At 40.9% G+C, this 1,153,433-nt stretch overlaps 13 protein-coding genes, 2 non-coding genes and 5 pseudogenes across 28 annotated transcripts; 10 read left to right on the top strand and 10 right to left on the bottom strand.

Annotated features, from left to right (window-relative positions):
* Positions 1–15,853: 15,853 nt before the first annotated feature.
* On the bottom strand, positions 15,854–16,362 carry LOC115836412 (annotated as a pseudogene).
* A 12,429-nt stretch (positions 16,363–28,791) lies between these two features.
* On the top strand, positions 28,792–87,390 carry LOC100581695 (cytidine monophosphate-N-acetylneuraminic acid hydroxylase). 2 transcript variants are annotated; one of them, XM_012509131.2, is made up of 15 exons: positions 28,792–28,868; positions 29,126–29,329; positions 40,685–40,776; positions 53,579–53,688; positions 54,915–55,105; positions 58,576–58,723; positions 59,099–59,180; positions 59,961–60,098; positions 62,173–62,308; positions 70,890–71,030; positions 74,394–74,568; positions 76,066–76,182; positions 81,574–81,689; positions 83,892–83,988; positions 86,581–87,390. In XM_012509131.2, exons 1-15 carry the CDS (start codon positions 28,792–28,794, stop codon positions 86,596–86,598), a joined length of 1,842 nt encoding a protein of 613 aa, XP_012364585.1. In that variant the 3' UTR covers positions 86,599–87,390. The 2 variants fall into 2 exon arrangements, with proteins under 2 accessions (XP_012364585.1, XP_030673250.1); XM_030817390.1 differs by lacking the exons at positions 28,792–28,868; positions 40,685–40,776 and having other exon boundaries at positions 29,148–29,329; positions 86,801–87,390.
* Positions 87,391–127,280: 39,890 nt separating this feature from the next.
* Positions 127,281–146,240, top strand: LOC100582361 (annotated as a pseudogene).
* A 110,020-nt stretch (positions 146,241–256,260) lies between these two features.
* RIPOR2 (RHO family interacting cell polarization regulator 2) lies at positions 256,261–358,954 on the top strand. 3 transcript variants are annotated; one of them, XM_030817387.1, is made up of 23 exons: positions 256,261–256,571; positions 291,371–291,497; positions 293,398–293,553; positions 294,239–294,317; positions 296,274–296,297; positions 298,022–298,075; positions 301,742–301,891; positions 306,154–306,217; positions 314,956–314,999; positions 316,833–316,958; positions 317,612–317,760; positions 319,375–319,504; positions 319,838–319,987; positions 324,085–324,777; positions 328,349–328,530; positions 331,740–331,908; positions 335,183–335,318; positions 336,896–337,057; positions 339,274–339,432; positions 342,146–342,348; positions 350,653–350,736; positions 353,417–353,507; positions 356,752–358,954. In XM_030817387.1, exons 2-23 carry the CDS (start codon positions 291,397–291,399, stop codon positions 356,850–356,852), a joined length of 3,207 nt encoding a protein of 1,068 aa, XP_030673247.1. In that variant the 5' UTR covers positions 256,261–256,571; positions 291,371–291,396; the 3' UTR covers positions 356,853–358,954. The 3 variants fall into 3 exon arrangements, with proteins under 3 accessions (XP_030673247.1, XP_030673248.1, XP_030673249.1); XM_030817388.1 differs by lacking the exon at positions 319,838–319,987; XM_030817389.1 differs by lacking the exons at positions 319,838–319,987; positions 328,349–328,530; positions 331,740–331,908; ... (5 more) ...; positions 353,417–353,507; positions 356,752–358,954 and adding an exon at positions 326,860–328,262.
* Positions 358,955–364,333: 5,379 nt separating this feature from the next.
* On the top strand, positions 364,334–365,944 carry ARMH2 (armadillo like helical domain containing 2). Its single transcript, XM_012508860.2, has 2 exons — positions 364,334–364,658; positions 365,422–365,944. The coding sequence occupies exons 1-2, from the start codon at positions 364,394–364,396 to the stop codon at positions 365,847–365,849; spliced, it is 693 nt and encodes a 230-aa protein (XP_012364314.1). The 5' UTR covers positions 364,334–364,393; the 3' UTR covers positions 365,850–365,944.
* A 13,033-nt stretch (positions 365,945–378,977) lies between these two features.
* Positions 378,978–390,447, bottom strand: GMNN (geminin DNA replication inhibitor). Of its 4 annotated transcripts, none has more exons than XM_004088746.3 (7): positions 390,272–390,447; positions 388,068–388,143; positions 384,601–384,678; positions 383,429–383,573; positions 380,879–380,961; positions 380,499–380,609; positions 378,978–379,439 (listed from the first exon to the last, which is right to left on the bottom strand). In XM_004088746.3, the coding sequence occupies exons 2-7, from the start codon at positions 388,116–388,118 to the stop codon at positions 379,278–379,280; spliced, it is 630 nt and encodes a 209-aa protein (XP_004088794.1). In that variant the 5' UTR covers positions 388,119–388,143; positions 390,272–390,447; the 3' UTR covers positions 378,978–379,277. The 4 variants fall into 4 exon arrangements, with proteins under 4 accessions (XP_004088794.1, XP_003263618.1, XP_030673245.1 ...); XM_003263570.4 differs by having other exon boundaries at positions 390,140–390,445; XM_030817385.1 differs by lacking the exon at positions 390,272–390,447 and adding an exon at positions 389,763–389,840.
* Positions 390,448–408,747: 18,300 nt separating this feature from the next.
* Positions 408,748–417,185, top strand: LOC105740193 (annotated as a pseudogene).
* A 30,588-nt stretch (positions 417,186–447,773) lies between these two features.
* C8H6orf62 (chromosome 8 C6orf62 homolog) lies at positions 447,774–463,212 on the top strand. 2 transcript variants are annotated; one of them, XM_030817383.1, is made up of 5 exons: positions 447,774–448,054; positions 451,613–451,789; positions 453,490–453,612; positions 459,145–459,279; positions 461,818–463,145. In XM_030817383.1, the coding sequence occupies exons 1-5, from the start codon at positions 448,013–448,015 to the stop codon at positions 461,941–461,943; spliced, it is 603 nt and encodes a 200-aa protein (XP_030673243.1). In that variant the 5' UTR covers positions 447,774–448,012; the 3' UTR covers positions 461,944–463,145. The 2 variants fall into 2 exon arrangements, with proteins under 2 accessions (XP_030673243.1, XP_012364494.1); XM_012509040.2 differs by lacking the exon at positions 447,774–448,054 and adding an exon at positions 448,580–449,390 and having other exon boundaries at positions 461,818–463,212.
* A 525-nt stretch (positions 463,213–463,737) lies between these two features.
* Positions 463,738–501,510, bottom strand: ACOT13 (acyl-CoA thioesterase 13). Its single transcript, XM_003263568.4, has 3 exons — positions 501,215–501,510; positions 469,928–470,112; positions 463,738–466,603 (listed from the first exon to the last, which is right to left on the bottom strand). The coding sequence occupies exons 1-3, from the start codon at positions 501,293–501,295 to the stop codon at positions 466,447–466,449; spliced, it is 423 nt and encodes a 140-aa protein (XP_003263616.1). The 5' UTR covers positions 501,296–501,510; the 3' UTR covers positions 463,738–466,446.
* Positions 501,393–519,284, top strand: TDP2 (tyrosyl-DNA phosphodiesterase 2). The gene is made up of 7 exons (XM_003263566.4): positions 501,393–501,849; positions 501,936–502,021; positions 510,155–510,328; positions 510,986–511,077; positions 514,730–514,848; positions 516,100–516,270; positions 518,192–519,284. The coding sequence occupies exons 1-7, from the start codon at positions 501,595–501,597 to the stop codon at positions 518,471–518,473; spliced, it is 1,179 nt and encodes a 392-aa protein (XP_003263614.1). The 5' UTR covers positions 501,393–501,594; the 3' UTR covers positions 518,474–519,284.
* A 3,728-nt stretch (positions 519,285–523,012) lies between these two features.
* KIAA0319 (KIAA0319 ortholog) lies at positions 523,013–626,091 on the top strand. The gene is made up of 21 exons (XM_012509038.2): positions 523,013–523,437; positions 569,169–569,328; positions 573,781–574,526; positions 581,575–581,767; positions 586,610–586,708; positions 587,964–588,061; positions 589,299–589,386; positions 590,373–590,465; positions 591,964–592,096; positions 593,606–593,834; positions 597,504–597,627; positions 600,227–600,359; positions 601,334–601,482; positions 603,487–603,638; positions 605,901–606,039; positions 606,725–606,884; positions 611,084–611,226; positions 613,486–613,608; positions 615,563–615,653; positions 618,643–618,734; positions 622,841–626,091. Exons 2-21 carry the CDS (start codon positions 569,274–569,276, stop codon positions 623,017–623,019), a joined length of 3,219 nt encoding a protein of 1,072 aa, XP_012364492.2. The 5' UTR covers positions 523,013–523,437; positions 569,169–569,273; the 3' UTR covers positions 623,020–626,091.
* LOC100599231 lies at positions 570,611–572,393 on the bottom strand (annotated as a pseudogene).
* A 7,186-nt stretch (positions 626,092–633,277) lies between the features above and the next one.
* On the bottom strand, positions 633,278–676,609 carry ALDH5A1 (aldehyde dehydrogenase 5 family member A1). 2 transcript variants are annotated; one of them, XM_003263564.4, is made up of 10 exons: positions 676,031–676,609; positions 668,554–668,637; positions 667,727–667,897; positions 666,180–666,296; positions 654,855–654,998; positions 649,632–649,775; positions 647,235–647,393; positions 641,843–642,012; positions 638,322–638,380; positions 633,278–636,991 (listed from the first exon to the last, which is right to left on the bottom strand). In XM_003263564.4, exons 1-10 carry the CDS (start codon positions 676,382–676,384, stop codon positions 636,786–636,788), a joined length of 1,608 nt encoding a protein of 535 aa, XP_003263612.2. In that variant the 5' UTR covers positions 676,385–676,609; the 3' UTR covers positions 633,278–636,785. The 2 variants fall into 2 exon arrangements, with proteins under 2 accessions (XP_003263612.2, XP_030673239.1); XM_030817379.1 differs by lacking the exon at positions 666,180–666,296.
* Positions 676,610–679,734: 3,125 nt separating this feature from the next.
* Positions 679,735–772,483, top strand: GPLD1 (glycosylphosphatidylinositol specific phospholipase D1). 4 transcript variants are annotated; one of them, XM_030817376.1, is made up of 26 exons: positions 679,735–679,756; positions 682,067–682,271; positions 685,541–685,596; positions 699,220–699,298; positions 702,862–702,959; positions 703,914–704,024; positions 705,455–705,503; positions 706,471–706,525; positions 711,420–711,527; positions 711,755–711,782; positions 711,875–712,014; positions 715,911–715,976; positions 719,353–719,473; positions 723,125–723,264; positions 725,581–725,767; positions 729,859–729,969; positions 731,548–731,622; positions 731,723–731,879; positions 732,730–732,871; positions 733,892–733,997; positions 734,084–734,177; positions 742,390–742,566; positions 742,946–743,106; positions 746,280–746,306; positions 746,432–746,482; positions 750,647–753,931. In XM_030817376.1, the coding sequence occupies exons 2-26, from the start codon at positions 682,175–682,177 to the stop codon at positions 750,731–750,733; spliced, it is 2,523 nt and encodes an 840-aa protein (XP_030673236.1). In that variant the 5' UTR covers positions 679,735–679,756; positions 682,067–682,174; the 3' UTR covers positions 750,734–753,931. The 4 variants fall into 4 exon arrangements, 3 of the variants coding, with proteins under 3 accessions (XP_030673236.1, XP_003263611.2, XP_030673238.1); XR_004031376.1 differs by lacking the exon at positions 679,735–679,756 and adding an exon at positions 771,634–772,483 and having other exon boundaries at positions 682,028–682,271; positions 750,647–750,791; XM_003263563.4 differs by lacking the exon at positions 679,735–679,756 and having other exon boundaries at positions 682,028–682,271.
* Positions 686,175–686,272, bottom strand: LOC115836475 (annotated as a pseudogene).
* Positions 754,173–776,689, bottom strand: MRS2 (magnesium transporter MRS2). 2 transcript variants are annotated; one of them, XM_030817381.1, is made up of 12 exons: positions 776,361–776,689; positions 774,352–774,425; positions 771,163–771,199; positions 769,715–769,827; positions 768,497–768,569; positions 766,942–767,051; positions 764,825–764,955; positions 763,585–763,701; positions 761,883–762,035; positions 761,518–761,635; positions 756,689–756,802; positions 754,175–756,152 (listed from the first exon to the last, which is right to left on the bottom strand). In XM_030817381.1, exons 1-12 carry the CDS (start codon positions 776,548–776,550, stop codon positions 756,042–756,044), a joined length of 1,341 nt encoding a protein of 446 aa, XP_030673241.1. In that variant the 5' UTR covers positions 776,551–776,689; the 3' UTR covers positions 754,175–756,041. The 2 variants fall into 2 exon arrangements, with proteins under 2 accessions (XP_030673240.1, XP_030673241.1); XM_030817380.1 differs by lacking the exon at positions 768,497–768,569 and having other exon boundaries at positions 754,173–756,152; positions 766,942–767,115.
* Positions 776,690–796,149: 19,460 nt separating this feature from the next.
* On the top strand, positions 796,150–1,007,474 carry DCDC2 (doublecortin domain containing 2). Of its 2 annotated transcripts, XM_004088743.3 has the most exons (11): positions 796,150–796,261; positions 821,469–821,858; positions 825,887–825,941; positions 878,538–878,614; positions 878,735–878,866; positions 888,363–888,509; positions 890,199–890,253; positions 900,822–900,984; positions 977,741–977,841; positions 1,003,072–1,003,374; positions 1,006,931–1,007,474. In XM_004088743.3, exons 2-11 carry the CDS (start codon positions 821,566–821,568, stop codon positions 1,007,033–1,007,035), a joined length of 1,431 nt encoding a protein of 476 aa, XP_004088791.2. In that variant the 5' UTR covers positions 796,150–796,261; positions 821,469–821,565; the 3' UTR covers positions 1,007,036–1,007,474. The 2 variants fall into 2 exon arrangements, with proteins under 2 accessions (XP_004088791.2, XP_030672317.1); XM_030816457.1 differs by lacking the exon at positions 796,150–796,261 and having other exon boundaries at positions 821,260–821,858.
* LOC115836441 lies at positions 814,667–814,770 on the bottom strand. The gene has a single exon (XR_004031525.1). It is a non-coding gene; the product is annotated as a U6 spliceosomal RNA (small nuclear RNA).
* A 7,944-nt stretch (positions 1,007,475–1,015,418) lies between the features above and the next one.
* Positions 1,015,419–1,015,520, bottom strand: LOC115836499. Its single transcript, XR_004031573.1, has one exon. It is a non-coding gene; the product is annotated as a small nucleolar RNA SNORD46 (small nucleolar RNA).
* Positions 1,015,521–1,036,088: 20,568 nt separating this feature from the next.
* On the bottom strand, positions 1,036,089–1,057,084 carry NRSN1 (neurensin 1). The gene is made up of 4 exons (XM_003263560.3): positions 1,056,854–1,057,084; positions 1,055,005–1,055,077; positions 1,048,743–1,048,940; positions 1,036,089–1,037,958 (listed from the first exon to the last, which is right to left on the bottom strand). The coding sequence occupies exons 3-4, from the start codon at positions 1,048,929–1,048,931 to the stop codon at positions 1,037,560–1,037,562; spliced, it is 588 nt and encodes a 195-aa protein (XP_003263608.1). The 5' UTR covers positions 1,048,932–1,048,940; positions 1,055,005–1,055,077; positions 1,056,854–1,057,084; the 3' UTR covers positions 1,036,089–1,037,559.
* Positions 1,057,085–1,153,433: the final 96,349 nt, after the last annotated feature.

Here is a 1,153,433-nt window from a genome sequence, read left to right as displayed (position 1 = left end):
CCTCGATTTCCTAATTGTACCTCCCCTTAGAGTCTGTTCTTATAGCCTGTCCTGGTGCAGACATGGAACACATCTTTTCCCTTTGTGTTCCCCAAAGGACATTCTTTCATTCCATTCACCTTGTGTGGACACACTTTGCTGAAGGTCTGAGGTGGTGAAAAGGGTGGCGTCACAGCTCTCCAGAGAACATTCATGTGTTTTAAAAAGTCCTCCATCTGCCCCATTACCAGGGATTTGTTACCTACCACCTTACTAACAAGGCTCCTCTTCTGTCCTGTTGAAAGGAAGAATCACTAATGGATGCTAGCAGGGCTTAGTACCTAGGTGATGGGATGGTTTGTGCAGCAACGTGCCATGGCACATGTTTACCTATGTAACAAACCCGCACATCCTGAACATGTACCCCTGAACTTAAAAGTTGGAAATCAAAAAGGAGAAAGGGCCTCTGTTCTCTGCCTTTCTTATCTTCCTGTTTTCAGACAGAACTCCCTTTACCTGAATTCTAAAGTCCTCTTTGTTTCTATCTGATATTTAAGTCAAAAAGATGTTGCCACACATGTTCTCTCCTTCAGAGAAATCCCTTTTTATGCCTTGATGCACTAAATTTCTTTTTCTGAAAATTCTTCCTTGTTTTCTTTACTAAATCTATCTTGCAGAAAGATATCTTTGCCCTGATTGTTCAGCTTATTTCTGGCAGCTAATTTTTCCCATGTGTCTAATGTTTCTTGTATAAGAGAAAATAGATGGCTTTTATTTCTAATCAGAGGTCAATTTTTCTCAACATTGGCAACTCCTGTGGGTTCCCTAAGCAATTGTGCATCTCAGGGTTCAGTTCCTTCTGATGGTTTCCTGCTTTCTTTTCCTATGTGAGGCTTATGTAGAATTTATTTAACATGCAATAAATATGCAACCTCCAGCAATAAAATATGCACATAACATGAAATATGTTTACAATATGGATAAATCCCACAATCATAATGGTAGGAGAAAGACGCCAGATACAAAACAGCATATGATTCCATTTATACAAAATGTAAGAGTAGGCATAACTAGTCTATGGTGATACAGATTAGAGGAGTGGCTATCATTTGAGTGGATGTTGACTGGGAAGGAGTTAGCTGGAGTCCTAGAAATGTTCTATATCTTGATGTGGGAGGTAGTTACATGAATGTATACCTGTGTAAAAAAGTCATAGAGCTATACATTCAAGATTAGTGCACATTACTATATGTAAGTCATACCTCACTTTAAAAAATGTCATGTGATGTCGTCTAGAACTAGGGAAGGAAGAATTTGAGAGACCTTTCTTGATTTGGAGAGGAAAAGAATACTTTTGAGGGCAGGTGATACTTAAAAGAATTGCTTTACATAGCAGTCTTTTCTTCCTTTATCCTACTACCAGACATTTCTCCAACTAGAATAAGATGTGGTTACAGCTGTCCTCTTGCTGTTTCCCGAGAATTGCTTAGTTGTTTCCTACACAGAATTTTAAACGTTGTGGTACATACAAGTTCAAAGTCACATTGCCAGTGCTTCGGAAACTTATAATCCAGTTGGAGAGACAAGACTAACATAAAAGAGAATTTAGTGTTGCTGTCTTTTTTTTTTTTTTTTTTTTAAGTGCAAATTTCGAGGCATAGAATTCTCCAGGGATTCAGGAGAAAGGGCACTCAGTGGGAAAAGGAGGAATTGATTTTAATGAAGCAGGGAGGACTTAAGGTGAGTTTTTGAAAATACATGGGCAGGCACAATGCCAGCTAGTTCTTCACTGTATTGTGTTTGTTTAAAGAACCATAGAACACCTGCTTGCTAGAGCTGAAACAGTGACTGGGCAAGACAGGATATTTATCAAACTGGGGAAAATAAACCAAGTGGCATACAGATGTCTCAAGACATTTAGACTTGGATTCTGAATTCCCACTAGTCTGAGCCCTCAGGGTTGAGAGGACAGGACAGAAGTACAGTCAGGGGAGGGGGTAGGGATCGAGAAGGAACAGAAGCCAGGCCTAAACTGTACACCCCAGTGGGAAATACTATACAGAGGTCTTTTCTTTTACAATAAAGCAATTCTTATTATATTACAAAGAAAACCAAAATCTGTGTTTGTGACAGGATGACTTACAGAAGGATACAACAAATTAGGGAGTGATATATTAAGTTCTCCTTAATATTTTCTCCTCTTACACTGCATTTATGTGTCTGCAAAAACATACACGTGCTTTCAGACACACATATGTATGAACACACATACACACACTTCATACTCCTGTGCTGGTGGGGAATTCAGAGTTTATCTAAAGTGCATACTTCATACTCCTGTGCTGGTGGGGAATTCGGAGTTTATCTGAAGTGCACTTTGCTAGGCTCTATGGGTGGAGCTGGGAGGGTAATAGAAAGGTTGGCAGATATATGAAGACAACTGAAATTCTTATCAGCAGGCTGAGTGTTCACGTCACCAGAAGTCTGACTCGCCTGCTGTGCTCTTGCCTGCTGTGCTCTCGTAATTACTTTTGGAAAGGTTTTCTGGCTACAATAAAATCTGATTAAATTTGTTACCAAGCAAATTGAATTGTTCAGGCTGCAGCCTTTCTAGAAGTTTTAAACATTATTTAAAAGAAGATTTCAACCTCACTCCATTTCAGCTTTCTCTGAGGAGCTGCTCTTGTGCTGTTTGGCCCCTGCCTACTCGGAATGGAACAAAGGTATGGTGTGCATTGTTTTTCTACTGAATTTAGTATATTTATTTTTGATGGTTTGTCTTCACGTCTTCTGTAACTAGGTGTAAGAATTGAGAGTTCTTGCTGGGGAATGGGGAGGGATTTATGATGTTAAAACAATTTTCAAATATATAGTATTTGCCATCTTCAGAACACCTGATTTACAATTCACTCAGTTACTTGGGTATAGAACTTGCTTGTATCACACTCTGCTTACCCTTGATATTCTATCTGCTTGAGCCCTCTCTGCAACCCTGTCCACTTTACCCAACTCCCTTATCAGCAACAGTGCCTTTTCTGTATACTTCCCTAATTTTTTCTGTGGCTGCTAGCAGATCTTGTATTTGGAGCTTTCCTTCTATCGAGACATTACTTACTGCTTTGCTTAGGTCTCAGAAAGCTTTAGGATCCAGAGAGATACTAAAGGATTGGGGCTGAAAGGGCATGGAAGACCCAGGGTTTGGACTTGAGGGGTGCTCTGGACTAAATGGTACACTGAATTCATGGATCAAAAGCACAGTTAGTCTTAAAACTCTAATCAATACAATGTTGACTACTTCATGGGGTAAGTAAGATTTTTGTGGACTGGTTAGAACTTACTTGCCATTTGCAACTTGTTTTTATGGGAAAAGATCAAGTGCAGCATAAAATAAACATTTAGACCACTACCTAGTCATAAATGGAGGGTGCTTTCTGTAGTATATTTAACACATATTATTATAACATTTTGCTAAGTTCTAGTTCTCAAGTAAATATAAAGCTGTTCTAAAGATATTTTAGGAGTGGTGACATGTTTAAATCTCAGGTTTATAAAAAGGGTTGTAAGAATGACTGTTGTGGGCCATTAGTTTCAATGTTGGTTTATTCTCTCAACAAATATTTGTTGAAATCCTCATGTGCTCTAGGCTGTGGGGGTGCAATGGAAACCTAACACAAACATGGTTCCTTCCCTTGCATAGCTTACAGTTTTCTAGGGGACACAGATATTAATAAACCAACCTCATAATTAAAAGTGAAATTATTGGCTGAGTGTGGTGGCTCACGCCTGTAATCCCAGCACTTTGGGAGGCCAAGGAGGGCAGATCACGAGGTCAGGAGATCGAGACCATCCTGGCTAACACGGTGAAACCCCGTCTCTACTACAAATACAAAAAAAAAAAAAAAAAAAAAAGATTAGCCAGGCATGGTGGCGTGTGCCTGTAGTCCCAGTTACTCAGGAAGCTGAGGCAGGAGAATGGTGTGAACCCAGGAAGCGGAGGTTGCAGTGAGCTGAGACCGCGCCACTGCACTCCAGCCTGGGGGACAGAGCGAGACTCCGTCTCAAAAAAAAAAACCCAGAAATTATCAGTTTGAAAAGTGATGTGAAAGAAAAAGACATAGTGCTGTGAGGCTGTGTCACAGTGGGATTTGACCTTATATGGAGAGTCAGGGAATTCCCAGTGGGGCTACTGATTGAACTGAGACCTAAAGTATAAGGTATTGGGGGAAACTGCCCCCAGTATTTCAATGTAGTTTCTTTCTATTTTCCATAAGTGCCGGCCGGCTGAGAAATAAAGGGAAACAAACAGTACAAAGAGAGGAATTTTACAGCTGGGCCACCAGGGGTGACATCACATATCAGTAGGACCGTGATGCCCGCCTGAGTCTCAGACCAGCAAGTTTTTATTAAGGGTTTCAAAAGGGGATGTGGTGTAAGAACAGAGAGTAGGTACACAGATTACATGCTTCAAAGAGCAAAAAGCAGAACCACTGATAAGGGTCCAACAAAGAGCACATGCTTCTGAGGGGACAGGGCAAAGAGCAAAAAGCAGAACCACTGATAAGGGTCCAACAAAGATCACATGCTTCCGAGGTGACAGGGCAAAGGGCAAAAGCAGAACCACTGATAAGCGTCTATGTTCAGCAGTGCACTGCACGTATTGTCTTTTTTTATTATTATACTTTAAGTTCTAGGGTACATGTGCACAACGTGCAGGTTTGCTACACATGTATACATGTGCCATGTTGGTGTGCTGCACTCATTAACTCATCATTTACATTAGGTATATCTCCTAATGCTTTCCCTCCCCACTTCCCCCACCGCGCGACAGGCTCCGGTGTGTGATGTTCCCCTTCCTGTGTCCAAGTGTTCTCATTGTTCAATTCCCACCTACAAGTGAGAACATGCGGTGTTTGATTTCTTTGTCCTTGCGATAGTTTGCTGAGAATGGTGGTTTCCAGCTTCATCTATGTCCCTACGAAGGACGTGAACTCATCATTTTTTGTGGCTGCACAGTATTCCATGATGTATATGTGCTACATTTTCTTAATCCAGTCTGTCATTGACGGACATTTGGGTTGGTTCCAAGTCTTTGCTATTGTGAATAGTGCCGCAACAAACATACTTGTGCATGTGTCTTTAAAGCAGCATGATTTATAATCCTTTGTGTATATACCCAGTAATGGGATGGCTGGGTCAAATGGTATTTCTAGTTCTAGATCATTGAGGAATCGCCACACTGTCTTCCACAATGGTTGAACTAGTTTACAGTCCCACCAACAGTGTAAAAGTGTTCCTATTTCTCCACATCCTCTCCAGCACCTGTTTCCTGACATTTTAATGATCACCATTCTAACTGGTGTGAGATGGTATCTCACTGTGGTTTTGATTTGCATTTCTCTGATGGCCAGTGATGATGAGCATTTTTTCATATGTCCGTTGGCTGCATAAATGTCGTCTTTTGAGAAGTGTCTGTTCATATCCTTTGCCCACTTTTTGATGGGGTTGTTTGTTTTTTTCTTGTAAATTTGTTTGAGTTCTTTGTAGATTCTGGATATTAGCCCTTTGTCAGATGAGTAGATTGCAAAAATTTTCTCCCATTCTGTAGGTTGCCTGTTCACTCTGATGATAGTTTCTTTTGCTGTGAAGAAGCTCTTTAGTTTAATGAGATCCCATTTGTCAATTTTGGCTTTTGTTGTCATTGCTTTTGGTGTTTTAGACATGAAGTCCTGCCCATGCCTATGTCCTGAATGGTATTGCCTAGGTTTTCTTCTAGGGTTTTTATGGTTTTAGGTCTAACATTTAAGTCTTTAATCCATCTTGAATTAATTTTTGTATAAGGTGTAAGGAAGGGATCCAATTTCAGCTTTCTACATATGGCTAGCCAGTTTTCCCAGCACTATTTATTAAATAGGGAATCCTTTCCCCATTTCTTGTTTTTGTCAGGTTTGTCAAAGATCAGATGGTTGTAGACGTGTGGTATTATTTCTGAGGGCTCTGTTCTGTTCCATTGGTCTATATCTCTGTTTTGGTACCAGTACCATGCTGTTTTGGTTACTGTAGCCTTGTAGTATAGTTTGAAATCAGGTAGCGTGATGCCTCCAGCTTTATTCTTTTGGCTTAGGATTGACTTGGCGATGCGGGCTCTTTTTTGGTTCCATATGAACTTTAAAGTAGTTTTTTCCAATTCTGTGAAGAAAGTCATTGGTAGCTTGATGGGGTTGGCATTGAATCTATAAATTACCTTGGGCATTATGCCCGTTTTCATGATATTGATACTTCCTATCCATGAGCATGGAATGTTCTTCCATTTGTGTCCTCTTATTTCATTGAGCAGTGGTTTGTAGTTCTCCTTGAAGAGGTCCTTCACATCCCTTTTAAGTTGGATTCCTAGGTATTTTATTCTCTTTGAAGCAATTGTGAATGGGAGTTCAGTCATGATGTGGCTCTCTGTTTGTCTGTTATTGGTGTATAAGAATGCTTGTGATTTTTGCACATTGATTTTGTATCCTGAGACTTTGCTGAAGTTGCTTATCAGCCTAAGGAGATTTTGGGCTGAGATGATGGGGTTTTCTAAATACACAATCATGTCATCTGCAAACAGGGACAATTTAACTTCCTCTTTTCCTAATTGAATACCCTTTATTTCTTTCTCCTGCCTGATTGCCCTGGCCAGAACTTCCAACACTATGTTGAATAGGAGTGGTGATAGAGGGCATCCCTGTCTTGTGCCAGTTTTCAAAGGGAATGCTTCCAGTTTTTGCCCATTCAATGTGATATTGGCTGTGGGTTTGTCATAAATAGCTCTTATTATTTTGAGATACATCCCATCAATACCTAATTTATTCAGTGTTTTTAGCATGAAGCGATGTTGAATTTTGTCAAAGGCCTTTTCTGTATCTATTGAGATAATCATGTGGTTTTTGTCTTTGGTTCTGTTTATATGCTGGATTACGTTTATTGATTTGCATATGTTGAACCAGTCTTGCATCCCAGGGATGAAGCCCACGTGATCATGGTGGATAAGCTTTTTGATGTGCTGCTGGATTCAGTTTGCCAGTATTTTATTGAGGATTTTTGCATTAATGTTCATCAGGGATATTGGTCTAAAATTCTTTGTTGTGATACCAGGCTTTGGTATCAGGATGATGCTGGCCTCATAAAATGAGTTAGGGAGGATTCCCTCTTTTTCTATTGATTGGAATAGTTTCAGAAGGAATGGTACCAGCTCCTCTTTGTACCTCTGGTAGAATTCAGCTGTGAATCCATCTGGTCCTGGACTTTTTTTGGTTGGTAGGCTATTAATTATTGCCTCAATTTCAGAGCCTGTTATTGGTCTATTCAGGGATTCACCTTCTTCCTGGTTTAGTCTTGGGAGGGTGTATGTGCCCAGGAATTTATCCATTTCTTCTAGATTTTCTAGTTTATTTGTGTAGAGGTGTTTGTAATTCTGTGGGATCGGTGGTGATATCCCCTTTATCATTTTTTATTGTGTCTATTTGATTCTTCTCTCTTTTCTTCTTTATTAGTCTTGCTAGCGGTTTATCCATTTCGTTGATCTTTTCAAAAAACCAGTTCCTGGATTCATTGATTTTTTTGAAGGTTTTTTTGTGTCTCTATCTCCTTCAGTTCTGCTCTGATCTTAGTTATTTCTTGTCTTCTGCTAGCTTTTGAATGTGTTTGTTCTTGCTTCTCTAGTTCTTTTAATTGTGATGTTAGGGTGTCAGTTTTAGATCTTTCCTGCTTTCTCTTGTGGGCATTAGTGCTATAAATATCCCTCTACACACTGCTTTAAATGTGTCCCAGAGATTCTGGTATGTTGTGTCTTTGTTCTCATTGGTTTCAAAGAACATCTTTATTTCTGCCTTCATTTTGTTATGTACCCAGTAGTCATTCAGGAGCAGGTTGTTCAGTTTCCATGTAGTTGAGTGGTTTTCACTGAGTTTCTTAATCCTGAGTTCTAGTTTGATTGCACTGTGGGCTGAGAGACAGTTTGTTATAATTTCTGTTCTTTTACATTTGCTGAGGAGAGCTTTACTTCCAACTATGTGGTCAATTTTGGAATAAGTGTGATGTGGTGCTGAGAAGAATGTATATTCTGTTGACTTGGGGTGGAGAGTTCTGTAGATGTCTATTAGGTCCGCTTGGTGCAGAGCTGAGTTCAATTCCTGGATATCCTTGTTAACTTCCCGTCTCGTTGATCTGTCTAATGTGGACAGTGGAGTGTTAAATTCTCCCATTATTATTGTGTGGGAGTCTAAGTCTCTTTGTAGATCTCTAAGGACTTGCTTTATGAATCTGGGTGCTCCTGTATTGGGTGCATATATATTTAGGATAGTTAACTCTTCTTGTTGAATTGATCTCTTTACCATTATGTAATGCCCTTCTTTGTCTCTTTTGATCTTTGTTGGTTTAAAGTCTGTTTTATCAGAGACTAGGATTGCAACCCCTGCCTTTTTATGTTTTCCATTTGCTTGGTAGATCTTCCTCCATCCCTTTATTTTGAGCCTATGTGTGTCTCTGCATGTGAGATGGATCTCCTGAATACAGCACACTGATGGGTCTTGACTCTTTATCCAATTTGACAGTCTGTGTCTTTTAATTGGAGGATTTAGCCCATTTACATTTAACATTAATATTGTTATGTGTGAATTTGATCTTGTCATTATGATGTTAGCTGGTTATTTTGCTCGTTAGTTGATGTAGTTTCTTCCTAGCTTTGATGGTCTTTACCATTTGGCATGTTTTTGTAGTGGCTGGTACCGGTTGTTCCTTTCCATGTTTAGTGCTTCCTTCAGGAGCTCTTTTAGGGCAGGCCTGGTGGTGACAGAATCTCTCAGCATTTGCTTGTCTATAAAGGATTTTATTTCTCCTTCACTTATGAAGCTTAGTTTGGCTGGATATGAAATTCTGTGTTGAAAATTATTTTCCTTAATTAAGTTGAATATGGGCCCCCACTCTCTTCTGGCTTCCAGAGTTTCTGCCAACAGATCTGCTGTTAGTCTGATGGGCTTCCCTTTGTAGGTAACCGGACCTTTCTCTCTGGCTGCCCTTAACATTTTTTCCTTCATTTCAACTTTGGTGAATCTGACAATTATGTATCTTGGAGTTGCTCTTCTCAAGGAGTATCTTTGTGGCATTCTCTGTATTTCCTGAATTTGAATGTTGGCCTACCTTGCTAGATTGGGGAAGTTCTCCTGGATAATATCCTGAAGAATGTTTTCCAGCTTGGTTCCATTCTTCCTGTGACTTTCAGGTACACCAATCAGATGTAGATTTGGTCTTTTCACATAGTCCCATATTTCTTGGAGGCTTTGTTCATTTCTTTTTATTCTTTTTTCTCTAAACTTCTCTTCTCACTTCATTTCATTCATTTGATCTTCCATCACTGATACCCTTTCTTCCAGTTGATTGAATCGGCTACTGAAGCTGGTGCATTTGTCATGTAGGTTTTGTGCCGTGGTTTTCAGCTCCATCAAGTCATTTAAGGACTTCTCTACACTGGTTATTCTAGTTAGCCATTCGTCTAATCCTTTTTCAAGGTTTTTAGCTTCTTTGCGATGGGTTCGAACTTCCTCCTTTAGCTCAGAGAAGTTTTATCATCTGAAGACGACTTCTCTCAACTCGTCAAAGTCTTTCTCCGTTCAGCTTTGTTCCATTCCTGGTGAGGAGCTGCGTTCCTTTGGAGGGGGAGAGGTGCTCTGATTTTTAGAATTTTCAGCTTTTCTGCTCTGTTTTTTCCCCATCTTTGTGGTTTTATCTACCTTTGGTCTTTGATGGTGACATACAGATGGGGTTTTGGTGTGGATGTCTTTTCTTTTGGTTAGTTTTCCTTCTAGCAGTCAGGACCCTCAACTGCAGGTCTGTTGGAGTTTGCTGTGGGTCCAGTCCAGACCCTGTTTGCCTGGGTGTCAGCAACGGAGGCTGCAAAACAGCGAATATTGCCGAACAGCAAATGTTACTGCCTGATCATTCCTCTGGAAGCTTCGTCTCAGAGGGGTACCCAGCAGTGTGAGGTGTCAGTCTGCCCCTACTGGGGGGTGCCTGCCAGTTAGGCTACTCGGGGGTCAGGGACCCACTTGAGGCAGTCTGTCCGTTCTCAGATCTCAAACTCCATGCTGGGAGAACCACTATTCTCTTCAAAGCTGTCAGGCAGGGACATTTAAGTCTGCAGAGGTTTCTGCTGCCTTTTGTTTGGCTATGCCCTGCCCCCAGAGGTGGAGTCTATAGAGGCAGGCAGGCCTTGAGCTGTGGTGGGCTCCACCCAGTTCGAGCTTCCTGGCTGCTTTGTTTACCTACTCAAGCCTCAGCTATGGCGGGTGCCCCTCCCCCAGCCTCGCTGCCACCTTGCAGTTTGATCTCAGACTGCTGTGCTAGTAATGAGCAAGACTCCATGGGCGTGGGACCCTCCGAGTCAGGCACGGGATATAATCTCCTGGTGTGCCATTTGCTAAGACTGTTGGAAAAGCACAGTATTAGGGTGGGAGTGACACGATTTTCCAGGTGCCATCTGTCACCCCTTCTGTTGGCTAGGAAAGGGAATTCCCTGACCCCTTGTGCTTCCCAGGTGAGGCGATGCCTCACCCTGCTTCAGCTCACACTTGGTGGGCTGCACCAGTTGTCCTGCCCCCACTGTCTGATGAGCCCCAGTGAGATGAACCCGGTACCTCAGTTGGAAATTCAGAAATCACCCGTCTTCTGTGTCACTCACGCTTGGAGCTGTAGACTGGAGCTGTTCCTGTTCCGCCATCTTGGAACCCCCTGACACGTTTTTGTCTTGATAAACATCTTAAACAACAGAAAACAGGGTTCGAGAGCAAAGAACCAGTCTGACCACAAATTTACCAGGGTGGAATTTTCCCAACTCTAGTAAGCCTGAGGGTTCTGCAGGAGACCAGGGCATATTTCAATCCTTATCTCAACTGCACAAGAGAGTCCCAGAGCGGCCGTTTATAGACCTCCCCCAAGGAACGCAATATTTTCCCAGGGTATTAATATTAATATTCCTTGCTAGGAAAAGAATTTAGCAATATCTTTCCTACTTGCATGTCCATTTATAGGCTCTCTGCAAGACGAAAAATATGGCTGTTTTTGCCTGACCCCGCAGGCAGTCAGACGTTACGGTTGTCTTCCTTTGTTCCATAAAAATTGCTATTATTCTGTTCTTTTTCAAGGTGCACTGATTTCATATTGTTCAAACACATGTTTTACAATCAATGTGTACAGTTAACACAATCATCACAGTGGTCCTGAGGTGACATACATCCTCAGCTTATGAAGATAACAGGATTAAGAGATTAAAGTAAAGACAGGCATATGAAATTATAAAAGTATTATTTGGGAACTGATAAATGTCCATATTAAGATGAAATCTTCACAAATTATGGTCCTCTGACACCATTCCAGCTGGTCCCTCCGTTTGGGGTCCCTGACTTCCCATAACAATAAGGAGAGTTAAATCTGTGAAGAAGGGATCAAAAGAGAATATTCTGGGTATAGGGTTGTACATTGAGGAAACGAAAGAAGACCAGATGTCATTAGGAGGAAGAACATAGTACAAAATAAGCTGGAGGAAGTGCGTAGGGGTCATTATATATGCTTCATCTCCTAGGCTATGTTAGGAATTTTGCTGTTTCTCCTAGGAACAATGACAGAAGACTGAAGTCAAAAAAAAGGTTGGTAGGGTGGAATTATTTTAAATTTCCATTTAATTTATGTTATTCTGCCTCATTCTCCATGGCATTATTATGCATTGTGTGCCTGTATCAAAACATCTCATATACCCCACAATTATATACTCACAAAAATTTAAAATTAAATAACTATGTTATTCTGATCATCATGGAAAGAACAAATTAGAGAAAGAGTGAATGTAGGGTGACCAGTTAGGGGTCCATGGCAGTGGCCCAGAGGGCCATGGCGATGGCTTAGATTAGGGTGACAAGGAAGATGGTTGTGAGAGAGACTTAAGAGGTAAGATTAATGGATTTGACTTAGCTACAGGGTGGTAGGGAGAGAAAGGGAGTTGTTGACGATAACAAGTTGTCATGAAGGACATTTGAAGGATGAGAATGACTGAGATGCACTGAGCTGAATTTTGGATATGCTAAGTTTCAGGTGTCTTTAAGACATCCAAATAGATATGTATGAAAGGCAGTTAGCTATACAGATACAACTTAGTGGCTCAAGGTCTGCCCATATATGTGTTTGAGAGTCATTTTTGTTCAGGAGATAATTGAAGCCAAGAGTATGGAGGAGGCTCTCTAGGGAAAAAGTGTCAAATGAAGAGGATACAGAACTGAGCCTTGGGGAGCTACAACATGGAATGACCAGATAGAGGAAGGATCCATCTACAAAGCCAACAAAAAAGGACTGAAAATGTAGGAAGAAAACTAGTAAGCTGTTAGGTGTGCAGAAACAACAACCACAAGAAGTATACCTGGCTATAAAGGAAGGGAAAAAGAGAACTAGCTGGAGGGTCTTTGGGGCTGAAATGCTTAAAAAAAAAAGGTTTGGAAGGTTTAAAAAAGCAATGTAATGTAGATTCCTTCTACATACCATTCTTGAAATGACAATATTATAAGGATAGCTGGCAAATCAGTGATTGCCAGAGGATATGAACAGTGGGGATGTGACTGTAAAGGGTAGTCCTTGGGAGCTTCACTGAGGAAGTTCCTTGGTGGTGATAGAAGAGTTATATGTCATTTTGTTTGTTTGTTTTTTTGAGATGGGGGTCTCGCTTTGTCAGCCAGGCTGGAGTGCAGTGGTGCAATCACAGTTCACTGTAACTTTGAAATCTGGGGCTTAAATGATCCTCCTCCCTAAGCCACCCAAGCTGTAGCTGGTACTACAGGTGTGCACCAGCACATCCCACAAGAATTATATGTATTTTGTTCTTCACATTCCTGTCAGACACTTTATAAAACAAATGGATCCAGTAGGGAACAAACACAATCATTATGCTGACTGTTGGGAATATAGAGGGAAAGAAAAAGGGTTAGCCTTAAAGTATTGAAAACCACTGACTCTATGAAAATGCTACTTCCAGGCACCTGGGCTGTGGCTCAGATGCTGATATTAACACATCAGAAAGGTCTCAATTTAGTGACTGTCCCACATGCTCCAGCCTTCCTGATTTTATCTCTCTGTATTTTTTAAATGACAGAGCCTGAATACCGTGGACAATAATTGAGGAGGAGGATCAGAGAGCCCAGCCAGGCAAAGTTAGAACAGACTTGGGTCTTGCAGGCTATACCTGGTGAGATCTGAGTTCTTGAGAAATGTGTCACATTCAGGAACCTGCCTTCACTTTTTCTGCTACTTATTCTGTAATGGAAGAAACAGACCACCACTGTGTGAGAGGGGTCCTTCCTGGCTTCCCTCCTCACAGCTGTGTTTCAAAGGGGAAGAGATCTGTGAAGGGCAAGCACAGGCACATCCAGAGCCCACAGAGTCCACTGGGACCAGCATGGGGACAATCAGAGTCTGTGGTCCTCCTGCCTACTGCATGCCCTACACTATCCTGTGGGGGTTGGGGTGAGATAACTGCCATACGGGAGGAGCACCGCATGGAGACTGAAGGAAACGTCTTTTTTCAGCTGTGGGTGTGCCTAACCTCTGTCTCAAATCCACCTCTGCCTTTACCTTGGAGTGTCCAGAAAAGACAGCACGGGCCAAATGACAAGCCAAAGTTATTGTGACATTTTCATGGAGTAGGGGTTGCAAAATTCCCATTGGAAAGAGGAGAAATAAAGGCCATGGAAAGAAACTCCAGGGAAATGATAGGTCTCATTCACAAGCTATGTCCAAAATAAAGGAGCCCCAGGGTCAAGGATCACCAGTAGGCCTATTGGAAACTAGGGTCCCATTGGAGTCTGGAAATAAAAAATTCAAGTCATTCATAATAGTCTTGAAAGGCATGACAATTTCTAATAGTTGCTAGAAATGGTACCAACTCTGGGTTCTTGGGCTGTTAATGCACAGAAATTGGCATGAGGCTGAAAGAGTTTCCCCAGGCAAGGCTTTATTAGAGCTTATACCTGGACATAAGAGAGGCAGCACAAGAGAGAGAGAATTCCCCGACTGAAGCCAGTAGGACTTTAAAAAAAAAAAGTTAGGCAAAGCATGGGAATTGACTTCAGGGGTAGGGTATGCAGGATGGGCTGGGCAAGTGTGAAGGGTAGGGTATGCCAGTCAGCATATCTGGTTACAGTGGCTATCTTCAGTAATGGGCAACCTGGTGATCTGGCTGGCTACAACAGTGTAAATCAATGGCTCAGCATTCCTTACCTATGTGGGACACTCAACAACCTTGGTTATCTCCTAAGGCCAGTTTCTGGAATTATTTAAGTAAAAGGCATGGTTCAAACATTATGGTCTGAGCAAGGTAGTAGTGTGGGTTTGTGTTGAGTGGGGATGCATGAAAGAATGCTCTAGTTGATATAGGCTGAAGCCAAGCCCCGTTTCTACTTGGCCTCAGAAAAAGGCAATGTTTTCTTTAGTATACACTGGCCAAGAACTCAAACTTTTATAAACTTGCTTGACCAGTTGTCACTGCTTCATTGTGATCTCTTCTGCCACTGGGAATGGATTTATTAACTACAGGGTTTTGCGTTGTGGGAGAAGATTTAGTGATTCTAAGAAAGGAATTCACTTTTATTGAAATAGGTTAATAATTAAAACTTCAAAGTGCTACCCAGCCATAGAAGTTTCCTAAAGAAAGAAAACAGAGAGTCATTGGCCATATGAGGTGGAGATGGTTTCATCTGAAGCGTAGGAAAAAACAGATAGGCTTGTGCTCTTTCCTGTGGCAGGTGTGGGTACATGTGTCCCCCCGCAGGGGCCTGCCCTTGCCCATAGCCCTACAGTGTCCTGCAATGTAAACATTTTCTTTTCCAAGGATCTGGTAGGGTGGACATAAAGTCCAAGGCTCATAAAGTAGGAAGAAAAGGGGGTGGCCTGGGGGTTCCTAGCAGGCAGATCCTCCTCGTACTCATTGTATTTCCAGGGTGGGGCAGTGCTTCACACATAGTAGGAGCTCCAGGAATACTTATCAAACAAAAGAACAAAGGTAAAGAGAAGAAAGGGAGGGAGGTCAAACGGAAAAAAGCACAAGACTAATTCAAAAACTAGACCCCCTATGAAGATGCCTGCAGTGATCAATTTTACCATGAGCTGGCAGCACAGAGAAACGTTCTGGCCAGGGCAACCTGGAGGTTCCTGAACCTCTGCCTCTTTTCTCAGCCTGGGGCTGAACTCCCTGTTTTGGAGATCTCTAAACCAAGCATACACCTCATTGTTCCAAAAACAAAACAAAAGTGCAGTCCTTCGGCATTTATAAAATGTGAGTTCCAGTGTAGCTTAAAACTGCCCACCCCTCAGCCTTGCTTAATGTTTTGATTTTAAAAATTTAAATAAATTTTGTTCCTTCATTTTTTATACTTTGGATTTTGGTGCCTGGCAGAAGGACTAGTCCATCAAGAGAGAAAGACCATGATACAGGTGGCGATTTGGCCACTGTCCTCTTTGGACTTGAGGTCCACAATGATGTGGTCGTTGGTGTTGGGGATGAACTTGAAGGATGAACTTGAACGTGCGCGGGGCCCACCTCCCCCATGTGGCTGACGGAAATGTAACCGAAGTCCTGGGTGGCGCTCAGGAGTCCTCGCTGCACCGCTGGGGGCAGGACCGGCGCTGCAGCGCTCTCCAGCAGGCGGACTAGGGGTGAGGCAGCCTGGCGGTCGGATTTCCATGGCGGCCCTGGGAGCACTGCAGCTGCACACCCAGTTCTTGTGGTCCACGCTGCCCTTGTGGCCTGCCAGTCTCACCCATTCCACGTTCTCAGTCACTATGTCCCCTCCTTGCCCAGGCTGCCCCCCTACAGACGCTGGCCTTCCACTGCCATGAACCCCTTCTCCACTGCCCCATCGCCTTCAGAGAGAATTACCTGAGACACGTCCTTGCTGCCTTCCATCTGATAGGTTACCCCTCTCCCATGGTCCACAGAGTAGTTTCCCACCAGAGACGTTCAGATCCGAGAGCTCCACGCCCCTCTCCACTTTCCGCCAGGTGGGACTCTAGGATGCAGTGGTCTTTGTTTCATTTCACCACCACCCTGTCGCTGCTGTCTGATAGGGTTGGGTATCCGCTTTTCAGGTAACTGAACCAGGTGTTTTCCTCTTGGGCCCTTGACCCTGTGTCCAGGTCGGCAATGACTGCGACTGGGTATTGAATCCTACCTGGCGTCCTCTGGAAGACAATCAGGGGTTAAGTGTCATTGTCCATGGCCTTGGTCATGGGCGCCAGCACAGGAAGGCCCCGCACACTTATCTGGAGGGAGCGCACAGACTCATTCCATTCCAGGTGGTCAGAGGCCTGGGCAGGCATTAGACTGAAGGGCAGGTGGGACCAGCTGGGTCTGGGGCAGGCAGGGCCCAGTGGAGCAGGGAGGCCGACTTCCACCCTTAGCAAGCTCGCCTGGCCTGAGTTATGTGAGAGTAGTGATGGCTACACAAATTAAAGCATAGAATAAAATTTCATAGAACTGTATACACACACACACACACAAATAGATGCCTGTGAAAACTGGTGACATGAGAATAAAGTCTGTGCTCTAGTTAACAGTATTGTACCAATGTCAATTTCCTGGTTTTGATAATGTAGTACAGTAATACAGTTACATAAGAGATCACTATTGGGGAAGCTAACTGAAGGGTACAGGGGACTCTGGACTATTTTTGCAAATTTCTGTGAGTCTATGATTATTTCCAAATAAGACGTTTTAAAAAGTGAATGAGAGAATGAAAAATACGAAATTTACAATGACTTTTTCTTTAGTATTTTGCCCTTTAAGTGTAATCTAATTATTACAATCATCATTATTACTCATGCATAGTGTACAGGAAGCACTTCTCTTATTAAAATATAACTCAAAACTTCCAGAACTTGTCACTGGAAGACACTCCATAGAGGCACTTTGGCTGACTTGAAAGCCAAACCTGTTTGCAGTAGGACCTTCCTTAATTATAGCAGATTATAGCTTGATTATAGTTGATTATAGCTGGTTGCAGGAGTGGGCTGCTCTCTCTTGAGAGGTCAAACTTTACTCACAATTGTACATCAGAATAAGTGAGGAGTGAATATACTTTGAAAAGGCATATTTGAATCACCAGTTTCCTCATTATTTTTATTTGTGGAATATAACATACAGAACAGCTCAAAAACCATAAATGAAGAACACTTAGGAAATGAACACCAGTTAACCTAGGTTAGAAAAAAAGAAAAGAAAACGTAATATTACCTGTAAGCACCCCAGAAATCTCTCATATGCTGCTTGCTTTCTTTCTTTTTAAAATAGCTTTATAGATAATATGATTTAAATACCATAAAATTCACCTGATTTAAGTGTACCATTCAATGGTCTTTAGTATATTTATGGAGTTGTGCAACCATCTTCACAATCTAATTTTAGAATTTTTCCATCACCCCATGAAGAAACCATATGCCCTTAATCAGTCAGTCTCCATTTTCTGTCTACACCCCTACCATTGTCTCTGATAACCACTAATCTACTGTCTCTGTGAATTTGCCTATTCTGGACATCTCATACAAATGGAATTATATAATATGTGGTCTTTGGGTCTGACTTCTTTCATTTAGCAGAATTTTTTGAGACGCATCTATGTTGTAGCATATATCAGTAATTTATGCCTTTTTATTGCCAAATAGTATTTCATTATATGGATGTATACATTTTATTTATCCACTAATTGATAGACATTTAGGTTGTTTGCACTTTAGGGCTGCTATGAGTAGAAGCAAAGTGAACATTTATATACAGCTTTTGTGGGTGTGTGTGTGGACATATGCTTTCAGTTCTTTGGGTAGAGACCAAGGAGTAGAATTGCTGGATCAACAGAAACTCTAACATGTTGAGAATCTGCCAAATCTTTCAAAAGTTTATCAACAACAGTGTTTGTTGGTTCCTGTTTCTCTGCATCCTCAGCAACACTTGATATTATGTACATTTTTTCTTATAGCCATCCTAATGGATGTGAAGTGCCATCTCGTTGTAGTTTGGTTTGAGTTTCTATCATGACTAAGGATGGTTAACTTCTATTCACGTGCATTACTGACCATTTATATATATTCTTTGGAGAAATGTCTATTCAAATCGTTTGATTATTTTATTTATTTAAAGATGGGAGTCTTGCTATGTTGCCCAGGCTGCTCTCAAACTCCTGGGCTCAAGTGATCCTCCTCCCTCAGCCTCCTGAGTAGCTCGGGCTACAGATGTGCACAACCATGCCTGGCTCCCCTTTGATTATTTTTAGTTGGGTTGTTTTCTTATTGTTGAGTTTTAAAGTTTTTTGTATATTCTTGATACAAGGTTCTTACAGATATATAATTCACAAATATTTTATCGCAGCTTGTGGGTTATTTTCATTTTCTTGATGGTGTCATTTGAAATGCAAATGTTTTTAATTTTGATAAAGTCAAATTTCTCATTTCTTTTCTTCTTTTGCCTGTGCTTTTGGTGTTGTATCTACGAAATCATTGCCTGACCCAAAGTCACACAGATATATTCCCATATTTCTAAAGTATAGGTTGGTGCAAAAGTAATCATGGTTTTTATCTTGAAAAGTAATGGCAAAAACTGCGATTACTTTTGCACCAACCTCACAAATGACTCAGAGATGTTCTCTATGTGTTGGCTCTTAGGTTGTTTATTTCTTCACAGCAGACTGAGATCCATTAGCTCAAAGGCTGCCAGCACCAGACTTAAAATTGTACACATAACAATTGTTTTAAACATAGCCCAAATAAGCAGATTTTTAGCCATTTAGGGCCTGATCTGCATACTCTATGAAATTGGCAATATTTACTATCCATAGATAAGATAAGCCCCAGTGTTATAAAGATGCCAGGCTGCTGTTGTCCTTTGAGTTCACTGACCCTGAGACTCCCTGCTGTGCCTCTTATCCCCTTTCCTAGAAGTTTCCTTGCTCTCCTCCCTTTCTGAATGGTGGTCCCTCCAAGACTCTGGATAGTTTCAAGATGTGAAGGACTCATTCCTCCTGCTTACTTGCTAACGCAGCACCCTACTAAAGCTTGTGCATGTTGCTGCCAGCTCATCATATCTTTTTCTTCGATCAGTCCAGAAATCCTTGAACTCACTCCCTACAGTTTTCCTCTAAAAGTGTTATAGTTTTAGCTATTACATTTACGTCTCTGATTCATTTTGACTTAATTTTTGTATGTGGTGTGGGGTAGGGGTACAATTTATGCTTTTGCATGTGGCTATTCAGTTGTCCCAGCACCATTTGTTGAATACAGGATTATTCTTCACCCCATTGAATGGTCTTGACACTTTCTTGAAAATCAATTGACCACACACACGAGCTTATTTCTGGACTCTCAATTCTATGTTTATCTTCATGCCAGTACTATACTATCTTGATTAGTGTAATATTGTTGTAAGTTTTGAAATGGAGAAGTATGAGTTCTCCAACTTTGTTCAAGATTACTTTAATCTGAGTCCTTTGTGTGTTCTTACGAATTTTTGGATCAGCTCGTGAGTTTCTGGGATTTAGAAAGGAATTGCATTAACTGTAGAAAAATCTGGGGAGTATTGCCATCTAACCTTCTGATTTATGAACATGGAGTATCTTCCTCTTTATTTAGATGTTTAATTTTTAAAATATTCTGTAGTTTGCAGTGTACAAGTTCTGTACTTCTTTTGTTATACTTATTCCCGAGTGTTTATTGTTTTTAATTACATTCTGAGTGAATTTTTTTCTTAATCTCTTTTTTGAATTGTTCATTGCTAACATGTAGAAATGCAGTTGATTTTTGTATATTCATCTTGTATCTGACATTTTGCCTAACTTGTCTATTAGCTCTGGAAATTTTTTAGTAAATGTTTTAGGATTTTATATATACAAGATCATGTTGTCTGCAAATAGCCTTACTCTTCCTTTCCAACTTGATGACTTTATTTTGCCTAATTTTCCTGTCTAGAACCTTCAGTAAAATGTTGAATAGAGGTGGTGAGAGCAAGATATCCTTATCTTCTTCTTGATTTTAGGGAAAACGTATCCAGTCTTTTGCTATTGAGTATAATGTTAGTTTTGGGTTTTTCATAGGTTCCCTTAATTAGACTGAGAAAACTACTTTCTACTATTAGTTTGTAAAGTGTGTCTTTGTGAGGGGGTGGGGGTTAGTCATGAAAGGGTATTAAATTTTTTTGAAAATTTTTTCCTGCATTATAATTTCTTTTGAGACTATTGTGTGGTTTTTACCTTTTATTCTCTTAATATGGTATATTACATTAATTGATTTTCATGTATTAAATCAATCCTGCATTCCTAGGATAAATCCCACTTCATCTGGACAAGTTTATGGACTATCAATACTAATTTTTCTCTAAATGTTTGATAGAATTCACCAGTGAAGCCTCTGGGTTCTATGTTTTTCTTTGAAAATACTTTAAATTACTGATTCAATCTCTTTTCCTGTCATAGGTTTGTTCATGTTTTCTATTCCTTTATGAGTCCATTTTGGCAATTTGTGTTGCTCTAGGAATTTGCCCACATTACCTAAATTATCTAATTTGTTGGCATATATTTATTCATAGTGTTTACTTATAGTCCTTTTAATATTTTTAAGATTAATGGTAATATCTCCTCTTTCATTCTGGATTTTTTTATAATCTGTGCTTTTTCTCTTTATCTTGGTCAATCTACCTGAAGGTTTGCCAATTTTGCTGATCTTTTCAAAGAACCATTTTTTGATTTTATTGATTTTCTATTTTTTTGTTTTTTCTACTTCTTTTATTTTTACCCTGTTATTATTTTCTTATTCTACTTGTTTTGGGTTTTGTTTGCTTTTCCTTTTCTAGATCTGAAGTTGAAGTCTTAAGATTATTAAGATTGTTCTTCTTTTCTATTATAGCCATTTAAAGCTATAAATTTTCCCCATGTCTTGCTTTAATTGCATCCTACATATGCGCTCCTTTCTGATTAAAACTCTCTCATTAAAGATATATACTACCCTGACTCTTGTAATATTTTCTCATTTTCTGAAACAATACACTTTAGTTTCCTTGTTAGGGAACTTTATTTAAATGGAGTCACATTGCCTCTGTGTGTGTGTGTTTTGTTCTTTTTATCCAATATTATGTCTGGGCATTGGTGCATGTTGTTACAAGTAGTCTTAATTGGTTTATTTATATTTTTGTATTCCACAGAATGCACTTTACTGTTATAGTGTATAATTTATATAACATATAAATATATAATTTATCATTTCATTGTTGATGAACATTTGCATTGTTTCCAATTTGGGGCTAATATGAGTAATGCTGTGATGTACATTCTTATACATGTATCTTGAAGAACATGTGCACACATTTCTCCAGTGTTGAGACTTAGCTAAGAGTAGGATTGTTAGGTCACAGTATATGTGTATTCTCTGTTTTAGTGTAGAATGCCACACTATTTTTCAATGAGATTGAACTTCACTACATTGTCATTAGTAACATATGAGAGTTTCCATACTCCTATTATCAACATTTGGTACTTGCAGTTGTTTTAATTTTAGTTGTTCTGGTAAGTATAGTGGTACCTCATTGTGGTTTTTATTTTCACTTCCCCATTGCTAGTAAGGCTGAGCTCTCTTTATACAGTTATTCACAATTTGGATATTCTATTTTGTGAAGTACCTGTTCAAACCTTTTTGCCCATTTTTCTTGTAGATTGTCTTTTTATTATTGATTTGTAGACATTCTTCTATATTCTGCATAGAAATCCTTTGTCATATTTATGTTGCAAATTTTCATTATGTGTCTTACCTTTTTACTCTTTTATTGTGTTTTGGGGTGTATATGTTCTTTTGGTGTAATCTAAAATTGCAATAATTTTCCTTTTGGGTAGAGCTTTTTGTATTTTGTTGAAAAAAATCCACCCTGTCCCAAGATTATAAAAATTTTCTCCTAGATACCTTCCAAAAGCTTGATTGCTTATCTTTTAAATGTAAGTCTTTTAATTTGTCTGAAATTGATTTTTGTCTATGGAATAAGGAAGGAGTCCAATCTATTTTTCCAATATGGGTTCCCAATTACCCCAGCAAGTTTAGTGGAAACATTTATCCTTTCCCTAGTGATCTACAGTGTCACTTATCAAGTGTTGGCGTATATGTGGATTTGTTTCCAGGCCTCTATCCTGTTCTCTTGATTATTTTATCTACCACTGAGCCAACAGTATACAATCTTAATTATTATAGCTTACAATAAGTCTTGATATTTGCTAGGACAAATCCTCTTTCATCTACCACCTTGTTCTTCTTGAAGAATGTTTTATCTCTTTTTGGCCCTTTGCATATCTTAATAAATTTTAGAGTAAGTTTTTAAGCTGTAAAAAAAAAAAAAACATTCTGGGGATTTTATTGAGACTATAGTAAATCTACAGATAAATTTGGAGTAAATCGATTATCTTCATAATATTGAGCTTCCTATCTATAAACATAATATAACTCTTCATTTATAGATACACTTAATATCTCTCAATAGAGTTTTACAATTTTCTCCATAGAGATCATCTTTTGTTAAATGTATTTCTTGATATTTCATTTTTTATGCTATCTTTTAATTTTTATTTATTTATTTTTTGAGATGGAGTTTCTCTCTTGTTGCCCAGGCTGGAGTGCAATGGCACGATCTCGGCTCGCTGCAATCTCTGCCTCCCGGGTTCAAGCAATTCTCCTGCCTCAGCCTCCTGAGCAGCTGGGATTACAGGCATGTGCCACCACACCCGGCTAATCTTGTATTTTTTGTAGAGACAGGGTTTCTCCATGTTGGCCAGGCTGGTCTCAAACTCCTGACCTCAGGTGATCCGCCCACCTTGGCCTTTCCTGCTATCTTAAATGATGTATGTTTAAATTCAATTTTTGTATTTTTTATTGCTGATGTGAGAATAAATTGATTTCTTAAACTATTGATTATATATCTAACAGCTGTACTAAACTCTCAGAGTCTTATAATTTATATGTGGGTTCTTCTGAATGTTTATATATACAGTCTAACTATCTTCAAAAATGATTTTTTTTCTTTCCACTTCTTATGTGTTTGACATTTTTTTTCTTGCCTTAACACACTGAGTAGCTTATTCAGATCTCTTTACTTTTACCTAACGTCTTTTTCTGTTTCAGGGTTACATCTAAGATACCACATCACATTTAGCTATTATGTCTCCTTAGGCTTCTCTTGGCTGTAATATTTACTCAGATTTTTCTTGTTTTGGATGACCTTGAGTTTCAAGGAGTACTGACCATGTATTTTATAGGTTACCTCTCTATTGGAATTTATCTGATTTTTTTTCTCATGATTAGACTGGGATTATGGGTTTGCGGGAGGAAGACCACATCATATTAAAGTTACATTCTAACATAATTTATCACTGTTGATATTGACAGATTGTCACATTTCCTTACGGTTAAAGTTGCTCTTTTTTTCATCATTTCCATACTGTACTCTTTGAAAGGAAGTCTCTATGTGCAGCCCACATTTAAGAATTGATTATTTCAGATTTTCTATATAGGCAATCATGTTATCTGTGAACAAAAACAGTTTTATTTCTTTCTTCCCAATTTGTGTACTACTTATTTATTTATTTGCCCCATTTTATCATCTAGAACTTCCAATGCAATGTAGAAAAGTAGTGGTGAGAGACAACATCCTTGCCTTGTCCTTATCTTAGTAAGAAAGCTTCTACTTTCTCAACATTAAGTATATGTTAACTGTATGTTTTTTGTAGATGTCTTTATTTAAAATTTTTTCTTTTTGTCTTTTTTTTTTTTTTTAAGAGACAGGGTCTTGCTCTGTCTCCCAGGCTGGAGTGCAGTGGTGTGATCATAGGTCACCCTAGCCTTGAACTGTGGGATCAAGTGATACTTACATATTGGCCTACCGAGTAGCTAGGGCTATAGATGCATACTTCCATGCCTGGCTAATTTTTTTTTTTTTTTTTTTTTTTTGAGATGGAGTCTCACTCTGTCACCAAGGCTGAAGTACAGTGCAATGAGCTCAGCTCACTGCAACCTCCGCCTCCTGGGTTCAAGCAATTCTCCTACTTCAGCCTTCCAAGTAGCTAGGATTACAGGCGTAAGCCACCATGCCTGGCTAATTTTTGTATTTTTAGTAGAGACAGGGTTTCACCATGTTGGCCAGGCTGGTCTCGAATTCCTGACGTCAGGCGATCCACCTGCCTCAGCCTCCCAAAGTGCTGGGATTACAGGCATGAGCCACCGCACCTGGTTTTTTGTTTGTTTGTTTGTTTGTTTGTTTGTTTGTTTGTTTGTTTTTAGCAATGGGGTTTTGCTATGTTGACCAGACTGGTCTTAAGCTCCTGGCCTCAAGTAATCCTTCTGTGTTGACCCCCAAAAACACTTAGATTAATAGGTATGGGCCACTGTGCCCGGCTGTAAATGTTCTCTATCAAGCTGAAGAAGTTTCCCTGTATTTCTAGTGTGCTGAGAGTTTTTATCATGAATGAGTGTTGGATTTTATCAAATGCATGGGATCATGTGACTTTTCTTTTTTAGCCTATTGATGTGACACATTATATTAAGTGACTTTTGAATGTTGAACCAGCCTTACATGCCTGGAATAAATCCCGTTTGGTCATAGCATATAATTCTTTTTATCCATTGCCATATCTGATAATATTTTGTTGAGTATTTTTGCATCTATGTTCATGAAAGAAATTAGCCTGTAGTTTTTTTTTCTTGTTATAACTTTGTCTGATTTTGGTATTAGGGTGATGGGCTCATAGAATGAGTCAGGAAATGTTCCCTTTGTTTCTGTCTTCTGGAACAGATTTTTGAAAATTGGTATAAATTCTTCTTTAAAATTATAGTAGAATTCACCAGTACACCCATCTGGGCCTGATGCTTTCTGTTTTAGAAGGTTCTTAGTTACTGATTCAATTTATTTAATATATATAGTTCTACTCAGATAGTCTATTTCTTTTTGTACAAGTTCTGGCAGATTGTGTCTTTCAATGGATTGGTCTGTTTCACCTAGGTTATCAAATTTGTGAGCATAGAGTTTTTCATAGCATTCCTTTATTATCTTTTTAATGTCCATAAGGTCCGTAGTGTTGTCCCTCCTTTCATTTCTGATATTGTATTTTTTGTTTTTGTAGACACAGGGCCTGCCTTTTTTTTTTCTTTGAGAGAGGGACTCACTCCGTCACCCAGGCTAGAGTGCAGTGGCACGATCTCAGCTCACTGCAACCTCCACTTTCTGGGCTCAAGTGATTCTCCAGTCTCAGCCTTCCAAGTAGCTGGGACTACAAGTACAAGCCACCAATGCCTGGCTAATTGTTTTACACTTTTTGTAGAGATAGGGTTTCATTGTATTGTATTGTATTGCCCAGGCTGGTCTTGAACTCCTGAGCTCAAAGCAATCCACCCACCTCAGCCTCCCAAAGTGCTGGTATTACAGATGTGAGCCACCACACCTGCCTTAGACACAGGGTCTCACTATGTTGCCCAGACTGGTCTTGAACTCCTTGGCCTCCCAAAGTGCTGGGATTATAGGCATAAGCCACTGTGCCCAGCCTGATATTAATATTTTTGCATCCTCCCTCTCTCTCTCTCTTTTTTAAAATATTAGTTAGCCTAGCTGTGGGCTTATCACTTTTTTGATCTTTTCAAAGAACCAGCATTTGGTTTTGTTGTATTTCTCTATTAGTTTTCTGTTTTCAATTCCATTGATTTCTGCTCTAATTTTTATTTCTTTTTTTCTGCTTACTTTGAATTTAATTTACTTTCCTTTTTCTAGTTTCCTAAAGTGGAAGCTTATGTGATTGATTTTAGATATTGAGTATCACAGGGTACAGTAGGTAAATTTTTCTTCTTTTAACCATGGAGTACACATTTTGTTCTTGTGAAGATATTCTTTCATTCACTAGATATTTACTGAGCACCTACCATGGGACAGGCACTGTAGTCTTGGCCTTCATAGAGTTTATCTTTTCTTGAACAGAATACTGAACATCTTCCCATTGAAAACAAAATACCTAAGATGGGGAGCAAAATGTACATACAGACTGAAAATTCTGAATGAGTTCCCTTTTCTTCCTCCACCCTTTTTCTCAGATTATAACCCTCTGGAGGATTTCTAGTTTAATAAGTAGTCTTTATTTGGGCTTCTTGCCCTGCTTGGACTGCAAGTATAGTTGACATTTATATCATTCCTATCCTTGCCTCTCCCTCAGCTCTAAGCTTAGAAGCCCCAGCCACTGATCTTTGAAGAGATCCTCGGGGTGTGAGGTGGCATCAGAGCATGAATGAATGACATTTTTACCTCATAAAACTCTACTCCCCTCTGTATTTTTTTGAGGTCTAGATTTTGAATTTTCAAAATAAGTTTTAAAAGCGTCACTGTTTATTCCATAGGCCCTTGAAATATTAAACCAATGACATTTTTATTAATATAGGTATTTTCTGCTCTAGTGAGGTAAATTTTAAAAATTCATTTGTTACACACTTATATCTGGTTCCTACTAATCTTCAGAAAAAGAACAGGATGGAGATAATTCAGGTGAGATACATTCATTGACTATGAAGCTGACTTCTAACTAGTTCCTAGTTTAGATCATAATTAAGCATCAGAAAATAACAGAGCCCAGGATTAGGGTGAGACAAATGAGACCACTTTTAAGTTGTAGAAAATTTAAGGAATGTAAAAACAATCTTGATTAAAACAAATTATTTTAACACAATATTTTTTCATTTTTTTTCTTTTGAGATGGAGTCTCACTCTGTCACCCACGCTGGAGTGCAGTGGGGCAATCTCAGCTCACTGCAACCTCCACCTCCTGGGTTCAAGCAACTTTCCTGCTTCAGCCTCCCACGTAGCTGGGACTACAGGTACCCGCCACCACACCTGGGTAATTTTTGTATTTCTAGTAGGGACAGGGTTTCACCATGTAGGCCAGGTTGGTCTCGAACTCCTGGCCTCAGGTGATCCGCTTGCCTTGGCCTCCCAAAGTGCTGGGATTACAGGTGTGAGCCACCACACCTGGCCAACACAATATTTTTTAAGGCCAAAATGAATGCACAAATAATATGACAAACTAAATATCCAAAACTTAAAGACAGGATGTTATACTGCCACACTCCCATTACTTCTGAGGCAAAAAGGAAAAAGTGTGCCCCTGTATAAATGTATTTTAATGGCTATTTTTCAAGAATATTAATGTATTTGAAAAAATATTGAAATGTTAAAAAGTAGGTGTATTAAAATTCATTTTAGTTTTAATGTTTTATTTATAGCAAAACAAGGATTTGCTACAGTTTTATTTTTCTGATTTTGATAGAAGCAAATTCATTGATATCTTTAAAAATACTTTGGGGAAAAACTAATCATTTAAACAATATACAGAAAAGCACGTATATAGGTGCACACATTTTTTTCTTTTGCCTTCTGCTCCAATGTGACTTTCATATGGAACTGAGAACAAAAATGTGGTTAAATGAACCTGTTCTACATGGTTGTGATATAAGTTGAAATCTAACACAGAACTTTGGCTATATGAATTCATTCAATGGAACAACAAAAATCTAGAGAGGTTTGCCTTTTATACTCTTAGACTAATTATTCCAGGAATTGGCTCAGTGCTTATGTTAGCCTGGTGTCAGATATCTGTACTCGTAAGAACAAAGTCAAAAAAGAAGTCATGAAATTTAGAATGGATTCTTCCTATCAAATACATTTAGAACATATTTTTGGAATAATTTCAAGTCCATTGGGAACACAATTACTAGGAATTTGGGACAGAAGTGACAATGAGAATCTGCTTTGAGAAAGTAGATCATATCACAGAGCTATGCCTTCATCAATTTAAAATTGGAAGTGGTTTCTCTGTTATTTTCTACCCTGGAGTGTTCTTAAAATTATTTTTATCCCGTTTAAGAAATTTGCAGTGCTTCTAAAAATGAAAGTGAAAGTACCACAAATATGCTTGTGCTCCAAATCAGTTTTAAGTTAACATGCAAAGAGAATTTTGGCTACTTTTTGTTTGGAGTCAAATATAAAACTAAACAACATGTGCCCAGATTTCCTACCATGGATTTGCAAAAGATATTTTGAAACCTTTCTTGGCAAAAATCATATTCCATTATGGTTCAGTGTTGCACTGTAAACAGTGTTTAGAAATTGGGGTTTGAGAAGTATAACGGCTAGTTTCCTTAAAAAAAAAAAAAAAAAAGAAAGATTCAAATGCTTCGTTTGCTGCTGGAGCTTTTTGTAAATTAATCAAATTGAGTGCAGTGGGAAGGCTGATTAAGTAGAGAGCTAGTGAAGACATATCCTGTGAAAGGCAGTGGGCTAAGTGGTAGGGGCAGAAGGAAGATATAGAGTGCTTTCAAAAGTGCCTATATGTAAGTAAACAAGGCAGTGTGCCAGTTACAATGTTATAATGTTCTACAGAAGAGGGATGTACACCAAGAATGCCAGCCTGGACCTGGGGTGTGTCTTGGAAGGCTTAACCAGGAAGGGGACGATTCATTTCTATTTGAACCAAGACTGATGCTGCGTGGTGAAGGAGAGAAACTGCGTTCTAGGCAGAGAAGTCCAGATGAGAAAGAGCAGAGATGGGAGGGACAGCACAGTGGCTTCTCAGGATTGAGTATGGTGTTAGACTTCTAAAAGAGCTGTGGTAGAGGGAGAAAACTGTCAAAGGAAACCAGTAACTGTTAAGGGAAATACCTTAAACGTCCTCTTTCAGGCTGACTAGTGCCTTAGGGGAGCAAATGAGCAACAGAAACGAAACGAGCAACTGCTGTTCTTTCAAAATACCCAGGGAGAGGAACCGGCAGACGATGGGCAGGCAAGTAAGAGGGCTATTAGTTCTCTAGAAAACTGGAGAGGCATATTTAACAAGTAAGATGTATATTTACATTCATATCAAGGTGGGGAGAAATGCATCCTCAGGTAGCCACCAAACCTGGGTACTTGGAATGCAAGGGGCTTAGAAAGTATTTTAGGGAAAAGGGGTTTTGAGCTTTGAGCTGTCAGTTTGAAATGATTATCTCTTAAAACCTAACATTATTAACCTTCCCCCTCAAAATGTTTGCCTTTTCACAGCATTGAACAAACAACTGAGATCCTGTTGTGCTTATCACCTGTTGAAGTTGCCAATCTTAAGGAAGGAATCAATTTCTTTCGCAATAAGAGCACTGGCAAAGACTACATCTTGTACAAGAATAAGAGCCGACTGAGGGCATGCAAGAATATGTGCAAGCACCAAGGAGGCCTGTTCATAAAAGATATCGAGGATTTAGCCGGAAGGTACGAAGAGTCCTTTGCTTTCTCACTGGTGACCTTTCTTGCAATTAGATTTGGCAGGAAATGTGTTCATCTAGAAATTTTAAATGAACCAATAAGCAAATTACTTCCCCTAGAAAATTTTACTCTTGGGTGTTTAGGCCATTTCTCTGATCTAAAAGTTATATGTTCTATTTAATTTTCCTCTCTAAGAACTCTAATTTAAAATTTATTCCCGGCTTGATAAATAGTAAAACCTCTCTGGGGTATGTGTGTATGTGTGTGTGTGTTTTGGGTGTGCATAGGGAAAGCACACATTTACCTGGTTTGGTATTCAAAGACCCAAGCCTCCTATGGGTCTCCTTCGCCTCTCTCCCAGAAGTGTGTGTGTGTGTGTGTGTGTGCGCGCGCGCATGCTTATGTGTGTGTGCATGTGTGTATAGGGGGGCTCTTTTCCAAAGCCTGCTGGAGAGCAGATAGAATTTTCCTGGGAGGCTAGTTGTGATTACTAAACAAAAATAGCAGGGCCCCGACTGTTCCTGCCCTGAACAGTGACTCTTCTGATCATTTCTTAGAAGAACTGATGCTGTTGCCAACTTCCATCCCATCCCCTCCCCTCCTCTACTCTCCCTTCCCCTCCTCTCCTCTACTGTCCCTTCCCCTTCTCTCCCCTCTGTATAGATCACCTCTCCCCAGCGCAGCAGCAATACCGGGACAGGATTGTTTTGTTAGTTTTTTTTCTCAATGACTGCCAAAGAAATAGCAGCATTGCCTGGCAGAGCCGGATAGGGCTGTTGGGCATGTGCTTTGTCAGTCTAATTCTCAACACCAGTAACTCTGTGAGTGTTTACCCCCACCTTTCAAGCTTTGCTTTAGCCTAATTTGCCCTATGTGTCTTTAGTCACTTGGTACTAGGCTTTTTTCTTCCACTGTGTTGTCAATCTTGTTTCTCAGGCCATTTAGGGGTAGTTTAGTGCTGGTGTATTCAGAGTGAGAGCTGAGTAGTTGTCCACGAGTTACGTGTTACCCAAATCTAGAATGTTCTCTAACGTTCACACAGATTTACTTTGCTCTGTACCTCGTATCAGGGCCCAGCCCCTCATGTTATTTGATTTTTAAATGCTAACTAACCACTGTGAATCCTGAAGACCTGACACAGGTCTCAGTTAATTTAGAAAGTTTATTTTGCCAAGGTTGAAGACGTGCACCCATGACATAGCTTCAGGAGGTCCTGACAACATGTGCCCAAGGTGATCAGAGCACAGTTTGGTTTTATACATTTTAGGGAGATATAAGACATCAATCAACACATGTAAGATGAACATTAGTTCGGTCTGGAAAGGTGCAGGGAGGGGGCTTCCAGGTCATAGGTAGATAAGAGACAAATGGTTGCATTTTTTTTTTTGAGTTTCTAATTAGCCTCTCCAAAGAAGGCAATGATATATGCATTTATCTTGGTGAGCAGAGGGATAACTTTGAACAGAATGGGAGGCAGGTTTACCCTAAGCAGTTCCCTGCTTGACGTTTTCCTTTAGTTTAGTGATTTGAGGGGCCCAAAATACTTTCCTTTCACATTTCCCCCCTTTTCTTTTTAAAAATCTGTTGGAGAAAGCATTTTAGAAGAAAATGAGTCTCTGGCCTCAGGTTTCATCTGATCTCTCATAGCTAGGATGGTTTATTCCTAGATAGGTAGGTCCCGAGTTATTAGGAAAGCTCCTTTTTAGAAGGTTGTGAAGTCTCATGTCCTGTGAAGAGAAAATAGGGGGAGCACAACAATAAACAAAAGAACAATTCTGGAAAATAGATATATGCCACATTACTCTGAAGTCCATACATCAGTAGGCAGGTATGAAAGTGGCTTATGTATGTAAATAGGTCGCTGTTATTTTCTTCTGAAGCTCAAGTTGTCTAGCTTCATTTCACAGGGCTTTATGAAAGCACATCTTACTTTCCAGTGACTCCAAATTTAGAAAAATGGAGGCAAAAAAGAAGGAAAAAAATTGAAAACGTTATTTTGAAGACATGTAGCCAAGAAAAATTAGAATTCAGTCCAAACTGTAGAAAATAATAAAAATTGAAAAACATTACACAAGACTAGAACCTAACAACACATGTACTATAGTTTTTGAAACATAATTTTTCTCTCTCCCCTTTCCCATTTTTATTAAAGACAAATCATGGCAGGACTGGTTTTCTTTATTAGACTTGGCCTAATTTTTTGTATACAATGCAGCAAGAATAATTATTTTTTACATAAGCTTTTAAATTGGCTTTGATGGAACTTTTTCCACAGAAGGAATCTCAGAGAAGACTTTTTTAAAGCCCAGCCCAGCCATGGATTTGTACCATGAAATACCTATGAGTTGGGTGAATTCCTCTCCTTTCGAGCTCCTAAGAAAAACTTGGGGCTCCTGGGCCTGTCAGAAAGTGACATTCTTTACTTACCACAGGTCAGGAACCCTGTACAGGGACTGTGGAGACAAAGGTATGAGGCTGGTTTTTCCAAGGGACTTTTTATTGGCTCCATAAGTCAAGTTTAATTCAAAGCCTTGGTAAAATAACCAGTTTCTTCAAATGTGTCCTGTTACAAATGAAAACAGATTATTGCACTTATGCAAATAACTGTATTGTCGTAAGTAAAGAATACTCACAAATAGGTTCCAAATTCTGTAGAAATCAAGTAGTTTTAAAAACAAATATGCTCCAAATTTTGTTCAAAGGAGTATACTCAATTGTTAAAAAGCTGTAAATAACTTAAAATTTCTTGATTCTGAAAAACAAATTATCAGCAACATTTTAAGCAAAAAGTTAAAAAAGATTACTTCAAACTTCTATTAGTTTAGTCCATGCAGTTAATTCTTGTTCTGCTTGATGTTCATGAATATTTCAGCTCTCCATGAGTCCTCAAAGTTTTTTCTCTATTTTGATGTCACAGTCTCCAGAGCTATCAGAAACACACATTCAAGAGCACCTGTTAAGAGTTTTATAGCTGATTATAAAACCATCTCTGAAAAGGACCAAAAAAAGATGACAATCATCTGTGAATAATGAAAAGTTTTAGGGCAGCCATAGTCAAAGACATTTTGTTACCTCTGTGGCACACAATAATTTAACATAAAAATTATAATTATTACTGATAACATACACTGTGTCGTATCAGAATAATAGGAGTTTCCCATAATTTTGGAATGTATACCAATAACATATTTATACAAATACAGCCCAAAGAAAACCAAACACTATTTCATATTGGACAATGCTTCCTGTGTAATTTTCATACCAAAAAGCCAAATATGTCATTTTTGGACTTTAGGGAACCCATTAATAACATCTTAAAGGACTAATTAGGTCAGAAAAAGACATAATGTATAATTTGAGTTTGGAAAGTTTGTCAAATATCAAAGGTTTTAAACACTTTATATCACAAAATAGGATTACAGGTCATTGTAAAATAAGTCATTCATTCAGCCAAAATGATAAGGATTTCAAAAAAAAAGGGAGAAAACCTTAATTCTTTGAGAGAGAAGACTTAATTTTCTTAACAGTAAGCCCTAATAAAAAAACAGCATGAAGCCAATTTGTTTTTCAAAATTTTATAAACAATCTGTAAAGGTTTAATCTTGATCATAAGATATATCTTCCATGAGCCTTTTATATCTTTGTAACCTTTATTAAGGAGTTGGTTAATGTTTCAAGAAAACCTTGTTAATTTGACACAGGGGTTGATATGCTGATCTTGCATCAGTGTGCCTTTGACATTAATGGTTAATTTATAGAGAAACTGAACTCATTTTATCTCTAAAAATTAACCCTTGTGATCTCACAAGCCCACCTCTTCTGCAATGGCCCCTGGGCCTTGAGGAGTTGAATGCCTTTAATTTCTGGCCCTGTGTCTCAGGAATGCAGTTTATTTTGATTGGCATCTTCTAGGGGGCCTGGAGATGAGGTTTTAATTGCTGTCAGTGTTTAAGATTTAGCAGGACTTGGTGTTCTTTTTAGACCCAGGAGTCAAAGCCCTGTAACTCAATGTCACGAGGACTTTAAAAGCACATACAGGAAGATACAAGAATGTAATAACCTTAATTAAAAAAAGATTTTAAATCTCAGTTTTTCCTAAGCAAACCAAACTTAATAATAATGGCATGAGAGTTATTTTGATAAATGTAAAATCTGTTAGGCCAGTTACCAAAAGGCAAAAGAAAATACCTTCTGCAGTGCACAGAATATTATGTTGGAAGAAAACAATCCCTTTAGACCTTTAAGGAAATGTTGTTAGCATCAGGCCACCAAAAAAGGAAACTGAGCAGGGAAAAAAACTTATATGAGCTAAAAATGAGTTGAAGGAGGGTGTTACTATTTCACACTTTTTAAAAGAGGAGAGAAAAGCAAAACCAGCGCAATGTAATATAAGTGTAAAAGTGGCATTTTTTTTTTTTTTTAACATCAAACCCAACCTCTAGAAAGACCATTATTATTTCCCTTTAAGCATAGGCAACTTGATCATATAAAAGTTTTTGTTTTGTTTTGTTTTTTATAAATCCTCTTATTGTGACTTATACAGATTCATGACATGCTTGGGCTTACTGGTTTGTCTTGAACTAACTTCCTTCCTTCCTTTCTCTCTCTCTCTCTTTTTCTTTTTCTTTCTTTCTTTCCTTTTTTTGAGATGGAGTCTCACTTTGTTGCCCAGACTGGAGTGCAATGGCACAATCTCAGCTCACTGCAACCTCCGCCTCCCGGGTTCAAGTGATTCTCCTACCTCAGCCTCCTGAGTAGCTGGGATTATAGGTGCACACCACCATGCCCGGCTAACTTTACTTTTAGTAGACGCAGGGTTTCGCCATGTTGGCCATACTAGTCTCGAACTCCTGACCTCAGGTGATCCACCCGCCTCGGCCTCCCAAAGTGCTGGGATTACAGGCTTGAGCCACTGCACCCGGCTGAACATCCTTCTTTCTTAAACAGTCATTTTACTCTAGGACTAAATTTACCATACAAGATCCTTTCTCATATGAAATTATTTCTCTTTAAGCTTTCTTACCAAAAAAAGCTCTTTATTTTTATAACTTTCTTTACATATCTTTTATTTCTTGGTTCCTTTTACCTTGTTTTATACATGCCCTTTAAATAAGCTTTGAATTAGACAAAAATTGTTCACCTTTTTTAAAAGGACATACTGTTGTTTTTTTTTTAGAAAGAATGTTTTTCTACAAATATTTTTATTAGAAAATGCCCAAATAATGAAATATCTATTATTTAATATAACTTCAGATTCTAAATTATAATGAGTTTGTCTACAAGTATTTATCCTATTACATTTACCTAATTATTTTAATCATTTACCTAGATCACTTGTAAAAACTGCGACTGTCATTATTTGAAGTTATGGAATTGCCACTGCAAAATTATAACTGAGACAGTGAAAAAGATTTGACCTAACTGACTCCATCCTGCTCTTGCTTCTAACCTCCAAGCTGTTCTTGTTCATTTCTCGTTGTAGGTAGGCCAAACTAATTTTGGGAAGAACTTAGTTTGTAGTTTAGCTTTGAAACAAAGTCGGTAACAGTCCTTTCCCAAAACAAACCTTACTGCTTGTGAACTAGACTGCCTAAAGCTACAAGATTAGAAGTTATGGTAATCTTACTAAATTCAAGATGTTGCTATTTTAATTAAACTAATATCAATGTCTTATTTATGAATTTACTTATTTACTTATTTACTTATTACACAAGTAAAGATCATTCTGTCTCGGGCTGGATTTATAGTTTTGTAACCCCTATACCAAAGTTTGACACCTTATAGTATTTGGCAGGGATAACTATTAAACTGCTTGATTAATAAATGTAAACAAAAAATGTATGCTGGCAATTCTTAAGACATTTCTAATATTACTTTACCAATAATTTTTAAAGCTAGCTTATTTATTAAAAATTTTACTTAAGTTATGTAAAGTTGAAAAAGCATTTTACTAGTCTTTTCTTCTCTCCTGATAATGTATTTATTTATGTATTTATGTATTATTTATTTATTTATTTTTTAGTTAGAGTTTTGCTCTTGTTGCCCAGGCTGGAGTGCAATGGTGTGATCTCAGCTCACTGCAACCTCTGCCTCCTGGGTTCAAGCAATTCTCCTGTCTCAGCCTCCCAAGTAGCTGGGATTACAGGTGCACATCACCATGCCTGGCTAATTTTTTTGTATTTTTAATAGAGAAGAGGTTTCACCATGTTGGCCAGGCTGGTCTCAAGCTCCTGACCTCAGGTGATCTACCCGCCTGGGCCTCCCAAAGTGCTGGGATTACAGGTGTGGGCCACTGCGCCCAGCCAACACTTTTACTTTCTTAAGCCAATTAATTAGAGCTCTTTTACGTATTTTCAGTAGTGAAACACTGTGTACACAACACGTAAATACATAGATATATTGGGCATGCTGATAGAAGTACATCTTATAGATTTATAGAAACCTTTTTTTCCCCTTAGACTTTTCAGATTCCTGACAAACTGTTTCACAACCCTAGGCAGTTGTCAGCTAAATAGCCTTAAATTTGCATACTAAAGGAAACAACTCGGGTGAAAATCATATAGCAAAATTTACATCATAAGGTACAGAGAGGAAAAAGTCTGGTGGTGTTAGAGGGAGATTAAAAATGGATGCCAAATTAAACATAAAATTTTAGAAGTCTAGCATAGGATTCTATAAGGAGACTAATTTTATTTAGGTAGGGAATGACTACCTATCTTTTAACTGGATCTCTGAGCTCTGGGCAGAGCCCATACTGAATCCTGGATCTCCAAAAAGGGAGAATTAATATGAGATTAGACCACGTGGTGCTTTTACAGTGCACTCAGAAAAAAAAAAAAATTAAAAACATTTCTAAGTGTCTAAACCACAGTCTTCTTTAAAAACCCAGGCCGGGCGCGGTAGCTCACGCTTGTAATCCCAGCACTTTGGGAGGCCGAGGCGGGCAGATCACGAGGTCAGGAGATCGAGACCACGGTGAAACCCCGTCTCTACTAAAAATACAAAAAAAAAATTAGCCGGGCGTGTTGGTGGGCGCCTGTAGTCCCAGCTACTCGGAGAGGCTGAGGCAGGAGAATAGCGTGAACCCAGGAGGCGGAGCTTACAGTGAGCCGAGACTGCGCCACTGCACTCCAGCCTGGGCGACAGAGCGAGACTCTGTCTCAAAAAAAAAAAAAAAACCCAAGAGTTACCTCTGTTGCAATAACTATTTTAGTAAAAAAAAAAAAAAGTAACACAATACAAAAGTAAGCTGTTCAAGAACTGAGACAAACTTGTCTGTTTACATTCTTGAAAAAAATTGTTTTCCCTGGAAAGGGAGTCTGGTGCCTTCTCCATTTTCTTTAAGGAACCTCAGGCTATTATAAACTATTTTAGGTCCTCCATGCAGCAGAGGGTGCAAGAGAAAGGAGAGATAGTAGAAGTAAATGAAGAAAACAGAATTCTGCCAACTGAGAAGAAAAAAAACTTTTGCTAAAAAAAAAAAAAAAAAAAAAGACAAGGTCCCAGGAGAAAAACAAAAACACGAAGGCCTTTTAAATACAAACACACACATATGCGTGTACACACACACACACACATATCTTGGATGTTAGGTTTTAATTAAGCTGACTTTTAACCATTGAGCTCCTTTAAAAAAAACTTTTAAAATCTCATTACCATATTTCAGCTAGGACAAATTGCTGCTATTTCAGAAGTACAGCTATTGCTCTTTCAGTTTGGCCTGGCTAACAAAAAGGTGGCCTTGTTATGTAAATGAAGCCCCTTAGAATACAAAATTTTTCGTCTTTTTTTTTTTTTTTTTCCTTTTTCTGGCCATTTTATCCCCTCCACCCCATACCACGTGTGTGTGTGTGTGTGTGTGTGTGTGTGTGTGTGTGTGTGTATGAATTTAGCCACTTCAGAGGCCTTGTTCCCCATAATTTGGAATTTCCTTTGGATTTGATCAAGTTGGGTAGAGTTGATCAAACCCAATGGGAAAAAGTCCGAAACAACAATGAAAACAGGAATGAACAACAACAACAAAAACAGTTAAGCAAAACAATCACACAACTTATATCATTACTGAATACTCTAAGGAGAAATTAAGACCAGCTGGTTGTTAATCTTAACTTTAGCCAAGACAAACCCCAATTCAGTTACTTACCTAGGGATGGGTCTCAGGGTGTAGACTGCTCTCTACCATCCTAGAAGCAGAGAAAAAAAAACTCATCTTCCCTGTTGGAAGCGAGCTCAAACTCCATAAAGGAGTTACCTGTCTTCCATAGCCATGGAAACAGGAAATCTTGCCTTCCTTTTTGGAAGCAAGTAAAACTTTTTTTGGAGTTTTACTTGTTTTTTTTTTTTTCCAGCAAAATAAACTTTAGATCTCTACCACATTTGGGGAGATCAGGGATTCTCTGGAGGGGGTGCTCTCAGGCCTCAGCAAATTGTCCTATTGGTTTAAGCCATAAAGTTAGCTCATGCTGGTACCAAGCATAGATTTGTCAAAGGTCAGGGGCATCTCCACTCAGAATCCCTTTATGGTTACCAAAATGTGAACCCTGAAAATCTGAGACGGGTCTCAGTTAATTTAGAAAGTTTATTTTGCCAAGATTGAGGACATTTGGCCATAACACAACCTCAGGAGGCCCTGACAATATATGCCCAAGGTGGTGAGAGCGCAGTTTGGTTTTATACATTTTAGGGAGACATGAGACATCAATTAACATATGTAAGATGAAAGTTCGGTTTGGAAAGGCGGGACAACTTGAAGCAGGGAGGGGGCTTCCAGGTCATAGGTAGATAAGAGATAAATGATTGCATTCTTTTGAGTTTCTAATTAGCCTTTCCAAGGGAGGCAATCAGATATGCATTTATCTCGGTGTGAGCAGAGGGGTGACTTTGAATAGAATGTGGGGCAGGTTTACCCTAAGCAGTTCCCAGCTTGACTTTCCCTTTTAGCTTAGTGATTTGGGGGGCCCAGGATATTTTCCTTTCATACCAGTATTGCACCTGTAGCTTGCTTGGCTCCTCAGATAGGGCTGCCAGCTTGACCAATAAAAATACAGGATGCCCAGTTAAATGTGCATTTCAGATTTTAAAAACTAATGTATTTTTAGTATAAATATGTCCAAAGTAGTTAATGGGACACCCTTTTAGCTGGCAACTCTGCTCTAGGAGAACCTCTGGGTAATTCCCTGATGGCCCATTTTGATGTTCTTCCATCTTCTGGGTGGATTCAAGTCAGTGAAGCCTCAGACCAAGCTCTGTCACTGGTAAACTTCCACCAGCACTTCAAGGTGTTGGGGTTTTCTCTTCCAACGGTTACAGCTTTGAGACTCTGGGTTTCCTCTCCTAGTTTTTTAACTTAGTGTGCCATTTCACAGAGCGCCACTTAGCCAGCCATTTAAGGAGGCCTTAAAGTTTACTGATTAAGAGCATCATCTCTCCTTATAGACTACCTGGTTTAGAAGCCTGATTCCACCACTTACTAGCTAGGTCATAACGCTGGACAGGTTTCTTAGCCTTTCTGGACCTCGGTCTTCTCATTTCTAAAATGAGGATGAAAATATTACCTACTTTGTCAGGTTGCTGAGAGGATTAAGTGATGCCAAATACATTAAAAAAAAAAAAAAACTTAAAAGAATGCCATATGGTTGTATATGGCAAGCACCTCAAAAAAGTGAATTATAGTTACTATTTTATTTCTCTGCAATGAGCTTCTTGTGTAGCTTATATAGAGGGACTTATTTACAGGAACTCAGATTGTTTTTGTATCTAATATGCTCATCTAAGTATAGTGATTGCTTTGCCACAGACTAGCTTTTCTCTTCTTCATTCAAAGCCTTGCAGGTGATTGACCTATTCTGTCGACACATTAGTCCTCTCCTCTTAGCTCCCCTGCCCATGAGGAAGCAGGTTCTGCCAGCTTTATTCCCAGATGCAGCTCACCAAGCATTTGTATGTTGAAACTGCATTTCTATGTTAACTTACGCTCTATATTCTCCCATCCATTTCTCTGAGTTCAGTAAATTATAGCTGGATTCTCTTTGTAGCTATTTATCTGAAGAAACTGTCTTTTCTAGCTTCTAGGTTACAGCCAAGAACAGAGACCTACGTGTTCTACCCACCATTATTCAGCCATTTTTCTTCTCAACACAACCAAGATCAACAAATCTTATAAGCCATGATTCTCATTTTTAAAGCCTATCAATTTTTCACAACCTCTTCTAAGTGGAAAGCTGTTGTCTCCCTGTCATCTATGAGCACATGGTTCTGCCAATTTTCCCTTTCATGGCCTGGCATGCTGAATAGCTGCAGTTGGAATGTTCCATCAGAATTAATTGAAAGGTTGTTGGCTACTCATCAATGAGAAAGGAGTCATAAAATAATCCTTCATAAATTGAAGCGTGAAATATGCTTTTTGCTTCATAACTTGCAGAACATGAAATAATTCTGGATATAATGAAGTTCAGAAATGTCAGCATGATTCACTTATGTTAAAGTAGATGTTTTTAGTTTTAAAAAATTTGGTGTTTCTGGTTTGCGACAGATTTCTTTATTTAAAAAAATTCTTTAACTCTTAAAACCAACAAAACATCACCAGAAACACCACCAAAATAGAAAAAATGGAACTATTTATATCCCACCTCTAGCCACTCCGTCCCCCTCAAAGTTGTGGGAAGATGGGAAAAAGATACTGAGCAACCTGTTTTGTTACAGTCTGGTTCTCATGCTAAAACAGGGTTGCTAGTGTTAAATAAAAATACAAGACCCTTGGTTAAATTGAAATTACAGATTTATCAACTAATTTTCTGAATAAATATGTCTTAAATATTATAGAAAGCATATTTAAAAATTCATTATCTGAAATCCATATCTAACTGAGCATCTTGTATTTCATCTCACATATATGCTCTAAAATCTTAAACTATATAAGATCTTTTCTCTTTGAAATATGTAACCTTTGGTTGACTATTCTAGGGGTCAAGGATTTTAGAGTGATATAAATTACAGATATATATTTACTACTATAGTTTTTCCTTGTATTGGCCCCAGTTGGATCTTATCCAGCTTGGCTTTTATAAAAGAGGTGTTTCTGAAGACTTCTTTATTCTGCTGTCTCTGTTCTCAAAAATGTGTCATTTTGTGACATGGAGTTTATCTTCAATTTATTAATTTTATTTCTAAAATTACCTATTGATGATTAGGCTTTTTTTGAACATTTAAGTATTAGCTATCGATAGTTGTTGTTTTATGTATTTTGTGTTCAACCAACTAATTCCATTATAATTTAATATTATGAAAGAATACATTTAAGCCTAATAAAGATTAATTTTTATTTTTACCATTTCATAAACTTAAGTACAATTTTTCATGCAGGTCTGTTAGGTGCACAAAGCACAACTGGAAATTAGATGTGAGCACCATGAAGTATATCAACCCTCCGGAAAGCTTCTGTCAAGATGAGCTGGGTAAATACCATCAATATCGATAAATGTATTCTGCTATTATTGTTATTGTGGTTCTTGTCAACTTATTTCTAATCTCACTTGAAGCTTAGGATACGTTCTGATTTTAAACTGTTAGATCTCTTTTTAAGTACAAGGAGACTTTAAAAATTTTGTGGAAAAATGGAATTAAGAGATAAAAAATGTAAGCTTTATTTCTCAACATAAGCTCCATCAAGGCCAAGACGCATTTGTAGGTGATAATATCAGCAATTTTGTCTGTCCCTAAAGAATTGAGGGTCCTGGGAGTTTAACCATATAAATGCAGTCTTTTTAAAATTATTAGCCAAAGAAAGATGGGTGCCCTTTAAAGTTTTTTTGTTTTGTTTTGTTTTGTTTTTAGATGGAGACTTGTTCTTGTCGCCCAGGCTGGAGTGCAATGGTGTGATCTTGGCTCACTGAAACCTCCACCTGCTAGGTTCAAGCAAGTCTCCTGCCTCAGCCTCCCAAGTAGCTGGGATTACAGGTGCCCACCACCACGCCCAGCTTTGTATTTTTAGTAGAGACAGGGTTTCACCATGTTGGCCAGGCTGGTCTAGAACTCCTGACCTCAGGTGACCCACCTGCCTTAGCCTCCCAAAGTACTGGAATTACCGACATGAACCACCGCACCCAACATAAATATTTTTTTTTAAGATTAGGAAAGAAAAAGAAGTCAGAAGAAGCCAAATTGGGACCATAACCAGGTGGATGCCTAATGATTTCCCACAGAAACTCTCACAACATTGCCCTTGTTTGATGAGAGAAATGAGCAAGAGGCATTTTTGTGGTGTGATTCTGGTGAAGCTTTCCTGGGCATTTTTCTGCTAAACCTTTGGCTAACTTTCTCAAAACACTCTCATAATAAGTAGATGTTACCACTCTTTGTCCTTGCAAAAATTCAACAAACAAAATGCCTTGAGCATCTCAACAAACTGTTGCCATGACCTTTGCTCTTGAGCGGTCTGGCTTTGCTGTGACTGAACCACTTCCACCTCTTGGTAGCCATTGCTTTAATTGTGCATTGTCTTCAGGATCATACTGGTAAAGTCATGTTTAATCTTCTGTTACAATGCTTCGAAGAAATGCTTCAAGATCTTGATCCCACTCATTTAAAATTTCCACTGAGAGCTCTGCTCTTGTCTGCAGTTGATCTGGATAGTTTTGGCAGCCATCAAGTGCAAAGTTTGCTCAACTACAATTTTTCAGTCAGAATTGTGTAAGCTGAATCAATTAAGATGCCTATGGTGTTGGCTATTGTTCGTGCTGTTAGTTGTTAGTCCTCTTCATTTAGGGCATAAACAAGATTAATTTTTTCTTTGCAAATGGATACGGATGGTCTGGCATTGCAGGCTTCAACTTGAACGTTGTCTTCTCTCTTCTTAAAATGAGTTATCTATTTGCAAGCTGCTAATTTCTTTGGGGTATACATGCACATGTACAATTTTCAAAAAGTACAAAATTAAATACAGCAAAAACTAAATTTTCTCTCCTTCTCTGATCCCCAGTCACCATGTTCCCACTCTAGAAGCAACTATCATTATTATTTAGTTTCTTGTGGGTCCTCCTAGAGGTATCTTTTCATTTATAAACTAGTGCATATTTATAATATCCCCTTCCTTAGTAGCAGACTGTATACATTGTCCTCCACTTTGCTTTTTTTTCTGAATAGCTCTTGAACTTAGAAAGTAAAAGAAAGATAATATTGAATATCCCTAACAAGCAAAGTTTTGACCCAGAAGCTGCTAGTGAGACTTCAACTTCTCTTTCCCTCCCATCCATTAATAAACACAGAGATTTCTATTTTGTACCTGGGCATGAGGGAGAAAAAGGAAGGGAAATTGGGTGGTGGAGTCTGTGGTTTGTGGGGAGCTAAAAATGGGAATTATTCTGGCCCGTAGACCAGGTTGGACTGCCCAAGCTCAGGAAAGTGGCAATCAGAAAAATAATGGCACTATTTTTAGGAGAGAGTTGGAGGATTCATGGGAAGTAGGAGATGGCCAGAACTCGTTATCTGACAAAGAAGAGCCATTTCACGTCCTGGTGACCACATGTGGCACACAATTGGAGGCTATTCTTCTACCTACCCTTGGAACCTAGCAATGATCTGACATTCCTCAAACTCCTAGGCAGACAAAGTGGAAGATTATAAGCCAGAGTAGGAAAAGAGGGAAAAGCAGACACCAAGCAGTTACAGATCGGGTTGTGGGCATGTGTGTAGCATGCTTTTGGGGAAGTCCCCAAAATACATTCGGGACACTTGAAAATGTGCTAATTTCTAGTCAGCAAAACAGTTGGGGCTCTTGCCATCATCATTTGTGCATAAAGATAGACTGCGACTTTATTTTATATTCTCGATCTGGTGAGGCCTGGGAAAATTGGGTTATATGTAAAAATGGAAAATGCTAAATATACAACATATGCAATACCTTGTAATAGGATGGCGAAATGGAAGTCGAGGTTGCAAAACAACAGATGCCTATTCCAAATTGAAGTTCTGAGTAAGGATTTACAAAGAGGCTGAGAACCAGTAGATCATTCTTAAATCCCTCACCCTTACAAAGAATACTAAAGCATAGAAGAGGAGTTTGAAATATAACTTCTTAGGAAGAGTTACTTGGAAAGCTGTACTGAGAGTCCATGCCCCTTGCAGGGCAGGGGCAACTTCTGAGAGATGCCTGCCCGTCTCCTTAGGCCAGACTTTAGCTGGACCCCACCTGGAGAGTCTGATATGTGTTCAAGGTTAAGGGACACAGTGGGCTGGTGTCTGATTCTCCCCTGAGAAATCTCAAGGGTGAAAGATTGGTCGTGTAGCTGTGACAGACAAGCTGAAGGAGAAGAGGTTGTGTTAGGCACACTGGCACTCCCAGAATTCAGTGGGGCTAGAACAGTTGAGTGTTTCCTATGGATGTGATGTGGACCATGAATGGGAGGCATAAACCTAGAGTCATTCTAGGTCCAAAAGGCCTGCAGAGAAAAGTTGGATGTATTGCTACATTGCTAGGGGCTAAGGAAAGCATAAGTAACCAGGTAGCATAGAGATACCCAGGTGCAGAGAACTTCAGGTGGGTGTTTCCAAGCAATTGGGTGGATTCTCGCAATAACCCACTGAGGTATCCCTTAGAATCAGCTTTAAGCAAAAGCCAAGCTCAGATAGTGCTACTGCTCTGTGACCAAAGGACCCTTGCTCTCTTTCTTTAACTCTCCTTTTTCCTCCAGCTCCATGTCTGGAAGGGTCAGGAACCTTGGATGAAGGCATGAGGGGAGGGGAGGAATAGAAGCACTGGGTGAGGCCAGGCATGGTGGCTCACACCTGTAATCCCAACATTTTGGGAGGCCGAGGTGGGTGGATCACCTGAGGTCAGGAGTTTGAGACCAGCCTGGAGAACATGGTGAAACACTGTCTCTACTAAAAAGTACAAAAAGTAGCTGAGCATGGTGGTAGGCACCTGTAATCCCAGCTACTTGGGAGGCTGAGACAGGAGAATCACTTGAACCCAGTAGGCGCAGAGGTTGCAGTGAGCTGAGATCACACCATTGCACTCAAGCCTGTTTTTGATACACAAAGCAAAAAAAGCATGTTATAAACATTTTAAATAGAATGACTCAATTATTTAAAAAATACATGCATAAGCACATGTGGGTGATATAAGGGCAGTCTTAGATTACCTGTGAAGGGACCTGAGCTGGAATCTTACTGGGCTATTCCTCCAGGCTGTGGGCTTTGAATATAATACATTTTTTAGGCTCAAATTATAGGCATGCTATATAAGTGTGACCACTCTCACCCATGTGTCCCTGTGAGACCAACACCAAATGCCTTTTTAAACAAGAGTGCGTGCCAGCATTCTCCCAGTTCTACAAACAGAGGTGTTACTTATTGAGGTATGTGTCCTTTGTCATTCACTACAAGGAAACAGAATGCTATTTTTGGGAGAATTGCTAAGTGTTGTGACTACAAATTCATCCTCCCTCATCTCAAATAGGACACCTGGACCACTAGCTGTTTTCTCCAGTGAACTCCACCCTGAATCTGTTGACTTAGCCCAGAAAGCTTGCCAGCTGCCTTATTACTAGGAGCTGGTTCTGTGTGCTATACAAATACTGTTAAATTTATTTGACATAAAACTGATAATAAACATAGGTTTGGATATAAACACTGTTAGTTTGTGGAAGTGAAAGGACAAGAGACTATCAACTTTATGAATATATAACCAAGTAATCTACAACTGCTTAGGGCTTTTATGAAAATCTCTAAATCTTTTGATCAAGACCTTTACAGAGACACTGTAGCAAAGTGTTAAGAGCGAAGGCAATGGGGCCTTCTCGCCTGGGTGCGGATCCAGGCTCCAATACACAGTGTGGGGACACTGGGCAATTTAGTCGATCCCTTTGGGCTTTAATTTCTTCAAATGTGAAATAGAAATAATAGTTTTAGTAGCCATCTTACAAAAAACGGGTTGTTGTAAAAAAAATTTTAATTTAATGCCTGTTAAATTCATGGTAGTTATTACACAGAGCATAATTTATTTGTATACATATGTCTCAAATAATCTGCATATATATCCTTGAGACTGGGACCACAGGAGCAGAAATGAGGGATTTCTCTCCCAGCAGGAAGTTGGATGCACTGGAAAATTAGATTGAGGCTACCGTTAACCACCATGCAGGCAAAAGTCAGGGCCAGAGCTGGCAGCAGGGTCAGTGGGAGGACAGGAAATAACAAACTCCGGGAGTTTCAGCCTTAGCTGGAGTGAAGACACTGCCACGAAGGGAACATTTGTTAACAGAGCTCACTTTTTAGTCCAGTGCTACCAACGCTGTAGGGATTTCATACCACATTCTGAGAAAGATAAGGGCTTGATCCACCTGGGGACATGTTATCAGTGATGAGCATCTGATTTTATTATTTTTATAAAAAATAATATATGTTCACAATTAAAAAGTTGGAATTCAGAAGAGTAGAAGGAAGAATCTCATCTACACTTGCATCACCCAAAACATTTTAGAATGTTTTGTTCTGGTGGTTGCTGTCCTCCCTCTCCCCATCTCCCTCCTCCTTCCTTTTCTCTTTCTCCTCTTCTTCCTCTTGGTGAGAAATAATCTGTGTACCACAAAATTTACCCTTTTAAACTGCACACATTAATCCTTTTTTAAAAAATATTCACACGTTGTGCAACCACCACCACTATCTCATTCCAAAACATTTTCTGCCACTCCCAAAAAAACCCTGTAATGATTGTCAGTCCTCATTCCCCTTTTCTCCAAGCCCCTGGCAACCACCTATCTTCTTTCTGTCGCTATGGATTTTCCTATTCTGAACATTTCATATATTGGAATAATACAGTATGTGGCCTTTTGTGTGTGGCTTCTTTCACTTAGCATCACGTTTGCAAGATTCATCCATGTCATAGCATATATTAGTACTTCATTTACTTCACTTTTATGGCTGAATAACATTCCTTGTGTGGATATACCCCATTTTGGCTATGATGAATACTTTTCCTGTGAATATTTATCTAATTTTTATGTGGGCATGTGTTTTTTGTTCTCTTGGTTATAAACCTAGGAATGGAATTGCTGGGCTATATGGTAACTCTATGTTTAACTTTGAGGAACTGTAAAACTATTTTCAAAAGCACTGCATCATTTTATATTCTCATTAGCAATGTATGACCCTCTTTCTCCTCACCCTCACCAAGACTTGTTATTGTCTGTCTTTCTTGTTGACATCTTTTGAAGCACAAAAGTTTTAAATTTTGATGACATCTAATTTTTTTTTCTTTGAATCTTGTGCTTCTGGTATCTAAAAAAGTACATGGTTAGAATAACTAAGTCTTTTATTCTAATGTACTTATTACACTAACATACAAACACATAGATAATAGTCTAAGAAAGAGAGAGTCTAAGAAATATATACATTTCTCTCACTGTCACCCAGATTGGAGTGCAGTGGCATGATTACGGTTCACCCCAGCCTCTGCCTCCTGGGTTCAAGCAATCCTCCCATCTTGGCCTCCCAAATAGCTGGGACTACAGGCACACACACCATGTCTGGCTAATTTTTGTATCTTTTTGTAGAGAGAGGGTCAGACTATGTTGACCAGGCTGGTCTCAAACTCCTGGGCTCAAGAGATCTCCCCACCTCAGCCTCCTAAAATTCTGGGATTATAGATGTGAGCTACCATGTGTGGCCAGTCTAAGAAATATTATTTAAATTGCCTAATCCAAGGTCATGAAAATGTATTCCTATTGTTTTAAGAGTTTTATAGTTCTAGCTCTTATATTTAGGTTTTTGATCCATTTTGCGTTAATTTTTGTACATTGTGTGATGTAGGGGCCCAAATTCATTCTTTTGCATGTGGATGAATTGCAGCACCATTTTCTGACAGACTGTTCTTTCCCCTATTGAATTGTTTTGGCATCTTTGTTGAAAAAGCAATTGATCATAAATATAAGGGTTTATTTTTAGACTCTCTATTCCATTGATTTATATGTCTATCCTTCTGCCAGTTCCACACTGTTTTGATTACTGTAGCTTTGTATTAAGTTTTTCAAATTGGGAATTGTGAGTCCTCCAATTTTATTTTCTTTTTAAAGATTGGTTAGTTATTCTAGGCCAGCTTGTCTTGAGTCTTTAGGGTCAGCTTGTCAATTCCCAGGGGGTGAGGGATGGGGGGGGGGAAAGCAGCTAGAATTGTGATTAAAATTGTGTTGACTTTGTGGATCAATTTAGGGAGTATTACCATCTTATAAATACTCAGTCTTGATCCATGAACATGGAATGTCTATTAATTTATTAAGTCTTCTTTAATTTCTTTCAACCATATTTTGTAGTTCTCAGAGTATAAGTTTTACACTACTTTGATTAAAGATTTATTCCTAAGTATTTTATTCTTTTTGATGCTATTATAAATGGAATTGTTCATAAATTTTATTTAAAAATTAACAGCTAGAGTATAGAATATCGCTGATTTTCAAAATATCTTGTATCCTTTGAAGGTTTTAATAGCTTCATTTGTAGATACCTTAGGATGTCCTATATACAAGATTGTGTCATCTGTGAATAGGGACAGTTTTACTTTTTCCTTTACAAACTGGATGCCTTTTATGTCATTTTCCCATTCAGTTGCCTTGGCTAAAACCTCCAGGTAGAAATGGAGGTTTTAGCCAAGGAAACTGTTTGTCTGGTTCCTGCTTTTAGGGGGAAAACAGCTGTCAGGTTTTCTTAGATGCCTTTTTTTTTTTTTTTTTTGACGGACTCTGGCTCTGTTGCCCAGGCAGAAGTGCAGTGGCACAATATCTGCTCACTGCAACCTCCACCTCCCAGGTTCAAGAGATTCTCCTGCGCAGCCTCCCAAGTAGCTGGGATTACAGGCACGTGCAACCACACCCAGCTAATTTTTGTATTTTTAGTAGAGACGGCGTTTCACCATGTTGGCCAGGCTGGTTTCGAACTCCTGACCTCAAGTGATCCACCCACCTTGGCCTCCCAAAGTGCTGGGATTACAGGCATGAGCCACTACGCCCGGCCTATTCTTAGTTTTCTGAGTGTGTTTTATGATAACAGGATGTTGGATTTTTGTTGAATGCCCTTTCTGTGTCAATTGAGATGATCATGTGGTTTCCCTATTTGTTCTGTTAATGCAGTGTGTTACATTGAATGATTTTCAAATGTTGAATCAGCCTTGCATCTTTCAAATATTGAACCAGTGTAGCATAAAGTCCACTTAGTCATGGTATATATAGCTCTTGTTATTAATGTCATTAAATTATATTTGCTGACATTTTATTAAGATATTTTACATCTATATTGATAAGGAATATTAGTCTGTAGTTTTCTTGTGATGTCTTTGATTTTGATATCAGGGTAATACTGACCATATAAAATGAGTTGGCAAAGGGCCCATATGCTTCTGTTTACTGAAAGAATTTGTGAAGGACTGGTGCTAATCCTACTTTAAACCTTTGGTCAAATTCACTAGTGAAACCATCTGGGCCTAGAGTTATCTTTGTGGGAAGCTCTTTGATTACTAGTTTAATCTCTTTACTTATTATAGGTCTGCTGATATTTTCTATTTCTTCTTAGGTCATTTTTGTTAATTTATATCTTCACAGGAATTTTCCTATCTCGGTAATCTAATTTATTGGAGTACAATTGTTGATAGTATTCTCTTATAAACCTTTTAATTTCTGTAACATCAGTAGTAATGTCTACTCTTTCATTCTTAATTTTGGTAATTTAGTAATCTCTCTTTTCTTGGTCAGTCTAGCTAAAGATTTGTCAACGTGTTGATCTTTTTGAAAAACTAACTTCTGTTTTTCTTGATTTTTCTCTCTTTTTTTATTTTTGATTTCATTTCTAGTCTAATTTTTATTTCCTTTTGCTTACTTTGAGTTTGCTCTTATTTTTCTAGTTAAGGTGGAAGATTAGTATTTTTATTTGAGATATTTCTTCTTTTTTAAAATAGGTGTCCACAGGTATAAACTTTTATGCATGCATTGTTTTAGCTGTATTACATAAGTTTTGGCATATTGTGTTTTAGTTTTCATTTGTTTCAAAGTGTTCTCTAATTTTTTTTATTTCTTAACCAATTTGTTATTTAGAAGTGTGTTGTTTGATTTACACATTTGTGAATTTCACAACTTTCTTCTCTTATTAATATATAATTTCGTTTCAATGTGTTCAGAGAAGATATTTAATCTGGATACTTTTAATTTATTGAAACTTGTTTTATGGCCCAAGATGAAGTGTTCTCTGTATGTCTATTAGGTACAGTCGGTTTATGGTGTTGTTCAAGTCTTCTATTCCCGGTTAATCTTCTCCCCTAGCTGTTCCATTCTCTAGTCTTCTTGTTAGGCTTAATTTTTCAAACAGTTATTTTGTGTAAACCATTTTTGCATCTTGTCAATATTATGATATTAGACATAATGTCAGATTCTATGCACATATAATTTTATGTTCACATTATATATTAACTAATATATTTAGCCATTTTTCTGTTAGAGTTTAAGATCTTCATAGTTTTATTTAAAATTAAAACTGGTATTTTTGTGTTTAAGAGCTTCTCTGTATTTGGAGTTGTTTCATAAGGTAGTTGAATTACTGGTAAAAGAGTATGGAAATTAAAGTATTCACCACCAACACTTCATATACTTCAGCCTAAAGGTGGGCTTCACATGGCCCAATAGCCTCAATGTGAAAGTAATAGAAGAAATATAGGAGTATATTTTTGCAATCTAGAGATAGGATGGCACTTCTTCACTCTTCAGATAACACTTCAAAAGTACAGCTCATAGGGCAAATAAAAATTTTAAATATGGATGAATATGATTTTATTAACGTAAGATTTCTGCTTAATGAAGGAGACCATGGACAAAATTAAAAGACGTAATGACAATTTGAGAGTTTTTTGCAATGTTTATAATCAACAAGGGATTAACATCAAGCATAGAGTAGGAAGTAATGCAAATTGACAAGAAAAAGACAGAAAAATAAAAAGGGAGGAAAGAGTATGAACTAGCATTTTACAGAATAAACCCCAATGGCTATTAAACATATGAAGATACTTACTAAACTTAGTAATCAGAAAACTGCGAGTGAAGCAAGCAGGTTTCACTTTACATCATTTAAAGTTGTAAAAAGCTAGAAGCTAAGATGATGCCAAACGTTGTCAGAGACGTAGAAGTCCTCATCCATGTGATGGGAGTGTGGCTGTTGCAGCCATTCTGAAGAGTAATCTGGCAGTAACTAGCCAGATGAGTTTTTTGTTTGTTGTTTTTGTTTCTTTTTGTTTCGTTTTGTTGTTTTTAAGGCCACGGACTTGCTACGTTGCCCAGGTTGGACTTGAACTCTTGGGCTCAAGTGATCCTCCTATCTCAGCCTCTCTAGAAGCTGGGAGTACAGGCATGTGCCACTGTGCCTGGCTCCTGATGAGGTTTATGAACATACTAGGATCCATAAATCCTGCTCTTGTTTATACCTCAAAGAAATTCTGCTGTGGCAGAATCTAGGAGTCTACCCCTGGGAGAGTGAATGTGTAAAATGTGGTGGACATGAACCATGGAATACTCAACCGCAGTTAGATGTGGGCTAGATGTACACATGGCAACATCATGGGTGTCAAAATCATAGTGTTGAGTGAAAAAGAGTAAGAAACAGACTGGAGACCTAATGCCATTTATATAAATAAAAAATGCACACACACACAATACATATTTTGCACAAACATTCAGAATGGTACCTTGGAGGGGAGGAAAATGAGAATGGGAACTAGAGATAAAGGGAATAAATAAATAAGATTAAAAAGAAAAGAGCTTTGCATGGATCAAATACATGTCGTGAACTGGAAAGTATGACTAACACAACCCTTTCCACTTGATGTCCTAAACGAATGAATGAATGAATGAATAAGTTCATCATATGTTCCTTCTTTCATATGTATAGCATTACCATCCATTCTTTGACACTGACAAATTTTTGCTCCCACTGACTGGTATATGAGCATGTCTTTTCTCCCCATACCTTACCAGCTCAGAACATTCTTAGTCTTTCAGACTGTTCTCATTTGAGGCAAAAATTGCATCTCATTGTTTTTACTTGCATTTTTCTATCAAACATGATGCTAATATTTCACTAAATATAGTCTGGCAAATTGTGTTTGCTAAATTGTTTTGGTGTTAGAACTTTTTCATTTTACATTTGTATCTATTCAGATTTTCCACTGGAATTATTTCCATTGCTGTTAAATTTAAAAGTCCTCTCATATTTGATATTCTATTTTATACATTTTCATGGCTTGGTCGTTTTGTGTCCTTAATCAACTAGAATACTTAGAGAACTAATTGCCACAGCACCATGTTAGATGCTCCACATATTTATGATGCCTTCTTTAGAATAAACAGTTAACGTAATTAGGATCCACTTTTTGGCTGACCTAATGTCAATAATCAGTGATTTCATTATTATAGTTTTATGATATGTTTTTGTTCCATTTCACCTTCATTATTCTTCCTTAAAAAAGATTTTAGGGACTACCATTTGTTTTTTTCTGGATAAAATTATAACCCAAATGACCTAGATTTTATCAGCTTGTAAGGTCAAATTAATAATACTATATTCTCATGAATTTATTTATAATAGTTGGCAGATGTCACATTCTTCTTTGTTGCATCTATGCAATTTATCTTTGTGCAAGGGGCATAGAGATCTTTATGGTAATTGCTTCAGAACAATGATTAAGAGTTACAATTGCTTCTTGGCCTTTTGGCTAAGATCAAGTGAAGAATTACAGACTTATTTTTTTCTGCGTCTCTTGAAAAATTATGAAGAAGGGGTGGGTATCAGTGCAAGAGTTTCCTGAGGGTCTTCCATAATACAATTGTATTTTTCTAACGAGTTTGCTAGTATATAGGTTTGTTTGTCCTACAATGAACTTTTAAAGTTCTATATATTCCTTTAACTATAAAATAATTACCATAATAATACTATTATTAAATGCCTGTTCTGTTCCAAGCATGGTGCTAGACACTTTAGGATCAATTATTTCATCTAATCTCCATGGCAACTCTATGAAGTATGTATCATAATTTTATAGATCAGAAAACTGAGGCTCAGGATGCTGCTAATAAGCAGCAGAAATAGGATTCCCACCCAGATGTTCCCAAAGCCAGCATTTTTTCTAGTTCATGACTAATTTCCAGCAATCATATGACCTTGAAATAATAATATGTGCCTTTATTATACCAATTGCATTTTCAGGAACATAGTTCAATAATAATGGCATTCTTTATGTATTCATGATTTTATTAAGAAAGCCATTTGTGTTTCACCATTAAATAAGCTGATAGTTATGACTAAGAAAAATATTTTTATTACATGTCTTAAGCAGTGTTTAAAAGGTATTAAAAATTAAGTGAACACCCATGTACCCAGCACCCAGCTTAAGACATAAAACATTAACAACAGAATATCTTTATATATCTTTCCTTGATTATATCACATATCCCCCCACCAATGCCCTGAGAGTAATCACTTTTTTGAATGTGGGGCTTCAGGATAGCTATTCTCTATTCCCTCAGCTTTACTGAGGTATAATTAATTAACAGAATTGTATACAAATGCTCCTCAACTTACACATGGTGTTAAGTCCTGATAAACTCATCATAAGTTGAAAGTACTGTAAGTCAAAATGTAGTTAATACACCTAGCTTACCAAGCATCGTAGCTTAGCCTAACCTACCGTATGCATGCTCAGAACACATACGTTAGCCTGCAGTTGGGCACAATCACCTGGCAACATGGTCCACTGTAGAGTATCTGGTGTTTACCCTCGTGATTGCACATGGCTGACTGGGACCTGCACCCGCTGCCGCTGCTCAGCATCTTACTGTGTATCACTAGCCCAGAAAAGATCAAAATTCAGAGTATGATTTCTACTGAATGTGTGTCATTTTTGCAGATCAGATGTCCCTCCCTGTGCATTCCCATAGCGCCTCGAAGTCATCTCTATCAATCATTTATTTAGTCGTAAGGAAGTCTTGTATGTATACGTGTATCCCTGACATGACTGAGACCTCATAAGTTCTGTAAGTGCCATATGAATAAAGAAATAAATTGGTGTTCATCTTAAGTTGTACTCTCTGCAGATATTGCTTGATCTAAGGGACCGGCACCCTTTGTTTTGATTTTCCTTTGATTTTTGGAAGACCATGCATTTCTATTTCGGTGATGCTTTTAAAAAGCCATTTTTGTCATTAATCCAGATTTGTTCTCATTTGATTCTAGTTGTTGAAATGGATGAAAACAACGGACTTTTACTTTTAGAACTGAATCCTCCTAACCCTTGGGACTCACAGCCCAGATCTCCTGAAGAGTTGGCTTTTGGAGAAGTCCAGGTAAGGAAATATTAAAAAATTTTTAATATTATTAAAAACAAAAATGTGACCAAGATGTCCATTTCACATCTATATCTATAAACATCCTATATTACCTTGAATACTCTTTGAGATGGGTATTTAGGACATATGGTAAAAAGTCATATGATAAAACAAATTCTTTAAGGAACCCCCAGAACTTGGCAGGGATTACAAGGAAAAAAACAATACAAAACTTCGGGAAAAATCCCTAAGGAAACTCATGCAAAACTATTTGACATTACCCTTGATGCCAGATCGCTACTGGATAGAATGGCTAGTTGTATTTTCCAGCTTTAGAAGAGAATTTCCTTCAGAGGAAACACTTTAATAGTTTGGGAGAGGCACACAACCAAAAATTTATTTTTCCGTGTATTTAGGAAGTTTGTGTATATTTGGGCAGCTACTTTTTTAAGGAAACAAATGAGAACCTGCCCGGAATAGACATAATAAAAACTAATCTATGCTTTGACCTTTCCTCACCCACTTTGTTGGCTTTTCACATGACGTTCCTGCTACCTTATCTCTGCTTCTCAATACATTCCTTTTCTATGGAGGTGCCAGGCTGTGGCAAGAGAATGAGGAATGGATTTGGAATCCCCATGGTGCCAGTCTCTAAGTCATTGTTTGTATCCATTCTTAGAGGACCTTGGCATCCAGAAGAAGTAATTATTTAACAGGTAATTTAGAAGAGAAAGTCTTGCAAGCCTGTTTAGCCAGTTGTCAGTTGAGTCTGCATGGCTGTGTCAACCCACCAAACTCACGAGAATCATCCATTCATATTGCTATTCACAGCCACTCTGGCATTTAAATCCCCAAATGTTTGTGATAACATCTCTAACTGCCTTTCCTTGTAAAGTTTGCTTTAAAGGACTGGTCACAAAATATATTCTTCAGTGTGGACTGTAAATAACTGTTTAGGAACTAATTTAAATAAACTAAAACTAGGTAAACCAATTGGTTTGTCATCTAAAACTAACCATGAGAATTTATATTTGAATAAAGTCATGACCTGTGCTGGGAACTGTGTTCTACGAAACACAATCTTTTTGGATTGTATTTGAGTCCAAGATTTTGCCTGATCATGCTTAAAAGCAAAGTACTCCAACCTGTGTACTACGTCAGCCACCCAAACCAAACATTTCAGTTCATTGTTGCTGACCAGTAATGAACGATTCAGTAATAGGGATCTCACTCTCTTTTAACAGATAACATATCTCACTCATGCCTGCATGGACCTCAAGTTAGGAGACAAGAGAATGGTGTTTGACCCTTGGTTAATCGGTCCTGCTTTTGCCCGAGGATGGTGGTTGCTCCATGAGCCTCCATCTGATTGGCTGGAGAGGCTGTGCCAGGCAGACCTCATTTACATCAGTCATCTGCACTCAGACCACCTGAGGTAATGAAGTCCTGAGCACACAACTCCGAAGCTCATGCTGCAGGAAAGGCATTAAATGTTCTCCGATTCTTTTGCAATCACTGCTCACTTTGAAGTAGGTTCAGTTGGGATGATGAAAAAAGGACTAATTAAGATAAATATTTACATTTGCATAGAAAGTTTATACTTTTAAAACTGTTTCTAGAAAGACAAATATGGCATGTTCTAACTTATAAGTGGGAGCTAAATAATATGCACAAATAGGCGTAAAGAGTAGAATGACAGACACTGGAGGTTTAGAAAGGTGAGGGGGTAGGAAGTAGGTGAATGATGAGAAATTATTTAATGGATAAAATGTACATGATTAGGATTAATAATGCTCTGATTTCACCACCGTGCAATCTCTGGTTGTAACAAAATTGCATTTGTACCCCATAAAATTATACAAATAGAAAAGCATTTCTACACTTTACACCATTGGGAGTGAGGAAGGAGCTATTGTAAGGAAGCAGGGGAGGATGAATAACCATCTCACTTCCCACCCTAAGGCAGCACACATTTTCTATAAAGGGCCACAGCGTAAATATTTCAGGCTTTGCAAGCCATACGGTGAGAGTTGCAACCACTCAACCCTGCTGTTGTAACCCAAAAGCAGCCATAGATGGTCCTGAATGAGACTGACTGTGTTCCAATCAAATTTTATTTATGGATAATGACGTGAATATCATATAATTTTCATGTATTACAAAATATCATTGTCCTTTTCATTTTCTTTACAACCATTTAAAAAGGTAAAAACCATCCCCTCAGGTGTGGGCAAGCTTCAAAAGAAAAAAGAAGCCACCCTTAGCTTGCAAGGTTGTACATAAACAAGCAGCAGCAGGTTGGATTCGGCCCACACATGGTTTGCCAAGCCCTGATTTTATAGTATCCTAACACTAAACAGCCAACGTAGTAATCCTGACTCAACCTCACTCAACGTTTCATTGGAACCAGAGTAATATGATACTAATAATAGCAACTGAACTTTTCCCTGACCCAGACAATTAAAAAGGAGGGAGAAAGGAGGACTTTAAGTTAAGAAACCACACGTATTTGCAAATGTACTGAGCTATTCGAAGAGGGAAGCTTATATTCGCAATTCCTTTGCTTAACTATAGGCTCATATTTCTTCACCATTATTGTGAAATTTGTATCACTTCTGGTGGATTGCCAGTATAAACACATAGCAATGCCCATAATGTGCTACTCAAGCAATTCAACTTTGTTTTTCTGTGACCCTACATGACAAAATGGTTAGGGATAACATGTTGGTTGCTGGTTGAGTGGCCCCTTGATTTTTTATTCTAAAGCATTTGGGAACTCTAAAGTGTGGATATGCTCTGATTTATTTTTCAGGGAAGTGTTTTTTTTTTTTTTTGAATTAACTGATTTAGTAACAAATTGCCTGCAACACACTTCTTAACTGATCACAACCCCCTAGGATACTGTGGTACTACAACTAAAATTCTACTTTATACGATACCTTTGTCCCACACTACCTCCTGGAAGTATACTTGCATAATTTCATGATTATAAGAGCTCTGAGTTCATTTGTTGTACATTAACAGTAATGTGTGGCAGTAATTTTGTATAGCTTGTGTAGGGGCAACAGCACATAAATGATACGATTGCTTTATAGTGTCTAAGATGCAATTACCTAAAGTCTTAATGAGAGACATTCTATGGGAATACACTAAATTTAGGAAGGGTAAGAACTTTTAGGGAGGGTAAGAACTCATTTAGTTGAGTTATTCTGTAACTACTGTCCTGAAAACCAATTTAGTTTCATTTCAGGGTCTTGTGTGGACAGTTGTCATGCATTAAAACAACAGCTTTCAACTATAGTATCACAACACATTGGTTGTGCAGCGTGTTGCACATAGTTTATTATTGAAAAGGGGCCAAAGCCTGTGATTTTTACTCCGTTGGGTCTATTTCCTTGATAGACCCTTACATTTCGACTCTTGCCTAATCAACTAATAAACATCAAGATTGCTTGCCCCCGACCCTTCTGTCTGACCTTTATTTACTGAATAAAGCCTCCCTGATTTACAAAAAACAAGGGAAAAGGCCAGTGTACTTTGGTGGATTGCCAGTAAGAATTATTAGCAATTGAAAAATCCAAAGCAATAAACATCCATTCTAGAATAACTTATCATAACTCCCAAAGTCCTTTAAAATGCAAGATTTCATTGCTGAACCCAGAGATTGAAGGTACATTCAAAGAATCATTGATTTTTTGAATCTTTTGTCTTTTGGGGAGAAAGCTTATTGCTTCCCTCACTTCCTTCCAGATTCTACTTATTTGGATAGCTTTTAACGCAGTGCTGGAACTTAAATATTAGTACAGCTAACTGCTGATATGCAGATTTTTAAAATACTTCTCCTATGATTATATATCTTATTTTGCCTGATCTTATACTCTGTGTATAAGTCTGATTCTTAAACCAGATAGTATGTTCATTAAAGTTAGAAACTTTCTTCTTATAGAAGAAGCACTAGGTTTAAAATCAGAAAACCCAAATTTGAATACCAATTTACTGTGTGTTGTATATTTCTGAATGTTTCCTCAGCTACAAAAACAAAAAAATTCACAGCTTTTTTGTAAGAATTGAATAACATAGTATGTAAAACTGCTCCAGCACCAAGTTTGAAATATAATAGATGTGTTGTAATCATTTGTTTATTCAACTTTCTACCACACCCTACAGTGGTATAATAACTGTTATATAATGAATGCTCAATAAATAAAAGCTGAATTAATATGTCTAGATAGTCAAAAATACTTGGATGATTGATTGTGCACTGAGTTGGGATTACTACAAATGTTGGATGTAGTTCCTCAACACTAAATTTTACTGTCTTGCCTAGCTGGTAATTCTGTCCCTCCTTAAGGATAAATAATATAGTCTGTTAAAGTGTGGCTTAGATATACAAAATATATTATTTATCCTTAAAAAGGGACAGAATCTCTGAAAGTTGAAAAACTGACCCCCAAAGTGGTCCTGAGACACGGGCTTTTGTCCTGTAGTATGTCCCAGTCCTCTCTCTTACTGAGAGCTACTGCTTGAGGAATGCAAAGAAATGAGGATCTCCATGATCTTCATCTCTTTCCTCTACAGCATGACCTTTTCTCGTCTGTGCCTACTGTTAGAACTATCCCTCCTTCAAGCAGCATCACTGTGGAAAATGGAACTTGCCTACCTGGTTGATGTCCACACCATGAGCATAATATGATATGTTCTAACAACAAAGATGAATTCCCTCAGAATCTCCCGTCACTTTCACACTCAGCCTTGAACAGAAAGTTTTCTCTGGACTCTGGTGAGAGTCCAGTTTTTCAATTCCTCACATCTCTGTCAATATGTTGGTATAAGGAACAAACTGTCTCTCATACTAGATGACACTATTTTTTTCTCTTTTCAACCTTTCCATCTGTCTTATCCTAGTTACCCCACACTGAAAAAGCTTGCTGGGAGAAGACCAGATATTCCCATTTATGTTGGAAACACAGAAAGGCCTGTATTTTGGAATCTGAATCAGAGCGGTGTCCAGTTGACTAATATCAATGTCGTGCCATTTGGAATATGGCAGCAGGTCAGAAATCTGTTTTCTTTCCATGCTTTCCAGTTATGCTTTCTGGGACGAATGTTAGGTGAGATAGTCACCATCAGATTAAGGAAAAAAATGGGTCAATATGGTATGTCCCTGATACTGCATAAACACAACCTCTATTTGAGCTTCAAATGTTAGGCAGACTGTCCTGGGCAAAGATAATTTTCTTTCCATTAACCCATACTATTATAGTATAACTCTACAGAACAGGTAATAAATTTAGTTCTGAATAAGGAAATTTCTTGAAATGTGAGGTTCAATTGACCAGTCTTTCCAGAACAGGTGATTACCTTCTCAAATATTGAATTAAAAACAAAACTGAAATTCACAGTTGTTGGTTTTATTGTTAAAATCCAGGTGGACAAAAATCTTCGATTTATGATCTTGATGGATGGTGTTCATCCTGAGATGGACACTTGCATTATTGTGGAGTACAAAGGTACGTTTTTATTCCCATTGACAATGAAATATGAAAAACATTCTTAATAGGAAGGATAGTAATATCTATATGGAATTTCATCACATGTTCATCTTTTAGCTCCATTTTGAAAGAATATAGCATGTTATATCCTTGTCCTAGAAATATGGAGCTATCTTTCAAATAATTTTTCCAGAAAACAAATTACAAATAATGTCATCTAGATAGTGACAGGAGCAAAGCGTTCTTTCATAAGGCAGTAGATATTTTACATTCCACCTATAGTGATTTCTTCAAAACTACCTTTATTAAATAAATGTCTTTTATTACTTTCACCTAGAAATATTGTGTAATATAATCATGCACTGCTTTTCATATGAAAAGATGGCCTTACTGCCCCAACAATCATTTGAATATGAGCTTTGCATGTAATTTGCAAAAGGTACAGGGAAGTATGTTAATCCACTCTTTTCTGATCCTTTGGGCTCAACACCTGGAAAAAGGTGACTGAAGAAAGCAGTCTATGAGCTAGAGTGGAATTAAGGTAAATGTCTTCATGAGACACCTAGAATCTACCAAGTCAAATGGGATGAATTTAGTCACTTGAAAATTCAGAATATATTATTGAAAGCTTTAAGTTTTAAAATCTTACTGTTTGTTTTTCCTTTGATATAATCAATTCTTCTATAATCAAATAAGTTCAATTATACAGACTGTACACAAAAGACTTTGTCTTGGAATTCAAACCATGGGTGTTCAGGATTTCACCTTGAATACCTATACCTCTTTGTTTCTCCACAGGTCATAAAATACTCAATACAGTGGACTGCACCAGACCCAATGGGGGAAGGCTGCCTATGAAGGTTGCTCTAATGATGAGTGATTTTGCTGGAGGAGCATCAGGCTTTCCAATGACTTTCAGTGGTGGAAAATTTACGGGTAATATTTTGTATGAAAGTGATACCAAGTATGAGGCATGGCACATTGCTAAATGCTATAAGAGTAAATACAAATGTAATTGAGACATGATCCCTCCCCACAAGAAGCATGCAATCTTATTGGGAAACCAGACCTGTAAGTTGCAGATTACAAACTAAGGTTTCTAGCTCAAAACATGATGGAGCATGAAGGAAACACTGAGATCTGAGAGCACCTCAGGAGGAGCCAAGAAAAATAATCATTTGGATTCACCATGTAGACCATAGAGCAGAACAGGAAAGGCCTGAAATGGGTCATCCAGGCTTAGGTGCTCTTGGAATATGGTTCCTAATGGGGTATGTGCAACCTTAACGTAGACACATCCCCTTGGCCCTGTGGATGCTCATATCAGGAAGCAGTGTGCCCAGAGAAGGGTCCTCCGGTTGGGGGTCTTAGGCAGGAGCCCTTCTGCTCTGGGTCCAAGAGTGGGGTTGGGGTTGACATGGGGGAAGTGTGTATCCTCAACACTAGTTTTCTAAGTGCTCAATACATGTCCACTTAATAAATTAATATATCTGCTAAGTGATCCCTGTCTAACAGTGTGGCAGAAAATGCCCTGCTTTGCAATATGAAGATAACCTTTGTCCCGTTCTTTGCTTTCTTCTCTAAGTCTATATTCATTGCCTCCCAGAGTGTGTAACCACATGAGAAATAGAGGGAAGGTTCTGTCCTTAAGAAGTTAAAAGTGTGACTGGGAAGGTAAAACATACTTATTAAAGGTTAACTAGCATCATCCCATTCTGTGTGATGGTGAGTTTGTGTGTGTGTGCACATGTGCGTGAGTACACACATATACATTTAAAAAGGTCTTGAATATACCAAAATGTTATGTCTAGATGATGGGTAGCTTGTATATTTTTTCCGTATCCTTGTCTGTGTTTGTCAAATTTCATAGAAACAATAACAGTAACAGTTCCCTGACCTTGTACCCTATATGCTCTGCATCCTGTCTCATTCTGCAAGTTCCTTCACTGCCTGTCACTCTGATGCTTGCTATATATCAGCCCATCCTGCTTTCCATTTCTTAGACCCAAAGTGTCAAGTGCACACCTGCCCTGGGTCTTTGCGTTTGCTGTTTCCATTGCCTGGAGTGCAGCTGGCCTTGATTTGCATGTGACCAGCAACTTTTCATCTGTGTCTCAACTCAAATGTCATCTCTTCACTGACCATCCTGTCTAATGATTCCCTCCATCTCATCCCACTCACCCCAGCCACTCTCTGTTCCATTGCCCTGTTTTATTTTCTTCATGGTGCATCACTCTTTGCAATGACTTTATTTACTTGTTCATTATTTGCTTCTCTCACTAGAATGAACACTCCATGAGAGCAGGGACCTGCTTTGCCTTGTTCACCACTTTATTCCCAGTGGCTAGAACCACATCTGACACAGAGTAGGTGCACAATAAATATTGGTTATGTGAATGAATAAGCAAATGAACAGCGCTGTGAGAGGGGCATCATGACTCCATTTACAGAGAAGATACAGACATGAAGAAGTTGTACAGAGAAGATACAGACATGAAGAAGTTAGGTAGTTTGCCCAAGGCTGCCCAACCAGTAAGTGGTGGGTCAGGATTTTCATCCTAACTGACTCCAACGTCATGCTCTTAATCACTGTGTATTGTCAGATTATGTTGAACACACCTGTTATAATCTACAAATATAATGAAGCCATTTCCATGTTAGTAAAGAGTTAACAATTTCAAGAATTACAATGCCCTTAAAATGTGCATGCACACCAACTACGATTATGCATCCTACCCTGTGTATTCAGCTAGGGTCCGAATGAATTGCCGTATACAAGGAGAAAGCTCAGTGCCTTTGGCTGGCTTGGTAACCTTTTCCTAGTAACCAATTGAAATTTCCAAGATAAAAACTCCGGGGAAATCCTGCACTAATGACATGGAGCCTTGTTCTATTTCTGCCTTAGTTACCTATCAATTTTATCTCCTGAAAGAGTTCCAATCTGCTAGAACATGTGTTTTTCTGTGAGTTTCCAGCAGAGGAGACTCTAATCGAAATCCTGTCATTTCAGAGGAATGGAAAGCCCAATTCATTAAAACAGAAAGGAAGAAGCTCCTGAACTACAAGGCTCGGCTGGTGAAGAACCTGCAACCCCGAATTTATTGTCCCTTTGCTGGGTATTTTGTGGAATCTCACCCATCAGACAAGTACGGCTAGACACTTTGTACATTTTTACATACAACTTAACGTGTGGTGGAATGAACGACTTTGCTGTGAAAGCAATGTGACATGAGAAGGAAAGTGATTAGTAGGTGTCTGGAACTTTTTAACAAGCTGCTGGAGAACACAGAGCATGAATAAAAGTTACACTTGGCAGCCAGGAACTCTTTCAGGAGATAAAATAACAGATAGATATTCTCCGAAAGGATCCCAGGAAAGAGGATGGCAACTGCCATTTATTATGTGCCAGGAAGTGAACTGGGGACTTTTAACTAAGCCATCTAAGTTAATCTCCCAATAGCACTATGCATAGGAAGGGGGTATTCTTTGTTTTTTGCAGACAGGGAATCTGAAACTCAGAAAGGCCAAGGGACGTGCCCAAAGTCACCCTGTTGGAAACATGAGTTGAGAATGGAACCCTGGTATGCTTAGTTCCAAAGCTCTTTCCTCTATACCATACTGCATTCCAGAATAGAATTATGTCATTATCAGATTGAAGCTGTCTTCTCATGTTGTTAGGTATCTAATGTGATTTTTCTTGCAGCAATATAACTTCTGCAAATGCTATGAATCATCACCAATATATGGAATTGTTGAAAGAAATAAAAGACCATGAATTTGATCTTGTCCCCTTTGCCAATGCTCGTTTAAGTCAAGAAAACCTACATGATTAATTTCAAGATTTTCTTGAAACAAAAGAATTGCTTGCCAGTATGCAGGAATCAAAGATAAAATCTGGCAGTGTGGTTTGTTTTTTAATCTGATATCACAATGCCTATGGAAAAACTCATTTTGAATCTCATCCTAAGTCTGACTCCAGTGTCATGCTCTTAATCACTGTGTACTGTCAGATTATGTTGAACACACCTTGTGTTTGAACACAATGAAAGGAAAAGCTTAATTGTGACTTAGTTATACGAGAAGAAATATTTTATTAGGTTCCTAGAGCTGTTGTAACAAAAGAAACTGGGTCATGTAACAAAAATTTCTTACAACAGCCCTAGGAACCTATTACAATTTTTGTTAACAAACATTTGTTAAGTTCTAGGGGCCAGAAGTTTGAAATAAGGTGTGGGCTGAGCCATGGTCCGTTTAAAGCCGCTGGGGAAGGATTGGTTCCTGGCCCTCTCCCAGCCTCTGGTTGCCTCAGACACTCCTTGGCTTGTAGATGACCATCTTTACTCTTTCTCTTCACATGGCATTTTCCCTGTGTGCCTATCTGTGTCCAAATTTTCCTTTTTTTATAAAGACATCAGTCAGATTGTTTTAGAGCCCACCTACATGACCTCATTTTCACTTGATTACCTCTATAAGGACCCTATCTCCAAATAAGATCACATTCTGAGGTACTAGGACTTAGGACTTTAACATTTCATTTTTGAGGGGAAAACAACCCATCACACGTATTTATGTTAAAATGGAAACTTTTCATGGCAGCACTTAATAATTTGATACATTTTTAAAAAACCAATATGTAGATTTTTTGACAGCATTAAAATTCACTGCAAAGTTGAGTAAAATTTGAAGAATGCTTCATTAGTATTGATAATTTATAGTTGAGTTTTGATTTATGTAATATCCCTTTGAATTCAGTGTTAATATTAACGAGTTGACACAAAAGTTAGTGAATTTACTAAACTTGGACAGGCATAGTTTTGGAACTGTTATGTTTTTGCTTCAAAGCCAAATCAGTTCTTCTAAAAAAAATATGAACCAGTTGTGTCAATGTGGATTTGAATGTTACGTGAAAGTACATTTTTAGTACTTGCTTCTTTTTATTGGGAAACTTTTTGGGTATGTGTGGAACAACTTGAGCACGAGAAGCTACTTTTTGAACTATACATTTTATAAAATCTATAGATCAAGTCTTTCTGATGAAAATGTAGGATCTAAATTGAGATGTACTCGGTTTAAAATATACATTGGATTCCAAAGACTTGATATGCAGAAAAGAATGCACAATATCTCAATTTTTAAAAATTGATTTCATATTAACATATTTGGATTAAGTAAAATCTATTAATTTTACCTGTTTGTACTTTTTTAATGTTGCTACTAGAAAATTTAAAATTACACATGCTTGCATTGTATTTCTATTGAACAGAGTTTAATAATTTTTGGCATCATAGACCTTTTAATATAGTAAAATCTCAGCTGTATAGAACTTCTGGGAACTTGGGCATTCTAAATAGTGAAATCATGCTAGGTAGCAAAGTTTTCTGGATAGGTATAGTTTATCTCTCTAGATGTGAAAATTTTATGATTTAGGTATAATTGTCTTCTCAGAAAGAGTATTAGAACATAATTGATCTTTTCTTGATATCATGGATTCATCATTTCAAAGTTTTAGAATGTAATATAACAGCTTGATGTTCCTACAGTTCACTGGAGGATGTTATAATAGGATACGTTCTAGTCCATTGAGCTGTTTGCCCCTGCACTAAATGGCCCCAGGCAGTAAAGCATTATATCTGTTTGTTTCAGTTTTGCTAAGAGGCTGTTAGTGATCATTCTTCACTGCTGTAACAAATCTTTACCAGCAGTCTCAATCCTTCTCTTTGATTTGCTGCTTCTAGCCACCTAAGTAATTAAGTCAAAAATTACTTACTTTAACTTTTTGTACATATGCTTATGAGAGAGGCCCTGAGCAACTCTCCTGGTGTGAAGGACTGCTAAAAGCCTCACTCATAGATTACACTCCAAGGAAAAAGAATCATTTTCTCAAATCAAAGCAATTTCGGTTCAAATAATGCGAAGAGAATCCTTGTTGCAGTTTTTTCTCTCACTAACCTCTCACCACTGCCCCACAAGCGTATGCAGTTTCCAGAACATGCACAGCAGAACAGGGAAATTGAAGCCCTGGCTTTTCAACCAGAAGATGAAGGGGACACCTGGGAGGCAGAAAATAATGGAGAGATTTCAGATAGGAGGCGTCTTAGGAAAGGGAGCCCACAAAATTATGGATAAACTCCTGGGTTAACTCCAAAGCTGTACTGTGCATGTGGATCTGACCCTAAACAGGATATCAAACAGAGTACATATGCTAAAAACTACAAAACAGATGAAAGAAATCAAAGACTCTAATTAGATAAATGGAAAAGCATACCATATTCATGAATTGGATGTTCAATATAGTTCATATTTTAATTATCCCCAAATTTATAGATTCAGTACAATGCCCATCAAAATCCCAGTGGATATTTTGTGGATCTAGATAATGTCCAAAATTTATAGGAAAGGCAAAGGAATTAGACGAATCAAAATAATTCTGTAATAGAATAAAATTAGAGGAACATATTCTCTAATTTTAAGATTAGCTATAAAGCTACAGTAATCAAGAGAGTGTGATACTGGTGAAGGAATAGACACAGACATCAATGGAACAGAATAGAGAGTCCAGAAATAGATCCACACAAATATGGCCAATTGATTTTTGGCAAAGATGCAATTTGGGGAACTGTGAATGAAAAAAGGCTTCTTTTTTTTTTTTGGGAAGGAGTCTCACTGTGTCGCCCACCCTGGAGTGTGGTGGCATGATCTCGGCTCACTGCAGCCTCTGCCTCCACCTCCTGGGTGCAAGCGATTCTCCTCCCTCAGCCTCCCGAGTAGCTGGGACTACAGGCACACACCACCACGCCCAGCTGATTTGTTGCATTTTTAGTAGAGACGGGGTTTCACCATGCTAGTCAGGATGGTCTCAATCTCCTGACCTCACATTCCACCTGCCTTGGCCTCCCAAAGTGCTGGGATTACAGGCATGAGCTGCAAGCCACTGCGCCCGGCCCAAAAAAAGGCAATTTAATGGAGAAAGGGTAGTCTTTTCAACAAATGTTACTGGGGCAATTGCACACCCATACACACACAAAAAAACTACCTCGATCTGAACCTTATGTCATATGCAAAAAGTAAGTAAAAATGGATTATAGATATGTTAATATAAAACTATAAAATTTTTAAAAGAAAATACAGGGGAAATATTCCTGACCATGGGTTAGGCAAAGACTTCTTAGATGTTGCCCTAATTAAATTAAAACTTTTATTCACACAAAAAATCTATATGCAAATATTAATAGTAGCTCTATTCATAATCACCAAATCAGCCCAAATAGCCTTCAACAGGTGAATGGATAAACAAGCTCTGGTATAGTCATACAACAGACTACTACTCAACAATAAGAACTGCTGCATACAACAGTGTGGATGAATCTCAAAGGCACTGTGTTGAGTGACAGAAGCCAGTCTCACAAAGGTTACATACTAAAAGATTCTATGTATATTACATTCTGGAAAAGGCAAAATTATAGGGATAGAGAGTAGATCTGCGATTGTGAGGAGGTAGGGGTTAAAGAACGATTTTACTACAAAGGTGCAATGCAAGGAAGTTTTGGGGGTGATGAACTGTCCTGTATCCCGACTGTGGTGGCAGTTACGTGAATCTATATTTGTGTTAAAATCTATAGATCTGTACTCCCTCAAAAAGTTAAAAAAAAAAAAAAAAAAAAGGATCTCAGTAAATTTGAAAAATTAAAGATCAAAAAAGGCAAACATGGTGATTCTTAAAGAGCACCTTAAGGCTTGGTAGTTAAGGCAAGCATATTGGGTTTTTTGTTTGTTTGTGGGGTTTTTGTTTTTGTTTTTTTGTTTTGGTTTTGGTAGAAACAGTCTAGCTCTATCACCCAGGCTGGAGCGCAATCTCAGCTCACTGCCACCTCCACCTCCCAGGTTCAAGGGATTCTCCTGCCTCAGCCGCCTGAATACCTGGGACTACAGGCATGCACCACCATGTACCACCATGCCCAGCTATTTTTTTTTTTTTTTTAATTTTTAGTAGAGATAGGGTTTCACCATGTTGGCCAGACTGGTCTCCAACTCCTGACCTCAAATGATCCTCCCACCTTGACCTCCCAAAGTGTTGGGATTACAGGTGTGAGCCACTGCGCCCAGCAAGCATATTTAAGTCATATTTGTGATACAATCAAGTTATATTACATGCACATTTTATGGACTTCATAATCTCTTGCAAAAGCAATACATATAATAAATCTACCCATATTGTGTTATATGGAGTACAATTTTCAGATGCTAAAGGAAAGTTTATAGATGTTTAAACTTTGCTAAGATTTCCTTGATTGTGTATAGAATTTATTTGATCCTGAGCTTATGCAGTGACTCATCCCCTAGCTATAATGTTTTCATGAGCAATCATCTGCTTCACAAAAAATTTATTTTATCATACAGTTACTGATATTTTGTGAACAAAGGGCAGGGACTGTTTGTGCAGGCAGGAAATGCATGTGTCATTTTACCAAGAAAGTACACTTACCTGTATTTGTCTGAATTTATTGGATAATAAGTCAGTCCTCGAGGCGAGTTTTCGTGACAATAATCGTGTTAGGACTGCCCATGTCTTCTCATCAACTGGAAGCAGCAGTACAGTAGAAGGAGCGGTGTACATGGGATTGTGGTTTTGGTTCTACCACCATCTATCTGACTTCTCTGCACTTCATTTGTCTCATTGTTAAAAACTTGTCATCATTTTGACATGCTATGTTCTCTTGCAATGTAGCTACATGTGTATAATTGCTTAATGTGGTCTCTTGCTGATGTGTTCCTTTTTAAACTCCTTGTTGACATTATTTAGCTCCCTTGTATCTTCCAAATTTTTTCAGAAAAGATTGGTCTAAGGTTAAAACATAATTTCTCTGGATCACTGTTCTTCGTTACTCGTAAATTCATTTGTCATTCACTGAGCGGCACTGTGCTAAGTACTGGAGAACTAGAGATAAAATGATTGTCTGTTCTCAGAGTGATAGTCTGTTAGAAGACAACAACAATTGTAATACAGAATGATCAATGTAGGCAAGGGATACAGATAGGGGAGAAGAGATGAACACTGGATGAGTCTATGAATGCTGCATTTTAAAGAAGGAGTAGGAACTGACCAGCAAAGATAAAAAGATGCTGCGATGAGAAATTGCAGTTTATCCATAATTTTATGGGCTCCCTTTCCTAAGCCGCCTCCTATCTGACGGGTTGTATAAGCACTTTAGGACATGCTACGTGATTTGGATTTTTTCCTGGAAGGATAGGGAGCCTGATAGTCAGGTGAGGAACAGGGATGTAATCAGATGTGCACTGGAGGGGTTAGTTTGTATGCCTGTGTGATGGCAAAGGGAAAGGAAGACCAGTTTGGAAACTGTTGCAATAACCCAGGAAGGAATAGTGAATGGCAGTGGGGAGTGAGAATGCAGATTCAAGAAATATTAAGTAGGTTGAGTTGCAAGGATGTGGAGAAGAATTGGAGGTGGTGGGCACTTGACCACTTACTGTGATGCTGTCATTTAAAGCAATTAAAAGCTGCACTGTTGCATGTAAGTAGTTGGCAAATACTTTCACTTCCCGTAATACTCCATCTAGATATTGATTTTATTTTTATTTTATAGAGAGACAAAGACACATCAAGAAGTTACAGAATTTTGTGACCACCACACATTATGTTTTAGGAAGAGTAATGAATAGTAACATGGTTGGAGAGGGGGAAGTTGGAGGCAGAGAAACCTGTTAGTGGACCACGTAGAGACTAAAGGCCGGAAGAAGATGAGACAAGGTGGTGCCTGTAAGAGTGGGAGGATATTAATGTGTGTAAAAAGGGAAAAGCTACTGACGTCTTTGGTGCAGTGACAGCGTTCTCACTTGTGTCTACAAAATTGATTCCAAGACCATAAATGTGTCACCTTAGTGCTATAGAAATACAAATGATTATGTACTTTTTGCTTATCTCACTAAAAATATCTATCAAGTCTGTGTAACCAATTTGTAGCTCAAGAAAGTAAAATTCCCTTTAACAGAAATGTCTGTCTATAAAACCCATGTTAGGTGAATCACAGTGACAAATCCAGAGATCTTTCTCTTTCTGCTCCAACACAACCACGATCACCTTCTTGTATCACATTGAAATTGAAGAGTTAAGGCTTTTCAAAAAAGATTGTGGTATGGAATTAGATTTAGGAGACACCACGCTTTTATCAATGCCACAGTTAGAAATTAGATCTCAGCCAGACGCAGTGGCTCATGCCTGTAATCCCAGCACTTTGGGAGGCGGAGGCGGGCAGATCACCTGAGGTCAGGAGTTTAAGACCAGCCTGGCCAACATGGCGAAACCCCGTCTCTACTAAAAATACAAAAATTAGCCGGGCATGGTGGTGGGCACCTGTAATCCTAGCTACTTGGGAGGCTGAGGCAGGGAGAACTGATTGAACCCGGGAGGCGGAGGTTGCAGTGAGCCAAGTCATGCCATTGCACTCCAGCCTGGGCGACAGAGCAAGACTCCGTCTCAAAAAATAAGAAATTAGATCTCAGAGCCCAGGAGTAGTCGAGACCAGCCTCAGCAACAAAGTGAGACCCCATCTCTACAAAACATCAAAAAAGTAGTCTGGCATAGTGGTGCATGCCTGTAGGCCCAGTTACTTGGGAGGCTGAGGCAGGAGAATTGCTTGAGCCCAGGAGGTCGAACCTTCAGCGAGCCATGTTCATGCCACTGTACCCTACCTGGATGAAAGAGTGAGACCCCATTTCAAAAAGAAAGAAAAAAAGTTAGATCTCAAGATGGGTTGCAACTGAGGATGTGTGTGTGTAACAAGTAGATTTTTTTTTTTGTTTTTTTCTTTTTTGTTTTTTGAGACAGTTTCGCTCTTGTCGCCCAGGTTAGAGTGCAATGGCACGATCTCGGCTCACTGCAACCTCCGCCTCCCGGGTTCAAGCGATTCTCCTGCCTCAGCCTCCCGAGTAGCTGGGATTACAGGCACCCACCACCATGCCCGGCTAATTTTTGTATTTTTAGTAGAGACAGGAGATGGGGTTTTACCACGTTGGCCAAGCTGGTCTCAAACGCCTGACCTCAGGTGATCCGCCCGCCTCGGCCTCCCAAAGTGCTGGGATTACAGGCGTGAGCCACCGGGCATGGCCAACAAGTAGATTTTTAATGGTTTTGAATGTAAAAGCTTTTCAGATTTTACACCCAAAGTTTTGTGGTGTCCTGTGAGGGCTGAGCCTTCACTGGCTGCATAGCCTGTGCAGCTGGGTGGAGAGCTGGGGCTGGGCTGACTGCTAATGGTATGGCCTCAAACAAGTCATGTCTTCTCTAAGGCTTAGTTTCTCTGTCTATAAAATAAGCATCATAATAGTACCTCATGAGGCATTGTGAAGGTAATCAATTAGTTCATAATGCCTGCCAAATAATAGTTAATCCATATATTAACATTAAATATAGGAGTGTACAATTCCCACCTATTTTGAGTAGTCGGTCTTGCTACATCTAACTTCAACTCCAATCACCATGCGATTATACTTAAAAATAAAATATAAGTACACCCTTCTTTGACAAACACTTCTTCTCTAATTAGGGACATTAGCCCAAATATAGTCTTTATTTTTCCATGGAATAAGTGGAGGAGCATTGAAAAGTGAAAATGTGGAGAAAATAAAACGAAACAAAAATCTGTCATTGTACTCATCAGACCATGCACCTGAGAATACACTTTCTTACATGGGAATGCTTTTATTTCTCAGGTACATCAAGGAAACAAACACCAAAAATGACCCAAATGAACTCAACAATCTTATCAAGAAAAACTCTGATGTGATAACATGGACCCCTCGACCTGGAGCCACCCTTGATCTGGGAAGAATGCTGAAGGATCCAACAGACAGGTTTGGCTTAAATATTTTTAGAGGATAAAAATGTTTTATAATTTTTTTTCAATACTATGAGAAAAGAAATGGCTCACCTCTGGCCTCTTGACAGGTTCCTATTTTGTTTGTTATACAGTAAAATCCACACATCACTTTTTTTTTTTTTTGAGACAGAGTCTCACTCTATCGCCTAGGGTGGAGCGCAGTAGAGCGATCTCGGCTTACTGCAACCTCCACCTCCCAGGTTCAAGCGATTCTCCTGCCTCAGCCTCCTGACTAACTGGGATTATAGGCACATGCCACCATGTCCGGCTAATTTTTGTATTTTTAGTAGAGACAGAGTTTCACCATGTTGGTTAGGCTGGTCTTGAACTCCTGACCTTCGTGATCTGCCCACCTCCACCTCCCAAAGTGCTGGGATTACAGGCGTGAGCCACTGCACCCAGCCTACATCACTTTTTAAAAATGGAAGTCTTACCATTTAAAGAAAATGGCCTATCCAATAAGTATCTCACAAATCTAGGGGAAAAGAAGACTGAACTTTTTCCTTATCTTTTCATCCTATATAACAATGACTCAAATGTTTTCATCATCTCAGAACCTTACTAAACAGTGAAGAATCTTTTATCTTACTAAGGTCCATTGATACAGCTCAAAAATAAATTATTTTATGAAAGTAAAAAGCAATAAGAAAATTAGTTTTCATGTCAGTGCAAATATTAGCCAATTTCCCATTCCACAGATAGTACATTTGAACAAGTAACAATAACACACTGGAAATGCAATCCAAGAAAAGTTAACATGATATCACAAAGCTATATTTTTTTGAATACTACTCTTAAGCTAAATGAAACCATCATGGGCTATTTGGAAATGGACTAACATTTTGGAGAGTGGTACATGCAATTACCAAAAGCTCACCGTCTCCCAGCCTTACCTCTGCAAAGTCAGTATGAATGGTAAATCAGCTCATTCTGTCTTTTGCTAACTTCCCATATTAAACAAGTTATCAAATCTGGTCAATTCTCCTTCATAAAGCACTCACAAATCCATCACTCATCTCCAGCCTCTTCTGCCCTGGCCTTAATTCTGCCTCTCAAAATTTCTCACCTAGACTCCTGCAGTGCCCCCCAACTTGTATCTGTGCCTCCCCGACAAGTTCCCTTGATCCATCTTCCATGCCACTGTCTTCAATCTGCTGGTCACAATCCATTGGCGAGTCCCAAAATGAATGCCATTGCTCACAGCCAATGTTTTAAAAATGAAATAGAATAGAATAAAATGGAATAGAATAGAAAATACCTGAGTACATTGCATGTAACAAGGGTATTATTTCATGAAACTTTTGTTTCATAGGTACCCTTGGTAGGGGGGCTCCAGGGTCCTAATGTAAAATGTAGTCTTTACTGGGATGATAGGCAAAATGTTTGAAAGCCCCTGCTCTTCATTGCTGACAAAGTAACCTTTCTAAAATGCAAACATTCCTGTTTAAAATTCTGTAGGATATCCTTAGTGCCTCCAGGATAAAAGTGTTTTTAATTTTATTTTCCAGGTCTAAAGGTTTTTAATTATTCCAGTTCTTAGCAAGGTATTCAAGAGTCTTTGTCATTTTACATTTGCCTAGCTCTCCAAAAATCTCTTTCGATTGCCCCAGCAGTAGTTTTCAAGATTTAATGAACATCAGAATAATTGAAGAGACTCACAAAAATCCAGATCCCTGGACTCCCTTCCCCGACAGATCCTGATTCAGTAGATCTGAGGTAGAGCCCAGGAATCTGCATTTGTATTCTTGTGCCTCACCAAAGCATTCTGGGTGACTAGAAAGTCAACACTGTTGGGTCTTAGAGCTAAGACAAAGTATAGAGGACACACAGAGACCAAGTGCTCTAACTGCCTTGCAAGGGGAAGAGGAAAAAATTGTGACTAAGGAAAGCTTAATCTGGGTCTTTGGCATTTAGAGATGAGGAGGATGTCACGAGTAAGTAGGGAGGAGAAAGAGATTCTAGTCAGAAGCAATGGCATGTGCTGGAGAAGGCAAGTGTATAATGGGTTTGGTGAATGCGGATACCTTGAATGAGGGCATAAATATATGTAATTCATTCAGAAATGATTTATTGAACTCCTGTGTACAAGTCATCATCCCAGGTATAGAGGATACAGCTGTGAAGAGGCTCTTGCCCTCACGAAGCCATCTGTCTTCCTGAGTAGAGGGCTGGTGAGTGAAAAGCAGAGGAAAAGGGTGAGATAGGCGGCGGCCAGGCTTGGAGAAAGGCCCCAGAAGCCAGTGCAGGGAATTTGTCCCGTGAGTGAGGGGAGCTGCAGAAAGTTATAAAGCAAAGAAGGGACGTTACTGAGTTGTGTTTTAGAAAAGCCATTTCAGTTTTGCCGAGAATGGACTGGGGAACAGGTAGAACCACTGGAGTAAGGGAGGGTGGTTGGGAGGGTGTGGCTTTCTATAGAAAGAGATTAGTGAAGCTCCAGACTGAGGCAAGGCAAGGAGTTGCAGAAGAAGATTTGAGATACATTTAGAAATGAGAAGCTTTAGGATTAGGTACTTTTTTTTTTTTTTTTTACAGAAACCAGTACATCTGTAGCTTTGGGCATATAAAAGTATAGTTTTGAGAAGAGGGTCAGCTACCACCACCTGCCATGTCTTTACGAGATGGGCACCTATTTCCCTCCTTATATTTTCTTTATCCAGATCATATCCTATTCCATTCTTGGGATTTAAAATTCCATGTTTTATGCAAGGATACATCTTCATATGGGATGGACAGAACTCTAGGATTGTCAGAGAACTCTACCACATTACTGGCTGGGTTTAAGGATAAAAACTTGCATCTGTCTATTGGCTGTGCTTTGATTAGGACAGCAAGAGCACCATATATTAGAGACACAAAGTTCTGGGAATTTCTTAAAGATAGGCTAAAGTCATCCATATATCCAACGAATATTTATTGAGCACCTGCTGTGGGTTCAGTCATGGTTGCTACTTTCACCAAACCTATATGCTAATTGGAGTGGGGAGGCATGAGTGTGCAGGCATCCACAAAATCATATGGCCAGATTATAAGCAATATTTCCGTAATTTACTTGTTTGAAACAAAGAGACCCAAATTAGTGGTTTTCACACTTTTTTTCTAGACATAGACTTCTTTCTTCAAATGAAATCTGACTTAGAAACCTATCACACTAGACAATAGGAGCTGCTCTGATTTAGGCAATGGTGGGACCACTGAGGCACTTTTGTGGGACCTCTTGTGAATTATCTGAGTGGTCTCAAAGCTGCTAGTCTGGTTGACTTTTGCTACTTAAGTACTAACTTTTGCCTTCATTACTTGTTACTTTCTTTCACTGTTCTCACACCTTTGTGTCTTTAAGCAAGGGCATCATAGAGCCTCCAGAAGGGACCAAAATTTACAAGGATTCCTGGGATTTTGAACCTTATTTGGAAATCTTGAATGCTGCTGTAGGAGATGAAATATTTCTTCACTCATCCTGGATAAAAGAATACTTCACTTGGGCTGGATTTAAAGATTACAACCTTGTGGTCAGGGTATGCTATTGTTCGTCTTTGCTTTCTTGTATAGTGGAAATGCATGAACACCCGTTTGTTTTCCAATAAGCATTTATCAAGTCCTATCAACTGCCTAACAGAGAACAGATTTCACAATTGATCAGCAATCTCTTGTTGAATATTTAGAGAATGTTCTTAAGTCCCTAAGTATTTCTTTTGGAACATCTTTTATCTCCTATCACCATGTGTTTTTTGTTGTTTGTGAGTGTTTTTGGCATGGCAGGAACAGCTATTTAAACTGTGGGGCTAGAAGGTAGGATCCACCCAAAGAGGTGATGGCCTGGAGCAAGGTGAGGTAGAAGCAGGTAACCCTTATCTGCAGCTATGCTGAGGCTGAATTGCACAAATTAAGAAATAGGCCTAGGTCTACAGCTTAAACTAGCCCTAACACATACATACAGAGCCACAAGCTAAGAAAGAGTTCATGTTATAACCTAGTCACCAAAACTGGACATATCTCCAAAAGCAAACTAAATACTAGCAGACAGAGGGTGCAAGACAAAGAGGAGGTCTGAAATGGGACAGGAGTAACTGCAAAGTCAGTGAGTAACCAGCCATCTGTGGCTTATAGGAGATGCCTGAGGTTGTGCAGGGGAGCAAAGTTTAGGGATGTCATCAGGAAATGGACAACACTCACACTCTTAAGACACAAGTATTCGTTACCCTCAGGGTAAGAACTACTCCCAAGTTTATCTTTCAATTCCTGATCATTAATGCCAGATAATACTTGCTATTTTCAAAAGCAATGATCCCCAAAAACCTAGCTGGGGCCCATGGCCAGTCTGTGACAAAGTTTTTGCTGGCAAATAGTGAAATAAGTAAGAGAGCAGGTATGTATGTCAACTCTCTTTTCTGGGATGAATTGTTATTATTCCATGACTGAGTCCTTTCTATTTGGGGGGTATTAAAACATTCTTTCTTCAATGAAATAAAAGGGTAGCAGAGGCAAGGTTTTTTTCAGTCCTCAGCCAAATAAATGGTTAATATCTATATTAGTTCCCAGATAATTTCTAGAAAATTGTCTTTGAAATCTAATGACCTAGGAAGCATTGGTAAATGATATTTTCATTAGGACAATTGGTACAAAAAAGAGAAAAACTTTTGACAGTTTTTTATAAAATATTTTCAGTGAAACCATTTCTATTTAGCTGCTATATGATAATGAGAAACATCCCACATTTATTTCCTCACCTGCAAATTTATGGTGGGATTTGATGTCTCATTACTAATAGTACTTCAGATAGCGATAACCAGCTCTATACATTTGATGTTAGTGACATGAAGCGATTTTGCTAACATAGACTAGGATTTGAATGTCACAGTTCAGGTGAGAGAAGAGACTCTTAATATTAATTTCCAGTTCATTCCTATCATCTATCATTTAAGAGCATTTGAGTCTTACACACTCTTAGAATTTTTAAAGACCTTGACCACTTGATTGATATTCTTCTCTTTACCATGTTGTCATTTGCACAGATGATTGAGACAGATGAGGACTTCAATCCTTTTCCTGGAGGATATGACTATTTGGTTGACTTTTTAGATTTATCCTTCCCAAAAGAAAGACCACAACGAGAACATCCCTATGAGGAAGTAAGCAGCAACACTGGTGGAAGTCTGCTTTTCTTCCTTCTTTCTTTCCTTCCTTCCTTTCTTTCCTTCCTTCCTTTCTTCCTTCCTCCCTCCCTTTCCTCCTAAATAAACTTTTAATTTTAGAATAACTTTAGATTTACAGAAAAGTTACAAGGATATTATAATTAATACAATATTAATTATAATACAATATTAATTATAATTAATATAATTATTAATACAATATTATAATACAATATTAATTATAATTAATATAATTATAATAATACAAAGTATTATTAACAACTCACTTTACTATGGTACGTTTGTCACAACTAACAAACCAATATTAAAACATTGTTATTTATCAAAGTTCACACTTACTTCTTTATGAGCCATTCCCAAAGATTGACTTATCTGCTTACTTCCAAACACCTGCTCGACCTAAGCTGTTATTAGACCTGTGAGCATTGATCTCTGCCTTCCTTTTCCTCTGCCCCTCCCAATGGGTGTCTCTAGAAAGGAGTTAGATCAACATGAAGCAACACATTTTATTGAATTCAAATTCTGAACAAATCCCTCGCCAGTGGCAGCATTATGTAAAAAGCTGTGGCATTGGAGACAGTGTCAAGATGGGGACTGATGCCCCTTTCTGCTGATCATGATTCCTGATTAGGAGGCTTTGAGCAGTTATTTAAGCTGTCTGAGCTTTAGGGGTTTTTGTTTGCTTCCACAGGGCTTGCTCCCACCTTACCAGTTTGTCGTGATAGTCAAATGACATAATATATGTGAGCATGCATTGTAATTTAAAATTGTCTATGAATGTGAGAATCATTAGTTATGAGGCTATACGGTCTGCCCTTAAACTTATTATATGTGCCATTTAAATGTGTGATGTCCTAAATGTAGAGGTTTAAATATACCTTCACTTAATAGATGTAATAAATGTGCTCTTGAACTACATTTTAATAAATTGACTAGTACTTGCTATTGAAGAAATCCTATATTGAAACTTCAGTAAAACTAATAATCTGCTACCTGATTTATAGGTTTTAAAACAAAAAAACTGGCACTGGGCACGGTGGCTCACACCTGTAATCCCAGCACTTTGGGAGGCCAAGGCAGGTGGATCCCCTGAGGTCAGGAGTTTGAGACCAGCCTGGCCAACATGGTGAAACCCCATCTCTACTAAAAATACAAAAATTAGCTGGGCATGGTTGTGGGCACCTGTTGGTGCTACTTGGGAGGCTGAGGCAGGAGAATCTCTTGAACCCAGGAGACGGCAGTTTCAGTGAGCCGAGATCATGCCATTGCATTCCAACCTGGGTGACAGAGCAAAACTCGGTCTCAAAAAACAAACACACAAAAAAACTGGATTTTTGCATGTAAGAAAATCCTGTGTGAGGCACCGTCTAGATGATAAATAGGCTTACACCTTTTTAGATAAAATGAATCTTTGCATTTATTGCTTTATATATCAAACACTTACCAAGCTTGCTTTATGCCAAGCACAGTGTTAAACACTTTGGAAATATTAAGACATTTAATCCAACAACAACCCTGTGAACAGATATTACTATCTGCCCCCATTTTTGGGGGGAAGAAACTGGGGTTATAAGAGTTAGAATAACTTGCCCATGGTTGTACAGCTAATGAATGGTGGTGCGGGGCTTTAACTCAAGCAGTCTAACTCAGAGCCTATGCTCTTAGCCACTGTGTAGCCTCTCAAATCTGAATTTACAAAACCTCTAAATTGAGGTGTCTGTTAGCCTCAGAGATTCACCTTTGAAAATTTTAAAATAACTTCATTTAAAATATTTAATTTGGGAAAAAATACCACTTTTTCACAGCTTTCCATAATGCATCTGCTGGATAAAGCAAGCTGCAGCTCTGTTGCAGATTTAAATACACCATGAGGCAAATCATGATGCCTGCTCTGCACATGGTACTGTTATACTGTGGCTTGAGGGCTTTTATCTCCCAGGATTTTAGGGAGAGTTCTATATGCTGAGGTTTGGTTAAAGAGGTTATGCCTATATGTGGAAGAGCTCCTTTTCTTGCTACCCGGAGCTTTCTCATATTGCCTCCCTCCTGCCACCTTTTTGGAGGTATTAATTGCCTTTCAAACTCATCATTTCTATCACACTGACTCTCCATTCTTAAATGCATGGCTCCTGTAGCTTACCATCCTCCTCCTCCAACCTGGAAGGGCTCCCCTCTAGCTCTGCTGCAAATCTGCTACCTTTCACTGCCTCCAGACCCCACCCATGCCTTTCCCTTCCTTGCTTCACTTCTATGTGGGACTTTCTGCTTAACTGTCTCCTGCCTCGTGGTGTGTAAGTTTCAGCATGTAATTCTGGGTGACTAATCATTTTCCATAGACACCCAAAGGCATTGCTCCTTTGGCTTCCAGTTATAGACAAGGTTGCTCTAAAGAAAACTTATACTAGGTTGAGCCTCCTTTCTTTGTGGGTGACTTTTAAGAATTACAGGATTAGTCCATATTTACTGATAAAAAGACTTTTTTCAGCTGATTTGGGGCTCTTACGTATAGGTGTAGGATCTGTCATCCGGTAGGCTCTACTTATAGAGGGCTTGCACACTGGTGCAAGGCACATCTCATAAACTGGTGAAGCTGGGTGCAGACTGCATCAAGTAGAATGCAGGATGAGAAGGGGGCAGGCCTGCTGAGCTCCAGCTGATCTGAAATTTCCAGAGAACTTGGAAATCCGGATTTTCATGTGAAATACCCAAATTTATAAATGTAGAAGGCTGAGTCAATGTTCTTAACGAGTTATAGACTACATGAAATGAGAGCTAGGCTGTATTTGGCCAAAGGATCATCAGTATGCTTTAAGCTGTGAAGGTGAGGAGAGGAGGCAGCTAGTAGGCTAGGGGACCCCTGAGTGCCAAAATGTGGAGGCTCTTGCTTTCAGCATCACAAACACACTACCTGCCCTTGTTCTCCCGCCACCCCAAAATTGATTCTACGTATTGAGAGAACTGTCGTAAATATATTTGACCTGGGAGCCATACATAGGGTAGGGAAGGGGCCAGCTATCTCATGGACATACTTTTGGGCTTGCCCTGCTGTCATCCACAGTACCTACTTCTCTTCCCTCCACATCCGAACACCCCTCCATGTACTGTCTGGGATTCTATAGCCTCTGCCCTGCATCTCCGGTTTCCACTTGTCTGCATGCTTTCTAGATTCACCTAATTAGTTGAATTCTCCTGTCAATGAATCACTTCCTTTTCTTTTCACTGTGGCAGTTTATTCTTGTATAATTGCTTTGCAACATTTTAGTTGGATCTGGAAATGCAGAGGAGATAGGTTATGCATGCAATTTGTCCATCATTGTGAACCAATAGTCTTCTCCTTAGCCCAGTGACAGTACCTCCTCGTTTTCCTGAATATTCTTCTTTTGCATTCTTTTGGAGTTCCTCTTTCCCCAGCCACTGCTTAAGTCTCTTGTTTCCTTCCTGGACTCTGTGTTCATTCCACTGTTCTTCCCAAGTCTCTTCCTGGGTAAACTCACCTGCTAACATCACTTCTCTGTTAATGACTCCAAAAATAATCCCTCTGTCCGGCCCAGAGCTCTCTCTGGCTACCTCCAGTGCTGTCAAGCTTTGGGTTCTTAATAGTCAACTGCCTGCTAGATATAATTGTCCGGATACCTGAATGCTTAATACATAATTTTCAACTTGTTCAAAGTTCAACTCCTCATCTTCCTTCTTTAAAATGTTCTTTTTCCTTTTTCTATCTGATCATTGGTAATATCATTCCCCAAGTCAGTCAAGCTAGAAACAAAGGAGTAATCTTTGGTTCTTCCCTTTTCCTACATCCCCAAATCTAATCAGTCATCTAGACCTTTCCATTTTACACCCCAAATGTTTCTTAAACCTACTTCCAATTCTCCTGTGTGCTCCTCTCCCAGCTAAAAGGCCAAGAAAGGCCATTTACTCCGCACTGGGAGGAACCAGGTCCTGGCACTGCATCTTAGCCAGGCCGACCTTAACCTGATCAAACTGTAGAATCATGTTTCTAAACCTCTATTAGCAAAACTCTGACCTATGTTTGTAACCTCAGTTTCATGAGGGATATAATTGTTTCATACAAATCGTGCAAAAAAGAGAAATAGATCTAAAAATGCCAAACTTGCAATCATTCTGTGTCATTTAATAGCCTGTCACTTATGAAAAGTTTGCCTCTACTGATATTGGCATGATATTTACTGGGGGAAAAATGTGATGCAGACACTGAAAGGCCTCCTGTAAACTCTAACATTGGTGCCGATGGATTGTTAAAACTATGTCCAACCAAGGATAACTTCTCTTTATTTTGTTTATATAAATTATCTCATTTTTTTCTCTCAACAGTCTCATAATAGAGAAATGGAGGCTTAGCAAGCTTAAGGTCACGTAATTAGTAAGTGCAGGGCTGAGACTCAAGACCACCTCTGCTTGTCTCCTAATCCTGTGCTGCTTTGGCTCTTCAACAGTTTAAAAGTTGGGATTCCTTAAGGATAAGGATCTTGACCACTTGATTTAAAGTAATCCTCTTCTGTGACAGGCCAGAAACTATAGACTGTTGTGAGCTTCCAGGCTCTGCTTTAAAGCCTTTGAATGTTCAGGTGGATACTTGAACACTCGGCGTTTAGAATGACGATGACAGCAAAGATTTCTTGAGTGCTTACTATGTGCCAGGCTTTTCTTTTTCTTTTCTTTTTTTTTTTTTTGAGGCGGAGTCTCGCTCTGTCGCCCAGGCTGGAGTGCAGTGGCGCGATATCCGCTCACTGCAAGCTCCGCCTCCCAGGTTCACGCCATTCTCCCGCTTCAGCCTCCCGAGTGGTAGCTGGGACTACAGGCGCCTGCCACCGCGTCCAGCTACTTTTTTGTATTTTTAGTAGAGACGGGGTTTCACCGTGCTAGCCAGGATGGTCTCGATCTCCTGACCCCGTGATCCACCCGCCTCGGCCTCCCAAAGTGCTGGGATTACAGGCATGAGCCACCACGCCTGGCCTGTTTTAAGTATTTTGTATACATCCTCACAACAATCCTATGAGGAATGTTCTATTATTGTCTTCGTTTTATAGATGAGAAAGCCAAGGCACAGAACGGTGACCAAGATCATACAGCTAGAGTCTGGATTTGAACCCAGCAATCTGCAGTCTGTGCTCTAAGCCAGATGATCCCCCTGCTCTTAATCCATTTCCTGTTTTCCTTCTTTTGAGTCCTGCTGCACCTAGCATCTTTCCTTTTCTCCTCAGCCTGTGATATCTGCTCCCAGAGACTCTTCTCCTTGGCTCTCGGTGCCTCTGCCATCATGGGCAGCTGCTCCTCCCAGGGACAGGAGGGATCCATACTCTGCTTCCTGGGTTGCCCCTGCTAGTGGTTCCATGTCTATTTCAGATCCATAGCCGGGTGGATGTCATCAGACACGTGGTGAAGAATGGTCTACTCTGGGACGAGTTGTATATAGGATTCCAAACACGGATCCAGCGGGATCCTGACATATACCATCACCTGTAAGTCTGGAAGCACCTAGCGCCACCAGTCCATTGCTGAGGACGCTGTGGATATGCATAAGCAGTCAGTGACTGCCTAAGCCCCCAGATTCTGACTAATATGTGAGATTCCACCTTTAGAGCTTCATTCCTTTGTTAGTTTGTTAAAAAGCAAATCTGGTTAGGAAGGTATAACATTAAAGAGTCATGTACGCATTCATGTGAATGTGTTATTGCACCCTTCTGGAAGTGGGTTTTGGTATAAGAAAGAGAAATACATTATAAGAGGGAAAGGGCATGTTGGCCAAGACAAGAATGAGTATTTGTGTGGCAAAGACATGGTCATTGAATTAGTGAATTCCTGCATCACATTTTTGTCTGTGCTCAACTCTGAGCATGAATTTGGTGGGCTAGTTGGTGTAAGGGAATGGCCCACTGAGTTTCCGTCTGCCTGCACTTCAAAACGGTTTAAGTTTTTAGGATCCTATTTAGAATATTTGCACTGAAATTCAGAAAGGGCAATTTGCCATTTTTATATTTGCAAAATAATCACCAAAGAGTACTTTTTCTCATTACTACAGATCCTCTGAAAAAAATGCAGAAATTTTAAAATTCTAATTATTTAAAATATATAAGCAAAAGTTTGTACTCTGAGCTTGCAAGCAGAGGCATTTATTAAAATTTCTTTTTTACTTACTTCCTTTTGAATGTTTTTAAATGATATGAAAAAGTTTAAAAATGTGAAGCTATATAAAATAAAAAGGAAGTAACCCCACCAAGCACCTCTCCGGAAACCCTGTCTCCTGCCCTTCCCTCCACCCACTCTTATGGTAAGCTTTGATAATAGCTCAGTGTTTATCCTCCCAGGCCTGTTTCTGGACATAGCAACATTTCTCTAAATATATTTGTTTTCGATAAGATGTCCCACATAGTTGGTAGTGAGGGAGTGTTACTGTTGCCGTTGTTTTTATTTTTTTTTTAATTTTGGCAAAGCACACGCCACCTTTGGGATGTTGCTATTGTTTTTAAATGAAATCCTAGTACAGATGTTCTGCAACTTGCATTTTTTACTCATCAATATATTTTAGATAGCCTTCCATATTGGGACATCCAGGTCAACCTCAAATCTTTTAACAGCTGTAAGACATTCCAAGTTTTTTTCATTTTCAACGGATCATATACCTAACTCTTGTTCTAGAAAGAAAGGAATCTGGCAACTTTTGAGGGGATCTTGGGGATTTTTTTTCTTAAGAAAATAATTCCATCTTGGAAATCGCTAAACTCTATCTTGTTCTATTGTGTTTTGGTAACAAGGGTCACAAATATAAGATGTCATCATGAATATTGGGAAGCAGTCACAGTCCACTTTATCTTGTTCCTCTGAAAATGGGATTTGTGAATTTACTAAACATTCTTCTGGTTATAAAAATAATACATATCCACTGTCAAAAATTTGAAAAAATATTTTAAAATGAAAAATTAAAACTACAAATAATACCACTACCCAGAAATAGTAATCGATATTTTGGTGTCTAGCTAATCTTTCTTTTTTTGCTTCCAAGCACATATACCATACGTACTTTTCTACCTGTGTGTTTATCAAAGCGATTTTCCACAGTATTATATTTTCCTACATCATTTTTAGTGCCTGCTTACCTGATACCACATACCTATATTAGCACTTTATTTAACCTCTTTGACCTTTAAGTCATTTCTAACTTTTCACTATTTGAAACAATGGCAAATAATCATGTGGATGTGTCTTGCACACATTCATAGTGACTTCTGTAAGTTAAATTCTTAGGAGCGGGGCTGCTGGATTCCATGAATACAGTGTCTAGGCTTTTAGTGCCCTCTGCCAAATCGTTCTTCGGGAAGCCAGTTCACCTTTCCAAAAGTAATGTATGAGAGAATACCTTTACCTGTACCTTCACTAATAACTAGATTCTATTGCTTTTGTGTACAAGATATAGATGTAGATTTTCATATATAAGGATTCCTTAAAGCAAGGAACATCACAGTACAATAAAAATGAGACAAAATCTCGTTCGAGGGACTATCTGTATTCAACATCCTGAAAGTTCTGAGCTACATCAACAGCTGGAACAGTACAGAAACACTATATCTTAGGGAGGACAGAGTGCCAGGTACCAAATAGATCCTGGCAAATGAACAGGCATGGAAGTTTCCAGAGCACATTCCCATGCTTTATCTCTCTTACAGGTTTTGGAATCATTTTCAAATAAAACTCCCCCTCACGCCACCCAACTGGAAGTCATTCCTGACGTGCTGTGAGCAGAATGGGCCTGGGATTTTGCAAGTAAGGAATATCCTGTAGGTTTGGGAGCCATCGTACCGTGTATCCCGTGACACTCTCTTTGACACCTAAATTAAGCAGAAACCTTGCCTGACAGAAACCCTGACTTTTGGGGGACTGAGAACAGCTAACATTCCAAGAACATTCAAGCGTTTTTAAAAGTAAATAAACAGGCTAGGCGCGGGGGCTCATGCCTGTAATCCCAGCACTTCGGGAGGCCGAGGCGGGTGGATCACCTGAGGTCAGAAGTTCAAGACCCACCTGGCCAACATGGTGAAACCACGTCTCTACTAAAAATACAAAAATTAGCCAGGCATGGTGGTGCTTGCTTACAATCACAGCTACTCAAGAGGCTGAGGCAGGAGAATTGCTTGAACAAGGGAGGCGGAGGTTGTAGTGAGCCGAGATTATGCCATTGCACTCCAGCCTGGGAGACAAGAGCAAAAGTCCATCCCCCCACCCCCACCAAAAAAACTAAATCAATAGTGCATCCAGTCCAGAGTCCATAGAACCTTTGGCCTGGTTGAGGTAAACATACAGCCAATAAGTAAAACCAAAATTGTCCAGGTTGTGAGTGTTTAAAACATAATCCTGAGCACACGAGGGAAAGCAGCAACAAAAGCTGAAGAGAGACAAACTAAAAACCGAGGGTGAAATGGAAAGCAGCACCTCCTCATTTCCAACAGACTTCTCTCCTCTTTTGGACTAATGACGATGAACTTGCCTGGCACAAATCAGATTTGACATTCCTTTCCTGCAGCCTGAGATATGATTTTATTAAGTGAATTATAAAACCTGTCTCAGCTGTGCGCAGTGGCTCATGCCTGTAATCCCAGCACTTGGGAGGCTAAGGTGGGCAGATCACTTGAGGTCAGGAGTTCGAGACCAGCCTGGCCAACATGGTGAAACCCCGTCTCTACTAAAAATACAAAAATTAGCCAGGTATGGTGGTGGGTGCCTATAGTCCAAGGTACTTCGGAAGCTGAGGCATGAGAATCACTTGAGCCGGGGAGGCGGAGGTTGCAGTGAGCCAAGATTGTGCCACTGCACTCCAGCCTGGGCCACAGAGGGAAACTCTTGTCTAAAAAAAAAAAAAAAAAACCTGTCTCCTCATGCTTCTGATTGAAGGGAGCATATGACTGCAAAGATAGTAAACTCGTTGACTCATGCATTTATTTATTCCACAAACAGCTATCCCATCCCATTGTGTTATAATAATCTATTAATTGTTTTTCCCAGTAGATACTGAGATTCTTAAAAGTAGGAACTGTCACCTGGGTAGCCCTAGTGCCTAGCACAGTGCTGAGCACACGTATGGTTTTATTCCTAATATGAATTCAAGGAAGGAAGGTACAAGTGAATTTCTCTTTCCCATTGTCAGCATGACTTGCCTCTTAAAATAGGCTTCAATGTCTTTAGCAGTAAAATTAAGGTTTGAATTAGAATATCTTTTACATCCTTTCCAGTTGTAAAGTTATTTGTTCCATACTCTAATCTAGCATAAAGCACTGGGCTAGAACTTCTAAGTTATAAGCTAGAAGGGATGCTAAGGAAATCCACATGCAACTTTATTACAAGGTAGACTCTCATGAGCACTGTATTTGTTGTACAAACTGAGTGTCAGGAATACTGAGGAAAGAAGGATTGCATGTGAGGTTTTGAGATGACCAAGAAGAACATTGTAGAGAGATAGCATTTGAGGAGTAAGGGGTAGGGGATTGGCTTAAAGATTGGGAAAAGTTTTAAACAAGCTAAAACAGAGAGAGAGGAAGAATATTCCAGACAGAGTGGGGGAGGTTAAAAGGTGGAAAAATACAAGGTGAATTCATGCAATGGCAAGTCTTCCTCATATGGCAACGAAGTAAGGGAAACCAGGAAAGGGGCTTGAGTGGGAACTGGGAGAATAAGGAGAATTAAGAGGGCTCAATGCAGATGCTGAGCAGGTTTAGCCGTTGTGAAAAAGCAACAGGAATAAAAGATAAGGAGGCAGCAGATAGAGCAACAAGTCCAAGGTCTTAGAGATGGAGCAGTTTTGAAAGAAGACAAGTTAAAGGTGTTTCTGTATAAGTGGGTGAATGAAGCGGAGCAGAGATGAAGGCAATAGAAATCAAGAGATCACTGTGTGCATTTGGACATTGCTGTCTCAAGGAGACTTGGAGTCTGACCTTCTGAGTTAAAATTCCAGCTCTGTCACCTACCATATGACCTTGGGCAAATTATTGGATCTCTTTGTGTTCCAGATTTCCATCTGTAAAATGAGTAATAATAGCACTTACCTCACAGGGTTATGTCATAGTATAAGGCATGTCTAGAAAAGTGACATGCCATGGTAAGTGAACAATAGATGTTGACCATATCAGCCCCATGAAATAAACAGGAATACCATGTGGCCCACAGTCAGTTGGTAAATCCTTAAGACTTGGGAGGAGGGTCATATTCCAGTTCACATTCCAGTTTTAGATTCTCGCTTATCTTGAAGCATTATAGACCTTGAACTAAATAAGAATAAAAATTTGCCCCAGTGCAGTAAGAAAATGAAAAGGCATTGAAATGAGACTCATACTGTTGTTCGTTAATAATATCTTCATTTCACAGGAATGCAAAACCACATGAAAATTTCAAGAATTCACTGATCTGATGCAAAATGAAAATTTATCATTACATCTTGAACCCAGGAAGCTTACAGCAAAGAGACTATGCTTTATGACGTCAGCAGTGGATAATTCCACGTTGCCTTTGTGATTTGCGCATATAGCTTACATTTGTGGATCACTACATAGCCAGATCAAAAACATTTTACTTGTTCCATCCACAGTTCTCTACAAAAAGAACCAATGAACCCAATAGGAACAAATTCTCTGTGGAAAATAAAGCATAACTGTAGTAGATAGGAATCAGTCACAGAGGAAACAGGAAGAGAAAAACATCCAAGACTACAGTGAAAACAGGAAATGGTCTGTTTTCATGATAGTCATATGATTAAGACACAAATTTTTTCTTAGGAAAATGTGATTGTTAACTAGAATTCTGTTTTACATGTTGACATTTCCAACACACACACACACCACTGATTTGAACTTCAAAATCTATTTTCTGATTATATATGCTAGGTCTGATTCTGAAGATACAAGAATTCAATGGTGGAATTTGTCTCCTGAAATTTCTAGATTCATAATTAGAAGTGTTTATTACCAACTTCTCACTTAGATTAACATCAATGATGTTTGATTATTCTGGTTAACCGCTCACATGCATAACAATAATGCTAGAAATTCAGGAATTACATTTTGTGATTTATACTGTGTGGTAAATTATTCAGTTTTCACTGAAAATATAATGTATATCAATGTAATGTAGGTCAGAATGTCTATGGTGAGCAAATAAAAGATTATTTTAAAATATGAATTTTTCTCATACTAAGTCTATCTTTATTCTCCTGCTATCTTTCCAGTTCTCTCCTTCTGATCTCCTGATACCACAAGTTCCTTGACATCACCAGGACCACCAATTCACTGATCTGATATCAGCTCCTATGTCCTCACTTCCCTTTGCACTCCTCTCGCATATACCCCACATCTCCTGCTCTCTCCCCATCTCCAGTATCTCATGTCTCACTTCCATTACTTAAATAAAAAACCATGAAATCATCTTTCTACTTGGCTCTCACATCCACTCTGTCAACAAATTGTCACCTTCATCTTCAGAATATACCCAGGGTCTGACCAATTTCTACCACTTCCACTACTACCAAGATCAGAAGAGGAAGGAAACTCAAAGGTACGATAATCTTGGCATTAGGGACTGATTTTCCTCCACAGACACCCGCCAATTCCAGAAAAGGCCAAGAAACTGCCTCAAAATTTGCTCAAAGCCATTTACTGGGAGATGTCTCATGGTTGACACACTCCTAGTGTGAAGTCACCCTAAAGAGTGCCAGGGAAGCTGCTAGCTCTTGGGTGCTGCCACAACACCTGGCCCCCTGACTTGTTTTTTGAAGCAAAAATATTGACACCAACATGTGACAAGAGCATGCGGGGAAACAAAAATTTCAGGACAATTTCAGAAATGATCATAGATGCAAAATTCCAAACAAAGTATCAACAAATCCAACCTAGCAATTTATAAAAAGGATAATTTATTACAATTCAGTTGGCTTTAATCTCAATGCAAAGTTAGTTTCACATGTGAAAATCAACCACATTAACCGAATAAAGGAGAAATTTTAGTCTGGGCATGGTGGCTCATGCCTGTAATCCCAGCACTTTGGGAGGATGAGGTGGGAGGATCACTTGAGTGCAGGAGTTTGAGACCAGCAACTTCAGACCAGCCTGGGCAACATAGTAAGACTCTACAAAAAAAATTTTTTTTAATTAGCTGTTCATCATGGCATGCACCTGTAATCTCAGCTACTCAGAAGGCTGAGGCAGGAAGATCATTTGAGCCCAGGAGGTGGAGGCTTCAGTGAGTCACGTTCGTGCCACTGCACTCAGCCTGGGCAACAGAGTAAGACCCTGATTATAAATAAATAGAAGAAACTGTATAGGATTATGTCAATTTATGTACAAAAAAATTTGATAAATGCTTTAATAGCCATTCGTGAACTTAAGTGAATAAAGAAATTCATAGTAACCAGGAATAGAAAAGATCTTTCTCTGAAAGAAACACTACAGCAAATATTTTAGAAGTGAGATGTTTAAACCTGCCCAGATTGGCAGTATTTCAAGGAGACCAGCCATCAACACTTCTTTGCAATATAATGAAAATTCTAGTCAGTGCAATAAGGCAAGAAATACGAAGTGTAATTATTAGAAGAAATAGCACTTTGGGAGGCCGAGGCGGGGGATCACAAGGTCAAGAGATCGAGACCATCCTGGCTAACATGGTGAAACCCCGTCTCTACTAAAAATACAAAAAATTAGCTGGGTGTGGTGGCGGGCACCTGTAGTCCCAGCTACTCGGGAGGCTGAGGCAGGAGAATTGCTTGAACCCGGGAGGCGGAGCTTGCAGTGAGCCGAGATCACGCCACTGCACTCCAGCCTGGGTGACAGAGCAAGACTCTGTCTCAAAAAAAAAAAAAAAAAAAAAAAAAAATAGATTAGTTGCAGACAACATTCTTGTGAACACAGAAAATTCAAAACATTCTACAGATAAGTAGAAATAATGTTTAGCAAGGTTTCTGATATAAGGTCAATATACAGAAAACTAATATCAGTGATCAACAGAAAATAAAATTTTAAAGATACCTTTTATAACAGCATCATAATATCAAATACCTAGGAAGAAATCTAATAAAGTATGTGCACTATCTCTAAACAAAAGCTACAAAACAATATTGAGATAAAACCTAAATATCAAAGACATAATAGAGGGACATGTCATGCTAATGAACTAGAAGATTCACTTTTTTTTTTTTTTTTTTGAGACAGAGTCTTGCTCTGCCACCCAGGCTGGAGTACAGTGGCCCGATCTCAGCTCTCTGCAACCTCCACCTCCAGGCTTCAAGCAATTCTCCTACCTCAGCCTCCTGAGTAGCTGGGATTACAGGTGCCCGCCACCACACCCAGATAATTTTTGTATATTTAATAGAGACGGGGGGTTTCACCATGTTGGCAAAGCTGGTCTCGAACTCTTGACCTCAGGTGATCTGCCCACCTCGGCCTCCCAAAGTGCTGGGATTACAGGTGTGGGCCACCATGCCCTGCCAAGACTCAATATTTTTTAAATGTCAAATTTACCCAACAAGTTTTAAGCCTTTCAACAGGTATTTGTTTTATGGAAATTGAGAGGCAGTTTCTAAAATTTACATAGCAATAGAAAATTTCAAGAGTCACCAAGGCACTCTTTAAAGAAGATGAGGAATAAGGAGGATAGGAAGAAGGAGAGAAGGAGGTGGAGAGGGAGGAATAGAAAAAGATGGTATATGTTCTACAGGATAACAAAACATAGTAATTTGACAGTAGGGTAGTGGCTCAAGGATGACAAATAGATCAATATAACATAATGGAAAGCACAAAAACTCAGGCAAACATGGAGACTTCCTTTAAGACAAAGATGGTACTGCAGATCACTGGAGAAGGTGCAGTCTTTTAAATAAATGTGCTAGTTGAATTGGATATCATATGCTGGGAGCCTTGACCCCTATGTTATAACAGAAACAAGGAATCAGTGTGAGGTGAATTACAGATCTAAATGTGAAAAGCAAAACAATAAAACTTCCAGATGATGATATATGGAAATATCTTTGTGACCTTGCTGACAAGATTTCTTAAACAGAACACAAAGAAGCACTAACCATCAAGAGAAAAAAATTGAACAATTAGACTACAGTAAATACAAACTCTATTCTTGGCTCATTCTCAGCTGTTTACCCAAGAGAAATGGAAATATGTTCACAAAAAAACTTAATGTTTGCAGCAGCTTGATTCAGAATTACTCCTAAACTGGAAACAATTCAAATACCTGTCAACTGGCACATGGCTAAACAAAAGGTAGTGCATCTATACAATGGCATACTATTTCATAATTAAAAGGAATAAACTGTTGACACAGGCAACGTGAATCTTGAATGCGTTACACCACATGAAAGAAGCCAGACTCAAAATACAAATATATAGATGGAGAACAAATCAGTGGCTGCCAGAGTTTAGTGGGAGGGAGAGGCAGTTACTATGAATGAGCAGCATGAGTAAAATTTTGCGGGGGATGGAACCGTTCTATATCTCAATGGTGGTGGAGGATACACAACTCTATGCATTTGACAAAACTCATAGCACCGTACATCTAAAAGGGTAAATTTTATGATATGTAAATTTCAAAATAACCTATTAAGCTCTTAATAACCTATTCATAAGCTACTATTAACCTATTAACCTATTCACTAAGAATGATATTAAGAGAATAAAAAGGTAAGCCACAGAGTGGCTCTTACGAATTTAAAAGACCAAAGATATAGTAATAGAAAATTTTGAAGCACTCACAAAAGAAGCTTTGAAAAGATGCTAAAATTAATTATTCATTGGGGAAAGGCAAATTAAAACTCCGCTGAGACACCACTACCCATCTACCAGAATGGCTAACACGAAAAAGGCAACTTCAAGTGTCGCCGAGGATGTGGAGCCACAGGAAGTCTCATACTCTGCTGGTGGGAGTATAAATTAGTACAATCCCTTTGGTTAATCATCAGGCACCCCTAAAGTGAACATACATGAAATCTGTGACTCCATAATCCCCTTCGTCAGTATATACCCAACAAAAATGTACACATGTATTCACAAAAACACACGTTATCTGTAAGAATGTTCACAGCATCCCTTTTTCTAATAGAAACCTGGAAGCACCCCCAAATACCCGTCAGGAGAAGATTAAATTGTGGTATATTCATACCACGGAATTCTCCACTGAAGCAATTCTTTTTTTTTTTTTTTTTTTTTTTTTGAGATGGAGTCTCACGCTGTTGCCCAGGCTGGAGTGCAGTGGCCTAATCTTGGCTCACTGCAAGCTCCACCTCCCAGACTCAAGTGATTCTCCTGCCTCAGCCTCCTGAGTAGCTGGGATTATAAGCACCCGCCACCATGCCCGGCTTTTGTATTTTTAGTAGACACAGGGTGTCACCATGTTGGTCAGGCTAGTCTCAAACTCCTGACCTTGTGATCCACCCGCCTCGGCCCCTCAAAGTGCTGGGATTACAGGCATAAGCCACCGCGCCCAGCCTGAAGCAATTCTTTAAAGTGATGATCACAGACCCATGGAGGTCCCAAGACCCTTTTACAAAGTCCTTGAGGTCAGAACTATTTTCAAAATAATACTAATTTTTTTTGCCATTTCCTCCACTTGTTGACTCTTACATTGTAGTGTGTATAAGTGCTGACACCTTTTTCTGGACGGAGGTAGAGGCATCAAACCATGCTAACAGTCATTGTATTAGGTGCTTACAGTTAAAAAAAAAAAAAGTTTGTTTTATTTAACATCCATGATGATGCAAGAAAAAGCACTGATTTTGCCGGGCGCGGTGGCTCACGCCTGTAATCCCAGCACTTTGGGAGGCCGAGGTGGGTGGATCACGAGGTCAGGAGAGCGAGGCCATCCTGGCTAACACGGTGAAACCCCGTCTCTACTAAAAATACAAAAAAATTAGCTGGGCGTGGTGGTCGGCGCCTGTAGTCCCAGCTACTCACGAGGCTGAGGAGGAGAATGGCCTGAACCCAGGAGGCGGAGCTTGCAGTGAGCCAAGACCGCGCCACTGCACTCCAGCCTGGGCTACAGAGCGAGACTCCGTCTAAAAAAAAAAAAAAAGAGAGAGAGAGAAAGCACTGATTTTATTAAATGTATAAATTTAGTAAGGATCTTGAGTACATGTTTTATAGGAAGAGTGAGCACAGCACTTCTGCTCCGTACTCAAGTGTGACAGCTGTCCTGAGGGAAGGAGCCTACGTTATTGAGCCATGAACTACACTGGCCATCTTTTTTCATGGAACGCAATTTTGCTTTGAAAGAAAAACTGACAAAAAAAAAAAAACTAACCAAGCATGGTGGTGCAGGACTGTAATCCTAGCTACTAGGGAGGCTGAGATGGCAGGATCACTTGAACCCAGGAGTTAAGAGAAAATTAAGGAAATACAAATGACCTATGAATAAATGAAAAGAAGCTTAATTTACTAATATGATGCACTGAGATAAATGTACAAGAGAGGGCACTGGCAAAATTATGTATCATTTTAGAGCTTAGAAGAAATAAGCATCAATTAAGAAATAAATATATTAGAGTAAATCACATTATATTAATATGTAGTGGTTAAAAACAATGAGGTAGCTCTATGTTTATTGATCCAGAAAGACATACAACGCACATTTAAAAAGAACCCAAGTTATAAAAATATCACTTATGTTTAAATAGCACTTACAGGCACAACTTGTTTTATCATGCTTTATTGTACTTCACAGATAGTACATTTTGTGTGTGTGTGTGTGAATTGAAGGTTTGTGGCAACTATGCACTGAGCAAGTTTATCAAGCCATTTTCCCAGCACCAGGGGCTCACTTCATGTCTCTGTGTTACATTTTGATAATTCTCATATATCAAATGTTTTCATTATTATTATATCTGCTATTGTGATCTGTGATCAGTGATCTTTCATGTTACTATTCTAATTGTTTTGGGGCACCACAAACCCTTATAAGACAGAAAACTTAATAAATATTGTGTGTGTTCTGAATTCTCCACCCATATGCTGTTCCTCCATCTTCCTCTCTTCCCTCTGGCCTCTTTATTCCCTGAGATGTGAGACTATTGAAATTAGGCCAGTTAAGATCCCTACAATGGCCTGTAAGTATTCAAGTGAAAGGAAGAGAAGAGTCACACATCTCTCACTTTAAATCCACAGCTAGAAATGATTAAGTTTAGTGAGGAAGGCATGTTGAAAGCCAAGATAAGCCAAAAGTTAGGCCTCTTGCACCAAAGAGTTAGGCAAGTTATGAATGCAAAAGAAAAGTTCTTGAAGGAAATTAAAAGTGCTACTCCAGTGAACACACAAATAAGAAAACAGAACAGCCTTACTGCTGATACAGAGAAAGTTCTAGTGGTCTGGGCAGAAGATTGACCCAGCCACAACATTCCCTTAAGCCAAAGCCTAATCTAGAGCAAAGTCCTAACTTTATTAAATCTATGAAGGTTGAGAGAGGCGAGAAAGTTGCAGAAGAAAAGTTTGAAGCTAGCAGAAGTTGGTTCACGAGGTTTAAGGAAAGAAGCAGTCTCCATAACATAAAAGTGCAAGGTGGACCCTTCCTTACCCTTATATAAAAATTAACTCAAGATGGATTAAAGACTTAAAACATAGGACCTAAAACCATAAAAACCCTAGAAGAAAACCTAGGCAATATCATTCAGGATGCAGGCAGGGGCAAAGACTTCATGACTAAAACACCAAAAGCAATGGCAACAAAAGCCAAATTTGAAAAATGGGATCTAATTAAGCTAAAGAGCTTCTGCACAGCAAAAGAAACTATCATCAGAGTGAACATGCAACCTACAGAATGGGAGAAAATTTTGCAATCTATCCATCTGACAAACGGCTAATATCCAGAATCTACAAAGAACTTAAACAAATTTACAAGAAAAAAACAACCCCATCAAAAAGTGGGTGAAGGATATGAACAGACACTTCTCAAAAGAAGACATTAACGTGGCCCACGAACATGAAAAAAAGCTCATTATCACTGGTCATTAGAGAAATGCACATCAAAACCACAATGAGATACTATCTCATGCCAGTTAGAATGGTGATCATTAAAATGTCAGGAAACAACAGATGCTGGAGAGGATGTAGGGAAATAGGAATGCTTTTACACTGTTGGTGGGAGTGTAAATTAGTTCAACCTTTGTGGTTGAGGATCTAGAACTAGAAATACCATTTGACCCAGCAATCCTATTACTGGGTATATACCCAAAGGATTATAAATGATTCTACTATAAAGACACATGCACACATATGTTTACTGTAGCACTGTTCACAATAGCAAAGGCTTGGAACCAACCCAAATCCCCATCAATGATAGACTGGATAAAGAAAATGTGGCACATATACACCATGGAATACTATGCAGCCATAAAAAATGATGAGTTCATGTCCTTTGTAGTGACATGGATGAAGCTAGAAACCATCATTTTCAGCAAACTAACACAAGAACAGAAAACCAAACACTACATGTTCTCACTCATAAGTGGGAGTAGAACAATGAGAACATATGGACACAGGGAAGGGAACATCACACACTAGGGCCTGTTGTGGGATGGTTGGCTAGGGGAGGGATAGCATTAGGAGAAATACCTAATGTAGATGATGGGTTGATGGGTGCAGCAAACCACTATGGCATGACCTGCACATTCTGCACATGTACCGCAGAACTTAAAGTATAATAAAAAAATAAATAAAAAGAAATGAAATAGTGGCATTCACAGCAACCTGGATGAAATTGGAGACCATTATTCTAAGTGAAGCAACTCGAGAATGGAAAACCAAACATCGTATGCTCTCGCTTATAAGTGGGAGCTAAGCTATGAGAATGCAAAGGCATAAGAATGATAAAATGGACCTTGGAGACTCGGGGAAAGGGTGGGAGGAGGGTGAGGGACAAAACACTACACATTGGATACAGTGTACACTGCTCGAGTGAATGGGTGCACCAAAATCTCAGAAACCACTAAAGAACTTATTCATGTAATCAAACACCACCTGTTCCCCAAAAACCTATTGAAATTAAAAAAATTAAACAAAATTGTGCTGAAAAAAAAAAGTGCAAGGCGAAGCAGTAAGTGCTGGTGTAGAAACTGTAGCAAGTTATCCTGAAGATCTAGTTAGGATCATTGATGAAAGTCGCTATGCTAAACAATAGATTTTCAATATAGATGAAACAGCCTTCTATTGGAAGAAGATGCCAACTAGGACTTTGATAGCTAGAGAGGAGAAGTCAATGCCTGGCTTCGAAGTACAACGTGAATCTTTTGCTCAGGGCTAATGCAGCTGGTGATTTTAAGTTGGTACCAATGCTCATTTACCATTCTAAGAACCTAGAGCCCTTAAGAATTATGTCATATTATTCTGCCTGTCCTCTATCAATGGAACAATAAAGCCTGTTTTCAGGTAACACACTTGTTTTCAGTATACGTTACTAAACATTTTAAGCCCACTGTTGAGACCTACTACTCAGAAAAAAATTATTTCTTTCTAAATATTATTGTTCATTGACAATGTGCCAAGTCACTCTGGTGCTGTGATGGAGATATAGAAGGAGATTAAGATTTCATGCCTGCAAACACAACATCCATTCTGCAGCCCATGGATCAAGAAGTAATTTTAACTTTTAAGCCTGATTATTTAACAAATACATTTCATAAGGCCATAACTGCCATTGATAGTAATTCCTCTCATGGACCTGGGCAAAGTAAATTTAAAACCTTCTGAAAGGATTCACCTTTCTAGATGCTACCAAGAACATCTCTGATTCATGGGGAGGAGGTAAGAAATATCAACATTAACAGGAGTTTGGAAGAAGTTGATTCCAGCTCTCTTGGATGACTTTGAGGGGTTCAAGACTTCAGTGTATGAAGTAACTGAAGTGTATGAAATACACACCACAGTGTATTTCAACTGCGGTGTGGTTGAAATAGCAAAAGAACTAGAATTAGTAGTAAATCCTGAAGATGTGACTGACTTGCTGCAATCTCATGATAAAACTTTAACAGATGAGGAGTTGTTTCTTATGGATGAGCAAGGAAAATGGTTTCTTGAGCTGGAATCTACTCCTGGTAAAGAGGCTGTAAACATTGTCCAATGACAACAAAGGATTTAGAATATAACGTAAACTTAGTTAAAAAAACAGTGGCAGGATTTGAAAGGATTGACTCCAATTTTGAAAGAAATTCTGTGATTAAAAGGCTATCAAAGAGTATCACATGCTACAGAGAAATCCTCTGTGAAAACAAGAGTCAATTGATGTGGCAAACTTCACTGCTGTCTTATTGTAAGAAATTGCACCAGCCACCCTAGCCTTCAGCAACTACCACCATTGAGGCAAGGCCCTGAACAAGCAAGAAGATTACAACTCGCTGAAGCTTCAGATGATCATTAGCATGTTTTTTAGCAATGAACCATTTTTTAAATTAATATATATAATTGGTTTTTAGACATAATGCTCTTGCACATATAATGGACTATAGTATAGTATAAACATAACTTTTGTATGCACTGAGAAACCAAAAAATTTGTGTGACTCATTTTATTGAGATACTTGTTTTCTTGTGGGGGTCTGGAATCAAACCCACAATAACTCTGAGGTATGCCTGTAAATAATATATAATGTATATGTGCATGTGTGGGTGTAAGTGTGCATGCATGTGCATGTGTGTGTGTGTGTGTGTGTAACTCCAAGGACAAAGATGTGAAGCACTTACACCAATCTATTAACAGGGAGAAGAAAGACAGGAAGGTAATGGGATCTTCTACCTCCTACTCTATATGCTTCTGTATCATTTAAATGTGTTACTATCAGGCATTCTTATATTTGTTGTGGAATTAGAAAAACAAAAACATTAGTATATATAACATTGTAAACCCTTAACTCCACCACTGTAACTCAGTTATAATATTTTTAGTGTTCTTTTCCAGCTTTATTAAATATTTCTATTTTTACTTAGATATTTTATATCTTCTTTGGCATCATGTTTTCATATTACTACATGTTAAAATAATTATAATATTCCATATTCTGAATGAGCCATAGCTTCAACTTTTCTTTAATTGCTATTAAACAATCTTATGAAGAATATCATCCATATCACATTTTTCATGTTTTTAAATTCTTTTCTTGCAAGAAAATTCTTGAAATTGGATTATGGAATCAAAGGATATGAACAATTGTTCTGATGCATCTCAGTCTTCCAGTGAATGGGCAGGCCCATGTAACATGGACAATGTTCTGTGCTCTACCTAAACATATATTTCCCATGGTGCTCCACAATGTTAATTCTGCAGAAACTACCACTCTGCTATTTGCAAATGTTATTCGCGCACTCTTTCTTTTCCAGAAATGCCTTCCACACCTTTAAGGTGATAATGTTTTCTGAGAAACAACGAAAACCTTATTCAGTGCCTCCATATATTCTAAAGCATTAACCAAACGTAAGAAAAAAGATATCAGAACTTTGCCTTCTTGTCATGGCCATGTTATTATTTTAACAGCTAAAAATCAAGGTTAGTTGAACCAAAAAAATAGTTAAACTAGATTTGTAAGAATAAGTATTTTCCCTGTGGACTCAATTTTAATTTGAATGGAGAAAATGCGACTTTGAACAGTTGCAAGTAGGTACATTAGGAAACTGCAATGAGCCTATGTTGTCGACAGGTGGCGGAAGAGGACCACATCAAAGCCCTGCGGCCGGCGCACTAGTTCCTTTTTGCCCCTTTGAAAGCTGTAACTGTGGCCTCCATGAGGACTTCAAAGTAACCAAAGCGGCTCCCTGAATTTCACCTTTTCAAGAGTCTGTTTCATTTGATTATCTAGGAAGAGAGGGGCTTCCTCTGGGGTCCCAGTGGTCCCTTGGAAGCTCTCCCTTAGGTCTTCACACAGATACCCCCTCCACCCTGTATGTAGCCTCCTGTTCACCCCACTGCCTTGCAGGCTGATGTGTGGCACGCTTCACCGAAGCTTTGGGGTAATTAAGGACACTACAGAGCAGAAGGTTAAAAATTGAAGTTTTATGCTAAGTATGACTTCCTCTTAGTTTGGTGAAAAACCCCCTACCCTCTCCCCTCTCCCCTCTCCCCTCTCCCCTCTCCCCTCTCCCCTCCCGAAATGGAAGATCTCACTATGTCTCCCAGGCTGGCCTCAAACTGCTGGGCTCTATCAATGTTCCCACCTCACCGTCCCTAGTAGCTGGGACCACAAGTATACCCCACCACACCCATCTCTAAGGCTCCCTTCACAGGAGGGTGCCTTGGGATGCACACAACTCCTAATCATTCTTTCCTGCTCTCAAATCCAGGCCACTTTATAGGAAGAGGGAAAAAAAATTTCTCTCTCCTTCCTATCTCACCCAGGCATTCTTCACCCAAGATTTAGGAGACCCCTTCCACTCACAGGAACGCATCCTAGGACCATGCCTGTTCCCAGGCAGTGCATTTCCAAATGAAATATTTACACTAATAATTCCTCAATGGCTTCATAGATGCAATCAGCCACCACCTTTATCACTGCAAGACCCCGGGGTCCATGGCTGAGAGGGAGGGAGCCCTGCTGGCTTTGGACTTCAAGGCCTCCTGGCATCCAGGGCAGGCAGGTACACTCTTAGTATGGCTGTCTTAGAGATCTCCCCATGGCTAAACATGCAGGTGAAGGCGGACTTAAACCCACAGACATTTGAGCAATAAATGTTTATTTTCCCAGAAAGTTGTCTCCATTTTTAGGAAGGAAGGGGTATTTTCCTAACTTGCCAAGCAGAGGAGTTCAAACTTCACTTTATTAGGCAAAGCAATGTTACTTCTTGGGTTTTGAAGTCACTTCTCCCCAGCCACCCCCCCGAGCCCTGCTTTTTTTTTTTTTTTTTTTTTTCCAAATTATGCATCTTTAGGCCAACCAGGAATAGGAAAGGGGCCTATGTCTAAGACATTTATTTCTTAATGAACATTCCCTTCAGTACACAAAAGCTAGACTCCCTTAACTTTGAAGTGCCATCTTGTAGGGGGTAGGTTCTTAGGGTCCTCCTCAGCCTCAGCCTGTGGGCAGATGGGAGTTGGATAGTTTTGTTCTTTCATTTACATAATTAAAAAACCAAGATGGGAGGACTGGACTGCTCTGTGTAACCACAGATATCACGCCACTGAAGGGTGCGGTCCGAATGAGAGAGCCTCATGCGTTAATAATTATCTGCTACTCACAAAATGGTAGCCCTGCCCAGTAATCCAGCTAAGGAGCTAAAAAGAGAATTTTTCATTTTCGAGGCATGGACCTACCCAATCTGGACCTGTGGAGAGGCCGTTTCCATTAAAACAGCATTTACCAACCTGGTCATTTCAGTAGCTGTGATTGGCTCAGGTGAGTGAGACTCAGCAGTAAAAATTTTCATTTATCCCTTTTGCATGAAAAACCTCTGAGACCAGGGTAAATGTGCTTTCACAAAATAGGTCAAGTAAATTCTTATAAGGCCAAGCAATGAAGCAATGTTTCCAGGGGCCTCAGGCCAATAGTTCTGTGGAAAAAAAAATGAAAATATCAGTGGCCTCGCAAGCCAGGAACAAACATTTTGTTGCCCTCTGGGTAGATAGATGTTATTAAGCATTAAGTTCAACTAGACATTTGGGACTCAATGATTAGGGCATTTGTGACCATTGCAACAGTGAGTCCCAGCTGCCCAAACCCCACCAGCTAAAGTGTCCACAGCTCTGGTGCATCTCTTTGGAACTTACAGTGAATTCTGAAAATGGTACGTGCCTAATAATTATGTTATCACTGTACACTTTTTTTTTTTTTTTAACAAAGTGTTTATGAAGCCAGACATGCTTCAATAACATTACCTAGGAATGTTAGGAAATTTCCACAAATGCTAGGAAATGTAGCATTTGTGTTCCTGCCCAGAAGAGAACTATTTTGAGCTTGGTTGGGTCACATCTGGAATTGACTTTTCCCATTAAGAGGACAAAATACCAAACTTCACTCTTATTTCTCACTAGTAACTTGGGGCAGAAAAGAGGCAACTGGAGAAAAAGCATCCAGATTAAGGAGAAAGAGCAGTACTACAAAATTGGGCAAATAAAGGGAGAAATCCTTCCTGGGATAATAATTCATCCTGGGCTTATATTTTGTAAAGCTTATTACAGAAAGTAAAAACTCCGTAGGGATATAATTGCAAAAACACTCTGAACTTATAGTGCTACACCAAAATGAATTTTCTTTGATGCATGATTAGTTTTAGCATTTATTCGAGTTTAGTCCCCTGTAGAATAAGAATAACTTTGGACATAGAGGAGGTATGAACTGGATAGCCAGAGATAAATAGAAACACAAATCAGAACAGAGTTCGTTCTTATTGCCATACTCAGCTAAGGGTTTTCATCAATTTATACGGGAAATGAACAATTCATACTAAAAACTCATGGTATCATTTACAGTTTATCATGTATAATGTTCAAAGTAACTGTAAGGAAACCTGCAACTGATTCTCATTCCAGAGTGTGGATTTGATTTCAACTCCTGTGCTTGTGTTTATAGGCTCAGGATTTGAAGAACCCTTGGGTGGTGGTTGATGAGATGACTCCTTTAGGGGGCTCTGCCTCGCCACTGAGACAAGATCCTGGGTCTCTATCCTGGCTAACACAGTGAAACCCCGTCTCTACTAAAAATACAAAAAATTAGCCGGGCGTGGTGGCGGGCGCCTGTAGTCCCAGCTACTCGGGAGGCTGAGGAAGGAAAATGCCGTGAACCCAGGAGGCGGAGATTGCAGTGAGCCGAGATTGCGCCACTACACTCCAGCCTGGGCAACAGAGCGAGACTCCATCTCGAAAAAAAAAAAAAAAAAAAAAAAAAAGATTGTGGGTCTCAGACAGAGTAGATCAGGTGAGGTGAGCAGCAGCTCCTGTTCCTTCTGGAGTGTCACACACCCCATTTCCACAGCACTCCTTTCCTCTGAGCCAGTTATAGCTCCCATTAAGTTTCTTCTTTCTTTGCATCTGTCAAGACCTCCACTATCCTCAATGCTTACCTCCATGGCTTCCCCAGCCTGCACCTCTCCTTCTCCAAACCCCCATCACACCACACAACTGAGCCTCCAGTTGATGGCTGGCCATTTAAGGTGAGTTAGTGTTGACTCCTCTGCAAGTGCTGGAAGTCAGGAACTACATCTTATATTCTGCGGTCATACTGCCTAACACAGTGACATTTTCAGTTAATCCTTAGAAATAACAGCTAGCATTTATCAACTTTTATGATGTATCAGGTGCTTTGTTAAGCATACAACATACATTGTTTCTTTTAAGATACAAAGATTTTGTTATCTCTATGTTGTCAAGGAAAAAACTAAGGCTCAAAGAGCTGGTTAACTAGCCTGCCCAGTGTCACATTATCCATATGAATCCACTCGTGTCTTCCTCTACATGAGGCAGGTTTCTCCTGTGCCCTCTGCCTGGGTGTAGGGGAAGGTGGTTCCGGTGATTTCATCTGGCCCCAGGACCTTTGCAAGTTCGTAGTGTACTCCCAGTGTGCCCATAAAACCTGTGCTTTGCAATGCTGAAGGCATTTCTGGAGACGTGAGAGTGGCTAGGTGGGAGGGGACGGACTCAGGAGGCCTGGAGATAAGTTCCCAAAACACAAGCATTGGTTTAGGAGGAATTGGGACAGATGATTGAACAACGATTCTCTCCCTCCCCATCCTGTATCTGCTGCTTTTTCTCCACTTAGGACACTTAAAAAAAAAATTAAATAACTGTCTGGGTTTAAGTATACATGTGGACATTTTATTTTCCCAGCTGCAGCAAGAACAGCCTGGATGTTTCAGATTCTTGGGGCTTTCAGAGATGGGTCATGTCAACAATGCTGTCCTCTCTTAGGATATTAAAGAGTATTAAAGGATTTCACTCAGAGGGGTTCTCCTGACATGTGGTGGGTTGGAAATATGATCCAAAGTATCCAAATTACAAATGTAAGAAAACAGTAATACTGAATGTTAAATTAGTATTAAGGACTTACATTTGGGCTTTCTACTGGCTTTCAGTGAATATGCTATGCTTTTTTTTTTTTTTTTTTTTGAGATGGAGTCTCACTCTTGTCACCCAGGCTGGAGTGCAATGGCATGATCTCGACTCCCTGCAACCTCCGCCTCCCAGGTTCAAGCAATTCTCCTGCCTCAGCCTCCTGAGTAGTTGGGCTTACAGACGCCTGCCACCATGCCCAGCTAATTTTTGTATTTTTTAGTGGAGATGGGGTTTCATCATGTTGGCCAGGCTGGTCTCAAACTCCTGACCTCTAGTGATCCACCCGCCTCAGCCTCCCAAAGTGCTGGGATTACAGGCGTGAGCCACCGCACCCGGCCATGCTAAGCTTTTTAACAGTCATAATGACTAGTGTTTATTGAGTGTTCATTATGTGACTGTTTTGCATATATTATCTCTAATCCTCATAGCAACTCTGAAAGATATGTATTATTCAACCCATTTTACAGACGAAGGCTCAAGGAGGCTCAGTAACATGCCCAGAGCCACAACAGTGGGGAGCCCAGAATTCAGATCTGAAGTAATTTGATTTCAAATATTAAGTATTTGGCCATTTTCTCCCCACCCGCCATTGTGGCTGCTAGCCATCCTTTATATGAAACATTCATCTCAATTACTAAAAGTGGCTTAAACCTATTTTCTCATGCTAACATGAATATATACATCTCTGTTCTCAGCAGAAGACACAAGAGTACAGGGATCAGAAAAATCCTTGAATGTTGCAGGCTGCCCCAGTGCAATCAGACTTCAGATGTGTGACTCATTATATTTTTGGACAATATGCGTAAGTCACAATAATATATCCTCTTTTTCCAAGGAAGGATGTTTAATAAGAATAAAGATGGCCGGGCATGGTGGCCCACGCCTGTAATCCCAGCACTTTGAGAGGCCAAGGAGGGTGGATTACCTGAGGTCAGGAGTTCGAGACCAGCCTAACATGGTGAAACCCCCTCTCTACTAATAATACAAAAATTAGCCGAGCGTAGTGGTGCATGCCTGTAATCCTAGCTACTCCAGAGGCTGAGGCAGGAGAATCACTTGAACCAGGGAGGTGGAGGTTGCAGTGAGCTGAGATTGTGCCATCACCCCAGCCTAGGCAACAGAGTGAGACTCCATCTCAAAAAAAAAAAAAAAAAAACAAAAGGAGGCCGGGCGCAGTGGCTCACACCTCTAATCCCAGCACTTTGGGAGGCCGAGGTGGGCAGATCCCAAGGTCAGGAGATCGAGATCATCCTGGCTAACACAGTAAAACCCCGTCTCTACTAAAAATACAAAAATTAGCCTGGCATGGCGGCGTGTGCCTATAGTCCCAGCTATTGGGGAGGCTGAGGCGGGAGAATGGCATGAACCTGGGAGGCAGAGCTTGCAGTGAGCCGAGATCATGCCACCGCACTCCAGCCTGGGCGACAGAGCGAGACTCCATCTCAAAAAAAAAAAGAAAAAAGAAAAAAAGAAAAAAAAAAGGAAGAAAGAAAGGGTCTAATATTGAACTTCGCAAAAAAGGGGCCACAATTAACCAATTTGATCAGGTGGAATATGCTAAGCTTTTAATAAGCATTGTCTCATTTAATCACCAAAACCAGCCCCTGTAGAATTGGTATTTACTGATGGTCTGACCTCAAGCAAGTTACTCTGTCCCACTGAGCTCCAGTTCCCTGGTCTGCAAAATGGAGATGATAGTTCCTGCTTCATAAGGTTATGATGATATTAAATAATCCACATAAAGTGCTTAGCCCAGCACCCAAAACAAAGTAAAAGCTCAGATAGTGTTTGCTCTTGTCCCTATTTTACAGATCAGAAGCTTGAGACTCACAGAAATTAAGTATCCTGCCCAGAGTCACATCACTGAGATCTAAACCTCAAAGTGAAATTCGCTAACCACTTGGCTATACTGCCTTGCTTAGCTAATGGTTGGTTTAATTAAATAAGTTAATTAATTATTGAAATTGTATTTTTTGTCCCCTGACTCTACTGTGTCTGGAGATAAATTCTGTTGGTTAGAGCACAGGCTAGTTAATACATTCCTCACCAGCCATCCTGCAATCCCAAAAGGATGATGGATGGAGGGGCTGTGGATGAATCCATGCATAGCCATCACCACTATCAGAAAACAATCCCAGCCCTACTGTTAGTAGCCCTACTAGTTAGAGTGACCCTGTGTTCTGGTATGCCCAAACCAGTCTTGGTTTATTGCAGTCTTCCCGGTACAATTATTAACAGTGTCCTCTCGCTCTCAAAAGGTCTTGGTTTTGGCCAACAATTATATGCCCACTCTACCCGTAGTGGTATCATCTTTAGCAGACAAAGAGCAGCATGTTCTCATCATCCGCTGCCTCCTTGGTCCTGTTCACAGACTGTCAACAGCCATGTTTTGTACACTGGGACTTTTCCCCTACCCCTCATGGCTGACTGCTTTAAACCTCAACCTTTTCTCTTTGAAATTCTCCCCTCCATACTTTCTCAATTCTTCCTGGCTTCAGATGCTTGGCTATGTTATGGGGTTTAAAGATGTTGGCTGGAACCCTATGACTGGAGTCAGTAGCCTGGCCCCACCACTGACAGGCTGGCAAATCACTTCATCTTTCCCAAAGTCTGAGTGTCCGTATCTGTAGAGCAGAATAGGCTGGCTCTCAGGGGATTCTAATAATATGGTGCTTGGAAAATGTCAGCTGCCCATTAGTCATACTATTACCTGTTTTTGAAAACAACAAAAAAGAGATCATGGAATAGTCCAGCAAAATTGTGCCTGCTGGGCACCAATTCACACAAGCATGACTAAGGATCCTTGGGGGATGATACGGAAAAGCATGAATACACTGTTTTGCTCCTGTTAAAGAAGGATGAAGGCTGAGCCCACCACGTAAATTGGGAGAAGCCTGTGGGTATGAATTGTGAGTGGCATTGCTGGCCTCCTGCCTGACACATGTCAAGCTACCTAGGATTCTCCTGCTACTTTCCACAACCTCTGCCTCCTGGGTTCAAGCGATTCTCCTGCCTCAGCCTCCCAAGTAGGTGGGAATACAGGCATGTGCCACCATGCCCAGCTAGTTTTGTACCTCTGCCTCCTGGGTTCAAGCGATTCTCCTGCCTCAGCCTCCCAAGTAGCTGGCAATACAGGCATGTGCCACCATGCCCAGCTAGTTTTGTATTTTTAGTAGAGATGGGGTTTCTCCATGTTGATCAGGCTGGTCTTGAACTCCTGACCTCAGGATCTGCCCGCCTCGGCCTCCCAAAGTGCTGGGATTACAGGTGTGAGCCACCACACCTGGCCTGGTCTGAGAGTTTTTCTTAACTTCTAAGAATGTACTGTTCAATCTCAGAGCCCTTGAGTTCCCCTTAGCTCTTCAAGGAGCCCTAATGCAGTATCCTCCAACCTTCCCGCTGTCCTAGTAAGGTGCCCCAAGCTCTGGACTTGTTACCATCTCTACTATGTCTCATCTTGTAGGGAGCTGCTCTTTGCTAGCTATTACCTTGGTGGTATGAAAACTGCTAAGTGTGGTGGACAGGTGTTGATATTGCCTCCCCAATATCCAGTTTCTCCACTAACGGTAAGAGCACCTGAAGTTTTCCTTACTGATCAGCCCCCTCCCACTCTATTATATGTGGCTTGGGTGGGGCTGACCCTTCTTTCCCACCCCAGCCATTGGCACAGGACTGTGACCCCAACCATTAGTGTCACAGTGGTTAGTTTATAGAAGACCACATGGCTCCATTTGAGTCAAAAGGACATAGTCTTGAGATTCGGGTTGGAATTACAGGGAAAGGGCCACTCCTTCCTTTGGGTTGTTAAGTGAGCAAGAAGTTACCAGAGGCCATCATTGTCCCCGGAGAATGAAGCCAACCGAGTAAAACAGAGTTGGCAAATGAAAAAAAGATTTCTGATGACATTGTTTTGACACCTGATCCGCCTGAGCTTCAAGCCATCTACCATAATGATTGAGACAATTAAATTCTGTTTATGCTTATACCATTTTAAGTTTATGTCACTTACAACCAAAAGAGTCTGGTTAATGCAACAAGAAAATGTGTGATCCCTCTCAGAAGGTTTACATTTTAGCAATAGGTCTTCAATCCAAAGAGATGAATTCGTGTGGTAGAATGTTAGTCACTCATGTCAAGCTAAGGTGGCCAGAATATTTTGAAGTGGGCTTAAGAACTAGGGACACTCATACCCTGCCCTATCTACCAGTGACTGGCTCATCTGCCTGGCACCAAGTCTTGCCCAGCTCAAAGGACAGACCCTGTTGGCCCAAAGGAGCTTCTTGGTTGGCTTCAGGCCTGAAAAGGCAGCCAGCCCTGTGTGTTCCCTCCATGAGAAAACATTTCTCACTGAGATCCATTCAAAGCACTTCTTATCACCAGCAGGAGTAAGCTCTGCGATAGGAGTGAAGAGTGTCACTAAGTGAGAATCAGCTACGGTGGCAGCTCGTCCTAGAAATGTCACATCTCATCCTGCCTCCGTGTGCTGCCCTATCCAAGTTCAGGTTTCAGGCAGGCAGCTGGACTCAGCAGGAAGAGTCTCTTTTTCTGAGAGCTAAAATGACTCTTCGGCTGTAAGTTAAATAAGCCTAGAGGATCTAATGTACAGCAGGGGGACTCTAGTTAACAATACTGCCTTGTATACTTCAGTTTTGCTAAGAGAGTAGATTCTAAATGTTCTCACCACACAGACACACACACACACACAGGCACACACACACAGACACACACAAATGGGAACCATGTGAGGTGATGAATGGGTTAGCTAACTTGATTGTGATCATTTCACAACATATAGGTACGTTAAATGCTACATTGCATACCTTATATTTATACAGTGTTGTCAACTACACCTCAATAAAGCTGAAGGCAAAAAAGAAATAAGTACATTGTTTTTTGTGTGGTTAAAATAAAAAGCAGCTTGCAGAGTAACATATGCAGAATTATTACATCTGTTTAAACATATAAATCTATATTCTATCTGTACATTAATAGATAAAGTCTGGGAATAAACATATCAATATAAAAAAGAAAAGGCTCGCCCGGCTGACAAGGGGAAGTGGGATTGGGGGCTTGGTGGTGGGTGGGGAAGCAGCAAAGAAAATCAAGTCTCATACCAGACTAACCTCTATTTTTTTGTTTGTTAAGTGAGAGCGGCTGTCCTCCTTGTTTTCTTTGAAAGAAGATCATTTTCTGAAGGCCGAGAGATCCAGGCTCTCCAAAAGCCTCTCTCCGTGGGTGAGACCCGCCAAAGAATGCAAGGATGAGAAACAAAACCAAATCTCAGAGGAATGAAAGAATCCTTTTCACATGGACATTAGTTACATTCATTAATGGCTTACACATGAGTTCAGGCCCATGTTTTTGATCTGTAGGATTGTTTTCAATTGAGCTCTAGAAACAGACCCTGAGATCAGGATTCCGGTGTAAGTGATTTACTTAGAAAATACTTGCAGGGGAAGCCAGATAGAGAGGGGGAAGAACGCAAGTGGAATGCCACCCCAGGCAAAGTGCCAGCCTCAGCCTGATCCCACAGGGGAGCTCTGGAGGGCAAATTATGCCTCTGAGTTGTCCCCACTCAAGGCAGGGGAGCTGGGCTTTCAGATGCCTGCACTGGCGGTTAGCAGTCTCAGGTGAAGGGCTGCCCTGGAGGAAGGGAACACATAAACCTAAACCCCCAGGCCCTTCTGGCTCTCCACACTTCTGAGCAAAGTGACTCGAGAGACTGAGGGCAGAGTAAAAGTGCACAGACGGGGTGAGCGGGGAGCAACACACAGATAGGGCATTGGAAGGATGGAAGGTGCCTAGGATGAACACCCGGAGGGCTGTATCCATCAAGGTTCTCTAGAGAAACAGAAGCAATAGGATGGGTGGATAGATAGGTGATAGATAGATAGGTGATAGATAGATAGGTAGATAGATGACAGATAGATAGTTATATATTATGAAGAACTGGCTCATGCTATTAGAGAGTCCCATTATTGGCCATCTGCAAGTAGAGGCACAGGAAAGCCAGTGATATAGTCCAGTTTGAGCCTGAAGGCCTAAGAACCAGGAGCTTTAATGTCTCAGAGCTGAAGTTTGATGTCCCCAGTCAAGCAGAGGGAGTAAATTCACCCTTCCTCTACCTGTTTGTTTCATTCAGGCCTTAATGGATTAGATGATGTCCAGCAACATTGTTGAGGGTGATCTTCTTTACTCAGTCTATTGACTTAAATGCTAATCTCTTCTGAAAACATCCTCACAGACACACCCAGAAATGATGTTTTCCCAGCTTTCTGGGCATCCCTGAGTCCAGTCAAGTTAGGCTTAAAATTTACCATCACAAGTGCTTATCAAAGACATATCACAGAAGACTACAAAATGCAGGGTTGCTGGGCTTACCTATTTTGGGATAATTAACCAGCCCATAAATATATACTTTCTTTCTTTGAGGACTACAACTATTGCCTCCACCTGCTACCCCTCGCTACCACCCCCCTCCCCATTCCACACACACACAATTCAACCCTCCACAGCTGAGTTCATTTGCCTCCATGACCACAGTTGAGCCAAGGAGATTCTTCCTCCTAAGAATTTGGTTTGGAGACCAAGAAAATCACATTCCATCTGGCTATTGGCTTGGACTGGGGTGGTGTGGACTTAGAAACTGAGGTCACCATTGTAAGGTGGCCAGGCTTGGACATCCAGTGAAACAGAGCAAACCAAGCCCCAGAGAGCAAAAAGAGTGTATAACCAAATCAGTAGCTAATGATTATTCAGTGCTGGCTATGCAGAAGGCCCTGTTTTCACACAGAAGATCTCATTTGATTCTCATCACAATCCTATGTGATATGAACTACAGTTCCTCTTATCCAAGGTCCAGGACACTCAGGCCTAAAGTGGTTTAGCAAATTATCTAAGGTCACATAGTTTTAAAGGGTATGCTCAGGAGTTAGTCCTCTGGTTTAACTCCAGAGCTGTGTGCTGCCCACAAGGCCAGGAAGACAGCTGAGTGCTCAGAAGCCCAGATTAGACTTCATGGCTCCTGAGAGCAGGAGAAGGCCTGGCAAAGTTTGACAGATTGCTGCCTGGGCTCCCAGTGGCCATCCTCATCCTCAGATAGCCGTCTAAACGTTTGCCTTGTTGTAATATACCTACCTTTTTTTGGGGGTGGGGGGAATGATAATGTGGGGGGTTTTTGGTTTTTTGTTTGTTTGATTTTAGAGACAGAGTCTGACTCTGTTGCCCAGGCTGGAGTGCAGTAGCATGATCATAGCTCACTGCAGCCTTGAACTCCTGGGCTCAAGCAATGCTTCTACCTCAGCTTCCCAAGTATCCGAGACTACAGGCGTATGCCACCATGCCTGGCTATTTTTGTTTTTTTTTTGAGAATGAGTCTCGCTCTGTTGCCCAGGCTGGAGTGCAGTGGCGCAATCTCGGCTCACTGCAACCTCCGCCTCCTGGGTTCACGCCATTCTCCTGCCTCAGCCTCCCAAGTGGCTGGGACTACAGGCGCCTGCCACCACGCCTGGCTAATTTTTTTGTATTTTTAGTAGAGACAGGGTTTCACCATGTTAGCCAGGATGGTCTTGATCTCCTGACCTCATGATCCACCTGCCTCGGCCTCCCAAAGTGCTGGGATCACAGGCGTGAGCCACCGCACCCCGCCCTGGCTATTATTTTTAAATTTTTTGTAGAGATGGGGTCTCACTATGTTGCCTAGGCTGGCCTTGAACTCCTGGCCTCAAGTGATCCTCCTGCTTCAGCCTCTCAAAGTGTTGGGATTACAGGCGTGAGCCATTGTGCCCTGCTGATGTTTTTTTTTAATGTCAGTTTCTACTTGGTCATTTCTGGTATATAAGGAAGTGATTGACTTTTGTGTAATAATCTTGTATCTTGTGTCCCTGCTGTAACTGCTTATTAGTTCCAGGAGTTTTCTTGGTTAATTCTTTTGGATTTTCTACATAGACAATCACATTATGTGCAAATAAAGGCAATGTTATTTCTTTCTTCCTAATCTGTTTACCTTTTGTTTCCTTTTCATCCCCCGACCTAAAAAAATCAGTTTATAGTTGTAGTGGATTTGTCTTGCTTGCAACTAAAAGACCCTTAGTGAGGACACCACTCTTGATGAAATGAGAAAGAAATGGAAATTTGTTTTCAGTTCTTTCCAACTTCATAAGTTTCCTTTTCCACTCCCACGTCCCAGGTTTGATGCACAGGGGTTTCACCCAGGTTAGGCTCTAGGGTCAGAACAAGTAATGCCTGGGCCTTGTGACATCAGCAGCCTGTCGCGTCTCTGCTACAGCCTCACCCTTTCGCCCTGTGAAGGTGAAAGTCAATATCCCTCCAAGAGAGAAAATTCCCTCAAGAGAGACAAGCCTTTTTAGTGTGGGTGGTACAATGAGGAACCACAAATTCTAAGAATTGTTCAAGAAATCATACTTTGTGTTGTATTTAAATTTTGTCATGGTGGCTTTATTTTCTTTCTACAACTTTAAGAAAGTCCAACCAAAGTGTTCTCTAACAAGAGAACGTGAACAATGTGTAGAGTAGAAAATACCAAAAGGCTGAACGCAAACTCATCTGGAGTTTAAGTGAGAAGATTTAGTTTCCTATAATACTCATATTCTACAGCCAATTGAACAAACATACTTTCCTATTACAAACACATATTACAATATTTATAGAGGACTAAGCAAAAATTCATTCTCAAACTATTGAATATTAAAGGGAAGTTGTAATCATGATTATAAGAAATAGGAGATATAGATTTAAACTTGAGTAAGATCTTCATTCCTTCTGCCTAGTCACTTTGTTTATAATACTCTTTGAATATAATACACACATGCTGTAATGTGTAGATACGTAATAGTGAATATGTAACACTCACTAGAATGTAAAATATCTTTTAATCTTCTTTATTTTTACTAAGCAAGAAATTTTCAACAGAGCATTTAGATTCTTCAAGAATTTACATCAACAATTATTCAGTTCTTCATATCAAAGACAATCGTAGCTTATATTTCTAAAATTAAGGTTAAAGAAGTATGTCTAAAATTTCTAATTTCCAGAATTATCAACACCTTAGCAGACAGCATCTTAAAATGACAGTATGGTTGTAAAACAAAAGAAAAAATACATGATTTTGTCAATAGTCTCAACCACAGATGGCAAAAGTCTGATGCAAATGCAATTCTTCTCTCTCTGGGACCATAAAAGAGGTCCTAACGCATCAGAGCAGTCTTTCTCACTGAGCCTGAATGAGGTCTCAGGATTCGTTTCAATGCAGCATTCCAGGAAGCCATTATTAGGCTGTTGATGATGGCGTCCTATATACCATCTGTGTGAGGCTGTGCTTTTTTTGTTGTAAATTACAGAATCCTCTGGCTAGTTTATGCAAAAGGAGAGTTATAAATGGCTACTAATAGCTCCATAAAATCACTGGGAGGGCTGAAGGTACACAATCTAGACTGAACCTCTCAAAAGAACTGGTCTACTAAGGGAGCTGTTGCCAGCAGGGCCCCAGAAGCACCAGGCCTCTGCCATGATCAGGAAGCTGCTGGGTCCGTAGCTGCCCTGCCCCTGCTGGCTGTTGCCACTATGCTTGCCAGAAGGTCCCCTCTCCCTGCACAAAGCCAACAGCTGATTTTTCTCACTCGCTCCTTCCAAGACTCACATCACTGCATGTGCTTGGCAGAGGCTAAGTCACATGAGGAGCTTGAGCTGCAAGTGAGTCTGGAGAATGAGTTTCCCCTACTACAGTGCAGGAAGACGCACGAGAAGAGGAAATGGAATTGGGCGAGCCAGTCTGTAGTTCCGCTTCACCATCTTGAGATGAATCTATGGCATTAGATATAGGAAAGAAGCATGGGAAAATTGGAAAGGACAGTAAGATATAAACATGGGAATTTGGCAATGTTCATCCAATGCTATCCAGGAGAGATGCCCCAGTGAGACAAATGTGCAGTCCCCTCCACAAGTAAGCCCTAAAAAGAGGAGAAGGAAACTTTGGGCCATTATAACTTGATGTAGAGTGATCAACTGTGCCAGTTTGCCTAGGACTGAGGGGTTTCCTGGAATGACTAGGAAAGTCTTGGGCAGACCAGGACAAGCTGGTTACCCTAACTCAATGACAAGAACTATCAGCATCCAACAACTAGCTCACTTGGTTCAGATTCCACTCTCACTAAGCACATTTTGGACTGTGATTTGGCCTTCCAGGTGTGTGGGAGATAATGCCTTAAAAACCTTTAGCACAAAGTCTGGTGTATAGCAAGCACTCAATAAATGCTTATATTTTTGTATTTTTAAAAGTTTGTTTCATTTTAAAATATGTTGGCCAGTTAACTGAAATGTTTAATTTTTCTTGGTAGTTTTTCTTCCTTTTTTACACGCCAGCATATTTTCTTTCGGATGTGGGTGTACATTGTTCTGTTGAGATTTTGCTTAGCTCGCGAGGTAGTTCCCGGTGATAGGTCTTGTCTTGGTGCCTTGGGTCGTAGGCACACTCTGGACCATATCTTGGAGGGTGAAGGCTCCATTAAGGCTTTCTCCCCTCTCTGAGGCTGTAAGTGGCAGCTACTGTTCTCTCCAGATATCACCTTACTTTGATCCATTTCCATGGCAACACCCTGTGGTATGAATGACTATCTACCATACTTCCTGCTCAAGCCGGCTGTGGTGAAGGGAGGAAGCCTGAGAACTGTGGTCTCCTGAAGAGGAAGGGCACCCAAGTGGTGAAGGAGGCCCACAACGCTAAGGCTAGCTTCTCTTTCTTTACTGCAACTAGAAAGGCTGTGCTTCCTCCGGCAGTGGCCTCCCCTCAGGCCTGCCTTTGGGTTGGGAACAGGCTGCACCCTCTGTTCCCAACCTTCCCTCCTTCTTTCATCCCATTCATAATGGTACATCATCTTCCCTCACAGCCTTTGCTCTTGTGAGTCTTCGGCCAAGAATGCCTTTCTCTTCACTCCTGTCCACTCCTGGATTCATTCCCCATCTTTCAAAGTATCGCTCAAATGCCACCTCCTCCCCAAACCTGCCTTGAGTTTCCTCCTCCTGTCAGAATTGGTTCTCCATCTTCTGGGTGCCTAAATGACTTACTGCTGCTGCTCTGACACCAATCACACTGTATCTGGTAGTATAGTGACAAGTCGTCTCTCCGTATCTGTGGGGAATCAGTTCTAGACCCCTGAGGACACCAAAATCTTCAGATGCTCAAGTCCCTGATATAAACTAGTGTAGTATTTGCATATAACCTGCACACAACCTACCATATACTTTAAATATCTCTTGATTGCTAATAATACCTAATACATATAAATGCTGTGTCCTTATACTGTATTTTTTTATTTGTATTATTTTTCTTGTGCTCTTATTATTGTTTATGTTTTCAAACTTTTTTTTTTTTTTTTTTTTTTTTTGAGACAGAGTCTCACTCTTTCGCCCAGACTGGACTGCAGTGGTGCGATCTTGGCTCACTGCAAGCTCCGCCTCCCGGGTTCACGCCATTCTCCTGCCTCAGCCTCCCGAGTAGCTGGGACTACAGGCGCCTGCCACCACGCTCGGCTAATTTTTTGTATTTTTAGTAGAGACAGGGTTTCACCATATTAGCCAGGATGGTCTCGATCTCCTGACCTTGTTATCTGCCCACCTTGGCCTCCCAAAGTGCTGGGATTACAGGCGTGAGCCACCACGCCAGGCCTTTTCAAACATTTTTAACTGAGGTTGGTTGAATCCTAGCATGCAGAAGTCGCAGATATGGAGGGCCACCTGTATTGTGTATCTTCTACATTCTCCACTGGATTTTAAGCTCCCAGGATAAAGGGTATCATTTATCTTTGTATGCCCAGTGCCTACTACATTTTTAAAAGTGAATCGAATTAACCTCATAAGGAAGAAACCTTTAGACTTCTTGGACAATTTTCCTCAAGTAGGCTGGACACTCTCATGAGTCAAGGAGCCTTGGCAGAGATGTCAAGGAGAAAAGACCCCTTATTGTTCCTTTCTTTATCTCCCTTCAATTGCTTCCTCCTCCATCCTAAAAATGTATAAGAATAGATGTTACTCTAATCAGATGTCCCTTTGGGAACAAGCTGCATGAAACTTTTGAGAATCTCTGGTTTCATAGCATAAGTTTTAAAGGAAGGTCTTTGTTATGCTGGTTGCTCACACATAAAATACAATGTTTAAAACATTGGTGAAAAACACATATATTTTGTAACTGGGAAGTCTGGTTTGCAATGGTTTGTGAGTATGGAAAGAGCCCTGAGCTATGAGTCAGAACAACTATTAATAATGCCTTAGGAATTAACTAGCTTTGTGGCTGTTGACAAGACATTTCTCCTCCCGAGGCTCTGTTCCCTCTACCATGAAATGAAGGTATGGGGCAGTGATGTCTGAGGTCTCACTGGCTCTGAAGTTCTGGGAGATTCTCATTTCATGGTTTACTATAGGTAAAAAGAAGAGAAGCTGCCTTCAGATGGTGGAGTCTTTAACCCCCTTCTCTTCTGCCAAGGCTGAAAAGGATCCAAATCTCATGGCATTAAGGTCAAAGAAAAGGTGACTTTTTAAAACTAAGTATAATAAGGAAATATTTCTCCTCTACATCTGGATATTTCTCCAGAGGGAGCTCACCACAAAAGTTAAACAGATCACTACTTTAAAAATGTTTTTCTGTTTAAATCAGGGCTGTTCCATTGGGGCTGATTTAATCAAGAGAGAAAACAGACCTCTCTCTTGTCTCTACTCTGACTCATAAAGGCAACTCTGCTCCACTGATGTCAATTGGTCACTATTTGCATAACAAGTTATTCTAAAAGTTAAAATATCAGGCCCTTAATCACAGAAGAAAGGAAGACTTTTCAGTGAGGCCTTCCAGTGACTGTAGATTTAGAGGGCTCTTGGGACAGCCACTGGGTGGCTAAATTAATAAGTTGACACCTAGTTACTATTGATAGGAACAGGAAGCAGGGAAATTCTGGGCAGGAGAGGGCAGGTCCCTGGGTAGGTCCCCACCCTCAAGCTGAAACTCTTGATACTGCAGCCCAAAGTGAGAACTTACATCCCTGCTTTCCTGCTCAAATGTTGCCCTTTGCAAAACCACCCATAGCCCATCCTGCCCCTCATCCTGTGCCCATAAAAACCCCAGGCTTGTCCAGCAGAGAGAGGAGAAGCAGCTGGACAACGAGGACTATGGTTGGAAGTTGGAGAGAAGCAGCTTGACTTCAGAGGGACAGCTTGATGGCATAGCTTCAGAGAGGAGTCTGACTGGGGATAGCCAGACTTCGGGGGAAGATTACCTTCCTGCTCCATCCCCTTTTTGGCTCCTCTTCCTGCTGAGAGCCACTTTCTTTGGCAATAAAGTCCCCTGCATTTACCATCTTCAACTTGTTTGTGCAACCTCATTCCTCCTGGATGCCAGACAAGAACTTGGGTGCCATGAGGGTGGCTGCAAAAGGCTATCATGCTGATGCTCCACTGAGCTATTAACACTTAAGCTGTCTGCACAGGCAAAGCTAAAAGGGCACTGTAACACTCCTTCTGGGGCTTCAGAGGTCACAGGTGCCAGATGCTGCCTCAGGACCTGCACAGAGTTTTGCTCCTGCTAGTGCCTAAAAGCAATTGCCCCACCTCCTGCACCTGCTCACCTGTGTGCTCCCAATCCCATGAGTGAGTGGAATTCACCCCTGCCGGTGCTGAAGTGTCTGGCTAGTTCCAGCACCCCTGCACTCCAGTTTCTGCCCATTAAGGGGTCAGGGAAATATCATAGTTATTTCTGTATCTGTTTCTCTGGGCAGTGTCTAGATTTCTATCTTCTGAAGCTTAAACTCAATGCATAGGAACCTTCTTTTATGCCTAGGTGATGAGCCACTCAAACTAGACTCCTGAGTGTTGTAAAGCAAAAATAAAATTCTAAGCCCCCAACCATCTGAACAGACCCCTTCTCTTAGCCAAAGGCATTCCAAAGTTAACCTGAAAAACTAGTTCAGGCCATGATGGGAAGGGTGGTGTCAGACCTGCCTCATTAAACTCTCCTCCCTTTTGGAATTCAGGAAAAGCTGACCAGCATTAACATCAACATAGACCTTAAAGCTGATAAGAAACATTTACAATCTATTCTCTGCTACCTAGAGGCTTCATCTGTATGATAAAACTATGGTCTCCACAACCTTTTATCACAACCCAGACATTTCTTTTCTATTGATCCCAGGTCTTTAGATAAACTCAATAGTCAACCAAAAAAATTTTAAATCTACCTGTAACCTGGAAGCTCCACCCTTCCTCCCCTCAACCCCAACTTTGAGTTGTCCTGCCTTTCTGGACTGAACCAATGTATAGCTTCAATGTATTAGACTGATGTCTCATGTCTCCCTAAAATGTATAAAACCAAGCTGTGCCTCGACCACCTGGGGCACATGTTCTCAGGATCTCCTGAGGGCTGTGTCATAGGACATGGTCACTCATATTTGGCTCAGAACAAATATCTTCGAATATTTTACAGAGTTTGATTCTTTTCATCAACAAGTAGGGGGCAGAATCAGGTGGGTCAGTTGTTAGTTTGAATGTGGGACATAAGGGCTAGGAAGCAAGGAGTAGCACCTAGGGCACTGTCTTGAGCAACTGGGTAGAAGGTCACCAAGACAGGACATGCTGGTGAAGCCAGTTTGGGAGGGAGAAAGAGAAGGAAGGAGAGAGGGCAGTAATGGGCTGTGTCTGACTAGAAGAGAACAGATAAGATGCAGACACTGTCCTCTCTCTAGCCTCACAGCTTCTTCTTTCATGCTCCAAAATTATCTGCCTTGATTCCACAAAAACTGTCTCCCAACAGTTTTCTAAGCCTTAAAAATCCCTTGAAATCTTATCGGAGCAGCAGTGGAAAGCACATTGTATTGAGGTTTGGGTAGAAGGTGGGGTACAACTTGGTCCTGATCTACCAACCTGCTGTGCCAACTTGGAGGTGTCTCCTAATCTTAGTGTCAGTTTCATTTTCTGTAAAATGAGACATTTGGATATGAGGTTGTCTAGGGTAATTCTCTAATAGTTGTCCAATTTTCTATTTCCTTATTATTCAATAATTGCCTTTGTCAAAGCTACATGGTACATGTTTTAAAAATAGAATGTTATGAATGAATGGTTACACTGCAATGTTTATTTACTTAATTTGAAGAGTTAGTATAGGTTGTGGTTAAACATTTGGGCTCTAGAGCCAGACTACCTCAATTCAAATCTCATCTCAGCCACTTGCTGGGTGTGTGACCATCGCAAGTTACTAAACTTCTCTGTGCCTCAGTTTCCCTATCTGCAAAATGGTCATGGGATTATTATATGATAATCATATGAATTAACACATGTGAAGTACTCGATGTGTTGGATTATTATTTAGAGTATTCTTTAACCTTCAATTTTTTATATGTAAAATAGGATTGCTAATAACTCCTCATGAATAAGAATGTAGGGGAAATAAAATGAAACCACATGTCTATTAAAAGCATGCAACATGCAGCCTATCTCTCCATAAGTGCTCAATAAATGTGTGTAGATAGACAGCCAGATAGCCACAGCTAGAACCTGACCCCCACTTCCATTTCAATTTCCAAAGAGCAAACTGAGACCTCATGTTCTTTTTGTATGTATTTGCCACAGAAGAGAAATAAATCAGGTGCTGTGCTATCGTTTTCCTCCTGGTGCTTGATAAGCTTTTATTTTAAAATAATGCCAAGTTTTCCTTGTTGATTTTCCATAAAAGTCACACAACGTACTTTGGCTCAGCAGTAGCCATTCTCCACTGAGTAATTGAAGGTCTGTTTCTCCCCAGGATGGTTTTAAAGTAGAAACAGACATGCTGATGCTTTTTCTCCTGAGTCTAACATCTAGCTTCCATTTATTAAAAATGAGTTGAAGGAAAAATGAAGAAAGGATCACATAATTATGTCTTTTTCCCCATATTCTCTTAAACACATTGCTCCTTGCAGACTGTACATGCTTCCACCGTGAAATTCTGCGATTTATGAAAATTTAATAGCAACGCGAGCCCAAGAAAGAGTAAAAATCGATACTGTACACTTAACACAAATGAAAATGTTCCTTGGGAGAATAACACCCCACAAGGCTATTTATTCCAGGCATTTATGAATGTGTACTTGATAAAAGAAAATATAAAGCATGAAGAGTCAGAAAACGGAGCCCTATGTAGGAGCCATGGATCTTCAGCATTGTCAACCTGACCGGAAAGAACAAAAGATGGTGGCAAGTCCTCCACTTCTTGTTCCATACGCCCACCCCCTAGTCTTTCTATGATTATAATGAGGAAACTGGCAAGATCTGTATTTAAATTCACAAGAGCAGAGAAAATGCAAACTTTTCAACTGCCTCTCATTTTAGACCTAACTGTACTTTCCGCCCCCTCTGGCCTGCTGTTCTCTCTCATCTGCTATTGTAAATTATATACATCAGAAACGTTGGTGACTCATGCAGCAGAGGCTTTAGGAAATGTGTGGCTTAATGAGGAAAGAAGGTCTGATGCTGATTGCAAAAAAAAAAAAAAAAAAAGCACTTGATTTTTTTGTATCACATTCTCCACATTCAAGTTCATTGCTTGCACAGAATTTCAAGAGCCACATAATAAAAGAAGGTGATAGAGGGAACGTAGTCACAGTACTGTGACAGCTTCTGTAAGATTTCTCTTGTCTCAAATTTGCCTACTTGGCAGCTATCTGATTTATGTTAAATGCCGTATAGAACAGAAAAGTGTTGCAATTAACAATTGTAAAAACCAAGAAGAGAGGAGACTCTTAGAACAATATCCATTTCTAGGTCTCCCAAATATAGTTTTCTTTTCTTTTCCAAGTTTTATTTTAGATTCAGGGGGTACGTGTGCAGGATTGTTACCTAGGTATATTGTGTGATGCTGATGTTTGGGGTATGATGATCCTGCCACCCAGGTACTGAGTGTAGTACCAACGGTTAGTTTTTCAAACCTTGCCCTCATCCCTCCCTCCCTTCTCTAGTAGTCCCCAGTGTCTATTGTTCCCATCATTATGTCCACAAGTACCTAATGTTTAGCTCCCACTTATAAGTGAGAACACACAGTGTTTGGTTTTCTGTTCCTGCATTAATTTGCTTAGGATAATGGCCTCCAGTGGCATCCATGTTGCTGCAAAGGATATGATTTCACTCTTTTTTATGTCTATGCAGTATTTCGTGGTGTATATGTACCACATTTTCTTTATTCAAGCCACAATTGATAGGCATCTAGGTGGCTCCATATATCTTTGCCATTGTGAATAGTGCTGTGATGAACATGTGACTGTAGGTGTCTTTTGGGTGGAACAAGTTGTTTTCTTTTCAGCATATGCAGAGTAATGGGATTGCCAGGTGGAATGGCAGCTCTGTGTTAAGTTTTTGAGAAATCTCCAGACTGCTTTCTACAGTAGCTGAACTAATTTACATTTCCACCAACCCCACCGTGTATAAGTGTTCCCCTTTCTCTGCAGCCTCACCAACATCTGTTGTTTTTTGACTTTTTAATAGGAGCCATGCTGACTGGTGTGAGATGGTTTCTCATTGTGGCTTGTATTTGCATTTCTCTAATAATTAATGATGTGGAGCATTTTTTAATGTTTGTTGGCCACTTGTATGCTTTCTTTCGAGAAGTGTCTGTTCATGTCTTTTGCCCATTTTTAAAGGGGTTAATTTTTAATGGGTTATTATTATTTGCATGTTCAATTGTTTAAGTTCCTTATAGATTCTGGATATTAGACCTTTGTTGGATACATAGTTGCAAATATTTTCTCCTATTTTGTAGGTTGTCTGTTTACTCTGTTGATAGTTTCTTCTGCTGTGCAGAAGCTCTTAAATTTAATTAGGTCCCACTTGTCATTTTTTGTTTTTATTGTGCTTGCTTTTGAGGACTTAGTTATTAATTCTTTTCCAAAGTCGATATCCAGAATGCGCTTCCTAGGTTTTCTTCTAGGATTCTCATAGTTTGAGGTTTTTCATTTAAATCTTTAATCCATCTTAATTTTTGTATACGGTGAAATGGAGGGGTCCAAGTTCATTATTCTGCATATGGCTAGCCAGCTATCCCCACACGATGTATTGAATTTTCTCCATTGCTTATTATTGTTGACTTTGTTGAAGATTAGATGGCTGTAGTTATGCAGCTTTATTTCTGGGTTCTCTATTCTGTTCCATTGGTCTATGTGTCTGTTTTTGTACCAGTACCAAGCTATTTTGGTTACTGCAGCCTTATAGTATAGTTTGAAGTCAGATAATGTGATGCCTCTGGCTTCTTTTTGCTTAGGATTGCTTTGGCTATCTAGGCTCTTTTTTGGTTCCATATGAATTTTAGCATAGTTTTTCTCCAATTCTGTAAAAAATGACGTTGGTAGTTTGATAGGAATTGTGTTGTATCTGCAGATTGCTTTGGGCAATACGGCCATTTTAATGATACTGATTCTTCCAATCCACGGACATGGAATGTTTTCCATTTGTTTGTGTCATCTGTGATTCCTTTTGGCACTGTTTTGTAGTTCTCCCTGTAGAGATCTTTCACCTCCTTGGTTACATGTATTCCTAGGCATTTTATTTTTGTGTGTGTAACTATTGTAAATGGGATTGCATTCTTGATTTGGCTCTCAGCTTGAACATTATTGGTGTATAGAAATGCTACCAATTTTTGTACATTGATTTGGTATCCTTAAACCTTGCTAAAATCATTTATCTGTTCTAATAGCCTTTTGGCAGAGTCCTTGGGGTTTTCTAAGTATAGAATCACATCACCAGCAAAGAGACAGGCTTGACCTCTTTTCCTATTTAGATGCCTTTTTTTCCTCTTGCCTGATTGCTCTGCTTAGCCCTTCCAGTACTATGCTGAACAGGAGTGATGAGAGTGGGCATCCTTGTCTTATTCTAGTTCTCAAGCAGAATGATTCCAGGTTTTGCCTGTTCAGTATGATGTTGTCTGTGAGTTTGTCAGAGATGGCTCTTATTATTTTAAGGTATGTTCCTAAGGTATGTTCCAGTGCCTAGTTTCTTGAGGGTTTTTTAAAATCATGAAGAGATGTTGTATTTTATCAAAAGCTTTTTCTGTATCTATTGAGATGATCAAATGGTTTTTGTTTTTAATTCTGTTTATGTGGTGTTATATATAGATTCGCATACGTTGACTTTGCATCCCAGGAATGAAGCCTGCTTGATCATGGTGAATTAACTCTGATGTGCTGTTGAATTTGGTTTGCTAGGTTGTTTTTTTTTTTTTTTTTTTTTTGAGACAGGGCTTCACTCTGTTGCCCAGGCAGGATTGTACTAATGCAATCATGGCTCACTACGGCCTTGAACTCCTGGGCTCAAGTGATCCTCCCACCTCAGCCTCCTGAGTAGCTGGGACTACAGGCATATGCCACTATGCCTGGCTAATTTTTGTTTTTGTGTTTTTTTGTGGAGCTGTGGTTTCGCCATGTTGCCCAGGCTAGTCTTGAACTCGTGAGCTCATGCAACCCACCTGCCTCGGCCTCCCAGAGTTCTGGGATTATACGTATTAGCCGCTGTGCCCAGGCAGTTTGCTAGTAGTATTTTATTAAGGATTTTTGCATCTATGTTCATTAAGGATATTGGCCAATAGTGTTCTTTCTTCATTGTGTCTTGGCCAGGTTTTTGTACCAAGTTGATGCTGACTTCACAGAATGAGCTGGTGATATGGTTTGGCTGTGTCCTCATTTGTCAAGGATGAGGCCAAGTGGAGATCATTGAATCAGGGGACAGTTTCTCCCATACTGTTCTCATGGTAGTGAATAAGTCTCATGAGATCTGATGGTTTTATAAATGGGAGTTCCCCTGCACAACCCCTCTTGCCTCCCATCATGTAAAATGTGCCTTTGCTTCTCCTTTGCTTTCCGCAGTGATTGTGAGGCATCCCTAGCTATGTGGAACTGTGAGCCCATTACATCTCTTTTTCTTTACATATTACCCAGTCTCGGGTATGTCTTTATTAGCAGCATGAGAACTGACAAATACAGCTAGGGAGGAGTCCCTTCTCCCCAGTTTTTTGGAATAGTTTCGGTAGAATAGGTACCAGATCTTCTTTGCACTTCTGGTAGAATTCAGCTGTGAATCCATCTAGTCTGGAGTTTTCTTGGTTGATAGTTTTTTTTAATACAGATTCAATTTCAGAAGTTAATATTGGTCTGTTTAGTGTTTCAATTTCTTCCTGATTCAATCTTAAGAGATTGTGTGTCTCTAGGAATTTTTCCATTTCTTCTGGATTTTCTAGTTTGTGTGCATAGATGTAGTCATAATAGTTTCTGAGGATCTTTTGTATTTCTGTGGGATTAGTTGTAATGTCACCTTTGTTGTTTCTGATTGTGCTTATTTGGATCTTCTCTCTTTTTTTTGTCAGTCTAGCTAGTGGTCTATCAATCTTGTTTATCCTTTCAAAAATCCAACTTTTGCTTTTGCTGATTCTTTTTTTTGGGTCTCAATTTCATTCAGTTCTGCTCTGATTTTAGTTCTTTCTTTTCTTCTACTAGCTTTGGAATTAGTTTGGTCTTGTTTCTCTAGTTCCTTTAGGTGTGATATTAGATTGTTAACTTAAGATCTTTCTAACTTTTTGAGTTAGGCATCTAGTGCTATAAGCTTTCCTCTTAAAATTGCTTTTGCTGCACCCCGAAGATTTTGGTATGTTGTGTCTCTGTTTTCATTTTTTTTCAAGTAATTTTTTTATTTCTTCCTTGATTTTGTTGTTTGCCCAAAAGTCATTCAGGAGCAAGCTGTATAATTTCCATGTAATTATGTGTTTTTGAGAGATCTTTTTGGTATTCATTTCTATTTTTATTCCACTATGATCTGAGAGTATGGTGGGTATACTTTTGATTTTTAAAAAATTTATTGAGACTTGCTTTATGGCCAAGCATATGGTCGATTTTGAAATATGTTCTGTGTGCAGATGAGAAGAATGTGTATTCTGTCATTGATCAGTGGAGGATTCTGTAGATATCTATTAGGGCCAATTGGTCAAGTATCAAGTTTAAATCCAGAATTTCTTTATTAGCTTTCTGCCTCAATGATCTGTCTAATGCTGTCAGTGTGTTATTGAAGTCCCCGACTATTATTGTGTGGTTGTATGAGTCTTTTCATAGGTCTAGAAGTACATTTTTATGAATCTAGGTGCTCTGATGTTGGGTGTGTATATATTTAGTATAGTTAAGTCTTCTTGTTGTATTAAATTCTTTATCATTGTGTAGTGCCCTTCTTTGTCTTTTTTATTGTTGTTGGTTTAAAATTTGTTTTATCTGATATAAGAAGAGTGATTGCTGCTTTTTCTAGTTTTCCATTTGTGTAGATCTTTCTCCAACCCTTTACTTTGCACCTGTGGGTGTCACGATGTGTGAAATGGGTCTCTTGAAGACAGCAGACAGATAGGGTTTTTTTTTTAAATCCAATTTGCTGCTCTGTGCCTTTTAAGTGGGGTGTTTAGGCCATTTACATTCAAGGTTAATATTGATATGTGAGGTTTTGACCCTACTGTGAAGTTGATACCTGATTGCTTTGTAGCTTCTATTGTGCGATTGCTTTATCGAGTCTGTTGGTTACGTACTTAACTCTGTTTTTGTGGTAGCAGGTATTGCTCTTTTGTTTCCATGTTTAGAAGTCCCTTAAGGATTTCTTGTAAGCTGTTCTAGTGGGAAAAAAAATTCCCTTAGCCCTTGCTTGTCTGGAAAAGATTATATTTCCCTTTTCTTATGAAGCTTAGTTTGATAAGATATTAAATTCTTGGTTGGAATTTCTTTTCAGAATACTGAATACAGGCCCCCAATCTCTCTTGGCTTATAAGGTTTCTTCTAAGAAATCTATTGTTAGCCTGATGGGGTTCCTTTAGTATGTAATTTGCCCTTTTTCTCTAACTATCTTTGAGATTTTTTCTTTAGCATTGACCTTGGACAGCCTGGTAACTGTATTCCTTAGTGATGTTCATTTTGTATAGTATCTCACAGGTGTTCTCTGGATTTTTTTGTATCTGGATGTCTATCTCTCTAGCAAGACTAGGGAAATTTTCTTGAATTATTCCACCAAATATATTTTCCAGGTTGTTTATTTTTTCTCCTTCTCTCCCAGGAATGCCAATAATTCATAAGTTTGGTTGCTTTACATAATCGCATATTTTTTGAAGACTTTGTTCCTTTTTTAAAATTCTTTTTTCTTAATTTTTGTCTGACTGTGTTAGTTCAAAAGACCAGTCTTTAAGCTCTGAAATTCTTTCTTCTGCTTGGTCCAGTCTACCAAATATAGTTTTCTTATGCTGCATTTGCCATTCTAGGGAATTGTGTTCAGTGGCAATAGTCAAGAAAACTTCATTGGCTATCTTACATAGATTTTGTCTTAATTTTGGTCTCTACCTTTCCCCCCTAATTCAGAAAATGAGTCTTGGTGAGCTGGCACATCATAAGGGATCAGGATCCACAAGCAATTGTCTAGACCAGGAATGTTCCACATGACCTGCAATTGCCAGTTAATGTAATGACTCAGAGTGGTGGTCCCTCAGGTGAACAAAGAACACTCTGCAAATAGATTTATAGAATACAAAGGGCCTTTACAAGCTGGAAAAGGCAAGGAACAGATCCTCCTCCAGAAGGAATGCAGCTCTGCCTATACCTCAATTTTCACCCTATAAGACCCATTTCAGACTTTGACCTCCAGAACTGAAAGATGATAGATCTGTGTCGTTTTAAGCCTTTAAATTTGTGGTAATTTGTTATAGCAGCAGTAGGAAACTAATACACAGAACTTGTGATATAAAGTATCCCAGACCCCCTCATATTGCAGATAAGGAGACAGAGGCCTAGGGAATTTGCCAACTTTCATGAAGTCACATGGCTGGTTAATAATAGCTGCTGACAACATTGAGAAATTCCTCGATGCTAAACACAATGCTTAGTCCTTAGCATGTATTTACTCATGAAGTCATCAGCATAACCCTAAGGCAGCAGCCCTCATCCTTATCCTCACATTTTATAGATTAAAAGACTGAGGCATAAGGATGTTAATGTCATGAAGATACTAAATAGGGTGCTAAGAGTTTGCACCCAGGCATTTCTGCTCTGGAACGCACTCTCTTTACCACCAGACATAGTGACAGAAGGGGAGCCTGCACTCTTGGGTGCCAGTCCAGTATCCTACCAACTTCGAAAGCGTTACTTGATCTCATTTCCTCTTGACAACTCTGAAATCTGTAGGTCACTCCCATTTTAAGTGAAGAAAACAAGACACCAAGACTAAGAGATGTGCCTAAAGCACTCATCTGGTCAGTTGCAATTACAAGCCTCTTGACTCCCATCTCTTGGTAGTTTCCCCCAGTCCCTCTGCTTCTGGCACCACGAGAGACACAAAAGATAAATGACAGAGTTTCTGCCGTCAGCAAGTTTATGGGTTATCTTGGGCTAAATTTGGTAACTTGGGTGTCACTTTTTTCAGTTCCATCCTCAGGGCAAGGCTACTCCTGAGGCCTTGATCAATAACTGTTTGTTCTCTGGAGCAATCTGACATTGCACAGAGGAAAAGCTTGGAACAAAGTAAGCAATCAACGTACTGAGCTTCCCCTGCCAGGGGCAGCTTTAGAATGTCTATGTAAGAGAGGCTTCAGCCACATATTTGGAAGAGGCTGCAGCACCTAAGTGTGGTATTATAGCCAACATAATGTATTCAGTTAGAGTGTATTTTTACTTGGGGAATTTTGAGGAGGAGCTGATGGAGATTTAGGGGGCTGACTAAAACTGCCCCAAACCACCTCTTGATGTACCACTTCCCCATGTAAACCCCTGTATGTTGCAGCTCAGAAAGAGGAATATACAGTTCTCACCACCAAGAAGCTTACTCACTATTTGAATGTAGGCAATTTTTTTTTCTTTTCTCTTTTTTCTTCAGACAGGGTCTTTCTCTGTTGCCCAGGCTGGAGAGCAATGGCGCAATCATAGCTCACTGCAACCTTGAACTCTTCCCTCAGGCAATCCTCCTGCCTCAGCCTCTGGAGTAGCTGGGACTACAGGCACGCACCACCAAGACCAACTAATTTTAAAATTTTTTGTAGAGATAGGGTCCTGCTGTGTTGCCCTGGCCTCAAGCGATCCTCTCACCTCAGCCTCCCAAAGCGCTGAGATTACAGGTGTGAGCTACCTCATCCAACCTGGATGTGTGCTTTAAAAGAAATCAGAGAACAAACAAAAGGCCTAACAAATTTGGGCAGTGCAGACATGGGCCACCTGCAGGTGAGAGCAATAGGTGCGTGGAGGACAGTTCCATGTCTATGGCTTCAGGAAAGCCTCATGGAAAAATGAGGCTTTGAAGTATGAATGAGTAGGTGAGGGGTAAGTGTGATCGTAGGTGGAGAAAAAGAATGGGTGAGAAAATTCAAATAGACATATTTGAAGACAGTGCACTGGGCAGATTAACTGGTGAAAAAGAAAGTATGAAATCACTTATGTTGGTTATCACCGAATCATTCTTTCAGTTAACAAATACTTATTGCTCACCTACCAAGGGCCAGGCACTATATTAGATACCAGGGACCCAGCAGTAAATAAATCATGCGCCCTAAAAGGTAAGGGGTGTTGCTCTGATTCAGCTCCAGCAGCAAAGCTCTGCTCTTCATTTCTGCCTACAGAGAGGGATTCCCATTTCAGGCCATTCCTGCATGCAGTCAGACACACCTGCCCTGCCCCTGCCATTGCACGGCTCCTCTGACGCGAAGGCAGACACAGGAGCCCGGTGATCATCTCTGCTTGAATAAATTACCGCCCCATCATCTTCATGCATAAAACATGGCACAGGAGGCTAGGGCAGCCCAGCACAGCAGCTGCCTTCGGGCCAGTCGGGAGTTAAGGGAAGGAAAGGCAAGGCAAGTTACAAGATAAAAGAAGTCAACGGAAGCCTCAAATACTTTTTTTTTTTTTTTTAAGGAAAGAACAAAAAAGGGGGGTTTTATGTTTTCTTTTTCATTTTTATACGTCTGGACTTAACTTCCGGGATCGCTGCAAGACCCTTTTGTTCCTTTGCCATGAGCAGGTTTTAGGCCGCTCTCTTGGGACCATGGTGTTACCTTCGCGATTACACTGGATCAGAAACAGGCCATGGAGGGACAGGATCCGGAGGCGCCAGCTCAACCGTGAGTGTCCCGACGGGTGTTACCTACTCTCTGCCTTTGTTTTCCACACTTTCCCGCAACACACTCATTTCTTGCCCTCTGCACATCTTCTCCAATCTCTCCCCCTTCCTCCTCTCTTCCACTTTCCTGTGCTCTGTTTTCCAATGGACTTTGGTATTTTTTACCGACTCTCTCTCTTCCTATTTCCTTCCCAGCCCTATCCTGATTAGAGGTAACTAGATACATTTTGTTTCAAGTGGTGAGCAAGACAGGGCCACAGGGCCTCTTTTCTTTATTTCTCCAACCAGATGGAAAATACAAATAAATATTTACATCGGTCAAGGAGTCATGTGAATTGGAATTTTTGTTTATTACAGTGGGGAAAAAAAATGGAACATCTGAATCAAACAGGTTATCAGCAGTGTAGCTAGATGAGGTGAAATTCAAGGATCAGTGAGTCATATTTCCTTTAAAGGGCCCAATTGTACGCTTCTTAAATTATCAAACTCACAACTGAGTAGACAGGAACTCTAACCAAAAGGGAGTTTTTAGTGTTGGAGTAATCTGAGAATGAAAAAGCATTTCATATGTATGCCAAGACCATTTCTCATGAACAAGTAACAAATTCGTGTGTGTCTGTTTTTAGAGATGTTTATTTATCTCAGATGTCAGCAAATTCAAATGGTTGGAGGGGCTGGGCTGCTAAGAAGAATGAGTGAAAGGGGTCTGTTTTCACAGGGGTAAGGAATAGTTCACTTTCTTCCTGTCTCCGTTGTGAGAAAAATGATAGTGAAAGCAAGATGATAAATGACAACTGACATTTGGCCTCAATATGAGGTAGCAATAGGGAGTGGTAGAGGGTGCAGCAAATGGGGAAATACGTGTCCCATCATACTGGGGTACCCACCATTCAACGCCATCCGATTGTTTCCATGAGGAATGGGGTAGAGGTTGGTAGATTTTCCAATTTTTCAAAAAAAGCAGGTGGATGCGGTAGCTCATGCCTGTAATCCCAGCACTTTGGGAGGCTGAGGTGGGAGGATCACGAGGTCAAGAGATCGAGACCATCCTGTCCAACATGGTGAAACCCTGTCTCTACTAAAAATACAAAAATTAGCCGGGCATGGTGGTGGACGCCTGTAATCTCAGCTACTCAGGAGACTGAGGCAGGAGAATCACTTGAACCCAGGAGGTGGAGGTTTGCGGTGAGCTGAGATCGTGCCATTGCACTCCAGCCTGGGCAACAAGAGTGAAACTCTGTCTCGAAAAAGAAAAAAAAAGCAAGAAACACTAATTTCTGTGTGAAAGCTCTCAAGTTTAAATGTTGGCAGTTTATTTCTTTGAATTTTAAATATGTAATACCAATGTTCTGAGGCAACGTGTGACAACTGTGGGCCACCAGTAGCCAAGCCCTGGTTTAAGTGCTAGGTGTTGTTCTCATTAGAAGTCCATCGGCCGGGCACGGTGGCTCACGCTTGTAATCCCAGCACTTTGGGAGGCCGAGGCGGGCGGATCACGAGGTCAGGAGATCGAGACCACGGTGAAACCCCGTCTCTACTAAAAATACAAAAAAAATTAGCCGGGTGTGGTGGCGGGCGCCTGTAGTCCCAGCTACTCGGAGAGGCTGAGGCAGGAGAATGGCGTGAACCCGGGAGGCGGAGCTTGCAGTGAGCCGAGATTGCGCCACTGCACTCCAGCCTGGGCGACAGAGCGAGACTCCGTCTCAAAAAAAAAAAAAAAAAAGAAAAAAAAAAGAAAGAAAAGAAGTCCATCACACAGGCGGGGCGCGGTGGCTCACGCCTGTAATTCCAACACTTTGGGAGGCCGAGGTGGGCAGATCACCTGAGGCAAGGAGTTGAAGAGCAGCCTGGCCAACATGGTAAAACCCCATCTCTACTAAAAATACAAAAATTAGCCAGGCGTGGTGGTGGGCACCTGTAATCCCAGCTACTCGAGAGGCTGAGACTGGAGAATCACTTGAACCCAAGAGGTGGAGATTGCAGTGAGCGGAGATTGTACCATTGTACTCCAGCCTGGGCAATGAGCGAAACTCCATCTAAAAAAAAAATAAAAAATAAAAAAATTAAAAAAAAAATAGAAGTCTATCAAACAGTGTTCTTTATGCCTAGATGCCTAGTTATACGTTGGCAACTCTTCCTTGTGTGTTAAAAGCCCCTGGTATAGACAATTAAATTAAGATGAATGAGTGGCTTAGGAACATGTATCCAAAATAGTCACAGTCTACTAGTTTCGGAGGTAAGCTGGGCTGGTTGGATTCCAAATGACAATTCAAAGACAAGCAAACAATTTGCATCAAGCAAAATACTTCTTTTTCTTTGATATAATTGAAGAAGCCATCAGTTTTCTCTGGGCCTTTACGTTCTTGATCATGTTTCTTTTACTTGCACATACCTTAAATTTAAACTCCAGTTTTTATGAAACTTCATTGTATATCTGTAGGAAAATAGTTGTGATCCTAGTTTTAATCCAATACCTCTGTTATGGAATCCGTCACTGAGAAAAGCTGGATTATGGATCTGCATGGTTTCACTAGTATGGATGGGAAGTCAGCCTATACTCTTAAAATAAGAGTTATGAGAAAAGCCTGCTTTACTACAGAAATTTCACTTAAATTTGAGACTAACATCTGAATACTGTGCTGATTTCTGCATGGTTTTAATATGAAATGATATATTAATAGATGTTGAATGTAAGCTCAACATTAAGCAGGCTGGTCCTGACCTCTGTGGCATAATGTCTAAGGAGGGAATTCTGATATTCTTCCAGGATGGTCAAGAGCCCTGCTGCATGAGAGTCAGTGTGAGTTAGAAATAGGAACAGGATCAAGTGACATTTTTGGAGGGTTGCATTTTCCAACTCACAAAAGACCTGTGCGTGTTTGCAGGCAGCGAATTAGAGAAAGTGGGAAGGGAGAAAGAGTGAAGACACCTGTGAGGGAAGGACGCTTATCACTGCAAATGTCAGCCTGCAAGGGTGGCCCTCAACAATATTTTGCGGCTGCTAAAATCTGCTTTGATAATGTTTCCTGTCTTCTTTCTCTGAAGTTTTTCTCATAGGTCAGCGTTTCCTCCAACCTGGGGACTCAAGTTATATAATCCTTTGGGGTTATTTTGTCATTAAGAAAAATAAGTTAGTAAACCCCTTTCCTTTAAATACACAGAGGGACCTTGAATAGCGATAGGAGGGACATGTGCTACCACTCTCCATTTCCATGCCCATGCAGACATTGCTAATCAACCACAGCTCTCTCTTTTTCCCCCACAGGGACTAGGCCCTGGCTTGGAATCCTTTCTAATATAGTGCCTTAAGCTGCCATGTCTAATCAATTAGAATTGCCTCACTGGTTGAAATTTATATTTGTTTTCTAGTGCTTTGTAACAAATTACCATAAGTTTATTGCCTTAAAACAACATACATTTTTTATCTCACAGCTTCCACGGCCATGAATTAGCTGGATTCTCTTTTCAGGGTCTCCCAAGGCTGAAATAAAGGTGTTCTCTGGGGCTGCAATCTCATCTGAGGCTCAGGGTCTCCTTCCAAGCTCAATGGTTGTGGGCAGAATTTAGTTCCTTGCAGTTGTAGGCCTGAGGCCTTCAGCAACTAAAGGCCACCCATTGTTCTCTGCCACATGACCCTCTCCACAAGATGGTAGTTTGCTTCCTCAAAGCCAAGAAGGGTCTTTTGCTGCTTATAGACTCTTCTTTAAAGGGCTCACCTGATTAGGTCAGGCCCACCCAGGATAATCTCTCTTTTGATTAGTTAAAAATTGACTGATCAAGGACTTTAATTACATTTGAAAAATCCCTCATTTTTGCCATATAACATAATCTAATCACAGAAGTAAAATCTCATCATATTTATACCCAAGGTGCGAGAATTATACAGGGCCTGTATGCCAGAGGGCAAGAATCTGTGGGGCCATCTTCAAATTCTGCTTACTACAAAACCTAATTGTCATCTTTGCAATAGAACTTCGATTTTGAGCTACTGGAAAGCTTTAGGTTTTTTTGTTTGCTCATTTGTTTTTGTTTTACTTTTTATTATGAAAATTTTCAAACATTCAGTAAAGTTGAGAAAATAGTATAATGAATCTTATATATCTATCACCTAAATTTAACAATTATTAACATTTTGCCATATTTGCTTCATCTAATTTCCTGTTGAAACATTTAAAAATAAATCAGACATTATGACATCTCCGCACTAAATATTTTAGTAAGAGCATCTCTAAAAAATAAGTACATTTTTCTACATAACTGCGTAATAAAATTAACAATGATCCCCACATATTATTAAATACCCGGACCATATTCGAATCTCCCCAGGTAAGAGCAAATCCTTAATAAGCTCTGCACGCCTATAACCCTTAGCAAAATACCTGGCACCTCATCTACTCAATAACCGTTTGGGTTCCATCAAAATTAAACTCATCGTAAAGCAATGGATCCCAAAGTTCATCTTCCCTAAGCCTTCCTCACTTCTTCCTTTCACCTCCAGAATCTGTAACGAAATATTTAGATTATTTTCTTTTCTAGTCCATAGCAGTGTAGTAAAAAAAACTAATAATCAAACCAAGGTATGAGAACAGTAATATGTTACCCTTCTTAGGGATATTTGAATTTTAAAAGAGGCCAAAGGTCACTACAAAGACACACGTGTGTGATACTGAGCAGACATTCGGGAGAAGGACCTATCTGGTGTCCTGTAAACCCTGTCAAGCTGCTTACCTGTGACCTGCCCAGGTAGAGAGGAGTATAGACAGAGCAACAGCTCCGTGGGTGCCTGGGCCTTCTACATGATGACAGCAGGGTCAGGGCAGGGCATGGGAATGAGGGGTGGACACAGATAACTGAATGCCCCGAGAGCCTTTCTTTCCTTTAGTCTGCCACAGTTGGGGTGGGGGATTAAAGGAAAGAAACCCTGAAGAGTATATAAGCTTTGACAACCGGGAGATTTGGCTTCAAATCCTACTTCTACAACTTCTTAGCTGTTGGCCTGTGGGCAATTTATTCCACCTCCCTGAATGCCTACTTCCTCAGTCTTAAAATGGTTATTACAATAATACCAACCTCCCAGTGTTATTGGGGGGGATTAAAAGACATAAAATATGTCGAGTGCCTAGCACAGTTCCTGGCAATGTAGCTATTGGGAGCTGAGGGCCTAAAAATGGTAATAGTGGCATTTGAAGCAGTATGAAGGGCTTACCATTGTCACCTCCACATTTTTTCCCAAAATAATGGGAGACATGTCATACTGGAGAAGGCATCCCCATCTTCCTCAGCCAGGCACCCCACCCTCACATTCAGCTGGCTTACACCACACCACACAGGAGGCAACACAGATACACTAGGGAAAAACCGATCTTGGCCCCTAGGGGTGTGACTCCTGTTCTTCTGGGAAAATGGAGTGTTTGCCCCCACAGAGGATCTCCAGGCTGTTTTCAGTACAAGTAAATGCAACCAGATGACAGAGCCCACTTGGAACTTGTTTCACCTCTTTAAAAAGTTGAACTCTGGCCTAGTGTGGTGGCTTACACCTGTAATTCCAATGCTTTGGGAGGCTGAGGTGGGAGGATCACTTGAGGCCAGGAATTAGAGACCAGCCTGGCAACATAGCAAGATCTTGTCTCTATAAACTTTTTTTTTTTTTAGTGGGCATGGTGGTGTGTGCCTGTAATCCCAGCTACTCAGGAGGCTGAGGCAGGAGGACTGATTGAACTTAGGAGTTGGAGGTTACACTGAGCTATGATCATGCCACTGCACACCAGCCTAGGTGACAGAGCAAATGCTATCTCAAAAAAACAAAACAAAACAAAACAAAAAACAGTTGAACTCTGTTAGGTAGAGCTTTGATGGAGGCAGCCGCTGGTTAGCACTTTTTGTGGACTCCAATCAAAGGAATGGAAATGAGTTTTCTCTGTCCCACTGAAAAGACAACAGTGACAAAGCTGATATGCACTTGAGATTAGGGAATCTGCTGTCTCAGAGATAACCACTGGCGACTTCCTCCCAGTGTCAATGTGACTTAATTGTCTTGTTCTGCTTCGCCCGCCATTCTCCTGACTCAGTGTGATGGCATTCTTAATTGTGACTGGGCAAGGGGACCAGGTCAGGCAGCAGTCTGAATCCCACAGACCATGCCCTGGACTGTGATTGGGGCTGTGGGACTTCAAAGGAGGGCTCTCCTGTCTGCCACCATCCTGGGTTGACAATTCTACACAAGGAGGTAAGAACCCAGCTGGCTATTCCTCACTGCACGTGCAGCTCTGGAAGGCACTCTGATTCATAGAGTCTTAGATTTTCTTCTAAATACCACTGTCTTCAGATGAGAACCTGAAGCCAAGATCTCAGGGAGACAGAGGGGCCTGGGATAGGAAGAATATGTGGGCACCTTTCCCAGAGTCCTCCATCTGCACAAGGCTACCCACTCTGCAGATGGCCCCTGCTTGCAGAGAGATCCAGCGTCAATTTACAGAGCAGCCCAGCTTCCTATCAGCTTTCTGTCCTGGCTTACCTGTTATCTGGCAAGGGTCAGGCCTTGACAACACTCATGTTTCTCCCCTGGTCTCCTCCACTCTGGGATTTTGTACCAGTGTAGGGAGGCACTATGGTTGCAGATTTAGCTTTTCAACGTGGATACAAACACCCAAGTGTCCCAGACCACAGCAGAAACCATGTTGCTGCCTTTTCCAACCTGCTGATTTGGTCTCTTGCTGCTGTTCTGACCATCAGAATTGCTACTGACTGACAAATCCCTTGTGCTGCGATTTTAGGCTTCAGGCTGGGCTTCCCTGCTCTGAAGCGGAGAAGGATATACCAGGAAAATTCCTCTCTTGGTTTCTGTTTCCTTTAAGCTACAAGCTTAAAGATTTGAGAGGAGGTCAGTGAGGGGTTTACCCCAAGTATAAAAAAAGAAAGAAACCTTTTAGAACATTCTGTATAATTCATAGGTCACATATTTTCCTGGGTTTCAGTCTAGACACCTGCTAAATTTATCCATTAACAGCCTCATCCCAGACAACAGGCAGCTGGGCCCCACAAAGCCTGGGTTTCTCCCCAGTTCTGAATCTTGTTTACCAACAGCTCTGCCAATTACAGAGAATCCTACTGCATTTTGTTTTAGGGACCCTAGTGTTTATACTGGCATAAAAATTATTTATATGCCTTCAAACATGTTGTTACCTATTTTCTCATCATTCAGAAGAATACTTGCTTCTGTAGAAGGCTTACCCTCCTCCTTCCTGCCTGAATGATTAAATCCATGGGTACAATTGCCAAATGTCCAATTCCAGTTTATACTGTCAAGGAAGAAAAATGATGGGAAACTGGAGAATGGAAGGTACTTTGAGTAATTCAAGGAGGTCCGTTGGTTGAGAAAGTGCTCTCTTTGTATGTACATGATCTGGACAGATATTTTAGCTGTCTCCAGCCGAGGATGGACAAAAGAGAGGATATGGAGGGAAAAGGAAAGGAGAGGAAGAAGCAGCAAATACAAATACAGCTAACAAACATAAAAAAGAAAATGAAACCAGCAGAGGGATTAGAGAGCTCAGAGCCTCGGTGGATTCTGAAGTCTGTAATTCTCAGGTTGTTTGTTTGATGAAGGATCTAAAGAGCCCAAAAGTTAATCACTAGAATGATCACTTGGTCTCTGGTTGGTAGCAGAAAATTACCAGAATAGCAAATTTTCTCAGAAGCATTAAGCTAGTGTATCAAGTAGGGGGTAAGGAGGATCTTAGGGAATGGAAAGCATCTTGAAATATGTTAGCCTAGATTCAACCCACTATGTGAGTACCAGTTTTTCCTCTGAAATAGCAAGATCCAAGAAATTGTTTCACTGTGTAAGAACATGTTAATTATATACACATACCTTATCCCCTTCTGCCCTCCCCCCACAGTTGTCAAAACTGTAAACTTGGGCAGTAGCACTGAAAAATATGTATTGATTTTGTCTTCATCTGATACAAAGCTAATATGCCCATGTTGTATAAAAATCAAACAATACAGAAACATACAACAGAGAGAAAGTCATCTAGAATTCCCAGACCTCACCCCGTACAGCATAGCACTCCCATTTCTTTTGTAAAATATACTAAATATATATATATATATAACCTTTTTGTATAGTTTTTGTTTTAAAACGTTATCAATTCTCTATACATTCACAAATAAAATTAAATAAACAAGTATGAGAAAAAATACAAATTGAATGCAAACAGAAACCAATGAACTATATTTCAAATGAATAGCACAACTACATGGAAGAAAAAGAAAAGAATTAATCCAAGTAACATTTGAACACAATACTTTGGCTAAATATCCTCAGTCAAAAATCAAAAAAAAAATAATAAAGTAATAAAAATAATCTTAAACTCTGTTTAGCAGATTTGTTTTTTGTAGACCACAGTTATAACAATTCTAAAACTATTTTGTGTATTGTAGAACTAAGCAAACAAGTACCTACAGGATGTGTTGGGAGCCAGAGTTCTCATTGCACAAGAAGGCAGATACAAATATAAAATGAGTGAAGACAAAAAAGCATCCTATTTGTTGCCCTGGAATTAGAATAATCTAGACAGACAGACAGACACAGATATCTCCTAGCTCTGTCCACTAAAAGGATCTAGAAGCAGTAATACCCAATAGCAATGAGCAACCTAGTACCCAGATGTTGGTTTTTAAATATCACTCACACCAAAAGGAATGAGGGCTCTTTGGAAAAATGCTGATCCCAGGGCTGCAGCAGTTAAATTACAAGATGTGGCTGAAACACCCTTGTGCCAGAATATAAAGAAGTACTCAAAAAATTAAAGGAATCTGTCAAAAGCACCGGGGAGCTGCCTTGGAGGGGCTTCTACTGGCAAAACTGGGACACTGTGAGCATCAAATAAACAATGATGTTAATAGATTATAGCCCATTAAGTTAGAAATCCATTTTTAAACATTAAAAATAAGAGCTAAAACCATAAAACCTTTTTTTTTTTTTTTTTTTTTGAGATGGGGTCTCATTGTGTCACCCAGGCATGTGGCACCATCGCGGCTCACTGGAGCCTCACTGCAGCCTCGAACCCCTGGGCTCAAGCCATCTTCCCACCTCAGCCTCCCAAGTAGCTGGGACCACAGGAATGTGCCACCATGCCCAGCTAATTTTTAACTTTTTGTAGAGACAGAATCTTGCTCTGTTGCCCAGGCTGGTCTTGAACTTGTGGGCTCAAGCAATTTTCCCATCTTGGCCTCCCCAAGTGCTGAGCTAAATATATTTTTAAGTGGGATCAGAATAATACCATGTTCTACAACTTACTGTTTCATTTCACAACATAACTTGGGTACCTTTTTATGTCAATAAATAGCAGTACATTTCTTCAGACAGGATCCATATACCCAAATCCAAATGAAAGCTTGTAGAGTTTGAGACACTTTAAGTGTATCTAATCTGATCCACTTAAATATTGAAAAATGATTATAATTGTAAAGCGGATTGTATTGGTTGGGAATTGAACCGTCCACGTACTTACTTATGGAGGCCTGATGTCTGTGACTCTCCAGCCATGCTGTGCTGCTCTTTCTGTTTCCAACTGGAAACCGGGCTATTTTAAAGGTCAGGGTAATCGGGAGAAGGTATGCATATCTATTTTCAAAAAACTATGCCTCACATATTCTTTGAAGGGGAGATCTTTTCATCCTCCACCAAACAGATGGCGATTTGGAAAAAAGACCATTTCCAATCCCATCAAGGGTTGGCTCCAGGGGTGCCTGGTTTCTGAGGCACCAGAGAGGTCCTTGTTCTTGGGAGCAGGTGGCTTAGTTCTTATCTCCATTACAGGGTGGGATGGAAAGAGGCACGCAAAACCTGAGCCTGCAGAAAGAACCAGGCAATATCAAGAAAAACGGAGTCTGAGATACTTGCCAACACTTTGAATTGCTGCTGCCCAAAGCTTGTTCCCTGAGGTTTGTTACAAATTGTGTGAAATTAATCCAATCCTTCAATTTTCAAGCAAGTCAAAAAAAAAAACACCATAAAGGATTCGCTTGCTGATACTGCATCAAAGGGAGGACAGTAAATTCATGTAAGTGAGTCAGCAAAGAACCCCAAGAGCTCTTCCCCTCTGGACCAAGGGAAACTTTACTCCTATTAGGATGGTTCGAAGGGGAGAGGGAGAGTACTCTTGAACTCATCAGAGAGTATGAAAGCAAGTGTATGGGTCTACAAGCAACCCTCTAAATGGCATAGGTGGTGAAGAAAATGCATTAGATGTATTTTCAAATGTTTTCCAACATTTTATTATTAATACGTTTCACATATAGAAAAGTTGAAATAATTATACAGTGAATATACTAAATATATATATAACCTTTTTGTATTATATGTATAATATATATTCTATGGATATTCATAGAATATATATATATTGTATGGATATTTTATATATATATATATCTCTACCACCTACATCACATACCTAACCATATACCTATCTATCAATCTTTTAATCTTATTTTTAATGCTTTAAAATAAATTGCAGACATCCATATTCTTTATTCTAAACCCTCATATATGTATTATATATATATATATCAGTCAATCTTTGTTCATAGTTTAAAAAAATTTTTAGTCATGTTTATTGAGGTGTAATCACATATAGAGTACAGCATACTTTTTAGTGTGCAGTCCTATGAGTCTTGACAAACACCTATAGTCGTGTAACCACCACAACAATGAAGATATAGAAGAGTTCCATCACCCCAGACATTCCTTCATGCCCCTTTGGAGTCAGTCCCTTTCCCCAGCTCTTGTCAACCAGTGATCTGTTTTCCATCCTTATCGTTTTGGCTTTTCCAGAATATCTCATAAGCCGGGTACAGTGGCATAGGCCTGTAGTCCCAGCTACTCGGGAGGATGGCTTGAGCCCAGGAGTTCTGGGGTACAGTATGCTCTCCTGACTTGGTGTGTGCACTAAGTTTAACATCAATTTGGTGACCTCCTGGGAGCGAGGGACCACCAGGTTGCCTAAGGAGAGGTGAACTGGCCCAGGTCGAAAACAGAGCAGGTAAAAACTCCTGTGATGATCAGTAGTGGGATCGTGCTTGTGAATAGCCACTGCACTCCAGCCTGGGCAAGTGCAATTGCAAGACCCCAGTGCTAGGTGTGGTGGCTCACGTCTGTAATGCCAGCACTTTGGGAGGCAGAGGCGGGTGGATCACCTGAGGTCAGGAGTTTGAGACCAGCCTGAAAACACGGAGAAACCCCGCCTCTACTAAAAATACAAAATTAGCCGGGCATGGTGGTATATGCCTGTAATCCTAGCTACTTGGGAGGCTGAGGCATGAGAATCACTTGAACACAAGGGGCAGAGGTTGCAGTGAGCCGAGATCACGCCATTGCACTACAGCCTGGGCAACAAGAGCCAAACTCCGTCTCAAAGAAAACAAACAAACAAACAAACAACAACAACAACAACAAAACAGTAAGACCCTATCTCTTTTTTAAAAAAAAAAAAAGCCAGAATATCTCATAAGCAGAATCATACAGTATGTAGCCTTTTGAGTCTTGCTTCTTTCACTTAGCATGATCCATGATGTTGCATGCACATTTGTTCCTCTTCATTGCTGAATAGTATCCCATTATTGGATGTATTCTTATAAAGTATAGTTATTTGCAAGTGGTAAGATCTCTAATCACCAAAAAGCATGAGTAAACATGATCATCAGAGGGGACAACCCCCGAGTTCTGGGGCACCCCAATTCTATCCATAGCTCTGGTCCTCTCTCAGGGGAAGCTCTAAGCAAACGAGGGACTCTGAACCCTCTGAATCCCACTCCACCTCATTTGTACCCTGGGAATATCATCGGTGGCAACTACGAAGGGACAGTTTATTCAATCAGCAGTAAATGATTATGATTCAGAATGTATTAGGCCAGTCGTCAACCCTACATTTTTTTCTTTGACATTGTATGTGATTATACAACCTGTACACAAAACAGAGATCTTTTCCCCCCATTTAAGACTTGGAGCCAGGCTGACACAGACAATCAGAGGCAGGAGGATACAGAAGAACAAGGATGGGAGAAAGGGGAGAGACACTATAGTGGAGGCTGTAACGGTCCTGTCATGCTAAGACCCAGTTGTGGAGGAACAAGGAATCCCATTAGGTTTGAAGAGCTTTCTGACTGTCTGGTTCTCCCACTCCATTTTCTTTCCCTACCTTGAGTTAGAAGTCTGTGTTTTCAATCTAAAACAATAACATCCTGCACACAGAAGGAAAAGAGTGAAAGAATATCTTGATCTCTTAAGAAAAGCATATAGTTTAACTTCATGTTTTTAACCCAGCTTTTAACTGAGTAGCCCAGACATTGTTATAATTCCCTCAAAGGACCAAAAAAGTCAATTTTCTTCTATTTCCCTACAGCAGTTAAAAAATGAAGATATCTGGTTTTTTGAGATAAGAAGCATAATCTTCAGGGTAAGGTTACATATTTTTTTTCCTTCGCCCTCACTCCCAATGCTGTCTCTATTTCTGTGTCATCCGAGAAGGTGATGTGGGGCACAGAGGGTCCCAGCTCAGGGTATGGGACTTGTTTCCTGGTCTTGCCCCTGTTCATCTGTGAGGCATCAGTCAGACCACTCACTCTCTCAGTACAGTCAATACATGAACATTCCTTTGTGTCCAGGCCGGAGTTTGTTCTTGGTTTCCTATCCACCCCTTTTCTCGTTACTACTTCTTTTTTTTTTTTTTTTTTTTGAGATGGAGTCTCGCTCTGTCATCCAGGTTGGAGCGCAGTGGTGCGATCTTGGCTCACTGCAGCAAGCTCCACCTCTCGGGTTCACACCATTCTCCAGCTTCAGCCTCCCAAGTAGCTGGGACGGAGTCTTGCTCTGTCGCCAGGCTGGAGTGCAGTGTAGCGATCTCAGCTCACTGCAACCTCCGCCTCCTGAGTTCAAGCCATTCTCTTGCCTCAGCCTCCTGAGTACTTGGGACTACAGGTGCGCACCACCATGCCCGGCTAATTTTTTGTGTTTTTAGTAGAGACGGGGTTTCACCATGTTGGCCAGGATGGTCTCGATCTCTTGACTTCATGATCCACCCGCCTCGGCCTCCCAAATTGCTAGGATTACAGGCGTGAGCCACCGTACCCGGCCCTCGTTATTTGAGGGCACCCTCTCCCAGCACTCTGCTGCCTCCATTTGTACTGATCAATGGTGTCCTCTCTCAGTCCTAGACAGAGCTCCATTCTCAGGGCCTTTCCTTACCTCATCCCACATCAAATCAGATCCACTCTTCCCCATACTTTCCCACCCTACTGTGGACCAGATGAAGGGCCCTAATGTGTCAACCTGATAAAATTGATTAAAACTTCACATTCTTAGGGGTGGAAGTGATTTCACATGCATTATCTCATTGGAGACTCACAACTACCCTGTGGAGCTAGAAGGATCTGTACTATCCCTGCTCCCCAATTTTTTTCTTGTGTGGAAACTGAAGCTCAGAGAGAAAGGAGTAAGATAGTACGTCTGTCATCTATTGGGGGCAGTATTAGTATCAGGCATTGTGCCAGCTCCCCTGTTGGGCATTATTTCACTTAATCCTCAGTCCAGCCCTATGAGGTTGGTAATTGTATCCATTTTGCAAGTGAGGAGACTGAGGCTCAGAGAAGTTAAAGGACTTATTAAAAATCACAGGCCACAGTGTGGCAGAACAGAGCCAACGTTCAGACACATGTGTACAAGTCCAGAGCGGGTTTTCACTGCTGGAACTAGGACTCAAGCTCAAATCAATCAACTCCTAATTTTATGGTTCTTCCAGTAGCCACGCTCTCTATTCAGAAAATGCACCCCACCACCTCTCCCCAAATCTCAAAACATGGGCCCGGTTGAAATGCACACAGCTCTGGGAGTCTCCTAGAGGCAGAACAAGGGCTGGCGATGTCTGAGGGCAGCTAAGGAGATATTTGGAAATCTACAGGAAACTGCATCTTCCTGCGCTGTGCTGAATGTCCAGGTATCTGAGAATACGGTGAAGGAAAATCAACCGAATGTTCAAAGCTCTACAGAATGCCTACCTTGAGTCCCTGAATTCTTTTTTATGCAGGATGAGGGTGGTAGGGGCCACTCAGAAAGAAATGTGAACATGCAGAACCCTCAGGCTTAGAGCTGGTAGGGGTCGTAGGCAGCCAGCTCATTTCCAGCGGACAGTGCCCACTCTCCTTTCTTCTTAGAGCCCAGCCAAAAAGGATGGCTCAGCGGCCCGACTGGAGCACCTCTGCCCTCCTCGGCTCCTGGGCGTGTCTCCAGGGATTCCTGTTCGGTGATGCCCTGACCCACGGAACTTGCCTTTTCCCTCTTGTTCAGTCGGTTTCCCAACCTGGGGGCGTCTGCGGATCACGGTGTTTGAGAGGCTGGGCTGAGGTGGAGAAGAGGGTGGGGCAGGAGCACCTAAGTCGCTCAGGGATTTGGTGACTCACACCCGGGGAGGGGGGCCTTCTTTCTCTCCAGCACTGGGGGCGCCCAAGGCTGTTCCCACGCTTAGCAGAAGATGCCCCTGTCATCCCCCAAGGGGCCTGCTCGGAGTGTGCCACCTGCAGCATGGCCACCACAAGGCCGGTTATGTATTTATTTCCTGGCAGAGCTGAACCCCAAACGCTTTTCATTCTGCGCTGTGTGTGAAAGAAGCAGAAACCGCTGCACAGCATGTCTATATTTAGACCCTGGGCCCTGACCCTCCCCCAGAGGTCAGCTCGTAGACTTTTCTTTCGGAGCCTGGGGATGGGTTTGTACTTCACCCTCGAGCGCCTCCCCCTGGGAACCCGCAGAGGGCTGGGTGGCTCTGCAGTCCTGTGTGCTAAGTGCTTTTCTTCGCTTCTTGGTGCTTCGGCGTCTTGTAAGCAAAACTAGGTGAATCGAATCCACCCGTACGCGATTGTCGTTTGCATTAAGTAAGATAATGCACGTGGAAATATTTTGTGAGCTGTGCAGTATCACCCAAATTATTTTTTATTATTATTTTAAAAATAGAATGCATCAGCAAGTTCTTAATGAGCTTACTTTTTTGTTTTAATATTTGGAAATTGGAACAGCTACTTATAGGAGACTTGCAGATCCCAGGATGTGCCGTTTGCCTGAGTGGTTTCTTTTGGCCTTGCTGTGTCAGGACTTGTGAGGCTTGTGAGGTGGTGTCAGCAAATCAGCAAACAGACTCACACCTGAGCAGCCCGGGAGTGGTCTGGGGCCTGTGGAGCATGACAGAGTGGCCTCTTCTCAGCCTCCTCTCCACTGGAGAGCACTTGAGTTAGTATTTATTTCCTCCAGGCCCTCAGCCTCTTATCTCCTGCCAACTTCCTTTCAGAGGCATTCCTGCTGTATGCCCCAAGATTTTCCTCTGTTTACCTTCTTTGAAGTTGTCATGGTCTTGAATTTTAGACCACCGTAATCTCCATTTGACAATGAATGGTCATAAATTCAAAGAAATTGCAGGATTCATATTCTGAAATTTATATAAATGATTTCTTTATAAGTACACATAAAACTCTTTTCTCTTAAAATATACAGAAAAAGAAAAATGTACAGCTGCTCAGGGTAACAAAGTATTGCCTTCTAGAAATTCTCAGGCTTCTTGTCTTTAAGGATAAACAGGAAGCATTTCTAATTAGTGTCTCAGTTGTTTGCATATTGAGCTTCCAAAATGCTTTAGAAGGTTCGTCTTTTCAATCCGCCCGTCACAGTCCTTTATTTTTCATTTGCTAAGCAGAGGTAAACTTGAAACCATCTCTATGTGACTTATCATAAATCCCAATTAGTGAGACCTCAAATAATGAACTTGGCTCTCATTTATACACGTGACAAAATGTATACCTATATAAATATCTAATAAAAGTTCCCTAACAGCTAAATACAACGAAGAGAAGCAATTTTCCTCTCTTTTTCACACAATGGCTCTAATTAGTCATACAGTACAGAAAAATAAGGAACCTTTTATGTAGCTTTTAGTGGTTTTGTTCATTCTATAGTTTCCACCTGTGAGTAGCATTCATTTATAAACCTGTCTTGCTGAGCACAATGCTTTCAAAAATCACTTGCTTGTGACTCAAAAACAAAAAAAAAACAATTTTGTAACTTTTAATCTCATGCAATTTCTTCAGTTTCTTTTGTTGGTGAATACATGTACAATTTGGTTTTGAAATACCATGTATCAAAGCACAAACATATCATCCCTTGGAATCGTGAAGAAGCTCATCAATGTATCACAGTCTTCCGGTCAAGCCCATAATTCAGTCTCCTACAGCTCTGATTCTTGAACTCTAAGAAAACCCACCCTCTTACTCTTCCTGAACAATTGCTCACTAGAGCACTAAGTGAAGGCAAAGATTGCTCCTTAAAGTCAAAAAACAATGTTTTCCAAAGCCATGTTGAATATGCATATTCATCATTTCCCAGGAAGTTTTTCTTTTAAACCTCATGTGCATTTTCTTTAATTTGTATGGTTTTCTCAAGTTCAACATTCAGTTTTCATTTTAATCAGTTATATTCAAAAAACAATTTAATTGTTTTTCTCCTTAGAAATTCACTTTAAATTGAAAAGAACTTTTGTTTTTTCTCTTCTTTTAAGGCACAAAGAGTGCTGGGAGGGGGTGAGGGTAAACTTCTTTATCTGTCCCTGTCATTTTTTTAAAGGTCCTATTGCTTTTACACTTCTAACCCTTAAAAAGCCTCATCATGCACCCAGCATTCCCCTAGCTCTGGGCTTCCAGGGCACTGTTATTCAACAGAGAGTTTCTATAGAAATCCAAAGTATTATCTCCAAATAGCAGAAACCTTAACACCACAGGCACTTACTGGAATTTGTCTGGAGGAATCCTAAAGCTAAATAAATAGAAGCCTCTAAATTACCTTTTCCCCCCTTGACTATATCTTAGATCAAATTCTTAGAACTCCCACCACCCACATGTACACCAGGACCTGTGGGTGGGAGCAGGCGTGAGGCAGAGAGGGCTTCCTGTTACCACTAAATGAATAAAGAGACCGCTACATATCAACTCTGTCCTCTTTTTCTTGACTTTTCTTCCCTCCATTTAGTGTGAATATTTGAAGGTTAAACTGGGCATGGCCCCACATGTCTGATTACTCACCCATCGACATCCAGCCTGAAGTCACAAATTTGGCTTCAGAGAATGTTGTGGAGCTGAAAGGATGGCAACTTCAATTTTCAATAAATAACTAGAAACAGATTAAATAGCTTTCCAAGTCATCAAAGAAAACCCATGGTGAGAAGGATATTAAAGGATTAAAACAAGCATAAAGAGGAAACTGAAGGCAAAGCATTGACAAAATCTATAAACGATTATCAGCTTCAGCTAAGTCCAATACTCACCAGCTCCGTGGACAGAGTAGGGAAGCATCAGTTACAAGTTACGAGAAACAGCACGGCAGTATTGTCGGGGAGCAAGGTGAGGGCCTTCCGTCCTCTTTGAGGGTCAATTGTCAGTCTGGGCCCACACTGCTTCCAGAAGGGCACAGAACTGGAAAACTTTAACGATGGTTAAAAAATCTGACAGCTCCTGCTCTGTTGCCTGCCAATGCTGCCTGAGCCCGAGTGGTTCATTGCAACCTGAAGACAGATTCTAGACGCTGGAAACTCGTGCCTCCAATCCCAGATGCTAGGTCCAGCAAAGACTCCATGGTTCTGGCCTATGGTGGTGGCCTGGACACCTCCTGCATCCTCGTGTGGGTGAAGGAACAAGGCTATGATGTCATTGCCTACCTGGCCAACACTGGCCAGAAGGAAGACTTCGAGGAAGCCAGGAAGAAGGCACTGAAACTTGGGGCCAAAAAGGTGTTCATTGAGGATGTCATCAGGGAGTTTGTGGAGGAGTTCATCTGGCCGGCCATCCAGTCCAGCACACTGTATGAGGACCGCTACCTCCTGGGCACCTCTCTCGCCAGGCCCTGCATTGCCAGCAAACAAGTGGAAATCGCCCAGCAGGAGGGGGTGTCCCGCGGCGCCACGGGTAAGGGGAGCGATGAGGTCCTGTTTGAGCTCACAAGGTACTCGCTGGTCCCCCAGATAAAGTCATTGCTCCCTGGAGGATGCCCGAGTTCTACAACCGGTTCAAGGGCCGTAATGACCTGATGGAATATGCAAAGCAACACGGGATTCCTAACCTGGTCACTCCCAAGAACCCGTGGAGCATGGATGAGAACCTCATGCACATCAGCTACGAGGCTGGAAACTTGGAGAACCCCAAGAACCAAGTGCCTCCAGGTCTCTACACGAAGACCTAGGAACCGGCCAAAGCCCCCAACACCCCTGATGTCCTCGAGATCGAGTTAAAAAAGGGGTCCCCATGAAAGTGACCAACGTCAAGGATGGCTCCACCCATCAGACCTCCTTGGAGTTCTTCATGTACCTGAGCGAAGTCGCGGACAAACACGGTGTGGGCTGTACCGACATCGTGGAGAACTGCTTCACTGGAATGAAGTCCCGAGGTATCTATGAGACCCTAGCAGGCACCATCCTTTACCACACTCATTTAGACATCGAGGCCTTCACCATGGACTGGGAGGTGTGCAAAATCAAACAAAGTCTGGGCTTGAAATTTGCTGAGCTGGTGTACACCGGTTTCTGGCACTGCCCTGAGTGTGAATTTGTCCGCCACTGCATCGCCAAGTCCTAGAAGCAAGTGGAAGGGAAAGCGCAAGTGTCCGTCCTCAAGGGCCAGGTGTACATCCTTGACTGGGAGTCCTCACTGTCTCCCTACAATGAGGAGCCGGTGAGCATGAACGTGCAGGATGATTATGAGCCAATTGATGCCACCGGGTTCATCAACATCAATTCCCTCAGGCTGAAGGAATAGGAATATCATTGTCTCCAGAGCAAGGTCACTGTCAGATAGACCCCCGTACAACGAGGAGCTGGGGCCTCCTCAATTTGCAGATCCCCCAAGTACAGGCGCTAATTGTTGTGATAATTTGTAATTGTGACTTGTTCTTCCCGGCTGGCAGAGTAGTGGGGCTACCAGGCCCCAGCTTTGTTCCCTGGTTCCCGGAAGCTTGCAAACGTGGTCATTGAAGGGAAGGGTGGGAGGCAGCTGTGGTGGGTAGCTATAAAATGACAATTAAAAGATACATTAGTAAAAAAAACAAATTGCTCTGAAAATGAGTCTACTGGGCAGTAACATTCACATTTCTGAAATTAACGCATACTCTATTTGCATTTTCTCTTTTTCCTGTCTCCACGTGTCTTTGACAATTAGTAAATAAATCCCTAAACCTTATAAATATTATTTTGGGTTAGCCATGGTTGCACCATCATGCCTGTAATCCCAAAACTTTGGGAGATGGTGGGGAGAGGACTGCTTGAGCCCATGAGTTCAAGACCAGCCTGGACAACATAGTGGGACTCTATCTCTACAAAAAAATCAAAAAATTAGCTGGGTGTGGTGGCACAAACCTGTAGTCTAGCTACTCAGGAGGCTGAGGTGGGAGGATGGTTTGAGCCCAGGAGTTTGAGGCTGCAGTGAGCCATGAACACACCCCACTCCAGCCTGGGTAACAGAACAAGACTCTGTCTAAAAAAAAAAAAGGAAGGTACCACATTAGTTATATGTGTTATGTTAAAAAGAAATATTTGTGCTTTACTTATGAATTAATGATTAAGCAAACTGTAGGTATATCCATACAATGAGATATGACTCCGCAATAAAAACGAATGAACTGATGCATTCAACCACATGGATTATTCTCAAATGCATTATCCTAAGTGAAAGAAGCCAGACTCAAAAGCCTACACACTGTATGATACCACTCATAAGACAGTCTGGAAAAGACAAAACTATTAGGACAGAAAGTGAATCATTGGTTGCCAAGGGCTGGTTAGAGAGGTTGACTACAGAGGCATGAGGAAACTTTTTTCATATGGATGTAACTCTTCTGTATCTTGATTGTGGTGGTGGTTACACTACTGTATACATTTGTTAAAACTGGTAGAATGCACTAAAAAGGGCGAATTTTACTCCATGTAAATTATACCTAAAAACAAATGTATCTAATCCCATCAAATTCATGGGTTCATTTCTACATAGTTACAGACCATTTTTTAAGTTTAATGTTTATCTTTCCCCTGCACCAACGTTCTCTTATAAACCAATTACTTGATCTGAAGCATTAAGGAATTTAGGATTGTTTCGTGTAATAGGGTGGATTTCAATCTCGTCTCTCACTGTCTCAGACTATAGACAAACTCCCCAGCTAAATGTTGGGACCCTCCACAGTCTTGTCACATTTGCCACAACTTTAATTTCCTTTTTTAAAAATCTTTAAAAAATTTTTTTTAATTCTATAGGTTTTTTGGGAACAGGTGGGATTTGGTTACATAAGTAAGTTCTTTAGTGGTGATTTGTGAGATTTTGACCCATCAGTCGAGCAGTATACACTGAACCCAGTTTGTAGTCTTTTATCCCTCACCCCCTTCCCACCCTTTCCCTCTGAATCTCCAAAGTTCTTTGTGTCTTTCTTATGCCTTTGCATCCTCATAGCTTAGCTCCTACTTATGAGCGAGAACATACAATGTTTGGTTTTCCATTCTTGAGTTACTTCACTTAGAATAATAGTCTCCAATCTCACCCAGGTCACTGTGAATGCCATTAAGTCATTCCTTTTTATAGCTGAGTAGTATTCCATCGTGTATGTATACCACAATTTCTTTATCCACTCATTGATCGATGGGCATTTGGGTGCCACAACCTTAATTTCTATAATCCCCTTGCATCATCCTTCTTCTTAGACAGAGCTGGTCTCCTCACTGCCTCTAGCACTCATACTTTTTTCATATAGTCACCCTGTCCAGAAATGCATTCCTTCTCCCTTTCTTCTTCCTCCTCCTCATCTCACTTCTATCACCAATAAATACTCACGAAATGAGCACTGTCCTATATGCAAAGGAAACAAAGATTAAACTAGCTGGATGCAGTGGCTCATGCCTGTAATCCCAGCACTTTGGGAGGCTGAGGTGGGTGGATCACCTGAGGTCAGGAGTTCGAGACCAGCCTGGCCAACATAGTGAAACCCCCGTCTCTACTAAAAAATACAAAAAAAATTAGCCAGGCATGGTAGAGGGCACCTGTAGTCCCAGCTACTTGGGAGGCTGAGGCAGGAGAATCACTTGAACCCAGAAGGCGGAGGTTGCCGTGAGCCAAGATCACGCCACTGCACTCCAGCCTGTGCAACAGAGAGAGATTCCGTTTAAAAAAAAAAGAAAGAAAAGAAAAGAAAAGAAAAAAATTAAACTAGACATGAACCTTGTCCCCAAAGAGCTTCCAGGAAATAGGACTTATAACAGCATGTTAAAAGTTGTTTTGACAATATTATTTTGACAATATTATTTGTGAATTTTATTTTCTTTTATCTCATTGGGGCTATCTAATTTTGGACATTGAATACCTGTTTGGTAATAAGAGGGGAAGGCAGAGATTAAGGATTAATAAATGGTTTGGACTAGAGGTTGTCAGACTTTTGGAAGTGACAACTAGACATTAGGATATCAAAAATCAGAAATTGCCAGTATCAGAAAGGAACTGGTGGGTGGAGATACCTTGTGGAATCTCATTACAAATGGCAGATACATCCATCTTAATCTATGTTGATGCTCTCATTCACAGTAAGAATCAGGATGAATATCACATTGACTTATTGGATAGCACAGGGAAATTTTACTCTTGGAGAAGCCTAATTAATTGCAATGAGCAGATTCTGGGAGGAAAAATACAACCTATCTCAGGAAGGCTCCTGTGTGTTTTATTTCAAATCCTGCTTAGTTCTGTTTTCATTCTCTGACTAAGTCAGAAGGATCTTTTGGCTAAGGGAAAAGTGTTCTTTTTTTTTCTTGCACAATTTTCACTAACACGTAAGGAGACATTCTACTTGTTTATTACAAACGACTTACTTGGTTTATTATTCCAACAATAGCAAATTAACATTGTCCAGAAAAACCTTTAATACTAGCTGATTTTTAATAAGACATATTGTGATACATAATACTGGAAATAATTTTTAAAGTAAAGAACAATACAAATGAGACATAAAAATATCCTGTAATCCCACTATCCAGACATAACTATTAATATTTTGAAGTATGACTTCCTAGTCTTTTGTTTATCTACATATTATATATAATAGCTGGGATCATACCATATATTCAGTTTTGGTATTCTTCTTTCAATTAATGTAATATAAAAATATCCCCATGATATCAAGAATTCTTCAAAAAACTGGATTTTTAATATGGTAGCTATAGTATATCATCATACTTATTGACATCTTTTTCTTTTTTCTTTTTCTTTCTTTCTTTCTTTATTATTATTATTTTTTTTTGAGACAGAGTCTTGCTCTGTTGCCCAGGCTGGAATGCAGTGGCGCGATCTTGGCTCACTACAACCTCCGCCTCCCGGGTCCAAGTGATTCTCCTGCCTCAGCCTCCCGAGTAGCCGGGACTACAGGCACGTGCCACCGCGCCCGGCTAATTTTTTGTATTTTTAGTAGAGAGGGGTTTTTTTACCGTGTTAGCCAGGATGGTCTCGATCTCCTGACCTCGTGATCCACCCGCCTCAGCCTCCCAGAGTGCTGGGATTACAGGCGTGAGCCACCGCACCCGGCCAACATCTCTTTCTAACTTTTCACTAGAATTAATATCTTTATACAATTATTAGCTATGTTCCTGATTATTTTCGTAGAAAAGACTGCTTTATGTTTGATCCTAGAGTATAAATCAAAGGGCGTACATTTTTTAAGGCTCCTAATACATATTGCTAAATCGCCTTCCTTGAGAGTGGTAATTATTTCTCCTGAGAACATTATAGTATGCCTGCTTTCTTAACAACTATGCCACATATTAGAGTATTTGTGTTAAAAACATATGCATTTGTCAAATGTGGGACCATCTGGGCATCAACAGGAATAATGCTTGCAATGGATTAAAATACATCAAATATAAAAATCTATGAATTCCTAATGAAACACAAAACATCACTGCTCACCTTTGAAGGTTGCCAGGACACTAATTTGTTATTCTAAATATATATTTTAAAGAGATTGATCACATATTTGTTCTTTCTTTCCTGTTTGAACTGTATTTCAAGCTAACTAAATAGATGATGAGAAAATCCCAGCTAATAGGTATATGAGTAACAATAAAACTTATACCATCACTATTTTGCAGTCCTCATGAAACAATGGATGGAGACAATGATCATCAATAGATGTCCAAACTCTCAATGAAAGGTTGTTGGGGAACTTTATAATAGGGGATTCCAACTGACATTACCTGTACCCACAAATCAATCTTAATATCATGATAAGTAGGACAGCTAGGCACGTGCTTCAGGATTTGATTAATATAGCATCATAGAGTATCACTTATTATATTGCCAAAAATAGAACTGGGATTTAATCAAATCAAATCTAATCTAGATCTTACTACTAGTTTATAGGAAATGCAAGGAATAGCAACAAGTTAGACAGTACTGGAGGAAGCAATTAGCGCAAACCAAAATGGGAAATTCTACAGGCCAAGTGATAATTTTTTTAAATAAATAAATACATTGTGTTTGTTGGAAGGGGTGAGGGGTATAATCAAACAATTGGTTAAGGAGAGTTCTATATAGAAAAAACATCTGCTTTTAAAAAATGGAGAAAGAAAAACTGGATAATAAAATCTTATTTATTACCTATTTGAAATCTAATAGTATTCAACGAATATCATATACAAACTCTTTTTTGGTGGTAGATTATTCTGTATATGAGCGGGTTTGCTTCTGTCAAAATTTAAAACATTTTCTTTATGTTTCTGATTTTCCAAGAGGAACATATTTCAGTTTGCTCTTTTCATGTAAAGCATTAGGAAGAAGTCTTCTGAGCTAGCCAAGATACTACGTTTGAAATTGCAAGGTCAATTCAGGCACTCTGGGTAGTAACCATCAGGTGGCGCTGCTTTACAGCTTTTCTAAACCCAACATGAAACACTTCAGACTTTGAAATAAGCAAGGAGGTAAGAGCAGCCACAGGAAACTGATACAGTCACCAAATACTTAAGCTCAATGCTATGGCTTTCCTAGGTGATATTACAAAATTACTTGTATTTCTATGTTCATCCTACCTGTTGTCATCCCTCAGTACTTAGAGATTTTAAGCAGAAACGTGTTTTAACTATTCTACTAAGAACCAAAATATCAATTTTGAACTTTCAAGAGAATATTTCTGTCATAGGGGTCCTAAAGACTTTACAGAACTTTCCGTTTTCCTTTTGAAACCAATGCAAGCCCACTGGGCTGTGCCAGGGTCCACACTCCCTCACTTTGCTGATTCCTGCATTCCCATCTGTCGAAAAACCGTTGTGAGCTAACCTGAGCTCCCATACCTCAGCTACCACTCTCCTGGGTTAAAACGCAAGAACAGTGAATCACAACCTGGCCCTCTGGGCGTTTACCACTTGGTTACTCCTGAACAAATTAGAGAACAAGTAAGAACTAAAACTGAAGGGCACTGCATAGGGGTGATAGGCATGGCCAGGTGAGACCAGAGGGCCGGAAGGACTTTGTGGAAGAGAGGACACCTGAATTAAGTCTTAAAGAAATGGGTTGATTTGAATACATACCAAAAGTAAGAAAATCTGGGGAACATCAGCAAATGTGTGCATAAACTGCGAACTCAAAGCCTGTAAGCAGACAACAGAAAAAAGCAGGCAATCTAGATGTAAGACAGTAAAGAATGGGGAGGACTGTGGCAAACAACCGAGCTTTTGCTTGGCCTAAACGGCATTTATGCCATTTTTCTTTTGAGACAGAGTCTGTCACCCAGGCTGGAGTGCAGTGGCGCAATCTCAGTTCAGTGCAACCTCCGCCTCCTGGGTTCAAGTGATTTTTGTGCCTCATCCTCCAAAGTAACAGGGATTAGCTGGCTAATTTTTGTATTTTTAGTAGAGATGGGGTTTCACCATGTTGGCCAGGCTGGTCTTGAACTCCTGACCTCAGGTGATCCACCCGTCTCAGCCTCCCAAAGTGTTGGGATTACAGGCGTGAGCCACTGCGCCAGTGCCATTTCTTTTAACACTGTTCCAGTCCCTACCTCCCCACAAAGTGCCTGCCAGCTGGCTGCATGCTGGTTTGCAATCTCTGGAAGAGGCTGGCTACTTTCTTTAGATTTTTTGTTTCCCTTTGTTATCAATTTACCATGTCTAAGTGAAGCACCCAGAACGTGAATCCCCAAGAAGATAAATACAATGAGAGGATCTTTCTCCCTAGGTTTTATTCCTGGAATTTTTTAGAAACCCAGAACTAAAATTGGAATTAATAAATTTTTCTAATTATGAGATAGAAAAGCAGAAGTAACAAGAGTTTGAAATTTTAATGTCAGAGCTTTTTTGATGAATGTTCATAATTATAGCAAGGGAAAAAGTGATGAGTCAGTTGAGGGAACTTTATTATCATCAGACACAAGACTTTTGTCGTGTGTTGCTTGTGACGCTAACTCCATCTCTAGTTACTTAATGTTCCCAGATTCGTGACTATTTAGTCATTCAAAGATCAAACACTTCATTTTCCTTCCTTCTCTTTCCTCTTAGGTGTTTCAGCAGCAATTAAGTCATGCTGTGGAATGCTTAAGTGCAGTAACAAATGTCATGAAAACGGAACATACAGCTAATTTTACTTCTCATGAATAGAGTTCCTGTGGTTTCACTTCAAGACTAATGGAGGGGATGCATTCCATCCTTATTCTCTACTTTAAATCACTGAGATTAGCTTCAGGGATCCAACTTCCATTCAGCCTAAAGTTTTCAACATTGTGGGCTTATTCCATATAGTTCTGATCTATTGTTGATGCCCTAGGCCTCAGGAACTACTGGAATGAATTGTTATTTTTTATTCATTTTTAGAATTGCATTTTTAGGTCTGGGAGCAGTGGCTTACGCCTTAATCCCAGCACTTTGGGAGCCCGAGGCGGGTGGATCACCTAAGGTCAGGAGTTTGAGACCAGCCTGGCCAACATAGTAAAACCCCTGTGTCGACTAAAAATACAAAAAAATTAGTTAGGCATGATGGCGCATGCCTGTAGTCCCAGCTACTCGGGAAGCTGAGGCAGGAGAATGGCTTGGACCTGGGAGGTGGAGGTTGCAGTGAGCCGAGATCACACCATTGCACTCCAGCCTGGGTGACAGAGCGAGACTCTGTCAAAAAACAAACAAACAAACAAACAAACAAACAAAAAACCCTGCATTTTTAAGGGAAGGCTTTCCAACCATGATTAACTTCATTTTCTGTAGGTCCATGAAAGACCTCCTCCTCCTTCTCTACCTCCCTCTACAATATATGAGTATCCTCTCCACTTCCCTCTACAGTATGTGAGTATCCTACAAAACCTCCATGAAAAGCTAAAGAAATATACTTTGGGAGGAATAAGCAGGAGAGGGACTTCCTTTATTTCCCAATTACTATAATACTATTTGGCATCAGTTAGTAAACAGGGTTTGAAAAGGAAATGAGGATTTGGTAAAAGTGACTGAATTGTCCTACAGTTTATACAGAATCAGGAGGATCCTACGAATTTCCCACTGGGTTAAAAATATGACACAATCCAAGGAGACAGCATACCCAGGAGAGCTGTGTAGACGGTCATAAACACGGTTTCATCAGGCTGCACAGATGATGCCGCTCTTCCCTTCACTTCCCATCCTGTCGAAAAGGTTTTGTTATTTTGTGCTCATTTCAGAAGCTGATGTGTAAATGGTGTGTACGTCTGTTGCCATGACAGCCCAGCAGCAATTGGCCTGGGCTTCTTACCAGAGTACAAATGTGCTCTTGACACGATGCTTATCAGACTTTGCCAGACAATTTTCCCTCCTGGATTCACACAAAAGGTTTCGAAGACTCCTAACTGCATTTAGAGGAGAGACAGGCTGAAATTTCGCACTTGGCTCACATGAATGATGAAGCTCTAAAGCTCTGATCCCCTGCTGAAGTCATCGTGTTCTAGTCTATCATTTCAGTACACTGGGGGCAACTCTGTATAATTAAAGAGGACCAAGTATAAACGCAGCAAAAAAATCTTGCTGGTTAACGGAACTGGGCTTTTGTTGATATTTCATGTGACACATAACTATCTCTGCATTTAATAAAAGGTCACTGTGACTGCTTGTGTTCTTATTCCTATTTTGGCTTGTCAAATTTGTGTGTAGGTGCCGTACCAAGAGAAAAACAAAACCCAACAATGCGAACAAACTGGATGATCCCTCCGGCCCTTCTCACACACTCGTGGGCTCTGTTTTGTCCTTGTCCCTAGATGACCAAAAAATTTCAACTCATAATAATTTGTGGCATGTTACACACAACTTTCGATCATTTAGGGATGGACTGTCTCAATTTTGGAGCTCTTTGGTGCCTTCACTTCTCCTCCTTGTCCTTCCCACTACTGCTGTATCTGCCATTTTGCCAGCATCTCTTTCAGAGGGCAAATAGAGGAAGTGAAACACACATTGGTTAATTTGACACTTACTAGCACCCCTCCAAAGGCTTTTATTAGGACAATGGGAACTAGTGAAATGACTTGTGGGGATTATCTGTGGTTCATGCCAACCCTGTTTCCAGAATCATGTGCAATCTGTAGTTGGCTCTATTTCGAAATAACTTCTATTAGTTATCTCATTATTCCAATAAGGTAGCTCATGAAGTCAAATAAATACCAGCTGCTTCTTTAAAAAGAAATCTTTGTGTCTCTCAAAAAGTGAGAGCTGTTGAGATGTGAGGTAGAAAAGGCTACAGGATATTTCAAGGTGATTGTAGTTTTGTTTGGATCCTACTTACCAGTTGCAAGTTGACCCGTTGAAAGGAAAATTAACTACATTAGGATTCAGCCACAAATGTCAGCCGTGTCTTCAAGCAAGCGGTTTAAAGCTCACGGATTTCAGTTCCCTCATCTGTAAAATAAGAAAATTGGACAACATTAATTCTAAGGTCTGCTCCAGGCCTAAAATTCTGTTTCCTTCCGGGAATTCTGGAAAACCTAAGCCCCAACCTTGCTGATGCATTTTGATAAATTAGGGTTAAAAAATATTAGGGGTAGCCATAAGAGAGAATCATCCAAAAACCCAAAATCAACAGTGAAGCCCCTTCCAGTCCTAAATTTTTGGCCTGCTTCCCAAAACTTCCCTCTGCCTCCATCTCTTTACCTAACTCCTCACTCCATATTCTTTTAAAATAAAAAGGCAACGAAGAAACTGCAAGTGTCTGGCTTGAATTACTAGCTTCCTTAAATTCAGCGTGTCTATTGTAGAAAGGACTTTAACATGGGGTGGGAGACTGAACTACAGGAACTCCAAGCACCATTTCAACCCTCGCTTTCTGATTTGAAAATTTGATATTAATTATACAAAAGAGCCAGTGCAGGGAACCCCTATAGGCCCAGGTCACAAACTTGTTGTATATCAGCCCACAGATGTTTTGTTTGGCCCACACAAATGATTTACATTTCCTTTAAGTTTGGTTGTCAGCATTTAAAACATAAAGATTTTGCATAAAAAAAAATTCAGGTGTTCAGTGTCTATTTGTAAAACTGGCAGAGCTGATGAAGGTGGGCTTACCTCCCTACGGTGCCCTGATGCTCAAGGGGCTGCCCCTTCAGGAAAAGCAGGTGCTCCCCCTTCAGGCAGAGTAGGTGCTGCCCTCCCAGTATACCACAGTCCACACCCCACTATAGCCTCATTCATCCCCCGCACCCTACACTGTGCACAGGGGAGTTGCAGATGCTTGACTTACTGGCTACTCAAGGAACACCCACGGTCTTCAGACCACCACTGAAGAATCACTGTTCTGGGAAAAAAAAAAAAAATCACTGACCTTTCAGAAAATACATCCTGAGAATTATCCAATCAAAAGTTAGAGCTTCTTTTGGGAGATCCATGCTTATTTAATGTTGTTTTAAAAACAAAGAAAAGAAAAAAGCAAAACAGCAATCTGAACATCAATGTCAGCTGTTCGGTAGGTGGGATGCTATTTTTGCTTATTCTAATGAACACTCTGTGCCAGACAGCATTCTGCAGATGCTCACCTCTCTGGAAGAAAAAGGAAAAAAGACCCCAGAGATGGAGTGCTATTTAATCAGACCACTCTCTGATAAGAGAATAACTAGTGATCCTGGCCCCCCATCCCCTCCGTATGGATGCAGGGATTGTGCAATCTGTTTTTTTTTTTAAAACAACTTTGTTGAGATGTGATTCATATACCATAAAATTTGACCTTTCAAAACACACAGTGGTTTTTAGCATATTTGCCAAGTTGAGCAGCCATCATCACTATCTAATTGCAAAATGTTTTCACCACTGCAAAAGGAAACCCTGTCCCCATTAGCAGGCACTCCTCATTCCAATCTCCCCTTCCCCCAGCCATAGGCGAGCACTAATCTACTCTCTATCTCTATGGATTTGTATATTTTGGGTATTTTATATAAATGGGATCATCTGATCATAAGTAGCATTTTGTGTCTGATTTGTTTCAATTAGCGTAATGTTTTTAAAGTTAATTTATTTTGTAGCATGCATCAGTACTTTCATCCTTTTTATAGGCAAATTATATTCCATTGTATGGATAAACCACATCATGTTTATCCACTTTATTGGTGGACATTTAGGTTGTTTCTTTTTGGCTATTATAAAAAATGGCACTGTGAACATTTGTGGACAGGTCATTATGTGTATATATGTTTTCATTTTTCTTGGGTTTATACCTAGAACTGAAATTGCTGGATCATATGGTAATTCCATATTTAACTTCTGGAAGAACTGCCAAATTATTTTCCTCAGTGGCTGAATCTTTATATTCTCGTCAGCAGTATATGAGAGCTTCAATTTCTCCACATTCTCAAGAACATATGTTATTATATTATCTATCTTTTTTAGTTTAACCATCTTACCAGGATCTCATTATGGTTTTAATTTCTATTTCCTTGCTGACATATGAATCTGAGTATCTTTTCATGTGATTATTATCCATTTGCATATCTCCTTTGGAGAAATGTCTATTCAAACTGTTTGCCCATTAAAAAAATTTGGTTATTTGTCTTTTTATTGTTAGTTTTAAGAGTTCTCTATATATTCTGGACACAAGTCCCTTATCGGATACATGATTTGCAGATATTTTCTTCCGTTCTGTGGATTTTCTCCTCATTTTCTTAATAGTGTCTTTTGAAATACAAAAGTTTTTATTTTGATGATGTCCAATATTATCTATTTTGTATTTTGTCACTTATGCTTTTACTGTCATGTCTAAGAAATCATTACATAACGCCAGGTCACAAAGAATTACTCCTGCAGATTCCTCTAAGAGTTTTATAGTTTTAGTTTTGACATTTGGGTCTACAGTCCATGTTTAGCTAGTATTTATCTACGGTGTGAGACAGGGCCATGCAGTCCATTTTTAGTAGCTAAGAACTTGCTTCCTTTCACTTATGCTCCAGCCTGTGCTTTATTAAAGAACATAAAAATATAAGAATGTAATCCCAAGAAACAATAAGCTTTGCTTGGATTCCTGACGTAATACCATCCAATTCCCCTCACACATTATAGTGTAACACAGGCCAATTAGATAAAGTTTTCTTTTGTGGAAGAGCAGACTAAACTGTGGTTTGATGACTATGTGACATATTCTAGAGTTCAGATATCAGATCCAAAGTAATGTGGCAGTGATAACTGGAGCCCTGGCAATCCCCATGTCATCCCCAGTGTCTCACCAGAAGACTGGATCCTGGGAAACTGCTCCTCCCGGAGGCTTCCTTTAGATTACAATGCACACACATACATGCACACATTATAGACATGCGCACACATATATACCTACATGTACATATACATATGTGTATGTATATATAAACCCAATTCCTAATTTATAAAATTTATAAAATGTTAAAACTAGTAACCACCATTTCTGTTGGCATTCCTAGCCTCCCTCCACTGCCTCATTGCCAAATTCTTCTTTTCCAATGAGTCATTGTAAAAAAAAATTTTTTTTCATAGATTCTGTAGATGAAAAAGTGAAGAACAGGATGAAGTAACATGGGAAGATATCTGAAGGCAGAAGATAGAAGAGACAGACTCAAGCAGGGTCCCGACTAGAGAGAAAAACCTTTCCCAACCGCCCAGGCAGAGAAGCCATTCTTTATCTGTGTCACTATGCTACTTGCACACACTTCTACTGTAGCATGCATGGGGATCGTTTGTTGGCAGTGGTGTCTTGCCCTATAACCTATATGCTCCTCAAAGGCAAGAAGTCTATCTTATTTATTTTTGTATCTCATCCTGTCTAGGGTCCCTTATAGCACCAGAGACCTAGCAAGCACTAAAAAAAAATGCTGGCTTAATAAACGTTTACGGAGTGGAAGTGGAAGGAAATCTTCTTTTCTTTCCTGCTTGCCCGAATAATATAGGATCTATAGCACAGACTCCTACTTACAAAGCCCATATAAATCCTGGTGCTCCCAGAGCCCAATCCTAGTATAGAGTTCTAGTCAAAAAATGCCATCTAGCAAGAAAAAGTAATTTTAAAATAGTTCTAATTTCCACTTGAATCTCTTGAAGGACACTGTCTTAGTTCATTTTGTTTTGCTCTAAAGGAAAAACTGTATAATCTGTCAAGTAAAGAGGCTTATTTGGCTCGTGGTTCTGCAGGCTGTACACGAAGCCTCGCACCAGCATCTGCATCTGAAGGCATCAGACTGCTTCCACTCAAGGTGGGAGGTGAAGGGGAGCCAGCTCTGTAGAGCTCACAGGGTGAGAGAGGAGGAAAGGGGGAGGAAGGAGGGCCAGGCTCTTTCTAACAACCAGCCCTGGTGGGAAGAGGGGACTAATAGAGTGATGATTCAATCATCCCCAGGGAGGACATGAAACTGTTCATGAGGGATCTGTCCCTGTGGCCAAACACCCCCATTAGGTCCCACCTCCAACACTGGGATTAAATTTTAACCTGAGGTTAATGGGGGACAAACATTCAAACTATAGCAAACATTAAAAAGAATTAAACTCATAACCCTCTATAACATCTGTAAACATTTTCCATTTGCTTCCTCTCTAGTTTTCTCTTATCTTGAAGCTCTTCTTGATCCTCTCTCTCTCTGAACTACTTCCTCCTAACTCTCTCCTGGAAGTTCTTCTGGGCACTCCGTTTTCCCATGCTCTCCTGCCTCATGCCTCACCACAGGGCCTTTCCTGCTGGCCACAAAACCCTCTTGGCCCAGGGCAGTAGAAGCCTGTGTGGCCTCTTTGCTTGGAGACAGTTGAGTCCCCACCTCCACCCACAGGAAGTATAGTTCTTTCCTTATCCTGCTTTTCTCCCAAAAAATAATCATAAAGAATTTCTGGAATTCTATTATCTGTTAATATTACTTGTTATCTCATGAGTTAGATAGACTTTATGGGAGAGCTTGAAACTTGACCACCATTTAAAACACGGTTTCTCTGGGAAAGGCCACCATACATACTGAACTACTGATTTACAAGCCAACGTTTGGAATACAACTTATTCATAAGCTGGGAGCCATCTGGGTGGTAACGAGTTTTGTGGTTTCTTCTTTTGGTTTCATGGTTTTGAATGAAGTTTGATCAAAGTTAAAATGGAGGAAACATTTCCTACTAATTCATTGGTATTTATCTGGCAGAAGTAAGTATTTCTGGAGGAATATGGACTACAGAATCATAAGATGATTTCTAAGGGATTTCTCTTGTTTAATCGATGAAATTAACAACTCAGGCTGCAGTATTTAGGACTGAGTTACCAGAAAGAGGAAAGTGAATTCAGAGAAACTGCAAATCAAGATAAAGTTTGAAAGGCAGAGAAGCAAGGGATAAAGAACACTGTATTCTTTCTGACCTGCTTACAGAAGCAGGCCTTTTCTTGTTTTTGACACTGGTCTTAGTAAGGTCCTCTTCCCTTTGTGCTCCCTACTGTGAGGGGCTTGCCTTTCCCCATGAGACCAACATCATTCGCCCATGCTTTTGAAGCCAAGAGCAGCGGGATGCCACCAGCAAGACCCTGCATCAATTAGAGCTCTAGTCTCTGCTATTGTTGCCTTCTCTGAGGTGAGGCAGCAGTCAGCATGGACCAGAGCCATCCTGCATCAGTGTCCTGGCTCCATCCCTAACAAGCTGCATGAGCTCAAGCAGCTATTGACCTCTCCCTGCTTAGTTTCCCAATATACCAAGTGGAAAGTAGCACCTGCTGAACTGCCAAGAACAGTGCTTCTCAACCCTGGCACTTCCCTAGAGGGAATGGAAGGAGACCCACAAATGCCAACGGCTCCTCCAGAGCCATCATCTTGCCTATCTCCTCATCAAATTTCCTTGGCACCCTGACCAATTTCTACCACTTTTATTCTTGGAGCAGATGTCAGAGAGGCCACTTTATTTGGAAATTGTCTCCTGCTCCTTTTCATATCTGAAATCTCTTATTGTATTGGTGTCCTATTGCTACTGTAACAAATTACCCAAAATATAGTGGCTTAAAACAGTGTAATTTTATTATGTTTTATAGGCCAGAAGTCCAAGTCTTATAGGTCAGAAGTCCAAAATGGATCTTACAAGGCTTAACTCAAAGGCTGCATTCCCCTGAAGGCTTAGAGCCTCTTTCCTTGCCTTTTCCAGCTTCTAGAGCCACCTTCACTTGTGGCCACAGCATTTCAGCCTTTGCCACTGTCCTCACATCTCTTTCTCTGACTGACCCCTCTTATGGGGACCCTTTTGAGTACATCAAGCCCTCCTGCATGATCCAGGGCCATCTCCCTATCTCAAGACACTTAACTTGGCTGGGCACGGTGGCTCACACCTGTAATCCTAGCACTTTGGGAGGCCGAGGTGGGCGTTTCATGAGGTCAGGAGTTCGAGACCAGCCTGACCAACATGGTTGAAAAAAAAAAAACCCTTAATTACATCTGCAAAGTCCCTTTTACCATGCAGTTCTAGAGACTAGCATGTGGATGTGTCTGGGGGACCATCATTCAGCTACCATGCTTGTCTTGGCATCACAGTAAAAAAATGAGGCAGATTCTTACTACTGAGTTTAACAAAAATAATTTAAAAATATTTTTAAAAAATAAAAATAAGGCAGGAACAGTTCCATTTGACATTTTCCCTGGAGGTATTTCCAGTGTTTCCAGCATTGGTTGTCTGGGATGATGCCACTAAACATGATAGGAAATAGAGGTCGGGAGCAAACTAGGGGTGGGGGCAGGTGGGGCTACAGCATGCTTATTTGTTGGTATGTTGTATTTGAGGTCCCTCCAGGAGATCAATGTGGAAATGTCTACAGCAGTTGGAAGAATAGGTCTGTGGCTGGGGAGAAAAGCCTGGGCATGGATGTAGATGTGGAGTCATTGACAGAGATGGTACAGTTGAAGCTGTAGGGGTGCCTAAGATCACCGAGAAGGAAGATGGGGAGAGCAGGGAGGAAGGGCCAGGAGTGCAAGGTGTCTGGGGAAGAAGAATAAGGTCAGAGAGCATAGGACTTTTAGAGAGGCCAAAGGAAAATGAAGTAACAATTACAAAAATAATAATTGCCTGCATATTGGTTAAGTGAAACTTCATTTGATCATATCTTGCTTATTATGTACATAGGGGAAACCCACTCATTTTATTTATAGTAACATTTTTCAGTATGTCACATTCACAAAATTGACCAAGTAAGGATTTGTCATAGTATTGAGCGCCCATGGTGGAGCAGGCAGTGTCAGTGATGAGAATGTGAAAATGAATCAGCAGCTCCTTTGTACTCACTTCTTCAACCCGCAGGATAAGACCAACAGTATCAGAGAAGTTACCTCCTCTGAGAAGCAGACCACTACTCAGGTGGACTAGAAGATCCAGCTTACCGTGTAGACACAGAATATCCTCTGTTCATGGTATTTTGCCTTTAATAGGCTTTTCTTTATCTATTGAAGATATTAAGATACTGGCCATTCTCTCCAGCAGTATTAAGAAGACTAATAATAATAATAATAAAAGTCCATGTCACCATAGCCAAAACAGAAAACAGAGCAGAAACTTGGTGAAGTTTATCAAATAATTGCTGCAGGCCCTTGGTTATGGAGAACTCTCCCTGCTTTTGGTTGAGCAAGAGACCTTCTCAGAGCCTGGCACTGGGATTCACACAGCGTTCCATTCCAGGGCCACAGGGTCCCAGCAGCCACACCACACAGCATTTGAGTTCCAGCTCCTCTAGGCTTTCAGCCATGGCACAGTTTGTTTGTTTTTCCCTAAAGCAAAGTGCTGCCTGGCAGCTGAAAAGAGTGCATGTTTCCTTTTTCTCAACCTGGCTTCTTATATAGCTGTGCTATATTTGGCAGTTCGATCTTACTTCCCATTCCAAATGCTTCCTCTTCCTGTGGGTAGAATTCTCAGAACTCTCGTGGCTCTGGTAGGTGTTATCAAAAACTTGTGCAAGGCCACTTGGTGGTACAGTCCGTGCTCCACAGTGCCACCTCCCAGCTCAGTGACTCACCTGTGCCTGGAGGACACAGGGGGTGAACTCTTCAAGAAGGAACAGAGAGTTCCAGAACACCTCTCACTTGAATTGTGATGAAGGTTTAATAATGAACAAAAAGCAGAGGGAGATTGGAATTTGTGGGGGTGAGGTGGTGAGAGAGGTTTGAAAAGGCAGATGAGACTTTAAGGCCCGAAGACAAATACGATTTATTCCTCAAAGAAAAAGTAGTAATTATTTGTTTAAGATCTATCTTCCCCTGTAGATTATAAGAATCATGAGAACCATGAGAGGCCATGCCATTTTTTGTGCATTGTTTTAACTCTAGTAAAGTGCTGGCTGGTATTATAGTAGGTGCTCAATTAATGTTTATTGAACAAATGAATAAATGAATGAATGAAGGCAGAAAGAGGCATGAGCATTGAAAAGTAATCCTTTAAAAACATATGTTGGTATATGGAAAGAGAAAGAAACACTGTATACATGTTAACAGTATTTATTTCTGAGTGGAGGGATTAGAGAGTATTCTAATTGTTTTCCTTTCAGGATTTTCTGTTATAGTCCTATTTTCCTATGATGACTTCTCTTGCTTGTTTAATAGAAATATTTTAAAGTAAGGATTCAAAATTTAAAAAGCCTGGAAGGAAATATATAAACCTTAGAGCAGCTTTTGTGCCGGGCATAGAATTGTAGAGTTTTATTTTATTTTCTGAATGTTCTATTACTTTCATCATCTGAGAACACTTTTGAAATGAACAAGTTAGTGAGTCACCATGGCAGGAGAGCACTATTGTAGGAGGGCTGGGATCTCAGAGCTCAGTGATCATGAAGAAAGTGTCAAGTTAAAGAGGAGAAGAAGGTGATGTATATAACAGCGTATCTTTTGATTGGTAAATATATATGTATCTCCATAGGGATTTTATTTTTGAAATGCCCCTTGGAAATACCTGTCACATTCACCAGAAGCTAAATAGGTCCTGCATAATTTCTTCATTCCCACTTGTGAGAGGCCATGTCTCTGACTTTGTTCACAGTTAAGGATAATTTTTTTTCATTGACTAAGATGAGACATAGATTTCTTATGCTTCTTTCAAATGAAAACTTATAAATACCGGCTATTTAGGGATATTTTACAATTGCACAGGTAGGAAAATCAGAGCACAAAATATCATTGTTGTATAGATGTTCTGCAGACCTGCGCAGGTGGCTCTATGACACTTATGGATTAATGGGGAGTTTTGTCTAGTAAATTGATTTGTAACCTGATGGAGAAACATTTTGAGCTGTATTTGGTTTGATTAAGGTGGAACCTAGTCTAAATCTACGGATGACCCAGTCAGAATCAGCCTTGTAGAAGAAAACCCCAGGGTCTCCTTCAACCTCTGGTGACCAGAACAGTGTGAAGTGTTACTGCAGGAGTAGCCGCTCCAATCCTATTAGCTCTACCAAATAGGGAAATAGGCAGAGAAATTCTCCTGGTGCAAAGCTATCAGCTGTAGCTTAAGGATGGAAGAATTCACTAATTAATACCGTGATGTTGGGGGTAATAGAATGGATGACACAGCAGAGTGTGTGTGTGTGTGTGTGTGTGTGTGTGTGTGTGTGTGTGTCTGTGTGTAGGCTATTTGAATACATGTGGGGTACTAGCTTTTGATTCAGATCATAACATATTTGGATGGTTGGAATTAAACACTGGGGAATTAAAATGTGAGCATACTATATTACCTTAAGGAAGGAACTGGAAAAATGTTTGTCTCCCTTCAAAGACAGCAGATTTACATGCACACACGTGCGCATGCACACACACACACAAACACACACACACAAACTAGGTGCAACTAGGTGCCAGTAAAAAACAAAAAAAAAAATGGCATGGCTTCTCTCCAAAAACAGCCCATACAAACTCTAAAAGGGCATCCTTCAGTTTTCTGCCTCCGCTCCAGGACAAATAGTCCCTCAGCAGCCCCTTGCATAATGGGATCTCTATGATTGGCCTGCTGAGCAGGGATACCTGGCTTCTTGAGTCCTGATGCTGGCTACTGTCAAATCAGTGCCGTTTGCAGGCACTCATCTCCCTTCTTGGTGGGAGAAAACCTGGAGAGGAGGCGACAAGGTGGAGAAAAATCCAGTACAGGGGGTGAATGGTGAACATAAAGGAGAAGCTGTTACCCTCTCCAGGCCTAGGAGAACTGCTGTGGAAATGCTACACTGTGACCAAGCAGCAGGGATTATGAGGTATACAGAGACTTTTTTTAACTTGAATCTGGTTGTGTGATATTTAGTTACATGACTTTGGTGGTCTAAAGCCTGTCTGTGCTTTGTTCTTTTTTTCCGTATCCATCATTCAACAACAAGATCCTACGAGTTATTCCATTTTAATTGCCATCTTTCACTGAGTTTCAGTATCATTGTCGTTTTTAGGTATTTTAGCCAGATTTAGTGCCTTTCTGAGGTATTCAGAAACTGTCTATAAGTCTCAGGAAGTTGAGACAATGAACACATCACAACCATAATATCCCTTGGTTTGTTTCTACTCAGTTACTCCTTTTCACTGTGTGCTGCTCACATCCCCTCCAGATTCACTATTGTGTGTTTAGGACGTATAAAATACCATTAGAGCTGCTTCCATTTGTACTTTATTCACACAGTGACATGACAAATGAAAGAAGAGTGGTAAATGGTCATAACTGAACTGGGGTCAGATTTATTAGACCATTTTTAACATATGAATTCAAAAATACTATTTGAACAAGTAAGTATCTAAAGTTTGCACTTACCTGTTGGAAAAGCTAAGACTGGAACACATTCTACTGAAAATATAAAAAAAGTTAGGCTTGGAATAAGAGGTAATGCTACCTTTAAAGGAGATTATAGGCCAGGCATGGTGGCTCATGCCTGTAATGCCAGCACTTTGGGAGGCCGAGGTGGGCAGATCGCTTGAGCCCAGAAGGTAGAGACCAGCCTGGGCAACATAGTAAGACCCTGTCTCCACCAAAAAATAGAAAAATTAGCTGGGTGTGGTGGTGCACACATGTAGTCCCAGCTACTCGGGAGGCTGAGGTGCAAGGATCACTTGAGCCCAGGGAGGTTGAGGCTACACTGAGCCATGACTGTGCCACTGCACTCCAGTCTGGGCAACAGAATGAGATCCTGTCTCAAAATGAAGAAAAAGGAGATGATAATAATTATAATAATAATGTGTTAATTCTGAAAAACTGATAATTTATGTAGACCTCTTTCAAAGAGGAAAGAGTTAAATAAAAATAAATCTTGAGATACCTCTTACCCAATGATACTCTCAAAGGCTGAAGTCAAAATACGTTTTCTGCATTTTCTTCCATGATTGCTGAATGGTTTTGTGTTTTAGAAATGCATGTTCTGAGAAAGGTTATTTAGAAAGTTTTAAAGATTCAACCCTATGTGAATGGTCAAGAAGTGACTCACCAATCTTTTCTCTCTACAATCTAATCTGCTTGGTAAAAATAAAAGTAAATCGTAAACATGTTTTATAAAACCTGTTCCATGTTTTAACCATAAAATGTTCCATGGAATATAAAACATAAAAATGTTCCATGTTTTAACTGTAGAAAAATTCACAGGAGCTGCAACCCTTATGAACTTGTCTTAAATCACTTCTGTACTTGGATCTTTTGCAAATTGCAAAAGGCACATTGCTGGCTGCAACTTCGGATAAACCACACATTCCATTTCAAGATGGCTGTTTAATCTTTCTCAGACTTGACAGTGCTCAGGCAATTGTCACCATGACTTTCATTCACCTCGGGCTGCCACTTTCCTGTGGCTGCCATCACTTCTACGTGTGGTATTTTTGATTGACACCATGCCAGGTGGAGCTGAGTCCCTGCTTTCATTCTTGTCCAGGGATTTTGTGACAAAAAGCTGAATGTGATTCAGAAAGAAATAACATGTTGTATATCTAAAACATTTGGTTGTCTTTAAAGGGCACTGTTGCTTCTGCAGATTCCTTCAGTATTTGTAAGGAGAAAACATGAAATACAGGTTTTGCTTTCTATGGAAATGTGCAGGAAGTAAAAAAGCTTCCACTTCTTGAGCGTTCACTGAATAGGTAAGGAAATGTGAATGATTCACAGTGGACCTTATTTCCTAAAGCATTTTGAACATATTTAAAAAACAAAAAGATGAACATTGAAGAAATACATACCATTTGGATAAGTCCTTCTGTAACAGGTGGTTACAGAAAAAAAAAAAAAAGAAAGAAAAAGAAAAAGAAAGTAAGGCCCACAAAGCCTAAAATATTTACTCCGTGATTTTTTTTTTTTTTTTTTTTTTTTGAGACAAAGTCTCGCTCTGTTGCCCAGGCTGAAGTGCAGTGGCGCGATCTTGGCTCAGTGCAACCTCTGCCTCCTGGGTTCAAGCAATTCTCCTGCCTCTGCCTCCCAAGTAGCTAGGATTACAGGTGCCCGCCACCACGCCTAGCTAATTTTTTTGTATTTTTAGTACAGATGGGGTTACACCATGTTGGCCAGGCTGGTCTCGAACTCCTGACCTCGTGATCCGCTCGCCTCAGCCTCCCAAAGTGCTGGGATTACAGGTGTGAGCCACTGCACCCAACTACTCTCTGATCTTTTACAGAAAAAGTTTGCTAACCCCTGACCTAAGTTATTAAAATTTTAGGACTGAAAATATGTATATTGTCTCTGTATTTGTATGATTACATAAATGCATATGTGTATACCTACATGTAGCTACATATGCATATATACATATGTATGGTATACACATATGTAAATATATAAATATGTGTATAAGCATATAGATACACAAGTATACGTGTGTTTACATGTATATATGTGCATGTATATGTACATGTGCATATGTGTGTGCACATGCACAAGATTAATTGAATTCTAAGCAAGACATCGCTAGGGAATGGTATCTTTAATTACACCTGAAAAAAAATCGAGGGCTGCAGCCCATTTCCTGAACATACTGACTGGCTGTCCTCCATTTAAGTGGTAAATGATGCCTGGTCAATATACAGAAATTATGTTCTTTGCCTCCTTCACTTATGGGTCCATCTCTGGAGAAAGCATTTCTCCAAGGATGTTTATAGCCAAGAACTTGAGTCAGTAGTTCCTTGCTGCTGGTCCAGCATGCTGGGGAACAACAAAAGCAGCAATGCTAGGGAACTTCGGGGCAGCAGGCTCAGTGCTGGATTCCTTGATAAGGACCTTCTACTTTTCCACAGAGTTACTCAAGTCCCCACCAAGAGCAGAAAGAAAAGCCAGCATGGGAAGAAAAAAAAGGAAAAAACAGTACAGAAAGAAAATAGGGGCTGGCTGTATGTAAAACACGAACAGTATAGCCTAACATTGTTAACTAATTTTAGTTTGGGAAAAAGAAGCGCTGCATTAATTGTAGATGAAAATACAGATATAAAACCCCTCAAGCCAGGTATTCATGAGTTCACTTATGCATTTAATAAATGACTAATTAAGCACTTACTATGTGTCAGGGACAGGGCTGGGCTCAGGAGATACAACAGTGCACAGGATACAATCCCTGCCCTTACAGACCTGACAGTACAGTCGGGGAGGAAGATGGGTGAACTCTTACATTGGAGTGTGTTGTGTGAGTTTTCGCGAGTGGTCAGCATAGAGTGCTACAGAGCTAACATGAAGGATGCCTAACCTTCCTGACACCTTCATTGGTCAGGAAAGGGTTCCTGGAGGAAGCAACCTCTAATGGAGAGTGAAGTGAAAGTAAGAGTTGTCCAGGTGAAAAGACACCAGTAAGAACCTTCTAGGCAAGAGTGTCAGTGTGTGCATAGGACTAGACTTGAGAGAGACCATCGTATTGGGGATATGCAAATGGCTGTGGGTGGCTGGGGCCAAGAAGGCAAAAGATGAAGGGTGGCAAGGAATTGGGCAAGGCATACTTGAAGCTAAAAATCTCAGTCAGCTGGCTGACCTTCTCTCACCACCACCTGATACTGCTGGGCTCGGAGAGGTCCCCATACACGGGTGAGACCTCGATTCCAGCTGGTGTCCAGGCTCTTGACGCTGTTGCAAGAAGGAATTCAAGGATGAGTCAGGGCGGGGTGTGGTGGCTCATGCCTGTAATTCCAGCACTTTGGGAGGTCGAGGCAGGCAGATCACGAGGTCAGGAGATCGAGACCATCCTGGCTAACACGGTGAAACCCTATCTCTACTAAAAATACAAAAAAATTAGCTAGGCGTGGTGGCGGGCACCTGTAGTCCCAGCTACTTGGGAGGCTGAGGCAGGAGAATGGTGTGAACCCGGGAGGTGGAACTTGCCGTGAGCCGAGATCACGCCACTGTGCTCCAACCTGGGGGACAGAGCAAGACTCTGTCTCAAAAAAAAAAAAAGGATGAGTCAGAAAATAGTGAAAGTATAGAGATTTGTTGCAGAAGGAAAATTACACACTCAAGAGAAGGGAATGTGGTTGTAGTCAAGAGTCATGCACAAGGGGGTTTGGGGTTGCTACCTTCATGGGTTTCTTTAACCAAAGCAAGGGGTGGAATATTCATGAAAATTCCTGGGAAAAGGTGGAGATTTCTCAGAATTGTCATGCCGCCCATCTTTCCAGCAAATACAGATGTTCTTGGAACTGTCATGGCACTGGCAGGTGTGTGATTTGTATGTTAATGAGCATATAATAAGGTCCTAGGTGAAACCTAAGTAGGATCCAGCGCCATGTTGGGTCCAGTCAGTCTCAGTCAGCTTGGTCCACACCTGGTTTTTCAGGGTCTTGTCAGCCCATAGCATCTAGTTATGTGAAACTGCTGCCTGGAATTTTTATTCTCCTGTAACCACCCTATATGTTTCCTGTCTCACATCCAAATCAACCTCCCCAAGGTTCCCTATCAGCCTTCATTTGATCTCCCAGATCAATTAGGAGGAAGGAACATGCTGATTCAGTGCTATGTGGAGTCACACTGGAGCCTGAGGCAAAAGGAATATGCATCCCTATAGAGTTCATTTACCCAAAAACGCTCCTATAGTTTGTGGAAGAAGTCAATACAAGCTCTACAATAAAAACAAAAACAAAACAAAACAAAAAACATGACTGCTTATGTAGTTCCACATTACCCAATCTGTTCCCGTGCCATTGTTAACTCTCATTGACAAGGTCTGGCCTGGTCAACCTTGGGCTGATTGGAATTCCTGTTGCACAATAACCCAGGCTCATAAAACAAATAACAGCAGCCTGTCTTCACCTAATTTTTTGATATTTTGTTTTTTGTAGATTTTTTTTTGCCCGTAGTCTATAGATGAGAAATATGTAGGATCCAGGTGGTGAAAAATCATGTGAAAAATGGTAAGCAGTTTGCATTTTGTATAGGGGCAATGGAGAGGCGTTGAAAGGCTTTGAACATGGAAATAAAGGAATCAGATTTTCTGGGTTAGAAATATCACTCTAGTTGCAGATTTGAGGGTAGATTTGGGATGCTAGATTTTTTGATAGAAACATCTGTATTTATAGTCACCAAAAATATCCCTTGGGGGATTGCTATTAACTTTATAAAAATGGTTTGCAATATAAAATCCTTGTAAATGAGAAATACGTTTGTAAATATGTACTGATTTGTACATATGTCTGATGGTAAATTTGATTATTCACAACTTTTCAAAAACACACTCCTGTGTTTTTGCAAGTGATCGTTTTGTTGAAATTCTCAAAGAATTACTTGAGCAAGCTGATGAACACATCATGGAGTATAAATTGCAGAGGAGACCGTTTTCTATCCAAAACACAAGAAAACAAACAGATTGAGGAAGTTAAGGGGAAAAGAAGGAGAAAAAGAGGGGCTTGGCAGTTTAAGAGTGTGGGCTAATTTACATCTGAAAATCCTCTCTCATGCTGTTCTCTGCACCTGGAATACCCTCCCCACCGCCTATTCAATTTCAAGGCCCAAATCAAGCTCTATTCCTAAGACTTTTTTGATTGCTCCAGTGCATCCAATCTCCTTTTTCCCTTTAGTTAGTGGCCCTGAAACCTAAGTGTGAGAATCACTCAGAGGACTTACTAAAGCAAAGTTTTGGTTTCAGTAGGTCTGGGGTGGGGACTGAGAATATATTTCCAACAAGTTCCCAGATGATGCTGATGCTGCTCACGGGCCACACTTCGGGAATCACTGCTTTAAACCAGCGTGTGTTTCTCAGACTTTAATATGCATACAGATCACCTGGGGGTCTTGCAAAGGCTGCCACACTGAGATCTATATCAGTGGTTTTCAACAAAGGATGACTTTACTCCCAGGGAACATTTGGACATGTTGGACATTTTTGGTTGTTATACACTGTGGCAGTAGGAAGTGAGGAGTGCTTCTGCTTGTTACTGGCATCTAGTGGGTAGAGGCCAGAGATGCTTCAAAACATCCTACAATGCAAAGGACAGCCTCCCACAATCAAGAATTATCTAACCCAAAATGCCACTGTTGGGAAACCTTGATTTAAACCATACAATTTAGATACCATCACCATTTGCTGTTGCTCATGGAGGCTGTAAGGACTGCAGTTTCCTAAAAGCAAGCACTATGTCTAATATGCAAATTCTGAGGCTCTTCCTCTCTCTGGGCCAAACACTATCTTCCCACCCCACCTCCCCTCCAAATGCCTAACACAGTTGCTTACTACATAGTGAGCATACAGGAAAAGGTTTTTTAAATTAACTACCTAGGAACACTTAAACTAGTGGTTCTCAGGCTTAACTGTATATTAGAATCACCTGGGGAGTTTTTTAAAACACAAATGCCTGTGTCCCACCAACAGAGATTCTGATTTAATTGTTGTGTGCTGTGGCCTGCATGTTGGGAGTTTTAAAAATTCTGCAGGTGAGCCCAATGAGCAGACAAGGTTGAAAATCATTGGACTCCATCCTTGCTAGTTAGTAATTCACATTTGAAACTGTGAGAGTGAGAAGGAACACTTGTAGCTGCTTGAGCGTATGTATGATTGCCGCTAAGGAAAACCCATTCCAAAACAAGTTAGACCCATAAAATGTCATTAATTTCCAAGTAGTTGTTCTGTACCGCCTGTGAGTTGTCCATTATGCTATGTGCTAGGAATGCAAAATTGAAAAGTTTAAGGGCTCTGCCTTCTAGGGACCTCGTAGTGCAATGGAGAAGTTAACTATGAACAATACAGTAAGTGCTGTAATAGAAGCTTGTACAAAGTGCCTGAGTCACGCAGAGGAAGTATCATACTAAAGGAAGTGGCTTACTTTTCCCAGGGGCTCAGGAGGATTGGGGAAGGGGTTCTTAGAGAAGCCTCTCACCTGGGTGTTGAAAGTAAACAGTGTTGATTGGAAATGTCAAGTACGTCAGCGTGGTTGGACACAGTTGGACTGGCTGGTGTTAAAGGAAGCAGAAACAGTGGTGGGAGAGAAGGGAAAGGGGCAGCACAGGGCTTGAGGGCATAAGGCCATTCATGAAGAGCCGCATGCTCAGGAGTCAGGACTGTATAGATGAGAGGCAGCCAGCGATGGTTAAACAGAGAAGTGATATGAGGAGGTGAGCTCACTGTGATCCCCACCTCCTTTGCACACTTGAGGGCTGTAATTGAAAGATGCATTCGTCAATTCCTGTTGTGCAATAACCCAAGGTCATAAATCAAATAACAGCAGGCTGTCTTTATCTAATTTTTTTGATATTTTGTTTGCCCATAGTCTATAGATGAGACCTGAAAAATATGTAGGATCCAGGTGGTGAAAGACCACATGAAAAATGATAAGCAGTTTGCACTTTGTCTAGGGGCAATGAGGAAACATTGAAAGACTTTAAGCATGGAAATAAAGAAATTCGATTTTGTAGGTTAAAAATATCACTCTAGGCTGGGCGCGGTGGCTCACACCTGTAATCCCAGCACTTTGGGAGGCTGACGCAAGTGGATCACGAGGTCAGGATATTGAGACCATCCTGGCTAACACAGTGAAACCCCATCTCTACTAAAAATACAAAAAATTAGCTGGGCATGGTGGCGGGCGCCTGTAGTCCCAGCTACTCGGAGAGGCTGAGGCAGGAGAATGGCGTGAACCCAGGAGGTGGAGCTTGCAGTGAGCCGAGATCGCGCCACTGCACTCCAGCCTGGGTGACAGAGTGAGACTCCGTCTCAAAAAAAAAAAAAAAAAATCACTCTAGTTGCATATTTGAGAGTAGATTTGGGTTGTTAGATCTTCATAGAAACATCTGTAATTATAGTCACCAAGAATCAAAAATATCCCTTGGGGAATTGCTATGAACTTTATTAAAATGGTTCACAATATAAAGAATTACTGAGAACATATAAGAGGTGCCTTGTATATTGTATTCTCTGTAAGCAGAGCTTTGTGGAGTTGTGCAAGACTGCAGCCCTGCCACCTTCATCCCAAGTTCACTTCCCTGATGCTCCTTTGGCACAGAATCTAGAGGATGACAAACTGTGTACAAGGGGTGGATTGAGTTACTGGGATTGGCAGTTTCCCAGGCAAGGCCTGGCTGTCCAGAGTCCTCTCTCCCCATGGCCACTTGCCCCTACTCCCTTCCCCCAGTGATGCCGCCCAGGAATAGCACACTTGATCCAACCAAATGGCTTCCCTCTGGGACCATTTCTCTTCTATCCTGATGGACCCTTTGAGACAATTCACTGCCCCTTCAGCAGCTCCTACTGCTGGAGCCTCACACTCCTCTGCAGCCACATCCACCCCAGGAAAAGTCTCGTCTCTGTGCACTCCTAGGCTTAGGACCCCTTGAGAGGGAAAGCAAATGGCAGAGCCAGGGAGCCTATTAAGGCTGGGGTTCTGCTCTCTAGCACAAAACCCTCATAATAAGAAGAGAAGATGATGCAGAGAGGAAAGGAAAAGTCCCCACACTGGTAGCTCAGGCCTAGTTCCCAGCCCTTCTTCCTCAGAACCAGATGGCTCCCTGGATTTAGAGTATCCCCTAGTGGCCTCAGCAACCAAATTCTGCATGGCAGAGAAGATGGTTGGCCACAGACACTGGGGCCATATATATCACAGTATAATGTCTAAACAAAATGTGAGCTCCATTGGCTGTCAGAGTTCACTGTGAATCAATACATCCAAGAAATGGGAAGAGAGAGACAGAGATAATCCTCATTTTAAGATAAAGATTTAAGCTCAAGTAGAGATGGGGCAAGTGTAGACCAGGTTAGGATCCTTGGAGCATGTTTCTGATATGCAAGGTGTCATGGTGCTATTGGTCATTAGCACTGGCCCAGGGAGCCAGGGAACATTGTTCCACCTCAGGTTTCAGAACCCAAAACTTTGCCTTATGGTGGCCACAGACACCCCAAACCATGTCCCATCGCTCTCATGAGTACCTCAACGTCTTCTCCCACATCCTTCAAGTCCCTTGTTCTTTGCTCTTCTACAGGTGAGAATAAAGGTAGAAAAATCGAAAGTGGGCTAGCAAGCAGCAATGGTGATCAGAGCCATTACAACAGATCAGAAATGGTTTCAGCACCACTTTACCTGCAAATGGCTTTCAACATCCCAGTTTTCTCAAGGCTTATCACATGGTGTTTTTGATGGAAATAAGGTGCTGTATTGTGATGCACTCTAAGATGCTTGAAAGAAACGTGATCAGACCTTCAAATGGTATTACCTGACCTGTACTTTCTTTGATTTGTGTTGGGCCAGACCTTCACTAATTTACAAAATAGAAGTTTAGTCTTCTCTCTCCTTAACATCCCCTTTATATCCGTTTAACCTCTTTGCTTGATGTATCTTCCTCAGTCTCAAAGAGTCCAGTTCCTCATATCCTCTTATTCCTATCACCTTAAAAAACCAACTCTTTGGAAATTATCTGTTTCCCAATTACTATAACTCAGAAATTACTGTGTGTCATACCTTTGTCTGGGAGCTTACATTTTGACAAAGAACAATACATTTAGCCAAAGGAATGGCACTCTGAGTGAAGTGTTAGGTACCAGTTAACTCAAGAATCAACTCTTATCTTGGGCTTAACTACAAGTTAATTGATTAAATAGTCTGTTAAAAATTTAATGAAATTTTTAAAATGATACCAAATCAAAATTTTAAGCAAGCATTAGCTGAATTGCTCTCAAAGAGTCAGATAGTAAATATTGTCATTGGGGGATATGCAATTTGTGAGACTGTTCAACTCTGCCTTGTAATGTGAATGCAGCCATAGACAATACATTAACAAATGGACATGACTGTTTAATATAACTTTATTTACAACAAGCAAACAATTGGCAGACTGAATTTGGCCTTGCCCTCAGGTCACTGTTTGAAGACCTCTGATTTAGGATACTTCTTTGAATTACTGAAAGTGAGCATGTGCACAGGCACATGTGTGCACGCACACACACACACCATTAACCTCTTTCATGAAAATCAAGTTATTGGGCTAAATACCCCACTTAAAAGGCATAGAGTGGCAAGCTGGATAAAAAAGCAAGACCCAATGGTATGCTGTCTTTAAGAGAGCCACCTCACACATAATGACACTCACGGGCTAAAAATAAAAGGATGGAGGAAAATCTACCAAGCAAATGGAAAACAGAAAAAGAAGCATGGATTGCAACCCTGATTTCAGACAAAACATATTTCAAACCAAGAAAGTGGAGAAAAAGACAAAGAAGGGCATTACATAATGGTAAAGGCTTCAATTCAACAAGAAGGTCTAACTAGCCTAAATATATCTGCACCCAACACAGGAGCACCCAGATTCATAAAGCAAGTTCTTAGAGGCCTACAAAGAGAAAACCATTCAAAAGATCAGTGAATCTAGGAGGTGGTTTTTTGGAAAAATTAATAAAATAGGCCACTAGCTAGGCTAATAAAGAGAGAAGACCAAATAAAAACAATTAGAAATGCTGAACAAAATGTCACTATTGACCTGACAGAAATACAAACAACAAAATGTTACTATTGACCTGACAGAAATACAAACAACAAACAAATTTGTCTTCCATTCAAAGATATCCTTATTGCAGGTGTTTTACAATAAAGGCCATTCCTTGGTGGCACTTTGTTTGCTTGGCTCATAGGATATTTAAGTTTGAATTGCTGTCATTGTTTTAAAGGATTTTACATGTAAATCCAGATTTGTACCAGTACCATGCTGTTTTGGTTACTATAGCCTTGTAGTATATTTTGAAGTCTAGTAATGTGATGCCTCCACTCTTAAGAAAAAAACATTATCAAATGCTTTCCTAACTCAGTGCACTGATTCTTAGCAAAAACCTGTTAATACAACACTCTGACCACCAGGTGGAGTGTCAGGCTCCCTGTCTTGCCCCCTAGGGCTTTGGTGTCAAGAGCCAAAGCTTTTAAAATATCATAGTGGATGCAAAATGAATTGAAACTCTTGAGTCCACGTGGTGAATTCTCTCTATGGAGCTCTCTTATCTCAGAAATCAGGTACAAGAAGAGGGATGTGGGGCTGCTTCCTGCCTGGATGGGGTTAGCTTCCCTCGGAAGGTCTGGAGTAACCAGATTAGACCAACTCATCTAACTCTTACCTTGACCAGCTGTCTCTAGGATGCTATTTTTTTTTTCCTTTGAGGGTTTCATTAAAACCCTTTAAGCTGAGGTTTGGATATGGGTCTGGGAGATACAGAGGCCACTTAGCCAGTTTTGGTGGCCACCTAATCTAAGAAGAGGACTTCTTAGGGCTCCAAGCGGCCCAGCACACTGAGGGCCCACAGTGAGGTTTGGTTGTGAATTCCATAAACCTAAACCCATAGGTGGGATTTCATGGATGGCATTCAGCCACTGTGCATAGATGTCCCTTGGTTACCTAGCAGGGGGACATAATCATAGCAGTTAGCTGGTTGAGGTTTCCAGCATTCTGGATCCTGTCTGCCTTGTGGGAAATTACCTTGTTGCAATGTACCTCCTAGTATACCACCAGACAAGCTACCCAAGAAGTCACACAACAGAATGGTTCACAGACTAAATTAAAATTCTCAAATTATATAGGTTATTAAAACAATTTAAAATAAATAGCAAGAAGAGATCTGGTAAGGTAAGGTAAAATAGAGAGCAAGTAGGGTGAAAGGATATTATCTGAATCCTACGGTGTGCAAAGTTTTTACGTCCTCTCAGCTGCATCAGTCTTCAGCACTGAAGCTGTGATTATGAAGACCAGATCTACCTGAGGTTTGAGCAAGGGCTCTACAAGCAGAAGGTTCCCAGGGCTAATGACACATGCTTGTTAGAAAGACACAGGAACAGGGCCATGTATGCCTGGCTGCAATTGTAGCTCATCGATTAGACTATTGAACAGCCATGGGTTTTATTTGTGCCTTGGACAGAGAACATGTGGGTCATGATAGGTACCACCGATGGCTGGCCAAATTAAAGTGTTATGAACATTGAGTGCGCATGCATATTTTATGTATCCTGAGCATTTGGATTTTATTGTGTATTTAGCGCTTCATATGTCTGATGTACATTTAGTGCCCAAGTGCCTCGTGTATATTTATGATCTCATAAAATACTAGGATTCTCCTGGCCCATCCATTCTTTTCTATCTATATTTAACATACACGTGCTCTACTAAGTACTTTACTTAACACATCTTATGAACTTATGACATATCCCATTTCTTTTTTTCCTTCTACAGCATAGCTGAATGTTCTCAAACAATGCAACAAATGTACACTATGAGTCACCCTTAGAGTATTTAGTCCTCTCATTCTAATACATCATACAGATAAGTTTAAACTATAAACTATCATTGTCATAGTAAACAATATTGAAACAGCGGCTTTTAAACTATTCACTCATATCAACATAAGTCCAATCAGTCCACTTTTTTCAGAAGCCCCAGGGTACGACTCACGATTGTGGCTTCTTGAGACCATGAGGCCATATGAAGCTCCGAGCATCCAGGTATCACATCTTTGTCATCAGCTCTAATTGTCTGCAATGTCAGAGTTCCTCTTTTGGTATTGACTTATTTGCTGATTTATCTTTTCTACATCATTAGAAGCATTATCAGTGATGTTTTTGCAAATATCCACCTATTAAAGTTGATTTGGTCTTGCCCTTTGACACGTCCAGAAACTAAAACCTTTATCTTTTCAGCACATTGAGACATTATTGCCTAAAAGCACATGTTACAATATGACTACAAACATCATTTTGGATAAGCCAACTCTTTCATTTGAGAATATGTCCAGGAACCAAGAGTGAGGATTTTATTTTTGATATAGTATGTTTTGTTGCATTTGGCCTGTTTTATTTATATTGACAGAACAAAAGGTACTTTTTTTTTTTTTTTGAGACAGAGTCTCATGCTGTAGCCCAGGTGAAATGCAATGGCACGATCTTGGCTCACTGCAACCTCTGTCTCCCAGGTTCAAGCAATTCTCCCTGCCTCAGCCTCCCAAGTAGCTAGGATTACAGGCGCCCACCACCACTCCCGGCTAATTTTTGAATTTTTAGTAGAGATGCGGTTTCACCATCTTGGCCAGGCTGATCTTGAACTCCTGACCTCATGATCCACCTGCCTCGGCCTCCCAAAGTGCTGGGATCACCGCGCCCAGCCAGGGTATTGAATATTAAACCTATGCAAATAACTACACACACAACAAAAAGTAAAGAAACTTAGTAAATGCACTTTGCATAGTGTTTAACTGCTATTCTAAGGAGTAAAATCAATCAATATGTGATATCTTTTTTATTTTATAAATCTTATAATTTTAAGAAAAGTACAAGGCTGGGTGTAGTGGCTTACACCTGTAATCCCAGCACTTTGGGAGGCTGAGGTGGGCAAATCACCAGGTCAGGAGTTCAAGATCACCTTGGACAACATGGTGAAACCCTATCTCTACTAAAAATACAAAAAAATAGCCAGGCATGGTGGCGCTTGCCTGTAATCCCAGCTACTCAGGAGGCTGAGGCAGGAAAATCGCTCAAACCCAGGAGGTGGAGGTTGCAGTGAGCTGAGATCACGCCATTGCACTCCAGCCTGGGCGACAGAGCAAGACTCTGCCTCAAAAAAAAAAAAAAAAAGAAAAAGAAAAGTACAATTAGTATAAGTAAAATATATACTTGTAAGTATTATAAATATAACAATTTTCCTCAAATTTGTTTAAGATATTACATCCATGAAAATGAAACAATGATCCTAGAAATTAAATAACATGATTTTTGATATTAAAAACTCAGCAGATATATATCACCAATAGAATCTTTTTGAAAGAATGACAATAGCATAAACTTCAACAAAATAAATAATGAATCCAAGAAAGATGAAGATGTAGGGTTCAAGAATCAGTGTAGAGGAAAGAAACTAGTTGACTTGTCTAAATATGGTATATATTTAAAATTAATAACACAAATTAAAATCTAGATTAGATATTGGCAAACATTTTCTGTAAAAGGGCAGATAGTAAATATTTTCAATGTTTGATCCATACAGTCTCTGTTCCAACCACCCAGTTCTGCTGCTGTAGTGTGAAAGCAGCCATAGATAATATGTAAATGAATGGGCAATAAAACTTTATTTACTAAAGGAAGAAGCAGGCTAACCAACCCCTGTTCTGGATGATTGTAACATAAACATGGTAAGGACAAGGCATGATGGAGAGATAGGAGGGAAGTTCTAAAAGCATGATAAACACACACACACAACCAGATGTTGGGAAAAAAGTCAAGCCAATATATGATGTCTTTTCTACACAATCATTATTCTTTTAGTTTTCTTGACAGTTTATCAGATCTTTTATAAGATATTTATTTGAAATCCAATGGATCCCAGTTGAAACAAGATACCGATTGGAAGTGTGCTCAACTGAAAGATAAAGATAGATTAAGAAGCTATTCAATTCACAATAGCTGGGCTTGGTGGCTCACGCCTGTAATCCCAGCACTTTGGGAGGCTGAGGAGGGCGGATTACCTGGGGTCAGGAGTTTGAGACCAGCCTGGCCAACATGGCAAAATCCTGTCTCTACTAAAAATACAAAAACTAGCTGGGCACCTGTAATCCCAGCTACTTGGGAGGCTGAGGCAAGAGAATCACTTGAACCCGGGAGGCGGAGCTTGCAGTCAAGATTGTGCCACTGCACACTAGCCTGGGTGACAGAGAGAGACTCTGTCTCAAAAAATAAAATAAAATAAAAGAAGCTATATACAATAGAACATTAACCATAGTGTGGTCAGTTATTTTAGTCCTAGGTTAATTAGTTCTTATTTTGTTGATCTTTGGTTAAGCTCTACCTTCATGAAGTCTACTTCTGAACTGAAAGAGTCTTGAAAATCCCAATTCAGTCTTTGAATAGAGTCTGGCAGGGGTTAAGTATCATCTGTTACTGAGATTCTTTGATGCTTCTTCTAAAACAATTTTAGAGCTGCAGTTTGTAGCAAGGCCCCGTAGATAAGTATGAGGGAAAAACAGGAACCATCTGTTGATGACGAAACAGTATAGGCCTGGTTTATTTATTATTATCAGCATTATCAGTTTGGAGTTTAGAATCTTCTATTTAGAGATAATATTATGAACACTGAATACACTGACAAATCTCTGAGGGCTTCTGATTTATCCCATGTGGTATATGCCATATGTAAATGACTAAAGGGCAAGGACATTTATACATTGGGACACAATCAGATTTTTAGCAGTTTAGTGTCAGTCTTTGTTTTGTGAACATTGCACACCCCCGCTTTTACGTAGTGTGGACCTTCCACCTCACTTATAACCCTGTTATAAGCATCTTAATGGACTGCATCTTATTCCCTTTCATCTTCTTATGTGTTTCAAAATAATTTAATCGAATATGTGATTTGAGCCTTTTAATTTGGCCTGTGAGCCTCTATGTCCCATGACCTCTGGGATAGCTTGTCTTGCAGCATATACTTGGAGGCTTCTGTTGCATCAAGGTAATTTTCTACATGGCACCACCCATGAGTCATATGTCATTAAACCTCTTTCTACTCTAGACTCAATTTATAGAACCCTATGCAATGTGTGTCATTACCTCTATCTGACTGCTGAGGAAACAGACTTGCTGGCATGTAAGTCACATAGCTGGTAAGGGGCAGTGCCAGAACTTGACTGTGGTCTTTGGACCATACTCTTTCCACCAAGCCACACTTGTCTGCCTGGCTGTGCCAGCCAGCCATGATTCTTGCTCAGTCAGCTGAGAGTTGGGCATTCAAGACTTCACTATCAGCCAGTTATATTCTAGAAAATTCTCCTTTATCATGAGCTGAAATTTGCTTCTTTGTAACTTTTACCTGTTGATTCTACTTCTATCCTCTAAAGCAAGCCTGCCCAGCCCATAGCCTTCAGGCCAATATGGCGCAGGATGGTTTTGAAGGTGGCACAACGCAAATTTGTAAACTTTTTAAAAACATTGTGAGATTTTTTGCAATTTTTTTTTTTAGCTCATCAGCTACCGTTAGTGTTTGTGTATTTTATGTGTGGCCCAAGACAATTCTTCTTCTTCCAGTGTGGCCCAGGGAAGCCAAAAGATTGGACATGCCTGCTCTAACGGAAGACAAGGAAGTCCTTCAAATATTTGAACAATTTAATCTTCTCAACTCCTCTCCAGACTACACATCTCCAGCAACATCAGCTATTCTTCACATGGTAGTTGTGTTTAGATTTTTCATTGTCTTTGGTTTGTGACATGCTCTCCAGCTCCGAGCAGAGCATTTCAGGTGAGGTCGGGCAAGGATAGAGTACACAGCAGGACAACTACATTTCCTGAACAGAATGCTTCTCCTGTTGCGAAACAGCAATATTTCAGTTTCTTTTTTTTTTCTGGCAACTACATTATTTGGTTGGTCTTTATTAGAGGCAAATAACCTGTTTTTCACTAGTTCCTAAATTATTGTTTCAAGAAACACTGGTCTACCAGATATAATTGCCTTTTTAAAAAGTTTTCAGTGTTAAAACAACGTCTAATCCTAATTCAAAGTTCAACAAGTTTCTTTACTTATGAGTCCTCCAAAAGGCATCAAGACACAGTGGTTAAGAGCATGGACAGCGATTTAAATCCCAGTTCTGCCAACTGTGTGACCTTGGGCAAGTTACTTAGCCACTCTGTGCTTCTACTTCCCTGTAAGTAGACTGGAATTATAATAATAATACCTATCACAGAGGGTTGTTATAAAGATTAAATGAGTACGCATACATGAAAGCCTTAAAACAGGGCCCAGTATGTAGTAAACACTCAGGAAAATATCAACTAATATCACTCAGCACACAGTATGAATCTCCTGAAAGAGAATTCTGTGGAAGAAGTTTGAACAGTGCTTCCCTAGGTCTTTATCACACTGAACCATTATCAAGACTTTTCCCATTCTCTGTTCATGCAACTGATACCTGGAACCCAAATGCAAGATGTTGTCATCTGTACTATTATATTTCACCCTGTTTTCAGTACCTTATTCCAGCCTTTCTATACCCCTGGAATGCTGATTCTGTCATTCATTCTATTAACTACCACTCCAAATCATATAAAATAAACTGTAAGTTTCCCTGAGTGACTTACTGCTATCAGTAAATCTAGTTTGCAGTTGGCTACATGCAAGTACCCTGTACATCAGCTCAAGTGTTTCTTCACCTAGGACCCATGGATAGTTATAGGATTTACATCAACCAGGGGTCTAGGGGGTCCCAGAATTCCCTACTGCTCATTCTCAAGTTGCCGTAATGGGAAGTGTGAAGGGAGCGGGGGATACAAATTCATCCTGTCAATGTCCCTGTCATCACCTCATGAAGAACATATCAGGGCAAGCCAGCTTGGATGTCCTGAGTAACTGCTTTCCATTCTCAGGTTTATGATCCACTTGGGTTAGGGTTTCCAGAAACAATGTACTCCTGCTGAGACATTCAGGGCCAGTCAGCAACTTGTTGTTGTCAAGAGATTTTGATCACTTGCAGCCTTCTCTTTTATTTTAGTGGTTAAAAAAAAAAAAATCACTTCATCTATGGAGCCCCTGGTCCCACCTCTTGCCTTTCAGAATCCAGTTTACCTCAACTGCTGTCCCTCATTATTTTCTGGCAGTGTTAGAAGAGAAGAAGCTTTTAAATTCCAAGCAGTAACTGGCCCCTTTTCTCCCACCAAAATTGCCTTTCTATCCTAGTTGATAATGGTTTAAGTAGTGCTGTTTCTTCATGGTTGTTGATCAGTTCTCTGTTACCAACTGGAAAAAATTAAGATCTCTCCAGTTTGGAATTGTTTACAACAAAAAAGTCTATTGCCAGTCACAAAAGTTGTGCATAGGGCACATTTCCTGAGGAGGGGGCCCAAGTCCAGTGCTCTTTTATTTCATTTGGAGTTGCATCCATTAACTTGATTTGGCAGGTGGCAGAGGGGCTTGCAGGGCTTCTCAGGGCCCCAGTGCCAGCCTCAGCAGCAATGATGGGATACACAGAGCACCAAGAGGAACCTCAACCAGGCTACCTTGTTGGGACATGAGGGTACCAAGGAAAAGGGGAGGACCATGAGGCCCTCTTTTCCTCTATCACTACAATATGTCCTGTCAGTTCTTGGGCTGATGATATTTCCTAAATCATGAGTGAATTCATGTAAATAATAATGATAATTGAAGCTTACATTTTACTGAGCATTTATTGTGGGGTCAGATACAATGCCAAGTGCTTTATTTATCTTTTAGGTTTTTTTTAAGAGATGAGTTCTCACTGTGTTGTCCAGGCTGGTCTCCAACTCCTGGGCTCAAACCTCCCAAGTAGCTAGGACTACTGGCATGCACCACCGGGCCCAGCTCCAAGTGCTTTAAATGCATTATCTCATTTAGTCCTCACAGCTCTTTAAGATAATAATTATTATTCCAATTTTACAGATTAGAAAATTGTGAGTAATTTGTCTAATGTATCCGGTAGGATTAGCCCTAGATATGTGTGTTAGAAGGTTCTTTATAATTCTCCCCACCCTTGAGAATGTACTTTGTGAGATCCACCTCCTGCCCGCAAAACATTGCTCCTAACTCCACCGCCTATCCCAAAACCTGTAAGAACTAATGATAATCCACCACCCTTTGCTGACTCTCTTTTCGGACTCAGCCCGCCTGCACCCAGGTGAAATAAACAGCCTTGTTGCTCACACAAAGCCTGTTTGGTGGTCTCTTCACACGGACGCGTGAGACAACAAACAGAATGTAGAAGTTTATTTCTTTTTCTGTCTCATGTATAAAAAGGCTGGAAGTAAATAGTGCAGGGCTGACCTGGTGCTCCAAGGTGTCAAGGTCTATAGCTCCTTCCATGTTGTCACCCACTATTGTCCACATGTAGCTTCTTCCTTATGGTCCATGAGGACCACTCAGGTTGGAGCTAGCATGTCCTTATTCTAGCAGCAGAAAAGAAACCAAAAAAAGGGGTGCTCCACCTTATAGGGGTGCTTCTCTCAAGTCCCACATATTATTTCTCTTTCTATACCATTGGATAGAACTTAACCATGGCCACACCTAGCTGCAGAGGCTCCGAAAAGGCTGGTCTCTATTCCAGGCAGCCAAGTGCTCAGCTGCTCCACTAATACTCAGGGCTTTTTTTCTGAGACACAGTCTCGCTCTGTCGCCCAGGCTGGAGTGTAGTGGCACGGTCTCGACTCACTGCAACCTCCGCCTCCTGGGTTCAAGCAATTCTCTTGTCTCAGCCTCCTGAGTAGCTGGGACTACAGGCACCTGCCACCACGCCCAGCTAATTTTTGTATTTTTAGTAGAGACAGGGTTTCACTTTGTTAGTCAGGCTGGTCTCGAACTCCTGACCTCAGGTGATCCACCCACCTAGGCCTCCCAAAGTGCTGGGATTACAGGATGAGTCACCGCGCCTGGCCTCAGGGTTTTAATATTAAGGGATAAGTGGAGAATGGGTACTGGGGGACAATTAGCTGTCTTTGCTATAATTAGAACCCAGATCAGATTCCAAAGCTTGTATGGTAATTGCCTTATGTATACATATATATTACAATTAATCATTTTGTTTAAAAAGATGAAGTTCTGGAAATACAGCCTCAGTAGTGAGGCCATATGTACATATATATGTATGCGTGTATATATATGTGTGTGCCTGTGTGTATGTGTGTGTGTATATATATGTGTGTGTGTGTGTGTGTGTGTACGTGTTCAACCTAAAGGAAAAGACCTGAGGCAAAATTAATATAAGTAGAGAGTTTATTTAGGCCAAGTTTGCGGACTGCAACAACCCAGGAGCATAGATTCTAGTCCCCTGAGTAAATCCTCCAATTAGCAGCAGTTACAAGCAGGTTTTTAAAGGAAAAAAGAAGAGGTAGTTCCTAAATTGTTTACCAAGAATTCACATTAAAACAACCTAAGCTACTGATTGGCTGTACATTGTTCTTTGTATCACAAATTCCAGAAACATGAAGACAATGAGTGAGGCAGGGAAGAAAAGAAATAACATAATGTCTTTAAACAATTGCTCCCCAGGCATAAGGGGGCCCAGTGTAACTGAAATCCCATACTCCTGTCTCTCTGGGCCTGGTAAATTTTGCATACCTTACATAATGCAGCCTGCTCTGAGCTATTTTTCTTTTCTTAATATTAGCTTGTTTTTAGTGAAGGTATTTCACATTTATTAGGACCTTATTATGACTATCTGACAAATGAATATATTGTACCCATTTTATATGTAGAGAAGCACAGGCATGTCAGCCAACTACTTTTATTTGATTCTTAGGAAGCCACAAAGTAAGCAAGTCATTGGGCTCAAATGTAAGGAAAAAAATGTTCTTTGGCTTAATAAATATTTGGTGCCTGAATAAGTGATAAGCTCACTTGTCCTCAGAAATATGTAATTAGCAAAATGCAACAACAGCAGAGAATGAATCTTACTAGGGCAATAGTTACAAGGCAAGCTGAGTCACCTAGAAACTAAAAAAGAAATCTACACTAAATTAATTTCATTCACATTCAGTCACACAAACTACTGAATAATTCATTTTGTTTGAACAGACAGGCAGAACTAAAAGAATGTGGATCCTAGAAGTAGAACAACCAAACAAAACTATTATTCCTTTATTTTCCTTTGTACAAAGCCAATGATTGTTAACGCCTTTGGAAAATGGAATTTTGAGAAATGCTTTTGGTTTTCATTTTCTATACTTTATAGACAAAATATATGGATTTTTACCACAAATATGTTTTCTTTCATTACTTAAAAAAGAGATCTCTTAGAAATTAGAGATTGTTAAAACATTATTAATCTTTAAAAGTTGCTACTGAGACAAGTACCTTGGATTAGGGTCATTTTTCATCAGTCCATTCCACATAAGGCAAAAAGTTGAAGGGAGGCCCAGCTCAGGGTCTGTGAAAGGTCTGCCAAACTCTGCTTTTGCAGTGCCAAGGGACAAAGTGAGCCCCCTTCCTCTCTGTGCTGTGTTAGGAGTAAATAAAAATAATTAGCGTTTATTGAATTTTTTGTCAGAAACCCTTCTAAATCTCTTTCAAGTAGTACCTCATTGAATCCCTTCAGCAAGGCTGTGAGGTAGCTGTTACTATAGTCTCTATTTCATAGATGACAACACTGTGGAACAGAGAGGTTATGTGACTTGCTCAGGCTTGCACAATTAGCAAGTGGCAGAGGTAGGAATTCCACCCTAGATGATATGGCTCCAGAGTCTATAGCGTTACCCATTAAGGCGAAACATACCAGAGTGCGGGTGACTCAAGGCTTAATCAGTTGAAGGGCTGGCCAGGAGACCCTGGGCCCATTGAGTACAGATTTATACTCCCAGTTCCGGAACCAGAGCAAGCTCAGGAAAGGCCTAGCTGGCTAGCATAATCAGGTGCAGGGCAGTGGGGGCTGCAGGGATCAGGAGGTGGGCAGCAGATGCCAAAGGTAACGAAATGTTCCCTAGAGGTGGAGAGAGAAAGCCTTTCCCTCCATTAGGCTTCAGTCTTTGTCATTCAAACTTATCTCTTTCCTCCCCTACATTCAGAATTCCTCCTGCTGTACAGAAGAAAAAGTGTGCAGGGTAAGGAAGAATTAATGCTGACTGTTTTCATTTTAGTATCCACTATGGCTCTATGGGGAAGGGAACCTGGGAAAATATTTGTTTGGGTTGATAAGTGCCTTCCACTTACCCACGAGGCAACTCTAGGCTCACAGGACATAGAAAGCAGCCATTGAAAGCCTTATCCAAAGATAAAATTCTTTATAACCCTGTTGGTTTTCATCCAAACTCTACACCCTTTTGTTCAAATGAAGGAGAGCAAAGGCAGTGGCAACATAGAAAAGAATTTCAACTATTTGAGACCCACCCTTGTTTTTGTATCTCCTACAGAAGTGGAGAAAGTTATCCCACAGAGAAGTAAAGCAGAGGAATTTGAGATAGAAGACTGGTACAATGAATGAATGTGTTCATTCAGAGAGCCAGAGAAAGCATGTGTGCCCCAATCTCCATTCCCCTGTTTCTGTCCAGCTTCACTCACCTTCTCTGCTCCCATCCCGGGTAAGCTCTCTTACCTTCCCAGAGCCCAGCTGCATCAGGCCAGAGGAAGCCTCTGATGATTTGGCGGCAGGGAGACGGGAGTGGAGCAAAGAACCAATGCCCAAAGCCCCCTGTGACTCCACAACACACTTGCCTTTATACCCACTTGCACCTGGGGATGTGGCAGGTGCTTCTGTGCACCTGGAGAGTTACAGAGCTCTGTGTACACATGACTCCTCATTCACACTTTACCATATAGGTATGAGGGGCCAACTGCCTTCTTAATTCACAAACCATAGTTGCACCTGTGGCTCTGACAAGAGCAAGGAGAGAGAGGGAAACCACAGGCTTACTCATGAACTCATCTTCACATCAGGGAATACACAGTACTGTTTTAAAAATCCGTTTATATAAAAATGCATGTATTTGTAAAAGAGTATGTTGGGTCACATTTTAGATGACCAGGTGTCCTGATTTCACTCCCTGTTGGTGATATGGGAAAATATAGATGTCCAAGGAAACGTCCCACTATAACAGGTGCAACTCATATCACTTCAGTAGATAAATCGGGAAGCACATTATTGCTTTGTAAATTTCTGAATCTGGACAAAGCTGAAAGGAGAGTAATTTAAAGTCATTCATGGTGTTTATTGAGATTCTTAGCAGCTTCTCAATGGCTCTAGAAGCAACAGTGCTGAGTTTATGGAATGGCAGAGAACTTGGATTGCATTAAATATTCAAGGCTGAGGAGCCTAAGATGAGATTCTCTAATGCATCCTAGCAGAGGGCTTTAACCTGGGCTTCTGTAAGTATGGGCTGTCCCTTTTCCACTTGCTTCCTTTCCTACAGTGTTATATTTAGTGGTCAAAAACGTGGTCACTAGCCAACCTACAGCAGTATAATTTATTAAGTTCCTACTATATGCTTGATGCTTTACTTACATAACTTCATTTAATGTATATGAAGGATGTATCTCTATTTGTATCATGCAGAGCTAAGAGACTGGTTACTTACAAAGCCAGTAAGTAGTTAAATGGAGATTTGAACCCGGATTTGTCAGTTTTAAAACCTGTGCTTTTAATTATCATGCTATACCACCAAGTTGCTTCCAATAACTCAAACTAGCCTTGAATTTTCCAAATTAAAACTCATCATATGGATGACAGATGGACCATTTATTTGGCTCTGGGTCCCAACATGGTGTGGAGGAAGTTGTGAGAGCTGGCCTTTCCTTCCGCAGCAAAGCAGAACTGGAGGCTTCCCATTAACATGCATTAATAATTCTTGCCCAGAATTCTGCAAAAGTCTTTTTTAACACCAGATAGTTGGTTACAATAAAAAGAATGAGATCCAATTCATATTAATTCTATCAGGACCGTTTCAAAATGGGAAGACACATTTCTGCCTGGTAGTGTGGGCTCATTAATGTGGACTGGGATGACTTGGAAGTGGGTGTGGCCTCTCCCATAGGACGGTTAATGCGCAGTGTGTCTTTTAAAAACAGAAAAGGAATGTCATGTCAGGGCTAAGAAACCAGCAGAAAAAATAAAAATAAAAAAATAAAAAATAAATAAAATAAATAAAAATTTCCCTATCATTTCAAGCAACTATTGCGTGTTCCTTCTTTGGTTTTCGGTTTTCCCAGGAATAGACCAGTGGGAGTGGAGCAGAGAGGGGATCTTTGCAACCTATAGATAGGATGCACAACAGCTGAGAGAGGAAAATTAAGACCATTGTTTCTCATTATCTCGTAAGGAGTGATAGAGAATGTTGAGAGGCCAATTATAAAAGGAAGTTGGGGATGAGAAGGAACTCGTTCATGAAATAGAGAAAATAACGTTAAACCTTTCTCCAAAAATATGTAAGTCTCAGTAGTGTGCACCTTAGGCCTAAGCTAATATATGCAGTAGGTGAGGTTTATATCACTTGCATTCTGTCACGACTTCCATTCTGGGACCTTTTCACATCTTGGCCTGAGGTGTTCACTTGGCTTTGAAATTCTCCTACCAGATGAAGTAGGAATGAATGTTTACTGAGAATTTACATGTTTCATCTATTTAATTCTTATAACAGCCCTGATGACAGCAGAACAAAAATTATTTCCATTTTATGAATGAGGACACTAAAGGATAGGTTGATTAAATATCTTGCCAAAGGCCTCACAACTAAGTAGAATTTAGGATTCAAACCTAGGCAGTCTTATCTCAGAGCAGTATTCCCAACCTCCATTTACCATGAAGCATTAGTGACGAAAAAAAAAAAAAGGAACAAACTTAACCGTAAATAATAACCCTCTGAAGATGGAATTTCAGAGACTGTACCATCTGGTATGAGAAGATACATGGAGGTTGGGGAGAGAAGGGGACATTTTTTCTTGGCCATTTGGTTGAGCCAACTGGCTTTTACATGCAAAGACCTTTGGTATAAATAAGACCCTGATTCTAAAGTAGTCACTTAAAGTGATATATATTTATATACTTATGTGAGGAGTATGGTGGCACAGAGAGGAGTGAATCAACGTGCTTGTTTCAGTGAATTCTATAATTTTAAGCCTTGAAAGCACTCTCACATTGGAAATGGGGACATTCAGGCTCAGTGAAGTGAAGGGATATGCCTAAAACCATGCCACTGGCGACCTTCAGCTTAACAAAAATATTTCTGCAACTCCAATAAGCTGGCCTGAAAAACAAAGCCCGTAGAATGAAAAAGACTCACTCACACTAGATTCATATTTGAGCAATACAGTAGTTTTTAAAGCAGTTCTCACTTTAAAAGGTTTTCTTACTTATTCTTACTTACTCTAATGAGAGATTGAAATCCCACTCTGGCAGTTGCTGGAAAGCTTCAATTCACACAGCTTAACAGACTGAATGCTGCTTTTCCTACCTGGGCTAATTTCAAAATAAACACCTGGCCCTGACTGCCCTTGTGTTATCCCTATATCCATGGAGTTTTGATTGACATTCAGGCTGCCCACCCAAAATCCTTTGCTGATATCACAGCTTTAGATGAATACATGGAGGTAGGGAGGGAAGCTTCCTCTGCCCTTCAATAAACACTTACAACTTTTTTGGAAATTCTGATGACTATAATTCTCAAAACTTTTACATCCTGAATAATTAGGATTTCAAGAGCAAGATGTTTACAGAAACCAACAAAACATCAGGGCAGCCTTTCAACAGGACCATAGCTACCCTCCCATCACTGATACGCCAGTGACGGGACCTGGCTCTTTCCCTTCCATCGAGATTATTAGCAAAACTAGAAAACGTTTATTACATGATTCTCCTGAGTTTTCTTATATTTGAACAATAAAATATGGAACTACTATGCTTTATTTCAATATTGGAGATAAATATTTGGTCTCCATTTCCTGTTATGTATCTGATAAAATAGGCTCTTAGATGAAGTTGAAAGTGGCTTGTGTTCTGAATTTCTCTGTTTTAAATTAAGCATGTACCTTTATTATGATTTAAAAGGCATACCAAAAAAAGGGAAGGGGGGACACATAGTCACTGTAGACCTTTTAGAAAATTCAGAGAAGTTTCAAGCAAAAAAAATTGAAAACGTTTGTAATCCTACCACGATTTTTGGTATTTTTTTCTATATGTATGGCTTATTTGCAACAAAATTGGTGTCATTCTATATATATGAAGTGGGTTTTTTTCTTGTTTCTTAACACCATATTTTCTAGAATAATTCATCATTTTTAAAAACATAATTTAAGTGGTTGCACAACGTTTCAAGGCATATATGTGTTCTAACATATGTAACTATTTCCTTATTGTCATACATTTGGCTGTCGGCAATTTTTTGTCATTATAAATAATGCCATAGTGAGTATGTTTGCACATTTTCTCTTTTGTTGTTATTTTCTAGATATAAAATTATTCCACCAAAAGGATGAATTTTAAAAATTATTTTAACATATTACTAATACAACATCCAAAAAGGCTGAACCAGTTAGCCTTTCCACTAGCATTTCTTTAGCTGTTAATAAATTTTTTTTTTTTTTTGAGACAGAGTCTCGCTCTGTCACCCAGGCTGGAGTGCAGTGGCGCGATCTCGGCTCACTGCAAGCTCCGTCTCCTGGGTTCACGCCATTCTCCTGCCTCAGCCTCTCCGAGTAGCTGGGACTACAGGCGCCCGCCACCACGCCTGGCTAATTTTTTTGTATTTTTAGTAGAGACGGGGTTTCACCGTGGTCTCGATCTCCTGACCTCGTGATCTGCCCGCCTCGGCCTCCCAAAGTGCTGGGATTACAAGCGTGAGCCACCGCGCCCGGCCAGCTGTTAATAAATTTGACACTTTTCTCTTTTCAAAAATTTTTAACTCTGGCAAAATACACATAAATTTAGCATGTTCATCATCGTTAAGTGTATGTAGTTCAATAGTGCTAAAGTATATTCACATTGTTGTACAACCAACCAATCTCTAGAAGTTTGTTTTTTCCCAGCTTTACTGAGGTATGATTGATAAATAAAAATTATATATATTTATATATTTAGGGTGTACAAAGTGATGTTTCAATATACATACACATTGTGAAATGATTAGTACAATCAAGTTAATTTACATATCTATCACCTCACATAGTTACTTTTTTTGTATGCTGAGAACAATTGAGATTTACTCTCATCAAATTTCAAGTATACTATGCATTATTATTACCATTATTTTATAGATGGAGTCTCACTATGTTGCCCAGGCTGGACTTAAACTCCTGGGTTGAAGCGATCCTCCTGCCTCAGACTCCCGAGTAGCTGGGACTACAGGTGTGCACCACTGGGCCTGGCTAACAATACATTATTATTAACTATAGTCACAATGCTGAACATTAGGTCTGATAACTGAATATTTGTACCCTTTAATCAATATCTCCCCTTTTCACCACCCCATGCTTTTCTGAATTTTCTGTTCATCTGTACTTCTCTTGCATATGGTGTCCTTTGCCTAGTTTTTTACTGTGCTGTACATCCTTTTCTTATTTCTTTATATTTGTTTATTTTATTTGGAAGAGTTCCTTATTAAAGTATATTTCCCATTCTCTGTTATACATGCTGTAAATATCTCTAAATTCTTTGTGTTTAAACTTCTACAATTAAAAGTTAGTAGTTTGGTGAAATTTACAAATGAAGATAAGTAGAGATTCATAATTTATTTTAGCTGTATTGAGATTTAATTCACATACTGTACAATTCACCAATTTAAAGGGAATAATTCAATGGTTTTTAGTATAGTAACAGAGTTGTACTACTATCACCATGATCAATTTTAGAATATTTTTATTACCCAGAAAAGAAACCCCATACCCATGAGCAGTCACTTCCCATTCCTCCTTTCACCCCAGCTCCTGGCAACCACCAATCTACTTTCTGTCTCTGTAGATTTGCTTATTCTTTACATTTTATTTCAATAAACTTATACAATATGTAGTTTTTTGTGACTGGCTTCTTTCACTTAGCATAATGTTTTAATGGTTTATCTATGCTGTAGCATGTATCAATACCTCTTACTTTTTGTTGCCAAATAATCTTGCACTGTAGGACTATACCACACTTTATCTATTAATCAGTTGATGGACAGTTGAGTTGTTTCCATTTTTGGCTATGATGAATAATGCTGCCATGAACATTTTGCATACATGTTTTTGTGTGGACAGATATCTTCATTTCTCTTGGGTATATAACTGGGAATGGAATTGCTGAGTGCTATGGTACCTTTTGAGGAACTGCAAAGCTCCTTTCCAAAGCTACTGCACCATTTTACATTCCCACCAGCAATGTATAGGGGCTCCACTTTCTCCACATCTTCCTCAATGCTTGTGATTATCAGAGTGTTGTAGCCATCCTGCTGGGTGTGAAATACTCTCTTGTGGTTTTGATTTCCATTTTCCCTGATGACTAATGATGTTGAACGTATTTTATAATTTCAACTGGGTTTTTTGTTTTTTCTTTTTTGTTTTTGAGACAGGATGCTGCTCTGTCACTCAGGGCTGGAGTGCAGAAGCACAATCATTGCTCACTGCAGCCTGGAACTCCTGGGCTCAAGTGATCCTCAATAACTAGGACCACAGGTGCTCACCACCGCATCCAGCTAATTTTATTTTTTTCCTTGCAGAGAGGAGGTCTCACTATGTTACCCAGGCTGATCTCTAACTCCTGGGCTCAGTCCTCCCACCTCTGCCTCCCAAAGTGCTGGGATTACAGGTATGAGCCACCACCCAGCACAACTTCTATTTTAGACTCAACAAGCATATGTGCAGGATTGTTACATGAATCTATGGTGTAATGGTGAGTTTTGGGGTACAACTGACCCAGGTCACCCAGGTAGTGAACATAGTACCCAGTAGTTAATTTTTCAACCCTTATCCCTCTCCTTCTCTCCCTCCTCTAGTCATCCCAAGTGTCTATCGTTCCCATCTTTATGTCCATATGTACCCAAGGTTTAGCTCCCACTTATAAGTAAGAATATGTGGTATTTGGTTTTCTGTTCCTACATTAATTCACTTAGGATAATGACCTCCAGCTGTGTCCATGTTGCTGCTAAGGACATGATTTAATTCTTTTTTTGTGGCTGCATTGTATTCCATGGTGTATATATACCATATTTTCTTTATTCAGTCCACCATTGATGGGCACCTAGATTGATTCCATGTCTTTGCTATTGTGAATGGTGCTGTGATGAACATGTGAGTGCATATGTCTTTTTGGTAGAAGGATGACTTTTTTTTGTTGTTTTTTATGAGATGCAGTCTCGCTCTGTCACTAGGCTAGAGTGCAGTGGCGTGATCTCAGCTCACTGCAATCTCTGCCTCCCAGGTTCAAGCCATTCTCCTGTCTCAGCCTCCCGAGTAGTAGGCACACGCCACCACACCCAGCTTTTTTTTTTTATTTTTAGTAGAAACAAGGGTTTCACCATGTTAGCCAGGATGGTCTCGATCTCCTGACCTCGTCATCTGCCCACCTAGGCCTCCCAAAGTGCTGGGATTACAGGCATAAGCCACCACGCCCAGCCTAGAAGGGATGTTCTTTTGGATATATACCCAGTAATGAGATTGCTGGGTCGAATGTAGTCCTACGTTCTTTGAGAATCTTCAGATTGCTTTCTATAGTGGCAAAACTAATTTACATTCCCACCAACAGTGTATAAGCATTCCCTATTCTCTGCAGCTAATTGGCTATGTAAATATCTTTTTTGGAGAAATGTTTATTCAGATCAAATGAATATATGTTAATATATGCTTTCTTTTTCCCTTTCCTTCCTTCCTCTCCTTTCATTACTTTATTCTCAAATTTGTGCCGTAGATAATTAAAAGAGCTGGGATGCACATATGTCCCTCAGCAGTGGAGCATGCCCATCTCCAGCATGGCTACAAATCCAGGATTCACATTAACAGATGTTTTCTATAAAGAAATTCTACCCCTGTCTCCACCCAGAAAATAAAGTCATTACTCAGCATTTCATAATTTATTAGTAAAATAGATTTTTCAAGGGTGAAAGAGCTTTTAAAATTTGTCCAGACTTAACCACCTGTGAGTTCCTTCCGTAACATATGCTGCCAAATTATTCACACATCCAGTGACAGGGAATTTATTATCTCCCAAGGCAGTCATTGTAATGCCGGACAAATAACTTTATTCCTAGAGAGTTCTTTGTTACATAGAGCTTAAATCTACCTCTCTGAAGCTTCCACCTCCTAGTTTCACTCCATGAGGCATTATAATATCCCTTTGAGACATTATAAAACCCCTGAAGCCTACCCACATGTCTGAAAACCTCTGTTGTATTACCCTCCTCTGAGACCTCTCTTCTTCAGGGTAAATGTCATAATGCCTCCAACAGTTCTTCTAACATAATGGTTTCTGTCTGGGCCTTCACCAGCCTCCTCTGAATGGTCCAACCTCTCAGTTCCCTGTGAGTTTGACTCCTGAGATGAGGGGTGTGAACTGACCAGGAGCAGGAAAAATGGAAATGTCCTAAGTTATGCAGGTTAAGATTGCATTTAGCCCTGTTTTGTTGTTGTTGCTGACTACATATAGTTGACTTTTACATTGAGTTTCACTGTTACCTAAAATGCCTGCATTTTTTTTCCACATAGACTGCTAACAAATTCCATATCTGTATTTCTGCGTATCTTTGTAAGTTTCAAATATAAATTTTTTTCTTTACCCTGTTATATGCCATCTTGCTGAATTTGGTTCGATCAAGTAAAGACAATTAAAGGATAGAAACTTTTTGGTTCTATCGAGTAAAGATAATTGTGTAGTTGTCCTACCACTACACAGTGGCAACATAAACTCCATGGAAATCTCACTTTTTTGCCCCTTATTGATGATAATAATAATAATATGTCGAAAGCTCTATGTTCATTATTCCATTTTGATTTGCACAAATACTCTATGAAGTACGTACAATTATTCTCTTCATTTTATATTTGAAGAACTTGAGACTTGGCAAGACTCATTAACTTGCTCAAAGTCATAACTATATTTGCTGATTTTCAAAGCCAAGTTCTCAAGTGATCGACCTCATTTCCTCCTGGGCTTTGGAGTTCAGTGCTCAAGGCTCAACGAGTCACTGCCTGCCGGCATTGGGATCTGCCTTCATGGTTCCATCTAGCTCCAAAGTTTTCAAGCCATAGAGTCCTAAATGTTCATAGCTGCTTCAGGAAATGAGGGGAACCCTCCTTAATGCTATCAAATCCTTTAGTCAGAACAGATCTGCTTTCATCTGTTTTGTATCCTGGGCTTTCTATTAGCCACGCATAGGAAGAAAGAAAAATATTGGTGCCAAAAATAAATTTGCAAAGCACCCATCCTGAACTATCAGTCAACATTTTGAAAGGACCACTGATAGAAAAGAGCCATAACAGGCTGCCAGAGGGCTCCTGCCAGATCGGCATTCATCTAGTTAATCATAACCTGCTCAAGTCATTCCTGTATTCCTATATCCAGCACGTGTGTCTCCATGTCTATGGGATATCCTAAAAGTGCTTGTCAATGACTTGCTAAATCCAGAGACAACATGTCACCCTGATCTCCCTGATTGAAGTCTTCTTGGCAGTAAGGCAACGATGGCAGGCTGCATTGTTGCCCATAAACCCATCTGTTCTATGGCCAGTGTCCATTCTGAATGGAAGGAGTCAGCCACAATGGCTATTAATTATGGTGACTGCCACTCTCGCTGGTAGTTTTTTGCTTCCTCTTCTAAGTCCCTATGAAGCATCCCTGTAGTAGTCCACTTTTAATATCTTGTTCAACCACCACAATAATAAAAATACTCTCATAACTAGGCTTGACCATGTTCCAGGCACAATTTCGATGCTTTGCATGATGATTATCTCATTTATTTCTGTCACTAGCACAAAGAGGTGCGTACTGTTGTCCTCCCCACTTTCAGATGGGGAAACTGGAGCTTAGAGATGTTAAAAAATTTGCACAATATCTCATAGCCGCTTGCTAGTGACTCCAGAATTCAAAGCCAGGCCATCTGACTACAGAGTGCAGACTCCTACCACACTACACAATGGCAACATAAACTCCATGGAAATCTCACTTTTTTTGTTTTGCCCTTTGTTGAAAATCAGCATATTTCCCTGGTTTCAGAATCTCCGCCCATTTCCCCACCCCATAGTTCTTTAAATACACACCCACGAGGGCTCAACACTCTCTCTTCTCCCTACTCTTAATACATTAGGATGTCATTCATGTGAATCCAGAGGCTATAAACTGATTGACCCAGGGTTCCCCACAGATTACCAAGACAGTTTTTAGTTCACCGTATTCTGGGGTTCCTCCGGAGGAGGGTCCAGCTCAGTAGGCCTAGAGTGGGAGAAGGTGCAGGAATTTGAATTCGAAAAGTCCCCTAGCTATCCACCCTCCCCTGTTCTTGCTCTTGCCTTGTAAAACCTGTCTCTTCTATTTTCAGCCCTGTGCCAACCTGTATGCAGAATTCAAGACCTCTTTGAGTTTCCCTAAATAATCCTCTACTGCCTTGGCTCACCTCGCAAAAATTATCATTGGGTGGTATAGAGGCTTATTGAAGACTTTGTAGGCGAGAAGGAATAAGGGATTCATAACACCACATACCTCACATGGTGAACATCTGAACCAGATGTCTCTGTTTGTCATGGTCCCACATGCTCTGACAATTGGTCCTTTTTTTTTTTTTTGTCCCCTTTCTTTCGCCCTCCAACTTCCATGAGGCACCCAGCCCCGAAGCTCTCTTTCCTTCCCTTTCCCAGGCTTCCCATCCAGGAACTTCAGAGTCCTCTTGCCTCTTCTATAAAGAACATTTTAATTCCACTCCCCCTTAGCTATCCCCAGACTCATTTATTTTGTTTATTCAACAAATATTTATTGAACAGCTACCATGTGCAGCACAGCTCTAGGCACTGGGGAGACAGCAGGGAACAGACAAGGTCTCTGTTGGCTCTGGGAAGTTCTTTAGGAGGCGGCATGTAGTAGAGACTGAAATGTCAAACAGGGCACCAGCCAGGTTAGGATCAGGAAAGGTGAGCATGAAGCATAAAGGACCTGAGGCTTGTGAGCTCAGCAGGTTGGGGGCACAGTAAGGGGCAGAGCATGGCTGTATGGCTGGCCCCACAAGTGAAGGGGAGAGTGGAGGGAAGTGAAGTTGGAGAGGGAGCAGGGCCAATCAAAAGGAGCCTTATCAGCAAAACCCATTCTGCTACTGGTCACTAGGGCTCATCGACCTTAAATGGCAGCCTAGTGGCTTAGAGGGCCCTTCAACAATTCAAGTTTGCACACTGGGGTCTCACACCCCACTCCAACAAGTGACCCATACTGTGAAAATAAGTGAGTAAAAAGTTATTCAACTCAGTACATCAAAGAGCTTCCTCGGGTTATTCACTAGAATATGCAACCAGAATGGAGAACTACTGTTTTAGATCCCAGCTCCCTAAAATTTAACCTGCACATGAATCACCCCAGGATCTTGTTAAATGGCGAATTCTGATTCTCACCCACAGTGGCTCAACAGGAATGGGTCTGAGAGTCTGCATTTCTAAGTTTACCAGGTGATCAGATATTACTGGTCCTTGGACCACTCTTTGAATAGCGAGGGCCAAATCGGTGGTTCTCACCTGGAATAACAGTAACAGCATCACCCCAGAGCACATGCAAAATGGAAATTCCCAGGCCTCCTCCCAGGGCTACTGGGTGGGGTGCAAACATCTGTGGTTTAACAAGCCCTTGAGGTGATTCTGATGCAAGTTAAACTTTAAGAACCACTGCCCTAGATTACCTAAGGGCTTTCTCACGAGCACTTTATATCACTTGTCTAATGATGGGAAGTTAGTTGAAAGTCATGAAAAAAGGGAAAAACAAATGAGGTGATTAAACAGGCTGCCTACAGAGGCAGCCAGGAGTCAAAGGCACTGCTCTGAAAGATGTAGCCAGTTCAGTATAGGTCAGGCAACCAGCATCATCATGTCATGAAGGGTTTCTATTGACAGTTTGGGCTGCGTAATTCTTTGGTGCTGAAAACTGTACTGTGCATTGTAGGACATTTAGCAGCAGCAGACCAGGGACTGAAGTGAGGCCAGGAAGATGCTAGGGCATATAATTTAAGGAATGACTCACTCTCAGGGTACTGCAAGTGTAGGCTTGGCATGTGCATGATTCTGAATGTGCCCTCCTAAAATCCCTCACCCTAGTCCAGACACTGCTTAGCAGCATCCTTGGCCTCTACCTATTAGATGCCAGTGGCAACCTCTCATCATCCCCCTCCACAATTTTTGACAATTGCCTCCAGACATTGCCAAATATCCCCTGGAGAGCAAAGTTGTCCCAGCTAAGAATCGCTGGTTAGTGGAAAGTACAGGATTAGTTGCAGACTCAAGTTCTAATCCACAGGTCGTCCAACTGGAGACTGGGTATACACGGTGCGTCCACTCAGCAGGGAGTGACATCAGCAGGAGTGGATGTAGAAAATACCCCAAAGATGCTTCCTGAAGTGGAGGGGTCCTCTCTGCCCTCTTAGTGGCAGCAATATCTCAAATCATTGTCAGATAGAGGAAAGGCAGTCAAGGCCCTCATTTGAAAGATGGTATCGAGAGGTCAAAGTGCAACATACAAAAGTTAACTGCATATAAGATTGGTGTCTTGGCTGGGTGCAGTGGCTCATGTCTGTAATCTCAGCACTTTCGGAGGCTGAGGCAGGTGGATCACCTGAGGTCAGGAGTTCGAGACCAGCCTGGCCAACATGGGGAAACCCCATCTCTATTAAAAATAGAGCCAAGTGTGGTGACACGTGCCTGTAATCCCAGCTACTTGGGAGGCTGAGGCAGAAGAATCGCTCAAATCTGGGAGACGGAGGTTGCAGTGAGCTGAGATCATGCCACTGCACTCCAGCCTGGGTGACAAAGCAAGATTCCATCTAAAAAAAAAAAAAAAAAGATTGGGATCTTGCAGCCAAGACAGGTGGTCCATGTTGTCAAGTCTGAAGACCTGGGCTCTGATCACAACTCAAGTCCCAGATATTTAGTCTGTAAGTCACATAACTTTTCTTACACCTCAGTTTCCTCATCCACAAAAGAAAATAATGAGAATGCCTACCTTTCAAGGCTATTTTGAGGATTAAATTAGATCATGTATTATTACACAGGAAAACAACTAATATATTCTTTAATTCATCCTGTAACTTCTGCCCTAATGGAAGATTTATGCCGGTTAGGAGAGGGACCAATTATATGTTATAAACAGATCCTTGGATTTCTCAGGTACAATCATACGGGAAATGCACCCAGGGCATGTCAGAAGGCCTGAGTTGCAGGGGCCACTTGGCTTCTCACCAGCTGTGTGATCTTGATCACCCTTGCCAGCTCTCAATTTCCTCATCAGTGAAATGAAGAGATTGGAACAGATGGTACCAAGGCCCTGCTTCCTTCTACCATACTGTCATTCTGTGCATGGTGGCAGTAGATAACACATCTTTATCCTTTATACTGTACTTGGACAATATCTTGGACCAAACTTCCCCCAACATGCTTCTTCTTATTCCCCATTTCCACACATCCACATAGTCTCCTTCAAATTCGCATGCCCAGAGCCCTGTGAAAATGAGCTCACATGATTTCTCAAGCCATGACGTGCTCCTTCCCAAGACAGAGTTCTGAGGTTCCGTAATGATAAGAATGGTTTAGGCTCTGTTAGCTTTCTTCAAAGCCTTCTTCAAAGATTGACTCACTAGCCCTTCTAATTATGAACCAGTTCCCAATGGGGAGACACTCCTTTGGTCAGTAACTCAAATAAATCTGTAGAACCAAGTGGGGGGAAGACATTCTGTCCGTGTCTGCACTGCCTCCAGGATATTGAAGGAAAGTGATTGATTTGAAGTAGCTTCACCTCTGTACAGCTCCTGAGACCACCTTGAAGGACTTGTCATAAAGAAAGAAACTAATACCTATGGAGTTCTTATCATATAGCAGATACTCTGCCTTTTAATCCTCTTCGAAGGATAATGGCATAAATATATATTTAATTAGATACAAATTCTTTGCATGGTCAAGTACAGCACAGAGACTTCATTAAGTTCATCACCTGTCCTTATTCTCCCCCTGGCTGCTAATGTCGGATCACATGGCAGTGCTGTACCTTGGATCATGCCTCACTCTCCATTGTCCTTCCCATTTAGACAGAAATAAACACAGGGATGAGCCTTCCACATAACATGACTTCATCATGCATAATTGTTGGAATGAAAACCTCCTGGTTGCATATCTGCACAATGCCAATGATTACAGTGATTAAATCAATCAAGCCCAATTTCATAATCCTCAAGTGTATAATTTCCCGACTCGGCAGGGACCCAACACGTGGCATCTCAGCTGTCTGATACAGGAATCAAAAACGCAGTATTAAAGAAAACACTTTGGGGAGGGAGGCTAGGTAATTTTGTAAACTTAATATCATATTAATAAGAATGATGAAACACAATACTATTCCACAAAAATTTTGTATTATGATAGTGAAATATCTAGTGATAGCCATAGTTATCTAAGGAGCTTTATGAGATGCATGCTGTGGTTCCGCAGAGAGATTGATGGTAATCTGTCCATCTGATGTATGTGCTGGTTGATGCTTCTGGGGTTACAGGTTGAGATCTGTAAGCTTCATAAAGTGAGGACAGGCTCAAATGGGAAGCATGGTCCACAGCTTCTGTTCCTTCTCTGTAGCTAAAGAGAAGAAATTGTACCAGAGCCAAAGGAGGAAAAAGAGAGATTATATAGCCTCTTTCATGCTTTTCACCCAATCTCATTCTGTTTTTCTAATAAAGCAATCATTTAATTCCCTGCTGCAGTTGGTTTTTTACGTGTTTCAGAGTCCTCATTTCATTGTGTTGTGATCTTCTGAGATCCCCCAAATTAGAGTTTGAAACTCTTGCAATATAGAGGAAACGAATTTGTCCATAGTTGTATCTACCATGTGATGAGTACGTTTGAAAGTTACTGAGATGGAGCACATGGAAGGGCCTATACAATGGCTCTTGAAATTCAATTTCTAGCCTTAGGTGTAAATAAAAATAGTGTTTTCATTATAATAATTCATTAGCTACACATTTGTGTATAGCTTTTCTTTATCTAGGTTTTATTTCCAATAAAATGTTTTTTAAAAAAATCATTGATCTGCAAACAATTGAAAAAGAAGCTATGTATAGTAGGGAAAGAACCACAAAGACTTCAGACATCATGTAATTAAATTATCAGACACAGACTATAAGATGCCCATGTTTAATATGTTCAAAGAAATACACAAGTTTGAAAATATGTGCAGGAAACCAAGAACTACATAAAACAAACAAGCAAACTTCAAAAAGAATGAAATAGTACTTCTGGAAATGAAAAATAAAGTAACAGAATTAAAACTTTGCCAGGTATGGTGGCTCATGCCTGTAATCCCAGCACTTTGGGAGGCAGAGGTGAGAGGATTGCTTGAGGCCAGTAGATCAAAACCAGCCTGGGCAACATGGTGAAACCCTGTTTCTATAAAAAGTACAAAAGTTAGTTGAGTTTAGTGGTGTGCACCTGTAGTCCCAGCTACTCACGAAGCTGTGGTGGGAGGATCTCTTGAGCTTGGGAGGTGCAGGCTGCAGTAATTGTACCACTGTGCTCCAGCCTGGGCAACAGAGCAAGACCCTGTCTCCAAAAAAATAAAAAATAAAAAATAAAGGCCAGGCACGGTGGCTCAAGCCTGTAATCCCAGCACTTTGGGAGGCCGAGGCAGGCGGATCACAAGGTCAGGAGATCAAGACCATCCTGGCTAACACAGTGAAACCCCGTCTCTACTAAAAATACAAAAAATTAGCTGGGCACGGTGGCAGGTGCCTGTAGTCCCAGCTACTCGGGAGGCTGAGGCAGGAGAATAGTGTGAACTCAGGAGGCGGAGCTTGCAGTGAGCCGAGATCGTGCCACTGCACTCTAGCCTGGGCGACAGAGCAAGACTCCTTCTCATAAAAAATAAAAAAAAAAAAAATAAAAAATAAAAAATAAAAAGGTGTAGTTCAGAGAGACAAAGAAATGGAAAATTGAAAGAAAAGTTAAAAGTTGTAGAAGATAGAGTAAAAAATAAAAGATGATAGAGCAAAGACAATATCCAAAATATATAAAGAACTCTCAAATCTTAGAAATAAGAAAATAAAAACCCAATTCAAAAATGAGCAAAAATTTAAACAGATACTTCACCAAAAAGAAACACAGATGGCAAATAAGTACATAAAAAGATGTTCAATATCACTAGTTATTAGGAAAATGCAAATTAAGACCAAGATGAAATATCAATACACATCTACTAGAACAAGTAAAATAAAAAATATTGACAATACCAAATGCAGGTGAGTATGTGAAGAAACTGGATATTTCATACATTGCTGGTGGGGGTATAAAATGGTATAGCCACTTGGGAAATTAGTTTGGCATTTCCTCAAAAAACTAAACATTCACTTACCGTATGGTACATCAGCACTTCTCAGCCTTATGATACAGAAATTAACATTTACATCCACACAAAAACTTGTACACAAATGTCCATGTAGTATTATTTCCAATAGTCAAGAAATGGAAACAACCAAAATGTTTCCCAGTAGGGGAATTGCTAAACAAACTACGGTATATATCCAGCCATACAATATACTCAGCAATAAAAAGGAGGGAACTATTGATACACACAGCAACTTGAATGGACCTCGAGGTCAACATGCTGAGGGAAAAAAGCCAATCTCAAAAGGACACAGGTTTTATGGGTTTAATTATACATTTGCAAACATTGTAAAACGTCTTATAACAGGTTAGGAGTTGCCAAGGATTAAGGACAGTGATGGGAGGGTAGTATGTGTGACTATACAGGGGTAGCATGAGGGAGAGCTCTGTAGTGATGGAATAATTCTCCATCTTGATTGTGATGGTAGTCACAGGGACCTACACATCTGGTGAAATGGCAAAGAAACACACACACACACACACAGAGAGAGCCAATGTCAATTTCCTGGTTTTGATACTGCACCAATGTCAATTTCCTGGTTTTGATACTGCACTAAAGTTATGTAAAAAGTAACCATTAGAGCCAGGTGGTGGTGAGCACCTATAGTCCTAGCTACATGGAAGGCAGAGGCAGGAGGAGGGGAGGCTCGCTTTAGTCCAGGAATTCAAGACCAGCCTGGGAGAACCTGTCTCAAAAAATAGAGTGAAGGGTACGTGGGACCTTTTTGTACTATTTTTGCACATCCTGTGAATCTATAATTATTTCCAAAGAAAAGTTAGTAAAAGAAAACATAAGGTATGAGAATTTTCCACAACAAGATCAAAGACACATATTTTTACCCAAAGGCTAAATAAATGCCCAGGAGGATAAATACACATACACACATTCACATGCATGCACAAACATACATACACCTTTTTTAAAAACTGAAATAGAATTGTGCTATACATAAGTTTTCTGCAGCTTGTTTTTTCTCTTAACAATGCAAATTCCATGAGAGATCTTTTTTTATCCTTGTCTTCCCAGAAAAATGCCTTACATATTAATATGTACATATAGGTGTATATGTATATATGTGTTCTTATGTACATATATGTGTCTATTTCATGAACAGCTACATATATTCCATATGTTCTATTCTAAAATTTTACACTTGTTCTTAGGTATCATCTAGAGATTTAAGACTATATCAACATTTTTATAAAAAGAGTGAGCACTAGCTTTTCCTCTAACTGCTAGGTGTGGATTATTTGCCAAGTGCAAACCTCTCTGTAGGGGTTCAAAAAGTGGGGTAAACACACACGGCCAGGCGTGGTGGCTCACATCTGTAATCCCAGCACTTTGGGAGGCCGAGGCAGGTGGATCACTGAAGATCAGGAGTTTGAAACCAGCCTGGCCAACACGGTGAAACCCCATCTCTACTAAATTACAAAAAATTAGCTGGTTGTGGTGGTGGGCGCCTGTGACCCCAGCTACTCCAGAGGCTGAGGCTGGAGAATCGCTTGAACCCAGGAGACGAAGGTTGCCCGTGAGCCAAGATCGCGCCATTGTATTCCAGCCTGGGAGACAATAGCGAAATTCTGTCTCAAAAAAACAAAAACAAAAACAAAAAAAATATGCATTCTCTGCTGTGGTTTGCATAGCCAATCAAAGAAAGGGGTAGACACAGGAGAACTAGAAAACCCTGCTCCGGTGGGATTTGCAGTTTTGATTCTCCCCAGCCTGGCCTCCATCAACAAAGATACCTTGAGTCATTCATTTTTCCACTTCCAATCACTGAATCCCAAGTGGAGACCTCAAGCAAATTCACTCTCCAATAATACTTCTAGAGAATTTGAACAAATGTATGCTATTCTTCAAAGAGAGTTTCACAAGACTAAGGAAGCCAGGATGAATTATATCATTTTTTTATGTATATCAGTGTACAATCTTCTTTTTGCTGTAATGTACCTCCTTTTCAAATGCTATCAAGTGGCTAATAGCTCAAACCCTACTATACTAAAAAAAAAAAAAAAAACCATGAAGTTTCTTTTATCCCACCTCTCCTAGACAATACATGTTACTATGAAAACCAAATAAAAAGATGATATATCCATGGCATTAAATACAAGGATAGACTAGTAGATTAAACATTCTTTAATGGAGTGAATATTCTTCTCATAGTAGTGTCTTTCAAACCCATCTCTCCCTTTACATTCCCAATGTACCTGCCCTAGCTGCAAGCTTTATTATTGCCTTCTAATTATTCTCCCCTACCTCCAAACTCTTTCCTCCCCAAACCATAATTTATGTCACAGGAAGAATAATCTTCCTAAAATAGCTTTTCACTTATCTCTTCTGTAAGGCATTGCATGGCCACCCAAAACCTATAATTTTAAGTCCAAACAACTTGTTCAAGCAGCAAAGCAGTAAATCGAAAAGAATCTCAGTTGCCAGATATTCTTACTTTTCTTACTCTGGTGGTCAAGGTCATCCCTACCCTATGCAATCATATCTCCCACTGCAACATCCCTCCACAAACCCACCACCTTACGGCTAGTTAGCATAATGGTTGAAAGCATGGGTTCTGGTGCTAGACTGCCTGAGTATGCATTTGGCTGCTGCTTCTTGCTAGCTGGGAGACTTAGAGTGAGGTGCTTAGCTTCTCTGGACCATACTTTCTTCACATGTGTAATGAGGGCAATAAAAGTACCTGCCTCAGGCTAGCATTTAAAAAATGCTTAGAATAGGCGAGGTGCAGTGCCTCATGCCTATAATCGCAGCACTTTGGGAGGCCAAGACGGGCGGATTACCTGAGGTCAGGAGCTCAAGACCAGCCTGACCAACATGGAGAAACCCCGTCTCTACTAAAAATACAAAAAATTAGCCAGGCATGGTGGCAGGTGCCTGTAATCCCAGCTACTCGGGGAGGCTGAGGCAGGAGAATCACTTGAACCCGGGAGGCGGAGGTTGTGAGCTTAGATCATGCCACTGCACTCCAGCCTGGGCGACAGAGCAAGACTGTCTCAAAAAAAAAAAAAAAAAAAAATGCTTAGAATAACAACTGTACTCCAAAGTAAGCACAAAATAAATAGGGATTTTCTTACTTATTGCTTTATCCTTACTGCCTATGATAGCAGCCTCCCCATAGACAAGGAAGGTGAGGCTTGGAGAGGTTAAGTGACTTGCGCCAGAGCACAGAATTCCAGGCTACATGTTTGACTTCAGAGCCACCCAATGAGCACCACATTACACTGTATGCATCAACCCCTGGCTTTTCACAAGCTAGGGACTTCTTAAGTGTTGCTCAAATTGTTTACTAAAATATCTTGAACATGCTAGCACCAGTCCCTTTTCACACAATGTTTCCCCAGCCTGGAATACTCCCTTCTCCAACAAGTATCCCCCCAATGTCTTATCAGTTCAAAATGTTCCATAGTGTTCTCTTCCTCTTCTGAATATTTATGGCACTTTAACTGCCTATAAAACTCATTGGCACTGGTCATATCCTGTCTTGTATCGTAACTTGTCTTTTTTATGTGGCTTGTTTTGCCAACAAGACTAAATTTACTGAGGATGGGTGGTGTTTGCCTTATGGTTCTTTGTGTTCTCGGGGGGGTCCAGCATGGCACCTTGCCCAGAGCCAACTCTCCTTAAATGGTTGCTGACCGATAAACAGGAGCAAAATGCAGCTAGAAATGGACAAAGTATCCCCTGATTTCCACCAACACCCCTTTTTTTGGTGCAGCACATTCCACCCCTCACTCATATGACTGGGGAGAGTCTTGGGGGCTGGAGGCTAATAACATGTGCTGTGGTTGGAATGTTTGTGTACCCTCCAAAATTCGTGTTGAGGCCAGGCACGGTGGCTCATGCCTGTAAATCCAGCACTTTGGGAGGCCAAAGCAGGTGGATCACTTGAGCCTGGGAGTTTGAGATGAGCCTGGGCAACATGGAGAAACGCCATCTCTACAAAAAATGGAAAAATTAGCCAGGAGTGGTGATGCACGCCTGTAGTCTCAGCTACTGGGGAGGCTGCGGTGGGAGGATCAACTGCACCAGGGGAGGTCAAGGCCGCAGTGAGCTGAGATTGCACCACTGCTCTCCAGCCTGGGTGACAGAGTGAGACCTGGTCTCAAAAAAACAAACAAACAAAAAATTTAAAACTTATGTTGAAGCTTAATTCCCAGTGCAGCAGTGTTAGGAAGTGGGGCCTTTAGGTAGTGATTAGGTGATTAGACCATGAGGGCTGGACACTCATGGATGGGATTAGTGCCTTATAAAAGGGCTGGAGAGAATTAGCTAGGCCCTTCTATCCCTTCTCCATGTGAGGACACAGCATTGAAGGTGCCATCTTGGAAGCAGAGACCAAGCCCTCAGCAGACACCTAAACTGCTGGTGCCTTGACCTTGGACTTCCCAGCCTCCAGAACTGTGAGAAGTACATTTCTATAATTTATAAATTACCCAGTCTCAGGATTTTGTTGTAGCAATACAAACAGACGACAACATGCATCCTCCATACCCTTTTTGGTGTCTGTTCCATACCTGGTTCTTACAGTGTAGAGGAAGTAACTAAAATGAACTAATGTATCCTCTTCTGGAGGTTCAAGAATGCCTAGAGGGACAACCTTTTTTCTCCCTGAACTTGTAACACATTTAGACTTAGAGAAGGAGGTAGATATAAGAAAATTAAAACGTCACCTATATTGTAGGAAATTTAGACACATTCTTAATGTAGATAAAAGCCAGGTTGGAGAGTGTGGCTTAGGGCTGTTGGCCAAAAGATGGCATAACGTTGACCCCCCACAGAATTAGTGTTTGTTTCCCACCAAGTCATAAGCAGCACAAGACAGCCACAGACCTTCCCTGTGGAGTTTTGCCCCAACACAGTTTAGTGTGTGGAGAAACAGAGTACATGCTGGCAGCTGGCTACAAAGAGGAGAGAAAAAGGCTAATTGGGGTATGCTCATGGCCTTCTTCCAAAATTTACCAAGCAGCTAGTTTGCTTTTAGCTGAGGAGGATGAATGAGGGAGTGATGAGGACAGAAGCATTTATCTAATGTGTGTTCCTCCATGTGGAAATATAAAATCAAGGAGAGAGAGAGTCCCCACAAGAGCCTGCAGCTGTCTTTACCCATTGGGTTTAAGCACTACATCCGTGGTTAACCAGAAGTGAGGCCATCCTCCTGGGGAGAAAGGTCAGCAGTCTATTAAAGCAATCTTGTCCTACTTTCATGAGACCATTTCTCCATTACCAGCCCCTTTTCCTGTGTGGATCCTCCTAGGGCCTGTCATGGACATCACAGATTTTGCTCTGAGGAATTCTGAAATGAAGCAGTGCATTAATTACATTAACTCCAAGGCTACCAGCTATGAGTTGAATTTTGTCCCCATAAAAGGATACGTTGAAGTCCTAACCTTCAGTACCTCAGAATGTGACTTCGTTTGTAAACAGGATCATTGCAGATGTAATTAGTTAAAATGAAATTATACAGGAATAGGGTGGGCCCCTAAGAAGACACAGAGATGCAGGGAGAATGCCATGTGAAGATGGAGGTGGAAGGGCCAGGTGCTGTGGCTCATGACTGTAATCCCAGTAGTTTGTAAGGTCAAAGCTGGAGGATGGCTTGAGCTCAGGAGTTCAAAGCTGCAGTGGGCTATGATTGGCCACTCCACTCCAGCCTGGGCAACAGGGTGAGACCCTGCCTCAAAAAAAAAAAAAGGTAGAGCTTGGAGTGGTGCATCTACAAACCGAGGAACACCAAAGATTGATGGCCATTTCCGGAAGCTAAGACAGAGGAGGCATGGAAGGGATTTTCTCTCAGAGTCCTTGGATGACCCCCACCCTCCTGCCACCTTGATTCCAGACCTCCAGCCTCCAGAACTGTGAGAGAATAAATTTCTGTTGTTTTCAGCCACCCAGTTTGTGCTACTTTGTTACAACAGTCCTAGAAAATGAATAAACCATCCTATACCCAAGAGCGAAAGTTCACTCTGTTTCTCACCCCGAATTATATGCAGACATGTTTCCAATGCAGCTCATCAAACATCAAAGAGATAACACATCATTGGGTGTTGATTATACATCTCAGGAATAATAATTTATTTTAATAGCAAAATTCTAAGAAATCTTTCATTTCTTCTAAGTGTTTATTCTCCCCCTCTCATGCTAAAATAAGGAGTTAATGCACTGGGAAGTAACTAAGTAAAAAATGCGTTGAAGAAATAGAAAGGTGTTTATTTTGATTTTCAGAGAGGTTTATCTTAACTTCCATTTTAAATTTAGGTTGCCTTTGTGAGAAGGCTAAAAATAGATCTAATGGATATTAATATTGTGCTAAACTAATTTTGAGTATCAGAATCCATACGTCCTTAGATCATTTTCAATTAAGGTGCATATGCAAATTCTGCTTTGCACATGTCAACATTATTTAGTAGATGCATTTGTACATAAGACCATACTACACTATAATAACCGTAGTTATTATTTAGTGTTCTTATAGTGTTTCATTGAAAAACATAGTTTTTTTAAATTCATTCTTGATTTTTAGGCGTTCGGATATTTTTCCATTTTTGCCTAAATAACACATCTTTGTGTATATTTTTTGTTCTCTCAGATTATGTCCTTATTTTTCAAAAGACATTACTAGATCAAACAATTAAGAGTATGTTACGTGTCACCATCATACACTCAAGAAAGACTGATTCAGTTTACAATACCACCAACAGTGTTATCAGAAGGATTTGTAATTTTTTAAGTGTAATTGTCTATCTGTTTTTGTTTTTTTGTTTTTTGAGACAGAGTCTTCGTTCTGTCACCCAGGCTGGAGTGCAGTGGCATGATCTCGGCTCACCGCAAGCTCTGCCTCCTAGGTTCACGCCATTTTCCTGCCTCAGCCTCTCAAGTAGCTGGGCCTACAGGCGCCTGCCACCACGCCCGGCTAATTTTTTGGTATTTTCCAGTAGAGACAGGGTTTCACCGTGTTAGCCAGGATGGTCTCGATCTCCTGACCTCGTGATCCACCCGCCTCAGCCTCCCAAAGTGCTGGGATTACAGGCGTGAGCCACCGCGCCCGGCCCTCCTTCTCATTCTTTAGGAATCATTTGGCCATCACTCCCTCCAAAAGTCTTTCCTGACTCCCATGGCTCTATCAAATGCCCTTGCTAAGAGCCCACAGAACCCTATATTTCCCCTATGATAATGACACTCATTGCATAACACTGGAATTGCCAGTCAACTTTTCCCAGCCGCCCATTTACCCACTATGTAACTTTGGACAAGTTACTTAACCTCTCGATGCTTTATTGCCTCATATGAAAAGTGGGGATATAAATAGTACCTACATCATAGTCTTGCTATGAGGATTAAATAAGACAATATTTGTAAATCACCAAGAACAGTGCCTGGCACATTGTAAATGCAACTTAAGTGTTTCTTAAAAAGAGTCGTATACGTCTTTAGACAGTGAATTCCAAGAGAGATTTTTAAAAATCTTCCTGTTGCATCCTTTATAAATGCTACTTAATAAATAATACATCAATCAATTAATTAAGCAAATGTACCAATAATTCAAAGCTACCTCATATTTTCAAGATCCCGGAGAAATGGTGGATAATAAATGAAATAAGTTTTCAAAGAAGTCAAGAGAAGACAGAAGCAGAAACAAAGATAGCAGTTTAAGTTGGTGGAGAAACGATAGGTTGTTCAATAAATAAAACTTGGATCATTTGTTAACCATTTGGAAAAAAACCTGAAGTGAGAATCCACCCACAGCAAAAACAAAAGTAATTCTACATGCAACTGGTAATCAAAAGAGAAAATCTTAAAAGAACTACAAGAAAATAAAACAATGTTTATCTTATTCTGAGCTAGAGTAGATATTTGCAAGCAAGGCACAGAGAGGAAGATTTATTGATGTGAAAAGATGTTCTCTACAAATTGAGAGCTGTACAGATGAGTTATTAAAACTCCAGCCTCTGGAGGCAGACTGCCTAGGTCCATAGCCCACCTCTACCACTTAAAAACTTCAAACAGATTACTTAAATTCTTTAGGCCTCAGTTTCCTCATCTAGAAAATGGGGACTATCATAATAATTACAACTACCTAGCGTGTCATGAGGATTAAATGAAATATTTGTATATCACAAATGATGTAGAATGATATGTGACTGAACTTATTTTTATTAAATAAATTTATATAAAAATTATGTCAGCTCATCATATCTCAGAGGTAAGATGATAAGTATTTAACTTTTTCTCCCTTTTAACAAAAGTCTAATGGTTACACAATAAGCATACACTGCTTTTAAAATAAGGAAAAAGTTATTTTTAACCTAAAAAATCATCTTAAAATCTCAGTGTAGAATATCTGTAGTCATGCAAAAATATTTATGTTCTATTGTAAGAGGGAAAAAGAGATTTATGAGATAGCATGTGCAGAATAATTTCAATTGTGTAAAAATACTTATTTAATGTGCAGAGACACACAATCATGTGTGGAAAAAACAAAGAATCTGTAATGCCAGCAGTAATTGTCTCTTAATGTTTGAGTTACATGTGATTTTTATTTTCTTCTTTGTGTCTTTTATATTTCCTAACATTTTCAATATGGATATGATTAATTATAAAACCAGAGAAAAGTTGCAATTTTTTTTTTTTTTTTAGACAGAGTTTTGCTCTGTCGCCCAGGCTGGAGTGTGGTGGTTGCAATCTCAGCTCACTGCAACCTCCGCCTCCCAGCTTCAAGCAATTCTCCTGCCTCAGCCTCCCAAGTAGCTGGGATTACAGACACCTGCCACCACACCTGGCTAATTTTTTTTTTTTTTTTTTTGTATTTTTAGTAGAGACAGGGTTTCATCATGTTGGCCAGGCTGGTTTCGAACTCCTGACCTCAAGTGATCCACCCACCTCAGCCTCTCAAAGTGCTGGGATTACAGCCGTGAGCCACTGCATCAGACCTGTAGTTTTTTTTTTTTTCTTTTTGAAGGAGCAGCATGGACCTTGGTGTAAGAGATAGGTTTTCAACTACAACAGAGGGGAAGAAAAGAAAGTGCAGATTTAAAAGCAGAAGAGAAGAAAGTAAGAGAGTCATGCTTGATGGTCTATATTTTCTCTGAAATAGGAGGTGAGATAGGGAGAATGGTTTAAGCCTTGAAATAGTGGGGGGCGCGGGGAATGAAAAAAGGGCTAATTAGAGATCGTTTTTTAAAAATTGTGAGCAGGGGTGAAGGGCCTACTGTGTTTTAAAACTAACTTAATATTGTGTGAGCTGTGAGCCTTCTGTCCCCCAGGGCTCAGAAGCCCCGGTCTAGGAAATGGAGACAGATTAATCCAAGGCTGATGAGAGGTTACAAAGAAAATACGCCATGCATAGCAGAAGATCTGGAAGGTTCTAAGCCAAAATATTAACAGTGCTTATTTCTGGCTCTTAGGACTATGGTTGGATTTGAAACTTCCTTTTTAAATCTTACTTGCTTTATTTACAATGGACAGGTATTATAAATTGATAAATTTTTTGACAAAAAATTAAAACACAAACAATACAAGCAAACATCATATAGAAGTAAACTCTCCTCCCAAAATATCTAATCCAGAGATAATATCCTTGTTCACATTTTGGCCAACATCCTTTCCTCTAAGCACATCTACACATACTCAGTATATATGTCATTACCTGTTCTACAAATCAGGATATAAACGGCCGCAACTCTTAATTCTTTTACTATTTGCTCATGTCCATATATACCACATTAGGAAGAATGCCGTAAGTGCTGCATAGCCACCAAAGTGTCTAAGAATCTCAAAGACTTTCTCATTCTAGAAGGCATACATTTTATTATCAATGCTAGGACTCTTGGGAATGAGAATATGTTATTAATCCAATGTGTGCTGTTAATTTCTTTGCCATGAGAAGCCACTATTAAAGACGGGGGCCTAAGGCTGAGTGCAGTGGTTCACACCTGTAATCTCAGCATTTTGGGAGGCTGAGGCAGAAGGATCACTTGAGCTCAGGAGTTTGAGACCAGCCTGGGCAATATAGTGAGATCTTGTCTCTACAAAAAATTAGCCAGGCATGGTGACACATGCCTGTAGTCCCAGCTACTTGGGAGGCTGAGACAGGAGAAACACTTAAGCCTGGGAGGTTGAGGCTGCACTGAGCCATGATAACACCACTGCATTCCAAGCTGGGCCACAGAGTGAGACCCTGTCTCGAAAAAAATAAAAAGAGAGAGACTGGGCCTGCACAGTTCACCAGGTGTGATTCCTGTGTTGCAGCGGCAGTCACTAGTCACCAATCCTCACCTGCCCTGCTGTGTTTCTCAGCTTGGGCTCCAAAGTTGGAGTTCTCCCTTCCCCAGTCAACATTCTGCCAAGGATCTTAATTGTGCCAGGGTGTCTGTATCTGAAGACACTGACTAGCGATAAGAGAAAATATTCATGAATAGGGAGGGCCACTTGCTAAATGCAAACCAGCCTGCTTCTGAGCATCCTCAGGTGCTTCTGTTGAGTCCAAGTTACCAACCTGCTCTCGAGGTAATTTTATTTAGGGCTCTGTATTAGTGTGCTTGGGCTGCTATAACAAAATAGCCCCGGTGGCTTCAACAACAGAAATGTATTTCATCACAATTCTTGGGGCTAGAAGTCCAAGATCATCAATGTTCCAGCTGTAGGGAGAAAGCATATCTTTCTCCCATCACTAGGTTCATGACTGAGGCTCCAATAACAAAGGACCAATTAACAAGAGAAAAGCAGACAAATTTAATGAACTAAGTTTTACATGACAGGGGAGCCTTTAGAAATGAAGACTCAAAGAAACAAAGAAGCTTGTGTATTTTTATGCTTAGGTTTGATGACGAGGAGACAGTCATGCAGATGTATGAGTGGACAAAGGGATCATCTAATGGTCATAAACTGGGGGAATGTTTTGAGGACTGTTCAGATTCTTCTTTGTGTCTTTGTGTCTTAAGAAATAAGGGCCTACCATTCCTCCAGGTATAGGGAAGGTACTTCTCAAATGAAAGCCTTGTGACCCACTTCAGCAGAGAAGGATGAGGGAAAGGTGAGAGCGAACTTCTTGCTTCTGCTCTTTTCTCAAATGCCAAGGTACCATATTTTGAAGTAGCATGGCCTGAGCCCCATCTCAGCTGATTCGGTTTCTGGTGAGAGCTCTCTTCCTGGCTTGCAGGAAGCTGCCTTCTTATTACGTCCTCACATGGTCCTTTTCTGGGCCATATACCTGGAGAGAGAGAGGGCTCTCCAGTGTCTCTTCTATAAGGACACTAATCTTATCAGATCAGGGCCCCACACTTATGATTTCATTTAACCTTAATTTTTTTGGGGGGGACAGAGTTTTGCTCTTGTTACCCAGGCTGGAGTGCAATGGCACAATCTCGGCTCACTGCAACCTCTGACTCCCAGGTTCAAGAGATTCTCCTGTCTCAGCCTCACAAGTAGCTGGGATTACAGGCATGCGCCACCACGCCTGGCTAATTTTGTATTTTTAGTAGAGACGGGGTTTCTCCATGTTGGTCAGGCTGGTCTTGAACTCCTGACCTCAGGTGATCCGCCTGCTTTGGCCTCCCAAAGTGCTGGGATTACAGGCGTGAGCCACCACACCCAGCCATAACCTTAATTATTAATACTTCCTTACTCCAAATACAGCCACACTGGGGATTGGGACTTCTATATATGAATTTCAGGGAGACACATACATTCAGTGCATAACAGGTTCTCAATGTGCTTCCCACTAATTCTATGCCCAGCACTTTCCCCTACTGCATTATCACATTAACTATACGGCTACTACTTATTTACATATGTATGTTTTTCTTTCTAGATTTAAAAAAGACTTTTGTAAAGCAGACAGCATACATTGTTTCTCTCTGTCTACTGGTGTGCTGGAGTCAGCACATACCTGCTTATGAAAGCCAGTTAGTTTCAGAAATGTTGTGAGCTGTTTGTTAAAACAGCCATGATTTAAAATTAAATTATATAAGTGTGCAATTAAACAAATTACATTTAAAACAATGTTAATAAATACTAAATACTCATCAGCTCCTCATTACTACATTTTATTATTATCTGTGCACTGGAGGTTATTTACATTGATTGTATCTGGTTGGTGGAAATGGTGTGCTACTCTGCATCTCTTCCCAACTTTGCTTCAATGATGTTGCATTAGTAGCTTGAAATTAGTCATGGTGGGAGTATTAGCACTATGAAAATCCATAAGCACTGCAAATCAGCTCCCTTACCTCAGAGCTAGTTATTTTGTTTTTACCAGCATACTACTCACAGTCTACATCCCCAGCAGCCAACATGACAGGATGCCCAGAAAATGCTGTCTGACTGGCTGGATGAATGGATGGATGACAGGAAAGGATAATAGAGAGAGAGCAGTAGAGATTAGGTGACAGGAATAACAGCTGGCAGAGGATGTTGGCTAGGTGGGGCATTTACTATTCTGTGCTTTACCTTGCAGCCTGCCCAGCCAACAACCTCAGTTGTTCTATTTCCTTCTTTGTGGGTTTCTCATGTTGTGTTCTTACACATTGTGCAAAAGAGTGCAATATAGTACAGAAAAAATGGGGTCATCCTATGTTGCTCCATCGCATTTCAAAAGAGGTAAAAATTTTACATTCTGGTTCATTCCACTGGAGACGGTGGTGTGGCAATGTCCACTGCAGAATACAGGAAGCCCCGTATTTACCATTCACTACATATTTACGACTACTGTGGGTCCAGCGGAAGGTAAGCAGGGTGGGGTCCTGCTGTGGCAAGGTAGTCTTTACCACAAGTTCCGTTCTCATATGCCCTCATCCCAGTGTGTAGAAAGAAAGGGGAACTAAATATTGCTGCCAATGCTGATTATTCTGTGAATTAGGGACCGGTGAAAAAATCCTACCCAGAAAATGCCAGAAGCAAGGTCTGGATTTCTTTTTCTCACCAAACCTTTATAAACTCCGCCCCACCAACCATGACATTTCCTTTTTACCAGTTTTTAATGTTCCCGTGAAGTGCCTTACACAGTTTTCTTTTAGCGCATGAAAATAGGAGAGAAACTGAGAAAAAGAACTAGAGTAGCAGAAGCCTGAGGCAAAGGAACTGGAAAGAAAGTGATGGAGAAACACTTATTGTTATAAGCACAGTTGCTTCGGAATTCTCTTTAAGCTGCTTTCAAACAGATCCTTTTACGGAAGTCTTATCTTTGTCAATAAAAGTTGAAGACGCCCTATTCCATTAGTTGGCAGACAACACCATGCAAAGACAGCGATTCGACTGCAAAACTCGTGAATGAGCTCATTAATATACGTGAGAAAATGTCTATTTGCCCCTCTCTTACCAAAACCTGGGGGCTGCAGCACTTAGAAGACAACACAAGTTCTCCTGAGCGTGAAAACCATAATCAGGCTCTGTGTAATGGTGGTTCCTCTGCCTAATATTGGGAGGTAGAACAAAGGTCACTGTAGGGCAAAGGAGTGTTCCAATCACCCTGACACCTGTGACCTGGTGACCACCCACTACTCTCTCAGGTGTCATTCTACCACTTCCATGTTGATATGAACTTCTAAAGTCTCTGATCGCTCTTGCCTAGAGAACTACTGGAAATCGATGAAGTCATTCATTTTTAAAATGTCTGTGGAACATTGATTTCTATTAGGCGTCATGCAAAGATCTTGGTTGACCTTTGTCTTCTAGGATGTCGCAGTCTAGCAGGTCATGCTGCCTTCAAAACTGACACACAAGACCTAGATCCTGTGGCTGCAAGTCTAATGCCTGGACTGTGTTCTATGAGACTGCAGAGGTCAGCACAGAAAATAAAAGATTTGAGAAATCAGCACTAACACAGCAAACCCTATGCACCCAACCCCATCCACCTCACCTGTTAGGTAGCTACGCCTTAGGGCTTGTTTAAATGAATATATTTTCTTTTTGTTTAGATGGAACAGTTCAGTCATCCCCGTAAGAACTTTCTGGCATAGGTTTCCACAGGTTTGACTCGCTGGCTCTTCGAAAGTGTTTTGGCCTACTCCGGTGACCTTGCCACGTTTCATGTCCCCTACTGCCCATTCGCCTAGATTCCTTGTCCTTAATCTCTGCATCAGTAAAGTGAGGACAGTCACACTGAGCTCCCTTTTACTTCGTAAGGAAAACAGAAGGATAAGCCACACATACTCCCAAGTGTCTTAGGGAAAATGTGCCTTTATTGACATTAATATTGTCATCATAAAGTAAACCATGAGATTCCAGGATTGTGTAAGAGCGAATGCAGAGCCCAAATTTTTCCAAGGTTGAAGAAAGGATTGTTGAATAGGAGGGAGGGAGGAAGGAGGAAAAGAGAAAGAATCTTGCATTTAAGACAAGTATTGCCAACTTTCTGACTTCACAGAGTGATCTGGCCCAAACAAGTACTTGACAGGATTATTATTATCAGATAATACCTATAATCAGCAATACCATATTACTTTTGCATAAAGTTTTTATTAGATGCCATCCAGTGAAAGAAACACTACTAGATGCTCTTCCAGGAACATATGATACTCAGCACCCTGGTTCATAGTAGCACCAGGCATTTATACTACCCTGTAAATAGCAACAACTGAACTACATGGATGCAACAGGCAGCTGGTTGCATTTGCAACGTTTTTGACATTAGGTCATCTCTTGGATGAGCAGTGAATATAGTGAGAGAGTGGAGCCACCCCTTCCCCGCTCTGCTTCCTCCACCTCACTCACTCATAACACTTAACAGCTCTCCTATTTGGTACTTTGTTAAAACTTTGGATGAAATTTCATAAGAAAATAATTCACCCAGAATTCTAACATTTCTCCAGGGGCTGCCCCTTCCAGGGGGTGGGCTGTAGCACCCAGGGGCTTTCCCTGAGGGACAAGGAGCTAGGCCCTGGTGAACTCTTGCTAACCAGCTTCAGATCTCTGAGGGGCTGCTTCTTCACCTCAGGGTGGCTAGTGAGCTCTGTGCCCCATCGCCACCATGGGTTTCCATGATATTAGAAGATGGGAATATAATACTTATACTGTTTTTGGCATTTGCCAAGTCCCCACTGGAAAAAGCACACTGGCATAACTTTATTTACTCCTGCCCATTTTCTCCAAGGTTGCTTAGAGCCCCCAGAAAGCTGACCCAACCTACCTATTTCACAAAACCTGACCCTAAGGATGTCCTGAAAAGCCCTGAGACCCTTCACATGCAGAGGCTGAGAGAGCAATCTAATGACTCTACTGCTGAATTTGCAAGGATTCGGGTTTATAACCACTGGTAAGGTGAGAAGTCTCTAAAATCTGCTGTAAAAACACCTTTTAAATGCTTCAACCTCTTGATACTTTCATGAGGTTTGAGTTCTGGGTTTTGCTTCTTGTTTTTTGTAGAGCTGGCGGCTTTCTGCTCCCCTCCCTCTTGAAACTATGGTGTTTCTATCTTCTTGCTTTCTCCTCCTCTGGCCCCCGGCATGTTCTTTGGTCTACACCCTTGTTTGTAAGTCTTGGTTCACTGCCTTCAGCGCTGTTTGTGGTCTCAGAGAGGATGGGTGGCGCTTTTCAAGTTGTTGTCACACCAGATATGGTTCTAAGAAAAGGAAAAAAAAAAAAAAGATACTATTTTGAAGAGTTAAGGAGGAGAGAGTGACATGGATGTACAGAGATGAAATGAGCCCTGGATTGTTTTTGACACCTCTCCACTGAAGAGAAGTCAGGGAACAGGGACAAGAGGGAGAGGGATGGAGAGAGTAGGAAAAGGGGCCAGCGCCAGTGCCTCAGAAGCTTGACCCATTGGTCATAACAAAGTTTCCCTGTGGTCAACCTGAACTGACATTTAAAAGGCAAAAAAATGTTTGAAATAGCGGAGTGGCTGGGCATGGTGGCTCATGCCTGTAATGCCAGCACTTTGGGAGGCCAAGGTGGGCGGATCACCTGAGGTCGGGAGTTTGAGACCAGCCTGACCAACATGGAGAAACCCCGTCTCTACTAAAAATACAAAATTAGCTGGATGTGGTGGCTCATGCCTGTAATCTCAGCTACTCAGAAGGCTGAGGCAAGAGAATCTCTTGAATCCGGGAGGCGGAGGTTGCGGTGAGCCGAGATTGTGCCATTGCACTCCAGCCTGGGCAACAAGAGCAAAACTCCATCTCAAAAAAAAAAAGAAAAAGAAAAAGAAAGAAATAGCAGAGTGATTAATAACTAACTCCCATGAGCAATCATCTGAGACAGACACAGAGCAGTGAAGGAGGGGAATCTGGGCTCATCATCCTAATGCTCAGAGGTTCTCTTCATAGTCAGGTATTCTGGGGATTGCATCTGTTTTGAGGCCCAGTGAGGGGATAGTTCATGAGTGCAGGACATCTTCGGATGAGATTAATATACGGATGGGGATCTCTATTGGGAGAATTGTTCAGTTATCAACATCGAGGAGTCGAAGTTCTCCTGGCTTTAAGTCTGCTCTTGGGACTATATAAGAATCGAAGCCTAATTCTTCATAGCCTGTATATTCATAGCTTCAATATCATTGGTGGCCAATTGCTTTGACAGTGAGAGAAGGGTTGTTAACCTCATCTGTTATGTACAGAACACGTAAGGATAGGAGGGCAATTAAAATTAAGATAATGGCAGGTAAAATTGTTCAGACAGTCTCAATTTTTTGGGCATCTATAATGCTAGTATGAGTTAATTTTTTTGTGAGTATTAGGAAAATAATGTATAGGACCAGGGAACTAATTAGGAAAATAATTATAAGAGCGTGGTCATGGAAAGTGAGTTCTATAATAGGGGATGTTGCATTTGAAGGCCGAATTGAACTAGATGAGCCATTAAAACATGTGAGATTTAACTTATAAATTAAAAGTTGAGGCAATATCTCTTTTTTTTTCTTTTTTCTTTCTCTCCTTCCTTTCCTTCACTGCTCCTTTCCTTCCCCTTCCCCTGCGCTTTTCCTTCCCCTCCCCTTCCCCCTACTTTTTCCTTCTCCTCCCCCTCCTTTGTTTGAAAGAGAAGAAAAGGTAGAGCCCGTTTTTGAAGATCAAGGCTGCTAATTAAACTGTAAGGAATCAGAGGAGAATTGCACCATCTTCTTTCTCCACCGGTCCCAGGTCAGAAAAACATGGGACTTTATTCCCTCCTGAGCAGGACTGTTCCATAATTCGGTCCACAGGACACGTTTTCTTTTCTTTTATTCTGGGGTTTTGTTTTCACTGTTTCATTCTTTATTGTAATTTATTAATACATTTCAGACATTAAAGTAGGAAGGTGCATTCAGGGTTGAGCCTGCCAGTACACAAAAGAGGAATGGTGATTTCTTACTCGATAATTCTTCATTTCCTCCATCCAAATTGACCCAAATGCATGTAGTTCTTCCTGGATGCCTGACAGAGCAGAGTTAGAGCGCATCTAAGGTGAGCCCAAAACACGAGACGGAGAGTTTAGGTGTGTTTCAGCCTTATCTGGGCCTACGTCTGTCCTGTAGCATTGATAGGCACCCAGAGCCGAATTTGCGGGAGGGAAGGCTGAAGTTTTAAATCAAGGAGTGTCTCTGGATATCCTCCCACGGAATCTAAAAAAACAGACACAATCTGGAAGTATTTTCCTTCCGAAAGAAGAATATTCTGCTCCTCCTTCACGTTTTCTCTTTCTTCCTCCTTTTTTCTTTCTTCTTTCTTTCTGTCACATAGTCGTCAAAAGATCTCTTTCTCCAAATTGTTTTTCTGTCTTCTGTATAGTCAGAGGTCACTGAAACACATATACTGAAGAGAAGCCACACCAGGAAGAACCTTCAAAAACACTTGGCCAAAATCAACTTAACAAGTCCTGAATTCTAAATCCTTGGTTTATTCCTTCTTTGAGGACAAGAAATTTGGAGGCCAAAAAGGAATACATCAGGAGAGACTGGGTCACAGCCCACAAAGCCAGTAGGTGCAAAGGGATGGCACTGCGAGGCCTACCTCCTGCAGGGCCCAGACCCCTTGGGCCCCTATTTCTTTTGACTCCCCCAGGAACCCCCTGATCCCAGTCCCTGCCCTACAGGTCCTGCTGTAGTCCTACTCTGCTCAGTGTGAGATCTGCACCAGTAGTCTTTAACCATCTTATTTTATTTATTTATTTATTTTTTGAGATGGAGTCTTGCTCTGTTGCCCAGGCTGGAGTGCAGTGGCGTGATCTTAGCTCACTGCAACCTCCACCTCCCAGGTTCAAGCAACTCTCCTGACTCAGCCTCCTGGGTAGCTGGGATCACAGGATAAAAGGTTTCCAATGTGTGAGGGTATGTAATTTTTCAGAATCTACTTTGGGCTTTAAAAATGAGACCGTTGGCAGGGTGCAATGGCTCACACCTGTAATCCCAGCACTTTGGGAGGCTGAGGCAGGTGGATGGCCTGAGGTCAAGAGTTTGAGACCAGCCTGGCCAACATGGCAAAACCTCGTCTCTACTAAAAATATAAAAATTAGCCGGGCATGGTGGTGTAATCCCAGCTACTTGGGAGGCTGAGACAAGAGAACTGCTTGAATCCAGGAGGTGGAGGTTGCAGTGAGCTGAGATCATGCCACTGCACTCCAGCCTGGGCAACAGAGTGAGACTCTGTCTCAAAAAAAAAAATTAATTAAAAATAAATAAATAAATAAGTAAATAATTATCATCTTCCAGCATGAAATCAAAATTTTATTAGAAATGTATCTCTTAATGAGATGAATGAGATTGACTTTCTTTCAATGAGTTCATTTATCCGTGGATGAGTATTACTTTTGCTACAGTGAGACAGGAATTTGTGAAAATACTTCTTATATTTTATTTATATAGGTGTAAGCCCTAAGAAGCCAAGTTCACATAAGAAAGTAAATGAGAATAAAAGAAATTTTTTATAGAGGTATCACTGAATTATTTGTGTTAAATTGATATTTTTCTAGTTTATAATTTGAATTTTTCTATTGGTTCTTTTACTATAATTTTTATTTATTTTCTTAGTGATTGCCTTGGGGATTACAATTAACATCTTAATTTATAGCAATCTAGTTTAGATTAATACCACCTTAATTTCAAGAGAATATAAAAACTTTTATCCTCTATCACTCCACTCATTCCCCTCTTCTTTGTGCTGTTATTGTCATACAAATTACACCTTTATATATTATATGCCCATCAACACAGATGTATAATTATTGTTTTACACAATTGTCTTTTAAATCAGATGAGGGAAAAGAGTTACAAACAAGAAATACATTTGTACTGTCTTTTATGTTTACTTATGCAGTTACTTCTACCAGTGCTCTCTATTTTTTCTGATGGCTGAGTTACTGTCCAGTGTCTTTTATGTCAACCTAAAGGACTGTCTTTAGCATTTCTTGCAAGGCAAATCTACTAGTAATACACTTCCTCAGCTTTTGTATATCTGGAAATATATTTATTTCTCCTTCATTCTCAAAGGATAGTTTTGCTGGATATTGACAGTTTTTTTGTTTTTGTTTTTTACTTTCAGGACTTTATATATGCTGTCCACTTTCTTCTGCCTTCTATGGTTTCTTTCTTTTTTTTAATTGATATATGGTAACTGTACATATGTTGGGGGTACATGTGATATTTTGATACACGTATGGAATATATACAAATCAGAGTAATTGGGGTATCCATCACTTCAAACACGTATCTTTTCTTTGTGCTGGGAACATTACAATTCTTCTTTTCAGCTATTTTGAAATATATAATAAATTACCGTCAACTATAATTTCCCTACTGCACTGTCAAACACTAGAACATATTCCTTCTATATAGCCATTTTTGTGCCCATTAACCAACTTTTTTTCATCCCTTTGCCCTTTATTGCTTCTAATGAGAAATCGCTTTTTAGTATCATTGAAGATCCGTTGTATGTGGTAAGTCACTTTTGTTTGGATGAGATTCTCTTTGTTTTTGACTTTCTACTGTTTGATTATGATGTGTCTAGTTGTGGATTTCTTTGAGTTTTTCCTACTTGAAATCCACTGAGCTTCTTAGATTTATAGATTAATCTTGTTCATCAAATCTGGGAAGTTTGCAGCCAACATCTTCTGGGCTTCTTTAGGGAGTTCCTATTGATTGTTTATTTTTCCTGTGTATAGACCATACTTTCTTGCTTCTTTGCATGTTTCATAATTTTTTGCTGAAAACTGGACGTTTAAAATTATATGGAAACTCTGGAAATCAGATTATTCCTACTCCCATAAGGTTTTTGTTGCTGTTCTTGTTTTTTAGTGACTTTTCTGTGATAGTTCTGTAAAGTCTATATTGTTTGTCACGTGTGGCCACTGAAATCTCTGCTTGATTAGCTTAGTGGTACACTCATGATTGAACAGAAATTTCTTTAGATGCCTGGGACCAATAAATCTTTCAGTCTTTGCCAAGGGGTTCTATGCACGCACTAGGACACTTTCAATGCTCAGTTAAGCACTTTACAACTCTGCCTTAGCCTTTACTTCCTGCCTCTGCCGAGCCTTAAGGTTAGCCAGTGGTCAGACCTTAGGGCCTTCTCAAGTATTTTCTGAGCATATACACAGCTGTGGGCATGCACATAGCCCTATATAGGCTTTGCCTTCTAGATTCCCAGGAATATGTGGGAACTTTTCAAAGTCTCCTATGGGCATCTCATTCCCCAGCTTTTTCTTTTAAGCTTTTTGGTTAGCCTATTGTTTGCCCCCAACTCTTATCCACTGCCTCAGGCGGCTGCAGTATTGACTAACTGCCTGTGATTCTTTTCAACACCCCCAAGGAAAAGACTGTTCACACTTGGCAACTCTAAATCAAATTAAATAAAAACAGCCTTGTGAATGAGGTCTTCCAGAGAACCACCAGACACGTCAAATAGTGACAATTTTGGGGGAATGGGACTTTGAAGAAGCTTTATCTCCATTCTGCAACGATTCCAGTAGCTGCCAGACTGTTGATTTTCACTGTGATTGCAGGCTGCTGATTTTTAGGGCTACCACAGAGATAAGGTGAAGTGTGTGGAAGTAGGTAAATTAACAATAAAACTCATTGTTCTATTGAAATTCAGCCATTTTTCTTGAATAAATGCTCCCTGGATTGCTGTAAGCCTTTGGTTAATTTCCAGCCTTCTGAAAAAGTCGATACTGACCATTTTCCCAGTTTCTTATTGCTTTTATGGAAGAAAGGCTTTTTTCAAATTATACTTTAAGTTTTAGGGTACATGTGCATAATGTGCAGGTTTGTTACATATGTATACATGTGCCATGTTGGTGTGCTGCACCCATTAACTCGTCATTTAACATTAGGTATATCTTCTAATGCTATCCCTCCCCCCTTCCCCCACCCCACAACAGGCCCCGGTGTGTGCTGTTCCCCTTCCTGTGTCCATGTGTTCTCATTGTTCAATTCCCACCTATGAGTGAGAACATGCAGTGTTTGGTTTTTTGTCCTTGTGATAGTTTGTTGAGAATGATGGTTTCCAGCTTCATCCATGTCCCTACAAAGGACATGAACTCATCATTTTTTATGGCTGCATAGTATTCCATGGTGTATATGTGCCACATTTTCTTAATCCAGTCTATCATTGTTGGACATTTGGCTTGGTTCCAAGTCTTTGCTATTGTGAATAGTGCCGCAATAAACATACGTGTGCATGTGTCTTTATAGCAGCACGATTTATATCATTCAGGACATAGGCATGGGCAAGGACTTCATGTCTAAAACACCCAAAGCAACGGCAACAAAAGCCAAAATTGACAAATGGGATCTAGTTAAACTAAAGAGCTTCTGCACAGCAAAAGAAACTACCATCAAAGTGAACAGGCAACCTACAGAATGGGAGAAAATTTTTGCAATCTACTCATCTGACAAAGGGCTAATATCCAGAATCTACAATGAACTCAAACAAATTTACAAGAAAAAAACAAACAACCCCATCAAAAAGTGGGCAAAGGATATGAACAGACACTTCTCAAAAGAAGACATTTATGCAGCCAAAAGACACATGAAAAAATGCTCATCATCACTGGCCATCAGAGAAATGCAAATCAAAACCACAATGAGATACCATCTCACACCATTTAGAATGGCGATCATTAAAAAGTCAGGAAACAACAGGTGCTGGAGAGGATGTGGAGAAATAGGAACACTTTTACACTGTTGGTAGGACTGTAAACTAGTTCAACCACTGTGGAAGTCAGTGGGGCGATTCCTCAGGGATCTAGAACTAGAAATACAATTTGACCCAGCAATCGCATTACTGGGTATATACCCAAAGAAAGGCTTTTTAAAGGTCTTTATGTCACCATTTTCTCTAATATCCAATCTCTTTTAATTTTTTGTCAATCGTATGTCACATATCATGTAATAAATTATTATTTAAAAATATGTTTCTTGATCTCATAGTATCAATTCGGTAAGATCTTCCTTCAGTTCCTTGAAAACAAATAATTAGAAAGTTTGTGATTTACCGAAGGATCAAGTACTAGTCATTAAATAAAATTCATTTTTTCAACAACAATATTTTATATTGTCTCTTATTTTGCCACCCAGTGACTTACGTGCTATCAAGCAATCTTTCATCATAAGATTTAGGGTGCACGAAATGCATGCCTTTCTTTAAAAGTTGAGAAAATTATACCTTCTCATCTGGCCTTCTTTGGCTGTCCTGGGTCTGGGGTCACATTCTGGGAGGGAGGATTATAATTCTCCTCAAACTCTCCCCACATCTCTCACAGACATGGAAGACTGTTTCTTTCTGCCTTCTTAAAGTTTATTTTCCTGTGTATCTTTTCTCCACCCCTTCTGTCACTTTCTGTGGCTCCCACACCAAGAAATTTGTCTTGAGGTTAAAAAAAGGGGAAGAGGGGCAGACTGTACAGTGATCCCTGAAAATGCTTTTAAAGTCAATGGTAGGGCCACAAGAAAGGATTCCCATCTCAGTTAATGTTGCCAAACCCTGAGAGGTAAATTTTATTATCAGTAGCAGCTACAGGATTTCTTTATTGGAGAGGCTTTGTGATTACATTCTGGTTGAGACAGTGGGTAAGGCCAGGGACTAGGGACTGGGTCTTGAAGTTGTGTTTGCATTGATAGCACAATGTATTAATATAGATTGTATTTTAATTTGGGACAATTGGTGGGAAAGGGCTGAACTGTCCCTTAACTCAGTAATTGATTATTATTATTCCATTTTACTGATTCAAAGTGAAATTATTAACTCTAGTCAAAGAGCTAGATAGTAACGAAGCCAAGATTGTAACTCAGCCCTGTCAAATCCCAGAACCAGTGCCTTTATATGCTTTTTTTTTCTGTTTCTAGTTGCAAGCTAACCACTCCCAGCAATCATACCCTTAACCCATGGTTATGACCTTGCCAACCATACCCAATGTGAGTCTTGCCATAGAACTCTTGTTTGCTGGGTTCTTATCCTTCTTTCGTAAGTGGAAGGAATGGATTCCCTTGGTGGGCAATTACCCTCATTGTCTTTAGTCCCATTGAAGGAAGCTGTCCTGGACTTTGGTCAGGCTTCCCCAGCACCTTCAGTAAGTGACTCTAAGTGTGGTTCCTGCAGCCTAATGATGCGCCTGAAACTGGGGGAGGCAGGCAGGAAGACTTCCAAAGGCTCTGGGAGGGTTTTCCCCATGAGACAACCCTCATGAGATTGTACCCATGAGATTGGTACCCCCTCTTTGCAACATGAAGACAAGAATACTATTAAAAATCATGTACCGGCGAGGCACAGTGGCTCACGCCTGTAATCCCAGCACTTTGGGAGGCCAAGGCGGGCAGATTACTTGAGGTCAGGAGTTCAAAATCAGCCTGACCAACATGGTGAAATCTTGTCTCTACCAAAAATACACAAACAATTAGCTGGGCATGGTGGCGCACACCTGTAGTCCCAGCTACTCTACTGAGGAAGCTGAGGCAGGAGAATCACTTGAACCCGGGAGGCAGAGGTTGCAGTGAGCCGAGGTCAAGCCACTGCACGCCAGCCTGGGCGACAGAGACAGACTGTTTCAAAAAAAAAAAAAAAAATCATGTTCCTTTTGTCCCAGCTCTTTAGACGTGGCATTTTACAGTTAGACAAATTAGACAAATTTTTAGTGGCATCTTTACTGGCAAAGTTACCCAAAGATAAGATTATTTCTGACTCTGTGGTTTTTTTCACCTTTTTCTTTCCTGATTCCTACCACTCCTCACAGTTTCAATTCCTCTCTCCTACTTTGTTCTCCTTTCTGTTTTGAACATTTTGCTCCTAATTACTTCAGATTTTTCTCCCTGTTCAGAAGTTTGTATATCTGAAAATTAAGTATTTTAAAACACTTTCTGAAAGGAATGGGAAATTCTCCAGAAGCACAGATAGAAGACTGTGAGGCTCTTCTGTTGGAATAAAAGCCCACGTTGGATGATGAAATTTTTCCACTAGTATGGCTTCCTCCTGTACACGCTTCACAGGTGGTATTTTTTTTTTCAAAACAGCAAACTATGCTGAAATATTTTAAATTAATAAATCGTTGATTATTGTAGCCTCAATTCTCATAACTCAAAATAATAATACTGTGTTGATATTCATATGTTCGACACAACACATGCCTTGTCACTTATATATTTACTTAAATATTTCACACCGTACCTGAAATATAGTAGGTATTCATTACTATTCTCCAAATGAATGCAGTGAGTAAAGTTTCACAAAGCAAGAACCAGACCTTTCATATTATTGTAATTCACAGACCTAGTATGGCATAAAGTGAGCACCAGCTGTTTGGAGAATGAAAGCTTTGCTATGTTCCTGTGCTTATGACCTTGAAATCCTGTTGTTAAATTTAGCACAGGTTGTCACAAATCAGCATTTGATCAAAGTAGTCGCCTTATACTGGTTCATCTGTACTTTTGTTCTCTTCCCCAAATCCAATTATTGGAGCTGTTTGCCTCAATCACTGAAAAGCAAGATTCTTTCATTGTTGTTCCAGACTTACTCTTCATTTCTTAGTGAAAACTACTCTCTGTGACCTGCATCTCCCTTAACTAAGCACTGAATTTCCCTCTCTTTAGTCTTTCTTTTCTAATATGGATTTGAAGGGGATCAGAATGTGTCCCCCAAAATATGCTTCTCTAGCATAAGCACTATTTTGAGCTATTTTTGAGAAAGAATCTTCTGCCCTTCTCCTTTCTGCTTTAAGTGCCATAAATTTCCACTTGTAAAGGTGTTTTATTTCCCATCTTGGGCGACTAAGCCTCATGGTCCTCTTGATATGAGAGATGAGTCTGCATAACAATCCTTAGCTATCATACATTCCTAGTTACCTTCCCACAACTTACCACTCTCAGGAGCCCACTCCCCTACTCTGCCTCCTTTGTCTAGTCACTTCTTCACAGTTTATTGCACTTTGTTAAAATTGTATATAAGCTCAGCATTCTTTTAGACTTTACATAGATAAGAGATCGTGTAGTCTGGTGTTTAAGAGTGTGGACTCTGGGATCAAATCTCAGTACCTCTACCACTTACCAAATGTATGACCTCAGGTGGATCACTTCACCTCTTGGTACTTAAACTAAAATGGAGATAATAAATATATCTATATCTTAGGGTTGATATAGGAATTAAGTGAATCAAGGCACTTAGAACTGTTGCTGGTACTCTATAAGTGTTAGCAATTACTTTTTTTATTTGCCCATTTTGGACACTCATAAATATAATTATACCATTTATAATTTTCTGAGGCCTTTCAAAGTCAATATTATGTTTTTGAAACTCATCCATATTGATGCATGCATCTGTAATTTATTAATTTTTCTTTTTAGTTAACACATCATGCATGTATGTCATACCCCTCTAAGGTAATTGTAAACTTTGGAGAGCAAGAACCATGTTTTCTATGCTCTGTGCTTTCAAGGAGTTCATGGTGGCATTTGTGATTTGTTCTTTGAGATGATTAGCTATGTTTCTGAGATATCTAAATTGGAGAAGAGGAGACTGAGGGAAACTTCCTAAGGGTTATTGAGTTTTTATGTGGAGCATGGTGACTTCTCATTCTCTATCCCCATTGAGGCTTCAATTAGGGAAATATCCTAAGCTTCCCTGTGAGAGACTTAGGTGTATAATTATAACTGGGTATTTACTGTGTACCATGTACTGTGTCAGCTTCTTTACATAAATTATCCTACTTAATCCTCAAAACAAGCCAAATGAGAAAGTGTATTGTTTTCTAGGACTGCTGTAATGAAGTACCACAAACTGGGTGGCTTAAGCAACAGAAACTTACTGCATCACAGTTGTGGAGGCTAGAAGTCCAAGGTCAAGGTGTCAGCAGAATTGGTTCTTCTGAGGGATGTGAGGGAGAATCTCATGTAGGCCTCTTCTCATGTAGGCCTCTCCCCTAGGTCCTGGTGGTTTACTGGCAATCTTTTGTGTTCCTTGGCTTGTGGATCTCTGCCTTCATCTTCACATACTATCCTCCCTATGTCTATGTCTTTGTCTAAATCCCTCCTTTTTATGAGGAAATTAATCATATTGGATTAAGGACCCATCCTCCTCCAATACGATATGAGTTCATCTTAACTAATTATATCTTCAATGGCCCTATTTCTAAATAAGGTCACATTCTGAGGTACTGGGGGTTAGGACTTCAACATATGACTTCAATAGTGGAGACACATTTCCACCCACTTAAAATAATAAAATAGGCCTAGAGGGGTTATGCTAACTTTTTGAAGTGGAATGGCTGGGGCCCCCAGGTTCACATGGTAACCAGGTAGTTCTGAGGTGGGAGGTGAGGGAGGTAGTGCAGGTCCCCAAGAGCCACGGGGATGCTGCAGTGACCCAGACTGTGTGAAGTCACTCCCATAAAGTTGTCCAGACAAGAGGTAACAGAGTGAGCTCTGGAGTTAGTTAAATCTGCCACTCACTAGCTGCCTGATCTTAGGAAAGTTTTTCAAGCTTTCAGAGCCCCCATTGCTTCATCTGTAAAATGGGATAATAGCACCCACCTCATGAAGTTGTGGAGATTAAAGGACATAGGACAGTAGTTGAGAAATGTAGTGATTATCAAAATGGACACCCATCCTCTTATCCCAACCACACAAAAGAGAGCTCTAGTCCACATCCAAATTTCCTACACCTAGGCCCATTTTAATTAATTTAATTTATGTAACTAAGTGCAACCCTTGGCCAGAAACATCATTCAAGTGGGGATCATGGTAGGGGGTGGTAGAAGGGTCAGAAAGGGAAGATGCAAAGGAGAGCTAGAGAAAAGGATAACTCCAGCTCTCTGCCTCTCAGTGTGTCTCAAGGTGGGCATTATTGGTATTTGGAGCTGGACAGTTCTTCCTGTTGAGCTACTGTTCCATGCATTACAGTAAGGTTGACATCCCTGGGCCCCTGAGTGCTACAACATTAAATACCAGCAATAACCCTCAGTCATTGTGCCACCCAAAACACCCCAGACATTTCCAAGCTCTCCTTTAAGGGTGGTTCCAGCCCTGATTGACAACAATTGGTGATCCCAGCAGGACCCAAGCTGTACACTGTCTTTGGGAACTGCTGCAGCCACCAATGCAGGGATGAACTGACTGTTGCTGCTCAGTTACCCCTCAGTGTCTGATTCCTGAATTCCTCTGGGGTGATCCCTTCTCACTGCTGGATTTCTCCAACACTGTTGTCCATAGTCTCTTCTGGGAGAAAATGGTGCAATTTCAAGGTTGCAGTTACAGGAGGAGGGGACAGTTTCTCAAGAGTAACACTGGGAGTATCTTCAAAACCATGCAGTAAATAAAGTGCCAAAAATAAACACCTTGGGTCAACAGCTCCTCAGTGTCATCTCCATTTGCATTTTCTAAGCTTCTGGTCACCTAAGAGATCTTACAACACAGGGGAGTGGTCTGGGAAACCCCGAAATGAAGTGTCAGTATTACTCAGAGAGATGTGTGTTTGTTTGTGCAGCCATACAGAATTTGGCACACGTTGGGTAGCTCAATATGGCGATGCCAGCCAATGGTGCTCGCGTAGAAGCTCAGTGGTTACTCATTCCTTTGGGAGGACTGCTTTTTGAGTTACATTTGCTTCTTTCTCCTTTAGTGATACAGTCTGAAGTATCAAACTGAGTAAATATTGTGAAATGTAAGATGTTTGACCAAAACCAGTTACCTATTCATTGACTATAGATTTAATCGAGCCACAGAAAGCCTAGGTATGGTTCAGTTTGGTTTAAATGCTGTAAAGTTTCCAATCCTTAAATGCAAGAGGTTTGAAAAAAAAAAGAAAAGAAAAGTAAAGAAAAGAAAAATGCAACTATTAGCAAAATAAAAGCTCTGTCCTCTAAATGCCTGCTTTGGTTTAACATAGTGGCTTGCTTTACTTTCAGATAAATTGTCATTGAAGCAAAACCAAGATATGAGAAATGTGAACTCCCTCTTTCAACACAACCCATTGTGTTCAAATTCATAAGCAAGAAAGTTAAGCGCCCACCTTCCTCTTTAAGGAAATATGAAAGTTGTTGCTTTGAAATAGAATTCATTGCATTCAGACTTTGAGTGATATCTGTATTCACATCCAAACGGATCTGCAGCCCCCTTCAAAAAATTATTTCTCCTCAGTGGTGAGAATTACCCCACCTGGGATTCACTCTTCAAAAGGCTCAAGAAGCCTATTCATATGAATGAAACTGCTTTCTTCAGGACAGATGCGGAAGCTGCCCTCCAGAGGGCTTGGGCAACCCGAGGAAAGGAAATCACTTCAGTCAGCAGTGTGACTGCTGAGACTGCCTGGGCTGCTGCCTGCAGCCTCTCGCGCCTGTCCTCTGCAAGATGCAGTTTTTTGATGCTGAGGAGCTCCTGGTCGATGAAGAGGATGATGTTTTTGGTGAAGGTAAATGCATCTTTCTGGCAGGAGGCTCTCCGGTCTGCTTTGCTTTGTTTTGACACCACTGGACACTTTTGCCCAGCTTAGGCAAGGACTTGAGTATTTTGAAATGATAAAAACAAAGCATCCTGAGTGAGATAGTGGCTGCAGATATCAACTTAGGCACTGAAGGAATACACAAGGCAAGGGGTGGAACAAGGGGTTGAGTCATTCCTGCAAATACATTTTTTAAAGTCATGACTAAAATAAAGGATTAGTTTAGGCTGGAAAATAGTACTAAATTTTTTGCCTTGTCTCTCTTCTGTGCTATCTCTTGTCTAACACCTTAAGGAAAGCCTGTCACAGTGGTTTGAGCACAGCAGGGCTGCTAGGGTAGAAGTTAAACAAATGGACCAGGAGTGGTTTTTCATGGTACCATGTTGCTTTGATTTGCACTTCTCTCTTTCTCTCTCTGTCTCTCTCTCTCTCGGTTCTTCTCTTTTTTGTGTGTTTTTTTTTGTTTGTTTGTTTTGTTTGTTTTTTTGAGACAGAGTCTTGCTCTGTTACTCAGGCTGGAGCGCAGTGGTGCAATCTCAGCTCACTGCAACCTCCGTCTCCTGGGTTCAAGTTATTCTCCTGCCTCAGCCTCCCAAGTACCTGGGACTACAGGCGCCCACCACCATGCCCAGCTAATTTTTGTATTTTTAGTAGAGATGGGATTTTTGCCGTGTTGGCCAGGCTGGTCTTGAACTCCTGACTTCAGGTGATCCACCCTCCTTGGCCCCCCAAAGTGCTGGGATTACAGGCGTGAGCTACCACGCCCGGCCTGGGTCCTTCTCTCTTACTCTTCCTCACACATACTTGGCACTCCAACCCTCCATTCCCTTTTTGCATTTTCTTTTTTCCCAAGTCGGGATACTGGAGCCCTGGTAGCTTCCAATCCCCACCGGCACGGCTGTTTTGTGTTCTCATCTTGCTGCTCTTTCATGACTTGACCTATCCACTGGAATTTAACTGTAAAGGTTGTGATTTTAAAGGGATGATCCAGTCATGGATGGATGTTTTGTTCAAATGCTGCCTATGAGATTTGGCTATAGGCAAAAGCTTTTTTAGAATTTGGAGCTGCCTAAATAAAGGAAATTTGGACTCAAGAATCTCGTGAATTTGGTTATTTTCCTCAAGAAATTATGTCTAGCAAATTTTAAAAAAACTCTATTCAGTAATTTTTTAAAAGGAGCAGTAATAAGGTTTTTGTGTATGTGTAATTACCCAAGCAATACAAGTTCGTTGAAGAAAAATTAGAGTGTCGCAAAGAATCCCTTGTAATCTAGTCATGTAGAATGTAATCATTGTTAATATTTTGATGTTGTCTTTCTGCTATGTTGTTCTAGCTACAGAAATATTTAAAATCATAAGTTGGGTTTTTATCACAACTTAAATCAATTTGAAGAATATCTATTGAGCTTCACTGCTGTTTACCAAATTATCATTCTGTTGTGTTACTTTGATGGCAGGCATTTAGAGCCACCAATACCTTAAAGTTTGATCTTAGGCCCCATTCTTCAGCTTTCACTTCTTGAAGGTGTTTCCTCTTTAAGCAAACACCTTAAAGAGAAAATTTATACTTAGATACTAACTCCTTTTAAGATCTGAAAAATGCTCACAACTATGAAGATAAGCTTAGAACGGAAAAATTGGCAATCATTCACCCACACCTCCCTCCAGGAATGGCATTCCAAAACGCCCAGCCCACGTTTCTTTGCCTACAAGAATTTTGCTCTTTTACATCTGGCTATGATACTTAAGAGCGCCCTCTATAGGCTGATGCGCTGCACTCTGGATTACGGGTGGCCCCATCCTGAAGGGAAGCGTCAAGAAAAAGCAGGGCTAGATGAACCTGTGTGTTCTCTCTCCTGAGCATTCATCATTTCCAAGGTGATTATTGTAACCTCAATAACCATGTTGTAGTGGAATGGCTGAGGTCCCCAGGTTCCAGGTAGCTAAGTAACCAGCTAGCTCTGAGGTGGGAAATGAGGGAGGTAGTGCAGGTTGATAAGTTGGGAGCCAAACGAGATTCAGACTCAAATTCTGGTTCTGCTTCGTGGTACCCATACAAGCTAACTTTGGTCTCCTCAATGGTGAAGTGGGACAGTAATACCTATCGGTTGTACAGATTGTCTTCATAGTAGATTCACAATGTTTGCGTTGCACTTCAATGTGGTATGCTTTATCCTTTCCAAACTGATTATCTCATTTAACTTAATCCCTAAAGATTAAAGAGAAAATCCTTGCAAGGCCAACATCCAGTGTATTTTTATTCAGTTTTCAGAGCCGTAGCTCATGTTTGGCAATTTCTGTGAAAACATGTCCAGCTGGTGCCTCATTTGAAGCAAGCTCTGTGTGGGGTAACAGTCAAAAGCTTCAGCTCTGGAATTGCACGGTCTGGGCTTTGCTAACCAAGTCACTTGTGACCTTAAGCAGGTTACCTAATCGCTCTGTGCCTCAGTTTACTCACTTATAAAATGGAGTCCAACCTCATATGGCTGTGTGTGGCTTAAGTGCTATGATAGGGAAAGCTTTTAGAATAGTGGTCAGTACTCAATACATATTAATCCCTATTATCTACTTACAAAAATGGGTTTATAGAATAGTGACCATTTTTTCACATGTCTGGTTAACCTCAGATTCAAAATAGGACTTATTTACAGAACTTCAGTTTATAAATAACTTTTCAGAGGTTTTTATGTGGCAGATACAGCACTGAACAAGTTGTTAGGAGTCTGAGTTGTAGCCTTGCCCCTGCTGTGGTATAGCTGGAGGATCTTGGGCAAGTCATTTATCCTCTTTGAGCCTCATTCTTCTTCTGAAACAAGGAGACTGATTACACATTCTCTGAGCATTCTACTACCCAGTCTTTACTTCAAAATGATGTATCTACCTATAAAAGTTCATGCTTGTTCTAGGATTCACGCATGCTTTCAGCTCACTTAACATGCCTAAGCAGAAAGCTTTTGGTACAATGAGTTTTCTGTAACATAAAAAAAGGAAAATGCCCAGAAGCTTGTGATTAGGGCAACCATATTTCCTTGCAATTGACACATTTTTAAGATCCCTTTCCCCTAGAGGTTACACAGATTTAGAATTTATGTTCATTTGCTTAAAAGTATATATAAATCCATTTAGATATACGGACACTGTAAAGATCTGGGAAGAAAAAAATGAGTCAATGAGTCATGCTCACAATGTATTTTTTAAACTACCTTTCTGAGATCCGGTTTGCTTCAGCAATTGTTTTTTGTGGTTAAAGGAAATGTTAAGGTTCACAGAACTTCAGAGCAGTGGTGTGTAACTGCTCTTGTTCTAAAACAGGGTTGCATATAGTGAGAGAGAAAGAGAGACAAAGAGAAAGAAAAGGCATTCACCTACACACTACAAATCTCAATGTCTATTATCTCTCTGTCTCTTCCTGTCTGTTTCTTCTCTCTCTCATACACACACACACACACACACACAGTCTTACGTTTGCTTTCCTAACAACATCATCATGTCATTTAGAAAATGGTTACTATCAAGTAGGCTTAATCTTTCCTGGAGAAATGCTTCATTTGATTATCAGGGTACTGAAAAACCAGTAGTTAGCATTACAGACTCTTTTCCCATTGTTGTTTCAAACTTATCAAATTAAAGGGCTTTCATCTGTTTTGTCACTGTGTGATCTTGACAGCCAGTCTGGTCAGTGTTAGTGGAAATAACTGGATGGGTAATAATGGTAGTGACTACAACAATGCTGCTGCTGCTGATGATGATGATGACAATGATGATGACAATTGCAAAAAGGAAAAAAGAAGGGCCATGCACAGTGTGGGTTCCTATCCTGCTTTCAAGAACAGAACAGAATTCATCTGTGGGAGCAAACGGCTCACCAGGTGGTGGTCAGTGAGTATTTTAGCAGCCAAAATTACTCCGTGGCACAAGTTAAAGTGGCAATTGCTTCTTTCCTTAGAAATGCAACCTGTCCCTGCCTCCATTTTCAGCACTGCTCAGTTATCTGTTGTCAGGTGTAATGATTAGAATAATAAAACAGCCCAAGTTCACAGTAAGTGTGCGAAGTATTTCTCAGGTTCTTGTATTTCCTGGACACTTACATGCCTTTTAAGATTATGCTTGAAGATCACAAGAAACTACAAAGCATTTGTCAGATTTTCAAATGTCCCCCAGAGCTGGTAGAGTGCAGCTGAGCATGAGAATACTTCTCTTGTCCTGGATAACTGTGTCTGAGAAAGTTGTTTCAACCTCCACAAAGGAGGGGAACTCTCCCAGATGGAGATGAACTGGCAAAAGGAAGTCCACTCAACCGTTAGCTGCCTGTTGCTCTTAAAGAGACTAACAGCTGGGTGGAAAAAAATTGCCAGTCACTTTTGAACCAAGCCTCTCTCCTTTCTCCACCCAAGTAACTTAGCACTTTTTCCTTTTCAAAGGGAACTTCAGGTCAGAGGGAGCAAGAAGACTACAAAACACTTACCAAAAAAAAAAAAAAAAAAGAATTGTAATTAGGATAAATACCTATTTTTTTTGTCTTTCCATGTAGGCTGTTTACAAAACAAACCAAGGTAGTATTTTTCTTTTAATAGGTAAATAATTATGCAATCTGGTATAATCTGGAATATTTTGATATTGTTTCCTGAATTGTATTTGCCCCTTCCAAAATTAACAGAAAGAAGAAAGGGGAAAAAAGCAATTAAATTCATATTATGTACAAAACTAGTAAATGTTGAAAGTTCAGACTGGTTAAGTCATACCCTCCATGGAAAAAGTAAGAGAAATCAAATGTAAAAGTATATGAGCCTTGGCTAGAGAGGATTGGAGATTTTTGTGTGATTATGCCACATTTTATAACATATAAATAAATACAAGCATTGCTATTTAACTATGCTGAATCTTTCTCAAAAAATATCTGGGTTTCTCAAGTGGACCCAATAATGGGATTGGAAAAGGGGCAGAAAGAAGCTGCCCTAGTTTCCTGGGTTGAAAAGAATTGGTCACTCTTTGCTTTCAAGATTTGCCAAGATTGCTTGGATCAATTTCCACCCCCAAATTCCTGGATAAATGCTTTAGTTGGAAGTCACTTTCCCCACTTTATTTGTCCCAGGGTCTGGAGCAGACAAAGACCTCCCCACAGTAATTCATGCTTGTGTGACCTCTGCCTTGGATTAATGCAAAACATTCTCTGCCCATAGATGTCTAGGAAGCTTTCTTTGGCTGGTGCCAAAGAGATGGTGTCATTGCAGGGGCATAAACTAAAATAGCACATTGAACTAAAGCTATGCAGGCTGTCTTAGCCACCAGTCCACCCCCCTGATTTATGGCCCCCAGTGACCTCAGAGTAACCTGTTTAGATCAGACCAATGCCAAAAGGGGCCCAATATTACAAGTAAAACATTTTAGATGTTTATTTTAATATCTCTATGAGCAGCCAGCCAAGTCTTAACTTTTTAGGAATGGTGTGTGTAAGATATACTAGAGTATGTCTTCTATCAGGCTTGAGTTTAAAACTAAAAGTACATGCATACTCATTGTAGCTGTGACAATTTAAAAAAAGAAAAAGAAATGTGTAGTTGTTGCGACCAAAATATTAAAATAAATTTGGAGGATTACCCTCCCACCTCTCTTTTTGATAGAAGCCACTTCACTTACACAAGCCAACATATTTATTAAAAAGATGTGATTTATCTAGTAAACTATGCTTCCTGTATTTTTTCAAGAGACAGGGTCTCGCTCTGTCACCCAGGCTGAAATGCAGTGGTGTGATTGTAGCTCACTGCAGCCTCAACTTCCTGGGCTCAAGGGATCCTCCTGCCTCAGCCTCCAAGTAGCTGGGACTACAGGTGTGCACCACCATATCCAGCTAATTTTTTTATTCTTTTGTAAAGCCAGGTTCTCACTATGTTGCCCAGGTTGGTTTCAAGCTCCTTGCCTTAAGTGATCCTCCCGCCTAGGCCTCTCCAAGTGCTGGGATTACAAGCGTGAGCCACCATGCTCGGCCTGCCTTCTATATTTTATTGTGCTAAGCAAATGTCAGTTTATTCAACTTCTCATTTATTTTCGGATGACAAAATTTTGTCTACTAATTATTTGCCAAAAGCTGTGATGTTCAACTAAAATGTTTAAAATTCAGTTGATTTTGGACGATATTTTAAAGGAGAAAAGGTATTAGTTGGGACAAATTAAAGTGACTCTTTCAAGTACCAGAAGGACAGAGAAAAGTTGGAGAGGAAAAAAAGAACTAGTAAATGGTCCTAGCAAGTGAAAATGGAAAGAAGAAAATGAAACTAGAAATGCAGGTGCTAATGAGACAGTAAACACTCTTGTACTTCCTCATCATTCAGTATGGTCCAGGCTGTGTCAGGTGCTAGTTTCTGGGACCCTGAAATGTGGATGTGCTTGGCTGACTATGAGGGTGATGATTCCATAGCATCTGCACACTCTAGATTGAAGAGGCACGTGTCGAGAACCTGAACTGTTCGATTCTTGTTGATAGACAAATCAGATCATGTAAGCTAAAAACCCACTTTACTTTGTGCTGTGTAGCCAGAGCATATCTTATCATTTAGAATATTCCTTCCAAAAAAAAAAAAAAGAACAATTTACTTTATCCTTTTCAGATATTTTTAAGAGAAAGATTTTGACCTATGCTGTGACAGCAATCAAAAGCCAGATATAATGGGTAGTGTTTCTCCAGAAGGCAAATTAATAATAATTTATATCATCATTCTTTCACATGTTGGTTTCTCTATCTTCAATTTTTTCATGTCTCAGTTTGCTTAAAAAATGCTTCAGGCAGAAGATACTTAAGGACACAGTGATGGATACAAAGTAAAACTCTTGAAACTTAAAATATAAATGTGAGAAATATGTGAACTTTTTGGGGTGGGTAAGATGTCTCTTTTCCAAACTGAGGAAGAGAGAAAACACACGGATCTAGCTTTGTAAAGATTTTCATTAATAGGAACAGAGAAGAGATCCTGGGGTTATTTCGTCTGCAGCTATATTACAAGTTTAGCCTTAGACAGCAATTATTTCTAAATAAAATAAAGAGAAGAAAGACGTTGCTGCCTTCTGGAAAGTGATGAGGTTATGGTGCTACTTTTCTCCACAGATTTTTCTTTCTTTGCCTTTGAATTATTGGGAGTTAAAGGTTTAAATATTTATACTATATCACTCACACAGCAACAGCATAAGAGCAGCTGGTCCCTTCTCCCTTTTGAATTCATTCTAAACTGTTCATTCAGTGTAAGAAGTAACAAAAAGATAACTTGCCTTTCAGATCACAAGATGAGTCAGCTGGCTGAGCCTTTGAGTATAATTCTTTTATTCTCTATAAATTGAACTTCAGAAATCTCTAAGAGAGAATAAATATGAAAACATTTTCCATGGTGGGAATTTTCTTTCTATTTTTAACAGCAAAATACACTAGTAGAATGGTATTTAAAGAAAAATATACCAAAGACTCAAATAAGCAGATATTATTTGTGGAAGGCACTCTTAACTCTCTTAACTGCCTTCAGATAAATTACATGACTAAAATGTTAGGAAAAACAAACTCTTCTCCTTCAACTTGTGGTTCATATGCTGAGGGGTACCAAGAATGTCTTTGAGGTAGGACATGACACACCCCTATTAATCTCCACAAGCATCTCTAAAAACTGAAAAATCAATTAAAATTTTAAATCTTAACAGAAAGCATAATAAAAAGCTCTTTTAAAGAAAACATTGCAATTTTGAGTGGTCTGCATTCTACAATCTGAGTAAAAAAATCACGTGTTGCTCTGCAAACAGCTTCTAGAGAAGGCCCAGACCCCTTTTCTAACCATATTGCTATATTGGGTACTTTGCATACAGAAATTCTGAAGCCACTGTTGTTTTTAAATCTTTGATTTTTAGCTTCCAGATTTCCAAATTGAGGGAAAGTAGCATATATGCTGTGGAATGAGCAAAATATTTGAACTCATAAAACCTAGTTCAACTTACTAGTTGTTTGGCTTTAGGCAAATTACCTAACCCCTGAGAAGATTAAATTTCCTTTTTCCAGTGAAAATGATGATAATAAAGGTGATGGTAATGGTGATTGTAGTGGTGGTAATGGTGATGATTATGATGATATTGATGATGATGGAGGCGGTGGTGGTCGTGGTTGGACTGGTGGCAGTGACAATGGTGGTGGTAGTGGTTATAGAGATAATAATAATGGTGGTGGTGGTAAGGTGATGATAATGATAATAATCATGATGATGGTGGTGGTAGTCGTATTGGTTACGATGGTGATGGTGGTGATGGTTGTAGTGGTTATGGTGATGATGATTATGATGATAATGTTGATGATGGTGGTGGTGATGATAATGGTGGTGGTGGTAAGGTGATGATAATGATAATAATCATGATGATGGTGGTGGTAGTCGTATTGGTTACGATGGTGATGGTGGTGATGGTTGTAGTGGTTATGGTGATGATGATTATGATGATAATGTTGATGATGGTGGTGGTGATGATAATGGTGGTGGTGATTGTAGTTGTAGTGGTGGTGGTGGTGACGGTAGTGGTGGTGAGGTGATGATGATAATCATGACGGTGGTGGTGGTGGTGGTGGTGGTGGTGATGGTGGTGGTGATTGTATTTGTGGTGGTGGTGGTGGTGATAGTGGTAGTGAGATGATGATTGTAATAATTGTGATGGTGATGGTGGTAATGATGATGATGGTGGTGGTGGTGATGATGGTGGTGGTGATTGTAGTTGTGGTGGTGGTGGTGGTGGTGATAGTGGTGGTAGTGAGATGATGATGATTATAATAATCGTGATGATGGTGGTGGTAATGATGATGATGGTGGTGGTGATGATGGTAATGGTGGAGATGATGATGCTGGTGATGCTGCTGATGATGATGATGTTGGTGGTGATGGTGATGATGATGATGATTAACCACTCAAAAAACTGCTGCGTTTAAAGGGAGATAATGTGATACACTTGAAAACCATAAGGGCTTACTACATAAATATCAGTTATTATTTAACAGCTATTTTCTCAGCTGTCTCAGCCCCCCAAATTTATACAATTCCCCTCTTCTATTCCTGGCCTTTGTTACGAAGAGCTGGCTTAATAAAAGACACAGTGGATTAGAGCACAGCTATTGCGACTGCTCACCTCAAATGCTTTCCTGAGAATATAGAGGTACCTCTGGCTCATGAATTAGCAAACCTGGTTGCTATCTGATCTCCACCATGTGACCAAGGCAGGGCTGAGAATAACCCCATTGCTTGGCACAGAATACATACATGATTACTTACCCATGTGCTATTGCTTTAATCAATCTGGTCTCCACCTGAAAATTCTCTGGGTATCTAAGGGAGAAACACATACTATGGCAGTTTTATTGTATAGAGGGGCCCCTTGCCTCCTCCAGCAATGCTAGAGGTGAAAATCATATCTTTAACCGTATCTTTAACAGTATGCAGGACCTATTTCCTGAGTAAATATTTACTTGTGGTAAACACATCAGAGGCACTGCCTCCCCCATCACCACTTTACAGAGTTCTTTTAAAAATGTAATCTGAGAAAAGCTGAACTTTCTGTATTTGTTAAAACATTTCTAATTTAAAGATAACACCCACTGAAAACTTTAATGTTTTATATATTACAGTATTTTAGGACAGCAATTAAGATTTTAAATGAAGCCTCTACAATGTTCCCTCTAGTGGTGTTTTGTTTTTGTTTCAGATTCCATTGTTTTAAAAATATTTTCAGTGATAAAACTTCCTGAAAAAAATGATAAGCTGTTTATGTGTATTTGTGTGTAAACATTAATTTTATACAAATGTACAGGACAAAAATTAGCTCAGTTGCTTCATAATAATACCACATGTACATGGGACAGAGAAAGAGTGAATAGAATCAATCCTCTGTGAGCTCATTAACAAATATTTATTGAGTACCACTCATAAAAGTTATGAGAGGGCACATAATTAGTTAGGTAGGTTGAAAACAGTATCAGCTGCAGCAGAATAGACCAAGAATGGATGAACCTAACTTTTTTTTTTTTTGAGACAGAGTCTCACTCTGTCACCAGGCTGGAGTACAGTGGTGCAATCTTGGTTCACTGCGACCAATCGCCTCCTGGGTTCAAGTGATTCTCCTGCCTCAGCCTCCTGAGTATTTGGGATTACAGGCACGCGCCACCATGCCCAGCTAATTTTTGTATTTTTAATAGAGACGGGGTTTCATCATGTTGGCCAGGATGGTCTCGATCTCTTGACCTCCTGATCCACCCACCTCGGCTTCCCAAAGTGCTGGGATTACAGGCATGACCCACTGCACCCAGCCTGAACCTAAATTCTCTACACTTCTGGAAAGGCAACTGATGGTGGGTCAGAAGCATCATCTGCCCTATGCAAAAAGACAACACAGTTTGTCCTTCACAACAAGGACTACAATGCAGAAGACAGAGATAGCCCCGTGAGTCTTCCTAATATTGAGAACACACCCAGAAAGATAGGTGTTTATGCCTTTATGACCCACCAGGTAACACTGAGAACTGCACACAGTGAGTCAGTGGCTTTCTGCACTGTTCTTGGTCTAGGCAGAGACGGATAAGTCATGGCCTCAGGCCAGATCCAGCCAACTACCTGCAAGATAAGAATGGTTTTTTACAGATGAACATTTGCAATTAATTTGGTGATAGGGATCACTAACCTAGAATCTCAATTAAGCAAAACATTATCCCAAAGGAAAAGAATCCCATTCTTCTCCTTACTAGACCATTTTTTAGAGTACTCAATTATATTTTGAATTTTGTCAGTAACAATATGTGAAATTTTATTTGCTTTCTTGTTATATATATTTATAAAATGTCCTCACTTTTATCACTTGGCCCACAAAGCCTGAAATATTTATCTAGCTTTTTACAGAAAAAGCCTGCCAACTTCTAGCCTATGTCATCAACTTCCAAATCTTAAGGTCTTTGAGAGTTTTGTAATCCTCTCTTCCTCTTCCCCTTTTGTATCATCTTTCCTCCTTTTCATGTCTGCTGGGAGGGTCTTATCATTATTAAAGCCCCATGTAGGAAGGGACTTATCCCTTCTTATGGTTATTTTAATACTCTTTTAAAGAGAATATCTGTCATTATATTACATTGCTCTGTAATACCAATTGGAAGGATGATGAAAAATTGGTGGCTAAGACAGTATGCCTTGGGTTGGGGAGGGAACAGAAGGCAATATCCTATAAAAGGAGAAACACCGTAAGACTAAGGACCTTTTCTCTCAGCCCAACAGTAAATCAGGTGAAAGAAGGTAGCACACAGCAAGTGTCCAAGGGGTCTTTTCTATTTACACCTCTGCAACATTTCAAGGGACTTCTTTCCGCCATGTGATGCTTCAAGTTCACACATCTCCGAGATCTGAAGCCCTTAGACCTAACCATAATGAATGATAATGAATGATAGGCAAGCATGACTCAAAGCTGTCTTTTTGGCTTTTACACACACGCAAGTCCCAGTTTACCAAGGAGTGATGGTGCCAGGCCTCAGGGAGCATATCCCGAAGAAACCACAAATTGGAAATGCATTACCTTACGTTAGGAGATTACATGGGATTAGCAGAGCTTTGATCATCCCAAAACAGTGCTGGCTCTTGCCCACTGCCCCATGTCTGTAAAGCAGACCAGCATGTGTCTGCTCAGCCTGCATGTTAATTCAAGAACAAGGAAGGCTTTTCAAAACAGACACAACAGGAGAGCGCTAAAAGCACTGCCACACACACCCATGCACATTTGGAGGGGCCACATGGGTCCTGGGGAACTGAATTTCCACAAAAGATAGAAGTGGTTCTAGGGAGCTGACGCTGACCAAGGCTAAGCATATCTGATACAATCTTAGAAAGACTGTTTTCTTTATAACAGCATATGTGAGAGTTACGTATGGGATTCTTGCTACTTAATTTCTTCCTAGCTGGGCATCAGTTTTAGGAACTCTGCAAAAATACTTTGAGATTAGCACTTACTGAGGCTCCTCTAGAGATGAATAGCATAATTAGAAGATGTGTCTCCCTTGGGAGCTTATGAGCTATTTAGGGATATAAATAAGGTTTTTTTTATTATTATTCATTTAAAGAATATCGGCCAGGCATGGTGGCTCATGCCTGTAATCCCAGCACTTTGGGAGGCTGAGGAGGACAGATAACTTGAGGTCAGGAGTTTGAGACCAGCCTGGCCAACATGGTGAAACTCCATCTCTACTAAAAAATACAAAACTTAGCTGGGCATGGTGGCACACATCTGTAATCCCAGCTACTCGGGAGGCTGAGGCAGGAGAATTGCTTGAACCCGGGAGGTGGAGGTTGCAGTGAGCCGAGATTGCACCATTGCACTCCAGCCTGGGCAACAGAGCGAGACTCTGTCTCAAATTTAAAAAAAAAAAAAAAAGAAAGAAAGAATATCAATTGAAAGTCTTCCATATGCTTGGTTCAGTTCTGTTCTGGCTCCCGGGATACAGCAGTGAATATAGCAAAGTCCCAGCCTTGTGAAGTTATATTGCAGAGAAGGGAGACAGACAATAGGCAAGCCTATAAAAATACAGTACATCGGGGTGGGGGGAGGGGTGGGCGATAAGTGTTATGGGAAAAAATTAAGTGCAGGGTGGGCAGAATAGGACATGGTGGTCAGGGAAGACTTTACTGACAAATGCCCAGAGGTTTGAAGTCAAGGTCTGAACATATGGAGGTCTGGGGAGAGTGTTCCAGGAATAGTAAGGAAACCAATGTGAGTAAGGCAGAGAATGGTAGAAGATCTAAGGCCGGGCGTGGTGGCTCACGCCTGTAATCCTAGCACTTTGGAAGGCCAAGGTTGGAAAATCACTTGAGATCAGGTATTTGAGACCAGCCTGGCCAACATGGCGAAACAGCGTCTCTACTAAAAAAAAAAAAAAAAAATTAGCTAGGTGTGGTGGCACGTGCCTATAGTCCCAGCTTCTCGGGAGGCTGAGACAGGAGAACTGCTTGTTCTCGGGAGGTAGAGGCTGCAGTGAGCCGAGATCATGCCACTGCACTCCAGCCTGGGTGAGAGCAAGACTGTCTCCTCAAAAAAAAAGAGAGAGAGAGATCTAAGAGGTTTTGGGGAGTTCAGCTCCTGTAAAGCCTTATAGGTTACTGTAAGGATTTGAGTTTTTACTCTATGAGATGGGGAGCCGTCGGCCAGTGTTGAGCAAAGTGATGCAATGTGATTTACCTTACAAAAGGATCGTTCTGACTGTTGTCTTGGAAAGAAAGATGGGGGAATAGGGGCAAAGACAGGTTAGAAGACTACTGACATATTCCAGAAGAGCTCATGGGATCCTTACCTGGCCTGATAGTGGCTGAATACTGGGGGTATGGGAAAAAGTGGTCAAGGATGATTCCAGGGCTTTGGCCTAAGCCTCTGGAAGGATAACATTGCTCTTTACTGAAACGAAGACGGCTGCTGGAGGCGTAGATTTAAGGTGAGGAAGGGTATTGCTGTGATGTGGAATCAGGAGTCCAGTTTTGGACAGTTAATAGTATACATATAAATTGTGGATGACTTCATAAAGTCCCATTCTAAGTACTCAAATAGTGAACATCCGGGAAATAGTTGTTGAAATATTGCCTATAAAGCAGCATATACATAATTGAAAATTATTTACAGGTTTATCTCTAGCTTATAGGGATTGGGCTATATAACCTATATGGTGTGTTCCATAAGACCATGAGTTCAGTAATACGATGCAAACTGTTCAGAACACTAAAGGGCAATGTAGGGAAAGATCAGAGGCAAAGGGCTGGAATAATCTGAGCAGGCTTCTTGGGGTGAATGTTTGAAGTTGAGAGCTTAACATCCTTGGAAGCAGTGTTCTGATAAACACGATAATTGTGGGAATGCATCAGGGAATGCTTTATCTTCACATGCTCGCCTGCATTTGGCGCTATGCATACCAAGTTCACATGCTTGCATTTCTTGTCCTTTTGCTCCAAGGCCTTACATTCATAGATCTCAGCTGGAAGAGACCTAAAGAGGTGTTTGGTCTATGTTCCTAACAGAAGGCTGGCAAGCAATCAGCCCCAGTGCTCAGCTCCCTCCCTTTTTCCCTCCAAAGGAGATTTATCTGTCTCCATCAGTCACACATCCATTTAACAGTCAATAGCTAGTAGGCACCACATTTGCTTTTATTTTAACTCAAATCCCACAGATTATATCTTCAATCACTTCTCTTTATTCTAATTCTGGGGAATAATTGTTCTTCCTTCTGTAAGACAGTCCTCAAAAACAATTAAAATAACATAGTAACAACACCAATAACTCTCCAAACACTGAAATCACCAGTCCAATATTTGTATTCCACCAGGCACTTGAGTCGAATAGTATCTACTGCCGACAAGAGGGCGAGTGTATTCTCAGTGGTGAAGAGGCTTGAATGTCTGTGAATTAGGATATGAAATGCAGGGGCACACGGCCTACAGCTGTTGAACTTGAATTCCTCTGTGAATGCAAACCCCACAGCTGAGAGGCACTTCTCAGAGAGGCCTGCGTACGTTTGCTCTTCTAAATGTCCAGGGCTTATCCTCATTGTGACTTAGCCATCGTCCTGTGTGCAGAGAACAAACGAGAGCAGGTGTTCACATTTATCTTCCTCAAGCAGCCCCTTGAGGCTCTTTGGGGGAGGGTCAGGAAAGGAAGAGGCTGAAATATAGCCTTCCATCCCCCAACTCTCACTCCTGCCAGCAGACAGCTGTTTCAGTCTCTTCTTGCTGCTGCTAATGAAAACATAGCCAGGATTCAATAAAAGATATTTAATATGGGATTGCTTGGAGAAGCCACTTTCTTTGGAGATTTGCTTAAACCAAAGCTCTTGGATTTGTTACCATTGCTGTGAAATTTTCACCTCCAGCAGCCTTAGCGTGAATGACCTATTTTGAACGTGACAGCGATTACACTTCGGTGGCGTGAATAATTTATTAGGTGCAAGAGCACTGTCAACGTAGTGATATTACAGCAGTCTTGCTAGCCTGGCTAATTATGGAGGATGACAGCACTCTATCCTGTTGTCACAGCTCCTCTCCAAAGCCGCCAGGGATGTGGATTCTATGTGAGCAAAAAAGGAAAGAGGGGCAGTGGGGCCAGGTTCCTGCTACCAAAGAAGGCTTTGTGGGTTGAGCAAGCTGTGCTGCAGGAGTTGGATTTCCACTTTCACCTCTGCGAAGTGAAACTGTGCTGGGCCCATGGGGATGAATCTTGTATCCAGTATCCTGATTTTGCATAAAATGTGTGTTAGCTGGGGGAGGTGCAGGCTGTGAAAGAGTGACTTAGGAAGGAAAGAGGCATTAGACCCTGGAGGTAGCTAGGGTATCTAATGGTTTCCAGGCTTACAGAGGAGGCACAGGCCTTTTTAGCGTGCAGCTGGATTCACAGCCTGGGAGCAGGAGTATGAGAGAAAGGAATAGAGCACAGCCAGGAGGAGTCTCAGTTAGAGCTTCAGAGTGTGTTCCCTTGTGTTTTAAGTTACCTTGAGACTCTCTAGAGCTTCCTCTGACTTTGCCTGAGTAGTAGTGACAGCTCATTTAACCTTACTGAGACCTCAGTTCCAGATATAAATTAGGCTCCAAAGTAATGTCCATGAAGATTTTGAAGATTAACAGTCAGTGACAAAGTTTTAAGCAATAGGGCTTCTGGGCCTGTAATTCCTCCTAAAATTACCTCCTGAAGTTAATGGTCCCAACTTTAAGCATTAAGGAGGAACTAGAGGAACTAACCTTTGGGAAGATCTTTGCATAGGTAGGGGCAGGGAGATGGAAAATAATTAAACAGGATTATATGCAATAACATCACTGGCCTACAGTGGAAAGAGAAATGAATTAAATTAAATTAAAGGAGCTACCTGAAGAAGAAATATTTTTAAAATATGAATGACTGGATAAAAGCAGATAACTTTAAAATTTTCAATAATAGGTAATGATTAATGATTATCAATCAAGCCAATGTCAGGAAGTTGACGGCTCCCTCAAGTTAGAATAATTCAAGGAAGCTTATTTACAATGAGACAAGTTACAAGGGGGATGGGGATGCAGGAGATACTGGGGTCCAAGGTGACCTCATAGGGAGGAGCCAGGGAATGCATATTCTCACCTCACTTTCATCTCCTGTTGGGGATCCCCATTGGCCAGACCCACCTGGACATCACAGGGCAGCCACTGACATGGTCCCTACAGGTGAGCCCTCCAGGAGAGAGAAGATGGAGATGGACAGAAAGGGGCAACATGGGATAACCTGCAAACCAGGGACTGCATCAGGCCCAGGGACACAGAATAAATAAATCACCTTGGAGGACCTTTACAGATACATCTCTTCTTTTAATGTTTCCCCTGATCATGAGAGAAAAAGGAAAGATATTGTGAAGTGAAAGTCAACTTAGAACCTTTAAAAAAGCCTACTACAGCTGGGCGCGGTGGCTCACGCCTGAATCCCAGCACTTTGGGAGGCTGAGGCGGGCAGAACACAAGGTCAGGGGTTCAAGACCAGCCCGGCCAACATGGTGAAACCTCGTCTCTACTAAAAATACAAAACATTAGCCAGGCTTGGTGGCATGCGCCTGTAATCCCAGCTACTCGGGAGGCAGAGGCAGGAGAATCACTTGAACCCGGGAGGCAGAGGTTGCAGTGAGGCAAGATCGCGCCATTGCACTCCAGCCTGGGTGACAGAGCAAGACTCCGTCTCAAGAAAAAAAGAAAAAAAAAAGCCTATTACGTATCAAGTACTTAGCATTGTGCTTACACATAGATATTGATACTTTCCAATCACTTCTACAACTGCGTTGAATCATGTTATACTGATTTTAATATCTTCACGCAATAATACATATTGATTAAATGTATGCCGTTTACTTTCAGCCTATGGGGTTTAGAACTATACAAATTTGTAAAGTTAACATTTTGCCAACATTTTTGTCAGTCTAGATCACTGATTCTCAAAATATGAACTAAAGACTCATGAGGTTTCCCAGGACCCTTTCAAGGGGTCCCCAAAGTCCTCAATATTTTTTAAAAGCATAAAATGGTCTTGGGACCAAAAATTCAAAAAGGCTATTCTAGATTATGGTATTGTATCAATGGGTCTTGAAACAAAGAAAAGGGTCGGGGGAACTGCTGGCCTAGATTATATTATTGCAGAAAATGATCTCTATATATAATATAATAATAATATATGAGAAATCCAATCTCAAGTTTCTGGAGAGAAGGAGACTACTATATTTAGAGAATATTTTATTTCCTATCAACTTTGAACATTTCACTGATTGTTGTCTACCCATGCAGCCTTACAGGTCACTTGGTGTGGAAGCTAGAAGTGGGGGTGGAGAGGAGGTTTAGGCTCAGGATAATTTGCCCAAGAACAGGGGACTGATTTCTGAACCTCCGGGACATTCATTCTTGGGACATACTAAAATGCTAAGGGTGTTGGCCAAACAAGTTTCTCATTGTGCAAGCAGATATGTGTGACAATGGCAAGGAAACAGCCTGAGATGTCCACTCCCTTGAGAACCTTATCATGGGTGCCAGACACGGGCAAAGGATAACAGAGTCTTTCTCTCAGCAGTTCAGAAAGCGGTGAGCAAGACCCAGCTGTCACTTGTCAGGTTGAAATATGCTTTATAGTACAGTTCAGACACCAACAAATGCAGGCTTGTTATGTTCTTTTTCCAGGGGAAAAGGTGGCAGAAACCAGCAGGGATAGTGTATGCTCTCATTCCTCGTTTAGTCAATATTTATTGGCTATCCACTACACTCATTAATATAGAGGTTACTATCCTATATGCAGCACAAAACGTAGTTCCTGACATCGCAGAGCTTATAAACCAATGAGGAGAAGTGTATCAAATAGCTACAACAAAAGGAAGATGTGTGATTGAGTCTGCACTCAGGGGACAGATGACTTACAAGAGGACTCAGGTAGAGCACAGATGGCCAAGGAAAGTGTCATGAAGGAGGTAATATTTGAACAGGGCTTCATAGGCCAGGCAGGATTTTTAGAGCCAAACATTAAAGGTAGGAGGAAAAGTGATAGGCAAGGGCTCAGCAGAGAATTTTCAGGCAGTAGGAACGGCCTGAGGAAAAAGGTGGAAGCAGGAATTGTCAAATGTTAGAGCCAAAAGAAGCTTGGTGATCAGGTTGTCCAACCCTTCATTTGATAGATGAGGACATAGGTCCATAAAGGCCACTGAGTTCTCTATTGGCAACACTAAAATAGAACCCAGGCATCAACTCTGAGTCCAGGACTTTTTCCAGGACTCTTCCCTGGATGCAGGGTGAGAAGAGCCAGAGCTGAGAGCCTGCATGGCAGAGTGGCGGGGATGCAGCTGGGAAGGCTTCTGGAACCAACTGCAGTGCCAAGGGAGCTGGATGCCTATTTGGACTTGGTTCAGACCAGTGTTTCCTGAAGTGCATTCTGAGATGACTGTGCCAGAATCATCAGTGTGCTTGTTAAAACAACACTGGGGAAGGAGGGGGACCTAAAAATCTGCATGTTAAATTCCTTCCCAGGGTGATTCTTATGCACTTCATAAGCTAGAAAATCAAAAATACAGAGAGATGAGGGCCGGGCGCGGTGGTTCACACCTGTAATCCTAGCACTTTGGGAGGCCGAGGCAGGTGGATCACGAGGTCAGGAGTTTGAGACCAGCCTGGCCAACCTGGTGAAACCCCATCTCTACTAAAAATACAAAAATTAGTTGGGAGTGGTGGCGGGTGCCTGTAATCCCAGCTACTAGGGAGGGTGAGGCAGGAGAATCACTTGAACCCAGGAGGTGGAGGTTGCAGTGAGCTGAGATCCCACCATTGCACTCCAGCCTGGGTGGCAGAGCAAGACTCCGTCTCAAAAAAAAAAAAAAGGTACAGAGAGAGGGAGAAAGATTGGTCAGAGCAGCAAATGAAGAATTCAGTAGACATGAGTAATGTGGAGGCCAAAAGATTATACTATTAGAAAGGAGTGCAAAAATCTTAGAACTCGCAGCATTCTAAGCCATATTTTGGCCTTGGATCTGGGTGGCCAAGTGCCTATAGAGAAAGGTCATAAGAGTAAAGACCTTCAAGGCTGTTAGATCTGCTGTTCATATGGATAAGAAGCATCACAGTTATAAAGAGAAATTAGACCTCTGTTGCATCTGCTTACTTCTCTCTAAGACTACTCAGCTGTAAGAGTAGAAGCCAAAATTCACCAGAACAATAGACACAGGTAGTACAGAAATATGGTTTTTTATTTTTGCAGGGAATGCAGAAAAAATTGTGTGGTAGACAGACAGATAGATGATAGATAGATAGATAGATAGATAGATAGATAGATAGATAGATAGATGAGGGTTGGTAGGTACAACCAAATCTCTAAGTGACCTTCTGATTAGACCTAGAGCACCGATTTACTTCATAACAGCAGTGGTTCTTCAGGCATGGTCTAAATTGTTTGTTACATATGTGAAGCTGTAAGTTGGGGAATTAAATTGGTTGCATTTTGGCTGCTGTTCTGCTTTCTTCTGATGAACTGTGTGTTTACTAGGATTGATTGATGACAGTAAGAACAATAAGACTTGTTTGGCTGAGTCTATTCTTCAACCACACACTGGCTTAAAAAGTGCTCATGAGAGGAGAATGGGATACAGTTCAGTTATTAAAAGAGGCCATTTTCAGTGCTGCTGAAGTTCAAACACCTTATTTTATGGTATAAAAAATCACAGTTCCTATAGCACCCATAGTGCTGCTTCCTTAGTAATACACCATCCCACTTAGTTACAACTGTCCTCATCGCCAGACTCTATAAGGCAGGTTTCACGACTACTGGGCTTACCTCTGTCTCCAGCCCTTAGCAGAATGCCTGGCACCTGGTTTGCACTCAATTATGTCTTGAAATAATAGCTATTATTACTACTTAGGTTTTGTTTTGTTTTGTTTTGTTGTTTTTTGACACGAAGTCTTGCTCTGTCACCCAGGCTGGAGGTGCAGTGACGTGATCTCGGCTCACTGCAACCTCTGCCTCTTGGGTTGACTCAGGTAGAGCCCTCCCACCTTAGCCTCTGAGTAGCTGGGATTACAGGCACCTGCCACCATGCCCGGCTAATTTCTTGCATTTTTAATAGAGACAGGGTTTCGCCATTTTGGCCAGGCTGGTCTCAAGCTCCTGGCCTCAAGTGATCCACTCACCTCGGCCTCCGAAGGTGCTGGGATTACAGGCGTGAGCCACTATGCCCGGCCATTAGGGGTGTTTTCAATTTAAAATTTATATATGAGGGGGGAAAATACCCTGACTTGTATTAAAGGATTTCTTCTTTGGAAACAACCATTCCTTTTCATTGGCCTGAAAGAGCAATGCAAGTGTCTCATGGGTGGGGGTGGGGATACCCACCCCCAATGCCTGTCAAGCTCTAGGCTTCACTGTTTCCCTGGATGAGGTTAAAAGGACCCGGTCAAGATACCTGAGTGCTCTGCTCAGTGAAGTTTTGGAGATAAAGCATCCTGCCTAAGGGATAGTAGGAACCTAGAAGGAAGTGAACAGCATTACAAGAGAGAGAATGGGCACAAGCAGAAATTAACTACCCAAGAATGAAGACTTTGGTGACCACAGCAGGAGCAGTGATTGGAGAGGCGGTGTGAAGACCTTTAGACTAAGCTCTAGGAGACCTGGTGTGGGCTTTTTATTGGGTTATATGATCTTAATCTCTGGGATTTGGACCAGGCAATCCAATACACAATGTGTTGTGGTTGTTTAGATCTGTGCTGCCTGGTCCCTCAGTCACACATGTACCTGCTCTCTAGAGGTACTCTGTGGGAGGAACTGTGGGGTCTATGAAGTCTCCGAGGACAGATCCCAATTCCCAGAGCTTCCAGTCTAATGCAGTCAGTTCAGGCCTGCATTGGCCCTTCATCTTCCTTACTCCACACGTTCTGCTCCCTTCCTAAGGAAGCTCGCTCAAGGGGAGATGCAGCTCACTATGCCCTCTTCATTCCTGTTTAGAGCTTCAGTCCTAAATCCACAGCACTGAGTGGGGCAACCTCATGGAATCTCTAAAGGCAGCAGCTTGGGGAGCCACTCCATGCTTCTTTCTGGTCTCTGCTCTGTATGTGCGTGCACACACACACACACACACACTCATGTCATGCCCATAGTCACGCCCAAACCTCAGCAAAATACCCCTCAGCCCAATAGGGGAAGTTGGGGGTGGGAGTGGAATGTGCTATAGTAAAAAGAGCACTTGATTTGGAATCACATCTGACTTTCAACACTAGCTTCATCTTTGTGATCATCAGGAAGTTACTTGTTCATCTTCTCAGAGTATCAGTAGTCTTATCTTTTAAGTAGAGGCAGCTATGGGAAAGAGATGACAGGCTTCAGTGGGATAATGTCTGTAAAGTACTTAACATCGTCTGCCTCATCTCTCTTTTCGTCCTCTTCCCCTCCCTCTCATAAAATATTATATATCACTTACAACAGTGCCATTCCTGAGTCAGGAAGGTGATGGGAGTGGGAAGGGGGGGAAATAGAGTTGGCTTCTCTCCATGGTGGGTGTCAGGCCTTTCTCCCTCCAGATTCATCCTATGAGACCATTAGTACTGTGCTAATCTGCAGTAGTGCTTTACCTAGTTCTCCCCAAACTTCTACTGCGTATTTGTACTTCTTTCCAGGTCTCTTTCTCCAGACTCCAGTAAATAGAGAAATGTTTGGAACCATCCATCTCTACACAAATAGGCATGATACAAGGTGGAAGGCGCTAGGCATCTGGAGAGTAAACTAAGGTGCTATAAAAGCTCTGAAATGAAAGGGCAAAAAAAGCGGGGGGAGGCAAGTGATCTTGGAAAAATGGATGCAGATTAAGGTATTTAAACTGGATCTTAATGAATAGATGTGGCTATTTGGAAATGGGCAAAAGCTACGTGGTTGCAGATAAGTTGCAGGGTGGGGTTGGCAAGGGAAATAAAAGGATCAATGTAAGAGTGAAGGGGTGCTTCCGAATGACTGGGTGATCCATCTTTCATTCAGTATGTAGCTATGGAGTTCCTGCTCTATGCTGGGAGCACTGTATATCAGACAGAGATGGGCCCTGCCCTATGAGCTCACAGTCTAGTAAGACAAGAAATAAGCAAAGAGGCAAGTAAAGTCTTTACAATTTACAGTTGGTGCTATAAAAAAAACACAGGGCATTAAGAAAGAGAATAACTGTTGGGGGCAGGATGTACTTAAAGATGTGGCCAGGGAAGACCTCTCTGAGAAGTGGCCTGGAGTGTATAAGGAACTGAGAGGAGAGAGAAGAGAGAGGCATGAGTGAGGCTGGAGGGACTGGAAGGGGCTTGGTAAGCCTTGGTGTGGAGTTTGGCTTTTGCTCTATACTCCAAATGGGGACCCAATGCAGTTTCAAGCAGCAGAGTGACCACAGTACAGGTCATTTTTTTAAAGATGATTCTTTCTGTGGTGTAGATATTTTCATTATCTCTTGTTGCATAACCCCTTGTCACAAACAGTCATTTAAAGCAACACATGTTTATGATCTCACAGTTTCTGCAGCTCAGGAGTCCAGGCACAGCTTAGTTGTGTCCTCTGAAGGGTGAGGATCTGGGACAGGATAGTATCACCATAGCCCATGTTTGTGGGTGTCCAAACCCAGGTTTCGCATGTGTATCTAAAGTTGGTTAACCTGTGTCATCTTGGACAAGCCATATGAAGTCTCTTGAATCTTGGTTTCCCCATCTATAAAATGGGCATGATAACACCTGCTGGAGGATTATAATCAGGAATAAAGGATACAATGCTTGTAAAATATCTGCTCTGGAGCCTACAATATAAGATAGTTGATAAACAGTAGTGTTCAGCAGTGTAAGGACAGACTCAAGTCAACGAAACTCTCCGGAGACTCATGTATTGACCAGAATCCCAATATTAAAAACATATGAAAAATAACTTGCCAGGCTGCCTGACATATCCATGCCATGTGGTCAACACATTTTCTCCTCCAAAGGAATGCCTACATGAGGAGACTAAGTGCTGTCAGAAACTACTTTATAGGTTGGAAGAAGGGTAGAAGCTGTAATGAGGGCTCAGGCCAAGGAACTGCTCAGGCTACTCTTCATGGTCTAAGGCAAAGACATGGTGACCAAGGCATGCTCTTGGGCGTTCTTTCTGGGGATCAAGCCGACTTTGCCGTTTCTGTTGTATTCCTAGGTGAATTATGACACAGTTTATCAGGTGATGGTTCTGGCTGCTTGTATTCCAGCCCGAGGATGCAGTGCCCAGACCACCACTGGATGTGGGTGTTTCCCATGTCGACACATCTCCTAGGATGTTCCCTTTCAGCTAACGTCTCAGCTCACTGATTCTTACCGATCCTTTCACAAGGTGACTGAATCTCAAGTGGTGTGTGAGGGAGAGGATGTGGCTTGTGGTACTATTCTAGTTAACATATTCTAAATACACAATTTATTCATTATGATCACTTAACAGATGAGGAAACTGAGGCATAGCAGGGAATCCCTATGTAAGGATGGAGACTGAGTCAGGACCTTTTCCCTGGGTCCTTGTCGACTCCCAGTCCCATACAGTTTCCACTCCAAAAGCCCCTTTTTTGGGAATGTCTGTCTATCAGGCAGACCCATGCTTTTCCCAAAGGAAACCTTTATCATTCAAATCCACCAGAACAAAATAAAAAACAATTATCTTTCTGCCATCTTTATGAGAACTGTGTCCAAAGCAGCCCCGGTAGAGAGAGTGCCCTACAAAGCAGCCCTCCCCAGCGGGGCTTTCCAGCACAACCCTTGCGGTGGACAACCAACCTCACCCCCACACCGCCCCCACCCCATACACCACCGCCTCATTTTTTTCAATGCACAGCCCAGCCTGTATGAAAGATCCCAAAAGGTTAGCTGAAAGGGCCTTTCCTTGCCTCGGCTCCTTTCCTCTGCCCTCTCCCTCCAGCGCGCTGGATCCACCGGGCTTGCTCCCCGGCGCGATTCCACGGATCACTCCAAAGCTGCCGCGCCAGCTCTTGCAAAGGAGCCTGGCGTGCCGGCGATCAGCTGGAAGCAGGCACCGAAGCGCAGCCTCCTGGAGTTGGGCTGAAGTAGCTGTCAAGCAGCTGTCTCCACCCGCCCTCCCCTCCCAGCACAAGTGACGCCGCCGGCCCCCGCGCCGCGCCTCCCCCTCCTCACGGCTCCCGCCCCTCCGCCCGCTCCGCCGCTCTCGCTCCGCGCTCCGCCACCCTCGCGCCCGCCAGCCCCGCAACTTCACCCCGCGCGCCGCAGCTGCTGCGAGCGGACGCAGCAGGGCAGCGGGCGCTGGGGACAGCTCGCGTCCACCCGACTGCCTCCCGGGGTCCCCTTCACCCAAGTGAGCGAGCTCAGGCTGTGTGCAAAGCCGGAGGTGCGGGCAGCTCCGGGCATTGCATTGGTGCGGAGGCTTTTATATGCCAGAGAACCCTGAGTGTGCCCCTGACATGACCAGGAGCCGTCGTCGTTAGGTAGGTTCACCTTTTCATTTCTCCTTTTTTGCTTCTGATTTTGCGTACAACGCGGTGAGGTCTGTGTGGGGAGGGGTGTCCTCGACTTGAATGAGCGTTGCATGCTAAGCAGCCGTTGAAACCGGAGCGTCCTCAGCTTCCACCACACTGGTGGGTTCGGGCATCTGAAGCCCACAGGGTACGGTCGGGAAGTTGCTGAGCGAAAGGGGCACGCGCACTTTTTGCAAGCAGAACTGAAGGATGCCCTGGGGAGTGGAGGAACGGGCCAAGGTTAGAGGGGCCCACAGCATTGCCCGCGGTTGGGACATTTCTGGGGCGAGGAAGCGCCGGGCCCCGGGAGTCAGGGAGGGGTGTGTGTGCGAGCGCCCCCAGATGGGAGTCCTGGGTGGCCCCCTGGCACGGAACGACTTCGGCACTCGCAGAGCCTATGGGGAATCCAGCTCAGGGATGGGATGGCAGTCTCAAGGGTCTTCATTTGCCCCCGGGCTGCCCGATTGAGCTGGACTATGAACCGGCTCGTTCCTTACCGTGTCTGAATTCCAAATCGGCCGGGTGGAATGGGAGGATGAGAATTGGGAAGAGGGACAAGAAAGGAAAAAATGTGTTGCTTTGATGCCGACCTGTGTCTGGAAAGATGGGGGGAGGGGATGCACCTGAGGACAGGAGCACCCTAGCAGGTGTCCGTGGCATGGGAGGGGGCTGGCCAAGCGGAGCATGTGCAGCTCTCTTGCCCCAGACGATAACCTTCTAGCTCCCTCTCGCAGGGCAGTGGGCAGCAGATAGAGATCCCTCACGTTCGAAGGGAGTAGGTGCATTTTGAAATTGGATAAGCAGAAGTCATCAGGTGCTAAGGTGGCAGAGGCGCTGTGAGAAGTGACAGCTCCCTGGAGAGCGAGAGAGCAAGTGGAAAAGCAGGAGAACCAGGCTAATTCCGCTGGGATGGGGGTGGCGCTGAGCAAGATTGGTAGGCTCGTAGGTCCTTGTCTTGGAGATACCTACATGTTGCTTGAGTGACTGAGGAAAAATGTTCAAGCTTTTGATCTGGGAAAACAGTTGTGACTGTCTTAAAATATATGTTGGGGCTGTTTCCTCCCTACTCCCCACTTCCTACCCTCTTATGTCCACACGCTTGGTAGAAGGTCTAGGATTGTGACTAATCACTGCCCCCATTCTGAAAAAATTGTACTTGGCCATCTCTACGGGACTGGGCATCCTGTGTGAGCGTCTGCCCGGTTGTTACCTGACCCACAATCATTTCTTCCCTTTTGTTTTCTATCGGGTCTGTCTTGCTCTGAGAGTGTACCCACCTCCTTCCCTCCTCTACCGGATATTCCCACTCACTCAATTCCCCTCTTCCCTTTGCTCCTCCAGCCATTTTGGACCAGCCTCTGAGCTTGCCCACTCACACCATCTACCTTCATCAAATTGTATTTTAGCTGCTGTCACAAGCAGGGGATGTCAGCCATGAACTCTCCGAGAACCAGCACCATCATGGCTATTCTCCAGTGGTTAATTAGGAAGCATCAGTAGTTATCTTTCTGTAGGAACAAACTGCAGGGATGTGCCAACTTAGGGTAACAGCAGCTTGAGGAACTCCCCTATCTGAAGCCCCCATCTCCCAGCACTCAGGATTAGCTTTCTGTGCTAGCTTCCCCTTCAGTTGCAATCGTGTCAAATTGTGTCTTTTCCCCCGGGGGAAGGTAATGCATCTGCCTGTCCAAAAATTTACTGCATCCAAACATCTGAAAACTTGAACATTGGAGAAACTGTTTAGCAAAAACATACTGCATATGTTGCTTTTCCAAAGGACCCCCCAATTGCTGTTGTTCTTCTCTTCCTCTGACACTCTAATGTGAGATTTCGCTTTAAATATTTTATCCTCAGTATAAATATAAAGAAATACCAAGCTAGAGAGAAGGAAAACCGAAAGCATGCACTAGGGAGTTGCATAGAATTCTGATTACACAAACACAATTCCAGAAATGGCTCTCCTTCCTTTTGTTAACTGCAAAGTGAAGTTATTTCCAGGAGAGAAGGGACGCAACCAAGGTTGACCTGGAGAAGCCAAGGAGGCTAGGGGCGGGTGGAGGGAGATATTTATATCTGCGGATCTTGTTAGCTAAACTCACATAAAAATTCTTCTCTTTAGTATTCATACCCACTGACCTGGGGCCCTGCTAATGACTGCCAAGAGTCCTTCCCTAAATCTGAGGTCACTAAAGTGGAAACACCCCTACTACAACCCCACAGCCCAACTGTAATACCAACCACATGCCCACTTCTAAGTATAACCAAGACACTTCTCTGTTACATTTTGTGTTAATTCACAGATTATTGGTTCATCCCTCTGTCAAGAGACTAAAATATAGACAAAGGCAACTGTGCAGGGTGAATAGCACAGATTTCAGATTTTATATTAAATGGCCGAATTGTACATACAACAGTCCCTTGGGTTGAAGGGTTTGCAAACCAGAGTTTTATTTAATCATTTATTGCATTCAATGGATTATCTGTTTTCATTCCGAAAAGAAGTCAGAAGTCTAAAAACAGTTCCTTGCTTTTCTTGGGAGGAAGTGGTGATAGAAGTGAAAGTCCATTTTATTTACACAATGGGTGCTCCTCAGGGCAATGGCAGATTTGACTTTCTACTTGGGCTTCCTGCTCCAGTGGTCCTGTGAGCAGGGCCTCGTGCTTGTGTACGGCTCCTTTACCAGGGTTACATTCATCTGCCAAGCTGAGCTCCATGAGCTGGGGGAGATAGACAGCTTGTGTTTGTGGCCATTCAACCAGAAAAGAATACCAGCTGAAAACAGACAATGGAGCAAGGGAATTGGGGTGGGGTGGGGGTGGGAAGAGGAGGTACAGATAGCCCAGTCGCTCATAATTGGCTCCCCAAAGGCAAACCTAGGTGCAGAATGGTGTCATAAAGCAGTTGTCATGTAAACACCCCGCAATGTGATTATTATAAAGATCTGTTCAGAAAAGGAGAATGATCATGAGTATATGCCTTTTCATCTGGAAGGAGCCCTTCTTTCAGCTTCGTTTCTTCATTTCATTTACTTATAGGCAGTTTCTTGAAACAACATTTTCCCCCTGAAAACGAGAACCTCACTGTTATGCATATGGAAGCCTTCAAGTTGATTCAACTGAACAAAATCACTCAATGCATCATGTATCTCCAGTGAATTAAGCATGAAACCCTCACATGTCCTCTTCCCTCTTCTGTGTCTCCTCTCTGCAGCCACCAACTTCTTCTCTAGGTTCATGGTCCACGTTTTTGTCTTGTTTTGTTTTGTTTTTTGGTCACAGTAAACTCATCTCACTTAGGTTGGAAACATTCCCTAAAAATAATACATGTTTTCCTGAGTGCAGCAGGCTATCTAGAAAAAAGATCATTTACACATGGCCCTGTGCTGGATTTAATTCCCTCTAAGGAAACCCGGAACATTATGAAGAAAAGAAGCTGCTCCAATTTATTTTATTGTGCATTGTTTACATGACACTGATGAGTGCTGTGTGGAGGAGATGAATGTTTTCACAAGTTCATTACATTAATTAAATAGGAAATTAGATTTTTTTCAACAGTGAAAGCAAATGAGGTGCAATATTTCTATGTTGTGTTCCATTAGATCAAAATGAGTTCTCTACCAGACCAAGGAGAGAGGAGTCTCAAAGGAAGTATTTTTTACACCGTTTAGCATTCTAAAACTGATTCGCAATCATTTTTAATTCTGAGGTGGATTTTAAGTTCAAGTCTATGATGTTATATAATTTAGGAGAATCCCACTTTTGTTTCAATTTAAGCATGTGTTTACTGGGCAATTATTCTAAGGTCTGGACAAAGTTAGACATCTCATTCAATATAAAAGTATAACATATTGGCTGGGCACAATGGCTCATGCCTGTAATCCTAGCACTTTAGAAGGCTAAAGTGGGAAGATCGCTTGAACCCAGGAGTTTGAGACCAGCCTGGGCAACATGGTGAAACCCCATCTCTACAAAAAAAAAAAAAAAAAAAAAAAAAAAGAAAAGAAAATTTAGCCAGACATGGTGATGCATGCTTATAGTCTTAGCTACTCCGGAAGCTGAGATGGGAGGATTGCTTGAGCCTGGAAGGTCAAGGCTGCAGTGAGCAGAGATAATGCCACTGTACTCCAGCCTAGGTGACAGAGTGAGACCCTCAAGAAAAAGAAAAAGTGTAAGATATTGATTATACCTTCTAGGGAGCACAGTCTGGTGGAGAAGTAGGAGGAGCACAATTGAGTTGGATAGTGTGCTATCAGTGACTGGATGTCCTGGTTTGCCCCATAGACACCTGTTGCTGCAGCATAATTATTAATAGCACCACCTTCCACTCAGAAGTGTTGCAATCATACAGTCACCCTAGAGAAAAGGACTATAAGAGGTCAAAGGAAGAAGGCTGTGATTGGAGTAGTCAGTGAAGATTTCATTCATGTGCCTATTCTAAGATTACAGGTAAATGGAAAGGAAAAGGGAATATTTACCAGACAAAAAGACTAGGAAGACTGTGAGCCCCCTGAAGGCACAGAGGGTCTGTTTTGTTTGTTCCTATATCCTTGGGACTTGCATGCTGCCTACCCAATGGTAGGTATCAACTATTAACTAACTGCCTGTGAACCTAGATTTAAGATCAAGACTGAAGGTAGGAAAATTAGGGACAGTCAAAAGGCATGTCTTGCAAGGAAGGTCAGATAAGAACAATTGTGAAACAAGGCTACTATTAATGATGATGCTACTAGAACAAGGTTGGCCAATGACCACACCGAAAACCAACCTTATGTACAGAAAAACAACAGTGTCTTTTAATTCTTTCTTGTATTTGCCTCTTCACTTTTGGGTTTAATGTTATTGGCCTTTACCTCTACCCCTGGAAGTGATCTCTTCCTTCTCAAACAAATTGTTTTGGATGTTAAATGAAGAAACAATGACTCCATTCTCTTCAAGCTTGTCTCCTTCTGACCTTGGCTTCCAGGAGAGCTCTTGGAAGGAAGGCAAGGGCAGGAAAGTGGGGAGAGTACCTGAGAAATACAAAAGCAAGGCAGAGAAACGCTAAAAGCACACGTGATTTTCCTCCTCCTACTAGGAGAAATAAATTCAAAGTGACAGTTTCCTGGAGCTCCTGGAGCTAGTGCAACTCCCAAGAGGTCAATTCCAGTATGACGCTTGATTTCTCTACTTTTTGCTACATATGAAGTCCTGGAATGACTTGGCTTTGGCCTTAGCTGTGACAATCTACCTTCCAATTAATGAATACTCACACTAGTTGCCCTGCTGATATGCAGAGGTTCAAGGTTAACCTATGCTACATGAAGATTCCATGATAACCACCGGCTGTAACCCTTGAATTGCAGTGCCATATTTTTAGTTTATAAGGTTATTGGCAGCATTTTAGCCATTTTGATCTGTATCCTCCCAAGTTCTCATCTAATTTAGAGTTGTCTCGGTGATGCTTCATCCTCAGAAATAAGTGGAGCTTAGAAAAAAAGAGAGATGAAGCTGAGGTGATGGACACCCACAGGTGATCCAACATTCATCAGGGCTCAGTTGCAGAGAATAGAATCTACTCAGCAGAAAAGATATAAAATAAAATGGGTTACAGGATTGTTGGGTCAGGAAGGCCAACCAAACACTCTCTAAGTTGAAGGATAAGGAAACACACTCTAGGTTGAGCTTTTTGGAACACCTAAGAAAAGTACATTGTAAAACTGGGCTACTGGAGCCACTGCCTAACCTGTACTCAAGAAGCTATACACTGGCCGGGCGCGGTGGCTCACACCTGTAATCTCAGCACTTGGGGAGGCCGAGGCAGGTGGATCATTGGAGGTCAGGGGTTTGAGACCAGCCTGGCCAACATGGTGAAGCCTCATCTCTACTAAAAATACAAAAATTAGCTGGGCACGGTGGTATACGCCTGTAATCCCAGCTACTCGGTAGGCTGAAGTAGGAGAATCATTTGAACCTGGGAGGCGGAGGTTGCAGTAAGCAGGGATCACACCACTGCACTCCAGCCTGGGCAACAAAGCAAAACTCCATCTCCAAAAACAAAAGAAGCTGTGCACTGATTTGAGAAGCTACTGGCTCCAGAATGAGACTACCACTAGCATGGTCAGGAAAAAGCCAGCCAGGAAGCCACTACATGAAGGTGGCTGCCAGCAGTGACAATAGAAGAAGCAGAAGTCTGCTATGGTAGGCAAAATAATGCACATCCACCCCCGCAAAGATGTCCATGTCCTAATGCCAGGAACCTGTGACTATGTCACCCTACATGGCAAAAGGGACTTTGCAGATGTGATTAAGTCAAGGACTTGACAGTATCCTGGATTACCCAGTTGGGCCCAATCTATTTGTCCTTAAAAACAGAGAACCTTCCCCTGCTGTGTCAGAGGGAATGTGACTGTGGAAGAAAGATCAGGGAGATGGAACATTGCTGACTTTGAAGATGGAGGAAGGACCCACAAGGGAAGGAACGCAGGTGACCTCTAGTACCTAGAAAGGGCAAGGAAACAGATTTTCTCCTCGAGCCTCCAGAAGGTAACACAGCCCTGCCAACACCTTGATTTTAGTCCAGTGAAACCCATTTTAGACTTCTGTCCTCCAGAACTGTAAATATGTGTCATTTTCACTTTCAGCCAGTAAAATTGTGGCAATTTGTTACAACAGCCATCTGAAACTCATACACACAGCCTTGCTGTGTAAGTGCACACCTTCAATCTTGTGCATGTGCATTTGATGGAGGCCCCAACTCACACATGGAATCCTAGCTGCAGGGGATTCTGGGCAGTGCAGTTTTCAGCTTCCCAGCTCCAGTAAGGAAGGCAGCAAGAAGGGATTGGGACGATGCTGAGTGCCGCTCACTGTATCTGGTGCAGCTGCCACTGAAAGTCATGAGGAACTCGGGGAGCTGCAGGTGTATATGCATGGCACAATCCTTCTCTGAGGGACAGTAGCATGTGGCAGAACACAAGTGGATGTCTGAGATTTTTAGGAAGTTTAACAAGTGTTAAGTCATTAAGATACAAAGGGGAGGTAGGGGAGAGGCGTCACAATAGTTGCCTGTTTTACCACATTAGAAGTTACTCTCTGGAGGATACCCCCATTTACCTTGATGTAATTATTATTTATTGTGTGCCTGTATCAAAATATCTCATGTATCCCCTAAATATACACAACTACTATGTATCCATAAAAATTAAAAAAATAAATAAGTTAAAAAAAAACAAAAAAGAAGTTGCTATCTGGAGATTAAGGAGAGATTTTATGTAAGTATCTGTATCAGGGATAAATATTGACTTTCTGCAATTTAACCTTTAACTACTTGCAGTCTATCCATATGGCAGATTGGCAGATTATATTTTCCAAAGATGCCCTCAGTAATAACTCCCACCCCACATGATCCTTCAATAAAGTGACTCTGATACTCTGATACATGGAGAGATGGGGGTTTATGTTCTCTCCCCTCAAAACTGTGGCTTTCTCAATCAATAGAGAATGTGATTTCTAAGGCTAGATCATAAAAGATCATTCAACTTCTACCTTATTGGCTGGAATACTAACTCTTGAAGCTATCAGCAGCCATGCAAGCAGTCTGACTATCCTGAGACTACCATGCTAGGAGGAAGCCCAAGCTACCTGATCACGTAGAGAGACCTGAGATGATAAGAAAGAGAAAGATGCCTGGCCAGCCCCCAGCTCCTCCAAACCCTGCTGTTCCATGTCCAGCCACCATCTGACTGAGGAAAGACCCTGAGCCAGAACTGTCTGGCAGAGGCCTTCCCAATTCCTGACTCACTGCTGTTGTTTCAGGCCACTACATTTTGGAACGATTTGTCACACAGCAATAAATAACTAGATTGGTTTATACGGTCAGACACAGAAAAAGGTCAAATATGACCACAGTCTTGTGTTATTCCTATCAAATTTCTTCCCTGTAAGGTAAATAACATGAGAGCAGCAGTCACAGAACAGCCAAATCTAAAGCTCACCTTCTCCTCCTGCAGAATATTGGTCTGAGAAACCCATTCTTAAATTGTATATTAGAAGCAAACTGTTGCACATTTTGGTTTGTCGGGGGAGGATTTGGGAAAGTGGAGTTGGTACCATTGAGAAGGAGTTTAGTTTCAAACTGGCTAATCTAGCATGTGAACAAACAGGAATCCAAATAACTTCTTTTCAAAGCAGAGCCGTCTCAATGTAGCAAGCATAGGTAGTGCAAACCTTACTTCAGGAAGTGTCCTCAAATTAGGGTCCCACTTACGAGATGGAGAAAAAGAGAACAAGTGCCAGTAAGAAAAAGTGCCAGTCGCGGTGGCTTGCGCCTGTAATCCCTGCATTTTGGGAGGCTGAGGCAAGTGCATCGCCTGAGGTCAGGAGTTTGAGACCAGCCTGGCCAACATGGTAAAACTCCAGCTTTACTAAAAATACAAGCAAATTAGCCGGGTGTGGTGGCAGGTGCCTGTAATCCCAGCTACTCAGGAGGCTGAGGCAGGAGAATCACTTGAACCCGGGAGGCGGAGGCTGCAGTGAGCCAAGATCGCACCACTGTACTCCAGCCTGGGCAACAAGAGTGAAACTCTGTCTCAAAAAAAAAAAAAAAAGAAAGAAAGAAAAAGTAATTGGATTGACCACTGTGCTCTGACACCTGCAATACATTCTGCCACAACTGGTGATCCCTTACTTCCTCCAGCCATTGACTGCTGGTCTTCCCTTTTCTACCACTTCTCTTCTGCACACGCCTCCTTCTTTGATACCTAAAGTCTGCTGTTCCTCAAGTTTAAGTTCAAGGTCCAGTTGAGAATAGTCATCACGATACTTTAGTCCAAGTGATAGTGCCTTATATCTCTGTGGATTTTTGCAGTTTTCAACAACTTTTACAACCGTGGTCTCATTTAAACCACAGAACAACTCTGTGATGTAACATCAATGTCTCTAATTTCACAAATTAAGAAACCAAACGAATGGATTAGCTGGTTAGTGCTGAGATGTTCTGACTCCTCAATGGGGGCTCTCCACCCCGGGAGGTCCACTCAGCCAGCCTGGAGGCAGCAAAAACAGTGTTTCTCTGGAGGGAGGAGGAGTGATTTGTTCTTCCTGCCCTCCCCCTTCAATCACCAAACTATGGCCTATTTGAAGTATGACCATTTTCTCTTACAACACGACTAATGTCCTCAGTTGGACACTTGGTTTTGCAAATGGAAACCTGCCCCTGTAATGACATAAAGGTCAGGAATTGCTCCCTTTTCAGGCTCCCATGACATTCCAAAAAAAGTTTGCCCTTTGAATTTTGTCATAATGGTCTTTGGCCTAAAATAGGATAGAAATGGCACGTGGTATTTCTTTTTTAAGGGTCATTTTTTTTTCCAGATCCTCAATGTGTATTTCTTCACATTAGGATGTTTTCCAGATGTAGTTTTTGTTTTGGTTTGGTTTTGTTCTTTGGTTGTCACAAAATGGCTCTATCCCCCACTAATGGAAGAAAATAGCCAAAGCAAGAAGGGACTAAGGGGCTGCATTAACTCAAGATGTTTTCATAAATGTGAATATACAGTAATCAGGCTAAAGGTACTGAAAAAAGCCCTATTGAAAGGATGCATAGTTTTTCGTGTAGGGGACTAGTTTTACTCCTTTATAATCCAGCTGGGAGTATAAGCCTGGCCAAGCCTTGCACATAAGATTCTGCATATGGTAAAAATGACCTTCCCTCTATCATCTCCCTTTAGGTGAATCATAGGATCTTGAGTGTAGGTACACAGGCAAGGCCTTCCTGGGCACAAGAGGAGTTTGAAGCCATCGAAATTTTCAAAAAATCAATATGAAGTCTAAGGCAGGTGTGGTGGTCTGTGCCTGTAGTCCCAGCTACTCCAGAGGCTGAGGTGGGAAGATGATTTGAGACTAGGAGTTCAAGTCCAGCTTTGACAACCCCGTCTCTTAAAACAACAACAACAACAACAAAAAGCAAGACAAAACAACAACAACAACAAATAAATGCAAATTCTGAATTACAGATATGTGTACACATATCTCATATTGCATATTGACAGAAAACTACGGAGTCTCACTCTGTCACCCAGACTGGAGTGCGACGGCCAGATCACAGCTCAGTGCAGCCTCAATCTCCTGGGCTCAGGCGATCCTCCCATTTCAGCCTCCTGAGTAGCTGGGACCACAGGCTCATGCCACCACACCCGGCTAATTTTTGTATTTTTTGTAGAGATGGGGTTTCACCATGTTGGCCAGGCTGGTCTCGAACTCCTGGGCTCAAGCATCTCCCTGCATCGGTCTCCCAAAGTGCTGGGATTACAGGTGGGAGCCACCACGCCTGGCCAAGCTTCTCATACAATGAAACATCCAATCTAAATAAACATGTTTTATATTATTATAAAAGTAATAGCTATCACTAAATAGCTTTCTAATGTACCAGGCACATGTACTAATTCATTGAGTGCTCACAACACCCTGAGTCAATTACTCCATTTTATAGATGAGAGAATGGAGTCTCTGAAAAATTACTAAGAGGCAGAGCTTGGTTTTAAACCTAGGCCGTCTGGCATCAGAGTCTGGGCTGTGCTGCGGCTGTGGATGTAAATACACAGACTCCAAATTCAGAGCCACAGTTCCCACAGCAACTGCCAGTTTGTAGCATGTTCAAAAAGCCCGAGTTCTCCCACATAACTTAGCTGAGTTGTGGCTGCCAGATCTTTTGGCTTAGCACCTCGAAACAGAGACTGTCCACGTAGGCTGGGGTTCTCAGTTGATATCAAGGCGTTAATGAGACTCTTCAGGCTTCTATTATAATCAAGAAGAAGATTTTTCACATCCTCCATCTGAAAGGTTCATTATTCCAGCTGGGTAAGCAGTGTGTCTGCAAAGATGCCCTATCATCAGGAAATGAAATGGGCACTTTTTCTCCAAATAAGCAATGCATCCTGATAAATAATGCCACATCAGTGGCGTGCCTTCTCCTTCCTCTTACAAACGATTGACGCCTCAGAGATCTGAACAACACCACAAAAGGGGAGAGAAATGGAGAAAAAAACAAACTTGAGAGAAAAAAGGAATCATTCCTTTCCTTTTGTGAGGACTTTTGTCTGATCTGTGCCCACATGTAAAGTATCCCTTGATCAATTTTGTCTTAATTACTGAATGTAGGAAAACAAGCTCATTGTTAATTCATGCAGTTTTAATTTATGCATAGGAGAATTATGCAGGATAATTACCTGCAGTTGAAGGAAAATGAATAGCATCAGATGTGGTTAATTCACGCATGGTTTACCCTTCTATCTCTCTATCAGAAAAGATTTAAAGTGGTAACCAATCTGAATGATATGCAAAATTGTATTGGTTTGCTAAGTAGAAGTATTTTTTTTTGATTTGCATCACAAATAGAGTTCTCGGATTTGGACTGACTAGATTTGAATATAATTTCCAGAACAATAGCTGTGATTCACTGACTTAACTCATATTTTATCTCTTCCAGAAGTGCCCATTTTTCAAATCAGTGCAAAAGAAGTTATCTTCATGGGCCCCATGTTAGCCTGAGTATAGTTTCCTTTATGGGAATAATTCAATGGGAATGATGATTATTTCTTTTATCGAGATTTACGGGAGATTTACAGTAATGATCACACTACTTGTTCCCACATTGTCCCTGAACCTCCATGATCCAGTGGCTTCCAAAAACTGAAACAAACAGCTGGAACAAATTATGGGGCAATGAATGGACATCAATGGAAATTTCCTTGTGACTTCTGTCAAGCAATAGATAGCTGCTAAGGCCCCTTTGAACTCACACCTGGTAATTGAGAGAAGACTAAGAGGTGGTTCAAGTTTACTGAAAAAAAAAACAAAACAAAACAAAAAACTACTCCCTGATGCTGAGTTGAGACAGGTTACAATAATGAACAATTTTAAAAGAAGAATACCAGTATCAAGAGGAGCCAGAGAAAGTAAATATGTTCTTGTTATGAGGGAGCAATAAATTTTACTCTGAGCTTCCTTGTAACCAGGCAGAAAGGGGCACATAGGAAGTTATCACCTAAGTTCCTGCTAGCAGAAAGATGGGTATACAAAATACAGCAATTCCTTAAAGGACACATTCCCTTAGTGATGAATTGTAAAAGTAATGTCTTATATGGGAACATATACATGGGAGGTTAAATTGAGCTAGTTCATTGCAGTGAAGTTCAAGAGGCAACACCTTGCATATTGATCTTCATTTTTATTTTCTTATCCCTCCATCAAGCTCTCTAAAGATCCAAAAAAGGGCAACCAAAGGAAATTTCAACAAGAGAAAAAGGGAGATCTCTATTTGGCTCTCAATTGCCCTTTTTTGAGAAAAAGTGATACAGCTTATCTAAGGCAACTTTACTTGCCATAAGCAGATTTTGTCTGCAGAAAATATTAGCAAGGTGAGTTGAAGATGACTTACCCCCTTGCCCCACACCCCCTCACAGAGGAGCCCAGCTTAGACAATGGAGTTACAACTTCATAATAATTGTATTACTGTACCAGAACTTATCGCTTCAGATTATAGGTTCTAGTAAGACCAACTTAATTAGGAAAACACAGCAAAGTATAAAAACACAAAGCTTTGTTTAGGTAAGGCCATTTGTCTTTTTACCTTTGACCTTAGTGATGACGATGATAATAATAGGATGATAGGTGTCATTTAACTGAGTGCATATTTTGTGCCTAGCATTACACTTTGGCTTGAGGTTTCCTTCCTTCCTTCCTTCCTTCCTTCCTTCCTTCCTTCCTTCCTTCCTTCCTTCTTTCTTTCTTCAGGGTCTCGCTCTGTCACCCAGGCTGGAGTGCAATGGCTTGATCTCTGCTCACTGCAACCTCCACCTCCTGGGTTCAAGCAATTCTCCTGCCTCAGCTAGGCATGGTGGTGCGTGCCTATAGTCCCAGCTACTTGGGAGGCTGTGAATCCCTTGAGCCTTGGAGGTGGAGGTTGCAGTGAGCCGAGATCCTGCCGCTGCACTCCAGCCTGGGCAATAGAGCCAGACATCATCTCAAAAAATAAACAAGTAAATAAAAATAAAAACACTAACTGTGACCATCTTTAAGATTCTCTGTAACTTAAGGCCCTCTGGTAATGAGAGGTATGACGGCATGAAATTGCCTCGGAGCCAACTCTCAGGAAATAGGTAATACATACACATGTAAAGTTTAGACGAACTTTCATTTACTAAGACAAATGCCCTTATTAAACAATTTTCCTTGACTCTGGAAGTGCTAACAGAAACATAACTGGTAAATTTGATACTTGCCATTTCCCGCTGCGAATATTAATTGTGGCACACAGTGTAATCCGGAATCCAAATCTGGAGGATGGCGGAGGGGGAGGGGTGCTATGACTGGCTGTGTGCAGCCACCTGTCCATGCTGTGGACCCCTTCTCTCTTCACCCTGAATACCCCAGTCTGAACAGTTGGAGGGCATCTGCTCCTGGGGCTGGAACACCCGCACTGCTGACTCAAACAATAGACTCATCTTGCCAAATGATGTATTTTTGGTACAGAAAAAAATTCTGGCCCTCCTAGGAATCTAAATACACTCTTAAGCGAATGCATGTCATTTGTGAAAGACATTGCCTGGTTCACATTCTAAACTCTGCTCATCCCATTTGATTAGACTCAACACCCGCATTCATTGCTCCCTGTGTTTTCACTTCCAATGTCTTGGGATGAGGTTTGAGAAATATACAGTGTGAATGGCGTTCTTCAAAAAGAAAACGTTCAGAGCAGCTGATTGTCTGGAGGGTTTCACTGAAAAGCTCACAATCATATCATAGAAAATTGCTCTTAAAAATCATTCCTTCTGGTGGTAAAATACCCTGGGATCCTGTGCCACGTTTAATACCAATTTATTTATTTACTTATTTATTTATTTATCTATTTATTTTGAGATGGAGTCTTGCTCTGTCACCAAGCTAGAGTGCAGTGGTACAATCTCAGCTCACTGCAACCTCCACCTCCCGGGTTCAAGCGATTCTTGTGCCTCAGCCTCCCGAGTAGCTGGGATTACAGGCATGTGCCACCACACCCAGCTAATTTTTGTGTTTTTAGTAGAGATGGGGTTTCACCATGTTTGACAGGATGGTCTCGATCTCCTGACCTCTTGATTCACCCACCTTGGCCTCCCAAAGTGCTCAGATTGCAGGCGTGAGCCACCGCGCCCAGCCTATTTTTTAATAGGAAGAGCCAACTATTTTTGACATCCTGATATTATGTAGTCTCTATAATTGAATCTCACCTTATTAATTCAACTTTCAAGAGAGTTGAGAATGCACAGTAGTTAAAAATGACAGCCCAGGTACATGATAAAATTCATGAAATCAACCTCCTTTGAAGCTTTTTTTCCTCTAGGAGATGTACAGGAAGTCTCAAACTAGACTTTAGTAAACTGGAATTGACTTGATAATATATCCTCATCACTGTAACAAGAACAGCAATGAACCCTTTCACTGTTTAAGCACTTTCCATTAATTGACCTGTATAATTTTCATAGCGACCTATGAGTTTGGTTCTTTTATTATCCCTGTTATACGGATAGGTCTGGAAAGCTTAAGCAATCCGTGAAAGCCACACAGTATAAAGTGGTGCTGCCGTGCCGCAAACCCAGGCAGGCTGGATTCTTTGGTCTCAGCACTGCTGAAGTAGAAGGCATTTGTTTTGTTAGTGAAACTATTGGAAAACACAGGAACAGATGACAACAAGTTCCAATCCTGACACGAGGCTCCTTTTAAGTCTTCACAACAATGCAATGAAGTTCTTTTTTTTTTCTTTTTTTTTCTTTTTTTTTGAGACGGAGTCTTGCTCTGTCACCCAGGCTGGAGTGCAGTGGCGCAATCTCTGCTCACTGCAAGCTCCGCCTCCCGGTTTCACGCCATTCTCCCGCCTCAGCCTCCTGAGTAGCTGGGACTGCAGGCACTGGGCACCACGCCCAGCTAATTTTTTGTATTTTTTACTAGAGACGGAGTTTCACCGTGTTAGCCAGGATGGTCTCGATCTCCTGACCTCGTGATCAGCCCGCCTCGGCCTCTCAAGGTTCTGGGATTACAAGCGTGAGCCACCGCGCCCGGCCGAAGAAGTTCTTTTAAATCCTAAGATTCCCAGAACCATTCCTTGTATGCGACTGAACGAGTGACACAATTTTATCCTGTTTTTCTGGTAAATATTTGTAATGCCTTTTTCAAATATTTTGTGCAGTGAAGTTGAAGCCAAGCGACTAAAGAACATGAATGACTCCTTTTTTTTTTCTTTACATGTTAAAAGAATGAGAGGCAAATGTGACATGATCACTGCATGCTGTGTGTATGGAGAAAAATTAAACCCTAGGAAGATTTTTTTTTTTTAAGTACTTATGCCCAGGCCCCACCCCAGACTAAGTCAGAATCTCTGGGAATGAGGCTTGGGCAATGACATTTTTAAAAAGCTCCCCAGGTGCTGGGCGCGGTGGCTCACGCCTATAATCCCAGCACTTTGGGAGGCCAAGGTGGGCGGATCATGAGGTCAGGAGTTTGAGACCAGCCTGACAACATAGTGAAACCCCGTCTCTACTGAAAATACAAAAATTAGCCGGGCGTGGTGGTGTGCACCTGTAATCCCAGCTACTTGGGAGGCTGAGGCAGGAGAATAGCTTGAACCCGAGATGGCACCACTGCACACCAGCCTGGGAGACAGAGTGAGACTCTGTCTAAAAAAAAAAAAAAAAAAAAAATGCTCCCCAGGTAATTCTAAGATGTGGCCTGGTTTGAGAACCTCTAAATTAGACAGTGCATTATATTAGGCTCTTTCTAGAGGTTATTGATAGTTATATCAATAGGAGGATGCAGAGGTTGGGACAAGGGTAAATATTTTAATGCAGCAGATGTCTTCAAATAAACCCATTAAATCCATCTCTAACAGTCGACATGACTGTGGATTTAACCCTAAGAGTATAGGTGCAGGATGTTACTCTCTGAATAGCAAAGATGACCCATTTATCCATTTATTTTTGTTGAAACTGAAATGCTGTTATTATTGTTATACTGTGTTGTTGACCCTCAATGAGCACCTAAGTGGTGGGGAACGGTTATGGGATATGAAAGTAAAACGCCTGGGGACCGGGAACAGGAGGTCATAGTGAGACACCAGTTACTGTTCTTAAACCATGTGAGCACTGAATTGGATTTGTACTGATTGATGATGTTTGTGGGGCCACAGGGCATTCTGAGAACTGATGATCCTCCCCTCCCGGTTGACAGAAAATTAAGAAACGGGGAAAGGAAATTGTTAATAGTAAGGGAATTCTGCATTCTTAGCTAAAGGAGAATGGAGATAAGTAGTAACAAGACCCCATCTGGGTGGTAAAACCCACATTCCAGTTCCAGTTCTGCTAACAATCTTGTTGGAACAGTTGCCTACAGGTCAGTTTCAGAATACAGATGAATTTCCCTTCTATACAACCTCTTCTTAATCCTGTAAAACAGGAATAATAATCGCGGTCCTACCTAACTCACGGGTTGCTGTTAGCATGTAGAGTAGGTGCCAAAGCATTTGGAAAAGTGCAATCTGCAAACATGCAATATTGTCCTGAATCACCCTCTTCAATCAAGGTGTTTCTTTGAAGTTCCAAGTAATATTTGAGATACAAACAGCTGTGTAGCCACCAGAAGATGAACCTTTCTTTCTGTTGATTTTGACCTCTAATGGGTCACCTGCTCCTCATAGCACCCGGACTACTAAATTCTTTGGTAGCTCACTATGGTGGAGAAGGCCTCTGGCAGTTGGTTTCAACACCTAACTTCCCTACATGGAGATTATTTAATCTTTTCGTTTTTGCATGGCTGATGTGATCCAGTTCAATGCTTCCAGTTGGCTCAAATTGTGCATTTGTTTCTTTGGATCCTGACAGCCTAGGACCTCTCTGTTCTCTTGTTTATGGTGAAAGTCCCAGAATATTCCCACAAGCTTCTCCCTATAAACCAGATGATAGAGGCAAAATCTAAGGTTCCCTGACAACACGATTCTCTTCCCCTGTTGATTTGGGTCACATCCAAGAAGGATGCTCCCCAGTTTGGTTGGGGCTTCTGTATTTACACAGATGTTGGCCTGAGTGGAGTGGAAAATTAGGTAGATCTGGAATTTATTGAAGCCAGTTAATTTGAGCACCAGTGTGGTCAGATTATAGCCTTCTTGTTTGCTTTGAAGTGGGATAGGGTAAATGCACCAGGCTAAAAGGCCAAACCAAATCATCTTCTAGAGGAAATAGACACATTCCCCTTCTCGTGGCCTCATCTTTATCTGCACAGAGACCTGAGGAGGACAAGGGTTTTCATATATTGCCTACAGTCTATGTCCCCCATTCTTACATTCACTGTGTCCTAAAGCGCTCCATAAAGGGGGTAAAGGTTAAGAATTACTGTCTCTGAGACTACCCTCACCTACTTTATGCTGGATGAGTGCCTTGAAACTCTTAAGCTATTTGGAATTGTCTTTTTGTATCAGCAGTGGGCTGGTAAACACCCAATAAATAAACTTTTCAAACATACACAGGAATAGAGTAAATGAGGTAACAAATTCCTGAATATCCATCTCCCAGTTACAAAAATCGGCAAGATTTTTCCACGCTCGATCGATCCCTTTGGTGATTGTTGCTGCTGAAGTATCTTAAAGCAAATTCAGACCTCTGGATTTCACTTCTACCTGCTTCCACTGCATCTCAAGAGTATGCACACTTTTGTTTTGGTTTGGTTTTTTAGAGACAAGGTCTCACTCTGTTGCCCATGCTGGAGTCAGTGGCAAGATCATAACTCACTGTAGCCTCAAACTAAGTATGGACACTTTCTTGCATAACCCTAGGGCCATTTTACACCTGACAAAATTAGTAAATTATCATCTAATATCTAGTACATATTAAAACATCCCAAGCATCTCAAAATGACTTTTCAGTTGGTTTATAGTCCAAACAGAATCCACACATTGCCTCTGTTGCTATGTCTCCTGCGTCTCTTCTTGTCCTTCTCCCACCATTTTTTCCCATGAATAAATTCTTTAATCATTAACAAGTCTGAGGCCCTGTGAGAATCTTTCCAGAGAAGATCTGTTCCCTGCTTTATTTCTCCCAGGCTGTCCAAAGAATCAGCACCTCTTACTCCATTGTTTGTAACTTCACCCAGGCTGATGAGATGAGGACACAAGAAAATGAATGAAAACTACTTTCTCCCCAGTGAACTAGAAAAAATATGGAAAAGACAAGGGCCAAAAGAAGCCAGGCAATAGAGTGAGATTTGAGTCCCAGAAAATGAAAAGTGGCCTTCAAACAATTCTTGTGTGACCCAGAGAATAGAGTACATCCTGGAAGTGAGCATACGGAATGATGCAGGAGAAACAAGATTTAAAACTGGTGAGCGTGAGGTGATGGAGGGTGCATTAGGGGAGACAGGAGTCTTGGGAAAAGTCTCCAACCCCCTTTTTCTTGCTCTGTAAGAATGGATGTGGCTCACGCCTGTAATCCCAGCACTTTGTGAGGCTGAGGCAGGTGGATCACTTGAGGTCAAGAGTTCGAGACCAGCCTGGCCAACATAGTGAAACCCTGTCTCTACTGAAAATACAAAAATTAGCCGGGGGTGGTGGCACGCACCTATAGTCCCAGCTATTTGGGAGGCTGAGGCATGAGAATCACTTGAACCTGGGAGGTGGATGTTGCAGTGAGGCGAGATCACATCACTACACTTCAGCCTGGACAACAGAGCAAAACCCTGTCTCAAAAAAATAAAATAAAATAAAATAAATAAGAATGGATGTAACTCCACTCTAGGTAAATTGGCTAAGGACCATAAATAGGCAAGAGGATTGTGGAAGCTAACTTACTAACCTAAGTGAGAGTTTGGTGTGATTACAGGAGTTACGTGGGCCTCTGAGAGGGGAAACAATGGGATAGTGCCTTTTGGGCTCAGAATGCAAGTAATACAGCATTTCACACATGTACAAATATGCCTCTAATGTATTCTTTTGTGTTTGGTGTTGGGAATTTGCCATATGTTGATGGATCCAGTCTCGGATACATAAGCATTTGTTCTTTCTTTATACTATATTGTACTTAAAGATAAGAATTAGATGGCCTTTTTTTTCTATCTCGTTACTGTCATTACAGCTTCAAATCCTTTAGACAAAGAATAGTAAGAAATTGTTAAACACTCTTGATATACAATAAAAAGGAACATAATTCTGTTTTGTTAATAATCTAGATATTTGCATGTAGCTATACCTAACTGCTTTGCATTCTAATGACAAATTATTTGTCTTTGGCAACCAAAAATAACTCAGCAGATGTTATACATGTGGCTACCTTTTGGTATGCAGCAGCTAGAACCAGCAATGAAACCACTATTCCTTTTATGGCAGTTTAATTTGCTAAAATTACCATGCAGAGGACATGTGTACAGGCCTCTGGGAAGCCACTCAACTTTGCAACTGCTGGCATATGACAGCATACACGTACATAGCACTCCCTTACTTTGTTAAGATCCTGGAATGACTCTTTGACACTGGGTTGTTCTGCAGTGAGTCAGTTTGTTATAGTTTTCTCCCTCTACTTTTTTTCATCAGCTATACTTTGTTCAGTAATAATTCACATGACTTTATACAAAACAGCACAGATTTAGAAAGACCAAGGTAATTTTTTTTTTTATATAAATTTATGGGAGCCAGGTACAGTGGCCCACCCCACTAATCCTAGGCTGAGGCAGTAGGGTCTCTTGAGCCCAGGAGTTTGAGACCAGCCAGGGCAAAATAGCAAGACCCTATTTCTACAAACAATTTTAAAAATTAGCTGGGAGTGGTGGCATGTGCCTGTAGTCCTAGCTACTCAGGAGGCTAAGGGGAGAGAATCACTTGTGCCCAGGAGTTCCAGGCTTTAGTGAGCTATGATTGCATCACTATACTCCAGCCTGGGCAACACAGTAAGACCTTGTCTCTTAAAAAAAAAGAAAAAAATCTATTGGGTACAAAGGTCCAAGTGTAATTTTGTTACATGCATAGATTGCATAGTGGTGAAGTCCAGGCTTTTAGTGTATACATCACCCAAATAACATACATGGTATCCATGAAGTAATTTCTTATCCACTCCCCTCCCCTCTCCCCACTGTCCCAAGTCTCCATGGTCTATCGTTCCACACTCTATGTCCATTTGTACACATTATTTAGTTTCCACTCCTGAGTGAGAACATGCAGTATTTGTCTTTCTGTGTCTGAGTTGTTTCACTTAAGATAATGGCCTCCAGTTCCACCCATGTTGCTGCAAAAGACATGATTTTATTTTTTACGGTTGAATAGTGTTGTATTGTGTATATATACCACATTTTCTTTGTCAAATCAACCCCTGATAGAACTTAGATTGATCCCATAGTTTGCTATTGTGAATAGTGCTACATTAAACATACAGGTGCAGGCCGGGCACAGTGGCTCACGCCTATAATCCCAGCACTTTGGGAGGCTGAGGCGGGCAGATCACCTGAGGTCAGGAGTTCGAGACCAGCCTGTCTAACATGGTGAAACCCTGTCTCTAATAAAAATACAAAAAATTAGCCAGGCGTCTTGGCACTTACCTGTAATCCCCCAGCTACTCAGGAGGTTGAGGCAGGAGAATCGCTTGAACCTGGGAGGCAGAGGTTGCAGTGAGCCAAGATCCCGCCATTGCACTTCAGCTTGGGTAATGGAGTGAAACTCTGTCTCAAAAAAAAAAATAAAAAAAATAAAAAAATAAACATACAGGTGCAGGTATCTTTTTGATGCAATTATTTCTTTTCTACCAAGGTAAAATTATTGGAGAAATTTATTTCAAGGCAGAGAGAATTAAACATGACAGATAATTTTTAATCTACTAATACATAATAACTGGAAAGTGCCAACATTCAGCTAGCTTGTTTCCTTAATAAAAACATCTCCCTATGTATAGGGACATACATTGTTTTAAAGCAACATAGTTGCTTTAAAATATATGTATTTTAAATTTAACAAGCATTTCTATGCTTTTATCAGATGATAGTACAAACACAATAGGTCACTGATCCATGTAAGAGGTTCACTCCAACACATTATCCCTTTATCAATAATTAATTTTCATAATAATTGTGTGTTATGAATTTCCTTCTATAAAGTTATATTCACATAAACAGGTCTTTCCAATAGCTAACAATAAGCAACTAAAATCAATCAGAACACATCATCACTTACAGCCTTTTAAAAACTGCATGACACAGGCTATAATCAAGAAAATAAAATACTTAAGGTCACGGGTGAATTTCTTATTCACAAATGCAACCACAGAATAGAGGCTGTGAATAATAATTTGTATCTCCCCACATAAATTCTTTAAGCTTCCCTGCCTTAGATGAGCTCTCACTGCCTTGAGGGTAGAAAAAAAGCAAAGTTACTGAGCTCTAGAGGCCACAGCAGAGAAAGGAGTCCAGGTGTTCCAACTGCATCTCTTGATGATCACCAGGCTCCCTTTTAAGCCCCTAGGAACAGCACTTTATACCTCATGTATTATTTTCCAGTCTATAATAAGATGCCTAAATGTTAAGCATTTAAAGTGCTGCTTTTTAAAGTGTTGTCATAACAACAGGAATAAAGTGACGAATGTAGCTGGAGTTTGAAAGGGCTGAATTAGTTTTAAGTCCGTTGCTTTACCTTCATGTTGCAAGGGTTTAACCTAGCTCAAACAAAGGCCGTGATCATAGAACATTACCATATTTGAGTAATGTTGTCAGCTATTTTTACCATCACATAATTGCCAGTCAATTCTCCATCAATTCAATTTACTTGTTAGGATGGACAGAAAGAAATTAATTGGCCATATGAAAAATCTATTAGTGTGATTATGTAGGCCATATCTGAAAAGCTTTCATTTAAGATAATTTCTTATCCTTTCTCTGAGATGAAATACAGCATGTAGCTTTATTTATAAGGCTCAATTCAATTTCCTACTGGACCCTCATGCCCATTAATAAACACCAGCATTAATTGCACATGTTGGGCAAAGGAAACAAGCACATGGTGTGTAATTATACTTCCCAGTGCACTGTTGGGTACATTCTCCTAGAACCTAGTGGCTTTTTCTGTTTAGGATTTCCAAAGATGTAACTTGGTTGTAATAAGAACAATAAAAAATATTAGCTTATAAAAATGGTAATTTCAGTAAAGTCAAATACCAGTAGAAGTGAGGATGTCAGTATCATTTTGATGCTGTTCTGAAATAAAGAAGCAATAATCGCTATTAGCTAGAAATGAATTGCCAAGTTCTAGGGAAAACAGGCTGCATGCAAATATGCCTGAAGGAGCTGATAATACCAGGAATGGGGCCATTTTCTTCTATATGGCAGTGTTTTTTTTTAACCTGGTGATCAAAAAATGAGGATCCCTGGTAGGTGTATTTTTCTCTCAGCAGGATCAGCCAAGCTGTCTCTGAAGATCATAGTCCCAAGAGATGTTCCTTTTTTGATATACATGGGTTTTGCTGGTTTGTTTTTAAATAGGTAAATGTACTTATTATTACAAACAGCCTCAGGCTTCATTTAAGTGCAAAATGCTTTTTCCTTCTAATAAGGAAACAGTTGGTCCTGCTTTGACGTGTAGTGTACACCAAATGAGGGTCTACAAGTATTCTAGACTTTGCATTTTAAAATGAGTTATGACAACATTAGTCAAAATCAACCCAAATCCTCATTAGACTTAAGCGAGGTTTATGCCCTGAATCATTTCTCTTCTAATTATCGTGAGGCCAGCTGCTGCTCCCTGCATTTATTTAATCCACCAGAAAAGGAGAAGAAATAGTTTTCATTTTTCCCCAGGGCTAAAATGGTGTCAATTATCTAGAAGTTCCTACAATTGACTGTCCCAATGAATAGAAATGCTATTAACATTTCTTCTTTACTCTTCAAATGATTCAGCCAGACCCTTAAAATAGCTTCGACGTACTCTGCTGTCATTGCTTTGAAGAGGAATAAAAGAGAGGGAAAAGGGAGAGCAGTAACGTCAAATTACTTCATCTCTATGTATTTCTTCACCTGTAAAATGTGTATGGGTTTATTATTAGCACATTCCATTTGATAAAAGTCAGATATCTCTCAAATTGCAAGTCCTAGTTAGTAGGAAAGGCCATTATTCCACGTGAAGTCTTTTACATCTGTTATCTCATTTTCTCTTCAAAACACCCTTGGTGACTTACGTGTGATCATCATTTTATTCATAAGAAAAATTAGGGCTTAGAGAGAGCAGGTGACTTGGGTGAAGCCTGGATCACTCTGGCTGCAGAGCCAATGCTTTTGGTATCTTACCCTGTACTGAGCATCAGAGAAGTTTCAAAAGACAGCTGGTACCCCCTCTCAAGATGGGTGTAGCTTGATTAAAGAGATAAGACATTTGGGAAAATAACTAAAATACAAGCAAGGCCCTGAAGATGTTAATACCCCATCAGTAATTCAAAGTTTTGAGGTTCACAGTGTGAGATCCCTCTGGCTCAGAAATGCTTATAGAAAACAGTTGGCTTTTGCATCAAATTATAATAACGGATTATAACCCATTGAGTAAAACAAGAATCTGTGAGTCCATAAAGTGACAATAAAGAAATAAATGAATGAATGAAAGGATTAGAAAAAGCTCTTTCTTTACAGTAGAAGAAATGATAGAGTTTAAAGAGTACCATTTTGCCATCATTATAGGAATAATTGATTTGGGCAGGAGTCATCAATGGATGCTAAAACTCCTGGGTTAAAGAAGCAAGATATTTGCATAGCCTCAAGGTACCGCCTTACCAACTGTGTATCAACTAGAAAGGCAAAGATAGTAACTTTCCATAGGAGAAACTGGCCAACAATATTTTAACCAACTTAACATCACCGGTAATGGCACCAAGCAACTCCTTGAGCCTCTGATGCAATGCCTTGAGAAGGACAATATCACTTACATGGTATCATTACTAAAAATGCATAGTCTGACTCTTTATCACAAGAATACAGCAAACAAACCCAAAGTAAGGGCCAGTGTACAAAACAACTGGCCTGAATTCCATTAAAATGTCAATGTCAAAGACAAAGAATTGCCAAGAAACTATCCCAGATTAAAGGACAGACTCATGACAAAACAGGGAGCATCTGATCCTGGTTTGGCTCTTGGAATGCGGGGAGGAGGGACAATACATGGAACATTATTGGGACAATTGGTGAAATTGGAATAAGGTCTGTACATTAGATAATAGTATTGTATTGATGTTACATTTCCTGATACTGATAATTAGACCATGATAGTGAATGTCAGCAAACGTCTGCAAATGTCCGTGATTTTAGGAAATACACATTGAAGTATTTAAGAGTAAATTTGCATCACATCTGCAAATTACTCAGCGTGGGGGAGGAAATGTATATAAATACATACGTGCAAATTAGTCTCATAGGATTTGGGAAAAAATAATGTGTGTGTGTGTGTGTGTGTATTTTGAGGAGGAATGACAAAGTAAAATGTGGCAGGTGTCGACAAATGAATCTGGGTGAAGGGTAGACGAGAACTTTCTGTACTTTTCCTGCAACTTTTCTGTAAGCTTCAAATTATTTCAAAATCAAAATCTTTTTTGTAAAATTGACTTTTGAACTGCACATCCCAGGTACCCATATTTATAGTCCTTATCAATCCATGCTTTTTAATTACCTAAAAATTGCTATCTTCAAAAAGACGCTAGTTTCTAGCTTCCTTAGCATTACCTAAACTTGCCTGGCTATTCCTGTCTTACATATCTCCCTCTTTTTTGAGAAAACTCCTTATTATTTAAATTATTATTAACAGCTAGGCTTATTAAACACCTACTACACACCAGGTCTTGTGTATATTACCTCATTTGCACCTCACAAAAATCCTCTGAAATGTTAATCCTTTTATACAAATGAGAAAACTGGGATTCAGAGAAGTTAAATAATGTGCAAAAGTTCAAACAGCTGCAGCTATAGAACCCAAACTGAGTGCAGATTTGTCTGACTCTGGATTCCACATTCTTATTGTCTCTGCTGTGTTGCTTTCCTTGGAAGATTAAGAAATAGGTACCACTTTGGCCGGACACGGTGGCTCACACCTGTAATTCCAGCACTTTGGGAGGCCGAGGCAGGAGAATCACTTGAGCCCAGGAGTTTAAGACCAGCCTGGCCAGCATAGCAACATCTCATCTTTACTAAAAATCAAAAAGATTAGCTGGGTGTGGAGGCACATGCCAGTAGTCCCAGCTACTCAGGAGGCTGAGGCAGGAGGATCCCTTGAGCCCAGGAGATTGAGGCTGCAGTGAGCTATGATTGAGTCATTGCACTCCAGCCCTCCAGCCTAGGCAACAGAGCAAGACTGTGTCTCAAAAAAACAAAAAAACCCAGAAATAGGTACCACTTAAAATTTTACGCTGTTATTTCTTACATGAAAAACTGTCTCCAATCTGCTTTATGTATAGTCATGTTATCTTCAATTAAATGGTTAAAATTTTTAAAAGCAGAGCTCAGTCTTAGGTTGTCTTTGGATCTTGGACAACACAGAGCATCCTGCCAGTGCTGAGCATATACTATATACTTAATAACTATGTTGATTGATGGAGTCTTAGAAAACACGGAAAGAAAATTATCATATCACTTTCCAGAGATTCTGAAAATTAAGTTTCTTTTTTTCAAGTGAGTTAAAACTAAGTATTCATTATAGTAATCTGTGGTTTCTCAAGCACTTTGCCTTTTGTAAAGCACTTCGTCGTTTTCTCTGTGTTTTAAAGCAGAAATCCAGCCATCTACAGAGATGGTGGAAAGTCAGTCTGCACGTCCAAGTAGTCTCATGATTGTTAGATTGGATGAAGCTTTGATCTCAATTGAACCTTACAATGCTTGCCTGTTAAAATGGGGAGGAATTACTTCCTTTACTCTACAGATACAGTCTGAGGTTCACTGAGTTTAGGACTTGCCCAAAAGGCCAGTTAGAACATTTGACCTTGGTTCTTCCATCCCCTTGCTGAGGAGTGAGGCTCTGTTGAGTTGTTCTACATTTTTTTTCATCCATTCACGTCAGTTGTCTTAGTCAAGCAGTGTATCACACATGCACTCATCACTGGGTTAGCAAACAATGTTGACAACTGAGAAGCAAATATTAGCATTGCTTTGATTTCTTTATTTTTTTTATTTTTATTTTATTTTATTTTTGAGACGGAATCTCACTCTGTCGCCCAGGCTGGAATGCAGTGGCGTGATCTCGGCTCACTGCAACCCCCGCCTCCCAGATTCACGCCATTCTCCTGCCTCAGCCTCCCCAGTAGCTGGGACTACAGGCGCCCGCCACCACGCCTGGCTAATTTTTTGTGTTTTTAGTAGAGAGGGGGTTTCACCATGTTAGCCAGGATGGTCTGGATCTCCTGACCTCATGATCCACCCGCCTTGGCCTCCCAAAGTGCTGGGATTACAGGTGTGAGCCACCACGCCCGGCCTGCTTTGATTCACTTTAAAGCAGCCATATTTTTTAAAGGCCAATGACATAAATATATTTACTTTTTAAAAAAGATTAGTCAACTGCTCTGTAATAGGTACCTTGTAACCATATAATAAGCAGACAGGTATTTTTAGTTTTCATCTTAAATAATCATTTTGCATAGCAGGCTATTTACATCTGGCCCACATGCCTCTTTCAGACAACTCAATTATACATCTGCTTTTGACCAAGATGTGAGGGAGCATAAACAGGATGACATTGTTAGGGGAAAGAGAAAGGAAGAACCCAAATCGGGCATGAAGAAATGACTCAGAAAGTGCAGTGAGGGCAGGTGTTACATCTTATGAAGCCTTGCTGGGAGACAGGGTCAAATCACGAAAGCGACTCTCAGCTGGTTGCTTACTGATTCAGCTTTTCCAAGTCCTGATTTCTTGGCACTTCCTCTTGCAGAAGGAATGATGACTTTTTCTAGAACTTGGTAGTGATTTTTTTTTTAAACAGCTTTATTGATGTACAATTCGCATACCATAAAATTTACTCATCTTAAGTGGACAGTTTGAGTTTTAGTAAATTTATACATTTGTGCTACCATCACCATGATTCGGTTTTAGAACACTTCCACCACCCTCAAAACTTCTCCCTGCTTCCTTGCCTGCTCCCGTCCCTGGCCTCAGGCAAACACTTGAATTGATTGTGGAACTTTTTTACTTTTGCCAGCATGTCACCCCAGCTACAGTCAACTGATCTATGGGTCAATTGTCTTGTCCCAGAGGGGTTGGTCTCAGTCTAGCTTATGGAGATGGCATAGCTTTGTAACTGTGACAACTATTGGTTTCCAAGTTGACGTTTGGCCCCCATGAGAAATGCCTTGGCGAGAACTGAGATATCCTTACTCATGTCATTCAGAAATCACAGATGTCTCTCATATTTTCTATCAGTAAGGCTCTCTCAGAATTGCCTGTTTATATTCTTAATGTGATAGAAGATGTGGTTAAATTTTTGAAAAGGGAAAACACCATAAGAGTTAAGACAGTAGCATCTAGCTATTGTATTTTCGTTTTAATTTCATGATGTTTGATGTCCTGCAACTCAGGCATGCACAAATGATCACGTGGTCTCTTGTTTCCCATAGAAAAGCCCTGGTCTCATCCTTGCAGGGGTTTTCTTTAGCCTCTGGCCAAACTGCCATATCTGAAAAATCAGAAATAAAAGGCACATATAATGCGGACTCGTTGGTTTTCCTCTTATTATTCAAAGGAGCACATGGAATATGGGGTAGACTTGAGTATCCTTTTAAAGATAGCTTTGTTAAAAAGCTAATTTATAGCCCCCTCGGCATAGCTCTAAAAAAAGAATCCGATAGAAAAAGCAGGATACAAAATTTTGCATGCAATATGCTCAAATTATTATGCTTTATACGAGAAGGGAAGAGCTGGAGAAAATTTAACAGAACAAAATTCCCCCGGTGGTTGTCTTTGGATGATACAAACAGTGTGGTTCTTCTCTCCTTCTCCCTACCCTGCCTTCTTTCTACTTTTCTGTGTTTTCCTAATACAGGAGAGTGCTTTTGTGCTTGTAAAAACTAAAAATAACCTACTGAATCATATTTCCTTTAATGAGTCTCAGTATTCTTAACTCTAACAATTAATATTAGCATTCCTTCTAGCTGACTAGTCAATTTGCCCAGTTGCCTTACAGGTTAATCAATGCCTCCAGCACTTCTACTCTGAACAAGTGAGTTTGAAGATTCACACCTGGCAGATGTTGAAAGGAGGTCGGCCACTGGCCTGACAATCAGGACTCTTACTTTAGTATATATACCTAGCCTTACCTGTCTCGTAGTGAAATTGCTGAAATTTGAAGAGAGGCTTGCTAACTCAAGCTAATCAAACACACATGAAAACATAAGCCAGAATGCCAGTTCATAAAAATATAGGGAGAAGTAGAACCATCACCTAGACTGGACGTTCCAAACATTTCCCCGCCACTTTTACTACTTCTACTGGTGGAACTACCATGAGCTGCACTGTAGGGCCTGCTGCATAGGCCTGCTACATGACAGATGTCCTTCATCACCCATCCTCCAAGCAGCCCTCCAAGTTTGATTCCTGTCCTTTATTCTTAAGAGACAGGTTATCTCCTAGTTCTCCAAGGAGGTGCAAATTCTTCCCCTGAACTGCAATCATATTCTACCCTTTATTTCTGGTCCAATCAGAGCCTGAGACCTGATGGGTGAGGGGAAATTCCTTGTTCTCTTTTTATCTGCTTCAGCCCCCTTCTATCTTCAGATTCAGTGTTCTTGTCCAAAAACCGCCTGCTGATTTGATGAGCTACCTTCTAATTTAAACAGACACAAGGTGTTTGGGTCAGGCGGTCACTCATAGCATCCACCAAAGCCCAGTGTACCTGTATCACAGCATTCATACAAGAACATGTAAAATCTTATACTTATTATAATTTCAAAAGACCCTGATATGTATTTAATTGGGACTTAACACTGCATAGTCAGAGAGAAGGCAGTGATTTTCATTGTATGAAGAAATTGGGACAAGAAACAGCTGTGGCTTTCAGGGTTCCGTGCCTAGAGGCTCAGCTCAGAATGGTAGGATTTGTTCAACTCTTAGTCAAGGTGCTTGGGATTCCTTCCAGAAAGACCCTGTTGTGTTGTTCCCATTGGTTATAGGAGTGGCAGGGCACGGGTGGCAACCTGGTATGACAGCCAGGGCCTCCTGCAACAAAGCCAAGTGAAGAGCAAACCATAGCAGCCACACTGTTTGCCTAGGATTTGAGTCCTTTCTTGGATTTAACACACAAAAATGAATGTCAGTTATGCTGGAATTGTCCAAAAGACCAGGTGAGACGTCAATAACTTAGAGACTGGAAACATTTTTCAAAGCCCCAGCCGCCCAGGCTGGAGTACAATGGCGTGATCTCGGCTCACTGCAACCTCTGCCTCCCGGGTTCAAGCAATTCTCCTGCCTCAGCCTCCCAAGTAGCTGGGATTACAGGCACCCACCACCACGCCCAGCTAATTTTTTTGTATTTTTAGTAGAGACAGGGTTTCACTATGAGGCCAAGCTGGTCTCAAACTCCTGACCTTGTGATCCACCTGCCTCGGCCTCCCAAAGTGCTGGGATTACAGGCGTGAGCCACTGCACCTGGCCTAAGTTTGTTGTTTTATGTGGGATTTCTTGCTTAATAGATATGGCATCTGGTGAACCGGTGAACCTAGAGTATATATCGGGTATATATCAGTATATATCAGGTATAGTGCATGTTACCAGGAGTACAATCCCAGCTCTAAATGTTTTGCAGACAAAAATAATGAACTTGTTACATAGCTCAGAACTCATAATAAGGACTTCATCCGGAAATCTAAATAGTTCTGATGTAATCAGAATTTATAAAGCCTAATACAATATGTCTTGGCAATCATATTTCTCCTCTGCAAGGCTGATAAATATAAACAATTTTATAAATACAATTGTTACTCAACAGAGTTATCTTATATGATCTTGTTTATGAGCTCTGTCTCCTCTTCACTTCCATTTCTAGGCAACTCCAAATGTCTGCAATTTCAAAACAGAATTTTACATATATGAATAATACACAAATACATTTTCTGTATAAAAATACAATACGGAAAAAATTAAAATGTTTCTGACTACCACTCAATCCTTCCTCTCCATAGACTGTGTATAGTTTCAGAACTTTACTATTTGTGTTCATGGTTTTATATAGTTTTGTTTTTAGCATTTCTACTATAATATTCTGTTTCATTCTGTAGTTTATCCTGGGGATCTTTCTATGTGGCCATGTTGTTTTTAACTGCTACATAATGTTATTATCCCATAATTTTGAGTGTTAACCATTCCTGTAATGACTAACTTATCATTTCCTATTTTTCCATTACTATTAACATTGCCTGTGATGAATATCTCTGTATATGCCTCTTCATGCGTTTGGGTATTTCTCTAGAGGAGCTATCAAAGAAGTGCCCTTTTAAAGGATTAGTATGTTTTGCAGCTTAAACAGATACTGCCAAATTGTTCTCCAAAATTTTAATTCCACTTTACATCCCTACCAGCAGTAATACTGCAATTCTACTGTTGTCATTTCTTTAGGTTAAGGCTTTTGATTCAGTGGAGCACCTGCTATTAAAATGCAGATTACTCTGGCAGAGGCAATTAAGTCTTTAAAACCTGAAAATTTTAGAGGTAGTTTTGCTGAAAGCTGGGGACAGACCAGGTCTTTGGGAAGGGAACAACCTAAAGATATAAGGCACTAAGAGGTAGGAGTGGAGTGGTCAATAGAGTGACAGTTGATAACGAAGAGGTGCAAGATAAGTTACAACTGGAGAAGAGCTGGGGAAGCTGGAAGAATAGTAGCGAAGAACTACCACTCTTCCATCAGACTTGGGAGCTATGGGGAAGGGAGTGTTTTGTATAGTTTTGTCCCTAATACCTCTACACTACCCTGCCCCAACCTCCTCCTTTTATTTCTTCCAGAGCCAGACTTCGTGTGTGTGCGTGCTTGTTTTATGACTCTCCTTAGGCCATGTGTCACCTTTTAGCGGAAATGATGGCAAGATAGAGAGATCCCAGCCTAAACCAGCTTTGGCCAAATTCTTTCTTGATAGATAATGATCATTTCTAAGACTACAAAAGCAAAACAAAACAAAACTGCTCACTCCAGTCACATTCCTAGTGGCCATCAGTTCCATATGTAAATTTAGTGAAAAGTTTCTCAATTTTTTTTTTTTTTGAGACAGAGTCTCCCACTCTCCCCAGGCTGGAGTACAGTGGCGTGATCTCCTCTCACAGCAGCCGCCACCTCCCAGGTTCAAGCGATTCTGCTGCCTCAGCCTCTGTAATCCCAGTAGCTGGGATTACAGGTGCCAGCCACCACGCCTGGCTAATTTTTGTATTTTCAGTAGAGACGGGGTTTCACCATGTTGGCCAGGCTGGTCTCAAACTCCTGATCTCAGGTGATCCACACGCCTCGGCCTCCCAAAGTGCTGGGATTACAGTCATGAGCCACTGTGCCCAACTATAAATTTAATGAAAAGTTTCTGAGCATTATTCCCCCTCCCAAAGTATTTACAATCTTAGGATCCTGGACAGACATTTGTTCTGATTTTGAGAACCTTATTTACCTGTTACAGAAAATGAGGAAGAAGGAAAATTATTTTACAATCTGGTACATATATTTTACTCTCCAGCATTTAATTCATTTAATGAAAGAGTTGGAGTTGATTAATTGTAGCGATTATTTTAACAGACGTCTTAAATTTGCAATGAACTTGGTATCTTTTTTTCTTTTCTTTTTTCTGCCTATCACTAGTGCAACTGATTGTTCAATCAAAACTCCTAAGTCAGTGGCTCTCAAACATTGGTGAACATCAGAATCACCTGGGGACTTTACAAACCTCCCCATACCCAGGTGATATCCCATATTAATTAAACAGTGCCTGGGAATAGGAGCCAGGCATCAGTAGTTTAAACTACCATGGTCCAATGGATAAGGGGGGAAAGTTGGCTTGAAAAATATAATTTCTAGGAGGTATGAGATAATGATACAGTTAAATATTTCAAATACTCTAAGTTTTTTCCTTTGATCAAAGAGTGTCTGTGATACAATAGATATAATGAACAATAATTTACAAAATAAGATAGACTACTAAAATTTGCTAAATTGAGATGTTAAGGTGGGTGCTTGGTTGTCAAATTGAGTACAGAAAGAACAGAAATATCATGAAAGCATGATAGTTTATTAGAAGTTTGCATGGCATACAGTGATACCACAGGCATGCTTTATGAACCTAAGAAAGGTCCCCTTAAAGAAATGTAGACAGGTTTCTCAGTAACCAGCAGAGAGCACAGAGGAGAACCTCATTAAGGATTTAAAGGAATTGTTAAATATAGTGAACCCCAAGTTTCTCTTCAAAGAATCAGTATGTCAGTACGTTCAGCTCTCTTATTCTTTGATTCTCCATTTTAAAGTTTAACTTTCTGGTTCTCTTCTTCTCCTTGCTCCTAGTTTCAGTAAACAGCATTCCCACCAGTCCTAATCAGTAGTTCACATTTGTTCCCCTGGTCACCTGCTCCATCCTGACTCATCCCGGTCACCTGTTGGACCTGAGTCACCCCTGGTCACCTGCTCTGACCTGAGTCACCTTTAGTTGCCTGTTCCTAACCGTCCTTCCTGCCAAACTACCCACCCCACCACTGTGGCTCATACCCCTACTCTCTTTAAAATAGCCAATCAGAATTAGCTTAGACTGTGCAGTCCAACCCTAGCCAACAGGGGAATGACACAGCAGTAGGGCCCTGCTTCAGGAATAAGAACTCCTGCCCCTTCCCCGTCCAAGTGTGCTCTCACCATTACTCCATTCACAAGTTGCACCCTTCTATAGAAGTAAAAATTGCCTTGCTGAGAAAATTAAATTTATGTTCGAGTGCTATTTCCTTGTGGCATCAAAAATTTATTTATAACAGATTTAGGAGTTTTTTGAGCCTTGAGGCTGGGGAGAAGTAACCAGAAAGAACCTTATCTGCACCTGCATTTTGTCTAACCATTTGTGCCCTACATATTACTTTTACTGCTCATACATAATTCTTCATTACTTCTAAAATTCTGGAGAATGCCCTAAAATGTAAGCTGCTCCTCCCCAGCTAGTGTGGGATTTGCATCTCACCCAGATGAAAGAGCAAGCCGATTGCCAGACCTGTAGCCAAGTGAGTCAGCACCTGTACCTCGCAAGAATGCATACAAACTCCAGGGCTGCTCTCTCCTGGAGAGGGAGGGAGGGAGGGGATTTAAAAACCTGCAGCAGCATGGGGGAGGAGGCTGTTTGTCCTTCCCTCTCTGGGGAAGTAACTCGCTCAAACTGCCTTCCTTGCTGAGCTGCTTCGCGTAGCTTTGAGGAAGGTCTAGTGAAATTGGTCTTTCCATTACATCTGGATGTACTACCAGAGAGTTCTGCTGCTGTTGTTTTTTTAGCTTTTCTTTCTTTTTCATTGAGTCTTTAAAGGGCAATTGTCGACACTCTGCAAACATACCGATTTGGTGTCTGCCTACTTCGGAGTCTTCAATCTGGGCAGTAACTATTTACCCTTTTTCCTGCTAGCCTGTCCCCCTCTCTGGATTGAAGTCACCTGCTAAGACAATGGTATGGGCTTTGACTCCTCCTGATCTAAAAGGAATAGAATTACCTAACAGTTCCAGGGTCATCCTTTGGGGGAACTAGCCCTGGGCTTCTGTTCAGCTGAAGTTGTGTTTTGACAATGCTTCTTGGTCTGTTGTGGTAAGTCCTTACAAAAGCCAAGCAAAAGACTGAAATACAGGTTGTGGCTTTCTGCCGTATTTTCCTCTTACCTTCCCCCCGAATGCCCTTGTGTTCTTATCTAACCTAGATTATCACATCTTTTGTGAGCACTCCCTTTACCCTTCTTACTTTGCACTGTCACAGTAGTGGCACAATCTTAGCTTTCAGAATATTCTTAAAGATAGAAAGGGAGAACTAGTTTAAGTAAGTTCATCTCTAAAGAAACCTAGTGTTTTAGCTTTATGACCCCTAGGTGTAGAATTCCGCCTTAAGACTTGACTGTGTTTTCAGTTCGATGCATGACTTATCTGAAGCTTTGACTTGGCCTATTTGTGTGTTTTTATTGTTGTTGAATGGAGATAAATGTTGCAACAGTTTTCATGTTTTTGAGGGTGTGATTGAACCTTGTTTTAAAAAAAAAAATTCTTGAAGGAAACCTAAAGTGATGGACAATTTTGTGTAATTTATATTTATTTTATTTTCTTTCTTTTTTTTTTTTTAGACAGAGTTTTGCTCTTATTGCCCAGGCTAGAGTGTAGTGGGGTAATCTCAGCTCACTGCAACCTTCGCCTTCTGGGTTCAAGCAATTCTCCTACCTTAGCCTCCCGAGTAGTTAGGATTACAGACATGCGCCACCACGCCCAGCTAATTTTGTATTTTTAGTAAAGATGGGGTTTCACCAGGTTAGCCAGGCTGGTCTTGAACTCCCGACCTCAGGTGATCCACCCGCCTCGGCCTCCCAAAGTGCTGGGATTACAGGTGTGAGCCACCGTGCCCGGCCGTAGATGGGTATCTTTTTTATTCTTTTGAGAGTTGGACCCTTTGTCTTCAGGACACTCCATAATAAAGAACCTCACAAGCACTTAACAGTCTCATGGCTTACTTTACAGCTTTTATCATTGCTGATAGGCTTAGTGCATCTTCTGTCTGAACCTGCCTATAAATTGTCATGATCTTTCCACTGTCTTCTAGGACTACCAACCAGACTCCCGGAAATCATGTTAGTAGGATCCCAGTCTTTTTCACCTGGAGGGCCCAATGGGATCATTAGAAGCCAGTCCTTCGCGGGTTTCAGCGGCCTCCAGGAAAGGCGATCCAGGCAAGTACTGTGTGGTTCTCTCCCGGGATGCTGCGTGCCAAGGAAGTGAACTTTGATGTTGTGGAGAGGGTCTGTGTGCATTCAGCCTCGTCAACCCCCCCACACACACACCCCCAACACACACTTTTTTAATCTTTTTCATGGAAAGGATGTACTAAAAATTAAGTACTATAGTTTATTTTCTATCATTTAGAATTCCTCCTGCAAGGACGATGGCTGAGGATTTAGGAGAAGCTAGTGATATATGCATAGACCTCTCACTACCCCTCCTTCCACCCCTTTCTGAAGCACATTTTCCATTGCATTCAGACTTTGGAGACTATGTTTGCTATGAAGTCATGTAGTGGATAATGATTCTGCCTCTGCAGATTGACTCTGGGGAGCAGATGTCATTCTGACAGAGGTTGCCAAAGTTAGTTTTTCTAGTTTCCTGAATCTCCTCTCATCTGAAACAGGACTTAGGGGAACTTAAGAAAGAAAGAACAGATAGTGAATAAGCAACATGTAACCAAGTTTATCTTCAGTTTTTCTGTTATCATAAAGATCTTTGCCCTCTGAGGGGCCCTATGTGCTTTGACCTGTATTGTCCCATTTGTGCACACGGTGATGGCAGAGAGTATAACGAATAACTAACCTGGGAGGGGTGCAGTAGGCACCTTCCGGCCTTGGAGGTCTCGGCTTTCCTACTCATAGCTGGGTCAGTGAGTGGCCCAGCCTCTGCATCTCCTAATTAGATCAGTACTCTGGTTTTAAGTTATCAGATATCCATCTTACCACTGCACGCTGTATCCCTGGCACTACTAGGGATGTTGAAATTTTATAAGTTATACCTAATCGGTAATTTACTTCCTAAAAATAAAGCTTTAAAAAAAGCTACATGTATTTTAATGTCATACAGAGTTAGCTATTTGTCATGCTTATGGTCCCGTATCGAAAAGGATTTATTCGCATCCTCGTTGAATTTCATAGACACTTGTACCTAAAATTGCATAGTGCATGTATATTTTTTAGTTGGATTATATCCTTCTGCCTATTTATTATGTCCACCTGGAAGTCTTTGCCCTTAGCTTCCTATGACGTTTTAGAAAAGCAATACATTTTCACTCAGAATACACATTCCCTGAAGCCAGACTTTGACTCTAGGTAGCCTCTGCCCAACAAAGCTTTCAGGTTTCAGCAGTTAATAAATCTAATACTAAGAAACTAAATGCAGGATGGCTCAGATCTAGGAACATTACCTTCTGCAAAGGACACTAATGTGAACACAAGATGATTACAAAGACATGTCTTGGTCAGGCGCAGTGGCTCATGCCTGTAATCCCAGTACTTTGAGAGTCTAAGGCTGGAGGATTGCTTGAAGCCAAGAGATCGAGACCAGCCTGGGCAACATAGCAAGACCCCATCTCTACAAAAAAAGTTTAAAAAAATTATCCCAGCACTTTGAGAGGCCACGGCAGGAGGATTGCCTGAAGCTAGACCCTATCTCTAAAAAAAAAAAAAAAATTAGCCAGGCATGGTGGTGCATACCTGTGGTCCCAGTTCCTTGGGAGGCTGAGGCAGGAGGACCACTTGAGCCCAGGAGTTCAAAGCTGCAGTGAGCTGTGATCAGACCACTGCACTTTACCCTGGGCACAAAAGTGAGACCCCCCTCTCTTTAAACAACAACAAACTATTTAGCTGGGTGTGGTGGCACATACTACTTGGAAGGCTGAGGATCACTTGAGCTCATGAGCCCAGGAGTTCAAGGCTGCAGTGAGCTATGATCACACCACCACACTCCAGCCTGGATGACAGAGGAACACTTTGTCTCTAAAACAAATAAGTAAATAATAGAAGACATTTTTCTTTTGTCAAATCCTTTTGGATGCCCAATCCTCACAATTTCTTGTTCTTTCCATAGGTGTAACTCCTTCATTGAAAATTCCTCCGCTCTCAAGAAGCCTCAGACCAAACTGAAGAAAATGCACAATTTAGGCCACAAAAACAACAATCCCCCCAAAGAGCCTCAGCCTAAAAGGGTGGAAGAAGTCTACAGGGCCTTGAAAAATGGACTTGAGTAAGAACTTGAACCTGATAATGTACTTTAAGGAAAGACCCAAGGGGTCAGAGAAAAGCTGGTCTTATGAGATCATTTTTTAGATGTCTATTTCTGTAGGAGGTATTTTATTCTTGCACCACAATTAGGGAAGCCTGACATAAGTCCCAGAGATGGGAAATAAGTTGGTATTCCACATCATATTCATAACATTGATGGAGACCTGGAACCCTGTGCAGTATTGAGTTTCACTTAAACATTGATGGACAGACATATCCATTCTAGAGATTGCTGAAGGAGGGTTCTGAAACCTCCCCGATATCTTACAGGGATTGTGAACCCAGAATAAGACTTTCCTAGTGTGCAATGGGACGTTCACTATTTGTTCTATTTGACTAGATAGAATTCTGTGAGGCCAGAGCCAGGGCTGACTCAACAGACATCTTGCCCCTTGTCTCCCCATTGGTTTTTCTTTTCTAGACTTTCAGCCTTTTTTCTCCTTTTCTACTTTCCCAGCTGGATAGTATCCAGTGCCACTGCTAGAGCTTTCAAAATGTTGAAAGATTGGGAAAATACAAAGCCTCCTCCCCAACTACAGAGCAAGGTTCAATTCTTAATCCCCTTTGAGAAGGAAAAGTCAGCAACAGCACCAGATTCCACTTAACAGGCACAGAGATTACGATTACATCTTGTCTTATCTTTGCAGTGAATATCTGGAGGTTCACCAGACGGAGCTGGACAAGTTGACAGCTCAGTTAAAAGATATGAAAAGAAACTCTCGCCTGGTAGGTACTATCCAGTCATTATGAGGTTAACACTGTTCTTTTTAGCCAAATAGCTTCTTTTACTGGATGGGGCTGGGGAGGAATGTTTAAGAAAAGCAGATCCAAGGGGCAGAGTACTATCTGCGTCCCCCAGTATGTCTTAGAAGGAAAAAGAAGGGTATGTTTTCTTCTTAATGCGTTCTAGTTAATACTTTTCAATATTTTCCAAGCATGTTTATGAGATCATTTTTTAAATGTATGTCTTCATGAAACTTTATAATCAGGAAAAAAATTTTTAATGTCCTTTACCACCCTCCCAAATAATATAAGGAAATGAAAAGTTGAAGTTTTCCTAGCATATTGTTAGTACATACAGAATTTGGGTCCAGGCACGGTAGCTCATGCCTGTTATCCCAACACTTTGGGAAGCCAAGGTGGGAGGAACGCTTGAGGCCAGGAGTTCGAGACCAGCCTGAGCAACAAAGTGAGACCCCCGTCTTTGTTTTTAAAAAATATAAAAAATTAATATAAATAACTTGGAATCTAGAACTTTTACTATGTCTCCAATTTTTAAAAAATATAATCAGTAAAATCAGGGAGGGAAAACAGGCTGAAAGGTGTAACCACCATGAGAAGTTAGAGTTCTTAGACCAGATCGAGTACATGTTATGTTGCAAATTTCTTCTATTCTCATGAATCTGTGAGGACTTGTGTGATTGAAGAGGTGGTTCTAATGTCTACACTATTTTAAATGATTTTGTTCAACTCTACATATTATACCTCACTGTTTCAAGAAATCAGCCCGAGAAAACTCAACATATTCCTAGGAGGTGCAGCTAGATATTCATAGCTGCTGTCTTTTTCTTTTGTAGGAAATGTGCTCAAATGTATACTGTTGTCCTTTTCAAAGGCTTAGATATTCAAGGCTTTATCAATATTAAAAATGTTTATGTTCTACTGATGTTAGGATATAAATTGCCTGCATCTATGTGGAACCCCTGTGTCAGGGCTTTCAGAGCTGGTGAATGCCCTTGACCATCCTCACTGGCTGCAAATGTCCCTCCTGGAAAACAACGGTGAATGAATGCAGGGTCTTCTGCCAAGACCTCATGTTCCGTAAAAATCCTTCAATTGGGGGATACGAGGATAGCGCACTGATTATACTATGATACTGTGAGCACACAGGAAATGAGCTGGCTTTAAAAACAATTTGAGAAAAGCTTATCACAGCCTCAAGAACTCTTCTTAAGGCCGGGCATGGTGGCTCACGCCTGTAATCCCCAGCACTTTGAGAGGCCGAGGCGGGTGGATCACCCGAGGTCAGGAGTTCAAGACCAGCCTGGCCAACATGGCGAGACACTGTCTCTACTAAAAATACAAAAATTAGCTGGGCGTGGTGGCGGGTGCCTGTAATCCCAGCTACTTGGGAGGCTGAGACAGGAGAATCGCTTGGACCAGGGAGGCGGAGGTTGCGGTAAGCCGAGATCACGCCATTGCACTCCAGCCTGGGCAACAAGAGCGAAACTCCGTCTCAAAAAAAAAAAAAAACCTCTTCTTAAATATCAATTTTATTTGTTTAGACAGCGAGGCAAGTATGTTTTAACGTATGCCACTGCTATGTTTTATATTCATACCATTTATTTAAAATTTTTTTAATGACCATGAATTTACATGCCCCTTAATAGGTACGATGGGAGAGCTCAAAGCAAGTGAAAACTTTAAAGATCCCAAGGGGCAGAGAGGACTGCATGCAATGCTAGAAACAGTGTAAATAAATGTCAGCTCTTACATGTACTCTTACTGGTATTTAAAATAACCCAAGTTTTTATTCTTTAAAGTAAAATATCCAGTGGAATTTTGTAGGGCTGATTATTATTTCCACAGATAATGGGGAAATGTGGGCTAAATCATTCTGTTAAGATGGGTAACCTTTTAGAGGATGATGTTTAAATGCAGATATTCCTTTTTTTATTGTAGGGTGTGCTGTATGACCTAGACAAGGTAAGTTGCCATTCTGTGTTGGGGTGCTAATAAGAAAAAAATTCTGCATCCTTGCTGGGCGCAGTGGCTCACGCCTGTAATCCAAGCACTTTGGGAGGCTGAGGTGGGTGGATCGCTTGAGCCTAGGAGTTTGAGACCTGCCTGGGCAATGTGGCAAAATCCCATCTCTACCAAAAAAAAGAAATATAAAACATTATCCAGGCATGGTGGTGTGTGCCTGTGGTCCCAGCTACCCAGGAGGCTGAGGTGGGAGGATCACCTGAAGCTGGGAAGTCGAGGCAGCAGTGAGCCGTGATTGCACCCACTGTACTCCAGCCTGGGTGAGAGAGCAAAACCCTGTCTCAAAAAATAAAATAAAACTCTGCATCCTTGAGAAGTCAATGGGAGACCCTCTTAGAGACAGTAAAATCCTAGAGAACTGAGTTTTTCGAATCCTGGAAAAATGCATGCTTTTGTCTAATGAGGATAATGAACAAGTACTGTGATATATAGATTAAATAAAGTGTTTAAGGTCACTTCCATAAAAATGCCACTGGGTTGTAGTGTTTTTATAAGTTTAAGAACTTTCCAAGCGTTTGGAGGCCTTTACCTGTGTTGTCTCTGAATATAAATTACTATACTTCATCAAATCTAAGTCATTGTTGATTAGAAAATGCACCATTATTTTGAGTGCCATAAAGAGAAAAAAAGGATTCCAGTTAAAATCTGACAGTTGTTTCATTTCACCTAAAATTTGCATTTTATAGTTATCAAGAAAACTGTTAGGTCTATTTAGACACAGATTTTTTTCTCTTTCTTTTTAAAAAAATTTATATACAATGCTGCTCCATGCCTTTCTGTGTGCACAATAATTTTATTTCAATGCTGAATCATAGTGTGTTCTTTTTGAAGACATTTTAAAAGGCAATTAAATGCATATAATAATAATTACAACTCAAAGAGATGACACATGAACAATTATGATTATCTTTGAGCTTGTACAGGCAGCTGTCTTCCAGTAGCAATTGTAAAATGCACCCCAATTTCAGAGACACTAAAATGTGAATGGGGAAAAAAATCAATCTTAGAAGATAAAATATATTATTATGAAGAAATTTAAATATACTCCAATGTGATACTGTTCTGTCAGAATCTAATGACTTCCATTGGATTGGCCTTTCTTCATGTTAAACACAAGGATTCTGATAACTAATTCAAGTTCACATCTCAGAATATTTATTCAATATTAAAAAACTAAATTTCCAGGGCCAGGCATGGTGGCTAATGTCTATAATCCCAGCACTTTGGGAGGCCAAGGCAGGTGGATCACCTGAGGTCAGAAGTTCAAGACCAGCCTGGTCAAGATGGAGAAACCCCATCTCTACTAAATACACAAAAATTAGCCAGGCATGGTGGCGGGTGCCTGTAATCCCAGCTACTCAGGAGGCTGAGGCAGGAGAATCGCTTGAACCGGGAGGCAAAGGTTGCAGTGAGCCGAGATCGTGCCATTGTGCTCTAGCCTGGGCAACAAGAGCAAAACTTCGTCTCAAAAAAAAAAAAAAAAATCCAAATTGGTATTAGAGAATCTCTAAAATAGCATCAAAGATAGGAGGAAAGGGGAAGGAAAGGGAAAATATATTGGATTTTCTAGTACTTTTGAGTATGATGTAATCAAGATATTCTCACAAGCCTAAGTCAATTGAACTATAAATGACTGTACTTTTTCAAACTTCTTTTAATTCCAGCAAATTAAAACAATTGAAAGATACATGAGACGCCTGGAGTTTCACATAAGTAAGGTAACTGAAATTCCTGTTCTCGTTGCCTGTTTTTCAGTTCTGTTGCTAATCAAATACACCTTTGGCCTGAGCGTAATATCTAGTTCGTGGAGAACTTCCTATCCAATTGACTCCTAAGCTGACTAGCAATCAAGTCCTCAAGTGGGCACTAAAGATGGAAGAACGATAAGAATGGAAGGCCTGATGGCCCAGCACAGTTTTGGCTCTACCTCAGTTCCACAAACATTTATTAAGTGCTAAGTAACAGGCACAGTGCCCGGTGGAGGACTTCCAGCCTCAGTGTAGGGTGCTCAGAGATAAACTATCAATCAAACTAGCCCTACAAAAGACTTCATGTTTGCCTAACTTTACACTCTGGTTCCACGTAACACTTGGTGCCCCATAAACTTCATGAAGGCCTTATAACTATTAAAAGACCGCTGTCTCAGCGCCTCCCTCAATCTCTCTCAAGCCCTTGGCTCTTTCCACTCTCCCTCATATGGCATGGTTTTCAGGTGCCATTTTTTCCCCTCTCCCCTAGATGTGCACTAGTTTGTCAGTGTCCCTGACACCCAGCCCTGAACCCTATAGTTCACTGGTGGTCCAATGTGGCTGACTATCACCCCCTTGTTCTGGGCACTATCAGGAGTTATTGGTGCCAGCTAGAAAATATTTACCTTTAGAGGCAGCTAAATCACACCATTATCAATTCCTGTTTGTCTATATCCATCAGCCTGTCTTCCAAGTGGGGAGCCTGGGAGTTTTAGCAGATCTCTCTAAGAGTCAGAAGCCCTGGGTTCTATTCCCAGCTCTGCCACCTACTCACTTGCTATGTCATCTGTGTGAATCTTGGCTTTCCACTCTGTGAAGTGGAGCTGGGGAGGTGCACAGATTTGATCTACATGATCCTAAGAATCCTTTCCGGTTTAAAATTCTAGGATGATTTGTAGGTATGGATACACATGTATATGCTACTGCCTTCATACATTCTTGCTTTGAAAGATATTTACTACCTAGGCAAATCTGAAATTGCTCCTATTTCTGCTAAACTCAATAAATAAAACAATGACATCCATCAGAAGGTATTTACGTGGCAGGCAAGCTTTGACGTATTATTGTTTAATTCAAAAAACAGCAAGAAAACAATCAGTATTAGGTAAGGGTATATTTATCAATCTTGCATCCATGGTTGTTAGATACAACGATCCCAATGGTTTTCAAAGGTCAGTGGTACTCTTTCTGTTTGCAACATCTTATATTCAGATGCCTAACAAATTATATGGAATTGAATGATTCAATTAATCAGTTTATTTAATGAGCCACTGCTGACTGATAGGTAAGATAAATGCTTGCCTACAAATGGCTTTCTGCTAAGGTTACTACATAGGTATACTTTATCCAAAAGTTTAATTCCATTTGGCTAGGATAGGTTGATATTTAAGCAAAAACAAAAAATAAACTTTCTCGATACACAAAGTAATAGATTAAGTCATTATGGCTATACCGGTGGTCCTGTGAGCACTGTCTCCTTATTGAAAGGATAACAAGCTCAGAAAATTTGGCGTACCCGATAGCAGGGGAAAAGGTTGCAGGGGCAGTTCCCCAGAAGACCACATGGGTGACATAGCCTGACCTGCATTGGAAGAGATATTAGCACTTGGGTTTCTAAAAGTTTTGTGGGGATCTCCCACATCAGAACAATTTGCAATGTTTATTTAAAATTTCAGATTCCTGGCCCAGCCCTAACCTACTACTGAATCAGCATCGCAGAGTGGGGCCTGGGCATCAGCATTTTAACAAGCTCACCAGATGAGGCTTAGCTTTAAAGCATGGAAACCACACTCTATGCCAACCATCAACCAAAAGATGTCATCAGCAGATAGGACACTCCTTGAGTCTTATATCTCCCTCTTAATCAGAGATAAATCCATTGACTCTGAATATTAAAGATGATTCTTTTCAATTTGGGCATTCTTCTCAGCAGCGTTGAGTGCATTGTTGAAGTAAATAGCAACAAAGAATCCTTTAATCAAGAGAATAATTTTTAGTCTCTTCATGTTTGCATTCTAAACTAAGTGTCATTGATATCTGTGTAGAGAAAGCAATTATGGAAAATTGCACTCCTCAAACAGGTTATAGTAACTCTTTTTAGTGAGCAGCCAAAAGTTTGCCTTCAGAACAAAAGGGGACTCTTAAACTCTGAAATCTAGTATGTGCATCTCCACCGTCTTCTGGATCTATAGTTAAGCTTCCTTTTTGAAGAAACAAAGTTCATACTGAAATGAAAATTCAAATAGTGCTAGGTAAGTATGCCTCCCCAAAGCGATAGGTTTTATCTGCTTTTGACAATGCCTGATGGTATTGTTGTTATCCGCCTGAAAATTCTTGTAGTTAACTGCAGTCAGTTAAAGATAGTACCAGACTTATAGAGATAAATATCATTAAGAATAACTTTAGAACAGGTTTTTTTTCAGCTAAGCACGATGATGTGCACCTGTAGTCTCAACTACTTGGGAGGTTAAGAGGATCACTTGAGCCCAGCAGTTAGAGACCAGCCTGAGCAACATAGCAAGACCTCATCTCAAAAAAAAAAAAAAAAAAAAAAAAAAAAAATTTCAACCCTAGCACTACTGGCATTTGGGGATAATTCTCTATTGCAGGAAGCTGTCCTCCGCATTATAGGATGTTCAGCAGTATGCCTGACCTCTACCCACTAGATGCCAGTAGACCCCTGGGGGTCAAAATTGCCTTGGGTTGATTGAGAATCACTGCCTTAGAAGAATTAGCTGATTATCAGGCTTATATGAGTATAAAATCAATAGTCATTTGAAAAGGGTATATTATTATTATTTAGAAGCATAAGTGTATATATGTAGCAAAAGAAAAGTTCATTTATATTGCTTCAATTTTTTTCTGTAATTGTCATATAATTTACATGAAAAAGAGTTCAGTTCTTAAGTGTTCAGTTTGATATATTTTGACAATTGTGTTTTACCCTAATTTCAAGAATAACTTTTTCTCTTTACAGTTGAGCTAAGACTTTACAAAAATTATCTTCAATATATATCTCCAAGTTACTTTACGAAATACTAAATCTGGATATGTAAATATCAGGATTACAAATCCTAATATTGTGACACTACCTCTTAAAGTGATATTAGCCTAGGATACGACAAAGTTTTCACCTTGGTATAAAATTGTACAAACCCTTTCAGTGTTTGTTCTATACACAGAAGGCTCTCATCTTCCTTATTTAATACTTACAGTCTTATTTAATATTTACTTCATTATTTTTATTATTTAATACTTAATTAATTATTTAATACTTATTTAATACTTACAGAAGGCTCTCATCTTTCTTATTTAATACTTACAGTCTGCCCATGGACCCACAAAGTCACCTAGGGGTCATTTTAAACAATTCCAATGATAACCTCAAACAATGCAAGAGAGGAACTTCCCTTTTGCATAATTTGAAAACAGGATTAGAGCAAAATCTGTTCTGAGACAAAATGTATCACAGTGGCTACAATAAAAACGATTGGTCCCTATCTAAAAGGATAATACTTCTACAGGATTCTCTTTGTAGAGGTCAGAAATATAAAGTAAATTAAGCATGTAACAATGATCTATGTATTTTCTTTCAAGCCTGACATTTATTTCTGTTTCCTGTTTTGATTCTGGCAGGTAGATGAACTCTATGAAGCTTATTGTATCCAGCGACGCCTCCAGGATGGTGCCAGCAAAATGAAGCAAGCCTTCGCAACATCCCCTGCCAGCAAAGCTGCCCGGGAGAGTCTGACAGAGATCAATCGGAGCTACAAGGAGTACACGGAGGTATAACTCACCAACCTGCTTAAGTTGCCGAATCCCTTCTGGCCTGGTGTGAATTGTTGGTAATTGCCAAGAACAAGGCAAACGGCAACCCACAACCTCATTCCACCCTCTAGAAAGATAGGTTTTACTGTTAGCCTAAAAAGTATGCAAGAAAGGCAATCGGTGGAATTGCTTAAAATGAATGAATAAGCTGGGAGTGGTGGCACGTGCCTGTAGTCCTAGTTACTCAAGAGGCTGAGGCAAGAGCATTGCTTGAGCCCAGGAGTTCAAGGCTGCAGTGAGCTACGATCGCGCCACTGCACTCCAGCCTGGGTGACAGAGTGAGGCCACATCTCTAAAATAAAATAAAATGAATACGTAAGCCACACTGCCCTGATTTGTGTCATTTAAACACACTTCTAAATATTCTAGTGTAAATCGAGCCTAGTTTTATCCCTGGAAGTGGAGCAGACCCTATGGTTCAGATAGCTACACTGGATGTCAGTGTTGGATCAGTAACCCTCTGCCTACAATGATTTTTTTAATTGTGAGAAATTTTTATCATAAAGGAGCCAAGATTAAGAACCGTGAACAGAAGTGTGCTTTCCTGGTTTCCAACTCTCTGGGGCCCAAGCATCTGACATAGAGAGGTCTTCACTCCTCCTGGGGTCATCTAATACCAATGTCTTTGATGAAATGACTAAATTATTAAAGCAGCACTCCTCACTATCCCATGAGTCTTTGTTCAGAGATCAGATTTCATGAATGAAGTCATCAGCCTGTAGAGGGTCTGTTGGACAATTCCCAGAGTTGAGCATCTGTCTCAGCCCTGGGATCAGAGGGACAGCTTGGATGACTGTCAGTAGGATCCCTTTGTGTGTACACTCCCACGTTGCCTCTTGTCTAAACCAAGTTTCTCTCTTTATTTGACTTAAAGCAGGGCTTCTTTACCTAAGTTCCTCCTTTAGAATAATTTTTTTATTATTTTTTGAGAGATGGAGTCTTGCTTGATCGGCTGGAGTGCAGTGGCGCGATCTTGGCTCACCGCAACCTCTGCCTCCTGGGTTCAAGTGATTCTCCTGCCTCAGCTTCCCAAGTACCTCTTCTGCCTCAGCTTCCCAAGTAGCTGGGACTACAGGTGTATGCCACCATACCTGGCTAATTTTTGTATTTTTAGTAGAGACGGAGTTTTACTATATGTTAGCCAGGCTGGCCTCGAACTCCTGATCTCAGGTGATCCGCCTGCCTCTGCCTCCCAAAGTGCTGGGATTACAGGCATGAGCCACCAAGCCTGGCCTAGAATAATGTTTTTTAAATGCATAAAATAAAATACATAGGAATTGAAAAGAAGAAAATATACTGAAATACAGTTATTTCAATATCATCAGTACAGTTTTCAAAATATTTCAAAAGTCAAATGTGTGACATAATTCTATGCTGCTGCTTTATTAACACATCAAATTATAAGATCTAGTAGTGGCTCTAATAACTACTGAAACACCAAAGTAATGAAAAGTATAAATGATTTTTTAAAAAGTTATCTGCAATAAATGATGTGACATGAACATATATGTGATTTCTATCAGTGTCAAAATCACAGGTATGGCTAATACTTCTGTGGCTTGTTTTCTACCTTCATCATACCCAAACATGTTTAATTTCAGTTAAATGTTAGTGAAAATAAAGATCTGACTCTTCCTACCCTCCCCCATCCTACTTTATAGAGCTGCAGATTGAAAATTCCTGGCCTAGAAGCAATTCTAGTGCACGAGACCTCATTTCTACAGATCTCTGAAATCAGGAGAGCCGTTTCCAATTATAAAGGATGTTTATAGGACAAATGCAGATAACTGACCAGCAGAATGCAGGGGCTGCCTTTGTTGGCATATTTGCAGGTCATTTAAGACACAGCCACCCTTGATCAGGTGCCAGGGCATGGCATCATGACCTTGCTCACAAATTCAAAGACATAGAGTGCAATTTAAACTGCCTTGGAGAAGAAAGAAGTCCAGGGCTTCTGTAGCCACATACCTCATTTGGTATCAGGTGGTTTTATATCCTTATGGCCGGGTGCAGTGGCTTATACCTGTAATCCCAGCACTTTGGGAGGCCAAGGTGGGAGGTTCACTTGAGGTCAGGAGTTCAAGACTAGACCGGCCAACATAGCGAAACCCCATCTCTACTAAAAATACAAAAATTAGCCGGGCGTGGTGGCGGGCACCTGTAATCCCATCTACCCAGGAGGCTGAGGCAGGAGAATCGCTTGAAACTGGGAGGCGGAGGTTGCAGTGAGCTGAGATGGCGCCGCTACACTCCAGCCTGGGTGACAGACAGAGACTCTATCTCAAAAAAACAAAAAAGCAAGAAAGAAATACATCCTCATATAACCACAAAAGCCAGCATTTTATTATGATGATGGTTTAAAATGAGGATTTAACAATGAGGTCAAGGTGGCTCAGGTGCTTTTGCGTGTGCAGCAATGTTCATCAGTGGCTGTGGGTGGTGGGGGGGTGCCAGGGGGTGGGGGGAGGAAAATTTTGACCATGGATGTCCTCAAGTCTTAACCTCGCTGCCCTCACGTTTTTCAGAGATACTGGTAGCAATCCTAACATGCATGATAGCATAGTTGATATTTCTGGAAACTGTGTTTCTTCACAGAAGTGCCCAATACTCTGAGGAAATAAATTGGTTTATAATACTGAGGCTTTGTTTTCAAGGCTTTCAAGCTACACAGAGCTCAGACTTCAGGAAGTTTTCCCCAGCCTTGCTAGCTAGTTCAGGTAGTGAGAACTTGTAAGGGAAAAAGCAGTGCCATTCTCTTTGCATCCCATCAGAGTGATCATCTGGAGCAGAACAAAGAAACATAGAAGAATCAGAACCTCTAGGCTGAGGTCCTCAGCATACAGAATTCAAATGGCAGCAATACCAGCCTGCACTAATCAAGCTGGCCATGCTGTTGTCAGTGAGGCCACCCTCGAACCCCTAGCCTTGTGGGAGGCTGGCAACTGAGGGAGAAGCCTGCAGACGTCACCCTGCATCAAGCTTCAGTGGAGACTGCTGCTTAGCATAGCAGAGGCAGCATCCAGATTGTAAGCTGGTCAAGCAGCAGAAGGGCCTCCCTGGGGATGGCCCGTGGCTGCAGCATTTTCCCTTTTCATTTCTAACTGCAATTGTTCTATTTAGGTCCTCAGGTATTGAGGAAGTAGGGTGAGGGTAGTTATGTATCTAACCACATGCACAGATGGTGTTACTCCTTCTCTCTATCCTGTTCCTTCAACATCAAAGAGAAGACCCTTGTCAGACCCAAAAATAATTTCGGGGGCGCTGTGGCTTTGCAGTAAGAAGTCCGCCTTACTTGGGCAGAATTCAGCCCTTGTGCTCTTTTGGCCCCAAATTTTTATTAAGTAAAACTTCAAACCTGTAGAAAAATTGAAAGACTAGTACATTGAACACCATATGCCTTTATCTAGATTTACTAATCGGTAATATTTGGCCATATTTGCTTTCCCTCTCTCTCATATGATCAAATCCCCCTCAAGTCATTTGACAGTAAGTGATAGACATCATGACATTTCACCCCATATGTATTTTAACCTGGGTCTCTTTTTAAAATTTATTTGTAATTAGCAAGTAAAAACTGTACATATTTATGGTGTACAACATGATGTTTTAAAGTATATATACACTAAAATATGTAATAAAATGGCTAAATCAAGCCAGGGATCTCTTAATAGTAACCTATGGAATATCTACATTTCCTACATAACCACATACCATTACCACAACCAAGAAAACTGACAATCATCTTATAGAATTATATAACATATTGTCCATTTTCAAGTTTTCCCTATTTGGATCAGTAATGTCTTTTATAACTGTTTTGATTTATTTACTTTCAAATCAGGATGTTATCAAGGTTAAGATGTTGCATTTGGTGATTATGTTTGTCTAGTCTCTTTATCTAGAAAATTTTTCCCCTATGATACTGCCTTTTTGTAGAATGCATGCTAATTCCTATACACTACCCCACATTCTGAATTTATCTATTTTTGATATAATCTGACTTGCTCATCTATGCCCTAAATTTCCTGTACACTAAAAGGTGGGCTTAGACTCAGATCAAACATTTTGTCAAGAATGTTTCTTAGGCTGTGCTGTGTGGAGCAAACAGGTAAATGCTTCTTGTTGTTCATGCAGTGGTTGTGCTGCTGTTCAAATGTCATGTGCTTTGAGCTGTTGGGTGAAAGGCTAGCTCTCATGCTCATCTCCTGTCCTCTTTGCAGAATATGTGCACCATTGAAGCGGAGCTAGAGAATCTGCTGGGAGAATTCTCCATCAAGATGAAAGGTATTCTTTTCCTTGTTTAGAGAGAGTAAGGAGCCATCTCTGCAGAGTGCAGAGCTCCTTGAAGTTTGAGAGCCCATGCTATTTTTATTTTTCTTGCAAAGACGCAGCGCCACCCACTCTCAACCCATCCCACTTTTGATAGTTTACTGATGCTTCTCATCCTGAGGCTTACCTACACACACAAAAATATTATGACAGAATCTCAAACATACACAGAAGTGGAGAGAACATTATAATGAACCTCCATAAACCCATCACCTAGATGTAATAATTAGTAAGATTTTGCCACATTTGCTCCATCTCTTTGCTTTTGTTTTTCCTTTGATAAAAGAGAAGTCCTTTGATGAAATAAAACCCAGATATGTCAGTCTGCTGCTATACACTTCAGTATGCATCTCTTAAAGCATGGGGCTGTCATCTTACATAACCACGATGCCAAGTACTGTCACGTTTTCACAGCTAACAAAAATAATAAACCCTGGTTATTAACACATTCCATTATCAGATTTCCCCTGTTGTCTCAAAAATGCCTTGTCCATTTGATTAGTTCAAATTAGGATCCAAACAAGGTCCATGCATTACAACTGGTTGTTAGGTATATCTTTTAGATTTCCTTTAATCTAAAACAAACCTCTCCCCACCTTTTTTTCTACCCTTGACTTGCTGTAGAAACCATTGTACAGAATGTCCCACATTCTAGCTTGTCTGTTTGTTTCTTTGTGGTGATCTTTAAATTCTTCCTTTAGCTCCTCATGTTTCTAGCAAACTAACTATGAAATTTTATAAATCTTGGTGTTAAACCCACAGAGAATTTTTCCCCTTTCAGTACCTTTCTGGTATTTATCCCAGAAAGTTCCAAACTAGACACATTATTGAGTTATACCACCACATCTTCAGAACCAAAACGAAGTCTGGTTTTAGAAAATAGAGCATTGCTCAGGTGTTGTCAGATTTACGGCTCAGTGGCCAGGCATGGCTGTCAAATGAGCGGCCATCACAGCAAGTCAATTTCTCTTCCAAGTTTTGGCCTATTTGACTGCAGCGAAGAGGGCTGGTGCTTATGCAATTCTAAGGTTTCTTAGCAGCTTGATCCCTGGGTTGCTAATGGGGATTTAATCACCCTCTTTCTACTTTCTGCAATTAAGGGAGTAAAGAAAGGAGACTTTTTTTTGAAAGGGCTCGACAGGAGGGCTTCATTTTGCAATGAATCATCTAACTCAGGAGGGAAATTATTCTGTCAAGCACTAGGCACTGACATGTGAGAGCCTGTCTGAGAATACCTGGAATATAAATGACCTTGACCCTCAGCTTCCCAAATGGCTGCATGCTTCTCTTCCGGCAGATCTGGCAGGGAATCAGTTTAGTATTCAGTGTTAAATTTCAACACTTGCTTTACTACTGAGTCTGGCATCTGTGCTTTTTTCCATTTTTTAGGTCCATTCTCTACATTTTTGGGTCCTCACTTGAGTCAATGGTTCCAAAATCACTCAGGTCCATAGTCCCACGGTGGGCCCTGGAATTTTTATTTTAACTTTGAGGACGATTCTATCAGCAGCCTGATCAATTCTGGAAAATAACTGCCTTGAATCAGTGTTTAGCAGAAAACCTTCCCTCTACTTCCCCCAACACTCAGACGCCACCCACACAGACTAGCACAGTCGCAGTCTCACAGCCTAACGGTAATTCAAATCATGCACATGGCCTATCACTGCTAATATAAAAAAGTATTATATTTCTCCTATTTCTGATGCTCAGTATTATCAAATGCATCTACTTTTGGTGGGATGGTAATTTCCTGATTTTACAGATGGGAAATAGGGGCCTAGAGAGGCTAAATGACTTGTCCCAGGAGTCACACATAAATTGGAGTCAGATAAGAAACTGAATTCCAGGGTTCTTTGTCCCTAATGCATTCCCACCTCTAACTCCATGTTATGAGGGAAGTTCAGAGCTGAGCAGACAATATAAACCATTGCTCAAAGAGTGGTCTCCCTTGTGGGCAGATCCTCTCCAGCCTAGCACAGAGGCACCCTGGGAGTGGGATGGGAGGAAAGGGACCACCCTCGGACCAGATCTGGAGCTTCAGGCTTGGTGGTCAGTGAGGAGATGATGCTGGAGTCCCTGCCACCTACTGGGGGACCTGGCCACCCCGCTACATCACAGCCCTGATGGACTGACGAACTTGCTGTCGCTCCTGCTCCTCCATCTCCCCCTCTCTCTGTTGTTCTTGCTCTCCTGCCTGATCTTCCTGAGAGCCTCCCTGAATGCTTGGTTTCTTCCATGGGGTTTCTCAGGCCTGAAACTGAATCTCCTTCCTCATTGATAGACTCCCATCTCCTCCACTTTCCTCATCTAACATGCAAACTCAGAAACTACATCCGTGAAGGCTTTCAATGGTAAACGCCCCCATGGAAATCTTTCTCTTCCTCCATAAAGAGAAAGGGAAACCTCATGCTGCCAAGAAATCCTATTGTCTTTGCAATTAGCTGCTTTCTCATCTGTTACTCATTCTGGTAAAAACTACTTCCAACATACATATTGACAAACTGAGACTATTTCATAATACTCTCAGACCCGGCAACCCCTAACTTCCTCGTGCCACACCCTTCCCCACTTCCCTTTTTGCCCCACCCCCAACACTAGACAACAACCTTTTGGGGTAGTGACGTTAAAGAGAATAGAGCAAGTACTTACCAAGTGCCTGCTATTGGCCAGGCACTAGACTGCATTCTGATGACTGGTCCCTGGCTTTGAGCTCCACATGGTCTACCAGAGAAAATGGACATATGAGGCTATGCATTCTCATTCAATGGAATGAATGACCACCTGAACAACAGTGTGACCCAGTTTGCTGCAGAAGCAGGAGGGGAGAGGAGGAAAAGGTTGCCACTCACCTCTCTAGGTGGGGAGGGGAGCAGGAAAGAGGAAGGCATCCCAGTGTAATGTATGGTGAACAGCACCAGAATAGCATTCACCAAACAGAGGAAAGCCTGTGCAGAAGTGACAGGTAGACGGCTGTGGCTGACATGCTTGTCAGGAGAAGAGCTGTGGAGAATTAGTTGGGTCCTGATTATAAAAATCCATGAGTGCCAGGCTAAACAGAGAGCACTTAATCTGCAAACTGTCAAACAGGATGGAGGTAAAGAGATGTAGTTCCTTAGAGCAAACTTGTTCTCCAAATTATTACTTTGTTCAAATTAGGTTCCAGGCAGTGTATATATCCTGGTCCTTACGGTTTCCAGGGCAGGTCAACCTTCCTCAGAAGGGAGAACCACCACTGAGCTAGTAAACTCGCATTATTTATGCCTGGTCAGTAAATCAGTAAGGCCTGTAATACGAGTTCCTGACTGTATAGCTACTTAGTTGTTTGTCTTAAAGTAGGAAGTGTGACTCTTGGAAGGGAAGATCATCATAGAACTGGAAAAAATGATGGAGAGCGTTCTTTTGGCAGAATGGTGTCTGCACAAAGGAAGGCAGGCAAGAGTAGGCAGCTTCTGTAACACCCTCCAAACGAGGCTGTGGAGGAGGTGTTAGATCAGTAATATGTGTGCACCACGAAACATCCAAAGGTATGACCCCTGCAAGCCCCCAGTGTGCATCCTCAGAGGTAACCTCCATGATGGTTTTTTGAGTGAAAGCTAGAAAGCTTTCATTAAGCTTTCTAGATCATGCACTAGTCATCACAAACTGTTGAGAAAACTTGCAGCTTTCTTCAACTGTGAAAATGCCAGCAGGCCCCCAGACAAGAGCCTGTAAGAAACCTGGCCAGGCCTCAAAGACAGACTGTAACTGTCATTGCCCCACTGTTAGTGCTAATTCCGTGGCCAGTACCACCAGTGGCTTACACAGCAGATAGAACTTTAAGAAGCACAGCACAAAAGCTCTTTGTGCCCGGATAGTGCCCTTGTGCTACATTATTGCTACAATCAGAGGATCAGTGATGCCACTACAGCAGTTCCAATAAATTTTGCTTAGTAACATGGGCTGAGAAGTGAAAAAAACATCACTACCAATTACCTTTCTCACATTCAGTTTTCTTCAGATATAAAATTTCTGGTAATTTTAAAGGGGGGGAAAAAAACACCTTCAAAGGATTTCCCCTTTATTCACCTTCATCTGGTAACAATGTCAGATCAGTTTCTTTTCAACCAGTCTTCCATTGTAATTACATAGATAAACAGGCAATGGATTAATCCTGAACTAATTTGCAGAGGTTTTGTTTTATTTTTGAGACAGAGTCTTGCTGTGTTACCCAGGCTGCAGTGCAGTGGCACTATCTCTGTTCACTGCAACCTCCGCCTCCTGGGTTTAAGCGATTCTCATGCCTCAACCTCCGGAGTAGCTGGGATTACAGATGCCCACCATCACACCTGGCTAATTTTTGTATTTTTAGTAGAGACAGGGTCTCTCCATGTTGGCCAGGCTGGTCACAAACTCCTGACCTCAGGTGATCCGCCCACCTCGGCCTCCCAAAGTTCCGGGGTTACAGGGTGAGCCACCGTGCCCGACCAATTTGCAGAGGTTTTTAAAGGGCACTTTGGATTTTATTAGAATTAGCATGTCCAGTTTAGGATTTACAAAAGCCAGTCGATTATACTTTCTTTCAGAAGTATTTTTTTAAAAAACTAAATGCTCCAGAAAATTACTAGTGGAATACAGGCTTCTTTAATTCTGCTCTAATTTCAGTAAGTCCTTTTAAGTGGGTTGTTGTGTTCTTATTATTAGTGAAAGCTGTTCTTAAATGTACTAGCTCCACGGGCAGGAAGGCACGGACGAGTTGGTGAGTTGCTGCCACCTACTGACAAGTGATGGTAACAGCACGTGCTTTTTTTTAAGCATCCGGGGACCTTTTTTGCTGTCGGCTTACCCACGCAACGTCTATCAGTCAGGTGAAAGTAGAAGCGTTCATTTAAGACCCTCAACTTACTGGGTGTTTTGCTTTGTTTTGTTTTTTGAGTCGAGGGTCTCGCTCTGTCACACAGGCTGGAGTTCAATGGCTCACTGCCGCCTCAAACTCCTAATCTCTAGCAATCCTCCTGCCTCAACCTCCTGAGTAATTGGGACCACGGGCGCACGCCACCATGACTGGCTAATTTTTAAATTTTTTGTAGAGATAGGGTCTCACTATGTTGCCCAGGTTGGTCTCAAACTCCTGGGCTCAAGTGATCCTACTGCCTTGGCCTCCCAGAGCGCTGGGTCACAGGTGTGAGCCACCATGCCTGGCCAGGAGTCTCCAGCGTACTAACAGGGCTATTCATAGAAGGCAAAACATATTGTGTGATACTATCCACAGCATCTTTATATGGGTAAAATCACGTTTAAATAAATATAAAAACAACCCAGAACACAAAGGTTATAAATAGCAACTCAAGGAGGCTGAGGTACCAAGGGACCCATTTGTCATATGGATGTCTTTGTGTGGGAACAGCCTAGGACTAACAGCTGTTTCTGGACCAGCTCATCAAAATTATTTCCTCGGACTGCCTCTAAGAAATCACTGGGTAAGCAGGGAGGAATTGTTCGTGTCTTCTTCAATCTCTATTTAAATACTTTGAAAGTAGTACCTTCTTTTTTAAAAACATTGAGAAATATAACAAAAAAATAAATAAAATTATATATAATCGTTCCACCCAGTGCTAAGCTTTGTTAAAATTATTAAAATATCCAACCAACTTTTCTGTGTATACACGCTGTCTGCCAGGGTGTGTGATGCTTTTTACATCTTTTTTCTGTATTACAAAATAAGTATATGATCTTTTTAGAAAGCAAAGATTACCACTTAATGACAAAAATTTAACTTTCTCCTTAATTCTACCCTACCAGAGATAATTATTTCTAACAGATTGGTATGGTCTTCTAGACTTTTTTCCCTGGGGATCCATTTATATATAGCTGAGGTTATACTCTATGTAAGGTTTTGTGTCCTTCCTTTTTTTTTTTTTTTTTTTTTTTTTGAGATGGAGTCATGCTCTGTTGCCAGGCTGGAGTGCAGTGGCATGATCTCGGCTCACTGCAACCCCCGCCACCCACGTTCAGGCGATTCTCCTGCCTCAGCCTCCCGAGTAGCTGGGATTACAGGTACCCGCTGCCACCACCCCTGGCTAGTTTCATGTTTTTAGTAGAGACAGGGTTTCACCATGTTGGCCAGGATAGTCTCAATCTCTTGACCTTGTGATCCACCCGCCTCGGCCTCCCAAAGTGTTGAGATTACAGGCGTCAGCCACCACACCCAGCTGCCTTTTTTCTTTTTATACTTAATATTACATTATAAATATTGCCTTTAATTAAAAGTTCACTCCAAATATTTGTACTGAATTCTTTTGTTTTTTTGGGGGGATTTTTTCAGAGATGGAGTCTCGCTCTGTCACACAGAGCGAGTGGCGTTATCTCTGCTCACTGCAACCTCTGCCTCTAGGGTTCAAGCGATACTCCTGCCTCAGCCCCCGAAAAGCTAGGATTACAGGCAAGCACCACCCCGCCAGGCTAGTTTTTGTACTTTTAGTAGAGACAGGGTTTCTCCATGTTGGCCAGGCTGGCCTGGAACTCCTGACCTCAGGTGATCTGCCCTCCTCAGCCTTCTAAAGTGCTGGGATTACAGGCGTGAGCTACCACGTCCAGCCTATACTGAATTCTTAACTGGAAATCTTATAAAACTTTATTTTTTTCCTTCAAAAAATTTTTAAAGGATGAAGATTTTTACCCATTTTTATTAAACGTTTTTGGTTCCTTGAATAAAACTTTTAGTCTTTAGGCCCCTATGAATGTAAAGAGCTTTGCTTTGTGATTGGCAGGAAAACAAATTAACAGCTGACTAAAGCCAGAAACAACTGATTAAAGTAAAGCTGGGTCACTGACAAGCCTCTGTTGATGAGATTAGTTTCCTCATTTGCTATGCACATGTGACTAGCACGCCTTCCTCCCCACACCTTTACTCATGCTTGACACAGTAGACGTTCAAGAAACATTGTCGAATGCACACATGCCATTCACTCAGCCTGGAAGTATCTGTACACCCATGTCCTCATTTTACTGTGGTGAAACTCTGTTATTCAAATGCTACTTTCCTCCTTGAAACTATTCTACATTAAATAAGATAGTCTCTCTTTTTTCATTTTAATTATATAGTAATACATTCTCATAAAAATACAGAAAAAAGCAAAGATCTTCTGTCTCTCCACTGCTGTTTCCCTCCCTGATGCATATCAATTTACTGTGTCTTTTCTTTTCTTTTTTTTTTTTTAAGACATAGTCTCACTCTGTTACCCAGGCTGGAGTGCAGTGGCGTAATCACAGCTCACTATAGCCTCGACCTCCTGGGCTCAAGCGATCCTCCCATCTCAGCCTCTGAGCAGCTGGGACTACAGGCATGCAGCACCACACCTGGCTAATTTTTGCTTTCTTTTCAGTAGAGATGAGGTCTCACTATGTTGCCCAGGCTTGTCTTGAACTCCTGAGCTCAAGTCATCCTCCTTTCTTGGCCTCCCAAAGTGCTAGGATTATAGGCGTGAGCCAGCCTTATGTCTTTTCATATAGATTATGTCTTTCATTAAATAGTAGATGGCATGTACTCAATAAATAGTATTATCCCACTCTTGGATATATCATCATTACCATGTATTAATGACCTACTATGTGTTAGATGCCATATATTGTCCTTACAAACAATTCTATAAAGTAGACACTGTTACCCTATTTTAAAGGTGAAGAAACTTGGGTTAAGTAAATTTTCTAGAGTAGGATAGCTGGTAGACAAACAAATTAACCTCAGGTGTAACTCCATCTTACTGCCTGCAAGTCCTTGTCTGTTTCATTTCTGTGGGCTTTAACTGTATTTTGTTCTATCTATATCATGGGTATCCATAAAATCTTTAATTTCCAAATTATTACCCTAATTCCTAGCACAGACCATTACATACAGCAGGCTCTCAGTAAATATCTACAAAAAGAAAGAAAAAGACTGGACAAACCCAGAGTTCCTGAGATGGCCTCAGATGGTGGCCATCTAGTCTGATAAGATTTGTTTTTGCTGCTGCACCCGAGAGAGATCTCAAATGGAGCAGATCCAGTTAGACGTGACTTGCTGGATGGCACAGTAGAAGAAAAGTCCCAGTTTTTTCTGGGGGGGGGTGTATCATTTGGTTGGTTAGATTGACTTTGTTTTCTTAATCACTAGCTTTGTATAAGTAATCATCCATTTTCAGGGATTTCATAACAGTAAATTGTATCATTACACCAGATAAAAAGGAAAAAGAAAACATCAGAATGAGTAAATTGGGGGGCAGCAAGGGAAATAACTGCATGGAATCTTAACTCAAATGGGAGGCACTTAAAAATCACACATTTTAGGACAGAAAGAAAAATAGGAGACCAGATTATCTTCATGGGAATATGTTGGATAAATAAATAAATTTATCTTTCTGGCCCTAATACCCTAACCCTTGAATCTGCTTGGATCTTAAATCAGCCCAAGATATTCTGAGCTCTAGCTCCCCACCTTGCCCAGCCTCCCCTGCCTTGGAGACCACCTCTTCCATCACTTCATCTAGGAATGTCTTCTTTACCTGTGATGGAAGGAACTCCCCTAAAAACAGCTGTTCCCCAGGAATGGCCCCAAAAAGTGTTATGTGAGTTTGCACAAAGTTCTGACACTTCACTTGAATTCTTTTTAATGTGCCAGTATGTGTCTATAGAGAGGGGAAATATGTTCCACACCTCACTTTCCAATTGCTTGGTTACAGGTCTGGCTGGCTTTGCACGCCTCTGTCCTGGAGATCAATATGAAGTAAGTATTGTCTTGGTCTAGGTGCTGGAATTACGGACCTGAAGGGTAGGGGCCAGTTGTCATGTCATTATTTTGCTTCTCAAATTTTCTTTTTTTTTTTTAATTTTTAATTTTGAAAAACATTTTAAGCCAATGAGAAAGTCTCGAAACTGGTACAGGACTTCCCATAAACCTTTCATCTAGATTCACCACTTTGTAACATTATGCCACATTTGCTCTGTCATCATCATCATTATTGCGTCATTGTTACTATTATTTTGCCGAACTATTTTATTTATTTATTTATTATTTTGAGATGGAGTCTCGCTCTGTTGCCCAGGCTGGAGTGCAGTGGCGTGGTCTCAGCTCACTGCAACCTCTGCCTCCTGGATTCAAGTGATTCTCCTGCCTCAGCCTCCGGAGTAGCTGGAACTACAGGTGTGCACCACCACACCCGGCTAATTTTTTTATATTTTTAGTAGAGACGGGGTTTCACCAGGTTGGCCAGGCTGGTCTTGAACTCCTGACCTCAAGTGATCACCCCCGCCTCGGCCTCCCAAAGTGCTGGGATTACAGGTGTGAGCCACCACATCCAGCCCCTGCACCATTTTAGAGCAAGATGCAAACACCAAGACTCTTCATCCCTAAATTCTTCTAAGAATGAAAAGACATTCTCTTACATAGGCATTACTAAGCCCTCAACACCAGTGAGTTTAACATTGGCTCTTCAGCTAACGTCACCTGAAATTAGTCTATGTTCATATTTTGCCAGGTGTCCCAATATTGTACTAGGTAAGCAGGTTTTTTTTTTTTTTCCTGATCCAAGAGCCAATCCAGGATCATGGCTGATCATTAAGTACCATGTCTGAAGAAGAATAACATCTAGATCTTTCTTTGTAAAAATGTGCTCCAAAAAGTAAAAATAGCCTTTTTTCTTTTCCCTTTTCAAAAGGAAACTTATATAACCATTTCATCTAACATCTCCTCCAAAACCCTCTATACACATACCTCTTAGCAGGGGTGAGGGTGTATCTTCTCTTAAACATTAAAGCAGTCTGACTAAGGAGATATTACACACCTTCCTCCAAGAGTATGTTGGATTTCAAAGTCCTTGCCAGCTCCATCTCCCTATCCAGAGTAAGGATGTCTTTATTTCTTGCTTCTGACTGCTAAGGGGGTTTTAGCTGATACTTCCTAGTCTCGCTAAAGGAGCTGGGTTGTGTGGAGAATTAATCCCAATGGCTGCTCTACTGAAGTAGAACTAACAGAGAGAACTGCTTGGCATAAGTGAGCAGAAGGGCACAGTGCAATGACCTTTTACTACAGAAAACCTGTACCCTCTCTGTCTCAGACAGGCAGAACTTACTGTGCTTTAAAAGTTTCGGGCAAGGCACGGTGGCTTAAGTCTGTAATCCTAGCACTTTGGGAGGCCGAGGTGGACAGATCACCTGAGGTCAGGAGTTCAAGACCAGCCTAGCCAACATGGTGAAACCCCGTCTCTACTAAAAATACAAAAATTAGCCTGACATGGTGGCACATGCCTGTAGTCCCAGCTACTTGGGAGGCTGAGGCAGGAGAATCGCTTGAACCCTAGAGGCGGAGGTTGCAGTGAGCCAAGATCGTGCCACTGCACTCCAGCCTGGGTGACAGAGCGAGACTCCATCTCAAAAAAAAAAAAGGCTCCTGCCCACTCATTCCCAGCTCCATCCACACCCAAGGGTAAGGGGGTAGAGGGAGAGTAAGGGAGAAGGGGAGGGCGGCAGTGGCTTTAGGTCTTTCTCCTTTTGATCTTGGTGTTCTGGTGGAGAAGGGAGGGTGGCAAGACATGAAGGCCCTTGGATGTCTCCTCTCCAGATTTTCATGAAGTATGGCCGGCAGCGGTGGAAACTGAAAGGGAAAATAGAAGTAAATGGCAAGCAGAGCTGGGATGGAGAAGAAACAGTTTTTCTGCCCCTGATAGTTGGGTTCATCTCCATCAAGGTACAGTATTGTCATTGCCTGTTGTCTTTCCTGGTGCCACGGCTGGATGATCCATTGGTGGGGCCTTTACCCGTGACCCCTGCCAGTCGCCCCTCCATCCCACAGACTTCTCTGCACTACAAGTCTGTTACAAAGACAGCTGCTCTCTCATCAGAGTAAGTAAAGTCAATCTAAGATAGACTTTTGAAATATCCACCTCTGGCCCGGTGTAGTGTAGTGGCTCACGCCTGTAATCCCAGCACTTTGGGAGGCTGAGGTGGGTAGATCACTTGAGCCCAGGAGGTCGAGACCAGCCTGGCCAACATGGCAAAACCCCGTCTCTACAAAAGTAAAAAAATTAGCCAGACGTGGTCCATGTGCCTGTAGTTACAGCTACTTGGGACTCTGAGGTGGGAGGATCACTTGAGCCCAGGAGGTCAAGGCTGCAATGAGCCATGATCACACTACTGCACTATAGCCTGGGTGACAGAGAGAGACCCTGTCTCCAAAAAAAAAAAAAAAAAGAAAAGAAAGTAAAAAGAAAATCCACTTCCGATTTCAGATATGATTCTGAAAGAAATGACCAACCTAGCTCAGTAAAAAAAATGACACATTATTCTACCTTTCTCCTCTGCTGTGATGTAAGGCCTATCCCCTCCCACTCTCTCTGCTAGGTCACGGAGCTCAAAGGGCTAGCAACTCACATCCTGGTAGGTAGCGTGACCTGTGAGACCAAAGAGCTGTTTGCAGCCCGACCTCAGGTAGTGGCTGTCGACATCAATGATCTTGGCACCATCAAACTGAACCTGGAAATCACCTGGTAGTAAGTGCCTCTTCCTTTATTTCATCATATAGAAATATCTGATACTGGCTAGTGCTATTCAAAGCTGGTGCATGGACCATCGGCATCACCAGGGAGCTTGTTAAAAAAGCAGAATCTCGGGCCCCACCCCAGAACTACTGTGTCAGAATTGCTCAGGCCCCAGAATCTGTTTAACAAACTCCCCGGGTGAGGTGCACACGTGTTAAAGTTTAAAATATTTTAAAATATTTTTTCTGTCACCTTCCTTCCCTCTCTACCTTTAAACATGTAAGGGCATATGTCCTCTCAAGTAAACTAATTTGAAAGAAAATATCTGTCCAATAGGAGGTACTTTGACCTCATAAAAATCCTGATTCTCACGGATGCTTTAAATGCTTATTCCTCTTTATCACATAACTTCACACTGCTCTGGAAAATTATGAGTATCCTTAGTTCCTCTGCACTGTATTTACTGAAATAGAATATCCCCAAAGGGCAAGAGATACCTTTTTTCAAAGCAATGAACTTAGAAATGGTTTTCCAAAGTCACCCGGTGAGAAAGGTCATGATAAGTTATTAACACTAGCAGCGCCAGGCACAGTGGCTCACAAGTGTAATCCTAGCACTTTGGGAGGCTGAGGCAGGTGGATCACCTGAGGTCAGGAGTTTGAGACCAGCCTGGCCAACATGGTGAAACTCCGTCTCTACCAAAAATACAAAAATTAGCTGGGCATTGTGGCAGGCACCTGTAATGCTAGCTACTCGGGAGGCTGAGGCAAGAGAATCACTTGAACCCGGGAGGCAGAGGTTGCAGTGAGCTGAGATCGTGCCATTGCACTCCAGCCTGGGCAACAAGAGCAAAACTCCATCTCCAAAAAAAAACCACTAGTAGTTCACAACGTTTAATGTAATGCCCCTGGTATATTGCCGAGTAAATATGACATGTTGAGTATTCATGCTCAGGGTCTCATTTACAATATAGAAAGCCAGGTGTGGAAGCAGCAAAGACACTCTTGCCTTGTCATCATCAGCACTCTTTGCCCAGCCCTCCCCTCCCCACAATCTGCAGTCATTGACGTCTCACATGCAAGATCATTCTTCTTGCTGGATGAATCGGGTGCCATGATGTTAAGTGGCATCATAGTGAACAGCCTGTTATTCTCTTCCCACACAAGAGGCTCTGTGTCAACTGAAATGAATGGGATTCTATTTTTGAGTGTTTTCTTTAGAATGGAACAATAGTCTGTCGATGTCTTATACCATTAAGGTATCTAGCCCCGCAAAGTTCAGATAATTTTTATAGACTTTTCAACATCTTGTTTTGTCGAAGCAAGCATTCATAAATTTGTGTTTCTAATGTTAATGAGGAACAGGTGTATCTAAGTGTATATATAAATTGTGCTTAGAGCTGTGATAATATTCTGGGGTCCCTTGGGTGAGTCTAGACTCAGTTTTCTGCTCCACTTTTCTTTTATCCAGGTTTATTTTCTGCAAACCAGTTTAGCTAAAACCAGCCCAGTTCCGAACCACTGGTTGAGTTTACCTTTATATAATGAGATACTCTCTTAGCCTGTGGTCTGTTGATGATAGGTGATTTTACCAAATGCGCATACATGGGGACCTGTTGTTTTGCAGTCCATTCGACGTGGAGGACATGACCACATCCTCAGGCGCTGGGAACAAGGCGGCAGCCCTTCAGAGGAGAATGTCCATGTACAGCCAGGGTACCCCGGAAACACCCACCTTCAAAGACCACTCCTTCTTTGTAAGTTCAGTGTAATTTCCCGAGTAGAATCAGTGCACCTGAGCCAGTGCTTGCACCCAGCATTTGAAATGCTTAAGAGACAGTGCTGGGAGTTAGTAATTCTATCAGAAGTGGTGAGCCTCCTCTGTTTTTCCTCTCTCCTTGCCCACCTTACCTATTGCTGTGATGGTAACATGTAGATTTTTCTGAACATTCTCTAAGATCAGCCTTGTAAAGAAGTGCATATAAATAATAGCCTCCTTGTTTTAATCAAAAATGCTTGCTAAAAAGCTAACAAAACGTAGTAACCTGATTCTTCCCACTAACTCCCCCATCTTGCTTTCACTTCTGAAGAGGTGGCTGCATCCTTCCCCAGACAAGCCCAGGTGGCTGTCTGTCTTGAGTGCCTTGCAAGACACTTTCTTTGCCAAGCTGCACCGCAGCCGCTCCTTCAGTGACCTGCCTTCCCTCAGGCCGAGTCCCAAGGCCGTGCTAGAGCTCTATGTGAGTGTGGCCTGCCCGGGTATGGAGTGCTTGACTTCGGGGGCTTGTGGCATGTGTGACTCAGCATGTCTCTTGTTTTATCTTCTCTGTCTTGCTCACTGGGTAATGGTTACAGCTGTACTGTCCTTGGGGCGGGAAACTTGGTCGTGCATGTAACTTTGATAGAGACGCAGTTTGTCCTTCTCTTCTAATGATCCCTGTTTTTGTGCTGTGATTTTTCTCCATTGTGGCAAATATATCCATGGTAACGAGATTTTAAACAAGTTTAAGCCTTTCAAAAACTGGCATTCGGCCCAGCATGGTGGCTTACACCTGTAATCCCAGCACTTTGGGAGGCTGAGGTGGGCGGATCACTTGAGCTCAGGCGTTCAAGACCAGCCTGGCCAACATGGTCAAACCTTGCCCCTACTAAAAATACAAAAATTAGCCGGGAGTGGAGGCATGTGCCTGTAGTCCCAGTTACTTGGGAGGCTGAGGTGAGAGGATCGCTTGAACCCAGGAGGCAGAGGTTGCAGTGAGCCGAGATGGTGCCATTGCACTCCAGCCTGGGCAACAGCAAACTCCATCTCAAAAAAAAAAAAAAAAAAAATTGGCATTCAAGGAACTCAAAAGGATTTCAATGAATTTTACTAGAGCTACTTCTATTTGAAAGGTTCCCAGTCTTAGTTTATTATAATGTTTGTTAATTCTATAACACTTTGATAAAAAGGTATCTTTAATTCAGTCAGGAATACAATTTAAGTATTATATATTATACATTATGTCACCAGAGGATACACACACACTTGCATGCACACACACATGCATGGAACATCCTGCTCTTCACAGATGTATAAAAGGAAGCTTTGAGTGTCAACAGAGGAAAGGATTAAAAGTCTTCAGGTTAATAATAATAATAATTGGATTGTTTTCACTGAATTAAAAAATGCAGGTGAAGGCTGAACATGGTGGCTCACACCTCTAATCCCAGCACCTTGTGAGGCCAAGGCAGATGGATTGCTTGAGCCCAGGAGTTCAAGACCAGCCTGGCCAACAAAGTGAGACCCCGTCTCTAAAAAAAAATTTAAAAATTACCCTGTTGTGGTAGTGCACACTTGTGGTCCCAACTACCCAGGAGACTGAAGCAGGAGGATCACTGAAGCCCAAGAGGTTGAGGCTGCAGTAAGTTATGATTGCACCACTGCAGTCCAGACTGGACAACAGAGCAAGACCTTGTCTCAAAAAAAAAAAAAAAAAAAAAAAAGGCAGGTGAAAAGAACCAGGCTAAACTCTGGTGGAGTTTTAAAGGAAAATGGGAAGAATGTATGAGAGAAATACACATGAAAACATGAACCAAAACACAAAGAGCTAACACAGCTGTACACGCAACCATTAACATAACATATATATTCATGCTCATATGCTCATGTGCTACAGGTTGAGGGTTGTGGGCGAGAGTTGGTAGAGGTTTCGTGTCATAATTTAAATAAGAACAAGATTAGAAAACAACTGGATGGCTTTCCTGATAAAGCCTTTTAGATAAATGCAAAGGTCCTCAGAGCGGCTGTTCCCATCTGGCCACAGCCCACCACAAGCCCATCCCACTTTTCCACTCTCTATCCTCTGCTGGGGCCCCTCGGAGCTTCTCAGTGTCCTCCAAATGCACCACCTCCTTTCAGAAGCTCATGTCTTTGCATGTTGTTCCTTCTAGAATGCACTTCCTTTGGTGCCTGCCCTCTACCTCACCATCTTCCACACTGAGCTCCAGGACTGACTCTTTCTCAGGCAGCAGCCACCCCCTCTTTGGGGCCCTTCCCTCGTGATGTCATCCCTCAGTTATAGCGTGCACACCATTGTACCGTTGTGTGCTTGTTGTTAGACTTGTCCCCTTGGTAGACTGCAAGTCCCCTTGGGCAGGGCATCCTGATTTATTCTCACTCAATATTTGCCACTTAAGTAGGTGGAAATTGAGCTTGAGTCTTGGAGTCTCAAGAGAAATGGCTGAGAAGGACTTTGGAATTTGAATAAGAATCCTGACTACCCAATCTCCCTGCCACACCCAGTGTCTCCCACCTCCCTCGGTGCTGCCATGAGATGTGTGCACAGATCAGACAAGGCTGAGTGGGACCACATGGAGGGCCCATGGGTTCTAGAAGCCTAAGGGACCCCCATGGATGAGGTCTAGGGAGATGGCTCCAGGCATCCCTCATCCCTCCCCTAAAAGATTCCTTTTGTCTTTCCTAGAGACATAAGTTGTATATGAGGTGGGGGGTGCAAATACGAGAGGGAAGAAACTGAAATACCCAAGCTGGGAGGGGAGGAAGAGGAGCACCAGAGCCCACCACCCCAACAACATTGTGGACCACAGTTCAATAATCACTAATAGAGTAAAACATCCCTAGTTTTGGAGGTAGAGAGACAGAGCTTGTAGAGGTTACTCAAGTGTCCAGTGACACATCACTTCACTCGTCCTGTGGTTAAAGTAAATCACCTTCCAACCATGCTACAATGGACAGTTTGGGTGCAATGAACTGCTTGTGTCGGGATCTAGTGGCCTCAGATACAGCAGCAATGGGACCAGGGAGCCGGCTGGAGGAGGACAGGGAGCCTTTGTCTTCCCTTCTGCTCTTCACTGCATTTGCTGTAACGTTTTTATTTGCCAGGCTTATTCCCAGCAAATTTTGAGAATTTGTCATTTTCTATATAATTAAAACAATTACTAGCATGATACTTACCATTTATTTACTTTAAAAACCAAATCTGGGATCTAAGAAAAATTAACCATTTTGGGCCGGGCATGGTAGCTCACGCCTGTAATCCCAGCACTTTGGGAGGCTGAGACAGGCGGATCACCTGAGGTCAGGGGTTTGAGACCACCCTGACCAACATGGCGAAACCCTGTCTCTACTAAAAAGAAAATACAAAAATTAGCTGGGGGCGTGGTGGTGCATGCCTGTAATCCTAGCTACTTGGGAGGCTGAGGCAGGAGAATCACTTGAACCCAGGAGGCCGAGGTTGCAGTGAGCTGAGATCGCACCATTGCCCTCCAGCCTGGGCAACAAGAGTGAAACTCTGTCTCAAAAAAAAAAAAAAGAAGGAAAGAAAGAGAGAGAGAGAGAGAGGGAGAGAGAGAGAGAGAGAGAAAGAAAGGAAAGAGAAAGAAAGAAAGAAAGAAAGAAAGAAAGAAAGAGAAAGAAAGAAAGAAAGATTAACCATTTTGAAGGGGTTAATCTCAGTAACTCAAAAGCCCTTTCCACAGAGCAGTATTTGGCATTTAGGCATTATACACAGACCACAGCACAAGGAGAGCTGACTTAGAAATAGAAATGCCTGAATAAATGAATGATCTTGGTTACCTGGATATTTCTGGCCTCTCTCTTCAGAGTTCTGCTTCATGAAGCATAGGGCGTACCTGTGACACCACCCGGGTCTGCTTGACAGATGACTTGGTGTTTCTAGGCAGCCTGAGAGCCCTGGGGTTTGCCTCCTGCAATATTGATGTTCCATTTATTAGTCTTTTCCTCTTATTTCTAGAGAAGCTATGCAAATGTATGGCTGACCTTGAATTATTTATGGCATGGTTGCTAAATTAATAAAACATTTTCCAGAGCTTGGGATTTGTGGGCAGAGATTTTCAAAAAAATAATTTTTGAGAATTGAAGCAGAACAAAACATCACATCTTTGGAACTAAATTGCATGGATGTTGGAAAGTTTTTTAAGATAGATGCCTAAATAGAAAAAGAAATTGGTAATGTTATTCATAACTATGGCTGCCAAATATTATGAGCTCTTGGAATTCAGAAAACAAGCCCCCTCCCCCCATGCAACCTTTTCTTTTGAAAAATGTCAAACCTTAAAACTATTGCCATGAACTTTCACCTAGATTCAACAATAGAAACAGTCCTTAATGGTCTGTTTTCTTTTGCCAGACACACACACACACACACACACACACACACACACACACACACACGGCATCAACAAATAAAATGCTAACATTCTGAAAGTTCTGGGTTTTTTCATTGTAATTGCCTTATATTCTGTCTGGAAATAAACCATGCCAAGCCAAATGCATCATTTGTATTGAAAATAATAATAAGGTATCTTTTATCTATAGTCGAATCTACCTGATGACATCTTTCAAAATGGAAAGGCAGCCGAGGCGAAAATGCCACTGTCACTCAGCTTCAGTGACCTGCCCAACGGGGACTGCGCCCTCACCTCCCACTCAACAGGCTCCCCTTCCAACTCAACAAATCCAGAAATTACCATCACCCCTGCGGAGTTTAACCACAGCAGCTTGGCCTCCCAGAATGAGGGTATGGATGACACCAGCTCAGCATCTTCCAGGAACTCCTTGGGAGAAGGCCAAGAGCCAAAGTCACACCTGAAGGAGGAAGACCCAGAGGAGCCCAGAAAACCTGCCTCGGCCCCGTCTGAGGCTTGCCGCCGACAGTCCTCAGGTGCTGGGGCTGAGCACCTGTTCCTTGAGAATGATGTTGCAGAGGCACTTCTGCAAGAGTCCGAGGAGGCCTCTGAGCTCAAGCCTGTGGAACTGGACACTATGGAAGGAAACATCACGAAGCAGCTGGTCAAGAGGCTCACATCCACAGAGGTGCCAGTGGCCACAGACAGGCTGCTCTCTGAGGGCTCTGTTGGTGGAGAATCCGAAGGCTGCAGATCGTTTCTAGATGGAAGCTTAGAGGATGCTTTTAATGGGCTTTTCCTTGCATTAGAACCACATAAAGAGCAGTATAAAGAGTTTCAGGATCTGAACCAAGAAGTCATGCATTTGGATGATATTCTAAAAGTAAGTACATTTTTAGAGAAATTGGATTAGGTTTGGAGAGAGGTGTCCTAAGCCAACATTCTATTTAAGATGAGGTATCATTTAAAAAAAAAAAATCCTGTCCAATCACAGGATTAATAGCTCATCATCATTTTAAAGGCACTAATATGCCAGTAGTGCATATTTTTATTTTCCTAACAACAGATCAACTTATCTAAATTGATTAGGACTTAAACAAAGAGCTCTAGAGAATGCTGAAATTCCCCCAGTCCCCAAGTTAATCATTCTAATCCCATATGTGAAATAGTGGCACTTTGATGATTACAGTCTCACAGGCGTTACTGGATAGGATCCCTCTCAGGGTGTCGGGAAAGCAGGGAGCCCTTTCCCTGGTTGGAGTCAGAGTTATCCAGTCCCATTGTGAGAGCCGTGAGCCACTGCCTCCGGGAGGAGACTGCCTGCTCTCACAATTGGTCCAAATAACCAAGTCAGAATCTCAGATTAATCATCAGCAAAATAATCATCCACTCTACTCTACAGACTCTCCAGAGATACCCTCAATCCATAGGGATCAGACAGCCCAGGATGGAGGTGGGAGGGTAAGATGAGAAGGATTATTTCCTCACGGGCGAGAGGTCCTGATAATGAGATCATTGTTGCTGCTTCAGAATGTATCTGTCTCCACCTGCATACAGATTAATTTTTTAAAAAACACTGCACAAGAAGACAGATTTGAATTGTTGTCCCAAATCTCACTGCCACTTCTTGTATTCTTTGCTGTTCTGATTTATATTGTCATATAAAATAGAACTCGGATCCTTTTTCTTAAAAGAGCAGTTCTTTGGGTACCTGGTCTGTAAAAAGGCTTGAAAGTAAGGTTGCAGGGGCAAGCCGAGAACCAACCCACAGAAGGCTGTTGCATCCCTTTCTAAAACTGTTTTCATGGCTGGGCATGGTGGTTCACACCTGTAATCCCAGCATGTTGGAAGGCCAAGGCGGGCAGATGACTTGAGCCCAGGAGTTAGAGACCAGCCCGGGCAACATGACGAAATCCCATCTCTACAAAAAATACAATTAGCCAGGCATGGTGGCACACACCTGTAGTCCCAACTACTTGGGAGGCTGAGGTGGAAGAATCACTTGAGCCAAGGAGGCAGATGTTGTAATGAGCTGAGATCACGTCACTGCGCTCCAGCCTGGGCGAAAAAGTGAGACCCTGTCTCAAAAAAAAAAAATAAAAATAAAAAAATATATATATATATATGATGATTGTTTTTATATGTAGCCTGCCCAGTGGCATCTGAAACTACATTTCCAAGGCTTTTTGACCATCTTATCCTTCTCTACTCAGTCTTGCTGACCTAACTCTGGAGGAGATTTGTGCCCAAGGCAGCTGATAATTCAGGTTCTGACTCTCCAGGTCCTCAAATGCTCATGACAGATAGCTCAGTTGATGGCATAGCCTCCGAGAAACAGAAGGGCACTCTGAATCTACTTTCTGTAAAATATCAGTTCAAAACCATCAGCTCAGGGCTTGTATATGCAGGCTGCTTGTCTGGTATTCTACCAAGCACCTATCTTTTCTGCAAAGTTGACCAACTTTGCTTTGTGGGCAAAAAGTATTCATTTCAAAGAGCTAAGACACGGATTGATGCCATCTAAAGTGAATTCCTTAGAGAAATCCAGTAGTGATAGCAGCTCCCATTCCAGGCATCTAGGGTGCTGGTAAGTAGCTCAATCCACAGGAAACACTAAACATTATTAAAAACTGATGATCAGAGACTTCTTTCCAGAGTATTATTTCAGTCTGCTGTTGTTCCAAAATTGTCCTGCTACTAAAATCCTCAACTGCCCCTTTCTTTGTCATGACCAATATTTAAACACATCCATACTGCACAAGATCAAATTGTGCAGACACCTTGCTTAGGAAAAAAGACCCTAGAAGTAGGTAAAGTCCAGACCGACTCCCCCTCTCCCCCTGAGATTGCTGAAACCGTCACTAGTAAGTGTGTTTAGGTCTGGGGCAAATGGCTTTATATCCAGCCAGAATTAAAGCATCAGCTGGACAAAGCTTTCTCTTTTCTCCCTCCTTCACATTCCTAGGATGCTAAACATCTTGACGATCAGAAACTAAATGGTGCCGCCTGTTGGACGGAGATCACTGAGGGTGAATGAGACAACTGTGATTTAAAAGACCGAAAGGCGTTTTCCCATGTGCTTTTGTGCCATCTTGAGTGTCAGAGACAGATCCCTGCAAGGCCCTTCCTACCTTGCACTAAGAAATCAGCAAGGAGTGTCACCTAACTGGATGGAGGACATTTAGTGCTTCTAACTTGCAGAATTTGTCCCATTCGACCCACCCCAGCATCCTCTTGAATATTTGGAAATACTTCTCTCCAACTCTGTGCCCATAGCAACTGGCATTGTTTTGCTTGTAATGTTTCTGCATGTGGCCAGCATTATAGAATGCTCTGGGCCAGAGAATGGGATTGCTCCCATGATGCCAGGGCCTGGTCAGGGAAGTGGTGGGACTTGTTCCCTTTGAGGCAGAGCTCCAGAGGAAGCAGGGCTGCTTCTTGTTGTGCCCAAGGCATTCATTCTTTCCTCAATCCTCAGAGGAAAAGTTATGTGCTATAAGCAGGTGCGGTAGCTCATGCCTGTAATCCCAACACCTTGGGAAGCCAAGGATTGCTGGAGCCCAAGAGTTCAAGACCAGTATGGTCAATACAGGGAGACCCTGTCTCTACAAAAAAAGAAAAAAATTAGCCTGGTGTGGTGGCACATGCCCGTGGTCTCAGCTACCTGGGAGGCTAATGTGAGAGGATTGCTTAAGCCCGGGAGGTTGAGGCTGCAGTGAGGTGTGATCACACCACTGCACTCCAGCCTGAGTGACAGAGCAAGACCTTATCTCAAAAAAAAAAAAAAAAAAAAAAAAAGATGCAGGGCTTCTTACCTAGGAAACATGGGCTAGGTGAATTTGAACCACTTCCTGTTTCTGGGATTTGTTTTGTTAGTCCTTTAGAGCAGATGCCTTAGATAGCTAGCGCCTTTTGTAGAACACTGAAGACATTGCCACTTGGAATTAGAGATTGGTCAGTATTCAGCATTGACTCACTGACTTAAAATTTGTCTGCTTGTGGTATTTTATTTTGGGGTGAGCCCTAGGCAGAGGGATATAGCAGTTCTGTTTCCCAAGGCTTTGTGGTTGACATGGTTTTGTTTTGTTTTGTTTTTTCAACTTTTTGTTTTAAAAATTTCAAACAGAAGTAGAGAAGTTCCTCTAATGGATCCCAGTGTGCCCATCCCTCAACCTCCCCAGTGATCAACTCATGGCCAATCTTGTTTCCTATTCTTCAACCTGCTGACTTCCCTCTGGATTCTTCTGCAACCAGTCCCAGATATTGTGCCATTTTATCCATGGTTGTACTTCTTTTTTGGATATAAAGATTTTTAAATGCATTTTTTAAATGCTAACAAAAAATAAAAACTTGAAACAAAAAAAAAAAGTGTGGCATCTCCAATTGAGCATCGTGTGTCTTGTTTCTCTTTCCGGATATGTTGATATTCTCCCTGGTGCCTTCTGCCTTTACAGTGCAAGCCAGCAGTAAGCCGCAGCAGGTCTTCCAGTTTAAGTCTTACAGTTGAAAGTGCTTTAGAAAGCTTTGATTTCCTGAACACCTCTGATTTTGACGAGGAGGAGGATGGTGACGAGGTTTGTAATGTTGGCGGAGGTGCTGACTCAGTATTTTCAGACACCGAGACTGAGAAACACAGGTAAGTCTGAAGTTAGTGTCTCCTTATATTTCTCCTGTCACAGCTAATACAGTAGTTCTTTGTTACTGTCAGAGGGGACCTGGTACACATTTCCAGGAAGATAAAACTCTCCACATGAGTGACGAATTGGCTTATAGTTCCTTTTTATTGTCAAGTGCAATAAAACAGTCAACATTATTCACCTCTTTTGGGTTAAGGGAAAATAAATATCTTTATATTTCCTCTTTATAAGTAAAGAGGAAAATTGTGTATGAGAGTGTTTTATACACGTACATGTGTACACATTTTTTTTTTTTTAAGACAGAGTCTCACTCTGTCACCCAGGCTGGAGTGCAGTGGTGCGATCTCAGCTCACCACAACCTCCACCTCCCAGGTTCAAGTGATTCTCCTGCCTCAGCTTCCCGAGTAGCTGGGACTACAGGCACTTGCCACCACACCCGGCTAATTTTTGTATTTTTTTAGTAGAGACGGGTTTCATCATGTTGGCCAGGCTGGTCTTGAACTCCTGACCTCAGGTGATCCACCCGCCTCAGCCTCCCAAAGTGCTGGGATTGCAGGTGTGAGCCACCATGCCCAGCCCTCACATGTGTCTTATACAGTTCACTGTCTACAACTTGACCCCGTGTAACTAATTCCAAATTAACTAGGTATACACATTTCTGAAGAACTCTTACTGGATGACAGATTTGGGCCTGGTTCTCCCTGGCTTGCACTTTACTTCCGCTGCCTTTGTTTTGTTGTGCTTCCCTTTCCCAACCCTTCATGCTTCCTTCAACCCAGTGAGTCTTAGCATGAGATTGAGTTCATCAAGGCACACATCAAAGCCAAGTTTAAGTCCCATGGTGCATATTTCTCTTAGAATGTAAGAGGAGATGACCGATGACTGCCACTGGTACTGCACCTCTCTAGATGGAGAATGTGACCTTCTTTGGAAGCAGTGGATGAAGGTGAAAGTTGTCACCTTCACCGTCAGGTGTCCTTGTGCAGCCAAATCACGTTTTCAGAACTAGAGCCTGGGGTCCAATTTTATAACTACAGATAAAGCAAAATAAGCACAATGGAACATACCCACCTCCATCAATTGCTGTGAAAGAAAACACACTTTCCCAAAATGGGAGTGGATTGCCCACTCATCTTTACCTTGGCACAATATGACGTAAACGGGTTTTCAAGTTACAGCAAGCTATGACTTCAACCTTCACAAATCTCCCTGAAAGATGTTAGTTTTTGTTTTTTGTTGTCCCTGAAGGGTTTCCTTTTTCAAAATAAAACCAGGAAAAAAACCAGGAGAACTTGAATTTACCCCTTAAGCAAACTGGGGACATGGCAAAGAAAATTTATTAAATGAATGTAATGTTTAAATTATCCTACATTTGGCCAGGCATGGTGGCTCATGCCTATAATCCCAGCACTTTGGGAAGCCAAGGCCAGAGGGTTACTTGAATTCAGTAGCTCAAGACCAGCCTGGGAAACATGGCAAAATGCCATCTCTACTAAAAATACAAAAGTTAGTTGGGTGTGGTGGTGTGCACCTGTAGTCCCAGCTACACGGGAGGCTGAGGTGGGAGGATGGCTTGAACCCAGGAGGTCAAGGTGAGCTGAGATTGTACCACAGCACTCCAGCCTGGGCAACAGAGCAAGACCTTCTCTCAAATAAATACATAAGGCTGGGCGTGGTGGCTCACTCCTGTAAACCCAGCACTTTGGGAAGCTGAAGAGGGTGAATCACTTGAGGTCAGGAGTTCGAGACCAGCCTGATCAACATGGTGAAACCCCATCTCTACTAAAAATACAAAAATTAGCCGGGCATGGTGGCATTACGCCTGTAGTCCCAGCTACTCAGGAGGCTGAGGCAGGAGAATGGCTTGAACCTGGGAGATGGAGGTTGCAGTGAGCTGAAATCGAGCCGCTGCACTCCAACCTGGGTGGCAGTGCGAGACTCCGTCTCACAAAAATAATAAAAATAAATTGTTCTGCCTTAATATTTTTTAGCTTGATAGAATTTGCGAAATACTTCTTTCCAAAAATTTTTCTGCATACTTGTTACCTTAAGCTGTTACAGGATGTATGTAGCAAAGTCAGGCATCAATCTAAACTTTTTTTCTTCTTGCTATAAGAAACATTTTGACAACAAAAAATCACAGGTTTTTATAAATGTTATACATCATTGATATTAAATATGTCTAATTTGATTAATCTTATTGTATGTCATCAGAAGTATTGGGAAAGAGCGTGTGTGTGTGTGTGTGTGTGTGTGTGTGTGTGTGTATTTTAAATATGTATTGGCTGCTATGTGTGGACTGCCCAGACAGAAACTGAGTGTGTTCCCCTTGGAGGCAAATGTGAATCAGAATCAGAATAAAGCATTCAAAGCCTCTAAGCTCTGGTGCTAATCTTTTTAAATTGTGGACACCAGAGAGTGTGAGGCTAGAAGCCCTAATCTGCCCTGTCCCGTCTAGCTGTGTGAACCAGGACACTCTTAACATCTCTGCTAATCATGTGAAACAAGACCACTATTCCCACCCTCCCTAGTACACAGGTTTATTTTATGAATCAAATTAGATAATCAATGCAAGAGATTTTTTAAAATGTAGGTGCCTATCATGATATAACTTCATACAGTTCAGCAAGGGGGTTTAAACAAAGCGTGAGAGGCAGAACTAAGCGATTCCTCTAAATATTCAAACACCCTTTTTAAGTTTTGTCCAGAGTAGAACATCATGTCTCTCTTCTTGGCAGCTTTCCTTTTTCCTTTTATTCAAGTAGCAATTGATCTGAGGCCAGGAGAAAACCTTGGCAGAGTATTTCTTAATGGTATTGCCTTTGGGAAACCACAAATATAGAGGACAATTTAATTCCAGAAAATTTGGCAGATCACCCTGTCAACAGAGCAGGAAAGTGCAACACATTCAAAATGAGGGCATGTTTCAAAGACTTCTGGGTGAAACTACTTCATAAGTGGTTCATTAGGCTTAAAAAGCAGAGAAAGAACTTTGAAAGCAATTTGTTTGCATGTCCTTTTAACACCAGGCAAGTTGGTGACCAGGCTGAATTAAGTAATTTTTGAAAGGTGTCTCTATTTTTCAAGATAGGCAAGCGAAAGACTGTTTTCAGTGGGTGCTGTTGGGGCCTGATGCAAACCATGTTGACTTGACCTGTGGTTTGTGCACAGAAAAAGAATAGCTAATGTTTTGCCCACCTTCAATAGTTACAGGTCGGTTCACCCAGAAGCCAGGGGGCATCTCAGTGAAGCGCTCACTGAAGACACAGGAGTTGGGACCAGTGTGGCAGGAAGTCCTCTCCCACTGACCACAGGCAACGAGAGCCTGGACATCACCATCGTCAGGCACCTCCAGTACTGCACCCAACTCGTGCAGGTAGGATCAGCGATGAATTTGTGTTTGAGATGCCAGTTGATTTACATACCAGGAAGTGTGCTTTCATTTTTTAGTGTTGCCAGGCAAATGAGAATTCAGGAATAAGAAAACAGTCTTGCTGTGGTTTGAGCCAAGTCAAAAACTCTGATGGGCCTGCCCATCCCTCTACAACCTTGGGTTTTTCATCTTCGAACCTAACTCTCCAGACCTTCACAGTAGTAGGTGGAATATGGTTAGCTCTCACTTTTGACTCATTTGATAGTACCTGAAAATAATGTGATTAAGGGGGTGGGGGGAAGGCATTTGTATTCCACCATCTGCAATGGAGCTTGAAAGCCAGTAGTACTGAATATATATTAATGTGAATGTCAAATGAATTAGTTTTTCACCACCTGGATAGCTAAAAGAAAGTGTTAAAGAATCTAACCACAGTCTCCTGGACCTTGAATAAGTAATTCTTAATTAGCAATGCTAAGAGATATTTCCCTAGGCCATAATCATCACCATTTAGCTCTCATTCTGGGACACCACAGAGCTGATTTTTCTTCTCATCTCAAGCTGTTTGCCACTTAAGGTTTTTCAACAGTGGAGCAAATGTTCTGAAATTCTTTTGTTGCAGGAAGGGCTTCAGCTGTCTTGAACAAAGCATCTACTTAAGAGCTTTCTCCTTGCCTGGTTGCTTTTCTTCTCCTAATATCATTCTTCTCCCAGCTTGCTTGGATGTATGTGGAACAGGAAGAGAATGCAGAAGCTAATAAAATGGTTCCAGACCAGGCGCAGTGGCTCACGCCCATAGTCCCAGCACTTTGGGAGGCCAAAGCAGGAAGATTGTTTGAGCCCAGGAGTTTGAGACCAGCCTGATCAACAGAGTGAAACCTCATCTCTACAAAAGATACAAAAATCAGTCAGGCGTAGTGGCACACGCCTTTGGTCCCAGCTACTCAGGAGGCTGAGGTGGGAGGATTGCTTGAGCCTGGGAGGCAGAGATTGCAGTGAGCTGTGATGGTACCACTGCGCTTCAGCCTGGGTAACAATGGTTCTACTCCCTTCTGTGTCTCTCAGAGACCTGTCTCGATCACCTGGTAGGCATAGATGCAGAGCGCAGACCTGTACTACCATGCTGAATTGTCTAAAGTATTTGGACTCTAAAATAAATAGGATTTTCAAACCCAGCACTTTGGGAGGCCGAGGCCTCATTTAAAAAAAAGAAAAAAGAAAAAAAAAAGTGTCTGGGGAACAGCCAAGCAGGAAGGGTGCCGAAAGAGGAGGAATTGTAACCCAAGAGCACAGAACTGTTGGAAGACAAGAGTCAGGGTGAGGAGCCAGGGGTCCCTCGGGAGCCCAGCAGAGGGGCAGTGTTGCCTCCTTGGTAACAGACATGTGATGAGATGTAGGAGAATATGCTTCTCCACCATAGATGAAGAGCATCAGAGAAGCCTCAGACAACTGTGTGCTGTGGGAGACTGTTTGGCAATTATAACTCCTGCCACTTGGTTAGCCAACACTTACTTGAACTCTTCTGTTGAGTTTCGAGGTCAAAAACCACAAAGGTCTCACATACCATGAGACTGATAACCAATCTGGTAGAATGTGCAATTTTTTTTTTTTTCTGATCAAAACAGACAGGGATTTTTACTTATGTGTAACTGTTTTCTACTCACCAACCATTTGAATGAGACAGCTCTTTGTCCTTGCTGAGCCTGATACTATGCCAAGCAAACCACTTGTTTCTCTTTTAGAGAAAAATAGCTATTTTGTGAGACATAAGAGAATTCTTATCTATGAGGGAGTGACTGTTTTCTTGCAAAGACTAACTGGCATGCTTTTGGTGCAAGCAGTCAATGCAGTGTTTCTCTCAGTAATAAGGTCATTATTATAACAATTCAGCCTTTCTGTGGGGATGAGCAATGGTACAAAAACAGAAGAGGTGGATATAAAGATGTAGATTGAAGGAGTGAGGATTAGAAACTTATCTTCTCGCATTGATTCATGTGTGAGCATACTTGTTAGTTATATAATCATAGAGAGATAAAGATGTGCATTTTCTAAGAATCATAATCATTACAATTATTTTCAAAATAAAGCAGTTCATTGCTATTGTATTTACTCACAGGAAAGGTGTTAGTACATAAGTGCTGCACTAGACTTTTTTTCTTTTTTTTTGTTTTGAGACAGAGTCTCACTCTGTCACCCAGGCTGGAGTGCGGTGGCATAATCTTGGCTCACTGCAGCCTCCGCCTCCAGGGCTCAAGTGACTCTCCTGCCTCAGCCTCCTGAGTAGCTTGGACTACAGGCCTGCACCACCACGCCGGGCTGATTTTTGTATATTTAGTAGAGATGGGCTTTCGCCATGTTGGCCAAGATGGTCTCAATCTCCTGACCTCGTGATCTGCCTGCCTCAGCCTCCCAAAGTGCTGGGTTTGAAAATCCTATTTGTTTTAGAGTCCCAATACTTTAAACAATTCAGCATAGTAGTACAGGTCTGTGTTCTGCATCTGTGCCTACCAGGTGATCGAGACAGGTCTCTGAGAGACACAGAAAGGAGTAGAACCATTGGGCAGCAAGTGATTTATATTCTTTCCTCTCTTAGGCCTTCTCATTCTTGTGAACTGCACACAAATGAACCCACTTACAACTTATGTGACCTTGGGCGGGTTACTTCTCTGTGCCTCAATTTTCTCATCAGTAAAATTGGGATATCAATAAGACTCGCCTCATTGGGTTGTTAGGAGAAATAACATAAGCTAACACTTACACAGAACTCAGACCAGTGCCTCGCACGTAGTAAGCACTCATTTGTTATCAAGAGACAGCTCTGATTGTCATTATCGTTGTTATTTAACCTGCTCTTAACTTTCAGCTTGAACACATACACAAAAATAAAATCATGCTGTGAAAAATTACTGCATTTGTAAGACAAATCTATTTCTGCTTACACACCAAGACACAGCCTAAACTGCCCCTCACATTTCAAAGGGGAAGATCAGATTCACAGTACATAAAAGGGAAGGCAGCTTTATAATAACCTTGTAGACCTACTACTGAGAAAGTTCCAGAATTTATGCACACATGAAGAAATGCAAAGCAACAAAAACATGGCTGATTTCATCAGATGTTGTAACTGGCATGGAATGAGGATCATTTTCAAGCTGGAAGAAAAACATCGCATGAGTTTATTTAGTATCATCACCACATTCAGGAAGGATGAGGCTGGGTAGAGAAAGCTCTACTGAAAACAACATAATTGAAACAGTGGTTTTGTTTGTTTTACCAGCAAATTGTTTTCTCAAGCAAAACCCCATTTGTGGCAAGAAGTCTCTTAGAGAAGCTTTCTAGGCAGATCCAAGTGATGGAGAAACTCGCAGCTGTCAGTGATGAGAACATAGGAAATATCAGTTCTGTTGTGGAAGGTAAGTATCTGCCAGTTACACCGCTATTCATGTAAATGATGACACCACTAGCCCAGTCCACTCCCTATGCATGTTCATTGCTTTGTTGGAAAAACAGAAAAGCATTCTTAGGTCACGGGATTGAGAAAGGTCTCCAAACAAATTGGGCTCATTAATGTCACATTTCGGCTTTCTGAGTCAAAGCAGCAGACACACAGTTTTTTCCAGAGGGCCTCCACCGCCAGAAGTCAGACACAGAAACAAAAACAGCATCCACTGCACAGGCAGAGTTTCACAGACTTTCTGCTGGTGCAGTTCCCTTTAGGGACAGATGACTATAGGATGCTTTTGCACCCTGGAGGTGGCTAAGACAACTCCTATAGCGACTGTCAATTGGAAGATCCTGCCAGACCCTGCTGGGGAAAGGTACAAATACATGGATGCAAATGCCTCCAGGAGAGTTCCTGATTCTAAGAGTTTTAGATGAAGAATTTGACATGGGAAAGATGCCTTTGAATTTGTGTGATCTGGCTATGGGGCACTTTTGTAGAAACCAAAATTTATGTCTTTTTTCATATCAGATATTCAGCAGAAACAGGGTCTTCCAGGTAATCTCTGATTAAGCCTAAAACTTCCTCAATCTTCTCCCTGTACATTTGTGCCTCCCACATCCATTCCCACTAGAAGTAGGTGACCTTGGCCGGTCTCTGAGGGGCATGAAGAGGGGCAGGACATTCAGGCTGTGAGTGACTTGTGTCCTCTCCTCTTCCAGCCCCCTCCTCATGATCATGACACATTCAAGTGAAACATTGTTCCTGTGCCACCTGGTACCATGCTGTTTAGTCATTTCAGTCAGGGAACCACCTGGGCAGGGTAAAAATTTCCTCCAGCCACCTACTGCTACCTCCCATCCCCTTCAGGAAACCCTCCTCAAGTGTGAGTCCTTGATCCTGTGTGATTTCTGCTGTGGAGTTATAGGAAATCACGTGTTTGGAATGCCTCCCAAGGGTAGAGCTCTTGTGTTTCCTATCACTCACAGCAAACAGCCTTGTTTTTGCTCGATTTTGCTTCCCAGGCAGGATGAGTTCCTCATCATAACTTCTTTACCCTTCGGGCCATCTGCCAACCACACAGGAATCTGCTAGTTCCATCTGAAAACTAACCACAGTCTTATGGGGAGAAAAAAGGTCCCTAAAGACCCCCCACACACACACCCTTTCCCCAACACGTCTTCATCTGCTTCATTTAAAATATGTTATGGCAAGGCGCGGTGGCTCACGCCTATAATCCCAGCACTGTGGGAGGCCGAAGTGGGTGGTTTGCTTGAGGACAGGAGTTCGAGACCAGCCTGACCAACATGGTAATACTCTATCTCTACTAAAAATACAAAAATTAGCCAGGTGTGGTGGTGCATGCTTATAATCCCAGCTACTTGGGAAACTCAGGCAAGAGAATCACTTGAACCCAAGAGGCGGAAGTTGCAGTGAGCTGAGATCATGCTAATGCACTCCAGCCTGGGTAACAAAGCAAGACTCTGTCTCAAAAAAATAAAATAAAATAAAATGTGTTACGAGAGGGGGGTTGCTCTTCTTTTCCAGCCATACCAGAATTTCACAAAAAGCTGTCTTTGCTGTCATTCTGGACCAAGTGCTGCAGCCCAGTTGGTGTCTACCACAGCCCAGCGGACAGAGTGATTAAGCAGCTGGAGGCCAGCTTTGCCAGAACTGTCAACAAAGAATATCCAGGACTTGCAGACCCAGGTACAAGGCAGCAGTAGAGAGAGAATTTCTGTCCTTCAGTGTGAGAGTGGGCATTGGGGTGGGGGTCGGGGGTGGGGTCCTCCTACCACTTGCCTGCAGGTGGGAAACACACAAAAGGCCAGCCCTGAAAAAAGAAGTGTACTGTCCAGGGAAAATATCATCTACTCAGATTTAAGAAAAGAAAGATGTTGAACTGTTTTAATTCAGAATATCAGCAGTGACATTTAAAGCTACTACATTGGCCAGGCGCGGTGGCTCACGTCAGTAATCCCAGCACTTTGGGAGACTGAGACAGGTGGATCACCTGAGGTCAGGAGTTCGAGACCAGCCTGGCCAACATGACAAAACTCCATCTCTACTAAAAATACAAAAATTAGCCGGGCATGGTAGCCCACACCTGTAATCCCAGCTACCTGGGAGACTGAGGCAGGAGAATCGCTTGAATCCGGGAGGCAGAGGTTGCAGTGAGCTGAGATCACGCCACTGCATTCCAGACTAGGTGACAGAGTGAGACTCCATCTCAATAATAATAAAGCTACTACATTCTTATGCATTGTTATTTCTATGTGTATACTTCTTTCATTACAATTTCACCAATATGAGAGTGTCAAATGGTATGATCACTTTGGAAAAACTGTTTGGCAGTTTCTACTACAGCTCAATATACCCCCTACCCTTGGATCCAGCACATTCACTCCTAAATATGTAAAGACAAATAAGTGCTATGTTCACAAGAAAGGACATTTATGTGAAGGTTCCTACCAGCTTTACTCACAAAAGCCAAAAATTGGAAACAACCTAAATGCCCACAAGAGAATGGATAAATTGTAATATACTCATTGCATAGAGTATTACACAGCAATTTTTAAAAACAAAATACAGACAAGGTCTCACCCTGTCACCCAGGGGGAATGCAGTGGTGTTTTAACAGCTCACTGCAGCCCCAATCTCCTGGGCTCAGGAGATTCTCCTGCCTCTTCCCCTTTTGTACTGGGACTATAGGTAGATGCCAACACGCCTGGCCAATTTTTGTACTTTTAGTAGAGACAGGGTTTCACTCTCTTGCCCATGCTGGTCTTGAACTCCTGGGCTCAAGCGATCATCCCTTGGCCTCCCAAAGTGCTGGAATTACAGTTGTGAGCCACTACACTGGGCCAGCAAATTTTTTTTATTTTATTTATTTATTTATTTATTCATTTTTTGAGATGGAGTCTCACTCTGTTGCCCAGGCTGGAGTGCAATGGCGTGATCTCAGCTCACTGCAACCTTCGCCTCCCAGGTTCAAGCGATCCTCCTGCCTCAGCCCCCACTAGTAGCTGTGATTACAGGCACACGCCACCATGACTGGCTAATTTTTATATTTTTAGTAGAAACAGCATTTCACCATGTTGGCCAGGCTGGTCTTGAACTCCTGACCTCAGGTGATTCACCTGCCTCAGCCTCCCAAAGTGCTGGGATTACAGGTGTGAGCCACCGTGTCTGGCCCGGGGCCAGCAATTTTTAAAAAGAATACATTGTTGCTATAATCAATAATTTGAATGAATCTCACGGATACTTTGTTGTGTAAAAGGAACAAGACACCAAAAGTACGTACTATATAATTCTATTTACATGAAGTTCAAGAACAGGTGAAACTAATTTATGTTGATAGAAGTCAGATTGTTAGTTGCCTCTTTGTGCCCTTCCCTTCCTTTCTCTTCCCTTCATTTTTCCTTCCCTCTTTCCTTCCTTCCTTCTCTTTTCCTCTCTCACTTGTCTCTTCCTCCTCCTTTTTATCTCTCTCCTGCACACACATATATAATATTTATTCATTATATATGTTATATATAAGGGAAGGGAAGGGTAGCTATAGACTGGGAAGGGGCACAAGAAAACCTTATGGAATGCGGGCCATCTTCCATATCTTGATCTAAATGGCAGTTATACAGGTGTGCACATGTGCAAAAACCATCCAGCTGCTTACTTTACTACTTCACTCTATCTTCAACCACAATAAAAGATAAACAACTTATTGAGCCAGGTGTGATGGCTCATGCCTGCAATTCCATCTACTTGGGAAGCTGAAGCAGGAGGACTGCGTGAGCCCAGGAGTTTGAGACCAACCTGGGCAACAAAGTGAGACCATGTCTCTAAAATAAAAATAAAAATTATTGAATGAATGAATGAATGAATGGTCATATATCTAAAGCTGCTTTGTGTCTTTCCCTTCCAAATAGTGTTTCGAACCCTGGTGTCCCAAATTCTGGACCGGGCTGAGCCTCTGCTTTCCTCCAGCCTGTCCTCAGAAGTCATCACTGTTTTCCAGTATTACAGTTACTTCACCAGCCACGGCGTCAGTGACCTGGAGAGTTACCTGAGCCAGCTGGCCAAGCAAGGTGGGACATGTTCTTGTCACATTGTAGTGGTGGCTCAATTTGGCATTATCTCTGGTCTTTTAAATCATGGCTTTTGGCAATGATGGCCTTTTATTTTTCAACTCCACAGTAGAGGTGCAATTTGCCTTTTAAATGACTTTTGGACTTTTAACATTAGTGAGCCCCTTGTTAATGAACCAGGGATTCACTAGGAGCAACTCAATCATCTGGCAGAGAGGTACCATTTACAGGAAGCTGGTAAATGATTTAAGCTTTCACTGTAATTTATTTCCTTCAGTAATGTATTTGCCATTAGTCAGATCAATCCTACAGGCAATACTATTTTATATTGCCCTTTTTGGTGAGGCTTTCATTAATAATAGGAAGAAATGGGGTTTCAAAGAAGGCAGGTAGGTAACATGGTGGGAAGGGAAAGGAGGAAAAGGTGGAAAACTAACTCCAGGGCTACATGTCCAGAGAACAAGGAGAACAGCTGCCAGTGCAGGTGTGCAGCAATGAAGCTGGTTCTTGCCATTCCACATGGCCCTTCAGAGACTGGAAATAAAATAACGATCTAAATCAAGTGAAAACTCCACTTTGGGAGTGGAGCCAGGCAGTGAGGGGCTGGTTTCTGGTTCCCAGGTTTGTGTTTTATAAATCCACAGAGGCTTGACAATGCAGGTTAAAAGGGATAGGAGGAATGACGTGTGTTCTTTGGAGCTAGGTGAGTGTGGCACGGCACCAGGCAGCAACAACATGTCTGGCACAAGCCCAGGCTTACCCCTTCTTTCTCCAGAACATCAAATCCTGCAACAACACAGTCAGCACATTGGGTGGCATCATAGTGAAGGAAGAAAAATCTTCCTTCACCCAGCACTGTACCAGCACGGAGCATGGGAGAGAGTCTGTGCATAACCCCTTGCAAGGCAGACGCCAGCACAGAGGACCAGGAAGAGAAAGCATGAGCAGAAAGACCTTGTTTTAGGACCACAAAGTCTTATTTTATAATATTATAATCTTCATTTATTGATGCTAAATTTGTCCCAATCTAAATCCATTTGCTAAGAAAATGTTTATATTACTCAGTTTGCATCAGTGGCAATTTACATCTCTAGGCTCTTATTACATGATCCCCAAGAAGGCCCACTCATTTACTAACAGAAATGAGGAATGACAACGAAAAAAAACCTTCAACTTTTTAAGTGTCTTTTTTCTTTCATTATAAAAGGGAAAAGACTTCATTATTTAAAAAAAAAAAAAAAGTAAACAGAGAAGTGTAAAAAAAGAAATTCCACTCTCTCTTCCTACTTTTTAAATTGAATGTATTTTTCAGTTGAATGTACGTGGGTTTTAGATTCCAAATTGTAATTATGCCTGATAGAGTATTGATCCTGTTTTTTATTTGATATTATGTTCTGTGTTATTCTTTGAAAGCATTTGTATTAGATTGTATTAGTTATTAGATTAATAGTTCTGCATTTGAATGTATACTAATGTATTTGATTATATTGTTGGGCATTTAGGCTATTTTCTGTGATTTGTTAATTTAGACATTATAATCCATAATGCTTACTTCAGGCTTTTTACTAGGGTGTTTATTTACAAAGCAGTGAAATTGATAGAGCATTCACAGCAAGGAAAATAGAAAATTAAGCAAAAAAAATCTAAATAAATCGCAAATTTGTCTACTGTGTAGAGAATGTTGCTTTATTCATGGAGCATGAATTTTGGCTTTTATTTTTCCATCTGTACTAACCAGACACATTCTCATCCTAGTGTTTTTGCGACTAATGGTTGATCATGCTGGATTTCTGGTTAGGGAGTAGAGTATACTCTTTATTCATGGAACATGGTTAATTTATCCAAATGGGACTCAAAACCTTATTTTTAAATATATTGTCTTCCTATTCCAACCAACCAAATGGGTTGCTCTGGCCAGACAAGGTGGCTCACACCTGTAATCCTAGCACTTTGGGAGGCCAGGGTGGGTGGATCACCTGAGGTCAGGAGTTTGAGACCCGCCTGGCCAACATGGTGAAACCCCATCTCTACTAAAAATACAATAATTAGCTGGGCGTGGTGGCATGTGCCTATAATCCCAGCTACTTGGGAGGCTGAGGCAGGAGAATGACTTGAACCTAGGAGGCGGAGGTTGCAGTGAACCGAGATGACACCATTTGCACTCCAGCCTGGACAATAAGAATGAGACTCTGTCTCAAAAAAAAAAAAAAAAAAGAAAAGAAAAAAATTAAATAAATAAATAGATAGATAGATAGGTTGCTCCATCAGGGCCCAGTTGCCTCAGTGCAGACTTGGTTTCTGCACCGGGTTCACCTAGGATTGGGGTTTTGCCAGACAGGTTTGACTAAAAGAGGAGAAACTGAGTCTGCCATGCATATATTAGGAAGATTGTAAAAAATGTCTACTTATATTTTCTGCTGTATATTTTTACATTGGGCTAATTCATCTGTAAGTTATTTTTGTAGCCATTATGAGATAGAAACCCACCTTCACTTTTTCCCATGTGTTTTGCCCATCACTGTAAGGTAGTTATTTGAATAGTCTGTCCTTTTCTCACCAATCTGAAATACCACCTTTATCAGATGCTAATTTTTCATATGTATTGGGTTACTATACTATACTTTCTTATGTACTTGAGTTCTATTTATGTTTGTAATGAGCTGATTACTTTAGCATGTCAGAACATGAAATCTCCTTCCTTCTTACCCTCCAGTTTCCATGGTTCAGACTCTGCAATCACTAAGAGATGAAAAACTGCTACAAACCATGAGTGACCTTGCTCCCAGTAACCTCCTGGCCCAGCAGGAAGTACTCAGGACTCTGGCTCTGCTATTAACCAGAGAGGACAATGAAGTTAGTGAGGCTGTGACGCTTTACTTGGCAGCAGCCTCCAAAAATCAGCATTTCAGGGAAAAGGTAAGGCACTAAACCATGGCCGTCAAGCCAGAAGCTGGTTTAATTTCCTATCATTTACTACTAATATTTTAGCATTTATTCTTTTATAAAAATAATTTTTTCTGCTTATTAATAATATGTGCTCCATAAAGCAATCAAAACTAAAGAAATATAGATAAGTACCCCTTAAGTCCAGCCCCCAGAGAAAACTATTAATAACATACTGCCTCTTCTTTCAGATTGTATCTATATATACGCTAACATACATAATTTTTTTTTTTTTTTTGAGACGGAGTCTCGCTCTGTCACCCAGGCTGGAGTGCAGTGGCGTGATCTCGGCTCACTGCAAGCTCCGCCTCCCGGGTTCACACCATTCTCCTGCCTCAGCCTCTCCGAGTAGCTGGGACTACAGGCGCCCGCCACCACGCCCGGCTAATTTTTTGTATTTTTAGTAGAGACGGGGTTTCACCATGGTCTCGATCTCCTGACCTCGTGATCCGCCCGCCTCGGCCTCCCAAAGTGCTGGGATTACAAGCGTGAGCCACCGCACCCGGCCAACATACATAATTTTTAAAATGAGATCACGCTATCCTGTTTCGTAATGGATTTTTAAATGTAATATATGACGGTTATTTTCTTTCCTTGATAGAACATATTGATCTACTTCATTATATTTATGGATGAATGGCATGTCCGTGTATGAATATCCTAGAATTTATTTTCCTACTCTATATTGGTGGGCATTTGTGTAGTGTCCAACTCTAAAAATATTATGGTGAACATATGTGTGTGTATATGTGTGTGCATATAGGCATGTCTTATGAGCAGTTCGGGGTCAAGTAATCTAACTATTGGCTGAAAGAGCTGGAATAGTTTTAATTTTAAAAGCCATCACTCTTATTTACAGGGAAGAGGTAATTTATCTCTCTCTCAGCTTTAATTCAATAGCCATCCACATGGAACAGGAATCTGTAATTTAAGTACATTGGCTCTTACAAGTGGAATTGGTCCCCTGGGATCCCTTTACAATTTATACTCTCATTCTAAAAACTAACTCTCCTCAAAATCCAGATCAGCTCAAGAAAGTTAAACATGGCCTCTCCTTGTCCTTGAAAAGGTCCCATGTTGAACTCCGTTTGTTTAACTTATCTAAGGCACTGCCTAAACTAATATGTAGTGGAACGTTTGTGTACTCACAAGAGAATAATCCATTCTAATGCCATTTTGGTCCAAAAGGGTGAACTCTATGTAGTTCTTTGCTACATAGTTAGGATCTTTCAGTGGAATTAGCTCAAAAAGCTGATCTGTGGGCTGACCACTCTCACCTCCTACCAAAAAGAGAGAAGGAAAATTAAAGAATCGTGAACATGCTAGTAGCAGGATATATACGCATCTGAGTGTGCAGTTTATGGGGAGCAGGACTGCGATACTCTTTAGTCACAGTGAGGGGCCAGTGTTCTAAATGTGCCCTTAGAAATAGCAACAGGGGGCCGGGTGCAGTGGCTCACACCTGTAATCCCAACACTTTGGGAGGCCGAGGTGGGTGGATCACCTGAGATCAGGAGTTTGAGACCAGCCTGGCCAACATGGGGAAACTCCGTCTCTACTAAAAATACAAAAATTAGCCAGGCCTGGTGGCACATGCTTGTAATCCCAGCTACTCAGGAGGCTGAGGCAGGAGAATCACTTGAACCCAGGAGGTGGAGGCTGCAGTGAGCCGAGATTGCGCCACTGGACTCCAGCTGGGTGACAGAGCGAGACTCCATCTCAAAAAATAAAAAAATAAAAAAGAAATAACAACAGGTAAGACATAGCCTTCCTTTGGCTATTCTATATGCATTTTTTACTTTTAGGGCATTAGCCACAGGCTTAATGTTCTCTTGTTATTCCGATTCAGCTCTCATGTTTATTCTCTCAAATTCATATTTCATGACTAAACCTTCATTATGTGACTACTGTGTCCCTGGTATTATATGGAGGGTTTTGTGGACACTGTAGAAATAAAGGAAAAGTAGTCCTTACCCTTGAAGAGTTTCCAGTAGTCAGAAAAACAAGAAATAATACTTGTCAAGTACTGTGTGCTTCCTAAACACCAGGCACCGTGCGGCATCACTTAGCTGTCTTATCTCTAACAAGGTGGATGCTATGATCCCACTTTATGGATTAGGAAAGTGAGCCTCCAAGGAGTTAAACTTGGCTAAGACTAGTTAAGTAACAGAATTTGGATTACTACCTAGAAATGTTTGACTCCCAAAGCCTGAACCATATTTTCTTATATGGAATCCTTTCCATATTTTCTTATATGGAATAGCAAAATTATTACATTAAGTTCTTAAAACTAGATGCAAAGCACTAAAGCAACACAAAAATGCCTCTGTGAGAGCTGGTGTCACTGTAAACCCGGAACCTTGCTTCAAGGATCATAGCTATCGAAACAAAATAAAAGTTGTGTGTGTTGGTTCATTATTTTATGCTTTTCCCCACACCTAGACAAGTAGGAAATATCCACTGTCCTCCAACTGTACTGTTGCATTCAGATGTGGTTGCTTCTTTAATTATCCAGGACTGGTCAGAGGAGATGCTGATGGCCTCTGCATGGTGACAGGGGCTTCTTGCTTTATAATGTGCCTTCTGTTTGCTTCCTGGAATTGTTATGAATCTGAGCAGCCACCAATTCTTAGGCAACCACTCAAACTAAAGTGAGCAACCTTATGACTCAACAGGCATTTAACAATAAATAAATAGGCCAAGTGTGGTGGCTCACGCCTGTAATTCCAACACTTTGGGAAGCCGAGGCGAGTGGATCACCTGAGGCCAGGACTTCGAGACCAGCCTGGCCAATATGGTGAAACCCCGTCTCTACTAAAAATACAAAAATTTAGCTGGGCATGGTGGTGGTCACCTGTAGTCCCAGCTACTCGGGAGGCTGAGGCAGGAGAATTGCTTGAACTCAGGAGGCGGAGGTTGCAGTGAGCTGAGATCGCGCCATTGCACTCCAGCCTGGGTGACAAGAGCAAGAACTCCGTCTCAAAAAATAAATAAATAAATAAAAATAAATAAATACATAAATAAAGTGAGCAACCTATTCAGTAACTCCAAAATTAACAGGGTCAGGTTATCATCTCCGAAGTTAACATAGACAGGTTTTCCCTATCACCTAGCATGTTAGCTTGGCATCTAACAAGTAGCTAGTCATCTGTTCATGGGACAAGTGAATTGATATTTTCAGATATATTTACACACATGGTTACAATATTTGTATTCCTGAAATGAGGGAGACAAACATTTCCACCAACATAATCAAAACTAAAGGAATTATGACTCAGCATTTTGCATAGACACCATCGATTGGTTTCTGACCTCCAGGGCCAGCCCTTGTTAAAATTATAAAGTAGATGAACTTCAGCACAAGACTCCTCTCTATTTTCGCCTGCCCATTTCCCTCTCTCTCAGGTTTGTTTTGGATTTTAATGATGGGATCCTACTTTGTTACCCAGGCTGGACATGCACCACCTAGGTGGTGCAATCATAGCTCACTACAGCCTTCAACTCCTGCCATTTCCCTCTTTTACTCGTATCAAGGGCCTTGAAGGTTAACTATCAAACCATAGGTTTACCCCTTACCAAAACCACATATTCCAAGACTTAAATGGGTGATCACAACTTAAATTGTCCTTCCTGTCAGGCATGTTTGCATTATAACAATGCTTCCATAGGGATGAAATGCTAAAGATGACCTTGGTGTATATCCACCTCTGGAAATGGGAGCTTTGGAGGGGGTTGATGGCAAGTGGCACTTCAGGGACATTCAACTTGTTCCTTTTGTACTGGAGGCTAGTCCCTGTGTGTGTAGCTGCCAGTTGTGGATTGAGGCTTATTTCCTCCCCTTTTGGCTGCTAACCCTCAAGTGAGTAGAGGCCAAAAGGCAAGCCAGAGAGAGGTTTTCAAAAGCCAAAGCCCAGGCTCTAACTATTTAGGTCTAGTATAGTTAAGAGCTAGTTACTGTTACAGCTTTTGTTCTTGCTGTAATAACCTATACTGCATATCTTTGTTTCCTTTAAGAGTATTAAACCGGCCGGGCACGGTGGCTCACGCCTGTAATCCCAGCACTTTGGGAGGCCAAGGCGGGCGAATCACCTGAGGTCGGGAGTTTGAGACCAGCCTGACCAACATGGAGAAACCCCGTCTCTACTAAAAATACAAAAAATTAGCTGGGCGTGGTGGAGCATGCCTGTAATCCCAGCTACTTGGGTGGCTGAGGCAGGAGAATCGCTTGAACCTGGCAGGCAGAGGTTGCAGTGAGCCGAGATTGCACCATTGCACTCCAGCCTGGGCAACAAGAGCAAAACTCCATCTCAAAAAAAAAAAAAAAAGAGTGTTAAACCGGCCGGGCACGGTGGCTCACGCCTGTAATCCCAGAACTTTGGGAGGCTGAGGAGGGCACATCATCTGAGGTCAGGAGTTCAAGACCAGCCTGGCCAACATAGTGAAACCCCATCTGTACTAAAAATACAAAAATTAGCCAGGTGTGGTGGCAGCGCCTATAATCCCAGCTACTCAGGAGGCTGAGGCGGGCGTATGGCTTGAACCCAGGAGGCGGAGGTTGCAGTGAGCTGAGATGGTGCCACTGTACTCCAGCCTGGGCTACCAAGAGAGACTCTCTCCAAAAAAAAAAAAAAGAAAAGAAAAAAGAGTGTTAAACCACATGTCCACACAAAAAAACCTTGTACACAGATGTTCATAGCAGCATTATACATAATAACCAAAAAGTAGAAACAATCTGAAGGTTCATCAACTGGTGAATAAATAAAATGTGGTCTAGCCATATAATGGAATATTTTTTGGCCATAAAAAGAAATGCAATCCTAATACATTCTTCAACCTAGATGAACCTTGAAGATATTATGCCAAATGAAAGAGCAAGACATAGAAGGCCACATATTGTGTGAATTCATTTATATGAAATGTCCAAAGTAGGCAAATCCATAGAGATGGAGAGTAGATTAGTGGTTGCCAGGGACTAGAGAGAAAGGGTCTTGGGAATGACTACTAATGGGTACAGGATTTCTTTTTGGGGTAATGAAAATGTTCTGAAATCAGATGATGGGGATGATTTGTGAATATACTAAAAACCACTGAATTATACATGCTGTAGTCTAAATATTATGGTATATAAATTATATTTTCAATTTTTTTTAAATAGAGTTGTCCTATAAAACTGAGAAAACAGGGGCCGTGTGCAGTGGCTCACGCCTGTAATCCCAGCACTTTGGGAGGCCAAGGCGGACGGATCACGAGGTCAGGAGTTTGTGACCAGCCTGGCCAACATGGTGAAACCCTGTCTCTACTAAAAATACAAAAATTAGCGGGGCATTGTGGTGGGTACCTGTAATCCCAGCTACTGGGGAGGCTGAGGCAGAAGAATGGCTTGAACCCAGGAGGAAGAAGTTGCAGTGAGCCGAGATCATGCCACTGCACTCCAGCCTAGGTGACAGAGCAAGACTCTGTCTCAAAAAAAAAAAAAAAAAAACTGAGAAGACAAGATGTGTTTAATCCCAACTATCAGTGACTATAGCAGAACAATGTGGCATTTTATGAGTAGTCATGTCATTAAGTGGTTGATGACACTTTCAAGCTGGTTCATCTAGGGTCTCACTAGGACAGATTATCATTCCAGATGCTAAAGGAGTTAAATAAGAAAAAAAAAAAACAAGGTCTTCATCCTAAGGAGCTTCAATATAAATGGTGGCACTATGGTATTTTTCTCTTATAAACAAATATATGAATACACAGATATATGTGAGAATAAAAATAATATTATAGCTATACTAATTGAGGGCTTACTTTGTGCCAGGCCTTGTTTTCTGTTCTTTACGTGTGTTATAGCGTTGAAGGTTCACAAATCCCTGTAAGTGGGTCTTATTATTACAACCATTTTGCAGATTGGCAGACTGAAGCATGTGAAGTTAAGTAACCTGCCCAAAATCACATGTTAGGTAGCTGAAGTACATACTAGAAATATAAATACTTATAAATTTAGACACATATAAATAATGACAGTTAATTTAAGAAACAAGGAAAACGTAAGTTATAGGAAATCAGAGGAAAAAAACAGAGAATTGGTCACATAATGGTTGGTGAAATGGGTCCTGGGCCTCGGGCAAATTTGAAAGGTCATCAAAAATGAGGTCTGTCAGAGAGGAGAGGAGAGCATGTGGAATTCTCTGGGGGGCTGCGGGGGGGCGGGTCACAGCCTCTGGGTACATTGAGTATGGCAAGAAAAGAGGGCAGTTAGGGAGAGAGTGGGGAGCCACCTGGCTTAGGGTCTTGAAAAGCCCAGAGTGAGGAGTTCTAGTTTGATGCTAGGCAAAGAAAAGGGAGTCACTCTACTATTCCAAGAGAGGGGACGGGGGCTGCTCATGATTGACGTAATGCATGCTGGAGGAAGGGGATCCCTCATCCTTAGGCATGGGGAGCAGAATGCTGTGGTGATGGCCCAGTAGGAAATTGAGACCTCCAACAAGACCTGAGGCCATGGAAAAGGGATAAATCTAAGAAATATCATCATATAGCCCAGGCACGGTGGCTCATGCCTGTAATCCCAGCAGTTTGGAAGGCTGAGGCAGGAGGATGGTTTGGGCTCAGGAGTTCAAGACCAGTCTAGGCAACATTGCAAAACCCCGTTTCTACAAAAAACATAAAAAACAAGCCGGGCATGGTGGCACATGTCTGTAGTACCAGCTACTTGGGAGGCTGAGGTGGGAGGATCACCTGAGCCCAGGAGGTTGAGGCTGTAGTGAGCTGTGATCATGCCACTGCACTCCAGACTGGGTGACAGAGCAAGACCCTGTCCCAAAAAAATAAAACAAATGGCAGAGTAACACCATTTATTGATTCAACAGATACACATTAGTATGGTGATCTGACTTGAGTTATGCCTTTAAAAATAAAAATAAGCCAGGCGTGGTGGCTCACGTCTGTAATCCCAGCACTTTGGGAGGCCCAGGTGGGTGGATCACCTGAGGTCAGGAGTTCAAAACCAGCCTTGACCAACATGGTGAAACCCTGTCTCTACTAAAAATACAAAAATTAGCTGGGCATCATGGCATCCACCTGTAATCCCAGCTACAAGGGAGGCTGAAGCAGGAGAATTGCTTGAACCCGGGAGGCGGAGGTTGCAGTGAGCCAAGTTTGCGCCATTGCACTCCAGCCTGGGCAACAAGAGTGAAACTCCATCTCAATAAATAAATAAATAAATAGAAAATAGAAAATAAAAGTAATTCAGACAAATAGCAAGAAATGCACAATGTAGCCCAACAAAATCAAAAGTTAGTCCTCTCTTTCCACCCTCAATTCTCTTCAAGAGTAATTAAGTTTCCTATGAACCAATATGACATATAGTGATTCTTATTAATTTGAATTAATGTTAAGTACTACACATTTTATCAACCATTTAGGAAGAAATTAGCTTGGTAAAAATAAGACAATTGGCCAGGCGCGGTGGCTTACGCCTGTAATCTCAGCACTTTGAGAGGCTGAGGAGGGCGGATCACTAGGTCAGGAGACCGAGACCATCCTGGCTAACATGGTGAAACCCTGTCTCTACTAAAAAAATACAAAAAATTAGTCGGGCGTGGTGGCGGACGCCTGTAGTCCCAGCTACGTGGGAGGCTGAGGCAGGAGAATGGCGTGAACCTGGGAGGCAGAGCTTGCAGTGAGCCGAGATCATGCCACTGCACTCCAGCCTGGGCGACAGAGCGAGACTCTGTCTCAAAAAAAATGAAAAGCCAGAACCATAACTCTCTATCTCCCACTTTTATTTAATAAATTGATCCCTTATATTCTCCTAGAGTCATGGACTCTAGGAGAATATTTCAAATCTTGGAATGACACATGAGACAAGGGGCAGGAGCTTGCAGGCCTTTATGATGGGACATAAAGAAAGGGATTAACACCTTAAAAGAAAAAGTTAATGATCTGGGATCAAAAACAGCTCTGAGAAATTTTGCCTTCCTCATTACTTGGTTTAAAAAATTACCTTTAGGTGGCCAATAAAAGCCCACAGTCATTATGTTACTCAGTAAATTGATCCCTTATGTTCTCCTAGAGTCTTAGTAGATCTAGGAGAACATAAGGGATCAATTTATTGAATAAACAGCTCTTTTAATTAATATGAATTTCAATGGCTTTTTTTTCTTGCTCTGAATGTAGTACAAAATGTGTAGGTTATATGCTATAGTTTATCTCAGAGAGTAAGAATGAGGTATACCTCTTAAACTACGAACAAACCAAAATGTCTTCACGAGGTCCCTCCTTCTCTTTCAGGCCTTGCTCTATTACTGTGAAGCACTAACAAAGACAAACCTCCAGCTCCAGAAAGCAGCTTGCCTGGCCCTGAAAATCCTTGAGGTAAAGCCCAGCCTTGGAGCTCCCCTGACAGCTCAGCTTGAAGCCAGGCTAAGCCAAGTGTACATAACAGCTTTTCTTTCATGTTTGAAAGTACTTTTTTAGCAGTATTTCCTGTCTTCTTTGCACCGTATATTAGTTTTAGTATTTTTCTCCCTTAAACAGTAATTACATGTGACTTTGTTTTGTTAGAGTCAATAAGTGGCAGAAAGCAATCATGTTTTGCACTAGCCCAAGGGAACCAGTTTGCCTTTAGGTCAGTATTAGAAAAGTATATCTTATTGGCCGGCACAGTGGCTCATGCCTGTAATCCCAGCATTTTGGGAGGCTGAGGCTGGTGGATCACTTGAGGTCAGGAGTTTGAGACCAACCTGGCCAACATGGTGAAACCTAATCTCTACAAAAATACAAAAATTAGCTGGGCATGATGGCAGGTGCCTGTAATCCCAGCTACTCAGGAGGCTGAAGAGGGAGAATTGCTTGAACCCAGGAGGTTGCAGTGAGCCAAGATTGTGCCATTGCACTCCAGCCTGGGTGGCAGAGCCAGACTCTGTCTCAAAAAAAAAAAAAAGAGAGAAAGAAAAAGGAAAGTATATCTTATCTTAAAAGGGAGATGAGATGTACGGTGATTTCACTCATTTTTATTGTGAACAACAAAAAGCAAGGACAAATAAGATTTGAAAAAAAGTACTAAAATTCAGTATGCCACTGAATTCCCAGATCCCTCCCGCAACCTCTCTTTATTAAGCAGAGAATCAGTTTTGATTGTCATAAGGAGGTGTCATGAGCAGGGAGAGAGCTAGAATGTAAACAAGTACAAAAAGAATGGGAACTCCTGACATGGAAGTTTCCCTTTCAATAGGCAAGATGTAATGTTTGACCTACTTTCATCACACACAAAAAAAGACAAATCAGTCTTGAGAAAAGAATGAGAGAAGGCCAGGCGCAGTGGTTCATGCCTGTAATCCCAGCACTTTGGGAGGCTGAGGCAGGCGGATCACTTGAGGTCAGGAGATCGAGACCAGCCTGGCCAACATGATGAAACCCCGTCTGTACTAAAAATACAAAAAAATTAGCCAGGCACGGTGGCACACACCTGTAATCCCAGCTACTGGGGAAGCTGAGGCAGGAGAATCGCTTGAATCCAGGAGACAGAGGTTGCAGTGAGCCGAGATTGCACCACTGCACTCCAACCTGGGTGACAGAGACTCCATCTCAAAAAAAAAAAAAAAAAGAATGAGAGAAGGCTACACCTTAGAACCTGCCAAAATCTTGGAAAAGAGGCAGGGACCTGCAGGCCTGGTGAAGAAAGGGATTAATACCTCAAAAGAAAAAGTTAATGGCCTGTGATCAAAAACAGCTCTAGGGCCAGGCACGGTGGCTCACGCCTGTAATCCCAGCACTTTGGGAGGCTGAGGCCAGTGGATCACCTGAGGTCAGGAGTTTGAGACCAGCCTGGCCAACATGGAGAAACCTCATCCTTATGAAAACACAAAAATTAGCCAGGCGTGGTGGTGCACACCTGTAATTCCAGCTACTTAGGAGGCTGAGGCAGGAGAATCACTTGAACCCAGGAGACAGAAGTTGCAGTGAGCCAAGATCACGCCACTGTACTCCAGCCTGGGTGACTGAATGAGACTCTGTCTCAAAAAAAAAAAAAAAAAAAAAGAAACAGCTGTAGGAAATTTTGCCTTCCCTGTTACTTGGTTAAAAAAAAAATTACCTTCAGGTGCTCAAATAGAAAGCCCACAGTGGTTGGTATTTGGGTGCTCTCCTGATATCCAGTGACATATCAGTGACGGATGGCTGTGATACAGACAAAGTAAATAAAGACATAAGGATACAGTGATCTGTATGGGTTTTCATACTCTGAATCCACTAGACTGTAAATTCTTGAGGACCAGAACCATGTCTGGTTCACTGTGGAATCTCTCATGCCTTATGAATAGTCTGGTTCATGGAGTGCTCAATAAATATTTGTGGAACAAATAAATAGAAAAATTGTCATTAATGGCCTTTACCTCCTCCTCTATTTTAGCATATAAACTAAATAGTAAGAATTTTAAAATTAGAGCCATTTTGGAATCAGTGAGATTCAGTGGAAAGAACCAGGGAAAATGGATTCTATTCTGGAAAAGCAAGCTAGTCACTTCACTCCTCTAGACCAGGAGTCTGCTGTGGAATGAGGAATTTCGCTGATCATCAGAATTCCTGAAAGTAAGAACTCTGGGCCCCATCCCAGGAAATTCTGATATAGTGCATCCGGAGTGGCACCTAGGAATATTTACTTTTAAGGAATTCAGACACTCAGCTAGGTTTGACCCCATAGGTAAGATGGTTTTTAGCGTTCCTACCAGCTGGCCAGGCACAGTGGCTTACACCTGTAATCCCACCACGTTAGGAGGCCAAGGCAGAAGAATTCAACTAGCCTGGGCAACTTAGTGAGACTTCATCTGTACCAAAGGTTAAAAATTAAAAATCAGTCCTGGCTACTCAGGAGGCTGAGGCAGGAGAATTGCTTGAGCCCAGGAGGTCAAGGCTGCAGTGAGCTATGATCGCTCCATTGCATTCCAGCCTGGGCAACAAAGTGAGACTAAAGTTCCCACCAGTTGTGAAATGCCAAGTCTCGTGGAACTCTAGACCTAAATGTCAAAACACGATTTAACCTATTTTTCCCCCATAGGCTACTGAAAGCATTAAAATGCTGGTGACATTGTGTCAATCTGATACTGAAGAAATCAGAAATGTGGCCTCAGAAACCCTCTTGTCTCTGGGTGAGTTTTATTGTTGTTGTTTACATGATTGTTTGTTTCTGGCACTCTCAAAGGGATGTTCCCTTTTAGATGTTCCCTTCTCCAGTAAGGAGAAGTTTCATGTACCCTGTTTTAGCAGTTTTCCCACTATAGGCTGTCTTCTCACACACAGAGTACGAAGAACTGATCAGTGTCCATCTCACCCCAACTCCTTGTTCTGTCTGGATGCTGAGAGTGAAGTATGTTGTCTGGAGCCTTTCTATATGGATTGATCAGTCTGTGTACTATTTAGAATCAAGAACACAGAAGTCAAACCATAAAGCAAAGGCAATAGGAATCCAGGCTGTGTTGCCAGGGTGGGGTTGACACTCCCTGGAGGACAGAAATTAGGTGAGGTACCAGAGATACATCCCAGGGAATGCTGTAAAGCCCCAGGTATCTCAGCCTCACCCTGACTCCCAGGTTAACTTCTGACTGCCCTGTGGCCTCTGCCCATCTGAGCCCTGACACCTAAGAAAAGAATTGGAGTACTTATTTTATTCTGAAATATCCAGATAATCCTTCCTCTTCACTTTATTTTATGAAGGTTCATGCCTAGCAGGCATTATACATTTATTCTTTTTGGGGGACTTGGGAGGGTGGGGAAAGCCTTTCTTAACTCTGTATTAAAAAGTATAAGTAGCTGGGTTTGGTGGCTCACCCCTGTAACCCCAGCACTTTGGGAGGCCAAGGTGAGTGGATCACTTGAGGTCAAGAGTTCGAGACCAGCCTGGCCAACATGGTGAAACCATGGGTCTACTAAAAATACAAAAATTAGCCAGGTGGGGTGGGGTGCACCTGTGGTCCCAGCTACTTGGGAGGCTGAGGTAGGAGAATCACTTGAACCCAGGAAACAGAGGTTGCAGTGAGCTGAGATCATGCCACTGTACTCCAGCCTGGGTGACAGAGCAAAACTCTGTCTCAAAAAAAAAAAGTATAAATAATTATTATAAATAATTTCACTTCAACAACACAGTCTTAAAGTATAAAAACTATGCTCCTAGAAATCCTCAGACATAATCCAATCAATACTGCAGCTTAGAAAAAAGCCACCCTTGTTTAACTGATAGTAACTTAACAACATGAAGAAGAATCTCATGGCATTTGTAATCACTGTGAAAATCCCATTTATTGTTAGGCCGTCTTTCTTACAATTATGGGTTTAACAAGGCTTCATTCTGCTATTGAATATATGATTTCTTCCACAGAAATCTTAGCCAGTATATATTTGTTTAAAGGATAAAAGTTATTCATTATGGCTGTATTAGGCATAGAAATTATTTAATTCTCTAAAAATGTACCCAGGTATTATTAGTTTAAACTCCTTTATCCCTTTGTATTCTAAAATAACCATGAAGGTAAGCCAGGCGCTTATAAAGCATAGCCAACAAAGCTTCTATTTCCAGTGTAACCTAAGGAAGATGATCCCTACAGAATGTGCCCCGGGCCTCATTGGAGCTGTGCAAACAGCAGCATCTCCAGAAGCCATCACCATACCTGCTTCACCTTAGTTCTTCATGCAGGCTGTTCACATCAGCCCTGGGCCCTCTCACACCACCAGTGTGCAGTGCTCAACACTGGCTGCACATTCACCAGGGAAGCTGAAACAATCTACTCCCAAAGATTCTGCTTTCATTGGTCCAAGTGTGCCTTGGCATCAGGATTTTTTAAGGATTTTTTGAAGCCTCCCAGGTGATTCTAATATAAAGTTTGAGAACCCCTGAAGTCAATATTATGAATCTTCCTTGACCCTAATACACAAATACTGGCACATTTTTCTCTCACACAAATGACTGAATTAATATAGTGAGAATAGTATTTTCAATAGGAATTGATAAAATGCCCTATGACAAAGGGCAGAAGGTCATTGCAGGCACTTAAAGGACTCAGGGCTGCAACTATTTACCAATCAGTATGGAATGATTTCAATATTTTAACCTAGAGCTGTCCAATAGATCTCTCCATGGTGATGGGATTGTTCTATGTGCACTGTCCAGTATGACAGCAGTCATCCTAAATGGCTGTTGGGCTGTTCATCTTTGCCACCATGATTGAGGAACTGAAGTTTTAAGTTTACTCAATTTTGAGGACAGCTGCTCCTTGACTTACAATGCGGTTACATCCCAATAAACCCATTGTAAGTTGAAAATACTGTTAAGTCAAAAAAGCACTTAATACATCTTACCTGCAGAACATCATGGCTTAGCCTAGCCTACCTTAAACATGGAGTCTCGCTCTATCACCCAGGCTTGAGTGCAATGATGCAATCTCGTCTCATTGCAACCTCTGCCCCCGAGTTCAAGCAATTCTCCTGCCTCAGCCTCCCAAGTAGCTGGGACTACAGGCGGATTCCACCACACCCAGCTAACTTTTTTTTTGTATTTTTTGGTAGAGATGGGGTTTCACTATGTTGATCAGGCTGGTCTCAAACTCGTGACCTCAAGTGATCCACCACCTTGGCTTCCCAAAGTTCTGGGATTACAGGTGTGAGCCACCACACCCAGCTGAACTTCTGGTTAGGCACAACTATTTCCATCTTTGTCTCACTTACATGTATGAAAGCCTGCTTCTTATCACTTGTCTTTGCACTTTATTTTCTCATTTTCTAATCATTTTTTAAAGTAGAAAAATAGAACAAAACATTAAAATTATTTGCAAATGCATCCTAACTGTTCAAGGTGGTGCTACAGACAAAACTGAACTAGCTGGTGGCTGGTAGAAGGCATCTCTGTATGTTTACATAGTAAAGAGTAATTTTTAGCTGAAGTTTGAAAGCCTAAGATTGATTTTACCACATATCATTTAGATGTATCAATATATAATGTATACAAGTAAAAGTTATGTAAAAGTTCAATGCATTAAAGTCAAGGATCAGCCATATTGAAATCCCTAATGTACTTAAAATATAATCCATACAATTGCTCTGAAATAAATCTATTATATGAAATCATCAACATCAAATGGCCATAAGACTTCTACTCTGTTTCATACCCTGGCATTCTTTTGGTCTCTGGCATTAATTAGCTCAAAAGTTCTTGGTTGTTCTAAGCATTACCTGGAAAACAATGACATAATTAGGAATAACAAAAGATAACTTTTCCTTACCAAAAGTTAACATAGCATATTATAGCAACCCATCCCTAAACAATTGGCACTATGTTACTTTGAGTAATGAATAAAAACGTTAAGTTTGAATTGGTATTCATGTTTAATGTTCTATATTTAGGAGAAGATGGGCGGCTGGCATATGAACAATTGGACAAATTTCCTCGAGACTGTGTTAAAGTTGGAGGTCGTCATGGAACTGAAGTTGCCACAGCCTTTTAATTACAGGTTAACTGCCTAACAGCTGTCTTAATGTCTGGCCCTTTTCATCAAGATGGTGCTGTGGTTGGGGCTGGAAATTGTTTAGAGCCTGAGAGACACAACAACTAAAATAAAAATGTAGGCCGGGTGCAGTGGCTCATGCCTGTAATCCCAGTACTTTGGGAGGCCAACGCAGGAGAATTGCTTAAGCCCAGGAGGTTCGAGACCAACCTGGGCAACATAGCAAGGCCCTGTCTCTACAAAAAAAATAGTTTAATTAGTCAGGCGTGGTGGCATGCACCTGTAGTCCCAGCTACTTGGGAGGCTAAGGTGGGAGGATTGCTTGAGCCCAGAAGATTCAGGCTGCAGTGAGCCGTAATTGCACCACTGCACTCCAGACTGGGTGACAGAGCAAAACCCTGTCTCAAAAAACAAAACAAAACAACAAAAACATGTTATAGAAAGAATTCAGAGTCTCGTTTCACAGTACCTATCTACTTTTCCTTTGGCCAATATAGAATAGGGCTATGGTATAATTCAATAGATTACGTCGTCGATTGTGTCTGATAATACTCAGTGAAAGAGTCCATCTTATCTTAATATGTATGAAATTTAAAAATAGCCATCTTTGTACTTTTTTGCAAGTTTCTCTATAAGCTTGAAATAGTCATGTGATACTTCGACAAACATCATATGCCTTGCAGTTTTTCTCTGTCGTGTTCTCAGGGTTGAGTAGTCCCCTTAGCTACCTAACTTTACTTTCAATACAAAGCACAAAAAAGAATATCTTCAAATAAAAGTTTGCCTGCAGAACCTGGCAAAATGACCCATTGTGAGAGTTTAGATGTTTTAATTTTATGTGCTCCCAGCTACTCCGGAGTCTGAGGTGGGAGGATCACTTGAGGCAGAGGTTGCAGTAAGCTGAGATTGCACCACTGCACTCCAGCCCATGTGACAGAGGAATGAGAGCCAGTCTCAAAAAAAAAAAAAAAAAAAAAAAAAAACTCCCACAGTTTATTTCGTTTCTTTTCCTCATCCTGAAAATTCCAAAATCATGTTTCCATTATGGAAAAGAAGATAAGTAAATGACTAAGAACTACCTTAAGATTATGCCTATACACTTAAAAAGAAACAAAAAACTCAAAGCTTAATGTTTTTTTTTTTTAATTAATGAGAGCTATTTTTTATGATATTCTTACCGTAGGGGTGTTTTGCTGCTAAGACAAATCAAAACCAAAAGCTGTAGATTCACAAAGCTGTGATGCCCTTTGAGGTGGAGGAACCTAGAAGTCGGAGAAATCCTAATGGAGTAGGAGTGGAGGGACATTTAAAGTGGTGCCTCCTTCTGTAAAAATGACTGTGGGATTAGAAAGAAGGACATCCTGAGGGTGGTTACTGCCCCCAGAGAAATCACTCACTGGTAGGATTCCCTGGCCAAATAGTTCAAACATCAGGTCCCATTATTGCTTCAGTATCAGAGATGCAAGTTCATTAAGCAAAGTACAAGACCATTCAGTAGCTCTTATGAAATTATCTTTTCTTCCTCTGAAGAGTATACAAGGTCGGGTATGCCAAGGTATCAAAACAATATGTGTGAGTGTAATTTAAACTGTGGAATATCAACTGTACTATGGACGTGTTTGTATCATTTAGATGTCATTTTAAATATTTACATTTTAGCAAGACTTTTAAAAAGGACTAATTTCATTTCAAAGTGCAAATTGTTTGCCAGGCTTCTGGCAAATAGTTCTTTCAACTGTGAAGTTATAATGTACATATCTGTATATTTATAAATATTATATATATTCATATATCCTTGACTTTAAAGGTACATTGTACAGTCTGTAGTTAGTAGGTATAGCCTATAGCTTATGTTAAATGGTTGAAATGCTTCTTTTTATAGAAAGTCAAACACAGATGTTACAGGATTTTGTGTTGGTTTGTCTTTTTTTTGTTTTTTATTTTTTTGACTATTGCATGAGTAATTAATTCCAGATCTTTTGTATTCACTTCTGTATTTTATGTTTGGTTGAGGGGGTGCTTTTAGTTTTGTGGCATTTGTATTCATTGATCTTTCGGTCATGTAAGTTAAAATAAAAATTATTTTTGAATTACTAGCTTCATGTGCAGTCTGATGTTATTTTTTTTCACATGCCCTTTCTGAGTTGGTATTTACAGAACACACTGCACCTCATTTTCACCTTGATTTTATTTTATTTATTTATTTTGAGACGGAGTTTTGCTCTTGTTGCCCCAGCTGGAGTGCAATGGTGCGATCTCGGCTCACCGCAACCTCCGCCTCCCACCTCAAGCGATTCTCCCACCTCAGCCTCGAGTAGCTGGGATTCTCCCACCTCACCCTCTCGAGTAGCTGGGATTCTCCCACCTCAGCCTCTCGAGTAGCTGGGATTGCAGGCATGCGCCACCACGCCCGGCTAATTTTGTATTTTTAGTAGAGATGGGGTTTCTCCACATTGATCAGCTGGTCTCGAACTCCCAACCTCAGGTGATCTGCCCACCTCGACCTCCCAAAGTGCTGGGATTACAGGTGTGAGCCACCACAGCTGGCGATTTCATTTTCAATTTGAAATTCCTTTATCTCTAAATAGAGATAATAAATCTCAGTTTGTTGTAAAGCTAATTGGAGAGAAAACAGCTAAGTTTCACTGTTGTGGTATCTATGAGCAGAGACTGTGAGCTCCTTGAGGGCAAATAGTCATGGTGGCTCACGCCAAGATCGTGCCACTGCACTCCAGCCTGGGCAACAGAGTGAGATTCTGTCTCAGAAAAAAAAAAAAAAAAAAAAAAAGTGCCTTCACTGATTTGTTTATGTTCTTCCCACTCAGACCCCACCAGCATCATCACAAAGGAACCCCTGACTTTCAACTCTGACAGTATTTACCAAGCGACTCATTAAATACCAGTGATTGCTTTTACTGAGTCAGTGGTAAAAACATTTTCCTCTATAAGGTTTGCTACTATACTGTTTAACTAAATTGCCTTAGTTACTTTACAAAATTATAAAGTAAAATTGTAAACCTCAGTTCACTGAAAAATGCCAGTACTTGTTGCTGTATCAGAAAAACTCAAATAAAATACTTTTATCCCTGACTTTTCCTGGAGACAGTGCCTCTTAGTAAACAAATATTATCTTTTGGTTTTGAGACAGTCCTAAGTACACCTTGTTCAAGGAATAATAATTGTTTGCTAAAAATTAGAACTCTAACTTCTCATGCATTCAAGAAGTATTTGCTGCTTACTTACTATGAACAAGGAGTATGCCAAGGACTATTCTTGGCACTGGAAATAGAGTAGTAGAGAAAAATAAAAGACATAACAATCCCTGCCCTCCCAGACCTTACATCCTGGCAAAGGGAAGACAGCGAAGCAGAGAAGGGGAAAAATGATTGCACAAGGTGGGGTGAAGAGAGGCACAGGGAGAAAGCAAAGATCACAAGTTTAAAAGGAGTGGTCAGGGGCCGGGCACAGTGGCTCACACCTGTAATTCCAGCACTTTGGGAGGCCAAGGCTGAGGATCCCTTGAAGCCAGGAAATCAAGACCAGCCTGCACGGCATACTGAAATTCCCATCTCTACAAAAATTTTAAAAACCAGCTGGACGTGGTGGCGTGCACCGGTGGTCCCAATTACTTGGGAGGCTGAAGCAGAAGGATTGCTTGAGCCCAGGAGTTTGAGGCTACAGTGAGCTATGATCGTGCCACTGCACTCTAGCCTGGGTGACACAGCAAGACCCTGTATCAAAAAAAAAGGAGTGCAAAGGCCTCACAGAAAATTACATTTGTGGAATGACCCGAGGAGCTATTGGGATGAGTCACGTCGATTATCTCTGGGAAGGACATTCCAGGCAGAGGCAACTGGAGGCAACTAAAATATTCCTCTCTAAAATGCTGGAGATTATAGTGAAAAGGTTAAAACAGGGACATATTCTGCCACTCCTTTCTGCCTTGGTCAGCTCGTAACCAGAGCTCAGAGATAGCACTGCCAGAGGATCCAGGAACAGACTTTACTCTTCCCATCAGCTTACCTTCCCGCATTTTCTCACCTTTTGGAAGCCTGAAGATGGTCTTTTGTCTTGTCACTAGATAGGATTTGTGGCTGTTAGTTAAAATACTATTTAAGCAAAGCCCCTAAGCCACTGCCTAGAGACAGAAATATTTTTGAACTGAAGTCTCTCCTGTGCATTGGGTACAACACACATTAATAAACTTCCATTTATTTTTGTTTTGTTAATCTGACTTTTATTTTCAGGACAGTGTCTCAACTAAAAACCTAAAAAGGAGAAAAAAAGAAATTATGTTTTCTCCCCTGCACAGCAATAAGTACAAAAGCCTTGAAAAGAAGCCACGCTTGGTGTTTTGGATTTGCTAGTACCCACAATTAAGACAAAGAAAAAAGAACAGGGGATATTAATTGTAATAATATATTTTATTTAACCTAATATAAAATATTTCAAGATATGATCAAAATAAAAATTATTGAAATATTTTACATGTTTTCCAAGTCTTCAAAGTCCAGGGTGCATGTTGCACTTACAGCACATCTCAACTGAGACTAATCACATTTCAAATACTCAGCCATGTGTGGCTACCTTATCAGACAAGGAAGGTCTGTTTTTCCCAATTGTCCCAGTAATACCCTTTACAGCACACACAAACACACACACACACACACACAGAGACACATACACACGTGTTTATGTACAGAATCCAAGCAGGGATTACATTTTTATTTTTATTTATTTATTTATTTTTCAAGATGGAGTTTTCACTCTTGTCGCCCAGGCTGGAGTGCAATGGCACGATCTCGGCTCACCACAACCTCTGCCTCCTGGGTTCAAGCAATTCTCCTGCCTCAGCTTCCCAAGTAGCTGGGATTACAGGCATGCGCCACCACGCCCGGCTAATTGTGTATTTTTAGTAGAGACGGGGTTTCGCCTTGTTGGTCAGGCTGGTCTTGAACTCCTGACCTCAGATGGCATTACAGCCATGAGCCACCACGCCTGGCCATTTATTTTTTTATTTTTTATTTTTTGGGGTTGGAGCTTCACTCTTGTCACCCAGGTTGGAGTGCAATGGCATGATCTTAGCTCACTGCAACCTCTGCCTCCCAGGTTCAAGTGATTCTCCTGCCTCAGCCTCCTGAATAGCTGGGATTACAGGCGTGCACCACCACGCCTGGCTAATTTTTGTATTTTTAGTAGAAAAGGGGTTTCACTATATTGACCAGGCTAGTCTTGAACTCATGACCTCAGATGATCCACATGCTTTGGCCTCCCAAAGTGCTGGGATTACAGGTGAGAGCCACTGCACCCAGCCTACATTTTTATTTCAGTTGTCATGTCTCTCAGGCTCTTTTAATCTAGCAGAGTAACCCCAATTTTTTTAAGCCTTCACACATTAATATATTTGAAGAGCATATGCAGGTATATTCTGTAGAATGTCTCAAATTTGGGATATGTTTTAAAGTAAAGCCAATACATTCGTTGATAAGTTGAAAATGAGATGTGAGATAGATAGAAGCCAGGGATGAATCTAGAATTTTTTACCTGAACAACTAGAAGGATGTAATACCAACTTCCAAGATACAGAAACTGAGAAGCAGCAGGTCTAGCGAGGAAGACCTGGAACTCTGTGTTGGACATGTTAAAACTGAAAAGCGTCTTGGACATTCAAATGGGGATATCAAGCTTATGACTGAATGTGAGTCTGGAGTTCAGGTGAGAAATCCAGTTAAAGATATAAAATTGGAGCAGGCGTAGTGGCTCATGCCTATAATCACAGCACTTTGGGAGGCCAAGGTGGGAGGACTGCTTGAAGCTAGGAGTTCAAAACAGCCTGGACAACATAGTGAGACCCCAATTTCTTAAAAAAAAAAATTAAAAATTTGCTAGGTGTGGTGGCCTATAGTCCCTGCTACTCAGGAAGTTGAGGCAGGAGGATCACTTGAGCCCAGGAGATCAAGGCTGCAATGAGCTATGATTGGGCCACTGCACTCCAGCCTAGGCGACAGGGCAACATATCTCAAGAAAAAATTATATATACATATAATTAATATATATATATGTAAAATACATATAACTGGGAGTCTTCAGCATATGGGTAATAGTTAAAGCCATAAACTGGTTTATCTTATCTAGGAAGTATAGATAAAGAAAAAAGGGCCGGGCATGGTGGCTTACGCCTGTAATCCCAGCATTTAGGAAGCCTAGGTGGGTGGATTGTTTGAGCCTAGGAGTTCAAGACCAGCCTGGTCAAGATGGCAAAACCCCATCTCTACAAAAAAAATTAGCTGGGCATGGTGGTGTGCACCTGTGGTCCCAGATACTCAGAAGGCTGAGGTGGGGGGATCACCTGAGCCCAGGAGGTCGAGGCTACGGTGGGCCAAGATCATGCCACTGAACTCCAGCCTGGGGGACACAGAGAGACCTTGTCTCAAAAAAAAAAAAAAAGAAAGAAAAAGAAAAAAGAAAAAAAAATAAGAACACATACAAAGATTGATGAGCCTTGGGCCCTCCAATATTTAGAGGTCATAAAGAAGAAGAGGAACCAGTAAAGGAAAATGATGAGTGGCCAGGAGGAGAAAAATTAGGAGTGTGGTATCTTAGAAGCTGGGTGAAAAGTGTTTCAGAGAGAAAGGAGTGTCAAATGTCAAAGACTGACAATTCAATGACCCTGACAGGCAATGTCAGTGGAGTCATGGGGTTGAAATCTTGTTTGGAATTCATCCAAGAAAGAATGAGAAAGACTGGAGATGGCGAGTATAGCAGCTCTTTAAAGAGCTGTACTGTAAAGGGGAGCGGGGAAGTGAATGTGCAGTCACTGCAGGAAGAAAGCATATGAAGTCAAGAGAGTTTTCTTTCTTTAATGAGAAAAAAAGTATAGCGTGTTTGTTGATAATGCAAAGAGTCCCGTTGAGATGGAAAAATTACCAAGATAAGAGAAGAACCATAGAGCAACATCCTTGAGTGAGGTGAGAGGAGCTGATTGACATCTACTGCACAGAGAGGGTATCCATAGTAATACAGGAGGAAAGACAGAGTCTATGGGTACCATAAACGCAGTTAGGTAGGTGGATGCACTGGTAAGAGTTATGCAAGTTCTCTTTTCATGGCTTCTATTTTCTCAGCAAAATAAGATAAATCTATGATGTAGAGAACTCTCTTTGGGTAGCAAACAGGCAAAAGAGGTAACAATAGTATGAAAGATCTATGGAAAGAAGCAAAGTACATGTTGGAATAATCAGACTAGAATGGGCAAGTTCCAAATATTCCCTGCCTGAGCAAAGGTTCAAAGACAGTAGTGAGATTCATGTGCATTACGGGAAACAAGTTTAAGTTGAGGTTTTGTACACCAGAGAAATGAAAGTAAAATTGTTTAGTCCAAATAGTAGAAGGCCCTCAATGACAAGCTGAAGAATTTAGGCATATATTGCTTTGCATATTCCATTCCACAGTGTTGCTAAGTGATGCATTCCAGAGTTCTTGACTGTGAACTCCTGTGACTGCCAGTGGTGTACCTGAAGGACCATTGGCCTTTTTACACAATGGCTCACAGCCGATTTTCTTGTACGCAAATTTGGGTTAAGATGTATGGGTATTTTGCGTGGCTGGGTCGGCGTCTCCAGAAATTCTGGCGTGTCACTGTTAAGGGCTTTTTTGTTAAGAAGAAGGAAAAAAAAATCCCTTCAGCTGAGACTTATTTTCATGAGGAAAAAATTGCTGTACTTGGCCAAGTGTTGATGAATGAATCTCTACCCATTGAGAAGAGAGCTCAAGCTGCCCAGAAAATTGGACTGCTGGCCTTCACAGGTACTGATCTAACCAGCTGTGCTAAAATGAGCGTTTCACGACACTCATTTTATAACACCGTAGTTTAGTAATTTTTCTTAGCTGTAATCTTAAAATTCTGGTAACATTTCATTGGATGAGAGGGATATTTGCTAAGCGAACGCAGCCAGGTTTTATTCACCTTGAAATACTCACTCTTGGCCGGGCACGGTGGCTCACGCCTGCAATCCCAGCAATTTGTGAGGCCAAGGTGGGTGAATCACCTGAGGTCTGGAGTTCAAGACCAGCTGATCAACATGGTGAAACACTGTCTCTACTAAAAATACAAAAAATTAGCTGGGTGTGGTGGTGCATGCCTGTAATACCAGCTACTTGAGAGGCTGATGTAGGAGAATCGCTTGAACCCGGGAGGCGGAGGTTGCAGTGAGCTGAGATCGTGCCATTGCACTCCAGCCTGGGCAAAAAGAGCAAAACTCCATCTCAAAAAAAAAAAAGGAAAGAAAGAAAGAAATACTCACTCCTGGGTGCTTGCTTAAAGGAACCAGGGAGGAGACCAGCAAGCAGAGACCTTCCCAGGCTTTTCATATCACTGCTTGCTTATCAACACACACTTTCTGGTCTTCATGGCAGCAGCATGGGAGGTGGGGGAAAAAGACAGGAAAATTCAAAGTATCCAAAGTATCCTCTACAGGGCAACAAGAATATGAACATATAAGCATTCCAAAGTGTTACTAGCTACTAGATACACCAAATACTTCTGGAAATGCAAATGCTTGTTTTACAGGAGGACCACCTGCTGGGAAATTTGCAGCTGAGTACATGGAAGAAGTGGCTCACTTGTTGCGAGATGAGGAGCTGGCACCAAAAATAAAGATCCTGCTGCTCCAGGGTGTGGCATGTTGGTGTTACTTAAACCCTGTCAGCCAAAAAAGAGCCAAAAGTCTGCAATTTATTCCTATTCTCATTAGTTTTTTTGAAGGCAGATTCGAGTCTACTATCAAAAGTGAAATAAACAGCTACCTCCTCCTTAAATTTTGGACTTGTTACGTTCTCTCTGTCATGACATGCAATAACTTGTCTTACGTCAAGGAGCTTAAAAACCACAGTGCTCTAAAATATCATTTGCAAATGTTGGCTGCTGAGAATTGGTCTGGATGGACAGAGAATTTTGCAGAGGTGCTGTATTTCCTAATTGGTTTTCACAGGAATTAGTTTCTCTAAATCCAGTTACATGTTGCAGCTCTCTGTGCCATTGTATTACCCTGGAAAACTGAAATAAACAATAAAAGTCAATGTTTTCCTTTGTAGTTGAAGAGTTCTGTATAGATTTTCATACAGTTAACTGCAATAATCAAACTACAGAAAAGCAATGTTGTTTAAAATTACCTCGTAGAGAGAGCCCATTGAGCTTGCTCATGAGTGTATTCTTTCCCATTAGGAAATAAAGATGTTAAAGCGTGCAGTTAGATACAATGGGGAATATGAATGAAACCACCTTTGCAAAAATGATGACAGTGAGAAAAATCTGACAGCGAAAGAAAGCTGACCTCACTGATGCCATCTTTCTTCTAACCTCTAAGCTGCCCTTGTTCATTCGTGGGCATAGGCCAAACTAACTTTGGGAAGAATTTAGTTCATAGTTTAACTATGAAACAAAGATGATTACCTAGACTCTTCCCTGAAACAAACTCCCTCCTTACTTGGGGACCAGATTGCTTTTATAAAACTAACACATTAGCTACAGATTGGAAATTATGGCTCAGGAGTCATGCAGCCAGAGGCCACAAGATTCTAACCTCCCCAGTTGCACCTACAGTATTGAAAAACCTAAGATTGGTATTTGAGGTATTTTTCAGACCCTGCATTCTGATGGGTCAGCTGGCACCACCCAGACTGCCAAGCTGGGTCTTCTGATCTTATGGTCACCAACCAGCAACTGACTCAGCACAAGAGGACAAGTTCCAGCCTCCTATGATTTCATCTCCAATGGAACCAAATGGCATTCCCCATTCCCTAGCCCCCTGCCCACGAAACTATCCTTAAAAAACCCTAACCTCCAAATTTTCAGAGAGGCTGATTTGAGTAATAATAAAACTCTGGTCTCCCGTTTAGCCAGCTCTATGTGTATTAAAATCTTTCTCTATTGCAGTTCCCTTGTCTTGATAAATCTGCTCTGTCTGCGCAAAGAGCAGGAAGAACTCATGGGGCAGTTACATGAATACTTGTAAAATTACAGAACTGGAATATTATTTTTGCCACCTATTATACAAAGGCTAGAGAGAATGACCATCCCCAATGTTTACCATTAAATCATGAAACTCTTATTTTCTAATATATCTTTTTATGAAGTTGATTAAAAATATGTATTTTACAATTGATTTCCGATTGGGAAAAAAATCTATGCTGGTAATTTTTTTTAACCATATGCTTCTGTGCGGAAAAAAAAATTATTAAAAGTAAAAAAAAAGACCTCAAAAAAATTAAGTTCATAAAATGGAAATTCATCAGAAGATACGTCATGTATATATATTAGGAGCAATGGTGCGCTTTGGGAGTTATTAGATGACATTAAACCAAGGCACCCAGAAAGGCCAAATCCTAGCTCCACCCACAGCTACCTCCTTCAGCAGGCACTATTGACCCACCTGAATCCTTTCAGCCCTATTTCAGTACAGAACCTCCGGTGGCGGTGCTTTTGAGATGGTTCTCTGGCTATCAGAGCATGATCTGGTTGCACATAGGGCCGACTGGGAATTAGCACTAGAATTAGCACTCCTCCTGCCTACCTCCACCTGCAGCAGCCCGCAACTCCACTGGCACAAACGTCTGGATGGAGATGGAGCGCACGTGTTCCGACGCCTAAAGTTAGGTAGGCTCTTTGATTTTCATAAAAAGATGTTATTCTCTCTGTTTTGTCTACTAGATAATCTGCAACAGAGTACCTGCACTCTGTGTGTGTTAACCAATCTCATCAAAAGTTTTATTCGAAAAAGTAATATTGGCAGAAAAGTGCCTAAGGGATATGTACCTGATTCTCTAACTACAGTAACACCTGCCTCTAGCTTCAGTTGCAACCATAACATTGAATTATGTACTTTCATCTTTCACAGACTTGCTTTGACTGAGTGTGCTTTAGTGTTAGGCACAGAGGGGGCTATTAAAAAAAAATGTCGTGTAGATTCGTGATCCTCACTTGTATTTGGGATAGGAATGTTGTGGAGGATGCTAATCACATCATCAGATGGGGTTTCCTTAAGAAGGATCTGGAGGGGAATTTTCTCAGATCTTAGACCAGAAAAAGCTGTGTTCTGCTGAGCAACCGTATATTTCCATTCTTTGTGGTTTTGTGAAGTATGGAATGCAGAGTTTCTCGACTAAAATCTAGTTGATAGGAATACATTAAGGATTGGAAATTGGAAGTTCCATTTAGATACTGAATTACTGCCAGGAATTACTTTTTTTCTTTTTTCTTTCTTTCTGTCTTTTTTTGAGATAGCCTCCTACTCTTTCACCCGGGCTGGAGTGCAGTGGTGCAATCATAGCTCACACCACTGAGCTATGAATATTATCAAGACAGGGGAATTGCAATAGAGAAAGAGTTTAATACACGTAGAGCTGGCTAAATGGGAGACCAGAGTTTTGTTATTACTCAAATTAGCCTCTCTGAAAATTTGGAGGCATAGATCATACATAACCGTGAACTCCTGGGCTCAAGCAATCCTCCTGCCTCAGCCTCTCATGGAGCTAGAGTTACAGGTGCAAGCCACTATGCCCTGCTAATTTCTTTTTCATATATATATACACATATATGTTTACACACACGTTTTTAAAGTAGAGATGGAGTCTCGCTATTTTGCCCAGGCTGATCTCAAACTCCCAGGCTGAAGCATTCCCTCCTGCCTTGGCCTCCCAAAATTTTGGGATTACAGGTGTCAGCCACCACATTCAGCCTTTTAATGCTTTTAAAATTAAGTTTTTATTTCAAAGTAATGCACGTACACAGTTTAAAAAGTCAAATAATGTAAGGCCTCTAGTGAGAAACAGCAGGCTCTGAGTCCCTTCCTCATTTACACTCCCAGAGGGAACCATCTGAATTCTTTCAGTTGTTTCTTCTGGTATTTATTTACCTCCATATTTCTAAATAATTTATATACATTGTTAATTCTTGTCTTTTTTTTTTTTTCAATTTTGGGGATTTTTGTTCTTCCTTCTGAATAGGACAGATGGAATTTGGCATTCTAACACTCATCTTGCCTACCTCCACCTGCCCTACTCTTCCTCTCTCGATGTAATTATGTCACAATTGTTGATTTAAAAAATATGATAGCTGGGCACAGTGGCTCACACCTGTAATCCCAGCACTTCAGGAAGCTGAGGTGGGAGGACTGCTTGAGGCCAAGAGTTTGAGACTAGCCTGGGTAACATAGCAAGACCCATCTCTGTTATAAATAAATACATTAAAACCCAATAAGATTAATTCAGTATTTTCAAGGCTAAGTCATACAGGATATTATGATTACACTTCCTTCTTTCCACAACTCTGTTTTCTCTGGAGTTTTTGTTTTGTTTTGTTTTTGAGATGGAGTCTCGCTCTGTCGCCCAGGCTGGAGTGCAGTGACACGACTTCGGCTCGCTGCAACCTCCGCCTCCCAGGTTCAAGTGATTCTCCTATCTCAGCCTCCCAAGCAGCTGGGACTACAGGCACGTGCCACCATGCCTGGCTAATTTTTTCGTATTTTTAATAGAGACGGGGTTTCATCACATTGGCCAGGCCGATCTCAAACTCCTGACCTCGTGATCCACCCACCTCCGCCTCCCAAAGTGCTGGGATTACAAGCGTGAGCCACCGCGCCAGGCTGGAGTTTGTTTTTCACTTAGTTTTCTGAATACCTATCACTTTTATTTATTTTTTTATTTTATTATTGTTATACTTTAAGTTTTAGGGTACATGTGCACAATGTGCAGGTTACATATGTATACATGTGCCATGTTGGTGTGCTGCACCCATTAACTCGTCATTTAGCATTAAGTATATCTCCTAATGCTATCCCTCCCCCCTCCCTCCACCCCACAACAGTCCCTGGAGTGTGATGTTCCCCTTCCTTTGTCCATGTGTTCTCATTGTTCAATTCCCACCTATGAATGAGAACATGTGGTGTTTGGTTTTTTGTCCTTGCAATAGTTTGCTGAGAATGATGGTTTTCAGTTTCATCCATGTCCCTACAAAGGACATGAACTCATCATTTTTTATGGCTGCATAGTATTCCATGGTGCCACATTTTCTTAATCCAGTCTATCGTTGTTGGACATTTGGGTTGGTTCCAAGTCTTTGCTGTTGTGAATAGTGCCGCAATAAACATACATGTGCATGTGTCTTTATAGCAGCATGATTTATAATCCTTTGGGTATATACCCAGTAATGGGATGGCTGGGTCAAATGGTATTTCTAGTTCTAGATCCCTGAGGAATCGCCACACTGACTTCCACAATGGTTGAACTAGTTTACAGTCCCACCAACAGTGTAAAAGTGTTCCTATTTCTCCACATCCTGTCCAGCACCTGTTGTTTCCTGAATTTTTAATGATCGCCATTCTAACTGGTGCCTATCACTACTTTATTCCCACACTTTCCTCTATATGTCTAATATCTCTCAATACAATCATGCACTGAGTAACTCTCAGCTCCAGCTCCATCATCCTTTTGCTCCAATCTGGGCCTGCCCTATAGCTAACGAATACAGTATTTTAGGGGTTCCCTTCAACATCCAGGACCCCCCATTACCCGTCTCATCTTGAAGCCTCTGTTTCCTGTATACTATCTCTTCCCTTTTCCTGGTTCATTCCAACATTTTAATTTGAAAATTTTTCAGTAGTTTCCAGATAAAGAATGAAGGGGAGGTAAATGTTTTGAGCATTTGCATATCCAATGATGTCTTTATTCTTCACTTGATTAATAATTTGACTTCAGCCTGTCCTTGAACCAAGAGAAGCAGCTGAGAACATCAGTGTTCTGTGCAAGCCCTCACTCCCCAGAGGAAGAAGGGAAGAGCTGAGGCAAGCACATGAGGGTTATTCTTCCCAAAGTCATTAATCAGGCAAGTCCCTCATCTCCACTAAAACCAGGAGTGTTGCAGCTATTGGAGATTCCTACTCCAGGAAGAAAACATTAGATATGGAAAAGAAGCATATATGCAACGAATTAAAATGTATAAATTCATGTAAGGATAAAAAGAAAAGAAGTAGCTGCTTCTGTATCTTTCCAGAAGTATTCTATCTATATACAAGAAAATATACATCTATCCCTTTCGTCATCCTTGTTTTAACACATAGTAGCATTCTATACATACATAATTTATTTCACAGTTGGTTCTACATCTTAAAGAGTTTGATTCTTTTCTACTGCTTCAGAGTATTTCATTGTATGACTGTACTATACAGTTGATCCTCGAACAAAATGGGTTTGAACTGCTCAGGTCCACTTATATAAAGATTGTCTTCTGCCTCAGCCACCCGAGACAGCAAGTCTGCCACCGAGACTCCTCTTCAGCCTACTCAGTGTGAAGACGATGAGGATGAATACCCTTATGATGAACCACTTCTGCTTAATGAATAGTAAAAAATATTTTCTCTTTTTTATGATCTGCTTAATTCTTTTCTCTACCTTACTTTATTGTAAGAACACAGGATATAGGCCGGGTGCGGTGGCTCACGCCTGTAATCCCAGCACTTTGGGAGGCTGAGGAGTGTGGATCACCTGAACTCCGGAATTCGAGCCCAGCCTGGCCAACCTAGTGAAACCCCATCTCTACTAAAAATACAAAAATTATCTGGGCATGGTGGCATGTGCCTGTAGTCCCAGCTACTCAGGAGGCTGAGGCAGGAGAATCGCTTGAACCCAGGAGGCGGAGGTTGCGGATTGCACCACTGCACTCCAGCCTGGGAAACAGAGTGAGACTCCGTCTCAAAAAAAAAATAAAAAAACACAGGATATAATACATGTAACATACAAAATATGTGTTAATCAACTGTTTATATTATCAGCAAGGCTTCCAGTCAACATTAGCCTAATAATTAAGTTTTGAGAGAGTCAAAAATTATATGCAAGGCTGAGCATAGTGGCATGCCTGTAATCCCAGCTACCTGTAAGACTGAAGCAGGTGGATCACTTGAGCCCAGCCTAAAAAACATAAGACCTTGCCTCAAATAAAAAACTAATTTCAGCCGGGTGGGGTGGGGCTCATGCCTGTAATCCTAACACTTTGGGAGGCCTAGATGGGAGGATTGCTTGAATTCAGGAATTCAAGACCAGTCTGGGCAACATAGTGAGACATCTCTACAAAAAAAATCAGCCAGGTGTGGTGGTGTGTGCCTGTAGTCCCAGCTACTTGGGAGGCTGAGGCAGGAGGACCGCTTGAGCCCAGGAGGCAGAGGTTGTAGAGAGCCAAAATTGTGCCACTGCACTCCAGGTGACAGAGTGAGACCCAGTCTCAAATAACAACTTCAAAACAGAAAATTTATCTTGGTCGGGTGTGGTGGCTCGTGCCTGTAATCCTGGCACTTTGGGAGGCTGAGGTGGGCAGATCACCTGAGTCCAGGAGTTCGAGACCAGCCTGGCCAAAATGGCGAAACCCCGGTCTCTACTAAAAATACAAAAATTAGCCAAACATGGTGGTGTGTGCCTGTAATCCCAGCTACTCGGGAGGCTGAGGCAGGAGAATCACTTGAACCCAGAGGCGGAGGTTGCAGTAAGCCAAGATCATGCCACTGCACTCAAGCCTGGGTGATTGAGCCAGACTCCATTTCAAAAAAAACAAAAAAAAAGAAAAAAGAAAAATTATCTAAATTTTAAAAGCAGAAAATTGCCAAAGAAAATTTGTATTAGCCAGGCGTGGTGGCACGCGCCTGTAGTCACAGGTACTCTGGAGGCTGAGGCAGGAGAATCTCTTGAACCCAGGAGGCAAAGGTTGCAGTGAGCCGAGATGGGGCCACTGCACTCCAGCCTGGGCAACAGAGCTGAGACTCCGTCTCAAAAAAAAAAAAGAAAAAGAAAAATTTATATGCAGATTTTCAACTGTACAGGTGTTGGCTTCCCTAATGGCTACCTTGTTCGAGGGTGAACTGTAATTTATATAACCAGTCCTATACTGATGAACATTTAAGTTATGTCCAATATTTTTATAGTTCAAAGTTGTAATGAATAACCTTAAATATGTGTAATTTCACGTGTGAGCATATCTGTTGAATATGTTTCTAGAAATGGAATTGCTTAGCCATACTTACATCTTTTGCTTTTGATTTATTCTGCTCCCTGCATTGTGACTTTTGCCTCACCTTCTGTTGACTCTGCTTTGTCAGTGCGGGATTATGTCCTTTACAGCTTACTGTCATTTTAATAAGGTTTGGGAAAGAGATAAATTAAATGGCTCTGTTTAATTAATATGTTTAACCAGAAACTGCTGAAGACCTCTTTGTGACAATGTTTAGAGAAATTTTGGTTAACGTTTTATCTACAGAAGATTAGCTTATAAGGTAGTCTAATAATATGTTCTATTCAAATTCCTTTTTGGTCTCTGGAACCCCTGTAAATTGAAGGAGGTAAGATACAAGGTTCAGATTCGAGCTGAGGCATTTTTACTCTAAACCTTGAATTTTAAACTGGCTTACCAAAGCTTTAACAACAGTGATTTTGTTTTCCTTTGCTTTCCCTTCTAAGTTCATCTCTCCCAACATTTGAGTTTTCCTAGAAGCAAATCAGAGGATTTGCTTAAGGATTTGAGTGAAAAATATTATTTGGGAGGTGATCTCGGGAACTAGCAATAGGGAAGGGAAGAAAGCCAATAAAAGATGTATTATGAAGAAAGCTGCCACTGTAGGTAAACGGAAGCTTAATTCCGCTGGGGAACCATCTGGTAAACACACAACACATACGCCTTAAGAGTTATTTCATCCAGAGGTCCCAAGGAGCTCAGATATGTATACACCAATTCTTATCCTTCTTGGTTGACCTAACAACCTAGTTACAACCTAAAAGTCAACTGAAATATCTTGAAGGGTGTGGGATAGGCAAGGAAGTTTTCTAAACAAACCAAAAGTACAAGGGCCCTAAGGCAGTGTGGTGGACGTTTGTTGCTTTTTGGGTCACTAGAATTTATTCTTTCTTCTAATGACACTTCAGTTTATTTAGGGGAGGTATCTTATCCATGGTGTAGTCTTAAAATTTATTTCTAGCTGCTCTTGGATTAGCTTTTCTCTTCCCTTCCTATAATTATCCTTTATTTGGTCTTATTGCATCCACCTCCAAAAGAATTGGAAATAATTGTGGTCCATCCTTTTCTAGCTCTTGACCTTGAAACTAATTCCAAAGCTTCACCATTAAGCATTATGTTAAGCATGGGTAGCATAGTTTATTTCAGGTTAAAATTTTTTTCTTTTCCTAGCTTACCAAGGGTTTTTACCAGAAAGGTTGTTGAATTTTATCAATGCTATTTTACCATGTATTAAGATGATATGCTTTTTCCCCTTTAATATAAGGAGCTTCATGTTTACTAATATTGTAGCAGTCTTGCATTCCTGAGATAAACCCTAACTTGGTCATTTTATCTTTTAGTAGATTAGACTTGCCATTTTATTTATGATTTTTCAATCTGTATTAATAGGGCTCTAGATTCCCCCACTCCAACCTTACGGTCCATCCTCATTATCTTCTCTTTTCTTTTCTTTTTTTTTTTTTTTTTTTGAGATGAGGTTTCACTCTTGTTGCCCAGGCCGGAGTGCAAAGACGCGACCTTGGCTCACTGCATCCTCCACCTCCTGGGTTCAAGCAATTCTCCTGCCTCAGCCTCCCAAATAGCTGGGACTACAGGCATGCACCACCACACCTGGCTAATTCTGTATTTTTAGTAGACGGGTTTTGACCATGTTTGCAGGCTGGTCTCGAATTCCTGACCTCAGGTGATCCGCCCACCTGGGCTTCCCAAAGTGCTGGGATTAAAGGCGTGAGCCACCACACCCAGCTGGTCCATCCTCAAATCTTGATATCAGTTATGCTAGCCTTGTAAAACATATTGACAAATTAGTTCAGCCTAATCCAGGCTTCATGCATACTGTTTTTCCAACTGATTCTTATCCATTTGCCATTTCCTTAAGGAAGCTCGATTGCATTTTATTAAACCAACTTCAAAGAACTTGTTCTAACTGGCCAGGCTTGATTGACTCCCTGACTCCTTCTCTAAGGTATTTTCATTGACTTGTTTTTTGTTTTGTTGAGACACAGCCTCACTCTGTTGCCCAGGCTGGAGTGCAGTGGCGCAATCTAGGCTCACTGCAACCTCTGCCTCCCAGGTTCAAGCAATTGTGTGCCTCGGCCTCCTGAAGAGCTATGACTACAGGTGTGTGCCACCATGCCCAACTAATCTTTTGTATTTTTAGTAGACACAGCATTTTGCCATGTTAGCCAGGCTGGTCTCGAACTCCTGTCCTCAAGTGATCTGCCTGCCTCAGCCTCCCAAAGTGTAGGGATTACAGGTGTAAGCCATCACACCTGGCTGATATGTTATACTAACATTCGATACCTAAAAATCAGACTCACCTTCCACAGGAAATTCCTACAAATTCTCTTATCACTAGGGTCAGTTCCCAGGGACTAGAAGCTTAAAATATGCCCCCCAAATCAGCCCCTACATGACCCCTAGGCAACTACTAATCTGCTTTCTCATTATACTTTGTAGTTTTGTGATTTTAAATAAATGGAAGCATACAGTATTTATTTACCTGGCTTCTTTCACACAACATTGAGATTCATCCATGTGGTGTGTACCAATTTTTGTCCCCTTCTTATCGCTAAATAGTATTCCACTGTATGGTTATACCATAATTTATCCACTCAGTTACCAATGGATATTTTGGCTATTACAAATAAAGCTATGAAAATGTGTGAACTAGTCTTCATGTGGACATATACTTTCGTTTCTCTAGGGTAAATACCCAGGGGTGGAATGGCTGAGTCATATAAAATGTGTATATATAACTTTTAAGGAATTGTTCAGCTCTTCCACAGCAGTTGTAGCATTTAGCACTGCCACCACCACTGCAAGAGGGTTTCAGATGCTTCACATCCTTAACACTTGATAGGGTTGTTTTTATTTTTCAAACTTAAAACAATTCTGAAAGGTATGTAGCAGTTTCTGGTTGTCACTTAATTTGCACTTCCTTAATGACTAATGTTGAGCATCTTTTCATGCACTTATGTTCCATCTCATACATATCCTAGTTCTTTACAGATACAAATCCTTTGTTGGCTATGTTCTGAAAATATGTCCCCCCAGTCTGTTCTTGCCTTTTCATTTGCTTGTCTTTCAAAAAGTTTTTAAAATTTACAAATTTTAATTTGAAGTTGGTGCTTTTTTGTGTCCTATTTGAGAACTCTCTGCCAAACCCAAAGTCACTAAGAACTTTTCTATATAATCTTCTAGAAGTTATATGGTTTAAGCTACTACCTTAGTTTTTTAATCCCCTTCAATTCCCTCTCCTTTTGCTCCCCACCATCAAATCCTGGCATTTTACAAAAATACTTTCTATTTGCCAAGTCCCTATTCTACTTACCTATTTTCTTTCTTAAGCATGCTAAAGGCCTCTCAACTGATTCTCCTCGTGCTCTAATCCAGAATATTCTTCAATTCCTTTTTAAATTTACCTATTCTTTAATTCTATCTTTAGGCTAGTGACCCACACCTGAAACATACAGGGCCACACTAATGTAATTGCCACTAGCTTCTTGTTATCGGGGAACCTGCCCCAATAGTTACGTAGGTTCTTTTCTATTTTCCCTAAGCGTCGGCTGGTTTGAGAAATAAAGGGACAGAGTACAAAAGAGAGGTTTTAAAGCTGGGCGTCCAGGGGAGACATCACATGTCGGTAGGTTCCATGATGCCCCCCAAGCCGCAAAACCAGCAAGTTTTTATTAGGGACTTTCAAAAGGAGACGGAGTGTGCGAATAGGTATGGGTCACAGAGATCACGTTCCTCACAAGGTAATAGAATATCACAAGGCAAACGGAGGCAGGGCGAGATCACAGGAACACAGGACCACAGGACCGGGGCGAAACTAAAATTGCTAATGAAGTTTCGGGCACCATTGTCATTGATAACATCTTATCAGGAGACAGGGTTTTGAGAGCAACCGGTCTGACCAAAATTTATTAGGCGGCAATCTCCTCTTCCTAATAAGCCTGGGAGCGCTATGGGAGACTGGGGTCTATTTCACCCCTGCAGTCTACAGACCATAGAAGATGGCCACACCCGGGGGGCCATCTATAGACCCACCCCCAGGCACGTATTCTCTTTCCCAGGGATGTTCCTTGCTGAGAAAAAGAATTCAGTGATGTTTCTCCCATTTGCTTTTGAAAGAAGAGAAATATGGCTCTGTTCCGCCTGGCTCACCGGCGGTCACAGTTTAAGGTTATCTCTCGTTTCCTAAACATTGCTGTTATCCTGTTCTTTTTTCAAAGTGCCCAGATTTCATATTGTTCAAACACACATGCTCTACAATTTGTGCAGTTAATGCAATTATCACAGGGTACTGAGGCAACATACATCCTCCTCGGCTTAAGAGATGACAGAATTAAGAGATTAAAGACAGGCATAGGAAATCACAAGGGTATTGATTGGAGAAGTGATAAGTGTCCATGAAATCTTCACAATTTATGTTTAGAGATTGCAGTAAAGACAGGCATGAGAAATTATAAAAGTATTAATTTGGGTAACTAATAAATGTCCATGAAATCTTCACAATTCACATTCTTCTGCCATGGCTTCAGCCGGTCCCTCCTTTTGGGGTCCCTGACTTCCCGTAAACACTTGTAGTGACTTAAATTAAAATGTCCATACCTCAGTCACACTAGCCACACAGAAATGGCTACCATACTATACAGCAGATATTCTCATCATCCCAATAAGTTCCACCGGACAATGTTGTTATAGATTAATAATAGCTTCCATTTTTAAGGAACTTATTCTAGACACTAAAGGTTTTAATCTTCATGATAACACTATGAGGTAGGCTTTATCTCAGTATTAAAGAAAATTAAGGCCAGGCGCAGTGGCTCACGCCTGTAATCCCAACACTTTGGAGGGCGAAGCAGGTGGATCGCCTGATGCCAGGAATTCGAGACCAGTCTGGGCAACATGGCAAAACTCCATCTATACAAAAAATTAGCTGGGTGTGGTGGCACGCACCTGTAGTCTCAGCTACTTGGGAGGCTGAAGTGGGAAGATCACTTGTGCCCAGCAGGTGGAGGCTGAAGTGAGCTGAGATTGCACCCCTGCACTCCCGCCTGGGTGACAGAGTGAGATCCTGTCTCAAAAAAAAAAAAAAAAAAAAAAAAAGAGAGAGAGAAAATTAAGGTTCTGTAAGGATACTTACCTAAAACAATCCTTTCAAAAGCTTGAGGCCAGGCGTGGTGCCTCACACCTGTCATCCCAGCACTTTGGGAGGTCGAGGTGGGCGGATCACTTGAGGTCAGGAGTTCGAGACCAGCCTGGCCAACATGGTGAAACTCCGTCTCTACTAAAAATACAAAAATTAGCCAGGTGTGGTGGCAGGCACCCGTAACCGCAGCTACCCAGGAGGCTGAGGCAGAATCATTTGAACCAGGGAGGCAGAGGTTGCAGTGAGATCGTGCCATTGCACTCCAGCCTGGGTAACAAGAGCAAGACTCTGTCTCAAAGGGGGAAAAAAAAAAAAAAAGCATAAAGCATGACATGACATTGCTCTTTATTGCCAATTTATACAAAACTACTTGTATGCCTCTCACAGAACTGTTTCAATTCCAATGCTGCATACTCCTAGTTTGTACTTTTCCTCCTTCAAAACTTAGTATATATGGGAAATCCCTAATGAATCTGACCCCACTCTTATTCTTCAATATTTACATACTTTGCACTATACCAATATGTGAAATAGAAAAGCTCCATATTTTCAGCTATTCCTGTTTTTTCCATCGAACTTTTACCCACTTCTCACTTTGTTTCTCTAGGATTATCACCATCATCCACCATTTTAAGCTTCCAAGAAGAGTCTGATCCTGCTAGCCAGTTGAGCGTCTCGCTGGCTAATCACATTCACTCGAAAAGCTTTTGGAAAATAGATTCTCATGCTCCATTCCAAAAACTACTTGTTAATATCAATAGCGTCACTGTAAGTGAGCTTGAGGTACAACAAAGTTTGGGAGTTAAAACCTCAGCTATCTCAGTCTAAATACTTTGTTCGTTTTATCCTTGTTTCCTCCAAGGTAGTTAGCAAAAGAATGGAAAGAGAACAACATAAAAGCATAGAAACAGACAAATTTTCTACACATACTCCTTATACTTCATTATTCTAAGTTATACACAATGTTCAACAGGAGTTTGAAGTTTATTTAGTAATATACATAAGTCATGGCTGACAACTGAGAAAATCCTATTCACATAAACCATCATAGATTAAAAATACATACTATTTGTACTTTAATACAATAGGGTCCCAGGATTCAAACAAGGAAGCTTGATTCCAGAGTTGGCATTATGTAGTTACGTACTCTGCTACAAAGAACTAGTGGAGGTAAACTTCGGCAGTAAAATTCTCAACAGTCAAATATTAATGCATTTCATATACACGGCTTTGCATCCGTAGAGGAAGATACAATTCCTTCAGCACATGTGCCAATTTCTGAGTCTTCCACTACAGAATCCTCAACAGTTTCTTCTTCCGAATCAAATTCCTGATTATCCAGTGATTCAAAGTTATCCAGAGGTTCACCATTCAGTCTCTTTTAAAGAATAAATCAATAATTTATTGTAAAAATGTTAAAACCTAAGTTGATCAGCATACTGATATAGCTATGAGGTTTTTTTCATCTTGCCCCTCAATAAATTCATTTATAAACAGTGTTATATCAAAGTCTCTACCATGCTAGATCATAGTCAGCAAAGTCAAAGTGTTTAATAATTTGCCTTTTTTTTAAAAGCACTGAAATTATTTCAGAGTATAAACAGGTACTTCCCCAATCAGTTGCAGGGACAACTAGGTGTTCTACGTTTCCAATCAGCTATGAACTAATACTTTTAAGGCAGTTAACAGAGCTACCACAGTATCTCCAAATGAAAACTTCAAACATTAATTATATCATGGATCTCAAAGGTAAGGTCACAATTCAGTTACATGAAGTTTTGATTTGAAACACTTTCTTCCTATCAGCAAGAAAAATTTTTTGCAAACATGAATAAATAAATCTTAAAATATTTTTAAGGTCAAGTCTGATAAAGCAACACTTACCAGGCTAATTCTTACAAACATATTAGCTACTTACAAAATGTTTTAAATTCCTATAAAACCACAAAACTTTAATTTAGTGTACAAATTATCAATTTTATATATGACAGTAATGTCAAGCTGGTATTAAAATTAAAACTACCTAAAAATGTGTCAACTATGAAATAATTTTCTATACATATTTTCCAGGGATAATTCCTTTTAATAACTCTACCAAAAAAGATGGTCTTTTGCTTCATAATAATAATTAAGTTACTGAACTTTTACTCTGTGCAAGTACTCCTTGCAATTGTCCATCTATTATAACTCATTTAATTCTCATAACAAGTCTATAAGGTAAGCAACATTACTCTCATTTTATGGATGAGGAAGATGAAGCCCTGACCAGATAAACCCACTCTACCCAGCAAACTTAATGGTGTTAGGAAGGAAGTTAAGTCTTAAATCCAGGAAATCTGATTCCAGAGCCCAAACACTTCAAAGTGATCACACTATACTACTTCAACTTTATAGAAAAATACATACATTTGAACCAGGTAACTATTAAATTACCTACCTCTAGTAGCTCTGCCATATACTGTACATGTTCTGCTACTTCCGCCAATTCTTTATTCTCCTTTTTCAGGCGGGCAATTTCATTGTCCTTTTGTTCAATTTCTTTATGAAGCTGTATTACATAAATAAAGCTCAGTATTCTATAGATTTGCTATGCTATAAATCAAATTACATGCCTCCAGGTATATAATAACATGGAGGACATGTAGCATAGAATTGACTCTCAACACAACAGGATTCATTTTGTCAAGAGCTGCCTTTTTACTTAAACTTTTCTTAAGCCAATATTAAAGCTAGCTCATATTGCTCTAATGAACTATGCTAAGCAGCAAAACAATCCTGGAATTTTAAAAAATGGTACAAATCATACTCAATACATACTTTCTCATTTTCCTTAAGTGCTTCATACAGCGCCTTTCTCCGTTTTTCTGCCACTTCTTTCCAATATTGAGAGGATGGATTTTCTAAAATAATATTTTACATATAACTTTAAAAATCATTACTGTCAAAACCCAGTAATTTCTGTTTCAAAAAAATTTCCAATCTTAGTACCCCCATATTGTTTAGTAATACTCATTTTTAAAAGATTAAAGTTAAAAAATAAAATCAACATTATTCTATTTTCCCCAACATTTCAAAGATTTCAATCCTTCAGAAGAATTACAACAAAAGTACAACACGTATGTATTTATCTTCCACCTAGATTACTAAAGATTTTTGCAACACATTTGTTTTGTGAGGTCGTGTCTTTTTATGTAACACTGATATTTTTACAAAGTCCAGCTCAATTATTTTGTACACTGTCCTTAATTTTTTATTTCTGTCTCCATGATTAGATTCAAACTAAACATTTTTGGCAGGAATACTATATAAGTATAGTATAAGAATACTATATAAGTATGTGTCCTCAGTATATCATCAAGAAGCACATATCAATCTGTCATGATACTGGAGATGTTAAATTTGATCATTTGATTAAGATGCTATCTATCAGATTTCTGCCTTGTAAAGATAACTTTTTCCCTTAGTAATTAACTAGTGATCTGTAGAGTAAAATATTTGAGACTGTGTCAATACCCTGTCGTCCAACAACTTTTTACCTAAGTTTAATTCCATTGATGATTGATGTTTCTGGCTTATATATATTACTTGTATGGTGGATGGAAAACCGATTTTTTTTCACTTACGTAATTCCTTCTACATGTAGTAGTTACCATTATTCTATAAATAAAAACTTTTCCTACCTATCCCAATTTAAAAGAAAATCTATTAGTATGGACTCATATGTCCTTTTTTATTCAACGTATTATAATCCATTCTTGTCGTTATTAATTTTGATGCTCAAATTTTCCCAACTGTAGTCTGTGAGAATCCTTTCAAGATGACATGTGTTCTTTCAACATGTCCACCCGTTTTTGAGTACTTTCTTATTTTCTGTCACAAGATAATCCACGATCACCTAAAGTTTCCCTGCCCCTGACCTGGAATCAGCAATTTCTCCAAGGAACTTTAGTGAAGATAGTGTTTACAAACCAAGAACTGGATACACGGTGTGCTTCTTTGTACAGAGGTGTAGTTTGTTTCTACCTGTTTAGGGGCAGTGCTAGGAAATGTAATACTTCAACATGTTATTCATTTGCTCAATCCTAAAATATACACAATTGTTTTTTCAAAATTACATTAATACCACTGTCAACAAATATAATAAAGTTCAAACAACAAATGTAATAAAGTTTGGGATTTCTTTGCAGTTATTTTAATGTTTACCATATATCCCAGAGGGTTACATGGATAATGTTTTCCACCTGTGGTTATATTACCAATATGACACATAGTTATTTGTCTTGATATTTAACTTTAGCAGTTTAACTAATCCTTGATTTAATTTTTAACCTAATCAGATACGAGTATCACAAATCCTGCTCTTTAATCTACAATACTTTTAAAGAGCTTCTTTATTTCTGTCCAGTCAACCTTTCCTAATTTTACCTAATAAAAATCCTACTGTCTACTTCTCTTCTTCCTGTCTTCAAGGCAATTCAAAATGAGTCCAAATGTTACCGCGACCTTCAGCAAGTCAATTAACTTCTCTAGGCCTCAATTTTACCATCACTAATTAACATCCAATGACCTATAATTCATACAGAAATAATAATCTTCCATAATGCTTATAAAACATCAGTTGCTTCTTCTTCTGATGTATACTGCCATTCTATTAAAAACTAGTATTTATTACAGGCATAATTCTTCTCATTCATCTTTACTCTCTTCATCCATATTTTTATTGGTTTCCTTATGCCATAGTCTCCTGGAATATTCAAATTCCTTTCATACCTCAAACTCATTATCTAAACATTTTTCTTCTAAAAAGCCTATTTCCAAGTCTTGTAAACCCTTACAAGGCAATCCAATTATCAGAGCTGTCATGTTAGTAACTATCCTTTCCCCCTACCCTTTTTTTTCCTTCAGAGACCGGGTCTTGCCCTGTCTCCCAGGCTGGAGTGCAGTGGTGCTATCACAGCTCATTGCGGCCACAAACTCCTAGGCTCAAGTGATCCTCCTGACTCAGCCTCCTGAGTAGCTGGAAATACAGGCACAAGCCACCATGCTCAGCTAATTTTTTCATAGAGAGAGAGAGCCTCACTGTGTTGTCCAGGCTAGTCTCAAACTCCTAGACTCAAGCCATCCTCCTGTCTCAACCTCCTAAATTACTGGGATTACAGGTGTGAGCCACTGCACTGGGCCTCCTTTTCCTAATATTTCATCCACACATGGATCTTGTCAAACAAATGGTCACATATAAAAACATTTATAGTGCTGTTATACTATCCCCAGATTACGGTAATTGGCAGAATTCATAATAGTATTAACAAATTTTTCCTTATATCATAATTTAAAATTTTAAGACAAAAGTTATCTATTTTTTCATACCTTTAATCATAAGATCAAACGACTCCTGGGTGACTCCACCAAGATTTTTATTTTCACTAGATTCTGGGACAATAACCCCAGGGCTGGAAGTTGTAGATGTTAACTGGTCATTCCGATGTTTCCTTTTGGACAAGCCTGTGGACAGCTATAATGAAAACACTTGTCAACTGTATTTACTTTGATTTAATTAATGAGAAATTAGGTGGTTTTTCATTTATGTATTAAAAAAAGAGAACACATATCTATCTTTTTTTTACATCTCTGGATCTTTAAAAAAGTTACACAATTAAAAATTCTAACAAAATGTATAGTAACATTTTAGGAATTTTATTTGCAACAATTATTTTGGATTAGACTGGGGTCTAGAGCTTAGCTGAAATTATTATTTTTTAAAAATTTTCATTTTTATTTTTATTTTAGACAGAGTCTCACTCTGTCACCCAAGTTGGAGTGCAGTGGTGTGACCTTGGCTCACTGCAACCTCCACCTCCTGGGTTTAAGTGATTCTCCTGCCTCAAGCCTCCCGAGCAGCTGAGATTACAGGTGTGTGCCACCATGCCTGTCTAATTTTTTTGTACTTTTAGTAGAGACGGGGTTTCACCACGTTGGCCAGGCTTGTCTCAAGCTTCTGACCTCAGGCGATCCACCCACCTTGGCCTCCCAAAGTGCTGGGATAACAGGCGTGAGCCACCGCACCCGGCGAACTTTTTTTTTTTTTTTTTTTTTTTTTAGACGGAGTCTCGCTCTATCGCCCAGGCTGGAGTGCAGTGGCGCAATCTCGGCTCACTGCAAGCTCCGCCTCCTGGGTTCACGCCATTCTCCTGCCTCAGCCTCTCTGAGTAGCTGGGACTACAGGCGCCCGCCACCACACCACGCCCGGCTAATTTTTTGTATTTTTAGTAGAGACGGGGTTTCACCGTGGTCTCGATCTCCTGACCTCGTGATCCGCCCGCTTCGGCCTCCCAAAGTGCTGGGATTACAAGCGTGAGCCACCGCGCCCGGCCAAACTTCTTAAATTGAACAATTAAAACCAAAATCACTTATTTGGGAAATATATAACTGTTATTCCCAAATTTCAAAAATTTATGTGTTTCTGACCAAGAAAATAGTAGAAATGTTTTTAATGTAGACATTGTATCACCAGTACCCCATTTTATCCATACAGTGGATACCTCATTTTCTCTTCCAACAAGAGATCCAGATGCGGAAGGCTGAATCATCTTCAGAGTTCTTCTTGGGACAGAACTATTCTAAAAAGTCAACATAATTCATTATCTTGTTACTGAGTTGCAATATGGTTATTTAGTTACTGAACTGCTATGTGGTTATTTAGTTACTGAGTTTCTGTATGGAGTGTTACTCTTAGTCCTTCTATAATTTAGTGGGGGAAAAGAAACACTAACACAAACATTTGGTCTGCTATATAATTGTATAAGGTTACCTATGAACAAGACACTGGTTTAATCAACTGACAAACTTGTTATTTCCAAAAATTATAATAAAGTTTGAAGAATTCTTAAGAATGAATCATATTATCCAAACTAGACACAAACACACGTAACTTCTCTCATTTCAATGCATGCTCTTGCTATGGTCATTTTGTTAATCATATCTAGTTAAAACAAACGTAACAAAATTTCTCAGCTCCAATGAACAGTTTCAAACCAGGTATGACAAAATTCTAATACAAGAAGGCTATCTGTATTCTCTCTGAAAAATTTTCCACACAGAAACTAAAAACTTACAGGTACTCTTTTATAAAACCAAACGTCGTAACATTTATGGTATGAACTCACCAAACAGGTAAACTGGAAGAAAAGGTTAATCATTTACACTGCAAAGTATTTCTTTCCCTAATCAAAAAGATTCATTTCAGGCCTCCTTAAATCATGAATATCCCCCAAATACTCATATGTACTCACCAAAAGAAAGTAACTTTCCAGAACATACTTTACACAAAACAAAGTACATGTGTAATAGACATCCCCCCTCAACCATTACCTGATAGTAGAAGCAGTTCTGCTTCAAGCCCATTCATTGGAAAGTGGCTAAAATATCAGTGCCTGAGGCATACTAAAATACTCTAAAATGCCCAAGCTATTGTTTTGGTGAAAATATTGCCTTCCTTGTAATATGTAAACAACTTCCTGTATATTTCATGATCTGAAAGTTCTCTCTTATTTTTGCAAAATATCATTAGTTATACTGCCACCATGGGATAGCAAACAATGGTGAATACTCAAACAAGGTTAGCAAGAACATGATACCATACCAGCGTGAGAAAGTTACTGATTCCAAACTGTACTTCACATGACAAGAGTTCACCTTTCCCACGGTAAAGTTTCTACTGCTGATTATTATCTCACCATTTAACTGAAGAACAAATGCCAGCTACTGTGAGAACAAATATTACACCAACATTTCAGATATAATTTAGATTATAGATTAGTCAACAGTCTCCAGACAAATAAAAGAAAATGTAACGTTGGAACCTTACTAACAAGAGGTGTTATTTAAATGCTTTCTGTTAATAATGGTCAAAGAAGCCAGCTAAGTAACTGTCACCAAAAAAAAAAAAAAAAGACCATTTCCAAGATGTAACTTTTATTTATATAAGCTATTTAGACTTTTGCCTAAAACAATGTAATATTACTATTATTATTTTCTGTATATAGAGTACGCATTGGGATAACAGACTCTTAAAGCCAGAAAGTTTCTTGTATATTAATGGGTCTTAACCTTTTTGGAAAACTATTTAATATTCTGCGAATCCTCTCCCAAAAAAAATTCACATAAAAGCACATTCACACAGAATTTTGCATGCAACTCACAAGGATCTAGTTCTAGTCCAGTTCTCTCAATTTACAGATGAGTAAACTGAGGCTGAAATGCTAACTAACCCACCCAAGGTCTCACTTTTGGAGGTAGAACCAAAACCAAACAGAACCTAGTACACTTTATATCCAAGATAGTTTTACCGTAGCTAGTAAACACAAGACTTTCTTTAAAATGTAATCTGCTGGAAATATATAAATTATTTGGCTGTGACTTGCTTCAAATTAATCCATTGAAGGAAAAGTAGAGTAAATAAGGACATAGATGAAACCAGATTGGCCATATAGTGGTAATTGCTGAAGTTGGAAAAGTAAATTATTAAAATACTCTACTTTTTAATATTTCAAAAATTTCAAAACAAAAATTTTAAATAATCACACGCAAAGCACAGTGGGAAGATGCCATCATCCTAAATGGAAGCTAATGGAGTCAAATTCACAAATTGTCAATGCAAACTATTATTCAAGAAAAATAATGTAAGAATCCTAAGAAAAGCAAGGCAAACAAAAAACCCATCAAAAGGTACTTGCTTATACTTATCAATGGCTTTTAGGTACTCGATTTAGTTTACTTAATATTAAAAAAAATTTTTTTTAGGTACAGGGTCTTACTCTGTCACCCAGGCTGGAGTGCAGTGGAGCAATCATAACTCACCGAAGCCCAAACTCCTAGGCTCAAGCAATTCCTCCCACATCCAGCCTCCCAGTAGCTGGGATTACCAGTGGGTGCCACCACATCCAGCTAATTATGGTTTTTTAGAAACAGGGTCTCCCTTTGTTGCCCAGGCTGTTCTCAAACTCCTGAGCTCAATTAATCCTCCTACTTCAGCCTCCCGAGTAGCTAGGATCACAGGCATGAGCCACCATGGGCACCTGGCTCTTTATTTAATTTAAACCCACAAATTGATAGCTTTCCTGAAGATGTGGTCCAATTCCCAAGGTATTCATACAATTTAAGTTGTGTGGAAGGACCTAGCTAAATTGTAAATTCACTTAGAACCATAAATATGAATCTAGTCAAAATTATAAACTCAAAACTAAACAAACTCTGTCCTGTTGTCATAAGAATAAATACTTGGAATAAGATTTCCAGTGAAAGTATCATATAGGGATTCAAAAAATATCGCAAATCAAATAGGTTAGATGGTAATGAATATGGTATACTCTAGAAAAATGTGTAATATAATGCAAAACATATCTGTGGTCAAAGACCCTTAATTCTGAAGATATACACAAGGGATTTTAATAACATCATTTCATGAAATATAAGAGTAGAAACAAAGCAGTAATAATCTTATACATAGAAAATCCTAAAGATACTTCTGGAATCTTCACAGAGAAAATACAAAAAGAAAAGAAAATCCTGAAGAACCTACTAAAAAACAATTAGAAGTAATAAACAAGTTCAGCAAGGTTTCAGGACAGAATCAAGATACAAAAGTCAATTATTTTCCTATACAGTAGCAATGACCAAATGAGAATGAAATTAAGGAAACAATTCCATTCACAATAACCTCAAAAAGAATACTTAGGAAAAAATTTAACATAATAGTGTAAAATTCATGCTCTGAAAACTACAAAATACTGTTGAAAGACCAAAATAAGAGACAACCCATATTCTTGGGTCAGACTTAATATTCAACCGTAATTAGTTTTTTTAAAACGTTCTGTATTGTTACTCATCGTCTGACTAACTCAAGGCTTACAGAAATTATGGCCAGGCTAAATTTGGCTAAATTATGTCAAAATACTTTTAGCCCCATGCTTTCTATAAAAAAAAAAATTAAAGTTATTAAATCACATACCTTTATATTCTCTTTGATTTCTTCTTGTTTCTGCTTCATACTGGGATTCATTATGTAGATGGTGAAGCACAGAAGACTAGTAATTAAAAAACAATATGGTTTGCACCCCTGAAGGTGGAGTCTAAGTTTAAAATACTTACAATCATAAAAATTATACTATTGTACAGTAGAACTATTATTTTTTCTCTCTTAATCTAAACTCAGCCCTGTCAATGATTAAGGTGACTAAAGTTAATGACTCTTGATATCTATACTTTATATATATACACACATAAGAATTATGGCTGAAAAAATGAAATTAACGTATTTTAAACCAACTTCTAAAACTGGTTTAAAATTTCTAAACATATTGTCCTGGATTAGTCACCAGAAAAAGCAAAATAAACAGATATTAGGGTATGCCCAGGTCCATCCTAAAGAACAGCATCTTAACTTTCCTGATTCAAAGACAGATTTAAGGTATAATAAACTGGGCTCTGACAATAACTTAATATGGACTTAATATCTGGTCAAATTAGATCATGCATTTACATTTGTAGGAAAAGTTTAACCAGTAACATGAACTGAAGGACTAACAAGCAAGAAAGAGGGAAAAGGTAGAAAGGGATCTACGTAATGTGGTTAACTAGACCACTGGGCCAAACTCAGCATCTGAACTGCTCCTCCACTGCCCACTGCCCACTACCCACTGGTCCCTGCCGTGTCTGCGCCTGTGCCTCGTTGATAGATGTCCCTAATTTTTGTGGCCATGCCTTTACTCAGTGCAGTGGCTTTTCTAACAATACATTTTACCTTGTGTCCTGGTGCGCACACACACATGTGCAAACAAAAAAGCTTAGGAAAGGCCGGGCGTGATGGCTCACATCTGTAATCCCAGCACTTTGGGAGGTCGAGGCAGGCGGATCACCTGCATGATCACCAAAGTGCTGGGAGGTCGAGGCAAGCGGATCACCTGAGGTCAGGAGTTTGAAACCAACCTGGCCAATATGGTGAAACTCCGACTCTACCAAAAAAATACAAAAATTAGCCGGACGTGGTGGTGCTCGTCTGTAGTCCCAGCTACTCGGAAGGCTGAGGCAGGAGTATCGCTTGAACCCGACAGGTGGAGGTGGCAGTGAGCCGAGATCCTGCCACTGCACTCCAGCCCGGGCAACACAGCGAGACTCCGTCTCAAAAAAAAAAAAAAAAAAAAAAAAAAGAAAAGAAAAGAAAAAAAAGCTTAGAAAACAAAACAATCTAATTTGTGCGGGCATCCTGCTATTTTCTACTCTATTTAACGTTAAGAAAATGGTGTTTGGGCCCCAGTAAACAGACCCCAGGCAATGTTCTTCAAACTGCGGGTCGCGGGCCGTGATCTCGAAATTATTTAGTGAGTCATGAGCAACACTGCTTAGAAAAATGCAGCTGAACAGAATGGAATTGAAGAGACGAGAAACACTGCTTCCATCAACGTCTCATATGGTTAGATAGCTGTGTCCTAGGTTGCGATGTAAAACGTACCTTAGTGTGAAAAAAGCTGAAAGCCACTTAGCATTGTTTCCCACGCCTGTCAGCGACCTTGCAACCCCTACTTGCTTGTTATTCTCCAGTTCCTTTAATAGCTAGATTAAAAACCCTGGCATAGGACAGGGTCCATGCGAAACCCGTATCAACAACGCCAGTATCCGTTTAATGGGAGACGCAGGATTCAGCCACCTCTTTCCATGAACCAAATTTGCAGATCCCTCAGATGAGGACCAGCCATTTAACTGCCAAGAGGATGGATGCTTCTCCTCATCCCCACAGCTAAGCACGCCCAGGCTGAGTCCCTCACCCGCGTTGCACTCCCCAAGCCCGGACCCAGCCAACTAGTCCCTGAGGCCCAGCGCCAGGCTAGGGGGCGGGCAGTGTGGCCCCGCGCGTCCGAGCCTACCAACAGCGGCGCGCGCCTCTGGGAACTGCGCCAGCCAGCCAATAGGAAGCGCGGAAGTGAGAGCGCGCCAAAACCGACCCAGCCAATGGGGCAGTCCCTCGACTCACCTCCCAACCCCGCCCCGGCTCCCGCGACCGTTCAACAACTCCTTCGCCCTTACCCCGGCCGCGGCCCCGCAGCTGTCAAAGTAGGACGCGGCTTCAGAGGTTGGCCGAAGCGAAAGCGAGTCGTCTAGAGGCTGTGCGCCTTACGCCCCTGCGCACCCACTTCCTGCCGCCTCTTGCACACTTACTGGGTGGAGACGCTCAATCCTCGCAGCGAACGCAGGTAGCTATGGCTGCAGCACCTCGCAAAAGGCCACAGCTCACCTACGGTGATCCCCACGGTCGCTGGAGTGTCCGGCGCGCTCTGCAGTAAAGCCCTACTAACTCTGCTCGCCCGCTCCGAACAACCACGTGACCAACTGGCGCAGACGAGGGGCGGGGCCTCTGGAATCCCGCGAATCGCCTCTTCCCTCGGCCCCGCCCCTGCCTGCGCCTGCGCCGTCAACGGTAGGGAGTACTGAAGGACGGTGGGGGTTTTCTGCTGGCTGGGAGGCCTGTACGCTTTGACCCTCCTCTCCGACCCTGGTCTTGGAACTTCCTTAAAATGCAGTTTTAGCCCTTTACGAAAGGGAGAAAGATTTGCCTCCATTAGTCTTTAGCACCGGAAGAACAAAATATTGTATGTGCATATATATTAATATGTAGTACACGACATATATTTGTGTAAAGCCCTGGCTCCACGGACTCGTAGTTGTATCAGGGGCTTTTATATTTTGACTTTTTGTGTTTTGACTATGTTGTGGTGCAGTACGAATTGTTCAGGAGACAACCGATTATCAGTTAATCCTGCAGCTATTCATTGAGCGCCTTATACGTGCCAATTACTACTGTTCTAGGCACTGAAATTACAATTACTGTTGCAATTTGAAGGAGCAGAAACACCTTGGTAATAATTACGTCTAGCCTTTTCTTTCTTTCTTTCTTTCTTTTTTTTTTTTTTTAATTGAAACGGAGTCTCGCTCTGTCACCCAGGCTGGAGTGCAGTGGCGCGATCTCCGCTCACTGCAAGCTCCGCCTCCCGGGTTCAAGCGATTCTCCTGCCTCAGCCTCCCGAGTAGCTGGGACTACAGACAAAGGGAGACCCTGTCTCAAAAAAAATTTAATTTTAAAATATTTTAAAAATAAAAGAAGGAAGGCGTTATCGAGTACAAATAAGGGACATATTACCAAATGCAATGTATGGATCTCGTCTGAACTAAACACTGTATTTAAAAAAATACCCAAGGGAAATTTGAACACTGACTGAATGTTTTGGGATGGTAAGATATGAGTTGTTTAAGGTTACCTGATTAGCAATGGGTTAAAAAAAGAGATTAGTCGTAATGACAATATTGTGGGTTTTATTTTAATAGCTTCTACCTATAAATGGTACAGATGAAATTTTATACCATATATTTTCTTTGAAATAATTATTGAGAGAAGCAAGGGAAAAGGTATAAATCAAGCTTTCTTAGTATGGGCACTATTGACATTTTAGACTGGGCAAATTGTTCGTTGTGGGAGGCTGTCCTGGGCATTGTATGCTGTTTAGCAGCATCCCTGGCTTCTACCCTCTAGCTACCAGGAGTACATCCCAATTGTGAAGACCAAAAATGTCTGCAGACCTTGTCAGATAACCTTCCGCAGGGCAAAATCATCCCCAGTTGAAAACCACTGGTATGAATAAAACAGTATTGGCCTTGTGTTGATAACTGCTGAGGCTAGTATGGATGAGTACATGAAGATTTTTTATTCACTCCCTCTACTTTTATATATGTTTGGAATTTTCAATAATAATTTTTTTTTTTTTTGAGACGGAGTCTTGCGCTGTCGCCCGGGCTGGAGTGCAATGGTGCAACCTCAATTCACTGCAACCTCTGCCCCCCAGGTTCAAGCGATTCTCCTGCCTCAGCCTCCCAAGTAGCTGGGATTACAGGTGCCCACCACCACACCCAGCTAATTTTTTGTAGTTTTAGTAGAGACAGGGTTCCACTATGTTGGCCGGGCTGGTCTTGAACTCCTGATCTCGTGATCCGCCCACCTTGGCCTCCCAAAGTGCTGGGATTACAGGCGTGAACCACCGTACCTGGCCAATAATAAAATTTTTAAAATATTAATTTAAAAAGGATTAAATGATGGGAAAAGGAGGTAGAAATACGGAAAATGTTTAGCCATAAAAACTTGAGCAACCACTGGGTGCCATGGCTCATGCCTGTAATCCCAGCACTTTGGGAGGCTGAGGCCGGCGGATCACCCTGAGGTCAGGGGTTCAAGGCCAACCTGGGCAACATGGTGAAAACCTGTCTCTACTAAAAATACAAAAGTTATCCAGGCATGGTGGCATGCATCTGTAATCCCAGCTACTCAGGAGGCAGAGGCAGGAGAATAGCTTGAACCCAGGTGGTGGAGGTTGCAGTAAGCCAAGATCACACTACTGCAATCTAGCCCGGGTGACAGAGTGAGACTCTATCTCAAAAACAAAACAAAACAAAACTTTAGCAACCACAAATATTTGCACCAATTTTTTTAATTTTTATTTTACTTCAGAGTGATAAATAATAATTACATTGCACCAATTTATTTTTTGACAAACCATTTCTTTGATGAGTATAAGCACAACTAAGAGAAGTGAACTGATGAAACACATTACAAATGAAGGTTTTGGGACTTGAGACTCAGATGATGTTAAGAATAATATACTCAGGATCGGTTGGGTGCGGTGGCTCACACCTGTAATCCCAGCACTTTGGGAGGCCGAGGCGGGTGGATCACAAGGTCAGGAGATCGAGACCATCCTGGCTAACATGGTGAAACCCCATCTCTACTAAAAATACAAAAAAAAATTAGCCGGGCATGGTGGCAGGCGCCTGTAGTCCCAGCTACTCGGGAAGCTGAGGCAGGAGAATGGTGTGAACCCAGGAGGCAGAGCTTGCAGTGAGCGGAGATCGCGCCACTGCACTCCAGCCTGGGCGACAGAGCAAGATCACATCTCAAACAAAAAGAAAAAAAAAAGAATAATATACTCAGGATCTTCAGGGGATTATTTTAGTGCAGAATTATTTAAAGGATTGAAGATGGTCTAGAAGGTGGCCCCTGGGCATTAAATATGTTTTGTTTCACATATGCAGTGGTGGCCTACACATTGTCTTAAAATGGAAATTGTATTTTAAAAATGGGATGATTTCTATAAGCAAAGACAAATGATAAAGTAAGAGAAAATATAGGGAATTTCTTTTACAAATAAAAGACTACATTCCCTAATTTTTAAAGAGCTATAAAACATTGAGAGGGAGAAGCCAACAGCCCAATAGATAAATGGGCAAAAGACAGGAATGGACAGTTCACAGAAAACAATAGAGAAATGTTCCTTAAACATACAAAACCATGCTCAACTTTACTGAGAATAAGAGACATGCAAATAAAAACTCTGAGAAACTATTTCGACTATCAGACTAGCAGCTGTAGAACAGCTTGACAACATACTTACAGTAGATAGAATTCTAAAATGCCACCCATTATCTCTGACCTCTGATTATGCCTATGATTAGGTTATTCAATAAGGCAAAGGTGGTGGGATTTTATAATTGCAATTAAGGCCCTAAATCGGTATACTTTAAATTATCGAAAGTGAGATTATCCTGTTGGCCTTGATTTAATCATTAGGATGTCCTTCAACAGAGGGCTTAGACTTTTTTTGATGTATCTCTTACTGGCCTTGAAGAAGCAAGCGGCCATGAGTGTTATGTCTCCAAAGAAATGAATTCCGCCAACAATTGGAATGAGTTTAGAAGCAGATCCTTCTCCAATGAAGCCTCTAGATGACAATGCACTGGCCAGCACTTTGTTTACAGCCCTGTAAGACCCTGAGCCCAGGGCCCAACTGAAATTTGTTTAGATTCCTGTGGCGCAGAAAGTATGAGATAATGCATGTTTTGTTTTAAGCTGCTAAGATTGTGGAAATTTCTACAGAGCCACAGAAAACTAATAAAATACTCTACTGGTGAGGCTGGGAGAAAACAAGCACTCATATACATGGCTAATGGGAGTGTCAAATGTTAAAAGCCCTATAGAAGGGAATTTGTCTGTATCTGACAAGGCGTTTCTTTTTTTTTTTTTTTTTTTTGAGATGGAGTTTCCCTCTTGTTGCCCAGGCTGGAGTGCAATGGCATGATCTCAGCTCACTGCAACCTCTGCCTTCCAGGTTCAACAGATTCTCCTGCCTCGGCCTCCCGAGTAGCTGGAATTACAGGTGCCTGCCACCACACCCAGCTAATTTTTTGTATTTTTAGTAGAGATGGGTTTTCACCATGTTGGCCAGGCTGTTCTCGAACTCCTGACCTCAAGTGATTAGCCCGCCTCGGCCTCCCAAAGTGCTGGGATTACAGGCATGAGCCACCACACCTGGCCCTGACAAGGCATTTCTACAATAACATGCACATTGACTTTGGATGTAGCAAATCCACTAATAGGAATTTAGTCTAGACTTTCTCACTGTAGCATTATTTATAATACCTAAATACTGGAAATAACCTAATCACACATCTATAGGCAATGAGTTGAATAAATTATGGTATATCTGCACAAGGTAGTACTGTAGAGTCATGAAAAAAATTTAAGATCTCTGAGATGAACAAATTTCTGGGATACATCCTTAAATGAAAAAAGCAGAGTGCCCAGCACTTTGGGAGGTCGAGGCTGGCAGATCACCAGGTCAGGAGATCGAGACCACCCTGGCTAACACGGTGAAACAGTCTGTACAAAAATACAAAAAACAAAATTAGCCAATTAGCCAGGCGTGGTGGAGGGCGCCTTTAGTCCCAGCTACCACTGCACTCCAGCCTGGGTGACAGAGCGAGACTCCGCCTCACAAAAATAAAAGCAGAGCGGAAGAGCATACATACTATTCTGCTTCCTTTTTTTTTTTTTTTTTTTAATTTGAGATGGAGTCTCACTCTGTCACCCAGGCTGGAGCGCAGTGGCACCATCTCGGCTCACAGCAAACTCTGCCTCCTGGGTTCATGCCATTCTCTTGCCTCAGCCTCCCGAGTAGCTGGGACTACAGGTGCCTGCCACCACGCCCGGCTAATTTTTTGTATTTTTAGTAGAGACGGAGTTTCACCGTGTTAGGCAGGATGGTCTCGATCTCCTGACCTCGTGATCCGCCACCTTGGCCTCCCAAAGTGCTGGGATTACAGGCGTGTGCCACCGCACCTGGCCTCTACTTCTTATATAAGAAAGAAATAAGACACCAAGCACAGTGGCTCACATCTGTAATCTCAGCAATTTGGGAGGCGAAGGCAGAAGTATCACTTGAGGCCAGGAGTTTGAGACCAGTCTGGGCAACATAGGAAGACCCTGTCTCTACAAAATAATAATAATAATAATAAAGTAAATAAGTAAGTAAAATTAGCCAAGTGCAGTGGCATGTGCCTGTAGTCCCAGCTACTCAGGAGGTTGAGGCAGGAGGATCACCTGAGCCCAAAAGTCTGAGGTTACGGTGAGCTATGATTGTGCCAATGCACCCCAGTCTGCATGGCACAGAGAGACCCTATTTCTAAAAAAAAGTTTTTAAATGAAGGAAAGAAAGAAAGAAGAATATGTATATGTATTTGCTTATTTAAAAAAAAAAAAAAAAAAAGGCCAGGCACAGTGGCTCACGCCTGTAATCCCAGCACCTTGGGAGGCCGAAGCGGGCAGATCACCTGAGGTCTGGGGTTCGAGACCAGCCTGGCCAACATGGTGAAACCCCATCTCTACTAAAAATTTTTTAAAAATTAGCTGGGTGTGGTGGTGGGCATCTGTAATCCCAGCTACTTGGGAGGCTGAGGCAGGAGAATCTCTTTAACCCAGGGGGCAGAGGTTGCAGTGAGCCGAGATTGCACCATTGCACTCCAGCCTGAGCAGCAAGAGCGAAACTCTGTCTCAAAAGAAAAAAAAAAAAAATGCCGGGCACAGTGGCTCAGGCCTGTAATCTCAGCACTTTGGGAGGCTGAGGTGGGCAGATCACTTGAGGTCAGGAGTTTGACACCAGGCTTGTGAACATGGCAAAAACCCGTCTCTACTAAAAATACAAAAATTAGCCAGGCATGGTGGTTGACGCCTATAATCCCAGCACTTTGAGAGGCCTAGGCAGGCAGATCACGAGGTCAAGAGATTGAGACCATCCTGGCCAACATGGTGAAACCCTGTCTCTACTAAAAATACAAAAATTAGCCGGGCATGGTGGTAGACGCCTGTAATCCCAGCTACTTGGGAGGCTGAGGCAGAAGAATCGCTTGAACCCAGGAAGCAGAGGTTGCAGTGAGCCAATATCGTGCCATTGCACTCCAGCCTGGGTGACAGAGTGAGACTCCGTCTTGGAAAACAAAAATCAAAAAACACATGGCCAGGCATGGTGGCTCATGCCTGTAATCCCAACACTTCGGGAGGCCGATGTGGGCAGCTCACTTGAGGTCAGGAGTTCAAGTCCAGCCTGGTCAACATGGCGAAACCCTGTCTCTACTAAAAATACAAAAAATTAGCCAGGCGTGGTGGTGTACACCTTTAGTCCCAGGTACTCGGGAGGCTGAGACAGGAGAATTGCTTGAATCCGGGAGGCTGAGGTTACAGTGAGCTGAGATGGTGCCACTGCACTCCAGCCTGGGCACAGAGCCAGACTCCGTCTAACCACCATCACCACCACCACCACCAACAACAACAAAAACCCACAGAGAAAGGCTACATCTGAAACTAATGAAAAATAGAAAATGTTTGTGGTTGCTTAAGAGAGTGTGGAATAGGATGGGAGAATAGTGCTGGGATTGTAGGCATGAGCCACTGTGCCCGACCCAATTTTTCACTTTTGAACTATTAAATGTTTTGTAAAATGCAGGGTTTTTTTTTTATGTTTTGTTTTTTGAGACAGAGTCTTACTCTGTCACCCAGGCTAACAGAAATGGCACGATCTCGGCCACTTCTGCCAACTTCCATCGATTCTCCTGCCTCAGTCTTCTGAGTAGCTGGAATTACAGTCACTCACCACCACACCCTGCTAATTTTTGTATTTACAGTAGAGATGAGGGTTCCCCATGTTGGCCAGGCTGGTCTCGAACTCCTGACCTCAGGTGATCTGCCCACCTCGGCCTTCCAAGTTGCTGGGATTACAGGCATGAGCCACCACACCCGGCCCAAAATGGTTAATTTTTCTTAGATTCCAGATTCGGTTTTTAAAGTAAATGGCTACTGCCCCTGGCCAAAATGCAGTTTATTTTGAAATGTTTATTTAAAAATAAGATGGGCCCAGCACTTTGGGAAGCTGAGGTGGGTGGATCACTCACTTGAAGTCAGGAGTTTGAGACCAGCCTGGCTTATATGGGGAAACCCCATCTCTACTAAGAATACAAAAATTAGCTGGGTTTGTTGGCAGGTGCTTGTAATCGCAGCTACTCGGGAGGCTGAGGCATGAGAAGTGCTTGAACCCAGGAGGCACAGATTGCAGTGAGCCGAGATCACGCCACTACACTCCAGCCTGGGTGACAGAGCGTGACAATGTCTCAAAAATAAATAAATAAATAAAATAAAAATAAGATGGATGGATGGATAGAGACAGGAATGTATAGATAGATGCAATAAAGAAGATATATTAAAATGTTGACGGTAGAATCTAGGCAGTGGGTATACAGGTGTTTAGTGTAAAAAACATTTAGTTTTTCTCCATGCTTGAAATATTTATTTTTAAATGTTGGAAACCATTAAATGCGAATGGATGAAACAGCAAACCCTAAAACAATCCTAACTGTGTAGCAAATTGATAATGTAACCACACAGAGAAAGTAATTTCAAGGGCCGGGCGCAATGCCTCACGCCTGTAATCCCGGCACTTTGGGAGGCCGAGGCAGGAGGATAGCTTAAGCCCAGGAGTTCAAGACCAACCTGGGCAACGTAGTGATACCTTGTCTTTATAGAAAATACAAAAATTAGCCAGGTGCGGTGGCACACACCTTTATCCCAGCTACTCTGGAGGCTGAGGCAGGAGGGCAGGGCTTCAGTGATCTGCACTCCAGCCTGGACAACAGAGTGAGACCCTGTCTCAAAAAAAAAAAAAAGAATTTATTCAAGTATATTTTGAACACATAATTCTGTAACCCCCTTAGTGGGATATATTATAAGCAAAGTTTCAGAGAAATTTTGAACTTTTCTTGTCTGAAATTTCTGCTGACTTCATGATAAGAAGTTAGCTGGAACTCCTGCGTACAGTAAATAGCAGGCCAACAGAATTCTTCCTGAACTAGCCTGTTTAGATTCAGTTTCAGAATGTTAATAACCTTATTCACAATAATTTACCAAGAAATAGTCATGGCATGTAGTTCCGTGAAGAATTTTGTACCACCCACTAGGTGGCAATGCTATCTAATGTAATTAAAGCAGATCTTTAATTTGAAAGACTCATTCATCTAACAACCTATAATGATCTTTCTTACCTACTGAGCAAACTAGACTTTCATTAAACATTAAACATTACATTTCATTAAACATTTCATTTCATTAAACATCACGAAGAACGTTATGTTCTTCGGAATTTTAATAAAAAAGAAAAAAAGATACTATTTCCCCACACAAGGAATATATTAAATCAAACTCAGAATCATTGGATTGGTAGGGACCTCCAGAAATCAGCTAGTCCCTTTGTCCACCTCCAAACAGAATAACTCTCCTACTCTATAATTTTTTATTTGCCTGGGAAAGATGACATTTCTCAAAGTTCTATTCCAACATTTAGCATAAAGTCATGTGGTTCATTCAGTCATTCTTCATAAAGCAGACAATTTCTGAGCAATTACCATTTGCCAGGTAGGGGGCTAGGTATTGGGGGTATGATGGTGCCACAGACACAGTCCTGCTGCCCTCAAAAAGCTTATTGTCGATTGCCCTGGCCATTGGCCCTCTTGGGAAAATGGAAGCATTGGTGTGGGTCCTAGTGGCATGGTTTGTTCTACTCTTCTCAGCTGAACCAGAGGAGAAATCCTATAAGAAAGGGAGGCCCAGTGGGGAAGAACAGAAAAGTATGTTTAATTGTTATTAGAAGACAATGTGAGAAATGCAAGAGAGTAGGTAAAAGGTATGAAGGACCCGAGAGAAGGAAGTCTTAGAAGTAGGTAGAAAACTTTCCCAGACGAAGCAACATCCAAACTGACATGTGAAGGATAAGTAGGCGCTAGACAGGCAGGGGCCAGATGAAATGGGAGGAGAGAGGGAGGGCTATGCAAGTTGCAAAAGTTGGAGGGAGAAGAATAGCATCCTATTTGCCTCTGTATCCCCAATGCTCAGCACCACGTCTAGCACACAACAGACTTACGTTAAAGAGAATGAACTAATTCTGACCCTTACTCTGGTGCTATCACAATGTGACCCTGGAAAGATCACTCCACTTCTTGAATCCTTGCTGTCCTCACTCTGAAGGTGAAGGAGATCACTCTGGGAGACTGTGGAGAAGGAGGTAAGAGGTCTCAGGACAATCATGAGGACCACTGATACTTAAAAGACAGGCAGAGAAAGAAGAGGTAGCAAGAGAGGCTGCAAAGCAGCTCTCAAGATCCATGCAACTGGATCGTGAGAGGTGATAGAAACCAGGAGAGTGTGGCATCTTGCATGTGAGGATTTTAAGAAATAAGCAGGCCAGGCACAGTGGCTAAGGCCTGTAATCCCAGCACTTTGGGAGGTGGAAGCGGGCAGATAACTTGAGGCCAGGAGTTCAAGACCAGCCTGGCCAACATGGCAAAACCCTGTCTCTACTAAAAATACAAAAATTAGCTGGGCGTGGTGACACACACCTGTAGTCCCAGCTACTCAGGGGGCTGAGGCACACTAATCACTTGAACCAGGGAGGCAGAGGTTGCAGTGAGCCAAGATCATACCACTGCATTCCAGCTTGGGCAACAGAGCAAGACTCTGTCTCAAAAAAAAAAAAAAAAAATCAACTGTTAGAAGTCAAGAAACAGTAAATATGGAAAAAAGTCAATTATTAATAAGAAGTTGCTGTTGGACTTTGTAAGAGAAGGTCAGCGATATGGGTACAAGGATCACACTGCAGTGGATTGCAGATACAGTAGCGAGTGAACCTATGGAGTCAGCAAATATGAAACCCCTTTAAAGAAATCTGGCAGTGAAGCAAAAGTCAAGAGATGAAAACATTTAAACATGCTTGAGCATGTTCAGTTGCTGCTGGAAAGGAGCCACGAGATAGGGAAAGGTTGAAGGTGGTGAGGGAGAGGCAGATAAGGCTGTGGAACAAGTGTGGCATTTGAAAAGGCAGGAGAGCACAGGAGTAAAAAGAGGTGGACTGGCGGAAGGATATCCAGAGGTATGCTGAGCTTATTAGACACCCACCCAGGGGATAATTTTAACACAAAAACCTCCACTCTATGACAAAATTATCTTCAGAAACAATCATGAAGAAAATAATAAAATTCCAGAAAGTAAATGCAGAAAGTGACATTTTTCTGTTTTTGAACTCTATACATATGTGAGTAAAAAAAATGTTTAATAGAAAATCACAAGCTGGGCATGGTGGTATGTGCCTGTAGTCTCAGCTACTCAGAAGGCTGAGACAGTAGGATCCCTTGAGCCCAGGAGTTTGAGGCTGTAGTGAACTATGATCATGCCACTACACTCCAGTGTGACAGAGGAAGACCCTATTTCTTTAAAAAAAAAAAAAAAATTGCAATAAAAAAGAAAATAATAATGCATTAATACTTTTGTGTTACAGGAAAAAGATAAAGTTTAGGGAATAATACTGAATCATACTACTGATAAGAACATGTTCATGAGTCATTAGTTTGTTTTTTTGATTTTTTGTTTTGTTTTCTTTTTGAGATAGAGTTTTGCTCTTGTTGCCAATGGTGTGATCTTGGCTCACTGCAACCTCCGCCTCCCAGGTTCAAGCAATTCTGCCTCAGCCTCCCAAGTAGCTGGGATTACAGGCATGCACCACCACGCCTGGCTAATTTTGTATTTTTAGTAGAGATGGGGTTTCTCCATGTTGGTCAGGCTGGTCTCGAACCCCAGACCTCAGGTGATCCACCCGCTTCGGCCTCCCAAAGTGCTGGGATTACAGGTGTGAGCCGACGATCCTGGCCTGAGTCATTAGTTTTAAACAACAATGACAAATGTTACTATTAACAACTTTATTCAAACTCAGTAAAATATTTCAAGTATGAACTAAAATTTTTACTTTCCAAACAAAATATCACAACTCTCAGTTCACACTCTTTGTTTTAAATTTTAAGCACTATATATATCCCAAGTGGTCACATACAAAATGACAGAATTGAAATAACTCAAGTTCTCTTTCTCCACCTTTACAGTCTCTGTGCTTTCATTGTTTATTTTGCATCTAGTGCATGAAAGCAGAAATAGGCCAGGCGCGGTGGCTCACGACCGTAATGCCAGAATTTTGGGAGGCCAGGTTGGGTGAATCACCTGATGTAAGGAGTTCGACAGCATCCTGGCCAACATGGTGAAACCCCATCTCTACTAAAAACACAAAAATTAGCCAGGCATGGTGGCAGGTGCCTGTAATCCCAGCTACTCAGAAGGCTGAGGCAGGAGAATCAATCACTTGAACCTGGGAGATGGGGTTGCAGTGAGCAGAGATGCGCCACTTCACTCCAGCCTGGGTGACAGAGCGAGACTCCATCTCAAAAAAAAAGAATACCTGAGGCCGGGTAATTTACAAAGAAAAGAGGTTTATTTGGCTAACAGTTCTGCAGGCTGCACAGGAAGCATGGTGCCAGCATCTGCTTCTGGTGAGGGCCTCGGGCTGCTTCCATTCATGGGAAAGGTGGAGGTGAAGCTGAGATCTGCTGTGTGGAGATCACGTGGTGAGAGAGGAAGTGAGAAACAGAAAGGTAGGGGAGAGGAGAAGGTGCTGGGCTCTTTTTCACAGCCAGCTCTTGATGGAACTATAGAGTGAGAACTCACTCACCCACCACCCCACCCAATTAATCTATTCATGAGAGGTCTGTTCTAATGATCCAAGCATCTCCCGGTAGGCCCCACCTCCAACACTGGGGACCAGATTTCCACATGAGATTTGAAGGAGTCAAACATCCAAACAATGGCACACATATATGAAGACAGTAACCACTGCAATTGTGCAGAATTGACCAGCAAAAGACGTTTTCAGGCAGTAGTAATGGCAGTAGCTGCTGTTGCTGGCTGCAGCAGGGAGGCGAGGCGGGGGCTGCAGACACCATGCAACTGGTGGGAGCCCCACCCTCCTGGGCGGGGCTACAGCTTCCCAACTGTGGCTGTGGATGGAAGCCTCCCTGTGCTCTTGGAGGGGGCCAGGAGGAGGCAGGATCTGCCCTCTTGGGTGCAGCTGCAACCGCCCAACCTGTGGCTGCAGACCTGGGCCTCCCACTTCACGGAGCAAGCAGGAGCCGGGGAAAAGCAGGAACCCCGACCCTTCCGAGTTGGTGGGGTAGGAGCTTTGCCTGTGCAGCTGTGGCTGCCCTCCCAGGCTCAGGACCTGGGCATCTCTGCAGCCTGCACCCTCGGGAGCCTGGGATGTTCCCTCCCACGAACCACGCTCCCCTTGGGGGCGTGGGATACCCCCCTTGGCCCAGCCCAATCCCTGCAGGCTCGGGGGTGTCTGCTCTCGCTGCCTGGCCTGTCTGCTCCTGGTGCCAGCTCTGATCTCCTAGCGGGGTTGGGGCCCAGCCCCAGGGCCATGAACAGCAGCAGCAGCCAGATTAATTCCTGGACGAAAGTGGGGCGGGTCCCCAGTAAGGCCCCACCTTCAGGCCAGGGAGGGCCTGAAGGCTGGGAGCCAGGCTGCTAGTCCCGCGGACCAGAATGGGGACTTGTGGTGCCTTTTTCGGGGCTGCCCATGGTTGCCTATGAGCCAATCGGCATGCACTTCCTCCCCTCTGAGGTCCGTAAAAGCCCTGGGCTTAGCGGGAGCAAAGCAGAGGACGGCCAGAGAAAGAAGAGGACAGAGAGAGGAGGAGACAACCCGCTGTGCAGATGAGTACTCTGCTGTTAGCTGGAGACGACCGGACAACCAGCTCCCGAGAGGGTGACTCACTTTTCTGAGAGCTGCAGAGACTGCCGGCAGAGAGGAGCACTGTCTCTGCTGAGAGCTTCGTGGAACTGCAGAAATGTCCAAGCCATCTGTCGGCAGAGAAGAGCTATTCTCTCCAGGGCCTCCTCCCTGCAGACAGCTGAACACCACACGGGACGACCTGCCTACAGAGAGGAGCTACCCACTCCCACTCCTCTGAGCTGCTCTAACACTAAATCAAAAACTCTTATTCACTCTTCATTTGTCTGCGTACCTCATTCTGGACGCACCATGGCCACAGATGTTTCTGGCCAGAAAAATCAACTTCCCAGAGATCCTGTAACAGTATCTTATCCGCCATGCTTTATATGGCAACCAATGGTTTTTATGATGGTTTTATTATGGCTATAGTTAAGAGCAGATAAATCAGTTTTGTTTTAAAATCTCAACGGACATCACATATCTAATTGCCTGCACCTGCAGCAGAGTGCTCCAACCCCTCTTCCCCACGGTAGGCCACTCAAGCTTCAGTTGTGGCAGAAGGAAAAGCCTAAAGGAAGATAGCAGGGGCAAACTTGGCCTGGTGGTAGGAGCAAGGTCAACCATCAAGAATGAGAGGAAATTCGTACTAGGTCACGACTGCAGCTGAGCGTGCATTTCTTTAGGGCCCCCACAGACTGCAAGAAAGATGCATGTGGGATTATATTGCAAGGATGCACAGGGCCCAGAAATAGGATAGACTCCCTCAGCAGCTGACCAGTCACTCTGTACCCTTGTACTTCTAAAATTGAGGTTAACGAGAGACCTCAGAAAATTGAATAACCCTAGTTTTGGAGAGCTCCCTTTAGGAGATCCCACGAACATTTGTACTCACTAAAAGAAAGTCTGATGGGAGGAGTCAGCCGATATTCACTGCAACAAGCATCCCTATTGGGTACAGTTCCCCATGGACCTCTCTGAGTGGGAGGAACTCACTTTGAGCTGGGCTGCCTTGACTCCTGACTGGGGCAGCCAGGTTGGCTTATAGCAAGCAGCGCAAACCACAGGCGTTTCACCTAGAAAGCTTAGTAGTTAGGACTACAGGCTTGCCAAGAATGGAGAGTGCAATGGAGTGCTCTTAAACTTGGTAGAAATGGCTGCTGTGGAGAAAGGGAGAAAGAACCAGAAACTATGGGATTAAGGGCCCAGTGAGTGTTGAAGACCATAACAAAAGAAAAACTTTAGACAAAACAAATGTAACAGTTTACTTGAGCAAAGATCAATCTGCACATTGGGCAGCCCTTAGAACCAAAAGTTCAGAGAATACAGTTCTGCAACCTGGGTATTATTTATAGAAAAAGGCTGAAGAGGTGGGGAGCGATGGTTCACACCTATAATCCTAGCAATCTGAGAGGCTGAGGTGGGCAGATCACTTCAGGTCAGGAGATGGAGACCAGCCTGGCCAACATGGTGAAACCCCATCTCTACTAAAAATACAAAAATTAGCCAGATGTGGTGGCACACACCTGTAATCCTAGCTACTACTCAGGAGGCTGAGGCGGGAGAACCCTTGAACCTGGGAAGCCGAGGTTGCAGTGAGCCAAGATTGTGCCACTGCACTCCAGCCTGGGCAACAGAGTGAGACTGTCAAATAAATAAATAGCCAAAGATAGCAGAAACAAAGAACAGAGACTGGTTGTTTCACAGTTACTTTCCTTGTAAAGGTTAAAGCAGAGGGGACTTCCTTGTCATGCCGGCTAAAACTGGTCTATTTGGGAATTTGGATTTCCTGATTTCTTGGAAGATCAAGCAAACAACTTGATTTTGTCTTGGTGGCGTGGAATTATTTTTAATTTTTATTTTTGAGACAGTCTCACTCTGTCACTCAGGCTGGAGGGCAGTGGCGTGATCTCCACTCACTGCAGCCTTGGCTTCCAGAACTCAAGGGGTCCTCCCATCTCAGCCTCCCGAGTAGCTGGGACAACACGTGTGCACCATCATGGCTGGGTAATTTTTTAATTTTTTGTAGAGATGGAGTCTCCCTATGTAGCCCTCGCTGTTCTCAAACTCCTGGGCTCAAGCGATCCTCCCACCTTTGCCTCCCAAAATGCTGGGATTACAGGCCTGAGCTACAGCACCTGGCCAAGGTGGCCTGGAATTTTAGCATAAGTGACTCCATTTTGGTTTGATCTACTGAGGCCTAGTGAAGGAGCTCAGTCTAAATCAATGGGCTCCTATAAATTTAATTTAACAACCACAAGTTTCTTTAACTATAGCTTAGAGTAATTTTTTTCTACTATGACTTCAGTGGGGAGGGAAGGCAAATTGTAACTGCTCTCTAAATCAGGAGGTGGCAAACTTCTTTTTGTAAAAATTCAGATTGTAAATATTTCAGACTTTCTGAATCGCATACTGTTTGTTCATTCATTTGTTATAAGCCTTAAAAATACATAAAAAGCATTCCTAGCTCCCAGGCAGTACAAAAACAGGCCTTGGCTGGATTTGGGCTGAAGACTCTATTTTGCTAAACTTTACTCTAGATAATACATCCATTAGAGATAGTAAAGTTTCTTTTCTTTCTTTTTCTTTTTTTTTTTTTGAGATGGAGTCTTACTCACTCCAGCCCAGGCTGGAGTGCTGTGGCTGGATCTCGGCTCACTGCAACCTCCACCTCCAGGGTTCAAGTGATTCTCCTACCTCAGCCTCCTAAGCAGCTGGGATTATAGGCATGCGCCATGACACCAGGCTAATTTTTGTATTTTAATAGAGACAGGGTTTTGCCATATTGGCCAGGCTGGTCTCAAATTCGTGACCTCAAGTGATCTGCCACCTCAGCCTCCCAAGGTACTGGGATTGCAGGTGTGAGCCACGGCATCTGGCCGAGTAAAGTTACTTTCTACCATTCCAAGAAAGTCTATTTTCTTGAGAAAAACTGGATAAATAATTTAGAAATTGGTTTGTGAATCATTTTCCTCCTACCTGAATGAAGAGGGAGTTCTAGTGGCAAGCAAGATGTAGCTACATAGACTTATGAAAATAACTAAGACCTTCAGATGAAGGGAGAGTTAGGGGAAGTTACATGATTTCTTATTTGTGTTATACATTTGCTCAATGCATTTTTCTTTTGGGAATTTATGAGTTAGATATGAAGTACACCTTTGGTAAACAGATTTTAAAAATTCAACGAAAAGAAGTAAAATCTAACCCATGACTTAAGACTCCAAAAGTGTTTAAGAAAATTAGAAAAGCAAGCTCTAGTTTAAATTTTGAAAAATCTCAGTGTGAGTACAAAGTTTTCTTAGGAGCTCAGAAATGTAAAAGGTTTATACAAAAGATGAAAGAAAGAGTATCTTTCCCAAAACCTACATGAACAGTGTTTGAAAACCTAAAACCAAGAACAAGCTGAAACTTAAATCTTCCTCCATAAAAGGAAGTTTTTTGGGAAGTAATGATGGGATTGAGTGCAGTTAATTATTAGGATTAGGTTAGGACTGGCTGCATAATTTTTGGAACCCAGTGCAAAATGAAAATTTGAGTCCCCTTGTTAAGCAAAAAGTGTTGATAACTTCAAGATGGCAACAGCAGAGCATTGTATGGGGCCTTCTGAGCGAGAGCTCAGTTCACATGCTCATGAAGGAGGTGTAAACCAAAAATAAATTCCAAGGCCCCCCTGAAAGGGGCCGGGCGGAGACCAAACTACACCGGTCGCGGTCAAGAGATCTTTATTGGAGGTATCGAGCAGAGAAGGAAGAGAAGAGAGAGAGGGCTGCTGGCGTGCTAGGTTTTATATCCCTTGGGCCTACGTGGATTGGGCTAGGGGCGGGCCCAAGGGAAGGCGGGAGATGCTTCTTTCTGATTGGCCCTTCTTTGGCGGGTTCAGACAGTGCCCAGTCAAGGAGGGGAGAAGAACCTGGAACCGGCCCCATCTTAAGGTACGGCGCCATTTAAGGTACCCCATGTTACCTAACATTCCTCCCTTTTTGTTTTCTTAAATGGGGGAAAATGGGTGTCGTGGTTCATCTGGCTGCTTCCTGCTGAGTGGGGGCGCTGTGGGGAGGGGGCACAGGGAGAACTGTCAGGGTTGTGCATGGGGTACAGTATGAGTATGAGGCAAAGCAATAGGGCGCTATACATGAAGACTTCGTTAGACGTGAAGTCCATGAATGTTCCTTGTCCTCCAGTGCCGTGAGCCAGTTGAGGGGCAGGGATGGGTTGGCGATGAGCCAGCTGTCTGAGCGAAGGGTGTTTAAGCTTGCTGTAGCCATCTGGGGTACTAGGGGTAGAGTTTGGTCTGCCTGAAGAGAAAAGAAGATGGTAGTTAATTTAGGCTGTGAGGGCAGGCCTACCCCCTCCCCCGCCAATCCTGGGTATCTGTTGCTGGTCGTTGGCCGTTTAAGAGGTCAGCAGGGTGTGAGACTGTCTCTGGAGTCTGCCGTGTCTTCACAAGTCGCTAGGAGCTGGTAGTTTCTGAGGAGAAGCTGGTTAAAGGTTTGGTTAGAGATGGACTGAGTTTTGAGGGAGTGGGAAATAGTTATGGTTTGAGTTGGATATGCCCAGGCATTGCTGGGATATATGCCTCCTGTAACTGACTGGGCCCAGACCGGGTCGGCGGGGTTGTCGATATGTATGGCTCGGGAAGAGGCATTGTTTTTAGTGGTATAATATAGGAAGGGGGTGTGTTTGTTGATGTGGGAGCCAGACGGCGAAGTGGAACATGTGGAAAAGAGGGTCCCAGCTGTTTTCTATCATAGTGAGAATAGGGCTGGGAAGAGGGCCCGCCGGCGGAGGAAAGTGTAAAGATGTGAGAGGCGGAAAGCCAGAGAAGAGGACTTAGGAGATGCATGAGAGCGGGGCGTAAGCAGTTTGGTTCTTCGTGTGGTCCGGGTTGGTAGCTGGTTTCAACCGGTTGAGCAGCGACCGGAAGATGAGGTGGAGGGTAGTGGTATGGGGGGGTTCGTCAGCCGGATCAAAGTCGGGAGCGGAAGGAGAGGTTGGTAGCTTGAGAGCAGCGATAAGATGTTGCGGCTTGCAAGGGAGGCAGAGGTTGGGTTTATCCCGTAGAAGAAAGAAGCCATGAACGTAGGGGATCTCTGCCCATTTTCCTGTTTGCTCACAGTAGTTGTAGAGATCCCGGAGAAGGTTGGGATCAAAGGACCCATAAGTGAGCCATCTGTTTTGGTTGTCTAGGGCGTAGGTGGGCCAGTTTTGAGTGCACAATTTAATGAGGTGTGTAGGTTTGAGATCAGCAGCCAAACCCAGGGCTGATAAGTTATTTAAAAGGCATTGTAAGGGAGAGTAGGCTGGCAGGGATGCAGAGGCTCCCATTACGGGAAGATGGGGGTTTACGGAAATATATGGCAAAGGGCTGGGCAGGGTGTCCCCTACCAGCCGATGACCATGCTGTGAGTCAGACCCTTCGAGTCGGTCGTCACCGAAATGAAAGGACTGAGGGCCTCTAGGAGGCCGAGGGCCATGGGCCACCTGGTACCAGGATTTTCGGAGCGAGAAAGGGGAAGGGGCCCAGGCCTGGCGAGTGAGGAGGAAAAGGAGGGAACCCTGCTCCCTGGAGGCCAAGTCTAAAACAGGATTTATGGCAGCCGTGTGGGCGGCCGAGGCGGGAGCCGGTCGACTGGTCTCAGACACTGGAAGGGGAGACTTACCGAGATGAGGCTGGTGTTGGGCGTAGAGGTTGGCGAACAGGAAAATGAGCGAAGGCCGGCCGGGGTCTGGACTGAGCCCGAAAAGGATTGGGGTCCCACCGAGGGGGGTGGGGAGTCCCGATCCGAGTCACGGCACCAATGAAAGGGGCCGGGCGGAGACCAAACTATACCGGTTGCGATCAAGAGATCTTTATTGGAGGTATTGTGCAGAGAAGGAAGAGAAGAGAGAGAGGGCTGCAGGTGTGCTGGGTTTTATATCCCTTGGGCCTACGTGGATTGGGCTAGGGGCGGGCCCAAGGGAAGGCAGGAGATGCTTCTTTCTGATTGGCCCTCCTTTGGCGGGTTCAGACAGTGCCTGGTCAAGGAGGGGAGAAGAACCCGGAACCGGCCCCATCTTAAGGTACGGCGCCATTTAAGGTACCCCATGTTGCCTAACACCCCCAACCATCTGAATGGACTTCCTCCTAGGCCAGGGCACTCTAAAATTCAACCTGAAGGACTGGTTCAGGCCATGACAGGAAGTGAGGGTTAGACGTGCCTCATTACACCTCTCTGTCATTAATATCAACACAGACCTTAAGTCTGATGAGAAACATTTATAATCTATTCTCTCTGAAGCCTGCTACCTGGAGGCTTCATCTGCCTGATAAAACTTTTGGTCTCCACCACTGCCTTTGAGATGTACCATCTTTCTGGACAGAACCAATGTATAGCTTAAATGTATTTGATTGATGTCTCACACCTCCCTGAAATGTATAAAACCAAGCTGTGCCCCGACCACCTTGGGCACATGTTCTCAGGATCTCCTGAGGAAGGATTGTGTCACAGGACATGGTCACTCATATTTAGCTCAGAATAAATCTCCTCAAATATTTTACAGAATTTGACTCTTTTAGTCGACAGAGGCCCTCGGCCAGGGACTCAAGAATGCCCAAATCCTGCCTCAGCCCTGCCATCTCCACTTCCTTTGAGGTTCTAGAAGGAGGTTTGCAAGATACAACAGCATGTAAGATACCACAGCAGGTACCCCTTTATTTTCAAGTGGATTCCTGTAACTGCCTCTTTAGGGATCTTGGTTAAGCTATGCTGCAGCACAAAATTTAGGCTCAGAACATAAGTAGAGTCTTTCTGCGCAGCAGAATTGAGGATTCCTGAAGGTTTAGAGAAATAGAGGAGAGAAAAAAGAGCAAATGTCTCTGCCTAGAAGGCACCTGCTGTCCCAGGAGAAGTAAAAGGGAAAAGTGTACTTTAGTGACCTCTCCCTGTAGCAGAAGTGTGCCATTCACTATTTTAGAATCTAATCAGATTAGCAGCGCCTCTTCTAGGACGGGAGCAAAGATGGAGATTGGAAAAGAAAGACTTTCTCCTGTTTCTTCTTCACCCTACTGTGAGGGAAAGGGCTTTTAAAACTACATTTGAATTTTAAAAAATAAACAGGATGAGCAGTATTCTCTGCTGTTTTGATGCAGTTAGCATAAATGCTAAGAGATAACAATGAGCAAGGAAAATAACCATTTATTTTCCTTCATCTTTTTTGTAAAGCAATATTTAGTAATCTGCAGTTTTAGCAAAGAAAAAAATTGAAATTCAATTAATGAGTATATAAGAATAGGCCAGGTGTGGTGGCTCACACCTGTAATCCCAGCACTTTGGGAGGCCAAGGCAGGCAGATCACTTGAGGTCAGGAGTTCAAGACCAGCCTGGCCAACATGGAGAAACTCCATCTCTACTAAAAATACAAAATACAAAAATTAGCTGGGCATGGTGGCAGGAGCTTGTAATCCAAGCTACTCAGAAGGCTGAGGCAGGAGAATCGCTTAAACTCAGGAGGCGGAAGTTGCAGTGAGCTGATATGGAGCCACTGCACTCCAGCCTGGGTGACAGAGCAAGACTCCCATCGTCTCAAAAAAAAAAAAAAAAAAAGAGTATATAAGAATACCAAATAACAATGCAGATGTTTGAAAAGTGAATTTAAGTGTCTAGAACTAGACAAAACACAGCCCTACACCAGAGGCATTTGAACCAGAGCAACTCCATCTTGAATAGGGCCTGGGTAAAGTAAAGCTGAATCCTACTGGACTTCATTCCAGGAGGTTAGGCACTCTAAGTCATAGGATGAGATAGGAGGCCAGCACAAGATATAGGTCACAAAGACATTGCTGATAAAAACAACATGTGATAAAGAAGCGGGCTAAAACCCACCAAAACCAAGATGCCGATGACAGTGACCTCTGGTGGTCCTCATTGCTCATTATATGCTAATTATAATGCATTAGCATGCTAAAATACACGCCCACCAGTGCCATAACAGTTTACAAATGTCATGGCAATGTGAAGAAGTTACCCCATATGGTCTAAAAAGGGGAGGAGCCCTCAGCTCTGGGAATTGCCCACCCCTTTCCTGGAAAACTCATGAATAATCCACCCCTTGTTTAGCATATAATCAAGAAATACTAAAAGTATAATTAGTCAAGCAGCCCTCGCTGTTGCTCTGTCTATGGAGTAGCCATTCTTTTATTCCTTTACTTAACAAACTTGCTTTCACTATACTGTGTTGACTCGCCCCAAATTCTTTCTCACATGAGGTCTAAGAACCCTCTCTTGGGGTCTGGATCAGGGGCCCCTTTCTGGTAACACCTAGAATACTAAAGAAATAGGTATATGTGCTCTGGGTTGCCATAATTATTCTGAGAAATTATAGGACACATAAAGAGAAACCAAAAGACTGAGGGGGAAAAAACTCAACATTTTTTTTTTTGAGACTGAGTCTTGCTGTGTGGCCCAGGCTGGAGTACAGTGGCACGATCTCGGCTCACTATGACCTCCGCCTCCCGGGTTCAAGTTATTATCCTGCCTCAGCCTCCCAAGTAGCTGGGATTACAGGCACATGTCACCACGCCCAGCTAATTTTTGTATTTTTAATAGAGATGGGTTTTCACTATGCTGGCCAGGATGGTCTCGATCTCTTGACCTTGTGATCTGCCCACCTCGGCCTCCCAAAGTGCTGGGGTTATGGGCATGAGCCACCACTTCCAGCCCTCAAAAAAAATTTTTTTTTTTTTTTTTGAGACAGAATCTCGCACTTTTGCCCAGGCTGGAGTGCAGTGGCGCTATCTTGGCTCACTGCAAGCTCCACCTCCTGGGTTCACACCATTTTCCTGCCTCAGCCTCCTGAGAAGCTGGGACTACAGGCACCCGTCACTGCTCCCAGCTAATTTTTTTGTATTTTTTTAGTAGAGACGGGGTTTCACCGTGTTAGCCAGGATGGTCTCGATCTCCTGACCTCGTGATCTGCCCGCCTCGGCCTCCCAAAGTGCTGGGATTACAGGCGTGAGCCGCTGCGCGCGGCCAAAAATTTTTAAAAAGAGGAGAACGTTTAATCAAAATTGGAATTAGTAAACTTGGAATTGGCTGTTGGTAAATTGTGAACAAACACCACTGTACAAGCACTTTGCAAGGACTTATGTGAGATGAGGTGATAATAGAAGCACCCTGTATGTTCTGTGAGCAAACCCTTTCAATTGAGACTCTCAAAAAAAAAAATGAGGGGGGTGGGGAGGCACAGTTATGGTGGTAAATCAATGAATAACAGAAATAATTCCAGCAAAATGATTAGCAAAACTCATCATGTCCTTGGAGACAAGATGAAGAAACGTGATAGGTGACTCAGCAGTTTGGACAATCCAAATAGAGTTAATGAATTGATACATCAGGGACAACTTAACCAAGAGTCTCTGTGACATCTCACAAAGCTCTGCCCGATCACTGTCCTGTTTGACAACATTATCAGTAATTTTTATGCTGGCACAGAGGCGTGCTTATCAGGTTTAAAGATTACCCAAAACTAGGAGGGATAGCTAACATAATGGCTTCACTAAAGATTCACAATTACCTCCACAGGCTGGAATCTCAATCTCAAATGTCAACACGTTGACATTTTGACTAGAATAAATGTAAAGGATATTTTTAGATTAAAACACGTTTTTTTGGTTTGTTTGTTTGTTTTTTTTCAAAAACCAGAAGGGTAGTGACCAGGCTTGGTTGCAACTCATAAAACAAACAAAAAACTTGAAGTTTCTTTTGAAATGAAGATGAAGTATAGGATGGAAAAAATTAAAGTTTTGATTGATTATGCGTTAAAAGGAACCAGCTCTATAATGCAGCTGTTGAAAAAGTTAATACTGCTTTGGACAAATCATTAAAAACAATAGTAGTCATTTATTGAGGGAATTATGAACACTGGCTCTGGAGCTAGACTGGCTGGGTCACACTGGACAAATTCTTTCATCTCTTTGTGACCACATTCTTCCATTTTTAAAATCAGGGTGATATGGTTTGGCTGTGTCCCCACCCAAATCTCATCTTGAATTCCCACGTCTCATGGGAGGGACCCAGTGGGAGGTGATTGAATCATGGGGGCAGATCTTTCCTGTGCTGTTCTCGTGATAGTGAATGGGTCTCATGAGATCTGATGGTATTATAAGGGGGTGTTTCCCTGTACAAGCTCTCTTCTCTTGTCTGCCACCATGTGAGATGTGCCTTTCACATTCCACCATGATTATGAGGCCTCCCCAGTCATGTAGAACTGTAAGTCCAATAAACCTCTTTCTTTTATAAATTCCTCAGTCTCAGGTATGTCTTTATCAGCAGCATGAAAACAGACCAATACAAGGTGGTAAGAATAATACCTACTTAATAGAGCTCTTTTGAATAACTCAACAAGATAATACATATAAAAATTTAGAACAGTGCTCAATAAATGTTAGCTGTTATTGTTCTGTTCCAGACACTTTACACACATTTGTATGTGTATGTATGTGGTTTTTTATTTAATTACATGTATTAATTGCAAAGTAATACACATATTAAAACAATACCAAAAGGTATACACTGAAAAATTGTCCCTTAATTATCAGTCCTTCTACTGAGAGATTAAATTAAAATGCACCTTTCATTTTTATGTACTAATGGGTGCATAGACTGCACAATGCTCTGCACCTTTTCCTCCCCACATGTTGTGTATCTTGGAGACATTTCCCTGTCAGTATATGTAGATCTATTCCATTCTTTGGTTTTGTTTTGTTTCCCTCTAGAGATACGGGGTTTCACTATGTTGCCCAGACTGGTGTCCAGTTCCTGGGCACAGGTGATCCTCCTGCCTCAGCCTTCCAAGTAGCTGGGACTACAGGTGTGCACCACCACACCTGGCCTATTCCATTTTTTTTAAGCTGCATAGTATTCCACTGTGTAGATGTGCCATAATTTATTTACCAGATCCCCAAACCACAGTTATTTAAGTTCGTATTCAGTCCGTTTTTTTCCACAGACAATGCTGCTATGAACTTCCTTGTAGCTCAGATACTGGAGTCAGATTGGGTTTAAATACCTGTGCTGTCACTTATTAACTGTAAGCATGGGTAAATGTCTGAGCTTTACCAACCTTGACTTCATAAAGTGTAAAATAGGGGTAATAATAGTGCCAAACTCATAGGGTTCTTGTAAGGATTAAATGGAGAGTACCTTGCTTGATGCTCCTACATAGTAAGCTCTCAATGAACATAAAATACTTCCCTTTTTAACTTTCCAACTTTACATACATTTGAGTTTGTAGAGTGAATTCTTAGAAGTAGAATTACAGATTCAAGGGTGTTCATTCAAAACTCTGGCAGATGTTATCAAATTGTCTTCTGTGTTGGATCATGTTTTCCTCTCTAGATACACACTCTACCTGTCCTGACCCTGCTCTGTACTCCAGGAGGCTATAAATCTCTAGCATCCAGTGTCCGTTCAGGACCTCTGTGAGAGATGGGAAGGCAGAAGGAAAGAGCCCCAGGCCTCTGTTTCGCAATGGCTACATTCCCTTACCAGAAGCCAGCTTCCATTAAGCAGCTCCTCCCCAGTGGCTACTAAGTCCACCATGTTCCTTTTTTAAAAACAGATTTTTATTTTTGTAATAAGACAGGGTCTCTCTCAGTTGCCCAGGCTGGAGTGCAGTGGTGCAATCACAGCTCACTGTAGCCTTGACCTCCTGGGCTCAGGTGATCCTCCTGCCTCAGCCTCCAGAGTATTTGGGACCACAGGCATCTGCCACTACATCCAGCTAAGTTTTTAAAAAATTATTTGTAGAGACAGAGTCTCCCTGTTTCCCAGGCTGGTCTCAAACTCCTGGACTCAAGCAATCCTCTTCCTTGGCCTGCCAAAGTGTTGGGATTACAGGCATGAGCCACCGAACCTAGTCCCCACCATGTTTCAAGAAAAGCTCTCTCCCTTTGCCCAGTCAGTCAGATCGGGTAGAAACTGTTTCCTGCAGTTGCTTGTCCCTGGATCTTTCACCAGCCCTTGCAGGTTCCCCTAACCCTGAGCGTATCTCCATAAATAATCCTTTTGTTAAACTTCCCTCAGTTACCCTTTCAACATGTCGTCTGACTGGCACACTATCCAATTCACACTCTCACTGCTTCACTATGAGAATATTTGTTTTCCCACACTCTTGCTGATATTGGCATGTCAAATATTTTAAAGGTTTTATATAAAAGACTCTTTTAATTTTTTATTTTTTCTGGGCACCAGTGCCATTATTTATCTTTTATCACAGGTAGTGTTTCCTTTTAAACTTCAGTTTCTTAAAGGCCTTTGCATAAGTATAGATACTTATTATTTCCTCAATATTGTATTAGTTCAATTAAAAATATCAGAAAATTCAGCCAAAATAATATGAAGAACTATTGAAGACATTAAAAACTTTATCCCAGGCCGGGCTCGGTGGCTCACCCCTGTAATCCCAGCACTTTGGGAGGCCGAGGCAGGCAGATCATGAGGTCAGGAGATCGGGACCATCCTGGCTAACACGGTGAAACCCTGTCTCTACTAAAAATACAAAAAATTAGCCGAGCACAGTGGTGGGCACCTGTAGTCCCAGCTACTCAGGAGGCTGAGGCAGGAGAATGGCGTGAACCTGGGAGGCGGAAGTTGCAGTGAGCCGAGATCGCGCCACTGCACTCCAGCCTGGGCGACAGAGCAAGACTCCATCTCAAAAAAAAAAAACTTTACCCCAGTAAAATTTTTTAGGTGTGATGATGACTTGTGGCTGTGTTTTTTAAATGAGAAAAACCCTTATCTTTAGAGATATCCTCTAAAATAATTACAAGTAAAATGGTATGATATATTAGATTTACTTCAAAATTCTCCAGAAAAATAGACAATGAGTGTGGGAAATACATGGAAGAAGACTGGGAAAATGTAGGTAATTGTTGAAAGCAGGTGATGGGTATGTGGTGTATCATTATATCCACTGTTTGCCATTCTGTTCCCATTCATTATCTCCACCTTTATGTGCTAAAAGTCCCAAAATAAGAAATAAACCAACAAACAAAGCCAATAGCAACAATAAACAAAGAAATAAAAAGACAACTAAACATCCAAGTTGAGGAGAAGAATAGCCAGTGAGATCCTCAGGTGGGGCAGCTGCTCCAGCACTGCCCAGCCACGATCAAGGTGACCGTCACCTTCAACAACCACAGGAGGCCACAGCTCTCTAGGTTCCACCAGCTCTACAGTGAAGACACACAACAGCAAATCAGGGAGACTTTCCACTTGGTATTTAAGAGAGATGAAAATGTTTGTAAGTTTCTAGAAGGAGGATTATTAATTGAAGGATACGACAACAAACTGATTTCTAGACCTCACATAATAACATATTTTGTCTTCTGTGTGGGTTCTTCAGAAAATGAACTTGGTGTTTTAGATCTAATTTGAGTATTTGTGGAAAGATTAGGCAAGTGTTGTTGAAAATGTCTGTGAACTGGATTTCATCTTCCATGTGGCTCACATTATTCTTGTAGAAATGATATTGGGGGAATGGTATTAGAGACTGTATTAGTTTGTTTTCACACTGCTATAAAGACATACCCAAGACTGGGTAATTTATAAAGAAAAGACATTGAATTGACTCACTGTTTCATGTGGCTGAGGAGGCCATGGGAAACTTACAATCATGATGGAAGGGGAAGCAGGCACGTCTTACATGGTGGCAGGAGGGAGCTGAGAGCGAAGAGGGAAGAGATCCTTATAAAACCATCAGATCTCATGAGAACTCACTCACTATCATGAGAACAGCATGGGGGAACCTCCCCCATGATCCAATTACTTCCTTCCCTTGACATGTGGGGATTACGGGTCCCTCCCTTGATCTGTGGGGATTACAATTTGAGATGAAATTTGGGTGGGGACACAGAGTCAAACCAGATCAGAGACCAACAAGAATGAGCTTGTTACACAAATTAATGTCCAAAATAAGCTGAAAAAAACAAAGGTTGGCTTTACAGGAACCTAGCAGCCCATGCTGTATCAGCTGTATAGAATATAAACCTTCCCAAGAGTCCAAGAAACATTAACACTGGTGACATCAGTATAAAAGTGCCAAACCTGCGCTCTTTTAGATAAAAAATTTAAAAGACTATTTTCAGTAAAATCCAGGGGAAAAGGTCATCCAAGTTTACCTTGTAGTCGTTTACCAAAAATAAAGGAGAGTCTTAACTTTTGCTCTTGGATTTAAGTCAAGGTACTGTACAGAAGTTATATAAAATCGGTATGTGAAGTTCAATGTACCTTTTCTTGTTCAGTGATTTTTAAAGAAATCAAATAGTTCCAGTGTGATTTGTTTTCTTTTCTAAACTGTCTTTCTATGCCCACCAAAGCCATTCCTTATATATTGGCTACTATGATATTTTGAAAAGTGTTTGTGATATTTCGTTATGTATCACCCAAAACATTGGTATTTTGTATGGATTACAAGTGCAGCATTCCTTAGGTCTTTCTGCTATTTGTCACGATTGTCACTTAAAGAACCAAGTGTATATTGTGTGAAAATATTATGACTTTTTCCCTTTTTTCTTTTTCTTTTTTTCTTTTTTGAGACAAAGTCTCACTCTGTCACCCAGGCTGGAGTGCCATGGCATGATCTCAGCTCACTGCAACCACCACCCACTAGGTTCAAGAGATTCTCATGCCTCAGCCTCCCAAATAGCTGGGATTACAGGCATGAACCATCATGCCCAGCTAATTTTTGTATTTTTAGTAGAGACAGGGTTGGCTAGGCTGATCTCGAACTCCTGACCTCAAGTGATCTGCCTACCTGGACCTCCTAAACTGCTAGGATTACAGGCATGAACCACCACACCTGGCCATGACCTTTTCTCTTAGTTTAAATAAACTCCAATATAAAAATTCAAGTGAAACAATTTTTATAGGTCTATAACACAATATTATCTGCAGTCCATTAGATTAGGTATGGCTGTGAACATTTAATCATAACTTTCAGTTGCAATTTTATGTTCACATTATATTTAGATATCTCTCAATATTTTTAAAAGAAAATTTTCAACCATATATGGCTGGTCCACAGATTTGCCACATCCTCTTTGTTTTGAAAATTTTCAAATATATATGAAAATGGATAGAATATTATTATGAAAGCCTGTATACTCTCTCCCTAGATTCAACAACTGTCATCATCTTGATGCATTTATTTAACGCTCTGTATATCGTTTTTAAAAACTGAACCATTTGAAAGTCATTATGACACTTTTGCTTCTTCTAGTTCCTCTCCCTCCTCCTGAGTTTTTAGTTTTGTTTTCCGACTTCCTATATGTGGGTTCCTTTTTCTAACAACCTTACATAGCCTTCTTAAAAAGGAGAAAAGTCCTCTTAACTTTATATTCATCTCCAGCTACCACCATCTGTCTCTTTCTTTCTCACAGCCCACTTTCTCAAAGGAGAGTCCACACTGCTGTTTCTACTTCCTCCCTCTCAGTGGGTCTCACTGGACTGCGGTGTGCCATCCACACAACTTCACCTTGGCACCATCTGGAGCCTCACGACTGGGAAATTCAACAGAGACCAGGCTCCTCTTTTTGGCATATTTCATACTGTTGAGCTCCATCTTGAAATCTGTTCCTCCTGCCAGGGCATCGTTCACTTCTGACTCACCTGCTTTTCTAGCTGTCCCTGCTCAGGTACCTTCGTCAGCTCTCGTTTCTGCTTGCCTCTTGAATCTGGGCGTTCTAAATGGCCCCATCTCCATCCTTAGTCTCAAATCAAGAGCTTAACCATTTTGTCCCTTATTACCGGAATTTCACGTATCTGTAAGAAGATGGAGAGAAACTCTTTATGTGAGAGAACCCATGAGGACGTCTGCTTCGTGAACTGCTTCATTTTGATCCTCCAGTTATAGGTCCTCCAGCTTTTGCAGTTTTAATAAAACCATACCCAGAGGCTATTCAGAAGAAGGAATGTAGGTAAAAGGCAAAAATGATCTTGCTTGTTAGTGACCTAGAGATAAGATTTGACAGAGAAAGAAGCAGAATGTTGCCTTTTTTTTTTTTTGAGATGGAGTCTCGTTCTGTCGCCAGGCTAGAGTGCAGTGGCGCGATCTCGGCTCACTGCAACCTCCACCTCCTGGGTTCAAGCAATTCTCCTGCCTCAGCCTCCCGAGTAGCTGGGATTACAGGCACGTGCCACCACGCCCAGCTAACTTTTGTATTTTCAGTAGAGACGGGGTTTCACCATGTTGGCCAGGGTGGTCTCAATCTCTTGACCTCATGATTCGCCCACCTTGGCCTCCCAAAGTGCTGAGATTACAGGCATGAGCCACTACACCCAGCCTGTTGTCTTTCTTTATTACTGAAGTTGTAGGATGTTATTTATCCGTGATAAAGTCCTATCTCCGCCATTTCTACAGCTAATTTAGTTAACTATTAGAAACCCTATTCACAGGTCAAATACAGACAACAAACATTGATTTCTAGCCATAATGCTTCACAGAGCTAATTAGTCTGTTTTGCTTGCTTGAAAGATCTGTATTTAATTTTTTTAAGCATCAAAAGAGAAAAGCATATTCAACTCCTTGTAATACCCAAATGGCAGGTGAATGTTCCCTTCAGGGAACATGTTGCTACTGAGAAAACAACATCTGTATTAAGAATTAAGCCTAGGATGAAGAGCAGTGGACTTTGAGACTAAGAGAGAAGAATCAGTAGGCAATGGCTTTTGTTGTTGCTTCTTCTTTTTTTTTTTTTTTAGAAAGAGTCTTGCTCTGTTGCCCAGGCTGGAGTGCAGTGGTACGATCTTGGCTCACTGCAACCTCTGCCTCCATGGTTCAAGCAATTCTCCTACCTCAGCCTCCCGAGTAGCTGGGATTACAGGCACACACCACCATGCTCAGCTAATTTTGTATTTTTAGTAGAGACGGGGTTTCACTATGTTCGTCAGGCTGGTCTCGAACTCCTGACCTCAGGTGATTCACCTGTCTTGGCCTCCCAAAGAGCTGGGATTACAGGTGTGAGCCAACACACCTGGCCTATTGTTGTTGTCTCTAAATGGAGTAAGAAAATTGGATACTTAAATCAATAAAATGCAGAAAATTAGCTTGTCAGATGAGCATTCATAAGCTTTTTCTTTCTTTTCTTTCCTACCTTCCTTCCTTCCTTCTTCCCTCCCTCCTTCCCTCCCTTCTTTCTTTCTCTTTTCTTTTCTTTCTTTCTTTCTTTTTTTGAGACAGGATCTCACTCTGTCACCCAGGCTGGAGTGTTGTATTGACACAATCATGGAGTCTTGAACTCCCGGCCTTTAACTGCAGCCTTGAACTCCCAGGCTCAAGAAATCCTCCCACCTCAGCCTCTGGAGTAGCTGGGACTACAGATGTGTGCTTCCATACATGGCTAATTTTTAAAAACATTTATTGTAGAGATGGGTGTCTTGCTATGTTGCCCAGGCTACTTTTGAACTTCTGGCCTCAGGTGATCCTCACGCCTCAGCCTCCCAAAGTGCTAGTATTATAGATGTGAGCCACTGCACCTGGCCATATAACCTAGTCTTAATCTAATTTAGTTTAGAGACTAAGCTAATTACTGATCTTTTATGCCTGCTTTATTATAAAATGGCAGCCCAGTTGTAACAGCTTACGCTGATTTTATTATCAAAAGTCTAGTACAGGTGAAATACAAAAGAAGTCTAGAGTTTAGTTAATAGTATCGTGTCAATGTTGGTTTCCTATTTTGGCAGCTGTACCATAGAATGTAAAAATGTTAACATTGGGGGAAACTGAGCAAGGGTTATATGGAAACTCTATAATATTTTTGCAACTTTTCTGTAAATGTAAAATTGTTCTAAAATAAAAAGTTTACTTTAAAAAAACAAGCCTAGCATGTGGCAATGATTATAACAATGGATGTCTGGATAATGACCTGCTCAGTGTTCTCCAGATGGTTACTATAGTCATTAAAGTTATCTATAATAAAAAGCATAATGATAGTTTTGGCACATTCCAAATAAAATGGGTGTTTTAAAAATCAGCTCAGGTTATCCATTTAAACTAACAAAACTGATAAAGCACAATCAGACCAAGAACAGTTCTCTAATATTTTGTAGAATATATGGAAGTCCTGTCTTTCTTGAGGCTAAAATACATTGGATGAGACCAGTTGACTAAAAGAAAACAATCTTCTGCCAGTTTCTTTTGCATTTGTGGCTTATTTGGAAAGAAAGACAAAGAAGCTGAGTGGATCAGATGCTCATGTGTTCCTTCTTTTTTCATTCTGGTACCTGGATATGCCTGAGTTGGGGTAAATGGTAAGATCCCCAAATCCATGAGACAGGGCTCATTTAACAAATAATTTGGGGTCAGGCTTGGTGGTTCATGCCTGTAATCCCAACACTTTGGGAGGCTGAGGCAGGTGGATCACTTGAGGCCAGGAATGAGTTTGAAACCAGCCTGGTCAATATAGCGAGACCCCCATCTCTACAAAAGAAAAAAATTAGCCAGGCATAGTGGTGCATGCCATGCCTGTGGTACTAGCTACTTGGGACTTGAGCAATCCTCGAGTAGCTAGGACTTGGAAGAGGATTGCCTGAGCCCAGGAGGTCGAGGCTGCAGTGAGCTTGGATCATGCTACTACACTTCAGCCTGGGCAACAGAACGAGCCCTGTCTCAAACAAACAAACAAAAAACACCCAAATATTTTTGTAGAGCTCATTAAGGATCTTATATCTTCTCTGTAAACAAACAAACAAACTAAAGAATCTCTGTCCATTATGATTCTCATTAATCTTACCTCAGCTTTTAACATTTAGTTTTATAGACCAGTCACTGGCAAACAATGACCCACAGGCCAAATCTGCCTCATCTTCTTTTTCATTACGGCCTGGGAGTTAAGAATGGTTTTTGGGCCGGGCACTGTGGCTCATGCCTGTAGTCCCAGCAGTTTGGGAGGCTGAGGCAGGCAGATTACTTGAGGTCAGGAGTTCAAGACCAGCCTGGCCAACATGGTGAAACCCTGTCTCTACTACTAAAAATACAAAAATTAGCTGGGCGTGGTTGTGAGTGCCTGTAGTCCCAGCTACTTCAGAGGCTGAGGCAGGAGAATTGTTTGAACCTAGGAGGCGGAGGTTGCAGAGAGCTGAGATGGAGCCACTGCACTCCAGCCTGGGTGACAGAGCAAGACACAACCAAGCTCACTTGCTCACGTGTTGTCTGACTGCTTTCCTCATACAATGGCAGAACTGAGTAGTGGTGACAGAGACTAGAGGGCCTGCAAAGTCTAATGTAATTACTATCTGACCCTTTACTGAAAAAGTTGGCCAATCCTATAACGGACAACTTCCTACACACACACAGATATCCCTCTAGGTTTTCAAAGCAACATTCTCATCTGGCTTTCTACTTTCTCAACTGGCACTCTGGGATTTAAGCGGTGATATGACAGGGGTGGTCTGGTGAGGACTAGACTAGGAGTGTGGCTAATCAGGAGGCTGGTGGACACTAATAGAAAAGACATCGAGTACCAGAAGAGCTAATTAATATACAATTAAAGAGGTGAGGCAGGTCCTATAAGACGGGGGAGAAGGGAAGTTCCATTTTAAGAAGTGAGCTGAGGAATAGGAGACACGAGGCCTGTGCGGTCTAGGCAGACAGTCTGGAAGGTCAACGTTTGTGGGAACTGCATGAACAAGCAGGGTGAAACCAAAGCTGCAGTCTAATCTTAGGGCAAAAGTGATTTCCCCATTTTATACTGCTCTCTGGAATTGGACAGCCTTAGGTCCAAATCTACTTATGACATTCAGAAGGAAATAAAAAACCTGAGGTAACCCCACCTTCTCCACAGATTTAAATCCTGTGTTGGATGCTGAAGAAAAGCTACATATCTCTCCCCTACTAGACTTTCCTCAAAATTCAGTTCCACATAGTACTGATTACTTTATTTATTGATTTATTTAGAGGTCGGTCTTGCTATGTTGCCCAAGCTGGACTCAAACTCCTGGGCTCAAATGATCCTCTTGCCCCAGCCTCCTGAGTAGCTGGGACTCTGTGCCAGCACACCTGGAGCTGATATTTTTACTTTCATACCTCATGAAAATAAACTTGGGTTAGAAGCTTGTCCTTCCTTCATGACCAGGCCATATGTTTGGTTCCATTATCAAAGTGAAAGCCATCTCCTTTCCAACCTCCTAAGCAAGAAAATCTCCCTTATATGTCAGTAAAAGTACCAAGCACCTACATTCTTTCTAATTCTCGCCTGCTATCAAGAAAGTATAAAATGAACAATAGTGGGGAGAGAAAAGGTGATGAAGAGACGGAGGTAGTTTAAGTTGTGCTAATTTAATCATCTTAATAGCCAGGGGTGAAAATAGACCATATAAAAATGATAAATCAAGTACTTGGCAAAAACCTCAATTACTTTTGCACCAGCCTAATAGAATAATTATATTTAAAAATGCAAAGATAAAGGCCAGGCGCGGTGGTTCACGCCTATAATCCTAGCACTTTGGGTGGCCTAAGTGGGTGGATCACTTGAGGCCAGGAGTTCAAGACCAGCCTGGCCAACATGGTGAAACCCTGTCTCTACTAAAAAAAAAAAAAAAAAAAAAAAAAAAAGCGAAGATAAATACTCAGAAGAGCAGAAAAAGGGAAATGATAGTGTGCTAATTTCATCAGTGTTCATAGTATGGAGTCAACTGGTTCTGTTTGAAGAAAGAGGATTAGGCATATTATATAAACTTGTAGTTATAAGGTAACCACTAGAACAAAAATTTATTTCCCTATAAACTATTAGGAAACACACACACACAAATACAAAGAAAATACAGTCCAGTAGAGAAATGTTCAAAAAGTAACAACAACAACAAAAAACCCCAGAAAACATCATACAAAATTTGATACAGAATTAAGACGAAACTTATATGTATATGGGCTAAATTCATGGTGACAGACACTGTTGCTTACTCAGTAGCCATTTCCCTGTTCCTTCTTCACTGCCTTATTTTGTCTAGGGAATGTACCCAACCCTAGCAGATGAGTCATTATTGGCAAAGCCAGTCATAGCCATTCTGTGTCCTTTTGTCAGCCTTCCTTATATCTAAGAGTAGCCAGTTATATGGCAGAGATTTGAGGGGAAGTCTACTACAGGGCTACTGGGAAAGGTAATCTTTCCCCTGATAAGAGTAGCCCCAGGAGGATAAAGACTTTTACCCTGACTACCCTGTTTTCTGCCTTTGAACTGTGATGTTGGGAGCTGTGGCAGCCATTTTGAATTTATGAGTTAACAAGAATAAGGACTGGCAGAGCAGAAGGAAGGAGCCTAAGATCTGCTGACATTGTTGAGCTCCTGAATGAATGCCAGCTACCAAGTTGCAGCATGACTCATATCTTTACTTCCAACTTTCATTTCTTTCTTCAGCCTTATATTACAAAGAGATGATGACTAATCTCACTTAACAAAGTATTCCTGTCAAAGCTTTTAGCCATTTGCCTTTGCAGACAGTTTAGATATTTTACTTGGAGCAGAGAATAGTTGATTTTGTGCTAAAAGTTTTCCTAGCAGAGACTCTTCCTGGCTTCAGATGATATCAATGACCTTAATGTTCAGCTTGTGGCACAGAATTCCAGAACTCTGGAAACAGCAATGCAATAACAGAAAATGATTCAGGAAAGAGCTTCTTTAAACGGCCCAGATTGTCTTTAGTTCTTTGTTATTTCTTCTGTTTTACAGATGCTTGAGCTTTTATTAGTGATTAGGTATTACTATTGCTTGGTATCTTTTACTGAATTCTTATGAAATTCTTATGAATTTTTACTTGTATGAAATTCTTACGAATTTTTACTTGTATGAAATTCATAATCTTACCAGTGGGTTTTCTTTCTCTCCTCAGGCTTTCCTTCCACTCCCTTCCTTCACATTCAGTGAATTTCTTGTGTATGCCACTACCAAGTCTCAAGCTCCTACAATTATTCTAATTTCTACTTCTGTGTATTGCTACGCCATCTCTCCACCTTGCCTCCTCCCTCTCTGGGAGTCTTATCCCCCTCCTTTCTAAAATAAATTCATCTAAGGTGTTCCCAACCATCCTAGGCAAACCTTTAGAGGACTTCACTTCTACTTGGTCTTCCTTCATTCTCCCACTTCATTGGTTCCTTCCCCATTTACCTTCAACACTACAACAGGTCTCTGTGGATAGTCATGCCCAGCCCCCAGCACACTTTCTGTGGGCTACCTAAGCTCTTAAATGATGGCAAATGCCTTGGGGTTGCATTTATTCTCTGTCCATAATCTCATCTACTGCATACTTGGCAATGTGGTTTCCATCCTCCCAGCAACACTGAAACTGTTTTCTAAAAGGTCAACAAAGACCTCTTTTTAGTTAAATCCATTATTCTTTTCTGGTTTTTCTTTCTCTGTACCTCTCTACAGCATTAAAAAGAAAAAAAAAAAGATTTCTCCTACCTCAAATGTTCAGCTTCCTTGGCTTCTGTCCTATTTGCTACCGGTTCCTTCCCTTTTTATTGCTTTTTATTTCTCTTGCCATTCCTTTGCTACATATTCCCTTGCTCCCAATTCTCTCTATCCCTTCACTCCAAAGTCACATTATCTTCCCTATAGCCATTACCTCTGCGGTTAAAAAGGCCTGTTCTGTTTTGTTTTTCTTTTCTTTTCTTTTTCTTTTTTTTTTTTTTTTTTTTGAGATGGAGTCTTGCTCTGTCACCCAGGCTGGAGTGCAGTGGCTCTGTCTCAGCTCACTGCAATCTCTGCCTCCCAGGTTCAAGCAATTCTCCTGCCTCAGCCTCCTGAGTAGCTGGGATTACAGGCATGTGCCACCACTCCTGGCTAATTTTCATATTTTTAGTAGAGATGGGGTTTCACCATGTTGGCCAGGTGGTCTCGAACTCCTGACTGCAGGTGATCTGCCCTCCTTGGCCTTCCAAAGTGCTGGGATTACAGGCATGAGCCACCATATTTCACTGGTGCTACAATTTTAAATTTTATTTTATGTATATATGTATTTATTTATCTTAATTTTTTATTTTTTGAGACAGAGTCTCACGCTGTAGCCCAGACTGGAGGGCAGTGGTCAGATCTCAGCTCACTGCAACCTCTGCCTCCCAGGCTCAAATGGTTCTCCCACCTAGCCTCCTGAGTGGCTGGGATTACAGGCGTGCACCACCACACCAAGCTATTTTTTTTGTATTTTTAATAGAGATGGGGTTTTGCCATGTTGGCCAAGCTAGTCTCGAACTCCTGACCTAAAATGATCTGCCTGCCTTGGCCTGCCAAAGTGCTGGGATAACAGGCATGAGCCACCACGCCTGGCCTTATTTACGTGTTTATTTTTGAGATGAGATCTCACTCTGTCACCCAGACTGGAGTGCAGTGGTACTATGATAGCTAACTGTAGCCTGAAGCTCCTGAGCTCAAGCAATCCTCCTGCCTCAGCCTCCCAAGTAGCTGGGACTACAGACACAAGCCACCATGCCCAGATAATCTATAAGTTTTTTGTAGATATGGCATCTCACTATATTGCCCAGGCTGGTCTCCAACTCCTGGGCTCAGGCAAAACTCCCAAGGCTGGGCTCAAGGCTCAGCTTTCCAAAGTGCTGGGGTTATAGGCGTGAACCACTATGCCTGGCTGGTGCTGCAATTCAAAATCACCTCCCTTCTCAAACTAGCTCCCCTTCCCACTTTCCTGCCTGTGGTCATGGCATGGTCACTTTCTTAGTCACTGTCTTAGTCTGCGCAGGCTGCCATAACAAAACACCACAGACTGGATAGCTAAAACAACAGAAATTGGTTTTCTCACAGTTCTCTGGGTCAGAAGTCCAAGATCAAGGTTCTGGCAGGTTTCGTTTCTCCCGAACTCTCTCTCCTTGGCTTGCAGATGGCCATCTTCTTGGTGGGTCCTCACATGGCTTTTATTTTATTTTTTCGCACCAGAGGCAGGGTCTCATTCTGCTGCCTCAGACTCCTGAGCTCAAGCAATGCCCCTACTTTAGCTTCTCAAGTTGTTGGGATTACAGGCATGCACCACTGTACCCAGCAATGGCCTTTCTTTTGTGCATGTATTTCTGGTTTCTCTGCCTTTTCTTATAAGGACATTAATCACATTGGATTAGAGACCACTCTAATAACTTTTTCACTATTCTAATAATTTTTTAATCTTAATCATCTCTTTAAAGGTCTTATCTCTAAATACAGGCACATTCTGAAGAACACTAGGGGTTAGGATTTCAATATATGAATTTTGGGGAGGCACAATTCAGTCCATAACAGTTACTCACACCAAAACTTGGGTGTCCTCTTCACTTACCTCTATCATTTTCTATCCAGATATTTTCCTTTCTAGATTTTTATTATTAGGTGTTTAAATTCATCCTTTTATAACCATTGCCAGTGCCATTTTCAGGCCTTAATCAACTCTAAATTTCCATGCCTGGTCTTTTATAAGGCCCTCTGTAATCTGAAACATCTTGTCTTTTCTTTTAGTATTTTTATCATGTACATTGTAGAAAATATAACACTAAATTTTTGTGTCTGGCTACTTTCACTCAAAAAAAAGCAATAGTCCTCTTCCCTACCCCAGACCCGTTTCCCAGATGCAGCCTTCATATAGTTGAAAATTCAAAAGGTACCAAAGTCTACACCGTGAAAAATCTCCCTCCCACAGGCAACCAATGTTATTAGTTTATTGTATATCCTGATCTTATAGATAGCTTGTACCCATGGGTATGTCTACTCATTTTCCCACAAATGGCAGTATTAGCCTGTTCTCACACTGTTATGATGAAATACTCACAATTGGGTAATTTATAAAGAAAAAGAGGTTTAATGGACTCACAGTTCCATTTGGCTGGGGAGGCCCCACAATCATGGCAGAAGGTGAAGGAGGAGCAAAGGCACATCTTAAATGGTGGCAGGCAAGGGCACGTATGCAGGGGAACTGCCCTTTATAAAACCATCAGATCTTGTGAGATTTATTCACTGTCATGAGAACAACATGGGAAAAACTCACCCCTATAATTCAATTACTGCCCACCGGGTCCCTCCCACGACACATGGGGATTATGGGAGCTACAATTTGAGATGAGATTTGGGTGGGGACACAGCCAAACCATATAAGACAACATACTGTAGACACTGTTTTACCTATACAAATTGCAATTTTCATTTAATGTAACAAAAATAGCAAGCAGTTCTTGAGCACTTTCTATTTTTCTATTAGTATTCTGAATACTTTGCATGTTTTAATCATTTAATCCTTGAGATAACCTCCTGGGGTAAGAGCTATTATAATCCCCATTTTACAAATGAGAAAATTGAGACACAAAGCCTAGGATTGGCAGAACTAGATTTGAACCCAGCAGGCCAGCCCCCAGAGCTCAGTACTTAACCATGATAGCATGTTACTACGTCTTAGGGATTGTTCTACATCTGGACATAAAGAGTTTTTGCATCGTTTTTAAACTTTTCTTTTATTGGAGTGAAACATATGCTCAGGAGGGTGCACAAATCATATGTACAGCTGAAGGAATCATTAGAGAGTGAAGATACCTGTATAATCACCACCTAGCTCAAGGAACCAGAACCCCAGAAGCACCCTCTCCTCTCATGTGTTCCTAATTAAAGCTTACAGCGATTATGAAATGTAGTCCCCAAATACTACTTTGACACCATTCCTCACATCACGAAATAATGTCTATCTCCTGCCCTTGAATCTTGACTCAATTGACAGCTTAACCCATAGAGTACTACAGAAGTGATACTGTGCCAGTTTTCAGGCCAGGCCTTAAGAAACTGGCAGCTTTCTCTTCCTGTTTCTTGGGATGTTTGCTCTTGGAATCCAGCCACCGTGATAAAGAAAAACCATGCAGCTACATGAGAGGACACGTGTAGGTATTCTGGCCAACAGTCCCCGAGGTCCCAGCAAACAGTCGGCATTAACTGCCAGACATGTAAGTGGGTAAGACTCCCAATGATTTCACCTCCAACTCTCGAGTCCTCCACAACACCCACCCTCACTGCCCCCAGCCTTTGAACTGTCTAGGCTTATGCTGTTGAGGCAGAGATGAGCTGTCCCCTCCAAGCCCTGCCCAAATTGCAGACTTGTTGGCAAAGCACATTGTGGTTGTCGTTTTAAGTTGCTAAGTTCAGGGTGGTTTTTTACGTACCAGTAGATAACTAGGGCACTATTTTCTTTTCTCCTCCCAAGGGTAATCACTATCTTGACTTCTGCTACTATAGATTAGTTTTGTTTATTCTTCAACCTACATAAATATAGTCTTATATGGTTATATAGTTTGTATTATACAAACTTATATAGTTAGCATTATTTTGTGTCTGGCTACTTTCACTCAATATAATGTTTGTGGGATTCATTCATGTTGTTGCACGTAGCTATCATTTATTATTGTAAAACATTTCTTTGTATGCCTATATTATATCACAATTTATTTATCCATTCTACTGTTGATGGACATTTAGGTTAGATTGTGTTTTATTTGGAGCTACTATGAATAATGATGTTTTAAATATTCTTTTTTTTTTTTTCGAGATGGAGTTTCGCTCTTGTTGCCCTGGCTAGAGTACAATGGCGTAATCTCGGCTCACCGCAACCTCCACCTCCTGGATTCAAGTGATTCTCCTGCCTCAGCCTTCCGAGTAGCTGGGATTACAGGCATGGGCCACCACACCCGGCTAATTTTGTATTTTTAGTAGAGGTAGAGTTTCTCCATGTTGGTCAGGCTGGTCTCGAACTCCCGACCTCAGGTGATTCACCCGCCTTGGCCTCCCAAAGTGCTGGGAAGACAGGCGTGAGCCACCGCACCCAGCCTCTTTTTTTTTTTTAATATATAAAAATGCTTTATTTTACTCTTTCCATCCTGAATAAAAGTTTAGCCAGTTATAGAATTGTGCTTGATATTTGTTAACCTTAGTACTTTGAAGAAATACACACTTTGTCATTCATTGCCTTTTTTCTTCAAACATTTTTCTATTCTCTGGTGGCATTGATTTCTTTTAATTTGTTAGTTTTTAATTTTTATGTATACATAATAATTGTGCTGCCATGAATATTCTTAATTCCTTACAAAGTAAATGAGATCATTTGTCTCCTTACTCTCCCTCTCATGTATCTTTCCCCTTCCACATTCCAACTTCTGTCAGCTATGTCTTTAGTTTCACATTGTCAAGAGGGATAGTATTTATATTCTGTGCATGACAATATTCAAGGAGTGTATGTTATTTCTAAAGATTTGTTCTAAGAGTGTAATGCCAATATATAGGGTTGCATTATTATGGCTATGTAAATACTGTTCACTGTAGAACAAAATATTGTGCCAGGAATAATGCCCTCCCCACAAGTTCCATTTCACAATGCCTGGGCCATTCACAAGAAAGTGTTCTTTTTGTTTGTTTGTTTGTTTGTTTTATTTTTGAGACAGGGTCTCACTCTGTTGCCCAGGCTGGAGGGCAGTGGCATGATCTCAGCTCACTGCAACCTCTGCCTCCTGGGTTCATGGAATCCTCCCACCTCAGCCTCCCAAGTAGCTGAGACTACACGCACATGCCACCATGCCCAGCTAATTTTTGTATTTTTTGGTAGAAACAGAATTTTACCATGTTAGCCAGGCTGGTCTCAAACTCCTGATCTCAAGTGATCCACCCGCCTCAGCCGCCCAAAGTGCTGGGATTACAGGCATGAGCCACTGCGCCCCGCCCACAATAAAGTGTTCTTAACATCCATCCAAATAGAGTGTCTTTTCATTCAGTTGCTCAAAAATCATGCCACATTTTTAGGTTGCTTAATATTTGGACATTTTTTCTCAGCATTTTTAATTTTTTTTTCTTTTTTTTGAGACAGGGTCTCACTCTGTCACCCAGACTGGAGTGCAGTGGTGTGATCATGGCTCATTGCAGCCTGGACCTCCTGGGCTCAAGCAATTCTCCCGCCTCAGCCTCCGGAGTACCTGGGACTACAGGCATGTGCCACCACGCCCTGGCTAATTTTTGTAATATTTGTAAACACAAGGTCTCACTGTGCTGCCCAGGCTGGTCTCAAACTCCTGGGCTCAAGAGACCCACCCACCTGGGCCTCCCAAAATGCTGGGCTTATACGCAGCCTGTGTTTCTAATTGTTATCTTTCTTTATTTAGAGGTATATTAGTTTCTTAGGGCTGCCATAACAAATCACCGGAAAGTAGGTGGCTTAAAACAACAGAAATTTATTCTCTCATAGTCCTGGAAGCTGGAAGTCAGCAGAGCCATGCTCTCTTGGAGTTCTAAGGAGGAATCCTTCTTTTCTTTTATTTTCTCTCTTTCTTTCTTTCTTTTTCTTTTATTTCTCTCTTTCTTCTTTCTCTCTTTCTTTTCTCTTTTATTTCCCTTTTCAGGAATGAAGGGAAGAAGGCTCTTCCTAGCTTCTGGTGGCTCCCAGCAGTCTTTGGCATTTTTTGGCTTGTAGCTTCAGCACTCCAATCTCTACCTCCGTCTTCACATGACCTTCTTCTCTGTGTATCTCTGTGTCTTCTCCTCTTCTTATATGTAACCCAGTCATTGGATTTAGGGACCACCCTAAATCCAGGATGATTACATCTTGAGATCCTTAATTAAGTACATCTGCAAAGACCCTATCTCTGAATCATATCACATTCTGAGGTTTCAGGTAGACATGAGTTTTGAGTATATACTATTCATCCCACTACAAGAAGAAAAATATGACTTGCTCACTATGTGCTTAATATCTTCCTTACTCTAAGTAATGCGAAGCAAAAGGGAATTTATAGGGCAGGTGACTAAAAAGTCCGAAGATTAATCCAGGAGCTCCAACAATGTAATCACTGCAATGTTTCTTTCTCTCCATGTTCTGGTTTTGTTTTCCTTTGTATTGGCTCTATTCTCAAGCAAGGTCACTTCATGTACTGGTGAATAGAGGTATCAGCATTCTTCTAGGCTCATCTCTTCTTCATAGATTGTGATCCTAGCAAAAATAAAAACAACTGTCCTGACAGTTCCAGCAAAACACCCGTGGACTGCCTGATAGAACTTGCTTGACTCATTTCTGAACCAACCACTGGGTTGCCTATAAGCCCAGGGCCATGAAATAACTTACTTGGCCAAACCTGAGCCATAAGCCCACCCATAATGTTGAGAGGTGGGAATATCCCACCTGAAGCACAGGAACTAAGCATGGGGTAGGGATGGAGCCCTAAGAGATTCTTGGGAGGCAAAAAACACATGTTCGTTATTCCTTGAAAAACTAGAAAATAGCTTTATGTTGCTCTAACACTTGGTTGATAGTTTAGCTGAACGTAAAATCTAGGTTTATGATAATTCTCTTTTAAAATGGTGAAAGCAATATTTCATTGTTTTATTTCTTCTTAAAATTTTATCATGAAAAATTTCAAAGTAAAAGTTTAAAGAATTTATAGTGAACACCTATATACATACAACCTAGGTTTACAAATAACATTATAATATGTTTGTTTTACCAAACATCCATCCATCTAGCCCTCTATTCATCTGTTGACCCATCTTTTTTGTGCACTTCAAAATAAATTGCAGTCATCACTATACTTTACTCTCAAACACTTCAGCATGCACATCATTACTTAGAGTTCAATATTTGTTTATAATTGTTTTCATTTGAGGTAAAATCTGTACACAAAATACACAAATATTAAGTGTACCATTCAATGAGTTCTGACACTGAAACCCAAATCCATATCAAGATACAGAACATTAGATGTTCCCTTATGTTTCTTTCCAGTAAATCCCTCCACAGTGTGACATCATGAGGATGTGTGACTTCATGAGGATGAATTTGTATAGCATTTTCTTTTCTTTTCTTTTCTTTTTTCTTTTCTTTTCTTTTCTTTCTTTCCTTCCTTCCTTCCTTCCTTCCTTCCTTCCTTCCTTCCTTCCATCCTTTCTTCCTTTCTCTCTTTCTTTTTTTCTGAGACAGGGTCTCGCTCTATCACCCAGGCTAGAGTGCAGTGGCATGATCTTGGCTCACTGCAACCTCCATCTCCTGGGTTCAAGCGATTCCTGTGCCTCAGCCTCCTGAGTAGCTGGGATTACAGGCACCTGCCACCACACTCAGCTAATTTTTGTAATTTTGGTAGAGATGGGGTTTCACCATGTTGGCCAGGCTGGTCTCGAACTCCTGACCTCAAGTGATCCTCTTGCCTTGGCCTCCCAAGCATTCAATCTTTTCTATATCTTTCTTTTATTCAGCACGCTTTTGAGATTCATCCATGTTGTAGTCTTCATCTATTTCACTGTATGACTATACCACAGGTTATTTATCCATTCTCGCACTGACATGCGCTGTTTCCAATTTTCAGCTATTATGAGTAAAGCTGCTATAAACATTCTTGTACACATCTTTTTGTAGACACAGTTTTCATTTCTCTTGAATAAATACCTAGGCGTGAAGTTCCTGAGTCTACAGGGTAGGCGTAGATATCATTTCATAAGGAACTTCCAAATCTTTTTCCATGTGGCCGTACCATTTTATTTATTTTTTTTGAGAAAGAGTCTTGCTTCATCACCAAGGCTGGAGTGCAGTGGTGTGATCATGACTCACTGCAGCCTCAACTCAGGCAACTCTCCCACCTCAGCCTCCTGAGTAGCAGGGACTACAGGCGCACACCACCATGCCTGGCTAATTTTTTTTTTAAGTTTTAGTAGAGATGACATCTCACTGTGTTGCCTAGGCTGGTCTCAAACTCCTGGGATCAAGCAATCCTCTTCTCTTGGCCTCCAAAAGTGTTGGGATTATAGCCGTGAGCTTTTCCACTTGGCCTGTAATTTTAAATAGTAAGTTCTCGTTTATCTAGTTTCTCTCTGGGGTTGAGAAAAGTTCTTCCAGAAGGAATTTATAATTGTCTCTGCTAAGCACCTGTGGCACTGACAACTCAGGACAACTTTAAGTTAATTTCTTCCCCTGGGGTTTATTAAGCCAAACTAGTAATGAAAAGCCAAGCCCAAACTTATGTGAAGCAAACCTATAGTTGCCAATTCTTGAAGGAGAAGTTTATCTGCATTTAGAGCCCAGTGGCCAAATATTTTTTCTGGTCTACCCTTCACGAACTAGGTTCTACTTCTTTTACTTCTTTTTATTATTTTTATTTTCATTTTCCTTTGAAATAGAGTCTCACTCTGTCACCCAGGCTGGAGTGCAATGGCGCGATCTCAGCTCACTGCAACCTCCGCCTCCTGGGTTCAAGCGATTCTCCTGCCTCAGCCACCCAAGTAGCTGGGATTATAGGCATGCACCACCACATCTGGCTAATTTTTGTATTTTTAGTAGAGACAGGGTTTCAGCATGTTGGCCAGGCTGGTCTCGAACTCGTGACCTCAGGTGATCCACCTGCCTTGGCCTCCCAAAGTGCTGGGATTACAGGCTGAGCCACCACGCCCTACCAAGGTTCTACTTCTTTAGGGTTCCTGGCTTTATGAAGCACTTTTGCTCCTATTCCCCACCTTGAATGAGCTCAAGGCTCTGGCTTCTGTCCTCTGTGCATCCATGAAACTCACATCTGTCTGTTATACAAATCAGTGCTGTGTCTGGCAGCTGCAGCTTCGCCATCAGCTTTCCGCTCTGCTTTCTAGCTCCCTCTTTGTTTTGGGCCTTTGGGGATATCCTTTATTCTCTTGTGAGCACAGCTAGGTATTTAAAAGCATATTTATTATATTTTCCCCAGCAATCTCAAGATTTTGCCACATTGCTCTTTTACTATATACAGAAATCCAGAATTTTTCCACTCATGGATAATACTGTTTTCTGTTTATAAGCTGTATTTTTCATACAATACTGTATCATAGACATTGTATCATACCATTAAGTGCTGTGCTCCTAGATCATTGAAATGCCTTCATTATAATTCATTGTAGGGATATACAATAATATTTAATCATATCTTAATATTGGACATTTGAGGTTCCATTTTATTAGTAGTAGTTTTTTTTTAGTTATTATGAGATGTATTAAATGTAAATGGTTGTTCCTTATTATGAGACTATATCTTTCCTAATTTTATGATATTAAATATCAGCTTTTAAATGAAATATTGGTAATAAGGTTTTAAATTTGCTTAAATATCTTTACTTGACCATCCCTTTAACATCCCCCAATTTTTAAAGTCCTTTTTGAATTCAGCATTTTATTATTAATTTAATTCAACATCATTATTTCTTTATAATATGAGTGATGAGTTTGGCCCCTCCCAAATCTCATGTCCTCACATTTCAAAACCAATCCTGCCTTCCTAACAGTCCCCCAAAGTCTTAACTCATTTCGGCATCAACTCTAAAGTCCACAGTCCAAAATCCCATCTGAGACAAGGCAAGTCCCTTCTGCCTATGAGCTGATAAAATCAAAAGCAAGTTAGTTACTTCCAAGATACAATGGGGGGACAGGCATTGGGTAAATACACCCATTCCAAATGGGAGAAATTGGTCAAAATGAAGGGGCTAAACAACCCATGCATGTCTGAAATTCAGTGGGGCAGTCAAAACTTAAACCTCCAAAATGATCTCCTTTGACTCCATGTCTCATATCACATCGGGTCATGCTGATGCAAGAGGCCTTGGGCAGCTTTGCCCCTGTGGCTTTACAGGGTATAGCTCCCCACCCAGCTGCTTTCACAGGTTGGCAATGAGTTTCTGTGGCTTTTCCAGGTGTACAGTGCAAGCTGTAAGTGAATATCATTCTGGGGTCTGGAGGATGGTGCCCCTCTTCCCACAGCTCCACTAGGCAGTGCCCCAGTAGGGACTCTGTGCGGGCTCTGACCCCACATTTCCCTTCCACACTGCCCTAGCATAGGTTCTTTATGAGGTTGCCCCTGCAGCAAACTTCTGCCTGGACATCTAAGTGTTTCCATACATCCTCTGAAATTTAGGCAGAAGTTCCCAAACCTCAATTCTTGACTTCCATACACCTGCAGGCTCAACATCATGTGGAAGCTGGCAAGGCTTGGGGCTTGCAACCTCTGAAGCAACAGCCTGAGCTATATCTTGGCCCCTTTTAGCCATGGCTGGGGTGGCTGGGACACAGGGCACCAAGTTGCTAGGCTGCACAGAGCAGGGGGGCCTTGGACCCAGCCCACAGAACCATTTTTTCCTCCTAGGCCTACAGGCCTGTGATGGATGGGGCTGCCATGAAGATCTCTGACATGCCCTGGAGACATATTCCCCATTGTCTTGGCAATTAACATTTGGCTCCTTGTTACTTATGCAAATTCCGGCAGCCACCTTGAATTTCTCCTCAGAAAATGGGATTTTCTTTTCTAACGCATCATCAGGCTGCCAATTTTCTGAACTTTTATGCTCTGTTTCCCTTTTAAAACTGAATGCTTTTAACAGCACCCGAGTCACCTCTTGAATGCTTTGCTGCTTAGAAATGTATTCTACCAGATACCCTAAATCATCTCCCTCAAGTTAAAAGTTCCACAAGTCTCTAGGGCAGGGGAAAAATGCCACCAGTCTCTTTGCTAAAACTTAGCAAGAGTCACCTTTACTTCAGTTCCCAACAAGTTCCTCATCTCCATCTGAGACCATCTTAGCCTGGATTTCATTGTCCATATCATTATCAGCATTTTGGTCAAAGCTATTCAACAAGTCTCTAGGAAGTTCCAAACTTTCCCACATTTTCTTGTCTTCTTCTGAGCCCTCCAAACTGTTCCAACCTCTGCCTGTTACCCATTTCCAAAGTCACTTCCATTATTTTGGGTATCTTTACAGCAGCACCCCACTCTACTGGTACCAATTTATTGTATTAGTCAATTTTCATGCTGCTAATAAAGACATAACTGAGACTGATTAATTTATAACAGAAAGAGGTTTAATGGACTCATCGTTCCAAATGGCTGGGGAGGCTTCAGAATCATGGCGAAGGCAAGGAGGAGCAAGTCATGTCTTACATGGATGGCAGCAGGCAAAGAGAGAGAACTTGTGCAGGGGAACTCCTTTTTATAAAACCATTGGATCTCTTCAGACTTATTCACTATAATGAGAAGAGCGTGGGAAAGACCTGGCCCCATGGTTCAATTACCTCTGAATGGGTCCCTCCCACGATGCATGGGAATTGTGGGAGCTACAATTCAAAATGAGATTTGGGTGGAGACACAGGCAAACCATATCAGGGGGTGTCTGATTCAATCTTTAACTCATGTTTAAAAATTGATTATCTTTTTATTAGTAAGTTGTAGGGATTCTTTATACATTCTGAATTCTAATCCTTTGTCAAATATATGTTTTGCAGAATTTTTTTCCCAAGTTGTGACATGTCTATTTATTTTCTTAACAATGTTTTTGATAAACAAATGCTTTAAAAGTTGGTGATTTTGATTTGTCAATTCTTACCAAGATTTTGCTTTTAGTGTCTTATCTAAAAAACTTTGCCTACCCTCAAGTCATGAAAATATTTTCCTGTGTTTTCTATATTTTTGCTTTAGCTACTATGTTTAGGTCCAAGAGCCATCACAGTCTTTGTGCATGGTTTGATGTAGTGGTTAAGACCCTCCCCCCGCTAATATGTATACCCAGTTGTTCTAGCACTATTTGTTGAAAAGATACTATTGTTTTCTGATATCTGATAATTCTAGATATTTAGTCTGTTGTCAGTCTGATTTTCATTCCCATGTAGGTGACCTATTTGTCTCTGTTCTGGGTGCCTTTTGAATCTTATCTTTTTCCTTATTTCATCCACTATTATCTTGCTTGTCTTTCAGTATGCCCTTTCAATCTGAAGATTCATGGGTATCTCAGCTTTGGCATATTTTCTGCAGTAACTTCTATTCTTGCATTTTCCTTAGGTTTTCTTTCTGGAATTCCTATTGGTTGGAGCTTGAACTGGGATTATACCTCAAGGAGTTTTATATTTTCCAGTTTTTTTCTTTCTCCTTTTTTCTAATGTCATATTTTGACCAATTTTGAAGTGTGACAAGCTTATTATTAACTTCCAAGTGCTTTTTCGTGTTCTCTAATTGTGCTTTATTTGTAGCATCTCATTGTGATTTCATGTATTAATTTTCTAAACTGCCTCTGAGAATACTAACTAGAGCCTTAAAAAGTTCTTTTTCTGTTCCCCAAATTGTTTCTTGTGTAGTCAGCCTTTATTTTTGCTTCTTCCAGTTTTCGAATTGCTTGTAGCTGATTTTCTTTATGTGTCCAGTGATTTGGGGATACTTTTTTATGTTAAAAAGAAGTGGAAATTAGCTGATTTTCCTGTGTGTCTCCTCTATTATTTTATACAGAGCTATTTTCCTGGTAGTTAATTGTCCAGAAAACAGAAGAGGCTGACAGGAAGTTCATTTTTTTTTTTTTTTTTGAGATGGAGTCTTGCTCTACTGCCCAGGCTGGAATGCAGTGGTGCAATCTCAGCTCACTGCAACCTCCACCTGCTGGGTTCAAGTGATTCTTCTGCCTCAGCCTCCTGAGTAGCTGGGATTACAGGTGCCCACCACCATGCCCGGCTAATTTTTGTATTTTTAGTTGAGATGAGGTTTTGCCAGTTTGGCCAGGCTGGTCTTGAACTCCTGACCTCAGGTGATCCACCTGCCTCAGCCTCCCAAAGTGCTGGGATTGCAAGCATGAGCCACCAAGCCTGGCATGACAGGAAGTTCTAATCAGTCAAGTAGAGAGTGCTAAACAGAAAGGCCTCCCTTTGGGAAAAAGTGGCAGGGAGCCAAGAAAGAGGGCTTTAACTGGGGTGTCAACACCAGCATCAGTTTATGAGCATTTAGTTAAAAATTATTGTCTACTAATTGTCCTCCTTCCATTCTCTTAGGTATTCTGGCTTTGTTCACTTGAAAATTATTTATTACTCTTTTTAATTGTGTATTGTGAGAGAGAGAGACCAAAGAGTGTGTGTTCAGGCTGCCATCTTGAACCAGAGCTTCATTCTGTCTTCTCTCAAGCATTTTCTGCTCTTTCTAAATGTGCATCTTCCATTGTATTTAGATTGATATCTTCACTGTCTCATGGATATACCAGGCTAATATCCACCTTCATGCCCTCAATTATTATGTTTCCTTTTCAGAAATTTCATTCTTCTCTTCCCTCTCTTCTTCCACTTAAATCTACCAAAATTCTTACCAACTTTCAAAACTTGAGTACCCTTCCTTTGTGAATCTCGTTTAACTCAGCTTTCATTGACCTCCTACTTATCTTACTGTTATCCTGCTCAATGCCTGTCATTCACAGTTCAGTTCTTAATTATATAGTCTAGTATTACTCACTCTTTTTAGATGTTTATTATTATTTTGGTAACTACTTAAAACTCTTTGGGAACAAGTGCTTATTTTTCTGTAGCCTTCAAAACACACAGCACAGTGTGATTATGTAGTAGGTATTCAACAAATACTTGTAATTGATTAACTTCTCTATTGTTGTAGAAAACGAGGTAGATAACTACCTGCTTATATTTCTTTTTTCTGGAAACATTAGGAAGCCTGTCTTTGAATTGGAAGCTGAATAGTGAAGCTCCATTTCAGGCAGAAAAAAAAAATTGCTAATTATTCTACATTAAGCAAAAACTTAAGTTTTATAGCATAAACATTGTCTGTTGAAAGCAATGACAATAGATACATTTAGAAGAGTTGAAGCAAGTAGGACAAGAGTGGTTTGGGGAAAAGCAAAAGCAAACTGTGACTAAAAATAGACTTTATAGTCTAGCATTTCCACAGTGAGTGAGTTCTCCTAAAGTTGCTAACAGTGTCAGCTTCAACTAAATGTTTAGATGTAAAACAAGAGCAAAAGAATTGTAAATAGTATGCTTCTAGTATTCATATCACCAAATATATCTGCTTCACCACCTCTTTGGGCACTTGGTAGGTTTGTATTTGTATTTCCTTGATCTCATGAAGTTAGGGGTAGTCATGTAACTTGCTTTGGCCAAAGAAATTAGAGTGAGATTGATATCACTTCCAGGTGGAAGCTTTAAAAGCCAGTGTGGGATTTGTCTTGTCTCTGTTTTCTGCCTCAGGGATGGTGGAAACATGTGATTCTCCATAATTCTGAATTCCTGAAAGCCTATAACTCACTCATCGGGAGTGAATAACAAAGCTTTGTAGTTTAAGCCACTGAGATTTCAGGGGTTTTATTTCAGTATAATCTAGTCCAGGGCAACCTGCAACCTGTAGGCAGGCTGCCTGTTTTTGTAGTTTTGTTGGAACACAGGCACTTGTATTTGTTTATGTATTATCTATGGGTACTTCCATGCTACAACACAGGTGAGTAGTTGAAACAGTGATTGTATGGGCTGCAAACCTAAACTATTTACTTTTACCATTTAAGAAAGTTTGCTGACCTCTAACCTGATCTGTGCTGACTATGATAGACCTAGAGGTCTCTGGTAAATGCCTGTAGATGGCTACTTTTTATTTTGTACATAACATAAAAGATGTTTATAGTAGCCAGTGTCTAAGATGGCTCTAGTGATCCCTGCCTCTTGATATTCACACTCTTGTGCAGTCTCTTCCTACACTGAGTAGGGCTGACTTGTATAACCAATATGGAAATGATGGAGTATTGCTTCTTTGCCCAGGTCATCAAAGATATTATGGCTTCTATCTCCCTCTCTCCAAGATCACTTACTTTAAGGGAAGCCAGCTACCATGTTGTGAAGCCCACATGGTGAGAAACTGAGGCCTCCTGCCCACAGTCATATGAGTCAAGCCTTCAGATGACTGGTGCCTTGGCCAAAATCCTGACTGCAACCTCATGAAAAACTCTGACGACAAATTGCCCAGTAAAGCTGCTCCCAAATTCCTGATCCACAATTAATATGAGATAATAAATGTCTGTTATTTTAACTTGCAAAATTTTAGGGCAATTTGTTACAAATAGATAACATGCAGTGTTCAAATGAAAAAGTGTACTGGTACTGTGTATGCTTATATATGTATATATTTGCACATAGGCTTATATATATACTAACATGTGTTATTACTGGACAAAGAATTAATGGACATCCATAATTACAGTATACTTATATGATTTTAGATAAGTAGAATTACCTTACCTGTGGAAAAAATTATTATACGTGTATATATCTTTCCCATTCCTTTTCAACACCTAATCTTTGTGGAATAGAGAATGGAATGTGTTCTGGGAAGGGAGGAAAAAATTTCTAAAACATTTAAATTTTCCCTGATATGTTAATTGCTCAAATTTGCCTTCTTTGTATGTGGGAACAGGATAAGAAGAGTGGCACGAACTCTGTAATATTTTAACATTTTCTTTCTAAGGATGATGATGGATTTCTAACAAAAGTGTCAGAAGGTCGCTTTTTCAATTTATCTACTATAACCTTCCTAGACACGTTAAATGGAATAGTAAGAGCATTTTGAATTGTGGGAGTGACATCTGGAATCTAGAAAAATATTTGAAATGAAATTAGGAAGTAGTCAAGAAGCAAAGTCAGTGAGAGCCCGGGGTCAAGGAAAACTAAATAAAAGTGTGTTTGATAACAAATTGAGACTAACAGGCAAAGATGCGGGAGAAAAAAAGGAACAGGGGAAAGAAGAAGTTAAAAAATAAAGAAAATACATGGTGGGATAGATGTACTCACTTGAAAATGCCTCTGGTTCTTAACCCTTTCCCAAGCTCCAGGACGATGGCTCCTACCTGGCCAAATCTCATTTTTCTTTTTTCTGTTTTCTTTTTCTTTCTTTCTTTTTTTTCTGAGATGGAGTTTTGCTCTTGTTGCCCAGGCTGGAGTGCAATGGCACGATCTTGGCTCACTGCAACCTCCGCCTCCCGGGTTCAAGCGATTCTCCTGCCTCAGGCCCCCGAGTAGCTGGGATTACAAGAGTCCACAATCACACCTGGCTAATTTTGTATTTTTAATAGAAGCGGGGTTTCACCATGTTGTCCAGGATGGTCTCGAATGCCTGACCTCAGGTAATCCACCCGCCTCGGTCTCCCAAAGTGCTGGGATTACAGGCTAGAGCCACTGCAACCGGCCCAAATCTCATTTTTCAAGCCTACAACTTGTTTCAGGCCTTCAGTAAATATTCAACAATCAGCCTGCAAATAAGCACTGACCTCTATAGTTTGGGCTAACATGAAATAAGGGTAAGACTAAAGAAGAAACTACCAAGCTATCCCCTGATGCTCCTAAAAAGGGTAAGAGTAGCTCTCAAAACAAACACAGTTTCTCCTTTTAATACCCTTTTTGTTTCATAACCATGCAGCTCTGCTGTGGATGGGAGGTCTGTATGTGCTAGAGTATGTGCTGTGAAAATCCCCATTGGATTATGAAATTTTATTAACACATAATATCATAATTATCTTAGATGGTAAATCTGTAGAGTTGAAATCTGGAGACAAGATCCTTGGTGTGGCTGCTTTCAGGATCAAACTGTAGAGCAATAGAACTTGTTCTCCAGGCCTGTAGAATCTAACCATAAACTTGTTCTGTTGTAGACATTTAACATGCTTATTGAACTGTTAATCATAAATATGGCCAAAATTCAAGGCCCATATCTGACAAATTTCATAGCAGTAATGAAGGGACAAGATGTTTGAGAATCCGGAGAAGCCTAATATGCTTGAGCATGTTGAGAAAACTAGATTACTGTAAAAGAAGAGCATGTGTGTACAGACAATGTATGTTTTCAATGTAAAAGCCTGGCTGTTTTTAGAAAAGTGAAGACCAATTGTTAAATACTTCATTGTCTATCTTATTGTCATTTATTTAGGCTACATAAGCACAGGTTTCAGAAATCATTTCCTAACTTGCTATAAATGTCAGAGACTGGGATTATCCGAGGTTGTCCTTCTTTAAGATTGGAAGTTAACACAGGAGCCCTCCCAAGCTGGCCTGCATTGTGTTTCTTCAGAAAGGAGGCTGGCACAGAATCTCTGTAAGGTGTTATTTCATTAACATGTAACCTTTGCAGTGGTATCTGCATTTCAACCAGGGAAATTTCAATGTATCTAGTGGTATAATTTAAAACTCCAAAAGGGAAGTTAAGCAGATATTTTTAGCCAAGGTGCCACCATCATCAGTCCACAAATCCTATTGTGTTTGAAGCAGCCTAACCCTAAGTAAGCCATCTCTAACACAATGAAATGCATTTTTCCACAGTTACAGAAGCTAAATCTTAAGTGAGTGCTCTCTGACTTATATCTGAATTTCATTGAGAAACGTTTGGTCACGGCTTTTAAAAATTTTAGTTCCTTTGAATACCTTCTTATTTTATAGCCCTTTCAAGTTACAGAGAAAATTGAGCTAGCAGTGTTTTCTTCCTCCAGGGGACATTGCTGCTATTTCTTGGCTCATCTCATTAAGACCTAGCACAGTCCCATAACACAGTGTCATAGGATTTGCTCAGCTGTGACCAGGTGTCTCCAATTCTGTTTCACAGTAGCTGAAACTAAAAACTTCATTTTTTCCTCAACGTCTGCTCCATACTGTTTTTTTCACGATTATTATAGTAGTGAAAAAATTCTTCAATGGTGTATTAGATAAAACAAGAAAAGCACAAGGGACAAATGAAAAACATAGATAAGTTGGGCTTTATTAAAATTAAAAACTTCTGTGCTGCAAAGGATACCACCAAGAAAGTGAAAGGACAGCCCACAAAATAGGGGACCATATTTGTAAAGTATGTATTTGACAGAGAACTTGTATCTAGAATAAAATCTTCTACTCCTCAATAATTTAAAAAACAATTTTTTAGGCTGGGCGCGGTGGCTCACGCCTGTTAATCCTAGCACTTTGGGAGGTCGAGGCGAGCGGATCACGAGGTCAGGAGATCGAGACCACGGTGAAACCCCGTCTCTACTAAAAATACAAAAAATTAGCCAGGCGCAGTGGTGGGCGCCTGTAGTCCCAGCTACTCGGGAGGCTGAGGCAGGAGAATGGCGTGAACCCAGGAGGCGGAGCTTGCAGTGAGCCGAGATCGCGCCACTGCACTCCAGCCTGGGTGACAGATCGAGACTTCGTCTCTAAAAAAAAACAAACAAACAATTTTTTAAATTAAAAATGGGCAAAAGGCCAAGCTTGGTGGCTCACGCCTGTAATCCCCACACTTTGGGAGGCCGAGGTGGGTGGATCACTTGAGGTCATGAGTTTGAGATGAGCCTGGCCAACATGGTGAAACCCCTTCTCTACTAAAAATACAAAAATCATCCGGGCATGGTGGCGGGGGCCTGTGGTCCCAGCTACTCAGGGGGCTGAGGCAGAAGAATTGAACCCAGGAGGCGGAGGTTGCAGTGAGCTGAGATCATGCCACTGCACTTCAGCCTGGGCAACATAGTGAGACTCTGTCTCAATAAATAAATAAATAAATAAACAAGTAAATAAATAAAAATGGGCAAAAGTTCTGAATAGACATTTCTCCCAATAAGATATTAGAATGGCCAATAAGCACATGAAAAGATGCTCAACATCATTAATCGTTGGGGAAAGGAAAATCAAAACCATCATGACATACTTCATACCCACTAGGATGGTTATACTAAAAAAGACATAATAACAAGAATGTGGAGAAATTGGAATACACTGCTGGTGGAAATGTAAAATGATGCAATGGACTGGGAAAACATCTGGCAGTTTCTCACATGGTTAAAGATAGAGTTAACATATATCCCAGTAATTCCACTCTTACGTATATGCCCAAGAGAATTAAAAACATATGTCTACACAAAAGCTTTTAAGTAAATGTTCATAGCAGCATTATTTATAACAGCCAAAAGGCAGAAACAACTCAAATGTCCATCAACTGATGAATGAATATAGAATATTCATACAATGCAATATTATTCCACAATAAAAAGGAATTAAGTACTGATACATGCTACGACATGGATGAACCTTGAAAACATTATGCTAAGTGAAGAAGCCAGTCATAAAAGACCACATATTAAATGATTTCATTTATATGAAATTTCAGAAACGGCAAATCTATAGACAGAACATAAACTAGAAAGAAGTGACTCCTAATGGGTACAGGGTTTCTTTTTGGGGTAATGTGATGGCTGCACAACACTGAATATATTAAAAACCATTGTATTGTACACTTCAAGTCGGTAAATATGGTATGTGAATTATGTTTCAATAAAGCTGTTATTTTAAAAATTCTTCCATGAAGTTGATCATGGATACAAGTCAGGGCTAGGTCACGAACATATAAGCCGGCTGGGAATTGTGGCTCATGCCTGTAATCCCAACACTTTGGGAGGCTGAGGCAGGCGGATCACCTGAAGATCATACTGTCTCCTGTGTCTCATATGTTTTTTTTGTTTTGTTTTGTTTTTTTCCGACGGAGTCTCGCTCTGTTGCCCGGGCTGGACTGCAATGGTGCAATCTCGCCTCACTGCAACCTCCGCCTCCCGAGTTCAAGCAATTCTCCTGCCTCAGCCTCCCGAGTAGCTGGGACTGCAGGCGCCTGCCACCACGCCCGGCTGATCTTGGTATTTTCAGTAGAGACGAGGTTTCACCATGTTGGCCAGGCTGGTCTCGAACTCCTGACCTTAGGTGATCCACCTGCCTTGGTCTCCCAAAGTGCTGGGATTACAGGCGTGAGCCACCGTGCTCGGCTTACTTTTAAAAATCTTTCTTTTTTAAACCAATGCCCTGAACTACGTGACATTTTCAGTTTTATCCCTGTGAGCTTTCCATAGTTTACATGATTTTGAAAACAAATCAGCGAAGCACTAGAAAAATGCAAGCTTTATCTTCCGAGATTAGAAGTTATTTGGAAACCTCAGGACTCTCATCCTTTGGTTCTGGACAATTTATATTGAAGGGTGGGTACCAGTTATTCTTTTGGCTCATGGCTGAAATAATGTTATTACAGCTGATCTGTTTTGACTTCACGAAGTGAAAAGCAGTAATTGGGGTCCCAACGGACTTCTAAAATCTCAGCAGAGTAGCCAATGAGCATATAAGCATTGCTTATGTGGAGTATTGACCTTTGCTAAGTACTTACATAACTGTGTCTTAAGGAGCACATTAGAGCTTTGAAAAATGGACTCAACGCTCTTTGGTGCCAAGGACGTGCGATTCGGCGGCAAACGTTTCGATGAAGACAATGAACCATCTAAGGGGCAGGCTGTAGGTCTGAGGTCTTGGGGGATCCTAACAGAAAGTGTGTTCTGACAGCAGTGGGTAAAAATCCACGAGTCAGATTGGGCTACTCCTCTCCTAAGCCACAGCAGCAACGTCTGAACAGCGTCTTTGACCTTGTTCGAAGCTTGAGGACCGCCCTCCCTGCCTGCGCACGTGGCGGGGTGGGGACAGAGGCAAGTGGCACTAACATGAGACATCTGCTCCCGCACGCCGTTTAAATTCCAGGAGTCGAATTGAGTTCTAGGTTTGCTGCCGCAGGATACCGCGGGGCCGACCCCCAGAAGGACTAAATAATAAGAATCGAAATAAGAATCTTCCAACACACACTTTCCTTTTCCCTCTTTGCTCCGCCCCTACCCTCGCCCACTCTCCGCCCACTTCCCCAGTTTTGGCCCGCCCAGGTCGCTGGTTCGGCTCTGTCCCGCCCCCAATCTGACTCTGAGAGGCTGACGAGACTCGGGAAGTGCGACTCCATCCGGGTGTTTTGTTGAGGATGGCTGAGGGCGTGGTTTTATGACGTCATCGGGGCGGGGCGAAGAGCCAACTCAGGAGACTGGGACTTCCTGAAGAAGGGGGGCGGAAGGAGTGGCGGGGAGTCCCTTTCCACGCCCCTTGGACACTCCATACTGGAGGAGAGCGGAGTCTCAACTCTCAAACTCCCCTTTTGAGGCGAGATTACTGAAATGGAAAGGTTAAATTCAAAGACTCCACTTTAAAAAACCTGTTCCTATTCTGTAGTCTTGATCTATTTTCCTCTTTTTCGGTAACCCTGAAAACTTTCCCACCTCCAATCCTTTCTCCCCCTTTGATTCTGCGCAAATGGTGGGGTCCCGCAGGACGCGCAGTCGCAGTCATACCGGGGCGGTGCCGGTGAGAGGCGGGTGACGCAGTGGCCGTCGCTGCCATTTTAAGTTGTTTGTTCTCGCTTCTTTTCTCAAACGCGACTCTGCCCCGGACCCGCGAGGCGCCCGAGGCCGTCGCCGCTTCTGCAGCCACCGGCGGGGGGGGGAACGAGGCAGTACCGCCGCGGACGCTCACCAACCGCTTCGGCTTTTCCCCCCTCCGGGTCTCCTCGACCTTTCCTGAGAGCCGGAATCCGACTGTAGGGGGAAGAAAGACTCAAGAGCAGATGCTTGAACTGAAATAACTTTATTTTGGGGGGTTACTTTGCTGACGCTTAGCACAGGGCTTCCTTTCCCTTCCCCTTCCGCCGCCAGTACCAGTCCAACTCCCCATCTTTCTCCTCGTTTTTCCTTTTTCTTTTTCTCTCTCTGTCGCCGCTGTCTCCGCGTCCTTCCCCTACGTCGCCGCCCAGGGCGCCGAGCCAGACTATGGGTCCCAGGTGGGGGCTGAGCGGCGGCAGCAGCGCGGGCGGTCCAGTCACAGTGCGCACTGCAGCGGGGATGGAGGGGCTCAGTTGGCTGGTGGTTTTCTCTTGACATGGCTCCTGCCCGTGCTACCAGCAGCGCCCCCGCCGCCGCCGCCTCTTCCGCCGCCGCCACCGCTCCGCCCGCAGGCTGCGGCTAGAGGGCCCAAACCCCGCCCGAGAGTCGGTCCGTGAGTCCCGGGCTCCGCGGGGACAGGGAGGGGATTTCCCCGTCACCCACCCCGCCCTAGCTGCCTCAGTTCCACCCCCTGCCCTTCGGGAAACTAACGACCCCACCCTAAACAGTCCAAACTCTGGAGACATGGTCTGTTCAACGTGAGAGAGAGCTAATTCGGGAACTTAATTTTTTGGGGGGAGGGTGGGTGGGCTTACTTTAGAAGTAATATTAACACAATTATTTTCTTTTTTTCCCTACTGAACCTTCCCATTTACCCTCTCCCGCCTACTCCACCCGGGCGGGAATTGTTTCCACGGTGAAATGAGTGAAAACCTGAGTGATCCTGTGTCTCCCGTGGTGCGAGTGAGTCGCTGCCGCTGAAGGCAAGGGGTGGGGGTGGGACCTGGGGGGGTGGAAGGCAGGTGGTCTCCGGGCACCGCCTGGGATTTGGGAGAAGAACCCGCCACCTTTGCCTCGGCAATGCTCACAAGAAGATAAATCGCACTCCCCACCATCTTGAACGGGGGCAGATCCACAGGGAAGTCTCCCTCGGGGAATGTAGGACTAGTTGCAGGCTGGGGGTGTTGGGAACCCGGGCATTAATCAGGTCTAACCACAGAGCCGGAATAATTAATACCGTATTATATACCCCTTTTCCTTTTGCCGTCATGATTCTCCTTGGTAGCAGCGTTAGCAGCCGCCTGAGGATGAAAATGTGGGTGATGGGGAAGTTGGTAATGACTCCGCTGTTTTTTCTCATGGCTCCTTTGGGCCACAGCTGCCCGCCCCCGGTATACACTGTAGTTGATTGCAGGGAAACCCTGTACCTCTCCCTTTCCTTCTCTACCGATTTTGCACTTTTCTCTATGCTCACCACCAAGTGTAATCAATAACAAGCACTGACAATACATAGCAATAGTGAAATCTGAAATAACTAAGAATTAGGTACTACAGCCATGGAGCTGGCTGGGTAAAATCTAATTGGATATTTCAGTTTCATTCGCCCACCCTGTTTTGGTGTTTTGTTTTGGTTTTTGTTTTGGTTTTGGTGAGTTTTTTTTTTTTTTTTTTTTTTTAGAAAGCAAGGATCACACTTTCCCCTCCCTGTTCGTTTTCTTAATCCCTTTTCTAAAAAGGGGGGAAAATCCGGATGGATTTTAGGGATTGGTCTGGTGTCAGCTGTGTTTTATTGCACACCTAAATCCTGTTTATAGGCTTTTCATTTCTCCGCAAAGCCTTTATTTTGGCACTTAAGCCAAATGTGTTTTCCAGAAAGTTAAAGTATTTTCTCCTCTTTCTTTCCTTTCTTTCCTCCCTTTTTCCCGTCTGACCCCAAACGTTATTGTCCAAACATGACTGGACAGCAGCTTTTGTTTCTTGACCCTGTAATATGACAGTCTGCTAATATTGACAGAAGGTGCAGTTTTTGGGTTACAGTCGTGATTTTCGCTAATCAATCATATTAGCAGGAAAAAAAAATGACTTGTTTCTGTTGTACTTGAGTCTTAAGAAAAAGTGCCCATAGTTTAGTGACAATTTCCAAAGGCTTTAGTACCACCTGTATTTCAAAATGGGGGACCCAAACTCCCGGAAGAAACAAGCTCTGAACAGACTACGTGCTCAGCTTAGAAAGAAAAAAGAATCTCTAGCTGACCAGTTTGACTTCAAGATGTATATTGCCTTTGTATTCAAGGAGAAGGTAATTTAAAGTTCTTAATGGTGAATTAGCACAAGTGATTTTTGTAAGTGTATATTATTTGTTACTCTTAAATTATTATGAATATTAGGTTAAAGAGTGGTTGAAAAAAGTCTGCTTTGTATGCCCTGTTTTTTCACCCTTAGGGGTGATTCTGTGAATTGAGCAGTTGCAGCCTACGAAAAGACCCTTGAGCGTTCTTTGGTTTGGAAATAAATTTGAGTCTGAAGCTTAGTAGTAGTATACACTGAGTTGACATGGGGTGGGCAACATTACAAAATTTTATGTGGAGTTAACATAGGAAACCTTATGATGGAATTTAAAGATTATCTAATGTAGAGTATAAATAAGATGCTTGAAAGTGTGAAATTGTAATCAGACTGTTTATATGCTAAAGTTAGCCTGTTTCTTAAACTCCGTAATGTAGGTAACCTTTTCTCGTACATTTAATGAAGTAGAATACACCTTTTAGGAGCAATTAAATACTGAAATGGTTAATTTGTGTTTAGAAGTGTGATTTTCTTTTTTCTTTTTTACTTAGAGTTCATTTTGCCTTGTATAGAAGTACAGTTTTTAAAAATTCAAAATGACCTAGAGAAGTTTCATTTTTAGGGGCGGTGGAGGTCTTAATAAGAATTAGTTCCACAGTTAAATAGCAAACAGTGAGTTGTGAGTAGTCAAGGATGGGATGATAAAAGCAATATTTTTTGCAACTTAAAATGAACATTTTCTTAAATTACCAGCAAGGCTTATTTGACCAAAGATGAGGTTATGAATATAAGGAAGTGCTGCTTGGATTTTGGTGCTTAAATTGTTAGCTAATTTCAGATCAGAAATACAGTCTTAGTATTTGTATGGTATCTATTAAGTATCTGGAAGTTTTCCAGGTTTTCCCCTACTGTTTAACTCTTTTATTATTTTTGTTGCTGAGACAGGCCTCACTGTATTGCCCAGGCTAGTCTTGAACTCCTGGGCTGAAGTGATCCTCCTGTCATGGCGTTTTAAAGTGCTGGGATTACAGGCAGGAGCTGCCATGCATAGCCCCAACTCTTAACTCCTAAAAGGTTAGTTGTATTTAAGAACATTCTTAGCTGCTGAAGTATAGCATTGTAAAGTGATTTTTAAGTAATTTTTGAAGTGACTGTCCCAAGATTGGGTGGTATCAAGGACTTACATCTCCACTTTTGTTTTGTTGACAAGCTGACTCAGAATTGATGAGATTGGATTTCAGTTGAAGATGATATAATGTATGCTCTTTAAATAAATCCAAGATAATAAGTAGTGAGACCAGATCTTTGTATTTAATCTATACATTGCCCCAAATTGCACCATCTTAATTCTTTAACACCAACGATAATCTGGTTTTATTCTGTGAATGGACAGTGTCTATGCAGTTGCCCTGAATAATTCATGATATATACTTAATAGTACAGAATTTTAAAAAGTAGTTTTGTAATGCGTACTTGGTCTTTAGTATTAAAAGAGAACTTGGTGTACTTCTTTTTAGTCTTCCAAATATTGATGGTTTTGGCTGGGTGCAGTGGCTCACGCCTGTAATCCCAGCACTTTGGGAGGCTGAGGCAGGCGGATCACTTGAGGTCAGGAGTTCAAGGCCAGCTTGGCCAAATGGTGAAACCCCGTCTCTACTGAAAATACAAAAATTAGCCAGGCGTGGTGGCACAGGCCTGTAATCCCAGCTACTCGAGAGGCTGAGGCAGGAGACTCCCTCGAACCCAGGAGGCAGAGATTGCAGTGAGCCAAGATCGTGCCACTGCACTCTAGCCTGGGCAACACAGCGAGACTCCATCTCAAAAAAAAAAAAAAAACCCACAAATGTTGATGGTTTTGATTATGTAATATTGAGAAAGTAATGGAAATTGGCCCATATAAGGAATGAAACTATTCATTTGTCTGAATAGTGTTGTTTTAAAACTTGTGAGATTTTTAATTTTAAGAAGTATTGTCCAAAATAATGCTATGGATACCATTATGCTATAAAACTCAAGCCTTAAACATTCTAATGATAGCTTGTACATGTATGGTTGGGGGGGGCGGTAGGGGAAGAACAGAAGGAATTACCTATCTGAAAATGTGTTTTCAGTGTATAACTTACTGCAGACAGTTAAGAATTTTGTGGAGTTAATGTTACATGACATTGTAATATGAACTGGGTGTTAAAAGGCTGTGCTCCCTGTGGGTTAATACACGATTTTCTTTTCTTTTAGAAGAAAAAGTCAGCACTTTTTGAAGTGTCTGAGGTTATACCAGTCATGACAAATAATTATGAAGAAAATATCCTGAAAGGTGTGCGAGATTCCAGCTATTCCTTGGAAAGTTCCCTAGAGCTTTTACAGAAGGATGTGGTACAGCTCCATGCTCCTCGATATCAGTCTATGAGAAGGGTAAGTTCTGCCTTAAGTCTTGACTTGACAAAGTTTCTGTGGATTAACCTTGCATTCCCCCCCCAACCCCCCCTTAAAGTGGGTAGTTATGATAGTGACCAGTCTCTTCAGGTAAATTTGTCTTTGTGCCATGTTGATAACTGGGATCGTGACTTTAAAGCATTGTGTTTATAGGATTAGAAAAATACGTTTTTTATGCCAGACCATTCTTATGTGGATAAAGTATATAAAGGGATTTCTTTAATCTGTGTTAGGTGTTGATGATCTCGGCCTTTTTTTTTTTTTTTTTGAGACAAAGTCTTGCTGTTTCGCCGAGGCTAGAGTGCAGTGGCATGATCTTGGCTCACTGCAATCTCTGCCCCCGCGCATTGAAATGATTCTCCTGCCTTAGCCTCCCAAGTAGCTGGGACTACAGTTGTGAGCCACCATGCCCGGCTAATTTTTTGTATTTTTAGTAGAGATGGGGTTTTGCCATGTTGGCTAGGCTGGTCGGGAACTCCTGACCTCAAGTGATCCTCCTGCCTTGGCTTCCCAAAGTGCTGAGATTACAGATGTGAGCCACTGCACCCTGCCAGTAGCCAACTTTTTAATAATTTAAGTGTTATGCATAAAGTTTTAAAATTTTTAAAGTAGGTTTGTTTTTGAAAATTTGACCTTGAGTAAAACATGGACAACTTTGTTGTATTAGGCTCATAATATTGGGTATTATTGTGGATAAATGTCTTATGTCTCCGTTTATTGTATTTCCTTTTTTGGGGGGAATATGAATATACGGAAGTGCTTCCAGCTTTGTAAACTTCTGCAACATATTAAAAGTTAATCTGGGCATAACTGAACCAAGAGATCCCCACAGTTACTTGGGGAGAATGCTGGAGATAACCAGATACTGGTCTGGAAGAGATTTATGGACCTTCAAAAATTAATATGCTGGCTACGATAATGAAGCAGAAGTCAGGAATGGAGAAAAGTAGTTTTTTATCAACATAAAAATAGCATTTCAGCTATAGTAAGAGGATAGTGATTCATATTAGGAGTTCTGAGACATCTTTGTTAAATAGATTGATTTTTAAAGGTGGAAATAAAGGTTCAGGGTCTGACAATACAACAGATATCAGAGATTTTGTTGTTTTCACCATGCACTGATAAATCTAGGTCTTGGTGTTAGGAGCATTGGACTGAGTGTATGTGACTTTCTGCAAGATAAAAATTAAAATTAGGGCCGGGCACAGTGACTTAAATGCCTGTAATCCCAGCACTTCGGGAGGCTGAGGTGGGTGGATCACCTGAGGTCAGGAGTTCGAGACCAGCCTGGCCAATGTGGTGAAACCCCGTCTCTATTAAAAATACAAAAAATATTAGCCAGGCATGGTGGCACACACTTGTAATCCCAGCCATTTGGGAGGCTAAGTCACGAGAATCACTTGAACCTGGTAGGCGGAATTTGCAGTAAGCAGAGATTGCACCAATTGCACTCCAGCCTGGGCCACAGAGAGGGACTCTGTTTCCAAAAATAAAAAATTACATCATGAGCTATTCAGATTATAAACTATTACATTTACTTCCTAAGATATAAAATGATATATGGTAGGTCTTTTGTACTTATAAAATGTTTTCGTAGGGGAACCCTATAATTTGTGACATTGCTTGACGTAGCTGTTTCCTTAAAAGTAAACTTTTTTTTTTTTTTAATCATTTTATAGGATGTAATTGGCTGTACTCAGGAGATGGATTTCATTCTTTGGCCTCGGAATGATATTGAAAAAATCGTCTGTCTCCTGTTTTCTAGGTGGAAAGAATCTGATGAGCCTTTTAGGCCTGTTCAGGTATTTTGGTCTAAAATAAGTGTGATGAGTATTTCAATATGTGAAAACTACTAGAATATAATAGGATCTAACTTGAGAAATTCTTTGGGAAAATGGTTTCTGATAGTTTTATTTCACGAGTCTCCCCTATTAAGAATATTGTGATGCAAGAGAAGAAAGCGTTTGGATTATAGAATCTCTTGACAGTGTGGTGGTTGCACCTGCCCAGTGTGGCTTTGAAATTATGGCTAGAGAAAATCTTTTAAAGTGGACATTTACTGATTTATAGAGGGGCCCACAGATGAGCTCCTGAGATCTGTAACTCTTGAACCCTTCACCGCACATCCTTCTAAAACCATATATTTAACTGCTGCTTCCCAAAGGAGTGTGATCTGAAATGGGTGAAGAAACCATTTCGTAGAAGTTGATTTGTATATAAAATTATAGAGGAAAGAAGTAAATTTAGTAGTCATTCTTAACCTTAAAATCTTGCTGACTTTGGACTTTTGTCATGGTATACTAGACATTGCTCAGGTGAGTCCCCCCTCTAGTGTTAAGGGCATTTACTCATGTTGAACCTAATTTTATTTATAGTATATTTGTATGCATAGAAGATGGAGGTTCACCAAAGTGTTAATTATTCTTAGTTGTAGGTCAAGTGTAGCTAACTTTCCTTTTTTATTATATATATTTACATACGTGTTTCCTTTATAATTTATGGCATATATTGCCATGATTTTCTTAAGTATACTTTTATAATCAGAAAAAGAAATGACATTAAGGACTCACTTTAAGTACACTAAATCAAATATTAGAAGGCTTCTTTATTTTAAGCTGATCATGAGGATTATTTGTCATTTAAAACTTTTGCTTCTACTTTTACCCTGAAGTATCTTTGTGGTGCTTATGTTTCTCACAGACTGTATAAGTTGATATCCTCTCCCACCCCATGGTAATGTTGCTACACATAAGCTCTAATAATTATCATTTTTAATGTTTTAAGATTAATTCAACTAAGTTTTAAAGATAATCCATTGGTTACATACATAAGAAAGTACTGTATACAGATTCCCCTGACTTATAATGGTTCGACTTAAGATTTTTCAACTTTACCATGATGTGAAAGCCATATGAATTCATTGTGCTCCTCGATTTATGATGGGACTACATCCAGGTAAAGTCACCGTAAATTGAAATTGTTGTAAGTTAAAAAGTCACTTTTTGATTTAAAATACGTGTAACTTACACTGGGTTTATCAGGATGTAACATCGCAAGTTGTGGAGCATCTGTATTTTGTCATTTAATGGATGATATCTGACTGAAGGGAGAAAATGAATATAAAAGGCATGAAAACAGCAATAGAAAAGGCATGTTTAAAGTTCTCAGATAACTCTAGCTGCTCTCTGGAGGTGGTGTTAGGATTTTATTGTTTTTTAGTTAAGGATTTCCCATTGGAAAAATGTAGGTCTGCTTATTACAGTATGTTTTCAAGTTTCTAATACCCTGCCTTTCCCACTGGGACCTTATTTGAAATAGTTGAGTTAACTTTAGTCTTGTGTCAAGTACTCTTTGAAGTCATGGCTGATGTTTATTGAGAGTTGACTGTACTAGGCTTCTGCTTTTTCTTTTTTTTCTTTTTTTTCTTTTTTTTTTTTTTTTTTTGAGACAGTCTCACTCTGTTGCCAGATTGGAGTGCAGTAGCGTGATCTTGGCTCACTGCAACCTCCTCTTTCCTGCAACCTCCTCCTTCCTGCAACCTCCTCCTTCCTGCAACCTCCTCCTCTTTGCAGCCTCCACCTCCCTGCAGCTTCCGCCTCCCTGGTTCAAGTGATTCTCCTGCCTCAGCCTCCCGAGTAGCTGGGTCTACAGGGACATGCCACCACGCCCAGCTAATTTTTGTATTTTTAGTAGAGATGGGTTTTCACCGTGTTGGCCAGGACGGTCTCAATCTCTTGACCTCGTGATTCACCCACCTCGGCCTCCCAAAGTGCTAGGATTACAGGTATGAGCCACCATGCCCGTCCTTTTTTTGAGACAGGGTCTTGTTCTGTCGCCCAAGCTGGAGTGTGGTGGCGTGATCTTGGCTCACTGCAACCTCTGCCTCCCAGGTTTGAGCCATTCTTGTGCCTCAGCCTCCTGAGTAGCTGGGATTATAGGCGCGCGCTATGACACCCAGCTAATTTTTGTATTTTTTTTTTTGTAGAGACGGGGTTTTGCCATGTTGGCCAGGGTGGTCTCCTTGACCTCAAGTTATCTGCCTGGCTTGGCCTCCCAAAGTGGCGGGATTATGGGTATGAGCCACCACACCCAGCCTTAGACTTTCTCTTACTTTATATATATTTAATCTCAGTCCTTAAAATAACTGGGTAGATAGGAGGAAACTGAAACAGAAATTAGGTAAATAAGGCCCAAGGCAGTTAAATAGGATAAAAGCCTGGACTGACTGTGCTTTTAACTCACTACCCTGTACTGTGAAAAGTTGCCTATATTAACTATAGAATCTTAAAATTCTGGACTTAATGTAAGCAGTATGATGTAGGTAATAACTTTAGAATTCAACTGCAGTAAGTAGGTTAATATTGTAAGAACTAATTTGCTTTTCTGAAGTAATTTAAAATTTATGAATATCCTATATGAGGAGCCTTAAATATAACTCACTCAGTTCTTTCTCAAAGAAAATGAGAAAAGGAGTGGTAAGTTTTAACTTGCAGGCCTCTTTTTGTTTTTTGTTTTTTGACTCTTAAAGCACTGTACTTATTTTTAAAATTTAATTAACTTTTTATAGAGATGGGGTCTCGCTTTGTTGCCCAGGCTGGTTTTGAACTCCTAGGTTCAAGTGATCCTCTTGCCTCAGCCTCCCAAAGTGCTAAGATGACAGGTGTGAGTCACCATGCCTGGCCTTTTGAAGCACTTTAAAATCTGAATACATGGGTAGTGAGGATATAATCGGAACCAGAATAAGGATTGTTTTTAAATACTGAGTTCTTCAGTGTACTGTGAAGTTCTGGGAGGTACTGCTAAAATGTATCTCTTCTTTTCTCTTCGTTATTAACGCTACTGCCAAGGTTAGCTCCTCCCCCGACTGTTAGAATATTTCGTTACTTCTGTGGGAATTACTTCTTTCATGCTGCTTATGAGAAGTTTTTTGTGTGTGTGTGTGTGTGTGTGTGTGTGTGTACCATTTCTTTTCAGATAAGTGGATATTCAATATGATAGAATTGAAATGCCAAAGAATTATAAGGAAGGCCTTTTTCAGTCTCACTCAAACCTTTTTTCAGTGTGATTACTGGTTCTTGCACCCACCCTGGTTGCTTACCATATTGCAGCTTTGTTACTTGAATAGTATTTCAGTTTTTAACACATTTGTTTTTGTGTTGGTTCTGTTTCCTAGTATGGCTGTTTTTTTGTTTGTTTGTTTGTTTTTTGTTTTTTTTTGAGATGGTGAGATGGGGTCTTACTCTGTCACCCAGGCTGGAGTGCAGTGGCATAGTCATGGCTCACTGCAGCCTTGACCTCCCAGGCCCAAGTGATCCTTCCACCTCAACCTCATGAGTAGCTGGGACCACAGGTGTGCACCACCATGCCCAACTAATTATTTTTGTAGAGATAGGATCTCACTTTGTTGCCCAGGCTGCTCTCAAACTCCTGGCCTCTAGTGATCCTCCCGCTTTGGCCTCCCAAAGTGCTGGGATTATAGATCTGAGCCACCATGCCCAGTCAGCATTTATCAGATTACTTACCATCACTACTTCGTCCTGGGGAAATTCTCTTAATCTTTAAAGGCGCAATCCAAAATCATAATGTTCCTGTGTTACTTACTGTTACTTATTTATTTTCTCCTATAGCGGTTTGATGATAAGAACTCAATTTGGGCCGGGCGCAGTGGCTCACGCCTGTAATCCCAACACTTTGGGAGGCTAAGCCGGACAGATCACCTGAGGTCGGGAGTTTGAGACCATCCTGACCAACATAAAGAAGTCCTGTCTCTACTAAAAATAAAAAATTAGCCAGGCGTGGTGGTGCATGCCTGTATCCCAGCTACTTGGAAGGCTGAGGCAGGAGAATCGCTTGAACCCAGGAGGTGGAGGTTGCAGTGAGCTGAGATCACGCCATCGCACTCCAGCCTGGGCAACAAGAGTGAAATTCCATCTCAAAAAAAAAAAAAAAAAAAGATTAGAGTTTTACAGATAACCACATCTTATTCTGGGAAAGGATTTGAAGCAAGTGGGTTTTATATTTGGATGTGCTTGTCCTCTTCAGCAGTATAATAAGCCCCTTAAGGCTGACGTAGCCTTATTTCTATTTTTTAGTAGCTAATAGCATGCTTTTGATATGCTTATGATCATACTAATGATTTAATATTTGAATTGTATGGAAGTACAATTCAGTATCATTTTACATATAGTATATTGTGATGCTATATCGTATTTTATATTCTGGTTTATAAGATAAGCTCCTAGGTATAAAATCCTGCATAGCAGGAACTTGGTTTTTCAGTGTTATTATTTCCTACTGTTTTTGACGTAACGACAATAAAATTTGTTTGAACCAAATGGACTAACAATTATTTGTACAACTCAGTATTATCTAAATATCATATTGTTAAATCTAGGTTTCTTGAATGTTAAATCTGGGTTTCTTGAATTCTCCATCAAGCCTGGTCATGTCATATAGCATTTGGTGTCTCCCCATGCCCAACAGATATTTTGTGGGAGGATGGAGTTGATCTTCCTCATGTTAAAAGATTGAAGGGAGTGTTCTGACTTAATTGATAACAGTCTTTTATAACTTCACGAATTTTTGAGAACCACCCAAGGCTAGCTGTGGGAAAAATTCACATAAAAACATAGCCTATCTGTGAGGAGCAAAACTCTATTTCAGTTGTGGGCTTTACATTTCATTTAATCCTCTTAACTGTCCTGTGAAATGGGTTACAGCCTTATTTTATAGATGAGGAAGCTGAAGTTTAGGTAAGTTAAGGGATTTGCATAAGGTCACGTAACTAGTGAGTTGTGCAGCTAGGGTTAGAATAAACATTTATTTTTTTTCTTAGAAACAGCAGTTAACAATGTGCCTCCTAATCAAAAGAAAAGAGATGTCCTTGGGGCTTAAGGTACTATGGTGGGAGTGTTGGACTGAGTAGGTTTGAAAATATAATTTTATGATCATGGAGTACTAGGATTTAGTCATTTTGATGCAGAGCATTTCCTGATCAACTGTCTCTGGAGTGTACTGTCCAATAGAATTCTCTACAATTAAGGACATATTCTGTATCTCAAGAGATTGTTCTTAATTGTGGCCAGTAATGTGACCATTGAGCATTTGAAATGTGGCTAATGTTACTGAAGAATGGAATTGTAAATTGCTTTTAATCTAAATTTTGCCTGTGATATTGGTTGTGGGTTTGCCAAAATTTGTTTTTTTAAAGAGGAAAAGATAATGTGACTGTTGGCTGCTTTATTGGACAGCACAGCTATATGCATAGAGATGCAGATGTTTCAGGTAGTATAATTTGTTTGTAGTTAAATATAAATGTTGTATTTTGTAATTAGGCCAAATTTGAGTTTCATCACGGTGACTATGAAAAACAGTTTCTGCATGTACTGAGCCGCAAGGACAAGACTGGAATTGTTGTCAACAATCCTAACCAGTCAGTGTTTCTCTTCATTGACAGACAGCACTTGCAGGTAAGCAGCTTTTTTGAAAACCACTTACAGGCTCATTCAAAAAGCTTATTGGTTAGTAAACGTTTTTTATACAAGTTACTTGATTGTTTTGTCCCCCCAACACTGCATTATTTTTGAAGTTATTTAAAAAGCAAAAAATAGGCTGGGCATGGTGGCTCATGCCTATAATCCCAGCACTTTGGAAAGCCGAGGCGGGCTTATTGCTTGAGTTCAGGAATTCCAGACCAGCCTGGGCAACATGACGAAACCCCATCTCTACAGAAAATATAAAAACTAGCCAGGCATGGTGGCGTGTGCCTGTAGTCCCAGCTACTGGGGAGGCTGAAGGGGGAGGATTGCTTGAGCTTAGGAGGCTACAGTGAGATCTTGTCACTGCACTCCAGCTTGAGTGACAGAACGAGACCCTGTCTCAAAAAATGAAATGAATTTTTAAAAAAGTGTTTCCTAGGCCTCACCATAGAACAGTGGTTCGCAAATTTTGCCGCACGTTACAGCAACCCGGCAAGCTTTATTTATTTATTTATTTATTTAAACAAAAGGGAAAAAACCCACCTCCTTCGAAGCTTTTAAAAGTCACGATTCTAGTGAACAGTAGTGAGAACCATTGCCCTAAAGCATGTCTACCGGATGTGTGGGCAATGGATAAACATCACTTGAGAACTTGTTAAAAATATAGATTCTCAGGCTCTACTAATCAGAATCTGCACTTTAAACAGAATCTCAGGTGATTTGAAACACATTGTGTTTGCAGAAGCACTGACCAGGACTTTTTTTTTTTTTTTTTTTTTGAGAGGGAGTCTCTGTCACCCAGGCCGGAGTGCCATGGCGCGATCTCAGTTCACTGCAAGCTCCACCTCCTGGGTTCACGCCATTCTCCTGCCTCAGCCTCCCGAGTAGCTGGGAATACAGGTGCCCACCACCACACCCGGCTAATTTTTTTCTTTTTTTTTTTGTATTTTAGTAGACGGGGTTTCACCGTGTTAGCCAGGATGGTCTCAATCTCCTGACCTCATGATCTGCCTGCCTTGGCCTCCCAAAGTGCTGGGATTAGAGGCGTGAGCCACCGCGCCCGGCCAACTTTTTAAATCTAAAAGGTTGAGGGACATACATTTAAAAGATCCACATTTATTTCAAATAAGCACTTCCATTTGGGCACAGTGTCTCACGCTTGTAATCCTAGCATTTTGGGAGGCCAATGGGAGGATTGCTTGAGTCCAAGACCAGCCTGGGCAACAGAGTGAGACCTCATCTCTACAAAAAATCAAAGAAATTAGCTGGACATTGTGGCATGTTCCTGTGGTCCTAGCTACTCTGGAGGCTGAGGCAGGGGAGGATCGTTTGAGCCCAGGAGTTTAGAGTTGCAGCAAGCCATGATGGCACCAACACACTCGTGCCTGAGTAATGCAGCGAGACCCCATCTCGAAAAAAAAAAAAAAAAAAAACCGCCAACAACAAATAACCACTTCCCATTTAAGCAGCAATCCAAGTATTGCAATTTAGTTTTTAGATGCAGCCACTTGCTGGCTGTATGATCTTGGACAGGTAACTGCTGTGAGCATGTTGCTTCTGTGAAATTGAACAAATGATAATCCTAATAAGGTTGTTAAATTTAACGTAAGGTTGTTACATTTAAAATTAACTATTACAAGTAAAGTATATGTACATATGTATAGGTTCATTTACATTTGTAGACTACAGACATCTTCAAAGTCAGAGTCCTTATTTTGCCTTTTAGAGGTGCTAGATAGTGAACAAAAGATGAACTTTGTAGTTAAGTTGGATGTTCAAATGGTAACTAGTTTTTAAAAATAAGGGTTTTGATTTAGCTGGTGATACTTTGGCTTTCTTCTAGTCCCTTACCCCAGGATATGCTTAAATCTTTTATTTATTTTTTGAGACAGGGTTTCACTCTGTCACCAGGCTGGAGTACACTGGCATGTGGATCATGGCTCACCGCAGCCTTGACCTCCTGGGCGCAGGTTATCCACCTCAGCTTCCCGAGTGGCTGGACTACAGGCGTGTGCCACCATATCCAGCTAATTTTTATATTTTTTGTAGAGACGGGTTTTTGTCATGTTGCCCAGAATGGTCTTGAACTCCTGGGCTCAAGCAATCCTTCTGACTCAGTCTCCCAAAGTGCTGGGATTACAGGTCTGAGCCACCACACCCAGCCTCAAATTTTTACCTATTCCTTCATCCTCTCACTAGCTTCTATTCTTACCACATCTGCTTTATCTTCCTTTTTTTAAAAATGACTTCAGACTTCTCAAATCTGTCCCCATGAAATGCCTTTAGCTTTAATTTCTTCTAGCAAGTAGTCTCTGGTTTACTTCCCTAACTTTTTATCTTCTAATTCTGCATAAATTTTTCCTTTATCTTATATGGCAAGATTTTGTCTGTCTAGAATATGGATAGGGACTACAATTTATCCCTTACTCTGTATGTTAAGATGTTCAATAAATTGTGGAAAATGGACTTCATGTGACAGTTACGCGAAAATCTTATTTTTAAAAAATATTAAAATGTTTCCCCTTCCAGACTCCAAAAAACAAAGCTACAATCTTCAAGTTATGCAGCATCTGCCTCTACCTGCCACAGGAACAGCTCACCCACTGGGCAGTTGGCACCATAGAGGATCACCTCCGTCCTTATATGCCAGAGTAGAGTACTGACCAACAAAATGGAGAAGATCAGAGAATGCAGCAGCAGTTTTTTTTCTTGTTTTCTTACCACTTTATTCTTTCAGAGTTTAAAGAAAATGGACTCATGCACAGAACACTATGCATTTTGAAACTTGTTCATCCTGGATTTTTTTAAATCATTTTTATCTCAGAACTTAAACAAAAATTAGATGTCGTGCACGGACTGTGTGAAAGAAGATGCTTTGCATATTTGCTGCACTGCATCAGTATCTTACTAAAAATGTGAAATGAAAGGACTATTGTACACTGAAATGCTTAAATGTATCTGAAAGCACAAGGTGATACTCACTTTTATGGTCTTCCCATTTGTGCTGGTTTTTGCCTCTTTGACATCTGTCATCAGTATTTAGAGGGTGAGAAGTGAATGTAACAGGTATAAATAACATTTTTAAAAACAATAGCTTTGCTATAATCACAGTTGTTCCAGAGCACTGTCAGATTCATTCTAATGACCAGAACTGGTTGTTTAAAAAAAGAAAATACAACCATGGGAAAGAAATCTTAAATGAAAAACGCATCTCATTGTAGGCCTTTTTGCCTCATAGTTTACTGGGCCATGTTTGTTTCCTGGTACTCATGTATTTTTTTTTTTCCAGATCTCTTTCCCCAAGTTGCTATTGTAAGAGTATTCTGCTGCGTGTGGATGCAGTTGTACACATTAAAGCAGATCTGGAGTCTGAAGTAGCTATAAAGCAGCTATAAAACTGAGAAATACATTCATAGCTGCAGAAACCATGATAGGTAGAGGACTTTTTTTTTGGTTGTTTTTTTTTTTTTTTGGTTGTTTTTTTTGGGGGGTTTTACAAAGAAGAGATTTTTATTACAAAGAAAAAAATTCCAGTGAATTGTGCAGAAATGCTGGTTTCTACACCATCCTAAAGAAAAACCTTTCAAGGGTGTTTTGGAGTAGAAAAAGGTTATAAAGTTGGAATCTTAAATTGTATTAACCATTGAGTGTCAAAGTTCTAAAAGCAGAACCATTTTGTGCAATGAACATAAGGAAAGACTACTGTATAGGTTTTTTTTTTTTTTCTTTTAAATGAAGAAAAGCTTTGCTTAAGGGTTGCATACTTTTATTGGAGTAAATCTGAATGATCCTACTCCTTTGGAGTAAAACTAGTGCTTACCAGTTTCCAATTGTATTTAGCTTCTGGTTGGAATTTGGGGGGAAAAAAAAAAAAACTAAATAAAATAGGTGAAAGTTCCCTGACTATTCAGGTGAATACACAAAGTTTGAAGTGTTAACTTTTTCTTTCCATTTCACTGATGTTACTGGTCACCTTAGGGAATTATTTCATTTCATAGTCTGTGGCTAAACAGTAAATTCAGAAGAAAAATACCTGGCAATTGAGTGTGTAACTTCAACAAGAATAGGAATCAAGGACATACTGTCAGCTTTCAACAGTTAGCAACCTGGCCTTATGCCTTGCTTCATGGGAAAGCGCCATTCTTAAATTTCAAAATGCTTTCATGTGTCCTCTTATTTAAAAATTAGAATCTATTTGAAATAACATTTTGAATGTTTATTATAGCCAGGTACTCTTCTAAGCTCTTGTCTTAGCCTCTCAACCTTTGGTGGAAATAGATGCAAAGGTTAAGTAACTTGCTCAAGCTCAGATCATAAGTAGTGGAGGATTTAAAACCAGGCTGGCTGGCTCTAGGGCCTGTGCTCTTAATTTACCATGTTGAATTAATTTACCATATTGAATTATACTTATGTTCACCAAGTTAGGCATTTTGGCAGCCATTGTTTACGTTTTTATTTTGGAATAATTTAGAAAAGTTGCCAGAGTAATATGAAAGCTCTTGTGTAATCTTTACCCTCATTTTTATTATTTTGCCACATTTTTTTCATTTTCTCTGTACATTTATACCTATGAGCTATTTGAGAGTTTGTTGCACACTTTGTTGCTTCCTTACCCCTTCCTTAGTACTTTGGCATATATTCCAAGTACAAGAATATTTCACATAAGTCGAGTAAAATTACCAAACTCAGGGAATGTTGAACTCTTTATCATCCATATTCGTTTTGTTGTCCCAGTATCCTTGGTAGCTTGTTTCAGATCCCCGCCTAGAGTACAGGATCATTGAATTTAGTTGTTCTCAGTTGTCTTTAATGTGGAACAGTTCCTTAGCCTTTAAGTGTTTCATGATCTCTATGTTTTTTGGAGTACAGGGCAACTTTTCTTGTAAATTGTTACTCATTTTGCATTTGAATCGTTTATTCATGCTTACGCCCTTCTCACGCATACTCTTCATCTGCTCTTCATTAATGTTAATTTTGAGCGCCTGGTCAAGGTGTCCTGGTTTTGCCCTATATATGGTACTTACCACTAGCAATCTCTTGGGAAACAACGTGCAAATATCCTGTTCCTTTATCAGGAGCTCCCTTGGCGATTCTTTCAGACTAAAACCCAAACCAGTCTTTAACTATGATGGTTACAAAATAGTGATTTTCCAAATCTATCCCTCTGTCCATTTACAGCATTTGTTGTAAGAGAGTGTTCTATCTCTGTCATTTATTATCTGCCTAAACACTATGGCCTCATATTTTTTCCCTCCAAATCATAATTTGCATGCCTTTATTATTTTGAGCATCTCCTTTCATGCATAAGATACTGTAACCTTTCTGTCCCAAACTCAAGCCCTGGAATCAGCTGTTTCTCCAAGGAGCCCAGGTTCCTTTTAGTGGGAAATACTAGAAGTAAGCATCTGGGACTCGTGTACACTTACTGCTACTATTGCTACTGTGGAGTCTTCTGCCCTTTCAGTGGACAGATCAGCATGTGATCTAATGTAGGGAAAGGATTTGCCTTTAACTGTTAACGACTTAAATTTACTTAAAGCTGCATCCTTTTTAGTCTTTAGTCATGAAATGTTCATTAAGACTCCCTGACATAGAACAAGAGTCAGCTGGGTGCAATGGTTCACACCTGTAAGTCCAGTACTTTGGGGGGCCAAGGCAGGAGGATTGCTTGAGCCTAGGAGTTTGAGACCGGGCTGGGCAACAGTGAGACTTTGTCTCTACAAATTAGGCGTGGTGGCACACGCCTGTAGTTCAGCTACTCAGGAGACTGAGGTGGAAGAATGTCTTGAGCCTGGGATTTTGAGGCTACAGTAAGCTGAGATTGTATCAGTGTACTCCAGCCTGACTGACAGTGAGAAGCTGTCTCAGAGTGCCACAGTCAGCTGAACTTGGAGACTTTAAGAAGTGAACTTGGTCTTTTCAATACTGTAGACTTGGAGGTTTGAGATCTGCATGGTTTTATTCTTGGTATAAGAAAAGGGGCTAGTAGCATGCTCTTTTTCCTTCCTCTATTGGACCATTTCCTGTATCACTAATGTGCTTTGCCTCAAACTTTCTTGAGGTCTTTTTTAGGCATGTGGCTCAATCTATTTTATTTTCCAGTATGGGCTGTAGTTCATATATTTTGAAGTTTCATAATCTTAAGGAAATGCAAGTGTAGCTTGGCATTTTAGATCTGGGAAGGACCTAAGATTCACTAAGGATTGGCCATTGCTGTGGTCTGAATGTGTTTCCCCTAAATTTGTATGTTAAAATCCCAACCCCCAAGGTGATATTAGCAGGTGGGGGTCTTTGGGAAGTTATTAGATCATGAGGGCAGAACCCTCAAGATTGGAGTAAGTGCCCTTACAAAAGAGAACCCAGGCTGGGCACATTGGCTCACACCCGTAATCCCAGCACTTTGGGGGGCCAAGGTGGGCAGATCACCTGAGGTCATGAGTTCAAGACCAGCCTGGCCAAGATGGCGAACCCCGTTTCTACAAAAAAAAGTACAAAAATTAGGTGTGATGGCACACGCCTGTAGTCCCAGCTACTTGGGAGGCTGAGGCAGGAGAATCACTTGAACCCAGGGGGCAGGGATTGCAGTGAGCTGAGATTGTGCTGCTGTACTCCAGCCTGGGCAACAGAGTGAGACTCCCATTTCAAAAACGAGAACCCAGAGGGCTCACTTGCGCCTTCCACCACACAGTGCGAAGTTAGAATCTATGAGCCAGGAAGTGGGCCCTCACCTAACAGGATCTGCTGGGGCCTTGACCCAGGACTTTCCAACTTCTAGAACCATGAAAAATTTCTGTTGTTCCTAGCAGCCCAAACAGAATTAGAACCATTAATTTCTATTTCTCCTTTAGCTTAACACTGGACTTTAGTTTTAATCTTAACCGAGAGTGGTCCTGCTAGTTTCTTTGCTTTACCTGTTTAACACTTTGAGCTAAGAATTTTTCACCCAATTATCACACATGATTAAAAAACAAGATGCTTAAAGTGGAAAAAAAACAGACACCCCCACCTTTACCCTACTTGATTTCCAGGTCTTTTTCCTCCAAGAATATTTCTAGCTGCTTCTGGTTTTGTGAGTTTATTTCAAAAATTACAATTGTTTGAGTCAAATCTATACTTGATATTCATTGTTGGGTTTCTTTAGGTCATTCTGCTGTTCTCTCAGTTTCCCAGGTGTTTTGTGTGTCTTCCTTGTGCTATTAATTTTCCTGTAGCCTTGTTGGTCAGATCCACAGAGGTAAATGCAAGTGTTTTTCCTTGCTTCAGAACATGTGCTGTAATCACTATATCTTCTCCTAATTTTGCAGGTGACATGTACCTTGAAAGAAAATGAATATAGTTAACAGCAAATAATTTTTCAAAGGGAAAGTTGTGTGCATCTCACAACAGTGTTCCTATGTAACTTATTTTACTCCTAAAAATAGTTTAACAGTAGTATTGGTAAGCTTTCTGTACTATCAAATGTGAATGGCTGGTCCTAACCAGGTTCTATCTTACCCATTCCTTACCCACACAAGTTTCTTTTCCCAAATATATGAGAAGAGGTTTTCTCGCCTCCCCTTTGTTCCCTTTACATTTCCCACTTCATATTTATTTGGGGCTGGTGAAAGATTTCCTCCAGCTTTCATTTAATCTCCTTAACTTCTTAGATGAAATATCACTTGGTGTCTATATATTGTCCTATCCATATTTACAATTTATTTGACTCTAAAATGATAATATAACTATAAGGAATTGATATGATATCCTTACAATCTTGATGATGGACTGTCCATATTTTTAAGATGTACATCCTACTCACTTGTAATCCATAAGTTGTCTCTAACTCAGCTGGCTCCAGCTAATTAAAAAAAAAATTGGGGAGATGAGGATTGTTTAAAACAAATGTTAATGTTTTAAAGGGAAATAATTTCCTTACAGTTTATTTTTATGTTTCTGCTTTTTAGAAAGAAGCCTTTAAAAAGGATATGTATTTTTGCCGTATTCAAAATAAGGTTCAATATTTATGGCTAGGAGGTATAAGAAAGGTGGATCTGGCCAGGCACGATGGCTCAAGCCTGTAATCCCAGCACTTTGGGAGGCCGAGGTGGGCGGATCACCTGAGGGCAGGAGTTCGAGACCAGCCTGGCCAACGTGGTGAAACCCCGTCTAAACTAAAAATACAAAAGTTAGCTAGGCATGGTGGTGGGCACCTGTAATCTCAGCTACTTTCGAGGCTGAGGCAGGAGAATGGCAAGAACCCAGGAGGCAGAGGTTGCAGTGAGCCGAGATTGCGCCACTGGACTCCAGCCTGGGCAACAGAGCAAGATTCCATCTCAAAAAAAAAAAAAAAAGGTGGATCTTATTGCTGGAAAGAACAGGTTTGTCTTGAATTCACATATATCAATGTAAAGAAATGAAAAATGGTATGTTTAGTAGTTTGCCCAGTTTTTATTATTTCCCTAAATTTTGTCTTAGAAATCAAGAATTTTGGCTAACAGCCATTAACTTAAACTGAGGGAAGATAAGGAACCCTTTGTGCTACAGATGAGTAAACATTAAGTCCGGGGAATTTGGAGATTGACATTTTGTCAGTAATATTCTAAAATTTCCCCTTTTGTTGTTTTGGAACCTCGCTTGTCTAACAGGCATCCTCAGTCTGTATAATATAGAACTTGATGTGCAGGGGTGGAGTAAATTTGGTACCATGTCAAGTAAATCAAAGAGAGAATCATGAAGTGTTAACTGACTGAAACATTGATTTACTTTTGAAATATCTCTAACTTTTGAAAGACCATGTCCTAGTTTTTGTTGAAGTGAATCAGTTTTTGAAGCGTAGGCAGCTCTTGATGGCCAATGCTTTTGGCAACACATATTTGAAAGGCCAAGACTATGTTTGACTTACTGAAAATTCCTTAGGGTTCTAAAGGCAAAAGTACCTTAGTAGATCATGAAATGCAGTGCTAGGTTTGAAGATCTCTCTGCTCTTAATAGAGATGTTTAGGGAAAATCAAGTCATCAACTGGTCTTACCTCTTACCACATGAAATAAGGATGCTGAATATGCACACCAGTAACATAAGCAGAGCCTTTTCTGTACATCTTAATTTCAAAAAGAGCATTTGGCTGCATCTTGTGATTTGCTTATTGTACCCTCAATTTAAGTTATTCCCATGAAGAGGGACTGAATGTTTCTTAAGTAAACTTGATAAACTATTTAGATTCCTTAAAAGCCTACGTTGGCTGGGCGCGGTGGCTCATGCCTGTAATCCCAGCACTTTGGGAGGCCGAGGCGGGCAGATCACAAGGTCAGGAGATCGAGACCAGCCTGGCTAACACGGTGAAACCCCATCTCTACTAAAAATACAAATGAATTAGTCGGGCGTGGTGGTGGGCGCCTGTAGTCCCAGCTACTCAGGAGGCTGAGGTGGGAGAATGGCTTGAACCGGGGAGGCAGAGCTTGCAGTGAGCCGAGACTGCACCACTGCACTCCAGCCTGGGCGACAGAGCGAGACTCCGTCTCAAAAAAAAAAGCCTACATTATTTCCGTTACCCTCATATCTGCTCATGATGGCTCTCTCAACCTAACCTCTCAGATTTTTCTGTTGCTTAGGTGGAAAAAGCAGTTGTCTTGAAACTAAATCCCTGTGCCCAGCTCTTTATTGAATGGGGCTGCAGTAGTACCAGTTTATGTTGGAATTGATTTTTTTACATTTTGGAAGTTTGACCCTGAGGGGCACTGCTCCCTGATCATGTAGTTTAACTCACAGAACATGTCTGTGTAGTCACAGGGAGAGATCTAGGATTGCTGCCCATTCTTAAAACTCAACACTTTGGATAGCTGAGGTGGGTGGACACTTGAGGTCAGGAGTTCAAGACCAGCCTGGCCAACATGGTAAAACCCTGTCTCTACTAAAAACACAAAAATTAGCCCAGCATGGTGGTGCACACCTGTAATCCCACCTACTAGGGAGGCTGAGGCAGGAGAATTACTTAGCCCCAGAGGTGGAGGTTGAAGTGAGCCAGATTGTGCCAACTGCACTCCAGCCTGGGTGATGGGGAGACTCCATGTCCGAAAAAAAAACCCCAACACTGGTGTTCAGTTTGTTAGAGTAAGATTATAATGTGTACATGAACTCTAACTTTACTTTGAATTGTATGTACTCAATACAATCCTCGTAGTGTTACAAGTGGTATTTTTAAAATTAACTAAATAATATTTAATTATTTTTTGTAGAGATGGGGGTCTCCAACTCCAGGCTTCAAGCAATCCTCTTGCCTCGGCCTCCCAAAGTGCTGGGATTATAGGTGTGAGCCACTGCGTCTGGCCCTGAATGGCACTTTTAAGGACTGTATGAAACAGTTATGAGCCATCAGTTTGTGATTTCTCCCCCTGCATCAGTATACACATTAAAAGCTGAATGTTGCTTTTTTGAATGTTTGGGATCATTCTCTTTTTACTATCGATACACACTGTACTTGAAAATTAACTGCTCTAGTTCTAGATTTTAAGGCCGTGGAATATTTTAGGACAAAATCTATAGGTGCAGTTGAGGAGATAAGCAGCTAATTGAATCTCATGCATTACTAATAATTGTGTTTAGTCTCAGTTGTTTAGACAGTTATCACACAGAAGGTATTTGGACTACAGTTTGGATACATACGTTATGTTCATATCGACACTGACTCCGGGTGCTCCCCTTTCCGTGCATAGCAGAGCCATTGTTGATACGTTATCTACTAACGTGGCTGTCAAACCGCCATGGAGAGTGCCTATTGCGTTGGTATGCTCTTCTTCTACTTTCATTTCACAAATCACTTTCCCAGGAGCAGCAGAGACAAGAGTAATCTAAGTGTAAAAAAAAGAATCTTGAACATTCATTCTGTAGAATTAGAAAAGCCAAAAAAGCCCATGGAGAACAATGGATTGAACTGAATCTTCTGAAAAAAGTTGACTCAGAAATTCAAGTAAATTGCCAATCTCTGATAGAAAATAACCCTTATGCAAGTTATTTTTAAAGAAAAAGGAGTGTTTAGTGAAAAAATAGTAGTTTTTGCTGATCTCCACTCCTCTGCAGAAATTAAACATTCAGTCTGAGCTTTTCAGTCATATGTATGACGCCTGGCATTTTTTAATGTCTCATTGGACCTTTGACGCCAACAAAGCCACCCAGCTGAGATCTGTTAACTCATTATAGGTTTAATTCGTTGTTTCCTAGTTTTGTACAAGCAGAATAATAACATTTTAAGTCACTTAATGAACAGTTCAACTTAAAAGACAAATTCGGTCACTGAGTTACTAGCATTTAAAAAAAACTTCCATACTATAAACCTATGTTAGTATAAAGTATAAATGTAACAATAAAATCCAGCAAAGTAAGTTACTGCTTTTAAGGTGTTGCCCCATTTATAGTAAGTATAAGGAAAAAGTATTACATGAAAGATAAACATACGCAACAATGCATTTAAAATTTAATGATTTTTGGCTGGGCGTGGTGGCCCACGCCTGTAATCCCAGCGACTTGGGAGGCTGAGGCGGGTGGATCACGAGGTCAGGAGTTTGAGACCAGCCTTACCAACATGGCGAAACCCAGTCTCTACTGAAAACACAAAAATTAGCCAGGCTTGGTGGCGCGCCCTTGTAATCTCAGCTACTCAGGAGGTTGAGTTAGGAGAATCACTTGAACCGGGGAGGTGGAGGTTGCAGTGAGCTGAGATCGTGCCATTGCATTCCAGCCTGGATGACAGAGGGAGACTCGGTCTCAAAAAAAAAAAAAAAAGAATTTATGATTTTTGTATCAAACATCTTTAAAAAGGCAACTTATGGAAAGGTAAGTTTTCTTACGTATTTATGTTTTTATGTTTCTAGGATAAATACATAAATATGGATAGGATAAATACATAAATATATAGGATAAATATATAAAAATATATAGGATAAATACATAAATATTATGTATTTATGTTACTAGGAAAAACCATCATGGTATAATATTTAGAAGTTAGAGCTGAGCTGTGAGTGGAATGTGCTGCATCCAAAACAGTAATTTTCACCCTCACTAGAGGTGTTCAGGAAGAATATGGATGAGTATTTGGTGTGTCTGTTGTGTTTGGGAGTAGGGGGATGTCTCAAGCATGAAATGGTTGGTTATATTCTAGGTAAGTACCATTTATTAGGCACTTTGATATGCTAGGCACTGTGCCAAGCACTTTACATATACTATATAGTAAGGAAGAGACAACATCCATTTTGCAGAGAACTTAAATTCAGAGTGATTTATTTTCAAGATCACCCAAGATGTGATAGAAACTGAGATTTAGATGTAGGTCTTTCCACCTTCATATCTCCCTAATCACTAACTATATATAAGTAATCTCTAGGTATGTAGTGGCCTTTATGACTCCCACCAGGAAGACATTTGAGAGTTTCACAAACCACCTATTTAGTGGTTTTATTGTTGAAGGCCCTGAAGGAAAACAGAACCACGCGATATAAAACATCCTAAACAATATTATGTCGTGTTTTGCACAACAGGTAAATCAATGTCAAAAATAAATTTTAGAACAGGATCTTTTTTGTTGTTGTTGTTAGGGTTTTTTTTTGTTTTTTGTTTTTTTTGTTTTTTGTTTTGAGACAAAGTCCTTTTCTGTTGCTGAGGCTGGAGTGCAGTGGCTTGATCTCGGCTCACTGCAACCTCTGCCCTCCAGGTTCAAGCGATCCTCCCACCTCAGCCTCCCAAGTAGCTGGGATTACAGGCACATGCCACACCTAGCTAATTTTTGTATTTTTAGGAGAGATGAGGTTTCACCATGTTGGCCAGGCTGGTCTCGAACTCCTGACCTCAGGTGATCCACCCACCTTGGCCTCCCAAAGTGCTGGGAGTAGAGGCGTGAGCCACCACGCCTGGCCTGTGATCGTCTGTTTATAGCAATAAATGATCTGGCCACAAGATGTCCTCATAAACTAATAATACACACCAAGCAGGACTAAGGTGTAAACTTACCTCATTCACACATTTATGTGATTATTTATAGCAGGCATTGGCAATGTAAAAAATGAATGAAGTTTAATCCCTGCTCTTAGCAGGTTCAATGTCTAAAGGAAGAGACAAGTACATAAACTGAATGGAAGAAACTGTTGTAGACAGAATAAATACAGGTTTCTTGGAGTAAAGATATCTAACTTTTAAAAGTGTATATTTCCAGGGAAAAGACATTAGGAAAGGCTTCCTGGAGAACGACATCTGAATCTTGATGAACAGGCAGGAGTTATCCAGGTGAAGATAAGGGAAAAAGCCAGGCAGTTGAAGAAATAGAACTAAATACGAGCGGCTTGTAGACAGCAAAGGTAGTTTTAATGTGTTGTTTTTGTTTTTGTTTTTGTTTTTTGAGACAGAGTCTCGCTCTGTCACCCAGGCTGGAGTGCAGTGGTGTAATCTCGGCTCACTGCGACCTCTGCATCCCAGGTTCAAGTGATTCTCCTGCCTCGGCCTCCTGAGTAGCTGGGACTACAGGTGCGTGCCACCATGCCTGGCTGATTTTTGTATTTTTAGTAGAGATGGGGTTTTGCCATGTTAGCCAGGCTGGTCTTGAACTCTTGACCTCAGGTGATCCACCCACCTCAGCCTCCCAAAATGCTGGGATTACAGGCATGAGCCACCGCACCTCAGTTTTAGTGTATTTTAAGGCACAGTTTGTTCAGTAAAGCTTAGTTCTTAAAGTTCCATTTGATTACCTAACTTTGGCTGGCATGACACAATGTAAGACAAATGTCAGTTAGATTTTTCTAGTACAGAATATTGGTTTTGATTTTTCCCCCCAACTTGAAAGGCCAAAGGACATACTAATAAAATTGTTTTAAAATTTACATTGGAATAGCGAGAATTTTGTACTGGGCAGCCTGATATGGCGATATAAATGCCTTTATATGTTCTCAATTCTTGTCTCCTCAAGTCAAATAAGAGAATTAAACCAACGGAAGATGATGAAGGAATGTCCTGCCCACCCTCCCAGAGCTAATAAGTAGTCTTGCTGGGGAAGAGGCCAATGCAAAGCTAACTTCTTTCTGATGAGGAAGCGGAGTAGGGAGAGAACCTTGTGAAAAAAACATCTCAGCCTTGGCAAAGATGGGCTGTAGGGCACACACTTGTTTACTCAGTTATATCAACATAGCTAACTCCATGTTAGAGACCATGCTGAGCAATTTCACATGTGCTGTCTCAGTGCTGCCAATGTTTGAAGTGAATACTATTGTCTCCATTTTACAGATGAGAAACAGTCTAACTAGGATGTCTCAGGTTTAACCATTATGCAAAACAGCCTGCCCTCACATATCAGCTGGACTGCTACAGACAACTGGGTCCTGATTCCTTAGGTGTCTTGGTGAAGACGGTATGGAGGCTTTTATGATGTCAAGGGGTCAAAAATTTACCTGCCATGGCCTAACAATACAGAGAACTGTCCAGATATGTTCAGTCCCAGGATCCTGCAGGTTGGACAATTGCAGTAGGTTGGCAAGAACTTTTATGGCTCAGCACTATTTGCCACAATGGGCTCCTCAGGATATCATAACAATTCTTACATGTACACACACATATACAACAATCTGTTCCTTTTATATATGGCCTTATATCATGCTGTCTCTTCCTTGCACTTCATGCATTCATATGAGTTTATACAACTTCGTCTGTGTAATCCCAGTACTTTGGGAGGCTGAGGCAGGCAGATCACTTGAGGTCAGTAGTTCAAGACCAGCCTGGCCAACATGGTGAAACCCTGTCTCTACCAAAAATACAAAAATTAGCCAAGCATGGTGGGGCACGCCTATAATCCCAAATACTTGGGAGGCTGAGACAGGAGAATCCCTTGAGCCTGGGAGGTGGAGGTGGAGGTTCGCCGAGTTCGCACCACTGCACTCCAGCCTAGGCAACAGAGTGAGACTCTGTCTCAAAAAAAAAAAAAGACTCATGTTGCCATAGCCCCTCACCCTCCCTCTCCCATCTGAGATAAAATTAATCACAAAGAGACACTCCACGTGACACAAAGTCTCTCCTTTCCTCACTTTTTCAATAAAGATAAGGAGAAGGGCTGCCTAATAACAGCAGTGAAGATGCTGTTATTCATCACTGAGATGGTCTTTTATGAAGCTGAGAGCCAAGAATTCTCTTTAAGCCTTGGCATCTCAGATCATTCTGGTCTTTTTTTTAAAAGAGTTGCATTCTGCTGAGCAGTGGGATAAATAAATAAGCCACTGCCATCACTGTAACTGCTGCTGGCTGCTGTGCAGCTCACCACCACTGCCTCCACTGCCTCTGCTAAACAGATAAAGGAATGTATGTCTCTGGCTCAGTAAGGGTGTCTGTAACGGGCCTAAAGCACAGGAGTGTGACATATGGTATGAGAAAATCTGTGTACATAAACATGTGAGCCACCCCCACAAGAAGACTGTCTACAGAAGCATAAAGAAAAACAGACAGTCTTAATGGATGAGAATTTTGTATGTGTATATTTGTGAATAAGGCTGTTTTCAAGCAATTTTCCCTGACGATGGATGTTGCTAACTTCGTGTGTGACACTACAGATGACAGGAGGTGTGTCTAAGGACAGTGTATGAATGCACCTTCATATAAGCAGGAAAGGAGGTAAAAAGACAGGATGTGGCAGTGTGATGGGGTAGCAACAGTAACAAACACAGATGACATTTATGTTCAAGGGGCTCTAGAAAGGTAGATGCTATAAAAGTACCATGGTTCAACCATATTGCTGTTATCGGTCCAGCATTCTGCTTTATAATGTATGTTTTAGTAGCTTCATTACACAGGTGGCTTCCGCTTAATGGTTAAGAGTACTGGCTCTGGAAGCAGACTTAGGCAAGACCCTGAACTGAGGTTTCCCCATCTATAGAGATAATGTACTGTACTACCCTTATAGGGTTTTGTAAAAATTAAGATTAAAATTCCAATTAGGACAAGGCCTGGTATATCACAGGTGATCGAAACACTTTAATTTTGGGAGACTGAAGTGGGAGGATTGCCTGAGCCCAAGAGTTTGAGACCAGCCTGGGCAACACAGCAAGACCCCAATTCTATAAAAATTTTTCAAAATTAGCCAGGCATGGTGGCATGTGCCTGTAGTCCCAGCTCCGAGGGAAGCTGGGGTGGGGAGGATCGCTTGAGCCCAAGAGGTCAAGGTTACAGTAAGCTGTGATCGTGCCACTGCACTACAGCTTGGGTGACAGAGTGAGACCCTGTCCCCAAAACAACAACACTTTAATTTGCATCCTTATGATAAAAACTATTATCAAACAGAAATTGTGGTTTGTATAGTTTGGCATGAATTTTCTTAAAATTATTTCTATTGCCGAGGTCAACTATGACCTAACTGCAAAACTCAAAGGACCCTTGGCAGCCTCTCTCCCCCTTAAGTGACCTCTCAGCATTTGGTGACATTGTGAGCTTTTCCTGGGCTTCCCTTAACTCCCATGACACCACCTCCTCGTGGTTTTCCTCCTACTCTCCCAGCCACTCCCGTCTTCTTTGCTGGCTCTTAAGTCTTAGAGTTAACTAGTCATTCAAAGACCAGACTTGATACTGGATTTACTCAGAAGGATATAGGATATATTTCTCTCCTGAGTTGCAATTGACTTCCAATTTATCTCCCTATTTCTGCCCTTGCCACCACCCCCATGTTTAGTCTCAATATTAGCTACAAGAGTGCTCTTTTGAAAATATAAACTGCTTGACAGAAAACAACAGTGCAAAAGTGATATGCATTCAGCATGATCCTTGACTTAATGTTCAGATGAAACTATTGTTAAGTTGAAAGTATCTCAATTTATGGTGGGCTTATCCCAATGTGACCTCATCGTAAGTCAAAGAGCAGCTGTAGAAGTCAAATTATGTTACTCATCTGCTTAAAACCCTCTCTAATGGAGCCCTCAAACAATGAAAAGCACAGCAATGGAAAGTCTGAGGGCATTTACACTTTCTGTTCCCCTTCCTGGAACACTCTTCTCCTTCAATATTCATGACTTTCTCAGGTCTTTATTGAAACCTCACGGTTTCAGTGATATCTTTCCAGATAAGATTTAAAATTGAACTTCTTAAAAAAGAACTTACAGGAATACACATCTTGGGGCAGGGTGAGGCGTGGATTTAAGTTCTCCTGCACCAATACTCTCTACCTTCTACCTTTATTTTCCTTTATAGCAATTATCACCATCTAACATACTATATATTTTCTTTACCTATTTTGTTTAGTGTTTGATTTGCTCCACTAAAATAGAACTTCCATTGCGTGCAGGCGTTTTTGTCAGTTGTGTTCACTGATGTATCTCCAGTACCTAGACTAGGAATGTTTTAGTAGCTAACATACATTCCTAAAGGAACGTATGCCTCTTGCTCAGTAAGGTTATAGGCACAGAGTAGGCACTCAAATATTTGTTGAGTGAATGAATACACTGAAACCTGAAGGTCAACAAGGAGCATTCTATAACAATATGCCCAATCTTTAGTGGCTTCAGCAACTAACTGAGCAAACTATAGGGAGAATCTTCTATGTAAAAGGCATTCGACTGGGCACCTTCCACTAGGCACTAAAGTTCCCTTTGACAAATAGTTATTAAGCATATGGACTTGCTCCCAAGGCAAAAGTATAGAGGGGAAACAAACAAATCAGCAGATATTTTCAATAATATACAGAAAGTTCTATAACAAAAGTTAGTCAAGGTGTAGAAGTAGATCAGAGGAAGACATTTGGGGCTGCCAGGGAAGCCTTCTCAGAGACAGCAGGTGTCACCCACAAAGGACTTTGAAGGATAAGTGAAAATGGCAGGCAAATGAGGCAAGGGTAGAGGATCCAAAGGTGAGTACGATGTTGCCCTAATCCTCAGAGAGTGTACAAAACAGCAACAGTTATAAGAGAAGGCCAAAAATAACAAGAGTTGGCAAACTAATGCCATGGGAAGCAAAACAAAGTTCTAGGGAAGAGCAAACAGGAATTAAATTAAATATTCCCTGAAGGTTAGTTAGCTAAGCTTAAGTAACACTGCTTTTGTTCATTGAAATAGTGGTGGTGGTGACAGATATGCTACAAAAGAATAAAAACAATTACTATCCCACTAAAACAAAGTTTAATGATTAAAAAAAGAAATAACTATATTTTTCTTCCCCAAAGGCTGGTAAGTGGCAGATTTTATTGAATCATTCTGGAATGCCTATAAAGGTGGGTGCTCTGAAGGCCTCTATCACATGGATCTTATTGGCAAGACTTCTCTCACACACAGGTTCTTCTCTACTGCCTTGAACCTGGAAAAGGGGGGCTGACAGGGAAGGAGCCTTTCTTATCCTGTCTTCCATAGATTGAGGATTTGGGAAATGCCTGTTCACACTTCCAGTTATCCTTTAAAGAGGGAAAGCACAAATTGTGTAGAATTTTTGCAATTGAGCTTCTTCAGTTTGGAATCTAGTACAGTAGTTCCCAGGAGGGGATGATGCTCTGAAGGAATGCAAATATGGCAAATCAAGGCCAGGGGAACAGCCCATTTGTCATACAAAACAAAACAGGCACAAAGAAGTTTAAATCATCTCTGTTCACTTTGTATGCTACAAAGTCCTGGAACTCCTAGGATGGCCAAATAAAAACTACAGTTTTTCTTTAGTGTTCTGTTTTTAATTCAGCAGTAACTCAGAGGATCTACATAGAAAGAACTAAATCTTGACTATCTTCCATGGCAGAGAAAACGTATTCATCATTTCTCTTGTAATTGGTCATCTATTCACTACTGCTAAAATTAATTAATTTTACAAAATAGTTATATTTGCTGTGAGTTTATGCCACATTCCTTTCCTCTAAAATATGAATAACTCTTGAGTTCATTATTTCACTAATTGTATGCTGATTCCTTAAATCCTATCTCTGAGCCATCTAACTTACTGTTTTTATTAGATTTTTAATTATAAAAATAAAAACATTCATTTTACATATATAAAGCAGTATAGAAGTACAATTTCCTACCTACTACTGTTTCAATGCTGAATATCATTCTATACCATTCCCTAGGCTTACTCATATATACGCAGGGTATACAATTTTTTTAAAGGGTGTTTTTCTTGCCTTTTATTCAATTGCAAAAATGGGATCATATTATATACATTACTTGGCAGCTTTCATTTTTCTCTTCCCAATGTATCACAGTCATTTCTCTAGCTCCATTTATTTATTTTTAATTTTTTTAGAGATAGGGTCTCTCTATTTTGCCCAGGCTGGACTCAAACTCCTGGGCTTAAGTGACCCAAAACGAGAAGGCACGCCACCATGCGCAGCCTCCAGCCCAATGTATATAGATCTCTTTCAATAGCTGTGTGGTATTCCCTACTATGAATATACTAGAATTTATCAAACTATTTCTTAAAATATGAATTATTTCTATATATTTTTTTACCATCACAAGGATGCTTTATTTGTATAGGATAGATTGACAAAATTAGATAGCTGGGTATAAGAGTATATATTTTAAAGTTTTTTTGTTGTTTTTTTTTTTTTTTTTGAGACGGAGTCTCTTTCTTGTTGCCCAGGCTGGAGTGCAATGGCGCAATCTCGGCTCACTGTAGCCTTCACCTCTCGGGTTCAAAGACTACAGGCACCACCACCACGCCCGGCTAATTTTTGCATTTTTAGTAGAGACAAGGTTTTACCATGTGGCCAGGCTGGTCCCAAACTCCTGAATTCTGGTGATCCACCCACCTCAGCCTCCCAAATCCCCAAATCCAAAGGGATTACAGGTGTGAGCCACTGCGCCCAGCCATATTTTAAATTTAACAGATCTGCCAGATTATTTTCCAACAGTAATGAATATGTTGTTCCCTCATTGCTCAACAATAATGCATATTACCTTAATTTTTACACTCTGACAAGCAAAACATAGTATCTCGTGGTTTTAATTTGCATTAGCCAGACTCACAGTGCTTTTACGCATCCTTTAATGTTTATTGCCTTTTTTTCTGTGAACAGCCTATTTATGTCTTTTGTGCCCACTTACCTATTACAGTCTGTCTCTACAGTTCTTTTTACCTATCAGATTTTAACACCAATTCATATGGTGAAATTCCAGACTGCTGTATTTTGACTTTTATTGTATCTCTCACCATAAAAAGATGAGTTCAGATGAACAAAGTGCATAGTGCCTGACACATACTGCTATGTAGATGTTTTTTAAAATAAACAATTCAAATTTCTAACTTTTTAAGGTGTACATCATTTAATGACATGCTCCTGTTAGTAAATGATTTTTAAGATGTGACTTATTAGTAACACAGGACTCAGTCACATGCAGTTACTATGATTTCTTTTACTAATTTTCCCATGGTTGGACATTTAGGTTATTTCCCTTCACACAATTTTTTTTTTTTTTGAGACAGGGTCTCACTTTGTTGCCACGCTGGAGTGCAGTGGCATGATCATAGCTCACTGCAGCCTCGATCTCCTGGGCTCAAGGGTTCCTCTCACCTTAGCCTCCTGTGCAGCTGGGGCCACAGGCACACACTACCACACCTGGTTAATTTTTTGATTTTTTTGTAGGGATGGGGTCTCATTTTGTTGCCTAGGCTGGTCTCAATCTCCTGGGCTCAAGCTATCCTACTGCCTTCGCCTCCCAAAGTGTTGGGATTACAGGCATAAGCCACCATGCCCAGCTATTTCCCACTTTTGATATCACAAATAATGCTGCAACAATTTTTTTGTACATAGATCTTTGAAAAAAATATGCCTTATTTTGTCTTGTGTATTGCTTATACATAAGATAGTTTTAATGACCAATGAACTTGAAAATATCTATTGGCATATCATGTTGATAAATTTTGAATATCACTGCCCTTTTGTAGTCAGTCCAAAATCTGTAAGTTTTTCTATTAATAGTAAGTATAAGATCTATTCTTCTGGCTGGGTGCGGTGGCTCACACCTGTAATCCTAGCACTTTGGGAGGCTGAGGCAGGAGGATCACTTGAGGTCAGGAGTTTGAGACCAGCCTGGCCAACATGGTGAAAGCCCGCCTCTACTAAAAATACAAAAATTAGCCAGGCATGGTGGTGCGTGCCTGTAATCCCAGCTGCTCTGGAGGCTGAAGCAGGAGAAATGCTTGAACCTGGGAGGCAGAGGTTGCAGCTGAGCCGAGATCGTGCCATTGCACTCCAGCGTGGGCAACAAAGTGAGACTCTGTCTCAAAAAAAAAAAAAAAAAAAAAAATCTATTCTTACCTTTCTAACCATTTCTGTCTTCTTTACATGCTTTCTTTCTCTCAAGCCTGTATGTCTTTAAGGTTCAGTCCTAAATCTTTACTGCTTCTCTCCAGTGTGTTCCTCCTCTTGACATCTCATTCAGGTATTCACCTTCATCACTCATTTCCATAAAGATGACTTTACACTGCCTTCCTTTGGAATTCCACTTCCTTATTTCTATGTCTGTTGGGCTCCACATGGTTTTTCTAGATCCTAGCACAGTGCCTATCAGTTGATATTCCCAATGTATTTTCCTCCACATGTGTTACTGTGGGAGAAAAGTTTCAAACACAATAATGTTAAGCATATTTATTTACTGCAGAGCTACTCAAAAGTTTTAATATGTAAAAGGGATACAATAGATCCACTTATATGAAGTACCTAGAGTAGTCAGTTCATAGAGACAGAAAGTAGAATGGTGGTAGCCAGAGCTGGGGGCAAGAAGAAATGGAGAGTTATTGTTTAATGGGTAGTAGTTCCAGTTTTGCAAGATGGAAAGAGTTCTGGAGATGGACAGTGGTAATCATTGCAAAACAATGAGGATGTAATTAATATTACAAAACTGTACACTTAGAAAGGGTTAAGATGGTGTGTGTCTCCTCCAAATCTCATGTTGAAATGCGATCCCTAATGCTGAGGTAGGGCCTAGTGAGAGGTGTTTGGGTAATGGGGATAGATTTCTCACGAATGGCTTGGTGCCCTTCTTGCTCATGCAAGATCTGATTGTTTAAAAGAGTGTAGCAGCCTAAGCAACAAAGTGAGGCCTGTTTTTACAAAAAATTTTAAAAATTAGCTGGATGCAGTGGCGGCGTGCCCCTGTGGTCCCAGCTACATGGGAGGCTGAGGCAAGGAGGATCGCTTGAGCTCAGGAGGTTGAGGCTGCAGTGAGCTGTGAATGTGCCACTGTACTCTAGCCTGGGTGACAGGGTGAGATCCTGTAAGAAAAAAGAAAAGAAGAAGAGAAGAGAGAAAAGAGAGAGAGAGAAAGAGAGAGAAGGAAAGAGAGAAAGAGTGAAAGAGAAAGAAAGGAGAGAAAGAAAAAAAGGAAGAAAAGAAAAAGAATGGAATAAAATAAAATAGAAAAGAAAAGAAAAAAAAAGAGTGTGGCACTCCCTCTCTCTTGCCATCTGACACACCTGCTCACACTCTGCTTTCAGACATGATTGTAAGCTTCCTGAGGCCCTCACCAGAAGCAAGCACCCCACTTCTTGTACAGCCTGCAGAATTGTGAGTCAAAATAATCCTCTTTTCTTTATAACTTACCCAGTCTCAGGTATTCCTTTATAGCAACACAAATGGACTAACACAGGTATTAAATTTTATGTTACGTGTATTTTACCAAAATTTTTAAAAAAGGATACATCAGTGTTTCCTGAACTTACTTATTCATGAAACTCCTTTTCTAAACAGTACCTCTGATGGGACCCTTCCTTGCAATACACTTTCTATTCCTAGGTTATAAATTTCTAGAGGTCAAGAACTATGGTTGGTATTTCTTTATAGTCCCACAGTACTTAGTTTGTTGACAAATTTAAAAGCAATCTTTATAGCAAGAGCAGGACATTTAGTCTGACTGTTAACCTTTTTTTTTTTTTTTCCTTTTTTTAAATTGAGATTGGGTCTAACACCCTATGTTAGCCAGGGTGGTCTTGAACTCCTGCCCTCAAGCAATTCTCCCACCTAGGGATCCCAAAGTGCTGGGATTACAAGTGTGCGCTATGGTGCCCAGCCTGACTGTTACTCTTTCTTCTAAGTCAATGCTTTTCACTTTCTTCTAAGTCAATGCTTTTCACTTTAGCACTATGAACATTTGGACTGCATACTTTTTTGTTGTGGGGGAATGGGGCACAGATCTGTACACTGTAAGATATTTAGCACCACTTCTGGTCTCTATCCATTAGATGCCAGTAGTGTCCCTCAGAAATGTCTCTAGACTTTGCCAATGTCCCTTGGGGAGCAAAATCACCTCCAATTGAGAACAACTTGTGTAGGTCATATTACCTTAAAAAGTACAGTAAAAGGGCCAGGCGTGGTGGCTCACGCCTGTAATCTCAGCACTTTGGGAGGCCGAGGCGGGTGGATCACGAGGTCAGGAGATCAAGACCATCCTGGCTCACATGGTGAAACCCCGTCTCTACTAAAAATACAAAAAATTAGCCGGGCGTAGTGGCAGGCGCCTGTGGTCCCAGCTACTCGGGAGGCTGAGGCAGGAGAATGGTGTGAACCCGGGAGGCGGAGCTTGCAGTGAACCCAGATTGTACCACTGCACTCCAGCCTGGGCGACAGAGCAAGACTCCATCTCAAAAAAAAAAAAAAAAAAAAAAGTACAGTAAAAGGAAAGAGAACATGTCCACAACTAGATTTATGAATTACTATGCATAAATACATACTTTATCCCTAGCAACTCTGCCTACACGAAACATAAACAGGCAAAAACCTCTTTTAGATCAAATGAGCAAATACAGAGTACCTACAATGGTATCAATCTGTACAGTTTAATAGCCAGTAGCCACATGTCAGTACTGAGCACTTGCAATGTGGCTAGTCTGAACTGAGACGTACTATAAGTATAAAATTCACACTGGATTTCAAAAATTAAGTATGAAAAGATTTAAGACTCAAAAAAATTAAAAAAAATTTTTTTTAGAGACAGGGTCTCACTCTGTCACCAGGCTGGAGTGCGGTGGTACAATCATAGCTCACTGCAGCCTTGAAATCCTGGGCTCAAGGGATCCTCTTGCCTCAGCCTTCAGAGAAGAGGAGACCACAGGTACGCACTATCATGCCTGGAAAATTCTTAATTTTTTGTAGAGAAGGGGTCTTGCTATGTTGCCCAGGCTAGTCTCAAACTCCTAGCCTCAAGCAACCTTCCCACCTGGGCCTCCCAAAGCACTGGGATTACAGGCATGAGACCATGTCTGCTCGATTTAACACTTTTTAACGTTGATTACATGATAAACAATATCTTGGATATACTGTTACCTATATTACTAAAATTAATTTCACCTATTTCTTTTCACTTTTTAAAATGTGGCTATTTTATAATTTATAATTACAGATATCACTCACATTGTAGCTTACATTGTATTTCCACCAGATAGCGCTAATCTGGACACTTCAACCTTACTGCAACTTCTGGGAAACTCTGTATTTCTAGTTCAACGGGCATATCAGTCTTCTTGGAAGGCAAGTTACCATCACTGCCAACTTAGGCAAGGGTGTAGTTTATGACTATTCCAGTGTGTCTGTTCAAGGTATGAGGATTTTTTTAACCAGATACTCAAAGGCAATCCAACCCATGGCAAGATTATCACAAGAAGATACACACCCATGAAGTTGCTGAAATCTTACCAAGGAAAATGGCTACAGATTTTTAAGGAATTCAAACTTCCCCTTAGGCCAATACATCCTTTTCTGGATAACTTATCTTTCAAAGAGTTACTATCAAATAGTATGCCCTTGGATTTTATGCCATTTGCCATTTGAAAACATTAAATATATTTGTCTAAGTATTATTTCCTCTATTTTTCACAAAAGCCCTGAGAGATAGGGACGGTTATTATATACATTGTTACAATACAGCCTGAGAGTTGTGTTTCAGGAGGGGACCTATACATGACTGCAGCTGATTCTGTGTTTAAACTCCACTTCCAAATTTCCCAGTATTCTATCTTAATCAGAAAAACAGACATGCATGCATTAAAACATTTAGGAAACCCCCTAAACGTTCTTAGGTTAACTAACTCAAGAAGCTGACAATACCAAGGGCTTTTGTTTTTCAGGCTGTGGAAGAAAATATCTTGGGCCCCAAAATCACTAAGCTACAAGGAAAATTCAAGCTGGGAACTGCTTAGGGCAAACCTACCTCCCACTCTATTCAAAGTCATCCCTCCGCTCACTGAGATAAATGCATATCTGATTGCTTCCTTTAGAAAGGCTAATTAGAAACTCAAAAGAATGCAGCAGTTGGTCTCCCACCTACCTGTGACCTGGAAGCCCCCTCCCTGCTTTGAGTTGTCCTACCTTTCCAGACCGAACCAATGTTCATTTTACATATATTGACTGATGTTTCATGTCTCCTAAAATGTATTAAACCAAGCTGTGATCTGACCACCTTGGGCACGTCATCGGAACCAACCTTGGCAAAATAAACTTAATTTTTTTTTTTTTGAGAGAGACAGTCTCACTCTGTCCACCCAGGTTGGAGTGCAGTAGCACAATCTCGGCTCACTGCAACCTCCGCCTCTTGGTGCAAGCGATTTTCATGTCTCAGCCTCCTGAGTAGCTGGGATTACAGGCATTTGCCACCACACCTGGCTAATTTTTGTATTTTGGTAGAGACAGGGTTTCACCATGTTGGCCAGGCTGGTCTTGAACTCCTGACCTCAGATGATCTGCCTGCCTTGGCCTCCCAAAGTGCTGGGATTACAGGCGTGAACCACCGGGCCCAACTGGCAAAATAAACTTTCTAAATTAACTGAGACCTGTCTCAAATTTTCGGGGTTCACATTTGGTAACCATAAAGGGATTCTGAGTGGAGGTGCCCCTGACCTTTGACAAATCTCCTATCAGTGCTTGGTACCAGCATGAGCTAACTTTATGGCTCAAACTGACAGACAGGACTAGCTGGATTTCCTAGGCCAACTAAGAATCCCTAAGCCTAGCTGGGAAGGTGACCACATCCACCTTTAAACACGGGGCTTGCAACTTAGCTCACACCCAACCAATCAGAGAGCTCACTAAAATGCTAATTAGGCAAAAACAGGGGACAAGGAAATAGCCAATCATCTATTGCCTGAGAGCACAGCGGGAGGGACAAGGATCAGGATACAAACCCAAGCATTTGAGCTGGCAACAGCGACCCTCTTTGGGTCCCCTCCCTTTGTATGGGAGCTCTGTTTTCACTCTATTTCACTCTATTAAATCTTGCAACTGCACTCTTCTGGTCCATGTTTGTTACGGCTCAAGCTGAGCTTTCGCTCGCCATCCACCACTGCTGTTTGCTGCCATCGCAGACCCGCCACTGACTCCCATCCCTCCGGATCCAGCAGGGTGTCCACTGTGCTCCAGATCCAGCGAGGCGCCCATTGCCACTCCTGATCAGGCTAAAGGCTTGCCATTGTTCCTGCACAGCTAAGTGCCTGGGTTCATCCTAATCGAGCTGAACACTAGTCACTGGGTTCCACGGTTCTCTTCCGTGACCCATGTCTTCTAACAGAGCTATAACATTCACCGCATGGCCCAAGATTCCATTCCTTGGAATCTGTGAGGTCGAGAACCCCAGGTAAGAGAACACGAGGCTTGCCACCATCTTGAAAGTGGCCTGCCACCATTTTGTAAGTGGCCCACCACCATCTTGGGAGCTCTGGAAGCAAGGACCCCTGGTAACATTTTGGCGACCACGAAGGGACATCCAAAGCGATGAGTAATATTGGACCACTTTCGCTTGTTATTCTGTCCTATCCTTCCTTAGAATTGGAGGAAAATACTGGGCATCTGTCGGCCAGTTACAAACGATTAGCGTGGCCACCGGACTTAAGACTCAGGTGTGAGGCTATCTGGGGAAGGGCTTTCTAACAACCCCCAGCCCTTCTGGGTTGGGGACGTTGGTCTGCTTGGAGCCAGCTTCCACTTTCAATTTTCTTGGGGAAGCCGAGGGCTGATTAGAGGCAGAAAGCTGTTGTCCCGAACTCCCGGCATTAGCCTGTTGAGATCATGGCGCAGCCAGAAGTCTCTACTCAACAGTCGCCCATGCGTGCGCCCCTACCTTTCCTTCTGACCCATACCTCATGGGTCCTGACCACGACTTTCTTTAAAGTGTAGCCCCAAAATTCTCCTTACCTTTGAATCTACTTCCTCTGATCCCTGCCTCCTAGGTACTAATGGTTCACACTTTAATTTCCTCTAGCAAGTTGTATCTCCAAAGGGATCTAGGGAGGCTCTGCGTTGTGTCCTTAGGCACCTGGGCTGTAACCCAGGGAGTCTTATCCCTCGTGTGCCTCCCAATTTAGGTATGCAGCTCTCGACATGGGCAGTTATGTGGGACCCGTTCCCCACCACCCTTGCCAGGGCCCCAAGTTTGTAATGGCTAAGAGAGATGGAGAGAGACAGAGAGATGGAGAGAGAGACGGAGTGAGAGACAAAGACGGAGTCGAAGAGAAAAAGAAAGAAAAGATAGGAATAGTAAAAAAAAAAAAAGTGTGCCCTATTTCTTTAAAAGCCAGGGTAAATTTAAAACCTGTAATTGATAATTGAAGGTCTTCTCCGTGACTCTATAACACTCCAATACCACTGTTGTCAATGTAAATAAGGGCATAGCCCAAAAGCACTGAGGCCACTGGCAACCTGTAGCTTTCCTATAAAAAATCCTTAACCCAGTAACCCGCGGATGGGCCAAATGCATTCAGTCGGTAGCGGCAACTGCTTTGCTAAAAGTAGAAAAGTAACTTTTAGAGGAAACCTCATTGTGAGCACACCTCACCAGTTAAATTATTCTAAGTCAAAAAAAAGGAAAAAGGTAGCTTACTAAATCAAAAATCTTAAAGTATGGGGCTACTATGTTAGAAAAGGGTAATGTAACCCCAACCACTGATAATTCCCCTAACCCAGCAGATTTCCTAACAAAGGATTTAAATCTTAATTACCATACAAAGGTCCGACCAGACCTAGGAGGAACTCCCTTCAGGACAGGATGATAGATGGTTCCTCCCAGGTGATTGAGGGAAAAAACCAAGTAGGTATTCAGAAACTGATACAGAGACTCCTGTGGAAGCAGAGTTAGAAAAATTGCCTAATAATTGGTCTCCTCAAACGTGCGAGCTGTTTGCACTCAGCCAAGCCCATACTTACATAATCAAAAGACTATCTCAAACCTGACTCAAAAGGTTCGCTACACCTCTCTGAAACGAATTTGCATAAGACTGTTGTTTATGGGAATGCATCTTGATGGGGCAGCTGGGTTGTTATGAAATACCCAGGAACCCAGCCCAGCTCTAGGACTCACCCCTGAGCACAAAGGCAATGTTGGGCACGCTGGTAAAGAACCACTAGAATCCAGCAGCCCAGACCCCTTTCTTTGTGGTCAAGAGAGGTGGGAAAATAGGTGCAGGACTGCTACATCGGTGAGCGTAACTAATCCTATAAGCAGAGGTCCGTGGGTGGTTAGGCACCCTGGAAAAGAATAAGTATTAGGCCCTTAGAGGATGCTTTAGGACTAACTCATCGGGAAATGACTAGGGGTGCTGGCATCCCTATGTTCTTTTTTCAGATGGGTAATGTTCCCCCAACCCCAAGGCAAAAACGCCCTTAAGATGTATTCTGGAGAATAAGGAGCAATTTGACCCTCAGATGCTAAGAAAGAAATGACTTATATTCTTCTGCAGTACCTCCTGGCCACAATATCCTCTTCACGGGGGAGAAACCTGGCCTCCTGAGGGAAGTATAAATTATAACACCATCTTACAGCTAGACCTCTTCTGTAGAAAGGAGGGCAAATGGAGTGAAGTGCCATATGTGCAAACTTTCTTTTCATTAAGAGACAACTCGCAATTATGTAAAAAGTGTGGTTTATGCCCTACAGGAAGCCCTCAGAGTCTACCTCCCTATCCCAGCATCCCCCCAACTCCTTCCCCAACTAATAAGGACCCCCTTTTACCCAAAGGTCCAAAGGAGATAGACAAAGGGATAAACAATGAACCAAACAGTGCCAATATTCCCCGATTATGCCCCCTCCAAGCAGTGGGAGGAGCAGAATTCGGCCCAGCCAGAGTGCATGTACCTTTTTCTCTCTCAGACTTAAAGCAAATTAAAATAGACCTAGGTAAATTATCAGATAACCCTGATGGCTATATTGATGTTTTACAAGGGTTAGAACAATCTTTTGATCTGACATGGAGAGAAAATGTTACTGCTAAATCATACACTAACCCCAAATGAGAGAAGTGCCGCCATAACTGCAGCCCGAGAGTTTGGTGATCTCTGGTATCTCAGTCAGGTCAATGATAGGATGACAACAGAGGAGAGAGAACGATTCCCCACAGGCCAGCAGGCAGTTCCCAGTGTAGACCCTCATTGGGACACAGAATCAGAACATGCCGCAGACATTTGCTAACTTGTGTGCTAGGACTAAGGAAAACTAGGAACAAGCCTATGAATTATTCAATGATGTCCACTATAACACAGGGAAAGGAAGAAAATCCTACTGTCTTTCTGGTGAGCCTAAGTGAGACATTGAGGAAGCATACCTCTCTGTCACCTGACTCTATTGAAGGCCAACTAATCTTAAAGGATAAGTTTATCACTCAGTCACCTGCAGACATTAGAAAAAAACTTCAAAAGTCCACCTTAGGCTCGGAGCAAAACTTGGACCCTATTGAACTTGGCAATCTCGGTTTTTTATAATAGAGATCAGGAGGAGAAGGCAGAACGGGACAAACGGGATAAAAAAAAGGCCACCGCTTTAGTCATGGCCCTTAGGCAAGTGGACTTTGGAAGCTCTGGAAAAGGAAAAAGCTGGGCAAATCAAATGCCTGATAGGGCTTGCTTCCAGTGTAGACTACAAGGACACTTTAAAAAAGATTGTCCAAGTAGAAGTAAGCCGCCCCCTTGTCCATGCCCCTTATGTCAAGGGAATCACTGGAAGGCCCATTGCCCCAGGGGATGAAGGTCCTCTGAGTCAGAGGCCAATAACCAGATGATCCAGCAGCAGGACTAAGGGTGTCCAGGGCAAGCGCCAGCCCATGCCATCACCCTCACAGGGCCCGGTATGCTTGACCATTGAGGGCCAGGAGGTTAACTGTCACCTGGACACTGGCATGGCCTTCTCAGTCTTACTCTCCTGTCCCAGACAACTCTCCTCCAGATCTGTCACTATCTGAAGGGTCCTAGGACAGCCTAGATACTTCTCCCAGCCACTAAGTTGTGACTGGGGAACTTTACTCTTTTCACATGCTTTTCTAATTATGCCTCAAAGCCCCACTCCCTTGTTAGGGAGAGACATTCTAGCAAAAGCAGGGGCCATTATATATCTGAACATAGGAGAAGGAACACCTGTTGTTGTCTCCTGCTTGAGGAGGGAATTAATCCTGAAGTCTGGGCAACAGAAGGACAGTATGGACGAGCAAAGAATGCCCATCCTATTCAAGTTAAATTAAAGGATTCCACCTCCTTTCCCTACCAAAGGCAGTACCCCTTAGACCCGAGGCCCAACAAGGACTCCGAAAGACTGTTAAGGACCTAAAAGCCCAAGGCCTAGTAAAACCATGCGATAGCCCCTGCAATCCTCCAATTTTAGGAGTACAGAAACCTAATGGACAGTGGAGGTTAGTGCAAGATGTCATGATTATCAATGAGGCTGTTCTTCCTCTATACCCAGCTGTACCTAACCCTTATACTCTGCTTTCCCAAAAACCACAGAAAGCAGAGTGGTTTACAGTCCTGGACCGTAAGGATGCCTTTTTCTGCAACCCTGTACACCCTGACTCTCAATTCTTGTTTGCCTTTGAAGATCCTTCGAACCCAACGTCTCAACTCACCTGGACTGTTTCACCCCAAGGGTTCAAGGATAGCCCCCATCTATTTGGCCAGGCATTAGCCCAAGACTTGAGCCAATTCTCATACCTGGACACTCTCGTCCTTCGGTACGGGGATGATTTAATTTTAGCCAACCGATCAGAAACCTTGTGCCATCAAGCCACCCAAGCACTCTTAAATTTCCTTGCTACCTGTGGCTACAAGGTTTCCAAACAAAAGGCTCAGCTCTGCTCACAGCAGGTTAAATACTTAGGGCTAAAATTATCCAAAGGCACCAGGGCCCTCAGTGAGGAACGTATCCAGCCTATACTGGCTTATCCTCATCCCAAAACCCTAAAGCAACTAAGAGTGTTCCTTGGCATAACAAGCTTCTGCCGAATATGGATTCCCAGGTACAGCGAAATAGCCAGGCCATTATACACACTAATTAAGGAAACTCAGAAAGCCAATACCCATTTAGTAAGATGGACACCTGAAGCAGAAGCAGCTTTCCAGGCCCTAAAGAAGGCCCTAACCCAAGCCCCAGTGGTAAGCTTGCCAATGGGGCTAGACTTTTCTTTATATGTCACAGAAGAAACAGGAATAGCTCTAGGAGTCCTTATACAGGTCTGAGGGACCAGCTTGCAACCCGTGGCATACCTGAGTAAGGAAATTGATGTAGTGGCAAAGGGTTGGCCTCATTGTTTATGGGTAGTGGCAGCAGTAGCAGTCAGTATGTGAAGCAGTTAAAATAATACAGGGAAGAGATCTTACTGTGTGAACATCTCATGATGTGAACGGCATACTCACTGCTAAAGGAGACTTGTAGCTGTCAGACAACCGTTTACTTAAATATCAGGTTCTATTACTTGAAGGGCCAGTGCTGTGACTGCGCACTTGTGCAACTCTTAACACAGCCACATTTCTTCCAGACAATGACGAAAAGATAGAACATAACTGTCAACAAGTAATTGCTCAAACCTATGCCAGTCGAGGGGACGTTTTAGGGGTTCCCTTGACTGATCCCAACCTTAACTTGTATACTGATGGAAGTTACTTTGCAGAAAAAGGACTTTGAAAAGCGGGGTATGCAGTGGTCAGTGATAATGGAATACTTGAAACTAATCCCCTCACTCCAGGAACTAGTGCTCAGCTTGCAGAATTAATAGCCCTCACTCGGGCACTAGAATTAGGAGAAAGGAAAAGGGTAAATGTATATACAGACTCTAAGTATGCTTACCTAGTTCTCCATGCCCATGCAGCAATATGGAGAGAGGGGAATTCCAAACTTCCGAGGGAACACCTATCAAACATCAGGAAGCCATTAGGAGATTACTATTGGCTGTACAGAAACCTAAAGAGGTGGCAATCTTACACTGCCAGAGTCACCAGAAAGGAAAGAGAAATAGAAAGGAACTGCCAAGCGGATATTGAAGCCAAAAGAGCAGCAAGGCATGATCCTCCATTAGAAATGCTTATAGAAGGACCCCCAGTCCTTCTATAATTGTCCCTGTTTGTAGATGACATGATTGTATATTTAGAAAACGCCATCATCTCAGCCCAAAATCTCCTTAAGCTGATAAGCAACTTCAGCAAAGTCTCAGGATACAAAATCAATGTGCAAAAATCACAAGCATTCCTATACACCAATAACAGACAAACAGAGAGCCAAATCATGAGTGAACTCCCATTCACAATTGCTTCAAAGAGAATAAAATACCTAGGAATCCAACTTACAAGGGATGTGAAGGATCTCTTCAAGGAGAACTACAAACCAATGCTCAACAAAATAAAAGAGGACACAAACAAATGGAAGAACATTCCATGCTCATGGACAGGAAGAATCAATATCATGAAAATGGCTATACCATAGGTAATTCATAGATTCAATGCCATCCCCATCAAGCTACCAATGGCTTTCTTCACAGAATTGGAAAAAACTACTTTAAAGTTCATATGGAACCAAAAAAGAGCCTGCATCGCCAAGACAATCCTAAGCCAAAAGAACAAAGCTGGAGGCATCACGCTACCTGACTTCAAACTATACTACAAGGCTACAGTAACCAAAACAGCATGGTACTGGTACCAAAACAGAGATATAGACCAATGGAACAGAACAGAGCCCTCAGAAATAATACCACACATCTACAACCATCTGATCTTTGACAAACCTGACAAAAACAAGAAATGGGGAAAGGATTCCCTTTTAATAAATGGTGCTGGGAAAACTGGCTAGCCATATGTAGAAAGCTGAAACTGGAACCCTTTCTTACACCTTATACAAAACTTAATTCAAGATGGATTAAAGACTTAAATATTAGGCTTAAAACCATAAAAACCCCAGAAGAAAACCTAGACAATACCATTCAGGACATAGGCATGGGCAAGGACTTCATGTCTAAAAACACCAAAAGCAATGGCAACAAAAGCCAAAATTGACAAATGGGATCGAATTAAACTAAAGAGCTTCTGCACAGCAAAAGAAACTACCATTAGAGTGAACAGGCAACCTACAGAATGGGAGAAAATGTTTACAATCTACCCATCTGACAAAGGGCTAATATCCAGAATCTATAAAGAACTTAAACAAATTTACAAGAAAGAATCAAACAACCCCATCAAAAAGTGGGCAAAGGATATGAACAGATATTTCTCAAAATAAGACATTTATGCAGCCAACAGACACATGAAAAAATGCTCATCATCACTGGCCATCAGAGAAATGCAAATCAAAACCACAATGAGATACCATATCACACCAGTTAGAATGGCGATCATTAAAAAGTCAGGAAACAACAGGTGCTGGACAGGATGTGGAGAAATAGGAACACTTTTACACTGTTGGTGGGACTGTAAACTAGTTCAACCATTGTGGAAGTCAGTGTGGCGATTCCTCAGGGATCTAGAACTAGAAATACCATTTTACCCAGCCATCCCATTACTGGGTATATACCCACAGGATTATAAATCATGCTGCTGTAAAGACACACGCACATGTATGTTTATTGCGGCACTATTCACAATAGCAAAGACTTGGAACGAACCCAAATGTCCATCAATGATAGACTGGAATAAGAAAATGTGGCACATATACACCATGGAATACTATGCAGCCATAAAAAAGGATGAGTTCATGTCCTTTGTAGGGACATGGATGAAGCTGGAAACCATCATTCTCAGCAAACTATCACAAGGACACAAAACCAAACACCGCATGTTCTCACTCATAGTTGGGAATTGAACAATGAGAACACTTGGACACAGGGTGGGGAACATCGCACACCAGGGCCTGTCGTGGGGTGGGGGGAGGGGGGAGGGATAGCATTAGGTGATATATCTAATGTAAATGATGAGTTAATGGGTGCAGCACACCAACATGGCACATGTATACATATGTAACAAACCTGTACGTTGTGCACATGTACCCTAGAACTTATAATAAGAAAATAAAAAAACAGTTGAACTCTAGGGCTGGGTGCACTGACTCATGCCTGTAATCCCAGCACTTTGGGAGGCCAAGGCAGTCAGATCACTTGAGGTCAGGAGTTTGAGACTAGCTTGGCCAACATGGTGAAACCCTATCTCTACTAAAAATACAAAAAATAAAAATTAGCCAGGCATGGTGGCAGGCGCCTGTAATCCCACCTACTCAGGAGGCTGACACAGGAGAATAACTTGAACACAGGAGGCAGATGCTGCAGTGAGCTGAAATCACACAACTGCACTCCAGCCTGGGTGACAGAATGAGACTCTATCTCAAAAAAAAAAAAAAAAAAAGGTGAACAAGTGTTGTCTAATTCAAAGCTTATTTAGGCCAGGGGCAGTGGCTCATGCCTGCAATCCCAGCACTTTGGGACGCTGTGGCATGCAGATCACTTGAAGTCAGTTCAAGACCAGCCTGATCAACATGGTGAAACCCTGTCCCTACTATAAATACAAAATTAGTTGGGCATTGTGGTGCACCTGTAATCACAGCTACTTGAGAGGCTGAGGCAGGAGAATCACTTGAACCCAGGAGGTGGAGGTTGCAGTGAGCCAAGATTGGGCCATTGCGTTCCAGCCTGGGTGCCAGAGCAAGACTCTGTCTCAGATAAAAAACAAACAAACAAAAAAACCCACAAAACTTATTTAAAGGTTATGTATACAACAAGGTAAAGGAATCAGGAAATGAGAGAGATGTTGTAAAGGAAGTTATAAAACATAAATTTTTTTGTGTGTGGTAAGAAAGCTTAAAAGAGAAATAATTTTATATGAGAAAGAATACTGTATGGTAAATTTAGTCCTAAGATAAAAGTTCAAGCATGTCATGAATGGTCTGTGTAAGTCACAATAAGAGGATTTGTTTTTAAAAAATTGTATATGATCATGTTGTTTACAATTAAAAGGAAATTATAATGCTCTTTCTAGAGACTGGGCTTTATGTTAAAAAAACAAAGACACATATACACTAAATTGTTGGTTGGAAAAATAAAATTTTCTTAAGGGGTTAACTTACTCTTAATAAATTATAAGAGAATTTGCCTGTAAATGGTGGCTTCTGCCTGTAATCCCAGCACTTTGGGAGGCCAAGACAGGCAGATCATTTGAGGTCAGGGGTTGTAGACCAGCCTGGCCAATGTAGTGACACCTCGTCTCTAACAAAAATACAAAAATTAGCCAGGCATGTTGGCATGTGCCTGTAGTCCCAGCTACTTGGCAGGCTGAGGCACAAGAATTGCTTGAACCCGAGAGGCAGAGACTGCAGTGAGCTGAGATTGCACCAATGCACTCCAAACTGGGCAATAGAGCGAGACTGTATCTCAAAAAAAAAAAAAAAAAAATTATAAGAGAATTTAATGTTTTTTTAAAAACTGAAAGTCCAATTTTATTGCATCTTGCTGTTTTTTTTCAGCTTTCCCTCCCCTTTAAAAAGGCATGTTGTCTTAAAGGTCTAAAGGAAGTGTTTTCTTCCAACATAATGTTCTGTGCATTGCAGAAGGTCTTTTCTTTTGCTTTTTGGTAACTGACCTAACACAGTTTACATTTTGTTGAAATAATTCCTATGTTTAGGAAAAAACTGAGATTGAAAAAAATTTTTTTAATTAACATGATTACAACTGGGTATTTTCCTGTATGTGCTTTTAAAGTCCTTGTGACATTAGGTTACAGGGCTTTGACTCCTGCATCTAAAAAGGACACCAAGTTCTCCTAAATCTTAAACACTGACAGCAATTGAAGCTGTCATCTTCAGGCCCTGTAGAAGATGCCAATCAAAATAAACTGCATTCCTGAGATACAGGGCCAGAAATGAAAGGCATTCAACTCCTCAAGGCCCAGAGACTATCGAAGAAGAGGTGGGCACGTGAGAATGTAAGGTCCAAATTTGAAAGATAAAATAAGTTCGGTTTCTCTATAAATTAATCATGAATGTCAAAGGCACAATGATGTAAGATCAGCTTATGGGTCCCTGTAATCAGATTAACAAGGTTTTCTTGACACATTAACCGACTCCTTAATAAAGGTTATAAACGCTTATGGAAGTTATATCTTTTGTTTTTTTTTTTTTCAAGACAGAGTCTCGCTCTGTCACCCAGGCTGGAACCGCAGTGGCTCAATCTCAGCTCACTGTAACCTCCGCCTCCTGGCTCCAAGCAATTCTCCTGCCTCAGCCTCCTGAGTAGCTGGGACTACAGACGCGTGCCAACACGCTCAGCTAATTTTTGTATTTTTAGTAGAGACGGGGTTTCACCATGTTGGCCAGGATGGTCTTGATCTCCTGACCTCCTCATCCACCCACCTCGGCCTCCCAAAGTGCTGGGATTACAGGCGTGAGCCACCACACCCAGTTAGAAGTTATATCTTATGGTCACGTTTAAAATTTTATAGATTGTTTATAAAATTTTGAAAACAAATTTAATTAGCTTCATGCTGTTTTTATTAAGGCTTATTGTTTGGAAAGTTAAGTCTCCTCTCTCAAAGAATGAAGGTTTTCACCTTTTTATGAAATCCTTGAGTTATCACTTTGGTTAAATGAATGATTTATTTTATAATGACCTGTGATCCTATTTTTGTGATATCAGGTGTTTTAAACATTTGATATTTGACAAACTTTCCAAAATCAAATTACAAATTATGTCTTTTTCTGACCTAATTAGTCCTTTAAGATATTAGGTTCCCTAAAGTCCAAAAATGGCATAATTTGGCTTATTTGGTACAAAAATTACACAGGAAGCATTGTCAAATCTGCAACAGTGTTTGGCTTTGAGATGTATTTGTATAAATATGTTATTGGTATGTGTTCCAAAATTCTGGGAAATTCCTGTAATTCTGATATGACCTAGTGTACATTATCAGTAATAATCATCGTTATGTTAAAATTATTGTGTGCTACAGAGGAGAGGTAACAAATTTCCTTGTCAATTGTGTCTTTGACTATGGCTGCCCTAAAACTTTTAGTCATCCACACACAATTGTTGTGTTGTTTTGGTCCTCTTTAGAAAGTGTTTTTTTTGTTGTTGTTGCTGTTGTTGTTTTTTGAGATTCATTAAGTGTTTTATTCTTGATAATGTTTTCTTTGTTAAATTTGTTTTTTTTTAATTATACTTTAAGTTCTAGGGTACATGTGCACAATGTGCAGGTTTGTTACATATGTATACATGTGCCATGTTGGTTTGCTGCACCCATTAATTTGTCATTTACATTAGGTATTTCCCCAGTGCTATCCCTCCCCCATTCCTCCACCCCACAACAGGCACCAGTGTGTGATGTTCCCCGCCCTGTGTCCAAGTGTTCTCATTGTTCAATTCCCAACTATGAGTGAGAACATGCGGTGTTTGGTTTTGTGTCCTTGCGATAGTTTGCTGAGAATGATGGTTTCCAGCTTCATCCACGTCCCTACAAAGGACATGAACTCATCCTTTTTTATGGCTGCATAGTATTCCATGGTGTATATGTGTCATTTTTTCTTAATCCAGTCTATCATTGATGGACATTTGGGTTGGTTCCAAGTCTTTGCTATGGTGAATAGTGCTGCAATAAACATAGGTGTGCATGTGTCTTTATCGTAGCATGATTTATAATCCTGTGGGTATATACCCAGTAATGGGATGGCTGGGTCAAATGGTATTTCTAGTTCTAGATCCTTGAGGAATCGCCACAGTGTCTTCCACAATGGTTGACCTAGTTTACACTCTCACCAACAGTGTAAAAACGTAACTATTCCTCCACATCCTCTCCAGCACCTGTTGTTTCTTCTTGAATACAGGTCTCCAATAACTTTGGAAATTGTTAGATGAGAATAGAGGAAAAACTTTCAGAACTCACAGAGAGGTAAAATGCTCATGAATATCAAGCAGAATAGGAATTAACTACGTGGACTGAACTAATCTTTTTGACTTTTTGCTTAAAACATTGCTGATCTTTTGCTTTGTTTTTCAGAGTCTTGAAACTTTTCTTTTGAGATATTGACAGCTTTTAACAATTTAGTATACTCCGATCAACAAAATTTGGAGCATATTTGTTTCTCTCTACCTGATTTCTCCAGAATTTATAAACTATTTGTGAGTATTCTTAACTTGTGCCAATACAGTTATTTGCATACATGCAATAAGAATCTGTTTTCATTTATAACAGGACATAATTGGAGAAACTGATTATTTCACCAAGGCTTTGAGTGGAATGGTGTACTTTCCTTTAAGTAATCAAACCTGACTTATGGAGCCAATAAAAGCCCTTGGGAAAACCGGCCTTATACTTTACACAGTCCCTGTACAGGGTTTCTGATCTGTGCTAAGTAAAGAATGTCATTTTCTGACAGGTCCAGGAGCCCCTGGTTTATCATGGAACATCAAAAAGAGAGGAAATTCACCCTACTCATAGGTATTTGATGGTACAAATCCATGGCTGAGCTTGGCTTTAAAAAAATCTTGGCCGGGCGCAGTGGCTCACGCTTGTAATCCCAGCACTTTGGGAGGCCGAGGTGGGCAGATCACGAGGTCAGGAGATCGAGACCATCCTGGCTAACACGGTGAAACCCCGTCTCTACTAAAAGTACAAAAAATTAGCCGGGCGTGGTGGCGGGCGCCTGTAGTCCCAGCTACTCGGGAGGCTGAGGCAGGAGAATGGCACAAACCTGGGACGCGGAGCTTGCAGTGAGCTGAGATTGCGCCACTGCACTCCAGCCTGGGCGACAGAGCGAGACTCCGTCTCAAAAAAAAAAAAAAAATCTTATCTGAGATTCCATCTATGGAACAAAGTTCCTTAAAAGCCAATTTTTAAAAGCCTATGTGAAAAATAATTATTCTTGCTACACTTTATACAAATAATCTAGTCAAATATAATAAAGCAAATCAGTCCTACCATGATTTGTCTTTAGTAAAAATGGAAAACTGGAGAGAGAAAAATTATGTTTCAAAACTTATAGTCCACTTGTTGTTGGATACTAGCCTTGCCTAATTTTTTCAATTTTTATTATTTTCTACAGTTTAGGCTGAATTTGAATTTTTCCTGGCTACAAGTCTCCAAAATAATATTTTTAATTTTTTTCTTCTTTCTTTTGCTTTTTTTTCCTAACTAGGAGTCACTGAAAACAGCTGTGCTTTTGTAAAGCCCTGCAAACTGAAGCTAGACAACTTAAACTTCAGAAGAAAATAACAGCAACCTATTTACACACATAAGCCACTTTCATACCTGCCTACTGATGTATGGACTTCAGAATAATGTGGCCTATGTATATTTTCCAGGATTGGTCTTTTGTTTGTTGTTTTTCACCCTTTCTCCCCCTATTTTCTCTTCACAGGACGTGGGAGTTCACAGCCTTCTAAAAATTAGCTTTCTTAATAACTTGGAACTTACCTGTCTAGGAATAAACCATCCTAGCATGAGAGATCAGATGAAATCTGGGACCAAAGACTCATTTTTCTTCTAAAATGCTTTCCCCAAAAAATTTCTTTTAAAAAAAGAAAAGGGGGCAAATGTAAAGGAAAACATCTTGGGCCCCCAAATCACTAAGTTAAAAGGAAAATTCAAGCTAGGAACCGCTAAGGGCAAACCTGCCTCCCATTCTATTCAAAGTCATCCCTCTGCTCACTGAGATAAATGTGTATCTGACTGCCTCCTTAGGAAAGGTAAATCAGAAACTCAAAGAATGCAACCATTTGTCTCCCACCTACCTGTGACCTGGAAGCCCCCTTCCCGCTTCAAGTTGTCCCGCCTTTCCGAACCCAACCAGTGTTCATTTTACATATATTGATTGATGTCTTATATCTCTGTAAAACGTATAAAACCAAGCTGTGCTCTGACCACCTTGGGCACATGTTGTCAGGACCTCCTGAGGCTGTGTCACTGCGTGCGCATCCTCAACCTTGGCAAAATAAACTTTCTAAATTAACTGAGACCTGTCTCAAATTTTTGGGGTTCACAAGGTTTAGTTATAAATGCTTCTTATGGAACATGATTTTCTTACAAGCGAGGCAGGAGAATAGGATCTGGAGGCAGGGAACCTAGGGCTGTTTCATGCCAACTTCCTAGAACTAAACTGAAAGTATAACCCTAACTTTCCACACCAAGTAACAAAAGAACCAGAGGCTTCTCCCTTTCCAAACCCCCACCTTTTCTGTGTGGCAGATGGGAAACTGAAAGTACCTCTGATTGGTTGCAAAAAGCAAAATTACGCTAAGAAGTAAGTTATCCCTTAAAAAAAAAAATTATTCTTTCTGCAACCAATGAGATCTTCCCATAGGAGTGTAACTATGTAACTTCACTTCAGCCTCTGATTCCACGCCACATCTTCGTTTGCATATAAGTGCAACTTTGTAACTTCACTTTAGCCTCTGATTGGTTGCTTTTCACAGCCAATTGTGGGTCACCACTTCATTTACATGAGATGAGTACCAAGTGGCCAATAGGAGACTTCAATGGGGTATTAGGGCCCTTGAGCTGCTGCTCCACACCCCAAACACAAGGGTGTCCTTTCATTTTCAATAAATCTGTGCTTTTGGTGGGGCATGGTGGCTCATGCCTGTAATCCCAGCACTGTGGGAGGCCAAGGCAGGTGGAGCACCTGAGGTCAGCAGTTTGAGACCAGCCTGACCAACATGATGAAACTCTGTCTCTAATAAAAATACAGAATTAGCCAGGCTTGGTGGCGCATGCCTGTAATCATCCCAGCTACTTGGCAGGCTGAGGCATGAGAATCACCTGAACCTGGGAGGTGGAGGTTGCAGTGAGCCGAGATCGTGTCACTGCACTTCCGCCTGGGCAACAGAGCAAGACTCCATCTCAAAACAACAACAACAACAAACAAACACCTTCAAGGCCTGGCGTGGCAGCTCACACCAGTAATCCCAGCACTTTGGGAGGCGGAGGCAGGCGTTTCACCTGAGGTCGGGAGTTCGAGAGCAGCGTGACCAACATGGAGAAACCCTGTCTCTACTAAAAGTACAATATTAGTTGGGCATGGTGGCGCATGCCTGTAATCCCAGCCACTCGGGAGGCTGAGTGAGGCAGGAGAATCGTTTGAATCAGGGAGGTGGAGGTTGCAGTGAGCCGAGATCACGCCATTGCACTCCAGCGTAGGCAACAAGAGTGAAACCTCATCTTAAAAAAACAAAAACAAACAAACACCTTCAGGCTTTGTGAGTGCTGGTCTCAGAAAAGCACTCAGTCTTCCTCCAAGGGCTAACTTACTTCTTCAGGAGTTGCGTGCCTTTGAGAAATTTCCCAAACCGCTACAGAGGAACAACTTCTCCCTTAGTTCACCACTCTACCAAGCACTTGGCTTTTGTACCTTATTGCAATTATTTATCTTCTAATCCTCTAGAGCCTAGAGAATTAGACTGTAATGTGCCTTAAATGCAGAGGTTTCTCTTACTCTTCTCTGGAGCAATGCAGACGTTTGTTGGTTGAAGGATCAAACTCCAAAGTCCCTCCCAGCCTTGGAACTGAGGAATTCTGTCTCCACGAGTCATAACCATACTTATCTATGTTTAGATAGAGAACTTACACGTTCGACCCAGCATATTTAGGAGCTCCATTAAAGTAATAATCATTATTACTAAGGTGAATTTACAGGCGTACTAGAACACAACCTAACAAGAGATAATTATTCAAAGCTCACAACGGCACCAAGCACGGTGCTTTCTTTCCCTTCATTAGAAGCCACGGCTTTGCCTCCCATACCTTTCCCATACCTTTCCCAAAACTCTCTCAAAATTGCGAGCCTTGGTCATGGCCTTTATCACCTCCCGCAGAGTCTGAGTCATGCTGGTCATCGTGGACGGTTTTCCAGCCTTTAGGCTTTGCACGAGAACTAACTTTGGAAGAGCTGGAAAGTCCAGAAGTTAGTGAAAGAAGGACACAGAGGGCGAAGAGCCTGCACCCTTCTCCGCCCCTAGGAGCGCAATCAGGCGAGCTGGCAGACACGGTGGTGCGCGATTTGCTCACTGACGTTCCCCGCACCCTTGTGACCCACCGCGCACGCGCGCTTCGCCCCCACTGCCCCGGCGGCTCGCTTGCTGCGCATCTGCACCAGTTCTCCGAGAGCGGAGCGTATTTCCCCGCCGGGCGGTTGATGCGGGAGCGCCATGGCACAGGCGCCTGCGCAGAGCCGCGCGTTGGCCTCCTGTTCCGCTTAAAGGGGCGGTGCACAGGCGGCAAGAAGATGGAGTTGGGGAGTTCCCTGGAGGGCGGGAGGGAGGCGGCGGAGGAAGAGGGCGAGCCCGAGGTGAAGAAGCGGCGACTTCTGTGTGTGGAGTTTGCCTCGGTCGCGAGCTGCGATGCCGCTGTGGCTCAGTGCTTCCTGGCCGAGAACGACTGGGAGATGGAAGTACGCTTTTGCTGTCCTCGCTTCCCGCTCCATTACCTAGGTCGGTGGAGCGCACAAACCTCATCCCTTGTGCCTTTGTTTTTCAGAGGGCTCTGAACTCCTACTTTGAGCCTCCGGTGGAGGAGAGCGCCTTGGAACGCCGCCCTGAAACCATCTCTGAGCCCAAGACCTAGTAAGTGATGAGGGGAGCGGGAGCCAGTCCGGACGGAGGCAGTTTGATACCAGGTTGGCCTGCACGTCCTGGGACCTGCAGTGGAGCTGGGCGGACGATGCTGAGGCAGATCTCCAAACTGCGTAGCCAGAGAAGCAGGGCTTGCGTTGCTGCTGCTGCGCGGAGATGCGCACCAGCAGCGGATCTAACACTCCCCCAGACTGTCACTTCGAACGTGATTTGGAGTCCAGGGAGGAAAAAATGGAAATGTAATGTTTAACTCAAATGATAGGAAATAAGTAAGCGAGAGGTTTGAAACAAATGAACGAAGGCGAAATCTTCTATCGAAGAGTGGCAACTTGGAAGTCTCCTTGCTTCCTGTATTGTTTATTTATTCTAGGCCCTAGGCTGGCCAGCCAGAATAATAGGTTTGTTGTTGTTGTTATTATTTTTTTAAATGCACACCTACTCCTGTTATTTCAGTGCCCCTCTCCAGTTCCTGCACTACTGCTCTTAAAAAGTGTAGCTGCCTTACAAGGCCCTCTACTATTTGGCTCCATGACTTTGAACCTGCCTTTCCAGGTTCCAGGCTTATCAAACTTTTACTTTTTTCCAACGGGTCATTTCCTCCTGTCTTTGAACCTTCGTAAAGATCTTTATTACCTGTGCCTGGAATTTTTTTCTTTTTCCTTCCTTGCTAATATTTATCTTAAAGGCCCAAGCTGAGACATGATTTATCTCTGGGAAGCTTTTCTTGATGTCCTAAGTCTGGGTAAGGTTCCCTTTTTAGGTACTCTCATAGCATCCTGCATCACCCCTGTTATAATAACTTAGTCCGTATTATAATTGCTGTTCATTATTTTATGTCTTCTACGAGACTGCACATCTAGTAAGGAGTATTTGTTTTGTACATTGTGAATTTCCCAAAGTCTGACACAACATTTGACACATAAGCTCCCAATAAATATTTACTGAATGTATAAAATTCCCCCAGCTATATGTACGACGTGTAAAATTGTTCATAGTGGAGACTGTATTTTGCCTTTGGTCTTTTCAGCTACACTGGCTTACAGATGTGATAAGATATTTTCATTAGGTTCCTTTCTCTGTCTTGCCTCTTGTTGGGGAATTGTCTACTCAGCCACAGTGATTTGTCTCTGGCTCCCGTTTTACTAACCAGAGCAAGTTGGACTAGGAGGTGTTCGCCTAGCTCAAACTAGCCAGTCAGATCCTCTCCTTGGTTTCAGAATTAGGACCAAGAGAGTCAAGTCTGAGTCTTCCTATGGAGCTGGAACTGTAACATGTTAACTTAGCACCTGTGAGGATTCATACATATCTTTTTTTGTGTACAGAGAAGCTGAGAACAGAGGTCTGCAGAGAGAGAATGAAGCAGAGGGAAGTTGAAGTGTGGGATTGAGAGAAAGCCCTTAACAGCCCTTCCTTAAACATGGCTGTATTTCTGTACCAGGCTCTGTGACATGTTTGTTTCCTTATACATTCTCCTGTTTCAGTCAAACCAACCTGAGGTAATGTCTGTGAGTTGCAACAGACTATATTGTAACCAATAAATAGTAATAAAATAAGTGGATTTCCTGGAATAGGCCCTCAGAAAAGATGCGGATCAAGCTGAGCAATGGTGTCATGGCTATTAGGATTCTCTTACCCCGGAATGGTAAATTGGCAGAAACAAGCAAAGGTGTTGATCAGGCTGTGATCTCTTGACTCTCAGAACATAGGTCAAGTATGAATGAGAGTGAGGTTTTAATAGTTTGCTGAAGAGAGAAAAATGGGGAAGGGACAAACTTCAGCGTGTTTCTAAGGCCTGTGCATTCACAGAGCGTGACCTGATTAGATTTTTGATGTTAGCTTTGAGAAAAATGAAAGGAAAAAAAAATTGATTGGAAGATTTTATGACCAGAAAAACTCAACCCTGCTGAGCAAGGGCATTGGCTGTCTTAAATGAATGGCACAGGAATCTCAATTCTGGAGTGAATTCCTGGGATATCAACAAAAATTGAAATTGAACACTAAAGTGATTTAGCCCCCTACATTAGAATCTATCTTTAATGTCTCTGATGAGAGACAAGGGAAGTCCTCTTAAAACAGCTATGCTGAATCTTAGCTGCATATTGGAATTATCTGGGGAATTAAAAAAAAACAGAGATTCTAGTTTAATTAGTCTTGAGTGGGGCCCATTATTCCTCATTGGCTTTTTTTTTTTAAATTTATTTTTTATTGTTTATTAGCTGTGCAGGTAATTGTAATGCGGAGTCAGCATTGACAGCCCATGTCCCAGAGCCTTGTTACTTAGAGTGTGGACTCTGGACCAGCAGCGTGCCACTACTACTCGGGAATTTGTTAGACATGCAGAATCTTAGGTCTCACCCAGACCTACTGAATCATAATCTGTATTTTGACAAGATCTCCAGGTGATTTAAAATTGAGGAGCACTGGCCTAACACATAAAACCTAAGACACCAGATATACTGACAAAAGCGCTTCCTCCTCTGCTTAGGAATGAAGTCAACAAATCATGCCCCTAAAGTTTGCCAGTCCCTCTCTGTTCCCTTAGTATTTCTTTTTTTTTTTTTTTTTTTTTTTTTTTTGAGACGGAGTCTCGGGCGTCTCGCTCTGTCGCCCAGGCTGGAGCGCAGTGGCGCAATCTCAGCTCACTGCAAGCTCCGCCTCCCAGGTTCATGCCATTCTCCTGCCTCAGCCTCCTGAGTAGCTGGGACTACAGGCGCCCGCCACTACGCCTGGCTAATTTTTTGTATTTTTAGTAGAGACGGGGTTTCACCGTGGTCTCGATCTCCTGACCTCGTGATCTGCCCACCTCGGCCTCCCAAAGTGCTGGGATTACAGGCGTGAGCCACCGCACCCGGCTGTTCCCTTAGTATTTCTGTACAGCAGCGTTTTAGAGTTTATTTCCCTTTTCATTTTTCCAAAAGGAAATTTTTAATACAGTTGCCTGGTTTTTCTTGCTGCATTAAATATTAAATATTGTGGGTGTTGCATAAATTGCAGAGATACTTGTATTAGGTTCTTGTGTTGCTGTAAATACCTGAGACTGGGTGATTTATAAAGAAAAGAGAAAAAATTGGCTAACAGTTCTGCAGGCTCTACTGGAAGCATGGCCCCAGACTCTGCTGGGCCTCAGGAAGATTTCAATCATGGCAGAAGGGAAGGGGGAGCCCAGGTATCACATGGAGAGTGCAGGAGCAAGGGGGTGGGGTGGTGCCACATACTTTTAAACAACCAGATCTTGCAAGAAGAACTCAGTATCGTGAAGATAGCACCAAGACATTAATGAGGGATCTGCCCCCATGACCCAAACACCTCCCACTGGACCGCACTACCAACATTACGGATTATATCTCAACATGAGATTTGGAGGGGACAAACATCCCAACTATATCAACATGCAATTGGATTACAGTGAAACTAGAGGAGGAAAGGATGGCATAGTGAATAAGAGCATGGACTCTGGAGCCAAAATGCAAAGGTTCTAAGTCCACCTGTGCTATTTAGTAACTGTGTTACCTCTCTCTGCCTCAATTTCTTTGTGCAGTGGGGATAGTAATATGGTTCTAAGTCCACTTGTGCTATTTAGTAACTGTGTAACCTCTCTCTGCCTCAGTTTCTTTATCTGTGCAACCCCTTCCTCATGGGGTTGTTGTAAGGATTAAGTGAGCTAATAAATGTAAAACACTTGGAATTGTGCCTGGCATATAGAGCTCAGTAAGTATAAGCTATGATTAATGACACCAGCATGCTCTCCCCATACATCACCCATGACAGTCCACCCGTTGAGGAAAGTAGGGGTTGTGTTTACAGTTTTATGAGGTAGATTGAGTTATAGTTGGACATCTTTAAACTTGGAAAAGGTGTGTGTGCCAGATAGGTAAGGGATCTAATGCGATTAACAAACACCTTTGTCTATGATAGTATATATATTTTTAAATTCAATTATGAAACAGAAGATTTGACAGAAATAAAGAGTTAATAATTTCTCCTTTCTGGTTTTAGTGCTTTCCATAAAAAGGAAATAACGTCTTTGATCAGGCATGGAATCACTTGGCTTTTTCTCTCTGGTGGTAAGATGAAGGGGGCCAGCCCCTCCACACCTGTGGGTATTTCTCGTCAGGTGGCACAAGAGACTGAGAAAAGAAATAAGACAGACAAAGGGTAGAGGAAGAAAAGTGGGCCCAGGGGACCGGCGCTTGGCATACGGAGGACCTGCGCCGGCACTGGTCTCTGAGTTCCCTCAGTATTTATTGATCACTATCTCTACCATCTCGGTGAGGGGGATGTGGCAGGACTAGAGGGTAATGGTGGGGTCAGCAGGAAAACATGTGAGCAAAGGACTCTGTGTCATAAATAAGTTTAAGGAAAGGTGCTGTGCCTGGATGTGCACGTAGGCCAGATTTATGTTTGACTTTACACAAACATCTCAGTGCAATAAAGAGTAGTATTGCCGCCAGCATGTCTCACCTCTAGCCATAAGGCCGTTTTCTCCTATCCAAGTAAATAGAATGTATGATTGGGTTTTATACCTAGACATTCCATTCCCAAGGATGAGCAGGAGACAGATGCCTTCCTCTTATCTCGACTGCAAAGAGGCCTTCCTCTTTCACTAATTCTCCTCAACACAGACCCTTTTCGGGTGTCGGGCTGGGGGACAGGCAGGTCTTTCTCTTCCCATGAGGCCATTATCTCAGGCTGTCTCAGCGGGGAGAAACCTTGGACAATACCCAAGCTTTCTTGGGCAGAGGTCCATGTGGCCTTCTGCAGTGCATTGTGTCCGTGGGTACTTGAGACTGGAGAATGGCGATGACTTTTACCAAGCATACTGCCTGCAAACACAATTTTAACAGAGCACATCCTGCACAGCCCTAAATCCATTAAACCTTGAGTCAATACAGCACATGTTTCTGCGAGCACAGGGTTGAGGCTAGGGTTACAGATTAACAGCATCTCAAGGCAGAAGAAATTTTCTTGTACAGATCAAAATGGAGTTTCTTAGGTCTTCCTTTTTCTACATAGACACAGTAACAGTCTGATCTCTCTTTCTTTCCCCCACAGTAAGACGTTGAAAAAAAGTCTAATATTAGCTCATTGTTGAATAAGAGAACTTTTAGGTAGGATGAAATTCACAAAAGAAAGTTTTGTGCTTTTTTTTATGCTCTTGAAGGTTATTTTTATGTAAAAGGAAGACAATGCAAAATATTTTATGCTTCAAAATTGACATTAAGTTCATCTAGCACCCAGATCATGACCTCTAAATACCATTCTTCACTGAAAGGAACAAGGGCTTTTAAGAAATGATTGATTTCATAGAATGGAAGGGGCTTAATGTAAAAATTAAAAAAGAAGTTAAAAAGAAATGACTGATTCCAGAGCAGGGGCAAAAAAAGTACAAGATGAGACTATGATATCTGTGGTGTTAGAAAGTAAGGAGGTGCCCAGAAAATGTTGGGGACGTGCCAGAAAGGCACAAGACCTAGCTTAAAAGCTGCCTACCCTCATTCCCCATGAAATGTGGTATAATCCAAGCAACAGGACGCTTGGTAGGAATAGATTACAATCCATAAAAAAGAGCCCATACTGATATAAATACAGTTGTCCAAGAGAGAAGGGAACATTTTTCCTTACAGTAGAACTCCATCTATTAAATGTGGAAGGCATGAGGAATTAGAAAAAAATCTTCATTTGGGAACTGCCATATTGATAATTATTTCAGGCAGATATCATCAACAGATACTAAAACTAGTAGGAAAGTTCAGTGAACAACAGCATATTTACATAATCACAAAGTACTTTCCCACAAAATACTTACTATGATGGGGAAAATTATAACTTTGTAGTAGAGAAATCTGGTTAACAACACTTTAACCAAGTGATCAAAGCTAACATCACCAGGAATGGGACAGCTCCATATCAGCTTGATAATGATGCATTGCAGAGGAGATGCTATCACTTCTGTGACATTCCTGCCAAAAAATGCATAATCTGAATCAAATAATAGGAAAGCATAAGCTCAAACTGAAGGACATTCTGTAAGATAAATGGCCTGTACTCTTCAAAAATGTCAGAGTCATGAGAGACAGACTGAAAAACTGTTCTGGATTAAAGAAAATTAAGAGAGACATGCCATCTAAATGTAACATGTGATCCTGGATTAGGACACTAGTAGCACAATTGGCAAGATCGGACTAGGTCTTTAGATATTATTAAATCTAGCCATAGGAGGCAATAAGAAAAAGAAAAACTTATATCAATGATAATCTTCTGACTTGATGATCATACTAGAGTATACTGTTATGCACCACATAACCACATCTCAGTTGACAACAAACTGCATAAATGAAGATGATCCCATAAGATTATATTACTGTATTTTTGCTGTACCTTTTCTATGTTAGGTATTTTTAGATACACAAATAAGTGCCATTGTGTTACAGTTGCCTACAGTATCCAGTATAGTAGCATGCTGTACAGGTTTGTAGCCTAGGAGCAATAGGCTAGACCATATAGCCTAGGTGTGTGGGAGGCTGTACCATCTAGGTTTGTGTAAATTATGATGTTTGCATAATGATGAAATCACCTAATGACACACTTCTCCAAATGTGATGCATAACTGTATATGTAAGCATGTCTTCGTGTTTAGGAAATAATACAAAAATATTTAAATAATTCAGAATAAAAAGAATAAAGCAAGTAAATGTTAAGTAAAATGTTAATATTTGAGGAATCTGGGTGAATGGTGTAAAGGAGAAAAGTTAAAATGTTGGCATTAAAATTATAAATTCAAACACCTATTTTTAAAATTCATGAATAGTTTATGAATGCTTAGGAGTTACCTTTTAATAAAGTTTGTCCCTCCACTCATATGTCTGGGGCATTGGTTGGGGGAGCAGATGGTGGAGTCAAGACTATGGACTGGAACACATACATATGTCCTTTCCAGCATGGCAGTCTCAGGGTGGTTGGACTTTTTACATGGCAGTTCCAGGGTTCCTGGAGGGAGTGTTCCAAAAGCCTTGAATGGAAGTGGCAGATTATCTTAAGGCCAAGCCTCAAAAGTCCCAGAATATTCTTTCCCTGTGGTAAGCAAGCCACTAAGGTCCAGATTCAAAGGGGAGGGGCATTAGGCTTCATCACTCAAAGAGGGGAGTAGCAAAGGATTTGCAGTTCCTGTTTATCTGCCACAATGAGATCTTATTTAACATATGATTTTAAAAGATTCCAAAAAGATTTAGAAATCCTACGTTTCTGAGTCTAATTTGGGATCATAGTTTATACAATTATTCTAGTGACACATGTCATTGAAGGATATTAAGTTGTCTATAACTGCCTAAGTGAGCAAACATTTGTACAGTACAATAAGTATCTATGAACCCGAAAGTGTCTGAGACAGGTCTAAATCAATTTAGAAGGTTTATTTTGCAAAGGTTAAGGACGCACCCGTGACACACCCTCAGGAGGTCCTGACTACCTTGTGGACATGTGCCCTAGGTAGTTGAGGTACAGCTTGCAAGTCAATACCCTGAGACACCAAGGGTTGCAGCAGAAAAAAAATTTTAATTGTAAGGCCGCCAAACCAGGGGACTGGAGGAATCCTCAGATTCTCCTTGAGAAGTTTGGAGCTTGAGACTTAAAGGGGTTTGGAGTGGACCAAGGTGTGAGGATTGTTGATTGGTCAGAGTGCAATGATGAAGTCATGGACTCTGGAGATGAAGAAACTGCATTCTCATGCTGATACGGTTCTTCTGGGGGTGTCTTCAAACTGGTTGGTGTCAGCTTTCTGCTGGAATTCAGCGTCTGAAAAACATCTTAAGCAATTCTTAAACAAAAGCCTTATGATTCTGATGTCAGAGATCCTACCCATAGGAGCAATGGGGATGCAAGTCGTCAGTATATAGGGCTATGGGATGACTTTCCGTACAAAAAAGTGGGCCAAAGTGCAGCGTGATTAATGCTTAATTATATTTCTGTCTAGAACCTGGCATGCAATTCTTGTTAACCTTGTAAGGACAGTGTCACTTTTAGGGCTCTTTTAAAATTTGTCTGTAAAATGAGGGCTACAAATACAAAATAATTCTTAATCAATTTATAGATTATTTGCAAAGCTGTGTTTTATTCCAATCTTGCCAGTGTTGACCTAACCAATGAAGAAACAACTGATTCCACCACTTCTAAAATCAGCCCATCTGAAGATACTCAGCAAGAAAATGGCAGCATGTTCTCTTTCATTACCTGGAATATTGATGGATTAGATCTAAACAATCTGTCAGAGAGGGCTCGAGGGGTATGTTCCTACTTAGCTTTGTAAGTATTATCACTTCTATTTAATAGTAATGTGTCTTATGTATATACCAAGTAACAGTTCAAGATTGTGGGCTTTAGAATTAAACCTAAGTTCAATGTCCAGCTCTGAGAAGAAACATCTGAAAGAATTGAGCTGATTGCCTCTGAGAGCAGTATTGCAGGCTGCAGCAAAGAGGGAACACTAATTTTCGTTAGAAGACTTTTAGTACTGTTTTCTTCTTAAACTTTGTTTATCGTAACTACGTGAAATTAAAACTACCAAAAAGATCTATTTGTGCCCCATATGGCTCTGTGACCTTGGGCAAATCACTTAAGTTCTCTGGACAGTTTTCTTCATTGTGGATAATAACTGCTTCAAGAGGATTGAAAGAAACATTGAAAGCATCTCTTAGTGTGTAGGACCATTGAAGTCTGTCAATATGGTGGTTTCTATTGTCAGTTTTTCTAGCTCTTTTTGATATGTTTGTTATAGTACTACATGAATAAATAGCACACATCTTTCTCATTTTAGAGTTATCAAAGATCAGCATAAACACTCAATATTAAGTGCCCTAGAGGGTTTTTTGTTTTTGGTATGTTGTGGGATTTCCTTCATTTAGGTAGCTGAAAATGAAATGGTATACTTGGTATTTGTCATAAATTGATGTTTTTCATTAGGTACAGCCCAGATGTGGTATTTCTACAGGAAGTTATTCCCCCATATTATAGCTACCTAAAGAAGAGATCAAGTAATTATGAGATTATTACAGGTAACAATTTTTGTTATTCAACTTGTCTTTTCTTTGAAAAACAGATCAGCGAAAGAGATAAATCAAAGTTGGTCTATTGGGACATAGAGAGGAAAAAGCACAAATAAATAAGTTTGAGAAAAATAAGCAAGACACAGGATACTTGTAATCCCAGGACTTTGGGAGGCCAAGGCGGGCGGATCACGAGGTCAAAAAATCAAAACCACGGTGAAACCCCGTCTCTACTGAAAATACAAAAAATTATCCAGGCGTGGTGGTGGGCGCCTGTAGTCCCAGCTACTCGGAGAGGCTGAGGCAGGAGAATGGCGTGAACCCGGGAGGTGGAGCTTGCAGTGAGCTGAGATCGCACCACTGCACTCCAGCCTGGGCGACAGAGCAAGACTCCGTCTCAAAAAAAAATAATAAAAATAAAAATAAAAAATAAAAAAGACACAGGATACTACAAGAACTATAGGAGGATATTTTATACAACTTAATGTTAATAGTGTGAAAAGGTTAATAAGTGAAAAGGAAATGGATGATTTTTCAGGAAAATGTAAATTACTAAAATTTGAGAAACTGAATACCTTTTTGGTGAAATTCAGTTGTTAAAAGTTTTAACTGAAATAATCACATTGTGGTTATGCTTTTTCATAGTCTTTATTTTATAATTCCTTATTTATTTTGTTGTTCTTTTTGTACTTTTTTTGCCCTGAGTAATTTAGTTTTTAAATTTTCCATCTATTTTGTTTTTGCTAAATATATTTAAAATAAAAATACTTTGGCCACATCTCATGATTTTCATATACAGTCTTTCCTTGGTATTCTCAGGGGATTGGTTCTAGGGTTCCTCAATGGATACCAAAATTCGCACATACTCAGTTTCCTCAGTCTGCTCTGCAGAACCCATCTATATGTGAGCACTCCATTTCTGCAGGTTTCACGTCCTGGGAAGACTGTATTTTCAACCCGCATTTGGTTGTGGATGCAGAACCCACAGATACAGAGGTGTACCAACTGTATTTATTGAAAAAATATCTGTATAAGTGGACCCTTGAAGTTCACTTGTGTTGTTCAAGTGTCAACTGTATAGTGTTTTCTTTGACTTTCATTTTTATATAGTATGTGATTTTTAATTTCAACTGACTCCTTAATCGAGAATTTCTAGGGAGAGGGTTCTCAGTCTGTGTGTGTCTCTCTTTATGGAACTTTTTTGTATTCTCTTGGGGATTCTTTTAGGATTTCTGATTACCATGCTTCCTTCTTGGTTTACTTCCTTATTTTATTGGAGCACCTTCTCTAATTAATTTCTAAGAAATAGTGCATGGATAGTGAAGTTTTTGAATCCTAGCGTATTTGAAAATGTCTGTGTTGTAGCTTTGTAGTTCTTGAGAGTTTGGCTGAAGATAGGTATCTGGGTAAATAGATGTTTTCCTTCAGAATTCTGAAGGCATTCTTCAGTGTCTTCTAGTTTCCATTATTGATGATGGGTGATAAGGCTGATGCCGTTCTAATTCTTATTCTTTTCTTTTTTGCTACTCTCTGGAAGCTTTGAGGGTCTTCTTTTTAACCCTCATGTTCTTTGGGTCTCTTTAAAATCTATTGTACCGAATGCTTGGTGGGAACTTTTAATCTGTGGAATTTTAATATGTGGAAAACCTTAGTCGTGGAAAATCCTTTTCTCTCTCCCTCCCTCCCACCATTCCCCTTGCCTCTCCTTTCATTATTTTCATTATTTCTCTTTCCATTTCTCCCTGTCTCTTCTTTCCTCCCTTATTGTATTTTTACTCCTCCCCTTTTTCTGAACTCCCTCTGTTAAACGGTGGACCTCCTGGGTTGATCCTTGAATTTTCTTAACTTTCTCTTATTCTCCTATCTCTATTGACTGTTTGTTCTACTTTCTTGGCAACTATCTTGACTTTTAGATAGCATTATTTTAATTTCCTAGGCCTCCTATTCACTGAATATCTTTTTTATGGCATACTTTTCTTGGTTTATGGATACAGTATCTTTTTTGTTAGTTTTTTGTTTGTTTTAGGTTTTAATCTCTTTTCCTGCATTGTTTTTATTTCCTTCTTTTTGTTTATTTTGATTATGTTATGTCACATCAGTATCCATCATGTCATGTTAGACATGTTCCTTAAATATGTAGGGATCTTTGGCTTTTGGTTCACATTTAAACACCAAACACTAGAATGTTGATTACAGTTGAATATGCCTGAGCAAGGCTAAGTAGTTTACCTTACTGGAGAGGGGTGAGGGATTGATTGTGGAGCAAACTGCTTATTCATTTGAGGGAGACCCACAATTGTCAGTGTGTTGGTATATACAGGCCTTTAATCTGAGGCCATTTTGTTTCTCCAAAAAAGAATTATTTAGCTTTCTGCCTTCTGGGTGTTGGGGCTGGGGTGGTGTGCTTGTTTTGCCTACCTTCTTCTGGAAGCAGGTCAGGGGAAGGGAGCTGAGTAGGCACACTTTACTTAATCAGTGTTCAACCCATTCCCCTAGCAGCCCTGGGCTAACACGCATGCCCCTCCCTGTGACTGGTGACTGTAGAGCCTCTAAAATTTAGTTCTCTGTAAAACTGTAGTCTCCTGTTAATAGAGGACAGCCACTTAGCTCTAAGGAGTTGAGGAAACCTGGGAGTCGTTTAACCCCATATCCAGACCTTGAACTGGCCCTCCTCTTCTTAGCTCAGCACCTTACCTTTTGTGGTACCTTTATGTTCAAGCACTAAGTGTTTCCAGATTTTGGTGGAACAAATCTGCTTGCTTCCTGTCTATGGTTCTCTGCTACAGTCACTCAAGTGGTTTCCTTCTGTTTTGATAAACCAGTTACCACTTCTCCATCTGTTTTCTGTTTTCTGAAAAACTATTGGAAGCTTTCATTCATGGCTTGTACTCCTATTTTCTGTTCTTGCTGGTTTATGTCTTTCTAGATTTTTATTCATTTACAATAATTTTTCTGGAACTTCTACTATAAGAAGTAGTAAGTGGATATCAGTTGGCCACAGTTCGTCTCATCTACTCTGTGTCTTTCAGAAATTTCTCAAATTTTCTCATCTGATATTGGCAGCATTAATTTTTGGCACTTGTTTACTTTTTTTTCTTTCTTTCTTTCTTTCTTTCTTTCTTTCTTTCTTTCTTTCTTTATTTATTTATTTATTTTGAGATGGAATTTCACTCTTGTTGCCTAGGCTGGAGTGCAATGGCATAATCTTGGCTCACCGCAATCTCCGCCTCCCAGGTTCAAGTGATTCTCCTGCCTCAGCCTCCCGAGTAGCTGGGATTACAGGCATGTGCCACCACGCCCTGCTAATTTTGTATTTTTGGTAGAGATGGGGTTTCTCCATGTTGGTCAGGCTGGTCTCAAACTTCCGACCTCAGGTGATCCGCCCACCTCGGCCTCCCAAAGTGCTGGGATTACAGGCGTGAACCACTGTGCCTGGTCTTTTTTTATTTATTCTAAGCTTCTAGTTAAAAGTTGGGAGAGAGGAGGTAGACTTGTTTGGCCATGATGAACTATTTTGAAATAATAGTTTACTTTAAAGATTTAGATCCATGTAAATATCTGTTACCTGTTTGCTATAAAATTCTTCAATAGGCAAACTTGCGGTAAACTGAAAATAACTTTGACCTTCTCAACCTAAATTCTTTTCCACAAACATTTGTAGGTCATGAAGAAGGATATTTCACAGCTATAATGTTGAAGAAATCAAGAGTAAAATTAAAAAGCCAAGAGATTATTCCTTTTCCAAGTACCAAAATGATGAGAAACCTTTTATGTGTGCATGTGAGTAATGTTTAAAAATTGACTGTTTTATAAAAAAAGAATAGATCTTTTCATAGTTTTGTGTTATTATTCTTTTTAAAACCATTGCCTTTAGAGAAAAATTTGCTTCACACACGTAGATTCTTTTAGATAGTCTTTAACACTTTCTAAAATTAAGTTTTTACGTAAATTTTAAATGCAGTTAGAATTCTCAGTCTGTTTTCTTAAGAATATTTGAGAGTTTGCTAACATTGCACATTTGCTTCCTAAAGTAATGTTTTTACTTTCTACTCTATACATGCTACTATATTGTACTCTATGAGACTTACAAAAATGAAAAATAGATCTTGCTCTCATATATAGATTAGTAAGGGAGAGTGTATATATAGTAACTAAAACATAAGAAAGGCATAAGTGCCACAGGAGAGGTATAAATGATGTGTGGAAGTTTAGAGAAAGGAGAGATGACTTTTAGCCAGATTGTTTAGTGAGAGTTTTATAGAGGAGATGGTATTTGAATGAACCCTGAAAAATATGTAAGACGTAGACATTAAAAAGAGTCCAAGTAGAGGAACCACCATGAGCAAACTTTTGCAAGTTGCAAGAGGTGTACATGTATGAATATGAATGAGCATTCTATTCAGTTGAGTGTAGGGGCCATGGAGAGGCAAATGTGATAGGTTGAGAAGTAGGTAGGCTCCTGATTATAGAAGAGCATGAATGACCAATATGAAAGAGTTAGACTTGGTTCTGCAGGCACTTAGTATAATGATAGATTGTACATTGTTGGTGTCTTAATTGCAAATGGTAAATGATTCTTATTCAGTTAACTGACTTTTTTTGAAAAGCTGTGTGCCAGGCTCTTAATAATACAGCAATAAATAAGAATCATCTCTGTTTTGCAAATGACTTATGGCTTTGTAGGAGGGAAATAATTGTCCTTTTAATTTAGCCTAGCGGGCTTTAAAACAGTCTGTTCAGCATGCTTTAGGTGTATTGAGGAGGGAGCCGCTGATTGCCTAGGGACACTGGGGAAAGGTACACAGTGGAGGTGACAGCTAGGGGTAGGTCGTGCTTGCTAAACTGTCGTCTTTGGGGACAGGGTTAGTGCTTTAATACTTCTTTTGATCCAGAGGGATAGGCATAGTGCTGATTATACAGTTTCAGTTTAGTAAATATATACCATTTGACAGAACAATCTGCTGATTTTGTTATTAAATTTCAGTATTAATAGTCAGTGGACAGTTTTAATGACTATTTGTCCTGTTGCAGGTGAATGTGTCAGGAAATGAGCTTTGCCTTATGACATCCCATTTGGAGAGCACCAGAGGACATGCTGCAGAACGAATGAATCAGTTAAAAATGGTTTTAAAGAAAATGCAAGAGGCTCCAGAGTCAGCTACAGTTATATTTGCAGGAGATACAAATCTACGGGATCAAGAGGTGAGTGACAAAGTCAGTTCGATGTTTGAGGACAGATTATTGCTATGGAGACTAAATTAGGTTCTTTTGACCAAAGCTGTTAAAACTGGGACCTTTAGTCACTCAAAATGTCTTAAGTGACCTTGCAATTCAGCAAATATTTGTTTAGCCTATGCTGTACGCCTAGGGGAAGACGGGGCTCTTTTTGGAGGAAAATAAAAATGTGCATGAGAAATAGACAACACTAAACTATATGGGGGTGTGTGTGTGTGTGTGTGTGTGTGTGTGTGTATGATTAGAAAGGTAGAGAAAATGATTTTAGAAGAGTTTAGAAAAGGTGGTTTCTTTGCAGTATTCCTAGGTGCAATATGAGAACAGTGGAAAGATTTGACCATGATAATTGTTCCTAACGCTTTTTTTCTGAGGTTTCCTTTTCTTTTTTCTTTTTTGGCTTTTATTAGCCTTTTTTACCCACTTTTCCTGCCACCACCATGCCCAGGTCTCCAGGTCTGAAACAAAATCTCTTTCTCTTTGCCCATAGCTCAGGTGAGACACAGTGGGATTTTTCAGGATCTTAAAAAATTAAACATAGAATTACTATGTGATGCGTCAATTACACTTCTAGGTATAAATACCTAAAAGAAGTGAAAGCAGGGATTTGAATATATTTTGTCTACCCATGGATGTTCACAGCTGTGTTATTCACAGTAGCCAAAAGGTGGAAGCAGCCCAAGTATCACTGACAGATGAATAAACAAAATGTGCTATATGTATACAGTGGAATATTATTCACCCTTAAAATGAAGAAACTTTGACACATGCTACAATATGGGCGAATCTTAAAGACATTGTGCTGAGTGAATGAAGCCAATCCAAAAAGGAAAAGATACTGTATGATTCCTCTTATGAATTTCCTAAACTGGTCAAATTCATAGAGACAGAAAGTAGGTTGGTGTTTGCCAGGGACTGGGGGTATGAGGGAATGGTGAATTGGTGTTTAATGGGTACAGAGTTTCAGTTGGGAAAGATTAAAAGGTTCTGGAGATGGATGATAGTCATGGTTGCACAACTATGTGAATGTACTTAATGCTACATCACTGTACACTTAAAAATTGTTAAAATGGCTGGGCACAGTGGCTCATGCCTATAATCCCAGCACTTTGGGAGGCCGAGGTGGGCAGATCACTTGAGGCCAGGAGTTCGAGACCAGCCTGGCCAGCACGGTGAAATCCCGTCTCTACTAAAAATACAGAAATTAGCCAGGCATTGTGGCACATGCCTGTGATCCCAGCTATGCAGGAGGCTGAGGCACTAGAATTGCTTGAACCTGGGAGGTGGAAGTTGCAGTGAACCGAGATTGCACCACTGCACTCCATCCTGGGCAACAGAGTGAGACCCCCACCTCAAAAAAAAAATTTTTTTGTTAAAATGATAAATCTTATAGTGTGTGTATTTTACCACAAACAATTTTTTTAAATCCAGGAGTGTGAATGAGCAAACAGAATTAATATTATTAATAAACTTCGAATAAAACTGAAGGCAGTTGAAATTTTTGGATCATATGAATGCTATACTTCTAAAGTTGTAGACTAAAGTAGAGTGGCAGTTCTGCCTTCTTTTCACTTGAGTTCAGTTTTTAAAAACAGGTAACAGCAGTAACAGGCCATGTATATTCAGCCTTCTAAGTTTTATCTGAAACCCAAAGTTAGGAACCTATTTATGGCAGAAGAGAAGGGGCAAATTCCAAACCTCTCTGGCTGTCTTGATATTTTTATATTACATACTACTATGCAGCATAGTACTTTTTATAATGTATCTCGTTGTTTTGCATTTCTGCATTAATAATTTCTTCCACGGTAATAGCAAAAACACCTTTTTTTTTTTTTTAAGTTAGCGGGGAAAAGGCTATGTATATCTTAGAGAGTATTCTTTTTCTTTTCAGGTTACCAGATGTGGTGGTTTACCCAACAACATTGTGGATGTCTGGGAGTTTTTGGGCAAACCTAAACATTGCCAGTATACATGGGATACACAAATGAACTCTAATCTTGGAATAACTGCTGCTTGTAAGCTTCGTTTTGATCGAATATTTTTCAGAGCAGCAGCAGAAGAGGGACACATTATTCCCCAAAGTCTGGACCTTCTTGGATTAGAAAAACTGGACTGTGGTAGATTTCCTAGTGATCACTGGGGTCTTCTGTGCAACTTAGATATAATATTGTAAAATGCTTTTCAAATGTGAGTTTTGTCCTGATTTTTGCAAATACAATTTCCACCTTCTGGAAAGGTAGGTTTGATGTGGAGGAAATAATGTACTAGATCATTGTCACAGAAAAACCAACTATAATTTGTGGTTGTGTGTTCATAATTCAACATTAAAGATTAAAGTTTATTTAAATGAACACATTCATGTGTTCAGGATGTGAGGCCATTTAATAAAAAGGGCACAAAGCCTGTCAGAGTTTTTAACGGTGCTTATAGCTGCCAGCTGGATTCCAAACAGGCACCACATTGTCTCTGAGCTAATGTTTATATTTTTCCATTCAGACACCGAAATAGTTAATATTTAAGACAAGTTTTCAAAAGAAAACATAAGAGATTATTGAGTTCTTGGGACTGGATCGTTTATTTCATAAGTTCAGATCATCTTAAATGAAAATGCCATGATTATCTGCAGTTAAGTAGATGACAGCTATTCTACATCAGACTTGATTTTTGTCAGCTAACTACATAATTGGTAAGCTATAATTGAAACCTTATGGCTTAAAATTCCTTAACTCCTTTTTGATTCATGTTTGTAGTCATGTTGTCAACAGAAGCAAAGTTAGCCTTGATGATGGTTAATATCAGTTTGATAGCACCATGGGACATTTTTCTAACAAAAATAAATGCATAAAGAGACATAGCCTTTTAGTTTTGCTAATTGTAAAATGGAAATGTTTTACAGGAAGTAAGTGCAAATTACTTTTAAGTTTGCTTTAAAGAAAAATATTTTCCCCACAAGAGAAATTTAAATAAAGAATTTTATTTGTTTATAGTTTGTTTTAGTATGTTTTTGTGTCCATGATGAGATTAAATTTTTTATCTGCTTCCTGCTTCTGGCTCTACTGCTGCTTCTTCCTCTTTGTGTAGAAGAAAACAGATTTCCATTTGCTTCCCACTCCACCAAGAATTACCAAGAATATGTCTGCTTCCTTTGTCTGAAAAAATGAAAGCCAGCGAGTAATTAGAAGTAACAGAATCTTATTTATATCAGGAGTGCCAAAATTTAAACACCTAAAAAAAGACATTTATATATAATATTCCCTTTGTAGTGACAACGAAAGAGTTTAAATGTTAATCACAATTTTAATCATTAAAAAATGAGAATAGATGTTAATAGTTGAGTAGCATACATCATAGAGGTAATACAGTAGTACATTTCTATGGGAAAAGGGTTATTCTGGCATAAATTGCTTTCATTTAGAAGAGCTAAGTTAGAACTTCAGATCATATTGCAAAACATGGGTAAAAGTCCAAATTCTTAAAAAAAAAGTCTAGTGTAGTATATTAGATTATCGGCTGGGTGCGGTGGCTCATGCCTGTAATCCCAGGCACTTTGGGAGGCTGAGGCAGGTGGATCACGAGGTCAGGAGATTGATACCATCCTGGATAACACGGTGAAATCCTGTCTCTACTAAAAAATACAAAAAATTAGCCAGGCGTGGGGGCGGGTGCCTGTAGTCCCAGCTACTAGGTAGGCTGAGGCAGGAGAATGGTGTGAACCTGGGAGGCGGAGCTTGCAGTGAACCGAGATGGTGCCACTGCACTCCAGCCTGGGCGACAGCAAGACTGTCTCAAAAAAAAAAAATTATAAATGAAGAGTATAGAGGCAAATCACTTTTAGGCCAGGCGCGGTGACTCATGCCTGTAATCCCAGCACTTTGGGAGGCCAAGGCAGGTGGATCATGAGGTCAGGAGTTCAAGACCAGCCCGACCAACATGATGAAACCCTGTCTCTACTAAAAATACAAAAAAATTAGCCAAGCATGGTGGCGTGTGCCTGTAATCCAAGCTACTCAGGAGGCTGAGGCAGGAGAATTGCTTGACCCCTGGAGGCAGAGGTTGCAGTGAGCCGAGATCGCGCCACTGCACTCCAGCCTGGGCGACAGAGCAAGACTGTCTCAACAACAACAACAAAAAAAACACTTTTAGTCTGCTTTCATGAGCAATAGTTATCAATGAATTAACCTACTACTTTGCTATGTCTTGAGTTTTTTACTTGGAATTTTTCAAAGTTTTTCCAGTGTAGTAACTTTGCTTGCCTTACCTTCCTGCTTAGTGAAATTCCAACGTAGAATCTTCTGGGGTTTTTTTGTTGTTTTTTTTTTTTCAGTCTCAACCTCCTGGGCACAAGTGATCCTCTTGTCTCAGACTCTTGGGTAGGTGGTATTACAGGTGTACACCACACACCCAGCTACTTTTTATTTTTGTTTTTTGTACAGAGAGGATCTTGCTATGTTGCCCAGGCTGGCCTCGAACTATGGGGCCCATGCAATCCTCCTGCCTTGGCCCACAAAGTGCTGGGATTACAGGCATGAGCCACTGTAACTGGCCTAAAATCTTGTATTTCAATGAGGCAACACTGTCATTACGCTAAGCACCATTTTTACCACTGATGTGGAATGTACTTTAACCTTCCTAAACCTCAGTTTTTCCCACCCTCAAAATAAGTTTATCTTTTATTGTACAAATGTCCCAACCAAAAGCATAAGCAAGAGCAGACAAAGTAAATTATACTAAGGATACATCATTTTATCCTTGCTACCTATTGCAGCATCTGGCATATAGTAGGAGCTCAATGGATGTCCATTGAATGCTGAAAAGAAGTGAAAGGTAGTAGCCTCACATCTGTGTCCTAAAGAAGGAGACTTAACATTTTCATACAATACCAAAATAGATACATTCATTAAAAATGAAAATAGATACTCATTATAGTGTTTCTGAGTTAAAAAGATGGTATAAACATTCTGGGCTAAGCCTGTGTGTGTGTGTATGTGCTAAAAATATGTTTCTTTAAAGGCTGATCAGCTAAGGATCATTGGGGACAAAATCAGATTCATTGGCTTGATGCATTGAAAGAGTACCTGTGGAATGCCATGTGAGCAGAGAAAGGAGGAAGTATCTTTTGTAAAGGTTTGGCTTCCTATTAAAGGATTCCAGGGAGAGTCTTGGAATCAGGGCTGGGAAGTTGGTCGCTGTTTCCGAGGCAGATTGAGAGAAAGGGGGATTAATGAGGGATTGGGTGCTGTCAGGAGGTGAAGGGAGTTTAGCAATTGGGTATCCCCAGTTATGGATGGGAATAGTAAAGCAAAGGCAGAAAGTAGTAGTCATTCAAAAATGGAACACAAGGAGTTGTGTTGTTTTGTAGCTGCTGCATGACTTCAGAAGAAACAACATTGCCTGTTAATTTTGCTTCTGACTTTGTCCTCTCAGCCTGATCATTGATCATTGGCAGTACTAACTTTTCCAAGTCCAAGCTGATTTTTACTCTTTGAGTCCTGGACAGATTTTTACTCTTTAGTTTTTATTTATTTATTTATTTTGAGACGGAGTCTTGCTCTGTCGCCCAGGCTGGAGTACAGTGGCACGATCTCGGCTCACTGCAAACTCCGCCTCCTGGGTTCAAGCGATTCTCCCGCCTCAGCCTCCCAAGTAGCTGGAACTACAGGCGCGGGCCACTACGTCCGGTTAATTTTTTGTATTTTTAGTAGAGGCGGGGTTTCACCGTGTTAGCCAGGATAGTCTCGATCTCCCGACCTCGTGATCCGCCCACCTCGGCCTGCCAAAGTGCTAGGATTACAGGTGTGAGCCACCGCACCCAGCTGGTTTTTACTCTTTAAATGTGCATTATCTTATTTGATTCCCAGAATCATCCTATCTGAATGCTATTATCTTCATTTTATAATTGAGGAAACAGGTTTATCAAGATGATGTAACTTGTCTAAGGCTCTTCGGTAAATACGAGTAGCCAAGAAGCTTATTCATCAAGTGTGTGTGACTCAGCCCTAAGCACTGCACTATACTTCCTAGTAATGAGATGTGCGAGGAATGCCCTGACTACCTTTTCTGCTCATGTTATCCCTAGATGCTTTCGCATCTTTATTAAAACAGTAAAAATGCAAGAGCCTTCCACACAAGTTTTCTGTGGTTTAGATTATCACGTTCCTCAAGATGCAAATGTCAAACTGTACTGGGCATCCAGTTAACCTGCAAGGCCTGGAGGTGATGTGAGCCCCTCCCAGCACAGGTTCCCAGTCTCAGTCAGAAAGCACCTGCTCAAAATAGAAAGATAATTACAGAGTAGGGACCAAAGAGACTCCCACTGGAAGAGTGGAACTTGTGTAGCTGTGGTGACACAAGCTGGGGACAAGCTGGGGGACACATTCGCGAAGGGTCTTTGACCCAGGCAGTGCACCCAAGGCTCCCTTGAGCCACCCTGGCCCGGGTGTTTATTTGGAAGGAGTGTTCATCCCCCAGACTGTTCAGGGCCACGGTGAAAGGGAAGGGCTTGGTGAAGGAAAGGAGGTAGAGTATGAAGGCCGCTTAGGTTCCCGAAAGCCTTTTGCTTGGTCCCCTGCGGGGTGGGAGTGTGTCGCCCCGGTGCGGGTACTTAGAGCGCAACCGGAGAGCTGGGCAGGGGCGGCTGCCGCGCCCCACAACCCTGAGGGCGTGTGTGCGCGTGCGCGCGCGTCGCCGTGGTAACCGCGGCGGCGGAAAGGCGCTGAATCACTGGCGCGCGCTTTCCCCGAGCCTGCAGAAGCTGCCGCGGGCGGTGGGCGGGGATCCCCCGGGGGTGCAAACTTGCTCCACCTGTGCTGCCCTCGGCGGGCCTGGCTGACCACGCGCAGAGCGGCTGCCGCGATAGCTGTCACTGCCGGAGGTGACAGCGCAGCAGTAGCTTCAGCCTGTCTTGGGCTTGGTCCAGATTCGCTCCTCTGGGGCTACGTCCCGGGGAAGAGAAAGCGAGGATTTTGCTGGGGTGGGGCTGTACCTCTAACAGCAGGTGCGCGCGCGAGGGTGTGAACGTGTGTGTGTGTGTGTAAGACCTGCGATGACGACGAGGAGGAACAAGTGGGACGGCGAGTGATGCTCAGGGCCAGCAGCACCGAATGGGGCGAGCTTCAGTGTCGCCAGCAGTGACCCCAGGTACAGTATCTACTTCCCAGCCCGCCTGGCCGAGAAATAGGAAAGAGGGCAGCCAGTAGGCAGGCCAATAGCCAGTAAAAGTAGAATCGAGACGCCCTGAGTTCAGAAGGTGAGTTTCTTAAGATTCCTCTGGGCATTCAGGAAAGGGCATTTTTTTTTATTGCTGCACTGATTGTTTACTAGTAGGGTGGAGTCGGGGAAATTTGAGTGTCTTCTCCCAACCTCGCGAATTGCATTTTTTTTAGAAGTAAGGAATCGTTTTCTTTAAACTTCATTCAGAACTATTTATGTGATTGTTCCTAATATTTGCTAAATGCAAATCTGTTCCTTACCATAACCTGAAGCTTAAAACCTTTCTCTTCTTCCCTTTGAATTCCCTCCAAGGAATGTCACAAATTAGGAGGATAAACCTGAAATTTTGAGAGTTATCATCTTAAGGTCATTTGTTAAATACAAGGAGGAAAAATATGATATACATACTCATGTACACTTTTATTGCTGGTTTGTTCATCAAAACATTTTTGTTTGTCGGTTAAATGTTAGTATTTTTTCCAGTGCTTGAATTGAAAAGTTGAATGATGTTTTTGATAGTAACAGAAAAAATAAATTGTAGACAATGTTCTCCCCGCACACAAGAATTTTGGAAGTAAATGTTGGTATTTATTTCTTTATTCCTGAAATACATGCTCACTTTCCAAATGCTTCAATTTGTTTATTATAAGACCACAATCGTGGAGACTACTAAAGTTATGCCAAATGTAAACTTTTATTCTGTGCTTTTTTTAGTATTATTTTTAATTCAGATGAAGAAAACTGGAGATGTCAGTTCAGTTATAGATGTAGGAGTCACAGAGAAAGGTGAATTCTTCTATAATTTGAAAAACGGAAATGTAAACATATTACCTAAGTACTCTCATTTATTTGTATTAACCATTTGTAATGCATTTGCATTTGTAATGCAAAATGCCGAGGCAAGAACTTAATTTTTGTTTCAAAATAATGAAAATAATTCAGCCAAAATCTTTATGAATTAAAAATAGCCAAAAGGGAGCTTTGGTAATGTATTAATGTAAAAGAATAGGTTTGCTGTTAAATTTTCTTGACTTTTTTTCCCCCTAGCCAACAGATAGGAAGCATTCTCTTTAAATAAATGCAGTACATCCTCACTTAACATTCTTGATAAATTCTTGGAAACTGTGAACGTTTAAGCACAAACGAGGTATTAGGAAACCAGTTTTACCATAGGCTAATTGATATAAACAAGAGTTAAGTTCCTACAGCGTAGTTCTAGTCATAAAAAAATCACCAAACTTCAAATAAAGACCACAACACTTCTAATATTAAACATAGAAATAAATGGGATCTATACATACAGTTAAGAAGGATTAGTAAAAACAAGATCATTATTTACCCAATTATTACAGTTCAAGGTCATGGGGTAGCCAGAGTCTCTCTGGTTCAGAGTGGGAACCCTCCCCTCTCCCCTGTCCAGGAAGCTATCCCATCACAGGGTGCGCTTTCACAGACACACCCACTCACTCAGCCGGGGACCATGTAGACATGTGCACAGCTTTGGGATATGAAGGAAACCAAAGCCCAGAGAAAACTCACGCAGACATGGGGAGAATGAGCAGACTCCACATAGACAGTGGCCCTGGCCAGGAATTTTTTTGTCATCGACGTTGAATGAAACTATGTTATTGAGGCACTGCTATATGTAGAGCCAGGTATGCCCGTTTCTGGAGCAGAGTGCTGCAGATTGCCAGGTCAGAGGGCATGGCTCTGCCACTTAGTGGCTGTGTCACATTTGGCAAATTCTCTAAACCCTCTAAGCCTCAGTTTCCTCACCTGTAAAATAGAGATAATACTGGGACCTACTTAACGAAATTCCTATAAGAATTAAATACAATAATATATTTAAGAGATCTTTGCTTACTGCCTGCCATGTTTTAATAGTAACGCTTCAATAAAAGTTGTTATTTTTGAGATGTGTTCTTTTTCAGGAAATATTTTTCATACCTTAAAAATAATTTGGTACTAAAAATAGATTTATTTTGACATGTCCAAAGCTTCTTCTGATATGATATCAAATCATTATAAAATGCATGAAGTTTTCCTTGCAGCACCTTTATAACAGCAACAATAATAAATAATCAAAATCATAAAATCATGTCAATTTAATATTCTGGTAATTTAATACCCCCAAGGAAGGAGCTTTGCTTTAGTAGGCTTAGAATAATTGGTAGGTTATTTTTCTATTTGTTTTTTAAAATTTTTTATAGATTTAGACGGTACAAGTGCAGTTTTGTCATGTGGATATATAGTGTAGTGTCAAAGTCTGGGCTTTTAGTGTACCCATTACCCGAATAGTATAGGTTATTTTTTTATTTGTCTTTAAAAATCTGTACCTTTAGACACTATTCATGTGAATTCAATAATGAGAAAATATTTTCTCATTTATTTGTATTAAACAATAAAAATGGTTGAGCCAGAATAACATCTGCATCATCATTTTGCAGGGTCTTTTAACAGTAGGTGTGTACGTTTTAAAGTAGAGCTTCTTAAATGACACCAGTAGGTAAAGATAATAGTGTTCAAGTTTTAGTTATTTTTCCTTCTAAATAATATTGTAGAATTATCCTGCCTGCCAACTTGCTGGTCATTCTTTTCCTTAAGTTCAAAAAGGCGAAGGAGGCTGGGCATGCGGTGGCTCACGCCTATAATCCCAGCACTTTGGGAGTCCGAGATGGATCACCTGAGGTCAGGAGTTCGAGACCAGCCTGGCCAGAATGGTGAAATCCCATCTCTACTAAAAATACAAAAATTAGCCAGGCATGGTGGCGGGTGCCTGTAATCCCAGTTGAGGCAGGAGAATCACTTGAACTCTGAGAGGCAGAGGTTGCGGTGAGCCCAGATTGCCCCACTGCACTCCAGCCTGGGCTACAGAGCGAGACTCTATTTAAAAAAAAAAAAAAAAGCAAAGGATTATAGTAAGCATCCATTTAATTTAAGCAATGTAGCTTGAATAAGAGGATAATTCAGGCCTAAAAATGAATTTTCGAAGTTGGGGTCATTCCATGCTATTAAGCATCAGAATATAAGCATGGAGGGTAAATTAACTCCAGCGTTGCCACCCATAACACCCATACATTTTAAGCATTACAGTTGATAGAATGTTTATTCATGCGATGATGGGGAAGTATGGGCTGTCCCTTCCCAGGATCACAATCCTGTTATTCTAAGTTGTGATTATGTCAGCATACCTTACCATCTTTTGTTTTCATCATTAAGATGAAGTACATGATGTGTAGCTGCACTGTCTTGTAATCAATATAACAGAGTTACGTTCAAAATTTTTTCAAAATAACTCTTTAAAATGTCTTTCTTTTCTTCTTTCTTTCTTTCTTTTTCTTTCTTTCTCTCTCTCTCCTTCCTTCTTTCCTTCCTTCCCTTTCTTTTTTCTTTCTCTTTCTTTCCTTCCTTCCTTTCCTTCTTTTCCTTCTTTCTCTCTCTTTCTCTTTCTTTCTTTCTTTTCCTTCCTTCCCTCCCTCCCTCCTTCCCTCCCTTCCCCCCTCCCTCCCTCCTTCTCTCCCTTTCCCCTTCCCCTTCCCCTCCCTTCTCCTTCCTTCCTTCCTTCCTTCCTTCCTTCCTTCCTTCCTTCCCTTCCCTTCCCTTCCCTTCCCTTCCCTTCTTTTCTTCTTTCTCTCTCCCTTCCCCTCCCCTCCCCTTCCCTCCCCTTCCCTCTCCTCCCCTTCTCTTTCTGACACGGTCTTGCTCTGTCACCCAGGCTGAAGTACAGTGCCACGATCTTGGCTCACTGCAGCCTCTGCCTCCTCCCACCTCAGCCTCCTGAGTAACTGAGACTACAGGCACATACCACCAAGCCCAACTAATTTTTATAGTTTTTATAGAGACAGGATCTTGCCATGTTGCCCCGACTGGTTTTGAACTCCTGGGCGCAAGTGATCTGCTCACCTCTGCCTCCCAAAGTGCTGGGATTACAGTCATGAGCCACCATACAAGGCCTAAGATGTCTCATTTTCAAGAAAACTGTTTTTCCCATCTCTCTGAGTATATTTGTATTTCTTAAGAGGCTGAAATATTTTGTTAATTTGGTGTCTTCAACCTCTTTGTCTTAAACATAGGTGCCAAATGTTCAAAATTTATTGTAGTATGGGAAAGGTCTTCCCATGCAGATATGTGTTTCTGAGCATGCTAACTAGGTTAACTAGTCTTCAATGTTTCCTATCCCCTGCTATACTACAACTGCTTTTCCCAAACCTAGAGACATTTCTGACTTCATTTTACTAGACTTCTTCCACCTGTTTGACCATTTTCACTTTCTGGAAACAGGTTCATCTTTTGGTTCGCAAGTGGTATCCTTTAATCTCCTTCTAGGGTTACCTTTCTAAAGCAGTTACATGAACACATTACTCTCCTGGTTATAAATTTTAAATGTTATGTCCATTGATGGATATGTGGATAAACAAAATGTGTTAAATATGCACAATAGAATGTTACTCAGCCTTAAAAAGGAAGGAAATTTTGATACATGCTGCAACATGGATGAACCTTGAAGACATTACGCTAAGTGAAATAAGCTGGACACAAACAACATTGTATGATCCTACTTACATGAAATATTCAGTATAGTCAAATTAGTAGAAACAAGAATAGGGGTTACCAGGAACTGGGAGTAGGTGGGAATGGGGTGTTATTGTTTAATGGGTACAGAGTTTGAGTTTGAGATGATAAAAAGTTGTGGAGATAGATAGTGATGATGGTTGCTGCTGAATTGTATATTTAAAAATGGTTAAAATGGGCCGGACGCAGTGGCTCATGCCTGTAATTCCAGCAGTTTGGGAGGCTGAGGTGGGCAGATGACTTGAGCCCAGGAGGTTGAGATCAGCCTGGGCAACATAGTGAAACCTTGTCTCTACAAAAAAATACAAAAATTAGCCAGGCTTGGTGGTACATGCCTGTCATCCCAGCTGTTCGGGAGGCTGAGGTGGGAGGATCATTTGAGCCCAGGAGGTTGAGGCTGCAGTGAACCATGATTGCACCACTGCACTCCAGCCTGGGCAACAGAACAAGACCCTGTCTCAAAAAAAAAAAAAAAAAAGGTTAAAATGGTAAATTTTATGTTATATATATTTTACCACAATGAAAAAATTTAAAAAATATATCTTCAATAGCCCCCACCACCTACTAAATAAAGTGCAGATCTCTTAATGTCACCTATATAGTTCTTTAACATTTCTTCTTGGTCTACCTTTTCATCTTCTTATCTCATCATAACCCACACCTATTCTACATTACACCCAGATGGAACCACTCAAAATATGCCAACTCTTCCAAGAGTCCATGCTTTTTATGTACAGTCAGTCCCCACAGACTACTAGATTGCATTCTGTTTTCAGCAAGTGGCTAATTTCTAAGGATAGAGCTTAAACATCATGTTTTTGAAGTCTTCCCTAATGCCTTCATCTCATCCCTCTTTCCCTGATGGCATTCTTGCTCACTGGGCATGCCTTTTAACATCACTTATCCTGTTCCTGGATAGTAGAAGCTTCTATAGAGAAGGGACTGTTTTATTTTTAACATGCATATTTACTTTAAAAAATTGAAAGTTAGTAATATTACACATTGTATGCATGTACCAAAATACCCTCAAAATATATACAACTATTATGTATCAATAAAAAAATTGCAGCCTTTCTCCCCACAAAAATCTAAAGTTAATAAATGTTTTTGTTCTCTAAAAGTATATGACCTTATTATACTTTAACTTCAGTTTCCCTCTCTGTCATCTTTCACTTTATTATTATTTGACATTTTAGTTTGAATGATAGTTTATTATTATTTACCAACATGCTAGCCAGTTTCTTGCTTACAAATGCTTCTTTCATCCTTGCTGTTCAGCATTTTTTTTTTTTTTTTTAAGATGGAGTCTCACTCTGTCACCCAGACTGGAGTGAAATGGTGTGGTCTCGGCTCACTGCAACTCCGCCTTCCGGGTTTAAGCGATTCTCCTGCCTCAGCCTCCCGAGTAGTTGGGACTATAGGCACGTGCCACCACACCTGGCTAATTTTTGTAATTTTAGTAGAAACGGGGCTTCACTATGTCGGCCAGGCTGGTTTGAAACTCCTGACCTCGTAATCTGCCCACCTTGGCCTCCCAAAGTGTTAGGATTACAGGCGTGAGCCACTGCATCCAGCCAGCTTTTCTTATAATAACTCTTTTTTTTAAAGTTTCATCCAGCCCCAAATGTCATATAGTAACTCTTTTAGTGAGAATATATGCATAGTAAACTCAGTCTTTATCTTAAAAGAACCTTTATTTTATTATTACTCTTGAGTACTAACAGTGAGTATAAAGTTCCAGGTTGGCAGTTTTTGTTCCTCTATACTTTCTAGATTTTATTTCCATTATTTCCTAGCATCTATTCTTACCAATGAAAATATTGCTGTCAGTCTGATGATTGTTCCTTTTAAGATCATCTGTCTTTTGTCTCTGGCTCCTTACAGGATCTACTGTTTGTCTTTGTTGTTCTGCAGTTTGATTTCAGTGAATATAGGAATAGATTTACTTTAATCCAGCTCAGAACTTCTTGTACTCTCTGGATATAAGGATTTTTTTTTCTTTCATCAATTCTAGAAAATTGTTTGCCATTACCTCTTTACATATTTTTTCCCTCTAGCTTTATGAAGGTATAATTGACAAATAAAAATTGGCTGTATTTACCAGGAAGGATGTGATGTTTTGATATTTGTGTACATTGTGAAATGACTACCACAAACCAGGTAATGAACCTATCCATCACCTCATTTATTTATTTATTGACTGTTTCTTTGTTTGTTTGTGTTTGATAGGAATATTTAAGATCTACTCTCAACAAATTTCAAGTATACAGTACAGGATTGTTAACTATAATTACCATGCTGTACATTAGATCCCTAGTATATATTCATCTTACAACTGACCCCTTCACATCTTGCCTCTTTCTAATTCTTTTTTTTTTTTTTTTTTTTGAGATGGAGTCTGGCACTGTCGCCCAGGCTGGAGTGCAGTGGCGCAATCTCGGCTCACTGCAAGCTCTGCCTCCCAGGTTCACGCCATTCTCCTGCCTCAGCCTTCCGAGTAGCTGGGACTACAGGTACCCGCTACCATGCCCAGTTAATTTTTTGTATTTTTAGTAGACACGGGTTTTCACCATGTTAGCCAGGGTGGTCTCGATCTCCTGACCTTGTGATCTGCCCACCTTGGCCTCCCAAAGTGTTGGGATTATAGGTGTGAGCCACTGCGCCCAGCTGCCTCTTTCTAATTCTTTTTAATATTTCCTTTTGAAGCCATCAGGAGATGTCTGTTGGACCATTTATTACTTTACAACTCTTATTTGTTTGCATTTTCCAATTTTTTATTTCCTTGAATTGCATTTTGGGTTATTTGCACAGATATAGCTCCCATTTCAGATCACTGGATTTTAAAATTCAATAGCTTTATTTCTAATCACACAACTTTTGATACAGATATTTTAAACTATACCCTTAAAAAATCTTGCTATCTTGTTATTTTATTATGATTTTTGTCTCCTCTCCCTACTTTAGTCTCTTTTACCACTTCAAACATACTTATTTTTTACTGTCTCTTTGATACTCTTTTACTTTCAGTTCTTGCTTCTGTTTGTTTCATCTGCCACCTCTCCTTTGTATTGGTTTGCTCCCTAGTATGTATTACATATTTTAAAGGTGACTTGTCTTCAGTGGGAGTTGCTTTTCTGGTGGAGTTCTATGTGCGCTGTGTTGGGAAGTATACCTCTAGACAGATTTTGCAATGCTTCTACCTAGGGCTCAGCCAGTTTTTTCATTAGTTTCTTCAGCTGTGCTCCCACATTATGAAGGTAGACTTTGGATTCTACCAAGCAGACCTGGGGTTCTGATTTCCCTTGAGAGATTTTTTTTTTTTTTTTTTTAACTCAAGGATCTGCATAAATGGCAAGCATCCTTCCTTTCTCAGCTGATAGGCGGGATCCTTCTTGGACCAATTCTTCAAGGCTCTTACCTTCATCAGTTGAACTCAGTCCCACTCTTCTGCCCCTGGGTCCTAAGGCCATATGAGGGCACTTCAGAAAATTCATAGAAAATGGAAATAAAAAACATTACTAATATAAACTTTATTTCTCAGCATAAGCTCCATCAAGTTCAAGACACTTTTGTAACTGATGATAACAGCCACTTAGTCCATCCCCAAAGAACTGAGGCTCCTAGAAATTTACCACACCAATGCAGTTGTTTTTACATTACTAAAGAAAAATGAGTGCCCTTTAAAGATTACTTAAGACTAAGAAACAAAAAGAAGACAGAGGGAACCACATCAGGACTGTAAGGTGGATGCCTAATGACTTACCATTGAAACTCTTGAAAAATTGCCCTTGTTTTATGAGAGGAATGAGCAGAGCTCTCGGGTGAAGCTTTTCCAGGCATTTTTCTGCTAAAGCTTTGGCTAACTTTCTCAAAACACCCTCATAGTAAGCAGATGTTATCTTTGGTCTTCCAGAAGGTCAACAGGAAAAGTGCCTTGAGCATCTCAAAAAACTATTGCCATGACCTTTGCTTTTGACCACTCTGCTTTTGCTTTGACTGGACCACTGCCACCTCTTGGTAGCCATTGCTTTGATTGTGCTTCCTCTTCAGGACCATACTGGTAAAACCATGTTTCATCTTCTGTTACAAAGCTTTGAAGAAATGCTTCAGGAAGTTGATCCTACTTGTTTAAAATTTCCATTGAAAGCTCTGCTTTTGTCTGCAGCTTATCTGGGCAGTCTGGTTTTGATACCCATGGAGTAGACAGTTTGCTCAACTTTAATTTTTCTGTTAGAATTGTGTAAGCTGAACCAGTTGAAATGTCTGTGGTATCAGCTATTGTTTCTGCTGTTTATTATCTGTTCTCTTCAACTAGGGCATGATCAGAATAATAATCTCTGAGAAAAAAAAAAGAAAAAAAATTTTAAAAAGGAAAATAAATAAGAGCATAAACAAGATGAACTTTTCCCTTGCAGATTGATGTGGATGATCTGCGGCTGTGGGCTGCTTCTTCAACATCATCTCATCCATTTTTAAAACGAGTTATCCATTTGTAAACTGTTTATTTCTTTGGGTCATTGTCCTCATACAGTTTTTTGTAAAGTATCAGTGATTTTACTATTCTTCTACTCAAGCTTCATCATAAATTTGATGTTTGTTCTGCTTCAATTTTCACAGAATTCATGTTGCTGTAATAGGGGCTGTTTTAAAACTGATGTCTTATTCTTCTTAGTGCCTCAAACTAGATCCTGTTCAGACAAGTTATAACAAGCTAGTACAAGTTTATTTGGTGCAAAAAAATTGAAATCTCTTCATAGTTTTTTCATAATTTGCATTTTCCATGAACTTTTTGAAGACCCCTTGTATATCCTGTTCCAAAGTGGCCATTGAAAGCCCAGCACTTGCTGCTATGGCCCATGTTCAGATCCTAAAATCCTGTGGGAAGCCCACAATGTCATCTGTTGATATCTGTTTTGGCTTTGGTTTTTCTTGGATCTCTGACACCTAGAGATTCCCTTTCTTTGGGGTTTAGGTATGTATTCAAAATGTTTTGTGGTTGCATGTATATATGTTCCATTTATCCTGGAAATGGAAGCTGTAAGTTAATACTCCACAGGTTGTTAAAGCAAAATCCCCATAAAGAGGCATATCTTGGCAATCTTTCTTCCATTTGTTTTCAGTCTCTCATTGACATGCCTCTGGTTTCTTTTAGCCCTTATTTACATGATTCATTAGTCATTCTAGGCTGCAGTGGTGTTTGTTAGTCTTTCATAGTATTTCATAATGTCAGAAGATGCCTACCCACTTGCCTGTTGCATTAGTTTGCTATTGCTGTGGAACAACTTTCCATAAACTTAGTTGCTCAAAACACCCATTTATTAGCATTTATTTGGGTCTCACTAGAGCCAAATCAAGTTGTCAGTTGAATGCAGTCTCCTCTGGAGGCTCTGGGGAGGAATCTGTGTCCAGGCTCATTTTGGTTGTTGGCAGAATCCAGTTCCTTGGGGCTGTAGGACTGATGTCCCCATTTATTGCTGAATATCTGCTGGGGGTTACTCTCAGTGCCTGTAAGCTGCTTTTGGGTTCTTTCCACATGGCCCCCTCCATCTTCAAAGCCAGGAATGGAAGATTTCTCTCATATTGGATATCTTCTTTCTGACCTCTCCTTCTATTATCAGCTAGAGAAAACACTTTGCTTTTAAAGGGTTCTGTGAAAGGAAAACAAAAACTCAGGACAGAAATTCACTGTGCTGATTTAAAAAAAAAAAAAATTAAGCCAAAAGCTGAGTCCTGCAAGAAACTGCCTTTCCTGGCTGAGCACGGTGGCTCATGTCTGTAATCCCAGCACTTTGGGAGGCCAAGGCGGGTGGATCACCTAAGGTCAGGAGCTCGAGACCAGCCTGGCCAACATGGTGAAACCCCATCTCTACTAAAAATACAAAAATTACTCAGGTATCGTGGCGCGCGCCTGTAATCCCAGCTACTCAGGAGGCTGAGGCGGGAGACCCTTTGCTTGAACCCAGGAGGTGGAGGTTGCAGTGAGCTGAGATCACACCATTGCACTCTAGCCTGGGCAACAATAGCAAAACTCCATTTCAAAAAAAAAAAAAGAACGAAAGAAAAGAAACTGCCTTTCCTTTGTTCCTAAGCAGATAGCTACAGATAAAAAGTTAAATACCTCCACAGGCAGCTGCTCTAAGCTCACCTTATCTTATGTAGAGTGCTGATTTGCAAAGCTTGAGAGAAATACATAATTGACTGTTCCCCTACATGTTTCTTTTCCCTTGGAACATGTGGATTACCATATCCTCCCTCTTTCCCCGCTAGCCAGCTTTTCCCCTTTAAATATTGAAGCTCTCAAAATCATCTTTGGAGAAAGGCACAGACCACAGACTATTTCTGTGATTTTGTGCTTTTTTCTTCCAGGCATGTCCTTAACCTTGGCAAAATAAACTTTTAAATTGATTGAGACCTGTATTAGATACCTTTTGGTTTACAGCTCATATGACTGGTTAGGACTATTTGGACAATCTCCCTATCTTTAAGCCAACTGTTTAGTAACCTTAATTATATCTGCAAAATCCCTTTTGCTATCTACTATAATGTAATCACGGGACTAACACTGTCAGAATCGTGGGGCCATTTTGGAATTCTTCCTATTATATCAGCTGATATTTACTGTTTGCTTCTTGACTATTTCCCATGAAAATATGCACTTTGAGCCACATTAAAACTTCTATTTTAATATTCATTATGATGCTTTTTCTCTGGTTTTGATAGGTCTGGAAATATTATGCTACTTGTACATCTTTTTGTCACCCGTTATGGGTCAAACTTTTCTCTAGTACATAGAATACATGACAGAAAAAGAGACTACAGTAGATTAAATAAGACATGTTGTAGAACTCACTTGAATCAAGGTAGTGTGTGTTTCAGGATGTGCTTGTATTTTATTCTGCCTGGCCATGTGTTTGTTGAAAGGAGGCTCCATGTGTTAGTCTGCCAGGCTGGTGGAAGTTCTGTCAAACCTGCTTTATTCATCTCTGTATTCCTTTTTTTTTTTTTTTTTTTTTTTTTTTTTTTTTTTTTTGAGACAGAGTCTCGCTCTGTCACCCAGCCTGGAGTGCAGTGGCGCGATCTCGGTTCACTGCAAGCTCTGCCTCTTGGGTTCATGCCATTCTCCTGCCTCAGCCTCCTGAGTAGCTGGGACTACAGGCACCCGCCAACACGCCCGGCTAATTTTTTTTTGTATTTTTAGTAGAGACGGGGTTTCACCATGTTAGCCAGGATGGTCTCGATCTCCTGACCTCGTGATCCGCCCGCCTCGGCCTCCCAAAGTGCTGGGATTACAGGCGTGAGCCACCGTGCCCAGCCTCATCTCTGTATTCCTAACATTTAGCGCTTTCATTCCTTCATGACAGGTGTTAAATAAGTGCTTTTTGGAGAATGCTACTTTTTACTCTGTGGAACTTGACTATTTTTTTGTGTTTATTTATCTTGCCTTTGATAATATCTAATTCCTTAATTGATCCAAAATAATTTTGTTCCTGTGTTTGAAACTAATATTGTATTTCCCTTCTTCTCCCTCTTTTTTCTTTACTATTCACATTAATTATTTTGTCTTTTGAACATCCACGTAAATTTTCTTTCTAGTGGTAGTATACAGTTGTCATGACAGCATTTGTTAAGTAGTAATTCTCATCCTGTAGTTTTATTATTCCTAGTTTGTTGTAGAATAAGTCCAAATAAAAAGTCATTTGGGGTTTTACATTTTCGAAGATTTTTTTGATCTAATAATTTTTTGTTCTAATAAGTATTAAATCAATCATTACCTTTTCTTCTCATTTCCCAAATATCCTTTCATATTTTTGCCGGTTTACGTTTTCAAATAAATTTCATTAAGTATTTTAAAGCATTCTGTTGATTTTTTTTTTTTTTCTTGAGATGGAGTCTTGCTCTGTTGCCCAGGCTGGAGTGCAGTGGCGCAATCTTGGCTCACTGCAAGCTCCGCCTCCCGGGTTCACACCATTCTCCTGCCTCAGCCTCCCGAGTAGCTGGGACTACAGGCACCCGCCACCAAGCCCGGCTAATTTTTTGTATTTTTAGTAGAGATGGGGTTTCACCGTGGTCTCAATCTCCTGACCTCGTGATCCGCCCGCCTCAGCCTCCCAAAGTGCTGGGATTACAAGCATGAGCCACCGCGCCTGGCCATTCTGTTGAATTTTAATTCATTCTTCTATTTTTTTTTTAATATAGCGATAGCATCTCATTATGTTGGCCAGGCTGGTCCCAAACTCCTGCCCTCAAGTGATCCTCATGCCTTGGCCTCTCAAAGTGCTGGGATTACAGGCATGAGCCCCTGAGCCTGGCCCTTAATTCACTCTTTGTTTCTATGTTAACCTAACATATTGTTATCTTTAATATGTATTGTCCTCCCAAGTTGAATGAGGTTTCACGTTCCCTTTATTCATATGTTTAATTATCTTTCCCAATACAGTTTTATGATTATGTTTAAAAAGAGCTTCTCTGTCATGCCATAAGTCCTCTTGCATATTGGGAATGCTTTTGGTTCTGCCTGGGAATGGGATCTCCCTGATTAGTGCACCTTCTACCTGTATATTTGTCTGCATATACAGAGATACTGTTGCTTCTGAGAACTTTGCTAACCCTTCACCAGCCTCGCAGTGTTACTGCAATGCTGATTTTTTTTTTATTAGTTTGATGAGTTTGAGTATGAAAAAAATCCTGTATTATCTTTCCAGCAGCTCCCCAATAATCTGATTCCTAGGAAGTTGAAAAAGGAGTGTTTGGAATATCTTCCTTGCCTGTGTTTTCTCCCAGCTGGTCCCTAGCCCTCCCTTTAGAGCCCCACAAAGTCTGCTTCCTCCCCATTCCTCAAGAATGCCCTTCTTGTGTTTAAAAACCAATGCTGGATTATGTTTCCCTTAATTCTACTTGATCTCCTAATAGGGAGTCATTTTATCCCGCAATTGTAAAGCATTATCTCTGTTGCCAGTAAATTTATCAGTAATCCTCTGTGTTGATTGGCACAGGTTTATCCACTTTCAGTGGAGAAAGTCAGAGCATAGACTAATAGTATGAAAAACGGCCAGAGTTTTACTTTGTTGACTTGGCATCTAGTTGCATGTGCTGTCTTATTTCCTTCACTCTTATCTCCTTCTTTTGTTGATGAGGATTTTGCAGCTTGAGAGCGTTTTGTAGGTGCAGGAGCAGCTAGGCAAGTCACCTCTGCAGGTTACTTTTAGAACTGCTTTCTTTCCTGTACCATTCCCCAGGCCCAGGCAGTAAGGAGTGGAGAAGTGTGCCTCATGAATGATTTATCAACTGCTTTGGCGAGAGAAAGTGCTGAAATTAAGAAGGACCAGACTCACTTTCCTCTTTTATATTCCTTACTCATTGATACTTAGAAGATTGTTTTGGAGGAACTGGAAACTTAACTTCTGAATGGTGAGCGACAGAGCTTTAACCATTTCAACTAGAATATTCTATATACCTGTTGGAGATAACAATATTTGTCTTACCTCTGGTGGTATTGGGATGCTCAACTAATACGATATATGTAAAATTGCCTCGTGATACAAAGAACTGTTATAAATGACTATTATTTTGATAATGGTGATGATGAATATTATAAACCACTTATTTCCTGGTTATTAATAGGATGGATTGTTAATTGACAATATTCTACCTTCTTTCCATCTTGCTCCTCTTCCTTCATAGGGAAAAAGCAAACAATTATTTACTTAATGCCTGAAAGTTAAATTCTAAAGGAAAACTTTTTTACTAGCTCATCATAGGTCTGCTGATAAGAATTGAAAGATTGGACAATCTCAGGTTTATGAACAGTTGCCTTATACTAAAGGTTAGTAATCACCAGCTGTCTTCAGAATTTGGCACAAAGAGGATTTACTTTCACTCACACACAGTGTATCTAGGCTGTGGGCCTGGAGAGGGCAGAGCCCTGGCTGGGTGGGCTGCACAGTCATTGGCAGGGGTGTCTGCACTTTCCCTAGCCTTCCTTGGGGCATGTTTTCTAAAGGTGATAATTTACTTACTATAGCACAAGGCAAAGCACCTACTTAGATAGCAGTGGTGACCCCATTAGATAAGAATTGAATTTAGGGAGAAATAAAAGTGCTGAGCCATTTGAAAACTAAGTTGTTTCCATAACTAGGGGGACTATTTAAAGCCACGTGGTGTACACTCAAGGTTTCACCTTCTAAAATTGTTTTTCCTAATGTAGGGACAGTGTTTCCAGGAGTAGAAAACTGTGGTGTTATGTTTTAATACAAGGGCTATAAGACAGTGCATTAATCTAAGACTGTGGAAAAGATGGTAAAATTTACCATCTTTACCATCTTTGGTAAATATGCAATTGGTGCATATTTGTTTCTTACCATTTCTTTCTCCCAACGTATACTCCTTCACTACATGCCACCTACTGGTCCTTTGAATTGTTCTCTTATCTGTTTTATCAAGTTGCCCCTCCCAATGAGTGGGAAATCCCCTCATTCCTTTCCAGCGCTGTTTCTGTGACTCCTGGAGAGGTGCTCAGGAGGTAGACCCATGGCCCGCATTCACCACTGAAGCTGAAGGCTGCCTTAGCAAAGACAGGTTTTGCTGAAGTAGTGGCTGATACGGCAAGGAAAGAGGAATCATAAAAGAAGAGAACTTCCCTAGCTGCCCCACCGGCTAAATTGAACTAGGAATATGTTATAGCTGCGTCTTTTGTGAGTTCACTGGCTCTAAAAAGCAGGGCTTTGCCAACTTAGTTTCCTCACTCAGTAAACCATAAATGAGACAACCTATAAATACAGCTCATTCTTAACAGCTTGTAGGACAATGCTATGCAGACAATCCGTTTGGATCTCTGAAAGAGGCCCTCTTTGGGCTGTTTCCATTCCCTTCAGATACAAAAGCTGCAACTTGCCCTTTTCTGAGCCTGCGGAAGCATTTCACTCCAGCATTATTTATAAACATCCCAACTTGGAGACAAAGAAATGATGAAGTAAATTGTAATAATCAACTGAATGGAGTGTTGCAAACAAATTATAAAAAATATAACAATGAAGGATAATTTTGTGATAAAATATTGAATGAAAGTAACAATTATACAACTCTAAGATGATAGCTGTGCTAAAATATATATATGTGTACAATTGAATAAATGGAATGAGAACCTAAAAGAAGAAAAGCAGCCATTTGTTGGCATGATTTGTTTATAATTCTTTTCTAGGAATGTGCAATGTATAATGACTAATTTTTTAATGTAATTTTTTTCTTTTTTCTTTCTTTCTTTTTTTTTTTTTCTTTTTTTTGAGACAGAGTCTTGCTCTGTCACCCAGGCTGGAGTGCAGTGGTGTGATCTCAGCTCACTGCAACCTCTGCCTCCCGGGTTCAAGCAATTCTCCTGCTTCAGCCTCCTAAGTACCCGGGATTACAGGCGCATGCCACCATGCCCGGCTAATTTTTGTATTTTTAATAGAGAAAGGGTTTTACCATGTTGGCCAGACTGGCCTCGAACTCCTGACCTTAAGTGATCTGCCCGCCTCAGCCTCCCAAAGTGCTGGGATTACAGGTGTGAGCCACCGCGCCCAGCAATTTTTTTAATGTAAGTTTTTGTCACACAATTTTTATTTTTATTTTTATTTTTTTTAGACAGAGTCTCACTCTGTTACCCAGGCTACAGTGCAGTGGTGCAATCTCTTCTCACGGCAACCTCCACCTCCCAGGTTCAAGCAATTCTCTTGCCTCAGCCTCCCGAGTAGCTGGGATCACAGGCATGCGCCACCATGCCTGGCTAATTTTTGTATTTTTAGTAGAGATGGGGTTTCGGCATGTTGGCCAGACTGGTCTTGACCTCAGGTGATCCTCCCACCTCAGCCTCCTAAAGTACTGGGATTATAGGTGTGAGCCACCGCACCCAGCCTTGTCATGCTATTTAAAGAAGGATTTATTTCATTCACTCAGCCTCCATTCAGGCAGTGTGCTAGAGCCCAGGCAGACAGATGCAGCCAATAAAAGAACATTTCTCCTGGGGTGTACCTCTCCAAGGTTCTGTAACATATAATTTTGAAAATCACACTAATCTCCTTCATTAAAAATTTTATCTCAGATATAAAGCAGCAGCCATGGGGACAGCAACATTTCAGTCACAAGGTTTGTTTCATAGCACATTTTGTCTTTTTATTTAAAAAAAAAAGTAGCAGCCATGAGAAAGCCTCACCATTCCACACCCATCACTTTTGGCTGCACAGTTCCTTATGCTGGGATGGGTGTTTCATGTATTCTGAGTTTTCTTTCTTTCTTTCTTTCTTTTTTTTGAGAGGGAGTCTGGCTCTGTCGCCCAGGCTGGGATGCAGTGGCGCGATCTCAGCTCACTGCAAGCTCGGCCTCCCAGGTTCACACCATTCTTCTGCCTCAGCCTCCTGAGTAGCTGGGACTACAGGCACCCGCCACCACACCCGGCTAACTTTTTGTGTTTTTAGTAGAGATGGGGTTTCACCGTGTGAGCCAAGATGGTCTCGATCTCCTGACCTCATGATCCACCCACCTCGGCCTCCCAAAGTGCTGGGATTACAGGCATGAGCCACCGTGCCCAGCTGTCATTGATTCTATCATTGGCTGACTTCCTTTGGGCAGAGATGAAAGAAAACCCCTAGTGTCTAAAGGCTGGAGTTGTTATTTTGTCTCACTATAAGGTAGATGGCGTTTTTCACCTTAAACTTAGAAAATGCTCTCTGCTCTAGGTACTTCATGCAGTCGCTAATGGGACAAGACAGGCAAATTTCAGGAAGCTTTTCTTTTGAAAAGTACAAACAATGGTGTTATGGGTTGCGTGGTGTCCCCCAAAAAGATACGTTCAGTCCTAACCCCCAATACCTGTGAATGTGACCTTATGTAAAAATAAGGTTTTTGCAGATGGTATCAAGAAGAGGTTATGAGAGGGCCCTTTATCCACTGTGACTGGTGCCCTTATAAGAGGAAAATTTTGACCCAGAGGCACACAAGGAGAGTTCCATGTGACAACAGAGGGACAGATTGGAGTGATGCAGCTGCAAGCAAAGGAACACCAAGGATTGATGGCCACCATTAGAAGCTAGGAAGGGACACATAAGGATTCTGATCAGACTCTCAGAAGGATATTGCCGAGCTGATGTGTTGATTTCCAACTTCCAGCTTCCAGAACTGTGGGAGACTACAATACATTTCTGTTGTTTTCGGGTGCTTAGTTTGTTGTACTTTGTTACAGTAGCCGTAGGAAACTAATTCAGATGGTAAATGCAAGGGTTGTATTAAAAAGAAAAGAAAAGAAAAAAGCACTGCAGTGAGAACCTGATGGGGGAATGGAAATGGACAGGTGTTCTAGACCTGGTCAGGTCTTTTAAAAACCCACAGGGCAGTTGCACTTTAAAACTTAGAAGTGTGTCTCAAGAATTCTTACAGAATCAAATGTGACATATTAAAATAAAAACACTTTAAAGAGAACTTACAGGCTAGAAAACAGAAAAACGTAAGGTTCCTTAGAAAAATTATTGAACTGAAAGCAAAAAAATTTTTAAAAAGGTGGGAAAATTGTATTACCTGGCATTTCTAACCAGTATTTATTCTAAAACAAGATCTATAAAAGCAACAGCCCACAAATTTACTTATTTAGGAAGTTTAGATTTTTAAAAATACGGTGATTTAGGAAGCTAAATGCCATTATAGGATGTTTTTATTGCCCATGTTCTCTAATCATTAGGACATGCTTTCCAGCACTACGTGTGCTTGAAATAATATATAGCCTGGAAGCAATGAAGAATAATGTTTAACTTTTCATTAGCACAATTACTCAGTTCATTTTGCCCTAGAATAAGCAGTATTTGGAAGGAGGCTCCTACATTCAGGACATGTCTTCAACATTCTTCTGATGAACATTTATGCTGTTATTTGTGTAATTTAGTAATTTTTGAATAGTGAATATAAATGATGCACACAAATATTCCTCTTCTAGATTGTCTTCTGTGTGTTAATTAACAGTTCATTAGATAATTATCTGTACTTTTAAGACCATAATGTTAGTCCCTGAACTGAAACCAGCAAGAAGATTGCTGGAAGTCCTGGCCTCTTTTTCCATTTACGGAGTAGGGAAGGTTACTTTGGTACTTGAGGTAAATTCCAGTTTTCAGGCTACACATCTTGATCATTTCTTCATTCTGCTAGGGCCACAGCTCATGACCTAGGTAGGCCCTTGCTGTGAATTCCTCACTATATCATTTGTTCCCTAATTCTGACCTCTGTTTATCAGACCATAATCATGTCTTTCAGAAGAAAACAAGGAAGGGAGAGAGGGAAGGAGGAAAGGAGGGAAGGAGGGAGGGAAAAAAGAAGGAAAGAAGGAAGGGAGGGAGGGAAAGTGCTCACTAAAATCTAACCACCTTCCCTCCCAATTCATTCTTTCCATGGCTATGACTGAGCACTAAGTCCTCAGCAGAAATTTTGACCAGGAGGTCACCAGGAGGTAGCACATTACCACCTGTTGACAGTGGTCTCTAATCGTAACATCATCCCCAGCACATTTCTCCACTGTACACGTAAGGATGTTTTGGGAGAGCCTGCCAGCCCATAATTCTTTTTTTTGTTTGTTTTTTGAGACGGAGTCTCGCTCTGTCGCCCAGACTTGGAGTGCAGTGGCGCGATCTTGGCTCACTGCAAGCTCCGCCTCCCGGGTTCACGCCATTCTCCTGCCTCAGCCTCTCCGAGTAGCTGGGACTGACTACAGGCGCCCGCCACCACGCCCAGCTAATTTTTTTGTATTTTTTAGTAGAGACGGGGTTTCACCGTGGTCTCGATCTCCTGACCTTGTGATTCGCCTGCCTCGGCCTCCCAAAGTGCTGGGATTACAAGCGTGAGCCACCGCGCCCGGCTGCAGCCCATAATTCTTAACGGCATTCTGTTGATCTAACAACATGGGAACAATAGCCATCTAAAAAGTACATGAAGTCCCCTTTTGTTACTAAGATATATTACGTGTTATCATTATGGAAAATATAGAAAAGTAGAAAGAAAAACAATTGAGTTCTGCTGGCCTGCCCTGCTTTTTGTAAGACTACACTTATGAATTGGTCGCTACTGCCTTTGTGAAGTGCTCATGAATTATCTGTTCAATAACTCACTCTAGAATATTGCTGGAGTTTGGCACCTAGGTCTCAATTTGCCATTTCCCTAAATAACCTTATTACCTTCCTGCAAATTGGAACTTTTGTTCCAGAAGCCACCTAGCTTCTGGAAATTCTCTTTTTCATCATTATTCTGCACAGTTTACCAAAACTAATTGCACAATAAAACCTCAAAATTCCTTGGGTATCTTGGGACAATTTATGTGGACCTTCCACTGGAATGGAAACTCCCAAAGGGAGCCTTTTTATTCACTGCTATATCCTCAGAAACGAATAGTGCTCTGCAAATGTAGGTGTTCAATACGTTTCCTTTAAAAAATATTAGCTTGAGATATATTTCCCGTATCAGAAAATTTACCTATTCAGGCAAAGTATAAAATTCAGTAGCTCTTAGTATATTCACAGTTATCCAACCATCAATTTCAAAACAGTTTCACCACTTTTTTTTTTTTTTTTGAGAGAGCATCTTGCTCTGTTGCCCAGGCTGGAGTGCAGTGGCACGATCTCTGCTCACTGCAACCTTCACCTTCCAGGTTCAAGCAATTCTCATGCGTCAGCCTCCTGAGTAGCTGGGATTATGGGTGTGTGCCACCACGCTCAGCTAATTTTTGTATTTTTAGTAGAGACAGGATTTTGCTATGTTGACCAGGCTGGTCTCAAAATCCTGCTCTCAAGTAATTCTCTCATCTCGACCTCCCAAAGTTGTGAGATGACAGGCACGAGGCCACCAAGCCCGGCCCCATTTTCACCACTTCTAAAAAATCCTCGGATGCTTAAACAGTCTGTCACATGTCATTCCTTCCCACCACTGGCAGCCACTGATTTGCCTTCTATCTCTATGGATTTGTGTATTCTGGACATTTCATGTAAATGGAATGATACAAAATGTGGTCCTTGTGTCTGATTTCTTTCACTTAGCATAATGGTGTCAAGGTTTATCCATGATGTAGTAGATATGCCATTCCTTTTTTATTGCCAAATAATATTCCACCAGATAGATATATAATACCATGATATGTTTATCCATTTTAAGCTGATGGGCATTTGGGTTATTTCCATTCATTTAGGTTGTCTTTACTTCTTTCAATAATGTTTTACAGTCTCCACTTTACAAGACTTATACTTCTTTTTTTTTTTTTTAAGATGGAGTTTCGTTCTTGTTGCCCAGGCTGGAGTGCAATGGAGCAATCCCAGCTCACTACAACCTACGCCTCCCAGGTTCAAGCAATTCTCCTGCCTCAGCCTCCTGAGTAGCTGGGATTACAGGCATGAGCCACCACGCCCGGCTAATTTTGTATTTTTAGTAGAGATGGGGTTTCTCCATGTTGGTCAGGCTGGCCTTGAACTCCTAGCCTCAGGTGATCCACCCACCCCGGCCTCCCAAAGTGCTGGGATTACAGGCGTGAGCCACTGCGCCCAGCCGATTTATACTTCTTCTGTTAAATTTTTTCCTAAGTATTTATTCTTTGTGATGCTGTTAGTGTGTTAGTATATAGAATTCTTAATTTTATTTTCAGCTCATTCATCCCTAGTGTGTAGAAATACAATTGACTTTAGTATATTGTTTTTATATTATCCTTGCTGAAATCTAATCATATTTTTGTGGACTCCTTAGGATTTTCTATATACAAGATCATGTTATCTGTGAATAGACATAGTTTTACACATTCCTTTCCAATCTGGATGCTTTTATTTGCTTTCTTTCCGAATTGGCCTGGCTAGAACCTCCAGTACAATGTTGGATAGAGGTGGTGAGAGCAAAATCCTTGTCTTCGTCCTGATCTTAGGGGCAAAGCTTTCAGGCTTTCACCATTATATATGATGTTAGTTATGGATTTCCATAGACCCTGTTTATCAAGTTGTATCAATAAATATTTGAGAATGAATACATATATATATTTAAATATATTCTTTATAATGTTTGATTTTTGGGTCTTGTTAATAAATCCATCCCTAATCAGTGGTTAGAAAGATATTTCTGCTACATTTTCTTTTAATAGTTTTAAAGCTTTGCATTTCACATTTAGGCCTTTAATTCATGTAAATTTATACTGTATATAGTATGAAGTTGGGATTCTAATTTTGTCATTTATCTGAAAAGCAATTTTCCTAACACCATTTTCATTCTTATTCTATTTGGTAGACAATTTTATAGAAATGAAAAATAAAACAGAAGTTATGGGGTACTGTATTGTACAATTTTTTATTTATTATTTCTGTGTTTTAGAGAGGGGAGCTCATTCTGTTGCCCAGGCTGGCATGCAGTGGTGCAATTATAGCTCACTGTAGCCTTGAACTCCTGGACTCAAGCCATCCTCTTCCCTCAGCCTCCTGAGTAGGTGGGATTACAGGCTGAAGAGCCTAACCATATTGTACAACTCTTAAGGCTGGGCAGAAATTTTGAATAGGACAGGATCATGTGGCACCCCACTCCAGGTTCCATTGTTCAGCCCACATCACATTGCATGTAGAAGGAAATATGGGAGTCAGGGCTTCACGTCCAACTTCCAAATCTCACTTGAATGCATTTCATTGGCAGAACCTAAATAACATTCAGATCCTTAGGTACATGGACATTGAGAAATGTAACTTTCACCTTTCCATCCCCTGCCCTAGAGGGGATGAGGGTAGGGGCTATATGAAGCTGTGCAGATGAATTCTGAGTGTCAAGGTCCCAGCACAAGGTTCTTCCAATTATCTTCTAATAGATAATTTTCTATTTTTTCCTCAATGTTTTCCTTCTTCTGCATTACACTTAGCTGCTATTGTTTCTTATATATCATGTATTTCATCATTCTTTCTTGGATTCACTTTTCATTTTGCTGGAATACCTCCTCCAAAAAAATTTTTATTTGTATGCAGGTGATAATATTCTGAGTTTTCAAATGTTCAAAAATATGTTGATTTTGTTTACATGTGTGATAGATAGTTTGTGCAATAAAGAAATTCAAGGCCTGGCATGGCGGCTCACAACTGTAATCCCAAACTTTGGGAGGCCAAGGTAGATGGTCATTGGGGCCCAGAAATTCTAGACCAGCCTGAGCAACATGATGAAACCCTGTCTCTACAAAAAAAAAAAAAAAAAAAAAAAAAAATTAGCTAGGTGTGGTGGTGTACACCTGTTGTCCCAGTTACTCAGGAGGCTGAGGTGGAAGGATTGCTTGAACCCAGGAGGCAGAGGATGCAGTGAGCCAAGATTGCACCACTGCACTCCAGCCTGGGTAATAGAGTGAGACCTTGTCTAAAAAAAAAAAAGAAAACAAAGAAATTCAAAATTATTTTTCTTTAGAATTTAAAGATGTATTATATTTTATATATTAAAGTTTTTATTTTTAATTTTTATGGCTATTTTGTGGATACATAATCATTGTATATATTTATGGGGTACATGTGATGTTTTGATACAAGCATACAATGTATAATGATCAATTTGGATAACTGGGATATCCATCACCTCTCACCTCAAATATTTATAATTTCTTTATGTTGGGAACATTCCAGATCTTTTCTTTTAGCTATTTTGAAATACACAATAAATTATTGTTAACTATAGTCACCCTACTTTGCTATCAAACACTAGAACTTATTCCTTCTAACTGTATTTTGTATCCATTCACCAATCCTCTTCATCCCCCTTAGAATTTTGAATTCCTCCATTGCCCTCATTGTTCCACTATTGCCTATGAGAAATATGATATTGCTCTGTGATTCTGGTTCTTTTGAAGGTAACCTATTTTTTTTTCTCTTTGGAAGATTTTAGGGTATGTCCTTAAGAACTTTTGGAGTTCTTAACTTTTATCAAGATGTCTCGGCCACATATCCTGCTTGCCTGCTTGTACTATGTAGGCCCTTTTAATTTGAAGACTGGTTTTCTTCATTTAAGGGAAATTTTGTTCTATTATTTCTTCACTTCTTCCCCTCTATTGTCTCTATTCTTTCTTCCTAGAATGCCTCTTAGCTAGATGGTGAAAATTCTGGACTCTCCCCTATGCCTTCTAACATTGCCCCATATTTTCTTTTCCTTTGTCTTTGTGTGTGTGCGCGTGTATGTGTGTGTTTGTGTTCATGTGTCCTCACATCTACCTTTCAGATCTGTAACTTGCCTTCAGCCACGTAGAACAGGTGTTCTGGAGCCAGATAGCTTGACTTTGAATTCTGACTCAGCTAATTTTTAGCTGTCTGAGCAAGTGACTTAATCTCTCTCTCTCTCTCTTTTTTTTTTTTTTTAAAATGAGACCGAGCCTCACTCTGTTGCCCAGGCTAGAGTGCAGTGGCACAATTTCTGTTCACTGCAACCTCCACCTCCCAGGTTCAAGCAATTTTTCTGCCTCAGCCTCCCGAGTAGTTGGGATTACAGGCACCTGCCACCATGTCCGGCTAATTTTTGTATTTTTAGCAGAGACAGGGTTTCGTTGGCCAGGCTGATCGAACTCCTGATCTCAAGTGATCCTCTTGCCTCGGCCTCCCAGAGTGCTAAAATTACAGGTGTGAACCACCGCACCCAGCCATTAATCTCTTTAACTGTGTTTCCTCACCTGTGAGATGGGGAAATAATAGTACCTGCCTCCCTGGGTTACTTTGATTATTAGGTATGTTAGGATGTTTAAAATGTGAAGAACAGAGCCTGGGCCTAACACGTAGGAGGTACTTAATGTATATTAGGTGCTAGCATTATCAACAATTATTCTACTTGTTCATTGAGGTTTTAATTTTAACAATCCTATTTTGAATTTCCAATAATTTTTCTTATTCTCTGATTTTTCCCCCTCATTTGTAGCAGCCTATTTTTGTTTTATGGAGGCAATATCCTTTCAAATTTTTCCAAAGATATTAATTACTATTTTAATTATTGATATTAATTGTGGTTTAAGGTTTTCTTTGTTCCTTTAATCTTCTATTTGTTTATCATAGCCTTTCTCTTTCATGTTCTTTTTTTTTTTTTTAATTTCTCAAATGTCTAGCAGTCCTTGGTTGCCTATTCCTTTTGATCTGTGAGGGGCTCCACTGCTCAGTATACTTGGCTGCTTTCTCGCGTAGCTGTCCACTCATTGATTCATGTGAGGCTTGCTGTGGCATTTGAGTGCATGAGGGGGAGGTGTCTGGTCAGGTTTCCCTCTAGTTTGTATGGGTGAGCACTCCCTAGGCAGCCACTGGAAGGAGAGCTCTGCCCTAGAGGTGTGGTGCTTTGGAATAAAGTAGATTTCATTCCAGGGCAGAGCTGTGCGTCCGCAGACTCTGTTGACTCTCCTTTTCTCTCAGGCCCAGTGCTGCCACCAGGGCCCCATGGAGGTAGATCTCCGTCTCTTGAGAGAGCAGTTCTCTGGCTTTAGCTTGAGATTTGTTTTTCGTTTGGTGATCACCCCAACGATTGTGCCTTGGCCGGTTCTGTCTCTTTGCATCCATTGGCTCAGGGCTTGGAGCTTCTCCAGTGCTGTCACCAAAAGTGCCGTTCTTCCTTTTTCTAGGAAATGAGTTTCCTCTCTTCCTTTCCAGTCAGTGCCATGCCATCTGCTTTCTATCTTCCAGGAATTCTTTGAAATGATTGGTCTATTAACGATGTCCATTCTTATTTTCTAGTGTTGCTATGGTTTATTTTCTTTTGTCTGTTCTTATGTCCTGTTTGCCTCCCCTCACCGTTTTTCCCCCCAGTGAGACTATGCACAGGAAAGAGGAGAGCTGGATGTGCATCTATCTGCCATATTGAACTAAGTTTTCTTTTTTATTCTGAGTTTTCCAAGATTTTCTTAATGATGCCAATTTCCTCCCAGATAGATTAATATGAATGTATTTTTTGTGTGGGCTGTGTCTCTGGATGTCCCCTGGAATAATGGTGGTTCTTGTTTCCATGATCTGCCTCTTTAGAGAGCCCAATTCTCTCTTTAATGAACACTTGGGGGCTTGGTCTGTTGCTACAACATCCTGCTTCTCTCAAGCTTCAATAATAAAGTGAGTGTGTTAAGGAACTATGAGTAGAGAACCATAAGATAGTTGCCCATCTCCCAAATATCTCCCATACCATCATCTGTCAAAGGCACCTGAAATACCTTTTTGTCTTCAGCAATCTCCATATGAAAATGCTAACGTCCTAAGAAAGAATAAGACCTTAAGGCTTAAATAAGTAATATCAGCCAACACCTTCATTTGGAAGCTTGGGTTTGTGGAAACACAATGGAAGGGAGATGGTGGGAGGATGAGGAGGATGTGACAGGGACTCCCTAAAAAGGGAAGTAGGTGTAACTGTATGCTTCTCAGTTTTCTTCTGTGCCCACCCTGGCTGATAACACATAGTTTCTGTCTCATTTTGAATTGGCAGTAGGCAGTCAGCTGCATTCCTAGGCATACGGATGGGTGCTATTATAGAATGAATGTTTGTGTCCCCCAAAATTCGTATGTTGAAGCTCTAACCCCTGTGACTATATTTGGAGGTAAAGCCTTTATTGGAGGTAATTAAATTTAAATGAGGTCATGAGGGTGGGGCCTTGATCCAATAGAGTTAGCGTACTTCTTAGAAGAAATGCCAGAGTCTTCCCCTCTGTAGCTGCCCTCACCAGAAACTGACCTTGTCAGACCTTGATCTGGGACTTCCAGCCTCCAGAGCTTTGAGAAAATAAATTCTGTTATTTAACCCACTGACTCTATAGTAATTTATTTTTTTGTTGTTTATGGAAGCTTGAGCAGACTAATACAGTTGTCTTTAGGGAAAGATTGAAGATAGAAAAAAAGCAAAAACACAAGTATGGGGCCAGGAGCAGTGGCTCATGCCTGTAATCCCAGCACTTTGGGAGGCCGGGGCAGGCAAATCACCTGAGGTCAGGAGTTCAAGACCAGCCTGACCAACATGGTGAAACCCCGTCTCTACTAAAAATACAGAAATTAGCCAGGCGTGATGGTGTATGCCTGTAATCTCAGCTACTTGGGAGGCTGAGGCAGCAGAATCTCATGAATCCAGGAGGTGGAGGTTGCAGTGAGCTGAGATCACGCCACTGCACTTCAGCGTGGGTGACTGAGCGAGACTCCATCTCAAAAAACAAATTATGAAAACAATTTGTTTTTTGTGTTTTTAAACAAAAAACACAATTATTAATTGTTAGCATTTCCTTTTTTTTTTAAATAAAAATTGAAGGGGCTTCATGTTTGGGATCTTTTTAGCTAAGATTAAAACCAAACTCTGGAGTGCCACAGTCCGGGTGACAAAAATGATTTTTTAAAAAATTCCTGAAGCAGTTTTGCATACTTTTTTCATGTCTGAATATCAAGTTCAGGAAGCTTGACTCCACAACTCTCAACCAATATTGGCAAAATATATTGAAAATAAATTGCTAATTTATTTTCAGTAGTATATTATTGACCAAGGAAACACAAAACAGGATTTTAGGCCAATTAATCCAGCAGTGTTAGAATGAACAGTGAATGGGAGCCATGTGATTGTCATTTCAGATGGTCGGCACTTTTTAGTCAGGCTGGAGCTATATTTGGTTTGCTCTGGCTGAAGCAGCCAGGGAATTGCTATAGTGTGATTTGCACCCCTGCTGCAGCAAAATATGGCACTCTCAAGATCAGAAGACACTATTTTATTTTAAGTTTCTCCCCCTTGCACCTTAAGGCCTGTCTGCAGATGTATGTGACTAGGTGAGACATATTCATGGAATATTTTGAAAATAGGCCGTTTCCCCCCTCGTACATTTTCACTCTTTCTACTCAAGTTCATCCCTCAAGCATGAACATTCCTTTTCCATTGCCACTCACTCTCTTGGTGGTGTTAACCAGTCTTGTGGCTTTGAATACCAGCTACGCAAATGATGCCTCCCAGTTTATGTCTCCAGCCCTCTCTCCCATGAACCCTGGACGTGTTTATCCTATGGCCTATTCAGCAGCTCCACTTAGATACCTCTTGCATTTGGAGAACGGCAACTCCATTCTTCCAGTTGCTCGGAGTCATCTAGGACTCTTGTTTTTGTGTCACACCTTACATCTTATCCATCAGCAAATCCTATATGCTCTACCTTTAAATAAATCAAGGCTCTGACTCCTCAGGGCCTTCACTGCTACCACCTTGGTGCAAGACACCTTCCTCTCACCTGGATTATTGCTGAAGCTGCTAACTTTTCTCTCCATTTCTGCCTTTGACTGCTACGCTCTCTTTTCGACGCGGAAGCTCAAGGGAGCTAATCCTGAAACATTTCCAGTCTCATGGTGAAAGCCAAAGATCCTTCATACTAACCTATAATACGGCCTCCCATTGTCCCCGTCCCTGACCTTCTAGTGCTTTCCCTTTTCTAGCGATGCTGACCTTCTGGCTGTTCCTGCAATACACGGGCACATTCCCCCGCTCAAGCCTTTGCATTTCTTTTTCCTTCTGCCTGGGAACTCTTCCCTCTCAGCTGTCCACATGATTCACTCCCTCATCTCTTCTAAGTCTTTGTTCAAATGTGACCTTCTAAGTTCACAAATTCTCTCTTCAGCAGTGTCTAATCTGCTATTTAGCCCATCCATTGAGCTTTTAATAGCAAAAATCTTTTTGTTCTTAGAAGTTGTGCTTGGTTATTTTTCAAATCTGCCAGGATCTTTTTTTTTTTAAGTTTCGTACCTTGCTACTACTACTTCTTTTTTTTTTTTTTTTTTTTAACATTTTAAGCATCTCGTTTTATATTTATATGCCAGAATTCCACTATCTGAAATCTTTGGGACCTAATACTCTTGTCTTTCTTTTCTGTTGCTTTTCTTTGTGTTGCCTGTGTGTTTTGTACTTTTTGTGTGTTGTTGTTGTTGTTGTTGTTGTTTGGAGGTGTTTTGTTCTTTTGAGACAGGGTCTTGCCCTGTTGCCCAGGCTGGAGTGCAGTGGTGTGATCATGGCTCACTGCAGCCTCAACTCAGGCAACTCTCCCACCTCAGCCTCCTGAGTAGCAGGGACTACAGGTGCACACCACCATGCCTGGCTAATTTTTTTTTTAAGTTTTAGTAGAGATGACATCTCACTATGTTGCCTAGGCTGGTCTCAAACTCCTGGGCTCAAGCAATCCTCTTCCCTTGGGCTCCCAAAGTATTGGGATTATAGCCGTGAGCTTTTCCACTTGGCCTGTAATTTTAAATAGTAAGTTCTGGTTTGTCTAGGTTCTCTCTGGGGTTGAGAAAAGTTCTTCCAGAAGGAATTTATAATTGCCTCTGCTAAGTACCTGTGGCACTGACAACTCAGGACAACTTTAAGTTAATTTCTTCCCCTGGGGTTTATTAAGCCAAACTAGTAATGAAAAGCCAAGCCCAAACTTACGTGAAGCAAACCTGTAGTTGCCAATTCTTGAAGGAGAAGTTTATCTGCATACAGAGCCCAGTGGCCAAATTTTTTCTCTGGTCTACCTTTCACAAACGAGGTTCTACTTCTTTTATTTATTTTTATTTTTATTTTCCTTTGAGACAGAGTCTCACTCTGTCACCCAGGCTGGAGTGCAATGGCGTAATCTCGGCTCACTGCAACCTCTGCCTCCCAGTTTCAAGCGATTCTCCTGCCTCAGCCACCCAAGTAGCTGAGATTATAGGTGTGCGCCACCACATCTGGCTAATTTTTGTATTTTTAGTAGAGACAGGATTTCAGCATGTTGGCCAGGCTGGTCTCGATCTCCTGACCTCGGGTGATCCACCTGCCTCAGCCTCCCAAAGTGCTGGGATTACAGGCATGAGCCACCATGCCCCGCCAAGGTTCTACTTCTTTAGGGTTCCTGGCTTTATGAGGCACTTTTGCTCCTACTCCCCACCTTGAGTGAGCTCAAGGCTCTGACTTCCGTCCTCTGTTTATCCATGAAACTCACATCTCTCTGTTGTACAAATCAGTGCTGTGTCTGGCAGTTGCAGCTTCGCTATCAGCTTTCTGCTCTGCTTTCTAGCTCCCTCTTTGTTTTGGGCCTTTGGGGATATCCTTTATTCTCATGTGAGTACAGCTAGGTATTTAAAAGCATATTTATTACATTTTTCCCAGCAATCTCAAGATTTTGCCACATTGCTGTTTTACTAGATACAGAAATCCAGACTTTTTCCACTCATGGATAATACTGTGTTTTCTGTTTATAAGCTGTATTTTTCATATAATACTGTATCATAGACATTGTATCATACCATTAAGTGCTCTGCTACTAGATCATTTAAATGCCTTCATTGTAATTCATTGTAGGGATAGCCAATAATATTTAATCATATCCTAATATTGGACATTTGAGGTTCCACTTTATTATTAGTAGTATATATTTTTAGTTATTACGACTGCATTTATTAAATGTAAATGGGTGTTCCTTATTATGAGATTATATCCTTCCTACCTTTGTGATATAAAATATCAACTTTTAAATGAAATATTGGTAATAAGGTTTTTAAATTTGTTTAAATATCTTTACTTGACCATCCCTTTAACATCCCCCAATTTTTAAAGTCCTTTTTGAATTCAGCATTTTATTATTAATTTAATTCAACATCATTATTTCTTTATAATATGAGTGATGAGTTTGACTTACTGAGAAACATTTTATAGTTTTATTGTTATATTTGGAAACAAATAGTGATAGATATATAGAAAACTAAGAAAGCAACCAAATGAGAAATTTATTAACTAGAGGTAAGACAAAAGTTTTTAAGAGAAAGATAGATATGTGGTTCATTAGTGAGAATATTCAGAGTTATAATAAAGTAAACCCTGTAGAAAATAAAAGTTGTTTTAAAAGTCTATACTGCATTCGTATGGGTTTTTAGAAAATAAGCTGTCAAAAATAACCAGGCCGGGCGCAGTGGCTCACGCCTGTAATCCCAGCACTTTGGGAGGCTGAGGCGGGCGGATCACGAGGTCAGGAGATCGAGACCATCCTGGCTAACACGGTGAAACCCCGTCTCTACTAAAAATACAAAAAATTAGCTGGGCATGGTGGTGGGCGCCTGTAGTCCCAGCTACTCTGGAGGCTGAGGCAGGAGAATGGCGTGAACCCGGGAGGCGGAGCTTGCAGTGAGCCGAGATCGCACCACTGCCCTCCAGCCTGGGCGACAAAGCGAGACTCCATCTCCAAAAAAAAAAAAAAAAAAAAAAATCCTTAATTTTCATACCAGTAAGTTTTGTAAAGCCTTGTATTTAAGCAATATTTCCAAGGAGTATTAAAACAACATACAACAGAGTCTTTAATACCTGCAAACAATGTCCTCTGTGGAAGGGTCTGGAAAAGTTATTCACTTTGACAACTGTCTTATTGGACTTTCAGTTCTAGAAAGCACTACCTTCTTAAAAGATAGATGTTCATCTTGCTTACCAGAGAAACTCATATTTCTGATAATATTTTTTCTTAAGAGGGACTCCCTCTGATATACTGACTACAGATGGAATTAAACAATAATAGAACCGTGAGAGAGAAGTAGAGAAGGGATGATGTGTGTATGTGTCTGTGTGCAGCATGGTAGGAGGTGACTAAGTCTTCATCTTTCATAGTAAGATGCAAAAGAGAATGTTTGAAATGGAAAGCTCAAGAAATAGTGATATAAATTATCTTTTAAAAGGTGGGGGCAAGTAACAGAAAGAAGAGCTGAAAGTGTTGAAGGTGTTATATCTTCAGAGTAGGTCTTGGGGCTGGGGAGAATAGGCATGGAACTGCTGTTTTGGAACACTGTTTGCCTTTAAAAGTGATTAACTTAAAATATTTATAGGGCATATCACATTATCTAGAGTAAAAACATATAAAAACATACTCTGTGGGAGGTCTCTTTCCCACCCTTGTGTCTCACCTAATTTCCCTTTTCTTCCCCTCCACACATAATCACTTCTCTTTGTTTTATATTCTTCTGTATTTTTTTTGCAAATAGAAGCAAATAGGATATACAGAAATAAATATCCTCCTTTCTTCTTCATAAAGGTAGCTTACTATAGTCACTGAGTTTGCTTATGTGTTTTATTTAATATCTAGAGATTTCAATAATACCAATGTGTATATAAAGCTGCAAAGAATTTCATTACCTGGCTATATCATAATTTGTTAAACCAGTCTCCTGTCAATTGACATTTAGGTTGTTTCCAGTTTTTTATTATTATTCATAATGCTGTAATGTACATTTGTCATTTCACATGGATGCAAATAAGTAAAGACCAAAGTAAAAAAGCTGTATAATATAAATTAATGTAATTGTTTAAAAATTCATTACAATTAACTTTGAATACTATATATTATAGTTCACTTTTAATTATTCAGGAGATTTGTCAATCATTTATTCATTCATACATTCATTGAATAAATTTGAGCTCTTACTATGTACTAACCCTTCCTATAGTTCCTGGGGATATAGTTGCAACCAGACAGAGCCCCTTGCCCCATGGCTTACAATGGGATGTATGGGAACCAGGAGACGAGATGCTGAGTGATGATGACATAGTGAGGTCACTTGGCAGAGAGGAGAATGACAGCGAGGGACTGGCTGGTAAAACAATGTCATTCACTCTGCTACACCTAACTGCTTGGATTCTCTATAATAAATATTTATTGCTTTTGTAAATTAGAAGAAAACCCAATTGATTTTTTTTTTTTTTTTTTTTTTTAGTGAAGGAGAGAGACACATATGCAGCATAGCATAGGGAAAGAACATATTCTATGATGTCAGACATACCCAGATTGGGTCTAATTCTTGGATACCTTAGCCTTTCTGAGCTTCAGTTTCATCATCTATAAAATGGGGACAGTAATATGTAATTGTTTTTTTTTCTCCAAAGGATTAAAACTAATGGATGTAAAATGCCAGGAACATTACAGAATGAATGGTAGTTTCTACAAATGTGAATTACAATTTTTATACATAGTTGCACTTGTGGTGATAATCTAGCCTTGGGACTTGTCTAGAGGAGGGAGCAATGACCTCAGCTTGGAGGCTGTGTTTGAGAAGCTGAGGAAGGCTGCATAGATAACTGGCTTTTGAGCTGGATATTTCCAGGGTATGGGAGAGAGCACTGGGCGACTGGGAGGTGATAGAAAGAAGACCAGGAGGAGAAGAGAAGGGCATGGAGACACAGTTGGGAGCATTTGCTTCCTCTCCCAAGGCGTCTGTCCTGGCATATGTCAGGAATTGCTAAGGCTGGCTCCTTCCAACATTTGAATCAATCTGTGAAACATGCTCACAATTCATCACAGTCTTAGCAAACCTGCCACGGGGTATCTTGGGGTTGTTCTTAGTTGACCTGCATTTATTGGTCACAGCTACTTTTCTGAAATCAAAAGCAAACTCAACTGCAGTGAAATGGAAAGAGAAATTTATGAATAATATATTTCCTCCTATTATCCACAGGATAGTTCTGGGCAAGCCTTACCAAAAAAACAAGGCAGTTAAGAAATAAATATCAGATTCTGGCTATGTTGAATCCTGGCTGTCACATACAGGATTTTTTTTTCATACACTCAGCCCCAGCTGAGATGAAAGCTGTTAGCCGGTTCTGAAAAATAATTTGTCTCAGAGCAGCATGGTAATTCCATCTCTTTGAAATAAAGGTTACTCAATGCAAAAAAATTGAAAATTAAAATTAAAATCCATTCCTTTTGTTCAGTGGTTTGTTTTCTAGGTCTTTCCCTCATTTTGTTTCTTTCTTTCCCTCAAATGATCTATCTGTTCCTCCTTGTGTTCTGTCTCTTGTTAACCAGTTGTTTGTGCTTACATTAAGTGATTTCAGAAATCAGTGGGGATTCAGGATATGGACTGAAATCTGGGTTGAGCTGTTGCTTCTAGGAGTGAAGTGTAAATCTCAGCTCTTTCTCTTCATAGTGTTGTGTTTGTAGATATTCTGGGGAGAGAAATACATGAGCTGTAGTTCTAAATGGGCTGCCCAGGGCACATGGGCATTTTCTCATAGTTAGAGTTGCCAGACAAAACACTATAATAATGTCCCAAATATTGGAGAAAAAAAAATTATTCACCTGAAATTCAATTATTACCTGGGAATCCTGCATTGTATTTTCATTTGCTAAGTGTGCCCACCCTGCTCATCCTCCATCCCTCTCTGTGTTATGCACAGATTCCCTTCCTGCATTTAACCTAGATCTTTTCTTACTGCTCTCTGGCGTTACTCACTCGAAGCTCTTAATGCCGAGTAGATGTAAGCTCTCAGTGACCAAAAGTAAAGGCAGGAATGTTAAATTTATTTTTTTAAATATTAAAAACATTCACATAATTCACAAAGTACAAAAGGCGATTTGTTTTTTTAAAAAATTCTCAGCCGAGGCGGGCGGATCACGAGGTCAGGAGATCGAGACTATCCTGGCTAACACGGTGAAACCCCGTCTTGTACTAAAGATACAAAAAAAAAATTAGCCAGGCGTGGTGGCGGGCGCCTGTAGTCCCAGCTACTCTGGAGGCTGAGGCAGGAGAATGGCGTGAACCCGGGAAGGCGGAGCTTGCAGTGAGCGGAGATTGCGCCACTGCACTCCAGCCTGGACGACAGAGCGAGACTCCGTCTCAAAAAAAAAAAAAAAAAAAAAATTCTCCCTGAGCCCTCTCTCCCCTCATCAGCACAGATGTTAACAATTTTTTGTGAATTCTTCCAGAGATATTTTATACATTTTCTAGCAAATTTATATTTATATTTTTCCCACCCCATTCCCTTTCCCACAAGAGGCGAGTACTGTATATACCATTCTGCACTTTCTTTCTTTCTTCACTTAACAAAAGGTGTTGGTATATAAAAGTACACGAAGAGCTTCTTTACTAATGCAAAGTATTTCATTTTATGACCAGACCGTAGTTTATTTGATTTTCTGCTGACAAACATTTGGTTGTTTCTAGTTTTTCTTTCTTTTTTCCATCTTTTCTTTTTCTTTATTTTGTAGACAGGGTCTCACTCTGTCACCCAGGCTGGAGTGCAGTGGCACAATCTGGGCACACTGCAGCTTTGACCTCCCAGGCTCAAGTGATTCTCTTACCTCAGCCTCCCGAGTAGCTGGCATTACAGGTGGTGCCACTATGCTTGGCTAATTCTTTTATTTTTTGTGGAGATGAGGTCTCGCTGTGTTGCCCAGGCCTGCCTCGAACTCCTGGACTCAGTTGATCCTCCCGCCTGGGCCTCTGAAAGTATTGGGATGACAGGTGTGAGCCACCATGCCTGGCCCAGACTTTTTCCATATGTGACAATCTCTTAGGTAAAAAATGGCATCTCACTGTTTTAATTTGCATTTTTCTTTTTGCGAGTAAATTTGAGCATCTTTTTTTCTTTTCTTTTCTTTTTTTTTTTTGAAACAGAGTCTCACTCTATCACCCAGGCTGGAGTGCAGTGTGATCTCAGCTTTCTGCAACCTCTGCTTCTTGGGCTCAAGTGATCCTCTTGCCTCAGCCTTCTGAGTAGCTGGGACTACAGGTGCATATCACTATGCCACACTAATTATTTTTTTTTAAGGGATAGGGTCTCCCTGTGTTGTCCAGGCTGGTCTTGAAATCCTAGGCTCAAGTGATCCACCTGCCTCAGCCTCCCAAAGTGTTGGGATTACAGGGGTGAGCAACTGTGCCCCTGGGCCTGAACATCTTTTAATGTATTTCAAATGTGCTTATATTTTCTTTTCTATGTTGTGTCTGTTGATAGACTTTTTCTATTGAATTTTTATTAATTTGAAAGTACTCTTATGTATTAAGGAAATTATTGTTTGTCTGCAATGTGAGTTGCAAATATTTTCCCAGTTTGTTGTGGACACTTTTACTGTGCTTATGGTGATTTTCCATGAACATTTAAAAACTCCATATATTTTATTAATGGATACAATTTATCCATATTTTTCTTTTCTTTTTTTTTTTTGAGACTTTCTCTATCGCCCGGGCTAGAGTGCAGTGGCACGATCTCAGCTTACTGCAACCTCCACCGCCCAGATTCAGGCAATTCTCATGCCTCAGCCTCCTGAGTAGCTGGGACTACAGGCGCCCACCACCATGCCTGGCTAATTTTTATATTTTTAGTACAGACAGGGTTTCAGCATGTTGGCCAGGCTGGTCTCGAACTCCTGACCTCCGGTGATCTGCCCACCTCGGCCTCCCAAAGTCCTGGGATTACAGGTGTGAGCCACTGCCCCTGGCCTGGAATGTTTTCATTACTTAAAAAAAAAAAAAAAAAAAAAAAACTCTGTACATCTTAGAATTTACTCCCCATTTTCTTCCAGTATCCCAACCCTGAACAACTACTTTTGTCTGTGTGGAGTTGACCATCCTGCATATTTCATATAAATGGAGTCATATAATATGTGGTTCTTCCTGGCTGGCTTCTTTCACTTAGCATAATGTTTTGGGTTTTGTTTTTGTAGTATATTTTCAAGGTTTATCATGCTCTAGCATGTATTAGTACTTCATTCCTTTATATTGCCTATTAATATGCCTTTACATGGATGTACCACATTATTTTTATCCGTTTTGCAGTTGATGAATGTTTGGGTTGTTTCTACTTTTTGGCTATTATGAACATTCATGTACAATTTTTTTTTTTTTTTGAGGCAGGGTTGGTTTAGAAAAACCATAGGCTCAGCCTATGTTGCCCAGGCTCGTCACAAACTCTTGGGCTCAAGCGATCCTCCCCGCTCAGCCTCCCAAAGTGCTGGGATTACAGGAGCGAGCCACCCTGCCAGGCCTAACTCCCGTATCATGTACACATTGTTTTGTGGCTATATGTTTTCATTTCTCTTGGGTATATACATAGGAGTAGAATTGCTGGGTTATATAGTAACTCTGTTTAACTGTTTGAAGAGCTACCAAATTATTTTCTAAGTGGCTGCAGTATTTTACATTCTTACCAATAGTGTATGAGAAGTCCAGTTTCTCACATGCTTGACAATGTTTTTAATTGTCTTTTTTATTATAGCCATGCTAGTGGGTATGAGGTGGTATCTCATTGTCTCTCTGACTTGCATTTCCCTGATTGCTAATGATATTGAGCATATTTTCATGAGCTTATTAGCAATTTATGTATCTTTTTCAGGTTCTTGTTTATATTTAAAAGGATTTGTCTTTTTATTATTGAATTATAATACTTATTTGTATATTTTAGATACAAATCCCTATTAGATTTTTGATTTGCAAAAATTGCATCCCATTCTGTGGGCTGTCTTTTCACTTTCTTGATGGTTTCCTTAGAAGCACAAAAGTTTTTCATTTTGGTGATGTCTATTTTATCTATTTTTTCTTTTATCGTTTGTCCTTTTGGTGTCATATTTAAGAAACCATTGCATAATCAAAGTTCATGAAGATTTACACCCATGTTTTCTTCTAATAGTTTTGTAGTTTTGGCTCTGATATTTGGGTCTTGATCCATTTTGAGTTGATTTTTGTATATGTTGTGTGGTAGGGGTCAAATTGTATTCTTTTGCATGTTGATATCTGTTTGTTGTGGCATCATTTGTTGAAAGGACTATTCTTTCCCCATTGAATTGTCCTGGAACCCTTGTCAAAAGTCAGTCTCATAGTTTCTTATAGTGCTTTTATGGGCCTGTGCTTTTCATTAGAAATTTATTTCAACACCTGTAAAAGCTAAAAAATAAAAATAAAAAAGATAAAGAAATTTATCTTGGTGCAGGGATACAGCTTAGCATTTTTTTCAGTTGCTACCTGTTTCTCCAATACAATTTATTTAATAACCTACCTTTTCTCCACTGATTTTTTGTTTTGTTTTGTTTTTTGAGACAGAATCTCACTCTGGTTGCCCAGGCTGGAGTGCAGTGGCGTGATCTTGGGTCACTGCAACCTCCTCTCCCGGGTTCAAGCAATTCTTCTGCCTCAGCCTCCCGATTAACTGGGATTACAGGCATGTGCCACCATGCCCGGCTAATTTTTGTATTTTTAGTACAGACGGGGTTTCATCATGTTGGCCAGGATGGTCTCGATCTCCTGACCTCGTGATCTGCCTGCCTCGGGCTCCCAAAGTGCTAGGATTACAGGTGTGAGCCACCGCGCCCAGCCTTTCTTTCTTTTTTTTTTTTTTTTTTTGAGACACAGTCTGGCTCTGTCATCCAGCTCTGTCACCCAGGCTGGAGTGCAGTGGCCTAATCTCAGCTCACTGCACCCTCTACCTCCCAAGTTCAAGCAATTCTTGTGCCTCAGCCTCCTGAGTAGCTGGGATTACTGGTGGCTGTCACCACACCCAGCTAATTTTGTAGTTTTAGTAGAGATGGGGTTTCGCAATATTGCCCAAGCTGGTTTCTAACTCCTGAGCTCAAGCAATCCACCCGCCTCAGCCTCCCAAAATGTAAGCGGTTGGCTCACAGGCGTGAGCCACTGCACCTGCCCTTCTCCACTGATTTGACATGCCATTTCTAATCATGTCCTTTGGTCTTGGAAGTATTTGGATCCATTTATTGGATATCTGTACCATTCAGTTATCCATTTTTGCACCTGTACCATCCTCTTTTAATGATCTTTTTAAAAAAATATATTTCATTATATGGTAGGACCAGTTTTCCCTCAATTATCTTATTTTTCAAAAATTTTTGGCCTTTTTTCTTGTTAATTTTCCCATGTGCACTTTAAAATTCATTTTTTGTAGTTTTTCATTCACCTAAATAAAAATTCTGCCAGCATCGCCGGGCGCGGTGGCTCACGCTTGTAATCCCAGCACTTTGGGAGGCCGAGGCGGGCAGATCACGAGGTCAGGAGATCGAGACCACGGTGAAACCCCGTCTCTACTAAAAATACAAAAAAAAATTAGCCGGGCGTGGTGGCGGGCGCCTGTAGTCCCAGCTACTCGGAGAGGCTGAGGCAGGAGAATGGCGTGAACCCGGGAGGCGGAGCTTGCAGTGAGCCGAGATTGTGCCACTGCACTCCAGCCTGGGCGACAGAGCGAGACTCTGTCTCAAAAAAAAAAAATCCTGCCAGCATCATTTTAATTAATTTAGGAAACACTGATATATTTATGATATTGAGTCTATTTGTCCAAGAACATTTATTCATGTTTTCCTCCATTTATTTAAGGTTTTTCTCCGTCTATTTAAGGTTTTTTTGTGTTCCTCAGTAGCATTTTATTTATTTATTTATTTATTTTTCCCTCAGTAGCATTTTAAAGTTGTCTTAAAATAGATACGCAAATACCTTCTTAAAGTAAGCCTTAGGTCTTCTATTTTTTGTCTGTTGCTGTTGCTATAGTCCTCTGTTATGTTTTCTGTATTTTTTATTGCTATAGTCTTCTGTTACATCTTCTACCTAGTTGTTAATTGTTAGAATTTGAAGAGATGTGGATATAATTTAATATTCTGTTTATTTTTTAAATTGTTTTCTCCTTGAGACTTAAATTGGCATTTAAGCATCTTTTTTCTAGTATGCTGCCAATTACTTCGTTCACAGTTGGGGACCGCAAAGTTATTTGGCATGGAGAGCAGCAATTTTGAAATCATGTCATTTTAAAAAATGTTTTTAACTAAAGGAACATATTTTTATTTAAAATGCATACTTAAGCATTCATTTTTTTAACTAAAATTGTTAATATTAGTAGATGAGAAATAAGTAAAACCTAGAAGTATAAATGTATCAGCTTATGTTTTAAATTCATTGCTTTCCTCAGGAAGTTTACAATTTAGTTGAAGAGAAAATATACATACACCTAAAAAATTAATTGCTTCTATAAGGAAGCATATGTTAGTTACCATATAAATGATTTCAGAATACAGGGGTATATCTGCCACTTTAAAAATTATTAGATTGTCATTTGGCTTTATAGTTTGCATTGTCCGTAAAGCAGCCATTACTCACTGTAGGTGTCTGCTTTGATCTTACCTGAACCAAAGTATTTTATAACCCATAAACTGGAAGAAAAAAAAAAAAGTGTCACTTATCAGATAAAATTAGGTCTGGCTTTCTTTCTTTTCTTTTTTTGAGATGGAGTCTAGCTTTTGTTGCCCAGGCTGGAGTGCAATGGCGTGATCTCGGCTCACTGCAACCTCTACCTCCCAGGTTCAAGTGATTCTCCCACCTCAGCCTCTCAAGTAGCTGGGATTACAGACATGCGCCACCACACCCAGCTAATTTTTGTATTTTTAGTAGAGATTGGGTTTCACCATGTTGGTCAGGCTGGTCTCAAATTCCTGACCTCAGGTGATCCACCTGCCTCGGCCTCCCAAAGTGCTGGGATTACAGGTGTGAGCCACCGCACCTGGCCTGGCTTCTTAGAAACAAATGTTCAAGATAAGCAGTGGCTTAAATGAGAGAAAAGTTTATTTTTTCCTCAAGAATTCAAGGGTTGGCTGTCCAGGGCTGGTAGGCAGTCCCATGTCTTCAAGGACGCAGCTCCTTGCATCTTCCCAGCACTGGCTTGCCTTCTCAAGGCCTCTGTGTAGTCCTAGATGGCTGCGGTGGCAGCAGACCTTGTTTTCTGTTCTAGGCAGCAGGAAGAAGAAAAGATGAGGAGGACAAAAAGAGCTCCCCTCAGAAGTTTTATTCAGCAGTTCCTTTTCTGTCTCTTTGACCAGTGTATAATCACATGACCACGCTAAGCTGCAAAGGGTGAGGGGAGGTTGGGAAATGTAGTCTGTTAGCTGGCTATTCTGGGGCCCCAGATAATTATGTGAGTTTTATTACTAAGGAATAAATGGAGAATGTTCACTGAACAGGCAGTCTTTGCCACAGTCACCTTCATCTTATCCTTGAGCCTCATTCTCTGCATCCCTGACCTTCATCCCTCCTTTGTGCACGTCCTGGCACAGGAAGTGTTCCATCAGTACTTGTTGAATACCTTTCTGTGCTTTGCCCATTTCTGGCCCCATCTCTGGGCTCACCCCATTCCCACATCTCATTCATTCTCTGACACCAGTCCTGAGCCTTACCCCATCTCTGAATCAGTGATGTCATCACCGTCACCCAAAGAAGGGAAAGAATTCAGCTGGGGTGACGCTTCTCAGATGGCCTAGGGGTCATGCATGACCGGAAGCCTAGAGAAGGAATGAGATTGAGGAACAGGATACGGCCAGCAATATGAGGAGTTAGAAATATCCATTCTGGCCAGGCGCAGTGGCTCATGCCTGTAATCCCAACACTTTGGGAGGCCAAGGTGGGCAGATCACTTGATCTCAGGAGTTTGAGGCCAGCCTGGCCAACATGGCAAAATTCTGTCTCTACTGAAAAGTACAAAAATTAGCCAGGCATGGTGGTGGGCATCTGTAGTCCCAGCTACTCGGGAGGCTGAGGCAGGAGAATCACTTGAACCCAGGAGGCGGAGGTTGCAGTGAGCCAAGATTGCACTACTGCACTCCAGCCTGGTGATAGAGTGAGACTCTGTCTCAAAAAAAAAAGAAACATCCATTCCAACATCTCTCAGTAATTTTGTTTAAAAACCTATGTCAGAATGACCATGTTAAAATATCTGTCTTCTATAAAAATGAAATCTATAAGTGTATTTTATTAATGCAAAGGTAAGATGTGTTCAGTTTAGAAAAAAATAGAAAATACAGAGCAGAAAAGAAGCAAAAAAGGAAAAGAAAAAAAGCATGTATTATTCTCACCAGTTTTCGCCGTGGGGGCACATTTCCTTGCAGATCTTTACATGTATACAATTGATCCATGCAGAGTTTATGGAAGGATATATGGGCTTGTACTATTTATAACATTTTGAACTTGTGAAGCCTTATTTTAAAAGTTCTATTTTGTCACTGGATTAAACTTTACCTTTGATCAAAATTGTTAAAGAGCTTGACAGGCTTTCTATGTAAATTCTTTAAATATTTTCTTCCCTTTTAATGAAGACAGAAAACTACAGTGAGGTGGGCAAAAGGCAAGCAGCAGGAGAGAGCATGAGTCCATCAAGAGAACTGGGTCATGCGGAGACTGAATAATAAGTAAGGAAAGTCTTAAGCAATCCAGAGTGGAATGGACGAACTTCACAGAACTGGCATAGTGGGTGGGGATGCCACAGTGAAAGCTTGAGGTCTTGAGTATAAAGACTGACTCTGAAACTCAGCATCCTTTCCTGTAAAATGGGAATGAGAACTCCTAACTCAGAAACAGTTCCTACAAGTAGATCAAATAAGATAATATATGTGAAGGATTATTTAACCCATAAAGTACTAACTATGTATTTAAACAGCAACACTTGGCTGGGCATAGTGGCTCATGCCTATAATCCCAGCACTTTGGGAGGCCAAGGCGGGTGGATCATCTGAGGTCAGGAGTTCGAGACCAGCCTGGCCAACAGGGTGAAACCCCATCTCTACTAAAAATACAAAAATTAGCTGGGCCTGGTGGTTGGCGCCTGTAATCCCAGCTACTTGGGGAGACTGAAGCAGGAGAATCGCTTGAACCCAGGAGGAAGAGGTTTCTGTGAGCCAAGATCATACCATTGCACTCCAGCCTGGGTGACAAGAGCGAAACTCTGTCCCAAAATAAAAACAAAAACAAAAACAAAAAAGCAACACTTACAAGCTATTAGAACTGAAGGAATTTTTGATAACATCTAGTCCATATGCCTTTTAATGTTGAGGAAATGGAGACGCATTGTCTTCTTACATTAATGTACCCCCCAAAAAAGAACCTTAAATATGGTATTGAGAAGAGGAAATGCTTTTTATGCTGAGCACCTGTAATGTTTGCACTGAGATAATGACAATAAATTGCTTTCCAGGTACAATATGGTTGTGAAAGTTGTACCTTGCACAACCAAAGGCATTCACCAAAGGGGCATGGGATTGGGAATTTGGCTTATAGTTCATTTGCCAAACTGTGTTCCTTCAGAGCAGTATCTTCTCTTAGAGCTGCCTTTTCTTAATTTGCCTGAAGGTACCATATGGTACGGTGGAGGCCCAAATCTTTATCCATGGGATTCTTGACCAGTGGTCCCTGGCTGATAGCAGTGTTGCTATTCTGGGCCCCAGCACCTTGGGCAGCTGAATAAATGTCATTTCTGGGAAGCCAGTTGCTCTTCTCTTGCCCTTTGGTTAGGGAGTAGTCAATGGCTGCAGATGGAAGATGGCCAGTCTTTCCTTCCACCTCCCATCTCTAACATACTTTCCTCACTGGAAGCAAAGGGAGTTATTGGTGGCAAACCTTGCAGAACCAGGTGTTCTTCCTCTAGAGTTTTAGGCATGAATGAAATGCTTACTGTTTTCTTTCTCCATTTTACCTTATCAAAGCAGGTGTTCTGATGGCCTCAGGTCCTTTGTACTGACACAGAGGTGTTACACCCACCTCCTGACCTTACCTTAGCTCACCTTTACTCTGGTTCCTTCCTGTCCCTGGGTCTAACTCAGCCCATCTCTGGACCTTAAAGGCCCTTTTCACCTACCCAGAGCATGGCCAGTGATGGTGTTAGGCTAGGCAGCACCTGTGCTCGGTGTGGTTGATGGCAGTCCCCTACGTGCATTTCAACGGGTGGCACTCTCGTGATTTGAGTTGTTTCTCGATTAAACTCAAAAACAAGGCCTAGAACTTCCAGACACCATCTTAAGCGAATGTTATGTGTTTGATTTTGTTTGCAGGCTCCTGTCCTTTCTGGTTATTTCCTGCCCCCACTAGGCTGCCAGAGAGTTCTTAAATAACTGACTGGAGACATCTGTCAGGGTGTTTCCCTCTCTTTTTCATCCCTACAACACTTATACATTTCTAAAAGTACTGCAGTACTTCTGAAAACAGGGGTGAGGAAGAGTCTTATCCTCCTATAAGGTTTTATCCACACATCCTCTGTGTAGAGGGAGGAGGAATGAAGGGGTGAGTGGGAGAGACTGGTGTGAACTGGAACTAAAATCTAGTTTATCACAACATACCATCTTGCAACTCACAGCGGGATTCTGACACCACATTAGGAAACCTTATCTAGGTTTTTTGAACATGAACTTGTGTGTTTCCTCCTGGGAGCCTTTGTTATGTATTTGAAATAATAAGCACTTGGAGTGCAGATCCAAGTCCAGACTGCCTTGTACTGGTTCTTCTACCTTGGGCAAACCAGTTCACTTTTTTTGAACCTCAATTCTATCATCTAATGCAGAGATAATAATATGTCTGGGTTGTTGTGAAGATCACACTGAGAAAGTACCAGGCAAAAAAAAAGTGCTTATATTAACTAAATTCAATGAAATGTAAGATGCTAATGATTGTATTTAATAAAATGCATGATTATTTTAAATACCACTAAGGAAAAGAATGCTGTCGATTAAGCCAAGATTTATCACTTTCTTCTCACTTAGAATGTTTAAACAAATTGAAAGAGATTGAGGGGGTGCTTATTTAGACAAATTTTTATCATATATCATTCTTGTGCATATGTAAAAAGGAACATATAACTGACACATGAAGGTATTCCTAAATTTTCTTCCTGCCCAATAACTTGCCAATGCAGTTATTGATACCTGTTGGTTTTCCACATATTACCTGTATGCCCTCCATGAGCTTTGGGGGATGCAGCATTTCTTTTTTTCTTTTTCTTTTTTTTTTTTTGAGACGGAGTCTCGCTCTGTCGCCCAGGCTGGAGTGTACTGGCGTGATCTCGGCTCACTGCAAGCTCCACTTCCCGGGTTCACGCCATTCTCCTGCCTCAGCCTCCAGAGTAGCTGGGACTACAGGCGCCAACCACCATGCCAAGCTAATTTTTTTTTGTATTTTTAGTAGAGACGGGGTTTCACCGTGTTAGCCAGGATGGTCTCGATCTCCTGACCTCGTGATCTGCCCACCTCAGCCTCCCGAAGTGCTGGGATTACAGGCGTGAGGCACTGCGCCCAGCCGGGATGCAGCACTTCTTAAGAGAGTGCTTCATGTTGTCTTTGGGATGTTGTTCCAAGCCTCTGACTCCAGTTCTGCACAGCTGATGTGCATGCATAAACAATGCCATCCACTTCCTGCCTGGCACGTGGCCATCTGCAACTGTAGGACATCCTGATATCAGAAATGGTAAAATGTGAAAATATTTATGTGTTAGAATTCATGAAATATAGGCTGGGCACGATGGCTCACACCTGTAATCGTTGAGAGGCCAAGACGGGCAGATCACTTGAGGCCAGGAGTTCGAGACCAGCCTGGCCAACATGGCGAAACCCTGTCTCTACTAAAAATACAAAAATTAGCCGGGTGTGGTAATGTGCGCCTGTAATCCCACCTACTTGGAGGCTGAGGCACAAGAATCACTTGAACCCAGGAGGCGGAGGTTGCAGTGAGCCAACATTGTGCCACTGCACTGCAACCTGGATGATGGCGCAAGACTCTGCCTCAAAAAAAAAAAATTATGAAATACAGTAGTATGATTTATTCCATCATTATTTCATAGTTTTAGCTTTGAGAGCCTGGATATAAAAGCAGACAATGGCCAGATCAAATATAAAATAGAACTTTGACAATCCACAGCCCAGGAAACCAGTCCCTTATCTACAATAAGCAGCCTAGGAAGCCAGCCTGCTATAAGTCAGACTTGTAGGAAGCCAGATTGCTATCTCTAAAAACAATCCTGGAAGCTAAACAGTAACTTCTGTAACAATCAGCCCCGAATGACCAGGACTTGATTAATAACTAATGGCTTCCTTAATTTTTATCCCTTCTTCCAACTTTGGGCCAGTCAGAGAAAGCCAAACATGCCTCCTAACCAATTACATAGGATGCCCCACTTCTAGTGAGCCGCCTGCAGCTTCCCCCTGCAACAGCCTCCAATTAGAGCACACCTGAGGCTTTCTCTTTTTCTGCTATAAAGTTTTCCCACTCCTCTGCCTGTCTGAGTCTCTGCCAAAAACAAGTGATGGTGGCTGACTGCCTTTCTATAACAAGCTCTGAATAAATAGCCTTTGCTTTTCTCATTTGATTGGTCCTCGTTTATTTCCACAGCTTGTAAAGAGAGTAAGCGTGAAATTCTTTGGCTCTTCTTAGGAAGTATACTGGCTATTTGAACAAACGCTCTAGGTGGATGTTTGCCTGGGATGTGGCTCTGTGATGTGACCAGGACAGGCTTCCCACTGACATGAATGAATGATAGAAATAATTTTGGATGTTTCTACATTTACCTATTCTTTTCTTTCTTCCTCTTTTATGTTTTTTCCTTTGAAGTTCTTGAGGCCAAATCTGGCTCCTAAAAAACATCAAAGGAAGCTTGCACCAAACGCTCTTCAGGGCCGCCTCAGAAGCCTGCCATCACCCACTGCGTGGTGCAGAATGGCGCCCCCCACAGGTGTGCTGTCTTCATTGCTGCTGCTGGTGACAATTGCAGGTAGGGAACTACTACCCTGGAGATACCCGTGTTGGGCTTGAGTTTCTTGACTAGTGTAAGCAACTCAGATCAACCTGAGGTGAAGGTGCTGTTGGTTTGCTTTTCAATATAATTATTTTACAGGTAAAAGCATGAAAGGCAGACCTCATGCATGAGTGGTTTTCTGTAAACAGGAATTTAAGTTTATTTTTATCATGACTATTCCATGGGAAAATAAAATCACATTTCATATATACTAGGAAAACTTTATGTTTGTATATTGAAAAGAATTGCATACTAGATCTGGCTGGAAAGGCCAGACCTCCTTTTATCAGAAATCTTTATTTTCATTATACTCAGTTTGCTTATGGTGGATACACATGGCAAAAAAATCATTGGTGAGCATCATTTAAGAAGACCCATGAGTAGGCTGGGCTGGCTGAGCCCATTTGAGTATACCAAGGATTGAGGGTGGTAATATGACTAGAAAAACTGTTATGTACAGTTTGTCAAAGTGTAACAAAGCCATAATGAAGATAACCTTAGCGAGACCCTTGTTAAAATGCAGTTTCTCATGCCACACTCCAGACCTACTGAATCAGAACTCCTAGGGTTGTGGCTCTGGGACCTGGGTTTTCAGCAGCACCTGGAGATGATTCAGAAGCACCCAAATTTTGGGCAGCACCATTCTATATGATGTGAGGGCCACTCCAGAAAGTATTGCCATTGGAAAAGCCCTGTCATGACTTGTAGATCACTTACTCCCCTCCATCCATCCATCTTATTAAACTCATTGCTGCTTAGCGTGTAAGAAAAAATGTTCCCTTATTCCATCTTTAATATACTCTAGAAAATACCTTCATTAATGTTTTAGATGATGTCATTAATGTTTAGAGAGCCATATTTTTTCCCTTGCAAATCTCTACTTTTTCATTCCTTTTTGCCCTTTTCTTATGAGGTGTTCTCCCTTAATTCAAAATATCAATTCCCGAGTTATTGCATCCCAATAAATGTTATTTGCAATTTGCTCATCTTCCCTTTTTTTTTTTTTTTTTTTTTGGCAGTTGGCAGAACTAGCTGAGGGTTTATTCTGGAAAAAAACCAATTGAATTGTTTTGTGGCTGGAGGCATGGGCAAGAGGGATACCCCAGGCAGTGAACCCCGCCCCGCGAGTGGGCTGAGGGCGAGGGCTGAGCCTCAGGTGGGTCTCCTGTTCCCTATGCTCCCCTGCACCGTGGCCTCCCCCCACAGGCTCTGGGGCAGTCACAGGAGGGGGTAGGCTGGGAGGGGCTGCTGTGGCCATTCACTTGGGCAGAACATCAGAGGACTCAGACACCAGCTTCCTATCACAAATCTCGATCTTCTTCACAACCATGGCCCTGAAGGAGTTGGTGCTGCTGAAGGAGCTGGAGCACCCACCAGAGCCAAAGCTGGAGCCCAGGCTGTAGCTGAGGCCAGGGTTTGTGGGGCCTCCATAGGCTGAGCTCAGCTCAACTGAGTAGCCACTGGTGGTCTTCGTATGGATATTCATGTTCTGCATCCCAGACTCCAGCCAGCTCTCCTCGCCCTCCAGCACCTTCCTGTGGGTGACAGTCTTGATGTCCAGGGTTGGCTTGATGATCATCAGCTCCTAATACTCATGCAGCTGCCACGCCATGTCCTGCATGGCCCACTGTAGGGTGGCCTCCAGCTTGGACAGCTTGGCATTGGCATCCTTAATGGCCAGCTCCCCATGCTGCTCGGCATCCACCATGGTGGCCTCTAGGGAAGCCCTCTGGCCTTTGAGGCCCTCAGTCTCAATCTGGAGCCAGCTGATATTCTGATTCATCTCAGAGATCTCCGTCTTTGTATGATGCAGGTCATCCCTGTGCTTCCCAGCCAGCGCCTGCAGTTCCTCATACTTGACCTGGTGCAGGCTCTCAGCCCCGGCCTGGCTGCGGTTGGTAATCTCCTTGTACTGGGCCTTGACCTCAACAATGATGCTGTCCATGTCCAGGGACCAGCTGTTGTCCATGGACAGCACCACAGATGTGTCCCAGATCTGGGACTGCAGCTCCTAGATCTCCTCTTCATACAGCTGCCTGAGGAAGTTGATCTTGTTATTCAGCCCTTCCAGGCAAGACTCCTCCAGCTTTACCTTGTTCACGTAAGCTTCATCCACATCCTTCTTGATGAGGACAAATTCATTCTCCGTCGCTTAAATTAGTTATTTATTTATTTTTTGAGATGGAGTCTCACTCTGCCACCCAGGCTGGAGTGCAATGGCATGATCTCGGCTCACTGCAACCTCTGCCTCCTGGGTTCAAGCAATTCTCCTGCCTCAGCCTCCCGAGTAGCTGGAATCACAGGCACCCGCCACTATGCTCAGCTAATTTTTGTATTTTTAGTACAGACAGGGTTTCACCGTGTTGGTCAGGCTGGTCTTGAACTCCTGTCCTCAGGTGATCCACCTGCCTTGGCCTCCCAAAGTGTTGGGATTACAGGTGTGAGCCACTGCGCCCAGCCTTCTGTAAAATTATTGATCTTGTCCTTGTACTTGTTCTTGAAGTCCTCCACCAGCCCTGGTGTGTTGCCAAACTCGGCCTCCAGCTTCAGCTTTTCCTGGCCCAGCATGTCCAGCTGCTGCCAAAGGTTGATGTAGCTCTTGAACATGTAGTCCACATTCATCTAAACTGTCTTCTGCTGCTGCAGGAGGCTCCAGCTGGTCTGCAGTACCTTGTTCTGCTGCTCCAGGAACCATACCTTGTTGATAAAGAAGACAAACTTGTTGTTGATGGTCTTGACCTGCTCCTTCTCCTGGGTGCACATGGCCTGGATGTTGGGGTCCACCTCCAGCTTAAGGGGGCTCAGCAAGCTCTAGTTGACTGTGATGGCTGTGATGCCCTCATACCACTGGTCCCGCCATAGCCTCCACCCAGACCCATACTGGTGCCCAGGCCACCTTGGAAGCTGCTGCTGCTGCCCACTCAAGAGAAGCTCAAGGAGCTGATGCTGGCACCAGACCCGCTTGTGTAGGAGTGGCTGCTGAAGGCCCAGGGGCCAGAGGTAGACACCTTGTAGGACTTATGGGTCACCTTGATGGACATGGTGGAGGCAGGAGGGCTGAACCAGGTGGAGATTCAAGACAGTGCAGATGCTTCTAGGTGCTTTTTTTTTTTTTTTTTTTGAGATAGGGTCTTGCTCTGTCACCCGGGCTGGAGTGCAGTGGTGCCATCATGGCTCACTACAGCCTCAACCTCCTGGGCTTAAGTAATCCTCCCATGTTGGCCTCCCAAAGTGCTGGGATTACAGGTGTGAACTATCACACTCAGCCTTCTCTTTTTTACCTTTATAGAGGCTAACCAGTGATTTTATTAATTTGTCAACAATCATCAAGTAACTAGTATTCCCACAGATTGGGCTAGGATTTATAGAGTGTACAAACATAGGCGACAGGTTCCCTGGTCTCCAGTTTGATAGAATAGCTTTCTAGAGTGTCTCTAATAGATTCTGAAGTAATTATGGCAACTTGGACCAAATGAAGAATGATTTAGTTGTTGGGAGCCCCACCTTCTCAAACTTCTTTATTTAGCATTAAGATCTTTGCTTTTAAGGTATGTATATCTAAACAGCCCCCATTCAGGTGATTTTTTGCAGAACAAAGGAACGGTGCACTCCAGAGGTGTGCCAAGGAATCCACCACCTCCAGCCACACTGAAAACTGCCCTAAGCTTTGAGTTGGAGGCTTCTGCCTTACAAAGGTCTCCTTGCCTCCTTGTGACAGTTTGCTTCCCTGTCAATTTATCCACCATTAAAATAGCCTGTGAGACTTAAAATCAATTAACAATAAAACAAAGACATGATGCTATTTTGTAAAGTAAACTTGTATAATTGAATTTTATGTGAGGAACAAAGTATTATAAATAATATAAATATAATGTAGAAGAATGTTTCTGTTAAGTAAATGGAGTGAAACTGTATGAAAAAATAACAAATGGAGGGAAGGGTGCATGGATAGGTGTAAGAATCTCTGGATGGATGAGTGGGTGGATGGGTGGAGGGATGGAGTGATGGATGGATGAGTGAAAAGGTAGAAGAATAGAAAGATGGATGGATGGATGGGAGGATGGATAGATGGATGGGTGGATGGATGGATGGATGGATGGAAAAGTAGAAGGGTAGATGGGTGAGTATGTGGGTGAAAGGATGGATAGATGGATGGGTAGAAAGGTGGAAAGACAGGAGGAAAGATGGGTGGATGAATGGAAGGATGAGTGGATGGAAGATGAATGAGTGGGTGGGAAGGTAGGAGGATGAATGTATGGATGGATGGTTTGATGGATTGCTGTGATCTTTCTGTGGGAAATGCTGATTGTTTATTTGCTTGCCAGACTGGCCAGGGATTGAGAAGACTCCCTTTTCCTGGTTTCTTAAGCTGGAGGTGCTTCCCTGTGATATGCCTCTTTCCCTCATTAGAAACTGCTTTGTTTAAAGGTTGTGCCTGTAAGCAGTGCAGCGAGGGGAGGACATATTCCAATGCAGTCATTTCGCCTAACTTGGAAACCACCAGAATCATGCGGGTGTCTCACACCTTCCCTGTCGTAGACTGCACGGCTGCTTGCTGTGACCTGTCCAGCTGTGACCTGGCCTGGTGGTTCGAGGGCCGCTGCTACCTGGTGAGCTGCCCCCACAAAGAGAACTGTGAGCCCAAGAAGATGGGCCCCATCAGGTCTTATCTCACTTTTGTGCTCAGGCCTGTTCAGAGGCCTGCACAGCTGCTGGACTATGGGGACATGATGCTGAACAGGGGCGCCCCCTCGGGGATCTGGGGGGACTCACCTGAGGATATCAGAAAGGACTTGCCCTTTCTAGGCAAAGACTGGGGCCTAGAGGAGATGTCAGAGTACTCAGATGACTACCGGGAGCTGGAGAAGGACCTCTTGCAACCCAGTGGCAAGCAGGAGCCCAGAGGGAGTGCCGATGACACGGACTGGGGCCTACTGCTGGGCAGCGAGGGGGGCTTCAACTCCTCTGCTGGAGACAGCCCTGCGGTGCCAGCGGAGATGCAGCAGGACCCCAAGCTCCATTACCTGAATGAGTCGGCTTCAACCCTTGCCCCAAAACTCCCTGAGAGAAGTGTGTTGCTTCCCTTGCCGACTACTCCATCTTCAGGAGAGGTGTTGGAGAAAGAAAAGGCTTCTCAGCTCCAGGAACAATCCAGCAACAGCTCTGGAAAAGAGGTGGGTGTGTTCAGGATGTGCTTGGGGGTGGGATGGGCTGAGTGGGGCAGACCGTAGGAGGGGCTGAGTTTCAGGAGCCGGGCAACTCATTCAGGCTGTATGAGCTTAAGGAGGTTCAACCTAAGGGCACCTGTCTCAGGTGGTGGCAAGATTCTGTCACTGTCTCTGTCTCTCAGAGATTTCTAGGAAGCGGAACATCTCATTCCTTTGCTATGCCTCCATGGCCAGGCTGTTAAAAAGAACAAATAGTTCTGCCTTCACGAGTCAGCCAGCTCATGATGACTTAGCACTTCTCCTTAGAAATGCCTCTAGCGATTTTTTTTTTTTCTTTTTGAGACGGAGTCTCGCTCTGTCGCCCAGGCTGGAGTGCAAGTGGCCTGATCTCAGCTCACCGCAAGCTCCACCTCCCGGGTTCATGCCATTCTCCTGCCTCAGCCTCCCGAGTAGCTGGGACTACAGGTGCCCACCACCACGCCCGGCTAATGTTTTTGTATTTTTAGTAGAGACAGGGTTTTACCATATTAGCCAGGATGGTCTAGATCTCCTGACCTCGTGATCCACCCGCCTCGGCCTCCCAAAGTGCTGGGATTACAGGCGTGAGCTACCATGCCCAGAGACTCTAGCGATATTTAAGGCAAAAGGAGATGGTATAGAAGTTCCTGGGGCCAGCACATACACCCAGGGGCTTTGAAAACCCTAGTAGCTTTCTTCAAGACCCAACAGGTGCTTTGGCTGCTAGAAACTCAACATGGCATCATGAACAATTGGATAGGATGAGAGAGATATGAAGGAGAGAACTTAAGCGTCATAAAACGTTCCATGAAAAAGCTCAGGTGAGAAAAGAATGAGGGTCACTGCAGTGGAGTGATTTCAAAAGCAGACGGAAAGCCTAAGTGTTAATGGCAGGAGGTCAGGGAGACACACAATGAGAACTGTGTGGTGAGGAGAGGGTAGTTGGAGAGCTCAGAGGCTGCTTGTTTGGAAACTGGTCAGGACTTGAGAATGTGGTGAGCATGTTGATCAGAGGAAGCTGAGTATAGGTGGAAATAAGGTAAAAAAAAAAAAAAAAAAAAAAAAAAGCTGGGAGTACTTTAAGAATTTTTTAAAGGAAAAGTTTTCCTTTTTTAGATTCCAGTACTTATGTTAGAATAAGTGAGGAATGCCGGATTGAATTGACTATACATTATAATCTCAACCATGAAAAATTGTTTAAAAAGGTCCAGAAGTCATTTTTAAGTGGTTTTTTTTTTTTTTTTTTTGAGACAGAGTCTTGCTCTGTCGCCCAGACTGGAGTACAGTGGCATGATCTCGGCTCACTGCAACCTCTGCCTCCTGGGTTCAAGCGATTCTCCTGCCTCAGCCTTCCAAGTAGCTGGGACTACAGGTGTGCACCACCATGCCCGGCTAATTTTTGTATTTTTTAGTAGAGATGGGTTTTCACTATGTTGGTCAGGCTGGCCTCGAACTCCTGACCTCAAATGATACGCCCACCTCGGCCTCCCAAAGTGTTGGGATTACAGGCGTGAGCCACCATGCCCAGCCAAGATTTAATCAGAAGGTTTTTTTCTGCTTATATTTTTCTGAATTTTGAAGTGTCTATATTTTTCCGTACTTATAATTGGATTAAAATGAAAAAACTTTCTTTTTTTTTTTTGAGACAGAGTCTCACTCTGTCACCCAGGCTGGAGTGCAGTGGCGTGGTCTCGGCTTACTGCAACCTCTGCTGCCCAGGTTCACGTGATTCTCCTGCCTCAGCCTCCTGAGTAGCTGAGATTACAGACACCTGCCACCACGCCTGGCTAATTTTTGTATTTTTAGCAGAGATGGGGTTTCACCATATTGGTCAGGCTGGTTTTGAATTCCTGACCTCATGATCCACCCGCCTTGGCCTCCCAAAGTGCTGGGATTACAGGCGTGAGCCACTGCACCTGGCCTGAAAAAACTTTCAATTAAAAATAATCTGAAAGTATTAGAGATTAACCATGTTCTTTATTCATATCAGTAAATATTAAAATAATTTACTCTCATGTTGCCAAGTCATTTACTTCCTGGTTTATACAGATGGAACTCTCTGAAATCAAGCTCTATCAAAAATCTTTTGGTTCATTAGTTCTTTGAGGTTGGTTTTGTTAAAAGATAATTATTCAGGGCCGGGCGTGGTGGCTCATGCCTGTAATCCCAGCACTTTGGGAGGCTGAAGCGGGTGGATCACGAGGTCAGGAGATTGAGACCATCCTGGCTAACATGGTGAAACCCCATCTCTACTAAAAAATACAAAAAATTAGCCAGGCGTGGCGGCAGGTGCCTGTAGTCCCAGCTACTCTGGAGGCTGAGGCAGGAGAATGGGGTGAACCCGGGAGGTGCAGCTTGCAATGAGCCGAGATCGCACCACTGCACTCCAGCCTGGGCGACAGGGCGAGACTCCGTCTCAAAAAAAAAAAAAAAAAAAAGATAATTATTCAAATAGGTGAAATTGTGAATTGTTTAGATATAGAATGAACATGTGTTAGAGATTTTATTCTACTCATTAATCACTGAAGGAACTAGATTATAATAATCCTACAAGAAAACCTGAAGAACAGGCACATTCATAGGTTAAAAAATATATTGAAATGAGTGTGCAAACAGAGGCAAAACTGGGTTTCCAGTGAGGAAAGGAGGGAATTCAGTTGAAACTCTAGCAGACAGGAGAATTTACATGTCTATAGACAAGAATTATTTTCCATTTTTATCATTTTTATGACCTATAACTTACAGAGTTGTAAAAATAGCTCAAATACAAGAACGACTAGAGTCAGATAACCTGGAGAGGTATCCAGTAGATAATTTTTTTTATTTATTTTTATCTTATTTTAATTTTTTGAGACAGGGTCTCACTTTGTCACCCAGGCTGGAGTGGAGCAGCGTGATCTCAGCTCACTGCAGCCTCGACCTCCTGGGCTCAGGCAGTCCTCCCAACTCAGCCCCACAAGGTAGCTGGGACTACAGGCATGTGCTGCCACACCCAGCTAATTTTTATGTTTTTGGTATAGATGGGATTTCACCGTGTTGCCCAGGTTGGTCTCAAACTCCTGAGCTCAAGTGATCTGCCTGCCTTGGCCTCCCAAAATGCTAGGATTACATATGTGAGCCACCTTGCCCCACCGATAACATGCTGCTTTCCATTGAAATACAAATTTTCCTCTAAAGTACATTAGATTTGTAGACAATCTCTGAATAAGTGTTCATAAAAATTAATGCATAGCATAATAAGAAATCATTTACTCAAGTCCAATACTCTGATGCACAACTGTAATCCCAGCTACTTGGGAGGTAGAGGTAGGAAAATTTCTTGAGCCTACGGGTGAGAGACCAGCCTGGGCAACACGGTGAGACCCCATCTCTTAAAACAAAAAGAAGGAAAAGAAACATTATTTCATTCTGATGCAGTGCAAAGTTTGGAATTGATGACAGAAACTAAGATCTTTTCTCTCACCAAAAAATTATGTAAAATAGTTCAATTGTATTTGGTAAAGGTATCTAGAAAATTCAATGGGGAAAGAATAGTATTTTCAACAAATGGTGTTAGGACAACTGGATATTTACATGCAAAAGAATGAATTTAGACCCCTATCTCATACCTTATTTTTAAAAAATTAACTCAAAATGGACCAACAATCTCAATATATGAGTTAAAACTATAAAAGACATGGAAGAAAACTCAGCATAAATCTTTGTAAACTTGGGCTAGGCAATTCTTTCTTAGTACATCAAAAGCATAGCAATAAAATAGAAAAATGGTAAATTTGAATTAATCGAAAGTAGAAACTTTGGTATTTAAGATGACAACATCAAAAAAGTAAAGCTTTCTTGATGGAATAAATATACCATAAAATGGGATCAATATACCATAAATATTGTATACTGAATATATAAATAACTCTTATAACTTAATAATAAAAAGACAAATAACCCAACTCAAACATGGGCAAAGGATCTGAATAGAATTTCTCCAAAGATCATAGAAGAATAGCCAAGAAACACATGAAAAGATGCTCAGCACCATTAATCTTTAGGGAAGTGCAAGTCAAAACTGCAATGAGATACCACTTCACATCTACTAGATGGCTAGAGTAAAAACTAAAAATACATAATAAGTGTTAGTAAGGATGCAGAGAAATTGGAACTCTCATACACTGCTGGTGGGAATGTGAGATGTTGCAGCCACTTTGGTTTGTTTTTGATTTTTGTTTTTTAAGAGACAGGGTCTTCTTCCGCACCCAGGTCAAAATGCCGCGGTGCAGCATGGCTTACTGCAACCTTAAACTCCTGGCCTCCAGTGATTCTCTCACCTCAGCCTCCTGAGTAGCTGGGACCACAGTGCCCAGCTAATTTTTTCATTTTTATTTTTGTAGAGATAGAGTCCACTCTGTTGCCCAGCCTGGTCTCAGTCTCCTGGGCTTAAAGAATCCTCCCCGCTTTGTCCTCCTAAAATGCTGGGATTATAGGTGTGAGCAATTATGCCTGGCCCCAGTGTAGCTGCTTTGGAAGACAGTCTTGCATTTCCTCAAAATGTTAAATGTAGAGTTACCATATGACCCAGGAATTCCACTTCTGGGTATTTACACGAGAGAAAGAAAACATGTCCATATAGAAACTTGTACATGAATGTTCATAACAGTACTATGCATAAAATAGTGCCATTGAATAGGGTATCTAGGAAAAATAAATCAAGATCAAACTTGTAGAGGATAAAGGACATTTTTTGCTACTGTGTTTTCCTGTGGACGAGACCAGAGAAATCACCTAAAACAAGTTGTTTTAAAGTAAATGAGTAGAGAACATAGAAACAAGAGCCATTTGAAACTTCTGCTGACGAGGCCCAGGTTAACTTGAAGGTCGAAATGGGTGACGCTGGTGCTCAGTGGCTTCCATAGAGGATTGATCTTTCTTTGGAGGGGTTTGTCAGAGAGGACCTTGTGTCCTGATGACTTAGTGAGGAGTTCTGTGGTGGAGGTTGTGGGTGGATTACTGAATAGTGAAGGGAAGAATTGGCATGTGATTCCAGCCTGGAGAGGCAGCATGGTGGAAAAGTGAATGTTTTAGAGAAGAGCAGGATAAGAGTTTTCTTCCCCTTCAGCCATTTCTGGCTTAGTGAAACCTTGGCCCAAGGTGCCTTAATTTCCCTGACCGCTGTCTACCTTCATTCTTGATTTCAACTTGGCAATAATTTTTCAGGACTTGATTAAAAAAAAATTCAATTCATCCTATGGGATTTGCAGAGGCCCAGTATAAAATGTTATGGACACCTATTCCGCAGCCCTGGTTTGCAGTAATTCTGAATTTCATGCTATTCTTAGCACAGATTCAATGAACAGCTTAATCCATAGCACTCACTTCACAAACCCAGATGCCTGACAATTCAATTAAATCAAACATCTTAAAATTATTTAGTAAACCCACTACCTGATTTTTAAAATGTTGGTCAATTGGTTTCTCTTAGTTTGATCAATACAGCTTAATTTCATTATTTCGTCTTTTTTTTTTTTTTGATTTGGTTCTGGAAATTTAGTTGCAGAAGGTTTCACCAGTTGCCTAGTAAATATCTGGAACCCAGCAGGGGCTCAGTTACTATTAGTAGTGATATAAGTGATCATACCTCCAAGCACAAAATGTATGCAATATCTTTATGGACTTTTCTCAACTGTAGAAAAGAGTAGTTGTCTCTTCAATTAGCACCACTGGCCCCTTCTCTGATTTACATTTGAATTATAGCTTTTTTTTCTGTGAGTTTCTCACTGCACATGGCCCCTGTGGGCCTTCTATATTCTTAGTCTAAGAGTTTTACTTACCTGGCCCCACACAGTTACTGACTAAAAGTCTCAGAAGATATTTTATTATCATATTATGAGACTTTTCCCTCCAGCACACACTGTTTAGTTTAAGAACTTTAATTTGGCTAACTCTGTAACTTTATCAGTTAAACATAATGGATAAAATGAATAAAGATGACTTACTCTAGAAGCCTATTTACTATTGAATTATTTGATTGTCTTCAATTGTTGCTTTAGTGATTGTCTTAGCTTGTGCTGCTGTAACAAAACACCATTGTAGTAGTCCATTCTTACACTGCTATAAAGACATACCCAAGACTGGTTAATTTATAAAGGAAAGAGGTTTAATTAACTCACAGTTCCACATGGCTGGGGAGGCCTCAGGGAATTTACAGTCATGGCAGCAGGTGAGAGAGCAAGCAGGGGAAATGCCAGATGCTTATAAAACCACCAGATCTCGTGAGAACTCACTCACTATCATGAGAACAGCATGGGGGGAAACCGTCCCCATGATCCAGTTACCTCCATTTGGTCTCTCCCTTGACACGTGGGGATTATAATTCAAGATGAGATTTGGGTGGGGGCACAAAGCCTAGCCATATCAGCCATGAACTGGGTGGCTTAAACAACAGACATTTATATCTCACAGAACTGAAGTTTGGAGGTCTGAGATCAGGATGCCAGCAGGGTTGGGTTCTTGGTGAGGGTTTCTTGATTTATAGGTAGTAGTCATCTTTTTGCTGTGTCCTTACAAGGAGGAAAGAGAACTAGCTAGCTCTTTCTCCTCTACTTATAAGGACACCAGTCCCATTTATAAAGGCGTTACCCTCATAATCTAATTACTTCCCAAAGGTCCTGCCTCCAAATACTATTACATTGAGGGTTAGGATTTCAACAAATGAATTTTGGAGGGTGGAAGGAGGTGTGGGGCAGAAACATTCGGTCCATTGAACTGATCAGTTTAGGGGCTACTACAATTACTTTTTCATTCTTTGAGTGTTTGTGTGAGTTCACCTATATTAATTGTCCAACCCACAGTTGCCTTATATTTCTAATAGACAGCAAAGAGATTACTTGAGAGAGATGGTCTAGAGTTCCTGAGTTTTGCAATATTATTCATGGTTTTTCAAACATTACCAAAGCTAATTTATGAAAAAGGTTGGTAACATTGAGTTGCTTAAAGAGTTGAACTGTTTTTTTTTTATAACAATTTATCCTTGTAATTGATCTCATAGGTTCTAATGCCTTCCCATAGTCTTCCTCCAGCAAGCCTGGAGCTCAGCTCAGCCACCGTGGAGAAAAGCCCAGTGCTCACAGTCACCCCGGGGAGTACAGAGCACAGCATCCCAACACCTCCCACTAGCACAGCCCCCTCTGGGTCCACCCCATCTGAGCTACCCATATCTCCTACCAGTGCTCCCAGGACAGGTAACTTTTAAAAAAATACAATTTCAAGAAATGTACTGAAGACAGGCTGTAGAATTTGGTAGTGACAACTTTTAAAGTTTACTCATTTCCTCCAGGCACATTTTTGAGCATCTATCATGTGTCAGAAACGGTGCTGCATACTGGGAATAAAAAGATGAATAGGACATTCTCTTTTCCCTCAGGGACTCCATAGTCCAGGAGAGGAGACTGACAGGTAAAGAGGTGGTTCTGATACAATATGGTAAGTGATTTGAGAAGCTGCTGTGGGAGCAGAGGGGCACCCTGATCCACTAGGAGGGTCCGGGGATGCCTTTCCAGAGGAGACGATGCTAGGATAGAGTCAGCCAGCAAAAATGGCATTGGTCTGTTGTTCAAGTGGAGGGAGAAACATGTGTCATAACAATAGTGATCATTGTATTTACCGAGCACTTACAGAGTGCCAGGCAATATGCTCAGTGCTTCCCATCCATCATCTCTCACTCATTGCCTGTGCAAGAAAACAGAAGTACAAGAGCTCATGGGACATTGCAGAAGAACTGTAAGGGATTCAGTATGGCTGGAACCGGAGTGGTAAGCAGGACAAGAACTGGAAAGATCATGTATTTTGTGCTAAAGATTCTGCACTTTACTGGATGAGTATAGAGAATCCCTGAATGGTTTTAAGCAGGAAAGCAAAATGATCAGATTTGTATTAAGAAATAGTGTGGGATGAGCCCAGTGGCTCCCGCCTGTAATCCCAGCCCTTTGGGAAGCCCAGGCAAGCAGATCATGAGGTCAGGAGTTCAAGACCAGCCTGGCCAACATGGTGAAACCCCATCTCCACTAAAAATACAAAAAAATTCACTGAGCGTAGTGGCACACACCTGTAATCCCAGCTACTTGGGAGGTTGAGGCAGGAGAATTGCTTGAACCCGGAGGCAGAGGTTGCAGTTAGCTGAGATCGCTCCACTGCACTCCAGCCTGGGCAACAGAGCAAGACTGTCTTGAAAAAAGTAAAAAATGAATAAAAAGGGACCAGGTGCGGTGGCTTACTCCTGTAATCCCAGCACTTTGGGAGGCCGAGGTGGGTGGATCATGAGGTCAGGAAATCGAGACCATCCTGGCTAACACAGTGAAACCCCATCTCTACTAAAAACACAAAAAATTAGCCAGACGTGGTGGCAGGCACCTGTAGTCCCAGCTACTCGAGAGGCTGAGGCAGGAGAATGGCGTGAACCTGGGAGGCGGAGCTTGCAGTGAGCCGAGACTGCACCATCGCACTCCAGCCTGGGAGACAGAGCGAGACTCCGTCTCAAACAAAAAAAAGAAAATAGTGTGAAGTTGATTAGAGGCAGCAAGATCCATGAAAAGGCTATGGTGAATGGTTGCAGACATGGAGGGAAGGAACCAGATTTAGGAGACAGGAAGGGAGCAGATTCACAAAGATTTGATAAGTGATTGAATGTAAGGATGTGAAGAAAGACGATGCTAAGACATATGAAAATACAGAACTAAAATTAGATGAGCAGTTGGGCTGAAGATAAAGGATTACGAGTCATCAGTGTGGAGGTGATAGTTGGAGACATGGGGGACATAGGAGATCATCCAGGGAGGGGGGGGTGAGCTGAGGAGAGGCCTGAGGACTGGAACTTTGGGGACATCATTGTATAAGGAGCTGGAAGTGCAGAAGGAGCCTACAAAACTGATCGGGTCGTTGTGCCAGAGAGGTGGGAGATAAAGAGGAAAGCTAGAGGGAGAGAGTTCTATCGAGGAGGACACAATAATTTTCCATCTACCCTTCTAAGTTCTAGGCTAGTGCCCCTGTAACAAAAGATAGATTAACAAGAGAAAAAAAAAACAAGTTTATAACATGTATATCTTACCTATACGTGGGAGATACCCAGGGAAATCTCAAAGAGGTTTATTATATTATATAAGCCTGGAACTCTGGCTTATATAGCATCTTGAACAAAAACAAGGAAAGAAGATTGTGGGGGAAGGCAAGTGGCCAAAGGTGCCCAGAATAAGCAAAGTAAGCAAGAGTGAGGTTTATTATGCAGATTTGTCAGGACCTTCTCTATGGATGTGGATCTCTTGGAATGTAGTCACCCTTCTCTTACTGGTCTAGAAGGAGAGACACCCTTACAAATGGAGATTTCCTTTATAGATATAAATTCCCCTTACAAAGGAGTAACTTCTACTCTGTTTTCAGAGCTCCTCTTGGTCTGCTGTTTCTTTAAAAAAAAAACACAGCTCAAAATAATCCTTATATAAAAGAGTTATAGTTGTAATGGCATATTCTAGTTTCCTACAGTCTGTGAACCAAAAGTATCTGAGAGAGGTCTCAATCAATTTAGAAAGTTTATTTTGCCAAGGTTAAGGACTCACCAGTGACACAGCCTCAGGAGGTCCTGATGACATGTACCCAAGGTGGTTTTTTTGTTTGTTTTGAGACAGAGTCTTGCTTTGTGGTCAGGCTGGAGTGCAGTGGCGTGACCTTGGTTCACTGCAACCTCTGCCTCCGAGGTTCAAGCGATTCTCCTGCCTCAGCTTCCTGAGTAGCTGGGATTACAGGCACCCACCACCATGCCCGGCTGATTTTTATATTTTTAGTAGAGACAGGGTTTCTCTGTGTTGGCCAGCCTGGTCTCAAACTTCTGACTTCAAGTGATCCACCTGCCTCGGCCTCCCAAAGTACTGGGATTGTAGGTGTGAGCCACTGTGCCTGGTCACCTTGGTTTTATACATTTTAGGGAGAGATAAGACATCAATCAGTATGTGTGAGATGTACATTGGTTGGGTCCAGAAAGGCATGACAACTGGAAGGGGATCTTTCAGGTCATAGGTAGATAAGAGACAAATATTGCATTCTTTTGAGTCTTTGATCAGTCTTTCACTGAATACACAATTTACTTGTGAGAGGAGGTAAAGGAATAGTCACTTATGCCTTGTCTGGCTCAGTGAATCTGTATTTTTCCGTAAACAATAGGGCAGAGGAAGCAATTAGATATGCATTTGTCTCAGGTGAGCAGAGGGATGACTGAGCTCTGTCCTTTCCCCCATCCCCTGCACCTGTGAAGATAAGCTATTGATTTACATTGCCAGGATGAAAATCAACAAAACTGTTTTAGGGCAAAGATCTTGAGGCCCACAAGGAATTTCTTGTGGGCAAATTATAAGGGAGGCATATAGCTTTTTTTTTTTTTTTTTTTTTTTTTTTTTTTATCTTTTTAGGTATCTTGTTTAGGAATAAAATGAGATGCAGGTTTGCCTGACACAGTTCCCAGCTTGAGTTTTCCCTTTGGCTTAGTGATTTGGGGGTCCTGAATTTATTTCCCTTTGACAAATCATATTTTGGGGTGGCACGTTCTGGTCTCCTGTAGTTCCAAAAGGGAACACCTATCAAAGCTCCACGTGTTGCAGAGGCTGTGGTGAGGATTGCAAAGCTTCCATTAGATTTTCCAATAAGGAAGTTATTAGAATATGCAAGACCTAAGCATCATGTTTCCTGAGCTTTTCTGTGGGCGATGTATTTTGGAGATTACTCTCTCTTACTTTTGTATTTACTTTGATCCTGAGCTTCCATAGAGAGAAAGATAATAGTGGAAGAGAAGCTGCGTAGTATATGGAAAAAGAAACTGGCTTGGGAGTTTGGCCCAGGATCTTTGGGTTTTAATAGAACCTACTGCATACAGTTGTAATGAGGATTAAATGAATTGACCATTTTAAAGCCCTTGGGGCAATGCCTGGCACAGTTTAATCTGGTATATAAGTGTTTGTTGAAATAAATACATTTAAATTAATTAAATATTGGTGGACCTATTGCTAATTACCATACAGCCTTGGACAACTTTGCTTTTCTAGGATTTAATTTCCCCATCTATAACATGATAGGTTTGGGTCAATGTGCCTTCTAGGTCTACAGCTGGTGACTTTCAGGATAAAGAGTTAGTGAAAATGACAAGAGAGGAGCCAGCAAAGCCACTGAGAGCCTCTGCAGCTGATCTAGGAGGCACTCGAGGGACTGAGGAGTGAGAGGAGGGGAGTGGATTAAGTGAACGACCGTCTGACATCTCCTTGCAGCTGATCCCTCTGGAGAGCACTCAGCTTTTTTTTTTTTTTTTTTTTTTTTTTTTTTAATCTTTGCTTTTCTCTGTGTAGTATCTGGACATATCACAATATATTTTACAAGTGAAACTAATGTCCAATGGAGTCAAACCGATAGAATTTATGAATATATCAATGTAATCTGGTTATAGAGAAAGTAAACAAGTATTGTTCTGAATGCTTCCTTGGTGGCTAAGCACTTTGATAAGAGTTAATGTTCCTGCTGCTTAAGTTAAAATAGGCTTTTTATATTGAGGGTGACTGGATTTTGTCTTGGAAAGTTTCCAAGTACAAGGCCATTAGCAGTAATTCATGAGGCTACTATCAGAACTGAGTGGAGTGTGACTAATGAGACAGAAACACTTAGCATTACAGTCAATCTTTTTATAACTAAAAATAGCTCACACCAGGGCGTCAAGAAAAGCTGGTAGCAAGGGAGAAAATGGACCCAATCCACAGTTGCGTGAAACAGGTTTCACGCAACTCTTGTCACTCAATACATTGCTCAGTCAATTTGAATCATTATTTTTGTCACAGTGCCAACTCATACTTGTGGTTTAAAACCCTGTACTATAATATAGTGTACAGTTCAATTTCTAGCCAGAGCAAAAACGTGCCTTAGCTAAAATCTTATGAAGAACTATTACAAAAACATGTTATTTTAATTTATGGATACCAAAAACAGATCTAGTGTAGAGCAGTAATGTAACATATTATATTATATAATTGCATGTATTATTTCTAATTGACTTTTAGTGAAAGAACTTACGGTATCGGCTGGAGATAACCTAATTATAACTTTACCCGACAATGAAGTTGAACTGAAGGCCTTTGTTGCGCCAGCGCCACCTGCAGGTGAGAGTTTAACCTTCCTCCCTGACCACTAGGAAGTGGGGTGTTTTTCTTCAGCAGGTCCTTACAGGCTATTTACAACGCCGATTCTTTTTCACAGCATTGCACGACGTCACAAAGGTGGAAGCCAAGACTTTGATTATCCTTAAGCATCGACATTTGTTGAAATAGTTTCAAATGGAGTAAGAATCTAGGAAATTAAATACAGTATATATCGTTTAATTGGTCAGGATGGAAAGTCATAAATTTCTGATGATGCAAAGCAGATCAGGAGAGGTTGCCATGTACCAGTTCCTGACCTGTGATAACCCATAGAACCTGGGAGGATTCCACCGGGATGAGAGGGAAGTGGCATGCACCCATAGGTTTGTTTGCAGATACTGTGGCGTTGACAGTCACGGCTCTCAGGTTCTCAGGATGCCTCACACCAGCTGCTCAAAAAAATTTATTCAAAATGCTCTTTCTTCTACTTGTCCAGTGCTCTACCATTCAATGAGCATTTGACCTGGGACCTGTGGCCTGTCAAATGCATTGTTTTTAAGGTAGACTCATTCTTAAGGTGTTTGACTATTTCTCATTCAGGTTAGTTCCTTAATTCATTTTTTTCTCCACCACATATTGGTCAAAATTTTGTACACAGAGATGATAATACTTGACATTTGCATTTTAATCCTTTGAGATGAGGTACCTTATATTTTAACTACTAATATCTGAAGCTGGGAGACAGTTTCATCTTAACATAGACATGTTTATACTCTGTTTTTGTGTCATTAAATAAACCCCTACAACAGATCAAATGAATTGAAATCTCCTTGCCTTTTGTTAAAAAGAGAAAAGCGCAATGGATTATACTATGTTAAAACTGACATGGATAGTCAGATGTGGCCCCCTAGGAAAAAACTCATCAAATACTAATGGTTAAATCAGGGAGGTTTTATTTTTGTTAACTTTATACATTTTAAACATTTCCTGTAAGATGTATGTTTTTATAACAAAAAAAGAAATGTTACATTAAGAAGATACATGTTATTCTTTACTTGGCTGATAGTTGAAAGTCAAGTTCATAAGATGATAGCAAGAGTGAGGGAATAAAAACAAATAAACAAAAAAAATATGTAAGTTAAAAAAAAGAAAGCTGAGTTGAGTATAGCTAAGGTAATCTGCACTGGTGGTTTAAAGGCTGTCATCTTCCCTCTGCCCAGGTTATCTAGTGTCCTCTCAGAATTTATAACTACTCATATTTATTTTTTGCTCTCAGAAACAACCTACAACTATGAATGGAGTTTAATAAGCCACCCTATAGACTACCAAGGTGAAATAAAACAAGGACACAAGCAAACTCTTAACCTCTCTCAAGTAAGTAACTGGAGACTGCTTGTGTCTAACAGCACAGCATAACGGCATAGAGCTCAGTTAATACCTTCTTAGCTACTGAACCCAAATGTCTTTCTTTTTTTTTTGGAGACAGAGTCTTGCTCTGTTGCCTAGGCTAGAGTGCAGTAGCGCAATTACAGCTCACTGCAACCTCTGCCTCCTGGGTTCAAGTGATTCTCCTGCCTCAGCCTCCCAAGTAGCTGGGATTACAGGTGCACGTCACCATGCCCAGTTAATTTTTTTGTATTTTTAGTAGAGGTGGGTTTTCGCCATGTTGGCCAGGCTGGTTTTGAATTCCTGACCTCAAGTGATGTGCCCTCCATGGCCTCCCAAAGTGTTGGGATTACAGGCGTGAGCCACCATGCCCAGCTGCAAACATCTTTCTCATGGTAAGATCAAAAGAAGCATATGAACAAATAAAGTTTCAGCCATGCAAGTAGGCAGGCAGATGGTTAAGCGGCTTTGGATGGCTTTTCTTTATTTGGGTTACTTGGTATATCTCAGTTTGGGGAAAAGAGCCTGGTTGTCCCACAAGCATTGCAGAGAGGTTAAAAACCTGTTCTAACTCTTGCTCTCCTTGCAGTGTTAAGGACATTCTACTTATCTCTGGTTCTCAATCTGGCACATCTCTAGAGCTGCCAATAATTCCATTCCAGGTCACAAATTGCCGTATCACATATTGCCCTATGATACAAGCACCCACAAGAAACATGCCCCCTTTCTGGCCTAGGAGGATATATAAACTGACTTAGCGACTAGAGGTCTAGTTTCCTACCAGATGATTGTGTTGACTTCCTCTCCTGGGACCATACAGCTAATGGTACAACACAGACTTGCATCACCCTCATGTCATGGAGCTCTGTTTCTCAAAGTGTGGCATCCAGACCACTGGCAACCAATGCACCAGAGCTAGGTGGTAAAATTGCATGGTTCCATACACACATCTGAGAACTGCTGCCCTCTGTTGGTCCATCTCACCCAGGCCTCTGTGAAGCCCTCTGTAGCGAAGCTAAAGGCCTGTCTAGGTGATCCTTAGTGTTCCAGAATTCAGGCTTCAAACATGTGGCAGCCTCTTGACAGATCCAGATGAGACTCTTTCCTGAGCCCCTTCTCTATGCTGACTTTAGGAGTGTGGCTTCTGGGACATTTTAGCTTTTTTGAGGTAGTGGACCCATCACGTCTTGCATGTTGAACTGCATAACTTTTGTTTATGTTACAGTTGTCCGTCGGACTTTATGTCTTCAAAGTCGCTGTTTCTAGTGAAAATGCCTTTGGAGAAGGATTTGTCAATGTCACTGTTAAGCCTGGTAAGCCTGTGTAAGAGAATGGCCTCCTATTGTACATATTTATCTCAATTTTTGGTGCCTGGATGACTATATATCTATCTACCTATCTACCTAGAGAGAAAACCTATTTTGTATTAGGCTCCATTGTAGAGAAAACACGCCAAGATTATATGTTTGGTTTTTTTTCTACCTTTCGCATAACACTTTGTACTTGCTTGACAAGGTTCTTGCTGGCTGCCCTTGAATGGTGGCAAATCTACCTTAGCCCTCTCTATCTGACATTTACGCCATCCCCTCTAACTTCTGCCTGCACTCTCCATGATTCAGCTTCACCTTCATAGCAGGGGCATGTTAAATACATTCAACTGAGCAACCAAGAAGTCAGGGGAAAATGTGTGCCCATCGGTCAGTGCATTCATGTGAATTAGAAACACGTGGTTCTTGGGCTGGGTGGGCACAGCCCTGGCTTGGTAAGTAGAACATGGGCTGGCTTTCAGCCTCCACCACCCCTCACCTGTGCTGAGGGCACAACCTACCCAATCAAGGTGAACCTCCCTTGCACCCACTTCAGCCCACCCTGAGGGTCTCACAGCTCTATCTTTTGCACATTCTGCCTGGTTATTATCACAGCTGAAGCATGGTTGAGCGGGGGAGTTGCCTTCAGTCAGAGATATAAGATCCACTCAATCCGAGGAGCTGGAACTGTAATCCCTTGCTCCTGCTCTGTAATTACTGCTCACATTCTGTGACGAGCCCCTTTGTTATTATTGTACATCTTCACTGAGCCTGGGCTTACATACAAAAGTGTAAATGTACAGACAAGCTCCTGAAATTCATAGAGAGACTCCAGACTTTAAAAAGTGCTCTCCATAGTTGAGGCCTATAGGATAAACACCTTCTTGACTGGACATTTATAATCAATTTTTTAAAGTAGATGATTTCATGTGGGTAATGACATATGCATACACAACATGGGCTCAGTCACTGTCCTTTTTTTTCTGTTACAGCCAGAAGAGTCAACCTGCCACCTGTAGCAGTTGTTTCTCCCCAACTGCAAGAGCTCACTTTGCCTTTGACGTCAGCCCTCATTGATGGCAGCCGTGTGTATCCTGTGATAGTTTAGGGATTTCTTTTTTCTCTACATGCTACGAAATGTAATGGGTGCTCTGCATCAAAGCTGAGAGGACTTATGGGCTGTTACTTTGATAAACGGCCACCTCCTTCTTTAGTTTTACGTCTTCTTTAGTTCCTTTAGCTCCTCTATCCTGTGCTTATTTTCCCTTCACCTTTTGTCTATTCTATTAGAAAGTTCTTTAGGGCCTGGCCATTTGATAGGGAATTAGAGCAATTATTGAAGAATCTCCTTCTGGTGTAGTATATATGGTTAGCAGTTGGAAAATCACTTCATATATATATATATCTTTATATAGAGGAGCTCCCATGACTTGACTTGAGAGGGGAGGTGCCCCCCACCAGATGGGAAAATCACTTTTAAGAACTCTTAGAAGGGATGTCTTCAGTGAGGGAGCGTGGTGGTTTTTTAAAATTCGTTCAGAGATCGTTTCTTCTATAGGAGTATATGTGGAAGGGGCCCCTGTGTAACTACAGGTATCCATGTAAATAAGAATAGGTTGAAAACATCCTGTGTTTGAGTAGGTTCAACCTTATCGTGTAACAGGTAATTGCATTTTATGTACATTTAATCACAAAGCTAATACCAAATCCTTTAGATGAAGAACGGTTGCCTTGGTTGTTGGGAGAAGAATACTTGTTAGCCATTAAAGCTGCTCTATCTTGCAAGCCTGCAAATTTACAGAGATCACTTTGACATGACCATTTGCATCTACTCAAAAATAGTCTATATTTCCATCTTAGCAATATGAAAATAAAGCATATGTTAAATGGAAATATTTACGTGAGCAAATAGGTCACATTTTGATTCCTCTAATTCAGTATGGCTTATTTACAGGAAACTGTTCAGGTTTATTAATCTGTCACATGAACTTGTTCTTTCCTTAAATGAATTAGATGAAACTAGCCCCTTTCCAGGTCTAAATTTCTATGAATCTGCATGGCACATTATGTTTGTTCTCTTTTAAAGTAGAAATGGAAAATTGTCGTGTAAGGATATGACCTTTCTCTGGATTTACCCCTTAATAATTAAGGTAGTAAAAGATGTTTTGTAAGTTGTAGAAAGGCAACTCAAGTCTTTTTGAACCTGTCAGCTCAGGTGCCTATTTAAAATGATCAGTAGAAGCTTGCATGCTGTAGCTGAGGTGAGCAGAAGTAGCATTTCCATGTGCTGCATTTTGTTGACTTCTGTTTTTTAAAAGCAAAAGCATCTGTCACTGTGCTTCTTAAATATTCAACTGAGTGGGAACAGCCTCATTCAAATCTTGTGGAAATCCAGGAGAAAAACAGTGATATAATTTCAGGAGTAGGAAAGAATCTCCTTCTAATACAGTATATATCCATTGAGAGCTAGGCAAGTAGATAATTTCATATAAAAATGAATTTAAATATGCAGTAATTAAAGTATAAAACTTATGTCTCCCTCTTCTTGTATTTCATTCTTGTCTTTATTTCTTAATCTTGTAGAAAGTACAGATGATACTGAAATAGTGAGTTATCATTGGGAAGAAATAAACGGGCCCTTCATAGAAGAGAAGACTTCAGTTGACTCTCCCATCTTACGCTTGTTTAACCTTGATCCTGGTAACTATAGTTTCAGGCAAGTGGGTCCCTGCCTTTATGGTGCTGCCTGCTACTTACATTTTGACTGTTTCTTTAAATTAATGCGTATAAAACACTGCACTTCTTATTTTGATAAAAGATTTGGCTTTCATGGGGGTTTTGGTTGGATGCCACTGGAGACTCTGATATCCTCATCAATTAATATGAACTTTATTTATTTATTGGAGTAAAATTTATATATAGTGAAAGGTACTTTATGAGATTCATTTAATTCATTTGTATTTAATTATGCTTTACCATCTGATTGGAGCAGGTTACTGCTGCTAACCCAGGAAGAAATTTCCTAATGGGCCCAGAAAGTGTCCTGACTCAGCCTGGTTGAGAAGGAAGGACTTTAGATGTTTGGTTTGCTGTCAGAACCAGAAGTAGAAGTTGGATCTTGGTTGTGTGGAGTATGAGGGATAGTGTGGAAGGAAGCTCAGAATGCACTGGTGCCCCCTACATGTTTTTGCCTGCAAGGAAGGCCTGTGTTCTTGCCACAGCTTCATTGTCATATGCCTATTGATATTATTTAGCACTCATCACTGCTCCCACCACCATCTTTAACGTAGAAGGATGAAGTGACCCATTTGTGAATTCACTGTCCTCAGGACCACATTAGGAATCAGTTTAGTACAGGAAGGTTAATGCACTTCCCTTTTTTGTTTGCAGAGGTTGAGCATTGGTTCGCATTTGAAAGTGCTTAATCCTAACACCACTTTGCAAGGAGTATCCTGAAAACATAATTATAAGTTCTCTAGAAAAGGATTAAAAATTAAAAGGCTTTGTAGCTGAAAATTCAGGAGTGATTTGCTGTCTCTGCATGCTCAACCTGAAGGCAGAACTTAAACCTGATCCATTTTTAGTCTCCGTTAAGAGAGTCGCATCTATGTTGGGTGAGGATGGTTTCTTCACCCAGCATCTCAAAAGCTAATCAGAAATCCATAAAGGTGAAACTCTGACATCAATATGTTATGAACTAAAACTAAAAGTCAACAGCAACAAATTCAAACAAAAATATCAAGTCTGTGTTTATCTTTGCTTCATCCTTAGATTTCTATTTTTACCTGTTCTGAGAACTGTTCCATGAGCAGACTAAATTGACCTAAGTTTACCTTGAGATTTGGCATATTATTTTTTTGTCTGCTTTTTTTTTTTTTTTTTTTTTTTGGTTGTTTTTTGAGACGGTCTGTTGCTTTGCTGCCTGAGCTGCAGCGCAGTGGGGCAATATCGGCTCACTGCAGCCTTGACCTCCCGGGCTCAAATGATCGTCCCGCCTCAGCCTCCCAAGTAGCTAGAACTACAGCTGTGCATGACCACACTCGGCTAATTTTTTTTTTTAATTAAATAGAGACAGAGTCTCATTCTATGGCCCAGCTGGTCTCAGAACTCCTGGGCTCAAGCGATCCTCCCACCTCAGCTTCCCACAGTGTTGGGATTACAGGCGTGAGTCACTGCGCCCAGCCTGGCATATTCTTCCAACTATGGCTTCTTCTCCTTTTTGTAGGTTGACTGTTACAGACTCGGACGGAGCCACTAACTCTACAACTGCAGCCCTAATAGTCAACAGTGCTGTGGACTACCCACCGGTTGCTAATGCAGGACCAAATCACACCATAACTTTGCCCCAAAACTCCATCACTTTGAATGGAAATCAGAGCAGTGACGATCACCAGATTGTCCTCTATGAGTGGTCCCTGGGTCCTGGGAGTGAGGGCAAACATGTGGCCATGCAGGCAAGTTCTCCATCCTGCCTTCAGACTTTTGTCTGTCTGTCTGTCTATCTGTCTACCTGCTTACCTACCTATCTATCTGATGTTGGTTGGGGTAGGCAGTTAAATTTAGATAATTTATTTTGTAAAGTTATCTGATATATTACACTATTAGAAAAGGACCTAAGCTCACAAATCTTCCAAGTTTACATCCCTTCCCCTCGCCCACTTAGATAAGCACAGGACAGCAACGAATTGGCTCTGTGTTGAAAATTAGATCTTGAGATCAGTTTGGGAAAAGTCTCACATCTGTTAGAGAAGTATTTTTGTATTGGGAGAAACCTTAGAAATAATCTAATCTAAACCTCATTATCAGAATTTTTTTTGTTACTCTGTTTCTCCTGTTTATACAAACTCCATGTTATCTTGTCTGCATCCACTGTTCGCTTTTTAGGGCCTTGTTTGTATCTACCTTTTGATTTGTTCAAATCTTTTAAGCATATTTGTCTAACAACATAATAATCTTGAAACTTCTGTTGTGTGTGTGAGCTGTTTGCTTATTCTTCTTTTTGCGATTGGCAAAGCTATTTGTTTTTGTTGCTAATCAGCTTGGTGTTTTTGAAGTTATTTTATTATTTGAGAGTTTCATGAAAAAAAAAAAAAGATAGGACCTTACATTTCCATCTTCCTTTTCTCCTTCAAATTTCGCCTCACCAGTCCAAGATACATTTCTCATTAGTATTTAAGATAAAATCGGACATTCCGTGGAAACTTACCTGCTTTACTTTCCGGTGTTCCTGGAACACGCCTTGCAATTATGAGGAGTTAAAAGTGACTGGGTAGATTTTTGGAACTTGAAAGAGCCATGAGTTGTCTGGATATCCTTGGAGAACCCTCTTGGTGGTGTCCATCTCTACCTAGGGGTTGTAGTATGTGCCATGTTTGCTTCTGTTGTGTTAAGAATTCTGATTCAGAGGTGGGTTGTATAGAAAACAGGAAGATGGGATATTTTGTATTTTCACTGTTAAAAAAAATCTTCCTAATTTTCTTTTACTTAATTATTAGGAATTATGCATCCAAAGCTAACACTCCAAAATTCATCCATGCATACTGGACATGTATCCAAAGTTCCTGAGGGCTGGGCCACACTGTGAGCCTTGCCTCTACACACCAGCCCAGTTGCCAGACACCCTCTCTCTTCTTTCCCCAAAGAATATCCATAGTAACAACCTTATTGCCTTAAGCTTGATTAAGATGTCCAAGTATTAACTGGGGCAATCACAAAGATGAGGTCTGTGAATCAGACCCTTTTATATTTGTCTGAAAATTATACCAAGCAGCCTGCTGAGGCTGTGTTCTTACTGGGGAAGGAAGTGAAACCTTTGCAATTGCCTGAAACGTGTGGCTGCCTTGGGGGCATCGGTGAGACACAGTAGTCTGCTCAGTTCCCATTTGCCACAGCATTCCCTTCCATTGTGTGCAGAAGCTTTCTTGTACCAGATGAATTTGGAGGCAACTCCTGGGAAATTATAGTTTCCCTGCTGAACTTTTCAGAGAAAGGTGCTTTGCCTTATTTAGTCAAAGTAGGGAAAGGTATTTTTTTTTTCAAAAGTTCTTAAAAGTATGCATTTCAAATTTCAGAAGTTCCCCTGGTAGCACAATTGATCTTGTATCAATTTTTGTTTTAAATTTTCCATTAAAACCTTAAAAAATACACATAGATACATTTATCTTTAGACAATCTTGGGATCTATAAAAGTAAATAAATTGTAATAAGACTTAAAAATCCTTTTCATGATGCCATGAACTTCAGACATAAGCAATAATTGAAACTATTACCAACGACAAAAAAGAAAGGGTATTAACCTGGGGTCACCAAGTGTAGCTATTGCATACTCAGTTGAAAAAATGACTTTGTAAAAACTTAGGTTGACTTCGAGTTTTACAAAATTATATTATTTATTTATTTTGAAACAGGGTCTCACTCTGTCACCCAGGTTGGAGTGCAGTGGTGCGACTATGGCTTACCGTAGGCTTGATCTCTGGGCTCAAAAGATCCTCCCATCTCAGCCTCCCGAGTAGCTAGGACCACAGGCACACACCACCACACCTGGCTAATTTTTGTATTTTTTTGTGAAGATGGGGTTTCGCCATGTTGCCCAGGCTGATCTCGAACTCCTGGGCTCGAGCAATCCTCTCGACTTGTCCTCCCTAAGTGCTAGGATCACAGGCATGAGCCACCACACCCGGCAAAAAATTATTATTATTTATTTTTTCTTTTTTGAGACGGAGTCTCACTCTGTGGTCCAGACTGGAGTGCAGTGGCACGATTTGGCTCACTGCAACCTCCACCCCCTGAGTTCAAGCGATTCTTCTGCCTCAGCCTCCTGAGTAGCTGGGATTACAGGTGCCTGCCACCACGCCGGAATAATTTTTGTATTTTTAGTAGAGATGGCGTTTCACCATTTTGGCCAGGCTGGTCTTGAACTCCTGACTTCATGATCCATCCGCCGCGGCCTCCCAAAGTGCTGGGATTACAGGCATGAGCCACTGCACACGGCCAAAAAATTATTTTTGATTACAAAAGTAATACATGAATTGCCTCTTGTGGTAAAAAAAAAAAAAAAAAAAAACTCAAATAAATTCTGCTAAAATAAATTCAAATAAATTGATCACCACTGTCATCCAAGTGTCCTTATTGAAAATAATTACTTTTATCAGTTTAATGTGTATACTTCCAGAATCTCTTCCATGTGTCTGTGTAGGTGTGTGTACACATGTAGCAATACCTTTCACATTGTATGCATTGTTCCACAAGTTTCTTTTTTGTGTGGATTTCTTTAAAAATTTTTTTACTGTTTGCTTTTGAATGTGACCCAACTTTCTTTTTTTTTGCTTAATATGTCTTTGACATTTTTCATTTTAGTATTTATAAACCTGCCTCATGATTTTAAACTTCTTTCTTTTAAACTAGCATTCCACAGTGTATCGTAGTGTGTTTGACCATCCTCCTGTTGATGGATGTGTAGATTGTTTCCATGTTTCGCTGTGATAGACTGTGCTTCAGTCAACATCCATGGACGAGTCTCCTTGTGCATTTCTCTGGTGTAGATACTAAGAAGTCGTATTACTGGGTTGGAGTATGTGCTTATTTAATATTTTAATAGCTGTTTTCAGATTGGCTTTCAAAAAGGCTATACTAGTTTACACTGCTTCAATAGTGTATGAGGTTGCACAGTAGACTTTCAGTTGCATTTTCCTGGGGACCAACATATCTTTTTCTTTTTTCTGTCACTTAGGCTGCAGTGGTGCAATCTCAGCCCACTGCCACCTCCCTCTCCCATGTTCCAAGCGATTCTCGTGCCTCAGCCTCTTAAGTAGCTGGGATTACAGGTGCCCGCCATCATGCGCAGCTGATTTGTTTTAAAATATTTTTAGTAGAGATGGGGGGTTCCACCATGTTGGCCAGGCTGGTCTCAAACTTCTGACCTCAAGTGATCCACCTGCCTTGGCCTCCTAAAGTGCTGGGATTACAGATGTGAACCACCGTGCCTGGCCAAACACATTTCTTTTTTGAGCAAGATCTCTGTATTAAGTAAAATTGTTAGTTTTTCATTCTGTCATACTATTTACTTGTGTTTCTTTACTTTTTTGTTTTGTTTTATTTTTATTTTTGTATTTGCTATTACTTAGGGAGTACAGACGCCATACCTTCATTTATCTGCAATGCAGGAAGGAGATTATACATTTCAGCTGAAGGTGACAGATTCTTCAAGGCAACAGTCTACTGCTGTGGTGACTGTGATTGTCCAGCCTGGTAGGTGGAGGAGAAAGAGATTTGGCCTCAGAGATTAAAGCAGAAATGATAGCTGGGCTTCTGAGGTTTGGAGATGCCACACTTGGTGGTACCGGCCTGTGGGTGCCAAAGCTCCATATAAAACTAATTTCATTTCAAGGTTCTAAATCTTGCCTTGACTGTCTGTAAACTATGGCATGAAGGATGAAATGAGAGCCATCCACAGCACTGCTTGTGGGCTCCGATTTGCCTTGTGGATGCTTCCACACGTGCCCCACTCTGCTCTAGAAAGCTCCAGGGGATCTTGAAGGGGCTGGTTCTTATGTGTGGCGTGACCACACATAAGATGTGAGATGTAACCAGACATTGGGGAACACGTTCCAGTTCAGCATTACTGTTCATTAATAGTTTCATGAAAACCCAGGGCTCTGCCTACCTCCTGGGTTAAATAACCTTAAAGGTAGCTATACCTTTGTTTGATAATGGTCTCTGCCTTAGAACTTTTCTAGAAGAGGCCTGTTAGTCCCAGAACCTCGATCCAGTTCCTGGCAACGAGATTATGCTCAACCTATAGACAACTTATTTATTTATGCCGCTAATACATAAAAAGTGCTATTAGTTAGACCCTGGGATGTGGAATTAAACAAGATAGACTTGATCTCTGCCCTTGCAGGGCTTATGGAGAAGTTCACATGAAACCCTGTGTTTGGCGCTTTACTAAAATAACTGCAGGGTGCTAGAGGACCCCAGAGAAAGAGCACTCGCCTGGGTGTGACGCATCTGCAAAGAGCTCATACATGAGCTCAGGGTTGAAGCACAAGTCACAGTCAGTGAAGAAGGGGAGGGGTGGGCAGCACAGGGGAGGAGGAAGAGTTCTTAGGCAGAGGGAACAGTATGCATGAGGGCCAAGGAAGAGAGTCTGGTACATTTGAAGATTTAAAAGGAATTACTGTGATTGGAGAGAGAGAAAAAGAGGTAGGGATGTGGGAATGGGAGGTGGCGGGGAGGGTGGGCAGGGATTGGAATCACAATAGATGACCCCAAGAGAGCCCGGGACTCCATCCTAAAGGGCTTTGTAAATGTATGGTCACCCAAGTACTCTATCCTACGGCCAAGGGAAACCCCTCTTATGTAGTGAGTAGGATCATGGGGGCTGTGGCGGCGTGGTCCAAACATTGGGTAATGGCTGCCACAGCTTTTGACTACCTGACTTTTGTGTGTGTGTGTGTGTGTGTGTGTGTGTGTGTGTGTGTGTGTGTGTGTGAGAGAGGAGAGAGGAGAGAGAGGGAGACAGGGTCTCACTCTGTTGCCCAGGCTGGTCTCAAACTCCTGGGCTCAAGCAATCCTCTCACCCTTGGCCTCCCAAAGTGCTGGGATTACAGGTGTGAGCCACTACACCTGGCCCTTTTTTTGTTAACAGATATTTTATCTATTTATATCAATATTAGCTATACTTTTTTTTTTTTTCCTCGAGACAGAGTCTCACTCTGTCGTCCAGGCTGGAGTACGGTGGCATAATCTCAACTCACTGCAATCTCTGCCTCCCAGGTTCAAATGATTCTAGTGCCTCAGCCTCCTGAATAGCTGGGATTACAGATGTGTGCCACCATGCCTGGCTAATTTTTGGATTTTTAGTAGAAACAGAGTTGTGCCATGTTGGCCAGGCTGGTCTCGAACTCCTGGCCTCAAGTGATCCGCCTGCCTCGGCCTCCCGAAGTGCTGGGATTACAGGCGTGAGCTACCACGCCCTGCCAATATCAGCAATACTTTATATCTTTTACTTTCGTTTAACATTTAATTTAAAATGTTTCGAACATTTACTGTTTACCAGGCACTGTGTTAGCACTGAGGCTACAGAGACAAAAGGAAGTAAGCCCTACCTGATAAAGCAGGTCTCTTCACATGGATGTCCCCTCCCTCCCTCTCTGTGATGTCCCCTTGTCCCCTCCCTCCCTTTCTGTCTCTCTTCCTCCCTCCCTTCCTTCTTTCCTTCCTTTCCCTTTCCTTCCTCCCCCCACCCTTCTTCCCTTTCTCCTTCTACCCTTCTTTCCTTTTCTTCTCTTTCAACCTATGACTGAAGATTTTTTTTTGAAATGGAGTCTCGCTCTGTTGCCCAGGCTGGCTCACTGCAAGCCCCATCTCCCGGGTTCACGCCATTCTCCTGCCTCAGCCTCCCGAGTACCTGGGTCTACAGGCTCCTGCCACCACGCCCGGCTAATTTTTTCTATTTTTAGTAGACGGGGTTTCACCGTGTTAGCCAGGATGGTCTCGATCTCCTGACCTCGTGATCCACCCGCCTCGGCCTCCCAAAGTGCTGGGATTACAGGTGTGAGCCACTGTGCCCGGCCGACTGAAGATCTTTTAAACCAAAGAAACCAAAGATGTGTCTATTAGAGACAGTGTTTCTTGGCTGCCTGTAATGGCAGTCTTGAACTTGGATGGTTCAACTCCTAGATCAGCTAGAAGGCTAAAGTGCTTCACTCCAGGATTCCAAAGCATGCTGCATACTCTAGTGGCTGCCTGGTCTGAAGATGAGTAATGTACTTAAATCAAGAAATCACAGGATTGCAGACTTAATGCAAATAGATAATACTTTTTCACACTGTTTCTGTAATTCCAGAAAACAATAGCCCTCCAGTGGCTGTGGCCGGCCCTGATAAAGAGCTGATCTTCCCAGTGGAAAGTGCTACCCTGGATGGGAGTAGCAGCAGCGATGACCACGGCATTGTATTCTATCACTGGGAGCACATCAGGTAGTCTGTCTCGCCACTGAGCTAGGTTCATGCCCATGCTGAATGCTAATATTATCCCTTCTCTGGAGGATCTGTAGTAAACAATCAGCTTGAGCGTTTTGAGGAGTCAGGATTTAAGCACGTGTCTAGAAGTGGCTGGGCATTATTGATTGAAGAGTACATTAAGTGTGGATGGACATCATTGACAGTGGAGGGAGGTAGAGCTTGGGGCAGTTGAACAGGGCTGTCTTGGTGTGAGGCGAGCTCATCACAGAAGAGGTTCAGGGAAACCTGCATGTGATCCTGTCTACACTCAACCCATCCTGCAGTGACTGTAGACACCAGAAGTGCAGTGTAAGGGGTGACCCATATCATCTAACATTTTCTGAGCTTTACATGCTCTGTCTCACAGAACCCTGTATCAGTTTGTAAGAGATAAATAAGAATATTATTCCTATTTAAAGTTGAAGAAACTGAGGCTTGTAGACACTAATGAGACCACACAGACTAAGGTTGCCCAGATAGTAAGAGAAAGAGCTTGGACACAAACCGAGGTATTTTTGACAAGCCTCTGATCTTAATGACTATACTGTGATTTCTCTCCTAGGAGAGGGCTTATCTGGCTTATTGCCTCCTCCTCCATGCTCTCCCTAAAGATAGATGAGGATTTCACCTAATTTTATTCAAAGAAGAAATGGGAGTCGTTTCTAAGGCTCATTTTCCAAGGATAGATCATTTCACTGGCAGCTTGACTTTAAAAAATCAAGAACAAATATTTTCTTCCCAGTAATCCAGCAGACTCTGCCTGAGATAGGTTTTAGCTTGTGACTCTTACACTGAACTAGAGAGTACAGATGAATGGAGTTTTCTTAGAATTCTCTAAATGGTACATATTATAGCTGGAACAAAACATTTATAAGAGCACAAATCACATGCCTGTCATATTCAGAATCCCATGCCCCCTCCCTTATGTTAACCACTTCCATGTTTTATAGAGGCCCCAGTGCAGTGGAGATGGAAAATATTGACAAAGCAATAGCCACTGTGACTGGTCTTCAGGTGGGGACCTACCACTTCCGTTTGACAGTGAAAGACCAGCAGGGACTGAGCAGCACGTCCACCCTCACTGTGGCTGTGAAGAAGGGTGAGTGGGTCTGAGGTGGACAGGGCTGGGCCTGCTCCTCTTTCGAGTCTGCAGGACCCTCAGCCAGGCCATGACTATTCAGAGATGTTGGTGTTGGCTTATTGTTCGCAGCAGATGCCGAGCCCTGCCTGGTGGAAAAAAAGCCAACTTTCTTCTATTCACGTTAGCTGTTTCTCAGTCGCCTCTGCAAGCAGACACTTCCTTTTGTTTGTGGAGCATATCTTCTAATGACTTCACTCTTCTGTGACTACTAGTAATGAAAGACCCACATCCAAACGACACCATTATGCTTTTTTTTTTTTTTATTCCTTGGAAATTCAAGAAAAGAGATGTTTTCAAATTCCATATAGTTTCTTAATGTGAAATCTGTGGTCTAGACTAGTGCAATACTGCTTTAGGTACTTGTCGCCTTGTCTGTCTTCCCATTTGACTGTGAACTGCCTGAGTGCCTTTGCTTCAGACATCTCTGTATCCTCAGTGTAGCAGAGTGCCAGACTCAAGGCAAATCAGAGGTGTTGAATGAATTAGTGAATGGATGATTACTACGTGTTGAAGTGCAGAGGAGTATAAGAGCCTGGCTGGTTGGAAAGGTTCAAGCATTGTAGAATGGCAAGAGTGTGGGATGCTGGGAGAGTGGCTGCAGCCTGAGGCACAGGCTCTGCCATGGAGGGTTATATGTGCCACGGGCCATGCCTAGGGGTTTGGACTTTATCCTCTGGGCAGCCGGGAGAGGCTGAAGCAACTTTAACAGCAAAGTGATATAGATTTGGATTTTTAAAAAGATTTTATTGTAGAGATTTTCAACCATGCATAAAAGTAGAGAGAATAGTCTGAACAGGCATCTTGACTTGTTTCTAAGTGGAAATTGGGAGGGATCAGGCTGGGTCCCAGAGCCCCATCTGAACAAGCAGGATTTGCCTCACAGCAGCCTCATCTCCAAATTGAGGCTGTGTCTTATGATCTCCCCACTGTACCCCAGTCTTGTTAGTGCTCCCTGGCCCTTCTTTTCTGAAACTATTACATCAGAAATGGCTTTTACATTGCCTCATTTTTAAATTTTTAAAATAGACACAGGGTCTCACTCTGTTGCTCGGACTGCAGTACAGTGCTGTGATCATAGCTCATTGCAGCCTCAAACTCCTGATCTCAAGGGATTCTCTCACCTCAGCTTCCTGAGTAGCTGGGTCTACAGGTGTGTGTCACCATGCCCAGCTGATTTTTAATTTTGTGTGTGTGTGGAGACGGGTCTTGCTACCCAGGCTGGTCTTGAACTTCTGGCTTCCTGCCTTAGCCTCCCCAAGTGTTAGGATTACAGTTATGAGCCACCAGGTCTGGCCATTGCCTCATTTATATTTAACACCTAGTCAGAGAAGTGAGGGCCTAATTATCATTGTTATTATTTCAATTTTTAATTTTTCGTAGAGATGGAGACTTGTTGTGTTGCCCCGGCTGGTCTCAAACTCCTGGTCTCAAGTGATTCTCCTGCTTTGGCCTCCTAAAGTGCTGGGATTACAGGTGTGAGCCACTGCACCCAGCCTACTTTTTACTCAATTTTTTTTTTCTTTTTTTATCTTAGAGAGTCAAGATTTGGCAGTACTTGAAGTGGAAATATTTCTGGCCAGATAGTGTGGACCAGTACAAAATGACCCAGTATATTTTAAACGAAAATATTGCCACTTTCAATACCCTAAATGTTGGTAAAATCATTGTTTCTATTTTTCAAGGACAGAAAAAGTATAACAATATTAGAAAAATTCCCAATGTACAGCTTGTCACCTGCTTTACCTTTTTCATCCCAAATTATAGCTAACTAAGTACAAATGGAGCTTTAAGGAAGTCTGTATCTTATATGTATCTGGGAATAAAAATGCCTTTTTGGATATTTTAATTCTACATACTGTATCTGCAAGGTGGAAGAGTTGTGGATGTTTTATGACACACTTCTTCTATCACTGGTGTTTTAAATCAATCTCTTTGCTTTCATTTTTGCTATATTTGACTTAGAAAATAATAGTCCTCCCAGAGCCCAGGCTGGTGGCAGACATGTTCTTGTGCTTCCCAATAATTCCATTACTTTGGATGGTTCGAGGTCTACTGATGACCAAGGAATTGTGTCCTATCTGTGGATCCGGGATGGCCAGAGTCCAGCAGCTGGAGTGAGTACTGAGAGAGAATTACTCCTAGACCACTTATCATTACATCTGCATTAGTCAGCTTGAGCTGCAAACAGTATATCACAGTATATTCTAAGGATATAAGTATAAGGAGGCTTAAACAACAGAGCTTTATTTTGTCTCCATTATGGAGGCTGGGAAGACAGGCTCAAGTTGCTGGCTAATTCAGTTCCCAGTGAGGTCTTTCTTCCTGGCTTGCAGACAGCTGCCTTCTTACCATGTCCTCCCATAGCAGGGGAAGAGAGAGCACTCTGGTGTCTCTTCTTATAAGGACAGTAAATCCTATTGGATCAGGGGCCTACCCTTATGACCTCAATTAACCTTAACTACTTCCTTATAGGTCCTATTTCTAGATACAGTCATATGGGGTTAGGGCTTCAACACAGGAGTTTGGGAAGGACACATTTCAGTCCACGGCAGTGTCTCTGTAATGACCTCATCTCTCTTTCCATGTTCCCTGTAAGGTGCTTATGCTTCTACATTTGAATGTTCTGAAGGCTGGAGGCAGTAGGCTGCTTTGAGATTTAACCAAAAGCTGAAATGCTTTCTGACTTTTTCCTGAACAGACTTTGGATGGGGCAGGAAACCATAGCTTGGAAGGACTTTGAGGTCAAGTCTTCCAGCTGGAAGCAGGATGCTTTTCCATCCTTCCTATTTTGGTCCAAGTGGATTCTTTTCTGTTCCTCATATTGTACCAGATGAGTCAATAGATCAGGGATTGCTATTTACATTTTATAGATGCAGAAGGTGTAGTGCAGAGATGAGAAGTGACTTGGCCAAGGTGAACTAATCCATTTCTTTTTTTCTTTTTTTTCTTTTTTTTTTTTTTTTGAGATGGAGTCTCACTCTATCGCCCAGGCTGTAGTGCAGTGGCATGATCTTGGCTCACTGCAACCTCCACTGCCCGAGTTCAAGCGATTCTCCTGCCTCAGCCTCCCACATAGCTGGGACTACAGGCACGTGCCACCACATCCAGCTAATTTTTGTATTTTTAGTAGAGACGGGGTTTCACCATGTTGGCCAAGATGGTCTTGATCTCTTGACCTCGTGATCTGCCTGCTTAGGCCTCCCAAAGTGCTGGGATTACAGGCGTGAGCCACCACGCCCAGCCTTAACTAATCCATTTCTAATCAAACTAGACACACCTAGGTTTTTAGCTCCTGGCAGGCATTTTACCCCCATTAGATCACTCTGCCTCTTAGCACATAAATGTATGTACGTCTTCATTCCTGCCATTTCTAAGGACTGTAGAGATACAGATTTACTCTTGGAGATGTACTAAGGAGTGGTCACAGGGAAGGAACTGAAAATGCTTTACACTTTTTTTTTTTTTTTTGAGTCGGAGTTTTGCTTTGCCGCCCAGGCTGGAGTTCAGTGGCATGATCTCGGCTCACTGCAAGCTCCGCCTCCCAGGTTCAAGCCATTCTCCTGCCTCAGCCTCCCGAGTAGCTGGGACTACAGGCGCCCGCCACCACGCCCGGCTAATTTTTTTGTATTGTAGTTTTAGTAGAGACAGGGTTTCACCTTGTTAGCCAGGATGGTCTCGATCTCCTGACCTCGTGATCCACCCGCCTCGGCCTCCCAAAGTGCTGGGATTACAGGCGTGAGCCACCGCGCCCGGCCAAATGCTTTATACTTTCTAAGCACTTTTAGAATTAACACTATTCAACTAGATGGGGGATTAGCCTCTAAATGTAATAACGGTGAGACTCTGTTCAGAGCACTTATTCGTTATCACCCCTTCTATTAGCAGGAGTCTGGGAGGTTCTTCTCTCATTCTTTGGAGCTTAGAAGCACACAGAACAGAGGACGCTACACAGGGTCTTGGGTTATTTCAGATGAACATGATACATTATGAGGGAATTCAAGATGAGAGTTTTGTAAAGCTATGTTTGAAAATAAGACCCAGAAAACCTGTGCTTTGTTCTCAGGGTCCTTGCCCTAATTCAAATGGTCTTTCCCTTTGTTGGATACAATTAATTATTTGGTAATTCCTGGAAAGTGCTTGGTAAACTCAGTTCAGGAAATACTGTCTGCAGATGTGCCCCCTGGTGCTTTTTGGGGAAGAGATGCTGAGGATTTCTCCAGTCTTTAGCTATCCCGCCAGCCTCATTCCCCTGCAGCCTCCCTCTTAAAGTCACGCCTGTGTTAAAAAGATGGGACACTGAGGTTTAGGATCAACAGAAGCCCAGAAATTGGGACCCGAGGATTGACAGCTGCCCTGTGATCCGTGTTCTTTCACAGGATGTCATCGATGGCTCTGACCGCAGTGCGGCTCTGCAGCTTACGAATCTGGTGGAGGGGGTGTACACTTTCCACTTGCGAGTCACCGACAGTCAGGGGGCCTCGGACACAGACACTGCCACTGTGGAAGTGCAGCCAGGTGAGTTCCTGGGCTCTGTAGCTGGCCATGCAGGCTCTGGCTGGTCAGCCTTTGGGGTCTTTATGCTGACAGGTGTGACCAGTGTGGGAGGCCTCCTGTGGCTGGCTCCAGCTCTTAGCTGGACCCACTTTGAGGATGTCTCTTACACGTTGTTGTGTATCCCCAGATAGATCCAGCCTCATCACTCTTTAAAAGAGAATGTTATCTGGCAACTAGATTTTCTTTTCACGTTTGTTTTCCTGCCAGAAGACAAAGACTTAATGTGAAGCGGACCCAAGGGCCTCATACCAGGGCACAGAGGGAGGCAGCTCCAGTGAAGCAGCTGTAACGACCCCGGCATAAACTCGACTGGAAAGTGCCCATGGCACTTGGAAGCAAAATTCTTTCTGGTCCTGGGAAAATGTGGAAGAGGCTGAAATTTTCAGTTAGCCCAGAGGCTAATTAGGTACACCTGATTATCTTCTGGAAAAAAAAAAAAATTATAAACAACAAACTGTGATAAAACAAGGGAAAGTACTCCCAGATAGTGGCCTCTGCGGTGTTTAGAAGAATTTACCTGAGTGCTATAACTCAAATGTAGAAATGGCATAGGAGTAATTTTGAGCTCTTATAGAAACGTCGCTCCTTATGCTCTGAAGCCCGTGCAAATGTCCAAGTGCAAATCCTGTATCTTCTCTTTCCCCAGACCCTAAGAAGAGTGGCCTGGTGGAGCTGACCCTGCAGGTTGGTGTTGGGCAGCTGACGGAGCAGCGGAAGGACACCCTTGTGAGGCAGCTGGCTGTGCTGTTGAACGTGCTGGACTCGGACATTAAGGTCCAGAAGATTCGGGCCCACTCGGATCTCAGGTAGGAGCTGCACAGAAGGCGGGGCCTTGGCCGTACAAAATTCCAGCTCTTAACCTCATCCCAGTCCAGTAGAAAACTGTTCATTCCTCTGCTTCTTTTGTATTTTTGACACACTTTTATCCCATTCATATACTTTTTTTCTCAAAGGACAGTAGTATGGCCAACATCATGCTAGGTCCTTCCTAAAATCCTCAGTAAATGTTTGCTGAGTGGGAATGTTCTGAGTGAAGGAGGAGCTGGGGAACAGCAGGGGAGACGGTTGTTAGCTCTGGTGTCTTCAGAGCTGGGCAAGGGGTCTGGGGCATGTGAAGAGGATGTCTCATAGCTGGGCTGCATCCCTGCCCCACGCTCATGGGGACTGAGGCTTCTCTCAATGTGAAAGGATCACTGATTACCATTTATCATCTCCTGGGAGTATATGAGGCTGAAACTCTGGCCTTTATTTTTCATGACATCTTTGTATTTAATTGAGTTTTATTTATTTAATCTATTTATTATTTTATTTTATTTTTATTTTTTGAGATAAGGTCTCACTCTGTTGCCCAGGCTAAAGTGCAGTGGCACGATCTCAGCTTACTGTAACCTCTGCCTTTCAGAGTCAAGTGATTCTCCTGCCTCAGCCACATGAATAGCTGGGAATACTGGTGCCCCCCGACTACACCTGGCTAATTTCTGTGTTTTTAGTAGAGGCAGAGTTTCACCATGTCGACCAGGCTGGTCTCAAACTCCTGATCTCAAGTGATTTGCTCGCCTAGGCCTCCCAGTGTGCTGGGATTACAGGTGTGAGCAACCATGCCTGGCTGAGTTTTATGTTTAAAGTCTTACCTAGCTCAGGGTGGAGTGGGAAGAGGCAGAGAAAGAATATGGGAGTGAAAACCCACTATTCACAGTAACTCCATTTCTCCGGTTATTGTCAGTTCTTCACTTTGGTTAGTTTTCCAGAGAACTGAAGTTCACGTAGAAAAACACCAAATTTAAACATGGTCTAATTATTTTCTAAGAAACTCTTTCTAAAATGGATCATATAATTCCCTTGTAAAATATCAAATACTGAATCAAAGACATGTCTGAAAATCAACAAAACCAAAAGTTGTTTCTTGGACAGGTCAGCAAAATTGACAAATCCTTAGCTAGATTGACTAAGAAAAAACAGAGAAGACTCATATTACTAAAATTAGGAATGAAATAAGGCACATTACTACTGACTTTATAGAAATAAAAAGGGCTGGATGCAGTGGCTCACACCTGTAATCCCAACACTTTGGGAGGCCAAGGCAGGCAGATCGCTTGAACCCAGGAGTTCGAGACCAACCTGGGCAATGGCGAAATGCTATCTCCACAAAAAACTAGCCAGGCGGCGAGGCACGGTGGCTCATGCCTGTAATCCCAGCACTTTGGGAGGCTGAGGTGGGTGGATCACTTGAGGTCAGGAGTTCAAGACCAGCCTGGCCGACATGGCGAAACCTCGTCTCTACTAAAAATACAAAAATTAGCTGGGTGTGGTGGCAGATACCTGTAATTCCAGCTACTCAAGAGGCTGAGGCAGGGGAATTGCTTGAACCTGGGAGGTGGAGGTTGCAGTGAGCTATCGCGTCACTGCACTCCAGCCTGGGTGACAGAGCGAGACTCCATCTTAAAAAAAAAAAAAAAAAATTAGCCAGGCATGGTGGCACACGCCCGTGGTCCCAGCTACCCAGGAGGCTGAGGTGAGAGGATCACTTGGGAGGTTGAGGCTGCTGTGAGCCATGTTCACACCACTGCATTCCAGCCTGGACAACAGAATGAGACCCAGTCTCCAAAAAAAGGTGGGTGGGGGAGGATTATAAGAGAATATTGTGGATCATTATATGTCAACACATTAGATAACCTAGATTAAGTGGACAAATTCCTAAACAGACATAAACTATAAAAACTCACTTGAGAAGAACTTAAAAATCTAAATAGACCTATAATAAATAAAGAGATTGAATTAGTAATGTTAAAACTTTCCACAAAACTCAAGACCAGATGGCTTCACTGGTTAATTCTGCAAAACGTTTAACGAATTAACAGTCCTTTACAAACTTCCAAAAAATAGAAGAGGAGGGAACATTTCCAAACTCATTCAGTGAGACTAGTTTTACCTGGACACTAAAGTCAAAGATATCACAAGAAATGAGAACTACAGACCAATATCCCTTGTGAATATAGAAGCAAAAATCTACAACAAAATACTATCAAACTGAATCCAGCAACTTATTACAAGGTTTATAGACCATAACCAAGTGGGATTTATCCCAGTAATGCAAGTGTGGTTCAACATATAAAAATCAATAAATGTAATAAACCACATTAATAGGATAAAGGACAAAACTGCAGGATCATCTCAATAGGCACAGCAAAAGCATTTGACAAAATCCAACACCTTTTCATGATAAAACACTTGCTGTGGGTTGAATTATATCCGCCCCCTGCCCCCCACCAAAATATAGTCAAGCCCTAACCTCTGGTACCTATGAATGTCACCTTACTTAGAAATAGGGTCATTACAGATGTAATTAGTTAAGAAGTTATACTGGAGTAGGGTGGGCTTTTAAATCAATATGACTGGTGTTCTTCTAAGAAGGGGACAAGAGACACAGAGAGAGGCACACAGGAAGAACACCATGTAATGACCGAGGCGGGGACCAGAGAGATTCCTCCACAAGCCAAGGAATACCAAGGATTGCTGGCAGCACCAGAACTAACAGAACACTTTGATTTTGGACTTCTAGCCTCCAGAACTGTGAGAAGAGGTTTCTGTTGTTTTAAGCCGCTTCGTGGGACGTGTTTTACGGCAACCCTAGGAGATGAATACAGATTGGAGTAGCTATTTCTCCAAAGAAGATATACAGATGGCCAATAAGCATGTGAAAGGTGCTCGCCATTAGCCACCAGGGAAATGCCAACCAAAACCATGTTGAAATATCCGCTAGGATGGCTAGAATCCAAGACAGACCATAGCAAGTGCTGGCAAGCCTGTGAAGAAACTGGAACATTTATACATTGCTGGTGGGGATGTAAAATGGTACAGCCACTGTGGAATACAGTTTGGCAGTTCCTCAATATGCTAAGCATACAGCTACCATATAACCCATTAATTCCACTCCTAGGTATATACTCAATAAAAATGAAAAACTTATGTCTACACAGAAACTTGTATATAAATGTTCATAGCACAAATTCATAATAGCCAAAATGTGGAAGCAACTCAAATGTCCACCAACTGACGAGTGTATACAAAATGTGATATATTCATACAACAGAATATCATTTGGCAGTAAAAATGAATAAAGTACTGATGTGTGCTACAACATGGATGAACTTTGAAAACATGATGGTAAGTGAAAGAAGCCAGACACAGAAGGTCTCATATGGTATGATTCCATCTACCTAAAGTGTCCAGAAGAGGCAAATCCGTAGAGACCAAAAGCAGATTAGTGGTTGCCAGGGACTGTGGGGAGGAGGTGCTCATGAGTGTGGATTGTCCTTCTGGGGTGATGAAGGTGTTTTGAAATTTGATAGTGGTGATGGTTGTGCAACTTTGTGAATATACTAAAAGCCATTCCATTTACACTTTAGAAGGGTGAATTTTATGATATGTAAGTTATATCTCAATCAAAAAAGGTAAAAAGAAAGACATGTCTGCAAGTTATTTTGTGTGTATTTGTCTTTTTGCGCACATAGATACATTGCTCCTTTTTTTTTTTTTTACTTACTATTACGGATTTATTGCAAAGAATATATTAAAGGATACTAATGAACAGCCAGATGAAAAGGTACATAGGGCAAGATCTAGAAGGGTCCTGTGCATGAGAGCTTCCATCCCCATGGATGTAATACTTCATACATCCCAGCACATAGATGCATTCTTGTTCACTAACCTGATAGCTCTCCAGACCCATTTGGTTAGGATTTTCAAAAACTGATACATAATTTACACATTGCTCCTTTTATCTGAAGATCTGTCTGTCTTTGATCAGCTGTACGTTGAGACTGAAGAGGCTTTGTGAATAGAAACAGATCAATTCCTTGGCTCACAGATATGCCCCTGTCCTTGGCAAGCCACAGAGCTGTGGCCGTCTACCTCCCCAGTTTCACAGGTCAGATGCTGTGGTGGGCGTGTCATGTCAGTCACCGTCTGACCATGTGGCTCTCCTCTCTCATTGTCTCCTCCGTAGCACCGTGGTTGTGTTTTATGTACAGAGCGGGCCGCCTTTCAAGGTTCTCAAAGCTGCTGAAGTGGCCCGAAATCTGCACATGCGGCTCTCAAAGGAGAAGGCTGACTTCTTGCTTTTCAAGGTCTTGAGGGTTGATACAGCAGGTAGGTCCCCTATGGAATATTCTAAAACAATCAGACTTGCCAATCATGGATAAGTTTGACAAACACAGAAGAGGAGTGACGTGAACATTTTCACTTTAGCATCCAGGGACTTGTTTTACATTTATTTCTCCAATAGAGTTTCCTGCAGCATACATTTGCCAACTACTCTTGGTCTTGGAAGAAAAATGGAAAACAATAATAATTGTGGGCCTAAAATTAAGATTATACTCACAAGATAATGGCCATTGACAGAAAGAACAATGTTAAAGACAAATAAGTGTTACTGGCTGCAAAGCCATGTTTATATAATTTATTTCCCTTGGACATCATGCCTTAGGTTGTGATGATAATGTCATGTAGCTCCTTGAAAATTTAAGACAGCTCACAAATACCTTCTCCAGGTGTACCTCTTTTCTTAGCTCCATGCTCACCACCCCTTCCAGGGTACTAAAATGATTCATAGTCCCATTGTTTCTGTCTTCATTTCATGAGTAACATGAATCTCTTGTTTTGTTGAAGTGGTTATTTCAGTAGACTCCAGGGAAATGAGAGTTACAAGGCACATGATAATGTTTGGGCAGTAAAATTTAATTTGTTTCAGATTATCTATCTATCTATCTATCTATCTATATATATATATAGATATATATATATATATATCCATCTACAATTGACTTTCTCAATTATAATATGGAGTAACTTAATTTTTAATAATTCCTTTTTTCTTTTCTTTTTTTTTTGGTGTTTTTAGTAGAGATGGAGTCTCGCCATGTTGGCCAGGCTGGTCTCAAACTCCTGGCCTCAAGTGATCCACCCACCTCAGCTTCCCAAAGTGCTGAGCCCACCACACCCAGCCAATCACTCCTTTTTTTCCAGCCACAAAAATAATATTTATTTATTGTACAAAATTTAGAATATCCAGAGAGGCACAAAGAAGAAAATAATTCTCTAAATTCTAGGTCCAAAATTCTCACCATCCAAAGAAAATTTTTGTTAATACTCTGATATATGTTTTTCCAGTTCCCCCATCTCTACAATCAGGATGACATGATATATATTTTTAATCTGATTTTTAACTTCAAATCATATTATGAGCCAGGAACAGTAGCACATGCCTGTAATCCCAGCTACTCCAGAGGCTGAGGAGGGAGGATGTCTTGAGGCTAGGAGTTTGAGACCTATGTTGCCACAGCAACATAGCAGCAAGACCTTGTCTCTTAAAAAAAAATTATATTATGATTATGTTCCCCAATCCTTTAATATTTCTCTTCAATAAAATTTTTATGGCCACATAGTATTCTACCCTGGATATGCTCCATAATTATGCAACCAGTTTCTTATTCATGGATTTTAGGGTTGGTTTTGAAGATAATGCTATAATGTAGATAAATCTTTGGGCATGTCCTCAATGGTTGCCACTGCACTCCAGATAAATATTTAGAATTATTTTCTTAGGCCAGACAATGTTATGTTTTTGCTACTTTTTTGAGTCTAGCTCTGTCCCTCTGTTGCCCCGGCTGCAGTGCAGTGGTGTGATCTCGCCTCACTGCAACCTCTGCCTCCTGGGTTCAAGTGATTCTCGTGCCTCAGCCTCCCGAGTAGCTGGCATTACAGGCGCACACCATCACGCCCAGCTAATTTATTGTATTTTTAGTAGAGGTGGGGTTTCGCTATGTTGGCCAGGCTGCTCTCAAACTCCTGGCCTCAAGTGATCCACTCACCTCGGCTTCCCAAAGTGCCGGGATTACAGGCGTGAGCCACCGTGCCCAGCCAGTAAACTTTTTTTTTTTTTTTTTGAGACAAAGTCTTGCTCTGTCACCAGGCTGGAGTGCAGTGGCGCGATCTCGGCTCACTGCAACCTCCAACTCCCTGGTTCAAGTGATTCTCCTGCCTCAGCCTCCTGAGTAGCTGGGACTACAGGCATGTGCCACCATGCCCAGCTAATTTTTGTATTTTTAGTAGAGATGGGGTTTCACCATGTTGGTCAGGATGGTCTGGATCTCCTGACCTTGTGATCTGCCCCCAATATTTTTGAGGCTCTTGCTGCGTGGTGTGGACTGGCTTTTTCTGCCATTTGCTTTCTGATGAGATTGTCAGTGATGAGAGACTATCCCCAGAACCCCTGTCCACACTGTAAGAGGCTCTTAATTCAACAAGATGCATTTATTTGGGACCTATGCTACTGAAGATACAAAAGAAGCTGAATCCAGGGATTCCCTTTTCTGCATGCTGACCTCAGCGCTACACAACTCTTTGCAGGTTGCCTTCTGAAGTGTTCTGGCCATGGTCACTGTGACCCCCTCACAAAGCGCTGCATTTGCTCTCAGTTATGGATGGAGAACCTTATACAGCGTTATATCTGGGATGGAGAGAGCAACTGTGGTGAGTTCTGGTATAGAGGAGGCTTTGGGTGAGGAGCTTTAAGGCAGCTCATTCTCAGGTATCAGAAATATCTGCCTAATATTGGAGACCAACCTGGGCAACATAGTGAGACTTCACCTTTACAAAAAATAACAAAATAAGCCAGGCATGGTGATGCACGCCTGTAGTCTCTGCTACTCAGGAGGCTGAGGTGGGAGGATTGCTTGGGAGGAGGTCCAAACTGGCTTGGACAACATAGTATGACCCTGTCTTAAAAAATTAACTGAGTGTGGTTGCGTGTGCCTGTAGTCCCAGCTACTCAGGAGGATGAGGTGGGACAATTGCTTCAGCCCAGGAAGTTGAGCCTGCAGTGAGCAGACAGAGTGAGACCCTGTCTCAAAAAAAAAAAATTGAAGAAAGGAAGGACGGAGGGGAGAGAAGGGGAGGGGAGGGAAGGGAAGGAAGGAAAAGAGAAAAGAAAAGATAGAAAAAGAGAACTATCTGCCTAGCTTTGCAGTTATAAACATTCAGTGCTTTTCTCACCTGAAGCCAAGTGAACCAGCTCACTTGGTAGTAAGTTAAGACCCTTCTTACAATCTACTTTGTGGGGTGTGTTTAGGCTTTTACATAAAACTTCCTAATGAGAAAATTCCCTTTGGCAGAGCAGAGTTGGCTCACTATTGCTCGCCTTTCTGAGAAAGAATTGCTTGGGCCACTGGCTGCATTTCCAGGTTACACCTGCCTTGGCTTAGGCTCAGTGTGATTTTCTGGTGAAGTGGCCCCTGGTGTGGATCTTCTAGAATCAGGTAAAGAAGAGAATTTGGCCCACTCTTCCAGCTGTTCACACAGGCAGGCACCAAAAACTGGAGCCACAGCAGGGCAAGCTGGTGCCCCTTCTGGGGAGAAAACTATATTTTAATGGCAGTCTACTAAGTAAATTCGTTGTTTGGGGAACCAGATGGACATAATTGGCACCAAAGATAGTAAGAGCTGACTGCCAAAGTATCTTCCCATTTAATGCTATATAAAAATCAGAAAATAGCCAGCCCTTGGATCATTATTCCAATGAAATTATATAACATTTAATAAAGTTAAACTTTTTTTTTTTTTTGAGATGGAATCTTGCTCTGTCACCCAGGCTGGAGTGCACTAGTGCAATCTCAGCTCACTGCAACCTCTACCACCTGGATTCAATCAATTCTTCTGCCTCAGCCTCCCAAGTAGCTGGTATTACAGGTGTATGCCATCATGTCCAGCTAATTTTTGTATTTTTAGTAGACACGGGGTTTTGCCATGTTGGCCAGGCTGGTCTCAAACTCCTGACCTCAAGTCATCTGCCCCCCTCGGCCTCCCAAAGTGTTGGGATTACAGGCGTGAGCCACCGCACCCTGCCTAATAGTTAAACTTTGTTCCCTAGTAGACTTAAACTGGGCTTCTCTGTCTCTGAATTACTGTTGAAAGCTTTTCACATTAGATTTCTGTAAGGATGTGGAAGGAATGAGGGTCAAGTAGTTTCTGAATTGCTCTCTGGCTGTGAAAAATGTCTTCATGCCGTAAACAGCCATATAGATGCTTTATTAAAACCAAGCCAGAACTTTCAGGGGTGGGGGTTGTGATTTTTGGCATTCTGGAATGAATATTTTGATGTGGTATACATGTGTGTTTATATAAGAGGCATTACTGTGTAATTGACTAATTTTAGTTATTTCAGATTATTCTGTTCCCAAGTTCGCATGAAATATGTGCTCTGTGAGGCCCTGAAACCCAATAGATAAAAACAGGGCAGTTTTAGGTTGCTCTTGATTTATCTGTATTTTACCTTGCTCTGCTCTGCTACCAGCCTGATGAGATGTTATCAACTCCACAGGTGGCCTTTCCTTGTAGGGATTCAGAAATATTTGTTATGAATCATCAAAATAAAGTTGTTCTACAAATAGCCTATAACTATGTCCACTTTGGTTTTCTTGTGTTTCAGAGTGGAGTATATTCTATGTGACAGTGTTGGCCTTTACTCTTATTGTGCTAACAGGAGGTTTCACTTGGCTTTGCATCTGCTGCTGCAAAAGGTACCTAGAGTGCTTATTCATGTGAAATAGAGACCCTACACTAAGTGTGTTTTGACAGCTTAGGAATTGTTTACTTGGGCTTGTTAAACTGCTAAGCTGTTTATTATAATAATACACTTTCTGCCACAAAGCATAAGTGCCTAAATAAATGGAATATTAGAGGCAGCTTTTTCTCATTGCAGCTCTTGTGTTTTCTAGGAGGGTCAGTGATTCTATATCATAGCTAATGTTATTCTCTGTCGGTCTTACATTATATTCACTAGAGCAGTACTGTTTTCTCATTCAACCACAATCAATACAGAAGACTTCTGTGACCAATGTTTGGGAGTTTCTCTGCACACAGCAATCAAGCAACAGCTTTGCAGTGGACACCAGCTGGGTGTCCTCCAATTCACTTTTGATGCTGTCTACCTAGAGATAGTGTCAGATCCCACAGGTTAATGACTCAGTCCGCAAGACTGCCCCCCACCCCATTCAGATGCCAGTTGCATACCCCAGGTTGTTTTACCTGGGCTTCTGACTGACTATAAATTGGGTCCCTCAATTCCCTCTTTGGGTTCAGTTATTTTGCTAGGGTGGCTCAAAGAACTCAAGAAACACATTGGTTATTTATTACAAAGGATATTAAAGGGAATGCTGTTCCCTTTAGGTCTGCTAGGACAGAAATGCAGAAAATAACCTTCACAGCCACAGATGAAGAGATGCATAGGGTGAGGTATGGGGAAGGGGCCTAGAGCTTCCCTGCCCTGTCTGGGCATGCCTCTCTCTGGAAACCTCCATGTGTTTGGCTGTCCAGAAGCTCTCTGAACCCTGTTGTCTTGGGCGTTTTATGAAGACTTCATTGGATATTTATAGAAAAGTAGTTGGACAAAAACGGTATGATGTGATACTAACAGGCTGAGTGGGGAAGCCCTGCAAGGCCTGTCCAGATTCTTCTCAGCCTCTCTGTAAAGCACTCCATCCTCCTCATAGGAGGCAGAACTCTTTCTGAAATGAGGGTTTTATGACCTATAATCAGACAAAGTAGGTCAGAGAATGTCTTTACAGCCAGCTCCGAGACAGAAAGGCAGGGGAAGCCTCTTGCTTTGGGGAGAATAAAGAGCAGGTGAAAGAAGGCAGGAGAAGGTCAGAGAGAGAGGGAGATTCTGTTTTCTGAGGCCTAAAGTGCCCCAGCATTATAACAAGGGCCATGGGAGTTATTAGCCAGGAACCATGATGAAAACATACATACAGATATATATATATATATATCTCACAAGTACCTAAGGTGGCCTTACAGGTCTCAATAGAGGAAGGAGTTCTGGAAGTATACTGTTACAAATGGTAGATTTTGATTATTTTCATTATGTAAAGCACTAATCCACCTGAATCATTTTTAATAAATTTGAAACTGTGAGGCAGTAACACCGCCAAAGAGAACTTTTGCTTTAGGTGTTTCCTTTTTCCATGGAGCTGACCTGTGAGAAGCCTCAAGCTACCTCAATTGGCCAAATCTTCCAGAACCCCATGCTCTCTTCTGTCCTTAGAAGAGAGCATCAGGTCCACTCTTTCATGTGAAACATTGTAACTGCTCTCCAAAGGCGTGATTTTTAAAAAACGTATATTTTAATCTGGGCGAGGTGGCTCACGCCTGTAACCTCAGCACTTTGGGAGGCCAGGGTGAGTGGATCACTTGAGGTCAGGAGTTTGAGACCAGCCTGGCCAACATGGAGAAACCCCATCTCTACTAAAAATACAAAATTAGCCGGGCGTGGTGGTGCATGCCTGTAATCCCAGCTACTTGGGAGGCTGAGGCAGGAGAATCACTTGAACCCGGGAGGCAGAGGTTGCAGTGAGCTGAGATTGCACCATTGCACTCCAGCCTGGGCGACAAAAGCAAAACTCCATCTCAAAAAAAAAAGAGTGTATTTTAATAGTTATTTTTCAGAAATCACTTTTAGATTATTTTAGTTTTATTTGTGATTATGTTCCCAAAGTAAGACTGTGTGAAAGGGAGCCAGGTGCAGGCACTTAGAGGCCTAAATCCCATTAAGTTTTCCCAGAGCCATATGTGACCTTACTGTGCATGGTATTAAACATCTGCAGCTTTGTGACATGTCTATCAAGTAGAAGATGATGATGCTAGTAATGATAACTGTGAACATTTATGAAGTATTTGCCATTGTGATTAATGGCTAAGTGCTTTGTATGTATTATCTTATTCAGTCCTCTCATCAACCATGTGAGAAAGGGACTATTCTTACTCCCATTTTACAGGTGAGGACATGGAGGCACAAAAGTCTCAAATAATTTTCTCTAAGTCACCAACTAGTAAGTGCTAAATTGAGACCTATGCTTCTGATCATCACACTCTCAGAAAATTGCTTTTTTATTATGAAATTACTATTTCGTTCTCTACATGCCTTGGCATGGTTTGGATGTGTATTTTCAAATCGTCTGTGTACATAGGATGAGGCACATGGGACCAGCCTAATTTTCATGTGTTGAGGAAAAAAAATATGAAAAAGGTGGGGAGCAGCTGTTGCTAATTAATTATGGGCATTTATTATAATTTTTGCTATTTTTTTCTGATTGCTAGTTCATGACACCTTTTCATTACTGCAGCATTGGACATAGGAGGGTGATATAGGTTCAGGGGAACATTTGCTCATCCAGGCTTTTCTGAAATAAGGAATTACTCATGAAGAAGAGCTACCTGGGCCAACACACAGGTGTTGAGAATTGGCACCACAGCCTGAGGCTTAGCTGAGACCTGTAGATAGGTGGGCAAGAGTGATGTGGCTGTTTATACCCCGAAATGTGTTTCTCCAAGATGCATAATGCCCCTCTGAGCTCTGACCTGGCCTTGTGTATGTTTCTTTAAGAAAAGACGCCAACTATCACATCATAAAAGCAAAATGTTTCCTTTAGTGTCTTTACTGTGCATTAAATCCTAGATCTCAGTTACCTTTCTAAAGATCTGAGTTGAGCTTTTCATTGTTACTTTCAGACAAAAAAGGACTAAAATCAGGAAAAAAACAAAGTACACCATCCTGGATAACATGGATGAACAGGAAAGAATGGAACTGAGGCCCAAATATGGTAAGACAGTCTCCAGAATGACTGCCTGGCACCTTTACATGATTTAACCCAGTTATGCCTGAGGGCTAACTTGGATAGAGGGAGAACGATTTGCTGGAGTCAGCACTTCAATTGGGAAGGAAGAGTGAGGCTGGGATTCTGTGATGAAAAACAACCTTCAGGCCGGGCATGGCGGCTCATGCCTGTAATCCTAGCACTTTGAGAGGCCAAGGCGGACGGATCGCCTGAGCTCAGTAGTTCGAGACCACCCTGGGCAACATGGTGACACCATCTCTACTAAAAAATACAAAAACAAAAAAAAATTAGCCGGTCGTCATGGTGTGCACCTGTAGTCCCTGCTATTCGGGAAGCTGAGGCAGAAGAATAGCTTGAGACTGGGAGGTGGAGGTTGCAGTGAGCTGAGATCGCACCTCTGCACTCTAGCTTGGGCTACAGACTGAGACTCTGTCTCAAGAAAGAAAAAGAAAAATAACCTTCATCAATCCTGAGGATATGCTAATGCGGGGTGGGGGCAGGAGGCAGTGGGTTCATTATAAGTTTAATGAAATTTTGGCGTAATACTTTGAGGCATTAATGGATGAAGGATATGAAATGTTATCAGCTGGGCACCTACCAGTGACCACAGGGCAAAGACTGCTTTTTAAACAGGTGTCCCCAGCACCTGCTTTTTTTTCTACTCCTGGGTGGAGGGTGGGGGGCAGTTGAGGACGCTCCCACAGCTCAGCTCTGAATGCTGTTCCCTTTAGGTCTGCTAGGACAGAAATGCAGCAAGAGGACATTTGGACTTTAAAGCCTAACATTTTTCAGCAGCTGCGTTATCTAATTAGCCATTGATAAAGATGGACACAAAGGCTTTACAGAAAATTGACTTTCTTCACAAAGTGTATTGATCCCTATGCTTAGGAACACCTCTTGCCCACCTCGGTGAACTTTTTCATTCTCGTTTATTAACTGTTGCATACTTAATGAAACTTCTCTGGCCCTCTGAGGCTGCTAAACACCGATTCTATAGATTTTCCATAATTCTGGGCTTATGACTAAGTTAATTTTTATGGAAGATATAATCTTTTTCAGAGTTGTGAGGTGCAAAACATTGTTCACAGTGAGTGTTGAATGCCTACCTGGTGCACAGGCACTGGGTTAGGCCCTGGAGACTGGGAGAGGAGGAAGCACAGAGCCTGCCTTTACAGGAGCTCACAGCCTGAGGGAGGGTAATTATACTGGAGTGCAAGGAGTTCTATCAATGCATGGACGATGCCGGGTAGGAACACTCAGGTCAGAATGACTGATCGTGTACAGAGAGCGTAGCTAACAGGGCTTTGGCAGGAAGAGCCTTACGGAAAGAACAAATAATAGCATACATTGAGTGCTCACCATTTGCATTGCATAATATCAGAAGTATTATAGTGACTTTTACCTAAGAGCTCAACGTGCTTTAGGTTGCATTATCTCACCCATCTTTGTCTTAAAATACACTCATCCTTCTGACATTCCCGTTTCTATTCACAGAACCCCCATTCTCATTGCCCCAGTTTGAAACCTCAGTCGCTGGTGCTCCACACACACCACCCCCGACTCCAGACACCCGCACTTGCTAGACTCTTGCCCTCTTTCCTCATCGTTACTATCACCACCCCAGTTCAGGTCCTTACAGTTTCACCTATGAACTAATAGTAATAATAAACAGGTATTTAATGTGGAATATGTACTAGGTACATCTGAAGTACTTTACCCATTGAATTCTAATCCTCCCCATAGCGGTATGAGGTATGTGCAATGATTATCCCCATTTTACACAAGAGGAAACTGAGGCAAAGGAAAGTTTAGCAATTTGCCCAAGTTAACATAGCTGGTGAGTGCTGAAGGTGGGGTGGGGGCTGGGCTTTTCCTCTACATTGCACTACCTCTGTCTTCGTCCGTTTGGGCTGCTCTAACAAAATGCCACAGACGAGGAGGCTTATGAAAACAGATAGTTATTACCCACAGTTCTGGAGGCTGGAAAGGCGAATTCAGCATCTGGGCAGGGCCACTTCTTCATAGGTGGTGCCTCCTCACTGCATCCTCACATCATGGTGCAAAGGGCAAGGCAGCCTCTGGTGCCTCTTTTTTTTTTTTTTTTTTTTTGGAGACAGAGTCTTGCTCTATCTCCTAGACTGGAATGCAGTGGTGCAATCTCAGCTCACTGCAACCTCTGCCTCCCAGGTTCAAGCAATTCTCATGCCTCAACCTCCCAAGTAGTTGGGTTTATAGGCACCTGCCCACCATGCCCAGCTAATCTTGCTAATCTTTTTTGTATTTTTAGTAGAGACAGGGTTTCTCCATGTTGGCCAGGCTGGTCTCGAACTCCTGACCTCAAGTGATCCACCCGCCTCAGCCTCCCAAAGTGCTGAGATTACAGGTGTGCGCCACCGCGCCTGGCCTCTGGTGCCTCTTTTATGTGAGCACTAATCCCATTCGATCACCACCCAAATGCCCCACCTCTTAGTACCACCATTTAGGCGTTAGATTTCAACACATGAATTTGTGGGGGTGCAAACATTCAGACCACAGCAGCCTCTGTGTCTACTGTCTGTCTTCCATCCTGCACACTGTGGTTTTATTAATATCTCAGAACAACATTTTAATAGTGTCATTTCTCTTATAGGATAAAATCCAAACTTCATGGTTTACTCTGTATTCATGTGCTTTTCTATGGGTCCCTGCCTCTCTCTCTCCAGCCTCTCCTTCATTATTTCCTACATGAATCATTTGCTCTAAACAAACTAGTTTTTTTATAAATATTCCTGGATGCTTCTGCATACTCCATGCCCTTCCCCTGTCCTCCTGTCTAAATTCTCTTCTTCAAATCTCACTGATAGAGACAGGAGATAGCCAAGAGTCCCTGGCGAAACCCCATCTCCAGGCCTAAAACTGCCTGAAGGCTGAAAAACCAGACTGCCGGTCCCCAGTGAAGGCCCTGCCCTTTCCCAGCTGATTCTCTCTAAATAATGTCCACCTGCGCACTGGGGAAAGGGCATGGAGCCACAGGAAGTTCGCGTCATTTGCAGTGGGGAGGAGCCTGGCCTCTTCAGTTTCTGTGTGGTAACCTGGGATTCAATCTGTGAGGCAGGAGGTTGTTGGCAAGACCCCCTCTCTATTTGCTGAGAGCTTTTGTTTCCTTTTTGACCAATAAATTCCATTTTTCTCACCCTTCTCTGTTTCTGTGAGCCTAATCTTTCCTGGTAGTGTGACAAGAGCCTGGTTTTAGGTGAACTAAGGAGAAAGTTCTGCAACATCACCCTATGGGAAACATTACTGAAGCAACCCCGGCCAAAAGTGTATGTGCTTATCTCCTAATTCACATACAACTTAAAAAATATCTTACCTGTTATCATGAGTCTATGCCTTTTATGTCTTTTTTTTTTTTTTTTTTTCCCGAGACACGGTCTTGCTCTGTCACCTGGGCTAAAGCATAGCAACACGATCATAGTTCACTGTACCCTCGAACTCCTGGCCTCAAGTGATCCTCCCACCTCAGCCTCCCAAAGGGCTGGGATTATAGGCGTGAGCCACCATGCCCAGCCAAGTCTATGTCTTAAACCCCTAGCTAGACACTGTAAATCCTTTGAGAGTAGGAGTTGAGTCTTATACCTGTTCTGTCTCTTAGGTTGACCCCCTGAAATCAAATATTCTACCAAAAATATTTTAACCAAATGGTAAAATCACAGAAGCTTTCATTTGTTGGATGCTCACAATGTACTAAAGGCTGGGCCAAGAGAGCTTTACATGCACTATTTCACTTACTCCTCACCATAAACTCATGGGGTAGATGCTTTGTTATCTTCCAGTTGAATAGAGGAGGAGACTGAAAGCTCAGAGAGGTTTGGTATCTTGCCCAGGGTCAAGCAGCTGGCGAGTGTCAAAGCTGGGACAGAAGCTCGGGTGAGGCATCAAAGCCCCTGCTAATTACTTGCTAGGAAACCCAGACCGCCTGCTGTTTTGAGTGATTGCTTTCAAGGTGCGGAGAGCACCACGCCGTGCTCATCACAGGACCTGCAACCAGAACGACTGACAGCTGGAAGTGAATCACGGCGTTCCTCCTCAGATGCTTCTGTGCTTCTCTCTAGGTATCAAGCACCGAAGCACAGAGCACAACTCCAGCCTGATGGTATCCGAGTCTGAGTTTGACAGTGACCAGGACACAATCTTCAGCCGAGAAAAGATGGAGAGAGGGAATCCAAAGGTTTCCATGAATGGTTCCATCAGAAATGGAGCTTCCTTCAGCTATTGCTCAAAGGACAGATAATGGCGCAGTCCGTTGTAAAGTGGAAGGACCGCACAGGAATCCTTGAATCCAGGACCAGTCAGTGGGAGTTACAGCACAAAACCCACTCTTTTAGAATAGTTCATTGACCTCCTTCCCCAGTGGGCTAGATGTGTATCCCCACGTACTAAAAGACCGGTTTTTGAAGGCACAAAACAAAAACGTTGCTCTTTTAACTGAGATGCTTGTTAATAGAAATAAAGGCTGGGTAAAACTCTAAGGTATATACTTAAAAGAGTTTTGTGTTTTTGTAGCTGGCACAATCTCATGTTAAAGATGAACAACTATTTCTATCTGTAGAACCTTAGAGAAGGTGAATTAAACAAGGTTTTAAAGAGGGATGATTTCTGTCTTAGCCGCTGTGATTGCCTCTAAGGAACAGCATTCTAAACACGGTTTCTCTTGTAGGACCTGCAGTCAGATGGCTGTGTATGTTAAAATAGCTTGTCTAAGAGGCATGGGTTGTCTTCTGTGGAGCACGTGTAGCAAGCTTTCTATGCTGACGGCAATACTCACACAGTGCCAAGCCCTCCTGGTTTTTAATTCTGTGCTATGTCAACGGCAGTTTTCATCTCTCTCAAGAAAGCAGCTCTTGGCCATTCAAGAGCTAAGGAAGAATTGTATTCTAAGGACTGAGGCAATAGAAAGGGGAGGAGGAGCTTAATGCCATGTAGGTTGAAGGTAGCATTGTAACATTATCTTTTCTTTCTCTAAGAAAAACTACACTGACTTCTCTCGGTGTTGTTTAGCAGTGTAGTTCTCTAATGCAAACTGATCCCCAGTTTACATTAAATGCAATAGAAGTGATTAATTCATTAAACATTTATTATGTTCTGTAGGCTGTGCATTTGGACTGCCATAGATAGGGATAACGACTCAGCAATTATGTATATATTCCAAAACTCTGAAATACAGTCAGTCTTAACTTGGATGGCGTGGTTATGATACTCTGGTCCCCGACAGGTACTTTCCAAAATAACTTGACATAGATGTATTCACTTCATATGTTTAAAAATACATTTAAGTTTTTCTACCAAATAAATCTTATTTCAAACATGAAAGACAATTAAAACATTCCCACCCACAAAGCAGTACTCCAGAGCAATTAACTGGAGTTAATTGTAGCCTGCTACGTTGACTGGTTCAGGGTAGTTCCCCATCTGCCCTTGGTCCTGAGGCTGGTGGCCTTGGTGGCGCCCTTGGCATTCTTTGTGGGAAGATTAGAATGAGAGATAGAACCAGTGTTGTGGCACCAAGTGTGACCACACCTAAACAATATCCTGTTGCACAACGCTTTTGTAACACATGGGAAAACTAGGATTGCATTACTGATTAAGAAGCAAGGTATTTCAACCACCAGGGCAGGAGTGCCAGAGAAAATGTTTCCCCATGGGCTCTTAAAAAAAATTCAGCTTTTAGGTGCTTTTGTCATCTCCCGGAGTATTCGTCCTCATGGGACCATCTTATTTTTACTTATTGTAATTTACTGGGGAAAGGCAGAACTAAAAAGTGTGTCATTTTATTTTTAAAATAATTGCTTTGCTTATGCCTACACTTTCTGTATAACTAGCCAATTCAATACTGTCTATAGTGTTAGAAGGAAAATGTGATGTTTTTTTTTTTTTTTTTTTTTTTTTTTTTTTTACCAATATTGAGCTTCATAAGCCTAGAATCTGCCTTATCAAGTGACCAGGGTTATGGTTTTTTGCATGCAAATGTGAATTTCTGGCAAAGGGGACAGCAGCCCAAATGTAAAGTCATCGGGCGTAACAAGGAAGAAGAGAGTGAACATTTACAGCTTTATGTACATAACATATGCATTTTACATACTCAATTGATCCTTATAATCAACCTTGAAGAGGAGATACTATTATTCTTATGTTGCAGATAGCGCTCTGAAGGCCCAGAGAGGTTAAGTAACTTCCCAGAGGTCACGGCCAAGAAGTAGTGGCTCCAAGAACTGAATGCAAATTTTTTAAACTGTGGAGTTCTGCTTTCCACTACACAAAGAACTCCTGCCTTGATGGATGGAGGGCAAATTCTGGTGGAACTTTTGGGCCACCTGAAAGTTCTATTCCCAGGACTAAGAGAAATTCCTTTTAATGGGTCCAGAGAGCCAAGGACAGAGGGAGAGATGGCCTGTGTAGTCTCCTGTGCATCACACTCGAGCCACCCCTCCCTCTAGGTTTGCAATGGACTTCTTCTGCCCCTCCTCCTTTTCTGTCCTTGGCCATTTCAGCCTGGCCTCTCTGATCCATCACAGAAGGATCTTGAATCTCTGGGAAATCAAACATCACAGTAGTGATCGGAAAGTGGGTCCTGTCTTGTTACCCCATTTCTCATCAGAACAAAGCACGAGATGGAATGACCAACCAGCATTCTTCATGGTGGACTGCTTATCATTGAGGATCTTTGGGAGATAAAGCACGCTAAGAGCTTTGGACAGAGAAAAAGAGGCCCTAGAATATGGGAGTGGGTGTTTGTAGGGCTCACAGGCTAACAAGCACTTTAGTTGCTGGTTTACATTCAGTGAAGGAGGATTCATACCCATGGCATTACAAGGCTAAGCATGTGTATGACTAAAGGACTATCTGAAAAACATGCAGCAAGGTAAGAAAATGTACCACTCAACAAGCCAGTGATGCCACCTTTTGTGCGCGGGGAGGAGAGTGACTACCATTGTTTTTGTGTGACAAAGCTATCATGGACTATTTTAATCTTGGTTTTATTGCTTAAAATGTATTATTTTTCCCTATGTGTTGACAAGGTAATATCACACTATTAAATATATGCACTAATCTAAATGTGTCTGTATTTTCTGTAATGCTTATTTTTAGGGGGAAATTTGTTTTCTTTATGCTTCAGTGTAGAGGGATTTCCCTTGAGTATAGGTCAGCAAACTGTGGCCTGCAGCCTGTGTGTGCACGCCCCATGAGCCAAAAAGTGGGTCTTATGTTTTCAAATGCTTAAAAATAAATAAAAAAATTTGAAACATGTGAAATATATGAAATTCAGATTTGTGTTCATAAATAAAGTTTTATTGGAACATACCCACATTCACTGATTTATGTATTATCTATGGCTGTTCTTATGTTACAACAAAGTTGAGTAGTTTTGACAGGGACTGTCTGCAAAGCCTAAACTATTTACTATCTGGCCTTTTACAGAAAGAAAAAAATTTGCAGAAGGCTGGACTAACATCCCCTGCTCCTTCCGTGTGGGAAGACAAGTGTTCCGGAAGAATTGAGCATGCTCAGTGAGCTCGCCTTCCTCTGCGTGGGTGGTTCTCTGCTATTAACAGGCAGTCTGTCCCTAGTGCCAGAAGGCCCGCAGTGTGGTGGGGTGATTAGATTCTGGAGAGAGTATACTTACACTACATCCTCTAATCTAGCTCTTATTAGTAATAAAGCCATTTTTAAAATGAGGGCCAGGCATGGTAGCTCATGCCTGTAATCCCAGAACTTTGGAAGGCCAAGGCAGGTGGATCACTTGAGTCCAGGAATTCGAGACCAGCCTAGGCAACATGGCCAAATCCTGTCTCAAAAAACACACACACAAAAATTTAGCTGGTCATTGTGATGCATGCCTGTAGTCCCAGCTACTCAGGAGGCTGAGGTGGGAGGATTGCTTGAGCCCTGGGGGTGGAGGTTGCAGTGAGCAGAGATTGGGCCACTCCAGCCTAGGTCACAGAACAAGGCCATCTCAGAAAAAAAAAAAAAATGCAGATTGAGGTATAATTCACTTACAGTAAACTGCACATAGTACAATTTGATGCTTTGATATGTGTGCACATCTGTGAAACCATGACCACAATCAAGCTGTTGAACAAACATAATTACCCATAAAAGTTTCCTCGTGGCTCTTTGTAATCCCCCTCTCCCCTGGCAATCACTAGAGATTAGCTTGAATTTTCTGGAGTTTCATATATGGTAGTACTGTATGGAGCTTTCCCCTCAAACAAGTAGTAGTTCCTTCCTTTCCAGGCTGTTTTAACTCACTCCATTAGCAACTGTGAACAGAAGTTCTCTGAAAAAGAATTTGAAGGAAAGAGACTTTATTGCCATGAACAGCTTCCAAACCACAGAGATGTGGTCTTCTGTGTAAAACAAAGATGGGTTTCAAAAAACAAAGCAAGAGTTCTGGATTTATAGCAAAATTCTACCCAGGTTTCCAATCAGGTCCATATGTAAATGAAGGATTGAAACTTGCTTAGTTCTGATTGGTCAGTGTAGCTGAGTTCGGGTTGGTTGATACAGATGATGCCTGGTTGGTTGATACATCCGAGCCCTGATTGGTTAAGGCAGGTGAGCTCTGATTGATTGGTTCAGATGAACTCTGGAGTCCCCAAACTGAACAAAGGTGCAGGTTTTGGGGGGAACTCAGAACATGTGTGTGACATCTATTTAGCAAATGCTCACTTAGGTGTTTTTTGTTTGTTTGAGACAGGGTCTTGCTCTGTCACTCAGGCTGGAGTGCAGTGGCACCATCATGGCTCACTGCAGTGTGGACCTCCCAGGCTCAAGTGATCCTCCCACCTCTCAGCTTCCTGAGTAGTTGGGACTTCAGGTGTGTGCTAATTTTTTGTAGAGATGGGGGAGTCTCACTGTGCTGTCCAGGCTGGTCTCAAACTCCTGGGCTCGAGTGATCCACCTCCCTCTGCCTCCTAAAGTGCTGGGATTACTGATGTGAGCTACAGTAACAGGTCCCACTTAGATCTATTTTAAATTTAGGCCCAGTTAACCACTGGAGATTTATCTTAAAGGACTGGCTCTTTCAAGTTCATATTTGTTCACATAATTTTACTGAGATAAATGCTTGTTGAAGTACGAGAATGGGAATAGGAGTATTGTAGTTAAACTAATTAAGTGGCTCCTGGATCATCTTCAATCCTGTAAGAGTTCTGTATTTACTGAAAGAGCAAATACTAGGCTAAGTAAAGGAACAAAATCTTTATAATTTCAACAGTGATGACTTTCCATTATTGAAACTAAAGGAATTTTTATTTATTTATTTTTTTGAGACAGAGTCTCCCTCTGTTGCCCAGGCTGGAGCGCAGTGGTGCAATCTTGCTTACTACAACCTCCGCCTCCTGGGTTCAAGTGATTCTTGTGCCTCAGCCTCCTGAGTAGCTGGGATTACAGATGTGTGTTACCACACTCAGCTACTTTTTATATTTTTAGTAGTGACGGGGTTTCGCCATGTTGGCAAGGTTAGTCTCGAACTCCTGGCCTCAAATGACCCACCCGCCTCAGCCTCCCAAAGTGCTAGGACTACAGGCATGGGCCACCATGACTGGCCAGAAAATAAAGGAATTTAAAAAAATATTTCTTCAGTGTTGTGGGCTAAATTATTATTATTATTTTTGAGATGGAGTCTCGCTCCGTCACGCAGGCTGGAGTGCAGTGGCATGATCTCAGCTCACTGCAACCTCTGCCTCCCCAGTTCAAGCGATTCTCCTGCCTCAGCCTCCCAGGTAGCTGGGATTACAGGCGCCCACCACCATGACGGGCTAATTTTTATATTTTTAGTAGAGATGGAGTTTCACCATGTTGGTCAGGCTGGTCTCGAACTGCTGACCTCAAATGATCCACCAGCCTCAGCCTCCCAAAGTGCTGGGATTACAGGCGTGAGCCACTGTGCCCAGCTGACTAAATTGTGTTACGTCAAAATTCATAGGTTGAAGCTCTAACCCCCAGTACCTCAAATGTATTTGGAGATAGAGCCTTTAAAGAGATGTGATTAATTAAGTTAAAATGAATAAAATGAGGCTATTAAGATGGGTCCTAATCCAATCGACTGGTTTTCTTATTAGAAGAAGAGATTAGGACCTACAGAGAGGCATCTGGGGCACACAGGCACAGAGGAAAGATCATGGGAGGACATGGCAAGAAGGCGGCCATCTACAAGCCAAGGTGAGAGGCCTCAGGAGAAATCAAACCTGCCGACACCTTGATCTCGGTCTTCTAGCATCCAGAACTCTGAGAAAATAAATTACTGTTGCTTAAGCCACCCAGTCTGGTATTTTGTTACAGCAACACTAGCAAACTATATGCAGAGGTAACTTAATCAGCCTAAGATTTAGCATAAAACTCTTATTTTAAAGTTCCCAAAGTTAAGTATTATCCTGTTGATCTTAGAGGAAAAATGACATGTTTCCACAACATTAAGTCCTCAAGAGAGACCTGTAGCCTCAGTGACTTCACTGAAAAACAGTCATTCCAGAAGGGGCCACAAGCAGGGGCTGTAGTATTTCATTGCTCTGGGTGCTGGTTACATAGTGTGTTGTTTCTGAGAATTCACTGAGGGATTCACTTATTCAATTATGTATCCTTTTTTTTTTGCAGGTATATTATAGTGAAATGAAAGTTTAAAAAAGCTACCAATCTTCCCAAGTTACTTTCAAAGTCATTTATGAAGAGGTACGGCCAGGGATTTCCTAGGTAGAGATGAAACAGTTCTGTATCTTGATTCAGGTGGTGCCTACACAAATCTAACTATTGATGTGATCAAATTAGGTAGAGGTATACAAACACTCACATACAAATGAGTGCACATAAAAATGAGTGAAATTGGAATAAGGCGTGGATTAACAGTTTTGCACTGGTATCAGTTTCCTGGTTTTGATATTTTATTACATAGGTAATAAGCGAACCATTGGGTGAAGGGTACACAGGACTCTGCATTATCTTTGCAACTTCCTATGAATTTATAATTATTTCAAAATTAAAAGTTAAAAGATGTTGAGAAGGCCAGATCCACATATCAACAGTGAAATAGGCATTTCCATTAAAATCAGGAACAAAGTTAAGAAAGGAAAAAAAAAAAGTCACCATTTCTCCAACTAACTGGTCCCTAGAGCCTCTCTTTTAGAGTTGAGATTAGTGAGCAGCAAAGCTTCCTTTATTTGAAGGCTACATGGAGAGTATTATCACCTCCATTCTCCTAAAGATCATGAACCCAGAGTTGCAGGACTGAGACTTTATTGCAGCAGGAAGAGAGCACATAGGCTTATACGGTCATGCCTGGCATAGTGACATTTCTGTCAACGATGGACTGTATATATGATACCCATGAGATAATGGAGCTGAAAAGTTCCTGTTACCTAGTGATGTCACAGCCATCATAAAGTCCAATGCAGCCCAATGCATTAGTCATGTTTGTGGTGATGCTGGTGTAAACAAACCTGCATTCTCAGTTGTATAAGAGTATAGCACATACAATTATGTACAGTATATAATAATAAGTGACTATGCTACTGGTTTATGTGTTTATTATACTGTACTTTTCATTGTTATTTTACAGTGTACTCCTTCTACATATTAAAAACAGTTTATTGTAAAACAATATGTGGCTGGGTGCAGTAGCCCACTCCTATAACCCCAGCACTTTGGGAGGCTGAGGCTGGAGGATTGCTTGAGCCCAGGAGTTTGAGACCAGCCTGGACAACATGGTGAGACCCCATGTCTATAAAAAACATGTTTAAAAGTTAGCTGGGTGTGGTGGCGAATGCCTGTAGTCTCAGCTACTCAGGAGGCTGGGGTAGGAGGATCTCTTGAGCCCAGGAGGTCAAGGCTGCAGTGAGCCATTATGGTGCCGGTGCACTCCAGCCTAGATGACAGAGTGAGACCCTGTCTCAAAAACAAAACAAAACAAAACAAAACAAATACTGGGTTATACCAGCAGTATAAACATGTCTTGTTTACTGTGCCTCTTGATTGCATTATTTTCTCTTGTGCTTCAATTAATCTCGTGTTGCTTTGTTCATCACGGTCCTTTTGTCATAGAAAATCCATGGCTATTGTTGCCAGTAAGAGGCCACATCAAGTGACTGATCTTGAAACGAGATTAAGGACTACCAATGGGTCAAGGAATTACAGCAGCTTTTAAGGCCCACTGCCTGAGGAGGAGCAGCTTTGCTCAGGTTATTACTGCAACAAAGGAAGACACGGAGAAGATGCCGACGCAATTCTGAAAGGATTACATCTATGACTCCATCAGGACCCTTGCTTGGGCTTGGGGTGATGTTACCAAGGAATGTATAAATGACATCTGGAGGAAGACACTCAAGAGGTTCATCTGTGATTTCAAGGGATTTGCCAAGGACAAGGAGGTTGCAAAAACCAACAAGGCTGTGGTTGAGACGGCAAACAATTTTCACCTGGGGGTGGAAGAGGAAGACATTGAGGAGCTCCTACAGGTGGTTCCTGAGGAACTGACTAATGAGGAGTTGTTGGAACTGGAACAGGAACACATACCTGAAGAAGAGGCAAGGAAGAAAAAACTGCAGGAGAAGAAAAAGAATCCCCATGAACATTCACAGTGAAGAGTTGAGAAGTTTTTGCAGACCTCAGTAAGCGCCTTAAAAATTTTGAAAACATGGGCCCCTCAACACCGAAAGGGTTTCATTAAGAGAGGAATGTTCTTTGTGCACTGTCTGCTTACAAGCAAATCTATGATGAAAAAGGAAAGCAAGCAAACTACCATGGACATATTTCTGATGCATGACATCGCCTAAAAACCTCAGGTAGGTCTTGTTATCCTAGCTCCCTGCTTTTTTTTTTTTGAGTCAGGGTCTCACCTTGTCACCCAGGCTGGAGTGCAGTGGTGCGGTCATGGCTCACTGCAGCCTTGACTTCTCAGGCTCAAGCAATCCTCCCTCCTCAGCCTCCCGAGTAGCTGGGACGACAGGCACGTGCCACCACACCTGGCTAATTTTTGTATTTTTTGTAGAGACAGGATTTCGCCATGTTGCCCAGGCTGGTCTTAAATTCCTGGGCTCAAGCGATCAGCCTGCCCCGGACTCCTGAAGTGCCAGGATTACTGGCGTGAGCCACTGGGCCCAGCTGTCCCTGCGTGTTATTGCCCCTGAAGACCTTCCAGCAGGGCAAGATGAGGAGGTAGGAGACAGAAATATCCACGAATCTAACCCTTTGTAGGCCTAGGCTAATGTGTGTAATTGTGTCTTAGTTTTTAACAAAAAAGTTTAAAAAAAATTTAAAATACAAAAAAGCTTGTGGAACAAGGATATAAAGAATATATTTTTATACAGTTGTGCAATTAGTTTGTGCTTTAAGCTAAGTGTGATCACAAAAGTCAAAAAGTTAAAAAATTTAAAAAATTTATAAAGTAAAAAGTTACAGTAAGCTAAGGGTAATTTATTATTGAAGAAAGAAAAATACTATTTAATAAATTTAGTGTAGCCTAAGTGTGAAGTGTTTGTAAAGTCTACAGTAGTGTGCAGTCGTGTCTTAGGCCTTCACATTCACTCTCACTGACTCACCCAGAGCAACTTCCAGTTCTGCAAGCTCCATTCATGGTAAGTGCCTTTTACAAGTGTAATTTTTAAATCTTTTATACTTGATTTTTACTGTACCTTTTCTATGTTTATATACATAAATACTTGCCATTGTCTTAGAACTGCCTACAGTATTCAGTACAGTAACATGCTGTGCAGGTTTGTAGCCCTAGGAGCAATAGGCTAGACCGTATAGCCTAGCTGTGTAGGAGGCTGTACCATCCAGGTTTGTGGAACTCTACGATGTTCGTACAAGGACGAAATCACCTAATGACGCATTTCTCAGAATATATCTCTGTTGTTGAGCAATACGTGATTGTATAATGTGAGACAACATTTGCAAAAATGTCCACTAAACCACTGAGCAGGGGTGTTGTCTGTGTTCTAAATTATGGTGAGGGCTGGCTACAATGGTGTACTCCCATAATCCCAGCACTTTGGGAGGCTGAGGTGGGAGGGTGGCTTGTACCCAGGAGTTTGAGACCAGTCTGAGCAACATAGTGAGACCCTGACTGTTCAAAAAATGAAGGAAAAATTAACTGGGTTTGGTGGCAGGTGCCTGTGGTCCCAGCTACTCAGGAGGCAGAGGTGAGAGGTTTATTTAAGCCCAGGAAGTCATAACAGCGGGGCATGTAGGAGAGAGAGATAGGCCCATCTGTGACGGCTGGCCTATACCCCTTTTTGTGACCCACCCCCCGCCCGCAAACCAGGTAAATTCTCAGTTCAGCTTAGCAAACATTCTATGAGCGCACACCATGGACAGGCCCTTCTCTGGGTTTTAGGGTACATTATTTCACATGCTGGCTTCTTCCCCAAGGCACTCACTGAATACAGCTCTCTGGGGAGGGAATGCTATTTACACAAATTCGAACTGGTCTAATATCATCCAATAAAAACTCAAAAGATCACCGAGCAGGGGGAAAAAAGCACAACCAGACACCTTAATACAGGGAGAGGAAATTTCATTAATTCCACATTTATTAATCACATACACAGCTATCTCTGCAGACTAGACATTAAAACACATAATTGTCAAAAACTAGAAAAATGAGTTATGTCCATGCTTTAAAAGCAAAACTTTATAAATTTCTTACCACACTCATTCCCAAGTTTTATCCCACAAAGTATAGCATGAAATAATGACAACATATTATTCAAGTAAAATGCTATTTAAAATAGCTGCACATAGGTAATTAAAACACTAGGATCCAGTTTTTAGAGGAAAAAGTCATGTGGCACAATTTCAAGTTCATAATTGAAGTTAACAATAAAACAGATTTTCCTGCATTTGCTTCTGATCTTTATTCTGCTGTGTTTCTTTAGTAGAATAAAGAAATGGCACTTCACATAAAATCATATTTAAAAGCTACTAAAATGGATAAACAGATGCAGATCAGCTCTTTAATGACAATCCCTACATAGCTGGAGGAAGTTCAAGGAGAACTGTTTTTTCAAGGCCAACAGACTCTTGTTACATGGCTAATTTCATCTACATTATCAGCACTGGGAAGTTCCTGCTGAGAACTCACGGTAGCTATGCCAGAAAAGTACTTTCTTCACAGGAGGTATTGAAATAATGCCGGATAAATGCAAGTAAGGTCAATATCTCCCTCTTGGTCTAGATCAGGAGCTGGCAAACTTTTTCTTTAAGGAGACAAGTAGTAAATCTTTGGGGCTTTGCAGGCTATACTGTCCCCATCTCAACTATTCAACTCTGCCAAGAAAGCAGTCCCAGACAATATCATAAATGAATGGGTGTGGCTATGCTCTAATAACATTTTGTTTATGGACACTGAAATCTGAATTTCATAGGCTTTTCAGGTGTCATGAAATATTGTTCTTCTTTTGATTTTCTGCCCAATCATTTGAAAACATATAAACCATTCTTAGCTCATGGGTTGTATAAAAACAGGTGGCAGGTCAGGTTTGGTTCGTGGGCCATAGTTTGCCCACCCCTGATCTAATGGTCCTTTTCTAGTCCATGTTGTAAAATGTATATATTTTAAAAATCCCATTACATATGGCTACTTTATTTAAAAAACAACAAAAATGTTCAGTTAAAAATACTTCTCTTTCTTCCCACAACCAAGGGCCATTTTACTAAACGATAAGCTATTTCCTTTAATTAGAAAATTGATCGAGGATATACAATGAGTCTCTGGCCTCAATTTATGAACCCATGAGCCAAATATGCAAGAAGACTCAAAACTTGCCACCCAGCCAAAGATCTACTGGCCTACAATGTTAAAAATTTATTTGGAAGTATTCCTGCACACATCTCAGCATCGGTAATCCAGAGTTATAAAAAATAATGTTGGAGCATTTGTATTCTTTTTTTGAGGCGGAGTCTCGCTCTGTCATCCAGGCTGGAGTGCGGTGGTGCGGTCTCTGCTCACTGCAAGCTCCGCCCCCCGGGTTCACGCCATTCTCCTGCCTCAGCCTCCAGAGTAGCTGGGACTACAGGCGCCCGCCACCACATCTGGCTAATTTTTTTTTGTATTTTTAGTAGAGACGGGGTTTCACCGTGTTAGCTAGGATGGTCTCGATCTCCTGACATCGTGATCTGCCCGCCTTGGCCTCCCAAAGTGTCGGGATTACAGGCATGAGCCACTGTGCCCAGCCCAGCATTTGTATTCTTAATAGAAAAAGGATGGATTCATCTAAATCATAAGTAATTAAAATGTTATATAAAACCACCTAAAAACTATACAAATAAAGAGCAGACATTAACTGTCAAAATGCTGAGTATGTGATTCTTGACAGGGCCAGGGCAGTGTCACTGGGAGATGAATTTCAGCTCTTCCTTCTCCTTGGGACCTTGGGAATGTGGCTAGTACACCCCAGGCCAGATGCTAGGCAGCTCCCTGTGTGCCCAGGGGCTTGCGAGATCTTTAGTTACTCAACCAGAGCTTCCCAGTGGCTCAATGAGGGATGTTAAATCCTAGGTGGGGTTCAGGAGTAATTGCATCTAGCACTACTTTCATTCACATTTTCCTTCCACAACCCAGAATAACTACAAGATGTAAGTGGGGTCTACACAGAGAGAGATGGGGAAAGGAAGGCGCTTGGTCTCCACCTACTTGGCCGCCTAATTGGATTTGCATCTGTTTAAGATTATGGAGTCTTTCTTTCCAAGTGAGAGGCAACGCCAGTCATAGGGGCTTTTGTTTTTTGTGTGTTATTTGAATGATGAGCTGTAAAAGCTCTTATTAGATAAAAGGTGCCTGAAATTCAAGGGCTCATGCCTCTTCTACAAAGTGGATTGGCAATTACAGAAATTCTTTCCCTTTTGGGTTGACTGTGGTGAAAGTACTTTTGCTCTTTTGGAGGTGTGGGAGCAGCACCACACCAGGACAGGAAGAGCAGGCTGCAGGTGACAGCCACTTACTCAGGCTCAGGTCGGTGGGCAAGTGGGCACTGGCCTCCTCCCATCTTGGCAAAGCCATTGACAGTAGGCAAGGAAGGGCTGGCCGGTGCTGCTTGTAACAATGGCTCTTGTACATCCTTATAATTTTCATTTTTTTGTGAAGTGCTTTTACTTTCTCTCTGGCTCACAGTATCACAAGGAGCTAAGTAAGGCCTGTATGGAATCTCCACTGTATGCGCAGGATGGGAGGTGCTGAACACATGCCCAAGGCAACAAGGCAACAAGGCCACTTGGGGAAGGAGCCAGGCCATGCCACTGCGTGCCTTCCATCCTACCAAGCTGCTTCTGCTATTCTTTGCTTTACACTTCAGCTCATTTCCTCAAGGAAACGAAATGAAGTGGCAAACAGGACAGAAATGAAAACAGAATTCTTTAAGAGGTAAATTTAGGACAATAAAGGCATCAATTAAAAAATGGTTCAGGAATAGGGAGAGGTGCTCCTTCATGCCTCACAGAAGAAGCACGGACAATTCTGTGCTGTTTATTGTCTTTGAAAGAGGGTTCACTCAAACCTCTGCCGCAACGCCTCCAGATGCACATTCGGTGTCTTCTGTGCTGAGCTGGCAGATGCCGGGGAGGGGTGCTGTGCCCCTCACCTACCCGCCAGTCACAGTCAAGGGTCTCCTTCAAGGTGCTCTGGGCCCACGTTCTGTAGCAACATGGGGGATGGTTGTGCCACTGCCCAGGCAGTGATCAAGCCTTTGTGACAGCCCAAGGGGCTGGGCCTGCCTCGTGCTGTGCCTGCTCTGAGGCAGCCGGGGCTGTGGTGGGGAGCCAGGGCCTCATTCTGTAAACCCAGTGCTGGTTCTCTGGGAGTCTGCAGCCACAGGCACATGGCACATATTGGTCCCTAGTTACATTAAGGGCAGGGGTAGGATTTGCATCTGTTTACGATTACAAGGACTGGATGAGTTCTGAAAAATTCATAATTCTGAAAACCTATTAGTTTATTGAAAATAATGGATGGCATGTGCCTATATATGTAGGTAAGTCTCCTTTTCAATTTTTTTAAAGAACCAAGGAATCCTACAAGCCCCCATAACATACATACTTGAGTTCCAGATACTCATCAATGCCATACTTGGACCCCTCTCGCCCAAGGCCGGACTGTTTCACTCCACCAAAAGGGCACTCCACAGAGGAAATCAATCCTTCGTTGACGCCAACCATGCCCACTTCCAGCTGCTCTGCCACTCTCCAGATCTGGGCTGGGTCTTGAGAGTAAAAATAACCTGTCATAGGGATAACAGGACATATATGGCATTTAGAAGAGTCATTAAAGACGTCATGTCTAAAGATGAGGACACCATTGATGACTTTTTGTCCAGTCACTTGGGCCTGGAGTCTTCCCTGCTTCCAGATAAAGTCCCAGGTTGGTCTTGTCCACTTTTTCATCTCAAAACCTTTGAAAGTCACCTCTTGCTTCAATTCTACTCTCACTATCTCCTATTGAGACCCTCTTCCTGTTTTCTACTATTCAATCCACCCTGCACACCTGTTAGATTTCCACATGACATTTTTGCCCAAGCCTTTCAATGACTCCTGATTATAAAATAAGGTTAAATTCCTTAGTGGGTATTCAACACCCTCTTTCCCCCAAGTAGTTTCAATCAACATTTCTGGCTTCACCTTCCATTACTCCAATCACCCACCATCCTCTCCAAACCTGTCAGCCAAATTCTCCTCACCCTTTCTTACTTTGCTTCTGAACTCCCTTGGTGCCCTCTGCCCAGAATCTCTCTTCTCCAGTTTCTGCACAACCACAATTCTGCCCATCGTTTATGACCTAGTTCAGGGTACGTCTTCCTCTACTATCACCCCATCGAGAAGGAAGAGACAAATGTTGAACTCAGTGTTATAAAAGTCCTTGTGCGCACATCTTACTCCAGCTTTATGATAACTCTAAGGGACCTCATAGCATGCTTATCATTCCTCTTGGTATAAATAGTTCTCTTACAGCTAGAGGGGAAGCTTCTATAGAGCTATAGTGGTATCTTATATGTCTTTGTATCTTCTGCAGTACTTCATTTGCTGTGGATGCTATTACATAATTTTCTCAGGGTTATAGAGTACATGCAGTGGCCACCTGGCCCACCTCCAAACTAAAGGAATGGCAGCCATCAGAGAGGCACCTCTGCACACACCATCTTCACTCCTTTCATTGTCCCTGATGCTCCTTGCTGATGCCCTTCCTCTTCTGTTCAGGCTTACAGGAGCCATGCAAAAGGGAATAAAAAGCATTTGGAATTTCTGGGGATTAAGCCTCTGAGAACGTGGGACTTTGAGATGTGTGCAGTTCTCCACCTAGGAAAGTAGAATAATGTGCACCTTCTCTTCTCCCCACAGCTGTAATTAGAGAGCTCCCAAATGTGTATCATGGGTACAAGGCAAAAGTACACATACTTGCACAAATCCAAATCCATTCCACCACTTGGAAAGCAACAAAACACATACCTCATTGAAGTTTCTGTCTCAAAACCCAGGGTGATGTTTAAAAGGTAAATCTGGCATGAGCTGGAGAAAAATGATTATGACCGGTATTGAACAAGGACAAACACCTACCTGCTAACCCAACGTCAGCTGCGTTAGCGATTGCTATAGCCTCCTCCTCTGTATCGAACCTGCGAAAGTTAAGATAGGTCATAAAAAATGTAAGGGGGAGAGGAAAGGAAACCAGTTTTCTTTTCTTCTGAATTTTTTCCCAAATAATCACAAGGAGTAAATCAGAGCTTTGCAAAGAGATCCAAGAGCAGATTGCAGAAGAAAGCAGCACCATTCCCCGATATAACTCAGCGATCAAGGCTAGCATGCTCAAATCAATACTGGCTTCATCTCTCCTAAGAGAACAAGAAAAATGCAGACCAACATGTAGGGAACTGTGGCATATCCAGAACATCAAACAAAATCCCTTAAAAAAAAAAAGGATTACTATTCTTGGTACCCACTGGGAATATATAACAATCATAACAACTACTTTAGAAGCAAGCCCGATGTAGCAGAAAGAAAACGTTCAGAAGGGGTTGGGGCCAGGTTCTAACGTGTCCTCCGCCACTGCTTAACAATGGCATGATGCTTGGAGTCTCCTCCTCTCTGAAATGAAGGAATGCACCAAAGCCCAGGCCATCTCTTCTAGCTTTAAAATTTTATTTCAGGAATAAGATGTCAGTGGTATTTTTCTGTTGTTCCAGAATTGTAACTGAGGCAAAAAATTCTAAGCACCCCAATTTCTAAATTCAGAGATCTATCAGCAGTTGGAACCAGCTGTCTCTCTGCAGGGCTTGCAAAGGGGGACTGGGCAGAGCCAGCTCCGAAGAGTCAATTTGTCCAAGGGTACACAGTTATGAAGTAGCAAAGTCTAGAGCTACATCATAGTCAACTGCAAAGCCTGCATTCTCAACCAATGCCTTCTTTTGGTTTCCTGTGAAAATGTCCAGTTCACATTTTATGTAAGAAGTTTTTATTAAAACAAAGAAGATGAATGTTCTTCAAGGGTCCATTTCCCCAATAGTGGAATAAAAATAAACTTCATAAGCAAGATGTAACAAGGCCAGTGAAGTACATAATAAGAAAGATTTCTGGTCCTGCATAAGATGGTACAGACAGCACCAGCTGCCAGCTATCTCTGTGAATCCAATGCTGGACATGCCAGAGGAGAGAGAAAGAGAATCATAGTCAAAACCAACACAACAACAACAGCAACAAAACCTCAATCAGCAACTAGCAACAAAAATGCAAGACATTTCTGGAGGCCGATAAATTGGCTGGATCCTGGGGGAGAATGATGGCCTCGAGTGAGAGTGAGCTCGAGACCACCCATGCAGGAGTGGGCAGGGCAAGGGCAGGGCTGCACGTCTCCCACCATGCCTGTGAGTTCCAGGTGATCCTGCCTACAAACCTGGGTCCCTGGATCAATGCGACATCGCTACAGGTAGAAAAGCAGCAGGGCTGGCTTGGGGCAGTGAGCCAGTGCTCGTGCCCAGCAGGTACACCAGCCGTGGGAAACAAGTGTAGGCAGCGGCAACACCAGCAGCCTCTTCTCCCCAACGTATTCCAATAGAGGGAGTTGCAAAATACCCCAGGGGAAAGGATACTTGGGATAGGGGAGTGGCGCTGAGACTGGATTTTAACACTAGAGGCGCCCCCAGCGAGGCTCAACCCTTTGAACTCAAAACGTATGAGAAGGAGCACAAACCAAGGCCTAAGCTTTTTACCACAGCCCACAGGAGGTATTACAAGCCAAGGCTGCCAACAGTGCAAGGGGTTAAAGATGAGCTCACAAGGAAAATTACAAGACATCTGAGGAGCTCCAAGATTAAGAAAGATAAAACAGCACAACCTATACCATGGGAGACAGAAATGGTGGAAGAGAATAAAAAGGTTTTTTTTTAAAAAGGACAAATAGCCACAGCAAAGTAGGGGAGAATAATGAAGCAGGAAGAATCAGTTATGGGGAAGAACCCACTGGAGATATCAGGGATGGAAAAAACAATTGTTGAGATAAAGATCTTGGTGGGTGGGATGGAAGCTGGAATGAGTATATCTGAAGAATGCATTAATATGCTGGCAGATGAAGGGAGGGACTCGCAGAAGGCATCAGGAATGAAGAGATGGAATGAAGAGATAAGAGAAGTAGGGCACAGAAGTAGAAGTATCACAATAATAGACTACTTGGAAGGCTAGAAAAGGATAAATGAAAGGAAGAAGAATATCTGGAGAAATAATGACAAAAAATTTTCCAGGACTAAACAAACCTGTTAGATATTAATAAGCTGGGCATGGTGGCTCACGCCTGTAATCTCAGCCCTTTGGGATGCTGAGGCGGGTGGATCACCTGAGGTCAGGAGTTCAAGACCATCCTGGTCAACATGGCGAAACCCTGTCTCTACTAAAAATACAAAAATTAGCAGCTCCTGTAATCCCAGCTACTCAGGAGGCTGAGTCAGGATAATCGCTTGAAGCCAAGAGACAGAGGTTACACTGAGCTGAGATCGCACCACTGCACTCCAGCCTGGATGACAGAGCGAGACTCCATAGACTCCATCTCAAAAAAAGAAAAAGAAAAAGAAAAAAGAAGTGGATAAAGGAGTAATATCTCCAAAGGGTTGAACCTAAAATTTTATCCAGGTAAATTATTATCTACTTGTGAATGGGAGATGAAAGACCACAAAAGGACACAGAAAGTTCATTTCCTATGGGGGCCAATGAAAGAATCCTTTGGGGTATAATACATTAAGAAGGAAAATGAGTTCAGGTCTGAGCACAGTGGTTCATGCCTGTGATCCCAGCACTCTGGGAGGCAGAGGTGGGCGGATCACTTGAGGTCAGGAGTTCAAGAACAGCCTGGCCAACATGGTGAAACCACATCTCTACTAGATTACAAAAAATTAGCCAGGCATGGTGCACATGCCTGTAGTCCCAGCTACTCGGAAGGCTGAAGCACGAGAATCGCTGAGATCATGCCATTGCACTCTAGCCTGGGTGACAGAGCAAGACTCCATCTCAAAAAAAAAAAAAAAAAAACAAAAAAAAAAAAAAAGAGAGAGTTCATCAGCAGAAAGTAAGAAAAAGTAAATTAAAGAATTTGAGGCCAGGCACGGTGGCTCACGCCCATCATCCCAGCACTTTGGAAGGCCAAAGCAGGAAGACTACCTGAGGTCAGGAGTTCGAGACCAGCCTGGCCAACATGGTGAAACCCCGTCTCTACTAAAAATACAAAAAATTAGCCTGGTATGGTGGTGGGCACCTGTAGTCCTAGCTACTCTGGAGGCTGAGGCAGGAGAATTGCTTGAACCAAGGAGGCAGAGGTTGCAGTGAGCCAAGATCGCACCATTGCACTGCAGCCTGGGCAACAGAGCGAAACTCCATCTCAAAAAGAAAAAAAAAAATAGAATTTGGTAAATTTTGTGGTCCAAATAAGTTATGATTTTTTTAAAAACCCATAAATTGCACTCTGCTCTTCAATGGACACAACACAACTGTCTGCCTCCTGGCCAGACCTCAAAGCAGCCCAGGAATCTCTTTCAGGGTTTCCTATGTTCTCTTCTATTCTTCCTCCCATCTCCCCGCTGGCTGGAGGATCTTACTTAATAACTGGTGCCAGAGGCCCAAAAGTCTCTTCATGAGTGCACAGCATGTCCTGGGTGACATTGCACAGCAGGGTAGGCTCAAAGAAATTTTTTCCAAGTTGGTGTCGTTTTCCACCTGTCACAATGGTGGCACCTTTAGAAACGGCATCATTCACCTGTTTCTCCACCTGTGTGATGAGGAAGAAAAAAAGCTTTCCACATGATACAATCTTTTAGAATGTTTAAACTGCAGAAAACCATAACTACTTCCATTTTTTTTTCTTTTTTAAAAAAAGTAGGTTAACAATAAAGCATCCTGGTTTCCTTTTGTAGAACAAACCACATTTGCAGAGATTCAGAAGCAAGAGCGCCACCTTCTTCCATGGTCTTTGATATCTTCTAGCTGTTTGATCTTCCTATTTGTTGAATGGTCTAATATATATTTGCTTCTCTCTAGGCCTGAGGTTCAGCGGTTTGCTGAGATTTGCTTTCATTGCGTTCTGCAGTTATTTCCAGCTTCTTGGATCCCATGTTGTCCTATTTCCTGAACTGAGTTTTTGTTGCTTTCTGACACACACATTCTCCTCAAGTAGTTATTTTATTTATTTATTTATTTATTTATTTATTTATTTATTTATTTATTTTGAGACGGAGTCTCGCTCTGTCACCCAGGCTGGAGTGCAGTGGTGTGATCTTGGCTCACTGCAACCTCCGTCTCCCAGGTGCAAGCGATTCTCCTGCCTCAGCCTCCCGAGCAGCTAGGATTATAGGCACCTGCCACTGCGCCTGGCTAATTTTTGTATTTTTAGAAGAGACAGGGTTTCATCATCTTGGCCAGGCTGGTCTCGAACTCCTGACCTCGTGATTCACCCGCCTTGGCCTCCCAATGATCAACCCATGATCCTTGGTTGTTCATCTTTCTGAATGAATGACTGAGTTGTCAAAACTAAACTGGTTGGCTCCTTCTCAGCTCCAGCAGTGTGTTTGGGGGACACACACACACACACACACACACAAGGACTGTAATCCTGCTGGGATTACAGGAGTGAGCCACGAGGCCTGGCCAAATAGTTGTTTTAAAAAAGATGCACTGGATGTGGTCTAGTTTCTGAATTTTCATACACCAAGTTTCTGGTGTTTTGTACTCCACCTGATTGATAATTTGCTTGAGTACAGAATTCTGATACAAAGTAACTTTCAGAACTTTGAGTGCACTTCTCCACTTCTAGTGTTGTTGAGGAAGTTTGAGCCAAAAATGGTTCTCACCCTTTTTCTTCTTGACAGCTTTTTCCTCTCTGAAATCTCCTAGGATCTTCTACGCTCTGATATTCTAAAATTTTAGCAATACTATACATATATATATATATATATATACACGTATATATGTATATAAATATACATATATATATACTTTTTCCCTTTTCATTCATCCTACTTGGTAATCAGTGAAATCTTTCAATCTGCAGAATAATTATTTTCCCCTAACTCTGAGAAGTTTCCATCTATTATTTACTTGGTAATGTCACTTCCTCCATTTTCCCAATTATTTCACTCTAGAACTCCTACTGCTGGACGGGTATTAATAGGAGTTCAGATTAGTTCTGATTTTTCTTGGCATTTCTGTTATGTTTTTTGCCTCTCTATAGTTTGCTTTAAACTCCATAAGATCTCCTAAATTTTATCATCTACTTCAGCTACGGAATCTTGTGACAGTCATGTGTCTAATTTCTACAGACTGTTTTCATTGCTTCATTTCCTAGAACATACTTCTTTCTTTTATTATTATACTTTAAGCCTAGAACATACTTCTTATTAACAGTTTACAGATGTACTATCTTCCCAAAACTCTTGCAGGACACTATGAGATTTTTAGAAAATTTCCTTCCAGTTCCCTCATTTATCTGCTTCCTTCAGGGACTGTTCTGTTTGTTCTTCCTGACCTTTCCTCTTACGTGCTGGTGGTTTTCCCATCATGATCCTTGGTTGTTCATCTTTCTGAATGAAGGACTGAGTTGTCGAAACTAACCTGGTTGGCTCCTTCTCAGCTCCAGCAGTGTGTTTGGGGAACACACACACACAAGGACTGGGTTGATCAATTTCGGGATGTGTGGCATGAGTGGTCTTTGCTGTTTTAAGCTTGGGTTTATTCTAACTTGCAGGCGTCACATAAGGGCAGCTCTCTTCCCCAAAAGGCAAAGTTGGGAGATCCCTGCCCTGATGTACCTAGCCTCGCTCTTGAAGCTGTAGTCTGCCTAGATACCTACTATATTTCTTCAGAAGAACTGTCCTGCCCAGAACAAATGCCTCTGCTGTCTTTTGTGTCTTGGTGGTGGTAGTGGTGAGAAGGAATGGTGGGAACGACCCAGAAAATTGTGCAAACGTAGAATCAACCAGCTTCATCTCCTCCCCCATCCTATTCCTACTTTGTATAGCTACCAATTCTAGAAAGGCTCTGTCATTTAAAACGGCACCAATTTCCTCTGCAGGGTTCCCCTGGGTAGACCCATCTATTTTGACCTCTATTAACACAATCCCTTCCGAGTTCCAGAAGTTCATTACAACCTTTGGTTCACTGGAGTTGTTTTCCGTTCCATTTTCACCTGAATTTTGTTTTGCTTTTGTTTTTGAGACAGAGTCTTGCTTTGTTACTCAGGCTGGGGTGCACTGGCGTGATCTCAGCTCACTGCAACCTCTGCTTTGTGGGTTCAAGAGATTCTCTGGCCTCCGCCTCCTGAGTAGCTGGGACTACAGGTGCTTGCCACCATGCCTGGCTAATTTTTCTATTTTCTTTCTTCCTTTTTTTTTTTTTTAGAGATGGGGTTTCACTATGTTGGTCAGGCTGGTCTCAAACTCCTGACCTCAAGTGACCCACCTGCCTCAGCTTCCCGAATGCTGGGATTATAGGTGTGAGCCATCGCACCCGGCCCTCAGCTGAATTTTCTATAGGGTTTCAGGAAGGTAAACATAGGTGTGAATGCATTCTGTCTTTGAGACTCACTCTTTTAAAATCCATGCCCCCCGCCCCCCTACCCCCCGCAGTGCTCTCATAGTGCATCACCTGCAACTAATCCCCGTTGGCTAGGATGGCTTACTGTCTATGAATTTTATATTTTAAAAATAATTCTACTTAACAAAAATACCCCCTTGATCGCCACATATAATCTGCTCTGCCCTTTTCTTGTCATATTAATGTGAGGTACAGTGTTTTTTTCCTAGAACCCACTCTATGACAGTATGTACACTAGAGCCAACACAATGAAGTGTTTTTAAACAAGGTGGTTTCCACCAAATTTCTCTCCAGCAAAAAAGAAATCTCGCTGTTTGCTTGTTTGAAGTCCTGGCATACAGCACCATCTGGAGGACAATGTCTGCGTCTTCCCTTTGGGGAAAACAAGACAGAGTGGTTTCCCAGCCTGGCTGCAAACTAGCATCATCCTGGGGCACTTAGAAAATGCCAGTGCCTAGGCCAGCTACACATAAATTAACACCTAGTCTTCTTGGATGGGTCCCAGGCAACTGTAGTCGATAAAGGCACGGTGTGAGTTAAGGACCACCACTCTAGGACTTGAACCACAGCTGGCCTAGACCCAAATTGCCTTCACTAGACAAGTGAATACCCCTGGCTTGTCCCCAAGGTCCAAAGTCACCTCTAAAATGCAGGTCGTTCCAATGTAAATTTTAATGTATTTTCTTTATCTAGAGTAATCCCAAGACAGTAACTAGAAATTTATCAGAGCTCTGTCAAACCTCGATGCTTCCCTGGGTTTCCCAAGGCAATGGATGTGGGTTCAGCTGAGTTGACTGCCCACGGGGTGGAGGCAGCCATGGAGTCAGGGCTTGGCTCTCAGGCTCTGAAGAGGTTGAGGAACAGCGGTGGGGCTGTGCTTCCCATGATGAGTACTGACTTGGCTCTCACTTGCTTCCTGTTCTTCAGTTGCACCCAGGGGCTGGCTGTGCCTCCACTGTGTGTCTCCCTCTGACTACCTCTCCTCCCTTCTTTCCCACACACAATCTTCAGCTTCTACTGTCTTCCCGATTTAAAATATTCCATTAAAACCATTTCTGGGCAGGCATGGTGGCTCACGCCTGTAATCCCAGCACTTTGGGAGGCCGAGGCAGGTAGATCACCTGAGGTCAGGAGTTCAAGAGCAGTCTGGCCAACATGTGAAACCCCAGCACTACTAAAAATACAAAAAGTGGCCAGGCGTGGTGGTGGGTGCCTGTAATCCCAGCTACTCGGGAGGCTGAAGCAGGAGAATCGATTGAATCCAGTGGGGCGGAGGTTGCAGTGAGTCAAGACTCACCACTGTACTCTAGCCTGGGCAACAGAGCAAGACTCCGTCTCAAAAAAACAAAACAAAACAAAAACTGGATGTTTGATATTACAAGAAACTTCCTTGTGACTCCAAAATGGATTTTTTTTAAAACAGTAGAATAAGGAGAGAAGCTAGTAATATGGATTATAACATTTTTTTAAACAAACAAATCTTTCCTAAAAGCAGTTTCCCTTCAATATCTCTAAATCCTGAACATGGCATCTGTGATTCTGCACCCCCAGCTGGGATACTTTCATCAAGGACTGCTCTCGACAGGGATTTTGTCATCAAGAGAAGAAAGAACAGGACAACGTCAGGATTACAGCTGAAATGCAAACCATCTCAAAACAAAGCCAGTCTTCCATTCCATAGGTGTTCCAAAAAGATGAATGAACTTTGTCTCAAGATCCTAATTGCTGAGGCAGTGAGGGATAGAATTATCATCACTATAACAAAATTTAGGGAGGACAGTAAAGAGCTACAGTGACAGACCACATGGGGACTTGGTGCAATGGCAGGGCTATAGCAGCGCATGACCAGACAACAACCCGATTCATATAACTGGTAGGCAGACTTCACTTTTCTCAGGTTTCTCCACTGTTTACAAAATAGGCTTGCTGGGCATTTTACCAAAAATGACTTTTTTGTTTTCACTTTCTTTTTTTGCCTTTTAACATCATTTTTTTTAGCTATTATTATTTTTTTAATTATTTTAACCTTTGTGGTTTTTGTATGAAAACATAGTTGAAAATTCCATTCGATTCCATGTATAGATGAAGATCTCTCATACTCTATACTCTAATCAGGGTAGTTAGCACATCTATCGCCTCAAACATCGATCATTTCATTGTACTGGGAAGGTTCAAAATCTACTCTTCTAATAATAGCTATTTGAAAATATACAACACATTGTTGCTAATTACAGTCACTCTACAGTGCTATAGAACACCAGAGCTTATTCCTTCTGTCTAGCTGTAATATTCTGTCAACTAACCCCTATCTATCCCCACCCCTCCAGTCAGTGTTTTTTGCTGATTAAGCTTTTGATATTGAAACCATGAAATTTACTTTCACAAATAATACAATATACTTACCTTTTCTACCGCTTTTTCATTAATTAATGGGCCCTGAGTAGTTCCTTCCTCAAATCCATTACCTACGCGCAGGTTCTTCTTCATGGCCTCGGCGAATGCTTTTACAAAGGCATCGTGGATGCCCCTTTGCACCAAGAATCGGTTTGAGCAAACACAAGTCTGGACGGGAGACAGAAACAGACCCACACAGTCTGTCAGAAGCTGCAGACCTGACCAGTGAATGTATGGCTGCTACTGCCTCTCTGTGAAAACACTTCCCTCGGTGGTTGTCATGTGTTCAACCTGCCATTTTCCTCCTCACGTGGGCTTGGCCCCAAAGATAAAAGCACTGAGTCAGTGCGTGTTCCCCTCCAATTCCCTCCACAGCTGCTATGCTACACAGCTGCTATGCATCAGTGATTAGTTGGCAATAAGTACCTGTATACACACACACACACACACACACACACACACACACACACACAAAAGAAAGAAAGAAAAGAAAAAAAAGCCACCCAATCCATGTTTTTTTCAAATGGCTTTTGTTTATTTTGTTTCCCCAGGAGGTGGGGAAAGAAAGACTGTGATGCTGCAGCATCAGCAGAGGCTAAGAGGAATGTGGTCCAACACCAATTTACAGTCTTTTCTTTTTCTGAGACAGGGTCTTGCTCTGTCGCCCAGGCTGGAGTGCAGTAGTGAGTTCACTGCAGCCTTGACCTCCAGGGCTCAAGTGATTCTTCCACCTCAGCCTCCCAAGTAGGTGGGACTATAGGCACTCGCCACCAGGCCCAGCTAATTTTAAATTTTTTTTGGCTGGGCATGGTGGCTCATGCCTGTAACCCCAGCACTTTGGGAGGCTGAGGTGCACAGATCACCTAAGGTCAGGAGTTCGAGACTAGCCTGGCCAATGTAGTGAAACCCGTCTCTACTAAAAATACAAAAATTAGTTGTAGTCCCAGCTACTCAGGAGGCTGAGGCAGGAGAATCTCTTGAATCCGGGAGGTGGAGGTTGCAGTGAGCTGACATCATGCCACTACACTCCAGCCTGGCCAACAGAGTGAGACTCTGTCACAAAAAATAAAAATAAAAAAAACTGTAGAGACAGAGTCTCACTCTGTTGCCCAGGCTGGTCTCCAACTCCTGGGCTCAAGTGATCCTCCTGCCTTGGCCTCCCAAAATGCTGGGATTACAGTTGTGAGCCGCCATACCTGTCCCCAAGTTGTAGCCTTACAGTGTAACTGATAGTAACATATATTGACATTTTGTATTTATGAAGGAAATATACTTATTTCTGACAAAACCAAGCTTATTTAGGTTATGTGGAAGGGAAAAACTTAATTACCAAAGGCCAAGGCAACGATGAAAATTATTTGATAGAGAATATCACACATTTCATAGTTTTTTCACAACATAACCTTTCAGGGATATTTACTCTGTTTCTAGAATGCATTTAAAATTACATATTGATGGTACTTTTAAGATGAAATGCTTAAGAATATTTAAGAAGGCAGGATCCTGGCAGCAGCTTGGATAGAACTGGAAGACAAGACCCCTGGCTCAGAGTACCAGCTCCTCAGCAGATTTGACACTGTGGCCCGAAGACATCTGATCTCAAGTCACTTTTTCTTTCTAGAGTTTCACTTCCTCATCTCTAAAATGCAATGTTTGTAGAGCTGATAACTGTGAAGGTCCCTGACAGATCAAATATTCCAGGATTTCCTAGGAAGACAAGAGCTCAGGCCTCTGGTCTCCCAGGACAGCCGGGTTACTCCTCCAAAACACTGCTGGCATGGGCCTGTGCCTGTAGAGGGCACCTCTGAGGCTCCCTCCGTCTCGGGACAGCGAGGCCCCACTGGGTCATAGCAGGCAGCAGGGTTTTGAGTTTTTCCAGCCACCACCCTCCTCAACATTTTCTTACTTTCTTTCCCTTGGCCTCAGAGACCCCAATTGTTCAAGGCTGTTCTGTGTCTGAGGAGATTATATCCGTTCAGTAGAAAAAAGATCAATGAAAGAAAACTACAAAAATAACCAGATTAAAAGGATAGGGGAAAGAAGAAAACTAAAGGACATCTGCTGTTCAGAAAATTCTTTGAAGCCAGGGACTGTACCTTATTTTGGGGGGGCCCCTCTGAGCCTAGTATAATCCCTGGTAATAAAAAGTAAGGCATATACTAAATATTTGCTGAAAGAGTCAATTAATAAAGAATGAATAATGGAAGGAACCCAAAAGTTTCCTTCTGGTATATAAGGCAGTAGAGGTGGTGGGATCTTTGTAACACACACACACACACACACACACACACACACACACACACACACTCTCACATGCACACACATCACATACACACATACATACACACACATACACACTTACACATGCACACACAAACACATCCTGAAATACTCTCCAGGACTCACCTGTCCAGTGTTCCTAAATTTAGATGCCAGGGCCCCTGCTACAGCCTGGTCCACATTGGCACTGTCAAATACTATAAATGGAGCAAGGCCGCCCAGCTCCATGGAGACCCTTTTCACAGAGTTTGCTGCATGGTGCAACAGGATCTGTGAGCAGAGGAGAGAATGCTGTGAGCACAGAAATCCATTACCAGGATTGTTAAGCCTTTGTTTAAAAAAATTACCAAATGGTGAAAAAAGCAAGTTGCACAGTGGTGTACATGGCATAACTCTTTGCATAAGAAAACAGAGAAATAAGAATATATATTTACATTTGCTTGTATTTGATAAAGAAACATTGGGAAGAGGCTGGGTGTGGTAGTGTGCACCTGTAATCCCAGCACTTTAAGAGGCTGAAGTGGGAGGATTACTTGAGGCTAGGGGTTCCAGACCAGCCTGGGCAACATAGGGAGACTCCATTTCAAAAATTAAATAAATAAATAAATTAGTAAAATAAACGCTGGGATGACGACACTAAAAGTCATTATTTATAGAAAGAGGGAGGGAGTCAGGGTTGGGGTGAGGGTGAGACTTGTCATGGTAAACATTAATACTGTCTTAATTTTTGAACCATATAAGTGTATTATCTATTCAAAACAATTATATGATGGGCTTAAAAATCATACAGATAAGGATATAAAATCACCTAGAATCCCACAACCCACAGCTTACACAGATAACATTTTAAAGTACATCCATTTAGAATGTAGCCATGCAGGTTCATGTACATTTTTTTTTTAAAAAAAACAGGATGGTATGATTATATAATTATACAGTTTCATAACCTGCTTTATCTTCCCAATGAATCACATATTTGGGATGTCTATCTTAAAATTTTCATAACACTTTATACCTTGCTCCTTTAATGTAACACTCTAATGTGAAGATCCTCTTGTGTCAGCACGTATGTTTCTAGAACTTTATTTTACTTATTATTATTATTATTGAGATGGAGTCTTGCTCTGTTGCCCAGGCTGTAGGGCAGTGGCACAACCCCCAGTTACTGCAATCTCCACCTTCTGGGTTGAAGTGATTCTTCAGCCTCAGCCTCTTGAGTAGCTGGGATTACAGACATATGCCACCACACCTGGCTAATTTTTGTATTTTTAGTAGAGATGGGGTTTTGCCATGTTGGGGCTGGTCTTGAACTCCTGACCTCAAGTGATCTGTCTGCCTCAGCCTCCCAAAGTGCTGGGATTACAGGTGTGAGCCACTGTGCCCGGCCTAGAACATTCCTTTAAATGCTTGCATAGTATTCCACTGCATGGCTATTCTGTAATTTATTTATTCAGGCCCCATCTGTTGGACATTTAGGTTGTTTCCATCCTTGCCATTAAAAAAATGCTGTGGATCGCGCCACTGCACTCCAGCCTGGGCGACAGAGCGAGACTCCATCTCAAAAACAAGACAAAACAAAAAACAAAAACGCTGTGATGATTGTGTCAGGATGAACATGTAGAATTGCTAGCTCAATGTATAATCGTAAGGCTTTTGGTACCTATAGCTATTATAGTTCAAATATCCAGTAAGAGATTTCATAGCCTAAGAAGCGGCTTAGGGATGTTTAAATGCTTTATTAAGGATAGTAGGTCTTTGTCTAGTCATGGCTGCAGGAAAGATGGAACCACACTTGAGACAGTTCGAGTGAAACAGACAGTGTTCGCAAGCCCAAGGTGGCTGTAGGATTGCCCCCCAAGTGTTATACATTCTGAGGTCATGAGTTTTGTGACAGGGTTCTTGGTAAACACACAGAATGGCTGGAAAGCTGGGCCTGTGCGGGTACTGTGTATGTGTCCATATGTTAATATTCCAGCAACCAAATGGTAGTAGCAATCTTCTCTGAAACATTACTGTTCAACAAAGTAGTGCAAGTTTTAAGACTAAACATATTTATTTATTGGATGCAACATTAACTATTTAAAATATTTTTATGTTTTTATTTTAAAATTTTTAAGAAATCTCATTGACTTTTCCTGGATTTGCTTCAGTGCAAAATGATTCTCCCTGTTGGGTCACTCCATTTTGCCTCCACCTGGCCTTGAGCACAGATCCTGTCTCTGGTGTCTGTCCCTCCACCTGCACTGGCTCTGTGTCCTCTGACAGTGTCCTTTCCCAACTCAGTCTCTGCTTCTCCAGGAAGGCGGCCTGCCCTGGCCACTGGGTATGGTGTAAACTCCTGTTATGTCTTAATGAATCTTTTCCCAGCTCCAGTTCCCATGGGCTGACCTCCTCAGGGCCTCAGCTTCCAAAGACAGCATGTGATTGGCCCAGCCTACCTTTCTTTCTTTTTCTTTTTTTGAGTTTAGGAGCAGAAGTTTAATAGGCAAAAGAAAGAGAAAGAAACAGAAAGAAAAACAGCTCTCTCTCTTATCTAGTGAAGGAGAGGGGACTTCCTAGAGGAAAAGGCCCTGACCCAGCCTACCCTTCTATGCCAGGCTACTTGTCCTAGGTCACTGGCCAGCCCACAATTTCTGTTTTGCTCAAGTCAGTGACCACTCATGGTTCAGTTCTCTGAACAGAGGAAGAGACGAGGTATCATATGCTTTAAAACATGGCTGCTGTCCTCTCAGTGGGGTCCTGGGAGAGGTGGCCCCCCTAGAAAGAGGCAAGGGTAGGGCAGGCATGCCTAGAACAGGCTCGCTGTGTATGCCTCAGTTACGAGGCAAGGTTCTCCACCCTAGGACCAGGAGCTCAGCCACTAATCTCTGAAGACCAGCTCAGCAGAGGTGCTTGCTATATGCATCAGTTATCCTTCCAGCTATACTTGTCACATTTCCCATTCAGTCACTAGAGGTGCATCACTGTCCTGGGTCAAGAGGAGCAAAGCTAGACTTGGCAGGGTCATGGCTGATATTTTCCTGGAGCCCTGTTAGATGAGGGTAGTTTGCTGAGAAAACTGAGTTGCTGCCCTTCGCCCAGTATCCTGGGAATTTCTCTGGCTTGAACAACAAAGTATTTACAACCCTTTCTCCCAGGCTTCCCTCTTTTTTTCCAACTACTTCGTAGTAATATTTGAATCTTTCTGCGGGTAAGTTTGCATTGTAAGACCCACTGATCAGGGGCATAGCAGTTTATGGATCTAAAAATTCCTATTTCTATTATGAATGAATGGTAGGATTCCAAAGCACTACTCCCTGAGTATGAGTTTATAGCATGACAAAAGTGATTATGGTTGGGAGGCATTAAAATTACATTATTCCAGCTGGGCACGATGGCTCACACCTATAATCCCAGCACTTTGGGAGGCCAAGGAGGGAGGATCACTTGAGGCCAGGAGTTCCAGATCAGCCTGGCCAACACGGCGAAACCCCATCTCTACAGAAAATACAAAAATTAGCCAGAAGTAGTGGCACATACCTGTAATCCTAGCTACTCAAGACTCTGAGGCACAAGAATCACTTGAAGCAGAGGTTACAGTGAGCTGAGATCATGCCACTGCACTCCAGCCTGGGCGACAAGGCAACTATCTCAAAAAAAAAATTAAATTGTTCCCTCCTGCTTCTCATGGTTTCTAAAATGACCATAGATGCACAAAATCTTTGAAATTAGACTTTTTTATTTTTATTATTTTTTGAGGCAGGGTCTCACTCCTATTGCCCAGGCTGGAGTGCAGTGACATCATCACAACTCACTGCAGCCTCGACCTCCCAGGCTCAGGTGATCCTCTCACCTCACCCTCCCAGGTAGCTGGGACTACAGGTGTGTGCCACCAAGCCCAGCTAATTTTTATTTTTTTTGTAGAGACAGGGTTTCACCATATTGTCTAGGTTGGGCTCAAGTGATCCTCCTGCCTTGGCCTCTCAAAGTGTGAGGATTACAGGTGTGAGCCACCACACCTGGGCAGATTTATATTATTTTTTATGTTATGTGTTTATGGACATGAATAGTATGAGTACAGAAACATATATGTGTATATGTAGATATAAACTAGTAGAAAAAAGCATACCATCTGAAGAGAAACACCATAAACAAAAATTTTGTTCGACCTTGATTTTTTCTCTTTTGGACATTTTTTTTTATTATTTATTTTTTTTAATTTTTAAATTTTTTTTTTTTTTTTTTTGAGACAGAGTCTCGCTCTGTCACCCAGGCTGGAGTGCAGTGGTGTGATCTTAGCTCACCTCACTGCAAGCTCTGCTGCCCAGGTCCACACCATTCTCCTGCCTCAGCCTCCCAAGTAGCTGGGACTACAGGTGCCCGCCACCACGCCCAGCTAATTTTTTGTATCTTTAGTAGAGACGGGGTTTCACCATGTTAGCCAGGATGGTCTTGATCTCCTGACCTCGTGATCCACCCACCTCGGCCTCCCAAAGTGTTGGGATTACAGGCGTGAGCCACCGCACTCGGCCCTCTTTTGGACATTTAGAAGGATAAATAAACATCTACTTACAGGCACACACATTAAGTTTTTAGCAAAGAACATTTCATCATTTAAGGGAAAAAACTCAAAGGAAAAGACCTTTCCATTTCCCTAAGTACTTTTAGACTAAACACAATTTTTGTTCAATTCAAAAACATCCATTTCAACATTGTGTGTTTCTGGAATCTCTAACTCTAGATTATTGAAAGAAACATGCATTCCAGAATTGAAAAAAATACAATGGAGAACTTTCACCCACTTCATATACAACAAATAATGCAAAAATAATGGGACCCTCGCTGCCCCAATTTCTTTGGTTTTGTCAAGCAGGAACCTGTCACGCCATAAAGAACTGTCCAAAATATCCCCAGAGGATGGTCAGATATTACTGTATTCAACCAACAGACCTTTTTTTTGAAACAGAATCTTGCTCTGTCACCCAGTCTGGAGCACAGCGGCACAATCTCGGCTCACTGCAACTTTCACCTCCTGGGTTCAAGTGATTCTCATGCCTCAGTCACCTGAGTACCTGGGATTACGGGTGTGCACCACCATGCCTGGTTAATTGTTGTATTTTCTGTGAGGGGATCTCATCATGTTGGCCAGGCTGGTCTCGAACTCCTGGCCTCAAGTCATCTGCCCACCTCAGCACCCCAAAGTGCTGGAATTACAGGCGTGAGCCACCGTGCTTGGCCTGCGACAGAGCTTTTAACACTCTGCTGGAAATCTTTCCAAAATTGGTGATCAGGATGAAATAGTATTTTTATAATCTATCAAGATAAAATATTAGAAAGATATTTGTTTTCTTTGAAACTTGAGTCACATACCTTTCCTGTAGTTGTTGAACCAGTAAAGGAAATTTTGGACACCAGAGGATCAGTACAAATTGCCTCCCCTACTTCCTTGGCATTCTTTCGAGAACAGGGAATAACATTGTATACGCCTGAAGGAATCCCAGCCTGGCTTGCAAGCTATAAAGAGAAACAGCAAACATGTGGCAACAATTTACCAAACTGAAAAAAAAAAAAAAAGAAAAGAAAAGAAAAATAAATAGATATTTAATAAAAAGTAATGGAAGAAAAATTAAGCTGACATTGGGGACAGACTAAGAATATATTTAAAACTTAAATATAATTCTTATTAGTGCTAAAGTCACATTAATATTCATGGGTTGTTAAAGATCATTACAATAAAATTTCTACTGGACATGGTGGCTCATGCCTGTAATCTCAGCACTTTGGGAGGCAGAGGTGAGAGGATCACTTGAGCCCAGGAGGTTGAGGTTGCAGTGAGCCAAGGTTGCGCCACTGCACTGCAGCCTGGGGAACAGAACAAGACCCTGTCTCAAAAAAAAAAAAAATTCTTAAAGTATAAGTTTCTTTCTTTTTTTTAAGACAGTCTTGCTCTGTCACCCAGGCTGGAGTGCACTGGCATAATCTCCACTCATTGCAACCTCTGCCTCCCGGATTCAAGTGCTTCTCCTGCCTAAGCCTTCCGAGTAGCTGGGATTACAGATGTGTGCCTGGCTAATTTTTGTAGTTTTAGTAGAGACGGTTTTCACCATGTTAGCCAGGCTGGTCTTGAACTCCTGACCTCAAGTGATCCGCCCACCTCAGCCTCCCAAAGTGTTTGGATTACAGTTGTGAGCCACCGTGCCTGGCCAGAGTATAAATTTCAATGCCACTGTCTGTTCAAACAAAGAAAGAAACAAATAAAAAACCTTGAATTTCTGTCCTGAGAAAAATCAAAGGAGATGCCAAGAAAAAAGTTACTTGATTCACCTGTAGAATCAAGGGTGGGAAAGTGAAAAGGGGCATTTAATGAACACCTACTAGGTGCAGGGCAGCCATGCAAAGCCTTTCCGCAGGTGATTTCCCAGGGGAATGATGAAGAAAGGGAGGCATAGCAGAGAAGAATCCAGACAAGGCCACAGCTAGTAACAGAACCCGCATGCAAACCCACAGCTGCCTGATCTGGACACTCATGCTCTTTCCATAGAGATTCCCTTTGGATAAGACATATCCTGAATTATTTTAATTTCTGGATTCCATTAACAATTAGCTTATTACATAAATCTGACTGGAGATTCTGGGAAGATGAGTTTGTGAATCTCCCTCAATATCCTCATGAAAACAGCAATTAGACAGCAAACCCAAAATCTCAGAGACATTCACAAGACAATTATAACGAACATTTACAACAAGATGAGATGACAAGGTATCTCCACAAACCACAAATTACAAGGGGGTAAGAATACACTGCCTGTGTTGACAAGAACTGAACGTCATATCAGCACCTGTGTGACAGGGAGCAGGGGGCAGCAATGGGCCGTGTGGTGTAGCGCATAACAGAGAACCCCAAATAGTCCACAGCTGTTCTATCTGAGAACAGCAGCTGTAAGTGGGCGGGCCTTGCCCTATCAATAGTAGGTGAGTACATGGGATGCTGCAATAAGGAATGAAGGGCATGGAGAGTCCCGCCCCTGGGAGCTATGTGATGAAAGATGAGGAGGCCCTGATAAAAACAGGGGAAGGGGATGGAGCCAGGGAGTCTCAGGAAGCAAGCTGTCTTATCTTTGAACACGATATACAAGGAAGCAAAAGGTACTCTGTGAACGAAAAGAAGCTATATTCCTAACTGGGCCTTCTTCCAAAAGTTCAGAAAACAAACTTCACATAAAAATAAAATTCTGACAAAAACACTGAGGTCAAATCCCATAAAAAGTTGTTAAAAGAAAAGAGGCTGGGTGTGGTGGCTCATGCTTGTAACCCCAGCAGTTTGGGAGGCTGGTGTGGGAGGATCATTTGAGCCCAGAAGTTCTATACCAGCCTACGCAACATAGTGAGACCCTATCTCTACAAAAAATAAAAAACAAAATTAGCTGGGTGTGGTGGTGCACACCTGTAGTTCCAGCAACTTGGGAGGCTGAGGCAGGAGAAATGCTTGAGCCTGGGAGGTTGAGGCTGCAGTGAGCCATGATAGCAACACTGTACTCCGGCCTGGGTGACAGAGTGAGACCTTGTCTCAAGAAAAAAAAGAAAAAAATAGAAAAAATAATAAGTAGAATAATATCCCTATAGACGACAAAAGCATACCAGAAAGACATGCCCACAAAACAGACCCAAACTGGGCCAGGTGTGGTGGCTCACACCTGTAATCCCAGCATTTTGGGAGGCCAAGGTGGATGGATCACTTGAGGTCAGGAGTTCCAGATAAGCCTGGCCAACATGGCAAAACTCCGTCTCTACTAAAAATGCAAAAAATAGACGGGCATGATGGCGTGTGCCTGTAATTCCAGCTACTTGGAGGGCTGAGGCAGGAGAATCACTTGAACCTGGGAGGCGGAGATTGCAGTGAGCCAAGACTGTGTCATTTCACTCCAGCCTGGGCAACAAGAGTGAAACTCTGTCTCAAAAACAAAACAAACCAAAACAAACAGCATTAAAAACCAGACCCAAACTGCAACTTACAATTTCAAAACAAGGTAAAAGATGACAAGAAAATTACACCAAGACTCAAAAGAACAACCAACATGAACTGAGGCTAGAAAACTTTGGAAATGAGGTGAAGGAATACAGGAAAGAATCAGAAGAAGGAAGTAAATCATTTAAGAAATGAAAACCAAATTAGAAGGAACACAAGCATGAACAAACACAAACACATAACCTTAAGAAAAATCGAAGGTGAAAAGGAAGATAATTTTAGAGATCATGGTGGACGGGAAGCAGGACTAGATTGCAGCTCCCACTCAGACGGACAAAACAGCACGTGGAGGCTCACATTGTGAACTCTTGCTCCAGAACGACTGCAGGAATAAATCAGGAAAACTGAGAGAGCACACAGATCCTGTGAAGGAAGCAGATTGCTCCTGCAGGACCTGGGAGACACCCCAAATACTGTGCTGGTATCTACGGCTGAGACACCCACAGATGGTTCACATCACAGGACTCTGTGCAGACAACCCTCAGTAGCAGCCTGGAGCCTGGTAGACTTGCTGGGTGGCTAGATCCAGAAGACAGATAACAATCACTACAGCTCGGCTCTCAGGAAGCCACATCCCTAGGAAAAGGGGGAACTACTACATCAAGGGAACACCCCATGGGACAAAAAAATCTGAACAACAGCCTTCAGCCCTAGACCTTCCCTCTGACAGAGCCTAACCCAATAAGAAGAAACCAGAAAGCCAACTCTGGTAATATGAAAAAACAAGATTCTTTAACACCCCCCAAAAATCACATTAGCTCACCAACAATGGATCCAAATCAAGAAGAAATCCCTGATTTACCCCAAAAAGAATTCAGATAGTTATTTATTAAGCTAATCAGGGAGGCAACAAAGAAAGGCAAAGCCCAATTTAAGAAAGTCAAAAAAAAAAAAAAAGATAAGAAATAAGGGGAGAAGTTTTCAATGAAATAGATAGCATAAATAAAAAACAATCAAAACTTCAGGAAATAATGGGTGCACTTATAGAAATGCAAAATGGTCTGGAAAGTCTCAGCAATAGAATTGAACAAACAGAAGAAAGAATATCAAAGCTCAAAGACAAGGTTTTCAAATTAACCCAATCAACAAAGACAAAAAAGAATAAGAAAATATGAACAAAGCTTCCAAGAAGTCTGGGATTATGTTAAACAACCAAACCTAAGAATAATCGGTGTCCCTGAGGAAGAAGACAATTCTAAAAGTTTGGAAAACATATTTGGGGGAATAATCGAGGAAAACTTCTCCAGCCTTGCTAGAGACCTAGACATCCAAATACAAGAAGCACAAAGAACACCTGGGAAATTCATCACAAAAAGATCGTCCCCTAGGCACACTGTCATCAGGTTACCTGAAGTTAAGACGAAGGAAAGAGTCTTAAGAGCTGTGAGGCAAAAGCACCAGATAACCTATAAAGGAAAACCTATCAGATTAGCAGCAGATTTCTCAGCAGAAACCCTAAAAACTAGAAGGGACTGAGGCCCTATCTTCAGTCTCCTCAAACAAAGCAATTATCAGCCAGGAATTTTGTACCTAGAGAAACTAAGCTGCATTTATGAAGAAAAGATACAGTCTTTTTCAGACAAACACATGCTGAGAGAATTCGCCACTACCAAACCAACACTACAAGAACTGATAAAAGGAGCTCCAAATCTTGAAACAAATCCTGGAAACACATCAAAACAGAACCTCTTTAAAGCATAAATCTCACAGGACCTATGAAACAAAAATACAATTAAAAAAACAGAACAAAACAAAACCCAAAAGTATTCAGGCAACAAATAGCATGATGACTGGAATAGTACCTCACATCTCAATACAAACATTGAATGTAAATGCCTTAAATACTCCACTTAAAAGATACAGAATTGCAGAATGGATGAGAGTTCACCAACCAACTTTCTGTTGCCTTCAAGAGACCCACCTAACACACAAGGACTCACAGAAACTTAAGGTAAAGGGGTGGAAAAAGGCATTCCAATCAAATGGACACCAAAAGTGAGCAGGAGTAGCTATTCTTATATTAGACAAAACAAACTTTAAAGCAACAGCAGTTCAAAAAGACAGAGAGGGACATTACGTATTGATAAAAGGCCTCGTTCAACAGGAAAATATCACAATCCTAAATATATATGCATGTAACACTGGAGCTCCCAAATTTATAAAACAATTACTATTAGACCTAAGAACTGAGGTAGACAGCAACACAATAATAATGGGGGATTTCAATACTCCATTGACAGCACTAGACAGGTCATCAAGACAGAAAGTTAACAAAGAAACACTAGATTTAAACCATACCCTGGAACAAATTGACTTAGCAGATATTTACAGAACATTATCCAATAGCTGCAGAATATACATTCTATTTATTAGTGCATGGAACTTTCTCCAAGATAGACCATATGATAGGCCACAAAACGAGCCTCAATAAATTTAAGAAAATTGAAATTATATCAAGCACTCTCTCAGACCACAGTGGAATAAAGCTGGAAATCAACTCCAAAAGGAACCTTCAAAACCATGCAAATACATGGAAATTAAATAACTTGCTCCTGAATGATCATTAAGTCAAAAATGGAATCAAGATGGAAATTAAAAAATTATTTGAACTGAACGACAACAGTGACACAACATATCAAAACCTCTGGGATACAGCAAAGGTGGTGCCAAGAGCCAAGTTCATGGCCCTAAATGCTTACACCAAAAAGTCTGAAAGAGCATAAATAGATAATCTAAGGTCCCACCTCAAAGAACTAGAGAAACAAGAACAAACCAAACCCAAACCCAGCAGAAAAAAGGAAATAACCAAGATCAGAGCAGAACTAAATGAAATAGAAACAAACAAAAATACAAAATATAAATGATACAAAAAGCTGGTTCTTTGAAAAGATAAAATTGATAGACCATTAGAAGAGAAGAGAGAAAATCCAAATAATCTCAATTAGAAATGAAATGGGAGATATTACAACTGATACCACAGAAGTACAAAAGATCATTCAAGGCTACTATGAACACCTTTACACACATAAACTAGAAAACCTAGAGGAGATGGATAAATTCCTGTAAATATACAGCCCTCCTAGCCTAAATCAGGAAGAACGAGATACCCCGAACAGACTGAAATGGTAGTAAAATAATTACCAACCAAAAAAAGTTCAGGACCAGACAGATTCACAGCAGAATTCTACCAGACATTCAAAGAAGAATTGGTATCAATCCTATTGACACTATTCCACAAGATAGAGAAAGAGGGAATCCTCCCTAAATAAATGGTGCTAGGATAATTGGCAAGCCACATGTGGGAGAATAAAACTGGATCCTCATCTCTCACCTTATATAAAATAAACTCAAGATGAATCAAGAACTTAAATCTAAGACCTGAAACTATAAAAATTCTAGAAGATAACGTTGGAAAAACCCTTCTAGCCATTGGCCTAGGCAAGGATTTCATGACCAAGAACCCAAAAGCAAATGCAACTAAAACAAAGATAAATAGCTGGGACTTAAATAAACTAAAGAGCTTTTGCATGGCAAAAGGAACAGTCAGCAGAGTAAACGGACAACCCACAGAGCAAGAGAAAGTCTTCACAATCTGTACATCTGACAAAGGACTAATATCCAGAATCTACAACAAACTCAAACAAATTAACAACAAAGAAAAAAAAATCCCATCAAAAAGTGGGCTAAGGCCATGAATAGACAATTCTCAAAAGAAGATATACAAATGACCCACAAACATATGAAAAAATGCTCTACATCACTAATGATCAAGGAAATGTAAATCAAAACCACAATGCAATACCACCTTACTCCTGCAAGGTTGGCCATAGTCAAAAAATTAAAAAATAATAGATGTTAGCATGGATGTGGTGAACAGGGAACATTTCTACATTGCTGGCGGGAATGTAAACTAGTACAACCACTATGGAAAACAGTGTGGAGATTCCTTAAGGAACTAAAAGTAGAACTACCATTTGATCCAGCAATCCCACTACTGGGTATCTACCCAGAGGTGTAGGGACCAGCCCCACAGCGTCGGTGGGTCTCTCCCCGTGTGTGGAGATGAGAGAGTGTAGAAATAAAGACACAAGACCAAGAGATAAAAGAAAAGGCAGCTGGGCCCGGGGGACCACTGCCACCAAGTCATGGAGACCAGTAGTGGCCCCGAATGCCAGGCTGCACTGATATTTATTGGATACAAGACAAAGGGGCAGGATAAGGAGAGTGAGCCATCTCCAATGATAGGTAAGGCCATGTGGGTCACATGTCCACTGGATAGGGGGCCCTTCCCTGCCTGGCAGCCGAGGCAGAGAGAGAGAGAGGAGACAGAGAAAGAGACAGCTTACGCCATTATTTCTGCTTATTAGAGACTTTTAGTACTTTCACGAATTTTGTTACTGCTATCTAAAAGGCAGAGCCAGGTGTACAGGATGGAACATGAAGGTGGACTAGGAGCGTGACCACTGAAGCACAGCATCACAGGGAGACGGTTAGGCCTCCGGATAACTGCGGATGAGCCTGACTAATGTCAGGCCCTCCACAAGAGGTGGAGGAGTAGAGTCTTCTCCAAACTTCCCTGGGGAAAGGGAGACTCCCTTTCCCAGTCTGCTAAGTAGTGGGTGTTTTTCCTTGACACTTATGCTACCGCTAGACCACGGTCCGCTTGGCAACAGGCGTCTTCCCAGACGCTGGTGTCACCGCTAGACCAAGGAGCCTTCTGGTGGCCCTGTCTGGGCATAACAGAAGGCTTGCACTGTTGTCTTCTGGTCACTCCTCACTATGTCCTCTCAGCTCCTATCTCTGTATGGCCTGGTTTTTCCTAGGCTATGATTATAGAGTGAGGATTATTATAATATTGGAATAAAGAGTAATTGCTACCAACTAATGATTAATGATATTCATATATAATCATATCTAAGATCTATATCTGGTATAACTATTCTTATTTTATATTTTATTATACTGGAACAGCTCGTGTCCTTGGTCTCTTGCCTCGGCACCTGGGTGGTTTGCCACCCACACAGAGGAAAAGAAGTCATTATACAAAAAAGATACTTGCACATGCATGTTTATAGCAGCACAATTCAATTGCAAAAATGTGGAACCAACCCAAATGCCCATCAATCAATGAGTGGATAAACTGTATCCTATGTGGTTTATATATAGGATGGAATACTACTCTGCCATAAAAAGGAATGAATTAATGGCATTCACAGTTATTCGCAGGCTGGATGAGATTGGAGACTATTATTCTTTTTTTTTTTTTTTTTTTTTTTTTTTTTGAGATGGAGTCTCGCTCTGTCACACGGCTGGAGTGCAGTGGCATGATTTTGGCTCACTACAACCTCCGCATCTCCGTTCAAGTGATTCTCCTGCCTCAGCCTCCCGAGTAGCAGGGACTACAGGTGTGCACCACCATGCCCAGCTAATTTTTGTATTTTTAGTAGAGACGGGGTTTCACCATGTTAGCCAGGATGGTCTCGATCTCTTGACCTTGTGATCTGCCTGCCTTGGCCTCTCAAAGTGCTGGGATTACAGGCGTGAGCCACTGCGCCTGGCCTGGAAACTATTATTCTAAGTTAAATAATTCGGGAATGGAAAACTAAACATCATATGTTCTCACTCATAAGTGGGAGCTAAGCTGTGAGGAAGCAAAGGCATAAGAATGACACAATGGACTTTGGGGACTCAGGGAGAAAGGGTGGGAAGGGGGCAAGGGATAAAAGACTACAAATTGTGTGCAGTGTATACTGCTCAGGTGATGGGCGCACCAAAATCTCACAAATCACCACTAAAGAACTTAATCCTGTAACCAAATACCACCTGTTCCCCAATAACCTATGGAAATAAAAATTAAAAAATAAAATAAAATCAGACATTTTGTACCCAGATAAAAAAGAAAGATAATTTTAAAAATTAGGGAAAAGGTGAAAAAGATACAAGAGAAAGTGACAAAAAAGATTCAATTCATGGATAATAGGAGTTCCTAAAGGAGTAAAACCAAACCAATGCTGAGGAACAAATCCTGAAAACTTTATAGAGCTATAAAACAAAAAGGCTGGAAACTACATACTGAAAGAGCACACTGCATACCTAGAGTATGGACTCAAAGCAATAATCACAAAGACATATTCTAGTGACATTACTGGTCTTTAAAGATAAAGGGGAAAAAAAAAACAAACCGAACACTTTCATGTATCTAGGTAAAAAAAAAACAAAACAAGTTGACTTATAAGGGCAAGAAACTTAGGTTACTATCTGAATTTTCAAGAGCAACACTCTACATCAGAAGAAAATGGAGAATATATTTAAGATAATCAAGTAAAAAAAAATGTGAGCTGAGGATTTTATACCTAGCAAAACCGATTTATAAGCACAATAGGCCCAGACTACTGTCAACATTTAAGAAGGGAAAATATTATTCCCATGAGCCCTTCCTAAGGAATCTAATACAGACTGAGGTTCGGATCACCAAATGTCTAGAGAGACATTGACATAAGCACTGGTGGTGAGCATAAACTTACAGCTGCTTGTTGAACTGAGTCTAAAGGAGGGTTAAACTGGAGAGACTAGAGCATGTAATGGTTGTAGTTTTGGCAATGCAGATACAGTGTAACTATTTTAAAATACAGAGAAATGTTCATAGCCAAGAGGGATTAAGGAGACAAGACAACTAAATGTAATGGGATATCCTGGACCAGATCCTGAAACAGAAAAAGGGGAATAGGTACAGACTAATAAAATCTTAGAATGGATTGTAAAGTATGGACTTTAGTTCATAACAATGTATCGTTATTGATTCATTAATTGTAACAAATATACTATACTAATGTAAGCTGCTAGTAATAGGAGAAATTGAATGTGGGGTATGTGGGAAATAGCCCATCTATGCAATTTTTCTGTAAATGTAAAACTATTCTAAAAGTTTATTACTAAAAATGAGAATGGAAAGAGAAAATACCAAAAAAGTAAACCATTTTCAATAGGCACATTGGTGATATTAAAATTAATATTTAAAACAAATAAAATTAATATTCAGAAGCTGTTGTTCTGTATAATGAGTACATATGGAATATTAATTCAGTCATTTCCTGAGTCTTTAGAAACCAGGAAAGAGGCTGGCGTGGTGGCTCATGCCTGTAATCCCAGCACTTTGGGAGGCCAAGGCAGGTGGATCACAAGGTCAGGAGTTGAAGACCAGTCTGGCCAAGATGGTGAAACCCAGTCTCTACTAAAAATACAAAAATTAGCTGTGTGTGGTGGCGGGCATCTGTAATCCCAGCTACTCGGGAGGCTGAGGCAGAGAATTCTTGAACCTGGGAGGCAGAGGTTGCAGTGAGCCGAGATCGTGCCACTGCATTCCAGCCTGGGCGACAGAGCAAGACTCTCAAAAAAAAAAAAAAAAGAAACCAGGAAAGGAGATGCAGATATAATATAAAATAAGTAAAAACTCTATAGGACTGAATTTGAATTGGAAGTTTCTGTAGGAATTTCTGTAGCATTTTATTGTGTGTGTACATGTGTGTACATACATATGTATATCTCCTAGCCCTGCCCACTGAAAAGGCCTACAAATAGTGATAGGGTAGGTGGTTTCAGGTGTTATGGGGAAAAAAGCAAAGCAGAGGAGGGGATCAGGAGCATCAGAGTGTGAGGTTGTGATTTTTTTTTTTTTGAGATAGAGTCTCACTCTGTTGCCCAGGCTGGAGTGCAGTGACACGATCTCGGCTCACTGCAATCTCCACCCCCAGGGTTCAAGCGATTCTCCTGCCTCAGCCTCCTGTGTAGCTGGGATTACAGGCACGTGCCACCACGCCCAGCTAATTTTGTATTTTTAGTAGAGACAGGGTTTCAGCATGTTGGTCAGGCTGGTCTCGAACTCCTGACCTCAAGTGATCTGCCCACCTTGGCCTCCCAAAGTTCTGGGATTACAGGTGTGAGCCACCACACCCAGCCAAATTGTGATTTTTAGACAAGGTGTCCATGGAAGGCCTTCCTGGGAGAGAGGCATTTGAGTGAAGACGTGAAGAAGCTAGTTATGGGGGTATCTGGGGGAGAGTGCTCCAGACAGAAGGAAAGTATAAAGTTTGAGTGGAGGGCAAGGCTGGCGGGGTCTGGAAAGCGGCAGGGGCCAGAGTGGTCCAAGCAGATGAATGAAGAGTGAGGGGCTCCAGCGTGATGGACAAAGTCAGAGGCATACTGGGGGGTGGGAAGTGACATCTTATAGGACCTTAAAAGCCAGTAAGGAATCTGGACTTTACTGAGTGAGTGACACAAGAGGCCACTTGAGGTTTTCAAGCAAAAGAATAAGATCTAACGGAATGCAGCTTGAACTGGGAATGGGAATAGTAAATAAGAAGTTTCCTAAATGTGAGAAACACCCACGTTTAAGTGCCTATTTCATGAAGATGATGGATAGATACCATTTTTACAGTAGGCTGAAAACACATGGCCTGCAGATGTCAGAAAATCCCTCATCCATTTTTTTTCCCCAAAAGAGCTACAGCTGACTTAAAGTAATTGCCAGTAGATTAAAACACAACACCATGCATCAGGAGACATAAGCAAAGAAGTAGCCTCCAAAATTACTTCTTTCTGTCCCAGATAAACATCAATTTTTGGACTTTGTCTGCTTTGGACTTTGTACAAACACAAGGAGAGCGGCTCACCTCAGCCAGGGCTAGGGCAGAGAAGGGCGTGTCTTCGGCAGGCTTCACCACCACGGTACAGCCGGCTGCCAGGGCAGCCCCCACCTTCCGGGTGATCATGGCACTGGGGAAATTCCACTGGGGTTAGAAGAGCAGAGGAAGTATGTGAGAGGAAGGACCACCTCATTAGTGTAAAGGAAGGCAGGTGAGGAAGTCAGTGAACAAATTTCATTGCACAACTGATTGACAAACCCGTTTGGCTGCACAGGTGAGCTCTCAGAACACCTGGCCCCCCGCCAACTTGAGGGACTCTGAGATAAAGGCTCATGAAGATAGGAAATATTTTTAGAATTTAACACAGTAAAAAATGAGTTAGACCAAGTGTCAGCCAACTTTTTCTGTGAAGGGCCAGATCATAAAATTTTTAGGCTATGTGGAATGTATGGTTTCTATGGCAGTTACTCAACTCTGCAGCTGTATTGTGAAAACAGCCACAGATAGTAGGTGTATGAATGGGTGTGGCTGTGTCCCAATAAAACTTTATTTACAAACATAGGCAGTGGGCTGGATTTGGCCTGAGGCCCATGGGAGTAAATATTAGCAATGGTTTTGAAAATGGCAGATTATTTATTACTTCCTTCCACATACATATTTATAGATGCCTATAGATATACCTATAATAACAGTATTTTATTTTGAAAAACTCTATTATATAGTACTTACTCTGTATCAGGTATTTTTCTAAGTACTTCAAAATTAAAATTAATTAAATCCTTATCACAACCCAATGAGGTTCATATTAACCTCATTTGCAAGTTCGAGAAAACGGAGACAGTGCAGTTAAGTAATTTGGCCAAGGTTGCACAGTTAGTAAATAGTGACCTTCAAGTCAAACCTAGTCAGTCTAGGCAATCAGTGGGATTCTGTCTGTAACTATGCTGAGCAGGAAAAGCACAGACGTCTCGAGACCAGCTGACAGATACAGGAGAGAAGTTAATATGGGACCTAGTAGAAGGCAGGACCCAGAGGGAAAGCTGGGCATTCCACAAATATACTGCAGCCCCATCCAGGCAGATGTGATACCTTATTTCTTAGCCTTTTTACCTCTAGAACCTTGCCCAATGCCTGCTGGTGGGTCCACAAATGCTTTGTTATTGATGATAACCATCAATTAAGCGTAACACTTTTTTCCAAACTATGGCAAGTTTAAAAATGTATTGTATCTTAAGTCTTTTTAAAAATTATAAATACTGGAAGATCTTTTCAGAGGTGTTAGGCAAGGCCAGGAAGAAGCCTCCATGCCAAGTCAGAAAAGCCCCTGGGTCCTCCTGCGGCTCATCTCACTTTTGCAGGCATTAGAAATGCATCCTTCCACTCACTGCCACCACACCTAACATCATCACAGAGGACCAGGAAACACACTTCCACATCCAGCAAAAGCATCAGGAAACCAGGAACAGGTGACAAAACTAACAGGATGAGCACACCTGCTCATGAGGAAGAATGAATTGTTTCCCAACTCCCTATCCAACCTCCCACCCTAGGATCTTGCTGATCCTGTCACCTACCGGGGTGATGACTGCAGCCACACCTATGGGCTGCTTGAGGACCAGGGCCCGCCTGTCCTTTGCCGGGGTGTAGATAATGTCTCCGTAAACACGGCGGGCTTCCTCAGAGAACCACTCTAGGAAAAAGGCGGAATAGAGAATTTCTCCATGTGCCTCCTTCAGTGGCTTTCCCTAAATTAAATCAGAAAAGAACCCACGTATTACCTTCTAATAATAAAAGCATGGCTCTGTGTTCCTAAATTCTTCAAGGTGCAAGAAGACTAGAAAAGTCTCCTATAACGATACCCATAGAGTGGGGAGCATTTCTGACTTCGGTGTGAGTTTTAAAAAGCAGAATTACAATGACGAATGTATCACCCTAAACCACAAGAGTCATTTGCATTCTCAATATGTTTACAAATTAGGAAACATCTAATTTTTTCTTCCTTTCAATATCTTCTAAGTATTGTAACCATGATATGAAATAATTTATTATGTCTATGGAAGAAGTATTGGTACATTAAAAAATGTACAAACAATATTAAAAAAAAAGCAACCAAAACAGTAACATGGAAAAAAATCAGAATGGCGAAACTGCAGTTATTCATACAGTTGCAAACAAAATCTATTTTTGGATACTATTAAAGAATAAACTAGAACATACAAATTTTATTTTAGCAAATCTAAGTACCCTGGCACAATAATGATTTGGTATTTGATCAGTAGAGAAGGAATCACATATTCTTTAGCTACAGCCAGCAGTGAAGGGAAGTCAGGGGCTTTCCCAAGTTTAGTGTAAAAATTCCTGGAGAATTTCTCAGTGCAGCAAGCCAGAATCCTGAACTTACACTTTCAGCTGTGATTATTCTGGCAAGGTCATCCTTATTCTGTATCATTAAATTGTACCACTTCCGAAGTAATGAACTCCTCTCCTGCAAAAGAAATAACAAGGCAGAAAAGTAATAAAATGCCAAGTATAAGATAGAATGCTAAATAAAATTCAATATCCTAAAATATTAGCTGTATGGTCTCATTCTCCTCAGCTGTGATGGTTAATTTTATATGTAAATTTGACTGGGTTCAAGGATCCCCACATAGCTGGTAAAACATTATTTCTGGGTATGTCTGTGAGTGTTTTCAGAAGAGATTAGCAGTTCAATCAGTAGACTGAATAAAGAAGATTTGCTTTCACAAATTCAGGTGGGCATCATCCAATCTGCTGAGGACCTGAAAAGAACAAAGTGGCAGAGGAAGAGCAAAGTCACTCTCTGCATGAGCTAGGACATCCATTTCCTCCTGTTGTGAGACACCAGACATTGTCATTCCTGGTACTCAGGCCTTTGGACCCAGTCTGGAACTCAGACTGGACATATCAGCTTTCTTAGATCTCCAGCTTGCAGACAGCAGAGGGTGGGACTTCTTAGCATCCACAATCACATGAGCCAGTCCTTTATGTCTCTTCCTATATTCCTATAGATCTATGATTCCGTGTGTGTGTGTGTGTGTGTGTGTGTGTGTGTGTGTGTGTATATATATATATATAAAACATTGGTTCTCACAGAACATTGGTTCTATTTTTCTGGACAACTCTGAGTAAGATGCTTGGGGAAACATACATTGACCTTCTGGTTTTTTTGTTTGTTTGTTTTTGAGACAGGGTCTGGGTTTGGACAATAAAAAGCGCACAAATAAAAAAAAATTAAAAATTTAAAAAAAATTAAAAAAAGAGACAGGGTTTTGTTCTGTCACCCAGGCTGAAGTGCAGCGGTGTGATAATACCTCACTGCAACCTCTGCTTCTTTGGTTCAAGTGATCCTCCCAGCTCAGCGTACTGAGTAGCTGGGACCACAGGCACACATCATCATCCTCAGCTATTTTTTTAACTCCTCTGTATCTGTTACAACTTTAAGCAGAATGTGACTCAGGCACTACATTTCCATCCACAAGACTGGCTGAGTTATTTTTGAACAGCTTTATGATATACTTAGGTAGGCTTGTAACTTTGCTTCTCCAAACAATACTTTCCCTTGGAAAACAAGCCCTGTGGAGAGTTCCTTCCATCAAGTTGCTTCAGTTTAACCTATTTCTAGAGGACTAGTACATGCAGAATTGGCAACTACAGGGGACAAAAAGTTCAAAAAGTAGATCCTACGAGATGTAACAAATACTTTTTTTCTAAACATCAAGGGTATAGCCCAAGAATACTTTGATAACAAGATTTGGTCTACTAAGGAAGCCGGCTTGATAGCTAAACACTTAGACCATAAAGTTAACATCATGTTATATACATTTTACAACGATTACCTTGATCTGTTAAAATAAGCATTTTACCTTGATCTGTTAAAATAAGATTACCTTGATCTGTGAAACTAAAAAACCATTACTAGCTCTGCCTTAGTGCTTAAGGTATCATAGCATCACTTAGAAGTAGAAAGAAATCTTATCTTCCCCTTAGTTGTCATGCCATACAGACTTTTCATGCTAACAGGATCTACAGGATGATCATGCTCAGCTAATTAAAAAAAAATTTTTTTTTTTGTACAGACAAGGTCTCACTATATTGCTCATGCTAACTGACCCTTCTTTGATGAGTAATAGAGATCCAATTTCAAGTTGCGTCTAAAGAGGTATACTGGGTCATAAATTATACAAGAGAAAATAAGTTTTGTGGAAACAGCTATTATTGCTTATGGTAAATAAGAACAACTTTAATTTTACCATACAAAGGTATAGTTCCCTACTTTATTATTATTTTAAATAGGGTCTTGATCTGATGCCCAGGCTGGAGTGCAGTGGCGCAATCATAGCTCACTGCAACCTCAGACTCCTGGCTTTAAGTGATCCTCCTGCCTTGGCCTCCCAAAGTGCTGAGATTACAATTGTGAGCCACCATGCCTGGACTATTCTACTTTCTGTCTCTATGAATTTGACAACTCTAGGTACCTCATATAAGTAGAATCATACAGCACTTGCCCTTTTGTGACTGGCTTATTTCACTCAGCATAGTGTCTTCAAGTATTGTTCCCTATTATAGTGGCTTGCTGGCAACCTGGATTTGTCCCAGAGACTGACATATGGACTGGGGCATGCATGAGGCATAAGAAAGGGTTTTACACACTTAAGAAGAGGGCCCAGGCAAAACAACATGAATGCACTTAATACTACTGAAATGTACACTTAAAAATGGTTAAAATGGTAAATGTTATGTTATGCATATTTTGCCATAATTTAAAAAATTCCAGTGAACAAAAAACAGATAAACGGATACATTGGATTATTAACAATATTATGGGACCAGGTGTGGTGGCTCATGCCCATAATCACAACACTTTGGAAGGCCAAGGAGGGAGGATTGCTCGCGGCCAGGAGTTCGACACCAGCTTGGGCAATACGGTGAGATCCGTCTCTACACACACACACAGAAATTATCTGGGTTTGGGGCTGGGCGCAGTGGCTCACGCCTGTAATCCCAGCACTTTGGGAGGCTGAGGCAGGCAGATCATGAGGTCATGAGATCGAGACCATCCTGGCTAACACGGTGAAACCCCATCTCTACTAAAAATATGAAAAAATTAGCCGGGCATGGTGGCAGGCGCCTGTAGTCCCAGCTACTTGGGAGGCTGAGGCAGGAGAATGGCGGGAGGTGGAAGTTGCAGTGAGCCAAGACTGAGCCACTGCACTCCAGCCTGGGCACAGAGCGAGACTCTGTCTCAAAAAAAAAAAAAAAAACAGAAATTATCTGGGTGTGGTGGTGCATGCCTGTGGTCCCAGCTACTCAGAAGGCTGAGGTGGGGGAATCGCTTGGGCCTATGAGTTCAAGGCTGCAGTGAGGCATGATAGCATCACTGTACTCCAGCCTGGGCAATGGAGCAAGACCTGGTCTCAAAAAAAAAAAAAAAAAAAAGAAAAGAAAAAAGGAAGAAATGGTTTATTAAAAAAAATTAATTCATTCACATAAAACCACTTAAAAAAAGAAAACGAGGAAGGCCTAGAGAATCTAGGCCACCTGGGCTGCCATCAGGGCACTCTAAAGACAGCTGTTCAGGCTGTAGCTTCCCACATCTGCACAGGTGTATCCAAAGCCAAGAAGAACCTTCGTTTTTGTTTTTTGAGACAGTCTCGCTCTGTCACCCAGGCTGGAGTACAGTGGCACCATCTTGGCTCACTGCAACCAACCTCTGCCTCCTGGGCTCAAGCAATTCTCATGCCTCAGCCTCTTGAGTAGCTGGGATTACATACAGGTGCATGCCACAATGCCTGGCTAATTTTTGTATTTTTTCTTTTTTTTGAGACAGTCTTGCTCTGTCCCCCAGGCTGGAGTGCAGTGGGCATGATCTCAGCTCACTGCAACCTCCGCCTCCCAGGTTCAAGCAATTCTCCCTGGCTCAGCCTCCTGAGTAGCTGGGATTACAGGCGCCCGCCACCACGCCCAGCTGATTTTTGTATTTTTTAGTAGAGATGGTGTTTTGCCATGTTGGCCAGGCTGGACTTGAACTCCTGACCTCAAGTGATCCACCCGCCTTGGCCTCCCAAAGTGCTGGGATTACAAGTGTGAGTCACCGTGTCTGGCCTATTTTTGTATTTTTAGTAGAGACAGTGTTTCACCATGTTGGACAGGCTGGTCTCGAACTCCTGACCTCAGGTGATCCACTGGCCTTGGCCTCGCAAAGCACTGGGATTACAGGCGTGAGCCACCGTGCCCAGCCTGAACCCCTCCTTTCAAAAAGGAAGGTTCCCTGAGAAGATCCAAGCCCTTGTAAGATGGAAGCTGACATCAGTGTAATGTTCAAGGGGCACAGACATTAGGATGGGCGGTGTGATCTGAACACAGGATGATGCCGCTAGTGTCAGCAAGAGGTCCCAACACCCACCCTGCAGCTGCCAAACAATCAGTGACAGACTAGAAGGCTTTCCAGACCCCTGCAGTGTAACACCATTGTATGGCAGCCTTGATCTTCGTGGGGCCTTGTGGGACTCCAGAATGATGCCAGGGGAACCAGGGCTCAGGCCCTGGTCCACTCCTTTCCTGTGATCTCACCATCCCCATAGCTGTAAGTATATATGCAGTACACACAGGTATGAATTTCACATTTACATTTCTAGCCTAGGGCTCACTCTCAAACCTCAGACTCATATACCCAACAGCTCACTTTACATCCTCTCTTGGGTGTGAACCGACATCTCAGACTCAATAAGTCTAAAACTGAACTCATGATATCTCACCCTAATGCTGTTCAATTCAGCTATCCTCATCCTTCCAATTGCTCAGGCCAAAAGCCCTGGAGTCACCACTAACCCCTCTCATTCACCTACTTCCTATATAATGATCCATCAGAAAATCCAGTGGGCTCTAGCTTCAAAATACATCCTTTATGGGATAACTCTTCACCTTGTCCACTGCTACCACCCTGGTTCAAGCCACTGTGGCCTCCCACCTACATCCATGCAACAACCTCCTAACCTGTCTCTCTGCTTCTGCCACTCTTCATCTATTCTCAGCACTGTGGTTAGAGTGGCCTTTAAGCAGATATCTCTGCTTAAAACCCTGACATGGCCCCCCCTTTACTCAAAGTAAAAACCAAGTCCTTAAAATAACTCACAGGTCCTACATGCTCCACCCACTCTTCCCCTTCTGCCTGTGACCTCCCCTGATACAACGCTTCCCCTTTGCTCAGTCCACATGGGCCTCCTTGCTGTTCTGCAAATGTGTCAGCCATGCTTCTGACTTTGGCTCTAGCTGAATGTCCTTATGAGAGGTGAAGCCAGCTGGACTTCCTGGGTCGAGTGGGGACTTGGAGAACTTTTCTTACAAGAGGATTGTAAAATGCACCAATCAGTGCTCTGTAAAACACACCATTCAGCACCCTGTAGCTAGCAAGAGGATTGTAAAATGCACCAATCAGCGCTCTGGAGCTAGCGAGGGGATTGTAAAATGCACCAATCAGTGCTCTGTAAAAACACACCAATCAGCACTCTGTAGCTAGCAAGAGGATTGTAAAATACACCAATCAGTGCTCTGTAAAATACACCAATCAGCGCTCTGTAAAATGCACCAATCAGCAGGATCCTAAAAGTAACCAATCGCAGGGAGGATTGAAAAAAAGGCATTCTGATAGGACAGAAACGGAACACCAGAGGGGATAAATAAGGGAATAAAAAGCTGGCCACCACACCCCGCCCCCCACCCCAGCAGCAACAACCCACTCGCGTCCCCTTCCATGCTGTGGAAGCTTTCTTCTTTTGCTCTTCACAGTAAATCTTGCTACTGCTCATTCTTTGGGTCCATGCCATCTTTAAGAGCTGTAACACTCACGGCGAAGGTCCGCGGCTCCATTCTTGAAGTTAGCGAGGCCACAAACCCACCAGCAGGAACCAACTAGGGACACACTTACCTCCTTTGGTCTTTGTATCTCATGTCCTCAATGAGACCTACCCTGATGTTATGGGCTGAATGGTGCTCCTGGCAAAATTGACTTGTTGAAGTCCTAACCCCCCAGTATCTCAGAATGTGAGTGCATTTGGAAATAGGGCCTTTAAAAAGGGAATTAAGTTATGATGAGGTTATTCTGGTGGGCCCCAATCCAACCTGACTCCTGTTTTTAAAAGAAGAAGAGATTAGGACACATACACACACAGAGGAAAGACCATGTGGAGACACACAGGGAAGATTCATTCATATAACCAACTGCTTACTTTACATCCTCACTTGGGCGTGAACAGACATCTCAGACTCAATGAGTCTAAAATTGAGCTCTGATGAGATACAAAGACAAAACTGAGCTCTCTGCAAGCCAATGAGAGAGGCCTTGGAAGAAACCAACCCTGACAACACCTCGATGTGGAATTTCTACCCTCCAGAGCGGTAAAATGAGAAATGTCTGTTGTTCAGGCCACCCAGTCTGTGGTACTTTGCTATGGCAGCCCTAGCAGAGGACTATGCCTGGCCACACTGTTGATGCTGCATCTTGTCCCTTCCCTCTGGCCCGGATCCTCTCCTGCTTCTACCTTTTTTCCCGTATTGCACTCAGCACCTCTCACATACTTATTTGCTTAGATATTATGTTTGTTGTTTAGAGTTCTGATCTCTCTTCTACTCCCCTTCTACCCCATGTAAGCTCCAAAAGGGCAGAATCTTTCTTTTTTTTTTTTTTTTTTTGAGATGGAGTCTTGCTCTGTGGCCCAGGCTGGAGTGCAGTGGCGCAATCTCGGCTCACTGCAAGCTCCGCCTCCCGGGTTCACGCCATTCTCCTGCCTCAGCCTCTCCAAGTAGCTGGGACTACAGGCGCCCGCCACCACCCCCGGCTAATTTTTTGTATTTTTAGTAGAGACGGGGTTTCACCGTGGTCTCGATCTCCTGACCTCGTGATCCGCCCGCCTCGGCCTCCCAAAGTGCTGGGATTACAAGCGTGAGCCACCGTGCCCGGCCTCTTTCTTTCGTTTACTGAGGTATCCCGAGCACCTCTAACAGCGCAGGGCATACAGCAGGTGCTCAGTAAACAGCTGATGGATGAATGAGTGCTAAGACTCTCTTGTACTCGTAGGGATCGCTGGATGCATTCCTTCAGAGGGAGAGCTTTGAAGGACAGGGTAAAAAAATTTCACTGCCTTGATTCCAGGTTTAATAATATAATAACTGAAGGAAGAAGAAACTTTGTTAGTTTTCTTCTTACTCTATTCTCCCCATTTAATGGCCCTCCACCCCTTACTCCCAATTCTCCAGTGTTCTCTATGCAATGGCCAATAGCAGCATTTATCCATTTAGGCTGAAAACCTGGAGAACGGTCGTGGACTTCTCTCTTCCCCTGCACAAAACCCAAATCTTTCTACAGTTCTCTCCGTTTCCGATTCCATGATTCTGGCCCAGGGCCCTCACTACCAGCCTTCTTATGGGCAGCTGTAGCAGCCTCCTGCGTGGGCTCCCTGCAGCTGCCGAGATATTTCAGATACTCTGAAGGGCCACACGTGCTCTCTCACTTCCCTGACACCCCTCCCCTTTCTCCCCGCCCCTCCACGGTTAGGCTTGTTGATCATAACAAGCAGCTCGCTTGCATTAGGCGCTCGCGTTCTGCCTCCCCTACTGGGCAGTGCATACACTTCATGAGGCTTGAGCGCAGGGGCCGTGTCCCTAGCGCCTGGCACAAAGTGGAAACTCTAAACTTATTTGTTGGTCGTCTCCCTTGTTGCTCTGACTTTCCGCTTTGTATACCCCGGGGAACTGAGCACAGGAGGGAGGCGACGCGGCTGGTGTCACTTTGGGGCAAAGCCCCCTCTGCGCCTCGCTGTGTCCCCGGCCCGCTCCGGCCCCCTGCATCCGGGCTCTCTCACCTTGGCCGAGACCTCCCTCCAGCTGCAGAAAGCCTCGTAGGCAGCGCGCACGGCGGCGCGGGCCTCTCGCACCCCGCAGTCGGCTACCATGCCCAGAGCGGCGCCGCTGGCCGGGTCTTGCACCGGGAAGGTGGCGGCAGCCGGGAGCCAGCGGCCGCCCACGAAGCTGTCGGTGCGCAGCAACGCCGCAGAGAGGCCCGCCAGGCCCCCAGCGTAGCAACGGAGCTGGGCCGGGCCGGGCGCAGGCCCGGAGGCAGGGACCAGGCCTCCGGCGCGGGGGCGGAGGCGGCAGCCTGGAAACGTCGACCCGAGGCGCCGCGCTCCGCAGCTCCGCAGCCAAAAGCAGGTCGCCATGGCCCGGGCAGCGACGGCGACAGGAAACAGGCAAGCGGGCGCGCGCGCACGGGAACGCAGGGGTCGCGGGGAAGCAAGAGGAGCGAGGAGGCGCCGGGGACGCGCGGGGAAAGCGTGGGAGCTGGCGGAAGGTTGCAGAGCCACAGAGCAGCGCCCTCTCTCCGCGTCTTTCTCGCTGCACCGCCGCGCCGCCCTCTGCACCTTGCTCTAAGCGCCGCGCGGCTTCTCTCCTGGCGCGACCTTCTCCTGGGGGAGGATTGGGTTCGGGGATGGAGAAGGCTCGCCGGTAGATGCACCTGCGGACTGCTGTCACCTTTTCACTTTTCGGGTGCTCATTTGTCACTAACTGCTCCTGAGCCCCCAACCGCTGCTAGAGACCCACTCCCCTTAGCATCCCCCAAATTCGGCATCCCCGGAATTTGTGCGCGGTCCATAGATGCGCTGGTGCCTGCCCTAAATGCCAAGGCCGTGATCACGCTTCTTCATCGTTGTAGCTCCTGAGCACGTAGGATTTATTGGGAGCGATGGTTCTCTGAGGGGTCGAAGTGTGACCCCGCGTTCTGCTGCCTGCTTGCTTTTCTGGGTGTGTGTCTAGGCATTCTCCTAGGGGTGCTCCCGATAAATAACAGCGCCTTGGAAATAAACAGACTAGGATCCACACTCAGTCTGTTGCCGACAAGCTGTGTGACCGACAGGTTAACCTTAGTCCAGTCACTTACAAGATAGAACCATATCTACCCCATTTTGTTGTGAGATAACATAAAATGCTCATTACAGTTGCTACATTAAATTCAATATAGCGTTCAAAGCCATACTAGCTACCCTAGTCAAGCCACTAGTAAGATTAAAGTTGGGTCACCAACTAGTAAATGGAAGCATTTGTCAAAATTGAATCAACCAAGGTATAAGGATTGAGCATACTATCCAACCAAGGTATTTGAGGACCTTTAAACAGCATTCTTCATCCGCTCAAAAATTAGACTTGGGCTTAAGACTCTGAAAGCAGCAGGGAAGCTTAAAACCTAATGAGGATAAAAATAAAAATAGTAGGCGTTTGCTGGGAATTTGTGGGTGCAAATGAAGCCCAGCCCTATGCATTGATTTTAGGTTACGTATCTCCCTTTCTCAGCTCCTACAGCGTTGAGAGTATCTTGCTAGCTTTCACCTTTTTCTAGGACGTTGAATTTTTTTCTAGGACATTTGCAAAATGCTGAGGCAGTAACTTTAAATTTTGACTGTCTTTTGCTGAGTCAGATCCATTGAGTTTTGAGCTAGTCACATATGGCAGAAGTGATAACAGTAGAGTTTAATCAATTTCACACTATTTTGTTCTGTATTTTATTGCAGGAACTGGGGAGAACCAGGGAGTCCTAATAGGGATGTGGGCCAGTAGGTATCCAGTTGGGGCTGGGGAGCTGGCGTGTTTACATCTCCTGCCTGCAGAGGGAGATTTTGTTTTTGTTTTGTTTTTGTTTTTGGTGGTGGTTTTTGTTTTTTGTTTGTTTGTTTTGTTCTTGTGAGACCGACAGACTCATTCTGTCACCCAGGGTGGAGTGCAGTGGTGCGATTTCAGCTCCCTGCAACTTCCGCCTGCCGGGTTCAAGCGATTCTCCTGCCTCAGCCTCCCGAGTAGATGGGGCTACAGGTGTGAGCCACCAAGCCCAGCTAATTTTTGTATTTTTAGTAGAGACAGGTTTTCACCGTTTTGGCCAGGCTGGTCTTGAGTGCCTGACCTCAAGTGATCCACCCTCCTTGGCCTCCCGAAGTGCTGGGATTACAGAGCTCACTTCTACTGGCCTGGGGAAATCATTCAATTGAGGCCTCAATCAACTGAGGCCCAGAAAAGCCAAGTTAATTGTGGCTGCCTCTCTTGTTCAAAAATTACCCTAGTCCACTTACCTTTTTAAGGTTCTATTTCAAACGGTACCCACTCCCTTTCCCAGATGACTTATCCATTGGGTGCAGTAGGTACGATGCTAAGGGCCCATAAAACTTTTAGGAGCACTCAAAAATGTTTAATTTATTCTAAAATCTGAAGAAAAAAATGAACTTTTAGGTGGCATATTAAGATGTTAATCTTACACCAATGCAGATGTAAAATGTGATTTCTATTTATTGTTTACTTATTTTTGTGACAGGAAGTACTTCACAAGGGCAAAAGTGCCTGGAGCTTAGAAAGTTCACAATGTGGCCCTCCCCTTTTCCCTCAGTTTTGTGCCCCTCTTCAAGCCCCCATTCAGAGTGTAAACAATTTCCTCCTGGCTCCTGTCTTACTTCCAGCCTGTCCTGATGCCCCCTAGCACCTGGCCTGGTGTCTGTCCTTACCAGGGCCTACAAGGACAAGACCATCCAGGTGAAAGGGACCTCTTCCCTCCTTTCTCCTTTGCCTGCCCTTGTCCTGGGAACCTCCACTCCCCAGTTCCCACCCTTATTCATCCTCTCCCCCATTTTCTTTTTCTTTTCTGTTTTTCTTTTTCTTTTTTTTTTTTTTTTTTTTTTTGAGACAGGGTCTTACTCTGTCGCCCAGGCTGGAGTGCAATGGCACGATCTCAGCCCACTGCAACGTCTGCCTCCTGGGTTCAAGTGATTCTCCTGCCTCAGCCTCCGGAGTAGCTGGGAGTACAGGTGTGCGCCACCATGCCCAGCTAATTTTTGTATTTTTTAGTAGAGATGGGGTTTTGCCATGTTGGCCAGGCTGGTCTTGAACTCCTGACCTCAGGTGATCTGCCCACCTCGGCCTCCCAAAGTGCTGGGATTACAGGCGTGAGACACCGTGCCCAGCCTCATCTCCCCCATTTTCTAGACTGGCCCACATAAAGCTTGAGACCCTCTGGCTTTCAAACCTGTATTCTCCCTACTCACTCCTTAATGTAACTGTATGTTTACTTTTCACCTTGGGTCTGTATTTCCAGAAGAGTTCTAAATGGCAGAATCATGCTGTCTTGTTTATAACAAAGTCACCTATATTAGGAAAGGAGAGTGTGGGGCAGAAAGAAAAATATTTCCATATGCTTATTATTTGTCAGATAGTAATATTGTGAGCTACGTTTTAACTTTCTTTAAGTCATATCTTTGATGTTTTCATTGTTACCAAAGTAATACAAACTTCATAAAACTGCAAGCATTGTTGTCATATAAAGACCATATTCATAACTGTCACACTAAGCAAATAATTTCCTCTTATTTTATTGCATTCATAAATTTATGTCATTCTGAATCTCAAATACAAAAAAAAACATAATGAGAAATTGAGACATTTGGGATTAGTATTGTTTGGTAACTGAACCTATTCCTTTTTTTTTTGAGGTGGAGTCTTGCCCAGGCTGGAGTGCAGTGGTGTGATCTCAGCTCACTGCAACTTCCACTTCCCAGGTACAGGCGATGTTCCCGCCTCAGCCTCCTGAGTAGCTTGGACCACAAGTGCATGCCACCATGCCCGGCTAATTTTTGTTTTTGTTTTCTTCTTGGTAGAGACGGGATTTTGCCATGTTGCACAGGCTGGTTTTGAACTCCTGGCCTCAAGCCATCTGCCTGCCTTGGCCTCCCAAAGTGCTGGGATTATAGGCATGAGCCACCACACCTGTTCTGAACCCATTTCTTTGGTGCTTTTTGGATGGGTTTGTTGTATTATATATGGTTAGATATCTTTTCTAGGCAGTATTTTTTTCCCCTGTAACCGTTGATTGACTGCTCTTGGATGTTCTGAGAGAGTATATCCAAAGTCCCAATTAATAATTGCAACTACCTCACACACAGGCTGTAGAAGGCCCAGAGTGAGAGGGAGGCAAACTCAAAGGCGTTTGGTGTCCAGAAGGGGTGTGGAAACCTGCACACATTGCATGGATGGTGGGCACTGGAGGAGCAGGACGTGCTCTATCAAGGGGCAGCTGGCTCTTCGGGTGCAGCTGGTTGTTGTGTCACATGGAAGTGTCAGTTCATGACGCCAGTTTTTTTTTTTTTTTTTTTTTTTGAGACGGAGTCTCACTCTGTCGCCCAGGCTGGAGTGCAGTGGCGCAGTCTCGGCTCACTGCAAGCTCCGCCTCCCGGGTTCACGCCATTCTCCCGCCTCAGCCTTTCCGAGTAGCTGGGACTACAGGTGCCCGCCACCACGCCTGGCTAATTTTTTTTGTATTTTTTGTATTTTTAGCTTCACCGTGGTCTCGATCTCCTGACCTCGTGATCCGCCCGCCTCGGCCTCCCAAAGTGCTAGGGTTACAAGCGTGAGCCACCGCGCCTGGCAGTTCTTTTGTTTTTAAGAGAGCCAGAAATCTAGATTTCTACGTGAATTTTCTCATTTAGAAAAAGTTTATAAACTTGATTTAAGTTTATAAAACATCCTGTTAGCCAAACAAAACACATAGGCATATGGCCTCTGGACTAATCAGGAGTAGCTGGGCCTACTGCCCCTCAGGGTTTGTGGGGAGCTGCGGGATTCCTTTTCTTGGGGCTGTGCAAGTGGCTGTGTTAAGCTTACAGGGGAAGCTGTTGTGGCGACAACTGTCTCAAATCATTCCACTTTCTTTTGTTTTTTTTTTATTTTCGAGATAGGGTCTCGCTCTGTTGCCCAGGCTAGAGTGCAGTGGTGCAATCTCGGCTCACCGCAATCTCCACCTCCTGGGTTCGAGAGCCCCTCCCACCTCAGCCTCCCCAGTAGCTGGGACTACAGGCAGGTGCCACCACACCTGGCTAATTTTTGTATTTTTAGTAGAGACAGGGTCTTCACTATGTTGATCACGCTGGTCTCAAACTCCTGACCTCAGGTGATCCACCAGCCTCAGCCTCCCTAAGTGCTGGGATTACAGGTGTGAGCCACCACGCCCAGCCAAATCATCCCACTTTCTATTCATCCTTTCATTTGGCAAACCTGAGAGTGAATACCATTTCCTCCCACTCTTTTAGGAGCCCATCTCTTGCTTTTAATGTAAAATATGCATAATTTGTGTTTTAAGATTACCATCAGTTTCATGAAGAGCTTAATTTTTCCCATGGATGAAGTGTAACTGGCTACCTAATGATATATCCTTAGCTTAACATTTTCCAAACCCTGTTTCTTGGCCCTAAATCTGCCCCCTTCCTTCCACCTCCCAAGTGGAATTGATATCTTTGCTTCAGCTGCAGGAATCTGACCTTGCAACAGGCTCTGGATGAGCCCTATTAGAACAGCCAGAGGTAGAGAGACCAGGAGTGGCTGCTCTTGTGTAATCCCATACAAGTGTCAGTATCTGTTGCCAAATACTGAAAGAGAAGCCAGTTCCAGCTGATCACCATAAAAGCTTTCCCAGCACTTGTGGCTTGGGAGGTGGAGGAAGCAGGACAGCCTGATAAATGTGTAGAAAGGATGCATGAGAGGTCCACCCTTGTAAGGTGAGGTGGTCCAATATGTTGACTATCTGCACTATCTGCACAGGTGAGCCTTTTTATAGAAAGCAAAAAATATCTGGAGACAACTTTGCTTGCATCTCTACATAAATTTCATGTTAAAATGAAATCCAGAGAAAACCTCGGTCAGAAGATGCAGTGCCTCTGGCCTAAGACTTTACAGATTTCAGTTTATCCTCCCACCCCCACCCCCCAGGAGTACAGAGTTTGTTTGCTGTTCTGGTGAAGCTAAACAGTAGTTGAACAGTTGACTTCATTGGAAAACGATATTATTTTGAAATGAGGCTTGGTTTCCCGGGTCAGTGACCTGCTTAGGGAGAAGCGGTGGGTCTGCGCCTGGATTTCGGAGTCAGTGCTGCCGCAGCTCTGAGCATTCCCACGTCATCAGAGGAGCCGGTGGGCAATGAGAGCATGTCTGCTTTCAGGTTGTGGCCTGGCCTGCTGATCGTGCTGGGTTCTCTCTGCCGTAGAGGTTCATCGTGTGGCCTTTCAACACACGTAGAAATAGGTAAGTACTTGTTAATGTTATTGAGAGGACAAGACATCTGTCAAAGACATTAAGGAAGAGATTGAAAATCCAGCTCGTGGATTGATGCAGTTTCCCCTGGGCACTGAGCTGAGTGGCCTGACAGCAGGGAGGAGAAGCCCGTGATTGCAGTCATCCAGGGATAGGGATTGGCAGCATGGGTTCAGTTAAGGGGCGAATAAGAAAGAGAGCTGATGCCCCGTTGGTCATGGGGCCCCTGTGTGTTTCTCTGGGTGGGGAAATAGTGAGAGGCTCAGTAAACGAGAGGTTGCAATGCGGCAGCAGAACTGACAGAATGGGAGAGGAACAAGATGGGTGGAATATGGCAGGAGTGAGAAATGTGTACTTTTGTTGTTTTACATGTCCAAGGACAGGCATTTCCAAGTATATGTAAAGAGCCACGTATGGCCATGGGAGTGGGTCCCTGAGTCAAATTGCTGTAAAAGTGCTTGGCTTCAGGAAGGTCAAGAAAGTAAGGGAGTTTGGTCATCCACACTCACGGTGCCAGGAAGATGGCAGGAGTTGGGGAGGAGAAGGGGACAGCAAGCCAGTGCCACCGACCTTAGGGGCAAGGGCAGAGTCATCCTGGGTATAGAGAGATAGTACCACAAAGAGTTATTTAAAATTTTTATTTTTCTAGCTTTATTGATGTATAATTGACAAAAATTGTATAAATTTAAGATATACAACGTGATGTGTTGATATACGTATGCTTTGTGAAATGATTAGCACAATCAAGCTAATTAACACATCCGCCCCCCCACATAGCTACCATGTTTTTTTGTGCATGGGCTGAGAACACTTGAGATCTTTCTTAGCAAAAGGATTTGGTTCTTATATGAAGTGTATTTGTAACATGTTTTAACACATGGAAAATGTGAGTCGATTTGTTAGAATTAGCTATGATAACATTCTACAGCAATTTTCATATTAATTTCAGATATACCTGATGTTCTGAGTTTTCTTTTTTTTTTTTTTTTTTTGAGATGAAGTCTCGCTCTGTCCCCCAGGCTGGAGTGCAGTGGCGCAGTCTCGGCTCACTGCAATCTCTGCTTCCTGGGTTCACGCCATTTTCCTGCCTCAGTCTCCTGAGTAGCTGGGACTACAGGCACCCGCCACCACGCCCGGCTAATTTTTTTTGTATTTTTAGTAGATATGGGGTTTCACCGTGTTAGACAGGATGGTCTCGATCTCCTGACCTTGTGATCCGCCTGCATCGGCCTCCCAAAGTGTTGGGATTACAGGCGTGAGCTATTGTGCTCGGCCTGAGTTTTCTTTAGTTTAGATAAAAATTATAACAGAATTTTATAGTTATACCACTTCCAGAAGTTTCAAAGAATAATAAGATTATAGGCAAAAAATGAAAATTTGTCAGTGCAAAATAGACATATATACTGAGCTACTATGGGCAAGAACCTGTTATCACAGAATTTGACTATCTGAAAGGACACTAGAAGTCACCGAGTCCAGTTCTTTTCTTTTACAGATGAAGAAACTGATACTAGACAGTTTTACAGCTAAGTTTTTAGTGGCCTGGCCTAGAATTACATGTCCTGACAGCTGGTCTGGCATTCTTTCCATTAAAAATGTATTGCTAGAAGGGAGTCAGGAAACAATGGAAAAGAGAATCAGGCTTAGGTTCTAGTTCCAGCCATCCAGTAAAGTAGATGTGTGATTCTGAGCAATTCACTTTACCTACCTCTCAATTCTATAAAATGAGGGGGTTGAACTTCTTAAAGAATTCTAAAGTGTCATCCAGTTCTATGTTCTGTGAAGTTGAAATTGCCAAAACTACAGAGTAAGCTGATGAGGAACAAATATAAATGGAAATACTCAATTTTTAATCCGTAGCGTTTAAAAATTTACAAGACAGATTGCATCTGAAATTTTAATAAAACCAGATAATTGCTTACCTTTCTTCAATAAGTACCAAACAAAGGTCTTAATGGATATTTAAAGAATAATTTTTATGTGAACATAAGGCATCTCCTGAAATAGAATCTGCACAGATTCTGAGAATTTTTTTACATAGAAGATGACCAAAACTCCATCATTTATTTACTAATAAATTAGATGACTTTATAAATATTTTGGTTCACTTTTTCATTTCTTATAAAGGGCCTGAGTGGAAGGTTGGCATTATGTGAGTGAGTTAATTAGAAATGGCTTCGTTCAGCATAAATCACTGGAATCCTGCACACAGGTTATTTGTATTTGTGGGTTGTGACTTTTATGATATTAATGCTTATAGTAGTGGCAATAGTTTTTTGTTACATGAATTTTAAAAATTGGAGGTGATTCACAACAGAAATAAGGTATCACCTTTGAATGTCACTTCCCAGGGAATGTTAGTCCTCTTATTGATTCTTGGGAGATTCAGGCTGTGGGTGGATGTGGGGTGGAGTTGGTAGCTTTCTGAGATGATTTTGTCCTTCTGGTCCAATGATGAAAAACTTTTGAGGATCATTGGTTTAGTCCATAGGTTAGGTGTTATGTTGCAGTTTGTACTTAGGTTTGTCCGCCTCAGTACTGAAGCAAAATATGATGATGACAGTTTCTTTTTTTTTTTTAGACAGAGCCTCACTCTGTTGCCCAGGCTGGAGTGCAGTGGCGTGGTCTTGGCTCACTGCAACCTCTGCCTCCCAGGTTCAAGTGATTCCCCTGCCTCATCCTCCCGAGTAGCTGGGATTACAGGCACGTGCCACCACGCCTGGCTCATTTTTTGTATTTTTAGTAGAGACGGGGTTTCTCCATGTTAATCAGGCTGATCTTCCTGACCTCCGGTGATCCGCCCTCCTCGGCCTCCCAAAGTGCTGGGATTATAGGTGTGAGCCACCATGCCTGGTCTGACAGTTTCTTTATCTTGAGCTCCTACCAAGTGTCAGCCACTGGGCTTGTCACTTAGCATTTATTATTTCAACCAACCTATGCGGTGGGTATTTTTTAAACTCAATTTTCCATAGGAGGGAACTGAGGTCTAGAGAGGTTGAATAGCACTAAAGCTCATAGATCTATTTAATAGTTAAGCAGAAGCTTTAAATCACCATCTAAACTTGCTTTGTACTATAACAATAGAAATACTGCACAAATCTATACCTAATGAAAATTGCCAGTGAATGCAAACTCATTTCATCCTGCGTCCTTGACAGTTATAACCATAAATTGTGTATTTTTCTTTTAAAATCATCTCGCCTAAGTTATGTTTTCAGTAATAGTTGAACTTAATTGATTTATGTATTTATTTCTCTCAGGACACAGAGCTCTGGAGTTTCTTCAGCTTCACAATGGGCGTGTTAACTACAGAGAGGTAGAAATCTTGATTTTTCTTTTCTTCTTTGTGCATTAGTTTTCTTTTATAGGTGCCAAACAAAGATTCCAACAGATATTTAAACAGTAATTTTAAGACTCATTTTGGCTGGGTGTGGTAGCTCACACCTGTAATCCCAGCACTTTGGGAGGCTGAGGCAGGTGGATCACCTGAGGTCAGGAGTTCGAGACCAGCCTGACCAACATGGAGAAACCCCATCTCTACTAAAAATCCAAAATTAGCCGGGCGTGGTGGTGCATGCCTGTAATCCCAGTTATTCGGGAGGCTGAGGCAGGAGAATGGCTTGAACCCAGGAGGTGGAGGTTGTGGTGAGCTGAGATTGTGCCACTGCACTTCAGCCTGGGCAACAAGAGTGAAACTCCGTCTCAAAAAAAAAAAAGACTCATTATTTATTTCTTTATGTTATAATGTTGTATATTATGTTATTAATGTTATAAGACATTATGGTTAAAAGGTATATGTCTCTTCCAAGTGCTACTTGAACATTTTATATGTATCTTATATATATATCACACTTAAAATTTAAAGATTTTAATGATATGAATCATAATTTGAAAAAATACTTGAGAAATTTTTTAAATAGTACATTTTTAAAAATGTGCTAATCTTCTCTGTATCATTCCAATATTAGTATATGTGCTGCTGAGAAGAGCACATCTTTTTGTTTTTATTGTAGAGTTGGGGGTCTCACTATGTTGCCCAAGCTGGTCTTGAACTCCTGGGCTCAAGCAATCCTTCCACCTTGGCCTCCCAAAACACTGGGATTATAGGCATGAGCCACTATGCCTGGCCCATCTTTTTTGTTTTTATTTTAAAAAGTCATACTTGAGAGAAATCATTTATTTTCCACTTCTTGTTACTGTATGTTGTGCACAAATTGCATCACCAGGAGGAGAAGGAAGTATTTATTAAGAAATATGCACTGAGATTTTCCGGAGATTCTCCATCCAACTCCTACTATATTCTATATCCTGGTAGGACTAGCTTGTGACTCACGTTTACCCATCTTCAAATGAACACATTCTGATCATATGCACTATTTGTTCTATGGCTAAATAATACTTTGTGACGAAGGTGTAATTCTTTCATACCTGCATGTGATAAGTGGTTAGCATTCCCTTCTGACATCAGAATTGGGTCATTTAATAACATTGTCTTGATAATCCATTTGGGAAGCAGGATGGTAAGATAACTGAAATTTATTGTATCCTCAAAATATTTTTAGTCGTAAGATTCAGCTTCCTCACTTGCCAACCTAACAGGCTGAATGAGGAAAAAACAGCATTTATATCTGATAGTCATCTTCACTGACCTTGACGGTACGTAGGCAGGAAAGAGGAGTGGAAACGAGAATCTGCCTAATTCATCACATGAACAATCAATCCAGAGTGTGTGCAGAGTGATTTCTAGTAGAGGTATTCTACAAGGTATTCTAGTAGAGGTATTATTCATTTAAAACATGTTAAATGGACACAGACGCTCCCTTTCAGGATGCATTCTAATCCAAATACTAATGTCATCCTCAGAAATAGGCCAGGCATGATGGCTCATGCCTGTGATCCCAGCACTTTGGGAGGCCAAGGTGGGTGGATCACTTGAGGTCATGAGTTTGAGAACAACCTGGCCAACATGATGAAACCCTGTCTCCACTAAAAATACAAAAATTAGCTGGCCGTGGTGGCAGACACCTATACTCTAGTCCTAGCTACTTGGGAGGCTGAGGCGGGGAATTGTTTGAACCCGGGAGGTGGAGGCTGAAGTGAGCTGAGATCACACCACTGCACTCTAGTCTAGGCGACAGAGCAAGGCCTCATCTCAAAAGACAAATGGTGGGCCGGGCACGGTGGCTCATGCCTGTAATCTCAGCACTTTGGGAGGCCAAGGCGGGCAGATCACGAGGTCAGAAGATCAAGACCATCCTGGCTAACATGGTGAAACCCCGTCTGTACTAAAAATACAGAAAATTAGCCAGGCATGGTGGCGGGTGCCTGTAATCCCAGCTACTTGGGAGGCTGAGGCAGGAGAATGGCGTGAACCCGGGAGGCAGAGCTTGCAGGGAGCGGAGATCGCACTGCTGCACTCCAGCCTGGGGGACAGAGTGAGACTCCATCTCAAAAACAAAACAAAACAAAACACAATGGTGGGGCATGCCTCTAATCCCAGCTACTTGGAAGGCTGAGACAGGAGAATCGCTTGAACCTGGGAAGCAGAGGCTGCAGTGAGCCGAGATCACACCACTGCACTCCAGCCTGGGTGACAGAACAAGACTCTTCATAAGTTCACATGAAAATACCACCAATTCTAATCCGGCACCGCAGGATTTACTCTAGCCTTTACCGTGTCCGTATCTTTAACTCCTTTCTCTAATGCTGAGAAACCTGGCTCCCCATTATTCTCAGTATCTTTATTTATGTGCTTAGTCTCCTTGTATGTAATCAATTTCTTTTCTTTTTTATTTTGTTTGAGATGGGATATTGCTATGTTGCCTAAGATGGTCTTGAACTCCTGAGCTCAAGTGATCCTCCTGCCGTAGCCTTCTGAGTAGCTGGGATTACAGGCATGCGCCACCAATTTCTTGACCATGCTTAGCAAATTCCCTTAGCCTGACATGGCCAGAAGAATCCCCTTGGCCCAGAAACAAATGAAAAAATAAAACTAAACATATATAACAGATATATAAAGAAGACATACTGTAAATCACATGGGAAGGGGAAATATTCCTAATTGCTCATGTATTTCATTAAAATTTTTTTGAAGGAACTCCAGATTTGGAAACAGTTTTGCTTTTAGGGCTTAATTTTTATTCATTTTCTTTTTCTGAGACAGGGTCTTGCTCTGTTTTTTTTTTTAATTATTATACTTTAAGTTCTGGGGTACATGTGCAGAATGTGCAGTTTTGTTACATAGGTATACATGTGCCATGGTGGTTTGCTGCACCCATCAACCCATCGCCTACATTAGTTATTTCTCCTAATGCTATTCCTCCCCTAGCCCCCCACCCCCTGACAGGCCCCTGTGTGTGATGTTCCCCTCCCTGTGTGCATGTGTTCTCATTGTTCAGCTCCCACTTATGAGAACCTGCCGTGTTTGATTTTCTGTTCTTGTGTGAGTTTGCTGAGAATGATGGTGTCCAGCTTCATCCATGTCCCTGCAAAGGACATGAACTCATCCTTTTTTATGGCTGCATAGTATTCCATGGTATATATGTGCCACATTTTCTTTATCTAGTCTATCATTGATGGACATTTGGGTTGGCTCCAAGTCTTTGCTGTTGTGAATAGTGCTGCAATAAACATAAGTGTACATGTGTCTTTATAGTAGAATGATTTATGATCCTTTGGGTATATACCCAGTAAAAGGATTGCTGGGTCAAATGGTATTTCTGATTCTAGATCCTTGAGGAATCGCCACCCTGTCTTCCACAATGGTTGAACTAATTTACACTCCCACCAACAGTGTAAAAGCGTTCTTATTTCTCCACATCCTCTCCAGCATCTGTTGTTTCCTGACTTTTTAATGATCGCCATTCTAACTGGTGTGAGGTGGTGTCTCATTGTGGTTTTGATTTGCATTTTTCTAATGACCAGTGATGAGTTTTTTTTTGTATGTTTGTTGGCTGCATAAATGTCTTCTTTTGAGAAGTGTCTGTTTATATCCTTCAGCCACTTTTTGATGGAGTTTTTTTTTTTCCTCATAAATTTGTTTAAGTTATTTGTAGATTCTGGATATTAGCCCTATGTCAGATGGATAGCTTGCAAAATTTTCTCCCATTCTGTAGGTTGCCTGTTCACTCTGATGATAGTTTCTTTTGCTGTGCAGAAGCTTTTTAGTTTAATTAGATCCCATTTGTCTATTTTGGCTTCTGTTGCCATTGCTTTTGGTGTTTTAGACATGAAGTCTTTGCCCACGCCTATGTCCTGAATGGTATTGCCTAGGTTTTCTTCTAGGATTTTTATGGTTTTAGATCTTATATTTAAGTCTTTAATCCATCTTGAGTTAATTTTTGTATAAGGTGTAAGGAAGGGGTCCACTTTCAGTTTTCTGCATTTGGCTAGCCAGTTTTCCCAACACCATTTATTAAATAGGGAATCCTTTCCCCATTGCTTGTTTTTGTCAGGTTTGTCAAAGATCAGATGGTTGTAGATGTGTAGTGTTATTTCTGAGGCCTCTGTTCTGTTCCATTGGTCTATATATCTGTTTTGGTACCAGTACTATGCTGTTTTGGTTACTGTAGCCTTATAGTAAGTTTGAAGTCAGGTAGCATGATGCCTCCAGCTTTGTTCTTTTTGCTTAGGATTGTCTTGGCTATGCAGGCTGTTTTTTGGTTCCATATTAATTTTAAAGTAGTTTTTTCCAGTTCTGTGAAGAAAGTCAATGGTAACTTGATAGGGTTAGCATTGAATCTATAAATTACATTGCGCCGTGTGGCCATTTTCATGATATTGATTCTTCCTATCCATGAACATGGAATATTTTTCCATTTATTTGTGTCCTCTCTTATTTCCTTGAGCAGTGGTTTGTAGTTCTCCTTGAAGAGGTCCTTCACATCCCTTGTAAGTTTTATTCCTAGGTATTTTATTCTCTTAGTAGCAATTGTGAATGGGAGTTCACTCATGGTTTGGCTCTCTGCTTGTCTATTATTGATGTATAGGCATGCTTGTGATTTTTGCCATTGGTTTTGTATCCTGAGACTTTGCTGGAGTTGCTTATCAGCTTAAGGAGATTTTGGGCTGAGATGGTGGGGTTTTCTAAATATACAATCATGTAATCTGCAAACGGTGACAATATGACTTTCTCTTTTCCTTTTTGAATACCTTTTATTTCTTTCTCTTGCCTAATTGCCCTAGCCAGAACTTCCAATACTATGTTGAATAGGAGTGGTGAGAGAGGGCATCCCTGTCTTCTGCCGGTTTTCAAAGGGAATACTTACAGCTTTTGCCCATTCAGTATGATATTGGCTGTGGGTTTGTCATAAATAGCTCTTATTATTTTGAGATATGTTCCATCAATACCTAGTCTATTGAGAGTTTTTAGCAGAAGGGCTGTTGAATTTTGTCAAAGGCCTTTTTCTGCATCTGTTGAGATAATCATGTGGTTTTTGTCTTTGGTTCTGTTTATGTGATGGATTACGTTTATTAATTTGCATATGTTGAACCAGCCTTGCATCCCAGGTATGAAGCCGACTTGATCGGGGTGGATAAGCATTTGATGTGCTGCTGGATTCAGTTTGCCATTACTTTTTTGAGGATTTTCACATTGATATTCATCAGGATTATTGGCCTGAAATTTTATTTGTTTGCTGTGTCTCTGCCAGGTTTTGGTATCAGGATGATGCTGGCCTCATGAAATGAGTTAGGGAGGATTCCCTCTTTTTCTATTGTTTGGAATAGTTTCAGAAGGAATGGTACCAGTTCCTCTTTGTACCTCTGGTAGAATTCGGCTGTGAATCCATCTGGTCCTGGACTTTTTTTGGTTGGTAGGTTGTTAATTACTGCCTCAATTTCTGAACTTGTTATTGGTCTATTCAGGGATTTGACTTCTTCCTGGTTTAGACTTGGGAGGGTGTATGTGTCCAGGAATTTACCCATTTCTTCTAAATTTTCTAGTTTATTTGTGTAGAGGTGTTTATAGTATTCTCTAGTGGCAGTTTGTATTTCTGTGGGATCAGTGGTGATATCCCCTTTATTGTTTTTTATTGCGTCTATTTGATTCTTCTCTCTTTCCTTGTTTATTAGTCTGGCTAGCAGTCTATCTATTTTGTTGATTTTTTTTTTTTTAAAAGCTTCTGGATTCATTGATTTTTTTTGAAGGGTTTTTCATGTCTCTATCTCCTTCAGTTCTGCTCTGATCTTAGTTATTTCTTGCCTTCTGCTAGCTTTTGAATTTGTTTGCTCTTGCTTCTCTAGTTCTTCTAATTGTGATGTTAGGGTGTCGATTTTAGATCTTTCCTGCTTTCTCTTGTGGGCACTTAGTGCTATAAATTTCCCTCTACACACTGCTTTCAATGTGTTCCAAAGATTCTGGTACGTTGTGTCTTTGTTCTCATTGGTTTTAAAGAACATCTTTATTTCTGCCTTCATTTCATTATTTACCCAGTAGTCATTCAGGAGCAGGTTGTTCAGTTTCCATGTAGTTGTGTGGTTTTGAGTGAGTTTCTTAATCCTGAGTTCTAATTTGATTGCATTGTGGTCTGAGAGACTGTTTGTTATGATTTCCGTTCTTTCACATTTGTTGTGGAGTGTTTTACTTCCAGTTATGTGGTTGGTTTTAGAATAAGTGTGATATGGTGCTGAGAAGAATGTACATTCTGTTGATTTGGGGTGGAGAGTTCTGTAGATGTCTATTAGGTCCACTTGGTCCAGAGCTGAGTACAAGTCCTGGATATCCTTGTTAATTTTCTGTTTCGTTGATCTGTCTGATATTGACAGTGAGGTGTTAAAGTCTCCCACTATTATTGTGTGGGAGTCTACATCTCTTTGTAGGTCTCCAAGAACTTGATTTATGAATCTGGGTGCTCCTGTATTGGGTGCATATATATTTAGGATAGTTAGCTCTCCTTGTTGCAGTGATCCCTTTACCATTATGTAATGCCCTTCTTTGTCTCTTTTGATCTTTGTTGGTTTAAAGTCTGTTTTATCGAGACCAGGATTGCAACTCCCCCCCCCTTTTTTTTTTTTTTTTTTGCTTTTTACTTGCTTGGTAAATATTCCTCCATCCCTTTATTTTGAGCCTATGTGTGTCTCTGCACGTGAGATGGGTCTCCTGAATACAGCGCATGGATGGGTCTTGATTCTTTATCCAATTTGCTGGTCTGTGTCTTTTAATTGGGGCATTTAGCCCATTTACGTTTAAGGTTAATATTGTTATGTGTGAATTCGATCCTGTCATTATGCTAGATGGTTATTTTGCCCGTTAGTTGATGCAGTTTCTTCATAGTGTCGATGGTCTTTACAATTTGGTATGTCTTTGCAGTAGCTGATACTGGTTCTTCCTTTCTATATTTAGTGCTTCCTTAAGGAGCTCTTGTAAGACAGGCCTGGTGGTGACAAAATCTCTCAGCATTTGCTTGTCTATAAAGGATTTTATTCTTCACTTATGAAACTTAGTTTGGCTGGATATGAAATTCTGGGTTGAAAATTCTTGAAGAATGTTGAATATTGGCCCCCACTCTCTTCTGGCTTGTAGGGTTTCTGCAGAGAGATCCACTGTTAGTCTGATGGGCTTCCCTTTGTGAGTAACCTGAGCTTTCTCTCTGGCTGCCCTTAACATTTTTTCCTTCATTTCAACCTTGGTGAATCTGACGATTATGTGTCTTGGGGTTTCTCTTCTCGAGGAGTGTCTTTGCGGTGTTCTCTGTATTTCCTGAATTTGAATGTTGGGCTGCCTTGCTAGGTTGGGGAAGTTCTGGATAATATCCTGAAGAGTGTTTTCCAACTTGGTTCCATTCTCCCCGTCACTTTCAGGTACACCAATGATTTGGTCTTTTCACATACTTCCATATTTCTTGGAGACTTTGCTTGTTCCTTTTCATTCTTTTTTCTCTAATCTTGTCTTCTCGCTGTATTTCATTAAGTTGATCTTCAATCTCTGATATCCTTTCTTCTGCTTGATGGATTCGGCTATTGATACTTGTGTATGTTTCACGAAGTTCTTTTGCTGTGTTTTTCATCTCCATCAGGTCATTTATGTTCTTCTCTAAACTGCTTATTCTAGTTAGCAATTCCTCTAACCTTTTTTCAAGGTTCTCAGCTTCCTTGCATTGGGTTAGAACATGCTCCTTTAGCTCTGAGGAGTTTGTTATTACCTACTTTCTGAAGCCTACTTCTGTCTGTTCGTCAAACTCATTCTCCGTCCAGTTTTCTTCCCTTGCTGGCAAGGAGTTGTGTTCCTTTGGGGAAGAGGCGTTCTGGTTTTTGGAATTCTCAGGCTTTTTGTGCTGGTTTCTCCCCATCCTTGTGGATTTATCTACCTTTTGTCTTTGATGTTGGTGACCTTGGATGGTGTCTGTCTCTAACAGTCAGGCCCCTCTGCTGCAGATCTGCTGGAGGTCCACTCCAGACCCTGTTTGCCTTGGTATCACCAATGGAGGCTGCAGAACAGCAAAGATTGCTGCCTATTCTTTCCTCTGGAAGCTTGGTCCTACAGGGGCACCTGCCAGATGTCAGCCAGAGCTATCCTGTATGAGGTGTCTGTTGGCCCCTACTGGGAGGTGTATTCCAGTCAGGATACACAGGGGTCAGGGTCCCACTAGAGGAGGCAGTCTGACCCTTAGCAGAGCTTGAACGCTGTGCTGGGAGGTCCACTGCTCTCTTCAGAGCAGTCAGGTAGGGATGTTTAAGTCTACTGAGCCTGTGCCCACAGCCATCCCTTCCCCCAGGTGCTCTGTCCCCAGGGATATGGGGGTTTTATCTATAAGTCCCTGGCTGGGGCTGCTGCATTTTTTTCAGAGATGCCCTGCCCAGAGAGTGGTCTTGCCCTGTTACCCAGGCTGGAGTGCAGTGGCATGATCTCAGCTCACTGCAACCACCACCTCCTGGGTTCAAGTGATCCTCCCACCTCAGCCTCCTGAGTAGCCGGGACCACAGGTGCATGCCACCACACCCAGCTAATTTTTTGCATTTTTGATAGAGACGAGGTTTCAGCATGTTGCCCAGGCTGTCTCGAACTCCTGAGCTCTAGTGATCTGCCCGTCTCAGCCTCCCAAAGTGCTGGGATTACAGATGTGAGCCAGAGCCGCTGTGCCCAGCCTTTATTCATTTTCATTTTTGTCAATTTGGTAGGTGGAAAATGGCTTTTGTTTTAGCTTTAATTGGCATCTTAATTTATTTTTTATTTTTTATTTTTGAGACAGGGTCGGGCTCTGTCACCCAGGCTGGAGTGCAGTGGCATGATCTCGACTCACTGTAACTTCCACCTCCCAGGTTCAAGTGATCCTTTCAATTCAGCCTGCCAAGTAGCTGGGACTACAGACACACACCACCACACCAGGCCAATTTTTGTATTTTTTTGTAGAGATGATGTTTCACCATGTTGCTCAGGCCAGCCTCAAACTCCTGGACTCAAACAATCCTTCCACCTTGGCCTCCCAAAGTGCTAGGATTACAGGCATGAACCACCATGCCTGACCCGGCATTTTAATTATTAACTTATTAATGAGTTTAAATATATTTTCAATATTGGCCATTTCTATCATCCCCTCTGTGAACTGCCTGTCTTTTGCTAATTTTAGTATTACAATATTTATCCTTATTTTGACATGTAAGAATGGCTTATTTATATTCGCCCTTAATGTAGCAAATAATTCTCTTGGTTATTTTTCTTTTAAATTTATTTTTGATTTTTTTTTTTTACCATGCAGAAATGTTAAATTTTTGAGTAGTTAAATGCATCAATTTTTCTGTTATGGTTTCTACTTGTAAGTTATACTTAGAAAAATCATTCCCACTTCATGGTTATATAATTATTCACTTAAATTTTATCCTGTTAATTTTATGGCTTCATTTTTGACATGTAACCTTATAATTCATCTTGTATTTGTTTGGGTATAAAGCTTGACAGGGATCCAGTGACTTGTCATTGGTAATATTAATTTCAAGTCAGTGTCACCTAGGGCAGTGGTCCCCAAGTTTTTCGACGCCAGGGACTCGTTTCGTGGAAGACAATTTTCCTATGGATGGAGTTGGGGGTGGGGGGTAAATGGTTGCAGAATGAAACTGTTTCACCTCAGATCATCAGGCATTAGATTCTCCTAAGGAGCGTGCAACCTAGATCCCTAGCATGTGCAGTTCCCAACACGATTCACATTTCTCTGAGAATCTAATGCCACTGCCGCTGTGACAGGAGGTGGAGCTCGGGCGGTAATGCTTGCTTACCCACTGCTCACTTCCCGCTGTGTGGCCCCATTCCTAACAGGTCACAGACTGGTACCAGTTCATGGCCTGGGGGTTGGGGACCCCTGATGTAGGGTAAACATGGATTTGCCCATGCAGTGATGGTATACTCATTGTTACGGGGTTGTGACATCACCATTTGTTGACTACTCCATTCATTATTCATCTATTAGACATTAAGTTATATGTATGCTTAGCTGGGCGCAGTGGCTCACTCCTGTAATACCAGCACTTTGGGAGGCTGAGGCAGGCAGATCATGAGATCAGGAGATCGAGACCATCCTGGCTAACATGGTGAAACCCCGTCTCTCCTAAAAATACAAAAAATTAGCCGGGCGTGGTGGCAGGCGCCTGTAGTCCCAGCTACTTGGGAGGCTGAGGCAGGAGAATGGTGTGAACCTGGGAGGCGGAGCTTGCAGTGAGTGGAGATTGCACCACTGCACTCCAGCCTGGGCGACAGAGTGAGATTCCGTCTCAAAAAAACAAATAGTTATATGTATGCTTAACTCTGTTTCTGTAGTCTTTTTTTTTTTTTTTTTTTTTAGAGATGGAGTCTTGCTCTGTCACCCAGGCTGGAGTACAGTGGTGTGATCTCGGCTCACTGCAACCTCCACCTCCCAGATTCAAGCAATTCTCCTGCGTCAGCCTCCTGGTAGCTGGGAATACAGGCATGCACCACCATGCCTGGCTAATTCTTATATTTTCAGTAGGGTCACCATTTCACCATGTTTCCCAGGCTGGTCTCAAACTCCTGACCTCAAGTGATCCACCTGCCTCAGCCTCCCAACATGCTGGGATAATAGGGGTGAGCCACTGCACCTGGCCTTTCTGTACTCTTTATTCTATTTCACTCGTCTGTTTCTTTTGGTTTCAGTATCATACTATTTTTGTTTCTGTAGCTTAAAATATGTATATTTTAAGACTGGAATGCGGTGGCATGATCTCAGCTCACTGCAACCTCCACCTCCCAGGCTCAAACTATTCTTGTGACTCAGCCTCCTGAGTAGCTGGGATTACAGGCGGGCACCACCATGCCCCACTGATTTTTGTATTTTCAGTAGAGTCGAAGTTTCACCATGTTTCCTAGGCTGGTCTTAAACTCCTGACCTCGAGTGATCCGCCCACCTCCGCCTCCCAAAGTGCTGGGATAACAGGCGTGAGCCGCTGCGCACACCCTTTCTGTATTCTTTATTCTGTTTCATTGATCTGTTCCTTTTGGTTTCAGTATCATACTATTTTTGTTTCTATAGCTTAAAAATATATATTTTTTTGAGATAGGGTCTCACTCTGTCACCCAGGCTGGAGTGCACTGGTGTGATCATGGCTCACTGCATCCTCAACCTCCTAGACTCAAGTGATCCTCCCACCTCAACCTCCCAAGTAGCTGTACCACCATGTTTGGCTAATTTTTAAATTTTTTGTAGAAACAGGGTCTTGCCATGTCACCCAGGCTGGTCTTGAACTCCTGGGTTGAAGAGATCTGCTGGCCTCAGCCTCCCAAAGTGCTGGAGTTTGCTGTTTGGCATAATTTTCAAAATTTACTTCAGATTATTTTATCACATTAAAGAACATACCTATCTCACTGGGATATGCAGATTCAACAAGTCTTAATACATATAAGGAGCTTAGAACAGTGACTGGTTAAGTAAATAGCCAGTAAAGTTAATTACTATTTTTAAGTGACAAAAGTCCAACTCAAGGTATCTTTTGGAAAAAAGTGGACTTGATTGGTTCATGTAACTGATATCTGCAGTGTGGAACTGGGCCCAGAGCTCTAGACGGTTTCTGTATCTCTCCACGTGGAGGATGCTGACAGCCTAGGACTCAGCGTCAGAGTTCAGCAGCCACAAGGGGAAGAGGGCATCTTCCCAGAGCTCTAGCAGAGAAGTCTCAGGGAAGGTGTGAACGGAACTAGCTTTGCTCAAAGGTCCATTTCTGAGCCAAACTCTGTGGTGAGGGTGGGCATGCTGGCCACAGCATTCTGGTCAGCCCCACCTGAGGGGTGTGGAAGGGACTCTCCTCAGGAGAGGGTGATTCTGCCTCTAGAAGGAGGAGAATGGGATACTGGTTAGAAAAACAAAACCAAAAACCAGATGATACTGTCTTTCTTTGTTGTGTTTTAATTTCTTGAAGTACTTCTTTGTTGCCTCTATGTATGGTCCACATTATTAGTAAGTTCTTATTTAAAAAAAAAAAAAAAAGTGGGATATTGCCAAACTTTTACTTTGCCCAGTGTGTCCATCAGAGTTCATTTGCAGGTAATGGAAACCCCTCTGCTAGTTTAGGCAAGGAAAGGATTAATATCAGGAATTAGAGAATTCACTGCTTACAAACTGTGGGAACTGCAGGAGCAGGGTCTTGGCCAGGTGTCCAGAAAGGGCTCCCAAAATAATGCATGGAACTGGCCTGTCAAGGACCTGCTACTTGTGCCATTGACAGGCAGTCACTGCCCCATTTGCTAGCTACAAATTCAACTGTCTCATACACGGTTTGTAAAATAAGAAGCCACCACCTCACCTATTGGTTCTGGGACCTCATCACCACCTCAGGCACCTGCCTTGCTGACAATATGGTTGTCCTGTACTCTGCCCATAAACACGTGGGAAGCCAGAGCTGCAACACGAGGGGCTGTGCTACCTCTGCTGTGGAAAAACCAAATGCTTCCATGGTAGCCGAGGGCTCCATGGTGGAGGCTGGGCCATATCAGACTGTGAGCTGAGACAGCCTGGGAAATGTAGTCTGTGTTTTCTAGCCTATAGCATGCAGCTAGACATCCCATAAGGGACTCGGAATGGAAGGAAGTGAGCCAGTTGACCAAGCAAGAACATTTAGAAGAAAACCGCTACCATCTACTTTCACATCATTTTAAAAGGGAAAGGACTTTTTTTTTGGCCCTCCCAAAACACAAAGGTTGTCATCTTACACTAAAGCACAGGTAGCAACTATAAACTGATATGCACATATGTGCATGCGTGTTTGTGTGTGTGCGTACGTTTGTGTGCCTGTTTTTCTCTTTTCACTGTGAGTCATTGAAAACTTTATAAAAACCAGCTCTGGGCCAGGTATGGTGGCTCATGCCTGTAATCCTAGCACATTGGGAGGCTGAGATGGGTGGGTCACCTGAGGTCAGGAGTTTGAGACCAGCCTGGCCAACACGTCTCTACTAAAAATACAAAAATTAGCGGGGCATGGTGGCGCATGCTTGTAATCCCAGCTACTCAGGAGGCTGAGGCAGGAGAATCGCTTGAACCTGGGAGGTTGCAGTGAGCTGAGATTGCGCCGCTGCACTCCAGCCTGGGTGACAAGAGCAAAACTCCATCTCAAAACACAAACAAACAACAACAGCAACAAAAACAATAGCTCTGGGTCAGTAAAACAACCTTAAGGCCTCAGAGAAATTCTGCTTTACTGGGTTGACAGAGAAAATGAAAGAAGATGAAATTTAAACAAGTGTTTTCTGCTATTTCTAAATTAGCCTCTCTCTGTTTGGTAGGGAAGAATCTGAAGTTATATGTTGTTGTGTTTTGTCTTGGATTATGTGTGAATTTTAATCATTTATTTACTTTATGCCTGCTTTCCTTCCTTCCTTTTTCCCTTTCATTCCGTCTATACCCCCATAGTTCTAGCATCTCATCACAGGAAATTGGTGGGGCCTGTACTCCCCAGGCTGTTGACTCCTGCCCCTTAATCTCTGTATTTTCCTGCTCTGCAGCTGTTACTAGAACACCAGGATGCATATCAGGCTGGAACCGTGTTTCCTGATTGTTTTTACCCTAGCATCTGCAAAGGAGGTAAGATGAAAGTTTGCAGACTGAATGAAGTCACTTTTACTTGGTTAATAGGGATAGCTATGACTTTAAAAATATATATATGTGTGTGTGTACTATATATTTTTAATTGCGCAGTATATTTTCCATTATTGTTGAGAACAATTTGTTTCCCAACAATATTGTTGGTTAATGACTTCATTTACATAGTTGCATTTTCCATTTAGCTATAACTGGTTAAGCATAGAAATTCTGAAAATTTTATTTTTTGGTGAAAACCTAAGTGACATGATAGAAGACATTTTGCAAGAGATCAAAAGGTCTGAGTTTGTGTTCCTTCTATATTAGCATGGGACGTTAGAAAAGTCACTTATCCACAGAATCTCAATTTTCATGTCTTGGCAAAGATAATGCCTGCCCTGCCTAGACTGGATTGTCCTTGGCATTAATGCACAGTATTTTGTCAAGCGTTATGCAAATCTCAGATACTATTATCTGTAAGAGTTAAAGAAAGAGGAAAGAAACATGAAAAGCAGCTTAACAGTCAAAGACAGATTTATTTTGGAGAAGTAAACCTGAGAGAGGCTTCTGGCCGATTTCGGTCAGGAACACTGTCTCTTACAGACTAAGAGTATTTATTGGTGAGAGAGCTTGGAATGTTTCTGTGTGGGGGAGAAGTTTATGGTGGGATTGGAATGTCTCTAGTTGGAGGGGAGGTTATCTTGGGGTTGACATCTCTCCGGCTGGAGGGGAGGTTATCTTGGGGCTCGCACGTCTCTGGCTGGGGAGGGGTTTGGAATGTTTCTGATTGGAGATGTTATCTGTGATTTATGGTTATGCTGACTGTACCCATTAGGCTGATGCCCTTTGGATTTAGGCAATTTTTGGTCAAGGTGAACTTAAAATGGCAGTTCTTGTCCAAGATGGCAATGCTCCTGCTCTGTCATTATCAGTGAACTAGTCTCATGAGTCGTATCAGTCAGAGCCCCAGCAGGACCCAGTAGTCACACTCAAACTAAGTAATTGGAGGGGAGCTTAGTAAGGGCACCATTTTCAAAGATATGGACAGGAGGCGAGGAATTGCAAAAGATAGTTCAGGGGAGGAGGAGATTACTGGAACCGTGGAGAGAGAGAGCTGCATGAAGAGGACCACTTGATGAGAGCTGGACCTTCAGCTAAGGGGCACAGCCTGCCCACTCTGACCCCACAGAAGGGGAGCTGGGAGAATACATACCCCAACTTCTGTGTCTTCTTTTTCTCTGATCTGTCAGTTCTCTTTATTGGCCAAACCCAACCCAACCAAAGCCAGAGGGCCACGAAGCCAGTTGAAGCAGGTGACCTCAGAGTCACCCTACAAGGTAGAGAAGGATGGGGAGTGGGTCTGGAAGGACAAATGGAGGCCCCCAGCACACTGGGTCCTTGTATAAACTGCTTCTGGGGTCTTGGGTCATCTGCTATTATACCATTCCTTTAATTCAGTGATGTCTTTGGGACTGAAATGAACTATATGGGGCTAATCACTCCTGCAGTTAGAATCCAAGACAGCTAGCTTTTGTATTTCTCATATTTATAAGGAGTTTTGTTCTGTTTCCCTCTTAGTCTGTTAACTATCATTTCTCAATCCTGTTATTTTGCCTGCATGTTATAGTTCTCCTTTCTAACCTATTATTTCTAATTTAGCACTTCCCAAACTGTATTCATGGGAGCTCTACTGTCCCTTGATAGCTTCTACAAAAAAGAAAGAAGAAAGGATATTTTTGTCCATTCAATTTGAGAAACATTGCTTAATGTACGCCATTTTTAGAGACAGACAAAACCCACACTAGTCAAGGTTCTGAGAGTGGAAAAGGAATGTATTTACCTAGCATTTTCCATTTTTTTCTGCAGCAATAAATACTCTTGTGTGATGAAAAGATTGGGACTGGTATATGACTAGTTACAGGGAATTTGCATACAAATTCCACTTATTCCACTTAGGTTTTTGTGCATTTTTCCACATCTTACCTTGTCTCATACATACCTAATTCAACTATAGTTTTCCTTTTCTTATTTGGTGATGATTCACTTTCGTTGCATCTTTCCAAAGCACTTAGCTTTCTTAGATACTTAGTTGCCAAAGAAAAAACAACTTTTTTTTTTAAGTTATTTTTATATTTTTTAGAGACAGGGTCTTGCTCTGTTTCCCAGGCTGGGGTGCAGTGGTGCAATCACAGCTCATTACAGCCTCAAACTCCTGGCCTCAAGCGACCCTCCTGCCTCAGCCTTCTGAATAACTGAGACTATAGGTGTGTACCACCATACCTGGCTAATTTTTTATTTTATTTTTAAATTTTTGTAGAGATGGGGTCTTGCTATGTTGCCCAGGCTAGTCTCAAACTCCTGGCCTCAGGGGGTCCTCCTGCTTCAGCCTCCCAAAGTGCGGGGATTACAGGCATGCACTACAGCACCCAGCAAAACTCTTCATTTGTATTAGTTTACCTAATATTGAATTAGCCTTTATAATTACAATAACAAGGACATCTGATTTAAACAGGATTAGAAGTGGGTCTGATTGACCCTTTGTGAGCTATGGTGTAGACAGGTAAGTTCAAGTCTCTGGGCAGTGGCTTGCCAGCTGTCAGCATCTAGCGTGCCCTGGGGGACTTTCTTTTGCTTCCAGTCTGTTGGATTTAGAGGGATCAGAAAGCTTCAGTTAATCTGGCAATTTGTTTAAGTTGAAGTTGTTCAAAAGAGCTACTGCCATATTTAATTCTGGAGTTTTACTGTATTCTGGAGAATAAGAATTGTTTAAAGCTTTATCTCCAGGAAAACTGTGGGAGCAAATCAAATGTCTTGGTTCTAACTTCTTTGAAAATCATTTTGAAAAAAAACCAATCATTTAAAACTGGTTCCGCAATTTTTACTTTAGGAACGGCATAGAAAAATTGAACTGAGGGATCTGAACTCTGCAGTTTTGCTTGTATTTACCCTTGTAACATTTGGCACTCCATGAGGCATTCGTGGCTCTTGGAGGTTTAGCAGAGGCCAGTTCTGTCTTTCCTACCCCTCTTGTGGGAATAAAGAGCAACATGGGACACGCACTGGCCCACTCAAACGATGCTTGCATAAAATGCTCACTGGGGCCCGTGCCATTTTGCAACAATTATTATCAAATCAAATGCTTGAAAGCATATGAAATATCTGCTTTTATTTCTTTTAAGGAGGCTGACTGTGAGGGACAAGGAAGATACTTTTTAAAACCCCAACAAATAAAACCAAAGTGCAACTTGTTTCCTTAGCTTTAGGGCACAGAAATGGAAACACTTCTAGCCTCTATTCTAACCAGGTAGCCGGGCTCGCGATAGTGTGAGCCAGTTTAGGCTCCGTCCCTCTTACTGTAGGGCTCTTTTTAGTCATCAGGCAGATGGTACCATGCCTATTCCAAAATCTCAGCTGGCTCTTCTGTTTTAGAGGCTTCTTTTGAATGTCGACAGAAGAAACTGAGGGTCATGGAGGGAAAGAGGAGAAGGGACACAGCAGCGCAGCAGGTGGTGGTGGAAGATTTGATTGAGACTCTCCAATCTAGAGCCCTGCTTTTGTTTTGTCAGGAAAATTCCATGATGTGTCTGAGAGCACTCACTGGACTCCGTTTCTTAATGCAAGCGTTCATTATATCCGAGAGAACTATCCCCTTCCCTGGGAGAAGGTAGGCGTGGTCCTCTAATCCTTAAAATATTTAGCACCAAACCTGCCATGTACTGTTTTTGTACCCGCATTGACCCCGTTTGTACCACTCTGTAAGGGCTGCCCACCATTCCACCTTCAGTGTCATGCACATTGCTTGGACATAGTAGATGGCTAGCTAATACTTGAATTACATATAAACACAGTTTGGGATATATCACTTCATCATTTTGCTTCAATAGTAATTAATCTGAAAGCACTTCCAACACATCATAAAACGTTTCCAAAAGTCCTTATGGTTTTGTGTGTGTGTGTGTGTGGTTTTTTTTTGTTTCTGTTTTTGTTTTTTCAGACAGTTTCGCTCTGTCACTCAGGCTGGAGTGCAGTGGCGCGATCTCAGCTCACTGCAAGGTCCACCTCCCGGGTTCATGCCATTCTCCTGCCTCAGCCTCCCAAGTAGCTGGGACTACAGGTGCCCACCACCACGCCTGGCTAATTTTTTTTTTTTTTTGTATTTTTAGTAGAGACGGGGTTTCACCATGTTAGCCAGGATGGTCTTGATCTCCTGACCCGGTGATCCACCTGCATAGGCCTCCCAAAGTGCTGGGATTACAGGCGTGAGCCACTGCGCCCGGCCTGTGTGTGGTTTTTTCTTTTTTCTTTTTTTTTGAGACAGAGTCTTGCTCTGTCACCCAGGCTGGAGTGCAGTGGCGCAATTTCAGCTCACTGCAACCTCCGCCTCCCAGGTTCAAGCAATTCTTGTGTCTCAGCCTCCTGAGTAGCTGGGATTATGGGCGTGAGCCACTGCACCCAGCCTGTGTGTGGTTTCTAATAACTAGAAATTGCAATATACTTGCCTGAAATTTTTTGTTAAGTCTCAGTAACATAAATGAATTTATATTTATTAAAACTTTTAATAGGATTGTTATTATAAAATCACCCAAACACACATGACTCTAATTTGCTTGTTTGGCAGGACACAGAGAAACTGGTAGCTTTCTTGTTTGGAATTACTTCTCACATGGTGGCAGATGTCAGCTGGCATAGTCTGGGCATTGAACAAGGATTCCTTAGGACTATGGGAGCTGTGAGTACATCCCTTTATGGGGAATGACTTTATGGGAGTGATACTGTCACACCTAAGATCAAAACCTGACCGTTTTAAAAGAAAGGAAAATGTTAGGTTATTCAGACTTCTGCCCAAAGCAGTGTTTGGTTAGAGTCCCATCTTTTCCAATGTGTTCCTTTTTTTTTTTTTGAGATGGAGTCTCGCTCTGTTGCCAGGTTGGAAAGCAGTGGCGCAAAGGCACGATCTTGGCTCACTGTGACCTCCGACTCCCTGGTTCAAGTGATTCTCCTGCCTCGGCCTCCCGAGTAGCTGGGATTACAGGCACGCGCCACCACGCTCAGCTAATTTTTATATTTTTAGTAGAGACGGGCTCTCAGCATGTTGACCAGGATGGTCTTGATCTCCTGACCTCGTGATCTGCCTGCCTTGGGTCTCCCAAAGTGCTGGGATAACAGGCATAAGCCACCATGCCCGGCCCAATTCATTCCTTTTATTCTTCTTGCCAACTGGATAGATTCATCCACAAAAGCAGAGTGGCTAGTGTGTACTGAAAACAGTAATAGATGTGATGTTTTGTTTTAGTCACAAAAATATTTGATAAATCTTATGCTTTATTCAAGCTGTATGTCTTAAGAAGGATATGAATACCTGCCACTTGGTTTTATTTAAAAGTAATACTTCTACTTTATTGGACTTTTTCTCTTTCTTTTTAACTTTCTATATGAAAATGCCATGTCCTCAAACTGAAAATTGTGATCTTACCTGATGACTTAGCCTCTGGAAGGCCCCCTGCTCCTTAAATTTTATGTTAATTACATTCTGTTAGAAGTTTCAACTTCAACTCAGAGATTTTTATATATACCCTATAAGGCAGAGTTGTCTGTAGTAGCTTTATTACCAGACATATGTATCCAACTCAGCTGCATATATATGTGTGTGTGTGTGTGTGTGTGTGTGTGTGTGTGGTTTTTTTTTTTTTTTTTTTTTTTTTTGAGATGGAGTTTCACCCTTGTTGCCTAGGTTGGAGTGCAGTGGTGCAATCTTGGCTCACTGCAACCTCTGCCTCCCGGGTGCAAGTGATTCTCCTGCCTCCAGCCAAGTAGCTGGGATTACCAGAACCCGCCACCATGCCTGGCCAATTTTTTGTATTTTTAGTAGAGATGGGGTTTCACTATGTTGGCCAGGCTGGTCTCGAACTCCTGACCTCAGGTGATCCACCTGCCTCAACCTCCCGAAGTGCTGGGATTACAGGTGTGAGCCACCGTGCCCTGCCTTTTTATTATTATTTTTTACTAATAAAATGTTAGTGTGAAAATTGAGTCTCTTTATTATGCATCCTCAGCAGTTCATTGAGTTAGCTGTCATCTCCCACCACTTGCTTGATTGTGGAAGTAAGAGTTGGGGCTACAATTTGTAATACACACCAGATGGTTCTCTTTCTTTCTCAGATTGATTTTCACGGCTCCTATTCAGAGGCTCATTCGGCTGGTGATTTTGGTACTGTTTATTTACATTTGCTAAATTTTCTCGTGGTATAGTTCACTTATAATGACATCACTACTGTGCTTTAAATATGTGTGTCTTTAATATTTTGCTGGTTGCATATATTTTCTATTTAATGTTGCAGTTCATTTAGAGATGTACCTCATTTAACATAGAGATGTATTTCTAAAAACTTGTGTCTATATGTATTTTTTTGTTAAAAAATTCTACATTTTGTTGTTGACATGTCATAATTTTAGAAAAACTTTACTTATACTTCGGGTTAAAATTCATTAGCTAGTGTCTCCTACTCTCATACTTTAGCTTTAAACTAGTAAACTCCACCTTTTGCCTGTAGTAGTAAATTACTTTTAAATATTTAAACTAGGTGGTGAATGGTGTTTATTAAACCCTTATGATCGGTATTTCCTTAAAGTAAAACAAAAAACACCTTTGGTTATATGGCCAGTTTTTCTTAATTTATATGTTTCACTAAGATTTTTAAAAGGTAATTTTTTTCTTTAAAAAAAAAAAAGGGGCGGCCGGGCATGGTGGCTCACACCTGTAATCCCAGCACTTTGGGAGGCCAAGGCGGGTGGATCACCTGAGGTCAGGAGTTCAAGACCAGCCTGGCCAGCATGGTGAAACCCCACCTCTACTAAAAATACAAAAATTAGCTGGGCGTGGTGGCGCATGCCTGTAATCCCAGCTACTAGGGAGGCTGAGACAGGAGAATTGCTTGAACCCAGGAGGTGGAGGTTTCAGTGAGCCGAGATCACGCCATTGCACTCCAGCCTGGGCAATAAGAGCAAAACTCCGTCTAAAAAAAAAAAAAAAAAGGCATGCCTTTACCTAAAACAATGAACAAAAACATGCAACAATGTGAAAAATTAATAATCTGACTTGTCAGACCTCATGTTGAAAGATGCATGCTATGTTTATCACTAATCCACCAAATGTCAATATTTTTCTCATACCCTAGGAGGAGATGTGTTGAGCCAGTTTGAATTTAATTTTAATTACCTTGCACGACGCTGGTAAGAGCAATGTACATTTAAATATGTGGTATCTAAGTGGCAATTAGAGCCTTGACTTTTTTTTTTTTTTTAGAAAATATAACTGACAATATAATTAGAAGTCTTCTGCACTGGTAAATTTTGAAAAGTAAAATTGCATATTAGCATAGTCTAAGTAGATTCTTTGAAAAATTGAATTCTGCTCAATTTTGAATGGAGTGGAGTTGCCATGTCATAGTTTACTTTTTCAAAATGATCATCTTAACTTATGCTCCCATTAGCTTTGTATAATCATTCTGCTTCTTCTGCATTCTCCAATACTTGGTATTGTCCATCTGTTAAAATTTTCCAGCCTGTTTGCATGTAATGGTATCTCATTAAGGTTGCAGTTTGAATTTCCCAGATTACTAATGAGGTCACACTTTCCTTCTATTTTATGGATCATTTATGTTTGATTTTAAGTGAAAACTTTTTTCAGTTTTCAGTCTATTTTTTTGTTGGGCTGTTTATCCTTTTTATTTATTTGTGAGTATTTATATATTCTGGCTTCTACTCTCCTGTCAGTTTGTCACTTAGTTATTACAAATGCCTTTCACAGTTTGTGTTATGTCTTTTCACTTATTGTGTATCTTGACAAACAGGATTTGTTAATATTCATGTAGTTGAATATATCAGTTTTTCCTTTGTAATCTGTACTTCTGATGTCTTATTTAAGAAATCCGTTCTTAGCTAGGGGTGGTGGCACAGCATCTGTAGTCCCAGCTACTTGGGAGGCTGAGGTGGGAGAATCACTTGAGCACAGGAGTTTGAGGCTTCAGTGAGCTATGATCATGCCTCTGCACCCCAGCCTGGGCAACAGAGTGAGATCCTATCTCTTAAATAGAAAGAAAACCTTTCTACCTTGAGAGCAAATGGTTATTCTCTTACATAGACTTCTAAAGCTTTTATAGTTTTATATCTTAGCTTTATGTCTTTGATTTAACTGGAGTTAATTTTCTGTATGTTCTGAGATGTAAATCTAATTTTATTTTTTCCTCTGGAGGTAATGGATTGTCCCAGAATGATTTATCAATAGTCTCCCCTTTCCTTACTGATCTACAATACCTTCTCTGTTTTTGGTTTTCTTTTTCTTTCTGTCTTTTTTTTTTTGAGACAGTCTAACTCTGTTGCTCAGGCTGGAGTGCAGTGGTGTGTGATCTTGGGTCACTGCAAACACCAACTTCCAGGCCCAAGTGATCCTCCCACCTCAGCCTCCACCTGGCTAATTTTTAATGTTTTGTAAGAGATGAGGTCTTGCCATGTTGCCCAGGCTGGTCTCGAACTCCTGGGCACAAGTGATCTGCCCACCTTGGCCTCCCAAGTGTTGGGATTATAGGTGTGAGCCACTGCACCCCCTTTGGGTTATAAATTAAAATGTTATGTATATGTATGGGTCAGTTTCTGGGCTTTCTGATATGTCCTTTTGGTCCCTGAACAATACTGATTATTTTAATTGCTGTAGCTTTGTAATAAGTCTTGGGATCTGTTAGGGCAGATCTTATAACTAGTCCTTCTTTTTCTTCAAAAGTACCTTGCCTATTCTTTGCCTTTGTTCTTTCAAATAAGATTTAGGCTCAAGTTGTCATGTTCCTAGAAAAACTTTGCTGGAATTTTGATTAAGTGTTTATTGAATCTAGAGATTAATTGGAAAATTAACAATTTTGAAATACTGAGGCCAGGCACGGTGGCTCATGCCTGTAATCCCAGCACTTTGGGAGGGCGAGGCAGGTGAATTGCCTGAGGTCAGGAGTTCGAGATCAGCCTGGCCAACATGGTTAAACCCTGTCTCTACTAAAAATACAAAAGTTAGCCTGGTATGATGGCACGTGCCTGTAATCCCAGCAACTTGGGAGGCTGAGGCAGGAGAATCACTTGAACCTGGGAGGTGGTTGCAGTGAGCTGAGATCATGCCATTGCACTCCAGCCTGAGAGACGAGAGCAAAACTCCATCTCAAAAAAGAAAAAAAGAAAAATTTACCATTCAAATAAAAAAATTTGTAAGTTATAAGTAAGATAACATCACTACTTATTTCTTTACTTTTTATCAGGTTTATCTACTGATTATTAAGAGAGAAATTAGTTTTAAAAATCTCCCGCGTTAGGGTAGATTTTTCAATTTCTTGTAGTTCTGTCAAAGTTTGCTTTGCTATCTAGATTTTGAAGATATGTTGTTAGGTACATTCAATTTCAAAAGGATATCTTGTGAATTGAGCTTTTCATCCTGAGGCAGTATCCCTCTTTATCTCTAATAATAGTTGCTGCATTAAAGTCTCCTTTATCAGATGTGACTGGAGTTATACTGGTCATGTTTGGTGATATTCCATGGTGCTAGAATAAGTAGGCTCCAGTTAAGAACTGCCACGATCATGCCACTGCGCTCCAGCTTGGGCGACAGAGACTCCAGCTCTATCTCAAAAAAACAACAAAAAAAACCGTCCAGGTTCCGAACCTAACGTGTAGGGTGTGGCACACGTTCTCAGGGCAAAAGCTGGTTGTCCCATTTGCTTACCTCCCAGGGTTTTTTGTTTCTGGTTGTTTTTGGCCTTTGAAAAATTTCTGCTGTCCTGCTAGCTTGGTGATTCATTTAAAAAAATATTTTTTTGTTATTTTGTCTGACCTTTTAAGCTATTTTTATTGGGAATGCCATTCCAGCACTCCTATAAAAAATGAGTCTCTCAATTGTTTCTTTCTTTTACCTACTAAAAGAAACCTACTGAAGTTAGATTTTATTGGTTGTGATTTTTATCTTGTTTATTCTGAGGATTTTTAAATTAAAAGATGATTGAGTATAAATCTGATTTTTAAATGCTGCTCTTTGCAACTGAAATAACTAATATTTGTGAACCAAAAGCCTGATTTAGAATTCTTTTCATTGCTTTATACTGTAAACCAAGAAGTATCTGAGACAAGTCTCAATCAACTTAGGAAGTTTGTTTTGCCAAGATTAAGGACACACCCATGGCACAGCCTCAGGAGGTCCGGATGACAACATGTGTCCAAGGCTGTTGGAGCACATCTTGGTTATCTGTACATTTTAGGGAGACATGGGACGTCAGTCAATATATGTGAAATGGCTGTTGGCCAGTTAGCTCAGTTGTGGTGCTAATGACACCAGGGTCGCGGGTTCAGTCCCCTTACAGGCCAGTTGTTTTGGCCAGGCATGGTGGCACACGCCTACAGTCTCGGCTGCTTGGGAGGCTGAGGCAGGAGAATTGCTTGAACTTGGAAGGCGGAGGTGGCAGTGAACCGAGATCGCACCACTGCACTCCAGCCTGGGTGACCGAGTGAGACTCCATCTCAAAAAAAAAAAAAATAGAAAAAAAAGTAAAATGTCCATTGGTTCAGTCCAGAAAGATGGGACAACTCGAAGCGAGGAGGAGGCTTCTAGGTCATAGGTAGATACGAGACATTCTTCCATATTTCCAATTAGCCTTTCACTGAATATGCAATTTACAGGAATAGTGTCACTTATGCTGTAGTCTGGTCTAGTGAAACAATTAGGCAAAGGAAGCAATCAGATATACATTTGTATCAGGTGAGCAGAGGGTTGATTTTGAGTTCTATCTGTCCTTTGCCCATATGAATTTCCTTGTGGGCAAATTGTGAGGGAGGTATGTAGCTTTTAATCTTTGTAGCAATCTCACTTAGAAATAGATTGGGAGGGCCGGGTGCGGTGGCTCATGCCTGTAATCCCAGCACTTTGGGAGGCCGAGGCAGGTGGATCACCTGAGATTGAGAGTTCGAGACCAGCCTGACTAACATGGAGAAACCCCATGTCTACTAAAAATACAAAATTAGCCGGGCATGGTGGCACATGCCTGTAATCCCAGCTACTCGGGAGGCTGAGGCAGGAGAATTGCTTGAACCCGGGAGGTGGAGGTTGCAGTGAACGGAGATCCCACCATTGCACTCCAGCCTGGGCAACAAGTGCGAAGCTCCGTCTCCAAAACAAAACAAAACAAAACAAAAAAAACCACACACAGAGAAATAGATTGGGAGGCAGGTTTGCCCTACACAGTTCCCAGCTTGACTTTCCCCTTTAGTTTAGTGATTTTGGGGTTCTGAGATTTATTTTCCTTTCACAATACTTTTATACTTCGTTATACTTTTTTTTTTTTTTTTTTTTTGGAAACGAGTCTTGCTCTGTCACCCAGGCTGGAGTGCAGTGGCGTGATCTCGGCTCACTGCAAGCTCCGCCTCCCGGGTTCACGCCATTCTCCTGCCTCAGCCTCTCCGAGTAGCTGGGACTACAGGCGCCCGCCACCACGCCAGGCTAATTTTTTGTATTTTTAGTAGAGACGGGGTTTCACCGTGGTCTCGATCTCCTGAACTCGTGATCCGCCCGTCTCGGCCTCCCAAAGTACTGGGATTACAAGCGTGAGCCACCGTGCCCGGCCCTTTGTTATACTTTTTTGTATACTTTATGTACTCTGAAATTAAGATGTCAGGGTGGGGAGACATTTTTATAATAGTGTTTTTAAAATAATTCTTTTCAATTCAACTTGAAACAATGGAAATACTTTAAATTACTTCTTGAACTCTGAATTTACAAAATTAACCACTCCTTTTGTACGTTATAGTTAGTTTCCAATCTGAGTATACCTACATAAATGTTGAAGTTACCAGTTGTTTGCTCTGCATCATTGGGCCAATTATTTAACTTTTCTGTGCCTTAATTGTTTCTTCTTATGTAAAATGGGAATATGATAGTACTAGCCACCTGAGGTCATTGCTAGGATTAAATAACTAGTGCATGTAAAGACTTTTACATGGTGCCTGGCACAAAATAATCACGGAATAACCGGTAGCTGCTGCTGCTGCTGTTACTATTTTCAGCTTCAGAATCAAAACAACTCTTACTTTCTGCATTTTTCAGGTATGTGCCAGTCAAAGATCTACTGGGAATTTATGAGAAACTGTATGGTCGAAAAGTCATCACTGAAAATGTAATCGTTGATTGTTCACATATCCAGTTCTTAGAAATGTAAGTGTAACTCAGAGGACAATTTGCAACTGATTTTGCTGTGACTTCCTTCGCACAGTTTTTATGTTTTTGTTTCTTGAGACTGGATTTCAGATTTATGGATTCTGCTTATTCAAAGGCAGTTGTGTGACAGTGGCAAAGGGTGGATGAAACTTTTTCTTCATTATTTGCTTCATTTCTCTGTTAGAAACTGCAACTCACAGCCAAAATTATTGTTTATGTTGCAGGTATGGTGAGATGCTAGCTGTTTCCAAGGTAAAGGCTTCATTCTTCCAAATCTTAAAGGATTATAAAGATACCAGGAATAGTACCATATTCATTTTATTTTTTCTTTCTCTCTGCCATAGTTATATCCCACTTACTCTACAAAGTCCCCGTTTTTGGTGGAACAATTCCAAGAGTATTTTCTTGGAGGACTGGATGATATGGCGTTTTGGTCCACTAATATTTACCATCTAACAAGCTTCATGTTGGAGAATGGGACCAGGTGAATTCATACTGCATTTCTATTACCAATCACTCCCTGCCTTTTTACCCCATCCCCCAACATAACTCTCAGGTTTTTCAACTGATCACATAAAAACAAAACAATCTCATGAAGTGCTTTCCTAACCTATTCAAAGAGGGAAAGAATGGAAACTCAGTGATCTTATAAACTCAACTGGTTCCCATCCAGTTGGCTTGGTTGATGCTGCTTGTGTTTTAGAAATAGAGAGACAGTTATTGCAATATTTGGGGTCTGTGAGAAATGGCTCAGCCAGGCAGGAATCAGCCTCCACAGGTGGTGCTCCATTTGTTTCTTTCTTTTTATTTTGAGGCAGAGTCTTGCGGTGTTGCTCAGGCTGGAAGTATAGTGGCACGATCTCGGCTTCACTGCAACCTCTGCCTCCCAGGTTCAAGGGAGTCTCATGCCTCAGCCTCCCAATCAGCTGGGACTACAGGTGTGCACCACCATCCCTGGCTAATTTTTTTGTATTTTTAGTAGAGATGGGGTTTCGCCCTATTGACCAGGCTGGCCTCAAACTCCTGACCTCAAGTGATCCACCTACCTGGGCCTCCCAAAGTGCTGGGATTACAGGCATGAGCCGCTGCACCTAGCCTCCATCTGTTTCTTTTGGGAAAACCCATGCTGGGGGCTGGAGTGCCAGGTCTCTGCAGGTCCCAGAGTGGCTGTGTTCTTGCTATGGTGACACACCTCTCCACCCTGACTACACTCTCAGGGTTTGAGGGTGTCAAAGGATACCTCACCTAATACTAAAAAAACAGAAGCAAACAGAGCCATAGCTACATGCCCCGACACACACTCCAACATAAAATAAGAAATAAATGCATTTGTAAAACATTCTGTTGAAATTTGACATCTAGCCCAGATGGGACAGCTGCTGAACCTCCAGTTCCTTTTCTTCTCCTAAGCATGCTCAGGACAAGTATTAATCAGAAACTCAGCCCAAATATAGATAAGGTAGACTGTGATTGTCCCCACTTCTAGCTGTAGTAGATCATTAGACTCTCACAGAGTCTTACACTACCCCTAGATCAGAGGGAGCCAAGGCTTTTCTGATAACCCGTTTCTTTCTTTTTCTTTTCTTTTTTTTTTTAAGAGCACATGTGTTTTTGTTTTTTTGTTTTTGAGATGGGGTCTTGTTCTGTCATCCAGGCTGGAGTGCAGTGGCATCATCTCAGCTCGCTACAACCTCCACCTCCTGGGCTCAAGTGATTCTTGTGCCTCAGCCTCGAGTACCTGGGACCACAGGCTCATACCACTGCGCCAGGCTAATTGTTTGTATTTTTGGTAGAGACAGAGTTTTACCATGTTGCCCAGGCTGGTTTCCACCTCCTGAGATCCAAGTGATCCACCCGCCTCAGACTCCCAAAGTGCTGGGATTACAGGCATGAGCCACCATGCCTGGCTGGAAAACCCATTTCTTTTTTCTCTGTTCTTTCCTTTTTTTTTTTTTTTTTTTTTTTTTTTTTTGAGACAGAGTCTTGCTCTGTCACCCAGGCTGGAGTGCAATGGTGCAATCTCAGCTCACTGCAACCTCCACCTCCCGGGTGCAAGCGATTCTCCTGCCTCAGCCTCCCGAGTAGTTGTGACTACAGGCACGCACCACCACACCCGGCTAATTTTTGTATTTTTAGTAGAGACGGAGTTTTGCCATGTTGGTTGGCCAGGCTGGTCTCGATCTCCTGACCTCAAGTGATCCACCCCACCTCTGTCTCCCAAAGTGCTGAGGTTACAGGCGTGAGCCACCACGCCTGGCCCAGAGAACCCATTTCTGATCATACTGTTGGACATGCAGCCTCTCCCCATTACTGACCTGAACCGGGTTGAGATGTGGATGTGGCTAGGAAGCATGGGGCAGCCCCTGAATCAGGGAAAGGGCAGAGTGGGAAGCTTAGGCTGTACCACTAGCAGTGGGAAAGAGGGTTCTCTGGGTGGGACCTGTGCCTGGGAGACTGTTCCAGGTCAGGATCATAGCAGAGTTGGCTGTTTATAAGTTGGAATGGCCTATAGAATGTAGGTGCAGAATATTATACTGGGTGATGTTGCTTTACCTTATAAACATTTGCTAGTATCCAAACAGTGTTAACCATAATTATATATTGTGTTGATTTGAAACAAAATTCCCTTTGATGACAAATTTGACCTTAGCTTGGTGCATAATAAACTTGTTTTTAACACTCAGTGAGTAACAATTTGGCAGGGATAGCAATCTCATATGAATGCCACTTTTAATAGTGAAATAAACCTCAACTAAAATCCCCAAGCTCCCCTGTGGACGTGGGTTTTTAGGTGCATACTGCCGTGGTCGTACAGAATTTAAGAGATGTGCCACTCACTACTGAGTTATCTGGAACAAGTTGTTAAACCTTCCAAAATCTTATTTCCTCACCTATAAAATTGGGACAGCAATACTATTTTTATTATAGGATTTTTGTGAGGAGTAAATTAGATCAGTCATGTAAAGGGTTTAGCATAGAGTAAGCACTTACTAAGTATTGGTTACTATTATTATTATTAGAAGGAAGCAAAGTTTGTATTGGAAGGACTCATAACATATGGGCATGCTTGAGTGATTGACCTGCACTTATTTGTTTTATATAATCCAAACTGGAAAACATTTTTTGGTGTTCATTTTGGGTTTGGTTCTCCAAATAGCTAAGGAAAGATGTATAGCTGGACCTTATTCTTTCATTAGGAAAAGATAATTGAGAAAGAACATATTTCTTGTCTCTTGATCCCTGTCCCAATTTACCAAGGTATAAAATTCCATGAGTTGATTGCTTCTTTGCATACATATACAAAGAAAGATTCATCAGAATTTATGAAAATTTATGGGAAATTCAGAGAAGTCTCCAAAAAGAGACAACACAAAAAAATTCATAACAGAAAGGAAAACATAAATATGTTCACAGTAACAGGCATTTCCCAGCTTACTAAGACAGGTTATCTTCCAAAGCTCACTTATGTTATTTGGTATATTTTCCTTAAAAAAGCAATGAAGTAGTGGTAGTTACCTTGCTGAGAACTCTACTCACCTCAAACTCTATTTGAAAATATAGTGCTAATGCTGTAAGGCTGCCTTCTGCATCCTGTGGTGGAGAAGAAAAGGTTCAAAGAGAGAACCTTTTCCTCAGCTCAAACCTGGCCAGAGAAATGTTTTGGTAGAAAGAGTTTGCCTTTAGCTTTTTCCGACCTCCTTTTTGGAATTCGTTTTTCAGCAACTAATTTTCTTCACCCCTACACTCCACATTACTTTTGTATTACCCCAGCCTCCCTCAGTGACCTCCATACAAATCTTAAGATAGTCTTCCTTCCAGAGTACTCTTCTTATATTAATACCTGCTTCCTCAATGCTTCTGTTCAGTGTTGGGGGAAAGCCTCTAATGGGAAGAGTTTATCTCTTACGTTCTCAGAGGCTTTTTCACTTGTAAAAGGGGATCCTTCATTAGCTATTTAATTATTGAAATGATGGAATTTTTTTTAAAGAAATGAAATTGAGAAATTCAGACACATATAGGCATAAATGTGTATAATTGGGCAGAAGGTGACATAATTGGGAACCAGTTTTGATTACAGTCTCAAATTCTGAGACGTTTCATGTTACCATGGAACGGCTCAGCAGGTGGAGCGGGGAGGGAAGAGGAAGGCTGAGTCTGGGGTGACTGGCAGCGTGGGGCTGCCTGGATTACCATGATAGTGACAGCTGTCAGCCTACCTACCCTGTCTGGGAGAACATGGGCTCTTAATTGGTCCTGTATGGCTAGATAATGAACACTTTAAGCCTTTGGGAGATGATTGAAGCTCACTACCGATTCTCGGTAAAATTCATGCTTGTGAAGAAGTGGGCAAATGCCTAACTCATTTGACTGTTTCCTCAGTGACTGCAACCTACCTGAGAATCCTCTGTTCATTGCATGTGGCGGCCAGCAAAACCACACCCAGGGGTAAGTGGATTCCAAAATTGTTCCTAGGAAAAGTACATCTCACCTGGAGGAGATGCCCTATAGAGGTTGAGAACATGGGATCTGTTGAGAGACAGCTGTAGGTTCAAATTCCAGATTTGTCACTTGCAGCTGTGTGATTTTTAAACAAGCTGCTTGATTTTTGGAGCTATAGCTTCCTCCTTTTGCAAAATGGAAAAAGCACATCAACACTCCCAGAATTATGGTGTGGATGACATGCAATGGTGGATGCAAAGCAATTAGCACATGTTGAGTTGCTCATTAAATGGCTGGGCACAGTGGCTCATACCTGTAATCCTAGCACTCTGGGAGGCTGAGGCAGGAGGATCCCTTAAGTCCAGGAGTTCAGGACCAGCCTCAGCAACATAGTGAGACCCCTGTATCTACAAGAAATGAACAAAATTAGCCGGGTATGATGGTGTGTGCCTGTAGTCCCAGCTACTTGGGAGGCTGAGGCGGGAGGATTGCTTGAGCCTAGGAGTTCGAGGCTGCAGTGAGTTGAGATCAGGCCAGTACACTCCAGTCTAGGCAACAGAGTGAGATCCTGTCTCAAAAAAAGAAAAAAGAAATGTAGTTAGTATTATTATAACTATCAATATTATTGTCTTACTCATAAACTTTACCCAGAAAGTGAAAATTTATTTATCGATGAGACAGTGTCGGGAGAAGCCCTCAGTGGTAAGGGCCAGAAGCCTGGTTTGTATTTTAAGAAATGACATTTTCTGCTGGAGTCAGGTACCAACCAACAGTCATTTATGCATTCATTTAATTATTAATATTACAAATATGTGTATATTATTAATAAAATATAACAAAATAACACAAATAATACAATATCATTTATTAATCAGTAGGTGCCAGGAACTGGTTCAGGCACTAGAGATATCATTGTGAACAAGACAGAAACAGTTCCAGCTCTCAGGTATATGGCCTGGCAGGTAGATGGGCACTAAACAAGTAATCGTGGACATTATTAAGTGTTAGGAAGAAAAAATGCAAGGTGCTTTGGGGATTTGCAAGCATCCTGGCCTAGGCACAGGAGAGTTCTCCTTGAAGAAGTGATGGCTTAACAGATATTTAAATGTCAGGAATTAAAAATGCAGGGCGCTCTGGGGATTTGCAACAGAGCGTCCTGGCCCTGGGCACAAAAGAGCTCTCCTTGAAGAAGTGATGGCTTAACTGAGATGTTTAAGGATGATCTAGAGTGAGATACTCAAAAATAGAGTATTGCAATGACAGGTGCTGAGAGGAATGATCTTAGCACTTTGGAAGAATGAAAATTACACAACAAGGGTTCAGTGAAGTCCTCATTGTTTGTTGTATTTGAATTGGGTAACTTTTTTTTTTCTTCCTAGCAAACCATTCCTTCAACATAGTTTTGTTGTTTTTTAATCACATTAAGCACCTTTTGGTTAGTATTGGGGAATCTGCCCCAATATTCATGTAGGTTCTTTTCTATTTTCCTTAAGCGTCGGCCAGCTTGAGAAATAAAGGGACAGAGTACAAAAGAGAGAAATTTTAAAGCTGGGCATCCAGGGGAGACATCACGTGTCGGTATGTTCCATGATGCCCCACAAGCTGCAAAAACCAGCAAGTTTTTATTAGGGATTTTCAAAGGGGGAGGGAGTGTGTGAATAGGTGTGGGTCACAGACATCAAGTACTTTACAAGGTAATAGAATATCACAAGGCAAATGGAGGCAGGGCAAGATCACAGGACCACAGGACCGGGGCTAAATTAAAATTGCTAATGAAGTTTCAGGCACCATTGTCATTGATAACATCTTATCAGGAGACAGGGTTTTGAGAGCAACCGGTCTGACCAAAATTATTAGACAGGAATTTCCTCTTCCTAATAAGCCTGGGAGCGCTATGGGAGACCCCTGCAGTCTTGACCATAAGAGACAGGCACGCCCAGGGGGGCCAGTTCAGAGACCCACCCCCAGGTGCGTATTCTCTTTCCCAGGGATGTTCCTTGCTGAGAAAAAGAATTCAGCGATATTTCTCCCATTTGCTTTTGAAAGAAGAGAAATATGGCTCTGTTCTGCCCGGCTCACCTGCGGTCAGAGTTTAAGGTTATCTCTCTTATTCCCCGAACAATTGCTGTTATCCTGTTCTTTTTTTCAAGGTGCCCAGATTTCATACTGCTCAAACACACATGCTGTACAATTTGTTCAGTTAATGCAATTATCACATAGTCCTGAGGCGACATACATCTTCCTCAGCTGACAGGATTAAGAGATTAAAGTAAAGACAGGCATAGGAAATCACAAGGGTATTGATTGGGGAAGTGATAAGTGTCCATGAAATCTTCACAATTTATGTTTAGAGATTGCAGTAAAGACAGGCATAAGAAATTATAAAAGTATTAATTTGGGGAACTAATAAATGTCCATGAAATCGTCACAATCCACATTCTTCTGCCATGGCTTCAGCAGGTCCCTCCGTTTGGGGTCCCTGACTTCCTGCAACAGATTAGGCTTGCAATCTTTCTTGGGGTTGCCAGAACCCTGACACTAGTTGTTGTTGTGCCCAGGGCCCCGTCACTTACAGCTGTTGTCCACTCCCTACTTCAGTCATTTCTGAAGCCTCTCTAGCTCCCTGAGTCATCTGCTTTGTGGCTGGTTGACATATTTGAATGTGAAAATGTATTTTTATCATATAATTAATTCTAGCATGTCTTTGAAGATAAATCAGTATGCTGGCTGGGCGCGATGGCTCATGCCTGTAATTCCAGCACTTTAGGAGGCCGAGGCAGGTGGATCACCTGAACTCAGGAGTTCGAGCCCAGCCTGGCCAACATAGTGAAACACCATCTCTACTAAAAATACAAAAAAATTAGCTGAGTGTGGTGGTGCATGCCTGTAGTTCCAGGCTACTCAGGAGGCTGAGACAGGAGAATTGCTTGAACCCAGGAGGCGAAGGTTGCAATGAGCCAAGATCATGCCACTGCAGTCCAGCCTGGGTGACAGAGCAAGACTCCATCTCAAAAAAAAAAAAAAAAAAAAAAAAAGAAAGTATGCCTGCATACCAGTTTCCCCACCAGCTGATACCTGTTTCTAAATTTTTTCATAATCTGGAAAGAATTGAAGCCTTTTACTCCTACCATAGAGCTCTGATATTATAGGAAATATGTTTTATAAGGATAGGCTTTTAAGCCTTAGAAATGTGTTTACTAAAAGATTTTATGAAATGAAGATTTTTCTAAAACTTTGTTTTCTGTGTTGCTCCTTCAGCCTTCTGACATTAAAATTTTGTAGTCTTTTAACCTGTGATAAACATGACTATATTCTTCAACTCAGTTTTACAGGGGGTTGTTTTCTCAGTCGTAACCAGTTTATTCCTCTTTCTCTTCAACAGCTCGAAAATGCAGAAAAATGACTTTCACAGAAATTTGACTACATCCCTAACTGAAAGTGTTGACAGGAATATAAACTATACTGAAAGAGGAGTGTTCTTTAGTGTAAATTCCTGGACCCCGGTAAGAATTTTCTGCTCTAAGTTGAGAAAGAGGAATGCTGCTTCTTGAGATATCTTGTTTCGCTGAGTCCCTGGGTACTTATTTGTCCATTGAAATTTACCTGTGGTGGGATGTGGTGACTGGGAGGCTGAGTTGAGAGGATCCCTTGAGTCCAGGAGTTTGAGACCTGTCTGGGCAACATAGCAAGATCTTGTCTCTATAAAAAAATAAATAAATTAGCTAGGTGTGATGGCTGTGCCTGTTGTCACAGCTACTTGGGAGGCTAAGGCAGGAGGATTGCTTGAGCCCAGGAGTTCGAGGCTACAGTGAGCTATGATCATGCCAGTGCACTCCAGCCTGGGCCTAAGCATGTGCCAGGCCAGCAAATACTCTTGGCATCCATATGTGGTTTGTTCTGGAGATGCCCTGAGTCTGCACCTCAGTGGTCTCTGTCAAGTCAAGATGACCCTGGGCACCCAGGCCAGTCCTTCTTTGGACTTAGTCCCATAGGCGTTCACAATGTTGAAGGCTCACTGTGCATAGCCCCAGTGAAGTTATCTGTTAAGTGAAGACACTCTACTGGGGGATATAAAATGAAAGACAAATGAACTGTGACCCTTAAAAAATTTCAGTCTGAAAGGAGTGACAAATACAAAAATAACCATTATGTGAGTAGACTGCAACACATACCATGGTGAGGTAAGGGCATCATTAGATAGCAGGGAGAATGGGTGTTGTGGCTCACACCTGTAATCCCAGCACTTTAAGTGGCTGAGGCAGGTGGATTGCTTGAGCTCAGGAGTTTGAGACTAGCCTGGGTAACATAATGAGACCCTGTCTCTACAAAAAAATAACAAAAAATTAGCTGGGCATAGTGGTGTGCACTTGTAGTCCCAGCTATTCAGGAGGCTGAGGTGGGAGGATTGCTTGATCCTGGAAGACAGAGGTTGCAGTGAGCTGAGGGTGCACCACTGCACTCCAGCCTGGGTGCTAGAGTGACACCCTGTCTCAAAAAAAAAAAAAAAAAATAGCAGGGAGAAAAGCTTCACCTTGGAGGCTATCAGATAGAGAAGGCTTCCTGGAGGAGGGGACATTCAAGCTAGGCCTTGGACAGTAGATAGTATTTCATCAGTGAGAGTACATTTCTGTTAGTGGGTTGGGAAAGTTTCAGGTGTTGGGAAATCTGAGTAGTCGTATTTGCCTGGAACACAGGACAAGGAATATGAGTTACTGTGAGAGGCTTAGGAAGCTAAGTAGGCATTGGATTGTAGTGGGCTCTTAATGTCAGAAGGGTTTAGACAACTTTGTGAATGGGGTCTGGGAATTGGGGAAGGACCTGGTTTAGGTTTAGTGCTCTGCTGTCACTGCCTTAAAATTCTTAACAATTTTCTTTTTTTTTTTTTTTTTTTTTTTGTGAGATGGAGTCTTGCTCTGTCGCCTGAGCTAGAGTGCAGTGGTACCATCTCAGCTCACTGTAACCTCTGCCTCCCGGGTTCAAGCAATTCCCTGCCTCAGCCTCCTGAGTAGCTGGGATTACAGGCACCCGCCACCATGCCCGGCTACTTTTTGTATTTTTAGTAGAGATGGGGTTTTGCCATGTTGGCCAGGCTGGTCTTGAACTCCTGACCTTAGGTAATCCACCCACCTGGGCTTCCCAAAGTGCTGGGATTACAGGTGTGAGCCACCGCACCTGGCTTTAACAATTTTTTAACAAAAGGCTGCATGTTTTAATTTTGCCCTAGCCTCCTTAAATTATGTAGCTGGTCCTGCCCGGGGAGGGGAACCTCTATCAAAGCACATGTCATTTTGTCTTGCCATATTTGCAAAAAAATGAATTGTCTAAGGAGGGACTTTATGTTCCCAGTGTCAGTCGTGGTGCCTGGCATATAGTAGGAGCTGATTAATTGCTTCCTGGATGAATGAGCAAGTCAGAGCTAGGCTTTAGGATGAAGCAATCTGTGGCCTGCCAGTGAGATTAGAATGGGCAAAGCAGAAGGCATACTGGTGCCTGAAAGATCCTCAGACCCTGTGCTTTCCCAGAGCCTGAGCCATCTGGGCTGCCTTCATTCTCTGAGCCAATTGTTCTCTGCTTTGGAGCAGACCTAGGAAGTCTTATTTGGTCTCATGTCACCCTTGGGCAGATTTAGAGTTGTGTCCCTTAACTTGGATGGATCTAGTATCTGGCCAGCTTGTTCAGGGCCACTCTAGTTTGTGTTTTTTGTCTCTGCAGTAACCACATTAAGAACGATTCAGCATCCCAAGCTGAGGAGCTTGTTGTCCCCCCAAATTCTCTGGCATACGGCTCCTAGCACTCTGCATGTGACCTCTCATGCCTGCTTGGCAGCAAATACAGCCGCATCTCAACTTGGGTGTGGTTTGGAGGATGTCTCGTTTTTTTTTTTTTTTTTTTTTCGAGACGGAGTCTTGCTCTGTCACCCAGGCTAGTGTGCAGCAGCACAATCTCAGCTCACTGCAACCTCCATCTCCCAGGTTCAAGCGATTTTCCTGCCTCAGCCTCCTGAGTAGCTGGGACTGCAGGTACCCACCACCACTCCCAGCTAATTTTTGTATTTTTAGGAGAGATGGGGTTTCACTATATTGGCCAGGCTGGTCTCGAACTCCTGACCTTGTGATCTGCCCGCCTCAACCTCCCAAAGTGCTAGGATTATAGGTGTGAGCCACCGTGCCTGGCCGGTCTGGAGGATATCTTTGGCATCCTGGTCTTGTTCCAGTTTGTTTGTTTGTTAAAATATATGTATATATACACACATATACAAATACAATTAAAGTTCTAGATTGAAAGGACTTTTTCTTTTTGTTGTTGTTGTTGAGACAGGGTCTCATTGTGTTGCTCAGGCTGGAGTGCAGTGGTGAGATCTCAGCTCACTGCATACTCAACCTCCTGGGTGCAGGTGATCCTCCCATTTCAGCCTCCCAAGTAGCAGGGATTACAGGCACGCTCCACCACACTCAGCTAATTTTTTGTATTTTTTGTTGAGATGGGGTTTCTCCATGTTGTCCAGGCTGGTCTCAGACTCCTGGGCTCAAGCGATCCTCCTGTCTCAGGCTCCTAAAGTGCTAGGATTACAGGTGTGAGCCACTGCACCTGGATAGACTTGTCTTTTAAAAAATTTTAGTCCACGGGGCATGGTGGCTCAAGCCTGTAATCCCAGCACTTTGGGGGAGCCGAGGCAGGTGGATCGCTTAAGGTCAGGAATTCGAGACCAGCCTGGCCAACATGGTGAGACCCCATCTCTACTAAAATACAAAAATTAGCTGGGTGTGGTGGCGAGCACCTGTAATCCCAGCTACTAGGAAGGCTGAGGCAGGAGAATTGCTTGAACCCAGGAGGCGGAGGTTGCAGTGAGTTGAGATCGTGCCACTGCACTCCAGCCTGGCGACAGAGCGATAACTCTTTCTACCCATGCTGGTCCCAGCCTCTCGGGCTGTAACTCTACCATCCCTCAGCATAAGTTGGGGGTATGATTTCACTATCCTAATTGCCTGTCCTAAGTGATCTTACTTGCTGATAGGAACTAATGTTTTATTTTATTGTTTAGCACTTCTAAAACCTCATTTCCTTTACAGAAGTCCAATACTTTGGACAGGAAACAGTAGCTTTGTTGATTATGCTATGTGTCTTTACCATCTATAATGATTCTTTTATTTCAGGATTCCATGTCTTTTATCTACAAGGCTTTGGAAAGGAACATAAGGACAATGTTCATAGGTGGCTCTCAGTTGTCACAAAAGCACATCTCCAGCCCCTTAGCATCTTACTTCTTGTCGTTTCCTTATGTGAGGCTTGGCTGGTATGTATAAGTTTATCTAACTTGTGAATGTTTTCTTCAGTATAATTTTATTCCGTCCTTCTGCAACTGTTTTTTATTTCATTTTATTTTATTTTATTTTATTTTTGAGACAGAGTCTCACTTTGTCACCTAATCTGGAGTGCAGTGGCTTGATCTCGGCTCACTGCAACCTCTGCCTCCCAGGTTCAAGTAATTCTCTGCCTCAGCTTCCCAGTAGCTGGGGTTACAGGTGTGTGCCACCATGCCTGGCTAATTTTTATATTTTTAGTAGAGACAAGGTTTCACCATGTTGACCAGGCTGATCTCAAACTTCTGGACTAAAGTGATCCTCCTGCCTCAGCCTCCAAAAGTCCTGGGATTACAGGCGTGAGCCACTGTGCCCAGCCCTCTGCAACTGTTTTAAATGGTGCTTGTTAGCACCTTGTTTGTCAATCAATTCATCATCAACAAAAGCATTAATTTATTTGATTTAAAAACTTTTTTTCTGTACCACAGATGGGGTCTTGCTATGTTGCCCAGGCTGGTCTCAAACTCCTGGGCTCAAGCGATCCACCTGCCTCAGCCCCCCAAAGTGCTGGGATTACAAGCATGAGCCACTGCACCTGGCCAAAAGCATTAATTTAATGGTTAAGTTATTGTAACAATGAAATGATCTCCTTACACTTGGTCAAATATGTTTACATACAAGAAACTTTCAGTTTACTAAATAATCACAACAATAAAGGATTATTTCATGGAATTTTTGCAATGCTCTGATGTTCTTGGAGATATATTCTTACAGATTTCTTTTGTAATCTAGTAACATCAGAAGCATATAAGCAGATAGCTGTTATAGTGATTTAAATATTGTAACTTCACATGGTAAAAGCTGGTATACCATGACAATTTTATAAAGAGAATGTTAGGAATTCCTCTGATTTTAAAATTCAACCAAAACTAAGCCCCCAAAATAAATAAATAAATAAAAACAAAACAAAACAACAACAACATACAAAACTAAGCCCAAGTATATAAAAGTGACTATTTTCTGGAAGTTTGGATGAAGGCTTTTTAAAAAAATCATACTCCTTAATTCCAAAGGGCATTGCATTTCCTTGGCACAGTTTCCTGACAGTCCTTCCTTTCAAGGCTTCTGTGCATTCAGCTCTAGTGCAGGAGATGGGGAGGTGAATTCTGCCTTTACTGATCGTTCACTTGTGTGTAATGGCTCTTCTTGGCCACCTCACTGAAAGATCCAAAAGGCCTCCTGCTGGGCTTGTAGCTACACAAGCACAGCCAGCCACAGGGGCATCCCTAGGGCCATTACTGGCCAGCATTGAGCCTCCAAAGTGCAGAGAACAGCAGCAGATCCACTGGAGTGTCTGTCCCTCCCACCAGGTATCACAGCCTTAAACAACTGCTCTTGCCTTTTTGCTTTGTTCTGCCGTTTGTTCTGATTTCGGCTCACTGCAACCTCTGCCTCCTGGGTTCGAGCGTTTCTCCTGCCTCAGCCTCCAGAGTAGCTGGGATTATAGGCATCTGCCACCATACCCAGCTAATTTTTGTATTTTTAGTAGAGACAGGGTTTCACCATCTTGGCCAGGCTGGTCTCGAACTCCTGACCTCAGGTGATCCACCCGCCTTGGCCTCCCAAAGTGCTGGGATTACAGGCGTGAGCCACCATGCCCGGCCTGCCATTTGTTCTTTATGTGGCAATAAGAACTAGAATAAACAAATGACTTTTGGTCTTTCCAGCCCCAGTAGTGACACTTGAACCTTTGACTCGGTTTATCCAGCTCTATAACTGGTGGCTCTTGGAATCTCATCTAGGAGCCTCTACTAAATATGTTGGACACTTGATTTGGCCCACTACCAGGTGCCTGTGTGGCTATGGTAGAAACCTAGTCTATTTCACACAAGCTTGTCTTTGATCAGGTAACACATTGAAATGAGTTGAGCAGATCAGAAAGTGGCCTGTGCCATTGGCTGGAGGGGCTTGGCTGGACATGAATTTCCTCTCTACTCTCAGGCAAGCCCGGGTTTTGTGTATAAGACAAGAAGCTTCATGAGTATACTTTTCATCCTCTCAGGTTATGTAGTCCAGAAATGCTTAGAGGCCTTGATTTGTCCATTTTTATTTTATTTTTCCCCTTGAAGAATGAGACTGAATCACAGTAACAATACAACCTGAGAAGAGAATATTCACAACAGTCACGCGGGGTGGAAAAGTCAGTGAGAGAAAGTTAACGGACTGGGCTCTAGAAAGGAAAGAAGCAGACGACAGCTTTAACCCTAGTGCTCAGTGCATACCATGGTGGGTCCCTTCACTTCCCTAAGGGCAATGACCTCAGCTGACCTCAACCAGGATGGGCACGGTGACCTCGTGGTGGGCGCACCAGGCTATAGCCGCCCCGGCCACATCCACGTCGGGCGTGTGTACCTCATCTACGGCAATGACCTGGGCCTGCCGCCCGTTGACCTGGACCTGGACAAGGAGGCCCACAGGATCCTTGAAGGCTTCCAGGTGAGACACCATGTCATCCTTTCTCTTCTAGTGGTCAGTAGCTACTGCTTGCGTTTTGTGGCAAATTCTCCAGGATGAGTAACTAATAACAAGAATAATTAACAAACAGCTGGTGGTGTACTTTTGTGAAGCACTTTTTATTTTTAAAGGCATGTTTACATCATTTATTCTATCATTAGTCTAATACCTTCCAAAAACACACATGCTATTAAGAACTGCTTAAGTAGCCAGTTGGGATGTGATTTCTAGATAATATAATTGATAATATAAAACCTCTTTATACACACACACCCCCACATGAAATGTATGTATTTATAAAACTTTGTATTTTATTTTAATTAATTTATTTATTTGAGATGGAGTCTCTTGCTCTGTCACCCAGGCTGGCGTGCAGTGGCGCAATCTCTGCTCACTGCAACCTCTGCCTCCTGGGTTCAAGTAATTCTCCTGCCTCAGCCTCCCGAGTAGCTGATACTACAGGTGCACACCACCATGCCCGGCTAATTTTTTTATTTTCAGTAGAGACGCAGTTTTGCCATGTTGGCCAGGCTGGTCTCAAACTCCTGACCTCAGGTAATCTACCCGCCTTGGCCTCCCAAAGTGCTGGGATTACAGGCGTGAGCCACTGCACCTGTCCAGAATTTTAGAATCACAGAAAAGTTATAAAGACAGTACAAAGAGTTCCCGTGTACTGTTTACTCATTTTCCCCTACGTTAACATCTTACATAATTATGGCATACTTGTCAAAAATTAAGAATAAAAACAACACTGGTACATCACTATTAACTAAACGCCAGACTTTCTTTAGATTTCCTTCTTTTGTCCTAAGTAGTTATTCATCACCTGAAAAAACCCGCAGTGACTACAAACATTCCTCTTGGAGTCCAAGCATTAATTCTTCCTGAGAGCGCTAGGGTCCTGGAAAGTTTTTCTAACATCAGAGGCTTTAGTTTTTGTAACAGCAATAAGGGAGGGGGGGGATGGGGGCGCGGGGTAGACAGAGCCCTGCTACTAGTCACCAACGAGTGTGGGGCTTTTGGTGACACCGGCCTGGCACTGCATTCTCTGTCAAGTGCTAGCGGGAGGAACCCTAGACTTCCGGTCAGATCGTTGTGGTTCTTGTTCCGGGCAAGCCACTTACCCTTTTGCTGTGAAGTTAATCCTGTGAAGAGAAAATGAGATGGCACACCTGAACATGCTTGCTTTTTTTTTTTTTTTTTTTTTTTTTTTTTTTTTTTTTTTTTTAAGATAGACTGTCACTCTGTTGCCCAGACTGGAGTGCAGTGGCACGATCTTGGCTCACTGCAACCTCTGCCTTCTGGGTTTAAGTTATTCTGCCGTCTCAGCGTCACAAGTAACTAGGACTACAGGCATGCACTGCCATGCCCAGCTAATTTTTGTATTTTTAGTAGAGACGGGGTTTCACCATATTGGTAAGGCTGGTCTCGAACTTGACCTCAGGTGATCCATCTGCCTCAGCCTCCCAAAGTGCTGGGATTATAGGTGTGAGCCACCACGCCCAGCCATGAACACGCTTTCAAAAATAAGAAGTACAATGATTTATGATCTAGTTTAGGCTCTGATGAAAGGAGCTCTGAATCCAACATGTACAAATAAGGTGACTGGCCAGTGTGTAAGGTCACATTTGGACAGCATTTTTCAGAGCCTTCTGACACCACATGAAAAATTTCCAAAATAAATCTATCTAATCCTGTTGCTTCTTACTTCTCTACAAAGCCTTTCGCTGTTGTGTAAAGTATAAACCTTTGGGCACATATAGATAGGGAATAAGAGAGGCAGCTGCTTCCTGTGGCTGCTAAACTCTCTCAAAGACCACTTGGGTGAGAAAGGAAGTGGCTCCTTGCCCTCCTCCCCTAGTGACCTTTGATAATTTCAAAGATGGCAAGATAAAGGCATGGATGAAGGATGGGAATCCTGCCCTCAGGCCCTGACTGCAATGAGCATCTCCATGTCCTCATTGATACAATGAAGGTTTATGATAGGTAACTCAAGGCCTGGCCTGCTCTAAAATTCTGTGCTCCTCTCGGAATGACTGGCTGGCCCGTAGGAGGGCTGGATGGTGCAGCCGATAGTGATAAAAGCCGATAGTGATAAAAGTCCTCAGCTGGCAGAGCCCTGAGTTATTGGTTCCCACCCTGCCCTAGAGTGTTTTGTGTCCCCAAGCAACCTTATCTTGTTTATCAAGTTTCTGCCTTATAGAAAGGGGCAGTGCTTATAGAGGCCACTGCACACGGGTGTGGAGAGATTACCTAATAAATAATGGATGTGGGTCCTTCCGCATGTGTGTTATGTGGCAAGCACCACTGTGTGAAAGGCCATTCATTGTTTCGTAAGTTGTGAAAGAATTGGAGAACCTGGCCGGGCATGGTGGCTCATGCCTGTGATCCCAGCACCTTGGGAGGCCAAGGTGGGCAGATCCTGAGGTCAAGAGATTGAGACCAGCCTGACCAACGTGGTGAAACCCCGTCTCTACTAAAAATACAAAATTAGCCAGACGTGGTGGCATATGCCTGTAATCCCAGCTACTCCGGAGTCTGAGGCAGGAGAATCGCTTGAACCCAGGAGGCGGAGGTTGCGGTGAGCCAAGATCACGCCATTGCACTCTAGCCTGGGCAACAACAGTGAAACTCCATCTCAAAAACAAACAAACAAACAAAAGAATTGGAAAACCCAATGAATTACTTTCAGGTCTAGGCTGATTCCAGATCAGATAAGAAAGATCTAGAAAGTCCACTTTGGAAAAAAATAGTTTCTGAAGAGATTGAGTTTTCCATCTGTAAATGTAAAGTGAGGATGCTAACAGTTCCTACCTTAATCCATTTAAAGTGCTTAGAACAATGTCTACAGCAGCAGCATCCTGCAGGACTTTCTGCACTGATAGAAATGTTCTGCAGCTGTGCTGTCCAGTGCGGGAGACATAAAACACAGGCTTTGAACATTTGAAATGTGGCTATTGCAACTGAGAAACTGAATTTTATTTATTTATTCTGTTTGTTTGTTTTGAGATGGAGTTTCGCTTTTGTTGCCCAGGCTGCAGTGCAGTGGCATGATCTCGGCTCACTGCAACCTCCACCTCCCAGGCGATTCTCCTGCCTCAGCCTCCCGAGTAGCTGGTATTACAGGCGTGTGCCACCACACCTGGCTAATTTTTGTATTTTTAGTAGACATGTGGTTTCGCCATGTTGGCCAGGCTGGTCTCAAACTCCTCAGGTGATCCGCTGGCCTTGGCCTCCCAAAGTGCTGGGATTATAGGCATAAGCCACTGCGCCAGGGCAGAAACTGAATTTTTGATTCTATTTAATGTTAATTACTTTAAATTTAAATTTAACAGCCCTATTTGGCTAGGGGCTACCACCTTGGTCAGCATGGCTCTAGAACATCCTGAGTATTCAACAAATGTTAGCTGTTGGTGCTGATGTTATATGATTATTATTTTAGAAACTTTCTTTTTGTTGTTGTTTTTTTGTTTTTTTGAGATGGAGTCTTGCTCTGTTGCCCAGGCTGGAGTGCAGTGGCACGATCTTGGCTCACTGCGACCTCTGCCTCTCGGGTTCAAGTGATTCTCCTGCCTCAGCCTCCAGAGTAGCTGGGATTACAGGCATGTGCCACCATACCAGGCTAATTTTTGTATTTTTAGTACAGATGGGGTTTCACTATGTTGGCCAGGCTAGTCTCGAACTCCTGACCTCAGGTGATCCACCTGCCTTGGTTTCCCAAAGTGCTGGGATTACAAGCATGAGCCACCGTGCCCGGCCTATTTTAGATACTTTCGAAGATAAGTTTTGTGCTTAATGTGGGTCAGAACATACACGAGGCTATTTCCTACAAATCTAGAACTCATAAGAACCGACCCTCTACTTTCTGGCATCTCTGCTTCCCCTCAAGGCAGACAGACATGCTGAAAATATACTTAGGGCAGAGCTCCCTAACTGATGTGTTGCAGATATGTTACAGCTTGCTGCACCTTCGGCTTTTGGGTGGTCCCAGGCCTCTCTACTCCCTGGGAGTCAGGAGTGCTCCTTCCAAGGCCGTGGCTCAGCCCAGGGGAAGTAAACTTGTGCCTCTTCAGCCCTCAGGTCGGTTTGGCTCGGCCTTGGCTGTGTTGGACTTTAACATGGATGGCGTGCCTGACCTGGCCGTGGGAGCTCCCTCGGTGGGCTCCGAGCAGCTCACCTACAAAGTAAGGCTGCTGCTGGGGTAGGGTTGGAGGAGAACGGGGTGGCAGGGAGGGGACTCTGAGGGAGGTCAACACTGGGGTGAGCCCCTGGAGCAAAGCAGACAGCCAGTGTGTGAGACAGAGCATTTGTGAGCAGATAATCTCAGGCCCCTATGGGGTTCTTGCCGTGACCTTCAGTTACCTTGTAGCACCTGCTGCTGCCTCCCTGGCCTTATTTTGGCCTTATGGTTTCCCAATTCCACCAGGTACTTTGCCTTTTTTTTCGTCCCCCACCATCCTGAATGCCAGTGAAGGGAGACAGAAATCCCAGCTCATCTGTAGTTTCTGGTTATCACAACAGCGAGGTGACTTCCCTGGACCTCTCCTCAAATGCTGGATCCGTGCCTGTTGCCTCCTTTCTTACTGAGGCAGAGATCCTGGACCCTGGCCCACAGGGCTTGCTTCCCACAGATGCTTCTTACCATAGCAGGGACCACGCATCTGGGTGCCATGTGTGACCGGTGGAGGTCGAGGGCCCTCCCTTGCCGGCTGCCCTCCGCAGGCTCACCTCTTGCCCCTTCCTCATCACATTCCATTTATAGACACGCCAGCGATCTGTCACGTCCTAAACTCATCAGGCTGTCTCACTTTGCGACCTTTGCTCGTACAGTTTCCTCTGCTTGAAAAGCATTTTCTCCCCTGTCTTTCTTTAGGAGTGACGTGTCACGTCTTGCAGAAACTATTACGTAACTCCTGGGCGAGGCTGATACTTCTTTGTCCCCACATAGCATCCTGTGCTTGTACCTGTTGTATCCCCTTCTTCCCTGGGTGTCATAATGACCTGCGTGCCAGCCTTTCAGGAGGAAAGAGATTGGTCTTATTTGTCATTGTGTACCTAGTACCTGGCTTATAATGGAAAAGAAGTGCTTGTAGAATGAATGGGGATGGAGACAGGCAAGTTATAAGAGGAACTGATTGGTAACAGAATAAAATAGCACAGCGTGTATCCTCAGGCAGACGAGTGGTACCGATGTGGTATGTTGGCATTCAGATGTGCCATGGGTACAACAGGCTGTGGCCCAGGGGCTTCATGGAAGAGCCTGAAACTGTGCTGATCCTTGAAGTGGGCAAGGAGTTGAGTAAGTCATTCTGCAAGCACACTGCACAATTGTGTGTGGAGGATCTTGAGTAAAACATCAGGGAGGCAAAGATATAAATGACATCATTTCTGCATTGCGGACTCATAGTCTGATGGAAGTGACAGACTTTAAAAAAATTCCTTTCAGCCCAGCAGCAATGCATAGGATGGATTTCTGTCTGTCATTAAGCTCCCAATCATTGGGAGTGGTGATAATTTGACAAAGTCTCACTTTAATTAAAAAGATTTTTTTCATGGACACAGGATCTCACTATGTTGTCCAGGCTGGTCTTGAACTCCTGGCCTCAAGCAATGTTCCCACTTGGGCCTCCCAAAGCACTAGGATTATAGGCATCAGCCACCATACCTGGACCCAGAGTCAGTCCTTTTTGTCTTGCTGTTATTTAAGGTTCTTGGGTCACCCACCAGAGGCTCATGTCTATCTGCTGTTTGTCCTTATCTAGGGTGCCGTGTATGTCTACTTTGGTTCCAAACAAGGAAGAGTGTCTTCTTCCCCTAACATCACCATCTCTTGCCAGGTATGTTTACCACTTTAGCCAGGTGCAGAAACCTAGAACTCGCTGTATCCTAACTGCCACCAGGGCTGGGTAAAATGTGCTTTCCTGGTTTCTTCTTAAGGACATCTACTGTAACTTGGGCTGGACTCTCTTGGCTGCAGATGTGAATGGAGACAGTGAGCCCGATCTGGTCATTGGCTCCCCTTTTGCACCAGGTGGAGGGAAGCAGAAGGGAATTGTGGCTGCGTTTTATTCTGGCCCCAGCCTGAGCGACAAAGGTAGTGCCTGAGGGGGAATGGGTGGAGACCATGGCTGCATAGGGGTTTATGTCCCTTTTCCTTATTCCATATCATTTCACCAACATTTTCTAACAGTCTTTACTCTTAAAGATGTTCTGGCAAGTGATGTGCATAGATTCACTTAAAATACAAAAGGTGACCCACAATTTCTAGGTAGAGAGCCAAAGAGGGCAAATAGACTATTCCCATAGTGTCTCCATGTAAAATAGAAACACTGAGGAGGCTTTGCACGAAAGGCATCTCAGTGGTGCTCTCGACTGTCCATAGCCGTTGTTGTTGTTGCTGTTGTTGTTGAGACAGAGTCTCCCTGTGTCACCCAGGCTGGAGTGCAGTAGTATAATCTTGGCTCACTGCAACCTCCACCTCCCAGGTTCAAGCAATTCTGTCTCAGCCTCCTGAGTAGCTGGGACTACAGGTGGGGACTACAGGCACATGCCACCATGCCTGGCTAATTTTTGTATTTTTAGTACAGACGGGGTTTCATCATATTGGTCAGGCTGGTCTTGAACTCCTGACCTCCGGTGATCCACCCACATCGGCGTCCCAAAGTGCTGGGATTACAGGTGTGAGCCACCGCACCTGGCCCAGAGCGTTTTTAAATAGCATCCTCTGCTCCACAGAAGTGAGCTCTAGAAATGTATTTCTCGTATGAATTGTGAGATTCAATGACGTTGGGGTCCTGGGATCAGCATGGGGACATATAAGACCTCCGGCAAAAACTCAGCAAAATGAACCCACTTCTATTAGGCTACGAAAAGGACCCTTTCTTTTCATCCCAGTTGTCCTCTCACTTAAAGTATTAGTGAAAAGGACGAGTTGTCTTCTTTAGAAAAACTGAACGTGGAGGCAGCCAACTGGATGGTGAGAGGCGAGGAAGACTTCTCCTGGTTTGGATATTCCCTTCACGGTGTCACTGTGGACAACAGAACCTTGCTGTTGGTTGGGAGCCCGACCTGGAAGAATGCCAGCAGGTGAGGCTGATGCTGGGGCCTGGGAACCATGAACATAGGGGCAGGTACCTGCTGCTGTGGAGTGCACCGAGCGTGAGGCTTAGGGAAAAGGGCTAGGAAATGCTTGACTTTTGAAGGAAAAGTCAAGGCTCTGGGCAAGGTTGCAAATTCTCCTCCTTAGAAATTTAAAAATGCAATAGACAAGTGTATTATTTTCTCACAGTTCTGGAAGCTAGAAGTCCAAGATGAAGGTTGAGGTCAGAAGGTTGGTTTCTCCTGAGGCCTCTCTCCTTGGCTTGCAGATGGCTGTCTTCCCTGTGTGTGTGTCTGTGCCCCATTCCTCACTTCTGCTTTTTCTTGGGAGGAGGGGGTGAGGGTTCACTCTGTTGCAAAGAGCAGAGGGCAGTGGTAACTCACTGCAGCCTTGAGCTCATAGGCTCAAGGGATCCTCCTGCCTCAGCCTCCTGAATAGCTGGGACTACAAGTCGTGTGTGCCCATGCCTAGCTAATATATATTTTTTTTAATTTAAACACATTTTTGTAGGGATGGGTTTTTGCAGTGTTGCCCAGGCTTGTCTCAAACTGGCCCTCAAGTGATCCTCCTGCCTCTCCTCTTCTTTGAAAGACACCAGTCGTATTGGATCAGGATCCACTCAAATGACCTCATCTTAACTTAATCACCTCTTTAAAGACTGTCTTCAAATAGTCACATTCAAAGATGCTGGGGGTTAGGACTTCAGTGTAGGGATGGGGGGACCACCACTGAGCCCATAATAGTAGGTACCCCTGTATCTCTATCCCAGAGAGCCTGCTGGGAGGCCTTTCAGTTGGGAGGCAGGATGGTGGGTGTGGCACCTGGAGAGCCTGGATGTTGCGATTAACTCCAATAGTCCCCACACTTCCAGGCCTAGGGTCACAGAGACAGACAGCCTGCTGGGAGGCCTGGATGGGGGGAGGTGCATTTCCTTTCCTTGCACCTGAGTACCTGACCAGCTGTCAGTCTTGTGCCCTGGCAGCTAAGCCCAGTGTGCTTCATTCTAGGCTGGGCCATTTGTTACACATCCGAGATGAGAAAAAGAGCCTTGGGAGGGTGTATGGCTACTTCCCACCAAATGGCCAAAGCTGGTTTACCATTTCTGGAGACAAGGTATGACAAGCCCTCCCCCCACGGGAGAATGGACACTCCAAGGAAGCTTTCTCACCTATGCAATATTGATTTATTGTATATCACAGGCAATGGGGAAACTGGGTACTTCCCTGTCCAGTGGCCACGTACTGATGAATGGGACTCTGACACAAGTGCTGCTGGTTGGAGCCCCGACGCATGGTAGGTCACGCACCGTGAAACTTTGCTTCCTTTCAGTCATGTGGCTCCTTGTACATGTCGTATTGGAGGAAAGTGATGAGATCTGGAGCTGAACAGATCTAGGTTTCAATATTTCCTTTTCTCATTAATAGCATTCTATGTAACTTTGGGGAAGTTACTTAACCTCTCAGAACTTTTGTATCACCATCTACAAAACTGAAATTATAATTATCTATTTCAGGCCGGGTGCGGTGGCTCACACCTGTAATCCCAGCACTTTGGGAGGCCAAGGTGAGAGGATCACTTGAGGTCAGGAGTTGGAGACCAGCCTGGCCAACATGGAGAAACTTTGCCTCTACTAAAAATACAAAAATCAGCCAGGTGTGGTGGTGCACACCTGTAATCCCAGCTACTTGAGAGGCTGAGGCAGGAGAATCGCTTGAATCTGGGAGGCAGAAGTTGCAGTAAGCCAAGATCACACCACTGCACTCCAGCCTGGGCAACAGAGCAAGACTTCATCTCAAAAATAAAATTAAAATAAAATAAGATAAAATAAAATCTCCGTTTCAAAGCTTTGTTGAAAATGACATATGAAAGTAACTTAGTGTATTTTTAAAGCCCCTATCCCGTGGAACTTGGAGCTAGAGAAAAATTGTATAAGTCAGTTCACTAGGAATAGGTCCACTATGAGGACCTATCTTTTATTTTTCTTTTTTGAGACAGTCTTGCTGTGTCACCCAGGCTGGAGTGCAGCGGTGTGATGATGGCTTATGGCAGCCTTGACCTCCTGAGCAAAGTGATCTTTGCACCTCAGCCTCCTGAGTAGCTGCGACTACAGGCAGTCAGCCACCACATTATCTAATTTTTTATGTTTTGTAGAGACAGGGTCTCAACATGTTGGCCAGGCTGGTCTCTAACTCCTGGGCTCAAGTAATCCTCCCACCTCGGTCTCCCAAAGTGCTGGGATTACAGGCATGAGCCACTGCGCCCAGCCCTAAAGACATATTTTACTAAACCATTATTTTGCTTACTTTATGGGAAAGATAGTCTTTAAAAAAACAACAACAACAACAACAAGAACTGTTTCCTCCCAGATTATAAAGGTGAATTATGCTTATTGTGGAAACTTGTGAAAATACAAGGAAATATGTAGAAGAAAAAAAAATCACCCCTTACCCAGATATTTAAAAACTGAAGCTTATACTATATATGATATTGTCATGCCTAATTTTTTGACTTATTTTATATCTTAAGCACATTCTCATGGTAGTAAATATTCTTCTAAAACATGATTTTTGATATCTGCATTGCATTTTTTTAATGCCAACATTTACTAACATCATCCTGTTGCTGGAATTGTAGGCTTGTTTCCAGTTTTACACGATTGTGAATAAGGAATTATTGAACCCTCATGTACCTAATCTTTGACTGGCTTTCTGATTCATTTTTTGGATAGATTCCTGGAGATGGAATTCCTGGAGTAGTGGTTCTAATCTTTATAAAAGCTCTTGTTATATATCATCAAACTGTTTTTCAGAAAGATTGTTGTTTCATGCAATATGGGAAAGATTTGAATAATAAGCAGAAGTGGGTCAGGCAGGCGGGGTGCAGTGGTTCACGCCTGTAATCCTAGCACTTTGGGAGGCAGAGGTGGGTGGATCAGTTGAGGTCAGGAGTTAGAGACCAGCCTGGCCAACATGGTGAAACCCCGTCTCTACTAAAAATACAAAAATTAGCCAGGCATAGTGGCACGCGCCTGTAATCCCAGCTACTCCGGAGCCTGAGCCACAACAATTGCTTGAACCCTGGAGGCAGAGGTTGCAGTGAGCCAAGATGACGCCACTGCACTCCAGCCTGGGTGACAGAGTGAGACTCAGTCAAAAAAAAAAAAAAAAAAGTGGATTAGGCAAAGGAATGGCTAAATTTTTCATTAAATTGAAGACACAGCATTATAACAAAAAAAAGTGCTGACTTAGCTTTGGAATCATGTTGGAGGCCAAAAGAATGAGGGTCATGATAACTCAGTATACCACTGGAGGCTATTTGAGTAAGCAGCAAAACTGTTTCTCATAAATGCAGAATGTTGGCAAACTGACAAACTGCGTCTGCCACCCAGAAGGAAAGCTGAGGGCAGTCATGCCACAAGTGCAGTGGTTCTTGCGATTAGGCACATCTGAAGCCTGTTAATAATAATATGAACCTGTGATCAATTAAGCAGCTGACCAATCGTTACCTCCTCCTCCCTGCTCTTGCTAACCAATAAATGGGAAGGGCTGTGGAAGCTCGGGAGCCAGCTGCCTTTGCTCACTAGAAGCAGGGAGCTCTCTTCTTCCTCAGTTCCCCTTCCTTTAAAACAGTTTCTTTTGCTTTAAGTTTTCATTTCTATGTTCATCCTCCTTCGTTCAGTCTTGTAATGACGGTCTCAAGCAGTAACAGTAGTAATTGCTGTAATGACAGTCTCAAGTAGTAACCATAGCAGTCAGCCACAGAATCATTTTTGCTTTTCAGAGTCTAGGGAATGATTTCTAAGCTCTTGCAACACACATTATTAACTTTATTTTCTTCACCACTCTTTCTGCCCAAGTGTTGTGAATTAGAGTTTCTCAAACTTTCTTGGTTTTGGTGCCCTTACTCTCTTGATAATTTTTTTTCCTATGATAAAGTACAATATAAAATAGAAGGTCAGGCATGGTGGGTCATGCCTGTAATCGCAGCACTTTGGGAGGCTAAGGCAGGAGGATCACTGGAGCCCAAGAGTTCAAGACCAGCCTGGGCAACACAGTGAGACCCTGTCTCTACAAAAAATTTTAAAAATTGGGCCAGGCACGGTGGCTTATGCCTGTAATCCTAGCACTTTGGGAGGCTGAGGCAGGTGGATCATGAGGTTAGGTGATCGAGACCATCCTGGCTAACATGGTGAAATCCCGTCTCTACTAAAAACACAAAAAATTAGCTGGGCGTGGTGGTGGGCACCTGTAGTCCCAGCTACTTAGAAGGCTGAGGCAGGAGAATGGCTTGAACCCCGGAGCCAGAGCTTGCAGTGAGCTGAGATTGCACCACTGCACTCCAGCCTGGGTGACAGAGTGAGACTCCATCTCAAAAAAAAAATTAGCTGGATGTGGTGGCATGCACCTCTGGTCCTAGCTACTCAGGAGACTAAGGTGGGAAGATTGCTTGAGCCCAAGAATTTGAGGCTAGCCTGGACAATATAGGGAGACCCTATCTCTACAGAAAAAAAAAAGCTAGGCATGGTGATGGGCACATGTAGTTCCATCTACTCAGGAGGCTGAGGTGGGAAGATCACTTGAGCCCAGGAGTTCAAGGCTGCAGTGAGCTATGATCGTACCACTGCACTCTAGCCTGGGCAACAGAGTGAGACCCCATTTAAAAATAAATAAATAAATAAAAATAGAAAATAAGTTTAATTATAACTTTTATGTATGTATATAATATGCTAATTTATAACAGGTATATAAAGTATACTAATATATAAATGTATATAATATGTATATATTATATATAATGTATGTGTCTATATGTATATATAATATATGAATGTATATATAACTGTATATATTATATATAAATATAAATTAATGTCACAATCAGGTTATTGTTATTGATATATTTCACCCACATTGTTCAGATTTTCTCATTTTTACTTGTGTTTTACTTGTATTTCACCCACACAGTTTGTGGGGCCCAGTTCCAAATAAAAATGCAGGATCCCTTGTTAAAACATTGTTGACAATTTCAAGTCAGAAACAGGACAACATGAAGACAGGCATAGGTCCTTTTGAAATGCAGTGCCTGTGTGACCACATGGGCACATGCCCTGCATTTATGTCCTAACCACTTAGCTTCTCTCGGCACTGTACAGCTTTTCAAGTCTTGGAATCAGGTTAGACACAACTTCCCTCATTTCCTAATCCACAGCAATTTTTGCATAGTACCTGCATTTTATCACAACCATCCCTGAATACGCAGCTTTGCAAAGATGTGGCATCACTGAAAGGAATGCAGGGCTCTCATGTCGTAACTGTGACCGGCCTCCACCTAGTAGTTCATGTGGCGTCAGATGTCACTGTTATCTTTGAAATATCAAAATATCTACAGCATCTTTGCGAGTTCACTGAAGCACTTCAGTGTGCAGTTTGGGAATCACAGCTGTAAGGCACAGATTAATCTAAATTTGAGATTTTTGATATACTTTTTTTTTTTTTTTTTTTTTGGAAACAGAGCTCTCTTGCCCAGGCTGGAGTGTAGTGGTGTGATCTCAAGCTCACTGCAGCCTCTGCCTCCTAGGTTCAAGCAGTTCTCCTGCCTCAGTCTCCTGAGTAGCTGGGACTACAGGCATGCACCACCATGACCAGCTATTTTTTTTTGTATTTTTAGTACAGATGGGGTTTCACCATGTTGGCCAGGCTGGTCTCAAACTCCTGATCTCAGGTGATCCGCCTGCCTTGGCCTCCCAAAGTGCTGGGATTACAGGCATGAGCCACTGCGCCCAGTCACTACACCATTTTATATCAGGGACTTGAACATCCGTGGATTTTGGTATCTGTGAGAGGCCCTGGAACCAATCCCTCGTGGATACTGAGGGATGGCTGTGTTATTTATAGTAGTAAAAAGCTAGAAATAGCCTAAGTGTGAAAAGAATCAGATTTAAAATTTTATAATCCACAAAATCTCCATTTTGTTTAAAATGTGTCTTTATAGATGTCTGCCTACCTACCTACCTACCTATCTCACTTTCCAGAAAGAAATATATATAGCATATACATTTTCTTCTTTATGCTTTTTTTTAATAGATGGAGTCTTGCTATGTTGTCCAGGCTGGCTATGAACTTCTGGGCTCAAGTGATCCTCCAGTCTCAGGTTCACAGGTAGCTGGGACCACAGGCATGTGCCACCACACCTGGATTATGCTTTTTTTTTTTTTTTTTTTTGAGTATTTTTCACACTTTTGATAATGATCAAATAGAAAAGAACTTCTTGACATCTTCATAGTTTTAACTACTTTGCAGTAATCCTGAAAGCTGGTGACATTAACTTATAGTGGATAATTTTTCTTTTTCTTTTTAAGCCATAGGGTATTGCTCTATTGCCCAGGCTGGAGTTCAATGGTGTGATCACAGCTCACTGTAACCTTGAACTCCTGAGGTCAAGCGATCCTCCCACCTCAGCCTCTTGAGTAGCTCAGACTACAGGCACATGCCACCACACCCTACTTTTTGTAGTGATGGGGTCTGACTGCATTACCCAGGCTGGTCTTGAACTCATGAGCTCAAGTGATCCTCCTGCCTCAGCCTCCCAAAGTGCTGGGATTATAGGCATGAGCCACCATGCCTGGCAGGTTTATAGTTTTTCTGAGACACAAATATGAACCACATTACAAGATGATATCCTCTTTCCTGTGGTTTTCAAGAGAGTAGAGTTGGTGTGATGCACCTGTGTTTCACAATAGCTCTTTTGTTTTCTGCTCCCTCCACTGGATGAAAAGTTCCACATGAGAAGTAAAACACGTGTGCGTGTTTAAAAAATACCCACCACCCCTGTATCCCAAACACAACGCTAGGGACTAGTGCTCGTGGCAGAAATGAAGGTAATGTGGAGGTCTAAAAGATAATGGTACTTAATTAGAGGGTTTAAGCATTACAGAAGGAATTCTATGTTAACTAGAAGGTATAAGCATTACAGAAGGAATTCTGTGTTATAGTAGCATTCTTTAATTTGGGAATTCATAAAGGCCTCTGCATGTAGCCCTTTTAAAAGGCAAAGTTCTTCAAAATTATTTTCAGTACTGAAATAATACAGAAATGCCTACAACATTACCGTGAGTTTTTTCTCCTTGTCTAAATGTGTATGATAATCCATTGTTTAATTTGCATGATTGAGAAGATGAGGTGTTTTGAATGACTGAAATTTCCAAGTGTCTAGATTCTTCTGTTTTAATTCTGAAGAATTAAACACTTTGATGAAATTATTTTAAATTATATACTTCTCTTCTTTAACAGACTGTGATGCATGTTAGAGATTTGGGAGTATTGATTAATTACAATTCTTCCTCATCCTTGTGCATTTCAAATCATTTCTGAAATAGATTCATGAATCATTCAGAGGGATATCAAAATATGCACTTTTGAAGAGCTGACATAGTTGGATTAGAGAACACAGTCTCAATGGGCAGCCCTATTCAGGCTTTCTAATTCTTGCTCCAAAAGCTAGACCTTGGGGTGACTTCTCTGAGATTCTTCTACATGCAGTGGGGCCAGTGTTCATCCTGTGGGCGGCAGAGCCAGAGGGAGAAGCCTCAGGTACCCTCTTGCCGTGGAAGGACTGAAGCAGGGAGTAGACAGAGAGCTGGAAGTGTTACCGTATTTCTGGGCGCTCCAGGGAGCTCATGGTTCCTTTAGGAGGCACGAAAAGAAAGGGAATGTAGCCGGGCGTGATGGCTTGCACCTGTAATCCCAGCACTTTTGGGAGACTGAGGCAGGCGGATCATGAGGTCAGGAGATCAAGACCATCCTGGCTAACACAGTGAAACCCCGTTTCTACTAAAAATACAAAAAATTAGCCGGGCGTGGTGGCACACGCCTGTAGTCCCAGCTACTTGGGAGGCTGAGGCAGGAGAATTGCTGGAACCCTGGAGGCGGAGGTTGTAGTGAGCCAAGATCGTGCCACTGCACTCCAGCCTGGGCGACAGAGCGAGACTCCATCTCAATTTAAAAAAAAAAGGAAGATTTTCTCTCATTTCAACTTTTCTTGGTATTTTGGGCTTTCGCTCTGAATATTAACTATTGTACTGGCACATGGTTCTCTTAGGAGACATTGTGTTAGGTCAGGCTGTTTACCCTGTGTCAGAAAACTCCAGATTGCTGAGCTTTTAAAATACTGTTTCTTATTTCCTACTCTTTTCTAGCTGTTATATCTGACTATTGTTGCTGACTCTACTTTGAGCCCTCAGTGGCTTCTAGTGGACAGTTTCCCATAAACAAGGCACAAGTTTGTCCGAAAAAACAGGTCAAATTAGCTCAGTTTTGCACACAAAACTCAGTGGACGCTGACGTAAGATTGTATCCACGCACTGACACTTCGCCAGTGTACGGCAAACTTCTCAGAGGGCCACCAGCCCCACCAACCCACAGGTGCCGTTTATATTTCTGAAATCAAAGCTGTGTTCCAAATAATAAAGTTTACAGCGAAATTCCAACAACTAGCTTTGAGTTTGTTCAAAATTCATTAATTCAAAAAACACTTTATTAAATACTTGTACAGAACCAAGCACCATGCTAGGTACAGTGGATAGAGAGACAGAGATGTGACCCCATTGCTTGTGGAATGGACGCCTGATGCAGGAGACACAGAAGTGAATGCAGAGCGATGCTGCCCTGCCATGGGTATTCAGAAGGCACTGGGCACCGCTCATGTCCACTGTAAAATGCTTACCTGAACTCAGAGGTCCTGGGGTCAGTACACAATCGCTTGCCCATGTTTTGTGGGCCCCAGCTGTCTGCACTTCTTGTAGTTCTGCAGTGTTTGTGCCCAGAGCTAAAGTCCCACTGGACTTGGTGTTACTATGTATGGGAGCACATGGAAGCGGCCTCTGCTCTAGACCAGGGAGATTAGGAAAGGCTTCCCAGAGGAGGGGACACCTGAGCCAAATTCTGCAGGGTGAGCAGGAGTAGCCAGTAGAGGGATGTGGACAGGGGAGCACGAGGAGCATATGCCTCTATTCCAGGCAGAGAGCACATGATGTCCAAAGGCCCAAATTTAAGACATAGATTGGGCTGTGGTTTAAGTTCATTATGGTGAAGTGTGGGTGAAAGGGTTAATGGCGCTAGATCCCCAAGTGGGAGTCAGATTCTGTAAGGCCTTGTGAAGAGTTTGGACTCCATCTAGAGTCCACTTGCATTTGGATGTGTCAGTCATGGGAGTGACCTAGGCAGTTTGTGATATGAGAAAATAAAAAGGTGGTTGTGTGGAGACTGTATTATGGGGATAAGACTGGAAAAAAGAATACCTGCCTGAAGGGAAATCACTGAAGCTGTCTGGTGATTGTGCCTTAGTGCCCAAGCTGGTTGTACCTCCTGACTGCTGGAGATGACCAGCATCGAAACCAACCATCCTGTAGGATCCCGAGTGATCAGTGTCACTTGAGGATGGGATGCTATTCCGTGTTCTGTAATGCCTTCATTTTTGTGAGGCCAGCAGGAACTGTGGTTCATTTCAGATGACGTGTCTAAGATGGCATTCCTGACCGTGACCCTGCACCAAGGCGGAGCCACTCGGATGTACACGCTCACATCTGACGTGCAGCCTCTGCTGCTCAGCACCTTCAGCGGAGATCGCCGCTTCTCCCGATTTGGTGGCGTTCTGCACTTGAGTGACCTGGATGATGATGGCTTAGGTAAGAAAGGAACAGGACCCTTTGACAAGAATTGAGTCCCTTTGCCCAGTGGGTGGGTCCCCTAATTGGATCATCTGGGCTCTGCCCTTATAATTGACAGCCCAGTGGCCCAAGGACCTTTAGACAGATCTTGAATCAGGCAAGACCAGAGAGGGAGTTGCACTTCTTGAAGGTGGTAATATGAGAATCACCTGTAGTAATTGCTGTTGAAGAATGAAGTAGGAAACAAAAGCCTTTGCCTTTGCCAGGATGAAATCACAGCAGACTAAAGGAGACACTAATATTTGCAGGAGGTTGGGTTAGGATCCAGTAGTGGAACAAGGAAAAGATGACAGTGAGGAGTCAAATACTTCCTTCTGTCGGTTTTTATTGTTTTCAGATGAAATCATCATGGCAGCCCCCCTGAGGATAGCAGATGTAACCTCTGGACTGATTGGGGGAGAAGATGGCCGAGTTTATGTATATAATGGCAAAGAGACCACCTTTGGTGACATGACTGGCAAATGCAAATCATGGATAACTCCATGTCCAGAAGAAAAGGTAAAGTGTTCTACAAAATTCTGTACCTTATTGGGAAAGGATCACTAATTGCTGATTCCTTGTTAACTCATGTCCACTATAAAATGCTTACCTGAATTCATACATCCTGGGGTCAGGACACCATCATCTGCCCATGTTTTGTGGGCCCCAGCTGCCTGCTGTTCTTACAGTTCTGCAACATTTGTGCCCAGAGCTAAAGTCCCACTGGACTTGGTGTTATGTAGGTCCCTGGTCACACGGCCTGCCACTGCTTGGTTAGGCACCCACAGCACAGAAGAAAGAAAACAGGCCATGGCCATTGGAGTTTCTCTTTTTAAAATAGAGACGGGTTCCTGTTCCATTGCCCAGGCTGGAGTGCAGTGGTATGATCATGGCCCACTGCAGCATCAAACTCCTGGGCTCAGGTGATTCTCTTGTCTCAGCCTCCCGAGTAGCTAGGACTGCAGGCATGTGCCACCACACCTGGCTAATCTTTTTATTTTTTGTAGAGATGGGGCCTCACTATGTTGCCCAGGCTGGTATTGAACTCTTGGGCTCAAGCAGTCCTTCCACCAGGCCTCCCAAAGTGCTGGGATTACAGGCATGAGCCACCATGCCCGGCCAGCCACTGGAGTTTCATTAAAACGTCCTCTCTGTTGCTTTTTGTTTCATTCCTTTCTTTATTCTTTTTTTGGGTGAGTTTCCTTAAGTTACATTTCCTGGGCCTAAAACATTTGGCCATTATTTAACTTTTTTTTTTTTTTTTTTTTTTGAGACAGAGTCTGGCTCTGTTGCCCAGGCTGGAGTGCAGTGGCACGGTCTCGGCTCACTGCAACCTCCTCCTCCCAGGTTCAAGCCATTTTCCTGCTTCAGCCTCCCGAATAGCTGGGACTACAGGCATACGCCACTATGCCCGGCTAATTTTTTGTATTTTTAGTAGAGACAGGGTTTCACCATGTTGGCCAGGCTGGGATTACAGCCCAAAGTGCTGGGATTACAGGCATGAGCCACTGTACCCCACCTATTTTAAAAAATTTAAAATTATTTTTTAAATTGCAAAATTAGTGAAAGTTTACTATGAAAATTTTAGAAAATACAAAAATGTACAAAGAGAATTTAAAATTATCTACCTAAAATTCCACTCTGCAGAGCTAATACCTGTTTACCTTTAGAGCGGATCCTGCTGGTATTTTTCCTATGAATTTAATTACTACCATTTATTGTGCATTTAGTATGCATATGCTAAGAACTATGTATCATTTAATCCCCATAAAAGCTATGAAATTGGCTGGGCGTGGTGGCTCATGCCTGTAATCCCAGCACTTTGGGAGGCTGAGGCGGGTGGATCACCTGAGGTCAGGAGTTTGAGACCAACCTGGCCAACAAGGCGAAACCCTGTCTCTACTAAAAATACAAAAATTAGCCAGGCACAGTGGCAGGCACCTGTAGTCCCAGCTACTTGGGAGGCTGAGGCAGGAGAATGGCGTGAACCTGGGAGGCGGAGCTTGCAGTGAGCCGAGACCGCGCCACTGCACTCCAGCCTGGGCAACAGAGCAAGACTCCGTCTCAAAAAAAAAAAAAGAAATTAATATTATGCCCATTTACAGATTAAAAAAATTAAAGATCTCAGCTGAGTGTGGTGGCTTACACCTGTAATCCCAGCACTTTGGGAGGCTGAGGCAGGAGGATCCCTTGAGTCCAGGAGTTCAGGACCAGCTTGGGCAACATAGGGAGACCCTGTCTTTTTTTTTTATTTTTGTTTTTTGAGATGGAGTCTCACTCTGTTGCCCAGGCTGGAGTGCAGTGGCGCAATCTCGGATCACTGCAAGCTCTGCCTCCCAGGTTCACGCCATTCTCCTGCCTCAGCCTCCCAAGTAGCTGGGACTACAGGCACCCGCCACCACACCTGGCTAATTTTTTTGTATTTTTAGTAGAGATGGGGTTTCACTGTGTTAGCCAGGATGGTCTCGATCTCCTGACCTCGTGATCCGCCCAAGACCCTGTCTTAAAATAAAAAAATTAAAGATCAGAGAGGAAGTTTATTCAAGGTTACACTGCCAGGAAGGACACGGCACAACAGGGATTTGAACCAAGATCTGATTCTAAAGCCTACCCTTAAGTATTACACTGTGTGTGTGCATATTTTGGCTAACAATTGTGATCCTATTGTGCATAATTTGTGCATAATTTTGTAACTTTTTTTTTTTTTAAACGAAGTCTCACTCTGTCATTCAGGCTGGAGTGCAGTGGCATGATCTCGGCTCAGTACAACCTCCGCCTCCCAGGTTCAAGCGATTCTTCTGCCTCAGCTTCCTAAGTAGCTGGGACTACAGGTGCACACCACCATACCCGGCTAATTTTTGTATTTTTAGTAGAGACGGGGTTTCACTACATTGGCCAACCCCTGACCTCCAGTGATCCGCCTGCCTCAGCCTCCCAAAGTGCTGGGATTGTAGGTATGAGCCACTGTGCTGGGCCATAACTTGATTTTTCTTTCTATCTAACAATACTGAGAACATTTTCTTATGCTATTCTGATATTCTTATATAATATGATATTTACTAGCTGATGAGTATTTTATCTACAGATAAACCATAGTTTATTTACCCATTAAGTAACTATTGTTAGTCAATTATGCCATTTCCAATTTTCATTGTTTTAAATAATATGGTAAATAGTCACATAAACGTTTTTATACATCTGGTTATTTTTCTGACCTGTATTTCTATAAGTAAAATTTCTGGGGTCAAAGGGCATGCACATTTGTAAGGCTAATCAAGAAATGTAGAAATGAGGCTGGGTGTGGTGGCTCATGCCTGTAATCCCAGCACTTTGGGAGGCCGAGGTGGGTGGATCACCTGAGGTGAGGAGTTCGAGACCAGCCTGGCCAACATGGCGAAACCCCCTCTCTACTAAAAATACAAAAAAATTAGCCGGGTGTGGTGGTGGGCGCCTGTAATTCCATCAACTCGTGAGGCTGAGGCGGGAGACTTGCTTGAACCTGGGAGGCAGAAGTTGCAGTGAGCTGAGATCACACCACTGCACTCCAGCCTGGGCGACAGAGCAAGACTCCTTCTCAAAAAAAAAAAAAAAAAAAATGTAGAAATGAGGGTATAAAGGTATAATTAAAATTGATTTTAAAAAGCCACACAAACAGTAATAACATTGTCTCTCTCCTCAATTTTTTTCTTCAGGCCCAATATGTATTGATTTCTCCTGAAGTAAGTATCCCTTGAAAGAATGAAGAAAGAAAAATTACCAAAACAATGCCCCTTGGCTTATTTTAAATGGATAAAGTATTACACTATGTTCTCCAAAGCCCATTAACAGACGGCATGTTTTACAGGCCAGCTCGAGGTTTGGGAGCTCTCTGATCACCGTGAGGTCCAAGGCAAAGGTGAGCCCAAGGACTGCACTTCATTGATGTTTATGTTAGTACTAAGGGTGGGATTTGGTGGTCTCACTTTTAGGTTTATTTCAGATTTTATTTTTATTTGAAAAGGAGAAGAACACACAAGAAGAAAGTAACATTCACATATAATCCCATCACTTCCTTGGTGGAAAGTTTCCCTTTTTACTTTTCCTATTTTATCCTCTACAGCAGGGGTTGGGGCCAAGTTGTCTGCCACCTAATTTTGTAAAGCCATGAACTAAAAATGTCAGCTCATGTTGAGATGGCTGAAAAGAAATCAAAACAGAATGTTTTGTAACATATGAAGTTTAAACAGTGGTGCAGTTTCAGCGCCCACACAGTTGTAGTGGATCATAGCTGGGCTTGTCTGCTGTGGACTGCCTGTGGCTGCTGTCGCGCTGCAATGGCAGAACTGACTGGTTGCCTTGGAGACTGATGCCCCACAAAGCCTAAAGTATTATTATCTGGCCCGTTCCCCAAAATTGTTTGCTGGCCCTTGCCGTAGAAAATAACCATTATTAATATTTTGCTATTTTCTTCCAGACTTTCAGAGTTTTTTCTTTACTTATGTATTATTTTTATACAGAACCTTGCTCTGTCTCCTATGCTGGAGTGCAGTGGTGCAAATTCAGCTCACTGCAACCTCCACCTCCCAGGTTCAAGTGATTTTCCTGCCTCAGCCTCCCAAGTAGCTGGAATTACCGGTGCCCACCACCAGGCCCAGCTAATTTTTAAAAATTTTTTGTAGAGATGGGGTTTTGCCATGTTGTCAAGGCTGGTCTCAAACTCTTGGCAGCAAATGATCTGCCTGCCTCTGCCTTCCAAAGTGCTGGGATTATAAGCATGCACCACTGCACCTGGCCCAGAGTTTTTCTATGACTTTAGACACACACACACACACACACACACACACACACACACACATATATATATATATATTTTTTAAGACAGGGTCTGGCTCTTGTCACCTAGGCTGGAGTGCAATGGCGTGGTCTCGGCTCACTGCAACCTTTGTCTCCTGGACTCAAGTGATCTTCCAACCTCAGCCTCCTGAGTAGCTGAGACCACAGGTGTGTGACACCATTCCACGCTAGTTTTTTGTATTTTTAGGAGACAAGAGTTTCACTATGTTGCCCAGGCTGATCTTGAACTCCTGGGCTCAAGAGATCCACCCATCTCGGCCCCCCATTTTTTTGGCTATTACAGACAATGCCATAGTGAGCATTCTTGTACCTATCTGTAGCTTTTTATAATTGAGCAAATATCCCTACAGGTGAGAATCTTAAAAGTGGGATTGCTAGATCTAAAAGTGTACACATTTTAAATTTCGATATGGCAGATTAAAAAGTTTAACCTTGGCTGGGCGCAGTGGCTCACACGTGTAATCCCAGCACTTTGGGAAGCTGAGTGGGTGGATCGCTTGAGGTCGGGAGTTCGAGACCAGCCTGGCCAATATGGTGAAACCCCGGCTCTACTAAAAATACAAAAAATAGCCGGGCGTGGTGGCGCATGCCTATAGTCTCAGCTATTCGGGAGACTGAGGCAGGAGAATCACTTGAACCTGGGAGGCAGAGGTTGCAGTGAGCCTAGATGGTGCCACTGCACTCCAGCCTGGGCGATGGAGCAAGATTCTGTCTCAAAAAAAAAAAAAAAAAAAAAAAGTTTAACCTTAAAATATACCTGTACACCACCGATTGCATTCATCCATTTATTTTAGGTTATGATACTGTATAGGCTATAAGAAATAAAAACAAAGAGAAGGCAAAGTCCCTGTTCTTGAAAATAAGAACATGGAAAGTTCCTATTTTCCATGGAAAGTCAAATACAATGCAAATTAGTATAGGATTAAATGCTAATGAGTAGTCTGAAGAATAAGTCTTAACAGTGGGTTGAGGCAGAAGCCTTCATAGATTTTTATATATATATATATCTTTTTTTATATATATATAATCAGGTCTGTAAGACTTGTTAAGTGCTGTGGACCAGGTTCCTGTGGACCAGGGCAGAAGGTGGGAGGAGGAAGAGGATTAGGAAAAATTGCGGTGAAACTGCCCTCTAGTGGCCAATAATTTAAGTGACTCATTTACAGGCAGGTCTAAAAATGTAGGATTAACCACACAACAAAAATATGGTTATTAACTTTATAGGAAGATTCTCGGAAGGTCTGATCACAGGGATCCTTTATATCACAAGCCTGGCTTATATCTAAAATTTTATTCGTTTCAAAAAGTAGGCATTAGAAGAACCCATGTATTATATAAAACTATACATATATCAACTATAACTTACATCAATTGAGAGTAGTGGTATATATAGATTATCTAAAAGTAACTTATATTTTATTCCTTTTGTAAAACACTGCAAATGTACCTTCCTAATTATTGCTCACCTGTTAGTGTTAAAATTACTTCACTTTTCCAGCACATACCTGAGCTTGGGGGCATTGAACGCTCTGGGTGTAAAGATAAATCAGATGTTATGTTTCAAAAATGGACAATCAGACAATCAGAGGATGATCAGAGTGGCCTTTTTCTGAGATTTGGGTACAAGTTATGTTCTGAAGATTCCTTCCTTTCTGTGGCATAAGAGCATTCAGTAATAAAATTAGTCATAACAAACTAGAATTAGGATCCAGCATCTACTTAAGTAGTGCTCTCACTGTCTCTGTATTTCTGAAACTTCTCATGGGGCTGCCTTCCATCAGCTCGGGAGCCTCAGCAGAGCAGTAACTGAGTGTGTAGTGAGCAGTGTTGTGTCAAGCACCTGTGAGATAAAGAAACCTGAGACATGGTCCCAGCCCCAGGTGCTTGTAGTCTAGGTGGGAAAATACAGCAGGCCCACAAGACCATCCAGGTTGGTATATGATGACCAAGAGCCAAACGAGGTCAGACAGCAACTGCAGGGGAAGTCTCTGCTGGTGGAGTCAGAGAAGGGCCTGCCGAGATCATGGGCCCGGAGCTGCATCTGGAAAGATGACTAGACTCTGACAAAACAGAGAGAAGCCGGAGGCCAGGCAAATTTAGTAAATGAGTAATTCCATAAATTGCGAAAGAGAATAAATTACCATTTGATTCTGTTTTCTTAAGTGTAGATTTTCCCTATTAATTGACACTGGGTATTAAGGGATAAGATAAGCACAGGGCTAAGCATAGTGTCTGACCCATGATAAAACCTGAACAAATTTTAACTATTGTTATTTCTAGATTTCATCAGTAGTTTTCAACAAATTTTAACTATTGTTATTTCTAGATTTCATCAGTAGTTTTCAAAATCATACCCTGCTCTGACCAAAATACTGCCAGCCAGTTTGATCACCCGTACCTCATGTGCCAGCTTTGGTTCAGAATAACTTTTGTCAGTTTCCACAAATCAAATCCAACCTCGGAGTATGAAGATTTGCCACCACTGAAAATATTTAAAGACCAGGCATGGTGGCTCACGTCTGTAATTTCAGCACTTTGGGAAGCCGAGGCAGGTGGATCACTTGAGGTTGGGAGTTTGAGACCAGCCTGGCCAACATGGCGAGACCTGGTCTCTACTAAAAATACAAAAATTAGCCAGACATGGTGGCACATGCCTGTAATCCCCGCTACTCGGAAGGCTGAGGCATGAGAATCGCTTGAACCTAGGAAGCAGAAGTTGCAGTGAGCCGAGATCGCGTCACTGCACTCCAGCCTGGGTAACAGGGCAAGACCCTGTTTCAAAAAAGAAGAAAATGTTTTAAAAACTTGTAGCAGGTTTTGAAGGCAATTCTGAAAGATGGGTCCTAAAATGTTTTAAGCAGCAGGGTGGGTGGGAGGTGCACTAAACACATTGACAAAGCCAGCTTCTGGGGGAAGTCCTTATTATTCAAAATATGTTTTCCACATTGTACCAGAACTAAGCATGCACTGCCATACTTTTCCTTTATGATTTATGTGCCAGAATAGGGATTGGGGTGAGCGTCCATAGCTGCGGTTTTCAGAGCCTACAGATGTGAGAAAGCGGTCTGTAAACAAAGGGAAAGTGGCATTTGAGTTCAAGCCAGGGGATCTGGCCAGTGTCTTATTCATCTTTATATTTCTAGAGCATAGCACGATGCCTGGACTACAGTAGGAACTCAACAGATGTTATGAATGAGCCATGAATTCTGTCTTGTGTCCCTTACAGAACCAGGTCGTCATTGCTGCTGGAAGGAGTTCTTTGGGAGCCCGACTCTCCGGGGCACTTCACATCTATAGCCTTGGCTCAGATTGAAGATATCACTGCATTTCCCCACTCTGCCCACCCTCTCTCATGCTGAATCACATCCATGGTGAGCATTTTGATGGACAAAGTGGCACATCCAGTGGAGCTGTGGTAGATCCTAATAGACATGGGGCTCCTGGGAGTAGAGACACACACTAACAGCCACACCCTCTGGAAATCTGATACAGTAAATATATGACTGCACCAGGAATATGTGAAATAGCAGACACTCTGCTACTTCATGTCTCCTTCCACAGTTTACTTCCTCGCTCCCTTTGCATCTAAACCTTTCTTCTTTCCTAACTTACTGCCTGTAGTCAGACCTGCTGTACAACCTATTTCCTCTTCCTCTTGAATGTCTTTCCAGTGGCTGGAAAGGTCCCTCTGTGGTTATCTGTTAGTCTCTGTACACAATTCCTCCTAAAAACATCCTTTTTTAAAAAAAGAATTGTGCAGCCATAAAGAAAGAACAAGATCATGCCCTTTGCAGGGACATGGATAGAGCTGGAGGCCATTATCCTTCATAAACTAATGCAGGAACAGAAAACCAAATACTGCATGTTCTCCCTTGTAAGTGGGAGCTAAATGAGAACACGTGGACACGTAGAGGGAAGCAACACACAGTGGGGCCTATGAGAGGGCAGAAGGTGGGAGGAGGGAGAGATCAGGAAAAATAACTAATGGATACTTAGGGTGATGAAATAATCTGTGTAACAAACCCCCATGACACACCTTTATGTATGTAACAAACCTGCACTTCCTGCGTGTGTACCCCTGAACTTAAAAGTTAAAAAAAAGTTGAACTTAAAAGTAACAGATTGGTGGCCCATGCCAATCAAAGTATAATAGAAAGCATAGTATACAGAAAAAAAAAAAACTGAGGGAGGAAAAATAGTACAGAGAAAAGCATGGGGGTGAGGGATAACCTCACATTCCAAATCACTTGTGACTTAGTCCTTTTTAACTTTTATTTTAGGTTCCGGGGTACATGTGAAGGTTTATCTTTTCTGCTCCTCCCACTCACCCCACCTTCCCCCCTCAAGTAGACCCCAGTGTCTGTTGTTTTCTTTGTGTTCATAAGTTCTTATAACTTAGCACCCACTTGTAAGTGAGAACATGCTGTATTTGGTTTTCTGTTCCTGTGTCTTGTGTTAGTTTGCTAAGGATTGATAGTCTTTTTTTTTTTGAGACGGAGTCTTGCTCTGTTGCCCAGGCTGGACTGTAGTGATACGACATCAGCTCACTGCAGCCTCTGCCTCCCAGGTTCAAGTGATTCTCCTGTCTCAGCCTCCCAAGCAGCTGGGACTACAGGTGCACAATACTAGGCCTGGCTAATTTTTTTATTTTTAGTAGAGACGGGGTTTCACCATGTTGGCCAGGCTGGTCTCGAACTCCTGAATTCAGGTGATCCGTCCACCTTGACCTCCCAAAGTGCTGGGATTATATGCGTGAGCCACAGGACCTGGCCGATAATCCTTTCTTAATGAGGATTAATACCTTTTCAATGTTTATATAGTGAAGCACAAATATAAAAAGTAAGGCTATCACCCTTCAGTGCCTTCCAGTGCTTTTGTAGAGTTGGCTGTTCTAACACCTAAAGAGCCTAGTGACACTGCTAGTTTTAAGCCATCTCATGAGAGACCTTTGTTGCATTAGGTTACAACTCGTGCCAAAAGAACTAGAAGGAAAAAATGCGGCCTCAGCCACAGGCTACTGTAAGGGCCGGAGAGGAAAGCAGGCCTTAGCCTCGCTTGTTCCTGGGCTGTTCTTTGTAGGATGGATTTCATTTGTCAGTCCTGCTGTGTGGCACATTTAAGGGAAAGGAATGTATCATAGGGTTTCAGTTTCAGTAAACATTAGCGAGCATTACCTGTAAACAGTAACTAGTTTATTTTGTGTTAAATTGGGAAGAACCTCTTTCTTCTGCCACGGGTGGGATGATACTAAAAGCAGGAGAAAATAACAAATGAGAAGAGCCCTTCTCTTCTCAGCTTCTCTCAAGGCACAGTAGAGATTGGTGAAAAGGGGACAGGAAGAAGAATCCAGCTGAAGAGTAGAAAGTTAACAAGAACATCAACAGGCACATCCCTAGAGAGCATCTCTGGGTCACTCCCAGGATGACCTCATTTTTCTGGAAGAGGTACATGTGCTAGCTGCATAGTAACCTATGGCACAGCAAAAGCACAAGGAAGCGCCATTCGGTTTCGTTTAGGTACAATTATTGGTAGCCCAACCTATCTGAAGAATTACTTTTAATTAAAAGGGTGGTTATTTTTAGGGGACCAGAAATTACTTAGTTGTATTCACTTATGAGTTGAGCAGTTTGGTAGAGCAGACTCTGACATCTGACACTTCAGTAAAGGGATGTTTTTCTCAGTACTGAGTCTTTTCATTAGATGGATGCATTTATGTAAAGTGTCAGTGATTTTATGCTTCACTAAATGATAAGGCCTGTGTTTAAACATGACCATTATTTACCTCACAATTTATATTTTTCTCAATGCCTGAATACACCCAATAGCAAGCAACAGGTGGAGGTTAAGACCCACAAAAATGGAAGCTTCAAGTTTATAGGACATTTAACCATACTAACCCCATTGTCAAAAACAACGTAATTGTGCTCCTACTGTAAAAGGTCAACTGATATGGCAAATATGTAAAAAACCTGGCATACAGGAAAAAATTAATGCATGACAGTCTAATATAGTATCCTGATATGTGGATTAAATTTTCATTCCACTAACTATAAACTATAGCTTTAAGCATTGATTCTGCTTAATAACTAAAATGTAAAGACCTTACCTTGTAGGGTTGTAATTTCTCATTAACAGAAATCTGTTTATACAAGTTTAACTCAAATTTATCTTTATTTCAAGATATCAGAAGACATTTACATCTTTGCATTTTCTGTCTTGCTACTATCTGCATATATGTAACAGCTTTTCTCAAGGCTTCAAGATAGGAATTGTTTTATGCCTTTGTATCACAGACCTAAGAGACCAAAGTTATTTGAAGATGGAGTGGGGACAAAACTGGGGTCTCTGCAGTCCCTACTCCATGTACCATCCATTAGCTCACCTCTGTGGGTATTAGTAAAGTCATGAGAATCAAATCCAAAGTGCAACTTTAATATTGCAATTCCAAAAAATAAAGCTGTGTACAACTCTTGGAATAACTCACCAAAATAAATAGCTTTTTCATATAAAATTGGTTAGTGCTGCTTAACAGTCTGTTCATGAAGAATAAGGTGTTAATAATTGTGCTCACATTTGTTTAGGAGCCTTCCAAAGACAGTATCACACCTTGATGTGTTCGGCACTTGACGTGTTCAACCGGTGATATGATTGCTTGCTCACTCACATAACCCAGTGTTTGGTACCTACTTTCAAACAGTAATTAATGTGCTCAGTCCATTTTAGTTCAAAATTCAAAACCAAGGAACTTCATATATTTTTGGCATAAGCTGATTTATTATTTATGAGAACTTTAAGAAGCATCCTGCAATCACAGAAGTGGAACTAGTTGATACTTTGAAATCATACTTGATTTAACCACCTTCAGGAATTCTATAAAACATTAGCAACTTCCCTTTATCAGACTTATGAGGTAGTTACATTATTTTTCCTTTTATTGACATGATTCACCAAAAAATTATTTTACCCAAGTCAATAAAACTGCAAGGAAAAATGACCAAAATTCTATCTTATGCCTGATCTTAGTCAAATCAAATGTTGCCCTCTGGGATTCCAATTCTTCATGTCACAGTTAAGTAGTACTTATTATGTATTTTACAGTGATACTACCCAAAATAGCAGCAGTGTGCTCTGAGGTGTGCCAAAAGTGTGCCCTGTGAAATCTAAGTATTATCAAATGTAATCTTAAAAATCCTAAGAGATTCATAACGCTAGAGGGTGCTGTATGTTCACGTTCCGACAAGCACACCATGACGCGTGCTCCTGACCCACAGTGTGGTGCACAGGGGCCGCTGCGTGCTCGAGTCTAGCCCAGCCTGTTCTTTGCCATTCTGTTCTCCAGCTTCCCTCTAATGGCTTCCCAGGACCACACACAGGAGTGGGGAAACCTTACTTGTACTTCATCTGTTTTCTTCCAAATCGGCAACGGGAATAACATTTTTATTCCTATCACCAAACCACCTGAAAAATGGACTCTTGAACTTCCTCATATGACATCACGTTAGGCTAATCATGTACCCTCAATATCATCAGGGTAAGTGTATTTATTCTGTTATTACATTTGTAGTGCAAGAGCTGGACACTCTAGAATCTTCCATGCACACTACTTTGGGAGGCTTAACTAATGTTCTAGTGCATAACTGTACTTAACCTCCAGAAAATATTTTAAAAGGTAGGTAGGATGTTAAAGAGGATGGCAGCTTTCAGGCTTACAAATATTAGCCATTTGTTTTAAACCCAAATATCTGTGGAAATAAGAAGATATCACAGTTCTAACATTTATTCACCCTCATGTTTTACGAAGCTCATCTGTCAGCTTCTGAGGTGTGGGCATATAGATTAGCAGGACAATAAACATTTTTCTTTTTGGGGCAGGGCAGGGGTGGTATCTAAAAATCTACTTTAAAAATCAAGAAATGGACAAAGTGCTACAAAACAGTAACAGAATGGAAATACTTCCTTTCAACTTTACTTCCAAAGGCTCTAATTACAGAGAGCAAAGAAAACTAGTCTCGGGTGGAGCACGTGAAATCTTGATTAGGAATCCATACAATGGTGATATTAAATTATTTCTTTTTATTCACCTTTTATAAAAAAAGGGGGCAAATACAAGAAAATAAGGTTATGTCAAAGTTTGGTTTTTAAAGCTCAAACTTCCAGAGTCTGTTGTAAGGTTAACACATAGAATGCTAGCTTTTTAGTCACCTGAGAATCAGGAAATTCACATGAACATAATTCCCTACACTGACAAAGAACTACAGCTACCTATGGGCTTGTCAAGTTCCTACGCTTCATTCAGCATGAAATTGCACTTTTCTTGATATGTATAAATTAAAATCTATACAACTGTCTGTGCTTGTGTTGCCTCATATCACATCTATAAAAACAGCATTTAAAGTCTGTAGGAAATAGAATTTTGGCCTTTTACAAAGCAAATACTTTGTTTCTTTAACTCAGAATTCTGGAAATGCAATCCAGTTCTGGTATTATGACTGCCAAAATATTTTTGTCTTCAAACATTAATTTTTTTCAAGTGTCTGACTCTATACAAGAAAATAATAAAAAGAGTATCAGAAGTTTCTGTGACTACCGTAAGAAAAACTTCAGTATCCACGGGGCTGTTCCTAACGGTTTGTTAGGATGCTCCTTCCTGATCCAAGTCCGTCCAGTCTGAGGCTGTTTTTCAATTCCATGCTTCTATCTGCCAGAAGAGTCTTTTTAGGTGAAGAGGCCATCTAAATAAAGCAGAAGTGTTAATTTTAGTATCTTTTTTAAAAGAAAAGCCACTAGTCAAATGATATATTATGTAACTACTCAATGAAGAAAGGACTATAAGCAATATCAGTGTCTTAAATATTTATTCCAATGGTGTCATCTTCAAGTACAAAGAAAATGGAGGTGAATTTTCTATCTTTTCTTATGAGAACATTATAAATGTTTCCTACATTTCTATTTGGTTATGACAAAACCTTATACCAGAATTACTAACATCTGTTTAAATGTATGTCAGAGTCTACACAAATTATATTTCCAACTTATTGTGTTAGGTAGTGTGCTAGTAAGTGCTTTACACATATTATCTCATTTAATTCTTCCCATAACCCTATGAAGCAGGTAATACCGAATTAATTGACAGGGAAACTGAGGGAGGTTTGAGAAAGCAACTCGCAAGGGCCATAGTGCCTGTGACAACTTAATCCCAGGTGCTCTGGCTTTAGGGCCCATGACCGTAACCCTTCCGCAATACTGCCGTGAACCATATCCTTCATACCATAGGAGGCAATGGAGCTTCTAGCTGTCGTCCAAGGAATGAAAGCAGGCGCCTCCAGATGAGGCCACTTCCCATGAACATAATTCCTGTAATCAGCCAAAAAATTCTATGGTCCTAAAAGAGAACACAGTTCATTTCAATCACAAAACACCAGGTTCCTTAGAGAGAAGATTCCTGGAACTGTTACTGCCCCAGAGTTTGAAAGCCTTATGTTATTTGTACAGCTCTATACTGTAGAAAGGAACTAAGAAAAACCAGTGCCTTGATAGCACCCACAGAATAAATCAGGAGAAGAACATAATTTAAAAGGTTTTAAATATTTTAAAATCCTCTATATGCCAAATGTACTGCTTTTACTTTGTGTTTCTTTCCAGCCTTTGTTTACATGCATACAAATCTTTTTTTTTTTCCTGTTTTTTTGAGACAGAGTCTTGCTGTCACCCAGGCTGGAGTGCAGTGGCGCGATCTCGGCTCACTGCAGGCTGCGCCCTCCAGGGGTTCACGCCATTCTCCTGCCTCAGCCTCCCGAGTAGCTGGGACTACAGGCGCCCGCCACCTCGCCCGGCTAATTTTTTTTTGTATTTTTAGTAGAGACGGGGTTTCACCGTGTTAGCCAGGATGGTCTCGATCTCCTGACCTCGTGATCCGCCCGCCTCGGCCTCCCAAAGTGCTGGGATTACAGGCGTGAGCCACCGCGCCCGGCCACATGCATACAAATCTTAATAGTCATGATGCTAGAGGACATGCAATTTAAGGTCTTTGCTTATATCTACAGTTCTCGAACTGTGAGCTGACGTGCCCTGGGCACCATAGCACCTCAGAATATTTTAAAGTTGCAAGGGAAATAACATAAAAGAATCTGTAACATAATAAAAGAAATTTTTTGTCTATGGATACTGTGAAAAAATACTAAGATACTAAGGGCATTGTGACCCAAGAAAGTTTGGGAACCTCAGACTTAGAAAAACATTCTTCCTCACTGTCATTTTCAGATTGGTAATATTTTGCAGCACACTGTTTTTAGTTAATGTACAGAATCACAGAATTTAATCTCTCACAAGGAAGGAATCCCATTTATAGCTATGCTGTTAGTTGGTTATCATTGGCTGCAATGACTGAGAGCTCACTACCTCAAAGATAGCCTGTTACACAACTGATCAGCTATCACTGATGGAAATGCATGTCACTTATTGAGCAGAAATCTGCCTCCTTTTTTTGTTGTTGTTGAGATGGAGTCTTGCTCTTCACCCAGGATGGAGTCCAGTGGCGCAATCTTGGCTCACTGCAACCTCCGTCTACCTGATTCAAGCAATTCTTGTGCCTTGGCCTCCCGAGTAGCTGGGATTACAGGTGTGTGGCACCATGCCCAGCTAATTTTTATGTTTTTAGTAGAGATGGGGTTTTACCATGTTGGTCAGGCTAGTCTCGAACTCCTGACCTAAAGTGATCTGCTCACCTTGGCCTCCCAAAGTGCTGGGATTACAGGCTTCGTTAACCACAACCCACAGCCCTATATGCAATATGTGCTCTAAGATTTTTCTTTGTGATAAAAAGCACTACTGAGACAAATGGCAAAATCTGAGTAGGGTCTGTAGATTGAAAAATAATTTCAGTATTAACTTCCTGATTTTGATAGGTGCACTGTGGTTGTGTAAGAGAATGTCCATGTTTTAGGAAATACATATTAAGACATTTAGGAGTAAAGGAACATCACATTTGTTCTTAGTCTCAAATAATTTAGAAAATAAAGTATGTCTAACAAAGAAATGATAAAGCAAATGTGATAAAATGTTGATATTTGGAATCTGGTTTAAGAATATATGGAAATTCTTTGACTATTGGAACTTTTCCAGAAGTCTGAAATTATCTTAAAATATTTTTCCTATCTCAGATTCACCATAGTAAATATTAATTTTAACTATATTGAAATAAAGACATTTGGCATCCATGGATTTAATGTTTCAACTATTCTTCAGGACACCTACAAAGATGTGTAATTTGTAATTCTGATAAGGCATTAATTTGAATCTTGTTCAGCCTACTGCTGAGCAAGCGTAGCTGACTACCACCCACCACTCACATCTCATTACAAATGGGCTCTGCTGTACCTAGGACTGCACATACTAAAACTGTAAGAAAGGAATTTGAAAAATCTTCCATTGTTTTGAAAAGTTGGCAATTAAGTGAGAGAAAAATATCCAAGTATAAAATGGAGTTAGCCTGTAGATTGAGTGTATGTACATAAACATGGTTCTGTATTTGGAGAAAAGGCAGGGACTTGTACAGAAAGTCCTGTAGTCACACTTAGGGAATCCGTAAAGGTCTTTGGATGTATCTTTTGAGAATGTCAATGGTTGGATTATGTTGCACAAGATATTCTGCTTGCGTCTGAACTTTACAATGATCTAGATTTGAGTTCAAACCTCCAGTGGGTTCCTATCCCACTTAAAAATCCAAACCCCTACCACGCTCTATGTAACTGACATGATCATACTTATCTGTATCTGGGACCTCATTTTCCACCACTCCACCAGACTCATACTCTTCTAACCATTCCAACCTTCTTGCCGTTTCATGAACAAGCTCAGATCGTTCCTGCCTCAATCTTTACATCTGTGGTTCCCTCTACTTAGAACTCTCTCCCCTAGATCTTCCTGCCTCCACCAGGATGTTACCACCTTACATCTTCCTTGACCACCCCATCTCTAAAATGCCACCCATCCTACTGCCTAACATTCTCTATCTGCTTTTCTGGCTTTATTTTTCTCTGAGGCACTTGGCACTTAACATACTTTGTTTGTTTATGAACTCTCTCCTCCACTACAATATAACCTACCCAAGGGCAGACTCACTGCTAAATGGGCCTAAAGCAGTGCTTGGTATGTAATAGGCAATAAAAAACATATTTGTGAGATGAATGAACACACGTATTTCTTTTTCTTTTACATTTTACATTAAAAATGACTAATACTGTCTTTGCTTCAAGGAGCTCATGCTCTTTTGCAGGCTTTGAACAAGGGATTGCAGATTTAAGGAATGTAGCAGATGGAACTGTAGGAGTATTTGGGTTCAGACGACAAAGGGTGTAACTTTACTGGGCCAGGTTGTCGGTGCATTCAGTGAAGGGACAACTACTTTGGAACTTGAAAGTTAAGGAGGAATTAACTAAGCAAAAAAGCAGGGATCTGAGGGGAGAGGAGTGGAAGCAGCACGTCTGGGAAGGACACTGAGAGAGGTAGTGACGAGTGGCTACCCACAAGGTGGACAAGTTGGTGCAGCAGGCCAGGAAAAGCCCCACAGGACAGGATTTTTATCCTAAGGCTAATCAAAAGCCATTGAATAGTTGTATGCAGAAGGGTGTCGTAATACATCTTATAAAGACCACTTTTTAAAAGGGCATAGTGGTCCTAATGAGAGGTGATGTGGGCAACGGAGAGTAGAATTGTTGGACTAATGAGGACACAGAATCCAGCACCACACTGTGCCAGATGCACATCCAGGTTCAGTTCTAGAAAACTTACAATAAGCTATTCTCTGAAAATACAGTCAGCCCTCTCTATCAGTGGGTTCTGCATCTGCAGATATGCAAGGTTGACTGTACTGGGTCATTTTATGTCAGAGACTTGAATACGCACAGACTTTGGTATCTGTGGGGATCCTGTAACCAATTCTTCTTGGATACTGAGGGATGGCCATACAAAACCACAGTGAAATGAAAAACTCTGGGAGTTAAGTGTTATCTTAATATGGAAAGGCAGTAGAGCAGTAGAAAGTGCAAGTCTCTGGGTTCAAGTCCTAATTCTGTTATTTTCCAGCCCTAAGCCTGTGGGCAAGTTAAATGTTCCGAGCCTCAGTCTTCTCCTCAGTCTCCTCCTATTTTCAGAGTTGCAGTGATTGAGCCAAATAAAGTATGCAAACTGCCTGGTACATTGCCAGACATGTAAGAATTAAAAAATAAAAACTTCATTAACACTGCTTCACAGAGACACTTTTATCAGACCTTTCCCATTTGTAATTATATGTTTTGGGAAACAAAATAACCTAGGCTATATTTATCTAGGTTATAACATGGTCCACCAGTACTGCCTGAATTGCGAGTTACATTATATATTTTATTTCACCATGGTAGTATACAGGTTAGACTTTTTATTTATTGTTTTTTGAGAGAGTCTCACCCTGTCCTGTCACCCAGGCTGGAGTACAGTGGTGCGATCCTGGCTCACTGCAAGCTCCACCTCCCAGGTTGACGCCATTCTCCTGCTTCAGCCTCCCGAGTAGCTGGGACTACATGCACCTGCCACCAAGCCTGGCTAATTTTTTGTATTTTTAGTAGAGACGGGGTTTTACCGTGTTAGCCAGGACGGCCTCGATCTCCTGACCTCGTGATCCACCTGCCTCAGCCTCCCGAAGTGCTGGGATTACAGGCGGGAGCCACGGTTCCTGGCCTTTATTTTTTAAATCCATTAAACAAATCGATCTTCAAAACCCAATTTTTTTTTTTTTTTTTGAGACAAGAGTCTCACTCTGTCTCCCAGGCTGGAGTGCAACGGCGCGATCTCAGCTCACTGCAACCTCCGCCTCCCGGGTTCAAGCGATTCTCCTGCCTCAGCCTCCCAAGTAGCTGGGACTACAGGTGCCTGCCACTGTGCCTGGCTAATTTTTGTATTTTTAGTAGAGACAGGGTTTCGCCTTGTTGGCCAGGTTGGTCTCAAACTCCTGACCTCAGGTGATCCACCCGCCTCAGCCTCCCAAAATGCTGGGATTACAGGCATGAGCCACCACGCCCAGCCAAAACCCCCCAAGTTTTAGAGATAATAATATATTCTCACCTCTTCAAGGGAAGATTCCAAATTCATTCCAAAAGCAACTCCCATTAGTCCGAAGAGCGAAAGAGAGAAGGTTCCCATGGTCAGCTGTAGATTCAACCTCATCATCACGTTACGGTGGCTGGAGAGGAGAACACCTATTCAGATTAGAAGGGCCCACTAACTATATACAGCACATTCATCAAATCTATACAGACCACATGGATGAAACCTACACATCAAAAAAAACAAAACAAACAAAAAAAAACTTTAATGTAGTACAGATGATAATGATGGCATAATTCCTCACAAAATGGTATTTCCTTAAAAACTTTATCTTATAATTATTTTATTAAAAAAACTTACTGTTTTATATAATGCTTTCTTACCTGTCCAGATTGATGAAAATAATGCTTTGTGAATCATCAATCAGCACCCTAAGCTCGCGAGCTGCATTGGAGAGATCGTCAGCCAATCGGTAGTAGTTTTCCAACAGCAACTCCATCTCTTCTGCATGGTCAATCCCAGCACTGCTCTTTTCACTTCAATTAAAAGAGAAAATAATTAACATATACACTTAGTCACAAAAACTTCCTAAATTAGTATATAGCATTCAGCTACCAGTGGAAAAGCTAGCCTGTCTTTTCTTTTCTTTGTTTTTTTTTTTTTTGAGATGGAGTTTTGCTCTGCTCCCAGGCTGGAGTGTAGTGGTGCAATCTCGGCTCACTGCAACCTCTGCCTCCCGGGTTCAAGCGATTCTCCTGCCTCAGCCTCCCCAGTAGCTGGGACTACAGGCGTCCGCCACCACACCCAGCTAATTTTTGTATTTTTAGTACAGACGGGGTTTCACCATATTGGACAGGCTGGTCTCGAACTCCTGACCTTGTGATCTGCCCGCCTCGGCCTCCCAAAGTGCTGGGATTACAGGCATGAGCTACAGCGCCCAGCTGCTTTTGTCTTTTTCTATTGTTGTGGCCAATCTGTGAGTAGCTATGTCAACTGATCCTAAACACTTTACAGATAAGTTGAGGACAGAGGTTCCATCCTTATGTAGACTAGTTGGTGTCACTGTATTACATGGCCCCAATCCAAGAGATTTTTATGCAGATACATGCTGCCAGTTACAGGAAAATCCAGATATGTGAATGCAGATGAATTAGTGCAAAGCCAATACCACTATCAGGTAAAACAAAATCCACAACTAAAAATGTCAAGACCATTTCCTTTTGAGGTGTGTACATAATGTAAAGAAAATGTTTTTGAATGATACCAATAATAACTTTGCTTCCCTACCCTACCAAGAAGGGTAAGGGGGAATGAAGTACTCTGAAGAGATACTTGTATCATAAAGCATATTAAAGACAGATTGACAGATTGGCCTAAGCAAAGCAAACAAAAGTTTCTGCTACCATACCTATTGGCTATCTACCAAATGTTATATAGCCCCCTTTATCTTATTATTTCCTTATCAGGATATAAATAACCAGTTTTTCAAAGTGCTGTAAGAAAATCTGTACAGACTGTGGAAACTAAACTCATTATAAAGGTGTATTAATTTCTGATACTGCTCTAGAAAGACAATAACAAAATATTTGGGTATTTAAAAGTAAACATTTAGCTGGAGTGTGCACAAGAAGCATAAACAATTTCTAAATTAATAAAAGATAAAAGGTTTATAAGATGAACATTTTCATTAGACTGAACTTACATAATTCATGTTAATGCGTTACTCGTGTATTTACCCCATCTTTTCCCTCCTCCATGTAAATTTCTCTCCCACTCTGCTTCCTAGGTAAGTTATTTTGGTAGATGTATATGCCAATCTGGTGGTCAGTCCCTTGAATATAAAGGTAACTGTGTGTTTATATTCACCACATGTCAGCAGTGTTGGGTATGCGGTATGCATACTCATATAATTACATTGAATTAGATACGATACTGCACAGGAAAAAAGGGAAACTGGGGATGAAAAATCTCTATATTCTGTAGTCCAGAAAAATGTTACATACTGTATGAAAAATCACCTTGAAGTGGAAAAGGCAAAAGATTTACTCTAAGGAAATAAATAACAAAGTATAATTATATACTTACAAGACTTGTGGGTCACTCCATTTTGATACACAGAGCTCTTCTAGCAACTCTTCCTCATCCAAGATCTCCAAAATTGACTCTTTGAAAATTTTAATATCTGTTTCTAACTCTGATAAACTATAAGAAATAGATACACAAAAATGATCAATAGAATAAACTTATAAGAACATTTCATGATAAGTGTCTTTAGAGTATTTTATCAAATATATTATCTTATACATTCATGCTAAACAATGACTTATTAAAAAAAAAAAAAGGTTAAGTATTTACCAGGCAAATTAAGAATCAATTTGGCCAGGCGTGGTGTCACGCCTGTAATCCTAGCACTTTAGGAGGCCAAGGCAGGAGGATTGCTTGAGCTCAGGAGTTTGAGACCCTCCTGGACAACATAGTGAGATCTTGTCTCTACAAAAAAATTTAGAAAATTAGCTGGGCATGGTGGCATGTGCCTGCAGTCCCAGCTACTTGGGTGGTGGAGGTGGGAGGATGGCTGAAGGTTAAGGCTGCAGTGAGCTGAGACTGCACCACTGCACTCCAGCCTGGGCAACGGAGTGAAACCCTGTCTCAAAAAAACCCACAAAAAACCCAAACCAAATCTAAATTAATTGGTAAAATTATCAGTGATATAAATTTCATCATATATTATTTATCTCAGAAACATAAATCGCTTGTGAATTTAAGATTTTTGGTTTGGCAATTAGTTTTATTCTTAATCAACATGGCAGTGATAATATAGAACAGACTAGTTACTCTTAACTGATAAAAACACTCCAACATTTTTGGACGAGAAACTACTGATTCAGGAATTTTAAATGTTAATTCTTGAAGGGATTTCGGGAGTATAACTCCTGAGAGCATGTTTATTTATGATACATATATAATATTGTTATTAAATTCTGGAATGCATTATGATTTTAAAGAAAAAGAACAATATGGACTTTGAATTTGGATTTAGATCTGCCATTTACTAGCCATATTAATTTAGGCAAGTTACTCAAACCTCAGTTTTCTCATCTTCAAAATGAAGACAATATCAACTATTGAATCGGTGATGAGATGAGATCACACACAGAAAACAGCCTTACATGACATTTCATGCAAAGTATCTTTTCAACAAACAGTAGATTGTGTGCCCCTTTTAGCTCAACTTCCCACCTAGGCTACTTTCATACTTTATGTTAATAACTGACTTTAAGATATTTGTCTTCAACTCCCAATGTGATACATCATCCATATTTACCTTTTGCCATTCTGTAGTAAAATGTGCAGTTTGCTTCTGTCTACAGAAGAATGTTTAGGGTCCACCAAAGCATCCAAGGTCTCAAGGATCAGTGGCTGCAAAATGCTAAGTTTCCCCTGAAGAGTGTTGATCTAGATAACAACATGACCTTTCATAAGAATTAAAACAATCTTTTTAGAATATTCAGGATCAGTGAATCCTCTGATTAAATACAGAAATCTGTAGTAGCTTGAAATGCTGGTAACATTTCAGAACATAGTCAATTCTAGAATGCCTATTCCAGATGATTCAAAAACTAGATCTTCTGGGTTCAAAGAACCATGTATGATGTTATATTTAGGCACAGATTTGTTTGACAAGGAGCTAACTCTCATAAGAGTCTTTCTCCTATAGACATTCATTATGAAGTAATGAGGGATCAAGTAAAATAAAATCTGCTATTCTATTATTAAAACACAAGCTTTCAGTAATACCTATGTTCTCTGTAAACAGAATATGGTTCAAAATTCCTACAAAGCTCTTTGAAAATAAAAACTTAAGCTTTAAAACATAAACATATCAGAGTAAAGTCAAAAATATACTATTTAGGTTAACACAAGTATGGTTTGATATTTGATATTCAGCAGGTATGCACTAATCCTGCTATATAGTTGCTAAAATACTGAAACACTTCCATACCAGTTGGCAAATAGCATATACTAACTAAATCAAATGGTAAAACTGATGACGTAAATTACAGCATACAGTCTTTATCTCAGAAGCACAATTACTGTGAAACTAAGACTTTTTTATTTGGAAACAAGTCCAGAGTCACAGTGCTTCTGCAGACATGTTGTTTATTTCATCTCCAGAGGAACTGCTTCCGGGTTAAAAAGTCCTTGGGTGGGAGGCAAGACTGGACAGCCAAATAGGCAGACCACATTTTTTAACCTAAGAGATATCAAACCCTCTGCTCAGCACGGTGTGGACTTTGGTAGTGGTTGGGGAGGCTGCTGAGGGTCACAGATATGGTATTTGTGAGGCATATCTACTCATGGTATGTCTTGGTCCCTTAGATGGGTTTGGGGAGCTTTCCCTTGTTCGAAAACTTACCCCTTTTGAGAGGTGGCTGGTCTTGCTTCTATGTAGTGTTGTTTCATAAGGAAATCTTTCTGGGACCCCATTTAAAGGAAGAAGAATGTGTATCCCAGCAGACATCCTGAACTCCCTCTCTATTCTCCCCCCAGCCAATCTCTAGACAGGAGACCCATGCCAGCCTAGCCCCTCTCCTTCCCTTCTGCTCCCTTTAAGATCCCTGCCTTTCTCCTAACAGCATGAGCTCCTGAGAGCTTACCCAGCCTGTGGAGCCCATGACTTACCACTGTTTACATCTTCTTTCTCTCTTCTGCTTTCCCCCTGCTCGGTAACTGGGCTCCCACTACGTATCATCTCACTGGCTGGTGCTCATTAATTACCCCGAGCAGGAAGTGTAGCCATCTTTTCTTTCAGAGCAAGGCAGACAAAAGAGAAGTGTGCCAGGTTCACCCAACCCAATGCACCTCATGAACTCTCTACCCTCCTCTCCTCCTCCCACTCTGGTTACTATGCTCCCAGCACCAACTCTTGCGTGTAGCCAGTTCCTGAACAGTACCATCCTGACTTAACAGGAGGAAGAAAAGATAATGAAAGATTTGTGGGGTCAGGAAAGCAGAGAACCACCCTTGTTCAGAGCCTGACAGGAGTCTCAGACATCTAAGGACTCTTAATTTAAAGGAGGAGTCACTGGAAGAACTGTGTGTGATTCCTATGTCAATCTAGGTCTCAAAAAGATGCATCATTTACCTGGCTCAAACAAAGGACTGTACAAACAAATCAAAAATGACTTGATGAAATGATTTAATAAAGTATCACATGTAAAGCATTTTTATAATATACATAGAGTCTTTAGTTCTATTTGACTGGGTCATAAAATTTAAGAATTAAGTGATATCTCCATGTAGGATCCTTAGAGATGACTTGTTTCGGGGCAGGATGTGGTCAGGGGACATGCCATTGAAACAATACCCCAACTTGTCTTCCCACTCAATGACATTTCAAAATCAGAATAAGCCCAAGAAGCTAAATAAAAACAGACTTACCCAATATTGCAGGAGTGCTTCTATAGCTCTAAACTCAAAAGGTAAAGGGTATGTAACGAGTTGACCCTCTCCAGACAACTGTGAAGGGAGTTCCCGGAATAGCCATTGCTCTAAGTTTAAATTACGATAATCTAGTATCAGAAGACATTCTGGAGTTATCACAGCTTTCAAATACTGTTAAAAAAAAACCCAAAACATATAAATATGTGAGCATATATACACACATGCATGTATATACATATATATGCAAATTGTAGAGCTGTAGGAAAAAAGAACACTCATAAAATTTGGTTTAATACTTTACCAATTTTGGATTAAGACTAAACCAAATCAGTGTTCATTTTGTTTTGCAGAAAAATCGAGGTTTTTTTTTTTTTTTTTTCAAAAGAAAGGAAATTTAAAAAATATATGTCTTGATACTGCTAACTCACTCTCAATAAAATTGGAATTATTCACATAAATTATATATTTACTAAGACTTCCAGGGTAATCATGGAAAAAAAAAAAAAAAAAAAAAACCCAGAAAGCCGGGCATGGTGGCTCACGCCTGTAATCCCAGTACTTTTGGAGGGTGAGGAAGGTGGATCTTGAGGTCAAGAGATCGAGACCATCCTGGCCAACATGGTGAAACCCCGTCTCTACTAAAAATACAAAAATTAGCTGGGCGTGGTGGCCCACACCTGCAGTCCCAGCTACTTCAGAGGCTGAGGCTGGAGAATCGCTTGAACCTGGGAGGCGGAGGTTGCAGTGAGCCAAGATCGCACCACTGCACTCCAGCCTGGCAACAGAGTGAGACTCTGTCTTTCTTTTTTGAAAAAAAAGAAAATAAAGGGAACAAGATAAGGTCTTCCTAAAAGTCAGGTATTGAGTAGACTTTTAGAAAAGATTTAGTTTAATCATAATTAGTTTGGCACAAATGGAATTTTCCTTTTTAAAACAGCACTAAAGCATATAAACAAAATCTGAAATTAAGATGAAACATAGCCTTACTACTCTAATTTAGAACAGTATGAAATTAGAATTTTTTCCAAAAAGACTGGTATCTTGTATGTTAAAAGTAGATAAAGGTAGCCACTTTATCAGTGATACAGAAATTAGAGATAATTTTCTGTTTTTACATTTTTCCAACATTCTATCATGAATTTTTTTTTTTTTTTTTTTTTTTGAGATGGAAGTCTTGCTCTGTCACCCAGGCTGGAGTGCAATGGTGCAATCTCGGCTCACTGCAACCTCCACCTTCAGGGTTCAAGCTATTCTCCTACCTCAGCCTCCTGAGTAGCTGGCATTACAGGTGTCCACCACCATGTCTGGCTAATTTTTGTATTTTTTAGTAGAGATGGGGTTTCACCATGTTGGCCAGGCTGGTCTCGAACTCCCAACCTCAGGTGATCCACCCCTCTCAGCCTCCCAAAGTGCTGGGATTACAGATGTGAGCCACCACACCCAGCCTCATGAAAATTTTTATACAGAAAAGTTGAAAGATTGCAGTGAACACCATATACCCACCAGTTAGATTACACAATTATCATTCTGCTGAATTTGCTTTTTCACATACCCGTCTGTCTCTCCATGAAAGAGACACTGTTTTGAAGAATGCTAGCTACTGATTCCAAGAGTAAAGAATATTTCTGGAGAAAATCACATAGGAGAAGACTGCTTCATTTTTGATAAAGTATTTTTTATATACTTATTTATTTTTAGAGATGGGATCTTGCTATATTGCTCAGGCTGGTCACAAACTCCTGGTCTCCAGTGACCTTCCCACTTCAGCCTCCTGAGTAGCTGGTACTAAAGGCACATGCTACCACTCCTGGCCCATTTTTTATTTTGATTAATTCTAGAAAAATGAACAAAAATGTGCCATCGAAGACTCTGAAGAAAGAAAGTCTCATACCCACTACAGGGCCAATACCATTCATCTATTTTTGAACCTAAACATTAGCCCACCAAAATAACTGATATCCACATTAACTCTGAATCACTAAAGAAAGTCAAATTATATTTGGCGTGCTCTGAATAGGTAAGGGAAAATACAATATATTTCAGAAAGTTTTCCATTAAAAAAATTTAAACTGGCCAGGCGCAGTGGTTCATGCCTGTAATCCCAGCACTTCGGGAGGCAGAGGCAGGTGGATCACCTGAGGTCGGGAGTTTGAGACCAGCCTGACCAACATGGAGAAACCCTGTGTCTACTAAAAATACAAAATTAGCTGGGTGTGGTGGCTCATGCCTGTAATCCCAGCTACTCAGAAGGCTGAGGCAGGAGAATTGCTTGAACCCGGGAGGTGGAGGTTGCAGTGAGCCATGATCGTGCCAGCCTGGGCAACAAGAGCAAAACTCCATCTCAAAAAAAATTAAGGCTATAAAATTTAATGTCTATTCCTGTGCTATTTAGAAAGCCAGAATACATTTTTGGTAGCTCGGGTTATACTATAATTACATGTAACTATCCACAGTTGGAAATGTATCTATTATAAATCAGGATTGTCTTATAGTTTCCAGAACTAGAGAGTAAATCCCAACAGTTAGAATGAACACCACAGTCAGAGCTTTTCCAACTTAAAACACAGCAGTGTTATGCCTATTGAACATGTGCATATAATCCATGTAAAATGAGTACTACTCATAATAGCATATTAAGCTATAAAACATCCTATGTTTCATGTAGCTATTTTTATTCCATAATTACTTTTAACCTAGATACTAATCAAGATAGAAGGTAACTTTTATAAGATTGTATTGGAGAAACATAGATGAAAATAAAATATTTTACCTCCATTCTCATGATAATCCTATTGTTTCTGACTGTGATACTCATTACATGCTGAAATCTCAAATCTCTGGCTTGAAGACCTAACTCTTGGTATAATTCAGTTTTCTTCCTTTCTATAAAAGAAATAAACAGAGAGAGCTAAACCAAATACATTAAATGGCTTAGATTTTTCCATCAGAGCAGTCCTCCCACCACCATCAAGACAATTTCTGGTCACTACCAGAAACAAAAACTAAAATACGTCTTTTTAATATCCATTTTTACCTAGAAAACATACTTGGGCTAAATACAAACTGATGATTTTCTTACCTATACCTCATAAATTTCTCACTACTTAGAAGACCCTTGAGACTAATATGGAAACCATAACTATGCATCATTAGAACCTATAAATGTCCAGCTCTAGAGACAGGTTATCTCTCTTAAATATAAACTGTACACAACTACATTTTCTATTTTTACTACAACATCATCTTCAGTATTCAGTATTTTATACATGTGAACAGATAAGCTTGATTTTCTTTGTTCTTGGACTAATACAAAAATGAGAAAAACTGAATTGATTACCTGAGACCGATTCATTCTCAAGGGAGATCTGAAACTCACATCTGAAGTCACACTGTAAAGTAATGCCTAGCCTCACTTTTTAAAGTAGCTGTCCACAGAGAGCCATCAGCAGCAGAGTTCCATGTGGCTGCCATGCAGTGACATGTCCCTGTTCATCTTTTGTCACCCACTGCAATGTCAGTGGTATTATGTGACTCTGCCTTAAACATGCTTCAGGAGAATGAATGAGGGCAGTGAAAGGGACACCAACAAGAGAGACAAAAGAGAAAAAGAGTGTGTCTCTGGGCTCCAGTTCTACACCAGCCTCTGCTCTCCCAAATATTCCTTCAATAGCCTGTTAGAGCGAAAAGTGGCTCCTGCTAGAAGAAAACAATTCTGGGAGAATACACACAGTCTGAGTATTGCCAGCTCCAATTAAGACTGATGGACAAGCTGGGCGCGGTGGCTCACACCTGTAATCCCAGCACTTTGGGAGGCCGAGGCGGGTGGATCACGAGGTCAGGAGTTCAAGACCAGCCTGGCCAAGATGGTGAAACCCCGTCTCTACTAAAAATACAAAAATTAGCTGGGTATGGTGGTAGGCGCTTGTAATCCCAGCTACTCGGGAGGCTGAGGCAGAGAATTGCTTGAACCCGGGAGGTGGAGGTTGCAGTGAGCTGAGATCATGCCACTGCACTCCAGACTGCGCAACAGAGCGAGACTCTAGCTCAAAAAAAAAAAAAAAAAAAAAAAAGACTGATGGACAAATGCTGAAGAAAGATCTCTTTCAACACACCTGTATATGCAAAGAATATTCTACTCAAAATACTACAATTTCTTGATTTCTATCAGATTCACTCATTAAATGTTTAAAAAAATGATTTAGAATGCTAATCACTCACCAAAAGAAGTAACGTTTCCCTGTTTGTCAAATTTTGTCTGAAAATAGAGAATAAAACAAATTATTATTTTCTTTCAAATTAGAATGCTACTTATGGTATTGCTAATTTAGTTAAGAATTTATGGTATTGTGAGTAATATCCCCAAAATGTTGAAATGCAAATATAAACCATTACTGACTTTCTTTAGATTAACTCCAGTTATGAGTTAAGGGTTTTTTAAAAATCCTTTTTTCCTTTGCTAGGAAAAATCAGACCTGGGTTTAACTTTCTATCTTGGTTCCTCTAGAAAGTTGATAAAGGACTATCAGTTGTGTTGTTACTAGGTAACGATCCTTATGGTAAAAATGACCATTGACTGGTAGACTGCACTGGACTGGGAAGACGAACAAATTACAGTTATTAGGTGAAAAGCAATAGCTCTGTTTGCCCTTTCCTGATTGTGGTGGCTCTTGTGGCCATGTTCCCCGCCAGAATAAGGGATACTGTCACTACGGGGCATGGGGATTCGAGCCAAGATGAATCTCACATCCACCTTTGAGAATCTTATCTCCTTGTCACTGAGCGATCACTCAGAGGACCAGAGAAGCCCCTGGATGGCTGCAAAGACTTCTTTTGAAGAGGAAGCACCTAACACTACCCTGTTGTTTCTCCTGTCCCTTATCCTTCTGAGTAGACTGGGACCAAGTATGGCCTGCCTTGTGAATCTAAATGTCTACATGAGGCTAAAGTCTCTTTGGTGGGTGTTGCAGAATCCGTAAAGATTTACAGAACCTCTTCTGATAGTTTGAAGAGAGGATCTGATACAGAAAATGCACCTATTTCCTGTAAAGTAGGGGAGTATTTTTCAGTGATGTTTATCCACAGTCAAGTTTGAAGCTGTGAAACATTTAATGAATCACTGTGTGCTGAGCTGTACTACTTACTATGACAGACACATTTCAGAAAGACACTCTAACATATAGTTGTAAGTACAATATAGGTCTTGGGTTATTACCATGGAAATATACATGCTGTGTTAATCACACAATAAAAACACAATATATATATTTTATCTTGCTTCTCATCAGCAAAAATAAAATTAATATGAATATATAAGTTCCATAGAACACTAAAGGAAAATTTCTATCAAAGAGAGCTTTATATTTGTGTAATAGTCTAGCTTTCATCCTTATATTTCAAAAATACATAAACCCACTGCAGAAAATTTGAAAATATATGTAAAATGAAACTATGTTAATCACCTGAAATGACAAATTTTAGAGAAAACCATGTCAATATTTCACTGAATATTCTTCCAAACATTTTCCTAATAAAACATACTAATGTTACACATACTGCTTTGGAGTCTCCTTCCTTCCAAATTAGCGACATATGCTGAATATTTCTGCATCTCAGTATTTATATGTACCCTTTTTTTCTTTAATGGAACTTAAAAAAAATTTTTTAATCATACAAATTATAAAGAAAAAAATATTTACTTTGTAACCAGCTCACTTTCTAAACTATTTCAAACAGCATAAATTAAATTTCTTTTTCTTTCTCAGATTCCATAGCTTTATAAATTTCTTAAGTGTTCTTTGCAATTATTTCACCTGCAAAGAACTAACTTCCAATATTTGACGTTTGACTTTGTATTCTTTTTTTGAGACAGAGTCTCGCTCTGCTGCCCAGGCTGGAGTGCAGTGGCGCAATCTTGGCTCACTGCAACCTCCACCTCCCAGGTTCAAGCAATTGTCCTGCCTCAGCCTCCTGAGTAGCTGGGACTATAGGCGTGCACTACCACACCTGGCTAATTTTTTTGTTTTTCAGTAGAGACGGGGTTTCGCCATGTTGGTCAGGCTGGTCTCAAACTCCTGACCTCAAATGATCCGCCCGCCTCAGCCTCCCAAAGTGCTGGGATTACAGGCGTGAGCCACCGTGCCTGGCCCTGATTTTGTATTCTTAACTAAATTGGCCAACTCTTCCAGAACAATGAATAACAGTGGTAACTTTTAAATGCAAGTCTGGGGGTTATTTAGTTCTGTATAGTTTATAAAGAAAAGCTCTTATGTTAACAAGCCTAAATAATCCTAATGAAATATATTTGAGGCTTACTGTATGTGAGGCACTAGTTTAAGGGCTTTCTATATATGGGTTAATTTAATCCTCATAACAATTCTATACAGTAGGTTATGCTCAGTTTTCAGATGAGAAAACTAAGGCACAAAGATGTTATCGTAACTTGTCCAAGGCCACCTAGTCAATAAGAGGCAGAGTGAGATTGGAATTTAGGAAGTCTGGCTCAGAATAGGCACAACTTTTTTTTTTTGAGATGGAGTCTCACTCTGTCCCCCAGGGTGGAGTGCAGTGGCATGATCTAGGCTCACTGCAAGCCTGCAAGCTCTGCCTCCCGGGTTCACGCCGTTCTCCTGCCTCAGCCTCCCAAGTACCTGGGACTACAGGCGCCCGCCACCAGGCCCTGCTAATTTTTTGCATTTTTAGTAGAGATGGGGTTTCACCGTGTTAGCCAGGATGGTCTCAATCTCCTGACCCCGTGATCCGCCCACCTTGGCCTCCCAAAATGTTAGGATTATAGGCGTGAACCACCGCGCCCGGCCGGGACACCTTTTTATCAAGCCTTTTTTTTTTTTTTTTTGAACAAAATAAAAGCCTACAAAGAAGTTGCAAGAATATTACAACCAATTCCCATAGAGCTTTCACCTAGAGTCACCTTTGTTAACATTTTGCCCCAACGGCCTTCTTACTCTTTCTCTAAAAATACGTGTGTGTGATACATTATCTTATTCATTCATTTCCCCCCTCACCCCCACCCCCGAACCATTTCAGAGAAAAGTTAGAGATCATGACCTTTCAAAGCGTGCACTTTTAAATACTACACTCTGCTGCCTTCAAGATGCTTCTGCCTGCGTATCATCTTGCAGAACACAGGTTCAAGCCTCTTTATGGCTCCGAATTGTGATTGACCTGTTCTAGTATTATTAAAAGGGGAGCTGCAGTCGTTAGGAAAGGTTCAAGATCATTGTTAAGCAAATCTAGCAGGCACTCAAGTCACTGGCCAGGCACAACAGCCACGACATGTAGCTATAACGATTATAAAGCTCAAAATAAGTAGTATCTTGGCCAACAGTCCAATGAGTTAAGTATGGGAAGCACTTTCTGTACGGTTTCCAATGTACTGTACATACTCACCACAGTAAATACTGGGGCTACACTGGCTAAAGTGGCTTGAGAGACATCAGAAGTTCTAAACCGGTGCACTTCACCTGAAGAATAAGAGAATTCCTGTGGTCATATGATTGGTTTTCACATAGTGCTAAAATACAACTCTCAAAGTATGTGGAGGCCTTCATTTTATTATTTTTAAATCTTTTTCCTATAAGAAAAGAAGAAATACTCTTCTTAATTTTAACATTTGTTAGTGATTATCTTAGGTTTGGCAGGGAATGGTTTTTAAAAGTAATGGCTTAGGTGAGGCATTAAAATAACTGATGGATTCCAATCACCCTTTTACCTTTCTAATTATTACTGATATCTCAGAGTTGGATGAACAAATGTGCAACATCGTGTTCTGAGATTTAAGAAAATGTCTGGTCTTCCTTTTCACATCATTTAAAAGACTCTTCATGCACATTTGGTAGTAGATAAATTTTAGAAAACATAGGTCCTAAGTACCACCTGATCTTTCAAGCATTCCAGTATCGGAATTATCTGACTGGCTCATAAATTATGAAACCTATGGATTTTACTTCTTTTCTACAGATATTCTTTATAGTGAATACTTATGAAATAGCCCCACTGAGCTGAAATGAGGACAAATCTTTATTTGAAAATTGTCTATTTAAAACATGTGCGTCGAAGTGAGTGGTGAAGTATAATCAAGTACATTTAATGACTGACAGAGGACACTGTTTTATGCTTCCAAAGTAATTACACTGATTCCAGAGACTGTAGTAAAAAATCCTATTTCTGATCTTTTTTCCACTACATACACGTAACGATTCTTGTAATTTGTTAATATCTGAAGCTTAATTTCCCTTTTACAAAATACAAATTATCACTATAAGGGTAAGATGAATAAAGGTAAAAGGCATTTGCTGATTACAAATGCCTTTCAATGTTTTAATGCCACAAATTAGAGCGTAACCGGGATTGAGAATGTGAACGTCAATGCTTGTCCTAAAAGTTACCTCCAACTTGCTGAAACTGGATTCCCAAGCCATTATCAATGGAGGGTGCAGAGCATGTAACCCAACTTAGAAAGCCTCTCCAATAAGTGGAGAACGAGGTGGTGACGAGGAGTTACTTTGGGAGGCTTTTGAGAGCACAATTGAGAAAACATATTTGAGGACACTGCTATATTCTTGATAAAGTCATTCATTTCAATACCTTTTACTCCTCAAATATTTGCACTCACATTTGTGAAAATCTTAACTTTTCACCATGCTTCAACATTTGGTGAAAAAATAAACAGCAAATAAGATTTTTTTTTTCTCAATCCGATCTTCCTGGCGGTTTACTTATAGAGTACTGTAGTTGAAAGTAAGTCGTTCTCAGAAGCAACTCAGTCTTTAGCCTCACTTCTAGGTGCGTCCCCAATCTCTGTGCAACTGGACAACTGTATAAATGTGTCCATAACGAAGAAACAGAAAACAGGGAAGTATTAATTTATACTTATGACTGAGGAACAGATGAAATCCTTGTTTAAAAACACCTCTCGGCCAGGTGTGGTGGCTCACGCCTGTAATCCCAGCGCTTTGCGAGGCTAATGCGTTAGGATGGCTTGAGGTAAGGAGTTTGAGCCCAGCCTGGGCAACACAGTAAGACCCTGTCTCAAAAACAACACAAAAAAAACCTCTTACAAGAGCACTTAAGCGGGTGTTAATTAACGTGATCACCGTCTGTAAACGATTCCTAGGTTGTTCCTATGGTTACATAATCTGCAGCAAGGGCGGTGGGGGAGAAGGCAGAGGGTTGGCCGCTGAGACCCCGGCAAGGCACAGCGCACATAGCAAGGTGGCATTCTGAGAGTGTGGGACGCAGCTCGGCCTGCGGGCCTGTGCAAGCTCACAGGACACGCGGGAGGCCGAGGCCTGCGGAGGACGCGGAGTAACAGGCGCGCCGCGCCGGACGGCTGGGGCAGCAGCCTAAGGTTATTGCAAGACCAGCGTCCCAAAGCTGTTGCCGGGGAAGGGCAGTACCTGCCACGCGGAGCCGGCCGGGCCCGCAGAGCTGCGCCGCCCGGCTCCTTCCAACCAGGTTGGCTCGTCGGCCGCAGGCAGCAACGGGACCAGTCGCAGAGGTCAAGTCCAAGGCCAGGGCACACAGCGTCCGCCGGGGAAGTCTCATCGCGCGGGGCAGGAGGCAGGGCAAACTGAGCAGGCATTCCATGGTGCTGGAGCGAGGAGCAGGCAGCAGCCAGATCCCAGACCTTCATGCCGGACGCTGGCTGCTCAGGCCGCAGCACTGGCCCGACGCTACCGCCCGACCTGCGGACTCTTTGCACCAGGCATGCGCGGGGCGTGGCGCGCCTGCGTGCTACTTCCCCACGCATGCTCGGAAGGTACCTGTGGGCGTGCCTCTTAAGTCCGTAGCCAATAGACGTTTGCGTGCCTACCTGTACCTGTACCTGTACCTAAGTGAAGGGGCAGGCAGGCTGGGAGATGGGTGGAGCACGTTTACCTGCACTAAGTGAGCTGTCCAACCTAGGTTCTTGGGCCCTTGGAGTGTCATGGTTTTGCAGTTTGTGGATAATTTTCATACCTATGAAAATTGCAGTTTGGAAATGGGCAGGTTACCCATTCCCAAATCATTTAATTTATATTTAAATTTAACGTGGTGTAGGGAGCAAGAGGGAAAGCTCCTACTTTTGCCCTCTGAAGATTGCTGGAATGAACTTAGACAGATTCGTCGGAGAAAAAGGCATACAAAATTTGCTTAACGTGCATAGGGAAAAATCACAGAAGAGTGATTACTCAATAACTCAATGAGGTCCAGATGCTTGTATACCCTTCTTTGTTAAGTAGAGGGAGATAGGTATGAATGGGCCTGAAAGGTTTGCAAATGATTCTCCTTGGATATTCAGTGGGACAGAAGTACAAACAATAGCTTGTAGACAAGCTGTGAAACTTCACTCTGAACAAAAATTGTCCTGTTATACGGGTAAAGTCTCCCAGGTAATCTCTTGGAGCTACCCTCAGAAGTATCTGGAAAGTCCGAGTGTGGCTATGACTTTCAGTTTTTTTCTCTTCTCTGGGTGATTAATCTCTTCTGATTATTTAATGCGATTCCTAAGGAAGGGGTTTTAAGACAATTGCATTTCTTTGGAAAAGAAGTTTTCTCTGTCAGATAAGGAAATTCCTTATCTAGCTGTGCAGGAAAAGAGATCCCCTTCAGGTGCTTGGAAAAAGTAAGAGTATCAGAGAGACAAAAGGGAGGGGGAAGGTGAGAGAGAGAGGCCTTGATTTTAGGCTTCTTTCTGAGACCCTTTTAATTTCCTTTCATTCAAAGACTCAACATGCCACCCAGCGTGGTGCCTCATACCTGTAATCCCAGCACTTTGGGAGGCCAAGGTTGTGGACCACTTGAGGTTAGGAGTTAAGAACCAGCCTGGCCAACATGGCGAAACCCGTCTCTACCAAAAATACAAAAATTAGCCGGGTGTGGTTGCAGGTGCCTGTAATCCCAGCTACTTGTAAGGCTGAGGTATAAGAAATGCTGGAATCCGGGAGGTGGAGGTTGCAGCGAGCCCAGATCATGCCATTGCATTCCAGCCTGTATGACAGAGTGAGACTCCATCTTCAAACAAACAAACAAACAAACCCCAAAGACTCAGCATGCCAAAACATCATGTTTTGGGGTATTACGCTTTGAGCCCCAATAGTGGCAAAAATAATCAACCGTCAGATGGAATGATGTCATATATTAAACTTTTGCTATAAAGAATGAGGAGCACAGACACATAAGATTTATATTCCATATTTAATAAAATGTAAGATAGCATCAATTTTAAGGTACCATTATTTTATGTACCAGCAAGAAAAAAAATCACTGATAAGCTATGCTTTCTAAACGTATAGATTGAAAGACATATCTCAATTTCAGTCTTTAAAATATGAAAAAAGTCTTATGTTAAATACAGTATGTATGCATATTTTAAAAATATGAGTTAATAAATTTATTGTCCCTTCCACAGTAGTAATACAAGGCAGACACAAGTTCCACAGATTTCCTTTCAATATCTATGTATGGACACAAAGCTAAGGAGACACAGATAGAAACATTTTATTCTGCAGGGTACTGGGACTGGGGATGGAGTAGGAGGGCAGTGCACAAAGAGAAGCCTTCACAGAAGAGAGGATGTTTGACTTGATAATGTGGGGAAAAGAGAGATCAGATTGTTACTGTGTCTGTGTAGAAAGAAGTAGACATAAGAGACTCCATTTTGTTCTGTACTAAGAAAAATTCTTCTGCCTTGAGATGCTGTTAATCTGTAACCCTACCCCCAACCCTGTGCTCCCTGAAACATCTGCTGTGTCAACTCAAGGTTAAATGGATTAAGGGCTGTGCAGGATGTGCTTTGTTAAACAAATGCTTGAAGGCAGCACGCTTGTTAAGAGTCATCACCACTCCCTAATCTCAAGTACCCAGGGACACAAAACACTGCGGAAGGCCGCAGGGACCTCTGCCCAGGAAAGCCAGGTATTGTCCAAGGTTTCTCCCCATGTGACAGTCTGAAATATGGCGTCGTGGGAAGGGAAAGACCTGACCATCCCCCAGCCTGACACCTGTAAAGGGTCTGTGCTGAGGAGGATTAGTAAAAGAGGAAGGAACGCCTCTTTGCAGTCGGGATAAGAAGAAGGCATCGGTCTCCTGCTCGTCCCTGGGCGTAAAGCCCGATTGTATATTCCATCTACTGAGATAGGGGAAAACCGCCTTAGGGCTGGAGGTGGGACATGCTGGCAGCAATACTGCTCTTTAAGGCATTGAGATGTTTATGTATGTGCACATCAAAAGTACAGCACTTTTTTCTTTACTTTGTTTATGATGCAGAGACATTTGTTCACATGTTTACCTGCCTGACCTTCTCTCCACTATTATATCGTATTGTCCTGCTACATCCCCCTCCCTGGGAAACGCCCGATAATGATCAATAAATACTAAGGGAACTCAGAGGCCAGTGCCGGCGCGGGTCCTCCGTATGCTGAGTGCCTGTTCCCTGGGCCCATTTTCCTTTCTCTATACTTTGTCTCTGTGTCTCTTTCTTTTCCAAGTCTCTCGTTCCACCTGACGAGAAACGCCCACAGGTGTGGAGGGGCAACCCACCCCTTCAGATAATTGAAGGCAAAGAAAGACTTTAATCATTGCTTCCAGGGCGTTGAAGTCTGGAAAATCCCTGAGTATAGAGAACACGGCTGGTAGATTTTTCATTTTACTAAAGCTTTAATGATGAGATAAATATTTCAAACATATTACATGCCTTCAGAGATGCTTCTTTGAGAAAATAGGTGGTAACTGTCTCTTTAAAACAAAAAATTTGCACCCAGCACAATGAGACAGCTCTAAGATAACTTTTGCAAAGTCTAAGGAAAACTCTGGAAGCTGTCCAGACGTACGACCTTGTAGTTCGTGGCAAGGATTTGTCTGAGAAGGGTGGGAACCATTGGAGCATCATCGAGCAGAGAGGTAATGAGCAGAGGTAACAATCTGATTTATGTTTAAATGGGTCACTTTGGCTGTGTGGGAAAGAGACTACAGAGAGGCAGTTGAAAGCAGAGAGATGGTGATGGCTAAGGTGGGGATGGTGGAGAGGGGAAGATGGGTTGGGCTTGGTACCATATATTGAAGGCTGAGTTGACAACATTTGCAGATGGGATATAAGAGAAAGAGAGGCATAGATGTTGCTCCAAAATGTGTAGCCCGAACAGCAGGGCCATGGTGGTGCTATTTACTGAGATAGGGAATTTTGGAAAGGAGCAGGGTTTTTTGTTTGTTTGTTTTGTTTTTTGTTTTTTGTGACGGAGTCTCGCTCTGTCACCCAGGCTGGAGTGAAGTGGCGCGATCTCAGCTCACTGCAAGCTCCGCCTCCCGGGTTCACGCCATTCTCCTGCCTCAGCCTCCCGAGTAGCTGGGACTACAGGCGCCTGCCACCACGCCCAGCTAATTTTTTGTATTTTTAGTAGAGACAGGGTTTCACCGTGTTAGCCAGGATGGTCTCGATCTCCTGACCTTGTGATCCACTTGCCTTGGCCTCCCAAAGTGCTGGGATTACAGGCCTGGGCCACCATGCCTGGCCGGAAAGGAGCAGTTTTTAATTAAAAACTGTGGCTCACACCTGTAATCCCAGCACTTTGGGAAGCCAAGGCGTGCGGATCACCTGAGGTCAGGAGTTTGAGACCAGCCTGACCAACATGGAGAAACCCTGTCTCTACTAAAAATACGAAATTAGCTGGCTGTGGTGGCGCATGCTGTAATTCCCAGCTACTGAGGAGGCTGAGGCAGGAGAATCATTTGAACCCAGAGGTGGAGGGTGCGGTGAGCCAAGATCGCGCTATTGCACTCCAGCCTGGGCAACAAGAGTGAAACTCCACCTCAACAACAACAACAACAACAATAAAAAACTATGGCATGGCATTTAGTTTTGAATGTTAAATTTGAGAGATTTCCTAGGCAGATATCTGAGTGTAGATGTCAAGTAAGCAGTCTGGAATTCAGGGAGGGTGTTGGAGGTAGATAGTTACATTTGAGACTGTATAGAATATTTAAAGCCACAAGATTGGATGATATCTCCCAAGAAGGCCGAGCACAGTGATTCATCCCTGTAATCCCAGCAATTTAGGAGGCCAAGGCTGGTGGATCACCTGAGGTCTGGAGTTTGAAACCAGCCTGGCTAACATGGCGAAACCCCGTCTCTACTAAAAATACAAAAATTAGTGGGGTATGGTGGCGGGTGCCTATAATCCTGGCTACTCAGGAGGCTGAGGCAGGAGAATCGCTTGAACCCGGGGGGCAGAGGTTGCAGTGGGCCAAGATTGCCCCACTTCACCCTAGCCTGGGGGAGAGCAAAACTCCATCTCAAAAAAAAAAAAAAATTCTCCCATGAGTCAGAGAAAAAGTCATCATAAAATTGAGCTCTAGGCTGGGCGCGGTGGCTCACACTTGTAATCCCAGCACTTTGGGAGGCCGAGGCGGGCTGATCACGAGGTCAGGAGATCGAGACCACGGTGAAACCCCGTCTCTACTAAAAAAAAAATAAAAAAATTAGCCGGGCGTGGTGGCGGGCGCCTGTAGTCCCAGCTACTCGGAGAGGCTGAGGCAGGAGAATGGCGTGAACCTGGGAGGCGGAGCTTGCAGTGAGCCGAGATTGCGCCACTGCACTCCAGCCTGGGCGACAGAGCGAGACTCCGTCTCAAAAAAAAAAAAAAAAAAAAAAAATTGAGCTCTAGATCCTCTCATATTGAATTGTTAAGAAGATGAGATAGATCCAGCAGAAGAGTATGAGGAGTGACAAAGAAAGAGAAATAGAATCAGAGGGTGGAAAGAAAGTTATTTAGTTGGGGTTCAGAAACTGCTACCCCAAAATATGTTTTGACATGTTAAACTGAAGAAGCCTCAAGGTCTCTCTGACACCACCCTTTGCCAACTGAGTCTTCCAAAGATGAAGTTCACGTTTTTTTTAACCTAAGATCCAGACCCATTAAAAGGAACGACTGCCTCTTCTCCTCCCTGAAAAACCAGGAATGTAACCATGCTTGAACACTCCCTGTGACATGTTCATGTTCATATCTGTTCCCTGATGCATTCATTCTCCCTAGTAATCCCCTCAATAGAATTCCTCTTCTACTCCCTCCCCTAGCCTGTTTTGCCAGGGTGGTATATAAGCTTCTTAACTCTGTTGGAGGTTGTGTAATCACCCTGTGATTCTCCCTGTGTACACATTTATACAATTTGCCTTGTCTCCAATCAATCTGCCTTTTGTGGGTTGATTTTTTTAGCAAACTTTCAGTGGTTGAAGGGGAAGTTTCTCTTGGTCCCTACTGTTTCGTGAATGAAGAAGTGATAAGTTATGTCAAAATCTTCTGATGGGTAAGATAAGAAATGAGAATTGTCTATATTGGACATGACACTGTGGAACTTATTGGTGATCTTATCATAGGAACAGCTTTAATAGAGTGGCAGGAAAAGGGACCTGTGAAACCACTTTGCAAAGATTATCACAGTAAGAGATATCTGACATAGTTGACTCCATCTTGCTTCTGACCTCCAAGCTGTCTTTTGTTGTTCTTAGGTATAGGCCAAACTAACCATGGAGGAATTTGGTTTATAGCTTAACTTTGAAGCAAGGATAATAGTCCCACCCTAAAACTACCCCCTTCCTGCTTGTTTCGGCGCTGAAACCACCTTCATGAGACTAGTGAAAGGCCCAAGATTAGGATTATGGAAGGAGTCTGAGTTCTGCTAAAATGTGGGCATATTTTCTATAATCCCTTACTGTTCAGGAGTCATGTGGCCAGAGATCACAACATTTGTGCCTTCTCAATTGCTCCTATATAGATAACATCATCATTGTAGAACCTAAGATTGGTCCTTTGAGATGTTTATCAGACTGACCCCAACCAACTTCATGACTTATGACTCAGCCTGTCCTGTGGTCCCACCTAGAGGAGAACTCAGTGCATGAGGACCATTTTCCAGCCTTTTCCAGCCCCTGTGATTTCATCCCCAACCAATCAGTAGCACCTGTTCCTTAGCCCCCTGCCCACCAAATTGTCCATAAAAACCCTAGCCTCTGAGCCTTCAGGGAGACTGGTTCAAGTAATAACCTCATCTCTGGTGTGGCTGACCTTGCATCAATTAAACTCTTGTTTTACTGCAATGCCTCAGTCTCAGTGAATTGATTATGGCTCTGCAGCAGGCAGGAAGAACCCATCAGGCTGACACACCTGGATCACTGTCTTCCCTTTTATCCCAAGCCATAACAGAATCCCAGAAGATGCCTGCATCTGTATAATAACAATCTAGCCTCAACATTTCTTAATCTCCTTCCTTACCTTCTTGGCTTCATTGCACATTGAGCTAAAAAGCTATGTTTCTTGATCCCCACTTCCCCATTCTCCACTATCAGGAAAAGGTGTAGAAGGAGGTGCCTGCCCGCTAACTTCAAGCCCAGTGAGAGGAGCTTCTTAAGACCCACTCTAGTAGCTTGAAGAGTTTATAGACTCACACCTGAGCAAGCAATAGATGCTTTGCATCAGGAAAGTAACTGTGTTTTCTCTAAAGGTGCATAAAACCTGAAGTACAGATGTGACAAGAATATCAGCCTGGGATTGTTTTAAAAAGAATCCTTCCCCAAAGAGCAGCATATCAGGGAGAGAGGAATCTGGCCTTAGAGGCAAGAAGGGGCAGAACTCAAAGTGATCCGAAGGGGCACTGCCCTTATCAAGGGAATGGCAACCAGATGGGCCTGGGGTGGGGACGGAAGAGAAGTCCTCTGGAGAACCCCTGACAATGTGAACCTGTGCACAAGGAGAGTCCACTTTAAAATCTGCCCCAGCTGGGCATGGTGGCTCACGCCTGTAATCCCAGCACTTTGGGAGGCCGAGTTGGGTGTATCACCTGAGGTCAAGAGTTCGAGACCAGCCTGGGCAACATGGTGAAATCCCCTCTCTACTAAAAATACAAAATTAGCTGGGTGTGGTGGTGCATGCCTGTAATCCCAGCTACTTGGGAGGCTGAGGCAGGAAAACTGCTTGAACCCAGGAGGTGGAGGTTGCAGTGAGCCAAGATCCTGCCATTGCACTCCAGCCTGGGCGACAAGAGCGAAACTCTGTCTCAAAAACAAAATAGATTAAAATAAAATATATCTGCTCCGCCTGGAGGGCATGATACCTTCTTCCAGTGAAAGCTTCTGGTTCATCTTACTTTGCCTTACTACCCCAGCAGAGTCAGAAACAGCAGCCATGGAGTAAGAAAGGTGGCAGCAAGGGATGGGGGAGGTGGCACAGGATCTCTATCTACACCAAAATTTCTCCAAGCCCAACAAGGAAAGAGGGGCCAAGTCTTTCTTTGAATGAGGATTGAAGTGTTGATTAGTATATTAGGTCTTACATTGTAAATTACTGAATTGAAATTACCGTATGGACTGGACGTTTTAAGATAGTGAGTTGAATAACTTAGTTACTAGAGTAGAACACAGGAATGAAGGACCAGAAAAGTCATGGAACCTGCCCAAGTTATCAAGAAGCAGGAAGACTAGCCCCACTCAGCAAGATTAAAGGGACTGCAAGTGACAAAAATAAAGTGGCTTCTATGATTACACCCCATGAGTCCTGTGTGTTCCAAGTCCTAGTCATAGTGGTTTCAGATGATCAGTTACACAATCTTGATTGCATAGAGAAGGAAGAGCAGCCAGGAGGAGTCTGCTGGGAGAATATAATCATCGTGGGTGTAAAGCCTTAACGAGGCTATGGTCAGAGTAGGATATTCATACTGTAACATTTCTGAGATGAAACAGTTCTGGAGAGGAACCTAATCCATAGTGTGAGGCACACTGAGCCAGATGAAGAGGAGGAACTAAGAAAAATTTCCAGCCAGAGGGAAAAATGAGTGGGCAGACTAGTGTTTTTGTAGGTAGTTGTGCCTGGAGCAAGGTGGGTAAGGAGCTGGAGTGATTCTAGATAAGGCCAGAGGGGTAGGCAGGGACTAGGTCATGCTGATCTCATGCTTTGTCAGCCATGGCAAGGAGATTTGATTTCATTCTTTGACACATGGGAAACTCTTGAAGGGTTTTAAACCAGGGGCAAAGATTCTACATTCATTTTTAAATGATTGCTCTGGCCTCCTTTTGGAGGCTGGATTGTAGAGAGGTGAGAGTGAAAGCAGAGAGATCTTTGAAAGGCTGCATATAGCAGGCGTCCATAAAATATTTGACAGGCACTTGGGATAGGGCAGGTGCAATGGATATGGTGAAGTTAGACTAAAGAGATATTTAGGAAGTAGAGTGGGTAGGACTTGGTGATTAATAAGAGGAAGATGTATTAGGTTGCTAGGGCTGCCATAACAAAATATCACAGACTGGGTGGTATAAAAAACATAAATTAATTTTCTCACAGCTCTGGGAGTTAGTAGTCCAAGATCAAGGTTACAAAATCAAGGGTTGGTTTCTTTTGAGACACCTCTCCTTAGCTTGTAGATGTCAATATTCTCTGTGTCCTCACATGGTTTTCTCTGTGCATACATCCCTGGTATCTCTTCATGTCCTAATCTCCTCTTCTTTTAAGGACACCAGGTAGATTGGATTAGGGCTCACCCTAATAGAGTCATTTTGCCCACTCTGATAAAGTTAACCCCATTTGGAGATAAGGCCTCTACCTCTTTAAAGGCCTTATCTCCAAATTCAGTTACATTCTGAGATACTGGGGGTTACGGTTTCACCATATGGATTTTAGGAGAACACAATTCAGTTCATTAGAGAAAATAAAGATAAAACCTATCATATCATTGTAGCAGGAGCAAGATGCTGAATTATGATGCTGTGTGCTGAATCAGGGAACCCCGGAGGAAGTGATGGTTTAGATTGGGAGTTCCATTTTGAGCATGGTGAGTTCAACATTGCCACATAAATATCCAACAGAATAAACAGCTGGGCTGGGCGTGGTGGCTCACATCTGTAATCCTAGCACTTTGAGAGGCCGAGGCGGGTGGATCAGTTGAGGTCAGCAGTTTGAGACCAGTGTGGCCAACATGGGGAAACCCTGTCTCTATAAAAAATGCAAAAATTAGCTGGGCATGGTGGCGGGCACCTGCAATCCCAGCTACTTGGGAGGCTGAGGCAGGAGAATTGCTTGAACCCGGAAGGCAGAGGTTGCAGTGAGCTGAGATAATGCCACTACATTCCAGCCTGGGCAACAAAGACTCCATCTCAAACAAACAAGCAAATTAAAAAACAAAAACAAAACAAAACAAAAAAACAACAGTTGGGTACATTGGTCTAGACCTGGGAAGAAAGTAAGTCTAGGCTAGATATAGAAATGTAGGAGTTTTGGCATGTAGATAATAAGGGAGGCCATGGAATGCAGGAGATTCCCTAGGGAGAGAGAGGAGAAAAGGGCCCAGGACAGTCCCCAAGGCACACCAAACAACACCACGGAGGTGGAGGAGGAGCCATCAAAGGAGATTGAGGAGGGCAGGCCCTTTGTTACATCTTAGTATGTCCAGGTGCTCCTCAATTTGTGATGGAGTTACATCCAGATAAACCCATAGTAAATTGAAAATATCTGGCCCAGCATGGTGGCTTATGCCTGTAATTCCAGCACTTTGGAAGGCTGAGGTGGGAGGATTACTTGAGACCAGGAGTCTGAGAGCAGCCTGGGCAACATAGTGAGACCCTTTCTCAAAAAATAAAAAAATAAAATTTACTGAGCGTGGTGGCATGCCTGTAGTCTCGGCTACTCAAGAGGTTAAGGAGGGAGGATCCCCTGAGGCCAGGAAGCCGAGGCTGCAGTGAGCCAAGATTGCACCACAGCACTCCAGCCTGGGTGACAGAGCGAGGTCCTGTCTCAAAAAAACCCCAAAAAGTGCATATATATATAGATAGATAGATAGATACACATACACACATTTAGATATGTCTATCGATCTCTATCTCTATCTCTATATGTCTATCTATAGCTATATCTACATATCTATATCTATCTATAGATATATCTTTTGTTTTGTTTTTTTTTGAGTCAAAGTCTCACTACGTCACCCTGGCTGGAGTACAGCAGCATGATCTCAGCTCACTGCAACCTCCACCTCCCAGGTTCAAGTGATTCTTGTGCCTCAGCCTCCCAAGTAGCTGGGATTACAGGCGTGTGCCACCACACTCAGCTAATTTTTTGTATTTTTAGTAGAGACAAGGTTTCATCCTGTTGCCCAGACTGGTCTCAAACTCCTGAGCTCAGGTGATCCACCTGCCTCAGCCTCCCAAATTGTTGGGATTACAGGCATGAGCCACTGCGCCTGGCCACTGTATACATATCTATATACATAATAAGTCAAAAATGCGTTTAATATATCTGATCTACCAAACATCATAGCTTAGCCTAGCCTACCTTAAACAGTCTCAGAACCCGTGCATTAGCCTAGGGTTGGACACAATCACTGGACAACACAGTACACTGTAGAGTATTGGGCGCTTATCCTGGTGATCACCTGGCTGACTGGGAGATCTACTCATTTCTGCTGCCCACCATCACGAGAGAATATTGTACAGCATATCACAAGCCCAGGAAAAGACCAACATTCAAAATGCAAAGGATGATTTCTACTGGTTATGTATCACTTTGGCAGCATCATAAAGTTGCGAAATCATCAGTCAAACCACCATAAGTCAGAGACCATCTGTACTACCTAATTGGTGGTAAGCCCAAATAAAATAGTAAAGTTACCCCGAGACCACACTGCTTTTGGCTCTGTTGGTGGAGTAGTGATGGTTAGGTTGGTTGTAATAAAGGGGTTAGAAGTTACTATCACTCTAATTTTCATTAAGTTCCATAATGAAACAACCCATGGGCCTCCTTCACAAAAACCAATGCAGATCCTCAGCTTTGATGTGGAAGGATGGTTCTCTGTCAAGGTTTTAGAAGTCTGGTCTCACGGTCCCTCTACTGTTTCCCTTGGGGCTTTCTGACTGCCATCACCACCATTCTGAACTTGGGGGAGGTTCTACTCCTTTTTAAAGTTCTGGCTTAAGCCAGAATGTTTGCATTTGTAATCATATACCAAGCACTGTATGAAGATTGCAAGTAGCAAACTGGAGAAACAAAGCCGATGCAATATTGTGTTATGGTTTTACTTTTCCACACTTATTCACCTTAATGGCTTGGTTTCTTCAGGCCAGTAGTTTGCAACTTTTTATTGAAACCTAAAGAACTGTTTGTATTATTGTTTTGTAGAGGGTATAGAAATTTCAGCCACGTTACATTAGGTGAAATGAACTTCCATGTAGTAAGTGTCTACACATTGAGTTTTTCATTTTAGTAAGCCTAATCTATTTTATTGTAGATGAGTGTTCCATTGTTATTAGATGATTTTTGACATGGTGAAAATAGCTTTCAGACTCTTCTTATTTTCACAGAGCCTAAGGATACAAGGATCCCAGGCTGGGGATCTCAGTCCTAAAATAATTGCTTTTCCTTGGTTGCTGGAGGGATGACAATGCCTCTGTTAATCTGTTCTCTCTTTTCTCCTGCTCTCAAAGCACCTTTTGCTAGCAGGCATGTTTTCTAATGAAAACATTTAGACCCACCTGGAGTTAATTTAAACAATTTTACTCTCTTAGCATTTCTCCACGGGACAATAATACATATATGAATTTATATCTCATGCTTCCTATTGACCAAAACACTAAAATGTATTTTCTATTTTTTTTTTTTTTTTTTGAGATGGAGTTTTACTCTTGTTGCCCAGGCTGGAGTGCAATCTCCACTCACTGCAACCTACGCCTCCCAGGTTCAAGCGATTCTCCTGGCTCAGCCTCCTGAGTACTGGAATTACAGTTGTGCACCACCACATCTGGCTAATTTTTGGGTTTTTAGTAGAGACAGGGTTTTGCCATATTGGCCAGGCTGGTCTCGAACTCCTGACTTCAGGTGATCCACCCGCCTCGGCCTCCCAAAGTGCTGGGATTATAGGCGTGAGCCACCTCATGTGGACTGTATTTTCTACTTTGAAAGACAATGGCTAAACATTGTAAGTATATCATATTATAAGACGAAATAGCCTAAAAGAATGTAATCGGACATGAGACTGAGTTCATGAGAATCATACTTCCTGAATTTCTGATTTTATTGCTGGAGTTTTAGTGAAAATGTATTTGGCTTTGAATTTAATAAATACTATTTATAAAGTTTATGGCTTATAGATTGCACATGAAAATGATTGTAGAATATTCTTATATCAGGATTTCTCAACCTCAGTTCTATTGACATTTTGGTCGAGATAATTCTTTGTGGGGGCGAGAGGTGATCTGTGTATTGCAGGATGTTTAACAATATTTCTGACCTTTACTCACTAGGTCCCAGTAGCACCCCTCCCGAGTTGTGACAACCAGAAATGTCTCTAGACATTGCTATTATCTTCGGAGTGGTTCTGGTTGAGAACCACTGTGTTTTATAATAAGGAGTAGGATCTACAAACCCCAAGACCATTCCATTTCTTTTTTTTTTCTTTTTCTTTTTTTAATTTTTAGATGGAGTCTCACTCTGCCACTCAGGCTAGAGTGAAGTGGTGCAATCTCGTCTCACTGCAACCTCTGCCTCCTGGGTTCAAGCGATTCTCATGCCTCAGCCTCCTGAGTAGCTGAGATTACAGGTGTGTGCCACCACACCTACCTAATTTTTTGTATTTTTAGTAGAGATGGGGTTTCACCATGTTGGTCAGGCTGGTCTCCAACCCCTAACCTCAAATATTCTGCCCACCTCAGCCTCCCAGAGTGCCAGGATTACAGGTGTGAACCACAGCACCTGGCCTCCCCAAAACCGTTTCTTTTCTTTTAGAAGATATATCCCTTTAAATGTGCATAGACATCTTCTTCACGTATGGTAGATGTTAAAATTTCTAAAACGGTTAGTAGACTCCAGCACTAAGTTAAATTTATTTTTCTTTACGCTTTTATGACTTAAAATGTGTTCTGTTTTATTGTGTCCATTACCACACCACAAAATGAAATCCCAGCCTTGTGAGCCTTTTTTTTTTTTTTTTTTTTTTGAGATGGAGTCTTGCTCTGTCGCCCAGGCTTGAGTGCAATGGTGTGATCTCGGCTTACTGCAACCTCCACCTCCCGCGCTCAAGTGATTCTCCTGCCTCAGCTTCCTGAGCAGCTGGGATTATAGGCACCCGCCACCATGCCTGGCTAATTTTTGTATTATTAGTAGAGATGGGGTTTCACCACGTCGGCTAGGCTGGTCTCGAACTCCTGACCTTGTGATCCCTCACCTAGGCCTCCCAACGTGCTGGGACTACAGGCATGAGCCCCCTGGCCCATTTTCCTTTTTAAAAACAGCTCCTACAATGGCAGGTGGGCTTCTCTGAGGTCTGTGTCCATGACCCATCTGAGGATTCCAGGAGATGCCTTTTCCCACGATTTTCAAGGAGTTTGGCCACAGGAGGGAGCACTATTCCTAAGCTTGCTTGTTCATGCTTAACTTTATTTTTTATTTATTTATTTATTTTTTTTTTGAGACGGAGTCTCGCCCTGTCACCCAGGCTGGAGTGCAGTGGCGTGATCTCAGCTCACCGCAAGCTCCGCCTCCCAGGTTCACGCCATTCTCCTGCCTCAGCCTACTGAGTAGCTGGGACTGCAGGCGCCCGCCACCACGCCCCGCTAATTTTCGTATTTTTAGTAGAGACGGGGTTTCACCGTGTTAGCCAGGATGGTCTCGATCTCCTGACCTTGTGATCCGTCCACTTCGGCCTCCCAAAGTGCTGGGATTACAGGTGTGAGCCACCGCGCCTGGCTATTCTTAACTATTTTAATACGTGCTTGTATTTTAATATACAATTGTCAGAGAGAGTTAATTCCTATCTAGAAATCAGAAATGTAACTAGATTATACATCAGTACTCTGAACACATCTCCTTTCTTATCATCTAAGCTCATGCTGCCTGACACTGAATTTCTTTTTTTAGTTATCATTTTTGAAATCAGTAGTGTAAGATAGTACCTCAAGGTGAAAGATTGCTGCATCACATAGCTATTTTAAAATAATTTCTCAGAATAAAAGTATTAAAACTAACATTCTCTACTTTTAAGAAAACGCGTGGCATATGGTGACAGTTGATAATTGGTGCAGCCTCTACTTTCATATGAGATTGATGGGTATATTGAGAAGGTGTTGAATGTAAGGTAGGATTTTTTTCTTTTTCTTTTTTCTTTTCTTTTTGAGACGGAGTTTCTCTCTGGTCACCCAGGCTGGAGTGCAGTGGTGCAATCTCGGCTCACTGCAACCTCTGCCTCCCAGGTTCAAGCAATTCTCCTGCCTCAGCCTGCGGAGTAGCTGGGATTACAGGTGCCCACCACCATGCCCGGTTAATTTTTTGTATTTTTAGTAGAGATGAGGTTTCACCATGTTGGCCAGGCTGGCCTTTAGCTCCTGACTTCAGGTGATACACCCACCTCAGCCTCACAAAGTGCCGGGATTACAGGCATGAGCCACCACATCCAGCCAATTTTTTTCTTTTTATAAGCATTTAACTTCTGTCAAAATGTTTGAGATTCTGGCTTGTAAAGATAGTGGATCTTAGCAAGTGTACATTTGTCTGTGTTAAAAAATAAATGTACACACACTTCATATTGTAATATGCTTGAATTGGCTCTGGATAACAGCCAAGAATGATAGAGCAAATTTCGTGAGAAATGACTTTAACATAATTTAGTTTGGGGAGCTAGAATTAAGTAGAGTAAAACTTTGTAAGACATGGTGTACCATTTATTAAATTTCACCATTTTATCTATTTAGAAACCCGGTTCACTACAGGATATGCCTCTGTACTTTCTGCTGCCTTCTGCCTACATGGTCAATGTGAAGCCAGGCCCAGACATGTCTCATCTAGAATGATTTGAGATGAATTTGATTTCACTTTTCTGGGAAGGTTGGAAAAGATTCTGACTTTATGCAGTTTACCAGACATGGCAGTGAAGTGTGCGTGTGTGTGTGTGTGTGTGTGTGTGTGTGTGTGTGTGTGTATGTGTATTGTTTTTTGATTTTGTTTTGAGATGGAGTCTTGCCCTGTCACTCAGGCTGGAGTGCAGTGGCATGATCCCGGCTCACTGCAACCTCTGCCTCCCAGGTTCAAGCAATTCTCCTGCCTCAGCCTCCTGAGTAGCTGGGATTACAGGCGCCTGCCACCATGCCCAGCTAATTTTTGTATTTTTAGAAGAGACGAGGTTTCACTATGTTAGCCAGGCTGGTCTTGAACTCTTGAAGTCAGGTGATCTGACTGCCTCAGCCTCCTAAAGTGCTGGGATTACAGGCGTAAGACACTGTGCCTGGCCGGCAGTGAAGTTTTAAAACTGATAGAGAGGTATCTGCACCTTTTAATTTTTAAAAATTTCTTTTAAATGGTGTTGTTAAATGTACATTTTAATATAAAGCTATGTCTAAGGGAGGGTCTCAAAGTATCCAAATTTTGATACGAGATGGCAGAACTTCAGGGAGCCAGCAAGTGCAGGGCATGGGTTTCAGGTTTAGTTGATGAATAGTCTAGCTAACTGTTCATCGGCTAACCTGAAGCCCACGTTTCTTTCAACCCTTCTGATTGGGAATGTTTCTAAACTGTATTATTCTTTTCTGCAACAGTAAATAGTGATTCTTTGGTGATCTGGGCTATGTTTATAAATGTAATTTCTTATTGGTGAATACCCTAGAATTAGTTCTCATGTCAGATAAACTCAGTTTTAGTTTCCATAATATCTTACAATCGAAGTGGTTGATGAGAGTGCAGATGGTCCCCAGCTTACAGCAATTTGACATATGGTGCTGTAAAAGCAACACACATTCAATAGATACCATACTTCGGGTACCCACAGGACGGCCAGGCAAGGTGGCTCATGCCTGCAATCCCAGCACTTTGGGAGGGCAAGGTGGGTGGATCACCTGAGGTCAGGTGTTCAAGACTAGCCTGGCATACATGGTGAAACACCGTCTCTACGAAATAAAAAAAATTAGCTGAGCATGATGGCGGGCGCCTGTAATCCCAGCTACATGGGAGGCTGAGGCAGGAGAATCGCTTGAACCCGGGAGGCAGAAGTTGCAGTGAGCTGAGATTGTGCCACTGCACTCCAGCCTGGGCTTCAGAGCGAGACTCCATCTCAACACAAGAAAAGAAAAGAAAAAGAGTACCTATACGACCATTCTGTTTTTCTCTTTCAGTACAGTATTCAATAAATTACATGAGGTATTCGACACTTTATTATAAATAAACTTTGTGTGAGATGATTTTGCCCAATTGTAGACTAATGTAAATCTTCCGAACATGTTCAAGCTAGGCTAAGCTGTGATGTTTGCTAGGTTAGGTGTATTAAGTGCATTTTCACTTAGAATATTTTGCATTTACAATAAGTTTATCAGGACATAACCCCATTGTAAATTGAAAAGCATCTGTAAAGGAAGATGGCTAGATCCTAAGAAGACAGCTACCAGCTTTGTTTCTTCCTCTACTGGGAAACTTTCTGATTTTGAAGGTGAAGAAATGTTGATGGCAACTAGACTCTTTTTTTTTGAGATGGAGTCTTGCTCTGTTGCCCAGGCTGGAGTGCAGTGGCACAATCTCAGCTCACTGCAACCTCCACCTCCCAGGTTCAAGCAATTCTCCTGCCCCAGCCTCCCAAGTAGCTGGGATAATAGGCACGCACCACCCTGCCCAGTAAATTTTTTATTTTAGTAGAGATGGGATTTCACCATGTTAGCTAGGCTGGTCTCGAACTCCTGCCCTCAAATGATCTGCCTGCCTCGACCTCTTAAAGGGCTGGGATTACAGGCATGAGCACTAAGCGTGGCTGAGCATAGACTTTTTAGGAAAGGCCAAGTGGTGGCAGAATCCAGTTGTATATGTAATTCTGTAGGAGAGATTCACGATCTACAGGCTGGGATGACTTCCCATAGTCTAAGGTAACTGTGATTACAAGATGTGCCATTTTTTAATGTACCCTTAACAAAGAAAAAATTTTCTGATTAAATGACACAGTGCCTTCTTATGACATAGATTTTCAAAAATTTTATACTTACTGACAGTATTCTTTTTTTTTTAAGAGACAGGGTTTTACTTTGTCAGCCTGGCTGGAGTGCAGTTGTGCAATCATAGTTCACTGTAACTTTGAACTCCTGGACTCAATTGATCTTTCACCTCAGCCTCTCAAGTAGCTAGGGCGGCAGGTACACAGCATCACGCTTGGCTAATTTTTAATTTTTTTGTAGAGACAGGGGTCTCAATGTGTTACTCCGGCTGGCCACAAACTCTTGGCCTCAAGCAAGCTTCTCACATCAGCCTCCCCAAAGTGTTGGATTTATAGGCATGAACCACTGCACCTGGCCGAGTATTCTTTTAGACTTACTTATACATAGATTTTTTTTCTTATTTCTCTTTTTTGGACATATATTTTTATAATATAACATTCTCTTACATTAACAGAGAAATGCAAGCAAAATATTAGTTAAGGCATTTCTAAAACTTCATTTCAATGCTAAATCATGTTGTAATCTTAAAAAATATCAGGTAACCTGCTTGGGTCCCCTTCTGCGCTATGGGGAAGCTTTGTCTTTTCGCTCTTCACAGTAAACTTTGCTACTGCTAAAAAAAAAAAAAAAAAAAAAACCCAAAACAACAACAACAACAAAAATCATTGTAAAAGTCAGTTAAACTTAACATCTGAGATAATAACCATGCACACATCTCAGCTAAAGTGATGACAATGTGAACAGTATGATCAGGTTCTGATTTGCTCCCGCAATGCACCTATGCCGTGACCACCACCTGGCCAGGACAATTAATTGTAAGGGTTCATTGACTGTAAGGTGCATCCTCGTTTCAGAGATTTAAAGATGTGGAAAAAAATGTGCATCTTGGTGCTAGAAAGGATGTGAAAAAATAGGAATGTTTTTACACTGTTGGTGGGCGTGTAAATTAGTTCGACCATTGTGGAAGACAGTGTGGCATTTCCTCAAGGATCTAGAACTAGAAATACCATTTGACCCAGCAATCTCATTACTGGATATATATCCACAGGATTATAAATCATTCTGCTATAAAGACACATGCACACGTATGTTTACTGTGGCACTATTTACAATAGCAAAGACTTGGAACCAACCCAAACGTCCATCATTGATAGACTGGATAAAGAAAATGTGGCACATATACACCATGGAATACTATGCAGCCATAAAAAAGGATGAGTTCATGTCCTTTGCAGGGACATGGATGAAGCTGGAAACCATCGTTCTCAGCAAGCTATCACAAGAACAGAAAACCAAACACCGCATGTTCTCACTTATAAGTGGGAGTTGAACAATGAGAACACATGGACACAGGGAGGGGAACATCACACACTGGGGCCTGTCAGGGGGTGGGAGTGTAGAGGAGGGATGGCATTAGGAGAAATACCTAATGTAAGTGACGGGTTAATGGGTGCAGCAAACCACCATGGGTTGCACATACCTATGTAACAAAACTGCATGTTCTGCACATGTACCCCAGAACTTAAAGTATAATAATAATAAAAAAAAGTGCATCTTGGAATAAATGAAGTGTGATTTGTTTTCTTCCTTTCTCTTCTCCTCCTCTGGTTTGAATAACTTCCTGATATTAGTTTTGCCATTTGTCTCCCTCAGATTAAAATTGAGTTGATCATGGTTGAAAAATTACATTTAGGCAGGGTTCAGGGTGTGCTGAGTAACATTTTACAGCATTTTTAAGTTAAATGTTCTTAAAACTTTTATTCATTTATAAAGATGCTTCAAAATGTGCTTTTAAAAATCTACATGCAGTATGGTTTCATTGTATTATCTGAAAATGTCACTGGGAAATGATCAAAAAGATTCCAAACCTGAGGGGTTGAAAAATGCTATATTGGGCAGTTACTGAATCTTCTGTAGTTTTTGAGTAAGGTGGAACCCAATATATGTGAGTAGAAAATATTAGGATGTCTATCCTTAATAATACTACCTCCTCTGCTGCTCACAGTCTTATCAACTGATAAAAATTTTTTAATTAAAATTTTCAACCTTTGACATCAGAACATCATAGTTCATTAAAGTAGCCCTTTCCATTAATTCCAGAAACTGGACTCCAGTTAACCAATAACTTCTGTATCAGTCACAGAATTTCCTGCACAATTGTTACTTTGTAATGGTTAACTTCTCTCTTAGTTGTTCGCAGCAGGGGGTAGTTTTCTTTCTTTCTTTCTTTTTTTTTTTTGATACAGAGTTTCGCTCTTGTTGCCCAGGCTGGAGTGCAATGGTGCAATCTTGGCTCACCGCAACCTCCGCCTCCCAGGTTCAAGCAATTCTCCTGCCTCAGCCTCCTGAGTAGCTGGGATTACAGGCATGCGCCACCACGCCCAGGTAATTTTGTATTTTTAGTAGAGATGGGGTTTCTCCATGTTGGTCAGGTTGGTCTTGAACTCCCGACCTCAGGTGATGCCACCGCCTTGGCCTCCCAAAGTACTGGGATTACAGGCATGACCCACCACGCCCAGCCTAGGGGGTAGTTTTCTTTCATGAGTCTGCTATTTATTATAATTAACGGTGACTTAAGACATTTTACCCTATAATAAAACAAAAACCTCTGAGTACTAAGAGATACTACTGTTTGACCTCAGTAACTGTCCATGAACTAAAAAAAAATCTATGAAAGTTACTGACTAAAAAACTGATAGTCCAAACTGGACTATACCAGCAGCAGCCTTTTGATGAGATGGAGTCAAGCACTTGGCCATCTAAACACAATTGTTGGTATTAAAGGATAGTGAGAGTCTTTTGAAGTGAAAAAAAAAAAAAAAGAAAAGAACATTTTGTTCTGAGGTTGTGTAGAATTAAGGTCAGTGGAGAAATTTAGCCTGTCAGTAGTGTGAAAATATGAAAGAAGCCCCTGGAAAATTTGAAGCAGGGTGAATCCAGTTTCATTTCATTGTTCTATTGCTCAAACCTTAAATTACAGAAGGATTAGCACAATTTAGCAAGAGTAACAACAAAAAACCCGCAACCTCAGATGTACACTACTAAAATTTTTGCTTTAATGAAATCTGACAATAATTTGTATGGGCAGCAAGCCAAATCATAGACTTGAATTCTTTAGGGGGAAAAAGGCATTGACTGCCTAATATATTTTGGCTTTATTGATTTTTTTAAACATTGCTTCTGACTAATGTACAGGAGATTTTTATACCTGTTTACTTAATGATTATGCATATAAATAATTGAGAGCTGAAAAACAGAAAAACAAAACTTACTTTGATGCAGTAACTAGCACTTGATATCATTCCTGAGGTATTTGCCGGAGTTTGTAGAGTCAAGCAGAAGAAAATGAGCAACAATTTGATTAACTCCTAATCTAAGAGGGTCTTCCTCCCATTGAGAATGACAAAAATAATTTAATTGTAAGTGAAGGACATGGAGAATTGTCTGGAGTATTGAAAGGATTTTGAGCTTAGGTTGCCCAGTTTTATGAAAGTTTTTTCCTCCCCATGGCTGGACTGTGAAATCACCATGGAGGAGAAATTGCTTTATTTAAATAGCCTTTCTTTTCTTTTTTCCCTTCCCTTCCCTTCCCTTCCCTTCCCTTCCCTTCCCTTCCCTTCCCTTCCCTTCCCTTCCCTTCCCTTCCCTTCCCTTCCCTTCCCTCTCCTCCCCTCCCCTCCCCTCCCCTTCCCCCCTCCCCTCCCCTCCCCTCCCATTCCTTTTCTTTTGCAATAGTGATGACATCTTATCGTCTTGCCCAGGCTGGTCTGTAACTCCTGGGTTGAAGTGTTGCTCCTGCCTCAGCCTCCCAAAGTGCTGGGATTACAGGCATGAGCCATGGCACCCAGCTTTTAACTATCTTTTCTGTGTAAAGACTCTAAGAATCTGTGTAAAGAATCACAACAAACTCCTGGTGAGAGAGTAAATTTTGCCACAATTAGAATTATTCAAAGAAAAGTTTCAATAGTGCGTCTACTTCTGCTGTTCTGCAGCCGGGCCAGCTTAGCAGCATCTTAAGCCTCCCAACGAGGCAGAAACCATTTAAAAAGCCAATCGCTGTCTCTGTCTCTGTCTCTCTCTCTCTCCTCTCTCTTTTTAAAGATTCTACATATGAGGGAGATCTTACAGTATTGATCTCACTGTGTCTGGCTTTTTCAGTTAACAGATGAGTGAGTTCTGGGGATCTAAGGTACATTGTGGTGACTATGGTTAATAATATTATCTGATATACTACTTGAAATTTGCTAAGACAATAGATATTAAGTGTTCTCACCACACATACAAATGTTAATTATGTGAGATGAGAGATGTGCTGATTAACTTGATTGTGCTTATTTCATAATGTATATGTATATCATATCATCATGTTGTATACCTTAAATGCATACAATTTTTTAACGTGTTTTTCTAATTCTTTTTTTCTTTTTTTCCTTTTTTTTGAGACAAGACTTCACTCTGTCACCCAGGCTGCAGTGCAGTGGTGTGATCACGGCTCGCTGCAGCCTCAGCCTTGGACTCAAGTGATCCTCCCACCTCAGCCTCCCAAGCAGCTTGGGACTACAGGCATGCACCACCACACCTGGTTAACTTTTTAATTTTTGTAGAGATGGGGTCCCACTGTGTTGTCCAAGCTGGCCTTGAATTCCTGGGCTCAAGCCCTGGGCCTCTCAAAGTTCTGGGATTACAGGTGTGAGCTACTGCATCCTGACTACAATTTTTATTTGTCAATTATACCTTAACAAAGCTGAGGCAAAAATAAGCCAAAGCCCATCTCTTTGGTTTGGTCCTCACTCCTCATAATTGATCAGTTCTCCCGGGGGTTCTGATTTTCTGTAACTGTAGTGCATTACTTTATTCTTCAGCTTCCGGAAACTAGCGTGTATAAGAACAAATCTATGATAAAAATTATGTATATTGCCAATAGATACACTAAAACACATCAAAGGGTGAATGAGTTGATGATCATTGTAGTGCCAACTTCTGCCACATCCTTCTCTGGTAGCTCATGCAATGGAACTCTCGCGTAAAGGCTCCTTCCTTGATACTTTGATGGTTAGACATTTCTTCATTCGCCACTGGCTTTCAACTCATCTTCAGTCCACTTTAAGACCTATTGGTCTATCCACTTTCAAAGAAAGGAAGTAAATGGGCATAACTAATATATGTAAACGAGGCACTTTTTAGAGCAAACAATATGCAAAATAAACGGGGGTGGTGATTGGTTAGAAATGGCACTTCTGGCATTACAAATAATGGATATTATAGGCTAATTTGTGTCTCCCGACAACATTCATATGTTGACATCCTAACCTTGATTGACTTTCATTATTATTATTATACTTTAAGTTCTAGTATACATTTGCACAGTGTGCAGGTTTGTTACATAGGTATACATGTGCCATGTTGGTTTGCTGCACCCATCAACCTGTCATTTCTATTAGGTATTTCTCCTAATGCTATCCCTCCCCCAGCCCCCCACCCCCCAACAGGCCCCAGTGTGTGATGTTCCCTTCCCTGTGTCCATGTGTTCTCGTTGTTCAGCTTCTACTTATGAGTGAGAACATGCAGTGTTTGGTTTTTTGTCCTTGCGATATTTTGATGAAAATGATGGTTTCCAGCTTCATCCATGTCCCTGCGAAGGACATGAACTCATCCTTTTTATGGCTACATAGTATTCCATGGTGTATATGTGCAATATTTTCTTTATCCAGTCTATCACTGATGGACATTTAGGTTGGTTCCAAGTCTTTGCTATTGTGAATAGTGGCCCAATAAACATACATGTGCATGTGTCTTTATAGTAACATGATTTATAATCCTTTGGGTATATACCCAGTAATGGGATCGCTGGGTCAAATGGTATTTCTAGTTCTAGATCTTTGAGGAATCACCACAATGTCTTCCACAATGGTTGAACTAGTTTACACTCCCACCAACAGTGTAAAAGCATTCCTATTTCTCCACATCCTCTCCAGCATCTGTTGTTCCTGACTTTTTAATGATTGCCATTCTAGCTGGTGTGAGATGGTATCTCACTGTGGTTTTGATTTGCATTTCTCTGATGACCAGTGATGATGAGCATTTTTTCATATGTCTGTTGGCTACATAAATGTCTTTTTTTGAGAAGTGTCTGTTCATATCCTTTGCCTGCTTTTTGATGGGGTTGTTTGTTTTTTTCTTATGAATTTGTTTAAGTTTTTTGTAGATTCTGGATATTAGCCCTTTGTCAGATGGATAGATTGCAAAAATTTTCTCCCATTCTGTAGGTTGCCTGGTTCACTCTGATGATAGCTTCTTTTGCTGTGCAGAAGCTCTTTAATTAGATTTCTATTTTGGCTTTTGTTGCCATTGCTTTTGGTTTTTTAGTCATGAAGTCTTTGCCCATGCCTATGTCCTGAATGGTATTGCCTAGGTTTTCTTCTAGGGTTTTTATGGTTTTAGGTCTTACATTTAAATCTTTAATCCATCTTGAGTTAATTTTTGTGTAAGGTGTAAGGAAGTGATCCAGTTTCAGCTTTCTACATACGGCTAGATTGGCTTTTTTTTTTCCAAATGAGAGAGGGTCTCCTTTGTTGCCCAGGCTGGAGTGTAGTGGCACACTCATAGTTCACTGCAGCCTTGAACTCCTGGGCTCAAGCAATCCTCCCACCTCAGCCTCAGGTAGCTGAGACTACAGGAATGCACCACTGTGCCTTGTAGCAAGGTTGGTCTTTAAAATGATTTCTGCCTCAGTGGGAGGAATTAAAAGCTGCTAGGCTGACTTTATATGCCTGCAGGACAGCTGAAAGTAGATGTAATATTGAAACTTTTCTTTGAGTAATTTCACTTGTAGGTCTTGGGTTGAGTTTCCCAGAAGCAGATCCTGAGGCAAGGATTTGTACACAGTGATTTATTCTGCAAGTGTGTCCTGAGTAATTGGTAAGACATCAGGTAAGGCAACATCCCACTGAGTGCAGCTTCAACTTTTTTCCACATGGGAGATCTGAAGTATGTATCATGCCTCCGAATTAATCTGACCTAAAGCAAGGGTGCTGGGCTTTCATACTCTCCCAATGGTCGGTCCCAGCAGAAGGGACAGAGGTAGGAGTGGGGTGGTGGTAGGGAGAGTGGTGGGGAGGGACAGAAATCATCAGACACTCTCTGCTCTCTGCCAGTTTGGATGATGCTGCTCCAGTAGTCTGAAGACAGTATGCAAAGAAGAGTCACAGGCATGGCACACAGAAGCCAGAGGGGAAACACACACAAGTGCCGAAGGGAAGCCAGTGGATCTGGACAGAGCACCCACAGTGCCCGTTTCAGGTAGTAAGGCACTGACTAAACTCCGAGCAGGGTCTTTTTTCTTCCTGCTCTGCTGTATTTTTACTGGGTCTGCTCAATTTCTGTATACATAATATTTAGAATTTGCCATACCATTTGGACAAGAAAGAAGAAAGATTTACCTTAAAAAGTAAGAGATAACACTTTTTGGTGCATACAATGTGCTGGGCACTTCTCTAAGCATTATACCTTTTTTTTGAGATGGAGTTTTGCTCTTTTTACCCAGGCCGGAGTGCTGTGGCGCGATCTCGGCTCACTGTAACCTCTGCCTCCCGGGTTCAAGCAATTCTCCTGCCTCAGCCTCCTGAGTAGCTGGGATTACAGGCACCTGCCACCATGCCTGGCTGATTTTTTGTATTTTTAGGAGAGACAGGGTTTCACCACACTGGCCAGGCTGGTCTCGAACTCCTGACCTCAGGTGATCCACGCCCCGCTCCCCGCCCCCCGGCCTCCCAAACTGCTGGGATTACAGGTGTAAGTCATCGTGCCTGGCCTATGCACTACACATTCTTTTAATCCTATATGCCAGTTTTATAGATAAGGACACTAAGGCTTACAAAAATTAAGTAACTTTTCTATTGGTGATACAGCTTAAGTGATGAAGCCAAGATTCAAAATCAGGTTTTGAGTATCATGTAAAAATAAAACAACACAACCAATCTTTTTTGAAGTATAATGACATTTTTCGTGAAGCAATCTAAAATCAATTTTGAGACCATCTTTATGAAATAGATACAAATGTTTACTTAGTTAAAAGGCTTAAATAGTTTGATGAATGGGTTGGAATTTGTATTTGTTTTGAAATATAATGAATCTCTAGTCAGCTTTTTTTCTTAATTTCTCTCTCATAGTAAAAGTCTAATATTACCAATAAATATTGAGCAAGTCAGTTTCAGAGGTGACAATGAAAAAAGGCCTGAAAAAAGAACTCTGGCTCTGGAATATATATTTTTGGTCACATCTACATGCTATCTGGCATAGGAAAAGAGCAGTCCTTTCAAGAGGAAAGTTTTGTTCCCAGCCAACTGTGGCAGCTACATAGTCCATCTGACACATTTGTTGACTCCAATGAATTTGGCTGTGGTTGAAGACCTCGGGCAATTTTTTCTTCCTTGCTGTGAAATAATTGTCTAGAGACAGGAAAATCCTCCAGATGGCTAGTTAAATACCTCCAGAAGGCCTGGGGCATTGGTGAATCTCTCCGAGGATTTTTGTAGTTTACAAGTGGCTTTTGGTTGAAGAATCTCATTATGCAGATCCCTCAGAATGGGATCTCCAAGGTGGCGTGTTTAGGAAGGAAATTGTAAAGTAGGTATGTGGTTGCATCTCAGCATTTCTGGGTAAAACTCTAATGCAGAGTTTCTTTTTTTTTTTAATTAAAAAAACAATATTGATATTTAAAATCGTTTCCTGTTTTTTTTCTAGCATTATTAAAATCTTTTTTTTTTTTTTTTTGCATGTACCTGTCTTCCTCACTTTCATGTCTCAAACCCGTATATTTTCATACTGGAGGTAAAATGGGTGAAAATTAATAAGCATAGCTTGCCAGGTTCCTGCTTCCGTGTGAAAAGTACATGCATCCCATAGACTTCTCCGTCCAAATTTCCCCAGTTATTTCGAGGATGTCCAGGGAAGGAGCTCTTCAGTCTGTACTGCTTCTGCATGTTCCTCATTCTGCACTCTAGCACTCTTTGGTGCTATTTCCTGCTTCTGCCTCTACTGCTCTTGCAGCCGAGTGCTGGCCCCTGGGCGCTGTTACCGCTATGGGACGACGCTGTCTCCTGCCAGCACCACTGCCTTGGTTATGCTAGAGTCCTCAGGGGCTCAGGGAGCCCTGCCAAGACGACTCTGCTCCCTGCACCAGAATGACTCTCACCTCCCCCTCCCTCTTCCACGTTATATTTTACATACAGTACAAAAGAAGAGCTGTTTGTGTTCAGCGCTTCATGGAATTTATATTGAATACATATTTCAGGTTTTACTTGTAGCCACATCCATTCTCCATGAGTTCAAGGAGACCGAAACTGGGCTTACATCACATTTAAGCCCGTCTCCCATGACCTAGGCTTTGCGACTGGGACCAATTTTACTTACTTCTCTACTTCCTTTTACCTCAGGATCTGTTTTTTTTGTTTTTTTTTTGTTTGTTCTTTCAGGAGATGCCATAGTTTCTCATAAAAATACATTTCTGATGGGTCCACCTAACGGTCTGTCAGGCATGCTCATAGATCTGTGAATCCCGGTGAGAGATACAGCTGAGACTCCAGCTAGGATGCCTCCCTCCCTCCTTTTCTCCCTCCCTCCCTCCTCTCCCTCCTTTCCTTCTTCCTCTGTCTTACTCTCCCTTTTCATCTCTCTCCTTTTACACTCATAAAAAATATTAATGTATTCATCAAGTACCACTTATATGCCAGGCACTGTTCTAATCCATTCGGATAGAACAGTGACAAAATAGACAACGTCCTACTGTCTTGAACATTGTAGAGTGATGAGTGCTATAACCAGCACCTACAACAGAGAGCTGTGACAGACAGTGACCAGGGGCTAATTTCTATGGAGTGGTGAGGGAAGGTCTTTCTCATGAGGTTAATATTCAGCTGAGATCTGAATAACAAGACGGGCCCAATTATATAAAAACCTGGCATTTCAGCCTTCTATGCAGAGAGAATAACAATATTTATGACTATCTATCTATCTATCTCCTAATCTACCACTGAAAGCTTTCCTTGCCCCTAAATATGTAAGGGGGGGGTTACACAGAACCCACCATGATTGGCTTGTTCCACTTACCCAGATGTGACATTGGGGCCCATCCTGAGCAGCACCCCGTATGAGTGACCCTGCCTCATAGGCTCTCAGCAACAGATCCCTCTCGGGACACAGCTGCATCCCCAAGCCACTGCGCACTCTAAGGGGGCCTCTGGGCATATGGTTTTCAGGGTTTTTCACCTCATTCCACAGGGAGGGGAGCTCCAGGGAAATCTCAGGGCAGGTGCAGAATCACAGCCGGGGAGAGGGCGGTAGGAAGCCTGCATTCTCTTTATTCACAGGGAAGTCTAGATTCCACAGAATTAAGCAACAGCAGATGAAGAGTAGGGACTTCTCTTTTCACCACAGGGCGTTTCTGATAGAGTAGGAGGGTGAGACTTGAATTACCAAGACAGCTAAGGAACTCAGGTGGCTCCAGCACCCCTGTGGGGTCACGGTCTCCCTCTCATTCCTCAGAGGGGACACTGTTCACCACAAGCTGGGGCTCCTCGCAGGCAGCCTCACTGAGTATTCTGGCTTTCAGCATCCTCCTGACGGGGCTGAGCCATCTGTGTGCTGGGCTCCCCCCTGCAGCCACAGGCCTCCTCACTGTCCCTGAGCTGCGTCTTGGTCAGAGACCCGCTATTTGCCTGCTGGATTTTCCCATGCTTATCCCTCTGTATTGTCTTTGCTCATCTTTCTCTCACTAGGACTCCTTTTATTTCCTCTTCCTCTCATCACTGTCTCACATCCAGTCAACTCTTAAGGCCCAGCTCCAGACCCCACCTCCTCTGAGGGGCCCTTCCATTTTTTTTTTTTTTTTGAGATGGAGTCTTGCTGCGTCGCCCAGGCTGGAGTGCAGAGGCCTGATCTCGGTTCACTGCAACCTCCACCTCCCAGCTTCAAGCAATTCTCATGCCTCAGCATCCCAAGAAGCTGGGATTACAGATGTGAGCCACCATGCCTGGCTAATGTTTTTGTATTTTTGCTTTTAGTAGAGATGGGGTTTTGCCATATTGGCTGGGCTGGTCTTGAACTCCTGACCTCAAGTGATTGATCCACCTGCTTCGGCCTCCCAAAGTGCTGGGATTACAGGCGTGAGCCACCTCTCCTGGCTGCCTTTCCAATTGTTGTTATTGCTCCCATTAATCTCTTCTTTGCTGGATACCAACAAGCATCTAGATTCCAATTTATGCACTCTTCTCCCCTTCTTCCTCGGTCCTTCCCTTTTTCCTCCCTCCTCCTTTCTTCCTTCTAAATGAGAATTAGCTTATTCATCTTCTTTTTGAAGAAAAAAATTGTTACTAAATAATACGTAACAGGAATATTTGTAAACGTATGTGAACAGCATAAAGCATTGACAATAATACAAAGACATACCACTCCCCCTGGCTCAAGAATGAGTGATTACCATTTTCCTACAACATCCCAGTGTGCTCCTGGTAGGTCCCACCCCCTTTATTCCCCATTCTCCATCCTGATGGGTCACCACTATCCTGAATGCATATCTATCACTGTCCCTTACTCACCACTTTGGATCCGTAAACAGTGACTTATTTAGTTCTGTGTGCATTTGAATTTTATACTAGTGGGATTATAGTATGTGAACTCTTCTGTGTCTTGCTTAATTGGCTCAATATTGTGTTTGTAAGAGTCTTCCATGTTGACGCATGCTGCTGAGTTCATTTTCACTGCTGCATGGTATTCCATTGCATTAGTGTATCATTATTTATTAATCCATTCTATGGTGGTGCCACATCAGGATTGTTTTTTTCCATTATGTGAATGCTTCTACAAACGTTATTGTAGATGTCTCCTGATGCACATGTGCAGGACTTTCCCTAGGATAGGTACAAAGTAGAAGAATTGTTGGGATTGAAGGTGCACACATACTCAGCTTTGTAGGATATGCCAAATAATTTCCAATGTGGTTGTCCCTATTTGTAGTCTCACCAGTGGTAGATGAGAGTTCCTGTTTTTCTGCATTCTTGATGAACTTGGTTTGTTATTTCTTAATTTTTGTCAATCCTGTGGCAAATATTGGAGGTTTCAGTTTGAATTTCTCTGATTTCTAATGAAGTGAACATCTTTTTATATGTTTATTGGTTAGTTTACTTCTTTTGTTGAAAGCCTATTCAAATGTTTTTTTCTTTTCTTTTCTTTTTTTTTTTTTCAGATGAGGTCTCACTCTGTCACCCAGGCTGGAGTGCAGTGGCAGTCTTGGCTCACTGCAACCTCTGCCTCCCAGTCTCAAGTGAGCCTCCCACCTCAGCCTCCCAAGTAGCCTGGACTACAGGCACGTGCCACCACACCCGCCTAATTTTTTTTGTAGAGACAGAGTTTCACCTTGTTGCCCAGACTGCTGTTGAACTCCTGAGCTCAAATGATCCACCTGCCTTGGCTTCCCAAATTGCTGGGATTACAGGCGTGAGCTACTGCATCCAGCCTAGTTCTTTTTTTTTTTTTTTGAGATGGAGTGTTACACCATCGCCCGGGCTGGAGTGCAATGGTGCGATCTCGGCTCACTGCAACCTCCACCTCCTGGGTTCACACGATTCTCCTGCCTCAGCCTCCCGAGTAGGTGGGATTGCAGGCACACACCACCACACCTGGCTAATTTTTTGTATTTTTAGTAGAGACAGGGTTTCACTATGTTGGCTAGACTGGTCTTGAACTCCTAACCTCAGGTGATCCACCCACCTTGGCCTCCCATAGTGCTGGGATTAGAGGCGCGAGCCATCACGCCCAGCCCCAGCCTAGTTCTTTATATATTCTCAGTAATAGTCCTTAATTGGTTGTACAGTTTGCTAATATCACCTCCCAGTTTGTAGGGTTTTTTTTTTTCCTTCTCTATTTATGGCTTCCTTCTTTGAACAGAAGTTCCTAATTTTAATTAAGTAAGAGGTGTAAACCTTTTCCTTTATGTTTTGTGCTTTCTTGTGCATTATTTAAGAAAGTCTTTCAACCTTGAGGTCATGGTGCCATACTGTCTTATATCGCCTTCCAAAAGCTCTAAAGTTTTGCCTCCTGTATTTAGGTTTAATCCACCATGAATTGATTTTTGTGAGTCTTGTATGAGATCAAATTTCATTTTGTCCATATGAACAGCCAGTTGTCTCAGGATCATTTACTGTATAGTCCCCAGTAATGGATTGTTACCTCTGTCATAGATCAAATGTCCAAATGTAAGCCAAACCTCTTAAAAGTTCTGTTTTGAGGTCTCTTTGTTTTCTATTCTGTTCCATTGGTCCAATTGTCTAGGCCTACAACAGAAGTATGCTATTTTAAGTATTACGGTCTTATAATCAGTTCTTATATCTTGTGAGAAATATCTTACCATTTTTTTCTTCTTTTTAGGGATTTCTTGGCTATTGTTGGTCTTTGGCTCTCCCATCGCAAAAAGGAGAAATGGAATTAAATCAGAACTTGGAAAGGGGGAGGTAACTGAAGATGCTGCAGGTATTCAAAAGAAACTAAGATGATGTTTTACACATTATACCAAATACTTTTAAAAACCAATACAATTAGAACTTCTCCAAATATGTAATTTACTAATATGACTCAGGAAGTGATATTTTTTCAGAAGTTTATTTTCTGTTTCTTGCTAATAATGTATACAAGTGCAATAGATCATTGTATTCATTTAATGTCCAGAAATTTTATAAATTCTTATTAATTCTAATAATTCATCCATAGATTCTTTTGGATTTTCTATGTATATATTCAGACTATTTGGGAACAGGGTGATTTTATTTCTTCTTTCCAACCCATATACATTTTATTTCTTGTCTTTGCCTTACTGCAACGGCTAGGAACTACAGAAGAATTTTGAAGAGAAGCGGCCTAGCAGGCAACTTCACCTATTCTCTGTCTCAAAAAGAATGCCTTCAATGTTTTGTCATTTGTGGGAACTCCTTTTTTGGGGAGTGGATGTCCTTTGTTATGTCAAGATATTTCTATTCTATTCCTAGTTTGCTAAGAGATTTTATCCTAAATGGATGCTGAATTTGATCTACAACTTTTGAAATGATCATTTTATTTTTCTTCCTTAATCTACAACTTGGGGAATTAAATTAATTCATTTTTAAAATTTTGGACAAACTTTGCATTCCTGGTATAATCTGACTTAGTTTTGATATATCATCTTGAATTTCATTTGCTAATTTTTAGTTTAAATTTTTTGCATTTATGTAATTTTCTTCTATTGTTCTTGCCAGATCTTTGTATACAAATTATGATAGCTTCTGAAAGAGTTAGTGTTAGATTGAAATTACGGTTCCTTAAATGTTTGGCAGAACTCACCAGTGAAGCTATTGGGTGCTGTTAATTGTTTTTTGTTTGTTTGTTTGTTTTTAGACCCAGGGTCTTTTATTTATTTATGTATTTATTTATTTATTTTTTGAGATGGAGTCTTGCTCCGTCACCCAGGCTGGAGTGCAGTGGTGTGATCTTGGCTCACTGCAAACTCCGCCTCCTGGGTTCAAGCGATTCCCCCACCTCAGCCTCCCAAGTAGCTGGGATTACAGGCATGTACCACCAGGTCTGGATAATTTTTGTATTTTTAGTAGAGACGGGGTTTCGCCATTTTGGCCAGGCTTGACTGGAACTGCTGATCTCAAGTGATCCACCCACCTTGGCCTCCCAAATTGCTGGGATTATAGGTGTGAGCCACCGCGCCTGGCCAGAGACAGGGTCTTTTGGAAGTCTAAAGCATCTGTCATATGTTTCATCTTTTCCATTTTTGCCATTGTTCCTTTATGCTGTCATTCGATTAATCTCAACAGAATTTTGTTAATTTTATGTCTTATTGAAGATCCAACTTTTGGCTTGTTGATCATCTCTGTGGTATAATTTTTTCCTATGTCATTAATTGTTGCTTCTTTAAAAAAAATCTTTCCTTCAATTTCCTTAAGTTTATTTTGCTGTTGTTTTTCTAACTTCTTAAGGTGGAAGTTTTTGTTTGCTTGTTTTTTAGCCTTTCTATATCTATATATTATCAGAAGTTGGCAAACTTTGGCTGGCAGGCCAAATGTGGCCCACTGCCTGTGTTTCTCAGTAAAGTTTTATTAACACACAACCATGGCAATTTATATGTTGTTTATGGCATTTTTTTGTGCTACAATGGCAGCAAAATGGCTCACAAAATCTAAAATATTTACAGTCCAGCCTCTTATTGAAAAAGTTTGCTGACCCCTGCATTAGATCAATGTTGTTAAATGTACTATTCAAATATTCATTTTCCTTACTTTTCTTCTCCTGCAGCTTCTGTCAATTTTTGAAAGATGTGTGTTATAAATTACCATTCTGATGGCAGATTCATCAATTTGTCCTTGTAGTTCTGTCAAATTTACTTTATTTTGGATCTATGGGTCTTCAATGACTATACATGTTAAATTGTTGTATCTTCCTGGTGAATTGAACTTTTAAGTAGTTGACATTACAGGTGTGAGCCGCCATGCCCAGCTAAGTTCTTTTTTACTGTCAATGGTCTCTTTTGCCTTAAAGTCTCTGTGTGCTGTTAATAAAGCAATCTCAGTTTTTCTCTTGGTTAACATTTATGTGGCATACATGATATATACTTTTCCATCCCTTTGCTTTGGTGTACCTTTATTTTTTGATTCACCACTTTAATTGTAAATGTACAATTCAGTAGTTTTTAATATGGTCACAATATTATGATCATCATCATTATCTAATTCCAGAATATTTCCATTGTACCAAAAAGAAATTCTGTACCTTCTAATTTCCCCCTCCCTCACCGTCCAGTAAACATGAATCTACTTGCTGTCTCTGTAGAAGTACTTAGTCTGGACATTTCATAGAAATGAAATCATTCAATATGCGACCTTTCATTTCTGGTTTCTTTCATTTAGCTTAATGTTTTCAAGGTTCATCCATGATGTATCAGTATTTCATTCTTTATGGCTCACTAATATTCCATGGCATGGATTTACCACATTTTGTGCTCCAACCATTCATCAATTGATGGACACATGAGTTGTTTCTAATTTTTGGCTATTATGAATAATGCTTCTATGAACATTCATGTATAACATATGTCAACATGTTTTTTAACATGTTATACACAATTTTTTTGTATGTGAACGTATGTTTTTATTTTTATTTTTTTGAGACAGGATCTCTCTTTGTCACAGGGGCTAGAGTGCAGGGGCATAAAAATGGCTTGCTACAGTCTTGATCTTCCAGGCCCGAGCAATCCTCTTGCCTCAGCCCCTCAAGTAGCTGGAACTACAGGTGCGTGCCACCACGCCTGGCTAATTTTTTTGTATTTTTTGTAGAGATAGGGTTTCACGATGTTGGCCAGGCTGGTCTTGGACTCCTGACCTCAAGTGATCCTCCTGCCTTGGCCTCCCAAAGTGCTGGGATTACAGGCATGAGCCACTGTGCCTGGCCTGTATGTGAACATATGTTTTTAATTCTCTTGGGTGTATGCTTAGGAATGGAATAGCTGGTTATATGATATCCTATCTCTTTTTGAAGAGTTGCCAACTGTTTCCAAAGAGGCTGTGCCATTTTACATTCCCACCAGTAATGTATGAGGGTTCAAATTTCTCCACATTCCCACCAAGACTTATTTTTTTCTTCTTTTAAACTATTATAGCCATCCTAGTGGATGTGAAACAGTGGCCTCTATATCCATTAGTATTTGGTGTGTCCCTTGTAAACAGCACAGAGCTGGGGTTTTCCTTCTATATATGACAACCTTTTTCTTTCACTCGATGCATTTAACCCACTTATTTATTGTGATTAATGACCTAATTAGATTTTTTTTTTCTTTTTGAGAAAGAGTCTTGCTCTGTCACTCAGGCTGCAGGGCAGTGGTGTGATCTCAGCTCACTGCAGCCTCCCCCAGTCCCCCGCTCAAGAGATCCTCCCACCTCAGCCTCCTGAGTAGCTGGGACCACAGGCATGCACCACCATGCCCGGCTATTTTTTTTGTAATTTTGGTAGAGACACAGTCTTGCCACGTTGCCCAGGCTAGTCTCAAACTCCTAAGCATAAGTGATCTTCCCGCCTCAGCCTCCCAAAGTGCTGGAATTATAGGCATGAGCCACTGCTCCTAGCCCTAATTAGATTTTTATCACATAATTTTGTGCTTGCTTTGTGTCATGCTGTTTAAAAACTCTTTCTTTTAGATGAATACTCTTTTTCTTTATTTCATTTTCCCTGATCTATCAGTTTGGCAGGTACACTCAGTATGTCTGTTTTTTTTTTTTTTTTTTGAGACGGAGTCCCGCTCTGTCACCCAGGCTGAGTGCAGTGGCGTGATCTCGGCTCACTGCAACCTCCGCCTCCCGGGTTCAAGCGATTCTCTTGCCTCAGCCTCCTGAGTAGCTGGGATTATAGGTGTGCACCACCATGCATCGCTAATTTTTTGTACTTTTAGTAAAGACGGGGTTTCACCATGTTGGCCAGGCTCATCTTGAGCTCCTGACCTCAGGTGATCCACCCACCTCAGCCTCCCAAAGTGCTGGGATTACAGGCATAAGCTACTGAGCCCGGGCTCAGAATGTCTATTTTTAAAACAATGGTTACCCTATACATTTTAACATGCATACATAACAATATCACAGTTATTATATTTATCTTACTCCATAAAAACAAACAAAAGGGCCTTATAATGCTTACCTTTTGATTACTCTTTTCCCCATTTATTTCTGTTATTCTCTTTTTTTTTTTTTTGAGACAGAGTCTTACTGTTTTGCCCAGGCTGGAGTGCAGTGGCATGATCTTGGCTTGCTGCAACCTCCACCTCCCGGGTTCAAGCAATTCTCCTGTCTCAGCCTACTGAGTAGCTGAGATTACAGGCACGTGCCACTGCACCCAGCTAATTTTTGTATTTTTAGTAGAGACAGAGTTTCACCATGTTGGCCAAGCTTGTCTTGAACTCCTGACTTCAAGTGATCCTCCCGCCTCAGCCTCCCAAAGTCTTGGGATTACGGCCACTCCTGGCTTATATTCTATTATTTTCTAGTATTCTAGTTCTATATGAATCATACATTCCACAATCAGACAGTGTCATTATTATTTCCTGCAGTCATTTAAAATATTTATCACATAGTTACCAGTGTCTTCATTCACCATTCCTTCTTGCCTCTCAGACTATCATTCCAGGTCTTTTTTTTTTTTTCTCTATCTGAGCCAAGTTCTTAAAATTTCCTTTAATGAACTTCTGTTGGTGGTAAATGATCTCATTTTGTACTCATTCTTGAGAAAGATAATTTTGCCAGGCACAAATTCCATACTGACAACTATTTTCAAAACACATCGAAGATCTTATTCCACTGTTTTCTGGTTTGTAATGTTCCTTTTGAGAAATCAGTCATTAATTGAATTGTCTTTTCTTTGTAGGTAATACGTGTTTTCCCATTAACTTCCTTTGATTTTTTGTTATGTGCATATTTTGTATCGCAGAATCACTACGATATCCTAAGGTGGTTATTATTTGTTTTTTTTCTTCTTAAGATTCATTTGACTCCCTGAATATGAATATTTGAACCTTTCAACAATTATAGAAAACTTCAGTTAATGCCTCTGCTTCATTCTCTTTGTGTCTCCTTTTGGAATTTTGATTAAAGATATAGTAAATAGTCTTACTTTAGCTTCTAACCCTTCTTTCATATTTTTCATCTATTCTCTCTCTGTCCTGTCTTCTGGATAACTTATTTGTTATTTTTTTCTTTTTTTTTAAACTGAAGTCCAGAAATTAGATGCAAGGATAACTTATTTGAATACACTGTTTTAGTTTAATAATTCTCTCTTTGGATGTGACTAATCTGCTATTTAAACTCTTCATTGAGTTTTAAATTTTAATTATGTTTTTCAATTCTAGAGATTCTGCTTCACAATTTTTTAAAAAAACCTTTGGTCATTTTAAAAGTCTTTTGTTCTTATACTTTCAATCATTTTTGTCTTTAAATATAGTAAACATAATTATTTTACATTCTGCCTGTGATAATTCCTGTATCTGAAATTTTTGTAGGTCTGATTCTTCTGTCTGTTGTTCCTTCAGATTCCCATTTATCATTTGTTTTCTTATAAGTTTTAGGTTTTTTGACTGTATATTCATGTTTCTTGGAACACTATATACGGGGATTATCTGTAAATTGAGTAGAAGCTGTTCCTCCAGAGAGAATTTGTGTTGGTTTCTGTCAGCCATCTGAGAACAATTCCAATCCATGATCACTTTACATTTAATTCTTTGCCTCACATTTTGTAGATCACAAAGACAGAGTTAATTAGCTTCCACAGCTATCTAGGGTCAACTGATGTAATTATGAAGCATCAGGATGAAATTCTGTCATGCCTTCCTCCCACCTCGGCCTTTAGCACAAATGGGAGAATAAGCATATCTTCTTGCTGTAATTGCTCTGCAAAGAGGGCTAATTTCTTATTCACCATTGCATTTATGGTTTAACTCTTTGAGGTTCCATATTTGCATGGGGAACTTCTCTCTGAATCTTCACCTTGGGAGGCCCTAGGCCTGTCTCTTGTGTCTCTGTCCCTGTGTAGCCATCAAAATAACAGTTCCAGGTCACCAGGGCATGGGCAGGTATACTTAAAGCTGATTTTAGTGCTTGCTTACTTCGCAGGGTTTCTGTTATCACTCAAGTTTTGGCTTTTCTGAATTCTTTTCATTCTTGCCGAATTGGCAATGCATTTAAAAAGGTTCAGACATTTAGCCAGGCATGGTGTCTCATGGCTGTAATTCCAGCACTTTGAGAGGCCAAGATGTGAGGATTACTTGAAACCAGGAGTTCAAGACCAGCCTGGGCAACACAGAGAGACCCCGTCCCTCTACAACATTTAAAAAAATTAGCTAGTTGTAGTGGTGCACACCTGTAATCCTAGCTACCAAGGAGGCTGGAGCAGGAGGATTGCTTGAGCCTAGAAGTTGCAGTGAGCTATGATCATGCCACAACCTGGGTGACAGAGGGAGGCCCTGTTTCTAAAGAAAAAAAAAGATTTAGATATTATAAAAAAAGATCCAGCATTTTGGATTGCTTTAGAAGGAGAATGATCCAAGATATTTAGCTCACCATGTTGTTAGGAATGAAAGTCTACCAATATTCTCTTTAAAAAGCACTAAGGGCAGAAACCACATATGAGCATATATACTCCATAATGGTTTCTAATATAACACTGGGCACATCACAGCAGCTGTTCAACACTCCTCAAGGTGCATCCCTTCTTCCTTCATGTCCGCACAACCCTTCATGCTCAGATTAATTCATTTAACATTTGTTAAACACTTATGTTTACCATGATTCTAACTGCTAGAAGATCCATGGAAGATACTTTCTTCTATAGCACAGAGAAAATAGAAGCTCTCGGTTTGAGTAGTAAATGATTACTTCTGGCTGGGAGAAGTGGCTTACACCTATAATCCAAGCACTTTGGGAGGCTGAAGTGGGAGGATCACCTGAGGTCAGGAGTTTGAGACCAGCCTGGCCAACATGGTGAAAGCCTGTCTCTACTAAAAATACAAAAATTAGCCTGGCATGGTGGCGTGAACCTGTCATCCCAGCTACTTGGGAGGCTGAGGTGGAAGAATCGCTTGAACCCAGGAGGTGGAGGTTGCAGTGAGCTGAGATCGCACCACTGCATTCCAGCCTGGGTGACAGAGTGAGACTCTCTGTCTCAAAACAACAACAACAACGATCTATTACTTTTTCTTATTCTTTTCTTTTTTTACTTTTGGAAAAAAATATGGAATGCTTCATTTATTTGCATGTCATCCTTACACAGGAACTTATGCTAATCTTATCTGTATCATTCCAGTTTTAGTATATGTGCTGTTAAAGCAAGCCTTTTTATTATTCTTAACTCCTTAGTTATATGGCAATGTATAGGACAAGCATTTTTAGGCTGGATGCGGTGGCTCATCCTGTAATCCCAGCATTTTGGGAGGCTGAGGCAGGTGGATCACCTGAGGTCAGGAGTTTGAGACCAGCTTGGCCAACATGGTGAAAACCTGTCTGTACTAAAAATACAAAAATTAGATCGACATGGTGCCAGGCACCTGTAATCCCAGCTACTCAGGAAGCTGAGGCAGGAGAACTGCTTGAACCCGAGAGGCAGAGGTTGCAGTAAGCCGAGATCATGCCATTGCACTCCAACCTGGGTGACAAGAGCAAATCTCTGTTGCAAAACAAACAAACAAAGCTCTAAACCTAGGTGAGGCAATGAGGATGAGCAGTAGAGGAAGGATTAAGGGGTGTTAGGCAAATGGAAGCTACAGGATTTGGTTCTGGATAGGAGTTAAGGATGATACCCCTTATAGTCAATATTGGCCAATGAGTTAGCCAGTTAATATAGCCAACTGGGATAGGCCACCTAGCACATGGATTTGAAGGAGACGTTAGCCATTACCAGAACTAATTGAATTCACCTGACAAGAGGCTTATCCGAGAGTCACCATTATCCATGTGTAGGTCCCAGAAACAGTCTCAAGGCCCTCAAGTTCCTGTTCTTTTGAGGCTGAGATGTGAAAACCAGTTGTAAAGGTGACACTTTTTAAGGAAAAACTAGCAGAATATGTCCCACATTTCATACATATCTCTATTGCCTTGAAAGGATATTAAAACTCAATACTGGGTAAGAGAGCTTGATTTCCTGTGTAGGTGCACACCTCTGCACGTGGCTGTGCATTTTCCATGGAAGCTAAGCAATTAGTCTTAGAATTTCTTCAGTTGTCAAGGACTGTACTTTTTTTTTTTTTTTTTTTTGCTGATCTGAAAATATGTTTCCTTCTACAGGAGCGTTTTCCAATTTTTTGAAGTTTTAAGTTAATTCTTAAACTTAATATATTTTCATTTTATTTATTCATTCATGAAATAATTATTTAGTAATTACTATGTTCCAGCCTCTGTGCTAGGTACTAGTAAGACATTGATGAATAAAATGAACACAATCCTTTTCCTTAGGGAATTTATACATATGAACATTTAACTCTACAAAGATTAAACATGTAATTATATAAAGCTTTACAATTAAACATATAATTATATGAAGATTTGTAATTACATAGCCAGGCGTGGTGACTTGTACCCGTAGTCCTACCTACTTGGGAGGCTGAGGTGGGAGGATCACCTGAGCCTATGAGGTCAAGGCTGCAGTATGTTATGCTCATGCCTGTGAGTAACCACTGCTCTCCAGCCTGGGCAACATAGATCCCATCTTTTAAAAATAAATAAATACACATTTAAAAATTTATACTTACAATTGATAAAACCTATAGAGAAAAAATATATAATATGTTGGGGGTTTATCCTGATCTGGGGAGTGGGGTAGAGAAGATTTCCTGGGGAACTGACACTTAAGTTGGGACTTGATCTATGGAGGGAGCCAAATAAATAGGAATGGGGGGATAAGGGGCCATAAAGTACATCCAAAGGGATTTTAAAAGAAGCGATGGTACAAGTCTTCACTTTGGAGAGCCATAGGAAGATTTGTGTGAGAAGAGATGGAAACTAAAGCAAAAGAGTAGTATATTTATGGCTTTGTAATCAAAGTTCATGATATTGGATTTCACTGTAAGAGAAATGATAAGGATTTGAAGAACTTTAAGCTGGAAAGTGAAATGGATAGATCTGTGTTTTCAGCAACCTTTCAGGATGACTGTTCTGTAGAGAATGGATAATAGGGAAGCAAACTGGAGACAGGGTTACCTCTTAGGGGATGATGATGCCTTGAATTCAAAATATTCAAAATGTGGAAATGGGTTTGGAGATAGGTGGATGGATTTAAGAAATATTTGAGAGATAGAATTGATAGAACTCGGTGATTAGTTGAAGAGCCCTTATAAACCTAGGTTGCAATGTGGTCTGGTTTTAGCACAGTATTACATCAAAATAAATATTGTTTAAGCAGAAATATATAATTGAAAGCATTTCAGAGATTTAGGCTCTTGAGGAAACAGCAAATGCCTTGTTGGTATTATTATTTTTCTTTTTGATTTTTTGAGACAGGGTCTCATTCTGTTACCCAGGCTGGAGCGTAACGGCATGATCATGGCTGACTGCAGCCTCAACTTCCCAGGCTCTTGTGATTCTCCCACCTCAGTCTCCTGAGTAGCTGGGACTACAGGTGCATGCCACTATGCCCAGATAATTTTTTTTTGTTTTTTATTTTTTTAGAGATGGGGTTTTGCCATGTTGGCCAGGCTAGTCTTGAACTGCTGGGCTCAAGTGATCCACCTGCCTCAGCCTCTCAAAGTGCTGGGATTACAGGCTTGAGCCACTGGGCCCTGCTGGTGGTATTATTTTTAATGCACAGCAAAACTTCTTTAACAATCTTCTTTGGCCATCTCATTCTCAATGTCTTTCACATACTTAGGAAGAAGCTACAATACAAAACTCTCCCCTCCTTTCCTATGTGTGTTCTCAAACATTCCCTTGCATCCATCCGAAGCTCCTCATTCCTCAGCATTCCGCTCCTCATTCTACTTCAGCTCTTCGTGATCAGGGTTTATCTAACCTTTCTGGCTTCTTAAAGCCATCTCACTTTGCTCAGTGCTCAGACTTTGCACAAGAGAGAAGAGCTCCGAAACCAATTCAGCAAGCAACAGGAGCAGGGAGAGAGATTGCAAATATCTGACTGCTTTTGTTATTGTTCCTCTGCCACAGTTAAATGTGTTCTATGAAGAAGAGAAATGTCTATGTTCTAGCTTTGAGCAAATGAGTAGATGAGGGTCCATTTGTGGAGACAGGAAACATAGGAAAAGTGATTTTGAGGAAAACTTGAGATCACGTGAACGTTTCGAGTCTAGGCTGCCTTTTAGATGGTCTAGAGAAGCTGTCTGGAGAATTGTGTGCTCGGAACTGCCTTGTTCTGGTGTGTGAGGCAATTGTTAAATTCTCAGGAGTTGTAAACATGGGCATTGTTAAAAAGTAATTTTATAAATATACGATAAAATGAAAATAATTGTATAAATATACAATTACATAAATTACATTGAAAACAAAGATAATAAATACTCAAAACTCATCTCCATCTACATTTTACTACTATCTATGCTCTTAAAGTTACTTAAGTCTGCTGTGCCTGCATGGTGGAAATACCATACAATGACTTGCTACTGCACATTTCTTGGCTTCAGTGATGTTAGATTGGTATCTGGAAATTGGCCATATTTGGAGTAAACTACAGAGATTGGCAAAAGCTATGAATCAAGGCCTTCTCTTCCCTCCTAAAAGCCAGCAGTCAAACACTTATCACCACATCATATCCAAGAGACATCTGGATAAATGAATCTAAGCTCAGGAGACAAATCCGGGCTGAAGAGACCACAGCGGGAGGCATAGACTTGATGCAGGCAGCTTCGTGGGCTGGCGACAGGTTCCTACATCAAGAAGGACCCCATGATTGGTTTAATGCTCTGCTGTCGCTATCATAAAATTCTTAATTTTTGAATAAGAGGCCACACGTTTTCATTTTACACTGGGCTAATATAGATGATAGGGAATTTTAGGTTGTTTGGGGAGGGGGGCTACTTAATTGATTGCCTTTCATTCCACATAACAAGTATTCTGTCTTACTCACCTATGTGATAGCATATTTCACAGATATTTTCCCCATCCGTCCCTCAACCTGTGCATTCTCCACAACCAGTTCACAAAATTTCCCTTGTCTATTTCCTCCCTGTATTGTTCTCTTTGGCCTTCTTTTGAAACTTGTTAACTTTTTTTTTTTTTAACTTTTATTTTAGGTTCAGGAGTACATGTGCAGGTTTGTTATATAGGTAAACCGTGTCATGGGGATTTGTTGTACAGATTATTTCATCGCCCAGGTACTAAGCCCAATACTCAATAGTTATTTTTTCTGCTCCTCTCCCTCCTCCCATGCTCCACCCTCAAGTAGGCCCCAGTGTCTGTTGTTCCCTTTTTTGTGTCCGTGAGTTCTCCTCATTTAGCTCCTACTTATACGTGAGAACGTGCGGGTATTTGATTTTTTGTTCCTGCATTTGAAAACTGTTAACTTTCAAAGCATTAATGTATTACATGGCTTTAATAAAAATATTTCTTCAGAACAGAAATCTCAAAGGAAAAAAAATGTTTCTCTCCAGATTGCAATGTCCCACACATTCATCTTTCACAGTGGTATGACAGTGGTTATGGAGCTTGTGGAATAAGACAGAACTGGGTTTGGACTCTCTCTTTCGTTTTCTAATCCTTAGAACTTGTGAATGGGTTTGAACTCCTGTGTGTGTGACCTGAAGTAGATTTCTTTGATTTCTCTACCCTTCAGTTTCCTCATCTGAGGAGAGAATAATATTTACCTCTGAAGGTTATTGTGAATATTAAATTAGATAATCTACATAAAGTGCCTTACATAATGCCTGGTCCATGGTTATAGTGTTCAATTAATGGCAGTTATTCTTTTTATTCATACATGATGAGTTAGGAACACCCAGTAATTTGGACATGACACATGGTAGAAAAGTCTTAGGAGGAATGAAGGGAACACTGGCAGAGATAAGCTGCAAGATTTCAACTCTTTGAACATTTTCGTGGTGCCACAATATGTATGTCCCAGACTGGACTGGACAAAGCGACTCTTTACTGGGGCTGTTACTATTCTCACAACTCCTCTCCCTGTTATTCCTCAGACAGAGCTAACAATCTACACAAATAGCACAGATGTGGACTCTTGGACAGCCAGTCAGACGTTTAGCCTTCTTGCGGCAGTGAAAATGCCTTTCCCTGGCGTAAAGGTTGGCACAGGGTAGGCACTCAAAATTTTGTAGGTTTTCCTTTTCACCGCCGTGGCCCCAACTAGCACAGGGCCTTGCACACAGCAGGCGTCCATTTATTGAATGAGCGCATGATAATGTCACCTGTTTCTCCCTCTTCCTCCAAACCCCTGTTCTTCCGCCTCTGCCCGACGCAGCCAGCATATCCCAGGGAGCCAGGCGCAAGCCAGGCGTGGTTCACTGACTCGCTCCCCGCGCGAGGCTGCGGTTGCTACGGCAACTGCGGGAAATAACAACTCCGTTCCCCCTGGGTGAGAGAAGCCCGCAGAGGTAACAGCACCTGTAGTAACAGCGTGAGCGGCGCGCGGCCGCCGCAGAGTTCACGGCTGTGCCACCCGAGCCGCATCGCCCCGCCCCCGCGCGGCCGGCGCCCGAGCTCCCCTCCCCTCTCCAGCACGCGAGTGTCGGTAGGTACTACTGCGGAGGGCACCTCCTGGGCCCGCCTCTCCAACCAGGGCCCCGCTTGCGCGCTGCCTGCTGTCTTCACGTGATGCTCACCCGAGCTTCGCCGCCAGGCGGCGCTGATCATCGGGGAGGGGGTTAGGGGTCCTAGACACGCGAGTGTTCGCTCTGTTTCTCATTCATTCATTCATTCACTTAAATTTATTTTTCTCTTCCTTCCTTCCTTCCGTCCTTCCGGGATGGGGTCTTGCTGTGTTGCTCAGTTTGGTCTCAAACTCCCGGGCTCAAGTGAGCCTCCTGCCTCAGTTTCCCAAAGTGCTGGGGTTACAGGCATGAGTCACGGTACCCGGACTCTCTCTTTCTCTCTCTCGATATATATATATATATAAAGCATATCTATAATATATATTATATATATATTAAGCATATCTATAATATATATTATATATATATTAAGCATATCTATAATATATATTATATATATATTTTATTTTCTAAGACACGGTCTTGCTGTGTCGCCCAGCTGGAGTGCAGTGGCAAAATCAGAGGTTACTGTAGCCTCGACCTCCTGGGCTCAAGCGACCCTCCCGCCTCAGCCTCCGAGATAGCTGGGTCCACAGGCGAATACCCTGCCCACCTACTTTTTTTTTTTTTTTTTTTTTTTTAATTATAGAGATCGGGTCAGGCTGGTCTTAAACTCCTTGCCTCAGGCGATCACAGGCGCGTTATAGAGACGGGGGTTTCCCTGTGTTTCCCAGGCTGGTCTAGAACTCCTGGTCTTAGGCAGTCCTCCCGCCTGGGCCCCTCAAAGTACTGGAATTTGCAGGCGTAAGCCACCGCGCCTGGCTTTGCACATTTATCTTCCAGCAAAGAAAAACCTGGGCAACTACAGTCAGGAACTTAATTGCTTTAATTTGGGAGCAAGCAGGAGATTGAGGGGTAAGGGTGCAAGAAGAGAGAAAAGAAAAATTAGGCTGTTTGGAAAGGGTAGCACAGATATGATGTAAGCAATTGGGTTTCACCATATTTGTGTGTGTGTGTGTGTGTGTGTGTGTGTGTGTGTGTGTGTCTCCTCCTTTCTCCTGCCCTCACTCGGCGGCGTGCCTGTTCGAAGGCCCGGCGCGGTTCCTGCTCCTGCTCTGAAGCGGTCCACCTTGATTCTGCCCGTAGCAGGTGAACCAGGTGTGGTGTGCGCACTGCGGGCCCTGATTGGCTGTGCAAGCCACGGTGAAAAACTTGAACGTCTACTCCGAGTCCTGCAGCTCCTAGTGTCTCCTCGGGGTGGACGCCAGGCGCACGGCCGTTACTTCTCTTTCACCTGTGGATTCGTCAGTTTCTCGTTCGTTTCAGGAGGCGATCCCGCGCCCTGGGTGCGGTGAGGCCGCTGGGACAGCGGAGGTGCCTCCCGACGCGAAGCAGCGAGCTGAGGCGGCGGCCAGCGGGGAAGATGAGCGGCAGCAGCGCCGGGTCCAGCCACCTGTCTCAGCCCGTCGTGAAGAGCGTGCTTGTGTACCGCAACGGGGACCCCTTTTACGCGGGGCGCCGCGTCATCATCCATGAGAAGAAGGTGTCCAGCTTCGATGTCTTCCTGCAGGAGGTGACCGGCGGCATTCAGGCACCCTTTGGGGCCGTCAGGAACATCTACACCCCGCGGACTGGCCACCGCATCCGGAAGCTAGACCAGATCCAGAGCGGGGGCAACTACGTGGCTGGAGGCCAGGAAGCCTTCAAGAAACTCAAGTGAGTCGGTCTCCCCCACCGCCCACCCATTTCAGGTGCCCTATAGTGTGGGGCTGATATGAGGAAATGCAGATTCCCTACCCCACCACACCTCAGTGGTTGAGGGGCTGTGACTTCTCGGTGTGATTGATGCCCCTCAAAACTCTCGTTGCAGTTGGGGGGCAGAGGTTGACACTGTGACTGGAGAAGGAATTTCACTTGGGTAGCAGTAGGAGTAAACTTAAAATCTGTGTATAAACAACAGGAATCTTAAAGAAAAAAAAAAAGTATCCTTGCAAAGGTTAGTGACCAAACTTATACTTCTGCATTTTCTGTTCAGTTTTTTTTCCTTTTCCTTATTTTTTTTCCTTGGAACTCCATCCTTTTAATTTAAATAAACATTCTTAAAAATCACTTCCAAGTGTTAGACACTGTCTTGTTACCAGAGGAGAAAACTGCTCTGCATTTCCCATACTGTTTAAATTATTTCAACCTTTCATTCCAAGTAGAATTGACTGCACTCACTTTTGTGACCCTGCTCCCACCCCCTGCATGTTTATGCTTTTAGCATAATGCAGGAAGAGTTTACTGGCTGACTGTGTTTGTCCACTGTCTGTCTCCAGCAACGTGATTAGACCTTCAAGGGCAGGAGTCCTTATTCCTAGCTCTTGAGCTCACTCATAGTGAGTATTCAGTGAATTAAGAAACCGTCAGTTCAGGGAACAAAGATGAGCACGGCATGATTCCTTGTCTTTAGGAGCTTTCAGTCTAACTGGACTACCTGCACACTAACAATTTTAATGCAAGGTACAAAGGGATATGTGCAATTAAAAAAATAAAGTTATGTGGGAATTGTGAGTTGAGAGTTGGTTGGGTGGGCATTATAGGACAGGTAGAATTTTACATTCCATTTTTTTTACAGCTTTATTGAGATAGATTTCTCATAGCATAAAGTCCAACCATTTCATTGGCTTTCAGTGTATTCAGAGTTGTGCAACCATCACCACCAACTAATTGTAGTTCATTTCCACCCCTCCCGCCAAAACATTTGTACCTCCCAGTTTCCTCTTTCCCCTGTCATCTGGAAACCACTAATCTATTTTCTGAATCTATGGATTTGTCTATTCTGGACATATCATATAAATGGAATCATACGACATATGGTCTTTATGTCTGGCTTATTTCACTTACTGTAATATTTTCAAGGTTCATCCATGTTGTAGCATGCATCAGTACTTCATTCTTTTTATTGTTGAATAACATTCCATGATTTGGGTATACTACCTTTTATATCCATGCTTATCCATTAATCAGTTGATGTATATTTGGGTTATTTCACATTTTAGCTATTATGAATAATGCATCTATGAATATTTGTGTGCAAGTTTTCATTTCTCTTTGGTGTATACCTAACAGTGAAATTGCTGGATCATATGGTAACTCTGTATTCCATAGTTTAATAGAACATTTTAATTGAAATTCATCTTGGGCCCCAGGATAGCAAAAAGCCTTGACCATAAATCTAAGCTTATGAATTCATAAGCATTATTGGATTCTTAATAATTAAAATTCAAATAAAGTTTTTAACTACATAGAAATATTTTTCAAAATATCACTAAAATTCTTGAATGTAATCCTTCTTCTCCTATATTTGTTTAAATTGAGTTCTAGGTATTCTATTATACTTTTTGTTATGTCAGACATTCTTTTCATGGAAAGTGAGGGATATATTTGGATTTATTTTTCCCTCCCCTGAAGCTTCTTAAGCATGCTTTGTTAAACTTCGTAAAAAAGGGCTAAATGAAACTGCATGCTTAAAAGAAACTTAAAATCAGGAGACTGAAGACTGAGTTGCTGATCAGCTCTGTGTCCTTGGACAAGTCACTTGACTCAGCTAGTCAGTTTTTTAATACAGAAAAGGTACATAACCATTTGTACCACACAGGGCTGTGATAAAAAGTAAATGCTATAGATGTGAGTGTGTTTTGTAAACACCAAAGTGTTGCGTAAATGTAGAACACCTCTATGACCAGTTCCTTTTGTTACATACTTTATTTTTTATTAAATATTTCCATATAAAGCAATTTCATGGAAATGAAAGTCTGGTTCAGAATCTCTGAACGGCTGAAAATTGTAGACTCACTTTTATAATTCATGTTCTTTTGTTTATTTGATCCTACCAACTCACAAGATTAAAAAAAAAGATACAGTTCCACACCAAATAGAAAGTGTACTCAAATCTCTCCAAGAGATTTGCATGTTACTTTTGCTTTCAGTTCATACGCAAAAAACTGAATTTGTTATAACAGTGTCCACGGTTAGGTTTCCATGCTGACAGATGACTATTTTATTTGTGTTAAAGAAGTAGTATCTATGGTTATAATGATAGAAGCCAAGAATACTTGAATGTTCAATATATTTGAAACTTAGCACTTGTAAGTTTATGTAAAGAATGGAGAAACTGTCAGAACAAAAGAAAGCCCTAATGATATTGAGGACAATTCGTGGGCTTTCATTTAGACCCTAAATGTTGGGAAAGACAGCAACATCTTTTTTTTTTTTTTTTTTTAATTATTATACTTTAGGTTTTAGGGTACATGTGCACAATGTGCAGGTTTGTTACATATGTATCCATGTGCCATGTTGTTTTGCTGCACCCATTAACTCGTCATTTAGCATTAGGTGTATCTCCTAATGCTGTCCCTCCCCCCTCCCCTCACCCCACAACAGTCCCCGGAGTGTGATGCAACATCTTTTTCAAATGGAACTGATTGAATCGCTGCTTGAATTGCTTTCACTTAGATTTTTCTAATATTTTTGAAACGATAACTAAACATCAGGTAGCTATTAAACCCTTATTTATTTCAAATGTGAGACCATACATTCACAACCTTTATTTTACAGTAGAGAATTCTAGAGATTATTTTCCCTAAAACTTTCCCTGTGCATTGTTGGAAGTTGACTCTACAGCATTAATCTTGTAGATCTGAAACCACTTTCCTGCACATGACAGAATATTTTGGTATTATTTCAAAACTCAGCCCCTGCAGGTCCACAAAAGACCCGTTTTATTGCTAAGACGGAGTGTTTGCACTGTTTTAAAAATATGACTACTTTTATATAGGCGCATTGTATGACAATTTCCAGAGATATCAATTAACTAAAGTATTTTATCCAAAAAGGCAAACAGCAACAATAAAAACACTTCAATAGCCAAAATTAATTCTAACATAAGCTTTTTTGGGACAAGTTGGCAATTATAGTAGTTGGGATAAAGGATCGATCTATCATTATAAATTATATGTTAGATTTATGCTTTTTAATATTAAAATGTTTAGCACATTTTATATATGAAGCACAGTTTAGGGACCATTTAAAACTGGAACCACATCGCAGTGATATTATACGTGAAGTTGACAAAGGTATACACTTTTCAGGTTGTGCTTATGTAACAGCTAAAGAATGATCACTGTTAATATCTAGAGCAAATAGTAATGGAATAATAGGGGTCTCCAGAGGTTAACTAGTTCACCTATCTGTTTCTTAGCTGAACCAATTACCAAAGTCATCCCACATGACTGAGTGTTTTTGTATAATTAAGGTGCTCTCATAGAGAAAATAATTTCTCAGCCTTTCCCAGTTGTTACCCTAATGCATGCTATCAGTACTTCCTTTGACCTAAAGCCTGTATTTAATGGAACAGTTAAGCAGCTTTGCACATAAGCCACTCTTTTAAAAAAATCAAATCTGTAAGAATATAGTGTATATAGTAAGCAGCTAACTATTAAGAGGGAAAAATGTTCCCTAATAGAAGTATGTATTTCTAAGACTTTCCTTCTCTTGAAGTTTAGGGTAGACATGTGACAGCTCTGGTTGGTGACACTGCAAACAGTTTTTACTATTGTAATTGCTTTTAATTAGTAGCTATTTGTTTTTGCTTTAAGGTTGAGAATTTCCTATGAGTTGCTTTTTTTTATAATTTTTAAAAACAAATTACTGACTTAAAGTCTGTAAAAGCAACTCTTATTGTTTGTTTGTTTTTTCCTCAGTTACTTGGACATAGGAGAAATCAAGAAAAGACCAATGAAAGTTGTTAATACAGAGGTAATGCAAATATTATTTTGAAGATTCAAATAAATAATGGTGCCATTTGTTTCTTATGGTGTATCTTAGAGATTTGGATGGCATTCTACGTTGATGAGTTCTCTACTGTAAAGAAATGGAACATTGTATGTTTTAAGGCAAAGATAATTCTTTCTTTGAATCATTGTCAGAAATGAAAAGACATAGTAGGTGTTCTAAGATGTGCAGGATATGTCAAGATTAGACAAAACATGTTTTTCTCTTTTCTAGCTACATGTTCTCTGATTGAAATCCATGGGAAGTTTCCCTGTCAAGTGAGAAGATTCTGAGCATTGTTAAATAAATCTTTACCAAAGCTACATCCTCATCCTAATGTCCCTCTGATAACTCAGTGTTTGACACAGCCAGGGTCACCCTGACTGCCCCTGAGGCTTTCGAAGGAAATGAGTAGATGTCATGTTGGACACTTTGTGACGTCAGGAAAACACCTGTGTTTTAGCTTCTATCAAAGTACGAGTTAAGCATAGTTCGTGAAAGCTTATGTGAAGGTTGGAAAAAGAGCTTGTGAAATATTCAGAATACCGCATTCCACATAGCTTCTGAAACCCTGGTGGAGTTTTAGGTATTCTGCAGGATGTATTCTTTAGTTTGTGAATGAAAAAATAGATTAAAAACAAAGTTGGGGCCACAGCCTGAGACAGGGAAAATGGTAGTTAGATCCAGAACAGGCCTCTATTCACCAGCCCAGACAGCTACTCTTCCCATTCAGACCCCAAATAAACAAGTGCTTCCAATGGGTAAGTTCTGCCAATGAAGAAATGGCCAACAGGCAAGTAGTTTTTCTCACTTGTAGTCCAGAGCCCCAGAGGGACTCTCCTCAACACTCACCATTTCCTCTCACATCATGTTTGTGCCTAATAGGACCGAATAGGCCCCTCTAGAAAAAATATTGCATAAGAAAAAAACTCTAATTGTACAGTATTTGAAGAATATGAGGTTAAATTCATTATTCAAATAATCTGTAGAAAGAGGTACCCTTCCTAGACATCATTTAACATAATTAATATTTTGGTTTGTATTTTTAATTTTCAGTGCATCAAATTGATTAGTCATGAGAGTGATAGGCTTTGTAGCTTAAAGTCGACAAAGGTATACAATTTTCAGGTTGTGCTTACAATATAGCTAAAGAATGATCACCAGTTGATATCTGTCTCAAGTAGAGTAGTAATAAAGGACAGTTTCGTGAATTTGCTCTGGATGTGATTCTGATGAAATGATACACACCTGTTTAAAGTATGCTACCTTGCATGAAATTGGTGATGGAACCTGGACTTCTGCAATAGAATTTGAGATGTGTGAATTCCCAAAAAATGTGAGCACAGTATATTTACTCCAGATTCCAGTTTCTTTGCTGAAGACATTATCCCTAGTAAAAGACAACAGGTGTGCAATAGATGTATCGAATATACTTTTTTCTTAAAAGTTTTTTTTTTTTTTTTTTTTTTTTTTTTTTGAGAAAGGGTCTCCCTCTGTCACCCAGGCTGGAGTGCAGTGGCTTGATCTCTGCTCACTGCAACCTCCCCATCCTGGGTTCAAGTGATTCTCCTGCCTCAGCCTCCTGAGTAGCTGGGATTAAAGGTGCGTGCCACCACACCCGGGTAATTTTTTTGTTTTTAGTAGAGACGGGGTTTCAGCATGTTGGTCAGGCTGGTCTCGAACTCCTGACCTCATGATCCGCCTGCCTTGGCCTCCCAAAGTGCTGGAATTACAGGCATGAGCCACCGCGCCCAGCCTTAAAATAGTATTTTTAATAACAGAAGCATTCATAGAAACTCCAGTTCATTTAATTTGCTTATTGTTCTTCCGCTTTGGGGACGGTAGCCATTGTTTCTCTTTACTTTGCACTTACACATGAGCCAACATACAAGATCCTTATTTATGGATGCACACCTTACGTGTCAAAAACCTTACCCCTTGTCTCCAAATAAAATACTGCATCTCTTTCATCCTGCTTCCTACTGGTGACTTCCTCCCATTTGCTCCTTTCCTCTTGTTGCCCTGCTGTGGCCTTTTACTTCCTCTCAGTCCTTACCCATAAACCCTTCTAAAGGAGATGAAAAGAGAGAAGTAGAAGAAATTGTGAAATGCAAAGGAGATGGGAAAAGGTGATGAGAAACCGCTTGTCCATGCTCTTTCCCGCGTCTTCCACACACTCATGCCCAGCTTTCCCACTTGTTCGCTAGAGTCCTCTCTCCCACTGTGCCCTCCTGTCCTGAACTTTCCTCCAGGTCTGGACAAGCAGTGTGTTCACTTCCCTCACTTCACATGTCCAGTCTGGAGATACTTTCCTCCCCAAAGTTCGCACCATGACCTTCACCCTCCGAAGTCTGCTTTGAGCAAAGGCAGCCCCTACTTTCATTGCCAGAAAGGAAGTTTTTTGGGTTCTTGGCATCTCAAAAGGGAACAGTGAAAGCATTTTTCTTCTGGAAATATCACTTTGACTCTGGATTTTACAGTATTTTTACGGCTGTTTTAGGTAGAGTACAAGTGGAAAAGAGTTTTGCAAGCTGCCATGAGAATCTAATTGTACTGTGTGATTTTTAGTATGGGAAACTATCTTTCTCTTTCCCACAACTGATTTATAGTCAAACTTTTAGAGTTCAACAGGTTGATAAGTTGGAGGATGATCTATGCTCAAAATTTGAAAACAGACTTGGTAGAACACTGGCATTTCACAAAAATTATAGATCTTTAAAAATCTTAGGTGGGTATTTCCTTTCAAAATTAATGTGTTGAGAAAAGATTGCACATCTTGTTAAGTGCTGTTGAGGATGAGCATTCTTTGGAGAATGATGATATATAAAGGGAGATCAATAGAGAATTATTTCTGAAGTGGATTTAGAACATGAATACTTCATGAAATTGGAGAGTTGAGTTGTTTCAAGGAGGAGTTTCAGTGCCGTAGTAGCACAAAAAAATTCAAAAATGTGTTATTATGAGGGATGAGTAAAATAACTTATTCACCAAAATGGGGAGCATTTCCTTCAAATCTAAGGTAATTTTGAGTTTTCAGTGATGGGCCTGCGTAATAAAATCCACCACCCCAGTATACACAATTCAGTTTTTCTGGTTGCCTAAAACATACTAATTCTAATTATTCCGAGTACATTTTACATGGAAAGACCTTTACATTTCAATGGGGTCATGCAGAGTGTGTGGCACTGGGTCCTACCCACTGTGGCTGGGACACCCTTTCAGTGAGTGCTGGGAGTTATTCCTTCTCTTTTTCCAGAGTAGCTCACCCAAGACCATGGGTAAGATCTGTTGCTCTTACGTAGTTAATAATTTAGACAAGATGGCACCTGCTTATTGACTGCAGGTCATGCTAACTAGAATGTGCGTGTCACCTTGACATTGGAAATTCTTTTGTGGTTTGTGTCACTGCTTGCTTGTTCCATGAGGCTCATCTTTGAAGAGACACTTAAAGGACAGCCAATGCTATTCCTCTTCCTCTTTATGGCCTCATCATGGGTTTGGGGAAAGGCAGAACTGTAATGGACCTAACCCAAAAGAAGCATAGGTTCCTATTTGGTGAACACTTTGCACAGCAGAAAGTTATGGGGTGGAGTGGGGGGAATAAAGAGATAGAAGAATAAAAGAAAGAGGAATAAGGTGATTCTGTGGTTGTTTGCACCCACCTCGGAGTCAGGGCACCATATGGGCTCAGAGCAGCCTATCCCTGACTCTCTACACCCAGGTCCTGCTTTTACTAATATCTAAATAAACAGATCTCCTAGATTGCCCTTGTACTCTTTTTTCTGCTTCTGAGTCATTTTGCATAGCTATATTTTCACTTTTCTTCCCACTTTCCCTGTGTCAGTGGTGGTTTAATGAAGACAGTTTTCTTAGCTTCTGACCTTGGGAACTCATCTCCTTGTATTTATGACTTCCCAGTCCTCTCTTTGCTTCCTCCTCTCCCACCTCTCAGTCCAGTTTCACATCTCATTATATCTTCTAAGTCTTAAGTTGATTTACCAGCTCCTTTCTTTCCTCTTTACCTTAAGCAGCCTGTGGGAGTCCTCTGTCCTCATGCAGTGGAGACCTCTGATTCTGCATGTGTGATGCCTTTACCAGCACTTACTCTTGCCCGTACCCTTCTGCTTTACTGAATGTGATTTCTGCTTCCTCTCTTCTTGTTTCCCTACCTTGTCCTCTTTGCTTCCATGTTATTGAATGCCTATACGATGCAGTGGGCAGAGTGAGCAAAATGAACAAGACATGCATGACTTCTCACCTCCAGGAATTTATAGTCTTGCTGAAAAGACAGATGAGCATCTCTAGTACTACATCATAAGTGATTCGATTTAGTAGATATAGTTTGCATTGAGCCATTTAGTTCAAGTGCTTCTGGCTTTATCATGTTGCAGCAAAGCCATTTGTGGACGCTTCAAATGGAAGCGTCCTTCTGCTTTGACCTGGCATTGTAGGTCTCACTGCTCGTTCCTGTACCTCATGTCTCCTCCGTGTAGCGCATCCTTCAAATAACGACATTCTTTTTTTTCCATAACCATTCAAGGTGGAATTAATGACATTCTTAAATAGATATTTAGAGTACAAATCTGTTTTACTGTGTAAGGGGCTTTGGTACACATTATATACAGAGGGGAAGAGCAGGCAGCTTGACTTCAGAGCACTTACGATGGGCTGGGAACTGTGCTAGGCACTAGGCATAAAATGGATACTTCACTGCTTTTGCTGTTTGGGAGTTCAGCGTGTAGGAGAAGAGACAGAGAAGTAAACCAGCCATGATTATCTAGTGGCAGGTGGCTGTGCTAGAGGTGTGCTCAGAGGACTGAGGAAGTGCAGATTGGATTAGGGTTGTGGGTCAGCCAGTTTGAAATCATTTAAAATATAATAGACCCTTTTGTTTTTTAGCCTGATTCTCTTAGATCAAAGTTTTGATCTCCTTCTACAACTTGATTAAGGGGGCATTATTTAAGAATTATATCTGTAAAAGAGTCAAAATCAGTCTGTAGCAGAAAGAGTGAAAATCAGCTTGCATGGAAAAGAGGAAAAGGTCGCCTTGCTATTAACCAGGCTTAGAGGATAGACACATTTAAAGCCAACTATAAAATTAACAGGAAACATTGTTTCTCCCATGGTGACACAGGGCTGTAAAATGCCACAAGGGTCCCCTTTTGAGTGATGACTGCTTTCTTACTGCTGATGCTCTCAGACCTGCTTTGCTATTCCCATCTTTTACGGAGATCTTTATTGGCTAAACTTCTCTTACCTCATACAACCCCTGGTTAATCCCTGATTCTTTTAATTTCAACTTAAAAACAGAAACCAATCTAGAACTGATCTCTGTTTCCCTTAGCTCCTCAGGATCCTTCAGTGAGATTCCAAACTCTACAAACCTACAAACCCTCCTGCCTCTTTGTCACTGTCATTCTATGGATTCTTTAAGTGCTGGCACTTGCTACACCAAGTCCACACATCTGATTTTGTCAGACTGCAGGCTTGTTCCTGTTAGACTTCTGATTAGGCTTTAACATATATGTCAGAGTTGTCTGTTAGATTGTAGTCTCTAGGAGGTCTGCTAATCCTGTATCATACCCACCACACTGAAGCCTGGGAATTGTTTAAATTTGCCTGGTTTTGATCTTCCTTTTGGGCCAATTTAAGTAGATGTCCATTTGCCTTGCACATGCCTGGTTATTCTGATTTTCACGTAATGGATAGGATGTCTCAAGTAATTTAAAAGCCTTTTTTCCACCACCTATTTAGATTTTGTTTCAGGGGTAAAATTAGTTGTAGTTAAATCTTTGTTTGATACATTTATTGCCCCTGTAGGATAATTTGCGGCTACACTGAATGAATGCTATTCATGCAACAAGTAGAGTTATCCTTCAGTATACACCGTCCCAGGGATTGTTTCCAGTACGCTCTGAGGATACCAAAATCCAAGGATGCTCAGGTCTTTATATAAAATGTCATCATATTTGCATATAACCTATGCACATCCCCCCGTATACTTTAAATCATCTCTAGATTACTAGTAATATCTAGTGTAATGTAAATGCTATGTAAATAGTTGTTATACTGTATTTTTTATGTCATTTTTAAATGTTGAGTTTTTTCCTTTTTCTTTCTTTCTTGATCTGTGGTTGGTTGAATCTGTGGGTGCAGAACTCATCCATATGGAGGGCTGACTATAATTATTGTGTGCCTGTTATGTGCTAGGCATTGTGGTTGTTAGCTGGGAACTAAGCTTCTGGTTTCTGTCCATGGAGCTTACTAATCTTGAGCCTTCCTGGTGTGGTATCTCTTGATTTTAACACTACCAGTGTTGGTCTTTGTTGCAGAACCTGGTGTAAGGCAGATTTCTTTGATTCAAGAGCTGTATTTAGGGGGCTAAACAGCTTTTGAACTTTATTATTGATAATGAGTCAGAGGATAATGGGATTAATTTTTGAAGAGTAATAAACACCTAATTCCTGGAAAGTATTTTTCTATTTTCCTAAAGTTATAAACACCTAATCTACTCATTGTAACCTGAATAATAGCTGGGGTTGTCCCTCTCTTATGATCAGGATAAGTAGGCTTGAATCTCCATTGCTTAGCCTTTTTCTTCCCAAGATATATGTGAATTCCACAGGTATTATTATTATTATTATTATTATTATTACTTTTTTGAGACGGAGTCTCGCTCTGTCGCCCAGGCTGGAGTGCAGTGGCGCGATCTCGGCTCACTGCAAGCTCCGCCTCCCGGGTTCACGCCATTCTCTTGCCTCAGCCTCCGGAGTAGCTGGAACTACAGGCGCCCACCACCACGCCCGGCTAATTTTTTGTATTTTTAGTAGAGACGGGGTTTCACCGTGGTCTCGATCTCCTGACCTCGTGATCCACCCGCCTCGGCCTCCCAAAGTCCTGGGATTATAGGCGTGAGCCACCGCGCCCGGCCTCCACAGGTATTATTATCTCATGCCCACCTCTTCTTCTGAGTTTCTGCTTCTGAAGTATTGGTTGAGTTATGGATTCTCTTCTTCTCTTACAGTTTGTGTCTGCTTAAGGCCTCATCAACCCAGAGATGAAATTTTTTCATTGATGTCCACAGGAATACCTCACCCATACAAGTTTGTGTGCGGTGAATTTTTTTTTTTTTTTTTTTGAGATGGAGTCTCACTCTGTCACCCAAGCTGGAGTGCAATGGTGCGATCTCGACTCACTGCAACCTCTGCCTCCCGGGTTCAAGCGATTCTCCATGCCTTAGCTGCCAGTAGCTGGGACTACAGGCACCTGCCACCACACCCAGCTAAATTTGTATGTTTAGTAGAGATGGAGGTTTGTGATGTTGGCTAGGCTGGTTTCAAACTCCTGACCTCAGGTGATCCACCCACCTTAGACTCCCAAAGTGCTGGGAGTATAGGCGTGAGCCACCACGCCCAGCCTGTGTGTGATGAAATTTATCAATGGTTTGTAGAACTGGAGTCGATATTCTAAGTCATGTAGAAGTGTCAACAACTCTACATTATGTTATACTTCCCCATTCTTAAAAATGCCTTGGCCTTATGTGCCAATTCAGGCTCCAGCCTGTGGCCATGCTTCTTGGTGACTTCTTTCTTTTTTCCCTCCTCCTGTCTCTTTTCTATATTACCCCTACTCCACATTCCCATTAATTTCTAATATAGAACAAGTTGGAAGTTCACGTTTGTTTCTGTAAATCCATGTTCTTAGGGTCAGCAGTAAAGAAATTTTTTTTTTTTGAGACAGAGTCTCTCTCAAGTGATCTCTGTTCACTGCAGCCTCCCCTCCCAAGTTCAAGCAATTCTTATGCCTCAGCCTCCTGAGTAGCTGGGACTACAACTGTGTGCCACCATGCCTGGCTAATTTTTGTATTATTAGCTGAGATGGGGGTTTCACCATGTTGGCCAGGCTGGTCTCAAACTCCTGACCTCAAGTGATCCACCTGCTTGGCCTCCCAAAGTGCTGGGATTACAGGCGTGAGCCACCGTGCCCAGTCTTGCAGTAAAGATAATTTTTACTCTCTTCTCCACATTTATATTGAAAAAAATTGGTAGTGTGTTTTGGGTTTCCTCTTCTTTTATCAGTTCTTCCTCATCTGCTATTGATATCCATCAATAACCCTCAATAACCGGTCACAAGAGAAATATAAGCAAGAAGAGAGAGCAGAAGGTCAAGCTCACCTGATTCAAAGGGATCTATTGGTGAATAAGTGTGCTATCTGTACTTCAGAGAAATGCTGCCTCAAAAGTAAGACCACAGTGAAAATCTTCCCAGAGAGTGGCAGCCTTCTTCTTGGATAAGCCATCCTTCTGAATTCTCTTGAATACATTGAGATAGGTATATTCTCTCAGGGAGAATGTGGATCAAACTTGTTTCTTCTTAGTGGGATGGAGAATTTTAGGAGTACCAGGAGAGGAAGAGAGAAAGGAAGAGAGTGTTTGAAACTGCAAAACTTTGCCTTGCTGAAAAGTTTGTGGGAACCCTGGTTGTACTTCCGGTCAGTTACTCAGGTGAATGTCCTTAAGATTTTGACTATCATTATTAAAACTTCACATTTCAGTTTAATCATTAGGCATAATCTCTAATGAAACATACTATAGGATTTCCTACTTAAAGGCTTTGGTTGGGAACGGGATTCTAGACATTAAATTGATTCTAGATATTAATTGGGATTCCAGGCATTAATTATTAACCTTATTGCAGGAAGGCTTGGTGATTATGTGGTTTAACTCACTAACCTTTAGCTTGGGAATTCTGAGACCCAAGAGGCAAAGAGCGAACTGCTAAAGAGGTAATCTAAATATTTCTTTCTTTAACTTGAGGAAAACTTTCCAGATTATGTTAACTTGAGGAAAACTTTCCAGATTATGTTAGTCAGGTTTACTAATTTATTAAAGATTCAAAGAAAATAAAACACACTTTTGCAAATTCTTCCAACAATATTGAAGCCCCTCCCAAACTTTTATTTTATATCTTTCCCCCACCACTCTGATATAACTGCTATGTAAGAAGCATTCCTTTAAGGAAAGCCTGTTCACATCAGTGACCATGGTGATTCCAAAGTAGTCATGACCTTACCAAGGTTTTCTGCTAAAGAACAACTTCTATATTTCATTTTTCTTTCACACTTTCTTGTTTTACCCTTTTGTCAGCATTGAGCTGTCTGTATGGATGTGTATGGATGCGTGTATGTGTGTTTGAACAAGACTAAGAAAGACAGAAGTGTATCTGTCAACCAGTGAAACATCAGTCTAATGAAAAATATTCATCAGTAACTCTCAATCAGCTCTGATCAAAAGCTGAAAGATTGGTGGTTTTACTTTAGCCTTTAACATGTATCATGGCATTTGTTCCAAATATCTTGCATCCTCTCTTTGGCATTTAGGCATGGTGTTAGGAAGCTTAATAACTGTGAAATTAGCAGATATGCATAATAGAGCATGTATAGTTTTTTATTTATAGTGATAAGCTGTTCTAAGCAAAGAGAAAGTTAATAAATGTTTAGAAAATAACCTTCTCAGAAAAAAATAGGAAAAGTAATAAAATGTTAAATTACTAAATATGTGTAAAATACCACTTGTTTTTTCTCTGCCTGACTTATTTCACTTAGCATAATGTTCTCCAGGGTCATCCATGTTTTTGAAAATGACAGAATTTCTTTTGTTTTTATGGCTGAATAGCAATGAAGCTCACATGTGCAATCTAAAAAGTCAAACTCATAGAAGAGAAAAGAATGGTGGTTACTGGGGCTTGGGATGAGGACAGGGTGTGGAATGGGGAGATGTTTGTGAAAGGGTACAAAGCTTCAGTTTGACAGGAGGGATATGTTCTGGAGATCTATTGCATAACATGTTGATTATAATTAATAATAATGTGTATTTGAAAATTGCTAAATGAGTTTTTAAATGTTCCTACTACAAAAAGTGATAAATATGTGAGGTGATCGATATGTTAACTAGCTTGATTTAATCATCCCACACTGTGCTCATATATCAAAAAATTATGTTGTACTCCATAAATACATACAATTTTTGTCAATTAAAAATAAATAAAAATATCACTTAGTTGAAATATCAAACTATTCTCAATACAGATTTTCTTTTAAATTCTGACCAAAATAAGATCATTTTGGCAATTGAACAGCAGCACCTATTGAACTGAGAGGAGCTTGTTGTTCTTATATTGCATGGGATTGAGAAATATAGAAGGTGAAATTTTAGGACTGTGTAGTACAGTGCATGATCTGAAGTTCTGCCAAGGTATATCAAGCTTTTGGTTGATGGCAGTTTAGATACTTGGGCACTTGTGAGAAAATCAATGTTTAGATTTATATTTCAGGATAATTATTAGAATGAGCTTATTGAGTTTTCTGGTGAAATCAGAGGAACTCTTCTTTCCTCTGATTTCCGTATGGTATAAAGTATATTTCCATATGGTATAAATAATAGAAAAATGTGTCTAAATCAGTAGCAATGTCTAGCCAGGGAAGACAAATAAATTGTATTCAACTTTTTATTGAATGCTGCTTATGCATGGTTTTACATTTCCTCAAGAATATTTAGGCCGGCACGGTGGCTTACGCCTGTAATCCCAGCATTTTGGGAGGCTGAGGTGGGTGGATCACAAAGTCAGGAGATCAAGACCATCCTGGCTAACACGGTGAAACCCGTCTCTACTAAAAAAAAATACAAAAAATTAGCCAGGCGTGGTGGCAGACACCTGTAGTCTCTGCTACTCGGGAGGCTGAGGCAGGAGAATGGCATGAACCCGGGAGGTGGAGCTTGCAGTGAGCCCAGATCACACCACTGCAGCCTGGGTGACAGAGCGAGACTCTGTCTCAAAAAAAAAAAAAAAAAAAAAAAAAAATTTACCAAGAGCCAGGCAGTGGACTACATTCTAGGCCTACAGATATAAAAAGACTCACGTGCCAATGAGAAATGACAACAAGTGACAACAAGGTAATTGTAGGAGGACTCTGTAAAGAGTTTTGAAAGGTAAGATACATGGAAAAGAGTAAAAATATTGGAAAGTAATATCAGAGATTGTTAATCCAAGGGAAGAAAAGTATTTATTTAGATCCAATTAATAATTGGCTTCAATACTTACAAAGAATATGGTAATCAGCCCTCTATATCATAGCTGGGTAAAAAAATGGGGGTAAAAAAATTAAGGTATTATGTGAAGATTGGTGAATTTGAGTTGGTTTGAAAGAAAACCCCCTTTTTTTTTAATTGGAGACTACTAAAAACTTACTGAAAGAGAAAGAGTTATACCTTTTTTCTATCTATTTTAAATAGAAATGCATTCTTCTGACTTGCACATTTCAGTTGTATGCCAAGATGGCAGAGGTGAACTGAGGTTTATTTAAATTTCAAAATGCGCTCTAGTCTAAGGTTTTCGGGGTCAGAGCCTTCCTGTGGAAGCCCAGAAGGAGCATTGCCCAGCTGCCACACTCCATGGAGAAGTGGGTGGTGTGAGAAGACTGCCGGAGTGACTGGCAGCAGTCCGTATTGACACATACTGTCATGATTTCTTGTTTCAGAGAGTTCTTCCACGCAAATAAACATGGGATGCTGTGATTTTCTGACTTACAGTCAGAATTGTTTTTAAAAAAAGTAACATAATTTGAAGCAACACTGTGAAAGTAAAGGGTTTGAGGAATATTCCTGTTTTGCCGTATGGTTTTCATATTTAGAACTGAAGGTAGCATAGCCCCTGGACAGACATAGCAACCATCTAAAGAGATGTTTCAGTTTTCCCCCACTAATTGTATGTCCAGCAAAGATGCATTAAAGGAATAAGGGAAGTAAAGCCCAAAGGAGTTAGTAATAAGAAACCAGTATATGAAGTCATCTGTGAGGATGCTTTCACATTTGATTAGGATATAGAAACTTGTTGGGTTAAACACTTTAAATTTTATTTCTCTTTAATGTAGAACAAATTCTCTGTGTGTTTGTGTGTGTGTGTTTACGTGTGCACGCATGTGTGCGCCCTCTTACATGTCTGATTCTTAGGGAAGTATTTTTGGATTCTGGGAAACTTTGTTTCAAAGATCTAGAGTAGCCCAGAGCAGCAATAAATCTTTGGACTTTTCCTGGAGGGGTAGTTTGGCGAGAACACTGTGCTAATGAGGCCAAGGACTTGGGCTTGAATCCCACTCTTAGATCTACTAGGTCCCTGGCCCCAGACTGTTCCCTAAAGAACCAGCTGCCCTCTCAAATGTGGTACTGGTTAAGGTTTGTGGGTAAGTATATATGTAATTCTGCCTACATCTATCACCGAACTCAGAAAACAACTAAAAAGGCCCATGTCTCGAAAGTAGGAGGCTAATAGTCCTATCTTTATGTGTAAAATAAAATAAGTTTCAGTATAGTTCAAAACAGATGGATGGAGGCTTTTTTTTTAAAAAAAAAAGGTAGGTCTGTATTTGCACTTGGCTGATTTCAGCAGGAAGTATGCAGGCAGTATGCCCTAGTGTCTAGCTTGGTCAACAATGAAAATTCCCGTGTATCATTGTGAAAGACTCCTTTATAAGCAGCCAGCCAGATCAAACTCAGATGTCATCCCATGATTACATAGTTTGGATGTTTGGTTTGTTGAAATAAAGTTGATTTCAGCCCACCTGTTAGCTGGGGGTAGAACTTTAAGTGGTGAAGGACTGTGGGAGAGAGACAAATAAATTGACTTGTTGTATTTGCAGTGTCTAATGTTTAACCTGGAACTGTTCTCTCTAGGAAATTTCAAATGGCAATCTCTGCTGCTTTGTATTTTTTTCCCCCTTTCTAGCAGTAAGTATTTTTGTGTTTCAAAGATCTGTGAACCTCTATGGCCATCTTTGCTATTTCAAATTATATAGCTATATGTAACTGGGCTGCCAACTTTTAGAAATTTTTAGATAATGGCCAGGTTCCGTGGCTCATGCCTGTAATCCCAGCACTTTGGGAGGCCAAGGCAGGTGGATCGTTTGAGGTCAGGAGTTTGAGACAAGCCTGGCCAACATGGTGAAACCCTATCTCTACTAAAAATGCAAAAATTAGCCAGGCATAATGGTATGTGCCTGTAATCCCAGCTACTCGGGAGGCTGAGGTAGGAGAATTGCTTGAGCTGGGGAGGTGGAGGTTGCAGTGAGCCGAGATCCTGCCACTGCACTCCAGTCTGGGTGACAGAGTGAGACATTGTCTCAAAAAAAAATTTTTTTTTAGAAAATAAGTCATCTAATATCATTCAAGTTGCATTTTGTTAATTGTATTCTAAGTGATAAAACTCCATATTCATGGCTTGTTTTCCTAGAAATGAGTGGATAACTAGATTTCCAGTATTACAAATTTTGCATTAGCTAGTTTTAGATCTTCCATGCAAGTTTTTAAAAGCTGGATTAAAAAATGAAGTGTCAACTAAAAATATTTTTGCTATAGCAAATACATTCTTTTAGTATGACTTTTGCAAATGCGTAGCTTGTTTTGCATGAAGGCTCAATTGACTAATATTTAATTTAGTCAAACAGTATATGAAAATTGAATTAAATTGCCCTTCCGCTAGCTGGTACTTCTTATAGTCAGATTGCTATTCCCTTGTGTTATTTCTATTTTAATTAAATTCTATCAATAATATTGATTAACTTTGACTTTCCTCACCTATTAGGCTACCATAAGCCAGGGGAATCCTCAGAAGCTTCCTGGAAGGAATGATACATACATTGTGACCTAAAGGGAATGAGTATGTTCACCAGGCAAACAGAAGGAGGAAGAGCATCGCAGGCAAAGGAGATGGCATGTGTGAACGTCTGCAGACGAGAGAGCACAGGGCACATTTGTCTACATGTTCATCTCTACATGAACATGTATATAATGCAATCCCAGCAATGTGATTGTCTACTGGGAATTTTCAGCATTTTTACTTAGTGACTGACTTATTTATTCCGAAACTCTATTCCTCTCTGCCACTTCACCAATTCATTTCCTTATGTATAATCATATTCAAATGATAATTCTCCATCTCTTTAGGAATTCCCTTTGCTTTCTCTATCTTATAGCATCAAGTTAGTGGAGTTGTGTGCATCAAATTTGGTGTCAGAAGACCTGTCCAACGCTTATTATAAATATATTCATTCATCGACAGTCTTGGTTAGATGTCCACATTTTAACCTGTAGCAATGTTAGTTTAGCTTGTGTGTCCCAGGCACCATGTAATTACTCTGAGTACACAGATAGAATTATAAAATCATAATGGCACTCTCCTAGTACTCCATCTAAGTGATCCTAAAGGATTACAAAGATGGTTTTGTTGGCAGCAATTGGAGAACAGGAGTCTGCAGATGAATTGATCTATGGTCTCTGCTATTATTTTAAGCCTTCTTTCATGTGGGAAGGTTTGGAGCCCGAGGGAATGACACTAGTCACAAATTTATGGCTCTTACGTTTTGGTGGTAAAAAAATTAACATCACAAATTCTTTCATCAAAAAAATGATTTGAGCACCAGTTTATGTGCCAGGCATTATGTTAGTTGGATTTGCAATGGTGAATCTATCAGACAAGGCAAGCTTTCCTGAAGCTGGCTGTGTAGTGGAGAAGATGGGGCCATACACAAGCCATCCTAAGTGTGCTGTGTGGGAGGATACAGGTTGCACAGGCTGCTGGAGGGATGGGTACCATAAGCCAGGAGAATCCTCAGAAGCTTCCTGGAAGAAATGATATACACGTTGTGACCTAAAGGGAATGAGTATGTTCACCAGGCAAACAGAAGGAGGAAGAGCATTGCAGGCAAAGGAGATGGCATGTGTGAATGTCTGCAGATGAGAGAGCACAGAGCACATTTGAGAAACATACACATGCTGTTTGGCTGAATCACGGGAAGAGGTTGGGATAGAAGGTTGGGGATGGAACTATGTGAGAGACAAGGCATGGGAGGTAGAGAGGTACCAACATCAAGGGTTTTAAAAAGGAATTTATCTTTCTCCTAAAACCAACCGAAAGCTGCTGGGCGTGGTGGCTCATGCCTGTAACCCCAGCACTTTGGGAGGCTGAGGTGGGTGGATCACCTGAGGTCAGGAGTTTGAGACCAGCCTGGCCAACATGGTGAAACCCCCTCTATTAAAAATACAAAAATTAGCTGGGCGTGGTGGTGTGTGCCTGTAATCCCAGCTACTTGGGAGGCTGAGTCAGGAGAATCGCTTGCACGCGGGAAGCAGAGGTTTGCAGTGAGCTGGGATCCCACCATTGCACTCCAGCCTGGGTGACAGGAGTGAAATTCTGTCTCAAAATAAATAAATAAAACCAACCAAAAGCTATTGAAGGGATTTCATCAGGGAATTGACGCAATGACTCTTATTGCTACAGCAAGGTTGGAGGCCAGGCGACCATGTGTTGGAGGTAAATGTGCCACTCATTATGGGAGAGGCTGTGGAGATGGTGGAAGGATTAGATTTGAGAAACAGAGCTTAGCAATTGAGTGGATGTGGGGTAATGAAGAAAGATTAGCTGGATGATTTTTGAGTTTCTGGCCTGGGCTACTGGATAGATGGCATTCCCTTTCATGAAGACAGGGGATACAGTTGTTGTTGTTTTTTTTTTAATGGCGGTGACAGGCAGAGATATTTGAAGCATTAACTTTTGAATATTGAGCCAGCCTAAATGTTAGAAGATGCACAAAACTGGAACTCACTGTGAGTGTGTGTGCATGCGCGTGCCTGTGTATATGTATTTCTTCGATACGTGTTTAGTGTTGTTCTAAGTACTTTACAAAGATGATATAATTTAATCCTCACAACAACCTTATGAAGTAGGGATTGTTATTATTCTGATTTTACATGGGAGGAAATTGATAATTAAGACATGTTTCTCAAGAGCTCACAGACGAGGGACTGTGTGTTCATATATTGTGTGTTAATGCAGAAGGAAGCATTTCCTAAGAATTAATGCAACTTAATTAAAAGATGATCATTCAGTCTCTTTTTGCGCTTGAAAGGATGTTTGTGGGAGTGAAGGGTTTTAAAATTTTTTCACACCTTGATTTAATGATGATAGGAAGGATAAAATATATAAGAAAGACTAAATAATTAAATCCAGAAAAGGGATAAAATATTCTTTCAATTTCCTTAATAGTCTTCTTTTTTTTTTTTTTTTTTTGAGACGGAGTCTTGCTCTATGGCCCAGGCTGGAGTACAGTGGTGTGATCTCAGCTCACTGCAACCTCCATCTCTCAGGTTCAAGTGATTCTCCTGCCTCAGCCTCCCAAGTAGCTGGGATTACAGGCACGCATCACCACACCCAGCTAATTTTTTTATATTTTTTTGGTAGAGATGGGGTTTTACCACGTTGGCCACGTTGGTCTTGAATGCCTGACCTCAAGTGATCCGCCCACCTCGGCCTCCCAAAGTGCTGGGATTACAGGTGTGAGCCACCATGCCCGACTGTTAATACTCTTCTTTAACAAGTCATTATTAGTCACAAAATATTGCCTGGAATTATTTTAGTTGTATTCTCAATTGACATTTTTTTTTGCCCTTGCGAATATTCCCTATAGGACAGGATATTTATGTTGAATGTTTCCAATACAGTGCTTGAAAAGGCTTTGGCATATCTGCTTATAAAAAGGCTCCCATAGGAAACCAGAAATATTTTTACATGAAAATTTACTACAGAGTGTGAAGAGATTAGAGACAGATATATAGAGCTGAGAATCACTGAATGCATTATTTATTTATTTTTATTATACTTTAAGTTCTGAATGTATTTTTAAAAAGTTTTTACTGTGCTACTGTCAAAGAGCCATTTGGTTTCTTTAGCTATTTTCTTCCAGATGTTTCGAGTAACATTTACCAAGTTACTAAGCAAAAAACATTTACCAAGTTACTAAGCAAAAAATGCAACTTGAAGGATTGGAGGAAGATAATAGGGAAGAGCATCATGTGTTGGAGACAAGCTACTTTTCTCCCCAAGATCTCAAGGTGTCAGTTCTTTGATCTCTATGAGCCTCGTGTTCCTTATCTAAAATGTGAAAATAATACTACTATCTTTTAAAAATTATTGCAAGGATTAGAAACATATAGGTATGTGTTTAGCTCCTAGCACTGTACCTAATACATATTTAGAATTCAGTAAATGGAAATTATGCCATGTTGTTGCTGATGTTACAAAGGGCCACATTAATTGAATAGCTCATAAGTGAAATAAGACAGGGTTTACTTCTTGAAGACTGAGTATTTGGAAAAAAAAATTAAAAAAAAAGAAGGCAGGGATCACTGACATTATATTGGCTGCTTTATCAGGCTGTGACTAAAAGGAGAAAATGCAAATGCACATTAAATGTAAATGTAAATGCTTGGTCAGCTACAAATCCCTCTACAGATGTTATGTGATACTTATCATTACTTCTGAAAGAAGTAATCATAGAGTGGATGTTTGATAAATAGTTGAGATCATTATTACATAAATATATGAAAAGGAAAATATTTCAGCAAATAAAATAGCACATAATATACTTCTATGTGTGACTGGATCTTGGAATTGTTCTTCAAATATTTAGGGTTTGCATAATTTCACAAAGACTGAGAGATACAGAGAGAGTAAAATACACATGTGAATTAGCCAAGACTTTTCCTTGCAATAAGTGGAAAAAAAAAAGAAGTCTCTGCTTCATTTTAGCAGAAAAAGAATTTTTGAAAATATGTTAAATATCCTTCAAAATCTCTGAGAGGGCTGGAGAACTAAATTGAGATAATGAGCAGCCAGGAAATCAAGACAGCCAGAACCCAGATAACACTAAGTCACCAGGACCAAGCCAGTAAAGACAGTCCTGCCACCACCATTGAACAGTGGAGACATTCAGATTTTTAGACTACTGCCCCCAACTTTTGACAGTGGATATTGTAAATACTTCTTCTAGAACTTGGATTTGGTTGCTGTTGATGGCATGGTTATACCTTCTTTGCTTTGTTGGGCCATCAGTACTGGCATAAAAGCCTGGGTGGGACCACTGGGCCCAGCTGGGTGATATGGTTTGGCTCTGTGTCCGCACCCAAATCTGGTTGTAATCCCCATAATCCTCACATGTGGAGGGTGGGACCAGGTGGGCGGTGATTGGATCATGGGGGCAGTTTCCCCCATGCTGTTCTACTCATAGTGAATACGTTCTCACGAGATCTAATGGTTTTATAAGGCAGTTTTCCTTGCTCTTGCTAACTCTCTCTCCTGCCACCATGTGAGGAAGGTCGTTGCCTGCTTCCCCTTCTGCCATGATTGTAAGTTTCCTGAGTCCTCCCAGCCATGCAGAACTGTGAGTTAATTAAATCTCCTTTGTTTACAAATTACCTAATTTTGGGTAGTATCTTTATGGCAGTATGAAAACAGACAAATACAGTGGGCTTGGCTGCAATAGGCTGACAAAGTGAACATCTGGCCTTTTTGCCTTCTGTGGGTGGTGGTGGGATCTGCTTCCCTGCCAGACTCATATGGTGGGAATTGTATTCTAATAGAAAATGCATTCAGATGCTGGAAAGCTGAAATATGACAAATGCTTACTATGCATCCTTTGATGGTCCAATAACCACACATCTTTTGTTTCTGCCAAAATTAATGCTGCTAATTCTAATGTTGTTGAAAATATACTCCTCCTCTTCAGGAGGAGGCAACCTAAAGTCTCATTAGTTATCGCATCCTATCTCACTTCTCACAGGGCACATTTGCCTGGTGAATGGCTTTGTGCACTTTGAAAAGACTCTGAGGAATGCCGGGCGCGGTGGCTCAAGCCTGTAATCCCAGCACTTTGGGAGGCCGAGGCGGGCGGATCACGAGGTCAGGAGATCGAGACCATCCTGGCTAACACAGTGAAACCCCGTCTCTACTAAAAATACAAAAAATTAGCCGGGTGTGTTGGCGGGCGCCTGTAGTCCCAGCTACTCGGGAGGCTGAGGCAGGAGAATGGCGTGAACCCGGGAGGCGGAGCTTGCAGTGAGCCGAGATCGCGCCACTGCACTCCAGCCTGGGGCACAGAGCAAGACTCCGTCTCAAAAAAAAAAAAAAAAAAAAAAAAAAAAGACTCTGAGGAAGACTCAAAGCAGTTACTTGTGATATTATTGTAGGATCCTTCGGCCAAGTACCAGGCCTTCCCTTCAATTTTGGGGGCTGTCAGGTCTGGTAATTGACTGTGGGGTTGAGATGACTGATAGTTTACATCAGGCCACTATTTACATGATCTAGCTATTTTTTGTTACACAAATCAAGTAGAGGGTTGTACAAGTCTTTTAATCTTGGGAATCTCATGATCGTTTAGTCACCACCATAAAATCCATTGATTGTGGTTACCGTGTTTGCTCTGCCGCCCTCTTGTGACTGCTCTGCCTGCCTTGTCTCTGGAGAGTTAAGTGCTGCTTTTCTTCTTTTGCCACCCAGGATCCTGATATGTCACTGAAACCAGAAAGCCCATTTCAAATGCAGCATCTTCCACCAGCGTGTCTGGTCTAGGGAGAGCAACAACTAGAGCGCTTTTAGAGTTGCTGGAGCGACCTTCTTCAGCAGTGTGTTTCTCAAGGGCTTGTTGAAGGGAGCGCGTTTGGGATCCTCACTTGAGTTACATAGATAGAAGATTAGTGGGTGGAGTGCTGGCAAGAAAGCTACTCCACAATTTCTGTTTCCTTTAGTCTTTGGATCCCTTTCTCTAAGTTACATGTTTGCTGTAAACAGATACTAAATAACTTAGTCTTTGCAGGCCATATGGTCACTGTGGTAACTACTCAACTCTGCTGTGGTAACATGAAAGCAGCTATTGATGATTTGTCACTGAATGGGTGTGGCTGTGTTCTAATAAAACTTTATTGGAAATCAGAAGATAGACAGAATTTGGCCCATAGGTCATAGTTTGCCAACCTCTGCTCTGAGTTACCTTGAAGAAAATTTGGCATCTTAATCTTATTTAATGAGGGCCACTACAAATCCTGGTTTTTGTCAACTAGCTAAGCAAAAATTCAGAGCTATCCAGGATAAAATATTGTGTCCAGCATTTCCAGTAAGTATACCCATGATAAAAGAACAATACCTTTGTTTTTTTCATTGGACTGTCTATGTACAACCTTCAGCAGAGAATGAGACTTTGTCCAATGTTAGTTCCAGCTAGTTTCCAGTGAAGACATTATCAGGGACTATGGAATTATTTAAAAACAAGTTCCACTAATCATGCTTCAGAATTACTGTACTCCAATGAGCAATAACTACAAACTAGAAGCCGGTTTTGTTTGCAAGGGCTATCTTCCCTGCTCTATCCTTGACTTTCCTCCTATGTTCCTTCTCCTCTCTTCACTTCCCACTATCCATTCCAGTTTTGAGAGTCATAAACCTTCCTTATTCTCACTGCTTAATTAATCATGCCCATCAGTTATAACTCCTGTTTCTGAAATTCACCCACTTCTCTCCACTTCTACCACCTCTACCCTATAACCCAAGCTACTGCACACCTTGCCTGATTTGCCTCAATAGTCTCCTACTCTGTCTCCTTGCACCCATTCTGCTTTTGCATTCTGTTTTATATTTTATTTCATCCAGAATATGGAAACACTAATCTGATCCTGTTACCACTGAGTTTAAAACTCATCAGTGACTTCGCATTACTCTTAGCATAAAGAAAAATGCCTTAAACTTAGCCTGCAAGACTTTACATCAATGATTTTTGGACTTCAGGTCATGAACCTTCAGTACGTTGAAAATCAATTTAGGTAGTTGCGACAAATGTATACAAACATAAAATAGAAGATATCAGACTGCATTAGAGATAGCAAAGATAAGTACTGTTTTGTGAAACTGTGATTTTGGTTGCATGTGTATGTGTGTGAATTGGATTACAACATTAAGACCTATTTCTTACTTTGAGTTCTGGTCAACAAAAGTCTGAAAGATACTATGTGTGCTCTGGGGTCTTCATACCTTTCAGGATCCACACATCTAACACTGCCTTTTGCTCTCTTTTCTCTGAACTTGCCACCGTCTTTCAAGAAGTGGAGTCTGTTTTTTCTCTCTAGGAACCTGGATGGGACTTGGGACTACTTGGAAGAATAAAATGCAATGGAAGGGACACGGCATGACTTCTGGCCTTTCTTCTGTCCACAGCATACCTGTGCTACCTCTTATCTCAGGGCCTTTGCACATGGCTGTTCTCTTGAATTTGGAACATTCTCCCTCATTCTTCTTTTTGCCTTTTTTGCTCATATTTATCCTAGCACCAGTGTCATTTCCCCAGGGAAGTCTTGTCTGATTTTCGTAACTAGGTCAGTTCCCCATTATTGATATACATCAGGCCTTTCTCCTTTGCAGCACTTGTTACAGCTGAATTTTACCTTTGTGGGGTTGCGTAGCTGAAGTCTAACTCTCCTCCTAGATTGTAAACTCCAAGAGGTTAGATATCATCCCTGTTTATACTCATTTTTGTACCAGCCCAGCATCAAACGCAGTGTCTTGTGCACAGAAATATGTGTGCGTGTGTTTGTATATTTAATGCATAGTAATCATGCTGTTTTCCTGGTATATGAAAATGGTTGTAATGAGTTTTTGCTTTAAATACTACTGTTCTTTTATGTTTTAAATTGCTTAGTTTTTTTTAAAAAAACACAAACTGTTCCAGTTATTAAGACTACATAATAAATCACCCCAAAACTTAGTGGCCTAAAATTATAACTTTTTCTGCGCCTGGATTCCTGTGTGTCAGGAATTCAGGGAGGGTGCAGCAGAGATGCCTTTTCTTTGCTTCACGATGTCTGGAGCCTTAGCTGGAGATCTCAAATCTGTAGGCTGGAACCATGTGAGGGCTGTTACACATGCATGAGTGGTGACTAATGTTGGCTGTCATTGGGCCCTGGTTCCTCCTCTTCACCTGCCTTTTCCATGTGGTCTCTTCTTGTGGGCTAGATTTCCTTCCTTACAGAATGGTGGTGGAGTTCTAAGCTGGGAGCAGGAAAAAAGAGGGAGACAGCGAGGAAAAGATACTTGGACATCATGCAGCATCACTCCTATTGCATTCTTTTCTTCCAGGCAGTCCGAAGTCCTATCCAGGTTTTCGGGGAGGGGAATTAGATTCCATCTCTTGATGGGAAGTGGCAAAATTATAAAGAAGAATGTGAGCCAGAAATATTGCTGTGGCCATTTTTGGAAAATACAGGCTCCCACACTGGGAATGTATTTCAATTACAATTCATTTAGATATGTAGCTACCGCATGCCTTTAGATGTCAGTGTATTTGATGGTTACTTTGTGAATTTCACACAGGGTCTCTTCCTTTCCAAATCTCTTATTTTTTAGCCTCCTGAAATGAAGAACTGATTTTTCACCTAATTGCTTTCAGAATTAAATACACTTAAAAAATAGTTGTGCAACATGTTTTTTCCAATCTATAAATAATTTCTCCTTCTTGGTTTTCTGGTTGCTGAGGAAGCAACACTTTCTTGTGGAAATTTTTTCCTGTGGAGGATTACCAATATTGGAAAAAGAATATGAAGAAGCTACTTAGTTTGATCTCCTGAAATATAATCTGTCATCGGAATTGAGTAGAAATATATTATTACATGTACAATTTAGTCTGATAAATCTGTATACTCACATGCAGGTAATCTAAAAGAAGTTACTTTATATAATTATAAAAAATACTTAAAAGCATTTAGATATTTCTGAGTATGTCCAAATATTTCTGCTGAGATTCAAATATATATTTAGATATAATAAAGGTTAATTCTAAATATAATTATTCAATAACTTTTGTGCTTTAGTAATCATATCAAGCAAAGGATTAGATTTAAAATATTACCATTTTATATATAATATACCATCCATTCTAGTCCATATCATCTATTCCTGTCCTAGCTACTCAGGAGGCGAAGGCAGGAAGATCGCTTAAGGCCAAGAGATCGAGGTTGCAGTGAGTTGTGATTGTGCCACTGAACTCTAGCTTGGGTGACAGAGCAAGACTCTGTCTTTGAATTAAAAAAAAAAAAAAGGTATATATAGACAACTTAAAAAACTTCAAATGACGAATTAACTTTGATTTATTAACACTGTGTAAGCAATGGCTCAATGCACTTTAAAGGGTCGAGTGGAGAGAGCTATGGGAATTATACGCTGTTACCAGAGGGAATTCTCTTCCCGTCTTCCAGTTAGATAAGAAAGATTTTATAGAAGGGGCGATATTTCATTAGCTGTTTGAGTAAAAGAAGGAAGATATCAGGAAGAGCTGGAAACAAAAGAAAGCAAATATGTATCTTTATCATCCTGGAAGGAACAGGGAAGAAGGCTTCATTTTTTTGCCTTCTTTGTATTTCAATATTCTTTTTCTCCTCAAATATTGTAGTTTTAAAGTAAATATCCCAGTTGCTTTTTATTATAATTCATCTATAAACGATAAAAATGCCTAGTTTCTAAAACTGCAATTTAAGCCTTTTTGGCACTACTCTGCTGGGTAACGGTTCATCGCAGTATTGAAAAATATGATTAAACCACAGCCTACCTAGCCTTCTCTTATTCAGATAGAATAATTTCAGTTTCAAACATCATTCCCCGTGGATCCTGTTTCTCCATCCCTCAGTTGCTATGGCTGCCCACTCTTTCCTTTGCAAGTTCTCTCTGTCCCACTTGAGCTGTGGGATCCTGTCTGAACACACTAATCTCGAAAGAGATGAAAGAGTATTGAATGGCAAAGATAGCCTGCCTTTCACACTAGCAAAGCAAATTTACAAGAGAAAAATTCTTTCAAGTGTTCTTTGTGGTGGTCCATTTTAAAAGGTTTTCTGATAGTTGTAGAGGCCAAATTCCTTCTCCTTTTGAAGCTAGACAAAATGACTTTTTAGAGCAAAGTTGCCCAACCAATATGTTTGTACAACATGACCTGACCCTTTACTTTGGTTTATTATTGTACTCCCCTGGGTGTGAAGATTGAAATTTATCTTTTGATACATATGGCAGGTTTCAGAGTCTTTGGAACAGTACGTGTAGAAGTTACATTCAGCCTGGGGTTGTTTGTTAGTTGGTAACTTGGAAACGTAATTGCCACAACAAGCCTTCCAAATAGTTATTCTTCTGAGTGCTCATAATGAAGGCAATACCAGGAGGGATCAGCCAGGAATTGACTAGACAGCCCTTGCAAACAAAACTGACTGCTACTTTTTGGTTATTGCTAATTGGGGTACAGTAATTCTGACACACATTTAGTGGAATTTAAAAAATAATAATAATTCCACAGTAGTCCCTGATAATGGGTTCACTGAAGACTTCAGTTGGGACTAACACTGGATGGAGTATCATTCTTTTTTCATTTGAGGGGTAAAGTAGCTAATTTTTTCTTTGTATCCAAGAAAGTGTAAGAGACTTGCTTTCTTAAATAAATGTGTTTTTCCTCCAGTATTTCATATTATGCAAGTATTACAATTAAATGGAAACACAGTGTGGACATTCGAACACAAGCCTCTCCCTGCCTGCCCCCCTTTTTAATTCATTCATGTCTTCATTTTGGTATTATAAAAATAAATGCTGATAGAATAGAAGATAGTGCAGGAAAGAATGTTTCACTTGGGATGGATTTTGTGTCATCTCATGGATTCCTTGAATTATTTGTATTGAATGTAACTAAGGCACAAAGCAAGCTAGGCCTCTTGTTGCAAAACTTAGATGAATCATGGAAATGGGTAGCTTGGTTCTAACTCCAATTCCCCATTCTGTTTGGAACATTGGATGGCTAATGTTAAGTTGTTGCCCAAGTTGCCTGTCTGCATTATATCTTAAGTTCCAAGTTATTACCATTCTTTCTTACCATACCGTTATAATTTTGGGATTGCAGGGTGAAAATAAGGAGTTGAAATGAAATAGGATAGCAATGGTATATTTTTCAACTACTCTTTCAATAAACCTAAGTTGAAAAGAGAGATTTAATTCAGCTTGTTTTTCTTCTTAATATTGATACTTATATACTCAGGAAAACAAATGATAAAGTCTTTCCAGGAAGTCTGTCTTCTGTGCAAAGGGAATGAGGGTTAATATTCTCCTTCAGTTGTGTTATTTTTTTGTGCATACCTCTTTGATTACATTTACTGCCTACATTTTGGGTGATTAAGCTTCTTTAGCCTGAATCATCTCCCAAACTTTCATTTATGTGCTTCCATCAGTAGGGAGGGTTCATCATTTTTTACCTAAATGCTTCTGTTTTGTGTTGTTTATCACTGAGAGATGGCATGGCATGGTGGAAAAGATGTGAATTTTGGAAACAGATAGCCTTAAGTTTAAATCCTAATGCTGGGACCTACAATACAATTTCCTCTGTGGAGACTGGAAAAAAACTAATGTTTATCTTAGAGCTGTGGTTATCAAGAAATATTAAGTAAACATCTATCATGTATCGGATACATGATGTTGATGAAAAATGAGAACTATGTGGCTCCTGCTTTCCAGGGAAGAGCTTGTTGTCCAGCAAGCGTAGATATGCGTACAAATAACTGTAGTAACCTGTAGTAATTGCTCCACAGTGTCTAAGCCCAATGTTGATAAGCATTTCAAGGGGCATGCAATTAATATTGCATGATAAGGGAATCAAGGAGAGGACACTTCAGAAGAGGAGCTGGTTTTTGAAAAATCAGTAGTTCAGTGGACATTGAGGGTGGGTTAAAAGGCCAGGAGTAGGGACATAGAAGCATAAAATTTAGAAGCTGTGTTGGCTACTAGTTTGATCAATATACCTCTGGGGCATGATTGGCCATGGGCCTGGGTTTGGCCCTCACACTTGACAGAAGGGGCCTCTGGCTATAACAAATCCCAAAAGCAGGGATTCTCAACTCTTGGGACATTCAAACTATACAAACTCCCCCTGTGCCCGAAGATATTCAGTTACAAGTTATAGCCTCAATTAGTTGAACTTATAAGCCTTGCATATTCAGATGTCCAAAGCACAGACAGTTTGATATTCCTTATAGAGTACTTTACAGAAATCTAAACTCCTTATTACCCAGAGATCTAATAATCACAAATGTAAATCTACACAAGGGAATCCACTTTAAAATCCTCAGTTGTGAACAACTCAGTGCCAGTAGGCAAGGGATTTAGAATTACTCTGTGACCTGAGCAATTGGGCTTACCAAGTTTCTGTATATACAGAGGAGATGTATGCCCTTGAAGAAAGTCTTTCTCTTTGGTTCTTGAGCAAATAACATTTATTAGATATCTTCTGACACAGGAACTCTTCTTGTTAATTGTCAGAGGATTTCTACTTCATGTAGAAAGTGTCTGTATTTTCATCCATGCAAATGGAATAGCGTGAATCTCATTTCTTTGTGATTACCGTCTCTGCCATCTGTCAAAGAGTAACACGCGTTGGGCATCAAAGAGTGCATCAAGCTAAATATATATTAAGCAGACTAACAAATGCAAGGAGAAAGACAAGCACATTTGAGAGGCTTTTAGAAATTTTTTTTTATTTAAAGAATATTCATTTTGTTTACTAGTAACACTCCATAAATTCATTATAAGTTTATAATATTGCCAGCGCGGTGGCTCACACTTGTAATCCCAGCACTTTGGGAGGCTGAGGCGAGTGGATCACCTGAGGTGAGGAGTTCGAGACCAGCCTGGCCGACATGGTGAAACCCCGTCTCTACTGAAAATACAAAAATTAGCTGGGTGTGGTGGCAGGCACCTATAATCCCAGCTACTCTGGAGGCTGAGGCAGGAGAATTGCTTGAACCCAGGAGGCGGAGGTTGCAGTGAGCCAAGATTGGGCCATTGTACTCCAGCTTGGGCAACAAGAGCAAAACTCCGTATCAGTCAATAAATAAATAAATAAATAAATAAGTGTACAATGTTGATTGACTAAAAGTGGACTGTTGCCATGAAAACTAATTATATATATGAAATGCAGACACATTACATGCTGACAGTTGCTAAAGACCCTGAAGCTATTAGCAGAAATTAGTTTTAAGTAAGCAGGATTAACAAAGTGTCAACAGCAATGAAAATAGAATGCTTATGTAAAGGAGAAAGATCTCAGGGTTTATAGTCAAAAGTCCTAAGCTGAGTGGCCCGTGACCTCAGATTTTTTTAACTGTGAATTGGTGGCGAAAGCAACACTTGGCCTAACCTAGGTTTCCCTGTAATTCAGTTCCCCTCATCAAATACATACTACCCAGTTAATTGTAAGTTTTGACAGTGCAGGTACCCTGACTGACTTGTTCATGGTTACAGAGGGATCCATAGACATTTGTTGCCTCCAATTTGCCAGGTGCTGAGCTGTGCTGAAGGAATGCGATTATGATAGAACACAATCCTTGGGCTCAAAGTGAGCCCATCTATCTGGGGAGTAGTTAGCAAATACTGCAAGTAGAATACAGTATGGTATGGGTTAAATGAGGATGTAAATGAAAATTTTTATGCATTTTTTTTTTTTTTGAGACAGGGTCTTGCTCTGTCACCCAGGCTGGAGTGCAGTAGCATGATCAAGGCTCACTTCAGCCTCGATCTCCTGGGCTCAAGGAATCCTTCTGCTTCAGCCACCCGAGTAGATGGGACTACAGGCATGTACCACCACACCTGGCCAATTTTTTGCATTTTTAGTAGAGACGGGTTTTTGCCATTGTTGCCCAGGCTGGTCTTGAACTCTTAGACTTAAGCAATCCACATGCCTCGGCCTCCCAAAGTGCTGGGATTATAGGCGTGAGCCTCCATGCCCGGTCATCATACATGCTTTTTATTGATACAAATGATGGTGTTTTTTTCTTCTGCTTACATAGATGTTGATTTCCTTTCTATATCTGCTCTCTTTATAGTTAATATATATGTCACCCAGCTCTTAACATGCTTTGTGTGATTTTTAATTTTATGGATCATCTATAGTAAATTTAAAATTTTTGACTAATTTTCTACTATCCAGGGAGCTCTGGGGGGTGGGGGGGTCCTTCTATTGGTTGGTGTATTCTAAAAATTGAGACTCTTTTTAACATTTAACATTAACTTGAGTCAAAAACAGAGGTGGTAAGTATCCCGACAAAATGAAAAGGTCTGATTTCCTCCCTCCCTCCCTTCCTTCCTTCGTTTCTTCCTTCCTTCCTTCCTCCCTTTCTTTCCTTCCTCTCTTTCTTTCCTTCTTTTTATTTTTCTCCCTTTCTTTCTCTCTTTTTTCCTCTCTTCCTCTGTTTTCTTTCTTCCTCTCTTTCTTTGGTTTTGGAACTTTGCATGAAACTTGATCAATAATTTTAATTCTGTATTCCTACATATGTTGATAGTAAAGAAAAATTACAGTAGTTTGTGGTCTGGGATTCAACATGGATGTGGGGAAGGAAGAACTGAAATAATAGCAAGTAAATATGGTAGTAAGAATAGAGAGGCTGTGACATTGAAAAACGGTTTCCCAACCTTTTAATTTTATTTAAAAACCAGAGACATGGTAAAATAAATGTGACTCATTTCTCATTCACATGTATAATATATATATTTTTAAAACAGGCCTTGATATTGTACTAAGGAATAAACTCTGCTCCATAGGCTGAGATGTGAATGTGATGAAGAAGAGTGAGAAGAATGTTCTGGATTTTCGCTAGTATGTTATATTAAAACATAACAAAAATCCACTGCACCTGCTATATGTACCTTGAACTTGCAGAAAATTTTGTGGAATATGTTTGCTGAAAAATTCTGGACTAAGAGAACATGATGATGCTAATGTGACTGAAATCTTTGATTCTTCTTTGAGGAACAACCTCACAGAAATGGGGCTATCAGGTCTCCCTTGTGACAGCTTCAAGCATGTGAGGGATGTTTAGTTTCTTAGAGAAGACAATAACCCCCACTTGTCTTTTCCAGTGGGAGCCAAGATCTAGGTTATTCTTTAAGGAAGACAGTTGATTGAGGCTTCAAGCCTCTCGCATTTTCTCTAGATGGCACAGTAACTTATATTCCATGCTGATTTTCCTTTCACCCAGAGGACCTCATGATTTGCTTATTTGCGGTAACAAAAACGGTTCACAGAATAAAGATGGCAAATGTAAGTGAGTGCTTTTATTTGAGAACCGAGGAGAAGTGTGAGGAAGTAGATATCGTGCTCTCTCACTCCTAGATGGGACGTTTGAGTTTTGACCACAGGGCTCTGGAGATTCTGGTTTTGAATTATGCTAAGAGGAGAGGGCCTCTTCAGGGAACCTCTGATTCCAAGGCATTCTCTGTGATAGGCAGGCTGAGAGTAAGACGAACATGACCTTACTCTTCATTGCATTTAATGTGAAATCCTTTCTTCTACTTCTTGTGTTGTCTTTGATGTAGTTGAACTATTTGAGATGCCAAAGTGTCATAGCTCTCTCTCTCTCTCTCTTTTCTTTCTTTCTTCTTCTTCTTTTTTTTTTTAAACAAGCTCTTGCTCTGTCATCCATGCTGGAGTACAGTGGCACAATCATAGCTTACTGTGGCCTTGTACACCTGGGTTCAAGTTTTCCTCCCACCTCACCCTCCCAAGTAGCTAGAACTATAGGCATGAGCCACCATGCCTGCTTACATTTTTAACTTTTTTGTAGAGATAGGGTGTACTATATTACTCAGGCTGTTTTTGAACTCTTATCCTCAAGCCAGCCACAGCTTTGGCCTCCCAAAGTGTTGGGATTACAGGTGTGAGCCACTGTGCCTGGTCCCAAAGTGTCATAGCTCTTTGATGAGCTACCTTCACCCAAACAATCCAGGTAGACGAGGCAAAATATGAAAAAGATGGGACAAACTTTGATGGGACAGACTTTGATTTTCTTGCTAACAAATATTAACAAGTGAGACACACACAGTATCATAAACAACTTTTGCTTTTGCTTCTGCAAATCTTGATGGACCAAATACAGATTTTATTTATGTGTTTTTCTTAAAACAGTTTCACTCTCATTCATTTTCCTTTCTTAGGTGAATGTGTTTCATTCCAGTAGGATAGAGATTAGCTTACGGTGGGCTGATTAGGTAAGGGGGTGGTCACTGGGGCCATTGACAGTTTTAAACTGTTACTTTTTGAGAGCTTCTTACACTTTTTGAGGAAAAAACTCACTGAACCTTGAGCATTCTTCTGTATCTACATCAGGTGCTTTGACCTCCTGGATGGTGCAGTTTTGATGTGGAAGTGAGGTTCTTTTGACCTAGCTCTACCCTTAGGGAATGCAAATATTTTTCCAATTAAGCTTGGTTCACTGGTTAACTACAAGCCATTGTTTCTCACTGTTCTGAGCTAATAAGCTTGGTATGTGAAAAAAGACCCCCCTCTGAATGTTAGTGACAAAACCCATGACTGATTTCAGGGGCTAACTGTACTTTCTCCTCTGTTTTAGTGGTATGATAAATAATTACTTTAGTGTTAAATTTAGTTTGAGTACTTTTTGTTGTTGTTCTTTTCAACTTGCTTCACAAAGTAATAGAGGATCAAATTTCTTTGAAACTAAAACAAAACCCAATGTAATCAAATGCAGAAGTTTATGCTTAAGTGCTTAAATGTAGCCTAGTTACAGATGGAGACTTGCTGGTTGCCTCAGGTGCTAGTTTTTATCACACTGTAAGTACATAGTTGTGCTTGATTATTGGGAGAAGACAGGGAGAGAGATGAAGACAGGGAGAGGCCTCTTATGTACTAGATCTTTTATTTACATTAAGGTGTATTAAGCATTATATTCATTTAACTTCTTATTTTGAAGTGATTTGAGAAAAAAAATTGCCAAACTTGCAGAGAATTCTTTGTATACCTTACTTCACCCAGTTCCTTTATTAATGTCCTACATAGCCACAGCATAGTTATCAACACTAGAACATTAAAATTGATACAATTACCTAATCTACAGATCTTACCAGAATTTTGTCAGTTTTCCCACTGATATTTTTTTCCTTGTCCAGGATCCAATCTAAAATCCCACATTTTGTTTGGTGTTCCTATCTCCTTAGTTTCTGCCAAAACTCGGTTGTTTTGGTAGAAAACTACCAAACTACCAACTACCCTGTGACTGTTCCTCAGTCTTTCATGACCTTGACAATTTTGAAAGTCAGTTATTTTTATTTTTAAATTGAGGCAGAGTCTTGCTCTGGAGGCTGGAGTGCAGTGGCATCATCTTGGCCCACTACAGCCTCGGTGTCCTGGGCTCCAGTGATCCTCCTGCCTCGGCCTCCCAAAGTGTTAGGATTATAGGTGTGAGCCACCATATCTGGCAAGTCAGTTATTTTGTAGAAGGTCCTTTAATTTAGGACACATCTGGTGTTTTCTTGTATTCGGGTTGAAATGATTCATTTTCGGAGATGTCAACAAAAAGAGTCAAACTCTGCAAAATATTTTAAGAGGTTAATTCTGATCCAAATATGAGTGACCATGGCCTGTGACACAGCCCTCAGGAGATCTTGAGAACTTGTGCCCAAGGTGGTCGGGGTACAGCTTGGTTTTACATATTTTAGGAAGGCATGAGGCATCAATCAAATACGTTTAAAGAAATACATTTGTTTGGTTCAGAAAGGCGGAACAACTCAGAGTGAGGGCTTCCAGGCTATAGGTAAATTTAAACATTTCCTGGTTGACAATTGGTTGAGTTTGTCCAAAGACCTGGGATCGATAGAAAGGAATGTTCAGGTTAAAGACAAAGGATTGTGGGGACCAAGTTTTATTGTGCAGAGGGAGCTCTCAGATAGCAGACTTCAGAGAGAGCGGGTTGTAAATTATTTCTTACTGGACTTAAAAGGGTACCTGGCTCTTAGTTGATTATCTCCTGGATCTGGGAAAAAAAAAAAAAAAAGGAAGGAAAACAAACGGGAAAGGAGATTTCTATAGAATGTGGATTTTTCCCACGAAAGACTTTGCAGGGCAATTTCAAGGTATGGCAAGGAAATATATTTTAGGGTAAAACATTTTTATTTTCTTCCTTGTTATGCCAGAATCAGATTGGAAAGTAAGTCACGATATGCAGGGTTGAATAAAACCCATCTGATGAGAATTTATGATTTGTAGGGCATGACTCCCCAGACCCCTTAAATAGGAATTTGGGCAAGATAAAAAATCAGAGCTTAATCTTCAGGGAGCAAGAATACCAGGAAATGATGTTCCCTGTTCAGTGCATTGTATTAGAAGACACTGTTGAAGAAACATAATTGAAAAAAAGTCTTTTCCCAATGCAGAAATTCTCTCCACAAAAGGTAGTAGAGAAAGAAAAGTGTTATCATTACACAAGCGTTAAATCAGAATATGACACCCATCACAGGCAATCCATGAAACAATTGCAAAGACAAAAAGAAATCTCACCCTTTTAGATAGCCAAGTAGAGGCTACCCATTACATACACGTTTTCAAGATAAACAAAACTAGTCTTCAAGTAAGAGGACTTGACAGTATCATTTGTCACACATAATTAATTCATCCTAATTTTACCCGGTATTTGGGGTAACCATTTGTATTAGCTAATTTGTTTTTATCCAAAGGAAAAACAAATATCTCATGTCTTTATGGCAGGAAGTTTGGCTCCTACCCAGCAAAGTTAGGATCCTCCCACAGAGACTGGGAAATAGCAGTGATATCTCTTTTGCTTTTTGCATTTCAAAGAGGTGACTGCTAGGTTCTCGAGTGGGACATTTCTGGGTCATAAAGTTGACAAAAGGCCTAAGTAGTGTTTAAAATAATTATACAGATTTCACAGAGAGGACAAAGTACTTAGACTCTAGTATTCTAAAGCAAATGCTCTGATAAAAAGGAGGGGAGGGAGATCTCTTATTTTTAGAATTAAACCTCTTATTTTTAATTTGTATTTATCCTTGCAGTACATGATGCTGACATGTCATATTACTGGTGAGATTGACTTTGATCAGTTTGTTACGGTGATGTCTGCCAGGTTTCCCCACTGTAAAGTTAGTATTATTTTTTCCTTTGTAATTAGTTACCATTTTGCGGGGGAGATAGTTTGAGACTATGCAAATATACTGTTTCTTAATATTCAGAGTTTCACCCACAAATTTTAGCATCCGTTGATGGTTCTTTTCTGTAGTAACTGTTACTATGGTGTTTACCAAAAGGTGATTTTCTATTTTCATTATTCCTTCTACATATTAATTGGAATTCTACTATACGGAAGAATTGTTCTCATTTATTTTTTAATGTATTTATTCAATCATTTATTTGCATCAGTATGGATTCTTAGATATTTATTTTAGATGTTAAAATCTAATAATATCATTCGTTTTGTTGCTTAAATTATTCTTGATTTGGCCACTGAGGACTCTTTCAAGTTGGCTTTTGTGTCTTTCCAGTATGGCCCTGCTTTTTTTTTTTTGCATTTAATTACTTTCCAGCACCACAAGATGTTCCAGGCTTGTCTTATATTTTTCCTTCTCTGGTCCTGGAATAAATTGTTTCTCCAAGGATCTCTAGTCCCTTTTATTGGAGAATGGTATTTAGAAACCAGCATCTGGGCATTAGGGGTGCTCCTTGCTACTGAGGTTTCAATGCTTTTAGGCCCTCTCAGTAGACAGAACTAGAAAATAAATGTATATCTATAATTATACATGCATACAAATCTAGTTATTTCTGTATCTATTCTGTATCTATTATGCATGTCTATATGCAAATAGATATTTTAAACACTGAGTTTGTAGCTGAGTGGGGTGGCTCATGCCTGTAATGCCAGCACTTTGGGATGCCAAGGTGGGCGGATCACTTGAAGTCAGAATTTTGAGGCCAGCCTGGCCAACATGGTGGAACCCCGTCTCTACTAAAAATACAAAAATTAGCCAGTTGTGGTGGCAGGTGCCTGTAATCCCAGCTACTTGGGAAGCTGAGGCAGGAGAATTGCTTGAACCTGGGAGGCAGAGGTCGCAGTGAGCCAAGATTGCACCACTGCATTCCAGCCTGGGCGACAGTGAGACTCTGTCTCAAACCCCACCCGCCCCCCAAAACAAACAAACAAAAACCAAACAATTGAGTTTGTACTGATACCTCGAGTTCTACTCCAGCACCACGGGGTTTATTCTAGTCTGCCTCAGTTCCTTATTAGTAACTTCTTTCTGTAATAGTGGGAAATCCTACTCTCATTATCCACATTACATTTATGTATTGGTTTACTTTTAATGCAGATTCAAAATAGTTTTAGGATTGCTAACCTATTCTCTTATGAGAAGCATTTGATTGACTAAAGTACAGTATGTGTGTCAGCTCTTTTTGTCCTTAGACTTCAGTATACAGTAAGAATACTATTTTCCCAAGCTCTTTGGGTTAGTTTCTTCCTTCCCCGTCCATTTACTGATTTGTAACACGGTTAGATTCATTTGTTACTGTATCTTTCTATTTTGTGTTCCTCCTATATTTTGGTTGGTTTTAATTATTTGCCATGGTCCTAAAAGTCATAAGCTATACAAAATATATACTGAGAGAAGGGTTGCTCCTCTCCCTCCATCTCTGCTACTCAGTTCCTACCCACACACTACCCTTTACTTCTACTTATTTCCTGTCCATTCTCTGTAGGAAATCATTCTCCTTAGATTCTAGTTTATCCTTCCTGTCCTTATCCTATCCTTTTGCACAAATGAGCAGATACATGTATACATTTTCAAAATACCCTTCTTACCTATATGAAGGGTAGCATACTGTAGATAGTCTTTGGCACTTTACTGTATTTCACTTAACAAAATGTCCTGGGAAAATCTCTCCTGGACATTGGTCTAGGCGAAGAATTCGTGACTAAGACCTCAAAAGCACAAGCAAGAAAAACAAAAATATTCTGAATCAAGGACCAGAGAAAAAGACAAACGAAACAAAACAAAAGTAGACAAATGGGACTTAATTAAATTAAAAAGCTTCTACACAGCAAAAGAGATAATCAACAGAGTAAACAGACACCCTGCAGAATGGGAGAAAATATTTGCAAACTATGCATCCCACAGGGGACTGATATCCAAATTTACAAGGACTCAAACAACTCAAAAAAGAAAAAAAAAAACTCACAAATAATATCATTAAAATGTGGAAAAATTCATGAATAGTCCTTTTTCAAAAGAAGACATACAAATGGCCAAAAAGCATATGAAAAACTGCCCAACATCACTAATCATCAGAGAAATGCAAATTTAAAATACAGCGAGATATCATCTTATACCAGTCAGAGTGGCTATTATTAAAAAGTCAAAAAACAACGAATGTTGGCAAGGATGCAGAGAAAAAGAAATACTTATACACTGTTGGTGGGAATGTAAATTAGTACAACTGCTATGGAAAATAATGGAGATTTCTCAAAGAACTAAAAATAGAACTACCATTCAGTCTGGCAATCCCACTACTGGGTATCTACCCAGAGGAAAAGAAATCATTACATCAAAAAAGATACCTGCACTCATATGTTTATCTCAGCACTATTCACAATAGCAGAGATATGGACTCAACCTAAGTGTCCAGCAACAGGTAACAGGATACAGAAAATGTGATATAATACACACACACACACACACACACACACACACACACACACACACACAATGGAATATTATTCAGCTGTTAAAAAGAATGAAATCATGTGTTTTGCAGCAACATGGATGGAGCTGGAGGCCATTATCTTAAGTGTAACTACTCAGACACAGGAAGACATAGGAAGTGCATATTCCCACTTATAAATGGGAGCTAAATAATGTGTACAAATGGACATAGAATGTGGAATGATAGACATTAGAGACTCAGAAGGATGCTATAGCAGAAGGGGATGAATGATGAGAAATTACTTAGTGGATACAATGTACATTATTCCAGTGATGGATACACTAAAAGTCCAAACTTCACCACTATGCAGTATATCCATGTAACAAAAATGCACTTGTACCACTTAAATTTATGCAAAAAACAACTAAAAAAACTAACAACAACAACAACAACAAAAAACCCAGTATGTCTTGGAAACCTCTCCATATTGGTACGTAAAGATCTTTCTGACTCCTTACTGCAACTTCAGAGCCCTCCGGCGTATGGATGTGCTATATTTAAGCACTCTCCTATGTATGGGCATTTAGGTTGTTTCTAATATTTTGGAATTATAAATAATACTACAATGAATAAAACTGTGAATATGTATTTTTGTCTCATTTGTTGGAGGTATATATTTAGAGTAGATTTATAGGAGTGGCATTGCTGGGCCAAAAGATGGGGGAATATGTAGTTTTGTTAGACATTGCTAAATTCCCCTCTGGAAGCTTTGTGCCAGTTCGTGTTCCCATCATCAATATATGGGAGTGTCTGTTTCTACTTTCTTAAAAAACAAATATGTTGCCTTACTTTTTCATCGTTTGCCTTCTAGTAGGTGAGAAATGGTATCTTGATGTTGTTCTAATTTGCATTTCTCTAGTTATAAGTTCGAACATTTTTTATATGTGTAAAGATCAATTTTTAGATTTTTTTTAAAAAACATGAATTGCCTGTTCTTGTCCTTTCATTTTTTCTATCAGAGTTTAAAGAGTTTTTTTTTTTATTTGTGTAAAGAGTTCTTTTTACGTTAAGGATATTTATGCTTTATCTCTGATATAGGTTGTTAATATTTTCTCCTAGTTTGTCAATTGTCTTATGACTTTGCTTATGGTGCTTTTTTTGTCATGGAAAAATGATTTTTTGTTTTTGTGTTAGTCAAATTTATCCAGCTTATTGCCTCTGGATTTGGAGTCATAATTAGAAAGCCTTCGCCTATACCAAGGCTAAAGAGGAACTCACCCACGTTTTCTTTTAGTACTTCTATGATTTCATTTTGTACTTTTATATTACTGTTCCATTTGGAGTTCATTCTTGTCTATAGTATAAGATATGGATCAAATTTTATCTTTTTCCAGAGATGCCTAGGCTACCCCGCTGTCCCAAAGCCATTTATTGAAAGTTTATCTTTGCTCCAGTGATTTGAAATGCCAACTTCATCATATACTAAATTTCCATATGTACTTCCTCTGGTCTATTTCTGGGCTTTCTAGTCTATTCCTCTGGTCTATTTGTCTATGCACAAGTACCACTCTGCTAAAATTAATTTTTAAAATTATGGTTTAAAAATTATCAAAATTGTAGTTTGGAATAAGTATAGTTTTTAAAAAATGAAAAATATATTGTCCCTAACATTCAAACAATTGGATTTCATATTTTAAAATTATCTTCCATTTTTTCTCCATACATACATCTGTAAATACAGATGGATGCATGTATGTGTGCATATATGTAGTGTTTTTGCCATGGAAAAATAAGTTTTTATTTTTACGAAGTCAAATTTGTCTCTCTCTCTCTCTCTCTCTCTATATATATATATATATATACACATATGTATATACAGAGTTGTAATCATGGAATATTTTATACAAAGCTTTTTTCATTATTTTTCTGTTATATTGTTTTCCTTATATTTTTCATACTTGCATCGTCTTTGTCATCATTTTTGATGGCAATATATACTGTTTTATTGAGCTGATGTCATAAGTTACTTAATACAATTGTATTTAGAAAATTTCCATCGTTTGAGTCATCATCTTTAGGTATATAGCTTTTTTCCACATCTTAATTATTTTTCAGGATAAATCAGGCAGACATTTACTGTCAAAGGATATAACACATTTTATGCCTCTGAATACCTAATTCTACAGAGTTTTGAAAAAATATATTAATTTAAAATGTTATCAGTAAGGTAGTTTTGCCTCAAATTTCTTAGCATTGGACAAATGATTTTTGAATAACCTGAAGAATATGTAAAACTTTAGGTTTTCATAAGGCACTCTGAATTTGGCAATATTTAGGCATTTGTTTCTTACTCGTTTATCTTCATATTTCCATTAGTGGCAGTCCATACGGCTGATCCTTCTCTCTTAGCTTCTGAAATGTTTCGCTCTCTTGGTTTACCCCTTACCATTGTACTCTCCTACCTCCCTGTCCACTTTTCTCCTGAGTCCCCTGGAATTTTTTTCTCCTCCATTATCCAACCCCTAAGCTTGGTCCTGAACCATTTTCTTTGCTTTCTACTCTCATCCTTGCTGAGCACTTTCATTTTCATGGCTTTAAATATGATCAGTATGCTGATTACTCCCACATTTGTGTCTCTAGCCCTGACTTCATGGAGCCCCAGCCTGCCTGCATGAATGTCACCTCTATTTAGAGGTCTCATAGGCATCTCAGATGTAATGTCCAAGGCTGAACTCTGGATCCACAGCAAGTGCAAATGTTCTCTGTCACAGTAGACAGCATCACTGTCCACCTGACTGCTCCAGGTCTCCTTCGCTTACTAGCCACAAACTTCTTTCAGCAAGTTCCAGCTGCTACCGCAAACATTTATCTAGTCTTCACCCACTTTTCTTTTTTTCCTCAGTCATCCCCTAGGAAAAGCTACCACCATCTCTGACTTGGATAACTCACCAGCCTCCTTTTTGGTCTCCTTGCTTCCAGTTTTGCTTTCTGCAGTCTCTTCTCCATGTGGCAGCTGCGGTGATGTTTGTAAAAATCTGCAGTGGAGTCTAATTATGCCTAGGCTGAAACTCAGCCTTCTTTCTTTGGTGTAGGAGGTCCTGCATTGTGCCCACCAGCCTGTCCTTCTCTCCTCCTCCCTGCTGCCCTCCAGCTACTCCAGCCTCCTTTTTGCTCCCAAGGCATGCCCAGTTTTCTCTCTTCAGAGGTTTTGGACATCTCTGTCTTATCTCATGACTAGCTAATTTTCTTCAGAGCACTTTTCATAATTTGTGATTATGTATTTTTTGGTTTGATTTCTTATTTTTTGTGTATCACTAACCCTCTCTGTTATTTTGTGGGCTTCATGAAGGCAGGGGTCTTGACTATTTTATTTACCAACAAATACTCAACACTTAGTCCAGTGCCTGTCACACAGTAGATGACCGATAGATGTCATTGAATGAATGAGCCCTCTCTGCGCATAGTAAATAAACTAGGAGGTACATAGAGGATTTACTGTACACAGCTTCTGATTTCAGAATGTGAGGTGCCTCTTAGGGCCTGTCTCTTCCTTTGGAAGGGGAGTACCACGTATGGAAGGCTTTCTTCTCTGCATTGGGGTTCTTCAGATGTCCTCAACCACTGCAGTAAAGGCTGGTGGCTGGTGTGGACAACTTGATTCTAGGAGGTTCCTTAAGGCGCAATGCTTCGCTAAGGAGCTACAGAAACATGCGTTATCTGGGACTATTTATGGGGCTGGTTAGTTGAAAAAAAAAAAAAAAAGCAAAGATTGATATCATTTTCCATCCTGGAACCTTGCCCTTAAGGTGTGTTTCTTTAAATCAAAGTATATTCCACTAGTATATCTATCAGAGAGGTATAGCTATTATATAGCAATGGGAAAAACGGACATGAACTGCTGAGGTGGGATTAATTTGAGTGGGAAACATGCTCAGATTCTTAAATTTAGCTTTTAGTCCTATTCCAAGAAAAACATATTTCTTTTGAAAGGTCTCAAGCGCTTAGCACTAATATATCAGTTTTGGTTAAGGACAGGACACATTTCTCTACCTTGAAACCACCTAGAACAATGCGAGTTAGCAGCATCATTGGTCTGTTGCTGAACAGTTGTGACCATGTTAGGAAGGGTTTCTGATCTTCTGGACTTTTTTCTAACACTGACACTTATTCAAATTTAATTACTATCACATTTGCCTTGTGAAATGTAGCATCTAGTAAGCAATTGAAACTGAAGTTTATAGATGATTATATTAAAAACCTAGCTGATCTAGTAAATGTTCTTTTTTTTAAACAGTTATGAGAAGATTCCTATATTGGATTCCATTGATGTTCATAATGATGATTTGTTCCATTCTAGAGGTTCCTATTGCCTTAGCAATTGTTTGACATTTAGGGTTAGTAGGGTCATGTTTTTAGTTTTAATTTTAGTGTTTTTTTGTTTTTGTTTTTGTTTTTGTTTTTTTTGAGACAAGGTCTTGCTCTGTTGCCGAGACTGGAATGTATAGAGTAGCATGATCACAGCTCATTTCAACCTTGAACGTCTAGGCTCAGGTAATCCTCCCACCTCAGCCTCCTGAGTAGCTGGGATTATAGGAATGAGCCACTGCACCGAGCTAATTTTAAACCTTTTTGTAGAAACAAGGTCTCACTATGTTGCCCAGACTGGTCTCGAACTCTGAGCTTCAAGTGATTCTCTTGCCTTGGCCTCCCAAGGTGCCGGGATTACAGGCATGAGCCACCATGCCTGGCTCATATTTATAATAGTTTAATTTTAAAAGCTCTATTTTTGTTGGAAATAACTTGTATTTTAATAACACTTTAGTATTTTGGAGAATGTGAGAACTTGGGGAGATTGCTGAAATGCAATGCCGTCATCCTGTAGCTGACTATGCAAGTCGCCCAGATTGGTGAAGTGACTGCCTCTGGAAACTCAATGAGGAGCTGCGCTTCTAGGGCTAGGAGCTGACTCCCAGTCCAGTGCTCCTGAATAAACTGCACCACCTATTCTTCCCTTTACCCCTTTACTGTCTGTCATCTCTGTAAGCTCAGTGAGAGTGGGGACCCTGTCTGTCCTCCTCTGCTGAATCCTCTGAAGAGATCACAAAGCCAGCACATTGTGGGTGAAAAACTAATATTTGCTAAAAATGTTAGCTTCCCTTTTCTTGCCATCTGTTGGTGGGTTCACAGCTTTCATAGCATTTCTGAAGGACTGAATGTAGATCATGTACAGTTGGCACATTCTCCAGTGGGAATCCTGGGGGCTAAATTATTTACTTGCAGGTGGAAGCTGCACCCGCCCACACGGGCTGCCCGCTGCATACTCAGCATTGCTCACTTTTATCTTGCATTATTATGTACACACTGTCAGCTGCTCTGCATTCCTAGTGGAAAATTTACATTCCACTGCCTAGATATGTTTGATAACTGAAATCCCATTTGGGAAAATAAAACAAAAACAAAAAATGGCAATGATGAAATCTAAGTATGGTGTAGTGAGTTAAGAAAGAATACAAAAGAAAAGACAAACAATTCCCAAATACTTTTATTTTTTTTTCCCCAGTGCTTGCTTAGTGGCAGTTCCTGTAACTTCTGAGAATTCTCTTGAGTTAATTGGTTATTTTTTAACTTTATGGGGGCCATATTATTCTCTTAAGCATAGCATTAGGGAAACCCATGAGCATTTACTTGTGAATACCTTAACAAGTATTCAAGTAACATTTATTTTCTTATAAGTTAAGTGCCCATTGCAAATAATTATTTCTTAGAATAAGTTAGTACACTTGAGGCTTAACATTATATATTCAGAATGCTTAGGATCATCTGTGGAAATATTTCTGTGGTGATATATTCCACAGAAAACAATAAAGAGAAAAATCAAACCAGAATTTCAATAGCTTAAAAATTTGTGGTATGAAAACTGATTTGAAGCATCAAAATTTGCTGAGAAGACTTAGGAATATAAACATTTATTTAATATATACTTACATTGAAGAGTTTTCCAAAGAAGGTATTACTTATGGTGGGTATCTTATCTTCTGGGTCATTTTTAGGTTAAAAAAGAAATATTTTACTTTGTTTTGTTTAGAATAGCGTATCATCTGTTTGTTTTTTAATTTGGTTTGAATTGTTTTCCTGTCTCAGTGAATGGGGGTATTCATTTAGATCACAGTACAAAAGGCAAAATATGCAAACCGATGCTATGGTATCCATTATTGGGAGGAAAATAGCCATCTGAATAAGGAATGATAATCCACACTTGACAGATGAGCCCTAACCTTTCCTTTGGAAATCAGCCTGTGTACTGGGTACAGCAACATGGGGACCAATAGGACCCAGGTAGAGATGAGTGGTTTCATCAGCTCATAGAAACTAATTGGACCCTTCTGGGAATGTTCCAGACAGCTTGTTCATTATAATTAAAGACACCTTCTCTAACTAAGTTCTCACCGGTTAGTGCAATTGGAATTAAAAAAAAATTATTATTATATAACAATGCTGGTAAAGAGATTCTTTCCAAAATATTTCCGTGGCTGGCCTGATTTTGCCACCATCCCTGGATTCTGGAATTTCTAGAAGTTACTGGGATTAACAGATTTTAACTTTCATTCCACTGAGGTGTTATGCGCGTCCATGTGAAGAGACCACCAAACAGGGTTTGTGTGAGCAATAAAGCTTTTTAATCACCTGGTGCAGGCAGACTGAGTCCGAAAAAGGAGTCAGCAAAGGGAGATGGGGTGGGACAGTTTTATAGGATTTGGGTAGGTAGTGGAAGATTGCAGTTAAGGGGGGTTGTTCTCTTGCAGGCAGGGGTGGGGGTCACAAGGTGCTTGGTGGGGAGCTCCTGAGACTCATTGTCCAGGAGAAGGAATGTCACAAGGTCAATTGATCAGCTAGGGTGGGGCAGGAACAAATCACAATGGTGGAATGTCGTCAGTTAAGGCAGGAACTGGCTATTTTCACTTCTTTTGTGGTTCTTCAGTTGCTTCAGGCCATCTGAATGCATACGTGCAGGTCACAGGGGATATGATGGCTTAGCTTGGGCTCAGAGGCCTGACATGAGGTTGTACATAAATTTTACTGTTAGCCTCATGTGAAGAATATTTGATAGTAGTCAAGGGGAGACAGACTGGGTTGAACTTGAGAACATATGTGCTGCAAGGCACAGTAGGAAGAACTCTGGTTTGGAAGTCAGAAGTGGATTCATGTGACTGCTTCTTTGCTTACTGCATGACCTTGAGAGATGGGGAGGCTCATCTTTTCCCATCTATACAATTAGAGTAATAGTAACCTCATAAGGTTATTTTGAGGAACAAATGTGAGTATAAATGAAAACCTTTTATAAATTCTGATGAGTTTTACAACTGTAAATTTATTAGAAAATAACTACCTTAGAATGATATTGTGAAAAGTCAAAGTAACATATGGAAAGTATTTGATGCAGTTCTGGGCATAATATATGCTCAAAAATTGGTGTCCTAATTGTTGTTTAATTAAAGTATGTACTGAGCAAATTCTGTATTCAAAGCACCAAGAATAGGTTTTTTGGTTATAGATAAGGCTATTTACTAAGAAAACAAATAAATATGCAGTCTACATAAATATTGATGCCATTGGGGAATATGTTAAAAGTATTTTATACTTATAACATATTAACAACAAAAGTACTTTATAAAAAGTATTGTATGAAAAGTATTGCATGAAAAGTTCAGACAAAATGATTTGCATTTTGGAAGAGAGAAATTATCCAGCCAAGTGAATGGTAAGTGTGGTAATAGGAGAAATAAGGTTACGGTGTGGTAGGATGGGGTCAGCTCAAATATGATCCAAATAATCAAGTCCAGTCCAAGACACAAGGACATCATCTGAAGCCAGTGGCAGCTTTTATAGGTGTTTGCATACAGACATCACATGTTTGGGTCTGTGCTTCAGGAAGATGAATTCACACCGAGTTGGATGAGAGAGGAAAGATGCTAGAGGCAGGAATCCTGGTTAGACCATGCTAGGTGTAGCTCTTAGAGGATTTGTGAGGACCTGGCCTTGGGCTGTGGGGGCAGGTAAGAAGGGGACAGATAAAATAATTTTGAGTGGGGAGAGCTCTGGGATTTCATCAGTGGTAATGGTGTGTCCTGTGGTAACATTTTCTTGCAACTGCTTTGAAAAAAAATGCAGGTGATTTATGAAAATTGAATAATGCAAAACAAATTTCTTATGTTTTAGTGACTCTGCTGAATTGATGACTGTTTAGGTATAGACAGACTTTTACAAATCTTAGTTTTAATGAAAAGCATTAGACATATCCAGCTGGGTATACAGATTTGGTGTCAGGAGAAACATCTGGACTAGAGGTAGGGATTTGGTTGTCATTGGCAAAATGATGTTGGTCATAAACAACATGGCATGTGATAAATTTGACCAAGAGAGTGTTTGGGTTAAAAGCCAGGAAGGTAGAGATGGAATTCTGGGGGGAAAATACCAACATTTAATGTGAGCCAAGGAGGAGGAGTTGTTGGTATAGGAAACTGAGAATGGTCACAAAAGGATGGGCTTCAGAGACAACATATTGCTGAGCTGTGATGGAGTATCCAGTTACGCATTCCCTGTTAGTATTTTCCTTTGATACCATAGAAGATTATATACCCAAAATACCTGAGAGCTGTACTATTTCAGATTAACAATACTTATTTAATTTTCTGGAGCTTAATTTTTTGGAGCTCAATTTTCTTACATCCAAAAGATATTTTATCATGTCAGATATTATATGGGATATAATGTTCTTTAAGATATAGCCAAGTATAAAAAGTATATTTGTTTAAAAAACACTTTAATATAAATCCACTATGAAAATTAATCAAGAAAATGGATATTGTGTTTCTTTTGTAATTTTGCATTGACCAAAACCATCTGAATTTACTTGATTAATATTTATCTGGTATATCTTTTTCCATAGTTTTAACCTACCCATATCTTGTTCTTGTCTTTTTTTAATTATTATTTTTTTTAATAGACAGGGTCTCACTATGTTGCCCAAGCTGGTCTTGAACTCCTGGGCTCAAGCAATCCTCCCATTTCAGCCTGCCAAAGTGCTGGGATTATGGGCTTGGGCCACCATGCCTGGGCTACTCACGTCTTTATATTTAAAGTGTGTCTCTTATAAACAGTATATAGTGAGATCTTGTTCCTTTTTCCAGTCTGCCTGTCTCTGTCCTGTAGTTGGAGTTTTTAGTTCATTTGAATTTACTGAATTACTGGCATGATTAGAATCGAGTTTATCATGTTATTTGTTTGTTTGTTCCATCTAATATTTGTTTTTGTTCTTTCTTGTCTTTTTTATTAATAGATTCATCAAACATTTAAACAATTATTTCATTTTATCTCTCTATTGGCTTTTTAGCTATGCCTCTTTGGGATTTTGTTTTCCGTAGGTACTCTAGGGCTCACAGTATACATCCTTAACTTATTTTAGTCTGCCTTCAAACAATATTATGCCAGTTCTGTACAGCAGTATAATTCCATTCATCTTTAATGATACCTTTGTGTTCCTATTAAGTATTTTACTTTTATGTATGTTACCAATCTCATGAATCATCATTATTATTTTTGTTTTAAACCAGTCTTTAGGACTAATTTTTTTTTTTTTTTTTTTGAGATGGAGTCTTGCACTGTTGCCTGGGCTGGAATGCAATGGTGCGATCTTGTCTCACTGCAACCTCCGCCTTCTGAGTTCGAGTGATTCTCCTGCCTCAGCCTCCCAAGTAGCTGGGATTACAGGTGCCCACCACCACATCTGGCTAATTTTTTGTATTTTTAGTAGAGACAGGGTTTCACCATGTTGGCCAGGCTGGTCTTAAACTCCTGACCTTGTGATCTACCCACCTTGGCCTCTCCAAGTGCTGGGATTACAGGCGTGGGTTAATTTTTTTAAGTTTTAAAAATTACTCACATATTTCCATTCAATGTCCTTTTATTCTTCTGTGCAGATCTAGGTTTGTATCTTGTATTGTTTTCCTTGTCTGAAGAACTTCCTTTGCGATTTTTTGGTAGCGTGGTCTGGCAACAGTCAATTCTCTTGGCTTTTGTCTGTCTAAAAAAGGTCTTTGTTTGAACTTCCTTTTTGGAAGATATTTTCTCAGGGCACGCTCTATTGTGTCTAATCTGCTAAAGTGCATGGAATGAATTCTTCATTACAGATATTCTGTTTTTTAGTTCTAGAATTTTCATTTGTTGCTTTAGAGTTTCAATTTCTGGGCTAAAATTCCTCTTATTTTATCATTTTTCCACCTTTTCTACTGAAATTTTTAACATATTTATAACATTTATATTAAAATCCTTATTTGCTAATTTCAATATCATGATCATCTCTGGGTTTGACTTTATGTCTCTTGATAATGGGGCGTCATGTTTCCTACTTTATTTACATGTTTTGTAGTTTTTGTTGTGTGCTAGTCATTTTGTATGAAATTCTGTATAAAACTTACAGAAATTTAAAGTAGGTGATAATTATCCCCAGGAAAAAGCATGTCCCCTTCTTCTATTGGGCTGCTAGGGAAAGGAGCTGATCTTATAGTATAATCCATAGTTGAGCTGGGAACAGGCTGGGCTGCAGTTAGTTAGATTTAGTTTAGTAGTGGCTTCAAACACTTTGAGGGTGAAGTCAGGGCTTGCTTTCTGTGCAACAGGACTTGGGAGTTAATATTGGTGAGATTTAGAAATCTGTCTCTACAGTTAGTCTGGCGATTAGCTATTTACACCACTGGAGATTCTGTCTGTTACACAGCTTTCCACACTATGGGATTCCTTTCTCTGCTCTTTTGCCCTGCTCTTGGCTTTTGTTACACTTTTGTGCACTTGAAGAAGGCCCCGTGGGGAAGAATTCGTGGGTGGTGTGGACTTGCTCTACATCTGGGTTTCCTTGGTCATGCTGACTAACACAGGCTGACTGTCTATGGAGGTTTATTCCTCTGCCTTTTGTGCCCTTGGGGATGAAGGCAACTGAAGATTTCTTCTCCCTTAGAAAGGGTTCATCACTCTCTGGAATTTAGTTCATCTAGACTTCTTTGCATCCTAACAAAGTGACATTGGCACTTCCCAATATCAGTTATGACACATCCCCTCAAAAATAGGGCCCGTTCAGTCTGGTAGCTCTCATCAGACATCTTAGCCAGTCTTTCTCCCATTTAAAAAATAGTGATACCGAAAAGAAAAAAGAATGATTCTTTAAAAAATCTTTTTCAGAACAATCTATAATTTGGACGTAGCTGGTATATTGACTCCTAGATAAATTGTTTTCTAGTCTGGTGTCTTTTACTAGCCCTTGGCTCTTCTCATTTATCAAAAAGTGGTGAAAACTGATTTATTATTTTGTAAAGGATTTTGTTCTCTTTGATGCTGTGTGCTGTTTGTTAAGTAGTAACAGTTTCCTCTAAAATTACCATTTTGAGAACTTACTTTTCCTTAAATCCATACGATAAAGAAAATAGAGTTGAAGCTTCTTTGTGTAGGTTGGCTTATATTTTGCAAATAAGAAATTTCACTACATAAAAAATATTTAAAACTTTAAAAATGCCTAAGTCTATGTCATGGACAGTCACAAAAATCTGATATGTATTTTTTAAAGTTATTGAAAATTGAGCTTTTAAATTCTATAATCAGTTCTTCCAAGAGGTTTGTGGTCATTACAATTCTGTGATAGTATCATTTAACAGCATCCTTTCCTCACCTCCTTAGACAGAGTTTGTTTTTTTTTTTGGACCAGGTTTTCAAGACGTGGTGAGTGCTGAGATTTGAGGCAGAGGGATTCTCAGAAGCATTCAGTTTACAGCCCCAGGGAGTGATATTGCCACTTAATTAATTAGTTCATGGAGCATCCCTTTGGGCTAGTTTAGCAGGATTATTCTTACTTTTATAGGTCTAGAAATTGAGGTGCGAAGTGTTGAATTGGTTCATGTAGAAAGGTTTAGGCAATCAGTGTCAAAATTCAGAATTCCAGACCTTTAGGCAGTTACTCATTTTATCAACCTTGATCTTATTATTCCAAATATATGTTTTTAAAGGAACAATTTTGATTTTATTGATTTTATTTTTCATAGCAAACAGATTCATCCAGCTTTTAACTTGAATGTTGACCCAGCTGTGATATTGACCTACTGTAATGGAATTTGTGAACTTGACTTAAATTACTTACGTAAACTTACTGGGTTCACATGAAGCATTTTATTTTTGTATGGTCATCTGTGACATAAACACAATCTAATCTAAATAAGATGTCAGAGACAGAGTGATATATTGGAAACAGCATATGATTTGTATCCAAATTCTGCACTAGACTCCTAGCTTATCCCATTCCAGCAGGGTAAGAATGGTTAAGTTACTTTTGCCACCTTTGACTTTGGAAATATTTCCAAGAAATATTTTGTCTGTCTGTCTGTCTATCTATCTATCTATCTATCTATCTATCTATCTATCTATCTATCTAATCCCCTTAGAAATGGGGTTTTGTCAGCCTCTTCAGTGTGCTCCAGAATGACTCCTCTCTCTAATTCACTTGGCTAATCTACTTCTCAATATCCAGATAAATTTAGTTTTTCAAGACAATGTTGAGCCCAGTGCAGAATCAAGGCAAGAGGTCAGTCATCAATGTGTCCTGCTTTTGCTTGGTGTTGATTCCCTCACCAAATGACAAAGTCAAAGTACAAAGTGAATGTTTGAATTTTGCAGTGATAACTTATCATTTGATTGGTTTCATAGTCACAGATTACACGCTGGTCAGCCTGCTCACCAGTGAACTCCATCCCTGGGTACACGGGGGTCCGAGTGAGAATACCTCATACTCCATCTCTAGGTGTCCATCTACTCGTAACTAGGAGTGTTGATACTTAATATTACCCTCATATTTCAAGTAGCATTTCTTTTCTTTCCTTTCTTTTTTTTTGAGACAGAGTTTTGCTCTTGTTGCCCAGGCTGAAGTGCAGTGGCGCAATCTTGGCTCACTGCAACCACTGCCTTCTGGGTTCAAGCGATTCTCATCCCTCAGCTTCCAAGTAGCTGGAATTACAGGTGCACACCACCACGCCCAACTAATTTTTGTATTTTTGGTAGAGATGGGGTTTCACCATGTTGGCCATGGCTGGTCTCGAACTCCTGACCTCAGGTGATCCACCCGCCTTGGCCTCCCAAAGTGTTGGGATTATAGGTGTAAGCCACCGCGTCTGGCCTGAAGTAGCATTTATTTTTAAAGTGCAAAGGGAAGTGTGTGGGCTAATAAGAAAATTGATTTAAAAATTCTAATTTATCATTATGTTCCCCATCATCTAAAGCCATCATGTCCCTGGAGTACCACCAATTGACCAACCCTTTATCCCTGATTAGGGCTCTGGAGAAGTTCCTCTTATACCCAATCGATTTGGTTTAATTTTTTTATGTGTGGTTTATTACTTAAAATGCCTGCTAAAAATGCATTTTATATAAAAAATGGTGTTGTTTTTAAAAAGTATGAATCATTTTTTATAATTATCTTTTTTTTTTTTTTTTGAGTTGGAGTCTTGCTCTGTCACCCAGGCTGGAGTGCAGTGGCACAGTCTCAGCTCACTGCAAACTCCGCCTCCCAGGTTCACGCCATTCTCCTGCCTCAGCCTCTCGGAGTAGCTGGGACTACAGGCGCCCGCCACCACGCCCGGCTAATTTTTTGTATTTTTAGTAGAGACGGGGTTTCACTGTGGTCTCGATCTCCTGACCTCGTGATCCACCCGCCTCAGCCTCCCAAAGTGCTGGGATTACAAGCGTGAGCCACCGCGCCCGGCCTCATTTTTTATAATTATCTTACTTTTTGTTTCTTTTACAATTCGGGTATACTACTTTGAGTAGTCTTTCAGATTTTTAGTGTATCTGAAAACAATAATTTAGTTATTTTAATTATAGTAACTCAAGGAAATATAACTTTAAGATTAGTTTTCAATTCAACTGGTTAATCATGAACATTTGGGGAATATTTTTGCCATGCTGAATGAGGAAAATTATTATTTAAAACAGATGGTTTGATTGAATTCAAGTAATAATTTACATACTCAGAATCAAATTACATAATTATTTCAACAATCATGTATTTTTATGAATTTCAATATATTGTTTATAGCTATCTGTGCTCTAAAGCAAAATAGCACGTTTTAGACAATGCAACAAGATTTTTAAAGTTATTTATTTATATAACATATTAACTTTTGCCTTTAATTCAATAACCCAACAAGATTTTAAACCATCAAGAATGGGTATGGGTAGAGAGTCACACATTGAAGAGATAACAGCAGAGCATCCTCTATATGTGCTTAGTGCATTGCTAGGTAAGGCACTAAGGAGGAATGCTTAAGCCCAGGAGTTTGAGGTTACGGTGAGCTCTGATCGCACCACTGTACTCTAGCCTGGGTGACAGAGCAACACCCTGTCTCTAAAAGGGGAAAAAAATGATATAACCCTCACTCATAAGTACCAATTTGAAACAATCTCCATGATAAATTATTAAATTAAAAAAGCAAGGTGCTGAAGAATGGGTAAAGCAGGCCATCACCGTGTTTAAAAATTGTATGTATATGCTATCTACATAAGATAATATGCATGTGTATGTACAGACTATCTTTGAAGGAATATTTCTAACTCTGGTTGCAGCTTGGTGATTAGGGCATAGGAGTGGGAAGGACACTTCTTTTTTACTATACACCCCCTTTAACCACTTGAATTTTGTTCAGGTGCATGCATTGCCTGCTAAACATTTTATTTTATTTTTTCTTTTGAAACACAGTCTCGCTTTGTTGCCCAGGCTGGAGTGCAACGGTGTCATCTCAGATCACTGCAACCTCTGCCTCCCTGTTTCAAGCAATTCTCATGCTTCAGCCTCCCGAGTAGCTGGGACTACAGGTGCACACCACCACACTCAGCTAATTTTTGTATTTTCAGTAGAGACAGGGTTTCACCATGTTGGCCAGGCTGGTCTCCAACTCCTGACCTTAGGAGATCCGCCTGCCTCAGCCTCCCAAAGTGTTGGGATTACAGGTGTGAGCCAACACACCCAGCTCTGTTAAACATTTTTTAAAAAGTCAGCATCACTTAGTATGATGCTAGTGTTAGTGTAGGGCTAAGAACCCGTGTGCTTAAAATGAAAAAAAGTTACTATGATTAAATTTTAAAAATTGTACTCTAGAGTATGACATTTTAACAAACATTTATTGTGCAACTCATAGGCATTGCCAAACACTGTTTTAGGCACTGGAGAGTCACAGAAAAAATATTCATTCTTGTTTCTCTCAGAGATGGCATAATTCTACCAAGAATGGAACCCCATAAATGATCTAGGGCTACTATTTGATTTTTAAGATAACTAGCAAAGTGCATAGCAAATAGTAGGGGTTCATAGATATAGGCTCACTAAAACTCTACCACTTATTATGTGTGATTTTAGGCCAATTAATTAATCAAGCTCCAGTTTCTTTAGTAAATTGGGACTATAGTAATACTACTTCATGACACTGTTTTGATGATTAAAAGATATAATGCATATAAATTAGTACAGTGCTTGCCATGAAATATAGCACAACTGTTACCTATTTTTATAAATTAGTGTTGTTTGTAAGTTTTCCTTTCAAATCATGGGGTAAAATCACCTAAAACTCAAAGTGCAAGAATCAATACTATAGTTGCTGTAGCAGTTTGAGACAGAAAGCACGAGAAGAATGAACAGGGAATGATTGGTGATAACTGAGCTGGGCCTTGAAGAGCAGATGGAATTCCAGTAGGTGGGGAAATGAGGAGGGCGTTTTAGCCAGAGGGGCAAAGGTAAGGCGTGGATGCAGGGGATGTTTTGGGAATGGAAGGGAGCAGGTTCGACTACGGTGCATGACGAGGAGTCTGTGTGGAAGGAGTGTTGGTAGGAGATGAGGGCACCAAGTAAGCGGCACTTGGTCCTGGGAATTCTTGCAGGCCATACTTGAAAGTTGGGATTTATCTTCCAGTGTTAAAGGGGGACACCAGATGGCAGAAGCCTGAAGAGAGGATAGGGTGGGAGAAAGTTGGAATAGGAATAATGAAGAGAGAGATGGCAGCTGTACTTGAGAGGGGCCATAAGGTCGGCGGGGGGAAATTAAAGACACCAGGTGGAGATAGAGGTCTTAAATGAATGAACAAGCAGAGACAGCTGGGGACAAAATCAAGCTGTGGGGTTAGCTTCGTAAAGGCATACAGTTCCTTCTTCTGAGACAGGCAGAAAAGGAGAAAAATGGTGAGGATATAGATGAGGTGAGTTGCGGAGGAAAGGAAGGTTGAGAGGCTTCGTGTCTACTGGCTCCTGTTTCTTGACATTTGGAATGAAATGACCTGCTGAGAGTGTGTGTGCCTGGAGTGGGATTTTAGGGGTTAGGTGAGGGGTGAGGTGAGGATTTGGACTATCCACTATGGGAAATGGAAAAAAGAACTGTGGGAGGAGTGGAGGGCTGGCTGAGCAAGCTATACTGAGGTCCAGGTGATGGCTTGATGCCGAAAGCTGGTCTCAGGTGAGGGCTGCTCGTGGGGCCCCGTGGTTCTCTCTAATAGTAGCTGGGACCCTGGAAGCAAAAAGAGAGGCAAAGGTGATAAGATCTACCCAGTTGCAAGGGCTGCGGGAATTGAGGGTACTGGTGTGAGTGTACCTGATTCAATGGGGGATGGGGAGAAAGTGAAACCTCGGAAAAATTGCTTGTGTCAGTCTTAAGAGAAAAGGGTGGGGTCAGGTACTTGGTGGGGGCCAAGGATCAGAAAGCAGGTGCATGGGAATGGGAAAGGAAAGATAATGGAACACAGTATGTTGGGCTGCAGGCACAGCACTTCAGAGGTCAAGATTTTATAGGATTATTTTATTGTTGTTTTTCAGAATGCATTGTTTAAAAATTGTCTTAATAGTCCATGATTTCTGGGTTTTTGTTTTTCACAGATCATGAGCAGTGTGCCCAGGGCTTAAGGGAAATTTTTCTTTTCTTGAGAGCTTTGTTAAGGGCTTATAATATTGCTAAAGGGTGAGCTCAGAGTTTATAGAAATGCTGAGAAAAGCAAGGTTTTAACAAAGGCACAGCAAGTCTCAGGCAATTCCCTAGAAACCTGTAGATTTTCCTCATAGGAAAAAAAAAAAAGCTAATATAAGCTTAGTGATTTATATATTTTTTTCTTTGCTTTAAAAGGTAAAACCAGTAATCCATAGCAGGATCAATGTGTCAGCTCGCTTTAGAAAACCACTTCAGGATCCCTGCGCTATCTTGTAAGTTGAAACCCTTTATACTTCAAGTTAAAATCGGCTTGGTGGTTTCCTTTTGGTTTGGAATTTGTGTTGTAGTTTTCAAGGCGTAACTGTTTCAGAAGGTTTGCCTCTGTTTTCCAGCTTGATTGCAAATGGAGACCACATAAACCCAGCTTCTCGCCTCCTTATCCCCAGAAAAGCCTTGAATCAGTGGGATCATGTACTACAAATGGTCACGGAAAAAATCACTCTGAGGAGCGGGGCTGTTCACAGGTGTGTCAAAACAGTCTTGTAGGTGGAGGAGTTTCTGAATTGTTGAAGATATTCTCATGAGGCTCCGGAGTCACTGGTCTGTAGATTTGAATTTTGACTCCCCAGTTAGGCCCCGTATGCCTCAGTTTCTTTATCTGTAGAATGGAGATATACCTCATAGGGTTGTTTAAAATGAGGTTTTCCACATACAGAGCTTAAAACAGTCACTGGCACATAGTAGCACATCTACAAATATTAACAATTTTTATTCTTTGATTTAGAGTGACTAGGCAAGCATAACTTTAGTTGAGAAGGATTTTTTGAAAGACCCAGCCTCTTAACTCTTAATTGTCCTTTTTTTTTTTTTTTTTTAAAGGAGGCATTTATGATTATTTGATAGTTTAAACTATTTGCCTAGGGTAAAAATCAGATATCAGGAAGTATTAGTGCATTAAAAGAGGACGCATAGAAAGAATAATTTAGTGCGGTTGTCTAAATCTAAGAAATCCAAAGCATTTTTATCAGGTTCCGAAATTTAAGTGGAGATTAACATCATAGATTTAAATTGTGAAGCCTATGAAATTATCCCCGATGGAGGCTGACATTTATTTTCCCTCAGATGGGAGGGTTACAAATAACATATACATGTACACAACATATTAAAAGTATGTATGTGTATATACTGCTTTAGTAGAGTACACTCTTTGAAGTTTTTGTGTTTTCATGCACACACGATAAAATAGTTCTCAAATGATTGCATATTGTGTCTTTCAGGTAAATGTGTATGCAGATTAATGTTTGTATATTTACATATATTAATATCTACAGTCTCATAGTTATTGAGATTTTAAATATAATTAGGTGTCTTAATTGAAAGGAATACTTTACATGTGGCAAAAAATTCAAATACGATATAAGTAAAGAGCATTTCTCCTACCCTAGGCACGCCCAGTCCTTCTCCCTAGTACTTTTCAGCATCATATTGGAAATATTCTATGCATATGCAAGCATATACATTTTTAATTTTATTTTTTTGAGACAGGGTCTCACTATGTCACCCAGGCTGGAGTGCAATGGTGTGATCTCAGCTCACTGCAGCCTCGATTGCCCAGACTTAAGTGATACTCTTACCTCAACCTCCCAAGTAGCATGCACCACCACATTTAGCTTTTGTTTTTTTTTTCTTTTTTGTAGAGATTAGATTTCGTCATGTTGCCCAAGCTGGTCTTGAACTCCTGGGGTCAAGCAATCCACCCGCCTTGGCCTCCCAAAGTGCTGGGATTACAGGTGTGAGCCACTGCACCTGGCCCAAAGTATTCTATTTTAACACAAAGTATTCCAAATCCTAATTTTTTTATTAAAAAATTTTTAGTTGGGCAACATCTCATTTTATAAAATAGAATGAGTGTTCCCAACTTAATTTATTAGACCAGTTACTTCTTTTTTATCATTTCATTTTTTATTTTAGATTCAGGGAATACATGTGCAGGTTTGTTACATGGGTATATTGCATGATGCTGACATTTCGGGTACAGATCTCATCACCCAGGAAGTGAGCATAGTACCCAATAAGTAGTTTTTCACTGTATTTCCCTTCCCTCTCTAGTAGTCAACAGTGTCTATTGTTCCTATCTTTTTGTCCATCTGTACCCAATATTTAAGCTCCCACTTAATAGTGAGAATATGTAGTATTTGGTTTTCTGTTCCTGCATTAATTTGCTTAGTATTATGGTCTCCAGCTTCATCCATGTTGCTGCAAAGGACAGGATTTCAGTACTTTTATGGCTGCATAGCATTCCATGGTGTATATACACCGTATTTTCTTTATCCAGCCCACCATTGATGGGCACCTAGATTGATTCCACATCTTTGCTATTGTGAATAGCACGGCAGTGAACATACCCGTGCATGCTTCTTTTTAGTAGAATGATTTATTTTCCTTTGGGTTTGATGGATATTTAGATCGTTTCTAATCTTTTGCTATTACAGGTATATGTCTTTTTGTATAAGCAAAGTTTATCAGGATATAAAAGTCTAGAAGTTGAATTGTTGTATTAAGTTTCAAATGCCTTTAACATTTTGATAGATACTGCCAATTGCCTTCCAAAGAGTTTATCCTAATTTGTATTTTCACTGGAAGTCTATGAGCGGGCCTGTTTGTCATGCTGTTACCTGTCTAATAAAACTAACAGTCTTTTCACTCATGTTGAGTGAAAATAGTATTTCACTGTTTTTGGATTTTTATTTATTTAATATACAACATCATCTAGTGACTATTTCTTATGTGTCAGGCATTATTCTCAGTACTTTATTAACTCAGTGACCCTATGAGGTAGGTAGTGTTTCTATTCTCTTTTCATAGACATGAGATGTGAGACATAGAGCAGGAAAATTATTTGCCCAGGGTTCTGGAGATACTGAGTAGCAGGGCTGGGATTCAAGCCTAGTAGGCATTCTGGCTCCAGAGCCTGTGTTCTAAATGACCAAGGTACTCCGTAAGTAAATGCCACATATTTCTATCCATTGTATCTGAACTGTCTGTCATGGCCCTTGCACATTTATCTTATTGGTTTATAGGCACTCTCCAGGGGTCCCCTACCCCCAGGCCATGGACTGGTACCGTTCCGTGGCCTGTTAGGAACCCGACTGCACAGCAGGAAGTGAGCGGCAGGTGAGCATCACTGCCTGTGCTCCACCCTCTGTCAGATCAGCAGCAGCATTAGATTCTCATAGGAGCATGAAGCCTATTGTGAACTGTGCATGTGAGGTATCTAGGTTGTGTGTTCCTTATGAGAATCTAATTCCTGATGATCTGAGGTGAACAATGTCATCTCATAACCGTCCCGTCCCCCACTCCGTCTGTGGAGAAATTATCTTCCACAAAACCAGTTCCTGGTGCTAAAAAGGTTGGGGACCACTGCTCTAGACATGTTGGGGAAATTGGCCTTTTCTGATGTGAGTTTTAAGTACACTTTCAGTTTGCATTTTCTTTACATTTCTTTTTTCATTCAAATATCTTAAATTTTAATGCAGTCTAATTTTCAATCTTTGTAATCACTATGTTTTATGACCTGCTTAGATCGTCCTTACTCCAAGATTATAAGAATATTCTCTTATGTTTTCTCCTTGCATTTTAAAATTTTATTTAAACCTTTGATTTTGTTGGATTTTATTTTGGTGTCAGAAGTAAAGGCAGATCTCAATAATTATAATTTTTTTTACATATATAGTTTTGACATTTGACATATACATAAATGCAAACCTACCTAATAAGTAATATAAAGGACACAAAGATATATACAGGTAATTTCATAGCTAGATATACCTATTCATACATATATTAATATGAAAAAATTTACACAGAAATAAAATATATTCAAGTAAAAATATAGAAATGAAAATATAGTTATGTTGCTCAAACACTTGAATACTTAGAGAAACTTCTTTTTTTTTTAAACTTGTATTTTAGGTTCACGGATACATGTGCAGGTTTGTTACATAGGTAAACTTGTGTCACGGTGGTTTATTGTACAGATTATTTTGTCACCCAGGTACTAAGCCTAGTACCCAATAGTTACTTTTACTGTTCCTCTCTCTCCTCCCACCCTCTACCCTCAAGTAGGCCCCAGTGCCTGTTCTTCCTCTCTTTGTGCGCATGTGTCCTCATCGTTTATCTCCCCCTTGTAAGTGAGGACGTGTGGTGGTAGGTTTTCTGTTCCTGCGTTAGTTTGTAAAGGATGATGGCCTCCAGCTCTTTCCATGTTCCTGCAAACGACATGATTCACTCTTTTTTATGGCTGCATAGTATTCCATGGTGTATATATACCACTTTTTCTTTATGCAGTCTACCATTGATGGACATTTAGTCTGACTCCTTTTCTTTGCTATTGTGAATAGTGCTGCAATGTACATATGTGTGCATGGGTCTTTATGGTAGAATGATTTATATTCTTTTGGGTATATACCCAGTAATGGGATTGCTGGGTCAAATGGTAGTTCTGTTTTTAGCTCTCTGAGGAATTGCCACACTGCTTTCCACAATGATTGAACTAGTTTACACTCTGCCAGTAGTGTATAAGCATTCTCTTTTCTCTGCAGCTTTGCCAGCATCTATTATTTTTTGACTTTTTAATAATAACCATTTTGACTGGCATGAGATGGTGTATCATTGTGATTTTGGTTTGCATTTCTCTAGTGATAAGTGATATTGAGCTCTTTTTCATATGCTTGTTGGCTGCAAGTATGTCTTTGAAAAATGTTCATGTCCTTTGCCCACTTTTTAATGGGGTTGTTTTTTTTTTTCTTGTAAGTTCGTTTAGATTCTTTATAGATGCTGGATATTAGACCTTTGTCAGATGCATAGTTTGCAAAAATTTCTCCCATTCTGTAGTTTATCTGTTTACTCTGTTGATAGTTTCTTTTGATGTGCAGAAGCTCTTAAGTTTCCCAATTGTAAATTTTTGCTTTTGTTTTGATTGCTTTTGGTGTCTTTCTCATGAAATCTTTACCAGTTCCTTTATCCAGAATGGTATTGCCTAGGTTGTCTTCCAGGGCTTTTATAGTTTTGGGTTTTACATTTAAGTCTTTAATCCATCTTGAGTTGATTTTCATATATGGTGTAATGAAGGAGTTCAATTTCAATCATCTGTATCTGGCTAGCCAGTTATCCCAGCACCATTTATTGAATAGGGAGTCTTTTCCCCGTTGCTTGTTTTTGTTAGTTTTGTCGAAGAACAGATGGAAGTAGGTGTACCATTTTATTTCTGGGGTTTCTCTTCGGTTCCATTGGTCTACATGTCTGTTTTGGTCCCAGTACCATGCTGTTTTGGTTACTGAATCCATGTAATATAGTTTGAAGTTGGGTAACAGGATGGCTCCAGCTTTGTTCTTTTTGCTTAGGATTGTGTTGGCTATTTGGGTTCTTTTTTGGTTCCATTTAAATTTTAAAATAGTTTTTTCTAGTTCCGTGAAGAACATTATTGGTCGTTTGATAGGAGTAATATTGAATCTGTAAATTGCTTTGGGCAGTATGGCCATTTTCATGATGCTGATTCTTCCTATCCATGAGCATGGGCTGTTTTTCCATTTGTTTGTGTCATCTCTGATTTCTTTAGGTAGTGTTTTGTCGTTCTCATTGTAGAGATCTTTTACCTGCCTGGTTAGCTATAGTCCTAGATATTTTACTTTTTTGTGCCAATTATGAATGAGAATGTGCTCCTGATTTGGCGTTCAGCTTGGATGTTGTTGGAATATAGGAATGCTACTGATTTTTGTACATTGATTTTGTGTCCTGAAACTTTTCTGAAGTTATTTCTCAGCTGAAGGGGCTTTTGGGCTGAGACTGTGAGGTTTTCTAGATAGAGAATCATGTCATCTCCAAATAGGGATAGTTTGGACTTCTTCTCTTCCTATTTGGATGCCCTTTATTTTTTGTCTTGCCTGACTGCCCTAGGAAGGGCTTCTAATACTATGTTGAATAGGAGTGGCAAGAGAGGGCATCCCTTTCTTCTACTGGTTTTCAAGGGGAATGCTTCCAGTTTTTGCCCATTCAGTGTGATGTTGGCTGTCGATTTCTCACAGATGGCTCTTATTATCTTATGTTCCTTTGATAGTTTATTGAGAGTTTTTAACTTGAAGGGATGTTGAATTTTATTGGAAGCCTTTTCTGCATCTATTGAGATAATCATATGGTTTTTTCTTAAGTTCTGTTTATGTGGTGAATCACATTTACTGATTCGCATATGTTGAACCAACCTTGCATCCCAGGGATAAAGCCTATTTGATCATGGTGGATTAGCTTTTTGATGTACTGCTGGATTCAGTTTGCAAGTATTTTGTTGAGGACTTTTGTATTGATGTTCATCAAGGACAACAAACTTGGCCTGAAGCTTTCTTTTTTGTTGTGTCTCTGCCAGGTTTGGGTATCAGGATGATGCTGGCCTCATAGAACAAGCTGGGGAGGAGTTCCTCCTCCTCATTTTTTTGTAATAGTTTCACTAGAAATGGTACCACTTTGTACGTCTGGTAGAATTCGGCTGTGAGTCTGGTCCTAGGCTTTTTTTGATTGGTAGGCTATTCATTATGGATTCAATTTTGGAGTTCATTATTGGGCTATTCAGGGAATAAATTTCTTCCTGGTTCAGTCTTGGGAGGGTGTATGTGTCCAGGAATTTATCCATCCCTTTCATGTTTTCTACTGTGTGCATAGAGGTGTTCATAGTAGTTTCTGATGGTTATTTTTATTTCTGTAAGGTCAGTGGTAACATCCCATTTGTCGTTCTTAATTGTGTTTGTTTGGATCTTCTCTCTTTTCTCCTTTATTAATTCAGCCAGTGGCCTATGTATCTTATTAATTAAAAAAAAATCAACTCCTGGATCCATTGATCTTTTGAATAGTTTTTTTCCATCTCAGTCTCCTTCAGTTCACATCTGATTTTGGTTATTTCTTGTCTTCCACCAGCTCTGGAGTTGGTTTGTTCTTGCTTCTTTAGTTCTTTTAGTTGTGTTGTTAGGTTGTTCATTTGAGATCTTTTTAACTTTTTTTTTTTTTTAGAGACAGGGTCTCACTCTGTTGCCCAGGCTAAAGTGCAGTGGCATGATCTCTGTTCACTGCAGCCTCAACCTCCTGGGCTCAAGCTATCCTCCCACCAAAGCCAAGCAGCTGGAACTACAGGAGTGTGCCATCATACCCAGCTAATTTTTTTGTATTTTTTATGGAGACAGGGTTTCACTATGTTGCCCAGGCTAGTCTCAAACTCCTGAGCTCAGGCAATCTGCCTGGCTCAGCCTCCCAAGTGCTGGGGTTACAGGCATGAGCCACCATGCCCAGCCAACTTTTTGATGTGGGCATTTAGTGCTGTAAATTTTCCTCTTAATACAGACTTATCTGTGTCTCAGAGATTCTGGTATGTTGTATTTTTGCTCTCAGTTTCAAAGAACTTCTTGATTTCTGCCTTAATTTTATTATTTACCCCAAAGTCATTCAGGAGCAAGTTGTTTAATTTCCATATAATTGCATGGTTTTGAGCAATTTTTAAAGTCTTGATTTCTATTTTTATTGTGCTGCGATCTGAGAGGGTGTTTGGTATGATTTCTATGCTTTTCCATTTTCTGAGGATTGTTTTATGTTTGGTTTTGTGGTTAATTTTAGGGCATGTGCCATGTGGCAATAAGAAAAATGTATATTCTGTTTTGGGATGGAGAGTTCTATAGAGGTTTATCACATCCATTTGGTCCAAGGTTTATTTCAGGTCCTGAATATCTTTGCTAATTTTCTGCCTTTATGATCTAATACTGTCAGTGGAGTGTTGAAGTTTCCCACTACAGTTGTGTGGGAGTCTAAGTCTCTTTGTGGATTTCTAAGAACTTGCTTTATGAATCTGGGTGCTCCTGTGTTGGGTGCATATATATTTAGGACAGGTGAAATGTAATTCTTAATGTAATGGCAGGTATGAGAGATTTGGTTGCTGCTCTCTTGGGACATGACCATTTTCCTTTAATATTAATAAATCTTATGATTGGCCCTTCCCTATGCATTAGTATATTCATATATAAAAATCATCCCATAAAAATTTATTGAACTTGCTTTTTATGTTTCTTGTGTTTGTAGCAAAAGAAGAAAGTAGATCAACAACAGTTATATAAAAGAAGGCTAAAATCATGAATTAGAATTTATTCAGTGCTGGGCCAGGTGTGGTGGCTTACGCCTGTAATCCCAGCACTTTGGGAGGCCGAGGCGGGAGGATCACTTGAGTCCAGGAGTTTGAGACCAGCCTGGGCAACATAGCAAAACCTTGTCTCTATTAACAAAAATAATTTATTCACTATGTTTTACCTACCTGCAGAGGAAACAAGTCAAATCTTGGCTGTTTCCAGAGTCCACAGCTATGCTGGCTTTTAATTTCTAGCTATGAAATTACTACTGATTGAGATATAACTATTTTGAAGAAAAGTAGAAAAATATTGCTTGGCTCTAGGCCATTGGCTCTCAAGCAGGTATGATTTTGCCCCTTGGGGACATTTGGCAGTGCCTGAAACCATTTTTGGTAGTTCCAACTGGGGATGGGGTGGCTACTGCTACTATTCAGTGGGTGGAGGCCAAAGGTGCTGCTAATGAACATCTTACAATGTACAGGGCAGCCTACTTACCTTTCCAACAAAGAATTATCTGGTCCAAAATGTCAATAATGCCAGTATTCAGAAACCCTGGTCAAGGTTTTTTGAGATAGCGTCTTACTATGTTGCCCAGGCTGGTCCTGAACTCCTGGGCTCAAGCGATCCTCTTGCCTCAGCCTTCCAAGTAGCTGGAACTATAGGCATGGGCCACCATGTCCAGCCTAAGTTAAGGCAGAAAACATAGAATTCTGGGTTAAGTGTTGATATTTAGACTTGTTAGGAGTAGAGGTACAATGTTATAAAGAAAGAGACTTTACCAGCTGTATACTAACTAAAAACACAAATACATTTCAGGAATGTTGGTGGCTATTTTCATTGTATTTCATGGTTCTGTAAGATATGGCCATTTATGTGATCAGGAAACAAGCTGACAGGTCAATGGGTTTTTTTTTTTTTTTTTTTTTTTGCGTCTGTAAATAACATTTAATCTTATTATGTAGTATAGGAAGACAAAGCTTTTTGATGATACTGAAATCCTTCCATTTATTAATAGCTCTTGCTTATAACCCTAAAAAATATGCACTGTCTTTCTGGTTTAGTTTTCTAATACTTATTTTCCTGTTCTTTAAAAAAAATTCTGTGGACATTTAAAATCATCTGGTAAAATTATGACTGTTCTTTAAATAAGTAACATATTAATTGTAGTTCATAGCAGCAGTTTTACAGTAAAGGAAGGTTATTGTGAAACTGCTCAATTCTGGGAAGATATAATGCTCACTCTTTTTTTGCTTAGTAGGGATGGCAAAAAAAGAAGCACGAATGCTATGCAGTTCTGCATCATTAACACTGGCAATGGGTTCTTTTACCTCCTGCCCTCTCACCCCATTGTTCCTGACCCGGTTCTCTGTGTGTTTGTATGTAATACTTTGGTCGTGGGCTGTTCTTACACAGAATGTGGTCAGAAGCTTGCCAGCCTGATGAATATGCTAAGAAAATAAAATTTAAAAGTATTAACAAAATATAAATAGAGTAATCAATCTTCTCTAAACAGAGCTTTATTTAAAGCACTGTGATCTGTACAAGTTAATTTTTCCTCCTCTAAAATTTTAATATGGCAGCAATAGGGATGCTTATGCCAGATCATCAGGCTCACTGGGATGAAACCGTGTACAGCAAGATAGTCATCGTATCTGCATTATAACATTAACATTTAGTGGAGTCTAATGACTTTGAGGCATCTGTAATGCAATGAGAATAGTAACAAATGAACTAAATTAAGCACAGAATGTTTTTATTTACTATGTAATTTTAATTTTTTTGACGTCCAGAATACTTTGTAATCTTAGGCAGTTCTTTAAATGTTGGTTAAAATTCTAATTGTTGGTGTTCGTATTTTTGACAGGCTTTATACTTTAGAAGGAAAACTTGTTGAGAGTGGAGCAGAATTGGAGAATGGGCAGTTTTATGTGGCTGTTGGCAGAGATAAGTTTAAGAAACTGCCTTACAGTGAGTTACTTTTTGACAAGTCAACAGTAAGAAGGCCTTTTGGGTAAGTCTTAATCCTTACCACTCCTCATGCTTTAGTTATCACTTGAAATAGCGTTGGGTCTTTTGCTGACCACCATTATATTTTATGTAATCGATAATCTTATTTATCACTTAGAATGGAAAGCATGTATGGTATACATTGATCCTTGTTTTTATTGCCATGATGGGAGACTGAGAGCTATTGCACAAAAATATAATTTCTGGGAAGTTATGAAAGACTACATAGTTTTTTTTTAGCATGCATGAAATTTATAGTAACAAAAATTTATTATTGTGAAGAAGATACAGGGCAATGAGCTTCTCTACAGCAAACATTATTAGAAGTTTTTGTGTCTTAATAGTTGCTAGACCAAATAACTTTTCAGTTGGTTTGGATAGAAACATCCAAGAGTGTTAAAAAATCCATAATATTTTATACTTGTTTTAATAATAACTGTAAAATATAAAAACAACATAATCCCACTTATGCAAAAAGAGAGGATGGGTGTACAGTTAATGCATGTAAGATTTTAAGGATTATACTTTTAATTACAATATACCATAAACAGTTTTTCTCCATGAAATGTCATATATTTGTGAAAGATGCTTTATTTCAGCCGAGGAGATACACTGGGGAGTCACTCAAGAAGAGCTCTGGCCCCTGCTGCAGGACCTCTCGGCTTGCTCATGGTGCCCGGGGATCCATCTCTGTTGCTTTTCCCAGAGATTCTGTGGCCACCTTGCCATTGCAAACCAATTTTTTTTGTGGTTATCATCTGCAGAAGTAAAGCAGAATATCACCAGTGTGTTTGCAATTAATTCACAATTTGTGTAACTTAATGGAGAGGCTGGCCAAGAGCTTCTAAATAAGTAATAGATGAAATAGAATTTCAGGGGTAGTTTTTGAACTATGCAAGAGCACACGGTTTTCTAGCACTTTTGAATTATTTACCAGCTGACTTACTGCTAACCAACCTTACCCATCCATGAAATCAAATCCTTTAGCCATCTTTGCTAAGCAACCCTAGGTTAACCTGCTGTGGACAACAGTGTGTACTTGATGGTAATAAGAAAACTGTAACTCACGTTGGCCTTTCTCAGACAATTAATAAGAATTTTTTTTATATATGTGTCCTTCTATTTTTGGAGAGATTCAGTTGGGTTTCAAGATGGGTCTTTTCCTAATAATACAGATATCAACAAAACAACTTATTCTTACAGCCTAAAAGAATTTTTAATTTTTTGGTGAGGACAACTTGTTTAAAAACTACCTGAATGCAAATGCCAGTGTTTTACCTCTGCTCTTCTATCAGAGGTAGACATAGGACACATCATAGAAACGAAGGAAATTTGTTTTTAACTCAGTCTAGAAAAATCATTATTCACATTTGGAAATGATTTTTTGAAATGCAAATAGACACTTTGGGATCTGGATAAAAATGCTATACAAATTTCAGGTGATACTAAAAGTTTATTTGTAAGCATTGATTAAAATAGTATACAGGGAAACATTACAAATCTTTTGGGATGGAATTTGGAAATTTTATGATCTTTGTGAAATTGGGAAAGTGTATGTTAAAGTGTATGTTACCTACCTTTTGTGAAACACAGCAGTAAACAGTTGACTTCCAGGTGGGGATGATAATTATCTTGCATTGTACCGTATTTGTAAACAACATTCAGATTTCTAAATTGCAACTTGTTTCCACAGTCAGAAAGCTTCTTCACTACCTCCTATTGTAAGATCCGGAAAGTCTAAAGGGAGTGTAAGTATCAGATGCTTTCCTCGTTAATGTTCTGTATTTTTTATATGATACAAAGAGACTGTCCTTTGGGTTTCAATTAAGTTCCAAGAGATAAAACTTAGCCGCTTCGTGGTGTATAACCAATTATGTGAAACAGCACTAGAACTTTAATGTTACACTTATGGTAACTAAACGGAGCTAACATTTCTTAGAATATGTATTTTAAAATTTTTTCCTTGTATATATACCTGACATAATTTATATTGCACTTAAAATCTTGGCAATAACACATAAAACTATAAGAACCATTGTAGGTCACATCAGTGATCATCCAGTCTTGGTTTCTGTCTTTAACGAAGACTAAAAGGGAAGTTTTGGTGAGAAAAGTGGTAATCCTCATTAATATTCCTTGAAAAGATTGAGAATTGTTCCAGGTATTTAGTTTGCCATCTGAATCTTTTCCATTTATTGTTTATTCATTGTTTGTTAATTCAGCAAACATGTATTAAATACCTACTCTGTGGGAGCAATGACAGCATTTAGTAGGTAATTTCCTAACCTTGTATTTTCAGTCTGCGCTCCCTGATGGGGTGAGCTCCATGTCACGCCAGAGCGTTGCCTTGGCAGTTCTTCCTGGCTGAAGGTTCTCTTTCTTCCCTTTTGGTTGAATTGCCCGACAAGTTGTGATCAGAACTGATTTGACATCTTCCACCCACACCCTGAATTAATTAAGCAACATTCTTATTTTGGTATTTTGTAGTGTAAATGTTTTCTAGGCAATGATATTGTCTCCTAATGATTTAGATCCCCCTTTTTTTGGTTATATCATGTGAAATTCTTGAAAGAAAGAAAAATAATTTTGTGTACATAAGTAGTGCCGAACTCAGCATAACAGATATTAAAAACTCATTAGCTGAGACTCTTGTACTATTTATGACAAAAATAAAATAAAAATCAATAGAGCTCTTGCCCTCAAGCAACTTACAATCTACTTGAAATAAAGAAGATAGTTCAAAAAGGCAACAAAGAAGCTAATGCTAAATATCAAATATCTAGAGATTGGTGACCATGAGAGGGAGGGAAGGAATGAATGTACAATGGCAGTGGTCCACAGAGGAAGTTGAATTTGAGCTCTGCCTTTGAAACTGTTTAAAATTCGGAAAAAGGTAGATGAGGGGAGAGGACCTTCAGATCCAAGGGACGGTGAGAGGAATGGGGCAGATGTGGGCATGTGAAGAAGCAGTCACGCTGGCTGACATTTACCGGGCACTTGAGGGCTCAACACTATGCCAAGCTCTTTACAGTAGTGAGTTATTTAACCTCACCCCACAAGGCAGGCATCTTTGTCATCTACACTTAAAAATGAATGAAAAAAGGAAGTACACAGAGTAGAAGTGACAGGTTCAAAGGCTCCCACTGAAGGCGGAGGTTGCAGTGAGCGGAGATCGCCCCACTGCACTTCAGTCTGGGCAACAGAGTGAGACCCTGTCTCAAAAAAAATGAAACAAAATAACATAAAATACAATACAATACAAACAAAGGCTCCTACTGAGCAAATGGCAGGGGAGGAATTGCATCCACACAGCCACCTCAGAGCTCCTGCTCCCAAGTCCCTGGACAATGAGTCCCTTAGGCTGACTGGAACAGACGGTCCTTTTTGGTGTGGGGGCTGATGTGCCTGACATGGTAGGTGGTGGCAGTTATTACATGACCTTGAATAGCAGAATGAAAAGTCTAGTCTTTGTCCTTGAATAGAGGGCAGCCCACAAGGGCTTCTGAGAGGTGAGAATATTAATCTGAGTCCATTTTGGGAGCATCAGATCTTTTACACGGAGGAAGACTTCACGTGGTGAGAAGCCATAGATAAGTCGATGGTTATGAGGCAGTTGCAACTCTCTTCATATGAGGGGAAAGGAGCCTAGACTGGGGAGGTGATAGAGGCAGCAGGAAGTGATGATTGTTCTGGAAGAAACCAAGGAACAAAGGATTTGTGTGATGATGGGATACAAGGGGTTAATGGAGAGTTTGGGGCCAAAGATAACTGAGGTTTTTAAGCTTGGAATTTGAGAAAATGGTAGCTCTATGGCCAAGAAGAGGGCAGCTGGAGCAAAGAATGACCTACGTAATTTCAAACACGTGGAGTTGGAAGTATCATGTGGAAACTTAGTTGAAAGTGTGCTACAAGCAGTTGTAAATGGCAGAGCTGAGGCCTGCCAAGGACATCAGGACTGAAGTTGCAGCTTGTGGTTTTTTTCTTTTTTTGGAGACAGGGTCTCACTCTGTCACCCAGCATGGTGTACAGTGGCATGATCATGGTTTACTGTAGCCTTGACCTCCCAGGCTCAAGCGATCCTCTCACCTCAGTCTCCTGAGTAGCTGGGACTCGAGGCATGTGCCACCATGCCTGGCTAATTTTTGTGTTTTTTGTAGAGACAGAGTTTCACCTTGTTGCCCAGGCTGTTCTCAAAGTCCTGGGCTCAAGCGATCAGCCTGTCTTGGCCTCCCAAAGTGTTAGCCACCGCACCTGGCCTGAGTTGTAGATTTGACCAGCCATGTGATGATCCTAGTTGAATAGTGGACATAGCGTCACTGTGGTACTTCATCACCCAGCACAGCTTGCGCAGAGCAGGTCTCACTGCTGCTGCCAAGTGAGAGAATGGATGAGGGGATCCTAGAGGAAGATGGTGCAGTGAGAACTACAGAGGGCCCAGGCTTGAGGCAACCTAACTTCACAGGTGTGGGGTAAAAGAGGAGTGAGAAGAATATTTCAGTAGGTGAAAACGATATCAGAGCAACTATAAAGCTAATAAAACTCATGAATTTAGGGATTGGAAATCGTACTTTGCTTTTTTTGTTTTTCTTTAGGACTTTGTAGCAGAATCCCTTCTGTGTACTGTATAGATAGTAGCTTATTAATTCTCACACTGCAGCTAGAGGAATGATGGTTTAACAGAGACCCATTGTAATTGAATAAATTGATCCCAAGTCACAGGGAAAGTTGATGTCAGGACCAAAATCATGACCCAACTCTTTGTATTCACAGTGACTGAACTTTGGAATGATATGTTTAGTATTCTGAAATTTGAAAAACTAAAATTTTCATTAAAAATGTGTAGAACATTTCCTGCTTTAAAATGCATGTGCAGATACACACATGCAATTTTTATTTCTTGCTCATTTGTAAGTTTTTTAGACTGTGCTGTGAATACTGTGATACATCAAGGTCATCACATCAATTCATCTGATGATTGAATTTTCCAGGTGTATGGCACAGTAGTAAGCCCCAGGGATACAGCAATAAGCACAAAGATCTGATGCTGTCTCTGATACTCATGGTCTACTTGAGACAAAGGTGAAACAAGCGATTCCATTAATCAATGGATACTTATGAAGTATGATAAAAATGAAAGAAAAGTGCGGAGTAATATGAGAGACAATAAAAGAAAAACACATTTAGATAGGTGTGTCAGGAGAGGCCTCATGGAGGAAGTGACGTTAAGCAAAGACTCAGAGTTATAAGGTATATTTGCATCCCATAGAAAGCAAAGTTGTCAAACGTAGTTCCATGCTATGACTTAGAAAAATAAAATGATAGCAGAGTTTGTCCCTCTTTCCACAGTGTTCCCATAGCACCCTGTATTCATCCACTCCATCCGTCATCCATTCCAAACATATTCACTGAGCTCCTACAAAGTGCCAGGAACTACTGTAGGCTCTGAGCATATAGTGGTAGATAGATGAGGACCTGGACTTATGGTGCTTTCATTCTAGTGTGTGTGTGTGTGTGTGTGTGTGTGTGTGTGTGTGTGTGTGTTGGGGGGGGTATGGATGGGATGAATGGGAGTAGACAGACGATCAACTAGTAAACAAATATAAAATAGTTTCAGATGGTGATAAGCGCTATGGGGAAAATAAAATGTGGCAGGGCATTGATTTATAGAAAATTGTCTGAAACCAAGACCTTAATGATATGTAACGGAGCCAATTGTGCCAGGGATGAGGCAGGGGAAGAAAAGCATCCAAGGCAGAGGAAACAAAGTCACCCAGGCCCTGGCTAAAGAGCCTGGCATGTGAGGAGGGCAGAAAGAAGGCTGAGAATGAAATTGGAGAGGCAGGCAGGGCTCAATCATGCAGGCATGCAAAGAGTTTGGATTTTATTTCTTGATGGGGTGCCATTTGAGGGCTATAGGGAGGGAATGATATAATTTGCTTTAAATCCTTTTTTTTTTTTTTTTTTTTTGAGACGGAGTCTCACTCTGTTGCCCAGGCTGGAGTGCAGTGGCATGATCTTGGCTCACTGCAACCTCTGCCTCCCGGGTTCAAGCAATTCCCTGCCTCAGCCTCCTGAGTAGCTGGGATTACAGGCACGCGCCACCATGCCTGGCTAATTTTTGTATTTTTTTTTAGTAGAGATGGGGGTCTCACCATGTTGGCAAGGCTGGTCTTGAACTCCTGACCTCATGATCCACCTGCCTCGGCCTCTCAAAGTGTTGGGATGACAGGCGTGAGCCACCACACCTGGCCTGCTTTACATTCTTAAGTGCTCATTCTGGCTGTGGTATCTATAGAGAAATGGTTTGGGGCAAGAATAGACGCAGGAGGCAGTGGGACACTTACAGGTATGTGATATAGGTGAGTCCGCTAGGTGGCTGCAGTGGGGGCGGACATCTATCATAACTCTTCTTTGAGTATATTGTCATTGATTGATTCGTTGATCCAACAACTATTTATTGAGTTCATATGATGTCCTGGGACTGTTCTGGTACTTCAGGGCCCAGAGATTCTAAAGTACTAAATGCACGGAGGTTACATTCCAGAAACAAATGCCAAATACATGTGATATACACCAGGGATAAACATGAATAAAAATACACGAAGACATGGGAAGAGGAAGTGAGAGAGGGTGCTGTTTCAGCTGGGTGGTTGGAAAGACCTCTTTCAGGAGGTTACATTTGAGTAGAGGAGAATAACCCCTGGCACAGTACCCGGGGCCTGGTAGGTTCTCACTAACTCGGCTTAGGCAGTGTGAATGTTTGGCAATGAGCCACACAGAACTTCCTATGCCAGTAAATCCAAAGTCACAAGCTTGATTTTTAACAGGATCAATTTACTCCTTTCCTTTAATGAATTGGTTCCCTGGAGAATGCATGCATTTTATAGATCATTAGCTGCCTGGCACTGAGAGGAGGGGTGTGACTGAAGGGGACTGTGTGGGGATAGCTTAGTTTCTGGCTTTAGGAACCACTGCAAAATCCATGGGGAAAGCACCCTAAAGTCATGATGCAAATCAGAGGGGACACAGAACTAGAGTTTTAGAAGTTTATTTTTCCCTATCTGGCTTTCTAGGAATTGCTCTTTTGCATATAGAAGGGAGTGTGGATGAGGGACTGGTAGAACATGAGAGAGAAAGAGAGAAAGCAGCTGCCATAGTCTACACAGGGACCCCTGCTGGTGTGTAACTGAGTTGGTCAGGGAGCCAGGGGAATGCCTTGTGCAAAGCAAGACAGACCAGAAGTCATTCCTTCTGCAGCCTCAGTGCCGCGGGAGTCACAGAAATTAGCATGTTGAGAAAAATTTTAAGTTGTGATTCTAGCCTTAAAAACAAAAGGAAGATGTAAATAAATTATCTTAAATTCCCTGAGCTTGAAGAATAAACCCATCTGCAGAAGGCTGTTTTCTAGTGGCAAGGTGACACCGTGTGGAATCACAGCACCCTCTACTGGAAAAGATGAAAAAATCAGGAAAGTGTTTGAAAGTGAGAGCCAACGACTAAATGATCTTTTGTTGTCCTTATTACCATTTGGCTTATACATCTTATGGTCAGTAGTTTACGGGATCAAATATTATGATTTCTATGGTTTTGATAAAAAAATTTCGTTATTATTCAAGTATCACAATGTCACTGTGAAGCAAGTTATAAACATATTAAGATAAATTCCTCATACTCCAAAACTCCATTTTGCCATGGGGGAAACTGAGGCTGGTACAGGTAAAAGGGCTTCTTACTCTTGTCATTACCAGATATGCAGATGAGTGGAATGTCAGGTGGAGTCACCATGTAGTCCCCACCCACCACCCCCCTGGCTTATAATGTCTCTGGGTGCACCCATGAAATACACACATCGGGAAGGCTGCTCACTGAGGCAAACCTCTCACAAAATTATTTTAAATTTGATGTTTTTTGGTCTGTATGTTTTTGGCACATTTTCATGGGGACTGGAAATGAGTTTTTATGCTAAAAAAAAAACCTGAGTTGGTTGGATCTAGTTGGAAAGAGTCTAGGGAACTGTTTAAGAAATATCCCAATCTTGGCCAGGTGTGGTGGCTCATGCCTGTAATCCCAGCACTTTGGGATGCCAAGTCGGGAGGATCATTTGAGGTAAGGAGTTTGAGAGCAGCCTGGCCAACATGGTGAAACCCTGTCTCTACTAAAAATACAAAAATTAGCCAGGCGTGGTGGTGGGCACCTGTAATCCCAGCTACTCGGGAGGCTGAGGCACGAGAATCGCTTGAATGAGGGAGGCAGAGGTTGCAGTGAGCCGAGATCGCGTCACTGCACTCCAGCCTGGGTGACAGAGCGAGACTCCGTCTCAAAAAAAAAAACAAAAACAAAAACAAAAAATGTCCCAATCTTGGTAGAGTGAGGGATGATTGGAGTCTGTTTTAGGCTTTTTGTTTGAGCCAGAGGTTTGGTATTCCTTTTGGATATACCGATATGCATGTGAGAAAAAGGGCAGGACAGTGGTTGGAGTATCTCAGGGGGTCTAGTTTTTGCACAGGACACCCAGTCAAATTAGGCTGCTTGTTGATTTCTTCTACTTTGAGATAAAGCCATAATTTGTTACTTCTGGGATGGCTGTTTTAGGGAATCATACTATATACTAAGGAGTTTTTAGTGTTTTGGACATTAGAAAGTTTCAATGTAGTAGAAAAATCAGACCCTTAGAAAGTTAATTTATCTATAAAATGGTGATAATAATCCTTAACTATAAATTTGGTATTTGTGTTAATGTGTATGTAGCACATAAAGGACACCCAGTGATATCGTTTTATTACTGGGATAGCTGTGTGAGATAGCAAACCTCCCCTATCTCTTATGCTCTGCAAATAGCAATGACTGTCTATGTTTTTGAGTTACAAGTCACATGTGGAAGCCTTACAGAAAGAAAAAGCTCCCTCTCTCCCTTTGTCCTTTCCCCTCTCTAACTATGTATAATTTATGTAATTGTGTAAAACAAATATATGAATTATATGTGTATATAATTTATACATTATATAGTGTATTATGTATTTTCACATAACGCTTCAGATGAATCAAGTTTTTTCTCTTCTCCCCCACCACCCTCCTTTTTTTTTTTTTTTTTTAAAGAAAAGCATTTAGCTGGGTGCAGTGACACGCACTTGTAAACACAGCTATTGAGGAGGCTGAGGTAGGAGGATTGCTTGAGTCCAGGAGTTTGAGGCCAGCCTGGGGAACACAGCAAGAGCCCATCTTAAAAAGAAAAGAAAAGCATTTCAATTATTTTAAATTTTCTAATTACAAAGCAATTCTTTCCTGTCTTAGTTTAGTTTACTTTTTACTCACAAAGTTCCTGGAAATTAGTTATTACTCAATAATTGAATGCATGAGTGTCAGCTGCCAAATCTATGCATTATGTAGTGATTTGAATCAATTAGTCTTTCTTAATGCTCCAACATTAGCCTTTTTCGAGTGTCTTTATCAGAAATTTGATAAATCAGAACTTTCCTGTCTATTCATAAACAAGAGAGGTGACTTAGAAAGACACGCACTCCAGAGTGGGGCTTCTGCATCTCCCTTGTCGTGCCCCTTTGTGAGTAATGCTTTCCCCAGAGAACTGCAGAAAGGATCCCGCTGAGCTACAGGGTTTCTCATTCATTGGGTTCCATTCCAGTCCTTGCAAGTTCAACAGCATCTCAGAACATTCTAACAAGCTTGCTAACGGCGTGTGAAAGTTTGATCTTCTCATCTATAAAGATTTTAAATTTTTAAAACCAACCAGGTGCGGTGGCTCACACATGTAAATCCCAGCACTATGGGAGGCTGAGGCGGGCGGATCACCTGAGGTCAGGAGTTCAAGACCAGCCTGGTCAACATGGTGAAACCCTGTCTCTACTAAAAATACAAAAAAAAATTTAGCTGGGCATGGTGGTGTGCACCTATAATCCCAGCTGCTTGGGAGGCTGAGGTAGGAGAATCTCTTGAACCTAGGAGGCAGAGGTTGCAGTGAGCCAAGATCGCACCACTTCACTCCAGCCTGGATGACACAGTGCGACTCCATCTAAAAAAAATAAAATTTTAAAATCTTGGGATGAAAGACTCCATTGAGAATAAAAGGGACTATTGGACTTGGCTGATGGTTTTGGAACCTCTACTATAATCGTATATCTATTTCTTCTGCCAGACAGTTTATAGCAGAGCTTAAGATTCTCAAGAAAGAATCCTCAAAGAAAAGAAAAGAAAAAAGAAACCTCTGGTTGCAGTTACCATAATTATTACATGGAAACTGTATGTTTAAATTGCAGTTGGAATAGGAAATTAAATTACACAAAAAGTGTTATAGATTTGGACAAGTTTTCATACTGTTAATAAACCTATGCATAATTCATTTACTTGTAGGCTATGACAAAATAGCATAAATAAATTCATTTGTAAGGCTGTGAATTTTTCTATTCCTAATTGGATGATGGCTAAATCCATTTAAATGCTTCTGGATGACTGAATATGTAAATGTTTAAAATGAACAGTTATAGTAGTTTTCTAGGCAGATTTGTTTATTTAATATTACTACATTTACTTTCAGACACAAGCATAGTACAGATGTTGCATAAAGATTACACTCAATATGGTATGGGTTTGAAATGATTTTTAAGAAAAAGATTAACTCTCTGCTCTTGAAGAAAGCATTCGGATACTTATTAAACAAACACCATACATCACGCACTGTACTAGTCACTGCATAAGCCTTATCATCGCATCCTCATGCTAGACCTAAAGGCAAGTACATTCACTCCACTCAAATAATGAGGAAACTGAGGCTTAGAGAAATTAAGCGTTAGTTAGCCCATGGTCCCCGTGTTCAGTGGCAGAGCAGTAGCTCTCAGCCATGTATTTGGGGTTTCTAAAACTTGCATTCTTTCCACTACCTACAGCCTCTCACCATATACTCTCAGGTAAGTTTAGCACCTGAGCATCTGAGAGCCAAGGCTGCCTTAGTAAGGGAGTTTCTTGTTCTTTTTTTTTCTTTACTTTTTGTTAGAGATGGGGTCTCACTCTGTTGCCCAGGCTGGAGTACAGTGGCGTGATCACAGCACACTGCAATCTTGAACTCATGGGTTCAAGTGATCCTCCTGTGTCAGCCTCTTGAGTAGCTGGGGCTACAGGCATGCACCAGCACGCCAGGCTGATTTTTTTAATTTTTAATTTTAGAGATGGAGGGTTCTGCTACGATGCTTAGGCTGGCCTCAAACTCCTGGCCTCAAGTGATCCTCCTACCTCTGCCTCCTAGGTAGCTGGGACTACAGGCTGGAGCTACCATTCCTGGCAAGAAGGAGTTTGTTGCTGTAGCAGTGGCCAAGCGGTGGCTCAGTATCAGCACAGCTGTTCCTTGCAGTAGCCCCCACTGCAGTGGCTGCTATGTTGCTCCCCAGGAGCTGTACTGGGCCAGTGATAAGAGCCACCGAAACTCAACCTCCCTCTTGTGTGGAGGAGCCCACTTTTGGCAGCCACAGGGTCTTCATTGTGAGAGACACATGGGGACCAGAGATAACCATGGAAGGTGTGATCACCCTGGCTGCCTTGTTGGGAGTAGGGGCAAGCAGCTGCGCAGCTCCCTCGGGAACAAGTGGGGACATGTGGTCCTGAGCCTCTTGAGTCTGTGTGTTGCTCTGGATTTGCGATTCTTAGAGACCATGGTGGTCACCAACAGACTCCAACAACAATTGGAGAATTTCTACAAGCACAGTGTATGGCTGCTTGTAGGATGGCATCTATACACTCATAGCGACAACTTGTTAAGAAGGTATTTGTAGATTAATTGATCACTCTGGGGGAAGTCACCATTTCTCATCCAATAGACACTGGCTGATTCTGCAGAAAGGTGCAGGAGTGAAAGGACTGTGAAGGCAGTGGATTTACAGTGGTTTTGGAGGCAGCTGCTCTGCCCCTGACTGGCTACAGGACCTTACACAAGATTTATCCTCTAAACTCCACTTGCTCATCTATACAGTGATGTGGTAACAGTAGTGTCTATCTCACCAGCGTGAGGCTAGTGAGCTAGTAACTAGGGCTAGCATGAGGATTGAGTGAATACAATTTTATAGAATACCTGGTACATATTAAGAACCCAATGATTGTTAGCTATTATTTTTATCCTCCTTCCTCTCCTAGACCCTTTTGCCTCCAGGAAGATACATTTGGAGTTAATGTATAAAGATGGACAATTGCAGAACCAGGACAATACACCTCCCTGCCCCTGCCCTGCTTACCAGTAGTTAATGACATGTATTTACTGGGAATCTTTTTGAGAGTTCATTAGCTAATAATAAGGGTCTAATACTTTGCCATTTAGGGAAATGATCGCCAATCTAAGTCAACAGTTGGATCCAGTGACAACTCATCTCCTCAGCCCCCGAAGAGGAAAGGGAAAAAAGGAGACGTGAATTCAGAAAAACTGATGAAAGTGAAACAAAATGTAAAATTAAAGAATTCACAAGGAACCATTCCAAACAGTGGTAAGTGTGTTATTATTATCTTAAGCCTGTGATATAATTTTAATTCTTAAATAGATCCATTGTTTCTCTGGGCCCACAGAAGATATTCCTTATTTTCATATATGAGAGTTTTCAAAGAAAATTGTATTTGTATATGAGAGATGCTGCTATTTTTATGCTCGGTTTTTATTTGTAATTAGATGTTGTGCCATGAGGACACTTGTTTTGAGATCAAATATATCTTGTGGTAGTCTTATTTTAAAAGTACATTTTTTTCATCCTCTGCTCCCACTGATATTGCTTGATTAATATTTTTGCCTACAACTACTATGATATTGGTCTCTTATTTGTGTGTCTGTAACCCTTGCCCACATTCATTATGATTTATTAGTCAAAGATCATCTTTCCTGAAAAGTCATTTTGTTAATTATACCGATAACCAAGAGAATACTAAATAGACATAACATTTTATCAGTAAACAATAACCTATTCAGCAAAACTAGATGTAGTTTCATCTTGCACTAGCAGGTGAGAGATGGTATAAAATAAACTAAAAAATTGCATTAGTCCAAGATTTCATTGGTATGAGATAAAAGTGTGGTAGACTAAGGAAGTATGCAATGAAAATTGTTAACTTTGATGTTAGGTTTTTGTAAGAGGGGCGAGTTTTGGTTTTATTCCCAGTGTGTTCTCAGAGTGGAGTGACACTGGGGTGGGAATAGCTGGCTGGGAAGCAGACCAGTGGAATGACTCCTGCTTCTCTTGCCTTGAGATCCCCTCACACACCCCTCCCCACCCCGCCCCACCCGTGGGACGGTGAGGGGTGCCAGGAAGAGTACTGATGGCATCAGGTTTCAGATTAATGGGCAAAGCCTTACCTTCCACCTGGGAGCTCCAGCTTATTTCAAAGTCGATATGAAGAGTTACATTAGAATTAGAGCTAATATGAGCTTCACAGCTGAGGAGACAGTTTGAACTCCTGTGAGGGTTTAGAGGAAGCTGCACAAATGATTAAAGAGTCAGAACAAAGATGCGTGAGGCTAGGTTAAAAGAACAGGCAAAATGGGTGAACCAGTTCCACAGAGAAGTGGAGGGGTCTAAATCATCAAAGACCTAAATGATCGAGACTAGCTGGAAGTCATGAGTCCTAGATTCTCGTCCCAGCTCTGCCTTTGACCTTGGGCAACTCATTTAACTTTTTTTTTTTCTTTAGCTCCATTATCTATCTGAAAAATGTGGGTTCTTATTAAGATTTCTTTTTAAAGTTTTGATTATCTTGAAATTTGTACAGTCCTTTCCCGTGAGTAGAAAACAAGGAGGCTAGGGTGAAATACAGTCAGCAAATATTTACCGAGTGCCTATTATGTGACAAGAATCAAAGAAATTAGCCCTGAAGAACATACCCTACCTTGAGCACTAAGAGAGGCTTTAAAAAATTAATAGATTTTAGATTGTGAAGCCCCCAAAGCCTTGGACTATGTCCTACTAGTTTTTTCTTATTTCCAACAACTGGCACAGGTCTGAGACACTTAATAATTATGGTGAGTGAATGAATGATGGAAGTTTAAAAATAGTTAATTCTGTAATACTTTAATACCCATTATGAAACAAGACCCGCCTTAAACTTTTCATTTTTTTTTTTTTTTGTTAAAAGGCTTTTATAAGATGTTATTTGTTTCTTTTCTGTGAGGTTCTTGTTAGCCTATGGAAATCCCAACCCTTACTTCCAGTATATTTTTAAAAAGTCTTTAAGTAGTTGTCGCCTGGAAGAAAGAGAATGATCATCTTTTCAGGTTATCTCATTTGTAAAAACTTGAGAACACAAGAGGCTGTATTAACATATCCGTTGTTCATGGGAAAGTAACCTTCATTAAAAAGTTGAATTATTGGCCGGTGCTGTGGCTCACGCTTGTAATCCCAGCACTTTGAGAGGCCAAGGCGGGTAGTCGGATTGCTTGAGTTTGAGACCAGCCTGGGCAACATAGCCGAAACCTGTTTCTGCAAAACAAATAAAAAAATTAGTGGGGTGTAGTGGCTTGCACCTGTAGTCCTAGCTACTTGGGAGGCTAAAGTGAGAGGAACACTTGAGCCCAGGCGGCTGAGGCTGCAGTGAGCCATGATCGTGCCACTGCACTCCAGCCTGGGTGACAGAATGAGACCCTGCCTAAAAAAAAAAAAAAAAATTGAATTATTGACATTTTTGCTTTTGTAGAAATTCACAGTAGTTTTTAACAACATTTGTGTTGGTGGGCATGAAGATAAAAAAAAGTGTTTATTATTGAAGCAAATAGTATTTTAAAAAGAAAAGGTGTAAGCCTTCCTGTTCTTTTATTTTTTTCTTTAGAGAATTTTGCAGTTATTTTAGATAATAGCCCATTTTAAGTCTATATTTTCCAATGTGGTTTGATAATGTGCAGATTACAGGTTTTTAAATTGCTGGATCTCATTGTTACAGGAAACGCTGCTGGTGTCTTTTAAAGGAAGGTTTTAGGGAATGATTTTTTTTTTCCTCCACTAACAGGCTTGTACCACTGATCTACAAGCATTTTGTATCTTTTCATTTGGATAGAAAGAACATATAACCTGGAAAATGAATCTTGGCTTCCAAAGACAATTTTTTTCCAGGAAAAATGAAAAAGGATTTTGTGCAGTTCACTAGATTAAACCGTCACTTGATAACTAAGCATATTAGCTTAAGTCCACACTACTGAAAATTGAGCAATTTGGTTCTTAATGGATCTCCCTGCAGATGTCTTTGACTATAGAAATTTTCCAGATTATAATATCAAAAGTCCCTCTCCCTTTCTCTTTCTTTAATTCAGCCTTCATATTCATTTATTATTAAAGTTGCTTTTTACTTTAATGTCATCTATTTTAGTAATTAGAACCAAGTATGTGCTTTTGAATACTCATGTTTCAAGAGGGCTCTTATTCTTTAGAAAGGTAAAAGCAATAAGAATTTGAAGCAAAATGAAAGTGAAGGGTGTAAGAACTCATAATAATGTAAAAAAATGCAAAAATTTGGGTTTAGAGATAAAATTTACATGGCTTTTTCTACTTACAATGTATTTTAAATTTGATATTAAATAAACTTTAGTTTTATTTCAAAGTGATAAATTTTAGGGTTAGGGTGAATAGCTATGATTATTTTCTAGCATATGTTAACTTGTGCAAATGTTTGATCTAGTGTTCTTTACCTATGTAGTATTTTCATTTGAATTAGAAAAAAGAGACTTCATAGGTTATCTTGATTTTTTAATAATTAAAATTGTAGTCACATATTTTTTCGTTTTTTTTAAAATTGCTGATATTTACTGATTCAGTTACCAAATGCTATATGAATGTGCAATGCTTCTATCAGTCTGTAGATGGCAACCTGGGTCTAATTTTGTTTCCTTTTTTCTTTTCTTTTTTTTCTTTTTTTTTGACTCTGTTTCTCTCTGTAATAGTAAAGCTTAATAATTCAAGCAGAGCAGTGACATATTTCTTCAGGGAAACAAATCCCATTTTCTTTTGGTAGCCAAGATGCAAAGTAGGATTGGTTGGTGATTGATGAAGTTGGGTGTGAAATGCATTTTTAGTGTTGCATTTAAATACCAGCTTAACTGGCCAGCACATGTTTTTGTTACACTTTCCACTTGAGTTGCAGTGCCTTGAGATATGCTTTAGAGGCTGGCAACTAGCTACAGTCTCCACTATGACCAAAACAGTAATGATGATTGTTTTGAAATAGCATTTTGGGTGACTGATGATATCAACTGGTATTATTAATATTTGGTACATGAAAAAATGTAGTGCTTTTAGAACCCTTGTGAACACAAGAAGTATAGTGAATTTAGGTCTCTGTAGGAATACTGAAAAGGCTGCAGAGAAAATAGCCTGGTCTCTTTGACTTACATTGTATTGATAATTGTAAGTACGTTTTCAAGGCAAAGTATTAAAAAGACAAAAATAAGACTTGTATTCTTTTGATGGATATGGCTGTCTTTCCACTTTGGGTGAGTGGGCACGCCTGTGTGCCCACACATGGGCCAGTATTCTTCTTGATGCAAATCCTGGTTTGTTCCCAGTGTGGTTCTGTGATAGTTTCCGTGAAACTTGTGATTTTTAGACTCCTGACGACTGATTGGGAGCAGGTGTGGTGCCGGCAGAAGGCTGTCTGAATATTATGACCTTGTTGGGTGAGTGCCCTTGAGCAGTCATGCTCTTGAATTTCTTAATAGCTACAACCTGAACATGGTTTGCCTGCATCGCCCCAAGCATGAAGCGTTACTGCAATTCATCCTCAGAGTTATGAGGCATTGAAACTTGAGCTTCTTTGGTTCAGCCATGAATCAACCCAGGCACTTGCATGGTTCCCAGTAACAAGAGACTCTGAAGACAAAACCGGAAGCACATGAGGAAAATGTGCCCTCTCACGTGTTACCTCCTAAGAGGTATCAAATCTGGGAAGCAAGTATGTAAGAAGGCACCAAGGTGACATCACCAAGTGGCACACTAGTTTTATTTAATAAGCTAAGGGAAGATTTATGATTCATTGGTGTCTGTTGCCACCACATTCACCCTATACCAGGAATACAGGTTTTCTTTTTTTCTTAATTTGTGTAACTTTAAGGGACACAAGTGTAATTTTGTTACATGGATGTATTGTGTCATGGTGAAATCTGGGCTTTTAGTGTAACCATAACTTGAATAATGTAAATTGTCCCCATGAAGTAATTTCTCATCCCTCTTCCTGCTCCCACTCTTCCACCTTTCCGAGTCTCCAGTGTCTATCATTCTACTCTCTGTCATGTGTATGCATTATTTAGCTTTCACTAATATGTGAGAACATGTGCCATTTGACTTTACATTTCTGAGTTATTTGTTAGGATAACAGCCTCCAGTCCCATCCAGATTGCTGCAAAAGACATGATTTCATTTTTCTGACTGAATAGTATTTTACTGTGTGTGTTTATATCTATATGTATGTGTATATCTACATCTATATACACATACCCACAAAACTGTGTGTGTGTATGTCTATATACACACATTTTCTTTTTCCAATTATCCATTGATGGACACTTAGGTTGATTCCATATCTTTGCTATTGTGAATAGTGCTGTGATAAAAATACAAGTGCAGGTGTCTTTTTTTTTTTTTTTTTTTTGTGACGGAGTCTCGCTCTGTCGCCCAGGCTGGAGTGCAGTGGCGCCATCTCGGCTCACTGCAAGCTCCGCCTCCCGGGTTTATGCCATTCTCCTGCCTCAGCCTCCCGAGTAGCTGGGACTACAGGTGCCCACCACCACGCCCGGCTAATTTTTTTTGTATTTTTTAGTAGAGACGGGGTTTCACCGTGGTCTCGATCTCCTGACCTTGTGATCCGCCCGCCTCGGCCTCCCAAAGTGCTGGGATTACAAGCGTGAGCCACCGCGCCCAGCCTAAGTGCAGGTGTCTTTTTGGTATAATGATTTGTTTTCTTTTGATATCCAGTAATGAAATTGTTGGATAGAATGAAAGTTCTATTTTCAGTTCTTTGAGGAATCTCCATGCTGTTTTCCATAGAGACTGTACTAATGTACATTCCCACCCACGGTGCATCGGTGTTCCCCTTACTCTGCATCCTTGCTAACATGTGTTGTTTTTTGACTTTTTCAGAATAGCCATTCTGACTGGTGTAGGTTGATATCTCACTGTGGTTTTAATTTGAATTTCTGTGATGATTAGTGATGTTGAGTATTTTTTTCAAATGCTTGTTGGCCATTTGTATGTCTTCTTTAGAAAAGTGTCTATTTATGTCCTTTGCCCACTTTTTAGTGGGGCTCTCATTATTTTTTGTTGTTGAATTCTTTGAGTTCCTTGTAAATTCTGGAATCAATGACAGGGAAATACAGGTTTTCTATCCCTTGGTGGGTCACAACTTCTCATCTCAATGGCAATGTGTACTGTGGGATATATGGGTCAGATTTTATTACATCAAGTACTAGTATGATAAAAATTCTTAAGATCAGCATTTTTTTCACACCTTCATGATCCACTTATTGGAATGATATATTGTGCCACAAATTTCTAGTACAGTGAGAGGTCTTAGTAATTTTCTTGAGGTTTATTGTGAATTCAAACTCTATTAATAAAAGTTTCAAAATGTGTACTTTGCTATCTACTTTAGTACTGAAAGACTGAAAAATTAAAAGCCGACTGAATACTAGTAAGATGTATGGCTCAATTTGAGTGGAGTAAAATACTAGCCCTTTTTAGAAAAGGATTCTTTTCATATCCTGCCCTCTTAAACACTTTGTTCACTATATAGAGAGGTGCCATGAGGGAAGCATTCTTTTATAGCTGATATAGGCTTGAGACTTCTGCAGTAAATTCTTTTGGGGGGTATTTTTTCATGTAGCCCAGAGTTGAGTGTGAAGATGCTTTTTGTTTTCAAAAGGAAAAGTTTGTGAGGTGTTGAATTACAGAAGTATTTTCAAACCTTTAGAAGATTTCATTCCAGAAATTCATTTTAAGTAGGTATTTTGATACTCAGATCACATTTTCCATACAAGCACCCCATAAAATTCTACGTAAGCCATACTTCATCTTAATTATTGCATTGTGCTGCCAATGCTGTGTAGGTTGCCCGCTGTGTGCAATGGTGTGTCCAGTGGGGAAACAAATGAGGAGTTCCACTTTAGAATGCCAAGAACTCATGTTACCCTGCTGTCGTAGGATGCAGAACTGCCTAGGTTGAATTACTGGTATAGGCCAGAGCCTTGAGGTCAGGGATCCATCTGGGTTTGAGAGGAATGCAGAGCTGGAGGAGCCAGACCTGGAGTTACTAGGGTGGGGACACTGAGGTGTGGGCAGACGTTCTTCTATTAGGGTGATCCTCTGCAGGAGGATTAGTTTAGGATTGTCACATCTTTATTTTTTCCCCAGCTCCAGAGTTTGGCTTGCCTGCCTCCCTTTTTGCCTTACTTGTAAGGGCCTCTTTTCCTTCTTGCCATACCAGGGGCTCTGACAAGTTTCACAGCCTTTCCTTAATTCTGCTGCCTCCAAAGTCATGTCGAACCTTTCTTTTTTTCTTTTTCTTGTTTTTGTTTTTTCTTTCTTTCTCTTTTTTTTTTTTTTTTTTTTTTGAGGGAGGGTCTCACTCCGTCACCCAGGCTGGAGTGCAGTGGCACCATCTTGGCTCACTGCAGCCTTGACCTCCTGGGCTCAAGTGATCCTCCCACCTCAGCCTCCCAGGTAGCTGGGTCTACAGGCAGGTGCCACCACATAAGGCTAATTTTTATATTTTTGTAGAGATGGGGTTTCACCATGTTGCCCAGGCTGGTCTCAAACTCCTAAGCTCAAGTGATCCGCCCGCCTTGGCCTCCCAACGTGCTGGGATTACAGGTGTAATCCGCTGTGCCCTGCCAGGTCTGAACCTTTCTGTAGCTTACTACAGATAAAATATGCATCCGCCCCAGTGGTGAGTTTCTGGCATACCAAAGACTGAAGCATGATTTATCTGCTTTTCTGAAAGAAGCTGAAATTGTGTCACTCTGAGCATTTCATCCTGGAATCTGAGGAAGGGCCCACATGGAGGCTTGGTTAGGGAGGTGTGTGATGTCATGAATGTTGGTGAGATGCCTATCGTAGAGGGTGACAGGGTGGAGGGAGGAGGAAGACATAGCCATGGGATTTATTACCCTTTCTCCCTCTTTAACTCCCTGTTTTCCTTGTCAGGCCTGGGGTGATATAAAACCTGGAAAGGGCGTGGTCCTTTAGAGTATCAGCAGATCATGGACCATAGGTCACATGTAAAGGACACAGATAAACGTTCAGAGCATTCTGCACAGGGTAGTCAGCACGGGGTCAGTGTTTGTTGATATGTGTGTGTGTGTGTGCATGTAGGTCAATTATACCTATATTGTGGTGACAATTGAAATTAAGGGCTGCAAACTGTAAGCATTGAGTAATGGTACACTCCTGATAACCAAGCTTTAGAACATCTTGATGGTGCATTTTAATCTGATATTTTATAAGCTTCATTTACAAATACTTAGAATGGATAAACAGCATTTTCCTAGTTTAGTGAATGAGGGGGAAAAGAGGAGAAACCAGTTTACCCAGAGTCAAAGATCTATCAATGGTTAGTGATTTCTGGAAATTGCCAGACTGACGCATAGCTGCTGGTTACCAGAGGTGGATGTGTACCTGTGTGACTGTTTGAAAGGGGAGGTGGAGGGACAAGTGAGGGAAGCTCTCATGTGTGTGTTTTGACCTGTCTTCCTTCAGTGATAAAAATGTTGATGTAGGCCGGGCGCGGTGGCTCACGCTTGTAATCCTAGCACTTTGGGAGGCCGAGGCGGGTGGATCACGAGGTCAGGAGATCGAGACCAGGTGAAACCCCGTCTCTACTAAAAATACAAAAAAATTAGCCGGGCGTGGTGGCGGGCGCCTGTAGTCCCAGCTACTCCGAGAGGCTGAGGCAGGAGAATGGCGTGAACCTGGTTGGTGGAGCTTGCAGTGAGCCGAGATTGCGCCACTGCACTCCAGCCTGGGCGACAGAGCGAGACTCCGTCTCAAAAAAAAAAAAAAAAAAAAAAAAAAAAATGTTTTGATGTATCACAGCAGACCCTGAAGCTTAGCTGGGAGATTTTAGGGAGCTCCTGTTTGTCTCTTCTTCTACTGTCCAGTATTTCATATTAACTTTTTAAATGGGGATGGTTGATTTTCATCCCTTCTATTTTCTAGGTGGTCGGAGTTAGTCATTACTAACAAGCAGTTTTTCTCTTTAGCAGTCTGATGTAATAATGGGTCTTCTCTACTTTCACACATCTTAGCTGCCTTCAGCATTTAGACCCTCTTTTCTAGGGTTTGGGGACCTTGAAGAAGGTAGATATTTTGGGGGCTGACCTCTAGTTTATGTATCAAGTGATCAAATCCCATTTTTTAAAACAGTTACTAAAACATTCTAGGACTTAAGCTCTGCAACCCAAGCCTTTCTCTGTGTCTGAATTTCCTTCCCCATGTTTCATGACTTTCTAGACTTAGGAGCTCCATCCCCTTTCCTAGGTCACTACTTTCATTTTTCAGTGAACATTTGTTGAGTCCCTACCATGTACCCCACCCCTTGCTAATCACCAGAGTATTTCATTTTCTCTTCTTTGTTCTAATTGCTCAGTAATTACACATTTTCTTCCAATAGTCATAATTATATCTTTATCAATAAATTTTCCTTGGTTAAATAGATGCAACTTACCTTTTCCCTTTCGATGACCAGACTTTATTCACTATCCCTAAATGCCAAATTATGTTGCAAGCATTGACATTTTTTCCTTCTGGGTATCGAGTCATTTCTTAGACCTCTGTATTAATTTTGTCCTTATAGAAAGTACCAGCACACTACTAAAGAACATAGGCCATTTCTACTTAAATGTATTTAGTCCAGTGTCTGGGACAATTACTAAATACTGCTTGGCATTACAAGACAGGGAAGGAGTATTTCCTCACTTACGTGATACCCTGGGACTCCTTTGTAGACTGTGGCCTATTTTGTATATGAACTCTATTTTTATTCTTCTCTATTGCCCTAGTTGTTCTCAAAATAAGATATAACCTTTATTGCAAATCACCATGCAGTGTGCTATCACAGTGGGGATAAAGATAAAGATAAAGATAAAATATCTGTAAAATACCTTTGAGCTTTGTAGGTTTAAAGCTACCCATTTATTCCTATTTGATACAATTGGATGATAATACCAAATTGTTTCTTTGAATCTGGGCAAGATTTTATTTCCTTTAAAATTACATAATAAAGTGGCCTGGCGCAGTGGCTCATGCCTGTAATCCCAGCACTTTGGGAGGCCGAGGTGGGTGGATCGCCTGAGGTCGGGAGTTCAAGACCAGCCACCCAACATGGTGAAACCCTGTCTCTACTAAAAATACAAAAATTAGCCGGGCATAGTGTTGCATGCCTGTAGTCTCAGTGACTTGGGAGGCTAAGGCATGAGAATTGCTTGAATCCAGGAGGCAGGGGTTGCAGTGAGCTGAGATTGTACCACTGTACTCCGGCCTGGGCAACAAGAGCTTCTGGATGGTGTTAAGCTGAAGGCTCTTACCCAGGGCGTTTACTGTCATTTCCTAAATTGGGTTCCATGGAGCAGCAGTTTCATGCACTTTTTGTATGTTTGTTTGTTTCTTTTGAGACAGAGTCTGACTCTGTCACCCAGGCTATAGTGCAATGGCATGATCTCAGCTTACTGCAACCTCTGCCTCCCAGGTTCAAGCAATTCTCGTGCCTCAGCTTCCTGAGTAGCTGGGATTACAGGCATGAGCCACCACATCCAGCTAATTTTTGTATTTTTAGTAGAGACGGGACTTCACCATGTTGGCCAGGCTGGTCTTGAACTTCTGATCTCAGCTGATCCACCTGCCTCAGCCTCCCAAAGTGCCGAAATTACAGGCGTGAATCACTGCGCCTGGCCAATTTCATGTACTTTTAATATATGCTTCTGGTAATGAGTTTCATGTTCAACTACAAATTTGGGAAATGTTGGATGATACAAAGTTAAGTCATTTTCTCTGCTATAGGATTTCTCAGAGCCTTTAGTATGGACGTATTCCACGCTTTTACTTGCTTTGGATCCCTATTATTGAGGAGCATCTGGTGGGATTATTGTTCTTTAGAGCACAACTTGAGAAGCATTGGGGTACTCAAATAGGCAAACAGCTTCCACACATTACCTGATCATTGTAGGGCTTGGGGAGTTTCTGATGAAAATTAACTGAGACATCTTTTTGTGTGATTCTGATCAGATCAGTAGCTAGCATGGACAGTGGACATTTTCTGGGTGCTTACTCTGTGCCAGGGACCAGACTGAGCAGTTTAAGTGTACGGTGCAAGGGTTCCCTCGTGGAGCCCTCAGACCTTTGGTTCCAGCCTGCAAAGGTTGTTCTCTTGGCTTGTGGCACAGATGCTATCTTGCATTTTCCTTTACTGTCATTAAGAAAATTGCTTTTGTGTCTTTTCTGTGGAGATTCCATTTCCAGGGGCTTTTGTATACTTATTTCTTGGTTGACTCCATTTTGGCAGGACATATCCTCCAGTAATTTCTGGAGAATGGCTAGAGAAATGGTCATTATTTTTTGAGACCCAGCGAGTCTGAAAATATTTTCATACTTTCACATTTAACTTTCAGTTTGGATGGACATAGAATTTTTTTTTGTTTTATTTTTAATTTTTATGGGCACATAGTAGGTATATATGTTTATGGGATACATGAGATATTTGATACAGGCATATAATTCATAATAATCACATTAGAGTAAATGGGGTATCCATGACCTCAAGCATTTATCATTTCTTTTTGTTACAAACACTCCAATTACACCCTTTTAGTTATTTAATAATGTACAATTATCGTTTGCCATAATCACCTGTTGTGTTGACAAACACAAGCTCTTATTCATTGTATCTAACTATATTTTTGTACCCATTAACCATCTCCACTCCTCACCCTCACTACCCTTCCCAGCCTCTGGTAACCACCATTCTACTCTGTATCTTCATGAGTTTAATTGTTTCACTTTTTAGCTTCCACAAATGAATGAGAACATGCAAAGTTTGTCTTTGTGCCTGGATTATTTCACTTAACATAATGACCTCCAGTTCCATTCATGTTGATGGAAATGATAGTATCTCATTCTTTTTTTTATGGGTTGATAATACTCCGTGTGTGTCTATACCACATTTTCTTTATTTATTCATCTGTTGATGAGCACGTAGGTTTCTCCCAAATCATGGCTATTGTGAATAGTGCTGCAATAAACATGGGAGTGCAGATATCTCTTTGATACACTGATTTCTTTCCTTTTGGGTATATCCCTAGCAGTGGGATTACTGGATCATATGGTAGTTCTATTTTTAGTTTTTTGAGGAACCTCCATACTGTTCTGCTAATTTACATTCTGTTCTGCTAATTTACATTCCCATCAACAGTATACAAGTATTCTCTTTTCTCTACATCTTTGCCAGCATCTCTTATTGTCTGTCTTTTGAATAAAATAACTGGGTTGAGATGATGTCTCAATTGTTGTGTTCATTTGCATTTCTCTAATGATCAATAATGTTGAGCATCTTTTTATGTACTTGTTTGCTAGTTGTATGTGGTCTTTTGAGAGATGTCTATTCAGATGTTTTGCCCATTTTTAAATTGGAGTATTAGATTTTTTCCCTATTGAGTTGTTTGAGCTCCTTATATATTCTGATTATTAATTCCTTGTCAGATGGGTAGTTCGCAAATATTTTCTTCTATTCTGTGGGTAGTCTCTTCACTTTGATTGTTTCCTTTGCTGTGTAGAAGCTTTTTAACTTTATGTGATCCCATAAGCCTGTGCTTATGGGGTATTACTCAAGAAATCTTTGCCCAGACCAAAGTCCTGGGGAGTTTCCCCAATGTTTTCTTGTAGTAGCTTCATAGTTTGAGGTTTTACATTTAAATCCTTAATCCATTTTGATTTGATTTTTGTATATGGTGAGATATCGGGGTCCAACTTCATTCTTTTGCATATGGATATCCAGTTTTCCCAGCACCATTTATTGAAGAGACTGTCCTTTCCCCAGTGTATGTTCTTGTCACCTTTGTCAAAAATGAATTTATTGTAGGTGTATGGATTTATTTCTGGGTTCTCTGTTCTGTTTCATTGGTGTTTTTTTTATTAGTCTGGCTAAAAATTTGTCAATTTTATTTCTTTTTTAAACTATTTCTTTGATCTTTTGTATTTTTTGTTTCAATTTCATTTATTTCTGCTCTGTTATTTCTTTTAATTTTGGATTGGGTTTGCTCTTGCTTTTCTAGTTAAGATACATCATTGTGGTATACGAATTTTTTTTTTTTTTTTTTTTACTTTTTTGATGTAGGCACTACATCTATCAACTTTCCTCTTAGTACTGCCTTCGCTATATGCCATACATTTTATGTTGTGTTTCCATTTTCATTTGTTTCCAGAAATTCCTTAATTTTCTTCTTAATTTACCCACTGACCCATTGGTCATTTAGGAGCACATTGTTTAGTTTCCATATACTTGTACCATTTCCAGAGTTCTTGTTACTGATTTCTAGTTTTATTTCATTGTGTCAGAGAAGATACTTGATATATTTTCAATTTTTTTTGACGTTTTTTAAAACTTGTTTTGTGACCTAACATATGATCTATCCTTGAGAATGATCCATGTGGTGAGAAGAATGTGTGTTCTGCAGCTGTTGGATAAAGCTGTATATATCTATTAGGTCCATTTAGTCTATTGTGCATAATAAGTCCACTGTTTCTTTGTTGATTTTCTGTCTGGATATGTCCAATAATGAAAGTGGGGGTGTTGAAGTCTTCAGCTTTTACTGTATTGGGGTCTATTGCTCTCTTTAATAATATTTGCTTTTTATATCTGGGTGCTTCAATATTGGATGAGTATGTATTTTCAATTCTTACATCCTCTTGCTGAATTAACCCCTTTATCATTATATAATGACCTTCTCTGTCTCCCTTTATAGTTTTATTTTTTCTTTTTTGTAGAGATGAGGTTTCACTGTGTTGCCCAGGCTGGTCTTGAACTCCTGGGCTCAAGTGATCTGCCCACCTTGGTCCCCCAAAGTGCTGGGATTACAGGTGCGAGCCATCACACTTGGCCTCTCTTTAGAGTTTTTGTCTTGAATTCTATTTTGTCTGATATAAGTATAGCTATTTTTGCTCTTTTATGGTTTCCATCTGCATGGAATATCTTTTTGTATCCCTTTATTTTCAGTTTGTGTGTGTCTTTATAGGTGAAGTGTGTTTCTTGTAGGTAACAGATTGTCAGGTCTCTCTTTTTTTTTTAATCTTTCGGCCACTCTTTGTCTATTGATAGTAGAGTTTAGTCTGTTTACATTTAATCTTATTATTGATACGTAAGGGCTTACTCTTGCCATTTTGTTGTTTTCTGGTTGTTTTGGATCTTCTTTTCTGTCTTCCTTTTAGTGAAGACAATTTTCTCTGGTGGTATGTTTTAATTTATTGCTTTTTGTTTTTTGTATATCTCTTGTAGGTTTTTTTGACTTGAGGTTACCATAAGGCTTGCAAATACTATCTTATAAAACCAATTATTTTAAACAAATGACAGCTTAGCACTAATTGCAAAAACTAACAAATGAGGAAAGAGAAAATTAATAAAAACTCTACAGTTTAACCTCATCCCACTTTTAAACATGTTATTTCTATTTATAGTTTGTATACTGTCTGTCTTGGAAAGTTTTTGTAGTTACTTTTGATAGGTTCATGTCTTAGTATTTCAACTGAAGATATTACTAGTTTATACATCACAATTACAGTGGTATAATATTCTGTGTTTGCCTACTTACTATTACCAGCGAATTTTGTACCTTCAGGTGATTTCTTAATGCTTATTAATGTCCTTTTCTTTCTGATTAAAGAACTACGTTTAGCATTTCTTGTAAGATAGGTCTGGTATTGATAAAATCCCTCAGCTTTTGATTGTCTGGGAAAGCATTTCTCCATGTTTGAAAGATACTTTTGCTGGGTATACTTTTCTAGGATAAAAAGTTTTTTTTCTTCACTTTATTTTTTTTCTTTCCTTTCTTAGCTTTTTATTTAGAAATAATTTCAAACTTAGAAAAAAGTTGCGAAAATAGTACAAAGAATTTCTAAAATATTTTTTTTTTTGGATCAATGATAATAACTCAATCCTCTATTTGACAAAGAAGAAGGAGAAGAAAGAGGAAGAAAAAGAAAGTGGGATAAAGGATCAGAAAGGGAGGAAAATAGAAAAAATTAGAGTATGACTCCAGGGTAGACCTGTTTTGTTGTCGCTTGGTTGGTTGGTTTGTCTGTTGTATTTTTCACATGTTTCACCATGTTGGCCAGGCTGGTCTCGAACTCCTAGCCTCAAGTGATCAACCCGCCTCGGCCTCCCAGAGTACTGGGACTACAGGCGTAAGCCACCACGTCCAGCCCCCACATTGCTTCTGGCCTCTGTGGTAGACCTCCCAGATGGGGCAGCCGGGCAGAGGCGCTCCCCACATCCCAGATGGGGCGGCCGGGCAGAGGCGCTCCTCACTTCCTAGACGGGGCGGCCGGGCAGAGGCGCAACTCACATCCCAGAAGGGGCGGCCGGGCAGAGGTGCTCCTCACTTCTCAGACAGGGCAGCCTGGCAGAGGCGCTCCTCATTTCCCAGACGGGGCGGCCGGGCAGAGGCACTCCTCACTTCTTCCCAGATGGGGCGGCGGGGCAGAGGCGCTCCTCACTTCCCAGACGGGGCGGCTGGGCAGAGGCACTCCTCACTTCCCAGACGGGGCGGCCACGCAGAGGCGCTCCTCACATCCCAGACGAAGGGTGGCCGGGCAGAGACGCTCCTCACTTCTCAGACGGGGCAGCCGGGCAGAGGCGCTCCTCACTTCCCAGACGGGGCGGCCACGCAGACGTGCTCCTCACTTCCCAGTCGGGGCGGCTGGGCAGAGGTGCTCCTCACTTCTTCCCAGACGGGGCGGCCGGGCAGAGGCGCCCCTCACTTCCCAGACGGGGCGGCTGGGCAGAGGTGCTCCTCACTTCCCAGACAGGGCGGCCGGGCAGAGGCGCTCCTCACTTCCCAGATGGGGCGGCCGGGCAGAGGCGCTCCTCACATCCTCCCAGACGGGGCAGCCGGGCAGAGGCGCTCCTCACTTCTTCCCAGACTGGACGGCCGGGCAGAGGGGCTCCTCACATCCCAGACGATGGGCAGCGGGCAGAGGCGCTCCTCACATCCCAGACGATGGGCGGCGGGCAGAGGCGCTCCTCACTTCCCAGATGGGGCGGCCGGGCAGAGACGCTCCTCACCTCTTCCCAGACGGGGCGGCCGGGCAGAGGCGCTCCTCACTTCCCAGACGGGGTGGCGGCTGGGCAGAGGCGCTCCTCACCGCCCAGACGGGGCGGCCGGGCAGAGGAGCTCCTCACAACCCAGACGATGGGCGGCCAGGCAGAGACGCTCCCCACCTCCCAGACGGGGCGGCGGTCGGGCAGAGGCTGCAATCCCAGCACCCTGGGCGGCCAAGGCAGGTGGCTGGGAGGCGGAGGCTGCAGCGATCCAAGACCACGCCACCGCACTCCAGCCCGGGCAACACCGAGCACCGAGTGAGCGAGACTCCGTCTGCAGTCCCAGCACCTCGGGAGGCTGAGGCGGGCAGACCACTCGAGGTCAGGAGCTGGAGACCAGCCTGGCCGACATGGCGAAACCGCGCCTGCAGCCAAAGGAGAAAAACCAGGGAGGGGTGGCGGCGCGCGCCGGCAATCCCAGGCAGCCCGCAGGCCAGGGCAGGAGAATCACGGGAGCCGGACGCAGGGAGTCTGCAGCAAGCCGAGTGTACTCCAGCCTGGGCCACAGAGGGAAGAAAAGAAAAAGAAAAAGAAGAAGGGAAGGGAAGGGAAGGTTGGTTTTCTTCACTTTAAATATGTCATGCCACTCTCTCTTGGTCTGTCAGGTTGGCAGTGAGAAATCTGCTACCAGATGTATTTGAGCTGCTTTGTATGCTGTTTCTTTTCTCTTGCTGCTTTTAGGACATTTTCTTTATCCTTGACCTTTGGGAGTTTGATTATTAAACGTCTTGAGGTTGTCTTATTTGGGTTAAATCTGCTTGGTGTTTTATAACCCTCTTGTACGTGAATATTGATATCTTTCTCTAAGTTTGGGAATTTCTCTGTTATTAGTCTTTGAGTAAACTTTCTACTCCTGTTTCTCTCTCTCCCTTTTCTTTAAGGCCAGTAACTCTTAGATTTGCCCTTTAGCAGCTATTGTCTAGTTCTTGTAAATTTGCTTCATTTTTTTTAAATTCTTTGTTTTGTCTCCTCTGAGGGTATATTTTCAAGTAACTTGTCTTCAAGCTAATTATTTTTTTCTGCTTGATCAGTTCTGCTATTGAGCGACTTTGATGCATTCTTCAGTATGTCAAATGAATTTTTCAACTCTAGAATTTATGCTTGATTTAAAAAAAATTCAATCTTGTTAAATTTATCTCATAGGATTCTGACTTCCTCCTCTGTTATCTTGAATTTCATTGGGCTTGCTCAAAACAGCTATTTTGAATTCTCTGAAAGGTCAAGTATCTGTATCACTCTGGGATTGTCCCTGGTGCCTTATTTAGTTTATTTGGTGAGGTCACGTATCTCGGGATGGTCTCGGTGCTTTGGATGTTTGTTGATGTCTGGGCATTGAACTGTTAGATATTTGTTGTAGTCTTCACAGTCTTGGCTTGTTTGTATCCGTCTTTCTTGAGAAGGCTTTCTAGGTATTCCAAGTGTATTGCGTGTTGTAATCTAAGTCTTTGGTTACTGCGGCTGCATCTGCTTTAGGGGGCACCTCAAGCCCAGTAATGCTGTGACTCTTGCAGATGCGTGGAAGCACTGTCTTGGTGATCTGGGGTAAGATCCAAGAGAATTCCCTGGATTACCAGGCAGAGACTCTTTTTCCCTTCTCTTACCTTCCTGCAAACAAATGGAGTCTCTCTCTGCATACTGAGCTGCCTGGATCCTGGGGGAGGGGTGACACAAGAGCCCATGTGGCTACCACCACTGGGACTGCACTGGATCAGACCTAAAGCCAGGACAACACTGGGTCTTTCCTAAGGCCCACAGTAACCACTGCCTGGCTACTGCCGATGTTCACCCAAGGCCCAGGGGCTCTTCAGTCAGCAGATGGTGAACCCAGCCAGACCCATGTCCTTCCCTTCAAGGCAATAAGCTTTTCTCCCTGCTGGCCCAAGGTGGGTTCCCTTCTGGCCCTGGGTGTGTCTGGAAATGTCATCTGGGAGCTAGGGCCAGGATGAGTGCATCAGGGCTCTGCCTGGCACCCTATCCTATCATGGCTGAGCTGGTGTACAAGTTGCAAGACAGTCTTCTTTACTCCTCCCCCTCCTCTCCTCTAGCAGAAAGAAGGAATCTCTCCCAAAGCTGTAAGCTGTACTGCTTGGGGTTGGGGGAGGGGTGGCACAAGCACTCCCTTAGCCACCCTGGCTGGTGTCTCACTAGTTTGTGTGCACCCCAAGTCCACTGGCTCCAAGGCCAGCACAGCACCAGGGCTTTCCCAGGAGTTGCAGTCTTTGTGGCCTAGACTGCCTTTCAAGTTTATTTGAGTTTATCAAGTTTATTTAAGCGCTCTAGCGCTTTAGCCCTCAGTGATGGGGCTAGTTTGAACTCAGGCTCTGACTGCTAGGATGGGACAGTTCCCCTCTGGCTGGGGCTGGTCTAAATGTTCCCTCCATGGGCACTGGCTGAATTCTTTCCCATGTTGCTTTCTGCTGTGACAGGGCAGCAGTGAGTTACAATGCAAAGTCTCACAATTACTGTGCTCTCCCTCCCCCAGGCACACAGATTCTCTCTCGGTGTCACGAGGCTGCTGCTGGGGGATGGGGGTGGGATGGTGTAGGCAATTCAAGACTGTCTTTCCTACCATCTTCAGTGCCTTTCTCTTTGATATGCTGTTAAAACCAGGCACTGTGATTGCTTACCTGATATTTGTTTTTTATGAAGGGGCTTTCTCGTGTGGATAGCTGTTCAATTTGGCGTTCCTGTTGGGGGGTGGACAATGATTGCTGGAGGGTTTTATTTGGCCGTCTTGCGCCGCCTCGTTTCCTGACATAGAATTTTTGGTTAGAGATACTTTTCAACTGGAATTTTGAATGGGCTACTTCATTGATTATTTATATTCATTGCAGCTGTTAAGATATCTGATGCCTGTTTATCTTAATTTGGGTTTCACCAAAAGCTATGCTTAGTAGATGATGAGCTGAGAAAAGGACTTGGGTGCAAGTAATTCATTTGGGAATTGACCTCGGAAAGCAGGGGCAAGTAAGACATAAGGATGAGAAAAGTCAATAAGGAGGGGTATTACTGAAAAAGTTACTCCTGTGGGCAACTGCACTCAGTCCTGCTGGGACCCTCTCAAAACTCATGAAACACCTTAGAATTGTCCCATGCAGGATCAAGGAAACTGGGATGTCTGTCTGCCAATTACCGCCCTTTGTTGCTTGAGGGTTTTACTTGGAGAATTACCTCCCTGGCACTCCAGCCCATCCCATACTCAGGCTGAACATGCTTCTCTGGCCAGAGAAGAGATTCAGGCAGAGAAACTCAGGAACTTGAGGTAGAAAGACCTCAAACCATATGAGAACTGTCCACCAAAGCTGCCATAGAACTTTGGCTTGGGCTAAGAAGTTACAAACCTTGTGTGCATAACATTAATAGCAATAAAAAAAGCACTGACATCTCAGATCAAAAACAAAGGTAGAGACATTTTGCAGAGTAGTTGAACACCAAAAAAAAAAAAAAGCAAGAAAATTGATTTAAAATGTATTTAATGAAGGATAGGGAGAAGATGTTAGCTGAGAATTCTGAAATTGTTCTTTTTGTATGAGGTGAAAATTTTGCAATTTTAAAATGAATTACTATTCTTCTGTAACTGCAGAATTGTTTAAAAGATCCAATTAAAAGCATAGACAGTTCCCATGTCAGACTAGACAAAGAATGTATTAGGAGCAAAAGGGAACAATGACTGTTTCTCTTAAATAAAAGAATTCTGTCATTTACCCCACATTGGTACCAGAGTTCTCAATAATTCAGTCCAATTTTAGAATAAGCAGTGTGGGCTGTCATTTTTCTGGGAGTCAAAAAGAGTAGCCTCCCAGGACAAAAACTTGAACCAATGAGCACCATCATTGACAAATGGTCTCCATATTTTCTCTGGCACTTTTTGTCCCAACATGGTTGAGATTTATTATATTTTCAATTCGGTAAGGTTTGCTAACTAAAACAGAGTTCCAGACCTAATTAGTATAGCACTCTATAACTTTTAGATGGATGAGTTCACCTTTTAGAAATTTTTATTTTCTGAGCAAGCCTCAGACAGAAGGGACAGAGAAATAAAGCTGCTTTAGTAGCTAGATGGATATAAGGCAGCTGTTCAACTGTGAGGCAAGCTGCCTGTTTAATTTTTAGAAATTAGTTGGGAGAATAATCAAATTCTCTTTAGACTTTATTCCTACATTCACCCCGAGGTTATAATTTAGAAGCATGATGATGGTTATTTAGCCTTTTTATAATAATGGAACATTAATGAATATGACTGAGAAAACACTTTTGTAAAATAGGAAGTGCCAAAAGAGGCAGTATCTGTGTAAGGAGATATGAATTAGTTTGGACTGGTCTCCAAGTCAGAGATGAGGAACTTTAGTACCAGAAATGAGAGAGCCTAGAGATGAGAGGTGGGAACCGGCAATCCATTAATAATTCATGCTTTCCTAGTTAGCTGCGCCTTATAGCTTTGTGTCCTCCCCCTCCCAAGACTCAGCTGCCACTCTGGTCTGAAGCCAAAGCTGAAGTTTCTTGGAAGATGATGAAAAAGGTAAAAGAAGATCAGTAGGATTAGAAAGGAGTAGAAGGAGAGAGGGAAGAAAAAAATTAGTTGGGCAGACAGAATCATTTCTTATTCTACTAAAAATTTAAAAAACTGAAAATAATCTTAAGCGTCAATTCTCTTTAACACCAGTTAGTGTCTAGGTTACTCTCTTTACTCCTAAGCTCCACTGAATTTTATTGTCAACATGGTGAGTACTGAGAGGAGAGGCATAAAAATGGGAAAACACTGTGGTTTGTTTTCTTCTCATGAAACTTACTGAGTTGGAGACTCAGAAGTGTTTCTAAGTCAAGGTGTAGGATATTAAAAGTAGCAGAATAGAGTAACCAAGCAAGGCTTTGAGAGCACAGGGGAGAGAGGTTAAATCTGACTGCTGAGACTGGGAATTCATATTTATTTGAGAGAGAAAGTTCTAGGCATAGAATTTTGAAAAAGAGAAGAAAATAAAACCAAGACCAGTTTCAGCATTTAAATCTCTAACGCATTTTAAACCAAGAGTAGTTAAATGTTAATTAACCCTTCAAATTGGAAAAGCAATTTAATTTAATATGAACAGGGAAGGGGAGAGATTGTTCAGAAATTTGCTTTTTGGACAATAGAGAATTGCTGTTTTTGTTTTCTTTTTGATGTTGGGAAGGGTTTTCCTTGCTAGTTTAACTTTATAATGTTATTTTCATATACTTTTTCACATTAGCTTAAAAGTGGCCATGCACTCTTCTAAAAATCATAATGGTGACTGTGAATATCACTATTTACTCTAAAGATTTTCACTTACTAAACAACAGAGCTTTCATTTTTCGTTATTATGTATCCCTCACTAAAAGGCCCTTGACACATTCTCAACAGCCTCTTTATAGATCTGAGCCTGGAAACAAATTTCTTCTTACATTAAGGCCCATATTTCTGACTACTTGAAATTTTTACCTTGATTTGTCATGTACATCCTACATGCACAAATTAAAAAATTCTCCGAGCTTTGGATTCCCCCTACATGCTGTTGTTGTTGTTTTTTTCCCCACATATCCCGTATCTTAGGATATTACCCAGCCAGAAATCTGAGTGTGACCCATGTTAGTGGAAAGGGGGAAGAGGATAGTTCATAGTATGAACAAAAGTTCTCTGAAAAGGAATTTCAAGGAAAGACTCTGTGAACAGTTTGCAAACCAAGGAGATGCAGCCTTTAGTGCACAATGAAGATGTGTTCTAGAGAACAAAGGGAGGGTTCAGGTTTTATAGCACAAGTTCCTGCCCAGGTTCATTTATGCAAATGAAGGATTCAAACTTGCTTAGCTCCCGTTGATTGGTACAGCTGAGCCCTGATTGGTTGAGGCAGGTGAGCTCTGATTGGTTGGTTCAGGTGACTCTGAGAGTCCCAAAGTTGAACAGAAATGTGGATTTGCTGAGGGCTCAGAGTTATGTGTGTGACCTCTAGTCAACAAATGGCTACTTGGCTCTATTTTAAATTTAGACCCAGTGAGTTACTCAGGATTCAACTTGAAAGATTGGCTCTCTGAGGTTCGTATTTGTTGACAGTAGTTTCCATATTGTGGTGCTACTGAGAGGTGAAGCCAGCTGGACTTCTGGGTCCGGTGGGGACTTGGAGAACTTTTCTGTCTTACAAGAGGATTGTAAAATGCACCAATTAGCACTCTGTAGCTAGGATTGTAAAATGCACCAATCAGTGCTCTGTGGCTAGCCAGAGGTTTGTAAAACGTGCCAATCAGCACTCTGTAAAAATGCACCAATCAGCTCTCTGTGGCTAGCTAGGGTTTGTAAAATAGACCAATCAGGTTTGTAAAATGGACCAATCAGTGCTCTGTAAAATGGACCAATCAGCAGGATGTGGGCAGGGACAAATAAGGGAATAAAAGCTGGCCACCCTCCCCTAGCCAGCAGCAGCAACCCTCTTGGGTCCACTTCCATGCTGTGGAAGGGTTTTTCTTTTGCTCTTCACAATAAATCTTGCTGCTGCTCCCTCTTTGGGTCTGCACCACCTTTATGAACTGTAACACTGACCGTGGAGGTCTGTGGCTTCATTCTTGATGTCAGCGAGACCACAAACCCACCCGAAGGAACCCACTCTGGACACACTACTTCAGGACATTAGGAGTCCCTGCCTTATTCCTTTCTAATCCCCTCCGTGTCTCCTCTTATACCATTTTAATCCAGTTAACTTTAGAGTCATCCTAAATTTTTCCATGCCTTATTCTTCACACTCAGTCAGAGCTAATTTTCATTGATTCTGCTTTCTCAGTCTCTTGAATCTGGTCCTTCCTGACCATCCCTGATTTAAGCTCCTTATTTTTAATGCAGACTACTGCAGCCTTTTTTCCAGATGGCCTCCAAGCTCCCTCCCTAACTGTACATCACAGTTCTGCCAGAGTGCTCTAAAAACACAAAACTTTTCTGATGAAATTTCTTTAGAAGCTTGTCACTTTCATGGCCTTTTTTTTCCCCCCAACTTCAGGCTTCTTCCACAAGCCTCCCTACGTGAACATCTGGCATACAAAACATTTTAGAGTTTCTCAATCACGTGTCTTTTGTATGTCTCTTTGTAACTGTCTAGAATACCCATAACTTTATTCTCTTTAAGACTAATGGTGGCATCATCGCTTCTATAAGATCTGTTCTGAGACTCCCAGAGTTGAGCTTTTTCTTTGCTCTGCCTCCTAGTGGGACACAACTTTACAGCAGGTGTATCACGTTGTAATTGAACAGGTTGTTTTCATGCCCTTTCTCTCCACTGGTCCGTGAACTCCTTGAGAGCCAAGACTCCTGCTTACTGTCTTTTTCATCTTTGTGAGCCCATCATCTGTCTTGATTTATAACACAAAGCTCTCTGAAGAGCTTGATGAGAGAATGAAAATTTTTTCACAAATTGTATACTTTTTGCCATGTTTTTATTTGAAGGTTAGGCATTGCAGTTATTTATGATGATACTTCTTAATCAAGGTTAACTTGATTAAATCAGATTTGCTAATCAAATATTTTCCAGTGGCACAGAGATTATTAACAGGGCCTCCGCCACAATGTTGAGGCAAAGTAGATATATATCTATGTAAGCAGAGGTATTTATTTAAATGCAAGGAGAAGTAATAGGTTAGAGAAAAGACCATTTGTTTGACTTAAGAAATCAATATTAGCGCTTAGGTGCAATATATGGCTCTGTGTAGAGAAAACTGAAAAATTAATCTTGTTATAATTTTATTAAAAAGTCAATGTGGTTGAGTGGCCCCAGAACTGGTGCACTGTGCTGCCAAGATAACAGCCTTAGGAAGATACCAGTAAAAAATGGAAGCTATTAAAAGCAAACTGAGTTGATGAATTTTCCTCAGTTTATAATGTAAAATTATTCTTTGTGTAGTGCTGTCTACATGATATCGGGTTTTCCATTATTAGAGGATTTAAAAGCCACTTTGGACTAAAGGTTATTTACATTTCTAATTTCTCACATTATATGATGGGGCATAACTTTAAATAGTGGCCTCCCAAACACGTTTTTATAAAGGGACAGTTGTTAGCTTTCTGATGAATCCTTCTTCTTTTACATGTTTATTTTTTTTCATGTGCTGTATTCTCTTTGGCTCCAACTAGCAGAAATACCCAGCATTTGGAGAGTCTTCTCATCTGAGCATCCAGCTGTTTACACAGACACACACACATGCAACAGGGGCACATTTAAAAAATAAGCTTTTTAACTTGACTACCTCTGTAAAGAATAAAATTAGAAAAAGAAAATTAAAATTTTTAAGAAAATAACATAAAAATAAGCTTTTTATTGATATATAATGTACATACAAAAGAGTGCTTAAATCATAAGTATTTTTATGAATGTCCACAGATGAAATAGGCCTAATGTAATCAACAGTCAGATAAAAAATACAACATGTCCAGCATCGGAGAAGCCCCTCCCTCTGCATCTTTAGTCTAGGTATCACCCCAGGAAGAAAACCTTGATTCTGACTTCTATCTTCGTAAACTAGTTTTTCTTGTTTTAAACTTTTAAAAATAAAACCACATAATATGTTGTAACCTTTTATGCTTGGTTTCTTTTACTGAAAGTTATTCTTCTACTTTGTTGACCATAACAATAGTTTGTTATTCTTATAGCAGCATGGGATTCCGTGTGTGACTGTACCCTACTTTGTGCAGTCCCAAGTTGATGGAGTTTTGTGTTGTTTCCAGTTTGGGGCTTGATTGAGCAGTGCCACTATAAACGTTTTTTCTATTTTCCTTTAGTCAGCATGTGTATTTCTGTTGAATTGCTGGGCCACATGATTTGCACATTTCATCTTTAGTAGATACTGACAAACACTGTTCCAAAGAGGTCATACTAGTTCACTCTCCTGAAAGCCATGTATGAAAATTCAAGTTTCTGCACAGCCTCACCAACACTCATTCTAGCAGGTGAGTAGTGGCATCTCACTGTGGTTTTAATTTCCATTTCCTGATGAACAATGAGAATTTGAATACTTTTTCATATGTCTTTTGGCCATTCTGAGATGCTTTCTGGTAAAGCTCCTATTCAAGTCTCACGTGCATTTTTCTGTTGTTGTATTGTCTGCCTTTTTCATGTTGATTTGTAAGAGTTCTTTATTTGTGATTCCCTTATTGAATACATGTATCAAAAATATCTTTTCCCATTCTGTGGCTTGTCTTATCACTTTCTGAATGACTTTTTTTGTGTAGGACGGAAGTCTTTAAACTTAACAAAGTATAATTTATTAACTTTTCCTTCAGGATTAGTGTTTTCCATATGTTTTCTTCTGGAAGCTTGTTTTCCTTTTTTTTTCAGTGCTATGACTCGGATATAAACTTATTTTACCTTCTACTTTTAAAGCTACAATCTGTCTGGAATTGGTTTTTATGCATGGTGTGAAGTAGGGGTCAAGATTAGTTTTTCTCCATGTGAATATCTAGTTGATGTACAATTTGTTGAAAATGCCACAATTCTCCCTCTGCATTGTGGTGTCACCTTCGTCTTAACTTAGATATTTATCTATATGTGAATCTGTTTCTGTTCTCTTTGTACTGTTCCCTTGGTCTGTTGTCTATCTTTGTGCTGCACTGCCTTAATTATTTTAGCTTTATCATCCTTATGTCTTGATACCAGGTGATACAAATCCTTCAGCATATTCGGTTCTTCTTTAAGATTTCTTTCTTTATTCTAGGTCCTTTTTATTTCATATACATTTTAGAATCAACTTTCTAATTTCTCAATTTCCCCCAAAACACTTGCTGGGATTATGATTGGGACAGAATTAAATCTATAGATCAATCTTTAAAATTTTGAGCATTAATGCCCTTTCTGTATCCATCAAAATTATTTTTTTTATAATGTGAATTACATTGATTTTTGGGATATCAAACTAACCTTGCATTTCTGGAATAAATTGGCTGTGATATTTTATTTTTTTGATATCTGACTGATGTAGCCATTTAGACCTGGAGTTTTTGTTATGTAATGGTTTTAATTTCAGGTCTGACTTAGCCTATCTTAAGTTGAGGAGTGCACTGAATGCCTATCACTTTCACATCATTGTAAAAAAATTATAAATCATTGTTAAGTTCAGGATGTACTATGCAGCCATGTGCTACATAACAATCTTTTGGTTAATGATCACATATATGACAGTGGCCCAATAAGATTACAATGGAGATGAAAAATTTCTATGGCCTAGTGATGTTGTAGCCATCATAATGTCATAGCACAATGCATTAATCATTAGCCATGTGTTTGTGGTGATGCTTGTATAAACAATAAACAAATTTATTGTGCTGCCAGTCATATAAAAGCACAAATAATTAAGAATAGTACATAATACTTGATAATTAAATAGATAACTCTATTACTTGTTTATTTACTATGCTGTATTTTTATTGTTATTTTAGACTGTATTCCTACTTATGAAAGTTATAGGTAGAACAGTCTCAGGTAGGTGTTTCAGGAGGTATCCAAAAGAGGGCATTATTATCATAGGAGATGATGGCTCCAGTTGCATTATTGCCCCTGAAGACCTTCTACTGGGACAGTGATGTTGATGATCCAGCCCTTGTGTAGGCCTTGGCTGATGTGTGTGTTTTTGTCTTAGTTTTTAACAAAAAGGTTTAAAAATTAAACAAAACTTAAGTAGAAAAAGCTTATATAATAGGAATATAAAGAAAAGATACAGCTGTACAATGTGTTTGTGCTTTGTTACGAAACAGTCAAGTTAAAAAATTGAAAAGTTTTAATAAAGTTACAGTAAGCTAAGGTTAATTTATGATTGAAGAAACAAGTGATTTTAATAAATTTAGTGTAGCCTAAGTATACAGCATTTATAAAGTCTACCATAGTGTACAGTAATGTCCTAGGACTTCACCTTCACTCATCACCGACTCACTGACTCACCCAGAGCAACTTCCAGTCCTGCAAGCTCCATTCATGGTAAATGCTCTATATAGATAACCATTTTAAATCTTTTATACCATTTTTTTATTGTATTTTTTCTATGTTTAGAAGCACAAGTAGTTACCATTGTGTTAGAGTTGCCTACAGTACTCAGTATAGTAGCATGCTGTATAGGTTTGTAGTGTAGGAGCAATAGGCTATACCAGATTCCCTAGGTGTGTAATAGGCTATTCCTTCTAGGTTTGTGTAAGTGCACTCTGATAATGACACAACAATGAAATTGCCTAACAATGCATTTCTCAGATCAGATCCCTGTTAAGTGATCCATGACTGTATTTACATTTTTTCCAGCATCAGTTTTGATACATTATGTTTGTAAAGTTCATTTCACTTAAATTTTAAAATTTATTTATGTAAAGGTATTCCTTATATCTTCTTTTAAAAGAAAATGCCTGTAGGATCTATAATAATATACTATTTTTATTCTTACATTAGTATTTTATGCTTTTTTTATAATCAGTTTAGTTTTTGACTTAGATTTTTCTCTATTGTACATTTGTTTTATTTTTCATTTAATCTCTACCCTTAATGTATTTCCTTTCTTCAGCTTTCTTTGAGTTTAACTTACTCTTTTTCTATCTTCTGGAAATGGATAGAGCATCAATCTTTAGCCCTTGTTTTTTTCCTAATATTATATTTAAGCCCATGAATTTCCCTCTTATCACAGCTTTAGCTGTATCCAACATGTTTTGATTTGTCTTATTTTCATTACTTATGTAAAATGTTTTGAAATTTCCCATGCCATTTTTTTTTCTTTGATCCCAGGTTAGTTAGAATGGCCTTACTTAATTTCAAAACAGTTCGACATTTTCTGGTGTTCCTTTTGTTGTTGATTTCTAGCTTAATTCCACTGTGGTGAGAGAACATAAATAATTTTAATCTCTTTGTATTGTTGAGACTTGCATTATGGCTCAGCATAGGGTGAAATTTGGTAACAATTCCAGAGGTACTTGAAGAATGTTTTTGTGTTATCACTGCTGAGTGCTGTGTCAGTGTATTTGTCAATTAGGTCAGATTTCTTTGATTTTGTACTTTGGCTTTGAGATGGCTCTAGGCTCATCCTCCCCTCACCATCCTCTTTCTACTTTCTTGCTCATTAAATCTCTTTGCCCTCTTGCTTGCTTTTACCAGAGCTTCCTCTTTTGATCTAGCTTCTTTTTGATCCATACATGTTTTCACATGATTTCATTTGGCTGTCTTCCGCTTAAAATTCTGGTTTCAGTCATTGCCCTTTTTCCCTTTTGTTCTGTGGCTTCGCTCAGCAGGGCAGCATGGTCTTCTTTGTGTCCTTTAGACCTTATTTGTTAAAGGAGCCAATCAGATAGCTCCATCAGCAGGCATTCATTAGCGCATGTTGTGGGATTTTAGAAATACCTGACATTGTTCACTCAAGGGGCTTGTGATCTGGCTGGAAATTATAGTATAGATAAATATACAGATTTAACAGTAGTACAAGGAAGTATATAATATGAACTATGTGTGTTGTAGGGTAGAAGAAGGGACAGTCACTAGGGGCTGGAATGGCTTTGTAGGGAACTTGGTATTTGGTCTGAAATCAAAAGATGGGAAATAGGGAATTTGCCAGAATAAAAATCCAGAGGCACGAAAGCTTAACTACTTTGTGTTTGTATTTCATAAATTACTTTGGCTGGAGAGGACGATATTAGTGCGCAAAGTTGCAGTGGCCTGGTCCATAGAGGTAGGCTGGGACTAGGTCATAAAGAGCCTTAAATGCCAAGCTATTACATTTAGACATCGTTCTGCAGCTACGGAGGCAAGGCATTGGAGATGATGAATATGTGCACAGGGATTTGATGTGGTGAATGTAACATTTTTGGGAAAATTATCTGATGGTTGTATACAGAATATAATTGGAAAGAGTCCAGTAAAATCCTCGAAAAATTATGTGATTTGAGATTATAATGTGCATAGAAAGATAACAGATGCATACAGAATCTTAGGAGAAGGGAATTGATTTACTTATAATGCTTAAGGAATCCAGCCTAGGTTTTTAAGAGACCAGCAGTGCTGTGGATAGAAATAGAGACATAGGGAGGCAGAGCAGAATTCAGACACAGGTGTCAGAATGTGCCCAAGACCAGAGAGCTGAAGCCACGCTGCAGAGGTGAGATTTAGCTTAGGCAGACTCTGCGACTGAAAAGAGCACAGGTGTCAGGAGGTGTCAAGATGGTGGATGGAAGGGCTCCCCCAGAGTTCTCTCCGAGATAGCAGAATTTCAGGAGGTTTGTGAGGAATTAGGGCTAACCATACCAGCTGTGGAAGCCAATGTAACCTAACATTGCTGTCCAAACTTATAATCTCCAAAGTAACAAACCAAAATTGATTAACAATAATAATGGCACTAACAAGGAAAAGCACAGCAAGCTCTCAAACCGCAAGTGAAATTCATTTGCACCATTTGGGGTTCACTTTTAAAGGAGTAAGCTATTCTTCATGTATCCTCCTGTTTTGAAGGTTTCCCTGAAACTGTCCAGTTTTGCCTCAACCAAGGCGATTTGCTAGGAAACAGGAGAGAATTCTAAACTCCAATTAGCCAGTGCTATTGGAGATTAATAACACTTTAGACCTGCTGGAAGTGACTTCACATCTAAGCTTCTTCCTACTGTGTCATAGCAACAATTTACAAATTTTAATAATAGATGTCCTGTTTGAGAAATTGCCTTTCCTTATGCTATGGGAGGTTTTATGATTAGACTATACCTCTTTCCTTGCAGTTGTTTTCAAGGCATTTATGTTACCATTTTTGCTTATCAGTAATGGTTCAAAAATTTTGTAACACAGCAATTAATATCTGTCAGTAGAAATAAATTACATTTTTCATCGCTTGTGACACACTCTCAAATGCTGTTTGAAAGTGCCATAATTATGCATCATCATGCTATGTAATTTTGGTGCCTGGTGTAGGAGTGCTTTAGGGGTATGATTTATATTTTCTGGTTTTTTTTTTTTCCTGAATTAATAAGGTAGGTGTAAGGATTAGGATATAAGTTGGAAAATGACACTTTGCAGAATAATTTGTATTATTTCTGTTCTTCTAAAGCAGTCTGTCTTTTAGAATTGTTCACATATTTTATAAATATATTTGTGTATGCAGATTGTGTATATTATAATGTTACCATCAGTAACTTTTGCCTTATAGCACTAGAAGGGACAACATTCTTTTAGAAATTGAATGCATAGAATATATGTATGTTCAGAACATATTTTTCATTGCCATAAGGAAGACGTGTATAATATTGGCAAAATTTTTACCTCTGTAGGATCCTTGTCGTTTAAGCACAGCAGGCTCACCCTAGTGCTCTGTTTTAGCCAGCCGTGATTACTGGCCACAGATGAGGGCCTATGACAGGCAGAGCACCCAGGCCACCCTCTGCTTATTTTTGGCCCCATTCTCTTCTCCTTTGGCCCTGGAACCTGGTGTTGACATTTGATTTTAGCCTGGTGCTTTTAGGTTACCGATTTGTACTCACCTCTGGCTTAATAGATTCCAAGTTGCTTGGAGGCTCTTGCCGATTGTCTTCTATCACTCACTGCCTGCCTCTGACTCGGTCCAGTGAGAGGTGATGAGAAGGGTCAGAGGATGGGGGAGGGAGGCTGCCAGGACTGGGGTAAAAAATCAAAAAGGACTTGAGCCTACTAATTAAACCTCTCAAATTGCAATTGTGCTTAAAGCGCATACTGCTCTCATCAGTGCCTAATTGATGAGTCCATTACTATGTTCAGTCATTGCTACCTGGCAGCCATTCTTAAAGTGAGCAATATATTTCATTCTATTAGACCACAATCAGTGATTCCTTTCTGAAACAGTGAAGAAAAGCTTTAACTTTAAATTTACAACTCAAATAATATTGCTACTTCAATATGGCTATTATAAAGAGGAATGGAGTCAGGGAGGGACCACACTCACTCGACAAGTCTTTGTAGAATATCTACTACCCCCAAACACAGTGCTGAGGGTATGATATTCCTGAGAAATGCAGTTAGGAGATGTGGTTTTCAAAATAATTCACAATGATTACAACTAAATCTGTCTTTACTCCCCTTTTCTTAGTGTTTTTATTTTTTAATTTAACACTTTCGGTTGGATTAGGCTTAGATAAAATACATATAAGAGTATAAGGAGATAGAAACCTAAATATAGGAATTTTGTGCAACCAATGCATCTCTGCCTTATCTTGAAACTTCTGAAATTATCAAAGGCTACATTACTGTATATCATAGCAGCACAGCTGTGAGCAAAGCTGGGGCTTTGCTATTTCAAAATGTTAGAAGAGAAAGTGTATTGAATTTTTCAATTGAATTTAAAAAAGGGATCAGTGAATAGAGACTTGTCTTCTTACATGGGACTCAAACTATCAGATCCCCAAATAGAATTTTAGCAATTAATACTAGTTAAATGGGTTTCAGCAAGTCAAAACCATCTCCACAGAGCTATGATTGTAGTATATTTTTAATTATGGAGGTATTGAAAACAATCAGCTCACATTAACTTTTAAACTAGAATTATAAAGCAGAGCCTTTCACTCTGCTAATTCCTTTGTTTAGGGAGTCATCAGGTGTTAAGTGAGTCACTTTGGAATGAGCGGCTTATTTTCAAGAGTTTTAATATATTAAATAAGAATAACAGAAATCAAAGTAGAAGGAACCTTGGAAATTATGGTCACCTCACTTGACACTTTGTATTTCATTTAGAAAACAAATACCTAAAATTATTAAATGCAAAAAAGAAACTAAAGCTGCTCACTGGATGCATGGGGCACTGGTAATTGGTAGTTATGGTTTTAAAGGAATAAGGGCATTAGGTTAATTGGCATAATGTGAAAACAGATGCTTTATATTTTCAAACATCTTATTAGTGATTCCCTATTGAGCTCCCTTTTTAATTTAATATTTATGCAGGAGTTAATCTTTTGAAAATGTTTATAGTCATTTTTATTTGTTGTGTGTTTTATGTGAGGTAGGTTAGTGCATTTTTTCATCTGGGTAAGTCATCAATTAATAGGTGGAGTACCTGGCATGTAGTAAACAGATGTTTCTGCCCTCGAGGGAATTACAAATTAAATTCACCTCTTAGTATCTTACTATTCCAAAGGTCTTACCTTTGCTTAACCACATATTATCCTGCCAGCAAAACTGGTTTTCAGGAAATTGTGCCCCATAAATGATACTAATGATACTAACACTAATACTACCATTGACTAAGAGCATCCTGTGTGCCAGGCAGTATATTGAGTTCTTTGTGCATGTTGTATAATTTAATTTTCATAACAGTGCCATGAAGCAGCTACTATCTCAGTTTTACGGATAAGGAATTGGGGCTTGAAGAGGTTCAGACCATGTACCTTGTATGTGAAGGTCTAGATCTGGTAAGTGAAGAAGTTAGTGTTTGAAACAACTGCTCCCCCGCACTGCACCGTATGGTGTCCTGTGGTAACAACGGTGGCTACATTTGTTGAGCAGCTGCTTGGTGGTGGTTGTCTACTAAGAACTTCACAGCATATTTTCATTTAATGCCCACAACAATTTTAGGTATTTTATTCCAATCTACAGATGCAGAAACTGAGCTGAAGAGCAGTGAAAGAACGTTAGAACATTCTTTTTTTATTTTTGTTTTTTAATATTTTTGAGACGGAGTTTTGCTCTTGTTGCCCAGGCTGGAGTGCAATGGTGCAATCTCGGCTCACTGCAACTTCTGCCTCCCGGGTTCAAGTGATTCTCCTGCCTCAGCCTCCTGAGAAGCTGGGATTACAGGCACCCGCCACCACGCCCAGCTAATTTTTTTGTATTTTTAGTAGAGACAGGGTTTCACCATGTTGGCCAGGCTGATCTTGAACTCCTGACCTCAGGTGATCCACCTGCCTCAGCCTCCCAAAGTGCTGGAATTACAGGCGTGAGCCACCACACCCGGCCAAGAACATTTTTAAGAGTACACAGCTATGAAGAAACATAGTTTCAAAATAGAGTGCTCTGCCTCCATAGTCTGTTGCTGTACCTACACTCCAAACTGCTCCCCTTTCAACATTTCTTCATGTGCGTGATAAAGATATATAACCAAATCCTTATTTGAATTGAAAGGAGCTCGGCATATATCTGTGAGTGACTGAATGGTCTTTTATTCAGAAAGTTTGTTTGGAGTATTTCTTATTCTTAATATGTTCTTCCCTTCTTAGCCTACCCCATCTTCAGTGTATTCCATCTCTAGATGACTAGGGCCCTCAAACCATTTCTTGTTCCTTACCCTCCCAATACAATTACATGTTGAAAAGCCTACAGTAAGTTCAGTTGCACTAAGTTCCAAATAATAATGTCTTTTAATTCTTCCCCCAAGTTATGGGTATTTGCTGTATATTATATATACATATCTATAATACATACATACATACATATATATATATATGTATGTATGTATTATAGATAAATATGTATATACATCCAAGAAAACAAGGTCTTGCTCTATCACTGAGGCTGAAGTGCAGTAGCATGATCACAGCTCAGTCCCCAAGATGCTTAAATCAAACTACCTTAACTGCTACACTGCAGCCTCAAACTCCTGGGCTCAAGCAATCCTTTGGTTGGATAACTTTGGTGGAATTCCAAGTGGTGGGTACTGGCTGGAGATTTTTCATGTGGTCTTTGGGGATTCCTCAAAACATAGCTGTAGATGACTCCCTTTACATACGTTAAGACCAGCCTGAGTCTTAGCAAACTGCTCTACAGGATGTTTTCATCTCTTTTGGGGTTACCTTTTTCTGTGGGTATACACTTCTGATTTTACAATGAAAATTAGTGAGAAAATGGGACTCATTTCACAACAATTCTTCTTTACTTAGTTATATATGCTTCATGAAGCAAAACAAGAGGAAGCTCGTATGTGGATATTAGAAACACAAGAGTTAATTAAAACAACCCTCTGTCTTTCCCATTTACCAAGTTAAGACATGTCCTTATCAGGGCCAGGCGCGGTGGCTCACACCTGTAATCCCAGCACTTTGGGAGGTTGAGGTGGGCAGATCACCTGAGGTCAGGAGTTCGAGACCAACCTGGCCAACATGGTGAAACCCTGTCTCTACTAAAAATACAAAAATTAGCTGGACGTAGTGGCTGACGCCTGTAATCCTAGCTACTTGGGAGGCTGAGGCAGGAGAATCGCTTGAACCTGGGAGGCAGTGGTTGTAGTGAGCTGAGATCATGCCACTGAACTCACCAGAGTGAGACTCCATCTCAAAAAAAAAAAAAGACTTGTTATTATCTAAAACAGATCTTACAATGAGGTTCATTAAGTGAATACTGTCTAAGATGGCGTACAATTTAAATGGATTGGGGAATTTATTTTATTTTCTCTAAAATTTTACCAGTAAAGATCTAGTCATTTGGAATAATAGACATTTTTTAAAAATAAAAATAACCCTCGAAGAGTAAACATAGTATATCATTTCATGATTTATACCTATCTTATGGAAAAATATTCAGTTTGCTTTCTTAGAATTTGGCTTGTTGGGATTTGATCTCTCACGTTTGTTTGTTTGTTTTTACCTCTTTTGTCTGTCGCTTTTTGGTGATTTCCTTAAATCTATCCTCCAGGCCGGGCACGGTGGCTTATACCTGTAATCCATTGAACCCAGGAGGTGTAAGTTGCAGTGTGCCACTGCACTCCAGCCTGGGCGACAGAGCAAGGCTCTGTCTCAAAAAAAAAAAAAAAAAAAAAAAAAAAAAAAATCTATCCTTTCAGATCACTAATAAATATTCTCTTCAGCTGGGATTAGCTATTTAATCTGTCCATTTAGTATTTAGTCCTTCCATTGAATTTTTAATTTCAATGACAATATTTTTCATTTCTGGTAGTTCTAGTTGACCCTTTTTCAAATTTGCCAGTTTTTGTTTATACTGTTGTTTTCTTTCAGTATTGTTTCTGTTCTCTTTGATCTCTCTAATCATTTTAATGCACTTTTTAGTAATCTCTTTTAAAATTGTTCTTTCTACTGTTCTCTAAATGCTAATTCTCTTTGTTGTGTCTACACATCATATATAAATCTAATCTTCAACTGAAAGTCTTGTTTGTTTTGCTAAGACAGTCTTGTGTGTCTAGGATAAGGTAACATCCCTTCAGGGTATTTTTCATTTGCTTCAGGTGAGGCCATGGGAACTTTCCTGGCTTGGGACCAGTTTTATGGTTAATGTCTTGGCGGGAGTTGTCTTGACCACTTGACTAGTATAAACAGATCTTACAGCCTTTCTCACGGTACGTGGTTGAAGTTTTGATTTCTCAGAGACTCCAGAGAGATGCCAAGCTTTCTTGCTACTTTCTGGTCTAGTGGACAGCTGGCATTTTTCAGGCATCTGGAACCCCTGGAATGGTCCCGGTTTTATGCTGGGATCTGGGTTCCAACACTCCAATTGTGGACCTTAAAATCCTAGCTCCCAGCCCCTCGAACCTAAATTTCTGTCCATTTCCCCTTGAAGCACTGAGATTGCCCTTTCTATTGAGCTCAGCTATGAATAAAACTTTTTGAGATGGAGTCTCCCTCTGTCACCGAGGCTGGAGTGCAGTGGCATGAACTCAGCTCACTGTAACCTCCATCTCCTGGGTTCAAGTGATTCTCATGCCTCAGCCACCTGAGTAGCTGGGATTACAGGAGCAACCACCATACCCAGCTAATTTTTGTATTTTTAGTAGAGTCAGGGTTTCACCATGTTGGTCAGGCTGGTCTCGAACTCCTGGCCTTGAGTGATCTGCCCACCTCGGCCTCCCAATGTGCTGGGATTACAGATGTGAGCCACCATGTCCAGCCACATAAAACTCTTGAGTTCACATTTTGTTTGCATTTCTGGGTATTTGTAGCAGGAGAGGGTCTGTGTCACCTCAGTCCATTATGCTACTTTACATTTCAGCTACATAAGATTTGCATTGAGGGATTTTGTCAGAGTTTCCACGTGGAGGAAAGAACGTTGTGGAACACAGATCACTGCCAGGGAAAGTCAGGCTTGGGCACCCCGGGGGAGCTGACAGGCTCTAGGGGAGGCAGACAAAGGGCAGTGGCCTTTAAGATGGGGAATGGAGAGGAAAAGTAGGAGAAAGCAGAGAGCAGGTCTGGGAGGTGGCAGAGACCAACTGCATGTTCTTGTCCGAGGGCGATTCTGCCCTTGCCCTCCAGATGCAGAATTTGTTTTTCTCACTGAACATGGTGACATTTACCCAGCCAGATCAAACGAAGGAGAGTCTTAGGCCCCAGAGGCAGCTGTGTGAGCTTCCTTTGTGGTTGAAAGGTCAGGGTGGTTTCTACCCATCTTAGGTAATTTTGCAGTGGGTACGTTTTCTGTCCTTTTCCCACCATCCCTGATTTGCTTTGAAATGAATCACAAACTTTTTTGAAGAAAAACCTTTTGATTAGGCGTCTTGGTTCCACATCATTTTATAGTCATATTTTCATTTGAACTGTTAGAAGCAAACCCGGAAGGTCACTATTTCTTAACTTTCCTTTAGAAATGTTAGGAGCAGAAGTAGATTTTTAAGTATTAGTCGCCGCATGGTCTATTTATTTTGAAGTCTTCTGGATTTTGCCTTCTAGATTGCGAATTTTCTGTTTATGGCAACTGTTTGCTTCTAACACAGAAACTGCTTGTCTGTTTAGAGATCTTTTGGGTGATGGTGTGTATTTTGGTTAGGAGGTGCGTAGTCTTTACCTGGATGCTGCTTAATAAACCTTATTAATGTGCATTGAAGATTTAAGTTCTGAAATGAAAAACAGGCATTGGGCCTAGCAGGAAATATTAACCAAAATCATGAAGCAGATCAGATGGTAAAGAGACATAATGAGTTTTATCTGTAGACCCTCATGTTTGTGCATCTCTCTCCCTATCTCTCTTCCCGGTTCACTCAACCCCCATTCCCATTCCTGTGGTTTGGGGTTGCCTCTGTCTGCTTACCTGATCCTGAAGGCTAGAACCACACTTAGAGTATGGGGATCCTGCCCCATAGAATTTCCAAAGCTTGGCACAATCAGCTGTGTAGCCAGGGACAATTTAATTCAACTTGTGAGCACAGATCATGTCTGGGCCTTCCTTCCAAACTAGCCCCTCAGCTCCATATAAGCTGCCATCCTGAAGCAATAGGTAAGAGGGGTTTTGTTATTCTGTTAAAAATGTTAACCATAATAATAACAACAATAGCCAACACTCATAAGATGGCAGGTGTTATTCCGAGCATTTTAAACACATTAAATCATTGAGTCCTAATGACCCCATGAGGTAAGACTCTTTTGAGCCTCGTCTTCCAAATGAGGCACAGGCAGATGTGGTACTTTACCCAGAATCACATGGCTAGCAGGTGGCAGAGCCCAGATTAAATGTGCTGTGACTGTCCAGAGGTGTGCAGCCTTATGTCCAGCCTGGCTTTGGCATCCATCCCATGTGGTGGTAAGATGGTGGTAAGATCCTGTTACCTGCAGGTCAGGGGTTTCCTGCATCTTTGCCTTTTCCAGACAACATGCTTGTAAGCCCAGGGTTTCAGCTCTGATCACCATTTTGTTTCTCTGTTCTGCTTTTGATTACTGACAGGTTTAGCTTGTTAGAGTCTGGCAATGTCCTTTAAATTTTTCTCTTCTGTTTTGTGTCTCACTGCTGTGTTTGGACAGAGGAGATACCTCAGAGGGTGGACTCCCAAGCTGTCTTGACTGGCAGTCTCCAGTGCCTTCTCAGGGGAATATATTCCTTCCTTTTTTCCTTTGTTCATGTCTTCTTTTCTTTCGGCACAATCTCGGCTCACTGCAACTTTTGCCTCTTGGTTTCAAGCAATTCTCTTGCCTCAGCGTCCTGAGTAGCTGGGATTACAGGTGTGTGCCACCACACCTGGCTAATTTTTGTATTTCTAGTAGAGACGGGGTTTTGCTATGTTGGTCAGGCTGTTCTCGAACTCCTGGCCTGAAGTGATCTGCCCTCCTTGGCCTCCCAAGGTGCTGGAATTACAGGCATGAGCCACCATGCCCAACCGTCTTTCTTCCTGTCTTCATTCAGCAGTTATTGACTACCTACCTATACTGTGCTCTGTGACAGTCTGTCCTCGGGAAGCTCACAGTCTCCTGTGAAGAATTAGATATGGGCATCTGTGCTGTGGTAAATACTCTCACAGAGGCCGGAGGCGGGTGGGGTGGGAGGACACGGAGAGGTGGGGGGAAGACTTCACAGAGAAGGTGACAGGGGAGTGAATGCTGAAATAAACCTCTCCAGGTAGACAGAGGGAAGATGTTTCAGGCAGGGAACCTGCATGCACCTAGGCTGGAGGCATGAGCGGGTGTAGTGAGTCGAGGGCTGGCCAGTCAGTGCAGGTGATGGGCTGAAATGACACGAGGCTGTCAAAGGGGGCCAAACATAGAGCTCAAAGGGCCCTGATGACCTGTCTAGGGAGATTGGATTTTATTTCTTAGATAATGCAGGTGCCACTAAGTAATAAACAATTAATTTACTATTTCGATGATTTATTATGACTACTTTTTGAGAGAGGGTCTTACTCTGTCACGTAGGCTGGAGTGCGGCAGTGCAATCATAGCTCACGGCAGCCTCAACTTCGTGGCTCAAGTGATTCTTCTGCCTCCGCCTCCCAGGTAGCTGGGACTACAGGCATGCACCACCACACCAGGCTAATGTTTTAAAAAAAATCTGTAGAGATGGGGTCTTGCTATGTTGCCCAGGCTGGTCTCAAACTCCTGGGCTCAAGTGATCCTTCCACCTCAGCCTCCCAAAGTGCTGGAATTACAGACGTGAGTCACAACACCTAGCCTGATTCCTTTTTGAGAAAATTGTATTTTCCATTTGAAAAGCCAGTAAAATATGAAGTACACTCACATATTCTATTCATATATTCTACTGTCTTTAGGGATAAACAATTAAAATATGGAAAGACATAAAGTAAACCATCACAGGTTTGAAGGACTTTGGGGAAGATGGCTTATCTAAATAAGATCTTTTGAGATTACTTTCTAAATGCTTTGTCAGTCTTTAAAAACACTGCCAAAAGCCATTAGAATATTCTCTCTAGTGAACTTTTCATGAATATGGAAAAATAGTGTTTTTTTTCAACTTAGAGTTTTTTGTGTAGTTGGAGAATATTTTAGAAATGATCTTAAAATTCTAGAGGATATATATATTTAAAAAATGAGTCACTGCTTATTTTTTCTTCAAATATTTTAATTTTTAGTTCTTTGTTAAAACCTTCCTGTAACAATACTAGGAAAACGAGTGATTGGACCTTTTACTGTGGCATGCAAAAGAGACCTAATCTTGAAACACAGTCATGTTTTAGGAGTGTGTGATTATGTGAAATATATTTGTGTAAAATGTCCTCTGCTCCTGGAGGCTCCACGTAGAAAATGCAGCAACGTAAATGTATAAAACTCACCATTCTTTCTAGCCTTTTTGGTCACAGTTTTGAAAATGCCTGTAGAGAACTACAGAGTAAAACACAAAGGCCATTGTTTTTCCTTTACATGTTTATCTAGGTTAATAGTACACTGTGCGAAGCTGTAATGAAGCTCTATATCTAACCCCAGATGGCTGAAGGTCATGGGCTTTATAAGACAAAGGTAAAACTTCCGCCTGTACTCCACTGCAGGGAATGACAAATTCTTGAATCCTACAACCAGCAAAAAATGACTTTACCCGAGGAAGCCTGCACAAATTACTTCCATTGTTCCTGGTTGCCTTGAACAGACATTCTGACTTTACACAAATAGTTGTGCACAAGCCAGGAGCCCATTATCTTGTTATAATATTCAATTTTCTTCCCATTCTTTTAATTGAAACGCAGTTGCCCCCACTGCTTTTGGGCAGCAGAGTGTTATGATAGCCTAAACTCTCAGCCATCTAAGGGATTGATTTGCTGTCTTACCCAGCTTTATCTGTTACTTCTCTGTGTGTGCTACCTCTTGTTTCTGACCACAGTGTGATGCTATTAAATGTGTACTATCAATCCAGTCTGTGATGACAGAGCACTGATTAGCCCTTTTGTATTACTTTGATTTTGAAATTGACTAGTCCCCTAGTCTGTAAATCATGTATTCTAAAATGCCTAGTAATCAAAATAATAACATTAATGATTTTCTACCACCTAGGCCCATAAAGTAAATTAACTGGTGGAAACAACTTTAAAAAGCAATATGGCTGAATAGACCTATTCTTACCTTGTTGACCAAATAGTTTTGTAATAGTCTACCAGTTTCAATTTTAGTTTAAAAACTCTGCAGTTCAATTAGCAGGAGATAAATTGCATGATGCTTGTAATCAGAAAAACTGGAATAAACTCAGTGTTCAATTACTACTCCAGCCTCCTCCTCCTTTCTGATGTACCTCTTTAAAGCCACCGAGGATTCAAGGATGATTAATTTTTAGGGTAAATTAAACTAATCTAATAAATAATCAGGGCTGATTTTCAGCTGGTACCTATTGTAGAGTCAATAGCTACACTAGTTGTTTATGATTTTCTAATTGGTTAATCTCAGTGTTCATTGGTTCCAAAATATATTTACTTTTAACCTTACAGATAATGCTAGATGTGAGTTTTATGTGTATTTTAACTATATTACATTGCCTGCCTCCTTGTTGGCTCTTAGTTGAGCAAATGGAAACATATAATTTCTTTTATCTTTGTACATCTCACACCAGCTTGGATTGGTGTGATATTTTCCAAGTTTTGTTTTACAGAATGATATTATTATATGTATGTTTTCTTCCAACTGATTTTCAATATTGAAAAAGATAATTTACAGAATTGAAGAAAGAGTGTCAAAAACCAGATCAAAGCCAGGGTCCTCAAAAACTGGAATGAGGGACAGACACCCACAAAATTCTTTTTGCGTTGTCCAGCTCTAATTCTTCTAGACCCTTGGCTTCATTCTCCTTTATTTATATAAACTTCCCTCGTTTGAGAGGAACATAGCTGTAGGCAGCTCCTGGATTATTCCCTTTTAGCCTGGGAACATGAGAGTGAAGATAACTTTTCCCTTTTAGCTTTAGATTGAAAAAAATCACAGGAAAGGATTCTGACTGATCCAGCTTAGTATCATGTGCCCACCCCTGGACTTAATGTGGCAGGGAAATCATTCCTGATTAGCTGGGTCACATGCCTGCCCCAGTGTTACAGGGGCAGTGCTTGTTACTAGAAGAAAGAGAACTGGCTTTGAGCCAGTCAGCTATCCCAGTTTGTGCCTGTCACAGAGTGAATCAGACATATAAAGTAAAATGAGAAGAGGCTCTGATCTAGGTGGTCCACCTTTGATGGAAAATAAGATAATGATGCCAGAAAGAAGTGTGTTTCTATGAGGACCTTGGGTCCAGCAGGAGAAGGATGGTGTCCTGTCCTTCTTCCTTTTGGTCCAAAGGGAATGCCACTCCTGGTGTTCTTCCTCTGGGTTCATACCGAAGTTTGCCCTTGCCTCCATTGTACTTATCACACATACTCTAATAATGTGTTACAAATGCGCCTCCCTGACTGGACTGTGAGGTGCTTGAGGACTAGGACTATGCCTTATTCATGTTTGAAAATACTTTTTTCATATGAATGCTTGACACTTGTTGAATGAATAAATTTTGGGAAGTATGGCGACCTACCACAGATAATGCACTGAGTGACAATATTGTTAGATTATGCATGTCATATATTCTAGAATTGCACAACAAAGCTTTTAAAGCTAATACTCTCTCCTATAGCAGGCAGAGTTGCTTGCACACCTTCAGGCAGCTCATGTTCTCACAGGAGAGCCCTTTCTATTGCTCTGAAAATGAACCAGCCCCTTCTTGTGTTGCCCTATAATCTATTCCATGTAATCTTCACCCTTTGCTCCTGATGGGGCTATCTGCAGAACTGCGTGGAGGACATGTCTCTTCCATCTCATAACCCTTTAGATATTTGAAGACAGAGATTGATGCTCATTTTGGTCTTTCTCCAGTGAAAGCATCCTGATTCTTTCAGCCATTCCTCTGCGAGAAGGATTTCTGGATCCCCCACTTCTGGTTATAGCCTAAGTATAAACTTTCCGGTGTTCGGGCCTGGTGCAGTGGCTGGCGCCTGTAATTCCAGCACTTTGGGAGGCTGAAGCGGGTGGATCATCTGAGGTCAGGAGTTCGAGACCAGCCTGGCCAACATGGTGAAACCCCATCTCTACTAAAAATACAAAAATTAGCTGGGCATGGTGGCGCACACCTGTAATTCTAGCTACTTGGGAGGCTGAGGCATGATAATCGCTTGAACCCTGGAGGCGGAGGTTGCAGTGAGCCAAGATCATGCCACTGCACTCTAGCCTGGGTGACAGAGCAAGACTCCATCTCAAAAAATAATAATAATGTGAGATGTCTGGAACCAAACACAAGTGTCCAAGATGTGGTTTGACTTGTGCAGGGATGATTACACCCCAGGATCACAATCAGTGGTTTTAGAAGTGGAACTCCTTCCCTTCCCTTCCCTTCCCTTCCCTTCCGTTTGTTTCCTTCCTTCCTTCCTTCCTTCCTTCCTTCCTTCCTTCCTTCCTTCCTTCCTTCCTTCCCCCTCTTCCCCCCTCCTTCCCCCCTTCCTTCCCCCCTTCCCCTTCCCCTCCCTTTCCCCTTCCCCTTCCCTTCTTTCTTTAAAAAAAAAAAAAACCTTTTATTTTAGATTCAGGGGCACATGAGCAGTTTTATTACAGGGGTATATTGTGTTGATGCTATGGTTTGGGGTATATCTGAATCATCATGCGGGTAGTAAGTATATACCCAATAGGTAGTTTTTCAACCCTTGCTCTCCTCCCTCCTTCTCTTCTCTTACAGTCCTCAGTGTCTGTTGTTCCCATCTTTATGGCTATGCATACTCAATGTTCAGCTGCCACTTATATATGAGAATAAGTGGTTTATGGTTTTCTGTTTCGGTATTAGTTTGCTTAGGATAATGGCTTCCAGCTGCATCCATGTTACTGCAGAGGACATGATTTCATTTTTTTTTTATGGCTGCATTGTATTCCAGGGGTTATATGTACTACATTTTCTTTACCCAATCCACCCATTGATAGACACCTAAGTTGATTCCGTGTCTTTGCTACTGTGAATAGTCCTGCGATGAACATACAAGTACATATGGCTTTTTGATAGAAGGATTTATTTTCCTTTGGATATATACCCAGTAATGGGATTACTGGTTTGAATTATAGTTCTATTTTTAGTCCTTTGAGAAATCTCCCAACTACTTTCCAAAGTTGCTGAACTAATTTACATTCCCACCAACAGCGTATAAACATTCCCTTTTTTTCCACAGCCTCACAACATGTGTTATTTTTTGACTTGTTTTTGCAATTTATTTTGCATTTTTTAAGTTATAATTTTTAGGTTCAAGGGTACATGTGCACGTTTGTTATGTCGGTAAACCAAGTGTCACGGGGGTTTGGTGTATAGATTATTTCATCACCTAGGTAATAAGCATAGTACCCAACAGGTATTATTTTCTGATTCTGTCCCTCCTTCCACCCTCTGCTCTCAATTAGTGCCTGATTTTTTTTTACCTTTTCATAATAGCCATTCTGACTAGAGTGAGACAGTTATCTCATTGTGGTTTTGATGGCATTTCTCTAATGATTAGTGATGATTGGTATTTTTCATATGCATATTGGCTGCTTATATAGTTTCTTTTGGTGAGTGTCTATTCATGTCCATTGTCCACCTTTTTTTTTTTTTTTTTTTTTGAGTCAGAGTTTTGCTCTTGTAGCCCAGGCTGGAGTGCAATTGTGCAATCTTGGCTCACTGCAACCTCTGCCTCCCGGGTTCAAGCGATTCTCATGCCTCAGCCTCCCAAGTAGCCAGATTACAGGTGCCTGCCACCATGCCCAGCTAATTTTTATATTTTTAGTAGAGATGGGGTTTTACCATATTGGGCAGGCTGGTCTCAAACTCCTGACCTCAGATAATCCACCCGCCTCGGCCTCCCAAAGTGCTGGGATTACAGGTGTGAACCACTGCACTTGGCCTTTTGTCCACTTCTTAATGGGGTTGTTTGTTTTTTTCTTGTTGATTTAAGTTCCTTATAATTCTAGATGTTATGCTTTCATTTGGATGCATAGTTTGCAGATATTTTCTTCCATTCTGTAGCTGGTCTGTTTACTCTGTTGATAGTTTCTTTTGGTGTGCAGAAGCTCTTTAGTTTAATTAGGTCCCACTTGTCAAGTTTTGTTTATGTTTCAATTGCTTTTGAGGATTTAGCCATAAATTCTTTGCCAAGGCCAATGTCCAGAATACTGTTTCCTAGGTCATCTTCTAGCATTCTTGCAGTTTGAGATTTTACATTTAAATCTTTAATCATTTTGGGTTAATTCTTGTATATGGTAAAAGCCAGCTTTCCCAGCCCCATGTATTGAATAGGGAGTTCTTTCCCCATTGCTTATTTTTGCTGATTTTGTCAAAGATCAGATGGCTATAGGTGTGCAGCTTTATTTTTAGGTTATCTGTTCGATTGGTCTGTTTTTGTATCAGTGCCATGCTGTTTGGGTTACTTTAGCCTTGTAGTATAGTTTAAAGTCAGGTAGTGCGACACCTTCAGATTCGTTCTTTTTCTTAGGATTGCTTTGGCTATTTGGGTTCCATTTTGGTTCATATGAATTTTAGAATTTTTTTTCCTAATTCTATGAAAAATGATGTCAGACAGAAATAGCATTGAGTCTGTAAATTGCTTTGGGCAGTGTGACCATTTTAATGATATTGGCTCTTCCAATTCATGAGCATGGAATGTTTTTCCATTTGTGTCATCTATGATTTCTTTCAGCAGTGTAGTTCTCCTTGTAGAAATCTTTCACCTTCTTGGTTATATGTATTCTTAGGTGTTTTATTTTTGCATATGGCTGTTGTAAATGGGATTATGTCCTTGATTTGGCTCTCAGCTTGTACATTATTGGTGTGTAGAAATGCTACTGATTTTTGTACAGTGCTTTTGTAGTGGTGAGAGTAGGCAGGCTTGTCTTGTTCCATTTCTCAAGGGGAATGCTTCCAGCTTTTGCCTGTTCAGTATGATGTTGGCTTGTGGGATTGTCATAAATGCTGCTAGTTATTTTGAGGTATGTTTCTTTGATGCCTAGTTTTTTGAGATTTTATTATGAAGGGATGTTGGATTTTGATCAAAAGCTTTTATTTTATCTGAGATGATCATATGGTTTTTTGTTCTTAATTCTGTTTATGTGGTACATCATATTTATTGATTTGTGTATGTTGAATCAAACTTGCAGCCCAGGAATAAAGCCTACTTGATCATGGTGAATTAACCTTTTGATGTGCTGCTGGATTTGGTTTGCTAGTATTTTGTTGAGAACTTTTACATCTATGGAACCCTTTCCTTGAAGGAAATTTTATGCAAAGTCCACTTTGTATAATAAGTAAAAGAGGATCTTTCCTGCTTGCAGGGAGTTTGCAGGACAAGGAATAAGGCCCGTCTGTCCATGTCTTAACTCCCCCATTCACTGTGATGACTGCTGAAACATTTTGAGAGAATTCAGCATTCTGTGGCCCCCCCAATCTGAAAGATGTATTGCTAAAAATGTATTACACATTTTTATGAATAAAATTCAAGTTTTCAGATGTAATATAGCTAAATTAAGTGCCACTAAAATTCTCATTTATTTCTACATGACCAGCTGTCAAATCATATTGTTTTATCCCATAATGCAGAATTTTTAATGTTTTCCTATTAAATTTAATTTTGTTGATCCATATTTCAGTTTGTCAGGATCATTTTGGGCCTTGATTTTGTTATTAAGTATTTATTTGTTATCATTTCTATCCTCCCATAATCTGGGTGTTTGGCAAGTGTGCTATCTATGTGGTATCTAATTATTTTTATAAGCTTATTGAAATAAATAGGGGTCCGTGAGAGAGGCCCTTCTTAAAATTGACACTTAGACAGTGGTGTACATGTTTTGGGGTCCAAAGACCTTGCACCCAACATCCCTAAAACTAAACTGTCTTCTACTCTAAAACTGTCTATATTGCTTGATATCACTATCTACTTATGCCTGAAATCTAGGCACAATCTTAATGTTCCCTTCCTTTTAGTACATACTTGCAATTTTTCACCGAGTCCTGTGATTTTACTTACTAAATATTTGGAAACTTCTCTGATTTCCACCTCTCTACCACTGCCCTCGTTTAGGTTCTCCTTTTTTTCTCCACAGGCAGCAATAACCTCCTAACAGGTGTCCTTTCTTCTGGTCTTTTCCTTCTGAGTTTTGTTCCGCACTTGTTCCCAATGTTATCTGTCTAAACAAAATCTGACTGTGTGGTTCACATGCTGCAAACCCGCCATTGGCTTCCTGTTGCCCACGGGACAAAACCCAATATCTTCAACTTTGCACTCAAGTTTATGTTCTGACTCTTTTGTATCATATTCCAACACTTCCAAAGCTGGGCTTGATCACTCACGACATTCAATGGCTTATAATTTCCTCTGTACCCCATGTGATTTTTTTTTTTTATGGTCTCCTTTAAAATTCTCCTTCCTCATTTGGCCAACCAACTTCTTTTTGTCAAAGCTTACTTGTTTTTAAGAGTCAGCTTAGGTTCGACCTTTCCCTAGGATATTCTTTGAAACTTCTTCTATAGTTGGCCTCCTGCTTCCTTACAAGTCTGGCTTATTAGTCTTTATCTTTATGCCATTGTGCATAACTCTATCTGCATTTTACATGCATCTCTGACAAGATGATGAGCTAGTTAAAGGGAGGGTCCACAGCTCACTCATTTTGGTATAATTTGCATTTAAGCTGGCATTTAGCAGATACTCAGTAAATGTTTGTTGAGTAAAATAATGATTGAATGAACTTACTTAAATGCACATAATCATCACATCTCCCTAACTAAATTTCACCATCCTATATACAAAGATATGTAGACTAGTGAGTCTGCTAGCCAATATATTAAAATGCAAATATTCTATATGTTTGATGTTTTCTTCATCTATCAAACTAGCAATTATATAAATAAATTATTTTATCATTAAGAGTTTCTAACTGAACTTCTTGTTGGCTCCTTTCCATTACTGTGTTCTTTCCTAAATGCATACAGACAATTTTAAAAGGAGCGAATTTCTAATTAAACTGCCTCACTGGAGAACACTTTTACATGGCTATTTTTTCCCAGTAGCGTCAAACAATTAAACCTGGGTTAAAATAACATGGATTTATTGACTATTCACTGTGATATTTTAAGAAATTGCTTCTGACACTAAGCAATTTATAATCTCATTGGGGGATGAAGATAATGTATACAAAATAGGTAACATTAAAATACATCAAGGGGTAAAGTATCAACAAGAATAGTACAGATGATAAGTGTTTGGCATTTTGATGAAACAGTAGTGATTCAAGCAAATAAAAAGTAACCACACCACATAATATGAATGGACAGAGGCCACAGGTAAGAAGTATAGATTATTTATTTATAATCAGACAAACGTCCAAGAAACAGAGCCTCCTTTGATTTTGTGTTGAGCTATTTGTGAAGCCAGTAGGACTATTCTGGAAATGAACATAACAGTATACCTAAACCTAAAAATTACATATTGTTTGGAAGAAGGCAGACTATTTTATTAGAACTTTGTGATTAAGTCTGATCACCATTGTCATCAGATAGGACACCTCACTTACAGAGTTTGTGTCCCCTTGAAAACATATTAAACATAGAAAACAAAGAATTCAGCACTGGGAAAACCATTGAGTGCTGCCCTAAATGGCCATTGTCTACCATGCTTCAGAAAAGGAAAGATGTTTTTACCCAAGTTGTTTTTTTTGCCAGGTTGTTCCTAGGAAGATAAGGAAAGGAAAGTTGGCTAGCTTTTCCTATGGCCAGAAGGAAGTACAACATGAAGCAAGTATTTTTTTTTTCAAGAACCCCATTTGTTCATTAATTCATTCACTCACCTTTATCCATTATTTATTGAGCACTGACCTTCTGGAATGCGCTGTATCAAGCTATAGAGAGTTCCATGTTCACTAAAGCAATGTTATAAATTTGATTTCCCTTGTTCAACCCATCGAAATAATATTTTGTCTATCCACCAGATACAGCCTATTGTAAATTAAAGAGCATGGCAGATGTAAGTGAGAAATACGGGTCTAGTCATGCCTTGGGCAAATTGTTCAACAATTCTGTTCTCAATTGTAAAATGAAAGGGTTGAACCATTTACTTTCTCAAGTCCTCTGAGGCTCTAAAATATAATGATCTAATTAATTTTGATGGCCTCCTGGCTTACACTTTAGTATTGGTGAGTTTGTTTAGTGCCTGAACATGCTGATTGAGTTGACTTTGCGAACTTGCAAGTAAGACAAAGTTCTGAAACACAGTGACAGCAGTGTGCTCATTTAAACGAGAGAATGTCCTTCTGTTTGTAGGGGATGTATAAACTTTCATTCCTTAGGTGTTTGAAAACTTAGTGAACTAGTATTTATTATGCTATAGTTAAAATATTTCCGTGCCTGGTTAATTGAAATGTGGTACTTCGATTTTATGGCACTTTATGTGAATAAATCTTTAAACACACTGCTTGAGTGCATGGATATTACTGATATTTCAGACATGGCATAACCATATATCTTTTTATATCTGTTATATTCAATTAAATTGCTGTATAAAGTTTAAACTACTCCATCAACAAAATTGAGCATTTTCGTTGTGTGTGTGTATGTGTGTGTGTGTGTGTGTATGAAATTACTAAAGTCATGCAACAAATATTATCTTGAAGTCATTTTTGAAAGGGAGTATTTTAATGTGCTCAGTGAATAATTCCTCTCTGCCTGAGAGCTACTGTTGTATCCTGGGAAATATTCAGAGGAGAAGATAAAATTATTTAGATTTGCAGCTTCTTGTCATGGGAGGTGAAGGCCTTTTTATTATTATTATTAATGTGATGGGAATAGTTCCATCACATCGTGTCTCTGCACAGCATCCTGAGAACAACCTTTTCATCACATAAATAGTTACAGTTCTGTTTTTCTAATGCCTCCTGCCATTCCTTCCCTCCCCCTCTTCACCATTTTCCCTTTGAGTGAGGAGGATAGCACTCCCTTCAGATAAAGGTTTCCCAAGTATTGACAAAAGGCAGGCACGTGGTGATAGTGGTGGAGGATGGGGGAGGGGAGGGTTGTTCTTTGTCCCAACACGACCAGGTCTGAGCTGGCTGGAAAGGACCGTGTCCAGAAACAGGTGTATGTCCTTTTAAAAGCAAACTTTTTATATGTAGAAATTGCAGTAATTTTTCCAGAGAAAGAGTCAGCTTCTGGCCTGATACCTTTTCCTTCTTCGTGGGTCTCCTGCAACCAGAGCTCCTGGCCTGGGTCTCAGAAAGCACATCCTGCATATAATGGTACCCAGGGCCTAGATGGGGCCAGAGTCCTCTTAGTGATGGGGGTGAGCAGGGCAGGCAAGATCTTTGCTCTCAGGGAGTGAACATTCTCTTGAGGGAGACACACAGCAAACCTGGAAATAGATGTAGAAATAAGGAAAGGTCTGACAACAGCCATGCTGAGAAGGGAATATGGGAGGAAAGGGACCTGGCACCCAGCATGTCTCTTCTCATCGCTCCCATTTCTGCGTTTGGAATTCTGCCTGGATGGAAGGCAGGTCACGGGGCAGACAACGTGGGCCTTTCATGAGCCCCCTTTTCTGTGCATTTTTGACCTTCAGTGATGACTTCTTCCAGTTTCTCTTAGGACTCTGCTTTGTCCCTTATTGTTACTGAGTGGAGCATGGCCTTTGCAGACTCTTTGGTGATTTAAATGGGCTAGGTAGAGCCTTAAGATAGAAAATGAAGATAGTGGTAGAAGAGAATTTTTAAAAGGGTCAGGAGCTAGTACTTTTGCATTTAAATGAATTCCAGGGCTAGTTCTTTTAGTGAAAAAGCTGTAAATTCCTAATACTTGGTAATTTTTCTGTGTTTTCTTCTACCTCAGGGCCTTTGCACTGGCATTCCCTCTGTCTGGAACAGTCTCCCCTCTGATACCCAATCCTCAAGCTTTTCGAGCTTTTGTTTTCTTTTGTTTTGAGACAGGGTATTGCTTTATTGCCCAGGCTAGAGTACAGTGGCACAATCCTAGCTCACTGCAGACTTGAACTCCCGGGCTCAAGCAATCCTTGCACCTCAGTCTATCAAGTAGCTGGGACCAGAGGTATGCGCCACCACACTCAGCTAATTATATTTATTTTTTGTAGCGGCAGGATCTCACTATGTTGCCCAGGCTGGTCTTGAACTCCTGTGCTCAAGTGATTCACCCACCTCAGCCTCCCAAAATGCTGGGATTATAGGCTTGAGCCACCACACCTGGCCCTCGAGTCTTTATTTAAGGGTTGTTTTTTTCAATTACTACTGTATTGAGAATTAGACCCTCTTTCTAGCACTTCATTGGCACTTACGTGACAATAATATTCCTGTTTCTTGTCTCTCTCCATTGGCCGCCTCCTTCCCAAATGTAAGTCATATGAGACCAGTGATTTTGGCTTGTTTTGTTCACTTCTGCATTCCCAGTGCTTAGAAAAGTGTCTCTAACATGATGCTCAGTAAACGTTGTTGAATTAACATAAGATTTTTAAAAACTTTATTTTTTAAGTTTTCCTAACGGTAAAATCCCTTAGAAAACTCTGGCAAGAGCTGTTTATGTTTGGGACTTAGAGGTTGGGAGAGGATTTCTGAACATGTTGTGGTCCTGGGAAGGACTGTGTGGCCAAGAGCAGGCTGGGTGGGTCAGAGGGAAGCCAGTGGCCAAACCATGGGTCTCTCAAAGGGGAAGTGGTGGGGCCAGTGGTGGGAGTTTGGGATAGGCACCCTCTGACTTCTACGCTCCTGACATCAGTCCGATCTAAGTGTGGACATGGGACTCATCCTTCCTGTTGTTTGGTGCTGAAGGAAGTGAGTATAAAGTAATGTAAGCATGAAACATTTACAGTGTATCTCCATTTATGGGCTCAGCGAAGACAGGATCATAAGTGTTGAGGATTTTTAAAAAGTCATATTAGAATTTGAGCATTCTGAAGGGGCAGCTCCCTCAGATGAAACCAGCTTTTTTTTTGACTGGCTAGTTTACTTTGATAATATCTACTACCATGAAAATCTTTTGCACTTTTTTTTTTCCTGAAAGATTTCATGGGAATGTGCCAAGCAAAATAACGGCTCCCAAAGATTCTCACTCAAACCAGGATCTGTGGATAAATGTTACATGGCAAGGGGGAATTAAGGTTGCTAATCAGCTGACCTTGGAATAGGGAGATGATCCTGAATTACTGTGGTGGGTCCAATGTAATCATAAGGTCCTTTAAATGTGAGACAGGGAGGTAGAAGAGTTAGAAGCAGAGAGATCATGTAAAAAAGACTCGACCATGAGCCATGGCCGGCTTTAAGGATGGATGGGGGCCATGAGCCAAGGAGTGAAGGTGGCTTCTACTACATGAAAAGACAAGGACACAGATTCTGCCCTAGAGCCTCCAGAAGGAACATAGTCCTGCCAACACCTTGATTTTAGCCCAGTGAGATGTGCCTCAGACTCTGGCCTCTAGAACTGTAAGACAATAAATGTGTGTTGTTTTCAGCCACCAAGTCTGTGGTAACTTATAACAGTAGCTGTAGGAAACCAATATAGAAAGAGCAAGGGGAGACCTGTCTATATGTTTTCACAGCGCATCTACTTAGCAGTGCTATGATTTCTGGTATTCTCTGAGGGAAAATTAAAAGCCAAAAACAGAATCACAAAGCACTTTAGAAGTGTATGACTGTGAAATCTAGCAGTGGCCACAACAGAACCAGAACTACTAGGCAACCAGCCCCCTATGACCTATGACTCCCACCTCTCCTCCGCTGCCACCGTCTCCACTCTGAGTCACATCCTCTTCGTGGACAGTGTCCACGAGCTCGCGAAACGAGACTCAGGATTCCAAGAACCAAGACGTGATTATTCCATCAGAGCCTGGGTTAAGGAAAGAAACAAAGGTAGGAAATATTCGAAGTTAGTACACAGTGCTGCTTTCAGGATTCTTCATTAGCAGATGTTTAAAAGTCAGTGCTCTAAAATGTCTTGGAAACGCTTATAAATATGAATTTCCTGTAATTCACATTTTATCAGAACTCCTATCAGCTGTATCACAGCTTGAAAAATACCAAAAATGCATTAGAAAAATCTTTCTGTTTAAAACTAGATTGATCCCACATTTACATGGCAAAAGAAGGCCATTACTCGGCAGGCAGTAAAAGCTTCATTTCAGAGAGCTTGAGAAAAAACTCAAAATAATTCACTTCTACCCAGGCCATTTGACAACTCTTAGACTTAACTTTACAAAATAAAATGAAATCCTAACACCTGCTGCTTAAAATCTCGAATTAATGCTGTAAAAAGTGCCTTCATTTAAAAAGCCAATGAGTAAATTTCTCCAAGCTGGGTGCAGACATTTCTACAAATTTGCTGTAACCTTTTGCTCTTGTCTGCAGTAAGAAGAACCTTCCAGATTCCGAAAAGAAGCCAGAGCTGATTTATACCTAATTGTTTAAGAGCTAAACTCTTTTTGTTCATTAGCTTCAGTTATTTAAGATACTGATAATTCACACCTCATCTGCTGCTATGTGTGTTTGGTAGAAATTGTGAAAGAAGATTATTGAAGCTTGCCAACATTCCACCTATGAATTAAAACAAGAGTAATTTTGCACAAACCACAGAAGAGAAGGAAGGAAGTGGCAGGCTTTTAAGATAGAACCAGCAAGTAGGAGAATCACCATCTTTGAGCAACTTGAAAGCAGTGGGAAAGTTCAGGTCTTTAATCTCTTCCTTCCTGTCCTGATAGGTTAATCGGAATGTTCTGAGAGGTAAGCCCCTGGACATCTTTGACCTGCCCGCTTCCGTTTACCAGATTAATCGGGGGGACAGTCAGTTGTGAACATTGGTCAGGCAGGGTCAGCTGATAAATGGGCAGATGGTTGTTATTTGCATCATGTGCTGCTAGCAGAACCAGCAGGTGGATTCTGTCATTCCCAGCCAGTTAGCAGGTCAGGGGCTAGTGTGGAAAGAGTTGCCAAGAAGAATTTGGGGCTGTTGTGGTCGGTTATTTCTAAGAGCAGGGAACGCCTGGCAGATAGGACCTGTGGGCATGGCTGTGGCATGGCTGTGGCCTGGCTTAGATATGTCCAGGGTCTCTGATTAACCCTCAAGGTGCTCCACAGTGTAACTCTCTTGACTGGTCTGGCTTCGTCTCTCGCTCCTCGACATTCATCTCAGAAGATGGGTCTCTTTAGTTAGATTTCTTGATAATGCCTGCTTCTTCAGTGCTTTGTTCTTATTTCTAATTCCTACCTGGAATGTCCTATTCTCCCATCTCTCTTTTCTACAGACCACATAGAAAAGCCCAGCGGGAGTACAAATTCCCTGGGAAGACTTTGTAATTTTCACCCTCTCTGATCTTAACCTTTCACATTTACTTACTGAGTCACAAAACTGGCATCTCATCCAGAAGTTCTCAAAAAGGCACCTCTGTTATTTAATGCCAAATTAACTCAGTACATGATGCTGATATTTTGTGGGTACACTGCCATCTTCTCAAATGCCCTTCCTTTAGTTTTTGTCATACTCCTGTCTGCTGCTTTTCCATCTTTTTGTTCTTAGTCTGAGAAGAAAGATCAATCCCCTTCTCTGCGTATCTTTGTGTCGTGTTCTAAGACTTTGTATCACAAGCACTTTCTCTTCGGTATCTCTACACTCCAAATCTCCCAGAACACCAGTCTGACATCCTGGCTGCCTCCCGAGTATGTGAACTGATGTCACAGGATTTTCAGACTTAAGAGATTTTAAATCAAATTCATTCTTTGTGGATCATTGTTAATTATATCTTCCCTGTATATTCTACTCAGATGCCTAAGTGAGAAACCTCGGAGTCTCCTTTTGGCTTGTGTTTCTTCCTTGCTACCTCCCACAGGATACTGTTCGGTCTATTTCCAACATAGCTGTGGAATCAGTTCCTACCTCTTGACTCCGCTGCCATTACCCTAGATCATATTCTCTCCGCCCACGAGCATTCCTGCTTAAGGGGTTGTCTGCCTCCACTTTTGTTCTCCTTTAATTTGTTCTTGACACTGTCACAAATTATTGTTCTGAAACACAGGATCACAGTCCTATCATTCTTAGAAACTTTGGTGGCTTCTTGTTCACAAGAGTGGAGCCTGTCTCTTCTGCATGCAAGTCTTGCCATAGTCTGCTCTAGTTTTCACCCCTCATGCTCACATAGGGGATGGTCCAGCCATAGTAGTGATCACGCAGCTTGTGAAAGCCTTGTAGGAGCCTGGTCAGATTTCAGCTTCTCTGGGAAATCTTCATTGAGCCCTTAGTCAGAAATAATCATTCTTTTCTTCTGGTACTATTAGCACTTTGTACACACCTTTATTATGGCATCCATTATGTAAATTATTATGTATTGTGAAGATGATCTATTTGAGGCCAGGGACTGTCTTTTGTTAATCTTTGTATCTAAAATGTTACCACAATACCTGAATCTTAGAGATTTGAGGCATAGGTTTCTGAATTCATAGGTTTATGAATCAATGGATGTTTATTTCCAATTAATCAATGGATGTTTATTTCCAATTAAAATATAAATCCACTGTGAGCAAGTATTATGTTTTCGACTTCTTTTATCCTTACATAATGCTGATCACACATATAGTAAGGAATAAATATTTGTTGACTGATTTTTGATAAGGACATAAGCAAGAGAAAGTGGTAGGAGACAGGCTTGTAGGCTAAAATATTAGATGTAAATGTTTCACAATGGTGTGTAGTAGTGAATAATTGCTGTATTAGATTTTGTTATAATATGCTGACTGTTTTTGCTGTTCTGATATTAATGGAAGCACATGATTTTTAAAATAAGAAATTAATTGCTATGATTTTTTGGGAATAATTCATTTAGGCTGAATTAGGTAGTCAAATTAAAAAAACAAAAAATAGTTTCAGACCTATGAAAGAGCTATAGTCTCAGGACATTATATTTGTGTGTGTCTGTGTGTGTGTGTGAAAACTTTATGAGTTTTTTTAATGTAATATATAAAATATAAGTTAATCATAGGCTTGCTAACATTAGAAATTTTGTACCATCATCGCTGGCCATCAGAGAAATGCAAATCAAAACCACAATGAGATACCATCTCACACCAGTTAGAATGGTGATCATTAAAAAGTCAGGAAACAACAGGTGCTGGAGAGGATGTGGAGAAATAGGAACACTTTTACACTGTTGGTGGGACTGTCAGTTAGTTCAACCATTGTGGAAGTCAGTGTGGCGATTCCTCAGGGATCTAGAACTAGAAATACCATTTGACCCAGCCATCCCATTACTGGGTATATACCCAAAAGATTATAAATCATGCTGCTATAAAGACACATGCACACGTATGTTTATTGCAGCACTATTCACAATAGCAAAGACTTGGAACCAAGCCAAATGTCCAATGATGTTAGACTGGATTAAGAAAATGTGGCACATATACACCATGGAATACTATGCAGCCATAAAAAATGATGAGTTCAGGTCCTTTGTAGGGACATGGATGAAGCTGGAAACCATCATTCTCAGCAAACTATCACAAGGACAAAAAACCAAACACTGCGTGTTCTCACTCGTAGGTGGGAATTGAACAATGAGAACACATGGACACGGGAAGGGGAACATCACACACTGGGGCCTATTGTGGGGTAGGGGGAGTGGGGAGGGATAGCATTAGGAGATATACCTAATGTTAAATGACGAGTTAATGGGTGCAGCACACCAACATGGCACATGTGTACATATGTAACTAACCTGCACGTTGTGCACATGTACCTTAAAACTTAAAGTACAATTAAAAAAAAAAGAAATTTCGTACCATTTAAGTGAAGAGTTAAACCAATCTGACTGCCTGGTGTTGAGGACTGCTTAGGAAGGGGAGCTGGTTAGTATATTGAGCATAGTTGACTGATTTGTAGTCACAGGCTAATATTCAGTTTTTAGTGTTCTTTTGTGAGCTTTCTATCTATCTTCATATCTATATTCGGTATGTATATGTAGATATGCACACATATTTGTGTGTGTGTGTGTATCAAGTTTAACTGCATGTTTTTCTGGTCAGGAGAAGATGTGTTTATTTGTGTCTACTGCTTCTCCTGGATTGGTTGCACCTAACAAATTGTTGAACATGTTGCAGGTGCTCAGGAGTTACTTACTGACAGCTTCATTATCATCGTATATCTAATTGAAATGGTACCTTTAGTTCCATTCTTGAAATTTATAAAAAGCACCCAGAGTCCCACAGCAGTTATGCATTTTCACGTTTTTTTCTGGGACTTAGACCTAACAACCATTTATAAAAATCTGGGTATGGGAGGGACCCCCAAATTGGAGAAGGGGACTTGGGAGTAGACTTAAACGTCTTCATTCTCATTGCTCTTGATGCCAGCTCTTACATGGCTCCAAGTGGAGTATTTCTAAAGCACCAATCTAATGGAAACACGCACCCACACATTTATTATTTTTTAAATTGATTGCATAACTCTGTTAGATGCTAAGGATACAAAGATGAATAAGACGTGGTCCCTTCCCTGAAAACTTCCTCTTTAAAGCTCTTTTAAAGTAATATTTAGAATTCAAGTGAGTCAGGGTATTCACAGAGGAGTTAATCAGTCTGTACAGTCTGGGTGGTAAGTGCTACCTATGATAGAGGCAGATCCAGCATGCTGTGGGATCACAGAAGAGGGAGCTGGTAGCTGAGACCAGACTGGGAGGCCAGGGTGGGCTTCCTGGAGAAAGAAATGCTTGAAGGTCATTGTGAGCTCATCTTCCCTAGTGGTGCCCTCTCATCCTTGGGCAACATTTCTGAGAGGGGGCTTACAAAGCCTTTTACCTTCTGGCTTCTGCCACCCCAGTTTTGAGCACCAGTATACACCACATATGTGTGTGTACATATACATGCATGTACACACTCACATTCACACACACGCTCACCAAATGCTCCAGTTAAAGAGCACTGAGCAGATCATATTAGTAAGCTCTTCACCTTAGGTGTTTAACAGCTCTGTCCTCTGTGCACCATTGTACCCCAGGCAGATGTCTATTAGACCATGAGAACACATAGTGTGCCCAGTTGCATACATAGCCATTTCCTTTTGAGGCGCAGGGCTCTGGTTCTTCATATCTTTAGAGTCTAAGGAGCAGTGGCAGTGGTTGGTACAGAGTTGGTGCTGAGAGAATGAACAGGTGAATGGATGAATGAATGAATGGATGAGTGAACAAATGAACTGATCAAAGTGTTTATAAACTGCAAAGCTGGATAGAGAGCCCATTCCCAGTGAACTCTGGTGATGCCAGTTTTACACCACCTCTGACTGTCAGGGAGAAAACTTTCCTTAATCTTCCTTTTTTTTTTTCTGTCTTGAGAGGGTTGGTGGCAATGTGTGTGCCTGGTGGGCATCTGCAGTTGATCCAGATTGTCACAATCCTCAGTGTTAAGAGAAAGACCAAGGATGAGGTCAAGGTCATTAGAAATAGCAACTCTCACTTTTATTTCCCATTGATGGGAAAGCTCAGCACAGCGAAGTTTAAGAACAGTTTGAACTCTTAAGCCCTTTCAAATATGTAGTGGTCATAGCCATCTGCTCTCTGCATCAATTGTACTTTTCTTTGTAAGTACCGTTTTGGTGGTTACACTGGCAAGTGTGGCAACTGTTGTTAGCTGCAGATCCTCAGACACTTGATAATTTATAAAGAGACTGGTTGGCATGATCCTTATTCAATGCCATTTATGGCTTATTTTGATAAGCTAAGAAATTCAAAGAGGTAAGTCGGATGTGCAAAAAAATTTACATGGATTGTTTACTTAATGTAGAGTTTTCTTTTGGGGATTATCTATCATTTATGCATTCGTTCAGTTATTCATTTGCTAGTGTGTACCACCTCCAACAATTCAAAGGCCTTTCCACAGTTAAAGTAAAATTGTTGCAACCTGTATGAGTCTCACAAAATAAATAAACTGGGAAAGTGAGAGAGTGTGCTCGATACACAAAATATGACTTTCTGGATGCCGTTTCAAGCAGGAACCACAAAGCGCTCTTTGTGTTTGCATAGAGTTAGCCTCACTCGCACATGTACAGAAATGTCAGCCTCTCCTGGGTGTCCTTTGTGACCACACCATAAAATTGCACGTGGTTTCATCATCTAGTTCTAAAACGTGCAGCTTAAAATGTACTTAAGAACAATGTGTCATACATTTAAATGTAAAATTGGACTGTGTGAATATTCTTAGAATTGTATTCATAATGAAGTCAATTCAGGTAGGCACAGTTTCGATGATATTATGAGCTTCATCTTAATAGCTTTTTCCAAAAGTTTTCTGATAGAGGTTTGCCATGTTCCATTTAAATCCAGCTGTGGAATTCATTATTGTGTGCTAAATTCATTTGGCCACTGACGTTTTGGAAAGGAGAAAATCAGGTTTTTTATACACACATACCCATACAAGAGTATATGCTTTAATCAGTCCTTTTTTATTAAAAGTTCAGCTATTTGCTGAAAAAGGAAATATACTGCTTAAAAAAGGAAAACATATTCAAATAAGCAAATATGATTGAAAATAATAATGGCTTTAATAATAGAACTTTGTAACTTCGCTGTTTAAACAGTTATTCAATTCTTGTTTTTATTTTGTATTGTAGCATATTCTATTGCCTTATGGATACGCTATTGTTATATCTGTAGCTGAACTTTTTAGTATGTTCTTATTTTTAACTTTCATTTTAATGAAAAATAATATACATAAGCTTTAGGAACATCTAAGGAAAACAGATGGTTTTTAAGACTTTCTTTACCCTGAAATTAAACCTCTTGCTTTTAACTTTTGAGGTAAGAATAAAAAAAAAGTTACAGATGTTCTCATACTGTGTATTAGTGTATGTTATACCCATATCCCACATTAGTATTTTTATTTCCACTGAGATTTCTGATATAATCAGTTATTAAACCTGTGGTTATTTTGGCAATTATGCCTTTTACGGAAGGATTCCAACAGCTAAACCCTAAGTTAGGAAGAAAGAATATAATTTGATTTCATCTGGAAAAAAATTATCCTAAAAGATTGTTAGAACATTCCATAATAGTTTGCAGTTTTTAAAGAAAAGCTCACAGGTAAAGTTCTTGACTGTTCGTTCATTCATTTAGCAAAAAACATGAAGCTTTTTTCTTTCTCCAAAGTCTCTTCAAGGCACACACTAGACTCAAACTCATCACACCTTATATTCTATGCCTGAGTTGCCCTTTGTAAATTGATGGCTGTCTTCTCTCTTGTTCCTCCAAAGTTTAATTTGTACACTGCCCTACAATTGTGATTTATTGTAAAGAATATTCTCTTGTCTTTTTCTCACCTTTTCCCCAGATGAGCTCAAAGTTACTCACCCTCATTTGCCCCTGCCACCTCCCCACCCAGACCTACTATTTCCATTTTTAACTTTTGAATTTGCTTCTTCTCATCCATGACTTCAGAAGCAGCCTAAAAATTCAAAGTAACATAGCTTTCCCCTATGGCTCTTTAAACATTTGTTCAGATTTGGTCTAATCGGTGTACTTAGCAGTTGAGTGCCTTAATAGTGGTAACGCTTCCTCCAAGGTTCTGTAGATAATGATGGGCGTAATAAAAGGCATCACGGAGGGAGAAACTTGGGCCTTGGTCCTGGCTCAAACACTTCCTGCCTATGCCGCCTTAGGCATGTTATTTTATTTATTTATTTTTTTGAGACGGAGTCTCGCTCTGTCGCCCAGGCTGGAGTGCAGTGGCGCGATCTCGGCTCACTGCAAGCTCCGCCTCCCAGGTTCACGCCATTCTCCTGCCTCAGCCTCTCCGAGTTGCTGGGACTACAGGCGCCCGCCACCATGCCTGGATAATTTTTTGTATTTTTAGTAGAGACGGGGTTTCACCGTGGTCTCGATCTCCTGACCTCGTGATCTGCCTGCCTCGGCCTCCCAAAGTGCTGGGATTACAAGCGTGAGCCACCGTGCCCAGCCAGGCATGTTATTTAAACTTCAAGTTCCTTATCCATAAAGTAGGCTAAAAATATCTATTTCACAGGGTAATTGTGAGGCAAGGACTTAGCACATAGCAGACATCCTAAAAACAAAAAACTAGGTTGCTTTCCCTGTCCTAGCTCCATATGGAGTGCTGTATGTAACCTGACCATGTTGTGTGCGATGAGCTTTGGGGGAAGAGGATATGAAACAGTGTCGTCTCCTCTCTGTAGCAACATCTAAATTGTCTGTCATGTGGTACTGTTAGGGTACAGAGAATAAGTGTAAAAACTTCAGAGATGTGGAAGACTTCTGGGGAGGTGCCATCACGTTGTGTCTTGAAGGGAAAAACGTGGCTGTGAGGAGATTGTATGAGTGCAGAGGTGAGAAGGAGCTCTGGGGACAGAGAACAGGAGGACAGACAAGTGAGCAGACATCACGAGTCCCTTTGGGGTTGAGGGGTCTAGTTGCAGAGCCGTGGGACGTGTTGTTAAGGCTGAAGTGAGGCCAAATTCTGACGGTCTTAGAAGTTGGGCAGAGGAGTTTAGCTATGACACAGAACATAACAAGTAGCTAAAACTCAGGTAATCAAGGTGCCGTCTTAAGTGAATTATCCTTTAGGATGATGAAGAGAGAGGGTCTGTACCCCTTTTGTTTTTTCCAGTGTAGCTGATATGGCTTGGCTCTGTGTCCCCACCCAAATCTCTTCTCAAATTGTCATCCCCACGAGGTGACAGGATAATGGGGGCAGTTAGTGAGGGAGTTCTAATGAGATCTTATCATTTAAAAGTGACCGTTTCGGCCGGGTGCGGTGGCTCACGCCTGTAATCCCAGCACTTTGGGAGGCCGAGGCGGGCGGATCACAAGGTCAGGAGATCGAGACCATCCTGGCTAAAGCAGTGAAACCCCGTCTCTACTAAAAAATACAAAAAAATTAGCCGGGCGTGGTGGCGGGCGCCTGTAGTCCCAGCTACTTGGGAGGCTGAGGCAGGAGAATGGCGTGAACCCGGGAGGCGGAGCTTGCAGTGAGCACAGATTGCGCCACTGCACTCCAGCCTGGGAGACAAAGCAAGACTCCATCTCAAAAAAAAAAAAAAAAAAAAAAAGTGACTGTTTTCCCTGCATGCGCTCTCGTATGCTCGCATGCTTGCTCACTGTCTCGCTCTTTCGCTGTCTCTCTCCTGCCGCCATGTAAGATGTGACTTGCTTCCCTTCGCTTTCTGCCACGATTGTAAGTTTTCTGAGGCTTCCCCAGCTGTGCAGACCTCTGAGTAAATTAAACCTTTTTTCTTCTTTATAAATTACCTAGTCTCAGGTAGTTCTTGACAGCAGTATGAAAACAGACTAATGTAGTAGTGAAGTGGTTTTTCAGCTTTCTGACTGTGACTCATAATATGATAAAAATTTACGTCTTGATCCAGGATACTCACATATACTGTATTTGTTTCATGAAATAAAAGTTTTGTGAAATGATAGTTACCCATCCAGGGCTGACTACATAATTTGTGGGGTCCAGAGCAAAATGAAGATGCAGGACATCATGTTCAAAAAGTAGGGAAGAATGCTGCTAAAAGTAGTTAAATACGTTTTTTTCCATTTCTTCTCCCCTTCTTGACCTGTCATGGTTTTGTTTTGTTGTTGTTGTTGTTAATTTGTTTGCTACTTACTGTCACTCTGAGTAAATAAAAATTAAAAATGTCCATTATTAATACTAATTTTACTATTTTCATTGTGCAATGCCAATTTTAAGTGCAAAACATAAGAGCATGAAATTAATGAAATTACACAATTGGTATTTCTTACTTTGTACCTGCATATGCATCTTTTTCTTATTAGAAGAATGGAAATACTGTACAAATCTAACTCAACTATTTTTATTTTACTTCTTGATATGTATACATTCTACCAACCCTCTTTACCTTAGCTTACTGTTGAGCAAGGACTGAAGAAAAGGAGTGATGTGTTGCCTTAGATTTCACTTTTCTTCTATTTTGTCATTTTCAGTGTAAGAGGTTGGCTGATATAATTAAGAAAGAACAGGACAGAATTATCCTTGGTCATTTTTATTTCTTAGAATGCCATTGCCCCCTTTCCTCCTCGGAAGCAAGTTCTAGTTTTGATACAAAGTGTGGCCTCTAGGGGCTGTGAGCACCCTGTGTACTCCTTCACCCCTTGTTCAGATGCTGACCTAACACGCTTGCTTGGTAACCACAAACACACACATATTGCACCCCTGTCTTCTCATGAGCCTGCTCCAGTTTTTCATTGAAATTCACTTAGAAAGCACAAGTTCAGGGATAAAATGATTAAGAATTTTAACGTGGTTGGTGATAGTGTGGAGCATTAAATCAATGGGTAGGGCCCTTTAGAGCAGGGCCCTGTGTGACTGCACGGGTCGTTATACCCACACAGCCAACCCCGGTACTGCATTTGATTTTCTGTTGTCTTCTATTTTATTAAAAATAACCCCACTAGTTGCACCCCATTAAATTGATGTTACCATCTACTAATGGGTCATGGTTGGCAGACTAGAAAACACTGGTAAATCATGAAATGCATGGACTCTGTGTCAGGCTGCTGTATGAGTCCTGCTTCCACCACTTGCTGCCTGTGAACTTGAGAATACCTCCGTTTCTCATGTAAAATGCAGGTTCTAGTAATTACTTCATAAAGTTGTTATGGGAACTAAATTATTAAATACATGTAATACGCTTAGAGTGGTGTTTATTATACAATAAATATCCTGTGAGTATTAATCATCATCATCATTATTATTAATTTATATCTTGCTTCTTGACGATATCAGCATTCCCACTTATCCTAAAACAGATATTTTCTTAAGTTTACCAACATCTGTGTTTTCTTGTGTCTGGAAGTATATAAAATATAATAACAAAATGAAAGTTAATTCAACTGCACTTAATACAATGGAAATATTTTAAAAATTATAGTTGAATAAGAAATCCAATAAAAGACTACTTTTATTTCTGTTCCTCCTCCCAGATTAAAACAAGTAGATAATTAGTATTTCATAATTATCAGTTAAGAAAGAAGCAAGGCTATGTGGAAGATACCATCTGTTGAACTTAAGAAGCCAGAATTATTCCTTTTCAAATGAAATTATTTGTTGAACCCCAATCATAGGTTAAAATGCTTGAGAGGAATATTTTCTATCTTTTTTTTTCCCGAAAGGTTTATTTTTAAAATAGGCCAGATGCAGTAGCTCAGGCCTGTAATCCTGGCACTTTGGGAGGTTGAGGTAGGTGGATTACTTGAGCCCAGGAGTTCAAGACCAGCCTGGGCAATGTAGGGAGACCTCATCTCTACAAAAAGCAAAAGAAATTAGTCAGGTGTGATGATGCATACCTGTAGTCCCAGCTATTCAGGAGGCTGAGGTGGGAGGATGGAGGCAGGAGGTCAAGACTGCAGTGAGCTATGATTGTGCCACTGCACTCAAGCCCTGGTGACAGAGTGAGACCCTGTATCAGAAAAAAAAAAAAAACTGACAGATAAAATGGTATGTATTTTATCTTCTCTAAAATACAGCATACATACATTTTTATTATAAACAGAGAACAAATCTACAAGTCATGACATGAAATGAAAAGAACACAGAATCTGGTGGATGCTCAGTCAATATCTGTGGTTGGAGCAACCTTAATCCAAGTGAAAAAAATGTGGCTGGTTTGTTTTGATCTATTTTGAATCTTCTTCCTTGATAAGTTTATAATAAATAGTACTATTTTATGGCTCATTTGAATATTTCCTATCATTTGAGGCTACTGAGATCTCTTTTCCCATTGATTTGATATTTCATGTTTGATTCTCTCAAATTGGGTGTAAATTAACATATAGTCTTTTTGTATCTGAGTACAAAAGTTGTGTTTGTGTCAATTGCTGATATATGGGCATACTTGTGTTAGGTCATCATCTTAAAATGGAGTCCAGTAGAATTGCTTAAATGGGCTTATCTTATGCTGTTTAAATAAAATTTGGAACATGATAGATATTGCAGGGAAATGTATCTTACGGAAAATTTGTTTTTACCTGCCTTTTATTGGCAGCAGTTCCTTGAATTGCAGACTTTATGCATAGTCAAAACAGATAGGCTAAACTGAGTACATTATAACTTCTATTTTATGTTAAGATGGAAGATTAACCACCAGTTAAAGCTGTTATATCTTGAGCAAGGTATCGACTCTGATAAAAATTTATCATCCTCTTCAAACATTACTATGGAGCAGATATAAACACCTTAAATGCTAAGATTCAAGAGATCTCACTTTGACTGTTTCAAGCAAGTCAAAGCGTACTAATCTGTAAAATTCTAGAACAGTTAAATTGAAAACACCCTCACTCAGATTTAATGAGCAATTCAGGCCTATTACCTGTGCCAATTAGATTAGGTGAAAAATAATCCAATCCCTTTATTCAGGATGACTGATTTGCACTGATTTGCACATTTACACCATAAACCACTTTACCTTGAGTGAGAACCACAGTTTACAGAATCACTAGCACTTGTCTGAGAGTTTGATTGGCTTTGAAAGTGGTTGATACTTGCTTTATACTTACAGTAGAAACATATTGCTAGTAGTTGAAAGTGAATGTTGGAGCCTTGGATTATTAAAGATGTTACTCAGTAATAATTGGGATCAATAACTTTTGAAAACACATATCCAGTCCATTTTGATTTTCATATTTGAGCTAGGTATTTAATCCTTTAAGTATATATTTGTATATAATTTGGAAATAAATAGAGAATGATTTCAGTCTTCTATCTTAGGTTTATCAACTGAAGATAGATTTAGAAAATTGACAATCCTGATTTCTCTTTTGCTATTTTTTTTGTAAGATTCTTTGTATGAAGTTTTAGGAAGCCTTCTGAAGCTAAGGAGTTTTTTATGTCTCTGTCTGAAGTGATTGTTAGTGATTATAGTAAATGGAATGCTTTCATTCAGGTGTGCAAGTAGAAGGTATCTTGTTGCCTGGATGTGTGCTGCTCTGCAGGTTTCTCACTTTCTTCTGCTTCCTCGCAGCCCCTGACCTCCTGCAATGGATTCCTATGTTGTAATTTGTTTTGGTATTTTAGCTAAGGTTCAAACTCTATAATATCTGCATAGCAAGAATGGTATATTCATGAAGTACAATTCTAGTTACATTGATATTGTCAAATGAAGATGATCTCTATCGGTTTAACTTGGCCACGAGTGAATGGGAATTGTTTAAGTTTCTGTAAAAATGTTTGCATTTCACGAGACATGCTTGTGCATTAGAGACAAAGGTTTAGCAAAAAGCTTTATGGTGCTGACATCTGTGATAAAGGCAGGAGTCAGAAGAGATGGGATTTAATCCCCTTTCATCCCTGACTGTCTTGATGGCCTCAGGCCTCTGAGTTAGGTTGACAGGACTGTGGTCTCTCGTTACTTCACAGCCAATCATCTTGAAAGAGTTGTCTGTACTGCTTGTCTTCACTACTTCACCTCTTTTTTTATACCACACCCCAGTGTAATCTGATTTTCATACTGTACTATAATTACTGTTACTTAGGTGACCAGATCAAGGGGATCCCCAAATGGTAGGACACTTTAATACTGATTATTCCTTTGGTGTTGAGTTCCACTTTCTCGCATCTTCTTTGACAGCCTACTCTTTTTTTGCCCGTTACCTTTTACTATTTCTTTTCGATCTTTGTGAGTTTCTCTTCTGCCCATCCCTTGTATGTTGTTTCCTAGAACTCTGTCCCTAACCATTTTCTACTTTCATCCCAAGTTCTGAAACCCATGATTTTATCAATGGTATTCTGACTGTTCCCAAGTCTCCATTTTTATCTTGGAACTTTATTCTAATTAACAGACTTGTATTTCTAGTCACTTGCTGGACATTTCTATCAGTATGCTTAACAGGGGGCTCAAACCAATATATCAAAATCAGACCCCATCACCTCCCTTCTAACCACCCCCATCCCCTTTCTTCTCTCGTCTGGGCAGTCTTGATGAATAACACTGTTAACCATATAGACAACCAAGCCATAAACCTGAGAGTCCTTCTTCAGCTCTTCTATTTCCCTCAACTCCCACATCCTGGCAGTCATGCAGTCCTGCCAATACGAGTACTCAGTGTCTCTTGTTGCATTCTGTTAATCCTTCTGGCATCGCCTTCATCCAGGACCTGTGGTGTGCAGAGCAGTGCTGAGATTGCACCAAGCAGTGCCGCCCCCTCAGCTGGGACTGGTGCGGATGCAGACTCCTGTGCTTCGGAACGTCCGGACCCATCATGGCATGCTTTGTTTCCCATTTCATTGCTTTGAAATCTCCTGGCTACCAGCCTCACTGATCTCCAATTTTAATATGTATTGCCTTTGGTGGCTTCAGTCTGACCCAGTTTCAGGCATTCTTTTCTACAGTCTTGTCTGGTCTCACTCTGCCGTGATATCTCCACCTCAGCAATATCAGTCCTAGGTGGCCGTGGGTGATAATGCTTTCCATGATCTCCCCCTCCACACAGCCTGTCATGAATCCTCACCTGCTTCTGTCCAGGGAACTCTATTTCCAGGATGCTCCCTCAGCCCTGTGCACCCCACTCCATGCTTAAAGTCCCTCAGTTGCTCTTCATTATCTTCATGATCAAATTCAAATTCTTGGTCACATCAGATAGCCTTATACCCAGCCACTCCTTAGCCCTACAGCCTTGCTGCAGCCACAGGGATCTGCCTGCAGTTCTTGGAATACAACCTGCAATGCCTCCAAGCCTTTGCATATGCTGATTTTTCTGTCCAGAATGCCTTCCTCTGCTCCTTAATGACTAATTTGTCTTGTCTTTTTATTTGCAGCTTCTGTCTCTCACAGCCGCCTTTGACTATTCTCCTCTCCCCATTTTTTTCTTTCCTACTTTATGCACTGTCTTAACAGCTTACGTAGACTTGCATGCTATGCTTATTCTGTGCAGTTGATTTTTCCATGTAACTCCCCCAGTAGATAATACGTATCCTGAGGTCAGTGCCTTGTTCATCTTTCTGTGGCTGGTGTCCAGCACATGTGTGAGCATGAGGAAGCTCAGTAAATGTTGCATAATAAGAAAGTGGTGAACACAGAATTTTAAAGGAATTTAAAACAGTACTATGTGTTTTTGTTACAGGCAGATACTTCATTTGTTATGATGATAAATCTAGAGTATAGAAGTATGGCTAACTCTTCTGACACAAGGTCATTTGGAGGAAGTTGGACCAACCAGAATTAAGAACAGAAATTGTGAATTTTAGGCCAAATAAGTAACTCCAAATCACTGGGGTGGAAAAAGGAACAATTCAATTATTCTGACGAACTAAAACTAATTTGCAGTGTAATTTTTATAAGGATGCAAAATTAGAAATGAAGAATTAAAGCTATATATACTTGTTGGTTTAGGTAAACCTACTCAGAGGTACTTAATTATTTTCAGTCCCACGTATCGGATATAGACTTTAGAAATCGTATCAAAATTTATATAGGTTAGGAAATAAGCATTAATTATACATATTGTAAATAATGTGCTTTATTCTTTGTACTCTGAATATTTCTGATTTTCATGAAAATCTGAAATATCTGTATCTAAAAATAATAGAAGTGTAGGAATAAGAACAAAATTACCTGTGATCTGGGAAATCAATGATAATAATCCTATTTTTGTTTTCTGTCTATACTTAGAATATTTTGCTACACCTATTTAAAGTTAAGGTTAAATAACTGTGGTGATTAAAATCAATTCTATGCGAATAGTTAATAGTCAAATGTATACATCAATTGCATAACAGATGAGATTTAATACCCTGAAATGGCAGTTGGAGAATAGAAAGAAGCCAGATATTTCAAACTGCAGTTAAGAAAACTTAGCCCAGATAAATGTGTGGATAAAATTATTTTTATATAATATTAAAAATTACCTAAGAAAAATATGACTTGTGATATTCTTGTTTCTGTAGGGAGTTTCCATTTGAGTTGGTGGGACATAATAAGACATGTGGAGGAGATTAGTGATTAAAAAAATTTGGACATTTGGGTTGTATCATTGTATTCAATTAGAGGCACTCAGAACATTAGCTCTCATTTGATTAGTTTTTCAGTCTTCCTTATGATGATATTTTTTATATTTAATCCAGAAAGGTGGTGCAAAGAGGGATGCAAAGAGGGCTATTATATAAGTTGTGACAGGGATCCCAGGAGAGTTGGCTAATATTCTTTCATAAGGAAGTGTTATTACAGGTGAACCTGCCCTTCCTCTCTTCCTCATTACTTGCTAAGCTTCATAAAGACACTATCCTACTGGGTCACTTTTCTGGAAATGCTTTCTTTAATTTTTAACAAGATGCTGTGATGACAATCTATATCTGTAAAAAGTTGTATAAAAATTCAGTGTATTTCACATGTGAATGTAGTTCACATTAACACTAGGCTAATGAAAATTATTTTTATATCACCTTCTTACCAATTTTAATTTTAATTCTGCCTCTGGTGACTGAGGTGACACATAAAGAGTATTGCCTTATAAATAGATTGACTTTTTTTTCTTCTTAGGATATTATTTTATATATTGAATGTCATAAACTCCTTGTTCCCCGCATTTTTGGCCAGCACATGCTGGTTTTAATGAGCTACTTTTAAAAATTAACACTTTGTTTTAAAGTTCATTCAACATTTTTGTTATTATAGGCAGTCTTAGTGATAAATCGTAGTAAAAGAGCTTCTAGTTAATAGATAACTAAGATTTTTATAAAGTATTTAGAACCGGGCATTTTGATATTAGTTTTCTTCTTATTCATCCTCATAAATCTCAATCAGTTTCAAACACTAAACATATTAAAATATGGATTACAATACCATTTAAGAATAATCTTTAGTAATTTTGGTGAGAAAGCAAGAATGGTAGGCTTAAATTCTGATTATCTTTAACCACTTGAAAGTATCATTAATTATTGGGTAACTTTTAAAATTTGAGAATATTAAACAATTGTAATATTCTTAAACTGAAGTACTGATAAATTGAAACAAGGAAATGCTTTCATTTCAGCTGTCCTAGTTGCAGAAAAGCTAAAAACACACAAGCATTTATTTCATGTTTCAGTAGGGGAAGCAGATTCCTATTTATTATGAACAATACAGTGATGATATGACTTCCCTACCTCAGCAGCTCTGCTTTCATTTTGTAAGCAATAAAATTCATAAGGGATAAGTGAAAAATAATTGAGCATTTTTATTTTTACTGCAGTGTTTGTTATGGCTTTACCATGTAATGTACACTAAAATGTCTGTTCACATTCAACGAAAAAAAGATGAGAGCTGAATTTGGGTGTAGTGTACATTCAAGCATTGAATTTGATCCTTCACATAGTAATTGAATGAGAGTTGTATTGTGTATCAAATTTATCCTTGCTTTTTAGTTTGTTAGCAAATGGCTTTTACTACAAACGTTTTTAGGGCAGGATAAGACTTAAAAAAAATAGAATCCCTTTTCTCTGGAAGGTGTGTGGGTGTCTGGGATTGGTGGTGGTGTTTTGCACCTTGTAGGAGAATGAGAAAGAGAAGTATTTACAGTTAGGGAAAGAAAACCAAAGGCAGGAGGCTCAAGGGAGGGTTTTCTGACCATTGTCTTTTTGGCAGGAGGAGCAGAGGGTATCTGAAAGGCCTGTTTTTGCCCAGCAGGTATCTACAGGACTCAGAAAGTGGATCTGTGGTGGCCACTGCAGATGCTCTCTCCAGAACAGCGGTTCCCAACATTTCTGGCACCAGGGACCAGTTTTGTGGAAGACAGTTTATTCAGGGGTGTTGGGGGGATGGTTCCAGGATGAAACTGTTCCACCTCAGATGATGAGGTATTAGACTCTCATAAGGAGTGTGCAACCTAGATCCCTTGCATGTGCAGTTCACAATAGGGTTTGTGCTCCTATGAGAATCTAATGCTGCTGCTGATCTGATGGGAGGGTGGAGCTCAGGTGGCAATTCTCACTCACCTGCCGCTCACCTCCTGCTGTACGGCCCAGTTCCTAACAGGCCACAGACCACTTCCAGTCTGTGCCCCTGGGAGTTGGGGGACCCCTGCTCTAGCACATAATTTCTAGACACATGTTATATCATTTTCCTATGGCTGTTGTGACAAATGACCACAAACATAGTGCCTTAAAACAACACAGATTTATTGTCTTACAGTTCTGGATGTCAGAATTCCAAAATGGGCCTTACTGGGTTAAAACCAAGCTGTCATCAGGTCTGTGTTCCTTCCGGAGGCTCTTAGGCAAGAATTCATATCCATGGTTTTTCCAGTTTCTACAGGCTGCCTGCATTCTTTGGCTTGTGGCCTTTCCATCTTCAAAGCCAGCAAGGGCGGCTCAAATCTTATTTCCATTGTATCAGTCCCACTCTGGGCCTCCTTCCTCTTTTTCACTCACAAGGACCCTTGTGATTATATTGAGTTCATATGAATAACCCAGGATTCTCTTCCCATCTCAAGGTCAGCTGCTTGGCAACCTTAATTCCCTCTGCAACCGTAATTCCTCTTTGCCATGTTATGTAACATGCTCACAGTTTTTACAATCAGGATGTGGACATCTTTGTGGCGGGTTGGGGGCATTATTCTACCTACCACCAGTAACGTAATTTGTTGATCCCTGTGTAGGTTGTACCTCAGTCTGTCTTCTTTCTCTTCAGTTCCCTTTGTTCTCCTCTCTACTCTCCATCCAAATGCTATACTGCCAAGTGTGGCCAGATTGGGGCAAAACCCTGTAAGAACATGAAGAATTAATGCACTGGACTAGTGGCTAAGTTGTTGGCTCTTTACATTCTACTTTAATACAGCAAATATGTTTTAGTGCTGGGGATGGAAAAGTGAAAAATATGGACAAACTGCCTGATATCTTGGAGCTTACACTTTGGTGGAAACGGACAAACACAGTAAGTGCAAGGCAGAGAATTAAACCAGGGCACTATGAATGAATGGGTGGCTACTGGAATTGGAACAAGGAGGGTTTCCTGAGATCTGACTGACAGTGTGAAAATGGGGAAAGAATTTTTTAGGCAGAGAGTCTGTGAAGAACAAAGCCATGAGGTAGGAAAGAGTTTTCTAGTGAGGAACAGAATGAAGGTCAGTGGAGCTTGAGTTTAATGTTCAAGGAAAAAGATATGAAATGCAGTTTGAGGGAGGAGTTAAGTGCCAGATCACATCTCTGTGAGTCATGGTAAGGAACTTGGGTTGTATATGTGATGGAACAATGTTGGAGAGTTTCTAAGCTGTGGAATTAAACACTTTTTAAATAATCTATTAAGAGCACTTGGCTATTGTATGGAGGATGGTTATGAGATAGCAAGAGTGGAAGAAGAGGGACACTAGTTTGTAGCTGTTTTAACAGCCCATCCAACAGATAATGGTGATGAGACCAAGTTGGGAGTGGAGATAGAAATAAATGAATATATTTGAGATACATTTTAAAAGGAGATTGAATTGAGAAGATTGACAATGGAATGGATATAAAAACTGAGGCCAGGAAGGAAATAAAGATAATTCCCAGATTTTGGGATTGAGAAGTGGTGCCATTTCCTGGGTTGGGGAATCTGGGGGATGAGCAGTTTAGGGTGGGGAACCAACCAGAGTTCTGTTTTGACCATGTTAAGGTTGAGGTGCCTATTGGACATCCAAGGTGAAGTGCCAAGTTAGGCAGTTAGATAGATATATATGTTTTGGGATCTATAAAGAGGTTGAGGCTGAAGATACGTATTAGAGAGAATCATTGGCACATTGATGGTACTCAAATGAGATTAATCTAGAAAGTGTGTAGATAGAGAAGCTGATCCACAATGCAGCTCTGAGGTGGGCCAATACTTAGAAGTTGAACAGAGGAGGATGGATTGGCCAAGGAGACTGAGGAGAAGCTTCTGATAAAACCAGGAGAGTGAAGACAGACAGACAGACACACACACACGCACACGCACACACACACACCCTGATATCGCTGCATTAAAAGCTGCTAAAAGATCAAGTAAATGAGATAATAAATATTGTCATAATGATGGTCATTGATAATTTTGACAAGAATAATCTCTTTGGGGTGCTGTTATAGAAGATAGATTAGAAAGAGCAGGGGAAAGTGTGGGGGTGAGGATGAGACCGTGACTCTAGACAGCTAGGCACCAGGTGCTCTGCATTCCAAGATGATGCGCCATCCCATTATTACTTTTCCCAAGAGCCCCCTTTTTCTACCTAAAGTTACTTTTATATGATACACAGGCATTCTGTTATTATACTTGCTGTGTCCAATTAGTTTTAGAGGAAGCAAAATTGCTAAAACTCAAGACGTTTCATGAGCAATTGAACATTATACTAATGCTCAGTAAAAGGGGACTGAGAACTCTTGAATGTGTGCAGAACTATTATTGGCACACTAAAAAGTTCACAGGTGGGCAGTGTGTGGCAAAAAGGATCACTTACCTGTTGACATTAGTATGTAGTAACACTAAGTTCCTGTTTTTATGAAAATCCTACGTGACACTAAAACTGCTTCTGTGTCTCACTGGGGACAAAACACCTCAGCCCTAGGTGCCACTCACCCTTCATGAGTCGTGGTTAGAATAGCTGATGTTACTGTAGCAATAACTAGACAACCATGGCACATAATAACGCTGTCATTGTCTAAAGCCACAAATTTACTGTGCAAGTTTAAATTAGTAGTAATAAAGGGAATATGGTAAGGTTTTGAAGTGCTCAAATAATGTTGCCCTTGATAAAAAAGGTAATACTTTTGCAAATTTCTCATGGAATCTATACTTGCAAGCAGGTGTTTAAAATTTTCGATGTTTTATCTTTGACTTTGTCCATGAAATGTGTCTTCAGTTGCTTTTTACGATGTCATTGACAGAAGGGAAACATATTCTTATATCATTCAGATTCTTTTCCATTGCATTTTGGCCTTGTTGGCAATTCTTTGGCATCAAATGATTTTAATTTTCTGATTTAAGGCCTAATTTACTTTTAAACATTCACATTGGCCCACGGATCTTGGCCCTGGATGAAGTGTATATACATGCAGATTCTATTACAAATAATACTTGCAGACAATGCCAAAAATTTGGTGTTTATATAATGCTTTGTATTGTTAGTTCAGTTTAGAGAACATGTCAAAACCTGTTGTGAGGCTGACATTGTGCTAGGCACAGGACAGAAATTGTGGTCTATGCCTAAAGGAGCTTGTGGTCTAGCAGGGAAGGGGGCAGAATTGGTAAAAGAAATTGATTAAAGTGTGATCATGAATGAACGCAGTATGTGGGAGGAAAAAGTAGTGCAGAGGGGCTGAGCACGGTGGCTCATGCCTGTAATCCCAGCAGTTTGGGAGGCTGAGGCAGGTGGATCACCTGAGGCTGGAGTTCGAGACCAGCCTAACCACCATGGAGAAACCCTTGTCTCTACTAAAAATACAAAATTAACCAGGTGTGGTGGCACATGCCTGTAATCCCAGCTACTTGGAAGGCTGAGGCAGGAGAATGGTGTGAACCTGGGAGGTGGAGCTTGCAGTGAGCCGAGAGTGCGCCACTGCACTCCAGGCTGGGCAACAGAGTGAGACTCTGTCTCAAAAAAAAAAAAAAAAAAAAAGGTAGCACAGAGGAGGGAGCTGTTGATTCTGTTTTGTTGTGGGGTTACAGGATAAGATTGGAGGAGATTTTCATGAAGACATTGACAGCTGAGTAACATTTGAGCCATGAGTAAGTCTCCTGATGGGCCACCACATAGGGACAGGGTAGAAGTGGCAAACTAGACATGGAGGGCATAGGGTGAGACATGAAAAAGCATAGCGGGTCCGTGACCTGCAGGTTCTTTGGTCCTAATTGCACGTGGGCTGTGACTGAAATCACTCCATTTGATGAAAATAATCTAAATCAAGGTGAAATTGAGGGGATGTCAATGGAGTTGAAGAGTCAGGGTATTCAAGGGTGCAGAGTGGCTCATTACATGGTGTTGAAGTTACTCAGATGGTGACATACAGGGTTGGTCAGATTTCCTTTAAAATGAAGTAGAAGAAGCATTCAAAGAAGAGGCTGGGGATTCTTTTGAATTAATTGTATCAAAATCAGGATGCCCATGAGATACTTTTGGAAGAGAGAGTTTAATACTGAGCAGGGTGGGTGAGGACACATGGGTGTAGGGGGTGCATACAGCAGGAGGGGAATCAACATGTGAGGAAGAGATTAAACCGGGACTTGTCTTTTGTCTTACATCGAATAAATATTAACTGAGGACTTATTGTGTGCAGTGTACCATGCTTATTCTTGGAAAACAAACTGCTAAGATAGGAAAGGAGCTACGGGGTATGAATGTGGAAGAGTAAGCAGCGCATGTCTCTGCGATGGTCTTTCTCCATGGGATAGTAAACGCTCACCAGTAGCCCTTTCATATTTTCCAGAGTGACTATTATGCAGTAGATATTAGTGCATATTTACCCATCAATCTGATGAATAGTATCTATTCATTAAAAATTTCTATTTTGCATTATTCATTATTGTCCATTAATTAAAGCATGATACCACAACATGCAGCTATTTATTATGTTTTCAAGTAACATTTAGTGGCATGAGAAATGCTCATGATATGGTTTTAAAGTAAGAAATGATTTTTAAAATTATATGTACAATAAGATCCCAGTTTTATGAGTGTGCGTGTGTGTGCGTGTGTGTATGTGTCTGTGTGTGTGAGAGAGAGACAGAGAGAGAGATGGAGTGAGGGAGGGAAGGAAAGAGTTGTCAAAATATTAGTGATGGCTGTCTCTGGGTCATGAGATTAAACATATTTATATTTTCATCTTCCAAGTTTTCTAAAATGCATATAAACAATTTATAATCAAAAATGCTATTTAAAATATTTTTTCTCTAAAAATTAATATTCTGCCTTTAATTTTATATAACATTTATGGTAAAAATGAAAATTCTAGTGGGCCTATCACAAAGGCCTTTCTAGCTGTTCTGCCTTTTTTTGATCACTGTTTATTCTTACGAATTCCTTTCTGATCTTCATTTCTTGCTCTGTGCTGTTAATGGCAATGGCTTAAACATTTTGGTTCACTGAAAAACACATGCTCCCCCCCACACCTGAGGCAACCATTTAAAAAAAGTAGTTGTATTCTCTCTTTGTGTCACTGTGCACAGCGTTGAGCTTTGCTGATTTGTCTCTTTGCTGTTTATATCCTTATGGTTGTCATTTTCCATTCCAGTGCCTTTTCAATTTTATTTTATTTGTTGTTATCGACTGTATTCTTCTTTTCTGGTAAAATGCTTATTCTAAAACATATCCGCAAACCATTCATAGCTCCGCTTGGATACAGTTAAACATTTCATTGAATGTGAGTATTAAGACTGTATTCCTTTGCTATCTATAGGCCTCCCTTTGTAGTCTCTTCATAAACAAGTGCAACATTTGGACACAAAATGTCAACCAAAAAGTCATGTTCATAGGTCATAACTGTAGTCTACTGAGTTTAGCATCTGACTATGATGGTTGTTTTTCAAGGTAATTTCAGAAGGTAGAAATGAATGTCAAACATACCTATTTTTCTTCACTCTTTCCCTCCCTTCCTCTTTCCTTCCTTCCTTCTTTCCTTCATTCCTTCCTCACTGGGCTGTATATTTTCAGCTTCCATAATACTCTGTCATCGCCCTTCCTCATCATTCACCTTATTGGAGGTATGTTTATCTCTGTCTCCTCATTGGACTGGAAGCAACTCGAGAGAACAGTCCACATCTCATTCATATCTTAGGCTGTCTCCTGGGTTCACATCATGCCTTGCATATAATTGGTCCTCAACAAGTGTAAAAATATATTTTACATTTAATTAAGAGTGACTTCATAGCTTTAGCAATACGAAAGATTATTATATAAAATAGGTTAAATAATTATGCTCTGGGAAACAAGCTTCCATTAGAGAAATAAAGGGGGTTTTAAGACAAAAGATAAAAATATATTTTCTAGACTGTAGGGGTAATCAAATATTGTAATAGATTACCAGAGAAGGAGGTAAAATCTCCATCCCTGGAGAGCCTTAAAAATTGGACAGAGAAAACATCTGTGAGAATGGCCAAAGCAGTAAACCTGTCTTGAGGCAAGTAGATAGACAGAATGACAAATGGTTCTGCGATTCTTTGATTACTTGGCCTGAAGAAGAGAAGGCGGAGGGGAGACATTAAAACTACTTCAAATATGAAAAACAGCTATTATTGCTTTCCAGAGGAAAGCAAGTTGAAGGAGCTTAACCTAAAGTCAGAGATTGAGTTTACATTTTATAGTTAAGGATTTAAAGTCATGGGTTGTGAAAATCTTGTGGAGATCTGCAAAATAAATGATATTGATTTTTTGGTGAGATATGGAAAGTCAACTCTATGATTCGGCTGCAGTAAAAACATTTTTTACAATACTCTGAATAGAGAGAATTATTCCAATACGTTATATTGAATGCATAGCATTCTCTTGGGAAAGGTAAATTTCTAAAAGTAGTATTTTAAAGCACCAAGCATTTTCACTGTTTTGTGGATAGGAGGGAGAACTGGGATGATAGTTGTGAATTTCTTCTCATCTCAATGCCTGTTCAAAGGGCTACATTAGTACATCAGTAGCCAAAGGGTGAACAGGAGCTTCAACAGAGCTTTACCCTGCTGGGTCAGCCTTGTTTTGACCACTGATTGTTTTCTCAATGAAAATGTGGAACAACTGGGGGTGGCATGGTGGTCGGGCACGGGGGGTGCACAAAAATACTATCAACTAAAAAGGGAACCCAAATGTCTATTAAAAATAAACATTTGATTGTAATTTCAGCATTCAGCCACACGATGTCACAATTGGATTTTGATTTTCACTGTGTGTTTGTCTCAATAGATGAAGGCATTTTCAAAGCTGGAGCAGAGAGGTCTGAAACATGGGGGGCAGCAGAAGTCCAAGAAGATGAAGATACTCAGGTTGAGGTTCCAGTGGATCAGGTAATCTCCATGCCTTAAAAAATATATATAAGCCAATTATACTGTTTTTTTTCAAGTTTTGTGTTATCTCCTACATATTGTTCTTATACCTGTATGAATTAAACCCTCTAAGGTACTATGTGGCTAATCAACTTTAAAAACATAACAAAACACCCATTCTTTCTCCTAGTATTCCTGTAAAGAATAGCCATTTAGACCAAGTCTTTTTAAATACAGAAAATGGTATATCCCTAATAAAGAGCATTGAAGAGCAAGATGGGATGGGATTAGGTATGAGATAAAGAGTGATAAAGTTTGATACAAAAAAGAGTTTTGGTTTGGGATTTTCATCTGGAAAAAAAGTCCTTTCCCACTTAGAAAAGCATTTTTTAAAATTATACTTTAAGTTCTGGCATACATGTGCAGAACGTGCAGGTTTGTTACATAGGTATACGCATGCCATGGTGGTTTGCTGCACCCATTAACCTGTCATTTACATTAGGCATTTCTCCTAATGCTGTCCCTCCCCAAGCCCCCCAGCCCCCAACAGGCCCCAGTGTATGATGTTGGCCTCCCTGTGTCCATGTGTTTTCATTGTTCAATTCCCACTTATGAGTGAGAATGTGCAGTGTTTGGTTTTCTGTTCCTGTGTTAGTTTGCTGAGAATGATGGTTTCCAGCTTCATTCATGTCCCTGCAAAAGACATGAACTCATCCTTTTTTATGGCTGCATAGGATTCCATGGTGTATATATGTTCCATATTTTCTTTATCCAGTCTATCATTGATAGGCATTTGGGTTGGTTCCAAGTCTTTGCTATTGTGAACAGTGCTGCAGTACACATAAGTGTGCATGTGTCTTTATAGTAGATTGATTTACTATCCTTCGGGTATATACCCAGTAATGAGATTGCTGGGTCAAATGGTATTTCTGGTTCTAGATCCTTGAGGTATTGCCACACTGTCTTCCACAATGTTGAACTAATTTACACTCCCACCAACAGTGTAAAAGTGTTCCTATTTCTCCACATCCTCTCCAACATCTGTTGTTTCCTGACTTATTAATGATTGCCATTCTAAGTGGCATGAGTTGGTATCTCACTGTAGTTTTGATTTACATTTCTCTAATGACCAGTGATGATGAGCTTTTTTTCATATGTTTGTTGGCAGCATAAATGTCTTCTTTTGAGAAGTTTCTGCTCATATCCTTTGCCCACTTTTTGATGGGGTTTGTTTTTTTCTTGTAAATTTTTTTAAGTTCCTTGTAGATTCTGGATTATTAGCCCTGTCAGATGAATAGATTGCAAAAATCTTCTCCCATTCTGTAGGTTGCCTGTTGACTCTGATGTTAGTTTCTTTTGCTGTGCAGAAGCTCTTTGGTTTAATTAGATCCCATTTGTTGATTTTGGCTTTTGTTGCCATTGCTTTTGGTGTTTTATTCATATGAAGTCTTTCCCCATACCTATGTGCTGAATAGTATTGTCTAGGTTTTCTTCTAGGGTTTTTATGGTTTTAGGTCTTACATTTAAGTCTTTAATCCATCTTGAGTTATTTTTTGTATAAGATGTAAGAAAGGGGTCCAGTTCCAGTTTTCTGCATGTGGCTAGCCAGTTTTCCCAACATCAGTTATTACATAGGGAATCCTTTCCTCATTGCTTGTTTTTGTCAGGTTTGTCAAAGATCGGATGGTTGTAGATGTATGATGTTATTTCTGAGGACTCTGTTCTGGTCAGTTGGTCTATATATCTGTTTTGGTGCCAGTATCATGCTGTTTTGGTTACTGTAGCCTTGTAGTATAGTTTGAAATCAGGTAGCATGATGCCTCCAGCTTTGTTCTTTTTGCTTGGAATTGCCTTGGCTTTATGGGCTCTTTTTTGGTCCCATATGAGCTTTAAAGTAGTTTTTTCCAATTCTGTGAAGAAAGTCAATGGTAGCTTGATGGGGATAGCATTGAATCTATACCTTACTTTGGGCAGTATGGCCATTTTCACAATATTGATTCTTCTATCCACAAGAATGGAATATTTTTGCATTTGTTTGTGTCCTCTCTTATTTGCTTGGGCAGTGGTTTGTCCTTCCCCTTGAAGAGGTCCTTCACATCCCGTGTAAGTTGTATTCCTAGGTATTTTATTCTCTTTGTAGCAATTGTGAATGGGAGTTCACTCATGATTTGGCTGTCTGTTTGTCTATTACTGGTGTACAGGAATGCTTGTGATTTTTGCACACTAATTTTGTATCCTGAGACCTTGTTTAAGTTACTTATCAGCTTAAGGAGATTTTGGGCTGAGATCATGGGGTTTTCTAAATGTACAATCATGTCATCCACAAAGAGAGACAATTTGACTTCCTCTCTTCCTATTTCTATTTGAATACCCTTTCTTTCTCTTGCCTGATTGCCCTGGCCAGAACTTCTAATAGTATGTTAAAAAGGAGTGATGAGAGAGGGCATCCTTGACTTGTGCCGGTTTTCAAAGGGAATGCTTCCAGCTTTTGCCCATTCAGTATGATATTGGCTGTGGGTTTGTCATAAATAGCTCTTATTATTTTGAGATATATTCCATCAATACCTCATTTATTGAGAATTTTTAGCATGAAGGGTTGCTGAATTTTATCGAAGGCCTTTTCTGCATCTATTGAGATAATCATGTGGTTTTTGTCATTGGTTCTGTTTATGTGATGGATTATGTTTATTGGTTTGTGTATGTTGAACCAGGCTTGCATCCCAGGGATGAAGCCAACTTGATCGTGGCTGATAAGCTTTTTGATGTGCTGCTGGATTCAGTTTGCCAGTATTTTATTGAGGATTTTGGCATCAATGTTCATCAGGCACATTGGCCTGAAATGTTCTTTTTCTGTTGTGTCTCTGCCAGGTTTTGGTATCAGGATGATGCTGGCCTCATAAAATGAATTAGGGAGGAGTCCCTCTTTTTCTATTCTTTGGAATAGTTTCAGAAGGAATGGTACCAGCTCGTCTTTGTACGTCTGGTAGAATTCAGCTGTGAATCTGTCTGGTTCTGGGCTTTTTTTGGTTGGTAGGCTATTACTGCCTCAGTTTCAGAATTGGTTATCAGTCTATTCAGGGATTCAACTTCTTCCTGGTTTAGTCTTGGGAGGGTGTATGTGTCCAGGAATTTATCCATTTCTTCTAGATTTTCTAGTTTATTTGCATAGAGGTGTTTATAGTATTCTCTGATGGTAGTTTGTATTTCTGTGGGATCAGTGGTTATCTCCCCATTATCAATTTTTATTGTGTCTATTTGATTCTTCTCTCTTCTTTATTAGTCTGGCTAGTGGTCTATTTTGTTAACCTTTTCAAAAAACCAGCTCCTGGATGCATTGATTTTTTGAAGGGTTTTTTGTGTCTCTATCTCCTTCAGTTCTGCTCTGATCTTAGTTATTTCTTCTACTAGCTTTTGAATTTGTTTGCTCTTGCTTCTCTAGTTCTTTTGTGATGTTAGGATGTCGATTTTAGATCTTTCCTGCTTTCTCTTGTTGGCGTTTAGTGCTATAAATTTCCCTCTAAACACTGCTTTAGAAGTGTCTCAGAGATTCTGGTACATTGTGTCTTTGTTCTCATTGGTTTCAAATTGCTTATTTATTTCTGCTTTCATTTCGTTATGTACCCAGTAGTCATTCAGGAGCAGGTTGTTCAGTTTCCATGTAGTTGTGTGGTTTGTCGTGAATTTCTTAATTCTGAGTTCTAATTTGATTGTACTGTGGGTGAGAGACTGTTTATTATGATTTCCGTTTTTTTGCATTTGCTGAGGAGTGTTTTACTTCCAATTAAGTGGTCAATTTTAGAATAAGTGTGATGTGGTGCTGAGAAGAATGGATATTCTGTTGATTTGGGGTGGTGGGTTCTGTTGATGTCTATTAGGTCCAGTTGGTTCAGAGCTGAGTTCAAGTCCTGAATATCCTTGTTAATTTTCTGTCTCGTTGATGTGTCTTATATTGCGGGGTGTTAAAGTCTCCCACTATTTTTGTGTGGGAGTCTAAGTCCTTTTGTAGGTCTCTAAGAACTTGCTTTATGAATCTTAGTGCTCCTGTATTAGGTGCATATGTATTTAGGATAGTTAGCTCTTCTTGTTGAATTGATCCCTTTGCCATTATGTAATGTCCTTCTTTGTCTTTTCTCTTCTTTGTTGGCTTAAAGTCTATTTTAGCAGAGACTAGGATTGCAACCCCTGCTTTTTTTTTTTTTTTTTTTTTTTTGCTTTCTGCTTGCTTGGTAAGTATTCCTCCATCCCTTTGTTTTGAGCCTATGTGTGTCTTTGCACATGAGATGAGTCTCCTGAATACGGCACACTGATGGGTCTTGACTCTTTATCCAATTGGCTGTCTGTGTCTTTTAATTGGGGCATTTAGCCCATTTACATTTACGGTTAATATTGTTATGTGTGAATTCGATCCTGTCATTATGATGCTAGCTGGTTATTTTGCCAATTAGTTGATGCAGTTTCTTCTTAGTGTCGATGGTCTTCACAATTTGATATGTTTTTCAGTGGCTGGTACTGGTTTTCTTTCCCATATTTAGTGCTTCCTTCAGGAGCTCTTGTAAGGCAGGCCTGGTGGTGACAAAATCTCTCAGCATTTACTTGCCTGTAAAGGATTTTATTTCTCCTTCGCTTATGAAGCTTAGTTTGGCTGGATATGAAAATATGGGTTGAAAATTCTTTTCTTTAAGAATGTTGAATATTGGCCCCCACTCTCTTCTGGCTTGTAGGGTTTCTGCAGAGAGATCCACTGCTGGTCTGATGGGCTTCCCATTGTGGATCACCCCACCTTTCTCTCTGGTTGCCGTTAACATTTTTTCCTTCATTTCAACCTTGGTGAATCTGACGATTTATGTGTCTTGGGTTTGCTCTTCTCGAGGAGTAGCTTTGTGGCGTTCTCTGTATTTCCTGAATTTGAATGTTGGCCTGTCTTGCTAGGTTGGGGAGGTTTTCCTGGACAATATCCTGAAGACTGTTTTCTAACTTGGTTTAGGGACCCCAATCAATTGTAGGTTTGGTCTTTTCCACATAGTCCCATATTTCTGGAGGCTTTGTTCCTTTTCATTATTTTTTCTCTAATCTTGTCTTCACACTTTATTTCAGTAAGTTGATCTTCAATCTCTGATATCCTTTTCTTCCACTTGATCAATTCAGCTATTGACACTTGTGTATGTTTCACGAAGTTCTTTTGCTGCATTTTTCAGCTCCGTCAGGTCATTTATGTTCTTCTCTAAACTGGTTATTCTAGTTAGCAATTCCTCTAACCTTTTTTCAAGGTTCTTAGCTTCCTTGCATTGGGTTAGAACACGCTCCTTTAGCTCGGGGAAGTTTGTTATTACCCACCTTCTGAAGCCTACTTCTGTCAGTTCATCAAACTCATTCTCTGTCCAGTTTTGTTCCCTTGCTGGTGAGGAGTTGTGATCCTTTGGAGGAGAAAAGGCTTTCTGGCTTTTGGAATTTTCAGCCTTTTTTACTGGTTTATTGTCATCTTTGTGGATTTATCTACCTTTGGTCTTTGGTGTTGCTGACCTTCTGATGGGGTTTTTGTGTGGATGTCCTTTTTGTTGATGTTGACCTTATTCCTTTCTGTTTGTTAGTTTTCCTTCTAGCAGGCCCCTCTGCTGCAGGTGTGCTGGAGATTGCTGGAGGTCCACCCCAGAGTCTCTTTGCCTGGGTATCACCAGCAGAGGCTGCAGAATAGCAAAGATTGCTGCCTGTTCCTTCCTCTGGAAGCTTTGTCCCAGAGGGGCAACCGCCAGATGCCAGCCAGAGCTCTCCTGTGTGAGGTGTCTGTCAACCCCTGCTGTGAGTTGTCTCCCAGTCAGGAGGCACAGGGGTCAGGGACCCACTTCAGGAGGCAGTCTGTCCCTTAGCAGAGCTTGAGCACTGTTCTGGGAGATCCACTGCTCTCTTCAGAGCCAGCAAGCAGGAATGTTTAAGTCTGCTGAAGTTGTGCCCACATCCACTGCTTTCCCCAGGTGCTCTGTCCCAGGGAGATGCTAGTTTTATCTATAAGTCCCTGACTGGGGCTGCTGCCTCTCTTTCCAAGATGCCCTGCCCAGAGAGGAGGAATCTAGAGAGACAGTCTGGCTACAGTGGCTTTGAGGAGCTGCAGTGGGCTCCACCCAGTTCGAACTTCCCCGTGGCTTTGTTTACACTGTGAGGGAAAAACCACCTACTCTAGCCTTAGTAATGGCGGACGTCCCTCCCCCCACCAAGCTTGAGTGTCCCAGGTTGACTTCAGACTGCTGTGCTGGCAGTGAGAATTTCAAGCCAGTAGATCTTATCTTGCTGGGCTCCATGGGGGTGGGATCCACTGAGCTAGACCACTTGGCTCCCTGGCTTTAGCCCCGTTTCCAGGAGAGTGGACGGTTCATACTTGCTGGTGTTCCAGGCACCACTGGGGTATTAAAAAAAACTGCAGCTAGCTCGGTGTCTGCCCAAATGGCTGCCCAGTTTTGTGCTTGAAACCCAGGGCCTTGGTGTTGTAGGCACCTGAGGGAATCTCCTGGTCTGTGGGTTGCAAAGACTGTGGGAAAAATGTAGCATCTGGACTGGAATGCACCATTCCTCATGGTACAGTCCCTCAGGGCTTCCCTTGGCTAGGGGAGGGAGTTCCCCAACTCCTTGTGCTTCCTGAGTGAGGCAGCGCCCCACCCTGCTTCAGCTCACCTTCTGTGGGCTGTGCCCACTGTCTAACCAGTACCAATGAGATGAGCAGGGTACCTCAGTTGGGAATGCAGAAATCACTGGCTTTCTGTGTTGATCTCACTGGGAGCTGCAAACCGGAGCTGTTCCTATTTGGCCATCTTCAGAAAAGCATTTTTTTTTTAAATGCCGTTATATTCTTGCCTTTAGGGTCCTTGAAATTGTTTTGGTTGGAATTTGTTTTTCATAAAGGAATTGCCTGTATAAATGTAAGTCAAATATTTGCTATGTGTGTATTGATTTTCTTTCTTAGGCCAGTAGAACACTGTACTTCTAGGATTTGGTTGTGTATATGAGTATATCCATACTCACATGTGCTAATAGAAGGGGCTAAGTAGTGTTAATTTTCTCTAAATGATGGAAGAAATAAAAGTCATCTATGCTTTTTAATATAATACATCAAGCTTCCTTACAATTCTAAGTGGAGGATTGGAGTTTAGGTGAGGAGGGGGAAATGATGATCCCAGACTCGGGAAAGGGGAGAAGTCACTAGGAACTGCCACTTGTCCTCCTACTACTGTATGATATTTTTTTTCTAAAAGCAGATTTCACCATCTGACAAATTCCACAGATGATCTTCTCAATTGTATTTGCCTTAACAGTGCAGCAGTGAAATTGCTGCTTGATGATTCCACAGGCATTTTCTGCAAGTGTCGCCTTCCTGATGAAAAGCCTAACGTGGTAAAAATCACGCAGATTTCAAAAATCCAATTTATTATCCAGGATTAGCTATAACTAATAATTTTTCATAAACTCCAGTTATAGGTATTTCTTCCTGAGGGAAAGTGAAACTTTAAGTCTTCTGTGAAGCCATAATTAAATAGTATATTTTAAGACAAAGAAGAGTGATAATCATGTATATACAACACCTGATAGCTGCAGAAACCAAGACTAATTTATATTCCAAAGTCGAAATGTCAAATATTAAGAGAAAATCATAGCCTTATTAGCAAAAGAGAAATCTCTCTGTTAATCACTTATTTAACAACTTGCAAATCTGTGAGAGATATTTCTTTACTTTGACGTTTGATGATCCTCAGGAAGGGGAGTTGGGAGGGAAAATTGTTATCTTATAAGCTCGAATAGCCTTGGATGCATGTCTGCGAGGCTTGATTTCTTATTTAACTTGTAAGTGCTAGCTTATCAAAATGCAGGTATGCAGGAGATACTGAGAAACAGATTGGTAAAAGCTGGGCGATATCAACAAATTGGTATGTGCTTGAAGAAGCTAAAGCCAGGTAACCAAAGATTAGAATTACTTTCTTCTTGGACTCTCTTGGTCATAACATCGGGATTGTCTAGTTTATTTGTTCGATACGAGGTGCTTATGAAGTCAGGTTACAGCCATTCTCTATGGTCTGCTGACGTTTACATCCTAAGCAGCTATACTATAAATATGGAAAACTAAAAGTGTGGAGAAATTTGTTGAAAGCCCATTAGTTTCATTATAGTAAGACCAACTCTGCAACAGCCCACGATGGTGATCTGCATTAAACAGTAGCTACTATTGATTAAGTACCTACTGAGTGCCAGGCACTGGACTAGGGATTTTTATTTCTCTCATTTAATTGTGAAAACAACCCTGTAAGATAGGTCTTATTGGAGCTGGGTGTGGTAGCTGATGCCTGTAATCCCAGCATTCTGGGAGGCTGAGGTGGTCTGGATAACCTAAAGTCAGGAGTGTTCAAGACCAGCCTGGCCAACATGGTGAAACCTGGTCTCTACTGAAAATACAAAAAATTAACCAGGTGTGGTGGTGGGCACCTGTAATTCTAGGTAATCAGGAGGCTGAGGCATGAGAACCGCTTGAATCTGGGATGCGGAGGTTGCAGTGGGCAGAGATCGTGCCACCTCACTCTAGCCTGGGTGACACAGCGAGACTCCGTCTCAAAAAAGAAACCGGATAAGTCTTATCAGTCTTATTCTACCTACCTACTTACCTATCTACCTATCTATAAATACACAAAGGAAGTGAGCTCATGAGGTGAAATTACTTGCTCAAGGCTGTACCACAGCCTTTCAGTTAATTAGAGGAAATGGGACTTAAATTCAGTCTATCCAACTTAAAGGTAGATGAGTGATCTGAGGAGAGAGTATTGCATAAAAAAAAAAAAGCAAGCCAATTATTAACCCAGAAAGGAAAAAAAATACTAATTAAGAAAGGAAATATAGTCATGGTATACTACTTGTCTTAGCTAGAAAAGATACTTAAATACACTCTCTCTAAGGCCATTAGCTAGTTAATGTCTTTGGACTGTTTTCCTGTCATCTAAATGATCTGTGTTATAATTTTAGTCAGAGGGCCATGAAGAAGGAAGTTGTATGTGCCTGTGTGTGTGTGTATGTCTATATGTAAGTATCATGTGCAAATTGGCCACGTTATTTATCCATTCCTGAGAAGCAGATTAAGTTTTAGAAGTCAGTGTCAAAGCTTTCATTGGGAGGCAATTCTCCATGGGTCTGTTGTGATTCTGCCCATCTTGTGAGCAGAGGCACTGCTGGCCTTTGTTCTGGATCATCTCTTCAGGGATGTTTGTATAGTGAATGGTCTTGGAAGACAGAGTCATTTCTTCCGGAACAATCATTCTCAGCTTGTGGTGATTTTGCCTCCAAAGGGATATATGGTGATTTCTGGGACCACTTTTCGTGTAATAACTGGGGGAGTGCTATGGGCATCTAGAAGGTGGTGGCCAGGGCTGCTCCTAATTATCTTGTAATGCACATGACAGTCTTCACAACAAAAAATTCTGCACTCCAGAATGTCAATAGAGCTGAGACTGGGAAACTCTGCTCTGGGGCAAAGGCCAGGTTTCTTTATTGTCCAGTATAATAAAGACAATATCTCCCTATGGTGCATAGGTCAGGCAAGTTTACTGCCCATTGTAAAAGACTTAATTCAATTGACTTGTACACTTAAGAGTGGTTAAAGTGGTAAATTTTATGTAATGTATATTTTACTATAATAACAATATTTGAAAAAAAAGTTTGGGTTCCCTAAGCTTGAGGTTCTTCTCCTAAAATGCAAACTAATGTGTGCATACCTAGCCCCCTTCTCATTATGGGAATTGGGACTTGGGTGCAAATGCTATTTTGGCTACTGCTATTGTGTGAGCAATAAAGTCCTTTGTCACTGACTCAGTAGTCTCATGTTTCCTGCCAGCACCCATGAAACTGTGGCATGCTAACTTGTCTCTTGCTAGCAGGGTACAACTTCAGACCTTTCATAGTCCTTGATAGCCTCTCCTGGTACCATCTAACATGCGTGTTTGTGTGTGCACATACGGGTGTATTTGCATGTGTATGTTACGCATTGTGGACTAATTCCAGCTAAGAAAGAGTCTGAGCTCTGCCCCAAGGTCCAGACTCTTTTCATTAGTTAGAGACCAATTAATGATGATGGACCTGGTAGTACTTCCAAACCCATGGAAAAACGGAAGAGTGTTCACATTCATGCATGCATTTAGGGAGGCCAGAACAAACGTCTTTTCTCAGAGGTGAGTTTAGGTCTAATATGCCTAAGATACTCTTTCAAAACTAACCTGTTTTGTGTATGCATGTTCCAAGTCAATCTGGGGTTGGCCATCAGCAGTGGAACAAGTGCCTGATTAGCAGATGCCTGTGATTGCGGTGGCACTGATGACCCTGTGTCAATACGCCCCATTTATATGATGGTGCTTTTCCAAGCTAAGGAAGTAAGAAATGAGTCTGCTCCATTTTAGTTAAGTAAACTGCCCCTAGTAATTAAGGATCAGGCAAGAGAATTCACCATCTCAGAAACACAGACCAATAACTATGAAATAACCGAATACACAATTGCATTTTTGGAGTTTGTTTAATTTGACAGAACCGAGTGGAAGATGGAGATAGTAACTTTGGAGTGATTTTGGTTTGTTTTATTGCTTTGCCCATTTGTAGTTGATTTTGACTAATAAAATAATGAGAATTGAAAAACATTTTTATGCTAAGTAGTTTCATTAAATAGCATTTAACCCAGCATCATGAACATTAAAACAGTAAAATAATTTTTTTAAATTGGAGGTTGTGATATATACTATTTTCTTATTTATTTAAAATTTATTTTTAATCAGAATTATACATGTTTTTAAAAGGCAGTTCAATAAAGATTATAACAAAATAACAGCCATTTGCCACACACCTCCTCACCACAATTCCTGTTTCATACAGTTACCTGATTTGAACTAGTTTAGCTATTTCTCATGGAATACTGCTATATTCCTTATCCCCTCCCCCATTTTAATACCTCTGAGGTGCTTGGTTCTTACAAGTGATGGCATCTCATAGTTTAATTTAAAATTATTTAAAAAATTATTTTAATTAAACTTTTTAATTTAAAAAATTCTTTTATTTTTAGATGACATAAAAGAATGGAGATCCCTTTAATTGGGTGGTATCTCAAATTTGATAAACCTTGATTTTATTTGTTTTGCTTTATTAACTTTCTGGATTTATCTTGCTTTGTGTTTATCTTGATTTATTAACTTTTTATGTAATTACTATGGAAGATGATTATTTAGATTTTTTCCCAAACTATCAAAAATAGGGCCACATACATACAAACATACATACAAACACATATAGATACCACATACATACAAACACATATAGATACCTTTCCCTTTCTTTTTTCTTTCCACTATAATTTTGTAATATTTTTGGTTAAGTTAATATCTGTACATTATTTCTACTATGTAAGTATTATTCTTAGTTGAACCATTTAGTGTACTCTAGTTACATTTCCTTTCTTGGGTAACCCTTTTTCCCTCTTGCCTAGGTTAATAATTGCCTATTTTTTCACTTGCTTTGTTTTCTATGTACCTGTTACTAAGCCAACTCCAAACTCTGCAAGAACTTACTGTCTTCTTGATATATTCATATATATTACATGATACTGAAATCTTCATTTTATTTTTTTCTCAATCCCTCCAGTCAGCTGCCTCAAGCTGGAAAGTTGTTCTTTAGATCTGCTTTTCAGAGTTATCCTGGTATTTTTCTTCACCATTATTTTGAGAATTTCCTTTGCTTCCTTGGTGGATGGTTCTCTTATTTTTTTTTTGGATTCTATGTCTTCCTCTATCTTGGTTACACCTTCATTTTTTGTGGAACTTACTTCTAGTTGCCTCCAGAGAAAAGCTTCATGGGGCACACATTTTTCTGAGACTTTGCATGTCTGAAAATATCTTTTTTTTTTCTCTAATCAAACTTGACTGTAAGTATGGTGAGGTATACAATTCCAGGTTTGATATAATTTCTCTCAGAATTGTGAGGGGATTCTTCAGTTTTCCTTTCCATTCAGAATGGTAGTTGAGAAGTTTGATGGCATTCTGTTTCTTTAAACATAACCCTTTTTCCTTTCTCTGAAGGCTTTTAGACTATTTTCTTTGTTCCTGGTGTTCTGGAAATTTCCAATTATGTGTCTTGGTATGGGCCTTTTTGCTTATTGGACTGGGTACACAAGGGGCTTTTTAATTCTTAAAATATGTGTTTTCAGTTTTGGAAAAAAAATGTTTCTTTGATAATTTTCTTCTCTTCATTTCCCTACTCTTTCCAGAAGTCCAGGTATTTGAATATAGGACGTCCCTGAGTGATTATCTAATTGTCTCTCCTACTTTTCATCTCTGTGGATTTTTAACTTTCTCACTTAAAAAAGATAAAAGCCTCAACTTTTATCTTCCTTTGATTATTTCCTAGTCATTTTATTTTTAACATCTAAGAGCTGTTTCACATTCTCTGAATGTTCCTTTTTTAGCATCCTATTCTTGTTTTATAAATGTGATATCGTCCCTTTTCTCTCTGAGGATTGATGTTCTATTATTCTACACTTTCCTTTCCTGCACTATGTTTTTTTCTTCCGAGTTTCTTTTTTGGTTTCTTTGTCTCTATGTTTTGATCTGTATATCCACGTCAGAGTCTTTTCTTGGCTGTCTGGTTAGATTTGAGAGTGAGGTATTAAGGACACACTGTGTGCATAGGTAGGGGAGTGTCCTGTAGGGTGATTGGTTTTGGCCATTTCATTGGCAGGCCTCCTCCAAGTTTTGGTATCTCTAAGTATTGCTCTTTTGGGGTCTATATTCTTTGAGAGGAATCTTTCAATCTTTTGTCTTGTTGATAAGAACCTAGCTGTCAACATTTTGGGATCTGACTGTGAGAAAGAGGCATGGATCAAGAGATTTATTCTCAGTTTCAGTATAGTCCCCTTGTTCCGGGCTGTACTTTGAGTCCAGTTTCCCTAAGGTTCAACATCTCCAGATAATAAACCTCCCATATTTCTCAAGGGAGGTGATCTCAGGGAATCTATTTGCTTCTTTTAAAGACTCTCAGACAATCCACCTGTTTTTAGCCACAGTTATCTATGCCCCTTATTTCAGAGGCAGATGGTGCCTCCATCCCCAAGTCTTCTTTAGGTTTTTAAGCACGCAAAGGCTTGCTCCTTGGCTTCCCTTTCTGCAGTCTCACATTTTAGCTTCCTCAGGTCTGCTGTCATCCATCCATTTGCCCCACATCCATTTGCTTTACTCTTTCCCAAATTTTGTGGTTGATATTCCCTTTCCAGTCTTCTGTGTCCTTATGGGTTCATCCTTTTAAAGTTGTCTTAACTGATGCTTCAGAGGGGCGTCAGAAGGGAGCTAAGAAAAAACTCACATTTGTCCAATCTGCTGTGTTTAACCAGAAACCACTTTCATAATGATCCATCAGAGCTGTTTTCCTAGAATCCACAATAGGGATGGTAGCCTGTGAGCAGATTTTCTATGAGGGAATCTTCTTTGGCTGGCACAGGGCTAACAACATCTACATCTCTTTAGTAGGCCATGTGTTCTTCAGACTTCCACAGGCTGCAGCACTCCCTATGCCTATCATCTGTTTTCAATTATAAATTTATATTTTTTGACCTGCCCCTGGGATCATTTGAGCTTGTGACTATTGGTCTACACATACATAATATAATGCCATTTTAAAGAATCCGCAGCTTAGAGGCTGTAACCAGAAATAGGTTTAAAAACCAAATATGCCCATTGCACTAGTTTTATTCTCCATGTTCTGACTTGGTTTCATCATTGACTCTACCTGCAACTAATGGAGAATCAGCAGCTACCTGCAGCTCCTCTTGTGAAAGTTAAGTAAGATGAAGAGCTTTTTGTCTTGCTTTTCCATACACGATAAAATATACAGAAAGATAAAGGAGGCTGTTTTCTGTGACTGGTTCCCCAAATCGACTTCAATGAAATGCGTTTACTAAACAATTATAAAATATTTAGAACCAGAAGGGAACCCGACCTAAGCTTCTTATTTTGCAATTGAAGAAACAAAACCCCACGGTGGAGAAAGCCATTTTCCCTCAGAGACATGATCTGTTGGTAGTAGAATTAGCACGGGGGTCCTGTCTTCCAGTTTGGTCCTCTCCCTGTACATCTTAAGGAAGAGAGGTGAGAAGATTAGGGGCTTCTAATTAGCCCATAAATGGCAACATATTCTGAGGGCCACTCAACCTTCACTGCTGTCTTTGAACTAAAAGGGATTATGTGTAAATGGTATATTTATCATTATTTTCAAGTCATATACTCTTACTGAATCATATTTACATTAGGCATTAACAAGCATTGCTCACGGCTGGAAGGGTTAGAATGAGAATGATCAGAGTTCCTAATTTATCTATGCATCGTCAGTAAGGCTTTTTGTGGCATCATGTTTGTAGATTTGTATTTAAATGATAGAAATGGTGTTAAACATTAAAATGTAGCCCTCAGGGATTTCTGATATAAATGAAAGAAAATCAACATTTACTTCTAACTTGAGAAAATTTAATGGGGAATTTTTTTAATATATTTTTATTATACTTTAAGTTCTAGAGTACGTGTGCACAACATGCAGGTTTGTTACCTATGTATACATGTGCCATGTTGGTGTGCTGTACCCATTAACTTATCATTTACATTAGGTATATCTCCTAATGCTATCCCTCCGCTCTCCCCCGACCCCACAAGGACAAAAAACCAAACATCGCATGTTCTCACTCATAGGTGGGTATTGAACAATGAGAATTTTTTTCTAATGATGATTAAATATGTTCACGCCATCTAAGTATGTTTTCAGTTTATCATATATTCTCATATGGGTGTCACAGGAACTGGTGGGGCTTAAAGGGACCCGGGTAAGACAGCTTCCAGGTGACTGGCCACAGCTTCACTCTTCTTCTGTACTTACAGGGTCACGTCTCTGAATATAACCACCCTTTTTGTAGGTCTTTGTGACTTCAAATCACATCTAAACCTTTTTTTTTTTTTTTCTGTGAAAGTAAGCCTCTGAAAGCTGAAAGCAAGAAGTGGTACTTTGCTATCATAAAAAATTGAAACTGATTATTTCAAAACACCTCATTCAACTTGGATAGGAGATGATTTTAGTTTCCATGGGAACAGAAATAATAAAAACAAGTACGGTAACTTCTGTATTTTCAACATCTATGCCTGAATGCTGCCATAAAATCCACAGAAATATCTTCTACCCCAAAACCTATAACAAATCCACACACTTTCCCAAATTTGAAACTCCATAAATGTTACATGGAAAAAATGGACATCTAAGGTAGTCTTTTTCATTTTTATTGATCTCCAATTTCTAGGTCTAGGTTATTTTAGGGAGACAGAACTAATGTTTGGCAATGAGGAGGAGGGTTGGGTGGTGAGATAGGATATCTTGACTAAAAAATTCTAACTTGTGCTGTTGTTTATAATAGTATAGGCCTTAAACATTAAAATAATATTCCTCAGGAATTCTGATGTAAATATAAGAAATATCACATTTACTGCTAAAGTGGGCTGGACATGAGCTATGGTCTGTCTGTAGATGGCTTTCCCCGTTTTTAATTTTTGTTGCTGCTGTTACTGTCAGAGGTGTGATATGAGTTTAAAGTGTAAGTCATTTGGGCAGCCCCATCCGCCTGTGGAAATACCTTCCAGGTAATTGATGCTTTCAATATTTTGTGGCTTATTTCCATATAATTTTCATATTCCATCTTCTTTCCCCTTACCACTCAGGAATCCTGAGTTAACCTTAGTAACTGCATGCATATTCTCTGGAAAACCTGAATACTTAACGATTTCCCCTGAGCCCCATCCCTGCTAGGATGTAGCTAGAGGTGATAACTACCAGACCTTTTCTGTCTTCCCATACAAATCAACCATTTTCTCAGAATGTCAGTTACAAAATAAATAGCAAGATACACATGGAGGCAAACTCAGGCAAAATACACTCAAAATGCCAACGCTGGTGTCGAGGAGAAAAGCTGGTACAGCTTTTCTAATAAGAAATATTAAGAGCAATTACTTATAATAAATAATGTGTTTTTTAATGGTAGAAGTCCTGTCTTATAAAAACCTCTCTGTTTAAGGGTACATATTGTCTGTAATTGTACATGTATTTTTAATATGTGTAACATGCCCATTAATCTAGTTGCATTCTGAATGCATGCCAGAGAGGCTGTGAGGCTGGAATCATCTAGGTTTAAATGACTTCTGCGATCATTGTTTATACCATTATGTACATCAGTTTAATGGGGATTTAAGATAGAGTATAATGAATACCCTTTTTTGACTCCAGCGAAACAGAAGAATTGTGCTTTATAAAGAGTATAGCATTACACAATTACTCATAGGCATGAGCTAGTCCTGAAATTTCAAGGTGTATGTACTCCTTAGAGAAACAATTTCTATCTGAAAACAGGTTCTCTTAAAAATTTTCATCACAAAATTGACTGAAAATTGATGTAAATGTCAGGGGGATGAAGACCGAGCGTAAAGCATAAAAATATAAAAAGACTTTCTGATTTATTGCTTTTGCAGTGATGGGTTTCTTTTTATAACATTGACTCTTAATAAACAGTGGCATGGTGATGTAATTAGAATAAATCTTGTAGAACTGTCTTTATGGCCAGAAATCATTCTGTCAACAGTCCTTCCATTGTCTTCCAACTTTCAGTAAATTGGTAACTTTTAAGATAAATATGCCACCTTCATTTAAAGAGGCATGATTTCAGGGCACTATTACAGTGAGAACTGTTAACCAAAAATGATTTTTTAAGTGGCATATTCACGAGCATATTGTGTTATATGTGATTTACAGCCCTACTGGGGACCAGCATTGTCAGCATCACAGGAGCTGAGAGAGAGGCAGAGGCTCCGAACTTGTGACTCACACTTTGCATTTGACAAGATCCCCAGGTGACAGTGAGGCACTGGTCTTGGAGCCACTAGGCTGGAAGTAACTCTTGAACATACATTGAATTTAACATTAGTATGTCTTTGCTCTGTACTTTATCTTAGGAAAATAGTTATTACAATTCAATGGTCAAAAAATTCAAATCCTTTTGTCACTACTTGGAGAATTTTGGACAAGTTTACCTAATTCCCTATGCTTCAGTTTCCTTATCTGCAAATTAGGATCATCATCGTGTTTTTCTTAAATAATTGTTTTGAGGTTAGTGTAAATATGATTATGCATATGACGTGCTTAGGCTATAGCACCAGGTACCTGGCAAGCTCTGGATAAATGTGAGCCTTGTCATCAGTGCCTTCCTGAAGGCACATATGAGGCTTTTATCTGTGGGAGGCACATTTGTGTCTTATTCAAGACGAATATCCAAAGTCAGTGGTGATAGGAACAAAGATGAATAACAAAAAGCCCTTACTTCAGGAAACTTCCAGAAGACCTTCATAGTGCCAGGGCTGATATTTCCCCGTTATTCTATAATCATTCCAAATATTTTGGGGGTATCTACTCAATAGCAATTTATGTTCACTATTTTTTTGCACACAAATAGAGAATAACTGCACACTGTGGTTAGAATGTGCTAGAGGTATCTTAGCAAAGTATTAGGAGGGCACAGGTGAGGAGTGACGGCCACCTGAGGGAGCAGGAAGGCTTTCTGGAGAAGGTGGTTCTACCCATGGGGAAGGAAGGGCATCCTGGATGAAGGTGTAAGGAACAGCATGAGTAATAGGATGGCACAGCCAGTGGCCCAGGGCTTTTTTCAGTTTCTTCCACAGAGGACTCTTGCCCACTCCAAACTTCTGTCTGGGAAGGTCTGGGTTCGGCCTTCTTTCCCTGCCACATCCAGCCAGCCCTTTTTCCATTGTTGAGGAACCTAACTTCCCTATTTTTTTAAGAAAGGAGAGGAGGGGTGGGAGAGTGAGGTGTTGGGAAGGGAGGTGAAAGAATATTAATATGAGCATGTGTGGGGCTGGGGAGGGAAGGTATTAGTGTATTAGTTTACTAGGGCTGTCGTAACAAAACACTGCAGACTAGGGGACTTAAACAGCAGACATTTATTTTCTCACAGCTCTGGAGGCCCAAAGTCTGAGATCAAGATGTTGGCAGGGTTGGTTTGTTCTCAGGCCTCTCTTGGCTTGACATGAGTCAGATTGGATTAGGGCCACCCTCATGACCTAATTTTAACTTAAATCGCATCCAAATACAGTCACTTTATGAAGTACTGGGGTTAAGACTTCAACATAATAATTGTGAGGGAGGGCACAATTCAGCCCCAAAAAGTGAGACGATGGAGTTTGTCTCTGATTTGATGCTGCTTAACAGATGGAAAGGATAATATTCAGGGAGCAGAGTCAGCTTTTGAAGTTTTTGTCTGTAAGAAACATGATCAGTGATGAGCAGAGCGGGGAGAAAAGCAGAGACATGGCTCCCAGCTCAGCCCAGCAGCCCCTCTGCCTCATTATCCATTGGTTATAGATTAGAGGTTGGCCTTAGCCAGGTGCCTCGTTACCATGGTGACCAGTTGTTCAGCTACTGAGGACCACTGTTCTTCAATAAGAAGTTGTGTGTGTGTGCACACATGCACGCATGTGCGTGCAGGTATGTGTGTTTGTGATGCTGATGAAAGATATTTTCATCTACTGGCCATGTAACCCTTGGCAACTAGCTTTATGTCTCTGGCTCAATTTCCCATTCTATACAATGGAAATAATCACATCTGCCCACAGGTTGGGAAGATAAAATGAGAAACTGCATGTGAAAGTGCTCTAAGAAGCACAATATGCTACCTAAATGTTTGGCATTACTTATTACATCCATAACTGGCTACTGCCAACCTGTCATTCCAATGGAAGATACAGTCATTTGTTGCTTAAGTGCATATACTAATTTATGGAAATTATCCTTCTTTAGTATCTCTTGTTTGTACATTCGTATTACTTTCGCAAGTATTAATAGATAGCAGTTTGGAAACAACAAAAAGCTATTGGATGGTAAATTTGTTGTGAAAAACGGATGCCAAGGAACTTGGAAGCAAAGAGTAAACATAACTGAGAGTGAGGATGATTAGTCCATGTGAATCAGACCCAACAGTCTTAATGGACTAAAAGTTCCCAGGGCTGGTGATAGCTCAGAGTTTGTGTGAAGGGTACCAGATCCCTCTTCAGTAGTTTTGCTACAGCACAGTGAGAGAGGAGTGAAGGGGATGGAGGAAGGGTGCAACTTGTTCCTTCTTTGCCTCTTGTATTTCTTTTTTATCCTAAAGAATAGTTATGTAGAGGGAGTGCCCTTTTCCTTCTTTGCAGACTCTCACCATGGTATAGATTTTATCTGTGTGTGTGTGTGTGTGTGTGTGTGTATGGATGGGTGTAAAACCCAGTGTTCCTTCTGGGGATGATTTGATTGATGTATATGCTGGAAACATCTTTAATAATTTAATGTCTGCTTCAAAGGAGATTACACCAAAAAGCACATTGCTTTTCATTTATTCATTACAGATCTGTCATAGCAGCATTTTTTTTTTGCCCTGAATTGTAGTGTCATTGTAATAATAAATTTTGTTCCAGACTCAGGATATTTTAAAGGTTTATAAGCCTTTTAACTAACGTTACCATCTTATTTAAATTGATCAAATTGGTATTTCAACACCATAATCTTGCATTTCTTAAAGTTGAGCTAACCAGATGTGGCTTCATTTGATGACTACTAAAATAGCTGTGCTGGGAAAGTCTAATAGGAATAATGGGATGAAAGTGTAATACTGCTTGTTAGTACTGGTGGTAATAATGACTATGAGACAGGGCCTGAGTTTAGGGCCAGTTGTCTTCTTCCCTAAAAAGAAATTAGGGTATATACCAGCCCTTTGCATTAAAAGGAGAAAAAAAAATATGTGTGTTTGGGAATTCTAGATAAAGAAACAGGTAAGGCTGAAAAATATAAAACTAAAGACTAATATGTTATTATTTTGCAATTTTTAGGTATAAATCCAGATGTCAGGAGAGGAAAATAGACATTTTCTTACTTAGGTGTGATTGCCTTAACATACTTCAGCAAGCATTGGTAATATGTTCACAGAGAGGTGAGGACAATATCCAGATTCCTAAACAGTTACAGTAAATTATGAGTTTTCTGTTATTATTTTATTAAATGCTACACAACTTCTCTTTAAAACTAAAAAAAAAGTTGTTTTGAATAATAGGGCAAGTTTAGGCACAGTGAGGATGAAAACCATTTCTAGGAGAGTGATTTATAATTATCCAGTTTTCAGAGGTAATTTAAAAAGAAATCTGTTCCTTTTGGCCATTAGTACTGTAGTATTTCGGGAGTTTTGTTATCTACTGCTTCAGGTACTCTGCTAGACAATTCTTGTAATAATGTTTCCTTCCTAGATCACACCAAAAGTCAGTGATAGAAATTCCCAAAATATTTTGTTTTCAGGTCAGTAATTCTTTTTTTTTTTTTTTTTTTTTTTTTTTTTTTTTTTTTTGAGACAGAGTCTCTCTCTGTGGCCCAGGCTGGAGTTCAGTGGTGCAATCTCGGCTCACTGCAACCTCCACCTCCTGGGTTCAAGCAATTTTGCCTCAGCCTCCTGAGTAGCTAGGATTACAGACATGCAACACCAAGCCCGGCTAATTTTTTGTATTTTAGTAGAGACGGGGTTTCATCATGTTGTCCCCAGGGTGGTCTTGAACTCCCGAGCTCAGGCAATCCTCCCACCTCAGCCTCCAATGTGCTAGGATTACAAATGTGAGCCACCATGCCCAGCCTCAGGTCAGTAATTCTTTAAACAATAAAAGTAATGTTGCCTACTGCAGACCTCATATGTTCTGGCCATTGAAAGTACATGTGAGTGTTCTTATAGTAGCGACTTGTTTGATTATTAATTTAAGGAGAGATACTAGAACCTTGGGGCAAGACTGCCTTTGGTTTACACCCTAGCCCTACTTGGTCACTTGCCCTGTGATGTGGGAAGCGTGATGCGATTTCTCATTTACTCTCTTTGTCTAACGGGTATAAGAAACAACTCATAGGGCTATTGTGAGAGTTGCATGAAATGCTGCGTGTGATGTTTGGCACAGAGCGGTGCTCAGCCTTTGCACTTCCATTTGCCCCTCCTTTCTCACCTGTCACTACCTGCAAACACTGTAGACACAGAGTTGTAGTAGACTGTGTATTGTGTAGACACAATGTTTACCATCTTAACCAGTTTTAAGTGTACATACAGTTCAGTGGTATGAAACACATTCATAACGTTGTGTAACTACCACCACCAACCAGCTCCAAACCTCTTCGTCTTGCAAAACTGAAACTCCATACCCACTAAACAAGAACTCCCCATTTCTCCCTCTCTCAACCTGGCAACCACCATTCTACTCTCTGTCTCTATGATTCTGACTACTCTATGTACCTCACATAGGTAGAATCATACAGTATTTGTCTTTTTGTGTGACTGGCTTATTTCACTTAGCATAATATCTCTGTTTCACCCACTTTGTATGAGAATTTTCTTTCTTTGTAAGGCTCAATAATATTCCATTGTATGGATCTACTACATTTTGATTATCCACTCATCTTTTGATGAACATTTGGATTGCTTCCACATTTTAAGCTATTGTGAATAATTCTCCTATAAACTTGGGTGTACAAATATCTCTTCAAGTCCCTGCTTTCAGTTCTTTTGGGTATTTACCCAGATGTGGAGTTGCTAGATCATATGGTAATTCTATTTTGAACTTTTTGAGGAACCACCATACTGTTTTTCAGGTGGCTGTAGCATTTTGCATCCTCACCAAAAATGCCCAGGAGTTCCAGTTGCTCTACATCCTTGTCAATGCTTGTTTTCTTCTTTTCTTTTTTTTTTTTTGTCATCATAATGGGTGTTAGGTAGTATCTTATTGCAGTTTTAATTTGTATTTCCCTAATTATTAGTAATGTTGAGGATCTTTTCATATGATTATTGGCCATTTGTATATCTTCTTTGCAGAAATGTCTATTCAAGTACATTGCACATTTTCGAATGAGACTTTTTGTTGTTGAGTTTTAGGTGTTCTCTATATATTCTGGATATCAAGCCTTCATCAGATAAATGATTTGCAAATATTTCCTCCCATTCTATGGGTTGCCTTTTTACTCTGTTGGTATTGTCTTTTGATGTACAAAATTTTAAAATTTTTATGAAGTCCTATTTATGTATTTTTGTTGTTGTTGTTGCCTGTGTCTTTGGTGTCATGTGTAAGAAATCACCACCAACTCCAATGCCAAAAAGTTTTTGCCCTATGTTTTCCTCTAAGAGTTTTATAGTTTTCAGTTTTACATTTAGGTCTTTCATTCATTTGGAGTTATTTTTTGTACATATGTTAGGTAAGGATACAACTTCATTCTTTTGCATGTAGATATCCAGTTTTCCCAGCACAATTTGTTGAAAGACTGTCCTTTCCCTACTGAATGGTCTTGGCACCCTTGTCAGAACCATTTGACCGTATATGTGAAGGTTTATTTCTGGACTCTCTGTTCTATTCCATTGGTCTATATGTCTGTCTTAATTCCAGGACCACTCTGGTTTTGGTTATTGTAGCTTTGCAGTAAGCTTTGAAATAAAGAAGTGCAGGAAATCAACATGGCACATGGATACATATGTAACAAACCTGCACATTGTGCACATGTACCCTAAAACCTAAAGTATAATAATAATAAAAAAAAAAACTGATACTGTAGGCTAATAAAAAAAAAGAAATAAAGAAATGGGAATTCTCCAACTTTGTCCTCTTTCAAAATTGTTTTGGCTACTCAGGGTCCCTTGAGATTCCATATGACTTATAGGATGGGTTTTTCTATTTCTGCAAAAAATGACAGGGATTGCATTGAACCTGTAGATCACTTTGGATAATATTGACCTCTTAACAATATTAAGTATTCTAATACATTAACGTGGGACATGTTTCCATTTATTTATGTCTTTAAAATTTTCTTTTGGCAATGTTTTGTATTTTTCATTGCACAAGTTTTTCACCTCACTGGCTAATTCCTAAGTATTCCTTTTGATGCTATTGTAAATGAAATTGTTTCCGTAATCTCCTTTCAGATTGTTCATCGTTAGTGTATAGAAATGCAAGTCATTTTCATGTGTGATGTATTCTCCTCCGTTCTGTTTTTATAATGACAACGCACATCTTTCCCTTGCCAAACCCTTCTCTCCTTATCACTTCAAGTGTGTGTGTCTCAGTGCCTTGCTTAGCTTGTTCTCTTTGGGGAGAGGGTGAGACGGGTCTGGTGGGCAGATTGGAAATGTTATTCTCTTTGTTAGAGATTGGAGACTTTTCTCACTTTCAGTCATTTAGGTCACATACATTAAACACCACAAACTTCTTACCAAGCATTGTGAGTTATGTTCATAAATCTTTTGCCTTTTAGCACCAGGTGGCAGATCCATACCCCTCTGGACTTGAGTTTCTGTGCATCATTCTGCCTTTGTGAGGGACCTACCCTGACGACATGCTAAGGGATAGTTAGGACTCTCCACTGTTTGACCTTAAGCATCCGAATAAAATTTAAACAGCCTAGGCTCACGGTGTCGTTTAATCTGCATAATGACAAACATTGTGGTTTTTTTAATATCTAAGAACAGCTAGCTTTTTCCTTCATTTAAAAAATACATATTCGGTATCATATAATTAAATCTGAGGTTTTATTTTTGACAGAAGATAAGAATTACTACTAGTCCCAACTCTTCTTCAAAATAATGTGTGGAATTTTATTCTGAACTTTTAGTCTACTCCCCTTCATTTCCTTCCTTACTTCCAAAACTGAAAGCGTTATGTTAACTTTTATAATGACACAAAAGTGGTCAATTGTTTGGTCAGTTAGAAGAGATGGGCTTCTAGAGCTGGAAGGGGGGGTCAGGGCTAATTGGGTTCCAAACTCTCATTTTACAGGGAAGGAGAATTAAGTGACCTGTCCAATGTCAGGTAGCTACAAAAAGGCAATAATGAGATCTTAACACCAAATAAATCCTTCTACCCTACCATTAAAAAAAAACCCTGTTATTTTATTGATAGCATTGAAGAAATACGGTGGCTCCAGGAGAGAATGTATTGTAACAGATGGGAAGGGGTTTCCATGTTTTTTAGGGTCTGTGATGTGCCAGAAACTATGACACTTTATATAACTTTTCTCTAATCTTCATGGAAGTTTTGTTACATTCTCATTTTACAAATGGCAAATCTGAAACTCACCAAAGTTAGGTAACAGCCAGTAAGTGCCTGTTCAGGACTTGAACCTGGGTTTTTCTCCAGAGTCTTGGCCCTGAAAGCTGGCCTCCTGTTCCCGTCTCCAACTACTTTTTTTTTTTTTTTTTTCTGAGATGGAGTCTCGCTCTGTCGCCCAGGCTGGAGTGCAGTAGTGCTATCTGGGCTCACTGCAAGCTCCGCCTCCCGGGTTCACGCCATTCTCCTGCCTCAGCCTCCCAAGTGGCTGGGACTTCAGGCGCCCACCAACACACCCGGCTAACTTTTTGTATTTTTAGTAGAGACGGGGTTTTACAGTGTTGGCCAGGATGGTCTCAATCTCCTGACCTCGTGATTCACCCGCCTCAGCCTCCCAAAGTGCCGGGATTACAGGCGTGAGCCACCGTGCCTGGCCCTCAGCATTTATTATTCTTATAGAGAGGACATATGGTTTCTTGACCTTAGATCTGCGGGAAAATCAGTTATTGTATTTAGAGATAAGCTGTCAGCTTCCTTAGACGTTGTGGAGAAAGCTATCTACACTCCACGTCAGAAAACATGAATTCACAGCCTGGTGCCATTGCCCTCATCCTTAGCCCTGAGGATGATAATCTTTCCACAAAGACTTTTTTTTTTTTTTAAACCTCCTCCTCTGGGCCAGGTACTTCACTAGACACTGGCCAAGGACCTTGCGGTTTGGCTTTCTATCTGTCATGGGGGTTACGATCACTGGTTCTGGAGTCACAGGCTTAGTTCAAACTCTGGCTCTTTCTGTGGGATCTTGGACTCTCCTGTTTAGTTTTCTCATCTGCAAAATGGGAATGATACCAATCTCAAAGGATTGTTGTGAGGATTAAATGAGGGAATACTTGTAACATGTGGCATGTGGTAGGTACTCAGTAAACATAAACACATTCTATACTGTAAAGTACTATGCAAATGTAAGAATGTTTTACTTGGCTGTAATATAAGTATTACATGACTATGATGTGCAGTGGAAATTTTCTGTTATGCTTCTTACTTTTATCCATTATTCCTTTTGGTCCATCAGAGGCCAGCAGAAATAGTAGACGAGGAAGAAGATGGAGAGAAGGCAAACAAGGATGCAGAACAGAAAGAAGACTTTTCAGGAAAGAATGGTGACCTTGAAGAGGAAGGAGGTAGGGAGGCTACAGATGCCCCTGAGCAAGTCGAGGAGATTCTGGATCACAGTGAGGAGCAGGCAGGCCCTGCTCGTGTAAGTGGAGGCACCGATGAGGAGAATGGTGAGGAGCTGGACCAGGTTAATAATGAGCTTCAACTGGTCCTAGACAAGGAAAGAAAGTCTCAAGAAGCTGGCAGTGGACAAGATGAGGTATTTCTATTGCTTTTGCTTTCTTATGTGAATGCATGAATACGTGTGTGTGTACATGCGTGCATTCAGAGAATTAATCAAGTGTTTAGGACTTGTACTGAAACCACTTATGGTTGAGTAGGAAAGATCCAATACCATTTAATACCTTTATTTACTAGTTATTTCATTTCAACCATTTAACAACTACTGCCATTGACCTATCTGACAGTTTGTGTCTGCCCTTCCGCCATTCATACATTTAGCCATTCATCCATCCATCTATCTACCTCCTGCCTCATTTTACAAGAAAATGTACAGAGCCTTCTAAGAACATACATAATCAAAGAAAGAAATATAAAAAAGTAAGAATAAGTTAAGACCAGAGACGGTAGAAACCAAAAAAAAATATCAAGACCAGTGAGACCTAGACACGAAATAAGGAATACTTTCTCTATTATGAGTGACTTCTTTGATCTCTAGAAGTACTGAAGTTTAGTTTGCTTTTTTCTACTTTAAATAGATTAATCAAATTAAGCATTCAACACATTAGGTACTTGGTAGTATACAGTTCTATTTATTATACAGAAAGGATAAAGAAATATGTGGTGAAAAGAAAAGAAAAAGTAATATGTGGTGAAACCTCTCATTTCCTAGCCTGTTCTTCCACGTCTGACTCTGGAGCTGGATACTCATCAGTCCTGGCATTCTTCCATGGGACAATATGATCCCGTTGCTGCCAGGCTCAAGTTGAGTCTCACAGCATAAGAGGCAGGATGTTCTCCGTAACATTCTCACCATCTGCTTATCCCATCCCTTCCTGTCTATCCATCAGATCAAGGTCCACCTCCCTCAAGGCTGTAACTGCTGAAGTGGGCCTTGGACTACTCGTTCCTAATACCCACTATGATGAATGAGGTCTACTTGATTATTATTGATCCATCTGATTTATCTTGCTTAGAGAAAGCAAGTTTAGCATTGGCAAAATGCAAAATGTTCTGGTGGCCAGGTTTCAATAACAGTACAAAGTTATCTGCAATCCACTATATGACTTATTCAAAATGTTCTTAATATCCAAATGAAAATGCTCAGCATGTCTCTCATTTTATCTTTTCTCAAGGTGAGATAATCACAGTGCCATTCTATAAGAAATTCCCCATATGTAGTTCTACATAGTCCTCAGTGTCATTTATATGGCAACTGTAATAGTAAGTTTCATACAACTCTTTGTTGTAGTAGCTTTTGATGAAAGCTTACAAAATGAAATCAAAGTGTAATTCTATGTGGGACTAGATAGTAAGATCCAAGCATGATTTTTTCCAGTGGTCTAGCTTAATTCAACATATGACATAAATAGATTTTACAGAAATGAATGGATTGCCTGTCCTTCTGTCTTCCATAAATATAACTTTAAAAAATAATCCTGTGATTTGCAATGACATGGATAAACCTGGAGGATATTACATTAAGTGAAATTAGCCAACCAAAGAAAGACAAATACCATATGATCTCACTTACATGTGTAATCTAAAAAAAGTTAAACTCATAGAAGTAGAAGGTAGAATGGTGGTTACCAGGGACTGAGTACAGGGTTGGAGAGATGTTGGTCAAATGATACAAAATTTCTGTTAGAAAGGAGGAATCAGTTCAAGAGATCTATTGTACGATAAGGTGTCTAAAGTATAATAACTGTATATTGTACACTTGAAAATCACTAAGAGAGTAGATTTGAAGTGTTCTCACAACAAAAGATAAGTATGTGAGGTAACGTGTACGTTAATTAACTCAAGCCATTCCACAATGGATAGATATTTCAAAACATCATTTTGTACACTATAAACATACAATTTTTAATTTGCCAATTATGACAAATGAAGACTTTTTTAAAGGGGAAAAACAGGCTTTTGATAGGAATTGGGCATCCATCAAGATCAAGGTTACATAATTTGGCAATGGCCTGCGATATATAATGAGGGTAAATCTAAATTCTTGGGAATTCAAATAAGGAAGTGCCTAGTTTGTGATTTTTTTGAGACAACATCTAATTAGGAACTTTTTTTTTTTTTTTTGAGACAAGGTCTCACTCTGTTACCTAGGCTAGAGGTCAGTGGCGTGATCACAGCTCACTGCAGCTTTGACCTCCCGGCCTCAAGTGTTCCTCCCACTTCATCCTCCTGTGATAGCTGGGACCACAGGTGCCACCATGCCAGGCTATATATATATATTTTTAATATGGAGGAAGTCTCCCTCCCTATGTTGCACAGGCTGGTTTTGAACTCCTGGGCTCAAGCAATCCTCTTGACTTGACCTCTCAAAGTGACGAGATTACAGACATGTGCCATCATGCCCAGCCTAATTAGGGATTAGTAACAGAGCATTCACTCACAAAGATTTAATCTTATTTGACTCATCTCTTTCTTATAACAGTGATATATTTTATCTTGTTCTCCCTAACATATTGGTATAGGTATATTTTAAGCATACCAAAATATATGAAAAACCAGATTTATGTGAATTATATGTTAAAAATGAATAATTAACTTTTACAGAAGGACCGTCTACTAATAAAATGACTAGAAATTCTGTTCTCCGTGTAACATTTTGTTCCATGTAACAATTCTTGTACAAAGCGAGATATGATTGTAGGAAAACACCAGGAAATACAGAGAATTTACAAGAAACAATTGACATTTATTGAGATTGAACTTGTACTATATTCAAGATACCATTTGAGACATTTCACAAAGGAACAACGTGAAATAAGACACAGCACCAGATATATATATATATTTTTATATATATATATATATAAAATACATATATATATATATATATATATAATTTCTTTTTCAAAGCATCATTCATGGCCTGTGTGGCTTGGGGAACTTGGAGCTACTCTCTCCCTCAGACTGGGTGCCCTCATGGGGGCTGTGGAGCCTCTAGGATTTCATAGAGCAGAATTTGCAAACCAGCTAGTTCTAATCTCACCCACTCAGTTTTCAGGGTAGTCGGGGAAAGGTGAGTTGTACATGAGACAATGTCATTATTAACAGGAGAAACCCAAGTGACAGGAGCAATAGTTGCTTTTGGAGAAATGCCGCCTCCACATTTTGATTTTCTGTCTTGTTCTTATCTACTTGCTACTTGATGGTACTTGGTACCATATTCACAATGAATTTGTGAATTCTAGGAGGAAACTAAAATTAGGAGAATGTTCCTGAAGTTTTTCTTCTTTTGTCTCTGAAAATGCTAAACTGAAAAGTATAACTATATTGAAGAAAAGCTCAAAGAGAAATAAATAAAAAATGAGAAAAATAAAGCCTGCAGCATACAAAATGAGTCAGTGCCTTTAAAGCACTAGTAGATTATGAACCCCAAAAGGACTTTTGTACAAGTGTTGAGAAAACAGTATGTTCACTGGGTAATGATAGACAAAAAAACAAAGAGAACCCCAGGAACTCTTTTTACTTAAATATTTACATAATTAAATAGAATCTTGAGTAATTTTTTTCTTTATAAATGTCATTACCTTTGTGAACCAAACAGCTAAATATCTTTGTCTTGATCTGTTTTCTTCTAGGCTGATGTAAACCCTCAAAGACCACCAAGGCCAGAAGTAAAACTTACTAGTCCGGAAGAAAATGAAAACAACCAACAAAACAAGGACTATGCTGCCGTGGCTTAGAAGATTTTTAAAAAGAGAGTATATAGATCGCAAGAAAAATGAAGGGTTATAATACTTGAAAGATAAGCACATAGTTATTGCTGAATATAATGTGACACTATGGTCGAATATTACCTACTGAATTTTAACATTAGAAGCCTAGTGGAAAGACCAGATAACTTTAAATGGCTACTAAAGGATAATTATTTTTATTGCATGTGTTTTAGAAAGTCGTATAGAAATATTAAATAAGAGCGACAGAGGAGAATTTGCACTGGAAGACAATTTGCCACTTGTATTTGTAAAGGATGAAAAATAGGATCACTCTTATTGTACGCTTTATTATAAGTTTAGAAGGCAGTTTATTCTAAAGAATTTTTCTCTAGGAAGAATTTTAAAGAACAGGTAATAGGAAAGCATGTACTATTTTCTTAAAGCAATAAACTGCTGAATGAACAAATTGCGATTTAGTTTCAGACGTAATTTGGAGATGGCAGTAGATCAAAATGTGTCCATGACTTGTTAACATGCCTCTCTTTCTTCCCCTTAGCCAAAATCCACCTTAAATGAACTACAAAGATAGTGCGTGCGAGGTGTTCATTTCGGTGGGAGGAAGCATTGGTTCAGTGTTAGTGACTAGTATCGCCACGCCCTCCCTTAAATGCTTTCAGGCTTGCATGCTTGTGGTGGCAATGGCGCGCACACAGGAAGGAATTGTAAAGGAGCACCTGTGGTTTGCAGAGAATGGAAATCCTATGGATTTTCACGGATCCAGTCTATCTTTACCATTAATATCTCTCACTTCTCCCTTATGTTATTAAATTAGAGAACCTGATACTGGCGATTCCAAAGATTAAATTATTTTCAAATAGTTTTTAAGAAAAAGAAAACAGTGTATTAGGAAGAAAAAAGTAGACTATATGAAGAGTTTGTGACTGTTCAATTTAACCTGTTTTTTGCCTTATTTCTATTAGGACTGCTTTATTATATTTTTGCCCTGGAGATATCAGCAAATATTTATTTTTCCTAGCATGATATATTTAGAATTTCAAGCAGATTTCTTTATAATTAGAAGGCATCTGATAGAAATTGTTGAAAAAAACTTCAGAAGTTATTATAATGAAACCAATTCCTGAATCACAACTTCGTGGACTGATTAAATTGATTTCTAATTGCCTTGTGAGGTATATATGGGGAAAACATAAAAACCTAATTTCATCCTTTTTTTGAATTCTTAAGAGATATTCTTCCATAAATATAGAAATAATATTTTTCTTAAAGGATATATTTTTAACTATGTGGAAGTTGTAAGCTTGAAATTTTAACTTCTAGTGCTTCTCTAAAAATTCACAATTACTAAGTTTAAAAAATTTTTTCTCTTCCAGGTTTCGTTTGGAATAAAGAGTTGGCAGTTATATAAAGCACTCAATAATACTATAGAAAATAGATGTGTTTTTTCTTAATACGATTTTGGTATTTTCCACAGATCGGAAGTGTAAACAGAGATGATAATGTAACAGTATTTGGAAGAGATAATGGCACAAGGATATAGTGATCTGGGAGCATGAATTATAAACAGGGTACTAGGTTTCTGGTGTAAAATCTAAATTGTGCTTTCTACTAGACTTACTTTTTCAAATGGGATGATAGAAAGCACTGTGGGCTATAAACAACAATCTTGGGTTGCTGGGCAAATAGACAAATTGATCTTTTTTATTATTATTTATTATTTTTTTTTTTTGGAGATGAAGTCTCGCTCTTGTCGCCCAGGCTGGGTGCAGTGGCGTGATCTTGATTTGCTGCAACCTCTGCCTCCTGGGTTCAAGCGCCTGAGCCTCTGGAGCAGCTGGGATTACAGGCATCTGCCACCATGCCTGGCTAATTTTCGAATTTTTAGTAGAGACGGATGTTTCACCATGCTGGCCAGGCTGGTCTCAAACTCCTGACCTCAGGTGATCTGCCCGCCTTGGCATCCCAAAATGCTGGGATTACAGGCGTGAGCCACTGCACCCGGCCCCAGTTGTTCTTTTAATATTAAATTTGTGCACTATTACTGGGTCTGGAGTTAATGATTTCAAATAGTTCATAAAAATAACTGATTAAATGTAAGAAATTACAACTAATTATCCAAGGTGATTCTCTTTCTTCAGTGGAGAGTTTCTCTCTTTCTCTTTTCCTCCTCTAATAAAAATATTTCTCTTTTTTTCCTGTCCTTTTATTCATTATATTATGAAGCTTAGGTTTTAGGAAACACCTTAAGCATCATTTTAATGAAGCACAACATTGATATTTCACACGAATAATAACATTTGGTATTTTAAATATACTTCAAGGAGGTAATAGGCCACAGTAACTGTACCAAGAAAACTTAAAAATGGGGACATATTCATCCCTTGTGTGTGCATATTTTACCACCTGTTGACAAGGTACAATTGTGACCTACTTTGAGGGAATGAATAACAACTTATCACTTTAAGACACTTTGCAAACATGTTACCAAAAAAAGGTGCCTAGCCAGGGAAAAAGTCATTCACTGGGAATTAAAATTGTGGATGTCACTTCAGAGATGACTTTAACATAAATGCTAAAAGTTAATTCACCTCACAAATGTGGCAGTTTTCTCTGTGGGGAATGGTGCTCTCTGTGGCAGACTAGCTCCCCAAATTAAATGAGATTCATTGACAGACCTGGGACTATTTATGTGAGTGGACAGACAAGATCTTGGTTAGGCTTCATGTACTGTTTTCTAGAGAGGGTGCTACGAAAAACTTATGACGCTTTTATGTGATAACCAATATAATGCTTTAAGATGTTAATTCTTTGTGATGCTATATACATAGTTTTTATAGTTTTAATTTTATGAAACTACTTTGTTAAACTTACCTGGATTTTAAGACACTTGTAAACAAAGGGTTTGTTAGTAAAATTGTGGCATTAAGAGTTTTACAGAGCAAATAAGATTTTGACGAAAGTCATTTTGAGGCTAAGGATGTTTTACTTGGGTTAGCTTCTGTTAAAATAGTTACTGAGTGCCCATTGACTTATAGTTATAAAATATGATACTATGACCATAAAATAACTTTTTACTTGTTATTCTTCTCTGTGACCTTAGGATGGCTTTATTTTTTAAGACTTTTTTTTCTATATGTTTTTTGGGGAATGTTAGGATGCCACACTCCTAGGAAAAGTGTGATGCTATCATGCCTCCTGTTTTATTGTAAAGGTGTGAATTCTTGCTATGTGGTGTGTGAAGACAGAACCGTCCCATACGTATGTGGTTCAGAGTGAGATATCTCTAGGCTCACAGTTGTGAACCCATATTAATGTGGTATTATTCACGCTAACTCTTCTAATTTATAGTTCATAAACTAACACCTTCAACATTGTCATTGAATGACCTACCTTATACACAAAGGATAAAGTTCATTCACCTAGAAAAAATCTGTGCATTTAAATTAGTGGCCGCAAGAAAAGAGGAAGCTTTCTTTCACTTTTTGTTCAACAAACAGCAAAAGCAAAGTTTAAAAAGTAGATTAATTGATGGACAGAAAGCATCACATGGAAACTGTGGCCAATCTGAACAGAAATATAGCATGTAGACATAGATATGTATCAAATACTTATACAGATGCACTCACACACTTTAAAACATTAAACAGGCCTCCTGAGGCACAGTGTTATTAATAAAACAAGGCTCTTTTGGGTGAAGTTGAGAGAAGTGATGAGTTAAAACATGAGAGGAAATGGTAAGAAATGATATATATTATGGTGCTTTAAATCTTGATTTCCTAAGACTTGAAGAGATTTAAAATTCTTCTCCAAATAAGAAAGAAACCAGCATGTCAATGAAAAATGTATTCTAGGGAGGTGTTGAAACAAATCCAGTTTTTCAAATGTGATATATCACATAAACCAAGACATATATATCTTGTTTTCCTGAAGTAACTACAGAGCATGGTTCTTTTCCATTAACCTTAAGCACAATACATTTCAGGTGTAGATTCTTTTATACGAATACAGACTGTTATTACTGTTTGTGACCGTGTGTGCGCATGTGTGATTCACATAGATGTGTCAGGACTCTCTTTCATACCAGTTAGCCAGGTGTATCACAAATAGAATGAAAGACTGACTTATTGGTCCATTAGTTTATATAATGTTCAGGTTCAGTGCAAAAGCATTTTGGCATTCTTATCCTTCAGGAATGAAACCATTTTTAAAAGTTTAGTCTGTTACTCTAAGATGATGAACACATATAGTTCTTTGTCATTAAATACCATTTTTGTAAATACCATAAGATTTTTCCTTTTTAAAACATATCGGGGCATTTAGATGGGACTGATTTTTGTTTTCCCTACATGAAATTTGTATATTTCCTCCCATGAAGTTAGAATGACATGAATGGGGAATACAAGAGTGTTCCCTTATGTTGATAAGGAAAAAGATACTGTTTTTTGAAGAGGCATAACATCCTGTAGGAGATGGGGAGTTAGGAAATTTTTAAAAAATGTCTGGATTAGCATAAGACATTTATAAAATCAGGAGGTAACCAATGGAGCTCCATTGACTTAACACCAACAATGACTTCAGCTTTACTCTAAGAATGGGACCAAATGAATTCTCTGTAGTTTCATCAGCTTGAACCATATAGTTTGTGTTTCGTTTATTGTCACTAATGCAATGACTTTTGGAAAGAGGGAAGGACTGTAGTCATTCTTAGGAGAATTTTCGAGAAAGCCTGTTTTGTCTTTTGCTTCAGTGTTTTTTCTTGTGTCTTAAATCTTTAATGGGTACAATGATAATGGGTGATTGTTGATGTAAGTAAAGATTAAATTGAAGGCCGGGCACGGTGGTTCACACCTGTAATCCCAGCACTTTGGGAGGCTGAGGCGGGTGGATCATGAGGTCAGGAGATCGAGACCATCCTGGATAACATGGTGAAACCCTGTCTCTACTACAAATACAAAAAAATTAGCCAGGCGTGGTGGTGAGTACCTGTAGTCCCAGCTACTCAGGAGGCTGAGGCAGGAGAATGGCGTGAACCCGGGAGGGGGAGCTTGCAGTGAGCCGAGATCACGCCACTGCACTCCAGCCTGGGCGACTGATCAAGACTCAAAAAAAAAAAATTGAGCTCATTGTTTTTATATAATTTATTATGTTTAGAATATCTCTTTAAGGAAAATTATTTGTATTTTGATCAAATTATGAGCATTTAGGTTTTTCTGTATCAGTGCACGCTCTAAAATGCTGAAGTTTACTCTATCTTTTGAGCAGGTAGACCTACATTTTATATAATCAAAATGTGTTTAGGTGGTTTATTGCTTGTTTAGGATGTTGTGTTGCTAATATTTCATGTATTAATCCTTTTTATGGCATTTTTTTCACAAACACTAGAAACATTTTTGACTTAAAATCATGTAGAAATTCAGCACATTAAAAGATAACGTCTGTTTCTGTTTGGCATGGATATTCAGCTTCATTATGTAAAGAAATTTTACAGTTTCACATACATGATGTTTATTTGATAAAAATTTTAGGTATATTCAAAAGTCACCATTATTTCTTTTATGAAATAGTTTTACAGAAACATAGGTACGGAATTTTTATTATAAAGGTATATTTTAAAACAGAATGGATCACACATATTGCATGCATTTTGTGTACATATATCTATAGGAATCAATTTACAATTTTCCAAAAACATTCTGCTTTAGTTTGTGGATATTCACTGCTTTCATTTTATTTTTGAATTAAATAGTTTTGCTATTTTCTGTATGTATGTTTGAGAAACCAAAACAGTTAAGCACAAGCATTTTGTTTTATTGATATATAATAACAAATGTGTGATTGAATCCCATGACTAAGAGTACATTAATATATTTCTTGTGCACATGATCAGTTTATCTTTGTTATTCCATACAAGTAAAAAAAAAAAAAAGCCTCCACAACAAATGAGGCATCTAAATTGCCAGAGTCAAATCTCTTTAGACTACATGGTTAATTGACATTAGAAACTTTCTACCACCAACAATGTAATTTCTACACGGTATTGCAAAATTGCTAGCATGCATTTGTTGTAAAATATTTATGAAAATAGCTTTCCTGCAGCTCTCCAAGTGTGTTTTCTCCCCCTAGTGGGACTCTAGTCTATTAAATCCTTGTATAGGATTCTCAAATGCCCTCATAATCAAATTCAATCCTTCATTAAAAAGAGAAATGATATAGGATGTCCTACACTTACTTGACTTTTGGTTGGTTTAACAAATTCATTGCTTTAGTAGTAACAGAAATCATTTTAAAAATGCAAAGACAAATACACATTAAGTTCAAAGCTAGTGAGGCAACTTCCATCGGTTACAGTATATTTGTTCTTTTTGGCTACAGATAACTATTAGGATTGTCCTGGTTCTCTTTTAATTTCTGGCTGCTAATTTAGTGGCTTCTCTTAATTCTTTCAATCCCTAAGATCTCCCTGAGCAATCTCATTCACAGTCATGATCTTAACAGCTACCTATGTGCTTTCGACTTCCAAATCTGTAACTCCAGGTCAGGCTTCTCACTGGGAGCTGCAGATACATGTATACAACATTCAGTTGGATATCCCATAGTTACTTCCAACTCAAATGTTCTTGTCTCTTGAAAATATCTGTTCAACATGTTGATTTCTATAAGTGAATCTTGTATTCAGTACCTTACTGAACTTTTTTTTTTTTTTTTTTTTTTTTTTTTTTTTGAGATGGTGTCTTCCTTTGTCACCAGGCTGGAGTGCAGTGGTGCGATCTCGGCTCACTGCCACCTCTGCCTCCCAGGTTCAAGCAATTCTCCTGCCTTAGCCTCCTGAGTTGCTGGAACTACAGGCGCCCGCCACCACGCCCGGCTGATTTTTGTATTTTTAGTAGAAACGGGGTTTCACCATGTTGGCCAGGATGGTTTCTATCTCTTGACCTTGTGATCCGCCTGCCTCGGCCTCCCAAAGTGCTGGGATTACAGGCGTGAGCCACTGCGCCCAGCCCCGAGCTACTTCTTAGAAGTGGTTTGTAGTTTCTGTAGGACTTTAATGAAGACTGTAATATTATCTGCAAAAGTAACATTTGTTTTTTCCTGTTTCAATCCTTAAAATTAATACTTTTTTTCTTATTGAACAAGCTATAACCACTAGCACATATTGGATGGAAGCAGCAATGGCAGATATTTTTGTCTTAACATTAAGGGAATGCTTCTAGTATTTAATATTAAGTGTGATGTTTGCTTATGTTTCTGGTAGATGCCTTATATCAGTTTACTCCTAGTTTTCTAAGAGTTATTTTATTTGAAAACTCTGAGTTTATGAACTATGAATTTTATAAAACTCTGCATCCAATAAGATTCTTATGTTTCTCCTTTAGTTTTTTAAATGTTGTAAATTACATTACTTTTTTCTGTAATGTTAAACTGTTCTCACATTCTTAAGACAATAATTGGTTATATATACAATTTTTACGTTTCTGGATTTGGTTTGCTAATTAGAATTTTTATACCTGTTTGTAAGTAGAATTGATCTATTTTGATTGTTTTCATACATCCTCTTTTCTGGTTATAGTAGTAAGGTTGTGTTAGCTTCATAAAATAAGGAAGAGGGCTTTCCCTTCTTTCCTACTCACTAAAACGTTTGTAGGTTTGGGTCATCTCTTTCTTGAGTGTTTCATTACTTATAAAACTGCCTCAGCTTAGTATTGTGTGTGTGTGTGTGTGTGTGTGTGTGTGTTTGTGTATGATTAAAGTTTTTCTTTTTTAAAATTGAATTTCTTTTCTGGTTACCTGTCTATTCAGGTTTTCTGTTTATTGAATTGGCAATCTATATTTCTTTAAAAAATTGTTAATTTCTTTCATATTTTCAAATTTATTTGCCAAGTTATTTATAGTATTTTTAGAACTTTTAAAAACTCTTGCCTAAATGTAATAATGTTCTCTTTTTCCATTTCCAATATTGTTTACATCTGCTTTTCTATTTCTTGTTCAATATTGCCAGATACTTGTTTTTATTAATGTTTTTTACAGCAACACATTTTTGATCCTCCGTACTGTTTATTTTTTTCTATTTCCTTATTGCTGTTATCACAAATATTTCCTTTCTTCTGCTTTCTGTGAGTTTTCTATAATTCCTTAAGTTGAATGCCTTTCTGATTACATTTTGGCTTTATTCATTTCTAACATGCTTTTGAGGCTATAAATTTACTAGTGTGTACCATATTAGCTATAACCTCAGATTTTGATATAAGTTATTTTTTATGGTCATTTGGCTTTAAATAAGTTTTGTAATTTTCTGTTTGTTCGTTCATTCACGGGTAAATGCATGCTGGGAGTGCTCTACTTCACTCAGCTGGTGCACCCACCTGTCAAATGCTATGGGTGTTCTTTAACTTTAGCACAGTCAGTGTAACTATGATAAGTCCTTGCACTGGCAAGTGGCACATAGCTGACCAAGATGGCCACAACCACCTAGGGATGCTTTTTCATCGCCCTCGGGTGACTGTTTACTTGCTTCAGAGAATTGCCCGCAGTTGAACAGAAGCTGTCTTGGCCAGGAGGTTCCCTTCTTGCATTAATAGCTTGCAGTCAACAACAGACCTAAAAGGAAAGATGTCATCCTTTTGCCTCAAGGTGGGACTAACTCTGATGCAGTGTGTGCATCAGAGTTGCACACTCTGCATTCGTTTGCCTCAAGGTGGGATCAGGCTGCAGGTACTTTTTGACTATATCTTGCAATACTTTTGATCTGCATCTTGGGCCACGTCTTGCTGTACTTTTCCCTCCACCCTGTCCTGCTTCTCCCACTCCTCTTATGAACCATCCTTCAATAAATCATAGAAGAATCCCCATCTCAGGTTCTGCATCTAGGGGGCCCAACCTAAGACAGGGTATCAGAATAGCTTAGGCTTTGGAAATAGATTTTCAGGATGGAATTCTGGGAATGGATAACTTGCTGGCCTGACAGCAATGGATATCTCATTACTGGAGGTAAATCGAGTTTTGATAGTCTCTGGCAGGTTGTAGCAGTGTGATTGCAAAGATTTTCATCTGTGGCAAACTGGGACAGTATATAGGTTGAAAGGGATGCACTAGCTAGTGCAATGCCTGTGGAGTTTGGAGTGTAAACTGAAAAGGGACTGAGACAGATCTCAATCGATTAGAGGTTTATTTTGCTAAGGTTGGGGACGTGCCTGGGAATAGAAACAAAAGTTACTGTGACTGGTGCTTTTTCTATAAAGGATTTTGCAAATTTCAGTATTTAAGAGGAAAGAGCAAGCAGGAGGGGAAGAAAAAAGGGAGGGAGGGTAAGCATAAGGCAAGTGATTGCAGTCTTGTGAGCCTTTGAGTAGCACTCAGTGAATCTACATTTTACTTGCGATTAAAAAGTGAGGAGGGGAAAAAGTCAATTAGGCATTTGTCTCACTCAGGAAATCTATATTTTACATAAGATAAAGTAAGCATGTGAAATTACAGCTATCTGGGAACAAAAGGAAAGTTTTTTTTGTTTTGTTTTGTTTTGGTGAGACTCAGTTCCCAAGCCTAACTTTCCCTTTGGCATAGTGAGTTTGGGGTCCTGAGATTTTATTTTTCTTTCACAGGAGGTATGTGGAGAAATAGTAACTCTAAGGCAGATTATGGAATTAGGTTGCTTTCACTAAGCACACTTTAAGAATTGAAAAAGAAATGACAGACTCAAATCTATTAATCAACAATTCAAAGCCAAGTATGAAATTCAGAGGACTTCACTGGTAACACTTAAAAGAATACCTTTCTCTCACATTCAAAAGCAGATAGAGCTGAAGATCAGAACTAGGACTTAATAAGAGATACTGAATTCTCAGCCTATGCAAGTTCCCCCAATGTCAAGCCTTAATGGGGAAGGATTAGAACTCCAGGACTTGGTGTGGGACAATCAGGGTACATGCACTTGAAAACTTTGAACCTCCTCCAGTTTCCTCTGAACCTTTTGCATATGCAGAAATGACCTGTTCTCCTTTGTTGGAAGGTAGAGGTCCCTCACTACCTGAAGTATATGCAGAGGCCTCAAATGTGAGCAGACCCCACTTGCTAGACAATGCTTACTCTCCTGCAAGAGGCAGGGTGGCATGCCTAGAGTTAATTCTTAGGCAGTTGGATCAACTGGGGGAAGAATATGTAACTGGATGAGGAAGAGTTTGTAAATTTGGAGCCATGCTCTGGTGACACAAGATTTAACCCCCCCAGCAAGCGTCCTGAAAGACACCTCATGTGCTGCTGGCATGACTCTTGGAGGATTGCAAAAAGCACAGGTTCCAATTCAATGAAGTAGAGATTCCAGACTGTGATGGCAGACTATGGAGGAAGGGATCAAAAGGCACATTGATATGAGCATGCCAGAACGAGTCTCTTATATAAAACAGAATGTTAGGAGAGCTTACAGGCAAAACATTTGTCAAGGTGATCAGTGTGCTGGTGAACACCAGCATTTTAGAGAAGCTCAGTAGTGGCTATACTTTGTAGGCAAGGGTGGAAAGTAGGAGATGCCATTGGAAAACTGGGTTCCCTAGCAGCAATAAAGATAACGGGGCTCCCAGAATAGCACTTCAGCATCAGAAGCAAGGTGGGCATTATTATTATGGACAGCAATATTGGAATGACAGCCAGAAGGCTTTGACTTGCAGGATCTGTAAAGATGGTCAACAGGATATGGTGTTTCTAAAGGCAAAGATGTATGGGCAGCTATCAAGGGTGTGCTTAATGTATTTTATCAAGTGGAGTAAAGAATGGTGGAGCAGAAGGCTAAGGTCAGCTGTTCCAATAAACAGTGAAAGTCCTTTGGCTGGGTTTCATCGTGAGCTATTTTTTCATCAGAACCCATCAGCTGAAGAAGCTGGGTCCTCATGAAGAGGACTCAGAAACACCCTGGCATGAGCAGTTTAGTAATTCCCAAAGTCCTTCCCCAAAGTGACCTACAATCCAATTCCTTGGATAATCTATACACTGACAAAAGGGAAATGCACAGTTTTTTTGAGCACTGTTGGATTCCAAGTTGACATTGATTATTGGAGACCCAAAGTAACATCTGGTCTCCTCTATTACAGTAGGACATATGAGAGATAATAAATAGAGTCCTTACCAAAGGCCATAGCGCAGTGGGTCCTCTGCATTCACAGACCCAACAAGTGGTCATATTTCTTCAGTCCCAAATGTATAATCAGAATCACCATTTTTAGCTGTTGACAGATTCACACACTAGTCCCTATGAACTATAGGTTTTCTTCTGTTTTATAATTTTAAGCTGTCTTCTACTGGAAGGACCTATGAATCATAGAATAAGGTATTACAGCAGAAAAGGCTGAGTAGAAGCTCCTGAAATGCCCCCTCCCAGGCCAGTAAAATAAAATATCACATATTGAGGGAATAGGAGGTATTAGTGCTATCCTCAAATATTTAAAGGATGCAAAGGTAGTAGTCCCTGTTATATCCCTTTTAATTTACTAGTCTAGCTGCAGCAAAAACTGAATGGACCATGGTGATGATAATGTACTACCATCACTTAACAAAGTAGTAGCCTCAATTACAAAAGCTTGTGTCAGATGCAGTATCTTTATTAGAAAAGATGAACACAGCCTCTGTTCGTTTTATATGGCTATTAATCTGGCATAGGCGTTCTCAATTCGTGTTAGGAAGGAGAATCAGAAGCAGTTTGCATTTCAATGGGCTAGACAAATTCGTGGTCTTGCTAAAGGGCTATGTTTTTTCTTTGGATGTCACTACTACTGTGACGGCGCTTTTTGGTTAGTGAGAATAGCCATCACTTTTTTTATTCTCTTTCAACCTTTCTGTGCCATTATAAGAATATCTCTTGTAAATGGCAAATAACTGGATTTAAAAAATCGATTCTATGAATCATTGTCTTTTATATAGGAAGTTAATTCAATTTACATATATTTCAACTTCATCCTATTTTATTTTGCTATTTTTCATAGTTTTATTCTCTCTCCTAATTTTGGAAAATTCTCAGATATTATCATTTGAAGTATTACCTCAACCTTATTTCAATTTTTCTCTCCTTCAACTCTTTCTAGATACATAGAGCATATTTGATTCTTTTTCCAGGTCTCAGTCTTTCTTTTATATTTTTATTTATATCTTTATTCTGGGTTATGGGTAATTATTTCAGAACTTTCCTCAGTTCCGTAAATCAATCTTTAGCTGCATCCAATCTTCTATTTTTTTCCTTTCATTTTGTTTTTAAGATTAATGGCTATGGTTTTCATTTTCAGAAGCTCTATTTGGCTCTCTCAAATTTGGTTTTCTTTTTGCCTGTTCAGAGATCTTTTTCTTTTATTACATTTTCTATTCTTTCTTTTACAATTTTAATAATTTTGAACATATTTAAATATAAATATTCAGTTATGGATACCCACAATTTTACAAATTATTTTTGTTTCCTTGGGTGCCTATTTTCCCATCTGTTGTGTCTGCTGAGCTTCTCTCATCAGGGTTCCTTTCTTTGTATGGCCTGCACATTTTTATTGTGAGCTTATCTTTGGATTCTTTGCTTGCATGACACGTTTATACTCTGGGTTGTAGAAGTCTTTCTGGAGAGGTTTCACATTTCCTTTTGCCAATGTCCTAGAGCTTTCATGGTTCTTAGAACAATATTATGTCTATTATTTTGATTTTAGAGTCCCAAACTACTTGGGTAGTATATAATTGAGACCTGCATGTTATAGAATTGGATTTGACTTTATATAGTTTTTTTTTGGTAACTAGCAAGAGGCTAGGGTGGATAGCAAGAAGTCTTGTTTCCATGCTATTTCTAGGAGCCTAGGAGAGTAGGCTGTTTCTAATTCCCCATTCATAAACTGTTGCATGAGGGAACCTATGTTAGGGAGGGGGTCTCATATTCTTTTTTTCTCACTTTAAAAAACCTGTGTTAAGGTATTTATTAAAAATGCACAACTAGCATTACATTTGATGGCGAGAGTGTATGCTTTCTTCCTCAGATTAGACACAACATATTCTCCTATCACAGCTCAGTCCTTAATTCAAAGTAAAATATCAAATAACATCCAGAAATAATGACAGAGTAAAGGGCAACACATGAAAGTAATAATTCACATGAAACCATACTTCATGAGAAACTTTACGTACTTAAAAATTGACACCAGGCCGGGCGCAGTGGCTGACGCCTGTAATCCCAGCACTTTGGGAGGCCAAGGTGGGCGGATCACGAGGTCAGGAGATTGAGACCATCCTGGCTAACACGGTGAAACCCTGTCTCTACTAAAAATACAAAAAATTAGCCGGGCGTGGTGGCGGGCGCCTGTAGTCCCAGCTACTCAGGAGGCCGATGAAGGAGAATGGCGAGAACCTAGGAGACGGAGCTTGCAGTGAGCCGAGATCGCGCCACTGCACTCCAGCCTGGGCGACAGAGTGAAACTCCATCTCAAAAAAAAAAAAAAAAAAATTGATACCAACTCTTTTATTTTATTTTATTATTATTATACTTTAAGTTTTAGGGTACATGTGCACAACTTGCAGGTTTGTTACACATGTATACATGTGCCATGTTGGTGTGCTGCACCCATTAACTCGTCATTTACATTAGGTATATCTGCTAATGCTATCCCTCTCCCCTCCCCTCACCCCCCACCCCACAACAGTCCCTGATGTGTGATGTTCCCCTTCCTGTGTCCATGTGTTCTCATTGTTCAATTCCCACCTACGAGTGAGAACATGTGGTGTTTGGATTTTTGTCCTTGCGATAGTTTGCTGAGAATGATGGTTTCCAGTTTCATCCATGTCCCTACAAAGGACATGAACTCATCATTTTTTATGGCTGCATAGTATTCCATGGTATATATGTGCCACATTTTCTTAATCCAGTCTATCATTGTTGGACATTTCGGTTGGTTCCAAGTCTTTACTATTGTGAATAGTGCCGCAATAAACATATGTGTGCATGTGTCTTTATAGCAGCATGATTTATAATCCTTTGGATATATACCCAGGAATGGGATGGCTGGGTCAAATGGTATTTCTAGGTCTAGATCCCTGAGGAATCGCCACACTGACTTCCACAATGGTTGAACTAGTTTACAGTCCCACCAACAGTGTAAAAGTGTTCCTATTTCTCCACATCCTCTCCAGCACCTGTTGTTTCCTGACTTTTTAATGATGGCCATTCTAACTGGTGTGAGATGGTATCTCATTGTGGTTTTGATTTGCATTTCTCTGATGGCCGGTGATGATGAGCATTTTTTCATGTGTCTTTTGGCTGCATAAATGTCTTCTTTTGAGAAGTGTCTGTTCATATCCTTCGCCCACTTTTTGATTGGATTGTTTGTTTTTTTCTTGTAAATTTGTTTGAGTTCATTGTAGATTCTGGATATTAGCCCTTTGTCAGATGAGTAGGTTGCAAAAATTTTCTCCTATTCTGTAGGTTGCCTGTTCACTCTAATGGTAGTTTCTTTTGTTGTGCAGAAGCTCTTTAGTTTAATTAGATCCCATTTGTCAATTTTGGCTTTTGTTGCCATTGCTTTTGGTGTTTTAGACATGAAGTCCTTGCCCACGCCTATGTCCTGAATGGTATTGCCTAGGTTTTCTTCAGGGATTTTATGGTTTTAGGTCTGACATTTAAGTCTTTAATCCATCTTGAATTAATTTTTGTATAAGGTGTAAGGAAGGCATCCAGTTTCAGCTTTCTATATATGGCTAGCCAGTTTTGCCAGCACCATTTATAAATAGGGAATCCTTTTCCCATTGCTTGTTTTTGTCAGGTTTGTCAAAGATCAGATAGTTGTAGGTATGTGGCATTATTTCTGAGGGCTCTGTTCTGTTCCATTGGTCTATATCTCTGTTTTGGTATCAGTACCATGCTGTTTTGGTTACTGTAGCCTTCTAGTATAGTTTGAAGTCAGGTAGCATGATGCCTCCAGCTTTGTTCTTTTGGCTTAGGATTGTCTTGGCGATGCAGGCTCTTTTTTGGTTCCATATGAACTTTAAAGTAGTTTTTTCCAATTCTGTGAAGAAAGTCATTGGTAGCTTGATGGGGATGGCATTGAATCTATAAATTACCTTGGGCAGTATGGCCATTTTCACAATATTGATTCTTCCTACCCATGAGCATGGAATGTTCTTCCATTTGTTTGTATCCTCTTTTATTTCATTGAGCAGTGGTTTGTAGTTGTCCTTGAAGAGGTCCTTCACATCCCTTGTAAGTTGGATTCCTAGGTATTTTATTCCCTTTGAAGCAATTGTGAATGGGAGTTCACTCATGATTTGGCTCTCTGTTTGTCTGTTATTGGTGTATAAGAATGCTTGTGATTTTTGTACATTGATTTTGTATCCTGAGACTTTGCTGAAGTTGCTTATCACCTTAAGGAGATTTTGGGCTGAGACAATGGGGTTTTCTAGATATACAATCATGTCATCTGCAAACAGGGATGATTTGACTTCCTCTTTTCCTAATTGAATGCCCTTTATTTCCTTCTCCTGCCTAATCTCACTCTGTTGCTGAGGCTGGAGTTGCAGTGGCTCACTGCAACCTCTGTCTCCTGAGTTCAAGTAATTCTTCTGCCTCAGCCTCCTGAGTAGCTGGGATAACAGGCGCTCACCACCACGCTCGGCTAGTTTTTTAAATTTTTTATTTATTTTTATTTTTAGTAGAGATGGGGTTTCACCGTGTTGGTCTTGAACTCCTGACCTCAGGTGATCCACCCACCTCGACCTCCCAAAGTGCTGGGATTATAGGTGTGAGCCACCGCGCCCGGCCGACACCAACTCTTTATTAGCAAAGAAAGTTTTATACACCCAAATTGAGAAGTTTTTGTTATAATAACAGATGGAATATATAAAATGGGTGAGGATATCCAGAACCTGTCACAAAGGTGAGTAAAAAAAATCCCAACAATTAACAAAGACTCATTTTTTTCAGTGGCCTATTAATCACAGAAAAATTAACTATGTAAAAATTAAACCTACCTATATATAAGAAGTACATTTAAGGCCAGGCACAGTGGCTCATGTCTGTAATCTCAGCACTTTGTGAGGCCGAGATGGGTGGATCACCTGAGCTCAGGAGTTCGAGAACAGCCTGACGAACATGGTGAAACTGCATCTCTACTAAAAATACAAAAAATTAGCCGGGCATGCTGGTGAGCGCCTGTAATCCCAGCTACTCGGGAGGCTGAGGCAGGATAATCACTTGAACCCGGGAGGCGGAGGTTGCAGTGAGCTGAGATCATGCCATTGCACTCCAGCCTAGGCAACAAGACCAAAACTTCATCTCGAAGTACATTTAAATTCACACGGTGATTCAACACAACAATACTACCTGTTAAACTCCTGTACTATTGCTCATGTACAGAGTTCCCATCTCGGTGTTCTCTTGCAAAAGCAGTGAAAATCCATAGTCCAGAGACCCTCTTTAATAATGAGCCATTGATAAACACAGTACATTTATGAATCATATAACATTTTGTTCATGTTTTGAATTTTCTCAAGTATTCTACAAAAATTAATTGGCATCAGGTTTTCCATATTACTTATATTTATAGAACTTCATTACAGTAGTTTTCATATAATTTTAAAATAATTGTTAACATTGTGAACTTTCCTGTATTTTCCATACTGCCAGGGTTTCAACTGGGCGTGCATTCTTTTTTTTTTTTTTCTTTTTTTTGAGACAGAGTCTTACTCTGTTGCCCAGGCTGGAGTGAAGTGGCATGATTTTGGCTCACTACAACTTTTGCCTCCCAGGTTCAAGCGATTCTCCTGCCTCAGCCTCCTGAGTATCTGGGATTACAGGCTTGTGCCACCATGTCAATTTAATTTTTGTATTTTTAGTAGAGATGGGGTTTCACCATGCTGGCCAGGCTGGTCTCGAACTCCTGGCCTCAAGTGATCCACCCTCCCAAAGTGCTGGAATTACAGGCGTGAACCACCACACCCAGCCATGTGTACATTCTTATAAGGTCCATCTCCAGTGTGCAGTCATGTCTTTTTTTTTTTTTTTTTTTTTTTTTGCCACCCCTCTGCCTTGCATGGGCATAAGGCTGGAGCTCCATCCCTCCTGTGTGTGTTAACTATCAAAGCCCTAGGCCTCAGGGCTTCTGTACAGACCTGATACCTCCTGAATTTACCACAGTAGTGGCTGAATCTTACACCTCTTGTTTATTTTAACAGATAACTATAACATTTCAGTGGTTTAACAAAATATAATTTATATAAACATAAACAAGTGTTCACATAAAGTTAAAGTGTGAGGCAAGGGATGGGGAACTGTATTGACACACAATTATTTAGGGAACCAGGCTGACAGGGGCAATGGCACTTTACTCATGGCTCCCTGGTTGCCCAGCCTGTTGACATCCAGCCGGAAGATGGCAAAAGAGGGAGACCAGAATCACAGGGGAGCTTCCTAAAGGCCAGGCGTGGGTGAGGTGTATAATTATTTCTGCCCACATAAGGTTGGCCAGACCTCAGCCACATGGCTCCAGCTAGATGAAAGAAAGACTGAAAAATGCAGACCTGAGCTTGGCAGACACCTTCCCAAGTCTACTTTTTTTTTTTTTTTTTTTTTTTTTTGAGAGAGAGTCTCTCTCTGTCACCAGGCTGGACTGTAGCGGCGTGATCTTGGCTCACTGCAACCTCCACCTCCCGGGTTCAAGCGATTCTCCTGCCTCAGCCGCCTGAGTAGCTGAGATTATAGACATCATCCATCACCAAACCCAGTTAATTTTTGTATTTTTAATAGAGACGGAGCTTCTCCGTATTGGCCAGGCCAGTCTTGAACTCCTGGCCTCATGTGATCTGCCTGCTTCGGCCTCTCAAAGTGTTGGGATTACAGGCGTGAGCCGCTGCACCCAGCCCCCAAATCTTAATGAAAGAGGAGCTCACATCTTTAGAGGAGAGTGAGCCATCTATTACTGTAATTTCATATCCATTGGATATTAACAAGTTCATTTTCCTATCTAATGGTGGGTGACCAATATTTGTTGAAATGGGTGACATGGATTTAAATAACTATCTTATAAGAAAGTGCTAAAGGGCATTAGAGAAATAAAGATGAAGACGTTCAGTAGAAGGAGAGGGATCATTTCCATCTCCATTTGAGAAATCAGCAAAGACGTTGTGGAAGAAGTAGCATTTGAACTGAGACTAGGTGTGTGGGTAGGATTTGGACATGCCATCTCTGATTAAGCATTAGGCACTTCCTTTCTAAGAACACTCAACTAGTACACATGCCATGAGCAGACAAGGGTGAGGTTGACTTTTTTTTTTTTTTTTGAGACGAGTCTCACTCTGTCGCCCAGGCTGGAGTGCAGTGGTGCAATCTCGGCTTACTGCAACCTCCACCTCCCAGGTTCAAGCAATTCTCCTGCCTCAGTCTCCTGTGTAGCTGGGGTTACAGGTGCCCACCACCATGCCTGGCTAATTTTTGTATTTTTAATGGAGACGAGGTTTCATTATGTTGTCCAGGCTGGTCTCAAACTCCTGACCTTGTGATCCACCTGCCTTGGCCTCCCAAAGTGCTGAGATTACAGGCATGAGCCACCATGCCCGGCCAAGCTTGACTTTATGAGCTTCCCTGAGTCAGAATCCCTCATTCACAGACCACTCTGGCTTTGCCAGCTCCTGCTGCCTCCTTGACTCTCTTCCTCTTCAATCTCGGGTCACTTCCCTTGTCTCTAGTACTTAAGTACACAGGCAGCATCAGGGATACTTGGTTTTAGTTTTGGCTTTGACACTTGTTGTGTGACTTAGGCAATTTTTCCAACGTCTCTGAGCTGCAGTTTTCTTCCTTACATAAAAGAGAAGTAATAATAATATGCTACTTTGTCAACCTGTGAGGATTTAAGGCAGAATGTATGTACAGCACTCAGCACAAAGTAAGCATTCAGCAGCTGTGAGATATTATAATTATTAGCTTGTTTTTTTCTTGCTTGGTTTTTTGGCATCTTCTTTTGAAACTCCTGGCAACCTTCCCTGGCTTCTTTCTGCTTCTCTACTACCCACTTTTGAGCCAGAACAGTTTCTTTCTTGGTTCTTTTTTGTTATTAACAAAAATACTGCCCAGAGCTCTGTTTTCAGTCTTGCTGTACTTATATTACCTTGACCTGCTAGGTTTATAACTTTTTTTAAACTAAATCTGCTAATTAATTTTTAGGATGTCCCTTAGAAAGAGAGGGGAGATGGTATTGGCATTGATGATGGCGTGTGCATGTGTATGAGAGTAGGATGGAGCAAGCCCATTCTACGTGCCGTGTAATCATCTTGACATTAGCTTTGGTAAGCTTCACAGCACTGAACATAAAAACTGCTTACATGTAAAATTTTGGGGGAATTTGTCTTCATGGCTACCCTAGAGCTTTAACTATGGCTGATTCCATCCCATGCAGCCCACATAGAGTAGCCACAGATGATGTGAATGGTATATTGGAAAGTTTCTATCTGTGATTGTCGTAATCCATGAAGTGCTCAAGGTGTTAGGCTTCTGGTAAAATACTAGTGGGCAACCAGATACCTGTTCGGGCATTATGTTAGTGTGAGGATCTATACATTATCTTCATCATCAGTAAAAGGTTTATTGGACCCTCTGCCATGTAGAGCATCATGCCTCCAGCTGCCAGAGAGTAAACCAGGCTTAATGCAGTCTCCATATCCTGGCTTTGCTGTTCCTGTGCACAAGTGACCCTGACACAAAGAGGGGGTCACCACCAGAAAGCCACCCATTTTCCACCAGCTGCAGTGTCACGTCCTTCTGCATTTGCATTTCTGACAAGCAGTCTCTGGGTAGAAAATAAAATTTGGATGATCTTTTGGGTTATTCAGATGAGGAAGTGCAATTTTGCCCTCCATTTCTAGGAGTGAAACTTTAAGGTCCACTGAGATTACTTTGAGGTCCATACTGGTTACATCCAGTTTCCGAGGATATCCTAGAAAAAGTGTCTGGTTACTTGCCGTGGAAATTGCTTTCCTTTCTTTGGCTGGAGACCATCATCCTCAAACTAATTTCCTGTTTGGTGCTCAATATTCGAAAGCAGGAAATTGTATTAACGAATAGGAAGCTGGAGATGATGGTGGAAATGCATTTAGAAATCTGGCTGCTAGGGAAATCATTTTTGCCTCCCTTAATTTATTAAAAACCTAGATCTTATTTGGCATCTTCTTCCCTCATTCTTATTCCCATTATTAGCCATTATCAAAGGAACATTATTAAGTATGAATCTCTGCTTGGCACTAGGAGTGAGTGACTGAGTCCCTGCCCACTAGGAGGGCTGTAACAAAAACGATGAGGACAACAGCTAGCTGCAAGAACAATAAATAGTTGCAAGAACAAAAATATCAGTATGAATGTGATTCTTTACTTGATAGATACACTTCTAAAGCCCTCACACGGATTAAGAAAAAAAATTCACTAGAGCTGTATGAGGAAGGTACCATTACTTCCATTTTATTGATGAAGTGTGTAAGGCATGGAGTAAATAATTTGTTTAAAGTCACACAACTAGTAAATTGAAAAGTCTGGATTCACCCTTTCTCAGCTCATGTTATTAGCCACTATGTTCTACTGCTTCTAATTTAACCAGAAAACACTAGAAAGAGTAAGCAAAAATAAAAGTGCAGATTATTACACTCTAGGGTAGGCATATTTTCCAGGATGGGAGCGAGAAGGGAATTTCTGGAATTTGTACTGTCTTCCTCAAAAGCAAGCCTCCTCGGAGGAGAATATACATTTGCAACTTGAATGAAGAGTTAGGGTGAGGCAGGTGGGGGACAGGAAACAAGACAGTCAATACACGGCAGAGACTCAGCTCCTCGGACCCGGATTGCCCAGCCTCTTCAGCCAGCTCCATTCCATGGAAGGAAGAAGCAAGCTCTGGTGCCAGCCTGGCGCAGCCTCACCGTGACACATCAGCAGCCTTTTGAATGTCACCCGAGGCAGGTGAGTCTAAATCAGCCACCATATTCGTTGAAGCTTTTGATCCCTAATGTTGGAGCAACATGATCCGGTGACATAGATTCAGGTCTAGGAAGTTCATAAAGTCAGATTCTATTCTGGGCCTTTTCTGGGATAAATAGCTGGCTGGAAGTCACAGTCATTCTGAAAGGCTGAAAATAACTAGCACGACATTTTAATGAGTTAATAAATCTTTCTCACTGAACTACATGGAAAGACATGAAACATCACACTTTAGCTATTCACTAGGCTTAATTAAACTTGATGTTGAAAAGGTCAGTGCCCTGTCTGGTGAGTTCCAAATCACTTCAGATCCGACAGTAGGGGTGACTGTAGAGGTGAAAGCAAATGTGTTCACAGGCAAATTGGGAGACTTATGCTTCTATTGGAGACTTAAACAGGTGTGATTTAAATGGGCCTTGCCCCAAATAGTGACAATTAGCATTTATTAAGTGCTAGCTCTGTGTAAGTCACTGCTCTGATTGCTTTAGCTGTGTTAACTCATTTAATCCTCAACAGCAACCACAGTAGGTACTTCTTGATAGATGAGGAAACTGAGGCCCAGAGAGTTGTAGTGATTTGGCCAATGCCCTACCTTTGCAAGTCTGCAGAATGATAGAGCCAAAACTTGAATGCATAGTCTGACTCGAGCTTGCATGCTTAACCACTAGGCTATCCTGCCTCCCTCAATCAGAGTTGAGCTGTACTCACATAGTTAAAAATGCACACATCGGCTGGGCGCGGTGTCTCACGCCTATAATCCCAGCACTTTGGGAGGCCAAGGCGGGCGGATCGCCTGAGGTCAGGAGTTTGAGACCAGCCTTACCAATATGGTGAAACTCCGTCTCTACTAAAAATACGAAAATTAGCCGGGCTTGGTGGTGGATGCCTGTAGTCCCAGTTACTCAGGAGGCTGAGACAGGAGAATTGCTTGAGCCCGGGAGGTGGAGGTTGCAGTGAGCCAAGATCATGCCACTGCATTGCAGCCTGGGGAACAGAGCAAGATTCTATCTCAAAAAATAAATAAAAATGCACACATCTCTTGTGGGAGATTAACACCGTACACCTTCTAGGAATTTCAGTGAATGCATTCTAAGACAGGTCAAAGCATGCAAGACACTCACATGCTGCATGAGAAATATGATTCTTACCAGTATCATGGATTGGTGCAGGTCACAAGGAGGTCTGTTTACTAAGAACAATTATTGCAGTTTCTTCAACTCAAACACCTCAATTCAGCAAACATTCATTGAGCTTCTCCTGTGAATTAGATACCGTGCTATGTGTTGGGGAGAAATATGAGTAAGACATGGTACCAACCTTCAAGGACCTTACGGATTACAGATTTGTTCTTATAAAATTTCTGGGAAGACAAAAATAGCATTCTGGACCAATCTTTTATTAGCTCAGCACTCCAGTTCAGTGGAATCTTTATTGCCTGCAATGGTTTGGACCGAATTCCCATGTAGTGGTTTTATTGCATATATAATAAATATATATTAAATAAATACATATTATTATATCTATAAAATATATATAATATTTTTTGCCCATGCAGAGCCTTGTGCTAAAAGATATGTTAAATCTGGGACATATTAAACAGATGAGTTGCAGCTACTTTCTCATTCTTTCTGACAGAATCCGTTCACAGGGAGGGAAGGCTTTGAGTCAGGCTACCTGGGTTTAAACACTAGTTGAATTACTTTCTGGCTGCATGACCACCTTGGGTGACTCACTTCATCTCTCTGAGCCCAGATTCCCTTATCTGTAAAATGGAGAAAGTAACTGTAGTCATCCTTACAATCCTTTCAAGGATAAATGATATTAAATGCAAAAATGCATAATGGTATTTGTCACATTACTTGGCAAAGAGGAAGCTCTCAACACATCTTAGCTATTTCAGTTATTTTCTCCGCATTGTTCCATTTCTGAGTTCTGTTTCATCATTCAGTACTCTGAAGAGGCTGACTAGCAACATACAGACTGTAGGCTCTCCCACTTCACCTTTTTTCCTAGAGCAGATAGAAAATTGGCATAGGGGCAAGATACAGGGTAACATTTGTTAAAGGTCCCATTGTGACAAAAGCCCAACATTTCTTGTTGACATTTTCCATTTCTCAGAAGGCAAAGGAAATGATTCCTCTGATTCTGAAGTTGGTGATGTTGTAGAGACAGGGACTTGGAGAGAAAGCTAAGACGCCTTAAGGGTTGGGGCACAGAACAAGGACCCTCCTCTGCCCGGTTTGCATTCATTTCTGATTCAGTCTCTGCTGCTCTCCCCATGCTGGCTGCTCTCAGCTCTTGTCTTCGATCCTCAAGTCTCCCATCACCTCTGGTCCGATCTTGGCCTTCTGTAGCAAACCTAACCCTCTGCGACTGCTCAGACTGCTCCCCCAGTACAGTCCTGCTACAGAGCTCTAGGAGGTGTTGTTTACATTGCAGTCACTGTAAATGGTGCCTCCTGGAGGTGTGCAGCTTGATGACAGGGCTTGTTGGCCTTGCCATCTCTAGACGCTCACCCCAGGGCTCATGGGCTGCTTCAGCTAGGATGGGCTTCTTACAATTTTTCAACGTGCCTCACTCAGTCTTGGTTCTGTGTGTTTGCACATGCTGTTGTCTCTGCCTGGAAAGCTCTTCTCTCTCTCTTCTCATCATCCACTACCTCTGACTTGCAACCTCCCAGAAAAAAGAACAAACCCCTTGTGAAGGCAAGATCACTCTCGTTAACTTCTACTCATATTTCAAGACAAAAATTAAATATCACTTCCTTTGAGGCTTTCCCAGAACCTTAAACTAGAATCAATCATTTTGTTTTAAGGATCTGTTAATGCTTGTGTCCTCTTTTTTTGTAGCATCTAACACAATAGAAATTAGTTTAAAGTCTATATAAGAACTACAGGGACCGGGGCTGTGACTAGGACGGTCTTAAGTCTTCACTACGAGTAAAAATCATCTTGCTTATCCCTGGCTTCCCCCAGCCCCTCAGAGGCAACCTCTTTTAACATTTACTGTTTGAAATTCTTCTAGTGGCTTCTTCCATAACTTCAAATACTATATTTACTATTTCTTGATTTATTAATGGAGATAATAATTTATCTTTTCTTGAGACAGGGTCTGGCTCTGTCGCCCAGGCTGGAGTGCAGTGGTGTGACCTCGGCTCACTGCAGCCTCAACCTGGCTCAAGTGATCCTCCTGCCTCAGCCTCCCGAGTAGCTGGAACCACAGGCATGTACCACCACACCCAGCTAATTTTTGTATTTTTTTTTTTTAAGTAGAGACAGGATTTTTCCATGTTGCCCAGGCTGTCCTCAAACCCTTGAGCTCAAGTGATAAACCTGCCTCGACCTTCCAAAGCACTGAGATTATAGGCGTGAGCCACCGCACCCAGCCTAATTTCTTACAATTAAAGATGGGGGTTAAATTCACTTTCCATACCTCTCATTTTATTCTCTTTCCTCTTTCCATTGTTTGTTATGTTTTAATTCTTTCATTGAGTTATCTTTACAGTTGTAAATTATAAACTTAAGTCGTTATTTATTTCTATAAGCTTTAGCCAGCTACTGCTACAGATTGGTATACAGTTTGTATACCCACAAAATTCACACGTTGAGACCTAACCCCTACTGTGACAGTATTAGGAGGCGAGGCCTTTGAGAGGTGACTGGGGCATGAGGATGGGGCCCTTATGAATGAGATTTGTGCCCTTATAGGAGGCTAAAGAAACCAGATGTTCCCCCTTCCACCAAGTGAGGACACAGCCAGAAAGCACCATGGATGAGGCAGAGAACAGCTCTCACCAGACACTGAATCTTCTCTTGACGTATCTTGGACTTCCCAGCCTCCAGAACTGTGAGAAACAAATGTCTGTTGTTCATAAGCCACCCAATCTATGGTATTTTGTTACTGCAGCCCAAATAGACTAAGACAGTTACTCTTGACTCTTCACTAAACCAGATAAACCTACTTTTATCTCCTTTTATTTTTGTTTTATTTTGCTTTCTGAATTTTGCTAGCCCTACCTTCATTTTCATATCATCAGATTTATCACACATACAGTTCATTTTACAATCATAATTTAGACTTTTGGCTATAGTTTGATTCTGAAAGTTGAAAGCAAGTAAGAAGAGCTTGCATTACTTTGACTTTGTAATGATCATCACTGCAAAACTATTGAGGTGACAAGATTCTGTTTTTTTTCTCTGTGGGTTCAATAGTCCCAGCTTTTGTTCTACAGAAATAGAATGTGTGTCTAGTGGGAAGGTCAAGTTTCCAGTGGCTTCACTTTTCTTATGCTCTATCAATTCTTCCCTATCATGTCACAACCATCATTTCTTTGTGCAGTTTATTAAAAAATTTTCTTCCTAGAGTTTCTATTGCTTTGCTCCTTTCTTGTCGATATGAAGAACATCTATTTTCTGTAGACTCAGTTACCTTGCTTACTATCTTTTGCAGAGATCATACCTGCTCTTTCCCCAGTCTGACTTTTATCATTTTGTAGGTGGGCTGCTGTTCTCTGGGATGCTTCTTGGATCCTTTTATCTTTTGTGTCCAAAAATTTCACAAAAACATGCCTGACTTTTCTTTTTAACCATGCATATTGCTGAATATGCAGCATGCTTCTTTTTCTTTCTTTCTTTCTCTCTCTTTCATTCATTCTTTCTCTTTCTTTCTTTCTTTCTGTTTTTTTCTTTCTCTCTTTCTTCCTTTCTCTCTCTCTCTCTTTTTCTTTTTCTCTTTCTTTTTCCTTTTTTTTGACAGAGTCTTACTATGTCAATCAGGCTGTAGTGCAGTGGGGCAAACTCTGCTCACTGCAATCTCCACTCCTGGGTCCAAGCGATTCTACTGCCTCAGCCTCCCGGGCAGCTGGGATTACAGACTCATGCCACCATGCCTGGCTAATTTTTGTATTTTTTGTAGAGATGGTTTCACCGTGTTGGCTAGGCTAGTCTCGAACTCCTGACCTCAAGTAATCTGCCCACCTCAGCCTCCCAAAGTGCTGGGATTACAGGTGTGAGTCATTGCACCCAGTCTTCAGCAGGCATTTTCAGTCTGAAGATTTTTGTATCCTATAGCTTTGGAAATTTTTTTTCTATTATTTTACTGATAATTTCTTGTCTATTATTGTTTTGTTATCTTTTTCTCCTTAATTGAATTTGTATGTCTTTACCAATTGTCTCATATTTTTCATTTTTAAAATGAGGGATAATTTTGCTTTTCAGGAAATGCTTTCAACTTATTCTTTTAGTTATTTGTTATTTTGAACTACTTTATGTTCTTTTTCATAGTATTTTTATCTTATGGCTTTAATTTATTCTTGAAGACTGATTAGATTCTTTTTAGAGTTCTGTGATTTCTGAAGTCCTTATGTTTCCCACTGAGTCTATTATTCCCTATGTATGTACCACCTCCTTCAAGGTGCTGGTTTTCCACAGATGTCTGATGACTCAGGTTGTACTTTCATATGTAAGGATGAAAGACAAGTTGTTTATTCAGGACTGCTGGAAACAATTCATTCTGCTCTTGACTAGCTGGATTTAGCTGTTCCATTGGTCTCCTGCTGGAATGAGAAGTATGACTCGTAGCTCTGCATCAGCGGGCAAGACTTGTTGGCTGGAAGATTTTGCTTTTAGATATAGAAATGGTGAGCTAGTCATCCACTGGGCTTCTCCCACTCAAATGTTATATTGAAGGAAGCTTTGCTTTGGGGAACCCATATTCATGCTCTAAGCTTAGTCCTCCCTAGAAAATCCTTTCTTTTTTCTTACACACACACACACACACACACACACACGGTATGCAAAAACATTAGTGCCCCTATTCATCATCCCTTTATAGTACCAGCACATTGCTTGGCTCTGAATAAAAATGCAATAATTGTTTTAAATAACCATATAATAGTAACATGTAGATTTTATGTATTTGATTCTGAGGGTTCACCACTTATTAAGATATGCTCTCTGTACCCAAGCAGCTAATAGTTAGCTTCTAATGGAAGGAATAGATGTGTAAACAAATCACTATAATAAAGAGGGATAAGTGGGATAGAATGTGTTTGTACAAAGTGCTGAATTTATTGAGGAAGAGACATTAAGTCTGAGTGTGTGTGTGTGTGTGTGTGAGAGAGAGAGAGAGAGAGAGAGAGCAAGGAGAAGCTGCAGAGAAAAGGTGGCATTTCTAGAGGCAGAAGAACATATTGGCATATTGGTGGAACATACAGCCTCTGGAGCCAGGCTGTTTGAATTTAAATCTTGTGTATGTCAGTTACTGATTATTCTTGGATGAGTTATGCTCTTTGCCTATTTCATTTCCTGTAAAATGGGTATATGATATTAGTCCTGACCTCATAGGGTTTTTGAAAATTAAATGAATTGATACATATAAAAGGCTTTAATGATCCCTCCCATGGAATACATGTTAGTTGTTATTATTATTGCTGCTATTTCTTGATGTGGCCTTGAATTATGAGTTCATAACCAGAGAATAGGCAGGTGGTTATTCTTGGGAAAATAAGCATTGTGAGTGAATGGATAGGGGCATGAAAGTGCAGGCACATTTAGAGAGGGGAGAGTGGTTGCATATGAGTGGAATAAAACCATAATAAAACCAGAAAGGAGCTAACAGATCCCAGGAGGCCTTGAGAGCCCACAAAGGAGTTGCTTACACAGCCCTCTGTTATTGTATTCTGGCTTGAGGTCCTGCTCACATAGTAACACTATTAATGGAGTTAGGGAATCTCTAACATATATAATTTCTAAAACCACTGGGGGCCCCTTTTAATAGGTGGCATGAACTAAGTTTGGAACATTAAGAACTTATAGAAATAACTCTCTGAAGAAGACAAACAGGGAGGTGATAAGATTGAAAGCAAGAGCTCATTGGTCATATGTAAGAGGGTTAGACTTCAAGGTAACTTTGAATTATGAAATCTTATCCAATGTGTGGAAGGTTTAGCAACGCAGAGTTTGGGAAGACGTGAGGATGGGTTTTCTAACCATACAGAGCCATTATCAGATATAGCAGCTCACCTGTGGGACAGTAGGCATGGGATCACTGGGAGTGCCTAAGCAAATGCCGACGAGTGTTGACAAAGGGGAGGGGAAACATCTGCCTGGGGTGGGCCCATATTATCTAAGGTTTCTATCCAAGTGCCTGTGTGTACCTGACCTCTGGGCCAGAAACCATTTCTAAGTTTCTCCAGTTGCCATCTCAGTGCTCTAGGTATGTGGTTTCTGTTTGTTTTAGAAGTTTCAATACTGAAGGGAAGATCTGGTTTAGTGCAAGCAATGAGGCTGGGATCAAGGCTCTAAGGTCATTCTTGTTTGCTATACAATTGAGATGTCTGCACAACCCAGGCCAGAAAATATCTTTAAAAAATGCATAGTCCACTGCTTCCCAGCCTCTGATTATCTACAGCCTGCGTTCTTTCCAAAGGTCAAACTGTCTTTCCTAATCCAATCCAGCCACCTTTCTCTGCACTACCACAATAACTTCCAATCCTTGCCTCGTGGGATGGGAGGGTCCTTACAAGTACCCACTTCCATGAAGCCTGGGCTGAACAGGAAAGACAGGGCATGCTGAATTGTTTTCAAACCCAGCTCCTACTTTATCCACCTCGGCTTCTTTTAGGCCTTCGTCTGAGGAATAGAGCTGCTTTTTAAATAGTCGCTATTATGTCTGTACCTAGAAGTTCCCACCAGCCATCATTTTTCATTCTGGAGGCTTTTACAAGTCAAGTCTTGTCCCCAGAGATTCATTGGTACGCAAGACAGAAGCAAGCATGGAAAGCTTCAAACAATGTTGCCTTGAACAGACGCTTGGGGGCTTGCATAAGTCTTTAAAGAATACAGTTAAAATGGTATTTCCACAGGAAGATAGAGAACCTGAGGAAACTGGAACGATTTCTCCAAAATCTGGCCAATGATCCTTGCTGAGGATACTGATTTGCCCTGTGTTTTATGCTGGACTGTGCAAAATAAACACTGTGCACAAAGAGTACTAATTGCTTCATTTATTCTTCCATTTAGCCGGGGAAACATCAGAGCTTATTCAGTCTCAGAATGGAAAATTATATGTTGGAGAGAAAATAACCACACTGAAGGAATGACAATGCAATTCAGGTTCCGCTTGTTCACATATTTTATTTATCCAGTGAAGGAAAAAAAAAAAAGGGGGGGGGCTCTAAGGTGGCACAATTTTAAGAAAATACCAAGGTCACGTTTTCCATTTTTTTCAGTCTAATCTGTATCCATACATTAAAACAAAAGTGCAAGTGACGAGATGAACATCTTATTGGAGAACGAAGCATCTTGTTTGAGAATGAAAACCCTTTTTAAGGTTAATATCTACCAAGGGGTTCCTTATTTGAGGATGGCTTACTTTTGTTTTTATAAAAATACGACAGCATTGTATAAATTGCTGGGGTTGGATATTTAAGGGTAGTTAGTGTGAAGGCTGCTGACTCAGTGACTTTCCAGGAATCTAATTCTGAAAGAATCCCACCATGGTGAGAGCCATAAAAACATCACAAATATCTGTTGGGGAGAGACTCGATGACACATGGCAAAAATGGAATCTCAGATGTTTGGGTAATGAGAGCCCAGAAATTTTGTGATCCAGGACTCCCATTATACAGAAGGGGAAAATTAGGACTGAGAGGTTAAATAATTTCCCCAGGATCACACAGGTAGTAGAAGGAACTAAAATTTCCTGGTTTCTAATTCAGTACTTTTGAACACTGCAAAAATAGACTCTCCTAAAATTAATTTTTTGTCAAGATTCTAAAGTTGGCAATTTTAGCTTTTTAAAAAAAAATGGACAGCAAGATCCTGCCTCTAAAAAATTAAAAAAAAAAAAACTTAGCTGGGGGTGGTGGCAGGTGCCTGTAGTCCCAGCTACTTGGGAGGCTGAGGTGGGAGGATCACTTGAGCCCAGGAGTTCAAGGCTGCAGTGCGCTATGATTTCATCACTGTAGTCCAACCTAGGCAAAAGAACAGCACTTCATCTCAAAGGGAAAAAAAATGGAGAAAACAAAAAGATTTGTGAATGCTGATAACTTTGCATCCAATGTCAGGAACGTCATGTCAAGATATAGTTAAAACTCAGGTTCAGATCAAAATCAGAGAATTCCATGTTTCTGTGAACACATATGACAAAATCTTACACATAGTGAGACAGGAATGGAAGACAGCACCACGCAGAAAAGATTAGATAAACCAATATTAGAAAATAAAATGGACCACTTTAGCCATTGGTGAGCTGGTCTAAACTGTTCGGCACTTTCAAATAACACGGAAAATAACACACAGTCACGACTATGAAAGAGGAGTTCCAGGGGGCTTCTGGTGGCCGGGCACAAGGAAGCACCCGTCTTAAGCAGCTGGATGCGTGTGCACAGGCTTAGCCATGGCACCGACCTCCAGCAGAGCTGCCTGAACTGAGCAAGTGTGAGTCCACCCACTCTGCTGCCCACAGCTGAACACAGCCCTGGGGCAGTCAATGCCAAATCTTCTTTATCTCGAAAACCGGCCTGCTCCTTTTAACCGCGGGCATAAATCAGACAAGAAGAACTGGGGTGGGAAAGGTTTCAGGTTGCCAAGAGAGGCTGGACGTTTTGAACCCTGGACAAAGTGACTGGAATCTTTGTTTCCCCTGGCCCTGGAGCTTTTGTAACCGGCTGGGTGTGGGCTTTGATGTCTGCAATTCGTTCTTTAAACTTCTGCTGGAGGAATTTTTCTTCTTTGGAGTAGCTCTTTACGAACACCGACATCAGCAGGCACCCTGCCATGGATGTGCCTCCAATGCAGAAGAGAACAGCTCCTGCCAGCTTGTACATGTCCAGAGCACTGTTAAACTGGACAGCATGCGTGTCGACCACCACAAAATCGGCTTCGCCAAATGCTTCGATTTTGGGGGGTACAAGAAAGCCCACTGCCAGAACAGTCAATCCGAGGATCACGAAGACTGTACCTGAGATGAGTCCGACCTACAGGTAGATAACGACAGAAGCAACATAGAGTGAGGAAGGTGCTTCAGCTCACCCCTGAGTCCTCAAGGGCAGCACTTGTCTTGTTTCTTGAGAGAAGTGAATATTCCCAGTTACCCCAAATTTGCAGGAAGCACTTACTTAATTTTCTGTTGAAAAAGGTGAAAGATGATGTTTCTAATTTTAATGCCAACCAAAAACTCCAGCACTCAGCCTTGAGATATATGTATATATCATATATATATCTAAAAATATATATAATATGCAATATACCTAAAGATATACATAATATATATGTCCAAAGATGTATTTTATATATGTCTAAAGATATATATATTATAATATATCTAAAGATATATATAGTATATAATATATATTATAACATATCTAAAGATATATATGGTATATAATATAATATCTGAAGATATATATAATATATATTATATACCTAAAGATATATATAATATATATCATATATCTAAAAGTAGATATGTAATATATATATATATAAATATCTTTTTTTTTTTAATTTGCACAATGCTTTGCAGTTGACAAAACCTTCTTTTGCTTACATTGTCTCATTTGGTCTTGAGGAACAGAAAAGTAGCCCTGATATCCAGGAGCTGGCCTTACTCTGTCCCCTAGGCCTCGACCTTGTTAGAAGCTGACTAGGAGCTCACAGCAAGGCCATGCTCTTCTGCCAGGCACCATCTCACAGAACATTAACACATGCTCATTCTGTGACCATGATGAAGTGAGACAAAACAGTGCCCCTTCATAACTTTGTCTAAGCACAGACAAAAACAAGGTCCTTGTAAAAACCACAAAATACCACATGACCCTCGCTCCTGGCTAATATGAATGACGGCTACTTCTTTACTCATGATGGCTTTCGTCTCACTCTAGTCTGTCCTCTCTATACATAAGATATATTAAGATATCCAATCATACAATTGTCCCTAACAATCCAGAGTGAACTCTTGCTTCATTAGACCCTCCCCAAAATCACCCAACCAGAGCCCACATCCTATAATATTATACTTTTCACACTCTTATACTGCAATGCCCCACAGTCCCCTATGGTGACATTCTTTCTCACTGTAATGAGTAATACATCCAACTTGTTCAACATATAGGTGTGTTCTCGGTGGTTTTGGCTGGAGGACATGGACAGTCTTTGTAACTACTCACCTCTTTTCCAAATAAGCAGAGAAGGAAACTTAATTGCCAGTTTACAGGTAAAGAAATGTAGCCTCAGAGAGGGTAAGTCATGGACCAAAGATGGACAGCTAGCAAGCTGCAGAGGCAGGGTTAGAAGCCACAGAGCTGATCCCCAGGCCAATGTTCTTTCTCCTCTCACATGTAGCTATTTGGGGTGTACTTGTGCAGGTGCTAGGAAGTGTTCAGAATAGCAGATGGAGGTTAAACTGCATTAGCTCAAGTTCTAATGAAAAGTAACATACTAAAGATGGAAATGATGTACCATTTGGTGGTCGACGCTCACAGGTTTGGAATAAATAGACTCATGCTTGGATTCTACCACCACCACCTAGCACTTGAATCATAGTAGAAGGAAAGTTACTTAAAAGCTCTTGTCATTAATTTCCCCATCTATAAAATGACAACTGCTCATAATGCCTACCTCATAGAGGACTTGGGAGGACTAAATGAGACTATGCATAAAAGCACTTAGCCTTGTATCTGGCAAAGTTATACATTGCATCTGGCAAAATTATAAATTGTAATAAGTAGCTATTCTTCTTATTTGGAAAGACACCCCTTGAAAAATTGTTATGCTACACTGGTAACAGTATTACAGTTGCTCAGCACTTGGAATAAGGAATAGCTAACACCATTACTTTTTAAAGTAATTTTTCCTTTCCTCCTGCTCTTAATTGCTTTTAGTTAGAATAACAAGGTTAGGAAAATAACCGGATACATAACATAATTTAATCTTTAATATTTAAATTTTTGAGATAATACACTAATAAAGGAGGCTTGGCTAATAGAAGGAAAACGTATCCACAAATCTGTCACCCTAACAAAAATGGGAAAAGGATAACTGGTATTATTGAACATCTATTATGGCCTGGGCTAATGCTAGATGTGTTTTTCTTTTAATTCTCACAAGCATCTTATGAGAAGTAGGTATTTTTATTCCCATTTCACCTATAAGAAACTGAGGATTATAAGGTTAAAGAAGCATAGTTTAGCCGGGCATGGTGGCTCATGCCTGTAATCTTAGCACTTTGGGAGGCCAAGGTGGGCGGATCATCTGAGGTCAGGAATTTGAGACTGAGAGGTGAAGACGGCTGGGCTTCTGGGTCAGGTGGGGACTTGGAGAACGTATCTGTCTAGCTAAAGGATTGTAAACACACCAGTCAGTGCTCTGTGTCTAGCTAAAGGTTTGTAAACTCACCAATCAGCACTCTGTAAAAATGCACCAATCAGTGCTCTGTGTTTAGCTAAAGGTTTGTAAACTCACCAATCAGCACTCTGTAAAAAGCACACCAATCAGCGCTCTGTGTCTAGCTAAGATTTGTAAATGCACCAATCCGCAGTCTGTAAAAATGGACGAATCAGCACTCTGTAAAATGGACCAATCAGCAGGATGTGGGCAGGGCCAAATAAGGATATAAAAGCTAGCCACCCTGCACCAGTAGCCACAGTCTGGTTTGGTCCCTTTCCACCTTGTGAAAGCTTTGTTCTTTCGCTCTTCACAGTATATTTTGCTGCTGCTCACTCTTTGGGTCCACACTACCTTTATGAGCTGTAACACTCACTGCCAGGGTCTGTGGCCTCATTCCTGAAGTCAGAGAGACCAAGAATCCACCAGAAGGAGCCAATTCCAGACACAAGACCAGCCTGACCAACATGTTCAAACCCCGTCTCTACTAAAAATACAAAATTAGCCAGGCATGGTGGCGCATGCCTGTAATCCCAGCTGCTTGGGAGTCTGAGGCAGGAGAATCACTTGAACCTAGGGGGATGGAGGTTGCAGTGAACCGAGATCGTGCCGTTATACTCCAGCCTGGGCAACAAGAGCGAGACTCTGTCTCCGGAGAAAAAGAGAGGGAAAAAAAGCATAATTGATGGTCCCAAAAATAGCAGGTGGTGTGACTAGTTCTAACCCAGATCTGTGTGATTCCTGCTACCCATGACTTTTCTTCTGCCCCATAATACTTCACCATTACTATTTTGTATATTTCTTTCTATTATTTTTATTTGAACCTCAAAGGAGTTTTAGCCACCATATATGAACAAATTTCCAGTATCTCATAGTGTAAGGAAACTGGAAAAACAGAGTCAATAGGATGTCTTCTGGAAAAAAAAAAAGCTGTTTTATATAAGACATAAGTACTACAGGAAAAACTGGGCTGTAAAATATAACATTTTGGATTGCTTTCTACATTTTCCTAAAAATGGTGGCATGTACATTTACCTTCCAAGACTAACCATTATTTATAACTTTTAGAAGATGACTCATACCAGAAAATTCTGAATGTAGAAGCAAAATTGATTTAACTATCCATGGTGACATGCTTCCTATGTCACTAAACTACCTCCCTGCTGAAGAATTGGCATTAATTCTCAAAAATTGAGAGTAGCCAAAAGTTATCTGTCTTAGTTTCTGAGATTCTGAAGAGCAAGTGAGACCAGTGTGTGTCTTGCCTCCCCACAGCTCTTATTCCAGCTTGACACTCAATAAACCGTCCTGCCTGCCTAACTTAAACCATCAGACTGCTGAATGCAGAGCCACGTGATTGATTCTCAGAGTAGTCTGCTCCTCAGCTGAGCAGTGTTTTCGATGAAAATCCACTCCTGGACTATCACTCAGAAGCTAAAAGGCAAACCATGGCTTTCAGATGGCAGAATTCATGTTCAGTTGAAGAACTCGAACGTGGCTGGCCTTTCTGAGCCTTCTCCCCTTTTCTATTGACATCAGAGAATCAGAGAGAGGCTTGCCCTCTGTAGTGGGGAAGACAGCATAGTGAACAACTGACTTCAAGGCTTCTGAAGGTGTTATCAATGCCAGTCTTTAATGAAAATCTCGGAGAGATGCACCCACTGGGGAATTCCAGACATGTTAAAGCATGGGAGGGACAGCGTGGGATGATAGGTATGAAGGAGTCTGTCATGAGTAGGATATGGGAGGTGAGGAGAGCAGTTGGGACTCATCAGCTTAGTCTTGGTACCATGCAGAGTACTGGAAAGGATAAAAATTGAGGGAGTGATTCCATACAGTATCATAAAAATTGTCTCTGGACACAGTTCCAAGTCGAATTGGTCCCAGGTCTAACAGAAAGAGGGCTCCCACATGGAAAGAGTCAAAACTTGCAATGCAGAGGTTAAGATTCTGGGGAAGCAAAGCAGCCTGGTTTAGGGCCACACAGAAGAGTTGGAATGCGTTGGGAGAGTCCTCCAGGCTCAGCAGAGCAGCCTGGGGCCTTGGGGTGGTAAGGCCAATCCCAGTGGTGACAGAGAAGGGCCTCTCCAGGTGGTGACAAACTCCCGAAACAGCAGCGAGGACAGTTTTTGTGCTGTGACTTCCGATTCCACTCTTGGCTGTGGGAGGATGTGTGAAAACCCAGTTCCTGCTGCTGGAAAGGAAAATTGGAGAGGAAGGAGAACTTACTTGTATGCCAGAAATTCTGCTGGTGGGGGCTACAGGCCAGAGACTGCTGTTATTTTGACCAACATCCTTTCATTGTTTCCCAGTGAGCTGATGAGGCCTGAAAATGCAGTTTACTCCAATAGACAGAGCTGGCAGCAGTCGCAGCGCAGCTGTTCTGGCAGAGAGGAGGCAGGAATGACTGTTGGAAGCGCGAACCTGCATGACTGGGAAGAACGGCCTGGCGTGCGGGGAATGCTGGATGGAGCTGCATGTGCAAGGCGCCATCTGGGTTAGAGGTTATTTAGGGGAAGCACATCAAGAGCGAAGATGGGTTTTTTCTTCTGCATCCGCCCTCAGGGCTGTGCTGACCTCTCCAGAGCAGGACATGAGCTCTGAGCCGTGATGTCTGCCAGCAGCGGGGGCAGACGAGCTCATCTGCCCCTGCTTGCTTCAGCTTGACACTGAGCTTTATGAAGCAAGAACCAACGCCTGGCGATGATCGAGGTCCTTCCACAGCCTGACCTCACAATCTTCTTAGACCCTTTCACCTGGGCAGTGAAATCACATCAGCTCTTCCACCTAACTTCCTCCAGCGCATAAACACATTCAACTGCCTCCATCTTCGAAAGCAATTCTCCAGCTCTGCGTCCCTCTTCCTACTCCTTGATGTCCTTTCTACCTTTGACAGCCACGCTTATTCCTCCACGATTTCCTTAAACCTGCTTCTCCGAGGTTACAAAGGACCTCTTAATTGTCAAATCTAATGTCAAATCTAATTTCTTTTTTTAGCTCACTTAAATGTTCTACATTCATTGATATTAAACACTTACACTTTCTTGGAACCCTTCCCCGTAGTTATCTCTGGCACACTGTCTCCTCTGTGTATCTCTGCTCCAAACAACTCACTCTCAACCTGCTTTGCTGGATGTTCTTCGTAAATTATTGGTGTTCCGCAGGATTCCACCCTTCCCCACCTTTCTTAGAGACAGGGTCATTCTCTTGTCATTCAGGCTGGAGTGCAATGGTGCAATCATGGCTCATTGCAGCCTTGAACTCTTGGCCTGAAGCAATCCTCCCTCCTCAGGCTCCCGAGTCCTCTGGGATTATAGGCACACACCACCACGTCTGGTTCAGGAGTCTATCCTTGACCTCCACCTATTCTTATTCACTATGTTCTCTTTAGCATTTAATCGGAAGCTACAGTTTCAACCCCCACCTGTTACCAATGACTTCCAAACCTCCAGCTCCAGCCTGGACCTCTGTCTTGAGCTCTAGACCATATTTCTGACAACCAACAGGAAAATCTACAGAAAAATGTCCCAAACACTCCTCAAACCCAAAAGAGTAAAAATGGTGCTCTGCAACTTCCTTCCCCATTTCTCTATTTGTGTTCTCCCCATCCACCCATTCGTGAAATTGTTCCTCACAGTCATAGTGGTGGATATTAAATCTTAGTCACTCTATCTCATAAAAATCTCTTGAATCTTTTCTGTCTCGTCCACTGCAGCCACTCTAATGGTGCAGGCCATTATTATATCTTGCCTGGATCATTGCAACAGTGTCCTGATGATCTCCATTGCTCCATCCTTCAAAAGCAATCTGAGAAATCTTTTATAAACAGAAATTATACCACATGGCTTCTCTTCTTAGTAGTCTTCCACAGGACATTATGTCAAGTGAAATAAGCCAGGCACAGAAAGACAAATATCACATGATCTCCCTTATATGTGGAATCTAATAAAGTTGAAATCATAGAAGTAGAGAGGAACTGGGAGGGAGTGGGAGAGGGGATTGGGAAGATTTTGCTTAAAAGATACAAAATTTCAGCTAAGAGGAATATATTCAAGAGACCTATTGCATAACACGGTGACTATAGTCCATAATACTGTATTGTGTTCTTGAAAATTGCTGAAAGAATAGATTTCAAGTGTTCTTACCACAAAAAAGGATGTGAGGTAGTGCACATGTTAGTTTGATGTAGTCATGCCACAATATATGTGTATTTCAAAACAACATGTACATGACGAATATATACAATATTTATTTGCGATTTAAAAAGCAGAGTCTTCCACAGCTCCTCTCATCTCTAGTATAAAACTAACTTCCCAATATCTAGCAGAACTTTGAAGGAAAAAACAAGGACTTAAGTTTAAACTCTGACTTAGCTTAAGAGGGGGCACTGGAGAGGTCAGGACAGATAGGAGGAACTTAACCTGGGTCTTGAGAGGAAAGAGAGGGACCGGAGTCACTTTCACAGTTAGTAAGGCTGTGGAGGAGGCGGTCAGGCCTTGCACCTGCACATCACCATCAAATGCCTCCATGACATATTAACCTCTGACAGGCTGATACAGGTTTCTGAGAGAGGTCGAGGAGAAGGCAAGAAGGTAACCCTGAGGTGAGGAGGGAATGACTGGGGGTGAGAAGATTGCTCCCATTGGTTTGACACCTGCATATGACGCTGCTTGCTGCATGGACAATCAAGTGGCAACAGCCTTAGTCAAGGTCAAAGGCAAAGATACCAAAAAAAATTCCACCATAGCCTGATTGATTTTGGGGCAGCAGCAATGGGTGATGGGACTATGTTACATCAATTTTTATAGATGGCATCAGCTGCAGGCAGTGGGATAGATTAGAAGTGGCTGAGGCAGTCATGCAGCAACCTAGGACCTCTGAAGCACAGAGAAAGTGTGTGGCACTCTGTGTATGTGTGTGTACGTGCATGTGTGTGTGTATGTTTATACCTGATTATGACATCCCAACTAGGAAAGCCTAGATTCAATATCTTGCCCCCTCACTGTATTCAAGCCGAAATGTTATGGAGAAATTTCTATTACATGGCCTTTCAGAATCTTCTGTGGGCTGGCTCTTGTATGCATTCCCAGGTTCAACTCCTGACTCTTCTTCTTCAACTTTTGAATATTTACCCCAGCCACAGGGAACTCTTTGCAGTCTCCTGAACATGCTGTACTCTCCCATGACTCTTAGCTTTTGCAATACTTTTCTCTCTACTGGGATGCCCTGTTCCTGCTTGCTCACGTGACCTCCTCTTGGAGCCATTTCTTCCCTAGGCTGCATCAGATACCCACTCCACCCTGTCCCTCTGTGTTCCCAGTAAGTATTGTGCCTACTTTAAGGGGAGCACTTAGCATATTGCATTATAACAATCTGTGTACATGGCCACCTCCTCTGTTTGACTGTGAACTCCTTCAGGTCAAGGGCTATATCTTATTCAGAGGTGAAGAAAAGATCTTCTTATTTGAAGAATATTTGCTCACCTCTGAAAAAGATCTTATTCACATCAGAATCCCAGAGCCTGGTGCATGTTGGACAGCTACACATTTGAAGAAAGAGAGGAAGAATGATACTGTGAAATAGATGTTATGCAGATGCATGCACTAAAGAATCTAACTCAGACCCATTTGATTCCAATCTCCTTTCTCATTAAGTCTTGCCACGCTCCCCACTGCTGTAAAGCTGCCTCAAGAGCAGAGTCCTATCAAAGCACTGTGAGCACAGCCCCCAGTGAGAGACCAACATGACTCTTGCAACACTACAGTGGAAGCAGGGAAAGGAGAAGCCAGCAACTTGAACCACCTACAGATGCGATTTGAATGAAAGAAAAAAACATGAAAAAGAATCATAACAGAAACATGAGCATAGCTAGTGCCTTTTCCTGTGTTGGTACAAAGCACTTCATAAATCTGCTGGCATGAATTCACTCATATTCCCTAGGAGGAAACCCAGGAACAGTTGGTTTATCCCTTGACAGAGATGAGGTCTCTAAGACAGTGAATTCCTAGGTCAGTCAGGTTGACACTAGGCTTCTTGTGTTCTGTGGTTAAGATATACATCTAGGACTCCAGCACAATAGTAAATAAATATTTTTGGATCTTGTTTGTGCAAAATAGAAGGGAGAAAAAAATGAAATATGAATTCTGGGGTTGGTAATTCACTGTGAGTTCTTTGTTTTAAACCCATAACTATGTTTTATTTGATGGGTTTACAGCTTCCAAATCACATGACCAGTGCTTTGGAGTTCCATGAACACTTACAATATTCTGTGTGTCAGTGGCATTTTAGGCTCTTGGCACAATAGATCTGTCAGGCAAATGCTTTTTTTTTTTTTTTTTTGACAAATAGGGAAACAACCACCCACATATCTGGGTAAATACAAGATGTGCCAAGCTTGGCTGTGCATTTCATTGGCTAAAGCCAGTAAGGATTCATCAGAGGTGAGATTTCTACAGGGCAAGGATGCTGACTTGACCAGTTCTGATGCAGAGTATGTGACAACAATATGATGTTGAATTAACACAGGTCTTGGGTTATCCATGTTAACAACTGTGTTACCTAATACTTTATTTATTAACTATATTTCAACTTTTTTTCATTTAAGAACTCAGTGCTTCATACAGCAACCAGTAATAGTAGCTAATATAGCTAATGCTTATTAAGTACATACCAAGACAGTGTTAAGCTCTTTGTAAATATTATCTCATTTAATTCTCATATCTTTTATGTGGTAGGTGCTATAAGTATCACCATTAGAGGCCCCATAAGGCCAATTAATTTGCCCAGGGTTACAGAATGATTAAACAAAAGAGCTGGGATTTGAGTTCATGTAGTCTGAGGTTAGAATCTATGTTTATAATTATTATGCTATACCACCTCCTGTTACACTACATGGCCAATAAATTGCAAGTTTATGTCAATGTCCATGTCAAAAAATTCTGGGATCTTTTGCTGCATGGACAATGCAGCAACAAAGATTAAGGAAGACCTTAGGCATTATCTAAGGTTCATCTTCTCAGTATCCCTGAAGCCTCTTCCTCTTCTTAGTTTCTACATGTTGGAATGTCCCAATGCCCTCTTCTCTTCTATGTCCACAGTCTTTTCCTGGATGATCTCAGAAGTCCAGTGCCTTGTATAGATTCTATGTGTCAATAACTCCCAATCTATGAGCTGTAGATTGATATATTTAAATTGTCACTAGAGATCACTACTCGTTTGTCTAATAGGCATAACCTTTACCTACATCTGACTACTTTTCACTATCTCCACTAACACCACCAGCATCTTTTGCCTGGGTACTTTAACACCCTCTAAATTAATCAACCTCTTCCAGTGGCTTCCCATGTCTCTCGAGGTAAAAACCCAAGACCTCACTATGGTGTACAAGGCTCTACATAAATCATCTGTGCCTTGTTATTTTTCTTAATTCATTGCCTGTCCCTTTTCTCACCCCACTCCAACCAGATTGGAGACCTCTGGATCATTTCCAAACACACCAAACTTGTTCCCATTTCAGAGTTTTTGGACTTACTATTTTCCCAGTCTAGGATGACCTTCAGTCAGGTCTGTTCCCTCAACTCATCCTGGTATTCCTTGAGATGGCATCTCCTCTGAAAGCCTTCTACCATCAGCATATCCATATACCAGTCTCCATCACCCCCTGTCATCCATAGCACTATCACTACCTAACATTCTATCATGTGGTTTCTTTGTTTACAGCCTGTTTCCCATGATAGATTGTAAGCTCCATGAGGGAAGTCACTTTTTCTTTTCCTGTTTACCACTTTAACCTCCAGCACTTTGAACCCTCTGGCACAGAGTAGATGCTCACTAATTATCTGTTGAGGGACTAAATACATTGTCTAATGAGATTCCTTCATTTGAGGAAGCTGGGGTCAGAAAGCCTCATGATCACACACTCGATAGAGATGGAGCTGGTATACTGACCACTGTACTACATTTCATCATTAACTCTCTCTATATACCTAACGATTTCTTTTTCATAATTGTTGCAACTTGTCAAAATGATACTTACCACGCCTGTAAGGAAGGCTGAAAGAATATAATGTTTTGCCTATGGATGGCTTCAATTAGTGAATTTAATGGCACATTATTAATCGTAGCAATAATAATAATTCATATGGCAATTGCACCTATTTATGTTTAACCTGCTCATCAATAATTGTGCTGTGTTTAGAGGCTTTCTTTGGCCCAAGGTTTAGATTCTTCTTTCCTAAGGTAAGAAAAATGCATTTAGTATCATCAAGAGTGATGCACACACAGCGAGTACTAAACCTCTCCATCCTCCACAGCTGCAGTATTAACCATGTCCAATAATTTTTCCATTCCCTAAGTTAAACACATGCTCCTTCCTTACCTTCCAGAATACTGAGCTCCACCTGTTAGGTGATCTTTGGATCTGGAAATCATCCTCATATTCCCAGATTGAGGCTGTACAGTCCTCATAAAACTGGTGCAGGTAGGACCGGACTCCATAGCGCTGGTACCCGCCCTCAGCTGCAGCCTGTGCCTGCCTGGACCCACAGACGTTGCTGCAAGAACTCATCCTTCCCAGCTGGAATGACAACATCCACATGGATTAATGCCACAGGCTTTGGCCACAGGATCAAAAGACATATGAAAGGTAAGAACCAGACTGAGTAATGCATGCCTAGTTGAACAATGCTCTTTTCATTACAGAAAAGGTACTTTTAAAGACAGGTCTTTCTTGGCCGGGCGCGGTGGTTCACGCCTGTAATCCCAGCACTTTGGGAGGGTGAGGAGGGTGGATCACGAGGTGAGGAGATGGAGACCATCCTGGCTAACACAGTGAAACCCCATCTCTACTAAACATACACACACACACACACACACACACACACACACACACACACACAATTAGCTGGGTGTGGTGGCGGGCGCCTGTAGTCCCAGCTACTTGGGAGGCTGAGGCAGGAGAATGGTGTGAACCCGGGAGGCGGGGCTTGCAGTGAGCTGAGATCGCACCACTGCACTCCAGCCTGGGCGACAGAGCGAGACTCCGTCTCAAACAACAACAACAAACCCGTCTTTCTTATAAGCTGTTCTTTTTTGCTGAATGCAAGATTACCTAAACACTCGATGACTAGAACTGCATCTCCATAAATGAAATGAGATACAACAGCACAACTCACATAAATTAGGTACACATTTAAGCATGAAGCACACAAGAAATGGCAACAAAGAAGCGGAGAGTTTTATTGCCTTGACAAGAAATCTTTAATCTCTTAGAATCTAGTTGTCTTTGCACTTACATGTTAAAGTATTGGGCAGGCGTTCTCATTTGCTGAAGATGGAGTTTGTCTTAAACTGTCCTCTCAGATTTTTAACTATGTTTCCTTGTGGAATCTACACCGCATTACTCTTACTAGTTCGAAATTTTGCCTTCTGATCTCATGTATCTTCCTCTGACATTTTAACTAATTGTCAAGTTGTATGAAGCTTTATTAAAAAGCTGCTGAGCAACTTATGCCTCATGCTTTATTAATCACAAATGGCTTGGCCAATAATTTACACCTCACTAACTCTAACACCATATATTTTAGCCATTATTTGTGGATACATCTGTCCATGTGGGTGGCTAGAGTATAATGTGGAGAGTGGACACAGCCTTTTATTATTTTCCATGAAGTGTCTAGTGTACGTAAGAACTCAGAGAACTGTTAAATAAAACTACGTCCTGGGCAGGCTGTTTGGGGCTCTGCCTTTTTAAGATGGAAATTTCTACTTTATTTGACCTAATTGATACCCTTAGAGAGAGGCATTTATATGGATTTTGTTACTAATCATGGTTAAAAAAAAGAATTACTGACAGTAATTTTGTTGAATAAGGGAATTGTCAGTTATCATCTTAATTTCTGATCTCCACATAAGCAGATAAATGTAGAGCTGGAAATGTGAAATACATGTTTGGATTTTTAAATTATCCTGTAGATAGATGAGAACACATTGACACAGGGAGGAGAACATCACACACCTGTCAGGGGGTGGGGAGCAAGGGGAGGGAGAGCATTAGGACAAATACCTAATGCATGTGGGCCTTAAAACCTAGGTGATGGGTTGATGGGTGATGCAACACATCACCATGACACGTTTACCTATGTAACAAGCCTGCACATTCTGCACATGTATCCCAGAACTTAAAGTATAATATTAAAAAGTGGAAATAATAAAATAAATATAAAATTCTGAAAGAACTCTTTAGCCCACAATATAGCTGCCACACTATTGTTTGAGTATAAATGAAGGTGGTTATTTTTGTGTTTTCAAATAAATCAGACTTCTTCCAAAAAAATTATCCCATAGATAGTTTTAGTTATGTGGACGTAGTCTATACGTGACAAAATGAGGGACAACATAGAAGGTTATTTTTCTATTAAGCCAGGTTTTCTCAGAGCTTGTGCTGTAATCCAGGCCAACAGAGGCATATTAAATGTTTCCAATTACTTATCAAGCAACCAGCTAGTAATGTTTATCTACAAAAGAAAAATATCGATCTACAGTCCCATCAAGTGCCTATATGTGGCCACTTAGTTTGATTGGATAGAATTACGGGGCTAAAATCAAAGTTGGAACCAGGGATAGTCAGCAATTCCTTGTGCCGTGGGCACAAAGTAAACCCATTAGAACATCTTAAATATGTGCCCTTAGCTACAAATTAGTTTCGGTTAAGAATGTAGTCAAATTGAGGAAAACATGGCCCTGGTCTTAGAAAAATGGTGCTATTAATGATGACCAATAACCTCATCTTTTTAGCTGTTGGTCAATTAAAACCAACTGTTAGCTCCTGTGCTTTTTTTCTGTTTCAGGTATAGCTACCATCTAAAGAAATCACCCAGGGAAAGAGTGCAGGGAGGCAAGAGTCTACACATAAACACCCACACCTGCACCCCCCCACACACACGAACACATTTGCTTTAAAACATTTAGAAAGATATGATTTCATAAAAAGTCAAGATTTTTAGAATGTTCTTTGCCTGACTAGAGCAGCAAAATCTGGCAGATCAAAAGAATATTAACCTAGTTTTAATATTTTAAGCATTAGGATGATCTCTTCAGTACCTTCTATTTAATGCTTATACAATGAAGATGATTAACAAGAGCCTATTACCATTGGTATATAAGTGGCATAATTTTAAAGGCATTTTCTTTTACGGCATTCTAATGCAAATTTCAGTCCAGGGGAGATGGGATTGGTATTACTAACTGCTTTGCCAACTAGGAAACTGAGGCATAGAAAAATCATCTGCTAAAGGTTACACCATGAGTCAGGGAACAGATGAAAGATGACAATTAACACAAGAAGCAGGAGTATGGACTGAATCATATACTTGCATAGTCAGAACCACCTCCTCTAAATATATATTTTCAGATTTTCAATCAAGCATCAGAGACTTTAACATGAAAAAGGGACAAAAATAGATATGATAGGAATTAAAAAAAAATCCCTCATAGCAACAGTAAGAGTTATGTTTCCTTAGATGCTGAAGTTCTTTCCCAGGATTGAGCTTTGATGCAGAGAAGGACCGTGTGATATATTATAGCCATTCCCTGCACAGTTTGCTACCAGCACACTAGGTTAAATGTTTCTGCTTTATGAGACCCAGTTGTCCAACTTTGTTAAAAACAATATGGGTAAAATCATAAAAGAGATAGAAAGTGTCATAAAACAAATGTTTTTGAGCCTGAGTGATTGAAGGCTCTACTTGAAGCCATGGAATTTTAGCTATGTTAGCTACATTCCAGAAAAGGAATTCCAAAGCGCCATACTTTCTCCTCCAGGGGCACAAAACATGAACAAGAACATGGTCTGTTTTGTGCTACCTACACAAGGCAGAGAATGGACTCTACTGCCATTTTTTGATTTGCAACTTACTGGTCAGGAGATTCCAGACAAGCTCATTAGCCTCTCTGGGCTATGGTTTCATCATCCTTAAAGTAAGAGGGTTGGACCAGATTAATCTCTAATTCCTTCCAGTTGTAGCTGTTCAGGATTTTTTGTTTGTCTGTACAGAATGATTCTATCTTTTTTTTTATTGAACGAACAACTAGGTTTACTGATTTCCTACCTCCTTCCATATCCTCATTGACAGCTCAAATTTTTACTTTATACTAGTATGTATGCAGCTTCCCTTTAAAAAGGGCATATAACTAGTTAGGTTAGTTACTTGCTACTAGGTAGACTAAATGTTTGTATGTTGTTTAACAAGTTACTTCGGTATCATGTATGTTGCCTAAAATAGGATCCCTGAGGGTCTGACAGGTATCACACATCTTCCCAAACATATAACTATGTGGAATTCACTCCTAGAGGAGAATGACTTGGAAGAACATGAATTTTAAAATATAACATGTTAGAGTGATGGATTTGGACCTACAAAATCTCAACAGAGAGTTACACATCTCCTAGGGAAGTCAGTAACTTTTTGTCCCCATGTTATAGTTATTTGGAATCTTATTTGATTGATGGACACTTCTGGTATCATAAAAAAGATATGTGAGGTCACTTCATGAAGTCACTTTAAAGACTGGGCAGTTATTAAACTATATACAACAAACTAGAATTGAGACAGAAACAGAAGCTACGTGCAAGGGCTTTTTACTTTGGGTTATTATTTACTTAAAGATCAAGGTTTCATAAGAATTCTGATGTCTATATTTCAAGAGCTGTAGTAGCAACAATAAAAAGGTTAAATCTGTGACTGTTGTTAAGGAACATATTTTAGGGAGCCTTTTTTATTCACAGAAAGCTTTAATATCACAGGAGGTACATGGATAGAGGGGATGAGTAAACACACTCTTTAGTATTATATTTAATTCAATCCACATTAGTCTTCATTCTGTAAACACTCTGATGGAGCCTGTTGCATCCTCCCTGCCAGCATGGCCATGATGATGGGGCACAAGCAACTTTTGTGTGTGATTGTTTGGTTATCTATGAAGAGAGAGTTGTTTTTATTCTCTCTGAAGGATGCTCTACTTGCTGATAAATGAGGATCCATCCATGGATTTCTTCTTTTTATAATCTGTCCATAGCAACTGTCTCAGTTGCATGCACTGTTATACATTAAATGAATATTCAGCTCTTACCAACTCAGCACATCTATCATAACCCAGAGACCAGAGGAGGGAAAAAATTATGCTGCCACTCCCTACCAAATTCTTCTGAGAGGCTTTCTATAATCAATATATCTAAATATCAGCGTTCCATTACTTTCTATCCCCTTGTCTAGGTTTGTTTCTCTTCCTAGCACTTGTTACTATCTGATATTCTACATGTGGTTTATTTACTTATGGTCTGATAAACCATATACATGATAGAGTGTAAGCTACATGTGGGCAGGGACATTTTCTGTACTGTTGACCACTTTAATCTCCAGTACTTTGAAACTTCCTGCAGAGTTCTACATGGGTTGGTGTGGATGAAGGCCTGAGTAGTCCTCCATTTTTCATCCTCCCCTTCCTTCAGTGTTTTTAAAGCACTACGTGTGAGGCACCTGTGAGATAGATAATAGTTATGAAGATGAGTGGGGCCAGGTCTGCCCTCAATGGACTCTTGGGTTACAAGGAGACACACTCATGAAGCAATAAACATAACAAAATGGGCATCATCAAGAGGTAAAGGGAGTACAAATGCTGAGAATTCCTTGAATAATTCCCGTATTAGGGAAACAAGCTCATGCATGTGCTATTGTGATATCACTATGTGCGCCAATAGACTGTAGTATCAATGTGTTGGAAATTTAAATTCCAGTCTAATATATGCAGTTACTTTTTATTTTCCTTTATAAATGTTCATAGCCTTGAAGCAGAAATAAATCTTTCTGCCTCATGAAACTCTAAGAACATTACAGACATTATGTTCTTTGTCTTCATGGTCTCCTTGAGAGAAGAGAGGCAACAAATATGAGTGTTTTCCTGTGACACTATGTGTGAGTCAGTTGTGAGGCCAGGCACAGGCCCTGTTCTATTTATTTTCTTTGAAATATCATTCAATTTTTCATGCTGCTTTTCTCTCCCATAAAATGATTCTGAGATAATGAGACTGAGGTTCCCATTATAGCCACTTTTCCACAGGGCCAGTGCTGCAAAAGACAAAGTATAGGCACATAGACAATTTAGACCACTTATACAGCACCAAGCCAAAAGGCCAGTTCCTTAAAAGATTCAGTCAGACTCATAGGGGATACAGGAAGGCATGAAAGCCTGCTAGCAGCTTTTTCACTTTTAAATCAGGCATTCTGAAATTATATAAGCATGGTCTTAAAACCTGAACCATGTTCCTACTAATGGATTATTTCAGAGATATTTTATTTTTCTGAAACAGTGGTAGAGATTGTGGCTTTATATTGAGTTATTAAAATACCTTCAAAGTCAGTGGACATGTAACCACTTTTATAATTTTTAAAAAGGAGTAACAATGTAAGATTATCTTACTTGTTATCATTTACTTTAATTCTTCAAGATTTATTTTTTAGAAAGATACATAAAATCCAAAGCTAAAATGAGAAAAGAACCCATATTCTCTTTTAATCTCTTCTTTATCTACCTGCATACACAGGGTGCTTATGAATCTACATGTGATAAGGTTTGAGTCCTACCTTTGAAGTCCTCTTTTTCTTCTTCTTCTGATTTACTCCTTGATCTTTCCTTTTAATGGTGCATTCTTCAATCCTATTTTAAAAAAAAGTCTCTGCAGAATGTAATCCAGATCAAAATCTAAATTTCATAAGTCATTCATATAACTTATAAAGATCATTTTAATGTTGACAAAAGCATTGACAAGGAACTTCGTGTTTAAGAATTGAGATAGCTTTCTAAAAAACAAAAGTCTAAACTATATTTTAGAACTTTTCAATGGGTTCTCGTAATAATTTATAAAGTGAATGAGATGACATAAAAGGGCTTTGTAAATTATAACACACTATACATGTGCTATTCTCATTTTTATATAACTATATTCTATGTTGTTAATAATACCAAATAGACTGATCCATTTCTATTTTACAAATTCTAAATTTAAAAAAGTTCCTTGCTTCCTAGATACTTCAGAATTGATCTTTTCTGGTGATTGGTCTTATAATGTAAAATATATGAGCCCTATAATCACTATATTTTCTGGTATGTTTACATGCATTTTACACTTTGTAAGACTCTTTGGATGATTTACTTATTAGGCTGAGTTTTACTTCTATATCTGTTTTCTTCCTATCATGATCATTTTGCTTTCCAGCTGCCTAAGAAAAGCAGGTGCCCATGCAAAATTTGATTAAAAAGCCATTGCCAACTATAAGGCTGTTGGTTTCCTACATTACTCTAGTTATGTGAAATAAGATAATAACTGGGACCATATTTTTTAAGGGATCATTAAGAATTCTTTCTGATGAACAGGTCCCCATTTGTTTGCAGGAGAACCTGAAGACTTGAGATGAGTAAGCCTAGCTGAGGCCTGATAAACTGTTTTCAGCATTTCTAGGGTCAGCCTATATGGACCAAAGCCAAATTGTCAAGATCCATTTACTTTCCCCCAAATTTTGTGAGTGGTGTGTGGGCAGATTTGGGGGAAAGAAGCAAATTATATTAGCCTCATGGATCTGGATAAGCAAACGAAAACAAGCCAATCATAGGTCACTAAATTCACTACATTCTCCTCTTCCTCCCTCCCCCAACACCTGCCCTCCACCCCCATCTGTATCTCTTTCTTTCCTGTCTCTCTCTGCCTCTCTGAATTACATTTCTCTTCTTTTTATCTGTCACCTTCTCTATTTTCTCTGAAGATTCCCCACATGCCCTTCACCAAAGGCTGGCCTGATGTGGCACCCAAGGAGCTCTCCAAGGTCCTGAAAACATTTCTGTTACAGCGCCAGGAACCAATCAAGCAAACATTAGCTGTTAAATTTCAGCTCTGTTTTCTTTGTGGCCTGCAGACTCTGACCCCCACCCTAATGTTCCTGTTTAACAACACAAAGAAGTAGGTCCTGAGATCACACCAAAACACTGAAACATCTTCAGACGTGGCACAGGAGTGGGGAGGGCCAGTGGGGGCTCAATTCAGCCTGAAAAATAAATCAAACCAACTTTGCAAACTCTAAATACATATATTTGACTCTTTCCTAATACACAACTTTTCTTATGGAAAGGAAACTCTTAAGTTTTTAGCTGTACGCCCCTCGTGGCCACCCCCCCCCCCCAAATTCTTACATAACGCAAACCACAAACCACCAAAGCATGGAGCTAGCTCTTCCTAATTTGTATGTTTTCACTGATTTTAATAAGCATGTTTTTTGTGGAGATTGGTGCACATATAATAAACGTGAATAAAGGAGGGAGGGAGAGAACATTTATGCATGAAGAAGGAGGAAGGAAAGAAAGGGAGGAGAAGGAGAACTGGAGAAAGACATTTGGAAAATAGAAAGCCGCCACCCCTGGACTCCGCGTGGCTTTACCTACCCCCTCCGATCCCCTGACCCGTGGAGCAAATGCAGCCAGCCTAGCTGCAGATCTCTCGCTGGGGTCCCATCGCCGCCGCCGCCGCCGCCGCCGCTCCGCCTCGTAGAGCTCAGCCCGCGCCTGATTGACAGCTGGGAGTCCCGCGTGCCCGCGCACCCGAGGCCCGCGCAGCCGCCGCCGCCACCGCCGTCGTCGCCGCCACCGCCGCCCCCTCCAAAGGGGCGGGGTTCCAGCTTTCCGAGAGCGACGAGTGGGCGGGGCCGAGCGGTCTGGCGCGCAGGCCTGTTCCTGCCTGCACCGCGAGGCTGGTGCTTCTGTTAGGGCAGCTGTCAGGGCCTCTGGAAGGCTGGTCACTGGGCCCTGCTGAGGCTCCCCAGGACCGGCACCTTTTCTGCATTTGTGCTTCTTCAAAGCTTTTTTCTGCCCAGACCATATTTTGGTCGTAGAAGGCCGGTTCAATATACAATTATGCGTCGCATTATGATGGGGATGTGATACTCTGAGAAATATGTGGTTAGGCGATTTCGTCCTGCTAACATCATAGCGTGTACTTTCCCAAACCAAGGCGGTTCAGCCTACTACACACCTAGCTATACAGTAGAGCCTATCGCTTCCAGGCTACAGACCTGTACAGCATGTTACCCTACTGAATACTGTTGGCAATTGGAACACAATAGTAAGAATTTGTGTGACTAAACTTAGAAAAGGTACAGTGAAAATACCTTATGGAACCACCGTCATACAGAGAATCTGTCGTTGACTCCAACATCACTGGGCAGTGCATGACTGTAGACATTTTTAAAATGAGTGAAGAGGCAGATGGTCGTGATGTGTGTTTCTTCCACTGCCACCCTATTAGAGATGTTTTCTGTCCCTGATGAGACACAAGGTGAGGAGCTTCTCTTTGCTGGCAGAGCACTGCCCAAATGAAGAACCTTCTCACCTCTTTGAGTATTGGGTAGTTTGAATCCTCACTCTTTCCCTTACTCTACCGTCAGGAAGTCCAAATGGGTTTGATGAAAGAAAGATGAAGAAAATAAATTAAATTATGACATTCAAGAAAAAAGCACAAATGCATAAGGGCAATAGTTTAGAAAATGTGCACAGGTGTGGGCAAGTTAGTGTATGAATACAATAACCTCTGCTTCAGGAGACTTTCTGCAGACCTCTCGTAAATGGCATTTAATAAGAATAATTACTAAAATAGTTAACATTTGCATGGCTATACTACACATAATAATAATACCTAACATTTACATAGTGCTGACTATATGCCAGGCATTGTGTTAAGTACATTACATATATATTAATTATATATATATCATTTAATCCTCACAGCAACCCTATGTGGTGGGCATTCTCTGATCCAGATTTTACAGATGAAGAAGCTGAGGTACAGAAAAGTGACAGGCACCCACGGTGATACAGACTCACAGTTACTTGTCGAAGGTCATATAGCTACTAAATCTGCAATCTGCAAGATCTCCTGGAAAGGGTTAAGGATATAAGTGATATTTTGCCCATTATTTCCTCACTTCCACATAGGTTTCAGGAAAAAGCCTAAAAAACACTAAGAAACACCTCTGTCTTGTTAAACAGTGGGCAGACCAAAGCAAATTGTTGAGCAAATGCTTAGGGGGCCACCAAGGACAGGGATGGCTTTGTCTTGTTTCTTCCTTGCGTCCACAACTCTAGCCCAGCCCTCTTCAACACAGCTTAAATCTACAGGTGCCACTTGTTTCTTTCTCCCTTCCCAGTCTGCATAAAACTACACCTTTCGTGAATTTTAACATATTGCTCGTTAGCTTGCAGTGTGTGGATCCACTGAACACTTAAATGTGGCCATATATGTTTTTGCATCCTTGAAAGTCTGTAAGAATCAGCACATATGTAAAACTCCAGGGGCTCTGAGCTGCTCTTCTATCAGAGATTAGGCTCCGGGAAGGGAAATGTCTGCCTCGTTGGTGTCTGCTAAGTGTCCTGGTCTCTACTGGTAATGCATCCGTTCATTCAGAGGGTAGTCTAATTAAGACTTAGGGTTGGAGTTGCCTCACCACTCTATGCCCCACTTTCCTCATCTATTAAGCGTTTATAATAATACTTACTTCATAGGGTAGTTAAAAGAATTAAATGAAATTATATTGATAAGGCATTTATCACAATATCTGGTACATAGTAAGTACTCAATAAATTCTAGCTATTATTATTATATTATTATTGCTATTTTAATTTTACTATGATTTAGCTAAACCTTTCAAAAGCCGCTGAGTATTTTCAGCTTGGAGTCTCAAGAATTCTAAGTTTCCCAGGCACTTATCATTTGCTTTATCTCTCCTTTTGCCAGATTCGGTTCCAACTTGTGCCATCTCTGGCCCCTCTGCTGAAGTTTCCAATAATGTGGAAATGCCTGTCGAGGAAACTGGGAGTAGCACAGGTCTTCTAAATTCCACCAGTACAGCTGCTTTTGGCTCACTTTCAACGAAGTAACTGGTGAGATAAAATAAAACATGGTTCACACACCTCAGGATGCCTTTGACATGTGAATTATCACCATTATTTTGCTTTTCACAAATCATAGTTTCTATTTATCAGTTTTGCAAACATCAAGGAGCAAAGATGATTACTTTGAAGCAACTGTTTTGACTTAGAACACTCCATACAATTTCCCTGGGTTATAGTATATGGAAACACTTAGCAGTGAATAGCTTATTAATTTATTATTCAACACACATTTGTTGAATGTCTGCCATTTAGAGCACAAATGGCGAGGGACAAACAGAAGCATATGAAAGTCACAGAGAAGAGGGGTCAGGAGAGGCTGTAGTTTCCTCCTGGGTTGTTTTCCAGAAGGGATGCTGTGATTAGTCAGACTGCTTTTCTTTCTTTCTTTTCTTTTCTTTTCTTTTCTTTTCTTTTCTTTTCTTTCTTTCTTTCTTTCTTTCTTTCTTTCTTTCTTTCTTTCTTCTTCTTTCTTTCTTCCTTCTTTCTTTCTTCCTTCCTTCCTTCCTTCCTTCCCTCCCTCCCTCCCTCCCTCCTTCTCTCTCTCTCTTTCTTTCTTTCTTTCTTTCTTTCTTTCTTTCTTTCTTTCTTTCTTTCTTTCTTTCTCTTTCTTTCTTTCTTTCTGTTTCTTTCTTTCTTTCTTTGTGACAGAGTCTCGCTCTTGTGCTCTTGTTGCCCAGGCTGGAGTGCAATGGTGTGATCTCAGCTCACTGCAACCTCCTCCTCCCGGATTCAAGTGATTTTCCTGCCTCAGCCTCCCAAATAGCTGGGATTACAGGCATGTGCTACCATGCCCGGCTAATTTTGTATTTTTAGTAGAGATGAGGCTTCTCCATGTTGTTCAGGCTGGTCTCAAACTCCCGACCTCAGGTGATCTGCCTGCCTCGGCCTCCTAAAGTGCTGGGATTACAGACGTGAGCCACCACGCCTGGCTGTCAGGCTGCTTTTCTAACCTTGTATCTCATCACACTGAACATATTTGGTGTTCTTCACACACACTTTGCAGCTTTTTAACCCTTCTATTTACTTCAGTGGTTCTTTTTGTTTCTTCCTGCATATCTGTGTCCTCATGTGCTACCTGTTCTTCAAGTCCTAGCACAACTGTCACCTTTTCAATAAAGCCTTTGATGTGCTTCAGTACAATTCATTGTTCTTGGTTTTGTACTCCTAAGCATCTAGTTTTACCTGTGTTAGGGTACTAACAGGTATTCTTTTTCTTTTACTTTATATTGGAATTATTTTTGTATCTATTTACTCTCCGCTGTTAGGCTTATAAGCATCACAAAGAAAAGATTTGCCCACAATTTACCTAGTATTCCATGCAATGACTAGCACATTGCTTTGTACAAATTAAGTACTTATTTTTGGTAAATGAATAAATTAGCAAATGAATAATGTGGATCTAGAGACAGTCCTTGATAGGTGGGTAAGATTTGGATAGAAGGAGTCAGGAAAAGCATATTATGACAACTTTAGGGCATGAAAAGTACAAGATTCAGCTTGGAAGCTCAGCTCCCAGGTTCGTTCCTGGAATCCAGGGTGTATAAGAGGAAGATGGGACAGTGGTCAAGAAGGAACTCCATTCAGTTCCTTCATTCAGCTGATGAAAGGCAGAGCCTCCAGCCATATCGTAGTGACCTTTATTGCTCCTCTGATGACTGCAGCCTGGTCAGCCTCTGCCCATCTGGCCGTGCAGCCTGTCTAAGCCGAGGCCGCAGTGTTCCACATCAGGCAGAAGCTTGTAATTAGTATGCTTTCTGTGTTCCCGGACAGAACAGATGTCTGTCTGCTTTTTTCTGCTTAATTATGATGACAGGTTCTCAGTGATCAAGATCCAATTTCAAATTTTTTGAAATACCGTGGCTGAGAAGTTCTGTTTGGCCAGTTCTGAGGCCCAGACTTCCCCTTTGCAGGGAATATTTGCTCTGCAGATTAGTATGTACAGAGGGTGCAGCAGGCTGGAGTGGTGGCAGCTCTTAGACTTGTCAAGGTGGAGTAGCTGATTGGAGGGAGTACCGGGCATGGTCTCCACGCAAACGTACGTGCTCTTCTGTATTCCCTTCTCCACTACTATCAATGGGACCTTTTGCTGATCTTGTAAATACACTGCTACAAGAGAATATCTGGCATGTGAAATAGTTCCTCTTTACAAGTTTCTCTTTGAAAGGTAAAATGTATTGGTTGTACTTGTTATTAGTGAATTAGTCAACAAGATTCTTTCTTGCAACAGAGTGATTCTGAGTATGACAGAGGAAACAGGATTGGGCTAGAGAGGAAAAACAGGTCCAGAGTCTGAAAAGCTGCCTAGCATCTCAGAATGGTCCATTTCCATAATGTTTTTGAGAATCAAGTTGAGGGGAGGATCCTGAAGAGGTAGATAAACTTCATCTATTGCTTATTTCTGTTTGGAGTCCCCAAATAACTAATTTGTGAAACATAGAAATTATTCTGGGTGCTGCATGGTATGGCTTGTGGCTGTCTACATAGATTACACCTCTTTTCTCTGACCTCATCTTACCTCCCTACATTACCCCCCTCCCCGACTTTCATCTAATTCTGTTGCTTTTTGCCTTCCAGATACATCAGCTTCAGAGACATGCAATTAGCCCAGTTGTACGGGGCTCTGTGCTGAGAAGCTGGCCCACACTTGGGGCTTAATGCTGTGTGGTTGCTGTCTTGAAATTCTTAATAATTTTCTCCTTGAATTTGCATTTTGTAAATGAAGTCTGATGGAAATAGATCCATGTGCTGGGGATTGGAGCCTCAGTTTACATGTGGTCCACCTCCTGCTGCCTTTGAAATGGGAGCACAACATTAAATAGCAAAAAAAAAAAAAAAACAAAAAAATCCCACTTTGTTGGGTTGGGAGAGAGATTACAGAGGAAAGGACAATGACTTTTTCCTTCTTTTCAGGCAAGTGGCTCTGCACATTTCTTTTGCACCAGGCTCTGTAAATTCTGCAGCCAACCCTTAATGTATCAAATGAATATCTGCTTCCAAGCATTTATGTGACTATATTTTCCTGCTTGGAATCCACTCCCATAATTCTGTGTATTCAACTCCTGCTTACTCTTTAATGCTGAGTTCTAGTTCCATTTCTCCTAAGAAGTTTGGTCACTGATAACTCATTACGATGAACTCTTTTTTATAGAATTCACTTTATCACATGATAAATTAGCATCACTATATTGGGAAAAGTAATGAGACAACTGTTTTCTGTCAGAACCTTGCAATTAACTATTGTATGCAGCAGGGGTGAAGGTGGGGATGGGGGTTGATATTCAAAATACTGGATACCTGGTTCAGCAGGAGCGTAGAACAATCAAAATTGATGTTCGCTGCAGAACTGATGCAGGGTCTTAGAAGTCCCCTGCTGTGCTGGTTATCACTTTCATATTTGCTAGATGGGGACCCGGGGGGTTCCAAGGGAAGGCCTGGCACAGCTCGGACAGCAGGGCGACATTTGAGATCAGCAGCTACTTACCAACTGACATGGATGTGTAGTCTGTCACCCTAGAAGGTCACACTGTAGCATCCTGGTTGAATGTCAGCCTTATTGGTTTGACTTACCGACAAGATTCTCAATGGTGTCTCCAGTTCTTAGTTCCTTCAACTGTCAAATGAGTAGGTTATAATAAGAAATCAAACCCTCAACTATTGATTACCTGTGATGGTCAAGACTCTGTGCTAGGTAATGTTGAGATTCACAGATACATAGATTCTGTCCACCAGAGGTTTCTAATCAAATCTAGCCTTGCAAATAAGACATACATAAATGATTGATATGAGGTAGAAAGTATCCTGAGAAAGAAGCAGGTAAGCTGCTGATGGGGTTGAAAGAACTGAGAAATTACTCTCAGTTTTGGTGGAAATGACATTGATCTGGGAAAGCCTTGAGAAAAGGATTTTGAATAAATAAACTGGATTTTGAAATATAAGTGATATTTTAAAACTCATGACTATAGAAAGGAAAGTCCGAAAGGACCAAAGGAATGCACACTGTGGACCCCCATAGCTCTAGAATCCTGTGCATCTTTACTTCCGGGCTTTGTTTTTTCCTTTCTCTGTGTGTCCTATGTATGTCAATCAGGTTTGAAGCTTCTCAAATGTCTCTAGTTTTTGTTCCTGGCACATGCTCAGTAAATGCTTGATGATTACAATGACAACTGCCTTCTGAAGCTTTGTGTTCTTCATGAAAATGGAGACATGGTGTGTCAAGATTATCATCTTGGATCATGGCTAGTGTCTGGAGGGTGAATCTTTTATAACCAGTTAGAATCATGTGAGAATGGACTGGAGTGTGTGTTTGTGTATGTGTATGTGTATGTGTGTGTGTGTGATCTTATTGAACACTAAGATTGTGGGTATTAAACACAGGCCTTGGCTTCAGGTGCGCTTTGTGGTCCCAACAGAGAATTCATCATAACAGGGCTTAAGTATCAAGAATAATATTATTGTTTAAGGCAAAAAATATACACATATGTTGATTAGGCATAGAAGTATGTGGATATTATTCAATAAAAGCAGGGCCAGAATATCTGTCAAATAGGGTCAAGAATTTTTGGTTGTTTCTCAAAAAGCTAAAACCCATTCATTTGCCTTCTGGGCTAGGTTGTAGCTAGGCCTGTTGCACTGAAATCTCAATGATGGAGGAATAGGTAAAAAGTAGAAGAATGTCACCGTGATGAGGCAAGGACTTCATCTTATGATGATAAGGGCTTGAATGCTGACCTGGCCTCTCTACCCTAGCCAAGCTCACCATGGTATACATGGCAGCATGCCTGCAGTTTTCAGCTCCTCTGCCTTGGTGAATTCCTTGCTTCGTACTGGCTGCTGAGGCCATCAGACCTTGGGTGGGCCTCTGGAGCAATAAGGGTGAAAATCAACATGTACATTACCACTGTGAGTGTTTGATCTCATGCAAATCTGCCGCATGGTCCATTTACTGATTGAAGGTTAAATGAAGTTGCAACAGCTGAACTGATTCTGCATCCTTTGCTCATTCTTGAACCTGGATTAGCCTTTGAGCACTGGCCTAACTCACTTCCACCATTACTGAAGTCCCAGCTCTGGGATTGTATCAGGGGTGAGTAGTAGAAATGTAGACAGAATCAAAGATTTAGAGATTATCTCCAATTCCACTCTTAGAAGAGGTGCTCTTGTGATTTTATTCAACACCATTGCTTGGTAGAATGGTGGGTAAGTGTTGATTCCCTTTGTTCTAATCTTTTGCTCATCAGGTAATTTTTTGATATATCGTGAAGGATAACCTGGGCAAGGCACGTAGTTCTCCAGCTCACTTTTACAGACTTATGTAGCTCCTAAAACTATTGCAGACTTAGGTGTTCAATTTTGAACTATAAGAAAGGTTGGCAGGGCCTGAACTTAGTTATAGAGAATTTTGTTCATGTCAAAAGTTCCTGGTGAGCCATCAAATAATGTCTGGTTGGTATCACACCCATTGGATGGGATTTTGTGTGGCAGGACACAAAACTGGCTGACTCGCTGGAATACTGTGATTTCAGGAGGTCTAGGGAAGCCCATTGCTCAAGAAAACCCTTCCCTAGCTTCTGTTTAATTTCTGAAATACTCCAGAGTATCCTCACTCAAGTGGGTAGCTTTTAGCCCTGTTGAACTCTTCATGAGGGGGTTGAGAATTCTTTTTTTTTTTTTTTTGAGACAAGAGTCTCGCTCTGTCGCCCAGTCTGGAGTGCAGTGGCGTGATCTCGGCTCACTGCAAGCTCCACCTCCTGGGTTCACGCCATTCTCCTGCCTCAGTCTCCCGAGTAGCTGGGACTACAGGTGCCCACCACCACACCCGGCTAATTTTTTTTGTATTTTTAGTAGAGACGGGGTTTCGCCATGTTGGCCAGGCTGGTCTTGAACTCCTGACCTCAGATGATCCACCCGCCTCAGCCTCCCAAAGTGCTGGGATTACAGGCGTGAGCCATTGTGCCCGCCCCAATAATTCTTTATATTTGTTTGTGAATAAAGTGCCTAAGAGCATTGAGAAAAATTGAGAAGAATGACAACAGAGGTGACAGGACCAGAGAAGAACTTCTGGGTTAAAGATAGCCAACTTCTCACTCTCTATTTATTTGTGGCAAATATAAATACCACCAGTACAAATATTAGCACAATTATTCTACTTTACAAGATTAATGGGTAGCTCTAAAAGTTTGTTCACATCCCTACATCTTGGGGGGCAAGTGACTAAGGATTCCTTTCATTTTGAGTTCTATCTTGTAGTAAAACCTGATAGTTTAATGAATGAATTCTTTGATCTCTTGGAGAAGAAATATTTTTACAACTTAAAACAACTTAATGTGCTTTTCTCAGCTTGTCTTTTTTTCAGCTTCTTTTGGCTCCAATTTTGTCAATTGCATATAGAAGCCCTAAAAAAGTCCAGCAAACTAAATGGTAGACCTTGTATAAAGTAACTTCTCTAATTTCTAGAGTAATCAATGCCAAAGCCTTCCCCTATTCTAAACTGCTGCCGTGGAGACAAATCTTATGCATAAGCTGAGTAACTTTCTTTCTTTCTTTTAAGCCAAGCATCCAAATGCTTGTTCCTCAAAATATTTAGATAATGAAAATATAAAACTTATTTTATAGTAAGTAGCAATTCAAGTAGATTCTGGGGGAATAGTCAAGAGTCAGAGAATGTTAAAGTTTAATGGGGACATATTTTGAAGAGGAGGTAATCATTGGTGCCTAGAGAGACCTTTGCAAGATTCCATCACCAGTTACAGACAAAACTTAACTAAGACCCACGTCTCCTGATTCATAGTCTAATTCTATTTTCACTGCTTCCTGGTGTGGTGTCTGATTCATTTGTGCCACACTAAGAGAAAACGGGGTGTCATTAGTCATCTTTTGCCCAAAGTCCACTCAAGCTTGATGTAACTAAAACAGTACAGGAGAGGAATGTGTCACTGTTATGATGCCCATATGACCACCAAGACCATAGTGGAGAAGTGGAACTTTGAATGAATGTTTCTTCTACCAGAAGAAATTTGAAGAGCAGTTTGATTGACACAAGTTAGGAGCAGTGCTGTTAATTTGGCTCATCAGGTATAATGAACGTGGCTAGATAATCCTAGCTGGGGCTGGGTGCAGTGGCTCATGCCTATAATCCCAGCACTTTGGGAGGCCAAGGTGGGTGGATCATGAGGTCAGGAGTTCTAGACCAGCCTGGCCAATATGGTGAAACCCTCAACTTTACTAAAAATAAAAATAAAAAAAAGTTAGCCAGGTGTGGTAGCACACACCTATAGTCCCAGCTACTTGGGAGGCTCAGGCAGAAAAATCACTTGAACCTGGGAAGCGGAGGTTGCAGTGAGCTGAGATTGCACCATTGCACTCCAGCCTGGGTGACAGAGCGTGACTTTGTCTCAAAAAAAAAAAAATGCTAACTAGGCAGGGTCCTCTGATTTCATATATCCAAGACACTGCATTCTAGAAATAAGAGAAAAGAGTGTCATGATTTTTTATGTGTTGAAATTTATCAATCTAATTCACTAAAAGTTCATCAAGTATCCATATGCCCAATACTGTAGAGTTAGTTCAGCTGCTATAGCTACTATCACATCTTTTGCCAGATGGCTCAGAACACGGGCATAAGGGCCACATCTCTGGGAGTATTTAAATAGTTCTACCATCAAATATGAGTCAAAGTATATTGCTGTATGTAACCTGGAATCTTAGCATTGGAGGAAATATTAACATCCGGCCCATCCTTCTTTCTAATTCACATGTCCCTTAGTGGTGGCCTCTAGAGATCCATCTAAACTTAAGATTCATTTCTTCTAGCCCTAAGATTCTGTTATTTAACATCATCAAATCAATTCCCCCCCCCCACTTTTTTTCTTTTTCTTTTCTTTTTTTTTTTTTTTGGAGACAGAATTTAGCTCTGTCACTCAGGCTGGAGTGCCGTGGTGCAATCTCGGCTCACTGTAACGTCCACCTCCTGGATTCAAGCAATTCTCATGCCTCAGCCTCCCCCAAGCAGCTGGGATTACAGGCACCTGCCACCATGCCCAGCTAATTTTTGTATTTTTAGTAGAGACGGGATTTCACCACGTTGGCCAGGCTGGTCTTGAGCTCCTGACTTCAGGTGATCTGCCCGCCTCGGCCTCCCAAAATGCTGGGATTACAGGCGTGAGCCACCGCGCCCGGCCCCTTTCTTCTTAATTCTAATTATTTATTTTCTTGCACATCAGTGCAAGAAAAGGAAACTCTAGCTTTCCTTCTTTTACCCGTTTTTCCCTTTTAGCTTTCTTTCTTCCACTATCCTTCCACTTTATATTAGTTTAATTCCAAAAGCATTTATTAAACAACAGTATCTAGAAAACATTTATGCAGATTTTGTGGGAAGACATTAAGGAATTAAAGGTGCAATTTCTAGTTTGTCCTATGAGATTAGAACTAAGACAAATGACATAAAACATCTAAATAACATTTCCAAAGCACTTCCCATTGTAGGGATGTGACTGAGGCAGACGCTGAATTCTAACAAGGTGGCTTAAATTATGTAGATCCTCAATATATGTTTGCTGAATGACAGAAAGACTTATTGAATATAAAGTAAAGGTCAACTCACAATAAAATGATTGTGATCATTGTTGGTAAAGGGACAAGCTGGAAAAACTTTTTACAACTTTTTGCATGTTTCCACTGGGTCCTCTCCCTTCTGTATGTTCCAGCCACACGATCTGAGGCTGGTTTCTATGTTATTTCTTCTTGTCTGTTTGGTGAAATTATAGTCATCTTCCAAGTCCCAATTCAAAGGTCATCTCATTTGGCAGATAGTCCCTAAACTGCCCCAACTACCAAACCCTACAGGGTATGCTGATAATTCCCGTATCCCTCTCCATATGTTCCTCTATCCTGTATCACTCTTGGGTCAGGAAGGTTCAGATTAAACTTCCAATAATCTATTTTTTTTAAAAAATTGGCTATATTGAGCATATGCTATGTAATATACAAGCTGTGATAATACAAAAATAAGTAAGTCATGACCATGAATTTAAGAGCTCATTATCTAGTGTGGAAATTCAGGCAAGTACGTAAACAGCTCAAAGTGAGAAGGGCTAAAATAGAATCAGAGTGTATGCTTGATAACTAATTTGAGTATTCCCAATGTGAGAATAATTAGTTTGAAATTAAAGCAGATAATAGGATACTTGTGAAAAATTAAAGTGAGTGAAGATTATATTTAAGAATCCCTACATATCAGAAAGGTCTATAGTTTGAAGTTACTCAGTAAGCAACTGACGTCTGAGTGTTCTACCCTACTCTGTCATCAACAGCCCTGTGACCAGCTCCCTGTGAAGGAAGGAAGAGACTGCGGCTTGCTGCAGATGGAGGTGAGGGCTGCAGGAGGAGAGAAGGGGAAGCCAGTGTGGCTGGGATTCTCATACCTGTGTATTCTCACTTCACAGGGTTGGGGTTTTGAGGGTGGAGGGCTTGGGTGAGCTGGGCCCATTTTCAGTTCAGAAGATGCTCTGCCAAGAACTTGATCACAGTAACAGCCAAATCAGGAAATGTATGCAATGTTTGATGTTGCTAAGCTATTGTACTTCTACTAATTCTACACTCTTGGAACAGGAAATGTGTCCTAAACATTGGAAATAATTTCAGCAAAAATAATTTTGCGTTACATCTATTCTAAGTGAAAAAGAAAGCTCAGGTGAGAGGCTAGGCAAAACTTTGAAAAGGAAGTAAGGGACAATAAATGGGCTCAAAATTTAAGTCTCAGAGCACTGGGCTCCTATTCTCAGAAGAGCAGAAGAGACTCAGTGTGGCCAAGAGTCATCTTGGAGCATCCAGATCCCTGAGCTGGAGTGAGGAGTAATCCTCAGCCTCAAAAATAATCTTTCCTGCAAGTAGGTGAACAAATAATTCACACAAAAGAAATTAAGAGGGCCAGTAAACATACAGTGAAAACATTAATTCCCTTGCCATCAAAAAAGAATTTTATGTCCTCCTTTTTCCCCCTTAACAGTAGGCTTGCAACTGCCTTCCCCCAGTCTCTGCCTCTGTTGTCACATGGTGCCTCCCTGTGTGTGTCTCTGTTTTCACAGGTTTTTCTCTTCTTATAAGGATGTTTGTCATATTGGACCAGAGCCCACCCTAATTGATGTCATTTTCACTCAATCACATCAGCCATGACCCTATTTCCAAAGAAGGTCACATTCATACTTTTTGGGGGTTAGGATGTCAACATATCTTTTTGGGGGGACACCATTCAAGTCATAAGAACAAACATCATAGTTTGTCATCATTTTTTGAAAATCTGATTTTTGATGGCTATATATGATTCCATTTTATGGATGCAGCATAATTAAAGTATCCATCAAAATGAAAAAACTAAACGATTATACTGTTCTGATGATGGTTTGCAGAAATGTACACTTTTTTTATACTGTTGCTGTGCACATTAATTGATTCAATTCTCTTACTTCCAGTAAGCGATGTAGCTTAAGAACTAGGCTGGAAGCTGATGTCCTCTCTATAGGGGTGAATGAAAGTTCATTTTGCAAACCACTCAAGCTCTGGGCTTCTGACATCTATATAGGAGTTTTACAGTCTTTGGGACAGAAAATAGAGTTAAAGGCATCCAAGTAATAAGCAGAGTAAACTTCTCCTCTGTCCATTCCATCTCCAGCCTCAGAGAACCCAGGCTTGAGAACAGGATCCCTCTTGTAGGTACTGGCCACCCTGGGCTGCTGGAGAGTCTCTTGTGTGCCTCCTTCTCTCCCATTCCATGTTCCTAAGAGTCCAGATCGGCAGCTGTTTTTTACACAGCTTGGCTTCTGGAACCCAGCCTGAATCAGGTGAGCAGCAGGTATGCAGGTGGACCTTCACAGAGTTTAAACTTTTGGGAATGATGGGCAAGAAACTGCAGGGCTATCTTTCTTTATGGCCTCCCTGGACCGCAGGATGGGTTAAAGAGCCCTTCTGAGCTTTCATGACACTTGAGCCTTGACTGATCTTGAATTTACTACAGCATATTAAGAGGAGGTGTTAATTTTTCTACTTCTGATGTTAGCTTGTGAGCTCCTCAAAGGGCCAGAACTGTGCTGTATTCATTTTCATAGTCATGTTCATATACTCAGCATTTAGGACCACGATCTACATATATTGGTGGAACTGAACAGAAACATTCATGTTGAGCCTTCAGAAATATTGCTGGGACACTCCTGTTTAGTAGACAGTTCATTTAGGGACCACTGGAATGGGCTACCCAGGTTTCCTTTTACCTAGGTAACACTCAAAACCAATTTTCCCTCCCTTCTTGCATCCTATCAGGCTTTCTGTATTCCTGCTGTGCATTCTGACTCTGGGTCTCTGGTGTCCTTAAAATAGGCCAATGAGCACCTGACCCCACATCCAAGCTGTGCTATCCCTGGAAAGGGAGAATAAGCCTCCACTGAGCAGTGCAGGCCACCCCTATGCCAGCTCACCAGGATTTTGGCACATGGGTGAGGAGTATACCATACTGCTCTTTTCTCTCTTCTGTAAAGACACAAAGTACACAAGCAATTTTGCTTGGGGAAATACTCGATTTTCCTATTCTTTTGGGTGGGGGCTGGTATGGAATTGGGCCTTCCTCTTTGTCTCCTGGGCCCCTCAATCACATTTCTTAAGATCTGTGGCAGGTGGTTCTAGTGAGAAAGATAGCCCAGCCCAGGCTCTGACCCTCTGTGTAGCCTGTTCAGAGGATTTTGGCAACATTGTCAGTGGGAAAAGCACAGCTGAGTTCTAGTGATGAGTTCTAATGATTGGTGCTGCTCTATTAACAACAGGGATGTGAACAATTTCAGGTAGGAGATCAGTGCTAATAGAAAAGTGATTTCTTTTTATTTCTTCAATGTTTATAGACTGAGCAAAATTGCTAAAGGAGGCATCTTCAATTTGCAGGAATAACACCTTGGTACCATGTTGGAATAGAGACTCTTGATACATAAATATGATTGGGACACAAATGCACAGCAAGTTGTGGCATCACTTTCAGTTTTAACAATAATCAAGCAGCAAAACATCACTACTTGGGGGGCCGAATGATGAAACAGCATGCTTCCAATTCGAATGCCTTCTTCTTACAGAATCTCAATTGTGCCCAGGTGTGTGAAGTGATATTACAAAGGCTGCCCAGACAGGGGAGAAATATCTAGGGAGACTTTAGCCTTTAGTTTGGGCCTGAGAATTAATTGTCTTAATGATTTTCCAAATGGACAGTAACATAGTTGGAGAATCCCACTCTCCAGAGAGCTTCCCAAAACAACCTCTTTTCTATTATCAAAATGTTAAATCACACCTGCTCAGGATCCAGACTCCTTGCTCTTAAATACACATGCAGACATGCACATATGAATATGCATGCATTTACAAACATACATCTTTGCTTAATATGTTCTCTGAAGATTTTCTGTAGCCATACTTTTTATGATTAGCCTACCTGTCATAATTAGAAGTGAATAGCAAACTATTGAGTGCTCACCAGGTATCAGATGCTCTGCTAAGTCCTTTACCTACATTATCTTATTTAATCCTTTATTCCCTGCTAGGTAGCAACTATGATCATCCCTACTTTATAGGAAAGGAACTGGAGGCTCAGAGAAGTTATATGATTCGCCCTAGTCCACGAAAGTAGTAAGGGGCAGAAAAAAGACGTTAGGTCAGGTCTGTGTACCATTCCACCACATTCTGATGCAAGAGACATCTCAGGAGTGTGGGGGAGCTGGAACTCACAGAAATGCCAGTGCCCCAGGTACTCTCCTGGACTGCACTGCTGGCATCTGTCGCCCCTGGTTAGTCTGCACTGCAGAGGCACCTGTTAGAGCTGCCATTGTTTCTGCCCTGGAGAGTTTGGCTTTCACTATTCTAGGAGATGGGGCTGAGGCCACTGCACATATTGGTTTTTATTCTCGACATCTTGTTTCATATGGTCACCTGCTGCCTGCCTATCTCCTGGCAGTGGTCGTGTTGAGTGGAAACAGGCCTCATCTAGAAATGGAAGAGCTGGGGCAAATTTGCTTACATTCACTCACTCACCAAATACATTTTGAGCACTTTTTTTTTTTTGATAGTGCACTGGAGCCTGGAATATTGTGGGGAAATTGATCAGACTTGATCTCTGCCTTTGTAGAGGTGGCAGAGTTTATTCCTTTAAATTATCTGAAGATTTCCTGATCACAATATAAGGATACTAATCTCAAGAAATTGTTGAGAGTATTAAATTAAATGAGAGGATATCTATGGAAGTACTTTATAAATTCTGAAGTGCTAAGCAAATAACTATTGCTGTCATTTATATCTTAATGGGTTACTGGCATAGGGCCTTGCCTCAATACCCAGGATTCCTGCTAAGAATCTGTCCACCTTGCTGGGTGTTTACATTAGCCCTTCTGAAATTAACATTCAAACAGCATTGGAGTTCCTACTGTGCTCAGATGCATCATCTGTTTACTCTCTGAAAGTCTAGTGAATCAGGGACTGTTACTCAGGGCATGGATTCGCTCCTGCTTGCTTTGCTCTAAACTAAAAATGGCAATATTTAATATATATTCTTTCTGTCTTGTTTTTTTTCATTTAGTTACTAATCATGGACAACTTTCCACATATAGTTCTTTCTTTGCCACTTTAACACCACATTGTTCTTTTTAACAATTGCATTGTATATTATTATATGATTTAGCATTATATATTTAATCAGTCTCCTATTCATGGGCATTTATATTCCTTCTAATTGTTCACTACTGTAAACAGTGCTTTAATGGAAATTCTTGCATATGTATCCATGTCAGTTTGTGTTAGTTTTTCCATGGTATAAAAGTGGGGTTGTAGGTGCCCGGCTAGTTCAGTTGGTAGAGCATGAGACTCTTAAAAGTGGGGTTGTAGGTTGAAGGGTATCATGGTTAGTATTGAGTGTCAATTTGATAGGATTTAAGGACGCAAAGTATTATTCCTGCGTGTGTCTGTGAGGGTGTTGCCAAAGGGGATTAACATTTGAGTCAGTGGACTGGAAGAGGCCGACCCACCCTCAATCTGGGTGGGCACCATCTAATCAGCTGCCAGCATGGCTAGGATAAAGCAGGCAGAAAAACGTGGAAAGACTAGACTTGCTGAGTCTTCTGGCCTTCATCTTTCTCCTGTGCTGGGTGATTCCTGCCCTCGAACATCAGACACTTAGTTCTTCAGCTTTTGGACTGTTGGACTTACATCAGTGGTTTGCCAGGGGCTCTCGGGCCTTTGGCCACAGATTGGAGGCTGCACTGTTGGCTTCCCTACTTTTGAGGTTTTGGGACTTGGACTGGTCCACCACTGGCTTCCTTGCTCCTCAGCTTGTAGATGGCCTGTCATCGGATTCTTCACCTTGTGATCCTGTGAGTCAATTCTCCTGAATAAACTCCCTTTCATTTATATACACCTATCCTATTAGTTCTGTACCTCTAGGGAACCCTGACTAATACGAAGAGCATTTATGTTTTATATTTTGATAGATGCTGTCAAACTGTCTTCTAAAAAATTGTTCCAGTTTATACTACTTTACTATGTGAGTACTATACATTCTTGCCAACACAGCTATTAATAATCTTTAAAAGCATTTGACAAACTTATAGAAAAAGTTCATATTTTGTTGTTTAATTTGTATTTTTTTAATTGTTGGTAAGACTGAGTGCTTTTTTTGGCTTCTTAATTTCTTTTGTAAATTACTGTTTCCTATCTCTTTCAGCCATTTATCTATGGATTGTTAATATTTTTCTTCACTGAATTGTCAGAAAATATGCAATCAATATTGCTAAACGTATAAAACAAAGCAAGAGTCATTGAGAAAGTAGAACATGCTTCATGGTGCTTTATCCCAAGTATGGTAAAGACAGACAATAATGTTTGCATGAACCCTTAGTGCTTTTTCTGTCTAGCAGGCTTTATGCGAGGGGCTGGAGATAGATCTGTGAACCAGACAAGCACAGTGCCTGACCTCACAGAACTCACAGAGCAGTGTGGCGTGGCTGCTAGATGAGCCAGTAGTGGCGACAGATGAGGTTGTGATAAGGGTGGTGGCAGATGTTGGCCAGAGCTTTGAGTCCTACATTCAGGGCTTGGAGTCAAGACAAACTTTCCAGAATAAACTTCATCCAACCTGGAGGAATGAATCAGACTTAATTAGTCAAAGGCACAAGGGGATCACTGTTCTAGCCAGAGGGACCAGCAGATGTGAAGGTCCAGGAATGGGAGAGAGTTCGTTGCTCCAGACTCTGGAGTTCAGTATTTCTGGAGCAGGAGGGCGTGAGGCGTTGTGGTGAGGACGGTGGGGAGGGAGGAAGCCAACGAGTAAGGGAGGGGCAAACTATGCTGGGTCTTCTAAATTATATTACCGAGTTTGTCCTTCATTTTAAGAGCAATGGGAAACTATTGTATGGTTTTAAATAGAGCAACAACATAATCAGACCTGTTCTTTAGAAAGATCACTCTGGGATGCTATGTAGAAGTTGGGAGGGGGTGAAACTGGATTTAGAAAGACCCCCTGAAAGGGATGGGGGCCCAGAGCTAGGGACCACCAGCCGGATGAAGAAAAGTGGTGGCTTTGAGAGATGGTGAGGTACTTTAGATTCTTGCCTAACTTCCTCGGCAATGGCGTGTTGGCCAGACGACTCAGAAGGACGCAGAAACGTTGGGAATCTAAATGACTTCTTTCAGCCTCCTGTGGTGCTGTTTCTGAGCTCTGAATCAGTAATTTAGAGCTGAGTGAGACTTAATAAAATCACTAGGTTGAATTCCAGGGTGTATCTGACTGTGTGAGATTTTCTTAGTGTGCAGGCAGCATGCTAATTGCCAAGCTCCTCCTTTTCTGAGCGGCGTGATGCTTAAAGCCAAAAGGATTTATTCCTATGAAAAAATGTGCAAATGTTTAAAGATCATCAGTTCTCTCATAAGTCTTTCGCCCATGAGTTCATTCTTCTCTGTGCAAAGGGGGCAAATAAGACTCTATAGAGTCATAGGTGATATTCTTCGATATTCCTGGTCTATAATATGGCTGCTGTTACTGGGGCCCTTGGACATTTGTGTTTGCTAATGCTGCCTAATTTTTCTTTTGCTGATCATCAAATTGTCTATTAAAATATTACTGTGGCTTCAATCAGAGCTGTTGTACTGTGTTTTCCAATATGGTTTCCAAAGCTGAAAGGTAGTCACACAGTTAGAACTCATTACATGGGAATGAATTCAACCCATTCAACTGGTAAGGGCTTCTCCTGGAGAGCTGGTGTCCCACAGAATGGAAAAAAATGACAAAAGATGACTACTTGTTGTCCACCTGTAGTTTAATTAAGAAAGTTGGCAGCCTACAGTGTTGAAACCTACCTGAGTGCAGAGCTGAGAGACCATTAACATCACCTGAGGAGGCTGTCAGCTGCAGCCATGGGCAGTGGGTCTCCCTCTTCCTAGCAGCCGGCAGCCACAGGCTGACATTTGCTCACCCACATGGCTGGGGGCTCCACACCAGGGCAGAGACCATTCCACTGGTGTCTTTATGATCAGCAATCAAGGTCCCCAAGTGCCATCTGGAGAAAGCTGCCCTTCTGGCTCTTGGATTATCTGTTGGGATTACTGCCTCTCTCTTTCTTTCTCCTGCTTCTGCTCAACCCCTGGTTATGGAAGTGGAGCTTATCTGTCTTTGGCTCACTGAACTTTTGTCCAACTTGACTGTAATGACTCTCTGGACAAAGCACCTTAACTTGGCCATTTGGAAAGTGTTTCTCCCCTATTCCTCGCTCACTAGTGCCTGCCTCCTAGACTCCAGATCTAGCGTGACTATGCCCACTGACCTGTTGACTAAATGCTTTGCTCACATCCAAGTTTCTTTTCTGCTAGCTTTATGTCTGGCTGACAATGGGAGTTTTGACTCTTCCAGTCTGCCTCATTATTTTTGGTGTCTAAGACATGTCGCAATAAAGATAGAACATGGGAGAAAGTAATATACTTTGACTCTGTAATGCAGATTCTGCTGAGATCACCCTGGCTTATGAGAGTCAAATGGAATTCGCTGGAACCTTTAATCCTCTGGCAGTGAGGGACATTTACCTAAAAGTCTCTGTGCAGCACTTTTAGGTAAATGTGGTGGTGAGATGTGCTGTTTTCCTTCATTAGCTGTTTCTCTGCTGCTACTAAGTTCAGTTTAGTGGGATTATCTCAGCCTCAGCACTGGGTGTGTGTTGTTCTTTTCCTTATTACATTATTCCATGCTAGAAACCGCCTGATATGTTCTTACTCTCAAGAATACTTATCTGCACAGGGTTGAGAGGGGCCTGACTTTCCCCGAAGGCTCCAATTTACAGGGGCAATTTATATTACAACATTGCAAATCATTTAAATCAAATTAAAATATGCTGATTTTTAAAGTCCTTAGAGGGGACTGTTATAGCAATTTCTCATTGCTGTTCTCCCCTCCCCAAACTCTTCTATTGGCTGCTTTAGTTCCTTGAGCTCACAGCCTATTTCAGTTAACAGGTAGACAGTTCTGTTGCTGTTTGTTTTTCTGCCTTTGGGGCTTACTTTCCATATGCAATCCATATGCAAAGAATCCAATCAGGGTCTTCAGTAAGACTCTGGAATCTTCTGTAAGACTGTAATCTGCTGGTGCTGGCTCTGAAGAATTGGTTGTTAGATATTCAGGAATCTGGGGCCCATTGGAGCTTGAGGTTAGCCACAGTGGGAGTATTTACACCACAGAAATTGGCAAATGCTGCAAATTAGTTTATGTGTGTGTGTGTGTTTGTGCAGATACACATGTGCACATGCACACACACACATTATCTGGAGAGCCAGTTTAGCAGCAGACTTCACAAAGCTGAGTGTATGGAGAAACATCCCTTCATACTGTTGGAGTCAGAAATGGCTGCTGTGAATTGTGACATTTTTATCTTCATCACACAGGCAGAAGTAAAGTATGTTTATGATGGAAGCTACTGCTGAGCTTAGCTAAAATCTATCAAGAATGTGCTGCGATTTTAGATCTGGACATTATCTCGGCTGTTGTTGGTGTGAGGACAAACCAAGCCTAGTTTTCCTTCTAAGTCTCCATCTGTGCAGAGATAATAGGATGCTCAGGATGAGTGAGGAGAGGATCCTTAAGAAGATATTTGTGAGCTTAGGGATTTAGCCACATCCTGTTTCTGTGGGAGAATAAAGATAAAAGCCAGAAAGGGAGGAACCAGAGAAGATGAGGGTTGAATAACAGACTAAGGGACCATCCTTATTAGCTGGGTTAGTGAAAAACAGGCACAAAATAGATCAAGATACAATTTTACAAAGATTTGTCTTGTGAATTGTTATTTAATAAATTGGGATGGGAGGTCGAGTAGAATGAGGGAGATGATGTAGAAAGCTGTTTTGATATGTAACTCTTCATGCTCCCATTTCCTACATTCTTATTAGTCTGTTTCTTCAGGATTGTCTTCCTTCACCTCAGATGAGGCTAATGGAGGTCATGTTTTCTTTTTGCTTGGTCCATGCTAAATAATTCATTAATGTTTCCAAATGAGACTTAATTGTGTCATTTCTTTATGATAAATCACTGAGGAGAAAATTGCTTTAATAGAAAACCCAATTAAAACCCACTGCCAGTAGCTGCGGGGCCCATTCAATGGAAGATTAACACTGCTTGGCCTTTGACTCTCACTTAATGAATGTTAACCATTGCCCCATCGACTCCAGCATTTGTGAAACCTTAGTGTAGGACTGGAATGTAGTCTTGTTATGGAGAGTATGTGGAGGGCAGTGGGTGAGACTGTGAACTGGGAAACTGGGACTGGTTCTGGTGCTTCCAGTTTCTAGGCCAGAGTTTCCTCTTTTTCTGGAAACCGAGAGTTAATCTGGTGTAAACTGTCACAGCAGCTCTGAAGGGGATGATATGATGAACCTGTTGAAGCTGCATCTGTGCATACGTTATGCCCCAGAAATTCAGATTCCTGATATCTGCACTAGAGAAAGATTCATACATGCTCAAGGAGACAGGCCATCTCTAAGCAAGGCAGCAAACTGTAGACAGTGAAACCAGGCAGAATCGTAACTTATCATCTCTTAGGCTCAGCTTTCTTATCTATAAAATGGGAATAGTAAAAATACATGGAGACTTGTTTTCAGTTTCAGATGAAATAAATGCCTATAAAGCACTCTGCATGGTGTCTAATACATGCATTTTCAATAAATAGCAAGTAACAGTTTTGGTTTAAAATTAATTAATTTTTTTTCTTTTCTTTTTTCTTTGAGATGGAGTTTTGCTCTTGTTGCCCAGGTTGGAGTGCAATGGCACAATCTCAGCTCACCACAACCTCCGCCTCCCGGGTTCAAGAGATTCTCCTTCCTCAGCCTCCTGAGTAGCTGGGATTACATGCATGTGCCACTACACCCAGCTAATTTTTTGTATTTTTAGTACAGATAGGGTTTCTCCATGTTGGTAAGGCTGGTCTCGAACTCACAGCCTCAGGTGATCCACCTGCCTTGGCCTCCCAAAGTGCTGGGATTACAGACGTGAGGTACCATGCCTGGCTAAAATTCAATTTTAATTAAACAAAAATACAATATCCCTGTTAAAAATGGAAACATTACAGATAGATGAGGCCAAAGTGCCCCTCAGCCACTTATTCTCCTCAATTTCATTCTTAGTCCCCTACCCCTCTATTGAGAGGTAATTACTCTTGCCATGTTTTGGCATACCTTTCCTGATCTTGCTAGGCACAGACATGTATTTTTTTCTCCCTAGAGGTAATATATAGTATTCTACAGCTTTTTTTCTTCAATTGGTATGTTTTTGAGATCAACCCAGGCTAATAGGTATAGAAAACTTATTATCTTTAACTACTGCAGAGTCCCTAGGGTGTGTTCATTATATTTTTAAAAACCATTTCTCTAACGATGGACATTTTGGTTAATCCTAGTTTTTTACTTGCACAAACAATGCTGCAACAAACATCTTTACAGCTCACTTGTGCAAGAATTTCTCGAGGGAAGCCATCAAGAAGTAGATGCACAGGATCAAAAGGGGTACACATTTTTAGCTTCAACTTCTTCTGCACTATGACCACCAAAGTGGCAATTCCAGTTTGCATTTCAACCAACAGCAGTTGAGAGTAATATTTTCTTTATACTCTTGTCAAATTTGTCAGCCTTTTTTAAATGTCTAATAATCTTGTGTGTGAAAAAAGAAAAGGTATATCATTTATGGTTTTAACATGCTAATGATCAGTGAGGTTGAGTAAACGTTTACATGTTTATTTGCTGTTTATATTTCCTTTATTGTGAATTGCCTGGAAATATATGTTGCCTGTTTTTCCACCAGTTTGATGTGTTCTTATTGATATCGGATACTAATTATTTGTTCTATATGATGCAAATATTTTCTATTTTTGCCTGTGTTTTAACTCTGCTTGTGGTATCTTTTGACAAACAGAAATTTTAAATTGTGAGGTAGCTAAATTTATTATTCTTTTAAGGATTTTTTTTTGTGTGCTTTGCATCTTGTTTAAGGAGAGCTTTTCTTACCCTCAAAGTCATAGATACATTCTCCAATATTTTCTTTTAACACTTTGTGTTTAATCTATGGAATCTTTATATTAACAAATTTTCTTTTGTTTCAAAAGGAAGTCTATTATTCCCAGTATCACTTACTTACTAATCTGTTTTTTCTTCATAAAGTGTTAACATTATTGAATATTAAGTTCCTACATAAACATGGATCTGTTTCAGCTTTTGATTATTTTTAAATAACCTATTTACTCCTACACTGATGCCATATAATTGCTATAGCTTTTAATATACCTTGACACCTAGGAGGGCTGGTCCCAATTCTGTTCTTTCATAAAATTTTCTTAGCTATTCTTGCCCATTTGCTCTCCCAAATAAATTCTAGAATCAGTTTGAATATTCCATGAAGAAACTCATCAGACTTTGATTGAAATTGTATTGACTGCATAGATTTATTATGGGAGAAGCGATGATGATAAAGATGCTATTGATAAGGACGACAAGAATAGATGTTTTATTTCTGCCAGAGTATTTTCTGGAGTTCCAAACTGGATCTGTTGAAACAAGTGAAGACGATAGTGATGGTGATGAGCTCTCCTCCCTGTTTACTATTTCTCTCCTTAAGTGACCCCCTTTTCTTGGATTGAGTCTCCTTAGAACACAGCATTGATGAGATCTGAAGAAACTTGAGTAAGGCGTTTAAACATCACTTAGGAGTAGGGCAATGCTGTGGTACCTACTCTGCTCGATACGACATTTGACCCACTCACACACTTCCTGAGGATCATCTGCAGCTCGGGAACCCAGGCTTCCTTTCCAGATCTCACAATGGCTCTCAGGCAGCCAGACCACCTACCTTACCGTATGTGGGCCCCTTCCAAATGGAATGGTTCTCACGTGAAAGCCGTTATTCTTCCAGCACTTGTTGCTTGAGAACACATATAATGAAGAAAAAGTCTACTGTGAAGAAAGTCATGCTTAAATTAAATGAGATTTAATCATTCACAAAAGCATGAGCATATATGTATGAGATGTGTTACTTATTCAGCTATAGACAGTACTGAGGAGAGAAAAGATCACCCGGTGACCATAAAGCAGGCCATCCAGAGGAAAAACTCCTTACCTGAGGAATTCAGAAGTAATTAGACCACCCACTTACCTAAAGACAGCATCTGATACCAGGCTTCTTTCCCCCAAATTTATAAGTAACTACATTTTTTACACATCTCTGGAAGGCATGCATGTCAAAACTCATTGTGCAACCCTTGCTAACATCAAGGCACCAAAATTTCTACAAATGTAATCATTTATCATGACCTACATGGCTAATATGGTCCAAATTACCCTTCAGCTCCCACGTTAAGATCCATGAATACCCATAAGGAAAAATCCACGGTGGCACACTCAGTTCTGTCTTGCTGAGGCACCTGCTGCATTCTTCTGTAGCATTCTTTCTATCTAACAAAACTTACCTTTTCAAACCTATACTGTTGTCAGTAAATTCTCACTACCCAACGACCTGCAAGCCAACCACTTTCTGATGCTGGGGCTCTCACACCCTGCCCAGCACTACTTGATGTCTACGAGGATTGGAAAACTTGTGCTAACAGTTAAGGAGCTCATCTCCCAGGGCTTTCTGCAAGCCTCTCAGATGGACGGACTTGAAGACGAAGGCTTGGCTCATGTAGTCCCATTTTTTGTCACATCTTTATATATTCCTGGGAGGTTTTCTAAACTAAAACCTATACTCAAAATTCTCCAAGCCAGTAACTTGTATAGAGTTCGCCTTTCACAAAGTTGCGCATATTTTCCTTTCTTCTGTATGTGTTGTAAGTGCCCAGGACATTAAGAAAACCATGTTAGCCTTTTAATGAAACGGACTAATCATCTAGAGATAAAGCAGCCTTCACATGTGCACTGAATTCTGATTATGCAAAATAAAGATAATAATAGTTCCCACTTCTCAGTTATGGTGAAGAACAAACGAGCTAATGCCCAGGAAGCAATCTGCAAACTGTAGAGCATTATACAAATGTTATTTTGCTACTCAGCACTGTAGAAAGTTATAAATGAAATGGCAATCTTGGTTCCTGCCCTTGAGACACTTAAAACCAGCTGGAGGCTCAGATCCAGGTGGAACAATTAAGAAGAAATTGCAAGGTAACCTGGAAAGCAAACTCCTGCAAATGTAAGGAAAATTGTAGCCCTAAGTGCTAATAGATCACTGAAAGTTGCTGTAGCCAGAACCAGCACTAGCACCGTGTGCAGGTCCAGCAACCCATTTTCCTCCAGTCCTGTTGCCTCCAAAGGTAGGGGAGCTTCCCCATGGCAGTGGGACCCCAGTGCTTCAATGCTGTCCCTTCTCCCCTGCCTTTAAGAAGCTCTCCAGAGAACTTTTTAAGGCCTCTGTCTTTCTAATAGCTCCTTCACCCCTGTGGCTTTTTCTTCTTCCCACGTGGCGATATTAAATCCATTCTGCTGGCAGCCCTGGAAACTGTGATCTGTGGAACTTGATGCTGTTGAAAACAACATTGTGAAGAACGTACAGCAGGCTCTCTGTCCTTGGCTCCAGGTCAGAGCCCTGGGTTTTGATCACTTCATTTATTATGCTCACATTTTGAAAGAGTGAGCACATATACCCACTGTTCTTTCATCTAAGAAAGTCTGGGGCTGCTGGGAGGTATTCACAGGTAATTAATTTGTCAGGAGAGGAAAGGCAGTCTTGCCAAATACAAGCAAAAAAAAAAATTTTTTTTTTAAGCCCACCAAATTCACACCTCATCTGGCAGTTGATTAGTTCTACAAATGACCATGAATAACATAAAAGGAGAGGGGGTAGGGCAGATAGACCTGCAAATGGATGAGGCTTTACAGCTAAGCTTGATGTATTCATACTTTTTGCCTCTTTGAGGGCTATAGTTTCCCCTTGTAAATGAATCCGTTATGGCTACTACATCAATTTCCTGGATAAATGTGCCGCTGCTTCATGTGGCCCATGTGTGGGTGAGGAGGAAGGGCTTGCTTTCTCTCTTTGTCTCTCTCTCTCTGGCCCTTGCTTACCCCTTTCCTCCCTCCCTTCCTTCCTTCCTTCCTCCCTTCCTTCCTTCCTTCCTTCCTTCCTTCCTTCCTTCCTTCTTTCCTTCCTTCCTCCTATTCCTTTCTTCCTTCCTCCCTCCCTCTCTCCTTCTTTCTGAGAAATATATGCTTTAAATTCACTCTAAATTAAAGATACCAAGAGTCTATCATCCGTCCTCAAAATTGGGAGACATGGTCTGGCGACAAGAGAGAATATTTGAAATGAACTGAGAAGCCCAGGATATATGGACACTGTAATTACAGATGAGAGAAATCCTTGCAGATAGATTAATCACTCCTCTAGGAGTTAGAATGACTGATGAGATCTTGATAATTCCATTCCAGGGTTTGAAATTATCAAGAGTATAGTGTTTGTGAACCCTGTAAGTAAACCTACCTGGTAGGATTTATGTAAGAAAACTGGCACATGATGGGCACACAGTACATTTTAGTTCCCTTCACCATTTGTAAGTCGCCATTGACTTGAAGAATAAAGAATAGAGTGATTAAATTGTATGTAGTTTCTAATGATTTGGAAGCAGTTTTTAAAAATCGAAGATGCAGGAGGAATGTAGTGTCTTAGTCACTGGACCTCAGGTATACCTTGCTTGATGAAATCAGTGTGCCTGAGAACCTGTATAAAGTTAATGTTTGTAAATCAAATGATCTTTTACACACATTGGGAATATTTTTCTATTGATGGTATAATACAGGAATTCTTTCGTTTGGAAATGGAAATAGAAGCATGTTTGGTAAATTCTGATTTCAGCATATTATTCTGGGATTCGTTAAAATGAAATATACTTGGTTATTTGGGTTTGACTAGCTTTGAATGAGAATCTATTCTGTGCTAGGTATTGGTTTTGGCACATTTACAGCACCTAATCTTATACAATTCTCTCATTAACTGTAATCTTGTACCTAACGGTCATGTGTTTGGCAACTAGCTGTAGGCTCACAGAGTTAGCAAGTGGCACAACCAAGATTTAAATTCAGGTCTCCTGTATTGCTATTTTGTGCAGCATTACAAGGTCTGATATTACTTCCTTTTTGTGTACACTGAGCATTATTTTACTGTAGACCTTGGAGTTAATCTAGGTTTGAGTCCTAGCTGTGCCACTTCCTGGCTGTGTCATTTTGGGAAAGTTTCTAAATTTCCCTGAGTATTGGTCAACTTACGTGCAAAATGGGGATAACATCTACTTCAGATAATGTGTGAAAGGATCAGGGAAAACAAGGATAAAGCACCTGGCACATAAAAGGTGGTTCTTAATTGTTTGCCACTGTTATTATTATTGCTGTTGCTAGGAACAGTAATACTTATTTAGATTTTTTTTTCCTATTAACCTTGACAGTGGAAGCTGCAAGGGAGGAACCGTATCTTGTTTCTCCAGTGAGCTTTCCCTGAGGCAAGTAAAGCATGCTGCATGTGGTTTAATTACGCTGTTCCACAAAATCATAAAAAATGTAATAGGTTTTAAGAAGCATTAATAACAACTTAGATTTTTCAGTCACTTTCCTTCTCTCCACAGAACCAAAGAGAGGTTCTCACCATGTTTGCCAAGTTCAAAGGAGAGGGCTTACTGACATTTGCCTTACTGAATTCAACTGGATTCAAGTTCTGACTCTGCTACCCTGCATATGCCATGAGCTTACCTCTTCATATTTCCAGCTCAGAATTTTCTCAAGATAAATGCTATCTATGGAAATATCCTGCTGTCTTCCAACTCATTTTTGGACCACATTTCATATTTCTTGTCTAGATTAAACTAGAGTCCTAATTCTTTTTGAAATTTGTCATTTTTGGGCACTGAATACATTTTTGCTTCTTCTGGAAATAATACTATCTTTTGTCACCTGTATTATGGAATATCAGATAGTCATTCCTAGAGTAACAGGCATTGTGCTTGTTTTAGTGTGTTCTAGCTGCTATAACAAATTACCATAGACTGGGTGACTTAAAACAACAAACATTTATTTCTTACAGTTTTGGAGTCTGGAAGTCAGAGATCAGGGTGCTAGCATGGTTGGGTTCTGGTGAAGAACTTCTAAGTTGTAGATTTGCCCTTGTTTCCTCATATGGTGGAAAGAGAGAAAAAGGAAGCAAGTTCTCTTATAAGAGCTTATAAGTCTTCTTATAAGAGCACTAATCCCATTCATAAAGGCTCTACCTTTACAATCTAATTACCTCCCAAAGGTCTCACCTTCTAATACAAGTCTCTGGGTGTTGGGATTGAAACGTAGGCGGTTTAGAAGTACACAAACATTCAGCCCATTGCAACACTCTATTTTATACCTGCTCTCCATGCCAGGGTGAAAGGAGAACTACACACAAATTGCAAGAACTGAGGACTAAGAGAGGAGCTAACCTAGTCAGCTCCTTCCTTCAGGAAGATCCTTGGGGGTGGAATCTATTTTGGGATTTTCTTTTTATCTATATCAGTGCTTAATATGGTCTTATAAAAAGCAGTTGCTTAATAAATACTCGTTGAATGAACAGACCAACTATCCCAAATAAGGAGAGGAAAGCTATTGGGTTTAAATAGCTATCAGAGTTCATTTGACCCCATAGCAAAACAAGGCATTGAGCCTTAGGCTGACATACCCTCTTACCTCCCTGCCCTCTCTTTTTTTTGGAATCTTCTCTGCTTAAGTGTCACCTTCTCTCTAAGCTTTTACCAGTTTTCTCAGGTAGAATTAGTTATATCTTGCTCTTTTGCCTCCTTTTCCAAATCATGGAATCATTGGTCTGCTACAGCTATGGCAATCGTGCCTCCTACATTCCAAGCTTTAGCTCCGATTTCAGTTTAGACAGCCTGGTTTGAAGTCCAAACTTCATTAATTATCAGTGGTGTATTTGCAAGTCACTTCTTTGAATCTTGAATTCTTCATGAATATAATGGGAATAAAAACACTTAATTCATAAGGTTAATAGATTTGAACACCGCCACCTGTTTTTAACCAAAATCCTCAAAATTAGGAATCGTATTAGATTTCTCAGTGCTAGGCATTTAAGAGAGTCCCAGTAATGTTTTGTGGGAAAAAAAAATGGATGGACATAATGATAGTAATTGCTAACATTTACATAGTACTTACCATGTGTCTGGCCCACATCTATGTGCTTTGAATTTATTAACTCATTAGCCACATAGCAATAGCTATAATGGTCATCATGGAATGGAATATTACTTCTTTCCTGAATGTGGAGCTAAAATTATAGGAGTGCTCTGTGCGTGTGTGTGTGTGTGTGTGTGTGTGTGTGTGTAGAGGAGAGATAAATGAAGACTTATTATTTCAGAGGTCAGGTCTCAGCCCAAGTTGCTAAATAAGGAAAAATTCTTCCTTGAGCCCTTCTAGCAATGTTTTTCTTTTTGCTCCTCATGTTTTCCTGACAGCGTTCCCTGAGCTTGCCTACCTGTGCTTGCCTTTTCTGAGCACACCTGTGTTATAGACCTTTCATTATCAATACTTGCCTCTTCTGTGTCCCTCATTTGATGACCTGTTAGGTAACTGGCTGCTAAATTTAATGAACAAATTAAAGCTATGGCATTAATGGCTGGTAATGACACCATTTGTAAAAATTCTCCATTCTATATTACACTTGCATTAATATAGATCATCAATGCTTGTGTCTAAAACAGGAATAATTTGGGAACATTCTTCAGAAAGACTTTCCATAACTCTTAAGGTAGCTTTTTGTTTGCTTATTTGTTTTTGAGACAGGGCCACAAAGCTTTGAGACAGGGCCACAGACAGGGCCACAAAGCTTTTTGTTTGTTTGTTTGTTTTTGAGAAAGGGCCACAAAGAAATAAAATACCTAGGAATACATCTACCTGAGGAGGTGGAAGATCTCTACAAAGAGAACTACAAAACATGCTAAAAGAAATCATAGATGGTACAAACGAATAGAAAAACATTCCATACTCATGAATTAGAAGAATCAGTATTGTTAAAATGGCCATACTGCCCAAAGCAACCTATATATTGAGCATGATTCTATAAAACTACCAATGTCATTTTTCATAGAATTAGAAAAAACTATTCTAAAATTCATGTAGAATCAAAATAGAGCCAGAATAACCAAAGCAATCCTAAGCAAAAAGAATAAAGTCAGAGGTATCACATTAGCTGACTTCAAACTATACTACAGGGCTATAGTAACCAAAACAGCATGGTACTGGTACAAAAACAGACACATAGACCTATGGAACAGAGTAGAGAACCCAGAAGTAAAGCTGCATACCTGCAGCCATCTGATTTTTGACAAAGTCAACAAAAATAAGTAATAGGGGAAGGACTTCTTATTCAATAAATAGTGCTGGGATAGCTGGTTAGCTATATGCAAAAGAATGAAACTGGACCCCTACCTTTCACCATATACAAAAATTAACTGGAGATGGACAAGAGATTTAAATGTAAGACCTCAAACTATAAGAATCCTAGAAGAAACTCTAGAAAACACTATTCTGGACACTGGCCTTGGCAAACAATTTATGACTAAGTTCTCAAAACAATTGAAACAAAAACAAAAATTGACAAGTGGGACCTAATTAAACTAAAGAGCTTCTGCACAGCAAAAGAAACTATCATCAGAGTAAACAGCCTACAGAATGAGAGAAAATATTCACCAACTATGCATCTGACAAAGATCTAATATCCAAAATCTATAAGGAACTTAAACAGTTGAAAAAGGAAAAAACAAACAATCCCATTAAAATGTAGGCAAAGACATGAACAGACATTTATCAAAAGAAGACAGGCCAGGCACGGTGGCTCATATCTGTAATCCCAGCACTTCGGGAGGCCGAGGTGGGTGGATCACCTGAGGTCAGGAGTTCGAGACCAGCCTGGCTAACATGGCAAAACCCCATCTCTACTAAAAATACAAAAAATTAGCTGGGCATGGTGGCAGGTGCCTGTAATCCCAGCTACTTGGGAGGCTGAGGCATGAGAATCGCTTGAACCTGGGAGGCGGAGGTTGCAGTGAGCCAAGATCATGCCATTGCATTCCAGCCTGGGTGACAGAGTAAGACTCTGTCTCAAAAAAAAAAAAAAGAAAAAAGACATAGAAGAAGCCAACAAATATATGACAAAATGCTCAACATCCCTAATTATCAGAGAAATGCAAGTCAAAATCATGAGACAGCATCTCACACTAATCAGAATGGCTATTACTAAAAAGTTAAAAAATAACAGATGCTGGCAAGGCTGTGGAGAAAAGGGAATGCTTATACACTGTTGGTGGAAATGGAAATTAGTTCAGCCACTGTGGAAAGCAGTTTGGAGGTTTCTCAAGGAACTTAAAACAGATCTATCATTTGGCCCTGCAGTCCTATTACTGTGTATATACTCAAAAGAAAATAAATTATTCTACCAAAATGACATTTGCACTCATGTGTGTATCACAGCACTATTCTCAACAGCAAAGACATGGAATCAACCCAGGTGCTTATCACTGGTGGATTGTATTTAAGAAAATGTAGTACATATATACCATGGAATACAATGCAGCCACAAAAAAAGAACAAAATCATGTCTTTTGCAGCAACATAGATGCAGCTGGAGGCCATTATCCTAATTGAATTAATGCAGGAACAGAAAACCAAATACCACATGTTCTCACTTATTATTATTTTTGAGACATAGCCTTGCTGTGACACCCAGGCTGGTAGTGCGGTGGTGTGATCTCGGCTCACTGCAACCTCTGCCTCCAGGGTTCAAGTGATACTCTCACCTTAGCCTCCCAAGTAGCCGGGACTACAGGCATGTGCCGCCATGCTCAGATGGGGTTTCACTATGTTGGCCAGGCTGGTCTCGAACTCCTGACCTCAAGTGATCCCCCCACACTCCTAGAATGTTGGGATTACAGGTGTGAGCCACTGCACCCAGCCCTCACATGCTCTCACTTATAAGTGGGAGGTCAGCATTGGCTACACGTGCACATAAATATGGAAACAATAGACACTGGCAACCATTAGAGGCAGGAGAGAGGGAGGCATTTAAGGACTGAAAAAGTACCTATTGTGTACTGTGCTTACTATCTGGGTGATGGGATCATTCATACCCCAAACTTGCACATGTACCCCCTGAATCTAAAATAAAAGTTGAAATGATAAAAAATAGAAAATGCTACATGCTGTCTGGAATACTGAGTTCTCAGTATACTTCTAACTACAACTTTGCACAGGTCACCTATCTCTTTGTCTTCCAATTTTATGAGCCTGTAAAATCAAGAATTTAACATTTAAAGACCCTTCTTTTTTCAAATTTATCATTCTAAGTCATTTCTTCATACTTTGCAAAACTGTAAGAAATTTTTTAAAAGTGCTTCTTATAAAAAATCTTGCAATGGTTGACAATAGAATGCATATTCTAGGGTGTCAAAGACAGTTTCTACATTAAGCAGGCGACTAGGGTGTTACTTACTATCCCTTAAACCCCAGGGAACTCAATGTGCGAACAGCAACTCATCTTTTATAAAAGTACTTTTCTAAAGCATATGGAACCACTTCAAACTGTCTCCCTTAATTTTTGTTACTCATATTTCATCAATTCCAGTGTGCTCTGATGCTGTTGTTTTCTTGAACTTTCCAGAAATTGTCAAAAGAGGGTTTTATAAAAGTGTGGCATAACATCTACCTCATGATCACAAGACCTTACGATTCATCCCAATTCTAGAGAGTAATTTGTGAAAGAATATATGTCTTGGTAATAATGAAGTAGAGTGTTTCTTTATTCCTCTCTTTTTCTTCTTTTCTTCCTTTTCATTTTTCTCATACACTACCCTAATTTCTCCTCTCTTTTCTGGGACACTAGTGTGAATTGAGAACTTTTACAATATAGAGCTAAATTCCTTGCCCTTAGTTTGGGAGCACTGAAGATGAATGGCTTTTTTTTTTTTTTTTTTTTTTGACAGAGTCTTGCTCTCTTGCCACCCAGGCTGGAGTGCAGTGGCACGACCTCAGCTCACTGCAACCCCTGCCTCCGGGTTCAAGTGATTCTCTTGCCTCAGCCTCCTGAGTATCTAGGATTACAGGCATGTGCCACCGTGCCCGGCTAATTTTTGTATTTTTGGTAGAGATGGGGTTTTGCCATGTTGGCCAGACTGGTCTCGAAAACCCCTGCCCTCAAGGGATCTGCCCGCTTTGGCCTCCCAACCTTTCTTTTTCTAAAATACCTACAAACTAAATTATTTTATGTGTATATGTTATACATTGTCTGTGAATCCATCCTCAACTTTTCTGAAGGTTAGAGTAATTATATCGTAAAAACATTCAGTTCAGTTTTACAGGTTAATCTTTTTTAGAGGATGCAGATGTGGTGTTTGGTCAGTGTAGCTGGTTGAGTATGTGGAATTTGAGGTGTCATTTGGCAGATCCAGCAGAGGAACCCAGGTATTCAAATATCCTGATCAAGGAATTGTCAGTGAGGGCAATGCTTGTGTTCACTTTCTAGGGCTGCCATAAGCAGGTATCACAAACTCAGTGGCTTATAACAGAAACTTACTCTCTCACAGTTCTGGAGACCAGAAGTCTGAAATCAAAATGTTGGCAGGATTGATCCTTCTGGAGACTCTGAGGGAGAAACCATCTTAGGCTTCTCTCCCAGCTTCTGGTGGTTGCTGGCAATCCTTAGTGTTCCTTGGCTTGTAGATATATCACTGAAATCTCTGCCTCTATTTTTACATCACCTTCTTCCCTCCTCTGTGTTCTGAATCTCCTTCTCCTTTCTCTTATGAAGACACCATTCATTGGATTTAGGGCCCAGCCTAATCCACTATGACCTCATCTTAACTAATTGCATCTGTAAAGACCCTATTTCTAAATAAGGCCACATTCCGATGTTCTGCAGGAGGAGTTGAGTGTGCGGGACAAAAATTTTGGGGTGTGACGTTGTTCAACTCAGTACAATGCAAAAGTAAAAAAGGTCTATATAAGAAGGAAGGGACAGCCACCTACAACTAGAACAACTCTATTGAATCTGGAGAATAAGACCTGCTCTAAGGTGTGATAATCTAAGTAACAGGTAATTTTTTATAGTACTTTGCATATTCCTAATGTATTTTGTATACTATTAGTTACTAAACTATTGTAACAGGTCAAAAGAAATAATGGTGAGGGTGTGAACCAGAGAGACAAAAAAGCTCTTAATCAGTGTAGTATTTAGGCACAATGCTTGGATGACTGAGCAACCAGCTGTCGGTGGCAGTAGCTGATGTGTATTTGTGTTGACTCTTCCCTGCTTTACTCTCTTGCTCCAGGAATTCCACTCTATCAATTTCTTGCACATATGTCTTTGTCCTTGGCTCGGCTTTCTGGGGAATTGAGGTTAAATCAGGGCTATTTGAAGGAATAGCTTTTTTGGTTTTGCTTGAGAATAGTATGCTCCTGGAAAATGAGTTTGAGTTTAAAGCTTTTGGTCTGGGGCTGGTTGACTGAAGTGGTTCAAACGAGGCCAAGCTAGTGAATGCAGACCCGAGGTAATCCAGTTAGCTTCATTTTATTCCATGACTGGATTTCCATGCAGTAGTGCTGAAGATTGGTATCATCTCTATACCAGGGATGAGGAAAGAGCCTTCCTTCACTACTGCTTGAGAGAGGCTTCTATCTCCACCTCTTTCCTACTCCACAACATGACTTTTACCCTACTCTTTATTGCAAATGTGTTCTTCATTCCATTCTTGTTCTCCTCCCAAGCATCTTTCGTTTATATCTCTGAAAAGTCTATTTTATTTTATTAATTTAATTTAATTTTATTTTATTTATTTTTGGAGACAGAGTCTTGCTCTGTCTCCCAGGCTGCAATGCAGTGGTGCCATCTCAGCTCACTGCAGCCTCTGCCTCCCTGGCTCAAGGAATTCTCATGCCTCAGCCTCCCCAGTGGCTGGGATTACAGGCACACGCCACCATTGCCCGACTAATATTTTGTATTTTTTAGTAGGGGGTTTGTCATATTGCCCAGGCTGGTCTCAAACTTCTGAGCTCAGATAATCCACTTACTTAGGCCTCCCAAAGTGGTGGGATTACAGGCATGAGCCACCGCACCCAGCCCCAAAAAGTCTTTTAAAATTGACCTGTCTTCTATCTCCACTGTCTTTGTCCTGATCCACAATCCCAACACTTTCCTCCCAGACCATTGTGACAATGTTCTGTCTGGTCTTTATCATCTCCACTCTCTTCCCTTCCATCACATTACTTACACCCACTTTTTCTTATCTCTATTCTCTTTCATCTTAATACATTTCTCTACATCTTTAATTTTTGAAATGATCATTCAAAAATGAAAATCTGTATCACTATCCTGTCCTAAAAATGCAACAAAACAAAACACTACTGGTTCCCATTATCTATAAGATTAAATCTAGACTCCTAGGTTTATTTTATAATATTCCTCGTGTTATGTTTTACACTATATTCTCTGCCTGTCTTTCCAATACCATGTCCCCTACTCCACAGCATACATGACGAAAAACTTCTTATTTTGCTCAAATATGCTAAGCCTTTTTCTATTATTCTATCTGCCCAGAATGCCTTTCCTCTTTTTTTCTTTTATTTATCTTTGAGATGTAACATACATGTCATTCCTTCTGTGAAAAGCCTTCCAAGCCTTTTTAAGGCAGATTTAGTTGCCCTGTTTTGTGTGCTACTACAACCTTCTACCTCCCCCCACGACTTTGTTACATAAATAGAGATTTTCTATTGAAAATCTCTAGCTTCTCCATTAGTCTCTTATATTAGACTATGAGCTTCTCAGGCCTGGGACCTATGTTATAGTCATTATTCTATCCCAGGCAGTCACCCCATTTAGATATTAAGAAAATGTATTTTGGAGGACTGGAAGGATGAGGAAATTTGTCATTTCTCCTGAAAAACAAAAGCAAAAACAAAACAAAAGTGATGAATCGCTAGCATTGCTTTGCACCCTATATGAAGGGAACTTGAGGTTTGGAATCTCACGTTGAATTTTCTAGAGTCCATGACTGCTAGTACAAGAGGGAATATAGAAGGAAATCTTGGATTAAGTCATTCACATCTTGTTGGGCTAAAATCCACTGAACTGCAGGCCAGATCCAGAAAAAAAGATGACCCTTCACTGGTTAACCAGAGTAGTAGTCTACATGTCTTCCTACTTACTTCTAGATAGCAGCACCTGCTAAATGATTGAATCCATGGCTTAGTAGCATCATACATTTCCCGTGCAGCTCAGAGGTTGCAGTTCACAATTATCTAGTCTGGACTGCACTGAGAAGTGATAATTAGGTGCTAAATGTTAACTGGATTACAGCAGGAATTGCTCCCACCAGTCACTTAGCACCTCATCAGGGGTTGGACCTTGAATGTTATTTTCTACTTACTCTTCCTGGGCAGCTGCCTCTTCCTGACCTTTCTTCAACAGTCTGTATTTTATTTTCCTGTCCAATTTTGGGACACCACATCTGTTCACCTCCTTGATAGCATCAGTATCTGTAGCACACAAGCAGAAATCTGTGACTCTTATAAGAGGGTAAACAGAGTCAAGAGGTTAAGGGTGTCTCTAAATTTTTCCCAGAAGAGAGATAATTTACTATAATCATAATGACAATCATATATTGCTAACTTTCTATGTGCAAGATACTTTGTAAGTGGTGAACAAGGATTATTTGGTTCATGATGTGTCATGTAGTATTACCATCCACAAGCTACAGATGTGAAAATGAGAGCTGTAGGCAGATTTGAGATTGCTGGCTGGATGGATTCAGAGCCCGTGTTTGTTTGTTTGAGATGGAGTTTTGCTCTTGTTGCCCAGGCTGGAGTGCAATGGCACCATCTCGGCTCACCACAACCTCCACCTCCCAGGTTCAAGCGATTCTCCTGCCTCAACCTCCCAAGTGGCTGGGAATGCAGGCATGCACCACCACGCCTGGCTAATTTTGTATTTTTAGTAGAGGTGCTGCTTCTTGATGTTGGTCAGGCTAGTCTCAAACTCCCGACCTCAGGTGATCTGTCCGCCTTGGCCTCCCAAAGTTCTGGGCTTACAGGCGTGAGCCACTGTGCCTGGTCTTTGAGCCTGTGTTCTTAATCACTATGCTTTACTATGGCCTCTCACTCACTTTAGCCTGGATTCTTCCTCATACTTATTTGGCACTGAAAATAAAAATGTTAGCATCATTCTATTGACCTCAATCAGAGCTTTAGGAGTGAAGGTATTAAGTCCTCCCTATAGGAGGACAAACTTGGAGTGTCTAATGGGTCTGGAAAGGAGTGTTTCCATGAAGCCAACTGGGAAATTTACCAGGCAAAAGGCCACTACTGGGAATTCTAAGGATGTAAAGCTATTGCTCCCTTTCTGTTCCCTTTGCAAATCCAAAAACACAAGTTTCAGCAAAGAACGGCAGATCAATGGGGTTAAGTCCTGTGGAATGTGAGCTGATTTATAGAGGATTGGAAGACCATCGACAGTGAGGCTTGAGGGTGTCAATTCAAATATTGTATTTATTAATCAGTGTCTCAGATCACTGTCATCATCAAAGGCCATGCGATTTTATTTCTATTTAATTACACCACAAGATTTTAATACATTACTCATATAGTGATTACAGATTTCTTTTCTTTTCTTTTTTGAGAGGGAGTCTCACTCTGTTGCCCAGGCTGGAGTGCAGTGGCACTATCTCGTCTCACTGCAACCTCTGCCTCCCAGGTTCAAGTGATTCTCCTGCCTCAGCCTCCCAAGTAGCTGGGATTACAGGTGCCCTCCACCATGCCTGGCTAATTTTTGTATTTTTAGTAAAAACGGGGTTTTACCATGTTGGCCAGGCTGGTCTCGAACTCCTGACCTCAGGTGATCCACCTGCCTTGGCCTCCCAAAGTGCTGGGATTACAGGCATGAGCTACCGAGCCTGGCTCAGATTTCTTTTCTAATGGTGCTTTTAAAAATTCTACTTGTTGCAACAAATGTAACTATTTGTCTAAACTACTGCTTCATAAATAATACATTTTCATTCATTTTGGCTTTCAATTGTGGATTTTTTTGGGGGAGGGGTGAAGCTCTACATGACTCAAAGCATTTTCGTATTTTTTTCAGTCATAAATCTAGCAGTTCTTATGGTAATTTTTGGTTTCCAACTTATATTTTGTCCTGAGATTTCTCTATCAACATTTATTGTATCAATAAAATGGACATTATAATTGCAACCTTCTTTTCGAACAAAACCTCCTCTGCATATATATGATGGCCAAGCTGTTTGTTTGGCTTTGTGCTTTTTTTCAAAATATTGCCCAGCGATTGTGCTTTCAAAAGTATAATTCAGCCCCTACTAACTTACTTGCCATTCAAGACATTGTGTGGTACAATTTGTTATTCTGAGGTTTCCTCTAGGTGGTTGTTTTATACTTCTTCTTTGGCATGTATTTTCTTAGTGTTAACTATATATCTGGCTTGATCTTGGTATAAACTCACTTAGCATTTTAATCTGAATCTCACTTAATCCTTGTCACTCAGCTGATATAGACCGCACATTTACAATGCCAGTTTAATCATTCTGGAAACATTTGGTCATGAATAAAAGAACACAGCAGCTGTTCCAACTCGCAGGCAGGATGAGATCCTTCTTAACAGAGCTGTTCCAGGGGCTACTGTAAATTCACATTGACCTTGATTTCTTGCTTATGAGAGAGACGATTATAAGATAGGTTGAATTTTTATTTTAAGCTGTTACATCTCCCAAGTTTACCAAATATTTTATTAAAATATTGCATGTCTGCTGAACTTCACTAGTCAACCTCCGGAGAACTGATAATGTTTCTTGGGGTCTTTACTATCATTTTTATCTTGCCCCCCTTTTTATCTCTAACAAGAAGCAATTTATGCTTGCTGAGTATTTGAGAAACAAAATGGCAGGGATGGAAGGATATACAAACTTAATCAATGTTTTTTCCCTGATACAGATTTATTTGCTGTTAAGACCATTGCAAGTGCACCTTGCTAATGCCATATTTTCTGTGGTTCGGTGGTGAATAATTAGACTAAACAAGTTATACAATAGTCACTAGGCTTCTTCTAACGCCCTCGTATCTTTGTGTAGAAGCCTTCTTCCCCATTCCCAGAGCTGATATTGCCGTTTGCTTTGCTGCTTCTTCACAGCTTCCTGCATGAGTGTCTAAGCATCTCAAAGAATGCTCTGGAATCTGAGTTGGTAACCCTGTGTACCCATCAGGATGGGCTAAGTTAGAGGACAAAAGAGCCCTACAATCTCAGTGGCTTAAAATCACCAGGGTCCATTTCTTGCTCACAGAACATTTTGATTACAGGTTGTCCGGGGGCTCTGTCTTTTGACTGCCAAGGCAGGAGACAGAGAATGTGGCAAATGGAGCACTGGCTTTGAAACTTTTTGCTTAGAGGTGACATAATCATTTCTTCTTCATTTCAGAGAATAAAACAAGTTTTAGTTCAAACTTATCTGTATCTGGAAGGGGAACCCAAAATATTTGGTGAACAGCTCTAATGACTACCACACCTCTGGGGTACACAATTCCTGCAGAGATGACAAGGTACAGTCTGCTTGGTATAATGCTTCCTCATCCACATTCCGTGTTCAGCTCAATAAATCTTATCTAGGGCTGGTTGGTTATATAGTTTGTAGGGTCCAGTGTAAAATAAAAATGCATGGCTGCTTGTTCAAAAATTATGAAGAGTTTCAAGGGAGTGACATCAGAGAATGAAACCAAGCGTGGGGCCCTTCTAAATGTGGAACCCTGTGTAACTATACAGGTCCTATGGTCATAAAACTGGTCCTGCTTATATCCCAGGGAGGGAGGAAGAAGACAGGACCTCTAGGAGAAGCATCTGAGCATGGTAAATTAAATGTGTGTGCTTTCCTGGAGAGGCCACATAGAGCAAAGCAGATTGTCTCCCTGTCTCACAGGAGGTGCTGTCAGGATGAGTAAGACAATGTGAGGGTGAGGATTTTTCCTTTGCAAATCCCTACAGGGAGGTCACCTCTAAATTCAAGGCATAATAATTTTCCCGACAGTGGTTTAATGACATTAATTACACTCCTGTAACTAACTGAACTGCCTCACTCTTATGCTTCTCTTAGAGGATGGAGGTTGAGGACACCTATCCCTGCCCTGACTTTCTCTAAGGAGGGAAACGTGGTAGCCTGCCAATAAAGCATCAGGAATGAGTTCCATATGTCTGTGTTCATTTTGGTAAAGTTAAGTCAGAAGAACAGGTTTATTCCGAAGGTAGGCAAGAGGACTGTTAACTAGAACTTATTGTCAAGATGAACCCTAATCCACTATGTCCTCCTTTAAAATAAAGGACCCTGGAGAGTCTACCTGGCTTGTATAGAATCTTTAGGATTCAGAAATATTATTTTGACTGTTTTAAAACATAAGAAAGCAAATTGCCCATTTAGGTTTTTTTTTTTTTTTTTTTGAGACAAGAGTCTCGCTCTGTTGCCCAGGCTGGAGTGCAGTGGCGTGATCTCGGCTTACTGCAAGCTCCGCCTCCCAAGTTCATGCCATTCTCCTGCCTCAGCCTCCTGAGTAGCTGGGACAACAGGTGCCCGCCAACATGCCCAGCTAATTTTTTGTATTTTTAGTAGAGACGGGGTTTCACCGTGTTAGCCAGGATGGTCTCGATCTCCTGACCTCGTGATCCTCCTGTCTCAGCCTCCCAAAGTGCTGGGATTACAGGCGTCAGCCACCGCACCTGGCCTTTTTTTTTTTTTTTTTTTTTTTGATTAAACTCTTTAGGAAGTCATATGCTTATGTAAAGGTCATGAGAGACAACAACTTTTATAGTCCTAAGAACTAGAGTAGCACCCCCTTTTCTTATAGTCCTTTCCCTTTACGGTCTTGGAGTAACATTTAAAAAGACCCAGGTCAGTCTGCCTAGCAATGACTTGGATATTTTTGTTGTTTTCAGGCAGGAAAAAAGAGCCACACAGGAAATCGGCAATACTCCCAGTGTTATAACTGAGTTGGCAGATTGGAAAAACATCACTAGACAGAGTCATTTGCATTGGTGATATTTTGGATTTCACAAGTGAGTCATCTGCATCCTCCACCCAGTGAGTCAGCCATGCCCCTGACTAGCACGGAGCATCTATATTTTGGTTAAGTGTGGAGACTGCATGACACCTGTCCTAGTAGATTGCAAACTTGCCATTTATACCACTTACAGTGACAACTAACTGAATTTTGGTGAATGGATTATCAACTAGTTAGGGTTCTTGTAACTGGCCTTGAAAGTCACAGAGAAGTTGAGGGAGAAATTTACTTTCCGGGAAGTGGTTAACTATGAGGCAGAACTTACTTGCAATAGCCAGGATGCTCATGAAAACAAAGAAATATACCTTGTTGGCTTAATTGTTCATGGATGCAAATTAATTCAAGTGAGAAAAGGCTGGGCACTGGGTTAATTCTAAGGAGTTTTGCTGTTTCAGGTTTACATTTTCATCTCAAACACATGCCTTGCATCTAATAGCTGGGTGTGAGAGTGGAGGTTTGAAGGTTGTGGGGGTGCTGATGGGAGCAGAATGGGTGAAGTCATGTGCAGCACATTATGAGATTTTAATCTTAACTGTGAATTAAAACATAGGTAAAGAAAAATCATAAAGTGTTGAAATACCACATGGGTCAGTTTAACAACTAGGTATTTTATTGTCACAACTAGAAGACTTGATTTTTGATTACAGAGCAGGGAAGGGGGTGGATACCTCTATTGAAAGCAATCACAGGAATTAAGGAAAAATTCAAATCAATCTCTCTACTGTTTGCTGATGACATTTGCATTCATCTTAATTTTTCAATCTAGGAGAGAAGACTGTTAGATGGAAGGGTAAAAAAGAGATTAAGTATGAATTAGGCCAGTGAAAAGTTGAAAATTTTGTTAGGTTCGTAGGGTTGTGTGTGTGTGTGTGTGTGTGTGTGTGTGTGTGTATCTGAGCAAATGATGGCTAATTTGCTTTGACTGTTTGGGAATATTCCTTTGTTGGCAGTTTCCAAAAGTGAGCAGCAGTAGCTATCCTTATATTTGATAAAACAGACTTTAAAGCAACAACAGTTAAAAAAGGCAAAGATGGTAATTATATAATAATAAATGGATTAATCCAACAAGAAGATACTACAATCCTAAATATTTACCCCTAACTCTGGAGCTCCCAGATTCATAAACAATTGCTACTAGACCTAAGTAAAGAGATAAACAGTAACACAATAATAGTGGGGGACTTCAACTCCTCTGAAAGTACTTGACAGATCACCGAGGCAGAAAGTCAACAAAGAAACACTTGACTTAAACTACACTCTAGAGCAAATGCACCTAATAGTTATTTGTAGAACATTCTACCCAAGAACTGCAGAATATACATTCTTTTCATCAGCACATGGAACATTCTCCAGGATAGACCATGTGGTAAGTCACAAAACAAGTCTCAATACATTAGAAAAATCGAAATAATATCAAACATCTTTTCAACCACAGTGGAATAAAACTAGAAATCAACTCCAAAAGGACACTCAAAACTATATAAATACATGGAAATTAAACAATCTGTTCCTGAATGATTTTGGGGTTATCAATGAAATCAAGATGGAAATTGAAAAATTATTCAGAATGAATAGTAGTGACACAAGTTATCAAAATCTTGGATACAGCAAAAGCAGTGCTAAGAGGAAAGTTTATAGTACTAAATGCCTACATCAAAAAATCTGAAAGATCACAAATTGACAACCTAACATCGCACCTCAAGGAATTAGAGAAGTAAGAACAAACCAAGCCCAAAGCTAATAGAAGAAAAGAAATAACAAACATCAAATCAGAACTAAATGAAATTAAAACAGCAAAAAACAATACAAAAGATGAATGAAACAAAATGTTGGTTCTTTGAAAAGATAAACCAAATCAATAGACCATTAGCCAGATTAACCAAGAAAAGAGAGAAGATTCCAATAAGCTTAATTAGGAATGAAAATGGAGACATTACAACCAAACCACAGAAATACAAAAGATAATTTGAGACTACTATGAACACTTCTGTGCACACAAACTAGAAAATCTACAGGAAATGGATAAATTCCTAGGAACATAAAACCCGCTTGCTTGAATCAGGAAGAAATAGAAACCTTGAACAGACCCATAATAAGCAGTGAGATTGTAATAAAAAATCTGGTGTGTAGCACTGCTGCTGATCTGTAATAAAAAAAGTTGCCAAACAACAGTGAAAGCCCCGGGCCAGATGGATTCTCAGTGGAATTCTACCAGACATTCAAATAAGAATTGGTACTAATCCTACTGAAACTATTCCAAAAGATTGAGAAAGAAGGAATCCTTTGTAACTCATTCTATAAAGCCAGTATCACTCTGAAACCACAACCAGGAAAGACATAAAAAAGAAAATTACAGACCAATATCCTTGATGAATGTAGATGCAAAAATCTTCAACAAAATACTAGCAAAACAAATCCAACAGCACATCAAAAAGATAATTCACCATGATCAAGTGGGTTTCATCCTAGGGATGGTTTAACATATGTAAGTCAATAAATGTGATACATCACATAAACAGAATAAAAACCTAAAACCATATGATCATCTCATTAGACACAGGAAAAGCATTCAAAAAAATCCAGCATCACTGTATGATAAAAACCCTCAACAAGGCTGGGCGCGGTGGCTCACGCCTGTAATGCCAGCACTTTGGGAGGCCAAGGCGGGCGGATCACGAGGTCAGGAGATCGAGACTATCCTGGCTAACACGGTGAAACCCCGTCTCTACTAAAAATACAAAAAATTAGCTGGGCTTGTTGGCGGGCACCTGTAGTCCCAGCTACTCAGGAGGCTGAGGCAGGAGAATGGCATGAACACGGGAGGCGGAGCTTGCAGCGAGCCAAGATCGCGCCACTGCACTCCAGCCTGGGCGACTGAGCAAGACTCCATCTCAAAAAAAACAACAACAAACAAACAAAACCCTCAACAAATGAGGCATAGAAGGAATATAACTCAAAATAATAAAAGCCATCTATGACAAACCCATGGCCAACATCTACTGAATGGGAAAGTTTGAGAACATCCGCCCTAAGAACTGGAGCAAGTCAAGGATGTCCTCTTTCACCACTCCTGTTCAATATAGTACTGGAAGTCCTAGGCAGAGCAATCAGGCAAAAGAAATAAATAAAGTGTATCCAAATTGGAAAACAGGAAGTCAAACTATCTCTGTTTGCCAATGATATTATTGTGTACCTAGAAAACCCTAAGATTTCTCCAAAAGACTCCTAGATTTGACAAATGAATTCAGTAAAGTCTCAGGTTACAAAATCAATGCACACAAATCAGCAGCACTGATATACATCCAAAATGACCAAGTTGAGAATCAAATCAAGACCTCAATCCCTTTTACAATAGCTGCAAAAAAATAAAATACTAGGAATATACTTAACCAAGGAGGTGAAAGATGTCTATAAGGAGAATTATGAAACACTGCTGAAAGAAATCATAGATGACACAAACAAATGGAAATACATCCCATGCTCATGGATTGGAAAAATCAATATCATGAACATGACCATAACTGCCCAAAGCAATTTATAGATTCAATGCAATTCCTATAAAAATACCAACATCATTTTTCACAGAATTAGAAGAAAAAACAATCTTAAAACCTATATGGAACCAAAAAAGATCCCCAATAGCCAAAACAATCCTAAGTAAAAAGAGCAAATCTGGAGACAGTACACTGACTTCAAATTGTACTATTAGGTTGTTGCAAAAGTAATGGCAAAAACCTCAATTATTTTTGCACCAACCTAACACAAGCCTGTAGTAACCAAAATAGCATAGTAATGGTATGAAAGTAGATACATAGACCAGTGGAACAGAAAATAAAACCCAGAAATAAAGCCAAATACTTACAACCAACTGATCTTCAACAAAGTGGACAAAAACATACAGTGGGGGGAAAGGACTCCCTATACAATAAATGGTGTTGGCAAAACTGGATACTACATGGAGGAGAATTAAACTGGATCCCTATATCTTACCATATACAAAAATAAACTAAACATGGATCAGAGACTTAAATCAATACCTGGAAATTTCTAGAAGAAAGCCTAGAAAAAACTCTTCTAGACATTGGCCTATGCAAAGAATTTATAACTAAGGCCCTACAAGCAAATAAAACAAAAAGTCAACAAATGGCACTGAATTAAACTAATGAGCTTCTTCACAGCAAAAGAAACTATCAACAGAGTAAACAGACAACCTACAGAATGGGAGAAAATATTTGCTAATTATGCATCTGACAAAAGACTAGCATCCAGAATCTACAAGGAGCTCAAACAAATCAGCAAGAAAAAAAACAAACAAATAATCCCATTAAAAAGTAGGCAAAGGACATGAACATACACTTCTCAAAAGAAGATATACAGATGGCCAACAAACATATGAGAAAATGCTCATCACTAATCGTCAAGGAAATGCAAATTAAAACCACAATGAGACACCACCTTACCCTAGCCAGAATGGCCATTATCAAAAAGTCAAAAAATAAAAGACATTGGTGTGGATGTGGTGAAAAGAGAATGCTTATACTCTGCTGCTGGTGGGAATTTAAATTAGCACAACCTCTATGGAAAACAGTATGGAGATTTCTCAAAGAATGAAAAGTAGATCTACCATTTAATCCAGGAATCCCACTACTGGGCATCTATCCAAAGGAAAATAACTAATTATATCAAAAAGACACCTGCACACATATGTTTATCATAGCACAATTCACAGTTGCAAAGATATGGAATCAACCTAAATTCCCATCAACCAATGAGCGGATAAATGATATATATATATCATTAAATGATATATATATATATCATGTATATATATATATACACACACACACACACACACACACACACACATACACACACACACATAGCATGGAATACTACTTAGCCATAAAAAGAATGAAATAATGTCTTTGGCAAAATAATTTGTTTGTTTTTAAGTTATCTAGTACAAAGGTAAGTAATAGAACAAATTTTATTCCACTTTATGCAAACAGAAACATTACTGGAGGGGATATTATTGAGGAGGGGTTAAAAACATGAGCATTGTAATTAAATTGGTTCAAATGGAGTTGGAATTCACCTTCTGTGTGACCTTGGAAATATTATTCGATTCCTCCAAGTTTCAATTTCTTAATCTGTAAAATGAAGATTGTACTTTAGGACTTTCTTTTTAAAGAAGATTTGCCTAGACAACATATGATGTGTATTTATAATATAGGTTCACTTGCATATTACTAGGGTGTGATGACAACCATGACGATAGTGAGAATTCTTGTCTCTCTTCATCAGTGGCTCCATATAGGGCATGTTTTCCTCTCTCGTCTCTCTCTGAGTAGAAGATTTTGGTAAAGACAGGCTCTAGCTTCTACATGTTCTTTATGACTCCCTTGTCAATATCCCCCTGCATGGTGATGGTTGAGCCCACCCTGCTTTGAGAGTGAGGAATCTGCAATGAATAATAACCTACCTATTTATGCTATGATCTTTATGTCCCAAAACGGCACAATTATTTACAGTCTAGAAATCAGAACTACTAGTGTGGTGGTTTTCAAATTTGCAATAATTGTCATAACACGCATTTACTATGTGCCAGGAACTATGGTAAGCCTTGAACAGCCTATCTCAGTTGAAATCTTGCTCATAACCTCAATATATGAAATAGAAGCAGAGCTACTTTGGTCAAAACCAGTAGGTTTGTTTGGTGGGAGTGGGAAGGCTATTGTCATCTAGCCTCTTTGTCTTCCCTCATGACATCCTTAAAATCCTTCCATTGAACTCTTGGACCTGTTAGAGAGCTTGCCATGTGTTGGGGCAGTCAATTAGGACAAGGAGTCAAACCGAAAGTAACAACTAAGCCATTATTCACTTACTGCAATGGTGTTATCGCAAGGCCAGAAAGAGAAAGAGGGTGCCAGCTTCCTCAGTGTTCCAATTTTCTCCTTGGCATGGCACTGGGAAAGGGTCAGATGGATCAGCACAGATTGGGGAGGGGGTTTGTCTCACTGCTGAGGGAGCCTCAAACCAAGGCTCCTGTCATTTTATGAACATGGGGCTCTGGGGAAGGAGAGGCACCTAACAGTGTCTCAACCAAGTCCCTCCCCTCCCACCTGCTATGCCCCACCCTGCTCGTACACATATAGGGAAGCTTTGAACGGAGGGGCCCAGGCTGGGTGTGCAAATGTGTGTATGAGCAAGGCCAGTAGGGGTGGGGTGGGCGAGCTAAAGCTGCAACTCCCTCCAGAGACTGTCATGCACTGGCTCTGCACCAAGTGTGATGTGGGGGACCACAGCTTTCTCCACATGAGGCCTGCCAGGCAGTCTTTGTGATTGCCTGTAGTTGAGCCTGAAAGAACACACATAGGATTCTGGCCTTGAGTCTGATTCCTCAAGATTCTTTGAGAATAGTTTGAAAACTATCATAATGCTTGATAAAATGTAGGATTGCTTTCTGAAGGAAAGATGTAGTCATTTGGCTGTTAGGGAGACCGGAGTTTAATATAGTCTGTGATAATAAATAGTTTATAACTAATTGGCATAGTAAACTCACTTTAATACACTGTTTGGTCATCTTTTTATTCTTTTTCTTATTTTTTGAGAGGCAGCATCTCGCTCTGTCACCCAGGCTGGAGTGCAGTGGTGTGCTCATGGCTCACTGCAGCTTTGACCTCCCAGGCTCAAGCAATCCTCCCTCCTCTGCCTCCTGAGTAGCTGGGACTACAGGCGCACACCACTGCCCCTGGCTAATTTTTGTATTTTTTATAGAGACAGAGTTTCGCCATGTTGCCCTGGCTGATCTTGAACTCCTGGGCTTAAGGGGTCTGCCCACCTCCACCTTCTAAAGTGTTGGGATTACAGGTGTGTGCCACCGTGCCTGGCTGGTCATGCTTTTAAAGGCATGCCATTTATCATGCAGATAGATATCAAGTTGGTTTTTCTGTTTCCATATTTTTGCCATCCACTGTCCACGTCTAAACTTTTGTGGCTTCTCTATGCAGTGGACAAAATAAGAACTGTTAATGCTAGCATAAAATGTTATAACATGAAAACATGAAGTCTTTTGTAAATAAGGTGTCAGTTATTGTTTGTAGTCAATTTCATGGTTGCTCAGTAATTAGGAGCAGAGGAACAACTCTTGCCAAATATAAATGCTTTGTCTCTCAAATCAGATTTGAAATGATGACTTGTAATTATTCAGCATTTACATGGTATTTTTATATGAATAAAATGCATCTCAATTCTTTTTATTAGTGACAATCATGTACCTTTGGGGATTTCAGTAAATTTGTGTTGGTTAATGAGTGGATTGCTTTTTCTACATTAAAAAAAAACCAGAAACAACCTTAGAATACAAAATTCTGTTTTCCAATTTTTAGATGCAAGCTTAGATTTAACTTGAAGATCCTGACTTCTTTTTTTTTTTTTTTTTGAGATAGGGTCTCACTCTGTTGCCAGACTGCAATGCAGTGATGGGATCTCGGCTCACTGCAACCTCCGCCTCCTGGGTTCAAGCAATTTTCATGCCTCAACCTCCTTAGTAGCTGGGACTACAGGTCCACACCACCACACCCAGCTAATTTTTTTTTTGTAGTTTTAGTAGAGATGGGTTTCATCATGTTGGCCAGGTTGGTCTCAAACTCATGACCTTAAGTGATCCACCCATCTTGGCCTCTCAAAGTGCTGGGATTACAGGTGTGAGCCACTGCATCTGGCCCTGACTTCAGAATTCACTTGGGTGTTACTATGAATGGACTCAAATAAACCTTTGCTGATATGTTTGCATGTTCAGTAATAAAATTAGCATGCTGGTTAAAACTGGCTTTTGTGACATTTTTTTCCAGGACAATTCTGGAAGTCAAAATTCCATACACAAATAGCTCAGACAAGGTTTTTAGAGTCAATGGATGCCGGTCTATGGAGCCATGGATTTAATTTTCTGGTAGTGAGCCTTTTAGCCCCTACCCTTTGGGTACCAAAACACCAATTTTGACTTCAGTTGTCCTGGAAAAAATGTCACAAAAGCCAGTTTTAACCAACATGCTAATTTGGTACATATTAATAATGATAATGTACCATCATTTCACCAAAACACCCAAAGGTTGGGAATGATGATACATATCAAGGATACCTTCCAAAGCTCTCTTTCTAAAAAGGGGAACCCATCTTAGAATTGGGGTCTCCTGTGGAATACTTACAAACCACTGACAAGATTTGATTTGATTTGATTTGATTTCTCCTGTCATGGTTTAGAGCCTTGGGCATAATGTATCATGCCCAGAAGATGGTAATTGATGAAGCACTTCCTGCTTTTTTTGTATTTATTATAGAGACAGAGTTTTGCCATGTTGCCCTGGCTGGTCTTGAACTCCTGGGCTCAAGAGGTCTGCCCACCTCCACCTTCCAAAGTGTTGGGATTACAGGTGTGAGCCACCATGCCTGGCTGGTCATGCTTTTAAAGGCATGCCTTTGAAAGCATGCCTTTGAGAGGAGATAAGGACTACTCTGCGATTTCAGAAGCAGTTACAATTTTAGAAAAAAATTGTAGTTTGATGTTGCAGCTCTCAAATAATTGATCCTTTGAATTCCATGTTGCTTTCCTCTTTGATAAGCACAGCCAAAGAGGAGGGTTTGGAGTTCTCCCCCGGGTCCCGTCTTGTTTATCTAGTTGGTTAGAGAACATGAGAAAGGGAAGAGAAAGTACACTGTAAGTTGGCTGAGGACACCACTCTCTGGAGGGTAGGATTAGCATTTAATTACAGGTTGGAAACAAATAGGACTAAGTTCAATTCCTGCCAACTTTATCTTATTCATATGGAGAGGATCAGCAAGCCTTACAAAATGAAGTTCAAAAATACTTAGGAAAGATGGATAGGTTGAACAGTTCACCATTTTAGAAAAGGGAGTGTGGGTTTGTGTCAGTGGATACTTCAGTAGGAATCGAATGTAGGCTGCCATTATGTAGTTCTGCTTATAATTAGTCAAGCCTAGATTCAGGGCTTGTTTTTTATACTAGACTCTGCAACAGGGAAAGTCACGAAGAATTTTCACTGTTCACAGAAAGTCAAGAGTGCTTTAATGTTGGATAATAACACTATCAGTAAGGGTAAAAGAAGCTGTGTATTTTTTTGGGAGGGGGAGTGTGGTTCTGGAAAAGAGGAGGCTAAACAATAAAGGAACAAATCTTCAAATGTTGCGGGATGGAAACTTGATCTACTCCTCTCCTACCAATAACAGTAGAATTACAGAATCATATTTGAGTGGACCCCTGGGGCATCCTCGTCCAACTTATGCATGAATCTTTCAGACAATATCTCCCAGTAGGCAATCATTTCAGCTTGTGAACTGCTTAGATTCCGGACAATCTAGCGCCACTGAAGCAGATCAATCAAAATTTGAGGCTTTGGAGCCTAAATTGGCCTCCCTGTAACTTCTCCTTAAATTTAGGTCCTGATCTTAGAGCTAGAGAGAATGAGATCATCTTTTCCCTCTTCCACAAGACACGTTTCTGAGTAGTTTGAGGGCAGCTGCCATATTCCGTGCTTCAAAGTTTTTTTTCAGAATAAGCACTAGACACCTGTACTTCTTTTCTTCAATTCTTTGTCATATGCATGATTTCACTCTCCTCGTGATACTTTCCTTTCTTTAAACATATTTCAATATGTCAATGTCTTTTAAAGCTGTAGCACAGAGAGCTGGGCATAATATTGTCTGAACACTGCAGAGAAAAACAGGACACTGGTTTCCTTATTCTGTACTCTCATCTTCTATTAAGGAAGTCTAAGGTGACACTGTATGTGTTACAGCCATATTACTCTGAATTTGCCATCACTTGAAGACCTAGGTTATTTATGTGCCTGCTGTCATTACATCACAGCTCCTGAATTTATTTTTAGAATTGTAGAACACCATATTAGTTTCCTGTAGCTGCTGTAACAAACTAACACAAACTCAGTGACTTAAAAGAATAGAAATTTATTCCATTACAGTTCTGGAGGCCAGCAATCTCAGGGATGTACTCCCTCTCGAGGCTCTAGAGGAGAACCAGTTCCTGGCCTCTTCTAGCTTCTGGTGGCTGTTGGCATTTCCTGGCTTGTGCCTGCATCTCTTTCTGCTGCATCTTCACATGGCCTTCACCTCTGTGTGTGTGGGTCTGTCCCCAATCTTCCTCTGCCTCTCTCTAATAAGGATACACATAATTGCTTTTAGAGGTCACCTGGATAATTTAGGGTAGGTTTCTCTTCTCAAGATTCCAGGAAAAATTTCCTCTCCGTTTGTGGACCTACCTGTGAAATTAGAAAACATGTTATCTGCTTCTAAAATATGAAGATGGGACAGGTATAGGATAACAGTTACAGATATTTCCATTCCAAAATGGACAAAATAGAAGGAATAAAGGGATCACCATCCCAAGATAATTCAAAATAAGGCATGAGAACAATCCTCTGCGACTTGAGGCTCTGCCCTGTAGGACCATGTTTCCATCCTCTGCCTTTGTGCCTGTGGCTCCGGCCTCTGGCTCTGAAGCTCCAGGTCTAGCTCTGTCCTTGGGGGAAATCCTTCCTTTTTATTAACTGAGAGCACATGTTTGCAGTGGTTTTATCTGCTTATTTCCTGCCTGTAAAATTCTGGGAGTCTGATAACCTTCTTTCATTTTATCTTGTCTGTGTCTCCCTCAGTTCATGCTAACAGTGCTTCTGCTGGTATAACATTTCCAAAACCTTCTCCCATATATGCCATGTGGATTCCCACTATTAGACCAGAGGGTTTCCTGCAGATCTTTTGTGGATAATTCTATCTCTATTCTTGACTTCTGCTGAGATGGTTGAGTAGATCTATGAATCACTTGCTGAATCTCTTTATTACGTGTTGTCTACTCTCACCCTTGGCCTTATCTGCAGAGCATGCTTTCCTAGCAGCCAATTTACTAATTTTTGCATCCTTTGCAATCTGGATAGACTGAGAATTTCCCAAATCACCGAATCCTGACTCTGTTTTGAATAACAGGTCCTTGATTTATCTCTTTTCTCTTGAATTTTGCTATAGGCAGCAAGAAAAAAATATCAGGCCACACCTTTAACACTTTGGAAATCTAGTCTGCTAAGTAGAGAAGTTCATCACCTATGTGTTCTGCTTTCTGTATAACTATAGGACACAATACAGACAAATGTGTGCCTCTATACAACAAGGATCACCCCCTTCCCATTTCCAAGGATATATTTCTCATTCTTTCTGAGCCCTCATCAGAATCACCTTTAACATTCATATTTCCACAAACACTTTGTTTATGATAACACATGTATTTTCTAAGATGATAAATGCTTTCTGTACTGTGCTTATTTCCTTCTGAGCCCTCACCAGGAATATCTCTATCTGTATTTCTACCAATAGTCTGTTCAAGGCAATCTAGGCTTTGGCTATCATGCAACTCAAAAATTTTCCAGTCTTTACCCGTTATTCAGTCCCAAAGCCACTTCCACATTTCTAGGTGTTTGTTGTAGCAGCATCTCACTCCTTGTACCAAAATCAGTGTTAGTTTCCTGTGGCTGTACTAAAAACTACTATAAATTTGGTAACTTAAAACAACAGAAATTTATTCTTTCACAGTTCCATATGTCAGAAATCAAAAATCACGGTGGTAGGCAGGGCCACACTCCCTCCAGAAGCTCCAGTGAAGAATTTATTCTTTGCCTCTTCCAGCTTCTAGTGGCTGTAGACTTGGCTGGTGCTGTCTATCTCTCTATTCTGTCCTTACATTGCTTTCTTGTGTGTTTGTCTGATCTAAAACTGTCTCTCTCTTATAAGGATACATGTGATTGCATTTACAATCCACCCAGATAATCCTAAATAACACCTCCTTTCAAGATATTTAATTTAATCACAATGAGTTTCATATAAGGTAATATCTGCATGTCCTAAAAATTTGAAAGTGAATATATCTCTGGAAGGCCATATTCTTCAGCTTACTACATGCCTCAGAATGCTTCCAGGTACTATGCAGTATCTAATTCCAAAGTCATTTCCTTATTTTTAGGTATTTGTTATAGCAACATCCCACTTCTGGCACCAAAATCTGTGTTAGTCTTCTATGGCTGCTACAACAAATTACCACAGACTTGGAGGATTAAAATAATATAAATGTTTTTCCTCACAGTTCTGAAGGCCAGAAGTCTGAATTGAGTATTACTGGACTGAAATCAAGGCATCGACATAACTGTGATCCTTCCAGAGGTTCCAGGGGAGAACCTGTTTCTTGCTTCTGGCGGCTGTTAGCATTCTTTGACTTGTGAAAGCAAGTCACTCCAATCTCTGCCTGTATGTTTACATTGCCTTTTCTTCTCTCTCTGTGTAATTGCTCTCTGCCACTCTCTCAATAGGATATGTGAGATGACATTTAAGACTCATACAGATGATCTAGGATGATCTCTACACCAGTATTCATAAAAATCACATCTGCAATGACTCTTTTTCCAAATAAGATTCCGGAAATTGGAATGTGAGTATCTTTTGGGGAGCCATTTTCAGCCTTCCATAAATATCATCATGTTCAATCTCCTTTTTACACAAAGAAAGAAACAGAAGCTTAAAGAATGTAAGTGAGTCTCTGGGAACGAGTTTGCATTCTTAGAATGAATAGCTGGAGCAAGAAGATTGTTTCCAGCAGTTTCCAGCACTTACTGTAGTGGAAGGAAGTGACCAGAAGTGAGGTCCTCTAGCTCCTTGCCCATTACTACACAGTTGGTAACTGGAGGGAAGTAAATGTAGGATCTTATAATTATCTTTATGAATTTATGCTATATTTGATCCTTTATTCTAATCTCTTCACTTAAACACTTAGAATATGTTTTCTCAACAGTGGCCCTAATGACGTTGAATTGAATAATTCTTTCTTGGTCAGTGAGGGACAAAGTAGTGGCCTGTCCTCTGCATTGTGAACTGTTTATCAGGATCTCTGGCTTTTACCCAGTATATGTCAGTAGTACTGCTCTTCTTCCCAGCCCTCAAACCCTGCTCCCAGCCATGACAACAAAAAATGTCTCCAGATGTTGCCAAAAAGGACAGGACTATAGACAGATGCTACAGATGACCATTACTTTCTTCCTCTTGGACCATAAACATGCTTTTTGGAGCCAGCTGTCAACCCACCTAACAATGTTGTCGTCTAGCTTATTATATTATTCATAACAGTATTTTGAAGAGTGTTTATCAAATGCTTGGCTAAAGTCTAGATCCTAAGTCTACCACATTTTAATAATAATTCTTTAAAAAAGGGATAGAATGAGTTTAACTGAATTTTGGCCCAGTAATTATGGTTTCCTTTTTGAAGAGCTCACAAATCATACTATTCCACATTTGTTCTGGAGTCTTCTGGTGATTAATGTTGACCTCACCAGCATATGTTTGTGGGATCAGCCTTTTTCCCTTCAAAATATTTCTCCATTCTCATTCTTTTAGTACTTATTTTTTAAATGCCTGATTTCTTTCTTTTTTCTTTTCTTTTTTTTTTTTTTAGACAGAGTCTCGCTCTGTTGCCAGGCTGGAGTGCAGTGGCTCAATTTCTGCTCACTGCAAACTCCGCCTCCCTGGTTCAAGTGATTCTCGTGCCGCAGCCTCCTGAGTAGCTGGGACTACAGTCACGCCACCACACCCGGCTAATTTTTGTATTTTTAGTAGAGATGGGGTTTCACCATGTTAGCCAAAATGATCTCAATCTCTTGACCTCATGATCTGCCCACCTCGGCCTCCCAAAGTATTGGGATTACAGGCGTGAGCCACCGCACCTGGCCTTTAATGCCTGATTTCTATAAGACAAAAAACAGTAGATACATGATTATACTTGTAATTTCTTTTTGCACTTGAGGATACAGAAAAAACAACATATGCAATTGTCTCCAGTATAGAATATATACATATGTGTATATTAACATCTTATCATCAGCAAAATCTTTCTTAGAATCTCTTCCTTGATTGAACCTTGCTTCTGGATGCCAGAATTACATATCCAACTGCCAATTTGACGACTCCACTTGTCAAATTGTCTCAAACATAATTCATGATTTTCTTGAACTCATGATTTTCAACCCCAACTGTGGTCATCTTTGCTGTATCTTAGCTTGGTAAAGGGCACCACCATCTGGTCACTTCTGCAAACCGGAACCATAGAAAATAGTCACACACCTTCTTCCCTCTTATCCAATTCATCAAAAAGTTCAATGGATTGTGCTTCCTAAAAATACCATCACATTTTCCCCTTCTTGTTAGGTCCACTCTCCTGCACCAGTTTAAGGTACAGCTGTCTCACCTGGACTAATGAAAACTTCCTCATTGGGTATCCCAAGCCTATGCCAGGTAGGCATATTGGTCTTTTGAGATACAAATCTGACTCTGCTATTCCATCGATGAATTCTCTCTGTTCCTGGAAAAAAGTTAAATCTTGACCATGGCTTAGAAAGCCCTGACTTGACTATCTTTCCAAGCTTTGCAGTTACATCTCACTGCCTTCGTCTCTGCACCCAGCCATGCTGGCCTTCCTTCAGTACTTGGGCACGCCTTGCTCACACTGTCACGAGGCTCCTGCACTCATAATTCTGTCTGTCAGGCAGGCTCTTCTCTGCCATGCTTGTATCCTAATTTAATTCCTTCTCATTCCAGGTCTCAGCTCAACCATCCAGCCCTAAGGGAGTCTTTCCCAACCACTTTCTCACACATTCCTTTGCTCCCCTAAATCAAATCTCCCTAATCTATGCTGTCATAGCACCACATACTTCTTCACAACATACGGCAAATATAATTTTACATTTGTTTGAGTGACAATTGAATTAATGCGTCTCTTACACTAAATAACTGACCTTCTTGAGGAAACAGATGCCACTTGATTTTGTTCACCTTTAGATCTTTGGCACATTTTTTATCTCCCATGCCATGTTCATGTCACTTTCCTAACCCCTGCCAAGTACCTAGTGTGTTGTATGAGCCTAATTTTTTTTTGGTTGAATGGGTGAAAGAATGGGTGCATATTGGGTCCTATTCTCTGGTAACATATTTGTCTATCCTTTTAAGACTAAAGATGGATTTCTCCAACAGAGACTATGGAAATGAAGCCCTAGCTGATTTTGCTTCCTCTGGTCAAATTAATATAAAACCATCTGCATTTAGAAATGAATAAAACTATCATTCTTTTTTCCCATAATTCAAAAAAAAATTTCTTTTATTAGGTATGTCTTATTTTAAAAAGTATTGTTATTGCTTTTTTTTTAAAAGAGAAATACAAATCAAAACTACAATGAGATACCATCTCGTGCCAGTTAGAATGGCGATTATTAAAAAGTCAGGAAACAACAGATGCTGGAGAGGATGTGGAGAAATACGAACGCTTTTACACTGTTGGTAGGAGTATGAATTAGTTCAACCATTGTGGAAGACAATGTGGCAATTCCTCAAGGATCTAGAACTAGAAATACCACTTGACCCAGCAATCCCATTACTGGATATATACCCAAAGGATTAGAAATCATTCTAGTATAAAGACACATGCACATGTATGTTTATTGCAGCACTATTTACAATAGCAAAGACTTGGAACCAACCCATCAATGATAGACTGGATAAAGAAAATGTGGCACGTACACACCATGAAACACTATGCAGCCATAAAAAAGAATGAGTTCATGTCCTCTGTAGGGACATGGATGCAGCTGGAAGCCATCATTCTCAGCAAACTAACACAGGAACAGAAAAACCAACACTGCATGTTTTCACTCATAAGTGGGAGCTGAATAATGAGAACACGTGGACACGGGCGGGGGGAACATCACACACTGGGGCCTGTTGGTGGGTGGGAGTCAAGGAGAGGGAGAACATTAGGACAAATACCTAATGCTTGCAGGGCTTAAAACCTAGATGGGCTGATAGGTGCAGCAAACAACCATGGCACATGTATACCTATGTAACAAACCTGCATGTTCTGCACTTGTATCCCAGAACTTAAAGTAAAATAAAAAAGAAAAAAAGAAAAAAAAGAAAAAGTATTGTTATTGCTTTTTTTTTTTTTTTTTTTTTGCAAGCCATAGTTGGTTCTGGGGTTCAGTCCTTCTGACTTTTTTTATTTTATAGGTCTTATGCAATTCATTTGGCATTTAATATTGATGAAGTCTTTCTCACTACATGTAGTTTTTAAAAAAACTATTCCTCCAGAAATCTATGTAACCACCCCAACCCAATATTGTCCTTTTCTTGCTTTCAGCAACATTGAATGGCTTTTCATTTGGAGAGCCTCTCTGGTGTATTTCGCCAACTTTTCGAAAATCTGAAGTCCACCTCAACATGGCTCAAAAGTCTCCTCTCTGAAAGAGGAAGTTTTATATACTGTGAGTGGGAACATAAATTAGTACAGCCATTATGGAAAACAGTATGGAGGTTCCTCAAAAAACTAGAAGTAGAACTACCATATGATTTAGCAACCCCACTGCTAGGTATATATCCAAAGAAAATAAAATCAGTTATGTTGAAGAGCATCTGCCCTCCCATGTTTACTATGGCACTATTCACAATAGCTAAGATAGAGAATCAACCTGTATCTATCAACGGATGAATGGACAAAGAAAATGTGGTATAGATACATGAAGGAATACTATTCAGCTATTAAAAAGAATAAAATTCTGTCATTAGCAACAACACAGATGAGCCTGGAGGACATTATGTTGTTAAATGAGCTAGGCACAGAAAAATAAATACCACATGTTTTCATTCATATGTGGAAGCTAAAAATGTTGATCTCTTAAAAGTAAGGAGTAGAATGGTGGTTACTAGAGGCCAGGAAGGGGAGTGAAGGGAGAGTATAGAGAGAGGGTTTGGTTAATACTTACAAAATCACAGATAAGAGGAATGTTTTAATGTGATAGCACAGTAGGATGACTATAGTTAGCAATAATTTATTGTATATGTTCAAATAGCTAGAAGAGAGGATTTTGAATGTTTCCAATGTGAAGAAATGACAAATATTTGAGCTGCTGGATATGCTAATGACCCTGATTTGATCATTACACACTATATACATGTATCAGAATATCACACTGCATTCCATAAATGTGTATAATTATTATGTGTCAATTAAAATAGTAAGTAAAAAAAGAATTCCCCTCTGTACACCAATGACTCAAATGTGACATGAGTGGTTTCTCTCTAAGTTAGAATCCTTCCATTTCACCCACCAGTCAGTCAGTCAGTCAGTCATTTCTGACCTGCTGTCAGTTTCTCTGTCCAGCTGTGTGGTCTCAGGAAAGTCCCATTGCCTGTCAACGTTCTGGTTTATTTTCTTTCAGAAGAGGAGGTTGAACTGGATAAGGTCCCATTATAGTGAAAACATTCAAAGCAAAGTAGGGATATCACAGTGGAAGAATCAGCTTTTAAGATTTCCATTGAGGTTGGAATATGAAGTAAAAAGCATTACCTTATAAAATCAGGAATTTAAAATGAACTGTAAGGAAAGACTTCTAAAAAGTCAAAGTTCCAAAATACAGGATGAGACTGATTCCTAGAAGAATAATTCATATATGTGTGGGTCTAATTCTGGGTTCTCTATTCCATTGGTTTATGTGCGTATCCTTTTGCCAATATGAACTGTCTTGATTACTGTAGCCATACATTAAGTCTTCACATCAGGTGAAGTGATACCTCCTGCTTTATTCTTTCTCAAGATTCTTTTAGCTCTTCTAGGACCTATGTCTTCCCGTGTACGTTTCAGAATAAGCTTGTCTATATCTACAAAAGATCTTACTAGAGTTTAGATAGAAATGGCATTAATTACAGATCAATTTAGGAAAAATTGACATCATTACTGTGTTGAATCTTCCAATCCATGAACAGTACGTGTTCCATTTATGTAGGCATTCTTTGACTTCTTTCATCAGCATTTTGTAATTTTCTTCAAACATATCCTGTGTTTGTCTTGTTAGGTTTATACCTGAGTATTTCATCTTCTTTGAAGAGATTTTAAATGGTATTGTGTTTTTAAATTTTGATTTCTCCATGGCTGTAATAAGTATAGAAATGCAGTTGTTTTGTGCATGAATCTTATATCTTGTGACCTTGCTAAATTCACTTATTAGTTCTGGTGCTTTTTTTTTTTTTTTTTTTTTATTTAATCTTTTTTTTTTATTTATTTTACTTTAGGGTTTTAGGGTACATGTGCACAATGTGCAGGTTTGTTACATATGTATCCATGTGCCATGTTGATTTCCTGCACCCATTAACTCGTCATTTAGCATTAGGTGTATCTCCTAATGCTGTCCCTCCCCCCTCCCCCCACCCCACAACAGTCCCCGGAGTGTGATGTTCCCCTTCCTGTGTCCATGAGTTCTCATTGTTCAATTCCCACCTATGAGAGAGAACATGCGGTGTTTGGTTTTTTGTCCTTGCGATAGTTTACTGAGAATGATGTTTTCCAGTTTCATCCATGTCCCTACAAAGGACACGAACTCATCATTTTTTATGGCTGCATAGTATTCCATGGTGTATATGTGCCACATTTTCTTAATCCAGTCTATTGTTGTTGGACATTTGGGTTGGTTCCAACTCTTTGTTATTGTGAATAGTGCCGCAATAAACATACGTGTGCATGTGTCTTTATAGCAGCATGATTTATAGTCCTTTGGGTATATACCCAGTAATGGGATGGCTGGGTCAAATGGTATTTCTAGTTCGAGATCCCTGAGGAATCGCCACACTGACTTCCACAATGGTTGAACTAGTTTACAGTCCCACCAACAGTGTAAAAGTGTTCCTATTTCTCCACATCCTCTCCAGCACCTGTTGTTTCCTGATTTTTTAATGATGGCCATTCTAACTGGTGTGAGATGGTATCTCACTGTGGTTTTGATTTGCATTTCTCTGATGGCCAGTGATGATGAGCATTTCTTCATGTGTTTTCTGGCTGCATAAATGTCTTCTTTTGAGAAGTGTCTGTTCATGTCCTCTGCCCACTTTTTGATGGGGTTGTTTGTTTTTTTCTTGTAAATTTGTTTGAGTTCATTATAGATTCTGGATATTAGCCCTTTGTCAGATGAGTAGGTTGCAAAAATTTTCTCCCATTCTGTAGGTTGCCTGTTCATTCTGATGATAGTTTCTTTTGCTGTGCAGAAGCTCTTTAGTTTAATGAGATCCCATTTGTCGATTTTGGCTTTTGTTGCCATTGCTTTTGGTGTTTTAGACATGAAGTCCTTGCCCACGCCTATGTCCTGAATGGTATTGCCTAGGTTTTCTTGTAGGATTTTAATGGTTTTAGGTCTAACATATAAGTCTTTAATCCATCTTGAATTAATTTTTGTATAAGGTGTAAGGAAGGGATCCAGTTTCAGCTTTCTACATATGGCTAGCCAGTTTTCCCAGCACCATTTATTAAATAGGGAATCCTTTCCCCATTTCTTGTTTTTGTCAGGTTTGTCAAAGATCAGATAGTTGTAGCTATGCGGCATCATTTCTGAGGGCTCTGTTCTGTTCCATTGATCTATGTCTCTGTTGTGGTACCAGTACCATGCTGTTTTGGTTACTGTAGCCTTGTAGTATAGTTTAAAGTCAGGTAGCGTGATGCCTCCAGCTTTGTTCTTTTGGCTTAGGATTGACTTGGCGATGCGGGCTCTTTTTTGGTTCCATATGAACTTTAAAGTAGTTTTTTCCAATTCTGTGAAGAAAGTCATTGGTAGCTTGATGGGGATGGCATTGAATCTATAAATTACCTTGGGCAGTATGGCCATTTTCACGATATTGATTCTTCCAACCCATGAGCATGGAATGTTCTTCCATTTGTTTGTATCCTCTTTTATTTCATTGAGCAGTGGTTTGTAGTTCTCCTTGAAGAGGTCCTTCACATCCCTTGTAAGTTGGATTCCTAGGTATTTTATTCTCTTTGAAGCAATTGTGAATGGGAGTTCACTCATGATTTGGCTCTCTGTTTGTCTGTTATTGGTGTACAAGAATGCTTGTGATTTTTGTACATTAATTTTGTATCCTGAGACTTTGCTGAAGTTGCTAATCAGCTTAAGGAGATTTTGGGCTGAGACAATGGGGTTTTCTAGATATACAATCATGTCATCTGCAAACAGGGACAATTTGACTTCCTCTTTTCCTAATTGAATACCTTTTATTTCCTTCTCCTGCCTGATTGCTCTGGCCAGAACTTCCAGCACTATGTTGAACAGGAGCGGTGAGAGAGGGCATCCCTGTCTTGTGCCAGTTTTCAGAGGGAATGCTTCCAGTTTTTGCCCATTCAGTATGATATTGGCTGTGGGTTTGTCGTAGATAGCTCTTATTATTTTGAGATACGTTCCACCAATACCTAATTTATTGAGAGTTTTTAGCATGAAGGGTTGTTGAATTTTGTCAAAGGCCTTTTCTGCATCTATTGAGATAATCATGTGGTTTTTGTCTTTGGTTCTGTTTATATGTTGGATTACATTTATTGATTTGCATATGTTGAACCAGCCTTGCATCCCAGGGATGAAGCCCACTTGATCATGGTGGATAAGCTTTTTGATGTGCTGCTGGATTCGGTTTGCCAGTATTTTATTGAGGATTTTTGCATCAATGTTCATCAAGGATATTGGTCTGAAATTCTCTTTTTTGGTTATGTCTCTGCCAGGTTTTGGTATCAGGACGATGCTGGCTTCATAAAATGTGTTAGGGAGGATTCCCTCTTTTTCTATCGATTGGAATAGTTTCAGAAGGAATGGTACCAGTTCCTCCTTGTACCTCTGGTAGAATTCGACTGTGAATCCATCAGGTCCTGGACTCTTTTTGGTTGGTAAGCTATTGATTATTGCCACAATTTCAGAACCTGTTATTGGTCTATTCAGAGATTCAACTTCTTCCTGGTTTAGTCTTGGGAGGGTGTATTTGTCGAGGAATTTATCCATTTCTTCTAGATTTTCTAGTTTATTTGCATAGAGGTGTTTGTAGTATTCTCTGATGGTAGATTGTATTTCTGTGGGATCGGTGGTGATATCCCCTTTTTCATTTTTTATTGCATCTATTTGATTCTTCTCTCTTTTCTTCTTTATTAGTCTTGCTAGGGTCCATCAATTTTGTTGATCTTTTCAAAAAACCAGCTCCTGGATTCATTAATTTTTTGAAGGGTTTTTTGTGTCTCTATTTCCTTCAGTTCTGCTCTGATTTTAGTTATTTCTAGCCTTCTGCTAGCTTTTGAATGTGTTTGCTCTTGCTTTTCTAGTTCTTTTAATTGTGATGTTAGGGAGTCAATTTTGGATCTTTCCTGCTTTCTCTTGTGGGCATTTAGTGCTATAAATTTCCCTCTACACACTGCTTTGAATGTGTCCCAGAGATTCTGGTATGTTGTGTCTTTGTTCTCGTTGGTTTCAAAGAACATCTTTATTTCTGCCTTCATTTCATTATGTACCCAATAGTCATTCAGGAGCAGGTTGTTCAGTTTCCATGTAGTAGAGCGGTTTTGAGTGAGTTTCTTAATCCTGAGTTCTAGTTTGATTGCACTGTGGTCTGAGAGACAGTTTGTTATAATTTCTGTTCTTTTACATTTGCTGAGGAGAGCTTTACTTCCAACTATGTGGTCAATTTTGGAATAGGTGTGGTGTGGTGCTGAAAAAAATGTATATTCTGTTGACTTGGGGTGGAGAGTTCTGTAGATGTCTATTAGGTCCACTTTATGTAGAGCTGAGTTCAATTCCTGTATATCCTTGTTAACTTTCTGTCTCGTTGATCTGTCTAATGCTGACAGTGGGGTGTTAAAATCTCCCATTATTATTGTGTGGGAGTTTAAGTCCCTTAGTAGGTCACTCAGGACTTGCTTTATGAATCTGGGTGCTCCTGTGTTGGGTGCATATATATTTAGGATAGTTAGCTCTTCTTGTTGAATTGATCCCTTTACCATTATGTAATGGCCTTCTTTGTCTCTTTTGATCTTTGTTGGTTTAAAGTCTATTTTATCAGAGACTAGGATTGCAACCCCTGCCTTTTTTTGTTTTCCAGTTGCTTGATAGATCTTCCTCCATCCCTTTATTTTGAGTCTATGTGTGTCTCTGCACGTGAGATGGGTTTCCTGGATACAGCACACTGATGGGTCCTGACTCCTTATCCAGTTTGCCAGTCTGTGTCTTTTGATTGGAGCATTTAGCCCATTTACATTTAACGTTAATATTGTTATGTGTGAATCTGATCCTGTCATTATGATGTTAGTTGGTTATTTTGCTCGTTAGTTGCTATAGTTTCTTCCTAGTCTCGATGGTCTTTACAATTTGGCATGTTTTTGCAGTGCTGGTACCGGTTGTTCCTTTCCATGTTTAGTGCTTCCTTCAGGAGCTCTTTTAGGGCAGGCCTGGTGGTGACAAAATCACTCAGCGTTTGCTTGTCTGTAAAGTGTTTTATTTCTCCTTCACTTATGAAGCTTAGTTTGGCGGGATAGGAGATTCTGGGTTGAAAATTCTTTTCTTTAAGAATGTTGAATATCGGCCCCCACTCTCTTCTGGCTTGTAGAGTTTCTGCTGAGAGATCAGCTGTTAGTCTGATGGGCTTCCCTTTGTGGGTAACCCGACCTTTCTCTCTGGCTGCCCTTAACATTTTTTCTTTCATTTCAACTTTGGTGAATCTGACAATAATGTGTCTTGGAGTTGCCCTTCTCGAGGAGTATCTTTGTGGCGTTCTCTGTATTTCCTGAATCTGAATGCTGGCCTGCCTTGCTAGATTGGGGAAGTTCTCCTGGATAATATCTTGCAGAGTGTTTTCCAACTTGGTTCCATTCTCCCCATCATTTTCAGGTACACCAATCAGACGTAGGTTTGGTCTTTTCACATAGTCCCAAATTTCTTGGAGGCTTTGTTCATTTCTTTTTATCCTTTTTTCTCTAAACTTCCCTTCTCTCTTCATTTCATTCATTTCATCTTCCATCAGCGATACCCTTTCTTCCAGTTGATCGCATCTGCTACTGAGGCTTCTGCAATCTTCGCGTAGTTCTCGAAACTTGGCTTTCAGCTCCATCGGCTCCTTGAAGCCCTTCTCTCCATTGGTTATTCTAGTTATCCATTCTTCTAATTTTTTTTCAAAGTTTTTAACTTCTTTGCTGTTGTTTTGAATTTCCTCTCGTAGCTCAGAGTAGTTTGATCGTCTGAAGCGTTCTTCTCTCAACTCATCAAAGTCATCCTCCATCCAGCTTTGTTCCGTTGCTGGTGAGGAACTGCGTTCCTTTGGAGGAGGAGAGGTGCTCTGTTTTTTAGAGTTTCCAGTTTTTTTGGTCTGTTTTTTCCCCATCTTTGTGGTTTTATCTACTTTTTGTCTTTGATGATGGTGATGTACAGATGGGTTTTTGGTGTGGATGTCCTTTCTGTTTGTTAGTTTTCCTTCTACCAGACAGGACCCTCAGCTGCAGGTCTGTTGGAGTTTACTAGAGGTGCACTCCAGACCCTGTTTGGCTGGGTGTCAGCAGCGGTGGCTGCAGAACAGCGGATTTTCGTGAGACCACAAATTCAGCTGTCTGATAGTTCCTCTGAAAGTTTTGTCTCAGAGAAGTACGGGTTGAATGAGGTGTCAGTCTGTCCCTACTGGGGGGGTGCCTCCCAGTTAGGCTGCTCAGGGGTGAGGGACCCACTTTAGGAGGCAGTCTGACCGTTCTCAGATCTCCAGCTGCGTGCTGGGAGAACCACTACTCTCTTCAAAGCTGTCAGTCAGACAGGGACATTTAAGTCTGTGGAAGTTCTTGCAGAGTTTTTGTTTGTCTGTGCCCTCCCCCAGAGGTGGAGCCTACAGAGGCAGGCAGGCCTCCTTGAGCTGTGGTGGGCTCCACCCAGTTCGAGCTTCCTGGCTGCTTTGTTTACCTAAGCAAGCCTGGGCAATGGCGGGCGCCCCTCCCCCAGCCTCGCTGCCGCCTCGCAGCTTGATCTCAGACTGCTGTGTTAGCAATTAGCGAGACTCCGTGGGCATAGGACCCTCCGAGCCAGGTGTGGGACACAATCTCCTAGTGTGCCGTTTTCCAGGCCCGTTGGAAAAGCGCAGTATTAGGATGGGACTGACCCGATATTCCAGGTGCCGTCTGCTTCCCCTTTCTTTGACTAGGAAAGGGAACTCCCTGACCCCTTGCGCTTCCCGAGTGAGTCAATGCCTCGCCCTGCTTCGGCTCGCGCACAGTGCGCTTCACCGACTGTCCTGCACCCACTGTTAGGCACTCCCTAGTGAGATGAAACCAGTACCTCAAGCAGAAATGCAGAAATCACCCGTCTTCTGTGTCGCTGGGGCTGGGAGCTGGAGACCAGAGCTGTTCCTATTCGGCCATCTTGGCTCCACCCCGGTGCTTTTTATTTTGTAGATTTCTTGTAGTTTTCTATGTAGATAATCATGACAATGGCTTTTTTGAATATACGTGTTTTTTCTTTAATTGGATTCTGAGGTCTTTGAGGCCTTAGGGCATTGTATATTTCTACATTATACAAATAGTAATGGCTTAATAAATATTTATGAATGAGAGATCCACTGCAATTAGTACTGTCATCTGTGAATTTCAGTGATGTTAATAATACTTATTTTGTTTTTCTCTTTTTTCTTTTTCCTGAAAGAGCTAATTTACAATGCATCTAACTATATGCCCAAACTTCTGTTTTTCCTTGGAGTGTAGTGCACTTAATCTATTTAGAACAATTCTCATTATTTACAGCTTCAGGAGAACAGTGTCTTAGTGCAGATTGAAATTGAGATTTAATTAATGTCATTACATAGTACTTGGTTACTAACCTCTTTTAACTACCAGAGAAATGCCTGTATATCTGATTTCATTTAGAATCTTTAGTAGGTACACAATGTGCTGGAAACAGTTATTTTTTCCTGACACAGGCAATAATTAAAGTTCTGAAAGCTGTGCATTGGCTCTTTTTCATAGTACACTTGTTATTAAATGTCTTCTTTCTATGCTTATGGTTTGGCTGAGGACTTTCATAAGGTATAATTTTTTATTTCTTGTGCCATGTGTTTGTATCTATATGACTTTTCAAGCATGGGTCATCATTCTGTGCAAGAAAACTTCCTCTTTTTCCAATCTTTACAAATGATAATACTTGGCAGAATGTACAAACGAAAAAGAGACAGATGTAAGTGAAGAAACTATGGTTTAAAGTTAAAAAGCAAAGGAGGAAGAAATAACAGTCTTTTCAGAGTACCTGGGATATCAGCTTGGAAATGATTAATAAAACCTGATAATATTTATCTCCAACTTTATTGAAATTTAATATTCTGTCAATATGTGTGATCAGAAGTGAATGTCTAACTTTGTCAAAAGAAAGACTGATGGCATTAGATGATAAAATCTGAAAAGTTCTTGTGGTTTGCTAAAACTCTATTAATATAATAATATATGTGAATAAATATAATAGAGAAATTAAAAAGTTATAACCTAGAGATTATGTTTCCTAAACATAAGCCCATGTCCTTCCAAATAAAACCAAGCAACACTGACAATGATTTAAACATCAGACTTTCAAGATGAAGTGTAGGTCAATTTAATTTGACAAATGCATATTGAGGACTTAGCAGATGCCAGGATCTATGGTGTATACTGGATGTACAAAGAGGCATAAGATGCAGGTCTCCCTCTAGGTATATTGAGACAAATGGCTTTCCTTTAGATTGCCTGGAAAAATATCTTGAGGGCATGGTACTGAAGTTACAAGCATTCAAAATATAAAATTTTAAGAATTATCAAACAGCAAGAATAAACAAAATCAGATACTCCTGAGATGAACTGACATTAAAAATGAATGAAGGGAAGTTAAAGAACAATGCTCATCATAACCTTTATCATTCTGAGTCTGAATCAGATTTATTCATCTACTTTTGAAACCTTTTTCAGAAGCATCTGAATTAATCAACACCATATAAACTTGATAATGTAAGTAGCAAATTTTTGTGTTAATTTTTGGATCTACTAAACCAGACAATGCTTTTTCGAATTGGCAAAAGGTATGTTGTAACTGAAATTTTAAACAGATTTGAATCAAGTGGATCTTGGTATGACATTGTTAAAGTTTATTAAATGTATCAAGTGGATCTTGGTATGACATTGTTACAGTTTATTAAATTTGGCCTCTTAATGATTTGATAGATAAGACCACCACAGGCAAAGAATATCCTATCCTATGGTTTTCCCATTGAAGTTAAGTGAAAATCCTCAGGTGAAACAGATTTATTAATTCAATCAACAAGATCTTGTGAGTAGTTGAGTGTCTACTTTGTATGAAGAAACAAAAATAAGTCGTAACAGATGCCTTCATAAAGTTTTAAATACAGTAAGGCAGATAGATGCATGTGTACATAAATAATTGCAAGAAAAGTGAGATAGGGACAAATGAGGGTATACTGAGGAGCTTTAGGAGTCCAGAGGATGGAGACAACAGAGAGTTCTAAAAGATTATACACCATATACATATACATACCCAGCCTTTCCAAGGCTGGGCTGCAAATATTCACAAGGAATGGGCAATGTGTTTCACCTGGCTTTGGTAAAATCATCCTTGTAAAGCAGATTGAGCTACTGGAGCCAGGGTAAGGGGTTGGTCTGACTTGGGGCCAGTGGGGCATTCTAGATGTCTACAGGGAGGAGGTAATGTATTAATTCTAAAAAAAAAAAAAAGATTATAATTCAGCATGGTCTCAAAGATGTACACTGGAAATGACTCTGCCCCAGGCCACAGAAATAGCCCATGCAAAAACCTAGGGACTTAAACTACAAAGCTCATTAGGAAATCACAAATACAGTGTAGAATACATCAGGAAATGGTGGTGACAGAGGCTGAGTGGGGACAGGTAGGCGGGGCTGGAGGATGAAAGGCTTTTTATACCACCTGAAGGAATTTGGACTTTATGCTCATGAGTAGCTGCTGAAAATAAAAGAAAAACTGATTGTCAGATGAAAGTAATGATTGATCTATTTATATTTTCATTGACAAGATTTACAAACATATTATTTATACAGTCTACATTATCATTACCTAAAATACTTCACTTGTCCTGTATTTCTTTTTGTTTTTCTTTTCTTTTCTTTTCTTTTCTTTTCTTTTCTTTTCTTTTTTTTTTTTTTTTGAGACAAAGTCTCGCTCTTGTTGCCCAGGCTGGAGTGCAAACAGTGATCTCGGATCACTGCAACCTCCACCTCCCGGGTTCAAGCGATTCTCCTGCCTCAGCCTTCCGAGTAGCTGGGATTACAGGTGCCTGCCACCATGCCCGGCTAATTTTTGTATTTTTAGTAGAGATGGGGTTTCACCATGTTGGTCAGGCTGGTCTCGAACTCCTGACCTCAGACCATCTGCCCACCTTGGCCTTCCAAAGGATTTCTAAAAGATACTATTTATCCAGCCTTTAGGAAACACCAGGGAATAAAGTCCCTGTCCATTCACTAGCTGTTTTGTCTATTTAGTTTCTTAGCTAGTCATGTTTGGATTATTTTGCCGACTAATTGATTAAAAATAAAATTCACGTTGTAATGATTTCACTGACTATGCTGGATATTAGATGGTCTCATTAGCATGGTAAAAAGGTTATTCTTCTGAGCAAGCAGAACATTATGACAGAACTTTAAAATCCCAAATGTGCTCACCTCCTTGTGGCATTGTACACTCACAGGGGCTGTACAATGGCTGTACTCATGGAACAGAAGGAGCAGTCCTACACTAGATATCAATAAGGCAGGTTGGTATGACTGTTACATTAGAGTTTTCCAGAGAGACAGAATGAATAGGAAATAGATGGATAGATTGGTATATGAGGGCATTTGTTAGGAGAATTTGCTCATGCAATTATGGAAGCTGAGTAGTCCCACGACAGACTGTCTATAAGCTGGACATGTTGGTGCAATGGCTCAGTTCAAGTTCAAAGCCTCAGAACCAGGAAGCTAATGGTATAACTCTCAGTCAAATGCTGAAGGCCAGAGAACCCAGGGGCTGGTGATGTAAGTCCTGGAGACCAAAGGCCAAAGACCCTGGAGTTCTGATATCCAAGAGAAGGAGAAGAGTATCTCATCTCCAGGGCAGTGAGAGAGAGACAGAAAAAATATAAACTGTCCCTCCCTCCTCCCTCCCTCCCTCCCTCCCTCCCTCCCTTCCTTCCTTCCTTCCTTCCTCCCTCCTCCCTCCCTCCCTCCCTTCTCTCTCTCTCTCTCTCTCTCTCTCTTTCTTTCTTTCTTTCTTTCTTTCATGTTTTTGTTCTTTCTGGGCCTCAAGCTGATTGGATGATGCCCACTGAGGGTGGATCATTCTCAGTCAGCCAACCAATGCACACACCAATGTCCTCTGGAAGCACAGCACTCTCACAGACACACCCAGGCTTTACCAGTTCTCTAGGTATTCCTTAATCCAGTTAAGTCGACACCTAAAATTAACCATCACTATAGTTAAGAGCATGGACAAAGGAGCTGGGCTGCTTACGTTCCCCGCTCTGCCAGTCATTAGCTGTGTGACTGTGAACAAATTATTTGACCTTTCTCTGCATCAATATTCCCCTTACCTAAAATAGGGACAATAGTAGTACCTACTTCATAGCATTGTTGGGATGATTATGTGAGTTAATAAATGTAAATAATTTTGAATTATCTAGAAGAAGAGAGATGGTTGGCTGCAAAAGAGAGCAGAGAAACAGCCTTGTTCATGTAGAGAAGAGTGGTATGGCACCTGAGAATTTTGAAACTGGCTAGGTGGTGACAACAGTTGAAGCCAGATTGCTGGGGGTGAGAGCAGGAGGAGATAAGGATTGGATGTAATTCTGGAAAGGTAGAATGATCTGAACTATTTTCTTGGCATTTCAGGATTTTGGAAAAGATAAAAAGATATAGTTTCCAGAAACAGTGCTATTCAGGGAAGGTTAGGACAGAAGAGGCCAGAGCTTGTTTCAAAGCAGCAGGAGGGGTAATAATCCAGTAGAAGGTGATTTAAGATTTTAGAGAAAGAGAATAATTTTTTAATAATGATTTTAAAAAGACTTTCAATTGCTTTGGCTTTTCAAATTTTTAGAATGATATTTTCAAATATACACAAGGTTAGAGAGAATCTATTATTTCCTAGCTACCCATCACACAGTTTTGACAATTACCAACATTTCCTAAAGCTTGTTTCATCTATTCCCTACATTGGAACAAAAAATTGCCAAAGCATTTGGAACAAATTCCAGATGCTGTGTGTCATTTCACTTGTAATAATTTGGTATGCACCTCTTAACTAATAAGATCCTTGGTTTTCATAACCACAATGCTATCATCAGACCTAACAAGTTAACATCCATTTCTCACTGTAATACAGTATCCAGACCTCATTTAATTTTCCTCAGTTATCTCCAGATGTCTTTCTACATATAGTTTGTTTGAGTCAGGATCAAACTAATTATTTCCTTTTGACCAAAAGTGATGCATGATGGTACAGATTCTGAGATGAAGGGATTCTCTCACCCTAAGATGAAAGCAAGAGGAAATAAATGATTGGGATGAAAGAAGAGAGAGCTGTGGGTTTGATGCTAAAGGGCATCAGTCTCTTTAGAACAAAGGAATGTGAGATAATTTTGAGATAAATATTTGACAGACTGTGTTTAGGAGTTTGAGGCTGAAAGGTTTGGAACAGAGCTTCAGGAATGTGATAGAGAATCAAATTGAAATGTATTAAAGGCTCACCAAGAAATAATGAAAACTAAACTGAGATTGATTAGCATTGCCTTGTGGACAAATAATCCACTTGTGTTCTTGGTTTTCTTCATGGCTAGTTAATGACTTTATGTATAAGGATTAGATGAGTCACAAGATGGGTAGAGATGAAGAACTGAAAGCAAATTTGCAGGAATCGATGTGTGGCCTGAGCAAAAGGCTGAAATGGCTGAGCTAGGAAGGAATTTATGCTAAAGATGATGACGGATTATAAAAAAGAGGAGATAAGGAGCCAGAAGACTTAATAGAAGAAATGCAAATATGAGAGTGGTGGTCAGAAGGCAGGCTCATAGTAGAATGTCTTCCAATGCTCATGGGTTGATAGGTGATTGAAGCTCTGAGTAATTGACACGAAGTCACAAGGAGGCAGTGTGGGGCAGTCACAAGCCTGGGTACCCTCCTGCTTTGCTACCTGTAAGCTGTGTGACTTCAGGTAAGTTATTTAATTTCTCTGACCTTCAATTTCTGCTATCATAAAATGGGACTAAAAATCCACAACAAAGAAGATTGTGGGAAGAATGAAGGAGATATTGCATGGAAAGCATCTATGGGCTGTAATGTAATAGGCACTCACAAAATATCTATTTTTAAAATTGAGGAGGTCAAGGAGCTATAAGGTCAGTGTGTTTTCATGTCTTGATGATGTAAATTCTGCTTAGGGTTTACAGTCCACTAGAAAGTCACTAGTATTTTTAAAGAAAAAGCAATAAAAAATCAATAGTTTTAAATAATAACCATCAGCACCCAACCAGGCAATTTAAAATATAATAAAAGTTTAAAAAGACTGTGCCGTTTTTATGCACATTCTCAAATATATATATGTGTATATATATATATGTGTGTATATATATGTGTATATATATGTGTATATATATGTGTGTATATATGTGTGTGTGTATATATATATATATATATACACACACCCATCCACACTGTATTCATCTCTGCAAACCTTTCATGTTTTAATGCGCTACAGACAGATGATCATTGTTTTGTAATTGCCTCTGATTTATATCCATGCAATCAATAATTAGGTACTCTGGCTGGGTGAACCCAGGTATTTGTGAATCTAATCAAGACTGATTTTAGGTAAAAAACCAAGCCCGTTTTTAGATTCCACTCTCATATCCCTCAGTACTCACAATCTAGCAGAGAAATTCAGAAGACCCCCACTGTGGTGAAATTTCATTGAATATTCAACGTCTATGGGAAGCCAGAGGGAGTGCCACAATTTAAAAAGTCACCTCTGATTAAGATGAACAATAAGTAGAATATCTCACAGAAAAGTTCATTTCTGGCTAACGCCTAGTTCTTAGGTAAAGGTTAATTGGGAGTGGTGAGACAAAACCAACAGCTTCCAGCTCAAGCATTTTTTGAACATTGAAAGACTGATCTGCACGTTTATGAATACAAAAGTACCAGACAGTCATCTCATAAGCTTCGGGAATGGTCTTGGCTGCCTCTGAGTGGGTGGGAAATGAATGAGAAAGGATGGGAAGGGAGCTGCTTTGTTTGTGTGGTACACAATATTATCCTGATGAAAAATGCTGGCAAGATTCCACGTTTCAAGATACTTGCAAGAATCTCCTGCTTGTGTTTTATCTTTGGGTGTTACCATGGCTACTGATGGAAAGAAATGAAAACCAAAAGGTGGAGGGAGGTAGACAGATTCAGGGGTGGAAGAAATGGGGACAACAATCTCAATAGCCCAGCATCTGGGATGATTTATTGTTGAAAGTCTTGATTGCCTTTCCTGATGCATATGTTGTATATTCAAACATACACTCTGAAGCCAATTACCTTTTTGGATAAAGCTCCATAAAAGAACTACACTGGAAACCGATTGTCCTGCTCTTTTGCGAGTTTCCTCTTATTTCTTATTGGGGCAAGTTAAGAAAGTTTGTTACTGTTAGGAAAAGCAGTCGTGCACAGCTTGGGGCCCCTAGCATGGCTGCATGACAGTAGCTGTGGGCCTACAGCGTTTCCCTGCAGAGAGAAAGAGGCCTCACAGCCTGTGCTATGCATATCTTTTTGCTTGGCAATACTTTTCCCTGTTCATGCTCAATGAATACTTCTTTGTTCTGCTTAAGCGTGTGTGTTGGGCATCTGGCCAACCCCATGGCCAGATTTGTTCTGGTGGGGAGGGAAGGGGGTCTTTTGCTGCAGCACAGGAGGGATGCATATAGACCAACTCCCTGTGATGGTTGCAGGGCAAGACCCACTGGCTGTGGGAGAGACAGGCTCATTATTGAAGCTGATCTAGCTCTGTCTCTTTTCTCTGTGGATAAAGCGTCGTTCTATCCAGTGCCTGTGTAAGTCATGTTTTTTTTTTTGGTAACCCTGACACCTGGAAACCATGCAGTAGATTGACATCCTAGGATTGCTGCTTCCGATAGTAGACAACAGGTGTCACTTGCTCAACAGGAATCTTACCTCAAATCTCAGCCCTGTACTTCCCAGCTGTTTGGCTTTGGAGGTGTTATTTAACTTCTTGGAGTTCCAGTTTATCCACCTGGGGATAATATGATCGCCTGTTTGGGTTGTTAGAGGATCACATTTGTGAAAGTACTTAGCACAGTAGGATGCATAGTAATGCCCACTTTAGGTCAGTTTTTATTCTCTTTCTTATAAATAGTATATGAGTTGGTTGTCACAAGCCAATCCACTGTGTTTTTCTGTCCTCCTCTAGGGAAATGCACATGTAGAGTCTGTTTCATTAAAGTGATGACTTATGCCTAACGAAAGCTGGTGAGAGGAAAAGCAATACCTCCAGCTCATCCATGGCAGCACTTGCCCCTCAAGTCAGGCTTAATTGAAGGACAAGGCACATCCTATCATTGCTGGCTGCCATCTGCTTCCCTTACTCTGATAGACAAGAGATACTTTCAAAAGTTGGGTATAAATAACAGTTTTACAAATGGAGACATCTTTCCTTTGAACATCTTTCCTATTTCAATGCTCTCTGTTTCTGATGAAAAGAAATGGCAGTGGTGTTTAACCTAGTTCTTCTTTAGCTGGTTCTGTCTAGTGGCTAGTTAATTTGATTAGTGACTTAAGTGCATTAAGAGAATTATTTATATTTAAACCTATTGAAAAGATCCTTTCATAGAGTTAAGGTTGCCTTTGAAATGTGAATGCTTAGCCTCCTCCACCTTAATTTACTAGATTATAAATATGGGTTTTCATATATAGAACTAAATTTTCGTAATGTTCACAAATGAACTGTGTCCAATACTTTAAGTATCTCGTTAAAATAGATACAGAAGACACTCTCTTTCTCTTCAATGGAGTAGTTAGCCATTATTTTAAAGCTTTATGTTTATAGATATCTTGCATTTTTGGAAAAGTAGTCTAAAATATCTTTGAGAATAAGAAGAATGTATTGGTTCCACATTTTTGCCCCTTACATCTGTTAAAAGTAGCTCTTCCCTTTTCTATATCGCCTACATGATTGCTAAGTCTTATAGTTTAGGTTAGGAGAGTGTTTTTTGGACTTTGGGATACAACCCATCTGTGGGCCATGAAATCAATTTGGTGGTTGTAATGAGTATTTTTAAAAAGTGAAACAGAATAGAATACAAAATATCAGATTGTGTTATACGTCGTAAGGCTAAGTACTGCTTCCTGACACTTTGCTTCAGTTTTATATTTACACTTTCACATGTGTATTTAAGAATTGTGCTTACAAAAATGGTGACCATTGATGCCAGGGGTTGTTGGCTAAAAGCAAAGGGGGCTTATTAACGGAGCTAGGCAAAGTTGGGATTTTATAACAAAGTTTTCACCTTACTCATGGTGTAAGAATCTGTGATACCTATAAAGCACAGTAATTCTCTTAATATTAGATTATTCCTTAGAACTTTCCACATCCCTTAGAGATGCTACTGTTTGTCCAGTCACTAAGGTTCAGAGTTATCTTTAGCTTCTTTCTCTTTCATTTTTTTTTTTTTTAATTGAGATGTAGTCTGGCTCTGTCACCCAGGCTGGAGTGCAGTGGCATCATCTCGGCTCACTGGAAGCTCCACCTCCTAGGTTCACGCCATTCTCCTGCCTCAGCCTCCCGAGTAGCTGGGACTACAGGCGCCCACCACCATGCCCGGCTAATTTTTTGTATTTTTTAGTAGAGACGGGGTTTCACCGTGTTAGCCAGGATGGTCTTGATCTCCTGATCTCGTGATCCACCCGCCTCAGCCTCCCAAAGTGCTGGGATTACTGGCGTGAGCCACCGCGCCTGGTTCTCTTTCATTTTTATTCTTGACCTCAAATATGTTACAGCAGTGGTCCCCAACATCTTTGGCACCAGGGACTAGTTTCTTGGAAGACAGTTTTTCCATGGAAGGGGTGGAGGTAGGTGGGGATGGTTTCAGGATCATTCAAGAACATTACATTTACTGTGCACTTTATTTCTATTATTATTACATTGTAATAGATAATGAAGTAATTATATAACCCACCATAATGTAGAATCAGTGGAGCCCTGAGCTCATTTTCCTGCAACTAGACGGTCCCATATGCGGATGATGGGAGACAGTGACAGATCTATCAAGCATTAGATTCTCATAAGGAGCATACAACCTAGACCCCTTTCATGTGCAGCTCACAATAGGATTCATGCTCCTATGAGAATCTAATGCCGCAGCTGATCTGACAGGAGGCAGAGCTTGGGCAGTAATGTATGATGGGGAGTGGCTGTAAATACAGATGAAGCTTTGCTCACTCGCCTGCTGCTTACCTCCTGCTGTGTGGCTGGGTTCTTCACAGCCACAGACCAGTACCAGTCCTTGGTCCTGGGGTTGGGGACCCCTGTGTTACGGGGTAATGATGATTTTTCCTTACTTTGTCCGTCAACTCTCTCCTCCTTTTTCTCATTGCTACCCCACCCTGGCATCTTTCCTTAGACCAGGGCTACAAGAGTAGCATCCCAATTTTCTGCTGCCCAATCAAATATCCTAATCTATAGCTCCAAATGATCAGTCTTGTCAAAAGCATTCGAAGTTCCCCAATACCTGGTCAATGTCAAATCGTTTTTGCCTGCTATTTGAGGACCACTATGATCTAGTGCTGGCCTATCTCTCCTGTCTTCCTTGCCCATTTTCTTGTGGTCTGTGCTCCAGCTTTCTGAATTTCTCATTGCCCCCAGATCCGAGTCCCACCTTCATCTGTATAACTTTTTTTCACATAGTTCTCTCTTCCTGGACATTTGTTTTCCTTCTGTCATTCCTTCCTTATGTTATTACCCACAATTTCCCAAACCCCTAATCTTGTCTATTGCTCAAGGTCATGCCCAAATCTTGACCTGTTTCTCCAGGTAGTAGTATCCTTCCCACCTTCAAACTCTCATTGCATTTTATTTGTAATACTCGTAGGATATGTTTAGGATACTTTTATATTAGCTATTCAGGTGCATGACTGTGTGTCCCTTTAGAGTAAATCCTTTTCTTTCCTCCCATATGTCCTATTTATTTCAGTGTTTTGCGATTAGTAGACACTGACTATTATTTGCTGAGTAAGCTACAAAACAACACCGTTCAGGCAGTGTGTTTGTGGTCTCAGCTTCTAACATTTCTTCAGATGGTCCCAGAAATTATTTTTTATACTAGAAGAAGAAGAATCTTACAAAACCAGGAAGAACTATTAATCCTTGCACCTGCTTTCTGACACCTCAAAACATTGGAAAAGTCTGCTTTCTGACAAATTGGTCCCTCCCAACCCAACCACAATTGTTATTAGTAATCAGTCAGTAACACAGCATCCCTAAATATCAGGGCAATGTGCAACCTTGCAGGGACAACAGCAGTGCCTGCTGCAAGATTTCAATTTTGTTCCTGGCTTTGTTTGTGTTTAAAACTGTGGTTTTCACAGTGCCATCCCTGGATTAACAGCATCACTATTACCTGGGAATTTGTTAGAAATGCAAATTATCTGCCTCACCCCAGCCTCATTGATGAGATGGTGTGGCATGAAGCTCAGCAATCTGTTTCAACAAGTCCTCCAGGTGATTCTGATGCATGCAAAACTTTGAAGACTACTGACTTAGAGCTTCCTTATTTCTCTCATCCCCACTCTCTCTCCACCTTGCATGAGTTCTTAACATGATCACAACCTTAAGAAGAGACTTAAGTCATTTGTCTCTAATCATAGATGATTATGCATCAGAAAAAAACCCAGTATTGCAACTATACCAAGAATAAAGCAAGCCAAAGTTTATGAAGTAAAATTAGACATAACCCATCAGCAAATCCTGTCATACATCAGAATTTTAAGAAGTTGTGAAAAAACTCTCTTCAAAATCTTCCTTCTTAAGAATTCTTCTTAAATCTGACTTTCTTTATGCAATGCCATTCAAGATAAATTCTTCTTCACTCAATTTTTTTTATTGATTTCCCAGTAGTGTGACAAAACTCTATTTTCCATTGCTAATTTACAGAAGATTAGCGTCATTTTAAGTCGGTAGGCTTTTGTAGACTCGCTTAGGGCTCTCCTTTACAATTATATTATTGTTACCACAGGGAAATGTAGTCTCAGTTCCAAAAATCCAACTCTCAAAACATTGGGGCATGGCAAATTGGTGCAATGGGAAATTTCTGTGCTGGAAAAAGATATGGTGTCTGACTCAGTTCTTCAGTTCCTACTTCAATGTGAAAAACTGGCACCAAAGTATGTCTTTCACTGAGAATCTTGAGGAGGACTGGGTGGAACTGGGTAGCCATTGCGTACGTCAGAATGTTCTTCTTGGACACAGAGAGATGCCCACTACTTCTTGAATGTGTTCCCTGGAGGAATTTTACTTTTGGAGTTTTCCCCTTTGTATTAAATTATTTTATCCTGGTAAACAATAAGGACCTCTCTAAAGGGTGACATTTTTAGGTTGTTTTAGTTATTTTTACCTGAAGTTTTTAAAAGAGAGAAATTGTGAAGGAGCTGGACATCTGACGCAGAAGACCTATTGCCTCAGGGCCTCGGCAGTTGTTCCCTCTGCTGGGAATATGTTTCCCTGAAATCTTTGCTTGCTTGTGTTGTAGTTCATTATTTTAGACCCAGCTTAAAAATTACCTCTTTAGAAAGGTTTTATCTCAATTATCTCTCACTTCCCATTTTATTTTCTTCGTGACATTTACCTCTAAAATAATCTTATTTGTTTACTTGACCACTGTCTTCCTTCTACACTATTATGTAAGCTTTGTGAATATAGGAACCTTGTCTGTCTCATTTACTGAAGGTTTTTCCAGTGCTTAAAATATGCTAGACTCTCATGCACATCATTGATTAGATTCTGGTTTGAGCAACTTAGCTGGAAGACACTCTTTGGGGGCAACCGAGGGCATCTAAATGTATACTGGATATTAGAAACTATCAGAGAATTATTATTAATTTTTCAGATGTGTTAATGACAAAAGTACTGTACTTAGTTAAGAAAAAAATCCTTATATTCTAGATGTATACTAAAGAATGTAAGGGTTAATAAACATGGAATTCACTTTCAAATGCTTTAAGAAGAAAATAAGGTAAATATGACAATTGGTCAGCCTCGATAAGGAGTATCTGGGTATTTGTCATAGTATGCTGTTTATTTGTGTATTTGAAATGTTTTATAATAAAATATAATAAAACAGAAAACTTCTACCCAAAAATAAAATAAAGTATATCAGATACATAGTAGAGGACCAAAAACTATTTTTTTTAAATGAATGAAATCAAGAATTCAGAAAGAATAGGAGCTGTGTTCTGAAAGGAGCACTTTTCTGACCTCACAGACTTTAGAGAAGGTAGTTCCATCACAGACCTGGTGTGAATTTTACCTTGACATTGCTTTGAACTTTTGAACCCCAGCTTCCATACCTGAGGATGATGATGGTTACTTTGCGAGGTCGTTTGCAGGGTAGAGATAGCATATATGAGATGTTTAGCACAGTGCTAATATCAGCTATTGCTACAAACTCTTTTTTCTTTATTTCTCCTCGGACACAAACTAGTTGGACAAAGATGACCTTGTCTGTAAATTTTTATTTCCAGGGTTGTAGATGATTTATGTTTATTTTTATGATGCAATTTAAAAAAGAAAGTTACGTGAAAATATCCCTTGACATTGGGGCCAGAAGTAGATGATAGGATCTCGGAGTACTGTAGTCAACACATTTCTTACGCTATTCCCTTTACTATATCCAAACCAAGTTTAGGTGTTTCACAAGATTTGCAGAAATTTTGGTTTTTCTCATGAAAAGCTCCACTTCAGTCAGACATAAATTTAATGACAGGAGATATCTGTTCTGAACGCATTTAGTATAAATGGACAACAGCAATATTCCCACATAGAATTGATATAGCTATGGCTCTGGAATTTTATCATTAAGAGAATTCGGAATAATAATGTGGTAAAATTGAGGGCTAGGGGACTTGTTTTAAAGTTACATTTACATAGAAAGCACAATATTTTTGTACTGAGATCTTTTACAGTCATCTTTAGGATGACTGAGGGTTACACGTGGAGAGCTGATAGATATTATAAGGGTAAACTACAGCCACCAGCTAAGTAACCCTTTGTCTCTACTCCTGCAAAGGGTCAGATGAACTTACTGGCTGCCCATAGAAGAACATGTATTTTAACTATACAAAGAGAATAAGACATTCAAGATCCTAAGTTATCCATAATACAGCTTAAATGCTAAAAGCAACAAGCATATAAAATGTTCTTACCAAAAGGATAAATGGAACATTGGGATGCAGAACCACCAGGCTTTATTTTCTTACTTAGACTGTTTTTATCATCTAGCCTGAGAAACAAGAGATACCCCAAAAACCTAATCTACTGCCATTTGCTATTTGATTTCTTTACATTGATTTTGAAGATCTCTTCAAATAACCGTATTCTTCAACTTAGTATACTGTTTAGTTGGGGGAAAAATATAACTTATTTGAGAAGTCTTAAATTTGTATACATGTGAGTAACTCCTTAATTTTAAATGTACCGTTTTTTTGATCAGTGAAGGCAAATAACGTTAGCTGGAGTAGGCCGGGTAAATAAGAATAATGCTTTTATTGGAAACAATTAGAAAAGCTGGGTAAGATGTAAAACAATATCTGCTGAAAAGGATGAAAAGAGGTAGAGAAATATCAAGGCAATGTCTTGGAGAAGACAGAAATTTAGAGAGGTGATCCTAACATTTGAGGCTTTTTTTTTTTTTTTTTTTTTTTACTTTGGGGATATTTATTAAATTAGAAGATTCAGCTGAAAGGCTGAGAAATGCTTTCACAATTTCATGGTGCTACTACAACCTAAGTTGTAGATTAGGGCTCACAAATGTCACCTTAATAAAGTTCCTATAGACTGGAAGCCTGATGGGCTGTTCCTAGGATTAAAAACACACACACACAGAGGTAAACAGCCTTTGCACCTTCCGTTCTTTGAGTTTTGCAAACTAAGGGTTGTATAAATGACCTAAGAAAAAACATAGGCTCTAATTTGAATAAGGGAATCCGGTAAGAGATGCAAAGCTTCTTTGGGAAAAATTTTATATCATCTTAATTACCCCATGGCAAAGTTGTTTCTACAGGTAAATTTTAAATCAAAATGACCAGCACTCGATAAAAAATAAATAGATCCACAAGGAAATAAGACAACTTAATTAAGTTGTCTTATTTCTAAGTCCTTTGCAGAAACAAAAAACTGAAGAAGCAGGCACAGAGATGTTGCAAATATTTGTATTGTCATGTTTACATTTAAGAAAATACATATCAAACCTGTGAGATAAAATTAAGGCAATTTTTAGGTAGATACTTTTAGTATAAATATATATGAGAAAAGATAAAGGGCTAAGAATTGGTGAGCTAAGCATTTTTTCAAAAAGTTAGAAAATATAGAAAAGTCCAGTAAAAGTTGAGGGAAAGAAATAAAATTGGTAACATTAGAATATAAAGGAACAAATGATAACAATCAACAAAAACAAACATCGGTTTTTTTATGACATTAACAAAATTGAAAAACTTCTGGTTAGACTGACTGAAAAAGAAGAGAGAAGGCTGAAAATATAATACAAATAGCAAGGAGACATTACTATGACTCTTGCAGAAATGATAATGCAAAAATATAATGAGATACACATTATTCATGCCAATTTAGATGAAATGGACAAATACCTAGGGTGATTTAAGCTTATATGAAATGGATACAAGAAGAAATAGAAAATTTGAATAGTCTTCTATCTATTAAAGATATTGACTCTGTAATTTAAAAAAATTCCTATAAGAAAAACTCTAGGTCCTTATGGCTTTAAATATGAATTCTATCAAACATTAACAGAAAGTCTTTCAGAAAAAGAAATGGAGAAACACTCTTCAACTCATTTATAAAACAAAAAATACCTTTAATATAAATTGCAAAAAGAGCAGATTTTAAATGTTTTCCACCCTCCAGAAATAAGTATGTGAGGTGGGAGTCTAAGGAAGATGACAGATAGGAGATAGGGCTAATGTGCAGTTCCCAGTTGGATGGACAGAACAGTGTGGAGACTCACATTATGAACTTTTCGTCCAAGAACCACTGGAGGAATGTACCAGGAAAACTGAAAGAATTCACAGATCCTTTGAAAGAAGTGGCATGCCACTGCAAACTCTGTGGGACAGGAAAAAATTGTGAGTTCCCAAAGTGTGAGGGGGGAAAAAGCTGCCTCCAAACACACATCCCCACTGGGGAATATGAAAATACAGATCACAGAAGAAGGATTTAACCTCACCTAGAGCTGAAATGGATTAGGGAGCTGTGCAAAATATAAAAGTAGAAGAAGCAATGGGTAGAGCCTTGTAGGCATTCCCAGTCTCCAGCTCAAGCCCAGGGGAGCCATCCCTGACAACATCTCACCCTCAGGGAAGGCAGCCAGTGGAATTAGAGAGGGGTCACAGGGTGAAAGAAGCTCCCACCTGAAATTTGTAAGAATTTCAACTGGGTACAAATTTGCTTGAATAGAATCTGGGGGGTGAATGGGAACTGCTGCAGATATAAGCACAGGAACCACTGCCAACAATGTGGGCAGACAGGGAGGGGTGAGGCCTGAAGGCCATGCTTGCTTTCTCAGCGGGGAAGCTTACAGCCTGGGGCAAGGTCTGAGCAGGGCACTGTGGGAGCAAGAATGGCCTCACCAAGTATGTGGGAGCTAGATGAAACCTTTCACTACCAACTATCCCCCCATTTTCCTGGTGAACTATATGACACAGCAGAGGCAGCCATAATCCCCTCTGGAATATAACACATTGGCCTGAGAACAAAACTCCCAGCCCCCACGGTGGCTGCAGCAAGCCCTGACCAAAGAGTCTGAGCCCAGACCCACCTAACCCTGCCCCAATCTGATGGTATTTCTCTTCCTGCAAAAGATAGAAACCCTTTGGAGCTTTATGGCTCTGGCCACCACCTGAGAAATCAGAATACTTCCCCTGGCCAATTTAGGGCAAACCCAAATCCCACTACTGCTACTGCAGCTGGTGCTCTCTTGAAAGCACCACCTCCTGGCTGGAGATCAACCAACTCAGGCTATTACAGCAACTCATGACAGAATAACCCTGCTTCCAGAATAACCTTGCTTCAAGCAAGAAGCTAATTCCACTGCATGCAACATCCTAGCTAACCAGAGGTCCTGAGTCTGTCCATGTGATAACTTTACTGCTAGTATAATCAGCATTTGAGAAAGCCAGCAAGCTAAATCTATCTACAATCAAGGACTCTCACAGAGTCTACTTCACTTCCCTGCCACCACCACCAGAGCAGGTGCTGGTATCCACAGCTGGGAGACCTGAAGACAAATCACATCACAGGACTCTGCAGACATTCCTCAGTACCAACCTGAGGCCTGCTAGCTTCACAATTGTTCATAACAATCACTGCAGTCCTGCTCTCAGGAAGCCCCATCTTTAGGGGAAGTGGGAGAGCACCACATCAAGCGATCACCCTGTGGGACAAACGAATCTGAACAGCAGGCCTTGAGTTCCAGACCTTTCCATTGAAATAATCTACCCAAATGAGAAGGAACCAGAAAAGTAATTTTGGTAATATGACAAAACACGTTCTGTAACACTCCCAGAAGATCATAATAGCTCCCAAACGATGAATCCAAACCAAGAATAAATCTCTGAATTGCCAGATAAAGAGTTTAGAATGTTGATTATTAAACTACTCAAGGCAATATCTGAGAAAAGTGAAAACCAACTTAAAGAAATTAAAAAATACAGGGTATGGATGATTAATTCTCCAGAGAAATAGATATCATAAATAAAAACAATTACAGCTTCTGGAAATGAAAGACACACTTAGAGAAATACAAAATGCACGGGAAAGTTTCAACAATGGAACAAGTAGAAAAAAGAACTTCAGAGAATGAAGACAAGGCTTTCAAAATAACCCAGTCTGACAAAGACAAAGAAAAAAGAATTAAAAAAAAAATGAATAAAGCCTCCGAGAAGTTTGGGACTATATTAAATCTCCAAACCTAAGAACAATTTGTGTTCCCAAGAAAGAGAAGGCTAAAACTTTGGAAAACATACTTGAGGGAATAATTGAGGAAAACTTCCCCAATCCTGGTAGAGATCTAGACATCCAAATACAGGGAGCTCAAAGAACACCTGGGAATTTCATTGCAAAAAGATCATCACCTAGGCACACAGTCAAGAGAAAGAAAAGAATCTTACAAGCTATAAGGCAAAAGCATTGGGTAACCTATAAAGGAAAACCCATCACATTAACAGCAGATTTCTCAGCAGAAACCCTACAAGCTAGAAGGGATTGGGGTCCTATTTTTAGCCTCCTGAAACAAAGTAATTTTCAGCCACGAATTTTATATCCAGCAAAACTGAGCTTCATAAGTCAAGGAGAGATAAAGTCTTTTTCAGACAAACAAATGCTGAGAGAATTTGCCACTACCAAGCCAGCACTACAAGAAATGCTAAAAGGAGTTGTAAATCTTGAAACAAGAACTTGAAATACATCAAAATAGAACTTCCTTAAAGCATAAATTTCACAGGTTCTAAAAAACAATAACACAATGAAAAAAAACAAGATATAAGGGCAACAACTAGCATGATGAACAGAACAGTACCTCACATCCCAATACTAATGTTGAATGTAAAAGACCTAAATGCTCCAATGAGAACACATGGACACAGGAAGGGGAACATCACACACCAGGGCCTGTTGTGGGGTGGGGGAAGGGAGGAGGGATAGCATCAGGAGATATACCTAATGTTAAATGATGAGTTAATGGGTGCAGCACACCAACATGGCACATGTATACATATGTAACAAACCTGCACGTTGTGCACATGTACCCTAAAACTCAAAGTATGATTAAAAAAAGAAAAATAGCTTTAAAAAGAAAAAAAAAGGTACAGAATATCAAAATGGATAAGTATCTACTGTTTTCAAGAGACTCACCTAATGACTCATATAAACTTAAGGTAAAGGAGTGGAAAAAGATATTCCATGCAAATAGACACCAAAAGTGAGCAGAAGTAGCCATTTTTATAGCAGACAAATCAGACTTTAAAGCAACACCAGTTTTAAAAAAAAAAAAGACAAAGAGGGACATTATATAATGACAAAAGGATTAGTCCAATAGAAAAATATCACAATCCTAAATATATATGCATTTAACGCTGTAGCTCCCAGATTTATAAAACAATTACTATTAGACCTAAGAAATGAGATAGACAGCAACACAATAATAGTGGGGGACTTCAATACTCCACTGACAGCACTAGACAGGTCATCAAGACAGAAAGTCAACAAAGAAACAATGGACTTAAACTATACCCTAGAACGAATGGACTTAACATGTATTTACAGAACATTCTACCCAACAACTGCAGAATATACATTCTTTTCAGCAGCACAGGGAATATTCTCCAAGGTAGATCATATAATAGGCCACAAAACAAGTTCCAATAAATTTAAGAAAATCAAAATTATATAAAATATCCTCTCAGACTCCAGTGAAGTAAAACTGAAAATTAACTCCAAAAGGAAACTCAAAACTATACAAATGCATGGAAATTAAATAATCTTCTCTTGAATGATCTTTGGGTCAACAATGAAGTCAACAAGGAAATTAAAATATTCTTTGAACTGAAGAATGGTAATGACATAACCTATCAAAACCTTTGGGATACAGAAAAAGTGGTGCTAAGAGGAAAGTCTATAGCATTAAATGCCTACAGCAAAAAGTCTGAAAGAGCACAAATAGACAATCTAAGCACCCACCTCAAGAAACTAGATAAGAACAAACCAAACCCAAACACAGCAGAAGAAAAGAAATAAGAAATATCAGAGTATAAATAAATGGAATTGAAACAAACAAAAAATACAAAAGATAAATGAAACAAAAAGATGTTTATTTGAAAAAATAAGCAAAAATGATAGACCATTAGCAAGATTAACCAAGAAAAAAAAGAGAAGATCCAAGTAAGCTTAATTAGAAATGAAATGAGAGATATTACAACTGATACTACAGAAATACAAAAGATCATTCAAGGCTACTATGAACATCTTTATGTCCATAAACTAGGAAATCTAGAGGAGATGGATAAATTCCTGGAAATACGCAACTCTCCTAGATTAAATCAGGAAGAAATAGAAACTGAACAGACCAATAACAAATAGTGGGATCAACACAGTAATAATAATAATAATAATATAATAAAAACTGCCAACAAAATGTCCAGGACCAGATGGATTCACATCTATCGGACATTCAAATAAGTATTGGTACGAATCTTACTACTATTCCAAAAGATAGAGAAAGAGGGACTCCTCCCTAAATCATTCTATGAAACCAGTATTACCCTAATTCCCAAACCAAGAAAGGACATAACAAAAAAAAGAAAACTACAGACCAATATCCCTGATGAATATAGATGCAAAAATCCTCATCAAAATGCTAGCTAACCTCGAATCTATCAACATATCAAGAAGATAATTCACCATGATCAAGTGGGTTTTATACCAGGGATGCAGGGATGGTTTAACATATGCAAGTCAATAAATGTGATATGCCACATAAACAGAATTAAAAACAAAAATCATATGATCATCTCAATAGATGCAGAAAAGCATTTGACCAAATCCAGCATCCCTGTATGATTAAGATCCTTAGCAAAACTGGCATAGAAGAAACATACCTCAAAATCATAAAAGCCATCTATGACAAACCCACAGCTAACATTATACTGAACAGAGAAAAGTTGAAAGCATTACCTCTAAGAAGTGGAACAAGAAAAGGATGCCAACTTTCACCACTTCTATTCGACATAGTACTGGAAATACTAGCCAGAGCAATCAGACAAGAGCAAGAAATAAAATGCATCCAAATTGGTAAAAAGGGTGTCAAACTGTGGCTTTTCACCAATAATATAATTGTATACCAGAAAACCCTAAAGACTCTAAAAATCTCCTAGATCTGATTGATGAATTCAGTAAAGTTTCAGGGTGCACTACTATACACCAACAACAACCAAGCTGAGAATCAAATCAAGAACTCAATTCCCTTTACAACAGCTGCAAAAAAATAAAATACTTAAGAATATACCTAATCAAGGAGGTGAAAAATCTCTACAAGGAAACTACAAATCACTGCTGAAATAATCAGTGACACAAACAAATGAAAACATAGCCCATTCTCATGGATGGGTAGAATCAATATTGTGGAAATGACCATACTGCCAAAAGCAATTTGCAGAGTCAATGCAATTTCCATCAAAGTACCATCATCATTCTTCACAGAACTAGAAAAAACAATCCTAAAATTTATATGAAACCAAAAAAGAACCCGCATAGCCAAAGCAAGACTAAGCAAAAAGAACAAATCTGGAGGCATCACATTACCTGACTTCAAACTATACCGCAAGTCTACAGTAATCAAAACAGCATGGTATTTGTATAAAAATAGACATGTAGACCAATGGAACAGAATAGAGAACACAGAAATAAACCCAAATACTTACAGCCAACTGATCTTCGACAAAGCAAACCAAAACATAAAGTAAGGGAAAGGACACCGTATCCAATAAATGGTGCTGGATAATTGCCAAGCCACTTGTAGAAGAATGAAACTGGATCTTCTTCTCTCACCTTATACAAAAATCAACTCAAGATGGACTAAAGACTTAAATCTAAGACCTGAACCCATAAAATTTCTAGAAGATAACATCAAAAAAACTCTACTGTACATTGGCTTTGACAAAGAGTTGATGTCCAAGAACCCAAAAGCAAATGCCAAAAAACGCAAAATAAATAGATGGGACCTAATTAAACCAAAAAACCTCTGTTCAGCAAAAGAAATAATCAGCAGAGTAAACAGAAAACCCCCAGAGTGAGAGAAAGTACTCACAAACTATGCATCTGACAAAAGACTGATAGCCAGCATTTACATGGAACTCAAATCAGCAAGAGAAAAACAAATCCCTTCAAAAAGTGGGCAAAGGACATGAACAGACAACTCTCAAAAGAAGATATACAAATGGCCAACAAACGTATGAAAAAATGCCCAATGTCACTAATTATCAGGAAAATGCAAAGTAAAACCACAATGAGATATCACTTTACTTCTGCAAGAATGGTCATGATTTAAAAATAAAAAAAAAAATAGATGTTGGCATGGATGTGGTGAAAAGGGAACACTTTTACCCTGCTGGTGGAAATGTAAACTAGTACAACAGCTATGGAAAACAGTATGGAGATTTCTTAAAGAACCAAAAGTAGAATTGTTATTGGACCTAGCAATCCCACTACTGGGTATCTACTCAAGGAAAAGAAGTCATAATATGAAAAAGACACTTGCACACACATGTTTATAGCAACACAATTTGCAATTGCAAAAATATGGAACCAGCCTAAATGCCCATCAACCATAGAACAATGAGTGAAGAAAGAAAATGTTATATATATATATATATATGTTATATATATATATGTTATATATATGTAATATATATATATGTATACACACACACACACACACATACACACCATGGAATACTATGCAGCCATAAAAAGGAACAAAATAATGGCATTTGCAACAACACGGATGGAGTTGGAGACATTATTCTAAGTGAAGTAACTCAGGAATGGAAACCCAAATAGCCTATGTTCTCACTTATAAGTAGGAGCTAAGCTATGAGGATGCAAAGGCATAAGAATGATATAATGGACTCTGGGGAGTCAGGGGGAAGTGTGGGAGGGAGTGAGGGATAAAGACTACACATTGGGTACAGTGCACACTGCTTGGATGACAGGTGCACCTTTGTGCACTGTTGATAGAAATGTCAATTAGTACAGCTGTTATGGAAAACAGCATGGAGGGTCCTCAGAAAACTAAAAATAGAATTACCATATGATCCAGCAATCCTACTTCTGGATATATATGCGAAGGAATTGGAATCAATTGAAATCGGTTCCTTTGGATATATAACCAGAAGTAGGATTGATGGATCATATGGTATGCTAAAGAGCTATCTGCACTCTCATGTTCATTGCAGCATTATTCACAATAGCTAAGACGTGGAAGCAACCTAGGTGTTCCTCACTGGATGAATGGATAAAGAAAATGTGGTATACATGCACAAGGAATACTATTTAGCCTTTAAAAAGAAGGAAATTCTGTTATTTGCAACAACATGGATAAACTTGGAGGACATTATGCTAAGAGAAATATGGCAGGCACAGAAAGACAGTCACTGTGGGATCTCACTTATATGTGGAATCAAAGTCAAACTTGTAGAAGTGAAGAGTAGAATGGTGGTTACCAGAGGCTAGGGGAGGGGAATGGATGGGGAAAAGAGGAGATGCTGATCAAAATGTACAAAATTCAGTTAGAGAGAGTAAGCTTTCGTGGTATGTTATGCAGAATGTTAACTATAATAAATAATAATGTATTGCATATTTAAAATGTAAAGTACATGGATGTGCTTTGGTCAAGAATAGGCCGAGGCAGACATCCAGGCCTGCATGACTCAGTGGGATTGATGCGCACACCTCCACTTGTTATATAACCTGTTTGTGTAAGCTCATACTTGGCTCTATGCCACTGTTGTCTGTAGACGGTATTAACTGCCCTGCTGACGCTGTACAGGCGCTCTTCAGCATGGCTCGACATGGTATGCGTGCTGGTGCCCAGAGAGAGAGTAATGGTACTGACCGTTGTAAGGAAGATCTAGTCTCCTTGAAGGCGGGCAGGGGGAAGTCAGGAAATGGCTTGTGCCCAGAGGGAAACAGTTAAGCTGCTAACACTGTGAGGGAGAGCTGGCCTTGCAGGCTGGGCGTGCAGCTGTGCGTGGGAGCTGGCTGCTGAGAGGAGCCGCAGAGCCGGAGCAAACAGCCAAGATAAAGGCGGACGGTGACGCCTGTAATCCCAGCTACTTAGGAAGGCTGAGGCAGGAGAATCGCTTGAACCTAGCAGGCGGAGGTTGCTGTGAGCCAAGATCCCGCCATTGCACTCCAGCCTGGGCAACAAGAGCGAAACTCCGTCTCAAAAAAAAAAAAAAAAAAAAAAAAAAAAAAAAAAAAAAAAAAAAATAGCGGACGGTGTGAGAGAGCTAGTATGAGAGAGCTGCTGAATAAAACTACATTTCACCTGCCTACGGCGCCCCGAGTGTTCTTTCAGCTATCTGCCTATCTACCCACTCCCTTCGGACCTTGGCTGGGGCTGGAACCTGAGCCCAAGCAGGCCATTGGCATAGTCGTGAACTTAAGATAAAAATTGCTAAGAGAGTAAATGTTAATGTTTTCACCATAAAAAATTATATGTGATATGATTGATTTGTTAATTAGCTTGATTTTTTCATTCCACAATGTAAACATTTATCAAAACATATTGCACCCATAAATATATACACTTATTAATTTGTCAATTAAAAATAAAATATAAATAAGAAATATACTATAACAAAATAAAAATGATAATACATTAGACTAAGCTTGTTTTATTTCAGGAATATAAGCTTCATTTAATATTATAAGCTCAGTCAATGTAATTCACCACATTAGTAAAATGAAGAAAATAATAGTCAACTAAATAGATACAGATAAGTGTATGACTAAATCCAGCATCTCTTCATGATTAAAAAAACTCATATCAAGGTATGAATAAAGAGAAACTTTCTTAATCTAATGAAGCACTCCTTAAAAGGCCTACAGCAAACGTCATACTTAGTGGCAAGCTGCTGAAAAGTTTCCTTTGGATATTGAGCGTAAGAAAGATGCCAGCTATCAGCCGGGCACCATGGCTCACGCCTGTACTCCCTGCACTTTGGGAGGCCAAGGTGGGCGGATCACGAGGTTAGGAGGAGACCATCCTGGCTAACATGGTGAAACCCTGTCTCCATTAAAAATACAAAAACTTATCCGGGCGTGGTGTCACGTGCCTGTAGTCCCAGCTACTCGGGAGGCTGAGGCAGGAGAATGGCTTGAACCTGTGAGTTAGAGGTTGCAGTGAGCTGAGATGGCGCCACTGCACTCCAGCCTGGAGACGGAGTGAGACTCCATCTCAAAAAAAAAAAAAAAAAAAAAAGATGCCAGCTATCACCACGTCTATTGAACATTTTACTGGAGAACATTACCAGTGTAATGAATCAAGAAAAAAAAGTTACAAGATTTAGAAAGAAATACAACTGTCATTATTTGTGAATATAATTGTGAACAGAAAACCCTACTCTACAGATAAATCATTATAATTACTAATTTAGCAAGTTGTTAAGATTCAAGAACAATAAAATTCAGTTCCATTTCTATATAATAATAAATCAAATATTACATAAAACATTTAAAATAGCATAGTCCATTGGGAGTTGGCAGTGGCAGAGGCTGGGGAACTCTTCTCCACAAGTTACCTTGAGTTGCCGGCATCTTCCAGCACAGGGATCCATTACTTTGCAGGGCCTTTTCTCTCTCAGCGTGCAACTGACAGCTGGGGAAGAAAGAGTGCAGGGTCATGAGTGGGAGGGAGGCCTTTGTGGGCCAGGCCTAGATTGGTCACCTTCCACCTACTAGAGCACAGTGACACCCAACTGTAAGACAACCTGGTTAATTTTGCCACATTGTTTGGCCAGGAGAAAATGGAATTGGGTTTTATCTACACATAGTTTTTACTATAACTTCTGTTTAAAATTTCATCGTGAGATGAATTCTCTGTGAATATCAGGGGGAAAATGATTATTCCTTTAAGTTTAGAAGAAATAGAAACTTTCCTTTAGCTTTATAAGAAGAATTATGGTTCCCATTCTAACAATAGCTAAGTTTTCATGAGGAGGAGAATGAATATGTGGGCTAAGCTGTCTATTTCAGAAAGAGGCAAAAGCTACTCCTGTGTGGCATTTATCGTGTATAGATTTTGTTTGTTGGACATTAATTCCACAGTGGCAAACACACAGATAAATGTGTTGCTGTGTTTCTTTTGTTTTTTTAATGGATTGAGACCACATTTGCAGAGTGAAGCCATATGCTATCTATTCTTGCCTTTACTACTGAATTAATTAGCTTGTGATAGTGTTTCCTGAGCTAATGAGGCAAACATTCTCTTGGATTCAGCTGGAGGAGAAATCCTTATTACTGTCACTTCAAGGGTAGGGAGAGCAGTGAGGATAACATTATCAAAATTTGCTGAAGCAGCCATCGTAGTTATGGAGAGAAGTTTTTCAAAAATAACCACACTGAACAATAAGAATGTAGAATTGCCACTTTGTGGTAATAATGAAAACAATTCATGAGCAATTTAAAAAGCTTTATTAGGATGGGGAAGAAAGAAGAAAATAGTAAGATGTAGCACAATGAAAGAGGATTCATCTAAAGCTTTGGAAGTAGGGATCTGTTTGTTTAATAATGTACTCGAGATTTTGGACCCATCATTAAACCTTTGGATGTGGTTTATTTTCCTTATATTTGGAATTAAGGTGTTGAAATGGAAAATACATGTGATTCTTTTTAGTTTTATCACAGTGATTCTAGGTGTTATTTTATTTTAGCATAGGTCAATGTTCTAGTTAATAAAGTGACTGGAAGCACAAAATGACATGGGGTGTCAGTGTTTCTTTATTAAGGCTTTATGATTGAGGATGATAACTTGCTACACCTGCAAACCCTCTCTTTGGAAATGAATCAGAATGTGGTAGGTTTACTATATTGGCACAGAGGTCAGAATTCAGGTCAGCCACAAAGCAGCTGGACAATATCGTAGAGAGGAAAAATCTCCGTGAGTAGGGAATTACAGAAAAGGAGCCAGATATGGTTAGGCATTGTGTCCCCACCCAAGTTTCATCTTGAATTGTAATCCCCATAATCCCCACGTGTCAAGGGAGTGACCTGATGGAGAAAATCGAATCATGGAGGCAGTTTCCCCCATGCTGCTCTCGTGATAGTGAGTGAGTTCTCATGAGAGCTGATGGTTTTGCAAGGGGCTCTTCCCCCTTTACTCAGCACTTCTCCTTCCTGCCATCTTATGAAGAAGTTGCCTTGCTTACTCTTTGTCTTCCACCATGATTGTAAATTTCCTGAGGACTCCCAGCCACGCTGAACTGTGAGTCAATTAAAACTCTTTCCTTTACGAATTACCTAATCTCGGGCAGTTCTTCATAGCAGTATGAAAACGGACTAATTCAGGGCTCCAAAATTCACGTACGGCTTCCTCTCAAGTTGTTGACCAATTCCTTGGCTGCTCATGTGCAAGTTAAGACTTTAGAAACCCAGCAGAAAACAGCAGTTGGGAAGCAAAAGAGCTGAGTAGAGATTTCAGCAATAATGAGATTCTGGGAAGAAATAAATTCAAGTTTATCTCTCCCAAGATCAAAACCTTTGTAAATACTCTGGGCTTTATGTTGGGACCCCAGAGGGTCTAGGAATAATGGCCACACTCCAGAAGTAAAGGGTATGTTTTAGGAGTGAGTGATACACTCCAATTGTAAAGGGAAGCTAAAGAAGCCCAGCTCTAATAAAACCTAAAACAAAGGCTTGGCAGGATCAAGTGATCTGCTGGTCCTCTGCCTGCCTGTAAAACAAAATGAAACAAACAACTAAAGCAAAACAACCACCACAAAATTAATGAACAAAACCCCAACAAACAAAAACGAAATCTTAAATCTTTTCGGAGGAATCTATAACATCTTACACAGCCTGCACAATATTTTATTCAAAGAGCCAGGCAGCCAATGCAAATTTATGAGGCATGCCAAAGTAACAGGGAAAAAAAGCAAAAAGTAAAAACTCAGCTAGCAGAAAAGAACACATGGGTGATTTTGTTATTGGAGGTATCACAGCTAAAAACAAGTGAGTTACATGTTTAAAAAATAGAGAAAAAGATAGAAAAAAATAGATGAAAGTATGGAGAATTTAAATGAGAATGGGGAATAATTTAAAAGATTCCAATGAATATCCTGGAACTGAAAAATAGAATATTTGTAATTAAGAATTCATCTGATGGGTATAACAACAGACTGGCAACCACAGAAGACAAGATTAGTGACATGTAGGATATATGCAATCTAAATCTTAGGAGGTTTTCTTGTGGAAATTGACAAGCTAGTTTTAAAATGTTTATGGAAATGGAAAAGGCCATGCGTAGCTAGAAAATTTTGGAGGACACTTTTACCAGACAGCAAAATGTGTGACAAGATTAAAATATTGATTATTGTATGGTGTTTTTACAAAGAGAGACTCATGCATAGTGGACACTTGATTTATTCTAAAAGCAGCCCTTCAGAGAAGTGGCTAGAAGATGAGCTCTTCAATGAATGGTGCTGGGTCCATTTGAAAATTCACAAGGCAAAGAAATGAAACTTGACTTTCACTTATATCCTATAAAAATTTAATACCACCCAGAAGGTATATCTAAATGCAAAATATGAAGTGATAAAGCACTTAGAAGAAAACATAGGAAATCATCTTGATTACTTTGGGACAGATGAGGATTTCTTAAGTGGAACACACAATTGCCAAGAGAAAGATCCATTAAAATTAAGAGCTTCAATTCACCAAAAGACATCACGAGGGAGAGAAAAGGCAAGTTATAGACTGGGAGAAGATATTTATGATACAAACAACTGCAGTGGGCTTATATCAGAATACATCAAGAATTCCTACAAGTCTATAAGAAAAGATAAGGAAAAATATGTTTAGGGATTTGAACAGGCACTTTACAAAATAGGCTATCTGAAGGGCAGCAATCATTTGTGTTGAACTACGTTTTTTATCAAGGGAATGTGAATTCAAGCCACAGTGCAATACCACTATGTGGTATGCAGTAGCCACCAGAATGGCTAAAATTTAATACTGCGACTTCCAAATATGGGAAAAAATGTGGAGCAAGTGTCAGGCTCATCAATGCAGGTGGGAGAACAAACTGGGAAAGTCATTTTGGATGAGTTTATGGTATTTCAACCCCACAGTTTTGCTCCTGGGGTGGTTTAGGATAATGGCAGTGTAGTGATATATAAACACCAAGATGTAAGATAGGAAAGAAAGGCTGACGTGGTGGCTGAGCCTGCAATCTCAGCATTTTAGGAGGCCGAGGCGGGAGGATTGCTTGAGGCCAGGAGTTTGAGACCACCCTGGGCAACATACTGAGATTCCCTCTCTCCAAAAATAACAAGAAAAAGAAGAAGAAGAAGAAAAAAAAAACAGCCAGGCATGGTGGTGCATGCCTGTAATCTTAGCTACTTATGAGGCTGAGGCAGGAGGATCCTTTGAGCTCTGGAGGCCAAGGATGGGGTACATCTCATTAAAAGAATAAGCCTCATGGTTCAATTTGGGCAAACAAGTAACCTGATTATTTGATGATTCCACTTTCCTTGAAGTGTTTTTCCAGGTATCATTTATCTTCCAAACTCTATTTTGGTTGATGACTACATAGTTGAAGGCAATTTTATTATCTAAAAATATTCTAGCTCATGAGTTTATGCTGGATATTTTTTGACTCTAAAATTTGAACTGTTATTTGGGCATAGTCAGGGATTAATTGCAGAGTATATATTTTAGTGTAGGGTAGAAATCCTTATATGAACTGGTAATATTTAGTGTCTTGGATCCTGAGTTGAGTACATCAGACTTCTAATAATTCACTTTGAATGCTTGGAAAGGCTGGATAAATATATCAAAACTTGGCCCTATTTTGATATAGGTAAGTGTGGAAAGGCCTTCTGATTATACAAGAATAGTCAATAAGGGTGTACATTGAGCAGACACAAATATTGTTAGGAATTGCTATTACAATTTAATTGTTTTCACTCTAGTGTAATTAAACACGTAATACAATGGTTTTTGTACATGTAGCTTTAGATAAAATAACTGGACTATAGTTTGTGTTATTAGTCCTGTATCATGTCCCTTTCTGTTCATGACGTCCTTTGTGTTTCTTTGAAGCCCTGACAAACAAACAGAAGCAGATAATTGTTGAGGCCTAGGTCCAATGAAGACATGTTGATATATTGAGGTTCATTCCAACAGTGGGATCTATAACTAAATGACAAACTCAACACTTGGAAAAAATGTCAGCCATTGCAATTGTCTGGTAATGGCAAATTAAGGAGTTTGACAAGTTTACAGAAAAAAAATTCTGTCTAAGGAAGGGCAAAAGGTTTAACCATTTTAATAGTTAGGTACCTTGAAGAAACCCAATGAAAAAATCAGGCAATCAGTGAAAGAAAGAGGAGACAAATATCAGGAAGTATGTTCATTGTCCTTTCAGGGCTCTTGATCCAAAAGTGTTAGAAGGAAGCAATCTAAACTTGATAGTATCTTCAAGGTCTCTCTGTTCTTTGGTCAGATGTCTACCTCCAGAAGTCATTTGTTTCTGTTGGCTTCCCACTGAATTACAATGTTAGAACATAGGTATAGTTGTATTTCCAGGTTGAGGGATTCTGAGCACATTTACACAGGAAAACATGATTCTGTGGGTGTATGCCCTGGAATTCAAGAGCAGCATTTGTGTTTAGAAGTACTTGATATGGTCTTTTCTTAAATGATGCTAAGACTTCTCTTTATAGATGTCTTTTCCAAAAACAGGTGTACATCATGTAGATGTTCATGTAGATTTATCTTTTTTGGAAATGTAATTTGTACCTGCTGATTATGTATCCATGTATATGACATTAATTTTGGCAATACCTGCTACAACCACAATGGGACAAGCTCCAGTCCATCAGTGGAGGAGTCAATTCAAGCCCATATGTCTTCTTGCAACAATTTTATGAGAACTCATATGAGAATTTATGAGAATTTTTGAAATATAGATTGTATATCTTTAGGGCTATGGGCAGAATTTAGGCTGAGTAGATTAAACATCTGTTGATTTAGATTATTTTGATTTAAAATGCCATTAGTTTATTCTTTCCTTCCGGTTATATGGGAATGATATTTATTTTAATATTCTTTTCTTAACTTCTTATGTATTTTACTTATAAGCTGACTTTCTCTATCACTAGTTAATATTGAAAGTTTTCCCAGTTGGTAAAAACATAATTTATAATCATTTGGCAGTGGAACGTTAGCTAATCTCACCAGATTATTTTAAGCTACTACTAAAACATATTTAAAGCTTTGTGATTTGAGCCAATGAATGAAATCCATTTGTAAATGTTCAAATAGTCCTAGAGGTAAAGGTTTTGATCCTTGTCATAACTTTATAGTTTTTCCTGGGTTATAGTACTAATAATAGATGAAGTGAGATTCGGTCACCGAATGATCTTCTCTGACAAAATTTTGCTGCTACTATTTTTAGTAGAATATGG

This window comes from Nomascus leucogenys, chromosome 8 (genome assembly GCF_006542625.1).
Source record: "Nomascus leucogenys isolate Asia chromosome 8, Asia_NLE_v1, whole genome shotgun sequence".
Classification (NCBI taxonomy): domain Eukaryota; kingdom Metazoa; phylum Chordata; class Mammalia; order Primates; family Hylobatidae; genus Nomascus; species Nomascus leucogenys.
Note: the sequence above shows the minus strand (reverse complement) of the source record. Positions and strands in the feature narration are given on the sequence as shown.

Coding starts and splice junctions, on each gene's coding strand:
- TDP2 (XM_003263566.4), top strand. CDS start 501,595: ATGCGGGAGCGCCATGGCACAGGCGCCTGCGCAGAGCCGCGCGTTGGC. Junction 502,022..510,154: donor ATCTCTGAGCCCAAGACCTA/GTAAGTGATGAG, acceptor CAATCTTGCCAG/TGTTGACCTAACCAATGAAG. Junction 514,849..516,099: donor GAAACCTTTTATGTGTGCAT/GTGAGTAATGTT, acceptor GTCCTGTTGCAG/GTGAATGTGTCAGGAAATGA.
- LOC100581695 (XM_012509131.2), top strand. CDS start 28,792: ATGAGCAACAGAAACGAAACGAGCAACTGCTGTTCTTTCAAAATACCC. Junction 60,099..62,172: donor CAGTGGTGGAAAATTTACGG/GTAATATTTTGT, acceptor CTGTCATTTCAG/AGGAATGGAAAGCCCAATTC. Junction 76,183..81,573: donor GAGAACATCCCTATGAGGAA/GTAAGCAGCAAC, acceptor TGTCTATTTCAG/ATCCATAGCCGGGTGGATGT.
- GMNN (XM_004088746.3), bottom strand. CDS start 388,118: ATGAATCCCAGTATGAAGCAGAAACAAGAAGAAATCAAAGAGAATATA. Junction 380,610..380,878: donor CACTTAAGGAAAATGAGAAA/GTATGTATTGAG, acceptor TATGTAATACAG/CTTCATAAAGAAATTGAACA. Junction 379,440..380,498: donor ATATGGCAGAGCTACTAGAG/GTAGGTAATTTA, acceptor ATTCTTTAAAAG/AGACTGAATGGTGAACCTCT.
- GPLD1 (XM_030817376.1), top strand. CDS start 682,175: ATGTCTGCTTTCAGGTTGTGGCCTGGCCTGCTGATCGTGCTGGGTTCT. Junction 715,977..719,352: donor CAGCAAAACCACACCCAGGG/GTAAGTGGATTC, acceptor TCTCTTCAACAG/CTCGAAAATGCAGAAAAATG. Junction 731,623..731,722: donor ACATCACCATCTCTTGCCAG/GTATGTTTACCA, acceptor TTTCTTCTTAAG/GACATCTACTGTAACTTGGG.
- C8H6orf62 (XM_012509040.2), top strand. CDS start 449,262: ATGGGGGACCCAAACTCCCGGAAGAAACAAGCTCTGAACAGACTACGT. Junction 453,613..459,144: donor AGCCTTTTAGGCCTGTTCAG/GTATTTTGGTCT, acceptor TTTTGTAATTAG/GCCAAATTTGAGTTTCATCA. Junction 459,280..461,817: donor TTGACAGACAGCACTTGCAG/GTAAGCAGCTTT, acceptor TTCCCCTTCCAG/ACTCCAAAAAACAAAGCTAC.
- ARMH2 (XM_012508860.2), top strand. CDS start 364,394: ATGGCTCACAGCCGATTTTCTTGTACGCAAATTTGGGTTAAGATGTAT. Junction 364,659..365,421: donor TGGACTGCTGGCCTTCACAG/GTACTGATCTAA, acceptor CTTGTTTTACAG/GAGGACCACCTGCTGGGAAA.
- NRSN1 (XM_003263560.3), bottom strand. CDS start 1,048,931: ATGAGTTCTTGCAGCAACGTCTGTGGGTCCAGGCAGGCACAGGCTGCA. Junction 1,037,959..1,048,742: donor GGAGCTCAGTATTCTGGAAG/GTAAGGAAGGAG, acceptor ATCTACCTGTAG/GTCGGACTCATCTCAGGTAC.
- KIAA0319 (XM_012509038.2), top strand. CDS start 569,274: ATGGCGCCCCCCACAGGTGTGCTGTCTTCATTGCTGCTGCTGGTGACA. Junction 574,527..581,574: donor GCAACAGCTCTGGAAAAGAG/GTGGGTGTGTTC, acceptor TTGATCTCATAG/GTTCTAATGCCTTCCCATAG. Junction 600,360..601,333: donor TATCACTGGGAGCACATCAG/GTAGTCTGTCTC, acceptor CATGTTTTATAG/AGGCCCCAGTGCAGTGGAGA.
- DCDC2 (XM_004088743.3), top strand. CDS start 821,566: ATGAGCGGCAGCAGCGCCGGGTCCAGCCACCTGTCTCAGCCCGTCGTG. Junction 890,254..900,821: donor CCGGAAAGTCTAAAGGGAGT/GTAAGTATCAGA, acceptor TTTGCCATTTAG/GGAAATGATCGCCAATCTAA. Junction 977,842..1,003,071: donor TTGAGGTTCCAGTGGATCAG/GTAATCTCCATG, acceptor TTGGTCCATCAG/AGGCCAGCAGAAATAGTAGA.
- ALDH5A1 (XM_003263564.4), bottom strand. CDS start 676,384: ATGGCGACCTGCTTTTGGCTGCGGAGCTGCGGAGCGCGGCGCCTCGGG. Junction 649,776..654,854: donor GTTCAACAACTACAGGAAAG/GTATGTGACTCA, acceptor CTCTGCTCACAG/ATCCTGTTGCACCATGCAGC. Junction 642,013..647,234: donor ATGAAAAAGCGGTAGAAAAG/GTAAGTATATTG, acceptor CTCATCACACAG/GTGGAGAAACAGGTGAATGA.
- ACOT13 (XM_003263568.4), bottom strand. CDS start 501,295: ATGACCAGCATGACTCAGACTCTGCGGGAGGTGATAAAGGCCATGACC. Junction 470,113..501,214: donor TTGAGAGAGTTTTGGGAAAG/GTATGGGAAAGG, acceptor TTTTACACTTAG/ATTACTCTTGTCTCTGCTGC. Junction 466,604..469,927: donor AGTGTCGATATGAACATAAC/GTATGTATCCAA, acceptor TTTTCTTTCAAG/GTACATGTCACCTGCAAAAT.
- RIPOR2 (XM_030817387.1), top strand. CDS start 291,397: ATGTTAGTAGGATCCCAGTCTTTTTCACCTGGAGGGCCCAATGGGATC. Junction 350,737..353,416: donor TGGCCCTGAAAATCCTTGAG/GTAAAGCCCAGC, acceptor TTTCCCCCATAG/GCTACTGAAAGCATTAAAAT. Junction 353,508..356,751: donor AGAAACCCTCTTGTCTCTGG/GTGAGTTTTATT, acceptor TTCTATATTTAG/GAGAAGATGGGCGGCTGGCA.
- MRS2 (XM_030817381.1), bottom strand. CDS start 776,550: ATGGAATGCCTGCTCAGTTTGCCCTGCCTCCTGCCCCGCGCGATGAGA. Junction 767,052..768,496: donor TTTCATGGAGAGACAGACGG/GTATGTGAAAAA, acceptor ATTTAAACTTAG/AGCAATGGCTATTCCGGGAA. Junction 763,702..764,824: donor TTACTACAGAATGGCAAAAG/GTAAATATGGAT, acceptor TATTTCTTATAG/TTTATCAGAGTTAGAAACAG.